We start from the raw sequence: 1,099,846 nt of genomic DNA, 5'->3' as shown, positions 1-1,099,846 counted from the left end.
TACTCCACATAGGCAGTGTGGCTTAATTGGCCAGGAAGGCTCCCGAGGCACGGATACCAGAGTTATTAATTGCTTCCTTGCACGGAAGCACTTGACAGTGTCTCTTCCTTTGAATGGCAATGTTACAAGAGCGTTCATCACCAGAGCCACTGAAGGTCAGAAAGCGTGTGTTAGTCGCGGGAGGCGGGGGGCAGCGCAGATACAGCACCCTGATGGGCTTGAAGGGTTAAATCTTAGGGCCAGGCAGCATAAATTTACCTTGAGTTCGGAAGGTTGTGGAGGTAGAGGTAATTGAATGGTGAGGGGATTCTGTAGGGTACGGAAAAGATATTTATTTTCTCTGGTGGGTAATTCTGAAGGAGTGGACATGAAGTCAGAATGAGAATTAGAGTTTGTGACCCCCTCCTTCAGCAATACAAGTGAAATGAAGAAATCGCCACTACACGGTGATGGTGGGGGTTGTGTTGTGGAAACCAGGAAGGCTGTGTTCTGGGTCAGTTGAGATTTTTTTCAAGTTTGGGGCTGGGGTAAGGGACACATATCAGTGGTACATGAGATTGTTCTCTCCAAGTTCAAATCACATTGGGTGTGTTGCTGAGCGGAGCATGGTATTATAGAAAACCAAACACTCCTGCAATCCTGGAGGGAATGATGGGGCTGTTACTTTAAAGTTAGGGTGCAAGAACACTTAAAAGGAGCGCACGGTTTCTAATCCATGTTATACATATTGGAGTAGATCTAAACTTTGTAAAATGGGGGTGTATTAGAAAGGATTAAGAGATATACTAATACAAATGGGTTGGCATTATGGTAAGCACTGTTGCCTCACAGTGCAAGAGACAACAGTTTGATTCTGGCTTTGGGTGACTGAGGAGTTTGCACATTCTCCCTGTGTGGGTTTCCTCTGGGTGCTCTGGTTTCTTCCCACAGTCCAAAGATGTGCAGGTTAGGTGGACTAGTCATGGTTAATGCATGGGGTTATGGGGATAGGCTTGGGTGAGATGTTCTTTCAGAGCATGGGTGCAGACTCGATGAGCTGAATGGCCTCATTCTGCACTGTAGAGATTCAGTGATTCTATTAAAAAAGTGATGATGTACCATTGACACCAGTCAGTCATGTACAAGCCTACTCTTTTAATATCATCTTTGTTCATTAATGATGTAGATGAGGGAATTGAGAGCACTGTGGCTAAGTTTGCAGATGAGACAAAGATAGGTGGAGAGACAAGTAGTATTGAGGAGGCGGGGAGACTGCAGAAGGACTTGGACAGGTTAAGAGAGTGGGCAAACAAGTGGCAGTTGGAATACAACAGGGGAAGTGTGGAGTTATGCACTTTCTTAGAAAGAATAAAGGCACAGATTATTTTCTAAATGGGGAGCAAATTCAGAAATCGGAAGCGCAAAGGGACTTGGGAGTCTTAGTTCATGATCCACATGCAGGTTGAGTTGGTAGCTAGGAGGGCAAATCATAGATTCCCATTGTGCAGAAGGAGGCCATTTGGCCCATCCAATCTGCACTGACAACAATCTCACCCAGGCCCTATTTCCGTCACCCCAAATATTTACCCCACTAATCCCTCTAATCTATGCATCCTGGGACACTAAGGAGCAATTTAGCAAGGACAATCAACCTAACCCGCATATCTTTGGAGTGTGGAAGGAAACCAGAGTACCCGCAGGAAACCCATGCACACACGGGGAGAATGTGCAAACTTTGCACAGACAGTGACCCAAGTTAGGAATTGAACCCAGGTCCCTGGTGCTGTGAGACACCAGTGCTAACCACTGTGCCACTATGCTGCCCCATTGCAAATGCAATGTTAGCATTCATTTCAAAAGGGTTGGAATACAAAAGCAGGATTGTACTGCTGAGGTTTTATAAGGCTCTGGTCAGATCACATTTGAAATATTGTGAGCAATTTTGAGACTGTATCTAAGGAAGGATGTGCTGGCCCCGGATCCAAAGGAGGTAAACGAGAATGATCCCAGAGTGGACATGGGGAAAATGTTTCCATTCGTAGGGGAGACTACGAGTCTCAGAGTAAAGGGATGACTCTTTAGGATCGAGATGAGAAGGAATTTCTTCAGCCAGAGAGTGATGAATTTATGGAATTTTTTTTCCACAGAAGGCTGCAGAGGCCAGGTCATTGAGTATATTTAAGACAGAGAGAGACAGATTCTTGATTGACAAAGGTTACAATGGTAAAGGCAGGAGAATAGAGTTGAGAAACATGATCAAATGGTGGACTCAACAGGCCGTTGTCAGTGAATGAAGCATTTAAATAAACAGTTTCAACAGCCAGCACTTCCAAGTGTCGGGTGGTACAATTCAGATCTACATATCCTGAGATTGGATTATGGGGAGTGTGTTGGCTAATGGGTGAGCAGGGTCCAGGTATTTTCTATTTGGGTGGGTGTTACTTTCACTGCTGTAAAATGCAGCTGATAGATAATAACGTTACTACTTTAACATCACAATGTATGCAAAGCACATTCTGCCTCTTTGTGACATCCCCAAAATTCTGCCTAGAATTTCAATATTCATCAGTGGCTAATCCCATGCCCAGGGATCTGAGGACACAGGCCAGGCTGATAGAGTCATAGCGTTTTATAGCACAATGAGAGGCCCTTTGGCCCATCATGTCTGTGCCAGCCATCAATCGTCTATCTATTCTAACCACATTTTCTAGCACTTGGTCTGTAGCCTTGTGTGTTGTGGCATTTAAAGTGATCATCTAAATCCTCCTTAAATGTTGGGAGGGTTCCTACATCTAACAACCTTTCAGCCAGTGAGTTCCAGATTTCCGTCACCCTCTGGGTGAAATAGTTTCTCCTCAAATCCCTTGCCCCTTCCCTTATCTATGCTCCCTGGTTATTGACTCCACTAATAAGGGGGAAAATTCCTTCCTATCCATTTCCCTCATAATTCTGTACATTTCAATCAGTCCTCCCTCCCCCTCCCCTGCTCTAAAGAGAACAACACAAGCCTAACCAGCCTCTCTTTATAGCTGACAGCAGTACTGAGGGAGCATTGCACTGTCTGAGATGCCCTCTATCTCATGGAGGCTTTTAAACTAAGGTCCAGTCTGTCCTACATTTAAGTTTATCTATTAATGTCACAAGTAGGCCCACATTAACACTGCAATGAAGTTATTGTGAAAATCCCCTTGTCATTACACACACCAACACCTGTACACTGAGGGATAATTTAGCATGGCCAACGCACCTAACCAGCACATCTTTTGGACTGTGGGAGGGAACACTACAGGGAAAATGTGCAAACTCTGCACAGACAGTGACCTAGCCAGGAATCGGACTTGGGATGCCTGGCGCTGTGAGACAGCAGTGCTAATCACTGTGCCACTGTGCTGCCCTATGGAAAAGATCCCACAACTCTGGGTGAAGAAAAACTGGTCAGTTCTTCCCAGTGCTGCCTTGGAACCAATACTCACTAAATCAGATGATCTGGTCATTATCTAAATGCTGTTGGTGGAAGTTTGCTGTACACAAATTGATTCAAATGTGTCCCTAGGTTACACTTCCAAAGTAGATCATTGATTGTAAAGGGCGTTGAAACATTTTAAATTCTTGAAAAGCATAAATGCAATCTCTTTTTTTCTGTTTTCAGAAGCTATAGAAACGATTTCTGTTGGAGATGGTCAAATTATGACAGAAGATCCTTACCAATAAACAGGCACAGCGAGTAAAATATATTTAACTACTGGTAAACTTCCTCAGTACATTTTGTCTACAAACATCCACAATCTCAAATGATATTAGTTGCCTTTGGTGTCTATCGAAATGTGGTTGTACAGAGGGACAATGACCAATACAGTAGCTATTCTTAGGCTGAACTGGACACCTTGCCAAGTTTGGAGCGATATCCTTTCCGGTGGGGTGTGCAGGATCTCACAGGGGTGACTGGAGTGGGCTAAGGATACATTTCCCTCGCAAAAAAAAGGGTCTGAGAAAAGAGCGCGTGTTAAAGATTAATAATTTCCTATGTGCAGGAAAGCCAGTAACTTCTTTTGGTAAATCAATGCTGTAGACATCTTCGCCTGCAAGCAATTGTCACTCACACTGGCAGGATCGTGTTCGAGACGTCAAGCGGCGACCAAATCAAGAGTTGGCGGCCTCAGTTGGCTGTTTGACAGATCGGTGTTTGCGTGCAGTGCGAATATCTGCAGTCAACGGCAGAGTTCAGTGTTCAAGAGGCCACTGGTCACAAATTTCCACAGGAAGTCAATATGTATGTAAAAAGGGAGAGAAAGAGCTGTCACTGGCCTGACATAGAGCGGTGCCTCACTGCCATCTATAGGTCAGCCAAGGTTTTGATTAATGAACAAGAACCCTAAATGCAAAATCCTTTGAGTGAAAGCAACATTGTGATTTAACTTGACAAGTTCCATAGAATTCCTACAGTGCAGAAGGAGGCCATTCCGCCCACAATCCCACCCAGGCCCTATCGCCATGATCCTATATAGTTACTCTGCTAATGCACCTAACACTAAGGGGCAATTTTAGCATAGCCAATCAACCTAACTTGTACATCTTTGGACTGTGGAAGAAAACCAGAGCACCCAGAGGAATCCCCCGCAGACACAGGGAGAATGTGTAAACTCCACACAGTTGGTCAGCCGATGGCAGAATTGAACCTGAATCCCTGGTGCTGTGAGGCAGCAGTGCTAACCACTGTGCGTGTGCCACCATTTATTGTAAGTATAGTTTGGGAGTTTATTGGTTTTTCACCTCTAAAAGTGGGCACCTTTAGTTAGATTTTTCGCACTGACGATACTGAGACAACCCAACATCTCGTTAAGGGTAGATCACACTGGTAGAGCAGAATTTGGTAGTTAGTTTAATAATATTACTATTTAATTGAAGAAGAGTCATATGGACTAGAAACTTTAACTCTGTTTCTCCACAAATGCGACCAGACGTGCTGAGACTTTCCAGCATTTTCTATTTATTTCAGATTGTCAGCATCTGCATTATTTTGCTTTTACTGTTTAATTAGTAAGTTTCTTTATTTTTATTCACATTTTATGTGATTTGTGCCTCCCTCTTAAGGGGACAATCTTGTTAGGTATTTCCTTGTTCCATTAAACATTTCATATTAAATTTATTAAATTGACTTGTGGTAACAAATTGGGTTAATCCAGCATTGTTTCACTCCTAGCAGTCAAAGGATTGTGGAGTCAAGTCCCGCTCCAGGCAGTTGGGTACAGAATCCAGCTTGGCATTCCAGTGAAGCACTGCAGGAGTGCTGGTTGTTGGAAGTGCCATCGGCCCTATCAGTGTGATCCACCCTTAAAGAGATGTTGGGTTATCTCAGTGTCATCAACATGAAAAATCTAACTAAAGATGCCCATTTTTAGAGGCGAATGAAATTGTTAAACCCATTGTCCATCCATCCAAAATTGAGCAGCAGGATTTTCCTTGTTATCCTGGATATTATTTAACTGACAGCCAATACCTAAAACAGATTATCTGGTCATAATCACAGATTATCTGGTCATTATCATATTGCTGCCTGTCGTACTTTGCTGTGTGAAAATTAGCTACTGCTTGTCCTATATTGCAACAGCAGCTACATTTTTGAAATTACTTAGTTGGCTGTAAAGTGTCTTGAAAGGCAATACAAGCAGTCCTTGATTTTACAACCTTCGAGTTATGATGAATAGCACCCCATTGCCACCCCATTTTGACTTTACAATATTGGTTTTGAGGCCATGCCAGCACGTTCATATGTGCGCGTTGATGCTGTGTGCCACCCATCTCTATGACTGGACATGTTGAACCCTATTTATTAGGTTGGAAAATAGTTGCTTTATTCTGCTACAAACATTTTAGGCACAACTGGTGTGATTTTAATGCACTTATGCAACTATGTTGTATCTAATGTGCACTCAGACTTACTGAAATTCAAGATTAAACAGGCAATTGAGGGTGATTGGTGGCTTCTTTATATCACCCACACTAAGTGAGGAATTTGTGTTTAGGAAGGCAGACATTGACAGTCACCTCAACAACTTGACAGGGCAACTGTTGAGAACATTTCACAATACTAGGTGCCCATTAAATGATTTCTGGCAATCCCCCATTTGTACCAGTGTTCCTATGGAAAAATTGGTTCTGTCGTGTGACGTTTCAACTTACAACATGGTTTTCAGGAACCAGTAGTGTCGTAAATCCAAATACTGTCTATATACATCCTTGCTTATTATCTATGGCATAAACCACTGGGTTGAAAATACTGAAACAAAGTAACAAATATTTATAACCTTCTGAAATAAATATACTGAAATACTGACAGACTAATGTCAAAACCATCTAATTTATTTATTTTTTGTCCTCTCATGGGTTCTAAGTGTCACTGGCTGGGCCTCCCCTAATTGCTCTTAAGAAGTTGATAGTGATCTGCCGTCTCAAACTGCTGCAGTCCATCTGGTGCAGGTACATGCAGTGCTGTTAGGAAGGTAGTTCCAGGAAAATAAAACAAAACATAAATACATGCTGCAACAATACTGTTGGTATGCACAGGCCGTTGTTTTAATTTCAGCATTACCAGTGCAGGAACTAACTCCATGGGCGATAGATTGCTGCTCCCACTTTTCCACCCACCTCCATAACTCAAATCCATTTTCCTGAGCTGGGGACATTTAGTATCATGGGCAGTCATTGAGCATTTTCTGCCATGAAAGAGGCCAACCGCTGATGGGGAGTAGGTCTGCTACATGACTGTGGGGGTGGGGGATTAGGAATCCTAATAAAGTTTATTCCCCAAACCTGGGAGTCTTCCTATAGATTAGAGCTTGGGAGTACTGGAGAAAGCATTCATACTCTTCTTGGTCCACAATCAGTACTGTAAAGGCACCTCCTTTCTCCCTAAAGCTGTCCTCATCTTCTTAAAATTGTTAGGTTTAATGAAGCATGTTAAGAATGGGCTAACTGGACATCTGTCTTCCAGCCTTTATTAAACATGGAAGAGTGCGATTTGGAGGCAACACCCCAACTCAAATCTATCCATTTTTGGGTGCTAAAATTTACCTCAGTGGATAAGTGCCATTTATGATGGATCAACATGAATTGTATGGGTTAGTGTCTCCAGCTGATAGATCAGTGGGAACTCTATGGACCTGATATTTCTTGGGTTGAGATTTCAAAGTTGCGTTAGGTCCAGATGTGGAGGGTATCTGGTCCATTGATGTCTATGTTCTTTGAAAAGTTTGATTCCCCACCTGTAAACTCAGCCTGTTGGATAGAGAATGCTGCAGTTGAGGCTGTCGCCCAAGAACAAGGTGGTGGTTGGGGTGTGGGGGGGGAGCATGGTGGGTGTTAGTGATTTTAGAGTTTGTCAGTGATTGTGAGGGCAAGCAGTGATCATGAGGATGGCATGAGGTAGAGACATTGTCACTGCACCACAATACCTCCTATAAGTTGTTATTTCCTAGCTATGTTAGGGATTGTGGGTTAACAAAATGAAAAAATGTGGTTGCACATGTAGATTCAAACTAACAACAGCAGATTTTTTCTAGGAGCTCTGTACAGAGGACAAACTGAAAGTAAAACAACAGCCTGTGCAACACCCTAATGATATCACAATCAAATCATGTGCTGAGCTCTTAAAGTAATCTGCAATCACTTAAACATATAACTTCGGTATACTATTAATGTGATAAATGTTAATGACTGTTACATGTTAATAATCAACCTCTCTGGCACTGAAAAATATTTATTGCAAGTATGGAATCCATTCTGTCAGATTTTGGTTTTAAAACTACCCACTTTAAATTCAAACATTTTACTATTCAAAGAACAAAGAAAATTACAGCCCATCAGCCCTCTAAGCTTACACAGACCATGCTGCCTGACTGAACTAAAACAGCCTACCCTTCCAGGGACCATATCCATCTATTCCCATCCTATTCATGTATCCACTTCCACTACCTCTTCATCCAACAATCTGCCTCATACATCTCCTTTAAAAGTTGCCTTTCGTACCTTAAACCTGTGCTTCCTAGTAATTGACTCTTCCTCCCTGGGAAAAAGCTTCTGACTATTCCTTTAAAACCATTAGACCACATAAAATAGGAACAAAAGTAAGCCATTCTGCCCTTTGAGTCTGTTCCACCATTCAATGAGATCATGGTTAATCTGATATAATTCTCAACTTTACCTTCCCACTTTATCCCCAATATCCTTGATTCCCTTACTGATTAAAAACTGTATCTCAGCCTTGAACATACTTAATGACCCAACCTCCACAGTGCTCTGCAATAAAAAAGCTCCACAGATTCACTACCCTCTGAGTGAAAAAAATCCTCCCATTCTGTATTAAATGGGCGATCCCTTATTCTGAGAATATGTCCTCTCGTCTGAGACTCTCCCACAAAAGAAAACAACTTCTCAGCATCTACTGTGTCAAGCCCCCTGAGAATCCTATATGTTTCAATAAGGTTGCCTCTAATTCTTCTAAACTGCAGTAAATACAGATCTATTTAACCTCTCCTCATAAGATAATCCCTCTACACCCAAGATCAAAATTCTGAACCTTCTCCAGATTGGCATTAGAGGCAATATATCTTCCCTTCAATAAGGAGACCAAAACTGACACAGAATTCTAGGTGTGATCTAACTAGTACCTTGTATAGTTTTAGCAATGTTTATACCCCATTCCCTATGCAATAAAGACCAACACCCCATTTGCCTTCCCAATTACTGGCTGAACTTGCATGCTAACTTTTTATTATTAATGTACAAAGACCTCCAAATCCCTATGTGCTGTAGTTTTCTGCAGTCTTTCTCTATTTAAATAATATTCAGCTCCTTTATTCTTCCTACCAAAGTGCATAACTTCACATTTTCCTACATTATATACCTTATTCTTTCTTAATCAAATATTTGTTTTCCTTTCCTTTAACCCTCTTTCTGTCCTTGGCATGATTCCAATTCAACCATGTTTATTCCCCTATATTTACATCTCCAGGGGTTTGTATGGCTCAATGGGTAGTGTCACTGACTCTGAGCCAGAAGCTCTTGGTTCAAGAATTGAACAAGGACTTGATGACCAAAAAGAGTGCATTCATAAAAGTTGAGAATCAACTTATAAATCCCTCCTACATATACATTGGCAGACAGTAAAACTGGGAGATGTGATGGAAATAAATTGAAACTTCTACGTCACAATCCATGGCCCCAGGTTACAACATGGATGTGAAGTGTATGTTGCCACAGCAACTTGGATTCCATGTGGAGATGGATGGCCAGTGTGGATCAGCTTGGTGTCAACAACCATGGTTCGATCCCTGTCCTGTTTAGGATGGACTTTTGGGCTTGCCCCCTTCCTCTACCCATGATGGGGGGCTGTGGGTCAGACCTGCCTTAGAGCAAAGAACTGAAGAGGATTTAAGTCTCATTGTTTAACAAAATACTCCGTTGATTACTCTGTTTTCCTTGTACCTTTCCCATCAATAAACTTTGAAGAGGGGCAAGTCTAACTAATGTTAAACAGCAACTGGTGCATCAGAATCAGGCCCAATAATTAATGAACAAACTCAGTAATAGAATATGAATAGAATAGAAACCCTACAGTACATAAGGAGGCCATTAGGCCCATTGAGTCTATACTGACCACAATCCCACTCAGGCTCGACTCACGTAATGCATTTATCCTGCTAATATCCCTGACACTAGGGTCAATTTAGCATGGCCAATCAACCTAAACCTGCACATCTTTGGACTGTGGGAGGAAACAGAGCACCCGATGGTTGGTGGGTGGTGATATCTGGTGGGTGATCACTGGGAAGAGCGGAGGGGTGATGCTTGGGGAGAAGTGATAGCTGGGGAGAGTGTACTGGGGGAGTAAGTGATACTTGGAGGTGCAGTGATCCTAGGGTGGTTATTAACCTGGTGGGACTGTCCTTTTGGGAGAGAGAACACAGGGCGAAAGTGCAAAATCCACACAGTGACCCAAGGCCAGAATTGAACCTGAGACCCTGGCACTGAGAGGCAGCAGTGCTAACCACTGTGCCACCCTTTTATATTATGAAGAAATTGAAATTGCACATTTGGCGTACCAGAGATCCCTTTCTGACGATAACATCACCAGTAAGAAGTCTCACAACACCAGGTTGAAGTCCAACAGGTTTATCTGATAGTAAACCCACATGCTTTTGGGGTTTGCCCCTTCGTCAGGTGAGTGGAGAGTTCTGGTCTCTCTCACAGAACTCTCCACTCACCTGACGAAGGGGCAAACCCTGAATGCTTGTGGGTTTACTATCAAATAAACCTGTTGGACTTTAACCTGGTGTAGTGATGCATCTTACTGTGTTTACCCTCGTCCAACGCCAGCATCTCCACATCACGATAACATCACCACAGAGTACACGACCCCTTTTATACTGAGTGCTCCCCCTGACCACACACAGCAGGGCGAACTTCCGGTAGGCTGCCCCACACTAGGCTGGTCTATGTAGAGACACGGCCACAGGGGAGTGAGGTTCCCAAAAGACACGCCCGTAGTAAGGCGGCGTTCCTCCAGAACACACAGCCACGTAGGGGCGGGGCTCCGCTAGGACACGCCTCCAGGCTGATTATCTCCTTCCATAGGTTCCCCCGGGCGTGTTGCCCCGCCCTCCTCCAGCCGCGCATGCGCGGTGCCGTGTATCTGAGTTGCTATGGGGACAGTGGCACGCAGTTAGTCCGTTGGAGCAGGGAGATGGCATCGGCCGTGCTCTTCCCTGTGGAGGCTGATGGATACGCACAGAGTCTGCAGGAGTTCCCGCTCAAAGACATTGGTAGCGCCCGGTGAGAGACTGGGAAGCGGAGAAAGAGGGCGAGGGGACGGAGGAGAGATCCTTGGGTTGGTTGGTGATATCTGGTGGGGTGATTGCTGGGGGGAGAACCTTGGGGAGGAGTGATAGCTGGGGGGGGGGGGGGGGGTGTCCTTTGGGGAAGGGGAGTGATTCTTGGAGGTGGAGGGATCGATCCTGGGGTGGTTGTTGACCTGGTGGGAGTGTCCTTTAGGGGGATTAGTGATACTTGGAAGGGAGTGATCCTTGAGTTGGTGGGAGGTGAGAGTGGGGTGGTCCGGTGGGGGGGCGGGTTGGTGGGGGCAGTGTTGACCTGATGGGAGTGATCCATTTTTGATGGGGGGGAGAGTGAAACTTGGTGGGGAGTGTTTTTCTTGGGAGGGAGGATGGTGAATGTTTCTTGGAGGTGGAGTGATCGGGGGGGGGGGGGGGGGGGAACCGATCCTTGGGGGAGTGATCCTTTAGGGAAAAGAGTGATGGGAGGGGGCAATGATCCTTGCAGAGGACAGTGAAGTATCCTGCGGGGGAGTGAGTCACATGGAAGCAGAAAGAGTAATGATGGCTGAGCACTGGGCGGCAGTCCCAGAATGCCCTTATTCAATTTTCCTTCAGCCTCCCATCTATCCCATTATATATTAATGTGGATTCTGATTCAGTCAACTTTCTCTGGTGGTGTGATCCACAATCTTGTAATCCTATGTTTAAACATAGTTTCTTACTATTTGTTTTCAATAAATTAAGTTATCTTTGAGAATCATTTGCAATGGCTTCTCTTCTAAATCCTGTACCGTTACCTCTTGCGTCTTTCAAGGTTCTCACCGCACCCCCTGCTCCTATTTCTCACCTATATGCTGTCCTTTGAACACATCATCTGAAACTGAAAGCAGGTTTTACATGTGTGCTCACAACATCCAGCTCCAGCTAATTGCCATTGATCTCAAACCCTCCATTTGATATAATTTGTCAGATACTTGTGCAGTATTGGATGAGCAGAAATTTCCTTCAACAAGTATTGGGGCATCACAGTGGCATAGTGGTTAGCACTGATGCATCACAGTACTAAAGATCCAGGTTCAATTCTGGCCTTGGTGACTGTGGAGTTTGCCCGTTCTCTCTGTGTTGGCCTGGGTTTCCTCCAGGGGCTCTGGTTTCCTCCCACAGTCCAAAGATGTGCAGGTTAGGTGGATTGGCCAGGCTAAATTGCCTGTTAGTGCCTCAAAATGTATAAGTTAGAGGAATTAGTGGGTTAGGGCCTGAGTAAGATGCTCTGTCGGAGAGTTTGTGCAGACCCGATGGGCAGAATGGCCTCCTGCTGCACTGTAGGTATTCTATGATTATATCCTATGATAAGCCATTGTCCACGGACTGACTCTATCCACATCCCTGATAAACGTTCTGAGTTGCACCAACCTTGGTGCCATACTTAACCTCAAGATGATCTTCTGACCACAGTGTCAGCCCTGGTTCAATTAGTAGCAAACTTGTCTCTGAATTAGAAGGTTTGGATTCAAGTCCCTCTCAAGACTTGAGCGCACAAATCAAGGCTAGCACTCCTCTGCCATCCTGAGTCGCTGCTGCACCATCAGATGTGCTGTATCTAGTGAGACATTGAATCAAAGCCCTGTCTGCTCTTCCAGGTGAACATAAAACATCCCATGACAATATTTTGAAGAAAAGAAGGGGATTTATCCTTATTTCCTGTCTGATATTTATCAATGAACATCACAAAAATTAGATTATCTGATCACATTGCTATTTGTGGGAGCTTGCTGTACGCAAATTGACTGCCATTACATTACAACAGTGATTATATTTCAAAAGTATTGTGTTTTGAGATGTCCTGGTGGTAATGTAAAGTGCTACATAAATTCAATTTTCTATATCTGCACAATCACTAAGATAACCTACTTCCACCTCTGTAACATCGTCTGACTTCGCCTCTGCCTCAGCTCATCTGCTGTTAAAACTTGACCTTTGTAACCTCAAGACATGACTTTTCCAATGCTCGCCGGGTCAGCCTCCCATTTTTCACCCTATAACTACCTCAAAAACTACCTCAGTGACTGCAGAGTACTTTGGGCTGCTCTGTGAGAATGAAAGGTGCCATGCAAATTAACATCTTTCTTTGTTTTTAGCTATTTTTATGACCTGATGCAGTTGAGATGCTTCTTTTAAAGTCTTGTGAATCTGTGTTGTTCTGAGATGATTTCATGTGAGTTTCCTATCTGAAGTTCATGCACTCAGTTTTCTATACTCATGATAACCACAGCTAGTGTCCTCAGAATGTCATATGTGACCTTCCTGTCTCCATCTTCTACTCAGTAGAAATGGTAGGAAAAATAATGGAATCCTTACTAAAGGAGAAGGCAGAGGAACATATAGAAATGAGGAATATAATATTGAATAGTCAGCATGGATTTCAAAAGGGAAAACCTTGTTTGAACAATTTCATTGATTGTTTTGAGGCAATAACAGAAAGACTAGGCAATGGTAATGCTATAAGTGAAATAATTGCATTTTCAAGAATATTTTTGCTAAGGCTCCCATTATACACTAATGGATAACGCTAGTGAAAGTGGAGTGGGAGAACAAGTGGCAGGATAGATTGCCAACTGGCTTCAAGACAGAAAGCAGAGAGTGGGAATAAAGAGTAGTTATTCAAAGCAGCAGAAGTTGGGAAGTGGTTTTCCACAAGGATTAGCACTGGAACCATTGCTGTTCATAATTTACATTAGCGAGTTGAACTTTGGAATCAAAAACACAATTTCTAAATTTGTTGATGACATCAAGTTGATGAGCTGGGGCCAGGGGGTGGGGTGAGATGGAGAATGGTCAACACTAAAGAGGATTGCAACAAATTACAAGAGGACATTAATAATTATGCAGAATAGGTAAATAGTTCACAAATGAAGTTCATCACAGATGAATATGATGTAGTACATTTTGGTAAGAATAGGAAGATCACTTATTACTTAGAAGATGCAAAATTAGGTGGAGTAGAGTAACAAAGGGATCTCAGAATACAAATGCATCAGTCACTAAAAGTCGTGCCACAGGTTAGCAAGGTCATAAAAAATTAAACCAAGCACGAGACTTTATTTCTAGAGGACTAGAATTGAAAAGTAGGAAAATTATGGTAAATCCTGTATCAAACCTTGGTTATATTGCACTGAGACTACAGTGTCATCGGTAGAGAGGAAGTCTCTCAGGACAGTCTCCTTCACTTTGGTAATAATTTGAAGTCTCCTCAGGTTGAAGAACTTCCCATCCACTCTATACTTGAGGCTGATTCCGGGAACACTCTCCTGGAAGACATCATTCAGCATGGCAGTAAACATCGTGCTGAACAATGTGGGTGCGTGCACACAGCCCTGTTTGACGCCATTGGTGACTGGGAATACCTCAGAGGATTCTTCGCCATCCAGCACTCTGGCCATCATGCCATCATGGAACTGACGTACCATCTGAATGAATTTGGGGGGGGCAGCCGAACTTTGACATGATGCTCCACAGGCCTTGTCGGCTGACAGTGTCGAAGGTTTTCTCGAGGTCAACAAAGGTAGTGTAGAGCTCGCAATTCTGCTTCTGACACTTTTCCTGGAGTTGGCACACAGCAAAAATCTTGTCAGTAGTCCCTCGACCTTTGCAGAAGCCACATTGTGACTCTGGAAGCAGGTCCAGCACAGATGAATGACCAGACAATTTAGCAGGACTCTAAAGGAGACTGTTCTGAGAGACTTTTTGCCATTGACTGCACCCTGTATATTGGCTCAGAGCCAAAGATGCAAATCAATATGGACAAATTTTCCACGGCTTGTGACAACTTTGGACTCACCATCAACATCAAAAAGACCAAAAGCACCAGCCTGCTCCTCTTGCAGCGTACACAGAACCCATATTCACAATCAAAGGGCAGAAACTACCAGCAGTGGACCAGTTCACTTATCTTAGCAGCTCCCTCTCCCGAACAGTAACTATTGATACAGAAATTAACTGCAGAATAGCAAAGGCAAGTTCTGCTTTCGGTAGATTGCGCTCCACCATATGGGAACATCGAGAAATCAGCCCAGCAACAAAACTGAAGGTCTGCAGAGCCGTGGTATTCACTACCCGCCTGTGAAACGTGGACTGTGTATTGAAGACATGCAAGACAGCTCAATCATTTCCACATGACTTGTCTTTGCAGAATATTACGCATCAGATGGCAAGACAAAGTACCAGACACTGAAGTTCTTTCTAGAGCAAGTCTACCATCAGTCTACACACTGCTGATGAGAGCGCAAACCCAGTGGGCAGGGTATGCCAGATAAGTGCATAGCCAAGCAGCTCCTTTTTGGGGAACTCTCTGCTAGAAGACGCTCGCATGAAGAGCAGAAGAAACATTACAAAGACACACTCAAGGCCTCCCTGAAGTCGCTTGACATAGACACGACCACCTGGGAAACGCTGGCACAAAACTGCCCTACCTGGTATACCTCATCCTCAAGGGCTATCAAGCTTACAAAGCAAGGTGCATTGCTGAAGCACAACTTAAGCGCAAGCTGCGCAAGTCCAGAGCCACCAGCGCAACAACTACAGCGCCTACAAGTCTGTCCAATATGTGCCAGGACATTCCATGCCCGAATTGGCCTGATCAGTCATCTTCAGACACACCGCAACCAGCCTCAAAATGTCTAATGGTGTTGAGGTCCTCATCGATGACGATGGACGAACAACAGACTACTGTGTACCACAATACTATAAAATGGATAGTATAGAGGTCCCTGGGGAGAGTGCAGAGAAGATTTATAAGGATGATACCAGAAATGTGTGGGTAATCATAACAAGAAAAAATGGACAGGCTGAGTCTCTTTTGAGAAAGAAAACTGATGGTTATCAAGTAGACATCTTTAAAATTGTGGGCAGTTTTGATAGAGAGAGGTTGGAATGTTACAGCCGTTCATGCCAGTGGGATTTTCCCATCCCGTTGCAGTGAACAGAGATTTGGCTGGGCACCACACAAATTCTCCAACTTTGCTGCAGAGGGAGCATGGCATGAATGGCCAGTAAGCTTGCGCCCAGACTGTTTCCTTCTCTGGGGCATAGCATAATTAGAGGTCATCAATATAAGATAACCACCAAAAAATCTGATCAGAAAGTCAGCAGATATGTGTTTGCGTAAACAATGCTAAGAATGTGGAAGTCGCATTCCACAAGGAGTGGTTGAAATAAACAGTATGGATGCATTTAAGGGGAAGCTAGACATGCAGATAAGAGAGAAAGAAATAGAGGGTTACGATGGTAGATTAAGATGAGGAAAGATGGGCAAAGGCTCACATGGAGTATGAACACAGGTGTGAACCTCTGCTTTATATCCTGTGTAATCCTATGTTGTTATATATCTATCTAAACCCTGCACTTGCCTCCTCATTTTCCTTTTTTTAAAATGTTTTGATTGTTCATAGGTGGTTCAGACAGCATGAGTACATCGAGAAGCTGAATATGCAGGCCATCATCAATGCCACTACCAACCAAGATGAATTTGTCAAAGAGACCATTTACTCTCATGGGAAGGTAGGGATTTCTTTTAAAGAGAAAACACAAGACAATGTTTGGGTGTGCATTGTCCATCAGATTCTGACAACAGGTTTGTGCCGATGTTTCCTTCAGAATATCATTGTTACGTGTGGTCCTGTCTTTTTTCCATGACCTCACATGCATGCAGTTTAGCAGGAAATATGTGCCTGAAAAACTAACCTCTCCATCCTTATTATAGATGTTGATGGACTTGTACTGTTTTTCCAGCATTTCCTGTTTTAAATTTCAGACATCTAGCATTATCTATTTGGTTCTTTTCTAATTTGTCCTGCTGACTAGCTTCATCGTTTGAGCTCCCTGTGCAATACCAGCCTCAGGATCATTCAGGTTTCTCATTGTGGAAGAGACATTGACCACTTGGAGAAATCAATACGATTGCAGAATTTGTTCATATTTCTATTAATTTACTTTTGAAATCACACTTTGCGCATTTTTTTTATTCATTCGTAGGACAAGGGCATCACTGGCTGGCCAGCATTAATTGCCAATCCTGGTTGTCTTTGAGAAGCTGGTGGTGAGCCGCTTTCTTGAATTACTGCAGTTCATGTGCTATGGTTTGACCCACAATGCCATTAGGGAGGGAATTCCAGGATTTTGACCCAGCTATGGTGAAGGAACGATGATATATTTCAAGATCAGGACAGAGTGGCTTGGGGAGGAACTTGCAGGTAGTGGTATTCCCATGTATCTGCTGCCCTTGTCCTTTTAGATGGAAGTGGTCGTGGGTTTGGAAGGTGCTTTCTAAGGATCTTTGCTGAATTGCTGCAGTGCATCTTGTAGATACAAGATGCTGCTACTGAGTATCAGTGATGGTGGGTCTGCATGTTTGTAGACATGATGCCAATCAAGTGAGCTGTTTTGTCCTGGATGGTGTTAAGCTTCTTAAGTGTTGTTGGAGCTGCACCCATCCAGGCAAGTGGTGAGAATTCCATCACACTCCTGACTTGTGCCTTGTAGATGGTAGATAGGCTTAAGGAAGTCAGGAGGTGAGATACTCGCCGCAATATTCCTAGCCTCTGACTTGCTTTTATAGCTACTATGTTTATGTGGCGAGTCCAGTTGAGTTTCTTCATAGAATCCTTACAGTGCCGAAGGAACCCATTTGGTCCATCGAGTCTGCACTGACAACAATCCCACCCAGGTCTGATATCTGTAACCCCATGTATTTACCCTGGTAATCTCCCTGAGACTAGAGTCAATTTAGTATGGCCAATGCACCTAACCTGGTCAATGGTAACCCTAAGGATATTGATGGTGGGAGGATTCAGTGATGGTAACACCCACTGAGTGACAAGAGGTGGTTGTTCATGTCCATCCATAAGAGTGTCTCTTATTGGTGATGGCCATTATCTGGCATTTGTGTGGTGCGAATGTTACTTGCCACTTGTCAGCCCAAGCCTGGATATTGTTGCATTTAAACATGGACTGCTTCAGTATCTGAGGAGTTGTGAATGGTGTTGAATATTGTGCAATCATTGGCGAACATCCCTACTTCTGACCTTATGAATGAGGGAAGGTCATTGATGAAGCAGCTGACGATGGTTGGGCCTGGGACACTATCCTGAGGGACTCCTGCAGAAATGTCCTGGGACTGAGATGACTGGCCCTCCACAACCAGAACCATCTTCCTATGTACCAGGTATGACACAGCCTGATACCTATTGATTCCAATTTTGATGACACACTTTGTTGAAAGCAGTTTTGATGTCAAGGGCTGTCACTCACACCTCAAATTCAGCTCTTTTATCCATATTTGAAGCAAGTCAGGAGCTGAGTGACCCTGCTGAAACTCAAACTGGGCATCACTGAGCAGGTTATTGTTGAGCAGGTTCTGTTTGATAGCACTGTTGATGACCCCTTCCATCACTTTGCTGATAATCGAGAATAGATTGGGCAGTAGTTGGCTGTGACGGATTTGTTCTGCTTTATTTGTGTATAGAACATACCTGGGCAATTTTCCAAATTGATAGGTAGATGCCAGTGTTGTAACTGTACTGGAAAAGCATGGTACTATTGCCAGAATGCTATCAGAGCCCATAGCCTTTGCAGTATCCAGTGCCTCCAACCGTTTCTTGATAGCACGTGGAGTGAATCGAATTGGTTGAAGACTGGCATCTGAAATGCTGGGAACTACTGGAGAGGCCAAAATGGATCATCTACTCAGCACTTCTGGCCTGAAGATTGCTTCAAATGCTTCAGCCTTATCTTTTGCACTGATGTGCTGGGCTCCTCCATCATTGAGGATGGGAATATTTGTGGAGACTCCGCTTCCAATGAGTTGTTTAATTGTCCAACATCGTTCAGACTGGATGTGCCAGGTCTCCAAAGCTTAGAATTGATCCATTGGTTGTGGAATCGCTTAGCTTTCTCTATCACTTGCTGAGGAGATGGGGTGGGCACAGTAAGAAGTCTCACAACACCATGTTAAAGTCCAACAGGTCTACTTGGTAGCACCAGCTTCCGGAGCACTACCCCTTCATCAGTTGAGTTGAGTGTTGGGTTCACAAACAGGGCATATATAGACACAAGCTCAGTTACAAGATAATGATTGGAATGCAAGTCTTAACAGGTGCAGACAATGCGAGTGGAGAGAGGGTTAAGCACAGTTAAAGAGGTGTGGATTGAACATAAGAACATAAGAAATAGGAGCAGGAGTAGGCCATCTAGCCCTTCGAGCCTGCCCCGCCATTCAATAAGATCATGGCTGATCTGTTGTGGCTCAGTTCCACTTTCCCGCCCTCTCCCCATAACCCTTAATCCCCTCTCTTATCAAGAACCCATCAACCCGCTTCTTAAAAATATTTAGCGAGGCAGCCTCCACCACTTCAACGGGCAGAGAATTCCAGAGATTCACCACCCTTTGAGTGAAGAAGTTCCTCCTCAACTCCGTTCTAAACCACCTCCCCTTTATCTTGAGGCTGTGCCCCCTAGTCCTACTGTCTTTTTTGAGCGGGAAGAGTCTCTCCACCTCTATCCTATCCATCCCATTCATCATCTTATACGTCTCAATGAGATCTCCCCTCATTCTTCTAAACTCTAACGAGTACAAGCCTAGTTTATTCAGCCTCTCCTCATAGCTCAATCCCCTCAACTCCGGTATCAGCCTAGTAAACCTCCTCTGCACTCCCTCCAGGGCCAAAATATCCTTGCGCAGGTGCGGCGCCCAAAACTGCACACAGTACTCCAGCTGCGGCCTCACCAATGCCCTATACAGCTGCAGCAAGACCTCCCTACTTTTATATTCAATCCCCCTCGCTATGAAGGCCAGCATCCCATTCGCCTTCCTGACCACCTGCTGCACCTGCAAGCTGGGTTTTTGCGACTCATGCACAAGGACCCCGAGGTCCCTCTGCACCGTCGCCTGCTGCAGTTTTTCGCCACGTAAGTAATAGTCCTTCCTACCATTATTCCTACCAAAGTGGACCACCTCACACTTGCCAACATTAAATTCCATTTGCCATTTCCTGGCCCATTCGCCCAGCCTATCTAGATCCTTCTGCAGACTCTCCACACCCTCCGCACAATTTGCCTTTCCCCCAATCTTGGTGTCATCAGCAAATTTCGACACCCTGCACTCGGTTCCCTCCTCCAGATCATCTATATAAATGGTAAATAGCTGAGGCCCCAGCACCGACCCCTGTCTCAAACCAGGCCAGTTAGTAAGATTTTGCAAGCCCAGGCAAGTCTTGGGGGTCACATATAGTATGACATGAATCCAAGATCCCTGCTGAGGCTGTCCTCATGTGGGTGGAACTTGACTATCAGTTTCTGCTCAGCGATTCTGCATTTTTGTGTGTCTTGAAGGTAACCTTGGAGAACACTTACCCGAAGGTCAGAGGCTGAATGCTCTTGACTGCTGGACTGTTCCCCGACAGGAAGGGAACACTCTTGCCTGGTGATTGTCAAGCAGTGTCCATTCATCTGTTGTCATAGCATCTGCATGGCCTCCCCAATGTACCGTGCCTCGGGGCATCGTTTCCTACATCATATCGGGTAGACAACATTGGCCAAGTCACAATAGTATGTACCATGTACCTGGTGGATGATGGCATCTATGTCAATGATCCAGCACATCTTGCAGGGGTTGAACTGGCAGGGTTGTGTGGTGTTGTGGTCACTGTTCTCCTGAACACTAGTTAGTTTGCTATGAACAATGGTCTGTTTGAGGTTGCGTGGTTGTTTGAAGGCCAAGTAGTTTGGGTGTGGGGCTGGCCTTGGCAAGATGTTCGTCTTCATCGATGACGTGTTGAAGGCTCTGAAGAAGATGTCATAGCCTCTCCGCTCCAGCGAAGTACTGGACGACGAAGAGTATTCTGTCCGCCACATCACATGTTTGTCTTCTGAGGAGGTCGGTGTGGTTTTTCACTATGACGCATCGAAACATGTAAGTAGTCCTTTTTGGTAGCTTCACCAGGTTGACACCTCATTTTTAGGTATGCTTGGTGTCGTTCCTGGCATGCCCTCCGGCAGTCATTATTGAACCAGGATTGATCCCCTGGCTTGATGGTAATGGTTGCGTGGGGGATATGAGGTTGCAGATTGTTTTGGAATACAGTTCCGCTGCTGTTGATGACCTCATAGCCTCATAGATGCCCAGTCTTGAGTTGCTAGATCTGTTCAAAGTCTGAGCCATTTAGCATGGTGACAGTGCCACACCACACGATGGAGGTTATCCTCAATGTGAAGGTAGGACTTTGACTCCTCAAGGACTGTGCGGTGTCACTCTTACCAATACTGTCATGAACAGATGCTTCTACAGCAGGCAGCTTAATAAGGATGAAGTCAAGTATGTTTCTCCTTTGTTGCTTCATTCACCATCTGTTGCAGACCCAGTCTAGCAGTTATATCCACTCCTCCCTCCTTACAGGGAGAAAAATATTCTCACTACTCGTACATTTTAGATTGTCACCCCTTAGTGAGTACAAATTCCCCATTTTGTGAAACTAGATTTAAAAATAGCACAAGAAACAAAACAAAGCAAATGGAACCCTACAAAGATTGAGAGAAGTAAATCTGATAACAAATAGGTAACTCCAAGATTAAAGACTTGAAAAATGCAAGAGGAAAGAATGAAAACAGATGTGGAGATGAATTCGAGATCTTGATAAAATGATCTTAAAATTAGTAGATGATCTTATTATTCTAGACTTTAGCAACGACAGTGTGGTGTCAGTAGTGACATAGTGGTGACAGTATGGTGACATAGTATGGTGACAGTGGTGACATAGTAGTGACACTGCTGCCTCACAACACAAGGGACCCAGGTTCGATTCCCAGCTTGGGTTACTGTGCGGAGTTTGCACATTCGTCCCGTGTCTGCGGGTGCTTTGGTTTCCTCCCGCAGTCCAAAGATGTGCGGGTTACGTGCTAAATTGCCCCTTAGTGTCAGAGGAACTAGCTAGAGTAAATACATGGGGCTATGGGAATAGGGCCTGAATGAGATTGTGAACAGTGCAGACTTGATGGGCTGAAAGGCCTCCTTCTGCACTGTAGGATTCTATGAATTCAAAGATTTTCACTGGCACACAGCAAAAATTAGCACATTACAATGACTAGGCAGTAATTTACCAATCGAGTGAGCTACTGGTCAAAGCAGCCTGTGTTATTTACTACTTCTTGTTCAGCTTCAAATGTTAGTGTCTTGCTAGCATGACACTCACCCATACATATTAAATGTTTTCTCTTTGTCTTATACTCTTTGTATTTGACTGTCTACAATGCCAAACTGCTGGTCATCTTACTCAAAATCCTAAGTCCAATCATCTTTGTCCAAACCAGCTGAAACTCTGGTTTTCTTGCTTACTCAACTAGTTTATACATCTTGAGTTCATTTGTGCATATGCAGATCCTGCTCATATTCAACATTTTGTTCAGGCATTCTGTTATTTTCCTGCTCTTCTTTAGATTGGACCAACAGCAAGTCCCATTGTTCCATTCAGTTCAGTGATCTTTGAGACAATTGCTAATGGGTTTACTAGTTTCAGTTATTAATCAAATTCTGTGACAGGAGATCCTTTCCAAACATGCAGTTGGCTTTTTAAAACTATTTGAACTACTGCATTTCTGAAACTACTTGAGTTACTGCACCTTTAAAATTTATTCTGGTTGCTGCATTATCAAAGACAGAGTCCTATTTTTAACAACAGTATGCCAGCTTGAAATAAATAGTATTAGATTAATCCATGACAATTTTATCTAGCATCTTGGAGACATAATTCTTCTCACATCACATGATATTCATTTTGCACAAATTCTTTCATAATAGGATACATACAGTTTTAGAATAGTTACCACACAGTGTTCTGTCCATCTTAATCTCTGCAAGAGCAACTCTGTCAGTTCCACACCTCTTCTCTTTGCTGTAGCCCTCTTTTTTTATCTTTAGGGATTTATCTATTCCATTTTGAAAACCTTGATGTGTCTACCTCACCACATGCTTAGATAGAGGCCATTACACATAAGTTGGTCACCATGATTTACACATTGATCCTGTTTCCTCGTCAAAACTAAAAGTCATTCAGTCATTCACCTCTTGCTTGTGAGAGCTTATTCAGATCAACTGCCACACTTGACTAAGGAGTCAATTAAATGCTACATAACAGTGAGCTCTTTTTTCTCTTTTCAAAACTGCTGTTATATGAAGACAGGCTGCTCACCAAGCAGGAAGGCATTAAACTATATACCTATAATAACACACAAAGTGTCAACTATTTATTAGTACTCTGCCTTTATATTCCAGTTGTTTCTTTGACCTTGAGAATTACCTTAAGTGGGTAATCAGAATTTCTGTTTTGTGAATTGTGCAGAACAAGGCAGTAAGAAAATGCATCCCTTTGCTCAGCTTTGCATTACTGCAGCATCCACAGTTTAGCTTACATTTCCTTTATACTTCACGTAACAATTTGAAAACTACAATTTATTCTTACATGCATTGTCACTTGTTATTTATGTTTGTTATTAAGCAGAGAGAAGAGAAAACTTATTTTTTTGACTTGGAGCATTGAGGTAGGGTTGGCAACCTGAGTCTCCAGGAATTAAAGATTAATCTCCAGGATATACTGCTATGAACAACCTGAGAGAAAAATCACAGCACATGCAAAACATGTTTTTTGCATCACTTTTACTTTTTTTTTAATAGTTGTAAAATATTGGAGATAGGAGAAAGATTTTTTCGTTGGATGATTTATGGATGTTAATCTTTTAATGATAAGAACATAAGAACATAAGCATAAGAACATAAGAAATAGGAGCAGGAGTAGGCCATCTGGCCCTTCGAGCCTGCCCCACCATTCAATAAGATCATGGCTGATCTGTCATGGCTCAGTTCCACATTCCCGCCCTCTCCCCATAACCCTTAATCCCCTCTCTTATCAAAAACCCATCAACCCGCGTCTTAAAAATATTTAGCGAGGTAGCTTCCACCACTTCAACGGGCAGAGAATTCCAGAGATTCACCACCCTTTGAGTGAAGAAGTTCCTCCTCAACTCCGTTCTAAACCGTCCCCCCCTTTATCTTGAGGCTGTGCCCCCTAGTCCTGCTGTCCTTTCTGAGTGGGAAGAGTCTCTCCACCTCTATCCTATCCATCCCATTCATCATCTTATACGTCTCAATGAGATCTCCCCTCATTCTTCTAAACTCTAACGAGTACAAGCCTAGTTTATTCAGCCTCTCCTCATAGCTCAACCCCCTCAACTCTGGCATCAGCCTAGTAAACCTTCTCTGCACTCTCTCCAAGGCCAAAATATCCTTGCGTAAGTACGGCGCCCAAAACTGCACACAATACTCCAGCTGCGGCCTCACCAATGCCCTATACAGCCGCAGCAAGACCTCCCTACTTTTATATTCAATCCCCCTCGCTATGAAGGCCAGCATCCCATTAGCCTTCCTGACCACCTGCTGCACCTGCAAGCTGGGTTTTTGCGACTCATGCACAAGGACCCCGAGGTCCCTCTGCACCGTCGCCTGCTGCAGTTTTTCTCCACGTAAGTAATAATCCTTCCTACCATTATTCCTACCAAAGTGGACCACCTCGCACTTGCCAACATTAAATTCCATTTGCCAGTTCCTGGCCCATTCGCCCAGCCTATCTAGATCCTTCTGTAGACTCTCCACACCCTCCGCACAATTTGCCGTTCCACCAATCTTGGTGTCATTAGCAAATTTCGACACCATACACTCGGTTCCCTCCTCCAGATCATCTATATAAATGGTAAATAGCTGAGGCCCCAGCACCGACCCCTGGGGCACTCTACTAGTCACCAACCGCCAATCCAAATAGCACCCATTGACGCCCACTCTCTGCCTCCTATTTGACAACCAATCCTCTATCCACGCTAACACCCTACCCCCAACTCCATGTCCCCTGACCTTCTGCAATAACCTCTTGTGAGGTACCTTGTCAAACGCCTTCTGAAAATCAAGAAAGACCACATCCACCGGCTCTCCTCTATCCACCGCCCTAGACACATCCTCATAGAACTCCAGTAAATTTGTCAGACATGACTTCCCCTTAACGAAACCGAACTGCGTCTGCTCTATCAAGCAATTCCCCTCATGATGCCTCGCTATTTCCTCCTTGATGACGGATTCTAACATTTTACCTACAACAGACGTTAAACTAACCGGCCTATAATTCCCTGCCTTTTGCCTGGCACCCTTCTTAAACAACGGCGTAACATTAGCCATTTTCCAATCTTCCGGCACTTCCCCGGAATCCAGCGACGTTTGGAAAATAACCACCAAGGCATCCACTATCACCTCCGCCATTTCTTTCAGAACCCTCGGATGCATTCCATCTGGTCCTGGGGACTTGTCCACAATCAGTCCCCCCAGTCTGTCGAGCACCGCCTCTCTAGTAACAATAATGTCATTGAGACCCTCCAGTCCTACCACCTTTCCATTGCTAACACCCGGCAAATTATTCACATCTTCCTCCGTGAAGACCGAAACAAAAAAGTTATTCAAGACCTCAGCCATATCCCCATCCCATACCACTAAGTCCCCCTTCTCATCCTCTAAGGGTCCAACGTTCACCCTAGCCAGCCTCTTCCTTTTTATATATTTATAAAAACTCTTGCTATCCTTTTTTATATTAAGCGCTAGCCCAGCTTCATAGTTTCTCCTACCCTTCTTTATCAAATTCTTTGTCAATCTTTGTTGACATTTAAACCTCTCCCAATCCTCTTCTCGCCCACTACTCTTAGCTACTCTAAACGCCTCTGCTTTTAATTTAACACTTTCCTTCACCTCCTTCGTTATCCACAGCTTATTACCTCTCCTCCTACGGTCCTTTTTGACCATCGGAATAAATTTCTGCTGAGCACCAAGAAAGGTCTCCTTAAAGATCCTCCACTGCTCCTCAGCAGACCTACCTTCCAACGCACTCCCCCAGTCCACATTCACCAATTCTTCTCTCATCCTACCGTACTCCCCTCTGTTCAAACAAAGGATGCGTGTCCGGGAACCCACTTTCTCCTCCTCCATCTGCACCAGAAACTCCACCATACAATGATCACTCTCCCCAAGAGGATCCGTCACCTCAAGGTCCCTAATTCTACCCGCCTCATTACATAGCACCACATCCAAGATACTCGCTCCCTTATCGGCTCCAACACACACTGTTCCAGGAAACTATCCCGGCAGCATTCCAAGAACTCCTCCTCGAGCCCACTGCGTCCAACATGGGTCAACCAATCAATATGCAGATTGAAATCCCCCATAATTATGGCCGTCCCATTCCTGCACGCCGCACTTATTTGCGCGTTAACAGCCCGCCCCACCTCCAGATCATTATACGGGGGCCTATAGACGACACCCACCAGCGTCTTCCTCCCTTTGCTGTTCCTAATCTCCACCCACAACGATTCCACTTTCTGCTCTTTGGCTCCAATATCATCCCTTGCTACCACCCTGATGCTATCCTTAATTAGCAGAGCTACGCCCCCGCCTTTTTCCTCCCGTCTATCCTTCCTAAACACTTGATACCCCTGGACATTCAGCTCCCAGTCCCTGTCACCTTGCAGCCATGTCTCTGTAATGGCCACCAGATCATATCCATTTGTGCCGATCTGCGCCACCAGCTCATCCACTTTATTCCGAATGCTTCGTGCATTCAGATAAAGTGCCTTCATCCCAGCCTTCACCTGGACCCTATTTGCTGGAACGCCACCAACCATACTCACGCCCCCTACTCCCTTTATTATTGGGACATCCTCGGCCTCTTCCCTTACCTGTACCATCTCCTTAACTTTAGGCCTCGTAATGTCACCTACCCTCGCACCCTCCCCCCCCCAATTAAAGCCCTGTCTACAGTCCTCTTTACACGATTCGCCAGGACTCTGGTCCCAGCACGGTTCAGACCAACCCCATCCCGCCCGAACAGGTCCCACTTACCCCAATACTGATGCCAGTGCCCCATAAATTCAAACCCATTCCTCCCACACCAATTCCTGAGCCACCCATTCACTTCCTTAATCCTATCAACCCTACACCCGTCTGCACTCGGTTCAGGCAGTAGCCCAGAGATAACCACCTTGTCAGTTCTACTTTTTAATTCCATTCCCAGCTTTTCATACTCCCCCCCAGATCCTCAGTTCGCATTTTGCCTACGTCGTTGGCACCCACATGTACCACAACAACCGGATTCTCACCCTCCCACTCCAGATGCGACATCCCGGACCCGAGCACCAGGCAGACAACACACCCTTCTGTGCACTTTGTCATTGTGACAAAGGACAGTGTCAATACCCTTAACCCCACTATCCCCAATTACTACTACGTTCCTTTTCACCTTCTCCTTGCCTATGCCCTGCTGCATCACTGTACTGTGTGCAGTTTGCTCACCGACCTCACCTCCCTCGTCCTCGTCCACACTGGAAGCAAGAACCTCAAACCTGTTATGCAGATTGAGAGGCTGAGGCCTCCGCTCCCCACCCCCCTTCCTCCTCTCCCCACCCCCCTTCCTCCTCTCCCCACCCCCCTTCCTCCTCTCCCCACCCCCCTTCCTCCTCTCCCCACCCCCCTTCCTCCTCTCCCCACCCCCCTTCCTCCTCTCCCCACCCCCCTTCCTCCTCTCCCCACCCCCCTTCCTCCTCTCCCCACCCCCCTTCCTCCTCTCCCCACCCCCCTTCCTCCTCTCCCCACCCCCCTTCCTCCTCTCCCCACCCCCCTTCCTCCTCTCCCCACCCCCCTTCCTCCTCTCCCCACCCCCCTTCCTCCTCTCCCCACCCCCCTTCCTCCTCTCCCCACCCCCCTTCCTCCTCTCCCCACCCCCCTTCCTCCTCTCCCCACCCCCCTTCCTCCTCTCCCCACCCCCCTTCCTCCTCTCCCCACCCCCCTTCCTCCTCTCCCCACCCCCCTTCCTCCTCTCCCCACCCCCCTTCCTCCTCTCCCCACCCCCCTTCCTCCTCTCCCCACCCCCCTTCCTCCTCTCCCCACCCCCCTTCCTCCTCTCCCCACCCCCCTTCCTCCTCTCCCCACCCCCCTTCCTCCTCTCCCCACCCCCCTTCCTCCTCTCCCCACCCCCCTTCCTCCTCTCCCCACCCCCCTTCCTCCTCTCCCCACCCCCCTTCCTCCTCTCCCCACCCCCCTTCCTCCTCTCCCCACCCCCCTTCCTCCTCCCAGCAGCCCCCTCTTGTTCCTGACCCTTAGAGTTAGCCAGTCTAGGGGGGGTGGATGTCTCTTGCACCCCATTGACAATGGCACCCTCTCTCCCCCTGATGAGCCTCAGTGTCTGTAGCTCAGAGGCCAGCTCATCTACCTTGAGCTGGAGCTCCTCCAGCAACCTGCACTTACTGCAGACATGGTCACTGGGAAGGACCCTGGGGTCCACCAGCTCCCACATCATACAGAAACAACACATCACATGCCCCTCCATTATTCACTGTAGTAATATTGAAAATTTCCACACGAGCTTACCTGGCCCTTTTTCTCCCCAGCCCTTTTGATCTTAAGCCCTAGTAGCTCACTCTGCTTCCCTCTCACTCCGCTGCCCGCTCCGACGCTGCCCGCTGTCTACACCAGGCCTCCTTTTAAACCTGGCGCTGTTTTAAAGTCCGCTCCCCCACAACTCCTTGCTAACCACTCCCTTAGAATTCTTAAAGCGGTAAATACAAAAAGCCCGCAAAAATGCTTTTAAATGATTTAAACAGTTCTACAAGGTAAGTTCTTACTACAAAGTGCTTTAAACTTATTTAAACAGGTTTTTAGCAGGTAATTTCTTATCTGTCTCTCTGCTCCTTCACTCGTCTGCTCCAGCAAACAAATCTGTTCACTTTTCAATTTGTGTGGGAAGGCTGTGTGACATCAAGTTAGAATGTCACGCAACCAATTGTGAGAGTTTGGGTGTAAGGTATTTGGAGAAAGGAGGTTGTGTGGTAAAACCTTTAGAAATACGTTCAATTAGAATTGACAACCCACTCTCCAGTTGAGGAGAAAGAGGACTTGTTTTTATTCAGTAAAATCAGGAGCACCCATTGTGTAGAGATTGAAAATTATGCATTTGATGTTTGAAATAAAATCAATAAATAAGCTTTCACCATCATAGCTTAAAAGGTTTGGTCATGATTTGTTTAGCACGACTATAATTATGATTTTCAGTTGTCTTTCCAAAACATTGTATTTCTCCTTACAGATGCCCATACATGTCTTTTCCAATGACAGCATTTATTTAGACAACTGCCTGCAAAACATTCATCCCATCCAACTATAGCACTCTCATAGACAACTGTCTATTGTGCGATGGAGACTGTGTTCTTCAGGAACGCAAAAAATATGTTGTACATCTTTGAAGATGACTGAGAAAAATGTGATACAATAATAGACTGGAGACAGGTGATCCTGGGGGAGGGGAGAGTATGTTGAAGCTGGGCAAGAGTATTTTTGTACGACCAGGCAAAGCATTCTTTCTCCTCATTACCCCACAAAAATTAAAATTCAATATTTCTTTGGTTTGTTTTTTGATGGGCTTTCTCCAGTCCCTTTAAAGGACTAGTGGTTCAAGAGCTCAATACGAGTGCAAACGGAAGGGCACTAGCCCCCTTCTCAGCACCCTATATGGCAGCAACTGAAGTGACAGAGATGGTAAGTGACCAACATAATTTTCAGGCTGTCACCATTCAATTTACATTAGGCTGCAGCAACTAAAATTAATCTCTCAGTCTCACACAGGATGACCTCCCTCTGTATCTGGCTTGGAAAATGCAGTTCTTAAGAACTTCCTGTCTGTATTTTCCCAAAATGGAATTTGATTAACATGTCTTGCAGTGATTATTATAGAACAAGCAGTCACATTTTGATCTTCCATCTCAGAAACTTTTGACATATTTCAAAATAACATAAACCAACAGAAGATGGGGTTATTTTGTCCTCCAAATGGGGTTTGAGCTTCTGTTGGGTCTATCTGGCTGGGTTAGTAGTTCCCATTGTCCTTACCGTTGATTAAAATTCAGCACTTTGCCTTTTTAATCTCTTAAAGTGTTGGGTTTTGATGTCTGTAGAAAATCTTTGAAACGTCTTTCTCTTCACACTTCCTTTCAGTTGGAGTTTTTATTTGCTTTACTCACCTTCATCTTGGAAGATTGCCTTGCATTTGAAAGTAGTTTGCTGTCTCATTTTTTTAAAGTGCAGAATTTAGTCAGTTGAAAGTTTTTTTAAAAATTCAAATATAAAGAGGCATTTTTATGACGGCCTCCACTTCCTCCTACTCATTCATCTCCTGCTGCCTCCCAGATGAGCTGTCCTCAAGGTCCACATGTCCCTGAAAGGCCATGTTATGGAGAGTGCAGTAGACCAGTACAATGACTGACAGCCTTGCAGGAGGATATTAGAGGGCACCAACCAACAGATCTAGACACTAATTGCATCTTTAGAAGCAGAATGGCCTGCTCAATTGTTGTCCTACTGAGCATGTGGCATCAGTTATACCACTTCTTTATGTGGATTGCCAGTAGAGGATGCTGGTAGCCATCTCTTCTGGGGATCTGCCTTATCTCTTGGTTCCATTCACACACTTTCGAGGTTGGAGTGAAGATCTGAGTCAGCTTGGACTGACGAAAGACGAAGTAGTCAGGGCAGCAGCCACGTGAGACAAGCTCTTGTTGTGGTCACAACCATTTGGACATTAAGGAAATGGAAGCCCTTCCTGTTGATGAATTTCACTGATTGGTTGCTTAGATGCCTTGATGGCCACATAGATGCAATTGATAATGCTGTGTGCGCACAGGAACCCAGCACTGGAGGTGAAACCCAATGCCCTCTATCCCTGTGAGGCCTTGTCGTGATTAAATTAATTATTGTCAGTACGGCTAAAGATAACATCAGTGACCAGCAAGATGAGGAAATGTTTTTGCAGCCATTTTTGAGATGCCTGTAAGGTCCACAGCTGGAAGGAGCCAGAAGTGAGGAAGCTCAAGGCCACAGTGACTCTGACAGCCATTGGCCAGGCATGGTGACCAGTGCTCCAAGGCACAAAGGCTTTAGCAATGAATGCTCAGATGCCTGTGACCATCTGCCAGAAGATTTGAAGTCCCTTGCAGCACTGATTCTCAATTATCTCCTAAGGAACTCTGCCTTGTGCAGCAGATCATGTGCTGAAGGCATGGCTTCCTTTGTTTCCTTTGCTTCCCTTTATTTTCTCCTGTGCTCTCCTGATGCCTTAGCATCTGTTCTTCCTGCACATAGTCTTGCCCTTCATTACCAATGGGTCCAAAGTCTGCCAGTTGTGCCTCAATTGCTAACTGGAGCATTTCTTCTGGACTCCTGGTTTGCCAGTGTCTTTGGCAACATTGTCCTCTGCCCCTCCAGATGGGATGGCTGCCAATCTCATTCAAACCCAGTCTCCCTGCCACCTGTGCAGCACCAAGGAGTTCATACTAAATGCCCCATAGACCCTCTGGTGAGATCTTGATGATATGTTAGAGCAGTCTTGACTGAGGCCCCTTCCCCACAATGTGAACGTGCAATCCCTCAGATGCTCAATAACTGAGGGGGCGATTCTCCCCTTCAGTTCCAATTGCTGAATTTGCAGAAAAACTGGTGTAAATCACGATTTTTTTTCAGTGGGAGTTCACACTAGAATTTCCCACACTCTGTGCGATGCAGAGGCCATAATCGTGAATATCAATAAAAGCTTGTGGGGGGAGGTGGGGGCAGACTTATTCATGCTGCAGTCTGACAGTTCCAGGCCTCTGTGCTTGCATAGCCCCGAACTGTCAGCCTGCAGTTTACTGGCCAGCTCAATCACTGGCCAGCCCAGGGCTCCCGCAGTGCTGTCCCTCCAGCCTCCCCTCCCCCCCACCCATTCTGCAGCACCCCGATCTCCAGCTACTCCCACCTGCAGTGATAATACCCCTCCATCCCCAGCAGATGCCCCTCTAGCCCCCATGAGATAATGGTTGTAATCTGTAACCCCCACAACTTGCCTAAGCTTGCAAAATCTCAATGACTCCTGGCTGGAGGCATTACACACGTCTCTCCACTCGTATTGTCTGTACCTTTAAGACTTGATTACCTATAAAGACTTGCGTTCCAACCATTATCTTGTAAGTTGAGTTTGTGTCTGCATATACCGTGTTTGTGAACACAAGCCCTCACTCACCTGATGAAAGAGCCTGAGACTCCGAAAGCTAGTGCCAAATAGACCTGTTGGACTTTAACCTGGTGTTGTGAGACTTCTTAGGATGCCCATGCAAAGGGGTTACTAGCCCCTACCATCCGACCTCCCTGGGGGGGCCCTAATTGCACACCCTTCAGTCCCGCAGGGTCTATCGCTAGTTCCCTGAAAGTGGGGAGCTATTCTAAACCCTGCCAGAATGAAATTGCACTGACAAGGTGGGAGATGCTAGCGCGCTCGGAGTCTTCAGTCCCGAGCCCACTAATGACATTAAAATAAGATTAAAAATAAATTAAAATCACTTACCTGCTGTTCCCGCCAGTTTCCAGCATGGTCCCGACCGTGCCAAAATCTGGTGCTCGGAGATGCATGTCAGCAACACATGCGCGAATCCCACGAATCGGCCCACATGCAATTCTCCCAGCCGCCACATCAGGATGGGAGAATCAACCTCTGAGTTTCTGAAAGCAGCTGTCCCTTTAAATATTCCATTCTCCCTCTTCAACAAGCTTTATACAACCTTTTTATCAGGTTTAATTGATCTCATTGAGTAAGAGGACAAGATTCTACCCTTACCCTGGCTCTGCACTGGTGCATATTGCTGGTGAAATTATGCCACCCAGTTCTGTATTTTGCGGTCCTCATGCTTCCCTTCCTGCCTTTGCGGGGGACTGAAAACTCAGCCTATGGTTCCTCGCCGTACTAAATGCAGCACAAATAATCCTGGAAACGTTAGGAACAAGTAACTTTTTCGTAGAGAAATACTTATGTAGCATCTAGATTAAAGAGATCAGGATTAATAGCCAGCCAGTTTGCAAATGCCATTTCAATTTTTTGATGTGGATCAAAAATCAGGACGAAGTTCCATCATTCTGACACAAGTGCCTTCCTCTTTCTAAAGGAATGCTGGTCTGTTGGGTCCTGGATCTCCCTAACCCATGCAGTCAGCATGTGGGTATTTCAGGTGCCAAATACCTAAATATCACCAGCTGTGATTTGATTTGTAAGCTGAAGCTTTATTGCCAGACTTGAAAACAGCAGGGTTTTAACTGACCAGTATTGTGTTTTCTGATCCCAAATTACGATTCCAGATTGCTGACCTGTTGGAATTTGAATTATAGTGCATAGCTACTTTAATGTATAACCTTCTTGCTGCCTAATCCTTGAACTGATTGTTCCTATGGGATTTTATAGCTGTCATTTCTATCTTGTTTTCATCGCAGGTCTCCACACTGATTCATGAACTCATTGCTGTGGAAGTCTGGAAGCAAAAGGTGTTTCCTGTGTTGTGTCAGCTCCAGGATTTCACTCCTAAGAGCACATTCCCCATATATATTGTGGTGAGTGAAACTGTCCACTGGATTTCTTCGCAGTCATAGTCAATGAATACAATCTTGCCCAATTAATTTGGAGCTGACTTTTCAAAGCTGTTGTAGGAAAAATTGGCAGTGCACCAAACACTAGGAGGCATGGTCCACTTCCATATTTTAGAAGAAGAAAATTACAGTTTCTGTTTGAGAGAAATATGAAGTTCCTTCTTGGATCAAGTAACCCCTACACTTCATATAAATGAACCCTCTGTTATAATTTCTAATTGCAGATTAATAGTGAAAAGGCCCTGAAAATCCTAGGCACAAAGTCTGTTAATTGGGTGGTAGTGGAGAAGTATGAATCAGTGCCCTAGTGATTCAATGACTGTCACAGAACTCCACATTTAAACAGAAGGGAAGGGATGCAAGGCGTTCCTGCAACGTGTTAATTGATTGTAGGATACTTGTAATTGAAGTTCCCCTTCTCTTCCTCTTTGTCCAAGGGTCACTCACCATGACTTATGCAATGATATCACAATAAGCCATGGTGAGAGAGTAGGCCCCAACAATTACTCAGCCATCACAGGGATTAACCTGTGCTGTTGGCATTATTTTGTGCCACACTCTTTCCAACTGAGCTATCTGATCTAAAATTAAAAACAGAAAATGTTGGAAATACTCAGCAGAACTAGCAGCTTCTGTAGAGAGAAACAGTGGGTGGATTTTCTGGTGTGTTTCTCACGGCAGAAGGTGACACACCATTCAGCAGTGGATGGATCCTCTGGTCTTGCCACTATCAATGGGATTTCAATTGATGCACCCACATTGCCGGGAAACCTGTGGCAGATTTGCACCGTTGATGGGACCAGAAGATCCACTGGCGTTAGTAGCCATAAATTAATGTTTCATGTCCAAATGACACTTCGTCAGAGCTCCTCAGTGAAATTTAACATAAAAGTATAGGTTTCTGCACCTCTTAAAATACTCAGTAGTAGACAATTTGTAGTAACCTTTGTAGAATAGCAAACAACCTATAAAAGTATCTGTCTTTGTATTTTGTAGAAATAGTAGTCTCTGTTAGTTAATAGGTTCTCTTTATTTTGTAGGAATCTTTACCTAGCTAATACATAAGTGTGCCTTTACATGTACATCCTTTTAATACAGGTAGTAAAATACCAAGTTAGTTTTGTTAGGCTGGAAGCAAAGAAAAGTTACACTTACCTTTGTGTCCAAGATCAAATATAGGTGGGAGTATTGGATAGTATAAATAGGGGAAGAGAGAAAATATTAAGAGGTTTAGCAGCTTTGAAATGTTTGCCAGGCCCAGATGAGATATATTTCAGACTGCTAAGAGAATCAAAGGAGGAAATACAGGAGTGGTAGTCTGCTAATAGTGTACTGTTTGAAAAGGGAAGAAGGGAAACACGGAGCAATTACAGGCCAGTCAGCCTAACCTTGGTGTGGGCAAATTATTGAAAAGGTTTTGAGGAACAGTATAACTCACTTAGAAAGGCACTGATTATTTAAGCACATTCAGTATGGATTTGTTAAGAGAAGGTCATGTCTGAACAACTGATTGATTTTCGACTGAGGATGTAACAAGGAGGATCAAGGACTGCTTGTTTGAAGTCGTCTACCTGGATTTTAGCAAGGCTTTAGACAAGATCCCACATGGCAGACTTGTCAGAAAACTAAGAGCCCATGGGATCCGAAGGCAATTGGAAAGTTGAAAAAGTTTGCTCCTTGGCAGGAAACAAAGGTTAATGGTCGACAGGTGTTTCATGACTGGAAGGTTGATTTCTGTAGGAATTTTGCAGGGCTCTGTATTTGTTCTTTTTTTTGTGGTAAGTAACAATCTGTTAGACTAGTTAGGTCAGGAATGCGATTAAGAACTTTGCAGATGGTAGAAAAATTGTTCATTTAATTGATAGTGAGGAAGAAAATTGTAGACTGCAGAAAGATATCAGTAAACTGGTAAGTGGACAGAAAAGTGACAAATGGAATTACAGAGAAGGGTGAGGGAAAAGAAGACAAAGGAACATGCAATAAATGATAGGATGTGAGGAGTGTAACGGAACAGAGGAACCTTAAATCTGCAGATTCCTGAAGGTAGCAGCACAGACAGATAGGATGATTAAGAAGACACTTAGTATATTTTTCTTTATTAGACTGCGCATAGAACATATGTGTAGGAAAGTTATGTTAGAATACTACAAAGGATATGATGGCACTGAAGAGGGTACAGAAGAGACTTACAAGGCTGTTGCCAATATTGGAGAATTGTGGCAATGAGGAAGGATTGAATAGGTTCAGGTTGTTTTTTGGAACACAGAGGCTGAAGTAAGACTTAATTGAGTTGCAAAAGTTATGAGAGGTCTAGATCAGACTGGATAATAAGGACCTATGATTTCCTTTAGCAGCCAGATAATAGAGCATAGATTTGGATTAATTGACAGAGGATTAACGGGAAGTTGAGGAGAATTTTCTTTCAATCAGAGGGTGATGCGGGTGGAAAGGCAGCCAAGGCAAATATGCTCATTGCATATAAAAAGAATATGTGGGCAAACACTTGAAATTCTGCAACTTACAGGGCAACAGATCTGTAAGTAGGATTAGGTTGAATAGCTTTTTCTCGGCTGGCACAGACATGTTGGACTGAATGGCTTCCTTCTGTGCCATGAATTTTCTATATTTTTATAATAAAACAAGTATCACATGTCTCTGCTATTTATTGCATTATATACAATGTTCCTACATGGTGTCTGCCTAGTGTCCCTTTATTATTATACATCGTCAATAATAATGCTGTGACATTAAGGGCACTGAGTAAAACTAAAGTCATTATGTATCAGGTATGTGCGGTAATGGCTGAAGTCATATCTAGAAAATGGAAGATAATTGTGATCATTAAAAGCTTTACTTTAGCTACAGACATGACTATCTTCATCAATGACATTTTCTCTGTCATAAATGATAACTGCAGTGTTCAGTTCCATTCTCAATTCATTAGATAATTCAACAATCATGCCTACTTACAACAAATCTAGATTATATTCCACCTGGGCTGATAAGTGACAAGTAACTTGCTACACAGATGCCAGACAATGATCGGTTTTAACAAGAGAAACCATTCCATAGGAATGTAGACAACAATAGATATTTCAACTTCTTGAACCTGTTCCATCATTCAGTGACATAATGACTGATCTATATCTTCATTCCATCAACTTGCCTAGGTTCTATATCCTTTTATATCATTGTCTAGCAGAAATCTATCAACTTTTGATTTAAGATTACTAATTGAGTTAACATGTACTGATTTTAGTGGGAGGGTATTGTCTCACTGCCTGAGATTGTGGTGGAGATAGATTCAGTTGAAGCACAACAAAAGGAATTAGATTGTTAGCTGAAAAGAAAGAATGTGCAGGGTTAAGATAGAAGATGGGAAAATGGCACAAGCTGAATTCCTTGTTTGTTTAGTTGGCATGCCATTTCCCTCTGTTACAGGATGCACAGTAGTGAATTGCAAAGGCTTCTTCAGCACTTCCTAAACCCATAACCTCCACAAGCTAGAAAGACCAGGGCAGTGGCTGCTTGGGAACAGCATTGCCTTCAAGTCCTCATCCAAATCATTTGGATATATATCATTGTCACTGTGTTAAAATCCTTAAATTTCCTACCTAACAGCATTATAGGAGCATAATCCTCACACATGTCACTTCAGAAATAAAGCTCACCACCACTTTCTCAAGGACAGCAAAGGATGGACATCAAATTTTACTTTTGCTAGGGACACCCATATCCCAAGAATGAATGAAGGAAAATTGTATGTCATTAAGGTGCAACATATCTACTCTGTATAATACTGGCTACAAGACCTGTACAATGCATGTCGTACTGCACAAAATATTCCTATAGTATGTATGGTACTGGGTTTAACCCTTTCTCTTTTAAAGAACAGGCACCAATGCTCTTGTCTCCATAGTTGTCACATGTCTATCATTTATCTCCTGTGTATAATCTATCTTGCACAGAAGATTGTTTAATTTAGGAGTAGTAGTATCACAATGGTAGTATCACAGCACAACAAGCCCCATTTCACTACAATCATGTTTTGAACCTGGCATATGAATACAATTAAATCATTGATAACCCCCATCATACTGGGAAGCCTCACACTTCTGAACTTCAGGTCCATCTCACATATTGAGCAACTTGCGTTCCACATTTATGTTTTCAATCACGCACAACCTTGTAGCATGATGACATCATCACATAATCTGACAATTAAGCTTTGTAATGAGAAACTAAAAATTGGTATGAAAGAGGTGTAATTCCTATAATCTGAGAGACTCTTTCTTTTGGTTGATGTCCATTGTGTGAGGTGCATCCTAAATCTGTTTTCATTCTGGTATCACCCTTTGACTGTAAATGGGGTTTCAATCATCACAACATGGTGATTGACGGCATTGCATCAGCAATGAGCTGACACTGATGCAGCATGAACAACTCCTCAAATATCACTTATTCCTCACTGACAGAATGTTCCTGTTGGCACTGTATTCCCGATATTGAGTGAACTTAATTTGTGACTGTGTCCTTTCTCTTCATAGATTCATCATGAAGCAACCATTATTAACCTTCTAGAAACTATCTTTTACCACAAGGTAGGTATGTTACCTATTTCAGCTAGGTGCACTAAACTAGATTCCAAAATCAAGCTTTAAAAAAACCATGGATGTTCATTAATTGCCGTATCTTTCACGAAAATTACTCGTATTTTCTCCCATACCATAAGTACAATGCAGAAGAAATGTTTTCCAAAAAATGCACATGGAACATGCACACTGCAGAATCCCCACTGCATTGTTGAGAGAGAAATTGGCCTGCTCCCACTATGTAAAATGAGCTTGTAGCAAATCGACAAAGGATTTTTAACCATACTAATTTATTTTCCATTGATTTGTAAAATATTGCCAAGATTTTTAATTTCTAAACAAATCGAAGCAACAGTGAAACTAGAAAATGGATCTGTAAAAAGAATTTGAAATAACGTTCTGTGATCTTCAGAAGACTGCATGTGGTGAGCAATTGGCTGCCATATCACTACAAAACTGTTTTGCAATGTTGGCATGAACCAATTTCGCCCCCATGTTTTGTGAGTCCCTGAAATCAATGCTATTAGTCACATTTGACTAAAAGTACAATGCACAGGGACAACTGCACAGAATTCCTATGAGACCATGCTGTCTCAGTCCCAAATGCTGCTGTGGACCAGATAAACAATTCAAAATACATCCCTACGAATTATTCTTTAGTCTGAATTATTTCCAGATCAGTCAGATCTTTCCAGGTTCCCATGGACACTGGGTGCGATCTTATCGGCTCATGCCGCCTATCGATCAGCAAGGTGAACCAGTAAAATTGGGCAAGAGGCAAAAATACAGGATTGTGCCTGGTTGCTTGCCTCTTGCAATCTTACCAGCACTGAGTTGCCGGCAAAATCAAAATTGGGAGATCATGGTCCCTGTGCAATAGCACTCCAAGAGCTTAGCAGCCAGCTTCACTGGTGACATTAGGTTCTGTCCTGCCCCCTACTGGCAAGAATCGCTTCTGGGCGCTTTTTTAACTAAATGTTGTACAATTGCGACTGGGAGGTAACCTAGAAAATTGGTGTGATTCTCTCCCATTTTCACACTCGTTTGGCACTCAATTTTTTTGTAAAATTCCACCCAACTTGTTGTTTTGTTCTCCACTTTGTAGCAAAATGAACTTTAACTTGTTCAAAACTGTACAAAATGAGAACAGAAATGTTACTACTCATTGCAACTCCTGTTCCTATGTTCCTATTCACCCCATGTTACAAATCACATCGTTGTTAAAATGCTGGCCATTATTTACCAATGATCCTTGAAGTTGAACAGTTTTTCTATATGTGGATGCCTGAGTGAAAATGTCAGCCATCCTGAACTTTGACCTCCCCTCTTTTTGTAGCCAAGCATGCCACCGAGTTACGCGTCTATCTTGGGGTCAGTTTGTTATTATTAAGGTGACTTTCATGAACTAAATGAAAATACATCTGTTTGTAAGGAAGAGTAATTACACCAAAGTGAAGTATCTGCTTCACATGGTTCCATTCAAATAAAGTAAAGCTATTCTGAAGGTGATCTGGAGGAGGGAACCGAGTGTATGGTGTCGAAATTTGCTGATGACACCAAGATTGGTGGAACGGCAAATTGCGCGGAGGGTGTGGAGAGTCTGCAGAAGGATCTAGATGGGCTGGGTGAATGGGCCAGGAACTGGCAAATGGAATTTAATGTTGGCAAGTGCAAGGTGGTCCACTTTGGTAGGAATAATGGTAGGAAGGACTGTTACTTATGTGGCGAAAAACTGCAGCAGGCGACAGTGCAGTGGGACCTCGGGGTCCTTGTGCATGTCGCAAAAACCCAGCCTGCAGGTACAGCAGGTGGTCAGGGAGGCGAATGGGATGCTGGCCTTCATAGCGAGGGAGATTGAATATAAAAGTAGGGAGGTCTTGCTGCAGCTGTATAGGGCATTGGTGAGGCCGCAGCTGGAGTACTGTGTGCAGTTTTGGTTGCCGCACTTACGCAAGGATATTTTGGCCTTGGAGGGAGTGCAGAGGAGGTTTACTAGGCTGATACCGGAGTTGAGGGGGTTGAGCTATGAGGAGAGGCTGAATAAACTAGGCTTGTACTCGTTAGAGTTGAGAAGAATGAGGGGAGATCTCATTGAGACATATAAGATGATGAATGGGATGGATAGGATAGAGATGGAGAGACACTTCCTGCTCAGAAAGGACAGCAGGACTAGGTGGCACAGCCTCAAGATAAAGGGGGGGCGGTTTAGAACAGAGTTGAGGAGGAACTTCTTCACTCAAAGGGTGGTGAATCTCTGGAATTCTCTGCCCGTTGAAGTGGTGGAGGCTGCCTCGCTAAATATTTTTAAGACGCAGGTTGATGGGTTTTTGATAAGCGAGGGGATTAAGGGTTATGGGGAGAGGAGAGGGCGGGAATGTGGAACTGAGCCACGACAGATCAGCCATGATCTTATTGAATGGCGGGGCAGGCTCGAAGGGCTAGATGGCCTACTCCTGCTCCTATTTCTTATGTTCTTATGTTCTTATATATACTTGAAGATGTAACTCCATCTCAGGAGAGAGAAATTTTATCAAATCTGCCATCTCTGCAAACCCCAATGCAAAGTGACTGGGACATTTAACAAACATTTTTCTACGATACTTTCCTACTACAATAACAAAATATTGATCAAATGTAGTTAAGACCAAACAAATCTTTGAATGGGAACATTTTGAGAAAATTTTTAGAAAAAATATTCCCATTTTTCCTTTTTCTTTTTACTCCCTCCATCCCCCTGTCCTCAGCGTGTAAATGTGAGGTTCTGTAAGGAAACTGTGCATTTTATTCACTCACTGCTGAAGGCCTGGTTTGTCAGGTGATACAATATTATCTTTCTGACAACAACGCAGTGGCGTTACTCTGAACGTAGTGGACCTGTGAGGCCTTTTCTGATTAGGAAAGCAGTTCTTTAAAAGTTTATTTGTTCTGCCATTTCTCAGGCCTGTTAATAGTATGTGTAACCATATCCTTGAATTTCCCATGCTACATTAGTGGCCAAATTCATTATATCTGTACTTTAAAGAATTAATACTTCTATCAAATTGGAAGATAGAGGAATACTGTACAAATGCATCAAACATTTGATGCATTGCTAATAGTAATTGCTAACTTTACATCATTGTTAATTCCGTTGCAAATTATTTTTATTTAAATGTGAATTTTCAAACTCAGCATAATCAAGGAATCAAACTTAGATGTTTCTTATCTGTTCGATCAGAACAAGGTAACAAATGGGGTATTCATCTGCTGAGGTCTGTTCTGCGCTTAATACAGTTGCTGGCTTATCCACACTTTTCAACCATCTCTACTAGATTATCTCATTTTTAATTTCTTGTGTGCAGGATGTGTGTGATTCTGCAGATGATACGGTGCTGGATCTCGCTGATTACTGCCATCGAAAGCTGACCCTGCTGGCTGCACGGAGTGATGGCTATGAGAAAGAGAAAATGGACAGATCATCGCCAACATCCCTAGAGGTATGATATGGAACTAAACCACTTTTGATATGGCATCCCTATGTGATTAAATCAAATTAATGTATTTCTATAGCCGGAGTGCGAATGTATTTTGTTATGGTCCCTGGAGAGACCAATAACTTTTAAAAGGATATGAATTTCCCAGTGACCAAATCAAGGGATCATATGACAAAATGTCATGCTTTAAGACCTTTACTGTAAAAACACTAAAATCAACATTGACTAAACTTTATTTAGTAGACACCTATTGCATTAATCTGCAGAAGAAGTACCTCACTTAACTTCTTAACACAATTGAAATCCTACCCGTATTATCCTACACTGCAACAGAAATGTAGATCAGGATTTTACAGCCCTGCTGCAGGGAAACCATGTAATTGGCAATGGTGCTGGGATACAGAGAAAAGCAATGTAGTCCCATGTGCAGTTAAAAACACTAAGATGGTTGGTATTCTGATTGGAAACTTTGCTAACCTCTGGTAAGTTCCTTTTTGAATTGGTTACAGGAGTTTATATTTCAAAGAAATGCCAGAGGTTGTGGAAGAAATCTTAATGAGGTAGATAAAAATTATAAACGGTGAACCCAAAATATTAACTTTAAGAAATTCATCATGATTTAAAACAAATTGGCATGCTAGGGTGTTAGAATGTTAGAAGCAAAAGCATTAGTCACATTCAGAGTACAGCCCTAAAGCTTTGATGGGCTAAATGACCCATCATAAAGCCCTGGCTTTTCTTAAGTGCTTATTATTATTCTAGTGTATCTCTAGTTTATTAACATCCCAGATGGTAGACTTGGCTTAATGTTTTCTAGCCTCTAAGTCAGAACATTGTGCATTCAAACTGCTCTTCAAAAACATGTGAAAGCTTAATCTCAAAATGGGAGAATTCCAGCCTGGTCCCATGGCATGGCAGGAAATTGGAATGTTTTCTGCTGCAGAGGCTGGGGAGAAAACATGCCAAATCTTCCAGAGCCAAGCTAATTAATTATGTATCCAGATGTTTTGCACTCAATTCCATGGCTGGGTAGGTCTGCTGAACTGTAGTTTAATGTCATGTTTGGGTGCCATATTGAAAAAGTGCCCAACATCACTGACCCACTCTTGAAGAAAGAAGGTGGACTTCCTGAAAATGAAACTGGATCTTTGGGAGCACGCTGAGGATAAATGATGGACACCTGAGAACAACGATGGATCTTCATGAATAGTGTGAAGCTAGAAGATATACCTTCTCCAAGGCACCAAATCTCGAAGGTCCACCTCTGAATGCTTTCCAAAATTACTGCTACCACAAGGTCCAGGGTCGCAGGCAGCCTCTGTCCTGAAGACAGCCCCAAGCATTGTTCAGGTGAGACCAAACATCTTCAATTCACGTTGTTACAAACATATTTCACGCCAGCATCACAGAGAATCGAGTGCTGGGGGTCAGGCCTGCGCCTGCGTCCCATGGGGAGGATGCAAATTAGCTTCACGCCAGCCTTCGGCAGAATTGCCAGTCCGCCATGACAGGCGCCAGCAGAAGATCACGCGTAAATTAACGCTGATGTGAAATTGGGCCTCTGCCATATCTTCCCCCCCTACACCCAATATCAGATACGCTATGGGGGCCTTGAGAGAATTATGTTCATGGGGCTCGATTTTATATCAGACAAAATCACCCATCCGATTTCGGGTGCAGAAGCTTGGTAAAGTCAGGTATGAGGTGAGTAGCGCGATCCGCATCTGCCTCCACGCCGGTTCCCTCTTTTGCAAGGCCCGAAAATGGCTGTCACGCACACAAAATGGGCGTGACAGCCATTTAAATGCATTTGCATGCATTTAAATTGACTTAATAGGCTGCACGCCCAATTTTACTGGCACTTCCCCCTTTACCACCACGTTCGCCCATGCCGAATTGGCACAAAACAGACTTGCTCCATATAAGTCCAATTCGGATGCTCCATCAGTGACGGTTAGTGAGGAGGTAAGTGTCTGAGTGTCCGACGGCTCTCTACTTGAGGTCAGTAGGAGACAGTAAGCCGGGTCCGCTGCCACTCTGCTTGACATCAGTGGAGGAGGGGGAGAAAGGGGGTCCATTGCTTCTCTGGCTGAGCTCAATGGGGGGGAAGGAGGGGTCCATTGCCACTCTGCCTGAGGTCAGTGGGAGGGAAAGGGGTCCACTGCCACTCTGCCTGAGATCGGTGGGGAGAGGGGAAGGGATGGAAGGGACTTGCCATCGGTTTGGGTAGTAAGGGGGTGGACAGATAAGGGAGTTGCTAATGTTGGGGACAGTGGGGGCCAGAGAAAGGCATTATCCAGCCTGGGAGGGATGTGGCAGGGGAGGAGCATTCTATAATTTTTTTTCCTGCACATGCGCAGTTGGAGGCACTGATCAGAGCTGTGGGATTTTGGGCCCATTAAGCCCTGCCCACAGGCTTGTGCATCGCGATTCAGAATTGCTGAGATTATTTTGGGCAGAGTGAGTATGGGGGTGCCTCAGAACAGGTCCAAAAGTTAGATCTGAAACACTCCCAGCTTCAAGTCCACCCAGCACTTTGAATCAAAATGGTAAAATAGGCCCCATAATCTTGGCTGATACTTCAGTGCACTATTGAGAAGTTGAAGACTCTGTCTTTGGGGTAAAATAAGAAATCCAAGCCCCATTGCCCTCTGAGATCAGGTGGAAATACAAGATTCCATGGCATGAGTGGCAGCAGGGCAGCATTCCTCTACCAACACCCTCAAAAATAGTTTGTCTGACCCTTTATCTCATTGAAGTTCACAGGATCTTACACAAGTTAGTTGTCGCAATTCTGTACATTACATTTCAACAATACTTAATTGGCTATGAAGCACTTTGAGACAATCTGAGATTGTGAAAAGTGCTAGATAATAAAAATTTATTCTTTTTTCTTTAAAAGTTTGTCCAGAAACTTTCTGCTTCAGAGCAATGATTTTATTGTCCAGTCTTAATTCAAAATTAAGACTTGACAAGTCTTAATTCAAAGTTAAGACTTTGATCATTCCAATTTTTAAGGATTAATTTCCCACTTTGCTGTGTTATTTATGCTGCTTAATTCAAACTGTTGGATAATTCAAACAGTTTAAGTACAGAAATTAGTGAATTGTTAAGAGCTTTCATTATTATGCTTTACCAAAGTTTAAACAGATACTGGGACGGGTTCTTAGTCCCTTTGGAAACCAGAACATGCTAGGTTTGAAATAAGAAGTCAAATAGTTGCACAGAAGCTGGAAGGATCTGCACTCCATTAAATGATCCCTTTCCATTTGTCATGGCTACTAATCATAAATTCCCACCTAGAGAAGGATGTATGTCAGCATGAAATGGAAAAAAATCATTCAGCTTAACAATCCTCTTTCATGCACATCTTTTTGGTTTAAAGAAATGAATTGATACATCATGAACTGCTTTTGCAGTCTAACCCAAATGTCTACCACTTTGTAAAGATGGAGAACACAAATATTTTTCAATCCCTCACTCCAATTGCACAATTTTCTAAATCTGATAAGAAAGAACACAAGAAACAAAAGACACCACCCAACCTCCTCTATCAATCTGAAACTGTTTCAAGACTCATTTTGACTGATGTTGAATCTTTTGCAAATATATCTTCCTTCACTCCTTCATGGAATCAGGAACCCTTCTAATTCTTTTTTAAAGCATCTGCCAATTCCAAACTACCTTGATACCAGATTATTCCACATATTGATGGCTCTAAAACCAGGCTTGAACCTTGCAAATGTGGAACCAAGTAGAGATTTAAAAGAGTAAAACTCTCACCTCCCAAATCATTCAGGACTGCAATCTTCATGTGTATTAAATAGTAGAATCAAAACCTTCTGTTGGCTCTCTAACTGTTCTGATCAGAACTTGTGGCACATGACAAAGTAAAGTTAGTATATACATCTGCACCATTCTCTTGACACTTAACCTGTAGAATTTTTATATTCTCCCTTAACTATAGCTATTACCCATACTAGCATGTGTATTGTTAATCATTTTAATTATCTAATGAAATCGGATCAAGAAAATACGGCTTTGTTGCAGATTTTATCTCCAACGTGTACTTTACAGTACACAAATTATAGACGCAGCAAAGTATTTGTTGAGTCCAAATAAAACCTGAACAAGGGAAAACCAAGTTTTTTTTTACTTCAGCCATTCCTTCAATTTTTGTGGGGCTTTCAGCTTCAAAGAGAAACTGTGCTATGTGTATGGGTTAAAATGTTATGTGCTTTCATTTTGTTCCATAAAGGAATTACAGAAGCAGAGTCAAGAGCTGGAATTTGATATTTCCCTGAAGGCTCTCTCCATTCTTCGCTATATAACTGATCACATTGACAGGTGTGTAACAGAAGCATGGCTATGTGTAGTAGATGCATTGTTAAAGCCGGAACACATTTTGGCACTTGGCTAATTGAGAAATTTTGTCTTTTTTAAAGTATCAGTGTTATGCTTATTGTATGAGATGTGTTGAATGATGAGGCATTTCATATTTCACCCTCAGGTCAGTGAAGCCCTCCAAGTATTGGTTAAATGTTGAATAGTTTGGCATTATTCCTGCAATATTTTTGCAATATCTTTATTAGTTCTATAACAATTAGACAGTCCTATTTATTACATCGACTACACCACAGTATATTTGAATAAAATTATTAACTTCGCCTTTTTTTGTTAAATTGTGAACGTTATTTTGCTGTGGATTTTTCACAAAAATCTGACTGAAATTGCTGAGTTTTTTTAAAACTTCATTCTGTTGAAGTGCAGTGCATTGAATAGTGGTCCACAAGGTGATTGGATTCATTTCCTGTTGTGGGCTGGGCCTCCTGCTGTTGTGAGCAGCATCTTATGAGAATGTTGCATTATACACATACTTCCGATTAACTTTGCTTCTACAACACAGTATGTAAATATAGCTTCATCACCCTCTAAGATCTTTATGCTCCTTCAATTCTTGACTATTATGTAGCCATGATTTTCAACGTTCACCTAGTGGCAGTCTGGGCTACAGCTGCCTCAGCCCTAGTCCTGGGATTCCTTTCTAAATCTTCTGATTTCTCTTTCCTTCTTTAGGGCTATCTTAAAATTTATCTATCCTAATATCTCCTTAAGTGGCTCTGTGTTGAATTTTGTTTGTTAATGTGCCTGTGAAGTGCCATGGGACATTTAATTACACATATTAAATGTGGTATATTGTATAGATTTTCTTTCAGCAATAATTTTGAGTATCTACAATTGAAGTGTAGTTTTCTTATGGGTGGATTCCATGCCATTTTGAATAATGGACAGAGAAGGCATACATTTGAACATAACTCCTAAGGTTCTTTACATAACAGAAAACCTTTAAAATGTTGAAATGTGGCTGTGAGTGCAGTCTGAATTGTTGGTTTCATTTTTTATATGCTGGTTCACTTGGTGGTAAATATAAATGAATCCATAACATTATTCGAAGAGGAACCTGAATTATTCAGGTGTCTTGGTCAATATTAAACACCTAACCAAGACAAATAAAACAGATTATCTGATCATTTATCTTACTGCTCTCTGTAAGACCTTATTGAATACAAAGTGGATGCTGAAAACCTGCATTGTAATAGTGATCAAATTTGAGAAAGTATTTAATTAGCAGCTGTAAAGCAATTTGGGACATCCTGAGATCGTGAGAGGTTCTATATAGGTACAGGCCTTCCTCTGTATTGATACAAGCATTTTTCTTTTCATTTGAATAATCAACCAAGTCCTGACAATATTTATCCAATTGGGCAAGTTTATATGTTCACCTCTGGTTTTTCAGCATCTGCTGTCAAGTTTCTCTTTATGTGCCTTAGCTGTCATGTTTCTCTTTATATGCATTACCTTTTTTACCTGCAGCCTGCCGCTGAGCGTCCAGACGCGACTCCTGAACACGCACAATGTTCCCTGTGTACTGGTACACCTGATGGAATACAGCCCCTGGAGCCGACACAATTCCAAAGGTACATGTTCCTGACATTAATTGTCACAAATGTGGTTGATATGACCAGCCAAGACATGCCAGTGGTTCACAAGACCTTTCCTTCTCACTTTACACTCATAAATACTGGAGACTTTGTTTTAGTCAAAGACTGGTCTGGTCTTTGTCAACAGTGAAGAGTGAGGAAGGGCAAGAAGTTGACTGCATTGTGTTGGGGGGAGTTCCACCTCTGGCAGTGCTAGTTCGTGACTTTCTGAGAGATATTTGAAAATCTTGAAAATGTTGTTCATATGAAGATGAACAATATCCTTCCACCTATTCACCTATTTTATAATAGGTTCCAGTTTATCAGTACGCAGGATGATGTACAGGAACAGTGAGATACAGCTAATAAATAAATTATGGTGTATGGATGCCACCTGATGGCATATTTCTTACAGATCTCAATATTCAGCAGGGCTTTTCAATCAGGCAATCTTTTACAGATCTAATATTGCATATAGTGTCAGGAGGAATTCAGGGAGACCAACCATAATTGTATTGGACGACAGAGCAGACTTGAAAGGCCAAGTGGCCTACTCCTGCTCCTGTTTCTTATGTATTTCTATGCTGGACATGGCCCTTGTGACTAGAGGGATCAAAAGGTATGGAGAGAAAGCGGGAGTGGAATACCGAAAGTGCATGATCAGCCATGATCATATTGAATGGTGGTGCAGGTTCAAAGGGCCGAATGGCCTAGTCCTACCTATCTTCTACGTTTCTATTTTACAAACAAGTTGTGGAGAAAGATAACTTAGTGTCACCCAATCACCAGATTGTTCAATTACATGAGCCTGTGGAAAACACATTCACATTCCTGATTTCACTTTGGGCTCAAGTTATTGCAGACTGTAGTCACATGGTAGACACATGCCCATATTTTCATTGCTGGTTCAAGAGCTCAGAGTTGGGTGATTCCTCAGATTGGTGAACCCAATCTTGAAAACGGCCTCCTGCATTGGGACTTCCAGCCTCCAGGTGGTGGGGGATCCTGAAACGAGACAGAGCGGGCAACTCCAGAATGAATTCGCAGTTTGCCACGTGTGAAGGTGGGCTGGACGCAAGATCTGGTCTGGCCCCAGGCACTATTTAAATAAATAAATAAGTAAGATTTTTCCATTTGTTGTGCTTGCCACACATATGTTTTAATGGTGGACAAATAACTGCGACTAGATGTCTTGTTAGTACAACCAATATTTATTTAAGACACACAATCAATAATTAACCACCCAACTAACAATACATTATTCTACAGAGAATACTAGAGTTCAAGTCCAATACAAGACCTTAACTTTACGTGACTGGCAAGTACCCAAGCAGATATTGGCCTTTATCTGTGCATCAGTCTCGATCGTCCTCTGTGTAGTCTGGTCCTTTGGCCTGGCCTGGCACCCTGGCTCTGTCCTTCCTTCCTTCTCAGGTGTGGTGGCTCTCCTCATGCTGGTCGTCGCTGGCAGTGGTCGTTGTTGTAGCCCGTTGGGGTCAGAGAGAGAGAGAGAGATTCCTGATTATGCAGGACCCTTTATACCCCTTTGGGTTTCGTGCCTCATTTGGCCATTGCCAATCAATCGATCAGGACTTGATCATCCTGTTCAATAAGAATCCAATCAGGTGCTGCCACACCGATCCCCGGGTGTGTACCCAACAGCCATGCCTGTAGGTGCTGGAGGCACGTAGAGTTCACAGCTCCCCCCAGGCAAGGGGCCACGGCTGCCTCATGTTTGGTAAACAACCCAGTGTGACCAGAAAGTCTCTTTCATCCTGGAAATGACCCATATCCTGTTTATTCACTTGTCAGGTTTGCAGCCTGTTTTTCTCTGTCTTTAGGTTGCAGCCTGCCATTTTAGTTTTGCCCAGTTGTCCCAGAGTGTTTACAAATCGCCATTTTAGATGGCCCTTTGGCCACACATTCCTCATCCCTCTAAACCAATGCCCATACGATGCTAATGCCCAATCCATACTGACTTATGCCAATCTATACCATCCACCATCCCGTGACCCTCACACCCGCATGCAAACTTAGTTACACCCTATCCATCTCTCATTACTTTCATACCCCATGACAACACAGTGCCAACCCATATACCATCACACTTTTCCTTTATCCTTTCTATGCCAACTCATTTAGTATCCTTGGCCAGTTCCTTGAAAGGTTTGATATCTCCCAGATAGCTTTGACAGATTTGAAAAATGGACAGCTTCTTAACATTTCCATGGCAGCTGCACACCTCCTGGATATCTGGACAGCTCCTGAGCAACTAGACAGTTCCTTAACAGCTGGACGTCTCTTAGACAGCTGACGTCTCCTGGAAAGCTGGACATCTGGAGAGCACCACTTAGCCATTCTAATCTCTGCATTCTAAATTCCACACTCCTGTTTTCCAAAATCCCACTTCAGTAGAGACAGCTGGTGATTTAAATGGTCATCTGCCTCTGCAAATTTACATGATTGGACCCCAGCCCAACTCCAGTCTCACCACCGCAAATATGGGAAATGCTGGCTTTGGAGGTGAGACTTAGAAATTTTGGTGGGCCTCTCGGTCATGGAGAAAATCAAGGTACTGAATTCATTTGAGTTTGATTTTTTTTAGAGACAAGCGGATAATTTCATATTTACTCTGTAAAATTACACATTTACAAAACAATAGTGACTTTGCAATGGGATGCCCAACTTTTCATCAGTACCAGTGATCAAAGATTGCTGGGCATCAGACTTCTTTACAATGACTCTGGTCATCTTTGACAAAATGTCACCATAATCAGAAAATAGATGAGGGACTGTTAATGAGCAAATTCCAGCTACCACGAACAGCTGATGTTAGAAAATACGTTAATATTTTCTGTTGCAGTATTTTTATTCTGTTACTGTCTGAATCTTGCTGAGACATTGTACAATGGAGCAGGAGGGATCATTGCTCCATTTACATAATACTTTTTTTTTAATTCTTCCTGCCAAAGTGAATAATTTCACATTTTCCCGCATTATACTCCACCTGCCGAACTTCTGCCTACTCACTCAACCTATCTGTACCTGTCTGCAATTTCCTTATATCCTTTTCACAACCTACCTTCCTGCCTGTCTTTGTATCATTTGCTAATTTAGCTACCGTGTCTTTCAATCTCCTCATTAAAGTCATTGATACCAGTTGTAAAAAATTAAGAACCCAGCACAAACCCCTGCAGGACTCCATTCGCCACATTCTACCAATCAGATAAAGACCCATTTATGCACACACTTTCTGCCAGCCAGATAATCTTCTATCCATGTTAATATGTTAGCCACTACACCATGAGCCTTTATTTTCTGCAGTAACCATTATGTGGTACCTTATCAAATGTCATCTGGAAATCCAAGTATAACATGTCTCCAGGCTCCTCTTTATCCACAGCTCATATTACTCTTTCAAATAATTCCAATAAATGGGCTAAATATGATATCCCTTTCACAAAACCATGTTGACCATTCCCGATTGCATTGCGTTTCTCCTTGTGCCCAGCCATAATCTCCTTAATGATCGATTGTAACACCTTCTTGGCAAACGTCAGACTAACTAGACGAGAGTTTCCTGATTTCTGCCTTCCTCCCTTCTTGAGTAGAGGAGTTATATTTGCTATTTTCTAGTCTACTGAAACCTTTCCACATTGTAGCAAATTTTGTGAAGTAAAGCTTCCCATTTATAAGTTTAAACCTTGTCATCTAGAAGATGTAGGTTAAGAAATAAATGGTTTGCAGACAGCACTAAGTTGAATACACACTAAATTATGTAGATTGAAACAGGATGTGACAAAAGGAGTTCAGTGCAGGGAATTGTGAAGTCATTTAGAATTAGGGAAAGACAGGTTGAAATATTTTCTTAAGGGTGAGAGACTAGCTGTAGTGAAACAAAAAAATTCAGGGTGCAAGTCACTAAAAGCCAATGCACAGGTCAAAAAAGGCCTTTATCACAGGAAGGTTGGAATTCAAAGTGTGGAAGTGATCCTTCAATTGAGCAAAGCCTTTATCAGATTAAATCACAAAGCAGATTTAATACATTTGGCTTGTATTCCCTTGAGTTTAAAAAGTTCAAGGTTAATCCTCTCCTTCTGTTGACTGCTGTTGATTATACTAATACTGTACAGATAATTGATTTCATTATCTTAATGCAACACAAATATCATCGCTAATTTTACAAATTGAATCATCTGGGTAGGTATTATTGATGTTGGTTCAACAAGTGAATCACAAACTAAACCACAAAATTATGTTCCTTAATTATCCTGGTTCTAAAGATGACTTCATAAATCGTTGTGGTTTTACAACTAAACTAGAACGAATGCTTTAAACTCATGACTAATTCAGTGAAACAATGTCAGTCATATGACTGGAGGTGAAGATTGCCTTTTATTTCTTTGACCCAAACTAGCTTGTTGTGGGCTAAACAGAAATGCCTTTATAAGGAGAACATTCTTTATTCCCTTGACCTAGTAATTAAGCTAATTTGCTCAGTCTTCTTTGGCTCTGCTTGCATCCAAATAGGTGAACTGCAGAAGTATGCTGATGGCAAGTGGCATACAGTCCCCATCGAGGATAGGCTGAAAATAACCAAGCTAGATGGGCAGGTCTGGATTGCATTGTACAACCTGGTGCTGAAACCTAACTGCCAACAGAGGTATAACTTCAACAACTTCAACAAGAACCAGTTGCTCAAGGTACAACTTTCCAGACAAGAAGACTTCTGTTTACCAGTTTTGGTTAACAAATAAACTAGATTTTCCAGAGTGAAGAATTGGATTTATCAAAAGTCACACAGAGTTCATTTTGCATTTTTTTATATATGTAAACACATCTGGTCCCACTGCCACATTTTCTTTCCCCTCATGGCTAAAATGACATTAAGTGATCTGCTCCGGGTTCCAGCAACACAATGTGTAGGGACTAGAGATGTTAGTCTGTGAGTGCCTGAGCTACAGAAGCCATTGTGGTTTCCATTTTAATCTTTGTTCTGTGCTGTTTAGAAAATCCACACAGCACATGTGTGCGGAATGGTGGCAGAGTGGTTAGCACTGCTGCCTCACAGTGCCAGGGCCCTGCCTTCAAATCCAGCCTTAGGTAACTGTCTGCATGGAATTTGCATGTTCTTCCCTATCTGCGTGGGTTTCCTCCAGTTTCCTTCCACAGTCCAAAGATGTGCAGGTTAGATGGATTGGCCATGTTAAATTGCCTCTTAGTTTTAGGGGGATTAGCAGCGTAAATAGGTAGGATTATGGGGATAGGGCCTGGCTGGAACTGTTGTCTGTGCAGGCTTGATGGACTGATTGGCCTCCTTCTGCACTGTTGGGATTCTATAATTCTAATCTCAGCCAGAAGATTGGCAGGTGTAATAGCATGACCCCTTTAAGAAGGCAATCACTGAGGGCCACATGATTGGGCCAGAACCTATAGAGTATCAAGGTGGGAAGCTGAGTTAATTGGATGCTAGGGTGTATCCCCAAGTCAGGCAGGATCTTCAGTTGGAGCCAGGGAGGAGTGGAGAATAGTCACATTGTTAGCTCAATTAGAACCTTAATTGTAAATAATTATTTATTGTTGGTAATAAAGCCTTTATACTTTAAGCCACATTGAGTCGCCCTCAATTTATTATAGTGTGGATCATTTAATTCCCTCGGTAGCTACGAGGTAAGAAGGAGAAAATGTGAAAAGATTTGTGCTGTTCATATTTATGCTGCATGCATGTTCATAAGCTCAGGACCAATTTAAACTAGAGTAAATGTCAGTGATAAGGATCATACATAAGAAACAGTCACCTTGGGCAGGTTGGCAGAACACAGACAGGACACTGAACATGTACTATTGTGTTGAGCCCAGACTCAGGAGAAGAGAGAAGGAAAATTAATCCAAGGCAATAATAAAATGTGCACAAAATCTATTTGAAAATGATAATTTATTTCAGTTTGACTCCAATGGGATCACGTCCTGTGCTTATTCTCTCATTATTTCAGCATGGCTGAGTTGACTATTCAGTCAGCTTAGTGACATATGGATTTTTTTTTTCTCACCTTGCACCCAGCCCTCAAACTGAGAGGAGAGACAAGATGAGACAGCGGGTGAGATTCTCTGGCCTACCTGCGGTGTTTCTCGGCAGAGGGAGGCCGTTGGCTGGTGGCAGAATCTTCTGGTCTCACCACTATTAATGGGATTTCCCATGGATTCCACCTGTCAGCACTGGGAAACCCATGGCAGGGTGCATAGTTAGTGGGACCGGAAGATCTCGCCATCGTGAAGAGCTGGAACATTTCACCCAGAGACTCCAGTTAGTAGTTCAGAAAGAGAGAGAAGTAGTTGATTTTCAGTGTTGTAATTTAACTTCCCATCTTAGCAAAGGCTAAATTTTTGAAAACAAACTGTGTCTTGTTAAGGAATTGGGATGGAAGTTCAGGGTGGAAGTTTATTGAGGCTGACAGGAGCCTCTAGCCTCTTGGAAGAAAGAAGTGGGGGAAGACTGCACAGGCGGTGAAGGATCGGGTGCATCATAATGTCGTTCAGAGGATATAAGGAAGCAGCAGAGGACAGTGATTGGAATGATGGAATAATAGGATGAGATGGGATAATGAAGGGGTAGGTAATGTGAGAAATGAGTGATGCACAAGTGATTGGAAAGAGTATGAGAAGAATGCAGCTGGGTGTCTGATCTTCCTCAGCACCTGTGAGATTTAGCCTTCAGCTGTCTGTCTCCTTTACCTTCATGTCACACCCCCACAAACAAACAGACTTTGACAAAGTTGAAAGGAAAAGAAAGTAAAGGGAGTGGTCTGGCAGAGATTCCTGAGGGTCTGCATGGCACAGTTTCTGTCATGAGGGAGTCAGTGCGGAGTGTGAGTACTGCGCTGACTGTGCACAGCTTCCTCACCTGAGACAGTAAAAGCACTCATGGAGAGGCAGTTCCAGGAACAGACTCAGGGGTTCCTGGGGTTGCGCTCGGACGTGCAAGCCCTCACACAGACAATGGCCTCACAAGGTCACTGCCACTGTGAGACATGGATGAGGCATCAGTCTTCCTGCTAGGAGTCACCTATCAGTGGTGAGCAGGGATGTTCAAACAAACCTCAAGCTGGTGGATGAGCTGAAGTCTCTGTGGACTCCTCTTGAGGCACTCTGAGGAAGGGAGCAGCTCTTCTGCCATCAAGACACAGCACCCACAAATTCACTTTGAGCACAACAGGAGTTTTTCACAGGTGACTTTGTTTCCATTTATATTCCAAAACTCTCTTGATGGTGTGATCATTAACAGGAATCATATCTGTTTCATTGAATATTGAACATTGATTTTGTTGTAATGGCTTTGGAAGTGTGATGGTTCTTACAGGTGTGGGGTGAGTAACAGGGCTTTGAATTTTATTGCATAGGTGTGGTTAATATTTGGGGTCTTGAGTTAGTGCATCACAAATGTCTTGCATAGAAGCAGCATCCTTGGCATGAGCTGGAATCAATGCCATTCCTGGTATCCCAGCCTGTGTGAAGGTTCCTGACGTCTGTCTGCACATCCTCACCTTGTGTCTGACCGGATTCCGCACCAGATCCATCTGTAGATTCATCCTCTGCAGCATCTGGAGCTGCCTTGCGATCCTCAGCCTTCATTGGATTCCCGTCCTTGCCAGAGCCAGATTGTGATGAGCACAACAGACAATTACTATAAGCAACATGTGCTCAGGAGGATATTGCAGTGCTCCCCCAATTGGTCCATACACTTGACCCATATTTTCAGCAGCCCAATGGTCCTCTACCACAGCAGTTATGGAGACAACACTCCTGGTGCATCTCTCCTCCGCCTTTGTTCTTTATTACCAGAATAGGTCATGAGCCATCTTTTCAGGGACCAGCTATTATCACCCAGGAGCAATCTATCCAATCATGCAGGAACAACAAACAGCCTTGGGTCCTGTGAGTGTTACAGGATGTAAGCATCATGTGAACTGCCAAGATACCTGCACAGACTTGCAAGATCTGTGCCTTGCGGTCACAGACAACCTGCATGCTCATTGAGAGGAGGCCCGTTCCAGTTCACGAAGACTCCTTGCTCACCATCAGGCACCTTGATGGCCACATGAGTGCAGTTGATGGCACCCTGAATGCAGAGGAAGCCAGCAATCGCTACAAAGCCGTTTGTTCTCTGAACCTGACTGACCTCATCTGTCCAGTAATGGATGAGTGTTCTCCCCAAGTCTGCATGAGTTTCCTCTGGGTGCTCCAGTTTCCTTCCACAGTCCAAAGATGTGCGGGTTAAGTTGATTGGTCATGCTAAATTGCCCCTTAGTGTCCCAGGATGCATCGGTTAGAGGGATTAGTGGGGTACATATGTGGGGTTATGGGGATAGGGCCTGGGTGGGGTTGTTGTCGGTGTAGACTCAATGAACCAAATGGCCTCCTTCTGCATTGTAGGGATTCTATGATCTTTGATCTATGTCATCATCTATCTGAAGAAAGCTTTAATAACAACTCTTCACAGCAAAAAACTCTGGAGGCCTAATGTGTGGGCCACTTTCCCATGTCATCCATGCGACGACATCAAAATTGCACAGGCAATGTAAAATTCCTTTCAATTGGTAAATTAATGGCCTCAGTTGGCACTGACTCCTCTAGGTGCCTGCCAACCATTAAATCACTTGAGTGCCTCCTGACATTGGGATTCTTACCTAATATGATTTCATGTGTTTGAGTCAGTGCACACTAGCTTTCTTCGTGTAAAGATCTGACCCCTTTTTCAGAAGATTGAAGGATTATCTAATTGAAGTATATTTGACAAAATGATTCAACAGGATAGAAATGGAAAATAACTGTTTCCTCTGGTCAGGCAAAGTAAACAGTCTTAAAATTAGAGTTAGGCCTATCAGGACTGAAATCATACAAAGGGTAGTGGAAATTTGAAACAATCTTTGCTCGAAAGATGATGGATTCTGAATCATTTGAAGTTTTAATAACAGGAGATTAATTGATATGATTCTTCTCCAACAGGATCGAACATGATTAAGGGGCTGAATAGATTACTCCTGTTTTGTTTTGGGAAACTCAATATCAACTTTGCATTTAAACCCCACCCAGGAGTTTGAATACTCTTTCCAAATTTTGTAGTTGCAGTGACCTCTAGCTGACAGAAGATGGTGATCTTGGCACATATTGTCACCTGTATTCTTTCACCTTGATCATCACATTGCCTTCAAAGAATCTGATTTCTAATCTGCTTCTGCTGCAGTGACTATGACAGTTTAATTATTTGCACAAAGAAAAAATGATATCAATTGTATTTTGTTTCATTGTGTATATATATGTAATTGAAATATTAATCATTTATATTCATAGTCACAGTTTTACAGCACAGAAAGAGGTCCTTTGCCCATAGCATCAGGGACAGCCATCAAACAATTATCTATTCTAATCAGCAGCAAGAAAAGGCTATTTGGTCCTTTGAAAGAGAAGTCTCCTGTCCATCTGTAGTGAGAAACACTAATGATCATGGAGTGAAGAAATCCTTCCCCATCTCCATCTTAAATGGGAGATCCCTTATTTTTAAACTGTGCTCCCCAGTTCTAGATTCTACCATGAGGTGAAGTATCCTTTCAGCACCTACCCTGTTAACCCCCACAGAATCTTATATGTTTCAATTAGATCACCTCTCATTCTTCTGAACTCTAATGAATATAGGCACAACTTGCTCAACCTATCATAAAAAAGCCCTTCCCTGAATTAAGCAAATCGCCAGCTCTCTGATGAACAGACTAAATATCAACCCTCTACAAAGGAGAATGAAAGGAAAAAAAGTAAGACCTACACGTATATAGTACCTTTACTGACCTCAGGACCTCTTTACAGCCAATGAAGTAGTTTTGAAGTTTTAGAGTCATAGAGGTTTACAGCATTGAAACAGGCCCTTTGGCTCAACTTGTCCATGCCTGCCCTGTTTTTTAACCACTAAGCTAGTCCCAGTTGCCCGTGCTTGGACCATATCCCTCTATACCCATCTATACCCATAAGACAAAATTGTACCCACCTCTACTATTACCTCTGGCAGCTTGTTCCAGCCACTCACCACTTTCTGTTGAAAAAATTGCCCCTCTGGACCCTTCTGTCTCACCCTTCTCACCTTAAACCTATGCCCTCTAGTTTTAGATTCCCCTACCTTTGGGAAAAGATATTGACTATCTAGCTAATCTATGCCCCTCATTATTTTATAGACCCCTATAAGATCACCCCTCAGCCTCCTACAGTCCACAGAAATAAGTCCCAGTCTATCCAGCCTCTCCTTATAACTCAAACCATCAAGTCCCAGTAGCATCCTAGTAAATTTTTTCTGCATTTTCTAGTTTAATGATATATTTTCTATAATAGGATGACCAGAACTGTACACAGTATTCCAAGTTTGGCCTTACCAATGTCTTGTACAACTTAAACAAGACATCTCAACTCCTATATTCAATGTTCTAACCAATTAAACCAAGCATGCTGAATGCCTTCTTCACCACTCTGTCCACCTGTGACTCCACTTTCAAGGAGCTCTAGATCTCTTTGTTCTACAACTCTCCCCAATGCCGTACCATTAACTGAGTAAGTCCTGCACTGGTTTGATCAACCAAATTGCATCACCTCACATTTATTGGACCTCGCAGTTTGGCTGTTGTAAAGTAGGACACAAAACAGCCAATTTGTACACAGAAAGCTCCCAGAAATAGCAATGTAATAATGATTAGATAATCTGTTTAACTGATAGTTATTGAGTGATAAATATTGGCTCAAACTCAGGGGCAGCCCCTGTTCTTTAAAGGATACCTATGTCCACCTGAGAGGGCAGTTGGTTTAACCTCTCAGCAAAACACAGTGGGCGCAATTTTCCCATCCTGCCCACCTCAGAAATCGTAGCGTGTGGAGGCAGACCATGCAAAGGTCTGTTGACCTCGGGTAGGAATTTCCAGTGTTGGGACGAGCGTGGTCGGAATATCCCACCCAGCGCCTCTAACAGTGCAGTATTCCTTCAGTACTGTACTGATGTGTCAGCCTAGATTTTTATGCTCAAGTGTCTGGAGTAGGGCTTGAATCCACAAACTTCTGACTTGGAGGGTGAGAGTGCTACCCGCCAAGCCACAGCTAATGTGACAATGTGGGTGACCTGTGTTTTCACATTAACTTCCTTAAGCCACAAAGACAGTAAAACTTGAGTAGAAACTATCATGGACTCTTATGACCTCCTGCTACCATATATGCTGAGGGTTTTGATGTAGACCTCAAGGGATCTCTCTCTATGCTAAGCAAGATTTTAAGAATGGAGAGAGTTCTGGTTGGACACAATTACATGTCATTTATTAGTAGCAAAACTATATGCAGCCCTGCACAGGCTTTGGTCTAGCCTGCGTCCTAACAGTTACATAGGTTGAATACTTGACAATATGCCTCACTCAAAGTACACATAAAGTCTTACAGATACAGTCACAAACTGCAGTGAACATCCGCAGTAGTGATCACAGGCAATAGTGAACATCGAACATGGAGACTGGATCTTTTATCCTTACATATAGTGATGTTACTATGCAACTTGTTAAAGGCACATTCATTGTCTGCATTGGCAGGTATATAATATCACAACAGTAACAATGCTAAAACCCACACAATTCAAACAGGACAAAGCAGCAAGTAAAAACATATGCAAATAACACTGAGTGTTTTGGGCTCATAAGGCCAAATTCCATGCAGCCCAGGATACTATTAGGGTACTGGTATCAAAATGCTCTAAGGTCTGCTAACAGCAGAACCATTAATTTTATAAGAAGTCCAATTTCAATAACTGTTGTTGCTCTGGGAACACATTCCAGTGTCTGTGTATTAACTGACCCTGTGGTAATTTTTTCTGCTCACTAGCTGCGAAGCTTCCTGACAGAAGTTGTCATTGACCAACTACCCAACTTGATGGAATTACAACGTTTTCTGGCCCACCTTGCCATGACAGATCCACCTCCACCAAAGAAGGATCTCATCTTGGAACAGGTTAGAGTCAAAAGCTGCAGTTACTAATAAATCAAAATCCTTCCTCAATATAAACTTTCTCAGTCTTTGCATTCAAGTAATCTCTCACAAACAACTTAATGTCCAGAGCATTCATTGTATATAAGTACAGTCAATAAATAATGCCTGAGTATCAGTTTAATTTTTTTTAACCAAATCTTCATCACTAGTTCATTGATTTTGTGATGGATTGGTTATAACTGATTTGCTCCTAAATTTTGGAAACAAACTCCAAAACTTTCCTTTGTTTTTTGTCAAGAATAGAATCTGAGATGCACTTGCACCACATTTTTTATTAGCACATACCTTATGATCTGTCTGTAGCATGCTGATGTTCTACATGCAGTACACATCTCTAGCACAGCATTTATTGAGGATTCGTGATCCATCCCAGGACTTGATGATCAAGAAAGATGAGTTCATAATGCAGCCAAACACACCAGTGTCTGACAATAAGAGACTCCAGGTCAGCCACACTTGATGTAGAGTGGCGCCCCTCAAGCTATAAGCCACTGACAATAGACTAGCAACCTGTCCCTGGAAACAGACAGAGATCTGCACCAGGTGCGAGAAGAGAATGGGAATGTGTACCATTAGTTAAGTAACTGTCTTCATCTCAAAATTGACTTTCCTAGATTATTAGGGTGATAGTGGTAATTTTACAGAATAAGAAACCCAAAGACCCAGGCCACTGCTCTAGAAACATGGATTCAAATCCCACCATGGCAGCTAGTGAGTATAAATTCAATGTGTTAAAACAAATCTGGAATTGCAAGTTAGTTTCATGGTCACAGTTACTGAGGCATTGACTTGGTTCCAAAAAAAATCTGGTTCTTTATGTCCTTTAGGGAGGGAAATTTATTGTCCTTACCTGGTCTGCCCTACATGTGACTCCAGATCCAGATAGCAATTTTGTTAACTGCCCTCTTAAATGCCCTAGCAAGCATTGAGTTCCAGGGCAATTTAGGAAGGGCAACAAATGTACGTGTTGCCAATGACACCCATTTAAGATTTTTTAACAGTGCTGTTATAAGTGACATGGCCAGCAATGGATATTCAGTTGTGTTCGCCTAGAAGAAAATGCATCTGACTATGCTGCTGAAAGAATACATACCAAGTTTTCTAAGTCATATTTTATTTACAGACATTTGCCATTCATTTCTTGCCAAATATTTGGAAGTTCTTCCTGTCCAAATAGAATTATAAAGCCCTCAGGCAGTCTTTAAAGAACGCATATTCTGAATTAGAAATCCTTGTCACCAAAAATGTTGGATCAGGATCACATCAAGTCTTACAATTTCAATAATAGGCATATAATGGGATGTCATTACTAAACCTTTTCATCTCCTTGCCTTGTTTTCTAAAGTTTTAGTAGTGTTACAGATGGAAATTATTTTTACATTATTTCCTGGATTGTTTGAGACCCAATATTTTTCCTCCTGATTTTTTTCTCTATTTTCAACATTGAAAATAGAACTGAAAGCCAACAAAGCTTAAGTTTTAAATTGGCAATAAAAACTGTTTTTAAACAGTCTTTATTATTGAATAAATTATTGACTGAATTATTGACTAAAGGATATTGGAGACCATTTTGAGAGTTTCAAGAGTCAAGAGTTCGGGCTTGCGGGATATGGAAGTCTCTGCATCTTTGGTTGAATTATTTTCACCCATCCAATCATTCCTAGGTAATGATAAGTATGATTTTGCACATGATAAAACCATGTGATAATTCAAGCAAATTAAAATCATAGAAACCCTACAGTGCAGAAGGAGGCCATTGAATCTGCATCGACAACAATCTCATCCTGGGTCCTATTCCCACAACCTCATACATTTACCTCGCTAATCCCCCTAACCTACACATCCTGGGACACTTAGGTTGATTGGCCATGCTAAAATGCCCTAACCCGCACGTCTTTGGACTGGGAGGAAACCAGAGCTTCTGGAGGAAACTCACAGACACAGGGAGAAGGTGCAAACTCCACACAGACTGTGACCCCAGCCAGGAATTGAACCCAGGTCCCTGGAGTTGTGAGGCAGCAGTGCTAACCACTGTGCTGCCTCGTTGTGCCCCGTGCCGCCCCAATGCTTGCCCAATGAATAGTTGTATTATATACACAATGCAAGTTTGGGTTCAATTGAAGAGTAATATACTATTTTGTATCAAACATGTATTATAATAATAAGAAAATGTCTAAAGAAGAAAAGGTTCCATCTTTCTGAACTTCTTCCCAACTCTGTTCTATAGTAGTGTAGGAGGGCCTGTCTCCATACTTGTAACATTTGAGTTAGTGAGTTTTGGATGCTGGTTTAATAAAAAGGAGAGATGAGTGTATTATACGATTGGATAATTGCCAGAGGGGATGTGTAGGTAAATCTTCCTGTTCTGATCAAAGTTTTGTTTCTGTGTCTGTCTTCTGTTAAGGTCCCTGTTATCTGGGATAGAATCATTCGAGAAAATTCTAACAAGTGGAAAGCCATTGCAAAACACCAAGTGAAAACAGCATTTAATCCATCTGAGCAGGATTTACGTGAACAGGCCCACAGGTATGAGTGGCTGCTTAGTTTCTCACCCATGAACTCAAAGTAAAGAGCTGATTTCTCAAAGTCATTGAATGGACTGATTCGATGGTATTATCATACTGCAGACTGGAATGAGACGAAAAAATGAGTGTTTATCATGAAAACAAATTAATTCTAAAGAAATATATTATATCAGTAGAATGGTAATAAAGTTGTGTTTTAGGGGCTTGTTTGCCAAATAATAATCACATGGAATATTGTGAACAATTTTGGTCCCCTTAAATAAAGAAATATATACTGGCACTGGAGGCAGTCCAAAGAAGGTTCATTAGGTTGATCCCAGATACAGAAGAATTTTCTTATGAGGAGAGGTTGAGTAGGTTCGGCCTGAAATACTGGAGTTTAGAAGAATGAGAGGTATAGGATTGAGATGTACAGGATTCACAGGGGCTTAACAGGGTGGATACTCAGAGGTTGTTTCTCCTTGTGGGAGAGTCTAGAACCAGAGTATAAAATCTCAGAGCAAGTGGTCACCTATTTAAGACAGATGAGGAGAAATTTCTTCCCAGAGGGTAGTGAATCTGTGGAATTCTTTACCTCAGAGGCTGGGTTATTAAGCACATTCAAGACTGAGTTGGTCAGATTTTTAATCAGTCAGGGGATCAAGGATTATGGGGATAAGGCAGGAAAGTGAAGTTGAAAATTATATCAGATTAGTCACGATCTCTCATTGAATGGCAGACCAGACTTAATGGACCAAATGGCCTATTTCTGCCCCTGTGTCTTTTGGTCTTAAGTCTCAGGAAGGCTGTTATCCAGCAATCATTGTTATCCTCTAGTTGACATGGCAATACACAAGGGGAACTATTTTTCCTCCTGCATTGCGTTTAACCCTTAATGTAAGTCACAAACTACCTTTTTCTTTTTGTATGTATTTTTTCTCCATTGTACCCACCCAAAGTTGGCAAGCATCCCCAATTCAAGGGCATATCCCTTATCCTAACCTAACAAAATGTATTTGATGCTGTCTCCAGAGCACTCCCTAATGCAACAGTTTCTATTTCCACACTAACCATTACTGTGTCATCTCTCAAATTGATTACTGATCAATACAGCAGCACATTGAGCTGTGAGGCATTCAGATTCTGTTTAATAGAAGGTCTGAGAATTGTTAATCTCTGGCATGAAATACACATCTAGTTACAGTGTGTGTCAGCTGCATTCTCTTTTATTACTGGTCATTCCCTTGCACAGATTATCAGAAACTTACAATCTGGACGTGATGGAGAAACTGATTCCAGATCACCCAAAGTGTGCATTTTGTGGAGCAGAGGCAGCAAAGCGGTGTTCACGGTGTCAGGTCGAACGGTATTGTCAGAGGTAAGAGGGTAAAGGCTCAATGGCTGAACGAGAAAGAGTTCCTTATCCTTGTAAGGCCTATCTTATAAGAAAATCAGCAACTGATAGGTAAATTAGAAGTCCCTTTCTATTGAAAGCTGAATGTCATTTGTAACTTTTAACCTGTAATATCATTTGCAAATTTCCTTTTTTCCTTTTTAAGTCAATTTATTCGCATTAAAGCGAAGATGAAAGTTTTAAAATGTATTGATCTCCCATTAAAACTGCCCAAAGTTGACAACAAGCATCTTCAATTCAAGTATAGTGTAGGCTAGGTACAAAGGAAAAGTCCCTCTACCTTGATCCAACAATATGTTTGATGTAAATTAAGCAGACCCCATTTTCACCGCAGCAAGTGCCTTTTCCCACCATGTGGGAGTTACCAATCTTTAGAGAAGTCATAGGTCTGTGGAACTGTCAAATTATCAGGTTATTTAAATGGTTAACCCTTTAAAAATTGAAAAATAATTGCTATCTGTATCTGAGATAAGTGAAAAAAACCTGTTCTAACAATTTCAATAGCATTTTGTTGACAAAGCCACAACCTATCGTTATCATGGCGGGGTTATAAGTTTACAGTTTCATTGACATCTCAAAGAGGTATTAAAACATAGGTCTTGAAGTCTCCCCATGATGGATATTAATTAATTTCTCACAGAGGATGCAAGGGCAAAGGATAGTGGGTGGGGAACATGATTTAGCACTAAATTGGCAAAGGGGTTATACAGTTCCCTAGGGCTGGGTGGGGGACACAGGTTGGCATGGACGATACGAAAGGTCATTGGAGATGGGCCAGAGGTTTGGGTTTGCATGTATGGGTAAGAGGAGTGGGGGGGGGCGGGGGGGGAGGTGGTGTGGAGTGTGAGGGGTGAGGGCTAGAGGACCAAGGGCAGAATTCTCCAAGCTTGCCCACAGCAGGTTTTGTGGTGAGCAGGAGTGGAGAATCTAGCAGCAGGTGAGAAGACGAAACCGTACCAGTGTACAAAGAGTTTTGCAGTTCTCTGGTGGCAGGCTTGTGTCCTGGATACAGTTTGCATTCATGAATATTTCACAAATTCTCATTAAATTGGCAGCTCACTGGAATCTCCCATCTTGCATCAGACCAGTGGGGAAATTACATCAGCTGCAATCCTGTTTGAAAATGAGTGGCATGCACATGTCAGACCTCAGTTCACTCGTGACTTTGAGGTGAGTGCAACATACATAGCCTGCCTGCCATAAAGCTGCACCACTCCTGTTGCAATGAATGGCAGACTCTCAGATCTGGCTGTCTGTGATAGTGGTGGGAGCCCAGCTTGTCGGGATTTGATGAAGTGACGGAATTGCAATCCATACTAGGTTGCTGGGAAAGGTCAATTTCAGTTCAGCTATAGGTATCTCGAACTCAGTGAGGATAATAATGATGTCAGCCATCCCTCCCCTGTCTACAGTCTTTTCTGCCTGTTGTGTGCCAGTTTGGCCTGTCTGAAGGTGAAAGAAAGGCAGGTGATAAGAAGGGATGCAGCAGAGATTGGGTGGGATGCATCCTCCCCTGGAGGGCAGGATGAGGTGGAAAGTCAGCGGGAGGGCAATGTGAGGTGGAAGGTCAGAGGGAAGGCAGAGTGAGGTGGAGGGTGAATGTTCAGAATCTTTAACCATCATCAAGTTCATATACTATGCCCTGAATCTTTAAGATTCTAGGGCTCCTCAGAGATGCAGGATTCCAGCAGGCTTGCTGCTATTTTCGCAGTCGAATGTATCACATCAGATTGGCCGACAGCTCCCCGGTCCCCCTAGGCACAATGCTGCAGTGCCCTGCTTTGAACTAAGTGCAGGGAGCCAGTGGGAAGGTAAGTAACAGGGAACCAAGGGAAGGAAGGGTATGGGCTGTCTATGGGGGTCTTGTGAGGGGGTATTTGGGGCATGAGGATAGTCCAACGTGACAGGGAAGTCTAGAGTTAACCAGGCCTTGAAGAACTGCCCCCTCTTCCTCCCCCCAGTTGGAAGAGGCTTCCAAAGGAGGCACCCTTCACCACACGCCCCCCCACTCCATCACACTGACCCCCACTCCCCACCCCCCCTTCTCACCTGTGATTGAGGATAGTGAATTTCTCTGTTTCCCACCCTGAGTTATCCAACGCCGTTTAAGGGCCTTAATTCAGGCAAGGGCTTGCTTCCCATCCGAGTCCTGCTGCCCCACCGTAAATTCACACTTAGGCCGGGGCTGATGAGATCTCAGAGGTAATCCCATCCATGCAATTTCACACACCACACACACCGCTCCCCCCCCCCACCACCACCACCGATGCAAAAATTCAGGCCCAGCATAACGGATCAAATTCTAAATCTGAGCTTACCAATCCAAAGTGAGTTGACTACTATTACCCATGCTCACTGTTCATTTTTTTCCTCTAGGGAGTGCCAGGTGAAGCACTGGTCAAAACACAAGAAAGCCTGTGACCTGATGGCTGTTGCTGCAAAAAAAAACTGAATGAGGAATTAGAAATCAGTCAGTGGAAACTAAACCAGTGAGCACCTGGCTGTAACTCTGCAACTGATGATTGAACAAAATCTTGCAATCCCAGTTGTGGCACTATTACAGATATGTACTAGGCATTCCCATTAACTTTCAAAGTGTGACACATTGGCTGACAGAGTTCCTGTATATTCAGAAAAGTAAGCTGCTGGGATTGTTCTAAAATACAGTTTGTGAATAAGCCAGCAGCTGTAAAATCACCCTTTCTTTTCTCTCTTTGGTTTGCCTTCAGTGTTGTTTGTCAGTGTGACTCTAGGAGACCATACAGTACAATGGTGCAGAAATATACTTGTGGAGATCTGCTCAATTCAGCTTCTTGCAGTTGTTAGCATTTCAAAAAACAGTGGGCTATATGTGATAGCCAGTTTCTTTTTAAAAAGTGTGCTTTGTACTGGTGCCAGTTTGACTGTCACTGAGCCAGAATTCAAAAAAGAAGGGCATGCTGGAGATATTCTCTGCTACCAGCTCACACTGCAAGATTTTTGTAAGGCTGAGAGCTGGAGAGACAGACATGTTTGTGAGAGGCATCATGAATTATTTGTTTTCTTCAATGCTCTGAAGTAAAAATTTTGCTAACCTAAAGCTCCTGTTAAAAATTTGGGCACTGGCTTCCCACCTCTTTCCATACATTTTGGTTGGCACAGCTTGTTGGGCAAGATTCTCAGAGCCTAGGCTAAATACAAAAACTTGGACCATTGCTTCATGTCCTTAAACAGGATTCAGTGCATGAATATCCAAGTTTTGAATATCCAAGTTTTAAATATCAGGATTGCTTTTTAATGGAGTAACCCATGTTACTGAAAAGTTCCTTGAAAGTAGTTTATTCAAGTTTTGAGTATGCAATGGAAAGGGATCTGCAAATCCCAAATGCTCCAGTTGTTTTTGAGACCAAACATCTTAGCTTTTCAATATGATTGTCTGTGAGTGGTGTTGCTGACAGTGGCCATTAAATCTCTGCTCCATTACCGTCTGCTGTGTAACTTAAAACAAAATTGAACTGAATGTATTGAAAATAAAATAAACAACAAATGACTCTTATGATTTGCTTCCAGCTACTAAGATGCCAAGCCAGTGAATAAGAAATGTTTGTTTCCCTATTGTAAAAGATTTTTGATGGGTGTCCAATTTGCTTTAAATACCATGACTTAAAGTGATCAGAAAAGAGAAATAATGTTGTGCCAACATCAATTGCGGTTCATTTCTGTTGACAGTGAAAGTTTACAGATTCACTTGGAGCCAGGAATTTACAAGGATACGGCAATATGCAATTATCCCTCATTAAAAGCAGTTGACATCAGGATCTAGTTAGGTGGTCTGTGCATGTGTTTGATTTAGATCATAGAAATCAGGAAGGGAAATTAATGAGGTTACTATGGGGCCTTAAACCCATATGTAGCAGTTGGGGTGCTCCTTTGCCAATCCTGTCTGTGGTTTGAGATCTAAGGCTCATTTGTTTTTCAAGTTCGCCATGCCCATGGACCCAGGCAAAAATAGGACACTGCCCTAGTCTACTGAGAGAAAACTGGCCTATATCCTGCAGTGAGTTAGTGTGGTGAAGAGAGGAGCCCACAAAGCTTTTTAATTAATTGAATGGTTTAGATTTCAATATTCTAATGAAGTAAAAGTAAAACACACCTGTCAACTCCAAAACTTGTGGGTTTCCTTACCACAAACTGAAAGTGTAGTACTCCCCAGCTGGTTGCCAAAGCAATGGTGGAGAGACCTGTATTCTCCCTTAGTTCATTAGTCTGCACATGCTCAAAGATAAAACCAATAAATTACAAGACCACCTTTCACTTAGAGTTTTGTGAGGTTTGTATCAAGTGACTGTTCCATCTATAGTGTAGAAAAGAACCATTCACTGTGTCTCTTTTTTATTGTTGCTATTGCCATTGATCATTTTGTGTTCCCTCCCACTTACAAACAGAAAGCCATAGAAACCATAAAACCCTACAGTGCAGAAAGAGGCCCTTTGGCCCATCGAGTCTGCACCGAACACAATCTGACCCAGGCCCTACCCCCATATCCCTCCATATTATACCCACTAATCCCTCTAACCTACGCATCCCGAGACACTAAGGGGCAATTTCTTAGCGTAGCCAATCAACCTAACCCGCACATCTTTGGACTGTGGGAGGAAACCGGAGTACCTGGAGGAAACCCACGCAGACACGACGAGAATGTGCAAACTCCACACAGTGACCCGAGCCAGGAATTGAACCCAGGACCCTGGAGCTGTGAAGCAGCAGTGCTAACCACTGTGCTATCCCCAAAGCCTTGGAACTGATACCAGTATAATGCCAGTTTTGGAGATCCTAGCTTTGCTTTCAGCATGTAATATTTGTGGGCCATTAACAAAAATGAGGGCCAGCATGCTGAGTGCCCATCCATAATGTGGACAGCTACAATTAGGATAGAATCCCTACTGTGCAGAAAGAAGCCATTTGGCCCATCGAGCCTGATTGATGACAATCCAACCCAGGTTTCATTCCCGTAACCCCACGTATTTACCCTGCTAATGTCCCTGACAGGGGTAATTTAGCATGGCCAATCTGCCTAACCTGCACATCTTTAGACTGTGTGAGGAAACCAGAGTACCCAGAGGAAACGCACGCAGTCAAGGGGAGAACGTGCAAACTCCACACAGACAGATACCCAAGACCAGAATTGTACCGGGGTCCCGGGTGCTATGAGGCAGTGGTGCTATGAGGCAGCAGTGCTAACAACTGCGCCATCATGCTGCCAATTGGTATCCCTTTTGTGATGCAGTTGCCCAAGCTTTTTGTGTTGAGATCTTATTGGTAGCATCAGTGAGTGTCAAAGAAGAACATCATTCTTCAAGGTTTGCTGTTTATGAGCCAGGGTACCAGCTTACCATGATGAGAACACTATAAAGGCAAAGCAAGCCTTAGCACTACATCGTCCTCCTTTGCAGTCCCAGATTTCACCGCTTTTGTGTTACTGTGATTAAACTTTCAGATCATTACACAGAAGAAGACTCTGCCTTGCTCAATTCCCTATGCTTCCTAGCCAACTTCCAAGCTAGACCCTGACTCCAAGAACTTCTGGCTGATCATGGCCCAGCACTAATGACGATTGTGGAGAAATTCCTGCTATAAAGATCGTCTTTTCCAGCCATAAAGGGAGAATGTCTGTTTTTAGGAGGCCCCACAAGGGGGAGGAAACAGCAAGGAAAATAATGTTGTCCAGACTAGAGAAAGTAAAGCACTGCATTTGGCAAATTATCTAAATCCACTGACAAGATTTATCACAAGGATAAGCAAATAACAACTGACTTGAGATTCACCTCACCCTCCCATTCTCACTGCATTGCGTAATTACAATGCTACATTCATTTGGATCTCTGTTGAATTGTTTAAACAATGCAGTAATACGTAATTTAATATGTTTTACTCTTCTTTCAAAAATCTGTTGGCAGCCTGAGTACTCCTGAGATCTTCGCAACTATTGGATGGAAAAAAGGCTTGTAGAAATTGGAGACAGATGTGGTGGGGGGGGGGGGGGGAGTAATAAAGTTAAGATTACCTTATATAAAAAAAAGGCAGTGGAGGGGAAAAAAAAGAAGAGGCAAATACAAAAATGGAGGAAAGTAATAAACATGCTGGAGAGAGAAAGCTGGAGATAATATACACCAATTTTATTAAAATATCCTTAATCTAGATATGTCCTTGATTTATGCTGGGAGCCAAATGGTGTGGTTTGTACCTGTTTTCTGATTCCATTAGCAGCAGCCACCTTTCATGGTAATCTTTGTTGAGGAAGCTCTACAAAATGTGTTTTGGTACGAAAATGTCTATTTTCAGATAACCAGAAAGACTATTTTTAACAACAGATTTGATTAAGAATTGGCACTGAGCTGCTTAACTGGGACTCTTGTGAATGTGATTGAGTACAATTTGCTCTAAAGGTCATGGGTAATTTTTATGGCTGTGCTCGCATTCAGTAATGTTAACTACAGAATGCGAGGCGCTAAAATCATTATTAAATTGCATAAATTCATCTTAAACCACTTGAAAAGAATAGTTTCTGTTTCAACATTGTTCTCTGCTTGCCTGTTGCTGAAATACAGTTCCTTAGGCCCAAGCAGCCTTCCAGTATCTCACCCAGTTTCCCATGAGCCTTGGCAGCATGTTGTACTGTGTAGGGCATCGTGCCATAGTCAGTTCTCATCTTATCCAGCATGTCCTTTTCATTACTGGATTGTGGGCAGCTGCAGAATCCTCTGAGTTTTTTTTTCCCACTCAGGCCACTGAGCCACTGATGCAATTGTAATAAAATAAAATACAGGAAATCTGAAATTAAAACAGAAAAAGGCTGAAAATACTCAGCAGGTCTGGCAGCATTTGTGAGTTAACATTTGGTTCAAAGATGACTTTTCAGGTCATTTCTGAAGAATTCTGAAGAGGAGTCATATTTGACTCAACATTAATTCTCTCCCTCCACCGATGCTTTCAGACCTGCAAGGTAGTTCTTGCACTTTCTGTTTGTATTACTGTTGCTATTCTGTCAACTAGCCCCACACAGGCTAGAGATTGAAAGTCATGCGATCAGATAAGTGTTACATTTATATGTACCATCTTGAGCCCTTGTTAATTTTATTAGTTCCATCATGGCTCAATTGTAGCACTCCCATCTCCGAGCCTGGTGGTCATAGAATCACTCCAGAGAGATGAGCACATGATCTAAGGTGACACTTAAGTGCTGCATTCTCAGAGCAGCAATCCTTTCAATGAAATGGTAAACTCAGATCATCACCTACCAATTTAGATGGACATAAGAAATAAACATAAGAACATAAGAACATAAGAAATAGGAGCAGGAGTAGGCCATCTAGCCCTTCGAGCCTGCCCCGCCATTCAATAAGATCATGGCTGATCTGTTGTGGCTCAGTTCCACTTTCCCGCCCTCTCCCCATAACCCTTAATCCCCTCTCTTATCAAGAACCCATCAACCCGCTTCTTAAAAATATTTAGCGAGGCAGCCTCCACCACTTCAACGGGCAGAGAATTCCAGAGATTCACCACCCTTTGAGTGAAGAAGTTCCTCCTCAACTCCGTTCTAAACCGCCTCCCCTTTATCTTGAGGCTGTGCCCCCTAGTCCTACTGTCTTTTTTGAGCGGGAAGAGTCTCTCCACCTCTATCCTATCCATCCCATTCATCATCTTATACGTCTCAATGAGATCTCCCCTCATTCTTCTAAACTCTAACGAGTACAAGCCTAGTTTATTCAGCCTCTCCTCATAGCTCAATCCCCTCAACTCCGGTATCAGCCTAGTAAACCCCCTCTGCACTCCCTCCAGGGCCAAAATATCCTTGCGCAGGTGCGGCGCCCAAAACTGCACACAGTACTCCAGCTGCGGCCTCACCAATGCCCTATACAGCTGCAGCAAGACCTCCCTACTTTTATATTCAATCCCCCTCGCTATGAAGGCCAGCATCCCATTTGCCTTCCTGACCACCTGCTGCACCTGCAAGCTGGGTTTTTGCGACTCATGCACAAGGACCCCGAGGTCCCTCTGCACCGTCGCCTGCTGCAGTTTTTCGCCACGTAAGTAATAGTCCTTCCTACCATTCTTCCTACCAAAGTGGACCACCTCACACTTGCCAACATTAAATTCCATTTGCCATTTCCTGGCCCATTCGCCCAGCCTATCTAGATCCTTCTGCAGACTCTCCACACCCTCCGCACAATTTGCCTTTCCCCCAATCTTGGTGTCATCAGCAAATTTCGACACCCTGCACTCGGTTCCCTCCTCCAGATCATCTATATAAATGGTAAATAGCTGAGGCCCCAGCACCGACCCCTGGGGCACCCCACTAGTCACCAACCGCCAATCCGAATAGCACCCATTGACCCCCACTCTCTGCCTCCTATTTGACAACCAATCCTCTATCCACGCTAACACCCTACCCCCAACTCCATGTCCCCTGACCTTCTGCAATAACCTCTTGTGAGGTACCTTGTCAAACGCCTTCTGAAAATCCAGAAAGACCACATCCACCGGCTCTCCTCTATCCACTGCCCTAGACACATCCTCATAGAACTCCAGTAAATTTGTCAGACACGACTTCCTTTTAATGAAACCGTGTTGCGTCCGCCCTATCAAGCAATTCCCTTCAAGATGCCTCGCAATTTCCTCCTTAATGACGGATTCTAACATTTTACCTACCACAGACGTTAAACTAACCGGCCTATAATTCCCCGCCTTTTGCCTGGCACCCTTCTTAAACAACGGCGTAACATTAGCCGTTTTCCAATCTTCCGGCACTTCCCCGGAATCCAGCGACGTCTGGAAAATAACCACCAAGGCATCCACTATCACCTCCGCCATTTCTTTCAGAACCCTCGGATGCATTCCATCCGGTCCTGGGGACTTGTCCACAATCAGCCCCTCCAGTCTGTCGAGCACCACCTCTCTAGTAACAGTAATGTCATTAAGACCCTCCATTCCTACCACCTTTCCATCGCTAACACCCGGCAAATTATTCACGTCCTCCTCCGTGAAGACAGAAACAAAAAAGTTATTCAAGACCTTAGCCATATCCCCATCCCCTACCACTAGCTCCCCTTTCTCATCCTCTAAAGGACCAACGTTCACCCTAGCCAGCCTCTTCCTTTTTATATATTTATAAAAACTCTTGCTATCCTTTTTTATATTAAGTGCTAGCCCAGCCTCATAGCTTCTCCTACCCTCCTTTATCAACTTCTTTGTCAATCTTTGTTGACATTTAAACCTTTCCCAATCCTCTTCTCGCCCACTACTCTTAGCTACTCTAAATTCCTCCGCTTTTAATTTAACACTTTCCTTCACCTCCTTCGTTATCCACGGCTTATTACCTCTCTTCCTACTGTCCTTTTTAACCATCGGAATAAATTTCTGCTGAGCACCAAGAAAGATCTCCTTAAAGATCCTCCACTGCTCCTCAGCAGACCTACCTTCCAACGCACTCCCCCAGTCCACATTCGCCAATTCTTCTCTCATCCTACCATACTCCCCTCTATTCAAACAAAGGACGCGTGTCCAGGAACCCACTTTCTCCTCCTCCATCTGCACCAGAAACTCCACCATACAATGATCACTCTCTCCAAGAGGATCCTTCACCGCAAGGTCCCTAATTCTACCCGCCTCATTACATAGCACCAGATCCAAGATAGCTCGCTCCCTCGTCGGCTCCAACACACACTGTTCAAGGAAATTATCCCGGCAGCATTCCAAGAACTCCTCCTCGAGCCCACCTCGTCCAACATGGGTCGACCAATCAATATGCAAATTGAAATCTCCCATAACTACTGCCGTCCCATTCCTGCACGCCGCACTTATTTGCGTGACATGATGAACAAGATCCCATGGCTCCCTAGTCAATTTTCTTCCTCTATTAATATCGTTGAGAACAGTCTCAATCATTCACCTTTTTGACGTTTGAGGGAATTTGTGGCACTTAATCTATTATCATGAGCACACTGTGGCTAATATTTCAAACAAATAAATTGGTGGCATACTGGATATTATATAACTATTCATTAATTTATGAATAGAAGCCTAAACAATGCTCATTGAAATAGTTGGAATATAGAATATAGAAATATAGGTGGAGACAACAGCTGAGTTGCTAGGGGCATTTCATCTGTATTCTCATATGCCAAGTTCAGCATTTGAAAAAGGCAAAATTAAATGACGTGTGAACTTTGGAAAGACAGAGCAATGATCTTTTGTTTGCAAACTAAATCCTTTAAAAGTCAATTTAGTTCTTCATGCCAAAACACAAAATATTACTGACTGAAATATTTATTTTACTTAATTCATTCTCAATACATAGGCAAAAGCAGTATTTATTCCCAATCTTTGATTGCTCAGGAGAAGGTGATGGTGAGCCACTATCTCGAATACAACTGAGTGACTTGCTAGGTCATTTCAGAGGGCAGTTAGGAATCAACCACATTGCTGTTGGTTTCGAGTCACACATACGCCAAACTGGGTAAGGGCAGCAGATTTCCTTCCTGGAGGATATTAGTGAGCCTGCTGGATTTTTACAACAATCTGGTTATTTCACGTGGTCAGCATTAGCAATACTCACTTTTTATTTCAGATTTATTTAATTGAATTTAAATTCCCCCAGCTGCTCTGATGGGATTTCCAGGGCATTAGATCCAGCCTCAGGAGACCATGAGTACTAATCCAGCAACATTACTATTCTGCTACCATAGCCCATGCCAAGACCTTGTAAAAAGATGTTTATTTCTGCATGACTCTGTGGCACTGCTACCACCAAATTCTCATTTTCCAACTCAGCAGCAACATTAGGGACAATTAATGGAGTTTGTACTTTTTCCCTGTGACTGCATGAGCTTCCTCCAAATGTTCCAATTTTCTTCCACAGTCCAAAGATATGCTGGTTAGATGGATTGGCTATGCTAAATTGCCTCTTATTTGATTTGATTAATTATTGTCACATGTATTGGGATACAGTGAAAAGTATTGTTTCTTGCGCACTATACAAACAAAACATGCCATTCATAGAGTATATAGGGAAGAAAGAGAGGGTGCAGAATACAGTGTTATAGTCACAGCTAGGGAGCAGAGAAAGATCAGCTTAATGTATGGTAGGTTCATTCAAAAGTCTGATGGCATCAGGGAAGGAGCTGTTCTTGAGACGGTGTCCAAAGATGTGTAAGTTAGGGGGATTAGCAGGGTAAATGCATGGGGTTATGGGGATAGGGTGGGTGGTGAGTCTGGATAAGATGCTCAGTTGGAGAATTGGTATAGACACAATGGGCCAAATGACTTCTTACTCACTGTGGAGATACTATGATTCTATAATGCTTCAAATGTAACTTTTAGCATTAACTGTGATAGCATGGACAAAAACTGGCACCATGAGGTATAAAATGTATGTTATCTCCTGTAAGTTACTATTACAGACCAAAACAAAAGACTATCGGGGGCAAAATTTCCTATTCCACCCACCACAGAAATTGTAGTAGGCAAGGGGTGAACCATGAGAAGGTCCATTGGCCTCAGGTGGGATTTTCTGGTTTCAGGGCGAACATAGCCGGAAAATCACATCCCAGCTCTTCCATCATCACCCATTGGCTGAAATGTGCATAACAGCATTCAACTTTCCCTAGTTTTCAAAACACGCAGGCAAGGAGAGAAGCAAAATCAACCACAAACTATTTTCAGATTTCAACCAAGACACAGTTGATGGAATCTGATAATTACGTCAGCATGAGGAAAATAGGAATCATTCAGATCTCTTAGTTCCAAGAATGTAGTTTTAAATTTCAAGCTGCAAACTCCGATATGCTAATACATATAGTGCCTGTCTATAAGAGCTAGGGGTCATTCAGTTGGCTTTCTCTTCTCTCTTATAGCATGGGAGGTTTGACTACACTTTACAGCCAGTATAGAAAACCAAGGTAGAATAATGTTTTACATGCACATAAGTTGCCACATGTATCTTTAATAGCTGCCGGGACACAGTGCAACAAATAGTGACAGCATGCAGTGTGTCACTGAAGGCAGCAAAATCTACATTTGACCTGTCGGCTAAAAATCATCTGAGTGCTGTAGAAATCCTCTCTGGCCTGTCATCATCAAAAACCTTCAATGTGGTTCCATGTTTGCCTGTAAAATGCTCTGATTGAATATTGAGTGATTATTGGAAAACTGTAGGCCAAAAAATAGTTGTATACAGGACATTAATACATGTTGACATTGTGATGTGAGAAAACTAGACTGCATTGCTCATTGTAAATTCTTCCTTATAACAGCAGCTACTCTTAAGAATGTTTCTATGGCAATGACAAATTTTGGAATTTCCACAGGGGCTATTCAAATGCAGTTCTTCCTTCCTCAAATATTTATTATCTTGCACTTTTTTCTTGTCCCAAATAGTGAATAATATTTATTGCCCGACATTTTAGCTGTGTTTTTGCTAGCAACATGGAAATCCTCCAAAGCGATAAGATCTGGTGGTAGATCACTGATTGGGGAAGAAAATTGTTCCTTACATTCAGCCAGTTATAGCTTATCCTGATTTTCAAATCTCTTTGTGGCCTCACCCTCCCCTCTCTTTGCAACCTCCTGCAGCCCCATAACTTTCCTAGAACTTTCCTCCAAAGTTGGTCTCATGGGCATCCCCAACACCTGGTCTCCTCTCCCATTGATTCCGCTGTTTCTCAGAGGAGGTGCCTTCAATGGAGTAAACAATCCGCATCTGCTAAACTGCAGATGGCACTGCCCTGTTCCCTGAAGGCTGCAATGGGCAGAAATGCTCCAACAGAGTGGACAAAAAAAAGTCCTTAACAAGGTGAACAAAGCAAATTGTTCAGAAGAAAATAAAGAAAAAGGTTTGAAATGTCAAGACTAAAGCAACAGCAAATTCCCACCTGAGCTCTAACGACTCTTGCAGTCAATGCTCTGGCCTCCTTTTATCCCCCAGTTGGATGAGAAAAGTGAAAAAAACAGGCTGGCTGCCAGACCACGTTGCCCACCCGCTGACCTTAAAAACACTTTGGCAATGTAAAATTCGATGCAGTTGTCCTTTTAATTGCTTTGGCGGGCTTATTAATAGTTGGTGGACGTACTGTCGAATCCTGCATGCACCCATCGAGTATGTGATGATAGTGGAACGTGTGCCCAACAGCTTCTCATGCGATTTTACGTCCTTTTGAGTTGGCTGCATGCCCAAAAATAATACATAAAAGTCTACCTCAAAGTATCTGACATGTACAAATTGATTATGTAGACTGACACAAAGGTAAACTGCTGTCCTTTCTCCATAATACAGCAAGGGACAGCTAGGCTATGCCATCACCAAATCACAGATTTTTTATGGCACACAAGGAAGCCAATTGGACTATTGTGTCTGTACTGGCCCTCCAAATGAGCAACTCAACTAGAGGCACTCCTCACTTCCTCCTGCACATTCCTCCCTGTGAAATAACAGTCTAAATCCCTTCTGAATGTTTCAATTAAACCTGTCTCCACCACACCTTCAAGTCGTCAATTTCAGACTCTAATGACTCGCAGTATGAAACTTATCACTTTTGCTTCTTTTACTAATTATTTTAAATCTGTGCCCTCTCATTCTTGACCCTTTTCCTTATCCTGTCAAGAAACATTAAAATTCTGAATGCACCCATCCAAATTGCTTCTCAGCCTTATTTTCTCTATAGAAAACAGTCCTACCTTTTCCAATCTATCTTCATAACCAAAGTGCTCAATCCAAGAACCATTCTTGTGAATATTTTCCACATCTTTTCTAATGCCTTCAGTTCCTTCCTAAAGTGCAACACCCAAACCTTGGTGCAATATTCTAGCTGAGGTCCAACTAGTGACTTATACAAGTTCAACTTGACCTCCTTACTCTTGTACTTGCTGCCCCTACTAAGTCCAGGATACTGCGTGGTTTATTAACTAGGTTCTCAACCTGTCCTGTCACTCCTAATGATTCATTTACGTATACGCTCAGGGCCCTTTGCTCCTGCACCCCTTTAGAGTTGCACTCTTTATTTTGTATTGTCTCTCCATGTTCTTCCAACCAAATTGAATCCGCATTGAACTTCATCGACCACCTATCTCCCCATTGCACCAACCTGTCTTTTGAAGTTTTACACTATCCTCCTCACGGTTCACAATAAGTTTTGGATCAAGTACAAACTTTGAAATTGTGCCTCGCATGCCAAGATTTAGGTCATTAATATATATCAGGAAAAGTAATATCATATGTAGAGAAAATGCTATTCCTTAAAGGGTGAATGTTGTGGTGTTGCAAAATTCCCCCAGAGTCCTCATAGGTTCCTAGGCCATCAGGCAATGCTGTGGATAAATTTTATAAATGCCTCCTATCCCCTCCAGGTCAGTGATCTAACAGTTAAAATCCTGACCAGCAATCCCAAAATGTCCCATTTTGCAGATAGTTCTGAGACAATTAAAATATATTTAACAAACTCCAGAGGGAATACTGTCTGCAAGGAGACGAAAATAAATGTTTGAATCATTGTGACCATGCAGTGAGAGAGTGTCTTGCACAGTTACATAAATGCCAAAGTCTGGGATGGCAGCAGAATTTTAAATTCTTAGTGTAATATTGTTAACCCAATGGGAAATGTATAGTGGTAGTATGAAACTAATTCAATCCAAATGTATTTGTACAAGAATATAGTTGGATTACTCAAGCAGACATTAATAAGCAGTTAATCAGACTTTAAATGCATTTAAAAAACCACGGTCTGGGACTATGGGAGAGGTTACTGAAAGCAGGCAGCATGGAGTTATAACACTAACATCAAGGTCCAGTCATTAACACGTAGTATTTTATTGATGCCAAGATCCAATCATTTAGGAATCGTGTTTTATTAATGCCAAGATTCAGTCATTAATGAATCATGTTTTATTAAGGCCAAGATTCAGTCTTCAACAAACGAGCCAGATTTTTATGCCAATTCAACAGATGTGTGCCTGACCTGGAAGTGCATGAAATTATGGGAGAAGATGTTGGGTGTGTATCCCGACATCATTGCACATTTGTGCAATATTTCAGTGTGCGAGTACACACAAGATTTGGAAATGCACATGCAAAAATCAAGTCGTCAAGTTAGCCCATTAAGGGGCCAAATGAGCACAATTTTATATGAACCATCTGCTTTTGCAGTTGAGCTGATTGGCCAGGCAGCCTTCACATTTTAGCTTCAACGTGGATCCAGGGTGGAATGAACGGTCAGGGCTGAAACAAAATTTGCAGATGTGTCTGGGGGCTGATGTCTGTGGTTGCTTATTCTGCCTAGAAGCTTCAGGAATAGTTTTGGCGTCAATATTTATTTCTTAAGGGTCAGGCTTCCTGAAACAGCTTGACAGTGGCTGTCCCCTTGAGAAAGTAGATTGGAAACGTCAGCCCTTATCCTCCCTCTCCTTGGTGCCTGCTCTCTTCCTGCCCTCCCTGACAGAGCTCAACCTTTCACAGAGCGTGTTTCACTCTGGATGGCCGTTAATTCAGAAAGAAGTCTCACAACACCAGGTTAAAGTCCAACAGGTTTATTTGTAGCAAACACCACTAGCTTTCAGAACTGACTGTTCCTTCATCAGATGGGTGGGAGTTCTGATCACAAACAGGGCATATAAAGACACAAACTCAATTTACGTGAATAATGATTGGAATGCAAGTCTTTACAGCTAATCAAGTCTTAAAGGTACAGATAACATGAGTGGAGAGAGCATTAAGCATAGGTTAAAAAGAAGTGTATTGTTCCTAGACAGGAAAGTTAGTGAGATTTTGCAAGTCCAGGCAAGTTTTGGGGTTTACAGGTAGCCAGCATCTCCACATCATGGGCGTTAATTGGCCAGTGGGTGTGAAATTGCACTCCGGGCCTAACCGCAGCCATGCACGTGTCAGATAATAAATTCAGGCAATGGTGTTTCATTAATGTTATGCAATCTTCCAGGTTTCTGACCAGTGCATCGAAGCGCTGAACTCAGGTGAGAATTTGTAACTTGTTAGGCAGGTAAAGACAAATTACAAATGCTGGAACTCCAATACAACATCTTCTGATTGTACATTTCACTTAAAGAAGGAATACAAACAGAAAAAGCTAATCCTAAAAAAGAGACAGCAAGTCAATTAGAATCTATAATGAGAAAAGCTGATATAACATTTTGGATTTTAGTTTGATGCCAGAACCTCATTGTGTATATTTAGCCCATTCTATTTGTATTTTTGCATTAAGGTGAGTTGTACAGTCAGAAACGGTGCATTAACTGTGTAAGCATGAGTGGGTATTGATTAGTGATAACTCCGTCAGACATGAAAGATAAGAAAAATTTAGCACAGTGCTACAGGAGTGTTGTCAAAAAGAGGGTTTCTATTTTATGCAGTATTGGGACTGATCAGAGAAGGTGGGAGCTGTTTCATAAGAGTAGGTCTTACCAGGAAGGTGACCTAGCAAAGTGGATTATTAGGAAAGTGAGAGGTAATTTAGAATTGGAAGAACGGAAGCTGGGAAAACAACAGCTATCAGAAAGATCAAGTAGGAAAGGTAGAAATATGTGAGGTAAATGTGCAACCAATTTAGCAAATAAAAACAGCATATAGGAGAAAGGGAGGGAAGGAGGACTGAGTGCTTACGTAATGATGTGACTACAGAAGTGTCACATGTCAGGAGTGCATGAATCCTCCCCTGGAGTGAGGGCAGAGTACCACTGTGAAGTAGCTACCCAGCTAGTGAATAAATGATCATTTGTTACAAGTCCTTGTTGTCAGTGTTTGGAAACCCAACATATTTCCATCGTATCAAGAGTTGGCAATATGGCAGAAGGGCAGCAACACAAGACTGAATGTTAAGATTGACACCGGACCAAATGTTACAGGAACTTTATCTAAATGCAGCAGTCCTCCAGGGATTGAACCATCAGCAGTAAGGTGAATGAGCTAGAGCTCAGCCAAAGCAGCAAAACCACTGAGCCTCCTAGTGCAAGAGTGTTGACAATGTCATTGAAAAGGGTAGGATCTTCACCATCCTCAAGATGATTTGCAGCAAAGCAAGGCTGAATTATAAGATTGACACTGGACCAAAGTGTAATGTATTGTTCAGCCGAATACTGCTGGAACTGGATCTATATGCAGACCCAAGTACCCAGATAGGCCTCATGGCTTATGATAGACAAACCATCTGCACTGAAGATGTAACCATTTTCCAATGCACGCAGGGCAGGTTCAACTTTCATTGAGTTGACAAGAATGTAAGGTCACTATTAGGTCTTCAGGACAGCATTATATCGAGGCTCATTCAAGTTGGTCCAGAAGTGACCTAGAAACTATAGCATAGAAACTATACTATAGTTGGCCTAGAAACTATAGCATACAAAGATCTCTTCAATGAGGTCCAAATATTCTAGGTCCCTGCTACACAAATAATAAATAAGCCTACTGCTCTATCGCCCACCCATGCTTTGGAAATCAGACCCCAAGACTGCTCCTGCTCCCAGCTTACAAGCAAAAACTGAAATGGGAGAATCCGTTAAAGAAAGTTATGCAATGTTGATCTGAGGAATTGGATGATCTCCTATGGGACTGCTTTGAGTCAGTAAACTGGTCAATAATTAAAAACTCTGCGACCATCCTGAATGAGTATGCCATTCCAGTAACTGACTTCATTAATAAGTGTGTAGAAAACCGTGTGCCAAAGAAGCAAATCTGTGTGTTTCCCAACTGGAAACCATGGATAAACAAGGATATCCACTGCTTGCTGAAGCCCAGGTCTGAGGCATTCAAGTCAGGCAACCCTGACCAATACAAGAAATCCAGTTATGATCGATGAAGATCCATCAGAGATGCCAAAAGACAGTAGAGTCCCAGGCTGGCCACACAGACTCCCATTGCCTATGGCAAGGTCTGCAAGACATAACAGGCTACTAGATAAAGGCACGTAAAATCACCGGCTCCAATGCACCTCTCCCTGATGGGCTCAATGCACACTATGCTCGTTTTGAGCAAGAGGTCAGCGAAGGCACGTTCTCCATTCTGGAAGTCTCAGATGAGCCTATATCTGAGGTCACCATTGCAGATGTCAGAGCAGCCTTCTCGAAAGTCAACCAACAGAAAGCAACTGGTCCAAATGGGGTACCTGGAAGGGCACTCAGATCTTGCACAGCTCAGCTGGTGGAGGTATTCGCAGACATCTTTAACCTCTCTTTACATCAATCTGTTGAATTTTCTCTATGCTGTAGCTATGATTGTAACACTACATTTTGCACACTCTCCTTTCCTTCTATACGAACGGTATGCTTTGTCTGTTTAGCATGCAAGAAACAATACTTTTCACTGTATACTAATACATGCGATAATAATAGATCAAATCAAATCAAACCTGTACAGCTGCAACATAACCTCAACTTAATACAAGGTAAATCAAAAGTTTGATGGCAGCAGGGAAGAGGCTGTTCTTGAGTCAGTTGGGACTGTGAAAAATTGCTTCATGCGCTGCTAGATGGCCTGGCTGCCAGTGGAAATCCCACAGGACATATACAGGAAATGATATCAGCCCACCAGAGACAAGAATGTGTTGGTTTTGCAAATTCTTCATCCCATAGAATCTGCCAGAATCTGTATTTCACATTGAGGGTGCTGAAAACCTTAGTATTTGGCATGTCTGCTGTCACCTGTTCCACTGTCTGCATAGTGCAATGAGATGTGAACAGTGCTTTTTCAAGTGCATTGGGTCAATGCATGTATTGACTGTGCCATCTCTCAGTAATCTCTCAGTATGGATTCTTAGTAATGTTGTCACTAGATACATTCACGGCAGGTGCTTCATAACTGTTAATCCTTTACTGTGGATCCTGCCTCGGTTCAACTGCTCGAGCTCACTGGCTGACAGTATCTACCAGGACACCAGCCTGTCTGCTACAATAAGCAAAGGTAGTTGAGAATGAGGCTGATGCAATGCTCATATTTCACACATATTTCGCTCTGAAAGCTTGTGGTTTGTGCTACAAATAAACCTGTTGGACTTTAACCTGGTGTTGAGAGACTTCTTACCATATTTCACAGTACAGGGTCAGATAAACCACCTCAGCACATCTCTGTTCTCAATGGAATTTTTGTCTTTCAATGTTGTGTCCACTAGTAGGTTTGGACCCACCATGACCAGTAAGTGCCTCATCAACACCAACAATAATACTGTGATTTATATTGTGAGCTTGTTTTGTTCAATTAGATTTGATTTTTAATCATATTTGTGGTATGTGCTCAGTTTGAAGGGGGCTTCTGCAGTTGCCTTTCTGTGTACCTTATTTGGGGGGAGGGTGTCACTATCGCAAGCCACAGAGTGTCTGATCTCAAAGGATCCCTCCCAAGGCCACAAGGAGGCTGCCAGATTTCACCCAGAAGTCTCCTCACACAGTGAAAGACTCACCCACCCATGATGAAGTATCAGTGGTGGCAGGAAGAGACACTGAATTGGTCAATAATTAGAACAACTGGACTCTGGCTGGGAGCACCACCCTCTACCTTCTGTGTCACCGGTAAAACACAGAAAAGCAATGAGCACTTCGCCTCCTGCCAGCCCTCTCCATTTTACATGGGATAACATCAAACTGACACTTAGTCCAAGCTGATAGTTTATAAGGCCTGTATTCTCAGCATCTTGTTGTATGGCTCGGACTTGCGTGGTCATCTTCCAGCTATCAGGAAAAGAATTTCAACGATTTCCATATTTGCTTTCTGAGGCACACTAAATCCTGTTAGGGCAAAGAAATGGAAGCAGCAGTCCTCTCAAAGGCAGAGCTTCCAAGTGCACTGACACAACAGAGACAGCTTCAGGGAATCAGGCATGTCAGCAGGATTGTAGATGACCGCATACCCAATGATCTTCTGTATGATGAGGTAGCTAAAGCCAATGGCGCAGCCAAAGCTTCGCTTCAAGAGTGACATGAAGGTCTTCAACATTGACTATCATACCTGGGAGTCACTGGCTTGCAAAAGAAGGAAATGGAGCCACCTTCTGTAGGCCAGTGTGTGTCACCATGATGACTGGTGGCTATAGCAGCCTGGCAATAGGCACCAATGGGAAAAATAACAACCCAGGTCACATGTGCGATACTTGCCTCTCAAGGATTAATCTTCACAGCCATCAGCAAAGGTGATGGCTCATCCCTGGCTCAAATGTGACATAGAGGTAGATAGGTTCTTGATTAACAAGGGAGCAAGAGTATTGGAGGTAGGTAGAAAAGTAACATTGAGGCCACAGTTAGATGAGTCATGACCTTATTGAATGACAAGGCAGGCTCGAGGGGCCAATTGGGCCTAATTTGTATATTCATAGACAGAAGGATGCCGACAACAGCCAGTCTCCAAATGTTAGATTCTTAGTAATGAAATGGGCAATCCAGCACCATCTCTTTGATTTATTTAAAAAGACAATGAATCCTGTGTGTCTGTAATATTATCTCTTATCTCTGCTGATAATGTGGGGATCACATGTTTCATCAAGTCTTTAGTCAAAGATCTTTCCTCATTACATGTAGATGTGGGTTAACATCTTCCCCATTCCAGTTAGATTATACAGTACAGCCCAGAAAAACTGGGAAATCAGCACCAATCTCAGATGTTTGCCTCTGATATTATGTATACAGCCAAAACTTTCCGTCCTCATTCGTGGCTGGGATTTTAATGGGGTTAATGGAGTTTTGGCTGGAACACAATTTTTCTATTCTTACTCGCAACATACCTGCACTCTCCCTCCATGTACAATTCCTGAGAATCCCATCCTACATAACTAAATGACACCACCTACCCAGACTTGAACTGTGCTGGCTCATGGAAACCCAGCATTATACTCGCACTTATAAGAAGTGAGATTGTGTTTATGAGATCCTGCATGCTAATTATCACACCCACTTCATAGAGCCCCTACTGTGCAGAAGGAGGCTACTCAGGCCACTGAGTCTGTACCAACTCTCCGACAGTGATCTTATCTAGATACTATCCTGGGAACCACATGTATTTGCCCCGCTAATGCCCCTAACCTGGGACACTAAGGAGCAATTTAGCATGATCAATCCACCTAACCTGCACATCTTTGGACTGTGGGAGGAAACTGGAGCACCCAAGGAAATCCAAGAAGACACAGGGAGAACATGCAAACTTCACACAAACAGCGATCCAAGGTGAGAACTGAACCAGAACCCTGGTGCTATGAGACAGCAGTGCTAACCACTGCACCACCATGCCACCCCAAACATTGTTATTTTTCCTGCTGTTCTTTCAGAGTGTCACTTCTGTCTTTATCTTGGACTGTGGCAACACCTATAACTCCAATGGTCCATCAAACCCCAGTGGAAGGAAACCCCATGTAGTGCATTTTGCAGCGAGGTTTGGCCCTTGTCTTGGGGGGGAAACAAGCTGCATTCTGAGCATTCTCACAGAAAAGACATTTTCACACCAGCTCCTCCCACATTCTTCATCCGCTGCTCGACCAATTTACTTAAGGGAGTTCCCCTCCTTCACTTTAAATAACAGACTGCAACAACTATTGGGCTATCTGTACCGATCTGAATTGAAAATTAATCTGATTACATCGTGCTCTGGCGAACTGCTTTCGTTCAGTTTGAGACAGCAGACCAGTTGGCTGGGCGGATCTTTACGTTGGGTTTAAACTGTGCTGGGAGTTAGGAGCCAGTTGAGTTTTTATTGGTAGTGGGAGAGGAGCTGATGTAGGGATGGGCACGTAACTTTAATCCGGATTCGCTCCGTCTCTCAACCGGGACTTTACAACTCGTCTCAACTTAACCAGCTGCATTTATTTTGCCTTTGAGACTTCATGTAGAAAAGCTACTTTATATTTTTTCTTATCTGTGAGTTTTTTTTGGGGGGGTGGGAGGTCAATTAATTTTCATGCTTTTGATCTCCCATAACTTCTATTTAAACTTCGGCCTGAGTCCTCCCTCCTCCTGTCCATGGCGGAGCTGATTGAGCTGCGGGATCTGCGGGATGACATGCGGCCGGACGAGGCTCTGAGCCCCGGCAGCAGCCGCTCGGTGTACCGCTCCTCGGGCTTGGAGAGGACCAACGCCATGAGGATCAGCCCCAGGACCCGGGCATCGAGCGGCCAGGGCAAGGCGGCCAGACACGAGAAGAAGAAGCGCCTCTTGCTGCTCTTAGACCAGGAGCCGAGACTGACTGAGAAACCGGGGGAAGGACATGACTTCAGCCCCTGTACCCAGACCCAGCCCAGCTGGTGTGACCTGTGTGGGGATTTCATCTGGGGACTGTACAAGCAGAGTCTGCAGTGCGCAAGTAAGTCAGAAATAAAACGCACACACCTTTCTCGGTATTTTGTAAACATGCATTTTTACCGTCAGAGCCGAATTAATCTGAAATATAAAAAAAAAGTTTGTGAAATAGCATCACTGATAAGAGGGACATGTTATCGTTAAGGGATGTGACTGTCAACCGCGAAACTAGTTATGTGATCAGTTAGGAAGATATAGAAAATACATGGGGAAGTATGTTAAAGGGATTGTTTACAACATACAAGTATTGTATATCAGTTATATTAAACAGAATGCATGTACTATATTATATGTAACTTAATGTATGTACTGTATTACCAAACTCTTGTGCCTGCATGTACCATATTATCTTTGCATCGTGTCAAACTTGATGCATTATAATCAATCTATTGTTGTATACTGTAAGCCGTGGTTAATTTAAGATTATATATGGTCATAGGTTCACGTCGCCTCCGTCTCTCAAATGTTCAGAGTAACGAAAAGAATTAGCTCTGAGATCAGGCAGGAAAAGAACGGATCCACCCACTCCCCAGTAAACCTACCAGGTTAGACTGCAAAATGTGAGTAGGTGCAACACATGGTGAAAACTGATGAAGTGTCAGTTTTGAAAACAACATTGAATCATTTGAGTTACTATCGTCACCATCAGTCGCTTTGGAACTTTGTCTTTTTAAGAAGTTGCTAAACTTTCAAGGGATGATGCAAAAACACCTCCTATAGCATTATAGAATCCCTACAGTGCAGAAGGAAGCCATTTGGCCCATTGATCCAGCACCGACAATAATCTGACCCAGGCACTATCCCTGTAAACCCACACATTACCCCAGACCCCCTGACACTAAGGGGCAACCTTGCATAGCTAATCAACCTAACCCGTACATCTTTGGACTGTGGGAGGAAACTATAACACCCAGAGAAAACCCACACAGACTAGGTGCAAACTCCACACAGAGTTGAACCTGGGGCCAGAATTGAACCTGGGTCGCCGGTGCTGTGAGGAAGCAGTGCTAACCACTGTGCCATCACCCTGCTACATAGTGTTGTCAGCTTCTCACCACACCATTCATGTGTGATTACAAAAGGCTAGTATGTAGATACAGTAAGTAATTAGGAAAGCTAATAGAATGTTATCATTTATTAGGAGGGGAATTAAATACAAAAATAGGAAAGTTATGCTTCAGTTGTACAGGGCATGAGTGAGACTACATTTGCAATACTGTGTGTACAATGTTGATCACCATATTTAAGGGAAATGTGGTGGAAGCAGTTCAGAGAAGATTTCCCAGTCGAATACCTGGAATGGGCAGTCATGAGGAACGGTCGGTTTGGCTAGGCTTGTACCCACTGGAATTTAGAAGAGTAAGAGGTAACGGGATTGGAATATATAGGATGCTGAGGAATCTTGACAGGGTGAATGTGGAGAGGATGTTTCTTGTAGGAGAATCTAGAACTTTAAAAAGAAGGGGTCACCCATTTAAAATGGAGTCGAGATGAATTTTATTCTGAGTGTTGTGTGTCTGTGGAACTCTCTTCTTGAAAAGATGGTGGAAGCCGAGTCTCTGAGTATTTTTAAGGTAGAGTTGGATAGATTCTCAGCAAGCAAGGGGTGATAAATTATTGGGAGTGGACGAGTTGCAGATTTGAGATTACTATCAGATCAACCATGATCTTATTAAATGGTGGAGCAGCCTCAAGGGGCTGAATCACCTACACATTTGTATGTTTGTATCCTGGCCTAGCATGTTCTGGGTGGTGTTTGCATTCAGTTAATTTATTGATCTGTCCCTTCAGCTCCTGTGTTGTTCAGTTGGCAAACATGGTAGCACCCGTCTTACCATTGGGTCCCATTGATCAGTCTTGCCCCTCAGATGTGCTCGTCAGGGATCAGTACACAATTCTCCATCCATTTAAAATGAATGGCTGGAAAATTGTGGGACCAGGCATCTGTGATGCCACGCATTGAGGCTGACAGGTGAGGCTATCCTCTGGGGAGCACATGTTGAAGGAAGAAATACATGTATTTGTTTAGTGTCTTTCACAGCCTCAGGATGTTTCAAAGTGCTTTGCAGCCAATGAATTATTTTGGCATATAATTACTGTTGTAATGTTTTCAGCAAAGACTTGGGATGTGACCAAGGTACTTGACTGTATTAGTTGGACTGAGGTCTGAATAATTAAAAATTTTACCAGAGTATTAATGTTCAAAACTTTATTTAACAGGATATAATGAGGCTTCATCTTCCAACGTGGCTGGGGATGTTTGCCAGCCCTCAATCAGCAGTTGAGAGGCTGCCAGAGCTCTTTCAATTGGTGCAAGCAATCACTGACATCAGTAAAATGATAAATCAGCATTCCTCTTGACAAGTAGGAGACATTTCGTTAACACCAATAAATGAATTTAAGATGCAGATTAACCATGTTATGATTAAATCTTATGGAACAGGCTCAAGGGATTGAATGGCATGATCTTATTCTTGTGTTTGAAAAAAAGGTGTGAGACTTCACCTAAAAATTACTTCAAATGGAAAGTGCATTCCAAGCAGTATTGTGGTTGATTTTAATTGGTTCTCACACACTGCTGAGCTGTGTAAATTTTCCCAGCTGCACCCAGTATTACTGATTTACATCTTTAGAGATGATGGGCTGCTGTCAGACATCGACAGGCTCAATACCATCTGCCAGCAATACCGTATCACTGGCTGTTTCTGCCAAACTCTTACATGCAACTGAGAATCATAGAAACTCTCCTTTTTAGACAGTACCTCCAAATCAAGGATGACTTGCTCCATTCTAACCTGGTGGGTTCTGAAATGGCTGATTAAATCAAATGGAAAATCTGCAGACTCTCCATGTGGGGAGAGGCGATGCATAAACGGTTGGGTAAGTGGGTTATTTGGAGGTTTGTGTGCACGCTATGCACATTCATGACAAAGTCTCTTGATGTGCTTGGTGCTTTGCCTAAAAAACCTCAACCATTTTGCTGAGTCTTAAGCCAGGGGATGCCAGGAGTCAGCAGGGAAGTGTGACCCCTTCAGGGATGCTTTCAGGAATTTTCTGAAGTGTTTCCGCTGTTCTTCTGGGATTGAATTCTGAGCTGAGCGGTTGCATCGGGCATTCTAGTGCCATGCAAACAAACAACATGACTAGGCCCAACAGGGCTGGGTTTCAGTGGTCAGTGCCTCAGTGTTGGGGCAAGTTGGCTTGAGAAAGGATGCTACTGTTGGACCCGCCATTCTTTCCACTGGATTTGGAAGATTTTGCAAAGGTTCTGCAGATGGCACTTCTCGAGTCCATTGAGGTGCTTACTGCAAGTTGATCAAGTCTCCACATCACATAGGAACATGAAGATCCCTGCTGCCCAGTAAACCATGACTTAAACTCCAGTTTGATATCCTGGTCCTCAAATAATCTTAGTTTCCCTTGGTCAAAGACTGAACTGGCACGTTGAAGATGATGATGAATTTTGTTCAGAGGGAATTACATAAAAATCACAGTACAAGTATAAGCCATTTGCTCCACTGCACTTCGGCCAATGCTAGCTCGTCAACTGCAATTAGCTACTCTCATCCCTTGCCTGTATTCTTACCCTTTTGAAACACTGATCTTATTCCATTTTAAACAATGTTATAGTTTCTGCCTCAATAGACAAATCTGGTGTTCTGTATTCTAATAAACCTCCACTATTTAGGACTATGGTCCTAATTCCTACCATTCTTCTGCTTGACATTTATTCCAATGAATGAAGCCTCGTTTTCCAACTCTGGATGTATTCCTGGAGGGTTAATCACATGGCTTCCTCCAAATTGTCCCACCTTTCACATTGCTATTACTTGTCACCTAACATGTTCAACCTTGCGATGCTAACCTTCCCGTGCCATTTGGAAAGCAAACAGACTCTTAATTGTTCAGTTGGATGATTCCTGACTGGCTATTTCCCATGGCTAGCAAGTCTAGAATTAGGGGTCATAGTCTCAGGTTAAAGATAAGGTCTTGCCCATTCAGGACTGAGACAAAGAGAAATTTCTTCACTCGAAGTATTATGAGCCTTTGGAATTCTCTGCCAGAGGCCTCTGGTTGCTCAAACAATAAATATATATCTGACTTAGATTATAAATTTTTGGGCACTAAGGAAATTGAGAGATGGGAAAGTGGAGTTGATGCAGAAGTGCACATATAATCTTAGGGAATGGCAGACCAGATTTGAAGGGCCATTTGGCCTACTCCTGAACATACTACTTATGTTTTTATGCTGTCTCCAATGCTTTTTGAACTTATTAAATGGAAGTGTTTGAAGAAATTTTTTACAAGTCATTTTTTTTAATGTCCCTTTGACTTTTCTCCCAATGTTGTTCTGGAGAATAGATCCTTATTTCCTGGATCCTCCAGGAAAGTCCCGGAAGATCCAATCCTAAATAATGACCAAAAAACAGGAGAACTGCTGAGTTTAAAATGAGCACCGTTCCTTTGTTGTTGAACAGCGCAGCATGCATAAAGAAAGTACAACAATATAAATTTCATGTGAATGATTGTGTCAGAGGCCTCGGCACACAGACTTCCTCTCGTAGCACCCAGTGTATTTCAACATAAAACTGTTCTCAGAAAAACCTCATTTACTACTAAACTCAGTGCTGCTATTTGTGACTGCCATTGACAAGAAAGGTCTTCACATTTGACCACAGTGTGTCATTGATACTGATCACCTTCCGTTTTTATAAAGGGACAACAACATAATTGGCAACCACTGAAATCATTTGCCTCAACCTTTCCTGATGAATTGCTTCCCTACCACAACGTATCAATGATTTTCCTAGCCCCTCCCCCAACTCCCAAATCCAATCTTACAGCTGCTCTCTACCAATGAAGATAAAGGTATAAAAATCCTACCCCATTCCTTCCAAAAGAGCCTCAAAATCCTTCTGGCTCATTTGTGAAACTTTATTTACATCTTTCCCTCTTGAGAAATTCAGGCTGGTGCCTTTAAGGTCAACAAAATGCCCTTTCAATTTATCATGATTGCAGCCAATACTCTAACCTCAAAACTGTCCATGTGACACTTTCTTCATTTTAATTCAGCTACAGAACAAGTTCAATTGCTGAGCCCTCAATCTGGGCATAACACATTTCTGGTATGCTCTGTGTCCATTATTCCTTTGCAGGAAAAGGAATTACCCTAAGTCAAACTGCAGAGTTTAGCATTAAAATGCTGTGTTAGAATAACTGTACCTCTATTCTACATCCTTTGCACAGTTTGAGGCTCAGTTATCCCTCTAAGTCAGGATTTTTTTCACTCACTGTAGCTCTATTGACATTCTACATTCTATTACGCAATCATTGGCATTCTTGCCTTCAACTGCTTAGGCCTAGTACTACAAAATTGCCATTCTATGCCTCTCATTTCACCTCCTTTCTGTCAAGTTCCACATCTTTTGCACGCCTGTTAATATCTCTTGCTTTTAGTTCAACTTTTGTCTCAGTAACCCTCTTTGGGACCAGTAGGATTTATTTGGAAGACAGCATTGAGATTGTTTCTTGTTGGTTTAATTTCCTTAGAAAGAAGGCAATGCTTTCCCCAGTTTATTTGTTGGAGGAGGGGAAGGGGGAACAGTATGGAAGCCAGACTCGCAAGGCAAGTGCCATAGGAGATCTTGGCCTTCCTGACACACACGTGGGGTTTATAGATCCTGGAGTTTATTTGCTCATTTTATGTACAGACCAGTTGTTAGGACATTTATGCATTCTGTGGATTGCGTGCAGGTATTGCTGAGCTGCTACCTAGGACACAGAGCCCAGTCGAGCATTTAAAAGGAAAATAGATTGTTTTTGGAGGGGAACAATGTGTAGGGCAACAGGTGAATGGCAATGAGGTGAATTGCTCCTTTGGAGAGCTGGTGCAGACACGATGGGTTGAATGGCCTTTTCTGCAATATAATAATTCTGGTGCTGAAGAGGTTGTTGTTGAACTCCACAACCACTTGTCAGGTTCACTATAGTGCCTTGGTAGGGTCTCAATGCTCTGCAAGCATTTGCTTTTCATGGCAGTACTTCTGCAATCACCATACAAACATATGAATTAGGAGTAGGCCATTTGGCCCTTCAAGCTTGCTCTGCCCTGTCAACTACATCATGGCTGATCTGACTATACCCTTGACTCCACCCTTCTGCCCATCCCTGATAACCTTTCACCCACTTGCTTATCAAAAATCTATCTACCTCCATCTATAGTATTAACATACTCTGCCTCCATCACCTTTTGAGGAAGAGAATTCCTGTAGCTCACTCTAAGAGAAAAGCTTTCTATCTGAATGTTCATCATTTGGGACCTGACATCTCATGCCTCTGCTCAGGAGCATATCGTGTTTAAAGCATCAGGGTATATATATTAAGCACTGTTCAGTCAAGTACCTCATTGGCACTGCCAGGCAAGGCATTGGCACTGCTATGTTAAGTACAGCATTTTGTACTGCTGGGTCAGTTAGGGCACATCAAATATTTTATCCTGGAAAAATACAGCAAATAAAGTGCCTATATGAGCAATCTGAGAGATAAATCATAGAGAAGCTTTTTAAAAATTTGATGTTATTTTTTCTTTTTTTTTCAAACATTGTATCTAATGGGGCAGATATAGCAATGCCTGGTCATTTTTACCATTGACTGTAGATGCATCATTGGCAGTTCAATAGTAAATTTCTCTCTCTCTCTCTCCAGGCAACAAATATAGTTTATCTGCTCTTTTAGAAAGACCATGACAAGATTTCTATCTACCAAAATTAGAGACTTCAGGTGGTGTGGAATAGATTTAAAAGTTGGAGAAAAATTAGAAAACAGAGACACCCTGCATTAACCCCTGGGAGGCAATGAGGTATCACAGCTCGGGAATCCCTGTTCTACATCAGTGAGGTAGGTGTAGGAGCCTGTTGAAATATGCAAGAAATAGGAAGCTAAAATGGGTAGCAGAGGTACAGAGAGAAGGGGATTAGATAATTTGCCTCGTTGGGAAGTTAAATGGTGATTGAAAATTGGTATGTGGAGAATAGAAATACCACAGGAGTGACAGTAGTGATATTTTCAACATTGAGCTACAGAGTAAGTGGCTGAACCTCCTGCAGTGGGACATATGTGTGGCTTTTCCCATTTACCCAGCATCCCTTTGGCAGAACAACCACAGAAACCTGGAGGAGACAATATATTCACATTGCATTTCTCGAGTTTTCATAGTTCTTCTGTTGAAGTTACAGCGAATGTGGCTCCAGGCACAGATGGAAAGAGTTGCACCCAGTGTGAAGTTGACCAGCCATAAGGAGAAATTATCAAAGTTTAAAATATGCAGGATATCACATCAAGCCAGTTAGATCAGTAGTACCATAAGTGTATATTAGTAAGAAATAAACTTGAAAACAGATGAAATTATCTACCAGATAAGATGGTAGCATCAAAGACCTTGAGGGGCAGTGTAGATTGGGTAGTTAGTGGATAGGAGAGGCCATCTTTAATGCAACTGAAATTTTCAAGATTTATTGGAGCAATAACATAGCCCAAAAAGCTAATTGCACCAATGTAACATTTCCAAACCAGTTAGCCTGGATGACTGCCCACTAGGTAGAGGGACAGTGTAGTATAGGGGCTGCTGTAGGGACTAGCTAATTGCGCACTAGGTCCTGGATTGGCATTGTGGTCTGTGGGCCTGCTGTAGGGACCAGCTAATACTCCCAAACTGCTGAATAAAATTCCACTGTCCATCTTGTTGTCCAGTACCATCCTGTCCCATGGTTTGTAAGGGTTAACATATTGCAGAACCAACCCATTATACTCGCTGCATCCGCATCTATTGTACAACAGTCAAGATTGCAGTATATGGCCTCAGTGACTGGCTGTACTCAATGCATTATGACAGATCCAGCCAGTCCTATCACGGAAGCAACACTGTGCTTGGCTGTAATAAATAAAACTATTTCTTCTGGTTTAAGTGCATCTTTCGTTCTGTTAATTGTTCCATTGAGTTGGCAAAGAGTTGTGCTTAAGAAGTTACAGCTGTTTGAATGAGTAATTTTCCCTATAGAATGTGGTCATTGTAGAGGAGAAATGAGTGCCTTTCAAAATGTGTGTTTTCAATAAGAAGGATTCCTTTAAAAACAATTCACCTTCACCCTTTTTCCAGTTCAACCTCAAATGTTAGTTTTTTTTCTGCCTCGTGTCCATCTGTCATTTATGTTTTTTAAAAAAACTAATTTTAAAAGGTATTTTTCCCTCCAGTTTTCCAGTTTCCCTCTCCTGATGGTGGTGACTATAACTATGTCTGAAAACTGAGAGGCCAAGGCACTTAAGTAAATTTCACATATGAAGACTTTAGATGAGTCTTGGGAGTGAGTCATCATTTTCAGAGTTGAGACACAGTTTACATTGGTCCCTTAGCTGATCAGTAACAGCTGTTGACAAGGGTATTGGAAGACGACTCAACAGTAATTCTGGTCCAATTCTGGAATTCCTCCACAACCTTTCTCACAGGGGTATTCAGATTGAGGTTATCCTGCCATAAGATCACTCAAAAATGCTTCCAGTTACAAAGTTTAAAGGGCACTATGTGAATGAAGGCCACTGGGCAATTCCCACTTCCAGGGACTCTACAGACACATTGTCCATTTAAAATAAACAAGTTCTCTGGACATCCAGTGAGATTAGTTTGCTTATGGATATAGCTCTCACCTCATAGTTTGCAAGGGAACAGAGCCATATTGCAGATCTGATTCTCTTATGGTTGTGTTTATTTTTTTATTGCTCCCATCAGTAGCATACTCAAACTTTTCATTTGCATGATTAGTTGAATGAAGGTAGAAAATCAATTCAGCATGTGGCTGATATTTAGTACCTGTGAATAATCTCGCATGCAAGTCCCTGCTCCTCAACATAGTAGCCAGCTGTTCACTGAAAAAGATTCTTAAAGTTTATTTATTAATGTCACAAGTAGACTTACATTAACACTGCAGTGAAATTGCTGTGAAAATCCCCTAGATGCCACACTCTGATGCCTGTGCAGGTATACTGAGGGTGAACTTAACATGGCCAATGCACCTAACCAGCTCGTCTTCCAGACTGAGGAAGGAAACCAGAGCGCCCTGGGGAAACCCATGCAGACATGGAGAACATGCAGACTCCGCACAGTGACCCAAGCCGGGAATTGAACCAGGGTCCCTGGCACTTTGAGGCAGCAGTCTAACCACAGTGCCCCTGAGCTGTCTGTACATCTATTGCTGAAGGAAAACTGCTCAGTACCGAGGTTGATGTGTACGGTTGTGATATTTCAATAGGGCTGGTTTTATATTTCTCACAGGATGGTTGAATGATTTTTTTTGCCAAACTTGATTCTAAGTACAGTTACAGTGGGAAACAAAAGGCAGAGAGCAAACTTCACGTAGTCTTACTTCTAAAGCAAGTTTTTCAAACTGAAAAGTTGTGAAGGAGGCAATCAAATCCCAGCCGCTGGTCTTCTGGTCCAAGCAGTAAAAGCCCACTGGATAAAAAGAATTCTGTCAGAGACAACGAAGCCATGATCTTATTGAATGGCGGGGCAGGCTCGAAGGGCTAGTTGGCTTACTCCTGCTCCTATTTCTTATGTTCTTATGTTCTTATGAAATAGGACCAGCAACAAGAATAACCCAGCACCTTTCCTGATCAAAATGTGAGCTACTCGTGAAAGAGCGTAATCCCCCTGCAAGAAACCTAACTTGCAGGTAACTCCAGAAATCAAACCCAATGCCTGAGTACCAAGTCATTACAAGCTGGCATAACAAGACACACAGGGCCTATGTACCTGGCATCACACCTGGAAATTTGAGCAGCAGGTGAAAGTAGTTGTTTCACGCTGCAACTATGAAGTAGCAACACACAGATATGTTCCACATCAGGATGCTCTGTCAAGCTATGAAAAACATTCTGCCTACCACATAAAGTAACGTAGCAAACTCATATGAATTTGCTGTGCTGGTACAATGCCAGCTACGTAAGCCGTATATCCCGGTGCACGGTATCAAACAGCATGCCCCTTCAACTGTTTGCAATGGACAGAGTATTGATCGTACTCAACCAGCCTGACTTTCCAAAACACAGAACACAATTTCTGACTTCAGATGTAATTCCACAGTTAGATGACACTTGCTAAACAATCCTGAGTGTGCTAAGAATTACACCACGTTGCACTAAGATTATCAGTCAGGCTCACAAGGTAACTCATTTACCCTTGCTAAAGCTCCATTGTACTCACAGACCTGTCCTTTGAAGGCAAAATGAACATTACATACATTGTGTCTTTTTAACATTTTCCTTTTATTTAGTTTTTTTGACATTCCACCCGCTATTTGCCTGGGAATACATTGTAGCTACAGATAGGAATCTTACAGTTTTCAGAGAGGGTTTGGTTTCCTCTATTGTTTGATGATCTCCTGTTTGTGCTGCTCTGTAAGTAAGCATCCTGTTCCATTTTAACTGTGAGCATGCATCTCACCTTGGTCAGCCCCAACTTATGTAGGATTTAACGACACAGTGACAGGAGGAGTCTGTATCTGGGCTTTTTGCTCTGGTAGAAAACAAGAGAATTGAAAAGCATGTGAGAAAAATCCAGCTGGGGGAAGTGTGGACAATTCCTCCTCCTGGTTTTTCTCCTGAGAATCACTGCCTTTTTTTTGTCAGTATGACCAAGTCTGGTTCATTTTTGCTAGGAACATAGGAACAGGAACAAGCCATTCAGCCCTTCAATCTGTTCTGTATTAATCTACATCATGGATAGCCTGTGCCTCAACCCAATTTGCCTGTCTTTAAACCTTCACATAACCTATCTTCTGGGGAATAAATTTTTTTGTGTGAAAAAGTGCCACTTGATTAAACTATTAAATTAGCTTGTTCTAATTTGAACTAAAAGGGATAATGAACTATAAGACTGACTTCTATACTTGCCTGTTGAACTCCAATGAGGAATGGCAACTTCCTTAGTATCCTTGACAATAATGAAAACTCAGCTAAAACTACAGGCTGCAGTAAGAGATGGTTTTCATTGCCATGGTGAACATGGAGCTGTGCATCTGGTGGCATTTGTTATGATGCCAGCTGATGTTATTATTTGGATAAGTCAAATCCCAGAATTGAAAATGACTTGATAGATCCTAAGTTTTGTTTTTAGACACTTGGATGAACAGAATCACAGGACGGCTGATGAACTTCTAACAAAATAATAAAACATTTATTAAATAAAAAATTAACTAGAATATTCCTATAATGTTCCTTCACCCCAACCATACCTTTACAGATGTATAAGGATTTGGAAGGATAATGCAAGTTACAAACAAAATCTACCTCAGTATGTATGCCACCCATGTAAACCAATGGGTAGAATGTGGTCAGATACCCCACACTCTGAAACCAAATGACATGTCACCAAACGTAACTTCTGCAGATTTCTTATCAACTCCTCCCAGATGCTTGTCACTCCGAGAGCCATATGGCCACACTGGGGCTCTGATTTTAATATGAGGGCTTTCAAACTCTGCTTCCAAAGTACATGCCTTGGAGCCTTCTCCCAAACAATGCCTTCACTAAGGATTCACCTGTAGGATTACAGCCTCTCCTTCTGGTTTTCCTTTGCCCTGGATCACCATGTTCATTCAAGCTTTGCCTTATGAAGACTCTCTCGGGCACCTGGCCATGCCTACAAAACGCTGCTGCTTCACAGGCCAGCGATAATGTGTCACCGACCTTCTGACTAGCTCCAATGTTGAGCCTCTTGCAAGCTTATTTTAAATCAGGTTCCTGAAGTTGTCTCTTTAATTAAGAGCTCTTTCTGGGACTTCCTTCTGTTCTTTTGGAAGATCTGCTTTCTGCAGTTCCTGCCGTGTAACATGCTTCTTCTGACAGTAGCTTACAACTAACTCTTGCTGTCTCAATGTGACCCCTGGTTTCCAAGCAACAGGCTAATTTTTTTTCTTTAAATCCTATTTGCTTTAACGTTGTAAAAGCTTCATCATAATGCACACATCTGTTTTAAGTGATTAAACTGAAGTTATTAATCCTTTAACATAAAATTAAACTTACTTAAATTTAAATCTTATTTCTAATACCCACAAGACAAATATAAATTACTTAAAGCTATTTCTATTTCCTGACATGTTTGTAAATGTTGGGGTAGTGAGGGAGGTCCTATACCTAACATTCCCATTGTCCTGAAATGATAGCGATATAGCGTGGAATACGAATAGAGAATTAGACTGATAACTGGGGTGGCGGGCGGCGGGGGGGGGGACTCTTAGCAGACTGAATAGAGGTGTGCATGTTTGTGCGCGTGTGAATGTGATGATAACAATACATCTGGACCTAATTACCTGTTGCTTTACTGGTTGAGACTAGTTAGATGGTAAGGTCCCCATATATTGGACTTTATTGAAGTAGAGAGTCTCAATTGCCTACCATCCTCATGGAATTGGAGGGGAGTCAGGGTGTGGGCATGTCTCCTGCTCAGATTTGTTTCGCAATCTCCCCCCATCTCTCCCTGGAAGAAATAAATATAGGCATTGGCTGGGCTCTACTGCCCCATCCTCGGTCTGATAGCTTCCTTGCAATCATGCTCACTTCCACATGAAGAGTCTGCCAGCTGTGTAGGGTGCTGGAGAGAAGCATTCCCCAGTGAGGGCAGGAAAGGCCAAGATAGATTGCAACTAACCAGCCTCCCAATGTTATCTTTCAACATATTGCCTGGAATTTTATAGCCCTTCATGCTGGTGGGATTTTCCCATCTCGTTGCAGTGAAGGGCAATTTGGCTGGAAGTCAAATTCTCTGATCTCACTGCAGTGGGAGCGTTGCCTGAGCTTCTGTATCAAGAACACTGAGCCATTTGGACATTGGTTCACTTTTCGAGCATACGGCAACTTTCAGATTGAGTTGAGATCAGATCTGGTTTCTAAATATTTATAGCACATGAGCTTGTTTTGCAGGATTGTCCATCCTATTAGAATTTGCAAGTGGGGTACCTGAAGTAGCTGTGTGCATTTTCTGTGATGTGCCTGTATTGTTTAACAATATGCTCAGACCAAGCAAATTAAAGGGAACACTGGGTCCTGTGATTTCCCCATCATGATCAGCACTCTCTGTGATGAACATCCTCTCTCTCGCGCACACATACATATGTACACACACGCACACACATACATATGTACACACACACGCCAAAATGATGAGGAAGCAACATGTCCTTTTTAACTTTTACTTTTTGATGAATGGCTTTAGATAATTTGAAAATGTCACTACTCTGAATCTAAAGCCAAGGAAAGAATTGGTGGGAGTGTGGAATGAGCTGCCGGATAAAGTGGTAAATGTGGGGTCACTTTTAACATTTAAGAAAAACTTGGACAGCTACATGGATGAGAGGGGTGTGGAGGGATATGGTCCAAGTGCAGGTCAGTGGGACTAGGCAAAAAATGGTTCGGCACAGACAAGAAGGGCCAAAAGGCCTGTTTCCGAGCTGTAAATTTTCTGTGGTTCTAATTACGTTTGCATAGCACCTTCCACAGCTCAAGACACCTTACAGCCAATGATGCATTTTTGAAGTGTAGTCACTGTTGTAAGAAAGATAACGGGCACTTTGTCCACATCAAGGACCCACAAACAACAATGAGATAATGATCAAAAGATTATTTTAGTGATGATGAATACTGGCCAAGAAACAAGGATTCCCTTATTCTTCATTCAAATAATGCCATGGGATAATTTATGTCCATCTGAATGGGCAGTTGGGGCCATAATTTAATATCTCCCATGAAAGATGGCACCAGCCCTTCCAACAGTGCAGCAGTCCCTCAGTACTGCACTGGAGTTTCAGCTAAGATTACATGCTCATGTCACTGGGTTGGTGTTGAAACCCACAATTTCCTCACAAGTGCTACCACTGAGCCATGGCAGACAGACTCTCAGTCTCCAAACTGCAGCACTTTCTATGTGAGCCAGCAGCTTGTGCTGACCAAAGCAAAACAATGTGCCCCAGATAATAGTTATTGTGTATTCCACCCTATCTCCTGTGACTCTCTTGTTAAGCAGATCCCATGGTGAAAGTCAATGATGTGGCCTGAGTCCAATGTGAAGCAGAACAACTAGTGTCTCGAGATACAGTGTCCTTGCTCAAAATAATCCCATTATTCAAACAATCTTGAATGTTTTGAACTGTGTATCACAGCCTGATGTTTCCTGTTCCTGATAGTCAGATTTGGCATCTTTCATTCAGAACAGATATTGTGAGAGTGCACATTGATGGGGAGGCGCTGTTGAAAGTGTTAACATTTCTCACCTTTTGGTTCTTTGGTCAATTATTTTAAATCTATCTCCTCTGATTACCATATTTCCTGTTGTAGAAACATTTCTTATTGACTGTTATCAAGATTCCTCTTCATACTGAACACTCCAAATAAATGTCCCCTTTTTCTTTGTGCTTTTCTCTGCATTTAACTGAAATTCCTCCATCCCTGATACCATTCTACTACATCTTGTGTCCCTTTCTAAGGCTTTGACATTCTTCAAAATGCTGTCCAGAATTGGACACAGTACTCTAGCTGAGGTTTAACAGTGGTATAAAGATCTAGCATAACTTCCTTAAAGGCAGAAACTATGCAAAAGCTTCAACAACTTGCATCTTTAGAGTGTTCTGCATATTAAAGAATGTGTCAAAATACTTCACAGAAGCTTAATCAGACAAATGTATGTTCGAGTCAAAGGAGGAGTTAGTAAAATGATGATTAAAACTTGAGTAAGAGTTGAGTTTTCAGGTGGATCTTGAAGGAGGGGAGAGAGCGAGGTGGCAGGAATTGAAGCACTTTTACCTGGACATCCGCCAATAGTAGGTCAAAGGGATTTTGTCCTCTGAGAAGACTACATACACTGAGAGTCAGACCATGAAGAGATTTGAACATGAATGTGAAAGTTTTAAATCTGAGACATTGGGGCCTCAGGAGCCACTGAGTCAGATAATTTAGGGATAGATTTTCGGCAATGTTGTTTCTGATGAGCTGGAAAAAGGAAGTTGTGGACCAAAAGATCTGGTATATTTAACAGTGCTGAATTTTTATAGTGCCACTGAAGTGTATCAGATCATGCTCTTCTAACTTCAGCTACAAAGAACAAAGAATGGTACAGCACAGGAACAGGATCTTCAGCCCACCAAGTCAATGACGACACAGATGCCTCTCTAACCTAATATTTTCTTGTCTCTACGTGGTTCTTATTTCTCTATTCCCCTCCTATTCATGTATCTATCCAGATGCCTCTTGAATGTTGTTATAGAATCTGCTTCCACCGACTCCTCCAGCAGCACCTTGCAGACATTCGTACTCAGGTTATAAGATTTATTTTTTTGTGGGTTCCACAGACAATTTTGATTTTGAACACTTGATTCCAGATGGCAGTTCAATAAATTACTTGCTTACACTCACTTCTGCTGACTCATGAATGTGGTCACCTTTATTCTGTTGAAGTGTTGGAAATGTTTCCAGCTCATTAAGTGTGGCTTAATTAGTAGCTAAGTACTGTCACTTCCTATGTTAGAAGGTTGTGTGTTCAAGTCCCATTCCAGAAGCTTGAGATTAAAAAATCTAGGGCAATGTCATTAATGCCCCAAAATCTCAAGGCGCTAATTAGAAGAGCCAATAGTTATCCTTTGATTGACATTGTTGTCATATGGGTTCTTGTCACAATGATTAGGTATTGAGACTTGTAGGTTTAAACATTATCCACTATTGTTAATCTTAAAGTATTTACAGAATCCAGATTACTGACGTGTATGGTGATGTTGCCATGCAGGTAGCTGCTGCCAGAGTGTTCTGAGTTTATTACCATATGAATCTATACACCATAATGTGGACAGTGCTATTCTTCAGTTCCATATTAACCCTTACTTTGCCAAACACCTTTAAATTACAATAGCATGGCAGGCACATAACAGACGTTACTTTTAAAAAACAACAGAGTATCAGACCAGTATCGCATTGCTGTTTGTGGAAGCTTCTTTGTGCAAAATTGCTGCAGTGGTTCCCACATTACAACAGTGACTATACTTCAAAAGTACTTCAATGGCTGGAAAGCACTTTGGGATTACCCATTCTGATGGATACAAATCAAAATCTTCTCAAAGATCCTTGAGATACTGGAAACAGTGGGGGATCTTCACGTGGGGAGACACCTCTCAGATTAAAAAGTTTGTAGGATCAATTGTATTAAAATATAGCCAAAATGGCTCAGGAGGGAAATCTCATGCAGTGGAGGAGCTTTGAATCCTGGTGATTTCTAACCAAGTAGACACAGGGTTCAAAATATTAACTGTTAGCTTCGAATGTTGATGATATATTAATGTTGGGTTATTCAACGTGGAATGTGAGCCTAGAGCCAGAGGACATCAATTCAAGTGAACAGGCAACAAGGCAGATTTCAAACCTCTGAACTAGTGATGTTTCTGTTCAGCAAACAGCAAAAAACATCAGCGTTATTCATCATACATGAAGCACTTTTCAGATGTTAACGAGAGATGTGATATGACCCTATTTAAATGCAAGTCAATATTTTTTTTGTGGAGTATACACTAGGCAAAAATAGCGTAAAGAGAGTCAGTTAGCCTACTGAAAGGAGATTGATGGGCTTAGGTATAAACTGAGATACTGTTCAATGCACAGTGGAGTGATTTTAAATGTTAATGTCAGGCAAGTGATAATGAATTGTACACCTGTTATGTTGCACATGGTTTTTATTTACTTGGTTTTTATCCTTTGCTATAAATTTAAAATTTCCCCTCCAAGTTCCTGCATTGCTGGTATCCAAAAAGAGGCCTGAATTGTGCAGATTAGGTGGATTGGCCATGCTAAATTGTCCCTTAGTGTCCAAGGATGTGCAGGTTAGATGAATTAGCCATAGTAAATGCACAGGGTTACGGAGATGGGATGGGCCTAAGTTAGATGCTCTTTCAGAGAGTTGGTACAAACTCGATGGGCCAAATGGCGGCCTCCTTCATTGTAGGATTTCTATGGTTCTAAGGCAGGTGTCGTCTGGAGACAGTAGGCTGGGGTGGATGCTGAGGTTAGGCATATATTTTGTTTGATTAATTTTGACGGACCAGGGAGTATTGATGCCAGATGTTTTACTTGGAGATAAAATATGTCAATGCAAGATTCCTTTACAGTGAGCTTATGCAGCACTCCTAGGTCAAGCACACCATTGGAGGAAGAGAGAAATAGTCTAATGTCAACAGTAAGCAAAATGCCCAATTGCTCTTATTAGAGATATGATAACTGGGCATTTAGAAAATCAAAACATAATTAAACTGAATTAACATGGATTTATGAAAGGAAAATTATTTTTGTTGAGGATGTAACTAGTGGGATGGATAAAGCAGTTGCATTGTTTTGACTTTCAACAAGCTTTCAAATAGGTGCCGCATGAGGTTATTTGGAATAATAAAGTTTTTAAAAGTTTATTTATTAGTCACAAATAAGGCTTACATTAACACTGCAATGAAGTTACTGTGAAATTCCCCCTAATCACCACACTCCACCACCTATTTGGGTCAATGCACCTAACCAGCACATCCTTAAGACAATAAGAGGAAACCAAAGCCCCTGGAAGAAAGCACACAAACACGGGGAGAATGTGCAGACTCCACGCAGTCACCCAAGCCAGGGTTCAAACCCAGGTCCCTGGCGCTGTGAGGCAGTAGTGCTAACTATTGTGTCACCACGTTAATGGTTAAAAAACAGCGAGTTAAAATGAATAAGTTAAAAGCAAAATACTATGAGTGCCGAAAACCTGAGATTAAAACAGCAACTGCTGGAAAACCTTAGTAGTCTGGCAGCATCTGTACAGAGAGAAACAGAGTTAACATCAAGTCTAATAAGACTCTCTTCAGAACTGAAGGAAGATTGAAACACAATGTATTTTATACTGCTGAAACAGGAATGAGGAGAAAGAACAAGGTCTGGGATAGGGTTGAATAAATAGACATTTCTGGGTAGGCAAGCTGAAATTTGTGGTATACCACAAGGATCAGTACAATCTATATTAATAACTTAAATGAAGTGGCTGTGTGTAATATTACCATATCTGCTAATGACACAAAGTTATGTGAGTAGGATGCAAAGGGACATGAACAGATAAGGTAAATGGGGAAAAACAAAGTAAATAGACACTCTGAAGACCCTTGATCGCTACCATCTAGAAGGACGAGGGGAGAAGATAACTGGAAACCAACTGAAAGTTCCACTCACCATCCCCTGACTTAGAAATATGTTGCCGTTCCTTCACTGTTGCTGGATCAAAATCCTGGAACTCCCTCCCTAACAGCACAGTGGGTGTACCTGTGCCATATAGACTGCAGTGGTCCAAGAAGGCAGCTCACCACCACCTTCTCAAAGGTAATTAAGTATGGGTAATGAATGCTAGCCTAGCCAGTGAAGCCCACATCTCTTCAATAAATAAAAAAAAAATGTAGTGATGTGTGAAGGTATTGTCTTGGTAGGAAAAATAAAAGAGCAGAATATTTTGTAAATGGTGAGAAATTGTGAAATATTTACATTCAAGAGAGACACAAGTATTTGTCCTTGTACATGAATCATAGAAGATTAACAAGGATATTCAGCAAGCAATTAGGAAGGCAAATAGTGTGTTGGTTTTTGTTATAAAGAAATTGGAGCATAAGAGTGAAGACCCCCTAGTCTAATTATACAGACCCTAGGGTGGCACAGCGGTTAGCACTGCTGCCTCACAGCACCAGGGACCCAAGCTCGATTCCCAGCTTGGGTCAGTGTATGTGTATCTTCTCCCTGTGTCTGCGTGGGTTTCCTCCGGGTGCTCCGGTTTCATAAGAACATAAGAAATAGGAGCAGGAGTAGGCCATCTAGCCCTTCGAGCCTGCCCCGCCATTCAATAAGATCATGGCTGATCTGTGGCTGCTCAGTTCCACTTTCCCGCCCTCTCCCCATAACCCTTAATCCCCTCTCTTATCAAAAACCCATCAACCCGCGTCTTAAAAATATTCAGCGAGGCAGCCTCCACCACTTCAACGAGCAGAGAATTCCAGAGATTCACCACCCTTTGAGTGAAGAAGTTCCTCCTCAACTCCGTTCTAAACTGCCTCCCCTTTATCTTGAGGCTGTGCCCCCTAGTCCTACTGTCTTTTTTGAGCGGGAAGAGTCTCTCCACCTCTATCCTATCCATCCCATTCATCATCTTATACGCCTCAATGAGATCTCCCCTCATTCTTCCAAACTCTAACGAGTACAAGCCCAGTTTATTCAGCCTCTCCTCATAGCTCAGCCCCCTCAACTCCGGTATCAGCCTAGTAAACCTCCTCTGCACTCCCTCCAAGGCCAAAATATCTTTGCGCAGGTGCGGCGCCCAAAACTGCACACAGTACTCCAGCTGCGGCCTCACCAATGTCCTATACAGCTGCAGCAAGACCTCCCTACTTTTATATTCAATCCCCCTCGCGATGAAGGTCAGCATCCCATTCGCCTTCCTGACCACCTGCTGCACCTGCAAGCTGGGTTTTTGCGACTCATGCACAAGGACCCCGAGGTCCCTCTGCACCGTCGCCTGCTGCAGTTTTTCGCCCCGTAAGTAATAGTCCTTCCTACCAAAGTGGACCACCTCACACTTGCCAACATTAAATTCCATTTGCCATTTCCTGGCCCATTTGCCCAGCCTATCTAGATCCTTCTGCAGACTCTCCACACCCTCCGCACAATTTGCCGTTCCCCCAATCTTGGTGTCATCAGCAAATTTCGACACCCTACACTCGGTTCCCTCCTCCAGATCATCTATATAAATGGTAAAAAGCTGAGGCCCCAGCACCGACCCCTGGGGCACTCCACTAGTCACCATGCGCCAATCCGAATAGCACCCGTTGACCCCCACTCTCTGCCTCCTATTTGACAACCAATCCTCTATCCACGCTAACACCCTACCCCCAACTCCATGTCCCTCGACCTTCTGCAATAACCTCTTGTGAGGTACTTTGTCAAACGCCTTCTGAAAATCTAGAAAGACCACATCCACCGGCTCTCCTCTATCCACCGCCCTAGACACATCCTCATAGAACTCCAGTAAATTTGTCAGACACGACTTCCCTTTAATGAAACCATGCTGCGTCTGCTCTATCAAGCAATTCCCTTCAAGATGCCTCGCAATTTCCTCCTTAATGACAGATTCTAACATTTTACCTACCACAGACGTTAAACTAACCAGCCTATAATTCCCTGCCTTTTGCCTGGCACCCTTCTTAAACAACGGCGTAACATTAGCCGTTTTCCAATCATCCGGCACTTCCCCGGAATCCAGCGACCTCTGGAAAATAACCACCAAGGCATCCACTATCACCTCCGCCATTTCTTTCAGAACCCTCGGATGCATCCTCTCTCAGTCCAAGAGATATGCAGGTTAGGTGAATTGGCCATGCTAAATTCTCCCTCAGTGTACTCGAACAGGCACCAGAATGTGGCGACTAGGGGATTTTCACAGTAACTTCATTGCAGTGTGACCGTAAGCCTGCTTGTAACAAATAAATACGCTTAGTGAGGCCACATGTAATTTGTGTAATTTTGGTCATCATTTTTAAGGAGAGAGCAACAAAGGTTCACCAGATTGTTTCCTATATTTGAAGAGCAATTAAGCAGACTATGCCTGTATTCCATGTAATTAGAAGAATAAGAAATTATCTAGTTAAACATAAAATTCTCCAGAGCCTTAGCAGGGCAGATCTTTAAAAAAAGTTTCCCCTAGCTGGGAAATCTGGAACATGGACTTACTGTTTCAAAATAAAAGGTCAGCCTTTCAGGACCGATATGTGGAGAAATTTCTTCACTCAACATGTTGTGAATCTTTGGAATTCGCTATTGCAGAGAATGTTCTGTTGTTAAGCGTATTCAATTCAGCGGTTGATAGAATTTTAGGTAATAGAATGAAAGGATAGTGGGGTGAGGTGGGATTCAGTTGGAACATCAGTTTATTGGCAGAGCCAGCAGGCTCAAAGGGTCAAATGGCACCTATTCCTCCTTGTAGCTTACTGCAGAATAGAATTCTCCCAGACTGCCAGTTGATAACAGCTCATACAAGTGCATTGGTTCCAATGACAGATGTTCTTATGCTCCTTCTGTGATCAGTAATCAGTCTGAACTTTGATCACAATATCAGCTATGGCTCAGTTAGTAATCTACACACCTCAAAAGGTTGGGGCTCAGATTCCACCCTCGATCATGACATAATCTCAGTGCGGTACTGAGGGAATGTGCACTGTGATGTATTTGAAATAAAATGTTCAACTGAAGCTCTGCCTGCTCTCAGGTGAATATAAAACGTCTCACGACACTATTCAATAAAAAGCAGTGGAGGGTGGGTGTGGAAAGAATGTTTCTTCTTGTGGGAAAATCTAAAACTAAGGGTCAACTGTTTAAAAGCAAAGGGTCAACTGTTTAAGAGAGAGGAGGAGAAAATTTTTCTCAGCGGGCCGTGAGTCTTTCTTCTCAAAAGGAGGTGGAAGCAGACTCTTTCTTATCAAGAATCTATCCACCGCTACCTTAAAAATACTCAGAGTGAAATCTTATCGGGAGATTCTTGATAAGAGAGAATGAAACCTTATTGGATTGTAGATGCTGATTCTTTCTTCCTAAAAACTCAGCAAACACTGCCCAAACTAACTTCAGGAAAGCCTATACAGGGAACAGAGTTCAGGGGTGTGAAATTCTCGTTCTTCACACCAGTGGGACCTTCTGGTCCTGCCGATGGCGCACCGCCACTGCGTGTTTCCCAGTGGATGGGGGTGGAAGCAGTGAAAAATCCTGTTGACAGTAGCAGGACTAGAAAGATTCCACTTTAATGGTGTGCCGTCTCCCACTGCTGAGAAAAATGCCATGAGGAGGCAAGAGAATCCAGGTGAAGATTTTACTCCCATTGGCATAGGTTGAAGTGCAGAAGAGGAAGGAGCAACAGGCTAATCATGGTGTGGCCCAGGAACCCTTACTGTCAAATTATAAAATGACTGCATGTTTCCAAGTGTCCTCAAGGGGTGATTTGGTTCCAGCACTCCCAACAGAAAGCGCAACAGACAGGGAATGATCCTTGAGTAATCCAGTTTGCCCAGATGTTGTTCCTTTGAAAGTGTGATTGTGAGATTAGCTTGTAGTTTTGAGTTATTGAATGTTTTGTGTCAAGTATCTGATAGCATAGTAATAATTCTGTGTAGCAATAAACAACTCCAAAGCATTTTGAAATTATTCCGGAGTCAGACCCAGAAAGCACATTACTTTGGTCTGTCTAAACAGTGAGTGGTCAACTTTCACCAGGTCACCTAGGTCCTTTGGAGAAGGAGCAGGCTGGTAGAGTTGGTTCTTCACATGCCTAACTGGTGCAAGTGTTCCTCTTCCGTTACTATGGTTCAGTGGATAGAACTCTTGCTCCTGAGTCAAAAGGTTCTGGGTTCAAGTTTCACTCTGGGTTTAAGCACACAAATCAAGGGTGTGACACTTCAGTGCAATACTGAAGGAGACTGGACTGTCAGAGGTGCCAGCTTTAGGATGAGACGGTCAACTGAGGCCCTATCTGCCTGCTTGAGTGAATGTAAATATCCCATGGGATCTGTTTCAAAGAAGACCAGGGCAGTTATCCCTGATAACCTGGCTAACATTTATCCTTCAATCGATATGACAAAAGCAGATTATTTCTAGTAGTTATCACATTGTTGTTTTTGGGACCTTGTTGTGTGCAAATGGTTGTTATCTTTCTTACAACACATCGCTGACAATGTATAAAACCTTATTTTGTTGGTTGTAAAGTGCTTTGAAGATGTCTAATGGTCATGAAAATGCTGACGAAATGTGTTTTGTTTTTGGTTGGCAGAATGGTTCTGGATTAGATTAATACTGTAGCCTACAGGGCCTGTGCTCAGTGACAGCAACCTCTTAAAATAAACTCCACATAACTATTGGATCAGTTTAATTCATGCATTGCATATTGTGGCATGGTATTATTATTGATGCTGTGTGTGTATCCAGCCTATTTCTTACATTTACCACGTCTCTTTTTAATAAATATGCGTGGGTTGGGGAGCAACTGGGGGGGGCTTCCAGTGTTCCAGATTCCCAGTGACCTTGCCAGCCACGTGACCCACCTTTGTGTCAGCCTCAACAAAGAATGATGGCTGATCGTGGGGTGTGCCACAGTGAGGTCCTCACCTGATCCGTGCGCACGTGCAGTTTGAAAGCATGAGGCAGGAGGGGTGGACTATGTGGGCTGGGGATGGGAATTGCTGGAATTTGGGTTTTCTGGTTAGTAGCCTTAAGCTTTGACAATGTGTGACTACTAAGTTTGTATCACGCACTTGTGTCAGAGTAGTAGCACCTCATTGCACTGGACTCTGACTTGACTTGAGCTAAAGAGGATGACTGCTGAAACTATAGTTTAGTGTGGTGGTGGAGACCGAGTGGTGGTTGAATGGGTTTTCGCCCTCCCCAGAATCTCTGTGCGGCAGGAGTACCATCTTTGAACCTGCAGCAAAACAATCTAATGGCACAGAGAGTGACAGAACACACAATTATCCTATTATTTTGGCCTCTGTGTTTCTTGGGTACTGTGCAAAAATGAATACATCTGTATTTTGTAAACCAGGATGCCCTGATCAGATCTCACTTGTGTTGTACTGTTGTTACGGCAATGACTGTGGTTCAGTGGCTTTAATGCTGTCTGATATTATCAGATCAACTGAAGACGTTTAGAATTATGGTGAAGATGGCAATCTTAAAGTGCGCCATGTATTCTGGGAGGGCTCAAATAACAGTTTTCAGACAATGAAATGATAGAGAAAGTAAGAATTGTTTTTGTTACATGTTTTAGAGCTGTACATGATGTGAGATGTATTATCCAGGTAATGAATGTGGCTTTGGGAGAGCTGTATGCTTTGTTTAGGCAGACATGAAGTCACAAGGAGGGGATGGGATGGTTGGACTTAGGAGGCAAGAGGACTAGGCGCAAAGGATAGGTACCCATCTTGGGGGGAAGGGGGGTTGCTTTCTTATATGCTTAGGTACTTCTCCTTTTTCACCAGATTTGTTGAAAAATCAGCCTGTCTACTCTTGCTGCCTCCCACCATCCATTGTGCTATGATGATGGTGGGGGTGGAATTGGGCCCTTAATTGACAGTTAAGGGCTTGAATCAACGTAAGAGTGGGTGGGCTAATAGCTGCCTTATCCACCCACTGTATTGTGCAGAGTGGATTTGGGTGGGCAGGAAGGTGGTGGGCTAGCCACCCCTATGTCCCAACCTTGCCAATGTTTATGGTGTAGGCCTACACTCAGCAGCAGCTCTAAGGACTAGGTTGGATGCAGCTAAAGTCCATCCTTGGAACTGAATAACCTCTCTGCAATTGCAGAGCTTGCCGAGAGACTTTGGCTAATAGTGCTCATGGCTGCTGAGTGGAAAATCACACTGGAACCTAGTGACTTCCTGACTCTGAGATAGAAGTGCTACCCTCTGAGCCACAGCTGACACTGAAAAGATTGATCCATAGAACCCTAAACCCCCAACATGTTACAGAACCACTTCTGCTTAAAGCAGCTTTGCATTATAGACATAGTGATGTAGGGATATGGTCAACATGACAGTCTCCAATCCACTTTATATATACAACTGGAATTTGCAGCACAGAAACAGACCATTTGGCCCAACTGGTCTTTGTGTTTATGCTCCTCCTGAAACATGTCCGTCTTGCTTTGTTAGCATGCCCCCCTGGATTGAAACACCATAGAATACAAGGCTATGGACCAAATATTGGAAAATGTGATCAGAATAGATAGGTACTTGATGGCCAGTGCAGACTGATGGGCCAAAGGTCCTCTTTCTGTGCTGTAAAAGATTTTTATGACCTTGCACACGTATGTATCCAGCTTTCTTATAAATATGTCACAGAAAGAAAAATGTTTCATTTACATTGCGCCTTTGAGAATTTTGGAGTTATGAAAGTGCTTCACAGCCACATACTCAATGGTGAGGTTTTGGGAAGCACAACAGACACTTGCATTTCAGCTTTGGGCTTCTTCCAGATTGACAACTTTTTTTTGGATTCTGTGTGCAGTCGCTCTGATTTCCTCTACATTGACCTTTGATCAGACATGAGGGGCGGAATTTTATGGCCCCACTCGAGCAAGACTGGAAATTCCCACCCAAGGTCAACAAACGTGTCCGTTGTCTGCCCCTTGCCCACTCCGATTCCCTGGTGGGTGAGTGATAGAATTCTGTCAGCGAAGTCCACCTCCCAGTTTTGCCGAAGGTGAATGAATTGCAGTCTGTCTAACAGCTACTACTGCCTGCGTCTGATGGCGAGACTGCCACACATTTTGGCTCACAAGCATACTATCCATTAATGAAGCTAAATCCCAGAATAGCAATCCTAGTGATTACCACACAGTTATAAACCTCTTGCTGTGGATACTTTCAGTTCCCACAGAGCTGGATACTAATTTTGACAGGAGTGATTAAAGGGAGCTTGTATTACAAGGCAGAATTTGAAGTGTATTTGTAATATAGAGCAGATTCAAGTCTCTGGCCAATACTTATCCCTCAACCAATGCCAGAAATACAATGATCTGGTGTTTCCCATTGTTGGTTGAGGGGCTTTGCTATGTTCAAATTGATTGCCATCTCCCCTTTGTTTCAATGTGAGCAGTCTTTGAAAACTGCACAATTGACTGAGAGAAACTTTGGGATATTCCGGGATTGTGATACCAGAGATGAGGGGGTTAGTTTATGAGGAGAGATTGAGTAGATTGAGTCTGTACTTGTTGGAGTTTAGAAGGCTGAGGGGTGATCTTATAGAGACATATAAGATAATGAAGGGGCTAGATAGGGTAGAGGCAGAGAGATTCTTTTCACTTAAAAAGGAACAAGAACTAGAACACAGAACATTACAGCGCAGTACAGGCCCTTCGGCCCTCGATGTTATGCCGACCAGTAGAGGACACAGCCTCAAAATAAGGGGGAGCCAGTTTAGAACAGAGTTGGGGAGGAACTTCTTCTCTCAGAGGGTAGTGAATCTCTGGAATTCTCTGCCCATTGAAGCAGTGGGGGCCACCTTGTTGAATATGTTTAAGTCACAGGTAGATAGATTTCTGATAGATAAGGGAATTATGGATTATGGGGAGCAGGCGGGTAAGTGGAACTGAACCACTTTCAGATCAGCCTTGATCTTATTGAATGGCAGGGCAGGCTCGAAGGGCTAGGTGGCCTACTCCTGCTCCTATTTCTTACATTCTTACGTATTAGGCACTTTTATAAATACACTTTTTTTCTTTCCCTCAGGATGGGAATGGGTTAATATGCACCGAGCCAACAATTATCCTGTGACTGTGGCAGTCTGCACTGTTGGTATGTAGGATACTCATTGGAGTCTCCTTTCCGCTTTTAAACACATGTAATATTAGGGCTGCATGGTGACACAATGTTAGCACTGCTGACTCACAGTGCCAGGGATCGGGTTCGATTCCCACGTGTCCACGTCTGCGTGGGTTTCCTTCCGCAGTCCAGAGAGGTGTGCTCTTGGAAACTCCATGCATACACGCTGGGGCAAATGGTTTCCTTCTGCACTGTAGGGATTATATGATATATTGTAAGTATTGGTGTTCAGGCCAAAAATAATGGTTCTACCTCTGTGTAAGAGAAACGATTATGTGTAAAACGCTCTCAATTTTAATTTTACTTCAATTGCTCCAGGAGTAATAGAATCTAAAGGCTTGGTGATGTGTACCAAAATGTTTTGCATCTTTGAATAATGTTAGATGCCAAACTTTTGTCCCCTTCTCACCACCTCAGCCTGAAAACAGACAATCAAATACGTATGTAAAGTCCCATGGGGAAGCCCCAAACCTGTTGTTTGGTTTTCTTTGAAGACTAGAATGTTCTGTCAGTAGTTAGACAATTATGAAATGAATAATTTCAATTAAATAAGATATGAACAACACCCGTCCACCATCATTTGAGTCATTTGCTCATGAAGCAACATGTGACTGGTATGAAACCTTTTGATAGTTCAGTGTTTAAAAACAACAAGTTTTCTTTTTTCCCTCAGTAACTTTACATTCATTAACAATTCCATGGCGCAGTTATTTCTGTTTTAATTAACTTAGAAATGCCAGTGGGGAACCAGCTATGGAACACATATGTCTCGGATCACACTTGTGTGCTTGAGTGAACATTAAACGATACTTGGGAAGAATTTACACGGACCATCTCCTGATCTCCCACCATGATTTTGATGGGCGATTTAGCAGTGTGAATGCCCAATTGTGCCATATTCCTGAGAGGGCATGGGAAAGTGTTCTATGCAAGAGATCAGGAGAACCCATAAAGAATGTTTGCTGCATATGTCTTATGGTACAAAAAAAGGAAGTCTTAGGTGGAGCCTCATTAAAAGCTGAGATCCTCTGTAATTGAGTGCATAATCAGTTTAATGTTCTTTGCACTGCCACCTCAGCTTGTCTAGGTGCTTGTAGAAGTTTCGCTGTTTGCAGAATTTGGTCTGCGATATCATTGGTGTGTTGCTGTTCAAGCTTGTATTTTTTAACTTATTGAAGTTTGTGCTTCTAGCTTTTTCTAACCATGTTACTCCAACTGTTATTGTGGGAAGCAAAGAGAACAAAGTGGAAACACCTTTCCGGATCCTAACTTGTTTGGAGAAGGATGAGCAATTCTTGAAAGGAGAGGGAAGAAAGATGTAGATGTGGTGGAATGACCCACACAATGTGACAATCTTCTGATCTTGACCGTAGCCAATTTATATCAGCTAATAAAGTGGCTAGGCCTATATGGTGAGAGGGTGGGTTTTAGGAGTTTGCGCAGCCCGTATAATAAAAGTTGGTGGGATAGGAGGTGGTGGGGAGAGAAGGTACCCATATTCAGTGGTTACCCCACAGATGTCAACTCAGAATTCTGTGCTGGAGTTAGAACTGCCGAGAGCAGGGTTTGAACCCTGTACCATTCAGCTAGGTATCTGACATGCACAGACATCTCTCACCATACTTCAAAACCTTCAATCCCAGCTACTGCAGAACCCATACAGGTAGAGTTTCTGTAGTCCAGTATGTCTCCCCCTGTACAAGTAGACCGCGCTCAATAAATAATAGAATTTAACTGCTCAGGAGAAGACCATTGGGCCCATTGTGTCTGTGCGGGTCTTTGAAAGAGCTGTCCAGTTAGTCCCAACTCGTTGCTCAAAGCTCTGCAAATTTTTTCTTTTCAAATATGTGTCCAATTTCTTCTTGAATGTTACATTGAATCTGATTCCATCAGCCTTTCAGGCACCGCATTCTAGATAATCATAACTCCTAGTGTTAAAGAATTGCCTCCTGATCTCACCTCTGGCTCTTTCACCAGATATTTTATTCACAGGTTGGCAAGAATTAAGTCAGTAATCTGTGGTAGACTCCTGTAATCTATGACTGAGGTTGTGGTTCACTTTGGATCCCGAACAGAGAAATCTGTTCTTGAGGCAGGCTGGAGTTCTTCTCATTTGGTTTCAAGTAATTTAGTAAATGAGTAAAAGGTTCCAGTTGAAAAAGCATCAGGAAACTTAATGATGTGTTATGGTACATTGCACAGTTTAGCTTAATTCAAGCTTGCATTTGTTGTCCTTGAGTTATGATTTTTGGAAGTCATTTAATTTGGATTCTTGAGATGTGTCTGTAGCCTTCAGTCTTCCAAAATATGACAACTTTGTCCTTTGTTTTACATATAGAATCATTAGAATAAACAGTGCAGAAGGATGCCATTTAGCCCATCAAGCCTGTACCGACAACAATCCCAACCAGGTCCTATCCCCATAACCCCACATATTTACCTTCCTAATCTCCTTACACTTAGAGGCAATTTAGCATGCCAATCAACCTAACCCACACATCTTTGGACTGTGGGAGGAAACCCACACAGACGTGGGGAGAGTGTGCAAACTCCACACAGTCATCCGAGGCCACAGTTGAACCTGGGTGCCAGGCACTGAGGCAGCAGTGCTAACCACTGTGCCACTGTGTACCTTCACAGGTGTACCTTTGGGGGATAGTAAGGAGGTGGTGGAAGGATTTCCTGGCAGATTATCAGCCCATTTAACCATACTCACTCATACTCCATATGAACCATATCATATTCATTTCATGGCTAGCAAGCCCTGCTGTGGGACTTGAACCCAGATGTTCTGGTCCAGAGCTGGGGCATTGCCACTGCACTGCAGGACTTCTCCTTTAGGCCGCACAATGGAAATCTCACAATGTCCATTGACTTCCTCCATTTTATGGAAGTGAGTGATCATTAATCATCAACCTTGTGATGAAATATATATAAGTTCGCAATTTGCTCCCAGCTGATGATTGTACGGGCAGCATTTACTCACTGCTAATTTTTGTGTCCACTGAGGAAGGGTCCCTGTGTTTTCAATTGCTTTAGGTTAAACACCGACTTTCTTGTGCTCTCTCTCTCTTTCCCTCTCCCTCTCCTCCATTAGCTCTCCTTCACAGCTTACCTCATCTTTCCAACAGCCTAGAAATGGCAGTGCTGAAACGTGGACCTGAGCCAGCCATTGTAAAGCTGCTTGTCTTTTTTTAATTATGGGTTTACATTGCATCATGAGTAACAGTGAAGTAGAATGCTAACCTTTTTTCAGTGCAATATGATATTAATATTAAGAACAATAACATCTAACAAGCCACCAAGTGCTAATAGGTAACAAGGGGCTGATTGCTGCAATCTGACTAGCAAAAAGAGCCCCTCCTCTTTCACTCCCCTTCCTGTTACTTTTGTTCTCTTTTCCATTGTCTCTCCAGCTGAATACTCGTTGGGCCATAATGATTTGAAATGTTATCTGTCTCCCATGCGTTTGCGATTTATCTCATTTACTGTTCTGTATGTAGGCCACAGCTGTATCTTAAACTGATTATTGTACACATGCCACTAGCTGTGTGGGAAGGAGACCTGCATTCTATTAGCGGAAGGGAGGTTGCAGGGTCTGCTCACACTGTTAAAGGAAGTACCTCGATATAACAGTCTGCATGGTTTGAGTTCAGAAGTCATCGTCCTACAGGAAACTTAGAGAGTATACACAGCTCTGAAGTATGATAATTGTTTCCTCTTTACTAAACTCTACTAGCTGCAGGTTTCAAGTTACTCGATGAAAAAACCTTGGGGAAATTTCTGTGCACTATTTGTTTAGCGTGTCAGGGTGGAATTTCTCCTTTTGCTGTTGGTTAATCTGTGCGGAGTTCACTGGGAGATTTCTAGCCCACGTCTTGTAATTCCCAACACAGTTTCCAGCTCCAGGAACAGTTAAGTTGTCTGTGCAAGAAAGAAAAATGTGCATTTTTACATTGCTTTTTACAGCCTTGGGGCATCCAAGATTGCTTTAAAGCCAATAAGGTATTGTTGAAGTTTAGTCACTGTTATAATGTGGGAAATGCAGCAAGATCCCACAAAAAGCAATGTGATAACAACCAGACAATCTGCATTTGTGATGTTGGCTGGGACACGGGAGAAGTCCCCTGCTCTTCAAATAGTGCCACAGACCTTTTTAGGTTCCCTTTAGAGGGCAGACATGACCTCAGTATAGCCCCTCATCTCTGCTGCTAATAGCTGTGCACTCAGGAATTCCGTCCTGAGGCCCGTCCCCCTTTCACCTTTAGGACCCTCATGAGGACTCACATCTTTGATGAAACATTTGATTATCCCTCCTGTTCTCCTTTTATTCAACTCAGGCTGTATGAAGGAATTAGCCAATACATTAAAAGCATTACATGAAGATGAATTGTATGAGTCACAAATAGAGAAAATAATGGTTAAAGTCAGTCCTTCTCAAGAACCCTAGGAAAATGTGTCATACGGTTTAGTTCTGAGCCATGCAAATTAGGCAAGTCTCAGTTTTAGTGTTTGATTTCTGCTGACTGAGTTGATCTCAGTGTTACAGTAACTGTATATTTTTTAAAAGTCCCTGGATTAGGAAGGTCAGTCAAGGCTTCTGCAACTGGCTGCTCTGAAGTATTGGAAAGTGTGGTGAGTGACCTGGAAGGAAATCTGCCATCCTTGCTTGGTCTGGCCTACGTATGACTCCAGAGCCGCAGCAATGTGCTTGACTCTTAAAATTGCTTTGCAAGCAACTTTTGTTCAAGAGAACTTGGAGTTGGGCAAGAAAAGCTGGCCTTGCCAGTACTGCCCACATCCCCTGAAAGGAAGGAGAAAAGAGACACCAGATGAGAACCGAATGAGGTTTGGCTAGAGAGCTCCATATAATCCAATACCTGGTCACCAGTCACTATCTATAACAACATAGTTAAAAGCCCCAAGATGCTTGTCCATATAAGTAGAAAGGAGAGGTGACCAAAAGCTTGCTTAACAAGATAGATTTTAAGGAGAGAGGTAGCAAAGTTTAGGGAGTAAATTCAAGAGCTTAAATCTAGACAGCTATAGGCAGGGCTGCCATTGATTGGTCAAAGAAAATCAGGGATGCAGAAGATTGCAGAGTTGGAGGAGCACAGACATCTGGAGGAAGTTAGAGAGTTAGGGAAGAACAAGGCCATAGAGGGATTTGAAAACAAGAATGAGAATTAGAAAATCGAAATATTGAATCTAGGTAGGTCTTTCACAAATATTGAATCTAGGTTCACACATAAAGAATTGATCAGTCGTTAGAGGGCTGCATTGATGCCATCCCAAAACCAATTTTATGTTGAATCTTAGCCAATGACAAGAGACTTCTTGCATTCCTTTTTAATTGGGGCTGGATACAGACCCAAATCACAGAAGTGAAGGGACAATTTGGAAACTCCACTTGCATCTTCGTCGGAAAATATGAAGCACGTTTGGAACCACACAACTGAGGGAAAATCTCAGGTGCCAAAATGCTGGCGGGCAAGGTTTGTACCCTTGACCTTGAATGTAGGAATATTTTAATAAATCGGTGACCTTGAAGGATCAGCAGCTGTAAGAGGCAAAGCAAGGAATTGCAAAGCCCTGTTCAGAAATGAAGGGCCACCTTTTGTGCCCATTATCAAATCTCAGATTTTCACCACCCACTCCATTACTGCCACTATTCCACCATCAAATCTTCCATGGTTACCTCTTCCCCACACCATTGTTTTTCCCCATCTACTGCACTGTCATTTCTCCTTGACATTGGACTGTATGAAAATAAAATCCCTCCAATTTTCTATTTAAATATAATATTTGCAACTTATTACAATACCAGAATGCAGTGACCTTCAGCTCTTCTCCTAATGAAGTGCTTGAAATTGTCCATCTTCTACTGATGAGGGCACATCATAAATTTAGCTGCCAACTCAGTGGGGCCTCATTCAACCCATAGCTCCGCAGACCAGAATGCAATATGCTCTAAATCTGGAGGGCTGACCTTTCCGTCATACTGTATCTAATTTCAAGTGCTGTTCTACCTGCCATCCCACCTGATCCAGTTCAATCAACTTTCCCTCTGGACCATGCCAATCTTTGTCGGGAAGAACATGTAAGGTAATTTCCCCTCACGCATTCTGCACCTAGCTCCTAGTCATGTCAAATTCACATGTAGCTGCTCGTGCCTCCTCTAGCCTATGTTCCTTCTCCCCCTAAAAGGGAGATTTGACCACCGATTTATTGGAAAGTTTTTCAACATCGCCTTGGAGGTCCTTGAGTTGGGTCTCCCCCTGAAAGTGTCTGACATAGTGCAACAAGTTGGAAAATTTCTCCAAGGCTTCCCCTCTTCTTTAGGATACCAAAGTTACTCTAGAATATTTTTAGCGTAACTTGTTACCGACCATCCTTTTGTTTGGTGACCTAGATTGGCATCCACTCTGGTAACACCTTGATTTTAAAATTTTCATGCTTGTGAACATATCCCTCCATGTTCTCATCATGCCTCCCGGTCTCTGTAATCTCCTCCAGCACTTAAACCCTCCAAGACCCCTGTGCTCCTCTGATGCATCCCCAATTTCTTTCCCTCCACCATGAGTAACAAAAGCTTAAGCCATTTAAGTCCTTGGGTCTGGCCAGACGTAAATTTTGCCATCTCACGACCTATCTCTCCTTAAAATCAACCTCTTTGATAAAGCTTTTGATCACTTGTCCTAATATCTTGATTTGGGGCCAATTTTGTTTGATAACACTCTTGTAAAATGGGATGTTCATTAAAGAAACTATATAGATGCAAATTATTGGCATAATTGAAATACAAGGATAAGAGGATAAAGGCTCTTCCTAACATCCAGAAAACTCTCAGCCCATACAGAGAAAAATTAGAAGTTCTGCAAGATGATGTGTATGAGTGACACTTACTGCCTGACAGGAAGCAGGGCCTTACCTGAGTCCAGTCTGGCCCTTGAACTAACTTGCATTTATATAGAGTCCTTGATGCAATAAAATGTCCCAAGGGTGTTTCTCAAATGTTGTCAAACGAAATTGACACTAAACCCAAGAAGGATCTGTTAGGACAGGGGGCAAAAAGATTGGTAATGGAGGGAGGTTTGAAAGAATATCTTAAAAAAGGAGCAAGAGATGGAAATATGTAAGGCAGGAGTTTCAGAGCTTTTGATTTAGACAGCTAAAAGCCTGGCTGCCAGTTGTAGGGCAACGGGATTGCGGAACGCACAAGAGTGCAGCGTCAGAGAGACATAGAGTTCTCCAGCTGAGAAGTCCAGGGAGGGAGTCTAGGCTTGTGACTGTCAGAGGCTGCAAGGGGATGTGGTTTATTTGCCTTGCAGCATGTGGCCGGATGCACCAGCATGCATGACCTGCTCAGATGGTGTATGAGATGAGGTTGTGAGAAGTGGCCGGAATATTTCCAGAACACTGACACAATCGTTCCTGAGGCGGTGGCTTGCTCTTGGTTTCAGTGTGAAGAGGGTGAGATATCAAGTAGTAAGCACGTTGAAGTTGAGCGTTAACTGTCACTGTCCCACACTGTACATTTGTTACTGTAGCTCTGTTGACACAATGAAACAGACTGAAATCATGTATTGCTGTAGGAGAGTGGTACTGAACAGACCCCATGTCCTCTGAGCGTAAGTTCTTTCTATATTAATACCCCTCCATCCCATTGGAAACTAAGCACTGGGACTTCCTGCTGCTCTTTACTTTAGGACTCGAGAATGCCACACCATACTGAGCGTCAAGTTAATGTGGTGAGTGGTGTTGATTACTTCTTTCCATTCAGAAAACTAACTGGGACAATAAAAAAACTTGCATTTATATCGCACCTTTTATGACATCTGAAAAATGCACTACAGCCAATCAAATTCCTTTTCAAGTATAGTCACTGTTACAATATTGGAAACTGCGGCAATGAGTTAAATGACCAGATAATCGGATTTGAATTGTTGCTGTGGGTTTAGTCATGGCCAGACCACTGGGAAAACGCCCCTGTTCCTGGAATAGTTCTGTCCACCTGAGAGTGCAGAAGGGGCCCAGTTTAATGTCTCATCTGAAAGACCACATTTCCAACAGTGTCGCTCCCCTAGAATTAGAAAGGGATATTGGCCTAGATTATATGCTCAAAGGCTTAATGTTTAGGCCCCACTGGGGAAAAGTGCAGAGGTGGGTGGGCGGGTAACTCACGCTGTCAGCTGACATGCCAGTTCCCAACACCATTTTACCCTCGATAGACAATTTCCTAAGTTAATGACCTATTAAGGCCCCTGGTCATGGGCCCAACTGGGATTTTCCACTCAGTACTCAAGTACCCACAGGAGAGTTCAACTTCCTGAAGCCATCCTCTTGGTGGACACTCTCTGTGGGCTTAGAAACCCTCCTCAGTCACATCCCACTCTTCCTCAACAATGCTAACCCGGCCACTAAAGGCTTTTTTGTTAAGTTTAACCGTAAAAGAGTTGGAGTGAGTCATAGAATCCTTGAAGTGCAGAAAGAGACCATTTGGCCCATCGACCTTGCACTCACAACAATAACACCCAGATTTTATCCCCATAATCTCATGTATTTACTTTGCTAATTCCCCAACACTAAGGAGCAATTTAGCGTGGCCAGTCAACCTAACACGCACATCTTTGGTGTTTAGGAGGAAACCAAAGCATCCAGGAGAAACCCACTCAGAAATGGGGAGAATGTGCAAACTCCACACCACACAGATAGTCACCCAGGGGCAGAATTGAACCTGAATCCCTGGTACTGTGAGGCAACAGCACTAATCACTACTCCACCATGCCTGCCCATCTGGATGTCTCCATCACACTCTCCCATCTGTGATGGCATCTGCTGTATCTTCGCTGCTGCAGGGTTTTCAGTTACAACAGCCCATCTGCCAATCTTAACCGGATGGAGAGCTCCAAATTCTGGCTATAAGTTAGCCAATTCGGGGAAGGTCACAACTGGTTGACTGTTGCCCACACTAAGCTTCTGACCCCCGTTTGACCCTGACAGCAGGGTCCCCAAGCCTATGGCAGGACAGGGGATGGATGTAAAATCCATTCCAAAGTCTCGAGTGGAGTTTGACCATCTCCAATCTTCTGACTTGGAGGTGAGAGTGCTACCAACTGAGCAGGAATTGTCAATATAAAGCCCAAAAAGCCCTGGCTTGTAACAATCACATTAACTTAAAAACTGCTCTGCACCGTGGAGTGAGCAACACACACACAATAGTTCAGCCTTCCCAGTCAGATTTAGACCTCAGCTCTGGAATCAGGGGACTCTGTACCACTGAGCCATTGAAACATGTTTAGACCCTCATGTTATTGTAGGGCCGAAGGGCCTGTTTCCTGTGCTGTGCTGTGCTGTCCTTTGTTCACATTTTGCCTCTGGTACACCTAGAAGTTCATTATAACTGGGAGCTGGGCACCAAGGTATCAGGTGCCAGTGGCTGCTCACTGCCTTAACATTGATGCCAGTTTTTTTTTATCTCCTGGGAGCTGCAGGTTATTGGAAAGAATAAAAAGTGAACACAAAACAATTGGGCTTATCTGCTCTGTTACTTACCCTCTGGCAAGTTCCAACTGGGCATTTGACCCACTAGTCTTCAGTTGCCATGTAATAGGCTATGAGTAGAGACTTGAAGTTTGAGGAAGGTAGCACTGAATGGCACTGAAGTCCCACAAATCAAGACACAAGTACGTTTATTCTGTGTTTTAATTAAATAGTCCTGAAAAGACCAGCTATTTTCTGCAAGATCTGTAATGGTCACGAATCAGCCTGTACCATCTCAATGACATAATCGCCTTCCTTTGACAGCCCTTTTCAAATTCACAACCTCTTTCCACCTAGAATGACCAGAGCAACAGATTCAAGAATATCACCTCCTGCAAGTTTCCTGCCACACACCATCCTGACTTGGAACTATATCGCAATTCTCTCAATGTCGCTTAGTCAAAATCTTGGAACATCCTCCCTAACAGCACTGTGGGTGTTCCTACACCACATGGACTGAAGGTACTCAGGAGAGCAGCTCACCACCACCAACTTAAGGGAAATTAAGGATGGGCAACAAAATTGCTGGCCCAAGCCAGCAATGCCCATGTCCCATTTAAAAAAAAAATTCCCAAATGATCTTGGACATCCAAAGGGCATTGAAGAAGTTCAATCTTACCAAACAAAAAGAGGGTCACGCACATCACCATCCCTCTTCCACCCACATCCTTGAAAATGATTTATAAGCAGTTACATCCTCCCTTTCTGAAGACTGACTCTATTCTTTGGGGCTCGGAGTCTCTCTCCTCATGTTTCAGACTGTTGCACAAGGACAAGCTGTGTGGACCAGGCTATCAGTATTGACCTGTGCCACCCGTGTGTCTTTATTCAGTCAACACTGGATTGGAGAAAATAGGATCCTGAATAATGGGCAGTTAGCTGACTCCCTCTGCTTCTGTTTGACCTACTCAGCCTCGGGTTTCCCTCCAAGTCACACACATCCTGACACAGAACCAAGATGCCATTCCTTCATTACTGGGTCAAAATCCTGGAATTACCTACCTAACAGCATTGAAGGAGTAACTTCACTAGATGGACTCCACTAATGCAAGAAAGTGGCTCACATCACTTGCTGGAGTGAAGTTTGGGGTTGAGAAATGAAAATCTGCTTTGCCAGTAACATCCACGTCCCATGAATTGATTAAAACGAGAAGTTTCCCACTGCATTAATGTTTTTAACTTTTTAGCGAATAACCAGCATCCCCACGAGAGGGCAGTGTTTACATTCACATGTTGGAGGTTTAACTCTGGCAACTGGGCCAATAGAGTTTGGGGTCAATTTCTCCTGGCTAATGGGGAAGGGCGAGGTTGGTGAGGGGAAATTTCTTTCTGTAAAACATGGGCGGGGGTTTGTAATAGGAGTTCTGCCAGTTTCCTGGCATAACTCCATTGGATTGCAAGAGAAAGGAAGCCGTTCTCTCTTCCCCTCACCCCCCCATTCTCTGGCAGTGAGGGACAAGAACAAGTGGGCGTCGGTAATTATAAGGACACCTCGGATTTCATCCCTTTGCCATCTGGGCTTTTCTGGTGCCCAGTGTTCAGCATAATGGTTGGGGGGTGTGCAGCAAGTTAACTTTTAAAGAGCACATAAAACTTGAATCAATCGTGTACAAATGATCAGCTAGATAGTCAATATCTTTCCCCAAAGGTGGGGGAGTCTAAAACTAGAGGACATAGGTTTAGGGGAAGAGATACAAAAGTATCCAGATGGGCAATTTTTTCACACACAGGGTGGTGAGTGTCTGGAACAAGCTGCCAGAGGTGGTAGTAGAGGCGGGTACAATTTTGTCTATTAAAAAGCAGATAGACTGTTACATGGGTAAGATGGGTGTAGAGGGATATGGGCCAAATACAGGCAATTGGGATTAGCTTTGGAGGTTTAAAAAAAAGGGCGGCATAGACAAGTTGGGCCAAAAGGCTGTTTCCATACAGTAGACCTCTATGACTCCCTGTCCTTTATGTTTTTGATTTTCTATAAATTTTACACACCCTTTCAGTGTTGTTGGCATGCACCAGAGCCTGGATATGGGAGATTTTAGTCCCAATCCCCTGGGCGGACTTCTTGTTGATGGGGGTAAAGGGCCAGGAACAAAGAGGAAAGGTCCAAATGACACTTGCTGTGTGAAATCAGGTGGGATTGGAGGTAAACCGTGGAAGTGGGCAGAACTTGTGCCCTGCTGAAAAGGTACTGCGATTAATCCAGCCACCCCATTGTTGTGAAAGATTCCAGTCATCCAGTGGTTATGATGCTGGACCAACAACTCTCAAGAAATCAAATCCCACTGTTTCGTGTTGTAAAATTGCTTTAAATCAATGTAGTTTTTAATTAGTCAAAAAAGTCAGTTGTGGCTGTATAACAAAAATAGGCTAAATCAGACAAGACAGATGAACTTCTGACCTCACCGTTAGGAGCCCAGTCTCAGGCACATCCTGACTTTGTGGCCTTCCTTTCTCAAATTAAGAGATGCTTTTAAAAAAAATAAGCAAGGTTTTCCAGTGCTCCTGAGGTCCTGCGGAAGATGATGCCCCGGGGAGGGGTGTTCCCTGGCGGTGGGTTGCCTGAGCCACGCAAAAAGCAGTAGACATCTGTGAGATTGGAAGATGCCAGTGCTGGCCAATGGTAAGCTGTCTCCACCCCCCAGAAATCACATTGTGCAGAGCCAGAAAATTCCACCCGATATCTTGCACTTATATAGTGTCTTTGTCGATCACATGACGTTCCAGAGCTCTCTCCAGCCTCTGAAGTTCTTTTGAAGTGAAGTCACTGTTGTAATGTAGGAAATTCTGAAGCTAATTTACCCATAGCAAACTCCCAGAGATAGCAAATCTGTTTCTTGCAGTGGAATTGAGTGATAAATATTTGCCAGGGCACCAGAGATATTTCCACTACACTTCTTCAAAGTGGTGTAATGGAATATTTTACATTCATCAATGAGGGTAAACAGGACCTTAAGATTTAAGTCAGACAGCACTTCCAACAACTCAGCACTTGCTCAGTATTGCACTAGGGCATCACATGGAGCAGGACTTGAACCTACAATCTTGTGTTTTAGATACCAACATGCTGCCCACTGAACCAAGTGGCCCCATCAATACCAAACACCCAGCATCAGTGAGCAGGCTATTACAGTGCAAGTGCTGCTTGATGGCACTTGTCAGCAACATCTTCCATCACTTAGCGGGTGAACAAGAGTAGACTGATAGGGCAGCAATTGGCAGAATTTGATTTGTCCTGCTTTTTGTGGGCAGGAGGGGGATTATTTAGAGCTTTTTAGCACTGAAAGAGATCCTTCAGCCCATCATTAAACAGCTCCAATTTCTGATGAGTTGTGAATTCAAATCCCATTCCAGGGATCTAGGCTGACACTCCTGGACAATATTGAAGGAGTGGTATACTTTCGGAAGTACCATGTTTTGAGTTAAATCTTGTCTACCCTCTCAGCTTTGTTTTATTAGTGTAACAAGCAGGCTTATATTAACACCGCAATGAAGTTACTGTGAAAATTTCCTACCCTCCTACATTTCGCCACACTCCAGCGCCTGTCCAGACACGCTGAGGGAGAATTTAGCATGGCCAATTCACCTAACTAGCACATCTTTCGGACTATGGGAGAAGACACTGAGAGAACATGTAGACTCCGCAGACAGTGACCCAAGCTGGGAATCAAACCCGGGTCCTTGACACTATGAGACAGCAGTGTGCCACCACTGTGCCACCATGCCACCCCATATAAGATCAAATGGCACTACTTTGAAGAAGAGCAGGGGGGTTCTCCTGGTATCCTGGCCAATATTTAATCACTCCACCTGAAGAAAACAGATCACCGCTTAATTATTCCACTTGTTTTTTGTGGGACCTTGCTGTGTGTAAATTGCTACAGTTCCCTACAGGAATATCTTCACTTCAGAGGTACCTCGTTGACTGTAAAGAACTTTGGGAGTTGATGTGAAAAGCAATATATAAATGCAAGTTTTTTGTGAGCTCTGTTTTGAAAGAAGACAATAGCCGGCTATCTGAACAAACCCTGTTAATGGCAAAATCACTCAAAAGCGGGAATACTTTGGGGAAGTCACTCTGACATGAGATTTCTCAAGTATGGTCCTGGATGTCTTCGTCCCACTCATAATGTTGGCAGCGCCGCTTTGTCCTGATAATGCAACAGGTCACACAGAAACCCTGATAAACAACTGCTCCTCTTTCATACTGCCAGCGCAGCTTTAAACACAGGGTTAGATCTCCTCTCCAAGGGAAGTTGCCAAATTCCCAGAATCTGATAGTAGCTCAGATTAGGAGTGGGATTTTGAGGTTCAGTGGAAGTTATCTCGCAATCAGGCAGAAATAAATGGTGATGTAGGGTAGTGTGAGCGGAACAAAGTTCTTTTTTTTTCTGTCAGAAATTTGGTGTTTTGGTTTACACTTTAGAAATTTTAAAAAAGCGTAGGAAGTGGAGGATTCCACCCCAAGTCACCCAAAAGCATCTTGTGGTGGAGCATACACATGACTTCTTCATACCTCTGCCTACAGCCCTATTGTTATTCAGGCTGTGTAAAAACTCAAGTGATTATGATGGATTAGACAAGTTTAATCAGTTTCATGCAGACTACTGGATCTGAGACTATCTGTCACTATTTATATCGACAACATGAACCCGCGATTTGCAGCCTACCTGGAGTTCCCTGTTTCCAATATAAACCATCTGAAGATTTGATGTTCTATCCCTGAGCTCATGGTGAATTTAATTCTGAATTGAAATAGCAAAAACTAAAGAAATTATGCTGTATAAAATCCTGTATTAGATGTTAGTTAACTCAGTGCCTGGCAGTGAATGACATGGCAAGAGTCCAGTGTCTCATAGTGGGTAGCTGGCAGTACTGCAGTGGCCTGGGCAGTCATTCAGTCTCTCACAATGGTGAGCTGGCATTGCCCAGTGACAGTAGATGACTAACAGTAACTCAGGCTGGGATCTTACAACCCTCCCTGCTGCTGGGATCTTCCGGTCCACTGAATGGACTTTTAGCTGGCCCACAGCATCCTCCATGGTGGGTCCTGCCATGATGAGGGCAGAAGATCCCAGCCCAGTTTCTGGCATTTGTTAACTGGCAGGATCCCAGTGACTGATAAACAAACTTCTGGCTATTGATAACACACCTGAAATCCTTTACTGGATTTGTCCCCTGTTTTCAGCATGGTAGCATAGCAGTTAGCACTGCTGCCTCACAGTTCTGGGGACCCTGATTCAATTCTGGCCTTGGGTGACTGTTTTTGTGGTCTCCCTATATCTGCATGGGTTTCCTCCCACAGTTCAAAAATGTTAGGTGAATTGGCCATGCTAAATTGCCCCTAGTGTCCCAAGATTGTATGTTAGGTGGATTAGCCATGGTAAATGTATGGAGTTATGGGGATGGGGTAGGGGATAAGGCCTGGATAAGATAGTGTCAGAGAGCTGATGTAGACTCGATGGACTGAATGGTCTCTTCTGCACTGTAGAGATTCTGTGACTTACATGATGGGCTAAATTGCCTCCTCCTTGTACTATTTTATGACCTTCCGTTCAAGTATGCTCTACCTATTTACTGCTCAGCATGCCTCCTGCTCCCTATAGTGTAACTGCATTGTGTAATGTCAAAACCTTGGGCTACCTTGGATTTGAACTCTGTCATGTAGCAGGGGGTGTCTCCAGCAACACAGCATCTGGTCAACTGATGGACGAGCTGCAGCAACCAAAGCTGAGAAGTAATGGGCAAAGCCATCCAACATAGGAGCAACAAATGGCCATTCAGTGCATTGAGCCTGTTCCACCATTCAATTAGATTATAGTTGACCACCTACCTCAACACTACTTTCTCATCACTGCTATCTTGTTATCCCAAAAATCTGATTTCTGTCTTGAAATTGCCCAATGAGAGGATCCAAAGATTTACCACCCACTGTGTGAGGAAATTTCTCCTTATCGTGATCTTAAATAGCTTGTTCCTTATTCTGAGACGGTATTCCCTGGTTCTAGACTCAGGATATATCCTTTGCCTCCTATCTACACCCACCCTATCTCTCTCACCCTGTAATAATTTTGAAAGTTTAAATGAAATCACTTCTTATTCTTCAAAACTCTAGAGAATACAGGCCCAGTTTCCTCAATCTCTCCTCATGAGATAATCCTGTGGATTAGACTGGTGAATCTTCCTTGCATTCTCTCAATGATAAATGCATTCTTCCTTAGATGAGACTAAAATTGTACACAAATACGCCAGGTGCAGTCTCATCAAGGTTCTATTAAATTGTAATGAGATATCTTTAGTCCTGTACTTAAATCCCCTTTTGCCTTTCTAATTGTTTGCTGCACCTAAATGCCTGCTTTTAGTGGCTCATGAACAAGGACAGCCATGTCCGTTTGCACATCAACACTTCCCAATCTCTCAACATTTGAGAAATAACCCTTTCAGTTTTTTTTTTGTTGAAGTGGATAACGTCAACTTATTTCTTTTAAACTTTATTCCAATCCAATCCAACCAAATTAAATCCAATTCAGAGCCCCAACAAGTTGAGACATTCCCACTCCAAACTGACAAGACAGGGCTCTCACCTCCTGTCTTGGGCTTGATCTACATGATCCAAGCTGATTGGAGTATATATAGCTCCTCCTCCAAGGCTTGATCTCATTTGCATCTTAGCCAAAAGGCCGAGATGCTGCTTTAAAAAATTGCTTCAAATGAAGCTGAAATGTAACCTAATGATTTCAACCAAACACAGCATGTCGATACTACATTTGATCTTAGCCAAAAATGTCAACTTATTCTCTTTATATTCCATCTGCCATGTTCCTGCTTGTTCATTTAGCCTGTCCAAGTTCCCTTGAAGCCTGCTTTCATCCCCCTCACAATTTGCCTAGTTTCGTGCCATCAGCAAGTTTAGAAATATTATATTTGATCCCTACATCCAAATCATTTGAATGGATTGTGAACAGCTGTGGCCCAAGCACTGATCCTTGTGGTACACCAATAGCCTGGCATCTTGAGAATGATCCATTTATTTCTACTGTTTTCTGTTTGTTAACCAATTCTCAATCCAAGACAGACACAAAATGACTGTTTAGTTTCTCTGCCATTTCTCTATTGTGCATTCTCCTTGTTTTGTCTCCCCCTGTAATGGAACCATATTTGTCCTTTTTTAATGGTTTTTTTTTCTTTACCCATACCTAAAGAAGCTTGTAGAGGCCATCTTTATGTTTCTCACTGGTTTGTATTCATATTCTCTTTTCCCTTTCTTTGTCATTTTTTTTCCTCCTTTGCTGGATTCTAAATTCTGTCAATTCTCACCCTCCTTTCTGGCATCCTTTTAAACCACTTCCTTTGACCCAATGCAATCTTTAACTTATTTTGTTAGCCATGGTTGATTCATCTTTCCTCTTGCATTTTTGTTCCTTAGATAAATATATATTTGCTGTAGACCATGTAATAGTTCTTAAATACTAACCTTGGCTTGCCCACTGTCAATTCTTTTGTGTTATTTTCCCAATCTACCAATGCCAACTTGCCCATCAGACCTTCATAGTTTCCTTTCTTCAGATTTAAGACCCTAGTTTCAGAATGAACCTGTGGGAGGATTGCTGCATGGGAGCATAGATGCTGCAGGATTGTGGTAAATGGACAGTCAAAGCTTAACAGATAGGGTGAATGGGAGATGCATAATATAAACCTGTTGGGGAGAGGAGGCGTATAACTGGATGGAATGCAGTCAGCCAGAGACACTTTGCTCAGTGATGGAGTGACGACAAATGGATGGAAACATTGTGCTGTGAGGCATTCAGCATGAATATAGCAGGTCACTGTGGTGCACGATTAGGATGAGGTTTACCATGAGCGAGTGAGCAAGTGTGTTCCACATGGCCAGTAATATAGGTGGGCAAGCCATGTCGATGTATTTAGATTGTTGGTCACGCTGCATGCTATTCTTCCATCCTGTCTTGTATGTTTTATTTTGGTATGTGCTATCTTCAGCAGATTGTTTCAACAGTCTTCAATTAAAGACAGTCAAAATCTGAACTTACTTTGGCAGTTAGTCAGAAAGGAACAGATGGAACTAGCATTTGTAATGCTCCCTTTTGTGACTTCAGGATCTTCCAAAGTGCTCTGCAGCCAATGAAGTCTTTCTGGTCACTGTTGTACTGTAAGAAATGTGCACAGAACAAGCTCCCACAGACAACAATGAGATGTGGAGCAGGTAATCTGCTTTATTGATACTAGTTGAGGGACAAATATTGATCAGGACATCAGAGACTGTTTTTGTTCAAAATAGTGCCATGGGATCTTTTAATTCCAGTGAGAGAGCCTTCTGGGGAGGAGGTGGGGGAATTGGGGGGGGTCAGGAATCAACCTCCTGCAAAGAACAGTGGTTGGTAGGTGCGGCTATGCCCTTGCTGAAATACTTTGTGGCGCGTTGACTGTGAAAAAGATGATCTACGGTGAGTCAGCAGGGCTGGCGGGAGAGGGTGAGTATACAGGAGGGGATTGTATGGCTGACATTGTATCTCAATGATGTCATTTTCCCCGCTTGCTGTGTAAATGAGAAGTTACATTCCGAGTGCTGGAACTGGCTCTGATCCCAGCCTCATGATGTGAAACATCTTCCAATGAAGCTTTTGTCTGTGAAGGGAAATATTTGTGTGTGTCAGATAACGTTACAGTCTGTGGTGAAATTATAAATGCTTCAGTGTGTAGCAGGCATTTCTCGCTGTGCGTAGTCATCCTTTTCTTAAAGGTTGTCAGCCAAATCCAGCATTCTCTTTGCAGGCATTCAGCTGTGCTAAATTATTTTTGCAGACAGCCAGCATAAGCTCTATGGGCTGAATGGCCTCTTTCTGTGCTGTAACTATGGAGGCAATCTTACCAGCTTATCCCACTGGTGTGGCAAGCTGGTAAGGTGGGATGAAGGGGAAAAATCCAGTTGCAGCCAGTTTTTCGACTCATGATGTTACCGGCCTGATTTTGCCGGTGAATCAATGCGCGAGGCCGATTTCAGTATTAATTACCTTATTTAAATATAATTAGTGAGTCTCAGACAGTATCATCTGGCCTCACTTGCCCTTATCTGCTCATGGTCAAGAGCTTCGCCGGCAGGATCATGTATTGTCCACGCCAACAGAGACCAGATTTGTTGACCTCGCTGGTGGAACTGCAGGCCATTGAAGCCCCCCGGGTGGTCAGGGCCAGGGCCGGGCAGTGTAGGCATCCTGGAAGTGCCCACCAGGCAGTGAGGGGAAACTCTGTGGGGGAAGGAATGGGGGAGCTCTGCGATCGGGGGTTTGTGGGGATTGGCTGGGGTGACAATCATTGGCGGGAGGTGGGGGGACCGGCACAGTGGGCAATTGGCTGCTGATCCCCATGTCTGAGGGAGAGGAATATGACAGGACATCTCCCAGCAGCGTGCTTCACCAGCGAGAATAGGTTCCGCTCCTTCCCCTACTGGTGAGAATTACATCCTGACTCTTTTTCTTTTCTAAGTGCCATACGATTGTGACTGGGAACTCTCCCAAAAAATCAGTGTGATTCTCTTGTTCGATGTTTGGAATTTCTTTCATTACTTTGCCCCTTATGTGTTTCAGAATTCACCTCAGGGGTCAAACCATGTAATGCGGCCTTCCTTGCTTGGATCTTGCCCTTCCTAATGAAATAAGACTGCTGCCATCTGCCTACAGAAAAGCAGGGATACACTTGCTGGGTGACCATATTTTCCAAACCAATTCTGAGGATACTCAGATGAAAAATTTAAGTAGCAAGATGTATAAACATTTAGCTGCCTAAAATAATATTTGTGCGCATACACCAGGAATGCAAAGTAAATGTGTATATAATTATCATGGATGTGACCTCATACTATTGACATGGATTGGAAAGTTTTTTTTAAGAAAACAATAACATCACCTTCTCTTACCCACTGTCTGTATGGGCTACTGACTGACATTCTGAACTTCAGGCCAGTATTTCTCCTCCAGATTGTTGCAAATATGTATAAAATCCTATTGAAGCCAGCCATTAAAGCAGCAATTACACTTCATCTTTGGCAACACCAATTTCGAATATGTCCCTTGTAATATGTCATTTGGTCACCATCTTAGTTATGGCAACTGCAATATGGTTGTGCCACCTACATTATAGCTCCCCTGATTCTTTCATGGGATGTGGGTTTTGGGCCAGCATTTGTTTTCCATTTTAATTGCCCTTGAACCAAGTGTCTTGCTGAGACATCTCAGGGACAGTTAAGAGTTAGCACATTGCTGTAGGTCTGGAGTCACATGTAGGCCAAACCAGTAAGAACAGCAGATTTCCTTCTCTAAAGGGAAACAAAATACATTTTTACAATTGGTGGTTGCCATAGTCACCATCACTGAAATTAACTTTTAATTCTATGGTGAGATTTGAACCGAGGATCCCAGAGCATCGGATTACCAATCCAATGATATTACCACTGCAGCACCATCTCTCCTTAAATAGTAGTAAGTAGCTAACAGTACTGATATCATTGATAAAGTTCTGGCTATTACTAACTTTTTTATTATCCTTGTTAATTTGACAGTTAACAGACGTCACTATACAAGGCAACTTACAGTACATACTCTGTGCTTTACCTTGCTTATCACAAAAAATGAAAAGTTAGTGTTTTGGAGGATGAGTTTCATGAACCAGATTCTCTCCTGGAAATAGTGTTTGCCTGGGGACACAAACTTCATCTGAGGACTTTCCCTGGAAAACAGGAACATATAATCACTCTAATTTCATAATTCTGCAAATGCAAGTCTGAAGCTCAAAGGCACAAGAATTATTTTAAATTCTGTAAATGAAATCTAGACTTTTTATTGTCATGATTTTCATCTTCAAAGTTATCCAATTGCCTGTCCCAGGAAATGCACTGTCTGCATCTATATCGGATAGTAGCCCTTGCCAATCTCATCACAAACCTCACTACCACCACCATACTTCACCCCTCTCCACTTCACTGTCATTCCAGCCTGGTCCGGCAATAGCCAATTTTCATTCTCATCTCCACAGAGGGGGATGACAAACTAAACACATCTGATAAGCCACATTGATCTTTGTGGAAGCAGTTCACAGGTAAACCTGGGAGTGGGTTCTGCTACTGCACTTGGTCCATGAGCCTAAATCCAACAGTCCTCAGCTCCCTTTACCTACTGGGTTTCCTGAAACCAGCGGAAAAGACTGTGAGCAGTGCAACCTTATTAACATATTAAATGAGACACCCCCCCCTCCCCCTGCCAGAGAGTTCGTTCTAACCACCATTAAAATCAGGAGTGACACCAGTTATGTTTTAACATCTCACCTGACCTGTTTATGGAGGTTCCACGGCATGAGGAGCAACAGGTGCCTTTGGACCTATGAGTCCCAAAGCTTTGTACCATTCCTTGCTTTGTGCCTGGGTTTGTTGTGACTAATTGGTAGAGATTGATTGTTATGATGAGTCAGTGGCTGTCTATGTTAAATGTCTTAGGCTGAACTCTTTTTTTTGTCATTTGAAAAATCTTTTGATATTTTGTGTGCGCTTGAGCCCCATGCTCATGATCAACTGGTGCGGAGGGGGGAGTTGGAGAAGGAGGAGGACCTCCTCATGAACCTGTTCCTGGGTTTGGCCAACCTTGTCATAAACAGGTCCAGGCAGCAGATGACTTGAGCGGGTCATCCAACCTGACTGTCTGCCCCTCTACTGTGGCTACACTCATGGCCGGGTGTCCCTGGAGAGAGAGAATGCAGCAACCATTGATGCCTTCTGCACATGTTGGCACTGCAGGAATTGGAGTGTGTTATTGACCCTTCTAATGTTGTAATGTTTTTATTTCACTGGAATGGAATATTGCTCCGTTTTAAATTTTTAAAGTATATAAATTGCTTTGTTACAATAAAACTAAATATGTAAATGAAAACAAGAAAATACTGAATGAGAAAATATGTTGATCTTAAGGGCAATTTTAAAGGCGATTAGAGAGGGGCAGAGGTTTATTGGAGGAATTCCTGAGTTTAAGGCTTAAAGAGCAGAAGGCAATATCACCAATTGTGGATAAAGGGAGTAGGAGATCCACAGAAAGCCAGAATTAGAGGAGCGCACGTAATTTTGGGAGGCTTGTAGGACTGAAGGAGATTACAAAGATAGAAAGGCCATTGGAGCAATTTATAGTTAAATTGAAAGAGAATTTTAAATTTGAGAAGCTGAGGAACAAGGAGCTAATATGGGTCGGGAAGCAGAATGGTGATGGGCAGCATTTCCATGGAGCTGTTTTTTCACATCCACATGGCCTTGTACTACAACTCCATATTGATGTCACATTGCATCAGAGTTTCGGCAGGCACCACCTCATTTTCTGTGAAAAAAGCAGAGTTAATGCTTCAGGTCAATGACCCAGTTCTGATGATAGTTCGTCGATCTGAAAAATTAACTCTGCTTTTCTCTTTCCACAGATGCTGCCAAATTGAGAGTATTTCCAGTATTTTCTGTTTCTACTTCAAATGTTGAGCGTATGCGGGTTTTCTTCTTCATTCTAATTTTCTGTTTGGTTTTGAGCCTCAACTATAAATATATTTAAGTTAAACATTTAGCAGGAAATCAGTGAGTCTTGTTTTCCACTTGTGTCTCTCCATAATATGGCAATCATTTTAACCATAGCTTCAAATTCCCTCTCAGACGTGGCTATGAGTGGGACTCCGTCCGGTTGCTGAGGGTGAAGATTTTGTCTCGGACCAGATGTTTAACCTCAGACTTGTTTACAGTAAACCACGAGGCTACCAGGAATGGAAGCAGGGAGATTTTACTTGTGGTCCGGACTAAGAGATCCAGAACAGAGTCCCACTGAGTCCAATTAAATTTGCAGTTTCTTCGAAATGTTTTTGTTGGATAAAGGACTCAGTCAACTGCTGGCGGTTGGCAAATCTTCGCACCAATATTATCTAATAAGAGACTAGATATTCAGTCTAAGCTAAAACAGAAAGTAAATGTCATGGCTCACAGAATGATCTGAATGACCCCCCTCATCTTTAGTTATCTTTGCGAAAATGAATATTGTTCTAGGTATTGGTGATATTTGGTCATTCACTGAACTGGGACTAGAAAATACTTTAGATCTGGGTTTTATAATTAAATGTTGCAATGGGAGCAAATGAGCTGGGGTTTAATCTATTGTGAAGCTATTTAATGGTAATGAAAGAAAAAGGTTTGATGCCTGGAGATTTTGTGTAATCGGAAGGATTGAGAAATACAGTGAATGTAAAGGTATTTGATTTGAAGTCTATGTAATGGTGAATGTGAAGGGAAAATGGTCTTGAGTTTAGAGTAGCAATGATCTAATGGAATGGCAGAGCAAACTCAGGGGTCTAACTGACTTCCTCCAAGGTTTTGTGACCTGGCACCAAAGAGGAGACTGAGCTTTTTGAAGGTAGTTTCAGCAATGCAAGAGTTTGACAGTACTGATGCTAAGAACGCTACTAAATGAAGAAGAACCAAGGATGCAGCAAAACGAAGTGGCAGCTGACTGCATTAGATAAGGGAGATCATTTATTTGAAGTAACAAAATGGAAAACCAGAGTCAATAAGAATTTAGGCAGAAAATACAGCAATTACAGTGCAGTGAAAATGATTTGAGAGGAAACTAGCAAAGAGCCTACGTTAGGCTCAGGACATCCCAAAATACTCTACAGTACTGTAAGTCTTTATTTTAGGTTCTGGTTGCATTACAGGAAATCGCAGCTTTAAGTGAAATAACTGTGAATCATGGTTTCCCATAGGAATTAATGTATAAAATTCTGACAGGGCTAGACAGACAGGTTGCTGAGATGATGTTCCCCCTGGCTGAAGGCTCTAGACAAGGGCTTATGATCTCAGGATGCTGAGTAAGCCATTTAGGACTGAGATGAGGAGAATTTTTTTCTCTTTGAGGGTGATGAAACTGTGTGGGTCTCTACCACATAAGGCTTTGGAGGCCAAGTCACTAAATATATTTAAGAAAGAAGTGGATAGATTTCTAGACACTAAAGGTGTCAAGGGGTATGGGGAAACAGCTGGAATGTGGCGATGAGATTGAGAATCAGGCACCATCACATTGCTCCTGTTCCTATTTTCTATATGTCTCTCTTTCTAGGACAATAGATAAAGGAGTTCTGCAACACAGAGTATTGAAGCTGCCGTTATTGAATGACTGACATATTGGCAACCAATGTCAGGGCAGTTCCAAGCAGGTGATCATGTGATGAAATGTCCAAGAATACAATCCAACAAAAGTTGTTAAGTCCAATGGCCATGAACATCTATAGGAGACAGAGGGCTGATCCTATGAAAGATATGAGATATTCAAGATCATGATAAATAATTGGGTTAAACAATCAGCCCCTCAATTGGATTTGTGCCTAGACAAGAAATTAATACTGAGTCTCTTTCTCTTTGCTCCTGTTTCAGACTGTCGATTCCGGTGTCACTACCGCTGCCGACCCCTGATTCAGTTAGACTGTAATCGGCCAAAGACCAAGACTTCAAACCTTGTGGACGTCATTGATAATACACTTGAGCAAGACACAAATGTGGTAAGGGATTGTGAATCTGCCTGGTAACTCATAGATTCTAGCATGGAAAACATTCGGAGAAGGAGAGGAGAGAGTGAGTGCAAGGAGAAAGTTGGAAGTCTAGCCTAAATCATTGCTCTAGTAAGACAGCTGGCGCTTGGCAAATTACATGAGGCACAAAGACAGTAAAGTTACGATTTAATATGTTAATTGCAGCATGGCTGTGCAGCAGCTGATTGTAGTTCATTTAATACTTTGAAACAATGACCCGTGGAATGAGAAGGGTCAGGCAGTCCATTACATTCACTCTGCTTAATAGCTAGGACAGCTCTCAGCCCCTATCCATTACCAGCTCAACAGCAACCATTTCTCAAGGGTCCCAATTTCAAACAATGAGGCCGTCAGCACAGGATAATCACTCAAGTTCCATTCAACACCCTCAGGACTGTGCACTTTACTAAGATCCCAAAATCCATTACAATTAATAGGGCACCAATTGTAAGTGAAGTTTTAACTAGCAACCCTTACCCTGTTGAATAAACATGAGCCCTGCACAGTTAAAGAATAACCCATCCCCTGCACAATAAACATATAGTCACAGGTTCAGAGTGAGGTCATCAGATCCCAATCTTTGAATTTAAATGAGACCCTTGCAGAGCAAGGACTCACACACTGCCCAAAACATGCCTGCTAGAATAGTACTGCACATGAATCCAGTGGGTGCCAGGTTGTGGTTATTTTAACTTCTCACTTATCGTCTTTGCTGGGGAATTTTAATATTTGGGTTTCTGTTTTGGCTGCATTTGCAGATGCCACAAAGGAACAGTTATGCTTGCCCATTCTGTCCTCCAGAAAATGCAAAGTTTCTTCCACTACTGATGTCATTGCATGCCTGTTGCTGCTTAGTACCCTCCCAAGCCCTTGTGTTCCTGCTTAGTCTTTGCCACCAAGCTTCCCAAGCATTCACCCGCCACCCCGCCCCCCCCCCCCCCCCCCCCCCCCTTGCCATCTCTCTTTTCTGCAACTGAGGTGGTGTGGTGGGGTTGAGGGTTCAGGAGAAAGGTGGTGAAGGCCGAGGTTATGAGGACTTGAGAGGGGGGAGAAGGCTTGAGATAGGGATCACAAGGACTGGGGATGCAGCAAGGATTAGGAGAGGGGTGGCAAGCAGAGATAGACAATGGGCAAACAATGCGTCACAGGTAGGAGAATCCACAGGTAGAAGAAGTGGATGCAGAGAACACATTATTCCTATGTTGCAACGAAGTTCTAGTGATCTGCTTTCTGTTCCACACGTTTTTCTTTTGGTTGAAGTGCTCATACTGAGGCTTCTATCAGACTGTTGAAAGCCAATAAAGAGAAAGGAAATGAAGAACTATTATTATTTTTAGATGTACATGGATTGGTTTTTGACTTCCGACCACACAATTTACAGAGCTAGAATCTAGCACATGACTGGTTTTGTTATTTTTGCAATCCTCTTCTGACTAAGCTATTGGCTGTCTTAGGAAGTGAGCACTGGTTAAACAGTGCAGTCAGACTGATATTACACAGCCTGGGTGCGCTTGTTACCTTGGGCTCAGCACGTTGTTTGAGCCACAGGTTTACTGTCCTTGACTGAACTGGTTCCAAAAGTTGATTTATTACTTGTCCCGGGAGATTACTCCAATTGGGGTAGCAAGTGTGTGCATTACAATGCATGGCACATTGTGACTGTATGGACAAGTGGAGCTTTTCCTACCCATATTGTTCCAGTGTTTGTAGTGAATGGTCGTAACCAATTGGCACTGGACCAAATACTTGACTGCAATGAAATGGAAGCTGCCATTCATTAAGTGACTATTTCTGAATGGTTGGGTCAGGGCTGCAGGATTCATCCCCATTGAGAAGCTGGTCCTTTAGCAAGCTCCTTTCACGTCAGTTGAAGGATTAATGTTTAGTCCAACCGAGTTCCCTTTCTATGCCATAATCATAAAAATGCAAATATTTGCAATATTATAAATAACTTCTGTCATTTCTATAGTTAAAACTTGACAATAACAACAACAGCAACTTATCTTTATACTAAGACAAATACATACAATGCTATCAAGGCAAATTTGATACCAAGCTATACCAGCAGATATCAAAAAAGAATGATTTGCATTTATATAGAGTTTTTCACAACTGGATGTCTTAAGGTGCTTAATGAAGATCCAATGATCTTCGTCAAAGCTAATGAAGATCTTTTGAAGTATGGTCACAATTGTAATGTGGGAAACACGAGAATCTGATATTCTCAGTTCTCACAAGTGGTCCAACTGGTGCCTTCCTGGCAAAGGAGCAACATTCCTTTGTATAAATAACCTGGACCCTCTTGGCATCTGAGGCACCAGTTGGATTTTCCACCTAGTGCTTCTGATGAGAACAGGGCTTGATGGAAAAGGATTACATGATGGGATTGACTCACTGTTCTTCCCTCTGTAACTGTGCTTGCTGCACTGCAGTCCATGTGGACATTAGTGATGGTTCACAGACAGACTGGGGGTCATGCAGGCATCTGCACAATAAGGAAGGTCACAGTTCATCTTTCTTGCTGAATTCACCTGACATAAACAAGGCAGGTATACCCCCACAATTGAAAGAGGTATCTCATGCTGAACTAAATTCAATATTCAATGCATAGAAAACTCGAGACTGCCAAATTGAGCTGTTTTATGCTATGACTCCATATGACAGAAAATACTTTAAGATTGCCCAATGTCAAATTCAAAGACAAAAATATCGTCCTATCTCCATCAGGCCTAATAGAGGACTTATAAAATTAGAAAAGAGTTTGGAAGGGATGATGTTTCCACTTGCAGGTGAAGGCGCAACATGTTAGTCACTAATAAACCAATAAGTGATTCAAGAGACATTCTTTACTGGAATGTGTAACATGTATAATAATTGAGGCAAATATCATAGAATCCCTACAGTGCAGAAGGAGGCCATTTGGCCCATCAAGCCTGCATCAACAACAATCCCATCCAGGCCCGATCCCACGTATTTACCCTGCTAATTCCCCTGGCACTAAGGGGCAATTTAGCTTGGTCAATCCACCTAACCCGCACATCTTTGGAGTATGGGAGGAAACCGGAGGAAACCCACGCAGACACGGAGAATGTGCAAACTCCATACAGACAGTAACCTAAAGTGGGAATTGAACCCGAGTCCCTGGCACTGAGAAGCAGCAGTGCTAACCACTGAGCCACCATGCGGCCGAAATGTCATAGGTCTGTTTAAATTTTAAGTTTATATATTAGTGTGACAAGTATGCTTACATTAACAATGCAATGAAGTTACTGGGAAAATCCCCCAGTCATCACACTTCGGCACCTGTTCGGGTACACAGGGAATTTAGCAAGGCCAATGCACCTATCCAGCACATCTTTCGGACTGTGGGAATAAACTGGAGCACCCAGAGAAAACCCATGCAGGCACAGGGAGAATGTGCAGACACTGCACAAGCAGTAACCCAAGCCAGGAATCAAATCTGGGTCCCTGGTGCTGTGAGGAATCAATGCTCGTCATCATGCCACCCACGTAAGGGAGAAAGGAGGATACACCGATAGCATGAGATAAAGAAAGTGAGAGGAGGCTCACTAAATAGTGGGTGGGAGGATTCAGTTGTAGAAAATCAAAGTTAAAGGAGAGGGTAGAAGTGCAGGTTAAGGAGCTGAGGGCTCAGGAGAGGTTAGTAAAGTTTCCAGACCATGTAATAGAACAGAGAGTATAAAATGTTGCAGGAACCTAACCTCAGCTAGACTGAAAAAGGTGACAAGTATGAGAAGGGAGGTGGTCAATGCAGGACTGAGGGTGTTGTACCGAAATGCGCACAGTATATGGAACAAGGTAAATGAGCTTCTTGCGCACATTGAAATTGGCCAGTATGATGTTGTGGACATCACAGAGGTGTGGCTGCAAGGGGATCAGGGCTGGGATCTAAATATCCAAGAATGTGTTCTATGGGAAAGACAGGCAGATGGGCAAAGGGGACGGGATTGTATTGCTAGTAAGGAATGAAGTTAAATCAATAGCAAGAAGTGATATAGGATCAGGAGACAAAGAATCTCTGTGGATAGAGTTCAGCAATCACAAAGGTAAAAAGACCCTGATGGGAATTACATACAGGCTTCCTAGAGGTAGTCAGGATGTGGAGCAGAAAATAAATCAGGAGATAGAAAAGGCAATATTACAATAATCATGGGGGACTTCAATACGCAGGTGGACTGGGAAAGGTATGTAGTGGATCCCAAGAAAAGGAATTTGTGGGATGTCTAAGAGATGGATTTTTGGAGCAGTTTGTGATAGAGCCTACTAGAGAACAGGCAGTTCTGGATTTGATGTGTGATGAGGCAAACTTGATCTGGGAACTTAAGGTGAAGGAACCCTTAGGGAGCAGTGACCATAATATGATGGAATTTGAGAGGGAGAAGCTGGAATCAGATGTAATGGGATTACAATTACATAAAGATAACTACAAAGATATGAGGGAGGAGCTGGCCAGAGTTAATTGAAAAAGGGAGCTAGCAGGGAAGACAGTGAAACAGCAATGGCAGGAGTTTTTGAGCGTTATTTGGGAGGCACAACAGAAATTCATCCCAAGGAGGAGGAACCATACTTAGGGGAGAATGAGACATCCATGGCTGACAAGGGAAGTCAACAACAGCATTAAAGCAAAAGAAAAAGCATACAAAGTCCCAAGGGTTAGTGGGAGGCCAGAGGGAAGCCTTTAAAGGGACAACTAAAAAAGCAATAGGGGGAGAAGATGAAATATGAGTGTTAGCTAGTTAGTAATATAAAAGACGTATGTATGGGGTGTCAGGGAGGGGTAGTACCTCTGGTGGGGGAACATGTCGCATCCTTTCAGGGAGGTTTGTCCATTTGCCCCCACCTGGCACTCAGCTCTCACCTGTGGCTCCCTGTAGCTGTTTGCATGCAACAATAGCCACACCCCAGGCAACGGCTTTAAAAAGCCAGCTAAATCAGGTGAGGGTAGCTGACAGGTCTCAACCCTCAGTGAGATAGATGTCTATCCCTGCATGTGAAGACAGACTCCGGCAGATTGAGCGGATGAACCAATGGAATGTCCAACGGTCAAGAAGGCAGTCTCTGCAAGTGTCATGGAACGTGAAGAGCAGACAAGATACAGAAGAAGTCCTGGTCATCCACTGCGCCTAGTCCCATCTCCAACAATCTTGACTCGTGTCTTGCCACTGGATCCAGATGGGAATTGGAAAGAGAGAGTGAGGTTGATGCTGCACAACTCTCCCTCACTTTAATCCAAATCAAGCGCTAGTTTTGACACCATCATCATCATCATCAGTGTCCTGTTCAACCCCTGAAGTCCTGTGGCGATGGGTGAGCGACAAAGCAGCAGGTGTGGATACACTGGGAGCTGTAGTCACGGACCTGCAAACAGGCAGCTCAGGTCCAATGTTTGTTTTCCGTTGACCGAAGCAGCAGTGAAACTCGGTGTCTACCTGGGCGACTGAGCAGTCCTTTTCAGGAACGCACTGCTCACCTCCATAGAATGAGGAAGGGGCTAGAAAAGGTGCCCTAAACATTGTCCGCTTCACTACACCCTGGCCAGTTTACCGCAGCTGGCAGGGATCCCATCTTGTGGTCAAACAAACAAAATAAAACACAAGGTGACACTGCTCACCACTGACAGTTGGAACGTGTGCACGCTTTTGGACGACCCTACAGCAGACAGACCAGAGAGAAGAACAGCCTTAGTTGCCAAAGAGCTTGCAAGATACAACATTGACATTGCAGCCCTGAGTGAAACTCTTCTTGCCAACGTAGGTCAGTTGACTGAAACTGTGGTGGATACACTTTTTTCTGGAGCAGTCGCAGCAGCGATGAGTGTTGTGATGCTGGAGTTGGATTCGCCATCAGGAGTCACCTTGTTCAGAAACTAGCTAGTTGACCCAAGGGTGTGAATGACCGGCTTATGACATTACAGCTTCTGCTACAAAACAGGAGTCAAGCCATCCTGATCAGCGCCTATGCCGCCACAATGATAAACCCAGATGAGATGAAAGACAAATTCTACAAAGAACTAGACTGGAAAGAAGCGAGTGTAACACCGCTGTTTAAGAAGGGAGGGAGGCAGTGAGGCTGACATCAGATGGGAAATTATAGGCCAGTTAGCCTGACTTCAGTCATTAGCAAGATTTTAGAGCCCATTATTAAAGATGAAATTGCAGAGTAATTGGAAGTGCATGATAAAATAGGACTGGGTCAGCATGGCTTTGTCAAGGAGAGGTCATGTCTGATCAATTTGATGAACTAACAAGGAAGTTAGATAAAGGAGAGCCAGTGGACGTGATATATTTAGATTTCCACAAGGCCTTTGACAAGGTGTTGCGTAGGAGACTGTTAAATAAGTTAAGCGCATGGTGTTAAGGGTAAGATCCTGGCATGGATTGAGGATTGGCTGACTGGCAGAAGGCAGAGAGTAGGGATAAACGGGTCTTTCTCTGGATGGCATCAGTGACTAGTAGTGTGCCTCAAGGACCACAACTTTTCACAATATACATTAATGATTTGAAGGAAGGAACTGAAGGCACTGTTGCTAAATTTGCAGGTGATACAAAGATATGTTGAGGAACAGGTAGTGAGAAAGCAGGGGGCTGCAGAAGGACTTGGACAGGTTAGGAAAGTGGGCAAAGAAGTGGGAGATGGAATACAGTGTGGAAAAGTGTGAGGTTATGCACTTTGGAAGGAGGAATAGAAGCGTAGACTATTTTCTAAATGGGAAAATGCTTAGGAAATCAGAAACACAGAGACTTGGGAGTCATTGTTCAAGATTCTCTTAAGGGTAATGTGCAGGTTCGGTCGGCAGTTAGGCAGGTAAATGCAATGTTGGCATTCATATCGAGAGGGCTAGAATACAAGAGCAGGGATGTACTTCTGAGGCTGTATTTGGCTCTGGTCAGACCCCGTTTGGAATATTGTGAGCAGTTTTGGGCCATGTACCTAAGGAAGGATGTGCTGACCATGGAAGGGGTCCAGAAGAGGTTCCCAAAAATGATCCCTGGAATGAAGAGCTTGTCATATGAGTAACGGTTGAGAACTCTGGGTCTATACTTGGAGTTTAGAAGGATGAGGGGGGATCTTATTGAAACTTACAGGATACTGCGAGGCCTGGATAGATTAATTGGATGTGGAGAGAATGTTTCCAGTAGTAGGAAAAACTAGAATTAGAGGGCACAATCTCAGGCTAAAGCGACGATCCTTTAAAACAAAGATGAGGAGGAATTTCTTCAGCTAGAGAGTGGTGAATCTATGGAACTCCTTGCCGCAGAAGGCTGCAGAGGCCAGATCATTGAGTGTCTTTAAGACAGAAACAGATGGGTTCGTAATAAGGGGATCAGGGAAAAGGCAGGAGAATGGGGATGAGAAAAAAAAATCAGCCACGATTGAATGGCAGAGCAGACTGAATGGGCGGAGTGGCCAGTTCTGCTTCTATGTCTTATGAGGACCATTAATACTGATGTGGACTTGTTGGATTAGTGTCTGTTTCCAAGCTGTAAATATTTTGAGGCTTTGTAATCTGGACTAGATCCAGGCTAAGAATCCAAACGTGTGTTAACCTGTGCATTAATCAGTCCCCTTAGTTTAAATTTGTTGTTTAATATTAAACTTAGGCTCAGTCAGGGAACAAGCATCCAGGCATTGGCCAATAAACAGTTCCTGCTTAGTTGTCAGACCCATTCTTCACAACAGTATAACAGGAATTACCGTTGTCATGTTCAGTGTCCAGTGCAGTCCCTTGTCACATAACAGTATCATTTATATATGAGTTTTTAATGTATAAAAACACCCTGAGACACTTCACAAGAGGGTTAAGATATCACAACAATGCAAAATATTGCAGTGCTGGAGATCTGACATAAAAAACAGAAATTGCTGAAAATACTCAGCAAGCTTCACAGCATCTGTGGAGAAACAGAGCTAACATCATCTCCTTTCTTTGTCCACAGATGCTGTCAAACCTGTTTAAGATTTCCTAGTGCTTTCTGTGATCATTATGATACTATGTTCACGTGAGCTGGTATGCCAAGCATCCACCATTATTGAGACAGTTACAGCTATAGCCAGAATACCTGACACTCGCTTACTAAAGTGAACCTTCTAAGGAGAGCTTGAGACAATGGTGCTACAAGGACACTCTAATAGCTTCGCTTGGGAGTTTTGATATCGACCCTGAGTCCTGGAAGAAGTATGCCCAGGAGCACTGAAACATGGCACAGCCAAATAAAAACAGTGCAGACTCCTTCGAAAGCAAGCACATATCAGAGACAGAGAGAGGAAGTTTCCAGCCAGCAATCCAGTCAACTGTGGTATCCTGTCCTATTTACAGCAGAACCATCTGTGTGCAAATCAGCTTTAGTAATCACCAAGGCACCCATCAGAACCCTAGAAAATACTCCAGGCAGTGAACGTGGTCATCTTCACCTTGAAGGATAAAGGAGATAGAAGAGTCACCTAAAGAGTATTAGAGATAAATTCTAAGGATCAATTTAAAGGAGAGAGAAGAGGGAGCAATTTTAATAAAGGGCTTCCGGAGCTGAGGAGCCTCAACAGGTGAAGACATGATTGCTGGTAATGGAACATCTGAGGATGCTTTAGATGCCAGAATTAGAGGCTGCCAGAGATCTTGGAGGGTTTATAAGGCTGGAGTAATTTACAGTAACAAAGAAAGACAAGGCCACAGAGAGATTAAAACACAGATGAGAAATTTGAAATTGTTACTGGGTAGGGTACTAATCTGTATCAGCAAGCACAGGGGTGTTGGGTGAACAACATTCGGTGCAAGTTGGAACATTGGCAGAAATGTTTTGGATGAAATCACCAAGATCTTTGAGCCCAGGTTACCTATCTTAAAATAGTGCTTTAAAATACTGATGGGAAAAGTTAGTGGATCAGTCTGTCTCGTGGTTTAGAAGGACTATCACTTTAAATAAACTGTAACAGCAAGAAGGCCAAGAGGCAGGGCCTGCTTGGGGTAGGAGTAAAGGGAAGCAACGGCTGGTGTACAGCTGGGACTTAAATTAGTTGGCATCCCTCCTGGGGACGGGGGGAGTGGCGAGCTACCTACCATCTGTACAATGGTGCTGTTACATTAGCTCCTCAGTCAGCTCGAGGCACATGCAGCCCTTAATAAATACAGTGTCTGGGACTCTCACATTGCAGAATGCTCTCAGGACGTGGCACTGCGGGGGAGGGGCAATTTAATGGTCTGTTAGGGATGCCAGCAACTCTCCACAGACAACCCAGGACTTAGTGTGGAAGGCAAGTGCCTTAACTGAATCAACATTCCCTCTTTGCTTACTTATGTGGTCTGACTCCTCAGGAATTTGGTGGGGTGGGCAGTTATAAGAGCGTCGTCTTGAAGGAGGGATATCGTTCCCTCCTCCTGTTTTTTCCATGTTTGTTAATTGATTGAAAACAGCTGCAACCAACAGGAGTCATATTCTTCATTTAAATATCCAGCTAACTCCCCTCAGGGCTGGGGCCTTGAACTGACAAGTCTGCTTCCTTGTTTTTTTACAGCTCTTGAGTTTCTGTAAAAATGGGCCTCAAAAAGAATTGCTCACCAACTGCAGCTTCCAATTTAATCTGTTAGGATTTTCAATTCATTTTCACCGTGGGTGCAAGCACTGAAACAGTTGGAGCAGAAGTTCACCTAATGTCCTGAAGCCCCACCCTGCCCCATTTTCCTGGAGACCGAATCACCCAACACTCCTGTGCTCGCTGACACAGATTGGTCCCCTGCCCAGTAATGATTTCAAATTTCTCATCTGTGTTTTAATCCCTCCATGGCCTTGCCTTTAAATTACATCAGCCTTTATAAACCCTTTGAGATCTCTGTGAGCCTCCAATTCTGGCATCTAAAGCATCATGTGGAGATACTGGCAAGCACAGTAAGAAGCCTCACAACACAGATTAAAGTCCAACAGGTTTATTTGGTAGCAAATACCACTAGCTTTTGGAGCGCTGCTCCTTTGTCAGGTAAGTGGGCAGTTCCAGATGTTCTACCACTGGCAAGCATGTCTGCACCAGTTGAGGCCCCTCAGCTCTGGAAGCCCTTTATTAAAATTGGTTCCTTTCTCTCTCTTTTAAATTGATCCTTAGAATCTACCTCTGTGACCAGACTATTAGTCACCTGCCCTAATACTGTTTTATGTGACTCAGTGTCAGTGGTGGGGGTCAAACACTGGCCGTTAACAGCCTATTGAGGCCTAAGATAAAATACCACTTAGTTTCCAGACTATTTCAAGGTGTCATTCAGGGACTTATTTTTAATTTTTACTCCATTCTTAAAGATACAAAGTTAAAGCACACAGGAAAGCCCAAATCCAACTCCTTGTTTGCTCCAAAAGCCAAATTCAAATTGAATCCAATGCATTGTCCCCAGTAGAGATAAATAAGAACTAAGCTAACAAGAAAAGCCACCTTGGGCTTGATGGGAGGAATTAATGGCCACTTAAGGGCCTCTTCCCACTGTGCAACCTGCAGGCCTGGTAAAACTGTGCAGATACAACAGGCCTTCCTCCTTCGAGTCAGTGCGGCTGTCTCGCCGCTGATTCAAATGGTGGGCAAGACACCCACTATTTGAAGATTCTGTCCAACATTATAATTGATTTACAATTACTGTGTTCATCGAGAGCTTTCCAATCCTTCAGCCAGACTGAATGTATCCATCTCTGGTACATCTTTGTGTTCAACAAAGAACAACAAATTGTCTACAGCCTGTTTGTAGACTGACAGTGGCCTGCCAAATTGTGTGAGTCACAATGAGACTTCACTCAACAGGGGGTGCAGTTTGGGGAAGTCAGGGTGTAGGAGGTCAGTAGGATAGTGGTTCCCAGCAGTGTCAACTTGCCCTGATACACCCCCACTCTTTACAGCGATTGCAGACAAAACCGTGTATAAATAATCTGAGTCGACTTTGGTTCACTTTGCAGCAGGGCTGGGCATCTTGACTTGTGGAGACTCTGATGGAGAAGGCCCAGCTTTCTGTAATAATCTTCAAGGGTGTGTTTGCCTCTGCAAGATGTGTATGAGGATAAAAGAGAGAATTGCACTTATTTAGTTTTATTCACAACCTCTTGATGCCACGAGGCACTTCACAGCCAACAAAGCATATCTAGTCATGATTTTGGTGTAGAAAATGCGGAAGCTGATTTGTACAAACTCCCACAGTCTCATCCTGACCAGATCATCTGATGTGGTGAGGCTGATGGAGTGACACCCGGACACCAAACTTTTCAAAATGCAACCATCAGCAAGAAAGCAGTAACTGCAACTCCTGATTCTGTGCACCTGCTTCCTCTCTCATTCTCCCAACTTGTATACCTACCTGAAAGAAAAAGAAAGACGGGCTGTCAGGATGAAAAATGTCCTTTTTTCCTCTCTGGTGCTTTTTAATCCTTCAGTTTGAGGATATAGGTAAGGCTGAAAAGTCACAGCAGCGTAGATGTCATTTTGTATTATGGGTGCCCTACCTTCCCTCGCACCCCCCTCCATCCCCTTCTGAGGTCCCCCGCCCATCCCCTTCAGAGTCCCCCCGCCCCACCCCGCCCCTTCTGAGGTGTCCCCACCCCCACCCATCCCCTTCTGAGGTTCCCCGCCCCCCGCCCATCCCCTTCTGAGGTTCCCCGCCCCCCGCCCATCCCCTTCTGAGGTTCCCCGCCCCCCGCCCATCCCCTTCTGAGGTTCCCCCCCATCCCCTTCTCCCTCCCCCGCTTCTCCCTCCTCCCCCTCCCCTACCCCCTCCCCTCCCCTCCCCCCCCACCCCCTCCCCTCCCCTCCCCCCCCTCCCCTCCCCCCCCTCCCCTCCCCCCCTCTCCCCCCCCTCCCCTCTTCCCTCCCCCCCCTCCCCTCTTCCCTCCCCCCCCTCCCCTCTTCCCTCCCCCTCCCCTCTTCCCTCCCCCTCCCCTCCCCTCCCCTCTTCCCTCCCTCTTCCCTCCCCTCCCCTCCCCTCTTCCCTCCCCTCCCCCCCCCCCTCCCCCCCCCCTCCCCTCCCCTCCCCTCTTCCCTCTTCCCCCTTCCCCCCCCTCCCCTCTTCCCTCCCCTCCCCCCTCCCCTCTTCCCCCCCCCTCCCCTCTTCCCCCCCCCTCCCCTCTTCCCCCCCCCTCCCCTCTTCCCCCCCCTCCCCTCTTTCCCCCCCTCCCCTCTTTCCCCCCCCTCCCCTCTTCTCCCCCCTCTCCCCTCTTCTCCCCCCTCCCCTCTTCTCTCCCCCCCCCTCCCTCCCTCTTCTCTCCCCCCCCCTCCCTCCCTCTTCTCTCCCCCCCCCTCCCTCCCTCTTCTCTCCCCCCCCCTCCCTCCCTCTTCTCTCCCCCCCCCCTCCCTCCCTCTTCTCTCCCCCTCCCTCCCTCCCTCTTCTCTCCCCCCCCCTCCCTCCCTCTTCTCTCCCCCCCCCTCCCTCCCTCTTCTCTCCCCCCCCTCCCTCCCTCCCTCTTCTCTCCCCCCCCCTCCCTCCCTCCCTCCCCCTCCCTCCCTCCCTCCCTCTCCCTCCCTCCCTCCCTCTTCTCTCCCCCCCCCTCCCTCCCTCCCTCCCTCTTCTCTCCCCCCCCCTCCCTCCCTCCCTCTTCTCTCCCCCCCCCCCTCCCTCCCTCTTCTCTCCCCCCCCCCTCCCTCCCTCTTCTCTCCCCCCCCTCCCTCCCTCTTCTCTCCCCCCCCCTCCCTCCCTCCCTCTTCTCTCCCCCCCCCTCCCCTTTGATTTATTTGCAATGTTCAAAACCCTTATCAAAAGGCCTGTTACAAGTTTGTGAAACCAGATTGCCGTTTCAAGCAATCTGGCATGATAGGGGTTAAAGCAGCTATATTTGGCAGTTGGAATAGTTGGACGATGAAATCAGTAGGATTGCACGTAAAAGGCAGGAAGGAGGCGGAACCAGATTAGATCACACATTCCCAGCTCTTTCCCCCAGCAAATCAGCTCTAGAGATCAGTAGTGTGTGTACTTTCCAATTTCAACGGCTGGCAGAGTGTGAGAGAGAAAACCCCCCAGCACTGAGCTGAAACAATACAAGAGCGACCCAGAGAAAGACAGTAACGGTGTGAGCTTCCTTATCACATAGAGACAAGCCTTTGTGTGCAAAAGCTTTAACAGGCAGCTGAGGCCAGTTTTCCACCACTTTCAGGGAGTTATCGCTATATTTTTCCAATTTTTGTCCTTCCCTTCCTCCTCTCCTCGTTGTTCCAGATGACGTGGACCAGTACTAGCAGCAGTGGTTACTGCAGTCAGGAGGAAGACTCAGAGTTTGAACAGTTCTTCACTGCCAGGACCTCCTTCATCAAGAAACCCAAGAAGCTCAAGGTGAGATACTGTCAGCTGAGGGTTGTGGGTAAGGAAGAGTGAGGGAGTGAGGAGGAATGAGGGTCAGGATGAGGTAGGGAGTTGGGGATAGTTTATGAAAAGAGGAATAAAGGGCATGGAGAGGGTAGAGTTGTGGAGCAGTGTTGAAGAGAGTTGAGCAGTAGGGCTTTGGGTTGGGTTGGAGAGTGGGGGTATTGAGGATGGGATGGGAGGTGGGGGCGTTGTGAGCAGATTAGGAAGTGGGGGTGCTGGGTTGAGTGAGTTTGGGCAGTGAGAAGTATAATGGTTGAGTTGGGAAGTGGGAGGCATTGGGGGTAGGGTTGGGGAGTGGGATGCGTCGGGGGTCAGGTCAGGTTGGGGAGTGGAGGGGTGTTGGGGAGCATTGGGGTCCTGTTTGGGGGGGGCATTGGGAGAGAGTGGAAGTGTGGGGGGATGAGTTGAAGATGTATGTGGAGGGGAATAGTGAGAATTTGGGGAGGAGAACAAAGGGGTGTGTGGAGGGGAGGGTGATGTGAGGAAATAGAGGTTAGAGGGATGAAGACAGTTGGAGAGTGAAGAGGACAGTTGGGAAAAGGCGTGAGTGTGGAGGACAATTGGAAAGTTGAAGAGGGGGAGAAAATGGAGAGATTGGGTGGAGCAGAGGATGGAAGGGGGATACGGCAGTGAGACGACTCTGGAATAGGTTTTTGGGGGGGGTGGTGGTGGCTGGGGGGAGGGGGGGGAGGAGGAGGAGCAAATGGGAGGAAGTCCTGAAAGTGTTACAATGCATAGCTTGTCATGTCACTGAGCAACTCAGACGTGTAGAAACCTTGTCTAGGGAAAGGTTATGGGGAAGGGTGGAGATGCACTGACCTTTGATTCCTGTCTTCCCTAGTGCTTTGATGATTGTCCAAAAAAAATTGCTTGTTCCTGTAACTTTAGGTGAACTTAATGACAGCAATCTTAAGATCCTTTGTCAGATTCAAGAATATATATAGAATGGATTGTCTCTGTGTTTAATGTTTCTTTAAATGTGACAAAACATCAACCCAACTAGATTTTCTGAAGCCTCAAATGATATTCTCGTGCCTGGCTCACTTGGGATTTAGATAGTAAGTTACTAAGTAACTTGTATGACTCAAAACATAATGTCCTCCAGACGGTGCTAATTAAGGTTTTTGTTTCAAGATGAATTGTGGTCAGTTCATGGAACAATACAAGAAGAGTTAAGGCTATATTACAGTGAGGTTTTGTTGCACAACACTGGCTCCAGTTCTTCCTTTAATCTTTGGTTGCTTCAATCATGTTGGATAATATTCCCCTGGGTGAATGTACTGCTCCATTCCCTTGTCGAAGCAGGGTTAGAAACATTAAGGGATGAGTGGGCTGTCAACTCTACAGTGTATCACAGCCAAGTAGAATACTATCCTCAACCCGTACCAATAACTTGCATTTGTATCGCACCTTTAACAACATAAAGTGCCCAAAGATGGTTCATATTAGGGGAAGACAGAGGATTTGGGGCAGAAGGAGAGCATTTAAGAAAGAAACACAATGAAGAACAGCGGATCTGGGAAACAAACAGAGCCAGTGGTAGAAAGCTTTAAAGAAGGAAAGGCAAAGATTTGGGTGATTTGGTGGGTAAGTTAATGTGGAGTGGCTTTGTCACACAGCAGTGCTAGGTCATGTTTATGCCTGGTGCTCATGCTCGCACTTTCCTGTGGAAATAACTAAGGGTAGAATTCTTTCACAGCCCCTTCAGTGGCAGATGGTGGGGCAAGGATGGAATAGGTGGGATTCGATAGGATTCCAAAAATTGGTTTCGTGCTGGCATGAATGTCCTGTAGGATTTTCTACTGTTGCTTGTCATGGTAGATCAGAAAATCCACTGGAGGCTAAAGTGAAAGTGATTTGCATCCCACTAATGGGAGGCTGCCAATAAACCTTTTAGTGGACCTTTTGAATATAGCCTTTTCAATATGGCACCCAGATTTGAGGGCAACATCATGCCCATCCCTCCATGGAATATGACACAAAACCCCCGGCTGCATAAATAATGAGGTCGGGGCTGGAAGATATGACATGGTGTCCTGTTGGCTTCTGCAATTGGAAACACACCACATTCCTGCCCTTGCCACGGGACTTAGCCCCCAAATAGAAGAATTCCACCTCAGAGCAGGAAGCCTTGCTGATTTCTTTTGTTTTCCCTCTTGGAAATTCAAAGCCACTAAGGTTGTGGAACCGGAACCTGTGAGATGAGCTGGTTCAGCACAGAGCTAAGGTTAAACCTGGGATATTCTCATCTTCATGGTTCAGTAACACACAGGTACTGGAGGACCTATAGAATGTTATAGTGCTGAGCTCATTAGATCAGACCACATAATGGGAAAACCAATTGGTGGTTACAATTTCTGTGGCAATGTGGTGTCACCAAGGAGAGAGGAAGAGTAGATAAAGATGTATGATACAGATTGTCTTTTATCTGGTGTGTCTGTGACACTTGGACCAAAAATGAAGGTGTCAAAAATATGGTTGGGGGGAAAAAAGCTTGTGCTAAGCCAATTCATGATGGGAAGGACAGACTGTGCAGGACTACAGCAAATGGTGGCTCCTTCCACACTCATGCACTCTGTCTGTCAGATAGTAATATCATTTTCATTTGGGGGGGGGGGTCCATTGTAAAATCCTGTTGTGTTAGATATCTTTTCTCGTGTTAGAATCATAGAAAAACTACAGCACAAACAGGCCCTTCGGCCCACACGTTGCACCGATCTTATCTCTACCTACTAGGCTTGCCTATAACCCTCAATTCTATTAAGTCCCATGTACTCATCCAGAAGTCTCTTAAAAGACCCTAACGAATTTGCCTCCACCACCACCGACGGCAGCCAATTCCACTCATCCACCACCACCCTCTGAGTGAAAAACTTACCCCTGACATTTCCTCTGTACCTACTCCCCAGCACCTTAAACCTGTGACTTCTTGTGGCAGCCATTTCAGCCCTGAGAAAAAGCCTCTTGAGAGTCCACCTGATCAATACCTCATGCTGTTGTTAGCCCTTCACTAAGTCTCAGCACTGCTCCTTTAATAATTGACCAGGGAACAATCATTGGGTAGATAGGTGGCCTGGAAAGCTTCAGGCTTAGTCAAACTGAATTATTATTTTTCCTAGTTTCTAAAGATGCTGCTATCGTGACCACAGCCCAATTCAAGTCCAATTCAATATGAGAAGCAGGGCTAACAAGATTAACAGGATTGTTGCAGAATTTGTCAAGGGTGCCAGGCAACAGGAAGGTGTTCCACGTGGACTACCCAACCCTGCTCCCCCGCCTTGGAATGTGATGATCTAATGCTTAGCTTCATGATTGAAGCCGGAAGTGTGTTCTGTGAGCTGGCCGAGCACAGGCAGTCAGCGTGGGAAGCTTCCTGGCTGATTACAGTGTGAGGGATTGATGGCACTCTCTACATAGCCAATCCTTATCAGAAAACTCTTGGCTTCCTTCCTTTCTCCTCCCAGTATGCTAGGAAAGTTTAGAGAAAATTTGACTTTGAACATTTTTCTCACTCCAGACGTTTAATGAAACTTGCTGTTTTAAAAAAAAACCCTAATTTAAAAAGAGTTGTTCCTTTCTCCTGAGCATGCAACTTTGTCCATCCCTTTCCCCTACCTATATTTCTTCTTGCCTGCCTGTTCTTCTGGGCCATTCCTCAGCTCTTCAAGGTTATAGTACAGCTCTGGATGATAGTGAATTGGATGGCCCTTTCACACCAGTGACTCTGATCTGCTCTATACTACTTTTGACCTTTTTCAATGGAGACAATTACATTTTGAAAGTTAAAGCATTGCCATTTTGGTGAATTAGGGCTGACAGTAAATGGCTTGTTTCAAATGGATTAAATCTTTGTCCATCTCTCAGGAAGATGGCACCAGATTAGCACATTGGGATCAAACCTCACCTGCACAGGCACCACTGATCAGACCCAAATCTGTAGTACTGGATCTCTCAAGCATGTAGTGTTGAAAAGGTCTAGATGTTTCATGTGTGATGTTAATTGAATCTGGAAATCTCATGCATGTAGCATTGGATCTGGCTTTCTCATATATGTAGCTCTGATGGATTTGGATTTCTCACATGCCCGTGGCATTGATGGGATTTGCATATCTTGTACGTGTAACTTTAATGGGATTTGGATCTTTTGGATAGGTGTTGTGTTGATTGTGGATCTTTATCATGTGCAGCATTTATAGGACCTAGATCTCTCGTGTAACATTAATGAATGTGAATTTTTGCAGTATTGACTGCCACTGTGAAACATTTAATGGTGTTGTAACCTCTTTAACTGTAGTGAAAATTGTGCACTTCCGCTCTTGTTGATTGCAAATCTAATATAGCTCCAGTATCAATGGCCTTCTGGTGTTGAGTCCAAGTGGCCCTTCTTCATGTCAGTTAGACCGAAGGCCAGCAAGCAATTCCAGCATAAAGGATATCACCATGTGCTTGATCATATCTTGCTGAATGCGCATACAAAGGGGAAGACAAAATTACCCACTTTGTGTGGAATTACTTTCCAATCAGTCTCAAAACAGAAAATGCTGAAAACACTCAGATCACTCGGAGTCTAAAGAGGACAGTCAGGTTGGCATTTCAGGACTAACTAAAGACATTTAAGTTACCCTTTTGCACAGACTAGACCATTCATCAAATTAGAAATAATTCATCATGTGAAAATGAGCAAACTACTGAGCAGCAAAATACTTATAGAAATGAACTGGAACAGTTACTCTTTCCAGAATGTCGCCTTCAATTTCTCCTGCAGTTTCTTAGAATGAAGCAGCTGAGGTTTTTTGTTTCCTTGGTGTGCTGTGAAGTTGCCCTCCTTTGGGAGGTGATGTGGATGTATGGCTTTTTTTTTGAAGAGTAGGGAGATCTGATGTCCTGGCTGAGTCTCATCCCCTGACAAATTCTACCAAAAAGAACATTAACCCATCATTCAAATCATTGCTGCTTATAAGAGCTTTGCTGTGGGAGATTACTTTGCTATGAAATGCTTCAGTAGATTGAACCAGGGCAGGACTTAATCAGTTAATGATGAGGCTTTGGGGAGATTACAGAACAAAAGAGATCTAGGAGCACAAGTTCATACTCCTTGAAAATGGAGTCGCTGGTGGACAGTGGTGAAGAAGGCATTCAGCATGCTTGGTTTCATTGATCAGAACATTGATTTACAGGAGTTGGAATGCCTTGTGAAGTTGTACAAGACACTCGTACAGCCACATTTGGAATACTGTGTACAGTTCTGGTCACCCTATAATAGAAAGGATATTATTAAACTAGAAAGAGTGCAGAAAAGATATACGAGGATGCTTCCAGGACTTGATGGTTTGAATTATGAGGGGAGGCTGGATAGACTGGAACTTTTTTTTTCTTTGGAGCATAGAAGGCTGAGGGGTGATCTTGGGCCTACAAAATAATGAGGGGCATAGATCAGCTAGATAGTCAGTATCTTTCCCCAAAGGTAGGTGAGCCTAAAACTAGAGGGCATAGGTTTAAGGTGAGGGGAGAGATACAAAAGGGTCCAGAGGGTCAATTTGTTCACACAGGGTGAGTCTCTGGAACAAGCTGCCAGAGGTGGTAGTAGAGGCAGGTACAATTTTGTCTTTTAAAAAGCATTTAGATAGTTATATGGGTATACAGGGATATGGACCAAATGCAGGCAATTGGGACTAGCTTGGGGGTTTAAAAAAAAAAGCTGGCATGGACAAGGTGGGCCAAAGGGCCTGTTTCCATGCTGTAAACCTGTATGACTCTCTGACAGTGTGAAGATATGAAAGATGCTTTGGAGAAATTCAGCCCTTCCAGCCTGTTCAATTCTGTTCACCACATTACAGAAAGGGTACACATGTTTGAAGTTGGCAAAACTGAGGCTGATGGATTTTTGTTAGAGTATTAGGGGGCATTGAGCATGAACGGAGAATAGTGCAGATCGGCTGTGATTAAATGAATGGCAGTACAGACTCGAAGAGCTGAATGGCCTTCATTTGTTCTAATGTTCTGCCATTCCATTAGATCATGGTTAGATCTGCACCTCAGCTACATTTATTATAATTCTACTGCTTTGACAATATCAAGCAAATAGCAACAGCCTTCGCAAGATGTTAACAAATAGAAATAGTGGACAGGATCTTCTGGCGCTTCTCAGCAGGCGAATCTTCCAGTCCTGCTGAAGACGAGCACCTCCCTAGCAGTGGGAATGGTGAGCTATGCAAAACATCATAGACATTGGCAGGACCAAAAAATCCTGCCAGCAGCCAATGACAAGCCATCTCCACTGTTGGGAAACACACTGCAGGAGGCCCAGAAAAGCCTATCCAGCGTACTTCATATCCTGAATTTTAACCAGACGGTACATAACAGCAATATAAAATTGCAAATTGATCTGACATATGCTGCATATGTGAAGATCAGGTTCTCTCCCATGCACCCCTACCTCTCACACTCCTGCTCTCCAAGTCCTGGTCCACCGTTTTGTACTTGATGAAGCAGCAGCTCTACATAAACATTGATTTTCTTAATGATATTCAGCACATTAGCAGTGTATAATGGTGCAGGTTATTTCTTTAGGCAGGAAAATTGTGTGGCAGCTGCTGTACTTCTGCCATCGACATGCTTCTCCCGAGTTCCTGAAATCTGCCTGTCGAGCTGTGACTGACCTGATTCACACTTAAGGTTGGAGCAAATCTTCAGTAGCACAAATTTAACTTGTGGAAATTCGCCCCCTAACTATATAACTCAAACTAAAACAAAGGATAAAAATTCCCATGCCTGCAGCACTGAATCATTTAAGCATGACTTGCTTCAGCTTGTACTATACTTTTATAATACAGTACAAACTGATAATAGTATTGAGGGGATTCCACGATGGAATAGTCAGAGCTGAGGAGCAGCAAGGCCTTCTCTTATTCTGGGGCTTTCCTATGTTCTGTTAACCTTTGTATTGCATAATTCATTCTGCAGAAACACTGTATGGGGTAAAGATTTTTTAAAAAGCCAAGGATGAGAAAAGATCAATTGACCTGTTGCAATTCAGGAACTAGGTTCCTGATGCATAGTGGATGTTGTGAAGAAAGTGAATATGAGGCAGAATCTATAACATGGTACTTACTAAAGTGTATTGTACAAAATTCAACATATAATAAGATGTGGTAACTCCTTACAGGAACTTCAGTTCCCTCAGTATTCTATACTTAAGAATTGACCTCTTGAACACCACCTGATTTTTATTGCTCCACTGTTAGTGGCTATGCCCTGAGCTGCCTAGGCTCCAAGCTCTGGATCACACTCCCTACTATTCTCCACCTTTTTCTTCTCCTTTCATGGGCTTCTTAAAACCTATCTCTCCTGTTCTGCTGTATGTTTGTAACAGTGTCAAGCTTGGTTTAATAACCCTCCTGTAAAGTATTGTTGGACTTTTATGTGAAAGGCACTATATAAATGCAAGTTGTTGGTGCCTAAAGAGAGCCTGGGAAAATATATTTAGCTTGGAACTAGCTCGTGCTGTGACATTATTGCTGCCAGTCACAATCAATCACTTTTAAGCTTCTGTCTGAATAGCTCTTCCAGGGAATGTCTGACAGGGAGAGGTGGAAAAATGGCTCCCTACATGGTGGTCAGACAATCCAAGCTTCATGTGCTCCCAGCATGCTCTCTGGAGTAAGATGTGCCTTCCTGCTTCCATTGCAACAGAACAAGTATACACACAGTAACCCTGATTTGTAAGGGTAATGGGAGTTGAGCTAAGAAATCTCATGATGGCTGTATTAGATGGAGGACATAGCTTTTCCTGTCAGTAATGGTCCCTTTGAGAGTTGAGAGTTTGCATCCTGAACATGTTGACAGAAACTGCCAAGCGCCCTTTTTCCTTCCTGAATCCTTCAGCAGCTGTTGAGTTAGTTTTGAGCATGAGGAATGATGGTATAAATTAGGCTTTCCTGTAGTGCAAGCAAAGCTAATGGACAGCACCTTAGCTTCTTTTTGATCAAATATTTTATGTTGTTGTTCCACCAGCTCTGAGGAGGATCCAATGACTCAGCCTCCACTTTTCTTATTCTTTCATAGGATATGGACATCCCTGGCAAGACGAGCATTCCTAATTGCCCTTGTACTGAGTGACTTGCTAGACCATTTCAGAGGGCAGTTAACAATCAGCCAAATTGCTCTGGGTCTGGAACCACATGCAGACCAGATTTCCTTCCCTAAAGAGCACTAGTGAATCAGATGGGTTTCTACAAAAATTAGCAATGGTCGCCTTTACCGAGACTAGCTTTTCAATTCCAGATTATTAATTGAGTTTAAATTCCACTCGCTGCTGTGATGGGATTTGTATCTGTTTCTCCAAATCATTAGCCTGGGACTCTGTATTAATAATCCAGTGACTTTACTGCTATGCTATTGTATCCCCACTATGAATGTGTGTTTGTTAGGTAACAGTCAGACTAGTTAATGGACTCTTCATTGGAGCTGAGCAGGGTGGGAGCCTTTCAATGAATCTACTATACAGAAAAATTGAAAATATGGAGAGGCCTCTGTGCAAATCAGTCCACAAGAGAAGCTAAGAAGCTCTAGAATTTGTAGCCCAAACCTCTGACTTTTCATCCCTCTTTTCTCCACTAAGACTTAGCTATTTGACCAAGATTCTGGTCACATATCCTAAGGTTTTTTCTTTTGACTCAGTATCAGTTTTTTGTCTGATAATAAGTGAAGCATCTTGGGATGTTTTATTGTATTAATGGTGTTATGTAACTGCAAGTTAATCAATGGAAAAGTGGAACAGGAATGCTTCTGTAAATATTGAACATAAATTGATAGAGGCCAACCAGTGTGCTGATCCTCTCCTGGATTTTTATATTTGGAATTTGCTCAGGGGAGTTATGCGTAGACTTTCAACCAACAGAACCAAGTAGCCATGGGAAAAAATTGAAATTGGGAAGTGAAATAAAGAAATAGCTATCTCCCGTTGCTCAGTGTCTGTGTTGCCAACCCCTTGCCATCCCAACACATGCTAATAGGAACCCTGTGAGTCATTGAAATGAGTAATTATAAGCTTTTGTTGCTTTGCAGGATGAGTACATTGACTGGAAGAAACAAGTTCTTTCACGAGATGAAATCGAACCCAAGATTCGAGAGTACAACTCACAGATCAATAGTGATCTGGTAATGACACTGGTGAGTAATAAACCCAAATACTGATGTAGTGGAGAGTTAGGACAATTAACTCTGATATTAACACCTTACCCCCACTTTGTTTAAAATTTCCTGTATGCCTCTTCTGACTTTGCAATCTTTTTGCTGATGTAAATTTTGTTTAAAATGACTGCCGATGCCAACTTTCACTTGACCTGTTTTCCCCCTATCTCCACAGAACAGTGACGGAACATACACCGGATTCATTAAAGTTCAGCTGAAGTTAGTGCGGCCCATCTCTGTATCTGCTAACATGAAGCCTCAATCAATTTACGACAGCAAGAAAGCAACAGGATTGTCACGCCCACAACCAATAAAGCGCCGCACGTCCTTCTACCTCCCGAAGGACACTGTGAAGCATTTGCACATCAGCAGCCACACGAAGGCCAGTGAGGTGATCAAAGCACTCCTCAACAAATTCATGGTGGTGGATAATCCCCGCAAATTCGCCCTGTTTGAACGGGTCGAGAAAGATGATCAAGGTACATGCAATTGAAAAATACAGCTGCTCTTGCATCACAAACAAACAACTTGCATTCATATAGCTTCTGTACCTTTCATGATTCGGGACATCACAAAGCACTTTACAGCCAATAAAGTACTATTTGAAGCATAGTCACAATTGCAGTGTAGGAAATGCGGCAGTCCATATGCACACAGCAAACTGCCACAAACAGCAACATGATAACAAACAAAAGATCTGTTTTAGATGTTGGTTGAAGAATAAATATTGACCAAGATTTGAAGAAAACTTCTGTGCTCCTCTTCAAATAGTGATACGGCATCTACCAGAATGCAGATGAGACTATAATTTGGCATCTCATCCAAAAGATACCTCCAACAGTGTAGCATTCCCTTGATACTGAACAAGACTGCTTGCCAAGTTCATGTGCTCAAGGTTCAGAAATGTTACTTAAATCCACAGTCTTCAAACTGAGGAAAATGTGCTATCCACTGAGGCATAGTCCACCAATTGGAACGAGGTTTGAATGGCCAGGACCTGAGATCCAAGCAAATTATATAGCATAGACAAATATAAACATTAAAGTAACACAGGCAAATTAACAGAGCTAAAGGCCCAAAATAGCCAATGGCTAGTTCATGACAAAGAATCCCATTAGCTGGGTGAGCCATTCAAAGACCTGTGTACAGAGGTTAAAATGCATGAATCTCATCCATTGGCCAGAAATTCAGATGTTCTAACCTCGATGTCAGATTCTCTGACTCATTTTCCTTTGGCCAAGGAATCTGCATATAGGAACTGAGGACTGCTGAGAATTTGGGGGCTTTAATGTAAGTGACTATGTGGCACATTTTAAGCAAGTTTTTTTTTTAACATAGAACTTGCACAATAAGTTAGCTGGGAAGGACAGCTGGAAGCAATTAGATGAAAAGGGACAGGCCTGTTTGGAGGCCCAATGGCCTTTTCCTTTTCCTAAAAATGCGCTTGTTCTATAATGTGGAGATTGATCAACCACATCCCGTTTGCCAACCCGATGAGGCCCTCAGTCACTTCCATTGTGAGGAAATCCTGAGATAAACAGATCCACTTTACCAACTCGCTGCCAATTCCCTAATGCGAGGATGTGAATTTTTGGCCCATCTGTTGCCTCTCTCGGGACTTTAGCTGGGTTGTGTTTCCTGTCCCCTCCCTTGCAAGTGGTGTATGTTAAAAGGAGCGCAGTCAGACTCAGGAAGTTTGAGCCCTCTATTTTCCCAGCGGGTTGACATCTATCTCTGTCAAATCATTCAGTTCATTCTGTTACAGGAAGAATTTGTAGAGCCTTTTTCATTAAATCACAAAAAATGTGCTCGACAAGTAGTTTTATTTATGGCTCATTTAAGCAAACAATGCTGTAGCAGTTTTTAAAAATTCTTAAGTTAACCTGGCCTTCACATATTGACATTTGCCAATGCCCCTTGTAAACAATTGTGTCCTGAGTTACAATCAAAGCCTGATTCTTCTGTTCAATTTAACTCGTTACTGCTGAGAGACATCACAACTTAAGTGTCGTGTCTCAGCATGTGTCTCACAGGACGATGACATTGAATTCAATGTCAATCAAGCCTCCCAATTCTAGGACTGTGAATCCTGAAGAATAAAACACACAAGTTGTGGTGACACCAAGATGAGTGGGGATCACACCTGTCTCCTGGTCCATTAAAACCTCAACCATGGAGATGAAATTTACATCTCCCAAGCTGTGAAGATTGAAACCACGTGTTTCAAATCTGGCTACACTGGGTAGTAGAAATTGAACTTTTGTCTCCCAACTCGCTGATATTGAGAATTAAGTAATGGTCACTGATGAGCAGTGAAATATTTGAGGGTGTCCATGGCCTCCAAATCGGAGACTGGTGTGCTGGGGGAATGTTGTGTCTAAAATATGACCATCTGTAATTTGGCAGAATGTTTATTGCTGGTAATGTTCTGAAAAATCTGTCATTCTTAATCTAATTAAAACATTAACTAGGAACTGCTTCAGAGCATTGACTCCCTAATCAGGTGGTAATGGGTTCAAATTTTAGCGCTTCTCACCATTTGAAGAGAGGGTTCTTCACCCGTTTCTGGGTGCGTTTCAGGCTTGTGCCCCAGTGCCTAATCCTGGAAATAGAAAACTGAATTAAAAATAATGAAATTAAGGCTTTTTATTTCCTTTGCAGTTTACACTCGGAAGCTTTCTGATGATGAGCACCCCTTGTACTTACGGTTGCTGGCTGGGCCAGATGAGAAGACGTTGAGCCTTGTCCTCAAAGAGAATGAGACGGGAGAAGTGAATGTAAGTGGGACTATTATTGAGTGGCTTCCTGCTGATTTGGGTGTAAAGTGCCAGATGGAGAGCAAAGCTCCCTCTTCGTAAATTGAGGGAGGCTGTAACGTAGTTGTTTGACTCAAACTGGTCCTGTTCTCATTGGGTAGTCATTCAGGGGTGCAGTGTTTATGTATGAAATTTGAATTCAATGTTAATCTATCAGTGAAAGGCTGGGTTCAGTAAAAATGACTATGAAGATACTAGATTATCTTAAAAACGGAACTGGTTCATTCATCGTTGGCAGCTAAGGGTGACTCAGTCAAAGGATTCTTCGATGGATCTTGTGACTGAACAGGCGATTCCTAAGCCACAGATATTTGGGTGCATGTAACAGTATGGTGGGATCCAGAGTGCAGAATTAGCTTCTTTATATTCCTTTCTCTGCTGCAAACCTGCTTCATCATTAAGATGTTATGTTTCAAAGTGTGATGCAGCTTGATAGTCAATTTATCACCATTTTGAATAATTGGCAAACGCCACTCAGTCGCTAATGTTAATGCTGCTGCACTTCCTGCAGAGTTTGAGTATCCCTGAAGCATTTTCTTTGTCCTTCACTGGAATAATAGCCATTTGAGAGTTGAGGAAACAGGACATGGAGGGGGAGATGGTTTTCAGCTATGTGTACAAAGTGTCTAGTCAGTGTCCAGTGTATTGCTGATGGAATCTTATGGACTGATGCATACTGCAGTAAAAGAGTGTGGTGATGACAACTAGGACTTTTGTTGACTTGCAGAAATCTCTATTGTCAAAAACCTGTTGCCGTGGTTGGTAGAATGCTGAGCTGGTGCAGCTGATCCAATGTTGGATCTCCTCGTCAATGGTAGCGCTTTTGTAAGCTGGCTACTAGGTATGGGAACTGCTCAATATATTCCAGAGTATCTCAGCATATATAGGAGGTGGAATATTTGGCTGACCAGTTGTGGCTTGATATGGGTTTTGTTTTTACAACATTCCAGGAAAGGCCATGTTTCTTGTATTCAGATTGAAGAAATTGAGTGGCTTGCAAATCTGCTGCAGAATTGTGGGATTGTGTTCGGTGCAGACTTGATGGGCTGAAGGGTCTCTTTCTGCACTGTAGGGTTCTATGATCTATGAATGTACAATGACACAGAAGTCATCTGTAACTGGTGGACCATGTATGTCTATGGCAGTCAGTTTCGTTTTGGCACAGAAGTGACTGAGGTTAGAGTTTGCCATCTTGGTGGTATTTAAAACTGTCATGAAAAGGTAGATCTTTTGAGATGAATATCCATGTCAGGTAAATTGTTAACAGTATGGGGGCTATCACACAGCCATGCTTAACATTGGTCTGGATTTTGAAGGCACCAGTTTTAGATCTCCTACTCAAGACAGTTGTGGTCATATCTTTTGCATGAAGCAAATGCAAGATTATGATATTTCTTGGACTTCCAAACCTTTGGGGCATAATCCACAGAGCCTCTCAAATTACTAAATCAAATGCTTTATTCAGGTTGCTGAATGTGATAGAGTTCTGAGTGTTGTACCCAAAATTGTTTTTGGGTTTGTTTGGCAACTAAGACCACGTAGGAGCTTCCTCTGGAAGATCTAAGACCACACTTGTCTCTGGGGTGATTTACTAAGCCACAGGAAGTAGGCAGTTTAGATTCCGGAGAGTTCATATCAGGAATTTCCCTGCTATGGGTAAGAGAGAAACACTTGCAGTGCTAAGGCTTGGCCTGGATGGTTGCACTGCCACTGGATTCACACTTGGGAAGTTGTTCAAAATGTTCTTCCTAGTATTGACGGATGGCATTACTATCCTTAATAAGAAATTAGGAAACCTGCAAACCCTACCCGGTCAGAGATAAAAAACGTGACCACAGCAACATGTTAACTTTAACTGCCCTTAAATGGCCCAGCAAGATAACGCAATGAGGAATCAGCAATGCATGTAAATAATGCCCTCATCTTCAGAACAAATCAATCTCGTGACTTCTATTTCTGAAAGTCAATTTTGATTCTGTTGGTATGGGTAAGAGTCAGGCTCTCTCTCCCTCCTGGTAGAATAATGACTTTGATATGAGTAATGCTTGCTAATAGAGCAAAGTTTGATGAGCTCATCTTAAGGATGCGGTTTGCAGTTTTTAAAGTTTTTGTATTACTGTCTCCATTGTTTCATATTGATGACTCTTCCTGTGTCATGGGGTTCAGGTAATCAAAAGACATGTCAGTCTTGATTCAGTAATAATGTTCTTGCCTCTGAGTCAGAGTCATGGATTTAAATCCCATTCCATAGATTTGAGCACTTAATCTATGCTGACTGTCTGGATAGTCAGAAGCTTTTTCCCAGGGTGGAAGAATCAATTACTAGGGGGCATAGGTTTAAGGTATGAGGGACAAGGTTTAAAGGAGATGTATGAGGCAAGTTTTTTTTTTAAGAGGGTAGTGGGTGCCTGGAATTTACTGCCAGTGGAGGTAGTGGAAGCAGATACAAAGTGAATTTTAAGGGGTGTCTGGACAAATACATAGGATGGGAATAGAGGTATGTGGTCTTCGGAAGGACAGGGAGTTTTAGTTCAGTCAGGCAGCATAGTCGGAGCAGGCTTGGAGGGCCAAAGGACCTGTACCTATGCTGTAATTTTCTTTGTTCTCTATGTTCTTTGACATTCCAGTACAGGACCAAGGGCGTGCTACACTTTTGAAGGTTGATGCAACTTTAAGGTCGTGTTTGGTTTCTCAATTGGACTAAAATATCCCATGACACTAATTCAAGAAAGAACAGGAGAATTCTCTCGTGTCCCGACTGATATTTTATCCCTCAACCAATTTAATCAGAACAGATTAACCAGTGTTTAGTTCATTACTGTTTGTGGGATTTCATAACGTATAAACCACTTAGCCAACGTTACCATTACTACATCTCAAAAAGTACTTTATTGATTATGAAGCACTTTGAGGTGTCCAAAGGTCAGGAAAGACACCAGAAAGCAGGCTTATCCAACCTTTTCACTTTGCATATTCTTCTTACTCAAGGGCTCAATGAGTAAATTTCAAAAGAAGTTAAAGAAAGGAATAATTGTCAACCAAGATAAAGCAATGTTGTAGCAATAAACTGAGTTAAAAAAGAGCAAGCAATAAAAATTACCAGAATAGGCACAGTGGTTAGCACTGCTGCCTCACAGCACTAGGGACCTGGATTTGATTTCCAGCTTGGATTACTGTCTGTGTGGAGTTTGCACATTCTCCCTGCGTCTGTGTTGTTTCCTCCGGGTGCTTCAATTTCCTCCCTCAGTCCGAAAGATGTTCTGGTTAGGTGTGTTTGGCCATGCTAAATTTTCAAGTGTACTGAGAGTGACGGCTAGGGGATTTTCACAGTAACTTCATTGCAGTATTAGTGTAAGCCTACTTGTGACACTGATAAATGAACTTTTAAATTTTAAAAACTGAAGCAGTATGGGCGCATGTGTGTATGTATCTGAGACTATTAGCAGCAAACACGGGAGCGAATCAGCCCGTGATTGGAGGGGCAGCTTCAAGCAGAATCTGTTGTTTGACAGAAACTGCCAACTGCTTTGTGGGACACATTGACCTATGAACGATAGTTTGGACAAGCCTGCTATAAAGAATCTATATCTCTCAGATAATTCCACAATGTACTACATTCTGGTAGAGGGGAACTTGTGTTCTTAATTGTGGGTGATTTCTCCTGAGAACATGGGCAGCTACACATTTACCACCAGATCCTGGGTATTAAAGTTTCAGTATTGTAAGTGCTTCTGAAATGAACTAACTTGAGCTGAGGAGAATAGGAGAATTAATGAGATTGTTGGATTGAATCTTGGGCAACTTAATCCCTGAGCTTTTCTGTTAATTTTCCACTAAACCTACCTTTCTTCCAGTGGGATGCCTTCACTGTGCCAGAGCTGCAGAACTTCCTGCGAATCCTTCAGCGTGAAGAAGAGGAGCATGTAAGACAGATGTTTGGGAAGTATGCCCGCTGTAGGCAGAAAATGCAAGAGGAGCTTGCCAACCGCTCTCCAGGCTGACCCGGATCCATCGCCACCGTGATGCGAGAGAAAGGGGGGGAAAATAAAATACACGCGCGCGCGCACATGTATGAACGGTGAAAAGGTCTAAAAACCAATATTATCTGGCCTGGCCGGGACAAAGTATGAACTGTGGCGAATACAAGTTACGAGTGATGTTACTGCGAGTGGAGTGAGATATTGGGGAGTGTACAGCCTCTTCCAAACATTGAGTGTGACTGAGAGACTTTTACTGAAGCTGAATGGAACCACTGGGGGCAACAGCTGGAGAGTTCCAACCTACAGGGGAATGTCCCTTATCACTTTGATTCGAGTTTAGACAGGAGATACCAACAGGGAGAATGCAGCCAGTTCGTTGTTTTTGTTGAAGTATCTGAACAATTCATTCACTGCTTATACACAGTGTGTTGGTGGGGTGGTTGTTGTACCAACCTTTTCAGGTGTGTACATTGCAATCTCACCTAACTATTTGGGAGCTTATGAAACTTTGATATGAGTGGGTGGAGGGGAATTCAATTTTAAAGATACTTCATTTTGGAATTTGTGGGATTCCCCAAGCAGAGAATTCCCATTTGACCTTGACTGCTGGGGCAAAAGGCAGTTACTGAACAAAGATCCAAGTGCTTACTGCATGGTGAGATGCTGATTTCCCCTGCTGTTTATACCCATTCCCTCTCCCCACCTGGATACAACACTGACTGAAAATATTGAGCAGAATTCTGTTGTTGCCAGTGCTATGAGATTAGTAATCAGGAGGCCAAAGTAAATGCTCTGGAGATGTATTCAAATCCCACCTTGGAACTGGCAAAAATTGAAATTAATTTAATAAATCTGGAATTAAAAAGTTACTCTATTAATGACCATGATACTACTACCCTTCAGGGAAGGAAATCTGTTGTCCTTACCTGTTCTGGCATATGCATGACTCTAGATCCAAGCAATATGGTTGACTCTTAACTGCCCTCTTAAGTGGCTGAGTAAACTACTGGGTTTCGAGGACAATTAAGGACAGGCAATAAATACTTGTCACTGCTCACACCTAGGAATAAAAAAAATCCTGGAATCACAGTCACTCATTCTTCTTGCCAGTCAGTATGGAATCTGAGGAGGAAGAGAAAGAATTTTTAAAATGGCAAGAATATAAAATTTAAAAATTGAATTGTACTTAGAATGTTGTGTGTGCAGGGTGGGCCCACCTTGATGTGCATGTCTACAAGGTGTGGGTGCACTATAACTAGATTGACTAACTGTTCTAAAGGTTGAGCAGATGCACGTTGTACTATTTCTACCTGATTTTCAGAGATAAGGCATGAATTTGCAGGTTTGGATCATTTCAGGAAATGTCTCATGGAATGGATGAACTTTCTCAATAGCTGTTGATTAAGACATTGAAAGCTCAGCCCTGTAAATTGTAAGTTCTGGTATTGCTATATTACCTCACTCTTTCACGTTGGCCTAGAATGTTGAGATTGTCTTCAGCATTCAGGTAGCTGAATGTTGAGCAGAAGCCCTGGTCCTGATTGCAGATTCGTGGTTTTTTTTGCTAGAAAGTGAACCTCCCTAGATATCAGAAGAAAAAGGTCAGATGCCCCTCAGAGTCGAATAGACTGCTGGCACTGGCTGTCTCTTCTCAAGGAGAAAATGGATGCCTGGCCCCTATGTCATTGTTTCCCAGAAGACATGGCATAATGCTATGAGCAGTGGCAATACAGAGCTGCTTGTCTTTATCCATCCACTTCTCTCCCTCCCCCATTCCTGTATGAATGCAATGAAATTGTGGAAAGTGGCAATATGAAGAATGTGTACTGGCAGCGGAAATGAGCCTGAGCTTATTTTACTGCCTGAGCTGAGCTTGCATTCTGACCAAATGAGTTTATAATTTATGTTTGTTTGTGTTTTTAAGTTTTATTCAATAAAATGCTTTTAGTGATTTTGTGTTATGAGTGATCTAATTTGCCATGTGACTGTAATATGTAAATTCACCAGTCTGGAAATTCTGAGGTAAGGTTTCAGTTCAGTTTTCCTTTGTAATATCTCTAAATTTATGAATGTCATACACCACCCAGGGAAACAAACTTTATTAGTAAGAAAGCAATCATAGGCAACCATTCCCCTCACTGTAAACCCCAATTCCTGTTCTGATGATCTTGGAATTACGTTTCACTGCCAACATTTACCATTGTAAATGGCCATGTTAGCTTTCTCCATTTTGTCATCTGTTAAGATGGAGTTTCAGGTGCTGACCACTAAATATGCTCTGTCAGTTGTATTTCTGAACTACCATCTTTGATATTAAGAGGGGGGAAAGCATCAAGTTACCAGGGCTAAATGTACTAAAGAACAACACGGCACAGGAAACAGGCCCTTTGGCCCAATGAGCCCATGCTGCCATTTTAACATTGAGTGCCCTCTTCTACTATGACCTTTGTCTACACCTATTGGGGAAGATTGAGGGAAGACTAATTTAGGGACAACTTGTTAACACCGATCAGCCTAAGAGCATGTTTTTGGGGTGTGGGAGGAAACCGGAGCACCTGGAGAAAACCCACGCAAGCAGGGGGAGAATGTGCAAACTCCCACACACTGGCCCAAATCCATGTATCTGCACAGCGAACAGTGATAGTCACTGAGCTGTCATGTTGCCTGTCAGCTGGTCCAGTTTAAGCATACACTAACGACTAACTGAAAGGTATTCCTTTTGTAATGTTGCTTAGGTCCAGTCCTAATAACTAATGTTCTGATGGTATTGCATGATATTCTCACTTGCTTCAGACATGGCACGGAAACTTGTCTGCTTTAGTCACAGCCAAAAGATAAACCATTATATCTGATCATGACTATTGACCTAGGAAGTACAAAATCATTGTTGGTTTGAAGATTGATCGTACTTTTGGCCAAAGGTTCTCTGTTTATAGTTACTTGTACTGCAAAGGATATCACAGTGACAAGCAAACGGGGAAGGGCAAGGAATAGGGTTTTAAGCCAGTGGTGACATTTGAGGTATTAAATAGGATAAATAAGATTATTTGCCAACTTTCTATCCTTCAGATTTATGAGTGAAGGAACATGAAACACCTTAAACAGCCAAATGGGAATTGGATCAGTGCAGAGGCTGGGCTAAAACATTTAAAAACCAAAGGTGTGGGCTGATACTTTTTCTCATCTTACACTTTAGGGCATAATTCAGATGCTCTTTAAAGTGACTTTGTTTTCAATGAATCTCAAGTATTTGATAGAGCAGCATTACGGATTTTTTTTTTAAAAAGCATGCAACAAAGGCCATTCAGCTCCACTGAGCCTGTGTCACTTGTTAGGGTGGCACGATGGCATAGTGGTCAACACTGTTGCCTCACAGCACCAGAGTCCCAGATTCAAATCTGACCTTGGGTCACTGTCTGTGTGGAGTTTGCACATTCTCCCCATGTCTGTGTGGGCTTCCTCTGGGTGCTCTGGTTTCCTCCCACAGCCCAAAGATGTGTGGGTTCGGTTGATTGGCCATGCTAAGTTGACCCTAGTGTTGGAGATTCATAGGGTAAATGTGTGCAGTTGTGGAAATAGGACCTGAGTGGGGATTGTGGTTGGTACAGACTCAATGGGCCTAATGGCCTCCTGGACTGTAAGGACTCTATGATAATCCATTCTCCATGCACAACACACCCCTATCATAAATCCCAGCCAACTTAATATCCTGAGGAATGGATATTCCCTCTAGTAAACCAAAAGTAAAACTCTAACCTTCTCGCCTCTATTCATCTCCTTGGTTACTTGTCTTTCTGCACACCAGTTTTCAATGGTCCCATTAGTCCAGAAGGCATCAACACCCTCATCAGTCTCCTCGTGTCCCAGGTCTGGTTATACTGTATACTTGGACTTGTTGCCTCTGCTAGGATGATAGCATTCCTGTTCATTTTTTTCATAACTTGTCCAATTATCTTTTCCTTGATCTCCCACTTACATCAACATGGATGTACATTTGCCACCTTCATAGTAGAATGCCCAAGTCACTGATTTCTCCTTTCCCCCCCCCCCCCCCCCCACAAAACACATTTCCAAAATGTTGGATTCTCTTTTTTTTCAATCTCCATTCTTTAGTTTCTCAAGTATCCAGCCCGTACTTTATTTCCTTATGGGTCCCTGTTCCCTTGAGAATTTATTTTCATGCACACAAAATTTGACAACATTTCACTGACTTTTTAAAATAAGTTTTTCTGGAGTCAAAATATTTTCAAATCTTGGTAAGTTTTAATTTATATTCTCACAGTAGTCAGTTTACCGTTGAGAACAGTGTGTTGAATTTTAATATAGAAGAGCAGATGGGTTTAGGCACAGGGTTAAAATCTGGGAAATTGACAATGGGTTGGGGAAGCATTTTCAACATGACTTCCACATTTCACTGCATTGCTGGGCTATATGTCACACGATCCTCTTGGGGAAAGGTGGGTTGTCTAATTCTAGAATGCAAATTTCTTAGCTAGAAAAGCTTTGACGCATTGCTTTGTGTTTCACATCCGGGACCATTGTTTTTCTGGACTTCCTGAAGGTTCTCAGTGAAACCAAGGCAAATACAAAGCAATGTTATGACAAGTTTAAACCCCTTTACCGCGTGTGGTAATCTTGCTACAATTATTTGGGCCTAGGTGGGATTATGGTCGGTGCAGACTTGATGGGCCAATTGGCATCTCTCTGCACTGTAGGATTCTATATTGCTACCTATACCTTTTATAATTCAGTTTTTTGCCTAATTAGGTAGTCTTCTAACTCTGACTAAAATGTGCACTAAATAAGTCCATAAGAAAGGAAAATGAATTGACTTCTCAGAAGACAGTGTCCCTTCATCAAATTTCTTTTATTTACAAACTCTATTCTGCCCCTGGCTTGCTTCTGTTGCATCGTGAGGATGCAAAGTGTCAGGAGACCTGATACTGCCAGTTTGTACACAGTGAGGCTCCCTGATTAGACTGGCAATTATGTCCTCAATCAGGGACTTCGTAGTCCAAGAGCCAACCTCATGTCCCTCATTGAAATCAGTGCATGAAATCGTTCTCTTTTTTTTTATATACTAATTCTCTACTCCCACACAAAGGTTGGTCATGTGAGTCTTCACATTCCAATCTGTAATCATCTTGCAATTGTATTGGTTTGCTGCTTTAGAGTATTATCCAGTGAGCCCTGATGTGAAGTGCCTTATGTGGATACCAGCTGATATAGGATCCTAACTGCACAGAAAAACAGGGTGAGAAAGACCATCAGTTCTAATGTTGTCCTTAGACAACTGTTGCTCAATACTTTAGTCATGTGGCTAATTTTTCATCCAGATGGGGCCATAATTGCATTTCTGATTAGGAATTAGCAGAATGAGTCTTCGACAAGGTTGTTGGTCATGTGATTTCCATGCCTGCTCACATGAAACGCATGTATTTTAACCCTTGCATGTTTGCAAAACAAAAAGGTGACTTTTGTTCATTGTGGATGATTTTGTGTTTACTGAATGATGGTAGATGTTAGGTAATATGTGCGAGAGCTGTGAACTGTTAAGGTCTTTTGGCTGTTCTAAACAAAATCAAGTTATTTTGAACTCAGGAGGTTCTAAGGGGATTTTAACACTTTTGAGACTTCAGATGGATTTGAAATTCCTTCAGTTCAAGTGGGTTTGTAATCTGATTCCCTCAAACTTAGAGGATCTTAAAAAAAAATTCATTTCAACCAGAGAAGGTTAAATGAAGCAAAAAAAGAAGCAAGAAAATTGATGAAAAGAGGTCTCCCTAGAAGCTCACATTAGCAAATCCAGTGAAATTATTTCTGAATTCCTTCTGACTACATGGGACCTGTATCTGGGGAACCTGATGACTTCCACCCCAATAAACAAGACAAGAGGAATGCTAGCAATTGTATCTCCTATATATCACAGTGTTGCTGCTTTTGATAGTGTTATGATGTAAAACACAGGTTATCTGAAATCAGAGTCTGATTTGTCAAATACAGTACTGCACACTCAGGATAAAAATTATATAGGGGCCTTATCCATGCTCTTTGGCATCTGTATGTTTGCATGCTGTCACTTAGTTTAAAAAAACACAGATTCATGTGCGAGTTATGTTTACTTTGTGTGGTGTTTTTAAACTTAGTGCAAGTTGATCTTTCTCTACACCCTATGACTTCAACGCTACATTCTGCACCCTCTCCTTTCCTTCTCCCCTAAATAGTCTATGAATTGTATGCTTTGTATAGCGTGCAAGAAACAATACTTTTCACTTTATACTAATACATGTCACAATAATAAATCAAATTTTAAAAGTAGCTAAAATGGTATTGTAGCCACAATGTGGGTATGCCGGCGTTGGACTGGCGTAAACACAGTAAAAAGTCTGACAACACCAGGTTTTAGTCCAACCTATTTATTTGATAATATTATCAAATAAATAGGTTGGACTAAAACCTGGTGTTGTCAGACTTTTTACATTGTAGCCACACCCATGGCTGGCATTGTTCCCTAGCAGTGCTGACGTTCCATGGCAAGCTCCATTGCGGGGATGCCCCTTATCCACGAGGGTGGGGTGATTGTCCATCTTCACATAGGGTCTTGATATCTGCTAAGGAGTAAAGGCTCCCTATGTCATGTAGGGGTCTCAATGTCTTGGGGCGGGCAGGAAAAATTAGAATGGTTAACATTGTTATTTCACAGTTCCAGACGCCTGGGTTCAATTCCAATCTTGGCTGACTGTATGGAGTTTGCACGTTCTCCTTGTGTCTGCATAGCTTTACTCTGGGTGATCCTGTTTCCTCCCACAGTCCAAAAATGTGCAGGTTTGGTTGATTGGCTGTGGTAAATTGCCCCCTAGTGTCAAGGGGATTAGAAAGGTAAATATCGGGTTATGGGGACAGGGTCTAGGTGGGATTGTTGTCAGTGCAGGCTTGTTGAGCTGAATGGCCTCTTTCTGCACTATAGGGATTCTGTGATTCTTGTTGAACAACACTGGGTAAGTCAACGGAGTCTCATTCACCAGTCTCCTGGGGGCAGCATGGTAGCACTGCTGCCTCACAGTGCCAGGAACCTGGGTTCAATTCCAGGCTTAGGTCATTATCTGTACGGAGCCTGCACGTTCTCCCGTGTCTATGTTGATTTCCTGAGGGTGATCCAGTTTCCTCCCATCGGTTTCCTCTCGCTAACCAGTCCAAAAGATATTCGAGTTTGGTGCTTTGGCCATGCTAAATTTTCCCTCTGTGTACCCGAACAAGTGGCAGACTGGTGGCTAGGGGTTTTCCACAGTAGCTTCATTGCAGTGTTAGTATAAGCCTACTTGTGACACTATAAAACTTTAAATCCTTAAATTGTTATGCTGATGATCAGAAAAAAAAATTCACTTCTTCTCAGAACACAAAAAAACTACGTAACAAGAATTCTCTGTGGCAATGGAGTGCTGTAGTGGAACTCTCTCACTGGAACAACATCAATGGCTAAAAATATCTAATTCTCCTATTTTTCTAGAGCTTCCTCTTGACATTATGACCTAAGAGCAAGAGTCCAACCCCTCCCTCCCCCAAGGAAATAACTTCCATGTGAATGGGAAAAAGATGATGTGGAGATGCCGGCGTTGGACTAAACACAGTAAGAAGTCTCACAACACCAGTTTAAAGTCCAACAGGTTTATTTGTAGCAAACGCCACTAGCTTTCGGAACTGGCTGTTTCTTCGTCAGGTGGGTGGGAGTTCTGATCACAAACAGGGCATATAAAGACACACACTCAACTTACATGAGTAATGATTGGAATGTGAGTCTTTACAGCTAATCAAGTCTTAAAGGTACAGACAATGTGAGCGGAGAGAGCATTAAGCACAGTTTAAAAAGATGTGTATTGTTTCCAGACAGGAAAGTTAGTGAGATTTTGCAAATCCAGGCAGGTTGTCGGAGTTACAGATAGTGTGACATGAACCCAAGATCCCAGTTTAGGCCATCTTCATGTGTTCGGAACTTGGCTATCAGCCTCTGCGCAGCAACTTTGTGCTGTCGTGTGGCGTGAAGGCAGCCTTTGAGAACGCTTACCCAAAGATCAGAGACCGTATGTCCATGACCACTGAAGTGTTCCCTAACAGGAAGAGAACAGTCTTGCCTGGTGATTGTCGGGCAGTGTTCATTCATCCATTGTCACAGTGTCTGCATGGTGTCCCCAATGCACCATGTCTTGGGACATCCTTTCTTGCAGCGTATCAGGTAGACACTGTTGGCCAAGTTGCAAGAGTATGTACTGTGTACCTGGTGGATGGTGTTCTCATGTGAGATGATGGCATCCGTGTCGATGATTGGGCACGTCTTGCAGAGGTTGCAGTGGCAGGGTTGTGTGGTGCCATGGTCACTGTTCTCCTGAAGGTTGGGTAGTTTGCTGTGGACGATGGTCTGTTTGAGGTTGTGCGGTTGTTTGGAGGAAAGAAGTGGGGGTGTGGGGATGGCTTTGGCGAGATGTTTGTCTTCATCAATGACATGTTGAAGGCTCCGGAGAAGATGTCGTAGCCTCTCCGCTCCGGGGCTGTACTGGACGACGAAGGGTACTCTGTCCACCATGTCCCATGTTTGTCTTCTGAGGAGGTTGGTGCAGTTTTTGGCTGTGGGGCGTCAGAACTGTCGATCGATGAGTCGAGCGTCATATCCTGTTCTTATGAGGGCAGCTTTCAGCGTCTAGAGGTGTCTTGCAATTCTCTTCATCTGAGTAGATCCAGTGTATATGGAGGGCTTATCCATAGGGGATGGCTTCTTTTATGTGTTTAGAGTGGAAGTGGAGCATCATGAGGTTATCCCTGGGCTTGTGGTACAGTGAGGTGCTGAGATGACCATCCTTAATGGAGATTTGTATGTCCAAGAATGCAACTGATTCTGGAGAGTAGTCCATGGTGAGTCTGATGGTAGGATGGAACTTGTAGTTGTTTCAGTGATTGTTCACCATGAGTCCAAAGGAAGAAAATGTCATTGATGTATCTAGTGTATAGCATCGGTTGAAGGTCCTGTGTGGTGAAGAAGTTTTGTTCGAACCTGTGCATGAGGATGTTGGCATTTTGAGGTGCGAATCTGGTCCCCATGGCTGTTCCGTGTGTCTGGATGAAGAACTGGTTGTTAAAGGTGAAGACATTGTGGTCCAGGATGAAGCAGATGAGTTGTAAAATTGCATCTGGAAACTGGCAGTTGTCGGCGTTGAGTACTGAGGCAGTTGGAGCAATGCCATCATCGTGGGGAATGCTGGTGTAGAGTGCCGAGACATCCATGGTGACGAGGAGTGCTCCTGGTTCAACTGCTCCATGTGTGCTGAGTTTTCGTAGGAAGTCCGTAGTGTCGTGACAAAGCTGGGGGTTCTTTGTACAATGGGTTTCAGGATCCCTCGACGTAGCTGGAGAGGTTCTCGCACAGGGTCCCATTGCCCGATACAATAGGACAGCCAGGTGCATTTGCCTTGTGTATCTTCGGGAGGAAGTAGAGATCTCCAACACGGGGAGTACGTTGGATGAGAGCATGGAGGATGCTCTGAAGGTCCGGATCAAAGGTCTTTATCAGACTGTTGAGTTGACAGGTGTGTTCTTTGGATGGATCTGCAGGTAACTGTCTGTAGTGTTCCTTGTTGTTCAGTTGTCGGTATACTTATTTGCAGTAATCCATTCTGTTCAATATGACGGTGGCCCCTCTTTTGTCTGCTGGTTTGATGACAATGTTGCAGTTGGTCTTGAGAGTGCGGATGGCATTGCGTTCTGCTTGGGTGATGTTTGGGGCTGTCTTGTGAGAGCGGTTGATGAATCTGGTGTTGACGCACCTCCTGATGGCTTGGGCATACATGTCAAGTCGAGGGCAGTGGCCTTCCAGGGGAGTCCAATTGGACTCTTTCCTCTTCGGTTGCTGCACTGCGGATCTCTCTGTCGGCTGATCCGGTTCATTGGCTGTCTCATTGTGTTCACTGTTGGCCTCTTGGGGTTTGTGGAAGAACTCCTGCAGCCTCACTTGCCCAATGAATTCCTCTGTGTCTGCTGCGAGACTGATGGGATCCATTTTGGTGGTGGGGCAGAAATTGAGCTCTCGGCTGAGAACTTTGACTTCATCTCATTGAAGTGTGTAGTCCGACAAGGTGACAATGGACTTCCCTGCAGTGGTACTGTAGCACCTCACTGTGGTACTGTGGTACCTCAGCACCTCACTGTACTGCAAACCCACGGATAACCTCATGATGCTCCACTTCTCCAGCTTCCGCCCTAAACACGTTAAAGAAGCTATAACCTATGGACAAACCCTCCGTAAAGACAGGATCTACTCAGATGAGGAGATCACAACTGACACCTCCAGACGCTGAAAGATGCCTTCATCGATCAACAGTTCTGACGAGCCACAGCCAAAAACCGCACCAACCTCCTCAGAAGACAAACATGGGACACAGTGGACAGAGTACCCTTCATCGTCCAGTACTTGCCTGGAGCGGAGAGACTACGACATCTTCTCCGGAGCCTTCAACATGTCATTGATGAAGACAAACATCTCGCGAAGGCCATCCCCCCACCCCCACTTCTTGCCTTTACACAACTGCACAACCTCGAACAGACCATTGTCTGCAGCAAACTACCCAACCTTCAGGAGAACAGTGACCACAGCACCTCACAACTCTGCCATTGCAGAGGAGCAGAAGTAGGCCATTTAACCCCTCGAGCCTGCCCTGCCATTCAATAAGATCATGGCTGATCTGAAAGTGGTTCAATTCCACTTACCTGCCTGCTCCCCATAATCCTTAATTCCCTTATTGATCAGAAATCTATCTACCTGTGACTTAAATATATTCAACGAGGTAGCCTCCACCGCTTCAATGGGGAGAGAATTCCAGAGATTCACTACCCTCTAAGAGAAGAAGTTCCTCCTCAATTCTGTTCTAAACTGACTCCCCCTTATTTTGAGGCTGTGTCCTCTAGTTCTTGTTTCCTTTCTATGTAGCCCCTTCATTATCTTACGTCTCTATAAGATCAGTTTCCTGTCTGGAAACAATACACATCTTTTTAAATCTGTGCTTAATGCTCTCTCCATTCACATTGTCCGTACCTTTAAAACTTGATTAACTGTAAAGACTCACATTCCAATCATTATTCATGTAAATTGAGTTTGTGTCTTTATATACCCTGTTTGTGATCAGAACTCCCACCCACCTGACGAAGGAACAGCCAGTTCCGAAAACTAGACGTGCCGGATCATCGACATGGATGCCATCATCTCACGTGAGATCATCGACACGGATGCCATCATCTCTTCTGAGGAGGTTGGTGCGGTTTTTGGCTGTGGCTCGTCAGAACTGTTGATCGATGAAAGCATCTTTCAGCGTCTGGAGGTATCTGTTGTGATCTCCTCATCTGAGTAGATCCTGTCTCCACCAGGTACACGGTACATACTCTTGCAAAGAAGGACTCACATTCCAATCATTATTCATGTAAATTGAGTTTGTGTCTTTATATACCCTGTTTGTGATCAGAACTCCCACCCACCTGACGAAGGAACAGCCAGTTCCGAAAGCTAGTGGCATTTGCTACAAATAAACCTGTTGGACTTTAATCTGGTGTTGTGAGACTTCTTTTGTAATAGGGAAAAGAGCCAAGAGTCCAGGAAGAGTCTCATTGAAGAGCAGAGAATATCAAATAGTGTGGTCAAACTGTAGCCAGAAAACAAACTTCAAAACAGATCAAGCCTTTAGAACCAAAATGTAGTGAAAAATACATTTAAAACCCAATATTGGGAAATACTTCTTTACTCAAAGAGTCAGCTGACTGAAGGCACTTTACAGGGTTTGATGTGGATAGGGCATTGATTGTTGCCAATGCTTACAAGAAAAATACTAAGCAATCAACAATGTGATTTGTTAAGCCTTTTTTATGTTTTATTATACTTTGCGGTACAAACAAGTATAGTTGCAGCATGCAGAAGTGGGAGGAAAAGTACACATTGCTTGGAATGTGTTTGTTGGTGCAGTTTCTTGGGAAAGAAAATTAATTTCTCAGCAATGTGTAATTTGACGTAGTCATTATCTGATAAGATAAGGTCAGGTAAGGCAGAGTGCTGCTGCTCTGAAGTTCAGAGAGCACAAAGTTTTCAGGAAACAGACAGTATTAACTCTTAGGTTCAGAGAAAGTATAGCACTGAATTCAGAAAGTGCACAACGCTAATACTACTGACTCCAGGTAAGGTGTATTGCTTACACCAGCCAGTACAATACAGACAATGAACACTCTGGAATTCAGAGATTTTACAACATTAACACTACCAATTTCAGAGAATTCACAGAGGTAACACTTCAGAGTTCAAACAACAGCACAGCATTAACTCTAGTGTTCAAAAAGCACTACCGCTAATACTCTGGAATTTGGAGAACGCTCGACTTCAGAGAATGCACAGTGTTAACACTCAGGCAAACCACCTCACTTACGTTGGAGACAGAATAGAGGCAACGTTTCAAGTCTGGATGACCCTTCATCAATCCTGATGAAGGGTCAACCAGATTTGAAACATTGGCTCTATTTTCTCTCCACAGATGCTGTCAGACCTGCTGAGTTTTTCTAGCATTTTCTGTTTTTGTTTTAGATTCCAACATGTGCAGCATTTTGCTTTTACCTCACTTATATTACTGAGTTCAGACAATGCACGTCCATTGCTATTGCTGTCCAGTGTTTAATGTCGACATTAATAACATGCAGTGCTAACTCACAGATGGCCATCAAAAACACGTGCATTGTTTGCTGACTGTAACAATGGAAGAATGACTTCCTATTTTTCTTTATAAGGAACATATGTTGAAATGGTTAAATGTCACCAAGTGTCTGTCACAGTTCATTATGGTCACACTCCTGGATTGACAGTATATTCAAGAAAGAATTTAGAATAAGGTGAACAGAACAGCTTGTATTGGTATCGTATCTTTAATATAGGAGACTAAGGAGTGAAATGCCCGTTGAATCAATTGAGGAGGTACTGGGATCGGTGACTAAAAGTTACTTAGAGAAATTTTAAGCAGAGTCTTCAGAGTCCTACCACTCTAGTGCTCTTTGACCTACTGATCTGGCAACAACCTATCCCAAAATTTTAAATTTCATGTTCATTGGCATCCAAGGCCTCCATTGGCCTTGACCCTTTCTCTGTCACACCCCTGCAATCATTTAGCAACGCTGCATTGAGCCAACTCTGGCTTCTTGTGTTTTGTCCCATTCCTTCACCCCATCACTGGTAGTTTAGGGAGGGAATTGCTGAGCTTAGGCCCCAGATAGCTGAAAGCACATGGTGATGGGGCGAAGGGAGTGGGGCTTCCACAGAAGCTAAAGTTGGCAGAGTGTAGCCTAGCTGAATGGTTGTTAGGGGGCAGGGATGATATCAAGAGGAAGGAATGACGCTGTGAATGGCAATGAATATGAAAATGAGAATGTTACAATCAAGGTTTCGCTTGATCAGTAACTCAGAGTGCACAAGAGTAATGGGTGAACAGCAAAAGTGAATGTGAATATGAAAGGATGAAGTCATACGAAGTTCTTTTTGCAATGAAAGGGCAAGTGGAACAGGAGTTTGATCATCTCCAAAAGCAGGTGTCATGACATCAGTCCCACAAAGTGTGTGGAGTTCAGGCATGGCCAAGGTCTCAAAATAGGATAATGCAGTGGCCAACTTACTCTCCAACCCGATTTTCAAATTTGTAGACGACATCACTGTAGTGGGTCAAATCTCAAATAATGATGAGACAGAACACAGGAAAGAAATAGAGAATTGGTGTGTTGACAATAATCATCCACAATAGTCATCGACTTCAGAAAGCATAATGCAGGACATGCCCCTTTCTACATCAATGATGATGAAGTGGAAATGGTTGAGAGCTTCAAGTTTCTGGTTGTCCAGATCACCAACAACCTGTTCTGGTCCCTCCATGCCAAAGCTATAGTTAAGAAAGCCCAACAATGCCTCTACTTTCTCAGTAGGCTAAGGAAATTCAGCACATCCACTATGACTCTCACCAACTTTTACACAATAGGAAGCAGTCTTTCAGGTTGTATCACAGCTTGTTTTGGCTCCTGCTCTGTCCAAGGCCGCAAGAAACTGCAAAGACTCATGAACTGAGCCCAGTCCATCACGTTATCCAGCCTTCCATCCATTAACTCTGTCTATACTTCACACTACTTCGGAAAAGCAGCCAGCATAATCAAGGATCCCGTGCACCCCAGACATACTCTCTTCCACCTTCTTCTGTTGGGAAAAAGATACAAAAGTCTGAGGTCACGTACCTACCGAGCAGCTTCTTCCCCGCTGCCATCAGACTTTTGAATGGGTCTTTCTCATATTAAGTTGATTGTTCTCTACCCCCTAGCTATGACTGTAACGTTACCTTCTGCATCCTCGCTTTTCCTTCTCTATGAACAATATGTTTTGTCTGTAAAGCATGCAAGAAACAGTACTTTTCACTGTACAGTACATATTATTGTATTACTATGTAACACAATACATATTATTGTATGTGACAATAATAAATCAAATCAATTGCAGGATTAACATTAACCTGATATTCAGCTCAGTGGCAGCCCCGAACATAAAGGTTGAAGACATTGGTTGGAATTTTACAAGATTTTTTTCTAAGTGACCAGCTACTCTGAAAATTGGAGAATATCAGATCCATTTTCTTGGGTAGGTTTTCACACCCATTTTATGCACTCTGTCTTTGAAATTTTGGACTGGCCTGTTTCTGGCCAGAGAGGCTGTGAGCGGGGCTTAATTTACCATGTAAGTTAAAAGGGGGGTATTGTGCATGTGCAGATCTCTGATGCTGCACATGTACATTAACAATAGTAGGGGTTTGAAAGACAGAGAGGCTCACCAGGATTAACTGTTGCCACACCAGGCTCCTGTTAGGCTCCTGCTACTGCAGGCAGCCTCAAGCAGCACCCGTCCCACAGCTGCCAACATACCACCCCCTCCCCCCCGCCACAGAGACCAATTGCAGTTCATACTGATTGAGGCCCTGCCCCTATTGGCCCCTCTGCCCACAGGCCCACTCATTAGCCCTGCCCCCACAGGCTCCACCCCCCACAGGCCCTAACCCCGTTGGTCCTTACCCTGGCACTGCCTCCCACAGACCCTGCCCCCATTGGCACTGCCCCGACAGTATCAGGTGGGCATTGCCCATGTGCCAGAGTGGCACTTCCAGTCCGGCACTGCCCAAGGGACACATCCATTTTTGCACTCAGCCTCCCTAGGGAGCCTCAATGGCCTTTGTTTCCACCAGTGAGGCCAACATGACTGTTCTTCGTTCATGGGGAGCAGATGCTTTCCTCACCGGACAGAAACTCTCCCGGCATAGCCATTAAGGCGAGAGAGGCCAGACGATTTAGCGCCAGGCTCGCTAAACACATGTAGCTTGCCATTTCCATAAATGTAAATAAATTAATCAGCCTCTTGCCCATTTCTAACAAGAGGTTGACCACGCCGGAATCCAGGTGTCATAAAATGATGAGCAAAAACCATCACCATTCACGCTAGCCATTTTATGCCCGATTTAATGGCATATTCCCACTGCAAAACTGGCATGAAGCAGCAGTAAAATTCTAGCCATACTGTCAAGTTTGAATGGAGGAGTTGTATTTTGCAAGTTGGACCTAGTGCTGGATCTAGAGGAAGAGACAAAGAACTACTTGATCCTTTCTACTCATAAATGTGTCTGTTCCAACATAATAGATCGGCATATTGCATTGTTAGTGTATCAGCTATATGGCAGAATGCAGAATGCAGGTTCTGGGATATAGGTAAACTTAGATAATATTTTCATCATAGGTTAGTGACAAGAGAAACACATAACAAACCTATTCAATGTGCCAGGACACTGAGAAATGCAGGGCCTGAAACTTAAGAAAGAGCTGTAAACTTATGCACCACTCAGTCGAGTTCATAGGGCAGAGGATAAATGCGCAAGGGGTACACAAGTCAGAAGAGAAGGTGCAACAAATTGAAAGCATGCTTAGACTACATGTGCGTCTCAGTTGAAGTCATACCAGTGGATGTTTAATTACTATTTGAAGTAGGTATTGAATCTCGCACACAAAATTGCAGTATTGACTCCACCACTCGAAAAAATTCAGAGACAGGTCACAAAAAGGAGAGCATGTATTCGTGCTTTCGAAGCAGTTACTTAAAAAGTTGGAATTTTAACACATTTTGACCCAGGACTGTTGATAACAACTACTATTGAGGAAAGGACTGATGGAGCAGGAGTGGCTTTTTTCACGTCTTTCCTGAATGGGGTGAAAGACCAATACAGTTTGCATCAAGAGTGTTATCAAAGACTAAAACAAATATCCTGAGATAGAATCTGAAACTTTATCATGATGTTTGTGTAGAAACAGTTTTACATGCTTATATAGGGAGACACATGTTCATGCTTAGTATGGATAATAAACCAATACTTCTCCTAACATATTTCTCCTGGAGTCTACTGATCACTTTAAATGTTTCTAACTGCTGTTCTAATTTATTATTTGTCAGTAAATTTTCCTGTTCATTCTCCCTAGTTGAATTCCATTTTCATTCCATAAAAATCAGCTGTTTTCCAATTTATCCCTTAGGCCTTTGTCATCCTTGTCTTGCTGAACTATTTCCACATGGAAAGTTGAATTCTGACATGGACTGGTCAAATGCCATGTTTCTGTGTCAGAACATCTATGTAGATATATGACTTTATAGATATATGACTGTATCACTGAATAAACACATATGTGCACATTTAGTAAATATAGTCCCATTTTGTGGGCAATGCTGATGTTTTCTCTGTGGGGAAGTGCACAGTTCAGGTGGAAGATGCTTCATTTGGCAATTTGGATTGAAAACTGAAGATGACAGAAATATTCATAAGCATCTAAATGGAAAAAAATACAAGTTAACTTCTCAGATCAAGCCAATTTTATCATAAGTGTCTTCATGTTAATCTTTAGATGTTTAACATGCTTGCCCTGTATTGCTGCCAATTTTTACTTTTATTTCAAATCTATAGGTTTTAATTTGACTTCATTTCCCAGAAAGGATGCTGGCTAAATTTTAATTGAGTATGGACTGTCAACCATTATAAAATCCAGGGCTGTTCACATTGCAGCCACCAATCTAGACCCAACCCAAGAACCTGGAGTTTTCTTTTTAATCATTTTGCGTGCTGGAGATATGAATTCTTAAATACAGCCTAGATGGATTTTAAAAAGCATGACTTTTTGCTTTTTGTGCATCTGCCAAATGAGAGAACAGTTTTCATTATTTTTAAATCCTTCTTAACCTGAAATCGAAAACAATGGATCTGAGGTGGAGGGGAGGGATTTGAGGCAGCAACATTATCTCCTGTATCAGTAATGATGGCAACAATATTGGCTGCAACAGCAAGATGGACTAGCAGCATCACAGCACAGCAGGGAAGGACCAAGGACGAGGAGTAGGAGCAGTGCCAGTAAAGACTTGCATTTATATAACACTGTATCATTCCAGATCTCAGAACATCCTAAAGAACCTTACATCTAATCATGCAACTTTTGAAGCATAATTACTGTTTTAATTTAAACACAGCAGCCAATTTGTACACAGAAAGATCCCACATTCATCTGCTTTTGGCAACAGTAGTATTTCTGGTCAGAATGGGGATAATTGGATAAGCTTTATGCTTCTACAAATCATTGCTTGGAATGGTTGGGATTGATTTCTCTGGGTTCATTCTGGGCTTTTTTTGCATTCATAGAGACTTCTTTAGAATGTGTTGTTTGCTTACTCTTTGCTGAAACAAGCTCTATCTAGCTGTCAGTCCCACCCTACTTCTAATGTATTGACTGATACAGTGGTGACAACCAACACCATGGGTGGAATTTTACGGTCTCTCGAGCAAGACTGGAAATTCCCGCCCAAGGTCAATGGACATTTCTGTTGTCTGCCCCTTGCCCGCTCCGGCAGGTGGGGCAGTAGAATTCCAGTGTCTGTCACAATATGCTAATGGCCAGTTAACCTGTTGTTTGTGATTTTGGCTCAGGGATGAACACTGGCTAGAACACCAGCAGGAACCGCCCCCACCCTTCCCGGCTCATCTTCAAACTGAGCTAGGGAATCTTTTACATTCATTGGAGAGAACAGACAAGGCCTCACTTAACATCTCATCTGAGAGATGTTGCTATTCCCTGGGTACAGCGCTGGAGTGTCAGCCTTGATTTTATTTTCAAGTATTAGGAGTGGGATATGAACCCATGACTTGCTAATTCAAGGGCATGCATGTTTCCACTGAATCACAACTGATACAAAGGTAAAACCACTTCAGATTTTTTTTCACATTGGACTTCAATTCCACCCCCTTCCTAGTGTATTTCATTTGTCATTTCTAACTTTATTGACAATGAGCAGAGATTGGCTGAAGCAGAGAACTAGATGTATGTTCCATATTATGTTGACTGAAACTTTGACTTTATAATAAAGTAAATGATGAAGTCCTCAGTGCTGAGCAGTATTACTTTACTTGAATTAGGTTTTGGTACTTTTCCTTGGGCTCCATGATAAAATACTAGAAGAAAAAACATTTGGACAACCAGGTCCAATCCAGCAGCCACATAGACAACTGGGTTTATAAAGATGCTGACGAAGAGTCATCCAGACTCTCTAGCGTCTCCACAACTGCTGTCAGACCTGCTGAGATTTTCCAGCATGTTCTGCTTTTTTTATGTAAAGACTATGTTTGCCATCTGCAGGTTGCAATCAGTACTGCAGGAGTACAATCCCCAATTCTGCAATTTTGTAAAACCATGACATCCAGTGGCAGAAATTCAATGAAACAGCAGGATAGACAATTGAGCTGTTGGATGCCGAGGGATGCAAAGTTCACCTTCGTTTTGCTGAGGTGCATTGTACCGCCAACAGCTCTTGGCAACCCGCATGGCACTTCATAATAAAAAGGGCCCACTTATGTGACTCCCAAACATACGTTGGGAAGTACTGAGATGGCAGTATCCTGATGTAATATCAGAATACAAGAAATAGGACTAGACCATACTGTTCCCCACTCAATAGGATCACGAGTGATTTTGGGTTTCAAATCCATGTTCCTGCCCACTCCCCATATCCCTTGATTTACTGAGAGTTGAAATATCTCAGCCTCAAATGTAGTCAACAATGGAGCATCCACCACCCTAGGATAGAGAACTCTCATGATTCACAGACCTCTGAGTGGAGAAATTTCTCCTAATCTCAGTCCTAAATGATAACCCTTATCCAGAGATTATGCCCCCATGTTCTACGTTTCCCAGACAGGAGCAACAACCCCTGTCAAGTCCCTTCAGAAGCTTTTAAGTTTCAATGAGATCACCCCTCATGCTTCTGGACGCCAAAGAGCGCAGACACAATTTACTCAGCCTCTCATCATTGGACAACCTTCTCAAGCCAGAGACCAATCTAGTGAACCTAAGATTCAAAGATGTGTGGGTTAGGTCAATTGGCCATGCTAAAATTGCCCCTTGGTGTCCTGAGATGCATAGGTTAGAGGGATTAGCGGGTAAATGTGTAGGGATATGGGGTATGGCCTGGGTGGGATTGTGGTCGGTGCAGACTCGATGGGCCTAGTAGCGTCTTTCGGCACTGTAGTGTTTCTATGATTCTATGACCTTTGCTGTTCTATCTCCAATGCAAGTAGATCCTTCCTTAAATATGGAGACAAAATCTATACACAGTATTCCAGATATGATGTCACCAAAGCCCTACATGTTGTAGCAAGACTTATTTATTTGTGTACTTCAATCCACTTGCAATTAAAGCCAATATTCAATTTGCCTTCCTAACTGCTTGCTGAACTTGCATGCTTTCCAAGATCCTTGTCCAAGCACACTCCAGTCTCTGAACTTTTGCCACTTTTAAAAAATATTCTGCTTGTCTGTTCTTATGACTAAGTTGAATACCTCACACTTCCCTACATTATATTCAATCTGCAATCTTGTTGCCCACTCAGTTAACTCGTCTATATCATGTTACACCTGTGTCCTCTTCTCAGCTTACATTTCCATTTCACTTTATATCTTTGGCAAACTTAGACACATTAACCTGTGCCTCTGTCTATTTCATTAATATAGGTTCTAAACAGCTGAGACCATAGCTGCTCACTTCTCTGCAGCTTCCTTCCTTGCAACCCTCCTCTCTGCTGTTCCCCTTTGCTGACCACCTACACTTAATTCCATTGTGGCCTTTAGCTACTGTCATCTTGCTCCTTGTGATCCAATTTGATGCAGACAGGGCACAATCCAATCTGAGTTTGAGTCTCAGTACCTTAAAATATAGAAATTAGCCTCTCAACATGTGCATTCTTAATAAACCCTTTCTCAGTGGAAAGAAAGAAAACATCTGATTGAAATCATTCCATTTACAGAGATGATGGGAATGCAGCCTCAGAACTTTGGTGAGGTCAGATGAGATAATTTGCTGCACTTCTTTTGATAGTTGAACAAGCTGATTCTGGAAACATTTTCCCGAGATGCCAACAGTGCAGTTTGCCATGTGTTTTGGAGCTTCATAAAAGTTGACACTGTGATGGCAAAATTCTGTCCACAGATGGTGTCGCAATTCGCATTAGTCATGAGCTTGAGTTTCCTGCTTGGCAGGTGTGATTTTACGTGCCCCACTTGGTGTGTTTAAAGTGGGGGGGTGGGGAACACATAAAATATGGCAACTGCCAACAACCACTACCTCCCCACCCATCAACGAGCTCACCCCCATAATACCCCAAAATCAGCAACTCACCTGCCATATTTAAGTAAATATTCAAAGGTCAATTAAGGTTTTTAACAAGTCAATTTACCCTGATAATATGTTGCCTATGCCTTAAGATGGTTGACATGGGTAACCAGGTGGAAATGGACAGCTAAACTTAAAAAAAATTAAAAAGCAGAAGGGAGGGGCTTGCTATCTTTGGTGGGTGCCCTTTGCACATTGAGGAGCCAGCACCATCTATGAAAGCACTAACCTTTCTTCCAACCTATCTGCTCTATAAAATATACCACCTCCACAACAACTCTCCCTCCTCCCCCCACCCCTCCCTCCCTAAACTGGCAAAACTCTGTCTGCCCGAGATTGTGAATTTGTTAATTCTGGATCCACGGGCTTCTTCTTGAGTCTGCTTGCAGTCCCAGCACATCCACTAATATACTCTCGGCTTTGCCAAGACTGCCGAAACTGTCAGCTGATCTGATTAACCGGCTGTTTCAAAGGGTAGGAGTTTCTCCCAGTGAGGGGTGGAAGTCCCACAGATCTCCCAATTTAGCCTATTGCAGCACGTTATGGATGCATGCAGACTGCTGTCCAGTATATCAGCTCAGGCCAACTTTGCTTCAGGGTGGGACAAGCCATCCACCCCCACCACCCCCATCCCCATAATATGCTGACTGACGTTAAGGCCTTTATGTCTCTTTTGACAGCATCCTTCTATCAGGGCTTTAACAGCCCTGTTGGTCTCTTGCCCTGGGCACCTCCACACATAACATATGTTTGCGATCTGGCCATCTTCCATCCTTAGCCCTTGCCCAAGTCAGTAAAGGAGGCAACTTTGAGCACTAATTATTTTGTGAATTATTTCCCTGACTTTTGATGAACACTATGAACTGCTGTCTTCTTCTCAGCATGTGTTTGACAATAGGTTTCAGGAAACCCATGGAATACTGGGTTTAAATGCTGGTTAAAATATAACTGCAATTCAGAGATTTAAACATTCAAATTGCCAATCTGCCTCTCAGAGAGAGTTACACACATACCACTGAGCATATCAAAGTTAAACCATCTTGGAGCTGGCTTTCAGACAAGCTGGGATTTTTGACAATGTTAACTCTCCACCATACACACCCCATTTCTGTTTCTGGAGAGAGGAGGTTTTGAGAGGTATGGTAAGAAATTGGGTTATGTTGGTTTGATTTATTGTACATTGCCCTCAAGGTGAATGTGGTGGGGAAGACACAGTTGTTCACCTCCTTCTGGAATGTACTTTTTCAAAGGAGGTCTGAAGAGAGATGAGGTTGTTTTTAATCAAGTTCACCCTGAACTTGATGCATGACTCCATGTTCTACGGGCTGTTCCCAAGGATGCACTCTGAGATAAACATCAAATGTTGCTGGATGATCATCAACTCGGTAAAAGATGCTCTTTGGCCAAAACTTGTTGGTCTTCCAATACAAAGAATTATCTCCAAATGAGTGTTGCAGACTGGCACATTCCAAAGCACAGGACTACATGATGAGGAAGCATTAAAGCTTGGGACAGCTGCTGCAGAGGGGCAAGGGGGGAGGTCTAAGACCTTTCAGCCACAGAGAACCAAGAGGAGCAGGACCTCCTTGGGCCGAGTGACTCACTGAATATATACAATGAATATTACAACCTCAGAGTGCAACTTTTGCTATGCAGACAAACTTTTGCAACATTTGTAAAACCATTGTAAAATGTCTGAAACTTTTCCATTACTGTAGTAAAGTATCTCAGAGTGTTATTCAATATATGTAAAGAACCTGAATATTATTGCTTTTTGTGTGATGGCTGTTTTGGAATGTTTGTAATGTTCTCACAGATTTATGAATAAAGTATATTTTTAGAAAGAAAAATATAGTTGAGACTGTTTTTATTGTGGAGTAAGGAACAAGGCTAAATTATTTGGGTAAAGAAGAGGGTTGAAGGGCTGAATGGACTTTCTTGGTTTGATGCTTTCTTACTGTTTAAGTAACCTTGTTCAAATCTATGTAACCATGTAATTAATTCATTGTCCCTTTTCCACTGCATTCTTTGGAATGGCTACAATGACTTTGCCTAATGATTAAGAAATGTAACGAAGATTACTTTTTGTGTAAGGTGCTCCAAATGTTGGAAAAGGATGACTATATGGTCCATTTGAGCTATTTGATTATACTTTGCTTACAAATTCCTAAAGATCATTTTGTTGCTATAAACACAAGTAAACTGATCAACATCGCCAAGACCATCAAGACATCTTTGGTGAGTGAATTTCAAACCTTCCACCAGCTCCTCATCTTTGCCTTAGGCCTACATGCATAATGCATCCTGCACTCAGCAGAAAGCTGTTTTAACTCATTGTGAGCTGATCTGAATCTAGGTGTGCAGAGTCCATCAGAAGCGTCCCGGATATAGGTGGGAGTGAATGTTCAAAAGGAGAAAAAAAAGAGCTCTGATGGGAAAAAATGACTTCCAAGGCTGAAATGTTAGATATATCAGGGCTGAAAGTGCTGGAAACACTCAACAAGTCTGGCAGTCTCTATGGAGAGAGAAGCAGAATTAACACTTAGAGTCCAATATGACTCTTCTTTGGAACAGATACTGCCAGACCTGCTGAGTTTTACCAGCACTTCTTGTTTATATTTCAGATCTCCTTCATCTGCAGTATTTTGCTTTTATTGTATATTAAAACAGTCCTATATGTAGACCTTGGGGAGAAGGTGGAAACAAGCTGTGCAAGTTTGGGAATTGTGAGGCTAAGGCATGTCAGCTCTTATGAGTTTATTGTGAGAGAAGCGATTTTGAAATAGAATTAAGCCCCACCCACTGAATTTCAATGTTAATCTCGCGAGGGCACTCTGCAGTGTCAGAGTGTGGGGGATTCATTTTGAAAATCTGCTAAAAAATCAGCAAAATTTACTCTCATTTTTACTTGAATTTGGCACTTAGAATTTTTTTAGGGGAATCCTGGCCCACATTCCATTGACTTGAGGTCACAGCCAAAGATGGCAATACAATTTGCATCACAGCACCCTCCATGTGCCAACCCCATTGAGATGGAAACCAATAGAAGATTAGAACTACGGGACAATTTGAGTAACAAGTCTCCCTTTTAAGATAGAGAGGAGGCAAACCGTTTTTCTCTCGGTGGGTCACCAGTATGTGGAATTCTTTTCCCCAGAAGGGATTGGAAGCTGGATCATTGCATTTATTCGAGGCGGAGTTAGACATACTTTTGATAGAAAAGGGAGTCAGGGGTTATGGGAGACAGACAAGAAGCAGAGTTGAGACCACAATCAAATCAGCCACAATCTTATTGAATTGTGCAGCAGTCTCAAATTGTCTACTCCTGCTTATAAATCCTATGTTCCTATGTTTGCAAAAGCTCATTAAATACAATGATCTCAGAGAAATATTAGTGAACCACATGTTCTGTTCCATCAGAAAAGCATGAAGACAATCCTGGCGTACTCAACTGGGTGGAGAGGAACCATTATACCTAATTTCTTAACTAATGGGACCCTGGCCAAAACAGGAATTCCAAGACATAATCTACTCATGTTATAAGTGAAATACACTAGCCATGGCCATGTTTGAATCCTGGGGTACAGTTGGAGAGAGAGAGATGTGACAAACCCACCCTTTGTGAGTTTAAGCATTTGCTTTCTCTGCAGTACAGGACAAGCAATTTAGGTGCTGAGGGAACATGAATGGGTCCTTCCTGATCTCTCTCCACTCAACTTGCAAACTTTGGAACTTTATTTTCTGACTGTAACTATCCAGGTGCTGCAGACCGACATTTCTTTAAATAGGTCTAGGTTGACTTATTTAAAGAAATGTTCTGCTGTCTCCAGAAGAACAGACAAATTAACCATCTTTAAATCTCCATAATGCCAGAAGCATCACGACCACTAAATTCAGCCTGAACTGAGGCAACCAAGTCATCAACCTCTACAAACTATATACCCCTTTTATTGGAATCTATCTTGCTCAGCCTATGCTTCCCTATTCTGAGGTTTATTTGTGTGCGTGAATTTTGATTGTGTATATTGTGCAAATTGTGTATATTGAGTGTATTTTATTGTTTTACTTAAATCAGGGTTGAATACAATAAAAACTATCCTCTTTCCTTTATTAAAGCTCAAGAAAGCCTCTCTGTTACTTTTATAATCCTAGTGTGTAAACAGTTGAACACTCATTGAATTGGTAAGTATATTGCAGTCAAACAAGAGTGGGAAAAGAGTAGGAGGTCATTCTACCCTTCCTCACCTAATCGTAAAAAGGATTGTGGTTGAGATTGAAAGGAATGTTTTGGAAGTTGGGGAGCAAATGCTTAGTCAGTGATGTGGGATGATTGTGGCAGTGGCAACCCCGTGCTTCATGTCTTAGGTGCAATGAGATTATCAAGTTGTGCATGCTTGCTGGATAATTTATCCCTCTGATAGATGTTAAGTATTGAATAATCTGTCTTAAGCCTGGAAGCCCCTCAGTTGAAACGTTCCCCCTCAATCTTCCTTTCAGCAGAATGCTGAGATACTCAGAGACATGGGTGTCCTTACATATGAATCAGTAAATGTAAGCAGATACAGTAGATAATTGAGAAGGTAAATGGAACGTTGGCCTTTATTGCAAGAGGGATAGAGTACAAAAATAGGAAAGCGTTGCTAAAAACGTTCATGGCATTGGTGAGACCACACCAATACTCGTGTGCACAGTTTTGGTCTCCTTGTTTAAGGAGGGGCTTACATGCATTGGAGGCAGCTCAGAGAAGATTGCCCTGGGAGGTGAGTGCTGTTTTATGATGAAAATTTGAACAGATTGGGACTGTACTAATTGAGTTAAGAAGAATGAGAGGTGATCTAATTGAAATATACATGATTCTAAAGGGGCTTGACAGAGTAGATGCAGAGAGGACGTTTCCTCTCATGGGGGAATTTAGAACTAGTGGATACAGTTTCAATACAAAGGGACTTCCATTTGAGATGGTAAGCAATGGAGACTGGATCAATGAATATATTTAAGGCTGAGTTAGGCAGATTTTTGATTGACAAGAGCATTGAGAATTAAGGGAAGCAGGCAGGAAAATGGATTTAAGGCTATATTAGATCAACCATGATCTTACTAACTGGTAGAGCAGCCTCGAAGGTCTGAATGGCTTACTCCTGCTCCTATTAGTTATGTTCAAAGTTCCTTCCCCATTTGCAGGCAGCCTTTGGCACAGTTGACTGCATCATCTTCCACCATTGTTTCTCCATTGTCATTCAGCTGGGAGGCACTTCTCTCAACTAGTTCTATTCTTTCTATCTGAACATATTCAGAGAATCACTTGCATTGGCTTCTCTTCCTAATCCAGCACTGTTACCATTGGTGTTCCCCAAGGATTAATCCTTGGCCCCCTCTTATTTTTGATCTTCATGCTACCCCTTAGTTATATCATCCAAAGGTATGGCACTACTTTACACATTAATGCTGATGACATTCAGCTCTAACTCACACCACCTCTCTCGATACCTTTACTGCTGCTGAATTATCAGACTGCTGATCTGACATCCAATATTGGATGAACAGCCCTATAAGATCCCTAGCTACTGACTTCATCCTTTTCTCTGTCAATTGCTTGAAATTAAGTCAATCCGTTCGCTACACTGGCATCACATTTGACCATGGGATGAGCTTCCAACGTCAAATCGTGCCATCACTAAGACCATAACATCACGTGACTTCTCACCTGTCTCAGGTCATGTGCTGCTGAAATCCTCATTCATGCGTTTGGTGCCTCGAGATTTGACTATAACAACTACTCCTGGCTGCTCTCCCATATTCTACTCTCTGTAAACTTAAGATCACCCAAAACTCTGCCATCCATATCATAAGTCGCAGCAAGACCGTTCTCCTAACACCCCTGCGCTCACTGATCTACATTGGCTCCTGGTCAAGCAATGTTTTGATTTTAAAATGTTTCCTTCCTTATTTTCAAATTTCTCCAAGGCCTTACCCCTCCCCAGCTCTGCAATCTCCTCCAACCCACAATCCTCCAAGTTAACTGCCCTCCCCTAAATCTGGCTTCTTGTGCATTCCCAATTATAATTACTCCACCAACAGTCATCATGCCTTCCATTGTCTGGGCCCCCAGCTCTGGAATTCTTTCCCTACACCTCTCCACTTCTCAATCTCACTTTCCTCCTTTAAGACATTTCTTAATACTAACTACTTTGCCTTCTGATTTATTATCTCCTTATGTGTTTTGGCATTTGGTTTAAAATGCTCCTATGAAGCATCTGGAGACATTTCATTACGTTAAAGGTACTATTTGTTATTATTGTTTAAGAGTAAAATAAATCCTGCAGCAATTACAAAGGGATCAAACCTGGAATCTATGTCATTTTGGTTTATTTCTTAAGGAAGCGTATACAAGCTTCGAAGGGAGTGCAGTGAAGGTTTACTAGACTGATTCCTGAAATTACAAGATTGTCCTGTGAGGAGAAGTCGACTGGACTAGTCCTATATTTCCTAGAATTTAGAGGAATGAGAGATGGTTTACGTGAAATACATAAAATTCTTAAGAGGCATGGTAGAATAGATCTGAGGAGGTGTTCCTCCTAGCTGGGGAGTCCAGAAATAGATGTCACATAGATGTCAAAATAAAGAGTCAGCCATTTAGGACTGATATTAAGAGAAATTCCTTCATTTCAGGATTGTGAGTCTTTGGAATTCTTTATGCTAGAGGGACTTGAATGCTCAATCGTTCAGCATATTCAAGAAAGGGGGTCAAAGAAATTTGTATACTAAAGAATTAAAGCTGAGGCAATAATTCCCGAAGTGGAGTTGAGGTATATATTCATTCATGATCTTCTTTAATGATGTAACATGTTCAAAGGGCCGAATTGCCAGCTCATTCTCCTAATTCTTATGTTGCTATGTTTTTATTCATCTGCTGTGTGGCCCAGGTTTGAAGTCTCACAACACCAGGTTAAAGTCCAACAAGTTTATTTGTAGCAAACACCACTAGCTTTTGGAATTGGCTGTTCCTTCGTCAGGTGGGTGGGAGCTCTAATCACAAACAGGGCATTTAAAGACACAAACTCAGTCTACATGAATAATGATTGGAATGTGAGTCTTTACAGCTAATCAAGTCTTAAAGGTACAGACAATGTGAGTGGAGAGAGCATTAAGCACAGGTTAAAAAGATGTGTATTGTTTCCAGACAGGAAAGTTAGTAAGATTTTGCAAGTCCAGGCAAGTTGTGGGGGTTACAGATAGCATGATATGAACCCAAGGCCCTGGTTGAGGCCGCCTGACGAAGGAACAGCAGTTCTGAAAGCTAGTGGCGTTTGCTACAATAAACTTGGTGAACTTCTTACTGTATTTACCCCAGTCCAATGCCGGCATCTCCACATCATGGCCCAGGTTCTGCAGCCAATGTCTTTTATGCAGGCTTGTTGCCTCAAAGAACAAATGTGTAATTGGATCCTTCCTCTCAGGATCATACTCAGGAACCAGAGGTTGTTTTGTCACATTGTCTGTGCAACATTTTTAGACGCAGTAATACAGCCTTCGTAAAGAGCTCTAAGCTATTCCACTTGTGAAATCTATAAATCAATTATCAATCAATATTAGTCCACATCTGTGAAGAGATAGAAGTTCTTTTTGGTTTGGTTTGATTTGATTTACGAGGCAGTGAAGAGAGACTGCAGGTCGTGGAATAAAGACCTCCAGAGATGAGGCTGGTGACAAGGTTTTCCCAGTGACTTTGTTGCAATATTAACTTGCGACTAATAAATAAATTTTAAGATTGGGGAACAGATAGCTTGATGTTTAGTGGTGGTGTGGGACTGAGTGTGGTGCAGGGGAGGTTCGAGGAGGTGTCAGCGATTCGGTGCTCACCTTCCCCAAGGTAAAGAGATTTGTTCAACAGTGGCCTCTTGACAGAAGGCTTAATAACAAATGTTGGGGTTTGCAAATTATTCACACATGTATTTCTAGCTATTACTTACACTACTTTATCTATAAAACGATGAGAGTTTCGTCTGTAAACCAAAGCGTTTTTTTCAACAACTGTCATACATCATCTGATCTGACAGCCTCAACATCATATCCGTTGGCTCGCCCACGCGGGCGGAAGTGGGTCCAGTCAGGCAATTGGACGGACAGACTCCGGCTGTGGGGGTCTTCGCCGAGGCTTGTAACGGTTCAGGCGGCGCGAGCGCGGGTACGAGAGCCCCAGGCTTCAGGCCTAGCCGAGTGGAGCGACAGCGGGAGCGGTCTCAGAGTTCAACCCAGTTACTCACAACCGCTCCCCCTCCCCGACAGGACAACTGTCCCCCGAGCCCTCCGCTGCTCGGAGATGGTCTCCGGCTGATAATGGGCGGCAGCAGCTCGAAAGGCCGCACCTTCTGGCCCTTCGGATCGGGCACCGTCAGCGACTCGGCGAACGGCGACAGCGAGCAGAGCCTGGCCCGCTACAGGAGCGGCCGGCTGGGGGCCACTCCTTTCGTCTTCAGCCGCAGGAGGTAAGAGACCGGGGAGCTGGAGGAAAGGGGCAGGCAGGCGGGGAGGGAGGGAAGGACGGTGGGTGGATAAGGGGGGTAAAGGTGGAGGGTGGAATTGGTCAGGGTGCAGGTGGAGAAAGGGTGGAGTGGAGGAGCAGATGGGCCAGGGGAGCTAACACTGGGGGCTGGTGTCAGGAGTGGGATTGTACTGGAGAGATTAGGGAGAGGAAGCATATTGTGTGGAGAATGAATGGGAAGGAATAAGGGGCACAATTGATTGAAGAAGTTGTATGAGGTGTAATTGACGACCAGTGGGGTAACAGGACTATTGAGATTTTGGGTGGTATGTAATTTGGACACTTCACTGTTTCATGCAGTTGTTGATCCTGTAATTTTGAAGCCCCATAATGTTCTCTTTCCATCGTTATGTGGAGTCTGTGGTAGAACAACAATCAGTTTATCTTGGGTCTTTTCACCCCTCCCAATAATTGATGTGACTCCAATATGATATAGTATTAAGTTTTATGCAAAAATTATAATACAGTTTAATTCTCTTTCCTGTGCTGTGATAGGTAAAGTTTTGGGGCTCACTTAATAGGAGTCTTGCTGGAAGCTTCTACCGCTTGGAGTCTGTCATTTTGCCCAATCTTTCCAAGGTTTTTTTTTCTCTATTGGCTCATGAGCTCTATCTGACCTAAGAACATAACATAAGAACATAAGAAATAGGAGCAGGAGTAGGCCAACTAGCCCTTCGAGCCTGCCCCGCCATTCAGTAAGATCATGGCTGATCTGTCGTGGCTCAGTTCCACATTCCTGCCCTCTCCCCATAACCCTTAATCCCCTCTCTTATCAAAAACCCATCAACCTGCGTCTTAAAAATATTTAGCGAGGTAGCCTCCACCACTTCAACGGGCAGAGAATTCCTCTTCAGATTTGGATCCATTTCTTTATGGCTGCTGCCACCTGATTCTCTTCCAAGGCTGGCTTGGCCTGTTGGTGACTTTACATCTAACTCTTGTAACTGATCTTATTTTTTGAGAATAGATATATTGACACAAGTTTGGCATTGCATGTCAAGTGTCTTCCAAAGGAAAGTGTTAACTTACTCCTTACCTCCACCTTTCAGGGGAAAGGTGGGTGATGAGTAGTCCTCAAGGTGCCACCCCTCCTTGGGCCGATCGCTGGCCCCCAACAGTGGCAAGGGACTATTTTTAATCTATCATGTTACATTTTTTTTTCCCAGGCTTGACTCTTACATTTTCCTTGTCTACGCTCTGGCTGAGCTAAAAGCAAAATACTGTGAATACTGAAAGTCTGAAATAAAAAGAGTGCTGGAAATACTCAAAGGTCTGGCAACACCATGTTTCTGTCTGCACAGATATTATCAGACCCATTGTCTTTCCAGTGCCTCGTCTTTGTTAATAATTCTAAGGCCCATATCTTGTGGCAGCTGGACGTCTTGTTCATGTGGTAATGGCCGTGTTAGTAAGTTTATATTTTGTTAACTGTATTTAAGGCAATTTTCTTGTTTTATCTAACACTTTTGAAAAAGCTAGTCAGTTTTTAAGCTTGTGGTGCCAGACGCTGTGCAGGTTAATTGCTGTGAATCTCATTTAATATGAAAGGTCATTATGTATTTCATGTGAAAGGGCAATGAAAGTATTTGTATTTGTCCTTTCAGTTGGACATTGCTACATTGTGCATCGTCCTGTCTGTCTTTAATCGCGCTGTATCCAGGGAGGCAAAGCTTCTGAGGAAAATCCCTCACCAAGTTAGTTCAAGGCAACGGAGGGCAAGATGTGTGTTCCATAGAGCAGGCTTTGAATTTTGTCCTGCTTGATCTCTCATCACGGTACAAGTGTGTTCATGCACAGAATTGATGTTTTTATTGGAGATGGTCAAATTTATTACTGCAGCTGCTATTTCACTAGTGCATGAGTCTTTTGCAGCTGCCCAGACAGACAAATGATATGGTTTGACCTGGACTAAAATATCTCTTGAGCTTCATTGGATTTAAGGTTTAGTTGTTTGAAACTGCAAACATGCCTAGCTACACAAAATACTGCACAAAAATGCCTCTTGAGGGACTTGATTCAGAGTAGTCACACCAAATGGCAGAGGAGTGGTGCTAGTCGATCATTTAGCATCTCCATGGAAATTGCAGCAAGTACTTCAAAACTTCACAAGATATTGTGAAATGGGGCATCAATACATAACTATTGTACATTTGTGAATAAAGGATGCAAATAAACTCTTCAACATCACTGATCTTTATTACATGTCAGAAAATGACACTTCTAATAATACAGCATTTCCCAAATACTGTGCTGAACTGTTGGCCAATTGTATGACCAGGTTTCTGCAGTCAGACTCCTTTCCATTGCCCTTAAAGTTCAATGGCAGTGCTTCTGCTGAAGGGCCATGTGATGGAGCTTGATCCTTGACCTGATGTGAGGTGAAAGTTACTGGCGCTGAACCATTTGACAGTTAAAGGGAAAGACATCTTGGGAGTACTTAAGCATCTGAATTTTAATGCTACCATGGAAACCCTAGAGTAGGTTCTTGATCTTTGTAGGCCACAGTGATATGAGGCCAGGCTGTCCTAGTACTGTTCCATCTCGAGTAGGGGATGGTAGGTAGAGAAGACTTTAGTCGCCCTGTTAGTGACCTGAGGCTACTTAACTTGAGAAATTAGACTGCTAACTGGTAGTTTGTAGTTGTTGTATTGTTTGTTTGTGCTTTCTGGCTGTTTTAAGTTCACGCACCCAATTATTTGCAGTGGAGCTCATCTGGATATACATTAATGTCAATTAACTTTTGCATTTAGGCACAAACATTGGGAACTTTGAAGGTTCAATCTTTAACTAATGCTTATCATCTGAGGCTTAACTGTTGGACTTCTCGTATTATCCTCAAACTTTGGTCAAAAATAGCTAGCGATTTTATATTTCTGTCCTATACAAGTTAACGCTTCGGACTATGACTCCACTGCCTTCAGCAAAGTGTGAGCCAATAAATTATCATGTAGATAATTCCCTATGGGGAATTATGTCTGCCCTTAGTCCTGCTCTTGGTATCAGCTTGTATCCATTTTGAAGGCTGAGATCAGAAACAGGAGTCCAGGTGATTTACGAACATACAAATTAAGAGTAGGAGTAGGTCATTTGGCCTTTCAGCTGCTCTGCCGTTTAATAAGATCATGGCTAATCTGACTACAACCTCCTGAACACCCCGATAACCTTTCAACCCCTTGCTTATCAAGAATTTATCTACCACTGCCTTAAACATTCAAAGACTCTGTCCGTTGCCTTTTGAGGCAGGGAGTTCTAAAGATACTCTACCCTCTAAGAGAAGAAAAATTCTTACCTGTTTTAAATGGTTTCTAAACACCAACCCCGAGTTCTAGATCCTTCCACAAGAGGAAGCATCCTCTCCAAATCTCCCTGTCAAGACCCCTCAGGATCTTGTGTTTCAGTTAAGTTGTCTCTTGCTCTTCTAAACTCCAATGGATACAAGCCTACTTGTCCAGTGTTACCTTCTATGACAATCTGCCCATTGCTTGTATTTGTTGAGTAAACCTTCTCTAAATTTCTATACATTTACATTCTTCCTTAAATAAGATGACCTATATATACTGTATATAGTACTCCAGATGTGGTTTCACCAGTGTACTGTACAAATGAAACATGACCTCCTACTTTCAATTGCACTCGCAGTAAACAACGTTCTATTTACTTTCCTGATTACTAGCTGTAACTGCATACTAACCAGGTGATTCATGCACTAGAGTCCATGCATCTGAGCTCTACAATCTCTCACTATTTAGATAATGTACTGTTTTTACCCTTCCTGCCAAAATGGACAACTTCCCACTTTCCCACATTGTCCTCTATTTGCCAGATCTTTGCCCACTCAAACTATCAGTGCACTCTTGTAGCCTTTTGTGTTATTTGGTATGGAGTAAGGATTGAACCTGTTGAAACCCAGGCACAGTTCATCCATCTGGGGTGCTGTGTTCCAAATCTGATATTTCTGATCATTTAGAAACTTTTCCCATGTGAATTTAATGAACTTTGGATTATCATTCTGTTTAAACCTTATTTTAACATGTTTTTCTTCAACATGTGTGAGCTTCCACAAATTTAAACTACTCTGTGCAGAAGAGATTTGGTAAGTGATCTGTTTCAGAGTCTATGCCAAACCGCATTCATCCCATTATTGAGCCAGTTATTAGCATTACAAATGGTTACAATTCTAATCACCTTCCAAACTCCTCCTCCAGTGCATCTGTACTTAATATCCCTTGGCCTATTGTCTGCTGACTTCAATAAGATTGAGAAATTGTCTTGGGAAATCATGAGCATCAAACAACAACATGCTTATTCATGGTGTAGCATGTTGGTTATCCTACTGCCAGCGCCTTGTTTTTGTATAATGCAGCTGGCATGTTTGAAAGGATGAGTAGTGTTTTCTTTTTCACAGCATTTGAGGAAAATACAGCTATAAGTGTGGGATATTGAATAGGGCGACAGCCAATCTTTTCAGATTTTCTTGTCTGAAAGGGCAAACCCTACTATGGTGAAGTTTCATTGACATTGGCAACTATCCAGGACTTTGTCCAGCGAACATACCAAATGTATGGATCTAGATAATGCCTCAATAGGCAGTTTGACCAGGGGCAGCAGCTGAATTTGATCCCTGTTTTAGCCAATGGGCACATTTTTCAGTAAAGGTTTCTCAGATTTGTGATTGGAGTGATGACCAATCTAACACCTTCAGGAGGGTGGGTGGGGGAGAGCAGGCGTGGTGCAGCAGTAGAAGTGGGTGTGGATGGAGTTACATTTGTGACGATTCATGTGTTGAACAGATAGTTCAACTTGATTAAACTCGGTACAGTTGATGGATTCCCAATTTTTAGTGTCCAGTACATTCAGTCACTATAAGTAGTTGGATAGCAGTTGTGTGCTGAAAGCTGGCTGAATTTTTGTCCTCTTCCCCCAAGACCAGAACTTTGAGGCCAATAATTAACTCTCAGCAGAGATCAGATCACCCGTAAATCTGGGATATTCTGCTTAATGTAGATGCAACTTTGAATCCACTGCAAGTTGACAATTGTAAAGATGAAAATAAATACCAATACTTCATTGGAATTTAGTGAAATTTAGCAAGTATAGAATTGCAGACCTGAAGCTGCAATCTATTTTAGATTTTGCCCACCGCCGTTCTAAATTTTCTATATGGCAGAAGTTGTCAGTAAACCAACCTGTACAATGTGAATGTATAAATGATATGGTTACAAAGATCTATTCTTTTTGGAAGTTGCAGCCCAGCAAACTCATCACCTTTCTTTTATATTTGAGCTGATATCTCTGAAAGGCCACTGGGAGAGTTGGTAATATCCCCTGGGGCCAGGACTTCAATTAGCTTGGGTACTCAACTCATGAACTATAGTTTATTGACAGTACTTGAAAGTAGTCTCTAAACCTTGAAGCCAGTACCTCTTAATATTTCTTTCTCATTGTATTCATTGGAATGTTTGCAATTTGGCAAGTCTGCAACCTGGAGATGAGTTTTCTGTTTTGATAATAGTATATATTTGGATGCTACATAACTAAGAATTCTTGGGTGCAAAGACACAAACGGTAGATCCAACAGTAGCATTTTTTAAATCTAAATGGAGATAATTGAGTATAAGTGGAGATTTTTGGATTTCCAGCTGTAAGTCATTAAGCAAAAGTTCATTTTAATAACATGTAGTTGCATTTCTCTACATGTTTGTTCACAGCTTGGCTTAAAGAATTTTTTTCTTTGCAGCTCGATGTACTATGATGAAGATGGCGACTTGGCTCATGAGTTCTATGAAGAAACATTTGTCACAAAGAATGGAAGGAAGAAGGCAAAACTGAAAAGAATTCACAAAAATCTAATACCTCAGGTGAGAGAGAGGGAGGGTTTTGCAATTTGCAAAACTTTTCATTTTTTTTAAGGATTGAGGATGATTAGTTTAATGTCATGATAAAAATTGGGTATATTTATATAGTCTCTGAAACGCCTCAAATTCCATCAACCCAATTGAGTGCAGTGATTAATGTGAATAGAGTTAAGTATAGCAACCAATTTGCAAGTAGAATTACATGGTAGTTGAACAGCAGGATTCTTACAGTATAATGGTGAAGTCTCTATTTAGATTTAGCACTAAACTTTTCAGCCTGTTTCCATTTTGAAGGTGAGGAAGCCAAAAGACATGCTTTCTTTCCACACTTCCTCCTTTCATGTCCCTTCCTCTTTCCAAGAGTTGGTTGCAGTTTTATGCCAGTTGCTTCTACTGTAAGCAATAGCATTTTTGCAATTAGGTTTCATTGTTAACTAGGGGTGATGTCCCAAATGTTTCCAGCATGACCAACTGCAAGCCCGCTTTGTTTGCCTTCAGATCATTGTCGCCTTAATTGTATTATCTGCCTCTTTGAATCTCCTAGCCTTCATGCTGTTAGAGGGGCAACATCCCCTAGGTATTCTAAACGAAAATGATACCCTTATTTCAGCTTATCAGCTGAGGCAAGTTGTCAAGGTATGCCTGCAATATGCATCACAAGCTGCTTAGAGATATGAGTGAGAATTGAGGGCATTGTAGCGCAGTGCTGTGTCTTATCCACATTCAAAACAGGAATGTGCGGCTACCAATGACTTGGGCCCTCAAAGTATTGCAAATTTTACAGCATCTGTATAAAGAGAACAGTTAATGTCTTGAGTCAAATGTGACTCTTGAGAACAGAAGATAGAAATATGAAATGTTTAAATGGAGGGGGCGGGTGGTGGAAGAACAAAAGGGAAGGTCTGGGATGATAGGGTCGAAGAAATAGATCCGTGGAGCACAAGGGATGGCATATGTCCCGAGTGAATGTAAATGCCAGAACATTAAACAGCTGACTAAAACAACAGTTCAAACAAGCACATGGCACAAAATAGAGGACAAAGTTGATGGTGTTACAGTTGACTTGTGCAAGAAAATATACGTTTACCAGCTGGGCTACTTTGTAAAGTCATTTTTGTTTCTCAAAATGAACAGTTGCTCAGCTGACAAGATGTCTCAAGTGGTTACATGCTGGCAGTCAGCAGTTTCAAAGTAACACAGGCTAATGTTTCAAATGCCTGGAAAATAACACTCCTTGCTTGGCATTAATACTCCCGCAGCACCCATGATGGGACTGCTCCAGCCAACTTTGAATAAAGAAAATGTTTGGGGGGTCTTAATTTCCAGTGATGGATATTAGGCTAATAGCTTAATTATTAACTATTCTAACACACTGGTTTCAAAAAAGGGCTCAATTTAGTTGACTCAAAATCAATGTCTTCAAGATCAAAGGAATTCTGACTCAAACTGAGCATCTCAGTCATCCTTTATCCAACATTGAGGTATGTCATATGATCCCCAAGCATCACTGCAATATTATCCAGTAGACATGAACTCAGGCAGTTACTGTTTGTCCTCCAACTCCAGGCAAGGAGCCTGTGCTATCTATGATTAAGTTAGTGGCAGCAGAAGGAACTCTAGCCTTCTCCTGTCATGGATGTTTCCGCTAAGACCGGTCACTCTACAATCAAGTCAACCTCCTCTTGGAAGGAACCTTCCAGTTGACTTCTGATTTTGGATTCTGGCACATAGAAAACCCAAACTTGTATTTTATTGTGGTTGTGCTTTGAACCCACTTTCATTATTCCCCATTTATTGAATGCAACGGGTTAGATGTTGCAAAATATCTTGTGTGGGTGTCTGTGCAGTCACCTGACCTCTATTAGCAGTGAATGTAGTACACTGAAGTGAAGATATATTGAGTAGAACCTTGGGCAGCAAGAGAGGAGGTTAAAAGAGCAAGTGTCATGCCACCTGCAATTAGATGAGATGGTGCCATGGAAAGAAATAGTAGAGATGTTGAGTGATTAATGAATGGGTCAGGGTGTTGCAAAGGGCGTAGTCCCTTTGACATGCTCCTGAGAATGTGTTTATAGAATCATGCAGGAGTTGGCAGAATAGTGGCGTATGATCCTTTGAATGTAGAGGCTGGAAATGTAGAAATAGACTAGGAGAGGTTATTAACGTCTCCAGAGCAAATAATAGGACAGTGTGTTTTAATGAATCAGCTTCAGGCACAGCAGTTAAGGTGACGACTATATATGGGGTGGGGGCGGTCAATGCTGGAATGAGGGTGTTGCAGTTGAATGTATGCAGTATATGAAATAAGGTAAATGAGCTTAAGTGCAGATTGAAATTAGTGGATGTAATGTTGTGGGCATCAGAGACATAGCTGCAAAGGGTTCAGGGCTGGGAGCTAAATATCCAATGAATCACATTCTACTGAAAAAAAAACAGGTGGATAGAGGGTGCTGGGTTGCCTTAGTAAAAAATGAAATTAAATTGATAGCAAGAAGTGATATGGGGTCAGAAGATGTAGAATCTGTGTAGGTAGAATTGAGGAATTACAAAGGTTAAAAAAAATGGGAGTTATGTACAGGCAGTAGTCAGGATGTGAGGTGTGAAATAGATAAGGTGTGAGATAGAAAAGGCATGTAAAAAGGTAAGTTTACAGTGATCATGGTGGACTTGAATATGGAGGTTGACTGGGAAAATCAAGTTGGTGGGTCAGAAGAAAAGAAAATTATGGAATGCTGAGGGATCTTGTGTATGCGTAGCCCTGTTTGCTTCAATCTATGCTTAGACTTCAGTTTAAGGTATTTCTACCTATACACAATTACATTTAAATGCTAGACTGTAGGGGTTAACTAACTCTACTGAGCTGATGCATTGCAGCTGGTTTGACTACATGTAGAATCAGAAGGCATGATGAATTAGCTAAAAATTGACTGCATTCCTGAAGGGTAACAATGCAGTCAAATAACAGCAGCTGCAAGGATTTTTTTCTAGACAGACCCTGTGAAAAACACTTCCGATAACGAGATAAGGGTTGAAATATTTTAGATTTTACGAGTGTGTTCGGTTGTGCTCAACTCTTAGATTAGAGGGTCTGGATAGAAGCCAGTCTCCAAGTTTACTTATTTGCTTCTGTCATGTTAATTTTTTTAGTTCTTTTCAGTAAAAGAAAACCTTTTTAAAAACTCAGGCCAGTGCTATCCTTCACTCTTCAAATGAATGAATGGACCCAACAAATGCCTACAAGATGGCTTTTTGGAGCAGCTTCTGGTAGAATCCACAACAACAGGATTGGGTGATGTGTAATGTTCCCAGACTTGATAAGGGAGCTTAAGGTGAAGGAATCCTTGGGAATCAATGACCATAATATGATAGAATTCATCCTGCAGTTTGAGGGGAAGAAGCTGGAATCAGATATAATGATATTACGGTTGAGTAAAGGAACTACAGAGGCAATGGAGAGGAGCTGGCCAGAGTTGATTGAAGGCGAAGCCTAGCTGGGAAGATGGCAGAGATGGGGAAGAAGATGGAATATGAGGGTAAGCTAGCCTGTAATGTAAAAGAAGATTGCAAGAATTTTTTATACAGCTGAAGGGTAAGAGAGGCAAGGGTGGACATCAGACTGCTGAAAAATAATAGCGAAGAATTAGCAACATGGGACAAAGTGGCAGAAGAACTGGAATAGGTACTTTGCGTCAGTCTTCACAGTGGAAGACACAATAACATACCAAAAATTCAAGAGACTCTGGGGCAGTGGTGAGGTGGATACTCAACGGGACCCTGGAGTCCTTGTGCATCAGTCACTGAATGTAATCGTGCAGGTACAGCAGCAGTAAAGAAGGCAAATGGATTTCAGGATAGCTCTGTTTTGCTGTAACTGTATAGCGTGTTGGTGAGGCTAGATCTAGAATATTGTGTGCAGTTTTGATGTCCTTATCTGAGGAAGGATGTGCTTGCTATTGTGGGAATGCAGTGAAGGTTTGCCAGGCTGATTTCTGAGATGGCAGGTCTGTCTTATGAGGAGACACTAAGTTGGTCACGATTATATTTACTAGAGTTTAGAAGAGTGAGAGGGGATCTCATAACTTATAAAAAAATCTAACATGATTAGACAGGATAGATTCAAAAAGAATGTTCCCAATGGTGGGGGACTCCAGAACTCGGGGTCATAGTTTGAGGACTGAGATGAGGAGAACTTTCTTTAAGCAGAGTGGTGGATCTGTGAAATGCACTATCACAATGTATTTAAGGTGAAAACATGGTCTGATTTCAAGAAGACATTAAATATTGCTCTTGGGGCCAAAGGGATATAGGGAGAAGGGGTGATCAGGATATTGAATTTGATTATCAAAGTGAATGGCGAAGCAGGCTCAAAGGGCCTACTCCTGCTTCTAGTTTCAATGTTTCTATGTAACAGAGATGAGGAAGAACTTCTTCCACCAGAGGGTGTTGAATTTGTAGAATTCATTGCCACAGAAGGCTGTGGAGGCCAGTTCATTGAGTATGTAGAAGATAGAGTTGGGGGCAGGATTTTATGGCCTCACTCAAGCAAGACTGGAAAATCCTGCGTGAGAGCTATGGACATTTGTTATCCACTCTTCTGATTCTGTGCCGGGCGTTGTGGTAGAATTCCGGCGAGGTTCTTGATTGAAAAGGTTATGGTGAAGAGGCAGGAGTTGAAAAACCCATCAGCCATGATTGAATGGTGTAGCAGACTACTTGGACTAAATAACCTCATTCTGCTCCTCTATCTTATGGGCTTCAGATTCTATTGTGATTCTGAGAGGGAGGGAATTGGGTAAACCCCAGGGACCCCATGCATTCAGCAGTTTTCCAGTTGCTGAAGTGGTATCCAAATACTATCTTCCATTATCAGTAGAAATAATAGTGAACTGTCTCAATTTTATATTTGCATACTAAAATTGGTCTCAAGGCTAGGATTCAGTTTAACTTAACAGTTTTGAGTTGACGACAACTTCAATATGTATAGATCAGTAAGATGTGAATTTAACTCAGCTGCCATTGGCTACTGGTCAGAAATGAGAGCATTAATCAATATCTTGGAATCACAACCACTTCCAAGCTAATTTGATAAAGACCAAATCCACCAGTTCCTGAAAGATTAATTTGGGTAGTGATCCTGTCAGGGCAATTTTTTTAATGGATATTTTGAATTATTGAAAAAAAGATAAATTTTGCCATTGCATTCTCCTAGTAAAAGTATTTCAGTTCACTTTCATTTAATGTGGAAAAAGCTGCATCTTTACTGAGATGTGAGCTGCATATCTCTACACCTGAAGCTTGTCTCTTTCTTCCTGCATTCGTGGTAGTAATTAAAGTACATAAGATCCCTGGCAGAAATAGTTTTCTTGGCTGATCTAGTTTGGTACAGACCTGCAAATGGTTTCAGTTTTCTCCTGCACCACTAACCTGAGACACTAGTATTGCCCCAAGAATATTTGCATATGAAATGCTCAAACTACAGAGTAGTGACTTTTAAAAATTCATTCACAGGACATGGGTATTGCTGGGAATGTCTGCATTTATTGACCATCCCAAATGTTCCTGAACATGGGCTGAGACACATTGTACACTAACATAGTGACCAGCGGTAGTGGTTGGAGCAATTTATAATTTTCACTCAACATCACTGCTTAGTACAAAATTAAATATAACTACGTTAATTCATAAACACAGGCTGGATACTCTATTTTACCTCCCTCATTAGCTGATCTATATTTATATTGTTTTCCAGGGGATGGTTAAACTGGACCATCCGCGAATCCATGTGGATTTCCCAGTGGTTTTATGTGAGGTGTGACCGAAATGCAAGTTTTCATCAGAATAAGACTGGTGCACTACAGATGACTGCCAGATGCTGAATCCTCCTTGGTCCTTCATTTCGGTGGTGAAGACTGACCCAGTGAGCGTGTGGCATCTGTTTCATTTGCGTGTAGTTTTTCTGCTACAAGCCAAACTCTCAAAACATTTCCTCTCTTGTGAATATCCATAGAGTAATCTGTTGAAAATTTATTCTAATTTGATTATACACCCAGTCACAGTACGGATATACACCAAGAACTCTTGTGCTGTTTCAAGTAATTGTGTTAGATTACTGTGACCTATGTTCAGAAACAATGTAAATAGTAGCTTTAATTTAATGCAGTCATCAGGGATATTTAAACATTTGAGTTCTGTACATACACATCTGCAGTGTTCAGCAGTAAATATAATGGCATATCTATGAAAGTTGATTAGTTGCAAATTTTGTTATTTATGAATGACTTTGTTCAAAAATGTTTTAATTTTCTCATTCTATGTAATAAAAATTCCCAGTGAGTCTGAATTTTGTGACTGATTCTTGAAAATCGTAAAGAAAAATGCACTTCATGTTGGTGTATATACTACTGTCTCCTGTTCCAAGAGGGAGTAATTTGGATCAAAGGCAGCAGCTCCATAAGTGAGCTGCGAGAGTGGCATTGTGGACAAAACTAGGTAGTAAAGACCTAGAAGGTATCTGGTCATTACAACCAGGCTCCATATATCCTCACACTCTCCAAACACAGAACCATTGAATGTTGATCAGGAAGTGTATTTTTCGATCACCCTCTTTGTACCATAGTAGCATCTCTATACCTGCCCTGGCTGAGCAAATGTTGGATGGTAATGATTTACTGATCCACAGGAGTTATTTGCTGTATGATTATTAACTGGGACCTGTTATGATTTCTGTGTGCTCATCCAGATAGTAATTTTGTATTTGACTTTTGACTGACTCAATATTGAGCAGGACAGGAACCTTGTCAGTGAGTTATTTACAGGAAATGGCAACTGTACTACTTTTCAGGTAATGAAAAAAAGTGACAGGGTTTTGAAAACTAGATATTGCAGTAGCAAAAATTGGCATTGGCTGCAAGATTTAACCCTGGTTCAAAACTAAGTATGATACTTTGTGACATCTAGTTCTACCTTGAATAGCATTGAACTTCAAGCCATCTATGTAATACAATAAGGTTGTTTGCTTTTTTTGGTCTATTGATGGGGAAATGAAAATAAACTGACCTAGCAGAAAGTAGTAATATCTGTCTGGTCAAGGAATTGTTTGTCAACCTTTTCATTGCAGGTAAATGTATTTAAAAATGTGTCAGTTCAAGATGTCCCTTTCAGTTGGTGCTCAAAGCTAGCTGGTCCTGAACTGTTCAGGGTAAACAATATGGCAACTGAAATATTTGTATACCTTTTGCAGCCAACATAAATTTGACCAAGGATTTATACATTAGGTTTGATGTGCTATCTTTAGTTATTGCTACTATATTTGAGAGCTACCTGCTGTACAGAAAAAACAAGGGAAAAAGCAGGATTCGTTTGATTTTTCATGAAGCTTGCTAGATTCAGGAAAGGGGAAAATCATGCATGCAAATTCAAGTGTTAATACTTCATTCGTCCCACATGGTACAGCTTTAATGGCACATTTCTCGACTAAAGATTACTATAAATTCCATTGCTTGTAGGATCAAAACTAGTCTCAAGTCTTTGTAAAAGAATAGGTTAGATTAGATAACTGTGCCAAGTAATTTTTTTTCTGTTCTCAAGGGCAGCCATTTTCACATGCAGAGCTTGTAAAATTTAAGACATTTGTACCAATTGGTACTACAGTAACTAGTTAGGGCAGACATTGACAAGGATGTTCAACACCACCTTCATTGTGCTAGAGCAGCCTTCAGTCACTTGAATGTTTGAAGACCAGAACCTTAGATTGGGTACCAAGCTCATGGTCTACAGAGCAGTAGTGATACCCACTGTCCTAAATGGCTCATATGTTGACAATTTGCAGAAGCACATCAAAACCCTGGAGTATCACCAAGCACTACCTCTGCAAGTTCCCTACACCAATGTCAGTACTCTCAGCATCAAAGCATTGACCAAACTCAATCAGCTCTGCTGGGTAAACCACATTGTCTTCAGCATACCTGACACGAACTTGGGACTTTGTCATGACAAGTGATCATCAGGAGGACAGAAGGAACACTTCAAGGACACCCTCAAAGCCTCCTTGAAAAAGTGCAATATCCTCACTGATACCAAAGAAACCCTGGTTCAACACCACCTGAAGTTGGAGAAAAAGCATATGAGAAGGAGCTGAACATCTAGGGGGGGATTTTACAATCTCACTTGGGCGAGATAGTAAAATCCCACCTAAGGTTAATGGAAATTTTCATTCTGTGGTTAAAATTCCAGCCCTAGAGTCTCATCACTGAAAACAAACTGAAGCCAAGTTTTGACAGTGAAGGAAATGCATTGCAATCTGGGTACCTGAACCAATCACTATCTGCATCACCTGTGACACAAACTGTAGGTTGCAGATTGGACTCAATCCTGAGGAACTATCAAGAATTAGGGAAAGGGCTATCCTTTAGATAAATGTACAAAAACAATATACAGGTTCATCCCAAAGCTTGGGAGTGGGATGGTGTGCAAATGTGTGGGATCAGTCAAACATAGTTCATCATACAGAAAAGGAATGAAGATGGAAACATAACATAATTGGCATATGAAAGAAAAAGCACCAATTTACAAGTGTTGCTGTAGCAAGCCTATGGCTTTTACATTGTAATCTTTTGCCATAGTCTCTGCTCTAGATGTTATGCATCAAAATTAAAATGCCATTCTTGTGACAGCATGATATTGAAATACTGTAAAATGAGGGTTCATTAAGAGTTATTGACAAACATTCATGGAATGCTTTATTATAATTGCTTCTTGTTCACCACATGCAGCAAAGGAATATCAGCTTTCCTGAATAACTAAAATAAATATAGGAAGGTCAAGTCCAGGCATATCCAATTGGGTCTTGCTGAAGATGTTTTACTGGAAGTACTGTATTTCTTCCACTGTTAATAACTAATAGATCGATGTTTATTTTTAAAAAGATGTCAACACCACTCACATCATTTTGATTATGTAGCATCCAATGATTCTGAAAGCTTCAAAGGCAAGTGGCAAAAAATTAATCAAAATGGTTGGAGAACACAAGGGACATAATTTCTGGCCTGCCATGAAAGGTGGATAGAATAAAACAATTGGCAAGGCAAGTATTCTGGGCACAACTGATGATTTAGTTCATGTGATTGTTAAAGCAGCAAGACATTTGTGGTAACATTGGCTAAGATGCTATTGAGGTCTTTGGTATCATCCAATGTTCTTGTGTATTGCTTCACATGCATTCTTTATGAATATATTAACATTGACCAGGGTCCCTTATAAAATACATTTTTAGCATTTGATACAAATGTGTGTGCTGTAATTTTTTTTAAAGGAATTTAATCCATCCTGCCATGGGCATTTCAAACATAAATTTATCCCAACTGCATCAGCATTATGGATGTGTTAGCTTCTGTGCTGGTACAAAATGTAATAAGGATTGTCCCATCAGTTGTTATAATTATTTGTTAGAACACAAGGTTAAAACAGGGTTTGGTCTACAGGTTCACAAAGACCTTTGGCAACTGTACCTCTAAAGTGACCAAACTTTTTTTATATGTCAGCTTGACTCCATTAATAACATGAGCCAAAGATTATAGGTTCAATCCCGACTTTGGGACTTAATCTAGACTGGCAGTCCAGTGGAATATAAGAACATAAGAACATAAGAAATAGGAGCAGGAGTAGGCCATCTAGCCCTTCGAGCCTGCCCCGCCATTCAATAAGATCATGGCTGATCTGTTGTGACTCAGTTCCACTTTCCCGCCCTCTCCCCATAACCCTTAATCCCCTCTCTTATCAAAAACCCATCAACCCGCTTCTTAAAAATATTTAGCGAGGCAGCCTCCACCACTTCAACGGGCAGAGAATTCCAGAGATTCACCACCCTTTGAGTGAAGAAGTTCCTCCTCAACTCCGTTCTAAACCGCCTCCCCTTTATCTTGAGGCTGTGCCCCCTAGTCCTACTGTCTTTTTTGAGCGGGAAGAGTCTCTCCACCTCTATCCTATCCATCCCATTCATCATCTTATACGTCTCAATGAGATCTCCCCTCATTCTTCTAAACTCTAGCGAGTACAAGCCTAGTTTATTCAGCCTCTCCTCATAGCTCAACCCCCTCAACTCCGGTATCAGCCTAGTAAACCTCCTCTGCACTCCCTCCAGGGCCAAAATATCTTTGCGCAGGTGCGGCGCCCAAAACTGCACACAGTACTCCAGCTGCGGCCTCACCAATGCCCTATACAGCTGCAGCAAGACCTCCCTACTTTTATATTCAATCCCCCTCGCTATGAAGGCCAGCATCCCATTCGCCTTCCTGACCACCTGCTGCACCTGCAAGCTGGGTTTTTGCGACTCATGCACAAGGACCCCGAGGTCCCTCTGCACCGTCACCTGCTGCAGTTTTTCGCCACGTAAGTAATAGTCCTTCCTACCATTCTTCCTACCAAAGTGGACCACCTCACACTTGCCAACATTAAATTCCATTTGCCATTTCCTGGCCCATTCGCCCAGCCTATCTAGATCCTTCTGCAGACTCTCCACACCCTCCGCACAATTTGCCGTTCCCCCAATCTTGGTGTCATCAGCAAATTTCGACACCCTGCACTCGGTTCCCTCCTCCAGATCATCTATATAAATGGTAAATAGCTGAGGCCCCAGCACCGACCCCTGGGGCACCCCACTAGTCACCAACCACCAATCCGAATAGCACCCATTGACCCCCACTCTTTGCCTCCTATTTGACAACCAATCCTCTATCCACGCTAACACCCTACCCCCAACTCCATGTCCCCTGACCTTCTGCAATAACCTCTTGTGAGGTACCTTGTCAAACGCCTTCTGAAAATCCAGAAAGACCACATCCACCGGCTCTCCTCTATCCACTGCCCTAGACACATCCTCATAGAACTCCAGTAAATTTGTCAGACACGACTTCCCTTTAATGAAACTGTGTTGCGTCCGCCCTATCAAGCAATTCCCTTCAAGATGCCTCGCAATTTCCTCCTTAATGACGGATTCTAACATTTTACCTACCACAGACGTTAAACTAACCGGCCTATAATTCCCCGCCTTTTGCCTGGCACCCTTCTTAAACAACGGCGTAACATTAGCCGTTTTCCAATCTTCTGGCACTTCCCCGGAATCCAGCGACGTCTGGAAAATAACCACCAAGGCATCCACTATCACCTCCGCCATTTCTTTCAGAACCCTCGGATGCATTCCATCCGGTCCTGGGGACTTGTCCACAATCAGCCCCTCCAGTCTGTCGAGCACCACCTCTCTAGTAACAGTAATGTCATTAAGACCCTCCATTCCTACCACCTTTCCATCGCTAACACCCGGCAAATTATTCACGTCCTCCTCCGTGAAGACAGAAACAAAAAAGTTATTCAAGACCTTAGCCATATCCCCATCCCCTACCACTAGCTCCCCTTTCTCATTCTCTAAAGGACCAACGTTCACCCTAGCCAGCCTCTTCCTTTTTATATATTTATAAAAACTCTTGCTATCCTTTTTTATATTAAGTGCTAGCCCAGCCTCATAGCTTCTCCTACCCTCCTTTATCAACTTCTTTGTCAATCTTTGTTGACATTTAAACCTTTCCCAATCCTCTTCTCGCCCACTGCTCTTAGCTACTCTAAATTCCTCCGCTTTTAATTTAACACTTTCCTTCACCTCCTTCGTTATCCACGGCTTATTACCTCTCTTCCTACTGTCCTTTTTAACCATCGGAATAAATTTCTGCTGAGCACCAAGAAAGATCTCCTTAAAGATCCTCCACTGCTCCTCAGCAGACCTACCTTCCAACGCACTCCCCCAGTCCACATTCGCCAATTCTTCTCTCATCCTACCATACTCCCCTCTATTCAAACAAAGGACGCGTGTCCGGGAACCCACTTTCTCCTCCTCCATCTGCACCAGAAACTCCACCATACAATGATCACTCTCTCCAAGAGGATCCTTCACCGCAAGGTCCCTAATTCTACCCGCCTCATTACATAGCACCAGATCCAAGATAGCTCGCTCCCTCGTCGGCTCCAACACACACTGTTCAAGGAAATTATCTCGGCAGCATTCCAAGAACTCCTCCTCGAGCCCACCTCGTCCAACATGGGTCGACCAATCAATATGCAGATTGAAATCTCCCATAACTACTGCCGTCCCATTCCTGCACGCCGCACTTATTTGCGTGTTAACAGCCCGCCCCACCTCCAGATCATTATTCGGGGGCCTATAGACGACACCCACCAGCGTCTTCCTCCCTTTGCTGTTCCTAATCTCCACCCACAACGATTCCACGTTCTGCTCTTTGGCTCCGATATCATCCCTTGCTACCACCTTGATACTATCCTTAATCAGCAGAGCTACGCCACCCCCTCTTTCCTCCTGCCTATCCTTCCTAAACACTTGATAGCCCTGTACATTCATCTCCCAGTCCCTGTCACCTTGCAGCCACGTCTCTGTAATGGCCACCAGATCGTATCCATTTGTGTCGATCTGCGCCACCAGCTCATCCACTTTATTCCGAATGCTTCGTGCATTCAGATAAAGCGCTTTCATCCCAGCCTTCACCTGGACCCTATTTGCCGTAACGCCACCAATTGGGACATCCTTGGCCTCTTCCCTTACCTGTACCCTATCCTTAACTTTAGACCTCGTAGCGTCACCTACCCTCGCACCCTCCCCCCCCCTAATTAGTTTAAAGCCCTGTCTACGGTCCTCTTTACTCGATTCGCCAACACTCTGGTCCCAGCACGATTCAGACCAACCCCATCCCGCCCGAACAAGTCCCACCTACCCCAATACTGGTGCCAATGCCCCATAAATTCGAACCCATTCCTCCCACACCAATCCCTGAGCCACCCATTCACTTCCTTTATCCTGTCAACCCTACGCCCGTCTGCACTCAGTTCAGGCAGTAGCCCAGAGACGACCACCTTGTCGGTTCTACTTTTTAATTCCATTCCCAGCTTCTCATACTCCCTCCCCAGATCCTCAGTCCGCACTTTGCCTACGTCGCCAGCACCCACATGTACTACAACGACCGGGTTCTCACCCTCCCACTCCAGGTTCCTCTGCAGCCCAGCTGTGACATCCTGTACCCGAGCACCAGGCAGACAACACACCCTTCTGTGCACTTTGTCATTGTGACAAAGGACAGTGTCAATACTCTTCACCCCACTATCTCCAATCACTACTACGTTCCTTTTCCCCCTCTCTTTGCCTATGTCCTGCTGCATCACTGTACCGTGTGCAGTTTGCTCACCAACCTCACCTGCCTCGTCCTCTTCCAGACTGGAAGCAAGAACCTCAAACCTGTTATGCAGATTAAGAGGCTGAGGCCTCCGCTCCTCACCCCCCTTCCTCCTCCCAGCAGCCCCCTTTTGTCCCTGACCCTTAGATTTAGCCAGTCTAGGGGCACCCTCTCTCCCCCTGATGAGCCTCAGTGTCTGTAGCTCAGAGGCCAGCTCATCCACCTTGAGCTGGAGCTCCTCCAGCAACCTGCACTTACTGCAGACATGGTCACTGGGAAGGACCCTGGGGTCCGCCAGTTCCCACATCATACAGAAACCACGCATCACATGCCCCTCCATTATTCACTGTAATTTTTTATGGGGAAAAAATTTTTTTTCCTTGTTTCTTGCTGTAGTAGTTTTGAAAAAAATTTTTTGTCCTTGTTTTTTTTCAAACAAACTCACCTGGCCTTTTTTCCTTCCAGCCCTTTTTGATATTAAGCCCTATTAACTCACTCTGCTTCCCACTCACTCTGCTGCCCGCTCAGACGCTGCCCGCTGTCTACACCAGGCCTCCTTTTAAACCTGGCGCTGATTTAAAGCAGGCTGGTCCACAACTGCCTTTTCACCACACCCTCAGAATTCTTAAAGCAGTAAATACAATAAATAAATGCTTTAAACAGTTCTACAAAGAGTAAAGTGCTTTAAACTTATTTTAAACAGGTTTTTAACAGGTAAAATCTTAGCTCTCTCTCTCTGCTCCAGCAAACAATGGAAGGCTTCACCATGTGGCCCCTTGATAATTAAAGCAGTGAATGGGCTTGCTTTACCTACAATAGGGCTTCTGCAACTAAAGAATGTTTTGCCTGCTAAATTTCTGAAAGTGCAACTTATAACAGAAAAACAAAGCATCTGGGACCACCAGAGTGAACAAGGCAACCACAGACAATCAAACATATAAGGATTGGGAAATAAACAGCAGGAGGAGAGCTAAGAAGGATGAATTGACTGAGGATGGGGGTAAATTCAACATCAAATCATGTGCAGAGGAAAAGAGATTGTACTAAGAGAGAACACTGAAAAATAAAATGGCACTTTAATCTAAATCCATACTTTAAGGAGCAAGACTTCAAACAATTAGTGATAGTTAATAGTACTTAGTGCATTGTGCTTGTAATTATTAGCCCTTTTGCCTGTGCATAGTTCATATTTAGCAAGCGAATGCAACAACCTGATGCTGTTCAATGCCATGCTGATTATGAAACAGGCAGAGACACAGCTTGTGCAAAAACTGGTGCAACGCAACTTAGACTTTTGAATGTTACATTTAATTGCTGATTTGGTCCTCACCTGAATTTGCTGTGACACTTATCCATAAGTAATGGTCTGCCATTAGTCTTACCCTAATTTTGATAGTAAAATCTGGTTAAATAGTCAAACATTAATAGGTAAGTAATATTTCAAATAAAAGATCCATTTCATTTTAAATAGTACAGCAAACATACTATTCATGCAGCCACAAGGATTTGCATCATTCATTGTACGAATGTGACACTGCATAGCTATCCAGTTCCACAATATGCTGGTTTTTATTTATGCACAGTAGGTCAGGAGTCCTATTCAACAACAGCTTTCACCTCTGAATTTTACAGTACAATTATCATCAGCATTGCATACTTCTGCACGCACACTCCCTCAGATCATGGCAGATTTGATGGAGTGGCTTTTTCAACCAACCAACATGATTCATGTTTTAGCCACTTCCAGGAAAATACCTAGCTCTTCAGCAACTCTTATCTATTTACACAGTTTTCCAGGTCTTAAACCTATTTAGCCACATGGCACAATGCCTCCAGGAGCTCCTATCATAGCAAACAAAAAAAAACTGACTTCTTCTTGTTGGTGACTTGCTGCTTCCCTTCACCAGAATTACTCTTTCTGTCTCTATTGTGTCTACACCTATTCCTTCACCCTCAAGCTCCTCTGTTTGCCTTCTCCTTTATGCCTGCCAGTCACACAGCTTTCTTTCTTTTTGTTGGTACTGTTTCCAGATTAAGCATCAACAGGTCAGAGGGATCAGTATATCTTATCCAAGAAATTTACAATTGATGCAAACCCTTCAAACATTCTTAAAGAAAATTACAGATTCCACAGATCTTTTTCAGAAATTGCAAGTTTTAAATGTCCAAAGTTCAAAGGTCATCGTGCTACTACCTCCTTAATAAATTTTCCAAATGATAGCTGTTAGACTAACTGGCCTATAGGTTCTTGCTTTCTATTGCAGTGGACCAGTACTCCACTTTTCATTTTTATATACTTGCAGAAGTTTTTACTGTGTGTTGTATTTCTTGCTAGTTTTCACTTAAACCCTCATATTTTCCTCTTTTTTTTAAGCTATTCTTTCCTGGTTTCTAAAACATTCCCCATCTACTGACCTAGCACTAATCTCTGCAGCTCTACAGATCTTTTATTTCAGTTGAAACCATCCAGAACTTGATGCAGGTGGTGCATCCTTCTCATCTGAGTCTTTCTTTCTCAATGGAATATATCGTTTGTAAAAATAATGAAATCTCTCAACTATCTGCTACTGCTTTTCTACTATCTTACCTTAACCTATTTCCACTTGACTCGATTCTGTCTTTATCCCATTGTACTTACGTTTATTTCATTTTAAGATGCTAGTTTGTAGACCTAGATATCACACCCTGAAACTGAATGTTAAATTCTATCATGTTTTGGTCACTGTTGTCTGGAGGATTGTTTAATATAAGATTATTAATCCTGTTTCATTACACATTACTAGGTCTAAAATAGCCCATTTCCTCAATGGCTCTTAACAGTAGTATACTAAGAAACTGTCTCAAATTCAGTCTATGAACTCATCCTCCAGGCTACCTTTCACAATTTGATTCATCCAATCTATATGAAGGTTAAAATCTCCCATTACTGCAGTATCTAATAAGCTCCCATTATTTGCTGACTTATACTCAATCCTACAGTGTAGCTAAAGTCCTAATAACGTAGCTACAGTTAAGGTGCCTATAAACCACTCCCACCAGTGACTTCTCTCCTTTGCCATCTCCATCAAAACTGATTCTACACTTTGATCAGCCAAACCAAGATCATTTCTCACACCCATACAGATCTCATTCTTTATTAACAGAGCTACACCATCTGTTTTTCCTTTCTTGTCCTTCTGAATTGTTAAATAGCTTTGAATATTCAGGTCTCAGCTGTGGTCACTTTGCAAATTGGTCTCTGTCATGGCTATAATACCGTGCTTATTTATTTTTATTTGTATTTTAATTAATCAATCTTGTAACATGAATTCAGATAAAGAGCCCTTAATTCTGTCTTTATGCCATTGGTGCATGTTTATGTTTGTATCCTCTGTCCCTACTTGTCTCATTGGTTATCATAACCCCTACCACCTATTCTGCACTAAGTACTTGTCCTTTAACTTTCAGAATCACTCCTCGTGACCCCCCACCTCATCCCCAACTGCTTAGTTTTAAACCCACTTAGAACGCAGATGCAGAGATAATCAATACAACAGATGGGAACTGTTCAACTTTCACTATCTTCGGTTCAAAACCAAATTCACTCCAACCTCAGTCACTGAGCTTCAGTATGCAGGTGATGTTTGTGCATGGATTCACTTATAAATTGAATTCAAAGTCACTGCTGACGCCATCTCTGGTGCATATGAGAAAATGGATCTTTCACTAAAAGGTATGGAGCGCTTAACAACCAATCTCCACAGTTAAAATGAACGGTGAGATCTTAAAAATTATGGTTCATTTTCCATATTGGGTGCCTTCTTTCAATGAAGGCAAACATAACCAATAAGATTCATCATTGCCTCAACCTTGATTGAAAAAGTATTTAAGGAACAGAATCTTACATCTAAGACTGAAGTCAGAGTTTACTGGGTAGCAGTCCTATGTTCCTATAGTTCTTGTTCCAGTCCTTAGAGAATTGGACAATCTACAGAAGGTACTTCAAAGCACTGCAGAAGTGTTACCAATGATGCTTTGCAAGATTCTCCAACTACATTTGCAAGGAAGGTGGTCCAACTGCAAAGTCCGCTCCCAAGTGAACATGCCCCACATTGAGGTGCCAATCACACAAAACCAGTTCTGCTAGGCAGGACATGTTGTTTGTATGCCTGACCCAGGTTCCAGAAGCAACTATTCTACTCAGAACTCAGTCATGGTAGAAGACCCCCAGGAGCACAGCAGAAATACTTTGGAGGTGTCCTCAAAGAGATTAAACATTGCCACTCACCAATGGGAGTACCTAGTTTGTGACTGATCAAAATGGAGAAGGCTTATTTGAGAAAGCACTGAACACAGTGAGAGTTTTCTTCGGGAATGTGCAGAGGTAAAGTTGAGATTTCAGAGAGAATGTACAAACCTTCAAAAAACTCATGTATCTGCCCCTCCACGCACTATCTGTCCTCCTGTGGCAGAGTCTGCAGATCATGCATTTACTTAACAGCCATCTCAGAGGCCATCAAATTTAAGTGGAAGCAAGAAATCATTGGTCTCAAGGGACAGCCTGAGAAAGAAATCACAGCCTGCATGAAGGTCCTTTAACACTAACCCAAGGTTGACTATCTGCATGGAGAAATTTCCCATTTTGTCTTTTAGATCCTATCTGAAACTCCCTCCCTAAATCTCAGTCTTGCTACTTTCGTGTTCTCCTTTCAATACTTACACAAGGCATCTTCTGTCTGTGTATTTGGTATAGCTAATTATTCTACTACCCTTTGGTTACTTATCCCTGAAGGACCTCTTTTTTAGTGCAATCGTGCAAGTATCTTTCAAGTAAACACAAGCTCAGTCTGATAAGGCTCATTCTTCTGACTCCAAATTTAATTCAGAGATAAACAACAGCCAGATCCTCCTCAAACTATCTTTGGAATCAGATCTGCAGTTAGATTAAAATGACCACATACAATTAACAAAGTTGGTTATCAGATAACACAAATCACACTAAGAAATACAAACCAACTGTACTCAACCAAATTACACTTCAAATATGGGGATCAAATATGGGGGGTCAAATATAGGGGGTCAGCCATGGCTTGGTGGGTACCACACTTACCTCTGAGTCACAAGGTTGTGAGTTCAACTCCAGAGACCTGATCTCAAGTGCTGAGAGAGTGTTGCACTGTCGATTGATAACTTGGGGCAGCACGGTGACACAGTGGTTAGCATTGCTGCCTCACAGGGACCCAGGTTCGATTCCAGCTTGGGTCACTGTCTGTATGGAGTTTGCACATTCTCCCCATGTCTGCATCGGGTTCCTCCAGGTACTCCGGTTTCCTCCCACAGTCCAAGGATGTGAGGATTAGGTACATTGGCCATGCTAAGTTGCCATTAGTGTCAGGGGGACTAGCTAGAGTAAATGTATGGGGTTATGGGGATAGGGCCTGGATGGGATTGCGTTTGCTGCAGATGCACTGAATTGCCTCCTTCTGCTCTGCAGGATTCTATAATTCCATGCAAAGTTTCTTAAATATAACTATTTAAATAGTTAGAGTTATTTGGAAACAGTGTAACACAAAACAAAGCACCAAATTAATCTTCGCAACTCACCTTGTACGGAAGCAAAATACTGTGGATGATTTAAATATGAAATAAAAAATGAAATAAAAATAGGCAGCATGTATGGTGAGAGAAAATGAGTTAAAGATTTGGGTGTGTGACCTTTCATTAGAACTCTGCCAAATATGCTGAATATTTCCAACCTTTTCTGTATTCGTGTTTTTACTTATTTTAATATAAAAATGCATAAACTATTAATTCATTCGGAATAGAAATTCTGCTTGTTTCAAACAGTAACAGCAAGTCTTCTGACTTTTATTTTAGAAACATGCAAACAAATTCATGCTGACAATTTCATGTAATATTTATAACTACAGCATTTTGGATTCTAGATGAGTGATTGTTGTATTGGCACGGGCCTTTCTGAAATTAGGAAATCAATATCCCAGCATTTATGCTGCTATCACCCTTCTCCCATCATTATATGGATAATACTATTGTTGTGATGTTGAGTGGATATCAGTTTCTTTGAACCTAAAACAAGGTAGGCAATCTAAATACACAAAGTGGTGAAACTTGCAGCTGCTGAAGAGAATCCTGTGGTCAAGTGCCACACAGGCTGTGCTCCTAGCTTCCAATGTCTAGATCCCATACAGCTTGCAGCAACAAAGGCAACTTACAGATTCGTCATGTCTAGCGGCCAGGAAGTCCAAAACGTGAACTGGGTATTCCTTCAAGAATCCTACTTTGGATTTAATTGAGCCGGCTTCCAGTCTGGAGTATGTTAACAACAATTCTTCATTCACAACTTATAACTATGTACATTTTTAGAGATATGGAGCTGACCTCATTCTCGGTGGCCAAGTTCAATCCAAATCCAATCCACAATTCTGTGTGGCCAAATTCTCCTCCAATTCATTCTTCAAGTTTGGTGACGACACCACCGTAATAGGTCGGATCTCAAACAATGACGAGACAGAGTACAGGAATGAGATAGAGAATCTGGTGAACTGGTGCAGCAACAATAATCTCGCCCTCATTTTCAACAAAATGAAGGAGATTGTCATTGTCTTCAGGAAGCGTAAAGGAGAACATGCCTCTGTCTACATCAATGGGGACGGAGTAGAAAGGGTCAAGACCTTCAAGTTTTTAGATGTGCAGATCACTCACAACCTGTCCTGGATCCCCCCATGCCGACACTATAGTTAAGAAAGTCCATCAACGTATCTACTTTTTCAGAAGGCTAAGGAAATTTGGCATGTAAGCTACAACTCTCACCAACTTTTACAGATGCACCACAGAAAACATTCTTTTCGACAGCTTGGTATGGCTCCTGCTCTGGCCAAGACCGCAAGGTATTACAAAAGGTCATGTATGTAGCCCAATCCATCATGCAAACCAGCCTCCCATTTATTGACTCTGTCTACACTTCCCACTGCCTTGGCAAAACAGCCAGCAAAATTAAGGACCATACACCCCCCAGACATTCTCTCTTCCACCTTCTTACTTCAGGAAAAAGATACAAAAGTTTGAGGTCATGTACCAACCAACTCAAGAACAGCTTCTTTCCTGCTGCTTTTGAATGGACTTGCCTTGCATTAAGTTGATCTTTCTCTACACCCTGGCTTTGACTGTAACACTACATTCTGCACTCTCTTGTTTCCTTCTCTGTGAACAATATATTTTGTCTGTATAACGCACAAGAAACAATACTTCTCACTGTATGTTAATAAATGTGACAATAATAAATCAACTCAAATCAAATGATGTAAAAGTGTGTTATCTCCAGATTGACCCTAACTCTGGGTCAGGTGTCTTCTTATGTCACTCTATGGATGGTACTGTACTCAGTCCCACAATAAACCTTTATGTACCAGACTTTTCCTCTACAAACCCCGCCCTTTACCCTCTCCAGCACATTTACCATGATGTTGCTTTTTACTGTGAGATCGACCCATCGAGAGTAAGTGGCAACATTCGTTATAGGGAGAGGGGATTTTCACATATCAAACTGGTCTATATCCAGGGGGCACAGATTTAAGATAATTAACAAAAGAACCAGTAGACAAATAAGGAGATTATTTAATTTCTGTTCTTCCTCCACCCTTTTTCACTTGCTCATAACCTAATGTATTTTAACAGATCAAATGTAAAGTTACAAAATGACACATTAATAGTGAAATTTTATGAAAAAAATGCCAAATGAGCGTGAACACCAGAGTTTTTTTGGGCCAGCTTCCAGTCACAATCATACGGCACCTACCTCTCCCCTTCCTGCCCCACATCTGGAACTCCCACCTGGTGGGCACTGCCATGATGCCTGATGGGCAGTGCCAGGCACCAGGTGGGCACTGCCAGGCTGGCACTGTCCCATGAGCACTGCCCGGCTCTGCCCAACCACTTGGGGATCTTCAATTGCGTCCTTTGTCCTTTTACTACCATCATTGGTAGCCAAGTACTGATAAGATACCGGTGTTGACGTCGTGCCCATTAACTTCAACTTTCACCAAAAAATCATTGGGAAGTGTCAGGTGAATACCTCTCGCCCTATGTTACCGGCTTGTCTCGCTAATCAACTGGTGGAACGAGCTGGTAAGTCACGGCCTCTTTTTCTCTCCATAAATGCTTTTATACTTGCTGTGTATTTCCATGTCTTCTGTTTTTACTTCAGATCTCAGCATGCAGACCATTTTGTGTTGGTAGCATGGCCCCTTCAAGGGTCAATCATTCGTGGGTTACATGACCCTCCCTAGGCCTATCGAAATGGAGCGCATGAGCCTCAACCTGTTGGATGTTACGGCACGGGTTCAGGTAGGTGGAACCAACAGTATGAGCCTGGAAGTCATTTTTAACAGTTGTTCAATAAATCATCATTTTGATTTAAGGCTTTCTTGTCTTATTGCCTCACGCTACAATAATAATCAACCTTTTTGGCCTCGTCTTGTGCGGTCATTAAATCCTGATTTGGGACTTGAACCCAGAGCTTCTAGTCCAGAGATAGAGAGGCTACCCACAGTTCCACAAGATCTAGCTATGATTTCATCATGTCTCTCAAACAATAGGCATATTAATAATGTGTGTGGTTGGAAATACTTGCTCCCCATTGACAGTCATGGGGTGGCGGGGGGGTGGGGAGGGGGGGGAGCAGGGAGTGTAAAAGTTCTTCATAAAAAACTTAACATCTGTGAAAAAGAGAGTCAGATAAAAACGTACTGTTCAATTGTTAGTTAAATTATTCAATTTCTCTCATGAAATTGAGTGGGCAGTTAATGAAATTTCATTTGGGGAACGCATTGCATTTTACTGATGTGGAACGTGTCTCAAAATAATCCAGTATGCAATAGTAAGTCATAATTTAACAGCTGTATTTCCTGGGATCATAAAATAGTTACAGCACAGAAAGAGGCCATTGGACCCTTAATGTTTGTGTTGGCCCTCTGAAGATGTAATTCAACTAGTGACACTCCAAGCCTTTTCTCCTTAGCCCTGCATTTTTTTCCTTTTCAGATAATGATCCAGTTCTCTTCCGAAAGCTTCAGCTGTACCTGCCATCACCACACTCTCAGGCATCACACTCCAGATCCTAACCACTTGCTGCATGAAAAAGGTATTCCTCATGTCACCATTCTTTCTTTCAGATTTCTTAAATCTGTGCTGTCTTGTTCTCAACTCTTCCTCCAATGGGAACGGCCTCTCCCTACTTACTCTGTTCACTCCAGTTGAGGCCAAAGATTTAACATTACTTTCTTGCTTTTAACTCTGTGCCCCTGTTGATAAAACCCAGGATGCTGTATACTTTATTAACTGCTCTCTTAACCTCACCTGCCGCCATCAATGATTTTTAAAAGTTAAGTGCTTTTCCCTTTATTCATGTATCTAAATGTATAAAGGCATTATTTCAAGAGCAATCCCATAATCTGTGCCAAATAAATGCTTATTCTGGAGCAAGGGTAGAAAAAGTTCTAGAACTGATGTGAATTTTCCATTCGATGTTCTGCACAGCTCTCCTGAAGCCTTCAATCAGCCAGGTTTTTCTTCATCAGGTGCCAGTTCAGGTGGTGAATTCAGTAGACAATTCAATGCTGAAGGTTGCACATATTATTTTCTAGCAGTTTATTGGACAGGAATCAAGAACAGGGCTTGGGTCTCAGTTTAAAAATAAAGGTTCAACAATTTATGGCATAGATAAGGAGAAACTCTTCTTTTAAAGGATCATGAGTCTTTGGAACTGTCTTCCTCAAAAGGCAGTGGAAACAGAGGGAAGGATTTTACGGCCTCGCTTGTCCCGAAACCATAAAATCCCGCCCGAAGTCAATGGACTTTCCATGATCTGCCTCTTGCCCATTCCGATTCCTGCGGCGGGTGGAATGCTAAAATTCCGGCCCGAATCTCTGAATATATTTAAAGTAGAGTTAGATAGATTCTTATGGGGGGGGGGGGGGGGGCGGGGGTGGGAGGTTGGTGGTAGGTGGGAATGTGGAGTTAAGGTTACACTCAGATTAGCCATGATCTTATTGAATGGCAGAGCAGGCTTGAGGCCTGGCTACTCCTGCTCCTAATTTGTATGATTTTTTCATCCTTTCTGCCTCATTCCTCACCTCAGGATGTCAACATTAGCTGTGACATTTTTACTGCTGCTCTGACTGAGAACACCAGCCAGATTTGAATTCAATTTTTTAAAAATCTGGAATTGAAAGTCTAACAATGACCATAAAACCATTGTCAATTATCATTAAAACCCATCTGGAAAGCTGCCATCCTTCCCTCTTCTGGTCTATATGTGACTCCAGATTCACAGCAATGTGGTTGACTCTGAAATGGCTGAGCAAACCACTCAGTTCAAGGGATGGGCAATAAGTGTTGTCCCAGCTAGTGATGTCCACATCCCATGAATGAATAAAAAATAAATACAATAGGGATGTGCAATGGCCTAGCCATACACAACTTATTGTTTTGGGCTATTAAACTGGTCTGACTGTGACAAGGCAGTCTTATGCCCTCTTGTGCTCAAGTGATAACATTACAGAGTTGAGCTTAAGAATTGTTCTGCTGCTCATGTAACATCATTATATTTTCTCCATTAACATTATCTTCAGAGGCTGGGGGAGAGAGGTGTGCTTGACCCTCTCTCCACTCTCATTGTCTGTACCTTTAAGACTTGACTATCTGTAAAGACTCGCACTCCAACCATTATTTTGTAAATTGAGTTTGTGTCTTTATATGCCCTGTTTGTGAACAGAACTTCCAGTTACCTGATGAAGGAGCAGCACTCCAAAAGCTAATGGCTTTTGCTACCAAATAAACCTGTTGGACTTTAACCTGGTGTTGTGAGATTTCTTACTGTCTTTATGAGAAAGCCAGATATGATCTAAGGAGATCCATCAAAGATACTAAAAGACAGTACCAGATCAAATTAGAGTCCCAGGCTAGCCACATGGACCCCTGCCAACTATAGCAAGGTCTGCAAGACATAATAGGCTACAAGATGAAGACATGTAAAATTGCTGGCACTCGTGCACCTCCCTGATGAGCTCAATGCTTTCTATGCCAATTTTGAACAAGAGGTTGGCAAGAGCATGCCCTCCACCCCAGATTTCCTCCCAATTTACCCAATATCCTTCCATCGCAATAGGTAACAAATAGGCATTCTGGTTGCCTTGCTCATTGATGCAGTGGCATTTATTATCTGTGGCCTTTATTACCTTTAATTATCTTAGTTGCCCCAACAGTTGGCTATATAGAGTAGTAGCTACGTCACCTGAAAACCTAAAATAATAATCCAGAGAACAGCAGTCTGAGAAACTGAATTCTGGTGAAATCTGGTAATAAATGTAGTACCGATAAAAAGTGCCGGAAGCATTTGGATTGTTGTAAAATTTGACTGGTTCACTAATGTTACTGTGGTCTCAGTAATGCCCTGTAGAACTGAAATATAACCTCTCTACTTTTGTATTCAATCCCTTTCGCAATAAGTATCATTATTTCACATTTTCCTATATTATATTCCATTTGCCAGGTGTTTGACTACTCACTTGACTCTTTGTAGCCTCCTTATATCCTCTGCACAACTTATTGCCTATCTTAGTGTCATCAGCAAACTTAGCAACCATACCTTAGTTCCCTTCAACCAAGTCATTTATATAAGTTGTAAAATGTTGATGTCCCAGCACTGATCCCTGTGGCACACCACTTGTCACTTTTTGCAAAGCATAAAATGGCACATTTATGCCAACTCTCTGTTTTCTGTTAGTAAGCCATTCTTCTATCCATGCCAATATGTTACTCACTACATCATGACCTTATTTTCCACTATAACCTTTGATATGGCATCTCATCAAATGCCATCTTTATCTGTCATCTTTACCCAATATGGCCAGTATGTGACTCCAGACCTATGGCAATGTGATTGACCCTTAACTGCCTGGGAAGTGGCCTAGTAAATACTTAGTTTTATCAGACTACTACAAAATGTTGAATATGGATAAAACTGGATGGACTACCAACACCAACCTTGGCACCTGACACATCAAAGACAGAATCAATCAACCCTACAAAGTCCTTCTACTTAATATCTGGGGATGTGTCAGAATTGTGAGAGCTGTCTCATAGATGAGTCAAGCAACAATTCCACATAATCACATTCACAAATCATACTTTATAGCCAGTACTCCAGACTCTTCCTTCACCATCTCTGGTATATTCTGACCCACAGAGGCACCAGCACAGGGGAGGCAGGGCTGAACTAGTAATCCAGGGGTTCAGGGTAATGCTCTGGGGTCTTGGGTTTGAATCCCACCATGGCAGATAAAATCAATAAAAATCTGGAATCAAAAGTCCAATGATGGCTAAAACAATATTGTTGTTAAAACCCATCTGGTTCACTAATGTCTTTTAGAGAAGGAAGACTGCTTACCCAGTCTATGACTCCAGACCTCCAGCAATGTAGTTGACTTTTGAAATTTGAAATGGCCTAGCAAGCCACTCAGCTGTCACTGAGTTTTAAAACTGAATAAGGAATGAAATGAGACCAGGATCACTGGCACCAACCTAGGCATCAGAAACAGCAATGGCAAAGTCCCCCTTACTAACCTCTGGGAGAGCCGTCCTACTGACCCCAGAGCATTACCCTGAGTCCCTGGAATACTACAACCAGAATGCCTATTTGTTATGATAAGGGCAAACAACACCCTTATCATATCACAAAATCATAACTTCTGGCCAATGAATCAAATACCACTGTTACCATTCCTGAACAAACCTGGTAGAGGTGGCAGCACAGTGGTATACATTCGGGAGAGAATTGGGCTGGGACTCTTCAATATCAACTCCAGACCCATGAAATCTCATCAGGTGAAACAAGGGCAAGGAAAATGCTACTGATTACTACCTGCTGCCCACCTCTCCACCCCCAGCTGATGATTCAGAATGCCTCCATGTTGACCATCACTTGGAGGAAGCACTGAGGGGGCAAGGATGCAGAATGTACACTGGATGGGGCTTCAATATCCATCACCAAGAGTAGCACCGCATAGACTGAGCTGGCTGAGGCCTAAAGGACATAACTTATAGTCAAGGTCTGCAGCAGATAAAGAAGGAACCAACAAGTGGGAAAAATATACTTGACTTCATCTTCACCAACCTGCCTGGAGCAGCTGCATCGGTCGGTGATAGTAGCAGTGGCAGTGATGGAAAATTCCTGTGGATGCTGGAATCTGAAAGAAAAACAGAAAAACGCTGGAAAATCTCAGCAGGTTGGACAGCATCTTGGAGAAAGAACAGATCCAATGTTTTAAGTCTAGGTGACCTTTTGCCAGAGCCCTTTCGGCAGATCTAGAACCTCAAACCTGGGCAACATAAGGCATTGTGGGCCTTCAGCAGCAGCAGCAGAACAGTATCCAATGACAAGCCATAACCTCATGAACTGGCATATTCTCCACTCCACCATTAGCAGCAACCAGGTTCAATGAAGAGTGCAGGAGAGCATGACAGGAGCAGCACCAGATATACCTAAAAATGAAGCTACAACACAGGATTACTGGCATGCTAAACAGCATTAACAGTAAGTGATAGAGCTAAGCAATCTCACAACCAATGGATCAAATCAAAGCTCTCTAGTCCTGCTACATCCAATCATGAATGGTGGTGGACAGGTAAACAACTCACTGGAGAAAGAAGCTCATCAAATAACCCCATCCTCAATGATGGAGGAGTCCAGCAAAAAAAAATTTGCAACAATCTTCAACCAGAACTGCAGAATGAATGATCTATCTTGGCTTCCTCTGGAGATTCCTAGCATCATAGATGCCAGTCTTCAGCCAATTTTATTCATTTCACAAGATATCAAGAAATGACTGAAGACACTGGATACTGCAAAAGCTATGAGGCCAGAAATATTCCAACAATAGTACTGAAGGCTTGTGCTCCAGAGTTTGCCGAGCCCCTAACCAAGCTATTCCAGTAGAGCTCGCCTCAGCTGCTTCATCATTCCCCCATAGTACTGTCTGAAGTAGAGTTGATTGAGAAGTGCTTACTTCCATTCAAAGTTCTTTGATATGAAGCAGTCAAAACCCTGGAACTCCCTACCCGACTGCACTAAGGGTGCACCTACCACCAAGGGGACAGTAAACTTTAAAGATGATGGCTCACCAGAACCCCCTCATGGACAATAAGTAATGGCAATTGATTCTGGTCTTACCAGCGATTCCTACATCCCAAATTCTCTTTTTTTGTATTAGTCCCAAGAAAATAAAATAACATTAATCAAATCACATCAGCAGGACTTGGATCTATTGCTATTCATTCCATTGCAGGCTTTATGAAGCTAATTGTAAATTGCAGATTTTGATCTGTCAGACGAACACAGAAATAGAAGTATTGCAGGTCATGGCCATTGACTGTATCTGATCTGTGACAAGGTGACAAATTTGAAAACCAGACTGCAGAATTAACATGGGAACATGCAATGTCAACGCAAACATGGAAGACCAATAGAATGCCGAGGTCATTAAGTTCCAACAAATATTTTAACAAGCTGTACAACAGCAATCCTGCCAAGAAAAACACAAAAAATGCTCACAGGAACATCATTAACTTATCCAATAAAGTCTAACAGAAAATCAGCTTCAGTAAATTAAAATCTGTACAATCCAGGTTATTAGTTTTGCAAGACCTTAGGTTAATTGTAATTGATTAATTGAAAACCTATTCGCTTAGACCTAATTTTCCTCTGAACTCAGTTGGATTCATGGTTGCTGTTTATATTTTATTTCAGTTCTATGTGGGATCAATTTTACAGCTCTTTAAGTGGTTTACCACGTAACTGTTCTCACTTTGACTCACTGTGATAAGTTTTAACAGTTGGGTGAACCATGCCAGCGAACTTCCTGCGCCAAACAATCATGAAGCCGGAGCCATTTTGAGGCAAAGGCCTCATTTAAACCAGTTACAACCAGTCCTCCAGGTGCAGTTCCCTAAAGTTGTTGATCCAGGCGAGACTCCTCAATTTGTCACCATCCAGCTGGGATACCCCCCAAATTGTTACAAACCTGGGGGGGTGGGGTGCGTTAATGAACTGACTATCCAACCCCCTCCAATGGTAGCAGCATCTTTTAATCTAAAATGGATTCTTTTTATGGGTATCTTTTCCCAGATCAAATATTTATGTTTCAAAGGAAACAATTTAACTAGGCTTTCTTGAGTTATGTTAGAGTGAGTTTATTATAAATGGCAAAGAAGAAAAATGGTAATAAATGGGCAGCAGGATGCACAGTGGTTAGCACTGCTGTCTCACAGCGCCAGGGATCTGAGTTCATTTCCAGCCTCGGGTCGCTGACTGTGTGGAGTTTGCACGTTCTCCCCGTATCTGTGTCGGTTTCCCCCTTCAGTCCAAAGATGTGAGGGTTAGATTGATTGTCCATGCCGAATTGACCGTTAGCGTCAAGGGATTGGTGGGGTAAATGTGTTGGGTTACGGGGATAGGGGCTAGATGGGGTTGTGGTTGGTGCAGACTTGATGGGCAGAATAAGCTTCTTCTGCACTGTAGGAATTCTATGGATTCTACATACATGTACATTCATACAGATTTGAAATGAGAATTGAATCCAAAGTAAGCCAATATATTAAGAAAGATAAATGGAAGAATATATGTTTCATGAGGAGTAGATGAAGCATTGCAACAATTGAGATTCATGATTCCAATGGAATTGACTTCAGTAGGCAAATAGTCAGTTTATGTTTCTAGTAGAGTTGACATCAGCAGGTGAATAGCTGAATTTTCAATTTCAGTGTTCTGTAGTTTAACACAAAGAAGCTTTTCAGTTCTCCATTCAGCTGCAATTCTTTTGCTGACTGGGGCTGACTTCCACAGCCAGAGAGAGAGCCATTGAAGATAAATCTGGAAAAAAGCTATTTTGCAGGGGCACTGAGTGTGCTTGCTGGCTCTTTCTTCTGTTCAATTTCCAACACTTGGTCTCACAGAACACACAAGCAGGCAGTCGGGTAGTATTTCAGCTGGTTTTTAACCCATTCTTTGTATATTCTATCTGAGAAGGCAAATCTACAATTCCATCTCGGCTTTACTCACACGATCTGTTAAGATGAGATGGCCATTATATTGCTTTGTCTCTACCAGAAACAGGACTTGGTTTCTGGATACATTTAAAAGTACCTTGTCTGGTAATAGGGACACATCTGTTTAACCTGTGCTTAACCCTCTCTCCACTCACATTGTTTATACCTTTAAGACTTGATTACCTGGAAAGACTCGCATTCCAACCATTATTTTGTAAATTGAGTTTGTGTCTTTATATGCCCTGTTTGTGAACTGAAATCCCACTCACCTGATGAAGAAGCAATGCTTCAAAAGCTAGTGGCTTTTGCTACCAAATAAACCTGTTGGACTTTAACCTGGTGTTGTGAGACTTCTAACAGGGAGGACTTCCAATGTTTCTTGGAGAATCACCCTGCAGAAATTCACCCAGTGACCGACTTTACATCCACAGCTATCTTTGGTTTGTACGTCCATTTTTAAAATTATTTAAAGTCCACCATTTTCATAAGAATTCTGTTTTTTTCCTCCATCATTGTGACAACAGAAGTGATGACTTTACTACTCAAATGGTGTCCAATTAAGCAACTTGTTGGATTCAAAGTCACAAACTACAACTTGACCTTGGGGGTGTGTGTGGGGGGGTGGGGGGAGAATAAAAGAATGGGTAGCATCACTCAATGGACAGCAAGATAAAATTTTGGAGAACGTTCCAATAAGGTCTGGATGGGTTTCATTATTGGTAGTTTTATTCTCTCGTGATTGAGTCCTTAATGGAAGATCTAGTGCCTCATTACAAGATGAGCACAAAGTGTCCTAATGTCCTGGCTAACATTTCTCTCTCAACCAACACAACATACAAAACAAACAGGCTGGTTATTCACCTTGTTTAGTCTTTGAACGCAACAATGGTGGCACTTCAGAAGAAATTCATGAGCACTTTCAGATATCCTGTGGGAATTATATATTTCTAGGTTAGCAACGTGTTCCATCATTTTGTTGTACCTCACTCATCACCTGGAGTCCTGCTTCTGTTCTTCCAGCAACATCTTGAGGACAGGGTTATTCCTCCTTCATCTCAGCCAGTGGGAATCCCAGGGCAGACATCACTCTGTACCAAAACATAAGCAGGACTCCACAGGGCTTTCTGTGTTTACTGAGGCTGAAACATCTCAACCTATTTGTAGCTATTGCCATCTGCAGGAAAACACCAACTCCAGCTGGGAATCTTTAAGGTATTGTCTAACTGGGTCCATAAACAGATCAATTCTATTCTACACTGAAAAATATACACAACATAATTCAAAATACTTTGCATTTAAAATGTGAATCTTGGTCAATTTGGACTTCTTCAGGTGATCTTTTGCAATTTGAAAAAGAGTAAATCTCCCTAAGATAATTCTACCTTGATAAACCTCAAAGGTAAAAATATAAGAAATACAAACAGGTTTAAGCCATATGTACTCTCGAGTTTGCTCCACCATTCAATGGGATCATGGTGGGATTGTCTACCTCAACTCCACTATCACACCCAATTGCTCTCTCTCTCTTTGATTGCCTTAGCATATAAAAATTGATCTTTTTCGGTTTTAAATATGTACAACGACTTGAGCATCCACAGTCCCCTGGGATTGATAGATCCAAACGTGTTTATTTTTTGCCACATGAATTAATTAGCAGTATTGCCTAGTTACTAATTTTCATATTCATTCAAATCAGAAGTTATGCTTTGATATTTGAAGAAAGTCTGCAGACACTGTCAAGTGTAACAGAGGCACACTTGGGATTTGTAGCCCAGATTCTGCTCCCCACACTGTGGCTGGAATTTTACTGGCCCACCCGCCATGGGAATCGGAGCATGCAAGGGCGGAGCATGGAAAAGTCCATTAACCTTGAGTGGGATTTTATGCTTTCGGAATGAGCCAGCCCATGAAATCCCGTCCTATGTTTGAGAATCTGATGGAGAACGAGTTTGGGAAGTTATAGCCTTGTTCCTAGCCCATGGTTCAAAGCTGAGCATAAAACTGAGATGAACAAATGTGTGATACAAAATCAAAGAGCAGCATTCCAGGAAAATCCACAGGGGTGCAGTGAGAGTGCACCGGAATGCTAGCTTGGAGTTTGGAGCTTCTGAGATGACATCAAGATTCAAAAGTGGTGTGGGGCAAGTGGAAGCAGTTGATTAGGTGAGTATGGTTGGGTAAGTATTTATTATTTTTATCACCTATAGTTTGTAAGGTCTTTATTTTGTGTTTTATAGTTTATAAGGGCGATACTCTGTGGTAATGAGGACCAGAAGGCCCTGGAGTAACTGATATAGACTGGCAAGGTGGCACAGTGGTTAGCACTGCTGCCTCACAATGCCAAGGACCTGGGTTCAATTCCTGGCTTGGGTCACTGCCTACATGGAGTCTGCATGTTCTCCCCATGTCTGTGTGGGTTTCCTCCAGGCGGTCCGGTTTCCTCCCACAGTCCAAACGTGCAGATTAGATGGATTTGTCATGCTAAATTACCCCTTAGTGTCCAATGATGTGTAAGTTAGCTGGATTAGCCATGGTAAATGCATGAAGTTACAGGGATACAGCAGGGTATGGGCCTGGGTAAGATGCTCTTTCAGAGAGTTCGTGCAGACTTGATGTTGTCTACATGGACTTTAGCAAGGCCATTGACAAGATATCACATGGTAGGTTGTTGCATAAAGTTAAATCTTACGGGATCCAGGGTAAGGTATCTAAATGGATACAAAATTGGCTTCTTGACTAAAGCCACAGAGTGGTTGTAGAAAGTTGTTTTTAAAACTAGAGGCCTGTGACCAGCAGTGTGCCTCAGGGATCAGTGCTGGGTCCACTGTTATTTGTCATTTATATTAATGAACATAAGAACATAAGAAATAGGAGCAGGAGTAGGCCATCTGGCCCTTCGAGCCTGCCCCGCCATTCAATAAGATCATGGCTGATCTGTCGTGGCTCAGTTCCACATTCCCGCCCTCTCCCCATAACCCTTAATCCCCTCTCTTATCAAAAACCCATCAACCCGCTTCTTAAAAATATTTAGCGAGGTAGCCTCCTCCACTTCAACGGGTAGAGAATTCCAGAGATTCACCACCCTTTGAGTGAAGAAGTTCTCCCTCAACTCCGTTCTAAACCGCCCCCCCCTTTATCTTGAGGCTGTGCCCCCTAGTCCTACTGTCCTTTCTGAGCGGGAAGAGTCTCTCCACCTCTATCCTATCCATCCCATTCATCATCTTATACGTCTCAATGAGATCTCCCCTCATTCTTCTAAACTCTAACGAGTACAAGCCTAGTTTATTCAGCCTCTCCTCATAGCTCAACCCCCTCAACTCCGGCATCAGCCTAGTAAACCTTCTCTGCACTCCCTCCAAGGCCAAAATATCCTTGCGTAAGTACAGCGCCCAAAACTGCACACAGTACTCCAGCTGCGGCCTCACCAATGCCCTATATAGCCGCAGCAAGGCCTCCCTACTTTTATATTCAATCCCCCTCGCTATGAAGGCCAGCATCCCATTAGCCTTCCTGACCACCTGCTGCACCTGCAGGCTGGGTTTTTGCGACTCATGCACAAGGACCCTGAGGTCCCTCTGCACCATTGCCTGCTGCAGTTTTTCTCCACGTAAGTAATAATCCTTCCTACCATTATTCCTACCAAAGTGTACCACCTCGCACTTGCCAACATTAAATTCCATTTGCCAGTTCCTGGCCCATTCGCCCAGCCTATCTAGATCCTTCTGCAGACTCTCCACACCCTCTGCACAATTTGATTTGGATGAGAATATAGGAGGCATGGTTAGTGAGTTTGTGGAAGACACCAAGGTTGGTGGCACAGTGACAGTGAAGAAAATTATCTCCAGTTGCAACGGGATCTTGATCAAATGGGCCAGTGAGCTGGCGAGTGGCAGAAGAGTTTAATTTTGATAAATGCGAGGTGATGCATTTTGATAGATTAACAAGGGCAGGACTTACTCAGTTAATGGTAGGGTGTTGGGGAGAGTTACAGAACAAAGAGACCTAGGGGTACATATTCATAGCTCCTTGAAAGTGGAGTCACAGGTAGATAGGGTGGTGAAGAAGGCATTCAGCATGCCTGATTTCAGTGGTCAGACATTGAATACAGGAGTTAGGACGTCCTGTTGAAGTTATCCAAGACATTGGTAAGGCCACACTTGGAATACTGTGTGCAGTTCTGGTCACCCTATTACAGAAAGGATATTATTAAATTAGAAAGAATACAAAAAAGAATCATTAGGATGCTATCAGGACTTGATAGTTTGAGTTATAAGGAGAGGCTAGATACACTGGGACTCTTTTCTCTGGACTGTAGAAGGCTGAGGGGTGATCTTATCGAGGTCTATAAAATAATGAGGGGCACAGATCAGCCAGATAGTCAATACCTTTTCCCAAATGTAGGGGAGTCTAAAACTAGAGGGCATAGGTTTAAGGTGAGAGGGGGGAGATTCAAAAGTGTCCAGAGGGGTAATTTTTCATACAGAGGGTGGTGAGTGGCTGGAACAAGCCGTCAGAGGTGAGCAGAATTTTGTCTTTTAAAAAGCATTTAGACAGTTACATGCATATGATGGGTATAGAACATATGGGCCAAATGTGGGCCATTGGGATTAGCTTAGGTGTTTAAAAAAAAGGGCAGCATGGACAAGTTGGGCTGAAGGGCCTGCTTCTATGCTGTAAACCTCTATGACTCTATGACTTGATGGGGAGAATGGCCTCTATCTGCACTGTAAGGATTCTATGGATATTATTTGATTTTGAGTATCTTTCAAAAAGTTTAATTTAAAAGGATACGTCATGACAGGAGAGCTCAAATCTTAAGGAGTGTGGTCTTCCTGCTCTATGTGTGGTGCTGGAAACATTTCCATGCCCAGGGCCAGCATGTCTGCAGGAAGTGTCTTCAGCTGTATCTCCTGGAAGTCCATATTTTAGAGCTGAAGTGACAGCTGGGGACAGAGTAATGTGGAGAGAAAATATAGAGAGGTGTTTACACCGCAGGGTAAGACTCCACAGACAGGAAGGGAATGGGTGACCACCAGAAAGAGGAAGAGAATTCAGCAGACAATGCAGAAATCTGCTGTGGCCATTTCATTGTACACTGTGAAAACAGATACGCTGTTTTGGATATTGTTGAGGGGAATATCCTCTCAGGAGAAAGCAGCCACAGTCAAATTTGTTGCACCATGGTTGGCTCTGCTGTACGGGGGAAGAATATAAAGTGGAGACTGCATTAATTAAAAGGGATTCAATTGTCAGGGGAATCGATGGTTGTTTTTGTGGTTATCAACAAAACTCCAGGATGGTATGTTGCCTCCCTGGTTCTAGGATAAGGATGTCTCTGAGCAGGGGGAGGATGAACAGCCAGTGCTCATGGTACACATTGGTACAAATGACATAGGTAAAAAAAGTCCTAAAAGCAGAATATGGGGAGTTTAGGAAGCAAATCGAAAAGTAGGACCTCAAAGATGGTGATCTCAGGATGGATGAAAGAGGTCTGATGTTCGGTGGGGGAAGGAGGGGAGGACACAGACACTGACTGTACAGGTAGGTGGGAAGTGCGAGTGGAGAGAAAGCTGTAAACATGGTAGTGGTGTGGGGGGTACTGGCTCCAATCGGCCAGGGGGGTGCCAATTCTGATCAGGGAGGTGCAGCGGTTCCAATTGTTGGGGGGGTGGTGGTGGGCAGCCCTTGAGACCTCCATGGTGGACTGGGGGGGGACTGTTACACCTTGGTATGATCGGGAAACCCTGTAAACATGGCACCCAATCTCAGTGCAGCTGGCTTTGCCAGCATGTTGAGGCCATGAGAGTGTGAAACATGCCCAGCTGTTTTTTACAGCAGAGTATGGTAAGATCTGGAGAGAAACAATCAGTTTGGTGGTAAGGTTTTGACAATTGTGTGCAATTTTGGTCTCCTTATCTGAGGAAGAATGTTATTGCTCCAAGGGGAGTGCAGCAAAGGTTTACCAGACAGATTCTGGGGTGGTAGGATTGATGTATGAGGAGAGATTAAGTTGGTTAGGATTATATGCGCTGGAGTTTAGAACAGAGGAAATACACTCAAGGCCTTCTCTCTCTCCCTCGCTCTTCTTTGGAATAAGCAGGTCACCCAATTTGAGAAATCAACTCTACCAGAAACCTACCAGCAAAACAAGAATTTTTCCTCATCTCAGTCCCAAATAAATAGCTGACCTCTTAATCAGAGACTGCGACCTCATGCTCTTGACTCTGCCAAGGGAAACATTTTCTCAGAATCTATCCTTTCAAACCCCTTCAGGATGAAATGTATTCCACCCTTTACCCCTGTTGGCAGGTGGATGGGTATAGACAGTACTGAGTGTGGCTGTGCTTCCTGGCTCTGCTCTGTCTGCTAATAGCCATTGATGTCCAGGCAGAGCAGGCATGCATGTGAGGGAGCTGATGGCTATGGCCATCTGCAGTGCCAGACACCAAATTAACTTACAAAAGACTTGCCTTTGACATAGTGCAGCTTGAATGGAAGAACTATTAGTCCCAATGGTAGCAAGCTCTGGACAATGATACTATCATGGACACAAAGAGTCATTTGTCCCTCACCCTTCTAAATAAAAAAAAGTAAGAATAGTGAAGTGCACCTCACCGCCCAGATAATGAGGCACTGATTGAAGACTACATTCTTCCTACTGAGAAGTGAGGAAAATGTCAGAGTTAATCACTCCAGCCTGCTTCCATGTACCACTTTTGGACTGACTGCAGCACTACATTAATGGCAGCATTGCAGACAAATTGCAGCATTCCAGCCTCAAATCAGGTATTGTATTTACCATTCTTTCAAATCTGAACAGTACAATTTTGACCAGCCTTTTCTTGATGTATTTTCACACTCCAGGGAGCAGTGGGAAGAAGCCAGTAAAAGCAATAAAGGGAAGTGAAGAGATTGCATTAAAAATTATGATTGGGTGGTCCTAATTACATTTCACTAATCTCTGTTGTGCATCAGTTAACTCTGATTCTGCATGAACCATTCTGGAGATTTTAACGCATCTCATATCCAATGTGTAATTGAGATTGAAAGAGTGTAACCTAGGTCCTTCATTGCTATCTACTGGCTGATGTAGTGCTTGCTGATTATGACCAATTTGAAGCAATCCCTCCTCCACCTTCCTCATCGAAAAGTCTAAGGAAAATTGGACACAAGGACAAGAAAATGTCATTTGACAATCAAACACAACGATATTTTTTCCACCTCCTAATGCCTTCATCTCTGCTATTTTGCTCAAGTGATTATTGCATTCATTTAATCCTATTTTCCATTGAAAAAACATTCTAATAGCTAGATTGAATTTATTTTTCACCATTTAAAATTATTTAACTGCTGGCCCATCTCGTCAACATGAGACATGTTCCCTGTTTAGGTGAACCATGGTGTTATTTGAAGACAAGATGCGCCAGATGTCCTGAGCCAACATTATTCTTTCAAACAACACCATCAAATTCCAATTATATGATCATTTAGTCCATGGCTGGGTGTGAAATATCACTAAGTGGATATTAGCTACCAATTTTTGCATACAAAATAACAGTGGCTTAATGGTGATCTTACTGAAATATATAACATGATGGCACAGTGGTTAGCGTGGCTGCCTCACAGTGCCAGGGACCCAGGCTCAATTCCAGCCTTGGGTCACTGTCTGTGAGGAGTTTGCATGTTCTCCCCGTGTCTGAGTGGGTTCCCTCTGGGTGCTCTGGTTTCCTCCCACAGTCCAAAGATGTGCGGGTTAGGTTGATTGGCCATGCTAAATTGACCCTACTGTCAGGGGATTAGCAGGGTAAATATGTGGGGTTATGGGGATAGAGCCTGGGTGGGTTTGTGGTCGGTGCAGACCCAGTGGACCAAACAGCCTCCTTCTGCACTGCAGGATTCCATGATTCTATGAAGAGTCTGAGGGGTTTTGACGGGGGAGATGCTGAGAGGATGTTTCAGTATCTAGAACTAAAGAGCACAGTTAAGAATAAGGAGTCTCCCATATAAAATGAAGATAAGGAGGGAATTTCTTCTCTCAGAGAGTCTTTGATCTTTGGAATTGTCTACTCCAGAGAACAATGGAGATAGGGTCATTGGATTTATTCAAGAATTAGTTAGATTTTTTTGATCTACAAGAGAGTCTAAAGTTATTGAGGCAGCAAGTGGAATTGAAGCTGAGATCATTCGTGATCTTACTGAACGGCAGAGCAGGTTCGAGGGACAAAATGGCCGACTCCTGCTTCTATTTCTTATGTTCTCATGACTACATTTCAAAAATAATTCATTGACTTTGTAGTGCTTGAGAGGTCTTGACATTGCCTGAAGTGCTATGCACTTGCAAGTTTCTTCCCCTCAGCTTCCTGTCCTTACTCTGAATTAGTATCCTGGATTCTCTTTATGAAAGCTTTTGTCAAGGAACTGCTTCAAACTTTTCTCTCCATACTTGGTGGGCTACAAAATGTAGTCCAGAGATCCACAATCAAAGTAATCAGCTTGGTATTACATCATGATCAACTAACCTGCACTGATAATTACAAATAAATTCAGGATCACTAAATAGATGTTAACATGTTTCCACAACCTAATTTGCAAGCTAATGGCTTAAATGTATTGAGATTGTTAAGAATTTACCAGAGTTGTTTAAATTTGCCAGGATTATTTAGACATCACTGCTCAAGACTTAAGACATGTTCCTCCCATATTTCATCCTGCAGCCTTTGGATCATTTTACTTTAAATCTTCATTCCTTTGGAAAGATTATTTTGTACTTCTCCTTATCCAGGTCCTGCCAGATCCTGACACCAACTGCAACTGAAACAACAGACGAAACAAAGGCTCTGCTTTTGCGTCACTTCCACCAGCCACCAAGGAGAATGTGAGAACAGATGTCACAGGAACAGATACTCTCCAATTGTCCCTCAAATCTTGTGGCGAGGCACTGCCCTCTGCTTTGTGTCTCTCTGTCCATTTGAAAATGCAAAGGAGAGTATGCTGGAACCAGTTGAGGACATAGTAATACCAAGCCAGTGGCCATCTTCATTTGGGTATTTTTGTTCAGCTTCTAAGCTGATCCAAAACACTGGTTTCAGTGTTAATTCTGTGAGCTATTAATGCAGTAACTCTGGGTGGCACATACATTAATGGAAGAGTAATGAGTACCTAAGGATATCCTGAGCGTAGTAGAGACATATTTTGAACATTTATAAATTAGGTTGATTTGGTGATTGATGAAAGGACCAATGGCGATTTGAGGAAAATCTGTTTTATACAGTTAGTGGTTAGGATCTGGAAGGCTGCCGTACTTGAGAGTGTTGCTGTTGCTTCTCTCCCCGCACCCCGTGGTGCACAAGATAGACCTTCATCTTTCATCTGTTCCCATAGCAAAGTTTTTCCCTGAACAGATTACTAGGCTATAGCCAGAAGTTTATAACTTGAGGGGCGCTACTGCACATCAAACATGGCTGACCAGGCACCTCTTCTGCTCTTACCACCTGCCATTAGAGTGTTTGCAGGTTGCTACCCAACCTGTTTGACTGCGTTATGAACACACCTTCTTTGGTCTTTGAGTGGGACTTGAACTGGAGCTTCTGGCTCAGAGGCAAGGGCAGTACCCACCTCACAACAAGGCCTTCCACATGAGAATGTGGTGGGGGCAAATTCAATCGTGGCTTTTTAATAGAGAATTGGATTATGAACTGGAGGATAAAGATTTTCAGGGCCAGAGGGAAAAGGATGATGGTGAACACCCAGGAGAGTTGCTCTTGCCGAGAGCAGATACAAACAAGACACCTCAAATCCCTTCCTTTTGTATTTGACCACCAACCAACATCAAATAAAAAAAGATTATTTGGCCATAGAAGAAACTACATTGTTCTCCTTAACTCAGAGAAGATTAAGAGTACCTTTAAGAAGGTTGCTAGTGAGAGAGAATAGATTTAAGCAGATTAGTAAAAGGAAGAGTGATGATGTGAGGTAACATATTTTACACAGCGTTACTGTAATCTGAACTGTACTTCCTGAAAGGACGCATATTCATTGGTAACTTTCACAAACAATTAAATGCTTAAAACAAAAAATAGTATACAGAAAGGCTTTGGGAAAGAGCAGAGTCATGGGATTAACTGGACAGCTCTGTCATGGAGTCAATACAGGCATCATAGGCTCTACAGCTTCTTCTGTGCTGTTTGATGCTATGAATCTCTTACTACCACAGTGCTCTTTGTGAGATCTTGTTGTGTCCAAATTGATTGTCATGCTTCCTACACAACAACAGTGACTACTCTTCAAAAGTGCTTCATCAACTGTATAGCACTTTGAGGTTGTAAAGTGTACTATACAAATGCAAATCATTCTTTTACCTTTTCTTTCAATTATAAATACATTGAGTTCAAACGAAATGATGAGGAAAATTATTAAGATGAATGGCCAAAAATTAAAAATGCTGATCTCTGGAACACATTTCTCTTTCTTATTTCCACTGAGCAAAGCTCCAGGCAGTGAACTTTGCAAAGTTGGCTAAAATGCAAATGAAATTGTTAGCTCATACTTAAGGGACAGAGAATTCCACCAACCTCTTTGTGAAGAACGTCAATGAAATTATGAAGGATATTCATTCAGACAAAATCCAGAACGGGCAGCATGTTGGCGTTGTGATTAGCACTGCTACCTCACAGTGTCAGGGACCTGGGCTCGATTCCCAGCTTGGGTAACAATGTGGACTATGCACGTTCTCCCTTTATCTGCCTGGGTTTCCTCTGGGTGCTCCGGTTTCCTCTCACAATCCGAAAGATGTGCTGATTAGGTGCATGGACCATGCTAAATTCTCCCTCAGTATGCCCAGACAGGCACTGGAGTGTGACAACTAGGGGATTTTTACAGTAACATCATTTATGTTAATATAAGCCTACTTGTGACACTACAAAATAAACTTTAAAAAAGAACATAATCAGAACAAGCCCCAGATCCAGAACATAATATGCATAAATAGCAAATGTGTTTGACATCAAAGTGGATTTCTGAAAGATCTTATTTTCACTTACATTTTATCATTTCCCATTTCTGAAAATTGCTAAATTTAAAAGAGAATTTTCACAGGTGCCCCCAGTAACCTGAGCTTCTACTCTATTTGAAATTAATTCTTATCACCTCAGCATAGGCCATTCCTTTTGTAAGCAGAAGACATTCCTACTATTTAATTGTAAATGAAAGTCAATGATTGGCTGAGTTATGTGGGCCAAGATTGCTTGGCCAGGTTTGAATCTTAAGCCTTTGCTGAATGATGCTGATATTGCCTCAACATCTGCAGTTACCCCATTCCCTGGTTACTAATTCAGGGGCTATAGCTGGAGGAGGGCAGGATTTGGTTAGGTTATAATGTCTCTCATTACTGAGCATCCAATTAATGCTCACTACCTAGGTGCACAAATGAATGATGGCCAATTGATGAAGGTAGTGAAGGGCTGCAGGTGCCCATGGAATTTTACCCAGCGGTCTCTGGTTAAGGGAGTGAATCAGTGAGGAAAACCAATCTAGTTTGTGTTTATTGGGAATCTTTATATTAAAATGATTTTAATGAACATATACCCCTGATAAGTACTATACAATCTTCTCCATTGTGAACAAGAGACCCTGTTTCTCTTAAAGAGAGCTGAGCAGTAATTAGAACTCTTTCAGTTTTAACAACAGTTCACTTAATATGGGGGCATGCCTAGAAAGGAAAGAATGTGAAGAAAAACATAGGAGGATATGAGGAACAGAATAGAAATGGAAGCAATAAGAAGAGACAGATGAATCATGGACTGTGGTTATTTTCCAATACTACTATGGATCGTCAGAGGTTTTGTAGTGTGCTGATGCCTGATGGACCTGAATTCCAAGGCACACTCTCTCTACTGCCCACATCCACCTACTCACCAACCCCCGCCTTGCCCCTGCCACAAATGTCCCACTGTAAAGAAAGAACACATATGTATATAGTCTCTTTCAAAACTTCAGATCTCCAAAAGCACCATGGCCAATGCAGCATTTTTGAAATATAGTGGGAAACACGGCAGCCACAGCGAGCTCCCAAAAAGCCCTGTGCGAATGAGTAGATGTCATAAAAACAAGATACAGGATACTGGAAATCTAAGAAGGATCTGGCAATGATGCAGCTGACATCATTGGTATGGGGTAGGTTTGGTGGATCAAGAAGTTTCCTTCCTCTTTGTCAATTTCACGTGTCACCACATAGGGATAAGCTTATTTCAGAATGGCACTGTGTGTGATTCAGCGCTCACAACAGGGGATGTGGAGGGAGATGCATCGCCTGTGCTGCGGAATCTTGTTGCCCTTCAGCTCCAGAACACTCGGAACCTCTGACTGTTGTAGTTTGAAATTACCTTCCATTGGGTATTGTGTTTAAAAAAGATTGAATTTCTGAGAAGATGGCGAAACATCTGCCAACCATCTCGAGAGAGAGAAAAGTAAGAGCCAAAGCCTTTTTTCCTGTTTTATTTAGTGGTGGTGACAGCTCAGCTTATTATGTAGCCTGGGCTGACTGTAAGAGCTCTGTTGTGATGTCTAAACAACCAGCTTAAATTTCCTGTGTTAAACAGTTGATGATGACTTTTTCGCCACGTCACCTTCACAATTAACACACTTGAGCTGACTTCCTACATTGCACACCAATGTCCTGTAAGGTTTTTAAAAGAATAGGGGCAGGAATAAGCTATATGGCCTATCATATTAGGTCATGGCTGACCCTTTTATATTAATTCTGTTTTCCCACCCTGTCCTCGTATCCATCCATTCCTCCAGTGCCCAAAAGCTTCCTGACCTAATACAGTCAGCAACTGAAAATCAGCAGCCCCCAGTGGGCAAGGATTAAAAGATTTACAACCCTTCCAGTGAGGAAATCTATCTTCATCGCAGTGCTAGTCCAACGGCCTCCTCAATACCTCAGCAATGTTGAATAGTTTGATCAATCAATGTAGAGATGGCTCAGAGGAGCATGGAAAACCCAATCAGGTACTTACCAATCTGGGTTATCAGGGAAGTGCTGGTGAGTCCAGAAAAGACAAAAAAAAAGCAGGGATAATGGCAAAAGAGTCACTCCACAAGGAATTTGACCCCTCCTCTTTATTCCTGCCTTGGGTCTGTAGTCGACCCCTCAGCCCCTCTGACATAAGCCCTAACACTGTGCCTACCCCTATGACTGAGGCTCTGTATGTATAGGCGGCAGTGTGCCAGTCTATGATAGGGCTTTCACAGATGCTGCAATCCAGTGGATGCATATGGGCATTGCATTTGATGGAGCAGAGAAATAAACCAGCTTCTACCAAGGTAGCTCCAGCTTCAATAGAACTTATTTGGAGGTTTCTTTCATTACACTACCACGATGAATAACTTCGTTGAAACGATTTTACTTGGCTATCAGTTTCATCTTATGTCATTCTTAGTGCCTGATTACACAATAGATGGATGTGAACATACTGAATGTGATTGGTCACATTGTTTGAGTGGGTGAGGTAGTGGCTCAGATTTACTTGAAATTTCTGTGTTGGGAGAGGTCCCAACTACTACTACAAAGGCCAGATACTAATAGTGTTTTACTGAATGCCTGGCACTTGGGGTGAATCTTGCCTGAAGGGTACTGTTGCAGACCTTCCTGGTATGCAAGTCGACAGGCAAAGGCACCAATGGGACCTCTGAACTGACATGTTCTATCTGCCAAACAGCATCTTTCTCCTCTTTCTCTTCCTCTGAGGATGGTGAGTGCTCAACATCTTTCTACCATGTCAGTTCCATTCCTCTCTTCAGTCCCTGATTGTACAGAGCATACCACCATATAATGGGAGACTCTTGTACGTCCACATTGGAGAGTGCCCCTAGACCAGTCAAGGAACCAAACCATAATATCAACAAACCAGTGGCCTGCAGAATAGTTGTTCCAGCTTTCAAATTACAATGGTTGTCTCTCTCATGTGCCTCAGTGCTTGGGTTCCTATATATCATGAGCCACGATTTCAGCGGATACCAGTTGTCACCCAGGAACCAGCCCTCCAGGAACTATTGGTGGACTGAAGAATTAAGGCACCTGAGAGTGCTTCAGCGCGAATGTGTCATGGCAGCTCCTTGGAAACTTTCCGCACATTTGCAGAATCCTGTTGCAGTGGTCGCAAACCAGTTGTGAGTTGAAGGAGTGGAATCCGTTCCTATTTATGAATGCACCTGACTGATCTGATGCCACATCGGTAGAGTTTATCACAGAGGGATATCTGCTACACGGGTGAAGCTGCCTGATCGGTAGCATCCATTTAATCTCATTGCCTCACATTTGAGGCATCCATCACCTGAGCGAACCAGATTATGAGATTCTGTAGACATTAGAAGCCTAACCAGAATGATCCGGATGCAAAGAAATTCCGTACTATCGTCGCTTATAGACAATAAGCTTCCACCCACTCCTTCTGCTCTCAGGGTCTTCTCCAAAAGGGCACAGACTTTGCAACCACCTGTAGCTGGACCTACAACTTTCACAGGCACTGCTGCTCCAAAAGGGCCAAGACTTTGATCCTCTGCATATAGTCCCAGTAGTGCCTTCTTCTGCCAAGCACTCTACTACATTCAGATGTATACGATGCTCTACATGTTGCAGCTGATGCTCCTTTTCCAGTTCCTGGCCCTCCTCCTGAGGTTGTTGAATTGAGTAATGGAGTTGCAGCACGAAACCTCATTGATATATCAAATGATGCTGCAGAAAACTTTAGCCATTTCTTTCTCTATCAATAACAGTGGCGTCAAGGAATTCCTTCTGAATTGGCATAGCTGTACCAATGGCTGACCACAACCTTGCCACTTTCCCCTTTATAGTGTCTATACTTTCTACAATTTTCTGCTGGGCACTCTCCTCCTCTAACTTGCTGATCTCCAGACATGACATGTGGAACATGCGCTGCTGGTAAAAAGCCATTGCCAAAAATAGGTTTGATTGCATCTGTTCAATTCTTTAACCTTCTCAGTAACTAATCTCGGAACTCTATTACCCAATACTAGAGGTTTCACCTTACTTACTGTCGTAGCCCCAAAGGTTTACATTTCATCACTTATTTGTAAATCCATAGTTACCATCAAAGTTAATGATTTGCCACTATCAACCATGTTAATTCCCTCATTAATCTGGAAAATTAGATCACCTTGCAGTGTCTTATTTTCTGATGAATGCTGACACGAAAGGATTCCTTGACCTTTCCTCATTCCAAGATACATTTACGCTTTGACCAGTGGCTAAGGTTTGGGCTCCAACCAGTCAGGCAATGCCACATTCCCAAACTGATGGTGCTATTCACTTTTACTCTAGTACATTGCATTAATGACAAGAGATGGTTCGCACTGTGTGAAATTGTAGCTACTGCCTTTTATTAAATGTTGATTGCTTTTTCAGATTAACATCTTGAGCAGCATTCTCTCACAGGCCCCTCCTGGCGAGTTCAGTGAAGTCGTCAATGGTGAGTTTCCATCACTCATACAAATTGTAGAATTCTGCACAAACACAGTGCGACATGAAAGAAAAATGGTGGTTCTATAGTTGAATAGCACAGGACGTTTTGGTGGGAATGTTAAAGCTGGATGTAAGCTTTTAGATAATTGATGGGGGATAAATACACAAATGAGGTTTAGTCCCTCTAGACGCACACAGCTCTTCTGTTTTCAATCCTCTAAACTAAACTGGGGAAGTCCTTTACATCCTCTTTTTGGAGAAGAAAATGACTCTTCTAAGAAATTTTCAATAAAACAACCCTTTTATTTGCAGACCAACAATGTCTATGAAAGAGCCAAAATCTGTGTCAGCTGAACTCATTGGGATTTGGAATTGGAGTTGCTGGGACTGAATGTTTTTTTAACAACTATTTTTCTTATCACTTAAGGACCAGGTTTCAGTTGCCACTCAGATACAGGATGTTTCTGCTCCAGGACCTGGGGTGCTGCTAAGCTATTTTTGCTTCCCCATATGTATTGTGAAAAGACAAATTCATGAGTCGTACAAGGGGAGCCAGCACAAAAAAAAGAGGCCAGATAAATTGCAATGTAGAGAGTGTCCCGATTAAAATAATAAGATTTATTATTGCAGTTCAGGATGGTAAGAAAAGTCTCATCCCTTTGCTGGCTAAAGAGGCACATTTACCACCCTGACAGTGATTCAGCCGAAGGGTGAAAATCGGGTGGCTTCTTCAGCAGCTGGGGATCATCTCAACTGGAACACAAGCCAGGCAGTCAAGGTAAAAATTAGACCCCGATTGTCTTTTGATTAGGTAGCCTCAACCACTTAATTATTTGTCTCACTCAGAGATGGCTGGTATGGCACTAGTTATGTCCCACTTTCTCTAATTGGGCATTTCACCTTAGATCCTCAGACACTTTTTTTTCATTTATTTGATAAATATGCAGATGCAATAACACCATGTACAACAAAAGCCCCCTGCACCTGACATTGCTGTGACACAAATTGTGCCACCTGATCTGCTGTGACATTTTAAGACCTTTTTTTTGGGTGGATAGGGGGACCTTCACAGTGTGCACAGTCTGGATTTAACATGAGTGCAGAGCGTTGAATTATAGAATCCTACAGTGCAGAAGGAGGCCATTTGGCCACCATCCACCCAGGTCCTATCCCCATAATACCATGTATTTACCCTACCCAATCTACCTGACACGAAGGGGAAATTTAGCATTTCCAATCCACCTGACCTGTACATCTTTGGACTATGGGAGGAAACTGGAGCACCCAGGGGAAACCCACGCAGACACAGGGAGAATGTGCAAACTCCACACAGACAGTGACCCAAGCCAGGAATCGAACTTAGGTCCTTGGTGCTGTGAGGCAGCAGTGCTAACCACTGTGCCACCATGCGGCCCTTTAATACTGACACCTAGGACAGAATTTTTCCAGCTCATGGGAGGTGGGTTTGTGCGGGGTGGGGGACAGTAGGTGAAAAAGTCCTGAAATTGACATTGGGTCAGGTTATGATCCTTCCCTCTTACAGCTTTTCCCGGGCAACATTGAAGGAGAATTGGGAACCCCTTTGCATCTGTCAAGTACGTAGTTACATGTTGAGGTTGTTAGGAAGGTAATTATGAGGTCCTTTAGACCTGAACTCTGCATTTTCAAGCCATGGAACAGTTCACTGATGTGTGATTGAAGTGACTGCATAGTGAAAAGAACTTCTTCAGTGAAACTGACAAGCCGGGAAAATTCTGATCAGTTACACGAAACATCTGCAGCCACGGTCATTGAGAGACTGCTCTTCAAGACACTTATCTCAAAGACTGCCTTCACTGCTTGACAGGTCATTGCCAAATTCTTGGAAGGCACTTCACCTGTCTAACGCTTTATTTACCTACAACTAAAACCAGAATGATAGGGGGTGGGCTGGCTTGATCTTGGTTTCAGACAAAGCTTGGCACAACATTGAGGGCCAAAGGGCCTGTACTGTGCTGTACTGTTCTACCTTCTAACTACACTCCCTGTTTTCCACATTTACCATGGCCTGGCAGCAGCTTCTGCAGTTCCACCTTCCAACTAAGCTAAGTTGCTAAGAAGCAAGAGCAGAGGTCACACCACTGCCAATAACTCCAGCAGCAACAACAGCTGCCTTCTCCTCAGACACATGGGGCAGAGGGAACGAACAGAGATTGAGCTGGATTTGGCAAGACAGCCAACACAGGTCTATAGATAGAGGATCAGCTCTCCCAACCTGTGGGAATACCAGGAGGCTCATGACAGGTCACTACTGACATCTGGAGCCTACTGGAATTCGGCCTCTTTCCCAGTGGACCCAATAAGAATGTACTGCCACAGAGTGACAAGGTTCCAATCACTGGAGGACCATCCCTCTATCCCCTGCGTCACATGTAAGAAAAACAATGAGATATGAGTGTTTGTAATGGTTTAAGTGCACGGGAAGGAAGGATACCATTTGTGGAAGGTATGGGAGGAATGGGTACAAGAGGGCAATAGGCTGAAGATGAGTGTGAATGTTGGTTTTTCAGATGGGGATTGAGGTGGCTTCAGAGAGAGGAACGAATGGAGCTGCAAGATATATAGTTCAGAGCGGTGACATGCAAGGGAATGCTGGGACCATCAGATTGTGGAGTTTGAACCCTGAAAGTTTATGTCATTCATCTTTTCTGCCCATTGAGGGCCTGAATCCACCTGGTGCACTCTCTCCAGGCTGGAGGGACCACATTCCTGCTGCTGATTTCCTCAACTACTTCCATCCATGCCATGGTTGGAAAGGTTGCTCTATCCCTCCTGTCCCAGGGAAAAATCATCTCATTGCCATCCCTCACAGCAGAACCTCCAAACAAAACCAAGAGACTTGGGGATTAGCCTTCGTAAGTTTCCTCTCCTTTCATGTGGTTGTTGCAGCCTCAAAAATCCAAGCGCTGGAGAGTCTCTCTCACCCATGCTGTGGTCCCTTTAAGAATTCTTCCTTTGATGGAATGGACACACTATCCTACTCTGTCCTGAGAAGCCTGAAAGTGGAATATTGCTGTGGTGAAGAGCAACTGCCAAGCATGGAGTGTTGGGTTCCAGGCCTGAGAATGGTCCTACCACAGCAGCAAGGACAAAGGTAGTAAGTTTCTGTTCTTATTACCAAAAACTGATAATTGTTTAATTCCACCAAAATGCTGCCCCACATATCAGTGAGCACAAAATTTGCTCTGATCCCCCAAAAATAATTGTTAACTTTTAAACTAAAAATGAACAGTACTGATCAGTCAAATTGAGAAATGGAATGTGAATACTGCATCAGTTGGTGAATTTGCCAGCTTTTCTACTGAGTGGTTGCTTGTGTGCATGACTAAAGCTGGTGATATAGATCAGGGAACAGAGAACTGACCTTACTCTGAATTCTACCTACAAATTCTTCTCTCACATTCTAGCACAGGCCAATCAATGTGTCCATCTACAGTACATTCTGTTTTCATGTCTCCAGTTACAGGGGTCTGATTGGCATTATAGTATAAACCCTGATGTTGAAGTCTCTCATTGGTGCCAGTGGATAAGATCTACCTCAAGGATTGAGTTCAGGCCTGGGCCACTTGCAGGAAAGTTGACATATTATTTGGTATCGTTTAGCAATTTTTCTCTTGGTTGTTGCAGATATGCGGGCTTTGCTCAATGATGATGAACTGATATGTGAGAACATAGAACGGTGAGCACGAGCTGAAACAATATCTTCTGTATTTTATGTTTTTATGTAGTTGACTATATTTTCTAAATATATAAAGATAGACAAGGACATAAATAATAGAGCACAAGATTTAATCCAAAGCTATTTATCCCCCTTTAATCTGCATATTTGATGCAACACTGTATAGATTATGATACTTTCCAACAATGTCACATCCACAACGTCATATAAATCTCCAATATTCATTCTTTTCAGAGGTCCTCACTGATCCTCAACTGGCATTCAAACAAATTTGAAATTTGAAATTTGAACCAATTACATTAATTTAGCAAATGCCAATCCATAATGAATTAAATCTCCAGACTGCTGGCTAACTTTAGTCACCAGGTAGTTCCTTTATGCAGATCTTATAGAACAGTGTTGGAGTGTAGCATGCATCAGGTAGATAACTCCCTAGAGGAAGAAATTGGTTACCATAATTGCCTATAGTCATTAGACTGGCAGGAATATCAGTTGCAAACCTTCTCTGAGAAGCAGTGTGTAAAGAGGCCATACTGTTCTTGACAGCCAGTTCCAACATCATGCCAGCACCTATCGCAATACCTCCACACACAGCTGCCAGCCAAAGCCACTGTGGTTCTCAACCTCTTTGGTTCCTTCCAGTCTGCCATAAGGGACATCAAGCTACATCAGTCAGTTTACAATCTGTGCTCCTTGCAAGCAGGCATCTGATGCATTTTTAAAAAACTGGAGCAAGAACGCTCATCTTTTCACCATGGGTACCTGGAAGGATAAAACTCTGGGATTTGCATGGGCAGAGAGCTTTTCCTCACTGACTGCACCTATGAGATCCTGCAAACATGCTTTCTGCCTTCATGAACGACACTGGCTTCCAGGATAACTGTAGTATCACCAGCGGAGCATCATGCAGGTCTGCGGCCACTTTCCTGAACTGCTGTGATGCTTTTTCCTTGCAACCACTTCTATCTACTACTTCTTGGCCTGACACAGCAGCTGTTTTGTTTCTGAACATTAGGGCTATGCTCTAAATAATTGGTTCCTCTCTGGAGCTTCTACTCAGCAGCTGAATTGCTGTACAGTCAGATCTTTGGCTCCAGAACAATCCTCATTGAGTGGAGTATTGAAGTTCTCAGGGAATGATCTGTCCCAGTCCTTCTACCCGCGAATAAATTGTATCCATCCAAAGACCAGCTTTGATATTCATGTCATCTAACATCACAGATCCATCAGCTACTAAAGCAACACCCTGTGCACACAAAGATTTCAAAATGCTTTATCATTTTCATGCGTTATATAAAGACCTAACTCTAAATTAACTCCCAGCTTTAATCCCCTGCTTCCAATCCTGAGTACCATCTTAACTAACCTAGTGCTTCTTACAAGGTGATTCTTCAGCAACTTTAACAAAAAAGATGGAAGCTGAGCTATTGCTCAGTCAAGGGCTCTTGAGATGTGTATGGTCAGTGACTTCCAGCAGATGGGACCTATGAGAGCCTCGCTGTTAACTACAGCATCTTAGTGGCTGCATCTGGCTCAGCTGACATTCTGGCATAAGTTGAGCATTGCTGAAGTGGCTGTATGGGTGCAGAGACCTCAGATATGGCAACATATTTCCTCACCATTGCAAGACCGCTCTTGCTGCAGAACTGCAATTGGCCTTAGAATCACAATTAATGCTGAAGGTTAAGATGGAAGAAAATCAGAGTTCCCAGTTCACTCATTGTACAATAATCCCGGCAGTGAGGTACTTACATATGGATATCTGATGAATGTGGGGTCTTGATTTGTGCTCAGTAGTTAATTATCCTGTAAGCACTCACCATGTGAGGTAGTAGAGGGCTGCCAGGAACTGAGACACACCATTCCAGCATGAATGAATGATTTGAAGAGGGAGAGAAAACTTTTAGAAGAAATCCACAGGTTAGCTGTAGTAGTGTTACATTTTAAAATGACTTGTAAAATGTGATACTTGACATATCCTGAGATTGAAGATTGTTTTAAATGATAAAATCCCTGGATATATTCTGAGAAACAGGTTAATGCTGGGATTTAGCTTTAACTCTGGAATAATGTTTCAGACAGCTATTGACTGATGTTGTGAGGCTGACACCTTCTTGTTCACCAAAGGTCATGATCCCTGTATCTCAATCGCAATCCAAAGCAAGGTGCCCTTTATGGTTCAGATAAGAGTCATGCACTGACGATGTGTTATTTTACAGAATCACTGCAAAATATAACCTGGAACAATTCATTCCTATTGCAGTAGTGGAAGACAAGGAGAAGGTAGGTGAACAGTGACTAAGATGAATATATATTTATCGTTCTGTTTAAATGAAGAGACTGAGAGACAAAGACTGACTAAACAACCTATAAACCTGACTGGTTTTTGTTTTGTTGTTTCTCACTTTTCATTTTGTGTAATTTCCTGGCTAAATGAACATCTAAAACTAGTCTCCCTTCCCCCGGCCTAAAGTCCATCATTCAGGCTGGAGTGGAGCAGCAAATCCAGTAACGGGAAGGGGAAAGGACAACAGTGGAAGCGAAAGAAGTGAAATCTCCCTTCCAAAAAGCCTTTCAGATCAATCGGCAATTGTAGGGTACCTTTAACATAGTAAAATGTCTCAAAGGCACGTCACAGGAGCATTTTCAAGCAAAATTTGACACCCAATTGCGTAAGGACATATTAGGGCAGGTGACTAACATCTTGGTCAAAGAAAGAGGCTTTAAGAAGCATCTTAATGGAGGAGAGAGGCCAAGAAATTTGGGAGGGAATTCAATCCAGTACATATGCTCTCTAATCTTTTCCTTGACTTTTTCACTAAACAGAGCTGGATGTTTATTGTGTTTGGGAATGGTTCAAAATGGAACCCATCTGTACTCCGTACTTGATTTCTGATCTGGTAGGGTTCCCACAGCCAACTTGTTTTTGTAAAATTAGTCTTCCTGAAATCTGGGGCACAGATTTAAAAGGGATTTGCAAAACAAGCAAATATGTTGTGCGGAAAAAAAATTCACACAACGAATGGTTTGGTCTGGAATGTACAGTTTGGAAGCATGGTAGAGGCAGGTTCAATCAAGGCATTCAAGATGATTATTTGAATAAAAGCATGTGCACAGTCATGGAAAACGGAATGGTACAAAGTCAAAATGTTTATTGGAGATTGGTACAGACATGATGGGCTGAATGGCCTCCTTCTGCATCATACATATGGTGCTTCTGTATACCTGGGATAGAAATTTTAACTAACCATTGTTATTTTGATATTCAGCCACAAGATGGCAAAATAGCATTTTGTGATCAAAAATCAGTAGGTTTCAAACCTTTACCAATGCCGGGATGCCCTGCAAATATTAACACGTTCTTAGGGAACCCTTACAAGTATTAGTTAATTCCCACGCACCCCCTTATAAATATTAACCAACACTTAGGATCTTCCTACAATTATTAATAACTCACACAGATCCCCTTGCAATAGCACATATTCAGGGACTTTTGTAACAATTAACACATTCTCAGAGATTCAATTTTAAGTATGTTCGAAAATCTCCCTTGATATGAGCACATTCTGAGAAAATTAGCACATTCTCAGAAACCCCTGCAAATATGAACTCATTTTACAGGCACCCAAGGGCCTCATTTAACTATTAACACACCACCACATCCCCTGAAAACATCAACACTTTCCTAATCATCCTTGCAAATATTAAGACATTCTGAGATTTCATTTACAAATATTAATATGAGCTAGCTCAAAGGAAATAGCTCTTTCATTGCAGAAATATATTTTAATTAAAATACAACAGCATAAATTAGATATTTATCGATCATAAATTCTATAAGATTTCTTAAAATGTCGTCTTTCAAATCTCACCGGAGATTCAGGATATAAATGTCGTGCAATCAGTAAGTACTTGGATGGTGTGGTGGCACAGTGGTTAGCACTGCTGCCTCACAGCACTCAGGGAACCGGGTTCAATTCCTGGCTTGGGTCATTGTGTGGAGTTTGCATTTTTTTCCCCCATGTCTGCATGCGTTTCCTCCCACACTCCAGAAGTGTGTGGATTAGGTGGACTGGCCATGCTAAATTGCCCCTTAGTGTCAGGGGGACTAGCTAGGGTAAACACATGGGGTTGTGGTTGGTGTGGACTTGATGGGCTGAATGGCCTTTTTCTGCACTGTAGGGATTCTATGATACTTGGATCTCCTATCAGATTGGCCATTGCTATTCTTTTGTACCTCAATGCATCTTTTCTGAAGAACACAACTGAGAAGATGTTGTGGGCTCGAATGGCTTTAACTGACAGAAGCACCAGTGTTTTTGAAGCAACTAGCTTTTATTCATGTTCCAGATTAACAAGTTTGCATCATTTTTAAATGATCCATGTGAAAGGGGAACAAGTTATTGACATTTAAAATAATTAAGGAATATGATTCTTATGATGCGGGAAAATCAGCTGTTCAATAGACTCATGATCTGTTTACTCTTTAGGTGCTAATCACAGAACACGGTGACCTTGGGAATGGCTACTTTCTGGATCCAGTGCATAAGGTTTCATTTAAGTTTGATCACTTGAACAAAGATGTTTCTGACATCCAGCCATGTGCATTTGAGACTTCCCTGGAGAGCTGGAGGAAAGCTGTAGAAAGTGCACTCGCTAGTTATGTGAAGAAGCATTACCCATGTGGAAACTGCTCTGTAAGTAGCCTCCAGAAAAAACACTACTCCCATTACCATATCCTGATGTGTGTTTCTATGTGTACACAGGCTGGAAAGCCATGCTATGTGACCCCAAGAAAATACATTACCAGCAAGGCAAGCAGCAGTACTCAGGATATAGCCTGAAGAAAAATACTTGCATTTATATAACACTTGTCATGACCACCAGATGGCTCAAAGTGCTTTACAGCCAATGAATCAATATTGGGGTGTCATCACTGTTATAACGTAGGAAACGTAGCAGCTAATTTGCACTCCCATAAACGGCAATTTAGTAATGACTCGATCATCTGTCCTGTTGATTTAAAAGAATGCCATGGAATCTTTTACATCTATCTAAGCAGGCAGGTGGGGGCTCATCCGAAAGGCAGCACCGCCAACAGTGTAGCCCTCCCTCAGTACTACAGTGGAGTATCAGAGCAACAGCTTTGTTTTTTGTGCTCAAGACCTGGAGTGGGTCCTGAACATGGAACCTTGTGACTCAAGAGGCAAGATTGCTGCCAACTGTGTCATGACTGACATACCTAGTTAAAATATGGGAAATCATGGAACAATTTCCTATAATTTTGTAGACAACTCAGCCTCAGAAAGCCTATATGTATCTCCGAACTCACGGAGAACAATCACTAGGTAGTCATAAGATGGTGTGCTCCATATTATGATGTGTGATGATAGCTGAATTGAAAGATTAATAATCATATAACAATCATTAGATCTTTCCCTCTTCTTCATCCTTTTCTGTTAATTTTTATCTCAGCACTAGGTGCTGGATCCTCGCTGAGGTATATTTCCACCCTACATTGCAGAAGTAGCTATTCCTCATATGTAAGCCTAGACAGTGAGTGTGTGCACAGGGTGCTGGTTGCTTAACTGGTTATTGCTCTACCCCGAGTTCAGAGAGTGTGGATACGCTGAGAGACTTGGGAGGGGGGGGGGGGGGGGATGGGGGAGTTGCCAAAGTTCACTTGCTCCCCCGCTTGCTGCAGGATAACTTTCCAATGAGCATTACTGGATTTCAGCCAGCCGCGGCGCGATTGATCCGCATCACAAAGTTTTTGGAGTTCAGGTCTCATTCCAGGGCTTCAGCCCTAAAGCCAAGGCTGACACTCCAGTGCAGGACTCAAAGGAATCTTTCAAATAAGTTGTTAAACTCAGGCCCCACCTGCCTGTTCGGGTAAAACATTCCGTGGTACCATTATTTGAATGAAGAGCAGGGGAAATATTCATTTAACCTCAATCGGACCTGCTAAGTTTATCCAGCATTTTCTGTTTCCGTCACAAGCAAACAGGTTATCTGGTCTTTACCAGGTTGCTTTTCCTGTGGGAGTTTATGGTATGCAAATTGGCTGTTGTGTTTCCCACATTGCAACATTTCAAATGTACTTATCAGCTGTAAAAAGTGCATTGCAACATCTGGTGGTTGTGAAAAGTGCCTTATGAATGCAAATGTCATTTTCTTATCAGGAACTTATGTGACCTTTCCTAAGCATTGGTAATTATCGAATGCTGGTTCTGTCCTAATTGAGATCAGTTTATGTTGACACTTGACAAAACACTTCGACCCTGTGACACACTTCTTAAAATGTTTCAACATCACTACAAAAGTGCTATGAACGGTCTGTACTTTCCCTGCATCTGAGACACTGCATTTTTAAGTCATTTTTTACAATTGTTTAAAAATAAATTACTGCTGATGCTGGAATCTGAAACCAAAACAGAAAATGTTGGAAAATCTCAGCAGGTCTGGTAGCATCTTCAAACAGAGAAAAGAGCTGATGTTGAGTCCAGATGACCCTTTGTCAAAGCTAAAAGGCACAGAAAGTGGGAGATATTTAAACTGCAGGGTGAGGGAATGAAAGATGACTCACAGCCAAATAAACCAGAGGAAAAGACTGCTAATAGCTGTCCACAGAAGAATAAAGGCTGTAAGCTGCGACAGATGAAAGATGTTGGGGGGAGGCGGGAGGGAAGATGGGACAGCGGTAGAAAACTGATTGATAATCAGGAGGGGGACTGCAGTCTGATTTTTCACCTTTCCAACTGGAAGCACTCAGGCCAATTATACTATCACCCGGCTGAGATTATCTAATTTAGCACTGACTGAACCAGGGGACCTCATTGGCATGGTTCAACAAGTAATTTCCCCAAGACACTGTGATTTCAAAGGGAGTCTTTCTATTTTACCTATACACAGCACAATAGCACAGCGGTTAGCACTGCTGTTTCACAGCACCAAGGACCCGAGTTTGATTCCCAGCTTGGGTCATGGTTGGGGGAGAGTTTGCATGTTCTCCCCTTGTCTGCGTGGGTTTCCTCCAGGTGCTCCATAGAATCATAGAATCCTACAGTTCAGAAAGAGGCCATTCAGCCCATTGCGTCTGCACCAACCACAATCCCACCTAGGCCCTTTCCCCATATCCTTACATATTTACCCACTAATCCCTCTAACCTATGCATCCCAGGACACTAAGGGGCAATTTAGAATGGCCAATCAACCTAGCCTGCACATCTTTGGACTGTGGGGGGAAACCGGAACATCCGGAGGAAACGCACGCAGACACAGGGAGAATGTGCAAACTCCGCACAGATAAGTTTCCTCCCACCTCCTGAGAGACATGCTGATTAGATACACTGACCTGAACAGGTGCCGGACTGTGGCGACTGGGGGAATTTCACTGTAACTTCATTGCACTGTTAATGTAAAGTAATGCACTGCCTTACTTGTGATGTGCACAACTATTATTTCCTATTGCTCTTGAAAATTCTTGCACTAATTTCTGTTGAATTTTTGGCATTTTCTTTGGCAGGTATATGCAAAAACTTACGGTAATCAGAAAGTTATCACTGCCTGCATTGAATCTCACAAATATCAGCGAAATGAGTTCTGGTAAGTTAGATATATGTAATGCACTTAATTCCACTCAATCATATGTAATCTATTAGACACATACTAAAGTAATCCAAATAACTTCATGTCATTGGTTAGACATCTCTAATTTTTGTTGTCTCTTTGCCTCTCCTGGTAGCATCAATTTCCTGTTGTGGTACATTTCCATCACAGAATTTCCAAGGTACCCTATTCCACTCACTTGTGAGTCAAAACTGAGATGGTCAAAGGGCTACTCCATCTTATGGGGTGTCACAGCTCAAATTGATCTCTTAACTGATAACTGCACAAGCACAACATCCAACAAAGATTACTTGAGTAAAGTACTTGGAGATCATCAGCATCAGGAAGCTGCACAGTTAAACAGTTCAAACTATCTGAGAATTAAAGGGAAGAGCAGCCATACCTTGTGTCTGAGCTTATGGTTCTTTTTTTCATGTTATATTAGCTTTTGTGCACAAATAACACAAGTTAGTATCTTGGAACAGTCTTTTGTTAAATATTAAAGAATGAATGAATGAAGAATGAATTCCACTGATGGGTTGAATATTCCTTTGGTACTGAGAATGCAAGTGTTTCACCTGCACATAAGGCCTCCTTAAATGGGACACGCCACTGAAAAAACTCCAAGGTTAAATTATTGCCTCCAGCCTACCAAAATATTTATTGAACCTAACATACCCACTTGAGAAGGTTAAATATTGCTTCTTTTGTTAAACGTATTCTCAGCACCAAAGGAATATTCAATCCATCGATGGTGGAATTCATTCTTCATGCATGTATCTTAATATTTAACAAACGACTGTTTCAAAAGACTGTTAAATATTAATATCTTTTTAAGATATTAACTTTTGTCATTTCTGCACAAAAGCTAATATAACATGAAAAAAACCCATAAAATCAGACATAAGGTATGGCTGCTCTTCCCCTTTAATTCTCAGATAGTATGAATTGTTAAGCTGTCCAGCTTCCTGATGCTGATGATCCCCAAGTACTTTACTCAAGTTCTGATTAATGCAGAACACAGTTCCTAAATGTCCTGGTGTGAACATATTGCAACGTACTCCTGTACCAGCACAACCTAAAACAGATTCAACATCATTGGGCAACAGACTACATGGCAATTTTCTTCACTTACTCCAGGTAATCTGCATGTTGTCAGTGCACAATCTATTGTTTATATGCATTTGGAAGAAGGGTTAAAATTCTCACCCTGACATCTCTTTACAAAGAGCTCAGAAGATATTATTTTCAGAACATTTCATGTCTTTCTAACAATAGGTTCCCACATCCGATTAATTATTTAAAAAATCTTGCATTTCTTTCACGAATTGAAGATTCAACCCACACGCCACCCACAGTCAAACATGGAAAACATGCTATACTGAACATTTGTCTTCACATTAACCAGAATCTGGTACGATCTCCAGAATCTTCATGTTATGGTGCCTGGTTGTAATCCTGCTATCTTTGATTCCCAGGCAAATGAAAACATGGGAAGATGACAAAATAGAAAATAACTAATTGACTTGTCATCCATTGATTAAGTCTAGAGAAATCTAAAGGTCAGTTAGAAGTTAATTGCAGATTGGGAGGCACTTCAGAATTTCAGCTCCAGGTTAGAAATCGCATGAAATGATGTCTTTCATCATTCTAATATTAAATATGATAGAATCAATATTATATTTTAAGGATATTATATTTTGAAGGGAAGAACTGAGTAAAAATTGAATTAGCTCAGCAAAGCACTGATGCCTCCACCCAACTTATTTTTCATCCCTGTTACTATTAATGAGTACGCGAAGTTCACTATCAAGTACACTGAGGCAACTGCAGTTACATTTCTCTGAGACAGCATACCCAAAATCTGTCTCACAGTATCTTGCAATCTCTTCCTTGTCTCCTTAGTTTTTAGTAGATTAACAGTAAAATGTTTTCTGTTAACAATTTTGCTTTCAGGAATGGCATTTGGAAATCTGAATGGAAAATTGTGCTCTGCCCACCAAATGCTGAAGTCTTAGGGACGATTAAGGCGCAGGTAAGAAAATGCTCGACATTGGGTTTTTATTTAGGGGACATTAGTCCCAAACAGCAAGTGTTTGCACAATCATCAAATGGTGCCACTTCCCATCCAAACCAACAGAAACACCTCAGATTCAAAACTGAATTACTGGTATTGTTGCCTCTCAGTACATGGTATGATAAGGGGAGGTTATGTTTGACAAATCTGTTAAGATTTCTTTGAGGAAGTAAAAAGGAAATTAGATGAAGGAGAGCCAATGGACGTGATTTATTTAGATTTTCAGAAGGCCTTTTGACAAGGTGCCGCATAGGAGACTTAAATGTAGGAGCCCATGGTGCTAAGGGTAAGATCCTGGCATGGCTAGAGGATTGGCTGATTGGCAAAAGGCAGAGAGTGGGGATAAAGGGGTCTTTTTCTGGAGGCAGCTGGTGACTAGTGGTGTGCCTCAGGGGTCAGTGCTGGGACCACAACTTTTCATAATATAATGATTTGGAGGAAGAAACTGAAGGCACTGTTGCTGAGTTTGCAGATGATACAAAGATATGTAGAGGGAAAGGTTGTATTAAGGAAGCAAGTGGCTGCAGAAGAACTTGGACTGGTTTGGAGAGTGGGCAAAGAAGTGGCAGGCGGAATACGATGTGGAAAAGTGTGAGCTTATGCACTTTGGAAGGCGGTTTGGAGGCATTGACTATTTTCTAAATGGGGAAATGCTTAGGAAATCAGAAGCACAAAAAGGATTTGGGAGTCCTTGTTCAAGATTCTTTTAAGGTTAGCATGCAGGTTCAGTTGGCAGTTGGGAAGGCAAATGCAATGTTAGCATCCATGTTGAGAGGGCCATGATTGAATGGCGGAGCAGACTCGATGGGTCAAGTGGCCCAATTCTGCTCCTATGTCTTATAGTCTTATGACAGAATGAACTTATTCTGAAGGAAGTATTGACAAACACACACATATCAGTCACCTAATTGTGACACTGGGCAGGATTTTACAGCCTCGCTCGGGCGAAACCAGGAATTCCCACCTGATGTCAACAGAGTTTTCCGTTATTGCACCCTCTCTTTGTGTCTGCATGGGTTTCCTCTCACAACCCAAAAGGTGTGCAGGTTAGGTTCACTGACCAGGTTAAATTCTTCCTCAATGTACCTGAACAGGCACCGGAGTGAGGCGACTAGGAGATTTTCACAGTAACTTCATTACAGTGTGAATGTAAACCTGCTTGTGACTAATGAATAAAGTTTAAACAACAGTATCCAGGTAGGACAGAAAGAACCCTATCTGTGCAACTTCAAAAATGATATTACCAGAATGGAAAAACTTCCCCAAAGATTGTGTTGATGAGGTGGACAAAACTTGCTGTAAAACAATTAAATCACAAGTCACTGGTATCAAGGGAACTAATTGCTTGAATAGTGTCAGCAAGGCTGTGCTCAGAATAAGGACTTTATTTCACTTTTTACTCATCCCTTTCTTTTGCCAACTTTCTCATGCCCATTCCTCATTCGAGTTGGAGACTTTCAGGGTTGGACAGGATTTCTTAACCACTGCTGGTATCTCACTAAAGTGGCTATTATTCACTCAAGCGCAATCAATGTCAGCAAGTTGGTTAAAGAGATGTAACAGCACAGTTTAAAGTTCATACAGGAGAATGTGTAGTATGATAATGACCAAGAGTGGATATCATATTTAGTTTATTGTACCCTAATCTGGAACCACAGATGTATTTTTGATCCACTTTTAATCACCTAAGGGAAATCAACTAGCTCTATACAGACCATAGATCAAACCTGCTTCTTACATTTTAATTCATATCTGGAACATGACATTACAGGCAAAGCCTGCACTTAGTGCTCATCCCTAATTAACTTTAGGAAGTTGGTGATATTAAAACATACAAGATTCTGAGGGAGATTTGACAGGGTAGTTGCTGAAAGGACTTTTCCCATCATGGGGGAAATCTATAACTAGGGGTACAGTTTCAGAATATGGGATTACTCATTTAAGACAGACATAGGAGGTACTTCTTCTATCCGAGGTTTGTTAATTTCTACTCAGGAGAACTGTGGAGGTCAATTCATTGTATATATTCAAGGCTGCATTAAATAGACTTTTAAACAACAAAGTCAAGGATTTTAGGGAACCAGCAGTAAAATGAAGTTGAGTCTAAAATCAGATCAACCACAATCTTATTGAATGGTAAAGAAGGCTCAAGCAGCCTGCTCTGATTTCTTGGAGTGAGCTGTCTTTTTGACCTACTGCAGTCTGTGTGCTGTAGGCATAGCCACAATACTGGTGGGATAAAGAGGATTTTTGATCCAGCAACAGTGAAGGAATGTGATTATATTTCTTTATCAGGATGGAGAACAGTAAGAAAGGGAACTTGCAGGTGGTGGTATTTCCATGTACTCTTGATGATAAAAATTGTGGGTTTGGAAGAAACTTTGTCAAATTGCTGTAGAGCATCTTGTAGATTGTACACACAATGCGCTGGTGGTGGAACGTTTGAGGCAATAGACAGGATGGTGATCAAGTGCACTGCTTTGTTCTGGTGTCAAGCATCTTGAATGTTACAGCAGCTGCTTTCATCCAGGCAGTGGACAATAATTCAATACACTCCGGGCTTTTGCTTTGGAGATGGTGGATTGAGGACGTAAGTTATGCTCCACAGAATTCCTAACCTTTGACATGCAATCGTGGCCATAATATTTATATGGCTGTTCCAGTTCAGTTTCAAATCAATGGTAAACCACCTCAGGATTTTTTGCTGGGCAATTTAGCAACGGTAATGCCGATGCTTGTAAGGCATGAATTTTTTTTTGCCACTTATCTGCCCAAACCCAAATGTTGCCCAGGCCAATATCTAAGAACTTGTAAATGATACTGAATACACTTCAAATCAGTACTGAGCAATTCCATTCTGACAGTAAGATCATTGAGGAACTCTTGGCCTCCAACAACCTTAACCATAGTCCTTTGTTGCAGATGATGAGGTTTTCCCCAATTCCAACTCACTTCAATTTTGCTAGGTCTCCTTGTTGCCACAATCGGTCAAAAGCTGCTTGAAATCTCATTTCACTTCACTTTTGAAATTCAACTATTCCCTTCATTTTTGGACCATTGCTATCATGGAGATTGAACTGTGCACAGTCTGTACTGAGAGGCCATATGTAGTAATTCAGCCAACTTCCAGTTTCCTATTACCAAAAACCTTTTATTCTGTACCAAAGAGAAGAGCCGCAGATGTCGCTTATAGCTAGTCTACACCTTGGGACATACAACAACGATCCAGGTTGAGCAACAGGTTGATGAGCCCCCATTGTCCACTTCTCATTGGACGAGCCTCTGGTCACTCAGTAAGAAATTCATACACCGCAAAGCCCATACGCAGATCAATAATCCCCATGTCCTTTGTGGTCATCATAACACCACATTAACTTGGACAGTGTTGCTTCCCCAAATGTATTTTCCAGAGAGACTACAGTTAGACTTTTATCTTTGTACTAAGAAACTGAACTTAAATCCTGGTCCCAATATCTGTGCTAACTCACCACCCAATTCCCCTCTGAAGTTTTTTTTTCTAAAAAATGACCTGAAATCTTTACATTTAGAGAATAATAATTATCTGGCACTTGGTTCCAGTCATTGAATGACATTTGACATTTATAAAGTTCTGCGGCCTGCTCTGATTTCTTGGGGTGAGCTGTCTTTTTGACCTACTGCAGTCTGTGTGCTGTAGGCATAGCCACAATGCTGGTGACATTTATAAAGTTCTTGAGTTAGTACATCATAATTTAATTAGCCTTCTGGTGTTCTTTTGGTCTTTCTTCCACTTACTTGTAATGGCGTCAAACAGCAGTGAACAAGAAAACATGTACAAACTGGCCAGCTGTGGATTCTATCCATCTCATTCCATCTCCTATGATATAGTTCACAAAGCTAAGGTAAATAAAGCAGATCAGCTACCTATAAACCTTACACTGTACGGCCTTCACCAAATACTTGTTAGATTTCCACCATAACAGGAGCCAATGTCCCACACAGCAGTCATTATTATCTGTGCTCAGCCTTATAGCCTTTAGTTTTATTTCTAATATGCTTTATTCTGAGTTCTTTTAATTAACAAACTGTTTGATGCGAGTGCCTGCATTTAAGCACAGGTCTCACGGATGTCTGCTAACTGACTACCCTAACAATTCTCTATTGTACCAGAATAAAAAAGCAAATTTAAATGAAGTACAGAATATGCAAGAAGAATAAAAATTTGGCTGTAAGTTTCAACTGATTATTCTCAGATGAATTTATTCACTACATAGTGGAGACAAAGTTTGTTCACTAATTTTTGGTTGCGCATCACTGCTCAAGTTAATTAACCTACTTGCACTTGCGTAGAAAAATCAATTTTGTAAAACCTGTGTTAACGCTTGAAGCATTAAGTATGTTCAGTAGACCAGTTTTCTTCTGAAGAGAGAAAACCATAAGAAAGAATAAATTCTGAGGCAGCTATTGGATTGATGAAGGGATTATTGATGTTAAAAGATATGGATATTTTCTTTTTACTTGAGTAGTACCAAAAATAGATAATGCTGAGGTGTGATGCCTCAATTTCTTCCTTCGACAATCTACATGCAGAGTAGCCATCCAGATGATGCCCAACTTTGTTTTACTAATTTACAAAGCACAATATGCTGCCTTTTTTACCCTACTCAGGGTTTTCTTTTCCATTGATTCCCTGGCTAGTCCGAAGTCCAAATTATTCTGTACATATTCTATCCCCGTATTTATTACTCCCCATTTTTTAAAATGTGAATATTGCAAACAGGAAGCTACATCCTTTAATAGCTCTTTTGCCTTTCAAATTTTTACAGAAATTTGATAGAACTGCTCACTCAGAAGGGTATGTTAACTAAAGTTAAAGCTCATGGATTTGAAGGCCAATGGTTGATCTGGTATTGAAATATCTGTGTAGGAGACAGAAAGTAGGGAATAATAGGCAGGTTCTCTCATTGACTGGATGTGATTAGTGGAGTACAGCATAGATTTACCAGAAAAATACTTGGACTTCAGGGATTAAACTAAGAGAAGAGATGGTTTTATTCTGTAGCATATGATTTAACTTTATTCTATAGCATATGATTTGGCTTGTTGCCCTTGTGTTGTCTACTAGCTAGATGAAGTCTCTCTTATGAGCGACTTGGACATAATCTGTATTAGATTTTTCTTAAAAAATATTTATTTATAATTATTTACCACAAAGACCTCAAAGTAAGTGTTACAGAGTGCTCGGTGTCTTACTCTCATGGTTATCTGATCCTGATGTCATGCTTACATAATTACATCACTGTCTAATTAAAATAACCTGACAGCGCATAGAGATTTAAAGGCTGACTTGATTGAAGTTTTCAAGGAAAATAGATCAGGTAGATGGAGAGAAACTATTACAGCTGGTCGGGGAGTCCAAGGCTAGAGCGTACTGTCTTAAAATGAGTGCAAGGTTTCTCAGGGGTGAAATTAGGGAACACTTCTAAATTTAAAGGGTGGTTCTGCAAATGACCAATGATGCAAGAATAATTGTTACTTTTAATCTGAGATTTATTGATTTTCATTAACGAAAGGCATATGGAACGAGGTGACAGAGCAGTTATGATCTTATTTAATGACAGAACACACTCAAAAGGCTAAAAGTCCTGCTCCTGTTCCTATGCTCTTATCAAAGGCCTTCTTTCAAGGCATAATTTTCAAAGTCCAATCACCATCTCTTATCCACTACGTTAGAGTTCAATTCAAAAACATACTGTCTTGCAGTAAAGTATTCTGTTTTATATGCTAAGATGGTTTTTAAAATTCCCAGCTACCATTCTGTTAAACTATATTTTAAAACTTCATAGGTGCTTCTCCGAATCTTTCATCCATGTTTCAATTGGCTCTACCTTTTATTGTTTTGTAAACTGCATCTTTTATCTACCAAAGGCTAAATGATAGTTGCAAGATATTCCAGCAATACGGAGATCCTAACTTGAATAACACTTTCTTCACTAATTCTAATAAAGCAGAAAAATAACAAACATATTAAACTGCAACCTAGCAAAGCAATGACAAGGAGCGTTGATTAATACACATAATTAATGCTACACATGATAAGTAACACTACTGTTAACTATACTTCTTGAGCAACACATAATGCTACAGAAAGCTAGTTTACTATTTCATTAATAAATCATGGATTTAAAAGATTTGCCAGATCCCCCTTTACCTATATTCACTTTGTGGATGATGCTTGCAAAATATTATTTCTCTCTATACCATAGTTTTTAACATAACTAACTTGTGGGAGAAAATTTTGAGAAAATAATTTTGACGGCAATTCAATGCGACAGTGCAGGAATACAGGGTCAGTTTCCAATTCAATATTGGGTGGGATTTTCTGGCCACACTTGCTGCAAGAGTGGAAATTCCCATCTGAATTCAATGGATCTTTGCATGGTCTCTAGACTTTTCCCATGGCAGGTGGGATGGGAAAATTCTGCCCAATGAGTTCCAGATCCTCACCTCCCTACAGAGTTGCTGAATTAATTCCCCCTAAGTGGTATGGCTGTCTCAGTGGAGGAGTCATCCTCAGCCCACTCATTTGTCTTGCACCAACAGATTGATTGTTAACATTCATCAGAATGTGGAAGTCGGTTATCTAACTGCTCTTTTGGTGAGGTAAATTTGTACGGAATATTGGCAAAGAGAAGAAATGGAAATGTTTATCCTTCTAAATAGTTTAAGCTTTTTAGTTTTCTAACTTTTCATTCCCCAGGCTCATTACTTTGAGGAGGGTAGCATCAATTTGACCAGTAATGTTGATGTGAAACAGAATCTCTCTCTAAAGGTAAGGAAAATATACATTACATGTGTAAAATGACATGTGCGCACTTTTACATCAGTAAAAGATATGCTGTGATACAACTAGATATAAACCCTATCTCATACAGCAGAACTTCTGAATAATAAGGGTTTCCCGGTTATGACAAAGGCAACTGCCTGGTCACCGAAACATGATAATGTTAGAAATAAAGAAAAGGTGACGTGACACCAGAGACCAAGTGGGTAGTTAAAATGGGAAACAGAAGCAGAAACTGCTGGACTCAGCAGGTCTGGTAGCATTTGTGAAGAGGAACAGAAAATGTTTTGAATCTATATGACTCTTCTTCAGTTTAGCAGTGTTAAGGGGACACGAAATGTTAACTCTGTTTCACTCTCCACAGATGCTGCCAGACCTGCAGAGTCTTGCCAGCATTTTCTATTTTTATTTCCGATCACCAGTACCCGCAGTTTGGGAATCGGTTTGGGATGCAAGGAATTATTTTGAGATCACAACACTGAAAGAAGCTGTTCAGTTCAAATTGTGTCTGCAAACAAGCAGCAGTCCTAGTCCCATTTTCTTTCCATATCCCTTTGTTCAACTTTCCTTGAACCAACTTTCTAACGTGTTGATTGATGTGGTCTCTGGTTCACTAACACTGGCAATGCATTTCACAGGGTCATGGCCCTCTGTGAAAGAAAACCCAACTTCAAAATTTAATCTTAGATTAACATCCCTTTAATCACTAGAAACAGTTTAAGGTGTGTGTGTGTGAGGGAGGAAGGGGAGCAGGTGTAGAATAATGGGTTAACTCTATCACTACTCCAATAATAGCTACTGAGCATGTGCATAAAGAACTACACCATAATAATATCACTCAGAGAAGAATCTAAGTGAGGAGCAGCTCTGACCTAACGTTCCGTAATTCTGTATATAGTCACATAAAAAACGCTACTTTGAAGAAAGGATCTTTGCCTCCAGCCACATCTCTTACTGACAGCAAGACACCCATCATCTTTCAAGACATCCCACAATAATGGGAGTAGAGGATGGAATTGGGCTTGCCAAGTGGAAATAAAACTGATTGTGGGAAAGTGGAAGGGAATCCAATGAAGACTCCCACTTTTCCTCCAACCACCGCTCCAAATGATGACACCTTATTCCAAAGAGAGAAGCATAAAGAGGTTAGGGGAGAGAAGCAGCAGAGAAAGATGGAAGCAGAAAAGGGAAAATTTACAAGATAAAGACACATGACAGATAAGTGTGTGATCATATTCTCTAACTCACTGTGTGATGCCATTGGTGGTTGACTAGTTGTCTTGCATTTCCATCTATCTCTAACTTTTCTTTCTCCCACCAGAATGAGTGTGAAGGAGCTGCAGAGTTTGTGAAAATAGTCGAAAATGCTGACACTGAATTCCAGGTAGCTTTTGGCTGGTGTTTATTTAATATACACATAATATTTAGGTGGTCACTGGTGAGGCAGCATTTAAAAAACAAAGCACATCCTATCTTGGCCATGACCTTCAAAGTGTTGTTTCGCAAAAACAGACTTTAGGTGCATCTGTGATCTGTTTATGTTACTTAACATTCACCTAGTAAAATAAGTTTCTTTATTACCCAGATGAGTGAAATCAAGAAATAGGAAAATTAGGAATGGGGTGACAGAATTATTGCCCATCACTGCTCACCTATTTCATTGGGATCAGTAGTGACAAAAGCACGTAGAGGCAGTCTTTATCAATACATCATTATTAGAAATTATATTTCAATGGCCCCGTCTTTTTCACTACAGATAGTTATATTCTTAAAGACAATTTCAACTGTGGTTTTACATGGCACATGTAGTTAATAGTGAACATTTTGTCTTCTGTCATACACTTCCCTACAGACCTTGCCTTCAGCCCACCCCTCTTCCAGCTTTTTGTAGTTTTAGACATTTAACATTTATAACACGGGCTAACTGCCAGCTGAGTGAAAAGACACAATGGTGGTGTTAATAAAATGCTGCAGTTGCCAGCCTGTCTATAGCTAGGATTACAATCCCTATTAGGTAATAAATCATTGGATAATTCATTACAATAAAGAACTCAATCATGCAGGATGCCTTGTGCCGTAAATCTAGTATATATCTGTGAGCAGAATTTGTGTTCAGCTGCATCTAAAAATCGGCAAGAACCAAAACCTCCTTGCTGCCTATGCAGTACTGCATTCATCTGGCAGTGAAACCAATCGGTTCAGCTGCAGACAGTAGTATTTATCCACCTCCACCCCACCCTACTTTCTCCAATTCTCCCTGAAAACAGGCCAGTTTCCACCTACATGGCCCTTCTCTTTGCGTGACCTCATCTGTAAATCATAAATCCCTGCAGTACAGATTGAACGTGCACTAATAACAGACCCATCCAGGCTCTATCTGCGTAACCCAACATAGTTATCCTCCTAGTAGATAAGATTTTTGAACAGTAAAGGAACTAAGGGTATGGTGAGCAGGTGGGTAAGTGGAGCTGAGTCTACAAAAAGATTAGCCATGATCTTATTGAATGGCAGAGCAGGCTCGGAGGGCCTAGTTCTTATGTTCAAATCCCCCTGACATTCGGGAGCAATATAGCATGGCCAATCGACCTAACCCACGCATCTTCTAACTATGGGAAGAAATTGGAGCACCCAGAGGAAACGAAGCAGACACAGGGAGAATGTGCTAGCTCCACACAGACAGTCACCTAAGGCCAAAATTGAACTGGGTCCTTGGTGTTGTGAGGCAGCAGTGCTGATCAATGTGCCACTCCCTGTCTGAGGATTCAACAAAAGGGCATCATAACTGAAGCTGCTGGGCCTCTCATAAATATATTTATTCACCTCCAAGTCTCTCATCTTCCTGAATTGGAAATATATTACCATTTCTGCATCATTACTGGGTCAAAATGCTGGAACTCCTTATTTAGCAGCACTGTACCAATACCTTCCCCACACTGACTGCAGCTGTTCAAGGAAGGTGGGCCAGCAACAGCTCAAGGACAACTCGGGATGAACAAAAAAAATGCCAGCCTTTCCAGCAACGCCCATAACCAGAGAAAGACTTAAACTAATTACATCTAATTAAGTAGTTCTGGATGGCTGCCAGTCAAATTTGAGCCAGCTGACCAATTAGTATTAAAAATGCGAATTTCTGGAAATTCCTAGCATCTGCAAAAAGAAAAGGCAAGTGATGATGTTGCAGGTGTGCACCCTTTATGAATCTGTTTTTCTTTCAATTTTAGCCAGTCAACATTATCCAGGTGCTGAACAGCTCAAGCTAACTTGTTACAGTTTAAATCATCTGACCCCATAGATTGGCTCCATCCTTCCTGGCTGGCACATATCCTCCTAAAAACAAGATTTGAAAATTAAAACTGGAAAAGAATCACAGTCTTTATGACAAAGCCTTTCTTAATTTGCCCACAGAGGTAGGACTCAGTGATATAAATGGATAGATGCAAATAATTAACTCAATTGCAAGGAGCATCATCCAAATGATGATGCACAAATCATCTCCTCCCCAAATAAGTGTTTCGCTTCATGAAGGCAGAGCTTAATAAACTATGAAAGCAATAACCTTGTCAAAAACAGCAACTGTTTATTCACATACATTTGATAACTTCAGTTTTTCTTCATAGTTCCAAAAGTCCAAATGGCATCAAGAGGGACTGGAGCATCTCAACAACTTAAAACTGCGAGGCTTCCATTATTCAGATGCATCTTTGATTTTTTTGATTAAGGCACATTATAGCTGAAAATCATTATAGTTCTTAGAATCCCTACAGTGCAAAAGGAGGCCATTCAGCCCATCTAGTCTGTACTGACCACCTAGCCCCTATTTCCATAACCCCATATTTGTACCCTACTAATCCTTTGACACTAGGGTCAATTTAGCATGTCCAATAATCTAACCCATACGTCTTTGGACTGTGGGGGGAAACTGGAAGAAACCCATGCAGGTACGGGGAGAACATGCGAACTCCACACGGACAGTGACCTGAGGCTGCAATTGAATCCAGGTCCCTGTTGCTGTGAGGCAGCAGTGCTAACCACTATGCCACTTTACCATTTTTGCATCATTACTGGGTCAAAATGCTGGACAGCTTGAAACTTTGCAATGATAAAAGTGGAATATATTCTATTCTGAGCAGCAAACGAAAATCCTCTTCCTCTTGGTTTCCCTCCAGCTTGGCCTGATGGACAATTATCAAAAGCTGGATTCATCGCTCAAGGGTCTTCGGCGCCAGTTGCCATTTACACATATGACAATTGACTGGAACAAAATCATCAATGCCAAGATTGTCAGAGAGATGGATCTAGCCCAGGCAATGCAAGACTCTAAATTGGAACGTCCAAATTTTCATTGATATCTTTGATTGTTGACTCATAACATTATAGTAACTATAATGAAAAATTAAAGGGCATGAATAAAAATAAAATCTGATCTTTTTTCCATTTCTGCATTTACACTGTCCATGTACAAGACACAACATGATACACTGAAAAAAACATCTTTGTACAAAGGTCAGGAATCAACTGCAGAAAAACAAACTCTTTTCCAATGAGTTCTAACTTTAAGTACAGTCATCAGTTGTAATGCAGGTTAAAATTTCCACTGATTCAACACCATGCACTACATCTTGAGTTTTGGAAAACTGCTGTGTATTACATGAACATAGCATGTTGACTGCAATCATCAAGGAAGAGTATTTTTATTCTGCAATCTAATCTGGGTCTTGAATATCGATGCTAATCTGATCCATTCATCCAAAATAGGGTGGTAACAGAAGGCTAAGTCAACCACAGTCAGAAACTTGACATAACATTTCTGAAACTTGCAGATGTATAAAGATGAGCGGTCCTGCATTTATATAGCACCTTTAACATTCTCAAAATGTCCCAAAGTGTTTCACAGCCATTAAGTTTCATCTGAGGTTAATTACCGTTTGTAGGAAAACATTGCAGACAACACATGCACAGCTAGGTCCCTCAAAATAGCAAATGATCAGATAATTTCTTTGCTCATTATGGCTGAGGGACAAATGTTGGCAAGGACACAAGTAAAACTTCTTGATCACATTCAAATAATGGCTTGGGATAATTTCAATGCACCTGAATGGCTGATAAACCTCTATTTAACACTGCATGCAAAAGAGGGCACATCTAACAAAACTCTACTCACACGCTATCATACACAGATGTCAGCTTAGATTATCTGCTCGAATTCTAGAGTGGCATATAAATCCATAATCATTGTTACCACTGAATTAATCTAATACTTGAAAGAATTTTATATCAAGGCACGGAGATGTGCAGCCTTACCATATAGTAAAACAAAACCATTTGTTGACACTTCCGAATTGCTGACTAAAACTAGATGCACACACATTCAAACTGAAGTGAATTGTCTTCCAAATGTCTCAAGCTGCTTTAGTAATGTCCAACACAAAGTCAAACCACAAAGCAATATTCATGAATATATCAGCTTCAGTGCCAACTTTGGCGAGCGAGTGGCAGTCATCAGGATACCACAATAACCTGAGGAAAAAAGTTCAAGTATTTTATTTCTTATGCAGAGGAACTCCTTTCAATTTCATACCTTTTTTGTTTTGATGTGCCATCATTTTACAGGAGCTTTCCAATTGGCCAATGCAGAATGCTAAAAAGCAGCCTCAGAGATGACCACCTTCTTGAAGGAAGCCCCTCATTTTGATTTTCAATCAGGGTTCTTATCCCACTATAGTCAAGATCAAAAAATCCACGAGCAAAGAAGGGATCCAAAGACACAAACCCTTGTGGTAATAGTTCCCATCAAACTGAGCTGTGACTGCAGAGTACAACACAAACATTTTGCTATACAAGGAGGATATTCTAACATATTTATCAGTTGAATATTTTCACACATGCCATGTTAAAATGAGGTCCTAGAGTTAAAAGTGTCTATGCTAACAAATACCTGGGATCTTGTACTCTGGTTAATCCTGGGCTAGGTTAAGATTGAGGATTTGGTCACATATTATTCTTTGCTTCATATAACATAGATAAGGAGAAAGTTTCATTAACAGGATCTTCCAATTATAAGACGATCAAGGTACAACTTCACTATTCGTATACCACCTTAAATTAAGATCCAAGTCCTTTACTCTGTAATGGCTAGTCAGTATCAGGAATCATTAACAGTCAATTGCAAACCAATGTGCTTCTCTATTACGGCATTGACAAAAAACAGTTTGGGGTTTTATCTTTTTCCTTAGCACCTAATTGTGATTTAATGAGGCATTTGTTCTTCAGCAGGCCATTATGGGTATAAATGACTGGAACCCCACTGCAAGCCTCAGAGATGATGAAATTTGCTGAGAGTAAATGTCCTGGGTTCATTCAATGACATTTACATACTTTCACTGTGATGACACTTTTTACTTTCATCAGAATCCAAGCAACGTTTGTCCTTTGTAGATACATGGGGTGTGTAGTAATTGCAACAGTGAGTGCAAAAATATCCGGCTGCTGTGTCGCTTCCCTTCCCCCACATAGGCTGTAAACTCAATGGCTACAAATCTACAAAATTAATGTACTATTAGCACACCTGCCAGCATAAGAACACAAAGGAAATCAAATGCGTGATTCATTCATAAGATTTGAGTGAACTTATCCATATGCATAAAGAAGAGTTTATAAACAGTCTTTTGGCTCATCTATTCATGTTCCTTTGACTTTGAGTAAGCATAGAGGAAAAGAATGTGGGCTCAGCTCCAAATGGGAAAGGTGGGAATACTAGCAATCTGGGCATTTTCTTTTAAAACAGGTCCCACTGACAATGAAAACAAAATGGTTATCACAAAAAAATGTTGCCTGGTTTTAAATCCGAGATGCTGGGCTATTAAAAATTCCAACCACAAAAGTGCATCCACTGATAAGGCCCTTCTCAACACAGTCCTCATTTGTGGTTACTCACCACTCAAACAATCATTGATCTTAAGTAATACAGAGAAAGGCCCGTTCTCGTTGCTGAGTGGACCAGTGTGCTCTACCATAAGTTGCAAGGACACAGGCTTTTTTCTAATGATTAGTCTTGTGAGTTCCCAGTCTCAGTCAAACAGAGGGAATATAATTCCCAAATCGGAAGAGAAACAAAGTGAGATAGTGAACTAGTAATACCATAATCACACAATCCCTGATGGCTGGTTTATGAACAGCTTTGACCAAGGTTTGCCAAGTGTCACTTGACCAAACTCTACAAATGAAGTCACTCAACTTTTTCCTTGGTTGTGTAATAGTGGGACACAAATGAAAATCTAAAGTGAAGGGGGTATTAATTTAGAATAAGAAGAGTATAAAATGAAATTCGCTGCAGTGCAGTCTCAGTCAGATCTTGTAGGGGTAAACTTCAATTTCACCAGAGGTACAAAATGGACTGCAGCAGATCAGTTGGGTGTTATAACTCCCACTCAATACTCTTCTTCATTACCTTCAATCGAAGTAACAATTGAGTGGGATAGATAACTGGTGATCAAGCCATTACTGCCTATTTTATGCCCCTGACCACACTGAATTTTACTATGCCTCTCCTCCTCTGATTAAACCCCTTGCTAAATCCTAAATGGAATGTGGCATGTATTAAAAATATAAACATGAAGATTAAAAGTTGAGAGTTAATACAGGAATGATTAGTTGGATCACTTGTCACAAGATGATTCATTAGGAAATAATTTTTCTATTGGACTTGTGAGATTGTGACAACCTCCTGTGCACTGTATCACTTGAAGGGCTAAACATGTGGGCAAAATGCTATTGGCTTTGGGCATTGATGGCTAGGGTTAATAACTGGGCAAAATTTTCATATACATTGCCTTAATGAGTGGGCAAAGCATTCATAGCTTTGAGTTTTCTGGCTGGTAAAAAAAAATTGAGTCCATTGCTGCAGGTTTAAATTTAGGATAAGTCCTTTACCACCAACCCTGTCAGCAGTTCTGTGAGCCCCAAGAACATCACATTCCCAATATTTAACTTACTTGTACAGAACTTACCGCACAGGAATATGTCTGGCTCTTAGCGCACGGTAGAACTCAAGACCTTGTGTTGGATGAACGCGCTTGTCTTTTTCACCCAACATTATTAAAACTGACGTTTTCACCTGAGAAAACAAATGTAATACATTGTATTAAATACCCCAAAGAGATACAAAACTTCATTTAATAAAACTGAAATGCAATTCCCAGGAAGGAATTTCCTTTGACGCTAATTTTGCTCAAACCGAAAACCTAATGATTACCCCCAAGCCACACTGCCATCTGCTCTTTGCTCAAGTAATGAGGAGCCCTCAGTAATAGATGTGCACTGAAGATGGTGACAAAAGATAAAGTAAATGAGATTTTATATATAATTTAAATTGGCTTTAGTCCACATTGCACATTTTGATTTTCAGTCAAGTGCATGTGTGATGTTGCTTCAGGAGAAGCTATGTAGAAAATCAATCAAACTTGATCCTACTTCTAAGTCTAGGATCATGGCCAGAGGTAGCTCAAATAAAAAAAATACAGGAATATTTTAATGAATGTCTGTCAGTCAGTATGAGAATAACTATGATTTCAAAAGTGATGGAAAGATAACTAATGATGGCTTGCCCCCTCTGGGATTGTGTGTGTGGAATATGCTGAATCATTCACACACATAATGGCCTCAGATTAACCTCCTGTTGCATATACCATAAAGTCTCCATTGGTCTGTCAATATGCAAAGATAAAGAGCTACCACCTTGGTTAGGTGTTTATCCACAGAATTCCATCTGTTTCATATAGATAAATGCTTACAGATATAGTTAGCTTCCCCTATAATTCAAACAGCATTCACATCAATTGACACAGATTTAAAACTACCACATCATTTCACTTTGTCACCACACTTAGCTTGTTTGCAGGGTCCTGTTATCTTGTTGTCAGTAGTGTGAAAGAACGACATGCATTCTTTTTCCCCTTCAGAACATGCCTTCTGTATATTTGTTTTCCATGGATGGCCTACACAGCAGCATCATGCCACAAACAAGGAAATTCACTGAAATAAGCTGTACTCAGTTCAGATAAGGCTTGCTCTTGTATTATTTGTAGCAAATACAACAGTTTACTTCTTACCTGAGCTACATTTACGATAGGTGATTTGCTCAGCAGTGCTGTTAGCAGAGAGGGAGTCGGCAACTGGTCAGGGACAAAATCAAAGCCAGCCTGCACCATGGTACTGTTGAGGCAAGCATAACAAGAATCACAACACTAGATTTAATCAGAATTTCCATTTTTTGGGAATTTATTGTTCCATGCATTTTCCAAAATCTTCCTGCACTGACAAATGGATTGACAGATGAAGAAAGACTGGATGAATTGGGCTTGTACTCACTGGAATTTAGAAGAATGAGAGGGGATTTGTAGAAATATATAAAATCCTGATGGGACTGGACAGGTTAGATCCAGGAAAAATGTTACCGATGTTGGGGAAAGTCCAGAACTAAGAATAAGGGGTAAGCCATTTATGACTGAGATGCGGAAGAACCTCTTCCTTTAGAGTTGTGAACATGTGGAATTCTCTACCACAGAAAGCTGTTGGGGCCAGTTCATTAGATATGTTCAAGAGGAAGCTGGATGTGGCCCTTGTGGTTATATGAATCCAGGAGTATGAAGAGAAAGTAGGAGTGGGATACTGAAAGTGCACAATCATATTGAATGGTGGTGCAGGCTTGAAGGGCTGAATGGCCTACTTCTGCACCTATTTTCTATGTTTCTATGTTTTAAGTAAAGGTGGGTCCGAACTCATCTGTTGCTGAGATTAGCAATTAGATCAAATCTCTTCAGTGCCCTCTTTGCCGCGGGGCAATGTCAGCAAGACAGGAAATTTCCTTTCATTTTGCTCTGCCTCAGTGAACGCAGCACTGCAGCCTCCTCTAAGCACTTTCCTAATGCAACCAACCCATGCATACAAAACTCAAAACACAATGTCGAATATTAGATAATGATTCCACGATTAGCCAACATTTGCTAAATAATCCTCATTCTGGTAAGAATTACGCAGGCAATTGAAGATTGACAGTGGGGCTTAAAGTGTGGCGCATATGTGTATACTGGATGCTAAAAATATTAATACACAGGATTTGTTCTTTGTGGATAGAAAAAGGTGTACACTGTGCCTGTTTCAGCTAAACAAGTGCCAGCGATTGATTGACTCATTCCTCAAAGTCAATAGTTTGACTAATCTGGGTCAAACTGTCTGATTTAAATTTTAAACAATGCTGAGCAGTTAACTGTCAGTCAACTGGTGCAGTGCCACAGCAACACCTCTACCAGTGTCTACTTACCAACCAATCAGCACTTTCTTCTTTTACAATATAAACTGAAATTGTTGTTGCCCCCTTACATCAGGATTCTTGCAAAGTGTCCTGATGAGTGCAAGTTGAAAGCTTTGACATGTCTCTTTTTCAACAGTACTTAAATTTTGTACTATGACTGTGGTCTCGATTTGGAAACAATTTGCTATTATGCCACTGTTGGGTTGGGGTGTCCATTGCTGCAGTACACTGTGCCATTGTGCCACCAGTATAGTGGCTCTGAGCATTGCCAGGATTCAATTCAATAAAGTTACTGAACTGATACAGGAGTATTTCTGGAAAAATTAATCCTATCCACTTTTTGAAAAAAATGCACAGACAGTATCAAAGAACAGCATCTTGCACTGATTGAAGTACTTAGGAAAAACAGTAGAAATACAATCAACTGACAATAATGGAGTTGACGAAAGTGCTAAAGACTGAAGACATTCACCCCAGGCAAATTAAAGTTATTGTAATAATTGATTACAGACCCCTTTTCTCCAGGGAGTCCAGTATTCAATTATTAGAAAGCAACAGACATACTCAGTTGTGCAGAGCTTGGGAATTCTTTTGTGGTGTGCTATCAGTTGGAGTGATCTACATGGAAGTCAAATATTGCCTCAAGTCTTTTGAGGCAATATTTGGTCTCATTTGAAGATTTTAAAGCTGCTTGATGAAACAAATCTAAACTCCCAATGGTTAGTCTCCAAATATGCCATAATGAAAGTCAACCACTGCAAGCCCTGCAAAGAGAAGATACTCTTTAGGAATGCCTTGGACAATATTTATTCCATTTGGGCTTGTGGATCAAATAACATGCAGGTATGAGTTTCTCCAACTGGGTGATGTTCATAACCCACCTGCACCATGGTCCCTATCCCTGAACAAGGGCTAAAGAGAAAAAAAAATTCCCCAAATGTCACATCATTAATACTACCCTATCCAAAGTTAATCAATCAAGACATTTGTGTGTAGTTTCTTCTAAATTCTTTGTTTGTTCAAAGTCTATGCACCTAGTCCAAGTCTAATGGGCTGCTTACATTTACATCAACTCATCACTGTGAAGACCTGTCCATTCTCAATGTCCTTAATGAAAAGTTCAGCTATATAAATCTTCTTTGTAACTTGGAACCACAAGTTCCCAAATCATCCCTGTCATTCTACACTGGATCTCCTCAAATGCATCAATGTCCATTTGAGGATAGAAGATGAAAGGGAGTTCCATTGAACAGTCATATTCCACACAAAATGTTACCTTTTCTCTCTCCACAGATATTGCCAGACCTGCTGAGTATTTGCAGCATTTGTTTGATTTTGTATTGAAGGCAGAACTTTTTAAAATGAATGTTCATCCAATCATGATATGTCCAAAGTTAAAATAATTTGGTTTTACACTAAAAGGGTTACAAAACATTTAAACATTCAAGCATACTTAACAAGACCTCAAACGTTACAACATATGGTAACAAATTTAAAGAAAACAATGAAAATTGAAAATATTTCAGTAAAATCATAAGTTATGGTCTCAACAATCCAACCTGTAATATACAGTGGTTATAAATATAACAAGTCAATTAGGTGAGGAAATGCTTTAGCTACTATTCATTTTCTTCGTGCATATTTGACAAAATAAAAGGACTTTTTGTACTTCTTTTAAATTAAAGGTTTTCAATTTCATTCACATGCTAGTGGTGTTAACATTGAAGAGTTATAAGTCAGGTCAAATGCAGCCAGTTAAGCTTGCACTGCTCCAATAATTTACCCTAGCTTCAAAATGAGAACAGCACCAATGTGACATCTCCCTTTCCTGTACCAACCATCCTTATGATTCCATTGTGTTAGGACAATTTAATGCTATGAACGTACAACCATCGAAACTATGTTGTAACTTCTTTAAGTTCAATTCACAAAGGAAGCTCCTTAGATTCAACAGAAAGAGGCATTGGGCTGGAATGAAATCTTGGCCACGGAAGTGAAAGGCAGTGGCTGGAATTTTACCGCCCTGCCCACCATAGGAATCGGAGCGGGTAAGGGGCGGAACATGGAAAGGTCCGTTTGTCCTCAAGCTTGATTTTACGGTTTCAGGACCAGTGAGGCTGTAAAATCCCGCTCAGAGTCCTATTCATTACCAGAACAGGAATCTATTAAGGAACACGTTCTTTACTCCTCCCAGCACCCCTGGAAACAAAATCTGAAATATGTTATTTTAAAACATGCTGAATACAGGAAGGAAAGCTTGCACTCACTGGTCAGGAATGTCTGTTGTCCCCAGCTTGGAAACCAGATTAATGACGGGATTCCTTGTCGCAAAGGCTTTGTAGAAACCAGGATATTGGCTGATCAGATGACAGCCAATCAAGCCTCCATGTGAGCCACCAATCAGCAACACCTTGTCAGAATCCACACACCCTTCCTTTAAAACACTTTCGACAGCATACTGAAATAGAAATGAAGGTTTTGGAGCAGCAGTACAAAGACAGACATTGTGCTGGAGAATTCACTCACTAATAGCTCACTGTAATACTCCAGTCAAACTGCGATTGATGTACATGGCTGATCTCTTTTGCAATTCTTCGAGAGGACAAGGTCTTTATCAACACCTCCAACCAAACACCAAAGATAATGGTCAAACATACTTGTTTACCATAACCCCTTATCTGGGAGAGAAGTATGTGACCTATGTGCCTTCAGCAACTACAGGCATTGCTATTGGATACACACCCAGCACCTGACTGGACTCTTATCGATCAGTGTGATCAAGTGCTGATCGATTGATTGACAAGAATCAGGAGGCCACCCTAAAAGGTCATAAAACCAGGGAGGGATAAAAGCTTCTGCACAACAGAAGTTCTCTCTCTTTGACCCCACAAACGAGCTACAACAACGGTGACCGTCGCCAGCAATGACTAGCTTGAGGAGAGCCACCACACCCGAGAAGGAAGGAAGACCAGAGCCAGAGTGCCAGACCAGACCAAAGGACCAGACTTTGGACTACCAAGAGGACTACCAAGTCCAAGGCATAGATAAAAGCCAATATCTGCTTGGGTACTTGCTAGTCATGCAAAGTTGTCAAGGTCTCGTATTGGACTTGAACTTTAGTACTTTCTGTAAGATAACTTATTGGTTGGGTGGGTGATTATTGATTGTGTGTTTTAAATAAATATTGGCTGTACTAACAAGAAGTCTACTCGCAATTCTTTGTCCATCATATAAGGGTTAAACTAGACTGTGCAGCAGGCGCAACACACTGCAATGAAGTTACTGTGAAAATCCCCGAGTCGCCGCACTCCGTGCCTGTTCAGGTACACGGAGGAAGAATTTAGCATCTTCAATGCACCTAACCAGCACATCTTCCAAAGGAAATCGGAGCTCCCGGAGGAAACCCACAGACACGAGAAGAATATGCGGACTCTGTACAGACAGTGACCCAAGCCAGGAATTGAACCCGAGTCCTGGCATTGTGAGACAGCAGTGCCAACCACGAGTCACCATGCAGCCCCTCTCCATTAGATGTTGTAAATGTTCATCATTACTCTCCATGCCCCTCCCCTCATGAATTCACCAAAGTGGCCATTATTCATTTGCAAAGCTTGGTATTGAGTGTTGATAGACAATTCAGTCATAAAGAGAACCACCAGCAAGCCCAGCCATGTTCCAAATTGATGTTCAAGTATAGGTCCAATAGAAATCGATAAATGGTGGTCAACCCACCACGTGTTACTGTACCAGTCTGCCAATTGCCTAACGGATACAGAGGATCAAAAATGGGATCTTTCTAGTCTGTATGGATGAGATAATCGCTGGATAAAGTGTGAACTATCAAGAAGACTTCTAATTTAGTAACCCCTGGGTTGACTGGACACACATTCACTTCACTTTCTATACCATCACTGCACACTGGTCAGGCGTGGGAACTCTTGACCAGGACACTAGGTCTCTCCTATAGCAGTCTCCCTGCAGTGCAACATGAGGTTAGCAAATATAGTTCAAACCCGAGACCTCAAGTAGAATCTATAACAGCATGGCAGGAGAATGCTATGTTCCTTTGTACATTCAAGAATCTTGTTTTAATGACCACAGAATTGGCAGAAACAAATCAACTTGTGGTACAAATAAAATTTCAAGAAATATTCTCCGGCACTTAAATCTCAGTTAATCTACACGCTCCGTTAATTTTTCAATAACCCCATACAAAGGAAAGGTTGAGGACAATTGGGTAGCTATTCTGTGAATTACTTGCAAGCCATCTGGAATAACAGCTGCTGTGTGTCAATCTCCAGACATCCGGTGGGTTGATACATTCTAGAATTCAAATTCAAATTCAAGTTAACTGAAGATAACGTAATTGTACTACAGAATAAAACACATTGCTTGTGCCACACCACTCTAATTAATTTGGAATTTATATCACTCCCCTCTTATATCCACATGGTGGCTATAGGTGGATGGCATAGTGACAGTGGTTAGCACTGCTGCCTCAGAGCTCCAGGGACCTGGGTTCAATTCCCAGCTCGGGTCACCATCTGTGTGGGGTTTGTGTATTCTCCCTGTATCGGGGTGGGTTTCCTCCGGGTGCTCCGGTTTCCTCCCACAGTCCAAAGATATGCAGGTTAGGTGCAGTGGCTATGCTAAATTGCCCTTTAGTGTTCCTGCATGCATTGGTTAGAGGGATTAGTGGGGTAAACATGTGTGGTTTGGGGATAGGGCCTAGGTGGGATTGTCGGTGCAAACCTGATGGGCTGAATGGCCTCCTTCTGCACTGTAGGGTTTCTATGATGGAAGATGGAAAGGTGGTAGGACTGGAGGGTCTTAATGACATTACTGTTACGAGAGAGGCGGTGCTCGACAGACTGGAGGGGCTGATTGTGGACAAGTCGCCAGGACCGGATGGAATGCATCTGAGGGTTCTGAAAGAAATGGCGGAGGTGATAGTGGATGCCTTGGTGGTTATTTTCCAGACGTTGCTGGATTCAGGGGAAGTGCCGGAAGATTGGAAAGCGGCTAATGTTACGCCGTTGTTTAAGAAGGGTGCCAGGCAAAAGGCAGGGAATTATAGGCCGGCTAGTTTAATGTCTGTTGTAGGTAAAATGTTAGAATCCGTCATCAAGGAGGAAATAGCGAGGCATCTTGAGAGGAATTGCTTGATAGAGCAAACGCAGCACTGCTTCATTAAAGGGAAGTCGCGTCTGACAAATTTACTGGAGTTCTATGAGGATGTGTCCAGGGCGGTGGATAGAGGAGAGCCGGTGGATGTGGTCTTTCTTGATTTTCAGAAGGCGTTTGACAAGGTACCTCACAAGAGGTTATTGCAGAAGGTCAGGGGACATGGAGTTGGGGGTAGGGTGTTAGCGTGGATAGAGGACTGGTTGTCAAATAGGAGGCAGAGTGTGGGGGTCAATGGGTGCTATTCGGATTGGCGGATGGTGACTAGACCCCAGGAGTCGGTGCTGGGGCCTCAGCTATTTACCATTTATATAGATGATCTGGAGGAGGGAACCGAGTGTAGGGTGTCAAAATTTGCTGATGACACCAAGATTGGTGGAACGGCAAATTGTGCGGAGGGTGTGGAGAGTCTACAGAAGGATCTAGATAGGCTGGGCGAATGGGCCAGGAACTGGCAAATGGAATTTAATGTTGGCAAATGTGAGGTGGTCCACTTTGGTAGGAATAATGGTAGGAAGGATTATTACTTACGTGGAGAAAAACTGCAGCAGGCGATGGTGCAGAGGGACCTCGGGGTCCTTGTGCATGAGTCGCAAAAACCCAGCTTGCAGGTGCAGCAGGTGGTCAGGAAGGCGAATGGGATGCTGGCCTTCATAGCGAGGGGGATTGAATATAAAAGTAGGGAGGTCTTGCTGCGGCTGTATTGGACATTGGTGAGGCCGCAGCTGGAGTAGTGTGTGCAGTTTTGGGCGCCGTACTTATGCAAGGATATTTTGGCCTTGGAGGGAGTGCAGAGGAGGTTTACTAGGCTGATGCCGGAGTTGAGGGGGTTGAGCTATGAGGAGAGGCTGAATAAACTAGGCTTGTACTCGTTAGAGTTTAGAAGAATGAGGGGAGATCTCATTGAGACGTATAAGATGATGAATGGGATGAATAGGATAAAGGTGGAGAGACTCTTCCCGCTCAGAAAGAATAGTAGGACTAGGGGGCACAGCCTCAAGATAAAGGGGGGGCGGTTTAGAACGGAGTTGAGGAAGAACTTCTTCACTCAAAGGGTGGTGAATCTCTGGAATTCTCTGCCCGTTGAAGTGGTGGAGGCTACCTCGCTAAATATTTTTAAGACACGGGTTGATGGGTTTTTGATAAGAGAGGGGATTAAGGGTTATGGGGAGAGGGCGGGAATGTGGAACTGAGACACAACAGATCAGCCATGATCTTATTGAATGGCGGGGCAGGCTCGAAGGGCTGGATGGCCTACTCCTGCTCCTATTTCTTATGTTCTTATGATGCAAATAAAATCTTATCTTACTGCCAATAGCTATATAGGCAACTACTAGAATTCTTGGAGCCAACTATTAATAGAAATGCTTGTGGAAGGAGAACAACAACATTATCAGATATCCAGTCATATGATTGAATGGGAAATATCATAGCTGGAAGGTGCACTCTTCAGATGCAGTGAAAAATGTTAGTCTGCTCTCCTACAATAACAGCCACTTACAGACAAGCCTTGGGCTCCATGCTTTCCATCCAATTCTTAAGAGTTGTCATGAGTGGTCTCGAAGCAGGCAATGAGCAAGCGAACGAAAATTTCTATTTTTCCTCATGGAGTGCAGGAGAGTAATACTCTTATAATGTTTCCAATTAACTTAAATCATGGGAAAGTAGCTACAATTTGACAGGCTGCATTCACACGTTGAACAACAATGCTACAAAGCAACACATGAATAAAGTAACTGGATCAGCTTCACTCACTGCAACAATGTAAAAGGTTTTGTGTTTTCCCATTTTAGTATTTATTGGCCACCACACCTAAATATTTTGCCAGAGCTGAAACTCTTCTGCCGTGTTATTCCTGTGTCATAAACTCACATGTAAGCTGTTGACTATCTCCTTACTTGTACATCCTTCACATCTTGACTTCCTATGTTACCAGGCAGTGAGCGGATACTATCTTGCCCAAAGCCACTGGACCCACGGTAGTTCACTGCAAAATAAATCCCATCAGAATTAGGTTTCATGGTAGCACGATGGAAGGTTACAAGATTAAGATTTCTCAAGGGTCCCACAATAAGTCCAAGCAAATAACTTCTGTGGGCTAGACAATCAATTAGAATTATATGTAGTAAGGATTTCTCACAATAATAGTTTAGAAACAACTTGAATAGGGTGTGAGGCAAGTGGAACGTTAGTGTTGGGCACCTGCATGAATATCAATGCAAAGCACATCTAGATTACAGATTTTTGTCCAACCTATAGTCGTAGGCTAGTTACCTATCATCTTACAGCCGAACCATAGTTTAGCTATCCTTTTCTTCCTTAGCCTTGATATAGAGCAACTCCTCATTGTTAGGGTGCTGGACCAGAACCCCAAATTATATTAGGATGTCAGACAAGACCCCAACAATTTTTCTACTTTGGCATAAACGTCAGAAATGGGTGCTTGGCTCCAGGAGTAATTCCACTGATATATTAGGGGTACTTTATAGTAAAACAAACTTTATTAACACAGTTGAAGCATAACTCTAAAAATGAAGCAGCTCAACAATCAATAGTTAAACAATATTTAAAAATAAATGGAAACAACTTTAATTTTTAACTTGTCAATGTTTCAGTTCTACAAATAAGCAACATTCCTTTTGCAGGCTTACAATGCCACTTTAAATACAGTTAGCAACTATAAATACGCTTTCTATAATGAGTGTAGACAGTCTTGAAGCTTTTAGAGAGAAAATGAGTTTCAGCGCAGCTTCTAGAACACCAGTCTTCAAAACAAAACCCTAGCCAGGCCTGAAAAGCTGTTTCATTGTTACAGATTAGCTCCTTCCATTAACCTGATCATCACATGACCCTACATATCTAAACCCACATTCTATTCCTTTAACCAAAACCCTCGGGGAACTCTCCATCTATTAACATAAATCTATTAGCTCTAAGTAAACATGATGTGGCTACATTTTTAAAAAAATCATTCATGGGCCAACATCGCTGACAGGCCAGCATTTATTGCCCGTCCCTAGTTGCCCTTGGGAGGGCAGTTGAGAGTCAACCACATTGCTGTGACTCTGGAGTCACATGTGGCCCAGACCAGGTAAGGGTGGCAGATTTTCTTCCCTAAAGAACATTAGTGAACCCAGATGGGTTTTTCCGGCAATCAACACTGGTTTCATGGTCATCAGTAGATTCTTAGGTTCCAGCTTTGTTTTATCGAATTCAAATTCCAACCTCTGCTGTTGTGGGAATCAAATCTGAGTCCCCAAACACTAGCTGAGTTTCTGGATTAATAGTCTAGTGATAATAGCACTCAATCTTCATCATCCCATGAGTAATTATTCTGTTCTCCCAGCATCTGAGCTGAATGTTTTCCACACACTGACTGCCTGAACAGTAGACCTAAATTTGTGAACATCCCCTTAAATATAAAAAAATGCATATATGTACCAATAAAACACTATGACATTGACCTTTATCTGTGTACCTCAATTTTCTTCTTCAAATTTATTGTCCTCTCCTACTCATATTTAAGGCTGCCTCCTTGAGCTTGCTATCTCTCAGGACCTCTCTACTTTCATGCTCTCAATTTTTGGTAACGTCATCTCCAATCACTTCCCTGTTTCCTTTGTCACATACACCTTCATATCACCTTCCAACACCATTCCCTCTTCATCTATTTCTGGAATAAATGTCGTTCAAAATCATCCAAATGTCAAACTTTTGGCTTTCCATTCATCATGAAACTTCTGTAGGCAATGATATGCTAAACTACTGCAACACTTCCACTGTCAATATGCTTGTTTCCAGAAAGACCTATAGCTACCTACTTCCATCCTGGTCATTGCCTTAGTATGGTCATCTTTGCTGCCTCAATTCATAGTGGGATTGATCTGGAGAGCAACTGATAAAGTCATCCTACACGAGATCTAGCTGGACCATATCAAGCCCCTATGTACTCTAAGAACAGTATGCTTGTTTAGTGTGCAAGAAACAAGACTTTTCACTGTATACCAATACATGTGACAATAATAAAATTAAATTAAATCAAGCATTATCAGGCCTCATCTTCCTCTTATAAAACTATCCACTACAGCGGTATGTCCAAAATCTGGTAGTTCAAAAAATATATTTGAAAATATTCTTTTTGATATTAGAAGTGTAATGAACTTTAGACTTATTGTTCAAACACTGGGACAATTTGGTTAGGTACTCATTCTTGATGTTGCGCTGGACTGGTTATCAGCTTCGCCATTTGTCTACAGTGGTAGCCAATCTGTTCCAAGTCCACCTGAATGACACACCCAACTCAGTTTAGGCTGAGCCGCCCGACTTCCACTCACGCAAGATTAATACTATTGCCAAACCAGTATCATTTTGTGATGTCCTGTGTCTTTTATCATTGCAATCATGTCAAAAAGGTCATAGGCCCATAAATAACACTGAAAAAATGAAGCGTAATCTATGTCTGTAAGCTAAGAAAGTGGAATTACAGCAGAAATTAGATAGTGGTGCATCAGTGCAAAGCTGAGTGAGAAGTATGGGTGGGTACCTCCACCGTTTCAGATTTCAGAGCAAGATCAGATTACAAAGTTTAATGCTGAAATTGACACTCAGAAAGAAATGAATAATTCTGTGTAAATGTGAAAATTTAATCAGAGTGAAGATGGTGTGAATGTGACACAGGAAGAGTTAGAGAGTGCCGTTGACTGGCAGATGTTGATTAAGCAAGCTAAGATTTTCCATGAAAAGCTGAAAATTTCAGCTCCAGCCAAGTACATTCAGGATGGTTAATCAAATGTAAAATGCCTATGTGGAGATAAAGCTTTAGCATATCACAAGGCAGCTGAAAATTACATAGATGAGTTTGCCTAGTTAATTGCTGATGAAAACCTTACTGATGAACAAATCGATAATGCTGATAAAACATCTCTGTTTTGGCATCACGTAACAAAAAAAATCTTAACAACAGTTAATGAGAAGGCACTAACAGGTTAAAAGACAGAAAAGATAGGCTTACTATGCTAATGTTGCTGAGACACACATGTGCAAGCTGATGTATATTGGAAAAAGCCAGTGTGAAAGATGTTTCAAGCAGGGTAATAATATTTCCAGGTCATTATTATGCTAATCTGAGATCATGAATAACAATGCAAATTTGTTTGGATTGTTTTAAGAAACACTTTCTTTCCTGAGGCTTATACTCATTCTAAGTCTGAAAAGTGATGAAAAGTGCAAAATATTATTGCTGCTTGACAATTGCTCAGCACATCCTGATGTTGAGCCTCTTGTGAAAGACACTGTGCACAGCAAATATTTGCCCCTGAACATAACACCATTGATACAGCTAAGCAACAAGAAGTTTAAGCTCCCTGAAGTCCAAGCAGGGGACAAAATTATGAGACATATGCTTAGTGCCGTGGATACAAAGGTTCCAAAAAGATTTTTCAATGAAGGGTGCCATCTGGTCTGCTGCACATGCTGAACCAAGTGACTGAAGATACCATGATAATGCGTGACAATCTTTTTCCAGCAACTATCCTTGATGCTGATGAAAATGCTGATGCTGATTTTGAGGACTTCATGTGTCCATTGAGAGGGAAATTATTTCAGAATTATGAGAAAGGGTTGTCTTGTCAAGCTGCTCAATCATTGGATGAACACGCTATTGAAGAAGTTATGAACCTACTGATGGTTAAATTGTAGAAATTGTTTACTGTCCAAATGAAAAACAGTGAGAATGATGATGATGATGACGACACTGGTGATCAAATTGTGAAAATGTCCACAGATAAAGGTATAAATGTGTGTGAAGATTTAATTAACGCCCTGGGGCAACGTAGCTTCATATCAGTGCAAGAAATAAAACATATTTACAAGGTTCAAGAAAAGCTAATCAAAGATAAGCTTAGATTTATGAAGCAAATTAAAATCAGCTAATTTCTTTAATAATGCATCCAGCAGAGTGCTATTGACTTAACTTCAAATGCAACTTTCAGGCTGGAAAATCCCACTGTTGGCCTATCATCAACACAGACATCCTGTGTGTGCCCTTTCCTTCAAGCACGCCTTCAACATGAACATCCAATCTGATGTAAATGATCAGGTGGCTATTTTTGTGCATTTTCCTTTGGAAGCCGAGCACAAGAAGAATATTTGGCAAGTATAAATTTTTTTTTAAACAAATTTTGTGTGTATTATGTGTTCTCTTTTTTCACTTAAAATATATTGTTTATTCTTTTTCAAACTGTGTGCACACGTTTATTTTTTGCTGTGGTTTATTTCATATAACACTTATTGAAATTGGCCTACGATGGGCTACCAGATTTTATTGTCCAAAATCCAGGAAAATCCAAAATCCAATACAGTCTCAGTCCTGAGGATGCCGTATTTTTAATATCCAACCTGTACTCCAGAATCATCCCAGAGAACAAAGATATACCCCTAATTTAAACGTCCTAAAGGCCCCTAATGCAAAAAAGGAAAATGGAATCAGGTTTCTCACTTGCATATGTTGCTAACTGACCCTTTCGTGCAGTTGAATAAGGATAAGACCAGATTCAGCCATATAGCCCCCAGGATCAATTATGTTTTGGATAAGGTATTGCAGAATGATTGGCTGACCTGGGATCACATCCAAAATGGATACAAAGTAGAGGAGGGGAGAACATCGTCAAAAACAGAATTACCAAATCTGGTACTAACCGAGCAACACTGTATATCCCAGCTTACAAAGGGCAACAGGCAGCAACATCCAACGGGTAACAAAGACTGAATTAGGTCCCCCTGTAGAACAAAGCATACATCAAGCTGACATCAAGATATATGTTAATATGAATGGGCCACAAATGCTGGCTTTACCTCACATCTTGTGAATTAATTAAATAAAACTTATACTTCTCAGAGAGCTAACAGACAATTCTATCAAGTCTTCTATAGTTAAAAAATACCCAAACTTAAATGTTAATAAAATCCGTACTGCTTCTCATAACCTTTAACCATGAGGCTTCATTTAAATGGAGGAAGAACTTGAAGCATGGAACATGTGCAGGTGCATTTGCCAAGTATAACTTGCCTTATTACCAGATTGAACAGTGGCACAGTGGTTAACACTGCTGCCTCACACCACCAGGGAGCCAAGTTCAATTCCCAGCTTGGGTCACTGTGCAGACTCCGCACAGATATTCTCCCCATGTCTGCATGGGTTTCCTCCAGGTGCTCTGTTTTTCTTCCACAGTCTAAGACATGCTCGTTAGGTGCATTGGCCATGCTAAATTCTCCCTCAGTGTACCCTAACAGGTGCCATAGTGTGGCAACTAGGGGATTTTCACAGTAACTTCATTGCAGTGTTAGTGTAAGCCTACTTGTGACACTTAATAAATAAACTTTAAACTTAATTGTAAGGAAGTTCAACAAAGTTTCTCCCCAATGCCCAAAAAGCAGCACCTATTTAACCTAGAAACAAATGTCAAACACAGTTCACCATTTTACTAATTTCCTCTCATGCTCATTTTCTTAAGCAAAGCGTAGAATATTCTGCTACTCACCATGTGGGATTACAACAAGTGGAGGTTTGACTTCCTTTTTCTGCTCCAGTATGAGTAAGATACTTTCAAATCGAAGACCAGCTATCAGCAAATCAAGAAAGAAAAAGCACAGTTACAATAAAACAAAATAATGTGCTTGTTATGAAATAATTCTGAGCTCATTTTTAGGTAACTCCTGGTATCCCATGTCTCCCTATTTCTCAAATTCAAAACAATTTGACTGAATACATGGGAGGTCACAACTGACTTTTGGCTCTGGTGGGAAGTACACCAGGGCCTGAGCTCTAACCGCACATTAATCAATTTCTGACAATCCAGCATCAGCAAACTATGATTGAGGCAAACCATGACAAAGCTCAATCTCAATCATAAAAACGTAGAAAAAAAAGAGTAGGCCATTTGGCCCTTTGAACCTGCTCTGCCATTCATTATGATCATCAAATTCAATATCCTTATTCCACCTTCTCCCATATCCTGTGATCCCTTTAGCCCCTAAAGTTATATCTAATTTCCTTCTGAAATCACACAATATTTTGGCCTCAACTACTTTCTGTAGTAGTGAATTCCACAGATTCACCACCCACTGGGTGAAGAAATGTTTCCTCGTCTCAGTTCTAAAAGGTTTACCCCTCATCTTCAAACTATGACCCCTAATTCTGGGCTCCCTCAATATTGGGAAAATTCTTTCGGAATCTAGCCTGTCTAATTCTGTTAGAATTTTATAAGCTTCTACAAAAATACCCTCTCACTCTTTTAAAATCCAACGAATACAGTCCTAACCAACTTAGTTTCTCCTCATATGCAGACCTGCCACCACCAGGAATCAGCCTGGTAAACCTTTACTGCACTCCCTCTATAGCAAGGGCATCTTTCCTCAATAAGGATACCAAAACTGCACACAATACTCCAGTACAATTGTACAGGTGCTGCACATGCTGAACCAAGTGACTGAAGATACCATGATAATGCTTGACAAAGCACCTGTACAGTTGCATTAAAACATCCCCATTCCTGTACTCAAATCCTTTCACTATGAAGGCTAACATACCATTTGTCTTCTTTACTGCCTACTGTACCTGTATGCTTACTTCCAGCGACTGAGGCACAAAGACTCCAAGATCTCACGGAGTAGCCACCTTTCTCAATGTATACCCATTCAAATAGTAATCTGCTTTTCTGTATTGCTACCGAAGGGGATAACCTCACATTTACCCACTTTATACTGCACCTGTCATGCTTATGCCCACTCACTCAGCCTGTCCAAATCATGCTGAAACATCTCTGCGTCCTCCTCACAGCTCACTCTCCCACCCAACTTTGTATCATCTGCAAATGTGGACATAATACATTTAGCTTCCTCTTCCAAATCCTTTTTTGGAGAAATGTAATTCTAAGCAATTTATGCATGGGTAAGAAATTGGCGTGTAAGTCAATTCAAATGCACATACTAGAAAAAAGACAACAATTTTAATGAAATAAATTTATGGACAGCTATGAACAGGTACCCAAAAAAATAAGAGAGAGGAAAAAGACTCATTAATAGAAATATAAAGAATCTTGGAATTAGGGTTTGCTAGAACGGGAATGCAAATGATTGCAAGCCACTTACGGAACATAGGATTCGCCTGTTCGAATGGAGGTGTAATAGTCAGGATCTTCCAGTCTATTCCTGGCAATGGCTTGACTTCATCTAGTGCCACCCAGTTGATCTCCTGCTCTTGGCCCGCAGCTGGCAAGATACCTACTTTCTTTAGAAAGAAAATAGCTTTTACACAACTCAGCAATTGCTGTCCATTATGACCTGTCAAATGTGTGTTGCTATGGCTTTGTTAGCAGGTTAGAGTGTGCTAAAGGAGAGGAAACTTTTCTCTGCAATGTTGTCCCTTCGATGGCAACTTGCCCAAACTCTGCAGAGCTCAAGAATTATTTCTGGCATGCAATGATATTAAACAGGCTAAACAATGCAATGTACAAACTTTGCAAAGCATTTGTGTACACGGGGATACATGATATTGTCATTGGTAATACATCTTTTTCATTGTTGTTGAGACAATGACTTCTTTTTAACTGTAATGTGGAGATACTGGCATTGGACTGGGGTGGGCACAATAAGAAGTCTCATAACACCAGGTTAAAGTCCAACAGATTTATTTGGAATCACGAGCTTTCAGAGCACTGCTCCTTAATCAGGTGAGTGGAGGTTACTGACTTTCTAACTGAAAAACCATTCAAAAGTTTACACTGCAGCAGCCTGGAATGGAGAGTTGGCTAATGATGGACTTGCTTCATTAATGCAAATGTACGTATGGAGATACAAACACAAACAAGTTTGTTGCACAAATTTGGGATACTCCACAACGTATTTCTCACCATTGTCTCAAACACCATGTGGTGCTGGTGTCTGGAACCAAGTTATTGGAGCCCAGTAGCCTCTAGAAATGTTTTTTTTTGAATTTTTGGACTCCTTAAGGTAAGGTCTGTCATAGCTGAGAACTGGAAGAAGCTCAAGTTCAGCACAAGAAAGCTGTAGCCAAGAACTTAACTCAACCTAGGGCTGACATCTGTCAGCACATGTGGAGAATTGTGCCAATACAGGTGATTTACTGAGCTTATTTACCTAGTATGAATGTGGATATTAGGGATAAAAATTTTTGAAATCAATTAAAGTACTGCAACAGCTACAGTTCTGATCTTATTTTGGATAATAAATGATCAGTTTGAATATGTAAAAATACGTACATGGTTAACATTTTCAGACTCATTATTAAGCCACACCTAGGTACTGTCTGCAGTTACACTGTGATGTGTTACATTTCAACCTTAACTCCATCTTTAAAAGATTAATAGTAATGGTCCAATTTAACCCAAAGGCCTTCTTACCAAAGTGGGGGGACAGTTAGGGGATGAACAGCTGACCACCATCAGATCCTGGTGAATGTCCAGCAACGCCCAGCTCCCAGCCTCTGAATCTGTAGCAAAACAATGGCCAGAATTTTACGTTGCTTGGGCGGGCACGTCTGACCCGGAGGCGCATGAAATCATGGCAAAAGGCATCAAGCTCATGTCCTAATGTCATTGTGCACTGTAACAATATTTCAGTTGGTAGGTGCACAGAAGAGTTAGAGGTGTGCCTGTTGATGATCAAGCATGCAGAGAGTGAACAATATTTCAAATGGTCTTCTTGGTAGTTTTGTAGGCTTGAAAACCTTCGGCTCAATCAGTTCAGTTACATGACTGGGGAAAGTGCAGATCTTTTATTAGGATGAGCCAAATCTATCTGTCTGAACTTTCAGACAACTGGTGTGATCTCAGTGCTAATAGTAAATCCCTTTTTGGAATCATAGTGCCTAGAGTGAGATGCCTACAGTTTCCATTGTACAGGTGCTGGTCACTCAAAGTTCAGAATAAACACTATAGCAGGTGACACTAAGACTATACCGCCACTCCTTGAAGGTTGCCAGTCCATCTCTTGAACAGGCTATCCTTTACAATAAGGAAATGCATTCTCCATAGGCTTATGCTGCTCAGCATACACCCACTTGCTCAAAAGAATCAATTACCAGACATATCTCTATGGAAGGGGGAGGAAATTAATGATTTAATACATTAATGATTTAGATGAATGAATTGAATGCAATATCTTCAAATTTGCAGATGACACAAAACTGGGTAGCAGTGCGTACTGTGAGAAGGGTGCTAAGAGGCTGCAGGGTGACTTGGACAGGCTGGTTGAGTGAGTAAATATTTGGCAAATGCAATATAATGGGATAAGTGTGAAGTTATCCACTTTGGGGGAAAAACAGGATGATTATTATCTGAATAGTGGCAGTTTAGGAAAAGAGAATTGTAACATGTCCTGGTTGTCGTGGTGGAACAGTTGCTAAAAGTTAGTATGCAGGTACAGCAGGTGGTGAGGAAAGCTAATGGCATTCTGGCCTTCATAACAAGAGGATTTGAGTATAGGAATAAGTATGTCTTGCTGCAGTTATACAGGACCTTCGTGAGGCTACACCTTGAGTATTGTGTGCAGCTTTGGTCTCCTATCTTAGGGAGGGCATTCTTGCTATTGAGGCAGTCCAGCAAAAGCTCACCAGACTGATTTCCAGAATGGCAGGCTGATATATGAAGAAAGACTGGATCGACTGGGCTTGTACTCAGTGGAATTTAGAAGAATGAGACGGGATCTCATAGGAACGTATAAGATCCTGAAGGGATTGGTCAGACTATATGCAGGAAGAATGTTCCTGATGTTTGGGAAATCTAAAATTAGTAGTTACAGTCTAAGAATAAGGGATAAGCTATTCAGGACTGAGTTGAGGAAGAATCTCTTCACTCAGTTATGAACCTGTGGAATTCTCTACCACAAAAAGCTGAAGGGGCATTAGACATGCTCATGAGGGAGCTGGATATGGCCCTTGCGGCTAAAGGGATCAAAGGGTATGGAGAAAAATGTGGAAGTGAGCTACTGAAAGTGTATGATCAGCCATGATCATATTGAATGGTGATGCAGCCCCAAAGGGTTGCATGGCCTACTCCTGCTCCTATTTTCTATGAAGCTGATTCTTGAGAGTGTTACTGATGAGAGTATAACATATGCAACAATTTACCATCTTACATTTTAACAGCTTGTGTTTAAACATGGTTTAAGATGGTTTTGTAGAAACTGATCAATGCTGCAGCAATCATCTTCTGTTTTAGTGTGTAAGCTGCAAAAATTATGTGCATCCAAAGGTAGATTTTAAACCATACACTGATATAGTTTGCTGTTGAATTGGAAGATGCATGCTGAAAAATCTTAAACTATGTATTTTAAAGAATTCAGTGGTGTTCAAAATTTGATAAATCACTGTGGTCATGCATGGACCTGTCAACCTGCAATATTTATGTTTAAAGCAAGCTGGCGTTCAGGTCAACATGCTGAGATGGCAGTATGCATTCCTGTTACATAAATTAATTTTGCCAGCTTGGAATGTTTACATTGTGTTGTTTATTTAAGCAGCAGACTGAAAAGGGATAGTAAGAAGTGTATTGAGGAGATAAGAACAGGCAGATACGTAAAACGAAAAGCCTATAACATGAAATTTTCCTCCAAATAATTTTGGAAGTATATGGAAGAGAAAAGAGAGGGACAGGCAATGCTTACCAGTAGTGAGTGATGTTACATCTCCTGTTGCAGTATTTACTATCATTAGTTCCTGAGAATGTAAGGCACAAACACAGATCAAGCCATGCTAATTGAGTTTGAGAATATTCTCTACATCATGCGCAAGTTCAATCAATGAAATATTTTCAATAACTTAGTCAAGACAGCATTTAAGAGCAATTCAATTGACTCCAGCAGCCCCGGGCTGGTGAGGGAAAAGGAAAAAAAGTAGTTCTTATTCCCATTTTCCATGGCAGCTTCTGGAAGATGCCATATATAGACACTGAGTGAGAAGAGTCATAAAGAGTCACTTACTGTCTGGGCTCAAACATAAAGAATGGCTTGGGCGAGGAATGAGATTGTTTGTTGCAATGTCCCTCTCCCTCCAATGTTTAGGGAGGGTGAAAGCAAAAAGATCAGGAATTGTTATGTGATTTGGCCCACAACTGCACACTTTCTCTGGATGATTCAAGCATGATGGCAAAGTTGAAAGTGACATGGCCCCTGTGTATTATCTTGCAAGGCTTATTTCTGAAAAAAAGTTCACATTGTGAAACTGGCGTATTATTCACACCAATCAAAGGACCTACAATGCTGACACAATTCAACCAAAGTGAAGTGAAATATAAAATCAAATCAATGCATATATTAATTGAATAAATATAAATTTGCTTTTAATCAATCTTTGATTATGCACTAATTTCTTTTTTAAAAGGGTAATAGTCACTCAAAAGTTAATCTCTATGCACTTGCTTAATTGGAATGATTAAATAAAGGGATTGTTTTACTCAACAAAAACAATCATAATGTAATAAAATGCTCCAAAGAGCATTATAAAACAAAATATGTTGTTGGTGTTACATAAAAGATGTCTGATGACCAAATGTTTTGTCGAAGTAGTAGGTTTTAAGGAGCTTCCTCAAGGAGAAGTACAGAGATTTAAGAGCTCAGAACTGAGGCAACTGAAGGTTTGGTCACGAAAGGTTGAACAATTAAAATCAGAGATGTTCAAGTGGCCAAAATTAGATGAATGTAGATATCTTGGAGGATCGAGAGGTTGAAACTGATCGCAAAGATAGGGTGGGGTGAGGCAAAGGGAGATCGGGAAATAAGAATTAAAATTTTAGAATTAAAGCATTCCTTGACCAGAAGCCAATGTAGGTCAGCAAGCACAGGGTAATAGGTGCATGGAACCCACTGCAAGTTCGGACACAAGAGGTAACATTTTGCAGAGCCTTCAGCCAATGGAAGGTAGAATGTGGGAGGTTAGCCAGGAGGGCATTGGAATAGTTCATTCTCAATATAACAAAGGCATGAATAAAGGTTTCTGAGGAGCTTGTATAGGGGCAAGCTTATGAAGTGGAAATAAGCACTCTCAGTGACGGTGTGAATATGTGATCGGAAGCTTATCTCAGGGTTAAATATGGTCACCAAGCTTGAAAAATGATTGGTTAAGTCTCAGACTGATGTCTTGTGCTCCAGAATTTGCTGCCTTCCTAGTCAAGCTGTTCCAGTGCAGCTGCAGCATTGGCATCTTTCTGGCAATGTGGAAAATTGCCATGCTATGTCCTGTACTCAAAAAGCAGGACAAATCCAACCTAGCAAATCACTGCCCCATCAGTCTAGTCCCAATCTTAAGTAAAGTGATGGAAGGAATCCATCAACCAATGCTTTCAAGTGGCACTTGCTTAGTAATAAATTGTGCATTGACACACAGTTTGGGTTCTGCCAGTGTCACTCAGCTCCTGACCTCACCATTACCTTGGTTCAAACATGGACAAAAGTGTTGAACTTCGGAGGTGAGGTGAGGTGATATCAAGGCAGCATTTCACCAAGTGTGTCATCAAGCAGCCCTTACAAAACTGGAGTCAATGGGAATCTAGTTGAAAATTCTCTGCTGATTAGAGTCATAATGAGCACTAAGGAAGATGGCTGTGGTTGTTAAAGATCAAACATCTCAGTTCTTGGACATCACTTCAAGAGTTCCTCAGGGCAGTGTCTTGGGCCCAACCATCTTCAACTGCTTCATCAATGACGTTTTTTCCATCATAAGGTCAGATGTGCGGATGTTTGTTGATCATTGCACAATGTTCAGCATCAGTTGCAACTCCTCAGACAATGAAGCAGTCCATATTCAAATACTGAAGACCTGGACAATATCCAGGCTTGGGCTGACAAGTGGCAAGTAACATTCACACCACACAAGTGTCAGGCAATGACTATCTCCAAGAAGAGATAATCTAACCATCGCCTCTTGACTTCAATGGTACTACCATTGCTGAAATGCCGCTATCAACACCTTGGGGATTACCATTGAACATTGAAACATGATAGGACAAGCCATTTAAATGAAATGGCCATAAGAGCAGGTCAGAGGCTAGGAATCCTGCAGTGAGTAACATCTCCTGACCACAAAGCCTGTACACCATCTACAATGCATAAATCAGGAGTGTGATGGAATATCTTCCACTTGCCTAGATGAGAGCAGCTCCAACAACAGTCAAGAAGGTTGACATCATCCATGATAAAGCAGCCTGCTTTATTGGCACCTTATCCACAAACATTCACTCCTTCCACCATGGACATACAGTGGCAACATGTGTAGCATCAACAAGATGCAGTGCAGGAACTCACCAAGACTCCTCATACAGCACCTTCCAAACCCATGACCACCTAGGTGGACAAAGGCAGCAGGCACATGGCATTACCACCTTCTCTTCCAAACCACTCACGATCCTGATGTGGAAATATATCGTCGTTTATTCAATGTCAGGAACTCCTAAAAGTATGTGGTTGTACCTACATCCCATGGACCACTGCAATCGACGAAGGCAGTTCACCACCATCTTCTCAAGGGCAATTTGGGATGGGCAATAAATGCTGGTCTAGCCAGTGATGCCCACGTCCCATGTAAAAAAAAATGGTTGCCGGAGAGGGGATGGACTGGGCTCCTAGTGAATAGGGATTGTAGCGAGCATAGGAAAAAATTACTTCAGTCTTCTCAATGTTTTGCTGGAAGAGATTTCTGTTCATCCAGTACTAAATGTTAGATTGACATGCTGCTAATTTAGCAATAGTGGAGGAGTTGACAGAGGTGTTGGTGAATTAAAGCTGGGTGTTGTCAATGATGTATGGAAACTGACCCTGTGCTTTCAGATCATATCACCAATAACAATTGCTCAAACATTTTTCACTTTAAGTGTATTTTTAGTGCAAGATTTGTTAATACACTTGGGCACATTATTTAATTCTCTCTCTGTATTATACTGCTTATTTATGTAATATTCCTCGTTTTTTTGGATCTACTTCAAAAATTGCCATATGTGGAGCAGTATCTGGAACCTTCTGGTCTGCATTACTGAGTACCACAATAAGCAGGGCCTTTATCCTCTACATTAAAGCAGGACTGCCACTGTTTATAATTACAAACATGACTCTGCGGTCCCTTTCCACTGGGTCCTAGTTACCTTTCTGCTTCTCTGTGGTGTATCAATCACGATCCTTTTGCTATCGCTTGCCCAACAGTTCAGTGCCAGCTCTGAGCAGTAAATGCCAGTAAATCCATCTGAAACATATCACTGGCTATTATTATTCAAACATTATAACTCCCGTCAATTTGATCTCATATGCTACAGTTCCCAATGTGAATATTTCCTCTATGTAACATATTTATGGATTTTTTTCTTCATAAATGGGTTTGGCACTTTGTTACATGCAGTATGCAGAGGAATTCTTCCCTCTGAGGAGGACAGTTTCCATGTACAACATTCTGGATATTGTTGTCTCTGACAATGGGCCACAATTCACTAAGTGTTTTCAATCCTTTGTAGCATCATATGGGTTTGTCCATCACGCAAGTTTGCTAAGGTACCCTCAGGCCAAGGAGAGGGTACCATCAAAGGCCACCTCTTTAAAATAAAACAAAGATTTTGAGTTAGCCCTCCTCATCTCTCAGAATAGTTTCACCCATGCAAGTTTTAGGTGGACTGCAAGCTAAAAACCCAACTTCCTTCTCTTCCTCACAAACTAACGCCAAATGATACATCAGAGAATCACAACTACACCCAACAGAAGGAAGAAGATTATAGAGTCGGTCAAGCCGTGGTTTCAGTGGTGAATTTTCCAATCAATCTGTGGTGATAGTGACATGGAATACTACCTGGAACCTTCTGCTCTGCTCTGTGCCACAACGAACAGGGTCGTTCTCTTCTACACTAAAACAGGGTCATTATCCTCTACATTAAAGCAGGACCTCCTCTTTCTGCAATTAGAAACATGACTCTTAGATCCTTTCCATTGGGTTCCAGTTACCTTTCTGCTTCTCCAAGCTTGATCTTACTCACTGGGAGAGGGGAAAATAAATTGTGTGTGCCAGATACTTCAACTGCTCTTACATTTCCCAGAGCATTTGAAATACAGGTGTGCTTAAGGAGAAATTAAATAGATGTATTATTAGAGATATATTTATGGAGAAGTTAATTAAATATATGAGGGTGAACAGAAATCGAGGGCAATGTTGATAGGGTTAAATGAGGAAGGATGGCTGGAGTGGAGCACAAATACCAACATTGACTGGCTGGACCAACTAGCCTTTTCTTTGCTGTATATTCTATATATCATTGTGGTTCATCATAAAGGAGCTCTCCATCAAGAATACTAAAAACACTAGGATATTAAAGTGGAAATGAGGGAAAAACACAGTAACTTGTATCTAGCAGGAAAAAAGGACATGTTTGTTGTCATGTGCAAGCCCAGAGAAAATAGAATTAGGGGCCATAGATACAAAGTAGCCACTAATAAGTCCAATGGGTACAGAGAGTAATTTATCCAGGCAGTGGTTCAAATGTGAAATTCACTACCTCAAAAATTTAAAGGGAATCTGCATAAAGACATGAGAGAAAGGAATAAAATTAGATGATTTGTGTTGTGTTTGTCTCAAAGCGGGCTGGTGGGTTTGTACAATCTGAATAACTCAATAGTTTCACCCATGCAAGTTTTAGATGGACTGCAAGCTAAAAACCCAACTTCCTTCTCTTCCACACAAACTAACACCAAATGATACATCAGAGAATCACAACTACACCCAATAACTAACCAGAACCAGCCTTGATCGTTCAGGCGGTCGAGGAGTCTACTGATTAGTCAAATCCTTCTTCAGTTTTACAAGAAAAAGACACGTCAGTTGCAGTTAGCATTGGAGACTGATATGCAAGGAAAGACTTGGGTTTCAATCCAGCTCAAGCTTATATGGTTAGTCATTTATTCAAGTAAACTCAAATGCTAGAAGTTACATACATGTAGATAGATTTTTTTTCTGAAAATAAAATCTTGGAATACAGTTTGCAAGTAATTTCAGCCATGATACGCTGAACCATAGCAATCGTGTGGGAAAAGGTAACTCTGGATCAATGGTTCCCAAAACTCCCACCAGTGGGATTTCTCTCGTGCCATATCTGTTGCTTAGGAATTGATTGTCGTGATTTGTCTACAACTTCATTATCATTGATGTGGAGTTGCCAGCATTGGACTGGGTAGACTCAGTAAGTAGTCTTACGACACCAAGTTAAAGTCTAACAGGTTATTTAGTAATACGAGCTTTCAGAGTGCTGCTCCTTCACCTGATGAAGGAGCAGCGCTCCGAATGCTTATGCTACCAAATAACCTGTTAGACTTTAACCTGATATTGAGAAACTACTTACTGTGCCATTATCATTATATATGGTGACTAGCCGGATGGACAACTTGGTCTTTTCTTGCATAGAAAGCCCTTCTTCTAAATAGTTTCAGCACTACCAGTTCAACAGTAAGAAGTCAGATTCAAGGCTTTTGCAAGTACTGAAGGGCATCAACTTGGTGCCTATAGAACAACATTCAAGTCAAGCTTATAACGTCTTCTTTAAGGTGAAAAGATGATTACAACTTTTCAAAATTAAAAAAAGGTTGGCTTCTCATTACTCACCCACTGTCGGATTATCCACGATCTTCACCACAGTCGATATTACATTTTTGTCCAAGTTATACTGAAAAAGAAAATACATGGTCCATTCCAGGGAAGAAAGCTTCTTCCTTAACAATTTTGAGCGTAGCTGCCACACCAGATGGACTCCAGCACCAGCTCATCACCACATTCTCTAGGGCAATTCAGAAAGGGCAACAAATACTGGCCTTGCCAGTAACACATGCATACCAGGAATGCGTAAAATAAAATATCAGTTCTTGCAGAAGCCCTTCAATGTATCTATAATATAGTTGAATTAATCCCAATCACGTAGGAATTGGGTGAATGTCATCAGGACAGTTTTAATATCAACAAATCAGGAACCCATTTCAAATATTTTCTTCTCCTATCTTGAGAAATCAAAGCAGTTAGAAAAAACCATTGTAAGTGTCTGAAATACTTCTACTGGTGGGATCAAGTTCAACCCAATTAATTGGAGATCAACAAATATGTCAAAGTGACAACAGAAGATATGACATTTTGACTGGAAATTTGACTTTGTGTTAAAAATTGACACACAATCAAAAATACACTGGCAGAGATGAAAGCCTTTAGCTCACTTGAAATTGGTCCTCTGGCCTCATATACTTAATGCTAATGAATTATGGACACCAGATTTGTGTGATCCGATGCAGTTCAGTTGGGGCCCTGCAAAATTCACTGGCAGCAATATAGTGCTAGCCTCCAAGTAAATTATTGGAGGAAGGATTATTATTAGAGGATGGAGATGGGAGTGGTCACAAGTCTCCACTGGCAGAAACTGTAATAATGTAGAATTGGGAGAAGCATTCTTTTCTACTTCTTGGATTAAGCCCTTTCTCACCCCTCTCCTTGTTAACTATTTGGGATATTTTCCACGTTGTAGGCACTAAATAGGTTGTTGATTTTCATAATTATTTTAATTATTGAAAGTTCAACCTATAATGAAGAGCCACAGGAAGCTGCATGGCTCATAATTCTTGTGGCTGAATTTAACAGTAAAAGCTCTGAGTTTGTAAAATTCTCCAATATAGTGTTTTGACTGATTATTATTTGCATCCATCTGTCTCAGGAGATGATGGAATGTACCCAGAGTGTATTTCACTTTGGTATTCCCAGAATTAGAGAGGTAACGTTAATAACATAACTGGGAGGAGGAGTAGGCAATTTAACCCCGAGAGCCTGCTCCGTCATTCAATACAATCATGGCTGACCTCATCTCAGCCTCATCTCCACCTTCCTGCCTGTTCCCTGTAACCCTTCAACCCACTACTAATTAAAACTCTACCTATCTCCTTCTTAAATTTGTTTAGTGCTCCAGTGTCCATTGCACTCCAGGGTGGAGACTTGCACAGGTTTATGATCCTTTAAGAAAAGTAATTGATCCTCATTTCTGTTTCAAACCTGCCACCCTTTAGCCTAAAACTATAGCCTCATTCGAGAATGTCCAACAAGAAAAATATCTGCTCTATGTCTAATCTTTCAATTCCATTTGTAATCTTATATACATCAATTAAATTTCCCCTCGTCCTTCTAAACTCCAGCAAGTAGAGGTCTAAACTGTTCAATCTCTCTTCATAAGGTAAGTTCTATCTTCCTACTTCTATAGTCTATTCCATTAGCAATGAATACAAAAATTCCATTTGCTTTCCTTATTACATGTTGTATCTGCATACTAACTCTCTGCAATGCATGAAGACACTCAGATACCACAGCACTGAACCATTTTGTAGTTTGTCTTCATTTAGGTAATAATTTGTCTTTTTACACCTCCGATAAAAATGGGTAATCTCACATTTATCCATGTTAAATACCATCTGTCAAATTTTGGCCCGCTCATCTAACCTATCCATATCCATTTGTAAATTTCTTATTTCCTTATTGCAACTTGCTGTCGCACCTACTTCAGTGTCATCTGTAAATTTGGATATAGTACATGCTATCCCTGTATCCAAGTCATTAACATAGATTGTAAATTGTTGGGCCTGAGAACTGAACCCTGTGGAACCCATTAGTTATATCTTGTCAAACCTCTGCTTTCTGTTGGTTAGCCAAATCTCTATCCAAGCTAACATGTTACTCCCAACACTATGGGATCTTACTTTGTGCATTAACCTTTTATGCAGCACCTTATCAAATGCGTTCTGGAAGTCCAGATACATTACACCTACAGGACTCCTGTTATCCATTTTGCTTGTTACATCTTTGAAGAATTCCAGCAAATGAGTCAAACATGATTTACTCTTCATAAAACCATGTTGATTTTGATGGATTGCATTTTTACTTTCCAAATGTCCCTTTACTACTTCCTTAATAATGGATTCCAACAATTTTCTAATGATAGATGTTAAACTAACAGGTCTATAGTTTCCTACTTGCTGTCTTTCTCTCCTTCTGAATAGGGCCATTATATTAGTCTTTTTCCAATCCATTTGAATTTCCCAGAATCCAAGGAATTTTTGGAATATTATAACTAATTCCTCCACTATCTTTATTGTCACTTCCTTCAAGACCCTAGGATGCAAGTCATTAGGCCATGGGGACTTGTCTATCTTTAATTCCAATAGATTGCTCAGCACATTTTCACTTAGTGATGGCAATTGTTTTAAGTTCCTCGTTTTCAACAACTGCTGCATTACCTCTCGCTATTGGGATGGTTCTAATGTCCTCCATTGAGGCAAAATATATATATTTTAAGCATTTATGGATATGGATGTCACTGGCTAGGCCAGCATTGATTGCCCATCCCTAGTTACCCTTCAGAACATGGTGGTGACTTGCCTTCTTGGACTGCTGCAGTCCCTGAGATTTAGAAACACCTTGGAGGTGTTTAGAACATAAGAACATAAGAAATAGGAGCAGGAGTAGGCCATCTAGCCCTTTGAGCCTGCCCCGCCATTCAATAAGATCATGGCTGATCTCGAAGTGCTGGTGTTCCCAGGTATCTGCTGCTCTTGTCCTTCTATACAGTAGTGGTGTTTGTGGGTTTGGATTTAGAGTCATTACTTTGTTCCCCATTATTAACTCCCCAGTCTTGTCCTCTAAGGGACCAGCAATGACTTTAGCCACTCTCTCCCTTTTTATGTACTTAAAGAATCTTTTCCTATCTGTCTTTATATTTTGCTAGGTTTCTTTCATAAGACAGCCAGATGCTTTCTGATATTTTAGAGAACTGTAGATTTATTCATTCACAATAATCTTGGACGCATTGAAGAAGATACTAACCAAGGACAGGCTGTGACACTGATGATGGGTGCTAACATCACCACTTTCCAGGTAGATGACATGACGGTGGTCAGGACTAAGGCGTGGGGAACGGACAGAATTTAATCCTGAAGAAATCTGCACTGTAAAAAGTAAAGCCAGCAATTTCAGAATATGTTCACAATCAGAATTACAATTCATTATGTCCCCCCAACCAACCTAATTTGCCAGGGATAAATATATTTGGGAGGCAGGGGGCATGGACTGGAATTAGCATTTGAAATTGAGCCATACAGATTACTGAAAATCAGTAAATAAATTTTGCTGAAACATACTTGGAAATGAGGTGCCTTTGGACCACTCAGTATTAGAACTGAATTACAAAGGGATTCATGGGTAACTGATATAAATTACACAGTATGTACATAGAGGTGAACAAGCTAAACTGGGCCTATTTGGAGTCCTGAAACACTTTTATATGCTGGTAATTGCAATAACACTGCCAAATTTTTCCACAGTTATCTGGACACAAATTGCACAATCTGGCTGAGAATTATCACTTACGACATTCGATCCCCATTCGGTTGACATGGTACAGTGCTGATCTGACATGGAAACAGAAGTGCATGAGATCATTAGACAAAATGTAAAATCAAGTGGACGCATCACTAATTAAAAAACTAGAAATAGCAACGTAAATCTTCAATTCTTTGCACCACTGAATTTGCACCCTCAGGTTGTGGTGCAAGACGGAAACCCCTTGTGTGTAGTCTCTTACACGAGGGGTTTCCATCTTGCACCAAGACTAGGCTGTTCTCAGTAAGAAGTCTGAGAACACCAGGTTTAAGTCCAACCGATTTATTTGATAGTAAACTCAAGCTTTCGGGGTTTGTCCCTTCGTCAGGTGAATGGAGAGTTCTGGCCTCAGACAGAGCATATAACAGCACAGACAGTCTGCGCTGTTATATGCTCTGTCAGAGGCCAGAACTCTCCATTCACCTGATGAAAGCTTGTGAGTTTACTATCAAATAAATCGGTTGGACTTAAACCTGGCGTTCTCAGACTTCTTACTGAGAACAGCCTAGTCATGATGCAAGATGGAAACCCCTCATGTGTAAGAGACTGTCTGTGCTGTTACATGCTATGTCTGAGGCCAAAACTCTCCATTCACCTGACGAAGGGACAAACCCCAAAAGCTTGTGAGTTTACTATCAAATAAATCTGTTGGACTTAAACCTGGTGTTCTCAGACTTCTTACTGTGTTTACCCCAGTCCAACGCTGGCATCTCCACATCATGACTACTACAGGCTGTTCTTGCCATGGCTTTTATAGAACAGCATTGGTAGATTCCGAGAAGGTGGCTGATTGTCTATTCTTTTGGTCAGAAAATGGTACAGGCTAAAGTAAAAAGCAGAGGATGAAATACCATTCAGCTTTATTTGTGCTCTTGTATTTCCCTTTGGGCATAAAATGGTGCACGGGATGATAAAGATGAAAGACTTGCACCTGTTCATAACTTTTAGGCAAGATCAGAGCTAATTTTGGTAATTATCAGAGATATTAAAGGACCAGTTTTCTGTCTCTAGGCAACATTGAGAAAGTGCTTCTTGGAGGATTCCGTTTCATTACCCACAGTTCTGCTGCTGTGTTTTTATTGAGTCTGTCAAGAAATCAAGAGGACAGATATCAACACTAGTGAATTAACCACTATTCCATTTCAGGTACTTGATGTCAGCATCAAGAACGCCAGATCAGATATAGCACAGCCATATGCAAGGTAAAGCTTTCTCTAATACAAAAACAAAATACTGCAGTCTTTGGAAATTTTAAATAACAGAAAATGACAAATAATCTGCAAGTCTGGCTGCATCTGTTGAGAAAGGAAGTCATCATACTGAAAGGTTAAATCTGTTCCTTTCTCTACAGTTACTATCAGGCCTGATTGATCATTTACAGCATTTTCTGTTTTTATTTTGTTATTATCCTCTTCTCTGTCTTACCAACATATTTCCACCTAGATCTTCGATAAGTTTCCCTCCAATGATCTGTTACCTTTTCAGTTTCCAAGCCTGGCACCATGGTATTTTAATTTATTCTGACTATACATTCAGCTTTGTAATTTTGTTGGGTAACAATTATTGACTGAAAGCTAACTACTCTCCATTCTCCTAAATTTGCTCAGGAGTAAATTACTAAAATAGATAACAGTATTGTCAGATAGGCCCAATATTCATGTTTTCTTTTTGTTTATTAATTGTTTGTTCAACAGGAAACATGCAAATGTATCCTGAATGTAGCTAATTTGTACTTTCCATTAACTTGCTATAATTTTGTAGGGAGTGTTTCAGAGTTGAGTGAGGAAAATACGAGGTAGACACTGGTCAAGTCAGAATTTACCGCTCTGTCTGCCATGGGAATCAGAGAGGGTGAGAGGCAGACAACGGAAAGATCCGTTGACCTTGAGTGGAATTTTAGTTTCCAGATAAGCAAGGCCGTAAAATCCCACCCAACGCATGGAAAGAATTTGAACTATATTGTATTTTCAGTACTGCCAAATTTGAACAACTATGGAATGTAAATTTATATATTTTCTTATGAATAAAGTGCAATTTTAGAAAAAAAATGTTTTTATTCCTTTCTCAGTTTGTTCCATCATCCAATAAAATTGATGATAATTAAAGGTAAACCGCTGGTTGGAATTCAGAATGATGGCACTGTCACTACCAGTTTGATTAGCTTGGGAGAATTATCACATGGAAAGAACTTAACCCATAAAAATCAGATGCCCTGGTGAATATTTATCCCTCAACCAACATACTAAAAGAATGATCATTATCTCATTGATGCTTGTGAGACCTTGATGCGTGCAAGTTGACTACTACGTTCCTACATTACAACAACAACCACATTTTAAAAGTATTACTTTGGCTTAAAGTGCATTGGGACATCCTGAGATCATGAAAGGCACTATGGAAATACAAATATTTTCTAAAGCGTTTAGTGTTCACTGAACTGCATTAAAGACACCATTCAGTGACTTACTTCCGGTTGGTGCAGTATTTGAGACCCAGTCGCCAAGGCATATGCCACCAGCCAACAAATATGATGCCAGTGTCCTTAGGGGCCCAGATTGCCTGGAAAACACATCAATATGCAGATCTGCTTATGTTGCCCATATCCTTTGACACCCAGAAAGTGTATATTTGCAGCTTTCAAATCTTTTTGTATATAAAGCAACACTTATTTATTGGAACCATATTCAGTTTTTGGCCTCAAGTATTCTGGAAGCCAGTATGGGAACTTGGTGCAGTAGAACTGGCACTAATTCAAATGCCACACTCCTATTATTAACCTCTTGCTACAAATAGCTTTATAGCAATATCTGCTCAGAAAGCTTCCTATAGTCTCTTGCCCATACATAAAAGAATTCAATAACAGATGCACAATGTAGGGTAGAGTTTTCACTTTGTACACAATTGGGAATCTGGGCACAAGTTGTGCTATTTTCCAGAAATGTTTTTGCTGAAATTGCCACACATTTGAGTACTGCCAAATGTAAATAAAAGTTTCATAAACTATCAATCAGGCTGTGTTTTAAAACTTAATTTCTTTGCACTAAAAAATATTCTTGGATCTAATATTGCACAGCTGACATGGGTTTAATCACAAAAACAGTCAGCATTTTTAATCAGCGTTTAGGGTTTTAAGGAAATTTTAAGAAAATTTCTGATTTTAAAGAAATAAAAATGACACTAAGAAATGATACAGAATCATTTATGGTTTCATTGGAAACCTACAGTCAGTTTTTCAGCTGAGTTGCTCAGTAATTCCTAACTGCCAATAAAGGGAAGTAGCCAAATCCCATGCTAGCGTCTGTCACTGCCTTTGCTATTTTGTTTTATACTTTGTAATTACAGGCAGTCAGGAAACAGTCATTTGCAACTCCCTGCCTAGAGCTTCTCTTCTGGAAAGGTGGCAGCGATCCTCTACTGATGTCAGAAACAAAACTTTATGTCACAAATGAAATTGCTACAGACAATATCAGCTGGTAGGTTGCCTGTAGCCAGCAGTTTTACAGCATGAAGCACAATAGTTTTCAGAATCACAGGATCGTAGAATCCTACAGTGCAGAAGGAGGCCAATTGGCCCATCGAGTCTGCATTGATTATAATCCCACCCAGGCCCTATCCCCACAGCTCCATGTATTTACCCTAGCTAGTCCTCCTGACACTAAGGGACAATTTAGCATGGCCAATCCACCCAACTTGCACATCGTTGGACTCGCCACTACACTTTATAAGGATGTGGAGGCATTGGAGAGAGCAGAAGAGACTTACAAAAGTGGTTCTCAATGATGAGAAACTTCTGTTGTAAAGATGAATTAGAGGAGTTGAGACTTATTTCCTTGGAGAAAAGAAAACTGAGGGAAAATTTGATAAAATATTCTAAATCATGCGGGGCCTTGACAGAGCAGACAGGAGAAAATGGTTCCCACTCATGAAAAGCTCAAGAATAGGAAGGCACAAATTGAAAATATTTGGTAAAAGAAGCACAAGCAATATGAGGAAAACTCTTCACACAGTGAGTGGTCAGCGTCTGGAATGCACTGCCTGACAGTGTGGTGGAGGCAGGTTCAATTGAGACATTCAAGATGGAATTAAATGATTATCTAAAAAATGATAAGGATTACAGGGAGGAGTCAGAAAAATGGCATGAGATAAAATGCTCATTTGGAGAACTGATGTAGGTATTATGGGCTGAATAGCCTTCTTCTGCACTGTAATAAATCTGTAATTATATTGTGATTTAAGTGCCTGCTACACTCAAAACATACATTATAGGCAATGTGTTTACATTATATGATATAATATTATGACCTAATAGTACCTGCTCCTACTTTCCAGTTACTAGAACTTATTGATTACCTGCTCACAATTTTTCAAACTTAATTTTGAAAAATGCATCATGCTGTTATTCCTCCTAATGGAGAAATTGAACTCAATAAAAGATTTTGGTTGGAAAATATCTGGAATTTGACATGATTGACTTAAAGATTGAAAAGTAGTTATAAAAAACATAATTTTGAAACAATTATAAATTTCTAACCAGGAATAAAGAAGATTCGTGAATCCTGTCCATTTCCTGTCTCATATAAGTAAGATATAATATGTTACATGCTTAGAGGAGACCTGCACTTGAATCATGGACACTCAGGTTTGTCACAGATGCAGAGTTGATGTCTGACGCAGCACTGACTGAAGTGGCGTTGTGTAATTGATGCTTTATATTTCAGCAGCTTTTCCTGATGTAATGCAGAACAGCATTGCCAGATATTCTGGAAATGTCTGTAGTTTCTCAATTGGAATCTAGGGTAAGCAGCCTCTGGTTTCTATTAAATAAGATAGGCACATCCATCAACAGCAAGAGGCAACAACACCTTTCCTAGGTTGACAGTTGACAATAGAAGTGTCTAAGACAACAAGGGGCACAGATATATCTTTATGTAAGACTTACCATTATGGAGAAATTCATTGTTTAGTTCATTATAAACATTATCACAGATAAAATATGAAGTTAAATTTGACCCTACATGTAGTGTACCAATGGTGAAGGAATACAAGCTAATACGAACATGGCATCTTCTTGTTACATTTTTCCTACTTAAATTACATCTTCAAAATGTTAATGGTGGTATCTGAACTCTGATCTGCTCCTAAGAATAAAGGGAACAGTAAACAGTCTGGTGCAAAATCACCATCTTGCATTGCCGCTGTCATATCAATTCCTGCTCAGTTTAGAGTCAAATGTTCTCACCATTGAAAATAACCAACATTCCTCCAGATACTGAGAACGGTGAAAAGTCAGAAGCCACAGAAGTTTTACTAATTAGATCAAATTGTAATTTTCTACTTCAGTTACACGGTATTTTTTATAATCAGTATAAGGATTTTGTTCCTGTTTCAATGGCTGTTTCTGGCTCTTCATGCAGTGAGATTTTCTGGTCTGGCTGAAGGCACACCCCTGCCACGGCGTTCTTAGTGGTATAGGGTGCAGTCAAATGGGAAATCCCATTGGTAGAGATGGGACCAGAAGATTCCATCACCAGTGAACTGCGCTGTCTCCCTCTGCGAGTAGGCCAGAGGATCCCTGTCTATTTTCTATTGCCGTGCCTCATGTCATTCACTCAAGAGAGAAGGATGCAAACATGCACCAATATAGTTGTAGGCTGGCTAACTCGAGGATATTCCAGTTTATTATCTTGGCTACTAATGTTGCAACTTTTCCCTCTACCCTAGTTTAGTGACAGAGGACAAAACCTCCACTTAGGGATACCAGTGAATGTACAGTAGGGATCAGAAAACACGTAAAAGAATATTATCAGGTTGTTCCACAGCCTATTCAAGCTCTTAACATATCTTACCACAAAAGGTCATAGTTCTGATTTATGACATTTACACTAGAAGCCGCATAAAAAAGAGATGTGAACAACTGAAGATTTACACCAACCTGTCCAGGGGAAATGTGTTCAGGAATCCCCTGCAGAATAAAGATGTCACCACTCTCAATATCCATTACACACAGTACTGGGGTGTTCTTGTTCACCAGCGATTCCCCCCAGTCCTCCCAATACAAAAACTGATCCTCCTGCAAGTTAAGATCATAGAATAAAGATCATTTGGCCACATAAGAATGCACCACATTTCATGTGTCTTACTCTGCACACTACCTGAACAGTTAAAGCAGCTCTCCAGCATTTGATTAGATCATCAGGCAAATTACCCTATTGTTCCCTCTCCTTCCTGATGATCAGAAGCTCACAAGCTTATGCATTATGACAGTAATTCCCTGACATTTTTCTTATGGAGAACAAGAGATTGCCACAACGGCAGAGCTAGCTCAGTATTTACAGTTGTTGTAAAAATCAATGACCAAAACAAAGTTAGAAAGCTGCAGGTGCTTCATGTTATCTTGTAATTAGTTAGCCAATATTGAATGAGAGATTGAAGATTGTTCAGGGAACATAGCTCCCATTTGTCCCTGAGCTATCAAACAGCAAGCAGTCTTGTGGAATGAGAAAATTTGGTCTAATGTTTTTCTCGAGGCATGTCTATAAATAATAACAGTACTGTACTTGCGCAGGTTTCTGACATTTTTCGGCTTTATTGCTGTTGCAATTCTTCTCTTCAGCACTGAGCTCTGGTTTAGTTTGGAAGAAGGATTCTGCCTTGGGCCTTTTCTTTTCAGCAACGTACAGAATATGGGTCTCAGAGTGAGACCATGCAAGACAACCAAACTGTTCTAGATAATGAGAGCGGAAGGAAAGATAACAAGAAAAATCAAATAGTGGTTAAATCTCGCAAAGAAGAAAGCACACGTCAATCTTAAAATTGCAGTAAAAATAAATTTTACATGACCTCAAGAAAAAAAAGATATTCCCTCATTAAAAATGTAACCAAACCTTCTATCAATTGTCATTAAAAACATGAATAAGATAATTAAAACAGCCAATGGATACTATAATATACAGACCACAGCACAATTTCTTACATAACAAGATTCTTATATTATTTGGGATGTGCAAATTAGATATTGCTGAAAAAATATCATAAGAATACCAAATTTCAAAGGGAGCAAGAATTTAGTCTGCATGAAAAGAGAATGCTGATTGTTTGTCAAGTGGACTCTGATTGTAGAGAAGTTGCCTTGGAGAATACAACAGGGAACAGTTAACTGTCAAGCTTTTGTTCAAATTCAAATCAGGCAAGTTAGAACATAAGAACATAAGAAATAGCAGGAGTAGGCCATCTGGCCCTTCGAGCCTGCCCCGCCATTCAATAAGATCATGGCTGATCTGTCGTGGCTCAGTTCCACATTCCCGCCCTCTCCCCATAACCCTTAATCCCCTCTCTTATCAAAAACCCATCAACCCGCGTCTTAAAAATATTTAGCGAGGTAGCCTCCACCACTTCAACGGGCAGAGAATTCCAGAGATTCACCACCCTTTGAGTGAAGAAGTTCCTCCTCAACTCCGTTCTAAACTGCCCCCCCTTTATCTTGAGGCTGTGCCCCCTAGTTCTACTGTCCTTTCTGAGCGGGAAGAGTCTCTCCACCTCTATCCTATCCATCCCATTCATCATCTTATACGTCTCAATGAGATCTCCCCTCATTCTTCTAAACTCTAATGAGTACAAGCCTAGTTTATTCAGCCTTTCCTCATAGCTCAACCCCCTCAACTCCGGAATCAGCCTAGTAAACCTCCTCTGCACTCCCTCCAAAGCCAAAATATCCTTGCGTAAGTACGGCGCCCAGAACTGCACACAGTACTCTAGCTGCGGCCTCACCAATGCCCTATACAGCTGCAGCAAGACCTCCCTACTTTTATATTCAATCCCCCTCGCTATGAAGGCCAGCATCCCATTTGCCTTCCTGACCACCTGCTGCACCTGCAAGCTGGGCTTTTGCGACTCATGCACAAGGACCCCGAGGTCCCTCTGCACCGTCGCCTGCTGCAGTTTTTCTCCACGTAAGTAATAATCCTTCCTACCATTATTCCTACCAAAGTGGACCACCTCGCACTTGCCAACATTAAATTCCATTTGCCAGTTCCTGGCCCATTCGCCCAGCCTATCTAGATCCTTCTGTAGACTCTCCACACCCTCCGCACAATTTGCCGTTCCACCAATCTTGGTGTCATTAGCAAATTTCGACACCATACACTCGGTTCCCTCCTCCAGATCATCTATATAAATGGTAAATAGCTGAGGCCCCAGCACCGACCCCTGAGGCACTCCACTAGTCACCAACCGCCAATCCGAATAGCACCCATTGACCCCCACTCTCTGCCTCCTTTTTGACAACCAGTCCTCTATCCACGCTAACACCCTACCCCCAACTCCATGTCCCCTGACCTTCTGCAATAACCTCTTGTGAGGTACCTTGTCAAACGCCTTCTGAAAATCAAGACCGACCACATCCACCGGCTCTCCTCTATCCACCGCCCTAGACACATCCTCATAGAACTCCAGTAAATTTGTCAGACACGACTTCCCCTTAACGAAACCGTGCTGCGTCTGCTCTATCAAGCAATTCCCCTCAAGATGCCTCGCTACTTCCTCCTTGATGACGGATTCTAACATTTTACCTACAACAGACGTTAAACTAACCGGCCTATAATTCCTTGCCTTTTGCCTGGCACCCTTCTTAAACAACGGCGTAACATTAGCCGCTTTCCAATCTTCCGGCACTTCCCCGGAATCCAGCGATGTCTGGAAAGTAAGTTGACTTTGATTGGTAAAGGCATTGCCATAGAGGTGAACCAGGGAATAACTGTCTCTCAAGGTTTTGTTTAATTAGAAAAGGTACAAAGTAGCCCATCTTCACTGGTCAATAAACATATTGGGATTCTTACAGTTCCACGAGTTATAAGATTGGCTTTATCAGCATTATTGTATGTAGGGGCTGAACTATTTGCTCTGCACAAGCTTTCTATGGGATAATGATCAGCTCATTGCTAGATATATATCATGCAACTCACGAATAGGCCTAGGCCACCACATTCATTCCTGAAAGACGCCCAGTCTGCCTCTGCTTACTCTGGAAGTGGGAGTTATCTCAGAAATTTGAGCTACAAATGTTGGTACTGGACAGAGCGTGGATAGAGGATTGACTGTCAAATAGGAGGCAGGGAGTGGGGGTCAATGGGTCCTATTCGGATTGGCGGTTGGTGACTAGTGGAGTGCCCCAGGGGTCGGTGCTGGGGCCTCAGCTATTCACCATTTATATAGATGATCTGGAGGAGGGAACCGAGTGTATGGTGTCGAAATTTGCTGATGACACCAAGATTGGTGGAACGGCAAATTGTGCGGAGGGTGTGGAGAGTCTGCAGAAGGATCTAGATAGGCTGGGCGAATGGGCCAGGAACTGGCAAATGGAATTTAACGTTGGCAAATGTGAGGTTGTCCACTTTGGTGGGAATAATGGTAGGAAGGACTATTACTTACGTGGCGGAAAACTGCAGCATGCGACGGTGCAGAGGGACCTCGGAGTCCTTGTGCATGAGTCGCAAAAACCCAGCCTGCAGGTGCAGCAGGTGGTCAGGAAGGCGAATGGGATTGAATATAAAAGTAGGGAGGTCTTGCTGCAGCTGTACAGGGCACTGGTGAGGCCGCAGCTGGAGTACCGTGCAGTTTTGGTCGCTGCACTTACGCAAGGATATTTTGGCCTTGGAGGGAGTGCAGAGGAGGTTTACTAGGCTGAGGGGGTTGAACTCTGAGGAGAGGCTGAATAAACTAGGCAGATTTGGTGTACCAAATTGACACTATTCTCCCCTGAATCTGGCTACATCAGGGGTTCCACTCACATACACACAGGGCGGGGTAGGTGTGGGAAGATGTGGCCGAAGGGCCTGTTTCCCATGCTGGGATGTTCTTTGTTCTTTGAACTCCTCTTGTAGCCACCAAGATCACAAAGAGAGTGGTTTAATCTCAGACTGTTGCCAGCAGAGGGATTGCGTTGTTAGCAAGGGAGCGGCATTTGGAGTGAGGACCAAAAAACAGCGGCTTCAGTCTCCCAACATTTAACCTGAAGAAATTTATGCTTAGCACTGTGTAACTCACATATCCTGCAAAGTCTAGAGATGATTGAGTAAACACGTACCATCTTCATATACCTTGCCATGCTTGTCAAGTGCTGTTAAGTTTATGCTCCTTTCCTTTGAGGTTTTGCTCCAGATCTGTGGGTAAGGGCAATCAATCCACAGCAAGAGTATTAACACTAGTAGTGACGATATTATGCATGGGATATTATAATTAAATAATTGTACATTCTATTTTTAACTGCTTGGAAACTGGTTCCAACGTTAAGTCACATGATTGAAAGCTCCTATGTTGTCCAGGCAACAATGAAGATATGTAAGTAACAATGAATTACCTTACATTTGTACTTCAAAAGTAATGTGGCAACCCATCTGTATGCAGCAAGGTTCCACAAAAAAGCAATGAGAAAAATTACTGATCTGTTTAATGTCATTACTGGAAAGATGAAGATTGGTAAGGGCAACAGGAACACTCTCCCTCTCTTCCTAAAGTGCCTTGAGACCTTAAATATGCACCCAAGAGGGCAGGTTTAACATCTCATCCAGAATTCTGCAGCTTCAACCACGGCTGAGATTCGCTGGTCCCAACTCATTGAGTGGAGTTTTGGCTGAGTGCCAACTTCTCCGTTCTTGCTGGCAATAGTAGTGGAGCATTCGAGAATGGAGAATTATGGCCAACATCTCCTGGAGTGCAGTTCTTTATACTGTACTCAAATATCAGCTTAGATGGAGCTCTCAAATCCCTGGAATAGAGCTGGAAGAGTGCAAACACTGTACAAGATGACTCTTTGGGGAAAAAAAATCAGTGGCTTTTAGCAGTGGGCCTGGGGCGGCTGGGAAGCCAGAAAATGGGAGGAAATTCCTGTTGAGCTGACATTCTGGGCTCCATGGGATTTTGATGGAGAACTGTGAATAAGAGGAATGCTAATCTGTCTGACAGGTAACCAATCAAGATCCTTAAGGGCCTATTTAGGGCATGCAACGGACACCAACTGGATTTTAGTCCAATGCATAGGGTGTCTACTGCGTCAGGAGGTTATCCATAACGTCCTAGTGGCCCTGCAGCAGCTGGGCAAGCAGACCAGTTGGAAGCCTCCACTTTGAGAACTGGCCATAACTGCAGCAGTGCCCCTAATTGTGGGGATCTTCCTTTTTGACTCTAAAGACCCTACCTGGTTTTGTGAATTATCTGATCCGTGGGCAGTGACTGGGAATGGAGCCACCCTTACATTATGTGTAGCATCCATCTCTGATGGCATCAAGGCTTATAGCAGACCTTAGATCATGTGCATTGTTCTGAATTTAACATTAACACTATGCAAAATGTGGTGGGATTCCTACATATGCTCTAAGTGAACAAACCTGTCTCCTTCAGGTTTGTTTGTTAAGGTGCGAGTTACACAAAGTAGAACATACAAGTTGCCTGACTTCAAGACATCTAGTCCTCTGGCTACACTGATTTTATTTTGCCTTTCAGGTTTCTAAGATTTAAGGGCACCTGACAACAGGCTTAAAGCTACAGAAAAATCCATAATTGTTGCTTTGACTTGCCTGATTAGAGCTCATCTTTTTTTTTTACTTAAACAATCAAACTTGGGTCCATATTGTTATAAATCAAGGTAACGTTGATCAAGTTTAAGGACCCAAGTATGCAGTCGCTGCTGGGATCTGAAATGCTTTTTAGCAGCTTTTAATTAGTTTTTGTTTCCTGCAACTTACACATATGCACGGTGCAAATCTACAGTTATAGTCAGTGGGAGGAGACTTTAGGGAAGTATGAATACTAGCATAGGCTTTGGGCTTAGTGGCTTGTTTTTGTACTGTCAATTCTATGAAACACACTTTTATACATTTTGTCAATATTCTCTCCTCTTCTTTGAGTGCATTCAGTTACACGAGTGCTGGATGTGCTGTGAAACTTAGCCAGATAATCAATCTTCATGTGACAGTGAAAATTGGAGGGCTATTCAGGCACTGTGGCATCACAGCTAATCCAAGACTGCTTTCCTGAAGCACCCCATATGTGCTCATTTTAGTGGAAAGTTTTGAATATATCCAGTGTGGCAACACTGGCTGCCTTTACACTTTCCTAGCTCAGGACATTCAGATCAAGTGATGCCAAACTAAAACAGATAGATAAAATAAAGATAGAGATCAGCCAGGATCTTACTGAATACCCAAACAGGCTCAAGGGGCTGAGTATCCTATGAATATTCCTACGTTTCTCTCAGTAATATCTCAGGTTACTGTGGGAGGTGAGGGAAGTGATTGCAGAGTCCCTGGCGATGATCTTTGCCTTGTCGATGGAGACGGGAGAGGTTCCGGAGGATTGCGGATGTGGTTCCTATTTTCAAGAAAGGGAACAGGGATAGCCCGGGAAATTACTGACTGGTGAGTCTGACCTCAGTGGTTGGTAAATTGATGGAGAGGATTCTGAGGGACAGGATTTATGAGCATTTAGAGAAGTTTAGTATGATCAGAAATAGTCAGCACGGCTTTATCAAGGGCAGGTCGTGCCTTATGAGCCTAGGTGAGTTCTTTGAAAATGTGACTGAACACATTGACAAAGGAAGAGCAGTGGACGTGGTTTACATGGACTTCAGCAAGGCGTTTGATAAGGTCCCCCATGCAAGACTTCTTGAGAAAGTGAGAGGGCATGGGATCCAAGGGGCTTTGGCCTCGTGGATCCAGAACTGGCTTGCCTGCAGAAGGCAGGGTGGTTGTGGATGGGTCTTTTTCTGCATGGAGGTCAGTCACCAGTGGAGTGCCCCAGGGATTTGTTCTAGGACCCTTGCTGTTTGTCATTTTCATAAATGACCTGGATGAGAAAGTGGAGGGATGGGTTAGTAAATTCGCTAACGACACGAAAGTTGGTGGTGTTGTGGATAGTCTGGAGGGATGTCAGAAATTGCAGTGTGACATAGATAGGATGCAAGACTGGGTGGAGAAGTGGCAGATGGACTTCAACGCGGATAAACGTGTATTCATCCATTTTGGCAGGTCCAGTGGGATGAAGGAGTACGATATCAAGAGTAAGAGTCTTAGCAGTGTTGAGGAGCAGAAGGACCTTGGGGACCGGGTCCATAGGACTCTTAAATCGGCCTCGCAGGTGGAGGACGCGGTCAAGAAGGCGTATGGTATACTGGCCTTCATTAATCGAGGGATTGAGTTTAGGAGTCGGGAGGTAATGCTGCAACTTTATAGGACCCTTGTCAGACCCCACTTGGAGTACTGTGTGCAGTTCTGGTCGCCTCACTACAGGAAGGATGGGGAAGCTATTGGGAGGGTGCAGAGGAGATTTACAAAGATGTTGCCTGGATTGGGAGGCATGCCTTATGAAGATAGGTTGAGGGAGCTAGGTCTCTTCTCCTTGGAGAGATGAAGGTTGAGAGGCGACCTGATAGAGGTTTATAAAATGTTGAAAGGTATAGATAGGGTGGATTCTCAGACGCTATTTCCCAGGGCCGAAATGGTCGCTACGAGAGGACACAAGTTTAAGGTGCTGCGGGACAGGTACAGAGGAGATGTCAGGGGTAAGTTTTTCACTCAGAGGGTGGTGAGTGAGTGGAATCGGCTGCCATCGGTGGTGGTAGAGGCTAACTCACTGGGGTCTTTTAAAAGACTTCTGGATGAGTACATGGGATTTAATGGGATTGGGAGTTATAGATAGATCTATGACCTGGTAGGTATGGATATGATCGGCGCAACTTGTGGGCCAAAGGGCCTGTATGTGCTGTAGTGTTCTATGTTCTACATACAGCTTGTTAAAGTGCAACCTCTTTATATATTTAATCATCTCTGATTGGCACCGGGTTACAGTTTACAACTATTTAGCAGTATCTACCATAAGAAACACATTTAATAAGCAAATACAACCTCTTTAAGATCTAATTATTTTGTGTTCTTAATCCCCTCTAAATGTTGCAGGATTACAGCTTCCATTATGATTTGCAAGTATTATTCAATAATAATAGTACTACTTAAACACATATCACAGCAAATCACATTAGCACCAATGCAGCTACTAGAAATGATGAGGGTTGTGCTTCCACTATTCCAGGAAGTCAAAAAACCATCATGTTTCAAACATCAGTCGATGGTTCCTAATGGAGCATATCCTTACGGACCACTTGTATAAATTGAGACATTCCCAGTTGCTTTCAAGGAGTTGATGTTGAATCTGGAAAAATTAGCACACATTAAATTCCAGTGCTTAATCTCGGAGCCATCTTCAGTTTTAATTAGTTTTTTTAGGAATGTTGTGGGGTGAGGGGAAGAAAATATTCCATAATTTTTCATCTTTTCTGCTTACTCCACCCAGTACCACGGTACATTCTAGTAACTAATGCACACACACACATACACACACAGTTTCTTTCCTTAACTATGGCACACTAGCCTTAGGTACCTCCAGATATTGCTGTTCCTCCCCCTTGTTGTTGATATGCTTCCTGAGGACAGATTTCAAAGTGCCAGAGGGTGAATCCCTACTCAGCAATCTGTGGGTCGAAGTTCAGAACAAAATGATGTTAGACCCAACACACAGGACATTAAAAACTCTAAGGGGAGAAAAGAGCTGATGTTTTGAGTCCAGATGACCATTTGTCAGAAGGTATCAAAAGCAGGACCTTGGTTTTCTATCTGGCTCAGTTCGATGGTCATAGAAACTTACAACAAAGAAATCTGTTTGACCCATGATCTTAGAAAGAGCCATCATAGTTAGTTGCACATTATCCCTTCGTAATCCTGTAAGTTTGTCATTCCTAAGTAACTGTTCAACTGCCTTTTAAAATTATTTATGGAATCAGCTTCCACCACCTTTTTAGGGAGATCTTTCCAGATCCTACTGAGAAAAATCAGATTCCAAACACTGGTCTATATTGCATCAGTTGATATCAACCAGCATGTAATAGATACCACAGCTTCCCAGATAAAATACAAGAGTTGAACTTGTCAAAGCTAGCGCTTAAATCAATCATAAAATTCTTACAGTGCAGAAGGTGGCCATTCAGCCAATTGAGTCTGCACCGACTCTCCAACAGAGTATTCCTCCCAGGCCTTTTCCCCGCTAATCCCCCTAACCTACACTACTCTAAGGGACAATTTACCATGACCATTCGATCTAACATGCACATCTTTGGACTGTGGTAGGAAACCAGAGCACCTGGAGGAAACCCACGAAGACAAGGGGAGAATGTGTAAACTCCACACAGGCAATCACCCAAGGCTGGATTTTAACCAGGCCCCTGTGTCGTGAGGCTAACCACTACATCGCTCCATAATTCAAATTTCACCATCTGCCATGGTGGGATTCGAGCCCCAGTTGCCACAGCTTTTGCTTGGGCCTTTGGTGTTCTAGCCCAGTGATAGTGTCAGAATCTGACATCACCACCATCCCCAGTGATCACGAGTTTTGCTGAAAGAAGTGACATACTATCAAAGCTCATCAGGACAGCTACACAAGATAAGCAAATAGTAAAGAGAACATCAATTTACACTGCATAGAGACAGTGCTGACTGGTTGGCAAGCAGCATTGCCATGGAGAAGGCAGCAGAGAACAGTTAGATGCTTAACCTTTGTTTCAAATTTCAAACAGACTGATTGGTCAGGGCACCGCTTTGGGGAATGAACTAGAGAACGGCAATCCCTCAAACTTTTGTTTACTTGGAAAAGATACAAAGTCTGGAAATGCTCCTTATGTCTATAAAGGACAGGGCCATGTGTGTGAATATATGTTGAATCTAGCATGCATAAAAGAGCCAATTTAAGATTATCAGCCCAACTGATAATCTTAAATTGGTTTTCAGCATTACAGCGCGATCAGTATTGTTGAGCAACTTGCATCAATTTAAGATGACCTGTCAGGCAAGTCGTATGGCTCATACATGCATGTTAGAAGCCACATATATTAATATACAAAGCCATCTTTTGCAGTTGGAAGGAGCACATCCATGCATGATGTCTTTTCCAACTAAGCAAAAGCTTGGGGCCATTACCTGGTTCATTCCTCAGGGCAGTGCCTTGACCAGGGTTGGCCTGCTTGGTTTAAGTTTGAAATAAAAGCTTTCATGTTAACTGTTCTCTGCTTCATTTCCCATTGCTTTGCTTCTGCCAATCAGAATTGCCAACCAATCTGCAAATTCTTCCCATGCAATATAAATTGTTGATCTTTTTACTGTTGGTTTATCTTATGTAGTTGTCCTGGTGAGTGCACGACAAAAGCTTTGATAGTATGTCTCTTTTTTTCAGCAATACTCAAGTTCTGTACCACTAAACAACTATTTGTCAATGACCTCTGAATTTGTACATAGCATTGCTCTAGTTATACTCACATGCCCTGCAATTCCGTGCATTTTCCTGAAGGGCAAGTGTGCACAACATAATTTTCATCACAGAATACAATGTACTCTCGGCTGAACTTCACCCACTCAGCTCGCTCCAGATCTCTCTGGGCCCATTCTGAAAGAGAAACTAACCATCAGTTGTGATCCATGTGTGACATGAAGCAACAGACAAATTCTCAACAAACCCCTGAGTACTTCCAGTAGTGGAAAAATACCTCTGGTTACTATTTGTCGTGATACTAGATGTGTTAAGCACCAAAGAACGAATCAATAATTTAGCCCTTAATGCTGCCCTGCCATTCAACGAGACAATGACTGATCTGTGGCCAACTCCTAACTGCCTTTCTCCTGATCTCCCTTTGCACCTTTTAATAACAAAGTTATCAATCTCAAATTTTAAATTTACAAATGATCTAGAATCAATTTGCAGTTCAAAATTTACATGTAGGAGTGTTTCTTAAATTCACTCCTGAAATGTCTAACTCTTTAGGTATAGATAAAGTAGATGTGAAGCGGATGCTTCCTGTTGTGGGGCATTCTGGACGAAAGGTCATAGACTTAGAATAAGGGATAGCAAATTTAAAACGGAGCTGAGGAGAAACTACTTCTCCCAAAGGGTTATGAATCTGTGAAATTCAGTACCCAAAAGTGCGATGGATGTTGGGACAGTGAGTAAATTTGAGGAGTTAGACAGATTTTTAATTGGTAATGGGTTGAAGGGTTGAGGAGTATATCAGCTATGATCGAATGGCAGCATAGGCTCAATGGGCCAAATGGCCTAATTCTGCTCCTATATCTTATCAACTTTAGTTTGTGTGATCTCTCTTCAGAATTTATTGATTACAGTCACAGTATCATTCTGGTCAAGCCTTTGCTGTCTTTCTTCTAAAATATCATTCCTAAGGTGTGGTGCCCAAAACTGCTCACAAATCTCTAGGTGTTGTCTAACATAAGAAATAGGAGCAGGAGTAGGCCATCTAGCCCCTCAAGCCTGCCCCGCCATTCAATAAGATCATGGCTGATCTGTCGTGGCTCAGTTCCACATTCCCGCCCTCTCCCCATAACCCTTAATCCCCTTGCCTATCAAAAACCTATCAACCCGCGTCTTAAAAATATTGAGCGAGGCAGCCTCCACCACTTCAACGGGCAGAGAATTCCAGAGATTCACCACCCTTTGAGTGAAGAAGTTCCTCCTCAACTCCGTTCTAAACCGCCCCCCCTTTATCCTGAGGCTGTGCCCTCCAGTCCTACTGTCCTTTCTGAGCAGGAAGAGCCTCTCCACCTCTATCTTATCCATCCCATTCAACATCTTGTACGTCTCAATGAGATCTCCCCTCATTCTTCTAAACTCTAGTGAGTACAAGCCTAGTTTATTGAGCCTCTCCTCATAGTTCAACCCCCTCAACTCCAGAATCAGCCTAGTAAACCTCCTCTGCACTCCCTCCAAAGCCAAAATATCCTTGCGTAAGTGCGGTGACCAAAACTGCACACAGTACTCCAGCTGTGGCCTCACCAGTGCCCTGTACAGCTGCAGCAAGACCTCCCTACTTTTATATTCAATCCCCCTCGCTATGAAGGCCAGCATCCCATTCGCCTTCCTAACCACCTGCTGCACCTGCAGGCTGGGTTTTTGCGACTCATGCACAAGGACCCCGAGGTCCCTCTGCACCGTCGCCTGCTGCAGTTTTTCACCAAGTAAGTTATAGTCCTTCCTACCATTATTCCTACCAAAGTGGACAACCTCACATTTGCCAACATTAAATTCCATTTGCCAGTTCCTGGCCCATTCGCCCAGCCTATCTAGATCCTTCTGCAGACTCTCCACACCCTCCGCACAATTTGCCGTTCCACCAATCTTGGTGTCATCAGCAAATTTCGACACCATACACTCGGTTCCCTCCTCCAGATCATCTATATAAATGGTGAATAGCTGAGGCCCCAGCACCGACCCCTGGGGCACTCCACTAGTCACCAACCGCCAATCCGAATAGGACCCATTGACCCCCACTCTCTGCCTCCTATTTGACAGCCAATCCTCTAACCACGCTAACACCCTACCCCAACTCCATGCCCCCTGACCTTCTGCAATAATCTCTTGTGAAGCACCTTGTCAAACGCCTTCTGAAAATCAAGAAAGACCACATCCACCGGCTCTCCTCTATCCACCACCCTAGACACATCCTCATAGAACTCCAGGGCTTTGTACAGCTGAAGCATGACTATTACTCCCTTGCATTCTCACCCTCTTGATATAAAGGTAGCATTCCTTTTAGATCATCTGCACCTGTTCATGACATTCTAATACTCTGTACTCCCAAATCTATTTGAACCTCCATTGTTTCAAGTTTTTGCACCATTTAGATAGAGTCCACTTTGATCTGTTTTCAGTCCAAAATAGAAAACCTTACTGCCTATACTGAAATGTATTTCCCAGTCTTGCCCATTCATTTAATCTTGCAGAATCTCTCAGTTTATGCCTTTACATACATTGTTACAACATTGGCAAATTTGGATATGAGGCTTTCTATCCCATTATTGAAATAGTTAATAAATATGGTGTATAATTGAAATCCATTTCAGATCCTTATGGACGGCATAGTCACATTGCACCAATTAAGAGCACCGGGCTGTTATCCCTACCCTGTTTCCTGCCATTCAGCCAATTTGCTTACCAGGTCCTAAATTACATGAGTTTCCACTTTAAGTAACAGTTTGTTATGAGAGATATTAAGTTCACACATTACATATTATGTAATACCCACAGACATTTCCCTTCCACTACTTTAGTCACCTCTTTCGAACACCTCTTGCTTATGCTCTGTCATTTTACCCATTAAAAATATTTCCCTCAATGTATTGAAGTCTGCTTTATCTAAGCCTAGAATCATAGCAGCTGTTTTTCATTTGAACTTTTCAAATGCCACATTGAATTTGATCATTTGACAACTACAATTCAGTAAATGTTTGCATACCATTAGACTGTTAACTGAATCTGCCTCATTGCTGAATCTAATCTGACATGTCCCCTTGTTGTTTCCAGGACATATTGTTGCAGGAAGTTGTTCCAGACACATTCAAGAAATGCACTATATTTCTGACATGTGCTGGTCTGCTTTTCCCAGTGTATAGGAAAGTTAAAATCCCTCATTAAAACCATTCTGCTTTTACTGCATGCTTGCCTAATCTATGCATCCTATCATTTCACATCTGTAGTAAGGAGGCCTAAACACAATTTACACAATAGTCTTAAATCTTTTTCTATTTCTTAATTCCTCACGAATGCCTAGTCTTGAATATAATTAGTTATATTCATTTTTAAAAGAACAAAAAAAGAACAAAAGAACAAAATCAGCCCGGGAAACAGGCCCTTCGGCCCAACGAGCCCGCACCGCCATCTCAACACCACCAGTCCACCTCTCTACCCATGACCCCTATCTAACGTTTTATGGCCATCCAGATTGAGGGAAACTGATTTAGGGACAATTTATTCCTGCCAATCAGCCTAACAGCACATCTTTCGGGTGTGGGAGGAAACCGGAGCACCCGGAGAAAACCCACGCAAGAGAACGGGGAGAACGCGCAAACTCCCACAGACACTGGCCCAAATCCATGTGTCTGCACAGCAATCAGCGATAGTCACTGAGCTGTCGTCTTGCCCAGTATCTTGTCCAGTTTAGGCACACACTAATGACATGAAGCACTAGGCCAATCTCAAACAACCAAGAGCAGCCCTAGTACAACCCATCGCCTGTACGCCCCTCGTTGGACACGAGGTGGACCAACTTAAAACCTGTGAATTTTTAATCACTAACACTACTTCTCTCCCGCTACCATTTTCCCATTCTCCCATTCTTTTGTGCAAATCTTATTACATGCTATATCCAGTTCCCAATAACAAAAATATGCTTATGGTTTAGTTTTACACAGAGGGCAGAGAAATTACTTCCCCATTATTCTGAAACATTGACTTAAGACAGCATTTGCAACTTGCTTCCACTATCTTCTAGTCAAAGGCTACCTGTTTGCTAAATTCAGTTACTACTTCATACTCTTCCACATACAGTTTTTGTCAACATTTCAATTCAAATTGACTGAAGGAATTGGTAAAAAATGGTAAATAAAAAACCATCCTGGACATGAGAACATACAGTGGAAGCTGGAATTTTGAAATATAAACAGAAAATGCCAGAAGTAATTGGGTCATGTTGCATCTGAGGAGAGAAAAAGAAATTCACCATTTTACATCAATGACCTTCTATCATAAGTGGAAAAGTACAGGTGTCGAGAAACGGGGGAATGGGGAAAGAACAAAGATGAAAGTTGGCTGTAGGATGGAAGGCAGGAAAGATTAAACAACAAAAAGATGATGGTGCAAAGCAAAATGGATGGTAATGGGACAAATATACTAAAAAAAAAGCTGGGTCTCTAGGAGATGTACGTGGGAACAGCAGACTCATTAGGAACTGTACAAAAAGTGATTCTGATCTGGAATTGTTAAACTCCATGGTGAATGCAGAATGTTGCACAGTGCCTGACTGAAAGATGAGATGCAGATCTTCAAGCTTCCTTTGAGTTACATTGGAACAGAATATGAGGTTATGGTCAGAAAGAGTGGTGTGGAGAATTAAATTAGCAGGCCACCAGAAATTCTGAGGCAAACTTGTGGACTAAACAAAGGTGCTCTGCAAAACAGTTACTCAAACTCTGCTTGGCCACCCCAGTGTAAAGAGGAATACATTGAAGAGTGATTAGAGAATATTAAATTGAAAGAAGTGCAAGTAAATCATTGTTTCACCTGGAAATAGTGTTTGAGGCCTCAGATGCACTTACACAAGGTGCTGTGGGAAGGGGATAGAGTGGGAGAAGGTGTCGTCAAGGTAATTGTGGGAATCAGCTTATATTGGACGTTGGTCAATAACTTATCCCTTGGATCAGACATGGAGAAATTGAGGAAAGAAGGAAGGAATCAGAAATGTACCACGTGATGGTGAGAGATAGTGAAAATTGAAAGCAAAACTGATGACATTTTATTGTTCACGGCGAGAGGGAAAATAACATTGATACAGTCATGAAAGAGCTGGTAAAAGAGAAGGGAGATGATCCATGTAGGCCTGTAGCAAAGAATATTCCACACATCCCACCAAAAAATATGCACAGCTGGGATCTGTAAGGGTTACCACAGTAGTACCTTTTATTTTGAAGTAATTAAGCAGAGACAAAGAAGAAGTTATTCAATGTGAAAATAAGGTAATTGAGTTGGAGGATGGGAACTTGTTTTGCATTCAAAGAAGGAGTAGAGGGCCCATCATGGGTAGTGTTAAACTCAGAGGTCGTACATCCATGGTGAAAAGGAGATGGTTAAGGCGAGGAAACTGGAAACAGGTGAAGTGTAGGAAAACATCGGAAGAGTTGTGGATGCAAGTGGAATAAAACTGGACAATGTGAGCAAAAATAGGGTTGAACTGGAAAATTCAGTTTTACGAGATTAGAACAGGCTGAAATGATCAGCCGGCATGGTAGCACAGTGGTTAGCATTGCTGCCTCACGGTGCCAGGGACTTGGGTTTGATTCCTGGCTTGGGTCACCACCTGTGTGGAACGTGCACATTCTCCCCGTACTTACGTGGATTCCCTTCGAGTGCTCCGGTTTTCTCTCTCAGTCTGAAAGACAAACTGGTTAGGTGCATTGGTCGTGCTAGATTCTCCCTCAGCATACCCAAACAGGTGCCGGTGTGTGGTGACAGTGGGATTTTCGCAGTAACTTAATTGCAGTGTTAATGTCAGCCTTTAAACTTTACCAGGGCTTATGGAAGTGCACTATGCAGGATCTATGAAATTGGAGGCTGTCCAGGGACCCTCTGCAAGAGATGAGATCTGTGATAGGCTGTGAAATTATGGATTGATGTTCAGTGATTATAGTCGACAAGGAGGCAGCAGTTGGTTTGCCAAATAACACCCCCACCCTTATCTGCAAGTTTAGTGACAATGACCTGACAGAATGAAATGCTGCAAACTCAGTGGGAATTACGTGTGTGTGAGTGAGCGGAGCAGAAAAACTTGCAAGAGCAGTGAAAAGATCTAAAAGAAAATCAGAGGAAGGAACCCAATTGGAACAAAAATTCTGGAGGAGGGAAAAGTAACTTACTGTGCAGGAAGGAGGTGTACTGGCCAAAGAAGTGAACGCAGTGGCAAAAATGTGGAAGAAGAATTAGAGTCACATAGCTCGAAGTTCATTGAGACAACAGCAAAGAGGATGAAGTTGACGTCTTTGCTATTGCACTTCACGAGTTCAACAATTTCTGATTATAACCACTAGCCTCATCATTCCAGAGAGCAACTCATGGTAATGATGCTGCTATTTCCATTAAAACCTCCTATCAGCATGTCCTTTTGTCATATAATCATTTCTGCCTTCCACCCCACCACAGGCCTTTTCTTTAACTTATCCTTGTTCCACATTGCCCTGCCTCGCTTCTTTCTTGAAACCATTGAACCTCTTAACTTTATACACTTCTGAAGACACATAAACTCTATTTCTCTTTCACAGATGATTCCTGACCTGTAGACTTTTTCTAGTATTTTCTATTCTTACACCACCTTGGAAACTGTTGGGTATCACAATGAAGTAAAACAGGGTTTTTTGGTAACAAGACTAACCATTTTGTATTAAATTCAAAACTGAGACCAAATCGTTATGAAATGCACTGGCATTGCTTTGTGGTAGTAAAACTGCACCACACTTATTTTCTTTTCATTCAATGCCCTTTAATTTTCTTTGATATTACTAACTAAGGTTTTATCTTACTACAAAAGAACCCTTTACAGGAGTCCGTCTGAGATAATAAATGTTTTTGAATGCATTATTCCCATTTCACTTAACTTCAAAATCTGAAGAAATTGATAACAATGTCTGTAAGTAACCACATACTAACACAAAACCCAGATAACTATTACTGTATTTATAAGATCTCCATACAAGCGCAAAATAAGCGTATCTCGGTGGCAAATAAAGAAACTAGATGTGATCAAGATACATTAGTTAGGGCACATAAGATAATTCAGTTGCTTTATTTTCTTTTCAAATGCAAACATTTAGTTTGAAAATTCAAAGCTTAAACAATTATTATAATGAGTTGTGGATGCTCCAATCGTACGTTTTCCATATGTTAATAATAGAGAAGACTTTTAAAAAATTCTTGTTGGGATAGAGGTGACATGGGAAAGGCCCATTCTTAGTTCCAGTACAGTAGGAGGCAATTATAAAATGTGGAAATGGAAATACATATAACTCAGAGCAAGGATGTCTGATTCCATGTCTTAAGGACAATGATGATCACACAGGTTTTTAATTCAGCATTTTTCACGGTTAGTCTTCCGAGGCTAGTCGATAAACTATTAGGTCCATTAACTCTAACTTTACAACATGGCATGTTACAATATTATCTAGTATCATAACCATTCTGCTGTATTATAGTTCAATGCTATTAGCACTCAGCTTCCCATTGTTGTTACTCAACAGAATCTGTCTAAAAACAATAGAAGCATTTTATGACTTGCAAGACTTATTTCTGAGAGTAGGGATGATACCATAATTACAGAAGGTACAATCCGGTCAACATATATACCTAGACGCTTCCTCTTTTAGGATCGGACAATCATTGTTATACCTGAGTAGATGGTGCGGTATTTCTCCCCGCGCTTCAAAGTAACCTGTGGTCCAATCCAGCTTTTCAGTGGGTTTGGGAATTTGCTGATTTCTCTGTAGATCCCAGCAATCTCTTCTGAATCAGTTACCATCTCCAATAAAAAAAGCAAAGCAGCTTATTTAGCAAGTCAGTTGACATATCTGCACTTAGTACTGACCATTACAAAGGCTACAATTTGAATCCTACTTCAGATCCTAATTCAGAAATTGTCATGTTCCTACTTAGAAACAGTTTTTTATATCTGCAAAACTCAATATTTCAGATTTAAGGATTGTTTGTACAATATCAACTTGGCACACAGTAGCCAACGTGACTTCTGAAGGGGAAGATTTTGCTTTATTTTTATTCTCTTTTTTTCAGGTGGTAATATACAAAATGAACTGTGCCCTGTTTGGATCTCAGAAAAGGCTTCGACAAAGTTACTCATGAAAGACTGCTGCATAATCTCAGAACAATGGAAATTTAAGGTAAAATCTAGAAATAGATAAACTGTTGGAAAGGAAAAAAGTAAGAGGTACTTCTTAAGGGAATGATCAGAACAAAGAAAAGACTCTGGATTATTTTAGTGTTCTGTTCTAGGACCTCTGATATTTCTAATTTACATCAGTGACCCAAAGATGTGCCGGGTAGGTTGATTGGTTATGCTAAATTGCCCTTAGTGTCAGGGAGATTATCAAGGTGAGGTATGGGGATAGGACCTGGGCGAATTGATAGTTGCCGTTGCAGGCTTGATGGGCCAAATGGCCTCTTTCTGCACTGTAGGGTTTCTATGATTCTTCCATGATTCCATGACCCAAACTCAGAATGCAGTGATTAAATCTGATGATAATAGCAAGAATTTGTTGTGCACAGGATAACAAACTGGTCATTGAGTTTGTGTCAGGGAAAAAGTGAGTTGGGCTTCTAGAATGGGCCTCCTCAACCTGTAAATGGACAGAATAGGTACAGGTGAAATGTATTACAGGTTTAAACTACTACATCTACATTCTGTAATAAAGGACAGGCGATACCACTTAGCATGGCTATGTCTGTACACTTTGTAATATATATAAATGACTTGAAGGAAAATGTAACTGGTTTGATTACTAAGTTTGCAGACGACATGATGACTGTTGGATTTACAGATAGCGATGAGGACCATCAGAGGATACAGCAGGATATAGATCGGTTGGAGGCTTGGGCGAAGAGATGGCAGCTGGAGTTTAATCCTGAGAAATGTGAGGTAATGCATTTTGGAAGGTCTAATATAAATAGGAAATATACAGTAAATGGCAGAACCCTTAAGAGTATTGATAGGCAGAAGGATCTGGGTGTATAAGTACACAGGTTACTGAAAGTGGCCATGCAGGAGGAGAAGGTAGTCAAGGTGGCATAGGACATGTTTGCTTTCATTGGCCGGAGCACTGAGTTTAAAAATTGGAAGTCATGTTGCAGCTTTATAAAACCTTAGTTAGGCCGCATTTGGAATATAGTGTTCAATGCTGGTCGCTACACTACCAGAAGGATTTGGAGGCTCTGGAGAGGGTACAGAAAAGATTTACCAGGATGTTGCCTGGCATGAAGGGCTTTAGCTATGAGGAGATATTGGAGAAACTTGGTTTATTCTCACTGGAACGACGGAGGTCGAGGGATAACCTGATAGAAGTCTACAAGATTATGAGGGGCATGGACGGAGTGGATAGTCAGAAGCTTTATCCCAGGGTGGAAGAGTCAATTAATAAGAGACATAAGTTTAAGGTGCAATGGGCAAGGTTTAAAGGAGATGTACAAGACAAGTTTGTTTTTACACAGAGGGCGGTGGGTGCCTGGAACTCGCTGCCAGGGCAGGAAGTGGAATTCACTATAGTGAATTTTAAGGGGCATCTGGACAAATACATGAATAGGATGGGAATAGAGGGATATGGTCCTAGGAAGGGTAGTTCAGTTTTAGTTCAGTCGGGCGGCATAGTCGGTACAGGGTTGGAGGGCCGAAGGGCCTATCTCTGTGCTGTAATTTTCTTTGTTCTTTATTCTAATAATGAAACCTTGAACAGAGATGACTGCAAAAGAGGCCATCTGTCACCTACAAATTTAGCCATTTTGTACTGAGCTGAGCTTATTTATGTAAATTATAGATTAGTACAGTTCCTAGCATGGAGATAATCCATAGTAATTCTTATGCTCTTACAGAAGCATACAAGTTTTAGAGACTATAAGATTAGAGCATGACTTTGAAGGGAACCAAAAGGATAAGCACAGGACAGGGAGATATTCATTCAAGCCAGGTAAGGGCAAATTTAGGACAGATGTCAAAAAGGTTTTCTTGACCCAAGAATAGCTAGCACTTAGAACAGACCTACAAAAATAATAAAGAAAATAGCTTATAACTACTTAAATGTCAGTCAGGTGTGGTTGTTTAGAGGGAGGCAGTGGCAAAGTAGGAAGGTCACTAGTAATCCGGAGACCAAGGTTAATAAGGTGGGAACAGGGATGCAAATCTCACCACAGCAGTCAGTGAAATTTAAATCAATAAATCTGGAATATAAAGCTAGTCTCAATAATGGTGACCATGAAACTTTATCATCAATTGTTGTAAAAGCCCACCTGGTTCATTAATGCCTTCAGGGAAGGAAATCTGCCTTCCTTACCTGGTCTGGCCTACATGTAAATTCAAAACCACAGCAATGTGGTTGACATTGAACTATGCTCTGTAATGGGCTAGCAAGCCATTCAGTTCAAAGGCAATTAGGGATGGGTAACAAATGCTGGCCTTGCCAGCAACATTCAGATCCCACGAAAGAATAAAGAAATAAAATAAGTAGGACTGTGTTAGTTAAATAAATTAAGCCAGGCTAAAATACATTCTCTATCTGCATTACTTTTGTGATGTTAAGGAAGGTTTTCAGACCAACCAACCCATCTGTGTTTAGCAGGAGACTCACCTGCAAGAGCTTTCCTAACCCACCAATCTCAGTTATATTTGAGATGTGTCAGTTAGTCTCAGTATTTCTGTTGCATTCTTTCCATCATTATGACATGGCAGATTGTAAATGCCAAACTGCCCAAATCCTAAAGGGAAACTCGAAACAATTGCCAAATTTTTTTTTGTAATTTGCAAATTGAGGAGAAGTTTTGAAATCAGGAAATGATGCCCCTGACTACTTGAAATGATTTTATAAAGCAGACTTTTTTTAAGAAGCAAAAGCAAAATTACACAAACAATACTTTACAACAGTTCCAAAAGATGCAGCTTGTTAGAATGAATGTCAACTACAGCCTATAATTCTTATTTAGGATTGGTCATCAAAGCTGGGAGATTTCACATGAATAACCAAGTAACAACTTTTCCACATTTTGAATGCACTCTAAAATTCTGAACAACACACTAATCCAAGTGATTTAAGACAAAATGAAACATTCACGTCTAGAATCCCTATTAGCAACCTGCAAACTATTATATTTCACCAATGCCTAATTTTACAATTCATCTCAGTTTCTCATAATACAGCAGTTCAACACTTCAAATGGATATTTTTACAGCAAAGGACAAATACCTCAGAACAAAAGATTAATTCTTCAAACAGGTCTTCCAGTTTATTTGTAAAACATTATTTACCCAGCATTATTGTCACTTGTAATGTTAACCGATAAAGCTTAAGCAACCAGAATAGCAGAACGTAAAGGAAGGAGAAGGACACCACTTAAACTGCTCAGGACCAACTATCATTAAACATAGTGGGTAAAAAAAAACTGGAAGCCTCTAAAATGAGAGGCGTTTGGACATGACAAAAATAAGGTTTTAAAAGCATGTAAACAATAAAGAGGTATCTGATTTAAATACAGCTCCTTTAAATCAGATGCAGGGAAAGTACAGATAGTTCATATCACTTTTGTAGTGATGATGAAATACTTCAAGAAGTATCACAGAGTCGAAGTGTTTGGTCAAGTGTCAACATAAACTGATTTGTTAGGGCAGAACCAGTCTTCGATAACGACCAGTGCTTAGGAAACGTCACATAAGTTTTCGATAAAGAAAATGACAGATTTGCATTTATATGGCACTTTTCACAACCACCAGATGTCTCAAATCACGTTAAGTAGTTCTGAAGTGTTGCAATACAGGGCACACAATAGCCACTTTGCATACCATAAGCTCCCACAGAAACAGACACCTGGAAAAGACCAGATGACCTGTTGTTTTGTGGTAAATATAGAAAATGCCTCATAACCTTAGCAGATCTGATGGAGGTTAAATAAATATTGATCAGGGCACAAGGGATATTTCCCTTGCCCTTCGTTGAAATAATGGTGCCACAGAATGTTTTACACCTGTCCCGAATAGGCAGGTGGGGCCTGAGTTTAGCAACTCATTTGAAAGATTCCCTCAAGTCTTGCCTTGACTTTAGTGCTGAAGCCCTGGAATGGGACCTCAACTCCAAGAACTTTTGTGATTCGGATCAACCGAGCCACGGATAGCTGAAACCCGGGAACGTTCACTGGAAAGTTATCCTGCGGCCATGGGAGGGGGAAACGAGTAAACTCTGACAACTCCTCTCCCGTCTCTCAGCGCACCCACACGCACTTACTGAACTCGGAGTAGAGCAACAACCGGCGCAACTCATTACAACCCTCCACACGCACTGCGGCTGCGCCAGCCCGTGACGGCCCAACTAGGAAACGCTTGCGTGGCGCTAAGGATTGGACTCTCCCACTAAGGGCGGGGGGTGACTGATTCTGCAAAGATGATGTTTCGACATACCACGTTTAACAACAGCATTCAAAATTAATTAGAACACAACATCATCATTATCAGTTAAATAAGTAGTCCATGTGAAATATTTGTTGAAATATGGGTTTTTTAAAAATTATAATTTATCTTCTCTCCTCCCTCTCTACAGTTTATTGGTAAATCATGACTCTTCCTGGGGGTGGGGGAAGCTCCGGGCCGATCAGTAACCATAGAAACCATGGCCCCGGAGGTAAGAGAGAGGTCGCGGCGTGTTTTGTGCTGGGAGCAGTGGTTCTTTCAGTGCGCTGTCTTTGAGATCTGCAGTAAAAAGTCTGACAACACCAGGTTTTAGTCCAACCTATTTATTTGATAATATACTCACAAGCTTTCGGGGTTAGTCCCTTCGTCAGGTGAATGGAGAGTTCTGGCCTCAGACAGAGCATATAAAGCACAGACAGTTTACAGATTCTAAACTGTGTTTACGCCAGTCCAACGCCGGCATACCCACATCATGACTACTTTGAGATCTGCAGCAGCACTCTCGTCCCCTCTAGCCCAGAGCGAGGCCGGAGGCGCCTTTTAATTCTCTGCCTTTTGGAACATGCCCGGCGGCTGTGAGGTTGCTGCCTCCGCCCCCACTTCTCCAGGGAAGGAGGTGGTATGGTGCCCGCTCCACAGCGGGTGGGGAGTGCGGTCTGGACCCCACTCTCTCACCATTGCTTGTAGTCTGGGGAAAAAAGGGGAAACTCGCTTTAGTAGTACCACTTGTTAGCTCCCGTTTCAGCCAACAACCGCCTGGACCTGGTGCTTTCGAAGCAAGATGATTTGAACATTATCTCATTGCGATATGAGGGACCTACAGTGTGCCCAGTTCAGCCTGCGTTAAAACATTGACTACTTTGATTTGATGTATTATTATTGCATTAACATACAATGAAAAGTATTCTTTCAATTTATATTATGTTTGCGACGTCCAGAAGTCGTGAAAGGCCTTGTATAAATGCAAGTTTTTTGTTCTTGGTTACTTTCTGGGAGCTTGTTCCACAGTAGAGTAAATCCAGCAGCAAAACTGTTGTGTTTTGGCTGAAGTTGTTTTACATACTTGTTAGAGTGAGTAATGGGCTGGTACAAAGTAGTTGTCAGCCGTCCTTCGGTGTGGACCAGTTTTTTTTGATCCCTGAGTGCTGTTGCTCCTTCCTTTGTTTCTTCTTTAAATACTGTTCATCTGAAATATGTTACTCTTTGAGAAAAAGCTCCATACCTGAAACAGGACTTGTGATAGCATGATGAGTCCTTGATCTGAGCATTTTGTTTGTTTTATGTTTGTTTGATTTTTCAGTATCTGATGTTGTGTTTTAGTCATGTATTTATTCTACTATGCATCTCACACTTTTTCAGTTAATTTGAGGTTTGAACATTGCTGTCTATTCCTAATTGCCCTACTATCAATTCTCACCCATGTCCAGTGCATATTGAAAACCCTTAATGATTTTTTCTGCTCAAGACTTTTGAGGGTAAACTTTGGATTCTTCAGTGCATTGTGTTAATTTGAGGCACAAAATTAAATGAATTCAATGGAATGACTAAATGGTTAATGAGCAGCCCTTTCCATTGTGCTATCTATTGGCAGCAGTTCTAAGCAAATCCTAGAATTTGCAGCATAGAAAGGGATCATTTAGCCAATCTTACTGGCAGCATAAATCTTTTTGCAGACTAACCTCACTTTTCAATCCTTAGTCTGCAGCTTGGAAGTTGTGACACTTCACTTGCACGCTTTATAAATGCCATAAGGGTTTCTGCTTCTGTCACCCTTTCATTGAGTTCCAGATCATCCTCATCTGAGTGGAAATAGTTTTCCTCCATTCTTTTCTAATCTTCATAGCCATTATTTAAAATTTGTGCTCCCTCGTTTATTGACCTTTTGGCGAAGCCAGATAGGTTCTTCCTATCCACTGTACTGGGCCCCTTTTATAATTTTTTTTTTGCACCTCAGTTAAATCATCCCATCATAGCCCTTCTGTTTAATTGAAAGCAATCCCCATGTATCCAATTCTTCATAATATTTTTCAGTTTGGGTGACATCCTCGTAAATGTCCTCCATACTGTCTCTTGTGTAATGGCATCTTCCTTGTAATGCAGCGACCAGTATTGAACATGATGTGGATTTGCCGGTGTTGGACTGGGGTAGGCACAATAAGTACTTTCTCAACAGCAAGTTAAAGTCCAACTGTTTATTTTGTAGCAAGAGCTTTTGGAGTGTTGCTCCTTAATCAGATGAGTGAAGAGTTCAATTCACAAACAGGACATATATAGACACAAACTCAGTTACAAGATAATGATTGGAATGCAAGACTTAACAGGGAATCACGTGTTTACAGATGCTGACAATGTGAATGGAGAGAGGGTTAAGCACAGATTAGAGGGGTGAATTGTCTCAAGCCAGGACAGCTAATGAGATTTTGCAAACCCAGGCAAGTCATGGGGGTTACAGAGAGTGTGACATGAACCCAAGATCCCAGTTGAGGCTGTCGTCATGTGTGCAGAACTTGGCTATCAGTTTCTGCTCAGCGATTTTGCATTGTCATGTATCGTGAAGGCTGCCTTGGAGAACGCTTACCTGAACATCAGAGGCTGAACGCCTGACAGGAAGGGAACACTCCTGCCTGGTGATTGTTGAACGGTGTCCATTCATCCGTTGTTGTAGCGTCTGCGTGGTCTCCCCAGTGTACCATGCCTCGGGATGTTCTTTCCTGTAGCATGTCAGGTAGACGATGTTGGCCGAATCACAAGAGTGTGTACCATGTATCTGGTGGATGGTGTTCTCATATGAGATGATGGTGTCCATGTCGATGATCCGGCACGCCATGCAGAGGGTGCTGTGGCAGCGTTGTGTGATGTCATGGTTCTGAAGGCTGGGTAGTTTGCTGCGTTCAATAGTCTGTTTGAGGTTGTGTGGTTGTTTGAAGGCAAGTAGTGGAAGTGTGGGGATGGCCTTGGCGAGATGTTCGTCTTCACCGATGACATGTTGAAGGCTCAGGAGAAGGTGTTGTAGCTTCTCTGCTCTGAGGAAGTACTGGACAATAAAGGGTACTCTGTCTGCCGTGTCCCATGTTTGTCTTCTGAGGAGGTTGGTGCGGTTTTTCACTGTGGCGTGTCAGAACTGTCGATTGATAAGTTGAGCGCCATATCCTGTTCTCACGAGGGCACTTTCAGTGTCTATTGCAATCCTCCTCATCTGAGGATCCATTCCTCAGGAACCTAAAGATGTTTCCATCGTACACCTCTACGAGAGGAAGGGCAATTGGCAAGTATGCGACAACCACTGAGGAATCTCCCTGCTTGCCATTACAAAAAAAACCCTCACGTCCTGCTAAATTGTCTGGTCACTCATCTGGAGCTGGGCCTGCTTCCAGAGTCACAGTGTGGCTTCCGCAAAGGTCATGGGACTACTGACATGATTTTTGCTGTCCGTCAACTTCAGGAGAAGTGTCAGGAGCAGAATCATGAGCTTTACACAACCTTTTTTGACCTCGCGAAAGCCTTCGACACTAAGCCAATGAGGCCTGTGGACGATCATGTCAAAGTTCGGCTGCCCCCCCCCAAATTCATTCAGATGGTACGACAGTTCCATGATGGCCAGAGTACTGGATGGTGGAGAATCCTCTGACGCATTCCCAGTCACCAATGGCATCAAACAGGGCTGTGTGCTTGCACCCACACTGTTCAGCATGATGCTGAATGATGCCTTCCAGGACAGTGTTGCTGGAATCAGCCTCAAGTGCAGAGTGGATGGGAAGCTTTTCAACCTGAGGAGACTTCAAGCTATTACCAAAGTGGAAGAGACTGTTCTGAGAGATTTCCTCTTTGCCAATGACTGTGCCCTGTATGCTGGCTCAGAGCCAGAGACGCAAGTCAGTGTGGACAAATTTTCCACAGCTTGTGACAACTTTGGATTCACCATCAACATTTAAAAAGACCAAAGTCATGCACCAGCCTGCTCCTCATGCACTGTACACAGAACCCATAATCACAAAGGGCAGAAACTACAGGCAGCGGACCAGTTAACTTATCTTGGCAGCACCCTCTCCCAAGCAGTGACTATTGCTGCAGAGGTTAACTGTAAAATAGCAAAGGCAAGTTCTGCTTTTGTTAAACTGTGCTCCACTGTATGGGAACATCAAGGAATCAGCCCAGCAACAAAACTGAAAGTCTACAGCGCCGTGATACTCACTACCCTCCTGTCCACCTGTGAAATGTGGACTGTGTATCAAAGGCATGCAAGACTGCTCAATCATTTCCACATGACTTGTCTTCGCAGAATATTACTCATCCAATGGCAAGACAAAGTACCTGACACTGAAATTCTCTCTAGAGTAAGTCTACCATCGGTCCACACGCTGTTGGTGAGAGCACAGACCCGGTGGGCAGCTTATGTCAGACAAGTGCATACCTGAGCAGCTCCTTTTTGGGGAACTCTCTGCTGGAAGACGCTTGCATAGAGGGCAGAAGAAACATTTCAAAGACACACTCAAAGCCTCCCTGAAGTCACTTGACATAGACTCGACCACCTCGGAAATGCTGGCACAAAACCGCCCTACCTGCCACTGCCTCATCCACAAAGGCTGTCAAGCTCACGAAGCAAGGTGTATTGCTGAAGCACAACTTAAGTGTGAGCTGCGCAAGTCCAGAGCCACTAGTGCAACAACTACAGTGATTACCAAGTCTGTCCAGTATGTGCCAGGACATTTCAGGCCAATTCGGGCACGGATCAGTCATCTTCGGACATGCTGCAACCAGCCTCAAAATGACTCATGGTATTGAGGTTCTCATCGATGACGATGGACGAACAACATCTCATCTGAGCAGATCCTGTGTATACAGAGGGCTTGTCCGTAGGGGATAGCTTCTTCAACATGTTTAAGGTGGAAGCTGGAGAAGTGGAGCATCTTGAAGTTATCCATGGGCTTTGCCCTACAGTGGAGTGCTGAGGTGACTGGCCTTGCTGGGATGCATGGGTTCAAGAATGCAACTGATTCTGGAGAGTAGCCCATGGTGAGTTTGGTGGGATGGAACTTGATGTCACGTCGTTGTTTCAGTGATCGACGTGAGGCCAAAGGAAGAAAATGTCATCAATGTATCTAGTGTATAGCATCGGTTGAAGGTCCTGTGCAGTGAAGAAGTCTTGTTCGAACCTGTGCATGAAGATATTGCATATTGAGGTGCGAATTTGGTCCTCATGGCAGTTCCGTGTGTCTGGATGAAGAACTGGTTGTTGAAGATGAAGACATTGTGGTCCAGGATGAAGTGAATGAGTTGTAAAATTGCACCTGGAGTTTGGCAGTTAACAGTGTTGAGTACTGAGGCAGTTGTAGCAATGCCGTTGTGGGGGATGCTGTTGTAGAATGCCGTGACATCCATTGTGACGAGGAGTGTACTTCACTGTACTGCAAGCCCGTGGATAACCTCATGATGCTCCTTCTCCAGCTTCCATCCTAAGCACGTTAAAGAAGCCATCCTCTAGGGACGCATTCTCTGTATACACAGGATCTGCTCAGACGAGGAGGATTGCAATAGACACCTACAGAATCTAAGAACAGGATGTGGCCCTGAACTCATTGATCGACAGTTCTGATGTGCCACAGTGGAAAAACCGCACCGATCACCTCAGAAGACAAACACAGGACATGGCGGACAAGAGTACCCTTTGTCGTCCAATACTTCCCCGGAATGGAGAAGCTACGATATCTCCGGAGCCTTCAACATGTCATTGAAGACTAATATCTCGCCAAGGCCATCCCCACACCACTACTTGCCTTCAAACAACTGTGCAACCTCAAACAGACCATTGTACACAGCAAACTACCCAGTCTTCAAGAGAATAGTGGTCACGATACCACACAACCTTGCCACAGCAGCCTCTGCAAGACATGTTGGATCATCAATGCAGATGCCATCATCTCACATGAGAACACCATCCACCAGGTATATGGTACATACCCTTGTGACTTGGCCAATATTGTCTACCTGATACGCTGCAGGAAATAATGTCCCGAGGCATGGTACATTGGCAAGACCATGCAGATGCTATGACAATGGATGAATGGCCACCGTTGAACAATCACCAAGCACGAGTGCTTCCTTCCTGTCAGGAAACACTTCAGCAGTCTAGGGCATTCAGCCTCTGATCTTCGAGTAAGCATTCTCCAAGGCGGCCTTCACCACACAATGCAGAAACTGATAGCCAAGTTCCGCACACATGAGAACGGCCTCAGCTGAGATCTTGGGTTCACGTCACACTATCTGTAATCCCCATGACTTACCTGGGTTTGCAAAATCTCATTAACTGTCCTGGCTGGAGACAATTCACACCTTTTTTTAACCTGTGCTTTACCCTCTCTCCACTCACATTGTCTTCACCTGTAAAGACATTTTTACCTGTTAAAACTTGCATTTCAACCATTATCTTGTAATTGAGTTTGTGTCTATATATGCCCTGTTTGTGAAGCAAACTCTGCATTCACCTGATAAAGGAACAATGCTCTAAAAGCTCGTGCTACCAAATAAATCTGTTGAACTTTAACTTGGTGTTGAGACTGCTTACAATACTGAACATAGTATGGGGCAGGGGAACTTTTCAAGAGTTTCTGCTTGGGAAGGGGAAAACTGATATTATTGTGGTAACTCCTGAGGCGAAAGATCAGGCTCTTGCTGAGAAACATAGAGTGGGAACAAAATTGAAAGCGAGCCCTGAGGCTTTGAATTTAAAAAAAATTATCGGAGACTGAAGAAGTTCAGGTTTCAGATTTGAGGTATTGAGAAAGATCAGGTTAGATAATACAATAAGTGAGGATGTAGACATATATTACCTCTGTACAAAAGCAAAATGCTGCAGATGTTGGATATCTAAAACAGAACATGCTGGGAATATTTGGATCTGGAGGCATTTGTGTAGAGAGAAACAGTTTTTCAGGTTGGCTCTTCATTGTTTGATGTTTGCTACTATCAATTTACAGTTTAATGAATCATTTTTATAAAGAGTTTTTAAAAGAGCATCCTGACAAATTGTACAACTAGGACTATGGAGATCTGCAATAAGGTGGACGAATTGGTCACAAATAGAGGTAAATGATTTGGATCTAATTACCATTACAAAAGCATGGTTACAAGGTGATCTAGATTGGGAAATTAATATTCCAGAATGCATTATAGTTTGGAAAGACAGACAGATGGCCAAGGAGGTGCAATTGCACTTGTAAAGAATATGGTTTCCAGAAGTCAGATCATGATGTAAAATTAAGAATTGCAAGAGTCAGAAAACTCTGGTGGGGAATGAAGTGAAGTTTATTAGTCACAAGTAGGCTTATAAATACTGCAATGAAGTTAGTGAAAATCCCTTAGTCGCCACACTCCGGTGCCTAATTGGGAACGCTGAGGGAGAATTTAGCGTGGCAATGCACCTAACCAGCATGTCTTTCGGACTGTGGGAGGAGACTGGAGGATCCAGAGAAAACCCATGCAGACACGGAGAATGTGCAAACTCCATACACAGTGATTCAAGCTGGGAATCAAACCTGGGTCCCTAGTGCTGCGAGGCAGCAGTGCTAACCATTGTGCCCATGCTGCCCTATTCCTTTAGGCCTCCTGACAATAGTCAGGAGGAGCATTAAGCAAGAATTGATTTGGAGCCTGTAACAAAGGAAATGTAATAATTGTGGGGGACTTTATTCTTCATCTAGACTGGGACAATCAAGTTGGCAAGAATGGTCTAGAAGATGAGTTAGAATGATTTTGTGACAGTTTCTTGAAGCAGTGTGTTTGTGGAACTGACCAGGAATAAAATCATCTTGGATCTAATATAATGTAATGAAGAAGAGTTGATTACTAATGTCAAAGTTTAAAAAAATCTGAAGGGAAATAGTGACCATTATAACGATAGGTTCATGTTGAGTTTAAAAGTGGCATACTCTATTTGCAAACAAAAATCTTAAACTTAAAGCTGATTATATAGATAAATTGGTAACTAGTCTAAAACACATGGAGGTAAATGAACAGTGAGAAATATTTAAAGAAACAATTCAAACTGTTCAACAAAAATACATTTCTTTGAAGAGCAAAAACTCAGAAAGAAGAACACAGCTGCTGAGAAGTTAAGGATATTATTAGTTTAGAAGGAGAAGCTTACAATGTTGCAAAAAAAAAAGTAGCCAATCTGAGGATTAGGAGTGATTTTGAAAAGGGCCACCAGTAAGTTGATATAAAGGGAATAAATAGAATGAGATTAAACCAGCCAGAAATGTAAAAATAGATTATAAGAGCTTTTATAAGTGTATTAAAAAGGAAGAGAGTAGCTAAAATAAACATAGAACAGTACAGGCCCTTCGGCCCTCAATGTTGTGCCGCGCTTTGTCCAAAACCAAGATCAAGCAATCCCACTCCGTATCATTCTAGTGTGCTCCATGTGCCTATCCAATAACCACTTGAAAGTTTCTAAAGTGTCCGACTCCACTATCACAGCAGGCAGTCCATTCCAAACAAAGAACATACCTCGGACATCCCTCCTATATCTCCCACCATGAACTTTATAGTTATGCCCCCTAGTAACAGCTACGTCCACCTGAGGAAATAGTCTCTGAACGTCCACTCTATCTATCCCCCTCATCATCTTATAAACCTCTAAGTTACCTCTCATCCTCCTCCGCTCTAAAGAGAAAAGCCCTAGCTCCCTCAACCTTTCCTCGTAAGACCTACCCTCTCTCCAATGCTTCCACATCCTTCTTATAGTGAGGTGACCAGAACTGCACACAATATTCTATACGTGGTCTCACCAAGGTCCTGTATAGTTGCAGCTGAAACCCCACGGCTCTTAAACTCAAACCCCCTGTTAATAAACACCAACACATTATAGGCCGCCTTCAGGGCTCTATCCAGTTGAGTGGCAACTTTCAGAGATCTGTGGATATGAACCCCAAGATCTCTCTGTTTCTCCACATTCCTCAGAACCCTGCCATTGACCCTGTAACGTGCATTCAAATTTGTCCTACCAAAATGAATCACCTTGCACTTATCAGGGTTAAACTCCATCTGCCACTTTTCGGCCCAGCTCTGCATCCTATCAATATCTCTTTGCAGCCTACAACAGCCCTCCACCTCATCCACTACTCCTCCAATCTTAGTGTCATCAGCAAATGTACTGACCCACCCTTTAACCCCCTCCTCCAAGTTGTCTTTCTTTATGGTAGAGGTCATGAGACTGGGCGGCTTGCCTGCAATGCAGTGTACAAACACTGCGACAGCGGGGAATGGAATAGACACAGGCTTCAGCGGCTGGCTGCCATTCCAGTCTGTATGTCCTAGTCTCTTAAAGGCAAAGACAGGAGAAATTATCACAGAAATGAGGAAATGGCAGATGCATTGAACAAATAATTTGCCTGTCTTCACAGTAGAAGATACCAATTCCTTACCAGAAATAGATGATAACCTAGGGTTTAAAAAGTGAGGAAATTATGAAAATTAATACAAGCAGTGATAAAACATTGTAGAAACTTAAGTGAATAAAATCTGACAAATCTGGACCTGATTACCTTGCACGACAGGCTTTAAAAGAGATTACTGGAGAGATAATGGATGTGCCAGCTGTGATTTTCCAACTTTCCTTGAATTCAGCAATGGTCCCATTAGATTGGAAGTTGGTAAATGTTAAACTATTTCTTAGGAAAGGAGGTAGAGCAAAAGCAGTGAACCACAGACCAGTAAGACTAACCTCAGTTATTGAGAAAATGTGGGTATCTATTATTAAAAATGTCTCAATGCACTTAGAAAAACATAATATGATTGGAACAATTCAACGTGGTTTTATTAATGGTATATTCTGTTTAATAAATTTATTGAGTTTCATCCTCAAAAATTCTTAGTATATAAAGGGGAACCAGTAGATGTGGTATAACTGGATTTCCAAAGCCATTTAAGATGCCACTCAAAAAAAAGGCAAAATAAGTTCGAGTAATGTATTTAAATGATAGAGGATTGATTAATAGTTAGAAAACAGAGTGGGCCTGAACTGAACTTTTTCAAGTTGACAGGCAATGAATAGTGGAGTGCACAAGGATAAGTGCTGGGGCTTCAGCTATTTGCAGTTTGCATTAATGACTTGGATAAAGAAACAGGAAATATAAGTTTGCTAATGATACCAAAGTAGGTAGAAAGGTAAGCTGTGGGGAGAACCTAGCAGTTACAAAAAGATGTAGACAGATTGGGTGAGTGGACAATATGATGGCAGATTGAGTGTAATTTAGGGAGTTACTCACTTTGTAAGAATACTTCTTAAAGTGTGGGAAACTTGTCAGTGTTGATGTACAAAAACACTTGGGTGTGCTTGTATGAGGAAAGCAAAAAGTTAGCATTTAGGTGCAGCAAACAATCGGGTAAATGCTATGTTAACCTTTATTACAAGGAGATTAGAGTACAAGAATAAAGCTGTCTTGTTACAGTTGTACAGTTTTGGTGAGACTGCATCTGGAGTAGTGTGTCCAGTTTTTGACTTCTCATTTAGGAAAGGATATACTTGGTTTGGAGGTAATACCGTGAATGGTTCACTGAATTAGTTCTTGGGAAGAGGGAATTGTTCTATGATGAGAGACTGAGTAAATTGGGCTTATTCTTCTAAACTCCAGAGAATATGGGAGGCGATCTCTTTGAAATCTGCAAGAATCTGAAGGGATTTGATGGAGTGTTGCAGAGAGACTGTTTGTCAGTTGGAGAGTCTAGCGGGTACAGTCTCAGGATAAGGGGCTGATCATTTGGGACTTTATTTGTTCATGGGATGTTGGCATTGCTGGCTAAGCCAGCATTAATTTGCCCATCCCTAATTGCGCTTAAGATGGTGGTGAGCTGCCTTCTTGAATCACTGCAGCCTGTATGGTGTAAGTACACCCATAGTGCTATTAAGGAGGGTATGCTCCAGGATTTTGACCTAGTGACAATGAAGGAACAGAGATGGGAAATTTCTTCACTCAAAATGTTATGAATCTTTGGAATTTTCCCGAGAGGATTGTGAATGCTCCATCATTGAATATATTTAAGGTTTAGTTTTTAGAGGTTTGATCTCTCTGGAAATTAAGGGATATGGGGAGGGCAGAGGAAAATGAAGACCAAGACCGTATTGAATGGTGGAGCAGGTTCATTGAGCCACGAGGACTTCTGCTCCTATATCTTCTGTTCTTAGTTCATGATTGATGCATGACCTTTTTTGGACATGCAGAATTTGAGCCCATTTCTTCAATTATAATTGGAAGTTCATCTTTGTGAAAGATTTAAATTATCTTCATATTATGCCAGTGCTCTATACTGTCAAGATTATTTTAAAAAAACATTTTTGTCCTCATGCTTTGCCATAATCTTCCAAACACTTTATATTCAGGAATTTTCCCTTTTAGAGTGAAACATTGCATAACTCCAATAGTTGAGGAGAGTGAAAAACCACAGTTGTGGGGAAGATATAGAAATCTATCATTGAGGACAAAGTGACAGCATTTGGGAAGATTTATGCTGATTGCAAAACCATGTTGGCTCTGTTCAATGACTAACTGAAGGCTTGTCGAACATAACTGAATTATTTTGAGGAACTGACTAAAGATATGGGAGCATCTATGGATGTAATTTATATGAGCTTCCGGATGGTATTTGATAGGTTATATAGGCAAGGACTGTTAACTAAAGGCTCATGGAGCTGAAGGCAACTATTGACCTGGTTAAGAGATCGGGAGATTTGTTAGTCAGTAAAAGACAGAGGAAAAAATGGATATGTACTTGAATTGGAAGGAAGTGATTAGGAAGGACCTGTGCTGGCACTTCAAGTATTCACTTTTAATAAGTTGGCACAATTAGTCATATATCCAAGTTTGTTGTTGGAATGAAGATTGGAATGCTAAGCAATGCAGTCGGGCATGAAATCACAGACATAGATAGTTTAATTAATATTTATCTGCCAAAGTTTTGCCCACTCAATGCAGGTGAGTGTTTTGGACCCAAACGCATAGATGATTTTTAAGTATGTTTTAAATGAAGAGCAAGAACACCGGAGGCTCAAGGATACTTGGGGATCCATATGCACAATTCACAAAAATGTGAATGTGTAGTGTCCAATAATTTGAATATGGAAGGGAGCATGGTTTGGTATAGTTGTACAAATTGCTGGTGGTTCTTAGGCACTCCCTTGGGATTCAGGGATGACTTGCTTCCACTTGGAGGGATTTGAGAAGGCCAATGTACCAGCTACAGACTGTGCCTTGTGAGGCGGGTGGTGCTTGAAGGGTTGAGTATATGAAGTGTTTAGGGGTTTGTGCGTTCTCTCCAATGTTTCCATTTCATCTCTGTTCTTGAAAAATGTGTTCTGTGCCTTCCTGAATGGAGCTTCACTTCAGTCACTCCTGAGAGTTGGCTGGGCTGCTTGCTGTTTTCAGAAATGCTTGAAGACATCCCACAGTGGTTAGCACAGCTGCCTCAGTGCCAAGGACCTGGGATCAATTCCAAGCTTGAGTACCGCTATGTGGAGTCTGCATGTTCTCCCCATGTCTCTGAGTTTCCTCCCACAATCTGAAAGACATGTTTAGATGCATTGACATGCTAAATTCTCCCTCAGTGTACCTGGACAAGGTGCTGGAGTGTGGCATCTAGGGATTTTCACAGTAACTTCACTACAGTGTTAATGTAAGCCTTGTGACATTAATAAATAAACTTTAAACAAAAGCATTTCCACCTTCTACAGGTCTCCTGCTGTAACTCAGGTCTGAATAAAACAGTTGCTTCGGGAGTCTGAGATAGAAAACATGGTGCACCGGATGTGGGGTCAATCATTTAGAACCAAGATGAGACAGAATTTCATCACTGAAGGTTGTAAACCTTTGGAATTATCCACTCCAGAGGTTCAGATAGACTATTTGCCCCTCAGGGAACCTATGGATTTGGGGAGTGGGCAGCAAAGTGGAGTTGCAGCAGAGGATCTGTTAATATTGTGTGGATTGGCAGAGTAAGCTCAATGAGATATGGCCTACTCTTGTTCCTACTTCATTTATTAATACTGACCAAAATCTCCAAGATGGTGATCCATATTAAATGCACATTTTAAGACTGTAACAAGTCAGTGAAACAAAACCTATAATCCATCTGTTTCAGCAGAATTTGAGATGTAAAGGCACGCTCCTGATGTGTTTTTCTTTGTGTGAGTTGCAAGAAATCCATTAATCATTTATAAATCTCATGCTTTTGGATTTGTTAAACCACTGCAGAGGGCAAAACATCACAACTCAATACACTATACACACTCTATGGAAATGCTATGCTTGATATTGCAAATCAAGCAGTTATAAATAAATTATAGGACAAGTTCAAAATGTAGTCCAACAGCCAGGAGTTGGGAAAGACTGAACTGCTGATCTCTCCACAAACTGATATTCAGGCATCCATCTGCACTGAAGCTAATCTGGCTAGGCCAGCTTCTCTGACATGCCTCACACACAAGCAAAATACCCGGTGGGTTTATTAAAAAAAATCGAATTCTGTGAATAGTCTATAAAGCAACTGCAAACATTAGCACATCAAAATTTTGAACACTTATGGAATAGATGCGCTATTTCTACATTTAATTCAAATGTTACATTAAAATGGACTGAGTATAAAGAGCTTGCCCTTTGCATATCTACAATTAAAATTATTAATCGAGAGAAAAGGCACAACATAAACATTTAATTACTCATTGCAATGACCCTACAGTATTCCAGGTGTGGTTGCTTTTTGTTTGCTTGACATAACTCAGTATTGTGTGGATCTAAAAATAAATAGCATCAATTTGCCACATGTCAATGGCTGATTTATCACATTAGACAACACTGGTCTAGATTCCCCAGCCTGGGGAATCAGCCTCTTGGTATCTAGTTCTGATGAAGAGTTGTATTAGACTTAAAACATGCTGTTTCTCTCTCCACACATGCTGCCACACCTGCTGAGTTTTTCCAGCATTTTCTGTTTTTTTTCCAATGTCAACCCTGTCAAGCTCCTTAAGAATTTTATATGTTTCAGTGAGATCTTCTTACTCTTCTAACAGTGTATGGGCCTAATTTATTCATCCTGTCATCATAGGACAACACTCTCATCCCAGGAACCAGTCTAATGAACCTTTGCTATCCTGCCTTTAATTCAATGTATCCTTTTTGATTTTAGAGGCCAAAACTGCACACACTATTAAAACTTTATACAATTGTTATGACTCTTGTACTCCAATCTCCTTACAATAAAGGTTAACATGCCACTGCCCTTCCTAGTTGCTTGCTGTATGTGCAGGCTAACTTTGTGTTCCTTGTTATAACACCCAATTGTCCCTCAGTATCCATGCTTCACTCTTTTGGTAGTAATGATGCGAGGTTGATTCACCTGAGGAAGGAGCAGCACTCTGAAAGTCGTGATTCCAGATAAACCTGTTGGACTTTCATCTGATGTTGAGATTTCTTACCTTTGGTAGTAAGAATAGAGAAGCAGAATTTGTTTAAGTGATTAACCTCACACAGCTGTGCATGCTGCATCTGTAATCTTGTTGCCCCTTCACTTTGTTATATCTGTTTGCATCCTCTCCATGATCTCCTTACAACTTGCATTCCCATCTAGCCTTGCATCATCAGCAAACTTGGATATATTTGGTCTCTTCCTCTAAGAAGTCTCACAAAACCAGGTTAAAGTCCCAACAGGTTTATTTGGTAACACAGGCCACAAGCTTTTGGAGTGCTGCCCCTGATGAAAGGGCAGCGCTACGAAAGCTTATGGTTTGTGCTATCAAATAAACCTGTTGGACTTTAACCTGGTGTTGTGAGACTTCTTGCTGTGCTTATCCCAGTCCAATGCTGGCATCTCCACATCATGGCCCTTCCTCTAAGCCATTACTGTAGATTGTAAACAGCTGAAATCCCAACACTGGTATTTACTCCACTAGTAACAGCCAACAAACTTAAATACCTCCTTTATCCTTTAACAGCTTCCTGTTAAAGTTTATTTATTAGTTACAAGTAGGCTTACATTCACAATGAAATGAAGCTACTATGAAAATCCCCTAGTCGCCTCACTCTGGCACCTGTTCGGGTACACCAAGGGACAATTTAATATGGCCAGTCCACCTAACTAGCACATCTGTGGGAGGAAACCAGAGCAGACACAGAGAATGTGCAAACTCCACACAGACGGTGACCCAAGCCAGGAATCAAGCCCAGGTCCTGGTGCTGAGAGGCAGCAGTACTAACCACTATCACCGGTCCTGCCCATTGGAAATACATGGATGTTCCTTCACTGTTGCTGGGTCAAAATCTGGGAACTGCATCCCTAACAGCACTGTGGGTGGAACAACAATAGTTCAAAAGGACAGCTCACCACATCTTCTCGAGGGCAATTAAGCACGGGCAATAACTGGCCTAACCAGTGATACCCACATCCCGTAAATGAATAAAAAGAAAACGCTCCTCCATTATTGCTAATCTATTATCCCCAACTCCATGAGACCTTATCTTGCATATTAATCTTTTGTGTAGCACTTTATTGAATGCATTTGAAATGTGAAGTATACTACACCTAATTTCGCTTTACCTACCAGTTACACACTCAACTCTAATAGTCAAACATATTTCTCCTTTTGTAGAATCGTGTTGACTTTATCTGATCCAACTACGATTTTGAGTGCATTGTTAATACTGCCTTAATAGTAGATTCAAGCACTTTTCTGATAACTAATGCCAGGCTAACTGATCTGTGGTTCCTTTTTTTTTCTCTCTCCCCTACTTGGGTGGTTGTGTTACATTTGCTATCTTCCAATCCATTTGAACCATTCTACAATCTAGAGACTTTTAGAAAATCATTAACTGTGCATCCACTATCTCTACAGCTTTCCTTATTAGATCCCATGAGGCAGGCCATCTGCTCCCAGGATCTCTCAGCTTTTCGTTCCTTTCCTTAATTTTCTCCAATGTTGTTTCTTAGCTGCGACTAATTACCTCCAGTTTCTAGCCCTTTGGTTAACCATTTTTTTCTGTCACTTATGTCTTTTACTGTGAAGACAGTTACAAGATATTTGTACCATGTCCCAACCATTTCCCAGTGATTTCTCCTGTCTCCACTTTTAAGGGACACATATTTACTCCAGCTACCCCCTTTTCTATAGCAATAAAAACTTTAATCTGTTTTCACATTTCTGGCCACTTTATTTTCGTCCTTTTTTTTCATTTTTTAATCAACTTTATGGTCAGTTTTTGCTGGTTTCCAAAATTCTCCCAATCCTTGGACTTACAATTATTGTAAAGTTAATCTTATAATATCTTCAACTTCACTTAACCTAATATTATCCTTAACCTATTTGAGATACTATTGGAAATCTTACACCTTGCAGTAGTGGTGGCTGCTGCCACGGAGCGTAGAAGAACCTCTGTAGGCTACAGTACCATTTTACTACTAAAACTAAAAACGAACAAGGTTTTTGGTGCATGCATTTTGATTCCAGTTCATTTTTCCATTTTCAGCTTTTGCTCCCCCAGGCCCTTCACACACAACCACAGCAAACTACAAAAGGCAAACTGTTACAAAGGTTTAATTAACAAGACATTTCAATTTTTAAACTTCAGCCTAGTCTGGTACAAGCAAAACTGGTTCATCTTGTGTAAAGCAAAATTAATTACTAATGTAAATGAGAGGAGTCACGGCAAACAAAAATTTAATTTGTGGTGATTCTGTGGGTGTGAACTAAATGCTAAAGCTAAGTTTGTTTTCAAAGAGTTCCCTCAATATTTAAACTCCACCCATGTTGTGAGTATGCTTTGAAGGAAAGTTGCACCATGCAGTTTTACTAAATGCTTTTAATACAGTATTGTAGGGGATTTTTGTAGTAACTTTATTGCAGTGTTAATGTAAGCCTACTTGTGACTAATAAATAAACTTTAAATTTTTTAAGTTCATCATCTTGGCTTGATCCCCATGCATCTCTGATGACGATGATTTGCTACTTCAGCTGTTGCTGACACTCTCATGCTTGCCTTTGTTACCTCTAAACTTTACTGATGCATTCAAAACTCTGGTGCCGATATCCTTGTTCCCACCAAACCCTGTTCACCCATCATTCCTGCGCTTTTTGAATGACATTGGCTCCCATTAAACAGCAACTCAATTCAACAATTCTCATCTTTTGTTTTCAAATCTCCATATGGCTTCTCCCCTTCCTACTTCTGTGATAATACCTAGCTCCGCAGCTCTCCAAGAGATCTGCACTCCTCCAATTCTGACCTCTTGAGTATTTCCAATTTGAATTGCTCCAGTATTGGCTGTCATTTCTTTAGGTGGTAAGGCCCTAAACGTACTAAGTCCCAAAGTGCTTAATAGAAGTGCTACGAAAGGAGATATTAGGGCAGATGACCATTAGTGATGAAAGAAATAGATTTTAAAATTTTTAAGGAAGAAATCAAGGAAGGGAGCAACAATGGAATTTCCTCTCTAAACCATTGCCGCTCCCTTCCTTGATTTCTTCCTTAAAAATTTTAAAATCTATTTCTTTCATCACTAATGGTCATCTGCCCTAATATCTCCTTTTGTAGCACTTCTATTAAGCACTTTGAGACTTAGTACGGTAAAGGCAATATGTAAATACAGATCGTTATTAACAAACCTGTAACTAGCACTGCTCCACCCTGATATTGTGTAGCTCAAAATATTCTGACTAGATAAAGTCTGGATTTAGTAGATAAAAAAATTATGGGTTACTAATGACCATCTTTTCAATTCAAATGGATGTATTATTTAACATATCTTTCTTTGTACTAAAATCCAAATGACAACACTGTCTCTGCTGATCTCAATGTGTATGGTGGTGGTAGTTTCAAAGAAAAAAGGAACTTGTATTCGTACAGCATCTTACCATTTACTGCAGACACCTGGAAGTATTTTCCAAATAAATAATTTTAGAAGTGCTGTCATTTTTGCAATATAGCTAAATATACCAATCACAACAACTGGTGGAATTTAAATTCAATTTTAAAAATCTGGAATTTGTCTTGGTCATTGTGGTAAAAACCCATCTAATTGATTAATGTCCTTTTGGGAAGGAAATCCGCCATCCTTATCCAGCCTACATGTAACTCCAGACCCACAGCAATGTGGGTGACTCTTAATTGCCCTCTGAAATGCCTGGAAAGCCACTTAGTTCCAGGGCAATTGGAGATTGGTGTGGTCAGCATTTGTTGTCAGTAAAGCCAACGTTTCATGGAAGAGGGAAAAACAGCATGCACACAGTAAAGTCCACAAGCAGCAGATAAATGAATGGACGTTTTGGTGAATAATCTTTTGATTATTTTTATTTTTGCGAAAAAATGTTGGTAGAAGCACAAAGGGAACTTCCTGTTCTTGAAATAGGGAAATTGGATCATCTATATTCACCTGAACATGCAGACAAGGTCTTGGTTTCATGCCTCCTCCAAAAGAGTACAACTGGATTAAGCACTTCTTAAGTACTGTGCTAAAGAGTGAGTCTAGATTATCTGCTCCATTCTGTAATGATGCTTGAACCTTATGACTCATGTTACCAACAGAACCAAACAGACGTAAATTCTGGAAGGGAAGTTGTTAGCTGATAAACAAAATGTGTCTAATGCCATATGTGAACCAAATCCAATTTCAGGCAACTAGTGACGAATCAACTTCAAAATTATATTTTATATCGTGAATAAATCACACATTTTTTGTTGAAGGTGGTCACCAATCCCAAGGAGATTGCTGGGATCTACAAAGACTTGAGCAAATTCCCATCTTTGTCTAAAGCCTGCATTGGACCAGAGGTCGTTTCCCAGTATGGGGGTAAACACTGCAACATCTATACAGGTAACTGCAGAAAAGAGTTTTGATGTCTACAGCTAAAGCGGTTATGTCGAGTATTTGCAGTATCTTTTTGGAGAGAAAACATTACAGTACAGTTTAGGATATTACCACTTGCTGTGTTTAAAAAAAAAATTCTTCACGACCCCCATTTATCTTCACAAAACCTTAAACCTATGTGCCTTGTCCTTGTACCATTTGCTAATGGGAACAGCTTTTCTTTGACTATCTTATTTGTATATCTCTATCAGATCTCCCCTTCAACCTTCTTTGCTCTAAGGAGAACAACTCCAGGACAACCTAACCTTATAATTAACTTCCCTCCCTCATACCTGGAATCTTTCTGATAAATTTCTTCTGCACTCCTCAAAGATCTTTACATCTTTCCTAAATTATGATGATCAGACCTGGACACAATATTCCAGTTGTGTCCTAACCAGAGCTTCATGAGGGCTCAGGATAATTTCTTTGCTTTGGTACTCAATGCGTCTATTTATGAAGCCCAGGTCCCATATGACTTGCTAACTGCTCTCTTAATTTGTCCTGCCACTTTTAAAGATCTGTGCACATGAAACCCTAAGTCTCTCTGTCTCTGCATACTCTTTAGAGTTGTACCATTAGGTCCATATTGCTTCTCCATGTCCCTTCTGCCAAAATGCGTCACTTGACTACATTAAATCCCATATGCCACAAGTCTGCCCATTCTTCCCTAACTCTTGTTGTGGTCGATTAATAAATCCTCAGATCCACATCTTCAAGTTCAGTATCATTGGAAAATTTTGAAATTTTGCTCTGTATTCCAGTATCTCAAGTCATATACACATATATGTGTGTGTGTGTGTGTGTACAATATCAAAAAAAGCAGTGGTCTTGACACTAACCCTTGGGGAATATGACTGTCAACCATCCTCCAGTTTCAAACGCAACCATTTACTGTGATTTGCTGCTTTCTGTGCTTAAGCCATTTTTTTATCCAAGCTGACATTTACCCTCTTCCTTGAGCCTCAGTTTTGATGATGAGTCTTTTGTATTTTGTTAAATGTTGTGTTAAAATCTATATTAACAATATCCACTGCATTCTCTTCATTAATCTTCTCTGTTTCAGCTGAAAAATTGTGAAACATAGTGTGACTTTTTACAAATCTCTGCAATCTCTCCTTAATTAACTTAAACCTCTGTACGTACCTTCTGTTTTTTTTCCTCCTGGTTATTGTTTCTAAAAGCTTACCAGTAGTTACTTGGTATATCCTTGCACCCTTTCTTAAATAAGTGTTACATTTGCCACTTACCAATTCTCTGGCATCTCACCAGAATCGAGGGAAGATTGGAGGATTATGTCAAATTCTTCTGCTATCTCCACTCCCATTTCCCTTAACGTGGAATACAAGCTACCAGAGCAAGTGACTTATCCAGTGTAAGCATAGCCTGACTTCCCACTACCATTATTTCTATCAACTCTGTTTCTACCAATATTTGGTCAGCATCCTCTTTTATGATTATTACTCTAAATTTAAGTTTGTGGTACAGTACACCTCCCCTTAAAAAGACTTCTTAGAAGCACACGACAAAATTAGGTTGTTTTAGTTCCAGATTAGCATCCTCTAAATATATTACAGCAATGGGCATTCCTGAAAGAGCCTCTTTCACGTAATCCCTTCCCAGGAACAGGATTAGGTCAACACTAATGGTCCAAATGTTAACTATCTTCTTTACGCAGCACTCAATATTTAGTGCGTAATGCTTCAAGAATCGTGATTTTTTTTTTCTGTCTTAGAATGGTCTCAGAGAGATCTGGAGCGAGCCGAGCGGGTGAAGTTCTGCCGTCAATATATTATGTTTTACGATGACAATTCCATTGTGTATACAGGCCCCTCTGGAAACTGCACAGAACTGCAGGGCGAGTGAGTAGAATATTGTCTATCTGTACAGAACTGCTCTTTCCTATGGAGTTCTTCTGAAGGTTCAGTGAGTTTTTGAAACATACAGCTTAAGAACATATGGTGGTGACTTAACAGCATGACATTAAGGACACACCAATTTGAAAACCTGAACACACATTTTAAACTAATACCAGTGCAGCATTGAGGGAATTTTACATTCAGAACTACTGGTTTATAGGTGAGATGTTAAATGACAACCTTATCCATTAGCCTGGACTTAAAGATTCCATGGCGCCATTCAAAGCAGTGGAGGTGGCTTCAGATTTGACAAAACACAATTGATGGCATGTTAAGTAGCATAAACAGGAATATCACATGATAAAGAGACATTGATAGATTAAGAGAGTGGACAAAAGTATTATATGGATTCCAGTTCAGTTAAGTGTGACCCCAAAAAAAGGATTGATGTGAGTATTTTTAAATGGTGAAAAATGGGATTCTAAAGGGATTTTGAGGTCCATCAACACAGCTCACTAAAATGTAGTTGTCAGATACAAAAAAAATCAAAAAAACTAATGGAATGTTGGACTTCACATTTGGAGAGCTAGAATATTAAGGGAAGGATGTTTTGCTGTGGCCATATAGATCTATGTTGACATTTGGAGAACTATGTACAGTTCTGGGCACTGGATCTTAGAAAATGGATAAAAAAGAGATATTAGACTTTCAAGTTGGGTAGCAAAGATTTGCTCAAATTTTACCAAGGCTCCTTAGTGTTAAATTATGAGGAGGGAGTACATAAATGAGATTTACCTTGCCTGGAATCTGGAATATCAAGGAGAGATTTGTTTGAAGTTTTTAGGATTTAAAAAAGAATTGATAGGCTTGATGAGGTAAACTTTTCTCTGTTGGTGGAGGAGTTTAGGACAAGGGAGGCATACCTTAAAATCAGAATGGCACTGATTCTGGAGAAAAGTTAGGAAATATTTCTTCACAAAAACATTGGTAGAAATGTGGAATTCTTCACCCAGAGAAACACAGTAGACACTACCACAGTTGAAAATCATTGAAAATCACAATAAACTTACATGAGATGGTGGTATTGGTAGAAGGACAAACATTGGCCAGGAATAGGAACTCAAGAATAGGAGCATGTTCCACCATTCAACAAGATCAAAGATGATCTCCGTTCTAATTCCATCTGCCATCTCCTTCAGCTCCATATTTTTTAATACCCTTGGCCAGCAAAAATCTATCAATCTTGTTGATCATTTGTTCATTTTCATGATTATTTTAAACTGGAGATTGATAGATTTTTGCTGGCCAAGGGTATTAAAAAATATGGAGCTGAAGGACGTGGCTGATGGAATTAGGATGTAGATCATCTTTGATCTTGTTGAATGGTGGAACACACCATTGTGATCCTATTCCTGGCCAATGTTTGTCCTTCTACCAATACCACCATCTCATTAAAGTTTATGGTGATTTTCAATGATTTTGAGGTGGCACTCTAACTGTATGATGTTTTGGAACATACTGAAGTTGTGAACTGTGCTGAATAATTACAAGTTCTTCTTTCTGAAGGCTATTGAGCAGTGAGTCTCCCTCTGGACATTTAAAGGCTGTCCTCCGGGACCACACCAACAAAAAGGGAGAGGAGAAGCAATTTCTGGAGGTAATTTTGCAACTGAAATTTACTGTTTGATTTATAGCTGATTGTATGGTAACATTTACTTCCTAAAAACTATAAAGTTGAACACTGGCCATTGTTGCCTTTTTAACAAAGAGCCTAGAGAGAGAACTTTTATCATATGTCTTTGTTACTGTAGTAAATATGTTCTTCGAATTCTCATTGTTTAGTGTGAGTTTTTCAAATATTTCCTAGCTATAATTTAGCTTGTCAAGGTCCTTGCAAGTCAGTGCTTAGTGGAAAATGATGCATGTTCTTTCTGCAAGTTTTCATCCAATGACATTAATTCCTCGACAATTTTCTGATATTCCCTGGTCAGTGATGTAGGACTTCACAATTTACCCTATAATGTTCTCTGAAACTTCAGTGAAATTATCACCTTGTGAGCATCCACAAGTACCTTTTCATGGAATCATAGAATCCCTACAGTGCAGAAGGAGGCCATTCGGCCCATCAAGCCTACACCAACAATAATCCCATCCAGGCCCTAACCCTGTTACCCCACATATTTATCCTACTCATCACCCTGACTCTAAAAGGCAATTTAGTATGGCCGATCAATTTATTTTGCACATCTTTGGAGTGTGGGAGGAAAGCGGAGCACCTGAAGGAAACTCATGCAGACATAGGGAGAACACGCAAACTCCACACAGTGACCCAAGGCTGGAATTGAACCCCGTCCCTGGTACTGTGAGGCAGCAGTGCTGACCGCTGTGCCACTCTGCTGTATTATTTGCTGTACTTTGTAAGATTTCATAAACCAGAGTTTATCTAGAAATTGTTGCTCTCACCTTTAAAATATTGATTTTTAATTTGATATTAAATTTATCACCTTGATTATCAAACTTCTGCATGCTGTTGTCTTTAATCTTATACTGATTGATCCCATTTTCAGATCTGGAATAAAAACTCCAAAGAGAAGAGTATAAACCTGACTGCACTTGACAAACATGGCAAGGTGTATGAAGACGGTATGAATTTAGCTGGAAACGAACAGTATTTATAGACAAAGACAATGTTTAGCTCTATTCATTTTTTAAATTAAAATTAGTATATCCTATTCTTTGCATGTGGAAATGTAGCGAGATGGAATATTATTCTTCTGCTATATTCAGCTAAATCAGGCAATGACATGGTAGGATTTAGCTCTGGCTATTAAAAACTACAGCTTTGGAAAAATGGAAATAGGAAGCAAGAGCAAATTTTGCAATTTTTTGGTACAGTGGATGCCTAGGCTTGATGGCCCAAACAGCCAAATCGTATCCTCTACAAAATTTCCCTTCCTGAAATTAAATCTAGGTTTTAGCATAAATCAGAATGGGGGCCTGTGCTATGTAGGAAGCAATATCAGAATGCAGTCTGTCTCATTACAGTCATAAATTATATATTTTTTCCAGGCACATTTGAATTCTGGGTTTAAGAGATAGGAAGTTTAATACTTCACTGACCGTGAGGTACTGGGATATGTATTAAATGCAGAATCTTACCAATATTGTGGCAGCTAATATTACTGTTGAAACTCATTTTTAATGATGCTTTTGTTGTGAATATTTTGCCCATGATGTGAGATGTTAGTGCTGTGGAATGGAACATTTCAGGAATCCAGCATCAAATGTTCCAAGATCAGGTACAGTATAATTAGATGTCAAAAAAGCTCCCTTCACTTCCTAAAGGTCAGAATAATGATAATAAAGTTTTAACTTTATAGGAACACTTTCACATTGCATGCATCAGAGGGCCCAGAACAGAGGTTGCAGAGGTGTATGTAACTACCTGGACCTGATATTCTGGCCTGTGAAGACTACTCAGTCCTTCTTACACGTTTCCTTTTTGTAAAGCATTAATTTGTGGGCCTTGAGGCTTTGAAACAACTCTTTTTTAACGCATCATTGGTCGATGAATTTTAAACCAAGATTGGTGGCTGACCTTTATGAAAATTTATTTAAACGTGGATATATAAAATGGTTATGTGATTTCAGACACTCTGGATAGAATTTTAATTGGCAAGGTGGGGAAGGGTTCAAGTATGATTTGGAAGTTAAATCTTAAAAAAAGGTCAGAAACCTAACATGATCCTGCTCTCTTCCAGCTTTTAAGAGGGCACATTCAGAGGTGCATGGGAAACCCCCATGGAGATTTTGGGTCTCTGATTTAAATCTGTTTAAAGATGATTCATGTTTTAACTAACCATACTGGCATTAATAGCCCGCACACAGGTTTCCCAAGATGTCTGAAACTTGCAGGGTCAGCACAATAAGAGAACAGTGGGGATTAATTGCTCTATACAATTGAAAGGCTGCAAAGCCTTTAAAAGCTGAAACTTCATAGCTGCCTCCCTGCCTACATGAAAGGCTTGTGCACACACAACCTCTCCTGAGCATATGCTTTCAGTGCTTTATACATGCTTTTTATATTTTGGACTCTCCATTGCAAATGGCTATGAACTCCTGCACCCTGTTGATCTTGAAGGCCTTCTCTTCTACAGCAGTCAGGGTGGTTCTTACTGCTAGCTCAACTCTCTGCAAAGAAAGAAAGCAGAGAGATAGGACTGTGAGAGATGGATTGTGTGTAGAGGATGGAATGACAACATTTTGTGGAGGGTGATTATAAGGAATGGTTGTGCGATGACAGTGGGGTGAGCATCATTATTGGCTGTTCAGATGGGGAAGTGAGGTGTTAGCTCAAGAAAGGAGAATGATTGAAACTGCAAGCTATGTTGATCTGAGGAATACTCTGCAGAAGGATGCTGAGAGAGTCAGAGTGTAAGTAGGATTTGCACCTAAAAGTTGAATGCCTGATGAAGCCATTGAACTTCTTGAGGCACTGACTCTTCTTGCTCACCTCCTTGGCTACTTGCAGTCATGCCACTTAATTTTTGAAGCTGGCTTTTTCCTACCATCCACAAGAATGACACTTCTCTGCTAGCCCTCACAGGGAAGAGTCAGAGAATAGAGCCTTTCCAAATTGAGCTTCTATTCCCATGATTTTTTAAGCCCCCAGAAACAATATAGAATGCAACCATTCTGAAGTCCCTTTAAAGAGGAATCCTTTCTTGGCGATGTGGGTTGTCAACATATGTGCATTCTGTTCTTGGTCAACAAACCCAAAAGTGGTAAGCTAATACTGTTGTTGAGTTAAACAGCCATGGCAAAGTCTGCTTCTCTGACAAATGGTTACTAACACACTAAAAACAAGTCAGTTTGCCACAAGAGAATCTGTGGTAATCTTGAAGAAAGGGTATTGACATTCATAGAATCCCTACAGTGCAGAAGGAGGCCATTCAGCCCATCAAGTCTGCACCAATTACTATCTCACCAGGCCCTAGCCCCGTAGCCCCTCATATTTACCCTGCTAGTCCCACTTATACTGAGGGTCAATTTAGCATGGCCATTCCACCTAACCTACGCATCTTTGGACTGTGGGAGGAAATTGGACCACGTGTAGGAAACCTATCGAGGCACGCAGACAGACACCCAAAGCTGGAATTGAACCCGGATACCTGGCACTGAGAGGCAACAGTGCTAACCACTATGCCACCCAATTAACTAATAGGTGATCAGTGCTATGCCAATCTTTGTTTAATTACATTTGCAGCAAATGAGTAATTTTTGGAAACTTAGGATACATTCTTTGGTTTCTGGATGTATTACTTTAAAGATTTATTTCTGTACTGTTATGTTCTTTAGTATAATTATTCTTCTTGTGTTCCTCTTCTCCCCTGCCTCCCATCAGATCATTTTGGCTGCCTTGTGTGGTCCCACTCTGAAACCCATATTCTATATGTCGCTGAAAAGAAAAGACCCAAAGCAGAATCTTTCTTCCAAACTAAACCAGAGCTCAGTGTGAATGAGGAGGAAGATGACAACATCAAACCAGAGAAACAAGAGAAGCCTGTGAAAGTACAGTACTGTTCTTCTATCCAGGCACCTTGTGCAACTCCCATTGTAACATGTACAATCGAGGAAGATTAGCATTTAGACAGGGGAGTGTGTTTCAGTGAAAGGTTTTGGGTATTAAAGTAATATTACACAATGAACATGTCATGAATCATAGCTGTTGGGTGTGGAGAAGCCTTTTAACAAAGAGACTCAATTTAATGTTACTGATGACTTTAGATGTTGAATATTGAAAACACTGATGTCAGGGAGAGAAGAAAGGAACAATATCCTTGTGAGGATTGTGGCTAAGTTGGGTGGAGGAGTGACAGATAGATGAGATGGGCCAAAAAAGAACTGCTGTTATAGCAGTAGCCAGTTTTCATTAGCAAACCTGAAGACTGTTCAAATGTGGTGGATGCCCAGTCTTACCCTCATCTGATCTTCAGACTTGGGCCTTGAGGTAGTGGGTGTGAGGTGACAATAGCAGCTAATAAACCAGACAGATTTTCACCCGACCTAACCTAGACTCATAATGGTACCAATACTGCTACTTCAGCTGAGGGTAGCTAACTATGCAGCAATTGAAACCAGGACCTTGCTATGTGTGGCTCAGCTATTTTCTATCTTCAGGCAGCATAAGCCACTGAGGCTAACACTTCTACTCAAAGCTAATTAGTCTTTCAACACTATGAAAGTTAACCTGTGCCACATTTATTGTTTTTAATGGGAGTCCGTTCACTCTCGTCTCCCACCACATGAACAGGAATCTAGGGCCCGATTTTCCCATCACGACCTGCAACTTTTCTGGCGGGAGCGGTTGGGAGAATCGTGTTGTCGGCCTTTTTCTGGGATTTGCGCACACGCCAGGAATGCATGCATGTCTCCCAGAGCTGGAGAAAAGTCACTGTCCAGACCATACTGGAAACCGGCAGGAAGAGAGATAAGTTATTTGAATATGTTTTTTAATGTAGTTTAAATATGTTTTGCATGTCATAATCACCCACCCCGCCCGGAGTACATCATTCTGGCGGGATTTAGAGTAGCTCCCCACATTCAGGTAACTATTGGGAGAACCCGCTGGAATGATGGGGGCAATTGGGGCCCCCCCAGGGGATTGAGTGATAGAGGGATGGTGCCTCCTGGGCATGGGCACCCTGGCAGTGCCAGCCTTTACACCCTGGTATTGCCCAAGGGGTAAAGTGCCCATGCCCAGGGGTACCTTGGCATTGCCCATTGGGCATCAAGCAGTGCCAAGGGGGCAGGACCTATTGTGGGTGGGGCCTTCTGGGTGATTGGTGGAAATGGAGGGATCCCATGGCCATTCTGCATAGGGATCGGTCTGGGAGGCCAGCGGTTGGGGTGGGGGGTGGTTCCGGGTGGGGGATCGCCACTGCTGGGGGGTAGGCTAGACGTCAGGGTTCTCCGGGGCGAAGGGTGGGGTGGGGGTGGGGGTCAGGGCTGGCCCGGAAATTGTTGTGGGGGTGTGATCAGGCTGTTGTGGAGGCTGGAAGAGCAGCGCTGCGGTGGTCCCGGACTGGTCAGCAGTCTGTCAGGGGACTGACAGATTGGAGCTACTGCTCATGCGCAGAGTTCCAGAACTGTCAGACTCTGGTGCGAATAGACCCACCCCCAGCTTTTTAGTGAGATTCCTGATTGTTATCACTGCATTGCACAGAGTGGGGAGATTCAAGTCTGAAGCTGCACTAAAAAAAGTCACGATCTAGAACAGTTTTCCCACCAATTCAGCACTTTTGGGAGAATCGCCCCCCGATCTCTATTTGAAAAGGCAGCCTTGCATTGATATCCTTTGCCGTGATATTAAATTGACCAATTAACATTTCTGTTTTAGCATTTGAAATCTGGACCTTGATCTTTCCCAGTCACTTATTTAATGGAAATAAATGATCAGTTCTGAGAATTGACCACATTTTAAAATAAAAGTGGTGAATAAAGCAGACTATTCAAAGTGTTGTTAATTGATTAGACAGAATTTAAACAACTTAGATTTGAAATGAAATGCTCTCAAGATGCATTTCACCATTTCATTGTGTACAGCATTGACTGGCAAATGATTGATAATCAAAATTTAACCCTGCATTTAAATAGATGAGTGGGCAGTGTGTCACCAGAAGATGAAGAGGAAATTATGTAAGGGTTATGAGGGGCAATGTGAAAAATAATGGGTTGTCAGACTTTGAAGCAAATACATAATAATTAACTAGATAATTAGCATTAGTAACCCCATGATGATGTGGGATACAATCTTATTGTTTAATTGCAAAGGATGACACTCCAAAAATTGCTTCACTCAGAAAAGACCTATTTATATTAGATGCAGCTCTACACTCGAAGGTTTTGACAAATCAGAATATTACCTGTTTGTTTTCACTGTTAATACAGTACAATTTCACTGTGAAGATTATGTACTGTAAATTCCACAGCATTCCCCTTTGCATATGCATCAGAATTTGCAAATCTGGTGAAAAATAAACCAACAAGTAATGTTGCAGCAAATGACTCTGGAGCTTCGTGAGTGATGGTAGGGCCTAGCTGTGATGGAGGGCTTTATTAAACCTTCTAATTTTACTTTATCTTCAGTTTAATGCATTTTGCAGCTGCTTTAATTATTAACTCGTTAGTTTAAAACTACTTCAAGCTCAATTGGTGAAATACTTGTCAATACTTGTGACTGTAAATGAATATGACACTGTCAAGGCCCTGATAGAATATTAAGTGGAAATAGAACTATTGCAAATATTTTAAGTTGATATTTTGAGGCTGGGCATTCCACTTATGTCCTGTTCAAAGCTCTACATAGTGTTTATATTAATTATTTTTATACGACAGGGGGATGAGTTTGTGTATTGGGAGGACTGGGGAGAAGCCCTGGTGAAAAAGACTACTCCTGTGCTGTGTGTGCTGGATATTGAGAGTAACAACATCTCTGTGCTGGAGGGAATTCCTGAACACATTTCTCCTGGGCAGGTTTGTGTTAAGCGCATATTGCAGCTACTGAATGCACTTCTGTATTGAATAACTACATTGAATAATTTTACTCCTGTTTATCTAAATATTCTTATCATGGTTTGTTTCAGATGATTTTATTTCAGAACCTAATCAACATTGTCTTAAAATGCAAGCCTTACCAACTAAATTAATGAAAACTCTAGTGATCTGAGATTTTAGCATGTTCTTTTGTGTACCCTTAACCTGCAGAAAACATACAAACCTTATCAGTTCCTGTTTTTGTTTTGTATTTGGTGAAAATTTGTAGTGTTATATTTCAATATTTATGAATATCTTCTGCACTGCAATTTTTGTGCTGTACCATGTCAAGATTTTAGTCACATAGTCATAGAGTTGTGTAGTGCGGAAAAGACTCTTCAGTTTATCAAGTCTGCACTGATAAACTATCACCAGTCAAGCTAATCCCATTTTCCAGCATGTGTCCCATATCCTTGAACGTTATGATGTTTCAACTCCTCGAGCAAATACTTCTTTAAGGTTTCTGGATTTCACCACCTTCCCAGGTAGTGCATTCCAGATTCCTACCACCCGCTGAGTGAAAAATATTTTTCTTAAATCCACTCTGAATTTCTTGCCCCTTACCTTAAAACTATGCACCCGCGTGATTGACCTCTCAACCAAGGGGAGCAGCTGCTTCCTATTCACTCTGCCCTTACTCCTCATAATTTTATACACCTCAGTCATGTCCTTCCCACCCCCAACCTTCCCTGCTCTAGAGAAAACAGTCCAAGCCCATCCAGTGTCTCATTAAAGCTCAAATGCTCCATGCTGGTGAAGCTGCTCTGCATCCACTCCAGTGCAATCACATCCTTCCTATAGTGAGGTAACCAGAACTGCACACGGTACTCCAGCTGTGGCCCAACCAATGTTGCGTACAGCTCCAACATTACATCCATGCTCTTGTACTCAATGTCATGACAAATAAAAGCAAGTGTCCCATTTGCCTTCTCAACCACCTTATCCACCTGCTCTGCCACCTTCAGGAATCTGTGAACAAGTACCCCAAGATCCATCTGTTTCTCTGAGCTTCCTAGGTCCTGCTATTTATTAAATATTCCGGTGTTACTTCTAAAGAGTGCCACCTTGTATTTAGCAGGATTAAATACCATCTGCCACTGCTCTGCCCATCTGACCAACCCATCTATATCTTTCTGTAACCCAGGACCACCACCTTCACTATTAACCACCCCCTTGGTGTCATCTGCAAATTTGCTTATCATTCCTCCCAATTTATTATCTATATCATTTATGTATATTACAATCAATAAGGGACCCAGCACTGAACATTGTGGTGTGCCACTGGTCACCAGTCTCCAGTCACTAAACAGCCTTCCATTACCACCTTTTGCGTCCTATTGCTGAGCCAGTTTTGGATCTATCTCACCAAGTTACTCTGAGTTGCATATGCTCCAACCTTTCCAATCAGTTTCCCGTGTGGGACTTCAACAAAGGCTTTGGTAAAGTCCATATAAATTACTTGGCGCAGCATGGTGAGGTAGCACTGCTGCCTCACAGCACCAAAGACCTGGATTTAATTCCAGTCTTGGGTGACTGTGTGTGTGGAGTTTGCACATTCTCCAAATGTCTATGTGGGTTTCCTCCAGGTACTCTGGTTTTCTCCCAGATGTCTGAAGACATGCAGGTTAGGTTGATTGACCATGCTGAATTGTCCCTTAATGTCAGGGTGATTAGCATGGCGTGGGGTTATGGGGATAGGGCCAGGGTGGCATTGCTGTCAGTGCAGGTTCGATGGGCCATGTGGTCTCTATCTGCACTGTAAGGATTCTATGATTCTACATCGACTGTACTTCCCTCATCCACACGCTTGATCACATTTTCAAAAAGTTCTATTAAACTTGTTAGGGCATGACCACCCTCTGACAAAGCCATTACAGGTACATTTTGAAGTTATTGTCAGTAATGAATGCAAGCCTCCCTCTCAGGTGATCTTGTATTATTTTATCACAGCATCATTATGATCATCTACCTTATTGCTTAAACTGCTAAAAATAAGGATTTTTTGGCATCTTCCATTTTTTAGTAAATGTCTCATCAGCAAATGGCATGCTGTTTGATATGATCTGCCAGTCTTTTTGGGATATAATGCCTATGTTTCTAGCATCACACTAGCAATATACCACATTCATCATTTATGTGACAGACAATGTCTTTTTGGCTTGATTGCAGCATCCTGTTAGTGGTGATTACGATATATATTCCTATTGCATTGTAGCAGAGTGAAACAGCCAGCTTCATTTGCTGCTCTAAACTTCCAGCACCTAAAAAGCATCAATACTTTTGGCAGTCTCGCTAACCTGAAACCCATTTACCAAAGGCACTGGCTGACCTGTTTCAATCTGTAGGATGAATCTGGGCTACAGACCTCTTTATTGCGGATATTGTTCTGTTTCTGTGCTTCCACACTGTAGAGTCAGCTACACCTGAAGGCTATGCCTGAAGAGGTGAACAAGTTGGAAGGGCAGTGAAACATGAAATGCAGCCAGTTGCATTGCTTTTTATTGTCTTTACTTTTAAGTTCAGTTTTAGTCTGTGATTTTAAACTTGGTATTCTATAACGAAGTTGGAACATGGTTTATTGTACCTTTTAATCTAATTTTCATCCAATCAGACTGCTTACACCCTTCTGGAATGCAAAAGACCTGCTTTGTCACATGCACCTTTTACCTATGATCCTCCATCTTGTATTTGTATTTCAGGCATTTTGGGCTCCCAATGACACTGGAATCATATTTGTTGGCTGGGATCATGAGACTCAACGGTTAGGTCTTACATACTGCACCAACAGAAAGTAAGAGAACCAACTGCAATTATGTGAGATCATTTGTTTATCCAGAGTAAAGACATCGTCTGGTCTCCTCATAAGCTAGACAGTACAGACAGTCTTGGTTATTTTACTGATCTTTGTTGAGCTTGTTAATCTTGGATGGGTCAGCAATTAGGTTGCTTGAACTAGCTTGTCGTTCTTTGGTTCCGGAATACAAATCAGCTTAGGATCTTGCTCTTGATTTGCTGTCTCAGGAGAATCTCCTGTGATTAAACGAGGCCGAAGTATAGTGCCCACCAGTCAAGAGCTCAGTGTCTAGGTTTCCTCAAGGATAACAGCTGGAACTTGGAGAGCTGTCAATATTCACACTACTGAGTAAATGAATACTCTGTTTAAAATGCAAGGCTAAAACAAGCATTTGCTGATCTTTGTTTTGAATTTTCTCAACGACTTTGAAATGCCTTTAATAAAATTGGAGTGAGTGTTGACAGAAATGGAGTAGCAAACAAATTGTCAAAAATATGACAATATTTTGTAAAGAAGAATTAAGTACTTCAGATTTTAATTGCTGAAAGTTAAATTGGACTGTACCCCGAGAGAGGATTTGGTTATTTGGCAATGTAGAGAAAATAGTTCCAAAAATGTGCTGCAGGTTCACAACTGACAAAGTAATTAAATAATGAAATATGTTTTTGGTCGTCCTGAACATGAGAATATCAGCAAAAATCAGACTCTATGATGGCTGAAGCTGCATTGTACAAACCCATATTTCTATGGCGATGGAACATTTACGACAATATTTAGAAATACAGATTAAGGCTTTTCATTTGTCCATTAGGATAGTGGAACTGAGTCTTGACACAATGACCAGAGAATTGAAAAGTAGAGGCCATAATGACTACTCGTTGCTATAAAACAAAATCAACAATTGTATTCATTTTTGCTCGCTTCTTTCTTCTTAACTCTCCACCACTCTGAAGGCCTAAGCATTGTGTTAACTTGTGTTTTCTAGTTTTTCCTGACTTTGTAAATTGTTCCTGACTTTGTAAATTATTCCCAGCTGCCTAATGGGCGAGGGGTTAAAACGGAAATACTACCAGCCCTCCTATGTCTCAACCTTCCAACCAGCTTGCCCCCTCCATTTTGATTCTGCTACTGCCACAGAAACCCTCAATTATAATTGAGATATCAGTGACCAAAGATTCAAACCTGTTCCTTGGGCCTCTGGAAGCGATCTTCACATGTGAAATTTTCTCCCTCTGTGTGCCAACCATCATGTTTTGGGTGCAAGTTTGATATCTGAAATGAAAATGACTACTACCATCACAATCGTTTGATCTTCACTATGACCCAGCACCCCACCTCCCCCAGGCCACACTTCCACCCTGGTTAAAATCCAGGTTTCAAATTCTATTTGTTCCTGGTATTAAAAAGTAAATTTAAAAGAAAATCAGTATGTCTCAGGCAGAACTAAAAGTTAATGATGAAAATTTGGAGAAAGGAACACCACCAACAACTAAAGCCGCACCTGCCACCCATTTGCCCCATTCTTGTTGCCACCCATTTTCTTGTGTGCACCAATGAAAATTTGATGCTGAATTTAAACTCTTCATAAATTTTCATATGATGAAGGAAAGAGAATAAAGCATGCCCTGAAAATTTTCAGATTACACCATAAATTTGCTGCCATTTTTGCTCCATGTTGTAATTCATTTGATACTAATAAGAAAAACAAAATATGAAATGCTGAAAAAAAACCTGAAAATCTGTGGAGAGGGAAACCGAGTTAACGTTTCAGATCATTTGACCTTTTATCAGAACTGCTCCTAACTGGACAATTCACGAGTGAATTTACTCCAGCATTACCCATGATTAATCAGAGTAAATTTCTGAAGGTGGGGGAGAAGGGCAGGTTTTTAAAAAAAAGTTTAATGAAATTTATGAGGACTCAGCAGTAAAATTGTGCTCAAATGTCAAACATACTCGCATCTGTAGAGCATCAATTGAATGCCACTGTGATCCCTTATCCATCGCCGCACCACCTACAGGAGTAACAGATCTTGCAGGCAATAACATGTTTCCAATGAAACGTGTGCAAATCAACTCCAGTTTAATATATAACCACTTATTTTTCTTAAACATCTTGTTACAAAAGCAAATATGTACAAAATGTTCTCCACAGCTTTTCCTTTGCCCTAACACTGCCTTTCCCAAATATTTGTAGGAATCAGCTGGAGTTGCTAGTGGACCAAAATGATTTAGTAATTCTGTACATCCCGTGTTCCTGTCTAATGTATTTATTAGAATACATTGTGTTATCATTATGCTAATTTATTTTTCCTTCTAGGTCTGGCCTGTACTATGTAGATCTGACAGGTGGTAACTGTGGTAAGTGACTCCAGTTGAGTTTTGTTGGCAGTACATAGGGTTTTGGAGTTTGTGTCAACTGACAATAAACCTGGTGGGTGAATTTTGCTTTTCAGACCAGAAGATGGAATGTAGCTTGTAAACTTGAGATATATTGTCTTGTGGAATGAGAATTGGCAGAGGTGATACCAGCTTCTTTTGCTATGCAATACCTAAAATGTGAAATTACTGTTTAGCAATATGGCCTTAGTATAAGCATAGTTTCTGAACTGAGGAGATCATAGTAGAATTATACCTATACCAGTGTTGAGGAAAAAATGCACCATACAGTGCAGAATAAAGACAGTATATATCTCATTGAACCGGGCTATTTAGAGCTTTGAGGCACAAGATGACATGCATGTTGGATCAACCTGACCATTGTAGCTATCATCGATTGATGGAGTGTCTTGCAGTTGTAGAGCCTTCCGTTTTAGAATGCAATACCTTATGTAGGCAGTGTGTCCAACCGCGTGACTTGCATTATTCCAGTCAGCTGAATTATAGAGCAAGACTGGAATAAGGGGAATACCACACTAAACAGCTCACTTCAATATTGCCATTTAATCTGAATTCTATTGTTACATCCTTAAAGGTGCATCAGCTTCATAAAAATGTGTTTGAGAAACCTTGAGCTTGGAGAGGAAGAACATTTGAAGGTTAATGTTAGTGGAATTTTCTGGGGGCTTCCCTCTGGGAGTCCTGCATTGAGCCAAATTCAACTAATACAAAACTTGTGAGAGACAAACGTTCTTTATTTGACCAGTATGCATTGGATTCCAACTTCTCTCTAAAAGTGCATCACATGAACACATCTGATATACCATTTTTAAAGATTTGTATTCCCCACCCAATCTGTCTTACAAACTGGATGGTCCAGTTGCATTAATACACACTATTTACCTTGGCCAAACAGCATTCTAACCCTTAGCATAATTAGGAACCCATTGGTTAACTGGACTTGGATGTCTTTCCCCGCAATGCTTAGCAACCTTACCTGTGCATGTCTGACAAGTTCAAGTTTGCTCTCATCATCCGCATATTATGAGAACTAAAAGGGAGTCAGAGGGTCATCCTGCCTAATTAGCTAAAGCTAACTAGCTATACACTCGGCTGATGAAGGAGCAGCGCTCCGAAAGTTTCTGATACCAAATAATCCTGTTGGGCTTTAACCTGGTGTTACAAGACTTCTTACTGTGCCCACTCCAGTCCAATGCTGGCATCCCCACATCATAACTATACCTTATCAAGCCAAGAGTGAAGAACGGAATGCTCCTATTCATTTTAATTAGCAATTGAATCCTTCGGTTCATTCCATTATCTTAGTACCTCACAACTGCAACGTCTTCCAAAGTCTGTCGCTGATTTCATTGATTTAGTTCTATTCTCATTGATCTAGAGAATTTGGCTTGCCTGATTCTGCTTTTTCCCGTTATGCTTTTAGGGCAAGCCACCCTAGGTCAAAGTTTACAAGATATTCAAAACTATATTTTAAAATTTACAGTATTTGTTAAAAATTCGCTACTATTGATTATATTGTGTTTAATAAACAATACCTTCGTATAATATATGTAGGAGGCACATCATGATCCCTTTGATATATATAAGGTACACTATGGTCTCTGTTTTAGACTAGCCTACTTTGTTTTAAAAATCTTAGAAAGCAGGGGTTATGACACCCCCTGCTACAAATAAACATCATTTTCACCCCAGTTAAATCATCAACAAACTGTTAAAATGCTGCAGGTATTGACAGTGAGAGTACAGCAGAATCTAGTTTCAGGAATATGGGCTAAATTCTTCAAGGTATAGTCCCAGAATAGGCATGCATGATCGAAGCATGGATCACAGAATTACATACAGGTGGAACAAATTCATAGAGTACACAATTTTCGGATCCATGCCCCAGACAATGAAACTGTACGCTGTTGCAAAGCCTCAACAAATTTATCCGAATGTCCTTTTGAAATATGTGTTTTCCTCATGCTAATGTAAGGCTTTTCTTTCACAGTGCAACTTTCATCTCAAATAAATGCTGTTTGGTCTCCTCGGCTCAGTCCTGACAAGTGTCGCATTATCTACTTACAAGGTGAAGTAGGTGGACCCCACCAACAGTGTAGCACAATTTGTATGGTTAGTATTTAAATACAAAATAGACTCATACAGAGAGTATATTTTCTACAAAAAAATCTGTTTTGGCAATGGACTATTAACAGTAGTATGCATATAATTAGTGTAACTTAATAAGCTGCATTGTTGCAGCTTTGGGTCAGATAAAAAAATCTCAAACTTGAATACAACCTATTAGGAAGACGCCAACTTCAATACTTTAGGTTTTAATGGGGATGTGAGTAATGAACCAATCCACTCAAGTGGCTCACTGTTCATTTAAATATCTTCATAAGGCTACATGCCTCAGATTTGATCTCTTCCATCTTTAATACTGGGCCATTGGACTTCCTTGACCAGAAGGAATCTAGAAGCTAAATGGAGGCGAGGAATCCTTTCTGAAGATATATATTCTCACACTGCTTGTTGACCAGGGCAAATAGGAGTGCTTCCTTGTAGTCATTCCCACGAGCCAAGTTGCTTCCCTCATATCCCATATGATCAAACTCCCTCTTTTAGCACAATCCGATGCCATTGGCCTGTTTCCTTTTACCTGTTCCAGTGTGTAACTTCTAATCCCAGGACTGACACTCATGATAAGGGATAGCTTGGTGCTTCCACCTTCCAGCCAAAGCTAGGTGAATTTTTCAGTCTATCATCCTCTCAAATTTGGTCTTACCTGCCTTCTGTGTGGTGAAAAATAAAAAGAGTGTTTTCCCAGCTTCATGAGAAGAGGGGTCTGGTTACCCCTCTGTATCTTCCAGCTTGATCCTGTCTGATGTTCAGTGATTTTTTTTTTAAGAAATCTTTCAACTCAATACTGGAAAGATTTTCTATGGGCTCTTCCCCTCTCAAGGCCCATCCCCATGACAATGTGAATCACATTGGCCTTGTATCCAGGTATGAATATTAATTAGCTGTCCTATAGTCTAGCCCACCAACCCAATTTTTTTCCTAAACAAATAGTTTAAAGTATACCCATTTGTATTACTATTTATAAAACCTGACATTCCTAACACTTCCCTGAGACCTAGCGACTAAGAGATATCACAGTTCTTGCCATTGCCTGCAGGTGTGAATATGTTGCACCTTCTTCCCAGTAAAACAACCTGGACCTCACCTTAACTTTTAACTTTGAACCACCTGGCTTATTGTCAGGTAGAATTCAGAATAGTTCACGTGAATCCCTTCCATTTTGCCCTAAGTCAACGACCAAGTCCCAAAGCCTAACAATCACACAAACTTTGTATTTGAAATACTTCAACCATAACAGTTCTATTTCCTGCATTTCTGTTCTCACCTATTCCCCAAATCCTTTCCTAGAATTGCAATATAGTTTCCCCGTCCCCACATTCCACCTCACCAGCCTCCATATTCAGTACATCATCTGCCACTACTTCTACTTCCAACATGATTCCACAACCAATAAAATATTCCCCTCCCCTTCCAGTATTTCAAAGAAAGTGTTCCCTCTGGCACCTTTGTCCAATTCTGTATAATCCCAGAAACCCTCTTCATCTCATACATGTTCAGGAAATGCAAAACCTGCCCTTTTCCCTCCTCCCTTCTTACCATCCAAAGTCCCAAACACACCTCCAAGTGAAATTCTGATTTACTTGTACTTCTTTCAATTTAGTACATTGTCTTTTGTGTTGTGGTCAATTGCTGTTCACAGTGCAGTCTCTTTTAGCCCACAAGCCTGAGCTTTCGCCCATAATTTGAATTCTATTCTCCATTTCCCCCTCTGACATCTCTTTCCCTGGTCTGCTACACTGCTTCTTCAGTGAAGCACAAAGTAAACTTGAGGAACAGCATCCCTTTCAGTTACATACTTTACAGTGTTCTGACCTTGGTATTGAGTTTAACAATTTAGATGATGACCTTCCCCTAATTTTGTTTTGTGTTTTCTGGTTTTCTTTTTGGATGGTAATGCATGTTGGTAATGATTCTGCATGTTCCCATGACAGTCTTAGATACTTCTTTTGTTCCTTTACTTGTCCTTTTATCATCCACTTTTGCCTTGCACCACTGCACCTATTATTCTGTCTTCCCACGCTATAATAGACCTTTCACTTTGTTCTATTGTCGCTTTTGTCTTTCCTTGCCTCTACTTGTTTTAAACCTGTCACATCTCTAACCTTTTTTTGTGCAGATGAGAAGTCATTGATCTGAAACATTAACTCTTTTTCTCTCTCTCTCTCTATGGATGCTGCCAAACTTGCTAACTATTTCCAGCATTTTCTGCTTTTATTTGAGACTTCTGGCATCCGTAGTATTTTGATTTACCCCTGTTATTCAAGTATTTTGTGTGTGTGATCTGCAATTTCTTTTAAGTGCAGTCAGCTTCATGCTACGGCATTGCTCTAGTCCAGCTCTCTGCCCTGCCCTAGTTTTGGACTGGCCCAAGAGTACCCCAGATAAAGGATAATAACAGTGAACAGCTAATGGAAGAGGAAAGGGATTTTGTCATATCTTATTTGCAACAAACAAGAAAAACCGGCAATTGTAACAGAATGTTTGCTTTTTTTCAGTATGACTGGTACACAAAGGTGACCTCTACTGTGGTGGACATTGTGACTCAATCAAATGAGGGTAAGTGAGACTTCAGCATGTAGATTTTCATAAAGCATTTGTTTTTTCAAAAATATTTTTAATTTGCTTTTTGACAATTTTTGTGCCTTTTTCTCTTTCTCCTCCAGAAAGTGCCATGCTTGTTGAGGTGTAAGCCCTGGCAATTAGAATCAGCAGGCTATTGAACAGTGCGTTTTCATACATAGGCCTGTAGAGAGCAGATAGTAGTAGAAATACTGGAAATGACCCGAAGGCAGAATGATGCTGGGTGGACCTGCACACCAGCCAGCCAGCGGTGCCATTTATAGCACCCACCCACTTCCATACTATGCTGTAATGAGATCTTAAAACCCTTTGAATCAGACGTGGCACCTTCTGGTCTGGACATTGGATGATTGCTTTTTACCATCAGTGTTACATGTATTTTATATTCTGGGTTGTTTGATAGTGATCTAGTGAAATAAATTGCATCTTTTGTCCCTCTCTCCTCAGAATACTGAGGCCACTTAGTACTCTATCCTCCTTCCAAGTGACAAAAGTTAACCCAGTATAAGCTGGAACTCAGGGGCCTCCTGGTCTTTCAGCCTGTTATATGCTGGCTCAACTATCTTGAGTTATTGGAAATAAAGCTACAGTTATCTCCTTGAAGGAAAATTCTGACGTTTGGTTAAATATTCAATTATTAGTTTTGATTTTCAGTAGAATCATAGAATGGTACTGCATAGGAGGTGACCATTTGGCCTGTCATGTCCTAGCCACTGAAGGAGCAATTCACTTAGTGCCTCCCCCGCAAACCTTGCAATTTTTTTCTTTTCATGTAATGTCCAATTGCCTTTTGAAAGCCTCAATTGAACCTGCTCCACCACACGTTCAGGCAGTGCATTCCAGATTCTAACTACTTGCTGAATGAAAAGGTTTTTGCTCATGTCATAAGAACATAAGAAATAGGAGCAGGAGTAGGCCATCTAGCCCTTTGAGCCTGCCCCGCCATTCAACAAGATCATGGCTGATCTGAAGTGGATCAGTTCCACTTTCCCACTTTCTCCCCATTACCCCATAATAGGGTAAGTAAGTTCGCTGATGACACTAAGGGTAAGTAAGTTCGCTGATGGCACTAAGGTCGGTGGTGTTGTGGATGGTCTGGAAGGATGGCAAAAGTTGCAACAGGACATAGATAGGATGCAGGACTGGGCGGAGAAGTGGCAGATGGACTTCAACGCGGATAAATGTGTAGTCGTCCATTTCGGCAGAACCAACGGGATGAACGAGTACACTATCAAGGGCAGAAGTCTGAGTAGTGTTGAAGAGCAGAAGGATCTTGGGGTCCGGGTCCACAGGACTCTTAAACCGGCCTCGCAGGTGGAGGAGGTGGTCAAGAAGGCGTATGGTGTACTGGCCTTCATTAATCGAGGGATTGAGTTTAGGAGTCGGGAGGTAATGCTGCAACTTTATAAGACCCTTGTCAGGCCTCATTTACAGTATTGTGCGCAGTTCTGGTCGCCTCACTATAGGAAAGATGTAGAAGCTATTGAGAGGGTACAGAGGAGATTTACAAGGATGTTGCCTGGACTGGGAGGCATGCCTTATGAAGTTAGGTTGAGGGAGCTGGGACTCTTTTCCCTGGAGAGACGAAGGTTGAGAGGCGACCTGATAGAAGTTTACAAAATGTTGAGAGGAATAGATAGGGTGGACTCTCAGAGGCTATTTCCCCGGGTTGAAATGGTCGCTATGAGAGGACACAGATTTAAGGTGCAGGGAGGGAAGTTCAGAAGTGATGTTAGGGGTAAGTTTTTCACTCAGAGGGTGGTGAGTGAATGGAATCGGCTGCCGTCAGTGGTGGTGGAGGCGAACTCGCTGGGGTCTTTTAAAAGACTTCTGGATGAGTATATGGGGTTTAATGAGATTGAGGGTTATAGATAGGTCTGTAGGTTGGTAGGTGTTGATGTGATCGGCGCAACTCGTGAGCCGAAGGGCCTGTTTGTGCTGTAGTGTTCTATGTTCTATGTTCTATGTTATAACCCTTAATTCCCTTGTCTATCAGAAACCTATGTCACTATTGCTTCTTTTGCCAATTCTTTAAATCTGTCTCATCTGGTTCTTGATCCTCCATCAATGGAAAATTTCTCCTTACTTAACCTGTCCAAACCCTTCATAATTTTGAATACCTCTATCAAATCTTCCGTCAGCCTTCTCTTTATCAAGGAGAACAGTCCCAACTTCTGAAATCTTTCTACATAGCTGAAATTCCTCATTCCTGGAGTCATTCCAATGAATCTATTCTGTACTCTCTCTAATGCCTTCACATTCTTCCTAGAGTGGGTAACCCGAACTGGATAACTTATTTGCTTTTGTATCCTTATTTATAACGCCCAGAATGCCAGATGTTTTAACCTGTTTCCCAACCTGTCCTGCTAGCTTCAATGCACATATATGCCCAAGTCCCTTTTGGTTTTGAATTTTTCGTTTCATTTTGTGTCTCTGCATTCTTCCTATCGAAATTAATGAGTACGTTGTTTGCACTGTAATGTTCCAATTGTTAGACAACAGAATCTGTGCAATTTTTTTTACTGTTACCTAGCCAGTGACTTTACACCTGTTTTCATTGGTATAATATCACAGCCTTTTTTAAACTTTGAGCTTTCTAAAACATAATTATCAGTTCAGTACATTGCAAAAATATATTTTAAAGTATTGCCTGATGGCATTACTTGGTGAGCTGTCTTATAAAATGATATAACCACTTCCCGTGTATAAATATTCTCCAAAGAAACCTGTTTGGATGTTCCGATTTCTGCAAAGACTGCTGTTAAATATGTTACATTCTTGGAAGATCATTGTATCATTGCTCCAAGAAGCTGGTGTTTGATTCTGTTTGGGGACCCATGCATGAAGCACATCCTGGGTTTCTAACTTGAGCTCTTTTATTTCCAGTTGATTAGGTTTCCTGCTTATTGGTTGCCTACTTCTTAGTGTCATCACTTCTGGAATGGAAATCTGATAAAACACCTTGTTCTACTGCCTAAGGTTTTCTCTACTCTGCCGACTGTAGAATTTCATAAATAATATCTATACCAGTTTCCCAAATTGGAAAAGGGAAGACGTGGAAAATATCAGTGGGATGAAATTTAATTTTTGTCTTCCATTTAAAAGATTGCAATTTTATGCAGCAGTGAGTGCTTAAAATTGAATTTTTGATATTGTTAATGGTTGGATAGAATTCAATTTTGACAATGGCATTGTATACCCAGAGGAATAATAATTTATGATTGGATTGATTTTCCTGGTGTATAATATATTACAGATAAATTTACTGGCATTTACTGTTCGGGTTTGGCACAGAAATGCTGGGCTATGGACAGCCAACGGATCCTTATTGATACAGCTCAGAGAAGCAGAAAGGTAACCCTCTAATGATATGACCAAATAATAATTGTAAAAAAAAAGTTTATTGGTTAGAAGTAAACTAAACATTTTAAGGTTGAATGGTTTTCTTTTGGGCATCAGCTAAGTAATCCTGAAATTTAATAAACAGGTAATCACTGCCTATTTTCTGAATTCTCCATTTTTTTCTTCCAATGTGCATTCCTTAGTACAGTAGACAGGAGTCCTGCTCCAAGTCAATTGCTCAGTAATAGCCAAGTACAGAACAGGCCACTGCTCTCTGATTTTCCATTGCCCTCTTTTTTTACCCAATAGGAGGAGGAGCAGGATACTATTTAGCCCATCATTGACAGTATCTGCACAATTATTGGATTTGCTGACACAACGATAAAATTCAAATCGCAGGCAGTCAGGGTCTGGACAGTTACAAATGGCATAGAATTACATACATAGCTTTTATCTGTTTAAGTTTCTTCATATTGAGTGGTTCTTGTGGAAATCAGCAAGCTGCTTTTAGAGATATTGCTGTCTGCCTATCTTGTCACATCTTTTGGGAATGCTCATGTGAATTTGGTCCATCACGCTTAAATATTATCAGCAATCTGCTAACAGCCTGTAGTTGAATTATGTCTTGGACATTGTTATGATCGCAAATTCAAAAGGTTAAATTCACAATTGGTTAATGATCTTGCTGATCACTTTTAGTTTTGCGCACAGATTTTCAGTACCAAGCTGCATTACTGAATGATTGCAGTATCAGGGTATTTAATCTGGTAATCTTTGTTGACATAGGACACTGTAATAAAGTACATATATTGGTTTGTTATGCCTACCCAGTTCTGAAGTGGACCTATCCAGTTCTAAGAAGTCCTTTGGTAATTTTACAAAAGGTCTGGTTTTCATAATCTCAAGTTTTTAGGATTCCATAAATGAGTCAATCAAAACTGCACATGCATTCAGCATGATTCTGTCCATGTATAATCTGATCTAGTTTATAGTTGTACAACCCTGTTAAAACCTCACTGTACTTGAGACCGGTGGTTCTATAAAGGTTCCTATTGCAAAATTCCTGTTGCCAATCGGCAACCTAGCGATAAGTTTTAGAGGACAAATGAAAATTGCTATGACACACTAGTCTGTGACTAGTGGTGTGCCGCAGGGCTCAGTACTGGGACCCTTGCTGTTTGTAATATACATAAATGACTTGGAAGAGGGAGTAACTGGTGTGATCAGCAAGTTTGCAGATGACACGAAGATGGCTGGACTTGCTGATAGTGATGAGCAGTGTCAGGCAATACAGCAGGATATAGATAGGCTAGTATATTGGGCAGATAAATGGCAGATGGAATTTAATCCAGATAAATGCGAGGTGATGCATTTTGGAAGCAATAATATAGGGGGGAGTTATACAATAAATGGTAGGACTATTAAGAGTATAGAAACGCAGAGGGACCTAGAGTGCAAGTACACAAGTCCTTAAAGGTGGTAGTACAGGTGGAGAAGGTGGTGAAGAAGGCTTATGGTATGCTTGCCTTGAAAGGAAGGGGTATAGAGTATAAAAGCTGGCGTCTAATGTTGCAGTTGTATAGAATGTTGGTTAGACCACATTTGGAGTACTGCACCCAGTTCTGGTTGCCTTACTACCAGAAGGACGTGGAGACCCTGGAGTGAGTGCAGAGGAGGTTTACCAGGATGCTGCCTGGTACGGAAAGACTGAGCTATGAGGAGAGATTGGGCAAATTGGGGCTGTTCTCCTTAGAAAGACAAAGAATGAGGGAACATCTAATAGAGGTGTATAAGATTATGAAGGGTATAGATAGAGTGAACAGTGGTAAGCTTTTTCCTAGTTTGGATACGAAAATTACAAGGGGCCACGGGCTTAGGGTGAGAGGGGCGAGGTATAATTCAGAAGTTAGAGGGAGGTTTTTCACACAGGGGGTTGTGGGGGCCTGGAATGCACTGCCAAGTAGGGTGGTGGAGGCAGGCACGCTAGAGTTGTTACTTAGAGTTGTTACTTGTCTAAGCTTACTTCGATAGGCACGTGAGCAGACTAGAGATGGAGGGATACAAAAGATTGTTCTAAATAAGGATCAAGAGCCTTAGGACGTTCCTGGGAATCAATTGATTCCTATGGACCGTCCAACATATTTTGTGGCTCACTTGTCTTACGTTTGAGCTTCTGGGGATTCCGCGAATGTCTGTTTAAGTTGTGCATGTTGATTGATGTCTTTTTTTTAATCCACAGGTGATTCAGTCTGCCTTGTTGCCCAACAAGGGGCATACACGCGGTGGGTCGTGCGAGGGCTGCTCTTGGATGTTGCTTCGAGAGTTGCCTAGTGCTTCACATTGTTAGTGTACGCTTAAACTGAACCAGCTGACGGGCAACATGACAGCTCAGTGACAATCACTGTTTGCTGTGCAGATACATGGATTTGGGCCAGTGTCTGTGGGACTTTGCACATTCTCCCCATGCTTGTGTGGGTTTTCTCCAGGTGCTCCAGTTTTCTCCCACACCCCAAAAACGTGCTCTTAGGCTGATTGGTGTTAATAAATTGTCCCTAAATTAGGCATCCCTCAATCTGGTTATAATTCCTTTATTGTGGAGTTCAATAGGCATAAGCAAAGGTCATAGGTAGAAGAGGGCACTCACAATGTCAAAATGGCGGCGTGGGCTTGTTGGGCCAAAGGGCCTGTTTCCTGTGCTGTGTTGTTCTTCGTTCTTTGAAAATATTTTGGTGTGATGGAATTGGTGCTGGGTACAGACAGATGATATTTCTGTACCTATCCATGGAAATTTGTTGAGGGTGTGACCTTGATAGGGAGATTAACCAACTCAAGTTTGTTTTTAGAATGGGTTTAACTGAAGGACCTGCATTTGAATTATTCAGAATAGGTCAGTATGAGACCTTATCCTGGAATGTTATAGTAACCAACAGAATGAGTTCCTGAGAATGAACGGAGAAAAATCTCTACATGTAGTAAGCATATCCTTTTTCAGGGTCAGTTCTATTATACTCCCTTTCCCATCATGTCTGACAATCCTTTTACTCTCCAGAAATATTTCAAATTATTTCTTGAATCTAATTGTAGTGTTCCACTTCAATTAGATTTCAGGGTAACTTATTCCACATCTCTGTGGCAATGATGCTAAAAATGAATTCATTTAACATTTTTATTCCTAACTTACTGAGTTTGAAAAATGATTGTAATAGTATTTTAGCTTTTTGTCACAATGAACAGTTTTTAACCATGAGCAGATGATCTAAGACATGTTTTGCAATCTAACTACAAGTTCTAATCTTTACCTTTGCTGTCTCAGGACCTCCTCGTAATAAATATTACAACAGGGAGTGTGACATCACTTACCAGTGGTAAATTTCTGACTTTAACATTTTACGTAAAGTACACTTAGTTTTCTACTTTGGCTTCGGTTCATTTAAATGTCATCTCTTCATTGGCCCTGTGACATCTTCCTCTGTTATAGGTTCAGATGTTGGGAGCTGGACATTGCTGGCGATTCACCAGGATCTGATGGTGGTTACATGCTCATCCCCTAACTGCCCACCCAGTCTGGTAAGAAGACTGTAGACTGCAGAGCATACTTTGAATCTTTGTAATCAATTATAATTGCTAAATGGCGACAGCTATTTGGCAAGCCCCTGAAAATTTTTAGTTCTGGCGCAGACATGATGGGACGAAGAGCCACATCCTGAGCCATAACTCTTCTGTGATTCTGAGGGCTCATCAAAAGGATCATGACCTATTGTAAAGCACTCTTACAACTCGCAGCTGGATATTGATACGAGCAATGGTCAAAATTTTATAAATTTTGGAAAAGCATACTACCTGTTTGGAATTTTAAAAGCATTTAAAAGTTAGAAAGTTCAATCAATTTTTAGTGCAAGATGTAGCAAAAAAATATAAATTTTGTAAGATTGAGGACAATGATTTAGGGACTAAATTTCATTAAGCTTGAGCACAATTCTTCAACAGTGTATGCAACAATTTTGTCTTGGAGTCGCTTTGGATGGAAGTAACAGGCTACTTTGTAGAAAACGAGGTGCTCCTATTCAATGCTAACATTATTGAAAAAAGAGGATATTAATTGCCAGTATGTTCTGTCACTGGTTCATAATTTTGGGGCTGGACAGAGTAGATAGGGAGAAACAGTTCCTGCTTGTACAAGGATCAAGAACAAGAGGGCACAGATTTAAAGTGATTTGCAGAAGAAGGAAATGTGATATGAGAAAAGACTTTTTCTCTCAACATATAGTTCAGGTCTGGGATGCACTGCCTGGAAGTGTGATGAAGGCAGGTTCAATCTACGCATTCAAGAGGACATTAGATTGTTTCTAATCAATTAATTATGTGCAGTAATATGGAGAAAAGGACAAGGGAATGGCACTAAGTCATAATGCTTGTTTGGAGCAAAAACAGAAACTGCTGGAAAATCTCAGCAGGTCTTGCAGCATCTGTGGAGAGAGAACAGAGCCAATGTTTTGAGTCTGAATGACCCTTCATCAGAGCTGAAGATTCCAGCATCTGCAGTATTTTGCCTTTAGGCTTGTTTGGAGAGCTGGCACAGACACAATGGGACAAATAGCCACATCCTGCACCATAACAGTTCTATGATTCTGAGGGCTCATCAAAACAATTGTTACTATTACTAAAAATTTATTCAAAAATAAAGTGATGAGGTGACCAGGAATTATGTGATCATGATCTATTGTATACCGCTCATACAGGTTGCTGTATTTAGTTAGTTGTGGGGTGCAGTTTTTTCTTCAAGTTAAATGAAATTCACTGCCCTACGTGGTCCAGCCTTGCTCCCATTATTGGAATTGTTATTAATTACTTTAGAAGTTTACGCAGAATAATTTCTTTATTATTCAGCGGACTACTTTTAAGGTGCACATTTGAGAAAATGGAGCTGTGAGATTTAATAAGTTTTGATTCATTCACCCTAGAAAGTGGGCTTCCTGCCTGCTGCAGGCGAAGAGCAAGAAATCACTTGGGTGGCGCTAGACGAAGCTGAACCATTGCCAGGCATAGAGTGGAAAATCCTGACTTTCACCCCACCATGTGAACAGCAAAATCCAAAATTCAGTAAGTAGGGAAATAAGAACCTGGAATACAAGGAGTCCTGTATTCCAACACTTGTTTTCCTTTTTATTACATGGCATAATATATCTAACTTTCAGGTATCCTTTATTCTTCATTCATCTGGCGCTGGAGTGTGGCGACTAAGGGAATTTTACAGTAACTTCATTGCAGTGTTAATATAAGCCTTACTTATGACTAATAAATAAACTTTAACTTTCTTGTTTTCCATTAATTTATGCTTTTTCCCTGTGTTTTTTGGTGCAAAGAGGTGCTTTGGTCAATGGCTATCCTGATTAAAACATGTGTTCTGTAATCCTGTGAAAACATGTATTCAGACAACAAGAATTTTGAGTTTAAATCTCTTCTGTGCCAGTCCCAGTTGAGCTATTCAATCCTCGTGCTAGATTTGCCTTTGATGTTTGCTTCAGTCAATACTCTGGTCAAACATCGTGCATAAATCATAGCTACTTTGGCAAAAGCCCAGAAGTCAAATGGCACCTGTAGACCTCCATATCAGCAGAGTTTACGGTTGGAATTTTAAAGTAAAGCTTATTTATTTGTCGTAAGTTGGCTTACATTAACACTGCAGTGAAGTTACTATGAAAATCCCTTAGTTGCCACACTCTGGCGCCTGTCTGAGTACACAGAGGGAGAATTTAGCATGGCTAATGAACCTAATCAGCACACCTTTGGACTGTGGGAGCAAATCGGAGCTTCCGTAGAAAACACAAGCAAATTCAGGGAGAACATGCAGACTCTGCACAGACAGTGACCCAAGCCGAGAATCGAATTCAGGTCCCTGGTGCTGTAAGGCAGTAGTGCTAACCACTGTGCCATCATGCTGCTCATTTTACTGTTCCACCCGCAAAAGAAATCAGAGCGGGTAAGGAGTGGGCCATGGAATCAAGCGGGATTTTATGATTTCAGGACAAGCAAGGCCGTAAAATCCTGCTCTACGTCTTCAGCAGAAATGGGAGGAAACTGATGAAGTTTTGAGAATTCATTTTTGTTATTCAGTAAAAGAAAGGAAAAGACAATTTCTGGGAAAGCTGCCTTTCTTTGGTTTCTCTCTGTACTGATATAGAATCAATTTGGTGCAGGAGCAGTGGCCTGATTGGCCTAATGTCCTATGTATATCAGTATATAAATGAATTGGGATTTAGTCAGATTTAGCCTGATGCAACATCTGACAGGTTAAGTGAATATCGGGCAAGGACATTGCAGATGGTATGTAATGTGAATAAGTGTGAAGTATCCACTTTGATTGAAAAAAAATAGAAAAACAGATTACTTCTTAAAGAGTAAAAGATTAGGAACTATTGATGTCCAAGGGATTGAGATGTCTTTATTCCTGAGTCACTAAAAGCTAGCATGCAGGTACAGGAAACAACCAGGAAAGCAAATTGTATCTTCATCGCAAGGGAATTTAAATACAAGATGTCTTGCTGCAGTTGTATAAAGTCTTGGTGAGACCACATATGGAGTATTGTATACAGTTTTAGAACCATAAAATTACAGAATCTCTGCAGTGCAAAAGGAGGCCATTCAACCCATCGAGTCTGCACCGACTCTGCAGAAGAGCATTTTAGCTAGGTTCACTCCCTACCCTATCCCCGTAACTTCATGCATTTAGCATAGCTAAGCCACCTAACCTACATATCTTTGGACTGTGGGAGGAAACCGGAGCACACAGAGGAAAATCAACAGTCAGTAACCCAAGGCCAGAATCTAACCCAGGTCCCTGGCATTGTGAGGCAGCAGTGCTAACCACTGTACCACTATGCAGCTTTATGTATGGAAGAATGTATGCACCAATAAGGCGGTATAAGGAGGATTCATCAGTCTAATCCCTGAGATGACATGATTGAGAGAGAAACTGGGCCTGTATTCTGAAAGTTTTAAAGAATAAGAGGTGATTTCATTGAAACTTACAATATTCTTCCAGGATGTGTCAGGGTGAATGCAGATAGGATGTTTCCCCTGGCTGCTGAGTCTAGAACCAGGGGATACAGTCTCAGGATAAAAGGTGGCTCATTTAAAACTGAAACAAGGAAGAATTTCTTCATCAAGAGTGTGGTGAATCTTTGGAATTGCCTATCCTGACGGTTATGGAAACTCAATCATTGAGCATGTTCAAGACAGAAGTCAATAGATTTCGGGTTGCTGATGACATTGAGGGATATGAGGATAGAGGGGAAAATGGCATAACAGGTAGACAGTTTGTTTAGTTGGCAGAGGAGATTGATGGATTGAATGGCCTGCTGCACCATTTTCCTATGTAAACTCACTAGGAAACTAGTGAGTTTAGGAAACTAGAGAATCACTGAAATTTTGACTCTTCAAGTGCCTGCACTTCTGTTTAAAATAGGTTGTTTTTTGTTACTTAATGGACATATTTGGTCTGAATTGCTTTCAGATGATAGAAATTATTTTCAGTTTGCAACATTTTTGTCCTACCCCAAGTATTTATTCCCGATTTGTTGTACAATTTCAGTTTCCCTCCAGAAATGCACTACCTGATGTTAATCTGACAATCACAGAAAGATCCCAGTTTCAACTGCAATTGGCCTTGCTTGAATTTCAAGGTTCAGGGCAGGTGTGCTCTGTACTCTGTCAGATTAACCTGTTGTATGTGTGGGAGAGGTGGCTGACTGTTGGAATGGTTTTTGATGCTACTGATTGTGTGCTGTTGCAACTTTCTTTTCAGTTGTTTCTTTCCTTTTCATTCAGGTGCGATGAATTTTGAAGGTATCTTATTGCTGCCGGGAGTAAAGTGTAAAGGTGATTTGTCTCCACTGGTTGTTTGGCCGCATGGTGAGTTAAAATGATAGCGGAATGTACTGTAATGAATTGTCTGAAATGGGACTGTACAGTCTGAGTCAGGCATATGGTTTTGCAGAATCACTAAAACTAATCACCATTAACTAGTTAATTCCTGATGAGTTGTTTGCTGGGATTAACTCACTGCTGTGCAATAAAGACAGATCTTGGGCTTTTATTGTGTAACTGAACCATACTAAATGTGATTTACTCTGCTTTTGGTGAGACCAAGCGCAGACTGGGTGACCACTTTGCAGAACACCATTGGGTCATCTGCAAGCAGGGCCCAAATCTTCCTGTCACTTGCCATTTCAGCTCTCCACATGTCCATCCTTTGCTTGTTGCCATGTTCCAACAAAGCCCAATGCAACCTGGAGGAACAGCACCCGAACTTCCAATTAGGCACTTTACAGCCTTCAGGACTAAACGTTGAGTTCAACAACTTCAGATCCTGAAGACTTTCCTCCATCTTCACCCCATTTCCTTTCATTTTATTTTATTTCATTTATTTTTAAATTTTCATTTCTTCCATCATTTCATTTTTCCACTTAATAATCTTGTTTTCCATCTTTTTTTCCCCTGGATGGTCTCCCCTCTCCAACCCACTAGGACCATCCGTTACATATCTCGGGTTGTCTTCTAACACTCTGCTTACCTTTGTTCTGCCATTTACACATTCTGATCTCTTAAAGTTGCTATCAGCACCTTTCTTAGCCATGGTAACCAACGCTATCATTCCCTTTATGACGTTTTTGTCAGTGTCTCCCCCAGCCTAACAGCATAAATGTCGTCCTATTCTTTATTGTTTTCAACTCTGATGAAGGGTCATCCAGACTCAAAAAGTTAGCTTTATTCTCTCTCCACAGATGTTATCAGACCAACTGAGATTTTCCAGCAGTTTCTCTTTTTGTTTCATTTTATGTAAGAACTATGATTGAATCATATCTGTCTCCCATCACAGACTTATCTTGAGCAGCCATTGCAAACACACAGCAAGACAAAACAGGAGCCAAAAGGAGAAGAAAAGCTAACACTTTATGTCGGAACCTGATAAAGGATTCCCCCGGGGGGGAAAAGTCTATCTTCCAGATACTAACTGTCCTGTTTTATAATACAGCATTTTCTGTTTTTGTTGTTGAACTTCCAATATTTGTGATTTTTCCATGCACTCCTTTCTTTGTTTCCCAGGTTCATTCCAAACAGTTTAAATATTTTAATAAAATCAAAATACTGCAGTTTCTGGAAATCTGAAGTGAAAACAGAAGATGGAAAAACTCAGTAGATCTGGCAGCATCTGTGGAGAGAGGACCAGAGTTAACATTTCAAATTCAATTTGATTTTTCTTCATAGAATCTCCACGATGCAGAAAGCGGCCATTTGGCCCACCAAGCCTGCACCAACAACAATCCCACCCAGGTCCTAACCCCATGTGTGTATCCTGCTAATCTCCCTGACGCTAAGGAGCAATTTAGCATGGGCAATCAATCTAATCTGCATACCTTTGGACTGTGGGAGAAAACCCACGCAGACAAGGGGAGAACATGCAAACTCCAACGTACAGTCACCAGAATCGAACCCAGGCCTCTGGTGCCGTGAGGCAACCATGTTAACCAATGTGCCACTGTGCTTCCTTGGAACTGGAGAGATGTAGAAATGTGATAGAAACATTAGCTCTGTTTCTTCTGTCCACATATCTGCCTGACCTGCTGGGGATGAATTTTAGCCCTACTACCTAGCAAGTCTCCAGCAGTACACATGCCAGTTTTATGATGTCAGTATTAAAACTAGGATGATTGAATTATTTGGAGTTGATTAGTAAATGTAATCGGGGTTGAGAAACAAAAGAAATGGAAAATTGAGTACAATGTCTCCAAGAATAAATGGGTGAGAGGCCGATGGAACAAAATGCAAGGTTAGGGGTAGGTTAGAGAGCAGGAGAGATGAAGTGACAAAGCTAATTTTTTTGTTTTCAGACAGCATTGAACCCTTTTTCTGCTATTAATCCATTATATTATTTTTCTTTTCGTTATTCTATTGTTAACACACACTCTGGCTCTAAACTGGTACAATTATTACCACTCCCTTTGTCTTGTGTTCTATGACAGCTTTCTCATTTAATCTCTTCTGCCCTCTAAACAATCCCTGACCTTCTGTTTTGTTCCACCTATCCCTCCTGCCTTTTTCAACATAATAAGACCTTTCACATTTTCAACTCTCTCCAGTTCCGAGGAAGAGTAATATTGGATTAAAACATTAGCTCTGTTTCTTCTGTCCACATATCTGCCTGACCAGCTGGGGATGAATTTTAGCCCTACTACCTAGCAAGTCTCCAGCAGTATACATGCCAGTTTTATGATGTCAGTATTAAAACTAGGATGATTGAATTATTTGGAGTTGATTAGTAAATGTAATCGGGGGTTGAGAAACAAAAGAAATGAAAAATTGAGTACAATGACTCCAAGAATAAATAAAACCAATTTTCTTAATTCTTAATGAAGTATCCCCTTTAAAGCCCATTATATTTGAAATGATAAGCTTGTAGCTTGATACTGGTAGAGTCATTCTGTGAATTAGGGCTAGGAGTGGGTTATTATACCAAATTGTTTCATTGTAATGAAACACCGGACATTAATGAACTGTCAAATGTTACTTTATTGCACTTGACATCAGAGGTTTAACACTCTTGCTCCTATTTGTTTTGAGTATACAATATCAGTATTGGGCTAAAGTTAGCCGAGTGAGACCTGTATAGTGGCATTGGTCGCAGCTCTTGTTGCTCTTATACAAGAAATTCAAGTATCCTTATAGAATCCCTACGGTGCAGAAGGCAGCCATTTGGCCTATTGAGTTTGCGCCAACTCTCCGAAAGAGCATCTTATCCAGGGCCACCCTGCTGCCCTATCCCTCTGTATTTACCATAACTAATCTGCTTAATCCACATGTGGACACTGAAGGTCAATTTAGCATGGTCAATCCACGTAACCTACACATCGTTGGACTGAGGGGTGAAACTGGAACACCCAGAGGAAACCCACGCAGACACAGGGAGAATGTGTAAACTCCATACAGTCACCCAAGGTGGGAATTGAACCAGGGTCCCTGGTACTGTGAAGCAGCAGTACTAATCACTGTGCCAACATGCTGCCATGAATGGAAGAACATGATCAGATAAATGGATGCAGAGCTAGTGGTGCTGTCTGACACTTTTTTTTTATAGGTGGACCACATTCAGTTTTCACAGCAGAATGGATGTTGTACCCTGCCACACTCTGCAGGCTGGGATTTGCCGTACTACTCGGTAAGTAATGCACATGACCAAACTGCTGCCCTCTTACAAAAGCTGAGATCCTATTCCAGTGGTAAATTGTAAATTATTTACCAGTTTTAGCTAATGTGCCCTTGGAATGGTGTTGAGTCAAGAGGCTGAGTATAGAAGAGGTGTTTTTGCACATGTAAAGAGGGAAAATTAAATAGAGAAGTTAACCACATTACTCATGCTCAGCTTTTTCTTAGTGACCACTGAAGATCAGTTGGGATCAGATAATTTGATTCAGAGGTGCATCTAAGAAAAAAAGTTTATGAAGTGATACTACAGTAGAGCAGGTAATGCATAAGCAAGGTTGTGAATGTAATGTAAAGCATTTTTTTGATTACATACTCTATATCTTTCTCTGTTTTCTGGAAGGAGTGCACTTTTCTGGTGGCAGGGGACCCCGGGAACAGATTGGTGTTGGAGAGGGCAATGATGAGGGCTATTCTAGGACCCTGTTATGTGAGAGATGGTTATGACAATGTTCTTTTAAAAGTGCCAAGCCCGTATCCAGAATAATAAACAAACAAAATAAAGACAAATCATTTACAATAAAATAAAACTTTTTCGTAACAAATGTGAATATATATGTACACACAGCCATTATTGAATGGAATGTTTTGAGGAAATCAGTAATTTTTAACTTCACATTTAGTCCTAGCCTTTGATTGATGTAGGATGTTTTAAAGTTGTCTCACACTTATAGCGGTTGATATTTTATTGATTTCAAATATCTCAGCAATTCTCCTAGCTATTGGATGACTGCATGGGGTCATGGTAGTGGCTTGGTCTTGTTGTCACAGAAGCCATCATCATTTTCAGTTTGCTGGACATGTCAAGGGTTTGGATCTGTTATGCAGCCAATGTTTCATGATCAGTTATCATCTCATTGGTAACCTCTTGGACGTCCATATTCAACCAGGCATTGGCGTCATCAATATCTAACATGTCTCCCAAGTACAGAGTTAGTCTTGTCTTGATTCTGGAATTGAATTAACTATAATCCAAACTCTCTCCTTAATCTCGGGTATTTCTTCTTCAATGAAACCTGTGAAATGTATCTTCTTGTTGATTACCATGTCAAATGCTGTGCCTCCAGGACTGTCTGATAGAGTTGATTTATTAAGAAGTTTTGCCACCAAGTAAATGAAACGTCAATGCCAGCAAAGAATAATTAGCAAGGTTCAAGGACAGATGTGGTATTTTACAAGATACTATGAGAAGAACAATTGCCCTTGGATGAACCAACATCATTGCCCGCTGAACAAAAGGAGATTTTACTGATGAGGGTACACCGAAGAACAAATCCAGAACCACGAGTCAGACCTGTACTACGAAATATTACCAGACATGACATTAGTGAAACAATGCATCAATGACAATACACCCGGATGTAAACAAACAAAAATGGTTGCAGATGTAAAATTCCCTTCTTCATGTCAAATTTCACCAGGTACATTCATACATTATCCCCACTGTCCAACATTCTCATGATCATTTCTTTTCTGTAGTTATGCCTTGAAGACTGTACGATGTTTTGGTCAAGATGTTTGATTTTGGTGGTGTATTTTTTGGTATTTAGACACCTTTGATTTTCATATTTTGTGTTACCAGATTCCCTGTCAGTGGGTATACAGGGCAGTTGTCAAGAAGATTGCCTTTTTGATCATTTGTTCTGACTGGTCTTCTGACATTTGGTATGAATTTATGGTGGAACCAGGCTTTGAAAGTTGATATTGTCATGCAGGCCTTGGCACTTTACATTTTGCATCTTAGTGATTTTAGATTTAAACGATGGAAGTATGATTTGTTGAACATTCCAATGATGACTGGAGTCAGCTTATGTGGACCTGTTTTGTTGCAGCAGGTGTGCTGCAACGAAACAGGTATTTTGTCATTTGTGCATTGTCTCGCTAGCATCTTGAATGGAAGCGTTTTGTAGTACAGGTCTGTCTTGTGGTTGTGAATTTGTTCTTTTGTGTACCCTAGGATCTTAGAATCATACAGTGCAGAAGAAGGCCATTTGGCCTATCAAGTCTGCACTGATCATACTCCCACCCAGGACCTATCCCCATTAACCCATACATTTACCAAGCTAATCACCCTGACACTAAGGGGCAATTTAGCATGCCCAATCCACCTAATCCACACATCTTTGGACTCATCAGTATAAAATCGTCTTTGTTCAGCGGGCATTGATGATGTCATAGAACCCTACAGTGCAGAAAGAGGCCCTTCGGCCCATCGAGTCTGCACTGACCACAATCCCACCCAGTTCCTACTCCCATATATATTTTACCCACTAATCCTTCTAACCTACGCATCCCAGGACACTAAGGGGCAATTTCTTAGCATGGCCAATCAACCTAACCCGCACATCTTTGGACTGTGGGAGGAAACCGGAGCACCCGGAGGAAACCCACGCAGACACGAGGAGAATGTGCAAACTCCACACAGATAGTGACCGAGCCGGGAATCGAACCCAGGACCCTGGAGCTGTGAAGCAGCAGTGCTAACCACTGTGCTACCGTGCTGCCCTGTGTCTGGCTTGTCCGGGGACAATGGAGCACCTCTTATAGTGTCTTGTGTAATGCCACTGTTCTTGAACCTTGCAAAATTATCCTTTGCTGACTCCAAACTCTGCTGGGGCATTGATGTTTTATTCACTTAGTGGCAAAACTTCCTAATCTGATCTTGGAAAACAGGATTCTAATGTAATTGCTCTCTTGGCTGATGTAAAAGATGTGCAGTCTGCTGATGAACTGCACAAAGGTGTGTTGATGGTATTTCAGGCTTTCCTATTTCGCTATTTTCATCCATCTCTAAGCAACATTCTTTTCAACTCATCTTTACTTTTGTATCATCTATGAAGCATTGATTCTGAAATCTCCACTCTTTGTGAAATGGAAGCTTGTATCTAAAGCCTTCCCTGATTTGTGTGCTGATTTTCAATTTCTTATGATTGGATTAAGATGTTCTCTTTGATTCAGGACATATTTTTCTTTGTTGTATTGGTATTAGTACAAATTTGACCTGTAGTTATACAGAGAAAAATGACACATTAATTAGTCATGAGGCTGCAGTTTCATTGGTGGGTTCTAAATAATTGGTGGAGCAATTATATTTTAACAATGCTCCGAAAGTGTGTTCTGGAGAGATAATTTTAAATGAAATTTTTGGAGTCCAAGACACATTAATAGAGTTCCATGCGATATCAGATTGCATTATAACTGGGTCCCAGTTTAAAGTTTTAAGTTTACAGTTTTTTTCCAATTCTTGAAATGGAAATTATCTCCTGTCTTCAACTGATCACTTTGCTAATAGCCATCATATCATTAATTTCTCAGCTGAGAAAGCTCAGTACCGAACAAGGGAGTTATGAAGGGCAGACGAGAAAGCGGAGTTGGGACTACAATCAGAGCAGCTGTAATCTTACCAAATGGCAGAAGAATGTTGTAAGGGCTGACTTCTGTCCCTAAGTCCTATGTTCCTATGTACCAAAAGAAGCTCAAATCCTTTTAAAGTGCAGTTCTTCAGAGTTAAGAACCGTAGTGGGATTGATGTCAAGTCTCAGATGAAATAGTGAAAAGGGGAATGAACAAACCACGTTTATTGCATCTGTGCTCACTTGATTTCAGTGACCTTAAATGACATTACTGTTTAAAGTAAATCAGTTAATATAGAAAAAATCCCTTATGACCCGTTGTGTTAGAGTGATTTGTTTACTTTGTAGAATTAGTTTTACAGGATTTGTGGGAGTATGGGGGCTTGGTTCTTATGCTGTTACGGGTGAAAAAGAAAAATGTTGGAAATACACATTTAGGCCTATCAGAGCCTGAAAAGTTAGGTTTTCATTTTGGCTACTGACCCTTTCCATGAAATGGAGGTCCCTTATCTACCGCAGAGGTGGGCGATGTATGTTTCCAACACTTTATGCTCACATTTGATTTTCAATATTTGCAGATTTCCTTTTTATTCTCTGCTTTTTAGAATAATGTAGATCTCACTGACACTATTTTACAGTAAATTACAGAGGCTCCATTGGCTTTGGACAGGACAGTATCTACTCTCTGCTTGGAAATATTGGAAATCAAGATGTAAAAGATGTGCAGGTAATGAACTGTTCAGTTCAGATAATTTATGCATAAATAAATACTGACTTATTATTTTTGGAAAATTAGCAAACCATTCTGCAACTTATAACTTTGGGCTGGCTATTGGGAATAAATTTTGTTTTACAATCAGAGTTATTTATTGTTTATGTCCCAATCAGGCAATGGTGTTAAAAATGTTTAAGCAGGTGACTCAAGTTTAAAAGGTGTTTACTGATTTGAATCACATGACCACCTGTCACTGAAATTATGTTATTAAGTTTCATTTATTTATTTGTTTAAAAGTAGCATTTTAGTCTAGCTGTGGGAAGATTGTATGAAGCTAATAGGACTTGCAAGAAGGAGAAATTTCTTTAGAATTTTTCATTGTATTAGGATGCCCAGAATTTCAGACCTATCTTTGTAGAAGCATTACACAAGGTTCTAATTGCCTATTTTGTTTCGCTATATAGTCCTTAAGGTATATCTCCAGTGCATATAATTATTAAAATTCTGGTACATAAGCTGTCCATTGACCCATTATCTGTCCCAGTCTTAGCTTTCCCACCAGTCATCATTCTAATCTCATTTCGGTCTGCCTATTCCAAGATCAAGTGGCACCTGGATGCATTGGTGAAGGATTGCTGATGTGTTGTCTTTCAGACATGACAAATCAAGCCTATCTTTGTGTTTTGAAAGATCCCATGACATTCACTATGCAATGGAGTGGGGAACTCTCATGTCCAGCTCAACAATTATATCTACAGTTCAACTGGTTATTTTGTTTCCTGCATGTGGGACTTAGTTGCTGAATTTACCTCTCAAAATATTGCATTAAATTATTATATTGAGGCAGCACGTTGGTACAGTGGCTAGCACTGTTGCCTTACAATGCCAGACACCTGAGTTCAGTTCCTGGCTTGGACTACTGTTTGTGTGGATTCTGCACGTTCTCCCCATGTCTGTATGGGTTTCCTCCCACATTCCAAAATACATGCTGATTTGGTGCATTCGCCATGCTAAATTCTCACTGCGTACCCAAACAGCTGTTGGATTGTGGCATTTAGGGGATTTTCACAGTAAATTAATTGCAGTGTTAATGTAAGCCTACTTGTGACACTAATAAGTAAACTTAAACTATATATGAAATAGGTTGGAATTCCCTGAAAATATAATGAACTATATAAATGTGCCTGTGTTGGAAACATAGTCATGATGTGGAGATTACTTGGAAATATAGAGCAGATCTTTAAGGATAGCAAATTTCATCCCCTAAAGGAAACTAGTGAACCAAATGGGTTTTTACAATTGACAATGGTTTCATGATATTTCAAATATTTATTGAATTCAAATTTCACCTTCTACTTTGATAGATTTGAACACTGGTCCCCAGAGCATTACTCTGGGTTTCTGGATCACTAGTTCAGTGATAATGCCACAATGCCATCATCTCATTTATTGATTTTTGTCATGTTTTTCGACAGTTTAAACCTTTATCTACCTTGAATTAGATTTGCCATTACCTGCCCATTCTCTTACCGAGTGTTTGCCTACGTTATTCTTCTGCTTTGCTGTGCATGCTAATTTGATGTCATGAAATTTTGACATTGCTTCCCTTATTAACATGATTGGATCACATTGTATATACACGAGAGTTCCCAACACAGACCTGTGAGCTGATCATCTTCATACCTTACTGGCCATTTTCCCCAGATGTGTTAATTTGTCATCGGCTGTATTCAATTGTAAATGTAGATTTTAGTTCAGTGAACTAATTAATCATTAATTACACAGCTTTTATGATCTTTGAAAGCTCCACATGAGGAGCATTTTCACTAGAAAATCTGCCTGTATTCTTGGATTGAAAATTTATTATATTAGATCCTGTTGGTTGGTCATTCCTTACTTACTCTGCTGTAATAATTCAGATTCATTACATACTTATAACATGCCTGTGATTTTTAATATTGTTTTCAATTTTCAAAATGGAATATTTAATTACTTGGATAAAGTAAACACAAAATGAACATTCCACAAGGTTAAATGAACCATAAACATTATTTGAAATCGTTAAAACATTCAGTCATTCTCAGCAAGAAAATAGTATAATGTGATTCATCACCAAGCAGTTTTTGTAATTGGTTTTTCAAAGGTACAAATATACAGATTTATCTTTTCTTTTAAGTCTATTTCTTGAGCAGTGAGAACAGCATTTGAGCATGTTAATGTTAAAATGATCTATTGAACAACATTTTTCTCTCTAATCAAGCATTAACACTGTCAAATGTTGTTAATGTCTTTGTACAATGCCTGATGCATTCATAATGTGCAAACTTAGCAAACATTGCAGTGCTGAATTACACCCATACTTTGGCTTCAGCAAAGCAAGCACAGATCCACTAATGTTAGAATATGCCAGTACTGCATTGACCGAAACATCCCAGGTTTAAATCATGGTTTGCTCTAATTCAACATATTTTAGCGAGCATATTTGGGATGTTACATTTTATTTCAACATCCCTTGATTAAAGAGGTGTGAGTCAATAATGTTTCTCACTCGTGATCACTATCCTGTGTCTATTAATGGACTGTGTCTTCGGCATTAGATGAGGACAGATGTAGTTTTGGTTGTTACAGACCACATGGTCAAATTGCTATTATTGCATATGAATGAAGGATAGTCACCATTCAAGATGTCAAGGGCAATGTGTTCAACCACTGCTGAGCAGCAAATTATAGAATATTAGTAGCAGAGTCCAGGTCAAAATAAATCATATTCAAAATGTATATAGCTGTGGTGAGATAGCATCTAGATAGAGTACTGTGACTAGTTCTAGTCACTAAGACACAATAGCGAACCTCAAACTGTGAAGCTGGTGCAAAGGAAAATCACAACTCTGATTGCTAAGTTAGGTGACTAATTTTGAAGAAATTAGAGAGTTGGCTTTTCAATTTTGAAAACTTCAGAGGTGAACCTTTTGGAGTATATACAGTAGTAAATAGAAAAAGTGAATTTGGAAAATGATTTCAAACTAACATCAAGGAGGCACAGATTCAGATTAGTGATTGATATCCTGATGACCATCACAAAGAGTGATTGGTATTTCTGATAACTAATGGAATTGAGAAATTTAAGAACCAATTGGATGTTCTTATATTGAGATTGTAAAGTCTTTTTGGATGAATAAGCAAGAATAGATGGAATGGCCTTTCTGATCTGTAACGATTATTTATGTCAATCATCATCATTTGTTTACTAAAACAATTGCAGTTGTGGTAAATGGAGTTGGTTAATTCACAACATTTAGGAAACCAGATGGGACGTTTTCTAAAATCCTCTAAAAATTGGAGGAGGAAACTGTTGATGTTTTGATATTTTTCAGACTATTGAGTACCAGAGAATAATAAAATGTGGGCCCAATGTTAAAAAAGAATAAAAGAGCTGGAAATTAAAGGCCAGTTTATCTGACGCCTATGTGGGATAAAATGTTTAAGGACTGTAAATGCACATTTAAAGAGTATAAGTATTCTCTTATACTCTTTATATATAGAATCGGAATAGGAGAAGGCCAATTGACCCGTCGAACCTGCTGTGCCATTCAGTTTGACCATGGTTGATCATCCATCTCAATGCCATCTTCCTGCGCTATCTCCATATCCCTTGGTATCATTAGTATCCAGAAATCTACTGGTTTCTGACTTGAAGTTGCTCAAAGGCTGAACTTGCATAATCTTCTGGGGTGGAGAATTCCAAAGATTTATCACCCTCCTGAATGAAGAAATTCCTTCTCATCTCAGTCTTAAATAGCCTGCCTCTTATTCTGAGGTCATGTCCCATGGTTTTATACTTGCCAGCTAGGAGAATCATCGACACCCACTCTATCATGTCCTGTAAGAATTTTGTAAGTTTCAATGAGATCACCCCTCGTTCACCAGGGAAATCAATGAATACAGAACCAGTTTCTTCAATCTCTCTTCATATGACAATCCCACCATCCCAGATATTAATCTGGTGAGCCTTTGTTGCACCCCCCAAATGGCAAGTATATCCTCTTTTAGGAGGAAGGACCGAAACTGTGCACAGTATTCCAGGTGAGGTCCCACCAAGGTACCATACAACTGCAGCAAAACTTCCTTCCTCCTGTACTCACATCCCTTCATAAAGAAGGCCAACATGCCATTGCCTTCCTAACTGTTTACTGCACCTATATATTACCTTCTAGTGATTCATAAACAAGGTCACCCACACTTCCCAATCTCTCATCATTTAAGAAAAATTCTGCCTTTTTGTTTTTTCTAAAGTGGATAACTTCACACTTGTATTCAATCAGCCTTGTTCTAGTCTGTCCAAGTCTTCTGGAAGTTTCTATGCGTCCTATTCATAATCCGTGTTCCCAGCAATTTGGTGTCATAAGCAAATTTGGAAATGTTACAATTAATCCCAAATTACTTATAAAGTTAGTGAATAGCTGTGGATTTAGCACTGATCTTGGCAGTATCCCACAAGTAACAGTCTGCTATCTAGAGAATGAACTGTTCATTCCTATCCTACACTTTTTCAGTCCAGATTATCATGTTCCCCAATCCCATATGCTCTAATTCTATTTAGGAAAGCTTTCAACAACCCAAATACACCATATCCACTGGTTCTCCTTTATCTAAGCCACAAGTAACATCCTCAAAAAAAACTCAACAAGATTGTCAAACATGATTTCCCTTTCATAAATCCATATTAACCCTGCCTGATTTTATCATTCATTTTTAAATTTGAGTTATTGAGCTCCAGCAGCTCTCAAGAAGCTTGACACCATCCAAGAGGTGAACTCATAGGGGATTGGGAGTACTAGATTGGATTGGGGATTGGCTGACTGACAGAAAGCAGAGGTCAAGATAAATGGGTCTTTTCTGGCTGGCAAACTGTAAGTAGCGGACTGCTGCAGAGGCCAGTAGTCGGATCTCAATTGTTTATACTCTATACAAAGAATCTGCAAACAGAGACAAAGTATAAAATAGGTGGAAAGAAGGCAGTGAAGAGGAGATCAAGGTTTTGCAGACAGATAAAGATAGGCAGGGAGAATGGGGCAAAATATGGCAGATGGTGTTTAATGTGGATAAGTGCGAGGTTATTCATTTTGGCCGGAAAAATAGGCAAATTATTACCTAAATGGAAAGCAGATTCAAAATGTGTCTGGGCAGTGGGATCAGGGTGCCTTTGTTCATGAATAGCAGAAAGTCGGTATGCAGGTACAGCATGTGACAAAAATGGCAAGTAAAATGTTCGAAAGCTTGTGAGTATATTATCAAATAAATAGGTTGGACTAAAACCTGGTGTTGTCAGACTTTTTCCTGTGTTTACGCCAGTCCAACGCCGGCATACCCACATCAAGTAAAATGTTAGCATTTATTGCAAAAGGACTGGAGTTGTTGCAATTGTATAGGGTTTTGGTGAGACCAATCTGGAGTAGTGTCCAGTTTTGGTCTCTGCATTTGAGGAAGGATGTACTGATGTTGGAGGCAGTTCAGAGGAGGTTTATTAGATGGATTCCAGGAATGAAAGGGTTGATGTATGAGGAGAGATTACACAGTTTGGCCTTGTACTCGCTGGAGTTTATAAGTATGAGAAGGAATCTAATTGAGGTAAATAAACCATTTCAGTTTAACAGAGATTTAACCGTCAGGCAAATACTCAGATAGTGAGTTTATAAATCGTACCAAAGTTTATAGAATAAAGGATAAAATAAACAACAATACAACAATACACTTATCAATTAGCTAGAGAAGCAAAAGAACAAAAAGGTATACTTATCAACAGTACACTACAGACTTGAACTTCAAATGGATGGCCAATCCAAAAGAAGTGGCAAATGATTTTGACCCTCCTCGCTGACAATTTCAGAAGGAAACGACAATATCTGGGGTCTATACCAGAAGGAATTCTGCCTTTGTGCCTGGGTGCAGTGCTACGTTACCTTTCCTCATGCCAACAAGAATTCTACCTCTCTCCCCGAGAAACACAATAGAGAGTCCCTTCTCTTGGTGTATGTGAGTAAGTTGATTCCCAAACCCCTCTTTTGTGCCTAAATTTGGCATCACCCCACCTTGACCCAAAGTTATTGCTAATAGGTCAATGTTTTAAGGGTTAATTTGCAATGGACAATGGATTTCTTCAATATATGTTTCTTATCTCAATACTGGATAGACTCCTATTGATTAGGTCTAGTACTAAACTAATCCAGTGGGGGCTCCGTCAGAATAATGCAGTTGCCTCCAGCAAATACTTTCACTACATGTTTAAAATACGGACAGGAATGTTGGTAGAAAAACAGAAATAAAGTCCAATCCTTTTTAACCACTTGATTAAAATATTTATTCTTCAATTAGAATTATCGAAGTGGTACTAATAATCATCAGTTGATGGTCAGTTGCTACTTTACAATCCTAGAGTGTAGTGCATGAGTGTTGTATAGTTTGGCAGCAGGCGTTGAAATCATAAAATGGCTCCTTTTGGATAAGATGTTAGTACAAAATGGTGACTTGACTTTGTTGGCCTACTGCAGAATACATCTCTTTACAGAAGCATCTAAAAGCGGTTAATTAAGCAACTTAATCCTTCTAAGATAAAATTTGAAATATAGGCCACCTTACATCTGATCCGGTCTGACCACCTCCCCTGATCTCCTGACTAACTTTCAACCCAAGTACTATCCCACTGAATATCCCCCGACTCCGCAACTACACCCTCAACCAAACCTGACTACCTCCCCACCATCCAACTTCTCCCTTAACCAGACCTGAGTACCCTCGGCAAACTAATCACCCACTCACCCACCTACCAGCCCAACCTACCCATTCATTCATTCGTCCGACCTGTTCAGCTATTCACTAACATTCATCCTTCCACTGACATTCATACTAGATGTATACATTTACCATATGGCATCAAGCACCAGAATAAGTGGACATCTCCTGTCTTCTGCCGCCTCCCCCCCCCCCCCCTCAATTCTGTTGCGATAGATTTCTTCAGGCGATGCTGCATTCCACATTTCTAGAGAACCTGGGCTTGGAAGACCTTGCAAGGGTGGTGCTCAGAGCTGTAAAATTTCAAGTGGAGCAGCAATCTGACAATGATTGCAGTTCAATGAAGGGTCTAAGCTGTTAATTTGACATGAGGCAGATAAGTAGATGCATATATAGCATTTTTGGTCACTGGACTTTTAAAAAAAAAGAATAAATGAGGAAAGCTTAAAGTTTATTTATTTGTGTCACAAGTAAGCTTACATTAACACAGCAATGAAGTTATTGTGAAAATCCCCTTGTTGCCACACTCCGACGCCTGTTTGGCTACACTGAGGGATAATTTAGCATGGCCAGTACACCTAACCAGCATATCTTTAAAACTGTGGGAGGAAACCGGAGCATCCTGAGGAAACCCACGCAGACACAGGGAGAACATGCAGACTCCACACAGTCACCCAAGCCGGGAATTGAATCCAGATCCCTGGCACTGTGAAGCAGCAGTGGTAACCACTGTTCAGAGAAGAGTGATCAAGGTAATTACAAGTCTAGGGGATTCATTTGGTCCATCAAGTCCATGTCGGCGCTCTTGAGCAATCCCATCAGTTCCATTCCTCTGCATGTTTATTTCTGTCAAGTCCTCATCCAATTTCCTTTTGAAATCATTCATTGTCTCTGCTTCCACTACCATTGTCATTGAGTTCCAGGTCATTACCATTTGCTGTATAAGCAAGTTCTTCTTCTCATCCTGTCTGAATCTTTTGTCTTTAACCTGAAATCTTGTCCGCCAGTCCTTATACTACCAGATAATGGAAACCATTTTGTTTACCTTAAGTAATCCTGTCATAAGGTTTAGGGGATGGGGGAATACATCGAGTTGGTGTTTGAATGTAAGTGTTGCAAAAAAAGATTGCCCGTTTCAAAAGAAAGTGTATTGAACTCAGTGTAAGGGGAATTGACCAATAAAAGGTTGTGTGTGTAGTCTCACGGTTTTGTGTTGAGTCTTCTCCTGCAATTCATTTGCTTTTCCTCAGGGGAAGCTAATGACTGATTCCATCCTATTACTGTGCAAGACCCCACTCGTTTGATACCCTTTACTATGCTGCCTTGCTGCTGCTGCTGTAGCACAAAGTAAATAAAAATCAAATAGTTTATTATGCAGTGTAATGCTATTTATTGTAATCAAAAATCACTTATTCATTTTCCTTTCAGTTTTCAGCAGAATGTGTGCTGAATACAGAACTGGTTGATGCTTCGAAGGCCTTTGTAATTGGTGGCTCACATGGAGGTTTTCTTGCTGGTCACCTGGTTGGACAGTATCCTAAATTTTACAAGGCCTGTGTGACCAGAAACCCGGTCATTAATATTGCTTCTATGCTAGGAACAACAGATATCCCAGACTGGTGAGTACTGATTTCAAGGAGGGAGTGAGAATGTCTTTTTTGATTATATAATGCTTTTTTTAAACAGTTTTGTTTCTTTCAAACCTTTTTAAAAGAGTAATTTTTCGTTATTTTAGACACAAGTTTTGTATTAATTTAAGAAAAACACCTATAAATTAAAGTTTGATAGTTTCTACATTTACATTGGGTTGACAGTTTGCTTCCACATTATTTGCAATATATCCAAGTTGGTCTCCAAAGGTGTTGCATTGGGGACTTGAGGTCAAATATAGTTTTTGGATTAAATGAGATTAGAAGGTGAGGGTTAATTGGATCCAGCGATGCATTTGGGGCCCCATTTTGAAGTCACCTGTTCTCTCATTTTCTTCATCTGTTTAATTATAAACCATAAAGTAAATCTTAAAAAAAAAGCATCTTGTGTTTTGTAAAAGGAAGTTGATAAAAAAAATTACATATTGGGAAGTAGAGTTTGTTGAAGTACACAAAACTAAGCAGCTAAGAGTCAAAGCACTACTCTGCTTATTGTCTGTAATGTACCCAAGGAATAAATTATGTGAGATCTTAAGAGCTTTGTGCTGTTTACTGAAGGCTTCAAGTGCAGAGATTCCATTTGTATCCGGTGTGTGTGAGAGTGCTTTATTCTACAGCTGATCATTTGAAGTCAGCATTGTATTGTTTTTTTAAATGGCATTACTCAACTTGGATTGAGACATAAATAATACAGCATTATGGGAATTTAATGCGGCAAAACCAGAACAAAGATAATTTAAATTCAGCATTTTATCAATAAATTAAGCTTAAATATTGGTGTCAGTGCATTACCAAAGCTCAGAAGCTATCTTGTTTTTTAGGTGTATAGTGGAGGCTGGATTTGAGTACACAGCTGGTCAGCTTCCGACTCCCGCTTTGTTGACAGCAATGTTGAGCAAATCACCAATTACATATGCTTCTCAAGTAAGTAGTTTGCAATTATTTTTCTTTTATCATGTGTTTGATGCATTTGATGACATTTTTATACATATTTATAAATTGAAATGGATAAAACCATTGATGTTTTGGGGGGAATCATAGAACCCTACAGTGCAGAAAAAGGCCCTTCGGCCCATCAAGTCTGCACCATATCAGTGTGAAGGGTGTTGGTTTTGCTGAATGAGCACCATCTTACTTTTGACCAGTCTTTAAGCACTATCGGATCAGGACAGCACCAGCCAGACTGAATATTGCTCCTATCCATTGGAGTAGTGCACTACCGTGGTCTTATTCCCCTCTATTTGGCACTCTTATAGGAACTAAATGAAATTCTTAATTATGGACGGTTTTATGTTCTGGGTCATTATCCATTTGTTGCTCAAATTTGTACCATGTGGATCATTACAGCCCACCAATCCTGGCAGGACTCAAACCCAGGTTGTCAGGTGATGGGGAAACTTTGCCCTCCTTCATATTGCATTTTTGACAAATGCATCTAGATTAATTCCATAATGATGTATGCTGTTTACTCTAGTCATTTAGTTGAATATTGGCACCAATTCTTCTGAAAAAATATTTGAATAGACAGTCTGTTTCTGAGCACTAGGTGACCAAAGCTCTGTGTACCTAATGCATTCAAAGATTGCCAGATAGTTGCAGTGGATTAAATTGTTATTTTGCCAAAATCACGAACGATGTGTATCAGAGCAGACTTGCTGATAGTTGTGATTTTTCTCTTTTTAGCATTCTTTAGCATTGTCAGCAGTTGAGAAGTGAGGGCGGACTCTACCTTTTAACTCTTGTTTTCTTATTCTATATGAGAAATAATTATTTGCTCCCTGCAGGTCAAGTCTCCAGTGTTGATCATTCTAGGCGAGAAGGACAAACGGGTTAATCCCACTCAAGGCCTTGAGTTCTATCGAGCACTGAAAACTAGAGGTGTTCCTGTAAGGTATGTTTAAAATTACTTCTTGGATCTTGTTAGGGATAGAAGAAATCGTTTATATATTTAAGTGGTTGCACGATTGCTTTAAGAATAGGCAGCAAGATGTGATGGTGACGTCATTGGGGTGTTTCATAGCTTCGTGCTTTTGTTTCAATTTCTGCTCTGTAAAAGCAACATCTCCTACAATAAAACTATTGTTATTATTTTTAATCTGGGAGCTGCGGACCATATCCCCTTTAGCCCGTTATTCAGTTGATGTTTTGCCCGCCAACCTTTGATTCAATTTTTTCTAGTCTAGATCTATTCCATAGATAATTATTTTGTCCACAATGTACTATTTCAAGCTCTCCCGCTTTGGATTTTTTCATCTACCTTTTTATATCATGAATGTACGTGAGTATTCAACTGTTTATTTTACGTTTAAATTAATAGAGAATTGTTTTCTTTTTCCAGATTGTTATGGTACCCCGATAACAACCACTCGGTATCCAAAGTTGATGCAGAGGCAGATGGATTCATGAATATCGCGTTCTGGTTTGTAAAACATCTCTAATCCTGGTTCTTTTTGAGAAGGCAGTTGTGACATCATGCAACATGAATTACTGGAGCCGCCGTTGTTGATCTGATATGTGGCAGCAATCAACAGTCAGTGAGATCCAAAACCAAAGTGATTACTTCAAGCAGTGCAGAAACACATTTTGTTCGTTCTACTGTAGCCCTTTGCAGCCGCAGTATAGAGATGTGTTTCACACTGAACGAGTAGCAAGAGCTTCAGCTATGAAAGAGCAAGGATTTGCTGGACGTCCAGAAGCTCCACTCCAGGCAACGCGTGATTTCTTAAGTTGTTGCCAATCATTTTCTTTACATAGTGGACAATAGTCATCCTATTCTGCAATGTGATTTACTATATAATATAACTTGCATTTAATTAATTTATTTCCTGGTTTTTTGTTCCAGAATTAATTTGATGCTACATTGCCATTTGCATCATGCCAGGTAGCTTAGGGTAATTATTCAATGGATTGTTTAATGATACCTGAAAGAACTTCTATTCTCCTGCTGCACAATAGTAAAAACAATCTAAACTTTTTTTTCTTTTTAAGAAGATCTATAAAATGTATATAGTGATAAATAAATAACTAACAATTCAATCTTGGAATTCTAATTCTCTAATATATGCTCTTGCAATTTGTGAATTTAGAACTTTAATTTATTGGCCATTAACTGTAATCCATTGTCCTCTTTCTCTCTGTCAAGCTACATATTACTCTCTGGTAAACCCTCACAGGTGGCATCACAAATTGCTTTAAAATGTTGCTGTTTCAATAGCCTCTGTTTGGCACCAAAAATCTCAAGTATTTGGAACACACCTCCCAAATTAACGCACATTACTTTTCATCACTGGATCTAAGCTAGAGAAAGCATTTGATCTATTCACACTTTATACATTGACTGGGTGAAAGATGTTTTTTGTCTTGCATTGCACGGCAAAAATCTACTTAAGTTTCTAGATTATTGTAAATGATAGAGTTCATTATTGCAATGGTAATTTAATATCAGGATTAATATGATACTCAGAGATCACTTAAACTCTACTCTTGGTTCTTATGTTGCCAATTCAACCCTAGATTGGAAGATAGGCACGTAATTGCTCCCAGCAATTCTTCTCTATTCTTCTCCAACTGTTCTGTGAATTAACTTTTGCCAGATGAAGTATTGGTGGATGAATAACACCTTCTATGGACAGATGCATGAATTCATGAAGCTTCTGTACACAAAACATATGCAGGTGAAAATCTCTTTACGTGGTGCAAAAGTGTACCTTGGTGATTTCTATGACTCATGACTGTTAAAATCAGGATTATGCAGAGCTCCTTTTAAGTGTTGTCAATAAATCCAGAAGTTTTTGTGTCCACTACCGACTGTTCATTCCTTTGGCTCAGGTTACCAAATGCACTGCGATGAAAGAATTCTTCTAATGCATTATTAGAATTAGTCTTCTACACTGATGTAAAGGATGTACATACATCCCAAAGTTTTAATCAATAGATGTCTGGAAAAGGAGACATTGGAAATCTTTGGGCACAGTTGTGAAGCAAAACATAGGTAGGCTCCTCCTCACCCACACTATTTACCTATCTCAACTCTTTTACTAACTGGATGATAGAACAAGGATAGCTGCACTTAAAGTCTAGCTCTTAGAAAATTGTGCTGATGTAATTGGGTGCAGTTGGGACTGGTAGAAGATTACTTAAATCTACTGGAAAATTGATTTTTAAAAATCACTAAGTGCGTGCAGCTGATTTTTTCACATTTAAACCTCTGGTTAACAAATGTAATTCACAATTACAACTGATCCAAGTGGCACAGAATAAATGCCAGAAAGCTGCTTGTGTTTTGCGTTTTAATTATAATTTAGCTTGATGATAAAGTGGCCTAGGCTTTGTGATATTTTCCTCTTTGGTTTTCTTTACACTTGTAAAAAGCTTCTAATAAGCCTCTTGTACTCTGTCAGATGTGTACCAGAGTCCAAAACAAGAAGCAGCAACCCTAGCAATAGCAGCAGCATTACACATTCTGAGCTCCTGCCTGGCCAAGCACACACTGAAAGGTTCTCTGGTCTGCTTTTGCTGCACACTGAATGACAAAGAAAAAATGATTTGGTTGAAATGCAACTGAGTGTTGAGAAGTCTTTTAAAACAATGAAACAATCTACATGTTACGGTGCAGTAGATGTTGTGGTACATAGAACCATAGAAATTACAGCTCAGAAACAGGCCTTTTGGCCCTTCTTGTCTGTGCCAAACCATTTTTTGCCTAGTCCCGCTGACCTGCACTTGGACCATATCCCTCCACACCCCTCTCATCCATGAACACGTCCAAGTTTTTCTTAAATGTTAAAAGTGACCCCGCATTTATCACTTCATCTGGCAGCTCATTCCACACTCCCACCACTCTCTGTGTGAAGAAGCACCCCCCCACCCCCCAATACTCTCTTTAAACTTTTTTCCTTTCACCCTTAACCCATGCCCTCTGGTTTTTTTCTCCCCTGGCCTCAGTGGAAAAAGCCTGCTTGCATTCACTCTATCAATACCCATCAAAATCTTGTACACCTCTATCAAATCTCCTTCATTCTTCTATGCTTCAGGGAATAAAGCCCCAACCAATTCAATCTCTCTCTCTAACTCAACTTCTCAAGTCCCGGCAACATCCTTGTGAACTTTCTCTGCTCTCTTTCAACCTTATTTACATCCTTCCTGTAACTAGGTGACCAAAACTGTACACAATACTCTAAATTCAGCCTCACCAATGCCTTATATAACCTTACCATAATACTCCAACTTTTATACTCAATACTCTGATTTATAAAGGCCAATGTACCAAAAATACTCTATGACCCCATCCACCTGTGACATCACTTTTAGGGAATTCTGTACCTGTATTCCCAGATCCCTCTGTTCATCTGTACCCTTCAGAGTCCTACCATTTAGCCTGTATGTTCTACTTTGGTTTGTCCTTCCAAAGTGCAATACCTCACTCTTATCTGTGTTAAATTCTATTTGCCATTTTTCAGCCCATTTTCTAGTTGGTCCAAGTCCCTCTGCAAGCTTTGAAAGCTTTCCCCACTGTCCACTACACCTCCAATCTCTGCATATCAGCAAATTTACTGATCCCATTTACTACATTATCATCCAGATCATTGATATAGATGACAAATAACAATGGACCCAACACCGATCCCTGTGGCACTCCACTAGTCACAGGCCTCCACTCAGAGAAGCAATCCTCCACAACCATTCTCTGGCTTCTTCCATTGAGCCAGTGTCTAATCCAGTTTACAACTTCCCCATCTATACCTAGCGACTGAACCTTCCTAACTAACCTCCCATGAGGGACCTTGTCAAAGGCCTTGCTGAAATCCAAGTAGACAACATCCACCGCCTTCCCTTCATCCACTTTCCTGGTAACCTCCTTGAAAAACTCTAATAGATTGGTCAAACATGACCTACCACGCACAAAGCCACATTGACTCTCCCTAATAAGGCCCTGTTTATCCAAATATTTGTAGATGCTATTCCTTATCACACCTTCCAATAACTTGCCAACCACTGACGTCAAACTTACTGGCCTGTAATTTCCCAGATTTCTTTCGGAACCTTTTTTAAACAACGAAACAACATGAGCCACCCTCCAATCATCCGGCACCTCCCCTGTGAATATTGACATTTTAAATATGTCTGCCAGGGCCCTGCAAGTTCAACACTAGCTTCCCTCAAGGTCTGTGGGACTACCCTGTCCAGTCCTGGGGATTTATCCACTCTGATTTGCCTCAAGGCAGCCAGCACCTCTTTAATCTGTCAAGGTTCCATGACCTCCCTGCCTGTTTGTCCAATTTCTGTAGACTCCATGCCTGTTTCCTCATTAAATACGGCTGCAAAAAGCCCATTTAGTATTTTCCCCCATCTCTTTTGGTTCCATACACAGTCTACCACTCTGGTCTTCAAGAGGACCAATTTTATCCCTCACTATCCTTTTGCTCCTAACATACCTATAGAAGCTCTTTGGATTTTCCTTCACTCTGTCTGCCAAAGTAACATCATGCTTTTAGCCCTCCTGATTTCCCTCTTAAGTAGCTTCTTGCATTTTTTATACTCCTTGAGCATCTGATCTGTTCCTTGCTGCCTGTACGTTTCATACAACTCTTTCTTCCTCTTAATCAGTGTTACAATCTCCCTCGAGAACCAAGGTTCCTTATCCCTATTTACTTTGCCTTTAATCCTGACAGGAACATATAAACTCTGCACTCTCAAAATTTCTCCTTTGAGGGCCTCCCACTTTCTATTTACATCCTTACCAGAGAACAGCCTGTGCCAATCCACAGTTCCCAGATGCCTTCTCATTTCGTCAAATTTTGCCTTTTTCCAGTTCAGAACTTCAACCCGAGGACCAGATCTATCCTTATCCATGATCAGGTTGAAATTAGTGGCATTATGATCACTGGATCAAAAGTGTTCCCTCACACTCACATCCATCACCTGCCCTAACTCATTTTCCAATAAGAGATTCAGTATCACATCCTCTCTAGTTGGCACCTCTATATACTGATGTAGAAAATTCTCCTGAACACCTTTAACAAACTCTACCCTGTCTAAACCTTTAACAGTATGTGAGTCCCATTCTATATGTGGAAAATTAAATCCCCTACTATCACAACATTCTGTTTCTTGCAGTTGTCAGCTATCTCTCTGCTGATTTGCTCCTCCAATTCTCACTGACTATTGGGTGGTCTCTCATACAACCCCCACTAATATGGTCATACCCTTCCTGTTTCTCAGCTCCACCCATATGGCCTCTGTAGACAAGCTTCCTAATCTATCCTGCCTGAGTACCACTAACATTTTCCCTGACCAACAATGCCACCCACCACCCCCCCCCCACACTTTTATCCCTCCACCTCTATCATGCCTGAAACATTGGAACCCTGGAACATTGAGCTGCCAGTCCCACCCCTCCTGTACCCAAGTTTCACTAATGGGCTATGATGTCATATTTCCACATGTCAATCCACGCCATCAGCTTATCTGTCTTCCCCACAATACTCCTGGCATTGAAATAGACACATCTCAAAAGATTATTTCCAGCACACTCAATCCTTCCATTTGTGATTTTGCTTGAACTAACCTGTCTTTTTACCCCTGCTCCACTATCTGCTCTGGTTCCCCTCCCCCTGCAAATCTAGTTTAAACGCTCCCCAATAACACTAGCAAACCTCCGTGCAAGTATATTGGTCCCCTTGTAGTTTAGGTGTAACCTGTCTCTCTTGTACAGGTCCCACCTGCCCCAATGATCCAAGCATCGGAAACCCTGCCCCTTACACCAGTTCCTCAGCCTCCTACTCTTACCCTCACTGGCACATGGCACAGGTAGCAATCCTGAGATTACTACTCTCGGGGTCCTGCTTTTTAACTTCCAAGCTCTTTAGGAAAAATGAGGAGGTCCTACGTACATCACTGGTACCGACATGTACCACGACATCTGGCTGATCACCTTCCCACTTTAGAACACGATGCACGCGATCAGAGACATCCTTGACCTTGGCACCCGGGAGGCAACAAACCATGCAGGAGTCTCTATACCGACCACAGAACCTCCTATCCGTGCCTCTGGCCATTGAGACTCCTATCATTACCACTGTCCTCCTCTTCCTCCCACCCTTTTGCACTGCAGAACCAGACTCAGTATCAGTGTTCCGGCTGTCGCAGCTTGTCCCGGGTAAAGCATCCCCTACAACAGTATCCAATTCAGTATATCTGTTGTGGAGGGGTATGGCTACAGGGGAGCCCTGCTCTGCCTGTCCTTTCACTTTTCCATTTCCTCTCGTTACAGTATCCCAATTGCCTGTGCTCTGCTGCTTAGGTGTAACTACCTCCCTAAAGCTACTGTCTATATACTTCTCATTCTCCCGAATTAGATAGAGGTCATCAAGCTCCTTCTCCAGTTCCCTAACAGGCTTTGCTAGCAGCTGCAGCTGGATGCATCTTTTGCAGGTGGTGTTGTCAGGGATGCCGGAGGTCTCCCTGATCTCCCACATCTTGCAAGAGGAGCATTCTAACATCTTGCCTGGCATTTTTTTCTGGGGGAGAAACAAGAATAAACTTTCCGAAAAGGAAAAAAAACTACTCTCACCTCTGTTTGTTCCCGCCAAAGCCCGTTTTGAGCCAAAGCCCTTCAGTCTTCACGCTGCTCCCTCTCGCCCGCTCTTTATACCTCCCGCTCACCACTGGCTGACGTTAGTTGCCTGCACAGTCATGAGAGAAAGGAAATTAAGCTACCTGCCCTCACTCAAAGCCTTTATTTTTAAGTTAGAGGAGTTGGGGGTGGGGAAGGAGGAGAGACTCTAGAAGTCTCAGGTTTCCTGTCCGTTCAAATTTACTGGGGAAAAAAAAACAGAGAGTCACTGTTTGCCTATGTACATCATAAAAATAATTGCTCCTGTCTATCATCTGGATCTCATCTAACACAATACTTACAGAATCTACTAAGCACAAGAAAGCATTAACTTCATTTAGAAATTACCTACACTGGCTTCCTGACAATGAAGTCTACGAGAGAGCAAGATCGTGAGACATTGCATCACCTTCGCTGGTGTATACTGTCTCACCAGAATCACAGAATATTACAGTGCAGAAGAGGCCCTTTGGCCCATCAAGTCTATACTGGTGTATGAAATGCCCTGACCTGCCCATCTAATCCCACATGCCAGCGCTTGGCCCATAGCCTTGAATGTTATGGCATGCCAAGTACTCATCCAGGTACTTTTTAAAGGAAGTAAGGCATCCTGTTTCCAGGCAATGCATTCCAGACCCTCACCGTCCTCTGAGTAAAAATGTTTTTCCTCAAATTCCCCCCAGAACCTCTCACTCCTCACTTTTAACTTGTATCCCCACATAACTGACTCTTCAACTAAGGGGAACAGCTTCCCTACCCACCCAGTTCATGTCCCTCACCTCTCTTCAGAACTTAAATGTTCCATCCCAGGCAGCATCCTGGTATTAACATATTTCAGTTGGAATTAAACCCTTATAATATTTCCCCCAAGTATCTAATTCTGTCCATTATACTACATAGCTCCCAGTTATCTGATTTCTATATTTGTTTTATAGGAATAACTGCTGTGGTGATTGACTAGTATATCCAAATGGGTCCTCAGCTCCTTTGGAGAAGCTTGGGGATATGAATTCTGTGAGTGCTCTCTCCATTGAGCAAAAGGTGAATTAATAGAAGAATCTGGTTCACCAGTCTGGTAGCCATCTGGGTTGGTAGATTAATTCGGCATCTTTTGATCTGTTTTAATTAGATGTCTGATTTGATATATAGAAGGTTGCTTCTGTGCAACAACAGATTTCTGGCATTGATGTAATGCTGAAGAGTAGTCTGTTGAAACAAAACAATCACATGATGACATCAACAAGTCCATACCATCAGATTCACCATGGACTATTCTCTGGAATCGGTTGCATTCTTGGACACACGCATCTCCATCAAGGATGGTCATTTCACTGTACCGCAAGCCCACAGGTAACCGTGCTCCACTTCTCCAGCTTCCACCCTAAACATGTTAAAGAAGCCATCCCCCACAGACAAACCCTCTGTATACACAGGATCTGCTCAGATGACGAGGATTGCAACAGATAACTCCAGACGCTGAAAGATGCCCTTATAAGGACAGGATATGGTGCTCATCTCTTCGATCGACAATTCCGATGTGCCAGTGAAAAACTGCACTGACCTCCTCAGAAGACAAACATGGAACACGGTGGACAGAGTACCCTTCGTCGAGAAGCTACAACATCTTCTCCAGAGCCTTCAGCACACATTGATGAAGATGAACATCTCGCCAAGGCCATCCCCACACCCCCATTTCTTGCCTTCAAATAATCACACAACCTCCAACAGACCATTGTCCGCAGCAAGCTACCCACCCCTCAGGAGAACAGTGACCATGATAGCACACACACAACCCTGCCACAGCAACCTCTGCAAGATGTGCCGGATCATCGACATGGATGCCATCATCTCACGTGAGAACATCATCCACCAGGTACACAGTACACATCCTTGCAACTCGGCCAACGTTGTCTACCTGATACGCTGCAGGAAAAGATGTCCTGAAGCGTGGTGCATTGGGGAGACCATGCAGATGCTACAACAATAGATAAATGAACATCGCTCGACAATCATCAGATAAGAGTTCTTCCTATCAGGGAACACTTCAGCAGTCACAGGCATTCGGCCTCTGATCTTTGAGTAAACGTTCTCCAAGGCAGCTTTCACAACACAAAACAGCGCAAAGTCACTGAGCAGAAATTCCGCACACATGAGGACGGCCTCAACCGGGACCTTGGGTTCATGTCACACTATTTGTAACCCCCATGACTTGCCTGGGCAAAATCTCACTAACTGTCCTGGCTGGAGACAATACACATCTCTTTAACCTGTGTTTAACGCTCTCTCTGTTCACATTGTCTGTACCTTTAGGACTTCATTACCTGTAAAGACTCACATTCCAACCATTAGTTTGTAAATTGAGTTTGTGTCTTTCTATGCCCTGTTTGTGAACAGAACTCCCACTTAGCTGATGAAGGAGCAGCGCTCCAAAAGCTAGTGGCTTTTGCTACCAAATAAACCTGTTGGATTTTAACCTGGTGCTGTGAGACTTTTTACTGTGAAAAAAACCTCCCAAAGTAATAAAGGTTGTGAGCAACTTAGACTCTTCAATAAGAGGTAATTGCCAAAAAATACTTTTTGCATTTATCTTTGTGAAAATTGAACTCTATCTCAATTTAGCTATGATACTATGCAGATGACATAGTATGAACTTTATGTTCAACTGCTTTGTCTAGCTGGGTAAGATTTACATAAATTCTGATAGATTCTTTGGGCTTTGGCACTTTGACCATTCCCAAGCAGCAGGTTTTTTTAGTTCTATCACAGGTAAAATAACCCCTTCGACATAGAAACAATTTCTTTACCTTTGGCAAGATTAAATTAACTTATCTCAATGTAAGCAGACACATTGGTTTTGTTTCAGATGAAGAGTGATGCGTATGTCATCTTATACTGTTAGTCTTATAAACAGTTGTGGAAATTGAGCCCTGAAGATTTTTTGGCTAACTTCAGCCTTTTGTTACTCTGTTCTGCAAATAAGATGCAAGTGAGTACAAACCTTCCTACTTAAGCTCTGGCTTAGTATCTCACACACAGTTTCTCTGTATCTGGTAAAGGCTGGCACTTAGTTAACCTATGACCTTGAGCTCTGTACCTCTTGGGCCATGTAGTCTTTTGGTTGATGCTGAAGAGAACTTTCCTTTCCTGCAATTCAGCATCAGAAAGAACAAAACTGTTGCATCTGTGTCCTACCTTAAAGGGTATCATCTTTCCCTCAATTAGAATATCAGCCCTCCAGTAACTTTCATTTGGTTCTTGGAACTCTTCTAGAAAAGGGAACTCAATATCATTGACATCTTCTATTTTATGGATGTTGCCACCTTTCAAGGGTTTCTCTTTCTTGTTTATTTTGGACAGGCTTCTTTCTGCGACATACCATCTAGAAGTGGTTCTTGTTTCTGCAAAAATGGCAATCAGACTCTGGTGAAATCATTTTCAGACCTGTGAATCTTTTCCCCAGCACAACAATTACAATTAGTTGGGGAAATTGATGGATGCTGTTCCTGCAACCGACGCCCCACCGCTCTGCCTCACCCCCCTTTCCATGCTTTTGTCTAGCCACTTCTCTACTTTTAAATTGAAGTTCCTCTGAGTCAGCCGTTTTTGGTATCTGTCATCCTGAATCACCAATTGATTTTGCTTCGTGACCTCAGTTTGTCTACTCAGTAGGCAAGCCCTAGGGAGAGTTTCACAGCCAGGGGAACTCATCATTTGTGGGTGTGGCAGTAGCATCCATAGAGACTGATGGGGTGCCAGCAATGATTGGCGGGGTGGCAGGGGCGGGGGTTGGGGGAGACAAAGGGAGTATGATGCTGGTGATGATCTGTGGCGAGGATTGGGGGAGAGGCCACAGATTTCTCTGTGGTGAGCCAGGATAAATTAATTTTTATTTCCATGATCGGGGTGCCCTTTAGAAATGGCACCCCAATCTCACTGGAGCTAGCTCCTGGCTCTGAGTTTCTGCCTTGCCATAGTGATAGTATAAACTGCGCCCACTATTTTTTTTGGCAGTTGAAGGGACAAAGGGAGAGAAAACCGACCTGTGGAGCTGGTGAGTTCTAGGCTGGTTTTTTTCAACAGAACTGACACTCGCCAAATTCTCTTAAGATTCCACCCCTAATATTCTTGGTTTCATTCTGCTGATATTTACGGAGTCTAGTGAGGTAAGGGAAACATTAATTTTGTCGAGAAACAACGTACTGTGGTTTCCTTGCCATGAGGAGTACAAGAGAGAATAAAATCATGATGTACACTGACTTATTAGCATATATCAGAGTTTGAATTAACCCCTTATCAACCATATAGTTGTGCCCTATTGCAATTTTGATCTTTGCTTCTGGCAAAATTCTGGATAGTGGAGAGGGCGCTTTGAGGAAATTTCCAGGCATTATCTCCAGGGACAGGCCCCAAATGTAGTGTCTTTTTTAGGAATCTTAATAGAGAAATGGAGAGGAAAAGCCTCCCCTCACAGTACAGAGATTCTACAAGATTGATAAAACATATTCTGAACTAATGCTTAGATTTTGCACTCATCAGAGCAGATGAAATAATGACAATTTCAAAGGATACAAATTTATACTGCAATGGAAAATAGTGCTGATTGGTTGGCAAGTTGGCTCTGTTTAATACTAAAAAAGCAAAATAACCGGAAATGCTCTTTTTGCCTTAAGATATCAGGTCCTTCCTTATAAATATAGGTAGTTTCTAGCAAATGTATGTGAACCATATTGCAGTATCGCTTTGAGTTTTTAAAAACTGCATTGACCATAACCTCAAAACTAAGTTTGAAATTAATGAAATAAAAGTGGAAGCACAATGACACAAGTGTGAATATCATGGAACTGAGCAGAGATGCCAGACTGAAGGGCATTTTCAAGTTCAGACAAAATATACATATGTCCCTTCCGGGGCCACTGTGTTATCAGTTTTCATAAGAACATAAGGTCACTTCATAAAATAAGTATAGGAGTGTTATAAATTTAAAATGGAATAGCTGAGACTTGGTGATACAGAAACCAGAAATATCATAAATTTTCAGAACTGATCAGCCTATTAATTTTTCAGAGCATAATTTATGAAGCTATCGAGAAAACAATGCCACTTTATGGCAAGTGTCAGCAGGACTTTGTAAAAAGTGTTCCCCAAAGGAGGAAAACGGCAAAGACTATTAATACACTCCAAGACATCAAATAGACATTGATGGCTGTGTGACAGCTTGGAAAGAGCCAATTGCTGTGCCCTTATAGCCTTTTAACGTATCATTTAAAAATTCTTTATTCAAATCTCTGTTAAAAGTTATAGCCCCTGCTGGATCCCATCCATGTGCTAATAACATTCTATGTTCAAAAATTAGTTCTACAAACCTCTTATTTTATTTGGGTATCATGAATCTATGTCCTTTACTTACTGAGACATTGACTATTTACTTGATATTGAGCACCTCTGCTGATCTGCTCACACAGGCTGAATCATGGCACTTAAAAATGCAAGGCAAAACATCAGTTAGCCCATGAAGCATGTCCCCAATCCTTTACTAAAGTTCCTGGCATATTCACTCAACTGAAATAAGGCAACCAAATATAGACAAAACCTGCCAGGACAGTTAACACCTGGAAAGTCACCAATCCACAATTCTTATTGACAGATAGGGACTAACTATCAAGCCAAGGTCGGGCAATTACTTGAGAACTTTTCAACAAATTTATCCTCTGGCTGACTGGGGATCCTTTCTACCCACTGGCTTAATCTGAGGCAGGCCTTCAGGTTCTTTCCTTGTAGCCAAGAGCCAGAAATAGAGGCACAAATATAGGTACATTATTTGTACAAAACCTTATTCAAATATTGTCACAGTCTGCAAGTAAATTCCTGGACAGAATAGATACAGCTCTGAAATTCGACTGGAAGGCAATTGGGACACATATGTGGCAATATGGGTGAGGCAGAATTTCCCCTGCCCCACATACGTGCCACAGATTCCATCCTGAATGCTGACTTCAGTCATTTGCATATTGCAGGTGGGAGCCTGCATCGGGGGAGGCAATGGTATAGTGGTATTATCGTTAGACTATTAATCCAGAAAGTCAGCTAATGTTCTGGGGACCAGGGTTCGAATCCCACAACGGCAGATGGTGGAATTTGAACTCAGTAGAAATTACCTGGAATTAAGAATCTACTGATGATCACAAAACTGTTGTCAATTGTCAGAAAAACTCATCTGGTTTACTAATGCTCTTTCGGGAAGGAAAATTGTCATCCTTACCCAGTCATGCGACTCCAGAGCCATAGTAATGTCGTTGACTCTCAACGGTCCTCGGGCAACTAGTGATGGGCAATAAATGCTGGCCAGCTAGCGACACCTAAGTCCCATGAATGAATATAAAAAAAGTGTGGTATAACTGGATCCCTGTCTCCATCAGAAGCAGGAGTTCAGGAGCAGAGCTATTGTGTATGTGGAGCTGCATCATTAGCTTAGGACAAATAAGGACATCCAAAAACATTCCTTTCAACACCAGCCAATTCTCCGAAAACAATTAGACAAATTTGCACACACCCTGACTTCTGCCAGGGTAACTATTCCATTAATCCTTAACCCTGACTGGTAGCTTCCAAGTTTCACTATAATTCAAATCATTCCTCCTCCAAATGGTCTCCAAAAACACACCAAAGTCCTTTAATTAAAGCAGTGAATGTTGGAATTTCACAACAGCTGATTCCAGAAGAGGCTGAGAGGTCAGTTTTTTTTTGCAAAACATTAACAGGCCTTTTCTTTCTCAGTTTCTGACAAGCCAGCATTCAGATTTCAAGCATCTAAGGTTTGAGTTCAGTATCCACACATCCTTCATTTAAAATCAATTAATTGGAAGTTAATTTGTCTCCATTTAATTAGTTCATGGATGTGAGCATTGCTGGCAAGGCCAGTACTTATTGCTCATCTCTAATGGCCCTTGGGTAGGTAGTGGCAAGCTGCCAATTGCATTCTATATAATGTAGGTACACTCACAATGCTGTTTGAAGGGCATTCCAGGATTTTGTCCCAGTGACAGTGAAGGAACGGTGATATATTTCCAAGTCAGGAAGGTGTATGGCTTGAAGGGGAACCTCCACATGGTGGTATTCCCATGTGTCTGCTCAGCCTGTTTCTTGATGATGGATGTTGCTATATACATTGGCATATAGAAGAATGAGGTGTAATCTTGAATCGGACCCTGAAGGGAATTAACAGGACCAAAGTTCTAAACTGGTCTGGAGCCAAGTGGCCAAGCCAGGGCCCAATCTGGAACATTAGTGACCAGGTTATTGCTGAGTAAGTGCTGCTTGATATCTTTGTCAACAACACTCTCCATTCATCACGAATCATGAGTGAATTTGGCAGGATGCCTACCAATATTGCCATGGTCAGATCATAGAATTCCTACAGTATAGAAGGAAGCCTTTCAGCCCATCAAGCCTGCACTGACCACAATCTCACCCATGCCCTATCCCTGTTACCCCACAAATTTACTCTGTTAATTCTCCTGACACTAAGGGGCAATTTAGCATGGCCTGTCAACTTAATATGCACATCTTTGGACTGTGGGAGGAAACCCACACAGATACAGGGAGAACATGCAAACTCCATACACTCACCTGAGGCAGGAATTGAACCAGGGTCCCTGGCACTGTCCCTGCCCAGTCTGGTCCCTACGTTAATGCCAGGGAGTCCATCCAGTTTTATTTTTACTTGACTTTTCTGCTTGATACAACTGAATGCCTTCCTAAGGCCATTCCAGAGGGCAGTATAGAGTCAACCACATTGCTGTGGGACGGAGTCACACGTGGGCCAGACCAGGTAAGAATGGCAGATTTCCTCCGTAAAAGGACATTAATAAAGCAGATGAGATTTTAAAACCGTCAAAACTGAGACTAGCTTTTTGTTCAAAATGTATTCATTGAGTTTAAATTCCTTGAGCATCTCCCACAATGCATTACTATCTGCTAAACATCTATGCCATCCCGATTTTAAAGGGAAAGCAGAAAGCAAGGATCTCTCCTGGGAGATTGCATCTATTATTTTGGGAAACCATGAACTTCAAAACAAGGCATATGCAACCACTAAAACTGTTACTTCCACTCTCAAACTTCTGCTCATCCAAAATTTTGCTGCCTGTGCCCTACCTCACATCAAATCCTATTAACCCATCCACCCTTTTCTCACTGGCCTACACTGACATCTCATTAAGCAATGCCTCGATTTTAAAATGCTCACCCATAGTTTCAAGTCCCTCCATAGTCTTGCTCTTCCATATCTTTATGATCTCCTCCAGGTCTGCAACCCTCCGAGATATCTGCATTCCTCCAAATTGGCCTCTTGCACATCCCCAGTTTTAATTATTCCACCACTGACAGCCTTGCCTTCAGTTGCAAAACTCCTGAGTTCCAGAATTGTCTCCCTAAGATTTTCCCCTCCATACCTTTTTTAAAGTCCCTTTAAAACTTTTAGTTTTAGGGTCTGTCACATAACATGGAAATCACCTACATGGTGAGGTAAGAGAACACATGACCCACACCTAGGTTCAGTGTAGTTTTGGACAGAGCCAGGTAGCATTGAGACAGCTCCGAGCTTTCACCTTCACTGTACCTATGTATAGAATTTCTAGTAGTTTACTTTTTGCTGAAGTACCTAAGACTATAAATACGTTAATAAGTGCTACCAAACTACACCTAATACCTTACAACAAAACTTAGCAAGATTTTGCTGTCTGAGCTAATATCCCTTCTTTGGTTCTGTGACAAATTGTGTTTTCCTAATCTCCTTTGAAATGCCCTGGGGATGTTTTACCATGCTAATGATTCTAAATTAATGTAAAAGCGATTGTTGCTCTATTTTCATATTGAAGCAGTGTCTCAGACACCTTAGACAAATCACAGGCACCACATCACTGTCTCCACCCTGAGATTTGCATTGTGTGACATACTCCATTACCTTGCTCTCCAAAGAGGTCGAACCTATGGAAGGATGACATGCAAGCCAACCTAAGAAAACTGACAGGTCATTAAAAACTCCATTCCCTTGGGAACTATGGTCTCACAGAAATTCTGCTGGTGTCATTCCACTCTGAATGGAGGGATTTCCTGTCTGGCTTGGTGCTGCACTCTCTCCATTTTCTTGCCCTCATCTTTTGTCCAGACATTTTCTGCCTTGCTGTCCAATGGAAATAATGGACATAATGGAAGAGCCTCTCTGAAGCAAGCTTGCCTGCATCATTTGGGACTTGAGTGGGTGTGAAGGACGGTGGTGTGTGGGGGGTGGGTGGGCTACAAGTGAGGGGCAGAACTGTACGCATCAGGGACATCAATTATACTTTTATAATTCATTGAATATTCAGCACAGAACCAGGATATTTAGCTTAACTAGCCTATGCCAGTTTATGCTCCACACACCTCCTCCCACCCACCTTCATCATCCTTCTCCTTTCTCCTTGAAATACTAATCTGATTTATATGTGTAAGGGCAATTTAAATACAACTACACTAGACATCTCAATTACTCCATTTGCAGCAAGTTCCAGATTTTGTTTTAATCATACTTTGGGTAAAGAATATCCTGAATTTCTTATTAGCCTTATTTGTCACTGTCATATTTGTGAACTCTAGTTTTGGTTTCCCCTGCAAATTATTTTAATTTTAAGCCACTTTACAGATAGCCACAATACTTACAACTGCTGTACCTGAATGAATCCTCATTTCACAGTCACATGGGTGGCAGCAAAATGTCGTTGTCGCAAAGCTATCGAGAGTGATGCATGTCTGACAGCAACTTTTAGATTCCTATGTTCAATTGTGTATGTGCTCCTTGTCTGAAGTTGCTGTACTACTTGCTCATGCTCATAAATGATGCGTAACTCCATTAGTCTTAGCATTATCTCGATAGCAAATTGTGTGCCAGCATGTGTATTTGAAGTCACAGTGACCTGACAATTTAGCAATATTAACAAGAACATAATTGTTATCAGTGCCCACATGCAACCTTGCTCCAAATGAGCAGTGACATATTCACACTTCAGCTTGTTCCTATACTGCCAAATTTTATATTTATAGCTACATTGCCAATGAGTCACAGAAATACCCATTTAGACAAGCACTGAGGCAATAATTGTGTTCTACTTTCAAAAGACTAAATGAGGCCAATTTGGGACTAAAGGAGCAATGAAATTAATCACTCTACTCATATGTGTATGAAATAATGAATATGCATTTATGTAGCACCTTTCACATCTTCAGGACTCCCAAAAAAGAACATTTATAATGTTGGTAACAGTTAATATTACACAACAAAGTTGCACAAACAACATTCAAACAAATAGCTGAGGGATAAATATCACTCCCCTAACTCTTCTTCGGATAGAATCACAGGATCTTTTGTATCCACTTGCTTTGATAGGTGGGAAAACGAAACATTGCAGCTGCTGGAAATCTGAAATAAAAATAGAAAATGCTGGAAATACTCAGCACCTCTGGCAGCATACATAGAGAAAGAAACAGAATGATCTTTCAATTGGCAGATAGCAGCTTGGTTTAGTATCTCATCTGACAGTTAGCAATTCTGAAGCTATTGCATTCCCTTAGTACTACACTGAAAGTCTTGGCCTAGACTGCGTGTTGAAATGTGTATAGTGAGGCTTAAACCTATAACCTTCAGATGCACAAAGGGCTACCATTGAGTGAAATGTGACAACTCAGGAGTACCCAAGATGTGTGCATTTTTGCCAATAAAACCACAAAACTAGAAGTCTGTCTCCCTTCCCCTGAATAACTGAGATTTAATTGCAGTCTCCCAAAATACTGATTATTTCAATTTTGGCTAACAATGTGAATCTTATTTGCCATTGCATCACTGGACCAAAGTGTTTAAGATGATCAAATCTATGATTTAATTTGTCCATTTGCTTTGTAGCACAATGGGGCCTCGATGTGCGTCTCAAATGTAAAATCTTAATTCTCAATTTCACATTGCAATTTAGCAGAATGCATGTTCAAGTATCAACTTTGTTTATTCAGTGTAAATCCCATTTTAAAAATTACTTTTCATCAAAAGGTGCCTGCATGAAAATAACCTCTCAAAGCTGAAGGAGAACTTGTAAAAGCCACTGGGACCAATTTCTTCCACTTCCTAACATCTTATCACATGCAGTCTAGAGTTTGTAACATTCATCTACAATTGTTCTGAGTGGCTGTAGCAAATCTGGTCTAACGGGGGGCATACACACGGTGGGTCGTGCGTGGGCTGCTCTTGAATGTTTCGAGAGTAGCCTAGTACTTTGCGTCGTTTATGTACGCTTAAACTGGACCAGCAGATGGGCACTAATACATCTCAGTAACTATCACTGTTTGCTGTGCAGATACATGGATTTGGGCCAGTATCTACAGGAGTCTGCGCATTCTCCCCATGGTTGCGTGGGTTTCCTCCGGGTGCTCCGGTTTCCTCCCACACCCCAAAGATGTGCTCTTAGGCTGATTGGTGTAACAAATTGTCCCTAAATTATTCTCCCCTCAATCTGGTTTCCAATGTGGAGTGCCATAAGCATAGACATGGGTCAAGGGTGGAAGAGGAAAAGCACATTGTTAAAATGGCAGCGTGGGCTCGTTGGGCCGAAGGGCCTGTTTCCCATGCTGTGTTGTTCTTTGTTCTAACCAGCATGAATAGCAGGTTGAGTGTATTTTTTTTCAGATTACTTCATTGAATATGTTACCATTTTAGCTTGTGTTCTTTCTTTAGCAAAAGCACCAGAATAGAATACTATGTACTTCAAGATGTGATCAACAGAAAGAGCCGATTGTGTGGATAATTTGGCAACATCTCGAGTGCAATATTGATGTGCATGTTGTTACATCTGCCATGTCACTGTTCTCTATATCTCTTTATCTACTTTTAGCTGGAGAGCAATTGCAGAAGGCAAAATGTATGAGCAAACATAGTTTGGAAACTAATGAGAAACACTCACATCAAGGGAGGATCCATACTGAGATACTAAACATGGCTAAAAGATGGTATGTGAAGTCACTTGATTTACACCAAATATAAACACTGTAGAGCAGAGATGACGGGTAACCACATAAATATACAGCCTCAGAAAACATATATCTATGCTTGTGTTATGCATAGATGGAGCCCATGGTCGATAAAGTATAAGAATGGGTCATTTTTCTCAAGTTTGGAGACATCTTGGGAGTAGTCGGAAGCTGGCTTGAAAACTTATGGAAAGAGAAACTGGTTGTATTAATTGTTTACAATTTAACATAAAACTGTAAGACGGTACGTAAAACCAAATTAAAAAGCAGAATACAGCAGAAGCTGAATAAGAGGTCATCTATCTTTAACTCTGCTTCTCTCTCCACAGATGCTGCCTGGCCTGAGTATTTCCAGCACTGTCTTTGTTTTATATTAAAATTAATACTATTACTGATTAATGCTTATATGTTTAAAAATCATTTGGGCTGGAATTTAAGTGAAGGTAATTGATGCTCTACTAACAATTTTTGCTGAGAGTTACCAGGATGAATAGCCAACAAAGGCCACAGAATGAGAACTTAAAATTGAGCCATCTTATGCCAAACTTGTAATGAATTGGTCAACATTTGGGTGAAATTCTTCTCTCTGCTTTTTAGTGGCACCAATAACTCAGTAAAAACTGTGCCATGGACACAGAAGCTTGGAGTCCCCAACAATCCATCCATCCAATTATGAACATGGAAATTAAAGGGATCTGATGCTATAATTTCCAAAGTGCCCCTCATGTGAGCTCCAGTCCTTTCTGGGAATGCCCAAACTGATATCATATGTTGCAACACCACTGAGGTAGGTAAAACTAACACCTTAAACAAGCCCTAATTATACCCTAAACTCACCCAACTGGAAAGTTTTAGGCAACAAGTTCAACCAGCACCTTTTAGCCCAGGTACTAATGAACTGGGTAACACAGTTTGTGATCAGAACTCCCCACTCACCTGATGAAGGAACAGCGTTCCAAAAACTAGTGGCGTTTATTACCAAATAAACCCGTTGGACTTTAACTGGTGTTGTGAGACTTCTTACTGTGTGACAGCCATATATCCACGTTTGCTAATGACATAAATACAGGTGACATTGGAAGTATTGTCAATAGGACCATAAAATTAGAGACATTTATAGATTAACTGAGTGAACGAAACCGGTAGATGGATTTCCGTGTAGTTAAATGTGAGGCAATCTACTTTGGACCAAAGAAAAACTTAAGACATGATACTGTTTAAATGGTGAAAGTTTGGGGTCCACATGCACAAATCACAACAATGTAATGGTCAGGAACAAAAAATAAAGCTGGAGATTTGTTAAATCTTTGTAATTTAGAGATTGAGAATATAAAGAGGAGAAAGTTTTGCTACAGCTACTGAAATCACTGGCTAGATCACAAATGGAGTTTTGTGTATAGTTCTGGGCACTGCACCTTATAATGTAGATATTGATCTTGAAAGGTGTGCAATGCAGATTCATAAGAATGTTACCAGGACTCCAAGGTTAAATTATGAGAAGAGATTACATAAACTGGCCTTTCATTCCCTGGGAACTTTGAAGGTCAAATGATTTGATTGCATTTTTTAGGATTTTGAAAAGAATCAATAGTGTAGTTAGAAAGAATCATTTTCTGCTGGTGTCTGAGTCTTGAACAAGTGGATGTAACCTTAAACTCAGAGTCAGGAAATGCAAGGGAGAAATTAAGAAACTCTTCTTAACACAAAGAGTGGTACAAGTCTTTCCCCCATAAATGTGCTAACCTAATTAATAATTTAAAATCAAAAATCAATATGTTTTTACTTGACAAAGGTGTTAGGGCATAAGGTAGGTTGGAGTTAAGTTCTCAGTGAATTGTGACTGAATAGCCTACTCCTGTTCCTATGTTTTATGATATGGAGATACCAGCGTTGGACTGGGGTAAACACAGTAAGAATTCTTCCTATGTTTTCATGCCAGGCCTGACAACAATGAATCCATGAAAGACACACTGGACTATTTTCTAAATGGCTCGAGAATAGAAATAGTGGAGGAGCAAAGGGATTTGGAGGACAAGGAACACAAACCATTAAAAGTGAGTACACAGATACAAAAAGTAATAAAATAGGTTAACAGAATATTGATCTTTATCTCAAGGAGGTTGGAATATAAAGTGGAGGAAGTTAAGGTTTCCACTGAATACTCTTGGTCAGACTTCATTCGGAGTATTGCCTTCAGGAACACAACATTCATTTTAAAATGTTTAATAGTCATTCTTTAAATTAATGACACTACTCACATAAAAGAAAACCTGGTAATTTGTCAAAAAAATCCAAAGCGAATTTAATTCCCTCCTCTCCCATAATAAATTGGGACATTAATTACCCACTCTGAGGTAGCAAGTGATAAGTGTGTCTTTTCTGATATTTCTGACATTGCTGTTACTTGGCTGCTAATTAATTATCTTGCAGTGAAAAACTCTTTTCACAGGATTGCTGTTCATGGGAAGTGCATAGGGTTAAAAAGTCAAGTGCTGTCTTGTTAGTGTCTTGATCACTTATCTTGTGGTTCCCTCATGTTTGTGGGTCTTTGAAGCTGAAGTAACTTCCATTAAAGTTTCAGCTTTTGTCTAGTTCACTAGTTGAAAATTCATATTTCATATCCCAAGCTCATTTTTGCCTTGCTTGGCTGCTAACCGTCATTGTAAAAAAACTTGCCAGGAATTCAGTGATCCTTGGTAACTGCCAGTCACTGTTTTTCTGGCTACTGGCTAATGTTCAAAACCTATCATGTGACAGGAAGGGGAGGGGGAGTAAATTTTAATACTGTCCTTAGAAAGTGATCAGTGTATCATTATTAGATCCTTGGCACTTACCAGCTACAGGAAGTGCAGATATAAAGCAAATAATGTTTAAGATATCAATGGGTGAGCAACACAATATTGATGTGCATTGTTCGTTGTTTTGTGTAATTGCCAATTTTTTGGCAGACAAATTATATGGGGTTATTCCACCAAAACAACATGCCTGGTTCTTGTCGAGTTGGCTCCTGCATTGCGAGATTGTTCCAATTTCTATTTCAAATCCTATTTCTGGCAAGACTATAGCTTAATCCAGCTGTTAAGATACAAATACTGCAGAAAGTAACAGCAAATAAAGAGCGGTCAGAGATCGTTGAACCATACAATTTGTAGAGACAATGCTTGCGCTTTAAGTTGCCTAAAGGTGTAGGTGACTGAATTCTTGAAGGCATATGATAGCTATGATTTTTCCATAGTCCCAATAAAGGAAACAAACTGGCGAACATTGTGTAATAGAAAATGTAACGCTAGGTAGAAAAACTAACATAGAAAATGTAGAACTATACAGGTCAGTCATCAACTGTAAAGAAAAATAACAGGTTATAACTTTTGGGGTGTGTTCCTTACATCAGAGTCTGTTATGACTAGAACCCCACTTTGATAATTTTGTTACTTCAAGGTCTTTATTGGTTTCCAATGGAAATGATTTGTTTGGACACCTTTTACACAATCACATTTTACAATATCATGATTATATTCAATACTACGGCCATCACAGAATACAGTGCAGCATACATACATTTACAATGTTCATACATGAATTATTCATTGCACTTATAACAGTGAGTTTTACACTCCTCCTTCCAAATACATGGAAGTCAGGTTCACTTTAGGAAGTCACCCCATTTTCATACACAACATGTAAAAACTCTACACGGATAACAACTGAATACAGTTTCTCAACAGTCTATATGAGCCAGCCACAAACACAAGGTTTTTTTTATTTGCCTTTTTTAAAATTATTTTTTAAACAAGCACAAGTTGGCAGGATTGCTGGTATGTGAGACACCCACACCCAGTGGCTGTTTAGATAATCTGACGAGATTTACACACTGTACAAATATTTACATGAGAGAAACAAATATAATCTTAAGCAGCCCAATCAACTGCATTAAAAATGATCAAACTTGAATAAAGTGAAGGCTGCACTGACTAAAGGCTTATCATCATATACGGAGAATAGGGCTGACATAGGGATTGGATAGGCAAACAAAGCTAAAAGGACAAAGATGATAGTCTACCCTTCCCATTTTTCTGGATATACTTAGAGCCACAATGGGTCAAGCAATACAGGCACTGGAACTGTGGGGAGACACTTCCTGCTCTCAGCTAGAACCGGGGGCATTTATTCGCTGCTGAGTCCAGAATTCAAAACCTACTGCAGCATCTTTACTGTCACCCTAAGATTTGGCTAATTCAGTGGTCCAGAGCTCCAGCAATCCTCTTCCTTAACTAGCTCAGTCACCAGGGGAAGCCTCTTAAATATAATTATTGAGTGTAGTGCACAATGTTGACTTGAATAGGTCCCAAATGCCATTCAACACCCATCTCTTCTAAAATCATTAAGGTGCAGCATAATGTCTCTCCTTAAGAATGTGGTTCATTAGCAAATGAAGACAACAGATATCAGGTAAGATAGTAACCATAACTGTAACACAATATTGTAGTGACTGCGAAATAATTGTCTGAGATTTGTATTAAAACTGTCCTTTTGTGTGGCCTCAGCGACAATTTAATGTGATTTGTACAGTGACTGGTGTAGTGTGGCCTGTATTGTATTCAGTTTCATCTGTTAATGGGGCATTTTGTCAACAGCTCTAAATGCATTTCAATCACATTGTGCCCAATCTACAGCCTTATCTTAAATGCATACTTTTTAACTGTATGTTACATTTGCTCAGTAATGAACCTCAGAGTTATGCTTGAAAGCACAGTGGAATGAATGCTCAAAGATTTCCCCCAGTCTATAAAGAATCTGCTTCAAATAATACTCATTGAGTAAAATCTTTTTAACTTATTCCAATTTAAATTTTGAAACCTGTGTGCTTTAAGTACCATTTAGATACACAGAGCTTTAAAAAAAATCACATTTTAATTCTGTTCTAACCATTAGATGTTCAGCACGTATGTTTTAGTTGCAGGAGCAGAGCATTCCACAGGGACTACAGAGATTAGTTTTATGAAGTCCATGGGACTGGCAGAGAAAATTTCAATGCTGTCACACCAGCTTGCACCACTTGATGGCTATTTTGCTATTCACATAGCTCACTGATGTTCTCTAGTGGCAGCAATCCTGTAGTTCAGCATTAGAGCACCACATGCACCTTTGTAAACTATCTCGAACATTTTGACGGCCAAGTCTGAGAAGAAACATGTCTACAATTTGGTCACTTGTGATAATGAAAATCAGCTCAGCCTTGACTAATAGTCTGTTAATTTGATCTCCACTGGTTATTTGTAAAGCCTTCAATGTGGCAGTGTTTCCCCTTAAGGTGTCCATGTTAAGAAACTAGAACTAATCGAGATCTTGATTTACCACTGTATTGAAAGAGAAATTAACATTTCCTTTTGCGGAAAGTTTGTTTCTTACTGTTGAAGGCATAGAGTTCACTTAATTACTTTTCACTATTTATGTTAAGAACATTTCAAATATGTAATAGTATGAGAAATTAGATTTGAGGTTTTATTTTGAATGCAATTAATGCAAATTTTGATTATTAAATCTTGGGCCTTCCAGTATCTTCAGGAAGCAGGTTGAACGTGAGTCATTCTCCCACTGTGCAAGATAATTATGCGTCTTTGTGGTGGGATGCAGGATAACACCATTTCAAGTGGATAGCATTGTTCTGTTACAGACTGAATCTGTGTTCTTCATTCACAAATACCACACAGCGAGGAAGTAAATCTTTGATTGCACAACCCTGAAAACACCTAAAACCTAAATGCTTTATACTTCTCGTGTAGTAAATCTCTTTTATAGCTTTCAAAATATACACCATCTCTTTTATAGAATTGCAAATAATTTTATGTACATTTTTAATGCTGGATACTCTGAAGTTAAATTTGAGTATTTTACAGAACCATAGCATAAGTCTTAATTTGATATATCTATATATATATATACTGCCAATTAGACTGTAAAAACATCCTTTAATGCTGATACCTTCACAAATAAATGTTAGTGCATCTCCCAAAATGTTAATGTTACCCTGAAGGTTTTTTTCTAATCCTAGGGTATTCATCAAATACATGGTTCATCAAGAACAGCAATGTAAGTTTTCACATTATTTTTCCAGAGTTGATTATCCATGCAGTTACATACATTTGCACATACAAACATACATACATACAGGTTGACATCACAACATATGGAAGGTGCAGATACCTGGCGGATTACATGATTAAAACTGCACACAATGGCGGGGGAGGGAACAGTAGCTGGCAAAGCCAGCCAGCCACCTAGAAAGAGTGATACCTCTTGTGTAACAATATGGGAATTTAAGGTTCCAATTTGGAGCCTTGGGTAGAAGTTAATTGATCAAATTCAATAAACGGCCCCACTTTATTCAAATTCCTTTCCAGGTTTCCACTAATGAAAGGGTAGAACATCAGCTTGATATTCTAAGGCATATGTCAAGTACAATGAGGTGCATTCATTAGGAAGTATCTGAGGGCAGAGGCATCTGAACCTTAGAGGATGACTGAAGATTGACTTGCATTTTGAAGTTGGAAGGACTCTAGATGTTGGAAGTTTGTATAATTTCACTTATTTCCAGATGGAATTTCACAATAACTCAGGTGATATTTCAAAGAGGAAATGAAAAGGATTACAAAAATTGAAGAAAACCTTACTGAAGCTGAATAGTCCGATACATTAATTCCAAAGTACTGCAAGGAGTTGAGAAAAAAAAAATCACAAAATTCTGGATGGTTTGACCTTCAAGGCTTTAAGTTCAAAATCTATGTCCGACCATCCAAAGCACAATGATAAACTATAAATCAATATGCTTGACCTACAATCCATGTCATATCAAACTCCACCTTATCTTTTTTTACATGTATTTAATTTGCTTTTAGTGTGAATAATGGAAAATACTTAAGCACTTCTGCATTTGAGAATTAAGGTCTGGACTGTAATAGCATTAACACAGAGCTAGAAGAGCAGAGTGGATTAAATGTTCGAAGTGTGATGGCATATCCAGTTTAAACAGAAACGTCCTCCTCCCAGACTAGGAAATCCAATAGATATAATGGATTGGGTTCCCCGAGTACAGCTGGAACTTCCTAGGTTGTGGCTTGCCAACAGTGAGTTTGTACAGTAAATTTAGTATGGGCAACATTAACAACCACAATACCAAACTAAATGGAAGGCAAGCACTGAATCAGCAAGTCATGCTCTAACCTGGAGACGAAGACACGCACACTACTAACCCACTGCTTTAACGTGGCGATGCCTTTGGCAACGGATCCCGTCAAAGGTTCAACAACACCTCACTTGACAGGTTACGACAGTTAATGAGTTACAGTTACAAACGCTGCTTCTCGATATCAATAGCATAATCTTAACTTACGCCATATATATATTCAGTATTAAATATTAACACAGTTTTCTTATCATTGCATAGAAAATCTGAATTGGTAATTATTTTCCTTCATCCTATTCTGATGAGTGGAAGCCCAAACAAATTGCACATTACCATAGATCCAGGGCAGAAGCAAGCTTACTCCTCCACAGTTGTGCTCTTGTCAGCCTCCCACTGACCTGTTGTTGCTAAAAGTACCATCCTTCCTTTTCTACCCCATACAAATCCAGTACTGCATAGCGGTGAGGAAAAATGCAGGTCGTGTACAAAAGAAAAAAATCTGTTTGAGGTATACAATAGAAAATTGGAATGATTAAGGCGGTTTCAAAATAGCATATAGAAAAATACCAGGCAAACATCAACGAGAAAACATTATGTGGAGTACACTCACAGCAAATTAAAGGAATGGAATAGCTTGTAATAGCTGCATGGCATGCTTGGCCACAAAATCAGTCCAGGTGTCACCAGTTACATGGTTACTTTTAACACTTCTGGTTCCTATGACCAGTGTTTGTGTTTCACAACCATTGTAGAGTGCTAAATTCTTGGTAAGGGGCTGAGGACTGCTGTCACTCTCTCGAATGCCTCGAGGTCCACAGCACTCTGCACACAAGAGTTGCACTTGCCCATCTCAAAGAATCAGCTGGAAACTGAACAAAAGACAGTGGAATGTTTGGGGAAAATGGAGCTTTTGCTCCCAGCCCTAAAAAAGGTAATAAGTTCACCTCAGGGAATTCTGGTCTATGAATACAGAAAAAACCTATGAAGATCAAAAGCTTGAGTGAGAGAAACTGGACTCTGTGCACGCTCCAGTCTTTCCCTTCAGGGTCCAAGGTAAGAGGGCATTGAACAAACCCAGGCATAAGGAATTCCAAATTCTGCAAACATCATTTGGAGGTAAAATAATCCAAATATTCATCATTAGGCAGAAGGCATCCCCAAACCATCACTGGATATTGTCATGTGACAGCCAATAGATGGAGGTTTCCAATGGCCTAAAAGGCTTCACTTTTAAAATTCCACCAGACTAGCAGAAGATTCAAACTTGGTCAAAATTTGGCTTCCAAAATTTCTTAGTGTGCCCATGTGTAAAAGTATCCTGAGAACCAAGACATCAGATATCCTGAAACGCTGTGTAATTCTTCAGCTAATCTGCAACATGCTTACAGCACAGCCAGCCTTTTGTGTAAACTCTTGACAAGTTACAGCGTTTTCCTTTGGATGCGTTTTCCTCTTCACATTGCATAGACAGACACCGACAAGCTTTGCCTTACATTTTCCACGATGGGACAACCAGAAAATCCTAAGGGGAAACAAAATAGACATTGCATTGAGAGACTAGTTTGAATATCATCAGTTCGATAAGGGAGATATTTAAATATATTACAGTAGTAATAAAATGTAGCTTCTGCCAGCCCAAAGTAAATAGTAAAGTACGATGACCTAATTTAGAATGGCAAATGTGACACAAGATTGCTTCTTCTCACAATGTCTCATGGACCACATTAGGGGAGATTCAGGCATTAATATGGTGCTTGCAATTAATAATACAGAAGTTAGAGAATCTCTGCTGATGAATAGCCATTGATTATCAAAAAGGGACAAGTGGTCATTAATTAAGGATTGTCTAGCAAGCGAGACCAAAGCAGAAACATGTGAATTGAAGGTAATAAACTTTGTTGGAGTGAGGGATGAATTAAAGGAAACTAAGTGAAATGTGGCGTTGGGTGAAGGAAGTTTTAAATGCCCTGATTTAGATAATGCTGTGTCACAATGTGGTCATTACTTAATTTGTACTTCTCACTATGATGTCCTGTCATGTTTTGTGTTACTTAAACACATACGAATTAAAATGGATGAGACTTCAAGGTCCATAACAATCTTTTCAACATTCATAATATCCTAGAAGTTACAACGTAAGACCACTTGGCCCATCACATTTTTCCTGATGCTAGCTTTCCAGCTGGAGCCTTCCAATCAGATGTCAATGCTTTCCTTTTTTATAATCAGTTTCATCAAACACGCAGCCTTTAAATAACATTATACTTGTTGCTTCAATAGCTGCCTGAGTAAAGTTTTCTATATTTTAATACGCCTGTAGGGAAGAACAAAATTAAATTTATTCCTTTGACTTCTGATGATGATCCTAAATTTGTTACCAGGCTTCCATCACCAATTTTCCAACCATTGAACTAATCTTCCAGTATGGCTTTTGTTATTCCTCTTGATTACTGCATTGCTCTCCTGGTTGGTGTCTCATGTTGCATCTTACATAAATTTGAGCTAATTCAAATTCTCTGCTTTCTGTATTTTAATTTTCCCAAGTCATGTTCACCTAGTACCAATTACACTTGCTGAATGACATTGGCTTCCATTCCAGCAAGCCTTCAAATTTAAAATTCTCATCCTTGTTCAAAAGTGCCTGCATTGAGATATTTGCACTCAACTAATTCTGGCTTCTTGTGCACCTCTACTTCAATTGCTCTGTTATTGGCATTGTGTCTTCAGCTGCATTGGTCGGGTAGGTTGGCACTTTAACTGTCATTGTTATTCAAATTCATGCACTTTATCATGGCCAGCTGGATTTCCTGAGACTCAGGAACCCACTACCATGGCCAGGTGAGAAAAATCCACTGTCCACCTCCCTCCTGAAGACCTGGGATCCCTCACCACCAAGGCCTCTAATTTCTGCCCCCCGTCCCAGAATTTCACCACCCTGGGATCAGTATCCACAACCTTATTCGTGCACCCAGAATTGGCATCCACTGCCCTAAGCTGGTCGCAGACTTACCTTGTCAGGCTGCCTCCTTTGGATGGCTTCTTGTCCAGCTAGAAACCAGTCTGTTAATCAGGCTGGCTTCTTGGCAGGTAACCTGTGGGTAACGTCACAGGTGCTATGAAGTTAAAACTCCATCCCACACAGGACACTCACTGATCTATCCATCCTCAATTGCACCCGATAGGTCCAGTTAATGAAAATCCAAACCTGTGCTTCTTTTTGTAAAGTCAGGAAGCTGGTGCCTTCCTGGATATGTACACCTCATATCGCTGTCGATGAAGAGTTAAAATTGTTACCACCTAGTTTACACTATCCCTCCTCATCTGTAAACATCCCCAAGTTAAGACTTCTGTTTTTTTTTCCAATCCCAAAAATAGGATTATCAGTTTGATATTTACAATTCACAATTTGCTTTAGTCTGTCTCTTGCTTATGGACGTTGTGACCATAGTTGTGCCTCACTGGGGGTTTGCAGGAAACTTGTTAGTTTGACACAGACACAGAAACTGGAGTGCCGACTTTCCTGCCTTGATGGCTCAGTAGCAAAATATTGGTGTGCTATTAATCAGGATGAAACTCCATTTGTATTAAACTTCAACTGATAAATATGGTGAATTGTGCTTGATTATACCTATTCAGGCTACACAAACCAAATGGCTTCCAATTTCACAGTACATTAGAGAGAAGATCAGAATCCAACTTTTAAAACATCTACAAACTATTTTGTGCATCACAACATACAGGCTCTCTCATTATACTGTAAGATCTATAAGAATGAGAAGCTGCTGCCTGCTTTAGGAGTCTATAGTGGCCTGAAAATGCATTATCAAATTAAGGAGTAAGCAGGACAGGGTGCTACAGTTCCCATTTATTTATGAAGGGTGAATCCAACCCTTACTGATGGGATGAAAATTTTCTCCATTTGTCAGCTGCAAAATGTAGCTCACAAATAAGTAATTTCATCACCAGTAAACTGATCTTTACACTTGCCAACAGTGCTAATGATGAGTAAATTTACCACTTTTAAAGGTTCACCTCTTATGTTTTGCTGATTGGTCTTTTGTACCTGCCAGTATTCTGCCTCACTGCGTTTTCTAGCTTATCCTAATGTGGCTCATGCAATTGCCACTGTTAAAAGCAGAATTGGTTTTTGAGTATTTTAACCAAACTCCATAGAGTAAAAATACTCCAAAACTTTATTGAAAAGGACTATAAATAAACTCTGCACCTGATAACACAACTAATTCAATCAGTAGTAGTGGGAGAGAAATAGATAAAAGAGCCAGAAATAGGAGCCAAGTTTTTACTAACTTTTTCAAAGAACTCCAATCCTTAGGAAAACAGGACCAGAAGGTGAAAAAGGTATTAAAGAGTGAATGAATGTGATTGAACCCTGACCACAATGAAGCTGACTTGTAGACCTAATTGGCCTTTCTGTTCCTAAGTGAATCCATTTGAATATTAACATTTTCATCATCAAAATTTTTTGTTAGCTTGCTTTTTTAAGCACAGAACAACTTTAATCTTTTTAATTGGGCAATATGAGCAAAAATTGATTATGAATTAACAGTCATAGATTGCATGAGTAGTTTGTTAAATGGCAAGTTTTATTACTTACACCTGTTACACTACTCCTATAATTAAGTGATAATAATGTTCTTAAACACAAGATATGAAGGTGGCAGAGCTTTTAAAACTTTTTTCAAAGGCCTTTTCCATATAGAAATAAAAAACCTAATATGTTACATGCGCTCTTCGAACTTTCTTCCTACACCTTTTCCAAAATCTCAAAGTATTTATTTTTGACCAGATTCTTGGCCATTTCTCCATTCCTTGCTTCTTACTCATTTTCTCATTTGTGTTGAGGAGCGCTTTGATGCATTATTTTGTGAAAGACTATGTATGAATGCAAGCTGTTCATAAGAAGAGATTAATTTGCCATGGGAATTTGCTGTTCATAAAACAGTTTTGGTGGCTGCCCTTGGCCTCACCTTAGCCACATAAATTTGTGGATATGTCAGGGCAGCAGGAGGGTGGAAGGAAGGCGATCCAACAAAATAACAAAAGAACAAAAACAGCCCGGGAAACAGGCCCTTCAGCCCAACGAGCCCGTGCCGCCATTTTAACAATACCAGAACCCCACCGCCCCTCCCCCCCCCCCACCCACCCATGACTCTTATCTATTGTTTTATGGCAATCCACATTGAGGGAAACTAATTTAGGGACAATTTATTACTTCCAATCAGCCTAATAGCACATCTTTGGGGTGTGGGAGGAAACCGGAGCACCCGGAGAAAACCCATGCAAGCACGCGGAGAATGTGCAAACTCCCACAGACACTGGCCCAAATCCATGTGTCTGCACAGCAAACAGTGATAGTCACTGAGCTGTCGTGTTGCCCAGCATCTGGTCCAGTTTAAGCACACACTAACGACATGAAGCACTAGGCCAATCTCGAACATTCAAGAGCAGCCCAAGTATGACCCATCGCGTGTATGCCCCTCGTTGGACAACAAGGCGGACTGACTTAAAACCTGTGAATTAAAAGAGAAAAAACATTATTATCCAGGAGATTTACAGCCCCCCACCTCCAATGTTCAGAGGAACTTGTGCAGCATGTTATCCGAATGCACTGGATTATCTCTTTTTTCATGTCCCCCCCCCCAACAGGAAATTGTGTGGCATGGGGCAGGAGGTGAATGGTGCACAAGGGCAGTAGCAAATGCAGGGGCTGATGCAGAAAATACTCTCTTCCTGTCTTCTTTCATGTTTTCCTTTAATGTGAACTTCAAAAATTGAGAAACTGAGAGTGCCCACTTAATACTGGAGCTCCAGGACCCTGCAGCAGCAGCCCCCCCCGAACCTTCATCAGAACTGTGTAATGCATAACAATGATGTGGGCATTGCTGCAGGTGCCTGTGGAGTTTGTATAATCTCCACAGAGTTCAGAGGTTTTGAAGATCTTTCCATCAATACTGTGCAAAGGCAACAAGTGAACTCCTCCATGCCTATCAGCTATCCAGGTTTGCTAGCAGACGCTCCAAGAACTGGAACAAATGTCTGTGCCTGGAAGCTGTGTTTGTTTAAAAACTGGGCTCATTAGGTCCTGTGCCCTCAGTTCAACAGTAAAGACAAACAAGAATGGGTCTTTCAGGCAGTTTGCTACCTGAACGAATGAACCCCCCACCAAATCCCTCCAACAACCCACTAAATTCTCAAGGCCGATGTATTACTACTAGCAAGGTTAGGAATAGTTAACAAGGTTAGGAAGAGTTGAGGTTCATTGGTAAAGGTGCTGACCATTGGACTCTAGTTCGGGTCCTTGATTTTTCTACAGAAAGAATGTAGGTTATAACGTTGTTATCAGCCAACCTCGAACGATAGCTTAAAGCACAAAAAGTGCATGGTGGTCAATTTTATTATTTGGTGGCACAGAGTAAGTGGGAAATCATATGAGAAGGAAGTGTTTTGGAAAGGAACTTTAAGCCTAAACTGCGAAGAGGACTCTTATTTCAACAACTGATATTTATATAGCTTTTTGATTTAGTAAAACATCTTAAGATGCTTCACAGGAGCATTAGCAAACAAAACAAGGGGAACAGAAACCATTGTAGGTGATTCTTTGAATAGATAAAAGTGGAACCAGGTGACTGTAGTCGAAAGAGAAAGTGGCTCTCATGGATTAGATGAGTTCAGGAGAATATGAGGAGAGATGGATAAGAAACAAGAGAAAGATGCAAGCTCAAGGTTGAGGTGAGGAGAATCCTTAAAGGCTTGGCCTTGTGAGTTAGGAGAAATTACAGTGATACCTGAATGATGGTAACAGAGTATACATACCAGATGACCCTGGGACAGTGAGCAGCTTTGGAGGATGACAGTAGGATTCGAAAGCCTCATGTGATCCATTCAGACTTGGCAGTGAATGGCCAACCTGCCATATCCATTCAAATCTCACCTTGGACTTAAGAGATATAGGGGAACAACCCAGATGAGCGATAGTAATACTTCTAATGGGGAGTAGGACATCAAAGTATAGATGAAGTTGTGGTGAACTAGATTAGTAGATTATAGTGAATGGATGGCCAAAGGGTAGACATTTGGGGTTTAAGGTTAAAATTTTAAATAAATTGGGAGGAAGTTCTTTCCAGGATGGACACAAATGGAAGGAGGGCTGGAAGAGGGAGTGATACAGGAAATGAAGTGATCAGAAATGGTCTTACGATTTCACTATGACTAATTCTGGTGCAGCACATAGGGGACTGTTCACATGAGCCCTGTTCTCTTCTGTTCTGTGCAGCTTCCATCTGCAAAATAAGAAGCTGAAGCAAGAAACTAAAATTGCCAGGAAAGCATACCCAATTTTAATAGCACAGTTCATCGTAGCTTCACACGTTTGAAATGGAGGTTTGTTTTGATGAATCATTTGAAGATATGTTTGTTTGAAGGAACATGTACAAATGCAAGGTGCAGTTGCAAAGTACCAATAATGAGAGCAGAAGAAAATTTATGGGCCCTATGTACTTCGGATAGCTAATTAGTATGTCACGGTGGGTGAATGTAACTCAGCTTGCTGAGGTTTGGATAAATCTTCTTAACTAGACATCTGGAGTGTCAGATTCACTGCTAAAATGCATTATCACTGTGCCCTCATTGTGCGTTGCCGGTCTGTGTAGTCAATAGTGTCAAGGTGCCACAATGATGTTCTCCTCCTGCACATTGGCTCTCTCGGTTACTGAAGCAGCACTTCTGGTTCAGCTCCTGTCGAATACATTCTTTTCTCTCCTGCAACAAATTCAAGTTCAAAGCTTTCTTCAGCTGTTCCTGTCAGAAAATGATCCTTCCATCCATAGAATCCTTACAGTGCAGAAAAAGGCCATCCGACCTATCGAGTTTGCACCGACTCTCCGAAACAGCATCTCACTCCATCCCCATAACCCTATGCATTTACCATGGCTAATCCATTTAGCCTCTACATGTCTTTGGACTAAGAGCACCTGGAGGAAACCCATACAAACACAGGAGAATATGCCAAACTCACACAGTCACCCAAGGCCAGAATTGAACCCAGATCCCTGCTGCTGTGAGGCAGCAGGGAAAGTAATAGTGCCACCATATGCCTTCCTTTAATCTGATGCTGCAGGACTTTAATCCTGTGACACCACTAGATTCCACACCCCTCAAACTGGGAGTACACGACTGGAAGTTGCATACAAAAGTTTACCAAAATTTTTACAATGAGACTAATCCTGTACTCATTCAATCAGCTAGGTGTTATTCCTGCTAATGCTGTCTCTGGTCATGCGCTAACCCATAATAAAATATGGCTCAATTGTTCTTGTAGGATATAACTGCTGGAGGCAGCATATTGGTAATCCTCATGTAGCAATATTTTGAGAAAATGTATAAAAAGGACAAAATTAGCAGCAAGTTACTCCTGTCAATCTTAGATGACAAAATTCAGGAAATCAATTGTCAACGTGCCAGTGAAAATGCCCCTAAAATCTTGGAAGTCACTATAGTCCACACAAATACTTTGGTAACATGTTTCATAAGGAACATTTACCATGTTTGATAAAGGGGAGGATGCAAAGAATCTGCTGTTTCCCAAAGATAACGCAAGTGCTGGGGTGGTTTATTTTCCTCCAGCAGATGGGAGACATTACAAATACATTAGATTTTAAAATTTAATTCTTCCATTTATTACAAGAAAGTCAATGCAAAAGGTTAGAACACCTTCAAAATTATTGATACACCCTAGGTCACACGTGTCACACTATACGCAAAATCTGCTTTGCCCCTTAGCCATTCTCTGTGCGTTTAAATAGCCATGGAAAGTAACAGGTCAACAATGCTGTGACCAATGTCTTTGCTTGGAGGTTAACAGGTGCTTTATACTCATCTAATCAGCGGAGGGCCACCAGGATGCAACATACGGGGAAGCTCTAGAAATGGTAAACAGCATTGAAATAAAGAGCAATTCAGAAATAGGAGGTGATCAGATGTTGGGGAGAGGTGGGGGATGGGTGTGGAAATATGAAGCAGACCTAGGTGGGCTTATCATGCTTGTACATAAATGCCCAGAGTGTGATAAATTGGGGAGTTGCAGACACAAGTAGTAATATGGGATTATGATGGCAATAATGGAGGCTTGGTTCAAAGAAGGGAAGAAATGGAAATTAATATTTTTGGCCACCATGCATTCAGAAAAGATACAAAATAAAAAAGGAGGGGACATTTGCACCGATCAGAGATGCTACTATACTAGCAGAAGACAATTACTTACTAGGGAGTTCAAAGAAATAATTTATTTGGTTACAACTGAGGAACAAGAGGGGAGTTATGATACTTCTGCTTGATTATAAGCCACCAAATCATGGTAAACAGATTGAGGGATCAATATGCAAGAAGATTGCAGAAAGATGCAAGTATGTTATAGCAGTGATAACGAAGACTTTAACTATCTTAATACATAATGAAGAAAATAACAGGGCAAAGAGGGAAAAAATTCGTGAAACACGTTGAAGCGATCTTTCTCTATCGATTTGTTTCCAGACCAATGAGGAAAGAAGCAGTGCTGGAATTAGTTCTGGAGAATTAAGCAGAATAATTGGAACATGTTTTAGTTCTGAAAGGGTGGCAAGGAAAGCGATAGGGAGGCATGTTTTAGTAGGACAGCATTTAGTAATCATAGAAACATAGAAAACAGAAGAAGGCCATTCAGCCCTTCGAGTCTGCTCCGCCATTCATGACCATCAAATTCAATATCCTGATCCTGCTGCTTCCTCCCCATATCCCTCAAGTCCCAAGAGGTTTATTTAATTTCCTCTTGATATCACACAATGTTTTGGCCTCAACTACTTTCTGTGGTAGTGAATTCCACAGATTTACCACTCTCTGGGTGAATAAATTTCTACTCACCTCAGTCCTACATTTACCCCCTATCCTCAAACTATGACCCCTAGTTCTGGACTCCCTTACCATCGAGAACATTCTTCCTATGAGATCCTCTCTCTCTCTTCTAAACTCCAATGAATACACTCCTAATCGATTTAGCCTCTCCTCATATGAGACCTGCCATCCCAGGAATCAGCCAGGTAAATCTTTGCTGCACTCACTCTATAGCAAAGACATCCTTCCTCACCAAAGGATAAGGTCACCAAAACTGCACACAATACTCCAGACGTGGCCTCACCAATGCCCTATACACCCATTCAAATAATCTCCCTATTACTGTTATCAAAGTGGATAATCTCACATTTATCCACATTATACTTCATCAGCCATACATATGCCCACTCAGCTTGTGCAAATCATTTTGAAGCATCTCTACAATCTGCACCCAACTTTGTATCGCTTGTAAATTTAGAGATGATACATTTAGTTCCCCCTCCCAATTCATTAACATATAACGTAAACAGTTGGGGTCCTAGAAAAGATCCCTGAGGTACCTCACTAGTCACTGTCTGCCAATCGGAAAAAGACCCACTTATACCAACTCTTTGCTTCCTATCTGCTAATCAACTTTCTATCCATGTGCTTTAACTTTACATAGTGGTCTGTTATGTGAGATCTTGTCAAAAGCCTCCTGAAAGTCTAAATAAACCACATCTATCGGTTATCCTTGGTCATCTCCACCAATTACATTCTCAAAGAATTCCTCTTCGTAAATCCATGCTGAATTTGTCTGATTATACCACTACGTTCCAAATGCTGAGCTATGAAATCATTGATAATGGACTCTAGCAACTTCTCCAGTACTAACGTTAAGTTCGCTGGTCTATAGTTCCCTGTTTTCTCTCTGCCTCCCTTTTGAATAGCCAGTTTACGTTACCCACTGTCCAATCTGTAACAACCAGTCCAGAGACTGAAGAATTTTGGAAAATGACCACCAATGGATCTACTAATTCTAGACCACTTCCTTAAGTACTCTGGGAAGAAGATTACTAGGCTCTGGAGATTTATCTGCCTTCACCCATCAATTTCCCCAAAACCATTTGTCTACTGACACTGATAATTGTTACAATATCAATCACTGGGTTTAGAGTAGTTCATGGAAAACAGAACACAATGTGAACACACTTAACTGGAGGATGGCTAATTTCAAAAGAGTGGCTTTCAACATAACAGAACTATATGTCTACTTCATGCAACAGTGCATTTTTATTTATGTTCAGTCTGGATTACTCCCATCTACCTCATTTGTGCAATTATATTAAAAAGCCAGTCAACAGGCAAGTCCAATTAAGGTAGCATACTCATAAAAAAGATATTATTAACGTAATAATCCTTTGCAGAGGCCCAGACATTGGCTTCCTGAGAGAATCTTCAGCAAAACTTCGTTTATTTGGGGAGGCGGAGCCTCTTAAAATACTGTTGTCCTGCTTTTCTCATAATCGTAATGTCTAAGTCAAGATTATACATTTCATTCAATTTATGTCATCACATTGCACTGAAATAAGAAAGAAAATTACTGAGCACTTTTTCAGGATGTCAATGCAGCTTCAAGGACAACCATTTATTGCACCCTTAAAAAACTGATCAAAGTGGTGAATTGCAAACATATAGCCCATTCCAATGCACTTTTGTAACTTTGAAATCTTACCAAATAAATAAATCACCAATACTTATTGCAAGGTCCCCATATGCAGATTGCAGGATTAGCGCTGGTAGTCAGCTCTTTCATACCTGACTTTAATTCTGAACAAAGGTTTGTCTCATAACAGGTCTTCCTTGCAGATTTCAGTCATCAATGATCATAGAATAACAGAATCATAGAACACTACAGTGCAGAAAGAGGCCCTTCGGCCCATCAAGTCTGCGCCGACCACAATCCCACCCAGGCCCTACCCCCATATCCCTACATATTTTACCCACTAATCCCTCTAACCTAAGCATCTCAGGACACTAAGGGACAATTTTTAACATGGCCAATCAACCTAACCCACACATCTTTGGACGGTGGGAGGAAACCCACACAGACACAAGGAGAATGTGCAAACTCCACACAGCCAGTGACCCAAGCCAGGAATTTCTAACTAGCAATGCTTGCCTTCACATTCTGTTCCATGCAATTTGTTGGCAATCACTTTACTGAACAGACACAGCTGTCTTAATCACCAAGTTCTAACAGTCATCCAAAAAGCAAGAGACAGTTTTGCCTCTTGTTCTGGACTCATAAAAGTAAAGTAAAGTCACCATTGGCCCAGGTGACCATAGGCTGCTCGCTCCTTTGAGAAGAAGAGCTGACTGGTGGTGATTTGAGCTGAAGATCACCACACCTCAGGTGAGGTGCAAGGTTGAGAAGGTGGGTCTTCAGGAATAAGCTCAGCCAGTATGGTTGCACTGCTGGCATCACTGCACTGTTGGCATCGCTCTGCATCACAGCCACCCAGTCAACTGAGCTAACCGACCATACTGGGGTGTGATTATACTGAAACCTGCTAGTGGGCTATTCAACAGTGAGTGAAAAAGATGGGAAGTGACAGCACATTGCAGTTGAGCGTTATCCAATTCACATATGCACTTTCCAGCAGAAGCACTTGAATCGCATTCAGGAGATAGAGTTCCAGGCAATTGAATAGAGTTCTCAATGCTTCCCTTGCTAAAATCAATAGCTTTAGCTAGGAATCGAACAAGAGAGTTTTTTGGTCTGTGTGAGGCCATTGATGAGGCAAAGTGGAGTGGGTAGGGATAAGATTATATAGTTTTCTTTATCACAGAGATTGTGTAGGTTATAGTCTTGCGAGTTCTTAACTTCACAACATTGATTTAATCTGCCTGGCCTTTGTGATAAAGAAATTCATTCTCATATCCTTTTTTAGTGATGATGATTGCTGAAAAAATGTGTTCATGGGAATGAATCACTTTAATTAATTCAGAATGCAAACTTTCAGGAAGAGAGATTCTTTCTTCCTCTGCTTCAACTCAGCACCTGTCAGTGACATCATCAGTGTTTTTCTCACCCTCTAACAGCTGAGATTTTCAATTTGGAAATGTGGAGAGTGGGTGGGATCAATGCTGCTTGGATCCAAACTGAGTCATTTTCAATTCAACACCTTCACCCACCAGCTCCTACCCTGATAAACAGTTTTTATACTGGCAGATGATGTGACGGAGAGCAAGGGCGATGCTTGCTAACAGGCTCAACAGCGTTATAAATCTTATCGTGATTCACCCTTTCTGAGGTGTTATTTCTGGTTCACCATGGAGAGAAAAGGCATCTGTGGTTTTCACCTGATGAGGTGAGCACCAAGGAACCGTTGCCAATTATTTATCCAATTTATTTTAATTTTCATTAGCGTGGTAACAGAAAGCTATTTTTCTGCCAAAGATTCTTGACAGGATACAGCAATGAAAATGAAGCAGTAGAGATTCAATCTGCAAAGTCAAAACATGCAATTTTTTGCTGAAAATGAAAGAAGTTTTCTGGGTTGGCTGCACGTCCATAGAGTTAAGATCCACATAACTTGGAACCAGATTCATATTCATCTATCCTGCAACTTTCTGCTTTCATTGGTTTGTGACTAGTGAGGGACATTTCAATGTTGGTTCCTGTGGTCTATTGTCCTTCTTCATTGTTCTCACAAACACACACATTACAATTTTAACATGGTTGATTGTACTATTCTGCTTGAACTCCATCTCTCCTTCCCTCCTTAAAATTCAGTTACTTGAGCAAGGTTCTGATCACCTCTCCATTCCTTAATACTTTTTGTTTAGCACTGATTTTCCTTTCGGTCCTGTGAACAGCCTTAGGGTATTTTAACACATTAACACTGCTATATAAATTCAATAGATATCTATTGCTGTAAAATTCTTTTCATTGTATCAGTGATAGATAATGACCCATGGAATTGAGTTATATTAATAAAAAATAAATTTTTCAGGTTAGTTAAATGAGTAAAGATAGGCGGAGGCTTGTCTTGGACAAAAACGCTGATACGGAGCATTTTGGTGCTGTATATCCTATTTTGTTTTATGTAATCCTTTCAAAAATTTTTCCTTCTACCTGCTGCATGGTGGCTGGGTTACAGATGGAGAATTCAAAGACCTGGCAGGGCAATATTATAGGTACAGAGCTTAGGTATCTTCATATGATTCTTGCATTTCTTTCATTTCCCATAAATTAACTCAGCACCCAACCTGTCAAATGCAATTTTCACCATAATCCCATGAACTCACTGTACGTACTGCAACACTTCTGATACAGAGGACGCCACCAACATATAACAGCTAAGTCATAAAATAGACTTTCTCTCAGCTGCCTGTACCATTCTTCTTTTAACCACGGTTTGCAGATATAGGACGTGACTGGTATGACCCCTAATATGTGGTGCCTTCCTTTAAAACAGCATCATTCCAATCATGTCATTATTACTGGGAATGACTTTCATAGAATCCCTACACTGCAAAAGAAGGCCATTCAGCCCATCAAATCTGCACTGACAACAATCCCACCTAGGCCCTATCACTGTAACCCCTCGTATTTACCCCGCTAATCCCTCTAATCTAGCCATCCGAGTACACCAAGGGGCAATTTAGCACCTCACCCACACATTTCTGGACTGTGAGTGGAAACCAGAGCACCTGGAGGAAACCCATGCAGATACAGGGAGAACATACAAATTCCACACAGACAGTGACCGAAGCCAGGAATTGAACCCAAGTCCCTGAAGATGTGAGGTAGCAGTGCTAACCACTGTGCCAATCCCTTGGCACTGCTCACTGGGCATGGGCAGGGCCAACCAGTTGGTTGTGGTGGTGGGGGCCTGCTACCACTGTGGATTAGTGATTAATGGGGAATGGAGGGGGCACATCGATGGGGGATGGAGAGGGCCAACTGGAGCTGGTCAATCTGAGTAGGAGGTTGGGGAGTCATGGGATCGATCTGTCCAGGTGGGTGGGAGGATAACAGGTAGGCTGCAGGCCACCGCAGATACTGGGGATGGGGCTGGCTGAGAGCAATAGAGGCTGAATGACAGGCCTTTGCTGCTGGAGCCCTGCACATGTGCAATGGCACCCTCTGCTGCTCTCAGCCAGGTTTTGGGCAATTTAAGCCCCACACCTGTTCCCCTGCAGGCAAGAAACCATTTTTGAGGGGTTTTTTTTAGTCTCAGTGCATGAGACAGCAGGTGTGGACCCACTCAAAAAACAGATCAGAAGGTCTCGGTTTTCTGCTGGACTTTGAATTTTTTTGTAAGATCACCCCCTTTGTCATTTCTGGGAAAATTCTGCCAAATGTGTCAAAAAACCTGCTGATTAATTGCTTCATGTCTGAAGACATTAGGATTATTTCCACCAGGGACACACTAGCATCAGCGTCTTATGAGAGATGCCTCATTAAGAGATACCTTATTAAGAATATAGCCTCTGAGTTGAATATCTGAAAAAGGAGCATCTTGGGATATCATATTGTCAACATAAAAGCAAATACTGTGGATGCTGGAATCCGAAACCAAAAGAGAAAATGCTGGAAAATCTCAGCAGATCTGAGACCTGTCTTTTCCCGACTCTACTTCATCCTGATAGAGGTTCACAAGGGAAGCTGTGCAGTTCTCTGACCACCGGGATCGGAAACAGCGTCTGATGAGGTGGATCAAAACTCGTAGCAGCAATGCACCCAACATTGCCACTGCTGGCAAGATTCAGACTAAAGTTCAAATGGAGTGCTTTAATTAGAAGTTAGTTACACAGTTAGTTACCATTATATATTACAGCAGTGTTATTATAGCACAGCATGTTAGGAGTAATATTTCTGAAATAGGAAAAGCCCGATAAACATGAGGGAGAAAAATAAAAGTTAAGGTGATGGGATTAAACAAAGAAGACAAGAGGAAGTTTGTGCAGAGGATAAACAGCATAGACCTGATGGGCCAAGTGGCATGTTCCTACGCTGCAAAAGGAACATCCTATTAGGCATTGATGCAGTTATCAGCCAACGTGGTTAGTTTTTGGTTCCAGGCAATTGCATGATGCAGAAGCACAAAACATCGAGTGGGTTTCTTCACAAGAAGAGAAGCAATGTGGAAAGTTTCCAGAGATCATGCTGAATCATCTCCGAATGGTGGATACACAACAGCATTGGTGGAGATCTGTTGCTGGATTGCCTGTGCATTTGTTCGGATAGGGGTGATAAAAAGATTCCTGATCTTGATTCGCTTTTGTGCTCTTGCTAGGGGAGATATGAATCTGACTCTAAGATGCAATGAACTATCCTGATGCTTCAGCACAAAAATCATACTAGCTTCTGCAGCATTGTTAATACTATCCCAGTCAGCACAGATTTGACTGGGGTGGGGGGGTAGAGAGGGAGGACAATCTTTGTAGAAACTAGAAGAAACTTTTTTTTTTGTTTGCCCACAGGATGTGGGTGAAACTGAAAAAGGCAAATTTATTGAGTAGCCAACCCTAAGAATGTGGTGTTGGGCTGCCTTCTAGTGACTGAGCCCTTAGAAGGATTTAAAGGTGAAGCATATAGTATAGGACTAGGGCCAGATCAGGTAGATACAGCAGATTCTTTTCAGTGATGGCCTTGGCTTAAATATTTGATTTTTACCATATTCAAGCAGGTTCTTTTCCTTTGTCCCAAAAGTCATTGTGTTGATGCTGAGCCTTTAAGATATGTATTTTTATCCTTTAAGGAGTATGTTTGAAAGTCAGCAGCCATTTAAATGGTGCTGATTTGTCTGGGTACCAGGCAGCTCAGATGTTGAGAATGTAGGATACTGACTGATTTTAGCTCGGGATGTGTTTGTTTAAACAGAGTTAACACATTTTTGTTTACTTTAGGTTGCTCTGGGATTTCAGAGTCAGGTTTTGATTAGGCTGGTTGACAGAGCTAAGTTTCCAGGAAAGACGGAGTTTAGTTTCTTTTTTAAAGTAAGAGCAGTTGCGGATCATACTGTTTAAAAGAGACAGCTCTCTCTCTCTCTGAAAAGATCTCTCTCTATCCAGAGGTGTATAAAAAGCTCAAGAACTCTTAACAAGTACAAGCACGTAAGTCTGAGTTGTTTGCGAATGGATTTTGAAGAGGAGTTTAAGTTTATAACAGGACTATTGCTTGAATTCGAACTCATAGGAATAGGTCAGCAGTTAAGAACTATATTTTGTCTTCTTCAAGACTGTTCAGTTGCTAAATGTTAAGCTAATTCACTTGTAGTTAAACTGTGTTGTTAAAATAAAGTTTGTTTTGTTTAAAGCTCCCTAGTTTGTCAGTAGAATCATGCCTGGAGTGAAACAATCATATCCTCACATTAAAACCTCAGCAGCAAATAGCTGGGGTCTAGTCTAACTTCATAATATACTTTGGGTTTCTGATCTTGTACCCTAACATCACTTCCACTTATCCCCATCAACTGGAATCCCTGTCATTTCTAATCCACCGTATCATAAGATTTTTGAAGTGCTTAATTGGGAAACAGCTGGTCAGAATATGTAATCTTATGGGTGATCTCAGAATTTATAGTAGAGTACAATAGTGTTATGGTTATGGTATTTGCTTAGAAGTAATGACTTCAAATTTTACCTTGGCAAGTTGTGTAATTGAACTTGGTAGATTTCTGAGAATGTGAAGAATGACTTGTGAATTGGTCCACTTCCCCTCCCATTCAGAGTAACCCAGATTTTCCGCCAGATCTTATGGACCACGGGCTTAATATTTGGAAGATTAGGGGACTCATTACATTGGGTGACACTTTATGGTGCCTCTTTGTTATATTTAGAGTAACTATGTTGACAATATGAGAAAATGCTGGGAAATCTCAAAGTCTGGCAGCATCTATAAGGCGAGAAAAGAGCTGACGTTTTGAGTCCAGATGACCCTTTGTCAAAGCTAAAAGGCATAGAAAGCGGGAGATGTTTATATTGCAGGGTGAGGGAATGAAAGATGAGTCATAGTCACAGAAACAAACGGAGAAGTTGCTAATAGGCTGCTAATACCATAGACAGTATAAAAGGTGTGAATGGCCAAATGGCCAAGAAGCTGAAATCAGATTGTAAATTGTGATGAAGATATGGGTGGGAGAGAAGTAAAATTGAGATAAAGGGGGAAGAGGGAGAAAAGGTAAGGAAAGGGCATAAAATAGGGGGAAAAGAGTAGGGTGGGAAGAAAAATAAAGAAAGGCGATACAGAAATAAAAGGTAGAGAACAGTTAAAAATTAAATAAAATGAAAACAAAGGGGTCAAGGTGGGATAGAGCTAATTGTCTGAAGTTGAAGTTGATGTTGAGACCAGATGACTGTAATGTGCCTAGCCAGAAGATGAGATGCTGTTCCTTCAGTTTGCATTGAGCTTCACTGGAACACTGCAGCAGGACAAAATCAGGCATGTAAGCAATGGGAGCAGGATCGTGTGTTAAAATGGCAAGCCAGGGTCCTGACTGCACACAGGCCGAAGGTACTCAGCAAAACCATCACCCCATTGATGCTTGGACTCCCCGATATAGAGGAGACCACACTGGGAGCAGTAAATGCAATACAGCGGCAAGGAATGTGGATCTGTCCCAAGGCTTCGAATCTGAATTAGTTGGATGCACTTGTGGAGGGTCCTGTAGAGCAGGGGAATTGTCCATAAGAAGTTTAAGCTTCCAGGGCAATTCTGCATGTAGGTCTGCATATCAGCAGTTGAAGAGAATCCCGATGCACATCTTCATCCGTATATCTGGTCTACAGAGATCCTGAGACTGGAAGATTTGGGCCTGCATTTCATTATTGTTCACGACTAAACAGGTGCAAAAAGAATTTCTGGAAAGAACAAAAGACTAATTGGCCCAACAAACCTATTGCTTTTAGATAAATTGGATAATCTCTATCTTTTCGTCACATTCCTCATTCCTATCATATTTCAAAAAATGCAAATACTGTACTTGCCTTTTGATCTCTCCTATGTTATCCACTTCCCTGCTAATTTATTCCAAAACATTATGTAGATCATAAGTATCAAGTGATGCCACCCATAATGTTGTTCCTCATTTGAATACGCAACTTTTACTGGAGCTTCTGAGATGATAAATCTCACAAGCTTCATTTTATACACAGCTTGCTGGTTACTTCAGCACAAATATATTGCCAAGATATAGAATGAAACAGTTTTCAAGCTGCATATGTACTGAAAATATAACTGTAGATAGTTGCTGTGGGTAGTTCAATTAATGAAAAACAATAGAAGCACTAAAAATGCTATTCAAGAATTCCGCATAGCCATATGTTAATCCGATGTAGATGTGTTCCTAAAGGTCTCAAAGTATTAAACTACTCTATATTAAAGCAGCATGACTTGTTGTTTGGTGGCTTGGTCTTAAAAGAGTAGTAGAGACCATTGTCCAACTGTGTTATCCTTCTTTCAGTCAGTTTCTGGTACATATTCATAATATCATTAGATATGTTCCTGGCTCCTGTTATCATGCAGGTCATTAACTGAACAATCAGGAAGGTTGGAGATTGACACAACTATATAATAGCACAAAGTGCAGAGGATCTTAGATTTTGATGGATTGCTGTTATTGTTTTTAACTCTCAGGCATTACCTTTTTTTTACCTCTTTCACCGAAGGTGGGCAGAGATAATGGGGGGATTTTCCTGCCTTTCTCGCCAGTGGGATCTTCCGGTCCCGCTGATGGCAAACCCCGCCACTGATTTCCCAGCAATAGGCAGTGGACCAGAAGATTCTGCTTCCGGCCAATGAAAGGCTGCCTCCTGCCACCAAGAGACATGGCATTGGGACATGGAAAAGTTTATAAGTTTACCCCGAATATTAATTTAAGAAATACTTGCATTTGCATAGTGGCCTTTACAACCATGGGATGTCTAAAAGCACTTTAAAACCAATTAAGTCCTTTTGAAGTGTAGCCACTGTTGTAATGTGGGAAATGTGGTTACCAATTTGTGCTCAGCAGGCTCCCATAAACAGCAATGCGATAATTACCACATAATTTGTTTTTCTGACCTTCATGGATCAATATTCACCCAGGCACTACGGGTAAGTCCCCTGATTTTCTTTGAAATAGTGCCATGGGGTCTTTTACACCCAGTTGAGAGGGCAGAAGGAATCTCAGCTTGAATCTCATTCAAAAGATGGCTGTACTCCTGACATTACAGCGCCCCCTCAGTACTGCCCTGAACTATTAGCCTTGATTTTGTGCTCAAGTCCAGAATAGGGCTTGAGTAAATCCAGTTCTTTGTGACTTTGAGTTGACAGTGCTACCAACTGGGCTGTTTTAAGGATCGTGACTTATCATTGACGAAGGAAGAGCGGTAGACGTGGTTTACATGGACTTCAGCAAGGCGTTTGATAAGGTCCCCCATGCAAGACTTCTTGAGAAGGTGAGAGGGCATGGGATCCAGGGGGCTTTGGCCTTGTGGATCCAGAACTGGCTTGCCTGCAGAAGGCAGAGAGTGGTTGTGGATGGGTCTTGTTCTGCATGGAGGTCGGTCACCAGTGGAGTGCCCCAGGGATCTGTTCTAGGACCCTTGCTGTTTGTCATTTTCATAAATGACCTGGATGAGTAAGTGAAGGGATGGGTTAGTAAGTTCGCAGATGATACGAAGGTTGATGGTGTTGTGGATGGTCTGGAGGGATGTCAGAAGTTGCAGCGGGACATAGATACGATGCAAGACTGGGCGGAGAAGTGGCAGATGGACTTCAACACAGATAAATGTGTAGTGGTCCATTTTGGCAGGACCAATGGGATGAAGGAATACAATATCAAGGGTAAGAGTCTTAGCTGTGTTGAAGAGCAGAGGGATCTTGGGGTCCGGGTCCATAGGACTCTTAAATCGGCCTCGCAGGTGGAGGATGTGGTCAAGAAGGCGTATGGTGTACTGGCCTTCATTAATCGAGGGATTGAGTTTAGGAGTCGGGAGGTAATGCTGTAACTTTATAAGACCCTTGTCAGACCCCACTTGGAGTACTGTGCGCAGTTCTGGTCGCCTCACTATAGGAAGGACGTGGAAGCTATTGAAAGGGTACAGAGGAGATTTACAAGGATGTTGCCTGGATTGGGAGGCATGCCTTATGAAGATAGGTTGAGGGAGCTGGGACTCTTCTCCCTGGAGAGACGAAGGTTGAGAGGCGACCTGATAGAGGTTTATAAAATGTTGAGAGGAATAGATAGGGTGGATTCTCAGAGGCTATTTCCCAGGGCTGAAATGGTCGCTATGAGAGGACACAGGTTTAAGGTGCAGGGAAGCAAGTACAGAGGAGATGTTAGGGGTAAGTTTTTCACTCAGAGGGTGGTGAGTGAATGGAATCGGCTGCCGTTGGTGGTGGTGGAGGCGAACTCGCTGGCGTCTTTTAAAAGGCTTCTAGATGAGTATATGGGATCTAATGGGATTGGGGGTTATAGATAGGTCTATGGCTTAGTAGGTATAGAAGTGATTGGCGCAACTAGTGGGCCGAAGGGCCTGTTTGTGCTGTAGTGTTCTATGACCAATTAATTTGAGGTTTTAAAACAACCAATGCAAGAAAATAATTGACAATGTGATAATAACAGCAGCATCAATGCTGCACTGGCCTTGAAAACAACCAACACGAAATACCTTTGGCTGATCAAAACTGAATAAACTGAGCTACTATAAAAGCTGGAAAGTTGCTAATCTGAAACAAATGTAAAGTAATTCAAAAATCAGACCAGCAGACATAACAATTGTTTCCAAAACAAAATTAACGCAGAGTGGAATTGACTGCAGCTTATCAGAAGCAAAAGAGAAGCTGACAATCTACACTCCCGGAAGCCTTGAATTAAAGACAACAACTCCTTCAATACATCAGTGCAGCTTTAACTGCAGGCAGCAGCACTTAAACAAGTCCAGTACTCCAACTTGACCTTACCTCAATTTCAACAGAATAAATGACTGCATTTAATTTGCAAAGTGGCACTTAAATTCAATTGCCTTTCCATCAGAGTCTGTTGCTTTGTGGGCAAAGCTAGGTGCTTCTGGAACTATAAATTTTGTCACACTTACTTAGCAAAGTTACTATTATAAATCCTTGGTTTAATTTTGAAGTATAATCCACATATCTTATGATAATTTGAGATACAGATAGCTTGGTAGTTGGCAGTGGAGTAGAAAAAATGGAGGTTCCAACTGTAAAATCAGTCCCTTCTCAATGAGCCATTGAAAACTTACTGACATTCTCAACTACTGATTGAAGTTGTCTTTGTCTGAGTATATTTTGCTGATGGAGTTGGTTTTTTAATGTGAGAAAGCATGGCAAAAAGCACGAAGATTGATTGTCTCAATTTTCCAATGAGACTTTTTAAATAACTTCGATCCGACTCCTGCTTTTAGGACCAAGTGTATTGTTTTACAACCACATGTAAACAGGCCTACTGAGTGTTGGTGGGAGCGCCTCAAGAGTGACAAAGCTGACAATCTTTTTAAAAGACTAAGTTCTCTTTTTTTTCTCCTTTCTTTTATTGGGGTAAAGTCTGGCCTCCAATATGCACCTCAAACTGATGTCATGGGAGAAACTTAACATCCAGTGAATGGTAAATCTTCAGTGTTCCTCCTATAATCTGTAGCAAACTCATAATAACTACAATTTCTGCTGCCTTTAATATAATAAAACTTTCCAAGCACTTCATTGTAGCATTATACAACATAATCTGACATTAGGGAACCAAGTGTAGGGTGTCAAAATTTGCTGATGACACCAAGATAGGGGGAACGGCAAATTGTGCGGAGGGTGTGGAGAGTCTGCAGAAGGATCTAGATAGGCTGGGCGAATGGGCCAGGAAATGGCAAATGGAATTTAATGTTGGCAAGTGTGAGGTGGTCCACTTTGGTAGGAAGAATGGTAGGAAGGACTATTACTTACGGGGCGAAAAACTGCAGCAGGCGACGGTGCAGAGGGACCTCGGGGTCCTTGTGCATGAGTCGCAAAAACCCAGCTTGCAGGTGCAGCAGGTGGTCAGGAAGGCGAATGGGATGCTGGCCTTCATAGTGAGGGGGATTGAATATAAAAGTAGGGAGGTCTTGCTGCAGCTGTATAGGGCATTGGTGAGGCCGCAGCTGGAGTACTGTGTGCAGTTTTGGGCGCCGCACCTGCGCAAAGATATTTTGGCCTTGGAGGGAGTGCAGAGGAGGTTTACTAGGCTGATACCGGAGTTGAGGGGGTTGAGCTATGAGGAGAGGCTGAATAAACTGGGCTTGTACTCGTTAGAGTTTAGAAGAATGAGGGGAGATCTCATTGAGACTTATAAGATGATGAATGGGATGGATAGGATAGAGGTGGAGAGACTCTTCCCGCTCAAAAAAGACAGTAGGACTAGGGGGCACAGCCTCAAGATAAAAGGGGGGCGGTTTAGAACGGAGTTGAGGAGGAACTTCTTCACTCAAAGGGTGGTGAATCTCTGGAATTCTCTGCCCGTTGAAGTGGTGGAGGCTGCCTCGCTAAATATTTTTAAGACGTGGGTTGATGGGTTTTTGATAAGAGAGGGGATTAAGGGTTATGGGGAGAAAGCGGGAAAGTGGAACTGAGCAGCGACAGATCAGCCATGATCTTATTGAATGGCGGGGCAGGCTCAAAGGGCTGGATGGCCTACTCCTGCTCCTATTTCTTATGTTCTTATAAAAAGATATTAGAGTGAATAATCAAAAGCTTGGTCAAAGAGATTGATTTTAGCACCAAAGGCCTAAACACCAAAGGATATTGATAGACTGGTGAGAAATAGATAGAGAAGTGAGAGAGGAGCTACTGAATGTGTGGAGTCAAAGCTGAGATGACAGGAAGATTGGGTGAGGGTGGAGTGTTGCTCAGGATTGGAAGGGGATGAGATGGGAATGGCTGAAAAGGAAGTTCTATGGACAGTCAATTTTTGTGATAAATGTTTGCCAAAGTTTGTCAATGGTGTTACAGATGAGGATGGAAGGAATGAGGTGGAAGAGGCTAATATGATATTCAGAAAAGTGGGGAAATTCCCTTTCCATAGTAGAGTTTCAGCAGGGTGGTTCTTGCTGCTGCTTTAGCTCTAATGTTCTTCCCTGGTCTTGGGTTTACTATACATGTACAGCAAGCTTCCATCCAAAATGAGGGTTCTCACCAGTGTAAGCAGCAAAAACCTGATTATACCACAGTAGAAATGCTGATGCAGCACCAGAAAAGGTAACAAAGGATCATAAGACGATCACTTGTTTCATTTTTGAGGGATTTTGTTGTGCACATAAAATAGACTTGTAGTTATATAATATCTTTCACGACCAATGTACTTTACAGCTAATGAAGTACTTTTTGAGTTTAGACACTGTTGAAATGTGGGAAACACAGGAACCAATTTACCCACAGGAAACTCCCACAACTAGAAATGTGACACTGACTGTTGCGACATTTACCTACATTACAACAGTCATTACATTTTAAATGTTATTCACTGGCATTAATGTTTAAGTCTGAAGTCATCTTATTTTCTGAAACCTTACTTCATTGGTAGGGGGAAAATGACTTATCAACCTTTAAACAAAGATATCATGATGATGATTTTTTTTTGTTTTTATTCCAATTCAATCAAATCAAGTCCAATTGATTAACTATTGCCCTATCCCTTCCTCCTATCGTATAGGAGTGAATGAATGCAATTATGCTGCGTGGTTGATTTCATTTGAGGAATTAAGATGAATTTACAAGATAGGTAATCCATCTCACTGCTTCAGTAATGTATTCTCTAAACCTAGCAGGAGTGTGATGAAGTAGTACATTCCAAGAAGGGAGAGGCCGCTGCAGAGGAGCCAGAATGTTAGGACTGAACTGCAAAGTCATCATTATAATTTACTGTAGTTAAAGCTATGTTCAGATTGTTTTCAATTAGTTTAGAGTTGCTCTAAACTGGTGGACTCATTTTTCACAAACACTGTATTAGAGATACAGATTTCTATTTTGCAGTGGCTTGTCTTTTGAGGAAGGGAGCTCTTAAATGCATGTTTGCTATCTATAGTAACAGTTGGTAGCACTCTTGCCTGTGGGTCAGAAGGACGAGTGTTCAAATCACACTCAAGACAGTGAAGCACAGAAATATAGCTTGATAGTGCATACACTGCTGACGGTCAACGTTCTGTTAAACTGCTTGTGTTTGTAGCCCCATAAATACGCTGGAAGGTACTGTGCAGGCCTTGTATTATGCTATGATTGATCATAAAATTTAATAGTACTGAGCATTGATAAAGCTGGCCATGCACAACAACATAATTTAAAACAAACATGACTGAGGGAGAGTGCTGCACTGTTGGAGGTACTGCCTTTTGGATGAAACTTTAAAACAAGACCCATATTTTCTCTCAGATGTATATAAAATATCTCACGGCACTATGTCAAAGAAGAGTAGGAGAGTATATATCCCCTGTGTCTTATCCAATATCTACTTCTCAATTAACATTATTAAATCATTATCATATTGTTGTTTGTGGAGGCTTGCTATATGCAGCTTGGCTGCTACATTTCATACACTATAACAATGATTACACTTCAAAAGTATTCCATTGGCTGTGAACATTTTGGGAAGTCCTGAGGACTGAAAGGCAGTTTAAAATGAAAGGCTTTCTTTCGTTCGTGGTCATCATAGCTGTTGTTTACAAATCCTGCAGCTGCTTTCTAAAACTGGCTCACATTTCCTCACTTCGGTGGATGCAAAAGATTTCATGGCACTATTTTATGCACTCATGACACACTTAAAAATCCTTCCTCACATGACAGTAGGTTTTAAGGGGCACCTGGACAAATACATGAATAGGATGGGAATAGAGGGATACGGTTCCCAGAAGGGTAGGGGGTTTTAATTCAGTCGGGCAGCATGGTCAGTGCAGGCTTGGAGGGCTGAAGGGCCTGTTCCTGTTTCTTTGTTCTTTTGTAACAAGGTAGTTGAAATTACTGTTGAGGGCTATAGAAGTTATACAAAGTATGACCATGGTAATCTGTAAAACAAAATAGCAAAATGTTGTAGACTTTGCTCTGGGCAACAAGCCAAGAACTGCTGATTCTACCTTTTGGTTCACTTAGTGCCATCTTGAGGTTGTCTGGCATTTGTGCCCATTCAGTCAACAGCTGCTGTCAAGATGAGTGTGGTGACTTCTAGCTGAGCCTCCTGTTAATAAATCTATCATTTGAACAGATCCATAGGTTTGAGGTTGATGCCCGACAAGGGGAACACGGGTGAGGGTGATGTTTGGAGCTAGCTTCCAGTAGATGAAATGTCCTTGCCTGAAGAAAACCTAAAATGGAATTACTGAAATTGCAATCAGGGTTTTATTATACAAAAGCTTCACTAAATCTCAATGGGTGCTATATAAATCATTCCAGATCGTAGCTGAGGGGTAAGTGGCCACCACTTGGTGTGCTTTATGCTGCATCAGGAGGAAGGATATTGAAGTTTTGAGCAAAGAGCACATTAAGTACTGATGGATATTTGGGATTTTTGACAAACTGTCCTCCTATGAGCAATTCAGTGTTATCTTTGTCCTCTTCTTCAACTCTCAGGTGAGTCTGTTTATCACTTATAGGTTGATTTCTAGGTCTGGCTGCCAAGATTTGCCTAGAAGGTAGGTTTTTGAAATGTTTGCTGAGATTTTAATGGTCTGGCTGAGGCAGTCAAATGAGTTAAGCAAAGTGCTTTTCGATTTCCAATATGTTGCCAGGAATAAATGCTAAATTTGGATTTTCTTCCTGAACTCTCCTCTTTAGGAGGGTGTTTATGACTGTTCAATAGTAAGAACTTGTATCATAAATTGTCAAGAAACCTGAAAAAGAAAACAACCCCATGTACTGGTCAATTTGGAGAAGAATGTGTATTGGCACTCTTAATATGTTTCTAAACAATGCAACATTTTAGAAGGAGCACTTATTCATGATTTTAGTAATAAGTCCAGAATGGGGCAGCAGATATTACGGTCTCCTGCTGGGAAAACTGATCTGCTTCAGTTCCTGGTAATCTAATCAAGATGGCTCCACCTATCTACAACATCACAAATGGTGTTTTCCTGTCTGCAAATAACATGTGGTTACCTAAAAGCAATGAATCTAGTAATTCTTTGTCATGCAGTTCATAGCACAATAAGGAAGAAACTGCAATTACTCATCTAATTTCAATGTGATTAACCCTACTCATTCTACGTAATAGTTCCCTCGATATTGATGTGAGCCACGTCCTGATTAGTTTGCAATGTTTATTGGGCTTATGATATTGTTAAATTGATTATTCAACCAAATAAGAAAAGCAACATACTTTAGGTTTGTGAACATTTTAAGACTTGAACTATATTAGTCAAGACTTCCAAATTAATGTATTTTGAAATTCATTCACTTAATTTATAGTAAGGTTGGAAAAAATCTTCCTTTACTCTGAAAATATGACCAAACATATAAAATAGGGGCAGGACTAGGCCATTTGGCCCCTTGAGCATGCTCTGTCATTTGATAAGATCACGGTTGGTCTGATTTGTGGCTGCAATTCCGCTTTCCTGCCTACCCCCTTTGACTCACTTGTTTATCAGGATTCTATGTAAACCAGTCATAAAAAATATTTAATGACGCTGCCTCCACTGCTCTTTGGGGAAGAGAATTCCACAGATTCGTGACCCTCATGGGAAGTCACCTCATCTCAGTCTGAAAAGGGAGACTATTTATTTTTAAATTATGTATCTTAGTTCTAGTCTCTCCCACAGGGGAAAAGTTCTTTCAGCGTGCCCACCTTGTCAAGTTCCCTCAGGATCTTATTTGTTTCAATAAGATCACCTCTTATTCGTCTAAGCTCCAATGAATACAGGTCCAAACCTTTCCCATAGCAAAATCCTGTCATCCCAGAAACCAGTCGAGTGAACCTTCTCCGAACTGATTCCAATGCAATTCTGTCATTTCTTAAATAAGGACATTTCCTGATGTAAACCCCTGTGGGTTAAGCATGAGAGTGGTAGAATTGTGCAATGCAGGAAGGTCTTTCAATCCCAAGTCTATTGTGAACTGGGTGATTGCAGCTGGGAGAAAGAAACAGCCTGAAAATTGGCCTGAGTATCTCTGTGGAGGGAGAGATCCACATCCAATAGCAATCTTCCAACTTTTGCGGAAAATACATGTATAAACACCGGATTAAGAGGATAAGATTGTGCTCAGCTGCATTACCTCCCCCTAACCTACAAACTCTCTGTAGGCTGGTACATGAATGATGACATGTGTGAGGTACCAGATGTCTGGTGTTAGTGTAACCATAAGAAGTCAACATCTTCAAATATAGGAGGAATGAAAGGGACTGGAAAGAATGATTTTTAAAGAAAGTTTCTCATTGAATTAGATTTGAAAGCATTTTGATAACTTGGATAATGTTTGAATAAGAAATTGTCCTATTTAAATATTCCTTAATCCATCCACTCATGTCTGCACTTTCCAAATTCCAAAAATCTATGTGGAACAATGACCTGGCCCCTTCTGTTATTTTGGCTGACAGCAGCTAATTCAACACAGTCAAGTGATTAATTCTCACCCTCCCTGTTGTGCACAGATCAGTACTGCACTTAGCCTTTCAGCACTGAATCATTGCCCACTGAATCAGCAAACAAAACATTTCCTAAATTTTAAACACAAATTTAAAAAAAACCCCAGATGTTACATAGCAACATTTGCAAGTTTCAATAAGCGAATGATTAAATTCTTAGAATCTAATTTAAAACGCTGTAGGAGAGAAGTTTGCTTCAATGGAATTTACTATTCAGAAGCTTCTGTGCACAATGGAGTCTGCTAATTATTGTGTTATCATATCCAGTCTGGCAGATAAAGTAAGGAAAGGAATTTGATTCAGGTTAAGATATAAAACTGCACTGTAAAGGCAAACCAAACAGAATCAAGAAAGCAAAGCAATTTTAGCCGATGAAAGGCAGAAAATAACAAAGTGAGGAGTGGGCTGCAATGTTGGCATAAAACAAGCATGAAGAAACAGGCATGACAAATCTAATTGATGGAGAAGATTCAAAATAAACATACAGACAAGCAATGAGATGTGCAAAACATATGGCTGGAAAACATTAAGTCGGAGATGAGGTAATCATACCTAAGCTAGAGAAGAAATTTTAATTTCTTGAGAGTAGGTTGAATTCTGTAAATAAACATCAAGAGGTTACTCTGCACCTGAACATATAAAATCAATCTCAGCTTACCAAGAGACATGTTTCATGTTTCAGTGATACTTGTATTTAAAATGGTGGAAGATATAAATAAGAAAAATCCATTCAGCCTCATATTTAATAACCTTGCACATCATATTGAACTCAAAATGGGTCAAGTCTTTGTTCACTGGGTGATCAGGTCAGTGCATCGAAAACTCCAAATATAAATGAGTTTGTCCCAAAATTTTACTTAGCTTGCTGCTTTGAATTAATCACACATCCTAAATTATCTTATTGCTCAATATAAATGTTTTTAGCCCAACACAAATTGTACCTCTCTCAAGAACTCATTTGATTTGCATGTGGAAGCAGGAGAAGTGGTGGAGGTATTGAATTTTGCATCTGTCAAAAGGATGCTACCCAGGCTGAGAGGAGATAACTGGTACACATGAGGAATTTACAATTGAGAAGGAAGAGGTTTTAGAAAGGCTATCTTTAGTTTAAATTGATAAGGCACGAGGACTGGATAAAATGCATCCAAAGATACTAAGGGAGGTGAGAATGGAAATTTCAGAGGCACCGATGATAATCTTAGTCTTCCTTAGACACGTGGTGGTGCTGGAGTACTGGAGAACTGCAAATGTCATATCCTTGTTTAAAAAGAGGTCCATGAACAATGTTGGCAATTACAAACCACTCAGTTTGACTTCAGTGGTGGGGAACCTTCTGAAAACGATATTTTGGGACAAAATCAAGAATCAATGAGACAGGTAGTAAGGAAAGCCAGAATGAATTCATTAATGAATTAATGAATTCATGTTTAAATAGTTTGCTAGAGTATTTTGAGATGGTAACAGAGAAGGTTGACAAAGGCAATGCTGTTGATCTGGTGTATAAGGATTTGATAAGAATTTGGCAGGAAGAATATGGAGAGAATGTACAAAACAAAGGGAGAAATTGTTAAGGAGGTGCAGGAACAAAGGGATCTTGGTGCACATATACATAAGTCAAGGAAAGTGGCAGGACATGTTGAGAGAGCAGTTATAAAAACATGATATCTTAAGCTTTATTAATTGGGACACTGTGTACGAGAGTAAGGAGGTCACGTTGAACTTGCATAAGCTAGGTAGACCTCATCTGGAGTACTGCTTCCAATTCTGGTGCTACACTTGAGGAAGAATGTGAAGGTATTGTGGAGAGTACAGAGGGGGTTTCACAGGAATAATTCCAGGGATAAAGAACTGTAGCTATGAAGATAGATTGGAGATGTTGGGTCTGATTTCCTTGGAGGAAAGAAGGCTGACAGGATACTTGATAGAGGTAATCCAGATCCTGAGGGGCATGGGCAAGGTAAATATTGTGAAACTATTCGCAGTCAAGATAACATCGAGAACTAGAAGGCACAGATTCAAGATAATTGGCCAAAGGAGTAAAAGTGATGTGAGGATTGTTTTGCACCCAGGAGAAAGTTGGAGTCAAGAATGAACTTCCTAAAAGTGTAGCTGAGGCAGATTTGACCAAGGTATTCAAAAAGGAGTTGGATTACTACCTGAAAAGAAGGAACGTGTAAGGTTACGGGGATAAGGCAGGGGAGTGGGATTGGGTAGAATGCTCTTTCAGAGAGCCATCGTAGACTCGATTGGCTGAATGCTCTTTCTGCACTAAGATTCTGTGCTATCATGATTCCGTGAAATTTTGGCTCATTAAGTAGCATTCCCATCTGAAGTCAAAAGGTTGGAATTTTAAATTGAGCACATAATCTAAGATCATACTTCAGTTATTGATAAAGTGAGGGGGCATGGGATCCAAGGGGACATTGCTCTGTGGATTTAGAACTGGCTTGCACACAGAAGGCAAAGAGTGGTTGTAGATGGGTTTGTTCTGCGTGGAGGGCGGTCACCAGTGGAGTGCCCCAGGGATCTGCTCTTTGTGATTTTGATAAATGACCTGGATGAAGGAGTGGAGGGATGGGTTGGCAAGTTTGCTGATGACGCAAAGGTTGGAGGAGTTGTGGATAGTGTGGAGGGATGTCGGAAGTTGCAGCTAGACATTGATAGGATGCAAGACTGGGCGGAGAACTGGCAAATGGACTTCAACCCAGATAAATGTTTGGTGATTCATTCTGGCAGGTCAAATATGATGACAGCTTATAATATTAAGGGTAAGGCTCTTGGCAGTGTGGAAGATCAGAAGGATCTTGGGTTTCCGGGTTTATAGGACGCTCAAAACAGCTTCACAGGTAGAGGCTGTGGTTAAGAAGGTGTACTGGCATTCATCAATGGAGGAACTGAGTTTAGGAGTCGGGAGATAATGCTGCAGCTGTATAACACTCTGGTCAGACCCCACTTGGAGTACTGTGCTCAGTTCTAGTCGCCTCATTACAGAAAGGATGTGGAAGTCATAGAAAGGGTGCAGAGGAGATTTACAAGGATGTTGCCTAGTTTGGGTGGCATGCCTTATGAGGATAGGTTGAGACAGCTTGGTCTTTTCTCCCTGGACAGACAAAGATTGAGGGGTGACCTGATAGAGGTTATAAGATGGTGAGAGGTATTGATCAAGTGGTTTCTTAGAGGCTTTTTCCCAGGGCTGAAATGGTTGCCACAAGAGGACACAGGTTTAGGGTGCTGGGAGTAGGTACAGAGGAGATGTCAGGGGTAAGTTTTTCACTCAGGGGGTGGTGGGTGCGTGGAATCGGCTGCCAGCGGTGGTGGTGCAGGCGGATTTGTTAGGGTCTTTTAAGACACTTTTGGATAAGTACATGGAGCTTAGTAAGACGGAGGGTTATAGGTATGCCTAGTAGGTAGGGACATGTTCAGTGCAACTTATGGGCCGAAGGGCCTGTTTGTGCTGTAGTTTTTCTATGTTTCTAAAGTACTGAGGGGATGCTGTACAGTTTAAAGTGCCCATCAGCACATTGAGGAGAGTGTTAAAGATTCCATCACTTCACTTAAAAAAAATGTCAGTTTCATACATTGTCAACATCATTCCCTCAACCAAGACAAGAAAAACATATTAATTGATTATTCACCTCATTGCTGTATGTGAAATGCCATTATCCCAATTGGTGTCCATGTGACTGCACTTCATGTGTATCTGAAGCAGTGAGAATCATGGTAAGTATTATCTAGATGTAAATCTTCTCTTTACTCTGTGTTCCTTTTTAGCCTCCATTTCCTAGATCAATCCAGGATTTTCTGCACCTAGTGAATGATACCAGGACTGAGTGCTGAGGAAAGAAAAGAGCCCTGATCCTTCCAAAGGAGAAGGTTGATAGGTGACCTTGTAGGGTAGACTGGGGAATCCAAAACTAAGGGCTACTAATATGAGCTCTGACAAAGAGTCATCCTGGCTCAAAACGTTGGTTCTATTCTCTCTCCACAGATGTTGTCAGACCTGTTGAGGTTTTCCAGCATTTTTTGGGCCCAATTTTACCATTGCATTGCGCCCGTTTTCGGGTATGAAAACATGGTAAAGTCAGGTGTGAGGCCATTAACATGATCCGCACCCACCTTCATGCAGATGGCCACTTTACCGAAACTCGGGAATGGCAGCGATTTGATTTGCACCCAGAACAGGCGCAATGGTGATTTAAATGCATTTGCATGCATTTCAATTGAATTAATGAACTGCCCACCCAACTGCATCAGCATTTCCCCCTTTACCACTGCATTCGCCAATCCAGAATCGCGCCAAAATGGACATGCTGAATAAAAGTCTGAATTGTGTGCTCCAGCTGCTGAACAGGTGAGGTCAGCACTTCCAACTGCTCTCTGGCGGTGGGAGGTGGAGGGAGGCAGGTCATATCATTCTCCAGTGGGGGAGGCCCAATCGTTGTCTGGTTTGGGGGGGGGGGGGGGGGGGGGGGGAGAGAGGGCCAATCATTGTCTGACGGGTCAGATGTACCTCTGTGGGTGGGGTGGAGTGAGACCAGATCATTCTCTTGTGGGGGAGGGAGTAAGGCCACATCATTCTCTTGGAGGTGTGGGGAGTGAGGCCAAATCATACTCTGGTGGGAGGGGTGAGGAGTGAGGCCAGATCATTCTCTTGGGGGTGGGGGTGGGGAGTGAGGTCCGATCATTCTTTCGGGTGGGGGTGGCGGAATGGAGGTGGGTAAGATGTATTTTTGGGAGCAGGGAATAGGGGCAGGGGGTCTGCTGCCAATCTGCGGGTGATCGGTGGAGGGGGGAAGGGGGCAGGGCGTAGCGATCAGTCTGGGTTGCTGAGGGTTGGGTGGATAAGGGGGACAGTGATGTCTGTGGGGGCCAGCGCTCCTGCTTTTTGCTCTGTGGATATCTTCTCTGCTTTTTGCAGCCTGCAAGTGATCTGCCATGGGCATGCTTTCTCAAATTTTTTTCTGAGCATGTGCAATTCAGAGCTCCGATTGTTTCGGGCGCGTTAAGATCCGCCCACAGTACAAATGGGACTGGCCATGTTTTTTTCAGGCTAAGTGCTAATGGGGGCACCTGAAAGCAGATTTCTAAGTCAGATCTGATATGCGCCCAGATTCAGCATGTAGAATGAAAATGGGAAAATCAAGCTCTTTGTTCTTGTTGGCTATTAATATGTAACAGGCACCATCAAATTCAATAGGGAATTCAGAAGAAACTTTTGGTTAGAATGTGCAATTCTCTACCACAAGGGGCTGTTGAGGTGGACAGTATATAGTCATGGAAGGGGGAACTAAACAGATGAAATAGGAAGGAAGGTCATGCTGATTAGATATAAGAGGCATGGGGAAGGCTCATGTGGAGCATAACCACTGGCTTGGTCAAATTACCTGATTTGTGCTGTACATCTAGAAATCCATTCTGTACATTTGTCACCCTTTGTGTGAAGAACGTCCTCATATCAACCCTGAATTTGCCTTTTCCAATATGAACTTGTATCCTCTCAATTAAGTGCTATTGTTATGCTCAAGTACTACTTCTAGATTAACTATTCCGATCTTGTTTGCTATTTTAAGTAACAATCATTTATTAATCTATTTTTTTGAGTCTGCTTAGTTCAAATCTTTCCTTTCCTCATAACTTAGTCCACTAATGCTGGAGGTCAGCTGTGATGCTCTCTGTAATGGTTCTAAGGCTACAAATCTTCCCTTTGTGATTTGGTAACCAAAGCTAGGCACAGCACTAATGATATAATCTGATTAGTGTGTTCTGTTTTAGCATTACAGTCTTCAACTTGTACCCTGATGTTTTGGTATGTAATTCAGCAATTGACTTGCTGTATTTGTTGCTGCAACTGGACCTTCATGTCCCTTGATATTTCACCATCTGTCACTCTCAAGATTCTCTGAATATGTGTGTGTGTGTATATATATATCATCCATTCTTTCATGTGCAGTACTTTACACTTATCCACTTTGTGCTTCATTTGCCATTTATATGGGAGACGATTCTCCCAAAAAAATTCTAAATGCGGAATTCACATAAAAACTAGAGTAAATCCCACTTTTTTTTTCAGCGGGAGTTTGAAAATGGATCTCCCACACTCTGTGCATTGAAGAGTGCACAAGCATGATTTACATGGGAAATCATGTGCAGGGTCGATTCCTGTGGAGAGGCCGGCAGCATTGTACTGAGTGGGCATGCGGAGATCTGTCAGATTGGTGCATGCGAAGTAGCCTTTCACTGCCAACCTCCTGATCACGCATTGTTGCCCTCCTGGATGTGTCCGGGCCAACTTCACCCCCCGCCCCAACCCCGAAGGTCAGCTCCGAATGCAGGCCTCTCTCCTTCTATCACTGATCTCAGTGCAGAGTGGCAGCAGGACACCCTGAGCATTGGCACTTGGCCTGTTAGGCAATGTCAGGGGGCCAGGCTGGCAATGCCCAGGGTCACCCCCCACCCCTGACTCTTTGGGGGGCCTGGATGGTTCCCTTTCACTCCAGCAAGGTTGAGCCACTAATTCCTACAATTGGGCAGCTATTTTAAACCTCACTGGAATGAAACACTCCTGGCAGGGAAGAGAGACTACTGGGCCAGGAGACTTCGTCCTGGGCTAGCTAATGAAATGCAAATAACATGAAAATTTGCATTAACGTAATTTATGCAAATCCGGCACCTGGAGACACATGGGCCATGGTGCCAAGCGGGAGCTCGCTAAACAGCCTGAATCCCCTGGTCCGCTGTGCTGCTAAAGCTAAAGCAGCACAGCAGGCTGGGAGAATCGTTCTCAGTCTTTGGCTGCGTTTTGAGATGGCAACATAGAACTAGGAGTTGGCCCTTTAGCTTCTAGGTTTGAACTTAAGAACATATGAAATAGGAGCAGGAGTAGACCATCTAGCCCTTCGAGCCTGCCCCGCCATTCAATAAGATCATGGCTGATCTGAAGTGGATCAGTTCCACTTTCCCGCTTTCTCCCCATAACCCTTAATTCCCCTGCCTATCAGAAACCTATCTACCCGTGACTTAAATTTATTCAGCGAGGTAGCCTCCACCACTTCAACGGGCAGAGAATTCCAGAGATTCACCACCCTTTGAGTGAAGAAGTTCCTCCTCAACTCAGATCTAAACTGCGCCCCCCTTATCTTGAGGCTGTGCCCTCTAGTCCTGCTATCCTTTCGAAGCGGGAAGAATCTCTCCACTCTACCCTATCTGTCCCCTTCATTATCTTATATGTCTCTATAAGAACATAAGAACATAAGAAATAGGAGCAGGAGTAGGCCATCCGGCCCTTCGAGCCTGCCCCGCCATTCAATAAGATCATGGCTGATCTGTCGTGGCTCAGTTCCACTTTCCGGCCCTCTCCCCTTAACCCTTAATCCCCTCTCTTACCAAAAACCCATCAACCCGCTTCTTGAAAATATTTAGCAAGGCAGCCTCCACCACTTCAACGGGCAGAGAATTCCAGAGATTCACCACCCTTTGAGTGAAGAAGTTCCTCCTCAACTCCGTTCTAAAACGCCCCCCCTTTATCTTGAGGCTGTGCCCCCTAGTCCTACTGTCTTTTTTGAGCGGGAAGAGTCTCTCCACCTCTATCCTATCCATCCCATTCATCATCTTATACGTCTCAATGAGATCTCCCCTCATTCTTCTAAACTCCAACGAGTACAAGCCTAGTTCATTCAGCCTCTCCTCATAGCTCAACCCCCTCAACTCCGGTATCAGCCTAGTAAACCTCCTCTGCACTCCCTCCAAGGCCAAAATATCTTTGCGCAGGTGCGGCGCCCAAAACTGCACACAGTACTCCAGCTGCGGCCTCACCAATGCCCTATACAGCTGCAGCAAGACCTCCCTACTTTCATATTCAATCCCCTTCGCTATGAAGGCCAGCATCCCATTCGCCTTCCTGACCACCTGCTGCACCTGCAAGCTGGGTTTTTGCGACTCATGCACAAGGACCCCGAGGTCCCTCTGCACCGTCGCCTGCTGCAGTTTTTCGCCACGTAAGTAATAATCCTTCCTACCATTCTTCCTTCCAAAGTGGACCACCTCACACTTGCCAACATTAAATTCCATTTGCCATTTCCTGGCCCATTCGCACAGCCTATCTAGATCCTTCTGCAGACTCTCCACACCCTCCGCACAATTTGCCGTTCCCCCAATCTTGGTGTCATCCGCAAATTTCGACACCCTACACTTGGTTCCCTCCTCCAGATCATCTATATAAATGGTAAAAAGCTGAGGCCCCAGCACCGACCCCTGGGGCACTCCACTAGTCACCATAAGATCCCCCCTCAGCCTTCTAAACTCCAACGAGTACAGATCCAGTCTATTCAGCCTCTCTTCATAGGCTAACCCCCTCATTTCCAGTATCAGTCAAGTGAACCTTCTCTACACTCCCTCCAAGGCCAATATATCCTTCCGCAAGTGCGGCAACCAAAACTGCACACAGTACTCCAGCTACAGCTGTACACTGTACAGTTGCAGCAAGACCTCCCTGCTTTTATATACCATCTCCCTTGCTATAAAGGCCAACATTCCATTCGCTTTCTTGATCACCTGCTGCACCTGCAGACTGGGTTTTTGCAATTCGTGCACAAGGACCCCTAGGTCCCTCTGCACCGTAGCATGCTGCAGCTTTTTGCCTTTTAAATAATAATCCCTCCTACTATTATTTCTACCGAAGTGGATAACCTCACACTTGCTAACATTATACTCCATCTGCCAGGTCCTCGTCCACTCGCTCAGCCTATCCAGATCCCTCTGCAGACTTTGCACACCATCCATGCAACTTGCTTTTCCACTCATCCTTGTGTCATCAGCAAATTTCATTACCCTACACAGCCCCCTCCTCCAGATCATCTATGTAAATGGTAAACAGTTGAGGCCCCAGCACTGATCCCTGCGGCACTCCACTAGTCACCAACTGCAAACCAGAATAGCACCCATTGATTCCAACTCTCTGCTTCCTATTAGACAGCCAATCCTCTATCCATGCTAACACCTTACCCCTAACTCCGTGCACCCTAACCTTCTGCAGCAACCTTTTATAAGGCAACTTATCAAACGCCTTTTGGAAGTTTTGGAGGTTTGTTCCATCATTTAGCAAAATCATAACAAAGCTGCAGCCTAATTCCCATATACTTTAATATTTTTTAAAAAATAAATCTCAGATTCTAGTGCCTCCCTGAGTTAGATATTTTCTGTGACCAGTATGGATTAAGCTTCCAAATCCAAGACATCAATGCAGATTAACAGCAGGATTGCCAGTACTGATTCCTGGGATATTCCACTTCCTTTCAATATCACTCCCTAGCAAGTTCTCCCAAGACAAGAGGTCTGAAGGGCCAGTTACCGCAGAGCAGAGATTAACACAACAAATAGAATATTGAATTAAATAACAGAGAACAAGCTGAGAGGACGCAATTCTGAAACAGCATGGCACCTTTTGTACTATGTTTAGCTTTGGTCATCAAAACGCAAAGAGTATATATTAAGTGTGTTTATTAACCTTTGGCAGGCTTTATATTTGATTTTACTTGACAGGCACAGTGGCACAGTGGCTAGCACTGGTGCCTCTCAGCACCAGGGATCTTGAGTTCAATTCCTGGCTTGGGTCACTGTCTGTGCTGAGTCTGCACGTTACCTGCTTGGGTTTCCTCCGGGCGCTCTGGTTTCCTATCACAGTCCGAATGACTTGCTGGCTAGGTGCATTGGCCATACTAAATTCTCCCCCAGTGTACCCGAACAGGTACCGGAGTGTGGTGACGAGGGGATTTTCATGGTAACTTCATTGCAGTATTAATTTAAGCCTACTTGCGACACTAATAAATGAACTTAAACTTAAAACTTATTTGCCTTAAGTTTAGCCTTCCATGTGAAATTTGGTATCAAGAGTTTTGCACATCTTGGTGCACTACACCATGGACTGAATTTTATAGCCACCCATCCTGGGAGCTGATTTGCAGGCAGGGGTGGGGCAAAATTAACAAGCTTGTAAAATGCCATGGGTGCAGTAATCGCTGCCTCCCTGTCCACCCCACTGCTACTTTATCAGCGACACAGGAAGTGTGGACCAATAAATGACCACCAAGGTTGCTTATTTTGAACCATTTGTATTGTACTATAGACTTGTATTTACTGCTTTTGTTGGGAATCCATTCCACTGATTCATAATTCTGTGAAAAATTAAAAGTTTCTTTATATGCTCACCTTTGCATAGTACTTGTTAACTTTGCAATTAGCTTCTCTAGCTCTACACATTAATTTAAACATCTACTTGCAATCACATCATCCATGCTTTTTAGGTCCTTTTTCATAGCACAGTAATTTTAATGCCCAAAGCATCCTCAACACTTTCCTTTCAAGTATTTTCCAGCCTGTCTTCTCAAAAGGAGCAAAATGCTTTATACTAATTCCATTTAACATTTCATTTGCTTCATTAATCAGTGCCACGTTTGAAGTTCAATCACAATCCAGAACAATCCCTGTTACACCATTTCTCTTTGGCTATGCCTTTTTTTGTAGTCTGATAGCTTTCCCTTCATCCTCTGCCCTGCGTCCACTGCTGCTTTTTATATAAATGCCTCACCGCATGTCAGGATTGGTCAAGAAATGTGAGTTGTTTCTGATTGTGTTGTCAGTGTACCTGTAAGAGGCTTTTTAAAGCATGGCCTTCAGTGATGTCATTGGTCGGAAGAGAAAAATAAATGTGCAGTCAAGTGACGAGGGCTGTTTTTGGTTTTGTTTTACTGCAGTGTTAGAGGCAATTTTAGAAGCAAGCTAGAAAAGAAGTCTCTTTCTCTCTCTGTTTTGCTTTGAAAGTTTTACCAGTTAGTTGAAAAAAAGGCTTGTTGCCTTGCTACAGTAAAAAAATCTATGTTTTTGGTGTTTTGGAGAGCTGATGACTACAAGCTGCTCTGAGTTTTCAAGATCATTTGAAATCAGCACTCAGTCCAGGGAACTGGATTTCAGCATCATGTGAGCTTTAGCCTGTATAGTGATAAATCTGTTTAAGATGTTTTGTTTATTAGATTTTGGTTTTAATTGGAACACATTACAAATATTCGTTAAGAGTTATACATTATTGTGATTGTTTTGTTTCTTGTTTGTAATGATAAAAGTTCTTGATAATTTCATTATTATACATATTTATATTCTTAAGTAAGCCTTTGATTAAAACTCCCTAGTGGGTCTTTTGAATCACACCTGAGATGAAGCATCTCATGCTTATCCTAACCAAATTCAAGATACAAAACATATGATTCAGGTGGGCTAACTAAGCAAAGACTGGGGCTAAAGTCTCGTTATTGTGGTTGTTTTTTGGAGTTTCTGACCCGAACCATAACATGACAACAGCTTTATTTCACCATTTTAGCACGAATAGCCAATGTTGTACATCTCTTGGCACTGGATGAGTCCAGTAACTACATTTGTGCATGCCTCTTGTATTCATTGTTCTCATTAGAACATTTTACTTTTTGTCAACTTTATTTGTAACAGCTTCTTTCATTTTAAGTAAATGTAATGAACAGTGGTGTCGATGGATAAATCAACATGAAATTGTGCTGCCCAACTAGAACTGTTATCCCAAGCTCATCTTTGACACAGTCCTCAGCTATGTGGATCAGGAGGCCGAGACTTTAGCCCCAGTCTTTGCTTAGTTAGCTTATCTCAATTAGGAATTGTAATAACTGGCTTGGAATAATCAGTGATGCACTCACTCATTTGTTGAAATTACATATGCATAAGCAAAATATCAGGCTCAGTTGTGACAAATGCCCCACTCGCATTTATATGAACACTTATTCACACACTCCTATTTAGCCTGTGACAAGCCACTTTATCCTCATGCACAAAAACAGGACATTATCCATTCCACTGACTCACTAGTGTTAATTGTGCTGTGTCAGGACGTAGTGAGTGGAGCGCAGCTGCTTCTCCATAGGGAGGCAGAAGAAAATCATTATTCACCTCAGAATGCCACACATGAAGACCACGTGAGAACGGATTGCTAGTCTGTTTTCTCAATTACAGCTGTTGTTCCATCCTCCACATTTTCTCCTGACCCATTCTGAGGTAGTGATCCAAGGGTGGCAGTAGTTTTGGGTGCCTTGCATGATACCCATCTGATGTAAAACCAAAATTACAAGTTCCTCTTTGACCCAAACAGTACAACTATACATCAGTATCTCCTGAGGCATTTTATCAAATAGCTTCAGAAAGCCCAAATATATACAACAGTTTCATACATATATATTTATTCAGTTGCCTTTTAAAGTTGTTCCAATGAATTTGTTGTGCTTGACCTGCCTTACTTGACAAATGCTTGTTTAGATTCATTGCTAATATTGTAATTGCACTTTTGAGATGCTTCTTTGGTAATTGAAATTATTTCTTCCGATAGAAAGAAAATTTTGAGATTCATCAAGCAACCTGTACAAAGATATGTTAAGAAACATATTTTAATTCCGAACTGGCGATGATTACACTTCAGAAGGAATTAGTTGGCTACGAAACGTTTTGGGACATTTAGAGGATGTGAAAGTTGCTACACAAATGGAAGTTGTTTCTATCTAAATGTGAACCTTTCAGCAGAAATGGAACCTGAAAGAGAAGTGAGCCTCTCTAATAGAGTTGAATGAAACAAAGAAAATGGATTGGTTAACAGAAGATCTGAAAAGAAATTAAAAATGGTAGATCACATATAAAGAAAGATCTTTGCAATGATGCAATGAGAAGCCAGTAAAATATCAAAAATCACAGACACAGCTAATTAAGTTCCAAATAAAAAGCATGCAAGGGTACACATATGTGTAAAAGGGAGAAATAAAATAACAGAAAATATCAAGCACACACAGTTGGCCAACACTTGAAAAGAGAACAGAGCGCACTATACCAGGCATGGCCAATACAACTGTATTGTTCTGAAATGTCAATGAATAGCCAACCTGCAAAGGAAGGGGAGGAAAGAAATCTCTGTGCTTCAAAGAAAAAGAAATGTCCAGCTGAAGTTTGAAAATCATTAAATTTATTGACCCAGATTTTTATTATCAATAATAGATAAACAATTCTCACTCTTATGAAAACTGGACAACAGTGTCCACACATTTAATTATGGTATGGAAACAGTCCACAGAATAACAGAATGTGATCTTTGTGTTAGCAATGACTCAGTTACTTAGCATTCTTATCTCTGAGTCACAAGATTCTGCATTGAAGTCCTTGGGCTTCCCAGGACTTGAGCACAAAAATCAAGGTGCAGTACCGAGGCAGTGCTGCACTGTAGGAGGTGCTGTCTTTCGGTTAAGACTTAAATCAAGAATCCGCATGTAATAAATCCCATGGTGCTCCTTCACAAGAGTCCAGGTGAGTTATCACCTGATAGTCTGGCCAATATATATCCCTCAATCAACATTACAAAAATAGATTCACTAACCATTTTCACTTTGCTGTCTCTGTGCATAACTGACATGCTTCTGATATTACAACATTGACTACACTTCAAAAGAGCTTCATTGACAGTAAAACATTTTGAGACATCTGGTGGTCCTGAAAAAAACTATTATTCTATTTTTCCCCTTTTTTAATGTTCCTCTATACAGTTCTAACACCTCTTTTTTGAGCCACTATCTAACTCTGGTTTGAAAGTACATATGGACTCTGCTTCAATTGTATTAAGTTAGGCTTTGCAGCATGCTGTCACTTGTACAGTTGCGTGCGTTGCTGGTGTTGGCAATATCATCAGTTTATCCCTATACTGGAAAGGCAAAGACTCCCAGAAAACAGTGTGAGTATTCAATTAACATTTCTTGTTTGTGTGGAAGATCAATTGTTTTGAGTTAATAATATAGCTTAAATATTATACAACCTAAGAAATCTATAACCACAGCCATTTCACTAGCAGCATACTGAGACTCTCAATCAGATTTTAACTTGCTCAGAGTTAAAATCAGGCCCATAAAGTTTTAAATTATTAAAATAAATGCAGAACAAATTCTGTTGTGGATTCCAGTAAATGGGAGTGAAATAAATGTGGCATCTGAACAAATGCTCCAGCTGTGTTTGGAAATCAGGCTCTCGACATTTCCAGCCAGACATAGCATAAAAACACATTTAGATTTCCACCCACTGCTAGTATTGCTCTATTAAATTCCTACTGAAACTTAATCAGTAATGCCTGTCACAACTGTCTTCAATTTTATTTCTTTATACTTTTAGATGCTATTTTGATTTGGTTGATTTCTCCCACCTCACAATCTCCTGGGCCACAAGCCATTTTCCACTGAAGGCTTGGCTTCTCCTCAGGCTACTACTGATGCCAGTCTTTAAGTAGCTGTTAGGAACTGAGGGAGAATGGCCTGTGGCGATATTTCCCCAAAGTGCTCTTCTTGGCTTACGCAAAAGATTTACTGCTTACTGGTGATAATGGTCACCGGATGAGCAATTGAGGCTACCAATCTGATAAAGTAGTAATTTAGAGCTTGTCTGATCCACAAACTTACACTCACTGAGGTAAAGACGTTACTATAGTAGAATGAAAACTTTCCACATTGGGTATTCATTGTCTATATTGTATACTTGCAGGTCAGGTGTAGGACAGTTCAACATGTAAGGTCAGAGTCCTTCTACTCTATCAGCAATGAACCTGAAATTCAGAACAGCAATAATTGCGACAGACTGACATTTTCATTTTCTCCACTACATCTATTAAATGGTTTCTGAGAGGGAGATTGCTAGTTTAGTACTAAATGAGGACCAGTTTAAAGTTATGGGTCCATACCTTCTAATAACTGGCTTGGACTGGGACCAGCAGAGAAAGGAACATTGCCTTTCTTTGCTCCACATGTGCATAAAAGGTGCTCACCACTTACCAATCTACCTCAACCTCTCAGCTGATGAATCAGTACTCCTTGAATAAAGCACCGAGGGTGGCAAAAGCACACAATATATTCCAGGTGGAGACTTTAAGTCCATCACTAAGAATGGCTTGCAATAGCACCATCACTGGCCAAGATGACTGAGTCCTAATGGACACAGCAGCCAAACTGGGTCTATGGCAGGTGGTGAGGGAGCCAATGAGGGAAATATTTGGCCTTGTCCTCACCAATCTAGCAGTTACAGATGCATTTGTCTATGACATATTTGTAGGAGTGACCACTGCACAGTCCTCGTGGAATCATAGAACCCTTACAGTACAGAAGGCCACCATTTGGCCCATTGAATCTGCACCAGCACTCCGAAAGAGCATCTTCCCCTTTACCCGATCCCATAACCCCATGCATTTAACATGCCTAATTCATTTAACCTACACAGTTTTGGGCTAAGGGAGGAAACTGGAGCACCTGGAGGAAACTCACACAGACACAGGAAGAACGTACAAACTCCACACAGACAGTCACCCAAGACCAGAAGTGGATCCGTGTCCCTGGCACTATAAAACAACAGTGCTAACCACTGTGCCGTCTTTGTGGAGATAAAGCCCTGTCTTCACACTGAGGAAAACCTCCAGCATATTGTGTGGTACCATCAACATGCAATATAGAACAGATTTTGAACAAATCCAGAAATGCAAAAGCAGACATCCATAAGGCGCTAAGTCATTAGCAACTGCAGGACTGTATAAAACCACAATCTGTGTGTGACCTTATGGCCAGGCATATCCTGATCCTACATTACGGCAGAGGTTGATAGAAGTCTACAAGATTATGAAAGGCATGTATGGACTGAATCGTCAGAAGCTTTTTCCCAGGGTGGAACAGTCAATTACTAGGGGGCACAGGTTTCAAGTGCGAGAGGCAAGGTTTAAAGGCGATGTACGATTTTTTTATACAGAGAGTAGTGGGTGCCTGGAACTCGTTGCTGGGGGAAGTAGTGGAAGTGGATACAGTAGTGACTTTTAAGGGGCGTCTTGACAAATACATGAATAGGATGGGAATAGAGAGATATGGTGCCAGTTTAGTACCAAATAAGGGCCAGTTTTAAGTTAGAGGACCATACCTTTTGACAACTGGCTTGGACTGGAAAATCACTCATTTGGGACCAGCAGAGAAAGGAACGTCATCCTTCTTTGCTCTAAATGTGCATAAAGTGTGGTTACCATTTACCGACTTACCTCAACCCCTCAACTTGTGAAGGGGATTTTATTTCAGTCAGGCAGTATGGTTGGTGCAGGCTTGGAGGGCTGAAGGACCTGTTCCTGTGCTGTAATTTTCTTTTTTCTGTTCTATTACCATCAAGCCAGAGGAACAACCCTGCTGCAATGAACATTGCAGGAAGGCATTTCAGGAGCAATAGCAGGCATAACTAAAATGATGTGCCAATCTTGAGAAGCTACAACACAGGACTACTTGCATGCCAAACAGGATGAGCAATACACAACAAACAGAGCTAAGTGATCCCACAACAGCTAAATCAAATCTAGGCTCTGTAATCCTGCCATATCCAGTCATGAATGGTGGTGGACAATTAGGCAACTAACTGAAGGAGGGGATCCACAAATATCCTTATCCTCAATGATGGGAGAGACAAGCACATCAGTGCAAAAGATAAGGCAGAAGCATTGGGAACCAGTTTCAGCCAGAAGTGTCAAATGGATGAATCATCATAGCCCCCACCTGATGTCCCCAGCATCATAGATGCCTATCTTCAGTCAATTCGATTCACTGCATGTGTCGTCAAAGAATGAGTCAAGATTCTGGATACTTCAAAAGCTACGGGCCCTGACAACACAGTATTGCAGGTCTGTGCTCCAGAACTAGCCGTGCCCCTAGCCAAATTGTTCCAGTCCTGTTTCAATACTGGCACCTCGCCGACAATTTTGAATGTTTCCCATATATGTGCTGTAGACAAAAATCAGGACAAATCCAACCTGGCCAATTGCTGCCCCATCAGTTTATTCTCGGTCATCAGCCAAGTGATGGAAGGAGTCATCAACAGTGTTATCACACAGCATTTATTCAGGGATAACCTGCTCATTGTCATTCATTTTGGATTCTGCCAATTAGCTCCTGACTTCATTACAGCCTTGATCCGAACACGTATAAATAAGCTGAATTCAAGAAGCGAGGTTATAGTCACTGCTGTTAACATAAAGGCAGTATTTGATCCAGTGTTGCATGAAGGAATCCTCATAAAACTGAAATCAGTGGGAATCAGAGGAAACTCTTCGCTGGTTGGAGTCATGCCTAATATAAAGGTTGTAGTTGTTAGAGGTCGAGCATCTTAGTTCCAGCATATCACTGCAACAGTTCCTTGGTTGTCCAGATCCAACCATTTTCAGCTGCTTCATCAATGACCTTCCCTCCATCAAGAAGGTCAGAAGTGGGAACGTTCGCTGATGATTGCACAATGTTCAGTACCGTTCTCAACTTCTCAGATACTGAAGCAGTCCATGCCCAAATACAGCAAGGCCTGGTTAACATTCAGGCTTGGGCTAATACATGGCAAGTAACATTCATGTCACACAAATGCAAGCCAATGATAACCTCCAAATAGAGAGGTTCCAACTATTTCTTTTTGACATTAAGCTGCACTGCAGTCATTGAATCCTCCAGTTAACATTATGAGGGTTACGATCAGAAACTGAACCAAGAGGGTTGGTGGTGGAGGCCATGTCATTTTGGGGACAGATCGCCCGGTAGACTGAGAAATCAGGTGCATGCGCACTGGTGCCCTCAACAGACTTCTGCCGGCCGCTCTGGCAGATTTAGATTCTGCCTACTCCCTACTACCGTGAGTCTCCTGATAGCCTCTGTATTCATGATGTGGGGATGCCGGCGTTGGACTGGGGTAAACACAGCAAGAAGTCTGACAACATCAGGTTTAAGTCCAACCAATTTGATAGTAAACTCACAAGCTTTTGGGGTTTGCTCTTCGTCAGCACAGAGTGCCATAAATTATCAAAACTCAGTTCACTGAAGAAACAGGTGAGAAAACCTCCCATTTTCTTGCCCATTTAACATTTAGAATCTTTTGGGGAAAAAATCCACCTCACATCTGTTTCCTGAATCTGTTTTACCTTTATCATTTTGTTTCTCTCTCCAATGTGAAAATGTTTGAACGTGAGAGAAAGAGCAAAAGGGGTCAAAAGCAGAGGCATGGTAGAGGGGAAACGAAAGATAAAACATGGAGGTGGGTATGGAAGGAAAGCAATTGAGAAAGAAAGAGAAGGGAAACTTTTATTCCATTTAAGAGAATAAGTTCTAACCCAATATGCCATACATCTCTGCAGACGTGATATTTTAAGCAGGAAGGTGATTGAAAGCAGCATCTGCAATTATAAGAAAAATTGCCACCTGTCAACGAAAGATGCATTCAAGGTGAACCTTCTTTTTAAAGCTACTGTCATTTTAATAAATCTTTACATTGATGAAGCCATAAGTTCTTTGAAATGTCAAACATGCAAGTTAACTGAAAATTTGGTTTGTGTATTTAGTACTGAAATCTTAAGGTCAAACAGATGGAAAGCTGTGTTAATTTGATGCAGTTGCCCAGCATGGTCTGTAGTGCTTGAATACATGGTATTAGACAGTATTTCTGGCTACTTCTTAGTTCTGTAGATTCAATAAACATGCTGAGGTTATTCTTTACTGGTATTCCAAATATTAGGGATACGAGGAAAAGGAATGCTGACCCTGTAAAGACAAATTCACCCATTCCTAGTCTCAAATCCCATTCCTCCCACCACCAGAACGACCTTTTCTGCTTTGTCCTGGTACATGTGTGCCACTCTTGAATACAGAATTGGACACGATGACAGTTCTACATGTGCACAGCTTCTGGTGTCTGTTCAGCCACCAACCTTGAGACATATTAGCTCCGTTGTACAGTATACAGATCTTTCAGGGCAACAAGTGACAATGAATCTGTCAATCCTTTTCTCATTGGTTCATAAATGTACTGTATAAAAATACATCACACGGAAGCACAACAATGCTAAATTCTTCCTCAGTGTACCCGAACACGTGCCGGAGTGTGCCAACTAGGGGATTTTCACTCTAACTTGCTTATGATGTTATAAAATGTAAAATGCCACATGTATTTTTGCCAAACAAAGGCTTCCTATGGACATGCAGCAAGGGTCCTACTACAGTTTAAAAGCGTGGAACTCAAGTCATTTGTTGCTGTTTATTTTGGGGAAGGACCAATATAATTAACTGGGATGGTATCGTGGAAATTGGGCTTTGACAAAGGATCGTCTGGACTCAAAAGGTCAGCTCTTCTCTCTCCTTACAGATGCTGCCAGACCTGAGATTTTCCAGCATTTTCTCTCTTGGTATCATTGGAAGTTTGGAGCACAGAAACCATTTAGTCCACTATGGCTGTGCTGGTTCTTTGCTACAATAATCTAAAGTTAATGGGTGACACGGTAGCTAGCATTGCTATCTCACAGTGCCAGGGACATCAGTTTGATTCCTGACTTGGGTCACTGTGTGTGGAGTCTGCACGTTCTCCCCTTGTCTGCATGGGTTTCCTCTGGGTGTTCTGTTTTTCTCCCACAGTCTGAAAGGTGTGCTGGATATGTACATTGAGGGACAATTTAGCATGGTCAGTGTACCGAACAGGTGCCAGAATGTGGCGACTAGGGCATTTTCACAGTAACTTCACTGCAATGTTAGCCTACTTGTTTCACTAATAAATAAATTTTAAAACAGCACTCTATCCCTTTGCTTCTTCCTCACACCAAAATAAAACATCTTATATTTTTTTTCTTTTACTAGCACCATCTATTTTTATTATAAATGAGAAGACCCCTCCTCACCTAATTTATACTGCTTATACTTTAAATAAAGGAATTCTTTTGCACCTGAAATTAAAACATTTGAAGCAGCTAAATTACAAGACTTTGTCACTGTAATGGTCACATAATTAACTTTGATGAAAGACTAGTAGTTACCAAGGACTAATGGCAAATGTAATTTTTCAATAAGACTCACATCAGTCAAAATCAATGAGCAAGTTACTGACATTGATGTAATGCAGAACAATTCGGCTCATTGCATGCTTATAATTAGTCATTGGGATTGCTAGATGATGGAGAAAACAGACAAGCTCACCTAATTATGATTGTCCAGTGAGATTGCAACATTATCATGTGAAAATTCACTAATGCTGCTGGCTAATATGATTGCTGAAAAATGTCACTAATACCCCTAAGACCATAGGACCACAACCAGCCAATAAAATTCCAAGACCTTTTCACAACCTAATTTTGTAATTTTATTAACAAGTGAGGTTATTCAAAAGTGTTTCTTTTGTGTGCATGGATACTCAGTTTTATGTATAATTTCAGACTGCTACCCACTGCTACAATTATAGCTATGTTGCATTCCTGACTTTAGCTTACTTGAGTCTCCTTCACTCTATCATTGTGACATGAATCAAGGAAATCAGATCACAAAGCATTTTTTGCAAAAAAATATTCTTTGGTAATTACCATCTAAACAAGGAGAAGACCTAAACATAGCCTTATTATATTTTGCATTCTGGTGAGAAAAGGATATAGAAGTATGTAACCATCTATTATTATATTACATAAAATTCAATTTTGAGACCGCAAACTCAAAAAGGACAAAAATCCAAAAGACTTGACTTCTTTTAAAATTGTATTTTATCGTGTGCAAGAATTCTTCCCACTCTCTCCAGAATTTTCAGATGGATCAGATTATCAAAGTATCAATGCCATGTGTCTTCTGAAATCTTTGATATGATATTCTGCATTTGTGAAGGGAATGGATAGTTCTGGGCTTACCTTGGCAGAGCTATCAGATGCCGGAGTAATTTTTACTGCAGTGCTGGGTAAGGACAGTGAGATTATTCATTTTCTGCCCTCACACAGACCGATGGCTTCCTGTTGCTGTCTGGCCTTCAATACTGAAGATGTTCTACAGTCCTGTTGAGAGTAATACACTTCTAATTTAGGGTGTTAATAAACCATGACATAATACCGGTAAACCAAAGATTAGAAACAGTCATTCAAAACTGACAGGTGCTGGAAAGTAGGATTTGTTATGACAATTAATTGGGAAGGAGAGGTTTTTGGAACTATCTGCGGTCAAAACAAAGAAGCAAAATGCAAGCTATGTGGTGTCAGTAGAACGAGATCTGGCACACTGTAAACACAATCATTCTTGGCTCACACTGCATTTTTTGAAGATATGCCAGATTCTTGGTTTTTGTAACAACAATTGGAGCTGCTGTGAGATCAGATAGTACTTCACCATCTGTGACCAAGCAGATCCTTCTGCTGCTACCTCAGCCTGCTGCTGAGCTTAGGTCGTCATCATGGGCCCTTTCCTGTTGTGAATAACGTCACAGGCCTGCAAAGCAAAAATTACCCTGCATTGCTGTGTTTGTGGTGAACCGAAAAGCATTTAGCAAACACTTAAGTTGTTACTTTGATTATTTAGAAAACTTAAATCTCCAGGAGTAGGATGGGAAAAAGGGGAAGTGCAGTTGGGAAGGAGGAGGCAGAAGTCAGGCAGTTGGGATGGAGGAGGAGGAGGAGGAGGAAGACAGGGAGCTGGGAAGAATGGCAAAGAATTGGGAAGAAGGGGCAGGGGACGGGAGTTGGGAAATGTAATCAGGATTGTTTTTCTTTCTGAGTTGTCTCTCCAAATGTGAAAACCTAGCTGACTCCCTTGTGCCATTGTTGAACTTCTTTTCCTGATGCTTACAATCTGAGATTGGAGAACTGATTGTCATTTCGGCAAATTTCAGTCCCAGTGCTAGCTTCTAACACTCTGGCGTACATCTAAACATTTGCTGCTCCTAACTATAAACACACTTGCACTGGTTGACTCTTAAGCTATGGAAACAAAAGATGCACACGTACACAGACAGATAGAAGAACTAAAACAAAAACAGAAAATGATGGAAAGTCTCAGTGGGTTTGACAGCATCTGAGGGTCTGGATGACTCTTTGTCAGAGCAGATAGAACTGTCAGGCCTCACCAAAAGGTAAAGAGATAAAATAATGTCCTTTTGGAGGAGGTGGGGAGGGGCAGTAGAGAGGTCAAATATAGAAGCAGTGCTTTGCTTAATGACATGAGTAAGAAGTCTCACAACGCCAGGTTAAAGTCCAACCGGTTTACTTGGTAGCATAAGCTTTCGGAGAGCTGTTTCTTCATCAGGTGAGCGAGGAGCTGTGTTCACAAACAGGGCAGATATAGACACAAACTCAATTTACAAGATAATGGTAATCAAGTCTTAAAGGTACAGACAATGTGAGTGGAAAGGGGGTTAAGCACAGGTTGAAGAAGTGTGTATTGTCTCCAGCCAGGACACTTAGTAAGATTTTGCAAGCCCAGGCAAGTCGTGGGGGTTACAGATAGTGTGACATGAACCCAAGATCCTGGTTGAGGCCCTCCTACCCTATACACTACCTGATATGCTGCAGGAAAGAATATCCCGAGGCATGGTACGCTGGGGAGACCATGCAGACACTACGACAATGGATGAATGAACACACTTCCTGTCAGAGAACACTTCAGCAGTCATTCTAATCTTCGGATAAGCATTCTCCAAGGCGGCCTTCACGGCATACAACAATGAAGAATTGCCGAGCAGAAACTGATAGCACATATGAGAATGGCCTCAACCAGGATCTTGGGTTCATGTCACATTATCTGTGACCCCCACGACTTGCCTGGGCTTGCAAAATCTCATTAACTGTCCTGGTTGGAGACAATACACAACTCTTTAGCCTGTGCTTAACCCTCTCTCCATTCACATTGTCTGTACCTTTAAGACCCGACTACTTGTAAAGACTCACATTCCAACCATTATCTTGTAAATTGAGTTTGCATCTGTATATGCTCTGTTTGTGAACATAGCTCCTCACTCACCTGATGAAACAGCAGCACTCCAAAAGCTTGTGCTACAAAATAAACCTGCTGGAATTTAACTTGGTGTTGAGAGACATCTTACTGTGCTTATCCCAGTCCAATGCTGACATTTCCACATCATAATGACATGAGGCCAGACCAAATAGAACACATACCAGTTAAAAAATGCCAGGTAATTAATTAACCTGTTTACACACCAATTAAATAGAGGCTCTGTGCCATTTTGTCTGAATAAGAACTTGAATTACTGTGGCAATAACTAGCTACTTAATTTAATTAATATTGGAATATTTTATCAAAGAAGGAAAGAAGTAAATATAATTGCTGCATATCAAGGTGCCAGATAGTATTCAGTCCATAATTTGCATGTACCATACATATTTGGGTATATTTCAGCTCAACAAAATGGAAAAGTTTCTGCTAAATATTCTATTTTTGTTGGGGAAAGAATTTTAATCATTGACAAGGGCAACAATTGGGGATCAGAGATTTTTTAAAACAGCTATCATTATCTGGTTCTGCGGTAGGGAATATGATATTTCTTTCTGGTAGATCTGACTAACGGAACCTTTGAAAAGGCTGAAAACAGCACAGGTTTGATGGCAAAACCTACAGGCTTTTGTTAGCTGGTACCCTGGTTGCTCATGTTTCAGCAAAAATTCCTTTGCGTGAGATTTTCAAAAAACTGTGTTCTTTATGAATGGGTTTACAGCGCATTTGATATTCTGACTGTCCCTCCCCTTCAGAAAAATATCAGTACAGATTGGATTAATGAACTGGCTCTCCGTCTGGAAACAAACCGAGTAGTGGCAATGCTAGATGTTATATAAACAATTTCATACTGCCTTTTGAAAAACACAATCCATATCCTATTTTCTTTATCTATCAACTTGTCTCTCCCTCTCCGTTTGGAAATTTAATTTTACGCTGCCTAAATTTTGAGTCATGTTTCTCTGTGAAGTCTTATCTTTATAGATTGCTCAATCAACATTGCTGGTCAATTTTACTATGTCAACTTCAGTATAATGTCAGCCCCTGGCCAGTAGATGGATCTGCTGTGCAGCCTCTTATTTTACAACAAACTCACTTACTCCTCTGACATTGCAATCTCAGTCACACAATCATTGAAAACTTTCATCCAACCCTAAACTTAAATGTGCTCCTTGCTGAGACCTCTTATGCTGAACAGCTCACAATCTTCAACTTATTCAAAATACATCAGCGCACATACTCTCCTGCACTACATTCTAATCAGTGGATCATCCTCATTCGCACTGACCTACACTTGGTCCTTGTCCTCCATGTTAAATTTTAAATTCTCATTCTTCACATTTTTCCATTGCCTTGCTCCATCTGCAACATCATCTTTTTGTGCATGTCACCCATTATTCATCCAAGGATTGAACAGAACTTTTGGCGTGGATTTTACTTATGGGCTGACTTGCCACTGAAGGAGATAGGGATAAGGCTCACTGTGACCTTGACTCATGTCTCACCTCCTCCTCTTCAGTATTATGAAGAGATAGGTAGCTAATTACTTATAAAATGTAGCAGAGTCTCCTGGAACTAGTAACTACCTGGGCCTATTATAGAGGGACTAGTGGCCATTAACAAACTGACTTTCTTCAATCAAAGTAATTGTGGGATAATCTAAGATCAGCACTGCTCCATTCTTGGCAGTCACAGGGGTGATAAATTATAGAAGTGGCACAGGGAAATCATCAAGATCATCCAGATTTGAAATGTTTGCTCTATTATCTCTCCATTGATGCTGTCAGACCTGCTGAGATTTTCCAGCATTTTTGTTTGCATTCCTCCAATTCTGGACCCTTATAGATTTTGCTTTCCCTTCTTCCACCATTGGTGACCATGCCCTTATGATGTCTTGGCCTTAAACTCTGAAATTCCCTCCTTAAGCACCTGAATCTTGGTCCTCCTTCAAGGCTCTCTTTAAAGCCTACCACTGACTTGTTTTTAGCCACCCTTCTTAATATATCCCTCTTTAAACTGATATCAAATATTATCTAGTTACCATGCTGTTAAGTGCATTGGATATTTTCCAATTGTAAAGAGTGGTAGCATCCGATTCTAGGCTGTGGTGGGAGTGGGACTGGTGTCAGAAGAGGCACTGCTGCTCCTTCTCGCCTACGGAGAGTGCTGTGAAAGCAGTTCCCATTCTCCACAGCTGTGCTCCCCTACTGCAACTACTTAATTGAAATTCAGCCAGCTGCCGTTATACTTGTCAATTAGATTAAATCCAATGTTTCCAACCTCATTAACATATTTAAAATCCTAGGAGGGGATTGGCACCTTGTCCCCTGATGTCAGCTTCTTGACATGTTTAGAATTTTTATCCATTTCACCTTCCCACTTATACCCAATCTCACCTACTCGCTCAAGTTGAAATTCCCTTTGTTTTGGTAACTGCCTTCTGCATCAAACAATTCCAGAATAGATGCAAAACAAAGGTGTCTCTGCTCTACTAAAACTCAGATGAATGACGTGATCGCATCATTGTGACCACTGTTTTATATCTAACATTGGCCATTCTATCATTGAAAATGCCAGCATGATACTAATTCTTTATTGAAGACAGTTTTGTAACCTGAACCTCTACTAATTGGTCCAAATTTAATTTCTTACTGCTAGCTCAATGAAAGGTCAATATGTACTCCAAACCACATCACAGCTATCCACATTGTTATTCATGTCCACTGATATATATTTTCTGCTAAAGAACAACAGATTATTACTTGATAAATGTGCTGATTCTTTTGTGATAATTGTCCATCCTTCAGTAATCACACAACCCTGGAACATTTTGTACCATGTGTCACCAGTCTCCAACAAAAACTAAATGATAGTAACAAGCATATTGCATATTGTTATATGTATCATAGAAATATTAGATGGTGATGCTTTCTCTCTCAGAATTAGGCTGAACTGTAAAGATGAATGAGGGGCTAGCAGCTGTCTTGAGAACCCAGGAGAGGCAGGTTGCTGGTACTTGTGGAACTGTACTGGTGTCATTAAAAGAGAACACTGAGCAGGCTGAACGAACCCAACAAAAAAAAGATCTTGAAAGTTATTTTAGATGTAGTGTGACAGATGTTACAAATGACTTTCTCCCACATCAGTAAGCAGGGGAAAGGTGTGGCAACTAATTTTTTAAAAGTTATACTGTTGTTTTGTGTGCGTGTATCCCTTCAATGGCAAGGGGTGTCGAAAACCTGTGAGATTTGGTAGTGTTCAGCAGTCATTTCAAGCCTAATAAATTGAATTGCACTGTGGTGCCGAGAGAAGAGTGAACTTGTGTTGGATATTCATTCAGGGCATCGAAAACAAGGGAAAAGAAAATAATTTTTCTGATGTAGGGTGAGTAAATAAAATAATTCATAGTTTCCTAAGGATTCCAGACTGGGGACATGTTGTACCATAGCAAGTTTGAAAATGGGCTCTGAAATATAACCTGGTTACGGCAGAATGAATATCCAACACAAGTTTGCTCTTCTCTCGGCACACAATGCAATTCAAATTATTAGCTTGAAATGGCTGCTGAACACTGTCATATCCCTCAGGTTTATAACTGAGTCAAGGCAACAATGCTCATAATAAAAGCAACAGCCCATAATCCTCTGGCAAATCACTAAGTATTTTCTTTTATTCACTTTTTGGATTGTGAAGGAAAATAACTTTTCAATTCTATATTTTTTCAATGAACACACAAAGAAAAACTAAACAGCCTAAAACTAAAGAGTAGTGGATTATCAGGTATATATTCAAGACACATCTACAATAGTTTGTGCATGGCGCAATGGCTGATGAGCAATGCAAATGACCATTGGTTTTGGTGAGACTGGAAAATCCCATTGGAGGTCTTTGGTGAGCTACGGGGGGGGGGGGGGCATCCTGGACATAGAAACATATTGGCTGTTGCACCAATTCATTTTCTCTTTATATAAATATCCCAGGGATTACTCCTCATGATGAACCAATCACAGAGAACTAGAGAATGTGTGCATCTGGTTTTTATTGCTGCCCATTCCATTTATAGGATGTCCATAGACTTTATAGGAACATGAGAAGGAAGATTTGGACACTCCAAAATTCATCTTTTCCTTTCTTAAATCATAAGCCGATTGGCATCCCCTCAGCAGTTTGTAGTATTAACACAACCAGTGCACTGAGCCGTATTATGTGGTTGACCTGGGGCTTAAAAGGATGGATGCTGGAGTTTCTCAGAATCCTCCAGTTAAAGAGGGAAATAGTAATGATCTAATATCATGAGCACCCTTCCTCATCCTGAGATCAACCAGTAAAACGTTATGAGACTTACATAAGGATGCTGCAATGCAGAAAACCCAGACAGAATATAACAATCTTCTCTCTTTCCAATTGCCAGTTGAGTGTGTGTTATATATAACGGACAGCTGAAACAAGGCTGAAATGTGTTTAATGGATTCAACTGGCATCAGACACACCACAAGAGTGAAGCTTGGTTAGTTTAGAACTGTCGCATATATCCTGAAATTACAGCTCCCATATGCCATTATTTTCTGCATACAGTTTTACTTTTATAGGGTGGCTTTAGTTTGGGTCAGTTTTCTGGGGAAATAGCAGTTGTGGTTACAAATGGTGATTGCTTACACATTTCCACATTACAGATGTGCGATGATATCCATTTCTTAAATTTTAATGACAGCCAATGTATAATAGTGTTGTGACAGGAAAATTTAGAGTCAGAGTATACCATAAAGCCCAACTGAGACTTCCTGATGGCATCATAGGCCCCAACTAAAAGAACCAAATGGGTTGCTACTAGACCTACCCTCCCTCCCCACACCATCCTGAGATTGAACAGATTTGAGAATTTTTTTTGCAGTAGATTTCAGCAAATCCCAATCGATGAACATGTTCAGTGAAGTGTTTCGAAGGGGAAAATACAAATCTTACTTTCAGCAGATTTAATTTTTATTTGTTGTTCATCATAGGGTATAAAATGCACAGATGGTAATGGCTGTAACTCTGCAGGTACTGAAGTTAATCCAGTGCCTGTGCAGTTAAACACCTTCACCTATCATGTATCAAGAGCTATTGCTTAGAAATTAATAGCTGAATCTCTTTGTGTTGGCATAGCTTCCACTGCCTTGATTTGAACACCATTTGAGATTAAAATAAAGAGAGTAGTATCATATGAACATGTTTAAGTTCGCGACTTTGAATGTTGATCCAGCTTCATTTTATTGAACTCAGCAGCTGCTGCACCCTACGTTAATGACCGTATCTCTACAGATGTTAATCAAAATTCATCACCCCGTTTGACTAAGTAATTATGCTAAGCCAAATTTTCCACTGATCACAGATTTATCATCTATTCTTTTGTGGCTGCACAGTCCATTTTTAGTATATTAATTCTGGTAGAGAAAGTCCATTTTAGAACCATAATAATCCTTTCTATTCTTCTGAGTGCTTGGGGCCTGATAACACTGTGGAACCATGTGGTTCAGTCATAGGAGTCTATGATTCCATGCTGTCCATTGTGACATTTTGTGCACAGGAAATGGAACATACTGAAAATTCTTTAAAGAGAAGGAAAGGCTGTGAAGAGCATTTTCTATGCAAAATAATCCTCCATCTCAAGATAATTGTTTGTAAGCACATCAAACAGTATTTTAAATCTCTATGACTCTATGACTAAATAAATTCAGTTTTGTCTTGGCACTTCAAGCCTCAGGCAGATTCCCTCTCCTCCGTACCACTCTATTGATGTGACTTACAGGGGCATCCACGTGACTGCTATAGAATTGGATTTCAATAGAAGCCAATGTTATTTGGAATGCAAAATGAGTACTGAGACTACTGTGCTAGCCAAAGAGTTGGAGGTGAGGCAGCAAACATTGTATTTGCAGCCAAGAAAATCTATTAAACAAACAGCAACAACAGCAAAGAAAATAATAATTTAATTTATATTGTGCCTTTCAAGGCCACAAAATATCTTAAGTGCTTAAATTTGTATTTTTTGAAGTGCTGCTATTATTATAGGAAATGCAATAGTCAAATTCCGCACAACAAACATCCATTAACAACAATGTCACAATATCAGATAATGTTTTTCTGAAGATAATTGAAGGATTAAAATTAGCCAAGACACCAGGGATAACTTACCTGCTCTTCTTCAAAATAGTATTATGGGATCTTTCAAGTCCCCCTGAGATGGCAGACTAAAGGCCTTGATTTAATGCCTCATCCAAAAGACAGCATCCCCAAACAGTGCAGCACACCTTCAGTACTATACTGGACTGGAGTAGGTCTTGAACTCATGACTTTTTGATTCAGAGGGAAGAGTGCTACTAACTGAACCATGGCTGCCACATAAAAACAGAATTAATGACAGAAAATTCTGGAAACACCCAAAAGAACTAGCAGAGTATGTGCAGAAAGAAATGGAGTTAACGTTTCTGATCGATGACTTGCCATCAGACGTTTTTTTGGGTGAGAATTCAGTAATTTTGACTGAAATAATCCTCTCAATGCAACAGCCTCCTGTAATTCACCTTCGAAGAACCTGCGGTGAATGTCATCTTTCAGCATTAGTTATTGTGATGTAGAAGCACTCACAGCAGCCCTCAAAAGCATTCAGGAGTCTATGTTAAACCCAGAGCCTTCTCTTTGGGAGCAGCAATATGCATGGAACAGTGTATCTTCTACCTCATATTGAGGATGCTCAGATAGCAATTTTCTGCACCAGAAAGGAAAGTCCCGACTGAAATGTGTGAAAGCTTATGATGACTTTTCTCTAGGAAAAAAAACTTGAGTCTATTAATTGCTCTCAGAGCAGTGTGGAAGAATTATATTTGTAGCTAAGTGCTTCAGTGCCTTACCAGTTGCATTGAGTCTGAATAAATTATTTATGCTCCAAAGATAATCAAACAGATTGCATTTTTCTCTATTTTTAAATGCAAGATTTTTGCTCATCAGTGCTGGGATATAGAGCCTTTACTTAACCTGGAGGCCAGTGACAATATCACATATTCAAAGCCAGGTAGAACTGCTTCCACTCTAATCCAATAATATGTTCCATACCTCATTTATAATGCAGTGAAGATTTGCATTCAGAAGCAGTGCCCTCACTTTTGTGGATGCACCCTCTGTGTGGGTAAAAACATGTTCATACCTTGTGTTGTTATGCCAGCTGTTCAGAGTGGTATGTCAGAGATATAGCTTCCTGCAGCCTGCCTGTTTCATGTATATGCTGCAACCATTGTTTTAGTGGTCACAAGCACTTTGTTTGCTCTTAAGATTGTTGAACTGGGTAATTCAAAAACATTGTTAAAATAATGAATCATGCTCCAATGTCTCTGAGTAGATAGCTATTGAACAAATTTGATAGAGTAGGTGCAGAGAAGATGTTTCCACTTGTGGGGAAATTCAAAACCATGATCCATAAATATAAGCTAGCCATCTAATATGAAATTCAAGAGAAACATCTTTAACAGAGAATGAATAAAATGTGGAACCTGAATGTGGAGTGGTTGAGGCAAAGAGTCCAGATGTACCTCAGGGGAACCGAGACAAGTATATGACTGAGAAAGGAAAAGAAGGATATCCTGATGGGTTAGATGAAATAGGTTGGGAGGTGGCTCGTATGGAGCACAAACATTGGCATTGGCCATCCGGCTTGTGTATTGTATTTTCTAAGCAATTCTATGCAGTGGAAGTCTCAACTCAATCTCTTAAGTTAGCTGAACTTGCTGGGGTTGTAATTTGGGCATTACTGCTGGGCTTAGTCCCTATAGATGAGTCAGTAGAAAACAGGCTTCAGTGCTTGTAGGTTACAGACGGGTCATTTGATCTGATTTGATTTATTATTGTCACGTTTTGGAGATATAATGAAAAAAATTACTTTGTGCTGTACAGACAAAACATGCCTTTCATCGAGTACATGGGGAGAAGGAAAGGAGAGGGTGCAGAATGTGGTGTTACAGTCATAGCTAGGGCGTAGAGAACGATCAGCTTACTATATGGTAGGACTATTCAAAAGTCTGATGACAACAGGGAAGAAGCACTCTCTCGTTCCCTTCTTTATGAATGGTATGCTTTGTCTGTATAGTGTGCAAGAAACAATACTTTTCACTGTATGTTAACACATAACAATAATAAATCAAATCAAATCAAAATCCTAAGTTGGTTGGAATGTGATCTCCGATGTTTATAACTTTTTCCTGACGGAAGAAAGCGGAAGATAGTTTGTGTGTGGGGTCCTCAATTACGCTGGCTGCTTTTCTGAGGCAGTGGAACATGTGGACGGAGTCGATGGATGGGAGGCTGGTTTGCATGATGGAGTTGGTGATGTTCACAACCCTTTTACTGCTAACCAGTTGCAATCATTAACAGTTGTAAGTGGAGTTGTTGCAAGTGCAGTTGTGAAGTTAGGATTACGGTGACGTTGTGCATTGTTATCACTCATTGTTGATTAGCCTATGAAGATTTGCATTTTGAGGCAGCTAAAGGCAAAACAGTGCCTGTGTAACCAAGTCACAGCAAGAGGTTAATGCCTTCAGGTCAGAAGAGGAGAGGTGAGAATGGTGTTGAAGCTAAAATAATGATTTTAAATGTTATTCCCACATAAGAACATAAGAAATAGGAGCAGGAGTAGGCCATCTAGCCCTTCGAGCCTGCCCCGCCATTCAATAAGATCATGGCTGATCTGTCGTGGCTCAGTTCCACATTCCTGCCCTCTCCCCATAACCCTTAATCCCCTCACTTATCAAAAACCCATCAACCCGCGTCTTAAAAATATTTAGCGAGGCAGCCTCCACCACCTCAACGGGCAGAGAATTCCAGAGATTCACCACCCTTTGAGTGAAGAAGTTCCTCCTCAACTCCGTTCTAAACCGCCCCCCCTTTATCTTGAGGCTGTGCCCCCTAGTCCTACTGTCCTTTCTGAGCGGGAAGAGTCTCTCCACCTCTATCCTATCCATCCCATTCATCATCTTATATGTCTCAATGAGATCTGCCCTCATTCTTCTAAACTCTAACGAGTACAAGCCTAGTTTATTCAGCCTCTCCTCATATCTCAACCCCCTCAACTCCGGTATCAGCCTAGTAAACCTCCTCTGCACTCCCTCCAAGGCCAAAATATCCTTGCGTAAGTACGGCGACCAAAACTGCACACAGTACTCCAGCTGCGGCCTCACCAATGCCCTATACAGCCGCAGCAAGACCTCCCTACTTTTATATTCAATCCCCCTCACTATGAAGGCCAGCATCCCATTAGCCTTCCTGACCACCTGCTGCACCTACAGGCTGGGTTTTTGCGACTCATGCACAAGGATCCCGAGGTCCCTCTGCACCGTCCCCTGCTGCAGTTTTTCGCCACGTAAGTAATAGTCCTTCCTACCATTATTCCTACCAAAGTGGACCACCTCGCACTTGCCAACATTAAATTCCATTTTCCAGTTCCTGGCCCATTCGCCCAGCCTATCTAGATCCTTCTGCAGACTCTCCACACCCTCCGCACAATTTGCTGTTCCACCAATCTTGGTGTCATCAGCAAATTTTGACACCCTACACTCGGTTCCCTCCTCCAGATCATCTATATAAATGGTAAATAGCTGAGGCCCCAGCACCGACCCCGGGGCACTCCACTAGTCACCAACCGCCAATCCGAATAGCACCCATTGACCCCCACCCTCTGCCTCCTATTTGACAACCAATCCTCTATCCATGCTAACACCCTACCCCCAACTCCATGCCCCCTTACCTTCTGCAATAACCTCTTGTGAGGTACCTTGTCAAACGCCTTCTGAAAATCAAGAAAGACCACATCCACCGGCTCTCCTCTATCCACCGCCATAGACACATCCTCATAGAACTCCAATAAATTTGTCAGACACGACTTCCCCTTAACGAAACTGTGCTGCGTCTGCTCTATCAAGCAATTCCCCTCAAGATGCCTCGCTATTTCCTCCTTGATGACGGATTCTAACATTTTACCTACAACAGACATTAAACTAACCGGCCTATAATTCCCTGCCTTTTGCCTGGCACCCTTCTTAAACAACGGCGTAACATTAGCCGTTTTCCAATCTTCCGGCACTTCCCCGGAATCCAGCGACATTTGGAAAATAACCACCAAGGCATCCACTATCACCTCCGCCATTTCTTTCAGAACCCTCGGATGTATTCCATCCGGTCCTGGGGACTTGTCCACAATCAGTCCCTCCAGTCTGTCAAGCACCGCCTCTCTAGTTACAATAACGTCATTGAGACCCTCCAGTCCTACCACCTTTCCATTGCTAACACCCGGCAAATTATTCACGTCTTCCTCCGTGAAGACCAAAACAAGTTATTCAAGACCCCAGCCATTTCCCCATCCCCTACCACTAAGTCCCCCCTCTCATCCTCTAAGGGTCCAACGTTCACCCTAGCCAGCCTCTTCCTTTTTATATATCTACTGCTGTGCATGAAAAAACACACAGATTGTGATAGAAATGACACTAGATTAGTCTCTCACAGTTTTACAGCCTATAACTGTAAGGGACCAAACTGAAAAGCATTAGCAGCATTTGTGTGGGCTATATTTTGCTTTCACCAGAACCAGAACCTATAACGTCTATAACACAAAGTTAGGATTGCACCTTATAATTTAGCTGTGTTTTGAGAATTGCGAGAATGAATCATGTATTGATTCAGCGTCTACTTTGCTAAAATAATTGAGCTATAAACTTCATTTGAGGAAGAACGCTTCTCCATTTACATTTGTGAAATCTCTGTGTCCCACATATGCTCCCTGAGCAAGAAGGACAAATAATAGGATGTGCATCATGATGAAAAGTGGTAGCTTCACATTACAAATCTGTTTTCACTCTGAACTTTGTTGAGACTGGGCAACTCATTTTCCATGGGTCCATTAAAGATAGCAAATTGGAGAAACGTTCATCTCATTAGAATGTGTTGCAGTTAAATCTTGGACTTAGAGATCAAAAGGCACTGCTATCCCGACTGTATTTCAAGAATATTTTGTTAGAGGGAGTGGTGCACAGCCTGGGAAAATATTTATATATGTATTGCAATAGAAGGTAACTTCAGTAAGTTAAGGGTTAAGTATACTCCTGTCAGTTCAGGCGATCTATAAAACAGGAAGATGAATCTTGCCATATTTTCTGTTTTGAGAGAACGACTGACAGTTCCATTACTACACTACTAGCCATAATGAAAGCTACTCTTCAATTCAGTCTGACAAGTCACTTGATTAAACTAGCATATCCCAAACTCCAGATGCAGTATGTTATTCTACTTGCATTTCGCTCACTATTCTATTCTGTTGTTCACGCTGAACGTTGTCACTCACAAATGGTATGTTTAAGATGTTGCCTTGAGAGTAAACCAACGTTAAACAGCAAACTTGTATGTATCACATGGATTGTAGAAGGCTGTGTGGCATGAATGCAACTTTTGTATTAGTATTCTCATCTTATTTTTCATACCTTACATTTCATTTTCTTTAAACATCAAGTGTCTATTGTCCTATTTCTCTTTCTGTTTTCAGGCCCTTCTTGGCTGCAGGAGCTGAAAGTCATTACACATGCTTTTTCTTTTGGGAATTCAGAGAAAGCAGGAGACAATTATAGGACCTATATTTTTAATAAAGGAGTTTTCACCCTTACCTCCCTAGCTATCTGTTGCTCCCTAACTACAGAAATGGCAGACATTACCAGCGCTATGCATACATGTGGAACAGTGCAATCCCACACCAGATTCCTACAAAAGAGAGGTATGCCTGCATGATTCCAACAGATAGAATGGCTCTTGCCATTTTATAGTTGCCAGCAGATGAAATCATTGTTTACGGTTTGCAGCACAATCAGCGCTTAAAGGAAACCAATTCTTTTGCAGGTAGGCCTGGGATTCTCATCCATATAATTTCACCTAACATGTGTAATTTTCTTCCTTACCTTAGGAATTGCTGTTTGATGGTTGGTTAGCTGAGGTTAGTCTGAATGGCATTTCAATGTAAGTGGTATGTAGCTCCTATGTCCTGCAGTTTTGGCAAGTTATATTTAAATATTTAAAAATATTCCTATTATATAAGAGGTATTGGTTCCACATGGTTTGTTCTTTGACATTTCACATTTTTTATACCTATCATTTAAATAGCTAAAGTTAGCTGCCTGATAAATCAAAACAAATAAAATTACACCATGGGCGGCACGGTAGCACAGTGGTTAGCACTGCTGCTTCACAGCTCCAGGGACCTGGGTTCGATTCTCAGCTCAGGTCACTGTCTGTGTGGAGTTTGCACATTCTCCTCGTGTCTGCATGGGTTTCCTGTGGGTGCTCCGGTTTCCTCCCACAGTCCAAAGATGTGTGGGTTAGGTTGATTGGCCATGCTAAAATTGCCCCTTAGTGTCCGGGGATGCATAGGTTAGAGGAATAAGCGGGTAAATGTGTAGGGATATGGGAGTAGGGCCTGGGTGGGATTGTGGTCGATGCAGACTCGATGGGTCGAAGGGCCTCTTTCTCCACTGTAGGGTTCTATGATTCTGTGTGTAAAAAAAAATTCCTAAGTACGCAAGACTAGCATTTAATTCACATTCCCCCAAAGGTAGTTAAGATCAAATGCTATTTTTTGTGACAATGTGACAGATTCATGAGTCACTTTTATTGATGCCAGCTTTTTATTTCCAGGCTTGTTTTAAAGCAAATTTAGATGATCAAACTGCTGTGGAATTTGAACTCACATTACATAGATACATAGAAAATAGAAGCAGGAGTAGCCCTTTGGCCCTTCAAACCTACTCTGCCATTCATTTTGATCATGGCTGATTATCAAATTCAATGTCCGGATTCTGCCATCCCCCCGAGTCCTTGATCACTTTAGCCCCAAGAGCTATATCTAATTTCTTCTTGAAATTGCATAATGTTTTGGCCTCAACTACCTTGCATGGAGTGAATTCCACACATGCATCATTCTCTGAGAGAAGAAATCTCTCTTTGCCTGAGTCCTAAAAGGTTTACTCCTTATCCTCAAACTATGACCCACAGTTCTGGACAGCCCCACCAATGGGAATATTATTTCTGAATCCATCCTGTCTAATCCTGTTAGAATGTTATAAGTTTCAATGAGATTCCCTCTCACTCTTCTAAGCTCCGATGAATATAATCCTAACTGACTTCGTCTCTCCTCATATGACAGACATAGAATATAGAACATTACAGCACAGTACAGGCCCTTCGACCCTCAATGTTGTGCCGAGCTATGTCCAATCCCAAGATCAAGCTATCCCCTCCCTATAATTCTGGAGTGCCCCATGTGCCTATCCAATAATTGATTTAAAGTTCCTAAAGTGTCCGACTCCACTATCACAGCAGGCAGTCTATTCCACACCCTAACCACTCTCTGAGTGGAGAATCAACCTCGGACATCCCTCCGATATCTCTCAACATGAATCTTATAGTTATGCCCCCTAGTAACAGCTACATCCACCCAAGGAAATAGTCTCTGCACGTCCACTCTATCAATCCCTCTCATCATCTTATAAACCTCTATTAAGTCACCTCTCATCCTCCTCCGCTCCAAAGAGAAAAGCCCCAGCTCCCTCAACCTTTCGTCAAAAGACCGACCCTCCAAACCAGGGAGCACCCTGGTAAATCTCCTCTACACTCTCTCCAATGCTTCCACATCCTTCTTAAAGTGAGGTGACCAGAATTGAACACAATATTCCAAATGTGGTCTCACCAACATCCGGTATAATTGCAGTATAACCCCATGGCTCTTAAACTCAAACCCCCTGTTAATAAACTCTAGCACACTATAAGCCTTCGCCATGGCTCTATCTACTTGAGTGGCAACCTTCAGAGATCTGCGGATATGAATCCCAAGATCTCTCTGTTCCTCCACATTTCTTAGAACCCTGCCGTTGACCCTGTAATCTGCATTCAAGTTTGTCCTACCAAAATGAATCACCTCACACTTACCAGGGTTAAACTCCATCTGCCACTTTTCAGCCCAGCTCTGCATCCTATCAATGTCTCTTTGCAGCCTGCAAGAGCTCTCCACCTCATCCACTACTCCACCAATCTTGGTGTTGTCAGGACATTTACTAACCCACCCTTCAGCCCCTTCTTCCAAGTCACTGATAAAAATTACAAAAAGCAGAGGATCCAGCACTGATCCCTGTGGTACACTGCTGGTAACTGGTCTCCAGTCTGAAAATTTTCTCTCCACCATCACCCTCTGTCTTCTATGAGACAGCCAGTTACTTATCCAATTGGCCAAATTTCCTTCTATCCCACACCTCCTTATCTTCTTCATGAGCCTACCATGGGGAACCTTATCAAACGCCCTACTAAAATCCATTTATACGACATCAACAACTCCACCTTCGTCCACACACTTAGTTACCTCCTCAAAGGATTCAACTGAATTTGTAAGGCAGGACTTACCCCTCATGAAGCCATGCTGACTATCCTGGATTAAACTGAATCTTTCCAAATGGTCATAAATCCTATCTCTCAGGACCCTTTCCATTAACTTACCGACCACCAAAAAAAGACTAACTGGCCTATAATTACCAGGGTCATTCCTATTTCCTTTCTTGAAATGAGGAACAACATTTGCCACTCTCCAGTCCTCTGGCACTATCCCCATAGACAGTGAGGACCCAAAGATTAAAGCTAAAGGCTCCGCAATCTCATCCCTTGCCTCCCAAAGTTTCCTAGGATGTATCCCATCTGGCCCAGGGAACTTATCCATCCTCAGGTTTTTCAAAATTGCTAATACATCCTACCTCAGAACATCTATCTCCTCCATCCTAACAGCATGTATCACACTTGCATCCTCAAAAACATGGCCCCTCTCCTTAGTGAACACTGAAGAAAAGTATTCATTCAACGTCTCACCTATCCCTTCTGACTCCATGTACAAGTTCCCACTACTATCCTTGACTGGCCCTAACCTCACCCTGGTCATTCTTTTATTTCTCACATAAGAGTGAAAAAGCCTTGGGTTTTTTTTTATCTGACCCGCCAAGGACTTCTCATGCCCTCTCCTAGCTCTCCTAAGCCCTTTCTTTAACTCATTCCTAACTACCTTGTAACACTCAAGCAACCCAACTGAACCTTGTTTTCTCATTCTTACATATGCTTCCTTTTCCCTCTTGACAAGACATTCAACCTCCTTTGTGAACCATGGTTCCCTGACTTGGCCATTTTCTCCCTGCCTGCCAGGGACATATCTATCAAGGACAAGCAGTATTTGTTCCTTGAACAAGCTCCACTTTTCATTTGTCCCCATACCTGACAGTTTCTGCTCCCATCTTATGCTCCCTAATTCTTGGCTAATCGCATCATTATTATCCCACCCCAATTATAAACCTTGCCCTGCCGTGTGACCCTATCCCTCTCCATTGCAATAATGAAGGACACTTTGTGGTCACTATCTCTAAAGTGCTCTCCCACAAACAAATCTAACACTTGGCCCGGTTCATTACCCAGTACCAAGTCCAATGTGGTCCCACCTCTTGTTGGCTTATTCAATATTGTGTCAGGAAACTCTCCTGCACACACTGTACAAGAAGTGTCCCATCCGAACTATTCAACCTATAAAGGTTCCAATCAATATTTGGAAAGTTAAAGTCGCCCATGATAACTACCCTGTGACCTCCACACCTATCCATAATCTGTTTTGCCATTTCCTCCTCCACATCTCTATTACTATTTGGGGGCCTACAGAAAACTCGTAACAGCGTGACTGATCCTTCCCTATTTCTAACTTCAGCCCATATTACCTCAGTAGGCAGATCGCCCTCGAAATGCCTTTCAGTAGCCGTTAAACTATCCTTGATTAACAATGCTACTCCTCCACCTCTTTTACCGCCTTCCCTACTCTTACTGAAACATCTATACCCTGGAACTGCCATCAACCATTCTTGTCCCTGTTCTAACTATGTCTCTGTAATGGCCAGAAAATCACAGTCCCAAGTACCAATCCATGCTCCAAGCCAAGTTCACCTACCTTATTCCTGATGCTCCTTGCATTGAAGTAGATACACTTCAATCCACCATCCTGTCTGCCTGTACACTCCTGTGACCTTGATACCTTCCTCAGTACCTCGCGATCCTCAACACTGGCTTTTGGACTACATCTCCCTGACAAATTAGTTTAAACGCCCCCAAGGAGCAGATGCAAATTTCCCTCCCAGGATATTAGTGCCCCTCTGGTTCGGGTGCAAACCTTCCTGTTTGTACAGGTCCCACCTTCCCCAGAACGTGCTCCAATTATCCAAGTAAATGAAACCCTCTCTCCTACACCATCCCTGCAGCCACCTGTTAATCTGCACTCTCTCCCTGTTCCTCAACTCACTAGTATGTGGCATCGGCAACAAACCAGAGATGACAAGATGCTTTGCCCTAGCTTTCAGTTTCCAGCCTAGCTCCCTAAATTCCTGTTTTAAATCCCCATCCCTCTTTCTACCTACATCATCAGTACCAATGTGCACCACGACCTGCGACTGATCCTCCTCCCCTTTAAGGATCTGGAAAACACGGTCCGAGACATTACAGACTCTTGCACCGGGGAGGCAGCGTACCATTGGTGACTCTCTTTTGCTGCCGCAGAGCCTCCTATCTGTCCCTATAACCATTGTGTCCCCAATTACTATTGCTCTCCGGTTGTCCTCCCTTCCCTGCTGAGGCACAGGGACGGACTCAGTGCTCGAAGTCTGGTCACTCTGGCTTACCACTGGTAGGTCATCCCCCTCAGAATCCAACACAGAATACTTGTTGCTGAGGGGAAGAACCACAGGGGATCCCCGCACTGACTGCTTCCTCCCAACCCCTTTCACTGTCACCCATCTATTTTCATTTTCTGGAGTCTCCAAATCCCTGAAACTCTTATCTAAAATCGCCTCTGCCTCCCAAATGATGCGAAGTTCATCCAGCTCCAGCTCTCTAACGCAGTTTTTAAGGAGCTGGAGATGGGTGCACTTCCCACAGGTGAATTCAGCAGAAACACTAATGGCATCCCTCACCTCAAACATCCTGCAGGAGGAACATTGCACTGTTTTCACTGCCGTTCCCTCTAGATAAAAAGAAAGATCTTGCCTGATTTTCCTCACCCCCTTAGATTAGAGGAATAAGTGAAAAAAAGGAAAGAAGCTTACCTGCTCTCACCCCAAGCCTTTTTTTTAGATTAGAGGAGGGGGAAGGGGGGTAGGCTCTCACCAAGAATTCCAGCTTAATTGCTGTTTTAAGATGCTGCTTAGAGTAGAGAGAGATAGAGAGAGAGTAGTGTTGCTATTTTCCCTTCTGCTGTCTCAGTGTTGTTATTTTGAAAGCTGCAGTGAGGGAGATATCCTTCGTCTCTGTTGTCTGTAAACTCGAAGCTGCTAGAGACTAGGTTAACTTCTCTGTTTTGCTGTCTTGAGGGTACAGCCTTCTCTGAAAACTGTTATTTGAATTTCTGTCCATAAGTGTTAAAAGCTGGAAATCTAGTATCACGTAAGCATACTTGTTTTCATGCTAACTAATTCTGAAGAAGAGTTTCTATCTATGGGGCATTGCTTTAAAATTGGAACAACAGAGGTAGCAAGCTGATAAGAATTATACTGTGTCATGTTTAAGTCTTGAAATTGGTAAAGGTTATGCTAATTCTTTTAGTATATTCTAACTTTCTCTAAAATAAACTTTGTTTGATAAAAGCTTCCTAGTGGTCACTTTGAGTGAAGCATTTTATTCTCAAAATGCCAAAATTAAATGTAAAACTTAGGGTCTAGGCTAACTTCACAAAACACCTTGGAGTTTCTGGCCTGGGCCTTAATAATAAGGACACCAAGACTGTACTTGTTACTCCAGACGTAGCCTCACAAGCGGCCTATACAACTACAGTGAAACATCCCTATTCTTTTACTCAAATCCTCTCGCTATGAAGGCCAACATACCATTTGCCTTTTTTACTGCCTCCTGTGCCTGCGTACTTATTTCCAGTGACTCTTGCACGAAGACACCAAGGTTTCGCTGAGTATCTCTCACTCACTTTACATCCATTCAAATATCAATCTGTCTTCCTATTATTGCTATTGAAGTGGATAACCTTACATTTATCTACATTATACTGCATTGGCCGTGCATATGCCCACTCACTCAGCCCGTCCAAATCACACTAAAGCATCTCTGCACCTTCCTCACACCTCGCCCTCCCATGAGACTTTGCATCATCTGCAAATTTGGAGATAATACATTTAGTTCCCTCTTCCAAATCATTAATATATAATGTGAACAGTTGGGGTTCTGGCACAGATCCCTGCAGTATCCCAGTAGTCACTGCCTGCTAATTGGAAAAAAGCCCATTTATGCTATTTTTAAAATTCCTGTCTGCTAACCAGCCTCTATACATCTCAAGACATTATCTGCAATCCCATACGCTTTAATTTTACACAATAGTCTGCTACGTGAGACCTTGTTGAAAGCCTTCTGAAATTTTAAGTCGACATTTGTTGGTTCTCCTTGATCAGTTCTAATACTTACATTCTCAAAGAATTCCATTAGATTTATCAAGCATGATTTTCCTTTTGTAAATCCATGCTGACATTGTCTGATTATGCCACTGCTTTCCAAATGCTGAACTATGAAGTCCTTGATAATGGACTCTAGCTACTTCCCAATACTGACATTAGGCTCACTAGTCTATAATTCCCTGTTTTCTCTGTACCTCCCTTTTTGAACTGCGGGTTTCTGTTAGTTACTCTCCAGTCTGTAGGAACCACTCCGGAGACTAAAGAATTTTGGAAAATGAACACCAAAGAATCTACTATTTCTAGGGCCATTTCCTTAAGTACTCTGGGATGAATATTATCAGAACTTGGAGATTTAATCACCTTCAATCCCATCAATTTTCTCAAAACCATTTCTTTACTAATATTGATTTCCTTCAGTTCCTGACTAAACTTGTTTCTCTCAGAACCTCTGCGAAATTATTCATGTCTTCCTCTATGAAGACAGAAGCAAAGTATGAATTTAGTTACTCAGCCATTTTTTTGTTCCCCATTATGAATTCTCCCATTTCTGTTGCTAAGGGGCCTACATCCATTTTTGTCAATCTTTTTCTCTTTACATACCTATAGAAACTTTTGCATTCAGTTTTTACGTTTCTGATAGCTCACTTTCATACTCTACTTTTCCCTTCTTAATCAATCCCTTGGTCCTCCTTTGCTGAAGTTCTCAGGTCTATTGCTTTTCCTTACCAATTTGTACGCTTCTTCTTTGAATCTAATACTATCTCCAATTTCTCTTGTAAGTCATGGTTTGGCCATACTTCCCTAACCACTCTTGCACTAAACAGGTATAAACAACTTTTGGATTTCACATCTTCATTCATCAAATGTCTGCAATTGCCTGCCCAATGTCATTCCTTTCAGTAATGTTTTCCAATCTGTTTCCTATCTCACACTATCACAGTTACCTTTATTGAGATCCCAGAACCTGGTCTCAGAATCAACTACGTCACCATCCACCTTGACAAAGAATTCTATCATATTATGGTCACTCATTCCTAAGGATTCTCTCACAATAGATTGCCAACTAATCCTTTTTCATTGCACAATAACAAGTCCAAGGTAGCCTATTCCCTTGTTGGTTCCATAATGTATTGGTCCAGAAAACCATCCCATATAATTCTTCCTCCAATGTACTGTGACTAATTTAACTCTCCTAACCTACATGCAGGTTAAAGTCACCCATAATTACACGTGTTCCTTTAATACATGCATCTTTGATTTTCTGTCTAATACCATTTCCAGCATTATCACGACAGCCTGTATACCATTTGCACAAATGTTTTTTGCTTCTTGGTGTTTCTTAACTCGGCCCATACAGATTCCATATCGTCTGTGCTAATATTTTTCTCAATATTGTATCAGTATCTTCTTTAATCAACAATGCACTCCACCACCTTTTCCTGTCTGTCCTTCCTGAACATACTGAATAGCCCTCAATGTTTAGTTCCCATCCTTAGTCAGCTTGGAGCCACGTCTCCTTAATGGCAACTATATCATACCCCTTTACATCTATCTGCAAATCTAATTTATCCCATTTTGTTTTGAATGCTCCGAGCATTCAGGTACAAAACCTTATGGTGAGCCCTCTTGTCCAGTCTCTACTTTTGTTTTTACTGCATCCTTATCTGACTCCGGCCTTTGATTTCCCTGCCTATCACCCTTCCTATTCTCCTTGCTGTGTTTTCTTCTCGTTCTTGATTCCTCCTGTTCTCAATCCTTACATAGGTTCCCATCTCCCTGTCATATTGGTTTAAACCCTCTCCAATCACCTTAGCAAGTATCCACTCACCTTGTCTTATCCAGGTATCACTGGTCCAGTTTTGTCTTACCTCCCCATGAACTAGTCCCAATGCCCCAGGAATCTGAAGCCCTTCCTCTAACACCATCATTTCAACCACATATTCATCCTTCTCTGGGTTACTTGTCCAATAACACAATCACAACGCTGCAATAGCCCATAAGGTGACTCATGAGAAAAATTTGTGCGTAACAGTTGACCAACATTGTCACTCTCACTGTTCAGCAACAATTACAAGGATAAACTGAAAGTTGAAGTTACTTTTCTATTCTATTGGACTTGTGGAGAATCACCTCCTTGAGCTGCTTTGTGCTTTAATCTTCAGTACAGGAGCAGTTCTCTATAGAGCTCATTGACTCTCATGTAGGGGTCTAGAAGACAAATATGATAAATGGGTTTCCTTTGTTTAACACTGATAAAGGTTCCTTATCCCGATGGCTGAATTTTACCCATATTGCTACGCTGTCAATTCCTGGAAGCTGCTGCTATTTGCACTGCAGGAATGCAGGGGTTGGGTGTGGGGCTGGGCAGGGAGGGAGGGGCAGTGCAGTAGGGAATTGAACATCTGCAATCCGTTGTCGTACAAAATAATTTTTAATACATCCAAGGACATCTAAACATCAGTGATGTTACAAATAGAGAATCATGTCAAGTGGTTAAAGTATATGCAGAATTCAGAGAGAAACAACAGAGACAGCATCATATTTTAGCTTATTGATAAAGCCAAAGCAATACATATTGGACAAAAAAAATTACAGGGATATTATCCAAGATTTTTAAACAGTGAAGTGAATCAATAAGATCCATGCAATGCTGGGACAGGAAGACTAGATAACATGACTATAAAGTCATAAACTAAATGAATGCTAACTCCTTGAACGAGTTCAATTCCCAATTTCATAAGCGTAGGATTGGAGAAAGATGAAAAACAAAGTTAGTCCGAAGGGCACTGTAACAGAGCTAGGAATGACAGAGCAAACTGGAGAAACTAAATGGCCATTGTTCCTGCACTCCAATTACACAGCAGCAAGCTGTAGGTTAATTTCTTCACTTCGACATGGAGGGTATTTCCAAACTCAGATGGGTAAATGCTGATTTTGACCAGACTTTCCTCCCACAGAGAGATGAAAGTTGCTTTAACTTTGACATTTGAGGTTATGGCTTTTCCACCCTCCATACAATTTGTTTTAAATAGAACCCCAATGTTTCACATTTGTAGGTACTATTGCACACAGAACCTTCTCATGTTTCATTTTATGGGGATAATGGGTTTGTGTTTGCTTGGCCAAGTGGCCAAAGACCTAAGCAACTAGGCCCAACATAAAATTGGACACTTTAAACTAACACACAGCTAAACCACTTTTGCAAGCAAAAAGATCTGATGGAATGCAGACATGGTTACCACAGGTCAATAGACAACAGGGACCAGCCCAGGCCTATTTTGCATAGTGAACAGAGGTGCTCACCTTAACAACGGGAAAGTCGTTTTGACCCGAAACCCATCAAAAGATATTCAGCCAGAAGAATAGAAAAAGATATTGTGTTTGTCTATTCCTCAATTTCAGCCAAACTCCCTGCTATTGACCATAAAAGGGAATATGTGCACCCAGGGCACCTTGGATGACCTGACCTAAGCTCATTGGGTACTGTGACCCACCCTGTGACCCCACTGGCTGAAAGCCAAGAGCATTCCAGAAAGGCCAAGAGAGAGGGATAAACACAGATTTCTGGAGACAACCACTAGCCTGCAGTGACCCGATGATGATGGAAGATAACGTGCCTTTTGGCTAAGATGAAATTTGGTATTTATCCATTGCTTTTCAGGCTCTTAGCTAAGATGGGGGGCAATGCCTTATCTTATCAGCTTGGATCTTGTTTGTCTCCCTTGTGGGGATATGAATTGGATTCAATTGGAATTTGAATTTGGAGAAAGGAAGGAATGGATCTGGGTTTGTCCAGTCAATTCTGAACATTGGCTTTGTAACTTTAAAGATACAGTAAAAAAAAGTTTTAAAAGAGGATGTGCGAGATCCACACTTGTACCACGAAAACCCTGAGTTCATCCATTGATGCAAGCTCAGTGAAATGAATCCAACAGCTCAGTCAACTTAACCAGAATGGGTAGTATACGTGTTTTTAAGCAGTCAGCCTAGTTTGGGGATAAGTTAACTTAAGTTTTGTGTAAGAGTTGTTTCTTTAACTTGCAAGTAATTTAGTAAAACTAAGTTTGAACCACAGTCCTTTATTTGTCTCAATGTAAAGTAAACGTGTTTTTGAGTAATAAACTGGTTGAAGTGTTTGTGTAGAATATTTCACAGGCAACATTGTATTACTGGACTAGTAATGCAGAGAACGGGAGTTAAAGTTTGATCATTTAAAATCAATTTAAAGCAAGTCTGGAAATTAAAAGTTAATATCAATAAAGTGGCCATGAATCTGCTAGATTGTAGTAATAAATGGCAAGTGACTCTGAACCGCCCTCAGCAATGGCTTAGCAAATTATTCAGTTGAAACTCGGAAACAGAAAGAAATCAATGAGATATTGTTCTCTAGGGTCTAAATATCAAAGCTTTTTTCTATATTACATCAATGACCATACTTCCAAAGTGCTTCATTGGCTGTTATGTACTTTGGGTTTCCTTACGGTTGTGAAAAATAAAATCAAGTCTGTTTTCTTTTGAGCACTGAATCAGGTCAAATGATTTTATGTTATTGAATTTTAAACCGTTTTACATTGAACTGATCCTTTTGTTCCCTGACAAGCAAGATGATGTGCTGTAAAGACACCATGTTAACAAAGCAATGAAAGAAGATGCAAGCACCAGATTAGACAACCTATGAAGAACAAACCACCCCGACTTAGAACTATAAATCATTCCTTCGCTGTCACTGGGTCAAAACCCAGAACTCCTTCCCTAGCAGTGATGCAGGTATACCTACACCACATAGACTTTAAAGGAGGTGGCTCACCATCATCTTAAGGGCATTTGCCGATGAGCAACAAATGCTAGCCTGGACAAAGATGCTCACATCCTATGCATGAATAGCAAAAATTAATGGAGACTGATCCATGCCAAGCTCCTTTCACATTCTTTCCTGTAGTAGTTCAAGAGTAGCGCTGACTGAGACCTGGGAATAGATCATCAATCTTTTTCCTGGGCTGATAAACTGTGCATGGACTGAGGAGCAAATAAAAATTTAATTGGAAGAAATGTGAAGGATCCACACTACACAGTAAATAAAATGACAAACCATCAAAACCTTGAATGTTTATCGATTTGAGCCAAAAGAAATGAGAAAAACTCAATGCACTTATCTTAATTTCTGCTTGTCAAACAGGCTTTGAAATAAATGCGGTTAAGATAACTGCCATCTACAGATTCTGAAAAGTGGCTGAGGAAATGGCTAATGGTACATTGCAAATAGCATTGTTTGTTCCCATTAACACCAGCCTCTGAGTGATAGGTTGTTAGCTCTGTACCTTCACTGATGTAAGCCTGCATACTCCAAATCCTTACTTTTCCTCTTTTGTCCAATTTCTTATTTTTAGATGATGTTCATAATCCCCCCTCCTGATTGACTGACAGTTCTTTCATTTGCTTTTAAATGACTGCCATGTGATTAGACTCAGCACAGTGATTGCTGAGCAGTTAAATGGGTTTTCTTTTGAAAATGTTTAAGCTTTCTCACTTCATGCAAAGCTATGCAACACAATAGCAAGTGACAGCTGCAAAATATATTATATCTGAATATTTTATACCTCAGCACTAAAATACTTTATCAAAACCTGTTGCCCTTTGATCAGCAGAATTGCCATATCGTAGGAGTGAATACAAATTAATGACATATTATAATTTCATATGACTGAGGAATGAAATGTTTTTCTCTTTTAAATGTTCCAGCTGTAAATTTCTGTAAGACAGCAGCGATAAGGCACCTAAACTAGTGATGAATCTAAACCAAGATTTTTGATTAAATATTCAAGTGAGGGAATGTCAAAACTGGAGAATTGAATATTTTCCTCTTTTAACATTGACCTCGACATTTCTATTTCAGAAACAAAGTCCTCAAGAAATGTTCCATCACCCCAAGTTCAGAAGGAAATCTCTTCTGCAGTGGTATTTGCCTTTTTGTCATAACCTTTCTAAAGAGGTTTCTAAAGTTTGTTTTGTAGTGCAGCTTCAGACAAAGGATTGACCAACATTCCCTCAATTTTTTCTAGCTGTTAGTTGCACTGTGGTATATATTGGCTGGTGCGCTGATACTCACATTCACTGATTAGAAGGAACATTGGGGACTACACTGAGATTGCCTTAAGACTTGCTTCACATGAGATATTATGAGAAGCAAGGAAAAAGACTTTGCACCTACCAACCTGCACTACATTCAAACCAACCGCCAATTGTTAAAACTCTCAATCCTTACTTTGAATCGTATAAACTGCAGTTTTTTTTTAAACAGGAATACTTCATAAATTAGCATGATTACAGTTTGGATTTTTGGACTGCAGCACAGTTTATACCCAAATATCTGGTGGTGGTAATAAGGTAATTTTAAAAGTAAGTTTGCTGTTTGCACCAAATTTTCTGAGGAGAAAGCTCAACAGCATACATTTGGATTGGTGCAGCCAAAATGCAAATGGAGAGAATAGAAAAAAAATTCAAGAAAATGTAAAGGGAAGAGAACAATTGAAAGAGAATGCCAGAAAGAACTAACAAAAATTATGAAAACTTTTGTAAAGGTTCAGAGGGCTACTCAAACCAGGTGTTAAGTGGTAACAAGACAAACTGAAGCAAAACAAAGTCAAAATCAATGTTGATGATATAAATCTAAAAGAACAACATAACTTCCAGTTCTCTGTCCAATGGCTGCTGAAGTGGAGTGCTGCTGCAAATGACATGGTTGCAGGATCAGCTTCCTCATCTGCCACTGTCTAACGCTATCCCTACAGATTAGGGCTGCATCAAAACCTGCTGCTGGACGGTGTCAATTGTCAGGTTGCAGCTGACCATTACTGGCATTGGATGTTCCAAATGCAGGTGTACTTCTTGTAGATAATACGGCTGTGCAGTTGGATGCCTACTGAGCCAAAGCTATGAGGCTAGCATCCCACCATCAGTGCCAGGTCAGGACGTGTTTGAATTCAACATTTAAAAACATTCATTCATGAGACGCAGGCGTTGCCAGCAAGATCAGAATCTATTGGTCACCCTTCATCGTGTTTGAGAAGGTGGCAGTGAACTGCTGCAATCCTCAGTGCTGTTAGGTAGGGAGTTCCCGGATTCTCCGATGATGAAGGAATGGTGATTTACTTCCGAGTCAGAATGTAACGTGATTTGGAGGGAACTTGCAGGCAGTGGTGGTGTTCCCTTTGCTGGTGGTTCTTATCCCATATAAATGCTAGGCAGACTTCTAATGGGGTAGATGTCCCAGTCATTCTCTGCTTTTGCTCCAAATTCACACTGCTACAGCAGGTAGTGGAAAATCTAGATCAATGACCATGTTTCTCCATCATAGCCTAACCAAGATGAGCATATTAAGATTATAAATTGCTGAGACTGATATCACAACATTCTTCGTCTTTTTTATACACAAACTGAAATGCTTGTCTTTTCACTGTCTCACTGGTCTGCCACGCACCTTTTCTCTACAGGCCTGATTTTATTTGTGATGAAATTGGTGTTTGGCAGGCCGAGGATACAGGGTTGCTTGTGCCAGAGATTCAAAGGCAAACATGGAATTTTTCAATGAGAGTTCATTTTCTAATTTTAATACATTATTAATACTTGGGCAGCACAGTGGTTAGCACTGCCCGCCTCACAGCACCAGACACCCGGATTCAATTCCCAGCTTGGGTCACTGTCTGTATGGAGTCTGCACACTCTCCCCGTGTTTGCGTGGCTTTTCTCCAGGTGTTCCGGTTTCCTCCCACATTCTGAAAGATGTGTTGGTTAGGTCTTGACCCGAACAGGTGCTGGAGTGTGGTGACTAGGGGAATTTGACAATCGCTTCATCGCATCGTTAATGTAAACCTTAATCGTGACTAATAAATAAACTTCAAATTCTTGAATGGAATGCTTCAACGACACACCAGTTTACAAATGGCAGTTTGCCAGGAAACGGGAAAAATAGTGGTGAGTAGTGAAAGAAGAGTTGACCAAACGTTCATGATGCTACAGTGGAGACGTGGTCGGCAGTATTATTTTCGATGCTGAAATACTGGAGGTCTTACTGCAGGAGATGCAACAAAGAAGGGCCATTCTATTTAGCGCTCAAGACCAGTGATCAGCAGAAGCACAGGTAGAAGCTGCAAGGTTGAGTTAATGGTTATCTAAATAATTTGTACCTGACTATAAGTAAAGACGTTTGCTTGTACTGGAAGGAAAGTGAATGTACTCTTCAGATTTGTTCATATTTATTGTCGGATCCATCAGCTAAGACACAAAGCTAATTTCAGAACATTTGAAGCATTCTACACAACATTATTATTCTACACACACTTTCTCAACATGTGAAAGCTGGACACAACACTTCATTTTAAGATGTAATTGACAGTTACAACATCTTCTGCTTTTAGGAGATTTCCCAGTTACATCAGCAGCTCTGGGTCAAAAGGATTGCCTGGTTCGTCTAAATTGCTTTCAATTAGAAAAGTGCAGACAACATGAATTCCTGCAGAATGAACTCATCATTGTTGTTTCCTGGATAATAGCCATTGGTATGAATAATGAATAATATTACTACCACCTGAGCATTATCATCACCTTCTCAAGGGAATTAGGGATGGCAACAAATACTGGCCTTGTCAATGCTGTATTCTATGAATAAAAAAAGTTCACACTTTTTCTTGGGCTTAACTATGAAGAACATTGATGCATTCAGGGGTACCATAAACAATGACATATGCATGAGGGAACTCTGTCACCTACTAAAAGCAGTGAAACTTGTCCAGCTGATGTTGCCTTTCCACCAGAAAAATGAAGAAGATTGTGCTCCTTTCAAGCACAGGATTTCTGATTTTGTTAACAGCTGTGAATACTACAGACATTTGATATGGCAGATGGATTTGTGGTAGGTTGAATAAATACAGTGACATTGAAGTTCCATGCTGCGCTAATCTTCCCTTCCATAAGCAGAGTTGTTCCTGTTTGGGATATTGTCTGTAGATTGTCGTGCACACAGGAATAAAAGAAATAGAAGCAGGAATGACTCCACCATTCAGTATGGTAATAACTGATCTTGGGCTTCAACTCCACTTTCACCCCTGCTCCCCATATCCTTGGATTCTCTAAAACACCAAAATTCTGTCTATCCTTACTTTAAATATAGATGATGATGGAGCATTCACAAACCCCTGCGTAAGAAATGGTATTTCTGAGAACTGTATATAACTCTCATGGAACTAGCTGGCACAGCGTTTAATTCTCTCTCTCTCTGAGATGAGTTATACCATCCCACCCACCACGGGAATTAGAGTGGGTGAGGGCTGGACTATGGAAAGGACTGTTGACCTCGGGCAGGATTTTCCAGTTTTGGGGCAAGCGAGGCTGGAAAGTCCCACCCACTGTCATTGAAAAACAACATAAACAATTCCAAAGAGTTAAAGAAAGGCCTTGCCTCACAAACTTGACTGAAACCTTTGAGGAAGTGACAAAAAGGATTGATGAAGTAGTGCAGTGGATGTTTAGCAAAGCGCTTGACAAGGTCCCACATGGCAGCTTCGTCAAAAAAAAGCCCATGGGATACAGGGTAATGTGGCGAACTGGATCAAAATTTGGCTTAATACAGGAAACAAAGAGTGATGGTCGATGGATGCCCTTGTGAATGGAAAGTTGTTTCAAGTGTATTCCACACATTTTGGTGTTGGGACCCTTGCTGTTTGTGTTCATGATTTGGATGTGAATGTAGTGGGGGGAGGGACGGGCACGATTGGAAAATTTGCAGCCAACGCAAAGATTGGCCAAGTAGTGGATAATTTAGAGGATAGTTATACTTTACAAAATGATATTGATGGGTTGGTGGAGTAGACAATAAAGTGACAGATGGATTTTAACATTGAGAAATGAGAGGTAATGCATTCAGGGAGGTCAAACATTTATAGTGAATGAGATCTTAGTGTACACAGGTCCCTAAATGCAGCAACTAGAGAAGTTGTAAAGAACGCATATGGAATGCTCTGTTTCATTGGCAGAATTATAGAATATAGAAGTAAGGATGTAATGTTGGAATTGTATAAAACACTGGTGATGTTACAACTGGAGTAGTATGTGTAACTCTGGTCGCCATATTACAGGAAGGATGTAACTACTCTGGAGACTGTACAGAGGAGGGTTACAAGATTGTTGCCAGTGCTAGAAAAATGTAGCTATGAAAAGAGATTGGATAGGTTGGGGTTAGTTTCCTTGGAGCAAAGAAGATTGAGGTGCAACTTGATAGAGGTTTACAAAATTATGATGGGAAGAGGTAGACTGAACAAGATAAAATTGCTTCCCTTGGTGGAGATTTCGAGAACCAGAGGAAATAGATTCAAGATAAGTGGCAGTAGGTGTAAAGGGGACTTGACGAAGAACATTTTTATGCAAAGGGCGGTGGGTGTCTGGAACTTGCTGCACGTGTTGGTGGTGGAGGCAGACACCCTAAACTCTACCTGGATGTCCTTGGGTTGACATGGACAAAATGGGCTGAATGGCCTTCTTCTGTGCTGTACCGTTTCTATGGTCCTAAGAGTGGTACATTTCCCATAACGTATCACAGGGGGAGATTAATGGGGTTCATGTAGTGACAGATGCAGGCAAAACATTTTCAACAAATATACCTGCATTTGTTGGTATATCACTTAAATTATGGAGCATTTACAGAATTCCCAAAGCAATACTCATCCTTAATATTTTCGTAGAGTCATTTAAAAAGATTAGCCTCAACCAAGAATAATCAATGACAGCATGAGGAAAATCCTCCAACACTGCAAAAACATCAGGCAATGCAGCAAAACAAATAATGCAGAGAAAATGTAATTAAAAATCACACAAAAATGAAAAAATCGTCTATTAGGAATTAAAATGTCTTATCTTCAAGAAACCTGCTTCAGAGTAGACTAAAGGTAATCAAGAGCCCAGTTTGTATTGGCAAGCTGCATGCTGGTGGGTGTACTTACACCAAGTCTAAAGATTCAGTGTGGGAGTGTCTTGGAAAACTGAAGCTTATGTAAAAGTTTCACCCAGCTTGGTCTAAGGAAGGCCACAAATTAAACAAACTGGAGGTGGTGGGAAGTGCAGCTTAATAGCATGGGGTTTTGGAGGTGATTATGACATAAAGTATTTTAGCAGCCTTGTGGGGGGCGTGGAGATTTACTGGATTAGTATCATGGAGGAGGGATCTCAGTTATGTGGAACTGTGAAGCTGGAACTGCTCTCCTTGGAGCAGAGAAGGTTAACAGAAAATTGAATTGAGGTGTTTAAAATTATGAAAGATTTTAATTGAATAAATAAAGAGAAACCGTTTCCATTGTAGCAACTTGCTGAGGCTTCTCTGAGAGCATCTTCAAAACCCTTGTGCTCAAGAAGAACCAGGGCAGCAGGTGAATGGAAATACCACCATCAACAAATTTCCTCCACATCACTCACCATCCTGACATGGGAATATCACCACCTACAAGTTCACTGTCACTGGAACTCCTTTCCTAACAGTACTGTGGGTGTACCTACAACACAAAGAATGCACTGATTCAAAAAGGTGGTTCACCACAACTTGAGGGCAACCGGGCACGGGTAATTAATAACAACATTGCCAGTTATGTCTATATCCTATGAACAAATGAAAACATGAATACAGCTTCAAAGTAATAGGCAAAAGAACCAGTGGGAAGAAGTGGAAATATGTTTTTTATGTAGCAAATTGCTAATTATCTGGAATTCACTCTCTAAAGAGTGGTGGAAACCGAATCAATGGTCACTTTCAAATGAAATGGGATATATACTTAGAGGATAAAAAAAACAAGAAAATGCAAGTGAATGGAACTAACTGGAAAGCTCTTTCATCACTGGAAAGATGGGCCAAAGGGTCTCCTACTGTACTGTTTATGTTAATAAATAGTCATTGACTTTAACATACATAGCCCACTTTGGTTGATCCCAACTTCTCTTCACATTGACCACTCTGCACAACTTGCGAGCAGGAGTCATGAGCTTCCTATTGGGAGATAATGCCAGTGTGAGTTTCCTGGGAAAATTTAATGTGGCAGTGGTAAAGATATGAGAACTACAGAATCATTCTGAAGTTGCATGACAGTGGCAAGACTTGGAAAATGGCAGACATTCTTCCTTTTGTGTCAGCCGTGGCTTAACTGGCCAATGTTTATCCCTCAAGCAACATCTGGTCATTATCACATTTGCTGAGTACAAATTGGCTTCTGCCTTTGCTACATTACAACATGACTACATTTCAAAAAGTATTTCATTGTGTCAATCTCTTAATAATGACATTGGTGAAGTTTAGTGGCAATTGCATTGTTGAACAGCCGATTGACCCATAAATGGGGATTTTCTCTCAGTTCATTCTACTTAGTTTAATTGGTTGTTTGTTTTATATAAAAGACTGTTAATGGAGATAGCTGGGACACTGGGTGGTTGGAATAATATTGACTGTGAAGTAAGTCAATCAACTCCATCCAGCAAAGAAAGCTGCTGGGTCTTAATTTTAGCTTTAGCAATTAGAATGGATCCAGTTAACACATTGACTGTAATGTGCTGTGAGCTGATTGGGATAATGAAAAGTTCTATGTAAATGCAAGCCATTCTTTCTTTTCTTGACCTTCAATCCACCCAGGCAGCATGGCTTCAGTTTAATGATATGTATCGCTGGTGGGGAGATCTTTGGTGACTGCAAACAACTGGCAAAATAGTTCTCAAGTCTCCAGGCACAGAGACAAATACACACGTGCACTCGCATAGAAAATTTGAGACAAACAGTGGGGGTGATTCTCCCAAAAAAATTCTAAGTGTCAAATTCATGTAAAAACTGTAAATCCCACTGGACCTTCAAAGTGAATCTCCCACACTCTGTGCACTGCGGAGGGCACTTGCATAAATCAGTCCAAAAATCAGTGAGTGAGGCCTATTACCACTGGAGAGGCCGGCAGCACAGCGCTGAGTGTGCCACTACGCATGCTGTCAGCGCTGAGATTGGCACATGCACAATAGTCCCGCACTGCTGCCCTCCTGATTGCTAGCCAACTCAATCGCTGGGCAGTCCTGCGACCCCTGAATTGCCGTCCATGTGGCACTCCCTCCCCCAGTGGCCCGACAGTTGGCCCCCCCAACATATCTGGGCCAGCTTTGAATCCTCTTCCCCAATGGTCCTCATTGATCACCCAATCCCCGCAGCCCTGATCTCCCCCTTGCCTCCCACCGAGAGCCCCAATGATCTCCCTGCAGCCCTGAGTCCCCAGCAGGCTGACCCCCCCCCATCCTGGTGGCCAGCTCCAATCACTGGCCTCTTCCCCCCTCTGTCACTCAGCCTAAATGCAGAGTTGCAGCAGGCATACCTACCCACACCAATCATTCCTCCCAGAGAACCCGCAATTAGCCCTTACCTCATTAGGCCCACCCCTTGGCACTGCCCAGTGGGCAGTATTAACATGCCCCTGGGCATTGGCACTTTGCCCCTCGGGCAGTACCAGGGGGCCCAGAGTGGCAATGCCCAGGGGGACCACTCCCAGGCCCCAACCCTCTAGATGGCCACGATGGCCCCTTCACACAAGCGGGGTCAGGCTGCCAGCTCCCTGAACACGGGGAGCTATACGAAACCCTGCTAGACTGAACCAGAGAGTATGGCTAACAGGCCCAGAGATCTAAGTCCCAGGTCCCCTAATGGTATTAAAAGTAGATTCAAAGGTCCATTTAAATAAATTATGTGGCTTCGCACAAGAAATTAGCGTGGAACTGAAGGCACAGGAAATCTGGCTGCTGGAGATGCACAGAGGCCATGGTGTGTAGCTAGTAACCAAAGAAACAGCCTCTGCTTGAGTCTCACAGCCCACTGTGCTACAAAAGCTGCACAGCAGGCTGGGAGAATCACCCCTAGTTACTTCTGAAAGGGAATCCAATTGGAACAAGTCAGTTAGATATGGTCCAACCATCACTGATCTTGTAAAATCTCATATGGACTTGTAATGCCTTCATTATTCTCTCAGTTGAAAGCATTTTGTATCATCAGTTAACATTGGAAAAATGGTTTGAAAATGTGCAAATGATAGACATCCAGATTATTTCATTTACAATCCTTAATAAATATCAGAGAGAGGCATTTGCCTTTAGATTTTGACCAATTTCCAACAATATGACACAGATCTCAAGTTGCTGAAAACTGCACTGAATAAATTGTTTTTGGAAAGAAAAAGGCCCATGTAGCATCAGTGTCACCTTCTATGTAATCTGTTGCATAGCAACACACAGAGGCTGTCGAATGCTTTTTGTATTTTAGATGGTGTAACAACAAGGTTCTGCGGAAACCAACTATAACAAGTTCAGAGTAATGGCACTAAATGAGAGAAGGCTCCACAGGGAGGAGAAAGATTCTGTAAGCATCATCAAACTGCAGGTTTCAACTGATGCAGAGTGTGATGGTTCTGCTGCAGTAGTTCAAGAGCACAGAAAGCTGCCACAGCCCTTTTCTGATGTTCATCTCATAAAGAACAAGTATCCAGCTCAAGATCATAACAGTGTATATGTCTCAGTATGGCACGGCAAGAAATGCATTTTCAAATAAACACATGAGCTATGAGCAGGAGTAGGCCACTCAGCCCATTTGAAACTTTTCCACCATTCAATAAGATGATGGCTGATCTGATTGTAACCTCTCGCTTACCCCCAGCAACCTTTCACCCCCTTTTTAAAATCAGGAATCTTTCAACTTCTGCCTTCAAAAAATATTCCAAGAAAGGGAGTTCAACCCTGAAAGAAAAGATTTCTTCACATCTCAATCTTAAATGGGTAACCCCTCATTTTTAAATAGTGATCTCTAGTTTGAGATTCTCCCACAAGAGGAAACATCCTCTCTATATTCATCCTGTCAAGACCACTCAGGATCATGTATGTTTCAATCAAGTCACATCTTATTTTTCTAAACCCTAGCAATATGAGCCTAGTCTGATTAATCTTTCCTCATAAGATAACTTACCCATTCCATATATTAGTCTGGTGAACCTCCTCTGAACTGCTTCTAATGCATTTATGTCCTTCCTTATACAAGGAGACCAATAAGGTATACAGGAGTCCAGATTTGATCACACCAGTGTCCTGTACAACTGAAACATAACCTCCCGACTTTTGTGTTCAGTTCTACTTGCAATACATGATAACATTCTATTAGCTTTCCCAATTATTTGCCATGCTTGTGCAATGACTTAGGAAACCCAAATGGCAAGGAACATAGTTCATTACAGAATGCAAAGTAAAACCATTACCATGGTACACACACATGATTACAGTTCAGCAGGTCCAGTCCTGGGTCTGCCTTATGAGCTTCAGCTGGGAAGGCCACTGCCTGTTACCAGGGGAACTCATTCTCAATTAGCTCCACAGGGAAATCAATCAGAGATTCCCCATGGGCCTTGTGAGGGTTATCACAGCCTGCATACTAGGTCTTTTGGGATTCATGCTCTAGGACACCTAAATCCCACTGAATCTCAAAGCTCTGCAATCACTCACTATTTAGATAATATGCTTCTTTTTTATTCTTCCTGCCAAAATGGGCAATTTCACATGTTCCCATATTCTACTTCATGATCTTTGCCCACTTGCTTATCCCATATCCCCTAACAGCCTCAAAGAATAAAGAACAAAGAAAATTACAGCACAGGAACAGGCCCTTCGGCCCTCCAAGCCTGCACCAAACTGTTGTTGCCTCCTACAACACAGAAATGTAGCCTGAGAGCAATAATTTCTCCCATAGGTCCATCACTGAATATTGATCTTAAGAGATCACACATTCAGTACTGATTTCTAATAATGAACTATTGACATTTATGCTGGGACATAAACCAAGCTGCTCCACGCTCATTCATTAAGTCCAGCCAGCAGAGAAGGGAAGCCTTTTAAAGTCAATGTAAATTTATGACAGTCTTTCTTTTGTAAAGTAGATTATTTTGAATAATAGTAAATGAAGCAGATCAATTTTTGCTTTTATCCTTTGCATCTGATTGCCAATTTATAAATCACTACAGCTGAATCTGTTCTTTAAAATGAGGAACACTTTATTTGCTAGTAAGTCTGCAATTAGGCTCTAAATGAAAAAAAGGGAATCAATCTGGTCCAAAGGCAGGTTCTGCTTCTATCATCTTACTGGATATCTCATTACCTTTAGATGATTGCAACTGTTCCTACAATCGGTTAAAAAAAAAATCAGCAATAATTATGCTGCATGTATCAGCTTTCTTTGGAAACTCGTTGTTCATCTGTTTTGGCAATTTGAAGAATGTAACCCAAGTATACGGGCAAGGAGTCGTCAAAATCAAACAAAAGCTTCATTGGGTGATGATAGGTTTCAAGATAGCTTCTACTGTTTAATTCTTAATTCCGACCAGTGAGCTTGTGCACGCTAGTGGGAAACAGACTATGCCTGTGGAAGAGAGAGAGACTGCAGCTGGAGTGAGATTCAGCTACAGTGAGATTCAGCTACAGTGAGGGTATCGGAAATTTGGAGCCGAATAGATTTTCTTTTCTCTTCTCTTCTCTTTCCTCTTGGCGTTGTTGTTGTTGTCATTGTAAGTTAACTTAAAGGTTCAGTCATGGCAGGAGATCCCAGGCCCATGTCATACGCCTCTTGTGCAATGAGGAGAGCTTGTAAATACACTATAAAAAAATTAGACTGCATTGGGATACCTTTGAACTTGCATAATGTTTGAAATGATACTTGAAACTTGTACATCTGATGTGCTAAGTGTAATTTTACAATATGTAAATTTTAAATTTAAACCTTCTCTGGCTCCTTCATGTGCAAGAAGTGTGTCCAACTACAGTTCCTGACGGCTCTGGAGCTGTGGATGGATTCACTTTGCAGCATCCACAATGCTGAAGAAGTCATGCATAGCATGTTCAGTGAACTAGTCACACCACAGATTAAAAATTACTAAGGGGGATAGGGAATGGGTGACCACCAGACAGAGGAAGAGTAGGGAGGCACTGCAGGGGTCCCCTGTGTCATCTCCCTCCAAAACAGATATACCATTATGGATACTGTTGGGAGAGATGACTCACCAGGGGAAGGTGCAAAAGCCAGGTTCATGATGCCGTGGCGGGCTTTGCTGCACAGGAAGGTAGGAAAAAGAGTGGCAGAGCTATAATGATAGGGGATTCAATTATAAGGGGAACAAACGGGGGTTTCTGTGGATGCAAATGAGACTCCAGGATGGTATGTTGCCTCCCTGGTACAAGGGTCAATGAAAAGGTGAACAGCCAGCTGTTGTGGTGCATATAGACACCAACGATATAGGTAAAAAAATAGGATGAGGTGAATTTAGGGAGTTAGGAGTTAAGCCAAAAAGTAGGACCTCAAAGGTAGTAACCAGTGCCATGTCAGAGTAGGAATGCCAGGATAGCTAAGATGAATACAGATAGTGCAAGAGGGAGGATTTCGAATTCCTGGGACATTAGAATCAGTTCTGGGATAAGTGGGACCAGTACAAATCAGAGGATCTGACCCTGGGCAGGACAGGAAGCTATGTCCTAGGGGAAGTGTTTGCTAGTACTACTGCGAATGGATTAAACTAATATAGCAGGGGGACAGGAACCGATGAAGGAAGTCAGAGGGAAGTAAGGTGGGGACAGAAACACAAGGCAGTAAGGGAAAAAATGCAGGCTGGGAAGCAAAAGAGAAGAATCAAAAAAGGCCACAGTACAGAGACTGTGAAGAACTCAGTGAATTGGTCCAATGAGGCTAAAAGAAATAAAGCACAGGGAGAGTGTACTAAACATGATAGGACAGATGGCCTGAGCTGTGTTTGCTTTAATGCAAGGAACATGACAGGTAAGGTGGATGAACCTAAAGCTTTGATCACTACATGGAACTGTCACATTGTGGCAGTTATAAAGTCTTGGGTGAAAGACGGGTAGGGCTAGCAGCTTATCATTCCAGGATTTAGATGGTTCAGGCAAGATAGAGTGACGAAAGAGGCTGGGGTGTTATTTTACTGATTAGCAGAATGTCAGAGGAAGGACACCTTGGTAGGATCACACAGTAAGGCATATGGGTAGAACTCAGGAACAGGAGCAATTTAATCACACTGTTGGGATCTCCCATCAGCCAGCGTGAAGTGCAGGAACTGATTTATCAGCAGATGTTGGGAAGATGTAAAAACAACAGGGTTGTTGTGTTGGGCGATTTTAACTTCCCCAAAATAGGCTGGGATTCCTTTAGTGCCAGGGGCTTGGACGGGGCAGAGTTTGTTCAGTGTGTCCAAGAATGCTTTTTGATGCGATATGTAGGTAGTCCAATTCGGAAGGGGCTATCTGAGACCTGGTTCTGGAAACGAGCCTGGACAGGTGATTGATGTCTCAGTGGGGGATTATTTTGGGAATAATTCCATAAGTTTCAAGATACTTGTAGAAAATTATAGAAATAGTCCCAGAGTGAAAGTATTAAACTGGGGTAAGGCTAGCTACAACAGTATTAAGCAGGAGCTAGGGAACATTGAATGGAACATCTGTTCGAGGGTAATTCCACACCTGATACGTGGGAGTCTTTTAAAAGTCAGTTGTTAACATTTCAGGACAAGTATGTCCCTGTAAAAATGAAGGATAAAGATGGCAAGATTTGGGAACCCTGGATGACAAGAGAGATTGTGAGCTTAGTGAAAAAGGAAGAATACATGAATTTCAGGAAATTGAAAATGGATAAGGCTCTTGAGGAATACAAAGATAGAACAAAAGAGCTTAAACAGGGACTTAGGAGGGCAAAAAGGGGCCATGAAACGTTCTTGACAGGCAGGATTAAGGAAAATCCCAAGGCTTTTTATGCATTTATAAGGAGGAAGAGGATAGCTAAAGAGAGGGTAGGTCCACTCAAGGACAGTGAAGGGGATTTGTGTGTGGAGCCAGTTGAGGTGGGTGAGGTCCTTAACAAGTACTTTGTATCAGTATTCACAAAGGTGAAGGATGTGGTGGATGGTGAGTGTAGAAAGGAGGATGTTGACATTCTAGGACATGTTGAGATAAAAAGGGAGGTGGTATTGGAAGTTTTGAAAAAACATCAAGGTGGACAAGGACCCAGGGCCAGATAGGGTCTATCCCAGAATAGAGAGGAGCCAGGGAAGAAATTGCTGAGGCCTTGGCCAAAATCTTTGCATCCTCTTTACTTATGGACGAGGTATCAGAGAATTGGAAAGCAGCTAACATTATTCCTCTGTTTAAGAAGGGCAGAAGTGACAATCTGGGAAATTAAGGCCCGTGAACTTTACATCAATGGTGGGGAAATTATTGGAGAAGATTCTTAGGGAAAGAGTGTACTCACATCTGGAACAGAATAGACTTATTAGTGTTAGGCAGCATGGTTTTGTGAAGAGGAAGTCGTGTCTCAAAAACTTGATGGAGTTCTTTGAGGAAGTGACAGGAAAAATTGACCAGGCAATGGATATTGTATACATGGACTTCAGTAAAACTTTTGATAAGGTTCCTCATGGCAGGCTGATATAAAAGGTGAAGTCATATGGGATCTGAGGTGAACTGGTAAGATGGATACAAAACTGGCTTGGGAGAAGGAAGCAGAAAGTAGCATTGGAAGGGTACTTTTCTAACCGGAAGTCTGTGACAAGCAGTGTTCCACAAGGATCAGTGTTGGAGCTTCTCTTGTTTGTAATATATATAAATGATTTGGAGGAAAATGTAGGTGGTCTGATTAGTAAATTTGCAGATGATACAAAAATTTGGGTGAGTAGTAGATGGTGAGGAGGATTGTCAGACGATACAGAGGGATATAAATTGGCTGGAGACTGGGGTCGAAAGATGGCAGATGAAATTTAACCCGGACAAATGTGAGGTGATGTGATTTGGAAGATCTCCTACAGTAAATGGTAGAGCCCTTAGAAATATTAGCATATTATTAGAGGATCTAGGTGTGCAGATCCACAGTTCCCTGAAGGTGGCAACTCAGGTGGACAAGGTGGTCAAGAAGACGTATGGCATGCTGGCCTTCATCTGTTGGGGCATTGAGTATAGGAGCTGTATAAGACTTTGGTTAGGCCACATTTAGAATAGTGTGTAAAACTGGTCACCACACTACCAGAAGGATATTGATACATTGGAAAGGGTGCAGAAGAGATTTACCAAGACATTGCCTGGTTTGGGGGATATGGATTATGAAGAAAGGTTGAACAAACTTCGATTATTTTTGAGGAGAATGAGGGGGGACTTGATAGAGGTTTACAATATTATGACAGTCTTGGATAGAGTGGATAGTCTTTTTCCCAGGGTTGAAGGGTCAATTACTCAGGGGCATAGGTTGAGAGTGAGAGGGGAAAAGTTGAAAAGAGATGTCAGGGGTAAGTTTTTCAAAGGGTGGTGAATGTCCAGAATGCGCTGCTGGAGGTGGTGGTGGAAATAGCTTCTATAACAACATTCCAGACGCATCTGGATTGATACATGAATATGCAGGGAAGGGAGACAAGAAAGTATTAGATTAGAGAGGCATCTGTGTCAGCACAGACCTGGTGGGCAGAGGGACTGATTCCTATGCTGTACTCTCCTTTGTTCTCTTTGTCTTTATGGTGGTGTAATAAGAAACTGCTGATATGTTCAGACAAGTACAGAGTTGGGCACTAATTCCCTGGCCTCTAATTGAAGTGCAATTGGATATGCATTTAACTTCAGAATCAATATCTTTGTCGTCAGGTTTTATGACCTCTATTGAACAGAGCCCTGTCCCTTTACATCCTCAACAATTGTTGGGAACCATAGGATATGTTGTCTGCACTGCCATTTTCCAAAAGCTCTCCAAGAATTTTGAGACTCAAAAATTCTTTCTCTGATGTTTTTATTCATATGATCCTCATCCATTCAGCAGTTGAGCCTGGAATCTGGCCCCAAGGATGAAAGACCATCATAATTTGGATAACAAGGATTGTATAAGGATGTTGGAGATCCAGGGTAAAAAAAAATGTCATTTTGACTCATTGAAAAAAAGACGTTGGATGAATATCTGGTAGCAATCTAGGCTAAATAGTGATAATGGATGGTCAAGTGCTCACAGAACCATCATATACGAAATGCAATTTTGTTGAGAGCCTAACCTATTACATTCTTTGCACCTATCAGGAACTAAACAATTTATTGTCTATATTGAATGATGTCAGCCATAATGCTATGTTAATGCCTTGGAGTTCTGGGGAATTATCTTGGTAAATGACAAAAGGATTTTCACTTCCTGTAATTTTAATTCTGGGTATTAACCTCTCTCTGGAGATTAAATACATTTGGTGTAACCTGTGGTAACCCAACTGCACATTAGATGGAATGGACTTGATGGGGCGGCACGGTAGCACAGTGGTTAGCACTGCTGCTTCGCAGCTCCAGGGTCCTGGGTTCAATTCTCAGCTCGGGTCACTATCTGTGTGGAGCTTGCACATTCGCCTCGTGTCTGTGTGGGTTTCCTCCCACAGTCCAAAGATGTGCGGGTTAGGTTGATTGGCCATGCTAAGAAATTGCCCCTTAGTGTCCAGGGATGTGTAGGTTAGAGGGATTAGTGGGTATAATATGTAGAGATATGGGCGTAGGGCCTGGGTGGGATTGTGTTCGGTGCAGACTCGATGGGCCGAAGGGCCTCTTTCTGCACTGTAAGGTTCTATGTCTTGATGGATTACTTCACATTTTCCTTCCAATGGTCCTTTATGTAAGTAATGTAATCTACTGTACTTATATACATGCTGCCATGTGTATAGATTAAATGTTCCAGTCACAACCTTTCAATCATACATTGTCTAAAATTCCATTTAATAATGAGAACTGGTTGACTGACACAAAGATCAAAGAAAATCTCAGTGTTGGTGCTCAACTCTTGTTCCATCCATTATGACTGGGAAATCATGGGTTCAAAGCACACAATTTCCTGATATGGAAGATATGTTCTTAAGTCTCCAGGTAATATCGATTTCAGACTACCATCTCACAGTGACTCAAGCCTTAATTGGGCCATTACATGTAATCATTCAACTGACCTATATAAACTGCAATCTGAGCTCCACCAACTGAAACACTTGCTCTCAGAATCTGTAACACCACCTAAACTCGGTCCTCTTGTGACAGTTCTTGTTCTATTTTCAATAGACTTTGCTACTGGTATTTACAGCAGAGAACCAGGCCACCCTAACCTCTCCATGCCATTCACCTCAACTACTCCTCGCAGTATCCATATTCTAAACACTCCGGGTAAAGAATTCTCTATTATTGCAATTAATTAAACAAAACTCACCTAACTAAAAAGTTGATGAAGTCACAATTCTGTTAATTATTTGGATGGCTCCTGATGTAGAGAAACTTGCCTCAAGTGAGAAGTAATATTTAAGTTTGAAGGATATTCACAGAATTGGTTCTTTCAAATACCAAAGCCTCAGATGTTTTGGGTGGACTTAGGTATTACATCGGGTATACTACACAGAAGCAGGCCATTCAGCCCAAATAGTGCATGCCAATGTTAATGCTTCATTCGAGCCTCCTCACATCTTTTCTCATCTATTTAGATGATTCACTCATGTATTTTTGCCCTTGCGCCATCCTGCCCTTTGACCTGATTAGACATTTAAATTCTAATATCCTAAGATCCTCTTCACAACCTGGTACCTTTCCTACCATTCTGTCATCAGTTGATTCATTGGGGGAGATTGTGGATTAGTGGTACTGGCAATCTTTAGTGATGGACAATAAATGCTGATTTATTCTGTGACACCCGCACCCCATGAATTAATTTTTTAAAAATCCAGAGGCCCTCAAGACATAGGTTCAAATCTCACAATGGCAGCTGGTGGAATTTCTATCCAATTAATAAAATCTGGAGTACAATACTAGTCTCCACAATGGTGATGATGCAACTATTGTCGATTGTTGTAAAAACCAATCCAGTTCATTAACATTCTCAAGGGAAGGAAATCTGCCATCCTTGCCTGATTGGGTCTACGTCCTCCTTCAGAACTATAGCAATGTGGTGGATTCTTAAATGCTTTCTGAAATTGTCATTCAGTTTAAGGGCAATTAGGGATAGGCAACAAATGCTGGCCATTCCAGCAATGCCCACATCCCATGAAAGAATATTTTAAAAATTCCTCCTTTCATCTATGTCATTGATATAAACTGTAAATAGTTGAGGGTCCAACATGGATCCTTGTGACATTCCACTAGGTTCAGCTTGTTATCCTTGCTTGTTACCTCTTCAAAGAACTCTATTAGTCAAATCTGATTTCTCTTTCACAAAACTATGTTGACTTTGCTTGATTGCATTAAAATATTCTAAGTGCTCTATACCCTCCTTAATAAGATTCTAGCATTGTTCCTATGACAGTATTAGGCCAACTGACCTGAACTGGCATTCTGTCTCCCTCTCTTGAATAAAGCAGTTACATTTATTTTCAAATCTGAAGGGACCTTTCCAGGTTCTAGTGAATTTTGGAAAATTAACGAAATTTACTAAATCAGCAGCCATTTCCTTTAAGATCTTTGAATGAAGTCCATTACCATCTGTAGCTGTACACTTGTCAGCTTTCCGTTCCAATAACTTTGTCCATATTTGGTTAAAACTAGCTGGGGTCCCAGTACTGATCCTTGGGGCACTCCAGTAGTCACAGCCTGCTGACTTGAAAATGCCCTGTTTATCCTCCTCTTGTTTCCTGTCTATTAATCAATCCTCATGCTAAAATATTACCCCCAGCTGCATGAGCACTCTTGTGTGTAACAACCTAATGTGGCACCCTATTGAATGCCCTTTGGAAATTCATGTATACTACATCAACGGGTTCTCCTTGATGGTTACATCAAAAACTCCAATAAATTTGTGAAATAAATTTTCCTTTCATAGAAGCATGTTGATTTTGCCTGATAAAAGCATGATTTTCCATGTGCATTTCTACATTCCCTTATAATAGTTTCCAGCTTTCTTGAACAGCACTATTATATTTCCTAACTTCAAGTCCAGTGGGATCATTATAGAATCTCAGGAATTTTTAAAAATTATAGTGTATTGCTCCAGGAAACTGTCACAGAAACATTCTACAAACTTATCTTCAAGATTAATTTTATCAATTTGAAAAGGCCCATCCATATAAAGATTAAAAGCCCCACAAATATTATATCTCCTTTGTTAAAAGCGCCAATTAATTTTTTGCTTAATGTTCTGCCTAATGTTATTACCACTAATAGCATGCCGATAATCTATTCCCACCCATGTTTTTTGATCCACGTTATTCCTTATCGCTAAGCATACCGATTCTATTTCCTGATCTTATGAGTCAGCTATCCTTTCCAAGCCAGGAGCTGTGTGCATTTTTCATAGAATCATAGAATCTTTGCAGTACTGGAGGCTAGTCAGCCCATCAAGCTAATGACAACAATCCCATCCAGACCCTATCCCCGTAACCCCAGGTATTTACATTACTAATCTCCTAACCTATGCATCTTGGGACACTAAGGGGCAATTTAGCATGGCCAATCAACCTCACCCCTACGTCTCTGGGCTGTGGGAGGAAACTGGAGCACCTGGAGAACGACCACGCCGACATGGGGAAATTGTGCAAACTCCACAGAGACAGTCACCCAAGGCTAGAATTGAACCCTGGTCCCTGGCACTGTGAGGCAGCAGTGCCAGCTGCTGTGCCACCTGTATGGTACCTTACTGAATGCCCTTTGGAAATTCAAGTATGTCACAAAGAGGTGATCACAATCCTATAACTTCTTGCAACCAGACCTGCAAACTCAGAGCAAGACAAGCACACCACTGTCAATAGCTGTGAAGAAACCATAGCCATGAATGTACTTGTCTGTAACATCTCTCAGTTCACTGTTCATGGTTGCATGAGGGAGTGCTGCAGTAGAAATTCAGACTGAGGACTTGATAGCTTTGCTTGTTGGCATGGAAATTCAGAATTCTGCCATCACGAATGATGATACCAGTGCTTAAAACAGCTTGCAGGATCATACAGCAATCTGTGCTCCAGCTGCTTACTAGCGTTGTTGAGATGTCACCTCGAAGCAGTGGCAGTGGGAACCCTTGAAGCGGGAACCTGTTGACTTCTAAAATAGAAATTTAATATTCCCCATCTTACCCCCTCAGTTCTTCTGTGCTACGTACCAACTACTCCCAGAAATACAATAAAGGACCCTACTCCCAAACATTGTTCTGAACAGCTGAGTCGGGCTTTGTGAAGCAATCCATTTTGTGTTTTGCCTTTTCCAAGACCAGGATATATTGAGGGGTTTAATAGTCTAGCCTTGCACTTGTACTTCACTCTGCAGTTGTATACTGATGCTTAAATTCAGTGCCTCTTGATTAATTGCAATCTCTAACGGACTGCCTAATGTGACTAAAGCACAACACCCGCCAACAAGTGCTTTTAGTTGGTGATTAACAGACAGTGAATCTTGTCTATTTGCTCAGAATAGCAAGGTTTAACTAATTCTGCTTTGTTAAAGATACTCAGGCAGAGCCTTTTTAATCAAAAAGATTACTATTTCAGATTATTATTTCAGATTCTATTACTTTTCAGATTATTTGATGACCTTTTTACCTTATGATGATTATTTTTTCTTATGTCACTTGTAGATAATGAAACTCAAAGTTAATAAATTGTAATTTTGCAGAATTTTAAATATTCCTTTCACACGATGAAAGTTTATCTTAGTTTTAGTAATGAAAAGCAATGAAAAATGCAGGGGGTGGTATTTATTTGAGGCAATGGGGGTCTCACCTGCCAGCTGGAAAGAGCCCACATTGCCTCTTCTAGGGAAGACCCACCAAATCAAATGCTGCTCCGGTACTTATCTGAATAGCAAAGACCTTCCACCAGATTCAAGAGTCAGAGACTGGGAGTTCTACTGAACAGTGAAACAAATGAGGGCGTGATGGTTGCTGATGGTACTGCACTCACTCAAGGCCACATGTCATTGCCATCAGTGGCGGTGATGGTGGTGGTGGTTGTGGGCGGCGGTGAGGGGTGGCACACGTGTGCGGGGGGTTTGGGGAGCTGTAATAGCAAGGGTGTGGAACTCAGCAGCCCCTGCTCTTCCATATGCTGGCTTCCTCAGTTGGGCACCAAGTGACTGATGGCGAATAGCTTGAAGGAGACCATAGCCATGAATTTGTGTCAGGATCCTTCCAGAATGCATCGGGTAACCTTTCACAGTTCATAGTACTTCCACATACAGCAATGGAGAAAGTTAAAATCCAGACTGCGGTCATGATAGCTCAACTTGTTGGCCTATAAATTCAGACTGTTGCCATCATATGTACATACCAGTGCTTACAGTGGCTTTCAACCCAACAGGAAGTACTTATTGTTCTTCCCACATTGGCAAGCCCCACCCACTGCTGGGTTAATATTTGTGGAGGCGGGGTGATACCCTTCAGTGGGCATTCCCATCACTGACTTAATTTGGAGGAGGCTGGGAAGTAGTAGAGTCCCCAGCCACCACGCACCTGCCCAATTAAACGCCACATTCCATCACCAAACTTGCCACAAGACAGGGTATTAAATATCACCCACGACTTTTTTTTTGCGAGGCTGAAAGTTTGATGCTGCAATCTTTGGAACTGCTTTACAAACCATTGTTGTCAAAATGACCAGATTACATTGTTACTATCTTGAATGACTCTAGTCTTGAGTCTATTTTTACAACAGGGATATAGTTACATTCTTGATGAAAAAGCACGTCCTTCAAATTATTCATAGGAATATACATCACCTCGGAGTTAATAGGTACCAAGAAGTTCTTAGTTCTTTTCTTGTGTTAAGCTAATTGATCTCAAGTACAAAGTAGTAGAGATACCATAGTTACTGCAGTCCATCTGGCGTCACAGCGCTGTTAGAATGGGAGTTTCAGGATTTTGGCTTAGCGATAGTGAAGGAATGGTACATTTATTCCAAGTCAGGGTGGTGAGTGACTTGGAAGGCAGCTTGCAGGAGGTGATGTTCCCACAAACCTGCTATCCTTCCCCTAAGTGGTAGAGGTCACGTGGTCAAAACAGCAATCTATACATTTCTGGAAACCAAAGACATCAAGGAATATGAGGATAGCACAGGAAAGAGCTATTAATGTAGATGATCTAATTAAATGGTGGAACATGCTCAACAGGCTGAAAGACCAAGACATGCTCCTGTGTTTGGATGGTGCAGTTGAAGAAGCATTGGTGAGTGCACTGTGTTGATAGTACTTGTTGCTGCCACAGTGTATCAGTGGTAGAAGGAATGAATGTTGAAGGTGATGGATGGGGTGATAGTCATGTGGGCTGCTTTGTCTTAGATGTTGTAAACCATCTCGAGTGTTATTGAAACTGCACTCATCCAGACAAATGCAGGGTATTCCATCAAACTCCTCACTTGTACCTTGTAGATGGGAATTAGGTTTTGGAGGGTCAAGACATGAATTAATTGCCATGGAATTTCCAGCCTCTCATCTGCTCTTGTAGGCATTGTATTGAAATGGCTAGTCCTCTTCAGGTCAACGGTAATCTCCAGGATACTAATAGCTGCATTTACAGCAACGGTAATGCCACTGAAATCCAAGGAGATGGTTGTATTCTCTCTTGTTGGAGATGGTCATTTCATGGCACTTGCGTGGCACAAATGCAACTGCCACTTATCAGCCCAAGCCTGAATTTTGTCGAGACCTTGCTGCATATGGATACTGATTGCTTCAGTATCTGAGAAGTCACGAGTGATACTGAATATTGTGCAATCAGTAGGGGATATTTCTACCTCTAACCTGATGTTGGAAGGAAGGTCATTGATAAAGCATCTGAGGATAATTGGGTCCAGAATATTACCCTGAGGAACTGCTGTAGCAATGTCCTGGGACTGAGATTGGTCACCAACAACTGCAGCCAATTGGTCTAGGCAGACTTCAACCAGTCTTCAGGCAGACTTCTCCCTGATTTCCATTGATTTCAGTTTTATGTGGGCTCCTTGAAACTACACTTGCTCAAATGCTGCCTTGATGGCAAAGGCAGTCATTCTGACCTCACCACTGGTATTCAGCTCTTTTGTCCATGCATGGACCAAGGTTGCAATGACCATACAGCACTCTTTACTAGAAAAGAGAACACATGTATTTGAATGTTGGATAAAGATAGGATCATGCTACCTTGAGATCCTGATAGCTTCTTGGCATTCCCTGTCAAGATTAACTAATTGGGCAAAGTATCAGTGAATTATTGAGGTCCATGGAACTGGATCACAGCAAAACAGGTTCTGCTTTCAGCAGGGATATGAAAGAAAATCATTACTTGATATCAGCTCAACAGATGGAGAACACAGCATCAGCCAAATGACAGCATGTAAATGAGGAAAATAACGACGTAAAAAAATGGAACCATTGGGAAACAGAATCAGTTATTGATGTGCAAACTAAACATCCTGAAGCACCCAAGGCAGGAAATGAACCTGGGTCCCAGAGGAAGCAGTGCTAACCACTGTGTCACAGTGCCAACCTGTACTAGCTTCATTCAGGCCACAGGAGTGGAACTTAGACGAGTTAGTAGTACAATTGAAGAGGGGATAGATGTTGGTTGAGGATGATGTGGTCAGCTGTGTTGCAGGACAGGTTACATTAGTCACAGTCACAAACAATGTCATTGCAGAGTCAATGCTCTTATCAGGGTACAGAAAAGATAGGTGAACTTGTTTTCTAGTGATTACACATTTGAGGTATTGACAAAGAGCAGCTGGAGCTAAATTACTAACTGGAGACAATTTTTACAGGAGGACTATGATGATGAGTCTTCAAAGATGCAGAAAAATCCTTTTATGTATTTTATTTTATTGCCTGCCAGGTCATTAAACAGCTATCTAATCGAATAGGACTTCATAGAGTCCACTGTCATTCATGGCTATATTTTAGACCCTTACTGACATATACCAAGTGTACCAACGGTTAGCATGTATTATTCCGTAATTCTATAAGGGGAGCATTGTACCCTGTATTTAGTAGTTTTGCAACAGAGTCTTAATTTTAAGATGTGCCTGGAAGTTGAGGGAGTGCTTTCTCTTAATGCCAGGGAAAGTGATTCTGAACATCGTTAACTTCTGTAAATCATTTCAATACAGGTCCACAAGAATTGATGATTGACTACTGGAGGAAGTGAACCCATTTGTTTCTGAGTGGTTTGAGGTCAGGCACTGATAATTGAAAAGTAGCAGACAGGAAAGTTTTTCCAAGAGTTGATTATTAATCAATTACAGATTTACCACAATAAGGGTTTTTCACTCTAGCTCCTAAATGTTTTTAAAGGCACTTAGGACATTAATGTTAAATTAACGAGTTAACAATTTCCTTTACAGTTATCTCTGAACTGTGATGATAAATGCCAAGTCCTTAGAACTTGGCCTGTATATGTATGTGCCTTATAAGCATAGAGCTCAACTGTTTTCTATTCCTGTGAAATAACAAGTTTCTCTTACAGTCTCATATAGATTTCTTACATGGTTTCTACTGCTCTATCAATTTCAAGATGTAGCAGTCTAACTCCAAATATTGCGTTGGTATCACGTAATCCCATCTTCTCATCTCTCCCAGGAAATGGCCCATTGATCTGAAAACTAACCTGTCTGCTCAAGGGCATGATGATATGCAAAAGATCAATAGTCAAGTACTAAATTAGCTACGTTCATCTGAGACCTGCAAAAGTGATTTATTTCTAGATTCTCACCATGCAACCCACTGTGACACATCACATTCAACATAACCAGCATACAGAAAAATAAATTTGCCTGCACTAAGACTTAGGGGATAGGATAGTGAGTCTTTTACCATGGAGGGTCAAATAAGCTTGAGGGATTGACTCTGTTTTCTCTCCATACAGACACTGCTGGACCTGCTGGGTTTTTTCAACATTCTCTGTTTTATTTCTTGAAATCCCTATTGGCTACCTAATTCAGTAATCACAATTCAAAAATGCAATTAATTTTGCCTCGTGCTAACCAAAAAAAAAACAAATTTACTTAAGTTTTAAGATCAGAGTAAAAGGTACTTAAAATGTATCCTGTGACATACAGAATTTTATTTTCAAACATTTGATTTTTAAATTAATATTGGTCAGATGCAACCTGCACTATTCTCGGCCACTGTTAATTAAGGAAGGTGCAAAATATTACTGTGCATTGGGGCTCCAACGAATCACATGGTACTTTGAAACAATGTAGGTTCACACAAATGGAAGGTTGGGTTCATCCGTATCACGGAGTAAGTTTGGAGCAGAGACAGCAATCAATGAGGACAGTCATTTACATTTTTTCTCTGTGCATTGTCTAACATTCATGAATTTATAGTCTGTGAAATACTAGTTCTAACTAAGGGCTTCCTCCTAAAGCATTAATTTTACTTTGTTCAGATTCCAATGGATCTGCTGACTGCAGAATTTGCTTTTTATTTATCAAAAGGATAATGCGGGTTAAGGCGATTGCCTAGCAGTGCATTAGTGCTACAGCAAAGACATGGTTGTGTGATTTATAGACTATTGACAACAATAGGATGGCATTGCAAAGAAAGAAAATGCACTGTTGTTCTGTGTGGATAGCTAGTGCAAATACACACAGAACGTAACCAGTCACAAGGCTTCCTTAGCAAAATGCTGCCAACAATCTTCTCGTAGCCAGTTCAAATCTAAGACTGGTTGAGGTATACATAATAATGCAATGGAAAGGTCAGGGTCATAATAAACTACAGCTAATACTTTATAAAAAATTCAGTATAATGTACTTATTCCCCTTCTGAAGCACTGAGAAAATAAATAATTCAGGTGATGTACATGGTCACATCAAATCAGTACCGCAAGTTGAGAATCTTGGTACATAAATCACTCTAGAAAATGTGTAGGGTCAGAGAGTATGTTAAGACTCTAGCACAAATAGTTAGACCCCAAGTTGTTATAGTCTTGTCCAGGGACACACAAGCAGACATTGGTTCTAAGGAACAAAACAATAAGCCTCATCAGATGAATGAGTTTGAAACCTGAATAGTTTATGCACGTTATTTGAACAGTAAGATTTTGCTTAAAATTTCTATCCATTAGTTTCCAGTTTTCTCTTTCTACAATGTCATGTTTTATTTATGGAGGTCAGAATTTCACAACATGCTGATTCAACTTCTTGCAGTTTGACGTCAGCAACTGCAAGTTCCAAGTCTTGTGATAAGAGCGGGACTGAAGTTTCAAAGACTAAATATAGACACTGATGATCAAATGTTCATAAGAACATCAGGGATTTTGGGAATATCATCTCTGATATGAACTATTTATGACTGAATAACAAAGATTGCAATGTTAGACTGAGGTTAGACTATGGTTTTGCTTATTTACATTAGGGAGTAGGAAGCCATTTGGAATTTTGTCTTCTTTGAGGTACTTATTTACTTTCCTCAGAAAATTGCATGGAACCCAAAAACATGTAATGTGGGCATTCAGCTTATGGCTTGAGCAGTCAAGCAATATGACCATTCACCTCCTCAGAGGATTTTTCCTATTCAAAGTATTTACTATACCCAGTGTTAAACCCAAAGCCATATGACATCATAAATTCTTGAAATACCTGATAAGAAGAATGCTAAAGTGTAGGCAGGTGATATAGTTAGCAAAGGAGAAAGAGCGCTAGCTAGGACAAGTTATGCGCTATAAAACTGACATGTCATTACTAAGATAGCTGCATCCCAACTAACTGAGATACACCGTATGCCAAATTTTAGGCTTTGCCTTCCTGTCAAATTGCATTCCCTCCACCCAACCACCCATCTACCCTCAACAGGCCATGACTTTTTTTTGGACCATCCATTTTGCACAATTGTTATGTGCACATAACATATACTGGGAACACAAAAGAGCACAATTTCACCTTTAGTGTTTAGGAATCAAATCACACTACATGTGGAATTGAAGAAATTTGCAGAATTTGTTGCAGGATGACTTGCTCTGGCAGACACTTGCCCTGGAAAAGTAGTGTTTGTGGCTGGTTATGTATTGGCATGGAGAGAAGACTGGCTAACTAAAAGGAAGCCGAGGATAGGCATAATAGAGTATTTTTTGGTTGGCAGGATGTGAGGAGTGGTGTGCCACAGAGATCAGTGCTGGGGCCTCAACATTTACAATTTATGTAAATGACTTGAGTGAAGGGACCAAAGAGTATAGCTGCTAAAGATAGATTCGAATGTAAGTTGTGAAGATGACGTATGGAGAGAACAAACGGACATAGAGTGCGTGGGCAAAGATCTGGCAAATAACAGTATAATGTGGGCAAATGTAAAATTGTCCATTTGGCAAGAATAAAAAGGAAACACAATATCTAAATGGTGAAAGATTGGAGAGCTCTTAAATGCAGATTGATTGAGGTATCCTAGTGCATAAATCTCAAAAGGCTGGTGTGTAGGCAGAGCAAGTAATTAGGAAAGCTAATAGAATGTTATTGTTTATTGTCAGGGAAATTGAATACAAAAGTAGGGAGCGTATGCTTCGTTATATAGGACACTGGTGAGACCACATCCAGTGTACTGTGTACAGTTCTTTGCCCAATCACTTTACAGTACAGTAACACTTGCACAATTGGACTACATATGTAATCAGTGGTAAAAAACAGAGACAAGACTCAAATTCTCATTTTCCATTGAGCTGTATTCTCCACATTCCCCAACCAGGATGCACATGGCAACAAGTCACTTAGATTACAACAGATTCTTGTAACCTTTTCAACACTGAATGTAGATTGAACTGGTTTGGCTAGATGGATATATTTGTGTGTTGTCAAGCAGTCCATAGGAATGTGTGGCTGTTAAAACAAAAGGAATTTTTAAAAAACATTCGATATTTCATATTTTTCACATATTTGTTACTCAACAGCAGGTGATACTCTCAGGCCTCACTAACAGAAGCCACAGAAGGCAATTCACAGATTTATTTTTAGATGCTCCCTACTGTAAACCACTCTGAACTTTCCAGTCACGGGAAATCCCTGTGCTGCTATTCGATGATGCATCAGGTTAAACCCAGTCATTCGAGTTTGTACCCAGTTGATTGGCCACAAATTAAGTATTGAAGTCAACTAAAGCAAATGAAGCGTAATGGGCCAAATTATAAGACCCTCTTGTTTCTGCGCTCCTTAAATTTCAATACAGTAGTATTATTTCATTTAATTGCAAGGAATTGCGTTATCATTGGAATGATAATTACCTTCAAAGGATAATGAAAAATTGGTACCTGTAGCTCCAACAGCTTTTAACATTTGAAAGTCTGAAGCTACTATCAGACTCAATACCACCCCTCTCCACTTCTCTATTCCATATCCTAGCTGCATGCTGCTGCAAACTGTACTCTTTTTAGTGTGCCTAGGATGAGGGTTTGAAAGTTACTAGTGGTTACTTCATATAGTGAATATCATGAGCTCTGATGATTATTCTCAGGGTGAATCAAGGTCTCTTCAAGAAAGAGTCTCAGATAGTCATTTTTTGTTCTTTTCCTCTGCTTTTCTCCTTGCCGATAAGGAAGTTGCTGACTCACACAGGGATATGGTTCAGGTCTATATTTGTGTGTGAAATTTTAATATGCCTTCGTGTGAGGGAGTGGACAGGGAGTCAGGCCATTTGATTCTGGAGGGTATTGACACCAATGCCTGACCCTCTGCTCATCTGGTCTTCATGTCTTCAAAATGTAGTCACTTTACAGAAGTACCAGTGGGGTAAATTTGGCTTCATTTTGCTCTTCTCAACAAACCAAAGCTGAGCCAATTGCAATCATTGTCTCTGGTAAGGTTATAATACTCGGCACTTACAGGTCTGTACTTGCAATGGTGAATACAGGTGAAAAGTACTTCATTGATTGTAAGGTGCTTTGGGATATCCTGAGTTCATGAAAGGTTCTACATATATGCAGGTCTTTGTTTTTTTCATATGTTTCAAGTCTTCACCATTAGAGACTTTTTGTTCAAGTGTTTCTCTTTTTTGCTTCACACACCATCTTGAGCAAACTTTCTCCTCTGAAACTCGGCACTGGAAACTTCATAAATATAGACCAAAGTAACTCTGCCTCCCTGCAGAAAATGACATCATTATTCCCTGTTTACATGCATGCTTGGGGGAATCCACAGAGTTCCTCAGAGAATGTGAAGAGAGTGCAGGCCTGGCACAATAGGTCTCTGCTCTAATACCTGTACTTTGCACTCAGATCAATATTCTGTCTGACATAAAACATGGGTAAATCAGTCCCAATATATCCTATGGATAATCTGACCTTTTTGTGACTCTTTCACCCGCATCAGGTTGATGCTCATCTCTTAACTCATGTTAGTCCAGCTCCCTCACAAAGTTGGGCAAAGTAATTCCTCTAAGCTAGCACTAGCCACTGTTCAAAAATCTTCGAAAAATAAAATTGAAAAGAAAACCTTAGTAACTTTTTTGCGACCCTGTAATTCACTTTAAAACTATGGTGCAAATGGATTGTACTGCAATTAGCATAGTATCAATGGAAAACGGAACAAAGCAATAGTCACATGTAACAGAAGCAGTCAACGTATTGTTTTGCGTAAATGCTTCCATCCTGAAATAAACCAGATTATTAAAATAAGTATTGACTGTATTCAAGATTAATCAAATATGTTGGAATTATTATCTGTTTGTACTCACCTCCTGCCAGAGTTGAATAAAACCAGTCTCTCCATCCAATGTGCATATTTAGTATCCTGCTGCCAATCAGGTCCCACTTTTGCCTCTTCCTCTTTTCTGCTCGGGAGAGGTACAGACACATTACTGAACTGGCTATACAAATAACACTCAATCACTTCAAATTCTTTCGACATGGCTAACTAAAGGTATATTATCTACCAATCCACACCATGATCAAGGACTCTCAGGACAGGTTTATATAAATTGGATGAAGAATTAATTTTCCCTTACTGGCTTGATTGGTAGAATTGACAGACTAATGTGATGCATAGTCAGACAGGCCAAAAAAGTTCTTGGAAACTCTTGGGAAAAAGTGAGATCCTCTAACAGGCCTTGCTGCCTGCAGTATGAAGAGAGAGAGGAAAGAAAGAACTTGTAATAACAGTACCTTTTGTGATCTCAAGACTCAAGGAATTTACAACCATTGAGGTACTTTTGAACAGTGATCAATTCTGTAATGTTGTAAATGTCTTATCCCATTTACACATAGCAAGATCCCATAAACCTCAGCAAATCATCAGTTTTGGGTCTTAGTTGAGGGAGTTAGAATAATAAGATGTGACCTGACAGGACAGAAACTGAGAAGTTGCTTCCCCTAGCTAGGAATTGAGAAGAAGGGGGACACTGTTTCAGGATAAGGGGTTGATAATTTGAGACTGAGATAAGGAGACACTTCTTCATTCAAAGGATTGGGAATCTTTGGAATTTTCCATCCCAGAGGGTAACAGATGCTCCATCACTGAATATACTTAAGGCTGGGATAGACAGATTTTCGATGTTTTGGGGAATCAAAAGAAATTGGGAATGGGCGGTAATATGGAATTCAAGCCCAAGATCAGTCATGATCGTACTGAACGGAGGAGCAGGCTTGATGGACTTATGGCCTACTCCTGCTCCTTTTCCTTTATGTTCTTAAAAATATTGTTCAAGACACTGAGAACTCTCTGCTATTCCTCTTACTCAGATGACAGATGGGGTTTTTGTTTAATGTGTCAACCATAAGATGTCACCTTCAATGCTGCACTGAATTATTAGGCTTAGGTTTTGTACGAGGTTTCTAATGAGGCCTTCTTCGTACCTTTTTGTCTCAGAAACTAGTATAGTAAAACTGAACCAAGTTGGAGAAACCAGAATTTTTCTCATGATTGCTATTCATTGAGCTTCATTGTAAGTACGGTGTATGAGCACTGACTGAGCGTATGACTGGTTTCGGTTATGGTATTCTTCCGGTTTTAATAGTTTGCAGACATTCACTGTTTATTTTGCTGAAAAATGGGCACTGAGTAAGGTATCTGAGGGCTGATAGTGCTTGCATAACAATGTTCCAACATGAGTTTCTTATTTGCAATACAGGAGGAGAGCACACTAGAGTAAAACAAAATTTCCTTCAGTACTATTCCAGCAAGCCTCGCCAAGTGTCCGCTCCGGTGGGTTAGATGAACAGTGAAGCTCCCTCTTGCCCAACTCAGAAACAGAATCTCTACCATGGTGTATGAATGTGATATTTTCCACTTTGCACACCATACAGCTTTGTTAACTGTCAGACCAAAGTTGACATTTAAGTGCCAGTTTTATACTGTGTTCCCATAACAACTAAAAGCTGAACTGTGAACTTTCAAAATACTTTTCACAGAGAACCACAAGAAAGAGGAGCCTCCATCAAACTGAGCTAGATTAGAATTCAGATCCCACATATAAAAGGATAGCATGCTAATCCACTGTGGTTTGATCTTGTGCCATTCCACACAAATCAGTAAAACAATCGGGCAATGCCTTCTGTGAATTGCATCAAGCTGCAACACTTCAATGGACAAATGAGAATTGGAAGGATAAGATTTGGATTGGCAACCTCTCTTAAGTTGTTGGGAGAGGAAGTAGGAACTTGCCCAGAAGGAGGGAAATTAGGTCAGACTAAGAATCACTCTTGCACAGTGGCCAGTTTTGAAGGAAAATTGTGAGCAACACTGGCAATGCAGTATTTGTTGTCCATCATTAGTTTCCATTTGGGCATTACGAGTCAACCACATTGTCTAGGGCTACAGTCACATATATGTCAGATCAGGTAAGGGTGATGAGTATCCTTCCCTGAAGGACATCAATACACAAGTTGGATTTTTACAATAACCTTGCAGATTTCATGATACTTTTCAGATACCAGCATGTAAATTACTCAGTTTAATAAATTTCACAAATTGCTCCTTCTGGATTGATGGTCCAGTATAACGTTCATCAATATCCTGGTCACATGAAACTATTAGTGGTGTCTAATATTTCATGTCACTTTTAATCTTCCATCATTGTGCTTTCCAAACCTCCCAACAGAGAGGTCCAGTGAGCTCCACTGATTATACTGAACACTTGTTTGAGTCTGTTGGCATGTAAAAGAAATGCCCGTTTACAGACCACCAGTTATCATTTTGTTGATTAAACATATGAAGTTTAGGTCATGCAGCGAATGTAACTGGATGGCACATATAAGATTTCTCCAGATTTTACAAGCAGCCTTTTATTTCATCTAACTCATATCCAATAAATTCCAGAGCCAAAGCTTCCATTATCAAAATAAAACACCTGGCCACTGCAACTAAGAATGCTGTTTTTAGCTCTAAGACTACCCCTCATTATAGCATCTTATGATGCTCAGGGAGAACTTAACTGATATAATATTACAAGGTTTGCATTTGTGAGGATGTTAATCACTGAAATTTAATAAACTTTAACCTCCTACCCCAATTCTTTTAAAAATGAATAAAAATAAATAAAGTGAGAAAATGTTTTGACTTATAGGCCTGACGAGTGTTAATTGGCAGCAGATAAGACTTGCATTCATCACGGTGAGGACGTTCTGCTTTGGGGAACTGCTGGCCAATCAGAGTGGGGTCTTGGGGGATAGATCTGGAAATCAAAGAGGTGTGGAGGTCTCCAGCTCATCAAGGGTGGGTGCCTCCCATCAGAAGAGGACTTCTGATGGAAGTGCCTTCCCAATCTTTCTTGCCCAAGATGTAGGTTTTTAATCTTTTCTATTCCCCTCAAAGGCCCTTAACAGCCATAATTGGGAAAAGGACAGGTGCCCAACCCCTCATGGCCCTGCCCCCAACCATGAAATTGCTTCCAAATTGGAGGGTGGGGAATCTCTGGAATCGTCTACCTCCGAGGGCTGTGGAGACTCAGTCAGCGGGTATGTTCAAAGCAGAGGTCAATAGATTTCTAGGTCCTGGAGCGAATTCCATTCATGCAATTTCACACTCCCCTGCCTCAAAACATGCTGCTGGGGGAAGGGGGCGCGTAATATGCAGGCCATAGAAACATACCAAATAGGAGCAGGAGTAGGCCATTCAGCCCCTTGACCCTGCTTTGCCATTCAATATGATCATGGCTGATCCTCTCTCAATGGCAGGAATAGAAAGCAGATGGCACGATTTCAAATGGTGAAAGCAGCGAAGAAAACTTTACAAATGACTGTGCGGTCAAATTCTCCTCCAATTCGATTGTCAAGTTTGCTGACGACACCACCATACTGGGTCGCATCTCAAACAATGAGTGGGAGGCTTTTAAGGGCAAAATGAAATGGTTGCAGGGGAGGTATGTTCCGGTTAAGCGGAAGGATGGGAAAGGTAGGATTAGAGAGCCGTGGATTACAGGGGGTATTGAAGACTTGGTCAGGAAGAAGAGGGAGGCGTATGTTAGGTTGAAACAACTGGGTACGGAGAGTGCGCTGGAGGAATATAGAGAGAGTAAGAGGGAGCTAAAAAGGGGAATTAGAAAGGTGAAGAGAGGGCATGAAATGGCTTCAGCTGGTAGGATTAAGGAAAATCCAAAGGCATTTTATTCCTATATTAGGAGCAAGAGAGTAGTTAGAGGGAAAATTGGTCCTCTTAGGGACAAAAGAGGGGAGTTACGTATTGAGTCGGAGGGAATGGGGGAGCTCCTGAATGAATACTTTGCGTCGGTATTCGCGAAGGAGAGGGGTTCGGAATCGTGCGGTCTCTTGGAGGGAGCTGAGGATCAGTTGCAGGAAATATCTATTACGAGGGAGGAAGTGCTAGGGCTTTTAGGTAGCGTAAGGACGGATAAAGCTCCGGGGCCTGATGGTATTTATCCCAGGCTGCTTAGGGAGGTGAAAGATGAAATTGCTGGGCCTCTGGCGCAAATCTTTGTCTCTTCTTTGGACACAGGTGAGGTCCCAGAAGACTGGAGGGTAGCAAATGTGGTGACGCTGTTCAAAAAAGGTAGTAGGGATAACCCTGGAAATTATAGACCGGTGAGTTTGACATCGGTGGTAGGGAAATTAATGGAAAAAATACTTAGGGGTAGGATGTATGAGCATTTGGAGCGTTGCGATCTGATTAGGGATACGCAACATGGCTTTGTTAGAGGGAGGTCTTGCCTTACGAAGCTTGTGGAATTCTTTGAGGAGGTGACAAAAACGGTTGATGATGGAAGAGCCGTTGATGTCATCTATATGGATTTCAGTAAGGCGTTTGACAAAGTCCCTCATGGTAGGCTGGTAGAAAAGGTTAAGGCGCATGGGATACGAGGTCAGGTAGCTAGGTGGATTGAGAACTGGCTGGGTAATAGGAGACAGAGGGTAGTTGTGGAGGGGACCTTTTCGGGCTGGAGGCCAGTGACCAGTGGTGTGCCGCAGGGCTCAGTACTGGGACCTCTCCTCTTTGTAGTATACATAAATGACTTGGAAGAGAGCGTAGGTGGTGTGATCAGCAAGTTTGCGGATGACACCAAGATGGCAGGGTTGGCGGGTACTGAATTGGAATGTCAGGTGATACAACAGGATATAGATAGGTTGGTGCATTGGGCAGATAGGTGGCAGATGGAATTTAATCCTGACAAATGTGAGGTGATGCATTTTGGAAGGAATAATGCAGAGAGGAGCTATGAGATAAAAGGTAGACAGATTAGGAGTATAGAAATACAGAGGGACCTGGGAGTGCAGGTTCACAAATCCATGAAGGTTGCGACACAAGTGGAGAAGGTTGTTAGGAAGGCTTATGGAATGCTAGCCTTTATAGGAAGGGGTATAGAGTATAAAAGCTGCCGTCTAATGCTTCAGTTGTATAGAACGTTGGTTAGACCGCATTTGCAGTACTGCGTCCAGTTCTGGTCACCTTACTACCGGAAGGACGTGGAGTCTCTGGAAAGGGTGCAGAGGAGGTTTACCAGGATGTTGCCTGGCATGGAGGGACTGGGTTACGAGGAAAGGTTGGAGAAACTGGGACTTTTCTCCTTGGAAAGACGGAGATTGAGGGGGGACATGATAGAGGTATATAAGATACTGAAGGGAATAGATAGAGTCAATAGTGAGAGACTGCTCCCTAGACTGGGTACAAATACGAGAGGTCATGATTTAAGGGTGAGGGGGGAGAGGTATAATTTGGATGTGAGAGGAAGGTTCTTTACGCAGAGAGTTGTGGGGGTATGGAACGCGCTACCGAGTAGGGTGGTGGAGGCGGGAACGTTGGACTCGTTTAAGATGCAGTTAGATAGGCACATGAGTGAAACGAGGATGGAGGGTTATGGTAGGGGCTATTAGATAAGGTCAGAACCTCGGGAGACACCGGAAATGCAGACCTGTAAATTAACATTTTTGTCTTTTTATTCCGCAGGTGGAGGTCCACCTCGTTGTCAAACGAGGGGCATGCACACGGTAGGTGGTGTGTGGGCTGCTCTTGGAGGTTCCGGGAGTGGCCTAGTACTTCGTGTCGGTGTGTGTGCTTGATCCTGGACCGGTAGACGGGCGCCGCAACAGCTCAGTGACTAGCACTGCTGGCTGTGCAGATACATGGATTTGGGCCTGTGTCTGTGGGAGTTTGTGCATTCTCCCTGTGGTTGCGTGGGTTTCCTCCGGGCGCTCCGGTTTCCTCCCACACCCCAAAGATGTGCTCTTAGGCTGATTGGTTTTTACCAAATTGACACTATTCTCCCCTGAATCTGGCTAAGTTAGGGGTTCCATTTGTAGACACGCAGGGTAGAATAGGTGTAGGGCGATGCGGCTGCGCGGGCTCGTTGGGCCTGTTTCCCGTGCTGGGTTATTCTTTGTTCTTTGTTAAATAGCAGTAATTAGAGAAGATAACAGGGATTAAAGAGGTTGTTTTAACAAGGGAGGTATGTTGGAGATAGGAATTTTGCTAGAGGGTAGAGATAAATTAATGGCACTGGTAAGCAAAGGCTGAAAATCATCAGGTACAAACAGCCACCTCATGGATAAAAAGAGTTTAGTGAAGGCAGGTTTAGAGGGACAGGAAAGATAATTACAATGTTTGAGGTGTAGGGAGCTGGAAGAAGAAAGGATTGGAATCAAGAGTAGATGGGATTTAGAAGTGCTGCCACACTCTGATTATGAAAAAAGCATTAGTTACAAAATGAAGAAAATAATTTCCAGTAGGTTACTTGGGTTAGTGCACTGACCTGAATTTTTGGAAATAGTCTTAAAACTTTACAAATAATCCAAACTTCAGTCTTAAGAGTGAAACCGGGTGAAGCCTAAACACTTAACTGAGCTGCATACCTTTTTAAAGCACGTCTTCAATCTGCAAATGGATGATGAGACCTGATGGCTTTTCTAAAAATACAGCGGTGAATATTTATGGTACTGAAGCAATTATAGTAATTTCTCCTACAGTGAATTTGTTCTCTGTAGTATTCATCAGTCTTCTTTGATATAATTACAATATCAAATTCCCTACAGTTACTCTACATATTAGGAAAGGTAATACTGTCCAACTGAAATTATATTTCATAATATTCCTAACCATGTATAATTAGACCACATTAATATTAACAAAGATTTTTAACTGCATGTCCACAGTATTATGAAGACTTCAAAAATTGGGTTTCAGCTTAGCTTCTGATCCTCTCCTGTCCCAGTGTAAAAATGTAATCCAAAAATGCAGGTGACTTCATGAATAGAAGGTTAAGAGCTCAAGTCTTGGAACTCAGCAGCTTCTCTGACATGTCGGCCTGAGCTGGGTGAATTTAATTTTCGCGTTTGAAGGACTTATGATGGCAATATAGAAAGTGACGGAAGTTGGACATTAAAGCCATAGCTTCAGTGCACCAATCATAGAGTAACCATAAAACAACGCCATACAAATAGCCAGCAACTTAGTCAAAAGCTGTCCCTGAGGACTGCACTAGCATTCATAAACAGGAACACACAAGAAGAGATGGTATTCAGATACCACTTACTCTTCTGTACTGTCACTGCTTCCCATTATCAATCCACAACTCTTGGTGCTGTTGCTACTTCTCTTTCCTAATCCATGTATTCTTTCTATAATGCCATTAATTCCTTTTCCAATCCTCACTGCCTCTCTCTACTGTCTATTCACCCTCTGCAGTAAAATGACCTTTTCCCAGTCTTCATTTGTGTCCTCTTCCTGTAGTGCAACTGTTTCTTCTCCTCCTCCCATGACACTTGTCTCAATGTCTATTTCACAACCAGGTTTTGGAATTCCACTGACATGCCTCTAATGCATGAATTTATAAGTTGAAGCTTGAATGTTAATGGTACCTTGCTCCCACCCCCCAATATTGCATATCTTTCAGAATGTAACTGCCAAGATATTACCAAATAAAAGTTGAGACTTTCATCATTGCCCTCGTCCTTGCCAGACTCCAATGGTTTCCTATGTCCCTTTCCTTTAATTGCCTCCACAACTCTCTTGAATTGTTAATCAACACTAATATGTTTATTTACTGAATGACAATGGAAAAATTGATAGGAGAATAAATGGGTTTCCCATTTTATATTTCACCAACACTTTTCCTCACCTTTGCAACTGAAGCGTATATATCCCAGGATCTCTATAGCTGTGTCTTAAGTCTGAGGCATCACATTTTTTGTCACCTCAAGGAGCTGACTACAGGCATTGTATGGGAGTCTCCTCACATTAGAAACTCTGAGGGCACCAGATATGAAGGTAAAGAGGGCCCCGAGGCTATTTTTGACCATTTTCTTCCAGATGTGCATTAAGTTCCAGCCTTATCCAACAGTAGTCAGTGGGCCCTGAAGCTGCTTGCCTAAAGCTTTTTACATGCTAGGGGATACTGTGTTTTAGCAGATGGGGAAAGGAAATCTAGCCCTCTTATGAGTCGTAGCCATAGAATTCTCCTGAATGTCTTTTCTTCCTAGTCCTGCACTGATACTTCTGGAGACCCCCAAGGATCTATTCTTTAGCTCCTTTTATTTCTCATATTCAATCTGACATCATCCAGAAATACAACATTACTTTCCACGTATTGACAACATTCAGCTCTACTTCACCATGTTCTTTTGACCTCTCCACTGGCTCGGATTTGACACACTCCTTGCTTAATATCCAGTAATGGTTGAGCTGAAATTTCTTACAAATAAACATTGGGAAAAGGGAAGTCACTGGAGAAATTTTTAACCACAAAATGGATGGGTGGCTTGGTGGGGTAAAGTGCTAAAAATCAAAATTTTCAACAGTAACCTGCGTACTTCAAGTCCAAGAGTCGAAGCAGACAATCAATCCATTCCAAGGAACATGAGTTGACATATTAAATATTATTAATTTAACAAACAGTCCCGGTCCTCCATGTCAAGATCATCCCCTTTCCCAATTAACCTGCTGCTGATTGACATACCCCACCCTTAAAATTGGTCCTTCTAACCCCTCAGAGATCAAAACCTCCTTATCCTTTACTTCCCCCAACACTACTCCCTCTTTCCCAAGATTGAAACTTCATCCACCCCAAGTACAAATCTCCTCTGATCAACCTTTCCTCCAGCTTCATCTGTTTTGCACAAGGTCCAACTTCTGCACAGATCAACCTTCCACGTTCCCTGTGCTCTATCCACACTCCTGTCCTCTTACAATTGAGCAGATGAGTTAAAATCCAACCAGCCATAAGTCCCATTTCCTATTCATTCCCATTCCCCTCCACTCTCTCAGGTTGGCCCAGACTATCTGGTCTTGGGTTGGGTTTCTCACTCCATCACAAAGGCCACCTACTTCTCGTGCCCATCTCCACGACTGACCCAGCTCACTCGTTGCTGAAAAACACATCCGCATTTTTGGTAACTCAAGACTTAACTATCCTAATGCGCTTCTGGGCAGCCTTCCATCTGCCACTCATTGCTGCCCATATCGCAATTCAGACCAAGCCCTTTTCACTCATCATCCCTGTGTTTCCTGATCTGTGTTGACTCTGGCTCCAATGCTTCAGATTTTACATTCTTATCTTGTGTTCAAATCCCTCCATCATCTCACAATCTCCATGACCTCCTCCAGCTCTAGAACACAGATTTTGTTCGCTTGCTGGCCCACCACTGGTAGCCATGCTTTCAGCTGTCTCACCCTCTAGAATTTCCTCCCTAACTTTGACCCTTACTTTCCTCAGTTAAGCACTCCCTTAAAGTCAGCATAATTCACCAAGCTTTTGGTCACTCATCTTAATGTTTCACTTTTGCTATTTTGTCCTATTACTGTCCTTGGACAGTGTTACTAAGTTAAAGTTGCTATAAACTGCAGATGTTGGCGCCCAAGTTGAACTCTGAAATCTTGAAACATTCCTCCAAAAACGGGTGATGATTGATATATGAAGCATAGCATGGGTGTGAGTGGCTGCTGATTTTGCTGCTTGCTATGTTGGGTCCACTCTGATTGGGCATATCTTAAACTCCCCTGCATCTTCACAATACTCGCCTGTTCGATCCTTTACATCCAGTCATAAAGTACCAGCATGTAACACATCCATCTGTAGGGTGAAAATCAAAGCTAACTACTAATGTGAATACAGTATGTCACATTGGAAAAAGGGGGTTGATATACACGCTGAGTTTATGCAAAAAAGAAATTTTTGGAGCTGAAAAAAATTGGGTCACCTTAAATGTTATGTTGACATAAACACTGCGATCCACAGTATAACTGAACAATAGTTGCAAGAGAAAATAAATAACTCTTTTTTTAGGAAGAAAATAAAATATTTTCCACATCTCCTGTTACGAAATTGACTGCCAGTTTTGCCATTGAGTGAACTGGAATTGACAAGACAATAAATGACAGGAAAAGCCATTTTGAGTCTCTCGGTTGAAAGATGCCCTGTAGCCAGATAGTTATCAGCTGCTCACTCACGTAAAACTGAATACAATGTCAGGCATCACTTAAGATTCAAAACCACAGCAATAAAAATACTAAGATAGCATCTTGATCGTTATGCTGTCTCAGATCAAACCTGATAGCTCAAAGGTAAAGGTGCTGATATTTACCCACAGACCCATCAGTTCTGCATGGTGTAGAACTCATTTTAATCCGACCTTAAAGAACGAGTGCAAATAATACTCAATTCTCTCATGTAAAGCTTATTTGTATAATTATTCACAGCATCAAGTGCAAAGTCAAATCTAAGGTGAAAAAATATGTGTAAAGACTAGAAACAGTTGAGAGAAGTGCTGCAATTGGGGGCAAATATGATGAAGCCTTAAATGATATTTCAACATAATGGACACCCCTGACAAGACACAAAACATAAGGATAAAGAGTTTAAGAAATGGCTAGTCTAAAAGGAAGGGACAACAAGTGGTGGTAAGCTAGAGCAGGGTGTTAGAACATAGAACACTACAGCACAAAGAGGCCCTTTGGCCCACAAGTTGCGCCGATCACATCAATACCTACCAATCCATAGACCTATCTATAACCCCCAATCCCATTAAATCCCATATACTCATCCAGAAATCTTTTAAAAGACCCCAGCGAGTTTGCCTCCACCACCACTGACGGCAGCCAATTCCATTCACTCACCACCCTCTCAGTGAAAAACTTACCCCTAACATCACTTCTGTACTTGCCTCCCCGCACCTTAAATCGGTGTCCTCTTGTAGCAACCATTTCAACCCGGGGAAATAGCCTCTGAGAATCCACCCTATCTATTCCTCTCAACATTTTATAAATCTCCATCAGGTCGCCTCTCAACCTTCGTCTCTCCAGGGAGAAGAGTCCCAGCTCCCTCAACCTATCTTCATAAGGCATGCCTCCCAATCCAGGCAACATCCTTGTAAATCTCCTCTGTACCCTTTCAATAGCTTCTACGTCCTTCCTATAGTGAGGCGACCAGAGCTGCGCACAGTACTCCAAGTGGGGCCTGACAAGGGTTTTATAAAGTTGCAGCATTACCTCCCGACTCCAAAACTCAATCCCTCGATTAATGAAGGCCAGTACACCATAAGCCTTCTTGACCACATCCTCTACCTGCAAGGCCGATTTAACAGTCCTGTGGACCCGGACCCCAAGATCCTTCTGCTCTTCAACACTGCTAAGACTCCTGCCCTTGATAGTGTACTCGTTCATCCCATTGGTCCTGCCAAAATGGACCACTACACATTTATCTGCGTTGAAGTCCATCTGCCACTTCTCCGCCCAGTCTTGCATCCTATTTATGTCCTGCTGCAACTTCTGACATCCTTCCAGACCATCCACAACACCACCGACCTTCGTGTCATCGGCGAACTTACCAACCCATCCCTCCACTTCCTCATCTAGGTCGTTTATGAAAATGACAAACAGCAAGGGTCCTAGAACAGATCCCTGGGGCACTCCACTGGTGACCGACCTCCATGCAGAAAAAGACCCATCCACAACCACTCTCTGCCTTCTGCAGGCAAGCCAGTTCTGGATCCACAAGGCCAAAGCCCCTTGGGTCCCATGCCCTCTCACCTTCTCAAGAAGTCTTGCGTGGGGGACCTTATCAAACGCCTTGCTGAAGTCCATGTAAACCACGTCCACTGCTTTTCCTTCGTCAATGTGTTCAGTCACATTTTCGAAGAACTCAACTAGGCTCGTAAGGCACGACCTGCCCTTGACAAAACCATGCTGACTATTTCTGATCATGCTAAACCTCTCCAAATGCTCATAAATCTTGTCCCTCAGAAGCCTCTCCATCAGCTTACCAACCACTGAGGTCACTCACCGGTCGGTAATTTCCCGGGCTATCTCTGTTCCCTTTCTTGAAAATAGGAACCACATCCGCAATCCTCCAATCCTCCGGAACCTCTCCCTTCTCCATTGACGACACAAAGATCATCGTCAGGGGCTCTGCAATCACCTCCCTCAGTAACCTGGGGCACATCCCATCTGGTCCCGGCGACTTATCTATCTTGATAGAATTCAAAAGTTCTAACACATCCTCTTCCTTAATATCCACATACTCAATCTTTTCCATTTGCTGCAAACCTGTAGCAAAATCTCCCAGATCAGTTTCCACCGTGAATACTGAGGCAAAGTACTCATTAAGCACCTCTGCCATTTCTTCTGGTTCCACACAGACCTTTCCCCCTTCACCTTTTATAGGTCCTATCCTTTCTCTTCTCATCCTTTTATTTTTCACATATTTATAGAAGGCCTTGGGATTCTCCTTAATCTTACCCGCCAAGGCCTTCTCATGACCCTTTCTGGCTCTCCTAATTTCCCTTTTAAGCTCCTTTCTACAATCCTTATACTCCTCTAGATCCTTAACATCTCCTAGCTCCCTGAACCTTTTGTACACCTTCCTTTTCCTCCTGACTAGGTTCACCACAGCCTTCCTGCACCACGGTTCCCGCGACCTACCAAAACCTCCTTGTCTCATCGGAACATTGTCGTGCAGAGCTCCAGACAAACATTCCTTGAGTATCCGCCACCTTCCTTCTGTACTTTTCCCCAAGAATGCCTCCTTCCAGTTTATTTGTCCAATTAACTTCCTGACGTCTTCATATTTCCCCTTACTCCAGACAAACACCTTCCTAGCCTGCCTGATCCTATCTCGTTCCAATGCAATTGTGAAGGAGATAGAATTATGATCACCATTCCCAAGATGCTCTCCTACCGAGAGATCCGTCACCTGTCCTGGTTCATTCGCCAGTACCAGGTAAAGTACAGCCTCCCCTCTCGTAGGCTTATCCACGTACTGTGTCAGGAAACCTTCCTGAACACACCTAACAAACTCCTCCCCATCCAAACCCCTTACCCTCGGGATATTCCAATCGAATATGTTGTCAGCATATCCTGTGCCTATGGACAATATTACTGAAAGCCAGTATACAGTTGAGGAAAAGGAAAAGCTATGAAAAGATCCCTGGACTAGCTCTAAGGATGATGGTGCTGGAAAGTGGAAGAATAGGCAATGCTAGAGTAATGCAGGTTGCACACAGGTAGGCAGGAATGGAATCTTTCAACTGACTCCAACAGAGTTAGGTCATGAAGGACAGATGGTGAAGGAGAATACCATGACAAATCAATCATGAGGAACAGGAAGGGATAATGCAGCAAATTCACAAAAGAAACCACTTATAATATATTCAAAGCAGAAAGCCTTCTCTTTTATGGCCTCCATGAGAAAGCTATTAAGTACATCTCTGCAACATGGTCCGGGGCTCGCCCCAAAGTTGAGTGACAATACTGGTCATTTTCTGAGAAGGTTTAAGCATGGTGACTCAATCCCATCTGCAGGTTAAGTTTGGAGAGTCCAGGGCAGTGTGTTACCTTTTAGGAGAAGCAGTCTGTGCTCCTTCACATTTTCTTGTACATTATTCAATAACTCAACTGAACTACCACTGCAATTGTACTTTCATAAGAATGCACCAATGCTGAACAATTTACTTTGTATGGATTAAGCTTTCCAGCAAACATTGTGAATCATATGGATATGAATCAATGCTCCAGTAAAATTTTCTCATTGACAGGAAAATGCCAGAATTGTAATAATATGCACACAGTGCCACATCATATTGAAGCAGCTCCATGCATCGACCATCATCCTCATTGATCTTCAAAGCAGTTAGTTTTCAGCTTCTAATATTAATTGCACAAGAGACTAAGCTTAGAGCAGCAATATTTAGTTCTAGTTTAAAGTATACCATTAACAATCATAAAGGAGCTTAGCTTGAGCTGAACATGTTAGCTTTCAAGAACAGAAGGGTTGTTGGCACATGTGCCCAAAGGATATTGCTTCATTATTGCATGAGACAAGTGCTGTAATACTCACTGAATATGGGGAAAGGCTAAAAATGTGCAGATATGAAAAAAACTAAGTCTTATACCTTTTCTTTATGAAAGAGGTGCAGTATCATCAGCAGCTGAACCCTGGTTTTTATTTTAACAAGTGGAAGTAAACCTCATAAGTAGCAGAAACCTGGCCTTTATTTTAACAAGTGGAGGAAAGCAATGGGAAACTTAACATAGAGGAATTTGGTGAAAATGGTCTTTAGCAGTAGAAGGAAATAAATTAGCAGTCCATTTTCAACACCCATCACCACCACCAACGCACCCCCCCCCCCCACCCCCAGCCCCATACGCACAATTTCCTTCATCACAATACGAACGAAAAAGCGGCAGGGTGTAAAAGTGGCTGATGTTATTGTCCATTTTGCACTGCTTTCAAAGATCAATGTCAAATCCAAAATGTTTAAGTTATAAAACAGACGTATTTTACAAGTAAACAGATCCAGGAAGAGTGGAGTTCTTTGGGCGAGTAAGGAAATTAAAATAAGAAATCAATGTACGTGATTTGAATATTATAGAAGAAAGCCAAAGTATACAGGAAATTTAGAGAGAAAAACGGGAGACTAGATGATTAAGGGGAAAAAGTGGAAAGATTGACAGAAACGTGACGATGAATTTTAGAAAACGTATTATTCAGGTAAGAATTAGAGGCAATAATGGAAATTTTCCAAAGCCCAGGTGAAATTTAACTATCATTCCCCTGGTTCCAGACAGTAAAGGCAGCCAGTCTTGGGGGAAACTTCTTTCAAGTGTTGTTAACATGAAATAACTAATTTGTGGTGACTTGTGATTTACTTTTTGAATGTGTAATTGAATAAATATATGGTTGTATAAATACTGGACACATTTGGGCTTACATTCACTGTGAAAACAACAGAGATATTTGATGCTAGACAGGGAATATTATTGAACTATAAGAAAGAAGCAGGTATAGGTTCTGTGCCCCTTTACTTCGTTGTTTAGTAAGATCATGGTTGATTGCACAATTAAACTCCACTTTCCTGCCTGATCCCCATGCCTTTGATTTCCTCAGAGACCAAAAATCTATCCAACTCATTCGTGAACATTGGAATGAGCATTTACAGGCTTCTGTGATAGAGAATTTAGAAGATACATATTCCTCTGAGTGAAAAATGTCTCCTCCTCTCAGCCCTAAATGGCTGACCTCATTCCCTAAGACTATGATTCATAGTTCGAGACACTCCAGCCATCTGAAACAGACTCTCACCATCAACCCTAACAGGAATTCTCAGGAATTTTATACATTTCAATGAGGTAACTTCTCATTCTACCAAACCCTGGAGAATACAAGTCTAGTTGACAGCATTCACTGTACTTCGATGCTGACTCCCATACAAGTAAAATGACAGAAACAATTGTGGTCAATCACATACATTGGTGTACCTCTTGCAGCGGAGAAAATTAAGTCCAACTACAGGTGACAGAGTGCAGTTCCTTCAATTCAGCCAATCTGCATAATAATTGATGAGGTGAAATGGCAACAGGAGATGCTAATATTTAATTATTTGATTTTGACAAATCAGTTGTTCTGTAATCACTCTGACCTGCCAATTATGCCAGACTACAGCATGTACGCCTACAATATTCATCAATTCGAACTCTATTTATTTTCTACTGTGCTAAAATGCTTTTCCTATGTGAGTGAGCAGGGCGACAATGCAGAAGTCAGTTTTTATGACTCCTTGTTAACAAATACAGCCTACAGTGATTCACATTTCGTTTCCCCTCTCCATGAGGCAGTTCTTTACTCTGTACTTTCCTTCAAACCTCAGTTACATTCCCTAGGAAATTAGTCACAAATCTAGCAGTCCAGGTTCAATATTTCGGCACAATGCATCCCCAGAGTATGCACTTTATTTTCTAATTTCTCCATAAAGTGCTGTCCCCATTCAGTTCGACAGACCTTTTTTTTTATTAAGGATTGCTGAAACACACAAGGACAATTTCTAGTAACTGCATTAAACACATCCATTCTCACTGATAGATATATTAATATGGTGCCTTTCTCTTATAATATGAAATGAAATATAATCCAATATCACATTTTTAGGATGCTAGTATCTGTTAATATTGATGTGATATCTGCCCTGGGGCACAAAATAAAGTGGCGCTCAGTAACTCTAACTAAACATAATAATATTACTGCGTTGTAATAGTGCTGATTATCTGTCATGATAATATCTCCAGTAGTCCGAGTGAAAAGAGAATAACTTTATATATGGCAACTGATGTGTTTTAATTCAGTTTATTTGATTGAATATCGATCAGGCTGCAAATGAAAGCCTACTTACATTTATATGGCACAGCTCATTAGGATGAAGATAGCTTTATGTATTACGCAAGGAGGAAAATCAACAGCTAGCACCGATAGAAGGGAGGAGAATGGGAAAACTAGAAGGGAGAATTGAAGAGAAGCCCAATAGAAAGATTTTGAGGAAGTTCAAGTTCTTGAAAGCAAAGTGGAAAATGCCATCGCAAAGAAATTGGTGTAATGTGCAATTTAAGCACATGGATGCACACATAATAAAACAAGGTTAGTTTATTCCAGTGGACCAAAGCATTTTCAACCTTCAAAGGAAATGTAACTCCAAGAAATTAACTCTTTACAGAAAACATTCACCACTGATGGTCCAGATAGCTGCCCTATTTGTGGCCTCAGCTCCTCAATGCTATGAATCACTACTTCTGAACTGCTGCTTAAACTTTTGGCTGCAGTCCTTCTCTCCTCTCTTTCTCTTCCTCCATGAGGCCTCTCAAGATTTGGGGGGTGCTACTGGTCAGTCTGGCGAGGTCACTAATTCCTCTTCCTAGCTCTTATGCCACTTTGAATGGCATCATGTAATCCAAGACTCATGCCATGCTGTCACTCAAATCCTGGATTTATCCAGGCTGCTTTCACCCCATTCTGCTTACCCCAAGACCCAAAATCTAGTATGTATTGGAAGTTTGAGGCACAAGGAATAAAGAAAGCCCTGGTTCTGTGAGAGTAGAACATTTAGGGAAATGAGGCAGGCAAACATCCCTCAGGTAGGAGAGGATAAGGTGAAAGAGAAGCGTGATGCAGGAACAGGAATACTGAAATCAACATTCCTGGGCACAGATTGCAAAAGAGACGACAGCAATTGTGATGGGACAGTGGAAATTACTGTGGAGTAAGACCCAGGCTGAAGCTCGTGGAGGAATGAAATGGAGAAGGATGTTGGAGAAGTTAAGCCTTGAAATGGTGAACAATCATCAAATGGGCCAGGAGTAACATAAGCTATAGAGTTGGGAAAAATGATTTTGGCAACAGAAGATGAGTTCACTTTCCTGTCTCTCTCAAGATGTCAAGATTTTACACTTCCTGAATGATCTTAGATGGCAGCCATACAGGTTAATGAATTTAAAGCCAGACGTTGGATACACTGACAGAAAACAATAAGAATGTCTATAAGTCACTGTAGTGCAATTGGATAGTGCATGTAGTTAAATGAAAGGTTGATGTGTTGGGCTGGGGCGGGGTGGGGGGGGCAGTGGTGGAGGTGTTACCAATGTTTTTGTGTTATCTGTGACTCAGTTGGTAGCATGACATTCAGACTGAGAAAACTATGGATTCAAAATCTGCTTCAGGACTTCAATGCAACAATCTAGGCTGATATTCCATTGCAGTCCTGAGGGACTGCCTCACCACTGGCAATGCTGTTTTTGGAATGAGATGTTAAACTGAAGCCCGTCTGCACACTCAGCGCTCATGTTCCCTTCACAATAATTTGAAGAGGAGCAGGGGAGTCATCCCCTGTTCCCCATCAATATTTATTCGACATCACAAATACAGACTATTCAATCATGGTCACATTGCTGTCGCGAGAGCTCGCTCTAAGCAAACTGGCTGCAGCACTTTTTTGCAGTGCAATAGTAACCGAGTAACCACACTTTAAAAATTATTTCATCAGCTGTAAAGCACTGTGGTACATCTGGTAAAGACCAATACTGGTAAAATGTCCTCCACCTGAACCATAAACTCTATTTTTTCTCCACAGATGCTGTCTGGCCTGCTGAGTATTATTTGCATTTTCAGGTTTCATTTTATAATGTCGCTGAGTTAAAAGTGGACCTCTTAGGATACGTGGAACGTAGAAAACAAAGACATCTATGTTAGACTCCTATTTATTGACTACAGCTCAGCTTCAAAACCATTATTCCTACTAAATTTATCTCCAAACTCTGTGGCTTGGGGCTCAGCTCCTCCCTCTGTGACTGGATCCTAGGCTTCCTAACCCACAGATAGCAATCAATAAAAGTAGACAACAACAGCCCCTCCACGATCATCCTCAACACCAGCGCCCCATAAGGCTGTGTTCTCAGCCTCCTACTAAACTCCTTATACACCTATGGCCATGTGGTCAAATTCTCTGCCAACTCAATTTTCAAGTTTGCTGATGACACCACCATAGTGGGTCAGATCTCAAACAATGATGGGACGGAGTACAGGAAAGAGATAGAGAATCTGGTGAACTGCTGCAACGACAATAATCTCTCCCTCAATGTCAACAAAATGAAGGAGATAGTCATCGACTTCAGGAAGGGTAGTGGAGGACATGCACCTATCTACATCAACGGGGACAAGGTGAAAATGGTCGAGCCCTTCAATTTCTAGATATCCAAATCATTAACAACCTGTCGTGGTCCCTCCATGCCAAAGCTATAGTTAAGAAAATCCATCAATGTCTCTACTTTATCAGGAGGTTAAGGAAATTTGGCATGTTTGCTACGTCTCTCACCAACTTTTACTGATGCACCATGGAAAGCATTCTTTCTGGTTGTATCACAGCTTGGTATGGCTCCTGCTCTGTGCAAGACTGCAAAAAACTATAAAGGGTCAATGAACAAAGCCCTGTCCATCATGTAGACCAGCCTCCCATCCACTGACTCTGAATACACTTCCCGCTGCCTCAGCAAAGCAGCCAGCACAATTAAGGACCCCATGCACCCCAGTCATACTCTCTTCCACCTTCTTTTGTCAGGAAAAAGATACAAAAGTCTGAGGACTCGTACCAACTGACTCAAGAACAGCTTTTTCCCTGCTGCCAACAAACTTTGAATGGACTTACCTTGTATTTAGTTGATCTTTCTCTACACCTTAGCTATGATTGTAATATTATATTCTGTGCTCTCTCCTTTCTTTCTCTATGTATGGTATGCTTTGTCTATCTAGCACGCAAGAAACAATACTCTTCATTACATACTAATACATGTGACAATAGCAAATCAAATCAAATGCGACAAAAGCTCAGTCAAAGAGTTAAGTTTTAAGAAGCATCTTAGAGGAGAGAGATAAGTAGAAAGGCAGAGACAGGTGAGATGGGGATTCTATAGACTAGGGCATAGGCAGCTGAAGGCACAAACGTCAATGATGGAGCAATAAAAGTCAGAGTTGCACAAGAGATTAAAATTGGAAGCACAGAGTCCTTGGAGGGTTGTACTCCTTCAATATCGCAGTGGAATGTCAGCCTTGATTATGATTTTAAAGAGAGCAGAACTATCGTGACATTCACTGTTTCACTGAAAGGATCTGTTTAAATCGGAACTATAAACAGATAGTTCACTGAGACTTCTTTTGTATTGCTGGAGTCTCTTGTTTGCTAATGCTGCATTTAAACTACAGTAAACTACTGCATTGAATGGTGTAAAGGCTTTATTAAAGGAATGTTCCAAATCTATACCGTACTGAGAACCCAAACTATTGGAAGAAGGTCAGTTGATTATATATGTATAGGAAAAAGCAATATTACCTGGAAGGTGCTATACAAATGCAAGCTTTTGTTGTACTTCCTTCAGTTTTGGTGACATTTAGTTACAGAAGTTGTGGCTCATTCACATTTGGATATCAAATGGGTAACCCATGAATAAGACAATCTCACTTAATTAATGGAGGCAACAGCAAAAAAGAACTTGGTGCCATTATCATAAAGATGGAAAGATAATCCTGATGCTTCTCGGTAGTGACACAGAAGGCCAAGAACAGACTTGCGGTATGCACCAAAAATGACTGCACAAGCAGAGGATGAGAAGTCATTAACAACATGGCTGTATTGAAAGCCAGAGTGGAACCAGAAGATAGCAGGGCCCTAAAGTTTATTTTCTGCCATTCAACTTTAACAGAGGATTGAGCTGTCAAAAGAAGCAGAGGTGGCAATAAAAAAAATAATTATTTTGATTTGCAGTGTCAGCCACAGCTTGTACTGTAAGATTGTCATTGTGTCCTCACATCCTTCTCTAAATAGAAGCATGTAAAGGTTTCCTGCAAGATGTTTTGCCACACACCTTTAAAACAGAGTTTGGCTTGAAAAGTAAGGGCTATTTTGACAAGTAATATTTTTGAAAATGGAAATCCTGTAGTGTTAACTCAGTCATGTTTTCATATGTAGTTAGAATTTCCAGCACTTTTCAGAGCAGATTATTGTGTTAATTTTCTTCTATTAAGGTTAAACTTCCATTCAGATGTTTAATATTCAAACAAAACACCCGTAATCCTGCTGGATTCTCGCTCAAGTGTCATGCTTCAGGATAAATTAAAGTTGCAGGAATCAAATTCCCCCAGCTACTTTGGAATAAATATTAAGTGAACCTTTACAGAAGTAAAAAGAAACTGCACTTATCTAGCAGTCCAACTGTTCACCAGGCCATGCCAAAGTGCTTTATTGTAAATCGAACACATTTGAAGTGTCAGCAAATGCAGCAATTTGGATAAACCAAAGACTGAGGAACAGCAAATGAATAAATGACCACCTATGATTTTGGCGGTGATAGTTGAGGGAGGATTGTAGATTAGGAAATGAAGATAATCCCTTGGTCTTCAAAATATGCTCGAGATCTTCTACACCCACTGTACAGGTAGTCAAGGTCTGGGTTTTGTGTCCCGTCTGAAAGGATGCATCCTGTTACAGTACAACAATTTGCATTTATATTGCACATTCCAAGGTCCTTCACACATCTATACATGATGCCTGACCTGTTGATTATTACCAGGATTTGTTTTTATTTCATATTAAATACATTTTGACACTCAACTAAATAAGGACCTCTTTGGACAAGTGACAAAAGCTTGGTCAAAGAGCGAAGTTGTAACGATTTTCTCAAAGGAAGAGAATGAGAGAGCGAGGCAGTGAGAAGTAGGGAGGGAATTCGAGAGAGTAGGACATAAGCAGCTGAATGCACCAATGTTAATAATAAAACAATGAACATTGGGCTTGCACAAGGGGTTAGAATTGGACCTATGTCGTGATCTTGGAGGGCTGTACTCCTTCAATATTGCATTGGAGTGTCAGTCTTGATTACTCTTTTCAAGACAGCACAACTGTCAGACATTCATTAAAAGCAAATTACTGCAGATGCTGGAATCTGAAACCAAAAGAAAAAATGCTGGAAAATCTCAGCAAGTCTAGTGGCATCTGTGCGGAGAGGAAAAAAAGCTGACATTGAGTCCGGATGACCCTTTGTAAAAGCGTTTTGACAAAGGCTCATCTGGACTCAAAATGTCAGCTCTTTTCTCTCTGTACAGATGCTGCCAGACCTGCTGAGATTTTCCAGCATTTTCTCTGTTGGTCTGGCATTCACTGTTTCATACATTGCAATGTTTAGATCTAAACAAGATATAGTTATTTCATCAAGACTTTCTTTAAGTAATTCTGGAATCTCTTGTTTGCTAGTGCTACATTTAAACTAATTTTAATATGACTGTATAAATGTAATCTTGCTTCATTAAATATTTGAAGGAACAGTTCAGTCTATTACATCACAAAGAGATTCCAAACATATTGCAGGAAGGCCAGCTGAGTTCACATGCATAGGAAAGGGACATGTACCTCGCTGGTGGTTGAATGAAGAAGCCAGAAGTTGCAAGATAATGTTTTGTCTCCTGTTAACTGGGAATTGCACCATACACAGGAAAACCAAAGGGGGAAGGGAAATGGCTCACAGTTCAAAGATAAAAGTTTTCAGGATGGGTTTGCCAGCCTATAAATAAACAGCCTGCATTGAAATCCCAATCTTACTCAAAAACATCCAGTGAGCAATTTTACCGGCTTTGTTCAGTCTGGTAGATAGGCGAATGGAAGAAGCACCAAAGATGGCTAAGGTGCAGAATGTACTTTGGGTAGGGGACTTCAACTTCTTTCACCAAAGTTAGCTTGGGTAGCACCACTACTGATGAGCTGGTGAAGTCCTAAAGGACATAGATGAGTCTGTGGCAAGTGGTGAGGGAACCAACAAAAGGGAAACACATAACTGGCCTCTTCCTCAACAACCTGCTTGTCACAAACGGAACTTCCACGACAGCATTTGTCGGAGTGAACACCAAACAATCTTTGTGGAGATTAAGTCCCATCTTCACATTTTTATACCTTCCATCTTGTGTGGCACTATTCAATAGGTTTCAAACAGATGTAGCAACTTAAAATTGGGCATCCAAGAGGTGAATTGTATCATCAGCAGCAGTGGAATTGTATACAACCACAATCTGTAACTGCTTGGCCCAGCATTTCCTCCACTATACCTTTATCATCAAGCCAGGGGATCAAGGCTGGTTCAATGAAGAGTGCAGAACGGCAAGTCAGGACCAGCACTAGGCATACCTAAAAATGAGTTGTCAAGATGCTGAAACTACAATACAGGACTAAGTGCATGCCAAACAGCACAAGCAGCAAGTAATGGATGAAGCGAAGCAATTCCACAACTAACAGATCAGATCTAAGCTCTGCAGTCCTGCTACATCCAATCATGAAAAGTGATGGACAGTTAAACAATTCACTGATGGAGGCGGCTCCACAAATACGTCTATTTTTAATGATGGGGCTGCCCAGCACCTCAATGGAAAAGATAAGGCTGAAGCGTTCAACCACATGCTGAATGGATGATCCATCTTGACCTCCTCTTGAGGTCTCCAGGATCACAGATGCCAGTCTTGAGACAATTTGATCCACTCCACATGAAATTAAGAAACAGATGAAGGCACTGGATACTGCAAAAAACTATGAACCCTGATGACATTTTCGCAATAGTACTGAAGACTTGTGCTTCAGGACACGTCCTGAGACAAGTTCTTCCAGTACAGCTACAACATTGGCACCTATCCATGGAAGACTGCTTGGGTATAACCTGTAAACAAAAAGCAGGACAAATCCAATTCAGTCAATTACTGCCCCATCTGTCTACTCCTGAATAACAGTAAAGTTATATCAAGTGATACTTGCTTAGCAATAACTTGCTCACTTATGCTCAGTTTGGGTTGCGCCAGGATCGCTTAACTCCTGACCTCTTTACAGTATTGGTTCAAACATGGACAAAGGAGCTCAACTCCAGAGGTAAGGTGAGCGCGACTGCCCCTGGCATCAAGATAGCCTTTGACCAAGTATGGCACCAGGGAGCCCTAGCAAATCTGGAATCAATGGGAATCAGTGGGAAAAGTCTCTGCTTGTTGGAGTTAGCAGAAAGGAAGATTGTTGTGGTTGTTGGACAACAATCTCAGTTCCAGGACATTTCTGAACAAGTTCCTCATAGTAATGGCCTAGACCCAACCGTCTTCAGCTGATTCATCAATGACCTTCCTCCAATCGTAAGTTCAGAAGTGGGGATATTTCTGATGATTGCACAATGTCAAGCACCATTTGCAACCACTCAAATACTGAACCAGTCCATGTCCAAATGCAGCAAGCCCTGGACAATATTCAGGCTTGGGTTCTCCTGGCAAGTAACCATTGCCCCAGATATTCAACAGCATTACCATTCTGAAACCCACAGTGCCAACATCCTAGGGGCTACCATTCACCAGAAACTAAACTGGACTAGCCACATAAATACTGTGGCTATAAGAGCAGGTCAGAGGCTAATAATCCTGTGGTGAGTAACTCACATCCTGACTCATTAAAGCCTGTCTACCATCTATAAGATACAAGCCAGGAATACTCTCCACTTGCCTGGATGGGTGCAGCTCCAACAACATTCAAGGAGCTTGACACCATCCAGGACAAATCCACTTGATTGGCACTTCATCCACAACGCACTGTGGAAGCAGTGTATACTATTTACAAGATGCACCGCAGGTAGTACCCAAGACATGAATTTGGGCCTGTGTCTGTGGGAGTTTGCACGTTCTCCCCGTGGTTGCGTGGGTTTCCTCCGGGTGCTCCGGTTTCCTCCCACATCCCCCAAAGATGTGCTTTTAGGCTGATTGATTGGGTACTAAATTGTCCCTAAATTGGACCTCCCTGATCCACGTTAGGTGTAGACTAAAATCATGAATAGGTCACAGACAGTGGGACGGCGGCGCGGGCTCGTTGGGCCGAAGGGCCTGTTTCCCGTGCTGTGTTGTTCTTTGTTCTTTGTTCTTTGACTCCTCAAACAGCACCTTCCAAACCCACAACTGTTACCATCTAGAAAGATAAGGGCAGCAGACTCATGGGAACACCACTAGCTGGAAGTTCCCCTCCAAGCCAGTCACTTTCCTGACTTGGTAATATATATTGCCATTTCTTCATGGTTGCTGATTCAAAGTTCTGGGACTCACTCCCTAACAACACTGTGGGTGTACCCACACCACATGGATTGCAGTGGTTCAATAAAGCAGCTCACCACCACTTTCACAAGGACAATTAGGGATGGGCAATAAATTATGGTCTAGTTAGTGATGTCCACATCCCATGAATTAATGTTTAGAAAGTATAACCACCTTAATTCCTTATACATGCTAGTTATTAGTTCCTTTGATTTACATTCCCCAGACCTACTTCAAAGGCTGGGTAAATTCAGGGGAAGTGGTATTTATTTGGTGCATTCTCATTCTATACAAAATGAATATAGAAACTTACTTGATAATTTTATAAACATAGATTTATTTGATAGTACAGGAAGCCCTCAGGCTGGGTATTTCTACTAACAGACACTGATGACATTGATGGCAGCAAGTGTACTCAGTGTGAAGTACTTCTTCATGATAAACACCAATGTTGTAACTTTAGACCAGCCTGAAACAAAAGCCAGAGTCACTGGACCATGGCACTCATTGTAGAGAGCACGTAATTAAGTTGTACTTCTGAGTCTGAGCGGGTCTTAAAAACTCTGACACGAGTTCATTTTTTAAATACTAATTATTCGAGATTGCAGTTAATACGAAAATGACAAAATATTCTGTTTACATTCCTTTTTTCCCCAAAATATTGATCAGTTATATGGTACAACAATATTAACAAACTTGGAAGAGAATAATTGTACTCTGTAGTTTACAACCTATCAAAATAAATATGTATTATTATTCATTTGTGTCTCAATGATTATCATACAAAAAATAGCAAGAAATTGTCAGTTCAGATTTCAAACTTATTTTCACATGCACATTTCATTAACTATCATGACAGATAAATATAGGATTTCAATAAAATAAGTTATCGCAGAACATTGCCAGTACTTCCTTCAAAATGTAGTTCTAAAAAACTGCATTATTAACTGATGATGGTCACAACTGTCAAACTCATGTATTCACTTCAGATCAAATCACAGCTTGTTTGAGACATATCTTATCACTGTATATCCATGATTTGAATATTTGCTTTGAAGAACCAAAGAAGTCCACAACCACATCATGATAACCACTAACCCTAAATGGCTGCAGATTTAGTCAACCTTGGTAATCCTGTTAGTAACAGGGTGACATCGTGGCACAGTAGTTAGCATTGCTGCCTCACAGTGCCAGGGATTCACGTTCAATTCCCAGTTTGGGTCACTGTCTGTGCAGAGTCTGCACGGTCTTCCTATATCTGTATGGGTTTCCTCCAGGTGCTCCAGTTTCCTCCAAAAGATACGCTGGTTAGGTGCATTAGCCATACTAAATTCTCCCTCAGTGTACCCAAACAGGTGGAGTGTGGCAACTAGGGGATTTTCACAGTAACCTCATTGCAGTGTTAGTGTAAGTCTACTTGTGGCACTAAAAACTACACTTTAAAGTTTAACATGCTGTGTTAAAGATTTTGTGCAAAATATTGTTTGTTCATAAATTAGGTAATGCTACTAGAAAAAGGGAAAACATTGCCTGCATGGCTTTAGTTACTTACCAAGTTACACAGAGTCCCATGCTCTTATATTTCTTGTTGAATATATTCTGATTCTTCATAGGTTTTTCCAGTATTTCACATCTCTCTCCACTCCCACATCAAGATTCCTGTAACCAATCAGAAGGCATTAAAAACTTGGACAACTATTATAAATTTATTAACCATCCGAGACCATTTGTACTCAAAGGCAATCATATAATGACTGTTCTGATACATCACATTTTCACAGGAACTAATGACTCCAGGATCTCTATGACAAAAATTAAACATTGCTTTCTATAATATAAAATGTTATTGCCTTCTTTTCGTTAAGTTACTTTTGACATTATAAGCCAGATTATTTCATGGAAAATGTCCCAGCTTGTTTCAATACAAGTTCCAAATGGGAACAGAATTTCTCTTTCGCCCTCCCTCTCTCAGTTGATTTTTCAACAGAACTGATGCAGCCTTAGACTTTGCAAAAGTGGGTTCAGACCTTGCAGGGGGATCTTGAGCCTGCATTTGCTGTCTGCAAGATTGCTGGCAGAGGCTCAAGATTTGGCAAAACCCTGAAGTTGTGAATCTCGCCAATGAGGTCACGATTTCCGATTTTTGCCACCCTTCATCAGCAACGTGATTAAGTTCATACCCGTAACCTCAAACCCATGACACCCATAATCTCTAGAATTCCCCCCTCACCAGGTTTTCGTACCTCGTGGCATCACGGTGAGGTTAACCCAAATGTAAACTTGTTAAAGTATCTCCCCTGGGAACACAAAAATCAGTATAGATCTCGGGGGAGAGGGAAATGGCTCTTGGCACCGTTTGGGTCTCATTTATTTGTAGTGGGCGGGGGCGGGCATTTGGACATGCGATCAATGGAGATGCCATGATGATTCAGAGGGAGGGGGCGGTTTGGTGCCGGGATGATCGGGTGAAGGGGGCCGATGATAGCAGTGATCAGGTGTTGGGATGGAGTGGAGGAGATTACTTTTTTCCCAATGATTGGGATGCTCTTGAGCCACTGTAAGAGGCTCAAGAGTGAGAGTGACAGCATCAACCACACCCACATTTTTTTAAAACTGTTAAAGTGACAAGATCAGGAGAGAAAACTGGCCAGAGTTCCACATCAGTTTTCTGATCAGAACGGGGTGGCATGGTAGCACAGTGGTTAACACTGCTGCTTCACAGCTCCAGGGACCTGAGTTCGATTCTCAGCTTGGGTCATTGTCTGTGTGGGGTTTGCACATTCTCCTTGTGTCTGCATGGGTTTCCTCAGGATGCTCTGGTTTCCTCCCACAGTCCAAAGATGCGTGGGTTAGCTTGAATGGCTGCGCTAAAATTGCTCCTTAGTGTCCTGAGATGTGTAGGTTAGAGGGATTAGTGGATAAAATATGTAGGGATATGGGGGTAGGCCTGGGTGGGATTGTGGTCAGTGCAGACTCGATGGGCCAAATGGCCTCCTTCTGTACTGTAGGGTTTCTATGATTTCTGTGGAACTGACACTTTGCCAAAAGTTAATGCAGATAATGCCATTTTTGCCATGTTATCATCTGAAGTGAAGCTGAAGCTATAAATCTACAATGCGCCAACTGCTTTTACTCATTTAATGGTTACTGATTAATAAATCTATCTGGCAGTTTATAACCTAAGCCACAGTCTTCTCAAGTGTGTATTCTTAACCTTGCAATGTTGAGGAAGATTATAAAAATGTTACAGTCAGGAAAAGGACCCTTCAAGTTAAAGGGAGAGCTTACTTATTGGGAGTGATGTGAAACACTGGCCTAAAGGAAGATATCTAAAGTAAAATCTACAATATAACAGTGAGCCTTTGGTCCAGAGATGAATTATGGGATCAATTTCTCTCCCCCAACATCATGTCCACAGGAGTTTCTGTGACTGACTCGCTAATGTGTCTGTGGATGTGGGAGATTCTCGAAATTAATTATTATTTGCAGGAGTGTCTATGAACAGCTAATATTACTTTAGGTGTTAATTGTATATTAGTTATGTTTAATTGTAGTTAGGTAGAGGGCATTAACTGGAGACTCACTTGTGCCCCCATAAATATTCAATGGATTTTTGGCTGTCTGCAGATTTTTCATCTTGCCTGCCTCAGGAACTGCTGCAGGCAAGACTGGAAGATCCCAGTTATTAGTTTTAACTATATTTTTGTTGCGTTAGGAGTTGTTTGCTTGTAATCTGCAACCATTAAAAAAACTACATACAAGTGGGTGAGGATTGACTCCAGCTATATACTTTGTCAACTGCCATTCCAATTTATAACATCAAGCACCTGCCCGTGCTTGATCAGGCAGCTTTAGTTCCAGCAGAAAACTCCACCGGCACCACTGGGTTTTGTCTTCGGGATCTAGGACAGAGCCCAGATCCAGATAACGCTTCTGGCAAGACCAGCACTTCTACATGTAACCCAGGTTGTTACTGAGGACATGAGCCAGAAAAGGCCTGGAAATTTAAGGAGATTGTGCTTAATGTGCGCTTTTGGTTATTTTCATTGTACTGACCGGAACTAAATATCATTGAGGGGGTGGGTTGACAAGAGATCAAATCTGCAACTATGTTCTGAGGAAAATAATTAACAAATCTCTCCTTTAAAAGATCCTCTATTTCTATGTTCGGACTTGAGGCTCTTTGACAGCACAGCATGATTGAAATAAAACAGCCAGGTAAGGCAGTCCGTTCAGCTCACCTAACTATTTTGCAACATCATTACTTAGAGGACCATTCCAGTTATGAATCATTCTTTTAGTGAACTCTTTATCTCCCTTGAGTCCACGTCCCCTAATGGTGATGAAATAATGAAATATATTGAAATAATTGACATTTTCTATTTCAGTTAGAATCAGACAACCTCTCTTTAAAATCAGCTCCTTTTCATTCTGAAGAGTCCATGAATTTCTACCCTTGCCTCAGTCCTCCTGACTCCACTTCTAGGGTTTTGATGTTTCTCTTTTCACTGTGCTGACCAGAACCAAATGCAGTGTGCAGAGGGTGGTGCAGATTTTGGTAATGCAACACAACACCTGATTTGCTATATTAGTTTTTTTTCCCTGAAATGATTGGTCAGGATCAATTTAGAATCCACTTTCCGTCTTTTCCCTCCCTCATTTTACTAATCAAAAGTGCATCTATTCCAATGTATAAAATCTTGGATTTGAATGTATTTGGTCTCATTTGACATAGTTCTGCCTATTTCCAAATATTGTCCAGTCTTTTGACGGTTTCTTTAGATTCTACCTGCATACTCCCCCATCTTCACCCAAATCATGAATGGCATCTGTGAATCTGACCAGCTCTGAGAGTTTCTGCTACCAGGCTATTAATACAGATCAAACACATTGAGAGAGGCACCAAATGCCTCATGAAAGTTCATCTCAGCAGGAATCACTGCATGTAGAAGAACAAGATGAAGGGATTAAAATCAAGGAGATAAACTGAGATTTGCTCTTTTTACAATGTTCACCCTGTAAAATAGCAGACTGAATGCTAAAATGAATTGCACCCTGAAGGTTACAATTAGAATTCTGAAGTAAAACAACATGAATCTTTCTCTATGCTATTCCCCTTCATCCAACACATACATTACACATACCTTAAAGCAGCGTGATCACCAAAACGATGTTAATTTACGGCCAAAAGAAGCGATACCTGTGCCAAGATTTAAAAACAAGAATTTCAGTTTTCCCTTCATTCAACCAAAAACTGCAGTAGATGATGAACAGTGGGCATTAAAACTGAAAAAGTCCAACATACTAATTAGATATTTCAGTCTATTCTGACCATGTAATACTCCTGTGCCACTTTGATCAAAAGAGAAAGTTGTGCAGGTTTTGATGTATGCTTTAAGCTGAAAAGAGTTTTATGATTAGCGATTAATTAAATAATGTGATAATGATTTGAAAAGTTGAAAAAATTAAGCGTTTTAAACCAAAAGATGTCTTTTAATCTGAGTATCACAGACATATCCATACTTTTATAATCAGGCACCTATGCACTCATGTTGAGAATATAGCATGATATTGGCCTGGAAAAGGCTTCTGCTCTTATTCAAAAGAGTGTCATAGTGGCTTTTATGCCCAATGGAGAGGAAGTAAGTTTAATATATCATCTGAAAGATGTCAGCGCTGGCTTAGCTGGTAGTTCTTCTATCTCTGACAGAAGGTTGTGGGTTCAAGTCACACTAAAGGACTTGAACACAAAATCTAATGGAAGCCCAGTTCAGCACTGAGGGAATACATATGGAGGTACAGTTTTTCAGATGAGACAAACATCCAATGATTCTAAGAGCAGAAGAATGGTCCCAGGTGTGCTGGCTATATTTTGAGAGTCAATCAATAGCACAAAAAACATTACCTAATCATCATCACATCGCTGTTTGTGGGAGCTTATTGTGTGCAAATTGGCTCGTGTTTGCTACTTTACAACAGTGTCAATATTTGAAAAAGTATATCATTCGCTATAAACTACTTTGGAACATCTGGTGGTCATGAGAGAAGATATAAGAATGCAAATCTTTCATTCTGTTTATTAAAAAAAAGGGATGCAGGTCTCAGGGAAGTTCTAGTGCTAGAATCCATGAATGAGATCTTTCAGGTTAATCAAAATTGTGTAAACTTTTCATTGTTGGTCAGTAACTCTTGTATCCAAACTGAAACGTACATTATTGAAATTGGGAAGTCAGAGAAACAGTACAGAGAAAAAATTAGTACAACTCCAGGATTTTCATCAGTTTCTGAGAAAGGTTTCTCAGGTCTGCCAGCTGAAGTAGTGGAGATTTCATTTTGTTACATTTCAGTGCTTAATAGAACTGGGATATAAATGCTGGTCTGCGGGACAATTCCCGTTTTGGGTTTTCAATGTCACTGCCAAACAAAATCTCATCCATTCTGCGAGACTAGTGTGCTTTATCTCTACCTTGTTCTTGAACCTTCAGTTCTGCTAATAATTTTTCGTGTAGCCTTGCAGGCTGAGATTGACAATTATTAATAGAAATTGTTTGTTTTGTATTGAACATCCAGACACATATTTCTCATATGCACCAATGCAATCAAGGCATTCATCTCACAAGGTTCCTGGATCTGAATTTACCCTTGCCAATACCTTAGGTGTATCTTTTGATTCTTCTGAAGGAGTTTTACAGCCTAGGCACAGAGAGGTTTTTTTTCCACACGCTTGGGAATGTGGCACACAGAGGGTGGGGGGCACATCCTCAGGATGATGATGGACGATATTTAAAACTTTCATTCTCATCGCTTTGTTTATTACACAACAAGTAGATTTTTATCTCTGCAATGAGGCATGTTATATGTGTATCAGTATTCAATTCAAAAGGTACCCAATTACTTAAGACTATGCAACAAAGGTGTACTACAAAGTTAGCTATTAAGAGCGAGTGAGTGTATTCCCTCTAATATTTCCAATGACTTTCCAATCATTTGGGACTGAGAGGGTTGTAAATCTTTGAATATATTCAAGGTTGGGATAGACAGATTTCTGATGTCTCGAGGAATCAGGGGACATGGAAAGTGGATGGGAAATTAGAGATGAGGCAGACGATCACTTATGACTAAATGGTGTAGCAGACTTGAGAGGCCATATGATCTATGCTCTTATAAGAATTTTAAGCTTGCTCAAATAGACAACTTCACATTTTTTACTAATTTCTTGGATGATTCCAAGGCCTATTTATATCTCGATGTCTTTGTGCATTTTTATCTTCAGAACAAATATTCCCAGAAGATAGCAGAAATTCAGGAAAGCTATTTCAGTAACAATTTTATTTTTATCCACGAGCCATTTCCTCTAAGCAGTAGAATGGACAGCAAGCTGTTTCCAGCAGTTCCTCCCATCACAAAGCAGCTCCCAAAATTCCTTTGGAAAGAAGTCGGGATTGAGGAGAAAATACACAATAAATGGCTGAAAACAGGTGGATATGTCACTGGTCACCAACCAATAATATAGCATTAGAAATATTAGAGGAAACAAATACAGTCACTCTTAGTAGCTAACTTTGTAGCATACCTTTGTTGTATATTCTTTAGTAATTGGGTACCTTTTAAACTGGATACTGATACACACACAACATGGCTCATTGTAGAGATAAAAATCAAATCTATTTGTTATATAGTAAACAAAGCAATGAGAATGAAAGTTTTACATATCTTCTATTATATCTGCATAAGTTGAACTGCGTCTCCAACCATGGAAAGCAGGCAGATTTGAAGAACTGACATATATTCTGATTTCTGCTTTAATTTCACAGACTTAGCCAATACATTTTCAGACCAGATTAAATTGGGTGATGTAAAGTTAGTTTGTCATTTACACCTCTTACAGGCTTATGTTTTAATTCTTCATTTGCTTCATTACCATCATCTGTTTTATCATTTGTATATTCCACCCTTTCTATGCCCCTGCCTTTGCTTAAAATTTGTTACATCTCTAACTTTATCCACTTCTGATTAAAAGTCCTTAGAGACACTGGAAAGGTCTTCAATGGGGTCATGCTCAGAAGACTCCATCTACTTGCAAACCATGTGCATCCAGCAGCACAGTGCAGTATCTATGCATGCTTCTTTGTATACCAACAACAAGAGAAGTATAGGGAACAGGGTATACTTCTTTATCTTACTTTTGTAGATCTCAATAAAGCAAACACCATCAATGTTTATATCTTTTGTTCAATACAAAAAGGGGATTGTTTGGGTTTTGAAATGGAACAAGTTTGATTCACACATCTGGCTTTCCATTGTCATGTGGCTATGCCATGAGGCTACCTCTAAAGGAAAACATCTTAAGGCCAGTTCAATAAATCTCCTCACTGAGAACATACTGAAGATGACTGCTGTCCTTATACATGAAACATGGTGCACAGAATGGAGAATAAAATGATCTTTGAACCCTGAAAATGATGCAGAGAAGACCAAGAACACAAAGGTTCAAAGTTGCAAAAAACTGCTGAAAAAAAAAGGATAAAAGAAAAACATGCATAGACTGCAAGTGAAACACTGGTTGCAGAGAGAAGACACAGCCAAGGCCCACAAAAAACTCATATCAGCAAACAGCTGTTGTGAAAAGACAAAGGAAAAGAGTAAAGGAACACAAAAATGTCTGCAATTACTGAATAAGTGAAAATGGCTTCAGTAAATTTCCCACTCCCATCTCCAGTTGGCAATTTTTCCACTTATAATGGCAAAATTATGAGATTGCAACAGACTTAGTTAACAAGCCTGAAAAGATAAACATAGCAATACTTCTAACAAAGCTGGGGAGGGATTGCTACAAAATGTATACCACCCTAAATATAACTGACAGACAGATAAACAAACATCTGAGATTTTGAAAACCTTGCATTCACATTTTGAACCCTGTTTGAATGTTACATATGAACAACATGTTTTCAACACTATAGTTCAGGGTGAGAATGAGATCCATCAGCAGTACATTATTACAGCAATGCATGTGATTTCAGGCAGCTAAAAGGTGAACTGATTAAAAATAGATTAGTCTTAGGCATGACAGACTCCTCAGGGTGAGCAAGTCCACTGAAAGATGAGAAACTGATGTTCAAGAAAGTGATAAGACATGCGTCAAAATACAGCAGCTATGAAATGTCGGCTACAGCATATATGTGGCAGAGCAGACCAGGGGGAACATTACGCTGAGAGACATTACAAGCCAAAACAGCTCAGCAATCGCAAAGACAAAGATGCAAATACTGCAGAGGCACAGGGAAAAAAAACTGTCCAGCATGGGGAAAGCAGTATTTTAACTGCAAGAAGCAGAATCATTTTGCACCCAAGTGCTGGGTCAGAAAGAAACAAAACAAGGCTATGCAGGTGGCCAGATATCAGCAGGTGAGTTTGATGAAGAATTATACATGATACAACAGGTTTGTTCAGTCGTGTAAAAGGAATGAATGGTTTGTGATTGCTATGATGCTGATTGTAGAAGAATATCAAGTGCAGAAAAAGTCAGATATACACAGGTGCATTTTGGAATATAATGACCTTCTCAGGTCTCTGTCAACTGGCTCAGCATGGCAATCCACGTTCCATAATCCATTTTCTGAACGATTAACACAGCTGTATTTTTACATGCTATACTTTTGTTGTTTTCAGTCTGGATAGATTGCTGAGCTTGTTGTCTGACCTACTATGCAGATAAACTAGTTCCATGCATGAAGCCTGTTGTCCCTGACTGTAAGCATCATAAGAACCATGGTTATCAGACATGGTGTCAATCTTTGACACCGATCACACTAAATAACTTGTAGGAAGGGTCTGGCAAATTCTGCTACCTTCGGTTGAAGAAGACAAATAATCTGTTTGTAGATGCACAACTCGATACAGGCATAGGGAAAGCAGCTACCACCTTTGGCCAACTCACAAAATGTGCAAACAATGACAGCTGATAACCACTATATGTGCGGCAATTGTGGCAGAAACATTGGCCGTCACAGATTGATCTTTTCAGCCCAAGTGCACCATATGAAGCTACCCCATCCCTAGCAGATTTGATTTGCTGTATGTCCATCACCTTATGGAGATGAAAGGAGACAAATGATGAAAGGCTATAGACCCAAAACTCTCACTTTGTTTCTCTCGCTTCCTGGTCTGATGATTGTTTCAATATTTTCTGTTTTATTTCAGGTTCCCAGCACCCATAGTGTCGTGCTTTGCGTTTCACGTACAACTATGGAACAGGGTGACTCTGTGAGTCAGACATCCTGGTCCCATTTCATGTTTCTTCACATGGCCCCTTAACACACCACTTTATACCACAACATTTTTATATTCATTTGTGGTACATGGGCATCACTGGCTGGCCAGCATTTATTGCCCATCTGTAGCCCTTGAGAAGGTGGTGCTGACAACTGAGTGGCTTGCTGGACCATTTCAGAGGACAGTTGAAAGTCAATCACATCCAGCTACGGCTCTGGAGTCACAGGTAGGCCAGATCAGGAAAAATCTCCTTCCTTAAAGGACATTAGTGAACTAGATGGGTTCTTCTGACAACTGACAATGGTTTCATGGTCATTTGCAGATTATTAATTCCAAATATATTTTTTGAATTCAAATTCCATCATTCGATATGGCAGAATTCGAAACTGGGCCCCAGAACTTTGCTGAATTTCTGGATTAATAGTCTAACTGTTGGTCATCACCTTCCCTATTAATGTAAATATTAATATAAATTGCCAGAACTGACTTTAAGGGGAACACTAGCTGTGCTAACAAATCCTTTCCATCACACTGAACTTAACGCACTGTAGCAATCCCCTCTGTATATGCTGGTGGAGATATTTGTTTCAATGTGTAACCTTTCCTCACTTTCAATCTAAATTAGTGATACTGCAACAATATTTTGTATCACATGGTGCAGAATTTATTCAGAGCTATTTATTGGCCAGTTTATCTCTCTTTCTCCAAAATGAAAAACATTGCCAGGAGTGGTCCAGAAATGGTTCCACGTGCCAAAGTGGTCAGTTTTCATAAATGTGCCTTCACAATAAGTCAAATCAATGCTATTGTCATGCAGCATCCAAATATATATATTCCCAACAGAGGGTGCTAGATAGTAATCAGGAGCAAAAATTCTAGGCGATATTCTTCTCCCACACCAGGATACTAAGTTATCCGCTAACCGCTATTTCAGTGAAATCTGTGACTCACTGGACGAGACATCGATTCTGGTTTCTTCTATTTCTAAATGGTTGTGCTAGTCATCAAATAAGGTCCAATTTAGGAATAATTTACTCCAATATTGGCAATCTTATTCAGAAGTCACAAGATTGCAGTGTTGAAAATGAAAAATGTCACAATGGCCGTGCTACAGATTGCTATAAGGAGACAGAATCAACATACCTTAATCCCGCAACAAATTACTGTATACTTTAGCTAGCTTGGGAATGCTTTATACTAAAATAGGGGTCCCCAAAATGGGAAGTGTTCCATTCCCTCATCTTGATAAATAGAAGCAAAGGTTAAAGAAATATATTAAAACAGCCAAACCACAATTGTAGAGAGATTTACTTCTAAGTTATTACTATGAAAGATAAGTCTCTTGTACGCTGGAAATGTAACTGGAAAGGAGAGAGATCAAGATAATAACAAATTGAAAATTTCTTGGGGGATAGTGGAAAATAGTTGCATTTTCTGACAGACATTAAACCTGGGATCTTCTTCAGCATTTCAATCCACTTAAGTTTCAACTTATTTAAATGTTCCATTGACCTTTTTGTACAGCTTTTTTTTTTACCTTCAGTCAATTTCCCAGCCTGTTCAGCCGCTCCTCCTGGCAACATTTTGGAAACGAAAGCTCCAATATCCCCTTCCTTTTCATCGCTTGGTTTTGAACCTACAGTCAGAGCAAAATAAAGAATATAAATACTTATAATTCTCATAGAAATACTGTTTGCAATCATTAAATTATATACTGCTGGACAATTTATCATAGCAGTACAATTCAACAATTTGTTTATCAAGAAATGCAGGTTGGAAAACATGCTGAAATATATTGAATAGGCATTAGAAAATGTAGAAGGACTTAGAGCTAAGAGGACTGATTTTTTTTTTAACTTCCTCACCCCAAGAGAAACCTTACTGAATGGGAGTTAAAAGTGGCATCTCTTTTTCTGTTCTAATGATGTACTGCTTGGGAGGAATTTGTGACCAATTTTTCAAATTGGTGACAGCCTGTCCATCAAGCTTTTGAGTCCAAATGCCTTAATGATAAAGGTAGTGTGGCAGCAAAGAGGAAAGAAAAAAAGGAAATCCCGCATTCTGGATCCCACAATCTCGTGGGATATACTGCTCCATGGCAGCATGGTGGCACAGTGGTTAGCACTACTGCCTCACAGTGCCAAGGACCCGGGTTCAATTCTGACTTCGGATCACTGTGTGTGTGGAATTTAAATGTTCTCCCCGTATCTACATCTGAGTGCTCTGGTTTCTGCCCACATTCCAAAGATGTATGGGTTAGGTTGATTGGCCATGCTGAGTTGCCCCTTAGTGTCACGGAGACTAACACAGTAAATATGAGGGTTATGGGGACTATCACGGTAATTATGTGGGGTTATGAGGATAGGGCTGGGGGGGGGGGGGGGGGGGGGGGGGGGGAGGGGGAGGGGGGGGATTGTTGCTGATGAATACACTGTAGGCCAAATGGCCTCCTTCTGCACTGTAGGAATTCTATGATTCTACCCAAAGATCTATGATTTGAGAATTGGCAGAAACTCACAACCGAATAGGTGTCATCCTCAACTCAAGGAACAGCTTACAGTGGATGGTTGAGGTGTTCTCTGAGTCACATATTAACTGGCGTCCAATCACTTAACTTTAATGACCTAACAGTGTGTGTTTCCAGCAAGAAAGGCTTTTGCAGTCCGCATCTCTCATTTCCCACAGAACCCTGCAAAAGTCCATCTGTGAATTACCCAAGTGACTGTGCGATCTTCACCCGCAAACAGTCGCATGCCTAATGGCAGGCATTAGATGCAGGCAGCAACCAGAGAGATGAGAATGAGGCTGATTTGTTTAAAACTGGCAATTCCTAGACAATAAACTCAGCAATTTCTGTTGGAGTTAAAGCCTACATTATTCTATGCAGTTCTAATGCCTTCTGAATTCCAATCTGTGCTTGCAGCAGTGTTGAAGCCCGGTAAACTCATCTTGAAATGCTGTAGGGCTACACAAATGACTATGAATGGGCAAACAGCCACAATCATTTGAGTATTTAGTGTCAATCATTATTCAGAGGGAAAATAGAATGTAGCCATGATTTGATGAGCAAATGGGACATGCTCAAATGGGAAGTAACAATTAGATATTATCAACTTTATGATTCAAAGGCCTGAAGATTGAATGAGAATGGGAAGACTGAAGTCGTCCACATCCGAAGGGCCTGTTTCTAAGCTGTAAACCACTATGACCCTCCACACATTAAAGTTGCAGAATATGGTAAGGAATTTAGGAAGAGTAATGTAGAATGGCATATTTGTACCTTATGTGAAACAAGAGAAGGAAGGTTCTTGCAATACTGATAAGATGGAAGGAAAAAAAATTACAATAAGAGGTTGGAGGTCATCAATTAAATGCCAAGCTTTTTTTCCTGCTTGCTGTGCAAAGGAGTCAAAAATGCCTAGTGATTTGACCATTCATTGCTGAGTTACTGAATTAGTGCATGCTAAGGATGTGTGACCAGAAGGAAAAAGAGTGAATTAGGCTGGTATCATTGGTAACTCAGCACCACTTGTTCTAGGCCTGTATTCAAATCATTGATACACAGTGAATGAAAGTGACAATGGAATGGAACAATGTGGAAGAACTCAACCCATTTACAGCCACACAGAAAAAACTGACATTACCACATACTATTTTTCCTTTTTCCACCAATTTTATAATCAGTTTGCCATTCTCCCTGCAAGCCTATGCCTTTTCTCTCAAGAGCACAACAAGGAAGCTATCACAAGTCCTAGGCCTGTTAAATATATATTTTTTGAGTACTTGTGCTCTTCCCCCTTTCATTTAGATTCTTCTGTACCTTCCATCCTCTAGGCATCAATCCAAACAATTTGTTGCTGCAAAATAGTGGTATCCAGATAAAGCATGCCATTATTCATGTGAAAATCCACCATTAACATGTTGTGTGGAAATAGATATCCAGTGAATTGCCACAAACTGCTGGCTGATGTATGCCGCTCCATGGGAACTCACGTTCAATCTCCCTGTGATTTTCATGAAGTTACAACATTTGCACATTAATTGCAATGTTAAACTTGTCACAGGAAATTGTCTTATGATTAGCAATGCAAGTACCCTTCTAACAGTAGGAAAATTGTTGACAGCCAATTAATCCCTCTTGCTCAGAAAAGAAACAATCTTAATTGTGGAATTTCATTCTTTTAGGCAGTGAACTGTTTTAGAACTCAAAAATTTTCAAATTTATATCAAATCTTCTTACTTTCCTGTCTCTTACTATTTCTCAAGCCAATCTTTTTTTCCCTCTATTTCTTTTTCTGTACCAAATTTGATTTTGGATTCATCCCCTCTAATTCACCTTCCCTCTCAGCCCTTCCTATGTTTATTCTCATGCTTTTTTTTAATTGGTTAAGATACATTGTCCCATTGTTCATCGAAGTCCTGCTGCCCTCATTGGACTGCTAATAGCTCACACTTCCAGTGATTTTGCGGGCAATAAAATTTTAAAAAGATATGTAATTGTATGGCTAATAGAACATATCACAAGATGCCTTGTTCCAGTACAATCTGGTCCTATTTATTCTTGACCAGGGACCACAGTTTTCCAGATCCAAATATTTTCACTCTTCCCCTCTTATGAAGGCAGTATGACTTTTGAACTATATCTGAGTACTCTCTTTTAGCCAGAACTGGTGTTTTGGCTGGAGGTCTGCTGCTGGTAGACATACCTGCTATATTAGCAGCTTGCTGTGGAGCAGTCACTTGTTTTACTGTAGGTTTTCCAGCTGTTGGCTGTTCTGGCTTTGTCTGGAAATCAAAGGTGGAATAAATGAGCATTAGAAAACATTGTATACAAAATAATGAAAAACTTGCATTTATACAGCATCCTTCATGACATCTGTGCTGGAATTTTACTGCCACACCTACCCTGGAATCGGGGAGGGCATGGCTCGCAGAACGGAATTGTCCATTGGCCTCCAGCAGGATTTTAAGAGCCTCGCCTGAGCGAGGTCATGAAATACCGGCCTTGGTATCCTAGCTCTTTTAAAACTAACTGAGAAGTTTACCACCTCGCCTGCCTGTGCCCAATGGACAACGCCATTCTGTGAGGCGGTAAAATTCTGGCCAGTAAGATCCCACAAACAGAAATGAGATGATGATCAGATAATCAGTTTAGTGATGTTGGCTGAAGGGTAAATATTGGCTCGAAAACTAAGGAAAAATATATTCTTTCTTGAATAATGGTTGTTTAGAAGAGGTTTAACTTAACTTATGAGTGACTTATGATCGTTGGTAGAGAGGTTTTCTAGAAACTATTCATTTACACTATTTAAAAGACTTTCTATGACTGGTCTATGCCTACCTCTGTTGAAGTCTCTTGGTCATCTAACTGAATGTCATAATTACATCTTCCTTAACCTTATTTGCTCATTAATGTAAATAATAAGCTTTTACATTGGCATGGTAAGATTTACATCCAACAGAGAGGACAGACTGTTAATATAAGGTCCAAATGACTGCCAACTCCAATGGTGCAGTATTGCTCTCAGTATTGTACAGGAGCGTCAGCTAGGTCTGTTCTCAAGTTTCTGGAATGGGCTTATAGAATCATATAATCATAGAACCCTACAGTGCAGAAAGAGGCCCTTCGGCCCATCAAGTCTGCACTGACCACAATCTTGTGACTCAGAGGCATGAGTACTAATATTAAGCTAAGGCTGACACTTGTCTAACATTCCAGCTGTTCAGAATTTGCATTTCTGTTTTCTTTCCTCCCCACATTTATCAAGATAAGAAATAATATTTCACCTTAACACACAAAAACAGATACGTTGCTACAAAGGACACATACAGCTTGGAACTCTGCAGTATGCCTCAGTACCAGCACTAAAGAAGTCTAAATGAGCATAAAGAAGAAAAACTTAAGTAGTCTATTCCTTTCACAGATCATGTTCATTGTATCTTTTGTAACTTGCTCAGTTCTACTTATGCCCAGTTTCAAAAGTTGAGAAAGACATTGACACTTCTATTATTCATGTTATACTCTATAGTCTCATTTGCTAAGGATTAATTGCTTCATTATGACTCCCCAGTCTCATCTGCCCAGGGATGATCATGATTCACTAAATATAATATGATTTTGGAATTTATTCCACTCTTCTAAATGACTGAAGCTACATCACATTTAACTGTCTTATTGTATGTTCCAATTACCCATCACTTTGTATGGGGAAAGAAAGTTCCCTCACCATCCAATTTCTCTGCCAGGCAATTTTTCCCACCTGTCAGAACAACAGCAATCAAACACAATTATTTGGAATCCTACATCTGAAAGAAATTTAGCAAAATTCTAATTAAATTGTGAAAGTTATGCTGGAAGTGTCTGAAATCACTGCACTTTTAATCCCTCTGCACTCTGAATTAATCAATAAAAATTGATTTGAATCAGCAAACTAACAGATTTTTCATGGTCAGCTGAAAAGATTTGTCATTTTATGAGGACAAAATCTGGTTGGTGAAAGATGTAAGCCAACTCAAACCAATTACACTAAGTGGACATAAACTGTAGCATATCTCTGTAACCTGCATAAATAGGACATGGCAGTGGTGACTACCTTTGAGATCCTGAATGATGGTTATAGAGTGGTATATGCCCAACATATGATAACTTATCATCCCTGTTATTTAAATGATCCAAAATAGGATTGGCCACTGCCAATGGAACATATGTAGCTTTGAAATTAGATGACTGATTTGAAATTGTACTGTGAGTAGTGGGGCATTGAAAGGATATTTAAAAGATAGTTGCAGGTGTATTTCAATATTTCGTTTACTTTTTCTTCCACGATTGAACGGATATGTTAAAGACAATCCCAGTTGATGCATGTCTTACGGAGAAAAATGGTCCATTAAAGATCACAGCTGAAAAGTTAATCTACCCTTTTCTGTTTCACATGCTGGCTAGCTTACTGGTCAGTTTCTCTTTAGTTCTGTATATTCTGCATGTCAAAATTATTACTCTTGGAATTTTAGGTGCTCTTTAAAATAATTCAATAACATTTTTAACATGGATGAAATCTGCCAAGAGGTTGTTCAGCCATGTGTCTTTATTGATTTTATGTTTCAGTCTATTGGGCAGTGAAATTATTGTTTAGCCTTGCAGAACAAAGGCTTCTTTGTTATAGGCTGGAGTTTATTAGAAGGCACCGATACAATAAGAGGTTCAAATAGCTCTGTGTCACTGCCTTATACTAATTTCCTAAGCTATGGGAAGACATGATAAATGCTTTGGATGTGCGGAGTGCTGCATAATCACCTACTTAATACTCTGTGGTGTAACACAAAATGCAATTTTATATCACAAAGGAGGAATGAGGAAAAAAATGACTGTTCAATGCCATGGCAACAGTTCCAATGCAAACCTTGGGCTCCATCCTTTGTTGTACTTGATTTGTAATGCTGGTATGCTACACTCACACAAAATCATTAGTTTTTCCATGCAGTTTGCACACAGAAGTGACTTATCTTTTTTAAAAAAAGTGGGATTGGCTGTCATGACTCATACTACAATAGCATTGTGCTATGTGATCATACTCAGGCTCCTTGGTATTTATCTCCACCCAAACTGATTCTACATCTTGACATTCTATGACAAGATAATTTCTCACTATGGTACTGATCTCATCCTTGATTAAGAAGATCACCCCTCCTCATTCTCCTTTCTGCCTATCCTTCCAAAATGTCAAATATCCTTGAATATTCAATTACCAGACCCAGTCACCTTGCAACTAGGTCTCTATAATGGCTATCAGATCATGCCTGTGTATTTCTACTTGTGCTAATTTATTTATCTTGTTAATGAATGTTGCACATCTTTAATGTTGTCTTTTTTAAAGATTTTCCTTCCTCTCACAAGTTACTCTGTTCTAGTTACCATTAGCATTTCAGTACCCTGCATTATTGTCCTGTCCTTTCTCTTCAATTTTCTAAATTTCCATTTGCCTGAACTCTCCCCCACATCCTTATTAATTAGCTTAAAGCTCTATCTTCAGCCCTAGTTACATTAATAACTTGGATGAAGGTACTGAGTACATTGCCAAATTCATTGACGAGGCAATGGCAGGTGGGAAAAGCAAGTTCTGAGGAGGACAGAAAGACTCTGTAAAGGCATACACATATATTAAATGACTGGGCAAAAATTCAGTGGATGGAAAATAATGTAGGAAAATGTGAGGTTGACAACTTTGTTGAAAAGGGTAGAGTATTATTTAAATAGAGAAGAATACTGCAATACAGAAGGATATGGGTGCGCTTGTATATGAAACACAAAATATTAGTTATGCAGGGACGCAAGTAATTAGGAAGGCAATTGGAATATTGACCTCAATTGCAAGCGGGGTGGAGAACTAAATTAGGGAAATCTTTTGCAATTGTACAAGGAGTTGCTGGGACCATACCTAGAGTACTGTGCACAGTTTTGGTCTCCTTATTTAAAAAGGGATATACTTGCATTGGGGGAGTTCAGGTTGTCTTAGGAGGAAAGGTTGGGCCAATATTCATGGAGTTTAAAAGAATGAGAGGTGATTTTATTGAAACATTTTGAGACAGCTTGACTGGGTAGATGCTATAAGGATGTTTTCTCATGAGGAAATCAAGGTTTAGGGGACATAGTTTTGGAATAAGGGGTCACTTTACATGGAGATGAGGAATTTCTTCTCTTAGGGAGTCATTAATCTGTGGAATCCTCTACCTTAAAGAGGTATTCAAGACTGGAATGTTTTGAAATTCAAGAGATTTAAAGACTATGGGGAACTGAAGTTTCCGTTGAGGACAGATCAAATCAGCAAAAATCTTACTGAATGCTGGAGCAGGTTTAAGAGGCGGTAGTACAGTCTACTTCTGCTATTTCTTACGTTATATGACACACATATTTACCCCTTTGTGGCACAATGTGTGATATATAAGATTGTGTAATACAAACATTCAAATAATGATTTATTTGTGAGACATACATTGAAAAGTAAAGATGCACATATTATTAGTCTAGTGGATTAATATTTAAGGTACTGTTAGAGTCCGTGCTGACACATACGTGCTTGAGTGTTGACAAAGACCAAGTTCGGTGCACTTTAGCAGGTAGAGATTCCATCATGTCTTCTGATGCTGAAAGACTCCATTTAATTAGATTATGGATGATCTGTATCTTAACACCACTTGTCTGCCTTGGTTCCATACCCATTCATACATTACCTAACAAAAATCCCAGTTTTCAAAGTTTAAGTTGACAGAGCATTCACAGCTTTTTGGGAGGGAAAGTTCAGATTTCCACCACGTGTGTGTGAAGCGGTGTATCCTGACATCAACTCTGAATGTTCTAGCTCTAATTTTAAGGTCACATTCTTTTGCTTTGGGCTCCCCAAATAGAGCACATTGTTTCTATTTAACCTTTCAAATTCTTTAGTCATCCTTCAATTAGATTATCCTTAACTTCTATACCCAAGGGACTAAAAGGCTTGTTCATGCAGCCTGTCCTCGTAACTTAACTCTTTTTGCCCTAGTTCATTTTTCAGTTGCATCCTTCTTGGAGTTAACTCCAACTAGTATTCCTTCACTCCAACCAAATTTTCCCTATCCCTAATTCCCTCAACTCAACTGACTGAGATTTCTCAACCAAGACAATTTCCAGGTGAAGGAGTCTTTCTAACCCAATTCTAGGGGACAGCAGGTCGCACTTATATATCACTTTTGACATAGTAAAAGCTCCTAAGACATTTTACAGCAGACTTATCAAACAAAATTTGACACAAAATACTTAAGGAGACGGTAAGTCAGATGACCATAAGTTTGATCAAAGGGGTAGTTATTAAGAGATGCCTTAAGAGGTAGAGAGTGGACAGATTTAAGGAATAAATTCAAGGGCTTAGCAGCTGTTGGTTCAACCACCAGTCCACTTTTCATTCTTGTACTTACTCGTTGATCTACATTGGTTTCTGGCTGAGAAATGTGTTAATTTATAAAACTCAAATTTGTTGTTAAATTATTTCATAATCATGCCCCTCCCTATCTGTGCTCCTCCATTTCCTCCTGTGTGCATTGGGCTTTCATTGCTCACTGGTCATCTGACTTACTTTCTCCTAAGGTATTTTGTGTCAAATTCTGTTTTATAAGATTCCTGTAAAATGCCATGGGAGCTTTCATTATGTCAAAAGCCAAATTACTTATAATGAAACTCATCTGCATATTGTGTTAAGACAATGCCATCTTTTCCGCTGATCTAAATTGTATGACAGATTTGTGACAGGCAGAGCGAAAGGTTCTGAACAACTTGATGTTAAATCTGGCCTTGGCATGAATGTAAAGGGAGGTCAGCTTCAGGAGGACATAAAAGCTTGGGACATAACAAATTTTCTGATTGTTAATGTTAACTTACACAATCCACTGGCACTTTTGAATCCTAAGACTGTTCCTAATTCTGTTGCACTCACATTTGTCATGAACAACGCCCCATTTGCTGGGAGTATCTTGATGTACAGTACCTCCTATGATTGATTTAACTTTTTGTTATGGCAGACATTTATTTTGGGATGGGTTTTCCTGTTTAATTATCACTTTTAACTTTGCTAAACCAAGGGAGATAAAAAATCTTTTAATTAATTAATACAGATTAATACCTTTTTTCTTGTCATCTTGGTCAAAAAACTGGAACACTCTCTCTCTTTAACAGCACAATGGGCGTACCTAAACCAATGGGCTGCAGCAGTTCAAGAAGATCACCCACTTTCACCTTATAAGGGGCAATGTGGGTTTGGCAACAATTCTGGCCTTGCCAACGTTGCTCGCATCCCGTGAAAAGATTTTTAAAAGCCCTGAACTGATTGTGAATTCTGAACTACTAATCAATACTTTTTCACATTTTGGCACTGATACCATTAAAAATCACTCTTTGGGTGGCCTTTATCTTGACTTTGTGTAAAGAACACAAAAAAAGTATTTGCATTCTGAGCATGCTGTCACATGGCAAGTACATTCTTCAGATGCAATATTCACAAAGGACCTTTTGTGATTAGGCTTCTTACACTTCATACATGCCTCTAGACTTAATTCAACACTTTATGCAGTGAGTGCTTAGGACTTGGAGTGCACTGCCTCAGAGTGTGGTAGAGAACAAATTCAACTGTGGCTTTCAAGAGAATTTAATAATTGATAAAGCGAAAAGGCAATGGGGAAAAGGCAGTGGATTGAGATTCTCTGGCTAGCTCTTACAGAGAGCCAGCAGAGACACAAGGCCTCCTTCTGTGGTGCAACTATTTTACAATTCTATATCTCTTGCTTGTTCTTGCTGCCTACGTATAGAGTGGCTGATGATGGCGCACTCAAACTGTGGTAAGTGGTAGGCTGAAAATGTAAGTTTTTGATGCGCTTGGATGAGGAAATCATTAAGGGCCCTGGATAACAGGTAGCTAAGGAGCTATATGAGAACACAAAAGGATTTTAGTACAGCGCAGCTTTATTGGAAAGCAAACACTGATAATTATTTATTTAAACAATTGCTTTTATATGTGTAGAAGAGACACATTCTTGTGTTATTTCATATGTATAACATCTTGCTTTAATAACTCATGAAAGTTAGATGTTATGAAAAGCACAAAGACAGACTGACAGTATGCGTGCAATGGAGTACTGCCTTTTTCTACAGCAAACCTCCAACACAATAATAATGATTTGTCTGCCTCACCCTAGCACAGATAAAATAGGTCAAGTTACTGCCTGAACTATAATGGAGTCTGAAATAATTATTACTTAATATCTCATCAGCTGGATTTTGCTATTAGTGGTGAAACAGCAGTAGTCGTTGCTGATCTTGAAGAAAATTGCCCACGAAGATCTGGTCATCTCTGTGGTGTGTTTTCTCCTTTTGCAATGGTGCTAAGGGGATCTCCAGGCATCCAGCAGCAGTGATACCCACAAACAGGGTAAGCAGCTGATCACATTGAAGTATTCTCACAGACAGCAAACTGGGAAGTTAAAAGTACTGGTTATCCTTTACTTTTAGTTTCGATTTTCAGGTGGTGGATAGCAGTCTAAATAATTATGATTGGATTAAGACAGAAGCTAAGTTATCATAAACTTTTTAAAATACATTTTAAATGTGGATTTTTAAATCATGATGATGGAATTGGATATTCCACAGATGCAAAAGTTGTTTTTCAAGGACAGTGAGTGTTTTGCAGTAAATATGGAATTTGTACATTTACTTTTGCAAGGTGTAAATTTTTGAAAGGATTTTATGGCATCTAAAAGTGTAAAAGTGAAGTTTTTGTCAATTCACCAATTGCTTAATGATATCATTTTGGGAGTACAGGACCACTGGCAACGAATTCTGAAATACATGTTATTCTGCACACGTGCAGAGATACCTGAAGTTGCTGTCAGCTTCAGTTTTACCAGTGAGGGTGAACACTGTCAGTTTCATTGTCATTACCACTGTAAAATTCAGGCCTATGTTTCAGATCAACTTAAAGCACAGACTCAAATCAGTTTCAATCATCAAATTTCAACCTCAATTAGGCTGCCATATTTCGCTTGCCAATTAGTTAAATTTCACTTTTTGGATACCGGAAAACAATCACAATTTGTCAGCATTTTAATCAGAAGAGAGATCTAAAAGAAAGTATTCAGGGAATAGCTCCAATACGGAAAAAAGAAAGGAATCATAAAAGTTTTATTTCAAAGATTGAATGCTCTAGAGGAAGTTGACTAAAAATTTAAAAGTTGTTTGAAATATTACATCCAGACGCCATTTGAACTGGAAGGACAGAGTTGATGCCTGATTTGAACTGACTGACATTAGTTCGGACAGCATAAAATAGTACTAAATTTAGGCTGTCTCCCTCAATCAGGGGGATGAAGGGCCAACCATTGTTCCTATTCTTGATCATAGAATCCCAATAGTGCAGAAAGATGCCATTTGGTCCACTGAGTCTGCACCAGTCACAGTCTCTTCCTGGCTCTATCTCCATAACCTCACTTATTTACCCCGTTACACTCAGGGGCAATTTAACATAGCCAATCAACCTAACCCTCACATCTTTGGACTGAACCCAGAGCAGTAATCCTTGTTATTTGTTGTTCGTCACACACAGGATTGGGCTTGATGTGATGCCTCCACATTGGGATGGCCTGGCAATATTCAGTGTCTGGAATGACAAATTAAGAATGATCACTTTGGTGAGGTACTGGAGATCTGTCAGCTTCTGTGGAATAGTATTGGAGAAACAGGGACAAAAGGAAGAAAAAGCAAAAAAAAATGAACATTCATAACCTCGAATAAAATTTACCATAGTGGTGGTAGGCCTTGTTTGTGGATGTTGTGCCTGTGGTTGTGGCTGGGGCTGGCCTGCAGGTTGCTGAAGAGTCTGCTGCCTTGGCTGTTGTTGCTGCTGTTGTGGTTGCTGTTGTTGCTGCTGTTGTGGTTGCTGCTGGGCCTGTTGCTGCTGAGCTGGTTGCTGCTGGGCCGGTTGCTGCTGCTGCTGTGTTGGCCCTGGCTGTTGCTGCTGTTGTTGTGGCCGAACTTGTTGCTGCTGCGATTGCCGTGCCTGTTGCTGCTGCGATTGCCGTGCCTGTTGCTGTGGTTGAGGTTGGCGTGATTGTTGTTGCTGCAGTGGTAGTGCTCGTTGCTGCGCTTGCGATGATGGTTGCCTCACTTGCTGTGAAGGTGACTGCCGTACTTGCTGCTGCGAATGACCTTGTCGTGATGGTTGTGGTTGATTGTGCTGTGACCGAATTTGCTGCTGTGGAGGCTGTGGTTCAGATTGTTTTCTAGCTGCCTGTTGTTGCTGTTGCTGCTGCGAATGTTTCTGTGATCGTGGTAGCTCAGTGTCTGGGTGATGCCCAGATGATGATCGAGGCTGCGTCCACTCAGCAGAACCCAAGTGAGGATCCCGTTGAGACCTCGGCTCTGTTTGACTTCTTCTTTGTGAAGGCTGCTGGGAATATTGTCGGGATTCTTGGCGATGCTGTTCTTTTGGATGTTGCCTTGACGACTTGCGGGAAGGCTCCTCAACCGCATGACGTGAAGAATGTCGGCCAGCCTCTCCATACTGGTATGCAGACTGTTTCTGATGATCCTTTGAGGAGTACCGTGACTGTGAACGCTCCGCTGGTTGCCATGAATCATCTGGTGCCTCATCATAGTTGTGGCGTGAGTGGTTTCGGTGACTGCGTCTCTGCGATGAAGACTGTCCGCTATAATGTCTGGAACGCTCCCTTGGTTTTTCGAACCAGTCTGTCTCCTCTTGGCCCAAGTGATAGGCTTCAAAAACCAAAAACATATTACAGTCACTCTGTTCTCCTGCTGCATCTGTGGTACCAAGGCTGTAGCCATGCAAAGGTTCAATGCAGGCAGCTTGCCTCATGCAGGGAGCTCCAGGATAAGTTACTTATCAAACAGAATAAACCCACAAAAACACATCACTGAACAAACAAATCACCAACAGAAACAGTGAGCTGCGCAGCATGCTAAAAATGTAAAAAAAAGTGCATACAAAAGGGTAAAGGCACATGCCAATCAATTAGGCTTTAACCTTGTAAGAATTAAGTCTGTTTATACATGCATTTATTTACATTGTTGAAAAGATGCTTTTTCTGATGAAACTTTGCATTGAACATGCTTTGTAAATGATCTGTGTGTTAAGTTGATGAGATCACCAGTGATATTCTTTACCTTCACTGTCAGACACAGCACAGTGCATATCATCCATTACGTAACCATCATCCTCTCTGTAAGTATGGCTACGCGATGTCTCTTTCACATCCTGAACATCAGGCAGGGAGTGGCTGGAGCCAAACTGAGATCTGCTGTCTACAACATTTGGTGGGAGTGGTTCTCTAGAGGCCCTTGCCCCATGCATCTGATTTCCCATAGGACTCAAAGGGATTTCCTCTTCAGAGGCCTGCGCTCTCATTGGAGCACGGCTTCGACTATGACCCATTCCCATCTTTTGAGACCTATCCATGGTATCTCTTTCATAAGATTTACTTCTTGGACTAGCTGCTTCTTTCCCTAATTTTTCCATTCCATACATTGAGGAGGATCTTGATCTGCTGCCATTGCTGTACCCTCTCTCTGAATCTTCCATTGCTTCTCTACTACCATGACCAGAATATCTCTGTTGGTCATAAATATTTTTCTTCAGGCCATATGTTATCTCATCCTGAAGCTTTTGTGCCCTAAGGATTACGTTGTTTCCTGAAGATGAAGTTGTGACAGTGTATGAAGCAAAATCAGATTCCACATCTTTGGCTTCTTCAATAGGTGAAAATTTGGAGATTTTCTGTTCTATGTTTTGCTTTCTGTGTTTGCTGCGCTTGGCAGATATTACAGCAGGAGCCAGTTGTTTCGATGAATGCTTTTGAGACCCATAAGTGTTGTGCTTGTCTGTGCGCGAGGAATGTCTATGATTGTTATCTGCATAGTAATATGAAGATCCACTTGAAGAGTTTGATATTCTGCTATGGCTATCTGAATTCCTTTGGTATCCATTCTTCCCTCGATGGTCTGATACTTGGAGGTCATACATATCTTCCTCCGATTCATCATCAGCTTTATTATAAGTGTGGATTCTATTAGAATTGGTTGTTTCTGGGAAGTCATTCTTTTCCTTTGAATGTCTTGAATTACTATGCTGAGGTGATTGTTCTACTTTCTGGCTCTCTGTTGCTGAGGTATTCTCTTTGGTCAATTCACTGATATCATCGATCATGACATAATTACGAGAAACATTGTGCTCTAGGTTTGCATACAGAGAATCAGCTGAATAGTTAGTTGAAGGACTTTCCATTGCACTTCCACTATCAGCAACTCTCACCTCTACATTCTTATACTGATCATAGTTGTTACTCATTGTTGTGGTTGTGTAAACTTTCTCAGTTGGAGTTGCAGAAATAATTGCATTTGGATTACCAATTACTTCATAATTGGTGGGTATTTTCTGTTCAAGATCTGCTAACGATGTCTGCCTTGGTTTCTGATGTTGCGCAGGAAGGTTTGTCTGCTGTTGATACTGAGCATTATGACCAGACTGGAAGGAAGCCTGATTTGGATATGTAGTAGGAGCATGGTATTGGTTAGGTGGTTGGAATCCAGCTACATTTTGTAAACTATTGTCAGTTTGGTAATTTGTGTTCTGGGGATATGCATGTGGCTGGTAAGTGTTCTGAGAATGTAAGGCGGAATGAGACTGAAAATTGTTCTGTGACTGGTAACCATTTGGAACTGGGTAATGGGGTGGCTGATAACTTGCAGGTTGGTAATTTGTCATACCTTGAGGAGTGGTTTGTGGCAAAGGGTACTGTGATGATGTGGTTGGATGCTGTGCCATTGAGAATTCAGAATACTGATTGACTGGAGCAGTATGTGGCCTAGCTAAGACATTGTTGGTGTTGTATGAAGATATTCGCATGTTATTGACCTCACTGTCCGACATATAGTCCCTATCTTCTCCCAAGCCCCGCATGTAGCCCCCATCGCGCTTTGTTGGATCTTTGACAAAGGTTTCTTTTCTACGATTGATTCCTAGTTCTATGTAACGTAGCTTTGCATCAATTTCTTTTTCTTCTTCATCAAGCTCTGCCTGTTTCTTCTGGAGTTTGTTTGATTCTTGCTCCACTTTCTCCAGCTCATGGCTGATATCCTTAAGGAGTTTATCACGAGTGATTTGGTCAGGCAGAGTTCCCCGTTTACGAGGCAGGGAGGTTCCAAACAACTGTGGATGAATTGGTGCGCTAGCATGTATTATTTCTTCAGGTGGTGGACTTGGCAGGGTTCTCTTCACTTTTTTCATCGTGCTCTGCTGCCAGTTTCCGATCTGATAAAACAAAATTGCAGATTTTCTGTTACCTGTGTGAAGTACATCATGCCATTCTGATGCTTACTATGAATTATTTTCCCACACAGAGAATGCACAAAGGTCATCCTAAACCAAGGAATTGTCTCATTGAATTAGCCTAAATCAGCATGCACTGTAAATTATTCCAGTTGGATTATCATTCCATAAATATATTAAAAAACATCTGCAGCTAGAAGAAACCACTGAAAATAAGGACTTGGAGCATACTCTTTCATCACAAACTCAGGCTATCAGGCAAAATATTTTTGGGTTTATCTAACAATGTACTCATTCAGTAACAATCAATCAATTACAATTCAGAAAATGATGTATATCTTACATGCATTAAAGGTGCATATAAGGCATGTTCAAGATGCAAAGAAATTGATAAAATTATACCCTAGTTTTACATAATCTTGGAGCACTTTAAAAGTAATCAAACAGTATCTGTTAGCTAGTGGCATATCCACTATCCATGTACTCAATTCCTTAGCCTTCAGAATGTAAATTGCAACATTTGGCTTTACTACTAGGTTTTTTGTTAAAAAAATAGGGACCAATTCTGACCAATGAAATCTCACTTATTAGACTGCCCTATTTTATTCAAAGATTTTTTATTAATATTTTGTTGCAAAAGATAAAACAGTTTTAATCACCTCATTGGTTTTGCGATTATTCTCACCATTCAATGTGTAATTATTGCAACTAGCAATATTTTCATTGTCAACTTTCCCTGTGATTATTTGAACTGATACAGTGCACATTTGTGCATCTTTTTGGTTTTTTGTAACTGATAAGGAAAACACTTGTGATTCCTCATTCACACTGCATGAATTATAGCCAAGATGTTCATTCACGATGTGAGGAACACCTATGGTGCTTTATCCACACATGACTAGCTGAGATACCTCAGTCATATCACATAGACTCCAGAATTGCAATTTACAAAAATTAACTTAAGCAACATTAGAAAAAACGTCACCATACAATAACAAATTCCCAGTACCTGATAGATTCTATTTCAGGGCTATAAGGAAGTTGGGGAAGAAATTACAAATACCATCTTCATAATCTTGAAAGTTTCCAGATTTAAGAACTGATCCTTTGAATTGGAAAACTGTAAATGTAACTGCATTATTTAAAATGAAATTATAGATATGCTAGTCTAACATCTGTTGTGGGGAAAATATTGGAATGTGTGACCAAGGGTTTAGGGTAATTTGAACTGATTGGAAAGAGCAAACATGAATTGTAGGGGGTAGGTAATATCTAATGAAACTAACTGAGTAAGTAGTTACAGTGGTAGACAGGGCAATGTAGTTAGAAGTAGCTAATGTGAATCTCTAGAAAGCTTTTGCTAAGATTCGATATAAGAGAATTGATAGATATAATTAAATATAATGAAATTAAAGACAAATTATTGACCTGTTTAATAGGTTTACTTAGCAACAAATAGAAAACAGAGAAGAGAGTTAGTAAATATATAGTCCATATGGAAGAAATTAACTCAGTGTTTAACTTGGATCTGTGGTGGGGCCTCAACGATTCATGATATTTAGTAATGATTCAAATAACTTAACAGAGAGCCATATATCCAAATTTGCCAATGACACAAAGATAGGGGCATTCTAAGCAACAAAATCGAGAGAAGAAATTACACAGTGACCGTGGTAGCTTAAGAGTGGTAGATGGATTTCAGCAAAATTAAGTTTGAAACAATCCATTTTGAACCAAGAAAGTTTTGTATATTTTAAATAGTGAAAAGCTAGGAATGGTAGAGGTCCAAAAGATTTATGTATGCATATCTAGTTAAGTTCAAAAATAATCAAAAAACTAATGCAATTCTAGCCCTTAAGGCCAGAGAACCAGATTAAAAAGGAGGGAAGTTTCTCTCAGGAATAGGAGTCCTTGGTTAGACCACTTCTGGAGTACTGTGTACAGTCCGAGTTACTGCACCTTAGAAAGGAGATATCGTTATATGGGTTAACACATCAGAATGCTACAGAGCTTTGAGGGTTAAATTGTGAGGAGAAAGTACCCAAGCTAGTCTTATTGCCCTCGGAATGTAGAATGTTAAGGGATGGTTTGACTGAGAATAGATGGAGAACAGTTTTTTCACTAGTGTGGTAGGGTGGGGGGGAGGCAGTTAATGACAAGGGAACATCAATTTAATATCAGAACTAAGACATTCAGGGAAGAAATTAGGAAACACTTCTTGTGCAAATGGTAACAAAATGTGGAACACCCTCGCTCTCTAACACATGAAGAGCAGCTAAGATGCCTCGACAAAACCGGATGGAAAACTCATGAAATAACTCATTCATGCCACATGGAGAACCCACTGATGAAGCTCTATGCAATTTTATTTTGTGTTTTTCATTCATCCTATTCTGAAGGCAGCCAAGTAGGGTTATGAGAGAGATGGTGGCTCAACCCATCAAACCACAAAACCATTCCTCAAGGATAAGTCCATCAAACAATTGTTAAAATTATGGTAGTAACTGGACTGAAAAACTGTGTCAGGGAATACTAGAATGCCACAGCACATGAAATCCTCAACTCAATTTTCCCATTCCCAGTCAAAGAGTATAGAGATTAAATGTTGTGCCTCATCTCCTGTCCTGGATATGATAGAATCATAGAATGATACAGCAAAAAAGGAAGTCATTTGGCTTGCAGAAAGTAAATCTCTTTAATACAGATGCCTCATTAGAATGTGCCAGTGCTTGTGCCATTTTCCATTCATATTGGAATATGCTGGTAATTGTGACTGTGAAAATTCAGAAAGCTAACCGTCTCAACTGCAGATGACTATCCTTTTTCTTAGGAGGTAAACGAACAAAAATGGTAGAATATTAAGGGATATTAAGTAATCTAGTAAACCACATTTTAGATATTTTGCAAGTCCAGAATTCTTTAGAACCTGTCAATGTAATCCTGCCTAGGGACCACTAAACACCATGCTCTTCTAGAATGAGGTTTGTTACATGGTTTCATCACTGATGCAGCAGCTGTAAACTGCTACCTTATCATTAAAAATCTTATAAAATGTTAAAGTGAGGATGATGCATTATAGAGAGGTGCTTTATGTAATTTCTTGGTGAGTAAGAGAATCATAAAAGAGCATATTCTAGAGTGAAGGCAGAGAGGCATTTTATATTAATATCAGAGTCATAAACAATTGCAGAGTATTCATTTTATAGTGAGGGAAGTATAAAGACACATTAATAAGTCTTCAGTGAGGGAAAGTATCTTTACAGTTTCACTAACAGAGAACAATATTTACATTCTGGTACAAAGTATTATATTGAGAAGGTAGGTGTTCTTATCTTGAGTCAGATAGAATAAATAAGAAAAATATCTACAAATATATTGTAGCATTGATCACAGAAATTATACAATGGTCCAGAAAATCTAGAAAACAAATTGTAGAGTTTTGTTTTACACGTTTGAAGGGTTTGATTTTGTTCCTGTTTGAGTTTCTTTTCATAATTTGTTGTACTCATTTGACGCTCTTGTGGATAAAGTCAGCTGTCACAGTAACACAAACTAGAAGCAGGAGTAGACCGTTCAGCTCTTTGTGTCTGCTCCGCCATTCATTTTGATCATGGCTGATCTTTGAATTCAATATCCTGAAACCTCAGTGGTTTTGTGGAGGGACAGGGCAGAAGATAGAAATAAACTTTTAAGTGTGCATTTGTGGATGTTGCAGAAGACACGACCCAAGTCAGTTGTAACATAACCTACAATTGAAAAATACTGATGACACTGTCTAGACTCAGGGAGTCTGACTATTTGACTGATGCCACGACCTAGGCTCGGATCGAATGACTATCTGACTGATGACATTGTCTAGACTCAGGAAGAGTGATGTTTTGGCTGATGACACTGTAGACAAGAACCTTTTGGCTGAAATGCTCAAGAGTTGTCAGCACCTAAGGTGCAAAGCTTATGACACAGCTTTTAATGTTTGGTGAAGTGAATGTAAATGAGTGTTGCCAAATTTGCCTTTAACCAGTGAAGCATTTTGGGAAAGTAATAATTTGTTTTTCTTCAGTGCTTTAATACAGTGAGTGCCAGCAGGCTTAATTTATTCCATTGGCAGCAGTGCAAGATTCACAATCTGATTATCCATCCTTCCTCTTCGCAAAAATCCTGATTCAAACAGAATACTTCCCGCATTTTTCAGAGTTTAATTGTATTTCATGATTTTATCCTTGTGATCTAAATCTTTTTCTAAAGCTCATTATTAGAAAATACTTTCCAAGGATATTAACACTAATTGGAATAGCCTTAAGAAACCTTATAACTTCTTATCAAGTATGCTTAATCAATATGAAGTAATTATATGTCATTGATTTGTAACGCAATGTTGAAACTTCATGGAATAGATAACACATTATTCAGATGTACTGTGAACTGGTTAGTCAGTGAAAGAGATTGTGAAAATGGTCGATCTTGAGTACAATAACCAATGTGTTTCACAGAGATCTATTCCATGGTCCCTGCAGTTCACAACATTTTTGAATGTTATGGAACAATGTATCTGTAGTAAATCAGCTGAATAAAGTCATAAGAACAGGAAGACAGTTGAGGATTTTGTGAAACTTGGACCAGTTACATGGGTGAGCTGAGATATGGAAGCTGTATGTCACTGTCGGTCAATGTTCAGTATAATGCATATTGGAATAAGTACCATAATCTGGTATACATTATGAAGGAGTTCCAGTTTGAAACAGAGAAACTCAACCTTCCAGGATTAAAGCTCCTTAAAGTTTCACTAAATAACATGAAAGAGTTAGGTTTCAGAGAGGAATGACAATGCACAACAGGGGAATGAGTGAACTTCAAGGTTTTGCAACATAATGATGCAGGAGGTGGGCAAAATACAGAGGTTCTCCATTTACAGAGAAGTAGGAAGCCTTCAGACTAACATTTCAAAGGCAGTGGGAGTAGGTAGCCATCATGCACTACATTTACAGGAACCTAATATCTAACTTTCCTTCTCACAACCCATTATGTCCTCTGATTTACAAGTTGCAGGTGGTCTGAGCATGCACTCTTGCTTTCATCCCCACTTCTCCCATCACAATTCTACCTTTGTGCTTTTCTCTCTCAAGAAATCCAAGGCCTGGTCAGGCACTGATGGAAGTGAAATAATTGGTCAAGAAGAAATACAGTGCTGACGATGAAACATCATCATTCATTTTTACAGTTTCTGGCTCCAGTTCAGATACTGACATTGTGTATTTTGGAAGCTTGCTTACAGGTGGAATCTGTGCATGGCAATTCACTGGATAATGTGGCCTACAACCACAGCAGGAAGAAAAGGTAGCTGAAGTGCCAACTCACCAAGGTTGCTTGTGAATTCTGCTTAAATGTGGCAGCATACAGAAAAAAGGTGATGCGTATGCACAAATAAATGCCTGTTCTCCCTGTGTCATTTCTAATTAATCTCTGTCATGCAATAGAACAAGAGGATTTAAAACGCACAGCAAGTGGTATGAGCAGAAACCTTGAAATTACAACCAAGGCCTTCAAGTACGTGCCATACCACTCCTTGTATACATCACCAACTTTAAGAAACCACCAAACATTTCTCCTAACTCAGCAAACTAATTCAGTAGAAATCAATCAGCAATTAATCTGAAAGCACCTAATGATGCCTTTAAAAAGTGCTGATGAAAGTGTTCTTCCTGCTGCTGTAGACATGTTCAGTTGTGCTTTTCAGAAGGTCTGTCAGTTGGAGCATTGAGATGCTAAGTCAGATCAGAGTTATACACTGATGTCACATTTTGCCGATACTGCACACTTCCAGCACTAATGACTTCACCATAATTTTGCAGCCAATGCCAGAAATGTACACAGATGTCCTTCTGAACCCAGGTGGTACCCCTGACTTTGAAAGTGCAGGTGTTTTATAATCAAATTTTGTAGCTTTAGACTTTAATTTGAGCTGCTGAGATTAAAAACTGGCAGAAAGTGGGAAGTGGTGTTCCACAGATATCAAAGCTTGGACCACTGTCATTAACCAGTTACATAAACAAGCAAGATCAGGAATCAGAAGTATAATTTCAAAACATGTATATACGATGGTGGGAGGATGGGGTGGGTGGTGGACGGAGAATATTAACAGTTGAAACTGAGGAAGACCACCCAAAAAAGAAAATAAGTGAACTTGCAGAATGGCATATAAATTGCAACTGATCAAGGTGAAAAAATAAGAGCTTGGGCATTTAAGTAGAGGCTCACATACTCATTGAAAATAAGCAACTGAATGGAGTAGAGATCTAGAGGTGTAGATACATGTATTATTAGAAATAGCAGCATAGGTTAACAAAAGCCATAAACATGTAAGCAAAGCACTGTGGCTTATTTCCAGAGGAATAAAATTGAAAAGCAGAGAAACCATTTTGAACATTTCTGGCACCTCTGACATATACACAGTACTGGTCTCCATTTAATAAAATGCCAAGAGAGTCATGAGAAAAAGTGCAATAAAGACTATAAGGTTGACACCTGAGCTGAGAAATGATTAATGTCAAGAAATACTAAAGAGGTTGGGGTTCTTTTCTCCAGAAAAAAAGGTTGAGAGATGCCCTGATAGATGTCGTGGAATTCTCAAGTATATCTTTCTGTAGACAAGGACCCATTGGAGAAAATATCCATTACGAGGGAGGAAGTGTTAGGGTTTTTAGGTAATATTAAAACTGATAAATCTCCGGGGCCTGACTGCATTTATCCTTAGCTACTTAGGGAGGCAAGAGATGAAATTGCTGGGCCTCTGACGCAAATCTTTGTCTCTTCTTTGGACACAGGTGAGGTCCCAGAGGACTGGAGGATAGAGAACATGGTACCGTTGTTTAAAAATGGTAGTAGGGATAACCCGGGTAATTATAGGCTGGTGAGCTTGACATCAGTGGCAGGGAAGTTGTTGGAGAGGATTCTTAGAGATAGGATGTATATGCATTTAGAACATGACAATCTGATTAGTGACAGGCAACATGGTTTTGTAAAGGGGAGGTCGTGCCTTACAAATCTGGTAGAATTTTTTTGAGGATGTGACAAAAACGGTTGACGAAGGACGAGCCGTGGATGTCGTCTATATGGATTTCAGTAAGGTGTTTGACAAAGTCCCTCATGGTAGGTTGGTGAAAAAGGTTAAGGCTCATGGGATACAAGGACAGGTGGCTAGATGGATTGAGAACTGGCTTGGTAACAGGAGACAGAGGGTAGCAGTGGAAGGGCCTTTTTCTAGCTGGAGGTCTGTGACTAGTGGTGTTCCGCAGGGCTCCATACTGGGACCTCTGCTATTTGTAATATATATAAATGATTTGGAAGAGGGACTAACTGGTGTGAACAGCAAGTTTGCAGATGACACGAAGATGGCTGGACTTGCTGATAATGATGAGCAGTGTCAGACAATACAGCAGGATATAGATAGGCTGGTAAATTGGGTGGAGAATTGGCAAATAGAATTTAATCCAGATAAATGCAAGGATAAATGCATTTTGGAAGAAATAATGTAGGGGGGATTTATACAATAAATGGTAGGACTATTAAGAGTATAGAAACACTGAGGGACCTAGGTGTGCAAGTTCACAAATCCTTGAAGGTGGCAGTACAGGTGGAGAAGGTGGCGAAGAAGGCTTATGGTATGCTTGCCTTTATAGGAAGGGGTATAGAGTATAAAAGCTGGCGTCTAATGTTGCAGTTGTATAGAACGTTGGTTAGACTGCATTTGGAGTACTGTGTCCAGTTCTGGTCGCCGTATGACCGGAAGGACGTGGAGACCCTGGAGAGAGTGCAGAGGAGGTTTACCAGGATGCTGCCTGGTATGGAAGGTCTTAGCTATGAGGAGAGATTGGGCAAATTGGGGCTGTTCTCCCTGGAAAGACGGAGAATGAGGGGAGATCTAATAGAGGTGTATAAGATTATGAAGGGTATAGATAGAGTGAACAGTGGGAAGCTTTTTCCCAGGTTGGATATGAAAATCACGAGGGGCTTCGGGCTTAGGGTTAGAGGGGCGAGGTATAATTCAGATGTTAGAGGGAGGTTTTTCACACAGAGGGTTGTGGGGGCCTGGAATGCACTGCCAAGTAGAGTGGTGGAGGCAGGCACGCTAGAGTTGTTTAAGGCTTACCTAGATAGGCACATGAGCGGACTAGAGATGGAGGGATACAAAAGATTGTTCTAATTAAGGATCAAGAACCTCAGGACGTTCCTGGGATTCCTATGGGCAGTCCAACATATTTTATGGCCCACCTGTCTTACATTTGAGCTTCTGGGGATCTTCTGTGAACGTCTGTATAAGCTGTGTATGTTTATTGATGTCTTCTTTTTTACATCCACAGGTGATTCGGTCTGCCTTGTTGGCCAACAAGGGGCATACATGCGGTGGGTCGTGCGAGGGCTGCTCTTGGATGTTGCTTCGAGAGTTGCCTAGTGCTTCATGTCGTTAGTGTACGCTTAAACTGGACCAACTGACGGGCAACACGACAGCTCAGTGACTATCACTGTTTGCTGTGCAGATACATGGACCTGGGTCGGATCTTTGACTTGGGTCAGTGTCTGTGGGAGTTTGCACATTCTCCCCCCTGCTTGCGTGGGTTTTCTCTGGGTGCTCCGGTTTCCTCCCACACCCCAAAAAATGTGCTTTTAGGCTGATTGGTGTTAACAAATTGTCCTTAAATTAGACCTCCCTTAATCTGGCGCACATATAATTCTCTAAATTTGCACACCTTTATTGTGGAGTCCAAGAGGTGTAGACAAAAGTCGTAGGTAGGAGGAGGATTGGAATGAGGCACTCACTGAATGTTAAAATGGGAAGTGCAGGCTTGTAGGGCTGAACGGCCTGTTTCCTGTGCTGTGTGGTTCTTTGAGAGCTACAGCAAAAACTATATACAATGGTTAAATGGTGCTAATGGTGCAATAAAAACAGAAAATGGTGGAAATACCCAGCAAGTCTGGCAGTATTTGTGATGAAAGGAACAGAGTTAACCTTACATGTCAATATTTTCAGGATTTTCTATTACCAATTTCAGACTTGACGCATCCATAGTATAAAGGAAAAATACTGTGGATGCTGGAATCTGAAACAAAAATAGAAAACGCTAAAATACTTCAGCAGGTCTGACAACACCTGTGGAGAGAGAATTGAGCCAATGTTTTGAATCAGGATGACTTTTCATCAGAGCTCAAATAAAAATTCTGTTGGAGAAAAGAGCATACTTCTTCAGGGTAGGTATCTGTGAAAGCCAATGTTTTGAGTCTGGACTCTCTTCACAGATGTTGTTAGACTTGCTAAGATTTTCCAGCATTTTATGTTTTTGTTTGTAGCATCCACAGTATATTGCTTTTGCGCTATAATGCTGTCTGCCCTTTCTTACTCAAGACTAGCATGGCAGAGGAAGAAATGAAAACAGAAAATGCTGGAAAATCTCAGCAGGTTTGACAGCATCTGTGGAAAGAGAACTGAGCCAACGTTAAGTCTGGATGACTCTTCATCAGGGTAGCTGAGATTTTCCAGCATTTTCTGTTTTTGTTTCAGAATCCATCATCCACAGTAATTTACTTTCATCTTAGGGGAAGAACTTATTTACTTCCACATGAAATGGTTGTTAAAATTTGTTTTGAAGGAAATGGTACTGAAATGATAGTAACTAAGAGCTTTGCATTCCAATCCATTGAGTATCTATTTTTAGGTTTGCGCTTCCTCTTCAAAGGTGTCTGAAAGTCCATAGCTAAATCCAGAAACCAGAAGAACAGAAGTTTGTTTTGAAGTGCTTTTTAAAGCGGGAAGGTAAGAGGCATAATTAAGGTAATCACACTTTAACGAGGTGCAAAGAGCTGATTGAACAGTTTAATCTGCCTGAAATAGCTGACTTCTATTGTGATGGAAAATGGTTATTGTTAATTGCCTGGCATATATAGTTGCAACCATAGGCGTAGGCACAGTTAGTGTTGGGGAATGTGTTCAAGCTCAAGGTTGTTTCACATTTCCTACCAAGTTCCAACAGCTCCTGTTTGAATACACTGACTGCTGACAACAGCAGTCAATGTATTCAAACAGGTCACTCGAACACAAATAGCATTTTTCAAGCAACACATACTCATATGACATAAGGTTATCTTTCACACGTTATGCAGGTTTTTTTAAAACACTGTTCAGCTGGTAACCCGAGCTTGAAATTAAAAATTCATGAACTAGAGTGGTGTAATGAAGTTATTTTTCATTTCAGGCTAAAATATCTGCGGCAACAATTTAAATGATCTCTTTCCATTATTTGAATCAAGGAAGAGAGGTTGAACAGAAATTTACTAAATGGCATTTGCAGCATATGAACAGCCTATTCGGCCCGACTGGTACATGCCTTCTCTATGCTTCATCAAGCCCCTCCCACCGTATCAGCATCACCTTTCTCCTTACTTACTTACTAGGCCTCTTCATAAATGCAGCATGCAAATTGCTTCAACAGCTTCATGTGGTGTTGAGTTCTGTAAGCCTCCTACTCTCTGATAAAGAAGCTTTACCTGAATTCATTATTGGATTTATTAATGACTACCTTGTATTTATGCACCCCTAGGTTTGGATTAACCTCAAGTGCAAATATTGACTGCAAAATGTAGCTCCATTGCGGCTGGAGTTTCAATGTTTAGAATGCTGCTTTATATCCAGAATGGTTTCTGAAGCACACACCTCTGGGGTTAACCGTGTCAGATACCATTTTGATAGGATATTAGCATGCATGGAGGGAGCATCTAGCTAAAGCATGCAGAGTACAAAAGGTTGTTACAGAAGGTTAGGGGGCATGGAGTTGGGGGTAAGGTGTTAGCGTGGATAGGGGATTGGCTGTCAAATAGGAGGCAGAGAGTGGGTGTCAATGGGTGCTATTTGGATTGGCGGTTGGTGACTAGTGGAGCACCCCAGGGATCGGTGCTGGGGCCTCACCTATTTACCATTTATATAGATGATCTGGAGGAGGGAACCGAGTGTAAGGTGTTGAAATTTGTTGATGACACAAAGATAAGTGGAACAGCAAATTGTACGGAGGGTGTAGAAAGTCTGCAGAGGGATCTAGATAGGCTGAGCGAGTGGGCGAGGACCTGGCAGATGGAATACAATGTTGGCAAGTGTGAGGTTATCCACTTTGGTAGGAATAATAGTAGGAAGGGCTACTACTTACAGGGCAAAAAGCTGCAGCATGCTACGATGCAGAGGGACCTGGGGGTCCTTGTGCATGAGTCGCAAAAACCCAGCCTACAGGTGCAGCAGGTGGTCAGGAAGGCAAATGGGATGCTGGCCTTCATAGTGAGGGGGATTGAATATAAAAGTAGGGAGGTCTTGCTGCAACTGTACAGGGCACTGGTGAGGCTGCAGCTGGAGTACTATGTGCAGTTTCGGTCGCCGCACTTGTGCAAGGATGTTTTGGCCTTGGAGGGAGTGCAGAGGAGGTTCACTAGGCTGATACCGGAGTTGAGGGGGTTGAGCTATGAAGAGAGGCTGAATAGACTGGGCTTGTACTCATTGGAGTTTAGAAGGATGAGGGGGGATCTTATTGAGATGTATAAGATGATGAAAGGGATGGATAGGGTAGAGGTTCTTCCCGCTCAGGAAGGACAGCAGGACTAGAGGGCACAGCCTCAAGATAAGGGGGGGGCAGTTTAGAACAGAGTTGAGGAGGAGCTTCTTCACTCAAAGGGTGGTGAATCTCTGGAATTCTCTGCCCGTTGAAGTGGTGGAGGCTATCTCGCTAAATATATTTAAGACACGGGTAGATAGGTTTTTGGTAGGCAAGGGGATTAAGGGTTATGGGGAGAAAGCGGGAAAGTGGAACTGAGCCACTTCAGATCATCCATGATCTTATTGAATGGCAGGGCAGGCTCGAAGGGCTAGATGGCCTACTCCTGCTCCTATTTCTTATGTTCTTATGAGTAGGCAGATTGTGACATCAATCAGCATGCTAGTGCCTCCATTTTGAAACCTGCTGCTTCAGCTATTGCCTTCTCTTAACCTTGCACTAGCAGTGCTATTAAAGGCACTTCAACTACTTATAGATTAGTTTATTCGTGCTTTTTGTTGGATTTTGCTGCAATTATAAAAATATTTGGTATGTTGTTCCATTTTTATTTAAAGTTGAAGTTTCCCGGCAGTGGTGTTGGATGTGCCATAAGACTGTTCTGATTTCAAGCATTCTGCAAAATACGTTTGTTTTTAGATATGAAGTATATATGTTTGTAATGCTTCTGGCTCCTACCAAGCTTGAATTGACAATAATTGCAACATCTCCCAGCTTGCCATCCATTATTTCATAAGAGAGGTTAATGAGGTTCTTTTGCAAAGAGAGTTGAATACATTTAACTCTCTGGGCCAATTCCCAGTATCCTGGCAACAGTCATGATGTCTTCATTCTCTGCTATCTGTATTTGGACCACCATTACAAATTAAAGAGTGGCTACTGGGCGACGAGGGCTATCCTTTACCAAACAGCAGCAGGCGGACTGAACACACAACTCCACGAGGACTATAGGATTCTGATGCGCAATGTCACTGACTGCACACACATCACTTTGCAGTCATGTTATCTCTGTGACATACTGTGATTGAAAGCGATTCCATTCCCTCAAAGTCCAGCCAGTGTGCAACATATCACACAGGCTGATGCCCAGTATCCTGATAACAGCCATAAGGCCTTCATTTTGCAACCGTTCACAGCACTATCTGTTATTTCAGTCACCATAACAAAGGTGGCTTCTGGGTGTCAGGAACGTGGAGGTGTCGGACAAGAACTTGCACATAGTTTGGTGATTGTCCTTTCCATCATGAAAATGGTAGAAACTCTGGGTGACAGCAGATATCTTTAGACAACACAGCTATGACTCTGGTGCACAACCATGCAATTTGGGAAGCATATATGTAAAAAACAAACTACATCCACACAAAATCTTTTATGGTATTCCGTTGGGTGCTTAAACAACAATTCTGTTGCTTGAATCACTGGAATAGCTCTGCAGAACTCAACAAACCATGTCAAGATTTGTTGTGGCCTACTCCACGCCGCAAAACTTTGTCATAATAAGGGCACAGTCCTGGCCATCAACAGTACAGCGACAAGCAGAGGAGGAGGAGGAAGAAGAAAGGAGGGGGGCAATTAACAAGCCCCTTTTGGCAGGCCCATTGTGATCCACTCATCCCACCGTGATACCAGCAAATACAATCTTAATTAGCCATTCACCAAAAATTCCACACCTTACCTTCCCCCTGTTACTGACCGTCATTGCTCACTTGGCCACAATGCAGAAATAAAAACAACCCTAACATAAATCATTTCAGAACAAATTTATAAATCAAACCATGCCATATTGCTACAAATGTCAAATAAATATCCATTCACATTCCCTTAATGCCAATCCAACTTTGTCTGTCCTAGTATTCCTATGTGGTGCTTCTTCAGTGGTTGTAGCATGGTTAGCAGAAGATTGTTTACTTTCAATGACTTCTTTTGACTGCAGATAGCTTTGCAGGATGACCTTGACCAGCTCTCTACTGAAAGGCCCAGCTTTGAACTGCACCATCTTGGCAGTCTGGGCTCATGGGGTGATAAGACAATAACAATGACATTGTCAGGGCCTCCCTGAGTTAGGGCAGTAGATTCAAGTTCGATGGAGCACTTGCCCAGGGTGGTACAATCCTGGTAATGTATTGGAGGACAGATTACAAGATGGTTATGATATCTTGCAAATCCTTTTAACATGCACATCTGCAGCTGTGATGGCAGCAGTCTGAGCTTGCGAGGCACAAGGATGAGCTTCCATTGCAGCACTCAGACGCTGGCTGATTTCTGCTTCTGCTGAAAAGGAAGCTGGGATATTGGCATTCATATGCTATATGATGGTTCGGTCCACAAGTGTACTAACAGAGTTGCTACCATTTAAATGCTGGAAAGGACAATCACCAAGCTATGTGCAAGTTCTTATCTGACACCCCCATGCTCTTTCACAGTGACCATAGGCCTTTTGGCAGGCCTGCCGATACACCAATCATTTATTGTGCATACCCAATGGGCTGCTTCTCTAGCCCACCCAAACAAAATCCCCTGCAGCTGATCCTGTGTGACCCCACTCTCCAGAAAGCCGGCACCTGTGTTACCCCTACCAACTCACACATGCCATGTGATTCACATGCAGAAACTGCAGCTAAGCTAGCCTCTGATTTATACACAGTGCCAGTATCTAAGCTGCTGGTTGTAAGCGTGATAGAGAGCATTTCTTCATTATCGTAGTCTTTTTGCGCTTTCAGTAATGCCTTGTCATACTGCAATTCTTAATATCTCAAAAGGGGAAAAGCAGAAGGGTAGGGCTGTAGTGAGGGAGTGGGGAAGCAGGAAGTGCATGCTTACAATATTTTCAGTTTTCTAACCAGCAGACATTACAGGGTGAGTGGGAGATGGGAGGACTTGCAATTAGTTCCAACATCCAGCTGGTGACACCTTGTCGTGCAAGTGACAGGCAAGTGTGTCAGCGCAGTGCAATGTCTTTGTTTACGTGGCTGTAGTGTTTGAATGTGCAGGTTGCTGAGGTAAGGGGTTTAAAGCAATGGCAACTGTGTGAGGAAAAGGTGAAACCATGATGAATCCTGACTTATAGAGACAGTTGGTTGGTCAATGATGGAGTTTGGTGTGTTTAGCAGTGTATGAGGCTAGAGGATGACATCTCTCCCTCTCTTGCACTATTCTTGGACCCTGGCCAGAATCAGTTCTTGAATGGCTTCCAGCACCTGCTCCAGTCAGAATTAAAAAGTGCTGGCTGGATTTAAGTAGAGCTAACCTCTTACAATTTTACACCCTATGCCAAAAGTGCTATTCAGCTCCTGCACACTGCTATCACTTACATTAGCAGGCAGTAGGAAGTTGGCACCTGTTTTAAGAGTTATCGAATTTTGCGGCTGTCTTCTTCAAGGATGCTTTTATTAGAACTCATTTATTTCTTGTGCAATTGTAAGAATATGTAATTATACTAGTCAACATGGATTGACAGGCCACAAGGGGAAACCATGTGAAAAATACTGCAAGCAGATCATTAGCATCAATTATCTCAGGGTTAAGAGCAGGATGGAGGAGAGCTGTCATGTTTCTAAAATAAACTCTCCAGCACTAGAGGAGGGAAAAATTATGTATATAAATGGGACATTGTTAATGCTTTCAGAAATATTCCAAACACACAGGGACGGATTTTAACTTGCAGGAGTGTGTGGGTTTGGGAGTGGGTGGGTGACTTCAAAGTGTGAAAGTTGTCAGCAAACCAGGAAATCAGCACCGATCTCGCTGACTGTGGGTGCGCAGGTTTCCCAAGCTTCCTCGAACTTGCCAATGAATGCAATGAGAGAACACGGCAACAACTGAGGTTGATGATGACGTGACAGGGAAATATGCTAATCAGTACTGAAGCCCTGCTGTTGTTTCCTTGCCTGATTTTGTTGAAGACATGGTTGACAGTACCAGTGTTGAGAGGTTAATTTTACAATTTTGGATGTTATTTGCACATTAGATCTCCTCTTTGGAGCTGTGATCTATTAATCAGTATGGGTGCCAGTAATACAGATTGCTTGGATTAGTGATGGTGCAGGAGCACTTGGAATGGGATGGATTGGATTAGAGGTGGTGCAGGAGCATTCAGAGTGGGGTCGGTTGGATTGGAGATGGTACAGGAGCATTTGGAGAGGGAGAGATTGGATTGGAGATGGTGCAGGAGCATTCAGAGTGGGATGGATTGGATTAGAGATGGTGCAGGAGCATTCAGAGTGGGGTCAGTTGGATTGGAGGTGGTGCAGGAGCATTTGGAGAGGGAGGGACTGGATTGGAGATGGTGCAGGAGCATTCAGAGTGGGACAGATTGGATTAGAGATGGTGCAGGAGCATTTGGAATGGCACTGGCTGGGCCAGCATTTATTGCCCATCCCTAAGTTTCCATGAGCTATGTGGCTTGTTGAGCTTTGCACTCAGTAAGCTTGTACAAACAGCAAGTTTATAATGACCACATAACCTGCTTTTGTGATGTTGACTGAGGGATAAATATGGGCCAGGACACCAGGGATAATTACCCTCCTCTGGGATCTTATATATCCAACCAAGCAGGTAGCTGGGGCCTCAGCTTAACGTCTCTTCTGAATGATGGCACTCCCTCAATAGTGCAGCAGTCCCTCAGTATACTAGAGTGTCAGTCTTGAATTTTGTGCTTAAGCTATTGATTTTAACTTTGCATCGATGCTAATTTGAGAGCAAGCTAGTGTTCACACGAGTTAATTTCAAAATGAAGCAATACGCTTGTCTGCTCTCTTTTCACTTAATGCTTCTAGCCAGAGCATATTTCTGGACTCCAGATGCATTTATACTCTAACAGTGCTACAAACTCAGTCATTCTTCGTTGAGCTCTGCAGTACAAGAGAGGGGAGCAGGAAAGTGGCAGCTTGCATGGAAACTCAATTAGAGAGAGATTAGAGAGAGAGAGTCAGGGGTGAGGGGGTTTGGGAGGTGTGTGGAGTGTGGTTGACAGCATCAATGAATGGAAGAAAGGCAGGCCCAGATGTGGATGGGTGGAGTTTTGGTTGGGACAGTGAAGGAAGTTGAAAATATCCCGGCTCATCAGTCATATGGATGAAATCCATGGACACTCTTATCTCGCTGCTTGCCTTTTTTGCGCTGTTTAATTGCTGGAATACTTATGGGTCTCATATACCCAATATTCCTTCAACTGTGGGATGTACTATAGGCCCCCAAATATTGGTGGGAAATCGAGGAGCAAATATGTAAGGAGATTACTGATAGCTCCAAGAAAAATAGGGTGGTAATAGTTGGAGATTTTAACTTTCCCAACATTGACTAGGACAGCCAGAGTATTAGAGGTTTGAATGGAGGGAAATTTGTTGAGTGTATTCAAGGGGAATTTCTCATTCAGTATGTGGATGGCCTGACTAGAGAGAGGACAAAACTTGACCTCCTCTTGGGATATAAGGAAGGGCAAATGACAGAAGTGTTAGTGAGGGATCACTTTGGGACCATTGGCCATAATTCTACTAGTTTTAAGATAGCTATGGAGAACGATAGGTCTGACCCAAAAGTTAAAATTCTAAATTGAGGCAAGGCCAATTTTGATGGTATCAGGCAGGAACTTTCAAAAGTTAATTGGGGGAGTCTGTGGGAAGGCAAAGGGACATCTGGTAAGTATGTTTATCAGGTTTCAGGGTAAACACATTTCAAGGCTGGCAGAAGTAGGGAATCCTGGATAACTCGGGATATTGAGGCCTTGGTCAAGAAGAAGAAAGAGGTATATGACATGCATAGGCAGCTGGGATTAAGTGAATCTCTTGAACAGTATGGGGGTGTAAGAGTAGAGTTAAGAGAAAAATGAGGAGGGTAAAAAGGGGACATAAGATTGTTTTGGCAGATAAGGCAAAGGAGAATCCAAAAAGCTTCTACAAATATATAAAGGCCAAAAGAGTAATAAGGGAGAGAGTAGGGCTTCTTAAGGATTAACAAGATCATCTATGTGCCGATCCACAAGAGATGGGTGAGATCCTAAATGAATATTTATCACTATTTACTATTGAAAAAAGCATGGATGTTAGGGAACTTGGGAAATAAATAGTGATGGCTTGAGGAGTGTACGTATTACAGAGAAGGAGATGCTTGAAATCTTAAAGCGCATAAAGTTAGATAAATTCCCAGGATGAAGTGTATCCAAGGACACTGTGGGAAGCTAGGGAGGAAATTGTGGGTCCCCTAGCAGAGATATTTGACTCATTGATAATCACGGGTGAGTTGCCTGAAGATCGGAGAGTGGCAAATATCGTGCCTTTGTTTAAAAAGGACTGCAGGGAAAAGCCTGGGAACTACAGGCCTGTGAGCCTCTCACCTGTGGTGGGTAAGTTGTTGGAAGGTATTTTGAGAGACAGGATCTACAGGCATTTAGAGACACAAGGACTGATTAGGGACAGTCAGCATGGCTTTGTGACTGGAAAATCATGTCTCACAAATTTAATTGAGTTTTTGAAGGGGTAACCAAGAAGGTAGATGAGGGCAGTGCAGTTGATGGACTTTAGTAAGGCCTTTAAGGTACCTAACAAGGTACCACATGGTAGGTTGTTGCGTAAGGTTAAATCTCATGGGATCCAGGGTGAAGTATCTAAATGGATACAAAATTGAACAGGGCTGTTTTCCAAACTGGAGCCTATGACCAGCAGTGTGTCTTAGGGATCAGTGCTGGGTCCACTGTTATTTGTCATTTATATTAATGATTTGGATGAGAACATAGGAGGCATGGTTAGTAAGTTTGCAGATGACACCAAGATTGGTGGCATAGTGGACAGTGACGAAAATTATCTCTCATTGCAACAGGATTTTGGGCCAGTGGGCTGACGAATGGCAGACGCAGTTTATTGTAGACAACTGTGAGGTGATGCATTTTGGTACATTGAACCAGGGCAGGACTTACTCAGTTAATGGCAGGGTGTTGGGGAAAGTTACAGAACAAAAAAATCTAGGGGTACATGTTCATAGCTCCTTGAAAGTGGAGTCACAGGTGGACAGAGTGGTGAAGAAGGCATTTGGCATGCTTGGTTTCATCAGTCAGAATACTGAACACAGGAGTTGGGACATCTTGTTGAAGTTGTACAAGACATTGGTAGGCCACACTTGGAATACTGTGCACATTTCTGGTCACCCTATATAGAAAGGATATTATAAAACTAGAAAGGGTGCAGAAAAGATTTACTAGGATGCTACCATGACTTGACAGGTTGAGTTAAGGAGAGGCTGGATAGATTGGGTCTTTTTTTCTGGAGCACAGGAGGCTAAGGGGTGATCTTATAGAGGTCTATAAAATAATGAGGGGCACAGATTAGCTAGATAGTCAATATCTTTTCCCAAAGGTAGGGGACACTAAAATGAGAGGGCATAGGTTTAAGGTGAGAGGAGAGAGATACAAAAGGGGCAACTTCTTCACATAGAGGCAGGTGAGTGTCTGGAACAAACTGCCAGGAGTAGTAGTAGAAGCAGGTACAATTTTGTCTTTTAAAAAACATTTAGATAGTGACATGAGTAAAATGGCTATAGAGGGATATGGGCCAAATGCGGGCAACTGGGATTAGCTGAGGGGTTTAAAAAAAGGGTGGCATGGACAAGTTGGGGCCAAGGGCCTGTTTCCGTGCTGTAAACCTCTATGATTCTATGAGGGAGCAAGAGAAAAGGATGCACCAAAGGCGGGCACACTGATTAATAACAAAGGCTGTAATGCCGGTACCAGTCGAGAATGAAGCTTGTTTGAATGCAGCTATCCAGGGAAGGCATTGTAGGATACGGGGACTGATGTTTGGTATGGAAGTTGTGGTCAATGATGCAAAGCCTCCCTTTTTGACTGAGGGATTCTTTTGTCACCTGCTAGAAGCTGCAGCATTGTTCGCTGATGGCGAACTTCACCAAAGAAAAGTTTTCCCAGCTGTGTAATTCCGATTCTGTGCATCCTGCTGGCACTTAGATTTTTAATTAGATTTGCTCTGGGAAAATGCAAACAGCAAAAGAGAGGAAGTGGTGCACATTTGAAAATGAAATATCACAGTTAAAATTCCACCCATAATTCCCAGTAATGGTAGATGGATAGTAGTCAAGGATGTCAACTAAGACTCCTAATGATTACTATACTATGTATAGATATACACACACACAATACTATGTATTGTATATGTAATTGATTGATTTCTTATTTATTTGACAATTTCAGTTATCTATCCATTGCTATTTTATTTGCTGCCATTGCATTAAGGGAGGCATTCTGTGACATTTTACATTTTGTATGATTTTGTCTCTGGCTTGGAACCCACATTTTTCCCACCTTATATAAAAGTAAAAATAAGAGAAGAAAGAATAAGGAAGTTGTAAAACATAAATAAAAATGAAAAAGAGCATCTGCAAAATATTAATTAAACTGCCTCTGCAGTAGTGTACACAACATCCAAACTAAAACTGGGAAATTGGGAGGCAATAACCAACAGCAAAGAATGATACCACTAAGAATAATTAAACATAGCTACATGAAGGGCTGGACTAGAAATTAAAATATTGTCACTTATGTTATAATCATAAAGGACAGGGAAGGAAGATGGTGTGCAGATTAGGTGGACTGTCCATGCTAAATTGTCCTTTTGTGTCAGGGGATTGGCAGGGTAAATACCTGGGGTTACAGGGATAGGGCATGGGTGGGATTGTTGTTGGTGCAGGCTCAGTGGACTGAATGGCCTCCTCCTGCAATTTAGGGATTCTATGATTGGATTGTTGTATTAGTTAGATATAACAATGACAACAGAAGAGTTTTTTTATTCATTCATAGGATGTGGGCATTGCTGGCTGGGCCAGCACTTGTTGCCCATCCCTAATTGTCCAGAACTGAGTAGCTTGCTAAGCCTTTTCAGAGGAGCATTTAAGAGTCAATCACATTGTTGTGGGTCTGAAGTTACGTGCAGGCCAGACCAGGTAAAGATAGCCGATTTCCTTCCCTAAAGGACATTAGTGAACTAGATGGATTACATAACCATTAGAGGATTAGAAGCAAAATCAATGATTCATTTTATCTATTCATGCTGTGTGGCCATCGTTAGCAAGGCTAAAATTTACTGCCCACCCCTAGTTGCTCTTAAGAAATGGCAGTGAGCCATCATTCTGAAATGCTGCCGTCTTTATGGTCCAAGTACACACACAATATTGTTAAGTCAAGATTTCCAAGATTTTGACCCAGCAAAGATGGTGAAATAGTGTTATATTTCTAAGTCAGGATGATGTGAAACTTGGAAGAGAACTTGCAGGTGATAGCATTCTCATATGCCTATTTCCTCTTCTTGGTGGTAGAGGTCATTGATTTAGAAACTGCCTAAAACGCCTTGGTGAGTTGCTGAGATGTAACCTTCGATGATATACACTGTTGCTATGGTATGTTGGTAATAAATGGATTGAATGTTTACTCTGCTGGAAGGCTAACAATCAATCAGACCGTTTTGTCGTAAACAGTAGTTGGGTTTCTCGAGTGCTGCTGGAACTGATGTCATCCAGTCAAGTGGAGAACACTCCTATCACATTCCGGACTTGTGCCTTGTAGATGGTGGACGAGAGCTGAGGAGTCAAGAGGTGAGTTAGTCGATGCTAAATACCCAGCTTCTGGTCTGCTCTCACATCTACATTTCTATATGGCTGGTCCAGTTATGTTCCTGGTTAATGGTAACCCTAGGATCCTGAGGAAAGCAGTGACAGTAATGGCACTGAATATCAAGAGGTGGTGATTAGAGTCTCTGTTGTTGGGGGTGGTCACTGCCTGGCACTTGTGTGCCACTTCATCAGGTAGATTTTAGAGTTGAAGCTGTACTAGAATAGCTTTGTTACAATGTGCCTAGTTTTGGAGCGTAGGTCTTAAGCACAATGTCAGAGTCCTTAGCTTTTGCTGTATTCTGTGCACTCAGAGGTTTCTTGCTTTCATGAGGGGGCAAATTGAATTGGCTGAACACTGGCAGGTGGAAGCCAAGTTAGATTATAGCCTGCATTATTCTTACCTCTTTTGGCTGATTTTTTTTAACCATTATTTCAGTTCCTTGCTTGAATTTCTTTCCCTGAAATGAATTCTGTGGAATTCCTGATTCATAGAACATAGAACATTACAGCGCAGAACAGGCCCTTCGGCCCACGATGTTGCGCCACCAGGAGGGGTTAATCACTCTGGGAGGGTAACAAAGCTTTAGCTTGAATCTTGATTACAACACCTAATAAGTGACCATAATTTCTGGGTATGGCTGTGTATCACAATGAAATATCACAAAGAACACTGAATTTAACAAGCTACACAAGATTTCAAAAGGTGGAGGCTTTCTTATTAAGCAGGGAAATCTAGCAGCATTTATATGTAAGGAAGTGTCATGCATTAGAAGAATGGAGCTCTCTTGCAGTCAAGAGAACGCAACAGTGGTTAATAATGGGAACTTCTCTGTTCATTGCAGTGAATTGGGTCAAAAGTAGCCAGTACCATTAAAAAGGGACTCAAGGCACACTTTTTACATTAAAATGAAAAATTAGATAATGCAAGAATAACTTAAACACAAAACTGTTAGTAAATAGATGGCATTCACCAACATTTCATAACACAAACTCATAACCGACTATAGATAAAAAACACTTAGAAACATGATAATTTGGTCAAAAAATAACTTATTTCTACCATATAAATTTGATGCACTTATTATCAGTTACAAATTTTAAGTCACCCCTTTGTCTAGAAAGCAGAAAGACCAATGTTGGACATGAGTAATTCATTAAAATTGTTGAGACAGACTTACCAACGATCAGATTACCAAACTGAGAAATACCTGGCCTTTACTCAGTGTCTTTCTCTGACAGCAGAGCCAGTACCAAGAACTTTGTATATGCAGCATTAGGCATAATTTCAACCACATATTCTCTGTAGCATAGAACAATCGAACACTGATCTATCATTTCATAAAACTATCACTCCAGTGGGTTTTTTGAGAGTCAATTGAGGTCCTTCTTAATTTCAGAACCACAACTGAATCTTGAGTTCTGGTCACTCGTTAACAGCAAGGATCAACCATTACTTAGAATTTCCAATCAATTATTTTGAAAGGTGCAGAATTCCATTTATAACTGTTGATATTAACATTTGACTTCATAACTATTAACAATTCCCTTGTGATATCAATGAGAAAAAAAACCAAGTGAAGTGAAAAGCATTCTGCATGGATTCTCTAATAAGAAACATGGTCTTTCTTACATTCAAGATCGTGCCTTCAATATGTGGCCTGCAAGCTGTGGCCACTTGACCCAACCTGAGACACATTTAGATTAATGGAAAAAAATTGTTAAGCTTTATAATGTTAAGTTACTGCAGGCAACATTTTCCATTATTTTACAGATTCTGTACGCTTGTATCGAATTCTTTTCTCTGCTTTTATAGCAGAGACATAATGGCCAGAATTCCCCAATGCCAAACTCTCCACAGCCAATGAGAATTTGGCGTTTACCCAAATCTCCATTCACTACAGCAGAACCAGGGAATCCCAGCCATGCGCAAAGTTGGAGAATTCAGGCCTAGATTTTTGATTACAAGTAAAAATTTATCGATTAAAATAACAAAGGAATTTGGCATATGCATGCAGAGTTTACATGAAAACATTATTTACTGTATATTCCAGGCACTTCTATGCCACCTAGGACATTCCTTCATGGTTTACAAAGCCCAAATGTTGAGGCATTTCAGGTATACTGAATATTGTGATCAAAAACACACCCAGTTAGATAGGATATTAACATCATTCTATTTGCTGAATATATACTTAGTAAGGCTGGATTTCTGTGCCCCCAAACCCCAGACTTTCTTGTACTACCTCAATTCATGCTGTTTCATACCTGACTGCCATGCAGGCCCTGTTGATGATGATGCGCAAAGAATCTGGATTTTCCGGAATCATCTGAAGTTGGACTGACAGGCTTAGGGTCAGACATGGAGCGTTGCATCACTTTGATTGGCCGAGGAAGACTTTGCTGCCGCTTGGGTGACTCAGTGGTGAAATGTTTTTGTGGAGTAACATGAGCCTTATTTAACTTCTCACATGAAGTGAAAGATGAGTCTAACAGCCGATGAGGGGAGAGTGGTGAGACAGGAGAGTATAGAACCTGAGGAGACTTAGGAGGTGGGCGAATCATTTGAGGCAAAGGTTCAGGTGGGAGGTGACACTGATATCCTATTTCCAAAGGATCTGGTTTCTTTTTCTCAACTTTTGGGACAATCATAATTCCTTGCTGTCTGGTATTGGTCTGATCCAGTGGACCAGATGTTACAATCTGTATATTAGTGGAGTAGGGGTTAATGGTGGTTGGAATTGCAAACTGAGGGACAACAATGCCTTGTGACTGTGCTTCTGGTTCGGTCTGGCAAGCAAGGCTCTCTCCTTTATAGGTTTTCTCAGGAGCAGATATGTATCTTACAATTTCCACTCGTGGGTCAGGTGTGATATGGATGGCAGGTGATACTGGCCCTAGCTCATTTGGATCTGTCTGTACAGAACAATCACTGACTGTTTGTATGGCAATACTGGAAGTTCCTTTTGATGCTTCTCGTTTGTGTTCTGTGCTCGAATCTGAATGTTTTGAGAACCTGGAACGACGTCTACGAGTAGGCTGTTCCAATTCTTCATTGTCTTCATCATCTGTTTGTACACTGCAATCCACGCTTCGTTTGGTTCGTCTCCGACGCGACATGTAATAACATTCTTCACCTTCCTCATCATCAGTCTGTACACTACAGTCTGCTATTTTCTTAACCACGTACTGATCGCGTAATGTTGCATCATCTCCCTCATAAGCATCCCTTAGCTTCGGCACTGAATTTCGTTTCTTGATGCCTCTATTTTCCCAGTGCTCATCAGTTCGAAGAGACAGTTCAGAATTTGATCGTTGTGGTGCGTCTATAAATCCTCTGTGGTGTGGAGATAAATATGTTTCTTGAGCAGTGGTGGTAACAGGGGCACTTTCTATGTATGGCTGGTTCACAGGCCAGTACTGCCCATTCTGAGCTATAGTTCTTTGCATCTCAATTGCCATCTCTGACATAGTGTGTGGATTGATCCTACCAGAAGGATCACAAACTGCAGGGAAATTAACAGTGTTTCGGACTTTCTGCTCTTCCAGTTGCTGGTGCAGTTGCTGTTGGAGCTGTTGAATCTGCTCCAGTTGCAGCCTCTGTTGTGCCAACTGCTCTCGTTGTAACACAAGCTGGGCCTGTCTCTCCTCTTGCTGTTGATGTAAAACCTGCTGCTTGATGGTCTGCAGCTCCTGAAGCTCACGTTGCACTATAATTTGCTCACTCTCCCGATGGCGCTGCAGCTCCAGGCGCTGGCGCTCCAATTCTTCCTGCAGTCGTTGGTGCCTCAGCTTCTCCAGCTCCACACGTTCCCGCTCAAGCAGAAGAATATGATCTTGCTGTTGCTTTCGGTGATGCTCTTCCTCTTTGTCTTCCTGCTTTCTTCTACTAGCACTAGTCGACGCAGCTTCGGTTTGCTGGACTTCCTGTTGCTTTTGTTGCTGCAGTTGCTGTTGCAGTAGTTGCTGCAGTTGCTTTTGTAGCTGCTGCTCTTTCTGCTGTTCAAGTTGTTGCTCTGCTTGCTGCTGTTGCTGAAGTTGCTGTTCTGCCCGCTGCTGTTGCTGAAGTTGCTGTTCTTGCAGCTGTTGTTCTTGCAGTGGTTGCGCTTGCTGCTGCTGCAGTTCCTGTTGCTGTTGCTGTACTTGCTGTTGCTGTTCCGCTTCCTGCTGTCGCTGCTGTAATTGTTGCTGCTGCTGTTGTTGTAATTGTTGTTGTTGCTGCTGTTGCATTTGTTGCTGTTGCTGTAGTTGCTGCTGAAGCTGCAATTGTTGTTGGAGTTGTTGCTGGAGTTGTTGCTGTAGCTGTTGCTGCTGCTGCATGAGTCCAATGTCTGCCTGCTGCTTAGACTGATTAGCATCAGGGATGAATTTTTGGGCCACAGGAGCTGAAGGATTTTGTTGAGGAATACCACTTTGTTCCGGCCTCTGCATAGTCTGATTTGGATGCTGATTTGTATTCAGGCCTGCAGTTCTCACGTTACTAATGGGTGCTGCTCCAGGCTTTCCTAGATATATAGGTGCTTCCCCTGCAGAAGTTGTAGGAACGGCTGTAAATCTATTTGGCGACATGTAACGGTACAGCCCAGGAGCAGCAACAGGCATCCTTGGCGCGACTAGAGGAAGTCTGGCCAGCCTGGCTAATGGTACAGCTGTGACATTGCCAGGCAAATAGGGCCTGTAAACACCTCTCAACATTGGACGCAAAATAGAAGCTGGCTGAGTTGTAATAGGGAGAGTGGAAGCAATTGGGGTGTTAATTGTAGAATAAATCATGCCATCAGGTGCTCTCACAGGAGCAGCTGGGGGATACATGTGCCTTATGGCTCTCATGCGTACAGCTTGTGGCATATTGCCAAAGCCATGCACTGCAATACGACGTCGGGAGTCAGATAAGGTTGGATGATACATCATATCTTGCTTCATTGGTGTCATTCCTTGTTGGTTGGACATTACACTGCTTCTTGCAAGTCCACTGCAGTGTGCATTTGGACCAGCTGGTCCGTATTGCAGGGAATCTGAGCTATTTGTATATCGGTTTCCATAATGATCCATGGAATTTAGAGCTGCACACATCCTACTGATTTCTCGAGCAGTAGTTGCACTATAGTGGGCCAAACTAGCCTCCTGAAAATTTGGCAGATCCTCCCGCATGGAGTACGCATAATCAGAATGAATATTAGACATTGAACTATATCTTCTCATTGGTGTGGGTTGGCTGAGGATGTCGGACTGTTGTCTCAGATCAGTGAAGGAACCATACTGCATTCCAAGTCCCCAATCCCTCCCTTGATTGAAAGATAAACTGTAAGAATGTCTCATTGTACTCAGATCTACAGCTGCATCTCCCCCAGGTGGATGATAAAGAGGTTCGTCCTTCATTAAATTGTAATTAATACTAGCTTCTAACAAATTGGAGTCTGACATAGATGAATGTAGCCGCCCAGAAAATACCTGAGGGAATGCTTTGTGCTCTTCATACAAATTAGAACTATCCTTGTAAGTAGCCATTGGCTCTTTATACTGGTACCTGTCAACGGGTTCCTGAGTTCTGTTGTCATAATACTTCTGAGCTTTATTCCTGTCACTCTGCCGTGGTTCTGTTATTGTTTGCTCTGGAGCTTGGGTGCCTGGATTAAATGAACCCGTGCAGCTTCCAGCAAAAGGAAATTTATACACAACATCACAACAAACAGCCCTTTCTGGTTTTGCTCCTGTCAAATCCAAAGCATTTGAACGAGGAGGATCTTGTTTTATCAGCTTTGTAACTGTGCCAGCTGCTGTGTTATCTAGTTGCACCATGACATTGTGTGCTTTCACTCCAAGTGTGCTTGCTGAAGGAGCAGATGGCTTTAATTCTGGCGATGTTTCTTTGTGTACCTGTGAGGTGATAAAACTATTGTCTTGAGGTACTGACCTAGGAATGGCACTCGCACTAATAGCATTACTTACATTGCTCTGATTCACTAAAATGTCCACTTTACGCACTGGAGTCATTTGGTTAGCTAAATTAAATCTAGCAAAATGTGGTTGAATTTGACCAGTAAAGTCTGGTTTTGATGTGACTGTTGCTATATCAATATTGTTTACACTATCTGTTACAATAGAAGGTTGGACCATCGATTCAAGCTGTTTTGTTTGCGTGAGACAGATTGCTGTTGCAGTGCCATGACCAAGATCCATAAGATTCTGGAAAGGATCTCCATATATCTTTGGTACTTTGGCTTGGGAAATCAGCATAGATGATGTTATTGTTATGCCCACAGTTGTAGTAGGAGTTGCATTTACATGTGGATGTTCTTGCACATTGAGATTCATGATTAATGGTTGCACAGCAGTGGATTGACGACAAGGAATCTGGTCTGACTCAAGTGAATATTTTCTACTTTCCATAGCTAAAGATGTCAAATCCATGCCGTGATCTGTTATGATTACAGGAGGTGATTTAGTAGCTGTTCGGAGATCTACTACAGAACTACACGTCCTCGAAACTTCCATTGTGTTTACATTTGGATTCTGATATATCAGTGATGCTTTGTTTAAAGAGGCATTTTCTAGAGAATGAATGCCTTGACCAAGCACAGCAGAAGTTGTGACAACTGATATCTGTCCTCTTTGCATTGGTTGAATCATTGATATTCTATCAGTCTGTGATGAAGTCTTGGTGTACACTGACTGCAGCTGCATATGCTGTTGTGATGAAACTGTCACTGGTTCAGCCCAACCATGCAGGGTTTGCTGTCGATTCAACCGAGTTGGTGAGGTGCTTGGTGATACAGATGAATTGACAACCAATGGTTGGACTGTGGATGAAATATTTGATGCCAGAGTAATGACCATGAATGTGGAGTCAGGAGAAGATATTTGCCTGGTTAGGCGAGGTGATCTCATTGAAGTCTGAGTACCTTGAGCCATCACTGTGGAAGGTGATGAGGCCATGGACACATTGGAAGGCGAAATAACCCTGGTATTAGAAGTCTGTGTTGAAAATTCTGTAGTGGATTTGCCACTGGACATTGGACTTGTTGACATGTTAGTTCTGGATACTGGTCTCTGTGAAGATGGTGAAAGAGGCTCCTCAGGGCTGGAGTTTTTGTAAAAGCTCTCAGGTGTTTGTGTGGCTGCTCCATCAAGGTTAGATGCCCCATACGATTCACTGAATTTCTTGCTCCCAGAGACATTACTTTGAGAGCTATATTGTGTTGTGATCCCAGGATCTGAGGGCCTTGCTTGAATGTATCCCATACTTCGATCAATGGGAGTAGATCCTGCAGAAATAGAGGATTGACTTGCTATTGCAGTGGCCACAGTCACAGCTGATCTTTTGTTGTACGTTGTGTAAGAGGCTGTAACAATATGTGAGGTGTCAACCTTTGTTCCAATAGGTGTTATAGTCTGGCTTTGATCTTGCACATCTCGAGTGAAATACTGGGTTACCCTGACATCAGGGATGCCTCTGATGGCATGTGATGAAATAAAAGACATTGGTGCAGATGACTGGGTGGGACTTGTTCCAGGTGTAAGAAGTGCATCAGTTTGTCTTGCTAGTTCTGTATAAGCACTTTGTGCATCAAGGAGCTTCTTTTCCTGATAAGATCTCTCAAGATTTTGTAACTGGGCATTTTGTTGCTGCAGGCGGAGCTCAAGTGATGGTGAGCGAGACAATTTAGGAGTCGGTGCAGCAGTCTTCATGGTGTTTTCATATGCTTCAGATTTCTGCAGCTCATCTTGTAAACCTGTCTGAGATAATGAAATTTCATTGTTTGAGTAACCATAGACATCTGAAGATTGGTATTTGTAATTATTTTGCACGTAATCATCTTGCTGGTAAGCACTGCCATAAGACATATTCTGCGTCGGTTGCTGTGTCTTTAACATTTCGGCTTTCTTCATCATTTCCTCGTATGCTTCTTCTGCACTCTTCAATGGTTTTTGATTCACTGAGGAATTAGTTGATTTTTCAGTTGGAGAATACAAGGACATAAATGATGGGAGGTTGTACTCACTGCCTGATTTGTACAATCTGCAGGTTGTTATTTCAAAACCTTCAGCTTCAGAATCCATTGTTGGTGAATACTCTGAGCAGGATGATCGATGGAGTTCTTCCATTTCAGCAGCTTGGCGCAACTCCTCTGTGGGAGAAGCATCCTCAATGGGAGAAAGATTGCTTGGTGGTGTTTTGGATCTTTCCCGTCTTCTCTGTGCCCTTAACTCTTCTTTATCCCTTTTTGCTTTACGTGCTGTGCTTCGAATGCGATGCTGTTCAACCTCACGCATCTTCTCCTGCTCTCGAAGAAGCTCTTCTTCTTCTCGTAGCTCTTCTTCCTCAGAAGAGTCCTCAATAGTTGGCAACAGGGGGCCGTGTGAACGATGTCTAGCTTTTCTTTGTTGCTTCACTTCTTCAAGTCTGTGTCTTCGACTTGGACTACTGTCACTATCTTCTTCCAAAGAAGAGACAGAAGTCGGTGAAGTGCCTGATGAAAAAGTAGGCGTTGAGGGTGGCAACGTAGATGAGTATTCGCCCTTTGATTTTTCATCTGGTGACCCTGTCAAACTTTCCATCTCAAGTTCAGGTTCTCTGTCAATATTGAGATCTGTTTCACTACAAACTTCAACACCTCTGTTGGTGTATGTATTTGTGGTGTTCAAGTCAATAGTCTTGAAGCGGCGTAGGCCAGCTGGTTCACCCACTGAGTCCTCTTTCCCTTGAATTATAGATTCTCTGTATGCATCATCATGCTCCTTCTGTTCTTGCCATGACTGACTTTCATTCTGCCCATAATTTTCCAATGTAGTATCTTCATAGTTGCTAACTGTACCAGGATCCAGTTGTTGTTTTGGAGGGCTTTGTTTGTTGGACTCTGAATTAGCTTTCTGACTCTTCTTTGTGCTAGCACGTTTAGCACGACTATTCAAATCCTCAGCTTCCAGAGAGATGTTATCCTCTTCTGCACTCATTTCTAAGAGTTGCCTTCGCATAAATTCTTCATCTGTTAATTTTGCATCTACTTGTGCATTCATAGCATCGGGAGGTGATATCACACTTTCACTACTGACTTCAACGTAGTCATGCTGCAATTTCCTGCCAAATTCATCTAGTGACTCAAGACTTTCTCTTCTCTCACTTTGGTCCTCAAAGTCAAACGTATCTTCATCCTCCTCTTGTATATCTTCAAGTTCTTCATCTGAACTATAAGACTCTGGTGTAATTGAAAGCGAGCGTGGTCTATGTCGCTGTCTTTGTTCTTCACTTAAATTCTGAGCAGTCCTTCCTCTTTTAGTTTTATCTTGAACACTTTGGGATTCCAGCAACGGACGTACGGTGCTCTCCAACTTTGTAATCTCTGATGGGCTCTTTGGACTTTGTTGTAGCAGACCAGATTCATTAAGTTTTTGTCCCTCCTGGTGCAGCAAAGTTGTAATCTCGCTCTGAGAGCTAGATATGCCATCAGACGAGTAGCCTGTATCACTTAAGCTTTGTGGGCTGCGTGAGAGCTCCTGAGGGTAGCCTTTACTCAATTCCTGAAAACAACAAAAAAGTTGGCAACAAATGGTCAAAATAGTCAGTAATCACACTTTTGCAATCTACATTCTACTATGTCACCAGAAAAAGCCTGCAAAGCTTTACAGTGCCAGTTAGGTCTGTGTCTTTTGTCTAAAAACTGAAACTCGAAGGAAAATTAACCAGTAAGTATTTAGAACTAAAATAGCATTTGAATAACTAACTGGTTTACATGAAAACAATTACAGATTTATAAACAATGTGAGCAACACATTAATGCTGTACAACACTGAATAATAATGAGTTAAAATTACATCTGTTTTCCAATTACAGGTTAATCAGAATTAGCACATTAAGTAGAAAAGCCTTTATTTGTCAAAAAAGGGTCTTGTTTAGAGTTCAAAGAGCACATTGCTAATGCATTATTGATAGCACAAGCAGGTTGTCACACATTAGTCACAAACAATGTTTGGACACTGAAACATTAACTGGCAGTACATGTTTTCCGACTGTAAAAATCCCAGTGCAGCTTTTGCTTCCTCCCACGACCTGAGACTTGTTCCTTTTATGCTATCTTCTGAAATGTGTCTTGCTCCCTGTTTCCTCCCTTTTTCATTCTTTGATCTCTTTCTCTGACTGCTCACAAAAATCCTTTTATCCTTTCTGATATCATGTGGTCTCTTTCTCTGTGTCTTGATTTTTCGGTTGTCATGGTCTATCACTTTCCTAATCTGTTCCTCTACCCATTTAAACTCAGCCATAGCCCTTGATATCAGACTCTGGAGAGTCAGTGGACCACAGAGGTTGATCCTTAGACAAGGTGCAGCAAGGACAGTCTGCACAGGAGTGAGGTATCAGAGTGGAATCAGGAGGAATAAGAAAGAAGCCTTAACATCAAAAAAGTGAATTGGAAATTAAAACTTACATACACAAAAATGAAAATTTGGTGAAGAACAAAATATTGAAAGGATTTGAGCAATTAGTAGCATAATGACACCAACAGTGGGAGGTTTCCAACAATAGCATCATAATCAGGTCCACTTTTACCATTATAAGTTTGATATCTTTTTCCCCACTGCAGGTTTTAAAAGATGACATAAAAACTATGACAACAAGCAGTGCACGCCAGATGTGAGATAATTCAGACTTAATTGGTACAGTGGCACAAACGTTAGCACTTCTGCCTCACAACTCCAGGGACCCGGGTTTGATTCAGGCCTTGGGTGACTGTCCATGTGGAGATTGCAAGTTCTCCCCATGTCTGCGTGTTTCCTCCCAGTACTTCGGTTTCTTCCCACAGCCCAAAGATGAGAAGTTTAGATGGACTGGCCATGCTAAATGCATGGGTTTTACGGGGATAGGGCAGGGGTGTGGGCCTGAGTAAGATGCTCTTTTTGGAAGTCAGTTCAAACTTGACTGGCTGAAAGGCCTCCTTCTGCACTGTAGGAATCCTATGGTTCTATAATTCTGTTCTCAACCTCCAGTTTGGACCAAGCTGAATGCAGGTTGCGAGATTTACTTGTAGAAGTGGATGAGAAAGATAATGCTGAGCAACTTAATGCTCTTTTCATGGACATGCTAAAAGGAGTACCGGTGATAAATTAATCAAATACTTAAAATATATCTTTGTGTGTACGTATGAAGGTTTATTTTAATTGAATTGAACTTGAAACGACAAACAGTTAGGCAGTCATGTACGAATTTCAGTGCTGGTGTGATGCTAGGTATGTTGGCTGTATATCGCAGTGATTGACTGGTCAAATCAAATAGTATGTCTCCCTTCATAGCAGGCAGAGAACATACCATACTCAACCAGGCTGCGCTTGCAAAATCAAGAACAAACATCGAATGTTAGAAGTGATTCCATGATTCAGCAGCACTTACTGAACAGTCCTGAGTGTGCTGTTAGCTATACTAACAACTAATATATAAGATAGCCAGTTGAATTTGTAATATCACTCATTTACACTTGCTGGAAGTAACATATGTTTATATGCAAGAACCCATTCTCTGCAAACAAAAGGAAGATGTTCAAGCCATGCACTATCTTTAATTACCAAGGATCTTTGTAAACCTATAATTTCCCTTTTACTTTCCCCAAGGTAATGCCTCAGCCAATCAGAATTGACTTAACCAGTTAGCAATCTTTTTTTCTATGGTATAAATTATTGTGACCATTTGAAATTTGGCATTCTTGCATTTGTCCCAAAAGTGCAAGACAAAAAGCTTCAATATTTAAATAATATTTTCCTCACTTCACTGCTCACATCAGTGCAGTGATCATGATCAAGCATGACACTTAAGCTTTCTATTGCTTGAATTTTACAGTTGTATGAAAATATTCTTTTCAAAACTTCTGGCAATTGCCAATATTTCATTGTCACATTCTTTTAAATCTATCACAGGTGTGTGCAGTTGTATAGTTTGTTTAATTACTTCACTTTAAATATTCTACCAAAAATTATTTTTAAAAGTCAAAGACAAGTAAAAGTTGTTTCTTCTTTAAATCATTCTGGTATCTCCCGATTGCCTGCCTAATATACAAATGCAACTTAAGCTCCCGTAATGGCTTTGACTTGCCAGGTAAAATTGTCATTTCAATAAAAAAAATTATTTTTAAGCTCTGTTTTAAACTTGATTTTCACTGGTGATAAATTAATCAAATATTTAAAATGTATTTTTGTGTGTATGTATAAAAGTTTATTTTAATTGAATTGAACTGGCAAAGGGAGGCTTTGAAAAGTACCTAATAATGGCAGTTTATTGCTCAATTTCAATGCCTAGCTAATTTTGTGGGGCTATAGTAATGATGAGATGTACTTCCAGAACACTATGGAAGCTACGCTGTCTAACCCTTATCAATATTCTTATACGTCAACCTTTTTTCATCCTCTGCTCTAATTTCACATTCACAACTCATCCTGTTTACACTTGAAAATCTTCTTCCCTGCATACTTTCCAATGCACTTTTGCCATTTTGCAAGAATAAATTTTTGCTCCATTCTTAAAATTACAAAGCCCATGTTCAGAATGCAATGGGAAAACCCAAATTCATTCCTTGCTTGCACCAAAAACCAAATTCAAGGTCCCCACAAGGGAGGCAACAAGATCCAAGCTGACAAGATGAGACACTGAATAGAGGGTAAGAAGTTTGGTCAGATCAGCACTATTTAAACTTTCAGCATAGCTTCTATTGACATGTATTCTAGTGTTCTGAAAGTACATCTCATCTTTATGGTAGCCTCACAAAATTAGCTAAACAGTGAAACTGAGGAATAAACTTCCATTTTTAGGTATATTTCAATGTCGTCCTTTTAGGTATATTTCAATGATTTAAAGAAGAAACAACTTTTACTTGTCTTTGACTTTTAAAAATAATTTTTGGTAGAATATTTAAAGTGAAGTAATTAAACAAACTATACAACTGCACACACCAGTGATAGATTAAAAGGATGTGACAATGAAATATTGGCAATTGCCGGAAGTTTTGTAAAGAATATTTTCATACAACTGTAAAATTCAAGCAATAGAAAGCTTTGGATATTGGATAAGCAGTCTGATAGTACAAAGACAGTGGAAGGGTGAAAGAGTAGAGTGGCGTACAAGATACTTATGTCTTTGTATAGTGTAAATGCAATGGAGCAGTTCAAAGAAGGTTTACCAGGCTAATACCTTGTATGTGCCGGAGTTTAGAAAAGTAAGACATGACTTGATTGAAACATACGAGATCCTAAGGGATCTTGACAGGGTGGACGTCTAGAGGATGTTTCCTCTTGTGGGAGAATCTATAATTAAGAATCACTATTTAAAAAAAAAGGGTTGACCATTTAAAATGGAGCTGAGTCAAAATATTTTCTCTCAGAAGGTTGTGAGTCAAGATGGTGGAAGCAGACTCTGAATACTTTTAAGGCAGAGGTGGCTAAATTCTTGGTAAGCGATAGAGGGTGAAAGGTTCCAGGGAGTAAGTGGGATGCAAATTTGAGGTTGCTATCAGATCAGCCATGATCTTATTAAATGGCGGTGCAGCTTGCAATGGTGAATTGCCTACGTCTGATCCTTGTTTATATATATCACCAAGTGGCAGCATGTGGGTGAGGAAAAGGAACAGACCAAAGATATATCTCTGCAAGTTTCCAGAGGCAATAGGGCTGGAGAAAGAAGAGACACCATTGCTAGGTATGTTTTGGTTATGATTGTCTTTATCCACTGAGCTTGACTACGAAGGAGATGTGTTGCAGAAAGGTCATGGTCACAAAGAATGTCATTTGTGACTTTAGTTGCGGTCACATTAATATTGTACCAGTGTTAAAGTGTAAAAGTACAAAGGTGCTACATGCTATAGCATGTGGATTGCTCAAATAGGCTAAATGTTTCGTTCATTTATAGGGTAACTCAGGCCTTCTTATATCAATATTATCAGAGTTCTGGTAAAGCTGAATTAACTTCTAAGTGATCATCTTTTCAGGGAATTCCAGGTTTGAATCTCTTGATTCAGTTTTCTCTCCACATCTCTCACCATAAGATCCCCTTAAAATCAAGTTAAGTATTTTATTGTCCCTGGCAGTATTTGCTTCTTTGGCTCAAAAACAATTTTTGTCCAATTACACCTCAAAATGCTTAGGCTTGATTTTCTAAATTTAAAGCACAATATAAATGAACGTTGTTGGTGTTGTCCTGGTTTGCAATGGAAGGTGATTAATTAATTATTTAACTAATTGTTTTAATAGTGTTTCAGTGCTTCATTGTGATTAAATACCCACACTGTGTTAAGGTGCAAGATGTATTTCATAAAGTTTTGAGGTTGAAATCATTGTTCATTTAAGGCTATACCTCAAGATTTTCAAAGTGGACTACCATGATGACTTCAGCCAGGCTACTGAGTTGGCTTGCTAGAGTAAGAGCTACCTGATGAGTCTTCCTTTGTGATTTGATTTTTGGTTCCAGCTGTTCCCCCTCCTTTTGGGGAGCTGCCCCTTTTAATTTGTCCCCATGTTAATTTGAGTGGTACCTTAAAAGAGCTACTTAATGAGTCTTCATTAAAAGAGCTACTTAATGAGTCTTCATAAAAAGAGATTAAAAAAACACAAGAATAGGTAAGTACCTGATGAGTCCGAATTGATGGTTAAATCAGGGAGCCTCATGCTCCCTATTTAAAGCAGGTGTGTCAGAATCCCAGTCTGCATTCAGCAAGCAGTAACAAGAGAGCTGGCTGTGTACAGATATATAGTGTAAATAAAGTAACTTGGTGATGGGACTTTCACCTCTGTGGAGTTATTACAGATACATAGGATCATCAGGTTTCTGTCAAGCTGGCATTAAGCATACTGTGCACTGTGAGCAGTTTCTAGAAAATTTTGCATTGATCTATTGGCATGTTATTTCTGTCCCTGGGGTTGATTAAATGATGTTTCTGCAGTGATACCTCTTTTGGACATACGAAGATCACCTTCCAGAAGTTAGGATATGACAGTCCACAGTTGGACAACCAATGCATGGAGAAACTTCTAGGGATTGATTCAATTTTTGGAGGGGTTGCTCCAGATTGAATCAGTATTAACAGGGTATCAGTATTATTTGCGGGATGTCAATATTTACCTAGAACTACAAAAAGTTTTAAAATTGTTTAACTGTGCTGCAATAACACAATAAAATAAAAAAAGTCTACTGCTAAAGTGGTGGTGTGGACCTCTTTTTCCTTTAGAAACCTCCTCCAACAAATTTGTGTTACATCACTCCAGAACCTCAGACTTGATTTTTGGGGGTAACAATTTTAAATGTTAGAAGTGCTTCCCCACCCATCCCCTTGACACTAAGATCCACCAACATTTTTTTAAAAATAAGTTAAAGCAAGAAAACATTGCAGCAAAAAATTCCTCACTAAAAGAATCCGGCCAGGTCTCACTGTAGCATTTGTATTGGATTTTATTCCAATTATAAGTAGCTCTGTGGCTGCCTTCTTTGCAATTTGAAGAATAACCTTTAACAGAATTGTTGATATGACCAACTGACAAGGGTAAGAATGTTGGTAGCATTTGAAAAGGACCAGACTGAACTTAATATGTAGGCTAAGGATTTTATTAAAGATAAATTAATGTAAATTTATGCTCTTGGCATTAGTAAAGTGTGTACTCAATAAAGATGTCCAATGACAATCGAAAAGGATTATTTACTAACCATTGACTTAAAACTGGTATTAATGAAGCTAATCATGCACTGAAGTCCACGTGTACATATGGACATAAGTTGAAACAGGTTGTTTAAACCTTGTTCTGATTATCTTTATATTATTCTGATTAACATTTTCAATGGTAATTGTAATGGATTGCTACCTGAGCCTGAGATGAAAATTTTAAAATGACTGAAAGTATAAACAGGAGAAACTAAAATAATCTAACTAAACTATTTGGCTATTCACTATGCTTAGTTGAGAGGCAACATGGTGGAAGGTCGGGGCTGAGATGTTGATTTATAAAGTGCCGACACAGTGTCACAGTGCCTGCAGCCTCATGCAGACCGCAAACAGTACTTTTAAACTATTCCAGCATCATTGATTTTTCATATTGATTGGAAAATGTTATTTGAAAATGATAGGTGTCACAGGAAAAAGGGTTACATATAAATGTAAGTAATATAATGTAACATGCAAAGGTAGGAGGCAGGAAGGAGATAGGAGCTGATAATGATGCAATACTAAATAATCACACCAGTCTGACAGTAGCCCAGAAACCAAGAGAGGCAAGGAGAAGTCTTAGTCCACAATTGATGATTGTCCACAAACTTACTAATCTAACCAGTAACATTTTCCTCCAAATCATTTATATATATTACAAACAGCAAAAGGTCCAAGCACTGATTCCTGAGGAACGCCACTTGTCACAGCCCTCCATTCAGAAATGCTACTCTCTGTCTTCTATGACTGAGCCAATTCTGCATCCACCTTGCCGGCTCACCTCTGATCCCATGCAACTTCACTTTCTGCTAGTCTTCCAAGGGGGGCCTTGTCAAAGGCCTTACTGAAGTTCATGTAGACAACATCCACTAGTCTACCCTCATCAATCATCTTCGTCACTTCCTTGAAAAATTCAATCAAATTAGTGAGACATGATCTCCCTTTCACAAGACCAATAGCCCTGTCAGTGAGAACAGTGTTAAACTTACTACAGTACAGGAAGTCAGGTCCTGTGGTGACAAAAGCATGACAGGGATTTCATTAGCCATGGGAATTGAAGTAAAATTTTGAAGAATTGGACATAACCAGTAATATTGATAGGCAGGATTTGGAGTTTGAATCTCAGTTATTGAATGAATACCATGTGGGGTTGAATTCCAGGCTGAGCAAGCAGCTCAGCCAAGAACAAGTTTGAGCTGCGGTTCGACAATATGTTTCAGTGGCTAGGACTTCAGTCTCAGGAAGGTGGGTGGTGGTGGTTGTGGTTTATCATGTTAGATTTATCAGAGAGAGAGCAGGGGTGATACGCAGACTTGGTCGCTGATGATTTTTCAGATTGGTTATTTTGGCAAGAATTGTTTTGGTATTACAGATAGGTGGAAACCCAACTGAGAAGATTCCTAGAGAGAATAGTGGGACGGGTAGGCATAGAGATAGGTCGTAATGATAGCTTCAGAATATATTAAGAAAGGAAAGGCAAGTTATTGAGAAATACAAGTTGCAGAAGCTAGTGAGGTTTGAGAATGGGACTGATCCCTATAGTTTTGAGGCACTAACAACAATATTGATGCCAAGGAAGTCATGAACTAGAAATAGGTCTTACAGAAAACTTTAGTTTTCTGAATGTGGTGAGAAAATGGAGAAAAAATTGAGAAGAGGATTTGGGAGGATAGCCTCCTTCTGGGTTGTATGATTCTAAAAGGGGGTGTGTTATTTCTATCTTGGAGATCAATCTCAAAAAATCTTTGAGCTCCTCAAATTTAGAAATGCTCCACAATTTGTTTTCCTCCACTGACCCTTCAACTATACATTTCTCTGAGCTTGAAATGGAGATGATTCATTCTTAACAAATGGCAATTCCACAGTCACAAAATAGTTTAACTTAATTTGAAATAAGTCTTGACCTTTTTCATGACAGGCATTTCAGTGACTTACCTCTTGAATTTTTGTTTTCTGTTGCTCAATAGCCTGGGAAGTCTCCTTTGTAGAAGGGTCAACTTTCTTTTCTGTGCTGATTGTTTTTGATGGTTCAGATACCGTAGTGCTCTGTACTGCAGGTTTGGATTTCTCTTTTGCTGACAGTGACCTGTTTTGGGTTGCGTTCTGGAGCAGCTGTTGACTCTCATTTTGTCCAGGATGCAGCTTATCACCAACCAATGGGCCTTGTTGTTTTGTTGGTGTGGGCTGGCCTGGTTTAGGAGTTGGTAGTTCTTTCTGTTGAGAGAATTGCTGACCTGGTGCTAAAGGGACCTTTTGTTGCTGGACAGGACCAGCTTGCTGTTGGCTAACTCCTTTCCTTTGTTGCACACTGGCACCTGTTTGCCCTTGATGGTGTGGTGACATCGTTGGCTGTTGCCTTGATGCTGATGGTGGTACAGGTAGTGGTGCATCTCCCAAATTTCCAGACATCAGTCGTTGGGTCTGACAGTTTAGGCAAAGCCATTCTTTTTTCTATATAAGCAAGAGAAACAAATACAAATGTTGGTGTTAACTGGTGCAATACAGTATATACTCCTGCATTAACTGTAAATTTTATGCTTTGTGACTATTTCCTGGTCTACACTATATATGTTCTGAGCTTTAGACAGTATATCCAGCCGCACTCTGGGAAATTGCCGGTGGGGGCTCTGAATTTGGAAGTTGCACTTCTCACAAGCAAGAACGCGATTTTGGATCTTGCCCACCCCTCACCAGCAACCTGATTTACATGGATTAATTTCAATATTATTAACCCACCCCCCTCACCAAATATTGACACCACACCATATCTTCATATAGTACTGAAGTCATGCCGGCACAGTTTACAACAGGTTCACATAGAACGTGTTGGGGATTTGTACGGATTTATTGTGGGTTGGGAGTGGACAGACAGATGTCTGCAGCTCGGGCAGCATGGTGGCACCGTGGTTAACATTGCTGCCTCACAGCTCCAAGGACCTGGATTCGATTCCTGGCTTGGGTCACTATCTGTGTGTGTGGCATTTGCACATTCTCCCTGTGTCTGCATGGGTTTCCTCCAGGTGCTCCAGTTTCCTCCCACAGTCCAAAGATGTGCAGGTTAGGTTGACTGGCCATACTAAATTGCCCCTTAGCATCTTGCGATGCTTATGTTAGAGGGAGTAGCAGGGTAAATCTATGGGGTTACAGGAATAGGGCTTAGGTGGGATTGTTGTTGGTGCAGACCCGATGAACTGAATGGCTTACTTCTGCACTGTAGGTTTCTATGACGTGCAGGGGATGCCACTGATGGTCATTTGGGGTAGGTGGGGGCAATGATTGTGGGGAAGGCCGATGATCTGGGGCCTGGAGGGGGAGCACTTGAGGCCTCTGGAGGTTCACTGCAATTCTGATCAGGAACCCTTTAAAGATGCTGCCCTGATTTCTGTGCAGCCGGGTTTCATCTGAGCGTTTAGGCCCCACTCTCTTATTTGATGGCGTGAATCACACTTCCTGATTTCTTTTGGCAGAGTGTAGTGGAAGCTGGAGAAAAAAACAGCACTTTCTCTGGAGAGAAACATGCTGGTTTTCCCAGTAAAAACAACACCCTGCCATTTTTTTTGAAGATTTCATCCTTTGTATCTCTGATCATTCCCATAAATGACTCATGCATCAGTGCCAAATAGTTAACACAAAGTTAAGGTGCCTTCAGATCCATAACAAGAGGACCCTCAATGTTTGTAATGGATGCTATGATCTTGCAGATGAACCATATATTTTCCCCATCCACTAGAAGACAGACTGATTTAAGAACTCAAGAGAAAAGACAAACTGCTGGTCATTGACCTCAAACACTAATTCTGTTTCTCGTTCCACAGATGCGGCCAGACCTGCTGAATATTTGCTGCATTTTCTGTTTTTACTTTAGACATACTGTAAATCATTGGTCTAGTTTACTTGGAATGCAATGACTGAATGGGTTGCTATTTTCAGAGCGTTTTATCTTTTTCCTATTGCTCCATGTAACATTGAAAATAACAAAGTAAGCAAACTTTTCCACTGACACAAGCCTAGATTTATTTTACAAGTCACTATTGCTGAACCGACCGGTGCTAACATTTTAAAAAGTGGGTGACACTATTCTGTCTCTCTCACTGCCTCTATTTTATTCAATTAGGATAAAATCAACAAAAGCTTAATCTCTGCCGTTTCCTTGGCTTTCCTGGATTTAGTTCTGGTTCATAAATTGCCAATTAAAATGAGTCAGGGATGTGCGAAAGGTTACAGCACAGTGCACCGCTGAGTCTTGGCTATTTATTTTATTTCTTATTTGTCACATTTTTTAATCTTCCCTAAACGTAGGGAGTAACACTCTCAATCCCAGGATTTCAGACAAGTATGGCTGTAGTTTTCATGCTTTGTCCATCTGAGGCAAGTTGCTATGATCAATGCTAACTTTGCCTTGAGAAAGCATTTTAAGCTATGGGACCTGTTTGTCACTAACGTTAAGGGCAGTTTAAGGTGATGGATTCCACAATGTGTATTAAATTCACTCAAGTCTATTGATTTAAAGGAGTTTTTATCCTCTAACATTTTGGACACTAAATAACCAGGGTGACAACACAACCTTGATGTGGTTTGCAACTGGGTACTTTCCGTTAATGAAACTTGCAAATATATGTGAAAAATTGACTTATTTGCTATCATGCAGTGTCACCCCACATCAATTGAGCACCCCCAATCTAGGATAAAACCAGACAAGGATGTTCCAAGTCCTACTTTTTATATACCTTTGCTTGTTTGTTACAGAAATTTTGCCAAAAGACAGTACCACACCAAGCTAGGATCCCAGACTAGCCGCACCAACCCCCACCGACTATGGCAAGGTCTGCAAGACATAACAGGCTACAAGATGGAGGCATGTAAAATCACTGGCTCCAACACACCCGTCTCTGATGAGCTCAATGCATTCTATGCCCATTTTGAGCGAGAGGTCAGCAAGAGCATATCTTCCGCCCTGGATGAACGTGTATCTGGGGTCACCACTGCAGATGTTGGAGCAACTTTCTCAAAGGTCAACCCACGGAAAGCAACTGGCCCAGATGGGGTATCCAGAGGAGCACTCAAATCCTGTGTGAATCAGTTGGCAGGGGTATTCACTGACATCTTCAACCTCTCTTTATAACATTAAAAGGTCCCTAGCTGCTTCAAGAAGACAACCATCATCCCAGTACTTAGGAAAAGCCAAGCAGCATGCCTTAATGATGATTGGCCAGTGGTTCTGACATCCATCATTATGAAGTGCTTTGTAAGGCTAGTCCTGGCACGAATCAATTCCAGCCTCCCGGGCTATCTGGGTCAGTTTGCCTACTACCACAACAGGTCCACAGCAGATGTCATTTCCCTGGCTCTGCACTCAACCCTGGAACACCTAGATAACAAAGAGACCTATGTTAGACTCCTATTTATTGGCGACAGCTCAGATTTCAACACCATTATTTCCACGAAACTCATCTCCAAACTCCATGGCCTGGGCCTCGGCACCTCCATCTGCGACTGGATCCTGAACTTCCTAACTTCAGAGACCACAATCAGTAAGGATAGGCAACAACACCTCTTCTGCAATCATCTTCAACACTGGTGCCCCACGAGGCTACGTTCTCAGCCTCCTACTATACTCCTTATACACATATGACTGTGTGGCCAAATTCCCCTCCAACTCAATTTTCAAGTTTGCTGACAACACCACTATAGTGGGTCGGATCTCAAACAATGACGAGACAGAATACAGGAATGAGGTAGAGAATCTGGTGAACTGGTGCTGCAACAATAATCTCTCCTCAATGTCAACATAATGAAGGAGAATGTCATTGACTTCAGGAAGCGTAAAGGAGAACATGCCTTTGTCTACATCAACGGGGGCAAAGTAGAAAGGGTCGAGAGCTCCAGGTTTTAGGCGTCCAGATCACCAACAACCTGTCCTGGTCCCCCTCATGCCAACACTATGGTGAAGAAAGCCCATCAATGTCTCTACTTTCTCAGAAGACTATGAAAATTTGACATGTCAGCTACGACTCTCACCAACCTTTACATTTGCATCATAGAAAGCATTTTTTCTGGTTGTATCACAGTTTGGTATGGCTCCTGCTCTGCCCAAGACCACAAGGAACTATGAGAGGTCGTGAATGTAGCTCAATCCATCATGCAAACCAGCCTCCCATCTACTGACTCTGTCTACACTTCCCGCTGCCTCGACAAAGCAGACAGTAAAACTAAGGACCCCACGCACCCCAGGTATTCTCTTTTCCACCTTCTGTTGGGAAAAAGGTACAAAAGTCTGAGGTCACGTACCAACTGACTCAAGAACTGCTTCTTTCCTGCTGCCGTCAGACTTTTGAATGGACGTACCTTGCATTAAGTGGATCTTTCTCTATACCTTAGCTACGATTATGATACTACATTCTGCACTCTCTCGGTTCCTTCTTTATGAACGATATGCTTTTTCTGTATAGTGAACAAGAACCAATACTTTTCACTGTATCTTAATGCGTGACAATAATAAATCAAACCAAAATCAATAAAATCCTCGTCTAGCTACTTCAAATGTTGTTCATTAAGTTGCCACCTCATTAACTAAGTGATCTGGACAGTTGCATCTCCAAGTTCCTCCAGGTTGGAAATGAAGATAAATACTTCATAAGTTCTGAGTGTAAGAGGCCTCTTAAATTTCTGACAGTTCTAGGCGACCTGTACGTAAATCATTATGTACTGCTCCCAGAAAAACCTATGGTTGGGAATAGAAGCAGAGCTTTCCTATTCTGCCTCACAGAGCTAAACATACATAAATTCTCAGAACAGATCAACAGAGAGTCTGCCTTTACTGCAATAAATATTTTGTCACAACACAATTTTCTCAAAAAAAAAGTTATCAGCCTACAGACAGGTCTGTAGCTCTCCAAAGATCTCACTGGATCTATTGGCTGTCTCCAAATCTTACAAAATGGGGCAGGTTCAGAGTCTTGCACCTAACAAAAGACAGGACAGAAAGCCTTCGAGAAGCTTGAGAGTGAGACCTTGCTCAAATATTAAGGGAAAAGAACTAATAAGTAGCTTGGAATCATACCCTCGATACCATCATCTTTAGCAAAATGACCAGCTCAACACTGTACATAGCATATCACACCACAAGGAATTCCACTAGTTTCATCCCTTCATATGTGCCGACTGCTACATTTTGTTCATGGCCCTATACCTAGACAACTTACAAACCAGCCCAGGTGATGCCTTCCTCCTCCATACATCTACTGTACAGAAACCATTCCAAACTAGTTATTTCAACCTCTGACGTGCAAGCGCGGTCAAAATAAGAATGTCAGACCGATCATTTCACAACCACCATATATATGTCAGTGTATTTTCTTGATTTTCTCGTAAAAATGTCAAAAACAAAAGTGCTTCACAATAAATGTATACATCCACAATTATAGTGCAGTTACAAACACAAAGATTATGTTGTTTTGGGACTGTCGCTGGTAAAATGGAGGAATTCATGGCCCACTTTTTGAAGGCACCCCAACAGCAAGCTTGAGTGGCTTGGTGGTCCTTGATTTAAGGAGCTGGGTACCCTTAGTTCAACAATAATTTAATCATTCACCACTGTAAAATCAGTGCCATAACTTTGCCTACAACTTATTGAGGATTCTAAAATTATATAATCTTGCAACCTATTCTATTCAATATTTAGTTGCGAAAGGGGGCAAGGGCAGGTTGTTTGACTGGAAGAAGGTGCAGGATGTTCATATCCATGATAACTATGGAGTAGACTGTTAGTCTCCAAGTCTCACAAGGTGGTGTTGGGAATGTCAATTTTATTCAATACAGTATCAGATTCTATTCAATACAATGTAGACAGCTGTTCATCTGACTCCTGTAGCGACAAAGAGAAATAATCCAATACAGACAGCTGTAGTGACTCAGAGGATAGTTCTTTTTGTAGGCCAAGCACAACAGCAAGAATTGGACGAATTACACCCTATAACTGCAGGCTTACCATGTGTGCATCTTTTTTTCATGTGCTCTCACAGGTTGCAAAAAACGATTTTGTGCAAATTTAATGAAGCATATTATCAAGTGCATGGTGACTCATTACGAATGAAAGAGAACAGTAGCCAACAACAGCAGTGGGCATCAGTGCTTGACAGTGTACATTTTGAGCACAAATCGATAAAAAATGTTTGGAGCTTTTTTTTTCTTGAAAAATGAGATATCTTCAGATGGTTACTTTTGAAGGGAAGCAAAAAGAAAATGATCGACTTACAGTGAATTACTAATATGCAACATAAACAATGTTTCGCATCTTATGCTTAATAAAATAAAAATGACAACAGTGGTTATCTTTTAACAATTTTGACAGAAATGAAAGAGGAAATAAAGGGAAATGTTAAAATGATCTTGAATCAAAAATCAATCATGATTTTTGAGAAGCACTCTCAGCAACCAGGCAGTGTGCATAAATCAGCAAAGGAAAAGCAACAGCAAAAGCAACAGAATAATCACAGTCACACCAAATCCCACCCTGGCAGTGTGTCAGTTCTGAGTCATGTTGCAATGAGGACAGTGATCAAGGATATCTTAAGTAGTGTATTTCATCAAGTTTTGCCATCTTCAGCCAAACTCATCTTCAGACACACTGATTCTATGTGCACCTTTGCATGGTGTCAGAATGATTTAACAACAACTGCCTTAGAGAAACAAATGTGTGTGAAGGAGTCAGCCCTGGGACTTGTGAAAATATGTGGGTTTGCAAATCTGCCACTGGGATAAGAGGGCCAAATCTAGGATAAGATTATTTCATGACTGTAGCTTTCAGTTCTCTGTATTATGTAGTGCTGGATCCAAAGACATGTTAAAAGGAAAGCTACATATGTACATAAGCGAGATAAAGTAGGGAGGAAGAAGGCTCATATCAGATATAAATATAGTTATGGTATAGATGATTTGGACTGCATGGCCTGTTTCTGCATTGTGAATTCTATGTAATTCCATGTAAAGTTTGTTTATTAGTCAAAAGTATGCTTACATTATGTAATGAATGTAGTTACTGTGAAGTTACTGTGAAAATGTAAAACTTAACAAAAGAATACAAGGAGGAAGAGTGAGAGTGGGCTATTTGGCCCCTCAAGGTCAGCATCACCACTGAATAACACCATGGCTCATCTGATACAGCCATAACTCCATTTTCCTGCCTGTCCTCTATAACCCTCATAGCTTAGAACTCTGTCACACACAGCCTTGAATCCTTGAATATATTCCATGATCTAGGCTCCATTGCTTTCTGGGATAGAGAATTTCAAAGATTGACAATCCTCTGAGATGACATGCTAAATAGAAACAGTTGAGGGGCCAAGACGGATGGTGAACAGATAAAGCTTAGCAGGAGCAAGAGGTGGATCTCATGGACAAGATGAGCTCAGAGAAGGTACAAGGGAGATAGCTCGGAAATAATAACAATAACTTGCATATATAAAGCACCTTTAAGGCAGCAAAAAATCCCAAAAGACTTGACAAGAGAATTGGCTATATAAAAAAAAAGGCACCAAGCCAAAGAAGGAACTATCAGGGCAGATGACTAAAGCGAGGGCTAAATATAGGCTCAAAGGAAAAACTGCCATGATAGAAAGAAAGGGATGTAGAAAAGGTGGCTGAAGAGATGATCTTAGTCTTATCAGCAGAAAAGTCCACGAGCTTCTTCCACTTGTTGAGGTGTAAAAGCAAGCAAGATTTGCATTTATATGTAGCACTTATTACGACCTCAGGACATTACAAAGCATTTTAAAGAAATCAAGTACTTTGGAAGTAAATGTTGTAATATAGGATACACAGCAGCAAATTTTTTCACAGCTGAATTCCGCAAACAGAAGTACGTCAATGATCGGGTAATCCGAAGGACAATCTTTGGCTAGGACACTGCAAGAACGTCCATTCTGTTCTTCTTAGAACGCCATAGGGTCTTTTACACTCATCAGGGGAGTAGACAGGTCCTTTGTTTAATGCCTCCTCTGAAAGACAGAAATTCTAACAATGCAACCCTCTCTCAGTACTCCATTAGATTATGTATTCAAATCTCTGTAGTGGAACTTGAATAAGTCTTACAACACAAGGTTAAAGTCCAACAGGTTTATTTGGTAGCCACTAGCTTTTGGAGTGCTGCTCCTTTGCCAGGTGAGTGGGGTCACCTATCTCACCTGACCAAGGAGCAGTGCTCTGAAAATTAGTGGCGTTTGCTACCAAATAAATCTGTTGGACTTTAACCTGGTGTTGTGAGACTCCTTACTGTGATTACCCCAGTCCAAAGCCGGCATCTCCACACTGTGGAACTTGAACCCAGAGGCAAGAGCTTCATCACTGAGCCATGGATCGCATCTTGCGGTGGCAGCAGGGAAGGGGTGTTTAAGGAGGCAGTTGGTTTCGATAAAAAGCAGCTGAAGATCATTAAAACCCTCTATCAGATGGCAGATTTGAATTTCCTACTGAGGTATTTTTACAATGCATGCTGCAAATGATTTGGGGCCAGTGCTAGTTTTGGCATGTTTTAATGTTGGCAGCAACCTCCTTCACAGATGTCGAGAGTTAATGTGCACCATACTGTCAATGTGCAATGACGTCCATAATGAAAAGTGAAAAATTCCAACCTCTATTTGACAATATATTGAAGAATAAAGTAGAGTTGAGTATTAAGAAATTCTATTGCTAATGTATTTCATTTTTTACAATGTTGCTGATGTAAAATCAGTTTTATTTTAAGGAATTGTTAAGGTCCCTGTCAGTAATGTAACTGCAGTAAAAAGTCTGACAACACCAGGTTTTAGTCCAACCGATTTATTTGATAGTAAACTCACTAGCTTTCGAGGGGTTTAAGAGGGAAACCCCTCGAAAGCTAGTGAGTTTACTATCAAATAAATCAGTTGGACTAAAACCTGGTGTTGTCAGACTTTTTACTGTGTTTACCCCAGTCCAACGCCGGCATATTCACATCATCAGTAATATAACTATCATAAAAGCTGCATCTGGATAGGTTTAATGCTTTATCCTGTGGGATACTGCTATCTTGTTAGAAGGTGCTGTCATCAAATCTAAATATCACATATTTACACAATAGTGCAAAGCATGAAATTTTTTATAGTTCAAGCTTAGCAACTTGTCTTCTGTGTTCAGACTGATCTTGGCACTAGACTGCCACAATGGTACTGATTTTGAATCAATGGAGTCTAGGTAGATTTAAGCCTTTAGAAGCATACAAAGAGTTATGACATAGGCTGCATGGCCTCATTCTATCACGGCTATCCTGGCTAAAAAAGAGCCATGATAATTTAATCCCACTTCCCAGTACTTGGTCCAGAGCCTTGTAAATTGAAGCCCTTCAAGTGGATATCCTAGTATTTTTATAAATCCAATGAGGATTTCTGCCTTTTTCAGACAAATTGCAATGCACTGTTCTGAATGCTTTTTGCATGCTCATATTTTCCACTAGTGTGATCTCAATTACTCAATAAATGATCACATAAAATAGGCAGCTAAATTTTGGCATCTAGATGAAATGCTTGAATCTCATAATTCAATTGGATGGAATTTTATTTTTGAAGAAAATTACAATTATCAAACACAATCTGCTGGATGGTGTCTATCATCAAGAAAAATTGTCCAAATTTTATCATACGTTCTCCACTCACTTTTGAGAGCTCTGTTACAACTGCAAGCTCAGGCAAAAAAAAAGGATAGGCAGGAAAACTTCATTGCAGGCTTCATGCAAAGCATCTCATAGTCACGTGTTATGTGGCACGTAAGATTTTCCCCCAGTGCTTTGGCTATTTCTAGTTTCTGCTCAGTCATCTTTTAATAACACAACTTAGAACTGGATCTTGTCATATATGCAAACATGATTGTTCATGATCAGTGTTCTACCTCATTTTGCTGCAATGAGTTTAAGCTCAAATATGCTATGACATGCTACTAAGCCTCCAACTGCAGATGTCTGAATTTTTCAGAGAGAAATACAGGAGGACTGATCATGGAGAATATCAGAAAATAAGTTGCTATTTGGACGAGAGAAAAGGAAAATAAAACACATAGCCATTGACATAATGGCAGTTATAATCCATCTCTCCAAAGGGAAAATGGGGCTATGGTGCCCTTGAGCACTACAGAGATCATTGATGATTTATCAAGAAGGGAAGAGTGGGGAAAGAGGACATTTTAATCAGTTGTTTCATATGCAATGGATTATCAAAATTTGCAGTCAACACATTTGCACAGAATACTGCAAGTGGTTAAGCAAGCCTGTTCAAACGAAAAAGCAGCATACATATGGATACATTTACTTCAAGAACTCATGTAAATATTAAACTTACAGTATATAAAGCCCACTATAACTTACGTTATATTTAATGGTGGTCTGAAAAAGTGATGCATTTCTGCCAGGAGAAGTCAACAAGAAGCATTTACTTGATACGAGCAATAACCAGCTGAAAACATGGAAAATATATCCATGTCTTTGCAACCTGAAAATGCACTATCTGATCACCAACTGTTCATTTCATAGGCAGGAAGAACTAGGTAGATGCCTCATTTGTTTTTGCAATTCCTCTCCGCCTTACTTAGAAATAGTGACGTAACACTAAATACCAGCAGATAGCTATAATATTACCCAAATGCCCATATTTTACTTGAGGCCTGAAATAAACATCACGGGCATGATATTCGTTTGTGCAGAATGTCACAACTGAGGCAAAATCCTAACCTTAGTGCACATTTCTCTAAGTCCTTAGCCAATCAGCAATGGGAGCTGCAGAGACAGAGATCCCGAGGCCTTTTGTAACTTCCTCAATTGTGAAATCAGTTAACTCTGTGCAAACTGGTGATCAAACCTGGAACCTTAAGATGATTTTGAGGATTTCTTTTGTAGTCCACATTACTTTTCCCATTCTGGCCAATATAGTTCAGTATGATATTGAATTGACCTACTGTACATTTGAGCTTTTTTTAAATTAAGTGACCTATAATAGAACGTGACAAGAAAAAGGTCTACTTCTTAACAACATAGCAAATAACACATTACTGACTAGCTAGGTACTCACCAGAAAGGTGGGATTATTGTTAAGAAACAGAATATTACCCCATAGTAACTCACAAAGGGAAGCTTTTTAAGCTAACATTGATCTGGGTGCATGATGTGCTCCACTGAAATGTTACACAAATCCATTAGCAACAATTACAGCCCCCCCCCACTCCCCCCAATGATACCTGCCCTTCAACAAAAAACTAAACAAGGGCATAAGCTCCTAATGTGTTGTTAAGCAGCACCAGATGAGGTGACAGCCAGGGCCAGGTTTTGGTTTTCTAGTCGTGTGAATTGGGTTACAAACACTGAGCTTACATTTTTTACTGGAAAAACAATAACAATTTTCCTCTGCCTTTGCAGCCTCACACTATATTTATGTGGCTTTTCAAAGGTTGTGGAGATCTTTGGTGGAAACTGCACAAACATGTCTTTGAGGTCCAGGACTCTTTGTGCAGGCCACAGGAAATTGCATTTCCTGCTGCACACAATTTTAGTGTGGTGTGGGGGTTCAGAGCCCTATAAAAAAACATCTCTTTGAGGAATTTGCAAACACTAGGGGAAGCCTGCTTAGTAGTTGGAAACATTCTGGAAAGTAAGTATAAAATGGTTTTACAGCATAAAATATCACTCTTGGAAGCTATATTGTAACATGGATGTGTTTTTAATGCAGTGATTCATTTGTCCTCCAAAGGCACGTTGACCCTGACGTTGACATCAACTGTTAGCACTGCCATGCATTACTGTACTTCACTGAAGTACCATAATTTCTTTAAAACATGTGTAAAATAAATTTTGTCAGCCTCTGCTATCACATTTTGTGCTGTGATTTAAATCAATAGATTGCTTTGGTTGTTAAAAAAATCTGCTTTAGAAATTTTAAAAAAACCCTGCTTTAGAAGGTTGGAAAATATCTCTGCATTTGTTCTCCTCCATCAGGCAGTGTATTCTAAATTGGAAATGGAACACTGTTCTGACTTGTCAAGGCAAAGCAGCTGGAAGCTTTTGTTATTACAATGGTTGTTATTATGCATGTTTGGCTGCGTTTCAAAGACTAAAATTGGCTACAGCTCAACAGGTGGTCTATGGATCTAAGAAACTTTTACAAGGCTGTAATAATAAAATAAGCCTTTCAGAAGAATATAGGATTATGCCGCTTAAATTATGCTTTTTTTTAATACATCTCAGCTCCCCTAAGTCTTTCTGTATCTTCCCTATCAAAGATTTTATTTTTGACTGGACCACTCCTCAGTTAAGTAAATATAATCAATTTACATCTTTTCTTGGGTTCAGTGTCTAAAGTTTTGCTTCCTGAATTTCGGACTTTGTCTGACCGAAGTTCCACATCATTGAAGCATCATTTTCCCACTTTTCCCACTCTTTTCTCTTCCTCTCTCTCGATAAAGACCAACATTTCATTGGCCTTTATGATTACTTTTTGTTCCTCTACACAAGCTTTTGGTTAATAATAGCTGGCAACTTAATTTTAGACCAATTCTATGGAACTCTCTTCCCCAGAGAGTGGTAGAGGTGAGATGATCGAGTATTTTTAAAGCAGAGCTAGATACATTCTTGAAAAACAAGGAAATCAAAGCATATAATGGGTAGGAAGTATCCCTGTGATGTTGAGACAACAATCAGATTAGCCATGATCTTATTAATGTTGGAGCAGGCTTGAAGGGCTGAATGCCCTACTCCTGCACCTAATTCATATGTTTGTACGTGGTTCCTTGTTTTTTCACAAACCCATTAGGCATAGAATTTTCTGTTGCATCAATTGCTTTTTTCCCACATCAATGATCACGTGCTTGAACTCAGCATTTTATTAGATTGCTTGTATTAGGCTTAATTTTTTTCCAATTATTTTGAAATAACTTCCATTGCTGTTGCATGGCTTCTGAGGACTGTACATTGTGCAACGGATATGAATGATACATGGAGCACACGGAAAATGGATGAAGGTGAGGAAACATTGAGCGGAATGGGCTATCGAAGGAGGACATGGGTGATCTGAGGAGGCATTGGGTTGCATGGGTGGCTTGAGGGAGTATGATAATGGGTGGGGGCTTGGTATTTTTGAGAGGTGAGATTGACGGGGCTTTTAAACTATACTGGGAGCTGGCTTGGTATGTTGGACAAGTTCTAACCAGCCTACCTCACACCCATACTCCCCACAACTTTCACTGTGGCTCAGAAAATGCACTTCAAGCCTGATCAGTGTGCAAAGACAGAAGTCCCAGGCAAAGTCACACATACCAGATGTGCATTTCATAAGATATAAAAGTACGCATGTCAGGTTTCCCCAAGTCCACAAAAAATCTGCTCCTGGTGTGCAAAGACAAAGGATGCATGAAATGCTAAATGCCGAGTTGGTAAACAAAAATTTAATTATGAGCTACAACTCAGCAGGTAAGTTAGTGGAAGCTAAAAGCATATTGAAATGTTAGTCCCAACAAAAACTGCTCCAGGGTTCCATCACTTGATCCGAAAAGAATTTGGTTTTCTGAAGTTTAATTTTAAATACTGTTTTGTTTTCTGTTGAAAGTTTGTGTAAATTCAGTGTGCCATTTCGTCTTTAATCCTTAGGTAATGCCAGTGGAATTATTTGGATAGGTTTTTCGGTTTTTACTTAGAGGTTAGGGAGAGGAGAACACAATATCTGGAATAGCAGTGGAAAATTTACTTTAACAACATCATGGCAAATATTTAATTACTCCCTTCATCTGCTGATTTTCTTTAACAGAAAGTGCAAATTCGCTGTTTTTCACACTCTGATAATTTGCCATTTGACAATTCTACTCATATGGTTGTGTACCAATAGACCATTCTATCACAAGGTGCATCAGAGTCAAATACAATCCCGTCCTTTACCAACATTCGTGCACACATGCTATTCAATAGGGTTTACTGGGTAATAATAATGAGCGGGAACTTTAACTGACTCCTCGCTCTTCTCCAAGCTCGAGAACTAAGACTAATTATAGCCTTTTACTGCCAGCTTTTTTAAAACAACACAAACCAGAGATCAAGCATGTTCCTCCTAGACTGAATGGCTGCAACTAGCTTTGCCAATAAGAGCATTCATAATAGTAAACATTGCAGAAGGAACAATAACTTGAATTTATATGATACTTTTCACATAATAAAATGTCCAAACGTGCTTCACAAGAGCATTATAAAGTAAAACTTTACACCAAATCACGTAAGTTGATAGCAGGGCATACAGCCAAAATCTTGGTCAAAGAGGACAGCTTTAAAAAGCGTCTTAAATGAGGAAAGAGAGGGAGAGGGTTGGAGAGCTTCAGGGAGCAAATTCTTAAGTTTAGGATCTTGGCAACTGAAAGGACGGCCACCAACTCTGGAGCAATTAAAATTCAAGAAACCAGAATTAGAGAAGAGCAGATTTCTAAGCAAGGACAATAAACCATCAAAACTTTACCAAGAAAAAATAGTAAATAGTTAACATCTACTGAACAAATTACTGAGCCCTTTCAAATACTGTAAAAGATGATGCTAGATCTTGCTGTTACTCAGAGAATTGTTCTGTGATCATTAGGCTCCCTTAAAGGGAGGCGATGACTCAAGAGTTATCTCCTCCCTCACAATCACCTATACGCATCTGTATTTTGTTCTTCACTGGTGACAGTATCACTTTCAAATGTAAACACAACAAGAATTCCGTACTGACTGAGGAAGAAATTTAAGTCATCAAGACCATTGATACAAATGGCAGGTGTCTAATGTTCTAGATTTTCATATTTCAATCTATGTTTATAAATTAATTTTGTACTCAAGATCAGTGATCTCAGTAGTAGATAGCACAATCAATAACTTTCGCATCACCACTAAATAACTACAGCAAGGATTCAAAGGTACAGAGTTCTGCTTTCTCTGCATTTCCCCAACATTATAAACAGGATTTTATGGCCTCGCTCATCCTGAAACTGTAAAATCCTGTCTGAGGTCAGCTGACCCGTCCATGGTCCTCTCCTCACCTGCTCCGATTCCTGTGGTGGGCATGATGGATCTGTCTCACCATCAACTTCAAAAATACACCCGCTACTTTACAAATTGCTTTTTCCATTATTCACATCTGCCAAAAGATATGTGTGGCTTTGACCAATGGACTTGCATGCACTAGAAACTGTATTAAGACTGCACAGTTTATTTTATTTGGGGTTTTAACAGAAAGGAAATCATTTCAATTCACTCAGTCTAGACTGTACATGAGCCTAAGCCCCAAAAGTAAAAGGGTAATATCAAACTGCCACATAACTGCAAAAATCTAAAAAATGCCTCAATGCTGATTCATTAAAATTTCTGTGTTTATGCTGCAACACAATGTTTATGAAAGTGCACACCTGGTATGGGTGGGGCAGGGAGGCATGGGAAGGAGGACTGCCCCACAAAAATTTATAAGTGGGAGAATGTAGTTTATCTGTGTGCTGCATTAGTCTGAAGTATACATGTCTCTTTTTAAGTCATGATATACTAGGTGATGAACTGAAGGCTCGACAGGACATCATCTAAGGTTGGATCGAGTGAAAGAGAATCCTGTAAACAGTGAAGAGTCCTTAGTGGATCTCAGCAAAAACAGATCACCTCTTCCAGCAATACATTCTTGTTTTAACATGAGGCAGTATTATAACCAAGCTAGAATTTCTGAAAATCTATTGTTCCAGCTCTCATAATATAACTTATCTCACAACTAACATATGCAATAAGGATAGTGGAAAATTGCATCTGTTTGATTTAGAAGCTAGAATGTTCCAAGATTCTTTGCAATTTCCTTTAGGCAACACTTCATCTTATTACATTCAAGACTATCATCTACTTCAGGCTTTGTTTTGTTCAGAATTACATTTTATGACAGCATATATAAACTTTATACCCTTGGGTTGAAACATGAACATGGCTGACAAAAACCAGTCAGATGATAGCAAAAAAGAACTTGTGTTTTTCTTCACTTGCTAAATAAACTCTAGTATTGCTGAAAAAATGAGACATCTTGCCCAAGCTTTTCATCTTTTACTCATCAGCACAGTTCACAATACCAAAGTGAAAGAAAACACCAAATTTATGTTGTGAGAGGAAAGAATGCTGATAGGGAAGTGAACTCTGATTATGTAGAGGTTTGGCTAGGGAGAATGCACCAGTTGATGGTGACTGACAGTTAATTGTCAAACATTGTTTTACATTTAAACTAGGCAGCTTGGCTTTGGTTGGACAAAGCCTTACCTGAGGAATGAATGCTGATACTTATTTTGTTTAGTTGAAACAGGTGCAACACGTGTTTATGTTTCTTCTGTCTGAAAAGAACTGGGCTGTATATATTAATATACAGATTGTTATTTTCCCTCGCATTAGTATTCTTGCAAATTGCCCGGATGTGTGCTAGATGAAAAGCTTTGACAACATGCATTTTTTTCAATAATACAATACAATAATTAAATTCTCATTAGAATGATATTGTGGTTAAGATCTGCTTTATGCTTTATACATGAATTATTATATCCTGGAATTTTGATTGCAAAAATGGGTGAAGATGTAGAGTTCAATTCACTACAGGCTGTGTGAGCTTAGAGCAGAGTACACACTGGTGGAAGTGATAGCCGTAAAAGTTTAGGAACATCATTTGAAAATAAAAAGGGGTTGGCAGTATCTGAAAAACAGGTAGCAAAATTCTGCTGTTGGCTTCAACAATTGTTCATGATTTCGCAACGGTAAGCGAATATGCTTCAAACAGTTCTTACGCACATTTCTTTATTTTGATGTTTGCTTTTTTTTAAGCACTTAGTTTCTTGTGCATCGTTATGTAAAAGATTGTAAAATTAATTAATATCCTATTACTGGTTGAGTGGGTTTTCCAGCAAGAATTTCATAACTGGTGCACTTGGAAGTTGTCATGAAATCTTGTCTCATCTGATTCTTGAGTGTAGTCTGAGAACCACAAGACCCAGCATGCCCCAGGAGTTTCTGTACATGTGTGAATCAAAAGCTGGCTGTGTCTGCGCAATCCAGAGTTTTAGAAGTTCTTTGGGTTGGGGGCAAGTTCCCAGCATGACTGCATATGAGAAAACAGCACGTAAACCCAATCACTGGATTGAAGAATGGGGCATCATTACAGAGAGGAGTCCTGGGACAGGGAAAATTCCCAAAGAAGAAACCAGAGAATGAACCCAGGGAGGAGGGACAGGAAGAGGTGCAGAAGAGAGCAGGAGATCCAGGGAAGGAATTAGCATGAGAGCACCAGTAGGCACCATCAGGGAGAGGAGCATAGAAAAAGGCTCGAAGCAGTAAATATGCTGCAGTTGGCAGACTTCAAGTCACGAGGGCTCAGGAGAAGCCCCGAAGAGCTGAAAAGATAGCGTAAAATTGTTGAATTGGTGCTGCATTGAGGCAAAGGTAGCCTTCTGGACCAGTGGTGTTCTGTTCAGCATTGTTGAAGAGCTGGAGTTGATATTAGAGTATAGATTCAGGAATGCAGAGGAACATAGTCTGAGACTGAAACACTGGGAGGTGGCAGTCCGAGTTGGAGCAACTTTTGGAAGGAATTCTGAGGCTAGACCTTCAAAAGGGACAAGTGATGACTTGCAATCCCTAATAAGGAAGATAGGCTTTCAACGAGATTTGTTGACTCAATACTTACTAATGGCTGGGTGGGTTGCTGAGAAATCCATGGGATCTGTCTTGATCAAATCTATCATTCATTATGTGGTGTGTTTGACTACAGTTTGCCTGTTAATTCCCACTTACCTCATGTTAAAGTAAAGTTTATTTATTAGTCAAAAAGCTTACATTAACACTGTAATGAAGTTACTGTGAAATTCCCTGAGTCGCCACAGTCTGACACCTGTGCAGGCCAATGCACTGACCAACACATCTTTCAGAATGTGGGTGGAAACTGGAGCACCTGGAAGAAACCCATGCAGACACGAGGAGAATGTGCAAACTTCACAGATAGTGATGCAAGTTGGGAATTGAATGCGGGTCCCTGGTGCTGTGAAGCAGCAGTGCTAACCACTGTGCTACGTGCCATCCCTGAACGTTAATCCTGAATGTTAGGGTATAAGATAGATGCTATGAATTATTTTATCTTTCTGATCTTGCATATTAAAGTTCGTCAAATACTGTGAAATCTTGAGGCTCTATCGTCTTAGCAAGAATCTCAAACTTTTCTTATTTTAATTAAGAAATCACTGACCTGTAACTAGATCGAAAGAAGAACTGAGTGTCTGGTCATAGATCATAAAGGATCAAATCTGGGATACCAAGCAGATTAACTGGCATGAGAGATGCTACATATCTACATATGAATACTGATACAGATAGAGCTAAAATAATCTTGCTTTTACAGACAATTGATGCATGGTGATGCAGATGCACCTTTTCCCAAAGGAAGTGGGCACAGTAGATCCTTGACAATACCACTAAGCTATACTGATGCCTGACGAACCACAATATTGAATGCTTCCCAAATCTCAGTCTAGCATTCTTGTAATGACGATGCATGAAAGGAGCTACACTTAGTTGAGCAAGAGCTTCCAATTAGTCATGCAATCCAAGATGCATGTTGCCTTTCACTATTACGTCTACTTATTTGCAAGTGGGAATAAATCCTACCTCGAAGAATCCTCTCCAATAATTTCCCCACCGCTGATGTAAGGCTCACACACCTGTAATAAGCTGGATTATTTTTGCTACCCTTCTTAAGCAAAGGAACAAAACTGGCTATTCTCCAATCCTCTGGGACGTCCCTTGTAGCCAGTGGGAAACAAAGATTTCTCTCAAGGCCCCAGTAATTTCCTCCCTAGCCTCTCAGTATTCTGGGGTATCTTGCATCAGGCCCTGGAGGCTTGCCTACCTTAATGTTTTGCAAGAACCCCAATACCTTCCCCTTTTTGGTTTCAACATGACTCAAATTATCTACGCACCCTTTCCCAGACTCATCATCCACCAAGTCCTTCTCTTGGGTGAATATTGACACAAAGTACTCATTTAATACCTTGCCCATTTAAGGATATTTTGGCCTTGGAGGGAGTGCAGAGGAGGTTTACTAGGCTGATGCTGGAGTTGAGGGGGTTGAGCTATGAGGAGAGGCTGACTAAATTAGGCTTGTACTCGTTAGAGTTTAGAAGAATGAGGGGAGATCTCATTGAGACGTATAAGATGATGAATGGGATGGATAGGACAGAGGTGGAGAGACTCTTCCCACTCAGAAAGGATAGCAGGACTAGGGGGCACAGCCTCAAGATAAAGGGGGGGCGGTTTAAAACAGAGTTGAGGAGGAACTTCTTCACTCAAAGGGTGGTGAATCTCTGGAATTCTCTGCCCGTTGAAGTGGTGGAGGCTACCTCGCTAAATATTTTTAAGACACGGGTTGATGGGTTTTTGATAAGAGAGGGGATTAAGGGTTATGGGGAGAGGGTGGGAATGTGGAACTGAGCCACGACAGATCAGCCATGATCTTATTGAATGGCGGGGCAGGCTCGAAGGGCTAGTTGGCCTACTCCTGCTCCTATTTCTTATGTTCTTCTGTTCTCTGGCTCCATGCATAGATGCTGTCCCTGGGCTACCCTCTTGCTCTTTATATATTATAAAAGGCCTTGGGACATTCCTTAATCCTGCTGGTCAATGATTTTTTTTGTCACCCCTTTCAGCCCTCCTTACTCCTTATTTAAGTTTCTTTATACTTTCCTTGTATTCCACACTTTCTTCGTGTGTTCCCAGCTTCCTAGCTTTGACAAATGCTTCCTTTTTCTCTTTGAATAGGCTCAAAATATCTCTCATTATCCAAGGTTCCCAAAACTTCCATACTTATCTTTCATCCTTATAGGAATGTGAATCCCTATCAACTTATACTTGAAAGCCTCCCACATGCCAGATGTTGATTTGGCCTCAAATACCTTCCCCCAATCTACATTCTTCAGTTCCTGCCTAACATTGTTGGAATTACTCTTCCCCCAATTTAGCACCTTAACTTGAGGACTACACTTATCTTCATCCATTAATACTGTAAAACTTATTAAAACGTAAAAATTGTGGCTACTGTTCCCAAACTGCTCCCCTACTGAAACATCGACCACCTGGCTGGGCTCATTCCCCAGTATCAGGTCCAGTATGGCTCGTTCACTAGTTGGACGATCTAAATACTGGTTTCAAGAAGCCCTCCTGAATGCTCCTTACAACTTTGCCCCATCCATGACCCTAGCACTAAGTGACTCCCAGTCAATATATGGGAAGTTAAAATCTCCCACCACAACAAACCTGTTATTTTTGTACCTGGCCAAAATCTGCCTACACATCTGTTCCTCTATCTCCTGCTGCCAGTTGGGTGGCCTATAGTAAACTCCCGACATTGTGACTACACCCTTCCTATTCCTGAGCTCTACCTATATTGCCTTGCTGTATGAGCCCTCTGTATTGTCCTCCTGTGGTACAGCTGTGATATTCTTCTTAACCAGTAGTGCAACTTGCCCATCCCTTTTTTATTTCCCTCTATCCCGTCTGAAACATCTGTATCCTGGGATATTAGGCTGCCAGTCCTGTCCTACTCTTAACCAAGTCTCTAACAGCAACATCATCATAGTTCCTAGTACTAATCCAAGCTCTAAGTTCATCTGCCTTACCTGTTACACTTCTTGCATTGACACAATGCACTTCAGTCCACCAGACCCTCTTTGATTAGCAACTTCACCCTACCTTCTGTTTCTGAGTCTTACTGGCCCTGCTCTCTGATTCCCCTTCAGCTAATTCACCTTTGCTTTGGTTCCCCGCTGCCAAACTAGTTTAAATCCTCCCGTGTGACACTAGCAAACCTTCCAGAATATTTATGCCCTTCCAGTTTAGATGCAACCCGTCCTTTTTGTACCAGTTCCACCTGCCCCAGAAGAGACCCCAATGGTCCAGATATCTGCAACTCTTCCTCCTGCACCAGCTGCTTAGCCACGTGTTGAGCTGTACTATCTTCCTATTCCTAACCTCACTAGCAAGTGGCACAGGGAGTAATCCTGAGATTACAACCCTAGAGGTCCTGCTTTTTAATTTTCTATCCAACTCCATAAACTGCTCCTGCAGGACCTCATCACTCTTCCTACCTATGTCATTGCCACCAATATGTACCACGACCTCTGTTGCTCACCCCCTCCCTCCAGAGTGCTTTCTGACTATTCAGAGACATCCAGGACCCTGGTACCAGGGAGGCAACATACGATCCTGGAGTCTCTTTCACATCTACAGAAGCGCCTTCCTGCACCCTTAACTATAGAGACCCCTATAACTATTGCTCTATCCTCTTTGTCCCTCCCTGCTTAACAACAGAGCCAGCCATGATGCCACTACTTTGGCTGCTACTGCTGCTATCCCCTGATAGGCCATCCTCCCCAACAGTATCCAAAATGGTATACCTGTTAGAGAGGGGAACGACTACAGAGGATTCCTACACTGACTGACTGCCCCTTCTAGCAGTCACCCATCTATCTGCCTGCACCTTGGGTATGACCACATTTCTAAAGCTTCTATTGATGACACTTTCTGATCACCACCCCGGTGTCGTATATATCCCAGAGATTTTTGATAGACAAGGGAATTAAGGGTTATGGGGAGAAGGCGGGAAAGTGGAACTGATCCATCTCAGATCAGCCATGATCTTGTTGAGTGGTGGGGCAGGCTCGGGGGGCTAGATGGCCAGCTCCTGCTCCTATTTCTTATGTTCTTACTGCTCTTCCTTCGTCAACGTGTTTCGACACATTCTCAAAAAAATTCAATCAGGCTCGTAAGGCATGATCTGCCTTTGACAAAGCCATGCTGACTATTCTTGATCATACTATACCTCTCCAAATGTTCATAAATCCTGTCTCTCAGGATCTTCTCCATCAAGTTACTAACCACTGAGGTTATACTCACTAGTCCTTAATTTCCTGGGCTATCTCTTCTCCCTTTCTTGAATAAAGGAACAACATCCGCAATCCTCCAATCCTCCAGAGCCACTCCTGTCTCCATTGATGACGCAAAGATCATCACCAGTAGCTCAGCAATTTCTTCCGTCACCTCCCACAGTAATCTGGGGTACTTCCCATCCGGTCCAGACGACTTGTCTAACTTGATGCTTTTCAAAAGCTCCAACACATCCTTTCTTAATGTCTACATACTCAAGCTTTTCAGTCTGCTGTAAGTCTGCACCACAACCACCAAGATCCTTTTCCACTGTGAATACTGAAGTAAAATATTCATTGAATACCTCTGCAATTTCTACTTGTTCTATACAAACCTTCCCACCGTCACACTTGAAAGGTCCTATTCCTTCATGTCTTATCCTCTTGCTCTTCACATACTTGCAGAACGCCTTGGGATTTTCCTTAACCCTACCTGCCAAGGCCTTCTCATGACCCCTTCTGGCTCTCCTAATTCCCTTCCTACTAACTGTATACTCTTCTAGATCTCTAGCATTACCTAGCTCCCTAAGCCTTTTGTAAGCTTTTCTTTAGTACTTGATTTAGTACAACTTGAGATGGGTTCAAGCTTGTCTCAAGAGACTTGGGCATAAAATCTAGGCAAACACTTCTACTTAATACCGTAATCGTGCAAGTATGTTTCAGGTGATACATGAGGCTCTATTAGGATGTAACAAATCCAACAATGTGATTTGGAGAAATGTGTCCTGGCCAACAAGCGACACCATCAAATACAGATTATCAGGTTATTTCTCACTGTTGTTTCTGAGATCTTGCTGTGCATAGACTAGCTGTCATTTTTCCCAATTTAACAAGTGAGCTCACTGCAAAAAAACAAGCTGTGAAATGCTTTTATATTTGAAGCCATGAATTACATTATAAAAATGCAAGATCTATCGTCTTGTTGAGAAGAACAAAGTTTTTTCCTCCTGCAACAGATTCAAAGGGATAATTGAGTGCCACCATACTACAAATGCTGAAATTTATGTTTTTGTATTTATTGATTAAATCATAATTTTTAATGCCATAATTTTTTATACAAACAGTTGGAGATGCATCAGAGAAGCCCCATAGTCTGACTATTTGACTGCCTGACCACTGGCAGTGCCCTGAGCTCAAAGGAAAGGACAAAAAACATAAAACTAAATCAAATTTTAACAAGTTTCCTGCAAGAAGATAGCAATGCAATCAATAAGTCTTTGTTTTTGGTTCAAAGCTCTGAATTCCCTCCTAAAACCTCTTACCTCTCTCACTCCATTGTTAAGACACCCCTTGAAACTTACTTCTTTGACCAAGTCAACCATCAGCTATCTGCTTACGTGGCCCAGCATCAAACAAGCTCCTATCAAGTTCCTCGGAGTGCTTTAAAATGTTAAAGGCGCTATATGAATAAAGTTTCTATATGGTGTTTACACAAGGAGCCCTCCACTAGATTGTCCTAGCTGGATTTATAAGTGTTTAAAAAATGAAACAGCTTTTGCATTTAAACATAGGTATTAAAATGGGAAATTTAAGAATTTATATAGTGATCCATCAAATCCTAATATCTAATTTATTAACCTCAAAGCTCAAAAGGAACATTACTGCTCCCTGCCCACCTCCACAGTGTATTCTGATGAAGGCCAACAATGAAGCAACTTTTGCTGCAAAAATGCAGAAACCTTGGATTAAAAAGAAAGTTCATATCAATGAACTCATTTTTAGCAGTTATATAAGTATGGTACTATCATGGAAGCGTCAGTGAGACATGCCCATATTTCAGTTTAAAGGGGAAACAATACCTCTGGCATCTAAGTGGAAAGGTTCCAGTATAAAGTAGAATGCTCCACAACACAATGGAACAGCAACACAGGATTTAGAGCACTGAGCAAAGAATTCAGTTTGCTGTGAATTCATTTCAAAGGTTCTGTTGAAAAAGATTTCCAATTTAATCTTGATGCAAATTTGTGTAGTGTCCTTTCAGAGAAGTATTGAAAGTGTAGCAGAGTAGTGAAAAGGGAAACTAGAAAGTCTAATAGGGAATATGAAAAAAGGTTGGATCAGCAAATAAAAGGAAACAGTGTTGTCTGTAATGTGAATATTCAAGTCAGAGGAATAAACACATTGATGGTGGGGCCCATCCAGAATGAAAGGGAATCTGGTGTCCAAGATGAAGTAATGACTAGGATATTAAACATTTTACCAATAATGATAGCTTGGTGCTGTGGGGCTGGTGGAGTGGATTAGGGAAGTGTTGGCTGTGGCTGAGTTGTAACTCTGAGTTGGTAACCTCTGAGCCACAGGCTCTGGGTTCAAGCACTTGAGTACAAAAATTCAAGGCTGATACTCCAGTGCAGTTCTGAGGGAGTGCTATGCTGTTGGAGATGCCTCTTTCAGATGAGTCATTAAACTGAGGCTTCATCTGCCTGCTCTAGTGGACGTACAACAACTCGAGACACTATTTTGAAGAAGATCAGGAGAGTTATCCCTAGTGTCCTTGCCAATGCTTATCCTTCAATCAATAGCACATTGCTGTTTGTGGGAGCTTTCTATAAGACCATAAGAAATAGGAACAGGAGTAGATTGTTTGGTCCCTCAAGCCTGCTCTGCCATTCAATTGGATGACTACATTCTGCACTCCTTTCCTTTTCTATGACCGATATGCTTTGTCTGTATAGTGTGCAAGAAACAATACTTTTCACTAATATATGTGACAATAATGAATCGAATCAAATCAAATCAAATCAATCTGGGTAACTTACAGCCACTTCCCCAGTGCCGAACTTGTTTTCAACCTTCTAGCCAGCCCTGTTAAAGAACAGCACCCTCAGCTGCGATATGGATAGGAGCCCAAGAAGGAGGATACATGCACCGCTGCCTGCATACCAGCCTTCACAGCCCCTTTAAAGTGAGGGGCAGCCTGCAATGAAGGAAAAGGCAGGCATGTAAGTGACTGCCCCTGACCCCTCCCTCAGTGGCAATTCTGGGACCTCACTCCTGGGTTGCACCTGTGTCCCCCTGCTTCCTCTCTGGTGCCCCCTGCGCAGTGAACAGCCATGATAGGTTGATGGCTTCTTGAATGCTCAACTCCGAACTCCCCCTCACTGGTGAAGACGCCAGGTTCACGCATACATAGAGCTGCTGTAAATGGCTCAATATCTGGTGAGGGGGGAGTGCTCACTAATGATAGGTTAATGTATTAAAACAAATTTCCTGGGTTTCCACAGCATGTTTCACTCTACTCTGCAAGCGAGGGGGCTGGAAGATTGGAACTCAGAAACTCACCGGCATGAATTGTGCTTTCTAAGTCTGTCTGGACTTTGAGCATGTATTGTATTTTCTGTGGACAGAGTGCGCGGATTCAAAATCGCCCCCAATGACTCTGCCCCCATAGATCTCGGTGGCAAGGAGTCCCAAAGACTCTCAATCCTCTGAGAAGAAAGTTCTCCTCATCTTAGTTTTAAATTGGTGCCACTTTATTCTGAAACTATGCCCTCTGGTCCTATGTTTCTCCCATGAGGGGGTACGTTCTCTCAGCATTTACCCTGTCAAGCTTAAGAATACTATATGTTTCAATTAGATCTTTTAAATTCCAATGAGTAGAGTCCCAATCTGTCTTACCTTTCCTCATAAGACAATCCCTCCATATCAGGATTATCCTGATGAACTTTCCCTTAGCTGCCCGAAATGCAATAATAACTTTGCTTAAATAAGGGGACCAAAACTGCTCCCAGTACTCCAGATGTCTGTGTGCATACTGTGTTGGCTGCCACATTTCCTACATTAGAACAGTGATTGAACATCAAAAGTACACCTTGTTAAATGTGCTAATATATGCAAGCCTACATGAGTCTCTTTTTCTGTCAATATATGAACACCTTAACAGGCAACGTGAGCAATTTATCATTTCTGATACAAAATCAAAATGTAACATTAGACGGAGGCACAATTGAACATCCTGACTCAATTCCTCTCCTATCCGAGCAGAAAAATCAAGAGCAAAAAGGGCGTGCAGGTGGCAGGAAATCATAGCCTAAAAGTTTACTAACACTAACAAAGAACTAAGTGGGTCACCTTAAATGATAGTATTACCTACTGATCACTGACTGCATTACTATAACATTTCTTTGTCTACTGTATCAATGCTTCCTAACTCCATTGAACTTGAGTTCACTATAATAGCAGCCAGAGCAGCGATGTGCGAAGGCTGCATGCATTATTACTACATTAGTAATTTCAAGGTGATAATTTCACAGTTTAGGAATAGGAAATTATACTAAAATTCTGAAGGGATACGTATGCTGTAACCATATGGAAGAACAATTTGCAAAAGGCCTTTATCAGATCAGTGAGTGTCATGCATTATTGTACATGCTGACTATCCTCCATTATCCCAGAGCAGAGAATACAAACAAGGAAACAAGAAGATCAATTTGCCTACATGATACCTGATCTGCACACTAAGGTCTGATCTATACCTGATTAAATCCTGCTCAAGAGCTGAGAGACAAGTCATTTATAAATATTAAGTTTTTGCTCTCTAAAACAAACTTATATGTATTCTTAACGGCACACACTGGTACTCCAGAACCCTAGACACTGGGTCTGCAGCATATTGGAAGCAGAATAATAACAATATGTGTTACTAACCTTTACCTCCATATGCTGTATTTACAAACCAGGAGTGAATTCCCTGAAGACTGGATTAATAACATGTCTGGTTAATAACCTGCTTTGGTCTTACTGCTGTGTATTTTTTATGTAGAGCTCAAACCAACTGAAAAGCACAGACCAAGCTCAAAGGATAAACATGCAACATAAAATGCCTTAACGACATCTCATTCTCCCCTTTTCCCTCAGTACCTTGATAACGTTGACGAAATATTGATGCCAGGTGCCCAACGCAATTAAAGGCATAAAATCTGAAAATTGGTCAGAGTAAAAAACAAAAGCTATTGTCCTGCATAATATTTATTTCTCATATTATAAAACATTTCATGGCAGTATACTTGATGGAGAACCTTTTGAAGACTTCAGGATGAAATCATGATTTCTCAGAATTAAGGTTGTTATGGAAGGGTCATGTTGTGTTTTCCAACTTGTCCTGTGGAGATGTTGAATCAAATCTATATTTCAGGAGCTTACTGTTATTCAATGTAATTTACATTTTAAAAATGTGCTTTGTCACACTTATCTATATTACATATGAATTAGGAGCAGAAGTAGGTCCTCAAGCCTGCTCCGCCATATTCTACAAGATCTTGGCCAATCTGATTGTAACTTCAACACCACATCCTTCTTAACCCTGATCACCTTTCACCCCCTTGTTAATCAAAGATCTCTCTCACTCTGCCTTAAAAATATTCAAAGACTCTGCTTCCACTGCCTTTTCACGAAAGAGTTCCAGAGACTCATGACCCTCACAGAAAAAAATTATCCTCATCTCTTTGAGCGATCCCTTATTTTTAAACAATGACCCCCAATTCTAAATTCTCTATTGAGACTAAATATCCTCTTCACATCCACCCTGTCAATACCTCTTAGAATCTTAAAGGTTTTGATCAAATCACCTTCTGAACTTTGGTTGATACAAAGCTAACCTCTCCAATCTTTGCTTACCAAACAGGCTGCCAATTCCTGATGGTAGTCTCGTAAATCTTTTCCGAACTGCTTTTAATACATTTATATCTTTCCTTAAGTAAGGAGACCAAAACCATACGTAATATTGGAGATGAGGTCTCACCAATGCCCTGTACAACTGTAGTATTACCTCCCTACTTTCGTAATCAATTTCCCTCAGAATAAATGATAACATTCTATTAGCTTTCCTAATTACTTGCTGTACCTACACACTAGCCTTTTGTATTCCATGCACTAGAATACCAAGATCCTTCTGCACCTCAGAGCTCTGTAATCTCTTGCCATTTAGATAATATGCTTCTTTTTTATTCTTCCTGTCAAAGTGGATAATTTCACATTTGCCTACATTATGTTCCATCTGTCAGAGTTTTGCCAATTCTCTAAACATATGTCCCTTTGCAGTCTCCTCGGGTCCTCGTCACGATTCATTTTCCTACCTCTCTTTGTGTTGTCGGCAAAGTTAGCAACTGTATCTTCATCCAAGTCACTTATATAAATTGTCAAACGTTGAGGTCCCAGTGCTGATCCCTGTGGAACACTACGTGTCACATTCTGCCATCCAAAAAAAGACCCACTTACGCCAGCTGTTTCCTGAAAGCTAGCATATCTTCAGTCCATGCCAATATGATACCCCCCATACCATGAGCTTTTATTTTCTACAATAACTTTGATGTTACACTTTATCAAACACCTTCTGGAAATCTAAGTACAATGCATCCACTGATTCCCTTTTACGCACAGTGCATGTGACTCATTCAAAGAAGTCAAATAAATTGATTAAACATGATTTTCCTTTCACAAAACTTACTGACTCTGCCTGATTGCCTTGAATTTTTTCAGGTGCCTGCTATAACATCCTCAATAATGGCTTCTAACATTTTCCCTATGACAGACATTAAGGTAACTGGCTGATTGCTATCTTCTAATTTAATGGAAACTTCCCCGACTCTAGGGAATTTTGAAAAATTAAAACCAATGCATCAACTAGCCACTTCTTTCAAAATCTTGAGTGAAGTCCATCCAGACCGGGGATCTGTCAGCCTGCAGATCCAATTATTTGCTCAATACCATTTCCCTGATGATTGTAACTTTGCTGACTTATTCCCTCCCTTCCATTTCCTGATTTACAACTATTTCTGGAATGTTATTTCTGTGCTCTACAGTGGAGGCAGATGCAAAATGCCTATTTAATTCATTCACCATAGTCTACTTTCCATAATCAATTTCCCAGACTCAGTTTCAATGGGACAAATGCTCACTTTGTTAACTATTTTCTTACTTAAAACATCTATAGAAACTCTTACTGACTACCTTTCTATTACTGGCCAGCTTTCCCTCAGACTCTAATTTCTCCCTCCTTATCTTTTTGTCATTCTTAGATGTTCTTTATATTCTTTCCCATCTTCTGATCTGCCACTCATCTTTGCACAAATGTGTGCTTTTTCTTTAAATTAAATACTGTCTTTTTTTAAAGTTAAAGACAGATGATGCACCCTCTTGGAATTTATGTTCATTTGCCAATTACATGCTTATATTCTAGACCTAATTTGGTGTCACCACAAATTTTAAAAGTGTTCCTGAGTTCAAATCATTTTAAGTAGGTGCTTACAAACAGTGGTCACAGTACCAATGCTTGTAGAACACAACTTCTCACCATTTGCAAATTTGGCTAACAACCTTTAAAACCTACTCTGTTTTCTTTTCTGAAGCAGACTTGCTATCCATTCTGCTACTTGCCCACCAACTCCACGAGATCTGACTTTGAGTGTGGGTCAACTACCCTTATCCACCCTTGCTGATTTAGCTTCAAAAAATTCCATGTAATTAAGCACAACTTCCCTTTGTAATCCATTCTACCTACACTTGAATATTTCTGCTTTGAGAAATTTTTAGCTTATTGCGTCTTTGATTAAGGATCTCATTATGTTTCCTACTACTGATATTAAGCTCACTGGATATAGTTTTCTGGTTTTGTATTATGTTTATATTTATATACTTATGGGAGTCCTATCAATTGTCTACCAGACTTTGGCCACTATTTCCTTTTCTGATGAACATTTATTCAGAGATAATAATGCCTCTACTAAACCTTCCCTAAATTCATATAATGTGTGAATGCAATCCATCTGGATCGGGAATTTACTCTCTAAATTTGATTCACTTATCAACTATCTCTCAACTTTCTCCCTTAAATGGCTTTATATCCTTTTTGATTTCTTCTTTTACTCTGGTTTGCCATTTGTTTCCCTCAGAAACACCGAGGCAAAGTAATTATTTAATATTTCTGCCACTTCTTTGTCATTACCTGTCATTGTGTCTTGCGGAAATACTGCTTTTATATTCCTTGATAACCTACTTTATGATTATTTTCGCTTTTCTTTTTTTAAAAAAACAATTTTTCTAAACTTTTCATATTCCCTCTGGTTTTACGTCATGTTCCTATTGGATGCCTTTTCTTTTGTTTCAATTATTTGGTCTAATTTCTTTATTCATTCATGGTGTGTCATTCTTGCTAGTTTGTTCTTGATTTTTCATTGGGATATGTTTCTGCTGAACCTTTCTGGCTCCTGTTTATTTTTCCTAGTTCTACTGTCACCTCTCCCTCCCATTTATCACCTTGGTCTTTATCTCCTGTTCTTCTCAACCTCTTCTTATACCTTATCAAGTTGTGAACGTCAAGTAGCCTTTGATGAATTTTGATTCATTTTTGCATTCAAGCACACTTTGGATTAAAAAAAATGCAAAGGTTAAGAATTTTTTTTCTGGAGGAAGTCTGCAAAGTATTATAGCTTTTTTTAACATCAAGACTGTACCTTCATTCATTTTTCAGTGCAATTACCAGCTTTTTATCTCCACCACAATTGTCCGAACCAAAAGCCTTTGAGAAAACTTTGATGCCAAAATCAAAATGCCAAGTTGACAGTTCTCTAATTCATTCCAAGATCCCATGATTGCACTGCAATTTTTTGCTTTGTAGATTTCCATTATCTACTTTATATCACTCATCACTGGAAATATAGAGAGCTGTTTCTCTTTGTCAGGCATTATATTCAAAAGACAATGGCTTAGAATGCAGAAAACTGAAAGGGGCCTTACACTACTCAAGTTTAAATGGAGGCCATAGATTTATAGATGTTTTCAATGTTAATTTTTCCGGTGGTATTTGTTAGAGAGGAACTGCAGCAATGTTTCTGAAATGACAATGGTTTGACAGTGCCTGAAATAAAAAGATTTTCAACATATATTTCTATATTGAAATATAAAGACATTAAGGGTTCAGATGTGTTTGTTAATTGGAACATGTAAAATTAATTAATAACACGTATATTCATTCAACAAGTGCTAATAAAATCAATTTTGTGGTTTTAATATTGCTTCAGAGATCTGAAAGACATCGAGCTTCTTTAAATTATATGCTGTCATTAGATTAATGATTTTCAAATTTACTGGTGAATTCCTGGTAACCAGTGCCCGCTCGTGGTTTAGATGGAGTGGCTCCTTGCAAGAACTGTCTCTTATCAAACACACCAGTATCTAACACCATACAGCTAACAAGCATTCAAAATTGCTATTATTCTAGAAAATGGAACTCAGGAATACTTAAGCTGGCATCCTGCTGGAGCATTCCTGGTCTGTTTATTGATTTATTTCTTCTTGGGACACAATGTAAACATATGGATGAGGCCCAATTATATTCACTCAAATGGAGAAAAACAGCACAATGATCAGAGGTTCAAGTCGTCATGCAAAATCCACAATATTAACAAGATATGGTGGGATGCTTCAATTTTAAAATCAGTGCTGGAACTTTATCCGAGTTTTGGCAATGGACTAGGTGAGAACATAAGAACATAAGAAATAGGAGCAGGAGTAGGCCATCCAGCCCTTCGAGCCTGCCCCGCCATTCAATAAGATCATGGCTGATCTGTCGCTGCTCAGTTCCACTTTCCCGCCCTCTCCCCATAACCCTTAATCCCCTCTCCTATCAAAAACCCATCAACCCGCGTCTTAAAAATATTTAGCGAGGCAGCCTCCACCACTTCAACGGGCAGAGAATTCCAGAGATTCACCACCCTTTGAGTGAAGAAGTTCCTCCTCAACTCCGTTCTAAACCGCCCCCCTTTTATCTTGAGGCTGTGCCCCCTAGTCCTTTGTCTTTTTTGAGCGGGAAGAGTCTTTCCACCTCTATCTTATCCATCCCATTCATCATCTTATACGTCTCAATGAGATCTCCCCTCATTCTTCTAAACTCTAACGAGTACAAGCCCAGTTTATTCAGCCTCTCCTCATAGCTCAACCCCCTCAACTCCGGCATCAGCCTAGTAAACCTCCTCTGCACTCCCTCCAAGGCCAAAATATCTTTGCGCAGGTGCGGCGCCCAAAAATGCACACAGTACTCCAGCTGCGGCCTCACCAATGCCCTATACAGCTGCAGCAAGACCTCCCTACTTTTATATTCAATCCCCTTCGCTATGAAGGCCAGCATCCCATTCGCCTTCCTGACCACCTGCTGCACCTGCAAGCTGGGTTTTTGCGACTCATGCACAAGGACCCCGAGGTCCCTCTGCACCGTCGCCTGCTGCAGTTTTTTGCCTCGTAAGTAATAGTCCTTCCTACCATTTTTCCTACCAAAGTGGACCACCTCACACTTGCCAACATTAAATTCCATTTGCCATTTCCTGGCCCATTCGCCCAGCCTATCTAGATCCTTCTGCAGACTCTCCACACCCTCCGCACAATTTACCATTCCCCCAATCTTGGTGTCATCAGCAAATTTTGACACTCTACACTCGGTTCCCTCCTCCAGATCATCTATATAAATGGTAAAAAGCTGAGGTCCCAGCACCGACCCCTGGGGCACTCCACTAGTCACCATCCTCCAATCCGAATAGCACCCGTTGACCCCCACTCTCTGCCTCCTATTTGACAACCAATCCTCTATCCACGCTAACACCCTACCCCCAACTCCATGTCCCTCGACCTTCTGCAATAACCTCTTGTGAGGCACTTTGTCAAACGCTTTCTGAAAATCAAGAAAGACCACATCCACCGGCTCTCCTCTATCCAACGCCCTAGACACATCCTCATAGAACTCCAGTAAATTTGTCAGACACGACTTCCCTTTAATGAAACCGTGCTGCGTCTGCTCTATCAAGCAATTCCCTTCAAGATGCCTCGCAATTTCCTCCTTAATGACAGATTCTAACATTTTACCTACCACAGATGTTAAACTAACTGGCCTATAATTCCCCGCCTTTTGCCTGGCACCCTTCTTAAACAACGGCGTAACATTAGCCGTTGTCCAATCATCCGGCACTTCCCCGGAATCCAGCGACGTTTGGAAAATAACCACCAAGGCATCCACTATCACCTCCGCCATTTCTTTCAGAACCCTCGGATGCATTCCATCCGGTCCTGGGGACTTGTCCACAATCAGCCCCTCTAGTCTGTCGAGCACCGCCTTTCTAGTAACAGTAATGTCATTAAGACCCTCCAGTCCTACCACCTTTCTATCGCTAACACCCGGCAAATTATTCACGTCCTCCTCCGTGAAGACAGAAACAAAAAGTTATTCAATACCTTAGCCATATCCCCATCCCCTACCACTAGGTCCCCTTTCTCATCCTCTAAAGGACCAACATTCACCCTAGCCAGCCTCTTCCTTTTTATATATTTATAAAAACTCTTGCTATCCTTTTTTATATTAAGCGCTAGCTCAGCTTCATAGTTTCTCCTACCCTTCCTTATCAACTTCTTTGTCAATCTTTGTTGACATTTAAACCTCTCCCAATCCTCTTCTCGCCCACTACTCTTAGCTACTCTAAATTCCTCCGCTTTTAGTTTAACACTTTCCTTCACCTCCTTTGTTATCCACGGCTTATTACCTCTCCTCTTACTATCCTTTTTGACCATCGGAATAAATTTCCGTTGAGCACCAAGAAAGATCTCCTTAAAGATCCTCCACTGCTCCTTAACAGACCCTCCCTCCAACGCGCTCTCCCAGTCCACATTCGCCAATTCTTCTCTCATCCTACCGTATTTCCCTCTATTCAAACAAAGGACGCGTGTCCGGGAACCCACTTTCTCCTCCTCCATCTGCACCAGAAACTCCACCATACAATGATCACTCTCCCCAAGAGGATCCTTTACCACAAGGTCCCTAATTCTACCCGCTTCATTACATAGCACCAGATCCAAGATAGCTCGCTCCCTCGTCGGCTCCAACACACACTGTTCGAGGAAACTATCCCGGCAGCATTCCAAGAACTCTTCCTCGAGCCCCCCACGTCCAACATGGGTCGACCAATCAATATTCAGATTGAAATCCCCCATAACTACGGCCGTCCCATTCCTGCACGCCGCACTTATTTGCGCATTAACAGCTCGCCCCATCTCCAGATCATTATTTGGGGGCCTATAGACTACACCCACCAGTGTCTTCCTCCCTTTGCTGTTCCTAATCTCCACCCACAACGATTCCACCCTCTGCTCCTTGGCTCCAATATCATCCCTTGCTACCACCGTGATGCTATCCTTAATCAGCAGAGCTACGCCCCCCCCTTTTCCCTCCTGTCTATCCTTCCTAAACACTTGATAGCCCTGTACACTCAGCTCCCAGTCCCTGTCATCCTGCAGCCACGTCTCTGTAATGGCCACCAGATCGTATCCATTTGTGTCGATCTGCGCCACCAGCTTATCCACTTTATTCCGAATGCTTTGTGCATTCAGATAAAGTGCTTTCATCCCAGCCTTCACCTGGACCCTATTTGCCGCAACGCCACCAACTATACTCACGCCCCCTACTCCCTCTATTATTGGGACATCCTCGGCCTCTTCCCTTACATGTACACTCTCCTTAACTTTAGACCTCGTAAGGTCACCTACCCTCACACCCTCCCCCCCCCTGATTAGTTTAAAGCCCTGTCTACAGTCCTCTTTACTCGATTCGCCAGCACTCTGGTCCCAGCACGGTTCAGACCAACCCCATCCCTCCCGAACAGGTCCCACCTACCCCAATACTGGTGCCAATGTCCCATAAATTCAAACCCATTCCTCCCACATCAATCCCTGAGCCACCCATTCACTTCCTTAATCCTGTCAACCCTACGCCCATCTGCACACGGTTCAGGCAGTAGCCCAGAGATAACCACCTTGTCGGTTCTACTTTTTAATTCCATTCCAAGCTTTTCATACTCCCTCCCCAGATCCTCAGTCTGCATTTTGCTTACGTCGCCGGCCCCCACATGTACCACAACGACCGGATTCTCACCCTCCCACTCCAGGTTCCTCTGCAGCCCAGCTGCGACATCCTGTACCCGAGCACCAAGCAGACAACACACCCTTCTGTGCACTTTGTCATTGTGACAAAGGACAGTGTCAATACCTTTCACCCCACTATCCCCAATCACTACTACGTTCCTTTTCCTTTTCTCTTTGCCTATGTCCTGCTGCAGCACTGTACCGTGTGCAGCTTGCTCACCAACCTCACCTGCCTCGTTCTCGTCCAACTTGGAAGCAAGAATCTCAAACCTGTTATGTAGATTAAGAGGCTGAGGCCTCCGCTCCTCACCCCCCTTCCTCTTCCCAGTAGCCCCCTCTTGTCCCTGACCCTTAGAGTTAGCCAGTCTAGGGGGGGTGGATGTCACTTGCACCCCATTGACAATTGCACCCTCTCTCCCCTTGATGAGCCTCAGTGTCTGTAGCTCAGAGGCCAGCTCATTTACCCTGAGCTGGAGCTCCTCCAGCAACCTGCACTTACTGCAGACATGGTCACTGGGATGAACCCTAGGGTCCACCAGTTCCCACATCATACAGAAACCACACATCACATGTCCTTCCATTATTTACTGTAGTAGTTTTGAAAAATTTTTTTTTTGGTTTTTTTTTTTGTTTTTTTTTGTTTTTCAAACGAACTCACCTGGCCTTTTTTCTTTCAAGCCCTTTTTGATATTAAGCCCTAGTAGCTCACTCTGCTTGATGGTGCAAGAATGAGTTGCAGTTTGTGCTGGATGTTTTCCTCCTGCTATGCTATATTGCCAGCAGCAGGAAATTTGGCTGATGTGTTACACTCCAGGAATTTAATTGAGCTACTTAAGCGGTCAATTAGGATCACTTCCATTTTACCTGTGTTGTTTTTGGGGATGGGTGGGCATTATGATGTGCTGAGACTTCCTACTGAAATGCGGTAGACTCAGTTTTTGGGCACTTTATGGCCCACAGAGGGGTCCCAATGTCAATGGGCGTCCTTATGACATCAGCATTACCTGTGTCCATCCCAATCGATAGGACCTGCCTGTCTGCTCCCGGTATCCCTCAACCCCACTTCTCTCACTTTGAGGATTCCTCAGGTACCAAGGTGCCCTCTCCATGCAATTGCAGCCTCAACGACGGCCACCACTGTCTCATTAGGCCAGCAGTTTTTGGGAGTGGACCACTATTCTTAATTGGGATGTCAATCCAGCAGCAAATATGTTCTAAGTTCTATGTTCAATCACTTGGCCACCACAAGGAACATGCTCCCCTGGGTCCCAGAGCTGGCTGAAGTACAGCCAACTCCCTCTTTCAACTCCAGTGGCAGGATTTCAGCCACTGTGTAAAAATTCAGCCCAGTGTAAGTGTTCCTCTCTCCCTAGGTGAACTTTACAAAAAAAAAGACAAAAGTGAAAATCATGGTTTCTCCAGGAAACTCAAGTGATTGTTGTCCATCATAAGATACAGGAGCCGAATTAGGCCATCCTTTCAATTCTGCTCCGCCATTCAATCATGGCTGATATGACTCTCATCCCATTCTCCTGCCTTCTCCCCATAACTGTCAATCCTCTTATTGATTAAAAGCTTATCTATCTCTGTCTTAAGACTCAATGACCTGGTCTCCACAGTCCTCTACAGCAATGAGTTCCATATCCCAAGGCTCTGCTATTCAGTTGCTGGCATTGGTTCCTGATGTTTTTTTCTTTCCTACATTTCCCTTTCTCTTTCATTTCCTCTCCTCAATTTGTCGTTTTTCCTTTCTTCCTGTACTTTTTCAGTTTTCTTCCCTTCCTTTCCAGTGACTTTTTCCACATTGGTTACTTATTCATTTTCTCCTTAGTCCATTTTCTCCCCGTGTTTCTCATTGTCTTCAACTCCCTCTCTGTGACTCTTTTTCTCTACAGCTGATCAGAACTTTCCCAGACTACCCAATTTCAAGAATGCTTTCTTGTTGTCCTATTCCAAAGTATTCTCCACTCCCTGTGTCTTGAACATCCGATTGGTATTCGTTTTGAAATACGACAAGATTGAAGAAGTAGGGAGGAGAAAATGCGAAGACAGAAACCCTTAAACTACATTTTATGCAATTTAACATTCAAATGTGCTATCAGTTGGCTTAATCAGAAATGTGTAAGTTACATTTTAGTTCACCATTCTATGTAAAATATTCCTTAGGATTAGTCACATGAAACAGAAATGAAACCTCTTTTCATACTTCATTTCCTCACGAAGGCAAGCACAAGCTGCCTATGGCTTTAAATTACCTGACATAGGGTTAAAATGAATGATATTTTGTCATTTTCATTTCGTTAAACTCCAGGTCTCCAAACAAATGCTAACCATGTATTTGCAATCACTGCATGAGTTGTAGAATGAGGGAGAAAGAGGGATGTTTCAATGTTTCATTAATGTTATCCCACTTTACATTTTACCTACATGAAAACCAACACAAAATCATACATTTTTCCTAATATGATGGACAGCAGACAGGTCCTGCTGATGAATCAAGCTTATTATAGAACACAGAACATTACAGCGCAGAACAGGCCCTTCGGCCCACGATGTTGCGCCGACCAGTTAAAAAGCAATGACCCTCTAACCTAAACCAAACCCTTTCCATCCATAAACCTATCCACGGATCTCTTAAACGCCCCCAAACTAGTCGAATTTACAACTGCAGCAGGCAGGGCATTCCAATCCCTCACCACCCTCTGGGTAAAGAACCTACCCCTGACATCCGTCCTATAACTACCACCCCTTAATTTAAAGCTATGCCCCCTTGTGCTAGCTTTCTCCATCCGAGGAAAAAGGCTATCACTGTCCACCCTATCTAAACCTCTAATCATCTTATATGTTTCAATAAGGTCCCCTCTTAGCCGCCTTCTTTCTAACGAAAACAACCTCAAATCCCTCAGTCTCTCCTCATAGGACCTCCCCTCCATACCAGGTAACATCCTGGTAAACCTCCTCTGCACCCTCTCCAAAGCCTCCACATCCTTCCTATAATGCGGAGACCAGAACTGCACACAATACTCCAAGTGCGGCCGCACCAGAGTTTTGTACAGTTGCAACATGACGCTGCGGCTCCTAAATTCAATCCCCCTACCAATAAACGCCAAGACGCCGTATGCCTTCTTAACAACCCTATCTATGATAGTCTCTCACTAGGACTTTTAAATATTAAATTTCAGAAATAAACGATGGGAACAGTGTCCATAAGTTCAGTTGGTTTCCTATATGTGAGACTATACACACTTAACTATTGTGTTTTTCAAGAAAATGAATTTTTTCTACCTGGTTGCATGTGTGTGGGAGGCAAATGGTTATCCTAATAGTCGAGGTCACAGGTGCTCAACTAAAGGTTGTAGGGGAATATTTCGAAGTTGATGCTTCGTGATTTGCTGGCATCAATTACTGGATTCCTTACACGCAGCATGGAACTCATTTTTATCATTAAGTTATGACATTTCTTAGCACTTAACGCTGTGTAGAACTGAGCAGTCAATGGAGTGTGCATGTTTAAAGGAACATTGCTCAGAAATCCCAACAGAAATCGTTGAGTCTGAGCAGAAATACTGGAGCCAAAACCTGCTATTTAGACAGGCAAATGAAGAATCTGGCAGTCACCATTAGTTGTGACATTGTTTACATTACACAAAGCAATGTGATTCTCACCCAGGCCTTTCTATATTTAATTGTTTAAAAACTTTAAGACATAAAGATCGGAATTCTCCAACCTTGCATGCAGCTGGGATTCACTGGTCCCACTGCTGTGAATGGAGATTTGGCTGAGCACACAATTCTCTATTCTCACCAGAAGTGGCTACAGAGCATACGAGTCCCGAAAATTCTAGCTAAAGAAGCATCCAAAATAAGATAGAAATGTTGGATTGTTGAGGCAGAAACAAATTGTTAACACAGATGTTATTGTTAACACAGAAATTACACAAAAGATATTTTACTGCACTGTAAGTTTGGTGATCACTTGTTTCAAACTATCTACAATGCGTTACAATAGAAATAAATACAAGTCCAAGAAGCAGAACATAATTATGTTTTTCTATTATATTGATATGGAATCTAGTAGAATTCATTGATGGACTATGAACTTGACATATGCATGACTTTTAGAACACATCCTGAATGATAAATTATAAAATCTTTGTCGTTTTGTCCAACAGTTATATTCTGAATGGTTGGATTTGTGGCCATGAACAAAAGAATTGTGATATTAGGCATTATAATATGAGAGAGGAAGAAAATAAACCTCGGGAGGAAAAAGGATGACCTGAAGTAGGGCATTAACAACATTCAAGTGGTTAAATCTGACTTCAAGAAAGATGTTTGTAATACTGGAGAGGGCAGCACTGGATAGGTAAAGGCCAACTTTAAAAGTGATTTTTGTTACATTTGTAGAGAAACAGCTGTACTTCAAAAAATAGAGAAGATGACTTCACATAGAAGGAATGGGATGGAATCACATTGACTGGAGCAGGTGCTGAAGTAATGACTTGGATATACTAATAGGTAGAAAAAAATTTAAGTGACACTAGTACACTAAATTGCTGATAAGAACCATTTTATCACAATGTATATATGCTGTCAGCTGGATGTTACTTCAGCTATTTGGAATGGTTACATAAAAAACACTACTATAGTCCTTCAACTGTTAAATAAAAGGCAGCATGAATTTGCAGCTAGTTTTCTTTTAAACATTTTTTTAGTGAGAGTGAATATGGGGGAATAGTGAGCAAACGACCTAACCCCATGACAACCAGTAACTTTGGGGCCTTATATATTCTCATCACAGTACACACCAGATATCAAAACATTTGCTGTCAAAAATGCTTCAAGAAAACACCTATTACAAAAATCTCCTTTAAATATATGGCAAAAAAGACATTGCATAAACTGCATTGATGCTGGATAAAGTAACTTGTGAGCCTGAGTGATAACACCAGATTAATTCCCGAGAGTTAATAATTAAACATCACATGATTCATTTTAGTATTCTGTGTATTCTCTACATATTGTAGGAAATGCTAAATATTGCATTCTATCTGGTGTCCATAATCTTTCATTGGAAAGCAGAGATAACCATTAAGCTGATAAGAAAAGAGAATGAGACAGGCCACAATCAAAATTCTTTAACTGAACCTGTATACACAAGAACCAGTGGTTGTTGACATGTTTTTAATGTGTTTACTGATTTGTGATTTGTGTTTTAGGCCTCAGGCTTGTGTACTTTACAAGCAGATTGCCTTAGACAAAGCATGCAGTTTCATTTTTTAAACGTAGCATTGATAAGTTACTAATCACAGCACTGGTACAGATCAGCAGATTTTATTTGTGGATTAACTGTGCTGATGAATATGAGAGATATTCTGCTGCTAGACAGAACACTTGTCCATTTCTGCATGTCAGCACTGAGCTCCTTCTGTAATCATGATGTGGGTATGCCGGCGTTGGACTGGCGTAAACACAGTAAAAAGTCTGACAACACCAGGTTTTAGTCCAACCTATTTATTTGATAATATTCTCACAAGCTTTCGAGGGGACAGCCTCTTCGTCAGGTGAATGGAGAGTTCTGGCCTCAGACAGAGCATATAAAGCACAGACAGTTTAGCCACTTCAGGTCTTGAACAGCAGGTTAGGTGTAAGGATTCGCATTTTAATCAGTAATCTCTAAACTGTCTGTGCTTTATATGCTCTGTCTGAGGCCAGAACTCTCCATTCACCTGACGAAGAGGCTGTCCCCTCGAAAGCTTGTGAGAATATTATCAAATAAATAGGTTGGACTAAAACCTGGTGTTGTCAGACTTTTTACTCCTTCTGTAACGCCAGAACCTTTCTGCACTTGTACAACACTTTGATTTTCTGTATCATTCATGCATGTGGCTTCTTGGTAGGAACATTAGTTGAGTGCCAATTACTTTAGAATTTAATGCTACACAGTTAGTGTCAGAGGAAGGAGCCTTTCATCCCATTTATCTACTTTAAATTCAAGTCCAGATCCTAGAGATGGAAAACATCTCTGCAGTTTACACTATCTATTCCTACCACAACTCATTGAGTTATTTATCAGAATGCAGTGGATTGAAGACTTAGAAATGTCACAACTGTATCATAAAATGTGCTCTTTATGAGGCTGTCAGTATGGAATAGGTGGTGCATTTGGTAGTTCAGCTCATCTGTGTAAGGGAGTTTGAGCTGCAACTGAGCTAGGAGTAGAGAGGTAGGTATAGAATTTTACATGTTGCCACACCCATCATGGGTGTATTAAAAAATGTGATAGTAATGGGACTTGGACCAAGATAGTTCAGCAAATTCTGGACTTCACACTAGAAATGGTGCATTCTGCTCAATTTTGAAAAAACTTTTTTTAAGCTTTAAAAGCTTGGATAAATTACATTTAGACCTACCCATATTTAACAAGTTAATCTGACCATCATTTTCCCAAAATGTCAACAGTCATCTATACATGATATACATGATAATCTTCCTTCCTCCCAAATCCTTTTGTTTTCTCTTCAGAGGCGATCACACAAGTTCCTCATTGCCAATCCATTTCCAATATTAACCTGATGTTGTTGGAGCAAACACTCTATCTAATGCTGCACGTAAGAGTATCTGGTTCGGAAAAGCTGTCAGGTTGAACAACAGCAAGAAAATCTTGAGGCATCTATCATCTTCCCTTAGCGAATGAATCAGTATTTGGAAGAACCACAAGGGCACAGAATATGCTCTGGGTGGGGAACTTGAATGTTCAGCAAAATTGGCTTGGTAATATCAATACTGACCAAGCTGTTTGAGTTCATAAGAACGTATCTGCCAGACTGAGTCAGTGAAATGTGGTGACAGATTGTGGTGACCACAAAAGGGAAAGGCTATTTTTATCTTGTCTTCACCTATCTATCTATCTATCTATCACAAATGCATCTGTCCATGGTAGTATTGGTAGGAATGATCACTGCACAGTTGTGAATATGAAGCGCCATCTCACAGCGAGGGCATCATTGTTTTGTGTGGCACTAACACAATTCTAAATGGGCCAGGGCTCAGATTAGATTTAGCAGCTCAAAATGACCCACCCATGAGGCACTATGTGGCATCAGGAACATCAGAATTCTCCTTAACTACAATCTGTAACATGTTGGCTAGACATACCCTTCACTCTGGCAGTATTATTAAACCAGTGAACCAGTTGTTCAATGAGGAGCATAGGAGAGGATTCATTTCCTGGTTTAATAATGATGATAGAGTGAAGGGTATGCTGGGCCATGATGTTACAGCAGTACCAAGCATATCTAAAAATGAGGTGCTAATCTGGTGAGGCTGCAACATAGGTCAAAATGCATACTAAACAACAGAAACAACATGTGATGGCTAGAGTTAAGCAATCCCATGATAAATGGGTCAGATCAAATGGTGAGGTGAAAGTCGACTGACTTTGATATCAAAGTAGCATTGGACTGAGTGTGGCTTTGGACAGCCCTAGTAAAATTAAAGTCACTAGGAGTCATTCCTAGCACAAAAGATGATTTGCAGTTGTTAGAGGCCAATCATCTTAGTCACAGGACATTACTGCAGGAATTCTTCAGAGTAGTAGCCCTAGGTCCAACTATCTTTTGCAGCTTCATCAAAATCTTTCCTGCAACCCAAGGTCAGATGTGGGGATGTTCACTAATGATTGCACAATGTTCAGCACAATTCACAATTCCTGCATGCAGGAAGACCAAGACAACATTCTATCTTAAGCTGATAAGTTATGCCATACAAGTGTCAGATAATGACCAATCCCAACAAAAGAGAATCTTACTATTTCTCCTTGATATTTATTGGCATTACCATTGCTGAATCTTCTCTCATTAACATCCTGGTGGTTACCGTTGACTAGAAATTTTGTAAGGTCAGTCATATAAATACCGTGGATACGGGGGAAGGTCAAAGGTTGTGAATTCTGTGATGAATAACTTGTACCCCAACTTCCTTAAGTCTACCCACCATAAACAAGGCATAAGCCAGGAGTGTGAGGAAATATTCTCCACTTCTTTAGAAGCAGCTCTCAAAATCGTACAACATCCTGACATTGCCATTCCCACACTATGACTTGGTCAAAATCCTCAAACTCCCTTCCTAATTGCACTTTTGATTACACATATGCCACATGGATTGCAGGCAGTGGTTGCAAAGCAAGTTGCAGAGGTAATTTGGAACCATTAATAAATGCTGGCCTTGCCGGTGACATTCATATCCCACAAACAAATTTTTTAAAATTAGGAATTTCTTTCAATCATGCACAACAAAAATATATTGGAGGCAAGCAAAATCTCCAGAGATAGGAAATCTTGGAGTCAGTTCTAACACTGTGATAACTGATCTGTAGGCCCAGGGAGAGAAGATAAATACCTAAGTATTTGTATACATTGCAAATGATTGTCTATGCTGGATATAGGACAGATGTGGATATTTGGAGTTAGATCACAGATTAGCCATAATCTCATTGTAAATTGGAACATGGTTAAGAATCTAAATTGCCCATTCCTGCTCCTATGATTAAAAAAAGTGAAATAAAGAATCAACTTTGTTGCACTGGTGCTCTACGTTGGTCAGACTATCCATCTGTAAACCAAGGATACAGTTCATGGAAGAATCATTCTAACCGTCACTGTGAATAGCAACCTGTACTGAAATAACAACTTTGCTACGGAGGATCTGATTCCAAGACTACATAGTTGGTTCAGGTGTATAAAACTTGGGATTTTTATTACTTTATGAAAACAAGTAAATTAAATGTTAATGAAATATAAATAAGAAATGCAGGAACAGAAATGTCCATAAGTATGGTAACAGATATCAATTCTGGTCAATGGAGTCTTTTTCCACATTTTGCACCCAGTGTCTGTAGCAAGCACTCAAGAATACCAGGAATTGAAATTTATCCAGTATTGAACACTAGGCTATCAATCCTACAGAGGAGCCAGATTTGATGATAAATTAGCCTCTTGCCGATGACTGGTTTGGAAATCCAGCAATTCATTATTGAATAAGGTGTTCCAAGTAGCGATCAATGACATATTCAATAATACTCTCAGACAGACAAATGAATCAGTCGTTATGACAATTGCCCATTTTTAATCTTGCATGCGGTATCTTCACAGAACAGCAACAACAGGTTGAGAATTTATTTTCAAAACGTGAACTATTTTAATCTGAAGGTCTTCCAAAAGCAATCAAGGTCAAACTGAAACAATGGAAAACTTGGTGAGTAACAAAGCTTCAATCTTTTCAGATCAACTAGCAGTTAATTTTTTACCACAAATAAATATATCTACAAATGAATTTGTGATATTCAAATTATTTTAATTTCTTATCTACTCCATACTATCCCGACTGGTATTATTATTGGAACCCTGGCTCGATAGACTGTAACTTTAATTTTTTTTATTTCAAGACGAGGCTGAACAGAGTCCCAGGACTGCCAATTAACTTTTAACAAAAGAATAAAACATTTATTAAAGATGAAAAGATTGGATGTCATACTATTTTCTGACAACGTGCTGTTAGCCCAGGTTTTGAGATAGAAATTATATCTGCCACAAAAGAGAAGTAATCTGAAAGAGTTTCATATATGCAGTTAACTGAGGAAGTTCAGACGTTGCTGACTAATCCTTTGCCACATGTCAATAAAGACCATTCCATATATTACACTATCAAATGAATAATGCTTACCGGACACAGGTTTTGTGATTCTGATGGAGGAGGAGGTTGAATGCTAACATTTTTCAGTGTCTAGAATGATTATTTGCCAGCATTGCAGAGGTTTGGGATAGGAAGAATAATGTTTTGAAATTGCAAATTGACGTGAGGGGCTAGCCAGTCACAATGATGTAAAAGACGACAGAGATAGAATGCAGGAGGAAGCAGAAAGAAAGAGTTCTAAAATGTTGAGATCTTGGATAGGAACAAATTGGCATAAGAATGTGATGAATTTGGATCCAGAAGATGAAGAGACAGAGGTCTACATAAAACTTCCAATATATCATGATTCTCAATATACATAGATCAGTGATGATCTGGTCTCCCCTGTTCATTTTGCTGTCACTCTAGCATTTACGAATACTAGAGAAGAGTTGCATTCAACATTAATCAATGACTCTCCTGTTGTTTATGACTTGATGGTGACTAGAAATCCATGGACAGCACGTGGGATGCAGTTAAAACTTTATGTTTGAATGTCTCTTCATCAGAGCTGCACAACTATTATTAGTCTAAAAGCCATAGCCTCACAGACATCAACAACAACTTTTATTTGCATAGTGCCTGTAACATAAAATGTCCCAAGGTACTGCAAATGACTGTTTATGAAGTAAAATCTGATACGGAACCACATAAGGCAATATTAGGATAAATGGCCAAATGCTCAAAGAGATAGGTTTTAAAGAGCTAATGCAGTGATGTGGAGAGATTTGGGAAAGGAGTTCCAGAGCTCAGTACTGAAGCAACTTAAGGTTTGATCACCAATGGCACAGAAATTAAAAGCAAGGATGCTCAAAAAACTAGAATTAGAGGACCGCATGTATATCAGAGGCTTGAAGAGTTGGGCAACATCATAGAGGTAGGAAGATGCAAGGCTACAGAGAGATTTTGAAACAAGGACAAATTTTAAAATTGAGGCACTGCTTAACTAGAGGTCAAAGTAGGACAACGAGCACAGAGGTCAGCAGCCTGAAGTATTAGCTCTCTACAAATGCTGTCTGACCAGCTGAGTATTTCCAGGATTTTCTGCTTATATTCAGCTTTCCAACATTTCCAACTATGATTATTCATACATGAACCTGACCAGGTCAAGTTGGATCATGTTTCCTTCTGACTAGCCCACAAATACACTTCACAGCCATGAAGTGCGGCATTTTTTCCCTCTCTTGCTAAGGGATATCAAAGCCTATCATTCCCACTGCTACCATGAGACCAGACTAACTGGTATCAGATTGAATTTCAGGTGCAGGATTGCTCCAATTGCATTCAGGCAGCATTTTCACAGTTATAACGAAAGGTCGTTGACCTGAAACATTAAGCCAGTTTCTTTCCCCATAGACACTGTCTGTGAGCTAAGTATTTCCAATATTTTTTATTTCAGCATTTCTATGTATTTTAAAAAACAAAATTTAACCCATTTAGTTTACAGTAAATGTTTCAGAAAGTAAACAAAACAATAGTCTTGCGTAAAAAAGCATAGATAGCAGTCATAAAAGTCTCCATTCACAAGTCTTGATAGAGATCTGTTGACATTGCACTGAATTTACTTGGGTCAAACAACGCAGGGCTGCTCATTCTGCAGTACTCAAGCAAATCATTATTCAAAAATGATTGAAGACACTTCAGGGCATCTTTCAGAATACATCTGTTTTCATCTTGCCACCATTTCCAAAAATAATTTTTGAAGGACCACTCCACTGGCAACATCTGGAAAAACAGCGGTATGTGAAATTCTCTGAGAGAAATAAAAATGAATAAAGCTGTGCAGTGCTGTGACAACACTATGGCTAGGCCTGCAAGTCAAGCATCTAATACTCATTATGTTCCCCCTCCATCCTATTATTTTAGCATGTTTTAGTCACAGTGTGCAGTGACCATTTCTGCATTATTGCTCATTTAATGTAATACTGCTCAGCAATATCTAACAATCAAGGGCTTCTAAAGATGAAACAAAGAAAAGTGAGCTAACATGACTGAAATAATATGTGAAAACACAATTCGAAGGGGGCAGAACATTATCTAGACTTCAAGTTATTTTCTCTTTCATTAATATTTCATAAAGAAATACTGCAAAAAAGGTGCAATTCATGAATAATGGGCACTTTTCTTCTATTTTGGGAGTGATTATATTCTAACAGATTTATCACAAGTTACTGGACAAATGCACTAAATCCAGTTTTATGTATTTTGTTTTGTAATATGTTCACAATCCATATATGAATAGATGAGATAAACACTTCCACAAGCAATCTATTCTAATTAAGCTGTTATATTTACCAAACTCTCTCGGTGCTCACTCTTATAAGCGGTCAATTATTGAGCAATTGAACTGGAACAGTTTTTGATCTAATGTAACCAGAAAGCTTTGAATTAATAGAAATCTCAGAGACTGTCACTCTATTTCTTCATTTTATTTCCTTGTAATGTTATCTTCCCCAGAATTTGGGCAGTTGAACAGATTTGACTGCACCAGTGCCTCAGGACTGGACGAGTTACATACATATCGGAATTAGAATTCATTTGTTCTGCTCATCTACCAATTATCTCATGCTAGACCAAATCAGATCGCAAATAGCTTGACCTGGGTTGGCTCACTCATTATTACATTCAATGTGCTTGCCATTGCTTCCATTTTGGAACGCCTTATTCAACCACTCCTGATTCAAAACCGATGGTTCAAAATAGATACATTCACTTGAAGTCAAGTTGAAACATCAATGCCAATTTTTTAAAATCTGCACAATACAAGAACACTGAAATAAATGTAAAAATTCTTGAATGCAGCATACTACACTGCAGGTGGAAATCTCATCATGCCAGAATTCCCTGTACCATTCATCTTTGTGTTAGAGCCAAATGCATCTTCTAATGGAATTGACACAAAGGCGAATGCAACTGCTGTAGGCACTCTGCTTGTTTCTACAGAAGTCACTGAATACAAGAACATGCTGTATGCTTACAGTGCTTCATTATCTCACGCTGCAGAGGAATAACTTAACATTTGAGCTTTTCAAAAATAACTTTAATACGTGCATAGATGTCAGAGGGGCTAAGGGTTGGCTTTTCAAGAAGACAAGGAACAGGGACAGCTTTGAAAGGTGGAAAAACGGAGCACAGGAAAGGTGGCCATGAAACATGAACTGTCAATATCCAACTGAAGGAAAGCTGGTTATTTGGTGGCAGGGGCAATAACAGCAGAGGGGGCGGAGGGGGTCAGGTATAGGCAGAAGGATGGAAAAGAAAATCCATCAGTTTCTCACACATGACACTGAATGCAAAGTTGGGGACCAGAGAAGTAGATCAGAGACGTCTTTCCTAAATCCTGGTCTTGTTGATACACTGACAATTCTGAAGAAATGGGCGGTAAGAAGGGAGGTGTTGTGTTCATTCAGATGACATGTTGGAATAAGCAGTGATGAAACAGGTGCACAAGTTCAGTGTTCACGTAAGATACAGAAGGAAAGAAAGGAAGGGAGGTGAGTACTGACGAAGGATACTATTACAATCCTGAAAAGAGAAAATGTCCAGGAGACACTAAGGACAGAATCTAGCTGATTGGAATTAAGAAAGAATAGGGGGTGTTGTTACGCTATTGAGTATATTCTAAAGGCCACCAAATTGGGAGAAAGATTTTGAGAAGAATGTTTGTAGGGAAATTACAGACAGGGAAAAACTATAGCAAAGTTATAATAGGGGACATTCTAACATTCACTGGGACAGTAATAGTGCAAAAGTCAGAAAGAGAGAAAAGGTGTGAAGTTCTATGTGCATTCAGGAGAATTTCTACATCAATAATTTTCTCGCCCAACAAGAAAGGATGTATTGCTGGGTTTGGCACAGGAGGATGAGGCGGATTACGTGAATCTTCAGACAGAACAGTAAGTGAGATGTTGCAAGGCAAGTTGTGGGGGTTACAGGTAATGTGACATGAACCCAAGATCCCCGTTGAAGCCATCCTCATATGCACGGAACTTGACTATCGGTCTCTGCTCAGCGACTCTGAGCTGTCGAAAACATCGAAACAGGATGGCTGAAGTCAAATGCTGGTAATAAAGGATTAGCATTTGAAATACGAAGTTCAGGTATAACTGTAGCCCCTTGTTGGGGAGTCTCTACAGCACTTTCGGGACAGTCTGATTGTATGTCCTGACTGTGCTTCTCCGTCGACGTAAAGAAAATAAAGCTGTGCCATTATTGAACTTCACGCTGAGTCCGTAGTGGTCGTTTCACCCACTCGCGCTAACAAGAGTAATATAAAACAGTAAAAGGGTGTCAGATTGACAATCAGACTGACTATAGAAAGTTCAGAGGGGAAGTGAAAAAGGCAATAAGAGAAGCAAAGTGAAAGTATGAGAAGGAAGTATGAACTTGGAGGTGGATAGCATTCAAGTTAAAAAAGGACATACACATGCAGTTAATATACCAGATTCCAAAAAATTTTGAAAGGCATATAAATAGCAAATGGGTAGCAAGAAGAGATTGAATTCAGTGGAGGACTGAATCGGTCCCAAAGGAACGATGGCGGCAGAGAGTATGGTTGAAGTACCAAAGGAATATTTTATATCTGTCTTTATCAAAGAAGATGCTGCTGTTATAGTCAGTGAAAGAGCTGTTAATTGAAATACTGAATGAGCTAAAAATTGATAAAGGGGAGGTAATAGAAAGGCTGGCTGTATTTTAAGTTGATGAAGAACTAGGATTGGATGGGGTGTTTTTGTTAATGCCCAGCAAAGCTAAGGTGGAGGTTTCAAGGACACTGACTGGTATCTTCAAATTCTCCTTTGATAATGGCAGCAAATAGCGAACATTAGAGCCTGGTCCAAAAAATGGCATCAGGATAAATTTAGCAACTACAAGTAGAAATATGAGGGTTGATGAACTTTTCAGAAATCCTTTGGCAAAGCACCACAGTGTAGGTAGGTTTATGAACAAAGTTGAAGATCATGGAATTGGGAGTAAATCTGAATGACAAAAAACATAGTAGCAGTAAACAGTGATTTAACACTGGAGGAAGGCATACACTAGGATTCTCTGAGATTGGTACTAAGGAAATACATTTATTATTGACTAAGATTTCAGTGTACAGGGAATACTTTTAAAATTTGCAGACGAGACAATCAGGGAAATACTGCGAACTTGGAGGCAGACATGCACGTGCAAGCAGAATGGAAGGACAAATAGCAAATGAAATTTAATGCACAGAGGCGTGAAATATTCATTTTGGTAGTAATGAGCAGAGAGAACACAAAATAAAGAATACATTACTAAAGGACTGTAGGATCCTGGAGTATATATACATAAACCAATGAAGATGACAGAACAGTTTAAGAGTAGTTAATAAAGCATATGAGATTCTGGGTTTTAGAAATAAGGGTTCAGAGAACAAGAGAAAGCAAGTTATGGTAAACCTGTATAACACACTAATTCAGCCTCAACTGGAGTACTGTGTCCAGTTCTGGGCACCAAACTTTAGGAAGAATGTAAAAGCATACAAGGGAATACAGAAAAGATCTAAAATGGTTCCAGGGATGAGGAACTTAAAAGAATGCACCAAAAATAGCGAACTATCACAATAACTAGGCTTTGCTTTTCTCTGCCTGTTCTCTTAATTCGACAAAAACATCTACACACTCTGTATTGAAACTGAAGTTGATAAATTTTCTAATTAAATCACTGATCATCACCAGATGAATAAAATACTCCAGTGGCATAGGGCTGTACAGATCAAGTTCCAGTCTTGGCATTCTTCCCAGTAATGCTCAAAGCAATGAGAAAAAACAAGGCTTCAACAACCTTGCAGTTGGTGATCTGTATATTTCTTTCAGTTACAACAATGGGTGAGATAAGGAAGAGAAAAGAGGCTCTTGTGGAGCATAAAAAGCAGCATAGGCCAGTTGGGTCAAATGACATGTTTTGTACTGTGAATATACTGTTTAATATTGCATACATTATATCACCAAACTGTCTACAAAGTTCCATTTTATTCTTTTAAATACATTCAACAGTTTAGTTAGTTTATCTCAGAGAAACAAAAAGCATTGTCTGTCATTTAATATTTGATTACTTCCTGTGACAGCAACTGCTGAATTGCAGAGGTAAATATCAAAGCATTTGTAGATTGAAAAACTCCTGAGACCAGTGGACTATGAATGCTGAAAATGCTGCAACTCCAGCCAGATGAATGGCTTATCACAGGCAGGTATGTAGATTGCACATCCCAGCGTTGTCCATGTTGTAGTTTCTATTACAAATCAGCCACCCAGAGGCAGGGCTGTGACATAAATGGCATCATAAGGACTGCCCGTTCATGAGGTGGGGCTTCTTTCCACATCATAAATGTTATTTATTGTTGAATCAACAGCAGTTGATTCAGCAATAGAAAACTTTCAAAAACATTTGATAAAAGCATTCTTTAAAAAAAATGGCTTTCAGATCTCTGAGGAGCTGGTCTTGCCAGCTTCTTTAGGCCCCATCCCTCTCAATGATGGTGGAAAACACAACTCTTGCAAAAAAACAAAGGACAAAGTGTTGGAAGATCATGATCAGAATCATGCTACCCAAACCGGTGGGAATTGTACCAGGTTCCCAGCCCATAATGACATTCTTGTCTTTTTACTGGAAACCTCCTCCACCTCCCCACCCCCCAACACAATGTTTCAGCAAACCAAAATTGTATTTATTCAAATTGCATTTCTCTGTTATATGGAGTTTATGTTGGAAAACATTGCAGCAAAAAAAATCATTCATGTCAGAACAATGGGAACTGCAACGTGATTAGAGGATTGCAGATGCACGGACAGGTTCTCTGAAATGATCAGCACACAAATACAATCCCAGCTATGTTTATAATAGCTGGTAGAAGTATCATAAACTTTGATTCCTTAGTTTTCTTTTCGTCAGATCAAAGGCTCAAATACTGTCATTGGTATAAAATTTGAAGCTTCATTTACTAATATAGTAATGGAAGTGACTTCAGCTTAAAGGATTAAACACAGCAGGTTATGATTTACAGCAGCTTCAAGACATAAGCTGGCTGCCTCTCAAAATAACAGCTACTTTACTGTTTTAGAAATGGTCCAAGTTTTTCAGATGAGAAAGTAAGGTGGCAATAAAACATATGCTCCCCTGAGTGGAAATATTTCTAGAAAACGTACAGCATTCAGCCCTTGTGTGAGCCACAAGAGCGAGGGCCATCACTGTGAATTTCAAATGAATCTGGAAGTGTTAGATATACTCAGCTGGTCCGGCAGCAACCATAGAGATAAGAAAAAAGAAATAATCAAAACCCAGCATTCTGTGTTTTTAGTTCAGGTTTCCAGCATCTACAGTATTTTATTTTGCCCTCCGGTTAATTTTAATGCTGTCCTCACCTGGAACTTCCTACCTGTGGTCAAAAAGTGATCAGGAGCAGGAACACTGGATCCCTTTCCTCCTCCTTGGCCTGAGGATGCTGGGGACAATCCATTCCAGCTGTGCATGGTTGAGACCAGCTGACTCAGGCACAAAGGAATCAAACCAGTCAGTCCATATTGCTTTCATTTCATTTGTTTTATTTTTAACCATTTTGGAATGAATCCATGCTCAAAGCAAGATATCAGTGTTTAAGAATGGGATATTCTGGCTTTTTTTTTTGCAGCTGGTGTCAGAATCAAGTATTCTTTGCTCAGATTTACTAAGAATGCAGTAGCATGAAACATATATGGTTTTGGAAAGAGGAGAATCAGATTCAAGATGACAATTCCCTTACATTTCACATCACATCCAACTTTAGGAAACTCTTGCATCTGTATGATACTTACACGTTTCATTTTCAGATTAGTTGACAATGAATTATGAGTAGGATTTTTACTGCGCAGCTATATCTACAAGGAGCTAGGAAGTGACTGCCTGAACTGGTTGACAGGTCCACAATCAGAAGAGATTGCATTCAAAAGGTGAAATTCAAGTATGTTGGGCCAACTGTTCCACTGGCTGCATGAACAATCAGATGCAGTTTCAGAACTCTTGTGTTACAGTATAAATACTTAATATAGAATTCATTCACATTCATTTGCTTAAGATCAATACTAATTGGATTCAATCATCCATGAAACAAGAGAATCGGAACATGTGAACAGAATTAACATTTCTTTATATCTGTCTTTTGTAACATAGACTTAAGTATTGAATGTAAAGCTTAATTTGAAATACTAACTTGGCCCTTCTTTCATATTGGGATAATAGCTACGCTGACTCGACTCCATTCTAACAGTTCTACAAGGCGCTGTGGAAGTGAATGAAGAGATACTTTTGTACTCATACAGAGGGATACTGTTATGTCCTTGTGAGAGATACAAATGTGATTGAATGCCTCATCATAGACCCACTAAATCCAACAGAGTGGCAGCACTAAATATTTGAAGATCAATGGAAACGTAGGGCGAAGCAATGCAACCATGTTCTAGATTGGTCTGTTGCACAGGGGATTTATTGACCTAGCAAAATAATTTTGAATAAGTGAATATCATTGTGCAATGACTGCACGACTGGGTAATTTTCTCTGAAATGCAACTGGTTGTCATGAACACATAGCTTTCTGTGTTGTACTTCAGAATAAACCAAGCTGGCTGAAAGAGTGAGGCCGTAAGTACACGGCCTCGCTCAGGCGAGACCGGAAATTCTGTCACTGGTCAACAGAGATTTCCTTTATCGGACCCACACCTGCGCTGATTCCGTGATGCACGAGATGGTAGAGATCTGGCTGTTAACATGTTCATGTCCCTGTTTATCTGATTGAAACATCCAACAAGGATACCAATCAAGTTCACATTCACGACTGAATACCTTAAGTTGTTGCTCGTTAAGTGGGCGGCATGATACTACAATGGTTAGCACTGTTTCCTCTCAGCACCAGGGACGTGGGTTCAATCCCCAGCTTGGATCACTGTCTGTGCAGAGTTTGCACATTCTCCCCATGTCTGTGTGGGTTTCCTCCAGGTGCTCCGGGATCTTCCCACAGTCCAAAGATGTGCAGGTTAGGTTGATTGGCCAGGTTAAATGGACTGTAGTGTCAAGGGATTGGCAGGATAAGTATGCAGAGTTATGGGAACAGTGCCTAGGTGGGATTGCGGTTGGCGCAGACTCGAAGGGCCGAATGGTCTCGTTCTGCACTGTAGGGATTCTAAGTCAAATCTAGTCAATGGGTTGTAATAATTTACTCTGGTCTTTTCCAATTGCAACTTTCAATAATAATTAAAATGAAATACCAAGTCACAGTTCATAAATAAACCAAACACAGGCCTTCACAATATAAAGCAGAACAGATTTTAAACTAACTTTGAACAAATGCTGATTTTGTGTAATGGTATTATGCAAAGCACTCCAGTAGACACTCTGCTACCTACAACTAATGCTCTTACTTCATCTCCCTTTGGCTTCAAAGAGGAAGAATGCTGTCTCTCTCTGGCCTTGAATTTATCAATATCTCCAGCTTCCATCATACACTAAAACCTGATGTTTCCTTCCCACCATGCATTCCACTGAAGTGATCACATTCACAAATCCTCGCAAGAGTGCAAGGTGAGTAATGTCTCACAGGATTAATGATATTAACAGCCCTGGACGCCAACTAAATTAAGCCAAAAAATCAGCACGCTATTCTACAGGTGCCAGAAAGTCAATTTCACTTCATCACCTGAACAATCTGTACTTTTGTCTTCTTAGTCTTTAAATGTTTAATTTTATCCCCAACTTTAAATGGATCATTATTTTTAAAGCAACAAATTTAAGAGTATAGCTGTCATTACTTTCTTGGTCTTCAAGAATAAAAAAAATTTAAAAATTTCAAAAAAAATTACACTTAAAAAATAGCTGAGGGCACAGAAAAGCAATGACATAAATCTGGAGGATCCCACATTAAGATTTGCTTATTCCACAGGTAACTAAAAGACTGATATCACTAATTTTATAAACAAACATGAAAATATTTTGAATATTTGGAATTTACATGCGTGGTCTTGCAGGCACAAGGGAATTTTTATTATACAAAGTAGAGCCCAACCTGCTGGTGTTTACCCAGTGATTAACTGCCTAGCATCCTATGATGTTGCATGATATTTTCTTAGGCAAAATATTTTGCCAGAGAGGCTGCACTTCTAATCTGGTTGGATTTATTTAAGTGTATGTTTTTAAAAAGGAACATTTATCTTAAAAGAAGGTGACCCATTTTATCCCCAAAATTTAATGACTTAATTATGGGTGAGCAGCCTGACCTGCAATATGATCTCTCATTGGGTACACTGGTTTAGTCTTTACGATAGGAATTGAGCTCAGGTCCCATCATTGTTCGTTGGAAAGTTAACTCAATGAATTTGTAGGCTCACTAATAGAGCAAGTCATAAAGGCCCACTGATTAATTTATGTCCATCAAAGAAAGGAACCTGCATCGCTAACTAATCAGGCTTACATGACTCCCCAACCACTCTAGCAATATATTGATGAGGTAGTGCATGTGGATTACTTGAACTTCAGTAAGGCCTTTGACAAAGTCACTCATGGAAAGCTGATTCAAAAGGTTAGAGCTCATGGGATCCAAGGCAAGTTGGCAAATTGGATCCAAAGTTAGCTGTTAATAGCAGGCAAAGGGTGATAGTGAAAGTCTGCATTTGTGATTGTAGTCCTTTGACCAACGGTGCGCCACAGGGACCCTTGCTGTTTGTTATACACATTAATGACTTGGATATGAATGCAGAATGTATAATTTGTAAGTTTGCAGAGGATACAAAAATTGGTGGTATTGCTGATAGCGAAGAGGACAGTCTTAGGCTACAGACTGATATCAATCAGCTGGTAAGCTGGGCAGAGCAACAGCAAATGGAATGTAATCCTGACAAGTGTGAAGTGATGCATTTTGGGAAGTCAAATAAGGGTAGGATATATACAATGAATATTAGGTCCCTAGCGATATTGAGGAACAGAAGGTGTACAAGTCCACAGATCCCTGAAGGTGACAATAGAGTGTGTGGGGGTGAGGCGGGGGGGGGGGGATGTGGGGCAGAGAGGAAACGGGACAGAACATTGGTTAGATCACAGATGGGGTATTATTTGCAGCATTGGACACCACACTATTGGATGTCACCTGGAATCTAGTTTGAATCTATGTGCAAACCACTGCTTTTCTTTTTGTATAAAATCCACAACCCCTAACATAGTTAAGAATTACAGTTGGAGTCGTGGAGAAAAAGAGGCGATTACAGTGCATGTTGATGGGGATGAGGGGAGAAAAGGGGATTGATTAAAGTGTGTTTTATGAGGAGGTGGAGAAAGAGGGGTTGATTACAGTGTGCATTAATGCGGAGGGGGGCCTGGGTGTATGTGTACATGTGAGGGAGAAAGGTATATGTGTGCGCACGTGTACATGTGTCAGGAAGAGGTGTGTGTGTATACATGCACGTGAGTGAGACAGACACACGCATGCTGAGAAGGAGGGTTTGTGGGTGTGCACATGCGCAAGTGAAAGGGGCCTGTGTGCACAGATGAGAGGGATGTGCGTGTGCACACATGCATGGAAGGGGCTTTTGTGTGCAGCTGCATTCACACAGAGGGAAGGGTATATGCCTGTGCGTATGTGGGGGAGAGGAGCGTGTGTTTGTGTACACATGCATGCTGTGTGACGGGCTGGGGAGGCTTCACTGAATCTTCTGTCACAGGAAAATATGGAAAGTTTGGCTGCAATCTGAATGTGAATATAAAATAATAATTATAAAGCATTTTAAAGTTCATCATATGATGTGCTGGTAGACAATACACAGCTATAAATAATTATGTGCAGAATGTTATCATGGTACTGTATTGCTGTTTTGTTTTGGTTGGGATCTGGAGTCACATTAATTTCCAAGTGTTAAAATGAAGCCATATTGGAAAGTAGTTTGGGGAGCACTGGTCTAAAATCTAGGAATAAGTTAGAAAGGCATAATTAAGGACAGCCAGAATGGATCTATAAGGGTAGGTCATGCTTGATTAAGCTAATAGAATTTTGCGAGGAAACTGGAGCATATGGGTCAAGGAAATGTATTGGATGCTAGATTGCCAGAAGACATTTGGGATGCTGCAACATAAATGACTTGTTATTACAAATGAGGCATTGGGTGTCAAAAGGTAATGTAACTGCACGGATGGAGAACTGGCTACAGAACAGAAACAAAGTTGAAATAGATATTTTTCAGAATGAAAGGATGTGAGCCCACTGTACTGTTCTTGGAGCTTTTAAAATAACTTGGACAGCCTCAAAAGGAATATCAAAATATATCATAGGTCACAAATTCGGAGCACAGCAAACTGAGGAAAATGGAGCAGACTGCAACAAGACACAGAAAGGCTAATGGATCACGACAGATAGATGGCTGACACAGTTCAATCTCGGTAGGTTTTGGGAAAAAAAGCAGTTTATAGACATTATACTGATCGGCGTCAACTTTTAGCTAACGATTGCTTAAATCTTGTTTGAATAGTATGTCCTCGATGTGTCCAGATAATGAGACACATTCTCCATTATTATCTCATCTTTACAGAGTCACAGTATGGCATTTATGTATCTGTTCCTTTCATTTTATGGAATGCAGAGGGGCAGGTATAGCCTAAAGCAGAGAAAATCTACGATTAACATGCCAGTCTGGTAAATCGCGTATGTGAGTCACTTCTCAGATAACAACTCAACAAACAAGCAACGTCACAAAGCCCTTTGATACCCAGAACCTTGACATTGCTCAATTTTGTCCAGTTACACATCAACGTTTTTTTTAAATTATGTTATAACTATTCCCTTTACATCTTTATTACTGATATTGTAAAATATTACACTTTGAACCAAAACGTTCTCCAGTCTCTTTGCACAGGGGACCTAAGCTTACTCAGATTTCTTCAATTTTGCACAAAGTTATTTAGGTTATTTTACCTGTTAACAGATAAAAAAGATACAAAATTTTGAGTTCTCAGTAATAGGCCGGGAAGTGACCAATGTGTTGTTTAACTTGCTAAGAGTTTAAATGCTCTCAGGGACTCATGATTTAGGTGGGTGATTTAATATGGTGACAGTTTATATTCTCAAAAGGACTCACTGGTGTGGTTTTTATTTAATACACTTACTCATGATTTTAAAGCAACAAAACATATAAATGAGAAATCAGCAACTTGTGCTTCAATAGTTAAAAAGGAGGCAAAAAGGTTAAGGGACCAAGTGGAAGCAATTCAGGCTGTGAATAAAATACTGAAGGAGAAAGCACTGAAGGAGGAGTGTAGCAATAATGGCAATGAAAATATACAGTTACAGGCATGCTGCACTGAGCACTGGAATACATCTAAATACAAGTAGCAAGAAAAATGCAAAACTCAAAGGCGGCATCAGACGGAGTATAAATTAAAGAAAGCAATTTTTAGTCAAATGGAATGACTGTGGCCATCAAGTCAAATGTCACTAATGGGACAAAAGGGGCCTTGACATTGTAAATGTTATTTTTCCTTGACACAGCAGTTCTCCCATATACTGAAAGAAAAGTTTGTTAAGAACTGTATGGGAGGTAACAGGCCCAGTGGATCCAGACTGTGCTCAAGACTCAGTGCCAGTACAGAATAGGGTTAAGTAACAAGCATAGAAATTGAAACTTGGTTTAATTTTAATAAAAAGTATTTGTTTATGATGCAATGAAAGAGAAGATTCAATTCTGTTTGTTTTCAATGTACTCTATGTTAAAAAGAGTACATTTTCTACTCTCTTTAAAAAGCCCATGTGAATATTTATTTATTAATTTGGGTCACAAGCAGGCTTACACTAACACTGCAATGAAGTTACTGTCTCCACTCTCTGCTTTTATGATCAAATCTACAAAGATTTTTCAGCTGTGAAGATTAACTTTATCTTCAGCCACATTCAGTACTTTTTTAGTTATTTGAATGGGCACATTAACAATAATCAAAAAGGTGATGTCATCTACTGGATTTGTACAAGAATACATTATTTTGATAACTTTCTGTTCTGTAGAACTTTAAGGTATTGCTAGATTAAATTGGAGTTGTTGCAGTTAACTAACCCAGTGAATTGCAAGAACAGGCTCTTGTTAAGACAACAATGAAATTCTGGTTATTGTGAATTACAAGAAATTCTCTAGTTCTGGGCATGAATTATATTTTTAAAGTTGAATATTGAGTGAGATGGACATGTGTGGAGGTGGTTTGAGCGATCAAAGAACGTTGTTTAATCATCCCTGTTGTACTGGAATATGATAGCTGTTAGCAAATTGACAGAATCCTTTGATCTTCTGATTTACTGTGGTCAGTTAAAAGTCGACCAACTGTTATCTCTAAGACAACAACCTAGAGGCATCTATCTAACAGTTGTTAATATTTACATAGGTGATGTCAAAAATGTAAGTGCTTTAACAACTATTGGGATTAAATCGAAAATGTTTATAGGTAAAAGGCAAGCCAGAACCACCTCATTTTAATGACTGAACCAAAATGCTGGATCCCTGAGAAGAATGTGATTAAAATTATTCCAGAATTTGTGTTAGTATCGCTGTGCATGTCCTAATGGTACAAAGACTATTTTTAAAGATGTGAATGGAAATTAGTTCTTTTTCAACTGACAAGCTCTTTTAGATTGACACGAAAGTTGCATGATGCAAGTGCACAAGTCTGACGCTATCCAACGCCACATTACTTTTACTGGAAAGCCACTAATCCCTTCCGTAGATTAATGTGCCATAGAAAAAAATGCTTGAATTTATATAGTGCTTTCACGAGCTGCCGATGTCTGATAGTACTTCACAGTAAATGAAACACCTTTGAAGTGTTGCCATTGTTGAAATGCAAATTGTAAGTTTTTTTTTAAATGAGTGGATTTTTCCCCATGGAAATAGAAGGAAACCAGGTCTTATCGTTACTTGTCGGACTCATGAGCAGTTTCTTCAGCACTTCAAGGAATTTGCCCAGTTACATACAGTGGAGAAGATGGATGTATTCAATCTTATCGTCACCAGGACTAACTGCCCTCAGTAGGGCAGTATTGTAAATTGATGCTGCTGGATGTGATAACAAGTAACATAGAGGTGCCACATGAGGGTTGGAACAGAAGCAACAGACAGGTTTATTCAAGAGATGCTCACTGTACAGCGATAAGATCAAAGATGGGATTTCCTTGCTGCGCTCACCCCAAAACCAGAAATTCCCACCCGAGGTCAAGAGACCTTTGCATAGTCCGCATCCCCGACCCCGATTCCTGTGGCTGGCTGGACAGGAAGATTCCGCTCCCCCCCCCCCGCCCCCCCCCTTCAGACTGCTGGCAAAGCCTGCAGAATATCCAATAACATCACGGTGTGACAACATAATCGTTCTCTTAAAGAAACCATGCCACAACATTGTAAATACACAAATATATAACATCCCTCCCCCTTTACTTCTAAGATCACAACAAATTACTATGGTATTTATAAGTAGCATCAAAAATATTCTTTATATATTAGACTATGCAACATCGCCATTTACAACATAATAGGAAAAGTGATCTGGAGTAATTAGATTCCTTGCTGGTTGTATACATCATTCAGGAATTTGGCTCCTTCCAACCCTAGACTTATGTCATGAATGTCTGTAGATATTTCTTCCCTTGTAAAGGTATCACTCACAATGGGGCAACAAGCAGTAGCAATAGAATCATCATTTATTTCAGATTCAACTAATTAATCTGTAGCAACAGGCACAATATCAGGAGCTAGAGATGGAGGCTCATCTCAAGGTGATCTGACAAACCACTTTGTGAAGCTAGCAACTGATCAGCATAGCATCTCCATCCTCAATTTGAGCCATGAATGAAATTGGACCAGCTCTAGCCAAGACAATTGTCGTTACCCATTTTTCACTCAGAGTATAACTATATGTCAACATTCATTCTCCTTGGTGGAGCAAGCGTCGTTTAACACTTACTTGTCTCATGGCAATTTGTATCTGTTGGTTTTGCTCTTGTAGTAACAGGTTCTAATACACTAGTGCTGACAAATCACACTAACTGAGCTTCAACCTTCAGACGAATTGCAATGGCACCGTTCTTGCCTTGAGGTTTTTAGCTTGGCTATTCAGTTGATTTTGAGTTTCACTTGAACTCCTCCCACTGAGACAAGCGTATCTTTAAATACACTCTGATGTTTGTCCAGGATGTACCAAGGGTTTGTTTTTGTGTTGATCAATCTGTTTACAGTGCACCAGTCGAGCTTGATCTTCTCCAGCCAAGATTGACCAAGGAGAGCTGGGAAATTTTCTTGGACAACACAGAGAGGCAACTCTGCTGTCTACTCAACTCTGCCTTGATGATGTACCTTTCAAATGTCACAACTTCTTCCAGAAATGTTCTCAAGATCACATTTTTTGGCTTTAAATGAAGATGTTTTAATTTCTGTTGATATGTAGTCTCAGAAATTAAAGGTACTGTGGCAACTTTCATTTTGACAGGTTGTCCACTCAGTGTAAGGATGTAAGGAATCTCTGCAATTCACCTCGAACAGACAACACATTCAACTGTAACTATTCTTCAAGCTCCTGGACTGCATCTTCATGATTATTGCTGCTCTTGTCAACCATATTATAACATTTTTTTTGCTGAATTTGTCTTCTTTTTGAATGTGTTCAAGTTATTTTTCTGAACTTTCTTTTCAAGGGAATCTGGTCTTTTCCCAACAAGCTCTTACAACATGGCCAACCTTGTCACAGTTCTTGCATTGGCTATCCTGCTCCAGCATTCAGCTGGAGAATGGCCCATTCTTGCACATCTATGACAGCCTGTTGCTGGATAGACTTCCTCTGAATGGTGCCCATCCTGTGGACTCTCATGCCTGTCTCCAACTTTGGTCTCTCTCTAGCTTTTTGGATATCTTGTTCAGACAGGCATGATGTTCCAGTGGTCACATACCAGCTGAACACTAATGAAATGGCATCCCCTTTGAATGACCAATATGCCTAGTTGATCTGAGACTACATTGTTTGCTATATGGGAACAATTTATTCGTCACTTTGCCTTCAAGAATCCATGCCATTGCCACTTATCTGAAAGCCACTCATTCTGACCATCCTCATTTGTACCAATGATAATTGGTGGCCCCAGCAAACCTGGGAGATAGATTGTCATCAGAACTAGAATACAAGGGAAGACTTATTATTATGTAATAGCAACTTACTGTCATTGAAAGTTTGGTCCCTAGCCCAGTCAACATTCACAGCAGGGCAGATTTGTGCTCATGATGCTTTGAATAATGTCCTTAAGACATGAAAACTGAATATGTCAATGGATGCACTGAACTACTGACCCACCAGTTAAAGAACAGGATAAAAATGTGAGATATTTTATGAAAATAGTTTGTAGTTTTTCTACAGAATGTTATTCACATTCAGCTTAAGATTGCTTAAATCTGGTTAAAATAATCTGTCCTCGATGTGTCCAAAAGTCATGGGAAATGCTGACTCCACTCTTATCTCACCTTTATCGGACCATGGTATAAGAAATTGAGTTGCCTGTTTCTGCCTTCTTGTGACACATGTAGATGTAAGCACAGCCTGAGACAGAAAGAATGAGTGACTAAAAGTTGAGAGGAAAATCCTATAGAATGGCCTTGGAGCAAGATTCGACAGGCTGAAATTATATCACAAGGGCCTTTGAGAATGAACTTTCTATGCCAGATTGTATCTCAATGTTTTATTTAACGTGCTATAACTGAAGCCTTGTGTTTGAACATCTACTTAAACAACTTAATAAATGCAATCTCTGTGATGCTTTAGGATAGAAGCGTGACAGTTTACTTTCTTTGCTACGAACAAATTTATCCATGATCTTTATTAAATAGAAGAAAGTTTGCAAAATTTTGGTTTAAAGGAAGAATATTAATGCTGTATCCTGCATCAATTTGCAACTCTCTTTCAACGTGCAAGGTATTGGGTTACAAAATCTGCTTAGACTTAAAACCATATCTTTAATTTTCATTCAACTTCTCCATTGGGAGACGTCAACATTTGGAAATAAGGTAAAAAATGCAGTGGCCCCAAGCCACAGCATATAAGCTGTTCTGTGGCTAATGTTACTTCCATAGTTCAATTATGTGCTAATTGATCATATTGATATTTAACTGTCACATGTTTAATGGCTGTTCTTACTTGGTAAAATGCTCAGTAAAATGCAATTAGGTTGGTGCTTCTGCTAACATAAATGAAAAAAAAAGGCACTAAGAAACAGTAGTTAATTTCCAAGAATGATGGATACAAGTAGACAAGACTGAGTGCTTTCTTCTGGCTGAGCAGTTATAGATGTGGAGATGCTGGTGTTGGACTAGGGTAAACGCAGTAAGAAGTCTCACAACACAAGATTAGTCCAACAGGTTTATTTGGTAGGATATGCCACTAGCTTTAGGGGCTCTGCCCCTTCATCAGATGAATGGGGAGTTCTGATCACAAAACAGGGCATACAAAGACACACACTCAGTTTACAGAATACTGATTAGAATGGAATCTTTACAGCTAATCAAGTGCAGACAATGTGAATGGAGATAGCATTAAGCATAGGTTTAAAGAGATGTGTAGACAGGACAGTAAGTGAGATGTTGCAAGACCTGGCAAGTCATGGGGGTTACAGATAGTGTGACATGAACCCAACATCCCGGTTGAGGCCACCCTGATGTGTGTGGAACTTGGCTATCAGTCTCTGCTCAGCGACTCTGTGCTGTGTGTCGTGAAGGCTGCCTTGGAGAATGCTCGCCTGAAGATCAGAGACTGAACGCTGCAGGAAAGGATGTCCCGAAGCATGATACACTGGGGAGACTATGCAGATGCTATGACAACAGGTGAATGAACACTGTTCGACAATCACCAGGCAAGACTGTTTTCTTCCTGTTGGCGAACACTTCAGTGGTCATGGGCATTTGGCCTCTAATCTTCGGGTGAGTGTTCTCCAAGGCGGCCTTCATGACACACGACAGCATAGAGTCACTGAGCAGAAACCGATAGCCAAGTTCCGCACACGAGAACAGCCTCAACTGGGATCTTGAGTTCACGTCACACTATTTGTAACCCCCACGACTTGCCTGAGCTTGCAACATTTCACTTACTGTTCTGTCTTGAGACAATACACATCTCTTTAACCTATGCTTAATGCTATCTCCACTCACATTGTCTGCACCTTTAAGACTTGATTAGCTGTAAAGACTCGCATTCTAATCAGTATTCTGTACACTCAGCGTGTCTTTACATGCTCTGTTTGTGATCAGAACTCCCACTCACCTGACAAAGGGGCAGAGCCCCAAAAGCTAGTGGCATTTGCTACCAAATAAACCTGTTGGACTTTAACCTGGTGTTGTGAGACTTCTTACAGCAGTTATAGAGCCAGAGGATAAATTGGATCAAACAGGATGAAGGAGTCAAGAGAGGAAGTGAGAAGAAAGAGTGAGGAGAGGCAGTGGTAAGGAAGAGAGACAAGAAAAGGAGGTGGGACTGTGGAGGACAAAGGGCAGAATGAACAGTCAGATAGAAAGATGTTGAATAGGGCAGGAAAGTAAAACAAAGGGAGCAGGAGAGAAAAGACAAGGCAACAGATTGTGAAAGGAGCAAGAAAGGAAGTAACTCCCTCAGTGGAAGCAAAATGAGGAAACTACTTTGGCAGTAAAGGAAGTAGGGGGAGCAATAGTGTGTAGTTGGAGGAACTGGGGGATAAAAACCAGGAAAATGATAACTCAGGGATGGGCTTTTTAAAGCTTTCATTACATTAGATTTTTATCCATTTGAGGTATCAATTTTTCTGAATTTCCATAGTCCAGATTTTTCATGCTGAGTTTACTACTCCCAAATTTTTAATATTTTGGTACTTGTAATTTATCCCAGTTTTAATACCACTTAGTTGTTACAATTACTCAGTTTCCAGTTTCTTTAACAAGTCGTGATTAACAGTTACTTTTACTGGTCCAGCTTTCTAGGCATTTTACTGCTTTGACATTTGATCACTTTTACCAATTCCAATAACTTCCACCATTAATCCCTCTAACCACTTTCAAAGTTCCTATTTCTCTTCATTTTTATTTGCCCTCTTTTGCTTAGATAATTCATATCTGTAAGCAGTTCTGACTGGCACATAATATTGGCACAAGCATACTTAACACAGGAAACCTTTATCAGAGCGCCATCTATGTGAATAGTAGGCACTGCAGGCCAATGTGGACATTGATAATTAGACAAACATATTGGCAGGAAGTTGCCGTGGGTTGCTCTAATCTCACACATTTTGAAACAGAATGTGATAACCCACCCACTGTGAATAAATATGCTGTTCGAAATGAAATGCGTCTTCTGCAGTGCAAACTTAATTCTCTGTATTTGGCTGGTTTTTGGCAGCAAATTTTATGAAAAGTTCTCTTTAAAAAGAATTACCACCATCTGGGAGAGCAGTCAGGTAGACAAACAATTGGAAAAGTTTAAAACAGTTAATCTGTTTCCTATATGCATCAACCCAACACGTCAAAGACCTTCCAAACAACATCATCTTTAGAATGAGTAGACTCCATTTCACATTTTGAATCACAAGAGCATAATCTAATAATTAATACATTTATCTTAAGGTTCATGGCTTCTTGGCAGGGCTAGAGTACCGCAGGTAAACTTTGGAACTACTGAGTAAGCATTTTCCACCATTAGAGTGAAAGGTCAAATTTGAAAGGGTCAAATTCAATTCAAAACATTAACTCTTTCTCTCACTACAGAAGCTGCCAGACCAGCTCAGTATTTCTAGCACTTCCCCTTTTTATTTAGTAAAGACAAGCTGAGTAGGAGAGGAAGGGACAGAGAGTTTAATGTTGATAGTGCAAAGAGTAAGGGCCATCCATGCAGGAAATGGTAGTAAAAATAAAATTGAAGTCACTTTATCTAAATGCATGAAACATCCAAAATAAGCTAGATGAACCAGTGGCATAAATAGTGATAAATGGTTTAGATTGAATCTACATTACAAGGACATAGTTACAAAATGACTAACACTGGAAAATAAATATTCCAAGGTACACAATATTTTGAAAGAATAACACAGGACGTTAACAAGAATGGAACATAATTCAGAAAATAAGGCAGTAAAACCAGTATGGGTAAAGATGAGTAATTGCAAAGGTCAGAAAACTCAGTTGGATGAAGTTTTATTAGCCCACTAACAGTAATTACACAGTTGAATTCAAAATGATCAACAACAAAATTATATTGAGAAACAAAAACTCAGAAAGAGCAAGCTTTAGCTTACCAAAGATGTTAAAAATAGTATTAGATTAAAAGAGGAGATTATAATATTGCGAAGAATAATAATAAGTCTGAGGATTGTAAGTGTTTTATAAACCAGCAAAGGGCCACAAAAAGTTGATAAGAAAGAAAAAATTAGAGCATGAGAATAGACTAGCCGGGAATAGAAGTACAGATTGTCAGAGCGTTTACAAGTATATAAAAAGGAAGAAATTAGCTAAAGTAAGCATCATTCCCTGAGGAAAAATTATCATGGGGAATGAGGAATTGGGAGAGACAATGAAAAAATATTGCGTCTGTCGTCATAGATTATATACCAGAAATAGAGGGGAACCTAGGGGTTAATAAGAGTAAGGACATTAAGGTAATTAATATTGTTACAAACCACACTGATGTTAAATGTGAGGGTATTCCAAAATCCAGAAAGGTTATTTGGCAGTTTGTAGTGGTGTATGTGTTTGGGTTTTGGTATTATGTGAGGAACCATGTACAACCCAATGAGGAAACAGTCCAATCATTGTATGAACAATTAATAAAGAATATTTAATAACGACCGAAAAACAAAAATTCACAAGAATTGACAAGGCGGCCTAAAATACTCTACAACACTTAAGGATGCTAATGCGTATGCACACACAATGTTACATGAAACTATCCCTTAGTCCCCAAATTACCTACATTTACCCGAACTTTGACACACCCCTTTTCCCCAACAACATCCAATATTAAGTAACTCTATGAGCTAAATCCAGCAAATAATTGCCACATGTGGCCACATCTGAGCAACAGTCTTCTGGTTCAACGAAGGCAGAAAGCGGCTGCTTCTCTCAGGAGACTATACCTGCGACTTGCTGCAATTCTAATGTTACTTGTCACTCTCTCTGTTCTTCTTCGTTCTGAAGTTATACCATTTATTTCCCTTTGATTTCATCCCCCTGTGGATTCAGCTTTTGTCAGGTATGTGACAATTTTGATATCTCTTTACTTTTAAGTTACCTCTTCTACAGCACCATTTTTTCTCATCACTTAAGTAAAATACTTGTTTTTTTCACTATTAGGTCAATTCAATCTCAATTTTTCCAACCATCTGCCTCCAAGAAACTCTGTTTTTACTTTGTTTATATCTTAATTTTCCCCAATTCTTAATATTAGCAGAGAAAAATCACTGAAGGAACTTGAGAAAACAGGGAACTACAGGCCAATTCGGTCATCAGGGAAGTGCTGGAATCTATTACTAAGGGGGTCTTAACAGTGTACTTAGAAAAGCATAGCATGATTGGAACAAGTCATTGAGCATGTAACTAGCAGGATAGACAAAGGGAAGCCAGCAGAGATAGTTAAAGACTAACATGCCATTTGCTTTCCTAATTGTTTGTACATTTGATGTTCAGATAAACTTGGACATACTCTTACAAGGAACGTAAAAAGCTAGCACGCAGGTACAACAAATAATTAGGAAAGCAAATGGCATGTTAATCTTTAATGCAAGGAAATTATAGTACAAGAATAAATAAATCTCATTACAATTGCATGGAGCTTTGGAGACCACCTGGAATATTGTATGCAATTTTGGTCTTTGTACTTTAAGGAAAGATATACTTGCATTGGAGGCAGTAGAGTGAAGGTTTACCAGATTGATCGATGGGGTGAGAAGGTTTTCTGATGATGAGAGGCTGAGCAAATTGGGCTCATGTTCTCTGGAGTTTAGAATAACGAAAGGTGAGCTCATCGAAACATACAAGATTAGAAGGGGCTTGACAGCAGATACTGAGGCTGGCTCAAGTTGACTCTGATTGGCATTTCTCTATGGCAATGCCTCAACCAATTTAAGATAATTAATCTAACTAATTTATGCTACGTAGAACTGACAGACATTAATACACAGAGAATCATTTTCTGCAAACAAAAAGAATATATTCAAAATGTGCACCTTTTTTGAATTACCCAGGAACATAGGAGCTCAATTTTCTGTTGCTTTCTTCATGACCATGCTTCAGCCAACCCAAGTCGACTTGCCAACCAATGAATACCCTTTTCTCTCAAGCGTAAAACTGCAATGATTGTTTGAAATTAGGCGTTCTTGAACATGACCTGATGAGTGCAAGACAAAAAGGTTCAGCAACATGTGTTGCTTTTCGGCAATACTGTACTTTTAGTAAGAACTTCCATCCAAGGCATTTTCCTTCTGGACGTTGTCAGCTTTTCTAGCTTTGTTTTTGGGATACATTACAATAAATGACTAGTCCAGTTGAGTCATATGTTAAAAGTGTCATTGCAATGCCAGTCACAGGACGCAGTAACCCCACAATAATGAATCAAATGATAAAAGGTCACAATTTACAGTATTTCAAGTGTGAATCAAACTCTATATCTGTATATACGATTACATCAGAGTGCTATTGCAGGAGTTTGCCATCTGTTTAAAACATAACATACTCCTCTTGCAGATTTGGTTTTAGTCAGTGAGAAATTTTTCAATTTCTTTGCATTTTTAAATATTACAGTGTTTGTGTATTTCAGCCATGCAGTCACAATGAGAAATGTGTTATTTTTCACATATTTTAAATACCTAAAATGCAAGTACTTCAGTAAAATATTATTTTAATGTACAATAAAATGTACAAATATTCAGGAAAATATTCAGCTGTCCATTGTAATTTTAAGAACATAAGAACATAAGAAATAGGAGCAGGAGTAGGCCATCTAGCCCTTCGAGCCTGCCCCGCCATTCAATAAGATCATGGTTGATCTGTCGTGGCTCAGTTCCACTTTCCCGCCCTCTCCCCATAACCCTTAATCCCCTCTCTTATCAAAAACCCATCAACCCGCGTCTTAAAAATATTTAGCGAGGCAGCCTCCACCACTTCAACGGGCAGAGAATTCCAGAGATTCACCACCCTTTGAGTGAAGAGGTTCCTCCTCAACTCCGTTCTAAACCGCCCCCCCTTTATCTTGAGGCTGTGCCCCCTAGTCCTACTGTCTTTTTTGAGCGGGAAGAGTCTCTCCACCTCTATCCTATCCATCCCATTCATCATCTTATACGTCTCAATGAGATCTCCCCTCATTCTTCTAAACTCTAACGAGTACAAGCCTAGTTTATTCAGCCCCTCCTCATAGCTCAACCCCCTCAACTCCGGTATCAGCCTAGTAAACCTCCTCTGCACTCCCTCCAAGGCCAAAATATCTTTGCGCAGGTGCGGCGCCCAAAACTGCACACAGTACTCCAGCTGCGGCCTCACCAATGCCCCATACAGCTGCCGCAAAACCTCCCTACTTTTATATTCAATCCCCCTCGCTATGAAGGCCAGCATCCCATTCGCCTTCCTGACCACCTGCTAGCTGGGTTTTTGCGACTCATGCACAAGGACCCCGAGGTCCCTCTGCACCGTCGCCTGCTGCAGTTTCTCGCCACGTAAGTAATAGTCCTTCCTACCATTCTTCCTACCAAAGTGGACCACCTCACACTTGCCAACATTAAATTCCATTTGCCATTTCCTGGCCCATTCGCCCAGCCTATCTAGATCCTTCTGCAGACTCTCCACACCCTCTGCACAATTTGCCGTTCCCCCAATCTTGGTGTCATCAGCAAATTTCAACACCCTACACTCGGTTCCCTCCTCCAGATCATCTATATAAATGGTAAAAAGCTGAGGCCCCAGCACCGACCCCTGGGGCACTCCACTAGTCACTATCCGCCAATCCGAATAGCACCCGTTGACCCCCACTCTCTGCCTCCTATTTGACAACCAATCCTCTATCCACGCTAACACCCTACCCCCAACTCCATGTCCCCCGACCGTCTGCAATAACCTCTTATGAGGTACTTTGTCAAACGCCTTCTGAAAATCAAGAAAGACCACATCCACCGGCTCTCCTCTATCCACTGCCCTAGACACATCCTCATAGAACTCCAGTAAATTTGTCAGACACGACTTCCCTTTAATGAAACCGTGCTGCGTCTGCTCTATCAAGCAATTCCCTTCAAGATGCCTCGCAATTTCCTCCTTAATGACGGATTCTAACATTTTACCTACAACAGACGTTAAACTAACCGGCCTATAATTCCCTGCCTTTTGCCCGGCACCCTTCTTAAACAACGGCGTAACATTAGCCGTTTTCCAATCTTCCGGCACTTCCCCGGAATCCAGCGACGTCTGGAAAATAACCAAGGCATCCACTATAACCTCCGCCATTTCTTTCAGAACCCTCGGATGCATTCCATCCAGTCCTGGGGACTTGTCCACAATCAGCTCCTCCAGTCTGTCGAGCACCGCCTCTCTAGTAACAGTAATGTCATTAAGACCCTCCAGTCCTACCACCTTTCCATCGCTAACACCCAGCAAATTATTCACGTCCTCCTCCGTGAAGACAGAAACAAAAAAGTTATTCAATACCTTAGCCATATCCCCATCCCCTACCACTAGGCCCCCTTTCTCATCCTCTAAAGGACCAACGTTCACCCTAGCCAGCCTCTTCCTTTTTATATATTTATAAAAACTCTTGCTATCCTTTTTTATATTAAGCGCTAGCCCAGCTTCATAGTTCCTCCTACCCTCCTTTATCAACTTCTTTGTCAATCTTTGTTGACATTTAAACCTCTCCCAATCCTCTTCTCGCCCACTACTCTTAGCTACTCTAAATTCCTCCGCTTTTAATTTAACACTTTCCTTCACCTCCTTCGTTATCCACGGCTTATTACCTCTCCTCCTACGGTCCTTTTTGACCATCGGAATAAATTTCTGCTGAGCACCAAGAAAGATCTCCTTAAAGATCCGCCACTGCTCCTCAGCAGACCCTCCCTCCAACGCGCTCCCCCCGTCAACATTCGCCAATTCTTCTCTCATCCTACCATACTCCCCTCTATTCAAACAAAGGACGCGTGTCCGGGACCCACTTTCTCCTCCTCCATCTGCACCAGAAACTCCACCATACAATGATCACTCTCTCCAAGAGGATCCTTCACCGCAAGGTCCCTAATTCTACCCGCCTCATTACATAACACCAGATCCAAGATAGCTCGCTCCCTCGTCGGCTCCAACACACACTGTTCAAGGCAATTATCCCGGCAGCATTCCAAGAACTCCTCCTCGAGCCCACCGCATCCAACATGGGTCGACCAATCAATATGCAGATTGAAATCCCCCACAACTACGGCCGTCCCATTCCTGCACACCGCACTTATTTGCGCGTTAACAGCCCGCCCCACCTCCAGATCATTATTCGGGGGCCTATAGACGACACCCACCAGCGTCTTCCTCCCTTTGCTGTTCCTAATCTCCACCCACAACGATTCCACTTTCTGCTCTTTGGCTCCAATATCATCCCTTGCTACCACCTTGATGCTATCCTTAATCAACAGAGCTACGCCACCCCCTCTTTCCTCCTGCCTATCCTTCCTAAACACTTGATACCCCTGGACATTCAGCTCCCAGTCCCTGTCACCTTGCAGTCACGTCTCTGTAATGGCCACCAGATCAATTTTCTGGATCAATTCATAAGAACGTAAGAAATAGGAGCAGGAGTAGGCCATCTAGCCCCTCGAGCCTGCCCCGCCATTCAAGAAGATCATGGCTGATCTGAAGTGGCTCAGTTCCACTTTCCCGCTTTCTCCCCATAACCCTTAATCCCCTTGCCTACCAAAAACCTATCTACCCGTGTCTTAAATATATTTAGTGAGTAAAGATTCACTACCCTCGGAGAAGTTGTTCCTCCTCAACTCTGTTCTAAACTGACTCCCCCTTATTTTGAGGCTGTGCCCTCTAGTTCTTGTTTCCTTTCTAAGTGGAAATAATATCTCTGCCGCCACCCTGTCTAGCCCCTTCATTATCTTATATGTTTTTATAAGATCTCCCCTCAGCCTTCTAAACGCCAATGAGCACAGGTCCAATCTACTCAGTCTCTCCTCATAAGCCAACCCCCTCATCTCCGGTATCAACCTGATGAACCTTCTCTGCACTCCCTCCAAGGCCAATATACCCTTTCACAAATAAGGGGACCAAAATTGCACACAGTATTCTAGTTGCGGCCTCACCAGTACCTTGTACAATTGCAGCAAGATCTCCCTGCTTTTATACTCCATCCCCCTCGTGATAAAGGCCAACATTCCATTTGCTTTCTTGATCACCTGCTGCACCTGTAAACTGAGTTTTTGTGATTCATGCACAAGGACCCCCAGGTCCCTCTGCACAGTAGCATGTTGTAATTTTTCACCATTTAAATAATAGTCCATTTTACTATTATTCCTTCCAAAGTGGATAACCTCACATTTGCCAACGTTATACTCCATCTGCCGCTCACTTAGCCTATCCAGATCTCTCTGCAGACTTCCCGCGTCTCCATGCAATTTGCTTTCCCACTCATCTAGCGTCATCAACAAACATTGTTACCCTACACTCGGTCCCCTCCTTCAGATCGTCGATGTATATGGTGAACAGTTGAGGCCCCAGCACCAATCCCCGTGGCACATCACTAGTCACCAAATGCCAACCGGAAAAGCACCCATTTATTCCAACTCTCTGCTTCTTGTCAGATAGCTAATCCTCAGTCCACTCTAACACTTTACCCCCAACTCCGTGTACCTTAATCTTTTGCAGCAACCTTTTGTGAGACACCTTATCGAATGCCTTCTGGACATCTAAAAACACCACATACACCGGTTCTCCTCTGTCAACTCGTTACATCTTCATAAAAATCCAGTAAATTCGTCAAACACGACTTTCCCTTCATGAATCTATGCTGCATCTGCTTGACTAAACCATTCTTTTCCAGGTGTCCTGCTATTTCTTCCTTAATGATGGATTCCAGCATTTTCCCAACTACAGACGTTAGGCTAACCGGCCTGTAGTTACCCACCTTTTGTCTACCTCCTTTTTTAAAGAGTGGTGTCACATTGGAAAACAGCTAATCAGCTGGCACCTCCCCAGAGTCCAGCAAATTTTGATAAATTACAATTAATGCAGCTATTAGTTCTGCCATTTCTTTCAGTACCCTGGGATGCATTCCATCCGGGCCCAGGGACTTGTCTACTTTTAGTCCCATTAGCCTACCAAGCACTACCTCTTTAGCAATAGTAATTGTTTTAAGGTCTTCACCCCCTACAGTCCCACGACCGTCAATTTTTGGTAAGCTTTTTGTGTCCTCTACCGTGAAGACTGACACAAAAAGCTTGTTTAAGGCCTTGGCCATTTCCCTGTTTCCCATTATTAAATCCCTCTTCTCGTCTTCTAAGGATCCAATGTTTACTTCAGTCGCTCTTTTCCTTTTTATATATTTGTAAAAACTTTTACGATCAGGTTTTACATTTTGTGCTAGTTTAATTTCATAATCTGTCTTTCCCTTCTTTATCACTTTCTTAGTAGTTCTTTATTTTTTTTTAAAACTTTCCCAATCTTCTAATTCCCCACTAGTTTTGGCCACTCTGTATGCATCGGTTTTTAATTTAATACTCTGCTTTATTTCCTTAGTTATCCACAGCTGGTTATCCCTTTTCTTACATTCCTTCTTTATCACCGGAATATATTTTTGCTGAGTACTGAGAAAAATCTCCTTAAAAATCCTCCACTGTTCCTCAGCTGTCCTGCCAACTAGTCTGCGCTCCCAGTCCACATTAGCCAATTCTGCTCTCTCTGTTCAAGCAGGTTTGGGACCCTACTTTCTCACCCTCCATCTGTATTAGAATTCAACCATATTGTGATCACTCATTCCAAGAGGATCCCTCACAAGAAGATCTGAGCTCCTTCGTATGGGTTGAGCACCTATAATGCCATTCAGCCGTCTTCTTATCATCTTTTTTCCACTATGTCCTTTTTAGTGAGTGAAAGCTGTCACTTCTTTTTGTTACTTCTTGCCATCTTTATTAAAACTGAGCTACACTGGATGCGTTAACACAGGCCACCAGGATTTCATCCAAGTTGTTATTCTGCATGTAAACCTCAACAATAAGGCCATTTTTAACTTTGGTGTTGGTGTAAGATGGACTAAATGGAATTGGCAACCTATTAAATGGTCAATCCTATTCTCTCTTCTTCTGATTTCAGTACCAGAAAAATCAGGACTGTTGTATAATGGATAACTAATTTGCCTGTGCCGCGGTATGGTGGCACAGTGGTTAGCACTGCTGCCTCACAGCGCCAGGGACCCGGGTTCAATTCCCGGCTCGGGTCACGGTCTGTGTGGAGTTTGCATGTTCTCCATGTATTTGCGTATGTTTCCTCCGAGTGCTCCGGTTTCCTCCTGTAGTCTGAAAGACGTGCTGGTTAGGTGCACTGACCCAAACAGGTGCCGAAGTGTGGCGACTAGGGAAATTAATGTGAGTCTTACTTGTGACTAATAAATAAACTTTCATTTTACATCAGTGTCCAAAGTTAAAAATTAATACAACTTCATTTCAGAAGATTACTTGACTTTAATGGCATTGCCCTGAGACCCAAATTTGAGCATCGGGCAACACACAGTTCAGACGTCGGTTGAATAGTAAAGAGGAGCAGATATACTGGTTAGTATCAGCTTAGTACAGAACAGAAAAAACAAGCAAGAATTTTTTTTCCAGTTCATGTGGCTGAGTGCTAGCAAATGCAAGGCATTTATCGTTTGAGCTATTGGAGGTGCAATATTTTATTTAAAAGATACATTGTTAGAACTGAAACTTATATAAAATGTAGTTTTCTAAACAAAAGATCTACTTTTGAATTTCCTTGTGGTAAACTTTACCTTAGAAACACAGTGCAACTATTTTTTGTCATCACTGAGCTATTATTATCATGGCATCAGCACAATTTCAGAGGTAAAATACAAGACATTAAGGTTGTAGGGCACCTGATCTCACTCACAATGGACACACTCCTGTTAACACATTATTGAATGTATAACCTGTTGAACAACCTATTCCTGAAGTGTAAAATTATCTTCTTCTCTTTCCAGGCATTTCAGGGATATGTTTTATACTCACAGCATCATCTGTGGGTTTCCAGTTCTTAATATTTGCAGCTGATGTTTTGCTTTCATTTTTACTGGTTTTAGGAGAAGATCCTGGAACTCCTTTCCTAACAGCACTGTAGATGTATTACACCTGGACTGCAGCTGTTCAAACAGGCTGCTTACCACCACCATTTTAAGGGCAATTAGGAATTGGTAATAAATGTTGGCCTAGCTAGCAACATGTGGAAGAAAAACCTACAATTCACATTATGTGAATGAATAAAATAAAGCAAAATAGGAGCATGCATGATGCTTCATCTAGCACTGGCAACCATGTGCCTCTTGTTTCATTGCTTTACTTAAGGCACATACAATCATGCAGGAAACAGATATCTTCAGATTGCGAAGGGTTGGTGTGAAGGTTTGGTATTATAGCTAGTTTTCTTTATCCTAGGTGGGACCATCTACATTTTTCAATCATTCTTTCATCAACTCTTAATGAACTCTGAGTGGAAACGAGAATTTTCCACATAATTGGGCCTGTTTGCTACAGATTTTAGTCATTAAATAAACCAATCATTTGTTTGAATTATACAACCTAAGGGAGCTGATGATTGTGCTGGGGGCTGGAAAAGGATATCTACCAGCGTTAAAGTTCCAGAATTTTGAACCTGACATTGTTTATGGTTCAGTGTGACTCATGCCTCCAGTGAGGATATCTAATTTCTTCTATGATCTGAAAGTGATTTTTTTTAATGACCGAATATTTAACTAAACAATATGATATAGGGATGGTAAATAGAGAAGCTTTATTCCATATGCCAGCTACTGAAACATGTCACGTCATCCCGAGCTCCTTTCTATCAATGGCAGGCAGACCAAGCTTACCCTTACTGAGCTCACATCCAGCAACTGGTTTATTTTACATGAAATATATTCTACAGGAAGGATAACCAATTTTTTTTGCAAGTTTTAGTATGACAAATAATTAAAATGTAAATTACTAGCTTGGTTCTCTTCCCTGGTTTGTTCAGACCTTTAAAACATTTTTTGCACAAACACAAAGACCTCTGTTGGAGAAAAGGAAAAAGTCTTTGATGTGATGGAAGCAGGCTGACCTCACTGGCTGTCAATCAACACTGTTTGACATTTATTTATGTCATAAGTAGGCTTACACAGCAATTAAATTACTGTTACTGAAAATCCCCTAGTCGCCCACTCCGGCGTTTGTTACACTGAGGGAGAATTTAGCATGGCCAGTACACCTAACCAGCAAGTCTCTCAGACTGTGGGAGAAAACCAGGACACCCGGTGGAAACCCATGCAAACACAGGGAGAACGTGCAGACTCCGCACAGTGACCCAAGCTAGGAATCGAACCTGAGTCCATGGCTCTATGAGGCAAAGGAGCTAACCACTGTGCCATCATGTTGCCTGCTTTCCCAAAGAGACCATCTAAAGTCTGATGTGCAGGCAGCATAAGAACAATTTTCCAGTGTAATGTTTTAGTAATGGCGGGGGCGGGGGAACCCATGCATCAGTAGTGAGTGTTGTGGTGGTTTCCATATTTTTCAGAAAGGGATTCCTTTGCAAATATTAACACACCCTTTTGGTTTCTATATTTATTTATGGTTTCATAGGATGTGCGTATAATGACAAGTCAGCATTTGTTGCCCATTGATAATTGGCTTGTAGAAGATGGTGGTGAGCCTCCTTCTTGAGCTGCTGCAATCCATCTGGTATAGGTAAACTCAAGGACTTTAGGAAGGGAATTCCATGATTTTGACCCAATGACAGTGAAGGAACTGCAATATAGCTCGAAGTCAGGATAGAGAGTGGCTTGAAGTAGAACTCGCAGGTGATGGTGTCCACATGCATCTATTGCCCTTGCTCTTGTAGATGGTAAAAATCATAGCTGTCAAGGAGACGTGGTGTTGTTACAGAACATCTTTTATATGATACACTCTGTTGCCACCGTGCATTGGTGATGGAGGGAATAAGTGTTCAAGGCGGTGGTGGATGGTGTGCCGATCAAATGGGTTGCTTTTTCCAGGATCGTGCTGAGCTTCAGCATTATTGATGATCATTCAGGAAATCTACACTATTTCATCATATTCCAGACTGATGCCTTGCGGCTAGTGGACAGGTTTGGGGAAGTCAGGAGGTGAGTTACTTGCCCCATAGTTCCCAGCCTCTCACCCGCTCTTGCATCCACAGCATTTATGTGGCTGGTCTAGTTCAGTTTCTGGTCAATAGTGAGGTGGCATGGTTAGCGCAGCTGCTTTACAGCTCCAGGGACCTCGGTTCGATTCCTGGCTTGGGTCACTGTCTGTGTGGAGTTTGCACATTCACCTTGTGTCTGCATGGGTTTCTTCCCACAGTTCAAAGGTGTGCAGGTTAGTTTGATTGGCCATGCTAAAATTGTACCTTAGTGTTCTGAGATGTTTAGATTAGAGGGATTAGCAGGTAAATATGTAGGGATATGGGGGTAGGGAATGGGTGGGATTGTGCCTGGTGCAGACTCGATGGGCCAAATGGCCTCTTTCTGCACTGTAGGGTTTGTTTCATTTCTAGTATTCCCCACAATGTTAATGGTGGAAAATTAATACAATGGCAGTGTCATTGAACGTCAGGGAGAGATAGATTTTCTCTCAGGAGGTGATCATTGCCGGGCACTTGTGAAGCATAAATGTTAATTCGTCTCCAGGACTAGCTACACCCCTAGCCAAGTTGTGCCAGAGCAGCATCAACACAAACATCTAGATACTGTTAAGATATTGAAGTCTCAGCTGTGGCTCAGTTGGTGGCACTTGCACCTCTGAGTCACAGGGTTCTGCATTTCATTCCCACGTCCGGGCCCGAGTACAAAAATCAAGACTGACACTCCAGTGCAATTCCGAGGATGTGCCACAATGTCAGAAGTTTGTGTTTTTGATCAGATGTTAAAACAGAAAAGATTCAATGAAGCTACCTTTCAATGAACACCACAAAAACAGGTCAACTCAACATTAGCATACTGTTACCTGTGGAAATTTAAGCCTGTTTCCTATACTACAACATGCTCACTTTAATAGATACACATCCAAAATAATCACTGGCTGCGTAGTACTTTGATGCATCTGGTCTTCATGAAAAGTGCCATATAAATGCAAGTCTATCTTTCCACCTTCTTTGAATTTTTGAAAATATTCTTTCTTTAAAACGGAACTAGTCACTAAATTATTAGTTTACTACTTGTGCCTAATAACATAATCAGTCCAGCCAACAGCTGCATTTCACCACATCTTATTAAACAAATAAAGACATTTTTGATTAGTCAAAAGATCGGTCGCAAGGCAATTCTTGTGTAAAAATACTGCACATGCTGGAAATCTGAAATAAAAACAGAAAATGTTGGAAGAGTTCAGCAGGTCTGGCAGGAACTGTGGAGGCAGAAATAGCCTGTAAGTCTTTAATACTCAATTCTGGAATCACGTGGACTTAAAACATTGACTGTTTCGCTCTGTTGGTGCGAGCACCACCAACTGACATCATCAGACCTGGTGTTTTCCAGCATTTTCTGCTTTTAATTCTTGTGCAGTTCATCTGCTCCATTTCACTAAATGTTTAATATAATTTGCGTATTTAAGTGACTTTTGTAAAACCCTTAATCTCTTGTTTTAATTGTAATATGTAATGCAATTATTGCTGCTTAATCAACAAATGGAAAAAGCACTAATTACTCAATGCACTGTGGAATGTAATGACCTGCAGATCTCAGAAGCCTGACTGTTTTTAAAAGCACATATTCCAGAGAAATGGAAATAAACAGTGGAATTTTAATTTGGCAGCATACTGGCAGCAGGTTGCACATGGGGAACCTGAGGTTTCAGCAGTGCGTGTGTCAGTGGCCTTTTAACCCAACCACTGCATCGGCATCTGATTGCTGAGTGTCATGACCAGTTAGCGCAAATGGGCTTAACGATGACCTAGTAGAGATCACAGAATCCCTACGGTACAGAAGGAGGCTATTTGACCCATTGAGTCTGCATCGATAACAGTCACACTCAGGCCCTATGCCTGTAACCGCACATATTTACCCTGCTAACCTTCCTGACCTGCATGAGTCTACGTTAGCTGAACTATTTAAAAGGAACACTGCAGAATGACCGTTCCAGTATCATTCAGGTGTTTTAACAGAGAAATTAACTGCAGCAATGTATTCACAATGTGGCAAGGATGAACCTCTCTTTACTGATGCCTCCCCAGAGATGGTGCTATGGGCTGTAGTGGTCTCCAGGGAGATTTGCTTCTCTGGTAATGGGAAGGAGGAGTTTACCTCAGTGAACAAGGTGGCATGGCTACTGATGGTAAAGGAGGTGTCCGATGGAAAAGGCTTCATGATCTAAATCAGGCCAGGAAATGAATGCAATGACATTTTCAAAAATACCCTGATGTGTGCCTAACGCAAATGTTCCTCGATCTGCCTTGGCAAATCCACTCCTGTTCGCTACTCCTCGTCAACTAATCCTGCAGTTGCACCCAGCCCTGTCTGTCTATGTATTGCCTAACATCCAAATCATTGACATCTGTCCACTTTAATGCAATGTAATGACTATCCTTTGCTGTAACTGTCAACAAATGTTGTCCGTACATCCACTCTACACCTTCCATCAGTCCTTTCATTTCCTCCTTGAAGGAAAGAGAGCACAGAAAGGCAGGGACAGACAGAGAAGTGAAGATGTCCCTTAAGCTATCACTATATTGAGAGCTGCAGAAGAGAGATGGTAATGGAAATGGATCAGGTCTTAGCATGCTTTGTCATTAAAGATGGGGAGACATTGGAAATCTCCCAACTATCTGGTGATAGAATTAAAAATGTGCAACCACATGGCATATGCCATTCATTCATGTTGACTTCATACAGTGGCTACTGAAATATCATGATGACGTGGCCCTGACAGGAAAGGAGGGAAGATAGAGAAGGGGTTCCCAGAAGTTAAGAGATTGCTCTAAGTCCTTCCATTTCTCACCCATTGTTCCTATCCCACTTCCTCATTCAATGCTCCACACAGTGCCACCCACCTGTCTCAACGATTGAGGAATTCACGGGCTCCGAAATCCAGATGATGTAATCTCAGAACATTTCAGCAATCAGAGCCTTGATTTATATTGAAGGCAGAGGAGTTCACCATGTGGGAGTAGAAGAAAAAGAAACAGATTTGTAGCTACACAAAGGGTGTTTAGATTGTTAGACTGTGGTAGCTAAGTGGATTTAGAATGCCACTTCTAGATGGGTTCCTAACTAATTCATATCAGAATTAGGTCAACTCGGGCATCCTTAGCAATAATGCACATCACTGTTGGTGCCTCTGCCACAACAATTGTTCCTCCTTCGCCTATTGCTCCTGTTCTCCCCCTGCATGCTTCTGATATGGCTCCTCCTCAGCATCTTCTGCCTCGTTCATGTGCTATGTTGTGCAGAGCGCAACACACCACTATCATTATCAAGACCTGGATTGTACATACTGAAAGGTACTCTGACTTATCCAGGCACCAGAAACATATCTTCAGCAATTTGATTGAATTTCTCATGCTCTGGCTCCAATTTTATTTCTTCTGGGCCTCGCTGTTTGGACTCCTAAAAGGTGTCATCAACTACATCCTCAGAAGACAGCACTGGTTTTCAAAGAGTCAGCACTAACTCTGCACTGAGATGTGAAGAGCGAGATTGGACTACTGCAGGACAAAAGCATCATGATAGTCCACTGGGAATCCTGCACGCAAACACGATCATCTTTTTGTGTTTCACATGAGTTGCGCTTGCCCTTGTGGTTGATAATAAATGCAGGTGATTTGGAGAACATCTTGATTACCACTTGACTACAGCCGATAACTTCTTGGATCTATGGGAAGCCAGCCGGAGCCATCAAGCCAAGTACCTGTTCGCTCTGACTAGGCTTATCCGTGACACAATTTCCAGCTCAAGTAATTGCACTGATCACCAGTGTGATGCACGAGAGGACAACAGATCAGGAAATTCTGAAAGTAACTCCTTCAGATCTCGGAAGGAGCCATAGGTAAGTAACAGGAAGGCAGTGCTCACTTTAATAGATGCTGACAAGATTGTTTTATGAGGAAAGATTGAACAGGTTGGGACTCAATTGAATTTAGAAGAATAAGAGATGATCTCATTGAAACATTCAAGACTCTTACAGTGCTTTACAGGTAAATGCTGAGTGGATGTATTCTCTCATGAGAGAGTCTCAGACCAGAGTGCATCGTCTCAGACTAAAGGGTCACCAATTTAAGACTGAGATGAGGAGGAATCTCTTCTCTCAGAGGGTTGTGTGTCTTTGGAACTCCTTGGCACAGAGAGTTGTAGGGGGAAGATTCCCCCCAGTATACTTAAAGCTGAGGTAGGTAAGATTGTTGATTGGTAAGGGAATTGAGGGTTGGGGGAAAAGGCAGGAAAGTGAAAATGAGGAATGTTGGATCAGCCATGATCCTGTCGAATGGCAGAGCAGGCTCGAGTATCCAAATGATCCACGCCTAACACTATTTCTTATGATTCATGGTCTTATATTGTCACAAGGTCTATTCAGTAGCAGGTTGCTAATATCAGCCATCTCTTGATGCAATAACCTCAGCCCCATGAAGCACCGGTGCTCATATTCAGGAAGTTAATCCTCTGCTTAATAATCCTATTTGGGTCTATCACCTCATGTGAGCTTATCGCTGTACTCATCTCACTCTCTTGTGGAATTACAGGTTGGTGAAAAGGTTGTTGCTGCAGTTTTTCATGTATTTCATGTGATCCAGATTTAGTTATGTAAATACTGCACTGATGTTTACTAGATGGAAAGCCTGGACTAAACATGCAAAACTCAAAAGTAGTGGGAATCGCCTCCAAAATATTGGTGGGATACTCACAGAAGTATGCACTTCCTTAGGCAAGGAAACAGGTCTGAGGTCATAGTACTCATTGGATTTTTGCCCATTATTTGTTCAATCCATTGAATTGCCTTTCTATTCTTGCCAGGCTTTCATTAGCAAGTTCCAGGAAGTCGGGGAAACCTGGTCAGCCAGTTAAATTTTAGTATCAGCTAGTTCAACGGAGATTGAGATATTATATTTAAATTGACAACCTGTGTCCCAAATGGAATTTCTGGCTTATAGCTAAAACATGCTGCATTTATCAGCAGATTCGCGCCTCATTTCTAGCATGCTGTCAAGTTCATCCAATCTCTTCAAGGTCCCTGCTCTACAAGGTAGCAACACTATGGGAAGCGTTTAAATCTTTTGGGCCAGATCTTCTCTTATTTGGAACGATGATGTAATTAACATGTTGTTGGTGCATGTCAGGTCAGTGAGGAAGTCCTGACCCAGCCACATGCACTGTAATTACCTGGGAGATTTAAACTTCTGATGGGTTTACTTATGTTGCCTGGGAATTTCCATGAATGTCTTACACTGATCTCAGTGTTGTAGGTTTGGGCTAGAGACACACTAAAGTACTTAGCTGGATAATTATCCTAGGGTTGTTGCACTGTTTTATCTGTGCTGTAGGTCAATGATTAACATGCAACCTAACCCAATTTACCAACACCCAACTCCCCTCCTCCCCCCATCCCCCCCTCGCCGATCCCAATTAACCTCCCCAACAGCCCTGACTTGACCTGACTATTCACCCTCACAATCCAACCACTCATTCCCTGAATCAACTATCGATTCCACTGACTCCGGACCTGGTTAGCCACTCGCCCAAACCAAATGCCCACGCTCATGACCTGACTGTCCATCACTAACCCATCAGTCCTTGACATGACCAGCCACTGCCCCAACTCTAACTATCCATCCCTCATGACCCATCTAGCCACCCTCCACCCATTATTTGTTACCCATCCCTAATTTCCCTTGAACTGAGTGGTTTGTTAAGACATTTCAGAAGCCAGTTATGAGTTAATCTGTGGGTCTGGAGTCACATTGTGGGCCAGACTGCATAATGGTGGCAGATTTCCTCACTAAAGGGCATTAGTGAACCAGGTAGGTTTTTACAACAATCATGATAGTTGTCATGGTCACCATTACTGAAACTAACTTTACGATTTCAAATTTATTAATTGAATTTCAATTCCACCAGCAGCTGTGCGCCTGTGGATTAGGAGTTCAGTGACATTGCCAAGCTACCATTTTCCATTAACACAGGTTTCTATGCGGATCTTCGAATATGCTTCTGCAGAAAATGAGGTCTTCTTTTAAAAAAGAATGGGCATTTTGGCTCATCTCAAACGCTTTCATTGTCCACTTTGGTAGGAAGAATGGTAGGAAGGACTATTACTTACGGGGCGAAAAACTGCAGCAGGCGACGGTGCAGAGGGACGTCGGGGTCCTTGTGCATGAGTCGCAAAAACCCAGCTTGCAGGTGCAGCAGGTGGTCAGGAAGGCGAATGGGATGCTGGCCTTCATAGCGAGGGGGATTGAATATAAAAGTAGGGAGGTCTTGCTGCAGCTGTATACGGCATTGGTGAGGCCGCAGCTGGAGTACTGTGTGCAGTTTTGGGCGCCGCACCTGCGCAAAGATATTTTGGCCTTGGAGGGAGTGCAGAGGAGGTTTACTAGGCTGATACCGGAGTTGAGGGGGTTGAGCTATGAGGAGAGGCTGAATAAACTGGGCTTGTACTCGTTAGAGTTTAGAAGAATGAGGGGAGATTTCATTGAGACGTATAAGATGATGAATGGGATGGATAGGATAGAGGTGGAGAGACTCTTCCCGCTCAAAAAAGACAGTAGGACTAGGGGGCACAGCCTCAAGATAAAAGGGGGGCGGTTTAGAACGGAGTTGAGGAGGAACTTCTTCACTCAAAGGGTGGTGAATCTCTGGAATTCTCTGCCCGTTGAAGAGGTGGAGGCTGCCTCGCTAAATATTTTTAAGACGCGGGTTGATGGGTTTTTGATAAGAGAGGGGATTAAGGGTTATGGGGAGAGGGCGGGAAAGTGGAACTGAGCAGCGACAGATCAGCCATGATCTTACTGAATGGCGGGGCAGGCTCGAAGGGCTAGATGGCCTACTCCTGCTCCTATTTCTTATGTTCATTATTACTTTTATTTGTAAGATCAGAAGTCTAAACAATCCAACCAGATCATTATAGATCTGAAAACTGGTTCAGCAGATCTAGGTAACAGAAGTTGTCAGAGGTCTATACATCCCTTTAATGTAATCAAATGTACCAAAGCATTTCACAGGAGTGTTAGCCATCAAAATTTGATACTGAGCCTCAAGTGGAGTTATTAGGGCAAACGATCAAAAGTTGATGGTCTTTAAAATAATGCCATTGAGGCTAGAGAGGCAAGGAAATTCAGCAAGAAATTCTGGAAATTATAGCCTGGGTAGTTGAATGGCGCAGCAATTAAATCATAGGTATTTTAAGAGGTTATAAATACAAATCAGATTTGTATTTCTCACCAGGACAACTCCAACTCCTTTGAACCTCATTACCCCAGTCAGCTTGAATTTGTGGAAATGCAAAGCTTCCCTTAGCTGCCCTCCATTATTGCCCAAACTACCACTAAAAATAATCACAAGCAGCAAAATAGAATTTTGCATAGTATGGTGTAATGTGTATTTCTACTAGATTTTAAGAGACTTCATGATACAGATGAGAAAGTAGTAAATTGTTGGATATTCATATATGTTACCTGTTAGGGTAGAGCGACAGCTGATCTCATACTGTTAATATATGAGCCAAAACGTCAACCTACGTCCACTCCCTAATCTCCTTCCTGACAGACACATGCAGACAAGCACACAGTGAGGACATGTGGAGATTGTAGTTTGGCTTCATTCGTGTGTCTGGTAGCTGAAGTCAGGCGTACAAGCCAATAAAAAATTGAGAGCCAAGAGAATTGAAGGTATAACAGTTATCATTACCCAGTCTGTGACAAGTCTTAAAGTCTGCATCATTGACATGACACAAAGAATATAACCAACTCTATTATGGGAGACAAGGTGTTAAAAATGTTATTATTCCGCTAACTGAAATTAGCTTGTTCCTTAAACAGTTGGTTTTTAAGGTAGTGAAGTTTCAAAGATGAATTTAATCCTGATCACACCCTAGGAACAGGTAGACATCTATTCATATGACAGAACTCTATCGAGTAGATGCAGTTATGTTTTGAATGTTGAAGTATTCCTCTATTTTACCCACTCTAGTAAGCAAGTCTTGAAGCAGATGATTTCCTTCAATATTCTCACAGGATTAACAAAGTATGCTTGTTTAGAAAAACTTCTGAAGCTAGTGGAAATGTTTTCGAAGCCTGATTTGAATAGAGCTGTACTTGCAGCTGTAACATAGACGTGTTCAACATTATTCAACAGATTCATAGTTGAAGATGGCAAGGGAAAAATTCACAACTTCTACTGTCCCATTCTTTTTTTCCTCAAGATGCTACTGATTCATTAATATATACATCTGTTTGGTTGTGATTTATTGCTATTTAATTAAATAGTTATTTGTGCCAATCAGGTGTACAGATGGTAATGTAAAATAATGCCATTGAGGCTAGAGAGGCAAGGAAATTCAGCAAGAAATTCTGGAAATTATAGCCTGGGTAGTTGAATGGTATGATGTGTGAGCAATACCTTGCACCTAGCCCAACATTTTGCTGCTTTTCAGAAAGGAATGGTAAACCTACAAGGTGCACAGAATAAAGCTTTCAGAATTGGAAGATTGTGTGCATTTGACTGGATACTGATCTTTCAGTTTTGAATCCTGCATTTGAATCCAGCTCGAGGAAATGAATGGAAGTTTTCTTTCTCTGCTTGTTGCAATACTCAGAAATGAATGCAGGACAGCTTCAATTAAATTCCTCCTGGGCCTACAGCATTCAACTGTTAACAACTGTCAATCTCAATCCATGATGGATGGTTAATATGAAAAATTGAAATACCACACAAACACAGTATAGGGTGCTTGGCTGAGGTGATGTTAAGACACAAGGTTGAGTCAGAACAGAAGGAACTTGACATTGCAGCTAGCTGTACTACGTCCAAGCATGTTTATACTTACTACAAGAATGGGTGGTCTCATCAGGAAAAAAAAGCATAGCACTTTCAAAGTTCAAAAATACCCTGCAATATTTTCCTAACACTACTGTACTACAAATCCATCATGGATTGAGATTGACAATTGTTAACAGTTGAATGCTGTAGGCCCAGGAGGAATTTAATTGAAGCTGTCCTGCATTAATTTGAGTATTGCAACAAGCAGGGAAAGAAAACTTCAATTCATTTCCTTGAACTGGATTCAAATGCAGGATCCAAAGTTGAAAGATCAGTATCCAGTCAAGTGCACTTTGAAGTTTATGTGAAAGCTGACAGCAGGTCAAAGCCTACTGAAAATTGTGGAGTTCAATTGCAAAGTAGTTAGTCTGTTATAAATTCATTTTTCTTTAAAGTGTTTATAAATATGCTAGTTAAAGTCACTTCTGAAACTCCCATAACATCAAATCACAGAGCAGGCCTCTTGAATTTAAATTGACTTACAGCAACTCAGGCTCCATCTCCACAATATCATAAGTGTTCTGAATTTTACCTAAGTTGGATAACATCAGCACTTCAGAGCAGTGAAGGTTGAAGGGAAAGAGAATCAGATGACTTTTCTACTATTGTTTTTGAAATATGCTTGTGAATGTTGCAAGACAATAGGACTGAACTCAGTTGTAATGATTCACATGCTAGTTTAGCCTGCCAATATCTTCTGTGAAAAATAGTTCTCTGGGGAAGTGGCATGGTAATAAGCATGACTGTCATTACTAACACTCAAAGATTAATTTCATTCTACAACAGAAAAGTCAGTTTATATTCTAATAGACAATAATAAAGACCATTGTTGATATAGTCTGTTCCTCAAACTAGGCAGCACTACTGTTGCACCTTTTCCAGGTGCAACTACCTGAAAAAACATACAGAAAATTTTGTTGCAGTGGTTTTCATTAAAGATTGAAAGGGAAAAATGTTTATCCATTTTTCATAGGTATACCATCTGATTTTTTCAATATTTAAGTATTAAAGCCAGAAATAGGATCAACAAAAATAATCATAGAACCCTACAGTGCAGAAAGAGGCCCTTCGGCCCATCGAGTCTGCACCAAGCACAATCCCACCCAGGCCCTACCCCCATATCCCTACATATTATACCCACTAATCCCTCTAACCTCAGGGATGTTACAGTCTTTGCCTGTTTAATAATGAATTTTTTGTCTTCACAGGCATTTAAGTCCACCTTGTTGACCAGCAAGGGGCATGCATGCGGCAGGTTGTAGTGGGCTGCTCTTGGATGTTGCTTCGGGAGTTGCCTATTGCTTCATGTCGTTAGTGTGCTTAAACTGGACCATCTCGAGGGCAACATGACAGCTCAGAGACTATCTCTGTTGTTGTGCGGACACATGGATTTGGGCCTGTGTCTGTGGGAGTTTGCGCGTTCTCCCCGTGGTTGCGTGGGTTTCCTCCGGGTGCTCCGGTTTCCTCCCACATCCCAAAGATGCGCTTTTAGGCTGATTGATTGGGTAACAAATTGTCCCTATATTGGACCTCCCTGATCCTCGCACATTAGGCGTAGACTAAAATCATGAATAGGTCACTGAGACAATGGGACGGCGGCGCGGGCTCGTTGGGCCGAAGGGCCTGTTTCCCATGCTGTGTTGTTCTTTGTTCTAACCTACACATCCCTGGACACTAAGGAGCAATTTCTTAGCGTGGCCAGTCAACCTAACCCGCAAATCTTTGGACTGTGGGAGGAAACCGGAGCACCCGGAGGAAACCCACGCAGACACGAGGAGAATGTGCAAACTCCACGCAGACAGTGACCCGAGCCAGGAATCGAACCGAGGACCCTGGAGCTGTGAAGCAGCAGTGCTAACCACTGTGCTACGTGCCGCCCTTATAATGGGTAGAATTCTCCAGCCATGCTGATATAAAAGCTGAAAATTCTTCCCGACTAGGATTTCACATTGTTTACAACCCATTCTCTAAAATTCCAGTGGCGGGCGGGATGGGAGAATTCCGACCACATTTCCTCACTATCTTCTTCCCCTCTACTCCTGATGACAGAGGTTCACCCCGGTTTTTGTAACACTGAAGCCAGCAGCTCTTCACGAACCGTCCAACTATTCCTTGTTTATATCTGAGTTGAGATATCTTGGGACTGGAAACTATTAGACCATGAAGACAGGATACGGAGAACTGGAAAAAGAGGGAAATTTCAACTAAACCAACAAAATATCAATATACACAATAGTTTCCAGTAGAGGTTGCTTGGTAGTGGCACAGAACAGAAACCTTGGATGGACTTCTCCTATTTTGGCTGATATTACCAAGATGAATTATAACACCCCTACCTGAAATCGCTATAAAGGGTTATGAACAGGCGGAGGATTAATTTAAACAGTCTGCTTTCCCCTTTGTCTACCTGTCTATAAACAGAAAGATGTTTCTGATTTTCCCTTTGTAAGTGGTGGCCTCCAGAGTTCAGTTTCACATGGCGATATTACAGGATCTAGCAGCTTGAAGGAGGTCATGTGATATACTTCCTATTTCTTCTCCTGGGTTTTGGACAAAGGATGCATCAGGCTTGGAATCTTGAGGGTGTTTCCTAAAGCGATCAGGGTCCTCTTTGTCCTTATAGACATACCTTCTTAATTGGCCAGAGCCCCGCCTTTGAAATGCAAAAGATGTTGGTGCATTTTTTAGGAATTTGATTTTCTGCAGTCATGGGGTCATTAGCACATCTTTAAAGATAATGAGATCTGTGCAGGTTTTCTGAAGGCTAGAAATCTCCCTGATATGATTCATGGCGAGTCAGGCATGTCTATTTGTAAACTAAAATAATTTTATAAAGTAGCCAGGTGATACAGACATTCACTTTCCATCTTGTCTCCTGGATGGCACATTATAGACCAGCCCAAGAGACAAAATTAGAGCCTTGTTTATCTGTGTTCAGCAACACTGCAGGTATTATATTTGTCAAAATGCCTTTTAAAAATACAGACTGTCTTTTATTAATGGCCCCTCAGGAGCAACTCTCAAATACTGGAAATTTAAACTTAAAAATAAATAGTAAGACAAAGAGCTATGGAGGTCTCTTTTGTAAGTTAGCAATGAGGAATTTATTTTCACTGCTTATAGCTTCTGCCAGAGGCAAAAATAAGTATTCAATCCTAACACTGGATAACAAGCCACACTTCACTTCAGATGATGCCACCCTGCTACATTTCCATTTGTTGAAACATTTATAGAATATGGTAACCAAGGAGAATAAATATTTGACTGTTGTATCTCTGCAGCACACATGCTTAGTATAATGCATCTGGTAATAGGATTACAAGAAAGTTTTGTGTACTTAAGAACTTTTTCTCATTTTAAATTCTTACAAAAAAAGGAAAAATGATCAGGAAAGCATTTTGTTTAGAAGAATGTAAATCATGCCAGTTATTTTGTCACAAAGTAAATGCTACTGAATGAATTGTAGAATAATAGCTCAACATGTTTTGTGGCTGTCAGGAGTGGAAGAGAATCAGCATTATTATTTATTCTCTTTAGGAAGTTCTTCTGGGCCACGCATCATTCCCTGTTCAAAATACGAAATAATTACTAGTTTTGGCACTTATATCACCATACAATGGTTGGGCACTACAGGTATGTAAAGCTGGCAAGGGTTAGTTTTCTTCTCTGCCCTTTTCTGCAACCATGGTACTTCCAATATGTACCTCTGAACCCTGGGAAAGCTAAGCGTGGCGCATCGATATCTTGTGCAAACAGGATCTCTCTTCAGGCCTCTCCAGGATCTGATCAAAATGTGGGGACATTAAGTGGGCTGAGTAATTGGGATTCAAAAGCTGTGGTCCAATCAGAATTCTTCGCAACACTGCACTATCATCAAATCTAGTGAACCTCCAAGAGATGTGTTGTAAATGACACAAAAATTATTTTTCAGTCATCTTCCTTCAATCCAACAAAACTATGTGTGTCCATTTTATATTAAAAAAACACAATCTGAATAGGAAAGGAACAAAAAGTGTCTAATTTTTGTCAGCATTCATATTTCCAATGCTTAAAATTACAGTTCTTTAGGACACCAATTCATATGAAAATGACTTACAGTATAATATCCCTGACATCACCCTGTGCTAAAGGAAATAGCTAAGAACAAGATACAATCAAATTCCAGGCAGAAAATAACAACCTGCCACCAGCAATTTGCACATCAAATCATAGACTTTGTGCAGCTAATTAAGTAAACTTGCAGAAGATCCACCAGATCTGAACACTCTCAATTAAACTTAGTCTGAAGAATACTGGATTTTTTGCGTTTGCAATTAACAGTTGGCAGGGTGTTATTTCACAGACTGTTTAACAGCATCTCTGATCAGAACTGCTTCAAACATAATGGCACTTGGAAATTTGAATGCACACCAAGTTTTGCTTACCACTGTGTTGGAAATTGAAGTGGTTCAGTCTTCAATATTGTCCATTTTGTGATATATATCCAGGAGCTAAGAAGTCACATTAATTGAGTTTTTAGTTGCTTTGTGAAGACATTTATGATTTTATAGCAAACATGACATTTCAGTAGTGCCTAGATTGTGTATATGTAAGTCTGAGCTTTCTGCATATCAGCTTTCAGATGCATACCCCAAATGTCATGGAAATAGCAGCATAGCTGCTGGCAAATATATCTAGGTCACTAATTAGAAGTGAAATTTCCAATCAAATAATCACATTCTAGTCACAAACATGAACCTATAATATCCAAAACTTGCTAGTCAGGCTGCTGTTTATTTTTCCTGCTCTGGCAAGTTAATCTATACAGTAAGAAGTCTCACAACACCAAGTTAATCTATAAGCAGACAAGGAATGTCTCAAATGTCATCTATCCAGTGAAACGGTCTTAGAAGCATTATCTTTGCAAAAGGTCTGCCAAACCTTTAATTGCATGATAAATGACCTAGGATGCACCAATTGCACTGACTGTCAACCTTGATAACAGTAACCTCACCTCGGAAATAAATAATAGGCAATGAAATACTTCGGAGCAGTGTGAGGACATGATAAGTTATTATACAAATTAAAATGATTTCTTCTTAACCAAAGTCATGTAAACATTGTTCTTCCCAAATAAGAAAAAGATTCAGTCTGGCCTCCTATGAAACTCCACTCTTTCCAACACACCATTAGCTGGGCATTCAGACATCGAAGATCTGAACTCTGGAATTCCCTTTCAAACCTCATCGTCTTCATTAAGCCTCTTTTAAAACACTGCTCCAAAAGCTATCTCTTTGACCAAACTTTTAATCACCAGTTCTAATACTTTATTCTTTGACTCAGTCTCAATTTTGTTGGACAATATTTTCTGAAACGCACCGGGATGTGTTACTGTGTTAAAAGCACTAAAAATATTTTTGCAACTGAACTGTCTTGCTTGAGACTGCTGTTAAGTCATTCCCCAATTATACCAATCCCTAAAATACATTAATGAAACAGGCTGAACTTGCATGAAAAGAACATTTGGCTATGATTAAGTGTATTGACGTGCTGCGCTTGGTTGAAGTTATAGGTCACATTTTAGCTTCATTTGAAGCAATTTTTTAAAAGTGGCAGCTCGGCCTTTTGGCTAAGATGCAAATGAGATCAAGCCTTGGAAAAGGAGCTATACCTACTCCAATCAGTTTGGATCCTGGAAATCAAGCCCAAGACACGAGGTGAGAGCCCTGTTTTGTCAGCTTGGATCAGGAATGTCTCAACTTGTTGAGACTCTGAACTGGACTCGATTTGATTGAATTGGAATAAAAACAAAAAAAAACATCTGTCTGAAAATCAGTCACAAAGTGATCTTTCACTGTAGCAGATGGTTATTTATACTTTTGACTCCCTGATACTTGTTCGTCATCTCCTGTACCCAGCATTCTACTTTGTCATCTCCAAGCATTCTAATTTGTATATTACTGCTTAATAGAAACACAGAAAATAGAGCAGGGGTCAACTCTTCGAACCTGCTGCACCATTCATTATGACCCTGGCTGATTATCCAACTCAATAGCCTAATCCTGCCTTCTTCCCGTATCCTTTGATGACTTTTGCCCCAAGAACTATACCTAACTCCTTCATGAAAACATACAATGTTTTGGCCTTCACTGGTTTTCGTGGTAGCAAATGCCACAGGCTTATCACTGCCTGGGTAAAGAAATAGAACACAGAACATAGGACACTACAGCACAAACAGGCCCTTCAGCCCACAAGTTGCGCTGATCATATCCCTACCTACCAGGCCTACATATAACCCTTAATCCCATTAAATCTCATGTACTCATCCAGAAGTGTCTTAAAAGACCCCAACGAGTTCACCTCCACCACCATCGACGGCAGCCAATTCCACTCACTCACCACCCTCTGAGTGAAAAATTTACCCCCAACATCTCCTCTGTACCTATTCCCCAGCACCTTAAACCTGTGTCCTCTTGTAGTGACCATTTCAGCCCTGGGAAATAGCCTCCGAGAATCCACCCCATCTATACCTCTCAACATCTTATAAACCTCTATCAGGTCGCCTCTCATCCTTTGTCTCTCCAGGGAGAAAAGACCTAGCTCCCTCAACCTATCCTCATAAGGCATGCCACCCAATCCAGGCAACATCCTTGTAAATCTCCTCTGCACCCTTTCAATAGCTTCCACATCCTTTTTGTAGTGAGGCGACCAGAACTGCGCACCAGTACTCCAAGTGGGGTCTGACAAGGGTCTTATAAAGTTGCAGCATTATCTCCCAACTCCTAAACTCAATCCCTTGATTAATGAAGGCTAGTACACCATACATTTTCTTGACCACATCCTCCACCTGTGAGGCTGATTTAAGAGTCCTATGGACCCAGAATCCAAGGTCCTACTGTTCCTCTACACTGCTAAGAGTCCTACCCTTGATATTATACTCCTTCATCCCATTGGATCTGCCAAAATGGGCCACGACACATTTATCTATGTTGAAGTCCATCTGCCACTTCTCCACCCAGTCTTGCATCCTATCTATGTCTCGCTGCAACTTCCTGGCATCCCTCCAGACTATCCACAACACCACCAACCTTTGTGTCATCGCCAAACTTACCAACCCCTCCCTCCACTTCCTCATCCAGGTCATTTATGAAAATGACAAACAGCAAGGGTCCTAGAACAGATCCCTGAGGCACTCCATCAGTGACCGACCTCCATGCAGAAAAAGACCCATCCACAACCACTCTCTGCCTTCTGCAGGCAAGCCAGTTCTGGATCCACAAGGCAACAGCCCTCGGATCCCATGCCCTCTCACTTTCTTAAGAAGTCTTGCATGGGGGACCTTATCAAACGCCTTGCTCAAGTCCATATAAGTTACATTCACTGCTCTTCCTTCGTCAATGTGTTTAGTCACATTTTCAAAGAACTCAACCAGGCTAGTAAGGCACGGCCTGCCCTTGACAAAGCTGTGCTGACTACTTTTGATCATACTAAACCTCTCTAAATGTTCATAAACCCTGTCCCTCAGTATCCTCTCCATCAACTTACCAACCACTGAGGACAGATTCACCGGTCAGTAATTTCTTGGACTATCCCTGTTCCCTTTCTTGAAAACAGGAACCACATCCGCAATCCTCCAATCCTCTGGAACCTCTCCCGTTTCCATCGACGACGCAAAAATCATTGCCAGAGGCTCTGCAATCTCTTCCCTCACCTCCCACAGTAACCTGGGGTATATCCCATCCGGTCCCGGCGACTTATCTATCTTGATGCAATTTAAAAGTTCCAACACATCCTCTTTCTTAATATCCACATACTTAATCTTTTCAGTCCACCGCAAACCTACAGTACAACCACCCAAATCATTTTCCACCGTGAATACCAAGGCAAAGTATTCATTAAGCACCTCTGCCATTTCTATCGGTTCCGGACAGACCTTTCCCCCTTCACCTTTTATAGGTCCTATTCCTTCACATCTCATCCTTTTACTCTTCACATATTTGTAGAACGCCTTGGGGTTCTCCTTAATCTTACCCACCAAGTCCTTCTCATGACCCCTTCTGGCTCTCCTAATTTCCTTTTTAAGCTCCTTCCTACAACACATGTACTCCTCTAGATCCTTAACATCTCCTAGCTCTCTGAACCTTCTTTACGCCTTTTTTTCTTTCTGACTAGGTTCATCACAACCTTTGTGCACCATGGTTCCCGTGACCTACCAAAACCTCCCTGTCTCATTAGAATGTTGTCGTGCAGAGCTCCAGACAAACATTCCTCGAAAATCCGCCACCTTCCTTCAGTAATTTTCCCCAAGAACGCCTCCTTCCAATTTACTCGCCTCAAGTACAGCCTCTCCTCTCGTAGGCTTATCCACATACTGTGTCAGGAAACCCTCCTGAACACACCTAACAAACTCCTCCCCATCCACACCCCTTACCCTAGGGATATTCCAGTCGATGTCTCATCTGAGTCCTAAAAGGTTTACCCCATATCCATAAAATATGACCCCTGGTTCTGGGCTCCCCCACCATCAGGAACATCCTTCCTACATCTAGTCCTGTTAGAATTTTATAGGTTTCAATGAGATGACCGCTCCTATGGTGAACATAATGCTAACTGATTCAATTTCTCTTATGTCAATCCCACCATCCCAGAAATCAATTTGGTAAACCTTCTCTGCACTCCCTCTGTAAGCAAGAGCATCCTTCCTCAGATTAGACCACCAAATCTGCACACAATATTCCAGGTGTGGCCTCACCAAGGCCCTATATCACTGCAATACATCCCTGCTCCTGTACTCTCACTATGAAGGCCGAAATACCATCTTTACCACCTGCTTCATCTAAATATTTGTCTTCAGGAATCTGCAGGAACTGTTCCAAAGACTACAGAATTGTGAAAGATAACCACCAATGCATCCAACATGTATTTTGGATTATCAGGCCCCAGGGATATATTGGCCTTCAATCCCATTAGTTTCCCCAACACCATTTTTCTACTAATACTGATTTCCTTCAGTTGCTTCATGTGTTCCCCAACATTTCTGGTATGTTATTTGTGTCCTCCTTTGTAAATACAGAACAAAAGTGTGTACTTACTTAGTAAGCCATTTCTTTGTCCCACCATTATAAATTACCTGTTTCTGACAATGGGACCTACATTTGTCTTCACCAGTCCTTTTCTCTTCATATACCTATAGAAACTTTTACAGTCAGTTTTTACATTTCCTGCACATTTAGTCTAATACCCTCTTTTCCCTTTATTGATCAATCCCTTGGTCCTCCTTTGCTTAATTTTAAACTGCTCCCATTCCTCAGGTTTATTGTTTTTTTTCTGGTCAATTTGTACGTCTCATCCTTGGATCTGATACGATCTCTAATTTTCCTTATAAGCCATGGTTTGGCCAACTTTCCCATTTTACATTTGCGCCAGCTGGGAATAAATAATTGTTGCAATTCATCCATGCACTCTTTGAACATCTGCCATTACCCATCCACTGTCAGCCCTTTAAGTAATGTTTCCCAATCCGCCATAGTCATTTCATGTCTCATACCATTATAGTCACCTTTATTAAGATTCAGAACCCTCACCTCAGAATCAACTGTGTCGCTCTTCATCTTTGATGAAAAGTTGTGTCATATTATGTTGCTCATCCCCAAGGAGTCTCGCACAACTAGAGTGCCAATTATCCCTTTCCCATTAGGCAATACCCAGTCTAGGATGGCCTGTTCTCTAGTTGGCTCCTCAATGTAATGGTCCAGAAAACCACCCTCTATACACTCTACGGATACCTTTTCTACAGTATTGGGATTAACTTGATTTGCACAATGTAGATTGAAGTCGCCCTAATTATAGCTGTTCCTTTATCGTATGCACCTCTAATTTCCTGTTTATTCTCAACATCAACATTACAGTTTGGGGTCTACATACAATCTGTCACTAACATTTTTTTGCCCATTAGTGTTTCTCCGTTCTACCTACACAGATCCCATACTGTCTGAGCTAATATCTTTTCCTCACAATTGTGTAATTTCCTCTTTAACCAGCATTGCAACTCCACAGCCTTTTCCTCTTTGCCTATCATTTAAAAATACTAAACATCCACAGATGTTAATTTCCCATCCCTAGTCACCTGCAGCCATGTTTCTATAATCCTGACTATATTATACCAGTTTTCATCTGTTTGCAAGATTAATTCATCTAATTTGTTGCGAATACTCCATGTGTTAAAACACAAAGTCTTAAAGGCTTGTCCTTTCAACATTACTGGTCTGATTCCCATTAATTTTCACTGTGGGCCTGTTTGATTCTGGCTGTTGATTTCTCGACCCATAATTTTTCTTATTCCTCTTACTGTCTTTTACTCTTGTACTTGATTTCCCCTCTTCTGACTCATTGCATAGGATTCCATCCCTGTGAGAACATAGTTCAAACTCTCCAGGCCACTCTAGCAAAAACTCCCCCTAGCGCATCCTAGCCAGGTATAACCTGTCTAGTTTCTATTGGTTCCACCTCCCGCAGCACCAGTCCCAATGTCACAGGAATCTGAAACCCCCCTTTTCTCACCATCTCTTCAGCTATGTATTCATTTGCTACATCCTATTTCTATTCTGATTAGCACATGACACTGGTAGTGAATCTGAGATCACTACCACTGAGGTCCTACTTTTCAACTTACCTCCTATCTCACTATATTCTGCTTTTAGGACCTCATCCCCTTTTTAAAATCTATGTTGTTTGTACTAATGTGTACCACAATCACTGGTTGTTCACTCTCCCCCTTCAGAACGTCCTGTAATTGCTCCAAGACATCCTTGATCCTAGCCCAGGGAGGCAACATACTATCCTGGAGTCTCTCACTTGTGGCCACAGAAAAATCTATCCATTCCCCAAAGAATTAATTTTAGGAAACAGTAAACATGATCATTCATCATAGGAATATCTTTACTACACAACAAAAGACAAACTAAACATTAGAAGCAATATAGAATGCACTATGATTTGTGATAATGAAATGCTAAAGAGAAATAGTTGAGAAAACTTTAACTATTTTTCTGGGACAATCTCTGTTGATATCTACAAGAGATTTGTACGAGATGAATTATGACCATCGCAACAGTTCCTTGAAAGTTGTTGCAAAATCAGAGAGTTTTGCACTAAGTGCTGTCTCAGTCAGAAAAGTCATGAAATGCAATCTTCCCACACAAAGGCCAGATTCCTACACTTCCAGGTTTAAGAGCAATAGGTATGTCCTTCCAGTCTTTGAGTATTTTGCTGTTGGAAACTGCAAGTTCAGGATTGGTCCTCAAAGTAATTTTGTTCATGTACACCAAATGGATTCAAATTATCAGTAAACTTGCACAAATCCCAAGATGTCAAACATCATTAATACAGCCATGAACATAGCCAAATAATAATTCAACAGGATTTGTACAGACCGTCAAGGGTGCTGTCATTCTATGTCCTCTGAGCAGTGCATTTCAGACTTGCAATTAATTATAGGACTAGTACAATATTAGCAACTACTTAATTACTGTTTGCTGGCACCACAGTAAACAACACTTCCATTAATGCAACATTGCTGAGTTTGTTAATCTTCAACATTCTCAGTAAGATTTCTGCAGCTCTCAGTCTGAACATATCCCAATTGGATTCTCAACTAACTCAGAATTGTTCAAAAGAATTACACCAACTAACTGGAAGAAATACAAATGTGCAGGTCATCTGAATGTATTTGCCACATTCATCATGCAATAACCCTTCAAGAGATACCATTTGTACATTGCATTGAAAATGGATACCATCATAAAATGCCACGAGATGGTATAGTTTGTTGAGAAATAGAAACACTATTTCTCAACGAACTATAAAGTGAATGTAGCACAACTGGTAAATATTGCCAGGCAAGCCTGCACTCAGAATGTGAACAGCTTGGTTTCTGGAATATGGGAGCTAGAGTAAGAAATTTGCTGTCTGAGATAATGCAGCTGCAAAACGAAAAGCTCCCACCGAAGGAGCCTAAAATTCTAACTTGGAAATGTTGAGTGGATGGTGGAAGAACTTGATAGTCAATGTCATCCTTATAGCTAAGGAACGCAGATTTGTAAGCTGGATGATACCATTGGCATGAATTGATATTGGTATCAGTACATTACAGTGCTGCATATTTCCCTTTCCCTAAACAAGTCATTGTGGTGTTTATGCTTTTCTTCAAAAAAGCAAAATAGGTTTGAAGGCATTTTAATCATTTATTAAATCCTGACACTGCAGTGCAATTTGCATTACTTTTTCATGAGCAAACAGTTTACATGGGTTGACATTTAAAATGATGAATAAGAACAATTGTTGCATGTCACATAAATTAGTGTCATTATAGAGTGATGACTAAACAGAATTGCTGGAATATAAAAACATCCTACATCTTAAAACCACACAAAAATAACACGTTAACAGCTAAACACAACAATAGCAGATCGGCATCATATGGGGAAGCAGTGGTGTAGTGGCACTGTCACTGGACTAGCAATCCAGAGCTGCAGGGTAATGCTCCAGGGACTGAGGTTTGAATCCCACTAGAGCAGATGGCGAAATTTGAATTCATTAAAAATCTGGAACTAACAGTCTAATAATGACCATGAAATCATTGTTGACTACTGTAAAATCCCATTTGGTTCACTAATGTCCTTTACAAAATAAATTGACTGTCCTTACCTGGTCTGGCCTACACGTGACTCCAGGTTCTCAGCACTGTGAATGGCGAATGAATAAAAAAAGTGAATATGGGCAGAAGTGAATGGCATACCTTCAAATCTGCTCTTTAGAACATAAGAACATAAGAACATAAGAAATAGGAGCAGGAGTAGGCCATCTAGCCCTTCGAGCCTGCCCCGCCATTCAATAAGATCATGGCTGATCTGTTGTGGCTCAGTTCCACATTCCCGCCCTCTCCCCATAACCCTTAATCCCCTCGCTCATCAAAAACCCATCAACCCGCGTCTTAAAAATATTTAGCGAGGCAGCCTCCACCACCTCAACGGGCAGAGAATTCCAGAGATTCACCACCCTTTGAGTGAAGAAGTTCCTCCTCAACTTTATCTTGAGGCTGTGCCTTCTTTAGCACCAAAGAAATGCCTTCTTTAGCATCAAAGAAACATGTTAGTATAGGACTTTTTATTCCCCCAGTGCTCTTCTAATTTTCTCCCTTCCCATAATATCAATAGTAATTCAAGGAAACATACAGAATCCATGTGAAATTAATGAGTATTATAAAATGAAAGTAAAAATATAAGCTCAGAAGACAGCACTAAGCAAAAAGACAAGCTGTCAAAATATAATGCATGACATATCCAAGTCATACTTGCCTAACTCACCCACTGGCAGACAGTTCTGTACATATATTTCTAAGTATTTAAATCACAAACTTGACCAGTGAAACCAACTGCTTACGGTCTCAAAAGTATGCAGTTACTATACATTCAGTCTTTGAATGATGACATTGTGGAAGTTGCATCAAACTTATTTCTCCCTGTCACACAGGTTATTCGTGCCATTGCAAATACTCCATTTTTTACATTTTGCTCAATTTTTATTCCAGTTCTATATTAATCTTGTAAATCAACTATAAGGAAATATTAGCTGGATCTCAGTTCATTGAAGACAAAGCACGTTAAACTACTAACCAGAAGAGATGTACAAAAGACATCTCATTGCAGGTTGAACAGTTTGCTAGACTGTAAAGGGATTAGTCGTATAAACCCCTTTACATTTTGAGTCTTTGAAAACTCCAAGTTAAAAAAGTAGAACAGTAGTAGCATTGTAGATGTACAATTCCAACATAGATATTTGACAGTAATGCAAGGGTGAGACTGTTCATTACAAGATAAAAGGTAGGCTTCTTAACTCTCCATGTCAGTTAAATATTTAACATTACTGAACTTCTACATTCCAATGTTGACTTTAAGATCTTTCAAAATCACTTCCTTCAATAACTTTTAGACAGGTGCACTAAGGAGTTGGATTGTAAGCAATAGTTTGGTAGAGTTCTTGACAATGACGGTTTTTTAGTATAGTCCTTTTTCTCATATGATACTCATTCCAATACATACTAGGCCACAACATCCACTGAATGGCATTCACAGTCGGGGAGTAGGTGTTAGGAGTGCAAGGGGTGTTGGGGTGCAGAGGAGCTGATAGGACTGGACTGGCAGATAGGGTGATGGCATTGCGGAGGGTGACCGGATTGGGAAGGGTAATGGAAGGGAGAGTTTTTTTTGTCGAGGAGTGGGATTCGGGGCAGTCCTGAGTTTGAGAGCCGGGCAGCAGGAAGTGGGGCAGGAGTAGGTGGAAGTTGGGGGGGGGATGTCAGGGATGAGGGTCGGGTTGGTTGGGTGCATTGGGCTTATTGAGGGTTGGGTAGTTCGGAGGAGGGTGGTGATGTAGTGGGAGGAGAGAGGGGCAGGAAAGCAGGTATTTAGGGAATAGTAAAAAGATAGTTGGGGTGATTAGATTAGTTGTGGGGTGGGAGAGCAGGGACAGCAGTATAATTTCCCCCAGAATGATGCCAGAAGTTCAGAAATTACAGGCTAATACATTTTGGAGGATTTGTTTTTATAATATTTGTTCTGGAAATCTGCAAGTGATCCAGTGCATTTGTGGGTGTCTAGTGAAATAAGGACTGGTATTTGCTGCAGCATCCTTCTGGACTAAAAGCCTGCAAACACCCACAGTTAGAATTTATGCATTAGTAAAGGTCATTTAAGTGGAGTGTCAAAAGGCAACCATTTTGTAACTACCTTTATCAGTGGAAAGTGGGGCGGCGGCGGTGGTGGGGGGGGTGCAGGAACAGGTAGAGAGGCAAAGGAAATTGGCAAGAGAGGACATACACAGAAGAATAAAACATTAAGGCAACTCGAAGCAAGAAGCAGCCAGCAACAGGACAGGGGAAATTTAAGAAATGTCTCACAAAAATGAATTTTAAAAAATTAATTTAGAACATAGAACACTACAGCACAAACAGGCCCTTCGGCCCACGAGTTGCGCCGATCACATCAACACCTACCAATCCATAGACCTATCTATAACCCCCAATCCCATTAAATCCCATATACTCATCCAGGAGTCTTTTAAAAGACCCCAGCGAGTTCGCCTCCGCCACCACTAACAGCAGCCGATTCCATAAACAGATTTAAAACAGAAATGTTTATGTGTTGCTACATGAATAACGTAAAGAAAAAGATGCAATGTAGATTCAGTGGCATGTTACTGGGATGAGGAATCATAATCATGAAGAGTGACAGAAATTCATATTTTTTCATTAGAGCTGGAAAGGTTATGGAATGATCTGACAAAGATCTTTAAGTTTATGCAGCACTGTGAGGAAATAAATTATGTAGAAATGGGAAGATGGCAGAGATAGAAATTTAAGTTAATCACAAAAATAACCTAAATTGTAAATTAAATTTTAAGCTGAATAATATAGCTTTATTTTTAAAACTGGTAATCAGAAAGTTGAATATTGAACCGTTTGGGGAGCAAGGTAGATTGTAGGAAAAAGCTAGATGCACATAGGGAGGAAAAGCCCTGTTTAAACTTGATGGTTAAGACAGCTTGTTACTCTGTTTTAATCTTCTGAGATTCTATGTTCTATTGATGTGGTATAAATTAACTTTTAGACGAGATCAGAGAAACTGCTGCGCACTGCATGTGATTTCCAGCAAATGACTTTCAACAATTTGGTATGTACTAATAATTCTGGACTAGCTATTCCCACATAACACTTCTAAGGACCCATGTTTCAGAGCATAGTTTCAGCAAGCAGACAGAACTATCTTTTTAATGTGATTGCAAAGGCAAAAGTGTGAAATGTAATGACACACAATGGAAAATTCAAAAATCAAATTAATCAAAGTAACATTTTTAAGAAATGGCATCTTGGTTTACTGTTCCTTGTCATCATTCACCCCAATTAATGTTACCCCAATTCAAATGATTGCTAGAGAAATAAAAATAGCCTTCAGCATAGTTCAGCAGTGCAAATCAAGATAGAGTTATAGAGTTGGAGTTTTACAATATCAAAAAGAGGCCCTTTGGCCCATCATGTCTGCAACAGCCATCAAACACCTATTTTCTGATCCCATTTTTCAGCACTTGGACCAGCTGTATGTCCCTAAAATTAAAAGTGATGTGCCACTTGTAAATTTTGAAAGATGAAAGTTTTCAGTCTTTTAACTGAAGGTGCCCCAGGATTGTTTTTTTGAAGTCTTTATTGACAGTCTTACTCAGAGTAAGAAATAGAAGAAAGAAATAGAAATACCAGCAAGGTACTTTAAGACATCTCAAGCAAAATTACAGCTAAATTCGTCAGACTTGCATGCATGTCACATTTGTAACATTTTTCACAATTGCAAGATGCCCTAAAGCACTTTACAGCCAATGAAATGTTGCTGCTGTAATGGGATACATAGCAAGGTACCACAAACAGCAATGTGATAATGACCAGACAAACCATTTTTAGTGATGTTGGTTCTCTAGCAAACTTATGCTGTACTTAATGAGAAATGCTCAATGCATTGTGTGATTGAAGTAGACATGCTCCATTTTCCAATGTTAACAAGCCTAATTGTAAGGGGAATTTCTCAGGGTAGCCCCCGGAAAGTCTTGTATTTAGCCGAACGCAGTAAACACAAAGACTTGTGAAAGACAGTAGGCAGGAAAAGACGTTTTATTTAACCAACATGTATTCGAAGAGAGATGGTCAGAGAATTCTAGCCTCTCTTTGATGTTACATCACATGAACGCAACAATAATACATTTTTGAAGATTTGATCTTCCTGTCCCACCTGTCATTCAAACTGGATGATCCAGTTACATTAATATACTTCATTTACTTTGGCCATTAGCATTGTACTCTCTAGCAGAATTAGGAATTCATTGGTCAACCAAACCCATAGGACTCTTTTTCCCTGTTGCTTAGTATCATTATCTATGCAAATCTGGTAGATCCTAGGGTCACTCCTAACTTCTGAGGACAATAAGGGAGTTTTCTTCCCTGTCTGTTTTCCTTCCCCTTGATCAGTAGAGGCTATATTGCAACTACTCATTACAACTAGAAGCTGAATCCTTCCATTCATTTCAAAAACCTTGATACTACAGCTGCCTAGCTTGCCTCTAATAATAGGGTTTATTACACTACACTTCGTTGTTTCAAAAGAATGGAGTCTGTCTGCTTAAATCCATTTCTCATTATGCTAAGGGGTAAACTGCTTTCAATCATAGAATCCTACAGTGCAGAAGGAGACCATTTGACCCATCGAGTCTGCACCGACCACAATCCCACCCAGGCCCTATCCCCACAACCCCTTTCATTTGTCCTAGCTAGTCACCCTGACACTGAGGGGCAATTCAGCATTGCCAATCCACCCAACCTATACACCTCTGCACTGTGGGAGGAAACCAGGGCAACTGGAGGAAACCCATGGAGACACGGGGAGAATGTGCAAACTCCACACAAACAGTAATCCAAGCTGGGAATGGAACCCAGATCCCTGGTGCTGTGAGACAGCAGTGTCAACCACTGTGCCGTGCCAACTGCTTGTTGGCCAAAGCTCACAAGAAAAAACAAAAATACAGTTTAAATCTATAATACTTGTTCAAAAAAATGATTATATATGTGCTTATACAGACAATACTTTCACAACATAATATTGAAGCGCATTATGATAAATTCAATATATAAGGCACAATGTGGTCCCTAATCTACTTTATAAGAACATAAGAAATAGGAGCAGGAGTAGGCCATCTAGCCCTTCGAGCCTGCCCCGCCATTCAATAAGATCATGGCTGATCTGTCGTGGCTCAGTTCCACATTCCCGCCCTCTCCCCATAACTCTTAATCCCCTCGCTTATCAAAAACCCATCAAGCCGCGTCTTAAAAAGATTTAGCGAGGCAGCCTCTACCACTTCAACGGGCAGAGAATTCCAGAGATTCACCACCCTTTGAGTGAAGAAGTTCCTCCTCAATGTCTTAATTATCTTATATAAAGGGGTTCTCATTTCCCCCCGCTACACTACCTTTGAGCATAAAAACCTTAGACAGAAGAAAATATTTGCAGTGTAGTATAACTTGTTTAGTATAACATGTTGCCCAATATTACCTGAGCAGTTCCCAATCTTCATGTGTTTGCCTTTCAACTTTATGAACTGGTTAAGTTCATTATTTGTGAAATTTTGAGCCCTTTTGCAAAAAGACAGTTTTTGGTAGGCAAGGGGATTAAGGGTTATGGGGAGAAAGCAGGAAAGTGGAACTGAGCCACTTCAGATCAGCCATGATCTTATTGAATGGTGGGGCAGGCTCGAAGGGCTAGATGGCCTACTCCTGCTCCTATTTCTTATGTTCAATTGAGATTTCAAGTTTATAAATTAGATACACAAATAACTCATGGTGTTCTCCACTAAGAATCATCAGAGATCTAAACTGCAATTTAAATACAAATATACCTCAAATTCAAACAGGAAGAATCAACCATTTGTGTAAAACTACAGCATGCAGATTAAAGAACAAAGAAAATTACAGCACAAGAACAGGCCCTTCGGCTGTCCAAGCCTGTGCCGACTGTGCCCCTGTACACCCAGATCCCTTTGCCTATCAATACTCTTAAGGGTTCTGCCATTTACTGTATATTTCCTATCTGAATTAGACCTTCCAAAATCCATAAAGCAGAGCATTTTCTTTATCGATAGACTTGTTAAGGAAAAAGGATTAGAGGGTGCTTTAGGTGAAATGAATCTGTGCCACTCATGATAAACTAGAGGGCAGTTTGGGAAGGGTGGGGTTAGTGAGAAAGGAAGTTAGGGGAGGACAGCAGTTAGGGGAGAAAGGAAGTTAGGGGAAGACTAGGCAAATAAAGGCAAACTAATATGGATGTTGGAAATCAGAAGTATTTGCTTTGGATCTCACTGGAGCATTGCAGCTGGCTGAGGACAAACATATGGGCATAAGAACAGATTGGTGAGTTGAAATAGCAAGCGACTGGAAGTTGGGGGTCCTGCTTGCAAACAGAGTGAAGGTATTCCACAAAATGGTCACCCAGTTTCCTTTTAGTCTCCCCAGTGTAGGGGATACCACATTTGGAATAGGGAATACTGTAGACCAAATTGAAGGAGATGTAAGTGAAATATTGTATCACCTAGAGAAGTGTTTACTCTTTTGAAGAGTGAGGATGGAAGAGGTAAAGGGGCAGGTATGCCATGGGAAGGGGGAATGAAGAGTTGGGGATGATGGAGGAATGGATCAGAGTCATGGAAGGAATGGTCCTTGCAGAATGCTGAAGGTAGGAGGAGGGAGGTGTGAAGGGAAGTGGTGGCATTATGCTGGAGTTGGCAAAGATGGCACAGGATGATCCTTTGAACATGGAGGCGGGTGGGGTGAAAAGTGAGGACAATAGGGACTTTGTCACGGCTCTGGGAAGTGGGCGAAGAGGTGAGGGAGATGGATCTGACATGGTGTAGTGCCATGTTAATCACAGTGAGGTGGGGAATCCTCAGTTGAAGAAAAAATGCAGACATGTCTGAACTGCTGTTTTTGATGGCAGCATCATTGAAATAGATGAAGCAAAGATGGAAAAACTGGGAGAATGCCTTATGAGAAGGCTTGTATAACTGGGGCTTATGTGGGTACCCATAGCCACACCTTTTATTTGCAGGAGGTGAGTCAAGTTAAAGAAGAAATTGCTGAGTGAGACAGGAAGTTTAGCTAGGCAGTGTAGAGTAGTGGTGGATGGGGTTTGTTTGGGCCTCTGCTTGAGGAGGAAGCAGAGAAACCAGAGCCTCTCCTGATGGGGGATGGAAGTGCGGAGGATTGGATGTCCCTAGTGAGGAGGCGGTGGTGGTTTGGGCCAGGAAACCATTGGTGTGACACTGGGCATTGGAAGAATCACAAATGTAGGTTAAGGTAGGACTGGACAAGGGGAGTGAGAAAGGAGTCAGGGAGGAAGAAATTATTTCAGTGGGGTAGAAACAAGGTATCACAACGTGCTTACTTGTGAAGTCCTGTTTGTGGATTTGTGAAAACAGTTGTAAGCAGACTGTGTGGGGTTGGAAGACTATAAGATTGCAAGCTGTGGAGGTCAATGCTCATCCTGGAAACAATGGCTTGGATGTTCAGGTGATTATGTTGTGATCCAAGGAAGGTAGGAGGAAACGTCAGAGTTGGGCACTCAGCCTCTGCTACGCTATCCCTCTTCAGTTCAATAGAAATGTCATATGAACTTGAAACGTGAAATCTTTTTCTCTCCACAGATGCTGCAAGACGTGCTGAGTTTATCCAGCATTTTCTGTTTTTATAATAGACTTGGCATTTCATCCTAATACTGTTTGAATTGCTTTGTTAGATCCCAAATTATGTATATTCAATATGTAGGTTTAGCAGCTTTTATTAAGCCATAACGAGACAGAGAAAGAGGCTAGCGGTATGACTCATACTCAGTTGGCATATTGGGTACACCTATTTTGATGCAGATTACATTTATCCATGCTGGAGTTTCAAGTTTGATGCTGAAGATATAGTTGACTCTGTTATTGCTGATATAAAATTCAAGAATAATATCTTGCACCAAAACTGGAAACCAAGAGAATACTTTCACAGTAACTCCACTACTCCTCTTGACCCATACTTATTTATTATTAGTATCACAAATAGGCTTACGTTACCACTGCAATGAAATTACTGTGAAAATCCCCTAGTCACCACACTCCATGCCTGCTCAGGTACACTGAGAAAGAACTTAGCATGGCCGATTTACCTAACCAGCACATCTTTCAGACAGTGAGGAAGAAACCAGACAGTCGGAGAAAATCCAGGCAGATATGAAGAGAATGTGCAGACTCCGCATAGACCGTGACCCAAGCAGGGAATCGAACCAGGTCCTTGGCGCTGTGAGGCAGTAGTGCTAGCCACTGGGCCACCCCATATGAAGTGCTTAAAGGCACTTCATTTATAGATACAACCCTACCCACCTCCTTTCAGCTCCTGGCTTTCCTGAGACCTGAAAAGCCCAGCAGAAATGAGTTTGAAAATAAACTAAGTGAAAGTAAAAGCAGACAGCCCTATTATACTATTTAAATAACTACCCTACTTCATGTGTATTGCCTATTCTTCAGCTTGGGATCTGTGTTAAAACTGGAAGGCAGTGAGTTGGCACTTGCTTCAATATATTTAATTTTAACCTCTGACCACTGATCCTGCCCGTCCCCCCACTTTCACCCCTACTGCTACTATTCAGCCAGCCCACTCTCATCAGCCACCACTGGCTCCCCTTCCTCCACTGCAACTGGGACAGACCAGCTTCAGGCTCCATGTTTAGAACTCTGCCTCTAGACCTACCCAACCTCTCTGGCTTTCCACCTCAAAGGCTCTAAAGAATCCCACAGAAAAATACTTGAAAAAATCCTTGCAGATAAAATGCACAACATTCAACGAACCCATTATTTCAGATATCCTGGCCTTGCAACAGCATTACTCTACGCTAAATCCATTTTCAGGCTAAAATTCAGGCCATTCTCACTACATCTACACTGTCCACCCCTTTGGTGAATTTAAAGATCTCATACAGATCTCCTTTGTATGTTCTCCTTTCTAAAGAAAGACCCTTAGCAGGTAGCTATAGTACAAATTTGTCACTCATTCTTGTATTTATTTGGAGGCAATGTCTGGTGTTTTTTTTTAGATTTAGTTATCTGTGGCTCACTCAAGGGATCAGGCCCAACCTTTTATTCTGAGCTATGCTTCCCAGGATCTTTTTGTAACTTTGTCAGTACTTCTTTTGCCTGCTTTAACTTGACAAACTCAACGTATGTCTCATTAAAGCTCCCTCTCTCCTCAACAGTATTCATGAGCTTCACTGCAAGGCCCTGGATGTTGTGCAAACATAAAAATCTCACAATACAACTAAAACATTCCATCAAGAATTGGACTAAAACCACAACAACAACCAAGAAAATTGTGTTTTTGTTAACTATTTTCTATAGCAATCTACTCAAAAAACAGAATCATGAATAAACAGATCCAAACAAATATTGCATATGGCTATTTTTCTGCTTCATGAACAGAATTAAAATTCTTTTCAAAAAGGATTCATGTCCCACATTAGCCAAAATTTATTCCTTTCACAGGAGAACACCAAGGGAAAGATTGATATAGCAAGTGACAAAACACTGAAATATGCAGATAACTGCAACGCATCTTCAGGTGATCTTAATCAACAATAAGCTCCCTGTGAATACAATACCAGGGAGTGGAACACCCTGCATGCTGTTAGCAGTTGCGAACTCCTACCAATTTTATTTAACTAGCCATAAAGATGTCACACATGATCACAAAACAACATATAGCAGACTGAGGGAGCACAAAAGTGCAGAAACCAAAAGGTTGCTTTTGAACACTGCTAGTGAGATTTCTCCACACTAAGATAAGCGGAGAAGAAAGAAAATCACTTCCAAGTCACTATTTAGCAATAACTGCCAGACTTAACAAATCCTCTCAATTTGATTCTCATTAAATGATCAATTCCACCATTATTGCACATTTTTGTTAAATGGGTGAGCGTTTTTCCTTCACACATTCCTCATTATTACTCCACTGAAAATGAGCCATTAAAAATTTCACCATAATTGATTTGCGTCTTTCAACTCCCAGAGTCTGGAAGTTGCTGTGATAACTTCCCACCAAATCAAAACACATACTTAAGAGTTGTTTTCAGGAAAACATATTGGCATGGTCACTGACAGCTCTTGAAGCTTTTAACAGCATTCTAACAAAACTGGCTACCTCTTCCCCACATCTCATTTTCTTCCACCAAGATCAACGAAACCAAAGTTTAAATGCTACTGTATTCTATATTGGAGATAAGTGGCCAGGAGGAGGGAACAGCAAATATCAGTTGACTTTCCTCTTACTTGTCAGTCACAGGAATTTGTATTATATAACAACATATACTGCTAATTTACACATTTTCTATTACTCCTATCTATGAAGTTATGAAAAAGTAGCTACATGCTTCAATATACAGACATGTTTTAATCACAAAATGACAGGATGTCACTAGTGCAGGCATTAAATCAATTTTATATGATTAATAACAATCAAAGTGTAATTTGATGAAAAAGGTATATACTATACAACGTTGTATTCATGGATATGTTCATTTTCATTGTTCTATGGTACATTCAGTTTAAGAAAAGCAACAATGATGCGAGTTTTTTTTGTGTGCATTCACATTTAGTTCTCACAGATGCAGCATGCATTGGTTTCTCATAGTATCCAGTCATCTCTGGGACTTAAAGCCAAGTCCACCTGCAAAGCATTTTCAAATTGGTTTCTCACAAATCCATTCCTCACAACCTACAAAATGAATTGTAAGCAAAGCCACCATCTCACACAAGAACATGCTCATTTCAGAGGTACATTTAGACTCTCTCTCAGCCCCAACTGGATATTGGTTGGCAATTTCAATGTTCACAACTATGACTGATGTTCCAAATAGATTCATAGAGGTGCTGCAAGGAATAACTTTGCAAGGGTGCAATACACATAAAGGAGCTTTAATTTACATGCAGTATGTGCTATACTTGATCTGAGTGACAATGATGGAAGAGGGTTTTAATCTACAGCACACTTGCTAGTACCTCATTTTCTTGAATACAAAATTTAAAACACAAGAATAATCTTCATAACATGTTTTGCACTGTCAACAACCTGCTGTCAATTGTTGTGCCTTATCACAGAATACTAATCTATATAGACATTTATGAGTGGTGTTAAAGGCAAAGGGGGCACTTTTACTGTAGAAAGTGAAAGAGGTGATGGATGAGCAAGCTCAGAGTGAGTGATTTGTTAGTTATTTTGCCCTAACCCTTTTTCAAAGAGCATACAGATATTAGCTACAGTAATAGGCAAATCATATACATTCAAATAAAACAATTATAAATTCCTATTTATGGTCCCCCATATTAATATCCAGAGCTAAAGTTCATTCAAACTGCTTTGTCCTCGAGTAACTTTGTTTTCCAGAAGATGCTAGATCATCTCAATTTGCACTCATGTTAGATACAAATGATATTTTACGACAATTATTGTCAATAGTTTTCCTCTGCAATTTTAACAAAAACAAAATGTATCTTATTTATTACTATTTGATAGCTCTAGGATATAAAGAACACAAATAACTCTTGCTTTTTATAGTACCAATATATTAAAGGAAACCATAATTAATTAATTCCACAGTATCTCCTAATAAAACGAGAAGATACAGCAATTATATTGCAACACTGCAGTTCTAATAAACTATTATCTTGACAGAGTGATAAGAAGAGGACGCGCAGAATAATTTGTTCAGCTCTGTGGACTTTGCTCATTAACCATTGCAATACTAGTCTGGAATCCCCTAATAGGACTAAGTGCTATCTTCATAATAGGAACAACTTTGACCATGCTATATGGCACTATGTGCAAAACAGGATAGTTTCAGAATAGATTTGGCAGCTCTAAACTTTGCAGATTTTAGGGCAACAGAGATGGCTTGCCACTGCCCACCAGCAGGATCATCTGGTCCCACTGAAGTCAATGGTCATGTGCATGCCTCACTAGGTGTGCCCCTGGGGAACCCACCGCCATGGTCACTTTCAATGAGGCTGGAGGATCCCACCAATGGGACGGGCTAGAAAATCTTAGTCTAGAAATCCATGAGGCGATCAAGTGATTTTTTGTGGGCAACCCTCATCCCTCCCACCCAGCCTTTGCAGATCTAACCTTCTCTATGCATCTTTCTGAGATTCAGCTTGATCGTGATGCCTACTCCCTGACCTGACCCACCATAGTGAAGTCTCAACCTCATCCACAGACCCAAACACCTTCCCCAATCCAACCTTGCTCCCAGTCAGAGATCTGATCCAATCCCCGCTCAACAGGCCTCTCCAGGCCCCACTCCCAGTCCCTTCCCAAATGGACTCAACACTGCTTGACACTGAGAAATTTATGGTCCATTATTTCCCTTTTGCATTTGCCTAGCAACATTCACATCGTCTCAGTATCTGATCTCAAACCTTTGCCAACACCATTCTTTAATCATCCAGTGGTATACATGAATAGCCTCTTTTTGAAGCAGTTGGCTTACTGGCAGCTCTCATTCTTCTCAATCAGAAAGGTGTGGTGCCAAGTCTCAGTTGTGATGCTTGTGTTATATGCCCATGAACTTATGATGGCAGTGGACATTTTTATATTTTATGAAAATATTACAACACTTGGACAATTTACTGTGACCCAACATGGGTTCTTCAACAACCCCCCACCCCAAACTTCTACTTTCAAGTGAAACATATCCACAATTTGAAGAGCTCTCCATGATGTCCAGGCCAATGTTAGTTGTTCACTTAATGTCATTTAAAAAAAAAATTCCTACATTATAACGATGATAACATCTCAAAAGATACACAGACTTACTAGTTCAGACATGCAAAACTAAGATTGATTAACACCTCATTGTCTTCAAGACTACAAAGAGCTTAATTCACACACAACTTCCTGCCGCATCCTGTGGATCTAAACATCTGCACACTGACTGGGCTGTACACAGCACTGGCATCTGCTTGGTATCTCTAAAGTGACAATGGGGATAGAGATCAAGTAATCAGTAGGGTGGAATGTTGTAGGATTTAATCCAGGGCATGCTGTTATATGTCATTTCATCTTGGCATTTTAATGTGTTTTCAATAACTAAATTTATTATTCTCATATTAGGTGTCCTTGAAGGAACCAGGTTTGAATAGCTGAAACAAAAGTGCACAAGTCATAGAATCCTACATTGCAGAAAGAGGCCATTCAGCCCATCGAGTCCGCACCATGCACAATCCTACTCAGACCCCATCTCCATAACGCCATTCGTTTTACCCTAATTAGTCCCCCAAAACACTAAAGGGCAATTTAGCATGGCCAATACACCTAACTCGCACAACTTTGGACTGTGGGAGGAAACTCACACAGACATGTGGGGGGAATGTGCAAACTCCACACAGACAGTGACCCAAGCTGGGAATCGAACCTGGGTCCCTGGCACTGAGAGGCCACAGTGCACAGGTCATAGAACCCTACAGTGCCTCCTTGCCGCCCCTAAGGTGTACTACAGAAACTTACAAATATATAATACTTATTGCTTAACTCATTGACAAGTCAACTCATTATTACTTATACCAATAAGAATCCATTAGATTACTACAGTCCTGTGTATTACCTTTCAGCATATAATAATTGATGACATTAATAAATTAGATTTTATTTAAAAAATATAAACTGTCAGCACAGCCTGACAATTCAGATAATGTAATAATATTACACATTATCAGTACCAAAATCCACTTTGGTAAATCAAATTATAATTTTAGCAGCAAGAAATAAGCACTACTGCCTCACAGTGCCAGGGACCTGGGTTTGATTCCAGCCTCAGGTAACTGACTGGAGTTTGTACTTTCTCCCTGTGTGTCTGTATGTGTGTCTCTGTGTGTGTGTGTGTGTGTGTGTGTGTATATGTTTTTCCTCCAGGTGTTCTGGTTTCCTTCCACAGATGCACAGGTTAGAAGGATTAGTCATGGTAAATGCACAGGGTTACAGCACTAGGCAGAGGGTAGGGCCTGGGTGGGATGCTCTTTCAAAGAGTCGATGCAGACTCAAAGGGCCAGATGGCCTCTCTCTGCACTGGAGGGATTCTGTGGTTCTATCGTACTTGCCTGTGATAGATTTAGCTAAGTTCTGAATTGATGAGAAATAGCTTGCAGATAATAGCAAAGCATTCTAATATTTAAATAAAGCTTAAAAATCCACATTTGTGACGGCTGTAAATTTTGACATTAAAAATGCAACTGTAGCTTAATTACCCTAGACACTGAGGGATTTGCCTCTCAACCCTGCAGCACTGTATTTTAAAAGGTACTATCTAGATTTGCACTTGGAATAGGAGTGTAATTATCTGTGAAATTAATTAATCAGCAGATTTTGTTCTGTTTGGAGTCTTATGCATTACTGCTGTTATCTCTGCAGACCTGTTTACTGTGTGAACATTCATATCAAAATAAAAATTGGAGAGGAGTGCTGAGGTAGAACTGTCACAATAGCATGGGTATTGACTAGTCACACAGTTTTTATATAGAACCACAACAGACATTTTTAAAAATATAACTGATCTGTAATTGGGAAAACACAGGTTTTGACTTGACTATGGACTGACATTCATTTATTTTAAAAGTTCTGGAAAGGAAGAAATATTCTGTATCTGCACTTGTACAAAAATGTACATGCAGTTCTGATGGGTGTGAATGTACACTTCAAATTATGGCAGACTACTAATTCCACCATTCTTTGCCTGTTCCCACATCGTCCCCGAGCAACATGTTCCACCTGGGAGGGTGGAAAAAGACTGGCATTTATAAAATGCCTTTCATGGCCTCATAATATCCCAAAGTGTTTTACAGCCAATGACATACACTTGAAGACTTGACTGTTGCAATGCAGAAAACAGCAGTCAACGTGCAAAAAGCAAGCTCTCACAAAGGATAATTACTAGACAATCTCTGTGATTTTGACTGATGGACAAACATTGATCAAGACATTGCAGTAACTTCCCTGCTCATCTTCAAAATAGTGTCATAGGATCCTTTACATCCAACTATGAAGGCAGATGGGGCTTCAGTTTAACATTTCATCTGGAGCCAGTGTTGCATTCCCTGCACTGAAGTGTCAATCTACATTTTTGTTCTCAAGTTTTTGAAGTAGACTGGTAATGAAAATTAACCACTGTTCTCCCGAATATTATGCAATGACCCTGTTGAAAGTTGTACAATAGGCTGGATGCAACTGATATGTGCTGTCAACATAATTAGTGGCTCAACAAAATTGATTGCTTATTGTTTAAATATGATGAATGTATGGGATACCAATGAGCAAATGGAATCTATCAAACTATATCTCAGCAAGAATTAAGAGTCTTCAGGGAGAAGGAAAGCTTGAAGGGTTACTTAGGTAAGGTAAAAGATGATGCCCAAAGGAACACACCAGCAAAATCATTAATTTCAGGCAATGTGGAGAACCCTACTGTTAAGGTCTCAGCACTGTTGACAGGTCACAACACTGGGTACAGATTTCTCATGTTCAGGAACTCCATCACTCCAGTCAGTTGGTTGATGCAGATCTGGTGGCTTGGCACCTGGGTCCCACATTGCACTCACCTTGCCAGAATGAAAGAGGCCATTAAATCTCTTGTGGTACTCCAAAGGCACTGTGGTTCCTGACATTTTCTGCCACCTCCAGCCAAAAATGTTAGTTTGGCAGGACAACCTTGCACTCTAGCAATAAGGCATAATGATTGTTGCATCAGAAAATCAAGGCGCAGCCCTGCTCTGAGTGTTAGTCTTAACTGTTTTTCTGATAACCTTGAATTTCTTATTTACTATGCAAAAAGGCTGCCTTCATACCTATGGAAACCTATTTTATAAAAATCATTAATTTAGGTGGTCAGTCAAATGTAATGAAGAAGTATTTTAATATGGTTTATTGGGTACTTCCAAGTATATCTGCACTTCGAAACAAGCATCTGGTATTATTCGAGGGCTTAATTATTGCACTTTCCCCTCCAATTGGACATAGGAACACAGAAAATAGGAGCAAGAGATGGCCATTCAGCCCTTCAAGCTTACTCCACCATTCAATACTGTCATGACTAATTCTCTGTGTTAATGCATACTCTTGCACTCTCCCCATTCTCACTGACACTTTTTAGAAGTACAAAGATCTATCTACTTCCTTCTTAAATGTATTCAATGACTTGGCCTCCACAGACTTCTATGGTAGGTGATTCCACAGGTTCAACATCCTCTGAGTGAAGAAGTTTCTCCTCATCTGAGTCCGAAATTGCCTACCCTGTATTCTGAGACCGTGACCCTGTTGACCTAGACACCCTCTACCCCACCAGAGGAAACAACATCCCTGCATCCAGCCTGCCTAGACCAGGCGGCATTTTATACTTTTCAATTAAAATTCCAGTGAAGATGGGGCCAGTTCACCGAGTCTCTCCTTACATGAAAATCCCACCATCTCAACAGTCAATCCAGTGAACTTTTGCTGCATTTCCTCTGTAGCAAGTATCTCCTTTCTCAGGTAATGAGACCAAAACTTGCACACAAAAACTCCAAGTGCAGTCTCACCAAGGCCCAGTACATCTGCAGTAAGACATCCTTGCTCCTGTACTCAAGTTTTCTTGCAATGAAGGCCACATAACATTTGTCTTTCTAACTGCTTGCTGTACCTGCATGCTTGCTTTCAGTGACTGGGCTATTAGGACATTCAGGCTTTTTTGTATGTCAACATTTCCCAATCTATCACCATTTAAATAATGCTCTGCATTTCTGTTTATCTATGCTTCACATTTATCACATTGCATCTGCCATATATTTGTCCACTCACTCAATTTTCTAAATAACTTTGAAGCCTCTTAGTCACTCACATTTGCACCAAGTTGTGTGTCATCAGTAAACTTGGAAATATTAATTTTGGTTCCCTCATCCAAATCAATTTGGCATGTCAGCTACGACTCTCGCCAACTTTTACAAAAGCACCATAGAAAGCATTCTTTCTGGCTGTATTACAGCTTGGTATGGCTCCTGCTCTGCCCAAGACTGCAAGAAACTACAAAAACTTGTGAATGTAGCCCAATCCATCACGCAAACCAGCCTCCCATCCATTGACTCTGTCTACACTTCCCACTGCCTTGGCAAAGCAGCCAGTATAAGTAAGAACCCCACACACACCAGACATTCTCCCACTTTCTTTGGTCAGGAAAGATAAAAAAGCCTGAGGACACATACCAACTGTCTCAAGAACAGCTTCTTTCCTGCAGCCTTCAGACTTTTGAATGGACCTACCTTGCATTAAGTTGACCTTTCTCTACACTCTAGCTATGACTGTGACACTACATTCTGCATTCTCTCCTTTCCTTCACTATGAACGATATGCTGTTTGTATAGTGTGCAAGAAACAATACTTTTCACTGTACGCTGATACATGTGACAATAATAAATCAAATCACTGTGATATTGTGGATAACTAGGGCTTCAAATACTGATCCCTGCAGGACCCCACTTGTCACCCACCACCTGCCACTTAATTGCTAGTCTGTTTCCTGTTTGCTAACCTATTCTCAATTCACGCCAATATATTGCACCTAATTTCATGTGCTTTAAATTCACCCACTAACCTTACAGGGGACGTTTGTCAAATGCTTTTTTTGAAAATCCAAATACACCACGTCCATGGGTTCACCCTTTTCTATTCTGCCAGGTATATCTTCAAAAAAAAAACTCCAAAGATTTATCAAACAATTTCCCTTTCATCAATCCACACTGACTTGTCTAATCCTGTTGATCTTTTCTAAGTGTGCTGTTATCACACCTTTTATAATAAACTCTAACATTTTCCCTTCTGCTGATGTTAGGCTAACCCGTCTGTAATTCCCTTTTATCTCAGTCCTTCCTTTTTTTAAATAGCAGGGCGGGCTACATTTGCCACTACGTAATCTGCTGGGATTGTTCCTGGATCTACAGATGACAACCAATGCATCCACTTTTACCAATGGCCAATTCCTTTAGTCACTGGAAATAGATCATTATTCCCGGCAAATTTATTGGCTTTCTGTCCCATTAATTTATCCAGCACGTTTTTTTTCAGTAAGACTAATTTCCTTCAATTCCTCCTTCTTACCAAGTCCTTGGTTCCCTAACATTTCTGAGGAGTTTGTCATTATTGTCACATGTTTTAGTATACAGTGAAAAGCATTGTTTATTGTGCACTATTTAGACGAAGCATATCATTCATAGAGAAGGAAATGAGAGAATGCAGAGTGCAGTGTTACAGTCATAGCTACGGTGTAGATAGAGATCAACTCAAGGTAGGCCCATTCAAAAGTCTGACGGCAGGAGGGAAGAATCTGTTCTTGAGTTGGCTGGTACTTGACCTCAGACTTTTGTATCTTTTTCCCGATGGAAGAGAGAATATCTGAGGTCCTCAATTATGCTGGCTGCTTTGCCGAGGCAGCGGGAAGTGTAGACAGAGCCAGAGTCAATGAATAGGAGGCTGGTTTCCGTGATTTTTTGTTTTTATTCCAATTCAATCCAATCAAGTCCAATTCAAAGTTGAGACATTCCCGATCCAAACTGACAAGATAGGGCTCTCACCTCCTGTCTTGAGCTTGATCTACATGATCCAAACTGATTGAGGAGGAGCTATGACGACTCCAAAGGCTTGATCTCATTTGCATCTTAGCCAAAAGGACGAGATGCCGCTTTTAAAAATTGCTTCAAATGAAGCTGAAATGTAACCTAATGACTTCAACCAAACACAGCATGTCCATACTACACCTGATCTTAGCCAAAAGGCCACTGGTTTCTGTGATGGATTGGGCGACATTCATGTTTTTTTGTAGTTTCTTGCGGTCTTGGGCAGAGCTGGAGTCATACCAAGCTGTGATATAACCAGAAAGGATGCTTTCTATGGTGCATCTGTAAAAGTTGAGGAGAGTCATAGCTGACATGCCAAATTTCCTTGGTCTTCTGTGAAAGTAGTGGCGTTGGTGGGCTTTCTTAACTATAGTGTCAGCATAGGAGGACCAGGACAGTTTATTGGTGATCTGGACACCTAAAAACGTGAAGCTCTTGACCTTTTTTTTTAAAACTTCATCCCCACTGATGTAGATAGAGGCATGTTCTCCACTATGCTTGCTGACGTTAATGACAATTTCTTCTGTACTGTTGACATTGAGGGAGAAATTATTGTTGCCGCACCAGCTTCCTCTATTATAAACTCTTTTGTTTTAGACTGGAAGGGACCAACATTTGCCTTCACTAATCCTTTTCTTTTTATGTAGTTACAGAAGCTTTTACAGTCTGCTTTTACGTTACTTGCAAGTTTAGTCTCATTTCTTATTTTTCCTGTGAGATTTGTCTGAGAGAGACATGTGCTCACAGAACCCTGGTCAACACATACCTTTAAAACCAAAATCACTAAAGCCAAAACAGATTAAATATTGTTCAAAAGGCAACTTGTGTGAAACACTTTTGAGACCTTTTAGATGTTATGGGTATTTTAGAAATCCAAATTTTCTTTAAACAAATAAGGACATCAGTTCAGGTTATTTGACATTGTTTAAAATATGTTCAAGGTTTGTACTGAATTCTCTTACAGTCTTCTGTTTTCTGAAGAAATTGTTAGGGGCAATTTCAACATATGCAAAACTGAGAAAGATAAATGAACATTTGCAAGACTGCATTTCAAATATATTTGACCTTGTGATGAATTTAATGCTGGCATTATTATGTTGTGGCTGGCCTCAGTAGTTGCAAGATACAGCAGAGACTATTATCTGCACTTCATCAGTTTTCTAACCTTTCAAACACCTCCTTTTGTATTCAGTGTAAACAGGTGGAAAACTTATTCTCCGTCGAATGACTACTTGGCAATTCCAGATCAAGTATCACTGGCTTCTGAGAGAAGCCTTCATCATAATGTCTTTGGATAAAACTTAGGGCAAGATATTTTGGTTGGGATTGGGTATACAACATCAGAATTATTTCCAGATCCTGACTCCAAAATGGGGGAGAGGGGTTTCAGGTGGGTGGAAGAGAGAGGATGGAGTCACAGCTCATGATTTTCTTCTTGCTAATTGGCTAGAAAATGGATTTGGCAATCAATTAGCCATAGCAGATGTGGGATAGAGGGAGAGAATTGTAAAGTGTGGGTCCAATTTGAAGGCATGACAGTCGCCCTTATGGTGCAGCTGATTTGTATTGGAACAAAATTCAAGGCCTGAATGGGGTTAGTCAGAAACTTAATATCCAAAACAGGGCTTTCTCTCGATTTTCAATCACAATATTCATGAGATCACACTGCCAAACTAAGCATTTCTAGTTGGAGGTGGCAGAAAATGTCAGAAGCCACAGTGATGTCGGAGGACCTGGGTTCAATGCCACAAGAGGTGGGATGGTCTTCTTTGCTCTGGCATGGTAAATACAATCATAGAATTATACAATAGAATCATAGAATCCCTACATTGCAGAAAGAGGCCACTTAGCCCATCAAGTCTGCACCGGCCACAATCCCACCCAGGCCCTGGCCCCATGCCCCTACACATTTACCCACTAATCCCTCTAACCTACACATCTCAGGACACTAAGGGGCAATTTTAGCATGGCCAATCAACTTAACCCACACATCTTTGGACTGTGGGAGGAAACCAGAGCACCTGGAGGAAACCCCCACAGACACAAGGAGAATGTGAAACTGCACACAGTGACCCAAGCCAGGAATCGAACCCAGGTCTCTGGAGCTGTGAAGCAGCAGTGCTAAGCTACGTGCTACCATGCCGCCCCAATGTGAGAGCCTCTATGGCTCTGTCTTAACATAAGAACATAAGAAATAGGAGCAGGAGTAGGCCATCTAGCCCTTCGAGCCTGCCCCGCCATTCAATAAGATCATAGCTGATCTGAAGTGGCTCAGTTCCACTTTCCCGCTTTCTCCCCATAACCCTTAATCCCCTTGCCTACCAAAAACCTATCTACCCGTGTCTTAAATATATTTAGCGAGGTAGCCTCCACCACTTCAATGGGCAGAGAATTCCAGAGATTCACCACCCTTTGAGTGAAGAAGTTCCTCCTCAACTCCGTTCTAAACTGCACCCCCCCCCTTATCTTGAGGCTGTGCCCTCTAGTCCTGCTGTCCTTTCTGAGCAGGAAGAACCTCTCAACCTCTACCCTATCCATCCCCTTCATCATCTTATACGTCTCAATAAGATCCCCCCTCATCCTTCTAAACTCCAACCAGTACAAGCCCAGCCTATTCAGCCTCTCTTCATAGTTCAACCCCCTCAACTCCGGTATCAGCCTACTGAACCTCCTTTGCACTCCCTCCAAGGCCAAAATATCCTTGCGCAAGTGGGGCGACCAAAACTGCACACAGTACTCCAGCTGCGACCTCACTAGCGCCCTGTACAATTGCAGCAAAACCTCCCTACTTTTGTATTCAATCCCCCTCGCTATGAAGGCCAGCATCCCATTTGCCTTCCTGATCACCCTGCTGCACCTGTAGGCTGGGTTTTTGCGATTCATGCACAAGGACCCCCAGGTCCCTCTGCACCGTAGCATGCTGCAGCTTTTCACCCTTTAAATAGTAGTTCCTCCTACTATTATTCCTGCCAAAGTGGATAACCTCACACTTACCAACATTGTATTCGATCTGCCAGGTCCTCGCCCACTCGCTCAGCCTATCTAGATCCCTCTGTAGACTTTCTACACCCTCCGCACAATTTGCTTTTCCACTTATCTTTGTGTCATCAGCAAATTTCGACACCCTACACTCAGCTCCCTCCTCCAGATCATCTATATAAATGGTAAATAGCTGAGGCCCCAGCACCGATCCCTGGGGCACTCCACTAGTCACCAACTGCCAATCCGAATAGCACTCATTGACACCTACTCTCTGCCTTCTATTAGACAGCCAATCCTCTATCCACGCTAACACCTTGCCCCCAACTCCATGCCCCCTAACCTTCTGTAACAACCTTTTGTGCGGCACCTTATCAAACGCCTTCTGAAAATCGAGAAACACCACATCCACCGGTTCCCCTCCGTCCACCGCACTAGTCACATCCTCATAGAATTCCAATAAATTTGTCAGACACGACTTCTCCTTAACGAATCCGTGCTGCATCTGCTCTATCAAACAATGCTTCTCAAGGTGCCTCACTATTTCTTCTTTGATGACGGATTCAAGCATTTTTCCTACAACAGACGTTAAACTAACCAGCCTATAACTCCCTGCCTTTTGCTTGCTACCCTTTTTAAACAGCAGCGTAACATTAGCCGTTTTCCAATCTTCCAGCGCTTCCCCGCAATCCGGCGAGGTTTGGAAAATAATCACTAAGGCATCCACTATCACCTCTGCCATTTCCTTCAGAACCCTGGGATGCATTTCATCCGGTCCTGGGGACTTGTCCACCATCAGTCCCGCTACTCGATCGAGCACTACCTCTCTAGTGACAGTGATCGCATTCAGGCCCTCAACTCCTATCATCCTTCTATCTTTAATACCCGGCAAACTATTCGCGTCCTCCTCCGTGAAGACCGAGGCAAAAAACTTATTTAAGGCCTCAGCCATTTCCTCATCCCCCACCACTAAATCCCCCCTCTCATCCTCTAAGGGTCCAACATTCACCCTAGCCAGCCTCCTCCTCTTTATATATTTATAAAAACTCTTACTATCCTTTTTTATATTTAGTGCTAGTTTAGCTTCATAGTCTATCCTTCCTTTCTTTATCAACTTCTTCGTCATTCTTTGTTGATTTTTAAACCTCTCCAATCCTCTACTCGCCCACTACTTCTAGCTACTCTAAATGCATCAGCTTTTAATTTAATACTCTCCTTTATTTCCTTCGTTAACCACGGCTGATTATCCCTTCTTCTACGGTCCTTCTTTACCATCAGAATAAATTTCTGCTGAGCACCAAGGAAGATCTCCTTAAAGATCCTCCACTGTTCCTCAGCAGTCCTACCGACCAATCTGCGCCCCATGTTATGGGGTCATGTATAGGGATAAGTCACCATCTCTCTAAGGAATAAACTCCAGAAATTCATACATGTATTTGTGAGGAACGAGTGGCAAGATGATCTACTGTACTCTGAACTGGATGAAGGAATCATGGCACTTGTCAGGATACCAAGCGCACACATAAATCATTGAAGAAGAGTCACACAAATGTGAAACATTGTGTGTTCCCTTCTTGACAGATGCTGCCAGACCAGTAGAGACTTTCCAGCATTTTCTGTACTTAATCACTTGTTGTGTCAGCTGAATCCTTTGGATTTGAACATAATAAGAACATAAGAACACAAGAAATAGGAGCAGGAGTAGACCATCTAGCCCTTTGAGCCTGCCCCGCCATTCAATAAGATCATGGCTGATCTGAAGTGGCTCAGTTCCACTTTCCCACTTTCTCCCCATAACCCTTAATTCCCTTGTCTGTCAAAAACCTATCTACCCGTGTCTTAAATATATTTAGCGAGGTAGCCTCCACCACTTCAATGGGCAGAGAATTCCAGAGATTCACCACCCTTTGAGTGAAGAAGTTCCTCCTCAATTCCGTTCTAAACTGCACCCCTCCTTATCTTGAGGCTGTGCCCTCCAGTCCTGCTGTCCTTTCTGAGTGGGAAGAATCTCTCTACCTCTACCCTATCCATCCCCTTCATCATCTTATACGTCTCTATAAGATCCCCCCTCATCCTTCTAAACTCCAACGAGTGCAGACCCAGTCTATTCAGCCTCTCATCTCCGGTATCAGCCTAGTGAACCTCCTCTGCACTCCCTCCAAGGCCAAAATATCCTTGTGCAAGTGCAGCAACCAAAACTGCACACAGTACTCCAGCTGCGGCCTCGCCAGTGCCCTGTACAGTTGCAGCAAGACCTCCCTGCTTTTATATTCTATCCCCCTCGCTATAAAGTCCAGCATCCCATTCGCCTTCTTGATCACCTGCTGCACCTGCAGACTGGGTTTTTGCGACTCATGCACAAGGACCCCCAGGTCCCTCTGCACCGTAGCATGCTGCAGCTTTTTGCCCTTTACACAGTAATCCCTCCTACTATTCTTCCTGCCAAAGTGGATAATCTCACACTTGCTAACATTGTACTCCATCTGCCATTTGGAAGCTCTTCAAGTTGATGAATCTCATTGGCTGCTTATTTGGCACCCTGATACCACATCAGTACAATCAATGATGCCCTGTACCTATGAGAATCTAGCAATGGAGTCGAATCCCACTGCCTTTTGTGTTTGTGAGGCCTGATCTATTTAAAAATTATATGCACCGTCCAGCCCTTGCAAACAGAGCATCAATGGCCTGCAAGATGAAATGGTGCGCTGCTGTTTGTTACATGCCACCAAGGTCTGTGGTAGATCCTTGGAAAGATTCAGAGGAAAATAATTTCAAGGCTGCAATAACTTTAACAGCCACTGGCATGGCATAAGGTCAAAAAGGACCGTAGGAGGAGAGGTAATAAGCCGTGGATAACGAAGGAGGTGAAGGAAAGTGTTAAATTAAAAGCGGAGGCGTTTAGAGTAGCTAAGAGTAGTGGGCAAGAAGAGGATTGGGAGAGGTTTAAATGTCAACAAAGATTGACAAAGAATTTGATAAAGGAGGGTAGGAGAAACTATGAAGCTGGGCTAGCGCTTAATATAAGAAAGGATAGCAAGAGTTTTTATAAGTATATAAAAAGGAAGAGGCTGGCTAGGGTGAACGTTGGACCCTTAGAGGATGAGAAGGGGGACTTAGTGGTAGGGGATGGGGAAATGGCTGAGGTCTTGAATAACTTTTTTGTTTCGGTCTTCACGGAGGAGGATGTGAATAATTTGCCGGGTGTTAGAGATGGAAAGGTGGTAGGACTGGAGGGTCTCAATGACATTACTGTTACTAGAGAGGCGGTGCTCAACAGACTGGAGGGGCTGATTGTGGACAAGACTCCAGGACCAGATGGAATGCATCCGAGGGTTCTGAAAGAAATGGCGGAGGTGATAGTAGATGCCTTGGTGGTTATTTTCCAGATGTCGCTGGATTCCGGGGAAGTGCCGGAAGATTGGAAAACGGCTAATGTTACGCCGTTGTTTAAGAAGGGTGCCAGGCAAAAGGCGGGGAATTATAGGCCGGATAGTTTAACGTCTGTTGTAGGTAAAATGTTAGAATCCGTCATCAAGGAGGAAATAGCGAGGCATCTTGAGGGGAATTGCTTGATAGAGCAGACACAGCACGGTTTCGTTAAGGGGAAGTCGTGTCTGACAAATTTACTGGAGTTCTATGAGGATGTGTCTAGGACGGTGGATAGAGGAGAGTCGGTGGATGTGGTCTTTCTTGATTTTCAGAAGGCGTTTGACAAGGTACCTCACAAGAGGTTATTGCAGAAGGTCAGGGGACATGGAGTTGGGGGTAGGGTGTTAGCGTGGATAGAGGACTGGTTGTCAAATAGGAGGCAGAGAGTGGGGGTCAATGGGTGCTATTCGGATTGGCGGTTGGTGACTAGTGGAGTGCCCCAGGGGTCGGTGCTGGGGCCTCAGCTATTTACCATTTATATAGATGATCTGGAGGAGGGAACCGAGTGTATGGTGTCGAAATTTGCTGATGACACCAAGATTGGTGGAACGGCAAATTGCGCGGAGGGCGTGGAGAGTCTGCAGAAGGATCCAGATAGGCTGGGTGAATGGGCCAGGAACTGGCAAATGGAATTTAATGTTGGCAAGTGCGAGGTGGTCCACTTTGGTAGGAATAATGGTAGGAAGGATTATTACTTACGTGGAGAAAAACTGCAGCAGGCGACGGTGCAGAGGGACCTCGGGGTCCTTGTGCATGAGTCGCAAAAACCCAGCTTGCAGGTGCAGCAGGTGGTCAGGAAGGCGAATGGGATGCTGGCCTTCATAGCGAGGGGGATTGAATATAAAAGTAGGGAGGTCTTGCTGCGGCTATATAGGGCATTGGTGAGGCCGCAGCTGGAGTACTGTGTGCAGTTTTGGGCGCCGTACTTACGCAAGGATATTTTGGCATTGGAGGGAGTGCAGAGGAGGTTTACTAGGCTGATGCCGGAGCTGAGGGGGTTGAGCTATGAGGAGAGGCTGAATAAACTAGGCTTGTACTCGTTAGAGTTTAGAAGAATGAGGGGAGATCTCATTGAGACGTATAAGATGATGAATGGGATGGATAGGATAGAGGTGGAGAGACTCTTCCCGCTCAGAAAGGACAGTAGGACTAGGGGGCACAGCCTCAAGATAAACGGGGGGAGGTTTAGAACGGAGTTGAGGAAGAATTTCTTCACTCAAAGGGTGGTGAATCTCTGGAATTCTCTGCCCGTTGAAGTGGTGGAGGCTACCTCGCTAAATATTTTTAAGACGCGGGTTGATGGGTTTTTGATAAGAGAGGGGATTAAGGGTTATGGGGAGAGGGCGGGAATGTGGAACTGAACCACGACAGATCAGCCATGATCTTATTGAATGGTGGGGCAGGCTCGAAGGGCCAGATGGCCAACTCCTGCTCCTATTTGTTATGTTCTTATGTTCTTATAACGAGCCACACTGAGAAGTCCGTTGCCTTATTCAGCTAGGGCACAAATCAGATACTACCTTCTAGACAGGCTCAGTCTTTTACAGCATTGATTTTCTGACACGTCCAGGTAGCTGCTTCTTCAGTGCTGATCGTATCACCATCACAGCTCTTAGTCCTCTCCTCTGCCCTCCTTAGCTAAAGGCTCTGCAACTACTCCTAAGAACATTGTTCCTCATTGCTACTCAACCATATTGCTGAGTATCTAAAATCCAGGTCCAGTTTTTGCTTTGTTTGTGGTCAGCTGCACTGATAGTGTTTAGTGGAATTTCCTCTAACGACCCCACAATATTTGGAGGTTAACAATCCCCTTCAATGCCTGAGTGTGCAGGTTATTGCTCACACTTTCATTGTTCCTCTCACCCCTGAACCCTTTAATGGACCTGATTAATTGCATAGCATGGTCATGACTGACTCCCTCTACCCTTGTCACTTCCTTTCACTTACTGTTCCTGATCCATTGTGTAATTACCACAAACCCACAAAAATTCCAAACTGGCTCTTGACAAGTTGACAACAAGCTGAACTGGGCAATGACCTGAACTGGGTGGGTTTCTGAGGCCTTTGCCATCAGCCTGAGCATAATTGGTCAGAATGGAAAACTGGCATGACAGCCGGCAGCACCAATTTTCAAATTCACCCACTCCATATTCACCCCGACAGCCCTTGAACTTTATTTCTCTCTCCATGTACATCGCCTGACAGAGTATTTTTGGCATCTTCTGTTTGTATTTCAGAAAACTTTGCATGTCTTTTAAAGAATTTCCCACATGAAAACATTTTTTTTAAGCAGTTTCTTATTCCTGTGAAAGGGAAAGAAAGTTGTGCATAACATTTTTACATTGCTGTCACATTCAATTGCCAATGCCTTTAATCATGTCATGCGGTTTTAAGCAAATTAAACATTTCATGAAGAATGCATCTTTTAATTGTATTTTTTTCAAATCCACACAGAAATTTATTCACTTACAATATTGACTAATGAGGTGGAAAATTTTCTCTTGAAAGTGTGAGAACTCAAAGGATATGGTACAAAATTGAATAGAGTAATCAGTTTTATATTGTTCAGGAATAAACAAATTTCTCTAGATACCAGAAGCTCAATTTTAATTTTCAATTTTTACCATCCACAATTCAAACATCTGTGTTGATGGTGGCAGATTATGGTAAGGATGAGTTTTTTAAATTTCTTTGGCTAATTCAATAGCTTAGGAGAGAGAAATCTGATTTGTTTCTAGATACATTTGCAATGTCTGTACAGTTATTATGCATTGTAAAATATTTCACTGCAGTAATATGTAATATTTTACAGCTTTGATGTCTCCTCACTTGCTACCCATAGACCAAAACTATGCCTACAGAACAAAGAGAGAATTATATTGATGAATGACAAAAGGGAATGGTAATCAGGAACTGGGTAAGCTTTTAGACTGAATTTCAGACTCTCCTACTAGTAATCTTAAAGTATTTTATAGGGGAACGGATGGATTTTTATCTGGAGAATCAAGTACATTAGCCCAGTAAACATGACACTGTGGCCTTTCCTATGTCCCATTCAGCGGAGGTGATGTAACCATGCTTAGCATCACAGCTGAGGTAAATCCTTAACTAATGCCCCCAAAAATCACTGAACAGCCATGAATTGGAAAAATCCAAAGAGAGTTTTCCCCTTTAAGCTCATGGCTACATGAGCATTGGCAGACTTTTGGCACACCATTTTCTGATATGTTGTGGCCTGAGAATATCTTGGGCATACCATTGTCAAGGCAACATAACTACTACTTTCAAGTTAAAGACAAAATTACAGCGGATGCTGGAATCTGAAACAAAAAGAGAAAATGCTGAATGCTGGAAAACCTCAGCAGGTCTGACAACATTAAAGAGAGAGAACAGAGTCAATGTTTTGAGTTTGGGTGTTCGCTGTCTTTAATAATTTCAAGTTTCAATCTTGGTGCATTGTTGTTAAAATAACTTTGCTACTTTTTTGGTTCTCTATTGTGGCTGAGTGGTAGCACTCTTGCCTGTTCAAAGCTTGTTGGTTCTAAGCGCGCATAATCTAGGCTGACACTCTGATCAGTATTGCTGAGTGCTGAAGAGCTGTGGATGCTTTATTTTAGATGAGATGCAAACCGAGGCAATGTCTGGCTTCTCATGCTCTGTTGTCAGTTGATAAGATATTTGGTACAAAAAGCTATCCCGGACATAAGAAATTCATTACTTTTCCAACATGTGCAAGTTTATTTATCCCAATGTATATGAGAATTAAAATCTCCATTTCTTTGCTACATACTTGTCTAATCTCTGCATTTATACCATCTATCACCTTACAGCTGCTGCTAAGGACCTGGTGTAGTCTTTTATCCCTTTCTATTTCTTAATTCTATCCATGAAGTCTCCACAGCCTACTTATCTCTTTATAACTTCTCTTACAATTGTTATGATTTAATCCTTAATTACTAAGATGACTCTTATCCCATTATCATTTTCCCTACCTTTCCTGTACGGAAACCCTTGCAAACATGTTTCATTAGCAGAGTTATTTACAGCACAAGAGGCAGCCATCTGGCCCATCAAATCTACACTGGTTCAACAGTCAGTCTCATTTGCCCAATCCCCTTGTCTTTTCAAGTTTATTCCTTCAAGCTCACATCCAACTTCCTTTTGAAATTATTGCTTGTTTCCAATTCCATCACCCTTAAGACCAATGAGTTACCACTTGCTGCGTAACAAAGTTCTTCCTCATATCCCCCCTGCACCTCTGACCAAGCCTTATATTTCAGTCCCCTACGCCTTGTAAAATCAGCTAATGGGAACAGTTTTCTCTTGCCCACCCTGCCAGAATGAGAGTATGGGCCATGCCTCCCGATTTTCTTTACATCCACGTGCTGGACAATATGGAGAGAAAAGCCGACTGCATTGCTCATCATGCCTGAGCCAGCATTTGGATGAAAAAAGGGAAAATTTCACCAATTTGTTGAAGATTCTAAACCAATATGTCTCAATATGTTCTGCCACCTTCAAACAACTGTGCACTTGCAGCCCAGGTCCCCTTATTCCTCTGCCATTCTTTAGTACTGTGTCACTGAGTCTATTATTGTCTCTCTCGATCCCTTTGCCAAAATGCATTAACTCTCACTTCTGTGTTACATTCCATTTGCCACTTGTCTGCCCGTTTAGCTGGTCTATCTAAGATTAAGGCAAGCACTTTAGCTATCTCTATCCTGGCCTCCTTTAGCAAAGTGGAATTCATTAACTCCACTATCGCCGTTCTCTACTGATACTTTGTCAGATTCCTATTTTTTAGAAAACACAGGTACAAATAACTCTTAAGTATTCTAGTCTTGCCCTGCACCTTTAAGCGTACCCGTTTGTCCCTACAGAACCCACTCTATCTCTTACTATTCACTTATTACTTCTATGCCGATAGACGATTTTTGGCTTCCAGGTTATGTTGACTGTCATTTCATTCTCACATTCTCTTTTTGCCAGTCTTATTTTGCTCTTTGCTTCCCCTCTTGCATATGACCTGGTTCTGCTTCAATAATTCATCTGACATATATCAAGCATCTTTTTTTTTGTTTCATCATATTTTCTTTCCCCCCTTGTCATCCACGGAGCCCTGGTTTTAGTTCCCCTCTCTTTTGCTCAACTGGAATATAACTAGCCTATACCAGAAACATCTCTCCCTTAAAGATCACTCACTGTTCCATGGCAATTTTTTCTTGTCAATCGTTGGTTTCATTTTATTCTTACTAGGTCCCTTCTCATTCCATTGAAATTAGACATCTTCCAATGTAGATGTCCTAGTTTAAATTGTTCCTTGATCGTGTATTACACAAGAATAAGCTTTATTATACGGTGATCACCCAAGTGATTACATACAAACATATGGTCCATCCAGCAATTCCTCCTTCCTCATTAGACCAAGAACGTTCCTATTTTAAGTTATCTTGTTTTAAGTCGTTTCACTTTAACGTCAGCTATTAGTAGGGCCTACATCCATGTTTAAGGTTGAGAGTTTTGTTGTATAGACATTTCACATTAGGTCTGACATAGGATTACATGACCCAGCTGGAGTAATTCTGAAGTGGCCTTTCCCCAATTTCCCAATCTATCCAGTCACTGATGATACTCCCTCTCACCCATCTCCCGTTCGCTTAGGATTCTCCTGGTCACTTATGATTCTCCCTTGCGCTGAGACTCCAACTCACAGCCTCTCCAACTCTCTGACCATTCCTGTCACTGCTGAAGTTGGTTTTGACGACCTCCTCTGATGCCACTGCTGCAGCTTGGGGCTTATTTCCTACTCTTACAGCCTCTCACCACTCATTTCCAGAGACTTCAATCAGAGCAAGGGAAGCGTGAGTGGCAACAGTGAAGAGAGAGCAGGAGGATTGGTGGACAACAGAAGAACTGGTGGTCACCAAAAGGGTCAGGAAGTAGGTTATATGATGACTGGGAAGTTCAGCAAGCAGGATTAGTGAGGGCCGGGAAGGCTGGGGAGAGGACTGTCAGGGTACAGGATATACATTCAGTGGAGGGTTGGTAAACAAGACCAGTAGTAAGGAAAAGGTAAGCAAAAAGGGTTAGTATATTAAATTTATATTGTTTAATTTGGTTTATTTTCAAGCTTATTTCATTCACTAATAAAGGAATTTAGCCACGTAAAGTATTAGATTGCAGAAAAGTTAGAATGTAGGTGCTGCAAATGAAATGTTGGTATTTATTATAAGGGAATAGAATATAAAAGTAGGCAAGTTTTACTGCAGCTGTACAGGGACATGGTAGGCTTGCGCACATGACATACATGCACGCGTACGCACACCTCAGGGCATTCAATGTCAGTCAGGGTTGAGCGGAAGGGTTTACAAAACCCCGCTGACTGCTTCTCATTCAGTAAGCCTCCACTCGTTCAAAAAGGAAATTCATAGTCCGTGAAGCCCATTGGGAGATCTATCGATAATTCCTTGCGGCATTTGTGACCATTATAACAGGCAGCCACTTTCATTTCACCTCTTTAGTTCAGCTCTTTTAGCCATGCCTCAAGGAGTAATTAAGAGATTATGTTCCTCGAGGGCCTGTAAAGATGTCGAGTATCTTGATAGCAGGAACATAGAACACTACAGCACCAACAGGCCCTTCGGCCCACAAGTTGCGCCGATCATATCCATACCTAACAGGCCTATCTATAACTCTTAATCCCAATAAATTCAATGTACTCATCCAGAAGTCTCTTAAAAGACCCCAGCGAGTTTGCCTCTCTCACCAGTGATGGCAGCCGATTCCACTCATTCACCACCCTCTGAGTGAAAAAGTTACCCGACATCTCTGTACCTACTCCCCAGCACCTTAAACCTGTGTCCTCTCGCACCGACCATTTCAGCCCTGGGAAATAGCCTCCGAGAATCCACCCTATCTATACCTCCCAACATCTTATAAACCTCTATCAGGTCACCTCTCAATCTTCGTCTCTCCAGGGAGAAGAGACCTAGCTCCCTCAACCTAAGGCATGCCTCCCAATCCAGGCAACATCCTTATAAATCTCCTCTGCACCCTTTCAATAGCTTCCACATCCTTCTTGTAGTGAGGCGACCAGAACTGCACACAGTACTCCAAGTGGGGTCTGACAAGGGTCTTATAAAGTTGCAGCATTACCTCCCGGCTCCTAAACTCAATCCCTCGATTAACAAAGGCTAGCACACCATATGCCTTCTTGACCACATCCTCCACCTGCGAGGCCGATTTAAGAGTCCTATGGACCCAGATCCCAAGGTCCTTCTGCTCCTCAACGCTAAGAGTCCTACCCTTGATATTGTACTCCTTCAGCCCACTGGACATTTACCCACGTTGAAGTCCATTTGCCACTTCTCCATCCAGTCTTGCATCCTATCTATGTCTCACTGCAACTTCTGACATCCCTCCAGACTATCCACAACACCACCAATGCAATATACAATGTGGGACTCTTGATCCTGCTTAAAAAATATGCCAACCACTCCTCTGAATATTGAATACCTCAAATACATGAGCCATCTCCTTCACTCTACAGACAGCCTCCTGTTACAAAGTGCAATGGGCAGCATTATTGCAGTCCGTCCAACAGTTTTTATTCTGATCCTCAAGGGTGGCAAGTATACATTTGGATAGAACAGTAACGGCGTTCAAATGGTCAGTGGATAGGCATATGGATAACATTGGAATAGTTTAGGTTAGAGGGTCACTAGATTGGTTCCACTGGTTGGCGCAACATCGAGGGCCAAAGGGCCTGTACTGCGTTGTAATGTTCTATGTTCTATAACAGTTTCTTAGGTCTTCATTCTCTATTTAGCTTTGGTTCCCCTTCCTCTTTCACACCACCCCTATTTTGAGCCTGCAACACTCTTCCAGGTGTAACTGAAGTCTGGAGCAAGTCACACAAATACTTTGGCCCCTCCATTGTGTGTCAGAGGCTTTCCAATTTGCACGCTAGCTCAATAACTTTCATGGAGACAGAGGCATCTAACTTAGATGGGTTGCTCTTGCTGACCACAAGCTCTCACACATCACTGTTCAGAAACGTATCTTGTGCTGCAATATCTTAGTCTAAAACTTTCAAATCTACTTTTTAGTTTGCATTCTGCATGCCATGATAGTAATGTCACATGACCAACAGGCAAGTGCAGTGTAAATTCATTAGACTAACATTTTCAGCCTGAACAATAAATTGGGCTTTTACTGCATGATTCCTGTGCCAAAGCATGCTGCCTCCATCAACAGCCTCAAATGGGTAACATGGCCAAGATAGGACTTCAACAAGCCTGCACCCGATAATAGGTAATTTAGTTAAACATTTAAAACATTGGACATTTTGGCTTAATTCACATGCAAACTACTCAGTTTTTAAGCATCCAATATGTTGGTGAGCAGCATGCCTATCGCATTAATTTCAGTGTCGTAACCTTAATGTTAAAATGATGGTGACAGAATACACTTGCTTTTACATGAAAATAGCACAATTACATCCATTAACACTACTACCACAATTAGCATCACCGCAGCTTTTCTAATCTGTCACTGTGTTCTGCCTTTCCACTTTCTCTAGCAAAATATTAAAGTGTTCCTGCAATATTCAATATAATTTTATATTCGAGGCAAAAATAGGTTGACTTTGAGACATTCAGCTTCTCTTGCTGCCTTGCTCCATTACTCTTGAAGCATCTTCAGCTATGTGCTGATCTTCTGTAGCATCATCCAAAGACATGCATCAGGTTCCACATGCATACCCATGACACCCAGTCCTGTTTCTTTACTCCTCCACTGCTGATGTATTGTCAAATTGCTTATCCAGTTTGGATAAGTTGCAATTTCCTCCAGTTAAACAATGGGAGGTCAACAACCATCGTCTTCAGACCCAGAAGTAAAAGCAACAATGTCACCAATTCCATCGCCTACCTGGTCACTGTCAAATTGAATCTGACCATTCAAAACCTGAGCATTCTCGTTAACCCGGGTTGAGTTTCTAAACCTCTATTCTCTCCATCACAAGATGACTTCTTGAACATCACTCATCTCCACTATGTGTCAGCCTGTTTAAACTATTCCAATGATGTCCTGGAAAGCGTCTGATCATCAATCCTCGATAAATTTCAACACATTTAAAACTTTGCTGCTTGTATCATAATCCACACCAAGTACTGCTCTCAATCACCCCTCATACTCACCATTTTACATCAGCTCCTGTTCCCCAAAGCTTCATGTAAAAATTGAATCCCCATCCCTCCCCATCTCTCTAACCTCCTCCAGTTCTACAAATTGAGAATTCTGCATTCTAACCCTCTGTACCTCTCAGTTTTGCACTACTTTAGTGGCCATGCCTTATGTTTAAGCCCTAAGCTCTTCCATAAATCTCTCTGCTTTTTCACTTGTCTTTCTTGCCCATTCAGATCCTCCTTAAATCTACTTTAAAATCATTCCCCTTAACATTCCTTCTTCAGTGTACGTCAATTGTTTTGTAATCAAACTTTTGTGAAGCTCCTTCAGGCCTTTAATGTCAAAAAGCATCCAATGCAAATGCTGATTGTTGCTAAAGGCTGCTATCTGAACAGTTCATGTGGTTAAGAATGTGCAAGGAAAATTAGAAAGTGGTAGCATGGCGCCAAAATACAACTGCAAAAACGATTTGAAACCAGTATTGTTAAAATGAAAATCTATTCATTGCACTTGTGATTTCATCTGTAGTAAAATAAATGTTTAAAAGTTAATTACAATACAGCAATAGTTGCAAACTTCTACAAATGTGCTAACCCTGACCTTCAATTTCAATCTCTTCTTTCAAAGTTTGTTCGAGGAAGAAGCTACTTTAGCAAAAACATTGCACACATCGTTTGGTTCTTTTTTTGTGCCTGATTAAGGTGAGATGTAGCAGTGCTGGGAAATAGAACTTTCTTTTTCATACTCTGTTATAGCATCCTGCTGGTGAGGTTTAGCAGGTCTACAACACGTCTTCTGATGGTCATGTTGTGACAATTTTTCTTCATATCATGACAGATATGGGCTTAAAAATCAGGCTCATTCACCCTACCTATTTTGATACACACCTGTTTCCAACAGACATTAGGCCAGATTTTGCTTAAGTAGGCATTGCACTGCATGTTCTGTTAGATGTTTTCTCTGTTTCTTAGTTTTACAAATATTGCATTGTCACTTTTTTAAATGTAAGCTGACACAGTCATGGTAAGGGCAATGGTGCATCTGGAAACAGTCAACACTGGAACAAATTAACAAATTAGATTTACAGTTTGAGAGACACACAAAGGAACAAAGGAGAAAAAGGGTGAATTAGAGTCAAATTAGTAGACATAGGGAAATACTGAGGCAAGATTGTATTAAGAGAAAAAAGTCAGTAAAAAACGTGAAGAAAATATTTTCTTTTTTTGGACACAGGAAATGTATTTGCTTTGGTATCAAAATTATGCCATGAACTCGTACAGAATTGGTTCTAGCAACTGTGGCTTGTTTGGCTTGGTTTGTACAAAGTTATCTTTCTGAGTTCAGCAGGCTGGTGTTACAGCTCAACCCAGATCTCCTTCTCCTTGGACAAAAATCAAATTATTGTGGATGCTAGAATCTGAAACAAAATCAGAAAATGCTGAAAATGCCAGCGGGTCTGACAGCATCTGTGGAGAGAGAACAGAGCTAACATTTCAAGGCTGGATGACTCTTCGTCAGAGTTGTTATTGTCCCCTTCTCCTTTAGCTGCTCTCTGTCGTTAGTTTTCACACGCTGCAGAAAGCTGTCCCTGCTTTTTGAATGCTTGATGTGCTCAATACGCACATTAATTCTTTTGAAAGAGGAACATTTTTAAAGCCTATTACTACATTGACTACATGCAGTAATGATCAAATGTTTTCAACTGTTCCTATGCTGAACCTGAAAGAATGATTGACATTGTATTACCAATTATCACATCATGAAATAATAACACTCCTAATTACTGTCCCCAGTCTTCTGTGTGAGCTGAACTGGAAATTAACGTGAAAGTTCTTAAAAATAACAAGCTGGTTACAGGTGAGCTGCCTTTCTTGTGCAAAGCAAATGATGGAGATGCAAATGGACCAGCAAATTCTGCAGATTTGCAACTCACTTTGACTCTTAATCCACTGAAGCTTGCTATCCAATTTGCACATTAATACTGGCACGTTACCACCACATTATTTTTCCATTGTGACTGCACCACTTGTGCACCAAGCCAGCCAGTTCCAATACAAGTGTCCGAGAGTTTTGTTCCTGTATGTATATTTTTGGTTAGCAACTCCATTTAAGATACATATATAATCTAAATTTCCTTTATCCGAGTCAAATCCAGAAAATTTATCTCAACCTGCCTAGTTACAGCAAGAAAATATTGTTTTTTAAACTTCAAAATGATCCAAAGTGCTTCAAGTAATGAGGATGTTTCTAAGTGTCATCACCGTTATAATGTTGGGAAATAAAGCAGACAGATGGACTGTCAGGCCCTGCAAATAGCAATGAGATAAATAGCAAAATAATCTGCTTTGGTAATGTTAGCTAAGGGATTGATGATGGGTGAGGATTAAAGCTGTCAATCACTGGGAGGACCTCTCTCCTCTTCTTCAAAAAGTGTCATAGATTCCTTTTCATCCATCTGAGTGGACAGATGGGGCCTTAGTTTAAACTATTCACTGGAAAAAGGGTATCTCTAACAGAACAGCACCTTTCTAGTTTGGCACAGAAGTATCAGCCTAGATTACACGCTCAATACACATTTGATATGACAGCTTTCTAACTCAGAAGCCAGAGTGCAAATACTGAGCCAAACTTTCTATCTGAAGCTGAAGGAAGTTAGATATATCTGAGACGCTCCATAGTAGATAAACAACAAACTAGGTTGTTAGGTAATAAAAGTGGAATGCTGCAGATGGTGGAAATTTCAAAATCTTTACAGTGCAGAAGGAGGCCATTTGGCACATCAAGTCTTCAACGGCTTTCTGAAACAATATTCATTCTACCTAGTCCCACTTCCCTGTCTTATCCTCATTACCTTGTATATTATTTCCCTTCAGATAGCACTTACAATCACTTCTGAATACCTCGATTGAACCTGCCTCCAACACCCTCTGAGGAAGTTTGTTTTAAATTCCAACCACCCTCTGGGTGAAGAAATCTTTGCTCACACCACTTTTACTAATTTTGTTAAGTATTTTGAATACGTCCCCTAGTTCTTGATGTTCTCTTGGGTGGGAACAGTTTCTTGCTATCAGCTCAAGGAAAATTTTCTCCAAGGAAAAATATCCTAACGTTTCTAATCTATTCTTATAACTACAGTTCTTAATCCCTGGAATCATTCTCCTCTGTACTGTCTTCAATACCTTCAACATCCTCCTCAAGTATGACTCTCAGAACTGGATGCAGTACTCCAGAGGAGGCCTAGCTAATATCTTATTGAAGTTCAACATGACAGGCGGGATTTTCCAGCTGTGCTTGCTCAATGTCAGAAAATCCCACCCAAGGTCAACAGACTTTTGCACAGTCCGTGTCCTGCCCATTACAATTTCCATGGCAGGCGAGACAGGAAAATTCTGCCGATGTATTTACTCTTGGATTCAATCCCCTTTTTATAAAGCCTAATATACAATATGCTTTATTAACTGCTCTCTCAGCATGTCCTACAATCTTCAATGACTTAACAAGGGAGGGGAATCTATGCATGGAGCCAGAGGAAATGGGTGTGGTAATAAATGAGTACTTTGCATCAGTATTCGCCAAAGAGAAGGACTTGGTGGATAAGGAGTCTGGGAAAAGATGTGTAGATAGTTTGAGCCATGTTGAGACCAAAGAGGATGAGATATTGGGGTTCTTGAGAAACATTAAGGTAGACAAGTCCCCAGGACCTGATGGGATATACCCCAAAATGCTGAGAGAGGCAAGGGAGGAAATTGCTGCGGCTGTGAGAGAAATCTTTGTATCCTGGCTACAAGGGAGGTCTCAGAGGATTGGAGAATAGCCAATGCTGTTTCTTTGTTTAAGAAGAGCAGCAAGAATAATCCAGCTAATTACAGGCCTGTGACCCTTAAATCAGTGGTAAGGAAATTATTGGAGAGGATACTTCAAGACAGGATTTATTTCCACTTGGAAATAAGTGGACGTATTAGTGAGAGGTAACATGGTTTTGTGAAGGATAGGTTGTTTCTCACAAATTTACTCAAGTCTTTCCAGGAGGTGACAAAGATGATTGATGAGAGTAGGGCAGTGGATGTTGTCTACATGAACTTGGGTAAGGCCTTTGACAAGGTCCCTCATGGCAGACTGGTGCAGTCGCTGGCAAGGTGAATACAAAAGTAGCTTGGTCAAAGAAGGCAGAGGGTAGCAGTGGAAGGCTGCGTATCTGAATGGAGGGCTGTGACAAGTGGCTTTCCTCAGGGATCAGTGCTGGGACCTTTGCTGTTTGTAATATAATGTAAATGATTTGGAGGATAATGTAAATGGCTTGATTAGTAAGTTTGCAGATGACTCAAAGGTTGGTGGATTTGCAGATAACGACGAGGAACATCAGGAGATACAGCAGGATATAGATCAGTTGGACACTTGGGCAGAGAGATGGCAGATGAAGTTTACTCTGGACAAATGTGAGCTAATGCATTTTGGAAGGTCTAATACAGATAGGAAATATAAAGTAAATGGCAGAACCCATAAGAGTATTGATAGGCAAAGGGATCTGGCTGGACAGATACACAGGTCACTGCAAGTGGCGATAAAGGTGGAGAAGGTAGTCAAGAAGGCATACTGCATGCTTGCCTTCATCGGCCAGGGCATTGGCAAGTCATGTTGCCACTTTATAGAACAGCTTTTAGGCCACACTTGGAATACAGTGTTCAATTCTATTCGCCACACTACCAGAAGGATGTGGAAGCTTTGGAGAGGGTACAGAAAAGATTTACCAGGATGTTGCCTGGCATGAAGGGCATTAGTTTTGAGGAGAGATTGGAGAAACTTGGTTTGTTCTCACTAGAATGACAGAGGTTGAGGAGCGACCTGATAGAAGTCTACAAGATTATGAGAGGCATGGACAGAGTGGAAGAATCAATTACGAGGGGTACAGGTTTAAGATGCGAGGGGTAAGGTTTAAAGGAGATGTACAAGGCAGATTTTTTTTTAAACACAGTAGTGGGTGCCTGGAACTCGTCACTGGGAGAGGTAGTGGAAGCGGATATGGTAGTGACTTTTAAGGAGCATCTTGATAACTACATGAATAGGATGGGAATAGAGGGATATGGTCCATGGGAGAGTAGGGGTTTTAGTTCAGTTGGGCACCATGGTCAGTGCAGGCTGGAAGGGCCAAAGGGCCTGTTCCTGTGCTGTAATTTTCTTTGTTCTTTGTTTAAATCGGAAAAGAGAAAGTACTGGAAAAACTCAGCATCTCTGGCAGAATTTGTGGCGAGAAACAGAGTTAACATTTTGAGCCAAACATGATCCTTCATTCTGTTTTTCTCTCCATAGATGCTGCCAGCTCTGCTGAGCATTTCCATTTTTTAGGTTAAGTAGGGAAATAAGACCAAGTCCAGTTCACATTCAAGTCTAATTGCTCATTACTTTCCATTTTAACTATAAAGAATAGAGCAGAATTTTGTTTAAACCTAGTAAACATCTGATGTAAATGCCACTCAAACATGGCTGGATGAATTTCAATTCAAAGGCTATAGAGGAGGAATAGGACATTTGGCCCCTTGAGCCTGCTCTGCCATATATCACGTTTGATCTGACTGTAACCTTAATTCCATATTCTTGCCTAACCCCGATACCCTTGTTAATCAAGAATCTATCTAGCACTGCCTTAAAAATAAGATTTTTTTCCCCGCTATCTTTTGAGGAACAGTTTTCCAGAGACTCACGACTCAAAAAAATTCACCTTGTCTCAGTCTTAAATGGGTGACCTCTTACTTTTAAATAGTGACTCCTAGTTCTAGATTCTCTGACAAATGGAAACATCTGCTCCACATTCACTCCTTTGGGATCTTAATGGTTTTGACCAAGTCGCTTCTTAATTTTCTAAACTCTAGTGAAATACAAACCTAACTTCTCCAACATTTGCTCAGAAGACAACTGCCCATTCTTGACATTAGTCTTGTAAACCTTCTCTGAATTGCTTCTAACGTATTTACATTTTTCCTTCGATAAGGAGGCCAGTATACAACACTGAAGCATAATTTTCCTTCTTTTGTAATCTATTTCCCTACGATAAATGATCACATTCCTTTATCCTTTCTAATTACTTGCTGTACTTGTATACTAGCCTTTTCTGATTCATGCACCAGGACACGCAGATCCCCCTGCATCTCAGAGCTCTGCAATCTCTCACCATTGAGATAACAAGCTTCCCCTTCATTCTTCCTTCCAAAATTGACTATTTCAATTTGCCCACATTGTACTCCATTCGCCAGATTTTTGTCCATTCATATAACCCATGTTCCTTACATCCTCTTCACAAATTTGGCATTTATACCTTCAGTCCCTTCATCCAAGATGGTTATATAAATTGTAATGGTTGAGAGCCTAGCACTGATTGTTGCGGCATACCACATCCTGCCAACCAGAAAAAGACCTATTTATGCCAACTCTGTTTCCTGAATTCATGCCCATGTGTTACTACACCACCAGCTAAGCTATGTTGGGCTAAAAAAGGTCAGTGCAGGTGGATTGAGTCATAAAACACCAGATGGAGAAACTTAAATAATCTATGATTTATCTGTGGTCCTTTTGTTAGAGACACGGGCCAAAATCTTCCTTCCTCGCTCAACCTGGGATTTTCCAGTGCTGCTGATAGTGAATGGAGCTTTGGCTGGAACACCAAAGTTTCCATTCTTGCTTGTAACAGGTCTCGCCATGGACGAGATTCATGTCTGAAATAATTTCAACAAGGATAGTCCAGAGAGATGCTTATGTTTTGAGAGTTACAGATAAATTAGTTAAAGCATTCATTAATCCTGAAGGGTTTCTAAATCCAAATCAAAGAAGAAATTTTAAGTCGGGGATAATTAACCTGAAGGTCTCTTTGAAGACATCAAGAGTATGCCACATCGTCATGGAGATCAATGGAACTTTGGGAGATTCTTCGATCTTAATTTACCTGAATGCTTGCTGAGAGCTTTTAGCTAAAACCTGGATTTTCACTGAGAGAAGATAGTCCAAAGTAAATGACGGATAGGCCTGCAGTTTAAGCAAACAAAATTATCATCTTTTGCCATGTGCAATGTGGGTGAGGTTTAATCTGTGTTTTGATTCTGAGGGAAAAGAAGCTAGAAGATTATCTAATTTGAAACTAGAGATGAAATCGACACTGGCTCTCATAGAGCCTTGTGGCAAAATATAGAAAACAGCAGATTGGATTGGAAGTATTGAGAAGTCACCAGAACAACAAACTGAGGTATCCTCAGTCAAGAAATAGTAAATGAATATCTTACCTCTGATTCAGCTGGAACTGATGAGAATTAAACTAGTTTCCAAAGAACTGTGGCATATTTCTGGGTGGTCCTTACAGAAGTAAATCACTTTAAGATTAATATGTCTTATAAGGAAAATACTTGGGGGAAGTAAGGAGCAAATCTGAGAGCACAACACATAATTATAACTTAGTGTTAAGGTTGCTTGTGTGTTTAATTTGTCTAAATACGAGAAAGTTTGTCTTTTTTAAATTGGAAAACATTGAATGAGCTTTATTGATTAAATCACTAGGTGTTTAGCTTTCTCTCTAAAATGTGAGCAATCCCTAACCAGATTGTAACAATAGTGTCAGTCATTTCTGTAAGCAACCTGTGCACCCTATTTTTTGTGGGAGTGGCTACTTATCTATCTGTTAAAATTAGCAGGATTCAGGAGAATATTAAGAAAAATCCCTTGCAATTTGGGTTGATTTAAATGTTATGTTGTTTACTCCTTCAGTCTTTTCAAGTCAACAGTAGATGAAGCATTTGTTTCAAATCATGAATCAATTTATTCGAGACAACAATGGATATAATTAAAGTTGCTCAATTCAATCAGCACAACTTTTATTTGTGTAATGATAGGAAATAAAGAACTCATAATGGTACCTCAACATAGTGGGACATTTAAAAAAAAACTTATAAAAGGATGATCACTTTCCAAACGTCTCCCTCTGGTCTCTTGCCTTTTCAACCTTCCTGCAGGGCTGCACTGAAGACCAGCAGAGTTCAATGAATTTACCAACTTAAATTCAAGATTCTTTGCCAAATATCCAGGCAAGGTAACAAGTTGCAGAGTACCAATTGTCATCACTGTGGCAGCCAGTATGTCAGAAACTGTGCTTGATTTATGGAGGACTTGCAACAGAGTACTTTACAGCAGACTATTAAAGTCTATTTACAAAATCTATTCAAAAACAGCCTCTCTCAACTGCAGCAGACAGACGTCAGGGCTGAAACTGCAGCAAGCCTTCCCGATAAAAGCCGAGTTATTTCTCCTCAAAATGCAGTGAGTTACATCATGCAAATTATGTACATAAAATCAATTCCAAAGACTTAAAGCAAAACAGTCTCCGGATATGACTGATTGGGGAATTACCCAATCATTGTCACTCTAGCTAGAATTAATAGTGTCCCTGTATGCAGGTGCTAAGTTGTCTGCTATTCTGTTCCTTGGATAAGCAACAAGTCATCTTTTATTTAACTTTGGATTCACATCCTTAAGGCTCTCTTGAGAAATTAATCTCTTCAAAGCAAGCTTCAATACAAAACATATTTTAAAATAACTCATGCCTCGTGATTTTCTGGGGAAAATTGGCTAATGAGTGCAGAAACGTTACAATCCTATTTATTGTGCTAGACTTACCAAATCTAAAAAATGCATAAATGGTACAGAACAGTGCATAAGTAGCATAGCTAAGAACTATGTCCACTTAGACACTGGTATTCTCATATTGATATTCGAGTATCGTGGGAACTCCCCCCACCCAAACACAGTTACTTTCTGATTTACCTCATCTTTGCTTTTACTCTATTCAACAAATCATTGGGATAGATCTTGTTTGTTGACTGAGGGGCTGTAAAAGGAGATTGGAATATAATGTGTTAACAGCCTGAGAGACCCAGTGCATGAGTCAGATACCAAAGAGACAGATTCAAGCTGGTTCGCTGGCTACTGGACAGGATAATTGTGTCAGCCACAAACTACTGCATAACAAGATGAACTGCTGATGGAATTAAACGGATAATTGTGTCAGTCGCAGATTGTTGATGGAGTCAAGAGGATAATTGAGTCATATGCTGACCGAAAGAACAGAATGCAGGTTTGAATAAAGGGGCTATAAAAGGGTCAATATGAACTACTCCCAACAGCAAAACCCAAGACTAACACTGCAAGAGACTACAAGCAAGAGGACTCGGAAGAACCTGGTCAGATTTCCTGTGAACAGAAGTATTGCGATCTAATAAGTATATTGGTAGAGTGTAATATTTTATGTGCATGTTAGTTGAATAAAACCTTTTTGTTTTAGTTGATCAAACCTTTCAAGTGAAGTCAGACCAGTCAACAGTTGTATCAGGACTCTTGACATGACATGGTACATTTAAGCTGCACTGTGAAAATTTGACAGCAATGCTGTGTCACAGGCACTCTGTACTACAGCATGTCACCTCCAATCTTAGAATCTTTGGAAATCAAAATGAGCACATTTCGCCTTGCAAATTAATAATACTGATTCAGAAGAAAATTTTCCCTCGAAGAGTTTGATCGCAGACAAATTAATCCAAGAATGAACTCTGTCTTTAAATTAATGCTGCTGCAGTCCTCAATTATTTTGTAATTTTGATACTTCTGTGGCGTCAAAAGCAGATGCAAGGTGATTAAAGCAATTATTTTTCTCACTGACGTAGATTAATCAATGATATAAATTCATGAAAAATATTTCCTAAATTTTAATCCATGGTATGTATTTTCTTTTAATTTTTTACCCCATCCTTGAAGTTACAAAGCTAACATTCAGAATGGACCTGGCAAATCCAAATCCATTCCTCACTTGCTTCAAAAACCAAATTCAAGATCCAATTGAATTCAATTCAAGGGCTCCATGAAAGAGATAAATGAGATCCAAGTTGACAGTTGAGGCATTGCATCCATCTTGGGCTTGATCTGACACTTGATTTTAGCAAAAAGGCCGTGAAGTGACTGAAGAAATCACTACATCTGAGTGTGGGTTTTCTATTTAAGTTATTATAAGATTGATGAAAATCTTGTCAAAAAAGGTCAAAGGAGGGAAGAAGGAAATTGGGAAAAGTCAAATGTTAACAAGAATAAATATTATTGCAATAATGAGCATCTGTGACATTTGACTTTAAGTAGTGTGCTGCTCATTTTGTGCAAACAACCTACTAATGCATCAAACACAATGCAGGTTCATGTGAATGCCAGTGTTTTAAGTAATGTTTACCACAGCACTGCATCCATCTGTATAATGGATTATGACAACATTCTTTGTTGCATTATATAATCTACAACTCAGTTACTGCTCTGATACCATTTGCTCCTGGATCAAACTTAATTAAACATGTCATCTAATTTTCTCCATTATAGCCCAATTCTACAAGAAATTCAGCCAAGCTTTGCAAATTCTATTGTGATCAGCCTATACCGGCTGCAGCTGGATTTTTCTTGTTCTTCTTGCTCCAAAAGTCTCCAGTTCACAGATAGGATAGTTTAGAGTTATTGTGATGGTTCTGTCCATGATCATTGCAGTACAATGTGATTTTTCAGAATGGATTCTCACCCTGCAATCTCATTTTACCTTGAAGTCTTTATCTAACCTGTTCCTATTCTGCCACCTCTAAAAAAGACTGCACATCCTTTTATTGAATTTCAATTGTTTCAGCTTTTGCAAATTGCAGATTTATCTGCTTACTGCACATTAGAGTTGTTGGATTTTAAATTATGCACAATACAAAAGTGTCTATAACAGAATAAAATTCCCCACTGTTACTTCAACAAATCTCTGGAGATAATATTTATTTTCCCACTGATTGAGATGGATTACAGGCAGGAAGATTCTCAGTGCTTATTTTTTGGTCACCTGCCCAAAACCACTGTGTCATGGTGCCAATTTTTGTCTGATAATCACAACTTAGGGACATTTTACATTAAAGGCATTATATAAATGCATGTTGTTACAAACTACAATAAAGAAAGGACCATTGTAAACAAGAGGTAAGAATTACTGTGAAAAATGAAAATGCAGAGAAGGGTTTGAGGGAGTCCTTGAAGCAAATGGTGGACAAGGCGAGTTGGGAGAGCTTGAAAACTGATGTAAATGGCCGAGCATGGAACTTTAAATCATTCTTATTGGCTGGCAACTTGTGCTGGATGAAGGAAGTAGCAATTGAGTGGGTTCAAAGCTCAAATGGGAAACAGAACAGGCAAGTAATAAAATCATAGGATGCAGAGGTCAAAATGTATTTAATGAAAATGGAACAGATATGGAGAAGGAAACTCAACATGGAGTTCAGCCCCTATTGACTACAAAGTTGCGTCTGAAGATGTAAGTAAAAACCAAAGGCACACAGATACGAAAGCCAGATATTCACGATTGTAATAGTCCAATATTTGCTGACCCAAGTACTGTTTCACTCTGATTCAATCATCCTTGTCTTCCAGGTTGAGTATCATTGAGACTGTTACATTTTATTTCATGTATTCGCTGGAGGTGGCTGCCACTGATAAGACCAACATTTATTTCCCATCTACAACTGCCCTTGAGAAGATGGAGTTGAACTGCCTTAAATACAAGGTGAGCTGCTTGCTAGATCACTTAGTTAAGAGACAACTACATTGCTGTAGGCCTGGAATCCGATCAACAGTCACTCTGCCAATTAAGAAAGTCAGAGGGAAACCAGGAAAGAGTAGATCAGTTGTCAGGAAATTATCAGAGTCAACAATTAAAGATAAGCTGATTGATCACCTTGAAAGCTTCCAGCTAATCAGAGAAGGCCTGCATGGATTAGTAAATGGTAAATCATGCCCAAAAAGCCTGATTTTATTTTTGAAAAGTTGACTAAAATGGTGGAGTAATTTCCAGAAGACAATTTGATAAACTTGTTCTTAAAAGACAAAGTTCAACTGCTTCCACTGATTGGGAAATTCGGGACCTCAGTGATCACATCAAGTAACACTTGCATGTCCATAGTAACTGGATCAACAACTAAACTGATTTACCACTTCATTTGCCACTGCTGAATTCGTGGCTAATCAGCTTCCAGCACAGCCCACACAGATGCTAGTTTTGTTTTTATGCTGCTTTTGAATCACTTCAACTTTTGAACACATTTCCTCCACTAAAATCAACACAAGGGTGGGATGGAGTTCTAGGGTCAAAGGTTTCGGTATATCACAAACAGTTCTTTACCCTTGTCCTTTAGAGGCCATTATGTCATGAAACAAGGACATATATTGTTAGCTCAAGTTTTTCAAGTATATATTTATTAAATTTCAATTCATTCCATTTTCATATAAAAACGTGATAAATGACAATATTAGGTGCAATATTTCTCCACTGTCTTTCAGTCTATTAAGACATTGATATCTCAATATCTCTGGTGTTATTTATTATAGTGAGAGGTCTCACAACACCAGGTCCAATAGGTTTATTTGGTAGCACAAGCCACTAGCTTTCGGAGCGCTACCCCTTCATCAGGTGAGTGGGAGTTTTGTTCACAAACAGCGCATATAAAGACACAAACTCAATTTATAAAATAATGGTTGGAATGTGAGTCTTTACAGGTAATCAAGTCTTAAAAGGTACAGACGTGAGTGAAGACAGGGTTAAGCGCAGATTAAAGAGTTGTATATTGTCTCCAGCCAAGAGACAATACAGCTACGACATCTACTCTGGAGCCTTCAACATGTCATTGATGAAGATGAACATCACACCAAGGCCATCCCCACACTCCCACTTCTTGCCTTCAAACAACCGCACAACATCAAACAGACCATTGTCTGCAGCAAACTATGCAGCCTTCAAGGGAACAGTGATCACGAAACCACACAACCCTGCCATAGCAACCCCTGCAAGATGTGCTGAATCATCGAAATGGATGCCATCATTTCCTGTGAGATCATCCACCAAGTACATGGTACATACACTTGCAACTTGGCCAACGCTGTCCACCTGATACGCGGCAGGAAAGGATGTCCCAACGCATGATACACTAGGGAGACCACACAGACTCCATGACAATGGATGAATGAATGCTGCTTGACAATTACCAGGCAAGAGTGTTCTCTTCCTGTTGGGGAACAATGGTCAGAGGCATTCGGCCTCTGGGTAAGCGTTCTCCAAGGCAACTTTCATGACATACGGCAACTCGGAGTCCCTGAACAGAAGCTGATAGCCAAGTTCAGCACACATGAGGACTCCCTCAACCAGGATCTTGGGTTCGTGTCATACTATCTATAACCCCCACGACTTGTCTAAGCTTGCAAAATCTCACTATCTGTCCTGACTGGAGACAATACACATCTCTTAAGCCTGTGCTAACCCTCTCTCCACTCACGTTGTCTGTACCTTTAAGACTTGACTACCCATAAAAATTCATATTCCAACCATTATTTTTAAACTGAGTGTGTCTTTACATGCCCTGTTTGTGAACAGAACTCCCACTCACCTGATAAAGGGGCAGCGCTCCGAAAGCTAGTGACTTTTGCTACCAAATAAAACTGTTGGACTTTAACCTGGTGTTGTGAGACTTTTTACTGTGTTTACCTCAATCCAACGCCGGCATCTCCACATCATGGCTATTCATTACGACAAGTAATTTGATTCTCTCTCTTTTATGGGAGTTGATTTAAATTTTATCTATCTGTATAATTCCAAAAAAACATTTGACTCAAAACATTACCTCTGTTTCTCCCTCCACAAATGCTGCCAGACACTGAATTTTACTATTTCTGATTTCCAGCATTCACAGTATTTTGCTTTATCTATTTGTACAGTGGCAGGAGCTGGATGTCTCAAAATGATAACTCCTCATGGCCAAAATGCTTTTGCATGTCTTTCATATTATTATATAAAAATAAAGAAAAATCACCAAAACTTCAGTGGACGGTTTTACTGAACTTGATGTGGAAATGCCGGTGTTGGACTGGGGTAACAAAGAAAGAAATCCCACAACACCAGCTTAAAGTCCAAACAGGTTTCTTTGTAACAAAAGTCGCAAGCTTTTGGGACAGGCTGTCCCTTCATCAGGTGGCTGGGAGTTCCGATCACAAACAGGGCACATAAAGACACAAACTCAATTTACATGCATAATGATTGGAATGTGAGTCTTTACAGCTAATCAAGTCTTAAAGGTACAGACAATGTGAGTGGAGAGAGCTTTAAGCACAGGTTAAAGAGATGTGTATTGTTTCCAGACAGGAAAGTTAGATAGAAAGATTTTGCAAGTCCAGGCAAGTTGTGGGGGTTACAGATAGTATGACATAAACCCAAGATCCCGGTTGAGGCCGTTCTCACGTGTACGGAACTTGGCTATCAGTCTCTGCTCAGTGACTCTGTGCTGTCGTGTGTTGTGAAGGCCGCCTTGGAGAGTGTTTACCCAAAGATCAGAGACCGAATGCCCATGACCGCTGAAGTGTTCCCCAACAGGAAGAGAACAGTCTTGCCTGGTGATTATCGAGCAGCGTTCATTCATCCGTTGTTGTAACATCTGCATGGTCTCCCCAATGTACCAAGCTTCAGGACATCCTTTTCCTGCAGTGTATCAGGTAGACAACGTTGGCTGAGTTGCTAGAGTATGTACCTGATGGATGGTGTTCTCACGCGAGATGATGGCATCCATATCGATGATCCGGCACGTCTTAGAGGTTGCTGTGGCAGGGTTGTGTGGTGTCGTGGTCATTGCTCATAGCAAACTACCCAGCCTTCAGGAGAACAATGGTCTGTTTGAGGTTGTGCGGTTGTTTGAAGAAGTGGGGGTGGGGGGATGGCCTTGGCAAAATGTTCGTCTTCATCAATGACATGTTGAAGACTCTGGAGAAAATGTCGTAGCTTCTCTGCTTCGGGGAAGTACTGGACGACGAAGAGTACTCTGTCCACAGTGTCCCGTGTTTGTCTTCTGAGGAGGTCAGTGCGGTTTTTGGCTGTGGCGCGTCAGAACTGTCGATCAATGAGTTGAATGCCATATCCTGTTCTTATGAGGACATCTTTCAGCGTCTGGAGGTGTCTGTTGCGATCCTCCTCATCTGAGCAGATCCGGTGTATACAGAGGGTTTGTCTGTAGGGGATGAGTTCTTTAACGTGTTGAGGGTGGAAGCTGGAGAGGTGGAGCATTGTGAGGTTATCCGTAGGCTTGCGGTAGTGATGTGCTGAGGTGACCGTCCTTATTGGAGATGCGTGTGTCCAAGAATGTAACCGATTCCGGAGAGTAGTCCGTGGTGAGTCTGATGGCAGGATGGAACTTGATGATGTCCTCATACAGTTGTTTCAGTGACTGTTCGCCATGAGTCCAAAGAAAGAAAATATCATTGATGTATCTAGTATATAGCATTGGTTGAAGGTCTTGTGTGGTCTTGTTCAAACCTTTGCATGAAGATGTTGGCATACTGAGGTGCGAATTTGGTCCCCACGGCTGTTCCATGTGTCTGGATGAAGAACTGGTTGTTGAAGGTGAAGGCATTGTGGCCCAGGATGAAGCAGATGAGTTGTAAAATTGCATCTGGAAACTGGCAGTTGTCGGCATTGAGTACTGAGGCAGTTGCAGCAAGGCCATCATTGTGGGGGATGTTCGTGTAGAGAGCCAAGACATCCATTGCGACGAGGAATGTCCCTGGTTCAACTGCTCCATGTATGCTGAGTTTCTGTAGGAAGTCTGTAGTGTTGTGACAAGAACTGGGGGTTCTTTGTACAATGGGTTTCAGGATGCCCTTGACGTAGCCGGATAGGTTCTTGCACAGGGTCCCACTGCCCGATACGATGGGACGGCCAGGTATGTCCCGAGGCTTGGTACACTGGGGAGACCATGCAGACGTTACGACAACGGATGAATGAACACTGCTCGGCAATCACCAGGCAACACTGTTCTCTTCCTGTTGGGGAACACTTCAGCAGTCATGGGCATTCGGCCTCTGATCTTCGGGTAAGCGTTCTCCAAAGTGGGCTTCACGACACACGACAACGCACAATTGCTGAGCAGAAACTGATAGCCAAGTTCCACACACGTGAGAATGGCCTCAACCGGGATCTTGGGTTCATGTCATACTATCTGTAATCCCCACAACTTGCCTGGACTTGCAAAATCTCACTAACTTTCCTGTCTGAAAACAATACACATCTCTTTAACCTGTGCTTAAAGCTCTCTCCACGCACATTGTCTGTACCTTTAAGTACTGGTTAGCTGTAAAGACTCACATTCCAATCATTATGCATGTAAATTGAGTTTGTGTCTTTGTGTCCTGTTTATGATCAGAACTCCCAGCCACCTGATGAAGGGACAGCCTGTCCTAAAAGCTTGCAGCTTTTGCTACAAATAAACCTGTTTGGACTTTAAGCTGGTGTTGCGGGATTTTTTGTTTTACTGAACTTGAACAGAATAACTCCTCAGGTCTTGTTGCACTGCTTTTGCAACTGCTTCTGTTGCAAAAGTTGACCCTAATTATTATCTGACTTTCAGCTTTGCTTTCTGACCAATTGTGAACAGAGGTCAAATGAATTCAATGATAGTGAGGTGTGCATCAGATAAGGAAACATCACTTAATTATTTACAAATGACAAAAACAACATTGAAACTAATTCAATGATTGTACCCACTTATTTTTCAGAGCTCTCTCCCATAACAAACATCGTTCTTGATACATGTTTGACAGGTAGAATATTAATACTATTTCTTACCTTTCTAGAAAAATTATTTTAGACAAGTCATCGTTATTTTTGACGCCCCGACAGCTTTTATTCTCAGTAAATTACATTATACCTGAGTTCTACCTCCTACAGTGTATAGTTTGCAATATTTGCTAATTCTTGCTTCCACCCTCTAAGAATCTCCTTTCTCCAGCTACTTATATTGTTGTCACAAAAGGTGTTTTCTCCCTCTTTCATGTCAGAGTGGGCTTGACATTCTTACCAAGGAGATAGTAATTCCAAATCCCTGTTGCTTGCTCTACAGTAACTAGCATCCAAGCAAGTAACTATGGGCCTGATTCTCCCATCTTGACCTGCAACTCTTCTAGTGGGTCCTGTCTGGAGAATCGCATGTCGGCCATTTTGCGGGATTCGCTCATGCATCGAGGGTGCACGCATGTCCCCCAGAGCCGGAGAATGGTTCGCAGTTGAGACCACCATGGAAACCGACAGGAAGAGAGGTAAGTTATTTGAATTTTTAAAAATATTTTAAATATATTTTCCATGTGGTTATCAGGCCCAGCACAGAACTTTTGGGGGGCGGGGGGGGGCAGAGAGGTGGGGAGGTGTTTAGAGTCGCTCCCACATTCGGGGAACTGGCAGGAAACACCACTGGAGTGAAGGAGGGTCAATCAGGGCTGCCCGAGGTGGTCAGGCAGCAAGGGGTGGTGTCCCCTGGGCATGGGGACCCTGGCAGTGCCAGCCTGTACCCTCAGCACTGCCCAAGGAGAAAATGCCCATGTCAATTTACAACAAAGTCAATTTACAACAGAGTTGAGGAGAAACTACTTCCCCCAAAGAGTTGTGAATCTGTGGAATTTGTTATCCCAAAGTGTGGTGAATGCTAGTACAGTGAGTAAATTAGAGGAGGGGTTAGACAGATTTTTAATTGGTAGTGGGTTGAAGGGTTATGCGGCGAAGGCAGGAAAATGGGGATGAGGAGCATATCAGCCATAACTGAATGATGGTGCAGACTTGATGGGCCAAATGGCCTAATTCTGCTCCTATATCTTATGAACATAAGCTCACGGATTGGACTTTAATGCCAGAGGTGATCGTCAAAGCCCCTCGTACATGCCCATTCCTCACATAAGCTTCAGAAACACAAAATGCAACAGGAGCTCAATTTTTATTGACTTGGCTTAACTGCAAAAATTACTGGAAAAAATCCTCCTTTTCATTCATAGTTACTGGCAAGTATTTTGTCACGTTGTTTTCTGGTGCAGAATGCCATGGTACACTTTAAGTATTGTTATAAAGAGAAGTAAAAACTAAAACTCACATGATTCAACTCCGTCTCATTATGTCCACAATAGCCAGGCATCCACCCAGCCAGAGGGTCAGGCATCCGTGGAACTTTATTCCCCAGAGAAGGTCATTGAGTAGTTTTAACACAGAGGTGGATAGATTCTTAACTAACATGGGAATCCAATGGTATTGGAGGCAGGCAGGCAGCAAAGTGGCGCTGCAGCCACAATCAGATCAGACATGAATAGGTTCAAAAAGTCAAATGGCCTACTCCTGGTGCTAATTCATATGATTGTAGGAAGAATAATGACTGTTATACACATACATTTTAGTACAAGATCTCACAAATATGCTTAAAGGGAAAGGCATTGCATTTACTTAATGTCTTTCTAAGACTTTAGGATGCCCCAGCATGCTTTTTAGCTGATGATTATAGAATTCCTATAGTACAGAAGGAAGCCATTTGGCCCATCGAGTCTGCACTGACAAAAATCCCACGCTATCCCCTAACCCAGATATCTACCCTGCTAATCCCCCGAAACTAGGATCAATTTAGCATGGCAAATCAACATAACTCAGGCACCTCTGGACTATGGGAGAAAACCAGCGCACCCGGAGGAAACCCACACAGACATGGGGAGAACATGCAAACTCCATACAGACAGTGGCCCAAGCTGGGAATCGAACCCGGGTGCTAGGCGCTGAGAGGCAGCAGCACTGACCACTGTGCCACCCTAATCTTTTGGTATAGTAACTTGAAACATAGGCAATGCTGCAGTCAACTTGCACACTATAAGCTGTGACCAAGAACAATGAGATACATAACAACGTAATGGATTTCTCTTTCGTGATGCTGGTTGAGGCATAAATAGTGGGCAGCACATTGTGATAGTTCCCTGCTTATTTTGAACATTGTCATAAGGTCTGTTACAAATTCAACGTTTTATAGGATTGTTCTGCTTTGAGACGATTTCTTCAGGGTAAAATGAAGGGGTCATCTGATCTGGTCCAAATTCTGCCTGATGACAAGCCTGGATGGTTTTGTTATTGAAGACTGGGGACTGGGGCAGGGGAATGGCAGCAATTGGAGGTTGTCTTACTGATGAGAATGACCAGAGTTGTGTGCTGTCGCTGGATAGACTGTGCCCAGGAGATACACTTACTCAGGTTTTATCAATGGATTATATTTTAAGCCATCTAATTAATTCTATGATAAAAGTGAGTTGTCGCACAGGAAGTCAAAACATAGGAGGTAACTTGTGCTCAGATTGAAGAGACGATGGTCATCTGGGTTTAAACAAAACCTGGAATATTTGCTAGCTTTGGCTGGAGGGAGGGATCTCCAGGGCAACTCCCACTATGAAAGTCAGTTCAGAGATTAGAAGTTATCAGTTGAATAAGAAAAAATGATCTAAGATCACTTTGCACTGATTCCTGATCAATGAAGTATCTACTTTAGGGACAGAATAAATTATAACCAAAAGAGGTTTTTGGCCATTTTAAATGTTAAATGCGGATGATAATTGAAATAGTGTGTAGTTAATGTTGCTTTGAGTTTGTGTGTTACAGTAAAAACCTTAAAATATGACAGCATCATATGATCCTTTCAGCCATTTACTGGAAGATCGAGTTATTGGTCTCTGAGGGGATCGTAAAACCTATGACAAAAGCACAGACAGGACCATAGCTTAACAACAGTTAATCTGCTGTAGTGGTATAAGTTGAGTGGGAAATGTTGGCAACAATACTAAGTCCTTATCTCACCACAGGATGGCAAATCTAACAATCCAGCAGTTCATCAATACTGTGACCACAACTTCAAACTCCGAGTTAAGAATATTACCAACTGAACCAAATAAATAAAATAATTTCCTTTTGTCGGTGATTTGTCCCAGTTTCACATAAAATGCATGTGGCTAATAGCAATAAGTAGTGTTAATGAAGTATCTTACTTTGACATGCAACTCAACAGTTAAGCTTCTTACAGCTTTAATAATCACTGGAAGAATTAAAAGGCAATTGTTTCCTTAAAACACAGAGGCTGAACCCATGTTCTTTTCCAATAAATTGTTTTTCATTCCTTGATATGTCTCCAGCGTTTTTATGTTTTAATTTGTACTCTCCATGGCACTGAAATACAACCTTCAATTACCAAGTGCATAGTGAATAAACTGCGGAGGCAGTCACTGACAGAGGTATTCAATTATCCAAGGACATTGCTCGTGGCTTATTTAGCTACCATACTTTACATACTGTAAACAGAAAACACAGGGTCAGAAGTAAAATAATATAAACATTTGCATTTCCAGCAGTAAGTTATTTCGAATGAATCGGATTCCTTGTCCTCAATCACCTGACAAACAGAAAAGGCCCTCAGTATTTCTTGGTTTATACAGTGTCGCAGTGCAGAACCACTGTTTGGGGAAAGAGAGATTGCTCCCACCAGGGGCTTATTTCCAATGCTATTTTTTATTTCTATCTAAACTGAGTCTACATCTTGGACTCCAATGCCTATAACAATAATAAAAATGCTGCTGGCTAAATTGGAAACTACAGAAACTAGGCCTGAGGATCACAATGTGGAATTTGATAACTAGGCCAAGGTTTCAGAACTCCAGTAAACCTGCTACTTTCAAAACTAGACAGTGGAAAGTATTAAGCTACTAATCTGCAAGTTGGACAATGCCACATTTATATGTGGTTTGGGGTAAGGTCGTGAGGGAGTTAGTTCAGCTCTGTGTCGTTAAGAGGAAGCATTAAGAGAAAGACAAAGTCAAAAATGGCCAATGAGATGTCAAATCAAGGTTGCAGGTTGACTGGCAACACAATCTGCCTACTCTCATAATTCCAACTCTTGACATGTAAAGCTTGCATTAACACTCAACAACATAGCTGTGAAAGTGGGCAGGTACAACAAGATGCTGTTTGTCTCCTAAACCAGGCGAGTTATTGGGATTCGTCTTGTTTAGTTCATCATCCTAAATAACACAACATAAAGGAATGACCTACTCTGCAACACAGTTCTAAAATCGATCACATTCTGCCTCATGATTCCAACAAGATGTCAAACTATTGTGAATGAAAATGTATTAAATAAAAATCAAAATTTAATTGACATCTAGAAAGATAAAAAGGCCACTGAATTACACATCATAATTTAACCTCAATGGGTGCTGCACAAAATGCATGCACTTCATTCTCATCGTTTCTGCAGTCAGCTGAAATCCTTGAGTGGGTTATAACCTGTAATAACTTAATAGCTTTCAAGTATCTTCCACACTAATTTTCTAAGCGAAAGTGTCAATTATTCTGAGTACTCCGGTTTGCTTTATTGTAGATTGAGGCAAAACAACTGTCAGAACACTTCCTGGTTCCAGCAATGCCAACCCCCCCGCCATCTCACATGAGGCAAAGCTCTTAAAAGTCAAAAAGATTGGAAATAAAAATCTCCATTTTTTTTCACCTAAACTGAAACCAATATACATTGACAATTGGCATATAAATCTCATAGTTGGCTTACTTAATATCTCTCAGATCAGGGCTTTTCACAAAAACCATTTATTAACATGGTAAAAATCATTCCTATTCTCTGCATATAATCATGGTCCTACCTGAAGCAGATGGGTCCAATATCACATTATCTTCACAGTGGCCAATAAGCCTGCTTCAAAAAGGCACCAGATGCAGAATTCAGGCCTCACAGTTACTGGATACCGACAGGGAGAGGAGAGGTTTCATCATTATATTAGTGCATTTATATGCATCAATCTGTTAGCTAGATCGATAGCATGCTTTTATGAGTGAATAATCTGGGCTGCAAATACTAATTTTTAATGTTTTTGTGAACTGTTGCATTAGTTATTATCTTGTATTACTGTTATCAAAAAATGCATTTGTTATATTAGTTTATAAGCATTTGATTTTACCTGTTGCTTGTGTTATTAGTCAGTGCATTTCTTTATTTATAGCATTTGTAAATTGTACAACTGTGTTAAGCTTCATTTACCAATGATCTTCTGTTTAGACATTTCCCAGAGTTTGTGTACTGTCTGATTTGCCACGTTTTATTTAAAAAAATATCTGGGCTAATTCTCTTCTTAACTTGTTTAAATTGACTCCAGTAAAATGCATTTATAATTGATTGTACCTTCTCCTTTTCAGTTTTCAAATCAAACTCAATTAGGTTCTAAAGCATCCCAGATGTACTCCTACAGAAAGCTGAGAATCTGGATTTCTCTTTGGAGAGAGTGGGTGCCATTGCTGTGTGCGCAGCACATTACCAGATGCTTTAGAGATTAGGGATTCAGTAGATCCCTATTCACACAGTTTGAATCCAGGGACACTGCATCCCAACTCATGCTTATTAACAAGGCTCATTCAGCCTGTCAACTGCAGCCTTTGATCCAACTTGGACATTCATATGTTCATTGGAGGAGATGCCACTTACAAACTGATGAGAAAAGCAACCTCCAAGGTTATATAATCCATCAGGGGCAGAGTAGGAGGCAGCAAGTTAGGAGAGATGCATTTTCAATACCTGTCAAAAATCCTACTGCCCTCAGTTTATAATTGCGACAGCTAATGGACCCAGAATAGAGTCAAAAAAAGTATTTCTCTTTTTGCTTTTATTGTAAGAGGAGGAAAACAGAATAGCTGCATGTTGCTTCAGCCAAAATGCAATTGTGCACAGGCAACGCAGTGATGTATATCACAAAATATTTATGCAATAGGCCATTCTGTGCATCCTTCCAATAAATCTACTATCCTCGCACCTCAGTATTGAACTCCTTCTTGAAAGATTCAGAGTTTTGATCTCCGTCACCCATCTTACTTGGCTGTATTGTGTTCTTTCCTATATTTTGTGTACAATTCTTATTCATATTCCCTAATTGTTATTTGATGCAAATATTCAAGAATCCATCAATGTTAACATCTGTTTAGTAATGTACAAGCACCAGACGTATCAACACAAGGAGTCATACAGGTTATCTAACATCATTGTTCCTCATTGTTGTTTTACCCTTCTCTAGTTTGCCTTTTTCAAAACATATATAGTCTATAAATTTAATTCTGGATTGACTATAAATCTTACATTTCTTTTTGACTTTGAGGTTCCAGAGTTTTCATATAATCAATGGCTCTCAAGATTAGCTAATTAATGGATCATAGAGAGTCAGATAGTTGTTTTTAAAAGTTCTTATGAAATAAACATGAATGCTGGCAGAAGAATATTACTTTCAATTAAGAAAGAAAATACATACGCACAACTCTTGAAGCTCAATAGTGTGGAAAAGTACCAACAGCAAGCTAAGGGGGAAAATTTCCACAACAGCAAATAGTAAACCAGGATGAAAGAGCAACACGAAGTTGTCCAGATACTATACAAACTACTGTACAAGGGCTACTGTTCAACATACACCAGCAATATTCCCAGGGGACCAAACCAAAGCTTTCGTTCGACAAACACCTCAAATTTAAATAAAGTAATTTGCTACGAATAGACAATTCACATGACTATTTGGTAAAGGGAATGTTTCACCCAGGAACTAATTACCTAGAGATTTAAATATGGCATGAATTCCTTATTGATTCTACATGTCTTGAGTTCATGCTATGAGAGTTGGCAAACTATATGGACATCACAGCCAAGCCTAACTCCATTCCAGCAGAGAATCACTGAGTAGTAATCTGAATCAGGGATTCAGACTCATTTTTCATCTATTAAGCCTGGGGCAAGAGGCCAAATATAATGCTTCCCCAGCTGTGACCTATTCAGCAAACAATGAGAATTGAACTGGGAGCCACTGAAATCTCTGTAGGTCAACGGTACACCCATGGACCATTGGGAAACAGCTTGCATCAAAGAGTGGCCAGCTACTCTTCAGAATGTGTGGTTTTGTTGCTGGGAAACGTGCCTTAAAACCATTTTCAGCCACCAAAACCTACTTTAAAAGTTGTACCTTCACTCTCTAAACTAGATAATGGGATTTGATTTGATTAATTGTCACGTGTACTAACATACAGTGAAAAGTATTGTTTCTTGCACACTATGCAGACAAAGCATACCATCCATCGAGAAGGAAATGAGAGAGTGCAGAATGTAACGTTACGTCATAATTAGGCTGTGGAGAAAGATCAACTTAATGTAAGGCAAGTCCATTCAAAAGTCTGATAGCAGTAGGAAGAAGCAGTCCTAGAGTTGGTTGGTACATGCCTTCAAGACTTTTGAATCTTTTTCCCCAACAGAAGAAGGTGGAAGAGAGGAGAGAGAGAGAGAAGGGAGAAGGGAAGGAAAGATAATAGAAGGTAAATCAAACATTTTAAAATTACAAAAAGAATTTAAAAAGATGGATTAGGAGATGAAATTGCTGGTATTTTCAAACTTTAAGACCAAAGGAAGTCAAAATAAAATCCGGGTTACTAGACCACTACTTATTGTCTCACAATCCCCCCCCATCCCCAACCTTTTCCTTCCATCTTTGCAATCTGCTCCAGCCCCACAACCTTCTAATTATGGCCTCTTGTGCATCCCCCTGTTTTAATTGCCCCATTATTGTTAGCTGTGCCTTCAGTTGCCTAGGTCCCAAGCTTTAGAATTCCTTCCATACAACTTACCACACCTTTGCTTCACTTTCCTCATTTAAAATAGATATTAAAACCTAAATCTTTGATAAAGCCTTTGGTCAACTGACCTACCATCTCCTCACATGGTTCTGTATCACATTTTGTCTTATAATGCTCCTGTGAACCACCTTCAGATGTTTTATTACATTAAAAGGTACTATCTAAATATAAATTGTTCTTGTTGTTCCCTTCTCCTTCCATCTCTGTGAACTATTTGTGACAACAATGGGGAATCTAACACGTTAAATTACAAAATGTCCTCATTCTGTATGTTACGTAGAACAGGAATTCTGAGCTGCAAAATGCTTTAATTTGTCCAATGGCTTTTAAGTGATACGAATCAAACTATAAATTATTTGAAGACAGAGGCTGTTATATTCTGTATATTCCAAACAAGTTTTATAAAATGCAAGCTACTGGACACAACTGTCATTAATTTTAGGCCATTAAAATATAAACTCTGAATTACAAATCAAAACACTAGCCTTTTCCTTCAGTCACATAGCATTCCCAGGCTTAAACCAATTATCGCTCATCAAGGCATTAACTTGGTATGGAAGACCTGAATTGTTATTCAATCAGGATGTGCTGTACCGCATATGCTCCACTGTGACTTTGAAGCTGGACTGATTGGCAGCTTTGTGCTTAGAGCTCGCTATAATCTATGATAAATGCAAAAAGCTGTTGGCCAGTCACCTGTTTCACTGATACAAAATGTGTGTCAGGTTATTGTGCTGTGAACCCAGAGAGCATAAAAAGTCTGTGTTTTTATACATCGCATAGGTAAAGAACGTCCAAGTAAAAGTCAAGATTCTCGAATACTTCTGGTTGATTCACAAAATTTGAGTTTAAGGTACTGGCGTAAGCCGAATAACCAGATTTATTTCACCAATTTAGTTTACTTATTTTTAGATTTCCTTTATTACAACAAACAATTAATTAACTTTTGACATTACAACTTTTGCTTGCCAATGAATCAAGAATGGTGGATGGAATTATCCAGGGAACCTGCCCTCCCCCTTTGGATGGGATATTACACCCCTATGGACACAGGGTACTATCCCCCCAACGGAGGAACCCCTCTGAATGGATACAGGGAACCACCTCCCAATTGGAGCTCACCAGCGGGGCCTCTGGCAGCACACTTAGGGAAGTGCCAGGTTCTCTCCGGCCATGGCTTTGCCCACTGGGGGCTATACTTGTCTGTGCACCCCTAGAAGGTTCCTTTCGCCTGGTTGCCATTTCTGAAAAGCAGCTGTAAACCTTACCAACATGACATCACATTGGCGAGGGGAGAAATTCCAAATGTGTGAGGATGATATGGTAGGGAAGTCCACTAATTAAGTGCATTGAAATGATCTTCTTGACCTTCCAGGGTGGAAGTCTCCTTACATCAATGGCACGTAGCAGGAAGTATCAGAAAACAGGATCTCAACCAGCAAAATTTGTTTTCATTGTCTTGTGAGATTTTACACGTCACTGCTTGTGTAAGTGCAGAGATTTTGTTATAAGGTAACAGGACATGACAAAGGAGCTTGACAGAAGATACAGCTATAGTTGGGCCCATTTGTATATTTATTTGCAGTGATGTTGAGTTTGAGCTTTCAACTCTACCTTCCAAATAAACGAAGGTGGAAATTATTACAACAACAACACTTTGCAGCTTTGAGGTCGCAAATCATCGCAAGATGTTTCACAGGAGTGTTATAAAACAACATCTGACAATTCATCTCATGGGGTATTATGGGACAAGCCCAAAAACTTGATCAAAGGAGTAAATTATAAGCAGCATCTTAAAGAATGAAAGAGGGCTAGAGAGGTGGAAATATTTAAGAAGGGAATTCCAGAGCTTAGAGCACTGACAACTGAAAGAACAGCTGGCAATGGCAAAGGCATTAATAATGCAGATACAGCAGAGCCCAGAATTCTGAGAGGGTTGTATGGCTGGGGAGGTATAGAGACAGGGATGTACTGGAGGCCAGAACACAGTCAGTTCCCCTTCAAAATAGTGCCATAGATCTTATACATTTTAACTTCAACGGCAGGGCCCTCAGTTTAATGTCTCATAAAACGGGTACCTCTAACTATGCAGCACTCTCTTAGTATTACACTGAAAGTATCAGCCTCGATTTTTTTGTGCACAGGCCCTGGAGTGGGACACAGACCCACAACCTTTTGACTCAGAAGCTACCAACTGCCAAAAGCTTTGAATTTTGTTTTTATGTTCCAGTTAGCTGCTATCGAGGTATGGGAGTAAAAGTATTTAAGCTAGGAGGTATAGATGTGATCGCATTACCTATGGGCAGATTACACTCCTTTCTCCCTTCACACTAATTGATTTGAAGTAGCCAAACATTACTGCTGAAATTGTTGAGCTGCTTCTGCAGGCAGATCAAATATATAGAGCTTAAAGATTCAAGCCATTATACCTGCAATCTCTCTTCCCGACATCTTCCAATTTGAAACTGAAATGCTTTATAACTGTCTCTCATCTGTTTTCTCCTCCCCTGTAACTTTAAAAGCTTTTAAAGCAAAACTATCAACTTTTCATGGCTTACTAACTTACCTTACCTTCTAGACTGCATTTCAACCTTAATGATGTATTGCACTATTGGTCTTAAGCATTTTCTGCAGATTGGAAATGGTCATAATTGGAGAGAGAAACAGAGTCAATTTTTCATCATAATTGGGAAATGTCAGGAACATTTTTAAGCATGCAATGCAAAAACATGTAAAGTTTCATATGACAGCACATTTCAAACTTGTGACCTCTGTCATAGAATCACAGAACCCTACAGTGCAGGGCCATCGGCCTTCGGCCCATCAAGTCTGCACTGACCACAATCCCACCGAGGCCCTACCCACACACCCCTACACATTTTGTCCACTAATTTCTCTAATCTAAGCATCTTAGGACACTAAGGAGAAATTTTAGCATGGCCAATCAACCTAACCTGCACATCTTTGGACTGTGGGAGGAAATTGGAGCACCCAGAGGAAACCCACGCAGACACGAGGAGAATCTGCAAACTCCACACAGACAGTGACCCAAGCCGGGAGTTGAACCCAGGTCCCTGGAGCTGTGAAGCAGCAGTGCTAACCACTGTGCTACCGTGCCACCCATACATCTAGAACAATTAAGGACAGCAGCCACAGGATGTTGCCAACACTTTCAAGTTCTCCTCAAAGGTACACACCATGATGACTTGGAACTATACCACCATCCCTCAACTCGACAGTGGGTCAAATCCTGAATTCCCTTCCAAACTGCATGTAGGTGTGCCTACACAAGACAGATAGCAGCAGTTCAATGAAGAGGTTAAGTACAACATTACAAGGGCAATTAGGGATGGGCAACAAACACTGGCCTCGTCAGCAACCCATGAAGGAATACCCCACACCCGTAGTGGGGTGGTGTTCACTTGGGGAGGGGGTGGAGTTGTAGGGTTGACTAGAAATCGGGGGACCCTTCCCATTTATGAAAAACCAGCCTTGCCAGCGTTTTTAGGTCCCCATTCCAAAAAAAAATTTTAAGTGTCGGAGAATTCAGTGAGAATCTCCCTAGGCTCCAAAACAATTTCCAAATGTGGCTGAATTGCATAGAACAAAGAACAACCCAGCACGGGAAACAGGCCCTTCGGCCCAACGAGCCTGCGCCGCCATTTCAACAAAGCATTTTCCTACACCTACCCTGCCCCGTGTGTATGTGAATGGTACCCCTAATGTAGCCAGATTCAGGGGAGAATAGTGTAGGGTCAATTTGGTACACCAATCAGCCTAAGTGCACATCTTTGGGGTGTGGGAGGAAACCGGAGCACCCGGAGGAAACCCACGCAACCACAGGGAGAATGCGCAAACTCCCACAGACACAGGCCCAAATCCATGTATCTACACAGCTAGCAGTGATAGTCACTGAGCTGTTGTGGTGCCCGTCTGTTGGTCCAGGATTAAGCACACACAACGACACGAAGTACTCGGCCACTCTCGAAACCTCCAAGAGCAGCCCACGCACGACCCACCGTGTGCATGCCCCTCGTTTGACAACAAGGTGGACCGACACCTGTGGATTAAAAGAGACAAAACATTAACGTGTAATATTACATTTCCAGTGACGTCCCGAGGCTCTGACCCTTTTTAATACCGTCTACTATAACCCTCCATCCCTGTTTCACTCGTGTCTATCTAAGTAAACCTTAAACAAGTCCAACGTGCCTGCCTCCACCACCTTACTTGGTAGCGCGTTCCATACCCTCACGACCCTCTGCGTGAAAAACCTTCCTCTAGTATCCAAATTATACTTCTCCCCCCTCACCCTTAGATCGTGACCTCTCGTAATAGTTGTCCCCAGTCTAGGGAAAAGCCTGCCACTGTTGACTCTATCTATTCCCTTCATTATTTTGTACACCTCTATCAGATCCCCCCTTAATCTCCACCTTTCTAAGGCAAAGAGCCCCAGTTTTTCCAATCTTTCCTCATAACTCAGTCCTTCCATACCAGGCAGCATCCTGGTAAACCTCCTCTGCACTCTCTCCAGGGTCTCCACGTCCTTCCAGTAGTAAGGTGACCAGAACTGGACGCAGTACTCCAAATGCGGTCTAACCAACGTTCTGTACAACTGAAGCATTAGATGACAGCTCTTATACTCTATACCCCTTCCTATAAAGGCTAGCATTCCGTAAGCTTTCTTCACAACCTTCTCTACCTGTGTTGACACCTTCAGAGACTTGTGCACCTGCACTCCCAGGTCCCTCTGTATTTCTATACTCTTAATCGGTCTACCTTTTATCATGTAACTCCTCCCTGCATTATTCCTTCCAAAATGCATCACCTCGCATTTGTCAGGATTAAATTCCATCTGCCATCTATCTGCCCAATATACCAACCTATCTATATCCTGCTGTGTCACCTGACAATCTTTCTCAGTATCCGCCAATCCTGCCATCTTGGTGTCATCTGCAAACTTGCTGATCACACCACATACGCCCTCTTCCAAGTCGTTTATATATACTACAAAGAGGAGAGGTCCCAGTACTGAGCCCTGTGGCACACCACTGGTGACTGACCTCCAGCCAGAAAAGGACCCTTCCACTACTACTCTCTGTCTCCTATTGCCCAGCCAGTTTTCAATCCGCCTAGCTACCTGTCCTTGTATCCCATGTGCCTTAACCTTTTCTGCCAGCCTACCATGAGGGACTTTGTCAAACACCTTACTGAAATCCATATAGATGACATCAACGGCTCGTCCATCATCAACCGTTTTTGTCACCTCCTCAAAAAATCCTACCAGTTTCGTAAGGCAAGACCTCCCTCTAACAAAGCCATGTTGCATATCCCTAATCAGATCACAATGCTCAAATGCTCATACATCCTATCCCTAAGAATTTTTTCCAATAATTTTCCTACCACCGATGTCAAACTCACTGGTCTATAATTACCAGGGTTATCCCTACTACCCTTTGTAAAAAAGTGGTACCACATTAGCTACCCTCCAGTCCTCTGGGACCTCACCTGTGTCCAAAGAAGAGACAAAGATTTGCGTCAGAGGCCCAGCAATTTCATCTTTCACCTCCTTAAGCAGCCTGGGATAAATACCATCAGGCCCCGGAGCTTTATCCGTTTTTATGCTACCTAAAAACCCTAGCACTTCCTCCCTCGTAATGGATATTTCCTTCAAATGATTTACAGCTCCCTCCAAGACATTACATGACACCAAACCCCTCTTTGTGAATACCGACGCAAAGTATTCATTCAGGATCTCCCCCATTCCCTCAGACTCGATGCACAGCTCCCCTCCTTTGTCCCTAAGAGGACCAATTTTCCCTCTAACCACTCTCTTGCTCCTAATAAGTGTAAAATGCCTTTGGATTTTCCTTAATCCAATCAGCCAAAGCCATTTTATGCTCTCTTTTTGCCCTTCTAACTCCCCTTTTAAGCTCCCTCCGACTCTTCCAGTGAAAATCTCACCAGTTTTCCCATTGGGAACAACAGTTTGAGTTTTTTGGGCATATTAAATGCATTTTTTTTATATTGTCAATTTTTTTCCAGCGTTTTCCTTCATTTATGAGATGCTGAAGTTGAGGAAGGTAATAACGGCAAAGAATTTAACACGTGTAATTTCAAACATGCCAGTTCAGTTAAATAACACTGTTGAAACTGAACCATTTAGGTGAATTGGTCAGTTTGAATTACAATTCTGTAAAATGTTTCAAACTAATATCATATAGTTAAATCAGAAAGTTTGGCAAGTTTTGAAAAGGCATGCAAATGTAATGCTGATAATGTGAAAAGCTGTTGTGCATTGTAATAGGAGCAGAGGTTTGCCTAGATTTTCATGTTTTATCACTTGTATTAAAATAATGCTGATCAGAAAATATCGATTAGCAAAAAGAATGCAACAGTAGATTCTTAGCACATGGTGAAATTACAACAGTCAAAAAAGAGAGTTCATGCAAGTTTCACTAAAGCTGTGTTTCAATCAATTTGCCTCTTACTCATTTAAAATCCAGCAAATACAAGCTTAGTCTGGCCCATCATTCCTTATAAGGCAACCCACACATTCAAGTTATTAGTCTGGTAAATCTTCTCTGAACTGCTTCCAATGCATTTACATCCTTCCTTAAATAAGCTGACCAATAATGTACACCAGGGTTTTTCAAAGTGGGGTTCTCAATCCATGTGTGGATCATGGGGATGTTGAAGATGAGTTGCCATGCATCTGTCTGAAATAACATGGGATGTTCTGAGATCCTTTAAAAAGAAAAGAAGAATGTTCTGTGATTCTGTTCAAAACATCAATGTTCTGTAATCCTGTTCAAAGCATCACAAGATATTCTGTGATCCTGTTCGAAAGAAAAGCAGGATGTTCCATTTATAGTGTGCATTTTGTAGCTGGTGTTATGACAATGAAGATCTCAACTCGGATGAGGAAAAACATGGAGGAAAGCTTGATAAAATGAAAAGAGTAGTTTAAAAGGTGTATTTAATAGTCAAAAAACTGTACGATAACTCTAAAGTAGACACTTTTAAGATTAGCCAACTATTTTTATAATTTCTTTCAAAAGGTGGTAATTCTTTGGATGAGCTCTGTGAATGTTAAATGTTTATTCCAAGATGTTATTCATCCAATATTCAGTTTTCCAACAAAAATTCACTAAAAATAATGCTAATTCAGATATTGGTAATGTCATGTGTGTGTGTAAAGAGGAAAGTACACATAACAGCCATAGAAATACCCTCAATGTATAGCCATTCAGATCAAAGACTTATTTAGAAATGATTTATAATCCTTCTGAGCGCAGACAATATATAATCATGTGATTGCGGATAAAGGATGATTTCGAAGAGAAGGTTAACATTTGAGCCTTCCAGATTATCACTCATTTCACAGCCGTGGGGATCAGGTCACCTGTTTCGTTAACATGACCAGCATTGTTGTGAAACTGGCCAGTATAAGCAAAGCACAAGTACATCGGTATTCAAGTCACACACTGTCTTTTCCTTGCGCTCTGCATGTTTACTCTTTCCTTCTCTCTACTTCTCCCCCAGCCCCCACCAACCAACAAATCACCCTATCAGAAATGAGGAACCCGACCCCAGCAATTTTGAGAATATATGAAGAAATGTAGAAATGGTGCAATCTTCAGGTGAAGTAGGGTAAGGCAGTAAGTAGGGGGAAGCCTACATTCTGTCTTTTTAAATAACATCATTAGACACAATGTAGTTAAAAAAACTGATGTCTGCGTGAATGTTGCATCACCCTTTATTTCATAAAATGTAGTGTCTACATTTATGATGGAAACCACTGAAGTAAACTTGTCTTGCAATAAACTTGCTTAGCAGTAAACTAGTCAAACAGGTAGCAGCTTTCGTTCAGTGGTAGCAATCTTGAGTCTAAAATTGGTTGGTCATGGGCACAAGCCTCACTCTAGGAACCTGAGCGTGCAATGCAATGCTGAGGGAGTGCAGCACCATTGATGTTACTGGCTTTCAGATGCAACATTAAAAGTAGGACCCATTGGCCCTTTCAGGTGGGTGTAAACATTCCCATAGATAATTTTCAAAAAACATGGGAGTTCTTTTGCATCCTAGCCAACATTATCTCGCAAATCAACGTTACTTAAGTAATCCAAAATTTTCACTTGCATAGAATCTTGTGCTCAAATGGGCTGCTGCATTTCAGTGTAAAGCAAGTGACTACATCCTGTCATTATGAGTGGCTCAACTCTGGAGAAAGGGCTTGAACCATGACCTTTTGAATATATACAAGTTATTTTGTTAAATTACACTACTCTGCCAATGGTGTCACTAGTTTAGCTTTGCACCTGCTACTTCTTCAGCCCATAAAGAAACCTCTACATCAGAAACAAATCTACTTTTCTACTTGCAAATTTTGCCGTAAATATTCCAGTAAGTGGAAAGAAAAATTGCAAGAGCCATCCTCATTTGTCTTTCATGCATTTCTTAACAGCAGAGGTTTCTAACACACTCATTCAAAGTCAGTTAGCTGTTATAAACAAGTCTTTATGATACAGAATTACATACGCATCCTTTAGTACATGATAATAATTGATAGCAACTGGCAATAGTTATGGCTGCAGTGTTTTATGCAGAGAATTGAACAACAGTGGTTACTGTTTTGATGCTTTGAGTTGTAGAGTCAGAGGTTTACAGCCTGAAAACAGGTCCTTCGGCCCAACTTGTCCATACTGCATTTTTTTCTTAAAACCCTAAACTAATCCCAGTTGCCCGCATTTGGCCCATATCCCTCTATACGCATCGGACACATGTAACTATCTAAATGCTTTTTAAAAGATAAAATTGTGCCTGCCTCTACTACGACCACCTCAGCAACTTGTTCCAGACACTCACCACTGTGTGTGAAAAAATTGCCCCTCTGGACACTTTTGTATCTCTCCCCTCTCACCTTAAACCTAAGTCCCCTAGTTTTAAACTCCCCTACCTTTGGGAAAAGATATCAACTATCGACCTTGTCTATGCCCCTCATTATTTTATAGACCACTATAAGGTCACCCTTCAGCCTCCTATGCTCCAGAGAAAAAGGTCCCAGTCTATTCAGCCTCTCCTTATAACTCAATTCATCAAGTCCCCGTAGCATCCTAGTAAATCTTTCTTGTTTTATAATATCCCTTCTATATTAGGGCGACCAGAACTGCACACAGTATTCCAAGTGTGGCTTTACCAATGTCTTGTACAACTTCAACAAGACATCCTAACTCCTGTACTCAATGTTCTGACCAATGAAACTAAGCATGCCGAATGCCTTCTTTACCACTCTGTCCATCTGCGACTCCACTTTCAAGGAGCTATAACCATGTACCCCTAGATTTCTCTGTTCTGTAACTCTCCCCAGTGCCCTACCATTAACTAAGTCCTACTCTGGTTCAATCTACCAAAATGCACCACCTTGCATTTGTCTAAGTTAAACTCCATCTGCCATTCATCAGCCCACTGGCCCAACTGATCAAGATCCCATTGCAATTGGAGATAACTTTCTTGACTGTCCACTATACCACCAATCTTGGTGTCAACTGCAAACTTACTAACCATGGCCCTATATTCTCAACCAAATCATTAATAGAAATGACAAATAACAGCGGGCCCAGCACTGATCCCTGATGTACACCATTGGTCACAGGCCTCCAGTTTGAAAAACAACTCTACAACCATCTGCTATCCTTTTCCTAATATCTGTAGCTACACTTTAACAGTTCACCAGTTATGAAAGACTTCTGATGTGGATGTGCACATGCATCTCCATTAAGGACGGTCACCTCAGCACCTCACTGTAATGCAAGCCCACAGACAATCTCACAATGCTCCACTTCTCCAGCTTCCACCCTAAACATGTTAAAGAAGCCATTCCCTATGGACAAGCCCTCCGTATACACAGGATTTGCTCAGATGAGGAGGATCGTGACAGACACCTCCAGACGCTGAAAGATGCCCTCATAAGAACAGGATATGGCGCTCGACTCATAGATCGACAGTTCCGATGCGCCACAGCGAAAAACCGCACCGATCTCCTCAGAAGACAAACACAGGACACAGTGGACAGAGTACCCTTCGTCGTCCAGTACTTCCCCGGAGCGGAGAAGCTATGACATCTTCTCCAGAGTCTCCAACATATCATTGATGAAGATGAACATCTCGCCAGGGCCATCCCCACACCCCCACTTCTTGCCTTCAGACAACCACGCAACCTCAAACAGACCATTGTTTGCAGCAAACTACCCAGTCTTCAGGAGAACAGTGACCACAACACCACACAACCCTGCCACAGCAACCTCTGCAAGACATGCCGGATCATCGACACGGATACCATCATCACACGTGAGAATATCATCCACCAGGTACACGGTAAATACTCTTGCAACTCGGCCAACATTCTCTACCTGATACGCTGCAGGAAAGGATGTCCCGAAGCATGGTACATTGGGGAGACCATGCAGACGCTACGACAACGGATGAATGAACATCACCAGGTAAGACTGTTCCCTTCCTGTTGGCAAACACTTCAGTGGTCACGGGCATTCAGCCTCTGACCTTCGGGTAAGTGTTCTCCAAGGCGGCCTTCACGACACACGACAGCGCAGAGTCGCTGAGCAGAGACTGATAGCCAAGTTCCACACACGAGGATGGTCTCAACAGGGATCTCGGGTTCATGTCGCACTATCTGTAACCCCTGTGACTTGCCTGGGTTTGCAAAACCTCACTCACTGTGCTGTCTGGAGACAATACACATCTCTTTAACCTCTGATCAGTGCTCCTTCCACACACATTGTCAGCCACTTTAGGACTTGAACAGCAGTTAGGTGTAAAGATTCACATTCTAATCAGTAATCTCTAAACTGTCTGTGCTTTATATGCTCTGTCCGAGGCCAGAACTCTCCATTCACCTGACGAAGAGGGAGTCCCCTCGAAAGCTTGTGAGTTTACTATCAAATAAATCGGTTGGACTAAAACCTGGTGTTGTCAGACTTTTTACTATGAAAGACTTCGACATGTCTTGCAGACGTAAAAGTTGCTATACAAAAGCAAGTTACTACTTTCATTCTGGGCACCATATAACAATTGTGATCAAATGGGTGGACAACTTGTTTAAAGTTGTTCAGCAATATCATTCCACTGCATAAAAATTGCGGAAATTGTTTCAGCTGCACTTTTTTTTTTAACCCCATACCCATGGTCATAACCAATTTCTTCAAGCAACGCATTTGAGAGAGAATGGGCTAAGAGGAGGAAAAAATAAAATTAATTTCTGTCTTGGTGTCATGTAACTATTGCCACAGGACCAGAAAGGTGTACACTGATAATATGATAATATTCACTATCAAAGCATTTAATCAATATTAAAAGCTGCTTCATTGAAACAGGTCTTTTAAATCACATTCTCACTGCTGTCATGAGTTTGTAAATTCTAAATTATCTTTTTGTAATTGCTTAATTGCAACATATAATTGAAAAATATTATGCAGCTGATGGCAAGTAATTAATAGTTGTAATGCTAATAACGTATTTTAGCATGGCAAGCTGGTAATTCAGTGCTGAAGCACACATCACAATTCAAAGGTTTTAGAGTAAATTACAAGTTGACTGCAAAAATATACTGATAGGGTTACAAAAGCAAAGTACTATGGATGCTGGCAATCTTAAATTAAAAACAAAATCCTGGAAATACTGTGAAATTAAGAACTTTTAAGAACTTTTTTAAAAATTATAATCTCTGGAGAGCTCACAGCTTCAGTGTTTCTCATTGCTGCTGAACGGTCTACCAGATGTCCTTTTATTGCTCCTTAAATGGGGGCTTCAGTTACTTTGAGATTAGTTTTTATGACCCTGCATTGTTAGGAGGAAAACTGGTTGACAGGTCAGGTGACAGGAGCTCTTTCACTTTTAGGGCTGAGCTGCAGGTTTTAGTTTTTATAAGGGACAGCAAGCTGACAAGAAGTGTTTTCCCTTTGGTTTCATTTTAAAATTCTGCTGGTTATCTGAAAACAAGGTAATGCTTTTCTGAAGGGGAGAATCTGCTGTTGAGTCTCCACATCATTGGTAGTTTGACCAGAGTCTACCTAGGGTTCCAGGAAATTGTTCTGATTTAAAACTGTTCTGAGTGTTTCAAGAGGACTGCAGCATTCATCCAAAGGTCTCATTTCCAGTATCTCTTGAACATCAGACTTCACTGTGTTGAACATGTCTAGAGCGTTTTATCTATGAAAGGATTTGGTTTGATTGGAACAGATATATTTGTTAAGGGTTATACATTATAGTGATTGTTTTGTTTTTGTTTGCAATTGATAAAAGTTATTGCTAATTTTCTTTCTATACATGTTAACTGTATTCTTAATTAAACTTTGTTTGAGTAAAGCTCCCTAGTGGGTCATTTGAATCAAATCTGAACTGAAATATGTCATACTTATCCTAGCCAAATTCAAGGTAGTTGGCACAATGGTTAGCACTACTGCCGCACAGCACCAGGGACCTAGGTTCAATTCCCAGCTTGGGTCACTGTCTGTGTGGAGTTTGCATGTTCTCCCTGTATCTTCAGATACTGGGAGAGCATGCAAACTCCACGGTTTCCTCCAGTGTTCCGGTTTCCTTCTGCAGTCTAAAGATGTGCAAGTTAGGTGAATTGGCTCAACTGCCCCTTAATGTTGGAGGACTAGCTAGGGTAAATGCTTGGGGTTATGGGGATAGGGCCTGAGTGGGATTGTGGTCAGTGCAGACTCAATGGACCAAATGGCCTCCTTCTGCACTGTGGGATTCTATGCAAAATTTATGATTTGGGTGGGCTCCACACAACACTTTGGAGTTTCAGACCTGAACCATAAAAATACTCAACAGTTCAAGCAGCAACCGTGGGGAAAGAACGGAGTTAACATTTCAGGTTGATGAACTTTAATCAAATCTGGAATATGGTGAAGAGACATAACCAGTTTTAAGTACACAGATTGGGAAAGGGAGAGAAGCAGGAAAGAACACTGAAGACAGTCTGTGATAGAGCGGAAGGCAACAGAGATTAAATAATAAAAGGATGTGGTAGACGGAAATGGTAATGCAACAAGAAACAAAAAGGAGTGCCTAGAGGAGGTATATATCCAAAAGCTGAATCATCACCAAAAACAAAATGAAAAATCCCACGGACTCAGGAAAAGAAAACCGAGTAGAGATTATGATCAGACGTTGTTTGACTCAGTGAGCAATCTGGAAGGCTCTGAAGTGCCCAATGGAAAGATGCAGTGCTATTTCTCAGACTTACATTGAGCTTCATTGGAATAGCAGAGGTCAGATTAGGAGTGGACCGGAGAATTAAAATAACCGGTGATCTGAAGCTCATGGTTGTGCTTTCAGACTGAACGGTGATGTTCCACAAAGTGGCCAGCCATTCTGCAAAAGGTCTACCAAAGTAAAGGCGGCTGCAGCAAATACAGTAGACTAAATTGAAAGAAGAACAAGTAAATCGCTGCTTCACTTGGAAGGTGTGCTTGGGTTGAGACAGGAGGAGATAAAAAGGCAGCTGTTGCATCTTTTCCATTTGCAAGGCAAAGCGCTGGGGGAAGGGGAAGTGGTTTGGGTGTGATTGAGAAGTGGATCAGAGTGTTGCAGGGAGAGTGATCCCTCTGAAATGCTGAAGAACCAGGATGAGAATATACATGTTTGGTGGTGCCATTACACTGGAGATGCCAGAAATGTCAGCATGATCTGATGAATGTGAAGATGGTTCAGTATTCTACCAGGACCTGAAAAAATATGCATGTTCTTGCACATTTCTATAATACAATAACATTTGGAAACAAAATTGCATATCCAAGCATATAATTTAAATGGACCAAATCTCTTCCCATTCAACTTTGCAGCTAGAATCCCAATTCAAACGTAATACAATTAGAATGAGCCTATTTATTGTTCAGCACACCAAACATTTATTAATTCACCAATACATGTGAGTGTATCTGCAGCATCTTCTGGAAGTTTAAGTGGTTCTTTGCACAATGCATTTCAAAACATGTTTTCACGGACTGTACAGTGACATGCTAAATGAATGCCTACACAGGCAGGTGTAAAATTTGGTAATTGATTTTCTTTATCTGCAGTTTACAGGTGTCTTGATGCAAACCTGAGATTTGATGGTGAGCTAGCTATATATATATATATATTCAGGATTCATCCTTACCAATAACTAGGATACAGGACAAGATCGTCCTGTAAGATGCAATGAAATGATATTGCCTCTGTTTAAATTAGGCCGTCCAATTGCAGAAGCGTCTGCCAGTGTCCGCACACCTATTCCGGTGAAAATTACTTGAACAGTAAATAAACCAATCTCTGAAACTTCACTTCATGCAGAAGAGGAATTTTAAATGCGTCAAATCTCTTGAGGAGTTGGGAGGATATTGACAACCACTAAACGTTTTCCCCCAACATTTATATAGTCTCAATTAATTATCAGGCCACTGCCTTGCAATAAATTCCATATGCTATATTCAATGGCAGCTACTTTTTCCATTCTAAATGTTTAAGGCAGTTACCGCCTATATACATTAGTGGATATATGGCAGAGTTAAGGGCATTAAAATATTTTTACCAATGTTTCATGTAGATGTTTGATGTAAATGTTTGTTATTTTCCTTTACTGTCATTGGAAGCATTAAGATATTTATAAAAGGAGTGTTAAGTATGTGTCCAGGAAAATGAACGTCAAACAGACTAAGCTTCCAATTTGGCAGACAGTATAGGTGGGATGTTCGCAGCCCACTATTTGTTTATCAAAGATTTACTTATTTAGGAATGAATTTTTATTGTGGCCAAGGACTGAATTGAGGCAAGTTTTATAACCAACCATTTGATGTAAAATCTAAATTACAAAACTGATGCAAAGGACAAAGTGGAATACTATACTGATCATCTGATTAGGGTTTTTATGTTATCACAGTTCAAATTTAAATAATCATTACAGTTAGATTATAATGTGGATGAGATATGGTACTGGACTGTTCTTCAATCGTGTTTTGTCAATTAATAATGACCCCGAAAAAAACTGCATTTTCCATAGACAATTAAGAACCCAAAACCTAGTTGATGCCCCAGCTGCAAGATTGGGTTATGCTGAGGCAACCTTAAAGGAGCCAAATGTGAGGCTGCAACCATCAGGGCAAGAAATTAAAAGATCTGAACATGAAGCTGGGATGAGCAGAAGTGTACCCTTGACTTTGCATTCACTGAGGCAGCCACTGCTGCCTCATCTCCAGCCACAACTATCTCTCGGCCCAGCCACTCCCCGCCAGTACCTTTTAATTGCTTATCTTACGTTTCATTCCATGTTGATGATCTTTTACCAATGCACTAGCAAACTGAAAATTTAACTCTGTTTCTCTCTCCACAGATGCCTAAGACGACTAAGGAAATTTGGCATGTCAGGTACAACCCTCACCAACTTTTGCAGATGCACCACCTGTAAAACCATGCTTTCTGGTTGTATCACAGCGCGGTATGGCTCCTGCTCTGCCTAAGATTGTAAAAAACTACAAAGGGTTGGGAACGAAGCTCCATCCATCACACAAACCCCAGCCTCCCACCCATTGACTCTGTTGACACTTTCCATTACCTCAGAAGCAGCCAGCATAATTAAGGATCCTATGCACCCTGGGCATACTCTCTTCCACCTTCTTCCATCGGGAAGAAGATACAAAAATCTGAGATCACATACCAACTGACTCAAGAATAGCTTCTTCCCTCCTGCTGTCAGACTTTTGACTTAATACCTTGCATTAAGTTGATCTTTCTCTACAACCTAGCTATGACTGTAACACTACATTCTGCATTTTCTAATTTCCTTCTCTATGAATGATATGCTTTATCTGTACAGCACGCAACAATACTTTTCACTATATGTTAATACGTGTGACAATAATAAATCAAATCAAAATGCTGTCTGATCTGCTGGGTATTTGCAGCGTTTTCTGCTTTTATTTCAGATTTCTAGAATTTTGCTTTCTATTGCTATTGAGCCCTCTGGGTATGCCACAGTTAGGCATTCACAGTTGGACAGCTCAATGATAATGAAGCACAGAGACCAACATCAGGTACTCTTAAGTACTTTATCACCATTCAGAAACAGGGATTGATTGCTGCACCCTGCATGCACCCAAGTGTAGGCCTCCTCAAATATCTAATTTACAATCCAACGGTTTGTGACTGAACTGAAAACAGCAATTGCTTTTAATATATCATGCATGCGATGTGCATAAATAGAATCCATCTTCTTCAAATAAAAACCCTTCTGGGTACAAGTGCAGATTAGTGAGTTCAGTTGAGTAATAATCATCAAATGAATTGTACACGTTAATGACAGGAACTGGAAGCTTCCTTTGGTAAATAAGAATATACATATTTCAGAGAAATATATGCTAAGAATTTCTTCACATCAGCAGCCTTAGCAAAATCAATATTTTTTGTGAGCACAGAGCATTTAGCTTAGACTTTCCAGCAATTCTTAGTTACATCAATCCAGGGCCACTTGGGATTAAGGCAAGCATCTATTTTTGACCTTTGTATCTATACAAGCCAAAGATCTTAACATTTAGATGAACATGTGATTGGGATGGAGAGACGTGGATTAAATTGTGGCAGTCATGCAAGTCCAATGTCATTTTCACAGGAGACATGTGGAATGATTACCAAGATACTTAGAAATATTACACAGGTACAAGATAAGCTTTTGGCCACACACACTCAAGTCCAGTTGTTTACCTCTGAAGTACTGTCAGCAGAAAAGTATTGAGTTAAGTTTGATTTTACACATTCATTCACTGGATATAGTTATTAAGCCACAAATCTCATTTTTGAGAACTTGGTCCATACCTTGTATGTCTAGGCATTGAAAATGCACATCTAAATACTATTTAAATTTTACGAGTGTCTGTGCCTCCACCTCTGGGCAGTGAGTTCCACCATTCTTCAATGAAAAAGTTTTACCTCACATCCCCTCTAAATTTCCCACCCCCTACCACAAATCTATACCCCCAGTTGCTGATCTCTCCACCAAGGGGAAAGTTTCTTCCTGCCTATCTATGTCCCTCATAATTTCAGACATCGCAATCATATTCCCCCATTCCCCATCTCCTCTGCTCCAATGAAAACAACTCCAGTCTATTTAATTTCTCTTCATTAATTAAAACAGTCCAGCCGGGCAACATTCTGGTAAATCTCCCCTGCACCCTTCCAGTGCTATCACATCTCTCCTATAATGTGGATATCAGAACTGCACACAATACTCTAGCTGTGGCTGAACCAACATTTTATACAGTTCCAGCATAACATCCCTGCTCTTAAACTCTATGCCTTGGTTAAATGTCTTCTTAACCACTTTATCCACCTGTCCTAGTACCTCAAGGGACTGGTGTACATGCATACCAAGAGCCCTCTGATCATTTGTGTTTTCCAGGGTCCTGCTGTTCATCATGCATTTCCTGGTCTTGTTTGTCCTGCCCAAGTGCATCACCTCACATTTATCTGGATTGAATTTTATTTACCACTGGTCTTAAGATGGAGGTGATGAGTTACCCCCTTCGACCCCTTTTGTATAGGGCTACCTTTATTCCGTGGACAAGTAGCAAATTCCTAAATTTAAACTTTAATTTTAGTGATATTGATGGAATGGTAATATATTTAAAAGTAGGACTGTATATGACTTTAGGGAAACTTGAAATCGATGTTGTTCCCTCATACCTACTGCCCTTGTTTATCTGGGTGATAGAGGACAGAGGTCTGAAAATAAGCATTGACATGTTGTTCAGTGCACCCTGTAGGCAGCAAATACTGCTGTCATTATTCCCTAATGGGATAATTGATATTTAAGATGGCAGTGGGTAGGGTGTTACCTAAGCAGACTGCATGTCCTGGGATGTGCTGAGCTTCTTGACTATTGGATCTGCACTCATCTAGGCAAGTGGAAAGTATACCATCGCTGTTGATTTTTAACTTGGATGTGGTGGAAAGAATTTGAGGAAGCAGAAAATGTTTCATTTCCTGCAGAGTACCTAGCCTCTGATCTTCTCTTGCAGCTAAGTGTTTTTCTGGTTGGTCCAATTAACTTTCCAGTCATGACGAAACCCGCAATACTGATGGTGGAAAATTAGATGATTGCAATGCCCTCGATTGACAAAAGGAGGTGATTAGACAGTCAGAGATTGTCATTGGTTGCTATGGTACAAATGTTGCTTGTTACTTATCAGACCAAGTCTGAATGTTACCCAAATGCCAATCGCCATTACTTATTTCATTATCTGAAGTGTTGTGAATGGAGCTGAACACTGTGCGACCAGCAATGAACACCCCATCTCTCAACTTTTGGAGATAATTAGCTCCAACAACCATAACCAAATTCCTTTCGCTAGATATAATGCCAATCAGTGCACAGTAACCCCCTGTTCATCCTGGTGTGGGTTGGAATGGTCAGATCTACAAGAAACGAGGGCATGAATCAGAGTTCTAGCAGTAGGCGAGCTGAGACAGGGGCAGAGTTGGGCAATGTTACGCAGGCCGAAACATAAGAACATAAGAAATAGGAGCAGGAGTAGGCCATCTAGCCCTTCGAGCCTGCCCCGCCATTCAATAAGATCATGGCTGATCTGTCGTGGCTCAGTTCCACATTCCCGCCCTCTCCCCATAACCCTTAATCCCCTCTCTTATCAAAAACCCATCAACCCGCGTCTTAAAAATATTTAGCGAGGTAGCCTCCACCACTTCAACGGGCAGAGAATTCCAGAGATTCACCACCCTTTGAGTGAAGAAGTTCTTCCTCAACTCCGTTCTAAACCGCCCCCCCCTTTATCTTGAGGCTGTGCCCCCTAGTCCTACTGTCCTTTCTGAGCGGGAAGAGTCTCTCCACCTCTATCCTATCCATCCCATTCATCATCTTATACGTCTCAATGAGATCTCCCCTCATTCTTCTAAACTCTAACGAGTACAAGCCTAGTTTATTCAGCCTCACCTCATAGCTCAACCCCCTCAACTCCGGCATCAGCCTAGTAAACCTCCTCTGCACTCCCTCCAAGGCCAAAATATCCTTGCGTAAGTACGGCGCCCAAAACTGCACACAGTACTCCAGCTGCGGCCTCACCAATGCCCTATACAGCCGCAGCTGTTACAGTTTACAGTTTAGAAAGGAAGATCCTTATTCTCATGGAATTCTGCACATTGTATTTTTTTAGTGTTTGGAGGCAATAGACTCCTGTTATTTTATTAAAAGATTTTATATAATACTGAAACTGATCAGACAATCCGTGCAGTTACTGCATGAAGAAATAGATCGTGACAGTTCAGGAGATCAGAGCCAAGGATTGATATTTAGGAATAGATGGCGGAAACTCAAAGAGTAGCACTACTTCTAGTTATCAGCCTTATTCTCCTAAAATGTGTAGGTTAGGGGAATTAACAGAGCAAATATGTGGGGTTATGAATAAGGGCCTTGATAGAATCCTTTGTTGGAAAATCAGTGCAGACTTGATGGACTGAATGGCCTCCTTCTGCATTGTAGGGATGCTATGATTCCATGATTTCACTTATGGAACGTCCCAAAATTTCTCAGACACATACAAACATTTGGTTGAACGATACTTCAGATTCCATCTGGATTAACAAAATACTCAAAATTAGTGCGTTATTTTAAAGTGCTATGTTACCAACTGAAAAATTTACTTCCTCCCTTTCTCTTTCTTTCCACACCCACCTCCAAAAACAAACAAGCTGATGAAAATCACTATTACTTCTTAGTATCTGAATTGTGTTCAACCCAAGAACCTAAAAAACAGCCCCTATTAAAGAAGTACATTACTGACCCGAGACTGGAACATTAACTCTAACCAACTGTAGTTCAGATATGGTATTTGACTGCAGAGCTCTTTTCTCCAATCTGTCAAATTTGACAATTCCAGATAATGACTGCCATGTAGTTTCACCATTTGGCATTAGGGATCATTGTTACATCCACAGACTAGGCTCATTGGGACCATTAAGCTCCACTTTTACAGTATCAAGACCGCTTGATGTACTGTTGCTTTCTGTGAAATACTTTCCACCATCTCCTGCATGCAAAAAGTACAAGTAAGCAGTCATTTATTCACTCTCTAAAACAGGAAACAAGAGTACATTGTAAAATAATTCACCATACAGTCAGTGAAAGCAAAAGTAAATGTGAAAGAAGCAATTTTGACAGCCAGTGTCAGCTTGGTTCACTGGCGATGCTTTTTCCTCCAAGCTGAAAAGTCACGATCTCGATCTTATTCCAGGGTTTACATTCCATCATCTAGGCTGACACTTTCACTGACACTCCATTGTAAAGAAGGACTGCATTGTTGGAAATATTGTTCATCAGAACATGGCCCACAACTTCCGATCAGCAACAGAAAGCCTTAGGCTGCCAGAAATAAAATAAACTTTTGCTCATTTACTTGCCTTGGAAAATAGTGCCCGAACTCCTGATGAGATCAGCAGCCTTTGGCATTCAGCACAGGCCCCAGAGCAACACAGGTGGACCCTAACCATGCCCTCTTATTATGCAGCCAGACAGGGAACACCTACTGAGGTCCAGCTCAGAAACATCAGTTTTGCATTGGAAGGATTTTCCTGCTATTTTAAAAGATATGTTGAAGCTTTTAATTTTTTTTGCTATTTATTTTAAGTAGTTAATCCTAAGGTTATTTGCTAATTTAAATTTAATTTGTAATTTTTATTTTGTGATTGAAGATGAGTATTATTTAATGTATAAATGCACAAAGGTTTTGTTATTTGTTCCAAATTTATGAAACTATTACTTACATTTGCATTATATTATATAACTGTACATGTGGCATGATATCAAATGTTCACGTTTTAATTTTAAAAATGCAAACTGAAAATTTAATTGGGAGGATGAAAGCTCAGAACTTCTTGGACCATGATTTTGATACCTGCATGAAGTAAAGGAAAGTTCACATTTTGGGCAGTGGAAAATCTAAATGTGTTTATCATTAGTATTCTTCTGTCTTACTAACTTCATTTATAATTTGCACATTTAATTGTTCTGTATGTGTCAATAAAACATTACAATTTTACAGTTATTAACAAAAATAATGTTATAAATACAAAACTTTGAATACCATGTTAACATCTAACTAAACATTTTACTTCAGTGGCTAATCTTTCCAAATTTCTTACAAAATATATTTTACTCTAACGTATCAAACAAACTATTTTTATACGTCAATATAACAGTCGCTAAACAAGGACGTGAGGGAGGGATACGAGGAGGAGTATGGGGAGAGGGAGAGGGGAAAGAGAAGGTCTCGGAAATAAAAACTACATTTTACATATAGCTTGACTCTTCCACACCTACATCAAAGCCTCAAAAAGTTCAATTAAGAAGCAAGCTAAAAGTGTGATGTACCAATGGTGGTGAAACATAACACCAGATTTTCAATCTGCACTGGATTCCGCAATATCAGAGAGATTAGTTTATAGGAGGCTTGTGTATGTCATCTTAAGAAATATTTTCTTGAGGCATTTCAACTAGCCAAGTTGCATAATGATGAATATTGCATCATGGAGACTCTTAAAATTGGGATAAACTCTGCTTAAAATATTGCAAAATCCAAATGGACTTCAGCTAAAACTTATTCCAGACACTGATATCTACCTTGTTATATAGAACATAGAACACTACAGCACAAACAGGCCCTTCGGCCCACGAGTTGCGCCGATCACATCAATACCTACCAATCCATAGACCTATCAAAAACCCGCAATCCCATTAAATCCCATATACTCATCCAGATGTCTTTTAAAAGACCCCAGCGAGTTCACCTCCACCACCACTGATGGCAGCCGATTCCATTCACTCACCACCCTGAGTGAAAAACTTACCCCTAACATCACCTCTGTACTTGTTTCCCTGCACCTTAAATCTGTGTCCTCTCGTAGCGACCATTTCAACCCGGGGAAATAGCCTCTGAGAATCTACCCTATCTATTCCTCTCAACATTTTATAAACCTCTATCAGGTCGCCTCTCAACCTTCATCTCTCCAGGGAGAAGAGTCCCAGCTCCCTCAACCTATCTTCATAAGGCATGCCTCCCAATCCAGGCAAAATCCTTGTAAATCTCCTTTGTACCCTTTCAATAGCTTCTACGTCCTTCCTATAGTGAGGCGACCAGAACTGCGCACAGTACTCCAAGTGGGGCCTGACAAGGGTCATATAAAGTTGCAGCATTACCTCCCGACTCCTAAACTCAATCCCTCGATTAATGAAGGCCAGTACACCATACGCCTTCTTGACCACATCCTCCACCTGCGAGGCCGATTTAAGAGTCCTGTGGACCCAGACCCCAGGATCCTTCTGCTCTTCAACACTGCTAAGACTCCTGCCCTTGATAGTGTACTCGTTCATCCCACTGGTCCTGCCAAAATGGACCACTACACATTTATTCACGTTGAAGTCCATCTGCCACTTCTCTGCCCTAAAAATGAATGCATTTTTAGTGGAATTAGTTGTCATAACAAAGTTGTAAAAATTGTTTTTTAAAACACTTCCACTTTCTGTCCATTTCACATATATTAAACACTTTTCTAAAAGAAAATTAACACACTCTAAGAATGTCTATTGTCTCTACTTGCTGCAGCTAGACCAAAAAAAAGTGCAAATAAAAAGAACATAAAACTCACCTGTCATCAGTGTAAATGATGGAGATTATGGCAAGATTGCGGCTCAGCACTTCAGTACCGGCAGCTTTCTGAACTCGAATCACAAGTTCGAACCTGACACACTTTCAGCATGAATGTGCATGCACCCAGGCTTCCGCATCGTCCCGAGATACATGCGCAGGGCACAACTGACTTAAGCCGGCATTTGAGCTGGAAGTCACGCGTCGTTATGTTAAAGCTTTCTGTTTACTCAAGTGGCTGTAAAAAAATAATTCAAGGCACGAAAGCTATTGAAGGATTTTCAATGATCCAAACAACATTCACGTATCAACCAGCACCGCCAAAGTACATTTGCTGCTTTCTTGCTATTTGAAAGATGATGTTGCGATTTCTCTTTCTGCTTTTTGAGGAAGTGACAAAGTTGATTGATGAGGACAGGGCAGTGGATGTTGTCTACATAGACTTCAGTAAGGCCTTTGACAAGGCCCCTCATGGCAGGCTGGTGCAGGAGGTGAAGGCGCATGGGATCAGAGGTGAGCTGGCAAAGTGGATACAAAAATAGCTTGGTCAAAGAAGACAGAAGGTAGCAGTGGAAGGGTGCATTTCTGGATGGAGGGCTGTGACAAGTGGTGTTCCTTAGGGATCGGTGCTGGGACCTTTGCTGTTTGTAGTTGGAGGAAAATGCAACCGGATTGATTAGTAAGTTTGTGGACAACACAAACGTTGGTGGATTTGCAGATAGCAATGAGGACCAAAGGATACAGCAGGATATAGATTAGTTGGAGATGTGGGCGGAGAGATGGCAGATGGAGTTTAATCTGGACAAATGTGAGGTAATGCATTTTGGAAGGTCTAATACAGATAGGAAATATACAGTAAATGGCAGAACCCTTAAAAGTAATGATAGCCAAAGGGATCTGGGTGTACAGGTAAACAGGTTACTGAAAGTGGCAATGCAGATAGAGAGGGTAGTCGGGAAGGCACATGGCATGCTTCATTCCATCAGGTGGAATAGTGAGTTTATAAAGTGGCAAGTAATGTTGCAGCTTTATAGAACCTTGGTTAGGCTACACTTGGAATATGATGTTCAATTCCAGTTGCCACACTACCAGGAGAATGTGGAGGCTTGAGGGGATACAGAAAAGATTTACCAGGGTGTTGCCTGGTGTGGAGGGCATTAGCTATGAGGAGAGGTTGAAGAAACTTGGCTTGTTCTCACTGGAGCAACGGAGGTTGAGGGGAGACCTAATACAAGTCTACAAGATTATGAGAGGCATGGACAAAGTGGATAGTCAGAAGCTTTTTCCCAGGGTGGAAGAGTCAATTACTAGGAGACATAGGTTTAAGGTGCAAGGGGGCAGGTTTTTTTTTAAACAGAGTAGTGGGTGCCTGGAACTCGTTGCAGGGGGAGATGCTGGAAGTGGATATGGTAGTGACTTTAAGGGAATCTTGACAAGTACATGAATAGGATGGAAATAGAGGGATATGGTCCCTGAAAGGATAGGGGGTTTTAGTTCAGTCGGGCAGTATGATCGGTGCAACCTTGGAGGGCCTAAGGGCCTGTTCCTCTGCTGTAATTTTTTTTGTTCTTGAAGAATAGCCACAGCAAGGCAAAAATAAATTTGCATTTTTATACCTTTTCACAAAGGGGTTCTTTGATCAAATGCATCATGCCAAGCCTTCTTCAACAGCATCTTCCAAACTAGCAACCTCTACCGCCTAGAAGGACAAGGGCAATAGAAGGATGGGACCATCACCACCTGGAAGTTCCCCATAAGTCACTGACCAGACTTGGAACGGTATTGCCATTCCTTCATTGTTGCTGGGTCAAATTTCTGGAACTGCCTTCTGTATGAAACTGTAGGTGTCATGCACCAGATGAACTGATGAGGCTCACCACCACTACCTTCTTAACAGCCATTAAAGATGAGCAACCAACTGTGGCCTCGTCAATGATGATGTGGAGATGGTGTTGGACTGGGGTAAACACAATAAGAAGTCTCACAACACCAGGTTGAAGTCCAACAGGTTTATTTGGTAGCAAATGCCACTAGTTTTCAGGGCTTTGCCCCTTCTTCAGGTGAGTGAGGCGTTCTGATCACAAACAGAGCATATAAAGGCACACACTCAGTTTACAGAATACTGATTAGAATACGAGTCTTTACAGCTAATCAAGTCTTAAAAGGTGCAGACAATGTCAGTGAAGATAGCATTAAACATAGGTTAAAGAGCATCCCCACGACGATGGCATTGCTGCAACTGCCAGTTTCCATATGCAATTTTACAACTCATCCGCTTCATCCTGGACCACAATGTCTCCACCTTCAACAACCAATTCTTCATCCTGACACAGGGAACAGCCATGGGGACCAAATTTGCACCTCACTGTGCCAACATCTTCATGCATAGGCTCGAACAAGACTTCTTCAACACACAGGACCTTCAACCGATGCTATACACTAGATACATCGATGACATTTTTTTCCTTTGGGCTCATGGTGAACAAACACTGAAACAACTATATGATGACAACAAGTTCCATCCCACCATCAGACTCGCCATGGACTATTCTCCGGAATCAGTTGCATTCTTGGACACATGCACCTCCATTAAGGATGGTCACCTCAGTACCTCACTGTACTGCAAGCCCACAGATAGCCTCACGATGCTCCACTTCCCCAGCTTCCACCCTAAACACGTTAAAGAAGCCATCCCCGATGGTCAAGCCCTCTGTATACACAGGATCTGCTCAGATGAGGAGGGTCGCAACAGATACCTCCGGACGCTGAAAGATGCCCTCATAACAGCAGGATATGGTGCTCAACTCATCGATCGACAGTTCTGATGCGCCACAGCTAAAAACTGCACCAACCTCGTCAGGAGACAAACACGGGACACTGTGGACAGAGTATGTTTCATCGTCCAATAATTCCCCAGAGCGGAGAAGCTACATCATCTTCTCCAGGGTCTTCAACATGTCATTGATGAAGACAAACATCTCACCAAGGCCATTCCCAAACACCCATTTCTTGCCCTCAAACAACCCCACAACCTCAAAAAGACCACTGTCCGCAGCAAACTACCCAACCTTCAGGAGAACAGTGACCACGACACCACACAACCCTGTCACAGCAACCTCTGCAAGGTATGCCACATCATCGACACAGATGCCATCATCTCACGTGAGAACACCATCCACCAGGTACACGGTACATACTTTTGCAACTCAGCCAATGTTGTCTACCTGATATGCTGCAGGAAAGGATGTCCTGAGGCATGGTATATTGGGGAGACCATGCAGAAGCTACGACAACGGATGAATGAACACTGTTCGACAACTACCAGGCAAGACTGTTCTCTTCCTATTGGTGAACACTTCAGCGGTCATGGGCATTTGGCCTCTGATCTTCGGGTAAACATTCTCCAAGAAGGCCTTCACGACACACGACAGTGCAGAGTCACTGAGCAGAAACCAAAAGTCAAGTTCAGCACACACGAGGACGGCCTCAACCGGGATCTTGGGTTCATGTTACACTATTTATAACCCCCATGACCTGCCTGGGCTTGCAACATCTCACATACTGCCCTGTCTGGAAGCAATACACATCTCTTTAACCTATGCTTAATGCTATCTCCACTCACATTGTCTGCACCTTTAAGACTTGATTAACTGTAAAGGCTTGCATTCTAATCAGTATTCTGTAAACTGAATGTGTGCCTTTATATGCTCTATTTGTGTTCAGAACTCCCCACTCACCTGAAGGGGCAAAGCCCTGAAAGCTAGTGGCGTTTGCTACCAAATAAACCTGTTGGACTTTAATCTGGTGTAGTGAGACTTATCAATGATGCCCACATTGCGCACACACATTTTATTTTTTAATACATAGGTATTACTCAAAATAAACTACATCACCAACTGCTACTTTTACATATTTATGATTCTTTGGCTAGGGAAAAATTCTTTCCTTTTCTGATTTTACTTCGATAAAATTAAGATTAAACATAATTACTGAACTGCAAATAAATGAATGTACAAACAATAACGTTCATATTCACTCAGCTCTATAATTTTATTTGTAATGACGGCAATTGCATTTTCATAACATCTTTCACAATTTCAAATAGATAATTTAAACGCATACTAAACATAATAGAATAGCCAGCTGACCTGCTCCTCTCAGAGCTGATAATTCTATTCTTGGAGGAAGTCACTAGGTTAAATATAGACCAGATACTCTTCTTAAATAACAGCAGCAGCTAATGACCTGGTTGGAAATAATTGCTGCACAGTTGGACAGCCAGAGGTTGCACTGGGCTGTCTAAGTTGAATAGTACGGTGACTGGTTAGCGAAATTGTGTGTTATGTAATCAACTCCCCTGCAAGTACACAATTTCTTACAGAGAAGTTTAAAATTACATACAGACTAGAAAACTGGAAGAAGATTGCAGCACATGTCAAAAGATAGACCACCTATTAAAATGAATTGTTGTTCAGCCTAGGTGGCAATCCTCGAGACCAGGTGAAGAACAGATGCATCACTACGTCACTTTTGGCAGACGTAGGAAGAGATGCGTGTTTCAGTTAGTGCTTATTTAGTGGGAGAAATGCTTCTGTTTCTCTATTACAGTAGCTGTGAAGATACCAAAATAGTTGTTTAAAAACAGACTATTCCAATACTTTTGCCACAGCCTCTGTTACAAAATTTGAATTATGAATACCTGAAATCTGAATTGATTCATTTTTGTCTCAACCTCTTTACATATCATTGCTAGTTTGTCAGTATACATCTTGCTGATAAACAGCACCATTATTTGAATTCTTATTTGTTTTCTGGATGTTAATGCGCTTTTTATTATAATCCCAGTTGATGTTATAACCAAACTGGAAAATCCCAGAACAAAACACTAGTTCAAAAAGCCATAAAAAGTGGAGGAACAGAATCACAGGAATGCTAATTAGTTTTAATAACAAGGAAAAATCATTTATTAAACATGAAAAGATTGGAATATAATGCTCCTTTACTCACCTCCCATTTAACACAACTGCACATAGGTGTAAGATTAACACAGATGACAAAGCATATTTTAAAGGTGCAATGATCTCAACAACACACCAAGTCTCTCTAAAGCACACATGATGATTGTGGAAAGATGCGTTCCTCTGTGAACCCAAGTGACTGTGTGTTTCTTCTCAAAATCCCCCCCAGATGATCCTTATACTGTGAGCCACCTTGTCTCATTGAACTCCAGCTTCTGCGAGTGATTTCAACTTCCGTTTTCAAAAGTCACACTTTTAAATTTGTTTTCAAATTATGCTTTCCCTCCACTGTTTCCATCAAGGTTTTATTTTCAGCTTTTAAACCTCCTCTTTCAGGTTTCCTTCATCTTAAAAGGTTTTACACGAAGGCCAAGATCTAGCCACTAATTTCCACATTATTTCAAATAATGCCTCCTAAGCTGTAGTAATTTTGCACAAACATTAGCATTATGCAAATGGCTTTATAACCTCTCTTAACTCATTGCCTTCTGAACTCTGACTTTATTGAACAATAATCTGTTCCGGATTCCAGTTTCCTCTGTACTAATAACTCCAGACCACTTGAAATCTTTCCTTCATTTTCCTAGTTTCCTTAAATAGGGTTCCAGTATCCATTTTTTTAACCAATACTCTCTTTTAACAAGGCTGAGAGAGATGTACTCTGTTTATATTTCTAAAACCAACTATTTCTAGCCAAGCAGTGAGAGTTGCCTTCTCTCCCGCTACCCATCTCCAATTGCAATCAAATTAGCTATGCCAAAACTTAAAAGCTTCTCTACCTTAGAAGGTCCCAGTTGCTAAGCAACTACTGCTGGTTTATTTACTCTTCATGTTATCTCCCTCTCTAAGCACAATAAAGTAACAGTTGGAATTGAAAACAACTCCCACACATACAATATCTTTGTCCAGCATGAACTGAACTATAGGTTTTACCCTACCAGGCAGGCACAGAAACATTAAATTATACCCACTTAAAACAAAACCTTATTTCTGATGTTTAGCAATACAAATATAAATCCATTAAAACTACTTTTGTTTTCCTAACGCTATTCCACATTTACTGCCCATCTATAGTTTTTCTGAGTTCCTTGGATTGTTACAGTCATTGTGTTGTAGGTGCTCTCACAATGGTGCTGTATAGGGAATTCCAGGAGATTGGTCGAAGATAATAAAAACAAGAGTGACCTATATCCAAATCAAGATGCTATTTGATGGAGCAGAATATTTCCACGCCACTGATGTTCTTGTTATTCTCAGTTGAAGAGGTTGCATGCTGTCAAAGTAACTTTGCTGAATTGCTACAACACATACTGTAGATCAGACTACAGCCTGTGATGAAAGGGATGAATATTGAGTCTAGTTAGAACATCGAACATAGAAAAACTACAGCACAAACAGGCCCTTCAGCCCACAAGTTGCGCCGATGATATCCATACCCACTCGGCTTACCTATAACCCCCAATTCTATTAAGTCCCATGTACTCATCCAGAAGTCTCTTGAAAGGCCCTATCGAATTTGCCTCCACCACCATCGACGGCAGCCGATTCCACTCACCCACAGTGAAAAACTTACCCTGATATCTCCTCTGAACTTACTCCCCAGCATCTTAAACCTGTGTCCTCTTGTAGCAACCATTCCTGCCCTTGGAAAAAACCTCTGAGAACCAACCCAATCTATACCTCTCAACATCTTACACACTTCTATCAGGTCACCTCTCATCCTTCGTCTCTCTAAGGAGAAAAGACCGAGCTCCCTCAACCTGTCCTCATAAGGCACGCCACCCAATCCAAGCAACATCCTTGTAAGTCTCCTCTGCACCCTTTCACTAGCTTCCACATCCCTCTTGTGATGAGGCGACCAGAAGGGAGCACAGTATTCCAAGAGGGGTCTGACTAGGGTCTTATAAAGCTGCAATATTATCTCCTGACTCCTAAACTCAATCCCTCAATTGATGAAGGCCAGTACACCATACGCCTTCTTAACCACATCCTCTACCTGTGAGGCCGATTTAAGAGTCCAATGGACCCAGACCCCAAGGTCCTTCTGATCCTCTACACTGCCAAGAGTCTTATCCTTGATATTATACTCCTTCATCCCATTTGACCTGCCAAAATGGACCACTACACATTTATCCAGGTTGAAGTCCATCTGCCATTTCTCTGCCCAGCCTTGCATCCTATCTATGTCTCGCTGCAACTTCTGACATCCCTCCAAACTATCCACAAGACCACCAACCTTCGTGTTGTCAGCAAACTTACCAACCCATCCCTCCACTTCTCATCCAGGTCATTTATGAAAATTATAAACAGCAAGGGTCCCAGAACAGATCCCTGGGCACTCCACTGGTGACCAACCTCCATGCAGAAAAAGACCCATCTAAAACCACACTCTGCCTTCTGCGGGCAAGCCAGTTCTGGATCCACAAGGCAATAGCCCCTTGGATCCCATGCCCTCTCACTTTCTCAAGTTAAAGTCTCCCATCATGACAACTCTGTTATTACTACATCTCTCCAAGATCTGTTTCCCTATCTGCTCCTCAACATCCCTGTTACTATTGGGCGGCTTATACAAAACACCCAAAATTATCGACCCTTTCTTGTTCCGAACTTCCACCCACAGAGGAATCCCTCCACGGTGGCCACCTTCTCTACAGCCATGACACTATCCCTAATCAATAGTGCCACTCCCCCCCTCTTTTACCCCTCTCCCTGTTCTTTCTGAAACCCGGCACCTGAAGTATCCAGTCCTGTCCCTGAGACATCCAAGTCTCTGTAATGGCCACCATATCACATTTCCAAGCAGTGATCCATGCTCTAAGCTCATCCACTTTAGTTATAGGAGTAGAAATCAAACTAATGTCTTCAATGAAGTCAAGGTTCCTGAAAGCCTTTGAAGCACTCATTCGAGCAAACGGTGAATTTATTATACTTCAGAATTGAACAGATGGTGGCCAACATTTTAAAGGTCTAGGGATCCACTCAACACAAATTACCCAAATTCTGCCCTATTCTTACAGCATTGCTATTGGTATGGTTGGTCCAGTTCAACTTCTGGTGAAAGGTAATTGTCTATCCAACCACATCCCTGATTACAATTTCAAAATATTGATGGCCGTCAGCTAAGCAAGGGCGACACTGTTGAAGGTCAAGGCAAGGTAACTGTACCATCTCTTGTTTTATAGTCATTTGCTGATATTTGTGGTGCAAATGTTATCTAATTGCTAATCTGTCCAGGATTGAGCGTTACCTCAGTCTTTCATTGAATGGTATGGACTGTTTCATCATTAGAGATATTGTTAATAGAACTGAATACTGTCAACGGAGATCAGTCTCACTTCTGACCTTGTGATAGAGCCAGTGTCATGATGTTTCGATGGTGCACCGATCATTAAAAGATAAACATTTCATTTCTTTTGTTCCTAATTCAGAGTTTCTGATCATGAACAAACTGGTTGAGCAAGGCTTGTATGTCTTTTACCAGAAGCTGGGGAGAAAAGTCAGAGGGAGTGTCAAAGCACATCTGACATCTTATGGATGTTCTGCCACAAAATCAGTAACTGAGAATGGGAAAGACTGAGTCAAAGGGGAAAGACAGCTTTCTTACTTTTCCACCTAAGAACAGGTGCATGGTATGGAGGGGAATCTAAAAGAAAAATCCTATCACTGCATTAACAAAGCTATTATTTTACCCTGATGTGTTGGACGATATTATTTCAAAACCAAGAATACAAAAGGGAAGGATGGGGGAAGTGGGGAAACAACATTTGAAGAAAATTCAGCTGCAAAATATTATAAATTTTATAAAATAAAATGACCTTACTGGCATGCAGCATTTTGTAATTGAAGTCTGCATTGTCACTGAAGGATTAAATCTGCAATCTCATCCCTTAATCAATCTACTTGTCTTAAATTACAACCCACTGTACTCCCACACATCCATTATTGCCTGCACCTAATTACAATTCAATATATCTAAAGGATACCATACATTCAGAAATGTTTTATATTCTACTACATATTTCAATTTTTTCCAACTATATTGAAATCTAAAGAATACTTCAAAAAAGTACCTTGGATATGTCAGAGCTCAGTTAATGCCTGACAGTGGGTGTAATGCATCCCACCAAACAATATGGGCTGAAATTAGGTTTGATGTGCAACACATTTATATTATTCTTTCAGCTGAAACATATGAATGTTATTGACACTCAACCCTTGAACAGAATGTATTCTTGTTTTGTGGGAGGTGTAAAGAAGCAATTAAGTGTTTACGATATAATTGTGCATATTTGTGGTGCGCATGTACACATCAAGCAATATCATAGAATACCACAGTGCAGAAGAGGCCATTGGCCCATTGTGCCTGCACCAACTCTTTGACAAAAGTATCTTACCCTGGCCCTATCCCCGTAATCCCAAACATTTACCATGGCTAACCCATCTAACCTACACATCTTGGGACACTAAAGGGCAATTTAACATGGCCAATCCATCTACCTGCACATCTTTGGACTGTGGGAGGAAACCAAAACACTCGGACAAAACCCATACAGATGCGGGAACAATGTAAAAACTCCACACAGTCACCCAACACTGGAATTGAATCTGGGTTCCTGGAACTGTGAGATAGCAATGTTGACCACTGTGCCACCACACCACCCAACAGCAAATAGTAGAAATAGTGGATGCATTGGTGGTCATCTTCCAGGATTCTATACACTCTGGTACAGTCCCTGCAAATTGAAGGGTAGTGAATGTCACTCCAATATTCAAAAAGAGAGGTAGAGAAAAACAGGGAATTATGGACCAGTAAGCTTAACATTGGTAGTGGAAAAAATCTCGAATTCATTATTAAGGACTTCATAGCAGAGCATTTAGAAAGCAGTGGCAGGATCAGACAGAGTCAGCACGCATTTATGAAAGGGAAATCACGCTTGACAATGTGTTAGAATTCTTTGAAGATGTAACTAGTAGAGTTGACAAGGGAAGAACCAGTCCATGTAGTATACTTAGACTTTCAGAAAGCATTTGACATAGTCCTGCTCAAAAGATGATAGTGCAAGATTAAAGCGCATGGGATTGGGGGAAAAAGTATTCAGGTGGATAGAAAACTGATTATCAGAGAGGAAATAAAGAGTAGGAATTGATGGGTGCTTTCAAATTGGCAGGCAGTAACTAGCGGGGTGCCACAGGGATCGGTGCTGGGACACAAGCTATTCACAATATATATTAATGATTTGGATGAGGGAACAGAATGCAACATCTCAAAATTTGCAGATGATACCAAGTTGAGTGGGAGGGTGAACTGTGATGATAATGCAGAGATCCTTCAGAATGATCTGGACAAGTTGGGTGAGTGGGCAAATCAGTGGCAAATGCAGTAAAATTTGGATAAGAGAGAGGTTATTCACTTTGGAAGCAAAACAATGCGGCAGATTACTATCTGAATGGCTGTAAATTGGGAGAGGAGAGGAGAGTGTGCAGCAGGACATGGACGTGTCCTTGTGCACCACTCACTGAAGATAAGCATGCAGGTGCAGCAGGCAGTAAAGGCAGCAAATGGCATGTTGGCCTTCATTGCGAGAGTACAAGAGCAGGGATGTGCTGTTTCAATTTTAGAGGGCCTTGGTAAGGCCAAGCCTAGTATATTGTGTGCAGTTTTGGTCTTCTGTTCTGAGGAAGGATGTTCTTGCTCTCGAGAGAGCAAGGTTTATCAGGCTGATTCCGGGGATGGCGGGAGTGATGTACAAGGAGAGATTGACTAGGTTAGGATTGTTTTTGTTGGAGTTCAGACGAATGAGGGGGGGGATCTCAGAGACTTATAAAATTCTAATAGGACTTGACAGAGTAGATGCAGGGAGGATACTCCTGATGGTGGAGCAGTCCAGAACCAGGGATCTCAATTTGAGGATTCAGGGTAGATCATTTTAGAACAGAAGTGAGGGGACATTTCTTCACCCAAAGAGTGATGAACTTGTGGAATTCATTACCACAGGAAGCAGCTGATGTCAAAACACAACGCGTTCAAGAGATGGCTGGATATAGCACTGGGAGCAAATAGAATCAGATTATGGGGGAAAGAGCAGGATTAGGGTATTAAATTAGATGAACAGTCATGATCATAACAAATGGCGGAGCAGGCTCAAAAGGGTGAAATGGCCCCCTTCTGTTCCTATCTTCTATGTTTCTATGTTTTATCTTGCATATAGAATAATGTATTATTTTGATCATATCCCAGAATTAACTGAAACACAGTAAATAACAAATGCTAGAATGAGCATTTAGCCAACTCTGATACCCACCTCTGAATATCTCAGAGATTTGGGTTCCAAGTTTGTATTATGGCAAAATGAGAGACCACTGCAACAGAGGACAGCAGAGAACAAGCACTTGGGATGACAGCTGGGGCAACTGTGTGTTGATATTTTAAAGCCAAGATTAACTGGTAAATCTGATACATAAGGATTTCCCTGGAACAGCCAAAAGAAGTCAGCCATGAAGCAAAGCTCAATCTGCTCCCCACAATAATATTACCTCAGCATTATGAGAAACACAGATCCTCTCAACATATAAAATTAACATACATCTTCAAAACAAAAGCTTATAAAATTCTCTTCTTCATCTCATTCACAATTACTTCCCCTCCCTCACCTACCACCACCCCTGCAAATGAATAGAGAGAGTGTGCTTTATTAAATTACAAACTTTCAAAGTTCTATAGCACTACACTGATGACAAATATTGGAGAATTGTGTTATCAGTGAATAAACCATAAATCACAACACCATTAAGTCCAAGTATCTACAGTTTAAGATATAAGCAAATTATTGAAATATGGCTATGACAGATCTTGTTATGGTTGATGATGCACACCTCTGTGGACCACAAAGGCAAAAAGTTTCAACATCCACACGAAGCCAAACAGATCAGAAAGCTTAGGTTCCAATCTCAATCTATGCTGAACTACAAGGTCTGTCATGTCTTAAACTGACACACTACAATTGGCTTCACAGTCACTGGGCTAACAAAAAGGAACATGCCTGCTAGGGTTCCTGATTCTTATCCATTGACTCTTAATGGAATTTTTATGTTTACGGATATCAGATGACACTAGAATGAAGATCTGCTGCAATACTTTCCGTGATCTCCTTTAATTCATGGATTAAGAATGGCTAACGATTTTGTATGGTACAAAGACTGCTTGTGTTCACAGGACTGTAACCAGCATGAATCAGAAAGAGCAGAGATCGCCGGGTGGGTGGTGGAAAAACAGGGCAAATGGCAATAAACTCTGCTGACATCATCGTCTCCCAGGCATTCTGTTTCTGCAACATAATTTACTCCACAACTAAACTCTCTGATGACAAAACATCTTCAAACTTAAATTAAGGTAAAATATAGTGTAACAGGGCACCAATAAATTTTTAAAACTTAGTTGGTTTATTCAACCAGACTCATGTTAACTCAAGTCATTCTCATCAAACACAACAAACCTAGAGCAAGCTAGACAAAAAGAATTGAATATTGGTACTGTGCTGGACCGCTTTCAGACTCAGAATTTTTAGCATTTGTGGCTGGTCAGGTTTTGAAGACTCCACAGCACAAACCAAATGAGCAAGTCAATCTCCACAAGTGGGTTTGAGATTGAAATCAGTGGCCCAAGAGAGTGGATGTGACCTGTGCACATACATTCAACGAACTGCACAACAAACAGTAAAAGTTATTGTCTTAACTTTGTTAAATATGTCTTAACTTTGTTAAATATATTGTTTTTTCAATAAACTTTCTAAAATTTACATAGCAAAGAGTCCTGTTTCATCTTATTTGGTTAAGTCTTGTCTGTAGAAGGATAGATTTATTAAGCCACTTACAATTTCTGGCAATTGGAGTGGCTTGAATCAAACTAATAACATAAGTACTTACAGTTGGACTAATTATATAAAATAGCAACACAAAAGTACTTTTTGAAGTGTCGTCAAAGCTGCAAAATAGGAAATGCAGCAGTCAACGTGTGTGCAGCATTTTCCTATAAAGAATAATGACAAGGACTAGATAATTTGTGTTATGTGATGTTGCCTGGGAGATAAATATTGATGTTATTAGCCAGGCTATAAAGGCTACCCCTGCTCTTCGTGAGACTGCGCAATAGCAGTACTTTCATTTGATATCAGAGCTGAATTGGCACCACCAAAAGTGCAGCACTCCCTTGGTACCGCATTGGAGTGTCAAACTTGTGAAGCTCTAGAACTGCACCCAGAACTGTGCAACTTGAGAGGTAAATGCTACCCACAGAGCGACAGCTGGCACAAAATCTGAGTTTGATCACCAGGGTGTATAAATGTCTCCATTTATTTAGTATTAAAAGCATGCAAGAGGAGGGAAGTGAATAGCTCCCATGAAGATGTAGTGAGTTAAGTGACATCCTAATGGTTAGGTATGAGGATGAGAAAATGAACTTATTTTTATCTTATATACCTGCATTAATATTAGGCATCATAAAGTGTAGCAGGGGTCAGATACAGAGTAAAACTCCATCTGTAATGTCTCGTCAACTAATGCCAGGTGAAGTACAAGGCATTTAGTACCTTGTGAAGCTCCTTCTGTCCTGTTCAAGCAGTGTGGTTTAACTGCCAAGCTTGTGAATACATTATTTTATGCACATTCTATTTCCCATGCAAACCATCCATATGGTATCAGAAAAAAATTATACAGTTCAGCACCAATTATAGATGGATAATTTTACATGATGAATTTTCAGTTACTGCATTGTTCCAATTAGAATTTTTATATCAACAGAGGGAGGAGACTTTCATTCACATGTCTGGCTAGAGTTGCACTCAGTTGTAAAGAAAAACCTACAAACACTTCTTTCTGAACAATATAAATCTCAAAGTGATAAGTTAAAATAGTAACCTTATTATCCAGAAGATAAAATATTTGTAATACTGAAATCACAGCAAGATACAGAAGCATGCAGTTCGAAGTATATGATTCCCCAGTGAATCCTTGGAATTCTCTACCCCAGAGAAATGCTGAATACATTAAAGTCTAAGATAGGTAGATTTTTGGTTTCTCAGGGAATCGAGCAGAATGAGGAATGGGCAGGAAAGCAGAGTTGAAGTCCAAGATTAACCATAATCATTTGAATGGTGGAACAGTTTTACTGGTCTTCATGTCTACTCCTGCTCCCATTTCTTCTGTGCCTGTGAAATGTCAAACCTTGCTCATGGCCTTGGCAACAAAGAGAAGTAGAAGTAAGATTTCTCCTTAAAAAGTTCTGGGGTAGGAGAGGGGATAGAACAGGGGATAGAATATAAAACAAACCATTCTGGGCAAGGTAAGGAAAAAATCTTCATCCTCCACCCATCTATTACAGGACATAGGGAAATTGAGACAGCGAAAATCTCTTTTGTGAATGAAAGTCTCCTCTCTCTGAAGGCTATAAATATTCTAATTAGACAATGCAGGTACTGAAAATTCATCATGTAAAACCATCCATCTATAATTGGTGCTGAACTGAGTTTATTTTTTTCTATATGGATGGCTTGCATGAGAAATAGAATGTGCATTAAAGAGTGCACTTATGAGCTTGGTGGTTAAGACACACTACTTGAACAGGACAGAAAGCTTTTACTACCCATTTAGCTGTCTTTTACCTGACCTGGCATTACTTGATGAGACACTGCACATGGTGTTTTACTCTGCATCTGACCCGTGCTAGACCTCATAATACGTTAATATTAATGCAGGTATGAAAAAAGAAAGCAGCTTATTTTCACATACTCAATTTTACCCTTTCACTAATTACATCATCTGCATTCAAGGAAGAGAAGTGGGTAACCCAATCTAATGCTGCTGGTGATTCAACCAGGCTATTAAAACACAAATAACAGCAACCCATTGGACAGAGCTCATCCATTTTTTCTGCCTTCCCTGTCCCTCTACAACACCACCTAGAGTCCAATGTGGGATTGAAATAACATTCTATTTGGTGTTGAATGTTGGTGTGCTAGCACTCTGCCATAGTGCTTTGCCCTAGAAACATTTTGAGTAGAAAATGTTTTTTTTGGAAAGTAAGTGGCAGGCTGTGGGAACAGAAACAGACTTTATCACTTTGTTTCAATTAAAAATATTTTACTCTTGGGAGAATTACAAGCACAGCTGGAGGTTTCCTTCTTGGTTCCCTTTTCATTATCATTTTATTACATTGAGAAAAGAGTCAGGAAAATGGCCATCAGGAGAAATCTTCATGATTCTGTCAGAGCAGAAAGTAATTAACTACAATGTCAGACAAAAATCAACAAGTATTCAGTGAGGCAACCCTGACCTTTTATTAAACAGAAAATCATTATGAAGCAAACATTTGCATCAGCAACTCTACTGAGGATTTTCAATACTTTCCATACTTCTCCTCACCCTTCAGTTTCACTTAATAAGCTGCAAATTACTGGGAGTGTGAACTGATGAAGAAATGGTGAAGCTAAAGATGAAAAACAGAACCAGTGCATTTCTTAAAACATTTCAATTTAAGGGTAAATTTTTAAAAAGTGTGAACAGCCAAGGAGGAATCAGGCTGAATTAGATTCAAATTAGATACAGGAAGAGAAATGAAGTGGGAAGAGAGATCGAACTGAGAGGGAGAAATCAAAGGAAACGAAAGAGTTTTTAAAAATGCAACTTTTAAGATTTACTCAAGAATCTGGAGAGCAACGCAAGACCAAACAGTTCTGGCCAGAACTCTCCATTCACCTGAAGAAGAGGGAAACCCCTCGAAAGCTAGTGAGTTTACTATCAAATAAATCGGTTGGACTAAAACCTGGTGTTGTCAGACTTTTTACTGTGAGGTTAATGGCAGAGTTGCCAAATTGTCCAACACCTGTGGCAATTCACAACTCCTCATATATTTCTTCCTCATCACAAATTGCTGATTCTTTTATATATACGTACCAGTGTGGACACGAGCATTAGAATCATATAATCTTACAGTGCAGAAAGATGCAATTCACCTCATCAAGTCTGCATCGACTACAATCCCACCCAGGTCCTATCGCCTTAACCCCATGCATTTATCCTATCTAGTCCTCTTGACAGTAAGGACAATTTAGCATGGCTAATCCACCTAACACATACATCTTTGGACTATGGGAGGAAACCGGAGCACCTGGAGGAAACCCACGTAGACAAGGGGAGAACGTATAAACTCCACAGAGACAGTGACCCAAGCCAGGAATCAAACCTGGGTCCCTGGTGCTGTGAGGCAACAATGCTATCCACTGTGTGCCACCATGCCACCCATTAGCTTGTTGTTACTTTGCCAGTTATTCTGTGGCTCGAGTGCTCTATGGTACAGCAGGAAGGGTCATGTTTTCATTACAGATATGCAAGATTATTAAAAAAGATGGTTTGCCCTAAACTTTCCAGGAAATGTTGGATTCCCTATTATGGAGAGGTGCCTCAACTAAAGCACATGACTAAACTAAAAAATTTAAAAGCCACAGAGATAAAACCAGAAATGTCAAAGTACTGAACGTCTGATGTGAAGTCAAACATTGCTGGATATATGCAGTGGCGTCCATTCTTTTCCGTATGCCCAGCATGATGGGACATCAGCCTGCCACAAAAATGCATACCTATCTCAAGTGATCTTTGTTATAATATGCCTTTAGGGGGAAGCAGCATTACATCATTTTAATGAAAGTGTGTCATGTCATCAAGCCTCAGTTTCTCTTCAGCCTGGAGCAGAACACATATATATAGCTTTGCTTTCTGTCTATATATCTATTTACATGTGTGATGAATTAATAAATGAATCCACAACACATTTGCACAATCCCTTATGGGTGATTTGTACCTTTATATCATTAAGACAATGACATGCGTGCAGCAGTGGCTCCTTTGAAACGACATTCAGCTCAGCCTGGCAGCAGTACAGGTACAACATGATGAACAGTGTTAGATCAAGCTATATATCATGAGATGGCCATCATAGCTCTGGTCAGACACAACGGCGTTACAGCGTTACACAATGTTGAGAATGCAAAGTGTTGACTGTGCAGAAAAGCTTTGAAGTTACAGTTCTCAAGTAAAGAGCTGGAAAACAGACCAAACCCTTGTGATTCAATCGCAGCACATGTCCTACTCACTGAATTAACAGGTCAACAAGTTCACATCCAGGGTCCCACAAAAGGTATGTGACAAGGATTTCTTTGGAACCAACATCCTATAAAGTCATTACACACAAAGGTGCAAAGATGAGGTGCATAAAAGGGCAACTCAGGTCCATCCCAGACCTTCAACCACCATGCAATCTTATTGCATTCAGGACAGGATCCAAAATGTAACCAGGAACAATACCCAAGAATAATAATCCCCACAGATCACTGTAAGCAAAGAAACCTCCAAATACGGGCACATGAAGAGATTATCTCTATGTTTTAGAGATCCATAGATACATCATTCCTATAATTTTGTAATGATTACTCAACATGACAATGTTTTGTCAATAGTAATACTTTGTTGGAGGGAGGCGGAGGGGAGGATTATCTTGAAAATGAAAGGGATCCATTGTCATATGTCTTTAAAAATAGCAGAAAGCCAACACTTTAAGGAAAGTGTGACATGTAATGCAGCCTAAGTTTCACTTTGGCTGCCGATGTCTTCAAGCTTTCTGTCCACGTGTAATGTTCACATGCGCTAAGGATTTAAAAAAAAAAGGAACCCACAAATGATTGCACAACCACTTATGAGAGATTGTTGCATTTATATCATGATTAACACACATGACAATCTTCATTTCTCAGGGTTAGCCATATTATCTAAACATTTTAGCAGGCACTCAGCCTCCAAGCTCTGATTAAAATTTATTGTTCAAATTTAATTTTATTTAACTCTTACAATAATCCATGCATTCAGTCAATCAAGCAAAAACACTTCAACTCCAAACAGCAACTCCAAAAGGTTTTTCTGACATCCAATGCTGTGATACGGATTGCACATGCATGCTGGTAATTGAGCAGGGAGTAGGCATGCTGCAGCAATTTTTTACTGTTTGTTGTACCCAGAGGAGAATAGCCCAGGGAGTCTAAAATAAAGGTAGCCTTGGCATTGCCACTTGAGTGTTTATTCAGATATGCATGTTGCCATGCTGCATTTTTGATTAGCTAAATTGAAGGTCAAGACTGGTTCTCCAAACACAAAATTGGCTAAGGATAGAAAGCAGAGAATGTTCTTTTTTTTTAAAGACAGATTGTGACTGGATTGGGCACAGAGGGCTTAATTTCAAAGTTTGTGGAAAACACAAAACTTGGAAATGTGACGAACAGTGAAGAGGATAGCAGCTGACTTCATGAGGAGTTGGTAAAACTGGTAAAATAGGCATATGCCAAATAATTCATTTTGGATGGAAGAATGAGGTGGTAACACAAGCTAGTTCTGATGAAGAGTCACAATGTTAAATCTGTTTCTCACTACAGATGCTGCCTAAACTGCTAAGAATTTCCAGCATCTGCAGAATTTTGGTTTTGTTTAAACTAAGTAGTACAATTTTAAAAAGGTTTCAAGAAAAAAGAGCTCTGAGTGTGGATGTATAATTATCTTTGAAGGTGAAAGGGCAAGTCGAGAAGGTGTTTTAAAAGACAGATAGGACCTTTGGTTTTATTTATAGAGCATAAAGTATGAAAGTAAGAAAATTATCCTCAACCCAACCAAATTTCCTTTTGAAATCACTGATTGGCGCTACATCCGCCACCCTCATGGGCAGCGAATTCCAGATCATTACTCACTTGATATATAAAAAAATTCTTCCTCACAATCTGTTGTCTAAAACCTTAAATTTGTGCTCCCGACTCTTAGAACCATCAGTTCATGGGGACAGTTTTTCCTCATCTACTTTATCCAAACCTGTTGTTAACTTGTATCAAATTCCCTCTCAATCTCCTTTATCCAAGGAGAAAAACGCAAACTTCGCCAAACCAATTTTGCAGTCAAGATTCCCCCTCCCTTGCCCCCAATCCTTGAAAACATCTGGTAAACCCCTCTGCACCATCTCAAGGACCCTCATTTCCAGCACTTTGTTCTTGTTTCAGACTTCCAGCATTCACAGTACTTCACTTTTATTTTAGTTTACAAAGGCAGTCTGGTTTGTGGATTTGAGAAGGGGCTATAAATCAATGCCTCCTATAGTGCTGAAGGAGGTCATTTGGCCCATCGAGCCTGCACCAACAACAATCTCACCTCAGCCCGATCTCCATGACCCCACATAGCTACCTTGTTAATCCGCCTGACAAGCACTGCTCTGACATTAAGGGGCAATTTAGCTTGGCCAATCAACCTAACCCACACCTCTCTGGAGTGTGGGAGGCAATCTGGAGCACCCAGAGGAAACCCATGCAGACACATGGAAAATGTGCAACTCCACACAGCCACCCAGAGAATATATTGGAGATGGGCAAAAGGGTCTACTGAGCATGGGGAAGACCCCAGGCAAATAAGTGGGCACAGAGAAAGAGGTGCCACAAGAAGAGCTCAGTATAGTATCTAGTTCAAAACTCACTGAGGTAAGGGGATAAAGCCAAGAGATTTTTATGAGGACAGACTGTTCAGGATCAGAAAATGGAAGGCTGAAGGCTATCTTGACCAAGTGCTGAGAGGTGAGGTTCAAAGGAGGGACAGGGTCAGTGGGAAAAGGACGGAGGGAGGAACCGGAGGGATATTGATACCTGTGAGTTGTTGAAGCTGAAACTGTAGCTGTTCAGCTTGGTGGTGAATTCAAACTATTCAATTTGATGTGACTTGTATTGTCATTGCAATAAAAAGGCACATTTTATCTCTGGAGAGGAAGAAAGGTACTTATCAGAATTGCATTCACACGATGCAATGTCACGTTTTATGTTCGCCTACATCAAAGCACTTGAGTCTAACATTATACAGTTCCAACTCCAAACTTCTACATAAAGTACTTCAAATCTTTTCTCTTTGCTGAGCATTTTACGCCTACCCTTGGGCGTTGGCATACTAGTTAATTGTTTGCCATGAAGAGATGTGCATAGCAAAGCTCAAATCTGTCCTCAAGCAAATATATGCATTTTCCAACAGAGCTCACTGGTCCAAGAAAGTCAGAAGAAACTACTTGAAGTTTTACCTCCATAAGTTCAGGAAAACGGAGGTCAACCATACTGAGCCACTGCCTCAGCTGAAATCAACGAACATGATGCACACCAAAGATTGATGCGGGAGTAGTCAGTACTGTGGGGCTTGATATAACTGAGCTACAAGAGAAGTGAATTACATGCCCTGATTAAAAACTTCGTTACTTTGAACAGAGTGCTAATTTGAGGAAACCAGCAGCATAGTAGGACAGTGGTTAGCACTGCTGCTTCACAGCTCCAGGGACCTGGGTTTGATTCCCAGCTTGGGTCACTGTGTGGAGTTTGCACATTCTCCTCATGTCTGCGTGGGTTTCCTCCCACAGTCCAAAGATGGGCTATGCTAAAATTGCCCTTAGCATCCTGAGATGCATAGGTTAAAGGGATTAGTGGGTAACTATGTGGGGATATGGGGGTAGGGCCTGGGTGGGATTGTAGTTGGTGCAGACTTGACGGGCTGAATGGCCTCTCTTTGTACTGTAGGGTTTCTATGATTTCTTCTTAACTGTAACTCCTGATGCTGATCTGCCAAGCACCAATCACAGTTGTGCGTGCTTACTTGGTCACAAGAGCACGTATAGATATTTCCACTAATGTCACTGTGTGCACCTATCAGCTGATGCCACTACTAGTTTGTGCTCCCAATCCACTGTTTGCCCACTCCCTCCACTGCTCCTGTCCCAAGTGCCTTCAGGTTTCCCAAACATTGACCGCATTGTGCTCCTGTCTCTATATGTTGCAAGCCACAGACTATCTGGAATCCCATTTTGGGGATATTTAAGCTCTTTCAATAACACAGTATCAATAACGTTCTGTGCAACAGTGAAGGTGGTTATCTAGGATTGCAATGGCATCTTGCTCAAAATGGCAGATGGAGTTCAATTTAGATAAATGCAAGGTGATGCATTTTGGTAGATTGAACCAGGGCAGGAATTACTCAGTTAATGGTCAGAAGTTGGGAGGCAAAGAGAGGTAGAGGTACAGAGGGTGGTGAGTGTCTGGAACAAGCTGCCAGAGGTAGAAGAAGAAACAGGTACAATTTTGACAGTTTAGACAGTTACATGGGTAAGATGGATATAGAGAAATACGGGCCAAACGCAGGCAATTGGGACTAGTTTAGGGGCTTAAAAAAAGGGAATGGCATAACAGATTGGGCTGAAGGGCCTGTTTCCATGCTGTAAACCTCTGACTCTAACTACATTCCAAAACAATTGCAACTATCAAAATTAAAGTCCTCATCCTTTAAGTAAAAATGCAAGCAAATTTTAACTTATGTTAAGACCTATAAGAATTTGTAGATGAAAGAATAAGTTTGGTGAGTGACAGTTGCAGCTTCAATCATTGGATTTGACATTGCAGGCAGTGCAAATACAATTGTAGAAAGTGCACACTCTGCAGTGCTGCATCAAATTCAGCCATTTTTCTTTTCCTTTGAAAATAGGACAGTACAGCACAGTACAGGCCCTTCGGCCCTCAATGTTGTGCCGAGTTATGTCCGAACCCAAGTTCAAGCTACCTCACTTCCCATCATTCTGGTGTGCTCCAGTGCCTATCCAATAACCACTTGAAAGTTCCTAAAGTGTCCGACTCCACTATCACTGCAGGCAGTGCATTCTACACCCCAACCAATCTCAGCGTAAAGAACCTACCTCGGACATCCCTCCTATATCTCCCACCATGAACCTTATAGTTATGCCCCCTAGTAACAGCTACATCCACCTAAGGAAACAGTCTCTGAAAGTGTTTATATAGGGGACCATTTAATAACTGTGTTCCAATATTCATGGTAGTAGACTAAGGTGCTTTATGGCATAATGGAATAGCAGTTGTAACCAGGGCCAGGCTCATGATTTCTGTTCCTAAGTGCTTCTCCTATCTCTAGGACCGTTATCCCACTCCACTTTAACTAACACCCTCATATTCTTCAGGTGGCCAGAATTTGGAATCATAGCCACACTGGGATTGAAATGTGTTATCTAGGTTAAGCAAAATTTCTTAATTTATACTCTATATCTTTATTCATAAAGTCCATTGAAAACTCTACAACAACAGCTTTGTCAGAGCAATGACACACAACTCGGTCATTCATAAAATGCAACCAGTTTCTTTGAACCTGGCCTATGCAACAAATGGACAGCAACATCCAAAATACTTGAACCTCTCAAGACTGCAGACAGCAATCCTTTGTACAAACGAGAACATCTTGAACTAACGGTGACAAATTTTATTGGTACACGACTCCTGGTTTCATCTCCAAATTTAAAAATGCCAAAATCTTTCAGTAAATTAGCACCAACCAATTCACCTATTCCTAATGTGCTATTCCTATCCACACAAGTGGGCTTTGTCAATACGAAAATTACACAGTGCATCAAGTGATAAATAATTTTTTCATTTTAAATTGAAAGTAACCATGCTTACAAGTGCCCAGCATGAAGCATATAATAGGAGAGCAAACCACTACAGAGGCTGGAAATCTAAAATACAAACTAGAAATATTGTAAATATTCGGTAGGCCATGGATCACCTGCCTAGAAGAAATAAAGTCAATATTTCAGATCCATGATTTGCACTACTTCTAACAAAGGGTCACTGAGCTCTGTTTCTCTGTGCACAGATACCGCCAGAGGTGCTGAACACTTCCCACTTCAAGTCCCCAAAAAGGAATCAGGCTTTGTGAGCCTCTCATTCTCTTTTAGCAAGAAACCTAGCAACAGTTGCCTGAGGTTTGCACTCACACAACATTAAACATGAAGGTATGAAGGAACCAAAAGACAGGTTGAGCAAAAAAAAATTTAAAAACAATGAAGTGATCATTTTTTAAAATGAACAATTAATCCAAATGACTGTTAAAATGTGCCAAGTAACAGAGCTAATAGAAACTTCTATGTCTTTTCGCTAATATAGTGGAGCAGGAGAGGGGTAAATTAGGGTAAAATCATTTTCTCTTGCCTTCATTCTCACGTGTCCCTGCTGACCCATCAGAAATAGTCATCAACTTCAGGAAGTGTAGTGGAGGACACATCCACGTTGATGCAAACAGGGATGGAGTGGAAATGGTGGAGAGCTTCAAGTTCCTAGGTGTCCAAATCACCACCAATCTGTCCTGGTCCCTCCATGCTGAAGCTATAGTTAGGAAAGCCCACCAATGCCTCTACTTCCTCGAGAACTAAGGAAATTTGGCATGTTCAACTCATCAATTTTTGCAGATGCACCAGAGAAAGTTGTGCTTCAGCAATACACCTTGCTTTGTGAGCTCGACAGCCCTTGTGAATGAGGCAGCACTAGGTAGGGCGTTTCCCAGGTGTTCGTGTCAATGTCAAGTGACTTCAGGGAGGCCTTGAGCGTGTCTTTGAAACGTTTCTTCTGCCCTTCATGCGAGCATCTTCAAGCAGAGAGTTCCCCAAAAAGGAGCTGCTTGAGTATGCGCTCATCTGACATACGGATGACATGACCTGCCCACTGGGTCTGCGCTGTGTGTGGGCTGATGGTAGATTTGCTGTAGAGAGAACTTCAGTGTCTGGTATTTTGTCTTGCCATTGGATGCGTAATATTCTGTGAAGACAAGTCACATGGAAATGATTGAGCTGTCTTGCATGCCTTCGATACACAGTTCATGTTTCACAGGCATACAGGAGAGTAGTGAGTATCGCAGCACTGTCGACCTTTAGTTTTGTTGCTGGGCCGATTCCTCGACGTTCCCATACAGTGGAGTGCAGTCTACCAAAAGCAGACCTTGAAGGCAAGAGAAAATGAGACACATGCAGCTGAAGTAGCAATCTGAGCTACTATTTCTTGACCACATTCACCTTCTCATGCCATGTGAGCAAATCCTTCAGCAATGAATAGTTAGAAATTCCTCAGACAGGCTAGCCAACAACACCCATATTCCACACAAATAAAAAAAAACAAGAAAATCTGGGACCCATGAGCATCAATTTGCTGTCATGTGTTACATGACTTGGGCAACAGAATTTTTTTTGCGATGAAGTGTATGCAACACTTGGAATGATGCCAACCTACCATTAACAACTCATATCAACCATGTCAGCATATTACATCTAAATCTGTCAGACAGCAGAAGATTGCAAAAAACTGAAAGATGGAATGGTATAACAAACACCTCAATGCAAAATCTGCTGCTTGATGTCCATTATGGCAAGCGATTACTCTGGTTTTGCTTTTATTCTTGCTTTCCTCAGCCCAAAACAACAAAAAGGTGATTCAGTCATGACATGTTTAATCATTCATAGAGGCGAAACATCAGAAGTAATCATTATACTGTTCCACAGACAATATTATCCAAAGATTAGCCTGCCATTATATGTTCATCTATGAATCTTGCACATGCAAATACATGTAAACGTCAATTAATTTTAAATCCTATCAATGCATACCAAAACAGAATTGTTATCTTCACAATGTCTCTATAATCTCAAAACTTTTTAAATCTATCTTTACTACCTTGTTGTGCAAACTCTCTCTGTGAACTTGGTACAAAGCTTAATCTGTAACACATGCTCAGACCAAACAAGACATTTGGCCACGTGTATGCACAAAGGCACTGTATCAGAATGTCATTAATAAAACATCAGAACCTTAGCACATCCGAAAATATTTTACAGCCAATTAATACTCTTGAAATATAGTCACTGTTGTAATGTAGGAAATGTGACAGTCAATTTGAACATAGTCAAGGACCAAAGTAGCAACTAAATAAATTATCAGTGTATCTAATTTTGGTGTTGGTTGAAGGACCAACTTTGCCTAAGGAATTAACTTTGGCTTGGATACCAGAAGAATTTTCCAGCTCATTTTCACATCTTTAATATACACCTAAGCAACTAGATATGTCTTTAATTGAACGATAGCGTTTCCAGCAGTGCAGCAATCCACCAATGTTGCACTGTTATAGCAGTCTAGATGTGTGTTCAACACATTGAAGTAAGGTGTGAACTAGTGACCTTTTGATGCAAGGATGCTAACAAGGCTGCAGCGGTATTTGCAAGCTGTTATCATTATCTAGATGTTGCAATCATAATGGTGAAATGTGGAAGTCTGATTTCCTCCTCTCCTCCACAATTTTTTTTTTAAAATCAGCCTTGCTTTTAGCCCCTCTATTTCATGCTCCATCTGTGATTTCACATTAAATTATTCTAATTTACATTTCTCTTCTGGTTTAGATTGTGCATGCCTCAGTGAGGCAATCTTCATTTTGATTAGTTGAAGAAATGCACTACTCTTGCTGTGTTCTCAAAAGTCCGAGATTCCCTGTAAAGGGTGCAGCACTAGATCAGATGTCCAAATGGTAAGAAATTAATTATCAAAAGTCCACGAAATGTCAGTGTAAGAGTGATGGACAACGAACACCTTCATTCACTACTGATTGCAAAATCCAGTTCATGCATCTTGATCTCAAAGCAGAGAATGTAATGTCACTGGAAGAGCACCTTGCACAGTGGACACATTCAAGCAGCAGATAGGAAGATCCAACATAAAACTGTTCTGCCAGCTTGCTGGTCTTGAATAAGCTGAGAGGACTAACTTGATTTTACCACAGGCCTTGTGAAACTAAAGGGTCAACAGCCAAGAGCATACAAATCAATATGAAAGCAACTTGAGAAATATTTCAGCATACAACCAAAAGATACCCATCTCCCAAGAAAAGTAATTGCAGGCAAACTGACCAGAGATTCAGGGGCTGCTAAATCTTTATCTTACCCAGAAAGGTGGGGGTTGTCACAACACTTCATTTTTTTTGGCACAGTCATCTTTATTCAGCATCTGGTGTCCCTAATATATGAATGTATGAGCATACTAAATAGGAGAAGTTGGCCATTTGGGTTCTTGAGCTTCCTCCACCATTTGATAAGATCATGGCACATCCTTTTGTGCTTCGAGTTCCACATTTCAATTTTCTCCCAACATTCAATTCCCATGCCCAGTAAGAATCTATCTACTCCTGCCTTTAAAAAGATCAGTACATCCTGCTTCCACTGTCTTGAGGCAAGAGAATTCCAAAGTGACCATCCCTCATGAAAAATATTTCTCATTTTTATTCTATAAGAATGACCACTCATGTTAAAACAATGTTCCCTTGATATGGGCTCATCCAGAAGACAAAACATCCTTTCCATTTTGTCAAGATCGTTCAGGATTTTATATTTGGTGCGTTTGTGCATTATTGTAATATTGCAAGCTATCAGGCTTGATTTGATTTATTATTACCATGCATTAGTAAACCGTGAAAAGTACTGCTTCTTGCACGTTATACGGACAAAGAACACCAGACAAACAGAAGGAAAGGAGAGAGTGCAGAATGCAGTGTTACAGTTCATGCAGTAGCGAATGATCAACTTAATGCAAGGTAGGTCCATTCAAAAGTCTGACGGCAGCAGGGAAGACGCTGTTCTCGAGTCGGTTGGTACGTATCCTCAGACTTTTGTACCTTTCTCCCAATGGAAGAAGGTGGAAGAGAATATGTCCGGATGCATGGGATCTGTGATTATGTCGGCTGCTTTTCCGAGGCAGCAGAGGGTGTAGGTGGTACCAATGGATGGGAGGCTGGGTTGAGTGATGGACTGGGCTTTGGTCATGACCTTTTGTAGTTTACTGCAGTCTTAGAGCAGCAGTCATACCAACTTATGAAACAACCACAAAGAATGCTTTCTGTGGTGTATCTGTAAAGGTTGGCGAGAATTGTGGATATGCCAGATTTCCTTAGCCTCCTGAGTAGAGGTGTTGATGGGCTTTCTTAACTATCATATCGTCATGGAAAGACCAGAACAAATTATTGGTAACCTGGACACCTAAAAACTTGAAGCTCTTGACCATTTCTACTTCATCCCCATCGATGTAGACAGGTGCATGTCCTCCACTAGAACAGCTTCCTTAAGTCGATGACTACCTGCTTCATTTTGTTGACACTGAGGGAGAGGTCATCGCACCAGTTCACCAGATTCTCTCTCTCTTTCCAGTACTCCTGTCTCATCATTGTTTGACTAGTACAACTTAGGAAGCAAAGGACTTATGTAAGAATTTTAGCTGATTTAACACCAATATGTGTTTTTGTTATCATTCTGTGAAGGTATTCAGTTCATAACCATGCAAAATTGTCAACTTCTGATGAAAAAAAATAAGATAAATTCCAATGGAGGAACAAGAATATGTATTACAACATTATATTCCACTGCTGCAATAGCATATGATAAAAAGATCATACAAAAATAATTTAGAGAAGTCACCTGGCATCATTGATCTAAATATGATCACTTTCAGTAACTGTTTCATATTCCAAGGTGAACATACAGCTGGACTGATGATTGTTCAATGAAGACCTGCAGGATATTCTTTACAGTATGTCTTATCAAAGTTAAACAGCGGCATCCTTTTTAACCTTCAGTAAACTAAACTACTGTCCTTCTTGAGCTTTATGCAGCTGACCACACCATCCACCTCCAAAGCCTCTTTACTATTGTCCAATGGAATAGGGCTACACTCACCTGGTTCCATTCCAATCTATCCAGTCATAGCCTGACAATCACTTGCAATGGCTTCTCTTCCTGCTCCTGCACCATTATCTCAAGAGCCTCTATGGATCTTTCTTTATTCACTATTCCTCATCTACACGTGCCCATCCCAACATCACCCAAAAATACAGTCCTGTTCCCCACATACTCAGACATCAGCCAGCTGTACCTCACTATCAACTTGTTCAATCCCTCCAATGTCCCTGATTTGGATTGCTGCTTCCTCAATATCCAGTGCTACTTGGGAAAAAAAAGTCTCCAATTAAAAATTAGTAGAACCAAATTCATTGTTTTCAGTATGCATCACTACCTCCATTCCCTAGCACTGACAGAATAGACTGTTGCAGCCTGATATCCTATTTGAAGCAGGGCTGAGCTTCTGACTACATATTCACTCCATCACCAAGACTGCCTACTTCCACCTGAAGAGTACTGCTCGTCTCCACCCATACCTCATACTTCAATCACTTCTACTTCTCCCAACATTAAGGCTTCTGTCATATCCCTTTTCCATTTATATTCCCCTATCCTCCTCTTGCAACCTCACTTCTGAAACTCTCATGCTTCTGTTCCTTTCCCTCGTCTGATGAAAGACCAGAGGCATCCAGACTCTCAATTCTTCTATTTCCTTCAAAATTGGTTTGTTTGCTTTCAAAATCTAACTTGCTTGAATTTTGATGAAAAGTCATGGACCCAGAGTGCCAACTTTGTTTTTCTCTCTCTCTCCACAGATGCTGCTCGGCCTAAGTACTTGCAGCATTTTTATTCTTTTTATTTGATATTGCCAGCATCCTGAGTACTTTGCTTTTGTTTCTTTTCTTGTGGGTTCTGGCAGTGCTTTGGAGATGCCATCATAGAATCCAACATTCATGTTTCACTAACTTGGTTGAGTTTTTTGATGAGGTAAGAGTGGGTAGATGAAGGCAGTATTGTTTTTATGAACTTTCAAATGCCATTCAATAAAGTAACTTATATTAAGTCTGCTAGCAAAATTGAAACCCAGGTTGTTTTTTTGGGAGGGGATGTGCAATAGCAGAATGGATAAGGAATAGTAAACTTTATTAATATTTCCCAGGCTTCAATTATAGAGTCACAGCTATTTTTGATATATATTGATGACTTGGATTTTGGGGTACAGGCCACGATTTGAAACATGCAAATGGCAAAAAAAACTTGGTAGTGTAGTAAACAAAGAACATGGACAAAAAAAAAAGTAGAGTCAACATGAGGGAAAACACTTTTACCCTATGAGTAGATAAGATTTGGAATGTGCTGCCTAATAGAGGATTGGTTTACATTTCAATATAAGTTTTCAGAGGAGTATTAAAATAAATGGTTGAAAGAAAAAAAGAAACTGTGAATGAGGGGGGCCTACTGGATACCTCTTCAACAGAGCTGGCATGGAATCAATGGGCCAAATGGTCTCCCTCGGTGGTATTCCATTATCACTGATTTTATGAATTACGATTTATCTTTCTAAATTAAGCAAAGAGGCAATAATTAACTCCTGTTAAAATTCCACAGTTGGCTTTTGAAAATTTAAGGAGCATTAACACGAAAATACGTTCACCTCCATCTCGTGGATGTGCTGGCGTTGGACTGGGGTAAACACAGTAAAAAGTCTGACAACGCCAGGTTTTAGTCCAACCAATTTATTTGATAGTAAACCCCGAAAGCTTGTGCGTTTACTATCAAATAACTCGGTTGGACTAAAACCTGGTGTTGTCAGACTTTTCACTGTGTTCACCTCCGTCTCACCATCAGTTGCTCTCTATCATCAGTTTCACACCTGAATGAAACACAAAACCAAAGCTACAATGGGTATATAATCAGAACTGCCATTTCTCTTGCACACAACCTTGCTTACTCTTAACTGAAAATAAATTTTTAAAATTCCCTTCTGATTACTGAAGTTATTTGTAGAAATTTGAGAAAAGATTCAATTAGCGCAGCTGACTGAATACTATTAGTGCATCCCAAGCTATTCCAGGCACGATATTGCATCTTTAGTTAAAAAGAAAATCAAATAAAAGCCCATGAACTGCACTGTGCCTAAGGCTTTTAAATGAAACATCAATGATGACCATGACAAGCATTAAAGACAATTCAGTACATAAATTTAATGTCATTAAATATATAGTTAATATTTTGTTAATGGTTTATTTGCATATTAAAAATTTCAGTTAGAGAGAAAAGACAAATGGAAAGGATTCAGGAAAAAAGCCTGAATTTTGGGACCTGAGAGGGACAGGCTCCCTTGGAGTGGCAATCAGCGCGAGTTGTCACTCCGTGCCCAACTGTGTATTGATTTTTCTTCCCAACCCATCTTACTGAACATTCTGCCTCAGGCTGGGTAGGTTCCAGGAAATGCAATATGGCTGAGGCATCGAAGTGCAGCTGAGTAGAAGGAAGAATTAAGGCCATATCACTTTTTTTTATAGCAATAGCTGCTGTAAACTAAGTAAATTTGAAGGTCCATTGAAATTATAAGGTGCTTGATAAAACAGGGAGAAGGTTAAGTGTTTAAAATATGAGAATAGGATTTGCGTAGGTGAATGTATTAAGGTCGAAGGGAGCATTGGAGGTTCAGATTAGTGGGGGTGGGTTCTTAGGTAATGATTATATGAATTCATCACCCTGTAGTATCCGTTAGAAATATGGATAGGGGAGTCTATAATGGGAAAAACATTTAAGCAAGAAATGCAACAGTAACGTGCTAAGAGGAATTAAGTTACACAGTTGCAAGACTTTCAGTATGATAAAGGTCGATGTACTGTGGCATGGGTGACAGGGCTGTTGGACAATTAGCTGCCTGCCGGCTTTCCATAAAATGACAAAACACGGATATTAATTTTTACCCCAAGGAATTTATTTTGCTTTGATTTTGACCAAGTACCAATACCCCCACTTTTTATTGGTGTGCATGTAAATAATGGACAGATTCCATTAGTTTGAACTCAGTAGAGAATTAGGTGTTGATAATCAAGGCTTGCCTAATAAATCCTATTTACAAAGTAAATGCAGGCTGTCATCATTTTATTCAAAATTAATTCTCCAACAAATTGTATTGCAGCTTGATGATAATTAGACCACAGATGTTCTCTGCAGTGAATGTGTGTGTAAATAGGCAATAAAAAATTCAGAATCCCACTTGAGTCATTTTTGTTTTCTGTTTCCATATTTATGTTCCCTTTTTTCGACCAATGAGAATTTCTATACTTCGGGCACAATCTTTTGAAACGAATGTAAGCGAATCTCCCTTAAAATGATTTTGTTTTAAATATCTTAAATAAATGTTGTGGTATCATCTGGACATGAGTCCGTTAATTCTGACACTTTTCGCATGATTCAATAGAAAATAGATATTTTCAAAAATCTGATGTGCAAAGAGCAGATATAAACTGACTATACATGTTATACAAGAAAATGCTATAAATTATATTTATAAACTCTCAGCATGGCAAGGATACATGGCCCAACATGTCTACAACACTCTTCATGTAGCAATCCATTTAGTCCTATTTCCCCATGATTACAGTTCAAAGAACAGAACACAGCTTGTAAAGTAGGAAAAAAAAGTATAAGACAACTAATATGCTTGGAGATGCTGTTCAATTACATTTCATAGTTCTGTGTGGCCAAGTCAAATGAAAGCTCTTGAAACATCTGGCATATGCTCTCTGCTGTTAATTTTGGATCAAAACCAACAGCAATTTTTAGACCTTTATTACCTTATCATTGGCATAGTAAATGAAGCTGGGACAGTGCATGAAGTAGAAGCGGAGGCCCATTTTGGAGATGGCAACTGTAACAGTCAGATTTAGCATCATTATGGAAAAGAACAGAGATAAATCAGGAGTAAAAGTTCTCAGTTGCGGGAAGACAGATTTCACAAAGTTGAATGGTGAGCTGGCAAGAGTGGACTGGATGTGGAGATGCCGGCGTTGGACTGAGGTAAGCACAGAAGGAAGTCTCACAACACCAGGTTAAAGTCCAACAAGTTTATTTGGTAGCACAAACCACAAGCTTTCGGAGTCCTGCTCCTTCATCAGGTGAGCGCCAGATGCATACAGGCCTGGTAAAATCAGAAAAATAAAGTTTCTGACATTCACAAATACATTTCTAATACTGTAGAAAGCCTAGAGGATAATAGAAAGTACAAAGTGAAGTAAAAATGGAAATTTGGAAAGCAAAGAGAGGATAAGAAAAAATATTGGTAGCTAAAATCAAGAAAATTTTAAGATGTTTTATCATTACATTAAAAGCAGGAGAACGATTAAGGAAAAGGTAGGACCTGTTAGAGATGGGGAATGGTAACTTGTGGATTGATTCAGAAGATGTGGGCTGGGTTCTTACTGATTACTTTGTCTCTGTTCTTACGAGGAAAAGGGTGATACAACAATCTAGTTAAACAGAAGGAATGTGAAATATTAGATACAATCAGCGTAATGAGAGAGGAAGTATCAGAAGGATAGGCAGGGCCAGATGGATTGTATTCTAGGCTGTTGAAGGAAGACAGGGAGGAAATAATAGAGGATTATCAAATCACATTTGATAAACCTGTTGGGAATTTTTTTTTAAAGGATATCACTAACACAGAATTTATAAATGGAAGTTGATGTGCCTGGATTTTCCAAAGGCTTTTGATAAAGTCCCCCACGGGAAGTTGATTAGCAAAATTATAGCTAATGGGACAGCGAATAATATACTGCCATGAATTAAGGATCGGTTAATAGACAGAAAATAGAATAGGAATAAACGGTCATTCCTGCGTTGGTAAGCTGTGCCTAGTGGGGTACAAGGATCAGTACTTGGGCCCCATTTGTCCATAATGTATCAATAATTTGGATGTAGGGACCAAATGTACTATTTTCAAGTTTATACATAATACTAAGTTAAGCAGAAACGTGCAAGGTTTATACATAACACAAAGTTAAGCTGAGAAAAATGCAAAGCAGATTCAAGGAGGTTTGGACAGATTTAGTGAGTGGGCAAGAACATGATAGATCACATATAATGTGGAACACTACAGAGTTATCCACTTTGGTAAAAGGAAACGTGCAGAGTGTTTCTTACGTGGCGAGAGCTTACAAAGTGTGATTGAACAAAGAAATCTGGGTGTCCCTATCAATAAAGTAATTGAAAGCTAACACGCAGGTGCAGTAAGCAACTCGGGAGGCTCACAATGTCACAAGAGGATTTGAGAACAGAATAAGCAAAGTCCTGCTTGAGCTGCATTGAATCTTTGGGACACCACACCTGGGAGGACGGTGTGCAGTTTTGGTTCCCTTATCTTAGAAAGGATATTGGTGCCTTGGAGGGAATGCAGTGAAGATTCACCAGACTTGTTATTGAGATGGCAGGACTGTCCTATGAAGAAAAACTGAAGAAACTGGGGCTATATTCTTCAGAATTTCAAAGAATGAGAAGTGATCTCATTAAATCTACAAAATATTTTAAAGAGATAGATAAGATTTATGCAGGTAAGATGTTTACCCTGGTTGGGGAGCCTAGAAGCAGGGGGTAAAATTTCAAAATAAGAGGGAAGCCACTTGGGACCAAGGTGAGGAGATACATTTTTATTTAGAGGGTTGTAAATCCTTGGAATTCTCTACCCTAGAGGGCTGTGAAAGCTCAGTCACTGAGCATGTTTAAAGCAGAGACTGACAGATTTCTAAACACCAATGACATAAATGGTTATGGAGATAGTATGGGAAAAAGACACAAGTGGATGATCCACTATGATCGTAACATATGATGCAGTGTGTTCAATGGGTATACTCCTGTTCTTATGTCTCGGTGTTGAGGACTGCCAGGACCATTCCCTCTTGATTGCATATTTTTGATGGGTCTGTCCTGCTGGTGGGATATGACATAGCTATGTATGGTGACAGAGGAGTTTAGGACATTGGCTAACATATACTATTATTCAATGATTCTGCGGGACAGCTCTCCTAATTTTGGCACAAGTTCCCAGATATTAGCAAGTGGTACTTTGCAGGGTCGACTGGGGAAAGTATGCCATTTTCCTTTCCAGTGCCTTGATCAAAGCCGGGTTGCTCATCTGGCTTCATTCTTTTTCATAAACTTTGGAGTGGTTTGATGCAACTGAGTGGCTTGTTAGGCCATTTCTGATGTCAGTTTAGAGCCAACTAACTTGCTGTGGGTCTGGAGTCACACGTTGACCAGACCTGATAACGTTAGCAAATTTCCTCCCCCAAAGGATATTAGTGAAATAGATGGATTCTTATAACAAGTCAGTAGTTTTGTGATCACCACGACTGAGATTAGCTTTTCATTTCAAAGTTATGAATTGAATTTAAATTTCAACAGTTACCATGGTAGGATTTGACATTGTGTTTCCACAGTCTGGGTCTCTGGATTTCTAATCTAGTAACATTCCTACTAGGCTTTCTGCAGCAAACTCTAGTTATTGTAGCCTGCACTCAAGATGTACCTTACAACCTACTGCTTTGACCAAGATTTTGATCACATCCCAATACCTTATATGGTTCTACATCAAATTTAGATTTAACACTCTTGTGAAGACCATTTAGACTTAGTAAATTTAAGTTAATGTATAAATGCAAATAGTTGTTCTAGCCAAATCTCCACGTTGTTCAATGTTGACTGCTGCCTATTAGAGATATAGCCGAAGGCAAGAACAGCTTCAGGAGGGTCAGCAAAATTACAGTGATGCAATGTTACATTGTGCCGGCTTGTACAAGGTGTTTTACAATCATTTGTACTGCTGGCCTATAACTAAGGAAAGGTCAAAATACTGCTCATATGATGATAATTAGCTAACCATTGTGCTTTCCTTGCTATGCTTTGTGGCCAGAGCTAACTAATAAATTCAACAATTCTCTTTTTTTCTACCTTCAAGCACCAGGTAACTGTAACTGCAGCGTGTGTTACAGTCAACTAGAAATAGTAGTTATTTGCCACACAAATCATATACATCTGGACTATCAGTGTACAGAAAAATAACGTTGTTCAGGTGCTTCAACACAGCCAGCATTCCTGGTCAAATTTTCTCAACTGCAGAAAAGCTTTAATGATCTAATTTGTAAAGAATGAAGCAATAAAGCACTTTTATTTTGGCACTTAGAAAATACATTGGGTCACTATTCTAGAGACCTAATTACTTGCATCACTGAGCAGATCCTTCACTTGTATCCTGAGTACATCACTGCTCCTGTCTCTGGCAGCGCGCAGTACAGTACATAGCCTACCAGGAGATACAAACATCACTTACCACCCTTTGATACAGGACAGAAGCGTTGGAATTAGTTCAAGTTTGTTACAGAGAGACAGGTCTGTTTTGAACTAAAGTCACATTTGACTCGAAACACTAACTCCATTTCCCTCTCCCCAGATGCTGCCAGACCTGTTAAGTATTTCCAACACATTCTGTTTCTGTTTCAGACAGCTGGATTTCTTTGGTTGATTGTTTCTATTAATGTTGCATTCAATTGTCTTCTTTTTATTGACAAGCATGTCATGAGGTAAAGGAAATTTCTTTGTTAGAGGTCACTATTTGCACAAGTTACTTACTAAAAGACAATGCAAAATAGAATAACGCCTTCATTTTCTTATTCTATGTAATTTTAAAACCGAAGTTCTCAATTCAGATTTCATGCATTGTATTTTTTCTGCAAAAACATTAGTCATATCCAGTATTACAACAAAACATATTGCAAACCATGGTCAGACTATTAACAAGTTGTAATTCAAAGCTTAATGCTAGACCTGTATCCTTGACTAATCAGGAGATAATTTGCTGTTCACTGATTTAGCAGTTACATGCTTTGATTTGGTTATTTCCAACAAAAGAAAGAAAATTAGATTCTTAGCTGAATGTTCAATGTTGTTCTAACTTTCAATGTTGCTGCTTTTACAACAGCTATCTTACTTGCACCTTCCTTTATTATAGATCATAAGCAGAATGTGTTGATTGGCACATCCCAATTCTGTCAAGGATTTGGATATTTTCAAACTAACAGGTTTGTCATAATTGTCACCTAACTAATATTCCATTTTGATTTTTGTCATTCGGACAAACAGGAATCCAAAGTATCCCATATTCCTCAATTTACTATTTTATTCCTAGGTGTATGTAAACTTGAATAGTAATTTTTAGTAAAAGTCAATCATTCTCGGACTAAAAACTTACTAAATAAACTAACAGGACCAAAATAAGCCATCTTAGAAGTAACATGTAATTCCTTGACAATAATTAACGACAATGAATTAGACAAGCCAGCAACAGATGGTGATTTTCAGATCGTGAACCTCTATTAATTAAAATTGAAGCCATTAGATGAATCAATAGTTATTACAAAAGGCTTCATTAGATTAATATCCATTGTAAATAAATCTTTCGATTAAAATACATGACATTGCAATTTTGTAAAACTTTTACTAAATTCAACATAATTACTGCATGTACCTTAGTGACACAAAGTGTAACTGTGTATTTATGTATTGAAATATATGCCAGTAATATCAAATTGCAAGCAGTGCCTTTTAATGACAAAGATTTAACCCCCAATTATCAAGAGAACTGACGTTATTAGTTCACCATTTATAAGTAACTGTGCACAGGTCTGGTCACCCTATTATAGGAAGGATATTATTAAACTAGAAAGAACGCAGAAAAGATTTACTAGGATGCTATCGGAACTTGATGGTTTGAGTTATAAGGCGGGGCAGATAGACTCAGACTTTTTTCTCTGGAGCACAGAAGGCTGGGGGGTGATCTTATAGAGGTCTATAAAATAATGAGGGACACAGATCAGCTACATTATCAATATCTTTTCTAAAACTAGAGGGCATAGGTTTAAAGTGAGAGGGGAGACATGCAAAAGTGTCCAGAGGGGCAATTTTTTCCACACACAGGGTGCTGAGTGTCTGGAACAAGCTGCCAGAGGTAGTAGTAGAGGCAGGTACAATTTTATCTTTTAAAAATCATTTAGATAGTTACATGGGTATGATGCGTATAGAGGGATATGGTCAAATGCAGACAATTGGGATCAGCTTAAGGGTTTAAAAAAGGGCAGCATGACAAGTTGGACTGAAGGGCCTGTTTCCTTACTATAAACCTTTATGAAGCTAGAAGTATATAATCTATGTTACTTTTGTGTTTACATTGAAATTAAGATTAACTTGCTAGAATTACTTCAGTCTTTTTAAGCAAACAAAATAAATCTGCACTATTAGAATGCACTTAACTACGGGAACAACAGATAAGGACTACTTACAACTGAGATCTTGATCCTTCAACTCTGAATAGTTGAACCCCAGCCCACAAACTAAGGTTGAGCCTCAGTTATATTTAATTAACAGTTTAATTACATCATCTTGGTCTTAAAACTTACACAGGTGTTTCTTAAAAATAGTTTATGTTTGAAATAAAGTCTTATAAACCTTAAGTAAAAATGTAGACATAAAATGGTTACAAAATCATGAATTTAAATCAGATTAGAAGTCTAGAAACCAAAGTTATTCAAAATGTAAAGTCATATGTCTGAAATAGGATTAAAAAGAAACACCATTGACTAAGTTCATTGTTCGATGATGAAGATTAATTACACACTAAGACGAAGGGTAATTAAACTAAAATGAAGAATATGTCAGTCAATGGGTGTCAAGACCCATTCGCATGTCAAGAGGGAGGTTTTGAACCTTTGAGGTTAAAACTCCAACTCCATCTCCAGAAACAATGTTAGTTAGCTGCATTCTGACTGAAGATACCTATTCAAAAAGGAAGAAAGAAGATGCACATGAAATTGATCTTGCACTGAAAGTCATTAACGGTCTTTTGGATATGATGAGTATGCTTACCTTCTTTGGGGGTATGTACTCCAAATTATTTTGAAGTGTCGAAAAGTGGCATAAAATGATACTTATGAGCAGGCTTAATTGTGTGGATGTATGATTTTTATACAATTGATTTAGCTAATTTTGTATTATAATTCTGTATATTCATATTATTCTTTAAATAAAGAATATTTGAATTCACTGTCTGAAGAGCGTTGCCTTATCTTGTGGTTCTAAGTCTGAGTGTTAAAATGAATTACTGACCTATACCAATTGGAATCCATCCAAAATCTGTACATATAATAGCCAACAGACCAATCAATTAGATTCATCGCAAGCCAATAATAATTTGTTTTCTTCTAAAATAGTAGTTTGGACTTGAATAATCAATTCTTTAATTCAATAACTCAAAACTCAGTCAATTCAATACATCAATAACTTCTTTGAATTAAAAGTACACATATTCAATTATTTATACATTCACTCTAATGGAAGTAAATCCGTGAAGAATGGCATTTTTTCCAGACAATGCTTCCTACTGATAAGCACCTTCCTCAACTTTTCCTCCCTAATCTCAACAACTACTGACAGTTATGATTTTAATTGGATACTTCTAATATTGATTTGTCGTCTTCACCTTAACACAAGACATTTATCAATGAGAATAGCAAATGTCATGAGTCAGTCCTATAAAACCTTGCGCTTTTTTTTATTTTACAGAATTTGGTTGATATGTTCTAAAGATTTTTTGGAACTCCTTTCCTAACTCTCTACACAAATGAATCATTTAACTTTATTATGTTTAAGCAGCACCATGGGCAGTGTACTTACATCCTTCCCTGCCTCTCCCCCCCAAGCTAACAAGAGAAAAAAAACTCTAAGATAAAAGCAAAATACTGTGGATAGTGGAGTCTGAAGCTAGAACAAAAATGCTGGAAAATCTCAGCAGATCTGACAGCATCTGTGGGGAGTGAATGGAGCCAACATTTCGAATCTAGATGACCTTTGGTCAGAGCTGAAAGCAAAGAGAATCAACAGAAGTTTATACTATGAGGGTGGCAGGGGTTCAGTGGGGTTGAATGGTGGGACAAGGAATGTAAACGACGATACAAAAGACTGAGAAGGAGCTAAAAACTGTCCAGTGAGTGGCAGAACAGAGGTGCAGATTGCTAAGGGACTGCCTGAGGACAGCTGGAATGGAAAATGGAAAAATGGAGGTGAGGAAAAAGGATGATAAAATGGAAGAATAGGACAAAACAGAAGTGGAAATGAGATGAAGGAGGAGAGGAGAGCTCATGCTCTGAAGCTGTTGAACTCAATGTAAAGCACTGTAAAGTGCCCTATCAGTACTGGTGCTCTTCCTCCAGTTTGCATTGGGTTCGCTAGAACATTGCAAAAGGCCAAGGATTGACATGGGGACAGGAGAACAGGGTAGTGTGCTGAAAGTGGCAAGGGAGAAGGAGGTCAGGATCCAGATTGCAGACAAAGTGCTCAGCAAAGCTATCACCCAGTCTACGTTTGATAGACCACATTGGGAGCAGCAAATGAAACACACCAGATTGAAGGAGGTGCATGCGAATCGCTGCTTCACCTAAAAGGGGTGTTTAGGACCTGGGGCTGTGAGTAGGGAGGAGGTAAAAGGTAAGTGCTGCACCTTCTACGATTGTATGGGAAGGTGCCATAGGAGTGGGTGAGCTGTTGGGTGTGATGGGGGAGCAGACTACAGTTCCCTGGAGAGAATGATAATCCTTTGAATGTGGCGAACGGTGGGGTGAAAAGTGAGGACAAGGGGGAACCTATTGTGGTTCTGGGAGGGAGGGGAGGGGATGAGAGCTGTGACCTGGGGGATGGGTTGGACGTGGTTGAGAGCCTTGTCAAACACAGTGGGTGAAAAACCACAACTGAAGAAGGAAGACAGACATTTTGACAACACCATTTTGTAAAGTGGCATCATCAGAACAGATGCAGCAGAGATGAAGGAACTAAGAGAATGAGATGGATGTGGGGTGTGAAAAGCTGTAATCAAGGTAGTTGTGGGAGTCAGTGGGCTTGTAATGGATACTAATGGACAGTTTATCACCAGAAATGGAGACAATGTGGACCATGTGAGGGTGACGGAGGGGTGGAAATTGGAAGCAAAATTGATAAATTTTTCCAGGTACAGAGGAGAGCATGAAGTGGTACTTAAATAGTTGTTGATGCACCGATTAAAGCAATGGTGGGAGGGGGCCAGAGCAGGACTGGAACAGGGAATGCTCCACACAACTCAAAGAGACAAGCATTAACTGGGACACATGCGTGTGCTCATAGCCACATCTTTTATTTGGAGGAAGCGAGATGAGTTAAAAGGAGAAATTGCTGAGTGACAGAACCAATTCAGTCAGATGGAAGAGTGTGGTGGTGGATGGACATTGTTCAGACCTCTGTTCGAGAAAGAAGCGAAGAGCTTTGAGGCCATCCTGGTGGGGAATGGAGGTGTAGAGAGATTGGACATCCAGTGAAAAGGAGGCAATTTGAGCCAGGGAATTGGAAGTCGTTGATAACAAAGCATATTTTACAATTAAGAACACTTGGTTAATTCAGGGTAATTTTACAACAGGCTTGTTTTTTGGTTCCATATGTGCTCCTAATTATTCAGTTCTACATTATAATGTTTAGTATTGGAAATGCACAGATCAATTGTGCAGCTGTTTTGTAAAAGATTAAGAATGGAAATCATCCTTATGGGCGAACAACTAGTATTTACATATCATCTTTAACAAAGAAATCCCCCAAGGTGCTTCAGAAACAGGGATAAGGAAGAAAACAGTATAGAAAACTAGAGTGAGAGAAACATTGTGCTGAGGAGAGATTGCAGAAACCAGCCAGGCAAGGTCTATAAAGATTTAATGACAATGTTAAATTCAAAGTGTTATGGATTGGCAAGGTAAGCAAGAATAGGATGAATGGTGAACAGGACTTAGTGCAAAGCAAGAGAAATGCTGTACTATCTTAGACAAACAAACATATAAGGAAGGAGGACTGGAGAGAAGCAAGGACAGTAATAATGTATGTATGGAGGTTTGAAAGATACAAGGAATTCAGCAGCAGAGGAGTTTAGTGGGGCAATGTTCCATATTTTCTAGTATTGTTTTAGATAGACTTGGAGTAGATTCTTCATGTAGTTTTCTGATGTTAACAGTACTGACGCTATAGTTCTTGAAAGGCCCCAAATCGAAAGGAGGGATGGGATTAACCCTGTAACTTCCAATTGACACATATAGATCCTGACAATAAATACATACAGGGAATGCCAGAAGATGAGGTTGAATTATGACATTACTATCCATGTCTCATTCACAAAATATGACCATATGCTAAGGTACAAGAGTGCTACCATTTCCCCAGATATTTATCCTCATTATCAATTCATTCTTCAGGTAAGATGTTAAATCAAGGCCAACTAAAAGGCACAGATTCGAAGTAATTAGCAAAAGTGATGTGAGGAAAACATTTTCAATCAAAGAGAGTGGATGGAGTCTGGAACAAATTTCCTGAAAGGTTGGCAGAGGCAAGTTCAAATCGAGGAAATTTGATTTCTATCAGAAGGAATGTGCAAGGTTACACAGATATGATACTAGGGAAGTGGTACTAGGTAAAATGCTCTTTCAGTGGGCTAGTGCAAACTCGATGGGCTGAATGGTTTGCTTCTGGACTGTAAAGATTCTGTGTAGTTCCAGTGAACCTCAAAGACACTATGACGCTACTCACACGAGGAACAGGGAAGTTCTCCAGTATTGTTGACAAGAATCTTCCTTCAACCGACACCATCAAAAGCAGATTTACTGGCCATATATCCCACTGCTTTGCACAACGTTGTTGGTGTGGAATGGCTAAGCTGGCTACTCAAAAGGTTACTAACATCATGGGTAATTCAGATACGAAATATGTTTGACAGATAGTATACTATATAGATACAACTTTAATGATACATTAGTCCTTTTAGGAGCAAAGAGAATAGAAAATCAGTAGAAAACAAAAATATAAAAATAAAGAATGGGACATAAATTTATATAATACACGTTGATTAATTGCATCACGGAGATAAAATCAGTCTCATCTGAAGATATACTTCATTGAAATGTGGCTTTAATAGCCAGCTGGTAATATGAAAACAGTGGTGCACATGGCTTGAATAGCTACACACAGCAGATTGTTTGTACAAATGGCCTACTGTGCTCAGGGATCTACAAGAATAGTATCTTGCCATATGGTTATAATGTGTTACAGCCTGAGAAGCACTTAGCAATATTGTTTTTGTTTTTTTAAGCAAAATTCCCCCCACCAGCCCTACATTTCCAAACAATTTCATAACTAGTAAAAAAAAATAAAATTCTTCCCACTTAGAAAGGATAGCAGAACTAGAGGGCACAGCCTCAAGATAAGGGGGGGAGGTGCAGTTTAGATTGGAGTTGAGAAGGAACTTCCTCACTCAAAGGGTGGTGAATCTCTGGAATTCTCTGCCCGTTGAAGTGGTGGAGGCTACCTCGCTGAATATATTTAAGTCATGGGTAAATAGGTTTTTGATAGACAGGGGAATTAAGGGTTATGGGGAGAGAGCAGGAAAGTAGAACTGATCCACTTCAGATCAACCATGATCTTATTGAATGGCAGGGCAGGCTCGAAGGGCTAGATGGCCTACTCCTGCTCCTATTTCTTATGTTCTTATAAATGTTGACAGAAAACTACAATACACTTATTATTAATCTTTCAATCCATGAGATCTCAGGTCAATCCTGGACAACTGACAACCCAAATTAGCAATACAACATTAATCAACAGCACAAAAGCAAAGACAGAAAAATATTGCAACAGCAACTCACACTTATTGCTTTGGTTAACCAAGCCAAAGTTGCACCCACCCCACCACCAATAACAGAACTGCTACTGAAACATAGAAGCTAGGAGGAGGAGGCCATTCATCATGATCTAGTGACCTCTTGAATATTTTCAATGTTTTGGCATCAATTACTTTTGGTAATGAATTCCACAGGCTCACCACTCTTTGGCTGAAGAAATGTCTTTTCATCTCCATCTTAAATGTTCTACCCTGTATCTTCAGACTGTGACCCTTGGTTCTGGACATTCTCACCATTGGGAACATCCTTCCTGCATCTACCCTGTCTAGTCCTGTTAGAATTTTATAAGTCTCTATGAGATCCCCCATCATTTGCCTGAACTCCAGCGAGAAAAAGCAAACATGGATCTCTTACAGGCAGAGACAAATGGCAGAGGTATTAAAGAAATACTTTTGTATCTGTCATCAAAAAGAGATACAAGAACCAGTCTGGAAATAATGGAGAACCACAGATCTCGTGAAATGATTATTAGCAAAAAAAAAAGTGCTGGAAAAATTTACAGGCCCTGAAGTTGAGAAGTCCCTAGAATTGATGACCCGCACACTAGGTTTTTAAAAAGGAAACAGAGATAGTGTATGCTTTGGTTTTGTTTTTCCAATATTTCCAGATTCTTGCGGAAGAATATTATGTAGTAGCAAACCTAACCTGATTATTCAAGAAAGGAAGAGGAGGAAACAAGGGTGTTAGAGACCAGTTAGCCTAACTTCAATAACAGGGAAATTGCTGGAAACTATTATTAGGGATGTGGTAACAGAGCACTTAAAAAATCATATGACAGTAATGCAGACTTATGAAAGGGAAATCACGCTAGACAATCTTTTTCAGGTTGTAACTAACAAAATGGATGGGGGAGTGCAGGGAGAAACACAGGAAGTAATTATTTGGATTTTCAAAAGGCATATCATAAGGCTAGCAAACAAGAGATTATTTCACAACATCAGGTCTTCTCGGATTGGTATATGAATTAGTATGGATTGAGGATTGGTAACGGACAGAAAACAGAATAGAATTAACAAGTCGTTTTAGATTGGCCAGGCTGTATCTAGCAGGATACCACAAGGATCAGTGCCCAAACCTAAATATTATTATTCAAAAAAGGAAGGAAGTCAATTACTCTCCATACCCTCATCTAAGTTTTCTGATGATGCAAAGTTAGATCAGAAAATAAACAACAAGGAGGTTGTAACAGGATAAAGACAGATTGAGCTAGTAGGCAAAAACAAGACAGACAGAATATAAAATGGGGAAGTACAAAATTGTGCACTTGAGGGAAAATTGAAATAAAAAAATATATGTTTTTAAATGTAGAGACTTAGAAATGTTAGTATTCAGATGGACAGATGTGACTTTGTACATCAATCACAGCAAGTTAACATACATATGCAGCAAGCAACTCAATAATCAAATGCTATGTTAATTTTCATTACAAAGGAGGTAGAATGCGAAGGGGGGGGTGGGGGGCAGCAGCGGCAAAACAATCTCAACCTATTCTCAAACTCTAAATGGGCAAGAAGCCTGACCCGCTGGCATGGAGTCGTGCGTGGAACGTGAGTGCCTAGTGGGCCACTTTTGGTAAGCAGAAGTGGAAACAAGCAAGCCATATACAAGAAAAGCTCTGTTTTAAATCACAAGTCTCTCTTGAAGGGACTGCACAGAGCAATAAGATTACACACAGCCAAGTGAAGTTAGTGGGAAAATCGTACAAGACTGAAAGCCTTACTGGAATTACATAGATCTTGATGAACCATATCTGGAACGTTGTGTACAGTTTTAATCTTCCTACCTAAGGAAAGGTATGTTAGTCTTGAAAGGAGTGCACAGAAAGTTTATTAGATTAATTCCTGGGGTAAGGAGATTGTCCTACCAGGAGGGACTGAATAAACTGGACTATATACCTTGGAGTTCAGAAGAATGAGAGTTGATTTTGTTGAAACTGGAAGGATTTTACTTCTGGCTGGGGAATACGGAATTTGGGGCTCAGTCTCAGAAGAAGGGGTCAGCCATTTTGGGCCAAGATGAAAGCAAATTTCTTCACTGAAAAGAGCTCTGAATCTTTGGAATTCTCTATTCCAGATGGCTGTGTATTCAACAGGAAAATCAACAGACGATTGGATAAGAGACAAAGGACAAAACAGTCCATTTGATTGGCACCCCTTCCATAAACAGTCACTCCCTCCACCACAAACACACAATGGCAGCAGTGTACGCTGTTTACAAGATACATCAGGCTCCTTAGACAGCACCTTCCAAAACCGCTACCATCTAGAAGAAGGGCAGCAGACACATGGAAACGCCACCACAAGGAAGTTCCCCTCCAAGTCACTCACCATCCTGACGTGGAAATATACTGCCAGCCCTTCACTGGAATATCCTGGAACTTCGTCCCTAATAGGCCGACACGACACGGACTGCAGTGGCTCAAGAAGGCTGCTTGCCACCACCTTCTTAAGGGCAATTATAGGGATGGACAATACATGCTGGCCTAGCCAGTGACACCTTCATCCCATAAATGAATTTTGAAAATGTAAGGAAAATGTGGATAACGTGGGAAGATGGAAGTGAAGGAGATCAAATATGATCATATTGAATACCAGACCAAGCTTGAAGGGGCAAATGGTCTATCTTTGCTTTTGCTTCTTATGGTATTTCCTATCAGACATCAGATGCATTGGTATCAGCAAACTTCCTAATGAACAGGTGACACATCAGTGTCCATTAACACTTGAGCCAGTCCATGTTGTTTCATTATGTGGAGCATCATAACTGGTCCTGATACTATCCAGATCTAATGTCTATGCCACATATTTCTAAAAGGTACTTGAAAACAAAATTTGGATGTCAGTTCTTCCTTCCAGGAACAGCAAATTCCCATTACTATTCTGCCTGAATTTTAGTACATTCACAAGATTTGTGTTACAGGCCTATCAAGTTAGCTTTTCCAAAGGTTATCAAAGATCAGGTCTTGATATGAGACACTCCAGTCCTCCTTTTGGAAACCCAAAATGTTTGAAGAAATTATGAATTTCAAAAAATGAGGGCACAATGTTTGAATTTTTGATGTTGAGGATACTACGAATTGAGCACTAACTAAATACTGTCTACTTTTGGGCATTTTTGTTTCAAAGTGATGGATGATTTAAAAGAAGTTCCTCTTTGAGTTCTCTCAGCTCAATCATGCCATTTTCAAAAGTGGGAAATAGAGGATTTTACAAAATTAAGACTTTGATTCATGATGTATGTGACTGACTGAACATTTTGGAGGATATGCTATTTTTCTCCCTGCTCACACAAGAACTGTACTGAGACACAACCAGTTGCAAGACCTTCACAAATGAGTTAAATTGTTAAAAAATCACCTTTCCAGGGACATAGTTAATGCCCTTCAAATTGAATTTTTAGCTGTAAATTGCACCAGGGCATGTTTCTATTTTCCATAGATACCCAGTCTCTGCACTGTTCAAGGTAAAAGGTGCAATTTTCTTCTTAAGATGTTATCGAGCTGGTCACTTTATCATTATTTGTCACCTACATACTTCCTATGAATATTCAGCTGCTAATTGACCACCAGCAGGTTTCATGAAAAATTTCAGGGATGGAGGAAGTTGAATCATCTCTTCACAAAGATATTTCACTAATATAGCATGATGCAACTTGTGTTACTCTATTATTTATTTATGAGCAAAGAAAGATTTGTTAAATACTTTACAGAGGATAGCACCCATTTTAAAATGCAAATAATAAATGGGCCTTTGGAATGTACCCCAATTAACATGATGATTGACCATAAAGTAAAAGTTGAACATTCAAATCCAGAAAAAGGACATAAGTGAGAAGCATCAAAAGCTAAGAGAGGGGTACTTTTAGATGTTTTGGGCCACTATGAAGCTATACACATTTTGCAATTTCATGGAATACATCTATGAACAACCAACACTTCCAGGCATTCAAAAGCTAAAGAACAACAATTTGGAATTTTATTATATTCCTCTGTTTGACTGAAAACTTAAAAAGGAAGGTGTCATGGTCATCCTGTCCTGCAATGACTACACAAAATGAAGCTGGAATAAATTACAATTTGCAAAACAATCTCAGGGTTCCAATTACTATGCATCAACATGAATTTTACTCTTGTAGTCTAGGGAGTCATCACAAACCTGAATTGCATTATATATATGGCAATATGTTGTAAAGCAAACATTACAAACTAAAGCTATTCTGAAATCTAACTTTGCAACTCATTTTGGTGGAGGAAATCCAGTCCCAACAAACACCCCAATAGAATAACTATTTTAGTGCTTGTCAAGGTGAAGTATCAAGCATTTATTCAATTTTATTTTGAGGGTGCATTTTTGGTAGCATAAGGAAATGGCCACAGATAATTATCCACACGAGCATAGACTTCTGTAATGTCATTTTGCAGTGCCAGCATCTAATGCCTGCCAGCATCAGTCTGTGCATGCATCAGTCACCATGTCCATAAATACTGACATCATTACACAAGTGTTGCACAGGCTGGAAATCACCTGACAAGCAAAACCATGATTGTGGATAACATGGACATATTACACTACAACACACAATAAGCAAGGAGATGAAAGGTTATTGCGGGTAGGCAGGAAAGTTGAGTTGAGATTATAATCAGATCAGCCATGATATCATTGAATAGTGAGGCAGGTTGAGTGGCTTACTCCTGCTCCTAATTTGTATGATTGTATATCACCAGGATTGCACATGTGCAAAATTCAAAAATCGACAGTTGAGACCCTTAATTCGATGCCATATATCTGTGTGCACACTGACAGTATCCCATCACGAGGGCATGGTCGCATCACCAAAATATGCCTCATTTTTAAAATTTGCTAATTTGGGCATCGACATCATCGTGCATGCGCAAGGCTGAAAATGGAAAAAAAATTCAACGGACTTTTTTGTGCAGGATTCAGAGGAAATGCATCTTTATTTTTCAAAGTGCAAACTTTTGGAAGTTGAGTAAGCAAGAACATTGTTTTATGCTAGCTTTTACTTCAGAAGATGTTGCTGAGTCCACCTTCAGGTTGCATTCACTGATACCAAAGTTGGATTAGCCGATCACAAACAGCCCAATCAGAAAGGGATTGCTTTGGCTGCTGATTTCCTTCTGAACCCTGGTGAGGTTGTGCAGGCTATAGCAAGCCATTGTGAATCATGTCACAGGCTCTTCTGGGTGTTGTACAGCACCTCCAAAGTCTGCCCAATAACATTTTATGTAGCAGTACAGCTCTCACAAAATGGATGCTCCCGTCTGAGGGCTGCTCACCAGGGTCAAAAGCCAGGTGGCCTGCAGATAGTCTCAACACTCAATAGTCACTTTCTGGTTTTCCATGATAGCTCAAAATGCAATGGTACAATGGACTGGTGCAGAATTATTTTTCATTCATTCATGGAATGTGGGAATTGTTGGCTGGGCCTGCATTTATTGCTTACCCCTAATTGCCTGTGAGAAGGTGGTAATGAGCTACTTTCTTGAACCTCTGCCAACCATGTGGTGTAGGTTATATCCAAAGAGTTGTTAGGTAGAGACTTCCAGGTCTTTGATCCAGTGGCAGTGAAAGAATAGCAGTCTATTTCCAAGTCAGGATGATGAGTCAGGCTTGGAGGGCAACTTCCAGATGATATTATTTCATGGATCTGTTGTCCTTGTCCTTCAATGTTGTAGACATTGAGAGTTTAGGAGGTGCTGTCTAAGCGACTTTGGTGAGTTCCTGCAATGCATCTTGTAGATGGTACACACTGCTGCCACCGTATGTTGGTGGTCGAAGGACTGAATGTTTATAGATAGGATGCCAATCAAGCTGGTTGCTTTGTTTCGGATGGTGTCAAGCTTCATGATTGCTGTTGGAGTTGCACTTATCCAGGCAAGTGGAAAGTATTCAATCACACTCCTGACTTGTTCCTTGTAGATAGTGGACATGCTTTGGAAAATCAGGTGGTGAGTTACTCAGCAGGGGATTCCTCGTCTCTGACCTGCTCTTGTAGTGACAGTTTTTATATGGTTAGTTCAGTTCAGTTTCTAGACAATGGTAACCCCTAGAATGTGGATAGTGGGTGATTCAGCAATGCTGATGCCACTGAATGTTAAGAGACGGTGGTTAGAGGCCCTCATGTTGGAGATGTTCATTTGCGCAACACAAAAGTGTCAGGCAATGTTACTTGCAACTTGTCAACCAAAGCATAAATCTTGTCCAGGTCTTGCTACATTTCAACATGGACTGCTTCAGAATAAAAGCATCATGATTGCTGCCCTGATACCAGGTGTTGATTTGAATGATGTGTTGAGTTTGTCTACACACCACGTGGGAATTGTTGTATATCTCTGAATTTATATGCTACACCCAAAAAACAATGTGTGGCAGTCAATGACATTTGTGCCATGAGAAAGCCTGATATCCTGATGAAGTCACATACACACTCCACCGACTTCTCTGTGGAAAGACAGAATGCAATGTGTTTCCTTTACTTCACTGGCAGAACATCAGTCACTTTCCTAATGCAATAGTGTACAGCCAACTGCAAGCTGTTGGCTGCTCCAGCTTGAAGCAGCCAGATGCAAAGTTAATGGCTACAGTCACCGTTACTGACACTGATGATGCCATTCTCGCCCTGTGCTGAGCATACAGGTTCATTGTACAGGTGCCAGACTTCACTAAGCATCTCTTTGGACAGAATTTTACAGCACAGAAAGAAACCTTTTGGCTCATCAAGCATTTATCTATTCTACTCCCATTTTCCATCACTTGGTCGATAGCCTTGCGCGCTATGGCATTTCAAGTGTTTATCTAAATGTGTGGGTTCCTGCCTCTACCATTCTTTCAAGCACAGAGTTTCAGATTCCCACTACCCCTGGGTGAAAAAGTTTTCTTCAGATCCCTCTAAATCTCCTACCCCTTACTTTAAATCTATGCCCTCCCTGGTTATTGACACTGCTATTAAGAAGAAAAGTGACTTCCTATCTACTCTATCTATTTTGTGCACTTTAATCAAGTCCCCCATAGCCTTCAATGCTCTAAGGAAAACAACCCCAGCCTAACCAGCCTCTCTTCAGAGCTGAAATGCTCCAGCCCAGGCAATATTGTGATGTGTCTGCTCTTCACCCTTTTTAGTGCAATTGAATCCTTTGGATACTGTGGCAACCAGAACAGTACAAGAGTGTTTTATACAACTTCATCATAATCTCCCTGCTCTTATATTCTACGTCTTGGCCAATAAGGGCAAGTATCCCATATGCCACTTTAGCCATCTTATCTACCTGACCCGCTGCCTTTAGGGATCGTTGGACATTGGACAAGCACCCCAAGATCCCTCTGGTTCTCTGTACTTCCTATCATTCATTGTGTATTCCCTTGCCTTGTTAGCACTCCCAAAAAGTATCACCTCTATTTAACTTTTCAGAGTTAAATTCCATTTACCACTGTTTAGCCCATCAATTTTGTCCTGCAATCTAAGTCTCTCCTGCTCACTATTTACAACATTACCAATTTTCATGTCATCTGCAAACTTATTGATCATATCTCCCACAGCACGGGATCCAGTACTGATCCCTGTGATACACCACTGGACACAGGCTTCCAGTCACAAATACTACCTTCAAACTTCTGCCTCCTGGCACTAAGCCAATTTAGGATCCAATTTGCCAAATTGCCATGGATCCCATTTGGGAGCCTTACTGAAGTCCACGTAGACTGCATCAATTACACTGCCCTCATCTGCACCTTTCGTCACCTAAAAAAATTCAACCAAATTTGTTATACATGGTGACTATCCTTGATTAATTCTCACCCCTCCAAGAATAGATTACTTCTGTCCCCCAGACTCTTTTCCAATCATTTCCCTACCATTGATGTTAGGCTCACTGGCCTGTAATTATCCAATTTTTCTTTACTTCCCATTTTGAATAATGGTGGCACTTTGGCTGTCCTCCAGTCCTCTGGCAACTTTTCTGTGGCCAGAGGGGATATGAAAATAAGCAGAGCTCCTGTAATCACCTCCCTTGCTTCACACAGCAGCATAGGATACATCTCATCTGGTGAGATGAAAGCATTGTACATATTGCTCCTGGATTAGTTTTGTCAGAGGATTGGGTGCTGAAGACCCTGCGTAAATATTATCTCCTGCAAATACTCCTTCTCACCCTCCTCCTCCTGCATTGAGCATTTGTCCTTCTCTATGTTGCCTCTGTTCATCCTGCTTGTCATGTTGCAGGCTAAAGAGGATAGAAACCACAAAATCAATGACTAGGAGCAAGTGGTCTGAGCCAATCCCTTGAAGTGAAAAGTATTCCCTTCACCACGTGCCACACCTCTCATTGTAGACATTTCCAATTTTCTACAGTAGTAAAAAGCTCCAAGCACTTCTACTAACTCAGGAATAGTTAGTAGAAGTCAATGAGCAACAAAGCTGAAACTAGCATGAATGGGATATTCTTTCTGCTGCAGAAGTGTGTGTGGGGTTAAGAGGGCATGAGCTGGAATTCCAAGTTTAAAAATGTTATCACCAGAGCCAATCTAGGGTTACATTCTGACCAACTTTATGGGCTACCGACATTGCACACTTCCTGCATCAGCTCCCTACATGACACAGAACTGCATCAGATGTCATCTGTGCCCGAAATGGCATTCATTGTGCCAATAATACAAATACTCTGCAACCGAATTGTACAACCATCATGTATTGTGGCAATTTGATATTTATCTTCTGAATCAACATGCTGTTCCAATTTGTGATTGATTATGGGTGAGTAAATCAAGATTTCAAGAACACTAATTTTTAGAATTCTGAACAGGGTCCACTTTGAACAAACACCCAACCTTCAGTCACAGAGCATTTCCAGGTTATAAACTAAACATAATGCACACATAGGTAGCCAAGTAACCTTTCCTCTTATTTGCCAACAACCAAATACACAAATATACATTCTGATTTAATATCACATATGTAGTGTTTTGGAAAGTATTGATAGAATTGCTCAGCAAAAAGCTTTATTGTTGTCCTGCCAACACACAGATCATCTGACCAATAAATATAGTGCATTACAAGATCACTTAGGAAAGGCGAAGTTTTCAAACTTCCCTATCATGCATCAAAAACATAACTACCGTGTAACTTTTGGTCACCCATTATTTTATTCTACTCTTCAAACACACGCATACTTTTTGTTCAACTTTCAAAAACATTTGAAATATATCATCTCAATTTGAGCAGCTGTCATTGCCAGGGCACTTGAAATCATAGCAGTTTACATTCAACAAGTCATCACTAACCCCTTCAAAGCCAAAACTAACAGTAGTGCATTTCTAGTTTTAAACATGACATTCCTTGTTAGTTGAGATCCATAAAATTAAACGTTATATTTATAATTCTGAATCAGTCCTACCTCTACCAGATGTGGCGTTGGGTTGAAGCCACACATGTTGCACACTTGGACTTTGCATTCAGTGCAGTTTTTGAAGTTGGGAGGCTGACTTGATCCCACGTTCAGTTCTGTTTTACACAGAGGGCACAATACTTTGGGTTTGATGGCTTCTTTCTGTTGAATGACTGGTTCTGGTTTTCCTTGTTTAAGTGTAGAGGCACCCTCAGTTTTAACTGGCAATCCTGCTGTCGAACCCTGCAATTTAGAACTCAGTTCTGTGCTTTGATCACTGAAAACTATTTTGGGGGCCTGTTTAGCTGCAGACCCTTTAGCAGGTGATTGTTGACTTTGTAATGTCTGTTCTGGCTGAGTGGAAATAAGGCTAGTGGCCTGGTTTAAAAGGGAAGTTCCAAACCCAAAGAGTTTACCAGTAATACCCTCTTGATCTTGCGGTATATTGGAGGGACCAGCTTGTGTTCTTGCTGGTGAACCATCTGCTGTCCGCCTTTGTTCTGCAGGGGAAGGCCTAGTTTGTTGGCTCTGACCAATTGGCCTAGTTGCTTCAGATTGGGTAACCAATTGTGGCTGTACAACAGGCTTGACTGGTTGGGATTGATTAGCTGTAGACCCCTGCTGCTCAGGTTTACTGGGTTGCATCTTCGTCTCAGCTTTACTTTGTGCATCAGATGGCACTTTAGGAAGCTCCCTTTTTATTGGTGTAGTCCTCCTCTTTTGGGGGACAGGATCTGCTTGAGGCTGTTGCTGTGGTTTTGCTTGTGGTTCTGCTTGTGGTTCTGTTTGGGCCTGGTGTGATGGGGAGTGTAGTTGCTGCTGACTTTTGGAGCGTGGTGCAGTAGTCATGTCCATTCCCAGAGCTCTCTGCATCTGACAGTTCAAACACAACCATTCTTCTACCTACAGAAAAAAAGAAAAATGTACTGTTACATCCTTAGAAAATAGAGTAGAGAAACATTTTTGTAACCTCAAATCATAAGGCATCAAATTATTCATAAACATATAAATCCACTCAGTGTTCCTCAAATTTTTGCCCTCAAGCAGGCACATAAAGACACAAACTCAATTTACAAAATAATGGTTGGAATGTGAGTCTTTACAGGTAATCAAGTCCTAAAGGTACAGACAATGTGAGAGGAGAGAAGGTTAAGCACAGGTTAAACAGATGTGTAGTATTTCTAGCCAGGACAGTTAGTGAGATTTCTGGAGAGGGAAGATTTATCCCTGAGTGATTTGCAACAATTAACCAATAATTAACCAAGCTTAGGTAAATAGCATTTGCAGAAAAAGCTCAAGTTAGAGTTAAAAAGTGCAGCTAAAAAATGTGACATATTTGAGGTAATAACACAGCATCTGGGATTGAATAAGAAAAGCCTGACCCCGGCAGGACACAGCTTAAGTTGGCTAGAAGTCAGCTGCAGATAAAACAACTTCAGCTATTAAGGAAAGAAAACGCAAGGGCCTGAAGAGAGAAGTTAGCAAGGGAACAAAGAAAAAGAAAAGAGACTGTTTCAAGAGAGAAAGAAATCAGACAGAACAAGTTGGCTAAAGAAAAGCTGAAGTTATGGGGTGAAAGAGCTAATTGTTCAGCGGATGAGTTGAGTCTCACTCCAATCTTTGATTTAGCAAAGAATCTTCACCTAATGCCTAAATACACAGAAGACAAAGAGATATTTCTGAAAAATAGTGACTACAAAGAACATAAGAAATAGGAGCAGGAGTAGGCCATCTAGCCCTTCAAGCCTGCCCCGCCATTCAATAAGATCATGGCTGATCTGTCGTGTCTCAGTTCCACCTTCCCACCCTCTCCCCATAACCCTTAATCCCCTTGCCTATCAAAAACCTATCAACCCGCGTCTTAAATATATTTAGCGAGGCAGCCTCCACCACTTCAACGGGCAGAGAATTCCAGAGATTCACCACCCTTTGAGTGAAGAAGTTCCTCCTCAACTCCGTTCTAAACCGCCCCCCCTTTATCTTGAGGTTGTGCCCTCTAGTCCTACTGTCCTTTCTGAGCGGGAAGAGCCTCTCCACCTCTATCCTATCCATCCCATTCATCATCTTATACGTCTCAATGAGATCTCCCCTCATTCTTCTAAACTCTAACAAGTACAAGCCTAGTTCATTCAGCCTCTCCTCATAGTTCAACCCCCTCAACTCCGGTATCAGCCTAGTAAACCTCCTCTGCACTCCCTCCAAGGCCAAAATATCCTTGCGTAAGTGCGGCAAGTGGCCAAAGGAGACACGGATTCTTATTTTGTACGGCATCGTGGTGGGGAAAGCAATCTTTTGGAAGAACAATTTTCAAGTTACGTGACAAGTAAAACTGATGTACCTAATGCTTATGAGCTTGGTGCCAGAGCAAATCAGTTAAAATTTTGGACTTAAGGAAAATACACGAAATAGGAGTAGAATTTGCCAGGGAAAAATAAATGTTACTAGATTTTGAAAAGATGAGAGAGATTTGAAAATTTCAAAACAACATTCCGCTAGCCAACAGGTCATACTTGAAAGACTGCAAGGTTTCTAAAATATGGGACAGCAGTTCTCTCAGATGAATATGATCGATCACATAGGCAGCTGGGGCAGTGCAATGGATCTCCATTTGTGAACTTGCAAGGAAGCTAGAGAAATAAAAAAAAAATGCTCAGGCTTTAGGGAGAGGGCAGAAACTATTCCACTCAATGAAGATGATAGTATAAGGGATAAAAGCGATGTAAATACCGTGCTTTCGCTACTATTGGATGAGGCCTAGAAGAGCAATTTGTTGGAAACTGAATGCTAAATCAGAAGCAGTAATCAGAAGGGACACTTAAGGAATCTTTGGAAAAGACAATACCAATAAAGAAAACAAGTATTAAAATAAAAGCATTTGCAGGATGTGGTTCAGTGTAGTCAAGAGGATGCTTCCCTGGTTACTGAGAAAGTGAGTCATGTAACTGGAGGTCATTGGAAGTTTTGTCTCTATCGGAAAAGCATTCTCTTACTCCAACAAAACAAGTTAACCGATTAATATTTTTAGACACATGGGGGCAGTTCAGTCATTGATAGTGGCTGCTATAATTCATCTTCCAGTGGATTCAGTGGAAAAGTATTGAAACGGGGCAATCATGGAACTTGTGAACCTGTTCCCTTTACAAAGTTTCAGTTCGAAAGTAGTCATGGGAATGTTACTGTGGGAATTGTTCAATAGTATCTATAAAGCAGTTTTTATACTGGTTGACAATTTGGTAGGCACAGATGGTAACATGGTGATGGATGTGTTTCAGCAGTTGTTTGGCTATGCTGAACTTGCCAAATTCCTAAAAATTGTGTCCAAAGTCAAGAAGCTTGTTACCGATAAAAAGGCTAAAGTGGAAAAATGCCTAACCCAAGGCCAAGAAAAGTTAATATTGAAGATGCAAGAGCTGTGTGTGAGGAACGAGGCTCTACAAAGGAAAAAACTGGTCAGTGTAGAGAACCAATTTTCATGCACAAAAGATGAATCAAATAATAAGAAACAGGAACTGGTGAAAACACGAATGTCAGGAAGTAGAACGCTTGAATGGGGGACTTGAAATGTCCAAATGCTAAAATTGTAAAAGTGAATTCAACAAAAATTGATCTTTAATTAAAACTTGAACTTCAAGTCAATTAAATATCATGAAAAATGCCTTGAAGAGTGTAGCCAAACGGGCCACCAAAGGTGGTGATTGCAAAACACGATGGGATAAGATGGCTGAGTCTGTGTCAAGACTGTGACAAACAGGCTGCAGCCCTAAATGAATACTAGACTGAGACAAGCAGGCCCCAGCCTTAGACGTTTGCAATACAAGGAAATAGGCCATCCCGAAGACAACGGACACTCCCTGGTCAAAAATACTTGTTCATCAGACAAACAGGCACCTTAACCCCTTATTTGGGAGAGAGGTATGTGGCTTATGTGCCTCCAGCACATGCAGGCATGGCTGCTTGGTACACACCCCAAAAATCGGTGTGGCAGCACCCAACTGGATTCCATCGATCATGGCGATCAAACTCTGAACGACTGATTGGTAGCGATTGAGGGCCTGCCCTAAACGACACAAAATAATCAAAGGATAAAGATGCTATGCAAAACACTACCAGCAGCAGCAACTCTAGAGACCAACCATCGTGAAGGATGGCCCTGGACCACTGAGAGGACCATCAACAGACCAGAACCAGAAAAAGATCAGACATACTGAGAGACTGCAGAGACAACCACATGGATACAAGCTAATATCTGCTTAGATACTTGTCAAAGTTAAGCATTAAGTTTGAATCCTGATTGTCCTGTAAAAGTAATGACTAATTAATATTAATTGTGTGAATATGTGTCATAGTATTATTAAGTCGATTGGCATTCTTTGTCCACCGTATAAGGGTTAAAAACATACTGTGACAAGACACAACATTGGCGACTCTGGTGAGGATTGAAAACATCACGTGTGGCCAGACACAACAATAGGAAAAGGAATTAGTGATAAATCAAAATGGTTGATGGAATGCAGATTAAAAATCATGACTGATGAACTACTAGAACTTCATTCTGACAACAACAAATTACATTCTTGAACATTGATGTAACTTGGAGTTTGAATACAATGGGATGTGTAGCATGAAAGAACCAATCCAGATTTTAAAAGCAGCTCAGGAAAATAAAAATCAGATTGAGGATCTAACAGGTAAACCAAAGAAGTCTAAGAAACACAGTCATAAACCAAAGAGAAAAGATTCCAAAATGAATGCAATGTCCATGAGAAGTTGTCAAATTTGTTTCAGGTTTCTGCAGATGACTCTGAAACAAAGGCAAATGAACCCAACCAGAGCAGTTGAGAACATAGCCTACCGAAAAAAAGCAAATGAGGCCCTAAAATTAAAAATCAATGGTTGAGGTAGATGCCTTCAAGGTTAGGCCAATTGCTGAGTTGAATGAAAAGATTTTTAAAAAATTGGAAAATAAGAGAGCAAACAAATACTTGGACAAGATTTTGAAAGAAATGAAGACAAAGGCTCCACTTTTGAAGCAACGGTGGGAAGAACATGAATGTGTGCACGAGATTGACACACATTTTAGCTAAACAAGATGACAACTTGAGTATAAGGAGCAAACCAGGCTTATTTGCTCAAAACAATTAAACAACAAAATCTGAAGGTAGTTATTGAGGAGGATTATTTTTGAAGTTTGTTGTCAATCAGAAATTAAATGCATTATGTAGCAATTTTAAAGGCATGCTTCCAACAAAGGAGAGGAACTAAAACCATGTTCTTTTGCATTCAAATGGGGAAACTTAAGCAAAAATCATTTATATCATAAAGGGTGACTTAAATGCATTCATACATAAAAGGGGGAGAGGTCACCAGAATATTGGTTTACAGTTCCACCAAACAGGCTGAGAGCGCATTGCACAAAATAGAATTTGTTCAAGATACTTCTAAACAGAATTGCCATGCATCCTCACCACATTCAGTTAACAATGAAAAGATTATGGGGAAAAATCATTGATGTTCCGTCAAAAGTTTAAAGAACCCGATGTCAGAGAAATGCAGGCTCCGAGTTGTGACAACTCTGATTTTAAATCTGCAACCCTACATGTCATCTATTTTTGCTTTGGTTAATTTGTCATAATTTAGTAAGCATAATATGTATAATTGTGAATAAATGAAGAGATCACCTTTATAGTATGTAATAAATGATTTGTTAAAAGTTTCTGATTATGAACTTATTATAAAGAGCTTTCAGAATATGAGGGAATCTGTATTGGTGGCAGTGCAGGTTGGGAAAACAGTAAATACAATATATTGGGTCCTGAGCTTTATAAATAAAGGCATACAGTACAAAAGCAGAGAAGTTGTAGTGAAGCTTTATTAAACACTGATTCCGCCTCAGCTAGAGTTGTGTGGCCTATCATAAGTACCACACTTTAGGAAGAATGCACAAGCATGAGAGTGTGCAGCAAAAATTCTGAAAATAATTCCAAAGATGAAGGACTTCAGTTTCATGAATATACTGGAGACGCTGGGGTTGTTTTACAGAAGAGAACATTGAGAGGAGATTTGGTAGAGGTGTTCAAAATCATGGTGGCTCTGGTCAGAGTACATTGGGAGAAACTGTTTGTATGGTGGAAGGGTCAAGAATGAGAGAACAATGATTTAAGGTGATTCAAGGCAAAAAGAACTAAAGGAAACAAGAAATAAATCTTTGTTACGCAATGATGGAATTTGGAATGCCCAAGTTGAGTTTATAGTGGAAGCAGATTCAATCATGGCTTTCGGGAGAATTGGTCAATTAACTAAAGAGAAAAAAAGTGTAGGGATATAGGGAAAGGGAAAGAGAATGGAGCTGACTGAGTTACTCTTGCTGAAAGCCAGCCTGAAGGTAAAAGGTTTGAATAGCCTCCTTCTCTGCTGTAGCCATTCTATGACACAATTTAAAGATAATTCATTAAAAAAGCAACCCAGCCATTTTTGAGTCAGCTGTTATGAGACACTGCACCATGCTACACCCACAATCATTTCTGTCACTTTAATGATTTTTAAATGCAATTTTTTTTTAAAACGTGAAAGAAGCAGGAGAGAACCTGTATAAACTGAAGTATGAAAAACACAACAGCAAAAGCTGAGTAGTTGTTGTAATTATTTTACAGATATTTCAGAGGTGGTACAATACTGAGAGTCCACTTAGCAACCAACAAATGGCCAACATCAATCAGCCCAAATTATCACAATTATAGTCTAAATTGCTGCAGCAAGTAATTTAGGCAACACACTTTATTTGCTTGCTAATCACAACTATTGGCTCTGCTACAGGATTAAAACCATAGCGCCATGTGCAAAGTCTCATCGGTACATGGAAAGGTCTCTGATTGAAGTGTAAACTCATCTTTGAAAGGAAAAGAATGATGAATGCTGCCTATCTGAAATAGAAACAGAAAGTACTACTAATAGACAAGAAGGGCTGGATTTTCACCTCAGGCTTGGGAACGGCAAGTTGGAGTAATTTTCGACTTCACAAACCTGAAGCCGTCACCTCCTCTCATGTCTGCCATATTCTTCTGTCCCAGAGATGTGGACTGCAAGGTTTGAGTAAGCCGCATCCCTAGGCAGGCCAGAGGGCTGCAAACAAGACTGGGTGCCAATGCGGGATGTTTAACAGGTCTGCTTTGCTTTCTAAGGACATTGGGCCAACAAGCAACATTGTTCTTTCTCCCCCTAATAATTATCCCTCTCAGTCTCCCACCCACAACTTATGCTCCTCATATCCTCATACCCCCTGCCTCTGTGCATCTTCCAATGCAACTCACTCAATTTCTATTATGGACAGACAGCAATAGTCATGTAACAGTAATGAAAAGTATTCAATATGGACTTCAAAAAAAAACAATTAAAAAAAACCTCTAATAAATTCCTAAACTTCTATCCAACTTCAAGGTGTCAAACCTGCAGTTATGCTGCAGAAAAACTCCAGTTTCATCGAAAAAAGTTAAATACTCTTAAATGGTCTTTAAGATTTGAAAACAAACATCTATTCAGAAACCAAATCAAAGAGAGATTAAAACTGTCAATTAAAAAATATTCAATCCCTTAAACAACGGTGCAAACAAATTCTACATGGAGCTAAGTCCTTCACCTCCTTTGAAACTCAGCCAAACATTCAGAATAGATTCAGCTGTCAAGACAACCATTAATGCTTCAAACAATGAAGTCTCTTGAAACTGAAAAACAGGGTTATGTTTTCTATTTCAAAGAAAATGAATGGAACAGGTGACTGATATCTAAATCGTATGCCATTCTCATTACCTTCAAGTTAAGCCACTGCAGAAATTTAAATCACTAATCAGACAGGAGCTTTCCAAGTTACTCTCTTCTTCAGTTTTGAATACACAATTGGATATACCCCCAATGAGAAATGTAAACCTATGCATCTCATCAGTTACATTAGGTCGTTCTTTTTCATATGATAAATCACTGCTGTAAAACACATATAACTTAGAAGACAGTATCTAATAATAACATTTGCAGCTAAAGTTTAAAGGTTTCAATAAAGTTTATTTATTAGTGTCACAAGTAGGCTTACATCAACAGCAATGAAGTTACTGTGAAAATCTCCTATCCGGCATCTGTTCACATAGACAGAAAGCATTTAGCATGGCTAATGTACCTAATCAGCACGTCTTACAGATTGTGGGAGGAAACCTATGCAGACCCCCCACAGACAGTGATCCAAGCTGGGAATCAAACCTGGGTCCTGGCACTGTGAGGCAGCAGTGTTAAATCACTGTGCCACCATGCCGTCCAATTTTCTGAAACTTTTCTGAGAGCAAGTACTCAACGCCTCAGCAGCCTTCTCCAAAGGTTCCCAAACATTTTTTTTTAAACCTGGCGGGTTTTCTACAGTTTCCCTACACAATGAAAATACTGTGGGACATAAGAATAAATTTCTCCTATGCCTGTCAGTGGTGACCCGAACATCACAAGTTCAAGTTCCTTCTCCATTTGGGAGTTTATACGGAGTTCATTTTGAGGGGGAAAATTCAAATTTCCAGTCACACAGCCTTAATTTTGCTGGTTCTTGTATCAATTCAACTTTCTTGGGGCATGAGAATGCGACACAAGTCACAGCATCAGAATGAAAGTTGGGTGTTTATAACACCCACATTGATATTAACTAATGCTAATTTTTAAAATCTGTAACATTTCAGTTATAAGCATCAACACTAACAGAACAATTGCTCCCCCCATCCCCAGCTGGTGCTCATAGAATTGCTGCATTTTCTGTTTTTATGCCAGACTTTATTGAGGTTGTTCTAATACTGCGGTCTTCTTCACACAGACAATTTAAGAATCACTTGAGTATCAGCTTAACGGTTTAGCTCTATCACAATCCTTTTGACCACATTAAAATCCTGCATAAAATCCAAATATTTGTTCAATTCACTAAAGCAGAGAATGTCAATGTTTGTTTGTGGAGATGCAAGATCAGTTACTTAAACCATTTGCAAACATTCCTTCATATACAAAGTATGGCGAAGTGTTCACAATATCAGTGCAAATTCTATCACCCTTTTAACTCTTTTCAGAGAATGGCAAAAAATAACTTGCATTTATTAGGGTAAGTTTCACAAACTCAGAATATCCCAAATTATTTCACAGCCAAAACTATTTTGAAATATAGGCAAATGCAGCAGCACGTTTGCACTCTTCAATATACATAAACTCAGCCATTCTTATGTGCCCTCTCCTCCTTCTACACCTTACCTAATTCGCAAGCCTGAATATATTTCTGGTCATTTCTCTTGATACTATCTTCTGTTTCTTGCTCTCCATTTACTTTTGATTATGCCACTGACTTATATAAATGCCTTGTTTCCACAACCCACACTTCCCCAACATGGAGAACACTTCAACAGCTAACACGAGTTAAAATAGTCATTACTGTTGTGATAACCAAGCCATTTTATTAAACCATTATCTGTGTTAACAGCTAGAATGACATGTTCTGAATTAACAATATAATCTAGTTAGATGAGGTCGCTGTATCCCTCATGTTTCAGCTGAACAGGTGAAATTCAACACAAGGATTTTAAAATCCAGGATAAAATTAAAAGTATTTGCATAAAATCAATAGAGAATTTCAATATTAGTGTAGATGTAAGATCGATTTCTTAAACCTTTTTATACAGATTCAAAACAATAAATGCCAAATTTACAGTAAGTGATGAGGGAAGTTACTGCTACTGAGTCAGAAATTTACAAAAGTGTAAGCTCTATATGGATAACAGGATATTGCAATGGGTTTGTAATTGCAAATCAAGAAGCTACGTTTAGTAACCTGAAGACACAATGTCAGAAGACGTAAAGTAATATCTTGTTTTATTATATCCCCAGGACAGCCAAATCTGTACAGTGTGGTTAGCAGTCTCAGCAATAATATCAGAGGGCTTGCTACTTTTGACTTATTGGTCCCAAGTCAGTGGCGTTAAATAGATAATACCTTACAATGAGTCTCATTAAGATATCCTTTCTTCAGTTAAATAGAAACCAAAAATTGCAGACCGCACAATATTACCCAAATATCTCAGCAATATGTTGAGCTATTTATTAATTGTGATAAGAAATCAACTAAGGAACACTGAAGGCATCGTAACCATGATGGTTATCTTTTAATAGACACATATCAAAAACATTCAAAAATAACTATTGCTGGCGGTTGAGGCAAAATTCTGCAACAACACTACACAAAGCCAAATACAGTGCAGGAAATAATCTCTCACTCAAGGAGAATTAGCAGTTTGTGTTCCCAGCTGGATTTCTACATGACACTGCTGTTCATGTTTGAAATGTATTGCAGGGAGCTAGAACATCTGTTGTGGATTCTGTTCATGCAGTAACACCTGATAGAAATCTTAATCTGTAGATGGATACCCGTTCTCAGCAAATTAGTAAATGTCAAGATTTGAGGAATCAAACACAAATCTCACATTCACATTAGTCCTTAATACAGATTTTTGAAATACTTTACATCTAGACTTTCACAGTAACTTCATTACAGTGTTAATGCAAACCTAGTTTTGACACTAATAAATAAACTTTTAATAAGCTTTATTTGAATCAACTCCAGTTTCATCTTTGCATAATGCAATAACCTGTAATCAGTACGTTTCATATTTCCAGTTAGCTGTCATTTGACGAGAGTGGGAGGTTGTGATAAATTTCATTTTAAAATGCTGCTTAAAATATGGGCAGCTTGATAAGCTTTATGTTGGATTAGCCAGAACAGCTTAAAATTGTATTGTTTCAAATCACAAGTTGGAGTTTGTGGTTCTTCTCTGCTGTTTTTCCATTCCCCTTCTTTGAATTTCCATCTTTTGTTGAGATGAACAAAGCAAAAATTAAGAGCCAAACCTTCCAGTCCCCCCAACAGCGGAAGGCTTGGCATCTGGGAAAACTTAATTTGACAGGAGGCCAAAAGTCAGTTTCCCATTGGATGAACTTTAGAAGTTCTGTTTTCGGGATTTTAATGGCAGATCAAGCTTCCAAGTGAACAATGTCAGAAAGCCCTTTTGATTGTTAGCACGTAATTAAACAGTCACATAACTAGAATTAAGTACCATCTCCAAACTAAATTCCCCACCAGTTAGAAGTTACAATGTTCACATCACGGCCGGTGTGCACCTGGCAAGCTTGATTTCTTCCAGGGCTTTGAGGTGAGTAGACCCTGCTTTGGCTTTCTTGTGGTGTTAGGAAACAGGAGTATTTTTTAATAATCTATATTTGCATTTGTGGATATTAGAAATAGTATATAGCTGCAAGTTAGTTTAATTTTGCGTTTCTAGTAATTTATTAGTCATGAGTAGGCTTAAATTAACATTGCAATGAAGTTACTGTGAAAATCCCCTAGTCACCACACTCCAGCGCCTGTTCAGTACACTGAGGGAGAACTTAGCATGGCCGATGCACCTATCCAACACATTTCGGACTGTGGGCGGAACCTGGAAGAAACCCATGCAGACATGGGGAGAACATGCAACTTCTGCACAGACAGTGACCCAAGCTGAAAATTGCATTTGGGTCTCTGGTGCTGAGGCAGCAGTGCTAACCACTGCGCTGCCCCAAGAATGCATTAGAAAGGGTTAAAACTTTAGTTAGCCTCATGTTAAACAAATGTGCCTCCAGTCTGTGTATTTTGGTCATTTTAATTACAATGCAGGCACAGTTTAAAGAGTTTACAGTATGAAAGTAAACATATTTTAAAGGGAACCTGGATTATTGCTTAATAACCAGGGACGTCTTAAGTTAAACAATTTTGGAATTTAGTTTACAGCTGGACCCCAGAGAAGCTGGACAGGACCAGAGAGCAGACTTCCCAAAAGAAAGGCCAGAATCCAAGGATTTGGGACAAAATGTATGGCTCAGGAAGACAATTAAAATAAAGGAACAAAGAACAAGAGTTGAAAAAGGTTCTGGTGGATTAAAGTAAAAAGCAGAGAAAATGTTCCAAGTTAAAGAGACCACTGCAAAAAACAGATTTAAAGTGAGATGCCAGACATCCACAACAAATTAAAACACTTGGTGATATCTTCACACAATCTGTGAAGCAGTATCGTTCTATTGGCACGTCTGGGTACCTGAGAGTTTACACAGAAGCTGGAATGCAGGTGGCAAAGGCAGAGGAAAACTGAAAGATGACACTAAAATTTTGGAAGTGGATTCTTTGGGAGGGCATTCGAGAGAAAGCTTTGTTTGGAAGAAGATTCCAAGGTGCAATTTCCCACCTCCCCCCCCCCGCCCCCGCCCCCCCAAGAGTGGAAGTCAGAGTTCCAGTGAACTCAAAGTGTCTTCTTTAATATAATTTGACAAATATATAAAGCCTCGATTAAAAGCTTTGTGTAGAACACAGGTTGATTGTTTAATTCAGTGATTTCTTTTTAATTTCGCTATTCTCCTTTACTCCATGACATTACTGACTAAACATGATTAAAATGCACAGATTGGAAGCAAAGATTGCACATGCAGATACATAGATCAATACGATTGTGAAAAACAGCTCCCCCAGATGATGAATGTAAATTCAATGCAAAGGGGCAGTTTGCCCAAAACAATACAATGGGTGGGATTTTCCACGTAACTTGTCACAAGTTTTGCGGTGGCAGAAACAGCCTGCCATTGGTTGGCAGCAGGATCTTCTGGTCCCATCACTGTCACCGGGTTTACCCACTGAAGGTACCTCTTGTCAGCAGAAAGCCCATAGCTGGGGTGCACCGTCAGCAGCAGTAGAAGATCCCGCCAGCATGAATGGCTAGAAAATTACAGCCAACGTCTGACATTTCTGGAGAAGGTGAGGTGAAGGGCAAAACAAAAATGCAGGAAGTCAGGAATGTTTATCATTTATGGCATTGGTGCTCTGCTTCCCACCTGGCAGCCAAACAAATTAACAAGTGGCAGGACAGGTGGACAAGGTGGTCAAGAAAGCATATGGAATGCTTTCATTCTTTGGTCAATGTATTAAATACAAAAGCAGGAATGTACTGATGAAACTATCCAAAACGCTGGTTAGGCCACTGCTGGAATTTTGTGTACACCACATTACAAGGAGGACATAATTGCTTTGGAGAGAGTACAGGGGAGATTTACAAGAATATTGTCAGGACTTGAGAATTGCAGCTATGAGGAGAGATTGGATAGTCTAGGGATGCTGCCCTTAAAGCAGGGAAGCTATATAAAGCAGGGGAGGATATATGCAAAATAATGAGTGGCCTGGACAGGGAAGATAGGAAAGACTTGTTTCCCCTGGTTGAGGGGTCAATTACCAGGCAGCATTGAATTAAAGTAATTAAAAGATGGATTAGAGGGGACATTAGGATAAACTTTTCACCCAGAGGGTGATGGATATCCAGAATTCACTGCCTAAATTGGTGGTTAAAGCCAAAATTTTCAACTCATTTTAAAAGTATCTGGATCTGCACCTTAAGTGCTATAAACTATCAGCTACGAATCAGGTATTGGAAAATGGGATTGAAGTGAGTGGCTGGTTTCTTTTTTCAGCAGGTGCAGTCATGATAAGCAGAATGTTCTTTTTCTGCACCCTGACTTTTCTATGGTTCTTTGTTAAGTTTATGATTCCTTTGGAGACAAGTTTCCACTTTTTATAAAGTTTACTTGAGCAAACCAAAATCAACATCAATTAAACAGGAATTAACAGGTAAATTGCAGTCTAAACAAATTACATATTCAATGTCAAGATCTGAAGCATCAAGATAGAGGCTGTGCCTAAGCTCAATGATAAGCACCAGTTACATCCAAGAATGAATTCCAGCTTCAAGCTTTTACATGAAGCTAAAAAAAAGTCTAACAGATCAATAGTGTGGAATGTTGTATGATACCAATGTGAGAATTGGACTCTCAAGATAAAAGAAAATTAACTGTTTCTGAAATGTGGATAATGACGGAGGAGATTCAGAATCGGTTGGATTGGCCAGTAAGACAAATGAATAGGTTAGATCAAAAGTCAGGAATCAAATGAGTTGCAAAGAATAATTAGAAAAAGAAAGATGTACAGGCAAAGATGCAAAGGCCACGTCCTGGTAATAACTGAAAGACAGATTGAGGTATTAACAGAAAAGAAAAATCAGATGAATGGATAGCACTGATGGCTAAGTTTGCTATCAACAGGTCCTGGTAGTGGGCAATCAAGGGTTTTGCTCCTCTTGTGTGGTCTGGTGCCCATGGAGAGCGCGCATGGGATGTCTGACAACTCAGTCAAGGCCTTCATGTCTGGTGGACACCGCAGGGATTGGGGCATTTTATTGACTCTTTTAATCATCTTTTATTTCATTGTCCTAAGTTACCTTTGGAATTTGTTTTTGTTCAATGCAGTGTCCCTTTAATCCAGAGAATCCCCACAGTGCCGAAAGAGGCCATCGAGTCTGTTGGACTTTCCGAAGAGCATCCCATCCAAGCCCTATCCTTGTTACCCAGTGTATTTACCATGGCCAAGCCACCTAACCTGCACACCTTTGGATTGTGGGAGGAAACCAGAACACCTGGAGGAAATCCACACAGACACAAGAAGAATGTGGAACTCCACACAAGCAGTCACCCAAGGCTGAAATTGAGACAGGGTTCCTGGCGCTGAGGTAGCATTGTTAACTGCTGTGCCACAATGCCACCCAAAGGGGCTTGCTCCTTAATTTGTCAATTTAGTTTTACTGATTTGCCACAAAATAGGATAACACTGATGTAGATTGGGTGGAGACTTGAGCAAAGCCAGAAAATAAACATGAAAATGTCCATGGTCTTCCTAAGGCTATAGTGACAAGTGAACAAGTACAATAAATAGCAAATATAACAAAGATGGATTTCACAAGTTTACTGGACAGTTCACACAGCATATATTTCACTAATTTCCACCACACAGTCCAAAGCTCAGATATCCTTAGGTAGAATTCCAGCTCTTTTTCTTGGTAGCTTTGGCCACTGATTCCCATTCACTAGCAACTTTACTCCACCTGGGTGGCATGGTGTCACAATGATTAGCACTGCTGCCACATAGCGCCAGGGAACTGGGCTTGATTCCCGGCTTGGGGAGTCTGCACATTCTCCCATGTCTTTGTGGGTTTCCTCCGGAGTGCTCCGGTTTCCTCCCACAGTCTGAAAGCCATGCTGGGTCGGTGCATCAGCCATACTAAATCCTCCCTCAGCGTACAGGCACTAGGGGATTTTCACAGTAAATTCATTGCAGTGTTAGCATAAGCTTATTTGTGACACTAACAAAATAGGGTTCACAAGAATCATTTTCACCAAAAGGCACATTGTTCCAGATCCATAGGACGAACGGATTAGACCATTTAACCCATAAGAATCTGCTCCACCAGTCAATGAAATCATGACTGGCCTGCTATGAGAAGCCACAACTCCACTTTCCATCTCAGCTTTACTGCTAAATAAAAGTCTTCATGGCTTTCATTTCCTGCTACAACTTCTCTTCTTCAGCTGACCTTAGTCATGGAGCACCTACTTTTGCACTGGCCCAGGGTCATATAATATGCCCCCAGTGAACCTCAACAAACTTTCGAGCCCTTTGAAGCAAATGTTCTGGTCTTTGGCATGACCCAAGCAGCCTGGGACGTCTCCACCACTCTCTCGGACTCGAGTAGCCTCCATCAAGCCGCAGTGCCTCTGTGCCAGCATTAAAAAAGCTGCTTGGTCCATCACACACACTGATCATGCTCTGTGCAAATCTGGCCTGAAGGCACTAAAGAGCACAAACTCCAACTGATCAAACACCATCACAGGATCTATAGTATCCTGTACTAATTAGATAGTTTTGAAGAAGTTGAACAAATCACAATACACCAGAGCTATATTACAAATTCACTGTAATGTATAAACTGTATTACCACAATTATGGATTGAATTATGTCCACATTTTGGGGAGAAAGAAACAGTAATAATTATGTATTCAGTACAAGTTCACAAGAAAATGGATTAGTGATGAAGACCATTGGAAAAGTTAATGGACTATCGAGCTTCCTGCAAAAATAAAATGTCGTGATGTCAGTACATCTACAAAAAGTTCATGTTTGGAGTATCATTTGCCGTTCTGGACTCCATATTATGGGAAAGATGTTGAATAAAAAAAAGCATCAAAAAATTGCTACAACATTGTCTAAAGAAATGCAGATACAAAGAAAGATCTGAAAACTGGGCATACTTTCACTAGAAAAGAGTAGATTAGGAGATGGTTTTATATAGGTGTCTAAAATAGAGATGGGACAGACTAAATAGAAACAGATAGCACATAGATACAGAAATAGCGAGGCACCTAGAAAAGAATGGTTTGATACAGCAGACGCAGCACGGATTCGTTAAGGGGAAGTCGTGTTTGACGAATTTATTGGATTTCTATGAGGATGTGACTAGTGCGGTGGACAGAGGGGAACCGATGGATGTGGCATTTCTTGATTTTCAAAAGGCGTTTGATAAGGTGTCGCACAAAAGGTTGCTTCAGAAGGTTAGGGGGCATGGAGTTGGGGGTAAGGTGTTAGCATGGATAGAGGATTGGTTGTCTAACAGGAGGCAGAGAGTTGGTATCAATGTGTGCTATTCTGATTGGCGGTTGGTGACTAGTGGAGTGCCGCAGGGATCGGTGCTGGGGCCTCAGCTATTTACCATTTATATAGATGATCTGGAGGAGGGGGCTGAGTGTAGGGTAACGAAATTTGCTGATGACACAAAGATGAGTGGAAAAGCAAATTGTGCGGAGGATGTGGAAAGTCTGCAGAGGGATCTGGATAGGCTGAGCGAGTGGACGAGGACCTGGCAGATGGAGTACAATGTTAGGAAGTGTGAGGTTATCCACTTTGGCAGGAAGAATAGTAGGAGGGATTACTATGTAAAGGGTGAAAAGTTGCAGCATGCTACGGTGCAGAGCGACCTGGGGGTCCTTGTGCATGAGTCGCAAAAACCCAGTCTGCAGGTGCAGCAGGTGATCAAGAAGGCGAATGGGATGCTGGACTTTATAGCAAGGGGGATAGAGGTGTGTGTGCTTGATCCTGGACCAGTAGACTGGCGCCGCAACAGCTCAGTGACTAGCACTGCTAGCTGTGCAGATACATGGATTTGGGCCTGTGTCTGTGGGAGTTTGCGCATTCTCCCTGTGGTTGTGTGGGTTTCCTCCGAGCGCTCCGGTTTCCTCCCACACCCCAAAGATGTGCTCTTAGGCTGATTGGTATACCAAATTGACACTATTCTCCCCTGAATCTGGCTAAGTTAGGGGTTCCACTCACATACACACAGGGCAGGGTAGGTGTAGGAGGATGCGGTGGCGCGGGCTCGTTGGGCCGAAGGGCCTGTTTCCCGTGCTGGATTGTTCTTTGTTCATTCCTATAAAAGTAGGGAGGTCTTGCTGCAACTGTACAGGGCACTGGTGAGGCCGCAGCTGGAGTACCGTGTGCAGTTTTGGTCGTCGCACTTGCGCAAGGATATTTTGGCCTTGGAGGGAGTGCAGAGGAGGTTCACTAGGCTGATAGCGGAGATGAGGGGGTTACACTATGAAGAGAGATTAAATAGACTGGGTCTGTACTCGGAGTTTAGAAGGATGGGGGGATCTTATAGAGACGTATAAGATAATGAAAGGGATGGGTAGGGTAGAGGTAGAGAGATTCTTCCCGCTCAAAGGACAGCAGGACTAGTGGGCACAGCCTCAAGATAAGGGGGGGGGCTGCAGTTTAGGATGGAGTTGAGGAGGAACTTCTTCACTGAAAGGGTGGTGAATCTCTGGAATTCTCTGCCCGTTGAAGTGGTGGAGGCTACCTCGCTAAATATATTTAAGTCACGGGTAGATCAGTTTTTGACAGACAAGGGAATTAAGGCTTATGGGGAGAAAATGGGAAAGTGGAACTGATCCACTTCAGATCAGCCATGATCTTATTGAATGGCGGGGCAGGCTTGAAGGGCTAGATGGCCTATTCCTGCTCCTATTTCTTATGTTCTTAGATTGTTCCCTGTGGCTGGGGGAGCCAGGCATCAGCACATAGATACAAAAGATTTTGTTAATCAGGAGATTTGAGACCAAAAAATCCCATATAATAGTTAATGATTGAAGCTTTGACCGTGAGCATAAATAAGCAGCTACAGAAAGAGGGAATAAAAGGCAAATGAGTACACAATGGGTATATAAGAATAGGATGACAGCTTGTATAGAATAAAAACACCAACAGGAACTGTTTGAGGGTTCTGATGAAAGATAATTGAAACATTAATTCTATGTATGTCCCTGATGGGAGATACTAAAACTAAGAGACAAGGCTTAAACATGAAGTCTCCTTTTAAGACTGAGATGAGGGGAATTATTTTTCTCCAAGGGTCACGGGTCTGCAGAATTCTCTTCCCCAGGGAGCAGCTGTGGTAGGGGTATAGATTCTTGACTGACAAGGGAATCAGGCTATAGAGGATGATAACCAGGAAAGTCGAGTTGAGGCCACAATCAGGTCAGCCATGATCTTTTCAAATTGCAGGACAGGCTTCAAGGGCTGATTCACCTACTCCTGCTCCTAATTAGCGTATTTTGTATGTTTCCACAGATGCTGCTAGTTCAACAGGAACTGGATGGGCTGAACAGCATTTTCATGACCTGTTTATATCTCATAGCAGTCAAGTAAGTGGACAACAAGACTACAGTCAGAGGATGATGTGAATAAATGAGAGATTAATCACTTTGGTCATGAAAATAGCAAGTAAAATATTTGTTCAAAAGGTGCAAAACTTGTAAATGTTGATGTTCAGAGTGACTGGGTATGCTTGCATAAGGAATGCAATAAGGTTAGCATGCAAGTGCAGCAAGCACCTGGGGGAGATGATGCCATGTGGTGGTCACTGGACCTGTAACCCAGAGGCCCAGGTAAATGCTCAGGGAACATGGTTCAAATCTCACCAATGATAGCTGGTGAAATTTAAAATTTGGCTGAGCAAATCACTCAGTTCAAGGGCAATTTTGGCTGGGCAAGAGAAATTAGGGGTGGACAACAAAAGCTGGCTTTGCCAGCAATGTCCGCATCCCATGAAAGACTAACGAAAACAAAAGCAATTAGGAAGGCAAATGGCATGTTTGCCCTTGTTGCAAATGAATTGGAGTGCTGGGATGAAGGAGTCTTGCTATAAATATAGAGCTTTGGTGAGACCACATTTGGAAATATTTTCCTTTTAAGTTTTCAACCACGAAAACCACAGAGGGTTCGTCCTTGGCATTTCAAGGCATACACAACACCCATGGCAGTCACAGTCTTGCGTTTGGCGTGTTCAGTGTAAGTAACTGAATCCCGAATGATGTTCTCGAAGAAAACCTTCAGGACTCCACGGGTTTCTTCACAGATGAGGCCTGAAATGTGCTTAACACGCTATGCCGAGCGAGCCAACGGATAGCAGGTTTAGTTATTCCCTGGATATTATCGCAGAGAACTTTCTGGAGCTGTTTGGCACCACCCTTCCCACCTTTACCTCTACAGACAGAAGGCTTTATTTGCATCAGAGGCAGTGCAGTGAATTCACTAAATTGTTGGCTGGGCTGAGGGGGTTGTCCTTTGATGAGCAAATTGAGTCTACGATTACTCGCTTTTGGAAGAATGAGAGGCAATCTCATTGAGATATGCAAGACTGTGAAGGACTAAATAGGGTAGATGCTGAGATACTGTTTCCCATAATCAGGAATCTAAATCAGAGGTACAGTCTGAGAAGGGGTTGATCATTAAGACCGAGGTGAGAAGAAATTACTTCACTTAAAGTGTTGTTAATCTTTGGAATTCTGAACCCCAAAGGATTGTATGTGCTGTATTGTTACATAAGAACATAAGAAATAGGAGCAGGAGTAGGCCATCTAGCCCTTTGAGCCTGCCCCGCCATTCAATAAGATCATGGTTGATCTGTCGTGGCTCAGTTCCACATTCCCGCCCTCTCCCCATAACCCTTAATCCCCTCTTTTATCAAAAACCCATCAATCCACGTCTTAAAAATATTTAGCGAGGTAGCCTCCACCACTTCAACGGGCAGAGAATTCCAGAGATTCACCACCCTTTGAGTGAAGAAGTTCCTCCTCAACTCCGTTCTAAACCGCCCCCCCTTTATCTTGAGGCTGTGCCCCCTAGTCCTACTGTCCTTTCTGAGCGGGAAGAGTCTCTCCACCTCTATCCTGTCCATCCCATTCATCATCTTATACGTCTCAATGAGGTCTCCCCTCATTCTTCTAAACTCTAACGAGTACAAGCCCAGTTTATTCAGCCTCTCCTCATAGCTCAACCCCCTCAACTCTGGTATCAGCCTAGTAAACCTCCTCTGCACTCCCTCCAAGGCCAAAATATCCTTGCGTAAGTACGGCGACCAAAACTGCACACAGTACTCCAGCTGCGGCCTCACCAATGCCCTATACAGCTGCAGCAAGACCTCCCTACTTTCATATTCAATCCCCCTCGCTATGAAGGCCAGCATCCCATTCGCCTTCCTGACCACCTGCTGCACTTGCAAGCTGGGTTTTTGTGACTCATGCACAAGAACCCCAAGGTCCCTCTGCACCGTCGCCTGCTGCAGCTTTTCGCCACGTAAGTAATAATCCTTCCTACCATTATTCCTACCAAAGTGGACCACCTCACACTTGCCAACATTAAATTCCATTTGCCATTTCCTGGCCCATTCGCCCAGCCTATCTAGATCCTTCTGTAGACTCTCCACACCCTCCGCACAATTTGCCGTTCCACCAATCTTGGTGTCATCAGCAAATTTCGACACCCTACACTCGGTTCCCTCCTCCAGATCATCTATATAAATGGTAAATAGCTGAATTGAATATATTGTTGAATATATGTTGAATATATTGAAGGTGGGCTAGATAGATTTTTAATTTTTCAAGGAATTAAGGAATATAGAATGGCACAGCAGGCTTGACAGTCTACACTATTCTTATTTGTTGTGATCTTATGAATGTAATTCCATGAAAAAAGAATGTTAATATACTGTCATATAAGGAACCAAATACTTTGAAAGCAGCAGATCAAAGAACTCAGAAAAAGAAAAGGGTTAAGTGCAACAAATGACTGAATAGAGATAGGTTGGTTTTCATTTGTTAGCGCTACGAACTTAGCAGGATCTACTTATTAGTAATTGATGTTAGTGCAATAGTGTATAAACACTTATTATATACTAATGGAAAAGACTGATCAGTAGACAAAGATTGATACCATAAGTATAGATAAAACATTTGACTCATTTTGAAAAGTTGTTTAATCAAATTAGTTTTCACAATTTTTAAAAGATTTCTATGACATAGCTGCATTTTTTGGCAATAGATATGTCAACTCCATTGTGAATTACTGTTTGGGTTCACCCTTTAGCATTCCTCAAAAAATGGCCTGCACTCTAAACATGCATTTACGCTGTCGTGGAATTCTGGTAATGAGCGTCATTATCCATAGAAAATGCTTAATATTTTGCAAACAGCAGTAACAAAACAACAGACTTTGAGTATCTTACAGATTAAGCTCTTAAAATAAGCCTATCAAAATACAATTTTAACAGTATTGGAGTGAAATCAAAGTTAAAAGGACACAAAATGGTTACCTGGCACAAAATGGACGATGGGAAAAGACATTAAGAGACATGGACTCTGGGCACAGACAGTACAGAGTTAAAACCTGTAATGTTTAAATTATTGCAGGAAACAGGTCAAACCTTGAGCACCTTAAACGTGAGATAAAAGCAAACCCAAAACAACGAGTTTGATAATGAGATCAGCCACTTATGGAGTGGGGCAGGGCGGGCGCTGGACACAATCACCCTAACAGAAATGGATGCCCAACAGGCACCCTTCGCCCAGTTTAAAACAGAAGTCCAGAGAATTTTAGGAAATGCTCCTACTAACTGGAGCATAACTACAATGACCAAGCAGCTGAAGGGGGGGGAAGGGGCTTCCGAGTATGGGGAACGGTTGTTCCAAGTATACCAGGAATGCTCAGGGCAAGGAAACCCAGACTGTGGGGACTGAGCTTTCATTCCAGGCTTTCAAGGATGAGCTCTCTAGCGCTCACCAAACTATCCTAAAAATGGGAGTGACTATGTCCCAGGATTATGAAGAACTAGTGGAATGCGTTAGTGGCATATTGGGAGGCAGAGAGGAGAAACCCCAGGCAAGAGTAAAAGAAAGAGTAGCCACTTATAGTCGCGGGAGCGGAATTAAGTCCAAACTGACCTGTCACAATTGTGGCTGACAAGGGCACTCTGCAAGGGAGTGCAGGGTTCCAAGAAAACAAATTTGGAACCATTGGGAGACATTGTAATCACTGTAATAAAAATGGACACACAGAAGCACAATGTTGGGACAAACATGGGAGACCCCCAACCCGATCCACGACCGCAGCAGAATCGGAGGAACTAAGGAACCTCCGAAGTCAGCAAGATTGATGGTCTGCAGCCCCCATTCATAAGGGTAAGGAGGAAGGAAGGAGGGATTTATGTGCCTGCACTAGTAGGGGGCAGGCAATGTGAGATGCTGGTGGACACAGGAGCATCCATATCTGTCACCGACCTTCCCTTACCCACTACAAGTAGGACGGTTTATCTAACAGGGATAGGAGGGAACAAAATACCCGCCTACCTGAGCGAGGTCACGTTAGTAGCAATAAATAATTTATATATACCTATGAAATTTTGTGTGTGTAAAAATAACAAGGATACAATCATGGAAAATGTTTAACGAAGGAGTATGAAATTCTGGTAGACTGTGGAAAGGAAGAATTAGTCTGGCCAAAACAGGACGGTCAGAAAACTAGAATAGGAAAACTCAAGTCACCTCAAAACTATCAAGGTGGCCACAGCCACCACCAGAGATTGAAGATTAGAAACAGAAGGGTTCGGAGCCATCTGTGCCTCCATCCCTGGAGTATGCACTGAGGCAAAATTAGATACTGGCTTAATTAAAATGGACCCGGCAAAAGGTACCTGGACTGGAGCATAAGCCCCACCAACAATACCCGATAAAACCAGAAGCAGAGGCAGCTGTAGTGGAAATAGTTAAAGTTTTAGTGGAAAAAGGAATTCTGACGGAAACTACAAGTACCACTAACTCCCCAACATGGCCAGTGAGCAAACCTGACGGAAGTTACAGGTTCACGATAGATTACACCGGTCTCAATAAAGTCACATCCAAGTTGCACTCCATTGTAGCAAGCCCCTTGACAATCCTGAATGGATTATCACTGGGACATAAAATATTTACTGTATTGGATATAGCCAACGGATTCTGGTCCCTGCCCTTGGATCCCAAGACAAATTTGCCTTTATAGTGGGAGACAAACAGTACGCTTGGACCTGCCTACTGCAGGGAGTCCACTATAGTCACGCTATCTTCCATCGAGTAATAAGTGACATCCTGAACAGGGTAGGACGATTCTACAATATGTGGATGATATCTTAATAGCTTCAGAATCTAAGTCAGAACATCAGGAAGCACTATACCTTGTGTTAAATGAACTAAAAACCACCAGGGTGAAAGGTGAGCCCCAAAGAGACATAAATCGGGAAAACACAAGTCCTGTACCTAGGACACCTAATATCATGAGGGCTTAAAGAAATGCCAACAGACCGAAAGAAGGCAGTACAACAAATGCCGCAGCCAGTCATCATAAGAGGAGTCAGGAAGGTGCTGGGACTGATTAACTATAGCCGAAGTTTTATCCCGGGATTCGCAAAATTGGCAGACCTATACAAAGACGAGTTAGAGGAAAGCCAGCTTTAAATTCCATAGAATGGGGACCTGAGCAGGAGGAGGCTTATAACAAATTATCAGAACTGATATTAGCCCCCGGACTAGGACTACCAGATTCCAATAAAGGCTTCCACATATACTGTAGTAACTATTCTGCAGTGGTAAGGCAAGATCATGGCGATAAATGGAAACCCATAGGTTACTATTCAACAGAAGGGCTGGTAGTCACCGGACTGCCTAGGCACATAGCTGCCTTAGATTGCGCCACCTGGGCCGTAAAGGTTAGCGAGCCAATAATGATGACAGGGAATATAATCCTCCACACCAAACACACTTTGATGGAAATGCTGAATACGGGAAAGTTAAGGTCTGTCTCAAACATGAGAAGGGCTAAATGGGAAGCCGTCCTCCTACCTCCCAGCAAATCAGTCACAATAGTAAGGGACACAAGAGATAACCCAGGAGGGATTTTAGATACAGGAAAGCCACATAATTGTGGGTACATAGATATGGATGTAGAAGGTGGTAGGAGAAAGGATGTGCCTTTAACAACAGTTGAGGAGACCCTTTTTGTAGATGGCTCACGTAAATATATGGAAGGATTATCCCTGACAGAGCGGGCAGTAGTAAATGACAAATTAGAATAAGGTCAAAAAGAATTGACGGAGGCCTTTCTGCACAAGTAGCAGAACTAGTGGCACTCACAAAGGCACTAGGATTATCCAAAGGCAAGACGGTAAACATATATACTGATAGTAGGTACACATTCGGGGTAATACATGATTATATGACAGCACGGGGTAGAAAGGGATTTGTAACCACGGGAGGAACTCCTATTAAGTACCAATAAAGGATTGAGGCATTGCTAAAAGCCAGTGAGAAATCCCGAGAAACAGCAGTAATAAAAATGAAAGCGCGCCAGAAAGAACCAGGAAGAGATAACTCGGATTGGTTGAACTTCAAACGGAACCAAGCCACAGCTAGATCAGCACAAGTAGCCTTAAAACAGGAGGCAGTTGGCGAGCTGCCAACAGCAGTAACGGGACAGACAGGAGACGAAATAGACATTTGGGACTTACATGTGGATACCTCAAAAGAGGAAAAGGGGAAGTGGGAAGCGCAGGGAGCGAGCAGAGGGACTGATAACATTTGGTGATGAAATGAGAAGCTAATGGCACCGGAATGCATTCAGAACGCCCACTTGGGAATTACACCATGGACTCTCACATGCAGGAAGAGGCGCCATGGCAACTAGTGTAGGAAAGGAATGTGGTGGAAAGGAATGGGAAGGGACATAGCCCAACACCGTCACTGATGCGTGATATGCGCACAACACAACCCTGGTCTACCCCATAAAAATTAATATGGGGCACCAGTCCCAATCAACCTATTGGCTGGTTATTATAGACCAGTTTACCAGGTGGGCAGAAGTGTTCCCTACTAAAAATTGTACTGCTACCACAGCGGCTAGAATATTGACAGAGGAGGTCATCCCTAGATGGAGAGTACCCCTACAAATCGATTCGGATCAAGGGACGCACTTCACCGAAAAAGTGGTTAAAAAGTGTGCCAACTGATGGGAGTAAAATTCCACATTCCTTATCGCCCACAGAGTTCTGGAATGGTGGAACGTATGAACAGAATCCTTAAGAATGCCCTGGCCAAAGCCATGCAAATGTCAGGAAAAACGTGGACATATGTATTGCCCACTATATTATTGAGGCTAAGAGTTACCACAAACTGGACAACCAGATTAACCCCATGTGAAGTAATGACAGGAAGGGAGATGCAATTACCAGAAAGCATCATAACAGTTGGACCGATATAGGTCCACTAAAAGATAAAATCAAAATATGTTTTGGAACTAAGCACCCAACTAAAAGGGATGCGTAAATTAGTAAAAGATAGTCAGGAAGAAAGAGACACAGAGAGAAATGCTCCCTGATGTCCCAACAGCAGGAAGTCGCATCCTAATAAAAACATTACTTGAAAAACTAGGGTCTGCACCAAAATGGAATGAGCCATATGAATTATATTTAGTGGAGACACCTGTGCCTGTCTGGACATAAGAGGGAAAGGTGTATGGAAACACAGGACCCAGCTGAAATTACACAAAGAAATGAATGAATGAATCAAACTGGCCAGAGTGCTTTCCCCAAAACAGGTGATGACTACAAGCAAGAGTAACTGACACATTCGGGTTGGCGATATAGCTTTTGGAAAATTGTTAACAAAGTAATAAGATTGATACTTGCCTGTTGCGGACATGTGTAAGATCGCATATCTAACTATATTACTCTGTGTTGTCGCGAGTGTAAACTTGACTGGACTAGAGCATAACCTATTCTACAAAGTTCATGTACATTTACACGGTAATCAAACCGTATGTTACCTGTTAGCTCAATCTGTAGAAGCCCTATTTGTGGCCGTTGCTGGGTTGATCCCCCCATTGCATATATGGCAGATACCTCAGACGCACCCTATAAAGGATAAATTGGCAGATATAAAAGGGATATACAGGGAAGACGTGTGGAACTTGTAAATCCCACATATCCTCTGTGCAGGGGCTCCAGGGAGTGGATGGAAGAGTTTGCTCAGATAATGCAAGCTACCCGCTTTGTTTCTTGGGGCAGGGATGGGGATGTCCATATGCCTTGGTCCCCAAGAACGTTTCCTGCATACAGACACTGTGTCCATCAGCACTGTCAGGTAAATAGCAATCAGTTTACTTGTACCTGTAATGAGCAGAGATGCCTGAACGTAACCACAGGGAGCCAACACATTTGTTGTCAGTGTAATGGGACTCACGTCAGCTCAGCCAAATGGTCATACCCGTTTCAGACCTACTAAGTAGTGGGATCAAACAGGGAGTCAAGTAAACCGAGCAATTGGCAGTATACATAAACGAATAACCAGGATATTAAATGCTACCGGGCTAAGATGGGATTTGTATTCCTCTTCAATGGCACCTACACAACAGCAACACCAATGCTCCCAATCCATTTTGCAGCAGGAACAATAGGGCCACTCACAGAAAAGGGGATGTCCTTGCCAGATCAATTGATTTCATGGATTGCTGGCTCACAGCTGGAAGGATTCCAAAGCAAAGTCTGTGGTGGACCAATGAATGTCAGATGACAACTTCAGGATTTCCACATTAATTTGAACTTTCAGCAAATCCTGCAGTCATGGACAAATTCAAAGTGGTAATAACAACCATACTGACAGTTTGCCCTCAAAAATCCCACAAATTCCAGGTCAATTCAAATTTTTATGTAAATTGATAAACCGTGGCACAGTGGTTAACACTGCCACCTCACACCTCCAGGGACCTGGGCTCAATTCTGGCCTCAGGTTACTGATTGTGTGGAGTTCACATGTTCTCTTCCTGCCTGCGAGGGTTTCCTCCGGGTGCTCTGGTTTCCTCCCACAGTCCAAAGATTGGCCATGCTAAATTGACCCTTAAATGTCAGGGGGATTAGCTGGGTAAGTAAGTAATGGGGTTAAGGGCCTGGGTGGCTTGTTGTTGGTGCAGGCTTGATGGGCTGAATGGCCTCTGTTTGCAGGACAGGGAATCATATGAAAGTGCGTTTTAAAGACTGTAAAGGTTTGAATATTCACTGGTCTTTATACTGGCCTCTTGACACTGGTTAAAAAAAATTTCAAACTCATTAGTAATGCCAGAATACAATTCCACTATTTCTGATGCTGGTTATCACTTAATTTAACCAAAGATTAAAATAATTTGCTCATTCAATTTTATACATCAGATAAAACTGAACAAATGAGGCTGTCACTTTAATCAAATTCTGCACCTGAAACAAGTGAATTACTGGCACCACTTAGGCTCATCTATCTGGCCCTGGATTTCAGCCACCACGTATTATGTTGATCCTAAAAGCGTCAATACAGAAAACTCACAAATGTAGCTGCAAACATTAGGAACAATGAAATAAAGGCAAGATACTATGGATGCTGGAAATTTGAAATAACAGAAAATGCTGGATAAACTCAGCAGGTCTGGCAGCATCTGTGGAGAGAGAAACAGTGTTAACATCTGAGTCCATATGACCTCCTTTCACAGAATCATAGAAAAATTGAAGCAATTTCAAATAATGATGAAGCTGTGCATTGGAATCACAACAATTTATTCTGAGATGCTACAAAAAAATTAATGCAGAAATAAAAACAGAATCGGTGGCCAAACCATGGCTTACCAAGGAAGTATCAGATCCAAGGAAGAGGCATACAAATTGGCTAGAAAAAACAATGGGCCGGAGGATCGGGAGCAGTTTAGAATTCAAAAAAGGCAGACAAATTGATTGATTAAGAAGGGGAAAATAGAATATCAGATTAAGCTTATTGGGAACATAAAAACTGACTGCAAAAGTTTCTGCAGGTATGTGAAGAGAAAAAGAGGGTGAAGACAAGTGTAGGTCCCTTAAAGTCAGAAACAGGGAAATTTATAACAGGGAACAAAGAAACGGCTGACCAACTAAATACAAACTTTTGTTCTGTCTTCACAAAGGAGGACGCAAATAACACATCAGAAATGTTGGGGAACACAGGATTTAGTGAGATGGAGAAATAGGAGGAAATCAGCATTAGTAGAGAAATGGTGTTGGGGAAATTGAAAGCTGATAAATCCCTAGGACCTGTTAGTCTACACCCTAGAGTACTGAAGGAAGTGGCCCTAGAAATAATGGATGGATTGGTGGTCATCTTCATAGAATCACAGATTCTGTGTCACTTTTGGCCCAAGTTGGTCCATGCCAACCAAAATGCCCATCTAAGCTAACCCCATTTGCCTGCATTTGGCCCAGAGATTCTACAGACTCAAAACAGTTCCTATAGATTGGAGCATAACTAATGTAACCCCACTATTTAAAAAGGGAGGTAGAGAGAAAACAGGGAATAATAGACCAGTCAATCTGACAGCAATAGTGGGGAAACTCTGGAGTCCATTATCAAGACTTTATAGAAGGGCAGTTGATAAACAGTGGTATAATCGGACAGAATCAGCATGGATTTACAAAAGGGAAGTCATGCTTCAGAAATCTACAACCATACTTCTCAGATGTAACCAGTAGTCTTAATGAAGGGGAGCCAGTGAATGTGGTTTATTTCGACTTTCAGAAAGCATTTGACAAAGTCCCACCTAAAAGGTTAGTGTGTAAAATTAAAGAATGCAGGTAGTGTAATGAAACAGATATGAAACTGGTTGCTAGATAGGGGAAAAAAAAAGCAGGAATAAACAGGACAACAATAATGATTTCGATGAGGGAACTAAATGCAATATCTCAAATTTGCAGCTGACACAAAACTGGGAGGGAGTGTGAGCTGTGACAAGGATGCAGAAATCCTTCAGCGTGATTTGGACAAGCTAAGTGAATGGGAAAATACATGGCAGATGAAGCTTAATGTGGGTAAATGTGAAGTTATTAATTTTGTTAGCAAAAACAGGAAGACCAATTATCTGAATGGCTATAAATTGAGGGGGTAACACGCAACGAAGCTTGGGTGTCCTTGTGCACCAATTGCCGAAGGCAAATGTGCAGGTGAAGCTGGATACAAAGATGGCAAATGGTATGTTGGCCTTCATAACAAGAGGATTTGACAACAGGAGCAGTTATTAAGGGCTTTGGTGAAGCCACAACTATAATAGTGTGTGCAGTTTGGTCTCCTTATCTGAGGAAGGATGTTCTTGTTATAGGGAGTGCTCAAAAAGGTTTACCACGTTGACTCCTGGGATGGCAGGGCTGGCATATTAACAGAGATTGAGTCAGTTAGGATCATATTTGCTGGGGGATTAGAAGAATGAAGGGGAACTCTTGGAAATCTATAAAATTCTTATAGGACTAGATAGGGTAAATACAGGAGGGATGTTCTCCAGTGAGAGACACCAGGATGAGAGGTCATAGCCTAAGGCCGAAATTGAACCCAGGTCCCTAGAGATGTGAAGCAGCAGTGTTAACCACTGTGCCATGGTTTATCAATTTACATAAAAATTTGAATTGACCTGGGATTTGTGGGATTTTTTTTTAGGGTAAAGTGTCAGCATGGCTGTTATTACCACTTGGCACTGAGATAATGAGTTTTTTTTTTCACCCAGAGTGGTGAGCCTGTGCAATTCACCACCAGGGAAGGCAGTTGTGGTCAAAAAATTCTATGTTTTCAAGAAGGAGTTAGATATAGCTCTGGGGACAAAAAAGATCAAAGTATATGGGGGGGGTGTTGTTAGTCATGTCATAATGAATGATCAAGTAGGTTCCAAGGGCTGAATGGCCTACATCTGTTCCTATTTTCTATGTTTCTATATTTCATGTTGCATTCAATTAGCAGCATAATAGGCAGTGATATCACACCATCTTAAAGAACCTCATCATATATTCATAGTTGCATCTGTCAGTAGTATTGGTATTGCAAAAAAGTACACTTACCTTTCTTGTGGGAAGCTTGCACACATGGCCCTTGTTCAAGATTCGAGATGAGAGTGATGTCAATGTTACCTAACTCAATCCATTCTCAAACATTTCACATTGTTATCTATGTTTTATCAAGCATTGTCACATCATCATCTACGTTTACAACTAGAAACTTATTCAGGAGCACTCTAATTTGCTAAAATTGGGACGTTGAGACTGCTGAAAAGCAACTGAACCTACCTTTTCACACACTGAAAACCTATTAAATCAGCAGATGCCACAGATTAAACCTGGAAACTTCTAGTCTGAGCAGCTCAGTCACATTACCACTGAGCCATTCCAGGAAGCTAAATTTATCAGTTTCCGCACAGAGTTTCTTTTGTCAGCTTTTTTTTGCTATGTCCAAAATTAGAAATAAAAGGTGTATTAAACAGAATATGTTCTGAAGAGGTTCTCAAGTGAAACAATTCGGGCCACCTGACACTGGATCCTAAATAATGGGAGTTAACAGCAAAAACGCTCGCTTTACTTCCCTTAACAAGAATACTAATATTCTGGTGTACTTAATAGATCCTTACCTTAATTTGGGAGTACTCAACAGATGGATGAAACAATATATCCCATTTCTCAAAACTAACTTCTTAAATGTTTTGCTTTCTTTAGGAGAACTATCATGTTAATCACTAAAATAACGAAGTGCCTACATGCAAAGAAAATGATCAAAAGAAAACGGATGGAATTCTCCCATGTCCCTGCCAGGGCTCAATGACAGGTACAAGGGAACAATTTGTTAAGAGGCCCAAAAATCGGTTTTATGTTGGAGTGAATTTCCCATGGGATGTTCTCCTGGTGCCTGCCAGAGTGAATCAGGAAACCCGCTGGAGGTCGGCCTAAAAGTGATTTGCATTCTGTTAATATGATGCAGGGGTAGGTCCAACCACTAACAGAGTAAGTAGTGTTGGACACTTTAATATGGCATCCAGACAAGACAGCATGCTACATGTCATGAGACCTGTGCTGCTACAAAATATGGTGCAAAACATAATTAAAGAAGTTGGGGACAGAAGATAAGGCGTGTTTTTCACCAGCGTCCGCAGCGGTAAATGGTCCGTGTTCCTGCTCCTGCCACAAGAGTTCTGCTGAATTATTTAAAATAGATGGCAATCCAAGAAGCAATCTTGTGTAAAAAGAACTCTTCTCCACAAGAGCTAAGCAATTGAAAATCTCTAATTTTTAAACAACTGAGTATTTCGATAGCTGTTGAAATAGCATGACAAATAAATTTGTTCTATCCTTTCTAAATTCTCTTACAGATCTACCGTGTGCTTATCTAATGGCTGCTGGAAATATGTAGACTGCGTAATGGAAAATATAAGCCTTGTGACACACAAAGAATGAATTATGCACTTTCTGGTTAGCAGATCTTGACTTCAAGGCATCTGTGACCAGGCACGTGGCACATGCATAAAAAAAACTGAAATTAATGCATTTCTGCTGCATAAAGAAAGCTAAATATAAAACTGGCCCTAGGGAGAAGTGACCACCATAACTTTATTGCCTTTATGCTTAGTCTGGCAGCGTATTCATCTGTGTATACAAATTCATCTTGTCTGGTACTCTTAACATAAATGCATTATAATTTTAAAATTGTTGTAAAAATATTAACTCAACCATATAATTTTGTCAATTCCTACAACTAGCAACATTTCAAATCATTTGACATCTGTGTAGCTCATGTTTGATTTCAAGCTCTGTTTCCTGTCCTTTTCTCTCTCAAATTTCTCGCACTGAACATTTTCAAGGCATTAGCTTCTTGATAGAGGATACTTCCATACATTTGGTTTCATTCAAATATCTTGCCTAAGTAACAGGTCACTTTCAAGCTAGACAGAAAAATGCATACAAATGATCCAACCTTAGGTGGTATCAAAGTTGAGCCACAGTTCATGCAATGTTCAGCAGAACATATGGATGGAAGACAAGAACGTTCGTCCTTCCCAGGAAGGGCATATGCCCATTTCACAAGTTCAGAAATCAGTTTTAATACTGACCAAGAATCTTACCAGTAGAACAGTAGTTAACACTGTTGCCTCACAGCTCCTGGCTTGGGTGACTGTCTGTGTGGAGCGTGCACGTTCTCCCCGTGCCTACGTGGGTTTCCTCCAGGTGCTCTGGTTTTCTCCCACGGTCCAAAGATGTGGGAGTTAGATGCATTCGACATGCTAAATTGCCCCTTAGTGTCCTGGGATGCATAGGTTAAAAGGATTAGCAGGGTAAGTGTGTGGGGTTATGGGGATAAGGCTTAGGTAGGATTGTTGTCGGTGTAGACTCAGTGGGCTGAATGGCCTCCTTCTGCATTGTAGCGTTTCTATGATTCTGTGAACCTCTGGGTTTGCATAGTTCAGCCACTCACTACTTCAATCACCCGAGCCAAAGGAACATTATTTTTGAATGACGGTTGCATTCTCCCACAACGACTGAAATTACCAGAGCTTAGATGTCTCCTAATCAGCCTCCATTTGGAACTAGATATCCATCAGCAAGTATCATTATTAAGGCAGTCATTTTCTAATCAGAACAGAGTGTGATTTGCACTGAAAATACTTTTTGTTGCAACTGTTTGTTGCCATCAATAAATGCACCAAGTAGAACAGTCCAGAACTAAGATGATAGGACCAGAGGGGATTGACCTCTTCTGGGAAAAGTATTATTGTGCTGCAACAATAGCAAGCACAGTCACTTGGAAATCAAATATAAACTACACACAGATAAATGGATGGGACAAAATGATTGAAATATTGCTAGTTGTGGGAAATTAAGAAACTTAAGGCTCTATCCAATGAATGAAAATAATAACCCTCTTTAGCTGATGGCAGCAAGCTTTCCTAGCTTGCCTGGAGACTGCACAATCCAAGGGCATTGAATATATAGCAGATGGAGTGACCGCAGACTTTGACATCTACTGCAGAGGTTAGTGGTTAGGCGGCCAGTCTTCAACGAGAGAAACTGGAAGACAACAGTTGCAAATATTTAAACTGAGTTCAATGAAAATAAGTAGGGTGGCACGGTAGCACTATGGTTAGCACTGCTGCTTCACAGCTCCAGGATCCTGGGTTTGATTCCCGGCTCAGGTCACTGTCTGTGTGGAGTTTGCACATTCTCCTCGTGTCTGCGTCGGTTTCCTCTGGGTTCTCCAGTTTCCCCCCACAGTCCAAAGATTTGCGGGTTAGGTTGACTGGCCATGCTAAGAAAGTGCCCCTTAGTGTCCAGGGATGTGTAGGTTAGAGGGATTAGTGGGTATAATATGTAGGGATATGGGGGTAGGGCCTGGGTGTGTTTGATGCAGACTCGATGGGCCAAAGGGCCTCTTTCTGCACTGTAAGATTCTATGATTCTATGAAATTCCTGATCAAGTCAATGTTAATCCAAAGTGTTTGCAGGAAAAGGACTTTTAATTGATTAACTTTCTTCCAAAGCCATCATCTGGAATTCTTCACATGTTGAACTACAGTTGCTGGAATAATGATTAGACTATAGTGTATGAAGATCTAACTTGTACTTCCCCATTTACTCGGATGTATTATAATCCTTTGAGCTCAAAGCAACCATAATTAATTTAGAAATACTTGCCCTCAGCACATTGTGAAAATAAAGTACACAAACACAAATAACTAAAGAAACCAAATAAAGGAATTTTATATTAAACTGCTACAGCTGGAACATCCCCTTGACGTTGTAAAGTCAGATTTTTGTTCCAAAAAAAAGAAAGATCCATTTTTATTAACTTTTTGGAACCAATGGTTAGTTCACCTACACCCAGTATCTGAAAGGCAAAAGCAGACAAATAGACGGGCAAGAGTGACAGCAAGAAGCTGTCATACCACCACTTACTATAAATTTCACACACCAAAAGGCACTTTCAGTTGTACAGATTAAACAAATATGTTTGCACCACAATCCATAAGGACAGGCAACAACACCTCCATGATCATCCTCAACACCAGTCTCCCACAATGCTGTGTTCTCAGCCCCCTCCTATACTCCTACACATCCAAGACTGTACTGCCAAATTCCTCTCCAATTCAATTTTCAAGTTTGCTGATGACATCACCATAGTGGGTCAGATCTCAAACAATGACGAGGCAGAATACAAGAATGAAATAGAGAACCTAGTAAACTGGTGCAGCAACAATAATCTCCCCCTCAATGTCATCAAAACGAAGGAGATTGTCATCGACTTCAGGTGGCATAAAGGAGAACATGCCCGTCTACATCAACGGGGATGAAGCAGAAAGGGTTGAAACCTTCAAGTTTTTAGGTTCCACATCACCAACAACCTGTCCTGGTCCCCCCATGCTGACACAATGATTAGGAAAGCTCACCAATGCTTCTACTTTCTCAGAAGATTAAGGAAATTTACCATGCTAGCTGTGACTCTCACCAACTTCTACAGATACACCGGAGAAAGCATTCTTTCTGGCTGTATCAGAGTTTGGTAAGGCTCCTGCTCTGCCCAAGACCGCAAGGAATTACAAAAGGTTGCGAATGTAGCCCAATCCATCACATAAACCAGCCTCCCATCCATTGACTGTCTGTACTTCCCACTGCCTCAGCAAAGCAGCCAGCATAATTAAGAACGCTATGCACCCCGGACATCCTCTCTTCCACCTTCTTCCTTTGGGAAAAAGGTACAAAAGTCTGAGGTCACGTACCAACCGACTCAAGAACAGCTTCTTCCCTGATACTGTCAGACTTTTGAATGGACTTACTTTGCATTATGATCTTTCTCTACACCCTCGCTATGACTGTATCATTATGTTCTGCACTTGCTTTCGTTTCCTTTTCTATGAATGATATGTTTTGTCTGTATAATGCAAGAAATACTTTGCACTGTATGTTAAAATGTGACAATAATAAATCAAATCAAATTTGAAGCAAAGAGCAAAAATCCTAATGAAAAGCTGCTGACAATATCCTGCGATTGTTCACAAAATGTAAGTTCTTCAGTTTTTGAATCACTGTTTCCATTTTTTCACTCCATCTCTTGAAATTAAGAGTGCACCCAAAATTTGAATGGAACAGTAGATTTGATGGACACGATCATGCTTTTGCATGGCCATCCAGGAAGCAAGACTTGAACCTTTCCAAATAATTCTTACTAATTGGTGTGGGGAGGAAAATTCTTACTGGTAAGGTTTACTAGAGTTTTGTTTCTATTTTAACAAGCATTTAGAACTGCAAGGCACAAGGCACAAGGCATTTAACATGCCTTATCAGATATCAGATAACCTGAGCTGCATGCTGTTCAATTTAATCCTCTGATTGACAACACAGTTCAGTCTCAAGAGCAGCTTGGGTCAGCATAATGTATGGTGCTGGCTACTGTGAAAACCCTCTCGCTAGCAAGTCTGAAAGATGCAACACAATCAATTTAAAAAGGGTTGAATTTGTGTATGTGTATTCGATAACCACATTTGTGTAAAATACTCAGTTTACTTCAGCTGTTAGAATACAAGTACAAAGTTAAGGCCTGATATTATACAAAATAACAGACATGCCATGCAGCCCTTTATGCCTATACCAGCTCTTTGAAAGAACTGTCGAATTAGTCCTACTCCCCTGTTCTTTCCCCATAGTTCAACAATTCTTTTAAGTTCTTATCCAATTCTATGAAAGTTATTTGAAAATCTATCACTTCAAGCAATGTATTCCAGACCATAATTCAGTGTGAAAAAAAAAATCATCTTGCTGGATTCTTTAGCCAATTACCTTAAATCTGCATCTGCTAGCTACTGATCCAAATCACATAAAAAAGTTTCTCTTTATTTACTAAATCAAAATACTTCTCTATTAAATTGCCACTTCACCTTCTCTACTCCAAGGAGAATCATCACAACTACTCTGGTCTCCATTTAACTGAAAGCCTGCATTCCATTCCCTTGGAGCATTCCAGTCAGTCAATCTCCAAGATCTTGGTATCCTTTCTGAAGTGTGATGTCCAGAATTGGCCAATACATTTCAGCTGGACTTCAACAGGTTACATATAAAAGACTTAGCTTACCATCTTTGCTATTGTACTTTGGACCTTGTTTGGAAAGCCAAAGATCCATTATTTAAAAAAAAACAGCCATTGCCTTCTCAACTTGGCCTGCCACCTTCAAAGATTTTTGAGTATATGTGTGGCAGGCCAAGTTGAGAAGGCAGTGGCTTTTTTTTTTAAAATAATGGATCTTTGGCTTTCCAAACAAGAACCAAAGTACAATGGCGAAGACGGTGAGCTAAATCTTTTATATGTAACCTGTTGAGGTCCAGCTGAAATGTATTGGTGAACAGCAGACTTTATTTTTGCTGCATATTAAAGGGGGAATGATACAATCAGGAAATAAGACCATCAGTGACCCTGGAATTCAATCTACCACTTGTGGATGAGGCGTAACAACAATGCATATTCAGCAAAATTCGAGATAAGTTACATGCCGCTTGCAAAACATGATATTTCAACAAAATTTGACAAATTTGCTGGAAATATTTCAGTTAGATAATTTATTTATCCTGACCACATTAATAAGTCTTTCTTCAGCGAGCTCATACAAAGCACCTGCTGTTTTATTCCACATTACTCACTTGACTGTCCTTTTCAACCTGAAGTAATTACTCTAACAATGATCCAGGGTTTTCAGTGGTAAGTAAATAATGTCTTTACTTCCTACTAGAAGCAATAGAAATATTTTCTGTGCATTTGCTATGGAATTATATAAGTGATAATAGAGGTCTTTTACAGCCGAGTTTGCAATTCAATTGGGATCTGCTACTTCCAGCTCATTTTCTTGTTTTCCCAGCATTCTTTTAAATTATTCCTTCCCAAATGTTTGTACATGGGCTGTTTTCTCTTCTAATTTTGTAAAAATATCAGGTGAAAATAACAGGACACGACAGATCACCATCAGTGCTTAAAAACGGTTTAATGTAGATCAGGCTTGACTGACCTATTTCATTTCTAGTTAAGAAAGGTAATTTCATCAACACTGCATGTGAGACACTAAATCTTCTTGTAAAAGTCATGAATAAAAACTCACCTCTGTGATGTGAGGATTAGGGTTAAATCCACACTGCTTGCACACTACTGATCGACACTGAGTACAGGTGTTGAAGTTTGGCTGTTTAGGAGAGGAGTGCAGCTCTGTAGTTGCACAAATAGGACAAAGAGTACTACTGGGCATTGGAGCTATCTGTGGTACTGAATAAGGAGATGTTGGAGCACTGCCTCTATCTGGGGATGCAGAATGGGACCTTTCTCCTCTTTTTGTACTTGTTTCAACTTGGAGAGTCCGCCTCTGTTCTTGCTGCAAGTTCTGTTGTGTAGAGCAATTTTGATTCTGCATTCTTCTTGCACTTTCATTGCTGGGAACAGTCTGTCGGGGGGTCCCAATTTTTGCATCAGGCTGACCGAGGTGTTCCCTCTGGTATGGTCTTGCACTATAAAACAGAAAGTATGTCTCAGTCTAAATATCACTAGTATTCCCATTATGGAACATCAGCACAGCAAGAAGAAAAAAAATGAAATTGTCCTTTATTCCAATGAAGACTTGCAGCTTAAAATAGTTGTCCTTGATTGAAGTTGGACATATATACCATTGAAAATAATTGTGTTCAAGTAGTTTCAGTGAAGAATTAAAATCTGATGATTACATTGTATTGCATTGCATTATTTGAACAGCTTCCACCTAAATGGAATAAAAATGCCTCTAACTTAATTCTACCACTGAAATTTAGAAAAGCAAGAGATGATACAAGAATCAAGCACTATGAAATAAGCATTTTTTTCAAGGCCTAAAAGCAAATTGACAACAGAAGCTATTCTACAAATGTGCCATCTCAGTGGTATAAACATTATTTCTTCTTAGTGACCTAAATGCTCAAGTTCACCAAAGGCTGAAATTTATGGATCTGTCTGGAGTAACTGCTCCTTAGCCACTATCAATTTTCTCTCCTTCTTAGATGGAACTAGGACTGGTTGGATATCTCCTCTAAAGAAATAGCACAAGTACAAGAGCCAAACAGCCTCCTGCTATGCTGTATCATTCTACAGATCACAGTGTACACACTGCTCAGCGAGTACCATTCTTGATCAGTTGAAGGAAATGTAGGTGATTTGTCACATGATTTCTCATTGTGAAAACAAAATCTTGCTTGTGGCCGCCATCCAATATCAGCATCAAGGCTGAGAGTTTGTGATAGGCAGTCAAGGGTGTAAACCGACTTCCCACCATGCCCATGACTCGGGATAGATAGTCATGGCTTTGAGCCCTGGGTGCTACGGTGAAGTCAAAGCACTGTCACTAGATGCCAAAATTAGCTCATATTGTCACATGTAATTATTAACCAGAAACTCCTGTTGGGATTTTTATGATGCTGGCATACAGAAGCTTTCACCAATGTCCAATGAATCCCCTTGATCTTGTTCATGCATCTTTATATATATTTATATCTGGTTATCTCAAGAATGGCATCAGTAAAGAGAGGAATGACCCAAGTTACGATTCTTCCATAGTTAAAGAAGAGAAAAGGTAAATGAGTTCATACATAAAGAGCAGTTCATTTGATGCAGTACTAGGGTTATCATTATTTATTGACTGATACCCAAAATGATTTGCTGCTTTCAAGAGGTAGATAGGAATAAACGCCCAAAGCAAGTGGCAAAGTTAGGTACACAATGAAAAAAGTTAATTTTGATTTCAATGCACTCAAAATTTTACTCAGGTCTCAATAACTTAATAACATTTGCTTAATATTTTCCACCTTTTCGTATTTAACTACTAACCATGTATCTCTACGTTAAAACGTTAACTAAAAGCCTTTTTTCTGGCAAATCATACTGTAAAACATGGTGTAGCTTTAAAGTGAACAACTTACTCTAACTGGACATAGTGGCAAGGTCACTGGATAAGTTATGCAGAGGCCTGGGCTAATGTTCTAGGAATACAGGTGCAATCTATTAATCTGGAATCCTAAAAAAGTGAGCACAACAACGATGAGCATGAAATCACTGGTGATTGTTATTAGAAACCTCAAGTAGGTTCAAAATGGGAGAATTCTAAGTGCTGTGGTGGGTGTAGGAACTTGGAGGTGTTACCTGCCGTGGCAGCCGGCAGGAAAACACGCAAAATCTTCTAGCTCATGGTGTGCTTCACACTATCTGTGGCAAGGCAGGCTTGAGTGGCACGTAGTCTACTGTCGTGTCCAAGGGTCATGTTGAGAAGATGGCCAACATCACTGACCTACCACCAAAGAAAGAAGATGGACCTCCTGAGAACGAAGATGGATCTCTGGAACACTGAGGTTAGAAAATAAACCCACTCCAAGACACCTGATCTGGAAGGTGCACCTGCGATGCACTCTGACCCAGTGCTGTGGTGTTCTAGTTTTGGGTGGCTTCCATTTTGAACTGTGGAGGCAGCATCCAGACACTGTTCACATGAGTTCTGACACCTGCACACCATGTTGTTCCAAACATGTTATGCACCATCAAATTGGAGAATTTAGTATGGGCGGGGAGGGGGGGGGGGGGTGAGTCCTCATTTGCATTTCATTGTTATCACCTGCATTTCCATCTTCTCAATCTCTGGTCGGTTTTCCCCTCACCAACGTGGGCACTAGTGGAAGATCCGATTATAAATTCATACTGGTGTAAAACAGATTTCTGGGCGTTCTCTCATATTCTCATGCTATGCCCACAATCAAACACGCCAGCCTCTAGGCAAAATTCTGCATTTGGTTCACTCATCTGCTTAAGGACAGGAATCTTCCATCTTCTTGGTCTGGCCTAGACCCATAGCAATATGGTTGCCTCTGAAAAGCACCTCTGAATTAGCACTGCAAGTCACCAATGTCACTGCAAGTATTCAATGCTACAAGGTCAAAAAGAAATGAAGCTGGATGGACCATAAGATGCAGGAGCAGTAGTAGGCCATTCAGCCCATCAAGTCTGCTCTGCTATGCAATAAGATCATGACAGGTCAGATATGATAATCCTCAACTTCATTTTCTCACTTTACCTCAATAATAAGAACATAAGAAATAGGAGCAGGAGTAGGCCATCTAGCCCTTCGAGCCTGCCCCGCCATTCAATAAGATCATGGCTGATCTGTCGCTGCTCAGTTCCACTTTCCCGCCCTCTCCCCATAACCCTTAATCCCCTCTCTTATCAAAAACCCATCAACCCGCTTCTTAAAAATATTTAGCGAGGCAGCCTCCACCACTTCAACGGGCAGAGAATTCCAGAGATTCACCACCCTTTGAGTGAAGAAGTTCCTCCTCAACTCCGTTCTAAACCGCCTCCCCTTTATCTTGAGGCTGTGCCCCCTAGTCCTACTGTCTTTTTTGAGCGGGAAGAGTCTCTCCACCTCTATCCTATCCATCCATTCATCATCTTATACGTCTCAATGAGATCTCCCCTCATTCTTCTAAACTCTAACGAGTACAAGCCTAGTTTGTTCAGCCTCTCCTCATAGCTCAACCCCCTCAACTCCAGTATCAGTCTAGTAAACTTCCTCTGCACTCCCTCCAAGGCCAAAATATCCTTGCGCAGATGCGGCGCCCAAAACTGCACACAGTACTCCAGCTGCGGCCTCACCAATGCCCTATACAGCTGCAGCAAGACCTCCCTACTTTTATATTCAATCCCCCTCGCTATGAAGGCCAGCATCCCATTCGCCTTCCTGACCACCTGCTGCACCTGCAAGCTGGGTTTTTGCGACTCATGCACAAGGACCCCGAGGTCCCTCTGCACCGTCGCCTGCTGCAGTTTTTCGCCACGTAAGTAATAGTCCTTCCTACCAAAGTGGACCACCTCACACTTGCCAACATTAAATTCCATTTGCCATTTCCTGGCCCATTCGTCCAGCCTATCTAGATCCTTCTGCAGACTCTCCACAGCCTCCGCACAATTTGCCCTTCCCCCAATCTTGGTGTCATCAGCAAATTTCGACACCCTACACTCGGTTCCCTCCTCCAGATCATCTATATAAATGGTAAATAGCTGAGGCCCCAGCACCGACCCCTGAGGCACCCCACTAGTCACCAACCGCCAATCCGAATAGCACCCATTGACCCCCACTCTCTGCCTCCTATTTGACAACCAATCCTCTATCCACGCTAACACCCTACCCCCAACTCCATGTCCCCTGACCTTCTGCAATAACCTCTTGTGAGGTACCTTGTCAAACGCCTTCTGAAAATCCAGAAAGACCACATCCACCGGCTCTCCTCTATCCACTGCCCTAGACACATCCTCATAGAACTCCAGTAAATTTGTCAGACACGACTTCCCTTTAATGAAACCGTGTCGCGTCTGCCCTATCAAGGAATTCCCTTCAAGATGCCTCGCAATTTCCTCAATGACGGATTCTAACATTTTACCTACCACAGACGTTAAACTAACCAGCCTATAATTCCCCGCCTTTTGCCTGGCACCCTTCTTAAACAACGGCGTAACATTAGCCGTTTTCCAATCTTCCGGCACTTCCCCGGAATCCAGCGACGTCTGGAAAATAACAATCAAGGCATCCACTATAACCTCCGCCATTTCTTTCAGAACCCTCGGATGCATTCCATCCGGTCCTGGGGACTTGTCCACAATCAGCCCCTCCAGTCTGTCGAGCACCACCTCTCTAGTAACAGTAATGTCATTAAGACCCTCCAGTCCTACCACCTTTCCATCGCTAACACCCGGCAAATTATTCACGTCCTCCTCCGTGAAGACAGAAACAAAAAAGTTATTCAAGACCTTAGCCATATCCCCATCCCCTACCACTAGATCCCCTTTCTCATCCTCTAAAGGACCAACGTTCACCCTAGCCAGCCTCTTCCTTTTTATATATTTATAAAAACTCCTCGATTCCCTTACAGAATAAAAATCTGTTTATCTCAGTCTTGAATATACTCAATGACTCAGTTTCTACAGCCCTCTGTAGTAAAGAATTCTACAGTTTCACTACCCTCAAAAGGTAATTCCTCTTCTATTTTACTTATTAGTCACACTGCTATGAAGTTACTGTGAAATCCCTCTAGTTGCCAGAGTCAGGCACCTGTTCGGGTCATCTTTCAGAACGTGGGAGGAAACAGGACCACCAGGAGGAAACCCATGCAAACATGGGGAGAACATGCAAGCATGACACAGACAGTGACACAAGCTGGGAATTGAACCCAGATCTCTGGCACTGTGAGGCAACAGTGCTAACCACAGTGCCACCCACACTGTCTTAAATGGTAATCTCTTACTCAGATTATTACTCTCTCACAAGGGGAAACAATCACCCAGCATGTACCCTGTCAAGCCCTGAAGACAGTAAGAGTTCTCACAACACCAGGTTAAAGTCCAACAGATTTATTTGGTAGTAAACACCACTAGCTTTCGGAACGCTCTTCCTTCATCAGGTGAGTGATATTTCCAATCAAATTGCACAACTTAACATTCTCCTACATTATATTCCATCTGCTTAGTTTTTGCCCACTCATTTAACCTGTCTGTATCCCTTTGTAGGCGCTGTGTCATCCTCATCACTTGCCTTTCCACTTACTACTGTGCCATCCAGAAACCTGGCAATAGTGCATTCGATCGCCTCATCCAAGTCATTATAGATATTGTAAATAATTATGGCTCCAGCACTGATCAGTGTGGCACTCTATTAGTTACAGGTTCCTTAAAATGCTTCTGTTATCCCAATTCTCTGTCTTCTATCAGTTATCCAATCCTCTATCCAAGTTAATAGACTAACCCCAATACCATGGGCTCTTATTTTATGCAGCAGCCTTTTGTACAGAAGCTTATTGAACTCTTCCTGGAAATCCAAGTATATTACATCTACTGATTTCCCCCTTTATCCACCCTACTCGTTACCACATTTAGGAAGTCATGCGGACTGCTTCATTGTATTATGCATTCTTAAATGCTCTGCTATTGCATCCTTTAGGATGGTCTAACATTTTCCCAATGTCAGATGTTAAGTTAACTGGCATATTATCACAGAATTCCTAAAGTACAGAAGAAGGCCATTCAGTCCATCGACCACAAATAGGGACCACCCGGGGCTTATTCCCATAACCCTCATTTACTCTGTTAATCCCTTTGACACTAGGGTCAATTTTAGCACGGCCAATTAACCCAACGCATATCTTTGGACTAAGAGAGGAAACCCGAACACTAGGAGGAAACCCATGCAGACATGTGGAGAAAGCGCAAACTCTATACAGACAAGGTCCCAAGGCCAAAATTGAACCCGGGTCCCTGACACTGTGAGGCAGCAGTGCTAACCACTGTGCCACCATGCCTGCCCCTTTCTCCCTCTGTTTTTGAATAAGGGTGTTACACTGACTGCTATCCACTTGGCTGGAATATTTCCAGAATTTAAAGATTCTTGTAAGATTACTACTTCCTTTAATATCCTAGAATGCATCCCATCTGGTCCAGGAGACTTGTTGGCCTTTAGCCCCATTAGTTTCCCTAGTACTTTTTCTCTAGTGAGAGTTCTGGTAATTATTTCATTCCCCCCTTTCATCCCTTGATTAATTATTTTTGGAATGCTACGTGTCTCCTCAATTGTGAAGCAAGTCTGTGATGCAAAGTATTTATTCAATTTCGCTGCCATTTCTTGGTTCCCCATTATGATTTCTGCAGTTTCATTCTTTAAGGGGCCTATAACGCCTTCCTCTTCCTTTTTAAATATATAAAGAAGCTGTTACTGTTCATGTCTATATTACAGTTAGTTTATCCTCAGTTTATCTTCTTCTTTATTTTTTAAGTCATCTTTTGCTGGCTTTTAAAACTTTCCCAATCCGTTATCTTATCGTTGATTTTTGCCACATGGTATGCTTTTTCTTTCAGTTTAATACTATCCTTAACTTTCTTGGTTAACCATGGTTGATTTAACATCCAGAATCCGTCTTATTCACTGGAGTATAGAAACATAGAAACTTGGAGCAGAAATCAGCCAACCAGCCTTTTGAGCTTGCTCCACCATTCAATATGATCATGGTCGATGCCTGATCTCAATATCACATTCCTGCATTCGTCCCATATGCCTTAATGCCATTAAAATCTAAAAAAGATCTTTGTTGAGTCATGAACTATCTTCATAAACATCTGCCGTGGCTAATCAACCATCTTTTCTGCTAAAATTCTTTCCAAGTCCACTCCAGTCAACTTTCCTCATTCCTTTGTAATTACCCTGATTTAAATTTAGCACAGTCATTTCTGACCCAAGTTTCTCATTCTCAAACTGAACACTAAATTCTACAATGTCATGGTCACCATTTCCCAGGGCATCTTTTACTCAGATTGTTTATTAAACCTGCCTCATTACAAATTTTCAGATCCAAGACAGACTGATCTCTGGTTGGATCCACAACATATTGTTCTAGGAAACTGTCTTGAATACACTATGAATTTCTCCTCACGGCTAGCTCTGCCAATTTGATTCTTCCAATCCTCATGAAGATTAAAATCAACTATAATTCATGTACTGCTTTTTTTTTAAACACGCTGTTACCTCCTGATTTAGTCTTTGTCCTACAGGGGCCACACGGTGAAGCCTTCCATTGTTTGCTGGAGCTGAGAGAGAGCTAAGATTTTACCTGTTAAAAACCTGTTTAAAATAAGTGTAAAGCACTTTACTCTTTGTAGAACTGTTTAAAGCATTTATTTATTGTATTTACTGCTTTAAGAATTCTGAGGGTGTGGTGAAAAGGCATTTGTGGACCAGCCTGCTTTAAATCAGCGCCAGGTTTAAAAGGAGGCCTGGTGTAGACAGCGGGCAGCGTCTGAGCGGGCAGCGGAGTGAGTGGGAAGCAGAGTGAGTTAATAGGGCTTAATATCAAAAAGGGCTGGAAGGAAAAAAGGCCAGGTGAGTTTGTTTGAAAAAAAACAAGGAAAAAAAAATTTTTTCAAAACTACTACAGCAAGAAACAAGGAAAAAAAATTTTTCCCCATAAAAAATTACAGTGAATAATGGAGGGGCATGTGATGTGTGGTTTCTGTATGATGTGGGAACTGGCGGACCCCAGGGTCCTTCCCAGTGACCATGTCTGCAGTAAGTGCAGGTTGCTGGAGGAGCTCCAGCTCAAGGTGGATGAGCTGGCCTCTGAGCTACAGACACTGAGGCTCATCAAGGGGAGAGAGGGTGCCCCTAGACTGGCTAAATCTAAGGGTCAGGGACAAAAGGGGACTGCTGGGAGGAGGAGGAAGGGGGGTGAGGAGCGGAGGCCTCAGCCTCTTAATCTGCATAACAGGTTTGAGGTTCTTGCTTCCACTCTGGAAGAGGACGAGGCAGGTGAGGTTGGTGAGCAAACTGCACACGGTACAGTGATGCAGCAGGACATAGGCAAAGAGAAGGGGAAGGGAACGTAGTAGTGATTGGAGATAGTGGGGTGAAGAGTATTGACACTGTCCTTTGTCACAATGACAAAGTGCACAGAAGGGTGTGTTGTCTGCCTGGTGCTCGGGTACAGGATGTCGCAGCTGGGCTGCAGAGGAACCTGGAGTGGGAGGGTGAGAACCCGGTCGTTGTAGTACATGTGGGTGCCGGCGACGTAGGCAAAGTGCGGACTGAGGATCTGGGGAGGGAGTATGAGAAGCTGGGAATGGAATTAAAAAGTAGAACCGACAAGGTGGTCGTCTCTGGGCTACTGCCTGAACTGAGTGCAGACGGGCGTAGGATTGACAGGATAAAGGAAGTGAATGGGTGGCTCAGGGATTGGTGTGGGAGGAATGGGTTCGAATTTATGGGGCATTGGCACCAGTATTGGGGTAGGTGGGACTTGTTCGGGCGGGATGGGGTTGGTCTGAATCGTGCTGGGACCAGAGTGTTGGCGAATCGAGTAAAGAGGACTGTAGACAGGGCTTTAAACTAATTAGGGGGGGGGAGGGTGCGAGGGTAGGTGACGCTACGAGGCCTAAAGTTAAGGATAGGGTACAGGTAAGGGAAGAGGCCGAGGATGTCCCAATTGGTGGCGTTACGGCAAATAGGGTCCAGGTGAAGGCTGGGATGAAAGCACTTTATCTGAATGCACGAAGCATTCGGAATAAAGTGGATGAGCTGGTGGCGCAGATCGACACAAATGGATACGATCTGGTGGCCATTACAGAGACGTGGCTGCAAGGTGACAGGGACTGGGAGATGAATGTACAGGGCTATCAAGTGTTTAGGAAGGATAGGCAGGAGGAAAGAGGGGGTGGCGTAGCTCTGCTGATTAAGGATAGTATCAAGGTGGTAGCAAGGGATGATATCGGAGCCAAAGAGCAGAAAGTGGAATCGTTGTGGGTGGAGATTAGGAACAGCAAAGGGAGGAAGACGCTGGTGGGTGTCGTCTATAGGCCCCCGAATAATGATCTGGAGGTGGGGCGGGCTGTTAACGCGCAAATAAGTGCGGCGTGCAGGAATGGGACGGCAGTAGTTATGGGAGATTTCAATCTGCATATTGATTGGTCGACCCATGTTGGACGAGGTGGGCTCGAGGAGGAGTTCCTGGAATGCTGCCGGGATAATTTCCTTGAACAGTGTGTGTTGGAGCCAACGAGGGAGCGAGCTATCTTGGATCTGGTGCTATGTAGTGAGGCGGGTAGAATTAGGGACCTTGTGGTGAAGGATCCTCTTGGAGAGAGTGATCATTGTATGGTGGAGTTTCTGGTGCAGATGGAGGAGGAGAAAGTGGGTTCCCGGACACGCGTCCTTTGTTTGAATAGAGGGGAGTATGGTAGGATGAGAGAAGAATTGGCGAATGTGGACTGGGGGAGTGCGTTGGAAGGTAGGTCTGCTGAGGAGCAGTGGAGGATCTTTAAGGAGATCTTTCTTGGTGCTCAGCAGAAATTTATTCCGATGGTTAAAAAGGACAGTAGGAAGAGAGGTAATAAGCCGTGGATAACGAAGGAGGTGAAGGAAAGTGTTAAATTAAAAGCGGAGGAATTTAGAGTAGCTAAGAGTAGTGGGCGAGAAGAGGATTGGGAAAGGTTTAAATGTCAACAAAGATTGACAAAGAAGTTGATAAAGGAGGGTAGGAGAAGCTATGAGGCTGGGCTAGCACTTAATATAAAAAAGGATAGCAAGAGTTTTTATAAATATATAAAAAGGAAGAGGCTGGCTAGGGTGAACGTTGGTCCTTTAGAGGATGAGAAAGGGGAGCTAGTGGTAGGGGATGGGGATATGGCTAAGGTCTTGAATAACTTTTTTGTTTCTGTCTTCACGGAGGAGGACGTGAATAATTTGCCGGGTGTTAGCGATGGAAAGGTGGTAGGAATGGAGGGTCTTAATGACATTACTGTTACTAGAGAGGTGGTGCTCGACAGACTGGAGGGGCTGATTGTGGACAAGTCCCCAGGACCGGATGGAATGCATCCGAGGGTTCTGAAAGAAATGGCGGAGGTGATAGTGGATGCCTTGGTGGTTATTTTCCAGACGTCGCTGGATTCCGGGGAAGTGCCGGAAGATTGGAAAACGGCTAATGTTACGCCGTTGTTTAAGAAGGGTGCCAGGCAAAAGGCGGGGAATTATAGGCCGGTTAGTTTAACGTCTGTGGTAGGTAAAATGTTAGAATCCGTCATTAAGGAGGAAATTGCGAGGCATCTTGAAGGGAATTGCTTGATAGGGCGGACGCAACACGGTTTCATTAAAGGGAAGTCGTGTCTGACAAATTTACTGGAGTTCTATGAGGATGTGTCTAGGGCAGTGGATAGAGGACAGCCGGTGGATGTGGTCTTTCTGGATTTTCAGAAGGCGTTTGACAAGGTACCTCACAAGAGGTTATTGCAGAAGGTCAGGGGACATGGAGTTGGGGGTAGGGTGTTAGCGTGGATAGAGGATTGGTTGTCAAATAGGAGGCAGAGAGTGGGGGTCAATGGGTGCTATTCGGATTGGCGGTTGGTGACTAGTGGGGTGCCCCAGGGGTCGGTGCTGGGGCCTCAGCTATTTACCATTTATATAGATGATCTGGAGGAGGGAACCGAGTGCAGGGTGTCGAAATTTGCTGATGACACCAAGATTGGGGGAAAGGCAAATTGTGCGGAGGGTGTGGAGAGTCTGCAGAAGGATCTAGATAGGCTGGGCGAATGGGCCAGGAAATGGCAAATGGAATTTAATGTTGGCAAGTGTGAGGTGGTCCACTTTGGTAGGAAGAATGGTAGGAAGGACTATTACTTACGTGGCGAAAAACTGCAGCAGGCGACGGTGCAGAGGGACCTCGGGGTCCTTGTGCATGAGTCGCAAAAACCCAGCTTGCAGGTGCAGCAGGTGGTCAGGAAGGCGAATGGGATGCTGGCCTTCATAGCGAGGGGGATTGAATATAAAAGTAGGGAGGTCTTGCTGCAGCTGTATAGGGCATTGGTGAGGCCGCAGCTGGAGTACTGTGTGCAGTTTTGGGCGCCGCACCTGCGCAAGGATATTTTGGCCCTGGAGGGAGTGCAGAGGAGGTTTACTAGGCTGATACCGGAGTTGAGGGGATTGAGCTATGAGGAGAGGCTGAATAAACTAGGCTTGTACTCGTTAGAGTTTAGAAGAATGAGGGGAGATCTCATTGAGACGTATAAGATGATGAATGGGATGGATAGGATAGAGGTGGAGAGACTCTTCCCGCTCAAAAAAGACAGTAGGACTAGGGGGCACAGCCTCAAGATAAAGGGGAGGCGGTTTAGAACGGAGTTGAGGAGGAACTTCTTCACTCAAAGGGTGGTGAATCTCTGGAATTCTCTGCCCGTTGAAGTGGTGGAGGCTGCCTCGCTAAATATTTTTAAGAAGCGGGTTGATGGGTTCTTGATAAGAGAGGGGATTAAGGGTTATGGGGAGAGGGCGGGAAAGTGGAACTGAGCCACAACAGATCAGCCATGATCTTATTGAATGGCGGGGCAGGCTCGAAGGGCTAGATGGCCTACTCCTGCTCCTATTTCTTATGTTCTTATGTTCTTAGTATAGCTAGGAGGCCAATAGACTTCTCCCATCAATCTCCTTTCCATTATTTTCTTACCACCACCCATATGGATTCTATATCTTCTAATCCAAGATCATTTCTCACTATTGTACTTATTCCATCTGAAACTATCAAAGCTATCCTACCATCCTTTCCATCCTCTTCTGTCCTTGCGAAAACTCTCACTCCTGGATATTTCAGCTCCTACCTTTTTGATTTCCTACTAAGCACAGCTCTATAATGGTTACAAGATCACCAGTAGTAATTCATATATTTTGTGCCAAATACTAAATGCATTTAAATGAAGAGCCAGTCAGTTTGAAACAAAGCATCCGAGTAACTCTCTCCCTCCCTGATATGTTGCAGCATCTGCAGCTCAGCCTCCATCTCAATGACTCTGAGCCAAAGTTCCTCAAGCCACAAGCACTTATTGCAGACGTGTTTGCCCTTGATTGCAATGTTATGTAAGAGCTCCCATATGCTGCAGCCTTGACATCACCTGTCCTGCCATCCTTAACATGTTTTAAATAATTACTTAATTAAATTTACTTATTTATGCTGCATTTTATCTATTTTCAATTTACAAATGAACAGTTCCTGTACTATTTTAAAACCTAGAAATGGAATAAACCTTAAACACTTAGTAAATACTTGCCAGATACATCCGAAACAGGTAGCTACTCCTGCAGCAAGCCAAGACCATTTTCTGAAGGATGAAAAGGTTAGAAAGCAAAAAGCAAGAGAACACCTCTTTTCCCCTCTGCACAAAATTCCCACTTTGATTCAAATCCCAAATTTTTTCACACAACACCCAGTATTGTTGGCCCTGAAAAGTCCTTCTTACTATCTTCCAGAGACTTGTGTAAAAATTAGGACAGCTGTTGCAGAGACTAGTCAAGCAACAGCCTGACATACCAGAGACCATTACCACCGTCCTGTGGTACATCCTGTTCCTCCAGCAAGACAAATACACCAAGGATGGCAGCACAGTGGGGGGTTGCCCTTGTTGTCCTTAACAGCGGTTCTGAACCTCACAAAGTCTGCTGGCATTACAACAAACATGGACAAAGAAACTTCCTGCTAATTACCATCTATGACCCTTTCTCACCTCAGCAGACAAATCAGCACTCCATGTTTAACACCAATTGGAAACCACTAAGGTTAACAAGGGCAACGTCCATCACCAAGAATGGCTTGGTTATACCACTATTGATTGAATTGGTCAAGCCTTGGCTCGGCTGGCTCTGTGCAAGAGGAAAACAATAAGAAGGTATGTCTTCATTCTCACCAATCAATTTGTTTGACTCATGGCAGTATCAATAAGAGTAACTATCACACAGTCTACTTGGGGACAAAGTCCCATGTTCACATTAAGGATACCCTTCATGTTATTTAGCATTATCACCCTTCTAAAATGAGATATTTAAAACAGATCTAGCAAATCAAAACTGGACATCCATGAGGTATTGTGAGCCATCAGCAGCAGGATTATATCCAACCACAGTCTGTAACCGCATTAAAATGAGGATTCAACCATGATTCAATGACGAGTGAAGAGGAATATGCCACGGGCAGCACCAGGCATATCTAAAAATAAAGTCAATGGTTATCTAGAGGATGTTGCAGCTACAAAAGCTGGTCAGGGGTGAACATAAGAACATAACATAAGAACATAAGAAATAGGAGCAGGAGTAGGTCATCTAGCCCTTTGAGCCTGCCCCGCCATTCAATAAGATCATGGCTGATCTGTCACTGCTCAGTTCCACTTTCCCGCTTTCTCCCCATAACCCTTAATCCCCTCTCTTATCAAAAACCCATCAACCCACGTCTTAAAAATATTTAGCGAGGCAGCCTCCACCACTTCAACGGGCAGAGAATTCCAGAGATTCACCACCCTTTGAGTGAAGAAGTTCCTCCTCAACTCCGTTCTAAACCGCCCCCCCTTTTATCTTGAGGCTGTGCCCCCTAGTCCTACTGTCTTTTTTGAGCGGGAAGAGTCTCTCCACCTCTATCCTGTCCATCCCATTCATCATCTTATAAGTCTCAATGAGATCTCCCCTCATTCTTCTAAACTCTAACGAGTACAAGCCCAGTTTATTCAGCCTCTCCTCATAGCTCAACCCCCTCAACTCCGGTATCAGCCTAGTAAACCTCCTCTGCACTCCCTCCAAGGCCAAAATATCTTTGCGCAGGTGCAGCGCCCAAAACTGCACACAGTACTCCAGCTGCGGCCTCACCAATGCCCTATACAGCTGCAGCAAGACCTCCCTACTTTTATATTCAATCCCCCTCGCTATGAAGGCCAGCATCCCATTCGCCTTCCTGACCACCTGCTGCACCTGCAAGCTGGGTTTTTGCGACTCATGCACAAGGACCCCGAGGTCCCTCTGCACCGTCGCCTGCTGCAGTTTTTCGCCCCGTAAGTAATAGTCCTTCCTACCATTCTTCCTACCAAAGTGGACCACCTCACACTTGCCAACATTAAATTCCATTTGCCATTTCCTGGCCCATTCGCCCAGCCTATCTAGATCCTTCTGCAGATGATGCAGAGAACAACTCAACTCCTGACTCCTCAATGCCTGTTCACCATCTACAGTGTGAAGTGAGGAGTGTGATGGAATATTCTCTACTTACCTGATTGAGTGGAGTTCCAAAAAAAATCCAGTGAAGTGGCAACACAGACTGGTGAAGTATGCCAGATAGCAGAAGCGTACGCAAAAGAGGAAACTAAGCAATCCCACACCAACAGATCAGGTCCAAGCACTGCAGTGCTGCCACATCCAGATGTGCTTGGTGGTGGATAAATAAACTATTTGGAGGAGGCAGTTCCACAAATATCCCCCTTCTCAATGATGGGGGGAGACCAGCATTCCAAGGCTGAAGCATTTACAACCGTCTTACCCCAGAAGTACCAGGTCAGTGATGCATCTCAACCTAGTCATGAGGTCCCCAGCATCACAGGTGACAATCTTCAAATAATTCAGTTTGCTCCACACGATATCACGGAATAGTTAAAGGCACTGGATACTGCTAAGGCTACAGGCCTATACAATATTCTAGAAGTATTACTGAAGACTCATGCTCCAGAAATAGACAAGCAGCTCCAGGACAACTACCCAATGTTGAACATTGTCCAGATATGTCCTGTCCACAAGAAATAGGATACATGCTTCAAATTACAGCCTCATTAGTCTAACCTCAAAGAGGTGCAAGGTGTCATTGACAATAGTAGGAAGCAGTACTTGCATGATAATAACCTCTTCACTGATGCTCAGTTTGGGTTCCATCTGGGCTTCTCAGTTCCTAACCTCCTTCCAGCCTTGGTCCAAACATGGACAAAACAGCTGAATTCAGAACAGGAGGTGACAGTGATTGCCTCTGACACCAGGGCAGCATTTGATTGTGAGCACTAAGCAGCCCAGGCAAAGCTGAAGTCAGTGGGAATCAGGGCAAACTCTCCACTTGTTGGAGTCATATCTAGCACAAAAGAATGATGATCATAGCTGTTGGAGGTCAGTCATTTCAGTCCCAGGACATGAATTCCTTAGGATAGTGCCCAACCATCTTCAGCTGCTTCATTATGTTCTTCTCTACATCATAAAATTTGAAGTGGGAATGTTTGTTGATGACTGTACAATGTTTGGTTTTATTTTTGATTCCTCAGATACTGAAGCAGTCCACGTCCATACGTAGCAAGTCTAAACAGCCTTCAGGCTTAAGCTGATAAGTGACAGTGACGTTCACACCACAAATGTGTCAGGCAATGATCATCTCTAACAAGAAAGAAGCTAACCATTTCCCCTTGATATTCAACAGCATTATCAGTGCAGAATTCCCCACTATCAACCTTCATGGGTGCCAGCCACAGACCAGAAACTGAACTGGATCAGCCATATAAATATTATGGTACAAGTAGGCTGGGAATTCTGTGGCAAGTGTTTAACCTACTGACTCCCACAGCCCATACATCTATGAAGGCACAAGCCAGATGTGGAATACTTCCTACTTGCCTGGATGAATAAAGCTCCAACAATACTCAGGAAGTTCAAGGCCATTCAGGACAAAATGTCACTTTCATTCTGTCCACTACCAGCACAACACTAGCACCATTGTATACTATCAACACAACATACAGCAATAAAAGCTCCTTCATAGCACCCTCCAAATTTGTGAGCTCCACTAGCATCTATAATCATTCTTTCACCATTGCTGGGTCAAATTCCTGAAATTCTCTCCAATTGCATGCTGGGTGTAGCCTACTTCACACTGAAGTGACCTTTTCAAGGACAAAGGGATGGGCAATAAATGGTGATCATTTCTTTGAACGAGGTTAGATTAATGAGACTGTAATTTGAAAGCTGTATCCTATTTCTTGTGGACAGGACCTATGTCCAAAGAAATGTCCCAAAAACAATTTTAAAAAAGAAAAAAATTAGTTAAAACTACTCCAGAAATTTCAATACTACTGTACGACTGACAGGTGGAGGCTATCACCTTCTTCACCTCCTTTTTCCTTAGGATAAATAATCGTCATAAAATTCAAAAAATTGTACTGATTGAAAACTAAATGATTGCAACACATTGGATCAAATATGTATTTGAAATAAGTATTGATATTCTGATAAACACAGACATTATAAAAATCACAATATAGGAGGAATTTGGTTACAGTGTCTACTTTTGAGTTCTTCAGCCAGCATTGAATATTTTCAATTTAGTCTGTCCTTTCTTCATAAATCTTCTTTTCACTTTTCTTTTTCAATTCCATTTTGCATTGTAGTCTTTGACTGTGGTAAACAGTCCATGTCCCAATGGAGTAATGCTGTGCCCTTTCCACGCTAACACCTTTCCCAAAACTGCATGCAATACTTCATCCATAGCCCTGAACAATGTCTTCTACAAACTTAAACATTACTTCCTTGCTTTTATATTCAATGTTCTCATGTTTGACGCATATAATTTCAATTTCTCATTTTATGTTTTAACCAATCTTCAAAAGATTTAAATAACCTCACCCCAAAAATAACTCTAAAGGTAAGATAAATAACAGTGGCAGAATAAAGTATACTTTCTTCTATTTTCCCTGTATCCCAAAATATACTTCTTTTTCCAACATTTTCCACTTGTCTTCTTTGGTTTGCCACGAAGATGAGCATCAACTGGAAAAAAATTGTTGTTCCACACATCTACATCTAAATCATCCATATTAAAATCAGAGGTCAAGACAGAAATCCCTGGGTAAGGCACAGACAATATCCCATCCGTCCAAAACAACTTACTACTCTTCTGTTTCCTGTCAGTAGCTGCCCATCTACTCATGTAGCTACATTCTATTAAACAACATGTGCATTCATGTTCTTAAAAAATGATGTATTTGGTAAACCATCAAGAGCTTCTAGATGGTAAAACACATCATATCCTGCTTACCTACACACACCAACTTTCTCAAAAAATGTAAGTTTACTCAAACATGACCAAGCTGACAGTCCCCAGGCTTTCCTAAATATTTCCTAATTCATCACATTCTATCATTCTTAGAAATTTTCCCACAATATATTCCCCTACCCTCCAATCCTTTGCTACTATTCTAACTAACTTATTTTGGAAAATGTTGATATTACCTCCATTAGCACCTCTCCAAACTCCTTTAATCTTCCAAGACATACAACATTTGGTCTAGTGTCTTTAATACTTTCATTCGCATGAAGTGCTTTTTCAAATAGTGTCTTTTTAAATATTAGCTTCAGTTTATAGTCCTCTCCACATTCTCTTCAGAGACCCGGCAACACTATTTTCATTATCTGTGAACACTCAAGCGTCTATGCTATTTCCTCATTCTGAGTACAAGGCATCTCCTTCAGTGGCTTGGTCCCACACTTCCTTCGACTATACTTTTACTTCTAATGAACTGATAAGCCCTTAATATATCGAGTTTCAATTTTTTTTCATACTCCATTAACCACCTTAATTGCTACATCTGCTTCATTTATAGACATTATAATGACCTTTTAAAAAAAGTAGCATCTCCATCTTTTTTTGAAAAAAAATACACAAATCTCTTAAGCTTGCAACTTCCCACTTATCCATGGGGCATTTGATATCCCTTTTATCACTTGCATGTATGCTTTTAAACAAGCACCAAAATCGCCAAATGAAACATCTCCTATTGCTGGTACTTGACCTCCCATTTTTAACGATCAATTAAATCAGGAGTTTTTACATGCCTCCAAAATTAGCTACTTTCCAAACGCTTTTTAAATAATCATTCAGTCCCACATATTCTATTTTCAGGTCACTTACATGTTTAGAGCACAAGAAACAGGAACAAAAGCGTATTGTTTGGCCTTCTGAGCTTACTCCACAGCTAAAATCCTGGCTGATCATGCACTTCAACTATATCTTTCTACATTATCCCAGTATCCCTTGATTTTCTCATTATTGAAGAATCTGTTAATTTCTGACTTGAATATATTTAATGACTGAGCAGTCACAATTACCTGTAGCAGAAAATTCCAACATTTCACAACCTTCTGAGTGAAAAAGATTCTCAGCTTAATCCTAACTGGCCAATCCGAGGATGTCCCAATAATAGAGGGAGTAGGGGGCGTGAGTATAGTTGGTGGCGTTGCGGCAAATAGGGTCCAGGTGAAGGCTGGGATGAAAGCGCTTTACCTGAATGCACGAAGCATTCGGAATAAAGTGGATGAGCTGATGGCGCAGATCGACACAAATGGATACGATCTGGTGGCCATTACAGAGAGGTGGCTGCAGGGTGACAGGGACTGGGAGCTGAATGTACAGGGCTATCAAGTGTTTAGGAAGGATAGGCAGGAGGGAAAAGGGGGGGGCGTAGCTCTACTGATTAAGGATAGCATCACGGTGGTAGCAAGGGATGATATTGGAGCCAAGGAGCAGAGGGTGGAATCGTTGTGGGTGGAGATTAGGAACAGCAAAGGGAGGAAGACGCTGGTGGGTGTCGTCTATAGGCCCCCGAATAATGATCTGGAGATGGGGCGGGCTGTTAACGCGCAAATAAGTGCGGCGTGCAGGAATGGGACGGCCGTAGTTATGGGGGATTTCAATCTGCATATTGATTGGTCGACCCATGTTGGACGCGGGGGGCTCGAGGAAGAGTTCTTGGAATGCTGCCGGGATAGTTTCCTCGAACAGTGTGTGTTGGAGCCGACGAGGGAGCGAGCTATCTTGGATCTGGTGCTATGTAATGAAGCGGGTAGAATTAGGGACCTTGTGGTGAAGGATCCTCTTGGGGAGAGTGATCATTGTATGGTGGAGTTTCTGGTGCAGATGGAGGAGGAGAAAGTGGGTTCCCCGACACGCGTCCTTTGTTTGAATAGAGGGAAATACGGTAGGATGAGAGAAGAATTGGCGAATGTGGACTGGGAGAGCGCGTTGGAGGGAGGGTCTGTTGAGGAGCAGTGGAAGATCTTTAAGGAGATCTTTCTTGGTGCTCAACGGAAATTTATTCCGATGGTCAAAAAGGATAGTAGGAGGAGAGGTAATAAGCCGTGGATAACAAAGGAGGTGAAGGAAAGTGTTAAACTAAAAGCGGAGGAATTTAGAGTAGCTAAGAGTAGTGGGCGAGAAGAGGATTGGGAGAGGTTTAAATGTCAACAAAGATTGACAAAGAAGTTGATAAGGAAGGGTAGGAGAAACTATGAAGCTGGGCTAGCGCTTAATATAAAAAAGGATAGCAAGAGTTTTTATAAATATATAAAAAGGAAGAGGCTGGCTAGGGTGAATGTTGGTCCTTTAGAGGATGAGAAAGGGGACCTAGTGGTAGGGGATGGGGATATGGCTAAGGTCTTGAATAACTTTTTTGTTTCTGTCTTCACGGAGGAGGACGTGAATAATTTGCCGGGTGTTAGCGATAGAAAGGTGGTAGGACTGGAGGGTCTTAATGACATTACTGTTACTAGAAAGGCGGTGCTCGACAGACTGGAGGGGCTGATTGTGGACAAGTCCCCAGGACCGGATGGAATGCATCCGAGGGTTCTGAAAGAAATGGCGGAGGTGATAGTGGATGCCTTGGTGGTTATTTTCCAAACGTCGCTGGATTCCGGGGAAGTGCCGGATGATTGGAAAACGGCTAATGTTACGCCGTTGTTTAAGAAGGGTGCCAGGCAAAAGGCAGGGAATTATAGGCCGGTTAGTTTAACGTCTGTGGTAGGTAAAATGTTAGAATCTGTCATTAAGGAGGAAATTGCAAGGCATCTTGAAGGGAATTCCTTGATAGAGCAGATGCAGCACGGTTTCATTAAAGGGAAGTCGTGTCTGACAAATTTACTGGAGTTCTATGAGGATGTGTCTAGGGCGGTGGATAGAGGAGAGCCGGTGGATGTGGTCTTTCTAGATTTTCAGAAGGCGTTTGACAAAGTGCCTCACAAGAGGTTATTGCAGAAGGTCGAGGGACATGGAGTTGGGGGTAGGGTGTTAGCGTGGATAGAGGATTGGTTGTCAAATAGGAGGCAGAGAGTGGGGGTCAATGGGTGCTATTCGGATTGGCGGATGGTGACTAGTGGAGTGCCCCAGGGGTCGGTGCTGGGGCCTCAGCTTTTTACCATTTATATAGATGATCTGGAGGAGGGAACCAAGTGTAGAGTGTCGAAATTTGCTGATGACACCAAGATTGGGGGAACGGCAAATTGTGCGGAGGCTGTGGAGAGTCTGCAGAAGGATCTAGATAGGCTGGGCGAATGGGCCAGGAAATGGCAAATGGAATTTAATGTTGGCAAGTGTGAGGTGGTCCACTTTGGTAGGAAGAATGGTAGGAAGGACTATTACTTATGGGGCGAAAAACTGCAGCAGGCGACGGTGCAGAGGGACCTCGGGGTCCTTGTGCACGAGTCGCAAAAACCCAGCTTGCAGGTGGTCAGGAAGGCGAATGGGATGCTGGCCTTCATAGCGAGGGGGATTGAATATAAAAGTAGGGAGGTCTTGCTGCAGCTGTATAGGGCATTGGTGAGGCCGAAACTGGAGTACTGTGTGCATTTTTGGGCGCCGCACCTGCGCAAAGATATTTTGGCCTTGGAGGGAGTGCAGAGGAGGTTTACTAGGCTGATACCGGAGTTGAGGGGGTTGAGCTATGAGGAGAGGCTGAATAAACTGGGCTTGTACTCGTTAGAGTTTAGAAGAATGAGAGGAGATCTCATTGAGACGTATAAGATGATGAATGGGATGGATAGGATAGAGGTGGAAAGACTCTTCCCGCTCAAAAAAGACAATAGGACTAGGGGGCACAGCCTCAAGATAAAAGGGGGGCGGTTTAGAACGGAGTTGAGGAGGAACTTCTTCACTCAAAGGGTGGTGAATCTCTGGAATTCTCTGCCCGTTGAAGTGGTGGAGGCTGCCTCGCTAAATATTTTTAAGACGCGGGTTGATGGGTTTTTGATAGGAGAGGGGATTAAGGGTTATGGGGAGAGGGCGGGAAAGTGGAACTGAGCAGCGACAGATCAGCCATGATCTTATTGAATGGCGGGGCAGGCTCGAAGGGCTGGATGGCCTACTCCTGCTCCTATTTCTTATGTTCTTATGTTCTTAATCCCTTATTTTGAGACTTTGACAACTGACTCTAGACAGTAGACAGGGAAACATCCCTCAAGCTCCTGGAGAATTTTATATGTTCCAATGACACCATCTTTTATTCTTCTAAACTTGATGGAATATAAGAAGTTTAAAAGTTAGTCTTATTAAATGTCACAAGCAGGCTTACATTAACACTGCAATAAAGTTACTGTGAAAATCCCCTTGTCACCACACTCCAATTGGTGCCTATTCCGGTACATTGATGGAGAATTTAGCATAGCCAATGCAGCTAACCAGTGCGTCTTTCGGACTGTGGGAAGAACCCATGTAGACACAGGGAGATGGTGCAGACTTCGCACAGACAATGCTCTAAGCCAGGAATCCCAGGCCCCTGGAGCTGTGAAGCAGCAGTATTAACCACTGTGCTGCCCAAATATAGGCCTATTCTTCTCAATCTTTCCTCACATGACAAACTCCTCATTCCAGGAATCAGTCCAGTGAACCATTGTTGTTCTCCCTCCCTCCGAGACAAGGATACTTTTGCTTATGTAAGGAGACAAACTGTACTTAATACTTCTGATGTGGTCTTAATGAATTCTATAGTGATACTCCAAACACTAACAGAAGTCTAACATAGCATTTGCTATCTCATTTGCCTGATGTACTTGCATGTAAACCTTCTATGATTTCCAAATGGGGACCCAGGTCTTTCTGAATACCACCATTTCCACTTTCTCACTATTTAAAATATATCTGATATGATTAATTATTGCCACGTTTGGTATACAGTGAAAAGTATTGCTTCTTGCGCGCTATACAAAGCATATCAACTATTAGAGTACGTTGGGGAAAAGGAAAGGAAAGGGAGCAAAATATAGTGCTATAGTCATTGTTAGGATGTAGAGAAAGATCAACTTAATATAAGGTAGGTCCATTCAAAAGTCTGATGACAGCAGGGAAGAAGCTGTTCTTGAGTCAGCTGGTATATGACCCTCAAACTTTTGTACTTTTTTTCCCCAACGGAAGGTGGTGGAAGACAATATGCCCGGGGTACATGGGGTCCTTGATTATGATGGTTGCTTTCCCGAGATAGCAGCAAGTGTAGATGAAGTCATTGGATGGGAGGCTGCTTTACATGGACTGGGTGACGTTCAGAACTCTTTGTAGTTACTTGCAATCTTGGTCAAAGGAGAAGCCATACCAAGCTGTGATACATCTGGAAAGAATGCTTTCTATGATGCATCTCTATCAGTCTCACCTGATACAGAAGCAATGCTCTGAAAGCTTGCGACTCCAAATAAACCTGTTGCACTTTAACCTGATCTCTGACTTATTTAATCTGCCTTAGCCTTTTTGCAGCCCCTTAAGTCTTCCTCACAGCTTACTTTCCTTTCTAACTTTGTAGGATCAGCAAAGGTGTATTATACTTGATTCCCCCAAATAAGTTGATGTTGATTGTGAACAACAGAGCAAAGCACTGGTCCTGCTAGTCACAGCCTGCCAAACTGAAATCAACCAATTTAATCAATACTCAGTTCCCTATCAATTAACCAACCCTCAATCCATACTAAATATATTACTCCCAGGAAACATAATTTAAAAACAAAATAGTAGAGATGCTGGAAATCTGAAATGAGAATAGAGAATGCCGGAAATACTCATCAGGTCAGACAGCATCTGTGGAGAAAGAAACAGGGATTTCAGCTGTGGGTTCTGATGAAAGCCCATACCTGTCCCAGATGTGTAAAGCTTTTTGTGCAACACCTGAATGCTTTTTGCAAACCAAAATAGATCACATCCACTAGCTCCCCTTTATCTACCTGACTAGCAACAACCTCAAAACAAGCAGATTTTTATAAATTCACTTACAGGATGTGGGTATCACTGACTCAACCAGCATTTATTGCCCAACCCTAGTTACCCTTGAGGTTGTGGTGGTGAGCTGCCTTCTTGAATTGTTGCAGTCCCTGACATATTGGTATATTGCAGTAAGATGTCTCACTACACTAGGTTAAAGTCCAACAGGTTTATTTGGCTGCACTAGCTTTCGGAGCCTCAACCTCCTTCTTCAGGTGAAGGAGGACTTGTGTTCACAAACAGGGCATATAAAAACACAAACTCAATTTACAAGATAATGCTTGGAACGTGAGTCTTTACAGGTAATCAAGTCTTAAGAGGTACAGACAACATGAGTGGAGAGAGGGTTAAACACAGGTTAAAGGGATGTGTATTGTCTCTAGCCAGGACAGTAAGTGAGATGTTACAAACCTAGGCAAGGTCATGGGGGTTACAAATAGTGTGACATGAACCCAAGATCCCGGTTGAGACCATTCTCACGTGTGCGGAACTTGGCTATCAGTTTTTGCTTAGCGATTCTGCGTTGTGTGTCATGCAGGCCGCCTTGGAGAACGCTTACCCAAAGATCAGAGGCTGAATGCCCGTGACTGCTGAAGTGTTCCCTGACTGGAAGGGAACACTCCTGCCTGGTGATTGTGGAGCAGTGTTTGTTCAACCGTTGTCACAGCATCTGCATGGTCTCCCCAATGTACCATGCTTCAGGCCATCCTTTCCTGCAACGTATCAGGTAGATGCTACGACAACAGACGAATGAACATCGCTCAACAATCACCAGGCAGGAGTGTTCCCTTCCAGTTGGGGAACACTTCAGCAGTCATGGGCATTCAGCCTCTGATCTTCCGGTAAGTGTTCTCCAAGGTGGCCTTCATGATGCATGACAATGCAGAATCGCTGAACAGAAACTGATAGCCAAGTTCTGCACACGAGGACGGCCTCAACCAGGATCTTGGGTTCATGGCACACTATTTGTAATCTCCACAACTTGCCTGGGCTTGCAAAACCTCACTAACTGTCCTAGCTGGAGACAATACACATCTCTTTAACCTGGGCTTAATCCTCTCTCCACTCGCATTGTCTGTACTTTTAAGATTTGATTACCTGTAAAGACTCATTCTAACCATTATTTTGTAAATTGAGTTTATGTCTTTATATGCCCTGTTTGTGAACACAAGTCCTCCTTCACCTGAAGAAGGAGCTTGAGGCTCCTAAAGCTAGTGCTGCCAAATAAACCTGTTGGACTTTAACCTGGTGTTGAGAGACTTCTTACTAGTGTCGTGAGACTTCTTACTATGCTTACCCCCAGTCCAACACTGGCATCTCCACATCATATCAGTATATCCACAGTGCTGATGAGGGAGGAATTCCAGGATTCTGACCCAGTGACAATGAGGGAACAGTGGTATAGTTCCAAATCAGGATGTGAGTGAATTGGAGGGGAACCTCCAGGTGGTGGTGTTCCCAGGTATGTGCTACTCATTTGTCAAACATGATTGCCTATCCATAAATTCACATTGCGCAGGGCAATCATTTTATAATTAATGCCATATTACCATGATTCCTGTGTTTTCCCTACAACTGATGTTAGGTTAACTTGCCTGTAGTTTCATTCTCTCCACATAGAAACATCGGAATTAGGAACAAGAGTAGGCCACTCAGCCTTATATACCTGCTCCACCATTCAAGAAAATAATGGCTGGTCCAACCATTACTTGAACCCCACATTCCTGCCACCCCCTTGTTAGTTAAAAATCTATCTAGCTCTGCCTTAAAATATATTCAAAGGCTACTTTTTGAGGAAGAGAGTTCCAAAGACCCTCAGAGAATAAATTTCTTGGTCTTAAATGAGCCACCCCTTATTTTTAAACAGTGACCCCTCGTTCTAGATTGTCCCACAAGAGGAAACATCCTCTCCACATCTACCCTGTCATGACTCCCTCAGGATCTCAAAAGGTGTCAATCAAGTCAACTCTTTCTCTTCCAACCTGTCCACCTTTCCTCAGAAAACAACCTGCCCATTCCTTGTATTAGTCTAGTAAGGATTCTTTGAACTGCTTCTTTTGCATCTTTCTTAAATAAGTTGACCAATACTGTACTCCAGATCTGGTCTCACCAATGCCCTGTACAACTGAAATATAACCTTGCTATTTCTGTAACCAATTTCCTTCACAATAAATGATAACATTCTATTAAGTTTCTAAAATACTTGCAGCACCTACATACTGGCCTTTATTGATTCATGCACGTGAACACCCAGATCCCCCTGAATCTCTGAGCACTCAAGTCTCTCACCATTTAATTTTTTTTAATTTTTCATGCCAAAACAGACCATTTCACATTTGCCCACATTATATTTTCCAGATGCTTGTCCATTCAATTAATCTATCCATGACCTTTCATAGCCTCCTTATGTACTCTTCACAGTTTACTTTCTTACCTGTGAGGTGTTGTCAGCAAATTTCCTAACCATACCTTTGATCCTTTCATCCAAGTCATTTATATAAATTTTAGAAAGTTGAAGCCCCAGCACTGATCCTTGGGACACACAATTCATTCCACCTTTCTTGAATAGCAGTGTTACATTTGCTACCTTCCAATCCACATAGATCAAAACTAATGCATCCACTATCTCTGTAGCTGCTCCTTTTAAAAACTAGTATGCAGGTTGTCAGGTCCAGGGAACATTTTGTCACTTAATCCATTGATTTCTTCAATACCATTCTATTTCCTGATATTAATTAGATATTCCCTATCTAATTTTCAAATAGACCTTTGGTTCCCCGTGACTTCTGGGCTTTTCTCCCTCCCCCCCATGTTCTCCTGTGAAGAGAACCAACGTATTCATTTAAATGTTTCTGCCATTTTCTAAATACTCTGCTTCATAACCCAGGACCAGTTCTAGCAGTTTGGAACACACAGCAAGAAATAGCCTTTAAAGCATTCTTAAGAACGCCCTCTCCAGTTTAAGCATTTGTCACATCCCAGTCTTATTTGGGATGAAGATACTACTCTGAACTCTCTCCAAATTGTCAACGAATCGACAATTGACCCGCAATTTCTTTTGCATGAATTAAGTTATATAACGTACAACCAGAGTTTATTTAAGCACCATCAATAAAAGCTCCCATACCTTTGGTTCACCAAGCCCTCTCCAATCATCCTTCTATAACTTGTCTGAAAATCCAACAGCTAAGCAATCTCACCCTAACTGAACCCAAGTTTCTGAAAGGCTGTCCTTCCATTCTAGTTCGTCTTAAGTTCCTCAATTCTGCACAATGGTACACAAAACTGAATATTTATACCCTTTAACATCATCTCCCTATTCTGTCTCATACCTGTGTCACAAGAGAACATTTATTGCATGTGGGCTCCTCTTGCATACTTCACTAATTTGATATTCTAAAGCACATATTCCACACAAATCACTGGGCCAGCTCCAGATCCTGCCATCACTATCCTAACATTTGTGGTCATGAGATTTATTATGTAGATATTTAATTCTCACTTTTTTGCCTGGTCTCAAAAAGTCTGACCCACTCGGTGTTGAATCAAATTCAATCCAAACTCACTTTCTTACTGTCTCACCATAAACATCTCAGCACCAAGGGCTTTGTTAGCATAAACCTATTTTATTCAGACCATGGCTCATTCTGTTCTCAAAAACTTCCATAATCAAAACACAAACTAGCTAATTTTATTAACTTTGCAGTTAATCCACTTAATTTAAGAAAGACAGCTCATTCAGCACAATCCTTAGATAGCCTCAATTATTTCAGAATACATAACTGCCAATTTGAGCACAGTCTTGCCATCTATCAGCATATCACTCAATCTGCCTCTTGCAGCTCACAGCAGAATTATTCTAACCATTTGTTCACAGGAATGACAAAATAGACACACCCTTTTCACCAGCAAGGGGTAATTTTGAGGTTTATGGGGGAAAAAAAAAGAGACATGACTTACATATTTTTGTTTGCACAAATAAGTAAATGTCACATTTTGACAGTAGAAATCACTTTCCCTTTTTCAAAGTAGCAATTCATAGCAGAATTCAGTTCCACAGATGTCAGCACCTTTCTACGTGGCTCAACAAGAGGACTGTTGAGCTCACACGTCAGCCAGCTTTTTGCCACAGCATATGTGGGGAGGAACGGGCATAACTTCACATGCAAGCCTACACACTGAGCTCAGACAAACAATTCAACTCAGAGGCATATCAATAGAACCCAAACTCATCCCCACCTTAACATCAGCATCACTGAACAGCAAAAGTGATCAATCTGACTTTTCTCTCGTCAGACGGGGTACATTAAGAAACAGTTTTTACTTCTATGTTACTAAGAAAAATGGCTCATTCAGCTTAAAAATAGTGGGATTATCTAAATCTGCATGCCTCAATTTGATGCTGCATTTACTCTATCAGGCATTAAGAAAATCAGAATTTTATTTCAAAACAAAATCTTGTTGTTTTCTTTATCAATGGGCAATGAGGCCATTTTCAGAACAGCCCAAGTTTAAGACCCAGTCTCTGATGAGCTGGTTGGTCTAGACCTAGGTGGCAGTAAAGGCTATGCAATTTGGATACGTTTCACTAGGGTAAAGCAGAGAAAGATTAAAAAAAAGCTAACTGAGATTGTACCAAAATGGCACCCCTGGTGGAAAGAGTACATTTGTCAATGTCAAATGAGAACATAATTTGGCTGCAAGGGGGCAAAGAAACATTAAAATTGACAGAGGGGGGGAGAAACTTCTGCTCAGAATTCAGTCTTATTCTGAATACACCTAATTGCTAGATGGACAAGGGAATGTTATTGTGATCAAATTCATGGAGGGAATTAGAATTCCTTTAAACTCAAGTACTGGAGAAAGCAGCTTCAATTTCTTGCAAATCATTAAACCTTTATTTGGACATTTTCAAGTAAATATGGTGGCTCCTCATATTACGTTAAAGTCAGTTAAGAATGTTTTTGAATGTACAACGTCCCAGATAGTATTCATAAAGCAGATAGCATGATTAATAAAGATAGTTAATTCCTGGGAACAGATCACTTTTCCTCCAATTAAATCATGTTAAGTTGCATATCTTTCAAATATAAACAATGGAGTCAAACCGTTCAGCCAGTATGCACTTCGTAAAATATATACACATACATCAATAACTTGCATTTATGCAATTCATTTAACAGCAATACCCAAAGGCATTTCACAGAGCCATAAGGGTAGATGGCCCAATGCTTGACCAAAATAGATTTTAAGAAATAACTTAAAAGGGAGGAGATGTAGAGAGGCACAGAGATTGCGAGAGGGAATCCCAGAACATAGGGCCTGGGCAGCTGAAGAAATGGCCACCAACGGTGGAGCAACAAAAATCAGCATGAAGACAGAATTAGAGAAATGATGAGATCTTGGAGTGTTGCAGAGCAAGAGAAGCTTACAGATAGGAAAGAAGCAAAATCATAGAGGGAACTGACCACAAGGCTTAGAACCTTTTAAGTAAAAGTGGTGTGGAATCAATGAACATAAATAAAATAAAATTTATATGTTAGTCACAAGTAAGGCTTACATTAATATTGCAGTGAAATTCCCCTATAGTACATCGTACTATAAGTCATGTACAACATAAGATACATCATACGAACATGGTACAATGGCTATACAGGACAGTGAGAGTTAGAACACTGAAGCAAAGTTTTAAGATGGAGCTCAAGTTTAGAGAGTGGAAGGTGGGAATCAACTATGAGAGCATTAGAATAATAAAATTATCTTAATGGCACAGACATGGTTGATGGCTAAGTAACATAATAGCTTTACTTCTGCTTTGCCCTCAGTTTAAATATTAATGAAAGATTTGGGCTTGGTTTGATTTCCACATTGATGACCGAGAGTGTAGATGAGGTTTGATGATTGATTTCAAAATATATTTACTAATGGAGTAAAAGTCAGTGTTCTGCTTTTTCCTCAAACTTTGGATTATCCAAAAATGACTTCCTAATTAAATTTCAACTCATTAAGTTTCTATTTTTAAACAAAAAGAACAGAAATCACAAGCGCATGAAAACTACAAATATGCAACAGTTAAAAAGACAAATGACTTGGAAGACCAATCCCAGGAAAAAAATGAGCAGAAAAGAACGTGTGAACCAAATTCTCCATTTCAGATGTGCATTTCCTTTCCAATTAATCTCCAATTTAGATCCCTTCTCTTTGCTAGATCTCCATGTGTCTAGTTCTGAGAGATTGAGAAGGCATTGGAGAGAGTGCAAAGATGAATGAAAATAATTCCAGGATGAGGAGCTTCACTTATAAAGATAGATTTGAATGGTTCTCCTTGAACAAGCTGTTGAGGGAAAATTTGATAAAGGTATTCAAAACTATGAGGAGTTTGGACAGAGTATATAAGGCAGTTTCCAACTGTGAAAGGATCAAAAGTGAGAGGGTATAGATTTGGATTGATTGACAAAGAAGCAAAAAAAAATTAATGCAGCAAAAGTTAAGGTCTGGAATGCACAGACTAAAAGCTGATGGAGAAAGATTCAATAGAGGATATGCAAAAAAGGATTACACTTATGTTAATAGGGAGAAAGTGCAGGATTTCTGGGAGAAGGTGGGCGAGTTGCACTAAAGTGCTGGTGCAGATACAATGGGCCAAATGGCTTCAAGTTATACCAATACTGTGATTCTACATAGTGGTAGAAGGAATCCTAGGAAAACAATAGTTGCTGTTTGACAAAGGGATCAGGAAAGCTTAGCTAAAATGTAAAGAATTAGCTGATGCATTTTAGGAACATATAATTTTAGAACATATGAAAAGATTAAAAAAGGTGTGTGGCGTCTGTGATGTCTAACAGATTATTGAATACGAAATTTTTCCCATTTTGAACAATCCTCAATCTTCCAAACTTTCATGCCAAAAAAAATGAAAAATAATTTATTCTCCTATTTTCCAACTAACCAATGAGCTCTGCTTCTTAAGTATCCAGCTGACTGCTTCCATTTTCAAACATTCAAATCACATGAAACAAGCAATCTGATGAAATTAATTCTAAACATGCAGGTTTCCTCTCGGCGTAAATGGTGATTCCAGCACAAATACTGGCTATGTTTAAATATCTGCAAAATTAATTTTGACTTTTTTTGTAGTTTAGTAAATATTTTGTTTTTAAATGTATACATCCCCCCTTTCTCAACAATGGCAAAGCCCATCAAGTGAATGCCAAAACAAAGCTGAAGTGTTTGCAGCTATCTTCACTGTTGCAATCAAATGGCGCTCACTCATCAACAACATGCTCAACTGCATGGGAGCGTAAAGTGATTCACCTTGGTAGGAAGAGCAAGGAGTGGCAATTTATAACACTTAGTAAGGAATCAAGAGTGTGATTCTAAAGAAGGTGCAGGAACTCAAGGGCCTGGGGATTCACGTACACAAATCACTGAAGGCAGCCAGGTAGGTTGAGGATTTGAATATACTAGTGAAGAAAGATGTCTTGCTGCAATTATATAGAGCATTGGTGAGGCCACACCTGAGTAGTGTGTGTAGTTTTGGTCTCTTACGGAAGAAGGACATTCTTGCTATACAGTCCAGCTAATGTTCACCAGACTGATTTCTGGAATGGCAAGACCGACATATGAAGAGTCATATAGGTTTCTAAGCTTCATAAATAGGGTTACATAGAGTTCAAAAACAAGGAAGTTATGTTAAACTCTATATTAGTTTGACCGCAACTAAAGTTTTCCATCCAGTTCTGGGCACCACACCAAGTGGGGTTGAAAGCATTAGGAGGGTGCTGAAAAGATCCGTGAGAATGATTCCAGACGTGAGGAACTTAACTTGTGTAGATAGATGGATACACTAGGGCTATTCTCCTCAAAGAGAAAGTTGAGGGGAGATTTGATAAAGGTATTCAAAATCAAAAGATGTGGGACAGAGCAGATGGGAAAAAGCTGTTCCCAACAGCTGAAATATCAAGAACCTGAGATACCAATTTAAGCCAATTAGCTAAAGAAGCAAAGTTTTTTTAAACAGCAGTGCATCTGCATCAGGTCGTTGCAGTTCAAGGCAGTGGCTCACCGTCACACACTCAAGGACAATTAGGGGTGGGCAATAAATTCTGACCTTGACAGTAATGGCCAAATTTCATGAAAGGAAAAAACATGGCCAACTGTGGTTCGGATCTGAAACGCACAGCCTCAGATGCAGATTCAATTATAGCTTTCCAAAGAGAATTGGATGAATATCTGAAAAATAAGAATTTGCAGGGCTACAGGATTGGCACTAGAATTGCTCCTGAAGACAGCCTGTTCAGCCACAAAGGACTGACTGGCTTCCTGTGTTGTAACCATACTCTGCTGCTATGATTCTCAGAGCCTGAGTGACATTGAAAGTCAAGGAGAACTGTGGGGAAACTTCTCTATTGCAAAGTCACATCTCTCACAAAAGAAAGCTGGTCGTGGATTTTAGCCACAAACAACAATCTGTCTTGGTTTCCCCCCATGCTGATATTATAGTTACGAAAGCTCACCAATGCCTCTAATTTCTCAGAAGACTAAGGAAATTTGGCACGTCATCTACTACTCTCACCACCTTTTACAGATGCATCATAGAAAGCATTCTTTCTCCTTCTATCACAGCTTGGTTTGGGTCCTGCTTTGTCAAAGACCGCAAGGAAGGGTCGTGAATGTAGCCCAATCCATCAGTCAAACCAGCCTCCCACCCATTGTCACTGTCTACATTTCCCACTACCTCAGAAAAACAGCCAGCATAATTAAGGGCCCCATGCATCCCTGATGTACTCTCTTTCACCTTCATCCGTCAGGAAAAAAAAGACACAAAAGTCTGAGGTCATGTATCAACTGACTCAAGAACAGCTTCTTCCCTGCTTCTGTCAAACTTCGGAATGGACCTACCTCACATTAAGTTGATTTTTCTCTAAACTCTAGCTATGACTACATTCTGCACTCTCTCCTTTCCTTCTCTATGTACTGTATGCTTCGTCTGTTTGTTCCATGCTATACAATACTTTTCCATGTATGCTAATACATGCGACAACAATAAATCAAATCAATTATCTCAGTCCCAGAACATTACTGCAGGAGTTCCCGGGAATGATGTCCTAGGCCCAAGTACATTCACCTGCTTCATCAATGAATCTTCTTCCATTACAAAGCAAGTGATGAATCTTGAATTGTGATTAATGCAATATGCGCTCAAAATCTTTTGTGGATTATGTTGATGTAAATTTACGAGATATAGGAGCAGAATTAGGCCACATGGGGAGGAAATTTACCCATGATAAAATCTTAATCTAGTGAAAACTCCAAGCTGTAGTTTTCGTATACATCTTCTCAAGTAAGCATATAACATCTAAGGAAATGCAAAATTATTAAAATTCTTCATTTTTGTAGTCTCAAACTATTTTTAAAATTCATTTTCCAGGTGTGGGCATTACTGGCAAGGTCAATATTTATTGGTCAACTTGAATTGCTACAATTTATGGAGTAACAGCACATTCACAACGTTTTGACCAAGTCCAAGACACTAATGTCCTCTGCTTAGAATATACTTAGTTCCTTTACTTGCCACCCTTAGTGCTTCAACAATGTGGTAATCAACATCAGATGTATGAGGATGGGAATCAGCAGGAAATTTGCTTGCCCACACCAGACTTGAAGCCTCGAGACTTCATGGGATCAGAAATCAATGCTTACAACTCTTAGGGCCATTCTCATCCAATTGTACAGCTCCCCTCCAGCATCCATGTCTGTTCTGCTTGTCGGGTGTTAGCTGATGGGAATGATTCTGTGAACATGACTCTGTCTAGCTGTTTAGTCTTTAAGGTAGCTCTCCCAAACTTGGCATCAGTCCCCAAATGATAATGATGAGGACAGTACAGAGTCTATTGGATTGTGTCTACCTTTGTCATTGTCAATAGTACCATAGACCATCTATGAATCCACTACTGGCCAAGCTGGTTGAGTCCTGGAAGACATAGCTGCAAGGCTGGATCTGCAGTAAGTACCAAGTGAGAAGCATTCTTGACCTCATCCTCAGCAAACTGCAGATGCATTGGTGTTTCACAGTATTGGTAACAGTGGCCATCACACAGTCCTTATGGAAGCTCAGACTCTTCTTTACATGGAGGAGAACATTGTCTGAATTGAAATAGATTTTGAACAGACCTAGCAACTCATACCTAAAAGCAAGTTGCCAACCTGGTGCAGCTACAACTATCTGCATGCCAAACAGCATAAGCAAGTGACAGACAGAGCTAAGGCTATTCCACAATGGACAGAGCACTCAGATCTAAGCTCTGCAGTCCTACCACACCCAATGATGAATGATATTGGACCACTGAGACAGCTCCACAAATATCCCCTTCTTAATAAATGAGAAGTCCAGCATTTCAGTGTGAAAGATGAGGCTGAAGCATTTGCAACAATCTTCTGCCCGAATTATCAAATGGATGATCTAAAGTGCCAAGTAGGTGCGTCCAGAAGTTCCAACATCACAGATGCCAGTCTTCAGCCAATTCAATTCACTCACATGATACTAAAAACGACTAAGACACTGAATACTGCAAAAGCTATGGGCCAGGATGATATTCCAACAATACTACCAAAGACTTGTGCTCTAGAATGTACACCCCTGGCCAAGCTGTTCCAGTACAGCTATAATTCTGACATTTACCCAATTATGTGGAAAATTGCCCTATGTCCTGTACAGAAAAAGCAGAACAAATCTAATCTGGCCAATTAGTCTACTACTGACCAACAGTAAAGTGATTAAAGGAGTCATTAACAATACTATCAAGCAGCACTTGCATAGCAGTTGCCTGCTCACTGATGTTCAGTTTGGATTCAGCCAGAGCCACTCAGCTCTTGAATTTGATACAACCTTGGTATCAACGTGATTCAGAGTTGAACTCAAGAGATTAGGCAAGAGAGGCTACGTTCACATCAAGAAAACGTTAACTGAATATAGCATTAAGCAGCCTGAGCAAAACTGCAGTCAATGAGAATTGGAGGAAAATCTTCATTGGTTAGAGTTATACCTGGTACAAAAGCAAATGGATGTGATTGTTGGAAGTCAGTATCTCAGTTCCAGGATATCACCATTCAAGTCTCTCAGAGTAGTGTCCTAGGCCCAACCATCTTTCATTACTTCAATGGCCTTCCTTCCATCAAAGTCAGAAGCAGGGATGTTCGATGATGACTGCACAATATTAGGCACCATTCATAACACCTCACATGCTGAAGCATTCCATGTCCAAATACAGTAAGACCTGGACAGACAAGTAACAAGGAACATTCATGCCACAAAAGTACCAGGCAATGACTATCTCCAGCAAGCGAGCATCTAACCATTGCTCCCATGATATTCAGAATTACGGTCTCCAAATCACCCACTAACAACAGCTTGGGGGTTACAATTAACTAGAAACTAAACTGGACCTGCCACCCAAATACTATTGCCACATGAGTAGGTCAGAATCTCAGAATCCTGCAGCAAGTAACTCACCTCCTCGTTCTCCAAAGTCTGTCCACAATCTTTACGGCACAAATCATAAGCATAATGGAACACTGTCCCCTGGATGAGTGCAGCTCCAACAACACTGAAGAAGCTTGACACAAAGAACAAAGACAAACGTAGCATAGGAACAGGCCCTTAGACCCACCAAACCTGTGCCAATCATGATGCCCTAACTAGCCAAAATAAAATCTTCTGCCTTTAATAGGTCCATATCCCTCTATTCCCTCCCTATTCATGTACCATCCAGCTGCCTCCTTAACACCAGGCAACATCCTTGTTAACCTTCTTTGCACTCTCTTCAAAGCTTCCAAGTCCTTCTGGTAATGTGGCGACCAGAACTGCATGCAAGGCTCCAAATGTTGCAACATGATTTCCCAACTTCTGTACTCAATGCCCCAGCAGAAGGCAAGCATGCCATACGTCTTCTTAATCACCTTGGCCATCCGTGTTGCCACATTTAGGGGACTGTGGACCTGCACATCCAAATCCCTCTGTATGTTAATGTTCGTAAGGATTCTGACATTTACAGTATAATTCACACCTAAATTTGTCTGGATTAAACGCCATTTGCCATTTCTCTGCCCAAGTCTCCAAACTATCTATATCTTATTGTATCTTCTGACAATCCCCTGCACTATCAACAACTTCATCAATCTTCATGTCATCCACAAACTTACTGATTAGATCATCCATTTTTTCCTCCCAATCACTTACAAACAACAGAGGTTGCAGCACTGATCCCTGTGGAACACACTAGCTACACATCTCCATTCTGAAGAACACCATTTCACTGCTACTCTGTCTTCTATAATCTAGCCAGCCACCCTGAATCCCATTTAGGACAATGCAATCCACAATGGCACTCAATCCATGAACATTCACTCCTTCCACCACCAACACAAACTAGCAGTGTGTACCATCTACAAGATGCATTTACCCAGAATCCTTAGATTGCATCTTTCAAACCCATGACCATCTAGAAAGACAAAAGGCAGTAGATGCATGAGAACACCAACACCTGGCAATCCCTCTCCAAGCTACTCACCATCCCGACTTGGAAATATGTCAATGTTCCTTCACTGTCATTGGGCCAAAATCCTGCAACTTGCTCACTTACAGCACTGTGTGTGTACTACACCTCACAGACTGCAGCAGTTCAAAAGGTAGTGCACCACCATCTTCTCAAGGGTAATTAGGGACAGGCAATAAATGCAGATCTACCCAGCAAAGCCCATATCCCTTGAATGAATAATGAAAATGCAACTGCATTGGCATGGAACCACAGTTACATATCAGTCAGATCAGATAGGTATGGGCAATGTTGTTCCCCAATGAACACTGGTGAACCAAAATTAGTTTTTAAGCACATCAGCCAGCTTTATTGACAAGGTTACATCTGCCAGCGTTTTGCTGCAGATCTATTTTAATTTTTTTAATGAATTAAATTTGCAATGTCAGGATTAGAATTTATGTTGTGTAGATGTTTAGTCCAAGGCACTGGATTTCTACTAGCACTATAACCCAACGGTGTAGATCACTAACAACATTTCATTACTAACAACTCAACTAGTAGAGCATCATACTCATGTATGAAAAGAAGGAATCCAGAAAAGACTCAGCACAGCAAAAATCCCAATGTACCATGCTCATTCTGTTATTCTTCCAAACCTTACATTGGCAGGATAAAGCTAAACTGAGCCTATTTGGAAGAGTTATAACAGCTAAATGCATTTAGTGTCCGAAAGATTTCTTCAAATTCTTTCATGGTGTGCAGGTAAAGTCACTGGCAAAGCCAGCTTTATTGCACTTGAAAAGGTGGTGGTGAGCCACCTTGTTGAGAAACGCTGTTGAAAATGTTGCAAGAATTCTGAATGTTCAGTACATATTTAACTGTGTGATATATGTCATTTAAATTCCAAATACACAGTTATTGCAAAAGCATTTAATTTTAGACCAAAAAGGTTAATAGGGTTTAACAAGATAGTGGGTATTGTATTTTTTTGATATAAATTAGAAAACTTGCAAGTTCACTGCCTGCTTTTTGGTGCATGTAGTCACTTTATGGGGAGAAGCAACATAACTGTTTCAGTGTGCCTGAGCAGGAAAACAAAGGATAATACTTTGCTGTGATATGTACTCAATCAAATAACCTGCTGATACTAATGAAGAATGGTCACTTGGTTGAATTACCAGATGGATATTAGTGTTTGTAGAGCTGGCACCCAAGCACTGTATGTTAATACTTGAAGAGGCCCGAAAATTAAGAAAAATATAGAGCAATGCTTACAATTTTCCAACTTTTTTTTCAATAAAACTATCCTTCAAGTCTTTTCTTAAATCTAAGTTGTATATTTTAATTTCTCAATTACATTCTTAAAATGCACAGTCCATATTTTGACATTGTGCAGTGAAGTATAAATGCTGCCAAGTGGTAATGTGGTGGATAGCGTTTCAACATCTGCTGCAATCTATCTTCCCTTACACAGCACAAAGCAGAGAAATACTGCAAATCAAGAATTCTCTTTAAATTTGAATTCCATTCTTTAAAGAATGCAATTATAGAACAGACAGAATCCTCAATTTCTTCAGCACGTATTTCTGCTACACTTGCTCCTTCCTGAACACTGAATATACACATTTGCACAGCAAACTGAAGCAAATATTCCACAGTGATGCACGTCTTAAAAAGCAAAATAAATACACCAAAATCGAAAACCAAATTTTACCAAGAAATTGTACCAAATTCTGCATAAAGTATTTGAAAACTAAACTCATCATTTACTTAAGCTTTGTTTTCTTTATAAATGTTACTAAGACATCTTTACCAACAGATTCAGTTGTGCACCATTTGCAGTGTGTAAAGTTATTGAATCAGAATTGAATCAAGGGACCCAGTCAAGTATGGCTAGACTGTTATACAACATTAACCCTGTGATTACTGAGTTGACTCGATATTTCACATTCATTGGAAGGAACAACCCTGATGAGGATGGCACAGTAGCACAATGGTTAGTACTGCAAATTCTGACTGTGTGTGTGTGTGTGTGTGTGTGTGTGTGTGTGTGTGTGTGCGCGCGCGCGCGTGCGCACACTTTCCTCTGTTCGGTTTTCCTCCCACAGTCCAAATATGTGCAGGTTAGGTGGATTAACCATGATAAATTGTCCTTTAATGTCCCAAAATGTGTAGGTTACATGGATTAACCATGGAGAATGTGCGGGGTTATGGGGATAGGGCAGAGAAAAGGGCCTGGGTAATTATCTCAGCACATGTCAGGGAGAGTCAATACAGAACTGATGGCCCAAATGGCCTCCTTCTGCACTGTATGGATTCAATGATAATACATTACTCAAATGTCAGACACATCCTAGTTGTGGTCCTTGAGCAATACTGGTGTAGTAATAAGTCAAACGTTAAGTTATCGTTCATCAAAATTGTATATTAGCTGTTAAAAATTTAAAATTACACCAAAGATCACGAATTCTGAAAACTGGAGAAGCTACGTGATTGTAAGAAAATAGTGCTGAAATGGACAGCGCTCCCCCGAGTGCGAGGAGATTTAGCATGGTTTGGATCGATCACAGACGCGCATGTAGAAACTGAAAGCTCCCACCCAGCATCAACACACCTTAAACTCTCAAACCTACTGCCTCTGTACACCTATTCTCATGCAGGAGAGATGTTGTTGAAACAGATAGCACCGCTGATATACACACGTAGGTGCTTGACTGATTAAAACACACACACACACACGTGGTTCTGAAATAGACAGCTCCCAACAGCGAAGTGTTCCGCGTTTCAGCACCACACAGAGAAACAAAGTACCATTATAGAATAGTGTTGAAAGAGACAGCTCCTAATGCCGGCATGCGTTACTTGGGGATATAGCGCTAACAACCGTACCAAGCGATCAGCGTGTGGACGCATAAGGACTTCTGTAACATAATGATGCGGGTGTATTAAAGAAATAAAGCTTCAATTAATAATCATAGAACCCAATATGAATTGGTAATATATATACGGAAGGAATAATCCTAATTATCGAACGCTGCTGGCAAAGAACACCAACTTTTCTTCATATTTTAACCCTCAAGCGTTCTGCCTGGCTGCACTCAACCAAGCAATTATTTCCGATCACCCTCGTTTCAACTAAGCAACCCGACATGTTCAACACAGAAAGGGCTATCAGCGAAAATAAGCTTTGCCCAATTATTCATTCATCCACCCTCCGAATACAGTTGTTCCTTTCTCCTATAGGAACAGCAGTGGCCACAAACTGGTCTATTTGCAGTTGTTCCGAATTTCAGGACAAAACCCCATTATTCAGCAGAATATATAAAAAGGTTCAACGGTTGGTATCTGAATAAAAATGTGAATCCGAAGAAATTGCTGGAAGATCTACCGATATTGAGGAGTAGTAGCAAAAAATTAACTCAGCGTTCCCTCCGCTGTGCCGTGGTTCTGAAAGGACAGCTACTTCTAACGCCGATACTCCATGTTCAAGAACTATTCCATCGGTTTCATTGATGCATTGGTACTATGGAGTTCATCAAATCTACACTCTTGTGCTCGGAGGCTTTTATTACTCTATCATAAGTACGCAAAAGGTACGGAATAATCTTCAAACGATCGGATTTTCAGCCACGCTTAGTAGGTTAAGCATTAGCATCACATTTTGAAACATTTGAGTTTTGCCCCATCACTTTGAATTTTTTTTAAAGTTTATAATTTATGATAGATCATGATCCACCAGACTCAGATGAGAACACACACACACGTCTCGAGCACTTAATGTGACGACCAAGAACAAATCTCTCTTTCTTCCAAGGAACTGCAGAGTCGGTCTGCCCACCGTCTCACTACTGACTTGACCTCCTTCTCGGTCCCGTTTTCTAGTTGATTATTTGGGCACCTCTCCTTCCCCGTGCCCCTTTTGCTTGCTTCCTTGCTTGGCTGACAGCTTCCTGTTGCATTTCATTCAACTTACATGCGGTGCTACAATGTCCTCCCTCTCCGAAATCCGCTGGCATTATTTGTTTTTTTTTTAAATACATATTATAGGAGCCACCGATGCGATTTCTGCAGCTCGCTTTGCGAATTTACCTCCTGCCCGCTCAATCCCGCTGCCCTCCGTGGTTTATGGACAGTCGGGGTGTGTATATGCATCAACCTGGGTGCAAATCTCGCCTGCTATCCAGGCACAACCTTCATACATTGCATTTCAATTGGGAGACACAGTTTAAAGAGCAAACATCAGAATGTGCCACAAACCATTGCTTTACTCTAGTTTTTTTTAATCGGGTTGCATTTGGTGAGTGCAATTGCAAACCTGCCCTCTTGGATTCGGCTTCCTGCTGCTGCCAAGCTCAGCCGCCCTCCCCTCCCCTCCTCTCCTCGCTGCTGGCCCCCCGGGGGCCTGCTAGGGCAGTTTAGGTCACCATGGTGACCCCGGGGGCTGGACCGGGTGTGCTGGTCGCTCCAAGTGTTCCCCCATTCCGCCGGGCGCTCCGCTAACTAACCTGCCGGCTGCCGCCGCTGCTGCCCGTCCCCCAGCCGCTCCGTTCGGGGCCGGGGTCGCTTTAAGCGGCGGTGCCGCTGCTGCAGCCGGCGCCGAGATGGGCTCCAGCTCTCCGGTCTCTAAACTGTTCTCGTTGCCCATGTCGAGCCGAAGCTGCCGCTCAGCGAAGCTCCCCCTCCGCCATCAACACCATCTTCTCCTCCTCCCCTCCGAGGCCTCACTGCGCCTGCGCTGCTCGACCCCCGCCCTCCCCTCCAACAAATACGTCGATGAACGACACTGCGGCTGCGCGGCTTCTCACCCTCTCTCCTCCCCCAGCTCCCACGCGCGAGTAATAAGCATGCGCACAAACCAGCCGCCAGCAGCAGCCATTCGCCCACATTGTTCTTGTGAATGAATGGATTAGCATGGGTTGCGCACAATCCCTTTAATCTCCTGTGATAGCTACATACCTCCCACCAACCATAAATGAAATAAAATTCCAGAACACCTTGAATTCACCACCCCTTATACATCCGTTTATATTAACATAACATCTCTATGGCTTCAGCATCTCAAACATCACTGTGCCATGCAACATATTTACATGCAGCATTTCTGTATGTACTTATAAACCTCCACTCTCTTTCCAACCGAACGGCCCATGCAAGCGATGGCCCTGATTTTTTAAAAAACAAAGTACCATTCCTACTTTATTAATTTGCAACATCAGTAGCTATTCATTTCCAACTTTTTTTTCAATTTCTCTTCGAAAATAATTCTTGGTTAATGCTCTTGGAAGAAAAGTCTACACGGATCTGCACATCGGTTGAGAAAATATTAAATAGGACCTTTTAACGTTTTTAGTATATCTCAAAAAACTTTCACATCAAATCGTGTGGGAATTATTAGGCAAGCAGGGCAATCAATTTGTGCATAGTACGCAGAAAACGCAAATGAAATGAATTGTCAGTTAATCTGGTTTTGGATATGACAGAAATCAAATAACGCACTACTCTTGTGATGGTATTTGGATGCTCAGATATCGCACTGCTTTTGAATTGAGTGGCAGGCAGTGCTTCAGTTAGCACTCATTAGACCAGACTTCACTCTGACAACAATCATTAATTCAACATGCTTTCTGTAGCCTCTAACGAAAAAGCACAGCGCCCTCTAAAGCACCTGAATATCTCCTTTGCCCATCAGATTATGGAAAATTTAATGAGCCCAAATCAGGAAATTAGAATTTTTATGGCACAGCAATCAAATTTACATTAAAAGTTGTAAAGAAAACGTTTTAAATCTAAAAATATCCTCAACAATTAAAATCTGACAGAATGAGATTCCCCAATTACACAAGTTAATTTTCAATGCTGGTAATAATTGAGACTTATCACACCATTGAAGACATACAGGACAAACCTTAACATTTCATGACAAGTTCAGTCCATATCTATGCAAGTACAAGAACTCTACATTTGAATGATGAGTCAGAGAAAGAGAGAAATGCTGTTTCAAAAAATTATTTGTAGGAGCAGGGAATCTGTGACAGCAACTTCCAGATTTCTGCATGTAACTGCACGTGTGGTCACTAGGAGTTGATGAATAGCTTGTATATAAGTAAATAGAAATAAGAACATAAGAACATAAGAAATAGGAGCAGGAGTAGGCCATCTAGCCCTTCGAGCCTGCCCCGCCATTCAATAAGATCATGGCTGATCTGTTGTGGCTCAGTTCCACTTTCCCGCCCTCTCCCCATAACCCTTAATCCCCTCTCTTATCAAGAACCCATCAACCCGCTTCTTAAAAATATTTAGCGAGGCAGCCTCCACCACTTCAACGGGCAGAGAATTCCAGAGATTCACCACCCTTTGAGTGAAGAAGTTCCTCCTCAACTCCGTTCTAAACCACCTCCCCTTTATCTTGAGGCTGTGCCCCCTAGTCCTACTGTCTTTTTTGAGCGGGAAGAGTCTCTCCACCTCTATCCTATCCATCCCATTCATCATCTTATACGTCTCAATGAGATCTCCCCTCATTCTTCTAAACTCTAACGAGTACAAGCCTAGTTTATTCAGCCTCTCCTCATAGCTCAATCCCCTCAACTCCGGTATCAGCCTAGTAAACCTCCTCTGCACTCCCTCCAGGGCCAAAATATCCTTGCGCAGGTGCTGCTGTTAGCTTCACAGTTACTTTTACAGCAAAGTCTAGCCCATTGTCTCTGACAAGGCAGCATTTAAATGGAGCTTGAACTCAAAACTTGCAATTTCAAACCCAGTCTGTTGGGATACATCTAATGCACTGCATAACTTAGTATTCCAGAGGATTACAAGGATTTCGAAATCGTGCAGAGTCAGTTGTTCACATCTTTTAGTACTCTCCAAACTAAAAAGTTTGGCAAACTCCTAAATTGTAAAGTTTCCATGGCATTAGATAAAGTTCAGATACAAAAATTTTCCCAGCATTTTCTGTTGAAATATTTTGTCCCAAAATTGAAATTTTAAAAACTACATCAAGGCGCTACAAGCAAATGGAAAAATCTTAAATGAATCACAAAGCTCAAAATATTGATTCACCTTCATTTCTTCAACCATTTCCATACTCATAAGTTAACAAAGACATGGAGTATGCAGTTAAATTTGAGAACCCATGACATTTTAATTTGTAAATGATGGGTCTTAATAGTGCCAGGAACTGTTATGACTCTATTGGGGATCATGCAGGAGAGTTGGACTCATTAACTGGATTGTCCTGCAGAGAGCTGGCATGGACTCAGTGGGGTGAATAGCCGTTTGAATAGATTTCAAACATAGATAATCATGACAAAGATAGAAGACTAACAAAATTCACGCCAGATGTGGAAACAGAAATAGAACCACAGAATTCCAACAGTACAGAAAGAGGCCATTCAGCTCATCAAGTCTGCACCAACTCTCAAAGAACATTCTACCCAAGCTGTCCTTTTTTCCCCCCTGTCCCCAAAACACTGTGCCTCATCTGCACATCTTTGGACATGGGGGGGGGGGGGGGGGGGGAGAGAGAGAGAGAGAGAGAGAGAGAGAGAGAGAGAGAGAGAGAGAGAGAGAGAGGGGGGGGGGGCGGGAGAGAGAGAGAGAGGGGGGGGGGAGAGAGAGGGGGAGAGGGAGGGAGAGAGAAAGAGAAAAAAGAGAGGAAGGAGGAGGAGAGAAAGCGCGGTGGTGGTGGTGATGATGGTGATGATGATGGGGGGCCTACACAGACACAGCAAGTATGCAAACTGCACACTGACAGTCACCCAAGACTGGAATCAAACCCAGACCCTTGATGCTGAGAGACAGCAATGCTAACCACTGTGCCATCTTAAATGGCTGAATGACCATTTCGTGCAAATCAATGAACATCCAGAAGTTTTCCACAGCCTCTTCATCCAAAAAGAATTTTTAATGAACAGTGATGATTTCTGCATTTGGATTTCCCTTTCAGTGGACAGAATTCAATGTTCTATAAGAGAACATTCTGTCGTTGGAAGTAGTTTGCAATGTTTCATTACATGTATTCTATGCAACCTCATTCAATTGATACCAACAGCCTATATTACTAGCCTAACTTTGCAAGTATATTTTAAATGCTAGCAATTCCATTGATCATAATATTTTGAAGATTAATAATTCAACCATATCTTATTAATGGCAAAGAAGGTGAGCATAGGTATTATGCATAATATTAACTGCCTTTATCTACTTCTCTGATTTTAATAGTTTTACATTGTTTGAAGCCAAACGGTAATTAGGTCACAGTAACCCACAAAAGCAAGATAAACAAATATAAAGTGCTCAAATCAGTAAATGAAAATTACACTGAATTTAAAGTTAAATCTTACATTACATATTCAGAAAGACCCTATAACCCAAAGATCAAGAGTTGGTCTGACAATACAGCATATGGAACACCAATAATTCAGAGTGAAGAGACTAAGTTGATCCCCAATTCCAACTAATGTCTGTCCTCACTGGTGTGAGGTAGTAGCAAGCAAGTTCAGGACCTTGCTTTTGGGAACAGGAAAAGCTCTCCGCAGCCACTCGTGTATTTATAAGCAGAATTTGGTATTTGCATTGAATAGTAAATGTACATGCAAGGACAATGCTCCCTCTCCACTATAGATAAGAATCTGGTCATCAGGTACCAGATGCTATTGGTGTTGTTGCACATGACGTGTCTGGCTCAGACCCTGCTCCTGCAGTGCGACAATTACTTGAGTCATCTTCCTCTTTTTCTGGGGATTGTATCCTTGCAGACATGGTTCACTTTCTATGTTAACTCCTCTAGATAAATTGGGAAAAATGCTCACAGAATCACTCTCATCCAGAAGCCACCTTTGTGTGTGGCTGCATCTAGCTATGTATGGACCATTGATATGTAAGCAAGGTTCCATTTAAGATTCTAACCAGCCCCAACGCTGTGAATAATAGATCTGACCACAATACCAAGGACACTCCATTCAGTTGGATTGTGCCATGTCATTTGTCCTCCTTGGAAAAATTTGCACATAAAAACATCTTTGACCACAAGCAAAGCAGGCATTTGTTCATACAATAATCTTGAGGCCCTACAGGAAAAAGAGATTCTGATGGGCGTTTCTCTGGAGCAGACTGCTGAAGTCATTTTGCAGAATACCTCATCATCAGAACTGTCAAACAGTTCTTGAGATAACTTGACTGGTGCTGAGAATGGACCTCCATATCAGATATTTCATATGCACCAGAATTGCAGTGTCATTGCATGCTGTCCTTGAGATGGTTGGGGCGAAGAAGAAACACCATTCACCTTCTTCTGTATTGTGCCTTTGCGAACGACATTTTGGAAAGCAATGCAATAGTTTTTACCCAGGTTCTCCTGAGCAGTTCTGTAATGCACCGCACTTATTCTACACTGTTTACAGGACACACACTGAAAAAAATATCAGTTGCTGCTAGAGGCCATCAACTTGATGAAAGCTGTTCTTTGCTGTACCCAAAACTCACTAGTCTCCCAGCGCAAGGAACTGTCCATGATTGAGTGTTGAAGATGAACACAATACAAGATCCAGATTGAAGGATACATCAAAACTTGGGCAGCCACCACAAAGGTTCAATGGGCTCCTCCTGCCATAATACAGTAGGGAGTTGGCACTTGTGTCCGGTGCTATACATTGGAGACTGTTTTAAATTAAATGCACATGTAAATTGTAAATATGTGTAATTATAAATGTAATAAGGAACTTCAGAGTACAACGTATTGTATAGAAAGAAATTAATTTGTATTGTGCTTTCGTAAAGTCAGATTTGAAGTGTTACACTCTTGCAAGTATAATGAATGCAGTCTTTTTTAAAAAAACAATTTTGAGAGTGGCATTAATTGCCTGTCAGAAGGTGCCTGAGATCACTACGAGGGTCAAAGTCATAAAGGTTACACGGCAGATTTCAAATCACTGCTAAATTCATGTTCCAATACTGACTAATAGTAGGATCATTTTAAAGAAGTGTTTGAAATCTGTGAGATTCAGAGAATGTTTTCATATCCTGTAAATCTAAAATATCCACAAACTGCCCATTTCTGCTCTCATTGGCTAAGTTCACAGAACATTTATGACTGGGAGACAAATTAAAAAAACAAAGTACATTAACTTACAAATGTTATTATTTACATTAGCGTTTAAAACAGAACAAATACTATTCATTTAAAATTAAAATGTTAAAAATGGCTGATAAAACTGAAACAGTATACATGATAAAATAATGAAAAATACTTTTCCTGTGCATTGGCATTACAGACCTATGTTATTCAGCAATTTGCTTTACATAGCACCTTTAAAATAGAAAAGCATCACAAAACATTTCATAGGAGGGTAACCATGCAAAATTTATACTTCATCTCGTGAATTTCAGCCCTGTTGACCCTGTAAAGTCCTCCCTACTAACATGAGGGCTTATGCCTAAAAGAGGTCATAGAAGAGCTGTGTCCCAGATGAGTCAACGGTCTGACATAGTCATATACGTGGAATTATACTTTATAAACAATGTCTTGGGTACCACCATCACCACTCCTGCATATTTCTGTCCCACCAGCAGGAAAAATCTAGGTGGCCAGAGATGCTGACATAAGGGTACAACAGTTGGGAGAGAGCCCTCAGCAGTGACTTGGGATCTTAAGGCATCACATAACATCAGGTCAAACATGGGCAAGGAAATCTCCTGCTGATTTCCACCTACCATGCCTCTTCAGGCATTGAATTATTACTTTTCTATACTGAACGCCAATTAGAAGAAACACAGAGTGGCAAGAGCATGGAGAAAACTTTAAGTAGGGGCTTCAATGTCTACCAAATACGATCAAAAGTGGCTCAGTAGCAGCATATCTGAGCTTGTTGAGTACTAAAGGTCTCGCTGCTGGACTGGGTCTGCAACAGGTGGCGAGGGAACCAATGAGAAAAACTGATCGGACCTCGTCCTCACTCACATACATGTTGCAGATTCACCTGTATTGGTAGGAGGGACCACTACACCGATCATAAAGTTTGTTTCAGCACATTCACCCCATTCAAGGCACAACCTGCTTCCAACAAGCGACCAATGATGCTATTGATCAAATCACCAATCAAGTTAATCTGGCTGTATTATCATGATGCGGAGATGCTGACATTGGACTGGGGTAAACACAGTAAGAGGTCTCACAACACCAGGTTAAAGTCCAACAGGTTTATTTGGTAGCTACCAAATAAACATGTTGGAAGTTAACCTGATGTTGTGAGACTTCTTACTGTGCGTCATCATGCTCATGCTTAAAAATCTGCAAGTCAAGCCAGAGAAATCTGCAAAGTAGACTTCTGTTTGTCAAGTACACAATGTACAATTTTTCCCATTGGTGAAAATTCCTACTCACCAAATCACTGCAACCTACATTGTTGCAGGTTGGCAAAATCCAGCATTAAGAACCTTTTCCTGCATACTGGGGAAGGTATTGAAATTTCACCATTTAAGACATGTGGTTTATCTAATCAGAGTAGATGGCATAAGTTATCACTGCTTGTCCAGCTAAATACACAGGAGTAAAAGAAAATTACCACAGATGCTGGAATCTGAAACCAAAAGAGAAAATGTTGGAAAATCTCAGAGGTCTGGCAGCATCTGTAAGGAGAGAAAAGAGTTGATGTTGAGTCCAGATGACCCTTTGTCAAAGCCCAATGCAAACTGGAGGAACAGCATCTCATCATTGGTGAGGCCGCAGCTGGAGTAGTGTGTGCAGTTTTGGGCGCCGTACTTACGCAAGGATATTTTGGCCTTGGAGGGAGTGCAGAGGAGGTTTACTAGGCTAATGCCGGAGTTGAGGGGGTTGAGCTATGAGGAGAGGCTGAATAAACTAGGCTTGTACTCGTTAGAGTTTAGAAGAATGAGGGGAGATCTCATTGAGACGTATAAGATGATGAATGGGATGGATAGGATAGAGGTGGAGAGACTCTTCCCGCTCAGAAAGGACAGTAGGACTAGGGGGAACAGCCTCAAGATAAAGGGGGGGCGGTTTAGAACGGAGTTGAGGAGGAACTTCTTCACTCAAAGGGTGGTGAATCTCTGGAATTCTCTGCCCGTTGAAGTGGTGGAGGCTACCTCGCTAAATATTTTTAAGACGCGGGTTGATGGGTTTTTGATGAGAGGGGATTTAAGGTTATGGAGAGAGGGCGGGAATGTGGAACTGAGCCACGACAGATCAGCCATGATCTTATTGAATGGCGGGGCTAGATGGCCTACTCCTGCTCCTATTTCTTATGTTCTTATCATCCAGCTAGGCACTTCACAGCCTTCTGGTCTCAAAAGTCAAACTCAGCAACTTCAGATGATTTGCTCTACCCTACCTCAACCGGCCATTAGCAGTCTTTTCTCCTGGTTTCTGCGGCTATGACTCATCTTTCATTCCCTCCCCCTGCAGTATATCTCCCACTTTCTATGCCTTTTAGCTTTGACAAAGGGTCATCTGGACTCAAAATGCCAGTTGTATTTTCTCCTTACAAAAGCTGGAAGACCCACTAAGATTTTCCAGCATTTTCTCTTTAAATATACTGGTAATTCTATTCCAATTCCCCTCTTGACTCCCCAGAGCTTTCCCATTATCTACAAGATACAAATCAGGAGAATGATGGAATACTTTCCACTTGCTTAGAAGAGTACAACCCCAAAACACCCAAGAGCTCAACATTATCCGGGACAAAGCAGCCCACTTGATTGGCAGCAGCTTAGGCATTTACTTCACCAGTGGTGCAATGTGGCTGCAGTATGTAGTAACTACATGATGCACAGCAGCAACTTGTCATGCTTTGACAGCACCACCCGAACCCACAACATAGCGCTGAGAAAGGCAGTGGACTAAGGGAGACAAGCCATCTGCAAGGCCTCACACACTAAGTCACATAGTATCCTGACTTAGCAAGATATCACCCATTCCTTCATCATTAGGGTCAAAATCCTAACTCTTGTTTCAACAGCACAGTGGATGAATAACCACAGAATACTGAGTGTATATCAACACAGAATATTAACAGTGGTTAGCACTGCTGCCTCAAGGCACCAGTGACCTGGAGTCAATTTCCAGCTTGGGTCACCATCTGTGTGGAGTTTGCATGGGTTTCCTCTGGGTGCTCCAGTTTCCTCCCACAATCCAAAGATGTATGGGTTAGGTTGATTGGCCATGTTAAATTGCCCCTTAGTGTCAGGCAGACTAGCAGGGTAAATGGGGTTACGGGGATTGGACCTGGTTGGGATTGTGGTTGGTGCAGACTCGATGAGCCAAATGGCCTCCTTCTCTGCACTGTTGGGATTCTATGATTGACTGCAGCAGTTCAAGTAGGTGGCTGACTATTACCTGCTCAAAGGTAATCAGAGATGGCTAATAAATGCTGCAACTGTTGATTTCATCCACATCCCCTAATGAATAAAGAAAATGCCTTGCAAGATTGTGTTGTTTAGATCAGAAGAATGACAACTGTCACTTAAAGCTGGACCTTGTCAGGTGTTAACAATGAATCAGGCTGCCAATCATCAATACCTTGGACTGCTGTTGACTCTTGGCTATCAATAACCAACTGTACTACACAGCAGACATTTCATTTTGGAGTCAACTAAACACTGAACTGGTCTTGCTTATCCCCTGCATAAAACATACGAATGTGGACGCATGCTGTGCTATAGGAATGGCACCAAGCAATAACTGACCTCTTTATAAGCTAAAGTAAACACTGAACCTAGTTCACTTTATGTTCTGATGTCCAATCTCCATTAGCAAGGAACTGCTCTTCAACACCTTAAAATTTCCTTATGAGATATTTGACTCCAAGTTCAATGCTGCATACCAGATTGATTGCCACCATTACTTAGTCTGGGGGTACAATCAGTGGTGGGCTATGGCAAAAACACATATCATTAAGAGAGGTACATGACACCACTTTGAAGCAGGAATAAAAAGGATAGGAAAATAACATTTATGGGGCCCAAATGCATTATTCTGTTCTAACTCGCAAAATAACTTTGCATCCACGATGAAGCCAATAGAAAATAAATACTGTGGTTTGGTAATAGCAGTAGACTATGATGATTTATTGGATTTAAAAACAATTTGTTTGCTTTTTAAAATCTTTTCAACCAACTGCACTTAAAATTAAATTGAATGTGCTATCCCTCATTAATATATAAGGAGTCTATTTCCCTGTAACACAGTGAATGAAAACATGATATGATTGCAATTTAAGTCACATGATCAGTACAAATCACCTGATCCAATCTATGAGTCAGTTATTTGTTGATAGCCATTTGATACTGGCCAAACAAACAATTTAAAACAAATTACTGTATATATGTATGAGAAAAATGGCACACAGAGGCATGCTCAAGATAATATTATGAAGATGACAATGAACTATTTTAAGTTTTAGGTGTCATTTCAAGCCTTTAATGTCTGCTGAACTTTAATATATTCTAGATGGCGCTCACAACATATACAGCACAGTGAAACAAAACTTCATATTACTGCAATTTATCTCACGTGGTAATAAATTGCTTCAATCATAAGTGTGTATGCTGTACCAGACAGTGTGATTCATCAGTCGCACTTACAAGTGTAGTCCGAAAGATCTGGATGTCTAACTTATCCATCAGTACCATTGTTTCCAAATTTCTTTGGACGTCAGTGTCCTTATTTTATACTACTTAAAAAGGAATATCAAATATTTAGAAGTCTACATGAAAATTATAATGTATTTTGGCATTCAGGTGACATTGAAAAACTGCTTGAGCTTTGCTCTCCTGCTTTATGATGTCACATCCCCTATCAGAGCACAACGAGAAAATGTCATCTTGCCACAAGAATAGAAAAGAAAGGATCTATTTCCAATCTTGGTGGAGCTATACTTACTGCTGTCAGGGTCAGTGGCACCAGTCCAGTACATTGCAAGCTGTAAAAGGTCATGCTGCAGTTCCATGCTAGCTCTTGTTTATGTCTGAACTAGATTTCAGAAAGTGATCCATATTTTAATCATGTGGCTATGGCTAAAATATAATTTTCATAGACTGGGAGTATTAGTTAGATGGAAATTTTAAATGAAACCTGACTTAAGGTTAAATGTGATCATGAATGGAGATAGTGTTCTCAGAGTGGTACCTGCAATACATAATGTGAATTGCAAAAGAATTATGTTGCCAATCAAGTGAGAACACTATATAAAATATTGCTCTTAAGCTGCCTCTGGCAAGCAGATGGTAAGTATCAACTACAGGAACCATGAGGAACAGAAAGACACTATGCTGATTTAATGTGCTTCATAGCAATTCAGAATTTGGACAAGCCAGTTGAAAACACGTAACCCAGTAGACTGAAGATCTATAGATCTTGCCATGCTTACTGTAGCCCAGTTTAAAGGAGATACATTCTACAAAAAAAGTCATTTTGAAAACAGAACTATAAGATCTACTGGCAAAATGAAGGTGTTTTTAGATAAAAAATGTTTCTTTTTTAAAATGTTCACGTGTAGGGACCCGGGCTGTGATTTTCTGTGTGTTAATGGAGAGGAAGGCAGAGGGTTTAAGGAACTACAGATATTATTTTCCTACCCATCTCCAGTCTGATACTATTTCCCCAGCAAAATCTCATGCAACCAACGGCAGACTCAGTAATGTATCTGTCACAGCTTGAACCTAAGGTAGGTGAGAGTGAAGGAACTAAGCTGAAATCACTGCAGTACGACTTCTGAAATTACAAAATATATACATATTTCTAATATCTCAAATGCAACCTGCAGAGAAGACATTACTACTTACGATCATTTTCATTGCGATTATACGCTCTGATAGAACTTTCAATTTCATATTTATCAGTTACATGAGGCTGAGAGAATGTGAATGCATAGATCTGCCCTGCACAACGTGTATCCTATGCTACAGTGCCATCTACTGGATGATGCAGGATACACTATAGTGTTTTCAATTCATTTAAAGCAGCGATTTCTTAAGCTTTTACATGTTGGTCATGTAGGTGAAACCCCACAGAGCTAACTTGGATATTGTTATTAGGATTCAGCGGTGATAACATATACAGGGCCTACAATCAATTATGACCTTTGTGGATTATGTAATTCCTAATCTGAATGAGAGATCAGAATGCTATGGACTACAGTACCTGACTTCCAGTTCAAAGCATTGTGAAAGGTGGGGATGTGTGCATACTTTTGTCTGAGATGGCAACAATAATTAAAGGAACAAGATAATTTTACTTCAAGTGGATACTTAAGGGGACAAAATATTGGTAGTCTTTCATAAATATTTTAGTCTTCAAAAAACTGTTCAGATAAGCAAGTGGTTGACAAAGTAAACATGGAGGTGGAAAACCAAGGCTAAGAAATGGAGTGCTATAACACAAAGCCTATTTCATGACTGATGACTATGGCTCTATTTGCCATTCGGGAGCACAGAACCCAGATGATATTGGTCTTTGTCCAGAATATGTCAATTACCTGGAATTCTAATGCAAGGCTGGCTCAAAACAATAAGTGTAAAAGCATTAACCTAATTTGAGGTCCACCCCTTTAAAGGCGAATCAACCCAAAGTCAGTAATTTATTTGGGTCAAGTTAGCAGCGAGGATAAAAATTCAACTTCAGCATGGGTGCAAAACTGATAGCAGATCGGTCATCTGGACGCGCCTGTCAATCACCAATATATTTCCAAAGTTAAAGGTGAGAACTAACAAACTAAGTTACATCACTTCTATCTATTACAATATTGTAAATAAATTCCCACTTCTTTCTGGTGCTTCAGTCACCAGAAATGCACGTTATGTGCATTGTGGGCAGAGATCAAACATAACTGATCATCATTCATATCCCATTCCTCAGAGTTCAACTTTGTTGAGGGTGCAAAACTCATTATAGATCACACCCAATTTGATCTGCATTCAATAGAAAGGCAAACTGGGTATGTTGTATAATAAACAGCTGATCCCACTTGAGACTTGTGGAACTAAGAATCTCCAGTATCAACTTTGTATTTTGTAGACAAATCCAAACATTAGTACTCAATCTGCTTACTTTTATTTTTTGGACAAAAGCTCATCACTTTCAAACAAAGAACTTACCCATTTCTATAGACACACTATTTGAAAGGCACATAGAAAATAGGAGCAGGAGTAGGCCATTTGGCCCTTCAACACTGCTCCTACATTAATTATGATCATGGCTGATCATCCAACTCAGTAATGTATTCCCTGTTTCCCCATCATGTGCATAAATCCCTTTAGCCCCAACAGCTATATCTAACTCCTTCTTGAAAACATACAATGTTTTGGCCTCAGCAGTTTTTTTATGTAGAGAATTCCACAGGCTCAACAATCTCTGGGTGAAGAAGTGTCTCCTCATCTCAGTCAATCAAACTGCAACCCGGATTCTGGAGTCCCCTGCTATCAAGAACGTTCTTCCTACATCTATTCTGTCTAGTCCTGTAAGAATTTTGCACCCTCAACAAAGTTGAACTCTAAGGAATGCGATATGAATGATGATCAATTATATTTGACCTCTGCCCACAATGCACATAACGTGAATTTCTGGTGACTGAAACATCAGAAAGAGGTGGGAATTTATTTACAATATTATAATGGGTAGAAATGATATAACTTAGTTTGTTAGTTCTCACCTTTAACTTTGGAAATATATTGGTGATTGACAGGGTGCATACAGATAACTGATCTGCTATCAGTTTTGCACCCATGTTGAAGTTGAATTTTTATCCTCACTGCTAACTTGACCCAAATAAATTACTCACTTAGGGTTGCTTTGTCTTTAAAAGGGCGGACTGCAAATTAGGTTAATGCTTTTACACTTATTCTTTTGAGCCAGTCTTGCATTAGAATTCCAACTAATTGACATATTTTGGACATTGTGAGATTCCCTCCTTGTTCTTTTAAACTCCAGTGAATATAATCTTAACCAACTCAGTTTCACCTCTTACGTCAGTCCCACCATCCTGCGAATCAGTGCATTCCCTCCATCACAAGAATATTCTTCCTCAGATAAGGAGATCAAAATTGCATACAATGTTCCAGGTGTGTTTTCACCAAGACCCCATATAACTGCAGTATGACACCCTTACTTCTGTACTCAAATCATCTATGAAAGCCAACTTACCATTTGCCTTCTTCACCACCTAGCGCACCTGCATTCTTAATTTCAGCAACTGGTGTGCAAGAGCACCCGTGTTTCATTGTACATTCCCTGCTCCCAATCTTATGGCCATTCAGTTTTCATGCCTTGGTGACATTTTTAATTTGATAATTAAAAAGGACTGGGACTAATTCCCACATGTGGTTTTGCTGTAACATACAAATCTACTATTTTAAATCAAAGTCTCAAACAGAAATGAAGTGGAAAAGAAAACAAAATGTTGTAGTCTTTCAAGAGTCACAGGATCCCTACAGTGCAGAAAGAGGCTATTTGGCCCATTGAGTCTGCACCAACAACAATCCCATCCAGGCCCCATCTCTGTAACCCCATATATTTATCCCTCTCACCTATGCAATCCAGGATACTAAGGGGAAATTTAATTTGGCCAATGCATCTAACCCACATGTCTGTGAACTGTGGGAAGAAACCTGAGCACCCGGAGGAAACCCACGCAGACAGGGGTAGAACGTGCAAACTCCACACAGAGAGTGACCCAAGCCTGGAAGCGATCCCAAGTCCCTGGAGCTGTGAGGCAGCAGCCCTATCCGCTGTGCTTCTATGCCACCCACTGTGACAAAATGTTTATTCAGCTACTGAATCTTTAAATGTTTGCAGCAAAGTTTGTTTTAAGTTGTGAAAAAACACAAGAACAAATTAATCTGTGAATTCAGTAGAGCTGAATTTATTTCAACACTCAGCTAAACAGCAAAGGAATATTGTTCTCATTTTAAAAGTAGGTTTTCATTCTCCCATAAGTACTGGGTTGTGACTTATTTAATCAGGAATAAAACTTACCACCATGGAAGCACGTGTCAATTTGACAGACGCACCACATTTCAGCACTGTCACTGGGTGCAATGAGTTTAGTACTCATTGTCATCACACCGTACTGTCCTCATAGAATTTCTCAAAGCTGATTTCATTACACATGCACATTAACCTCCTAGTTCAGATTGATGAGAATATTTTATAGTTATTATTTAAACAGTTATTTCATTATTGCTGAGCAGAAAACTGCTAAATTATGCAGTGTAGCTCTATTTTTGATATTGCTTTGAAAATGAAAAACTGTAGCAAAAGCGTTTCAGAATTCAGGGCACCACTCTGGAGAAGAACTATACTTCCTGGTTGGCAGGAGGACGTACATGTGGTAAATGTTCTTCTAAACAGCCAGAGAATGGGTATAGATAAAGAAAAGTGAATAATCTCAGGAATGCTTCCAAGATGAGGCCAGTGTTTCAATATTCCAGGCAAATGGATAATTATACACGCCACAAAGAGTTTTGTGCACACCTTGTTAAATCTTGACTGTGGCAGTAAGCTGAGATGACATGCTAAACCTTCATAACACAGCATTAAGTTTTACTTCAATACCTTTAAATAGATGAACCAAAACAAGCTTACAATGCAACCTACCTGTATGATGTACATTCATGGATTCATGTTCAGATAGGAAACAATGGTGAACACTTGTGTCACTTTGTTCTTCCAACGTATGGCAAAATTGTATCTAGCAAATGCATGCCCTGGTAGCATCTGATCCTGTTGTGTTATGGTTCCCCCACGGTTGTTCAGAAGGAAATGGTGGCAAACTGTAGAATAAAAAAAGAGAGTACAGCGATTTTGACATCTGCAAGCAGAGCTCCTTATACTGATGATCTACAAAGCAGGCATTCACCCCTGCATTCTCATTTTGTTACTTACTGACTGCCAGCACATGCTGAGTAAAACTCCATGAAGTTCATGGATAGCTAGGATCCTACGAGCAAGTTGATTAGTTATATGACTAAACAGCAATAATGCATTGGACGAAGGCAATTTTACAGAATGAATTAGTTGCAGGACCTGTTATGCCACAGCATTTTCAAGCAGAAAGTATTTAGTTCGAACCAACCAGTGACTCACTGGATACGTGCATGCATCATGCTAGTCCCACACTCTTAATTTGGAGCACGTCTGTGGTATTGAAGTTTATGAAATCACTGCATATTTGGTTGCATGGAAGAAAGGCAATGGTCACATTAGTTACTTTCAATGGCAGCAATGTAGGTTGGTGGGGTCTGAGGCTGCTTTTTTGGCTGTTGGCTCTGAGATTCCATTATAATCAGTGGTGAGGGATCCTGTATTATGGCAGTGGGGATTGGATGGATTGTTTCACTGAGAAGGGAATAAATGCTGAATGCGGCTCTAGGAGTGAGCTCAGTCTGCCTGGTAGTTCTCAAATTCTAGATGCAGGTAGTATTACTTGTTTTAATCAGCTGATAATTCAGCCATGTGCTTGTTGTAGGACAGAATGTAAATAATGTTAAACTGGCCACAATTCCTCAAAGTATGGTATGATCCTGATCCGTCCAAGACGGCAATAAACTACAAAGGGTCATGAATGAAGCACAATACATCACTCAAACCAGCGTCCCATCCATTGGCACTGGCTACACTTCCCACTGCCTCGGAAAAGCAGCCAGCATAATCAAGGACCCTTCGCATTCCAGACATACGCTCTTCTATCTTCTTCCTTTGGGAGAAAGATACAAAAATCTGAGGACACATACCAACTGACTCAAAAACAGCTCCTTTCATGACTTTTGAATAGGCCTAACTTGCATTAATCTTTCTCTACACTACATTCTGCACTCTCTCCTTTCGTTCCTATGTATAGTATGCCTTGTCTGTATAGCAATACTTCACACTGTATACTAATACATGTGACAATAATAAATGAAATCAAAGCAATGACAGAAACCATCCATATGCTCATATAGTGTCTTTCAGTTGATATGCTCGTAATGGACAATCTAAGAGTATCCATTTGTTTTTGGAAGTTGACATGGTGAAGGGCAACAAGTGATTTGGGGAGGTCTGGGTAAATAGACCATCAAAATTTCATCAACTGGTACAAAAAAATTATCAAAAAGACTAATAGAATGCTGGCCTTTATATCTGGAGGACGAGAATACAAGGCAATAGACCAGATTTGGAATGCTGTGTTCAATTCTAGACACCAAGTGTTTGGAAGGATCTTGAAGGTAGTGCAGCATAAATTTACCTGGACTCCAATGACCAAGGTACAGGGAGATATTAAACAAAAACCACATAAACAACATATTTGGCTCACTACTGAGCAAAAACAGAACCAGGTTTGCCTTATAAATATGTGGCTGCAAGAGCGAATGAGGGGCTGGAAATTCTGTAGCAAGTAACTCAACTCCGGACTCCCCGTAGCCTGTCCACCATCTACAAGACACGATTCACTCTGGAGCATCTGAGAGACTGAGATTTTTGTGGATCGGAATGGGTGACTGCCAGGAAAAGCAGAAGTAGGCAGAGAGTGCCAGAGTCCCTTGGGACCAGAGACCCTCAAATAGATATGCTGCTTTGGATAATGTTGGAGCTAATTGACCTCTTAGGGGAATGCAATGAAAGCCAAGTCTGTGAAACCACGGTGGTTCAACTGTGCAGATGGGGAAGAAAGAGAGGAGTAGGGCTATAATTATAGGTGATTCAATTCTGTGGGAGCAGATAGATCTTTCTGTGGCCACAAGTGATTCCAGGATCGCTGAATGCCTCCCTGCTGCTAGGGTCCAGGATGTCACACAACAGCTGCAGAATATTTGAGGGGAGGGAGAAGAGCTAGCAGTTGTGGTACATATTAGTGCAAATGATAGGTAAAAGGGGTGAGATGCTAAAAGCTGAATGCAGGGTGTTAGGTGCTAAATTAAGGACTTCCAAGGTTGTAAACTCAGGATTACTCCCAGTGCCACATGCTACCGAGAGCAGAAATAGAAATATAGGCAAGGACGAATGCACGGCTAGGGAGGTGGTGTAGGAAGATTGGTTGCAGATTCCTCAGTCAATGGGACACATTCTAGGGAAGATGGGATCAGAACAAACTGGATGGATTATATCCCAATAGGACTAGGACCAATATCCTTGTAGGCATATTTGCTAGTGTTCTCGGGGAGGTTTTAAACTAGTTCAGCAAGGGAATGGGTACCTGAACACGAAGTTAGAAACAAAAAGCAGGAAAGGTGAAAGCAAAAAAGACATGGAAACAAAAGACAATAAACAAACAACTCTACTGTCCCTCGCAAGAGGTTTAGTGTAAGGAAAAGTGGTAGAAAAACAAAATGGAGAGTTCTATATCTTAACGTGCGGAGCATAAAACGAGATAAATGAAATGATGGCACAAATAGAGTTAATTGTGTATGGTCTGATAGCTATTACTGAGGCATGATTATAGGAAATTGAAGTTGGGAAATCAATATCAGGGTTATTTGACTTTTAGGAAAGACAGGCAGGAAGAAAAAGGCAGTGGGGTAGTTCTACTAAGAGACGAAATAGGTACAGTTCTGAGAGACGATCTAGGCTCAGAGGATGTGGTGTCGATTTGGGCAGAATTTACACATACTAAATAGGCTCATGAAAAGTAGCCACACTGTAGAAAAAGAATTTAAAATCAAGAAATATCAAATGTAAAAGAAAACTGTATTAATCATGGGCAACTTCAATTTTCATAGCTTTGGTTAATTAAATTGGAAATGACATCAAGTGCATTTGAAATTGCTTTTTTAAGCAATATGTTATAGAGTCAATTAGAGATCAGGCTATTTTGAATTCAGTAACGTGTAATGAAATAAGTTTAATAAATGATCTCATGGTCAAGGATTCCCTAGGAAGTAGTGATCACAGTGTGATAGAATTTAGCATTCAGCTTGATTGTGAGAAAATTGGGACTGAAATATCAGTGTTAACAGAGAGAATTACAAAGATATGAGAATGGAACTGGCACAGTGGACTGGTTAGACGGATTAGTAGGTAAGACAATAAATGAGCAGTGGCAGCCATTTAGGAGAAAATTCATGACTCCCAGTAAAAATACATCCCAATCAGTAGGAAAGACTCTAAGGGGAGGAAGAACCTACCATGAATAACCAAGGACATTAAGGAGAGCATTAAGTTAAAATTGGAAACATATAAACAGGCAAAGATTAGTGATAGGCCAGAGGAGTGGGGTAGATTCAGAATGCAGCAAAGATAGACTAAATAAAATCAGGAAGGAGAAAGTAAACTATGATGGCCAGCTAGGGAGTAATATAAAAACAGGCAATACTTTTTTTTAAAATGTAAATTAGAAGGAAGAGAGAAGTAAAAGAATGCATTGGTCCCTTCAAGAATGGAACTGGGGAAGTAATTATGGGGAACAAAGAAATGACAGGCGTTAAACAGATATTTTGCATCAATCTTTACTGTAGCAGATACTACAAACATCCCAGAAATAGTAATAAATATAGGGGACAAATTAAACATAGTCACCATCACCAGAGAATTAGTTTTAGATAAACTAATGGGGTAAAGGCTGACAAGTCCCCTGAACCTGATGGTTTGCACCCCAGTATCTTAAACAAGTTAGCTACAGGCACTTTGGGTGCATTGGTGGTCATTTTTCAAAAATCCTTGAATTCAAGAACTGTGTCAAATGATTGGGAAATTGCTAATGTGGTACCTTTGTAAAATGCATGAAACTACAGGCTAGTTAGTCTAGCTTCAGCTATTGAAAAAAAACATAAGAATCGATCATTAAGGAGAGAATAGCAGTAGATGTGGAAAGTGGATCTGATTAAACAGAGTCAGCATGGTTTCGTGATGGGAAATCATATCTGATAAATTTACTGGAGTTCTTTGAGAAGGTATCAGTCAAAGTAGAGAAGAACTAGTTGATGTATATTTGGAGTGGCAAAAGGCATTTGATAAGGTGCAACACAAAAGGCAAAATGGAAGCTCATGGTGTTGTAAGTAATATTCTGGAATGGATAAAGCATTGGCTAACTGACAGAAAGCAGCAAGTAGTGAGAGAGGGTCCTTCTTGGGTTGAAGGGAAGTAACCAGTGGAGTGCAACAGCAATCAAGGCTGGGACCACAGCTCTTCACAACATATTAATGATTTGAAGTTAGGAACAGAACGTACTGCAGCCAAATTCGCAGTTGATACAAAAGGAGAGAGGGAAACCAGGATACAAATATCTTACAAGTTAAGTGAGTGGGCAGAAAATTGGCAAGTGGAATTCAATATGGGAAATGTGAGATTGCTCATATGGAAGAAAAGATGAGAATGAAGGTTATTATTTAAATGGAGAGAACTCGAGCACAGAGGGATGTGGAGGTCCTTGGTCACAAAACTCAGAAATCTAGTATACCGATGTAGAAGGTAACAGGGAAGGCAAATGAATTATGGTTTATATTTCAAGGAGGCTGGAATATAAAAATAGAGTTGTTGCTACAAGTGTACAAGGTACTAGTGAGGTCACATTTAGAATACTGTGTACAGTTTTGGTTTCCTTATCTACACTCTAGCTATGATTGCAATACTACATCCTGCATCCTCTCCTCTCCTTCTCTATGTACAGTATGGTTTGTCTATATAGTGCACAAGAAACAATACTTTTCACTGCACATTAATACGTGACAATAATAAATCAACTATTAAAGATATGTCATTGCAAGCAGTAGAGGAAATTCACTAAGATGATCCTGGGTATGGAGGGACCGACACATAGAACATTACAGCACAGTACAGGCCCTTCGGCCCTCGATGTTGCGCCGACCAGTGGGACCAATCAAATGGCCCTCTAACCTAAACTGTTCCAATATTATCCATATGTCTATCCACTGACCATTTGAACGCCCTTAAAGTTGGCAAGTCCACAACTGCTGCAGGCAGGGCATTCCACGCCCTTACTACCCTCTGAGTAAAAAACCTACCTCTGACATCCATCCTATAATTACCACCCCTTAATTTAAAGCTACGTCCCCTCGTGTTAGCCATCACCATCCGAGGAAAAAGGCTCTCACTATCCACTCTATCTAACCCTCTGATCATCTGGTATGCCTCAATTAGGTCACCTCTCAACCTCCTTCTAACGAAAATAACCTCAAGTCCCTCAGCCTTTCCTCATAAGGCCTTCCCACCATACCAGGCAACATCCTGGTAAACCTCCTCTGCGCCCTTTCCATTGCCTCCACATCCTTCTTATAATGCGGCGACCAGAACTGTACGCAATAGTCCAACTGCGGCTGCACCAGAGTTTTGTGCAGTTGCAACATGACCTCACGGCTCCGAAATTCAATCCCTCTACCAATAAAAGCTAACACATCGTACGCCTTCTTAACAACCTTATCAACCTGGGTGCCAACTTTCAGGGATCTATGCACATGTACACTGAGATCTCTCTGCTTGTCGACACTACCAAGCGTCCTTCCATTAGCCCTATATTTTGTACTCCTGTTACTCTTACCAAAGTGAATCACCTCACACTTTTCCGCATTAAACTCCATTTGCCACCTCTCAACCAGCTCTGCAGCTTATCTACGTCCCTCTGCAAACTGTAACATCCATCCTCACTGTCTACAACTCCTCCGACTTTGGTGTCATCAGCAAATTTACTAACCCATCCTTCTACACCATCATCTAGGTCATTTATAAAAATGACAAACAGCAGTGGCCCCAAAACAGATCCCTGAGGTACACCACTAGTAACTGAACTCCAGGTTGAATATTTCCCATCACCACCACCCTCTGTCTTCTATCAGCTAGCCAATGCCTGATCCAAACTGCTAAATCACCCTCAATCCCATGCATCTGCATTTTCTGCAGTAGCCTACCATGGGGAACCTTATCAAACGCTTTGCTAAAATCCATTTACACCACGTCAACTGCCTTATCCGCCTCTTTGGTCACCTTTTCAAAAAACTCGATAAGGTTTGTGAGGCACGACCTACCCTGTACAAAACCATGTTGACTATCCTTAATCAATTTATTTCTCTCTAGATGATTATAGGTTGTGTCTATACTCTTGGAGTTCAGAAGAATTAATGACATGATTGAAATATACAAATGGTCTGCAGTTTTAACTTTTAATGTGAAAGATCTTCAATCAAGCAAACCTGATTTTTTTGGTTAATGTTGTGTTTTCATTATGCTGGGATTTCTTGAGGCCAATGGCCTGGAATTTGTCGAAGGACAGATGTCAGATGTGACAGCTTGTCCTTGGCATGGATGAGCTCTTTTTTGACTTTTGGGAATCGGTGTTCTTCATCTGGGCATTGGAGTGTAAACAAGAAGGGGCCTAGAGATAGGGAGTCATGGAGCAACCGATGACATTATCCCAGCTGTATTTGATTGGCCTAATCGAATGATGCAATTGGGGTTCTGGTCAATTCATTAGCTGGATGACAGAGAATCTTCCAGGAGCAAGTGGAGAATTGTGGATAAAAAGACATGCAAGCCTTTATTTGGCAGTGATAACTTGAAGAGACCAACCATCGCAAGAAGACTCCTTCTCTGAAGCATCCTTTGGGGCACTAGAAGATAGATTTTCCATCAAGGATATTTCTCAGCCAAGGTTTTCCTAAACTCGATAGCATCTATTTTCAGTTAAAAAGTTGATGTTTAGTTAAATTTGATGTTCAGTTAAGGTTAACGTGCAGTTTAAGAGTTAAAGTTCAGTTGAAAGTTGATGTCCAGTTAGAGTTAAAGTTCAATAAAGAGTTAATGAGTTGCAACTGCTTATGGTGCTAGAGGTGATAAAGAAAAAAATTGAATTACTGTCCTTGTTTGTCTCATTAAACTGGAATGCTTGGAAGGTGCTTAAAGCTGTATAACACAAGGCTCAGAGGATTAGAGAGGGTAAATTTTGGGAGTGTAGGACCCGATGGCATTGTCACAGAATAAGCAGGTGCTCATTTATGATAGATTTGAGGAAGAATTACTTCTGAGTGGTGAATCTTTGCAAGTATTTACCCCAGGAAGCTGTGAAGACAGAGTTATTGAACATTTTCAAGGCTGAGATTGATTGAAAACCTATCAGTAAAGGAATTAAGGGTTGGAGAGAAGATAGGAAAGTGGATTTAGTGAGTGTTATATCAGCCATATCTTAATAAATTGCAGAATAGGCTTGAAAGGCTGAAAAGCCTACTCCTGTTATTATGAGTCAGGAGTACTATGGAATACTCTTCACTTGCCTGGATGAGTGCAACTCCAACATTCCAGAGCTGGACATCAGTCAGTACAGAGCAGCTTGCTTGAATGGCACCCCATTCACCACCTTCCATATTCACTCCATCCACTGGTACAGTGGCAGTATTGTGTACCATCCAGGCAATGCACTACTGCAACTCACCAAGGATTCTTCCAAATAGAGATCCAAGAGGACAGCTCAGCATTACCTTCTCAAGGTCAATTAGGGATGGGCACTAAATGTTGGTACAACCAGTAATGCCCACATCCCACAGAGAAACAAATTTTAAAACTTGTGAGTCATCAGTCCATATCTTCTGGTCTCCGAATTGTCAGAGGCTGGTCATGCAACTGAAGATGCAGTTCAAGATCTTATGGGTGTCCTGAAGTATAAACTACTTGGGAATTGGGGCGTTTAAACTTTCAATGGGTATAGTGCAGGATCAATCCTGGTCTCACTTTTTAGAACCATCTACTTTTTCAATAAATCTATTGCAGGAGTCATTTGGCCTGCAAATGTTGCTGACCACAGTATAATCTAATACAGACACCTCTTGTTGCTATAGTCAAATCAATAAATAGCAACATAGGAATTAGGAGTAGAAGTAGGCAATTCAGTCCTTTGAGCCTACTCCATCATTCAGTCAGATTATAGTCGATCTTTTCCTGGTCTCAATGTTCCCCACCAGTTCCATATGTCTCTAACCCATTTTTTTAAAAAAATCAGAAATATATCTATCTCCTTCTTGAAACCATTTAATAATTCAGACTCCAGCATGCTATGAGACACCGAGTTCCACAATTTCACCACCCTCTGTAAGTACTGGTTCCTCCTCATCGGTTTTAAATCTACCACCTCTTGACCCTTACCTGTGACCTCTTGTTCTAGATTGCCCACAAGGGGAAAGTCAGTCCACGTTTATCAATCCCTTTTATTATTTTATATACTTCGATCAGATCCCCTCTCATATTTTGAAACTCCAGTGAGTATTAGCCCAAACTGTTTAATCTCTACTCATACATCAACTCTTTCATCCCTGGAGCCAATCTGAAGAACCTCTTCTGAACTACCTCCAATATCACCACATCCTTCTTCAAAGAAGGAGACCAAATCTGGACACAATGCTCCAGATGTGATCTCATCAACACCATATACAATTGCAACAACACTTCTCTACTTTTATACTCCAGTCCTTTTGCAATAAATGCGAAGATTCCATTTGCCTTTTTAAAAAAATTACATGCTGCGCCTGCATACCAACTTTCCCCGATTAATGAACAAAGACACCCAGGTCCCTCTGCCCAGATGCATTTTGAATCTGCTTTCCATTTAGATAATAATGTCTATTTTTTCAGTCAAAACAGATAACCTCAACTTACCCACATTAAACTCTATCTGCCAAATATTGGCCCATTCTCCATCTATATCCATCTGCAAAATCTTCCTTTTCATTGCCTGCTTTCCTATCTATTTTAGTATCATCTGCAAAGTTTACTATGTTACACTCTGTATCTGCTCGCAGATCATTTATATAGATAATAAACAGTTGAGATCTGAGGATTGTCCCCGTGGCACCCCCTAGTTACAGAGGAGGACCCATTTATCCTGATTCTCTGCTTTCTGTCAATCAGCCAATTCTCAATCCAATCTAGTACTCTACCCCCAATCCTATGTGATCTCATCTTCTGGATCAGTCTTTTATGCAGCACCTTGTCAAATGCCTTCTGGAAGTTTAGATATACCACAGCCACAGCTTCCCCATTATTCACTGTGTTGGTTATGTCCTCAAAGCACTCAAGTTTGTCAAGCATGACTTACCCTTCATAAAACCATGCTGATAATGGTGGAGTAAGCTTTTATCTTTTCAAATGTTGTTATTTCCTCCTTAATGACTGATTCCAGTACATTCCACAACAGAGGTCAAGCTAACTACCCTATAGTTTCCTACTTTTTGCCTCTCTCCCTTTTTGAATATGGGTACCACATTAGCGTGTTTCCAATCCAGCAGAACCTTTCCAGAATCCAAGGAATTTTGAAATATCACAACCAATACATCCACTATCTTTGCTGCCACCTCCTTTAATACCCATCTAAAAACTATAAACACCTGTTGTAGGTGGCATCAGAACATATGCAACCAAGTCAGCGGAACTAGCAGAAAGGAACCAAATTCTGATAGACAACAGAGTGGAACGAATTATAATCAAGGCAATCGTGGGAGTCATCGGCTTATAGTTGTTGGTTAATAGCTTATCCCAAGAACTGCAATAGAGAATTTGAAGGAGGCAAGAATTCAAACCACTGTTCCCATTTTTTCCAGAGTGTAAATATTGCTGCAGGTTTTGCTACTGCCATTTACAGCTCTAGACCTATCTTCATTTTTTTTTGCCTACTCTATTCCGTCCATCTCATTTAAAACTCTGCTGGTGTTCTAAGCCACATCAAGTCCTGTTCACTTGCTACCTGGGCTTGTTGACCTATACAGACTCCCATTAAGCAAAAGCTTGATGTAAACATTCCCATCTAAGTTTTCAAATTCCTCCATGGTTTGTCCCTTCCTTATCTATATAACTTGCTCCATCCCAAAAATGTTTCAGTTTAGGCCCCTTGAGCATCCCTTATTTTAATTGCTCCATCATTGGTAACTATCCCTTCAGCTGCACAGATCTAAAGCTGCAAAATTTTCTCCCTAAACTTCTCCACTTTTTCCACCTTTAAGACAACATTGAGTTTCTGGCTCTCTACTCTAATATCACCTGTGTCTCAGTGTTAAATAGTGTTTAATGTTACTGTGAAGCACCATAAAGTGTTTTACTATGCTAAAGTTGTTTTATAAATATAAATTGTTGCTTGGCCTTGCATCATTATTCCTTTCCTCATTTATACACTTGTATTCCAACTCATCACAGACCTTCTCATTTGATCTTTCCTCCACTAATTTCCTTTCCCTACCTCTGCATTTGCTGAAAGAACTGTTACATTCTACAGTTCTAACAAAAAGACATCAATCTGTAATATGAACTGTTTCTCTTTCTGCAGATGTTGTGTCACTAGCACAGAAACATCATTTCAAACGTTTGTGGTATTTTGCTTTTTATCAGTTATTTTAAATAGTCTGCCAAGCACAGATGAAGATTCCATGCATTTCAATATCATACTCTAATTCCTATTATTGCTTTCACAAGCAATGTTCTGTGTACGCTGTGATGAAAAACCAAACTTCCAAAAGCTTATATTAAGCAGCATTGAGAAGGGTTTTTGAATACATGATAGACAGGTTTTTTGAGGTCACCATTTAAATGAAGGTTTTCCACATTAGTTTTGATAGAAACAAAACTAATCTAATAACATTCGATATTCCTACACATATAATCTTGGCTAATATTTCAGTGTCAATGCTACATTGTCAGAAATACAACCTTTACAATTAAAATGGGGCCTCAGCTGTTTTCCCAAGGGGACCAAAAGATCCAACAGTAGTACTTGAAGAGCAGGTGGCACTGATTGTCTATAACTTACCCACTTCTCTCCTTACCCATATCACAATGACGCAAAAATAGCAGGAGGTGGTTCAATCATACATGACATATGCACCGATTGTGCTACATTAATTTTCTTCCTTATTCAAAAGCCTGGACATCCTTTCAGTCATTTGGCACGTCTACTGGATAAGAACCCAAGGTAAGATTTCACCATGTCAACATACCAAAATTATGCCAGAGTCCTGGAATTTTACAGCACCTGAAGAGACCAGACAGCTTATCATGTTTGTACTGGGACTCTGAAAGACTTACCTACTCTGCCACATTCCTTTGTTGTTTTAAGTTTTCATTTTCAAATATGTGTCCACTGCTTTATTAACCTATCTGAATTTTGTGCACCTTTAAGTATCCCCTCAACTTTATTTGTTTTAATAGATAAGGCTGCAATTTCAAATTTTCTTCATAACGAAAGTCTCTCATCTCAGGAGAATTATAACTGCATTCCTTCCATGTTAGGGTATGCAGTAATTTTGTGATAATGCAACCAATAATTTCTATTGATTTGGCAAACCATTTACAACTTATGTCTCTATTTGTAAAAAACTGGTGCCAAAGGGCTAGGATGTTGCAGTCAGTGGTGAGTGGAAGACCTTTGTAACAGTTGTCCACTAACTTTCTTTACATACCCTTTTGACTGAGTGCCCAGGTTCACAATCGTTTATGTTACCAGTTTGAACAAACACTTTTTTCATTCCAATCAAGTGGAACTGAAGCATCTTCTGAATCCAGCAAAAGCCTGAGGACAGGTGCCAAGCGACTCAAGAGCAGCTTCTTCCCTGCTACTATCAGACTTCTGATGGACCTACTCGCATTACGCTGATCTTTCTCTACAACCTAGCTATGACTAACACTAAATTCTACACTCTCTCCTTTCCTTCTCCATGTACAGTATGCTTTAGCACATAAGAAACAATAATTTTCACTGTACACTAATACACGTGACAATAAATCAAATCTTCCTGATCAATTATTCTGAATATCATTTGTTTTTAGATGTTCACTATCCCTTGCAACGTTAAAGTGGCAGCTCCATCCCGAGCTCATACATTAACAAGTTCCCAGCTTGAAATTATGCCTAATTCTTTCTCCGCTGGCTTTGCCCCACCATTTCTTTTTATGCTTCCCCCTTTTGCCTTGCTGAGCGTTTGAATCCTCCTAGCCTATTTTGATTTCAAACTGGAGTCACCTGAGTTTTCTCATCACCCAACTCACTTAGTATGTCTCCCACAGAACTATTAGGTCTCAATTCACTTTTCTTTCAATCTTTTAAGTGTTGTGATCAAATCAGCCAATGATCATGTCATCATTGCATGCTTTAAACAGTATCTATTTAAATCCTATCTCCCTGTAGCCAAAAGAGGGTGCTGTCAGACAATTACCAAACTGTGAATAAACATCATACAATAAACCATGCACAATTCTATCAATAAACAAAAATCAATAAAAGAGGATTTAGCAAATTTTATTCAATAAAGAAAAAATGTTGAGCAGTATGATCTGGAAAATGTTGCATAATTCCCCTTAAGAGACTATTCCTGTATAAGTTTACCAGTTTACTAATACAAATAAATGGTATATATGCTGAAAATTACTGCTTTATTCACCCGATGGCTGTGTTGATTTAGAGTATTTGAGGGGTACAGACCAGAACTGTCCCAGGTTTAATCCTCAGGTTGTACTGAGTTTTATTTCAAACTGGGCAGCAACAGATATTATATTTCACATCAGTAACCTGAAATAATTGGAGGAAAATCGTCCAGGATTCCCATTCCTGGTTGTTTGGTAACAGCTCTTGCTTAAAAGAACATTCCTGTTGACATTGGACAAGGACAAGACCAGACTCAGCTGCCGATACACTAAGGCTTGCACAAAAATAATAGCCACTTATGAAACTGGTGACCCTGAAATAGTTGACCAGCAATCTATGCCTTTTGGAAAAGGAACAAAGGAAGAAGGTTGAGAATGAAAACAAAATCCATGTCTCTGATGAGTAAAAAGAGCACAGAAGGGGTATGGAGGGATGTAGTCCAGGTGCAGGGCAGTGGGACCAGGCAGAAAAATGGTTCGACACAGCCAAGGGCCAAAAGGCCTGTTTTTGTGCTGTAATGTTCTACGGTTCTAAGCATGCGCCCTTATTCGACTAATTTCACCAATGTTTCCTTAGTTCAACACGTCAAGTTCATATGCGATAGTTAAAAATTTTAAAGCCAGAAGACTGGACTTCATATGCTGACATGCTTTTGAATCATTCGTGTGTCCGATGACTATTTTTGGCAAGAAAAGGTAGTCCTCACTATAAGTTTAGAGAAATCTCACTTAATAAGTGAATTAAGTAAGGGAAATCACATTGGATTTTTCAATGTGGACAAATCTTCACCCCCAATGAATTGCTTATCCATGAAAAGTAGGTGCATCTTCTTCAAAATTACAAACAAATCACAGGCACCTTGCTTACCAGTGGAATCACCATAGATTTTTGAGAAAGGACTCCTCAAAAGGTAAATATTTGGGGGGTAGTAGGGAGAGAGATGCCATAACTTGAGTGTTATTGATAGAGCCCCAGGTGGCCATTAGAGCTCAATGATGAAATGTTTTCATGACTAGAGTTTCCACTCTATCAACCATGCAGGTGATTAATGATCTGAGAAATATACTCCTGCATGTCAACTATACTTTCCAGAAAGCAGGAGCGACATGTTTGTTCTGTAATAGTCCATTATGTTCTAACTGTTTAGACGCCCTGAAAATTTAAAGTTTGCCTTTTAAAAGAGCAGGAGCAGTTCCTCCCTATCTATTCTGTCAAGCCATGTTTATCTGTCCTAATAATTTAGTGCTTTAGACTTTCATATCATTCTGGTAAATCTACACCATAATTCCCTCAAAGGCCAAAAGATATTCGAGGTCCAGTGCCCATTGCAAAGCACAGTATTCTAACTGAGGTTTGACCAAGGTTTTATATAACTGGAGCATAATTTCCTCCCCTTTTGTATTCCAACCCCTTTAAAGATCAGCATTCCAATGTCCTTACTTTCACTATGCTAGTAATTTGCCTAAATCCTTTTCCTCCTCCAATTCCCAATTTTCCACCATCAAAAGATATTCAAATTTGTCTTTCTTGGACCCTTACTACTCCACTTAGATTTCCATGATCACTTTTGCCCACTCACTTAGTTTGTCTATGTCCCTTTGTAATGTCATAAGAACATAAGAAATAGGAGCAGGAGTAGGCCATCTAGCCCTTTGAGCCTGCCCCGCCATTCAATAAGATCATGGCATATATACAACTTACTGTGCCTCTTAACTGACTGAACTGATGTCTGGGCAGGCTGAGTGCAGTTAAACTTCTTGATGGCCAATTATTTTGGGTTTGTGCAACAATGAAAGCACAAACATTCCAACTCACATAGCAACAACGTAAATTCCATCTGCTCAGACTAAATGTCCATGTCCTGGCCACACTTCAAGTACCTTTCCATCAGTAACATCTCCCCCCTCCCCCAAAATATCATACAACTAGGTATTATATCTCTCACCTTCTCATAATCTCAAATATTTACTAAGACCTATGCATTTAGAATCCATATAAATTGTAGTTGTTTTCCGTAAGACAGAGATGCTGCCTGCATGAGATTAATAATGATAGAGGCAATTTAGTTTGGGAAGCTGTGTGATCGTTCCAATGGTTGCAGGGTCCCTGCACCACATATCAGCATCTTATTATTTCAGTCCTCAATTTTCCCAGGGGCCCAGTTGAAGTGAAAAATCACAGAATATATGATGTAGGAGCAGGAATAGGTTATAAGGCTCAAAAACAGAAAACAAATATTTTTGTTTTAGATTCCAGCATCTGCAGTATTTTACTTTTAGTTCAGGTTATAAGACTCATTCAGTCCGCTCTGTCATTCAATGACAGCTTGGTTGAACTTCTATACCAACTGCGCATTCCTGCCCTATCAATTGTCCCGATTCCCTCAGAGCTCAAAAATGAATCAATGCTAATATTAAATATGGTCTGAGTATCCAAAGACAACAGAGGCTGAGAAATAGGCGTATAATTCATCCTTTGTTGCAGAGGAGTGAGGAGATATTACACACTCTATGGCACTCTACATTTGATCAAGCGCTTCCAACAGAATTTTGGTGATGTCAAATGGACACTTCTATAAATTTGGTTACATCCAGTGCAAGCTGATGAGATGACCTCAAAGGATATTCTGATGTGGACTGATCAATATTTAAAAATTCTGCGACCGGCCTAACAAGTACACCACTACAGTAACTGACTTTAATGGTAAGTGTGTAGAAGACTGTGCGCCAAAAAAAGGAAATCCATGTGTTTCCCAACTGGAAACCATGGATGAATAGGGATATTCACTGCCTGCTTAAATCCAGCTCCAACACATTCAAGTCATGCGACCCTTACTTTTACAAAGAAGCCAGGTATGATCTAAGGAGATCCAAAGATGTCAAAAGACAGTACCAGGCCAAGCTAGAATCCTAGGCTAGCCACACAGACTCCCATCAACTATGGCAAGGTCTGCAAAATGTAACAGCTAAAAGACAGTTAAAATTGCCAGCTCCAATGCACCATTCCCTGATGAGCTCTATGTATTCTAAGCTCGTTTTGGGCAAGAGGTCAGCGAGACCATGCCCTCCACCTCAGAAGTCTCGGATGAACCAGTATCCAAGGTCATTATTGCAGATGTCAGAGCAACCTTTTTGAGGGTCAACCGACGGAAAGCAACTGAAGGGGTTCCGGACGAGCACTCAGATCCTGTGCGGACCAGCTGGCAGGGGTATTTGCAGACATCTTCAACACCTCTTTACAACAACTGAGGTCCCTATCTGCTTCAAGACGACGACCATCATCCCGGTACCAAAGAAAAGCCAGACAACGTGCCTTAATGATGATCTTCGGTGGTTCTAACATTCATCATTATGAAGTGCTCTGAAAGGTTGATTGTGGTACACATCAATTCCTCCTCCCAGACTGCCTGGATCCACTACTGTTCACCTATCGCTGCAACAGGTCCACAGCAGACATCATCTCCCTGGCCCTACACTTAACGCTGGAACACCTAAATAACAAAATCACCCATGTCAGACTACAGCTCAGCCTTTAACAACATTACTCCTATGAGACTCATCTCCAAACTACTTGGCCTGGGGCTCAGCTCCTCCCACTGCAATAAGGCAATAGTTGTAGCAAAACCCCACGATCATCCTCAACACCCGTGTTCCACAAGGCTGTGTTCTATTTCCTGGTATTCCTTTGACTGTGTGGTCAAATTCCCTTCCAACTCAATATTCAAGTATGTTGATAACATCATTGTTGTAGGTCAGATCTCAAATAATGACAAGACATGGTATAGGGAAGAGATAGAGAATCTGCTGAATTGTTGTGATGACAATAATCCCTCCCTCAATGTAAACAAAATGGAGGTGATAGTCATCAACTTCAGGAAGCACAGTGGAGGGCATGCCCCTGTCCACATCATGTGGAAATGCTGGTGTTGGACTGGGATAAACACAGTATGAAGTCTCACAATACCAGGTTAAAGTCCAACAGGTTTATTTGGTAGCAAAAGCCACTAGCTTTTGGAGCACTGCTCCTTCATCAGGCAAGTGGAGTTCTGTTCACAAACAGGGCATATAAAGACGCAAACTCTATTTTGTAAATTAACCATTATCCAACCGTTATTTTGTAAATTATGGTACCACTGCGACAACAGATGAATGAACACCGGTCGACAATCACCAGGCAAGAGTGTTCTTTTCCTGTTCAGTTGTCACGAGCATTCGGCCTCTGACCTTCGGGTAAGCGCTCTCCAAGGCAGCCTTCACGACACACGACAATGCAGAGTCACTGAGCAAAGACCGACAGCCAAGTTCCGAACACATGAGGACGGCCTCAACTGGGATTTTGGGTTCACGTCACACTATCTGTAACTCTGACAACTTGCTTGGGCTTGCAAAATCTCTAACTGTCCTAGCTGGAGACAATACACATCTCTTTAACCTGTGCTTAACACTCTCTCCGCTCACATTGTCTGTGCCTTTAAGACTTGATTACCTGTAAAGACTCACATTCCAACCATTATTTTGTAAATTGAGTTTGTGTCTTTATATGCCTTGTTTGTGAACAGAACTCCCACTTACCTGATGAAGGAGCAGCACTCCGAAAGCTAATGACTTTTGCTACCAAATAAACCTGTTGGACCTTTAACCTGGTGGTGTGAGACTTCTTACCCTGTCTACATCAACAGGGGCAAATGGTCGAGAGCTTCAAGTTTTTTGGTGTCCAGATCATCAACAACCTGTCCTTTCCCTCCATGCAGATGCTGTAGTTCAGAAAGCCCACCACATCTCCACTTTCTCAGGAGGCTAAGGAAATTTGGCATGTCTGCAACAGGTCTCACCAACTTCTACAAATGCACTATAGAAAGCATGGTTTCTGGTTGCATCCCAACTTGACATGGCTCTGCTCTGTCCAAAACCGCAAGAAACTAAAAAGGTCATGAATGAAGCCTCTTCTTCCCTGCTGCCAGTAGACTTCTGAATGGGCCTACCTTGCATTAAGTTGATCTATCTGTACACCCTAGTTATGACTAACACTACATTCTGCACTCTCCCCTTTCCTTCCCTAAGAATGATATGCTTTGTCTGTACAGTGTGCAAGAAACAATACTTTACACTGTATAATAATACGTGAAAATAATAAATCAAATAAAACTTTCTCTTCAATCATTCATACTCTTCAAAGCAGGACCAATAAAATACAAATTTTCCTGCCATTTTGGTGTTTGGGACATGGGCTTGCATATCACCTTTCTCTTGCTACTTTTACTTGCTCCTCCTAACTTGTGAGCTATAGTTCATTTGGTCCTAGTTTGCAGTATACACTGGTCCTAAAGGCAGGGTAGGACTGTTTGTCAAAACATTCTTTGGGGTGCTAGTAACACAGGGAGAAGGGTAATTCTCTCTGGGCTTATTTTCCAGAAGGAATAGTAGTATTATTTAGAATAGTACTCGCAATAGCCAGACAATGCTTTGCAAGACAGCAAAGATGATACTTCAAGTGTTTCATATGCATGTGAATGGTGATTCAATATAAGTGCTGTTGCAAGGATTGGGTGAGGCAGTGACACCGAAAGATTCAACAAATGGATACTTGTTTGGTGGTGCCATTTCCATTTCAGACTGGCTACTTTCAATGCACACAACTGTTTCCTGCTCACATAATTAAGTACTGACTTATAGGTGGTCAGCTAAGCAATTACAATTTAGTCATGTATCTTTTCTTCCTTTCCTATGGTTGTGGGCAGCTTTGGTCTTTAAACAGAGGATACTGATGTGCTTTAGTTTGTGAATGATCATTGGAAAAAGCATCTTTGTGCATTAAGTATTTACTGTAATTTACATCCTGTTATATTCAAGTTGTCTACTGCAAATGAACAGTGAAGAGGTCTGCGCCATCATATCATTGTGCAACACTGCTTCTATAGAATGAAGGTGGATAGCATTGAGGGGGAGAGGAAATTGTGTGGAGTCTTGTATACCTGCACCCCAAGAGGAGTTAGCAAATGGATGCCAAGCAGTGTGTGATGGACAAATTTGAATGTACGTCTCAGTAAATAGATTTCACTCAGCACCTTAACGGCACTGCAATCTTTCCTCACTTGGAGCTCTATTTATTTGGCTATCTCATCCCAGACAGTTCAAACACCTAGAATCTACAGCAGGGGTTTGTCTTTTCGTTATCATTCACACTACATCTAAAGTGTGTGGAATAAAAACCGACATGGCCTTTTGTAAACAACTCCAGCCAGTTTACAGTAATTCCAAGCAACTGATAACGTTGTTTCCTCTTCAAGGTCTTTTCCTTTCTGGTTTCTGAACGTAAATTTTCAACAAAAATTGTACAAGCAAAAGGCTTTAAAAATTCAGATCCTTGTGATATTTATGAAATTTGCAAGCAGGTTGAGACACGCAAATTTTCCCACAGGAATGAGGGCAAGTCAAGTAAAATGAGGCTAAGCAAATCTGATAGCTTGGAGACCAAGGGTCATTGCACACCGTAAAAGGGATAGGACATTGCTCAGTTTTGATTTTAAAATATTCATTTGTGTTGTGTCATAATTTTGATTTCCTGGGAGAAAATTAAAAAGCTAGTCAAAAAAGCTTTTCCTTCCCTAGAACTCTCCATTTCCTCAAAACAAAATCTACACACGTACTGCCTAGAAATTAACTCAAGTTCCGTTGTTTTTAAATTGGAGTGGAAAACATATTGCTCCCTGGATAATTCTGCTGTGAAGAATTTATAACACACCCTGGAGGAGCAATTATCAATGACAAACCATTTCAGCTGTTCTCAAGGTGATTACCAGCTTAGAATTAGAATCATACAGCACAACAGGCCATTCCCCTCATCACACCTGTGCATTTTGAAAGAGTGATTTCAGTTGACTCTGCCACCATTTTCCCCTCATCCTCACAAATTTCTCCTCGCTGTCAAATTGTCTTAGCTTCACAGCATCTGTGCTGAGGCTACAGACTTTGTAGATAAGCATCTTGGTCCTGTGGGTCAGTTGTTGTTTCTCCATGCCCTTATTTGTTAGTTGGCCAAAATTTGTGGTTGCCTAGGTCACGTAGTTTGTCAAGTTTGTCAAGAGACAGTTTCTCTGTCAACGTAGATCTAAGGTAACAGAATTTGTTGACTGATTCTAGCCATGTGTTGTTGAGTCTGATCACAGGAGAAGATACAATATCCTTTCCCATAACTACAGTCTTGACACTGATATAGGGGACAAGATAACATTGGTAATGAGACACATAATCCACGAACCTTTGGAGTTGATTTTTTATCCAGGTAATAATGCATCATCATCGGCACCTTGGCATCAAATGGAAAGAGAAAGTCATGAATGATGCTGTATGTTCTAGGGAAAAGTATGTTAGCATTAGTCAAACAAAGAAGCTTCCCTGGCTTAGTCATGTATAAAGAACAGATAAGGCCTCATCCCCAAGGACATAGAAGATACAAGAAGAAACTTCATGCCAGAGACCAGCAGGCTACCCAAAAGTCTGATTCAAGGTTATTGTTAAGAAATGAGAGCCTGCAACATCAATCATGCAAATGAGAAACATTGCCTGGCAATGAATCTAAACCGTGACACCAGCTGTGGTCAAAAGATTGCCACCCATGACAACATGTGGTTCAGAAGCTTCAAACAAGGCATCAATTGAGGTTATTCCCCACCATTTGCAAGGCACTTCTGTTTGGCACTTTGGCAGACTTTGCTTTTCCGGAATCCTTAAACTCCTTCCAGTGCGGTTTCTCCCCATCTATTCGAACAGAATTCCACACAATATTGAGCACCTTTATCAAATCATTATTTAACCATTTGTTTTTATTCTCTAATCACTCCACATGACTGGTCACTCATCCAAGGTACCATGCTAGTAAATATACTCTGAATATTTTCCAAGGCCTCAACATTAATCCTAAAAGGTAACTGGCAGAAATCTTTTGAATTGTAGTTTTTCTTTTTTGTAGGTTAGGTATTACAGTGCACTACATGACACTATTCTAACTAGGAAGGTTTGGAGATTTGATTCTAGCCATTGCTGGGAGCATAAATGCTTTAAGAAATTCAACTGGCGTGTCATGCTTCATTTTTGCAAAAGCTGTAGAACATAGACTTCATTTGTTCACAACATACATGTAGAACAGCGTTCCAACAGAAATGGTTGGTTCATTAATTTACAACTCCTTTGAATGAAGCCAGATGAATAGCTTGTGACAAAACAGATCAAAAGGATAAGAACAGAAGAAATAGGAACAAGAGTAGATTACGTAAACCCTCAAACCTGCTCTGCCATTGCATACAATCATGTCTAATATTCTTAAGTTATTCCATCATAGGATATGGGCATCACTGACTATGCCAGTTTGCCAGAACATGCTGGGATCGTTCAAGACTTATCTGGATAGCCAGATGAACAGACTGGGAATGGAAGGATACAAACGAATAGTCTAGTTGGAAGAATGAGCTGCGCAGGCTTGGAGGGCCGAAGGGCTTGTTTCCTGTACTGTACTGTTCTTTGTTCTATTTTTTGCCCATCTCTAATTGCCCAAGGTGCTGACGGTGAGTTGCCTTCTTGAATCACTGAGATCCACGTGGTGTACATACATTCACAGTGCTGTTAAAAGTTCCAGAATTTTGACCCAGCAACAGTAAAAGAATAATGACATAGTTCCAAGTCAGGATGATGTATGGCTTGGAGAACATGCCAGTGGTAGTGCTCTCATACATCCCTTGTCCTTCTAGGTGATAGAGTTTGCAGGTTTAGAAGGTGGTCTTAAGGGAGCTTTGAGTTACTCTATACATCTCATGGGTGGTGCACACTATTACCAAAGTGCATCAATAGTGGAGGGAATGAATGTTTGGGATGGATGGGATGCCAACAAGTGACTGCTTTGTTCTGGAGGGTGTTAACCTTCTCAAGTGTTGATGGAGCAGCACTCATCAAGGCAAATGAAGTGGTGCCTTTTACATACTGGACAGGCTTTGGAGCGTTAGGAGGAGAGTAACTTGATGCAGAATTCTCAACGTCTGACCTGCTTTTCATAGAATCATAGCATTCTACAATACAGGAGACCATTCGGCCCATCAAGTCTACAGTGACCACAATTCCATCCAAATCCCATCCTCACAACCCCATGCATTTACCCTAACTAGTCCCCCTGACACTAATGGGCAATTCAGCCTGACCAATCCACCATACCTGCACATCTTTGGACGGCGAGAAGAAACCGACGCACAGGGAGAAAATGTGCAAACTCCGTATAAACAGTGAATGAAGCCAGGAGACAAACGCAGATCCCTGGCGCTGTGAAGCAGCAGTGCTAACCACTGTACCGCCCATTACAGAACGTCAAGGGGAGATGGTTAGATTCTGTTCTCACATCTGCCTTGATTCCACTTTTCTGCCCACTCCCATATTGTTTGATTCGGAGAGAACAAAAATTTGTCTCCATCAGTCTTGAATATACGCAATGATGGAGACCCATAACCCTGGGGGGTAGACAATTCCAAAGATTCACAAGCCTGAATGAAGAAGTTTTGCCTCATCTCAATTGTAAATGATCACCCTGCTCTGCTGTGACTGTGCCTAGCACATAATTCAGAATAAGGCCAGCAGTATGCGTTTGATTCCTGTTCCAGTAGGTGCTGCCTCCTTGCCCTTTGAAAGAGTGGAAGACAATGACTAACCATCACTGACAAAAAACACTGAAGAATGGCTCAGGATGTACATCAGCAGACAATGAGCCAAGGACCTGTTGGGCAGAGCATACATGACAAAATGTGAATAACCAGAATAAAAGCTTAGATCACAAGATTAAATTGGAGAAAGTCCATGATGTAATAGGATAAACAACATCATTAGCAAAGTATAACAAATGTTTATAATTACAGTTAATCAATCTTTCCCATTTGTCTGCTCTTTCCTCTCCTCCAATTGTCATATATTTGTCTCACCGCTGTGTCTGTCCAAATCTTTTTCTAACTGTATTTGTTCACTCATTGTGGTTGTTGCTTCCAGTTTTTCTTTTGTACATTGTTTATTATTTGTATTCCTTTCATAGAGTCTCCTTTCACTGACATTTGTCGTCTGTACTTTTTAAAAATACTGTGGGAAAAGACTGTTTGATGCCCGATTGGTGAGGAAAGTGTGCCTGGGAGAGAGAATTGGAGTTACACTGGTTTGCAGGGCTGCAACTTGGTAGGGTGGGGGTTAAGCACAGATGCAATCATGTGTGATGGGATTTGGTTACAGTCAGTGTAATTGTACTCGACAGTCAATGCATTCAGTGAGGGTGGGAAAGAACAGTAATACACCTGTGACAGATTTAGCTCTCTTCCCACACACCTACATAATAAATACTTAAAGGATGTCCTGTTTATTACTCAGATATACTGATCTCCATGCATATAGTTTTGATAATCCATCTTTTCCACATATAAAAAAACCTTTATATCCTGAAACCATTCTAGACACCTAAAAATTTGCAATACCCTTCTTGAGTAGACACATGCCTTTTTGTGCCTGCACGTATTATCCTTTCATAGTCATACAGAGTACCTACAGTGCAGAAGGCCATTCAAGTCTGCACTAATCCTTCAAAAGACCCACTCCCCTGCATCGTATTGATCATGACCAACCCCCCCCAACCTACACATCCTTGGACACAAAGAGGCAATCTTAGCATGACCAATCTACCTAATTTGCACATCTTTGGACTGTGGAAGGATATCCAAAAAATAGTGGAGAAAATGTGCAAACTCCACACAGACTGTCACCCAAGGCCATAATCAAACCCAGGTCCCTTCTACTGTGAGGCAGCTGTGCTAACCACTATGCCATCATGATGCCCATATCCCCTACATTGTCTATGATGACAATGTTCTCGTTTGAATTCACACCAATCTTTCACACTTCCAAATTCCCTGCAAGGCCTAAATTGTAATCTCCATTGTTCACTAACTAATCTGTCAACAGTACCAGTTCCACAATCCAAACACATTCTTTTAAAAACTCATTAATCTCTCTGTGCCCACAACACAAACATTCCAACTCTTCTCAAATAAAAGATGGCCCTATCCCCTTTGGAAATAAATCTTCCTCTTCAAAAAAATGGAGCAGACTTTACAATTGAGCTCTATGACACTGAATTTCATACAACAACAGTGCCACACAGACAAATAAGTACCATTGTTAGGGGCTCAATTCCTGGTCCATTTTAATTTCCAACCAGCTAAACTGCAAAATGTTCTTATTCATATTATCCATGCTAGAAGCATTCTTTGTGAAATTTGTCCCACACAAGCTTCATAACATGGCCCCTTGTTAAAACTCACCAATACAATTTTAACCACCAAACACAAACTGATACACAAAAGCAAAATTCCATAAATCTTTTTATTTTATCCAAAATTGATACAAAATACCTCATTCTAAATATATTGGATACACACAAATAATGATTGCTCATCCTTACTCAGTGTTGGTTCCATCGGAATCACCCTATTCTAGACCTTATTACAGTTGCGTTTCTAATATAGTCATAAGAGTTGAACTCCAGAGGTGGAAGTTGTTTTTGTGGCAGTACATCCAAATCCCATGACTACTACCAATATTATGGAAACACCGCTACCTTCAAGTTCCCCTCCCAGTCAGAATGCACCGCAAACTGGAGAGAAACTATTCCTTCATCGTCACAGGGTCAAAATCCCAGAACATACTATTTCAGCTGCACACCATCTGTGGCTGTGGTAGCATTATCACCACTGAATCAGGTTGAGAGTCAAGTCCCACTCTAAAACTAGGCTGATACCAGGGATGTGTTGCACTCTTGGGAGTGTTTGTTGCCTTTCAGACGAGACATGAAACTGAGGCCCCAGCTGCTTCTCAGAAGGATGTAAAAGAATCTGTGGTACTTTTTCAAAGAAGAGCAGTCATCCCTATGCCCTGGTTAATACTTTTCCCTCAAACCATCATCACAAACACAGATTATTTGATCATCACGTTACTGTTTGTGGGAGTTGCTGTCTGAAAAATGCCTGCCATGTTTCCTACATTACAGCAGTGACCACATTTAGTAATTGATTGATTGTAAAGTGCTTTTGGACATCCAGTGGTTGTGCAAGTCTTTCTTTCAATACCGTGGAAGCTTCTTCACCACATGGGCCTCAAGAAATTCAAGAAGCCAGCCCAGCACCACCTACTTATGCCAAATAGACATAGAAATCCAGCTTTGCTGGAGAAGGAATTAAAAAATTGAATACTTGTTGTATAAAATATTTATAATATAACATACGTTCAAATGTTTGACTTTGACGACTTCAAGGTTGCATAGCCTAAAAAAATTGAGTCTTCTTTTTCTATTAATTTGCATTTCCATTTCTGATAAGTTTGTGTTTAAAAATAGCATTTTCAATACTCCAGACTTCCAAATTCAAACAGGATAAGGCAATAACCAAGTGCAAGCACAAATTAACTAGGATATCCGTAACCCAAATGCTCAACTGTCAATGTTCAGTGTTGCTAAGGATCTGAAGTGAGGAATTTGTTAAACGTGTCCAGGAAGGTCTTTTGGAACAATATGTTGATAGTCCGATGAGAGAAGGGGCTATACTGAACCTTGTACCAGGGAATGAGCCCAGCTAGGTCAAAGCTGCAGTGGGGGAACATGTGGCGAACAGTGACCACATTTCTGTGAAGTTTTCGGATACTGAAAGAAAAGAACAAGTGTTGTCCTAGGGTTAAGGTGCTAAATTGGGGTAAAGTCCAACTACAACCAGATTAGGCAGGGTTTGGAGGGTATGGAAAGTCTGCAGAGAGATCTGGATAGGCTGAGCGAGTGGGCGAGGACCTGGCAGATGGAGTATAATGTTAGCAAGTGTAAGGTTATCCACTTTGGCAGAAATAGTAGTAGGAGGGATTACTATTTAAAAGGCGAAAAGCTGCAGCATGCTATGGTGCAGAGGGACCTGGGGGTCCTTGTGCACGAGTTGCAAAAACCCAGTCTGCAGGTGCAGCAGGTGATCAAGAAGTCGAATGGAACGTTGGCCTTTATAGTAAGGGGGATAGAATATAAAAGTAGGAGGTCTTGCTGCAACTGTACAGGGTACTGGTGAGGCCGCAGCTGGAGTACTGTGTGCAGTTTTGGCCGCTGCACTTGCAGAAGGATATATTGGCCTTGGAGGGAGTGCAGAGAAGGCTCACTAGGCTGATACCGGAGATGAGGGGTTAGCCTATGAAGAGAGACTGAATAAACTGGGTCTGTACTTATTGGAGTTTAGAAGGCTGAGGGGAGATCTTATAGAGACGTATAGGATAATGAAGGGAATAGATAGGGTAGAGGTAGAGAGATTCTTCCCGCTTAGAAAGGATAGCAGGAGTAGAGGGCACAGCCTCAAGATGGGGGGGGGGGGGGGTCTAGGCAATTAAAAAATATGAAGCATTTGAAGAAAATAGGGAAAATAGGAAAGAGCTCAAACAGGGAGTTAGGAAGGCAAAAAGGGGTCAGGAAATGTCCTTGACAGACAAGATTAAGGAGAGTCCCAAGGCACTTTATATGTATATTAGGAACAAGCGGGTAGCTAAAGAGCTGGTCCACTTAAAGGCAACGGAGGGCAATTCTGTGTAGAATCAAAGGAAGTGGGTGAGATCCTTAATGAGTACTTTGCAGAGGTATTCACAAAAGAAAGGGGCATGTCGATGGGTGGTGTTGGGGCGGCTGGGGGGGGGGGGGGGGTGTAAACCCTTTAGAACAAGCCATCGTTACAAGGGAGGAAGTGTTAGGTGAATTAAAAAACATTAAGGTAGACAAATCCCCAGGGCCAGATGGCACCTACCCCAGATTACGGAGAGAGACAAGAGATGAAATTGCTGGGCCTCCAACAGAAATCTTTGTTTCTTGTTGTTTTGTTATTTAAGAAGGGTAGCAAGGATAATCCAGGTAATTATAGGCCAGTGAGTTTGACATCAGTGACAGTGAAATTGCTGGAGAAGATTCTTAGGAATAAGATGTATACGCATTGGAACTGAATGGTCTTGTTAATGATAGACAGCATGGTTGTGTACAAGGGAGATTGTGGCACACTAATTTAGTTGAGATTTTTGAGGAGGTGACAAAAATGGTTGACAAGGGAAGCGCTGTGAATGTTGTCTACATGGACTTCAGTAAAGCATTCAACAAGGTCCCTCATGGCAGGCTGGTACAAAAGATTAAATCTCATAATCAGGAGTCAGCTAGCTAATTGGATTCAGAACTGGCTTGGTCATAGAAAACAGAGGGTGGCAGTGAAAGGGTGTTTTCCTGAATGGAGGTCTGTAACTAGTGGTGTTCCACAGGGATCAGTGCTGGGACCTCTGATGTTTGTAATGTATATAAATGACTTGGAAGAAAACGTAGCAGGTCTGATTAGCAAGTTTGCAGACGATACTAAGATTGGCGGATAGTGACGAAGATTGCCAAAGAATACAGCAGTATATATACAGGCTGGAAATTTGGGCAAACAAATGGCAGATGGCATTTAATCCAGACAAATGCAAGGTGATGCATTTTGGTAGATCCAATTCAGGTGAGAGCGCTGTAAAATAAATGGCAGAACCATCAGGAACATAGACGCAGAGAGATCTGAGTGTACAGGTTCACATATCCTTAAAAGCGGCAGCATAGGTGGAAAAAGTGGTGAAGAAAGCATATTAAGAAGTCTCACAACACCAGGTTAAAGTCCAACAGGTTTATTAGGTAACATGAGCTTTCAGAGTGCTGCTCCTTCATTAGGTGAGTGGAGAGTTGAATTCACAAACAGGTCATATATGGACACAGGCTCAATTGCAAGGTAACGGTTGGAATGCAAGTCTTAACAAATAATCAAGTCCTTCCAGGTACAGACAATGTGAGTGGAAAACCACATGTAACCCCACATTCGGCCTGGCCTTGCAAAATCCTACTGTCCTGGCTGGAGACAATTCACACCTCTTTAACCTGACATTATTCCTCTTTCCACCCGCAATGTCTGTACCCGTAAAGACTTGATTACCTGTTACGATTTGCATTCCAGCCGTTATCCCGCAATTGAGTCTGCGTCTATATACGCCAACTCTCCACTCAACTGATGAAGGAGTAGCACTCTGAAAACTTGTGCTACCAAATAAACCTGTTGGATTTTAACCTGGTGTTGAGACATCTTACTGTGCCCACTCCATTCCAGCATCAGCATGTCCACATCAAGAAAGCATAAGGCATGCTTGCCTTCATCGGACAAGCATTGAGTATAAAAGGTGGCAAATTATGTTACAGCTGTTTAAAACATTGGTTACGCCGCATTTGGAATACTGTGTCCAATTCTGGTCACATTACCAGAAGGACATGGAGGCTTTGGAGAAAAGGTTTACCAGAATGTTGCCTGGTACGGCGGGTATTAGCAATGAGGAGAGATTGAATAAACTGGATTGTTCTCCCTGGAAAGATGGAGGATGATAGTAATTTATAAAATTATGAAAGGTATAGATAGGGTAAACAGTTGGGAAGTTTTTCCCCAGGGCAAAAATGATAACTACACGAGGGCACACTTCAAAATAAGAGGAGAAAAGTTCAGTGGAGATGTGTGAGGAAGTTTCTTTTTAAGCACAGAGGGTGGTGGGGGCCTGAGATGCATTGCCAAGGGAGGTGGTTGAGGCAGTTACATTAGCCACATTTAAGACTTATTTTGATGGGCGTATGAACAAACGGGAAATAGACAGATATAAGCGGTTGGTTAGTGAAGGCTTGGAAGGCTGAAGGGCTTGTTCCTGTGCTGTACTGTTCTTGTTCTTTGGATGATTTGGGCCCCATGTTGGGCATCATTGCATAAAGTCTCTCACACTGTGGAAATGCCTTGCCCCTTGCTTGAATCTTCAATGGTCTTACTTCTAAACTGCAGAACTCCTTTAAAAAAACTCACTAGTGTTGATAAAGGCCAGCACTTTCAATCCGGTTCCACTCAATGCAAATCTTAAAATCTCGGATTTCCTATTCACAATTCAGTTTGCCAGATTATAACATCCTCTTTTCAGTATTCCCTCATCATACAGTACTATCTTAGTATCTGCCAGTCACCAATAACACAGCACCAAATATGCAAAGGGTAGAGTGGACAATACAAACAGTAAGGAGGTAGAGTGGCAGGTAGGTGAGGTTGGCCAGGGGAGGGGCAACAGATAGGCAAGTGGGTCAGAGGAAATCAGGTGGTGGGGGCCAGTCAGGTTAGAGTTATACTTTTACAGCAAAGAAATTGGGCCCTTTGGCCAATCATATCTGTGCCGGCCATCCAGCACCTAACTGTTCTAATCCTAATTATCCTATCACTGTTCATTCTCTTGCCTTATTAGGCAAGAGTAGGCAGGTTGGGTCAAAGGGAGTTTGGGAGGTGGAAAAAGTCAAGTATGATTGATTTGGATGGGTAGGGGGTTACTCAAGTGTTAGATCAGGACATTTTCCTGTCTTACGTTTCTTAATAACTATCCAGGTAAATATATCAGTCTCCAACTTTAGTTGGGGACTTTTTCAGCAAATCCCAGCAAGCCAAAACCTCCCAGGAAATTCTAGTGGAGTCTTGGTATTGGAACTTACATGATCCCCTAGGACATCTTATGGGATATGTCCAGTTTCCAACTATCCAGAGATTAGAAGATCTGGGCCACTATTTCATGTTTACTGTCCCAAAATTCAGCAACTTGTAAAGGCCCACATCCTTCAGTCTCCTCCATCAAAACAATACTTTTGCAGATAAAACTTTATTCCAAACCTAAAACACCCACTCCCAAGTGGACACTAAGATTCTTGGTTGTGTTTTCTGCTTTCAAAATGATAAAATAGTATTTATAACAAAAATAAATGAAATCTACTGATGTGCAATATCAGGGTTAATAATGAAGAGTGGCCCTATATTTGAAAGGCAAATATTGAATCCCATGAGTATCTAGTCTCAGCAATATCCAGTTGTTCACAAAATTCAAGCCACAGAACAGACGTAACTGTCCCTCATCACTATCCAATATGGAAAAAAATACAACGGAGTCGCCAGGTAATCAATGGCCCTTACAGTCTCAATAGGTCGCTTGAGAGCAAAAACGAGTGTCTTTTGCTGCGGAGAAACTGCTTATCCTGCAATGCTGGGGTAGTAAACACCATAAAGGGCTGTACATATGAGGCTCATCTGTGGATAAAAACAGAAACTGAAAATACACATCAGTGTGTGGTTAAGACTCTACAGGAAAGAACCCCCTTTGCTTCCTCCCACCCTATGAAGAGAGAAGCGGGTGGAACTAGACTAAAGGCAGCGATTTGATTCGCTGCCCTACGAGTTTGTGCTCACATCCAAGTTGGCGGCTCTTGCCATGGCAGAGGGTAGGTAGCGCTCGCGTTTATCTCCTTCCACGCCACGCTTTTCCGACTAAACTATCTCGCCCATGTGTAGTCGTCGGGCTCCGGTTTCTTTCCGAGTGTCTCCTTCGCTGCGGATGAGCCGGGGGAGCAACCCCTCCCCCCCCTCCTCCTTTGAAGTATTGGGACAGGAGGACGGAAAAAGAACAGGAGACTGCGCGCTTCTTTTTGCCCGCACTCAAAATGGCTGCCGGGGCTCTCCTGTTGGGGAGGGGTGGCGGTCACGTGAGCCGCACCAAGATGGCGGCCCGGCTGCTCGTTTGCGCATGTGCTGGGTCACTGAGCTTGCGCCTGCGCTGGCTGCAGCTCGGTTGCTAGGGGCGGCGGTGAGGGAGCCAGGAGCAGGCGTCTTCCGTCGGCCTCCTCCCCCCCCTCCCCCCCTTGGTGATGGCGGAGGCCGAGGTGGAAGCGACTCTGGGCAATCCGCCGTCCGAAACCTCGGAGAGCGGTGGTGACGAGACACCGGAGAGCGAATCGCCCGAATGGGCCGAAAGACCGCCGCCCGGTCTGCGCCACCAGCAGCAGCTCCAAGCAACCGTCAACCCTGCGGCCCGGGAACGGGTGTGCGGCCGCCTGCAGGACAGCAAAAGCCTGGACGGCCTCAGCGAGGTGCTAGGCGGCATTCGAGGCCGAGATGGCAAGCTGGAAGGACGGAGGGCGACCATCTCCAGTGCGCTGGAGCTGGAGGGCACCGTCAGTCACGATGGGGATCTCACCCACTATGTGGCCAACAACCTGCAACATAAGATCAAGATGAGTTCAAGGCAGAGCCTGGACCTGGAGTGTGAGTACACGGGAGGGGAAGAGAGGGACCGTGAGCTGTGCCTCCTTACCCGTACTCAATCTGTGACTTTGCGTGTCTCCAGCTTTGGTTTGTGACTGCGCAGTGTATCCGGTGCAGCAAGTTAGCGCCCCATCCACTTAGACGGGATAGCCAGCCACACGAGTTTGCAAATTGCATATTACTGTTATTAGCTTAACAATATTGGGAGGTTCCCGAGGACGACTCGGTGCTTAGGGCATTAAGGGCAAGGTGACCTATCCTCCAGCAGAATATTATGGGACACTGGGGAATGGGGGTGTTGTCAGAGTTGTGACATCGGTAGGTTGAGGTGGTTGACGTGAGAGGTATTGTGATGGGGGTGGTGGCATTGACTGATATGAGGCAGTTGCTGTCAGAGAGGAGAGTGGGGTGGGGGGGGAAGTTGCTGTCAAGGAAGAGCAGAGGGGGATGGCTGTCAGAAGGGGATGCTTTCTGTTGATGTTGGTTGTCAAGAGGATGAGCGGGGTCAGAAACGGTTGAGGGCTCTATCAGCCATAGTAAGGAGAATCCTGATTGGGGAAATAGGAGGACCTGTCAGACCTCCTGATATGGAACACTGCACAGCGCCAGGGACCTGGGTTCAATTCTGGCCTAGGTCACTGTGAGGGTGGTGGAGGTGGACACGCTGGGATCGTTTATGACTTACCTGGATAGTCACATGAGTAGATTGGGAATGGAGGGATACAAACGAATGGTCTAGCTGGACCAATGAGCGGCACAGGATTGAAGGACTGAAGGGCCTGTTTCCTGTGCTGTACTGTTCTTTGTTCTTTGCACATTCTCCTATCTCTGTAGGTTTTTTCCAGGTGTTCTGGTTTCCTGCCACAGTCCAAAGATGTGCAGGATAGGTTGATTGGCCATACTTAATTGCCACTTAATGTTAGGGGGACTAGCAGGGTAAATACATGGGGTTACAGGATAAGGCCTAGGTAAGATTGTTGTCAATGCAGGCTCGATGGGCCGAATGACTTCCTTCTGCATTAGCACTGCAGGGATTCTATGATTATATGGTGAGATGGAGAAACTGGGGTAATAGAATCCTTCCAGTGTGTAGGGTTTGAGGAAGTGTATTCAATGTAACTGAGAGAGTCAATGGGCTGAGAGTGAATATTAGTTGACAACCTATGCAGAAATGGTAACAGGGAAGTCAAGAAAGGTAAGTAAGAGTTTTCTTGAACCATGTGAATGTCAGAGAAGCATGGAAATCAGAAGCAATGTTAAAATATTTCAATTTGGGGCAGGAGAAGGAAATTACGTTAATATAGTCAGCAATGTACCAGAAAAAGTATTGAGAGATAATACCAAATTAGGGGGTACATATTTCATAGACAGGCATGGCAAGGACCCATGCCTCGATGACGCTATCTTAAAATAAAAATAATTGTTGGATCTACGTGGCAGACAGTAGATTGATACAAGAAGGACCAACCTGGTAGGAACTGTTGATTATAAGAATAGGTGGGGATGCGGGAGAGAATCAAAACACAGGCAACAACTTGACTTCTGATTTGACATAGGAATTATTTCCTAGTTATGGTCAGGGTGTGTGAAGTTAATATAATTTTCTTTAATTCTCTCTTTGCCAATGAATAAAATTGATATAAAACTTCTGTACAGATATGTAGATGATAGGGATCATTTTAATGCAAAGGTAATCTTTATGTCATAGAGATGCATTGGAAAAAGCCATTAGCCAGATACGTAGAATCATAGAATCCTACAGTGCAGAAAGAGGCCCTTCGGCCCATTAAGTCTGCACCGACCACAATTCCACCCAGGTCCTATCCCCATATCCCTACATATTTTACCCATTAATCCCCCTAACCTAAGCATCTTAGTACACTAAGGGGCAATTTTAGCATGGCCAGTCAACCTAACCCGCACATCTTTGGACTCTGGGAAGAAACCAGAGGACCTGGAGGAAACCCACGCAGACACGAGGAGAATGTGCAAACTCCATACAGACAGTGACCCGAGCCGGGAATTGAACCCAGTCATATGTTATATTTGTTGTTATATGTTATATTTATTGTTACCAATGTAAGGAAAGCAGTATGTCATATTTAAGAATGTATGGGGCACATTTAGGCCAGTCCATAGTTATGGTCCCCATTTCATAAAGTAACCTAACAGGGGAGGATACCTGATATTTGGGGTTTATAGGGAATGAAATAAAGGGAAATATTTCACTTTCTTTTTAAGTTAGTATAATAGTAAGCAGAATGCTCGGGTACAGGTTTCATTCACATTTCGTTAAACAAATGAACTCGTTTAATGTTGCTTTAATGAACTGGGCACTTAAATGAAATACATCAGGCAGCAAATACTTAGCGCTCTTTCTTTTCTTTCCCAGCTGGAAATAGCGTGAACACCAGAAGTATGCAACGGTTAAAATCAGACAATCCTCCAATAGATCCTGGGGTACTGCTAGATCTGGAGAAAGACGCAAAGGAGGTGGCACAGAAAGTCGATCAAATGATGAAAAGCCTAAATGCCACCATCCAGAATGTATGTATGAATTGGTGCCTGATCAAGATTCACCATGACAAGTTGGAAATATTGGAGAATATTTGTGGCTTAGTCTGCTCTGTCGTTTCCCCATTTCCTTAATTTTTTTGTTTTGACATAATTATCTACTTGCATTTTTTAAAAGCTGTTTTGGATTCTGCTGCTTAGGTATTCTATGTCCTGATGAGATTCCATCTAATGGTAAATAGTACTTTTTCTCTTGTTTTTTGAGATGATGAATCTGTGCACCTCTGTGACCTATATAAATAGTCTTTCCAAAACATAATCAAAACTCCTTATAATTAGGTGCTTTTGTATAACCGTAAAGTGAAAAGAATCCTGGTTTCTCTTTTTTTTAATTTCCTATTTAAAGCACCTAATTGCTGGCTTTACCAATGCCTCTTCAGTGTCATCAATCCGGGTTGGGACTGTAATTGCTTGGCTCCATTCTTATTTATCTAATCTTAGCCAGTGTCATTTGCAATGGCTTTCAGCCCTGCTTTACACCATTACAGCTGGTATCTCTCCAAAATCAATCCTTGGCCCCGTCTATTTTTTTAATCTACAGCTCACTCTTGGCGACATCATTTGAAAGCATTAGTTTTCACCTGTACACAGCATTACTCACCACTGCCTTTTTCAAATTCTCTGTTCCTAAATTAGCAGACTGCTTATCCAATGAACAGAAATTTCCTCCAGTTTTATACTGGAAAAACTGAAGCCACTGCCTTCCATTCCACTCCAAATTCCATTCCCTAACTACTGTCACCATCCTACTCCCTGGCAGCTGTCTGTGTTTACACCAGACTGTTTGCAACCTTGATGTTGTCTTTGAGCTAAGCTTACAGGCATCTATTTGTTCCATCACGAACACTGCCCAGTTGCGTGAGATCACTGACTTCGTCTCTGTCCCAGTTCATTGGCCATTACACTGCTTGGGTTCACTTGAAATTGAACAATATTATGTAGCAAGATTTTGTTGCTTACAATTGAATGTTGCTTTTCATTTTCAGCGTGTGGAGTCAAAAATTCCACTCCATTTGATAATTTACTTCTCAATCTGGTATCCTTCTACCCATAAAAGTAAATTGGCACACAGTAAACCAATCCATTTCAGGTGGGATGTCTTCATATGTTGATGGTTCAACCGGCCACTCCTTGAGTAGCAGGCTCTGCCAAAAATGTCACATGTGAAGCTACAAAGGATCACTATGGGTCATCATTGACGTTTGCCACTGGGGCCATCCTGGTGGTGCACACCAGCCTGTAGAAGTTGTCGCCATTTGCCCTCTTGTCAGCTGGTGGTCCCAGTTACAATAATTGATGTCTAGGGCCTTCGTCTCAAGTGTGCAAATATCCTTGAAGCAGAACTTTGGGCATTGCACTGCTTGTCTGGCTGCAGCTATTTCACAGTAAGAAGACTCACAACACCAGGTTAAAGTCCAACCAGTTTATTTGATAGTAATCGCACAAGCTTTCAGAAACGGTGTTCCATTGTCAGGTGCATGGAAGGTTCTGATCAGAGAAAGGCATATAAAGTCACACACAGTTTACAGAATACTGATTAGAATGCAAGTCTTTACAGCTAACCTGCTATTCAAGTCTTAAAGATGCAGACAATGTGAGTGGAGATAGCATTAGCATCGGTTAAAGACATGTGTGTTGTCTCCAGACAGGACAGTAAGTGAGATTTTACAAGCCCAGGCAAGTCATGGGGGTTACAGATAGTGCGACACGAACCCAAGATCCCGGTTGAGGTCGTGCTCATGTGTGTGGAACTTGGCTATCAGTCTCTGCTCAGCGACTCTGTGCTGCTGTGTGTCGTGAAGGCCGCCTTGGAGAACGCTTACCCAAAGATCAGAGACCAAATGCCCGTGACCGCTGAAGTGTTTGCCAACAGGAAGGGAACAGACTTGCCTGGTGATTGTCAAGTGATGTTCGTTCATCCATTGTCATAGCGTTTGCACGGTCTCCCCAATGTACCATGCTTCAAGACATCCTTTCCTGCGGTGTATTCGGTAGACAACGTTGGCCGAGTTGTAAGAGTGTGTGCCGTGTACCTGGTGGATGGTGTTCCCACATGAGATGATGTTATCCATGTCGATGATCCGGCATGTCTTGCAGAGGTTGCTGTGGCAGGGTTATGTGGTGTTGTGTTCACTGTTCTCCTGAAGGCTGGGTAGTTTGCTGCGAACAACAGTCTGTTTGAGGTTGTGCGGTTGTCTGAAGGCAAGAAGTGGGGGTTTGGGGATGGCCCTGGCAAGATGTTCGTCTTCATCAATGATGTGTTGAAGACTCTGGAGAAGGTGTCATAGCTTCTCTGCTCCGGGGAAGTACTGGACGACGAAGGGTACTCTGTCCACCGTGTCCTGTGTTTGTCTTCTGAGGAGGCTTGGTGCAGTTTTTCGCCGTGGCGTGTTGGAACTGTCAATCGATGAGTTGAGCGCCATATCTTGATCTTATGAGAGCATCTGGAGGTGTCTGTCGTGATCCTTCTCCATCTGAGCAGACCCTGTGTATACAGAGGGCTTGTCCGTAGGTGATGGCTTCTTTAACGTATTTAGGGTGGAAGCTGGAGAAGTGGAGCATCATGAGTTTATCTGTGGGCTTGTGGTACAGTGAAGTGCTGAGATGACCATCCTTGATGGAGATGCGTATGTCCAAGAATGCCACCGATTCCAGAGAATAATCCATGGTGAGTTTGGTGGTGGGATGAAACTTGTTGATGTCGTCATGTAGTTGTTTCAGTGATTGTTCCCCATGAGTCCAAAGGAAGAAAATGTCATCGATGTATCTAGTGTATAGCATTGGTTGAAGGTCTGTGTGGCGAAGAAGTCTTGTTCGAGCCTGTGCATGAAGATGTTGGCATATTGAAGTGCGAATTTGGTCCCTGTGGTTGTTCCGTGTGTCAGGATGAAAAACTGGTTGTTGAAGGTGAAGACATTTCAGTTCAGGATGAAGCGGATGAGTTGTAAAATTACATCTGGAAACTGGCAGTTGTCAGCGTTGAGTACTGAGGCAGTTGCAGCAATGCCATCATCGTGGGGGATATTGGTGTAGAGCGCCGAGACATCCATTGTGATTAGGAGCGTCCTTGGTTCAACTGTTCCATGTGTGCTGAGTTTCTGTAGGAAATTCATAATGTCATGACAAAAGCTGGGGGCTCTTTGTACAATGGGTTTCAGGATGCCCTTGACGTAGCCGGAGAGGTTCTCGCACAGGGTCCCATTGCCTGATACGATGGGACGGCCAGCTGTGTTTGCCTTGTGTATCATTGGGAGACAGTAGAGATCTCCAACACGGGGAGTACGTGGGATGAGAGCACAGAGGGTGCTCTGAAGGTCCGGATCAAAGGTCTTGATCAAAGTGTTGAGTTGACGGGTGTGTTCTTTAGTCGGATCTGTGGGTAACTGTCTGTAGTGTTCCTCATTGTTTAGTTGTGGGTACACTTCTTTGCAGTAATCTGTTCTAGTCAGGATGACGATGGCCCCTCCTTTGCTGGTTTGATGACAATATTGCAGTTGGTCTTGAGAGCATGGATGGCATTGCGTTATGCTTGGCTGATGTTCGGGGCTGTCTTGTGAGTGCGGTTGATGAATCTGGTGTTGACGCACCTCCTGATGGCTTGGGCATACATGTCCAGTCAAGGGCAGCGGCCTTCCAGAGAGTCCAGTTGGACTCTTTCCTCTTCGGTTGCTGTACTGCGGATCTCCCTGTCGGTTCGTTGGCTGTCTTATTGTATTTTGCTGCTGGCCTCTTGGGAATTGTGGAAGAACTCCCACAGCCTCATGCGCCTGATAAATTCCTGTGTCCGCTGTGAGACTGATGGGGTCCATTTTGGTGGTGGGGCAGAAATTGAGCCCTCGGCTGAGAACTTTGATTTCATATGGTTGAAGTGTCTTGCATTCTAATCAATGTTCTGTAAACTGTGTGTGACTTTATATGCCCTTCTCTGATCAGAACCTTCCACACACCTAATGAAGGAACACTGTTTCCAAAAGCTTGTGAGATTACTATCAAATAAACTGGTTGGACTCTAACCTGGTGTTGTGAGACTTCTTACTGTGTTTACCCCAGTCCAATGTCAGCATCTCTACATCATTGCAGCTACTTCACCATACAGAAAATCCATGAGCATGCAACCATCTTCTATTTTGTGTATGTGCCTCAGCCAACAAAGCAGATTTTGCTTGGTGAGCGCCGACAAGCTGGGAGCTCTGCCTTTGCGAGGATTGCCGTATTTGTGACTTTTTGTCCGCTGGGTAAGCCCATAATGTATCCCAGACAGCGAAAATGGGAATTGTTAAGCTTTTCATGATAGTGGTAAGCCGTTCGTGTTTCACTGCCTTCCAGCAAGATGCTGAGAACAAAGACTGTATAAGGCATCAGCTTGGTCCTGTTGGTCAACTTGATGTTCTGTGCCCATTTGCTAAGTTGGTAATGGTGATACTGTTTCTCCACAGGTTTATCAAGTTCTGAATCAAAGAATAGATTGTCTGTCATCCTGGACCTGACATAGCAGAATTTGCTAACCATTTTTGGCAGGGTGTTATTAAGTGTAATTGGGGGTTCAGATGCAAAACCTTTTTCCGTGACCATTGTTTTCTTAACGCTTGTTCTCCCTGACAATAAGTTACAAGTATGGGAGAGACAATCCTTGAGCCTTTGTGGTTGAGTTTCTGTGTGGGCAACGAGTGCATCATTGTCACTGTAGAGGAGTTCCAGCATTTTCTCTCTTGGGGTTAGAGAAGTTCCTTGATTAAGATGTGATGTGTTTTTGACTTCACTTCCAGTCATGATGGATTGTAGAGCTTGTATCAGCTAGTATAGGAATAGAATCCTTCCATATTTGCAGGGAAGGCAAAGGCCAGGAATATGGAGAAGGTATGACAAACAGTGTGGGGGTGAGTTTGCAGCCCTATTTGTACTGAAATGGTTGAAAGTAGAGCCCTCTAAGAGTATATGAGATTGAAGTGCTTTGGTGGGCAGCCAGCTTTCCCCAAATTCTTGTAGAGCTTTGCTGTGTCAGAGGTGGTATTGATGCTTTAGTGAGCTCTAAGAAAGTAAGATCAAGAGTTATACTCAACTCTACCCTTCCCTTTTAGCTGGCATATGGAAAAGATCATGTCTACAATAGATCTACTGGCAAGAAAACTGCACTGTGTTTTTGGGTGCACTCGTTCTACAAGTAGATGAAGTCTTTTAAGTATAACCCTAACAAAGGCCTTCCTCATGATGAGTGAGTTGTCCCTGGCATTCTTGCAGTCTCCTCTGTCACCTTTGTTTTTGTATGTGATGATGTTTGCATCATGCATCCGCTGTGGAATGGAGCTTATTCTACAGTGGTGAAGCTGATAAAGATCCGGCAATGGATGAGACTTTCCATGCTTGAGGAGTTTGGCTGGAATTCTATCCTTGTCAGGTGTCCTCCTGTTTGCTAAGTAGTCTCTGGTCTTCTCACGCTCATGATGAAGGTTCTTCATCTAACCTGTCCATATCAGGAAGCTGTGCAAGAACATCAAGTGTGGACTGGGAGATGTTTATTTCTCTCAGTGACTTCTTCACTATCTTCTAATTTTGGGTGATCTTTGGTGATGGTAGGAACATGAGTCGTCTTAATCCCTTCCTACATAGCTTGTAAATTTCAATTGTTATCATTTATTTAGAATCATTGGATTATAAGCAACAACTTATTTATATAGCGTTTTTAACATAATAAATGTCCCAAGGTATTTCACAGTGCGATTTTAAAACAAATTATGGCACTGAGCCATAAGGAGATATTAGCTCAGGTGACAAAAATTTAATTGAAGATGAAGGTTATAAATAGTGTTAAAAAGGGTAAGTAATATAGTGAGGCGGAGGGGGTGTAAGGAGGGTATTTTCAGAGCTAAACAGCATGAAGCAGGCTGTTTGGCCCAGATCTGTGCCTATCTTGAAGGACAAATTTGTTTGTCCCCACCCTTTCTCCTTATCCCTGAACATTTTTTCTCCTTCACATATTTATTCAATTCCCTATTGAAGCCTTCAATACCTGATCAGGTAGTGCATTCCAAATCCAAATGATTTGTTGAATAAAGATTTGTTGCCTTTGGTTCTTCAGACGGTGATTTTAAATCTGTGCACACTGATCATCAACCCTTCCCCCATTACAAACAATTTCTTTTTAATGCTATCTAAATCATTATGATTTTATACTTACAAAAATGAAAGATTTTAAAATTTCATCTTGACGTACTCTGCTCTAAGAAGTTGCTACTTTTTAATCTCATGTTTTGCTATTTCCCAAATAAGTCTGTTATGTGGTACATCGTCAAAATACCTTTTTAAAGTCCATATGTACTACATTTTCTGCACAATTACATTCATTAACCCTCTTTGTTAAATTAACAAAGAACTCAATCAGGTTAGTCAGGCATACTTTGCCTGTAACAGATTGGTGCCGGCTTTTTGTTATTAACCAAGGCTTCTCCAAGTGAGACTTAATTTTGTCCTGGACAATGGGTTTTTAGAAGTTATCGTAACACCGACGTCAGATTAACTGATCTATAGTTTTCATTACCCTGTGCCTTTCTTTAAACGTGGGTGTTAGATTTTCAATCCTCCAGCTTTCTGGCACCACTTCCTTATCCATGAAAGATTGAAAAATTGTGGTCAGGGTGCCTGCAGAGGCTTCAAATCTGGACCTGACTTACTAACTTTAAATGGTATTAATCGATTAAGCTTTTCTTTTTGTTTTTAATCCTATCCAATGTCTCTTGCTCCCTTCTCTACTGTGGTATAATTTTATGATCTTCAGTGAAAATAGATGCAAAGTACTAATTTAATACATCAGCAACTCCCTCTCCCTTCATTGGAAGATATCCTTTTTTTGTCCCACCAGTTAGTAATCAGTCCCACCATTCCTTTTAACTATCCTTTTATTTTAAATATGTGTAAGAATGATTTTTGAGTTCCCTTTTATATGATGCAGTATACTTTATTTATACGTTCTCTTTGCCCTTCTTGTGTCCATTTCCAATTTCCCCCTATACTCTCTATATTCAGCCTGTTTTTCTTTGCATTCTGTGTCGAATGTTTGTCATAATCTTCCTTTTCCTGTTTTATTTTATCTTTTCAGAGAACTCTGAGGATGTCCTTTCATTGCTCTTTATGGAGATATTCTGGCATTGAATCTGAACTATCTCTGCCTTGAAGGCTTGTCATTGCTCGTTTATTGTTTTCTTGCCAATCTTTGTTTTGTATCTAGATCCCTTCACAAAACACTGAAATTGGCTCTTCTTCAGTTGGGTATTTTTACTTTTGATCTTTATTCTTTCCTGTAACTAATTTAAACATGATTATATTATCATTATTTCACAGATGTTTTCCTGCTGAGCCACGTTACACTTGCCCTGCTTCATTCTCCAGAGCTGGATCTAGCATTGGTTCCTTCATCATTAGACTAGAAACATACTGACTAAAACTTCTCCAGTATACATTTTAAAAATTCATCACCCGCCTTACATTTTGGACTATTTTTGTCTCAGTTAATATTAGGATATTTGGAAGTTTCCTATCTTTTCTATTTTTATATATCTCTCATATACCCCTTTCTCTTGCTTGTCAAATATTTAAATTCAGGAAGTTGCAGCTTTATGTTCAGTATTGACTTGAAGTTATCTTTTTTAAATGCAGATGACAGCGTTAAGTGTGGGCTACATCCAAACTTACCGAGATTCAGTGGACAGCCTTGGAGAGTCAGTGGATATGAGTATAAAGGTGAGAGCATAGAAATAAAAAAATTAAACCTTATTTAATTCTATTTTGATTATTTTAATTTGGTTTTGTTTTTTAAAGAGCCAAAATTTGTGATAGTTAGAAATGGTTCAACTGCAGTCACGATAGAACTTTACAATATTGTACAGGTATATTTATAATAGTCATTTTCAGTGTCTTTATTAAGTGTAGTTTTGTGATTGTTGTAGGATTGTCTTTTTAAAAATGTTTCACCCTTGTACTACTTGCCATTGGTTAGGTTATTCTGTCATATAAGTGACTGCATGATATGCCAGCATGATGATGTTTATAGTACAAGATGTTTCAACTTTTGGATATTCCTGTAGTTCTTGTGCTAAATTACTGAGTACTAAATTAACATCTAAATTTGAACTTCAGATCGTGCCTTGTCTGTTGTTTGCACAACTTCCTTCAAAATGAATGCCAGTCTGAACAGGGGCAAAATGTTCCCATCAGCATCTATTCAGGCAACTTCTGGCTGGCTAGTCAAAGACAGTCAAAGAACAAAGAAAATTATAACGCAGGAACTGGCCCTTCACCCTCCAAGTCTGCACCGACTGAACTAAAACTCCCTACCCTTCCAGGGACCATATCCCTCTATTCCCATCCTATTCATGTATTTATCCAGATGCCCCTTAAAACTGACTATTGTATCTGCTTCCATTACCTCCCCCAGTAGCGAGTTCCAGGCACCCATCACCCTCTGTGTAAAAAAAAACTTGCTGCCTCGTATGTTTCCGTTAAACCTATGCTCCCTGGCAATTGACTCTTCCACCCTGGGAAAAAGCTTCTGGCTATCTACTGTGTCCATGCCCCTCATAATCTTGTAGATTTCTATCAGGTCACCCCTCATTTCAGTGAGGCCAAACCAAGTTTCTCCAACCTCTTCTCATAACTAATGCCCTCCATGCCAGGCATCCTGGTAAATCTTTTCTGTACCCTTTCCAAAGCCTCTACATCCATCTGGTAGTGTGGTGACCAGAATTGAACACTATATTCCAAGTGCGGCCTAACTAAAGTTCTATAAAGCTGTAACGTGACTTGCCAATTTTTAAACGCAATGCCCCAACCGATGAAGGCAAGCTTGCCGTATACCTTCTTGACTACCTTCTTCATCTGCGTTGCCACTTTCAGTGACCTGTGTACCTGTACATCCTGATCCCTCTATCAATCCTCTTGAGGGTTCTGCCACTTACTGTAGATTTTCTATTTTTATTAGACTTTCCCAAATACATTACCTTACATTTGTCCGGATTAAACTCCATCCGCCATCTCTCCGCTCAAGCCTCCAACCCATCTATATCCTGCTGTATCCTCTGATTGTCCTTATCGCTATCCCCAAATCCACCAATCTTCGTGTCATCTGCAAACTTACTAATCAAACCAGTTACGTTTTCTTCCAGATCATTTATATATATATATTACGAACAGCAAAGGTCCCAGCACTGATCAGTGAGGAACGCCACTTGTCACAGCCCTCCATTTAGAAACATATCCTTCCACTCCTTCCTTCTGTCTTCTACGACTAAGCCAGTGGTGTATCCACCTTGCCAGCTCACCTCTGATCCCATGTGATTTCACCTTCTGCACCAATCTGCCATGAGGGACCTTGTCAAAGGCCTTACTGAAGTCCATGTAGACGACGTCCACTGCCCTACTCTCATCAGTCACCTTCGTCACTTCCTCAAAAAACTCGATCAAATTAGTGAGTCCATGAATATATTTGCAGGCAGCCTTACCTTAATAAGAACAAGTGTTATAATCTAGGCCATAAGTCATGGAGGTTTGCAGCATGGGAACAGGCCCTTTAGCCCAACTTGTCCATGCCGCCCAGTCTTTACCATTAAGCTAGTCCCAATTGGCTGCTTTGGCCCATATCCCTCTATACCAATCTTACCCATGTAATTGTCTAAATGCTTTTTAAAAGACAAAATTGTACCCGCTTCTCCTACTACCACTGGCTCGTTCCAGATACTCTCAACCCTCTGTGTGGAAAAATTGCCCCTCTGGACTCTTCCATACCTCTCCCATCTCACCTTAAACCTATGCCCAATAGTTTTAGACTCCCCTACCATTGGAAAATATGTTGACTATCTACCTTATTTATGCCCCTCTTTATTCTAAGATCAACCCTAAGTCTCCTTCTGTGCTCCAGGGGAAAAAGTCCCAGTCTATCCAACCTCTCCTTATAACTCAAACCATCAAGTCCTGGTAACATCCTAGTAAATCTTTTCTGTACTCTTTTTAATTTAATAATATCCTCTCTATAATAGGGTGACCAGAACTGTACACAGTATTCCAACTGTGGCTTTACCAGTGTCTTGTACAACTTCAGCAGGACGTCCCAACTCTTGTATTAAATGTTGTGACCAATGAAGCCAAATGCTGCCTTCACCACCTTGTCCATCTGTGACTCTACTTTCAAAGAAGTATGAACCTGCACCCCTACATCTTTGTTCTCTAACTCTCTCCAACGCCCTACCATTAACTGAGTAAGTCCTGCCCTGGTTCAATCTACCAAATTGCATCACCTCACATTTATCTAAATAAAACTCCATCTGCCATTCGTCAACCCACTGGCCCAATTGATCAAGATCTGTTACAATCCTAGGTAACCTTCTTCATTGCCTACTATACCACCAATCTTGGTGTCATCTGCAAACTTGCAAACCATGCTTCCTAAATTGTCATCCAAACCATTAATATAAATGACAAAAAACATTGGACCCGCACTGGTACCTGAGGCACCACTAGTCACAGGCCTCCAGTTTGAAAAACAACTTTCTGCAGCCACCCTCGGTCTTCTGTCATCAAAGCAATTTTGTATCCAATTGGCTACCTCACCCTGGATCTTGTGAGATTTAACCTTGCGCAACAACCCTCAACGCAGTACCTTGTCAAAGGCCTTGCTAAAGTCCATGTAGATAACGTTGACTGCACAGCTGCCATGTACCTTCTTGGTTACCTCTTCAAAAAACTCAAATTCATGAGACATGATCTTCTACTCACAAAGCCATGCTGACTGTCCCTATCAGTCTGTGCCTCTCTAAATGCCTGTAAATCCTGTCTCTCAAAATACCTTTGAACAACTTATCCACTGCACACATTAGGCTCACCAGCTTGTAGTTCCCAGGCTTTTCCATTCAGCCCTTCTTAAACAAAGACACAACATTTGCCAGTCTCCAACCCTCAGCCACCTCAGCTGTGGCTGCCAATGATTCAAATATCTCCGCATGGGGACTTGCAATTTTCGCCCTAGTCTCCCACAATATCCTGGAATATGCTTCATCAGGTGCTGGGGATTTATCTACCTTGATGTGTTTCAAGACTTCCAGCACCACCACTTCTGTAATATGTACACTCAAGATATCACTGTTTATTTCCCCAGGTTCCCTAATATCTGCCTCTCCTCTCAACAGTAAATACTGACAATAAATATTCATTTCGGATCTCACACATCTCTTGTGTGCATAGATGACCTTCTTGATCCTTAAGAAGTCCTATTCTTTCCCTAGTTACTCTTTTGCCCTTTATAGTTTTGCAGATGCTCATTGGATTCTCATTTGCCTTCTCTGCCAAAACAATCTTTGCCCTCCTGATTTCTCGCTTAACTCTGCTGACACCTTCTACATTCTTCAAGGGATCCACTTGATCCTAGCTGCCAATGCATGTCATAAGCTTCCTCTTTCTTTTTGACCAAGGCCTCACTATCCTGAGTCATTTAGGGTTCTCTACTTCTACCAGCCTTTCCCTTTACACTAAAAGGGATGTGCTTACTATGAACCCTGGTTAACACAATTTTGAAAGCCTCCTACTTACCAGATGTCCCTTTGCCTGACAATACTCCCTCAATCAGCTTTTGGAAGTTCCTGTCTAATACCATCAAAATTGGCTTTGCCCCAAGGTCGAATTTTAACTTTTGGGCCAGACCTATCATTCTCCATAGCTATCATAAAACTAATGGAATTATGATCACCGGTCCTAAAGTGATCCCTCACTAACATTTCTGTCACCTTCCCTTCTTTATTTCTCAAGAGGAGGTCAAGTTTTTCCCCCTCTCTAGTTGGATCATCCACACATTGAATGAGAAATTCCTCCTGATAGCACTCAACAAATTTGACTCCATCTAAGCCCTGAATGCTATGGCTATCCCAGTCAATGTTGGGAAAGTTAAAGTCCCCTACTATTACCATCCTATTTTTCTTGGCATTATCAGTAATCTCCACACATATTTGTTCCTCATTTTACAGCTGACTATTTGGGGGCCTGTAGTACAATCCTATCAAAGTGATCGCCCCTTTCTTATTTCTCAGTTCTACCCATATAGACTCAGTCAAAAACTCAAATGTTTTATGAAGTCAGCCTAGACCATCAATTTTGCACTTTGAATTTGGCATGGGTAAGCATGAGGGGTTTTACTCCAGTTATGATTCAAATGACCTGGGGAGTTTTTATCAAATAAAGTTTATTTAAAATACAGTTAACATATACAATTAGCAATAACTTTTACAAATTAAAAATAAGGAAACAAAATAGCTATGATATTTTATATACCTTAACAGTTAAATGTTCCAACCATCAAACCCCTGTTCTAGACTTCGCACAGAAAACAAGTATGTTCATGTGATGCTAGATTTTGCAGCTTGGCAACCCCTGCTGTCAATTACTCATTTGGATGTTGAAGTGAAAACACAGAGGCCTGCTCAATCCAGGAATTTTTTTGTCTGCTTTGAGACGCACTGAGATAGGCAAACAGTATAGCTTCTAACTGCACCTAACAGACAGCAGGATTCCCAGTATTAGGGAGAGAGGCAAAAACGTTGCTTTCAGCCTGGCGTCCGGACAGCTTTTAACAATCTGAATCTTGTAAAACAAAACTGTCCCAAGGTACCACCTCACCTGCTCAACAGTCGCAAACCAATAATTCCCAAAAAGGATCCTAAGACTCCAGGGCACTCTTAGGTAGGCCCAGATTATAAACAAACAAAAGGCCCAGTTATATGGCATTAACAACAATGAAAGGACATTGGCTCAGACAGCTCAGTGCCAAAATCAAAAAAAGGGCCAGGCCTGTTTAAAACAACTGCAGATAAACATTATTAAAATACATTTCATAAAGGCAAGTAGCATCACACAAGCAGTATGAGAAATTCAGAAAATAAAATGTGACTTAGGTTACACAGCTTTAAGTGTGCAAACCATTTTAAAATTGCATTCATCAACGCAGGATCTTGCTCTTTCACTATTGGTCTAGCCTGCTTCATCTTGTTGGTTGAGTTGGATGATAACCTGGGTAGTTGCAAGGGTGTTATCAGAAAGGCTCCTGTTCTTCATTGCCTAATAAGTCTTGCTAAAAGTATATAATGTTGAGTGATGACAGAAATATGCTTACCTCTGAAGTCTTGCTTCTCTCACCTTGTTCATGCAGTCGTCCTAATAAATGGTGGTCATTTAGATGAGGTAATAAAGCGCGATTGGCACACTTGAAACTGTGCCTCAGAACAGAATCAGTGTCTTCTGGAAAGGAAAATTGTATAGATTGGAAGGAATAAATACTTCCTTCATTTGCAATAATTGTGTAATAAAAATGTTATTATGTCTGTAATGTTGCAGATATGCAGTACTCCGTGTAGCAATTCTCAAAAATTATGTTTTTTTAACTATATTTTGTACACTCCCATGGATGCCTTTCCTGGCAATTGATAGACAATCATGCAAACATCAAACATCACAGTTTTGTTGAAAGAGTAGTTTGCTATGAACGTGAGATTTGTGTTACCCCCCCAGCTTAACACTGAGTGTCTGAATGGGTTCAATGACCCTCCCACTTCAGGGATAAGGGGAAAGAAGAAAGGGAGTCTTATAGGGACCATCTAGACACCAAATGTCAAGAATCAGATATTAGACTTGCCCACTGAAATCCTGATAGCATTGATTTTTTTTTTCTAAAAGCTTGTTTGGGCCCTTTCATTTTAGACCAATACAAAGAAGGAAAGTTTGCTGTTAGGCAAATTGGGGATGGGAGAGTTGGAGTCTTTTTAGTTTTAGAGTAGTTGCTCAATGGTACACAGAATACCAGAACACTGCACTAATGCAAGTATTGTGACATGTTTATAGTTCTGGAGCTATTTCCTGCTTTGATCTTGGAGACTGATCGTATTTGATTGTCTGAATCCCCTTCCTTGATAAACACCAATACAAAGTACTAATAAAGTATTCTTGTCTTGGCTTGCACTTTTGGGCATGTATCACCTTCTCTGCCCTCATTAGGCTTCAATTTGCCTCTTAATATTTCCATACTTGTGAAAGACCTTGGTGTTCTCTTTGATAATAGATTGGCAGTTATCATAAATCAAGTTAAATGGCAACAGTGAAAATTAAAAAGAAAATTTGACCATCAAGTGGAAATATTCAGAAGAAATGTTGAGAAACGAGGGCATCAGTAAAATTGAGGAACTGAAAAAGGGAAGGATATTAAAGGGTAGCAGTGTAAATAACTGTAAAGTCTCCTCACTGGAGCACAACGAGGGTTCCAATTTGCAATTCTTTGCAGAAAATAGAAATTTTTCAAGTTCTCGAATGATGGATTGGGTTTAGCTGCATTAGCATTTATAAAGAGGCTATATAACCAACCTTAATTTGTTTTTGAGATTTATTCTGAGAGATTATGCTGCATAGTTTCACAGTAATTGGGAAGTGAAAGTGGGAACAACACAATATAATCAAAATGATCACATTTCCATCCACCTCTCGCAGATTATTTACAAAGTATTGCCATTAACTTACCTTTGTATGGGAATATCTAAAGATACCAAAACTGCGCTTTAGCTCTGGATTTACATATTTAATGCATCAAATTTTTGCAAGAAATGAAATCAAAGTCCAAGTCATCATTTATTTTGAGTATCAAACTACTGAGAATGAAAGACATTCTAAAGGACATGCGTGACCTCCAAGTGAAGCCCTTTGACTTTTACTTTACCAACACCTTGCCATTGCCTATTGACATTAATAGAGTGTGATGAGGAAGGTGCCTAATATTTTCTGTACCTCAAGCAGTATTTTTATTCATTCATGGGACATGCGCTTCACCGGTGGCCAGCATTTATTACCCATCCCTAGTTGCCCTTGAGAAGGTGGTGGTGAGCTGCCGTCTTGAAATGCTGCAGTCCACGTGCTGTGGCTTGACTCATAATGCCATTACAGAGGGAATTCCAGGACTTTGACCCAGAGACTGCAAAGGAACGACAGGCAGCATGGTGGCATAGCACCAGAGACCTGGGTTCAATTCTGACCTCAGGTGACTGTGTGGAATTTGCACGTTTTCCCTGTGTCTGCTTGGGTTTCCTCTGGGTGCTCCGGCTTCCTCCCAGAGTGCGAAGATGTGCAGGTTAGGTTGCTTGGCCATGTTAAACTGACCCTTAGCGTCAGGGGATTAGCAGGGTAAGTACATGGAGTTAAGGGGATAGAGCCTGGGTGGGATTGTTGTCAGTGCAGGCCCAATGGGCCGAATGGCTCCCTTTTGTACTTGTAGGGATTCTATAGTATATTTCCAAGTCAGGATGGCGAGTGGTGTTCCCATCTATCTGGTGCCGCGTCCTTCTAGATGGAAATGGCTGTGGGTTTGGAAGCTGCTGTCTAAGAATATGTCACGTTGTTGCTTGATTATATCTGTGAGACAACTCTCCCAATTTTTGCACTAGCCCCCAGATGTTGGCAAAGAGGACTTTGCAGGGTTGACAGGGCTGTTTGTTTTGCTGTTTTTTCCGGTGCCTTGGTCAATGCCAGTTGGTCTGTCTGGTTTCATTCCTTTTTACTGACTTAGTAGCGATTGATATAACCTAGTAATTCTCTAGGCATTTCAGAGAGCAGTTGAGAGTCAACCATGTGGCTGTGGCTCTGGAATCACTTGGGCAGACCAGGTAAGGATGGCAGATTTCCTTCATTACATTAGTTACACCAGATGGGTTTTTCCAAAAATTGACAATGGTTCCATGGTCAGCAGTAAATTCTTAATTCCAGATTTTTTTTTGTTAAATTCAAATTCCATCATCTGTGGTGGGATTGGAGCCCAGATCCCTAAAACATTAGCTGAGTTTCTGGATTAATAGTCTTGCAATAATACCAGTAGGCCATCGCCTCCCTTATGTTACTGTTATGATCTTTTAAATACTAATTTCTGTGCACAATTATAAATAGTTTTTGGCTAAGATCAAGCATAGGATAAAGTGTGAGAGCAGGTGTAATGCCTGGTCTTGTCAGCTTGCATCTAGTAGTTCTCTTTTGTGGAGGCTGTCAATTGGATTCAATTTGAATTTTAATTGCTTTTTGAAGTAAGCAAGAGATGTATGGATCAGGGCTTGCCCTGTCCACTTTGAGCTGAGAAAGGAATAATTTTAAAAAATTATAAATAGGGCATTGCTTGATTTTTTTTTTTCACATTCCATTAATTTTTTTGTGAAAGGTCATTCATGCATGTTGTGGGCTATGCAAAGAAGTTGGAGTAAATGACTCACGATCAACTGCTTCTTCGGAAAGCCAGCACATACACACTGGTCTGAACAGTTACAAAACAAAAGGTGGCTATTCAGTGATTCTGCTGCATTAAATTAGTGAGCACTCTTTATGGTGACACAAGGTTGAGGGTGTTTGGAAGATGATGCAGCAAGCTTCATGTGAATTGATGCCGTCCTTTTAAAGAAATTCCAATATATTTTGAGATGTGAAATAATGTGCAAATGACTATCTTGCAAGTTGTCTAAGTAACACCTTTCATAATCGTGGAAGCCATCTGTGTTATTGAAGGCTCTTGCATTGTATTTCATCACCACTCTTTGTTTGTGTTTCAGGGTATGTATACACTAATGGCCCGATGCGAAGAGCTGGACAGATCAATGCAGCCTATACTTGTGCTGTCTAAACAGATCCGCGAAGTGAAAAGAACTCTGGAAATGTTTGAAACACTCTGCAAATAACTGGCTGTGTTAATATGGTCTAATAATTGATTTTTGTTTTTGTTCAAATATTTTTACTGATTTGCAGAATGTCAATAACTGCTGCAACAGAAGAACATTGCACAATTAGCAGCATTTGAGACACTGCGGTGATGGCATCTGCAAATCCTTCAACGCCTAATTGTTGTGTTGCTAGTCAAAACTTCATGCAGTTGGCTGAGCAAATTTGTTTACAAGCACCTTGAGGTTTACATTGTGTCCAACGAGAAGAAGAACACATGTAAGCAGTCGATAATTCACTACCCTTATTCCTCCTTCAAGAAGAAGGTCTGCTGCTTTTGCATTGATTGAATTAGCAAGTTGGATTAACCTACCCCATATTTTGAGTCGTTGTTGAAAGGAGCAGCTTGATTTGATCTTGAATAGATCTTGAATAACAATGCAAACGGCGAGCACCATAAACCTCCGTATCCATTGACCGGGAAGCACAAATTTGGGAAAATTTAATGTTTCTGAGAAAATGCACTTAAGATGATGAATTTGTAGAGAAAATAACAAAACAGTAACTCGATGAGAACTTGCACTGAAAACATTTTAACCTGGGCATGTAACTGCTTTGAAACAGTCGTATTTGTTGAAATTACAAGAATATTTACAAAAAATATTTGGATGTAGAGAAGACTGCTAATTGATACTAGACTAAGATAAATCATGCTTGACTCAAATTGAAATTCTAAGAAATTTGTTTTGAACAGCTTTTTTATTAAAAGAGGTTAGTGTCTAGAAATATCCTGCATCAGTAACTCTGCTCTGAATCTAGATTTGATCACAAAGCTGATGTGGTGAAATCTAAACCTTTTAGCTTTGTTGTCAAACAATTTGTGTGCCCATAGGTCCTATTAGCTATATGGCTTCATTTGGGATCTGATAATTTAAAAGCCATGATGTTCATTTCTAAAAATATCTAAAATGAATTCAGAAGCCACAATAGGAAGTGTCAAACCAGAATGATCCTGTGTATCATGTCAGCTTGGTCTTACCTTTATTTGAAGATTGTGTTCATGCCCTGCTTCAGATTGAGAATGCATCATATAGAACATCGCTTCAGTGCAATACTTCCTCAGTATGGCACTGTTGGACACATCAGAAATGTTAAGCTATCGCCTGTTTTAGTAGATGTAAATGGTCCAGTAACAATTTATTTGAAGAGTGCTTTGTTTGTCTGGTAGCTTGACCAAATGAACTGATTATTGATCTTGCTAGTTATCCTGTTTCCTTCTATAACAATGACTGGTATAATCTATTGACAGTTCAGTGCGTTGGAACATCCTGAAGATATGAAAGATATTAATGTAAATGCAGTCTGTCTTTCCATATTCTTCAAAATTGTGCAAAGAGAAGGAAACTATAGGAGATGCAGCCACTACTGAAAATGTTTGTATGTAATGATTGCTCTATCTACACAACAGGCTAATGCCGGTTTTTGTTCAGATGCAAATGATGGTTATTTCCTACAGGAAAGACAATATCAGTGAAGGATCTGCATGGAGTAAATGCATGATTCTATAGTGACTTATATATTTGCTCTGCTTTCAGATTGATTAGAACCAATTTCAAAATGTTTGAGCAAATCCTTACAAATTTGCTGGGTTTAAATCATTCCTGGAAAATAGTTTGAAAGATAGTTTTAACCAAAGCACATCCTTCATTCCTTGCACTCCAAATCTCGTAATGTTTAGGTTTAAAAATAATGTCCATGGTGTTTTTCAAAGGCAACATTTCACTCATTGCAGATTTATACTGTGATTGCTGCATAGTGGGTGTAACCATGTTTCCTTCTGCTCCGCTCTGTAGAGTTATGCTAAATTGGTACTTGAAATGGATTAGAAGATCGATGACATGGTAGCACAGCAGTTAGCACTGCTACTTCACAGTCCCAGGGACCTGTGTTCGAGTCCTGGCTTGGGTCACTGTCTGTGTGTGGAGTTTGCACATTCTCTTCATGTCTGCATGGATTTCCTCCCACAGTCCAAACGTGTGCAGGTTAGGTTGATTGGCCATGCTAAAATTGCCCTTAGTGTCCTGAAATGCGGAGGTTAGAGGGATTAGTGGGTAAATATGTAGGGATATAGGGTAGTGCCTGGGTGGGATTGTGGCCGGTGCAGACTCGATGGGCCAAATGGCCTCTCTCTGTACTGTAGGGTTTCTACGATTTCTATGATTTGGTCCTTTTTTACAGGCCATTTTAGTGATGCCATGTTTTGATCTCCTCTGTTTGAGTAACAGCTTAAACTAGAAATAGATTGTGTTTGAGACAGGAAAATCATGGAGTTCAATCCTAATAATGTGTAACAATTCAGACAGCTACCTCAGTTGAATGAGCTTTGTCTATTGTCCTTTTAGTGCCATTTCTTTCAAGGGAATACATTAATTTCCTCCTCAAAGGACAATAAAACTACTTGATCTACCTGATTTGCAGCTTAACTTTTGTACAGTAGAAGACATTCACTGACACTGACCTTACACTTTGATCAGCTGTAACACTTATTGCAGATAGATTTAAGGTATTTTAGAAAGGAATCAATCATCAAACTGGAAATGTATTTGCTATGAGCATATCAGTTGCTTATTCTTATGTCTCAGAATATATCACACATACAGTAATTGTTTCCTATATCTACACCTTAAATTTATGTAGCACATTTAATATAGTAACATGTACCAGACATCTAACTGGAGTGATATCAATAACAGAACATGCCACCTGCAAGAGCTGGAAAGATTATGAAAAACTTGATCAAAGAGGTAAGGAGCATTCTTGAGGAGAGGGGGTGGAGAAATTCAGGGAGAGAATTCTAGACCTTAAGACTGAGAAGGTGAAAGCTTTGCTGTCACTTGTAAAGCTATTTAAATTTAGTTATGTTTGGAAGAACACAAAAATCTGAGGCTGCAGGGCTGTGAGAGAATTATATATGGATAGATGGACAAACTCAGGGATCTGAAAACAAATAAGGATTTTAAAATTGATTAATTGTTGAATCAGGAGCAAGTGATGGTTAGCAAATACTGAGGTGATGGGTGAACAAGGTTTGGAGTAAGATGGATACTTAACCAAATTACTAAAAGCATTTAAATCTATTTATTGGACTTGAAACAGAAGTGAGGGGCTTTGCCAAGAGGAATGACCAGTGTGAAACAGTAACAGTTGAACGTGGCCAAGCGTATTGCAAGTGATGGAGATGGTGTGATTTTTAATCAATCAGTAGCTCCACAAATTTGATAAATTTTGGCTGAAGACTAGATAGATAGAAATCTGAATGTGTAATGATAAGTGACTTGAGAAAGGGTTTTTTCAGGAGTGGATACAAAGGAAGGGTTGGGAAGGGGAAGGATAATTTTGGCAGAGAACAAAGCAAGGAAGTGACCTGTAATTGTCTCATCGATGATGGTTATAGAATAGCAAGACAGTGTGAGATGACAAGATTGGAAATGTAGTGGCCTTGTATGTTGAGGGAGAAATTTAGAGAGGAAAGGAGAATAATGAAGTCAAGAGGGAGTGATCTAAAAATGTGAGATTGTGATGGAAATCAGGATAAGTTGCTCGATGTAGAAGCTGAGGGGAGGTAGTAACAGAGTGGTATTGTTGCTGGACTACAATCCAGAGACCCAGGGTAATGTTCTGAGGACCTGGGTTTGAATACCACCATAACAGATGGTGAAAATTGAATTCAATAAAAATCTGGAATTTATGACCATGAAACCATTGCCAATTGTCCTAAAACCTATCTGGTTTGCTAGTGTTCTTTACGGAAGGAAATCTGCTATCCTTACTTGCTCTAGCCTACGTGTGACTCCAGACCCATAGCAATATGATTGATTCCTAAAATCCCTCTGAAATGCACTCAGTTCAGCAGGATTTATGGTTGATCAACTTTTTGGTCACGTAACCACACCACCTGTGGCCATTGAATCCTGGAGTTGGAGTCCGACCCGGAGCTTCAGGCTTAGACATTGGAATGCTACCAAGAGCACAATAGAACCTCCTATCGGGGTATGTAATTTCCAGAAAAACAAATATTTATTGTGACTCTTGAAACAGCTGTCGCTAGCATCTAACCTCCAAATGAAGGCAGAACAACCATCGGTGCCTGTAAGTGAATCACCTGAGAATCATTGTTGATAAATACAAAGGTGGAATAACAAAGTGCCATTTCTCTATCCATCAAAACTGAGAATGTTTTAGTGGAATAAGATGAACACACTCCTAATAATTTTATAGAGCAGTAAGCTATATGGTTCAAACTAAATCCAAGCAGATCACTATTAGCAAGTCTGAAGCCAACATGGGAAGTCATTGTTGCTCCAATTGTCAGTTGTTTTGACAGTTAAGCAGCTGGAGACGGTGAGGATAAAACTTCATCTTCTTTACTGTCTTAGCTTTTAACTGTCTGGATTTGGAAAGAAATGAACAACCTGGTGACATAAAGTTTCTTTCAGAGTGAACATTCAAGGCTGCAGCTCTTGAAATTTAACCCAGCTAAATGTTTAAATACAAGCAATAAAACATTAAACATTTTCATTTTATCTGACACTTTTTCTTTTATTTCTTGTTGATGTCTGTGTCATGAGCATGCAGGAGCTTTGGATGTTGGCCTGTCAATAACACCACCAAGCATTGTTAGATTTGAAATACCTGATGTTTGCTGTACATAGTATTCCAGATGTGGTTTCACTAAGGCCCTGTCCTGGGCTCAGGTGGAATGGAATGTTGGTACAATATTTTGAAATCTCTAGCACTTGAGTTGTATCTTAAAATTGGTCCTTCATATCAATTGTCAAATGGTTAGATTCAATATGCTAGCATCCAAAGAATTTAAAAGATCTATTTCTGCCTACTGTTTGGCTTGGTATGTTCTGCAGCAACCATCAGGTATTTCAAGTCTAATAATGCCTGGTGATTTATTGATAGGCCAAGATAAGCCCTTCACCCTGGGAGTGAGTTGAGTGAACCTTCTCTGAACTTCTAAAGCAATTATAACTTTTTTTCAAATGAGACCAAACTGTACATAGTATTCCAGATGCGGTTTTACCAAAGCCCTGTACAGCTGCAGTAGAACTTCACCACTTTTATATTCTATTCATCTTGCAATCAATATCCACAAAATTAATTACATGTCAGATATATACCCAAGGTTCTTTTTCAGTTAACATGTACAGTTTGTGTACTATGGCTAACAGTGTTCAGATGGCGGCCTTATCCCATCCAGCCTTTGCAGCCGCTGACCCAAGCTTTAGTGTGTCCTTCAGAATGTAGTCCTAGATCTTGGAATGTGCCAATCTGCAAAACCTGGTCATGGACAACTCTTTGCACTGGAAGCCCAAAGATCGTCTTTTATCAAGCTGATAGGCTTCCAGCATAGGTTATGTTTATCGTTTCTCTGGGGACAACAATTCAAGTGTGCAGCGCAGAGTCTGCCGTCATGGAGCGACTTGGGATGAACCTCAGCAGCAACCACTACATCTTTCTCCAGAAGGAAGTAGACAATAATCACTTCCTAATATGCAGAAGAGGTGAGACTTTGGGCATGCAGGAAGGATCTGATGAAGAGATCCATCTCACCACTAACCAAGCTGTGTTTTGGTTTTTGTTTCAAAGTTCTGGTGATCAGGCGTTCTACAAAATGACTTTGAAAGTCTGCTCAGGGAATCTTCTGAAAGGATCTATCATATCCTTTTCTCACACAGGCACAAAGAAGATACATGTGGACCTCGGCCTGATGAACTTGTTAAAGATGTTTTTCTGCAGAAGCTTATCCAGAAGGGAAAGGTGGTCTGATATGGCCCAATGGAATGGAGCATTCCACAGCAACATGGTCAGAATAATCCTTTATAACTCTGGGGACAGATAGGACCTCAGCAAGGTGCGCACAAAGGTGCTCATTAAGATGAGAATAATGTTAGGTAGAATTTTTGCATTTGTACGCCATGTCCATGTGTACATGGTCCATTTTTGATCTCCAAACAAATAGAAGATGGCTTGGATGATTACAAAGTCCAGGAGTAAGATCTGGGCTAGACCTGTGTCACATACAGCAACACTGAGAGTGCCTCACACTTTATGACCAGAGTCTTACCCACAATGGGGAGATTAGCACAGCAAGACTGACTGTCATTGACATCAAGGCAACAGGAATGTTCACTGTGCAATGTTCACCATCATTTATGATTCCACAGATACTGGAGCAGTTCATATCCATATGCAGCAAGACCAGTACAATGTTCAGGCTTGGGCTGATAGTTGGCACAAATGTGACTTGTCTCTAAAGTGCCAGGCAATAACCATCTCCAACAAGAGTCCAACCACCTCTCCTTGACATTCAATGGTATTGCCATCACTGAATTCTCCCACAATCAACATCCTGGGGTCACCACTGACTAAAAAGTGAACTGTGATTGCAAGAGCAGGTCAGAGGCTGGGAATTCTGCAGCAAGTAACTCACCTCCTGACTCCCAAAAGTCTGCTCACCTTTTAAAGGCACAAGTCAGGAGTGTGCTGGAATACTCAGTATTTGCCTGGATGAGGGCAACTCCAACAGCACTCAAAGGTTGATGCCATTCAGGAGAAATCAGCTCATTTGGCATCCTATCCATCACCTTCATTCACTTCCTCCACCATCGATGCACAGTGACAGCAATGTGCACCATCTACAAGGAGCCTGACAGCACCTGCCAAATGCACAACTCCTACCACCTAGAGGGACAAGAGCAACAGATGCATGGGCTATCACCATCTGCTAGTTTCCCTCCAAGCTACACACAGTTCTGATTTAGAAATATATTGCCATTACTTCACTGTCACTGCATGAAATTCTTGGAACTTCCTCCTTAATGGCACTGCTGGATGTATCCATACCATATGGACTATAGAGGTTCAAAAAGGCAATTCACTGCCACCTTCTAATTAGGGACAATAAATGTTCGCATAGCCAGCAATACCTTTGGCAGGGGCATAAGGATACAAGAGAAAAGGCTCATGTTAGATTGGTGTGATGGATGATGATGTGGGTCCTCAGTTTTATTGTGCCCACTTTGCCCTGGGTACAGGAGTGGTCCTCTTGCTCCCTGGCCAGCTGGAAGGCTCTTTCTTCAAACTGCAAGAGGATTTTTATTTCAGACATCCCTGTGCCCATCTGAGAGATCTCCTGATGTTTGTGAGCCAGCTTATCCTGCAATAAAATAGTGTATAAGAAGGCCATGTGCCAGAGCAGATGGTAAGGAGGTCTGGCATGTGTGGTTAGTGTGTGAGGGCAGGGAAGTGATGAGGAGATGAGCAGCAGGGAGATAAACAAATGTGTGCAAGGGTGAGTGGTGGTGACTCTTGAGATGGCAGAGAATTTGTGATAAGTCGGTGAGTGGCAACAGATGAAAAGAGTGACTTAACCTGGCTGGTTGCAGACCATTCAAACTCTTGTGGCACTAGATGCCTGTGTGCTGCAGCAAGCTAGTGCTTACCAGCATTGCCAACATCTCCCATGTGGAGCTGGTGACTTTGCTTGGGGGTCTCCTGCCCATCTGTGGGTAAGTTCAGTATTCTGGTGACAGAGCCCCCCCCCACCCCCCACCGAGAACCTTGGAGCAGATTTCTTATCAGCAATTCTTTAGATTGGACTTGCAGGAATTGGCTGGTGAGTGTTGGGATGATCATTGAATAGAGCACCCCACAGATTAAGGAATTCAGCTGATGGTGGGTGGGCGAATCAAGAGTCCACCCACCACAAAGGTAGTGTGAAACCAGTGATTTTTTTTTAAATGCCTTAAAGTTTGGTGAGAAAATCTGTCAATGTTGCCAGTGAGCTACACTTTGCTTTTCCTGCCCAAGATGACGCTTTGCCACAAATGGGAAAATTCTATTCACAGTATAATTGGTGGACCTGAACGATAGTTTAATTTGCTTCCCCTTATTAACCAGGTTCAAACATATAAGATGTCAACTGAACAAGGATTATCTTTGGAACAGCTCTTTACTCGTGATGTCTGGGGTGAGGAATGCTGAGGGACTGTATCAAAGTGGGTAAATTTAGAAAACTGAAACGACGCTCAGTGTGAAATCTTTTTAGCTGCAGTTCCTAACAGAGCCATTAGGTTGCAGCACCAGCCTGAGTCCAAGCACTGATATTAAGCATTAACTTTTAATTTGTGTATTCTTTTTTGGCAGACCCCTTGTAACTTTAACTGACTGCTGGGAATTCAGTTCTAGTACATATCATACTCAATATCATGAGGTGCCCAAGTACATGATTCACAAAAAGTTAGTATGCAGGCGCAGCAAGTAATTAGGGAGGCTAACGGAATGTTATTTATGGAGAGGAGAATTGAATACAAGAGTAGGAATGTTCTGCTTCAGTTATACAGGGCATTAGTGATACCACATCTGAAATACTGTGTACAGCATTGGTGGTCACCTTATGTAAGAAAATATGTAGATACATTGGAAACAGTTTAGTGAAGGTTTACTGGACGAATGCCTGGAATGAGCAGGCTGTCTTATGAGGAAAGATTGGACAGGCTAGGGTTTGTATCTGCTGGAGTTTAGAAAAATTAGAGGTGACTTGATAGAAAAATACAAGATCCTGAGGTGATTTGACAGGGTGGATATAGAGATTGTTTCCTCTTGTGGAAGAATCTAGCACTAGGGGCAACCATTGAAAAATAGGGGGTCACCCATTTAAGACAGACCAGGAAACATTTTTTCTCTGAGGGTTGTGAGACTTTGGAATTCTCTTTGGAAAGGCAGTTGAGGGAGACTTTTTGACTATCTTTGAGGCAGAGGAAGATAAATTTTTCATAAGCAGAAGGGTGAAGGGTTATCAGCAGTAGGCAGGAATGCAAAATGTGAGGTTAAAATTAGATCAACTATGATTTTATTGAATGGCAGGGTGTTCTACTCCTGTTCATAATTCGTATGTTTGAGTGAAATATTCACCTGGGTTTTGTGATAGAAATAATAGTGAGACTATCAATACTCACCATTGTGAAGTAAATTGGCCCACAATTTCCGATTTCCTTGTATGTCCCAGTAAATGCAAAAATATGGACATTATTGTCCAATTTACCTGTTCCTCCACAAGTTTTGCTATTGTTATGAAAACCATGGGGAATTGTCGATAGATCTCCAGTAGGATGAGCTCCCTAATGGAGGTTTGCCCAATAAGAAGCATTCAATGGAGGATTTTAAATCTGTGATGGTTATAGGTGTCAAGGTGCTGAATTATCTTGCTGTGAGCCAGGGGAACGGTTTCTCTCGAGGTACACAATAAAGGGTGATTGGTGACAGGAAACTGGAATTCGGCTGAATTACTACATTGGTGACAGGCAAAAAAATGTTTCCCCATTTCCTTCCTCTAGACAACCTCCATAAGTCAAAAATCTTCTCCGGTATGAAAATGTTATTATGCCTCTTCACAGGAAATTTGAACTTGATGATGCCAGTGTGAAGACTGAGCCCAATATACAGAGTGCATGAGTTACTTCTTCCATGCTAATAACATTGAAGGAGTCAAAAAAAAGGTGATATTGTTGATGGTGTGCAGGACCCCAACTTTCAACATGATAAAATGTCCGACTTATCCTGCTACCCCTGACTTTAAAAGTTTTAATGTGCCTGTAGATCTGGTGAAACCACTATGACACAAAGCCCTCTGTAATTCTCCAGTGGCTTGGCTTGGAGAGCTCCTGGGGAACCTGTCACTGAGTACTTGGCTAGGATGTGGAAATTAACCAATCATTGTGAAGTTGGACCACTTCTTAATTAAATTTTGCGAGACAGATTGATATGTGGCATAAATGACTTAACTACCCAAAGGAATCTATTGTCAGAAACTGATTTATATTTAAAGAAAGCCATTGAAATAGCCTAATCATTTGAGAATACAAAAAAATGGACTCATGAATCACAGGGGGCATCAGAGCAACATATTCCAACTAGGGGAGGGATCCCATGTAATCAGTCCTTCATGGAGTGTGCTTGTGTAAACCAGGTATTAAAGGGGCTCTGTTCAAACAGGAATCCTACTGTCACCTACAGACAGATAAGGAAAGGCAGTGATGACCTCAAGGGTATTAGAGAACATTCTCTAGAAAGGTACAATTGCCAGATGATGGATTATTGCAAGCATTGTCAAAGGACATGGCCAAGGCAAAGCTTCAGGAACAGGCAAAACATGTGCTACCTCATGAAAAAGCCAAGGCCAGGACCTGATTGTACCATGCAGATATTCCCCTCTTCCAGGCACAAGAACATTACATCTGTATCATATCACAACAATAATTATCCCAATAATATAATTACTAGTGAATGGCCATTCCTTGAAGATAGTAGTGGACACAGTAACAGCAGTCTCCATTATTGGAGAACAGACATAAAAGTGTATCCAATCTGGTTTCCAACTCCTGAGATTGGAAGATACGATAGGCAGACTAGCCACCTACATGAGGAAACCTTTACAGATAATGCACCACAATGGCCCCAGTTACTTGCAGGCAGCAACCTCCTTGTTTCCTACCCATTGTTGTACAAGTCATGCATAAAGCTTTATGGGGAGACACACCAGCAGATTTGGCTGAACTGGTTGGAGATCTTAAATCAAGGCATAGGGGAACTGTACAAAGTTATTAGTCGACACCCTGGTATTTTCCAAGAACACTTGAGAAAAATAAAAGGAGCCAAGGCCAAGATCTACATTGACACTGACACTGCACCTAGGTACTTCAGAGCAAGACCAAGCCCATACTCCATGCTGGAGAAGATGAAAACTGAACTAGGGAGGTTTGAAAGTTTAGATATAATAAGGCTTGTGCAATTTGCGGAATCGTTGCCTTTTTAGCCCCTGCCTTTAAGCCTGACAAATCAGTTCATCTCACTGGGGTCTATAAACTGACAGTCAATTGAGTCTCCAAACTCAATAGGTACCTCGTGCCCCAGGTCAATGACTTGTACACTAAGCTAGCAGTTGGCAAGATATTCTCCAAGTTGGACATGAATTACACCTATATTCAGCTTAAGTTGAATGAGTCCTCCCAGAAATACATGACAATCAATACACTTAAGTGACACTGTGAGTATTCCCACTAGCCTTTTGAGGTCTTATCGGTGTGTGCCATTTTCCAAAGAGTTATGGAGAGCATCCTTCAAGGGCTATCCGAGATGATGATGTCGTGGTCCTGGGGGCTTCAGAAGAGGAACACCTGGACCATTGTTGTTGTTCCTGAGGTGTTGAACTATGTAGCTGTGAGCATGTGTGAGCGGTCTCTTTCTTGGTATACAGTAAAGGGTACTTGGTGGTGGGAAATTAGACTTTCGCTGAAATACTACAGCTACATTGGTACATTACCAATAAACCCAATATTCAAACACTTGAAAAACATGGAATTGCAGGGTTTACAGCAAATTTCCATTAAGCCTGCTAGAAAATGCTGAAGTCACTACACTGAAACGCAAGTGAACTTTGGTAATAATTAAAACTTATTACACCATTAAATAACTCTTGGTTAATCTAATTGATTTCATAAATACAGTCTTATTTCTTCATGATATTGTTAGTGGATATTTAAGAAGAAAATACAGAAATCTTTCTTTACTTTATCTTTCTGCTTCGTATCTCTTTTAATCCCATTTTATTCTTTTCCTATCTTTAGTTTTCTTTCTGGTATTCACGATTTTACATTGAGCTAAATATTATAAATTATAATTTTTGGCTTAGATTCTTGTGCACTAATCTTGTGAAGGCAAAGGGTGTCTTGTTTGTTGGTTCTCTCACTGGTGAGAATCTTTTCAGGAAAGCCCATCATATCTTGACAGCATCTCTGGAGAGATAAGAGTCATTTCTATTCTCTCTCCACAGATGCTGTCAGACCTGCTGAGATTTTCCAACATTTTCTGTTTTTTGTTTCAGATTCCAGCATCTATACTAATTTGCTTTTACTCATTATATCTTGTGTCACTTAGGCACTTGACATGCCAGTGGTGGGCCTTTGCCCTGGATCAAGGACTCCAGGGGCAGAAGTCCTGCCTGCCAACCAATTAAAAGTGGCACCTATTTTCAGTACTCAGCTGCACTACTGGGGAGGCAGTGGCTGCTGCCAGTATGCTCCCACTCTTGGCAAATGATTGCAGGAACAGGATTGTTGGAAGATGGTCACAGGGGAGAGAGGGGTCAGCAGTATGCGCAAGGGATCTAAGTGGATTCTTTCCTGGTGTTGAGACCCTCAAGCAGGCACTAAGTGCCTTTGAATAAGGGACCGCCCCCACCCCCCCAGGAGCCCACAAGTGAACTTGCCCATGTCTGCTTATTGTGCTCTCCGCAATGGTAAGATCTAGTCTGTCACTGGGTAATGGTGGGATGAGACTCTTAATTAGGCATTAATTACCCATTTAAGGACTTCAATTGATGGAGGAGTAGGAATGCTGTCCTCAGGCCTAATTAGGGTGGAGGCATGAATAGGTCTGGACCTGATTAAGTTCCCCCTCATACCTCCAGCAAACGTGCCACAGTGACAGGCACAAGATCCTGCCCTGTGTGTCTCACTGAGGGTTCATCAGTTTGGTTGAAGAGATCGATTGTTACTTTCCCTGCTTGCAGATGCCACAGATCGCCTGCAGAGGGCTCCATGATGAAAAGATACCCAACATGCTGTAAATTGCAGCTCAAGAACCCTATAAGAGTCTATGAATGGCTGTAATGTGATAACTGGTGAACTCTGTTCCTTTGTCGCTGACCACAAAATCTGCATCATAATTTTCAGGCTTTTAGCAATGTTCATCCTATTTCCCCCAGGACCTTAGGATGTATCTTATCAAGTTTTTGTGTTTTATCTTCCTTTAGCGTGACTAGTTTAATCTTATTTTTCATAACTTTGCTCATCTTGCTTTCAACTACTTCAGGATTTACTTGGTCTCCAATATCCTCTTTGATCAAACAGATATCATGTACTTATTGAATATTTTTACCATTTTTTGTTCATTGTCTTAAATTCGGGACTACTTCACATTTACAAATCTCATTCCATTGAGACGGTTGTGACATACATACCATTCCTTTTGAAGTTTTTTACTGCTTTTTTTCTTCATACTCCCTCTTAACTTTTCTCAACCAGTTCTTATCTCTCTCTTTATTCACTCATATTCTCCTTTAGTGTTTTTAATCATTATTATTTTTAAAGTCCTCATTGGTCGAAAAACTGCAGCAGGCGACGGTGCAGAGGGACCTCGGGGTCCTTGTGCATGTGTCGCAAAAACCCAGCCTGCAGGTGCAGCAGGTGGTCAGGAAGGCTAATGGGATGCTGGACTTCATAGCGAGGGGGATTGAATATAAAAGTAGGGAGGTCTTGCTGCGGCTGTATAGGGCATTGGTGAGGCCGCAGCTGGAGTACTGTGTGCAGTTTTGGTTGCCGTACTTACGCAAGGATATTTTGGCCTTGGAGGGAGTGCAGAGGAGGTTTACTAGGCTGATACCAGAGTTGAGGGGGTTGAGCTATGAGGAGAGACTGAATAAACTAGGCTTGTACTCGTTAGAGTTTAGAAGAATGAGGGGAGATCTCATTGAGACGTATAAGATGATGAATGGGATGGGTAGGATAGAGGTGGAGAGGGTCTTCCCGCTCAGAAAGGACAGTAGGACTAGGGGGCACAGCCTCAAGATAAAGGGGGGGGCGGTTTAGAACGGAGTTGAGGAGGAACTTCTTCACTCAAAGGGTGGTGAATCTCTGGAATTCTCTGCCCGTTGAAGTGGTGGAGGCTACCTCGCTAAATATTTTTAAGACGCGGGTTGATGGGTTTTTGATAAGCGAGGGGATTAAGGGTTATGGGGAGAGGGCGGGAATGTGGAACTGAGACACGACAGATCAGCCATGATCTTATTGAATGGCGGGGCAGGCTCGAAGGGCTAGATGGCCTACTCCTGCTCCTATTTCTTATGTTCTTATGTTTTCTTCTCCAGTTTTATTTTGTCTCCCCATGCGGAAAAGAGCAGCATGTGAGAAATCAGTTTCTGGACTCTAGAATTTGGATAAAGGCCATCAAGATGAAATGGTAACTCCATTTCTCTCCACAGATGCTGCCTGACCTGCTGAGTATTTCTTTTTTTAATAGAATTTCAGCATTTGCAATATTTCACTTTTACCTACCTGTCAATCTGCATCTCTGATAAATACTGGCAATGGTAATTAAATCCGTTGACGTGATGAATTCAAAGTGAAGATGAGGTAAATTGACAATGACATTATGGAAGTTTTACAAAATGAATTCAAGCTTAAATATGATTTTCCAACTGAAGCAAAGTTGATTGAAGTAGCAAAATGTGTTGGAAACAATTCAGATCATACTTGGATGTAAGGATGAACACTAACCTTTAACCACACATGTACAGGTCTTATGTGTTTCCCATAGGTTAGCAGAGCAGAAACTGACCCATAGTTTATTAGGAAAACTTCATACCTTAAATGAACTATTAATCAGCTAAATACTTTTAATTCATATTGAATGAGGCATCATCTTCATGCAAAGAAAATCTGGTGTTTCCTTATGTTTGAGAAGAGGCACACACTATACTTTTATTTTTATTATAGTGTAATCAAGCACTAAAAAAAAACATGTTTTGCCTCAAGAATAGGCCGTTCGACCCTTGGTCTGCTCCACCATCAATAAGTTCATAGCTGGTTTGGTTGTGGTCTTTGTTCCATCTTCATGTCTGCCCCCATAACCCTTTGACTCACTTGTCTATCAAAAAATTGTCTAACTCTATCTGGAATAAATTCAATAACCCAGATTCCACCACTCTCTGGGGGAAAAGAATTCCACAGACTCATGACCCACTGAGAGAAAAACATTGTCCTCATCTCTGTCTTATTCTTAAATTATGCCTCTTAGTTCTTATCTTCCCCCATAAATGGAAACATCCTCCCAATAGCTACCCCATCAAGTACTCTTAGGATCTTCAGTAACAGCAAAATACTGCAGAAGCTAGAAATTTGAAAGAAAAAACAAATGCTGGAGAAACCCAAAGGGTCTGACAGCATCTGTGGAGAGAGGTAATGATTTGAGTCTGTATCTTAGAGCTGAGAAGGTTTTTTTGTAATTTATTCATGGGATATAGATGCCATTCAGAGGGCATGCCAAGTGTCAATGCCTTGGGTTTAGAGTCATAAGTAGCCCAGATCAGGTAAGGATTCCCTAAAGAGCATTAGTGAACCAGCTGGGTTTCTAATGACAATCAAGACATAAGACTTTTAATTTCAAATTTTTATTTGATTTAAATTTCACTACATGTCATGGTGGGATTTGAACCTGGGACTGCAGATCTTGCCCTGAGTCACTGAATTACTAGTCCAGTGACAATGCCACTATACCAATGCCTCCCCAGTGTGACGAGTTTTATTCTGTTGACAAGGGCTGGTGGGACCATGTGGAGCAACTGCTCTACCTCCCCGCCGAACTTGTCAACTGTATAAAACCAATCACATTTTTACTATTTTTCAGCTCTGAAGCAGTTGTACGGATTCAAAATGTTAACTCTCTTTCTCTCTCTTCCGATGCTGCTAAACCTGCTAATCTTTTCCAGCATTTTCTGTTTTCATTCCCTCAGGGTCTTATATGTTTCAATAAGATCACTTTTCATTATTCTAAACTCTAGTAGATATAGGCCTAACCCATTCAACCTTTCTTCATAAGAAAAGCTCTTCATCCTAGGAATGAGTGGAGTGAATCTACTCTGTACCACTTCTAACACAATGATGCCCTTTTCCAAATAAGGAAAGCAAAACTACCCAGTATTCCAGATGTGTCCTCACCAATATCCTGTATAGCTGCAGTAAAACTTCCTAAATTTTATATTCCATTTCCCTTGAAATAAACAACATTCAGTTAATTTCAGATTTCCAGAATATGCAGTATTCTGCATTTATTCCATTTGCATTACTAGATTTATGTGACTCTTGTACCAAGGCACCAAAATCCTCTGTTGCCCTCACACAGGTTAACTGATGTCATGGACAATGACACCCAAACTTTTGAGTTATTATACAACAAATCTATTTTGTTGCACTCTACTATGTTTTCACAAAAGAACTAAATTCTACTACAAAATGTTAGCATCAACTTTGTTACATACCGAGTACTTAACCTCTGACTTTGTTACACACAAAGTAATCTCTGACCTACTTTTATCCAAACTCATGACTTCAACTTAGAGATACCAACTTATGGTAAGGCAAACTGAACAGATTCCCCCCTGATGAATTCTGTCCTAATGTCACCAAGTCCCAAGGTCTTGCTCCTTCTATACAGTAGTTGATCCTGGGTTACTGCTGCCAGTGTCTCTTTGTCTCTTCTGATAGAGAGCCTGCTGGCACTGATAATGTTTCTAGTCACAGGCAGGCACTAATTAATCGCTGTCTTTTTGGTCACGAATACTGAAGAGGTCTTAATTCTCTCAGGAACATGACACAAAGGAATCTGTGTTCAATCACTGTCTGTTCAAGGCATAGCATTAGCCAGTGTCAAATCAATTCCCAAATTTGTTCCATTGTCACACATCCCATTCTTTGCTGTTCCCACAGTCCTTAGCCTGATGTAGAGTTAACCCTTTTAACGATCAGGTTTTGCCTACTCACTTAACCTGTTTATATAAAACAAATTATTCCAGATGCTGGAATCTGAAATCAAGAGACAAAAGGCTAGAAAATCTCAGCAGGTTTGGCAGCATCTGTAAAGAGAGAAAATAGCTGATGTTTTGAGTCCAGATGATCCTTTGTCAAAGCTGCTTCAGCTTCAGGGTCATCTGGACTCAAAACATCAGCTCTTTTTTCTCCAACAGATGCTGCCAGACCTGCTAAGATTTTCCAGCATTTTCTCTTTTAGTAACTTGATTATACCTCTTTGCAGATTCTCTACCTTCTCTTGACAACTTGCTTTCCCACCTTTTTTGGTGTCATTGGAAATTTAGCTACATTATATTCAGTCCCTTCATCCAAATCAGACTCTGCCTGATCACACAACAATTTTTGAAGTATTTTGCTTTAATCTCCCTTATAATGGATTTTAGCATTTTCTCAATGATAAATGTGAGGCTGACTGGCCTAAAATCTCCTGTTTTCTGTCCCCTTCCTTTCTTAAATAATGAGTTACATTCCAATCCACTGGCACCCTTCCAAATTGTAAGGAATTTTGCAAGATTATGGGAGGGGGTTCTCCCATCCCTACCACCACAGGAATCGTAGCAGGTGAGGGGGGCCATGCAAAGGTAAATTGACCTTGGACAGGATTTTCCAGTTTTGGGGTGAACGTGGCTGAAAAATCTCACCCTGTATCTCTGCAGCAAAGCTTTTAAGACTTCAGGATGCAGGCCATAAAATCCAACGAACTTGTTAGACTGCAGATTTCATAGTTTTCCAAGCACCTTTTCTCAAGTGTTGGAGATTGTTTTAAGTTTTTCCCTCCTGCTTCCCTCTTGATTTTCACATTTCTTTGGGAAGTTTTTTAAAATTTCTGCAATGAAGACAGAAACAAAATATGTGTTCAATGCTTCTGCCACTTCCTTTTTTTCCCATTATCAATCTTCCACATTCACTCTTATAAGGACCAACACTAACTTTGGTTATTTCCTATTTAAATACTTGTAGTAACTCTTACTATCTGTTTTTAAATTTTTAGCCAGCTTTCTCTCATATTCAACTTTCTCCCCTTTTTTTGTTATTATTTGCTGGTTCTTAAAATCTGACCAATCTTCTGACCTAACGTGAATCTTTGCAGATTTGTACAATGTTTCTTTCAATTTGGTACTATTCTTCACTCACTTATTGAGCCATGGAAGGTGAAATCCTCTCATTTTACTGAGAGAAACATTTGCTGAAAGTTATTAAATACTTCTTCAAAATCTGCCCCTAAACCCCTTTATTGTCTTGCCTTTTAACATATTTTCCCAGGTCACTTTACCTAGCTCTGCTTTCATACCCTTATAATTACCATTATTCAGTTAAAAAGGACAGTCTTGGTTTCACACTTCTCATCTTCAAAGTGAGCATGAAATTCTATCACGTTATGATTGCTATCACCTAAATGCTCCTTTATCATGAGGTTATTGACTAATCCTGTCTCATTGCTCCATCTCAGGTCTAGAATAACACTACATACATGCACTCTCTCCTTACCTTCCCTATGTACAGTATGCTTTGTCTGTATATCATGCAAGAAACAATACTTTTCATTGTATACTAATACATGTGACAATAAATCAAATTTTAAAAAATTGAATAGCTGGCTCCCTTGTCTGCTCTAAAACATACTGCTGTTAGAAATTGTCCCACATATACTTTTTGAACTCCTCTATCTTTGTCAATTTCCAATCCACATGTAGATTAAAATTGCCTATAACGATTGCAGTACAATTCTTAAACTCTTATTTACTTTTTCTTAACTACTTTGTCCTATAGTGTAACTACTGTTAGGCAGCATACAAACTACTCCCATAAGCAACCTATTACAATAAATAAAAAACAATAAATGCCACAAACCTTAGCCACCAACTGTGGAGAGAGAAACTGAGCTAAAATGATAGTGTATGGGGGAAAGATGGGATCAGGCTTTTGAGTTGGATGATCAGCTATGATAATAATGAATGGTGGAGCAGGCTCATAAGGGCCAAATGACTTTCTCCTGCTCCTATTTTCTATGTTTCTTTAGAATTTGAAATTCTGAATTTCAAGTATTCTTAAATTTGTATTCTCTGATTCTTCCTGTCACGCTCTCATAATCATTACCAAAATCACTACCCTGCTCTAGTACTTTGTTGTTTATCTTTCATTTACTACATCTCCTCACACTCAGTCCCATCTCAACGCTGTTTAGTTTAGTCTTCTCTGCTGCTCTAGTGATACAACTTAGCAGAACACTGATCCCAGCATGATTTGGGTGAAACATGTCCCTAAGGTACAGTTCCTATTTTTCACAATGCTGATGCCAGTGCCCCATGAATCAAAACCCATTTGGACATGCATTCATCTCTAATCTTATTTACCTTAAACCAATTTCTTGTGGCTAAGATAATAATCCAGATATTATTAGCTTTATGGTTCTACTTTTTAATTTTGCCTGTAGCTGCTCTAACTCCTGAAGTAGAACCTCCTTCTGGGTCCATTCTATGTCATTGGTACCAACGTGGGCCATGAGATCTGAATCCTCTCCTGGATCCTTCAAGTTCTGAGCAGATGTACTGAACCCTGGCACTGGGCAGGCAACACAGCCATCTGGACTCATGCCCTCGGTTGCAGAGAACTGTGTCTATCCCCTTGACTACACTGTCACCATACTATGGCTACATTCCTATTACTGATCGCTCACTTGAATGGTTTCCTCTACCATGGTGGCTTAATCATTTCAACCAGCCAGCCTGCAGCCCATACTTTTGTCCCCAGAAGCTACAAGAGCCTTGAACGTATTGGATAATTGCAAGGGCTGAGGCTCCTTTATATCTGCCTTTTTAATCTCCTTACCTGCCTCAATCACAGTCAGATCCTCCAGTCCTGACATTGACCAAACCAGAAGGCCTTAATGTAAGGATTGTGACCATTTCCTGGGGCTAAATGACTTGGTAACTTTACCCTTCAGTGATGCATTGCAATGCTGCAACTTGGCCCTCAGTTTCATGAATCTGAGCCAAAGTTCCTCAAATTGCTGACACACTGGAACACCCACATTCTGCAGTTGCAACACATTACCTGCCCTGCCATCTTTATTCCATGTTAATTATTATTTTCTTAATTTAGAAATAGCAGTGGTTAGCACTGTTGCCCCTATTCTAAGGACCCATGTTTGATTCCCAGCTTGGGTCACTGTCTGTGCCGAGTCTGCATGTTCTCCCTGTGTCTGTGTGGATTTCCTCCAGGTGCTCTGATTTCCTCCCACAGTCTGAAAGACATACTGATTTGGTGCATTGACCATGCTAAAATTCTCCTGTGTATCCGAACAGGCATTGGAGTGTGGCAAGTAGGGGATTTTCACAGTAACTTCATTGCAGTGTTAATGTTAAGCCTATCATGACAATAATAAATAAAGCTAAACTTAATAATAAACCCTTCTCCCCCCAATGGAGGTCTTGTCTGAGTTCAAGTTCCACCCCAAGTTTTGATGGTCATGGAAGGTGTCTTCATTACACAGCCAACCAGGTTGAGTACCAAGCTGAAAAATCCTTCCAATACTCAATGGCAGGTGATAAGAACAGGAGAGACTGTAACCTGTAACAGAGGGCAAAAAAACAACTACGGCAACAGACATATCTCTGCCTTGTGCATGACTAGGCGCAGGAAGAGAAACAAATGAATGAACTCCTAATAACCTTTACCATTGCTAGTAAACATTACTAATACTAATAAAACCCAAGAATTACTACCAAATTATCTAAGTTTGGAAAGATAAACGAGCAAGATACTCATTGATCACCTACATGTTTCCCTGTGCCCTCAATATTCCTTTATTCATCAAGTTTTCAAGTTCACACTCTGACGAGTTGCAGTTAGGATGAGCTACTTTATTTGTGCTTGCTTATCTATTCTCGATAGACAGTGGCCCTTTGGCACCCAAAAGTTTGTGAGCGCTTTCTTTCTCCAGCCTTGATTTCTTCATATGCAAAGACACCAATTCAGTGCAATAACAAATATGTTGGGTGCTTAGGTAGTGATTTCTTGCAGAAGACAGGACTTTGCAGGACTGGACAGGAGAAGATCAAGATCATGCTGGGCCTTGTTTTGCCCAACATTTATACACAACCTTTCTAATGAGAGTCACTGGTTAACAATAGGGAGAAAATCTTGGATGTTTTCTAACATTTCCCTCCGTAGCCTGAAACTAATTAGAACTCAGAATTCCACTGAGATCAGTTGAATCAGCCAGGTTAAGTGGAATGATAGCAATCAGTTTCTCAGTGAACTTTTTGCCTCTCTTATTTCTGATTGATCTTTGTTTCAAATAACCTAGGCAACATAGGCTAGGATGTTAGGGCTCCAGCAAGGCATGTCCACCCTCCTCCCCACCTTCCCTTTGGCGGGACCGTAATATTCCTCTGGGTGGGAGCAGCCGTAAAATCCTGGCCATACAGTACTTTATTTACTGGCTGCTGTTGGAGTGCCATGCCTCTACTAATGCTACTTTTGAATATATAGGCCTACAGACTCCAAATTGCACAAATTACAGGTGGGAGTAAAACTGAGACAAAATGAACACAGCCCGGTCCTGCAGAAAAACACGTGCAGATTAAAACCACTGGATTCAAAATTCACTTGGTGTTGCAAACCAATGCCATATCTCACAAAATTTGAAGCTTCTCAGTTTGGCTGTAAATGTGGATAAGCAGGACACCAATGACAAGGTCTGCCATGAATTGAAATGTGCTTGCCCTGCAAATGAGCCAGAGACCCCGCATACTTTTCATCTCTAACGGAGAGGTTGGTGTTGCCTTAAGACCCATGATTAAATTCAGCATTCCCTGTATCCTTGAGAGATGCCACATATCCCCACTGGGAAGTGTGAGTCCATTGATTCAACTGGAGGATGACAGTGAGAGGAAAAGCTGGAGGAGTAGAGATCATGACAGTAATTAAACACAATAATGAGAATTTTTAATTCAAGGTTTTGGGGTCTGGGAGCCAAGGAAGTGAACACAGGTGTGACAGATGGGCATAACTGAGTGTGGGGTGGGGCGCGAGCAAGTAAAGCATACAATACTTATAACTAAACCTACAGCAGTGGTTCTGAGCATGATGCATTAATATTCATGCTGTAGAATAGAGCAGGCTACTTACTGGTTTAAGTTTTCACAGCTCCTGAGCTGAATCATGCTGAGTGTGAGGTGGCAAGCGGGGATGAAACAGGAGTTTTGCAGCAAGGAAGAATGGAGAAGGGATCTGCTTATCACCACCTGTTGGTGAGCTGTGGATGAAGTCATGTGTCAGGTCAAGCTCAAGATGGGGTGCAGTGCCTTATCCTGTCAGCTTGGATCTTGTATATCTGTCTTGTGAGGGCCATGAATTGGATTCAATTTGAATTTGGATTTTAGAGCAAACAAGGGGATGGATTCGAGTCTTCCCGGTCCACTCTGCATCTTGGCATTGTAACTTCAAGAATGGAGTACTTTTTCTAAAGAAAGTGGGTGACATTGTGCAGCAGCATGTCTGCCTGCTCTCATGGTTGTAGGGGTCAGACCAGGCAACAAAGAACAAAATCAAAACAGGAACATTATGCAATTCATCCACAAAAGAAAAGTTAATAATAAACTGCTGTCCAACAACAACAATTTGCACTTAGATAAGACCTTCAGTGTCATACAACATCCCAAAGCATTTCACTGGACATCATCAGAAAAAAGACAGGTTATCAAAATCTTGGCCAATGAGATAGGCTTTAATGAGCATTTTAAAGAAGTAGAAAGGTTTAGTCAAGGAATTACAGAACTTCAGTGATAGTCAGCTGAACACTTGGTTGCCAGTGGTGAAGTGATAAATATCAATGCAAGTGGCCAGAATTGAAGGAGCATAGAGATCTCAGAGGGCTGGAGCGGGTTGTAAACATGGAGGGCATACATGTTCCTTGGTGTATTATTTCTCTCCAATGGCATGGCAGGAATGATGTATCACAATGTGATCTCATGAACATCGATTGTAACATTGCGGGAGATGCCACATCAAAGCCAGCCATTTCACTACAGACAGGGGAGGAGAAACTGAAGAGGACATTGCACGAGTTCTCTTCACCACTGGCAACCAAGCGTTCAGCTGCCTATCACTGAAGTTCTGTAATTCCTTGACTAAACCTTTCTACTTCTTTAAAATACTTCCCAGTAGTCAGATATAGAGTGATGCGGGCAAACAAATAGAGCAAGACGCATGTTTAGCCCTGCAACCGATGATGGTTTGTGTTCAGGACGAACAAGAGAGGTCATGTGGAGGGGAAAAAATGTCAAGCAAATATATAAACTCTGGAGTATAGGAATGGAAAACTGTGAAACAATACACTGTTCAGATCAACATCAATAATTAGCTTATAGTGTCTGGTAACTAGAGCCTTTACAGTTATTTCTGTAAAAAGTGATGTTAAACTGCTTATGTCATTATAGAAGTATAATTGAAAGCCCCCAAATAGCTCAATTGGCACAGAGAGTATGGAGTTGAGTCACGGAGACCAGAGATGTTCCCATTCTAAATGCCAATTGACCTGCCAAGGGAACAGGGCCTGAGGGAGTGGGGCATAAGGGAACGGGGACGTAGCACACTCTGCAACTGGATTGGGTGGGGGACACACTGCAAAATCTGCAACCAGCAATTAATAGTGGGGGGTGGGGGGGGGGGGGGGGGGGGGACGGTGAGGTGCAGGTATTGGCAATGATCGGCTGGCCCATGTGGGGGAGATTGCTAGTCCATGTGAGGGGGGTGGGGGCAGCCCTGGAGACCATATCTGGAGGGGGTGGGGGGGCAGTCCGATCTCTCCATTCTGTGCAATCCCTAAGCTGCCAGCTTTCGGGTGAACTTTGGCCCTGTCTCCTCCCCCTGCTGGCAGGAATCAGATCTTGATTCATTTTTGTTCAGAGTATGGTAAGATTGGATTTATAACTCGCCCAAAAAATCAATGCGATTCTCTCTCATTTTCACACCTGTTTGGCACTTAGAACTTAAAGATCGCCCCCATGATCTATATAGTTGAGTATTCTGGTGACATGGGGCACGGTGGTTAGCTCTGCAGCCTCACAGCTCCTGAGACCCAGATTCAATTCCCTGCTTGGGTCACTGTCTATGCAGAGTTTGCACATTCTCCCCGTGTCTGCATGGGTTTCCTTTGGTTTCCTCCCACAGTCCAAAGATGTACGAGTTAGGTGCATTGGAGATGCTAAATTGGCCCTTAGTGTCCTGGGATGCACAGGTTAGGAGGATTAATTGGGTAAATATGTGGTGTTACATGGATGGGGCTTGGGTGGGATTGTGGTCGGTGCTGACTCAGTGGGCCAAAAAGCGGCCTCCTGCACCATAGGGATTCTCAAACTTTGGCATTATGTTAATAAATTGTTAATAATTTATCTTAAATAAGTTAGAGACAATGGTAAATGAATGACAATTGGAAATGTAGGACACTGCATCTGGGCTCACAAATTGCCACATGGGTCTGTAACCAACTGGTGAATGGAGTCTGGAATTGTACCCCAGGAGGATTGGCATAAAGAGAAAAGAGACAAAAGGTTAAATAATGAAATAATGAAATACTAGCTAATTAGCCCAAAGTTTTTGTGATAACTTTTTGACTTATGTTACTGACACATGCAGAAACTTTGACACACAATGTTATCATAAATAGGTTGATTAGCAAAGAATTCTCCATTCATACAGGAACACATCACACACCCTCTCCACAATCCTGACTAACTTACTACTACCTCCTTGAGCATGGAAGCATATTGTGTTGTTAAAAATAAAGCTTTGTATTTATTAATTTGATTAGCAGCAGGAGGGGGATTACAAAGACCTATCTTGTGCAGTTATAAACCAAGCGGGCAGCTGAAATACTGGATTACAATTCAGCATTCTGGGTAACACACTAAATAAAGAGATGTGAAATAAGCAGCTGAGAGCAGTGCTGGCTGTGAGGCTGTGAGAACAGGACTGCATAATTGGGAGGCATGCTGTTGGCTGGTCAGCTGAATTGGGCAACTGGTGAAGGGATAAACAGACGAAATGGAGATGGCTATGAGAGATAAAAGGAAAGATTTAACATTTGGAGTCGTAGCTTTAACTCTGTTTCTCTCTCTCTCCATAGGTGCTGCCAGATCTGCTGAATTCATCCAACATATTCTATTTTATTAACTTAAATCTGTGCTTCCTGTTATGAATAATTTTGCCAAAAGGTATCACATATATGTGCACGGTCATGAAATAGTTGTGATGAGGGATGGGCATGTGTGTAATGTTTGAAAGAAAGGCAGCTGTAATAAAGCCTGCAAGGAGTCTAGGGAAAGGGAGAGACAGGCAGTTGATTGAAGCAGAGAAATGACAGTTTTAAATCTTCTCTTGAAGATGAGAAAAAGTCCTGCGGCTGAGACAGATGCACCCAGGGATCAAATTTTATATTAATCTCTCCAGATTGCCAGAGTATTCATTCAACCATCTTCCAAATTTCACCCTGTAAGTGCATTAATTTGTTTTGTTTTGTTTTGACTCACCAACCCCTCCACTTCCCCACCACAATGCATTCACTTTTGCTTGACACTGCCTGATCAAATTCTCTGTTCCCTTCAGTCACTCTAACCTATCTCCCAGTGAACTAGCAACACTCACGTTATTATGAAACCTGTTGACAAATTGCTGCTGCTACTGTCCTGTCCTCATCATACAAACCTCTCTCTAGCTGAGAAAGTATACCAACTATCTGATATTTCCTGCTACCTCCCCGGACCATAAATCATCACCATTTCCAAGGCTGACTTCATCTCCTCTGAAGATCCTCCCTTCGTGGTCTACAAACTCATAGTCCGCAACCTCAAACAGCCCACTTCCATCTCCTCCTCACTATCCATCCACAACATGATTGCTCTGGTAAATCCATTATTTCCACCTGTTGTGCCCTTATTAAACTGACCTCTTCTTCTCTTGACTCTATTCTTTCTCCCATGGTCCAGTTTCTCCCTGCTTACAATGGACATTACTCTGATGTCCTCTACCACTTTAAACATTTCCAATTTTCCAGCCCTAATTATAGTAAAGGATCAGGTATATTTAGGGGTAACCTGGGACTGTGTACAGTCTGGTACACTGGCACCTGAACTAGTGTGTAGGTCAGTGTAGAGCTAGATAGCTACATGTAATGATATGCCATGGTGTCCTCTTCATACCTGTACTCTCTACTATAAATATGTACATAGTTCAGCAACAATAATGAATTCTTCTTGGTGATTTCTACAAGACTGCTCAATAATGTCTCAACACAGTAGTGCCAACCCAATGAAACATGGTGACAGCTGGAGATTAAAATCCAGATCCTCCATAAAAAGACCAAACAAATCAAGAGAAGGTCGCCAGAAACAAATTTGTTGTTTGAAAAATAAACTTCATTCAAGAAGCAGAGAAAACACACCGGAAAAGCTCCAGAGACAGAAGACCATGGCAACAGAAAAGAAAGGTTGAAGTTAATCATAGAAATCATAGAATCCCTACAGTACAGAAAGCGGCCATTCAGCCCATCTAGTCTGCACCGACCACAATCCCACCCAGGCCCTACCCCCATATCCCTACATATTTACCCACTAATCCCTCTAACCTACACATCTCCAGATTTTTTTTTAACATGGCCAATCAACCTAACCCACACATCTTTGGACTGTGGGAGGAAACTGGAGCACCCAGAGGAAACCCACACAGACACAAGGAGAATGTGCAAACTCCACACAGACTTAAGTTAAAGTCTCCACTGGATTCCTATGGAAGCAAGTACAACAATGCAGGGCCAGTAGCCTTTTTAATGTTCAACAGAAGTCATTTCTGTGAACTATTTATTTAAAAAAATCAGGCAGAAAATTCAGTTGCACATTTGCCGCTGGCCCAATCTTCGACTTGATGCCCTATCCATGTAGTCTCTGAGTCTGGAATGCAACAAAACAAAAACATCAAAAATGCAGACATCTCTGTTTAGACAAATATTGTGGGAGGGGGGCAAAATAATTGGCCTTCAAACCAGTGAGCCCTCCACCCTCCTGTCGCGGACTCAATCCACAGCAAGCCAATGCTATTCCAGTGGCCAACAGTTTCAACTTGAACTGCGGCCATTTTTCAACTTCTTCCTCTTCCTGGCCTGCCTCTGCTATTTTAAAAGTCATCCTAAAGATCAAAAGCACACAAAAATTTCAGCAACATTGGCAGCAAGATTTCGAATTATTCTCATCTTTTAAAGGGATGTCTACACTTTATGAAATATTTTTAACCATGCATCACAACTCCATTTCACCAAATCCCACAGGATGTTTGATACCCCTGAGCAGCAATTTTTCACATTACTTGATTGTGTCTGGCATCAGCAAAAAATCAGAGTAACGCCAGATAATGCTTTTCTTTTACTGGCCTGGTGACATTGTGAATCGAGTAGCCCTGATGCAGGGCATTGGTGAATCTAACACCAGTCTCCGGGAACTGTTAACAGTCTTTTTTTTGGATAATTTAATCTTCAAGCTGAGGAAAGCAGAGCTTGAAAACTCCCATAAAAACTCCCAGCAAAATGAAAGAAAGCAAAAGATGAAAACTGAACAAACCATGCAAGAGTACCAAAGAGATACACCACTGGTTCAAAACCCCAGTCGAGTTATCTGTATGGAGACCTTGGGCCTGAAGATATAGATTATTTCTCTACGACCTAAACACGTTTCCTGAAGGGTCATGACAATGAAAAAGCCCTGTGCCAGGCAGACCAAGAGAAAGCATAAACATAAGCCACAAACATTTGTCTCAAAGCCGAGCTGGAAGATCTCAACATGAAGTACAGCCCAGCATGAAGCAAACAAGAAAGGTGCTCACTGAGCTCGGAGCCTTGAAAGTTTCTTTGACCGACTTATGCTTATCCCTTGAAAAGCATGAGTTGGCAAAGACCTTGAAGGCTACTTCAGGGAAATCTGCATTGGGGCTGTCAGCAATGACAAATGATACACACAGATGCACAGCTCAAGAAGGTAAGAGGAAAAACAAGGAAATAAACAGAGCAGGTACATGTCCTTCAAGGACAGATTCAAACACAGACCATTACCTTTTGGCAAAATGACTGAGCGCCAAATTCTGTGTTCTCTCTGGCAGTGGTGGCAGGGCATACAGGACCCAAGAGTTCAGGATGCTGTCATTTGGAGCAGATATTAAACTGAGTCTGCCCCTTTAGATGGATGTAAAAAAATCCCATGGAATTATCTGAAGAAAAGTAGGGGAGCCCTTCCTGAAGCTCTAATCAACATGCATTCAATTCTATTAAAACTGTTTAACTGCTTGTTTACCATAAGATAGTTTGTGGGATCTGGCTGCTCATGAGTTAGCAGGTGTGTTTTACTACAACACTGATTATTCTTCAAAAATACTTCATTGGCTGTGAAGTACATATGGATGTCCTGAGGCCATGACGTGCAAGTTCTTTCTTACTTGTAGTGTTTCATTGCAGACTTGTCCAACCTTTCCATGTGGGGGAGTCACATTTCAAAATGTTTCTCATGCAAAGGGCCAATGATCAATTTTCAGAAAGATATAGTTTGGCACAATATTGAACATGATTTTTTTTAGAGGTATGAGAAAAAGCATCTTACTGAGCAAATTAAACAGTAATAAATAAAAATGAGTAATAGAGTATAATAGGGTGAGAGTGAGAGTTTCTGGCTTATTTCCAGTCTCAAGGTTCTCACTTACTTACCCTCACCCACGGTCATGATGGTATGTGTAGGTGAGGTTGCAAGAGAACTCATACTGAGAGTGAGCCTGACCTGTGGGCATATTTTGCTCCCACACTCTCATCCCCACCCACACTCTCTCATCCCACCGACACTCTCTTGTCCCCTCTCTCATTCACTCCCATTTCCCCCACCAGCATCCCCCCCCCTTAGTATTCGGATGAATATTAAGTCATTTCCCCTGAAGGGACACATATCACCTTTAACAGAATTGTGATACCTCTTTTGTGCACCTTGTTTCACTGCCACCTGCCCCATTAAATTGGAAAACACGAGGTCAAGTCTGGTCCAGAGGTGGATCCCCAACAGCAGCTCCACAAGGAATACCTCGTGGTAACATGTGGTGTCATTCTGTGCACAGAAGGAATCTAGCAAGTTTCAATTGTAAGGCCTTGGTCGGCTGATTTTCTTTGCTACCTTGAATGTCTGGACAGCTCTGTCTGCTGTTCAATGCTGGGTGATAGGGCGCCATGCCCAAGGTGCTGCCCTATTGAGTGATGGGTAGGTAGGTGGAGGTGAGATAGATTAGCCACAATCATATTCACTTACAGAATAGGCGGGGGGGAGGGAGGCCTAAATAGACTACCTCTGCTGTTGGTGCTTCATTTGCTTTCATTTAACACACCATACCTTAGTGCGTTTTTGTCCTTGGTTTGAGACCTTAGTAAGCATTCAATAATACAGTGACAACAAAACAGAAGGCACTGCTTGGTAATTATTTTTAGCTGCTGGACTTGCATCTTCAGAGGATCTCTCGTTCTTTGATGCTCTTTATTATCTCACTAAAGCTGAATACGCAAAGATTTCTATTCCTGTGTCAGTAGAAATCTGTTGAATAGAGAAAGTGGTGTTTATTCACTTAGGCTAACTTAATTCCTGTCTTATGTCCTTGTAGGGATATAGGGATAGTGTAGGAACATGGAAATAGAAGATCAGCCATGATCTCAATGAAGGACAGAGCAAACTTGAAAGGCTGAATGGCCTACTCCTGCTCCTATTTCTTATGTTCTTATGTTCTTTGTTAATTTAACCATGATGCTTTCTGCTCATGCTGCCTTTTACTAAAATAACCATTTTCTCTGCATTGATTTCAACATTGTTCTTTCTCACAGAGATTTTTCAAATTCATTTGCAGAGGTTCTGAAGAGATTTTAAAATTGACTCAAATTCAAATAGTGAACAGCTCTTTTTGTATTCCAGCTAGAAATTACTGAGACTTCTAGGATTTTGAATAATAGATCAATCAAATTTATAAAGGACTGTCAACTGTTCCAAACCAAACCAATTGTATAACCTTATAACCAAGAAGGTTTGAAATATAGCAAGTTACGCTGAGCACATAAATCAGTACTTCAAAATGTTTTTAAAATGATCATATTACAATGATTTAAGGTGACAGCCACTAAAACAAACTTGATAGACCAAAATATATTTCTGTCACAAGCAAGGAGCTGCGTTGCCAAGATGTGATCATGCATTTTGGAGAGAAAGACTGGTAACCAGTCGGACCTAAGGGCTCAAAGATGAGCTTTTTAAAGAGAAGAAAAAGATGTTTTTAAAATGTTTAGGAAAACTATCTTAACAAGCAGCAGAGTTGACCATATCATTGTGCACAGAGCCAAATTACAGAAAGTGGATGATTAGGATCTTGGTTAGAAGGACAAAGTGGACAAATCACTGTGTGGCAGAGGCTGGAATGGAAGAGGAGCTTAGAAGATGTGGAATTTGTAGAAGAAAAGACAAGTGGCAGAGAAGATGCCCCTATTTTGAGCCAGCTTGTAAGAGAAGAAGCCCGGGCAGCATATCTTATTTTTAATTTTGTGAGATGTTGCTGTCACTGAGAAGATCAGTATTTGTTGTCCAACTCCCAACTCCCCTTGAACTGGTAGTGGTTTGTTAGGCACTACAGAGGGCAGTCAAGTGTCAACTATACTGCTGTGGGTCTGAAGTTAAATGTAGGCCAGGCCAGTTAAAGATGGCAGATTTCATTCCCTAAGGAACACTAGTGAACCAGCTGCATTCTTATGACAATTGATAGTTTCATGGTCACCATTACTGAGGCTCGCTTTCAATTTCAGATTTTATTAATTGAATTCAGACTTTAACAGCTGCCTGATGAGATTTGAATCCATTTCCCCAGAACATTAGCCTGTGCCTCTGGATTACCGGTCCAGCAATATTACCACTATGCTACTGTCTCCCCCAAATGTCAAATCTTATTAGTGACCAACACATGAGATCTCAGAGTTAGTTTTTATACCGGGGAATGGCATCTGCTAAGGAATATGACGTTGTAGAGGGAAAATAATTATTGAAAAGAAAGAGGCAAAAGTCAAAATTAGTGTTTATAAGGAACAAGAGGACAAAGAAATGTGAGTTTGAGATGGCATTGTGAAGGAACTAGGCAGTTTTTCCAAGGCTTAAGGGTTATAACAGTGAGGGGCAGAAAACCAAAATAAACATACTGACAATATTTTGCTAATTAGGACAGCAATGTAATGGTTACACCTCATGAGAGATGAATATATGACATTAACTTCCTTGGACATTGAAAAGCACTAATTTTGAAATTCTTCTTTCACACCTGTAATATTCTGTGCCTTTTTCTATCAATGTACTTGCTTGTGTTCAGGGAGGTGACATGTTTCATTCATCCTTGAGGCATAGAATGCTTTTCATTTTAATAATGTCAATATTAAGCTCAAGCTACGCTATTGCATTAGTGTATCATTTTCCATCTTCCACAGTAGAGAGCCCGTGGCCTTTGAATGAAATTGCTAATTATTGCCAAATTACAAGCAGCTCTGTGCTGCGGGTCATGCCCACTTGGAAATGCATTGCTTTAACTCATTTCACATAAGACCTTTGCAGCCAGCAGAGCACATTTCTGTCCTATTAGTCTGGGCTGGATTTGTACCCTAGGGGTTGAGAGTAGCCTTATCTCTGAACCACCCAGGTTTTTTTCCTCTTGTAATGCCCCAGTTTTCAAATGACTGCAAAATGTTCTTGGAACATAACTGTGGATACTTATCAATTAATGGGATTGCGTGACAAAATTGTCCCTGTAAATTACAATGTTTGCTCACCATGCTGTGTAATATACATACACTGTATACATAATGTGCTTTAAATCACTCACTATCGATTTGCCTCACATTAACAGATTGTATCTTCTGATTTAAATGTTTTCAATGCCAGCAGGATCCTTCGTTTAATTGTACACATACACTGAGCTTTCCACAAGCTAGAGACAAAATTTACTCCATCAAAACGCATCGACTAATGGGAATTTTTTTAAAATAACTTCTCTCTATTTATAAATGATTTTGCAAAAAAAAAGGGTTGGTGCGAGAAAGACACTTAATTTGCAGAAAATGTGAACTCTCATTGTATGAGAGAGGATTTGCTTCGCATGTAAATAAGAAATGGGTTGCTAGGTAACCAAGCTGCTGGATTTTAAGGTGCAAGGTAGAGACATTGCTGACAGCAGATAAATGGGCTTCAGGACACTTTTTTCTCATTATTTCAAATTTCATAAATGTTTCAGAGAAACAAAAAACAGAAAAAAATTCAATACTTTTTAATTTGTTTCTAACATTTCTATTCTATAGCAAATGCATAACCTGTGAAATACTTCATTATAAGCTCTAAATGTTATTCCTATAGTATACATGATTCAATATATATTTAGTAACCGATGTCTGAGTGAATGGCATTTCTGGGATAATTGTTTAGTTGGAGTTGGTTACACAAAGGTTAGCATACAGTCTGGGGTTTGAGAATAGTACAAAGGTACAGATAGTTCAGAGTACAAAAATATTGCATACAGAATAAAGCACATTTTGAAATGCAATATATATAATGGGCAGATTCTCAACCTCTTCAATGTTGATGAAGCTAATTCCAAAGGTTGCCATCGCATGAAGTGAAGTCTGTTGCTTTCACTCGACCTCTCATGGTCAGTTCATTTACATATAACTTAAAATGTTCGGCCGTAGAGCCATAGAACTAATAGAATCCCTATAGTTTAGAAAGAGCTTATTTGGCCCATCGAGTCTGCACTGACTCTCCAAAACAGCATTCCACCTAGGCCCTCCTCTCCGCCTGATCCCAATAACCCTGCAATCCACTTATCCTATACATATTTGAACACTAAGAGACAATTTAACATTGCCAATCCACCTACCCTGCACATCTTTGGACATTTGCAATGGGTACACAAATAGTGGGTGTGACAAATTAAAGTGCAATTGAAATTTAAGGTGATGCTGACAACTAAAGAAGATTTTCAATATGAGGAAGAATGACAGAGTGAAAGCTCTGAAGATATTTCAACTTATTGGCAGGGTTTGTTAAGGCTGCAATAGGAGGGGGCTAGGCTGAAACATAAATGAAGTGAAAAGAAACTCAGGTGTAGGGAAAAACCAAGGTGCAATCAAGCACTCAGTCCACAATCCCATGGTTGCTAAAGTGGATGACATATTTCTCATGGCCCTTTCTAAAGAAATAAGACAGGAACCTGCATTTACGTAACACCTTTCACACTCAGGATATCAAAAGGTGCTTTGCAACCGATAAAATATTTTTGAAATGTAATCACCATTACAATGTAAAAAACACAGCAGCCCATTTGCATATGGCAATGTCCCACAAAAAGCAATGATTTAGTGATTTTGATTGAGGAATAAATATTGACCAGGTCATCAGAACTATCCTGTTTTTCTTCAAATGGTGTCATGTATTTTTTACATCCTATTTAAAGATGGTACCTTCAACGATGCAACATTGACTCAGTAGTAAGTATTACTTTGAAGTGTCCAGCATGGCTATGCATTCCATTCTCTGGAGTGGAGTTTGGGATTACAATCTTCTGAGTCATGCCTATGATATCATTCTAAGCTCTTATGCCCATTAAGTAGTCTCACAACACCAGGTTAAAGACCAACAGGTTTATTTGGTAGCATGAGCTTTCAGAGTGCTGCTTCTTCATCAGGTGAGTAAGTCCACCCCATGCCCATAGATCATATTTGCAGTTCAGTGGATAGGTGGTTGAACTGATGCCACAACCATAGTCCTATCTCATCCAAATAGAGCACAGTCCAATAAGCCAGAACAGATGTGCATTGGTTGCCATACAGAGCAAGTAGCCTCCTACCTGATTGACAACTGATAGATTGGCAGGAACTTTCTGATTTGGTTTGCCATACCCATGAATATTTGGAGCTCAGTCATGTTATGGGAAGCTGGAAACTCCTTAATTAATCTTGCCTTCTCTGGATCAAATCTGACACCAGTTGCATCCACAATATTGACACAGACAATAACACAATCAATTTGGTCATAGATGCTGCATTGATTCACCAAGCCAGATGACAAATTGACTGAGAAGCCTGAGTCATCCATCAGTTCAGAATTAGTCTGATTGGCATAGATATAGGAGTTCTGATGTTCCTGAAGTACACGGTATAGATGAAGACCAGGCAATTTATCTGGATAGTGCTCTTTGTGCCACACCTGTTAGGTGGTAAAATGGTAGACTGCCTGAGTTCATTTCCATTATCTGCGACTCTTGTCCTTCTGGTTGGGTAATGATTTTGGGTTTGGAAGGTGCCACCTAAGGAATCTTGGTGAGTTCCTTGCAATTCATTTTGTAGACAGTACACACTGCTGCCACTGTTCATCGGTGTTGGAGGGAGTGAATATTGATGGAAAGGGAATAACTCAAGTATGCTACTTTGTCCTGGAAGAATGGCTTCTTGAATGTTGTTGGAGCTCCACATATCCAGGCAAATAGAAAATATTCCATCACACTCCTGACTTGTGCCTTGTAGATGGTAGACAGGCTTTGGGGAGTCAGGAGGTGAGTTACTGGCCACAGGATTCCTAGCCTTTGACCTGCTGTGGTAGCCACAGTATTAATATAGCTCATCCAGTTCAGTTTCTGGTCAATGATAACTCCAACGATATTGATAGTGGGAGATTCAGCGATGGTAATGCCATTGAATGTCAAGGGCAATGGCCAGATACTCTTGTTGGATATGATCATTAACTGGCACTTGTGTGGCACAAATGTTACTTGCCATTTGTCAGGATATTGTCCAGATCTTTTTGGACATGGATTGTGTCAGTGTCTGAGGGGGTGTGAATGGTACTGAACATTGTGCAATCATCAATGAACATCCCCACATCTGACCTTATAATGGAAGGAAAGTCATTGATAAAGCAGCTGAAGATATTTAGGCCTAGGACACTAGCTTAAAGAACTCCTGCAGGAATGTCCTTGAGCTGAGATGTTTTCCCTCGAATCACCACAACCTTCTTCCTTTGGGCTAGTTTTGACTCTAACCAGCCAAGGGATTTCTCTTTGATTCTTATTGACTCCAATCTTTAAAGGTAACAAGGTCCTTGCTGATTTCTAAAGGTTAGAAATTCCTTTGGTCTAAGTCATTGCTAGTCATCTGTGCTAGGGTAAGCCTTCGTCAATTAAAAATCTAATCATTTTATAAAGTAGCTAGGTAGACATATTTTCCTTTCTGTCTCCTAGATGAAACACTTAAAAAGAGCTCTCATAACTATATTTGTCTATTCTAAAGCTATTAATGCATGTTTTAATATCAAGAAGTATGAAATAATTTTGGTTATCCCACTTCAGTAGAGATTGATCTCTTCCTCAGTTTTGCTAAGCTCCTGTCTACAGTTAACATGGGATGATAGAAATATAGAAAATAGGTCCAGAGTAGGCCATTTGGCCCTTCAAGCCTGCACCACCATTCAATATGATGGCTGATCATGCACTTCCAATATCCCACTGCTTTCTCTCCATACCCCTTGATCCCTTTAGCCACAAGGGCCACATCCAGCTCCCTCTTGAACATATCTAATGAACTGGCCCCAAACAGCTTTCTGTGCTAGAGAATTCCACAGGTTCACAACTCTGATTGAAAAAGTTCTTCCTCACCTCAGACCGGAATGGCTTACCCCTTATTCTTAGACTGTGACCCTTGGTTCTGGACTTCCCAAACATCATAGAGTCATAAAGGTTTACAGCATGGAAGCAGGCCCTTTGGCCCAACTTGTTCATGCTGCTTTTTTTTTAAACCCGTAAGCTAATCCCACCTGCCCGCATTTGGCCCATATCTCTCTATACCTATCTTACCCATGTAACTATCTAAATGCTTTCTAAAAGACAAAACAGTACCTGAGTCTACTACTACCTCTGGCAGCTTGTTCCAGATGCACCACCCTTTGTGTGAAAAAATTGCTCCCCTGGGCACTTTTGTATCTCTCCCTTCTCACCTTAAACCTATGCCCCCTAATTTTAGAATCCCCTACCTTTGGGAAAAGATATTGACTATCAAGCTGATCTCTGTCCCTCATTATTCTATAGACCTCTATGCTCCAGAGAAAAAAGTCCCAGTCTATCCAGCCTCTCCTTATAACTTAATCCATCAAGTCCCGGTAGCATTCTAGTAAATCTTTCCTGCACTCTTCCTAGTTTAATAATATCCTTTCTATATTAGAGTGACCAGAATTGCACACAGTATTCCAAGTGTGGCCTTACCAATGTCTTGTACAATTTTAACAAGACATTTCAACTTCTGTATTCAATGTTCTGGCCTATGAAACCGACAAGGTGGTCTTCTCTGGGCTACTGCCTGAACTGAGTGCAGACGGGCGTAGGGTTGACAGGATAAAGGAAGTGAATGGGTGGCTCAGAGATTGGTGTGGGAGGAATGGGTTCGAATTTATGGGGCATTGGCACCAGTATTGGGGTAGGTGGGACTTGTTCGGGCGGGATGGGGTTGGTCTGAATCGTGCTGGGACCAGAGTGCTGGCGAATCGAGTAAAGAGGACTGTAGACAGGGCTTTAAACTAATTAGGGGGGGGGAGGGTGCGAGGGTAGGTGATGTTAGGAGGTCTACAGTTAAGGATAGGGTACAGGTAAGGGAAGAGGCTGAGGATGTCCCAAGTGGTGGCGTTACGGCAAATAGGGTCCAGAAGAAGGCTGGGATGAAAGCGCTTTATCTGAATGCACGAAGCATTCGGAATAAAGTGGATGAGCTGGTGGCGCAGATCGACACAAATGGATACGATCTGGTGGCCATTACAGAGACGTGGCTGCAAGGTGACAGGGACTGGGAGATGAATGTACAGGGCTATCAAGTGTTTAGGAAGGATAGGCAGGAGGAAAGAGGGGGTGGCGTAGCTCTGCTGATTAAGGACAGCATCAAGGTGGTAGCAAGGGATGATATCGGAGCCAAAGAGCAGAAAGTGGAATCGTTGTGGGTGGAGATTAGGAACAGCAAAGGGAGGAAGACGCTGGTGGGTGTCGTCTATAGGCCCCCGAATAATGATCTGGAGGTGGGGCGGGCTGTTAACGCGCAAATAAGTGCGGCGTGCAGGAATGGGACGGCAGTAGTTATGGGGGATTTCAATCTGCATATTGATTGGTCGACCCATGTTGGACGAGGTGGGCTCGAGGAGGAGTTCTTGGAATGCTGCCGGGATAGTTTCCTGGAACAGTGTGTGTTGGAGCCAACGAGGGAGCGAGCTATCTTGGATCTGGTGCTATGTAATGAGGCGGGTAGAATTAGGGACCTTGAGGTGAAGGATCCTCTTGGAGAGAGTGATCATTGTATGGTGGAGTTTCTGTTGCAGATGGAGGAGGAGAAAGTGGGTTCCCGGACACGTGTCCTTTGTTTGAATAGAGGGGAGTATGGTAGGATGAGAGAAGAATTGGCGAATGTGGACTGGGGGAGCGCGTTGGAAGGTAGGTCTGCTGAGGAGCAGTGGAGGATCTTTAAGGAGATCTTTCTTGGTGCTCAGCAGAAATTTATTCCGATGGTTAAAAAGGACAGTAGGAAGAGAGGTAATAAGCCGTGGATAACGAAGGAGGTGAAGGAAAGTGTTAAATTAAAAGCGGAGGAATTTAGAGTAGCTAAGAGCAGTGGGCGAGAAGAGGATTGGGAGAGGTTTAAATGTCAACAAAGATTGACAAAAAAGTTGATAAAGGAGGGTAGAAGAAGCTATGAAGCTGGGCTAGCGCTTAATATAAAAAAGGATAGCAAGAGTTTTTATAAATATATAAAAAGGAAGAGGCTGGCTAGGGTGAACGTTGGTCCCTTAGCGGATGAGAAAGGGGACCTAGTGGTAGGGGATGGGGATATGGCTAAGGTCTTGAATAACTTTTTTGTTTCTGTCTTCACGGAAGAGGACGTGAATAATTTGCCGGGTGTTAGCGATGGAAAGGTGGTAGGACTGGAGGGTCTTAATGACATTACTGTTACTAGAGAGGTGGTGCGCAACAGACTGGAGGGGCTGATTGTGGACAAGTCCCCAGGACCGGATGGAATGCATCCGAGGGTTCTGAAAGAAATGGCGGAGGTGATAGTGGATGCCTTGGTGGTTATTTTCCAGACGTCGCTGGATTCTGGGGAAGTGCCGGAGGATTGGAAAACGGCTAATGTTACGCCGTTGTTTAAGAAGGGTGCCAGGCAAAAGGCGGGGAATTACAGGCCGGTTAGTTTAACGTCTGTGGTAGGTAAAATGTTAGAATCCGTCATTAAGGAGGAAATTGCGAGGCATCTTGAAGGGAATTGCTTGATAGGGCAGACGCAACACGGTTTCATTAAAGGGAAGTCGTGTCTGACAAATTTACTGGAGTTCTATGAGGATGTGTCTAGGGCGGTGGATAGAGGAGAGCCGGTGGATGTGGTCTTTCTGGATTTTCAGAAGGCGTTTGATAAGGTACCTCACAAGAGGTTACTGCAGAAGGTCAGAGGACATGGAGTTGGGGGTAGGGTGTTAGCGTGGATAGAGGATTGGTTGTCAAATAGGAGGCAGAGAGTGGGGGTCAATGGGTGCTATTCGGATTGGCGGTTGGTGACTAGTGGGGTGCCCCAGGGGTCAGTGCTGGGGCCTCAGCTATTTACCATTTATATAGATGATCTGGAGGAGGGAACCGAGTGTAGGGTGTCGAAATTTGCTGATGACACCAAGATTGGGGGAAAGGCAAATTGTGCGGAGGGTGTGGAGAGTCTGCAGAAGGATCTAGATAGGCTGGGCGAATGGGCCAGGAAATGGCAAATGGAATTTAATGTTGGCAAGTGTGAGGTGGTCCACTTTGGTAGGAAGAATGGTAGGAAGGACTATTACTTACGTGGCGAAAAACTGCAGCAGGCGACGGTGCAGAGGGACCTCGGGGTCCTTGTGCATGAGTCGCAAAAACCCAGCCTGCAGGTGCAGCAGGTGGTCAGGAAGGCGAATGGGATGCTGGCCTTCATAGCGAGGGGGATTGAATATAAAAGTAGGGAGGTCTTGCTGCAGCTGTATAGGGCATTGGTGAGGCCGCAGCTGGAGTACTGTGTGCAGTTTTGGGCGCCGCACCTGCGCAAGGATATTTTGGCCTTGGAGGGAGTGCAGAGGAGGTTTACTAGGCTGATACCGGAGTTGAGGGGGTTGAGCTATGAGGAGAGGCTGAATAAACTAGGCTTGTACTCGTTAGAGTTTAGAAGAATGAGGGGAGATCTCATTGAGACGTATAAGATGATGAATGGGATGGATAGGATAGAGGTGGAAAGACTCTTCCCGCTCAAAAAAGACAGTAGGACTAGGGGGCACAGCCTCAAGATAAAGGGGGGGCGGTTCAGAACGGAGTTGAGGAGGAACTTCTTCACTCAAAGGGTGGTGAATCTCTGGAATTCTCTGCCCGTTGAAGTGGTGGAGGCTGCCTCGCTAAATATTTTTAAGAAGCGGGTTGATGGGTTTTTGATAAGAGAAGGGATTAAGGGTTATGGGGAGAGGGCGGGAAAGTGGAACTGAGCCACGACAGATCAGCCATGATCTTATTGAATGGCGGGGCAGGCTCGAAGGGCCAGATGGCCTACTCCTGCTCCTATTTCTTATGTTCTTATGTTCTTATGAATGCCTTCTTCACCATTCTGTCCTCATTTGTGACTCCACTTTCAAGGAGCTATGAACGTGTACCCCTAGATCTCTTTGTTCTGTAACTCTCCCCAGTACCCTACCATTAACTGAGTAAGTCCTGCCCTGACTGACATTTTTCCCACATCTAATCTGTCCAGTCCCATCAAGGTTTTATATGTTTTTATAAGATCCACCCTCATTCTTCTAAATTCCAGTGAGTACAAGTCCAGTTGATCAGTCTTTCCTCATACATCAGTCCTGCTATTCCAATAGCTGGACTCCCTCAATAGCAAGAATGTCTTTCCTCAGACTAGAAGGCCAAAACTGCATACAATACTCAAGGTGTGGCCTCATCACATCTTGCTGTATAACAACAGCAAGACATCCCTACTCCTATACTCAAACCCTCTTGCTATGAAGGCCAGCATGCCATTAGCTTTCCTCACCACCTGCATGCCAACCTTCAGCAGTCGTTCCACCATGACACCCAGCTCACATCGCACTTCCCCTTTTCCTAAACGGCCACCATTCAGATAATAATCTTCCTTCCTGCTTTTGTCACAAAGTGGGCCAAGTATTTGCCCACTTAGCCAACCTGTCCAAATCACTGTGTGGCCTCTTAGCATCCTCCTTTCAGCACACATTGCCATCCAGCCTAGTGTCATCTGCAAATTTGAAGATATTGCATTCAATTCCTTCGTCCAAATCATTAATGTGTATTGTGAACAGCTGGGGTTCCTGCACTGAACCCTGCAGTACCCCACTAGTCACTACCTGTCACTTTGAAAAGGACCTATTTATTTCCACTCTCTGCTTCCTGTCTGCCAACCAGTTCGCTATCCATTTCAATACATTACCTCCAACATCCCCCACACTGTCGTGTGTTGTGAAGGCCGCCTTGGAGAATGCTTACCTGAAGGTCAGAGGCTGAATGCCCGTGACCACTGAAGTGTTCGCCAACAGGAAGGGAACAGTCTTGCCTGGTGATTGTAGAGCGATGTTCATTCATCCGTTGTCGTAGCGTCTGCATGGTTTCCCCAATGTACCATGCCTCGGGACATCCTTTCCTGCAACGTATCAGGTAGACAACGTTGGCCGAGTTGCAAGAGTATTTACCGTGTACCTGGTGGATGGTATTCTCACGTGTGATGATGGTATCCATGTCGATGATCCGGCATGTCTTGCAGAGGTTGCTGTGGCAGGGTTGTGTGGTATTGTGGTCACTGTTCTCCTGAAGACTGGGTAGTTTGCTGTGAACAATGGTCTGTTTGAGGTTGCGTGGTTGTCTGAAGGCAAGAAGTGGGGGTGTGGGGATGGCCCTGGTGAGATGTTCGAGTTCATCAATGATATGTTGAAGACTCCGGAGAAGATGTCATAGCTTCTCCGCTCTGGGGAAGTACTGGACGACGAAGGGTACTCTGTCCATTGTGTCCCGTGTTTGTCTTCTGAGGAGATCGGTGCGGTTTTTCGCTGTGGCGTATCGGAACTGTCGATCTATGAGTCGAGCACCATATCCTGTTCTTATGAGGGCATCTTTCAGCGTCTGGAGGTGTCTGCCATGATCCTCCTCATCTGAGCAAATCCTGTGTATAAGGAGGGCTTGTCTATAGGGAATGGCTTCTTTAACATATTTAGGGTGGAAGCTGGAGAAGTGGAGCATTGTGAGATTGTCTGTGGGCTTGTGGTACAGTGAGATGCTGAGGTGACCGTCCTTGATGGAGATGCATGTGTCCAAGAATGCAACTGATTCTGGGGAATAGTCCATGGTGAGTCTGATGGTGGGGTGGAATCGGTTGATATCATCATATAGTTGTTTCAGTGATTGTTCACCATGAGGCCAAAGGGAAAAAATGTCATTGACGTATCTGGTGTATAGCATCGGTTGAAGATTCTGTACAGTGAAGAAGTCTTGTTCGAACCTGTGCATGAAGATGTTGGCATATTGAGGTGCAAATTTGGTCCCCATGGCTGTTCTGTGTGTCTGGACGAAAAACTGGTTGTTGAAGGTGAAGACATTGTGGTCCAGGATAAAGTGGATGAGTTGTAAAATTGCATCTGGAAACTGGCAATTGTCGGCATTGAGTACTGAGGCAGTCGCAGCAATGCCATCGTTGTGGGGGATGTTGGTGTAGAGTGCCGAGACATCCATTGTGATGAGGAGTGTCCCTGGTTCAACTGCTCCACGTGTGCTGAGTTTCAGTAGGAAGTCCGTAGTGTCACGACAAAAGCTGGGGGTTCTTTGTACAATGGGTTTCAGGGTGCCCTCGACGTAGCCGGAGAGGTTCTCACACAGAGTCCAATTGCCCAATACGATGGGACGGCCAGGTGTGTTTGCCTTGTGTATCTTTGGGAGGCAGTAGAGATCTCCAATGCGGGGAGTATGTGGAATGAGAGCACGGAGGGTAATGAGACCATTCTCCAAGGTGGCCTTCACAACACACAACAGCGCAGAGTCGCTGAGCAGAGACTGATAGCCAAGTTCCACACACATGAGGACGGTCTCAACAGGGGTTCATGTTGCACTATCTGTAACCCCCGTGACTTGCCTGGGTTTGCAAAACCTCACTTACTGTACTGTCTGGAGACAATACACATCTCTTTAACCTGTGATCAGTGCTCCTTCCACTCACATTGTTGGCCACTTTAGGACTTGAACAGCAGGTTAGGTGTAAAGATTTGCATTCTAATCAGTAATCTGTAAACTGTCTGTGCTTTATACGCTCTGAGGCCAGAACTCTCCATTCACCTGACAAAGAGGGAAACCTCGAAAGCTAGTGAGTTTACTATCAAATAAATCGGTTGGACTTAAACCTGGTGTTGTCAGACTTTTTAGGATGGTTTCCCCCCATGGGAGAGTCGAGGACCTGAGGGCATAATCTCCGAATAAAGAGGCACCAATTTAAGACTGAAAAGAAGAGGAATTCTCTCAGAGAGTTGAGTCTTTAGAATTCCTTGCCACAGAGAGAGCTGCAGAGGTAGAGTCCTTGTGCCTATTTAAGGTTGAGATGGATAGATTTTTGATCAGTAAGAGAATCAAGGGTTATGGAGAAAGGCAGAAAAGTGGATGTGAGGAACATTGGATCAGCTATGATCCTATTGAATGATAGATCAGGCTCTAGGGGCTGAATGGCCTACTCCTGTACCTATATTTTGTGATCTTATGACCTTAATAGGGACAGCAGTCCCAGCAGCAGCCAGATTTTGTCCATCACCAGGGAGAAACCATTCTGGATCCCATCACCAATCTAAGTGAGGTTGTCTCCAGCCCCCAACAATGGGACCTCAGCCATCCTGATAAATTTTTTCCTCCTCTTTACTTTCACCCTATCAAACCCTTTCATAATTTTAAAGAAATTTTCTTTTCTTGAGTGACATGGTAGCACAGTGGTTAGCAGTGCTGCTTCACAGCATCAGAGACCTGGGTCCGATTCCCAGCTTGGATCACTATCTGTGTGAGTTTGCATGTTCTCCCCGTGTCTGTGTGGGTTTCCTCCAGGTGCTCCAGTTTCCTCCCACATTCTGAAAGATGCGTTGGTTGGGTGAATTGACCTGAACAGGCACCGGACTGTGGTGACTAGGGGAATTTCACAGTAAGAGTTTCATTGCATGTTAATGTAAGCCTTACTTGTGATTAATAAATAAGCTTTAACTTAGCCTGCATTTGTTCTGGGGAAAAGAGTCCCACTCTGTTTAATCTTTTCTAAAATGTATACATTCTGAGCTCTAATGTCAGCCTGTAAATCTTTTCTTGCACCTTCTCCAAAGCCACTATAACTTTATTTATAAAATTGGAGACCAGACCTTTTTACAGTCTTCCAGGATCATCTAACCAAGGTTCTACATATGTTTAACATAACTTATCTACTTTTTAAGTATCTCTCTCTAAAAATGAACCACTATGTTTTGGTTGTTTTCTTAATGGCCTTATTAACCTGGGTGTTTACCTTTAGTCACTATTACTTACCTGGACCCCTAGGTTCCTTCGGTTTTCTGCGTTATTTTTTCAAGGTGTATATGGCTTCACTACTCTTCCCAGTAAAACGTGCCCACTCCACAGTATCTATATTGAAAGCCATTTACGAACTACATGCCTAATGTCTAAATTATTCATTTAAGATCCACACTCAGCAGCAACTAACGCCTACTAATTTGCTCAGTTTTCTCTTTTACCCATGTGTGTCTTGATGCACTAAAGGCCTTAAGTCTTCACCTTGTTTTCTTAGTATCAGAAAAATGATAGCGAACTATATTACATGTTTTTAAGATGTTTACAATTTGTAATGCAATATTGAGTTAATTTTTAAAAATAAAGCAGACAGCATTAATTCTAGCTAGAAAAACATAATGTTTAGTAATTTGAAAAGAAGTGAATCAATATTCATTCACAGTATACCTCAGGAAGTGTGTGTATAATTAAATAGAGAATAATGGAAAAGTTGGAATGCTCAGAAGACAGCAATCTCATTGAGAGATTTAAACAATATCGAAGCGTAGCTCAAATGATTCAGCACTGCCATTTCAACCCTGAGATTAGATTAATGCTTTGAAATTACTCTGGAGGTATCAGTCTTTTTATAGTGTTTGCTTCTCAGTGTAACTGTGTGTTGCAATAGGCTAGACACTGGAATCTGTTCTGAATTCAGCCCAGGCTATCTGCTGGCTGTAAAGGTGCTGCATGAAACATGTTTGGTCAATTTTAAATTGCTAGTGACCTTAAATCAGGATTAAGATAACTTAATCCAGTACATTTGTTTGTGTGTTTGTTTTAATCAATGTGTAAATATCAGAATCTGTGCTTTAGAGCTGATTTGTGTTCAACTCTTAAAATTATTTGCAGAACTCAGCTGGATTACTGAAAATCAATGCAGTTTGGCATTAAGTTTTTCTAATTTATTCAGATATTGTTAAACACTAATTAAAAACACAAATGCAAATTTGCTCATGTTTGTCTTCCAGGTAACATTGCATTTTGGGCACAAACTCTAATGGTAGCATAAAGGCAGTTGTTAGGTTCTTATGACGTGAAAGCACTGTGAACGGGATTTTACAGCCTCGCTCGTCTAAAAACCGTAAAATCCCGCCTGAGGTCAATGGATCTTTCCATGAGCCCTCATCTGCTCCGATTCCTGTGGGGTGGTAAAATTCCAGTCTCTTTGTTTAAAAACATTATTTTTATTGCTACTTTTTAAAAATTGACTTTTCTGCTGAACAAAGAAAAGACGGCTGCTACAAATCACCTGATTATTGAGTTGGTCCATCGCCTGAAAACCACCACTCGGTGTTTCAAGAACAAAATAAGGATAGTGTCAAATTCTGGAATCTCACACTTCATTGTGCAGACCCTTTGTAAGCACAAATGACTAGAGGCTCACATACCCATATTTGTTATGACTCACAATCAATTCCAGATGCTAGATAAATCTCCCCTTTAAAATCATTGTGACAAAGGGAGGTCACGTGACTCAAGTGACTATTTTTAAATTTCTATATGCCTTTGAGAAATGGGAAATAGTTAATCAGCTCTTTTAACATTCAACTGCTGACCCAATGCAGGCTCTTTTAGGAGGAACAATCACCTGCTGATTAAGTCTGTCTCTGCTGGAAAATGTTGTACCATTGCCTAAAGAACTCTAGGATTCAGCCAGCTTAACTTGATTACCTTTGTGAAAGGATTCCTCCTTGGACTCTGACTTTGGATGCTGGGAATCCACAAACTAATATTTATTTGTGGTTTCTTGTACTTTAAAACGATTTATCTCTATCCTCCCATCTACTGATTATATGTTTGGAATGGGTCTTTGCTAACATTTCTTCCCCGGGTTTTGAATGTAAAGATAAACCAACCCTCTGAGTTAATCCTACCTCAGATTTGCTGCAGATTATTACTAAATTGGATCACAAAATCCTCAGGATTTGGAACACACAACACAGCCTATTATTCAAAACTAATTAAAAACACCTTCTGCTAATGGACAGGTGGTAAGAGGAAATCGGTGCAGTTTGTTCATCTCTTTCCGGTCCGTAACATAGTGGTGGGATTGGCAAAGGCTCAGCATAGGAAATGTTGAATTTAAGTCCCACTCCAGGGACTTGGCACATAATCTACGTTGGCACTTCAGAGCAATGCTGAGTGAGTACTGCACAGTTGCAGGCACTACCTTTCAGATGAAATATTAAACTGAATTTTTCTTTTACTGACGGACATTTGGATCAATGTACTAAAATATGAAGTTGCTCAGAGAGTCTGTTGCATATAACACTACAAATCAACAGAATTTACAGTGATACCACAATGCACTGTACTTGCCATAATTAGCAATTAATGTTTTTATTATGTGTGGTACCTACATGTACAAACGATGACATACAGGAGAATACCTTTTGGTCTCACACAACTTTGATACTTTGTGAATCACAAAATATACACTCCCCACAGACAAGAAACCATGCAATCTCTCGAGAGAGTCAAAACCCAAGCCAATTTTGGGGGGGTAAATATCTTTGAATCCAGCCAAGCAGTCAAAATTAATCTAGAAGATCAGCCTGGCCCTGAATTTCTTGAACACCTGTCTATTGCATAGGTGATGCTCACTTTAACCAGAGACAAGATCACATGTTTCTTGAAGGATTCAGTGAATCAGCGTCCACTTCATGAGAGGATGACCTGTTCTGGAGGTCCACTGTTTTTTAAGAAACTAACCACCCACTACTATCTAAAATCAGAGGTCTCATGGAACAATGCATAGCGTCCCCACCTCTGAGTCAAAAGATCTGGCTTTGAGTCCCATCCCAGGGCTTGACGGCCAAGACTGGTGTGTTCATAATGCAGTCAAACAGTTGAGTATGTCAACCTGAAAATCTTCCAAACATGCCAAAGGCTGGCAGTAATAGTGGAAGAGACACCTGGTCAGCCATGTTTGATGTGCATGGCTATATAAGCCCCTGGCAACAGACAAGTAACATGTTGTGGGAATTACTATCAATGGAAACAGACAAAAGTCTGCCTTAGTGAATGACTGAGTGTGAAAAGAGAATTGGAATGGGAACTGAACTATCAAACCTAAATCAAACCCTATACAACATAAAATTGTGACTCCTTGTCCTCAATAATCCATGAACTGTCAATTCTAAAACAATTTATTTCTGTCATTATCTTATAAACCTCAATCAGATCCCTACTTAAATCTACAGAATCCCAAATCTGCAACTTTACAAAGCCTCAATATCACCCACAAAGTGAGAAGCATGAAACCAGGCCTTGCCAAGTTTTTATACAACGATAAAATAACATAACTTGTTGAATACTCAAGTGTCTTATAAATAACACATTAGTTGCTTGAGCCAGCATTTCACACTATTACACATGAACCTTTAGCGATATGGCACTGGAATGACCAAATCCCTTTCTTATTCCCCAATAAATTATATAAGACCATAAGACATGGGGGCAGAAGTAGGCCATTCGGCCCATCGAATCTGCATCGCCATTCAATGAGATCATGATTAATCTGGTATGATGATCTTCAACTCTATTTCCCGCCTTATCCTCATAACCTTTGACTCACTTACTTATTAAAAATGTCAACCATCTGCTTTGAACGTACTTAATGATCCGGCCTCTGCAGTAAAGAATTGCACAGATTCACTACATTCTGAAAGAACTCGTCTCTCCTCATCTCTGTCTTAAATCAGTGACCTGTTACTGTGGGATTACGCCCTCTGGCCTTGGACTGTCCCACAAAGGGAAACAATCTCTCAGCATCTACCCTGTCAAGCCACCTGAGCATCCTGTATCTCTCAATAAGGACGCCTCTCATTCTTCTCAATATATCAATGTTTAGCATTTACCCCATGCGTAACAACACCTTTATTCAAGATGTATGTCATTTGCCAGTTGCAAGCTCCATCTCCTAACATGTTAAGATGACTCCAAAGCAGACAAGTGTCGTCTATGGTTGTAAGACACGCACAGATCTAAGTTTTGATATATTTGAATGCAGTATAAATACAAGAATTATTTGTTGTTTGAACCACAGTAAGCATACGTTCCAAAAATGAAATAATAGGTGTTAGAGGGGTTTTCTGACGAGGTGGCAAATATATTCAGGAAACCAATGTCACAGTATCTAAAAGAGGCCAACAACTGTGACCTAAAAGAGGCCAATATCACAGTATAAAGGTAACATTTTATTAAAAAACCAGTGATCAATGGGAGAAGATGTATTGATGGTCTCAGATACAGAAAACCTGGACTACTCAAATAAGTTTGAATGTTATCAGTAAAAAACAGGACAGTTATATATTTTCTTAATCTGATTCTCCATCTTTCATTAGTTTAAAAGTAATTTCATTTAATGTCCATACATCAATATAAATCTTTGTCAGATATTTCAGCCAATTGCTTAGTACTTCCCAGCATAATGGTTCCTCATTTGTCCATTACTGACCGGATGTTACACCCTTTTTGGCTAAAGTTACTTTCCCATTGCTTGGATATGGTAAACACCACCATAAATGTTAAAGTTGAGGTTCCCACCGGCTCACCGGCAAGTTGAGTAGACCTGTGTTCCTGCGTCCAGGGTCACGCCTAATATAAGTCTGGGCTGCAAACCAACTATTTAAATAATTGCAAAATGTGTTGCCTTATAATTATCTCCCAGGTATGAATCTGCTAACCAAAGCTTCCCATATCTTTGTCTCTAAACCATTGAACTTTCCATTATACCTTTCAGTACCTGGCATTGACCGAAATGTTAATCACAATAAAATACTTTGAAATGCACTTAAAATATCAACTTATATGTCTTAAAATTATAGTTGCTTGTTTTAGTTTTCTTACTGTATTAACATGTGGGCAATTTATCATTCCTCATCCTATTGTTAGATCTGTCAGTGTCTGCATTCTGTCCAAAATAAAAGAAATCTAAAATAATCACCTTTATTAGGAAAACAGCAGCACAGGACTAAGAACTTGCTTCATCATTCAATAAGGTTAAAGTCCAAGCAAGGGTGTCCCTTAGTGCCATGCCAGTGCTCAGAAAGGCAGTTACAGGCCTGCATACAACCTACAGTATCACCAGGAAACCTACAGTATCACTCTTTGGAAAGGTCAGCAGCCAAAGCTGCATGTTGTTCTTCTGGAAAGTGGGAGGTAGCTCTCCGGCACAAACCCTGGGTCTACGAGACATGATGCACTCATGGCCACTTGAATGAGTCACTCCTTTTGGTGATAGAAATGTGCACATAATTGGAGATACCATCATAGCTGCAGGTCTTATGCTTTGGCACAAACAATTATCACAGCTCATCATTGAAGTGATACCATCACTGGTAACCCTCCAAGGCACATACACATGCATAACTTCATGATGTATTGTGAGGCATAGAGGTTCCTCACTCAAAGTGCAAACATTTTCAGGAAAGAGCAGGACATATCTCTCTGATATTAGACAAGGGGTGAGTGATGAACATGAGCTTAATAAACATCACGTAAATCTAGGGCTCACAAAGGCAACTATTCATGATAGGAGTTTGAGTCACCCTATAAATAAGAGGGCACATATGGGCATATGCAAGCCACATTCAAATGATGAAAACATTGTCTTGAGCAGTAAATGTACTTACAAAGATGCATTAAATATACAATGAGTGAATACCTATGCCACTATAGTGAGATCAATGTTCCGTAATTTTTTTAACCCTAGTGTCATGTCTAAGTGCATTTCCAATATCCGAAGCAGAAATGGATGCATCTTGCTTACTGAAATGCCTTATTGCCTGTGATGTCTTTCATGGGCATCCTCCAGAGGCCTGGAGGGATCTGACTTGCTTTGGATCTCCTGCTCTGAGGCAGGCCACACACTTTGGTTTGTGGAGCTGAAGGTCCCTGGCAGACGGGATTGGAATTAACTTGACACTCTTGGACACCGTAGTGCCCAGCTGATGGTGTTCCTCTCAGTAGGTGCCTGAGGGCCACTGCCTGACCCCTTGAGGAGCGGGGGCATTGGGAGTGAGGTTGACATACTCAGCCCATCTCTTGCCTAACCAGTGATAGTTGCCATGAATGCTTAGATTGATGGAGTGCAGGGAAGAGAGCAAATTTGGCAGAACCTGCCAACCTGCTGGATAAGGCTCCAAGGCCACCCTTCCCTTGGGGACGCTGAGTGCTCGCATGTCAGAGACATGACATTAGACAAAACACAGGGATACTCTTCCTTCATTAATTCTACTCTTTTGACAGCCTCTTGCAACTCTTCCTGATGTCCCGCCATCTGTCTTTGCATCTCCAGCATGTTTGCGATAGCTGTTCCCAGAGGCTCAGCAGGCGGCTGTGCTCCAGGTGTCCTCCGATGCCAGGGATCTGGGTTGTCACTACCTCTAACTGGTTGAAAGCAGCATCACAGGTAGAGTGAAAAAGGCGTTTAGCACACTGGCGTTTATCAGTCAGGGCACTGTGAGTATAGGAGTTGGGACACTATGTTACAGTTGTATAAGTCGTTGGTGAAGCCGCACTTGGAGTATTGTGTAACAATTTGGCCACCCTGTTATAGGAAAGACATTGATAAACTGGAAAGAGTGCAAAGAAGATTCACAAGGATGTTGTCAGGATTAGTGGGCCTGAGTTATAGGGAAAGGTTGGCCAAGCTAGGACTTCATTTCTTTGAACATAGGAGAACAAATGGTGATCTTATTGAGGTGTATAACATTGTGAAGGATACTGATAGGATGAACACACATCATCTTTTTCCCAGGAAAGGGGAATTGAAAACGAGAGGGCATAGGTTTAAGGTGAGAGGGGAAAGATTTAAAAGGCACCTGAAGGACAACTTCCTCATGCAGTGGATGGTGCATCTATGGAATGAGCTGCCAGAAAAAGTGGTTGAGGCAAGAACAATAGCAACATTTAAAAAGGATTTGGATAAATACATGGATAGGAAAGGATTAAAGGGATATGGGCCAAATGTGGGAATGGCTGGGAGGGTACTATGGTTGGCATGGACCAGGTGAACCGGAGGGCCTAGTTCCGTGCTATACTGCTCTATGACACTACAATTTTATGACTGCTTTGGAGATGTGACAGTGAGGTGTTCACTAGAATGTGAACCCATGCCTAATCTAGATCTATGATCTACTAGGGCGAGTGGCTCTCCACTGTTGGAGGGTACAGGTGAATGTTGCAATGTGCCTTCTTCAAATGAATCCTTATCATCCTTCTCTGAGGTGGTCTGGGAGATGGGGTTTAAGTTGGATGTGCTGGTTTGACTGGACTTGCTGATCCCTGAAAGAAAGAGAAATTAGATTTAGTTCATGAACAAACAAAATACAACTTTGCATGTCACTCACTATCCACGTCAGGATATGATCAACTCAAGGAGGTCTCCAGTATTGGCTTGCTGGGAGAGGTTGTTTTCATCCTCACAACATGATCAACCTCTGTTACCTGCTACAACTCAGTGGCATTCTCTTCAAATTATGGAGAGCTCCTGATGATGGCCATTCCTCCTCCGGTCTGGAAACACTCCCTCTCATTATGGCCAAGCTTGGCATGCATGAAGATAAACTGATGGTATTTGATGTGAAGGGATGGAACAGAGATTGAGAAACATGTATGCGTACCCAGGAAGTTTTGAAGATGCCATTTGTGCAGGATGATGAATAAGATACTAGTGCATAGACATTCAATGCAGATATCTCGATCCTGTGAGTTTCCATGCTATATTGTCTACCTAGTGCCTGCCAGGGTGAGGGACAACTTCAACTGGCTTGGAAATGTTTTGGAGGAACTGGGGAGTGTAATATCAGGGTTTGATACATACAGGGTTATTGTGGGACTGAGTAGAGCGCTGTGATGTAGGAAGTTACGCAACCTGGGACTAGGGTGAATATGTGTTGGCCAGGGACCTGTTAATACCTAGAGATGGAGCTAGCTCCGTGTCTGCACCCTTTATTTTATATCTGTGTGTAATTACAAGCAGCTAATAAAGACTTGCTGTGAACATACTGAATATCACAAAGACTACTCTAATAGATACGTTCTGTGACCAACACCTCACCAAGAGAGAGATTTCAGTCTTTATGATCTGTGTTGAGACTAACAAGATAGGGAAGAGTAGATTATAAGACCTGTTTGATGAGTACCAGAAGTTAGGAACCACATGAAAGAGCAGGTCCTCAAAGATTATAATCTCTGAGTCTACATCATTATTGAAGCCACGTGCAATTGGGGTGGGGGTTACCAGACAAGGGAAGTCAAGGAGTGGTGTGGGAAAGAGAGGCTTCCTTTAGTGGGACTCTAGCACCAATACTGAGGCAGGAAAAACTGTACCATTGGGAGGTGTTACATCATCACTGGTCTGGCACCATACTACCGGCAGAAAGGGCTGCTACAAGAAATTTACACTAGTACATTGGGTAGGAGGGTGGTTGGGGAGGGTGGAGTAGTGGTAATTGGCTGAGGTGGGGTGGCAGTAGTAGACAGATAGGAGTGCTCAGGTGGAAAAGATACAAATAATAATTTGAAAATAAATGAAAGGAAAAAGTGTAGAGTAACACTCATAAATTGTGCTTTAAGCACTGTAGGTAAAGGGAGAACTAAAAGATGTAAAGTAATTTACTAAAACTAAAAGTAGTTTTAGTTTTAGCAGAGGGCAAAGTAGGAAACCTGTGAGTAAAACATTAGCGCAGGACAGTTTAAGGTAAAGAATAGTAGAAGGGTCTGGTACACAAAGAGTTAATGTGGGACTGAGTACAGTGCCATCTATACAGTGACATGAGACACCTGGTTCCCCCACTGCCCCCCAAGAGCCAGGGTCAGTCTGGACATGTGCACTGTTGGTCGAGACCTAGAATGGAGTCAGCTCCATATCTGTATCTTCCACCATAAATATGTACCTGGTTAACGAAGAGTTATTGTTAACATACACCAGACTAGAAGCCTATTTAGAATCCCTGAAATACAGAAGGAAGCCATTCAGCCCATTAAGTCTTCAACGAACGCAATCCCACCCAGGCTCTATTTCTGTAACTCCACAAATTTACTCTGCTAATCCCCCTGACACTAGGGTCAATTTAACATGGTCAATTAACCTAACCGGCACATCTTTGGACTGTGGGAAGAAACTGGAAAACCCAGAGGAAAATCCCGCAGACACATGGAGAATGTGCAAACACCACACAGTGACCGAGCCCAGAATTGAATCTGGGTCCCTAGTATTATGAGACAGCAGTGCTGTGCCACTGCGCCACCACTTCATGGTGTCCAAAGCAAAATTCTTCTTACAGCCTAAATGAACATTCATTTCGCAAGCGTATATGGCATAGGACAAAAGTCAATAAATTGCAGGCGCAAATTCAATTTGAAGGATATACTCTGGTAGCTCCTACTGAGAAATGCCTGCTACATGGTCAAGACTGGGAACTAAGTAACCTGGGAACAGGTTATAAGGTCTACAGGAAAGGCAGGGAAGGTGGTTTAGCAGAGGGGTAGCCTTAGTGTTTAAGGTTTACATCCTATCATATCATTGAAGAATGTAATGAGAGGTAAACAGGCAGTGAAACTTTATTTGTAGAATTAACAAATAGAAAAAGATTTATGATTGTAATGGAAGCTGTGTTTAGGCACCTTGGTAACAGCTGTGAAGTAATAGAGTGTATAAATACAGAGATTAGACAAACATATAGGAAAGACAGAGTGATCTTAATTGGAGATTTTAACTTCCATAAGCAAATAAGCACGTGTTGGGAGATAGTGGACTGCATTTTCCTGGGAGGGGATGATGTGGGTGGATGTCATCTTTGTCTTGATTGTTTGATGTAGACATTGTCTCTATGGTAGGCATTTGATATTGGGACCTTTTTATCCCAGATATTTAATATTGGGATCTGTTTGTCTAGTGTGTTTGATATTGGGGTCTATTTCCCAAATTTTAGATATTGGGATCTGTTTGTTCAAAGTATTAGATATTGGGATCCTACCATTTGATATTGGAATATGTTTGTCCACATTGTTTGATATTAAGGTCTGTTTGTCTCAGATATTGGGATCTATTTGTCCAGTGTGTTTGATGTTGGGATCTATTTGTATAGTGTGCTTGCTTTCAGGAATTATTTGTCCAGTGTGTTGAATGTTGGGATGTATTTGTCCAATGTATTTGATACTGAGATCTGTTTAGCCAGTGTATTTGATGTTGGGATCCATTTGTCCTATGTGTTTGATATCAGAATCTCTTTGTCCAGCATGTTTGATATTGGGATCTGCTTGCCAAGTATGTGTGATATTGGGATCTCTTCGTGTGTTGTGCTTGATATTGGAATCAATTTGTCCAGTGTGTTTATTATTGGGATCCGTTTGTCCAGTGTGTTTGATATTGGGATCTAGTTGTCCAGTGTTTTTGATATTGGGATCTATTTGTCCAGTGTGTTTACTGTTGGAATCTGTTTGTTCAGTGTGTTTGATACTGGGATTGATTTGTCCAGTGTGTTTGATCCTTGGATCTATTTTGTTTACTAGTCCAGTGTGTTTACTATTGGGATCTGTTTGTCCATGCGTGATATTTGGATCCGTTTAGCCAGCGTATTTAATATTAGGATCTATTTGTCCAGTGTGTTTGATATTGGGATCTATTTATCCATTGTATTTTATATTGTAATCTCTTTGTCCAGTGTGTTTGATATTGGGATCAAATTGTCCAGTGTATTTGATATTGGGATCTAATTGTACAGTGTATTTAATATTATGATCTGTTTGTCTACTGTGTTTGATATCGTAATCTTTGTTCATTGTGTTTGACACTGGAATCTATTTGTCCAGTGTGTTTACTATTGTGATCTGTTTGTCCAGTGTATTTAATGGTGGGATCTGTTTGTCCAGTGTGCTTGATATTGAGATTTATTTGTCCAGTACGTTTGATATCATAATCTTCTTGTCCAGTGTGTTTGATAGCATAATCTGTTTGTCCAGTGTGTTTGATATTGATTTCTATTTGTCCGGTTATGTTTGATATTGGGATCTGTTTGTCCAGTGTGTTTGATGTTGGGATCTGTTTGTCCAGTGTGTTTGATGTTGGGATCTGTTTGTCCAGTGTGTTTGATGTTGGGATCTGTTTGTCCAGTGTGTTTGATGTTGGGATCTGTTTGTCCAGTGTGTTTGATGTTGGGATCTGTTTGTCCAGTGTGTTTGATGTTGGGATCTGTTTGTCCAGTGTGTTTGATGTTGGGATCTGTTTGTCCAGTGTGTTTGATGTTGGGATCTGATTGTCTAGTGTGTTTCTTAGCATAATCTGTTTGTCCAGTGTGTTTGATGTTGGGGTCTGTTTGTCCAGTGTGTTTGATATTGGGATCTGTTTGTCCAGCGTGTTTGATGTTGGGATCTGATTGTCTAGTGTGTTTGATAGCATAATCTGTTTGTCCAGTGTGTTTGATAGCATAATCTGTTTGTCCAGTGTGCTTGATGTTGGTTTCTATTTGTCCAGTTGTGTTTGATATTGATTTCTATTTGTCCGGTTGTGTTTGATATTGGGATCTGTTTGTCCAATGTATTTGATATTGGGACCTGTTTGTCCAGTGTGTTTGATATTGGGATCTGTTTGTCCAGAGTGTTTGATGTTGGGATCTGTTTGTTCAGTGTGTTTGATAGCATAATCTGTTTGTCCAGTGTGTTCGATAGCATAATCTGTTTGTCCGGTTGTGTTTGATATTGGGATCTGTTTGTCCAGTGTGCTTGATGTTGATTTCTATTTGTCCGGTTGTGTTTGATGTTGGGATCTGTTTGTCCAGTGTGTTTGATATTGGGATCTGTTTGTCCAGTGTGTTTGATATTGGGATCTGTTTGTCCAGTGTGTTTGATATTGGGATCTGATTGTCCAGTGTGTTTGATATTGGGATCTGTTTGTCCAGTGTTATTGATATTGGGATCTGATTGTTCAGTGTGTTTGATGTTAGAACCATAAAACCATAGAACACCACAGTACAGAAACAGGCCCTTTGGCCCTTCTTGGCTGTACCAAATCATTTTTCTGCCTAGTCCCACTGACCTGTGCCTGAACCATATCCCTCCACATCCCTCTCATCCATATACCTGTCAAAGTTTTTCTTAAATATTAAAAGTGAGCCTGCATTCACCACTTCATCTGGCAGCTCATTCCACACTCCCACCACTCTCTGTGTGAAGAATCTCCTCCTAATATTCCCTTTAAACTTTTCCCCCTTCACCATTAACCCAGGTCCTCTAGTTTTTTCTTTCCCCTAGCCTCAGTGGAAAAAGCCTGCTTGCATTCACTCTATCTATACCCATCATAATTTTATACACCTCTATTAAATCTCCCCTCAGTCTTCTACGCTCCAGGGAATAAAATCCTAACCTATTCAACCTTTCTCTGTAACTCAGTTTCTCAAGTCCCGGCAACATCCTTGTAAACCTTCTTTGTACTTTTTCAACCTTATTAATATCCTTCTTGTGATTAGGTGACCAAAACTGCGCACAATACTCTAAATTTGGCCTCACCAATGCCTTATACAACCTCACCATAACATTCCAACTCTTATACTCAGTACTTTGATTTATAAAGGCCAGTGTACCAAAAGCACTTTTTACGACCCTATCTACCTGTGATGCCACTTTTAGGGAATTATGTATCTGTATTCCCAGATCCCTCTTTTCTACTACATTCTTCCTACCATTTACCATGTATGTTCTACCTTGGTTTGTCCTTCCAAAGTGCAATACCTTACACTTGTCTGCATTAAACTCCATCTGCCATTTTTCAGCCCATTTTTCTAGCTGGTCCAAATCCCTTTGTAAGCTTTGAAAACCTTCCTCACTGTCCACTACACCTCCAATCTTTGCATCATCAGCAAATTTGCTGATCCAGTTTACCACATTATCATCCAGATCACTGATATAGATGACAAACAACAATGGACCCAGCACTGATCCCTGTGGCACACCACTAGTCACAGGCCTCCACTCAGAGAAGCAATCCTCCACTACCACTCTCTGTCTTCTTCCATTGAGCCAGTGTCTAATCCAATTTACTACCTCTCCATGTATACCTAGCGACTGAACCTTCCTAACTAACCTCCCATGCGGGACCTTGTCAAAGACCTTACTGAAGTCCATGTAGACAACATCCACTGCCTTCCCTTCATCCACTTTCCTGGTAACCTCCTCGAAAAACTCTAATAGATTGGTTAAACATGACCTACCATGCACAAAGCCATGTTGACTCTCTCTAATAAGTCCCTGTCTATTCAAATATTTGTAGAGCCTAGCTTTTAGTACTCCTTCCAATAATTTACCTACCACTGATGTCAGGCTTACCGGCCTATAATTTCCCGATTTACTTGTTGAGACTTTTTTAAACAACGGAACAACATGAGCTATCCTCCAATCAACCGGCACTTCAACCATGGATACCGATGTTTTAAGTATATCTGCCAGGGCTCATAAAATTTCAACACTAGTCTCCTTCAAGGTCCGAGGAAATACCCTGTCCAGTCCTGGGGATTTATCTACTCTGATTTGCCTCAACACAGCAAGCACCTCCTCCCCTTTAATCTGTATAGGTTCCATGACCTCCCTACTTGTTTGCCTTATTTCTGTAGACTCCATGCCAGTTTCCTTAGTAAATACAGATGCAAAAAACCCATTTAATATCTCCCCCATTTCTTTTTGTTCCATACAAAGCTGACCACTCTGATCTTCAAGAGGACCAATTTTATCCCTTACTATCCTTTTGCTCTTAATATACCTGTAGAAGCTCTTAGGATTATCCTTCATCTTGACTGCCAAAGCAACCTCATGCCTTCTTTCAGCCCCCCTGATTTCCTTCTTAAGAAGTTTCTTGCGCTTCTTATACTCCTCAAGCATCTTATTTGTTCCCTGTTGCCTATACATGTCATATATCTCTCTCTTCTTCTTTGCAAGATGTGCAATATCTCTCGAGAACCAAGGTTCCTTATTCTTAATTACTTTGCCTTTAATCCTGACAGTAACATACAAACTCTGCACTCCCAAAATTTCTCCTTTGAAGGCCTCCCACTTACCAACCACATCCTTGCCAGAGAACAGCCTGTCCTAATCCACGCTTTTTAGATTGTTCCTCATTTCTTCAAATTTGGCCTTTTTCCAGTTCAGAACCTCAGCCTGAGGATCAGATCTATCTTTATCCATGATCAAGTTGAAACTAATGGTGTTATGATCACTGGAACCAAAGTGTTCCCCTACACACACTTCTGTCACTTGCCCTAACTCATTTCCTAATAGGAGATCTAATATTGCATCCTTTAGTTAGTACTTCTATATATTGATTCAGAAAATTTTCTGAACACATTTTACAAACTCCACCCTGTCTAGATCTTTAACGGAATGGGAGTCCCAATCTATGTGTGGAAAATTAAAATCCCCTACTATCACAACTTTATGTTTACGGCAGTTGTCTGCTATCTCTCTGTAGATTTGCTCCTCCAATTCTTGTTGATTATTGGGTGGTTTATAATACAACCCCATTAATGTGTTGAGATCCATTTGTCCAGTGTGTTTGATACGGGGATCTACTTGTCCAGTGTGTTTGATGTTGAGATCTATTTGTCCAGTGTGTTTGATGTTGAGATCTATTTGTCCAGTATGTTTGATATTTTGATCTATTTGTCCAGTATGTTTGACATTTGGATCTGTTTGCCAGTGTGTTCGATTTTGGGATCTATTTGTCCAGCATGTTTAATATTGGGATTTTTTTGTCCAGTGTGTTTGATATTGGGATTTTTTTGTCCAGTGTGTTTGATTTAGGGATCTACTTGTCCAGTGTGTTTGATGTTGAGATCTATTTGTCCAGTGTGTTCGATATTGGAATCTGTTTGTCCAGCATGTTTGATTTTGGGATCTATTTGTCCAGTGTGTTTGATGTTGAGATCTATTTGTCCAGTATGTTTGATATTGGGATCTGTTTGCCAGTGTGTTTGATACTAATGGGCAGCATGGTAGCACAGTGGTTAGCACTGCTTCTTCCCAGCTCCAGGAATCTGGCTTTGATTCCCAGCTTCGGTCACTGTCTGTGTGGAATTTGCACATTCTCTTCGTGTCTGCGTGGGTTTCCTCCTGCAGTACAAAGATGTGCGGGTTAGGTTGATTGGCCATGCTAAAATTGCCCCTTAGTGTCCTGAGATGTGTAGATTAGAGGGATGAGCAGGTGAATATGTAGGGACATAGGGGTAGGGCCTGGGCGGGGTTGTGGTCAATGTAGACGTGATGGGCCAAATGGCCTCTTTCTGCACAGTAGGGTTTCTATGATTCTATGATATTGGGATTTATTTGTCCACTGTGTTAGATATTCATATCTATTTGTCCAGTGTGTTTAATATTGGGATCTATTTGTTCATGGTGTCAGATATTCATATCTATTTGTCCAGTATGTTTGATATTGAGAACTGTTTAGCCAATGTGTTTGATATTGGGATCAGATTAGCCAGTGTGTTTGATATGGGGATCTGTTTGTCCAGTGTGTTTGATATAGCACTGTCTTTGTCTAGTGTGTTTAACATTGGGATCTGTTTGTCCAGTATGTGTGAAGTTGGGATCTGGTCACCTGGTATGTTTGGTATTGTGATCTGTTTGTCCAGTGTGTTTGATATTGGGATCATTCTTGTCCAGTGTGTTTGATATTGGAATTTGTTTGTCCCCTGTATTTAACATTGGGATCTATTTGTCCAGTGTGTTTGACATTTTGATCTATCTGCCCAGTGTATTTGATATTGGGATCTATTTGTCCAGAGTGTTTGATATTGGGATCTGTTTTGTCAGTGTGTTTGATATTGGGACCTGTTTGTCCAGTATGTTTGACATTGGGATCTGTTTGACAGTATACTTGATATGGTGATCTGTTTGTCTAGCGTGTTTGACATTGAGATCTGTTTGTTGAGTATGTTTGATATTGGGATCTATTTGTCCAGTGTGTTTGAAATTGGGATTTATTTGTCCAGTGTGTTTGATATTGGGATCTGTTTGAACAGTATGTTTGATATTGGGATCTATTTGTCCAGTGTGTTTGATATTGGGATCTGTTTGAACAGTATGTTTGATATTGGGATCTATTTGTCCAGTGTGTTTGAAATTGGGATCTATTTGTCCAGTGTGTTTGATATTGGGATTTGTTTGTCCAGTGTATTTGATATTGGGATCTGCTTGTCCAGTGTGTTTGATGTTGAATTCCTGGTCAATGATATTGGGATCGTCTTTGTGTGTGATGCTTGTATTAGGGAGCCTATTTGTAAGGGGTGCTTGTCATTGGGGCTGCTGTTTGTGTGGAGCACTGCTTATTGTGGAGCGCTGTGAGCGGGATGTTTGATTAGCGATTCCCATTGCTCTTTTCCACACGCTCCAGACAGTCGATTTCCTGTTGTCTCTTGCACTTTCTACCTGATCTCCACGCTGAAATGTAGCAGTTTCGCCAGCGGCTTACCTGCATGGCCGCCCCTCTGCCCGCCTGCACCCCGGGCTCTTTTGTTTTGTGCCGTGTTCCCTTCACTGGCCACCCGCGTTTTGCCCCGCACTCGGTGAAATGCCTGCTGCCCGGTAGCCAGCGATCACCGTGAATCCTGACGCCGGGCTCCAGCGCTCTTCCTGCGGCCGACACTTCATCTGAACCCCGGGACTGGCACATCGGCAGGTGAGGTGAGAATGATAGCGGACACAAGACAGAAAATGAAACGAGTAGATTGTCCTTGTAATGAATTGACAAACGTCGCTAGGGTAAACTCTACCCGGGAAATAACATTTTCTGTGCAAATTGCAACAGAATTTCCAGCGGGTTCGTGGGGAGGGATACCGTTTCATATGCAGAAGGGATGATTGTTCTGTTTTTTTTTACTATAAATAATAAGGATTACACTGTGACTTCGATATTGGGCAGTTGAGTAGTAGGTGCGATGAGATTGGTCTTTTATGCAATTAATAGTAGAGTTGGTTCAATGTAGGGCGTGTTTTGGGGGGGGGGGGGGTGGGGCGGGGGTCTTGCATTGCAATCTGTTCATATTTTGGGAAGGAATGGGGAATGGGGGAATAAAGCTGATGTCCAGCTGTCCGAAATCGAGTCAGGAAGACAAAGGGCTACGTTTATTGCTATGGAAACGAGGGGCAGAGGTTGGTAATGACAAGTTTCAGTATGAACCCAACCCCTCCCCTGTGAGAAATCTACATAACTCATTGCTGCTCCACATTCAGAAAACCGACAGCAACTGAGGATGAGCCTGAGACAATTTGCTTCATTTCACACCATGCCTTTTCTCTTTCTCCCTCCCCAGTTGCAACCCTCAGATTTTCAACCTAATTGTCCTCCTGGTTCACAATGATAATATTGGGAAGTTAATTTCATTCTTTACACAGAGCACACTCCACATCACATCGTGAAAGTGTCTCCAAGAACCCTACCCACTACTGTCCTTCTTCTTAACCCCGAAAAAAAATTCTTCCCTCCTCTCCTCTCATGTTTGGGATATGTGTATGTTCTGGGGCTGGGTACCCTAGGCAAACTTGTCCTACTGCCTGACCCTCCTCTGCGCGTAAGGTAAGACAGCGAGTATCATCAGGCATTACAGCTTCGCCCAATTCTTCCTCAACTGACATCCATACTCATGCACTTCCAGCGAGCCTCACCGAATAACAAGCAGGAAACGCCGCTCCCCCCCCCCGCCCCCTCTCTCTTACTCCGCCCCACCTCTCTGGTCTGTAGCCGGGAACACTGGGGTCAACAACAGTGCCCCTAACTGCTGGTCTGGTCTGAGACTAGCCAATTCAAAGCACATTGGAGATTAAGTCTACCAATCGTTCAAGTCTACAGTGTTCAGCGACACACAATGCGATGCCTTTCCTTATTAAGACGCGAGGGGAGAGATTTCCATTACTAATAATCAGTTACATGTTATTTTAAAAAATTGAAAGCAATGAAATGATGTTGTTGAAGAATGGGGGTGACTCTATCGCTACAGAATAATACCGTCCAATGAATGGAGGAAACAATGTGTATTATTTTGCAGGTATCGATTGAATCCCAGGGTTATTTATATTAGTAATAATTCATTCAGGCTCTGTGCTGTGACAGTTATGCCTCAATGTGGCCATACATTCAAATCTGTAGGTTATTCCTTCTGTAAATCTTGCAACTGCCAGAGTGACATTCCTTGTTCTTTTGCACCTTTGACATCAAATGTTTATTATTCCTCATTACTGGCCAGCTTGTCTGGGAAGTCATTCTTCCTTGATGCATTCATTGCTCATTTTTTGACAGTGATGGGATTGACAGTGGATGGGGGAAGCTGGGATATTGCCTTGTGTACATATATCAGTGAATAGTGCATCAAGGATTGTCAGTGAATGAATTGCAAAAGGTGCCTCCCCTGCCTTTGGGTGTTCACTGATGAAGCATACCCCTGATGGTGCACTTAAGGTTGACGGGTGGCCTGATAGAGGCTCTCAAGACAATTCTAGGGTTAATTAAAAGAGATTGGTAACCGATGGAGACAGAGGGCACAATTTAAGATGGTGGTTAAAAAGAAATACTGGGGAGATTAAAGGGAAGAATTAGAATTTCTTGCGATATTGTGATTGAAGTAGAGTCTGTAAGTTAGAGTTGTTTGCAAGAAGGAATACTAACACTCAGGAAACCTAAACAAGAGTGAAATTGGACCAGGTGGTTCATGCGAAGAAACACGCTGGTATAGTCTTGATAAATAGGGGATTTTAATTTTCCACATATAGATTGGGACTCACATACTGTTAAAGGTTTAGACAGGGTAGAGTTTGTTAAAGGTGTTCAGGAGAATTTTCTACATCAGTATATAGAGGTTCCAACTAGAGAGGATGTGATACTGGATCTCCTATTGGGAAGTGAGTTAGGGCAGGTGATGGATGTGAGTGTGAGGGAACACTTTGGATCCAGTGATCATAATGCCATTAGTTTCAACCTGATCATGGATAAGGATAGATCAGGTCCTCAGGTTGAAGCTCTGAACTGGAAAAAGGCCAAATTTGATGAAATGAGAAGGGATCTGGGAAGTGTGGATTGGCACAGGCTGTTCTCTGGTAAGAATGTAAATGGAAAGTGGGAGGTCTTTGAAGGAGAAATTTTGAGAGTGCAGAGTTTGTATGTTCCTGTCAGGATTAAAGGCAAAGTAAATAGGGATAAGGAACCTTGGTTCTCGAGGGAGATTGTAACACTGATTAAGAGGAAGAGAGAGTTGTATGAAACGTACAGGCAGCAAGGAACAGATCAGATGCTCGAAGAGTATAAAAACTGCAAGAAGCTACTTAAGAGGGAAATCAGGAGGGCTAAAAGAAAGAATGAGGTTGCCTTGGCAGACAGAGTGAAGGAAAATCCAAAGAGCTTCTATAGGTATGTTAGGAGCAAAAGGATAGTGAGGGATAAAATTGGTCCTCTTGAAGACCAGAGTGGTAGACTGTGCATGGAACCAAAAGAGATGGGGGAAGATACTAAATGGGCTTTTTGCAGCCGTATTTACTGAGGGAACAGGCATGGAGTCTACAGAAGTTGGACAAACAGGTAGGGAGGTCATGGAACCTTTACAGATTAAAAAGGTGCCGACTGTCTTGAGGCAAATCAGAGTGGATAAATCCCCAGGATCGGACAGGGTAGTCCCACAGACCTTGAGGGAGGCTAGTGTTGAACTTGCAGGGGCCCTGGCAGACATATTTAAAATATCAATATTCACGGGGGAGGTGCAGTAGGACTAGGGGGCACAGCCTCAAGATAAAGGGGAGGCGGTTTAGAACGGAGTTGAGGAGGAACTTCTTCACTCAAAGGGTGGTGAATCTCTGGAATTCTCTGCCCGTTGAAGTGGTGGAGGCTGCCTCGCTAAATATTTTTAAGAAGCAGGTTGATGGGTTCTTGATAAGAGAGGGGATTAAGGGTTATGGGGAGAGGGCGGGAAAGTGGAACTGAGCCACGACAGATCAGCCATGATCTTATTGAATGGCGGGGCAGGCTCGAAGGGCCAGATGGCCTACTCCTGCTCCTATTTCTTATGTTCTTATGTTCTTATGTTGTTCCGTTGTGTAAAAAAGGTTCCAAAAGAAATCTGGGAAATTACAGGCCAGTAAGTTTGACGTCGGTGGTTGGCAAGTTATTGGAAGGTGTGATAATGGATAGGATCTACAAATATTTGGATAAACAGGGCCTTATTAGGGAGAGACAACATGGCTTTGTGCGTGGTAGGTCATGTTGACCAATCTATTGGAGTTTTTCGAGGAGGTCATTAGGAAAGTGGATGAAGGGAAGGCGGTGGATGTTGTCTACCTGGATTTCAGCAAGGCCTTTGACAAGGTCCCTCATGGGGGGTTAGTTAGGAAGGTTCAGTCGCTATGTATAGATGGAGAGGTTGTAAATTGGATTAGACACTGGCTCAATGGAAGAAGCCAGAGAATGGTTGCTTCTCTGAGTGGAGGCCTGTGACTAGTGGAGTGCCGCAAGGATCGGTGTTGGATCCATTGTTGTTTGTCATCTATATCAATGATCTGGATGATAATGTGGTAAATTGGATTAGCAAATTTGCTGATGATACAAAGGTTGGAGGTGTAGTGCACAGTGGGGAAAGTTTTCAAAGCTTACTGAGGGACTTGGACCAACTGGAAAAATGGCAAATGGAATTTAATGCAGACAAGTGTGAGGTATTGCACTTTGGAAGGAATACCAAAGTAGAATGTGCAGGCTAAATGGTAGGACTCTGAAGAGTGCAGTTGAACAGAGGGATCTGGAAATACAGGTACAGAATTCCCTAAAAGTGACGTCACAGGTGGATAGAGTCGTAAAAAGTGCTTTTGGTGAATTGGCCTTTATAAATCAGAGTATTGAGTATAAAAGTTGGAGTGTTATGGTAAGGTTATATAAGGCATTGGTGAGGCCGAATTTAGAGTATTGTGTGCAGTTTTGGCACCTAGTTACAGGAAGGATGTAAATAAGGTTGAAAGAGAGCAGAGAAGGTTCATGAGGATGTTGCCAGGACTTGAGAAGCTGAGTTACAGAGAGAGATTGAATAGGTTAGGACTTTATTCCCTGGACCCTAGAAGAATGAGGGGAGATTTGTTTGAGGTGTATAAGATTTTGATGGGTACAGATAGAGTGAATGCAAGCAGGCTTTTTCCACTGAGGCTAGGGGAGAAAAAAAAAACAGAGGGCATGGGTTAAGGGTGAAAGGAGAAAAGTTTAAAGGGAATATTAGGGGGGGCTTCTTCACACAGAGAGTGGTGGGAGTGTGGAATGAGCTGCCGGATAAAGTGGTAAATGCGGGGTCACTTTTAACATTTCAGAAAAACTTGGACGGGTTCATGGATGAGAGGGGTGTGGAGGGATATGGCTCAAGTGCAGGTCAGTGGGACTAGGCAAAAAATGGTTTGGCACAGACAAGAAGGGCCAAAAGGCCTGTTTCTGAGCTGTAATTTTCTATGGTTCTATAAGCCAAATGGCCTCCTTGTGGTATATTATCTTATTCTGTAACTAATTGAGTGGAGTGCCTTGATATCTATATTATAAATTGTGACATATCTATCCTTGAGTGGACCAATTTCAAATTACCTGAACATGTCTGATGTCTTCTTTTCTGGACATCGAGACTTGAAACATTATCTCTATTGTATCCCCACAGATGCTGTCAGACCTGTTGAGGTTTTCTGGCATTTTCTGTTTTTGTTTCAGATTCCAGCATCCACAGTAATTTACTTTTGTCTGAAGATTCACTTCCCTCTGGGTGAAGAAATTCCTCTTCATCTCAGTCTCAAGTGGCTTGAGTCTGTTCCTGAGATTATTCTCCTGATTTTAGACTTACCTGCCACAGGAACTATCTTACCTGCATCTTAGTCAGTAAGACTTTTGTTAGTTTCAATGAGGTCACTCCTCATTCTTTGAAACTCGAGGGAATATAGACCTAGTCTCCTCACTCTCCCCTCGTAAGACAATCTCGTCATCCCAGGGCATGTTATATGTTATCAGGATATGTCTGGTAGTGTGTGGCAAACTTCAGAAAGTGTTTTCTCTGCCAATCAACACAATACATGAAACTAATACATATAGTTATCATGATGTAATTGTCTCATCACCAATATTGGGTCTAGGGTCATATCCCAACTGCCCCATCCTTAAATCCAGCCATAAAAGCTAAACCAGTAATCCTGGGGTCCATTTGACATTCATATGCTATCTTAGCTTGATTTATGGTGTCATCTGCAACCCTAATTAGATTGCTGCCTCAATATTTGTCTATGGTCATTATGCAGTGTTTACGCAGATTTCTAATTAGAAGCTGCCATGCTGTGTAGTTCCAGTAGTGTGGGCACCTGATGTGCCCCCATGCACCATGTCCAGCCATTAAACAGTTTTTTCCTCACTGTTCTGTATGTATTATTTCATCTCTAGGAGCAAGTATCACAGGTTGCTAAAGAGCCACAAATAGTGACTTAAAGGCGGACCTGAATCAGTAATATACAAATGGCAGTGTCTATAGGACTGGAACTGCAGCCAACATTGGATGTGCAATATAAATGCCATCTGCTTAGTGGTTGACACCATTTTTGTATTTTCTCTTACTGCATCAAATTCTTCATCTGTTCTTTTAACATCAGTGTTTCCTTCATATCCTTGCGTTTTTTTTCAGTTCACTGGCTTATGCAATCATTGATAAACTGGTTTGGAGTGTTAATGAAATAAAAACAAAAAATGCTGGAAATACTCCACTCATCTGGCAGCATCAGGGAGACTGAGAAATAGAGTTAATGTTTCAGGACGATGACCTTGCATCAGAACAGAATTAATGAGCTTGGCACTGAACTAACGTCAGGAAAGATATGGCATTTGATTTATCTAACCCTTGGGTGGCAGGCAGCCGGGTTGGGAAAATAACAGGGCCCCTTAATAGGATGGTTCCACCATGCAGTCTCGTTGTTGGGGAACTTTCCGAGCAGTGATTGGTTGCCTGGCGAATGGCGCTGAGCAGCCTATTTAACTAACTGAGGGCATCCTTCCACCAGTGGGTCAGTCCCCTGGCTTTGGAGAGTTGTCACCTTACTGAAGTGATCTCCCTGCCGCAGTCTGGGGACCAGCAAAACATGCGGCTCCATTCCTTACAGCAGGGGTGTCGGATGCAGGAAAGGCATTCCCCCATGGCCCCATTTTTTAGCCCCTTGGCCACTTTCCCTTCTAATTGACATGACCTTCAGCTGATTGTCCGCCATCCTGAAGTTAAAATCATATGTTATCCCTAAGGTTTTCCAACTAATCTCAACAGCACTCATCTCACCCAGTGGCATTGCTGAGGCTCCAGAGCTGCCCAAACCCAGATTGGATCAGCTGTATCAGCAGATTATTCAGCATCATTAATTGCACAGTGGGAGGTGGGCAATTAGGAGTCCATCTCTGGGAACTGAGCTGGTCCCACTACTAGCAAGTGTGAGCTAATCAGGACCTTAATTTGGTCTTGATGATAGAGTCCCAAAAATTACAGTTAAATTCAGCCCAGAATTATTAGCAGAAAATCTTTCAAGAGTGAAATCATTTTAACAGTCTATTATAATTAGACCTTTTTTCTCTCTGGATCATTAATTCCTCAGTGGTATGATGGAATCTATGATTCCAAACCTTGTATTGTTTCAGATAGATTGTAATTGAAAAGCGAGACTGAACCTTTCTAGAGAAACTAAGACTGAAATAGAGATCAGAAACCACAACATCTGAGAAACTGAAACTGGCTAAAATCAATTAAGAAGACACAGATCCATCAGAGCTGAGAGGATGATCCCAGTGGTGCAGTATAGGTAGGCTGAAGAAGCAGGATGCTGGATCCAGGAGTTGAAGATAAGCAAATGCAAATAGGCTGCAACTGTTCATTTAACAGTAGTGGATCTTCGGTATCAAGACTGTAGGAAGCAGATTTGAGGAGGTTCTTCAGTTGTGTGTTATTTTGATGAAGAATATACCTGTGGAACTTGAAGATGGAAGTTTTTGTCAGCAAGACAGAGGCCTGGATTTTTGCCTCTGGGGTGCAGAGTCAGCATGTTTCCTGGCACTGGAACCCAACCTGGAAGAAAGTGGCCTGAAAGTTGCAGTTCTTGTTCTGAGGCAGCAGCATTTTCTGGTAAAAAGACAGATTTGGAGGTTTTCTACAGTTTGGGCTGGAGTAGGTGTAGAGAATATTGGTTGCAGAGGCAGGTGCCCAATTGCCCCTCCTCCCCAACTGCACTGTATTGAAGTTTTGAAAAAAAAGAACATAAAACTACTCTCACTCCTCCTACCCGCGTACACTCTTCATGCCAATCCATGTCACCTTTTCCCTCCTCACCCATGTCCATGGCCCTTTATGGCCATTAAGTGCCAACCCTGCCATCGCATGATCCACCACCGTTTTCCCTTACACCCGCTATACCAGCTCAACCAGTATCCACCATGGGCAGACCACAGGCCTCATGCTGAGATTAAATACAATTGAGTTATTTAAAAAAAACCTCATTCATTAAAACCCATTTATTATGCAGACATTTTTCAACTATATTACCCTTATAACAATTTCATTCAATTGCCTAATCCCTTGTAAAAGCAAGCATTGAATCCACTTCAAGAGTCCATTAACCACTTGGAGCTGTCATTCAAACTGTAAATTGGCAGGCAACCTGCAGTGATAATAGATGGTTGTGAAATCATTCATGCAGCATTGATCCAATAATGGTAACCCTAAGATTCATGTGAATAGGAAGTACATTTACTCCCAATACTCCCAAAAGTTTTTTCATAGAGTTAAAGGGCAGGAATATTGTCCAGAAATAGCTCCATATGGGCAAGAAACTGTTTCAGTATATGATGAATCACAACTGGCATTGACAACTGTGTAATGAACAAACATTCTCATTTTTGACTCTATGATTGCGGACAGGTTGCTTATGAAGCAGCTGAATGCTTCATGTCCCAGGACTGTGGTGATAGGTCTGAAGAAATGACAGCCATCTTTCTTCAAGTATGATTCCAAACATGGAGAGTTTTCCCTTGACTCACATTGATTCCAATTTTGCTGGGGGTCCGTGATGTCTCATGCAGTTATATAGGATCCCTATAGTACAGGAGGAGGCCATTTGGCTCATCATACAACAATAATCCAGCTCAGGCCCTATTCCTGTAACCTCACATATTTACCCTAATAACCTCCTTGACACAAAGGGGCAATTTAGCCTGAACAATCCACTTAACCCGCATATCTTTTGACAGTGGGGAGGAAACCAGAGCACCAGGAGGAAATCCATGCAGACATGAATAGAGCATGCAAACTCTACATAGACAGTGATCCATGATGCCATGATATCAAATGCAATGACTTTCATCTCAGCATTTTGAAATCAGCTCTTTTGTTTAACTGGCTGAAGTGTGGGACATTTCACCTGGGGGAGATTTTTAAAGTTAAAGGTCAAAGCAACAGTGAGGGTTATGACACGGGTAATGAAAACCAGAGTGACATGAAAAGACAGAGTGTACAACTTAGGAGAGCACCAGCAAATAAGGTCAGAGTATGGAAAAATGGTAAAAAGGCAGATTCGGAGGTTCTTTACCTGAATGCATGCAGCAGTCAGAACAAGGTGTGTGAATTGATATACAATATAACCATTACAGAGACATGGTTGTAAAGTGACAAAGCTGGGAAAGGTATTCAACATTTTGGAAGGATAGGAAGAAAGGGCAGGAGATGGTGTTGCTCCATTAATAAAGGATGAGGTAAGTGCAATAGTGAGGAATGATCTTGGCTTGAAGTATTGAATGCAGAATCTCTTTGGGTGGAGATAAGAAACAGCAAAGGAATAAGCCACTGGGGGGAGTGAATTATGCTCAGTTGACAGTAGCTATACTGTGGGACATTGTATAAATCAAGAAATAATGGGGACTTGTAAAAAATTGTGGACAATTTTAATCTCCATATAGTTTGAATGAATCAAATTGGCAAAGGTTTCCTGGAGGTTAGATTCTTGGAGTGTATTTTTGAGACAGTTTCTTAGAATAGTATATTTTGGAACTTACCAGGGACAGGCTATTTTCGACCTGATAATGTACAATGAAATAGAATTAATTTATGATCTCATAGTAAGAATGCTCTAATTAGGAGTGATCATAACATGATAGAATTTCATATTCAGTTTGAGGGTGAGAAATTTAGGTCGGAAACTAGTGTCTTAAGCTTAACTAAAAACAATTACAGGGATGCAAAGAAAGTTTTGGCTCAAGTGTGATGATGTTGGCCAAGTCGCTTTAACAGCAAAGATAAAAGAATGAAAAGGTTGGCGCGTGGTGGGTTAGTTAACCAGTTACTGGAGCTTCATTCGGTGTTGCTTGCTTGCAGTTGAAGAAAGAAGAATCTCCCAAATGCCTCTAATGATGTCACCACATAATGATGTGACAAGTTAAATGGAGGATGGTGAAGAAGCAGACATTTAAGCAGATATTTTATAACTCTCAATAAAGATATATTCCATTGAGAAATGAAGACTGCATGATAAGGTTGTGCCATCAGTGGCTGATTGAGGAAGTTAAGGATTGTGTCAAATTGAAAAATATGTACAATGCTGAAAATATTAGTGGTAGGCCGGAGGTTTGGGAAAAAATTGGAAACCAGTAAAGGATGAGTAAAAAAAAATGGAGAAATTGGAATATGAGAAAAACTAGCAAGAAATATAAAAATAGACAATAAATGGTAGGAAGGAAAAGAGTAGCAACAGTGAATGTGGGTGAGACTGGGAATTAAGAATGTGAAACAAGGAAGCAGCAAAGCCTTTGCACAAGTATGTTGTATCTGTCTTCACTGTAAAAGATAAAAAAACCCAAGTGTAATAGAAAAGCAGGAGGTAAAACCATGAGAGAAACTTAAAACAACAAGGATCACTAGACAAGAATTTAAAGGAAAACTAATAGTACTAAGGCTGAAATAAATGCAAAATAGTGCAGATGCTGGAGACCTGAAATAAAGACAGTGCTGGAAAACTTAGCAGATCTGGCAACATCTGTGGTGAGAAAAACAGAGTTAACTTTTTGAGTTAAAGTTTAAGTTAATTTATTAGTGTCACAAGTAGGTTTACGTTAACACTGCATTGAAGTTGCTGTGAAAATCCCCTAGTTATCACACTCCTGTGCCTATTCAGGTATACTAATGGAGAATTTAGCATGGCTAAACATAATCTTGTCTACACACGTGCATTGTGCAATAAGAGTCAATGAACGGGATCAGAATCTGACAGATTTCTCTCTTCAATTCGGTTCACCAATGTTGCTCTAGAGGAAATTCATTAGTCACTGTAGAGTAGAAACCGTGCATGAAATCTTGCTGATCTGAATGACTCAGTATCAAACCCAGCTAAGCACAATCCTGTTCACATATGTTCATTTTGCAGAGATCATGAAACTGAGGAATCTCCTTACAAGTTATTCATGCTTGAGTGGGAGGGCAGGCAGATGGTTTAATGTAAACTGACTTCTAGATGCTGGTTTACTCAATGACACAGCTGAGATTAGTAACTCACCATTTGAGGAATTACAAACATGAATTCTTATCCTGTTGCTCTGTGGCAAGTATATAGCCAGCTAGCTGGGCCGAGGTTAAAGAAAGAGCAAACTGCAGACAATATTTTCATAAAATGGTATTCAGCACATGCAATTTATTGCGTTTTTCTTTTAAATCATTATAGACGCTCATTTTCAAAAGATCACAGCATCACATTAATTACTTTATTGCTGTGTCAATACACAAGTTGTTTTAATGGATTCAAAAGTAAGCAAAACTTTAAATGAAATATGAAATGACATTCATTGCAGTTAATTTGAACAAACATAGCTAGACCAATAGATGTTTTTTTCCAGTTACAGATTTAAATGTTGTCTGTATCTTTGGTCTATATCTTTCTGGCAATATGGGGCTGAAATATCTGTAAATGGTTTACAACAGTAACTGGCTTAGAAGTAGGTTTTCTAATTGTACTGGCAATTATACAAAAGGCATTCATTTGAATCAATTATCTCTTTTTGCATATTTTGTCATTTAATATGCAATCCTTGAACAGTAAAGTTGTTAAAAATTGAACCATTACTATTGGCTGCTTAACAAATATAACTCAAATGTAGGCAGTGCAATGGAGATTTCTTTTGTGAAAGACTAGTCCTAAGCATTGATTAGTCAAAGGACTGTTTCCTCTACCATTTAGTTTATGCACATTATTTTAAGGAGTACAGCTTTGCTTCATTGACTATAACTCTAGCAAAAATACCATTCTCCTATAAATAACATCTTGTAAACCTATCATTGGAACCTAAATTAGCTCATCAACAACATCAGCCACAAATGACGCAAAAACAGAACAAGGCTGTTTCTTTGCTTGGGTAGGTGTCTAAAACCTGCCAACAGATGAAAAGCAACTCTGTTTATTGGACCAGAGGTTGATACCAGCCATATATCTGTCAGCTTGCTGTTGGCAGCATCACTGATAGCAAACTCAATGGTTTGTCATTGTACATTAGCGTTGAAGTATAACACAACCAAAGGCCTTTCTTATAATTATTTCCTAATTAGGTAAGAGAGCAGAAATGTCTTGGCATGCTTTCTGCTGTTTTCCTTAGACTGACCAATCGAATAAAGCAGGGACTCGTAAGGAGAGATTTGTTAAGGGCTATTGCTTAATGAAAGAGCAGGTGTTTTGATTTGTGTGATGATCAGTGCAATTATTTTTAGGCATCATCTGATAGTGGTCGGTGGCACAGCTGTGAATTAGTTTCTGTGCTAAAATTCAGTGCTTGAGACTACATGGTAAGACTTTTCAACATATTGGGACAGAGATTCCACATTGGGTGTGATTGGTAAATTGTTCCCAAAATGTTCTTAAAATCGTGCTGGCTAAATAGGAGTTAAATTTCCACTAAAATTCATTTGCATAATCACAAATATTTGTTACAATCCTCAAGGAGACCAATAGCAGAAGAACAAAATTTCCCAAACAACCCCAATGGACAAAACCATTTTCACATTTTTAAAACTTTTACTGTAGCAATCAAACCAAGATCAACATAAATTAAATATGAGTTAACGGGCAAATTGTAGTCAGTAGAAACTGTAAATTGCACTTTAAATGTCAAATGCAATAAAGATAGGTCTTATTAATTTCCTGGCAACTTCTTTGGTGTATAGAGCATTAATCTTCATAGGTAGATTTTCAGTCCCCCAATTCAGACAGGAATTAAATATGAAGGCCCATCTGACATCAGCTTTACCACTCCCAAATTCCCCGTGTACAATGTCCACCAAAGAAACATCTTTTCAGATTTTGCAGCTCTGCTCAAGGAACTAGCTTTCTGGTTTTCTTTTCCAGCTGCACCTCCACTTCCTTGCTGAGCTCTTTCACACAACGTCTGCACAAGGAAAACTTGCATGCAGCATAAAAATAAACAGTAATAATTTCTGTTGACATGTGGGTGGCAAGATGACACAGTGGTTAACACTGCTGCCTCACAGCTCCAGGGACCTGGGTTCGATTCCCAGCTTGGATCACTGTCTGTGTGGAGTTTGCACATTCTCCCCATGTCTGCGTGGATTTCCTCCGGGTGCCCTGGTTTCCACCCACAGTCCAAAGATGTACAGATTAGGTTGATTGGCCAGGCTAAATTGCTCCTTAGTATTCCAGGAAGTGTAGTTTAAATGGATTAGCAGGGTAAGTATGTGGAGTTTTGGGGGTAGGGCCTGGGTAGATTGTTGTTGGTGAAGATGTGATGGGCCAAATGGCCTCCTTCTGCACCGTAGGGTTTTAAATAGGAAGCAAGCAGCAAAGATAAATGTGGGACCTTGACAGAACAAGGTTAGTGAATTGATAACTGCAAACAATGAAATGGTGGATATGACTAAATAAATTTTGTGCATCAGTCTGTGGAAGGCATTGCAAATATCCCTAAGATATCAGGTGATCTTATTTCAAATTACATGGCAGAAATGACAAAAATCCCAATCACAAGGGTATTAGTGAAAATAGACAAGTCGCCAGGTCCCGATGAACTGCATGCAAGGATTTTAATGGAAATGGCTGCAGAGATAGTGGAGCTATTGGTTGAAAATTTTCATCAGTCGCTAAATTTCAGGATGGTACCAAATTATAGAAAACAGTTGATGTGACCCTTGTTTATAAAGGAGAAAGACATTAGGCAGGGAATTATAGGCCAATTAGTTTAATATCTATTATGAATAAGATGCTGGAGTTGATAATCATAGAGGAAATAGCTAATCATTTAGGAAAGCTGAATATCATCAAATCTATTCAGCATGGTTTTCTGAAAGGTAAATCATGTTTGACAAATTTTCTCAAATTCTTTGACGATGTAACAGGGAAAGTAGATAGAGGGGAACCTGTAGATGTAGTATATTTAGATTTCTGAAAGACATTTGGCAAGGTACCACATAAGAGGCTGGTGCATGAAGAAAAAGCCCATGGAATTGGAAGAAGTATAGATTGAAAAGTGTTCACCACATAGAAAACAGAGTTGAATGAATGGATCCTTTTTAGATGGCAAGATGTAACTAGGGATCGGTTCTTGACCTGCAATTGTTCAATATTTACATCAGTGACCTGGAGAGTGAACAGAATGTAAGGTTTCTAAATTTGCTGATGATATGAAGATAGATGAAGGTCAGATTGTGATGAGGATATAGATAGATTGGGTAACTGGGCAAAAACCTAGCAAACGGAGTTTAATGTGAGGAACTGTGAAGTAATGCACTTTGATAGGCAGAATCAAAAGACCAATTATTATCTAAATAGAAAGAGATTGCAGGTGAGTGAAGCAGAAAGGGATCTAGGTCTTCTAGCGCATGAATCACAAAAAGCTAGCTGGCAGATCCAACAAGTAGCTAAGAAGGCAGACAGCATTTTGGCCTTTATTTTAAAGGAGTTGGTGTTTAAAAATTAGGGAGGTTTTGTAGCAATTGTACAGGGTATCTGTGAGGCCTCACCAGGAGTACTGCATACAATTTTGATCCCCTTACCTGAAAAAGGTTACAGTAATATTGGAGTCCAAAGGAGATTCACCAGGCTAATACTGGGACGAGAGGGCCATCCTATCAAGATAGATTAATTAGTCTGGGTCCTTGGAGTTTAGAAGAGTGAAGGGTGACCTTATTCAAAAATATAAGGTTCTGAGGGGGCTTGACAGGGTTGATGGTGAGATGTTTTCACTAGCGTGAAAATTTCAAACAAAGGGACAGAGCTACAAGATAAAGGGCCGTTCATTTAGAACTGAGGTGCATAGAAATTTCTTCCTATAAAGAGCGGTGAATCTCTGAAATTCTCTGCTCCAAAGGGTAATGGAAGCTGGATCTTTAGAAGTATTTAAAAGTGGAGATGGATAAATATTTGATAGATTGAGGAATAGAGGGCTATGGGACAATGGCACAGAAAAGTATCTGAGGCTGGCATAGATCAGCTATGATCATATTGATAGGCTTGGTGATTCACTACTCCTGCTTCCATTTTGTGTGCTGAAAAACTGGACTCCAAGAGTCCTGTCTGTTCTAACCACTGGCTGAAATTTGACCTCTCAGCCTTGTGTTTTTTTCTCCCATTTTCCTAGCAACTTCAGCCATGGCTGATTTCTCTAAAGTAAAAAGTAAATCTCAAAGCTTTTGCATTGGTTCACCAATTGTCAAGGAATCTGGGTGCAAAATTAATAGAGGCAAGTCCAATAACTTTGAGAACCAATATAGAACTTGATGTCTATATGTTGGTAGATTTTAGCTTAATAGTGGTTTGCACCTTTTTTGCATTGTTTTGGTTGATGTTCATGATTTGAGATATGCAAATCGTCATTTGCACTTACTTTTATTGCCTATTTTAGGCACAAGATAATAAAAAAAATTATTGGGTCTATGTTTATTGTGCAACCATCCTCTAGTTCACTGTTTCTCTATTTTAAAGGTATTCTTGTTCTCCAACAAGGATGTTTGTCATCAATTCAATATCAGAAAAAAATCCTGATTAGGAGGTATAATCATAATGGAATTCTGAGTTGCACAGTATATTGTTGACGATTACATAAGTAATGGAGAGAAGGCATATTTGTGCACAATGCCTATAATTGGTTTGATATTTTTTCAAATACACTGAGACTAAAGGTAACATTTTCTTGAAGCTAAATGTCTATGTTTCTAAGCCACATTTGCCTTTTCTCGTCCACTCTCCAGAAGGCTGAGCAGTACAATTGCACAGTTTTGGTTGCCATCCCCTCCTTATATTTTACCTACCTGCATGTCTCAGCTATGTATATTTGCAGGATGGGCGACCACATCAGGTTTTACAGTAAAGCGTGATCTGACACATACACAGACACACTCTGACACAGCCACACACTCTCTGACACACACACACACACACACATACACACACATAGAATGGAGTATGGGGCATTGAGTCTGGCCGATTTCTCTTTCCTCATCCAGCAGTCAATTGTAGGACTCATGCTATCAGGATAGGTAAAATCAGCACAGACGCATGCTAGAAAATCAACAGAGCAAGTATAAACTTTACTCAATGTGAGTGAACAAAGAACAAAAAAAATTACAGCACAGGAACAGGCCCTTCAGCCTTCCAAGCCTGCACCGACCATGCTGCCTGACTGAACTGAAGTCCCCTACCCTTCCGGGTACTACATCCCTCTATTCCCATCCTATTCATGTATTTGTCAAGATGCCCCTTAAAAGTCACTATCGTATCTGCTTCCACTACCTTCCCCGGCAGCAAGTTCCAGGGACCCACTACCCCCTTTGTAAAAAACTTGCATCGTACATCTCCTTTAAACCTTGCCCATCCCACTTAAACCTATGCCCCCGAGTAATTGACTCTTCCACCCTGGGAAAAAGCTTCTAACTATCCACTCTGTCCATGCCCCTCATAATCTTGTAGACTTCAATCTCCATCATTCCAGTGAGAACAAACCAATTTCTCCAACCTCTCCTCATAGCTAGTGCCCTCCATACCAAACAACATCCTGGTAAATCTTTTCTGTACCCTTTGCAAAGCCTCCACATTCTTCTGGTAGTGTGGGGACCAGAATTGAACACAGAATTAAACTTTACTCAATGTGAATGAACAAAGAACAAGAAGTGCGCTCTAACTAAGGTTCCAAGTGCACCCTAACTAAGATTCTATAAATCTGCAACATGACTTGCCAATTTTTAAACTCAATGCCCTGGCCGATGAAGGCAAGCATGCTGTATGCCTTCTTGACTACCTTCTCCTGCGTTGCCACTTTCAGTGATCTGTTTACCTGTTCACCCAGATCTCTCTGCCTAGCAATACTCTTAATGGTTCTGCTATTTACAGTGTATTTCCTATCTGTATTAGATGTTCCAAAATGCATTACCTCACATTTGTCACATTTGCATGTAGCAAGCTGAAATAAAAATACACATCATTACATGAAAATGCTAACATCTTTCCATGTCAGTGGGACCCAAATCTATCAGGCTTGAAACCACGCAATATTGCACTTTCAACATATATAACATACCTGGCCAGAAGGAAAGGAAACTGTATCACAATTGAGTTATTACACAGCATCAGAACTCTAATGAATCAAAATCATTAACTTGGCTCCAACAGTAAAACAGATGTCACATATTTCAACAGCAAATGTGTTGAAAATCTGTTCAGCACTTATATTCCATGCAGAGCAACACTTCCGGGCAACAATCTACAATAAAAATAGCTGTCAGAATTGCCTTAAGGACCATCTTATGAAGTAAGTGAGGTAGGTCTTGATTTAAAATGGGACCTGTTTTACATCTCACAATTTTAATTGAAATCATTGGAAATAAAAATTGGAAAAGATATGAAATGAACTGCCAATTTTCTATCACCCATTTTATACAAGTACATAAAGTCAAAATTTACTCTTGTGTATAATCATGTAAACCTTGCAGTTTCAGCAAAGACCCACCATTTGGAATTGATGGATTAATGCTGTGTAAGATTAGTAATGAATGTATTAACACAGTTGATGCAAATAGTTTGTGGTAAATTTCATATAAACATCTGTTACTAATCTTCACGTTGTGAAATTGTGAATTCTGTGCTATCAACACAACTCAAAGTTGGATAAACCATTTACTTGATTCAATGTGCCATATGCAATTTTGCAACAACTTTTCTACTCTACCTCAATGCAGTTATGGGGAAAATAATTCTTTAAATATTTGGCAATTCATGGACCAATGCTTCACCAGAAGAAAGGTGACAGCAGTTTAGAAACTGAGTTAAGATCCTTGCAGCTACTAATTCAATGCATCAAATGGATAAGAGGAAATGAAAATCTCTGCAGGCCACAAACCATAGTCAGGCTATTCAAAGTAACATGCTATTGGTTTATCAAAGATGGAAGAACATGCAAAAGATTCAATCTGAAATTATATGCAGCAGTTAAAGCCAAGGGGCTTTGGTCTCTGCTCAACAAAACAGGCAAATGTGCTTCTTTCAATGGCCTATTCATCTGCCATTGTTATAAATATTTTTACCTGCCCCCTATACTTGTGTCTCAAGTATAACCTCAAGGTCTTAGCACTGGCTGTTGCTAACCAGACAGATATTTATTGTCTGACCCTAATTACTCTGAGACGGTGGTGTTGGCCCTTGTTGAACTTCTGCAGGCTATGTGGTGAAAGTACTGCCACAATGTTGTTCCAGAATTTTGACATAGTGATGATGAAGCAACAGTGATATATGAGTAACTTGATGTGCATTTGTTTTCCTTGTTCATTACCATCTTGTACAGGATTGTCCTTTCACTTGTTCTCTCTCTCATCTGAAATGGCAGGCCAAGGGTGCACTCAGCATCCAATTAAGGGTGGAGGTGGGCTTTCAAAATCTAGACAGCCAATAGGTTGTGCTCCAGCACAGAGGGAACTGCACCTTGCATTCGAGATCCTGAGGTGGGCTTTCACAAACATAGCATATATATCCAATTATGGAAAATCACTGCTGAGTGGCTATTTCATACACAATACAGGTTCAAACCCCATTTGATCCTGTTGTCGATGTGTTATATGCCTCAGAGATCCATACACACCGGCTTCCATCCCTGAATAGGAGCTTTGTTTACAAGTGCTTTTAAAATGTCTGCTGTCATGCCTTATTGCTTATTGCTTCATTTTAGTTTCTGTTTCTCTAACCACACCCACAGGCTTGACTAACTGCACATGAATCAGTGAATAGGCACTGAGCAGCTGAATACTACATTCGAGGTCCTGATGCAGAACCCAATATTCTGCCCCAAATCTGTTTTAATGTTGAGTAGAATTAGATTGTGACATACATATTGTAAGTTGAATGGTATGAATTTTTGTTTTTGGCTAATCCCAGAATTCAGATTCAGAATGAACCACTAAACTTGTAAAATTCCCTGCTGTGGTGTCAGATTCATTTGTTCTGAAAGATCTCAAGTGTTTCCCTTTCCATGCACAAACAATGACTCATGCAAAGCAATTGTGGTAAAGCTCTTAGTTTTCATCTCCAAATGTTCACATTCACAATTTTTAATGAACCAGATATTTGTGAGTCAGTGCTACGGGTTAAGTTACTATCAAATGGTGGGAAGCAAATTTAGGTCAGGTAGTTTATGTATATTTCATTCCAACTTCTGTGTCTCTTCAGCTGCAACTTTAAATCATTGTGTATGTGGGGTAGGTTAAGTCACAACTTGGAACTCTACCTAACTAATGTTTTTTTAAATAAGGCAATCTGTCATCTTTAACTTGTGCAGCCTACATATGACTCCAGAATCACAGCAATGGTAGGACACAAGTAAACTACAGTTAGGAGCAAGACTGGACCATGTGGCCTGTTGAGCCTGCTGGTCCATTCAATGTGATCATGGCTGACCTTGGGCTTCAATTCCATTTTCTTCCACTCCCTATATCACTTGATTCCCTGAATGGTCTGAAAGACCAAAACTTTGTCTATTCCCAGCCTTAAATGTACTCAATTAAAACTCTTAACTGCACTCTGAAAGGGTGTGGAGATGCCGGTGTTGGGATGGGCACAGTAAGAAGTTTTGCAACACCAGGTTAAAGTCCAACAGGTTTATTTGGAATCACAAGCCTTTGGAGCGCTGTTCCTTCATCAGGTGAGTGGAGAGGTAGATTCACAAACACGGTACATATAGCCAAAGACACAACTGCAAGATAATTATAGATTGGAATGTGAAGAATATTCTTCAGTACCATGCTTACTGAAAATAAAGTACAAATAAAATGGAGAAATAATTTCGAATAAGGGGTAAAATCTAAAAAGGGAGCAGGAGCAGAGGGATCTGGGTACATATATGGATAATTCATTGAAGATAGCAGGACAGATGGTGAGAACAATACTAAGGATATACTATTATGGGATGTATTAATAGGGGCATAGATTACAGGAGCAAGGAGGTTTTGCTGAACTTATACAAGACACCAGTTAGACCTCAATTTCAATATTGCATACAGTTCTGGGACCACATTATAGAAGAGAGCACAGATTTAAGATGATTTGCAAAGGAGCAACTGATATGAAGAAAAACTTCTCCATGAAATTGAATACTTTGGATCTGGAATGCATTCCTTGGAAGTATGATGGAGATAGGTTCAATTGTGGCATTAATTAGGGCAATAGATGATTACTTGAATAGAAACAATATGCGTTGGTATGGCGAAAAGGAAGGGGAATGGCACTAAGTTTTAATGCTTATTTGGAGAGCCAGTGCATATCCTATGGATTATATGGCCTCCCTCTGCACCTTAGCAATTTTATGATTGTATGTCTACGAGTCTAGCAAACAAATGAAGCAAATATGCAATGGACAGAGCTAAGCAATTTCACAATTATTGGGTCTAATCTAAGTTCTACAGTACTGTCACATCCAATTGTGAATAATGGTAGACAACTAAATAATTAAACAGAGGAGAAAAAATGACAAATATTCCCATCTGAGTGGCAAGCCCCACATGTCAGTGCAAGAGACGAGATTGAAACGTTTGCATCTATCTTCAGCCAGATGTGCTGAATGGATGATCCATCTCAAACTCCTCCTGAGGTTTCCAGCATCGCAGATGATAGTCTTCAGCCAATTTGATTCACTCAACCTGTTATCAAAAATCTGCTGAAGACATTGGGTACTGCAAAGGCTATGGGCTCTGACAACATCCTGGTATTAATACTGAAGATTTGTGCCCCAGAAATAGCTGCATCATTCATCAAACTGTTCCAAAATTGCTACAACATTATCTAAAATGTGAAAAATTACCCAGGTTTCCCTGCAAAATGCAGCATACCTTGCATAGCCTCCACTGAAATCTCAGTTTTCACATGGATAATTTGAAGCAAAGTTCTCTTTCCCTATATATGGGATTGTGAACATAAGAAGGTGGTTGTGTTCCTCTGAATAATTAGAAATATCTGGCTTCCCTCCATTCATTCTCACCTTCTTCCAAATAGCATAAAGAGAAATTCCTATCAGAATATCCACTGATATAATCACACATTAATATCAAACTATTGGTGGGCTAAGACTCATTCTACTCCTTCAACCAGCATTAGCCACAGAAAATAAAATAACATGAAAGCCCATCAAAATCTCCAGAAAAGGAGAGCTGATGACTGTCCCTCCAAAAAACATTCAAAGGCACAACTCAGCAACTCTGGTGCCCAATTTACATGGTTATAATTGCGAAACAGTTAAGTCTGGGGAATAACATTGGTATTTCCATTCACTAAATTACATAAAACTCATTGTCAAACTTCATTGCAAATAGGACAGTTCATAAGCCAAGACCATACAATATAAGACATACTTTCCTATATCACAAGGAACATGGCTTTTTCACAACTGTAAAATTGGAAAACTGCAAATAATGTCAGCAAGCAAGTAGAAAACAAGATGCTCTCTTCCACACAATTAGATCACTGACACTGATATACAAACATTAATTCAGTTGCCGCTGTCAGGGCTACGGCTTCCATCAACAGCAGCTGCTCCCTCTCTGCGCTCTGTATAATTATGCCTAGAATTAAAATTTGACTTTTTAATCTGATTATTTTAGAATCAATGAAGTTTTATTTCTGGTGATTTATTCATGCTAAGCCAGCTCATTAGTTCATGTGCAAGCTCCCTGAGACTTTTATAGGCACTGTGATACACTGAACACTGATGGCTTAGTAGTGTGACCTTTCATCCCTCTCTATGTGCAGTTATTGCAAAACAATTTACTCTGTTCAATAGAGAAGACCACGGGCTTGGACAGGTCAATAATTTATGAACTTTTGTTAGGTCAAATCAAACAGTGGCAAATCATTTAGTATTAGCTACAAGTGGAGAGCAGTGAAAGGTTTTGCCATTGAGGCATCAACGTTCATGTGTTTTTATATCTTGCTGCCTAAAAAGTCTTAATTCAAGGGTAACTTTGTGAACTGTTTTAACAACATATCTCATGGCCTATTATTACACAGCATCGACTGTGACATTGTTAAAACTCAGCAGAGCAAAGCAAACAAGGTAACTGCAGTGAAAAGATTGCTTAACAGCTAACAAGAAAATCATGAGTCCCAGCCTGGAGAGACTTACCCCACAGACATACTTGCCTGCTTTAAATGATTTTTGTCCCTTATTTGAAGCAGTTGGAACAAACACAATGCAAAGAAGGACAATCTGACACTATTTAACTTAATCCTTTTGCAGTACAATCAATAAATAATGCTGGCAACAGTCATGAGGGTCTATAACTCAGACTGCCATTTGTTCAGTTTGGAAAAAAATGGAAAGAATAAATGTGGATTAAAAACAATGCAACTAAACAAAATAAACAATTGTACTTTTGGTTTAAGGTGAATGGTTCATCGAATCGCTTTATTTCCATCAAATGCAATGAAGCATGATGTGACGTCTTGATGGCATTTGCAGAACTATAAGAATTCCTGTGAATATATAGCATGGACAATACCATTTTTTTGTGCCCAATTTTACAAAGCCTGATTAGGAAATCTTCTAGATTGAAAAAGGAGGTTGAAGCAAGACAAATAAAGAAAAGAACATCAATAACGAATGGGAGGCAGCACTGAGATAAAAAAGTAGGTACTAATAAAGATTGGGAAATACAGCACTGACGTAAAGAATTACAGGGCATTTACAACACAGAAACAAGATATTCAGCTTAATAGGTATATGGCAATGTTAGTGCTTCTCTCGCCCTAAATCATTTCACCCTATTAGCTTTGTCTTCTATTCTTTTTTCATGCCTTATGTAACTTTCCCTTTAATGCATTTATGTTGTTTGTTTCAACTACTCCCTGTGATAGCAAATTCCCCATTCTAACCACTCCCAGAATGAAGAGGTGTCTCCTCGATTCCTTTTGGATTTAGTGCTGACTAATTTACATTTATGATCCCTTGGAGCACGTTTACCTGAAGATCAGAGGCCGAATGCCCGTGACCGCTGAAGTGTCCCCAAAAGGAAGAGAATAATCTTGCCTGGTGACTGTTGAGCGGTGTTCATTTATCCATTGTTGTAGCATCTGCATGGTCTCCCCAATGTACTATGCCTCGGGACATCCTTTTCTGCAGGTGGACAACATTGGCTGAGTTGCAAGAGTATGCACCGTGTACCTGGTGGATGGTGTTCTCACCTGAGATGATGGCATCCGTGTCGATGATCTGGCATGTCTTGCAGAGGTTGCTGTGGCAGGGTTGTGTGGTGTTGTGGTCATTGTTCTCCTGAAGGCTGGGTAGTTTGCTGCGAACAATGGTCTGTTTGAGGTTGTGCGGTTGAAGGCAAGAAGTGGGGGTGTGGGGATGGCCTTGACAAGATGTTCGTCTTCATCAATGACCTATTGAAGGCTCCAGAGAAGATGTCATAGCCTTTCTGCTCTGGGGAAGTACTGGACGACGAAGTCTTGATCAGAGTATTGAGTTGACGGGTGTGTTCTTTGGTCAGATCTGTGGGTAACTGTGATGTGCGGGTAACCGTGAGATTGCAAAATCTCACTAACTTTCCTGTCTGGAAACAATACACATCTTTTTAACCTATGCTTAATGCTCTCTCCACTCACAATGTCTGTACCTTTAAGGCTTGATTAGCTGGAAAGACTCACATTCCAATCATTATTCATGTAAATTGAGTTTGTGTCTTTATACGTCCTGTTTGAGATCACAGCTCCCACCCATCTGATGAAGGAACAGCCGGTTCCGAAAGCTAGTAGCGTTTGCTACAAATTAACCCGTTGGACTTTAACCTGGTGTTGTGAGACTTCTTACTGTGTTTACCCCAGTCCAACGCCGGCATCTCCACCTTGTGAGGTGACGACAGGTGAATACGGAGCACCAGTCTGCTCTCCATGAGCAAAGTGGTTGTCAACTCCATTTTCTCAGACTCCATTTTCAAGTCTGTTGATGGCATCACTGTGGACAAGCACTGATGAGACAGAGTATAGGAAAGAGATGGGGTTGTGGAGGGGGCGGTATTCTCCCATCCCGCTGCACTGATATTTTAACACGGCTGGCTGGGAGAATCATGTCACGGTCAATTCGCAGGATTCCTGTGAGTGTTCTCACCGCGATTGTGCCTCCCAGGCCTGAATTTCGGCACAGTCCGTGCAGTGCTGGAAATGGGCTTAAAGGCAGATCTAATATTTATATAGCTTTAAAATACAATTTAAATGTAGTTTGCAGGGTTGAGACTGAGTTCTCCAGGCCCGCTAGTATCTCTCACCCTGCCAGGAGTATTTCACTTCAGCGAGATTTACTATAGCTCTCCACTTTCGGGGAACTAATGGGACAAACCTACTGGAGTGAAAGGGGGGCAATCAGGACCCCTCAGGGGGTCGGGTGATGGGATAGTGGTGCCCTCTGGGCATGGGCACCCTGGCAGTGCCAGCCTGTGCCCCCGGCACTGCCCAAGGGGCAAAGTGCCCATGTCCAGGGGCACCTTGGCACTGCTTACTGAGCATGGGGCAGTGCCAAGGGGTGGGGCCTAGGGGCAGGCCCAGCTAAGGGCAGGCCTAGCTAAGGACAGTGCCTAGGGGAAATCAGTACGGGTGAGAGGTCCTGATGCCACTCTGCATGGGGATTAGTAGAGGCTGGAGGGAGGCCAACACTTGGGGTGACCTGGAGGGTCTGCTGGGGGTATGTTGAGGGACAGGTAGTATTGAGAAGCAGGGGAGCTGCAGAAGGACTTGAATAGGTTAGAAGAGTGGGCAAAGAAATGGCAGATGAAATACAATGTGGAAAAGTTTGGAAGGAGAAATGGAGGTTTAGACTATTTTCTAAATGGGAAAATGCTTAGGAACTCAGGAACAGATTGGGATTTGGGAGTCATTGCTCAAGATTACTTTAGGGTTAACGAGCAGGTTCAGTTGGCAGTTCGGAAAGCAAATGCAATATTAGCATTCATGTTGAAAGGGCTAGAATTCAAAAGCAGTGAAGTACTTCTGAGGCTGGTCAGACTCCATCTGGAGTATCGTGAGCAGTTTTGGACCCCATATCTAAGTAAGAATGTGCTGGCCGTGGAAAGGGTCCAGAGGAGATTCACAAGAATGAAGAGCTTGTCGTATGAGGAATGGTTGAGGACCCTGGGTCTGCCTGTAGTCGTTGGAGTTTAGAAGGATGAGAGGGGGATCTTATTGAAACTTACAGGATACTGCGAGGCCTGGATAGAGTGGACTTGGAGAGGATGGTTCCACTAGTAGGAAAAACTAGAACCAGAGGGCACAACCTCAGGCTAAAGGGATAATCCTTTAGAGGAATTTCTTCAGCCAGGGAGTGGTGAATCTGTGGAACTGTTTGCCGCAGAAGGCTGTGGAGGCCCGGTCACTGAGTGTCTTTAAGATAGAGATAGATGGGATCTTGATTAATAAGGGGGTCAGGGTTATGGGGAAAAGACAGGAGAATGGAGATGAGAGAAGTATCAGCCATGATTGAATGACGGTGCAGACTTGATGTGTCGAGTGGCCTAATTCTGCTCCTATGTCTTATGGTCTTATGGATCTGCCAAGGGGAGGTCTGCCCCTGGGCGGGGAAGGGGGTTCTGCTTGACGGGGGGAGGTAGGGGGATCATCACTGCTGGAGGTGAGGGGAGGGGAATTGGGATGCTTCAGGATGGGAGGGGTGTCAGGGCTGGCCATGAGAGCCGCGATCAGGGCATGGGGGTGGGGGAGGGGGTGGGGGGGTGGAGGGGCAGCACTCCCGAGCTGACACTATATTTAACAAAGCCTACCAAAGTCTCTACTTTCTCAGAAGGCTAAGGAAATTTGGCATCCCACTATGACTGCCACCAATTTTTACAGATTCATCATAGAAAGTATCCTTTCTGGATGTACTACAGCTTGATATGGCTCCTGCTCTGACCACGACTGCAAGAAACTACGAGGGTTATGAATGTAGTCCTGTCCATCGCACAAACCAGCCTCCCATCCATTGACTCTATCTATACTTCCTGCTGCCCCAGAAAAAGCAGATAACATAATCAAGGACCCCACGCGCCCCAGACATACTCTCTTCCACCTTATTCAATTGGGAAGATACAAACACCCAAGAACGAGTGCCAACCGACTCAAAACCAGCCTCTTCCCTACTGCCGTCAGACATTTGAATGGATCTATCACATATTAAGCTGATCTTTCTCTTCACCCTTTCTGTAACTGCAATACTATATTCTGCAGCCTCTCCATTCCTTCTCCCCTATGTACTCTATGAACAGTATGTTCCGTCTGTTTGCACGTGAGAAACAATACTTTTCACTGTATCCCAATACATGTAAGAATAATAATCAAATCAAATGAAAAGTTCTAGCTAACTTGATTGACTTTTAGAACCACCCTCTCTGTCTCTGTTTTTGTATTTCATCATCACAAAGATCCTTTCCATTTCTTTATCTTTTCTGGTTTCTTTTGCAGAACCTTGTAGGGATGGAAATGATGCATCGTTGTAAATTCTTGTGGTCCTTGTGATTGTGTTCCTCTCACACTCCCTGACTTGGCTGCAGGAGGTCGGTAAACACCAGAAGGCATTGATTCTGGGGTTTCTGCAACCACAATGACAGGTGCTGGTGCTGTCCTTGTTCCAGGACCTGACTGTCTTGTCTCCTCTGTACAAGATATTATTCACCAGCCTCACCTTGATCTTCTTTAATTCTTCTCATTGCCTACAGATTTTACTTATATACTCAACAGGAGTTAGTTATGGGTTATTAGAGACCATGGAGAATTTACTTAGTTTACTCACTATCTCCCATTTGATGGGCAGTCAGTGAAATTAGGAAATCGCTAATCCTGTTAACAGCAATGAATTACGATTTGTTTGCAATAATCACTTGAAATAGCGTGGAAGATTTTGCTCAGCAAAATTGCTTTGAATTGGTTTATAGAATGGAGCTACACAGTTTATGTGGTGAATCCCCAGTCTTCTCAAGAAAAGCTATGAAGATACTGGAGAAGAACAGATGTAATTATGCAAGGAAACATTGGGCACAAGATGACAAACTTAAGGCTTCACTTTGTGGTGCATGAAGCCATCAAACATTAGTCAGTAATTTTGGTCAAGTAGAGCAAAGGAGATTATTATACATTTGGCAAAAAAAACTTCCCAAATTGTTGGCCACTTATGCATTCTCCTTGCAGACAGAGGCTCCAGGAATCCATCCAAGTTGTAAAAAAACAATGAAATGGAAAACAGCCGACATCCCCCTCATCCTACACAACTTCCCTTGCCACTGTCATGCCAACATCTGCCCTCCCATGGCCCTTTATACTTTCCATACTAAATTTATGGCAATTCATGGCAACTTATTGCCCTTCAATCACCCTCTTATACTCTAAATGCCAACTCACCAAATATCCACCATTGGCAGACCTTAGAAGCCATATTGAGTTGAAGTAAAATACAGCTCTAAGTGAATTATGCAGACTTTATTTTTATTTTAAAAAATCAGTCATAAAAATCCAATCAACACATTTAAATTCCTTCAACTACTTAATCCCTCATTGAAACAAACATTTCCTTCAAATGCCCTAATCCTAATAAAAAATCCTTCAAGTATCTAATCCCTCATCAAAACATTTGTATTCATTGTTTCAAACCAAAAACAGCTAATCTCTTTATAAGCAATTTGAGCTGTCAAACTGTGAATTTATAGGCCCCCCATTGTGACAAAGATAGGTTGTGGGAGCGATCAAGCAGCATTCATCCTACAGTGGTAGTCCCATTACTTATGTCAACCAACGACAAGTGAAATTGTATGAAAGTCACTGCAGGGTGACTTTGTTCAAAAATTTAAAAGGCTTGGCAGCTTGACAGTTCCAATGAACTTATCCACTTTTTACACACATTCATGCCTACTCTTAACAATTCCAAAGGACACCTCACCTCTCCCAAAAGGATTCCTTGCTTCCCAAAAACTGTGTGTGGACATCTCTGAAAGGATATGACACCTCTCCATCAGCATTAACCCTTTATCTCAAACACCTGAAGCCCACAATTTGTTTTTTGGGCATTCCAGTAAGTAAAACTGCATCAGTTTCAAGACAGCTGCAATTTTACATGTGTAGCTGCCTCCAAGAACCATGTATGTATAAATTACAATCCTCCCCGACGCCCCACCTTCTGCACCTGGCAAAAATGGTGAGTGCCAAGTTCAGGAGCAGGACTTTTCAAATTGGGGTTCTGCTGCCACTTCGTCTAAAATGCAAAACTTCTGCAGCTTCCTGAAAATTCAGGCCAAAGTTTATACTAACTTCTTTGTAGAAATATGTAGCCTGATGATTCATGCTTCCCACTAAATTGTAGGCAATATTTTTCACTTACAAGTGAGTTCACTGCCTTTAGGCTATGAAGTGAACATCTCCGCATCAAACTAAGTCAATTAATTATTCATTTTTTTACTGCCTCCAGTAAAGTAATTTCTTACAGTTGTCATGTTAACCCAACTTCAATATTGGTTCCTTTGAAATGAAATAAATGGGTTGCAAGAAAATGTCAAATGTTAAAGGTTGTCTGCGACCAAATATCTTGATGTGCTGTTTATTCTATCTGTGTGGGATCACGGTAGCACTGGTGTAAGCTGTTGTTATGAAATTAGGCCTGATCTGCATGTTCTACAAACTGCTGACGAGAGAGTACTACCACCAGTGTTTATGACATCATCAGAACCCCCACGCATCACCCCAACTGTGACAAAATATTGTCAAGTTCCAGAAAATCTTTGTTTGCTGCATAATGATTCAAGCATCGTACCCATCTGCCTCCTTGGAGAAGCTGTGTGTCTGCTTGAGAATTAATGAAATCAAAAGATGTGTAATATGCCCAGAACATCACTGGAGGGAGTCAAACTGGATCTGTTCTTCTTTTCTGCTGTTAAATCATAAATCCTGTCTCCATTGATTTGTTCAACAATTTCAGGTCAGTTTTCATGCAATTTAAATGCTGTTGGTTTTTTTTGTGCTTTGGCTGACTTAGGAGTTGATTTGTCAATAAGAATTTACCTTATTTTGTTCTATCTGATTTCCAAGCTGTTCTTCAATTTATGTTTGCTTGTTGTTCCAAATATAAGAAAAGAACTTTTAACTGTACTTAAAAATCCACAATAGTTCCATTTCACATTAACAATTTGGGGCATGATGGCACAGTGGTTGGCACTGTTGCCTCACAGTATTGTGGACCCGGGCTTGATTCTGGCCTTGGGTTACTGTCTGTATGGAGTTTGCAAGTTCTCCTCCAGGTTTCCTCTGGGTGCTGAAGTTTCCTCCCAATTCCAATGATGTGTAAGTTAGGTCCATTAGCATTGGTAAATAGACTGGGTTGTGGGGATAGAGCAGAGGGGGAAATAGGTCAGAGGGGAGGGCCTGGGAGGAATGCTGTTTGGGATAGTCTGTGCAGACTCAATGATACTGTAGGGATGTAGACTCTTTCTGCAACCTTGCTGGTGGCTGGGATTCTCTGGTCCTGCTGCTGTGAACAGAGATTTGGTTAAGTGCCAAATACTCTGTCCTCACTGGCAGCGATAATGGGGCGTGTGGGACCAGAGAATCCCAACCTTTATTTCTATATAAAGTTTCAACTTTAACAACTTACTTTCTTTTCTCCTTACTCAGCTTCACTATTTTCTCTCCACAATATTTATTTTAAGTTTACTGTCACTTACCATAAAACATATTTGAGCCATTTAACAATAACATTAAATGTTTTTATTTACTGATTTCTTTTTATTTAAATTGTAGCTAATTGATGTTAGCATCAATATTGAAAAAGGAAAGGACTATTGTGTCTGTCAGGAGGTCAAGATATCATAGAATTTATATTCTCATCCCATAGATATTATGAGATTGCCTCCTGATTTGTTCATAAGCATCAAATTAGCAAGTGCCATGAATTGATGAATTGCAGTATTAGCCATGGCAGCCAAATCATGCCTTACTATACTGATCAGAGTCACTGCCAAGAGGATAGAAAAAAGATCATACTATCACCAAATGCCATGTTTTTCTGACATTTACTAACATGTACGTTGTTGTGTTAAATTCTTGACAGACAAACCACAGCAGTTGGTTGAGTGGCTTTGGTTTTACAAGACTAGCATCTCCCCCAACCCCCACTTCCCCTCCCGAACCCCGCCAGGAGTGGTTCACTCCAGCAGAATTTACTTCTGCTCTCCCCTCTCGAGGAACAGATGGCCTGATCCCGCTGGAGGGAAGAGAGGGCGATGAGGTCCCACCAGGAGCTCAGGGTATAGGGAGGGTACACCTTGGGCAGTGTCAGCCTGACAGCCCGGCACTGCCTAAGGGACAAACTGGCACTGCCCACCAGGCATTGGGCAGTACCAAGGGCATGGTGTCAAAGTGTGACAGGTCCTATTGGGGGCATGATCGGTGGGGGTGGGAGGAACTGCTGCCACTCTGCAAGAGGATTGATGAGGGAGAGATGGAAGAGATGATCGGGGGCTAGCCATTGGGGTGGGGATGAGGGGGTGGGGGTTGGGGCTCTTGGGAGGGTGAGGGCTGTCGGAGGATTTGGGTTGGGACTGTTGGGGGGCGATTGGGAGATCAAGACTGATCAGAGGGGGCGGGGGGATCGAGAGATTGGGACTGCCTAGAGGGGAGAAGGAATTGGGAGATTGGGGTTGGCTGGGGGGAATGGGGGTGGGTGTGGGAGAACATTGGGCCTTGTCTGGGGAGGTTTGGGAGGCCTGAAGTCAGGGATTGATGGGGTCAGAAGGCCAGCGATGGGGGGGGTTGTGGAGCTGGCCAACGATCTGGCCAGCAGGCATAGGCCACTGTGCACACACTGATTTGCATGCTGACAGATCAGAGCATGTGCAGTGACTCGCTCAGTGCTATACTCCCGGTCTCTCCAGCAGGAATGGGCCCTGCTCCCAGCTTTCCAGAGTGAATCACACTGAGGCACACCGCATTGCACAAAGTGTGGGAGATTCATTCTGGAAATTGCACTAAAAAACCCAGCAGGAGTTACTTCCATTTTTCTGCACATTGGGAACATAGAATTTTTCTGGGAGAATCCTAGCCATGATGTAAATTTTATATTTGAAATGGGATAGCCACAGATTCCTTTGTTACCAAAGCCTGTTAAGGACTAACTGGTAGCAGATATATATATGATGGATTCCCATCTCATCTAAAAGCTATTTATTTTACATAATTTTAAGCAAATGGCCCTGCTGGAGTTTACATTGCATGCATTTGCTGAAAATCAGTCAAAAAAGACATACAAAATACCACACTAATGTTGGGGGGAAATTGGCCAATTTAAAATTCACAAGGCAAATATCTCTGTGCAAAAGACATAACAAATCTATTTAACATGAAACACATGACAAAATAATACAATTGTACAGCCGAACAGAGTCTCATGAAGGGTTAAATAGCTCCTAGGACAGAGCTATAGAACCCCTCTGAAAGAATGAATTACAGAGTCAAATACAAATCAGTTATACTTTTTCATAATCAATAACTCCCCCTTTCATTAGCTTAAAATCAATTCCATTTAACAGTTATACATCAATACAAATCTCTCTCAAATACCTCAGCCAACCATAAGTTACTTAATAGCATGGTGATACCTTATTCATTCAACTGATTCTGGACAAGTCTCTTCTTTTGGCACTAACTTCATCCCTATCGCCTGGTAATGGCAGATGCTATTGCAAGATCAAAATGGACGTTCCCACAGTGCCAGGGTGTCAGACTGACACTGCGCAAGGTGTACCCTCCCTATACCCTGAGCTCCTGGTGGGACCATTGCCCTCTCTTCTCTCCAACGGGATCTGTTCCTTGAGAGGGGAAAGCAGAAGTAAATTCTGCTGGAGTGAACCACTCCCGGCGGGGTTCGACAGGGGAGGTGGGGGTTGGGGGAGATGCTCTCTGACAAGTTGAATAGACGTGTGTTCCTGTGTCCAGGTTCACATCTATCCAGAGTCTGGGCAATGAATACATCTATTCATAATGTTGCATAATGTGTACCCTCTCGGGAATTCCACCCAATAAGACTTGCTAACAAACTTGTTCCCAGATTTTTGGCTTTAAACTATTGACTTCTACCATCATGCCTTTTGGTAACTTAGCTTGACCAAAGTGGAAAATGCATTTGGAATACTTTTAAAATATCAGCATATATATTTTAAAATCATAACTATTTGTCTGGACTCATTTATTGCATTCACATATGTGTAAGCTGTCTGTGTTAGCTTGCCCGAAAATCATTTAACTCTTTACTGATTCTTTGTCATTTGAAAGTCTGAATTCTGCCTATAAATCTTAGTAGCTGGTTAGAAATCCCCTTCCACACTAATTAATTTTTGTTTTGATGTAAGAACTGATAGCAACTTGACTGTTAAATTAAACTTATCGATCTTGTTGGAGGATGTGCATTTTCATATTTGAGGATGCTACTTTCAATAAATATTGATTTAAGTCAAGCATTGTAGAATGATGCAACACAGGTGGAAGTACTCAGTCCAATAATGCATGTGCTGGCTTAAAATAAGCATTGTTCCAATTAATTTTGCCCTGAATTATTGCCTCTATGAGTTTCCTCGCTGCTGACATTAAGCTGACTTCCTCTCTTACTTCCTTCAGTAAATTAGAATGCATTTCCATCTGGATTAAGTGACTTTTTTTACTTTGAGTTGGCTTTTTGTACCTCAGCTTTAACTTTTTTATCCAATCCAATTTCTCCACTACCTCCTCCCTCTCTATGGCGTTGATTTTTTTTTAGTGATGACAGATGCAAAGTGCTCATTTAGTAGATCAACCATGTCGTCTGCCTTCTCAAGAAAACCTCAAGAAAAACTATCAATTAACCCCATTCCCCCTTTAACTAATTATTCTTTAATGATTCAAATGTTCATAAAAAATTTTGGGGCCCAATTTTACCATTATGGGCTTGAAAACTTGGCAAAGTCAGGCATGAGGCCATTAACGTGATCTGTGCCTGCACAGATGCCCACTTTATCAAGGCCCGAAAATGGTTGCGATCCAAATCGCGCCCGAAACAGGCACATTTTCATGCATTTAAATTGAATTAATGGGCTGCCTGCCCAACTTTACCAGCATTTCCCCCTTTACCAACATGTTTGCACATCCAAATTTGGCTTGGCAAATGCTTGGCAAAGGTCTGTTACGGGCACTCCAGCTTCTGAAGTGGTAAGTTCAGAGCTTCCAATGGCTCTCTGACTCAGACTGGTGGTGGGGGTGAGAGGGGAGGGGGAGGCGGGTCAGATGTATCTGGGAGGATTCGCTGCCACTCTGCAGGCGATCGGTCGGAAGGAAGAAGGGCAGAGGGTCGTGATCGGTCTGGGTAGCGGGGGAGTGTTGGCGGGATGGGTGGATGAATAGAGGGTGGGTGGATAAGAGGAACAGTTATGTTGTGGTGGTGGTGGTGTGATATCTGTGGAGGCCATCGCTCCTGGGCTGCTTTATCAGCTTTTTGCGGCCCGGGAGCGATGTGAGAGAGGCGCGTTTTTCAAATTCTTTTCTCATTGCGCATGCGCAGTTCAAAGTTCCAATCCAAAGTGTGTACGGAGGTGCCTGAGAACAGGTTTCCAAGTTGGATCTGAATTGTGCCTAGATTCAGCACTTAGAATCAAAATGGCAAAATCAGATCCTTGGTGTCTCTTTTTTTTAATAACTAATTTATTCTCTTACAGTCTCTTCACCCTTCTTAACTCATTCTTTTCATTTCTTTTCTACTTTTTGCATTTAGCATGCCTCTATACAGAATTACGTATCTAACATTTAGCACAAGTCACCTCTTTCAGTTCAATATTTATCTCTGTATTTTTAGTCATCCAAGGATCTCTAATTTTGGATGCCTTCCTTTCCCCCTTATGAACATGCATTCAGTCTGTGCCTAAACGTTTTTTACGTGAGCATTTCTGGCAAGGTCAGCAATCACTTTGCCCAGCACTTGCTGCTCTTGAAAAGATAGTGGTGAGCTGCCTCCTGAGTGCAGGTACAATGACAGTGATATTAGGGAGGAAGTCCAGGATTTTCATACATCAATAGTTAAGGAAAGCCAATAAAGCTCTGGGTTAGAATGGTTTGTAATTTGGATGGAACTTGCACATGAAGGTATTCCTAAGTGTCTGATGCCTCTAATCTTCTAGGTAGAGGTTGTGGGTTTGGAAGGTGCTGTTAAACGTGGTTTGTTCACAGTCCAGTCTATACCTGCTGTGTACCCAAAGTGGAGGCAGTGAATTTTAAGGTGCTGAAAAATGTTGCTTGCCACTTATCTGCCCAAATCCGAATGCTATCCAAGTCTTGCGGCATGCAGGCACACACTCCTTCAGTATTTGAGAAGGTGTGAATGGTACTAAACACTGTATGATCGTTAGCACGCATCCTTACTTCCAGCCTTATGATGGAGGGAAAGTCATTGATGAAGCAGCTAAAGATGGCTGTGCTAAGAACACTATCCTGAGGAACTCCTGCAGGGATATCCTGGAGCTGAACATTTGGCCTCCAACAAGCATAAACATAATCATCTTCCTTTGTGCTGGGTATGACTTAAGTCAGTGGATGATTTCCACCAATCCTCAATTACTTTAATTTAGCAAGACGTCCTTGACGCAACACTTTGTTAAATTCTTTATGATGTCAAAGCCAGTTACACTTCCTCAAGTCTGAAATTCAATTGTTTTGTCCATGTTTGGGTTCAGATTATAATGACGTTTGAAATTGGTGTTGCTCTGATGGAAGCCAAATTAAACATTGGTTAAGCTAGTTATTACTTAGTAAGAGCCATTAATTGATAGTGCAATCAATGACACATTTCATCACTTTCCTGTTGACTGAAAGTAGACTGATGGGGCAATAATTGGCCAAATTAGACTTGCTTTGCTTTTGTAGACCAGGACATACCTGGCAGTTTTCTGCATTGTTGGTTATGCTGTATTGGGGCAGAGAAATAGAATAAAATAGCGCTTGGATGGATACACAATAAAATGCATAATTCAATTCCAATTCCAATTCACTGCTCTGGGAATGAACACCGCACCTTATGCTTACTCTTTTATGAAACCTCTGTTTTTTCAGGGAAAAAATTGAGTAATATCATTGAATGAAAAGCTAGTTTTCCATTTAAATATACAAGGGTTTTAATATTGAGTGACTCATTGTGAATTAAAAAATAGATTATTCTTTGAGCAATAGGACATTGTGTCAAGTAATATAAAAGGTATTATCAAAGAGACTGGCTTACCTTGAGGGAATTAACCAAGCATGATGGAGCAAACCTTCACACATAAGCTTGACAACCATTAAATGAATTCTAACCATCACAGACTTTATGTTGTAGTATAATCCTCAACTTAATTCATTCACCATGTTACTGGAAGCTTTTTGCTTCAATTTAAAGCCAGTTTTCATGTTGTTAGACAAGAGAGAGGTTCCTTTATAAAGCTGTTTTCATTGTTGGATACAAGAGAGTGTAACATCTTGAGGAAGTGCAGCCTAGCACACTGTGGTGCAAATGGCACACAGGATGTTGCAAAGTTTATAAATGCTGTGGCCATAAGGGATTAGAGAGTAAGGGGGCAAAAAGGATTTTTCTGCAACCAGTGAGCTGAGTCCTGCATAGGGTGTTGCTTTTCTGGTGTCATGCTAAAGGATGTCACTGAGAACGTATGATGGGAAGACAATTGGCCAGAAATACAGCAAGTTTTCAGGTGACACCAAGATTGGTGGCATAGTGGACAATGGAGAAGGTTATCTTGGATTGCAATAGGATCTTGATTAATTCGGCCAGTGGGCCAATGAATGGTAGATGGAGTTCAATTTAGATAAATGTGAGGTGATGCATTTTGGTAGATTGAATTGGGCAGGACCACTCAGTTAATGGTAGGACTTTGGGAAGAATTATAGAACAAAGCGATCTAGGGGTACAGGTTCATAGCTCCTTGAAAGTAGAGTTACCGATGGACAGGGTGGTGAAGAAGGCATTCGGCATGCTTGTTTTCAATGGTCAGAACATTGAATACAAGAGTTGGACATCTTGTTGAAGTTGTACAAAACATTAATAAGGCCACATTTGGAATACTGTGTACAGGTCTGGGAAAGAGTGCAGAAAAGATTTACTAGGATGCTAACAGAACTTGATGGTCTGAATTATAAGGACAGGCTGAATAGACTGGGAGTTTTTTTCCCTGGAGGCTTAGTGGTGATCTTATAGAGGTCTATAAAATAATGAAGGGCATAGATAAGGTAGACAGTCAACAACTTTTCCCAAAGGCAGTGGAGTCTAAAACAAGAGGACATAGGTTTAAGGTGAGAGGGGAGAGATACAAAAGGGTCCAGAGGGGCAAATGTTCCACTCAGAGGGTGGTGAGTGTCTGGAATGAGCTGCCAGAGGCAGTAGTAGAGAGAGGTACAATTTTGTCTTTGAAAAAGCATTTAGACAGTTACATGGATAAGATGGGTATAGAGGGCTATGGGCCAAATGTGGGCAACTGGGACTAGCTTAGCGGTAATAACTGGATAGCATGGACAAGTAGGGCCAAAGGACCTGTTTCCATGCTGTAAACCTCTACCACTCTTTTGACTGTAAATCAACTTTGAAGTCAGAATCAAATACATAGGAAGGAAAAGGATTAGGATCATATAGTCGGAGTTTCCAGAACGAGTGATGAAGTTAAAAATGAAAGGAATCAAAGCCGGATATATGTATTGTTTCCATGTCATGTACTGGTGTAATGCTTCCCGAACTGGGTTCTGTGGAACGCTGGGGTTCCACGGTAGGTCCGGACGTTTTAAATTTTAAAAAACTGCCCTTCCAGGTTGATCAATCAAAGGTGGCTTTTTCACATTGTTGGCTAAGATAGGTGCACTAGCCTATCATGGCCAATGCATTAAGAAGCGGCCTTTGATTGGACGATCTGGAAATAGATGTAAATTCATCTGTGGCAAAGTCAAAAAGAGAAGGATGACAACCATAAGGCAGTGCGAGGTAGCCCAAGTCACGGGGAAGGGAGTCTGAGGCTGGGTGAGTCAGAATCTGAGGTGGGAAGCAGGCCTTGAGACCAGGAAGCAATGTGAGTAGAAGTCCTAGGCAAGGGAGCCATGAGAGTGGGAGTCTAAGGCTGGGGGCAATTGAAACCTGGAGTACAAGGATGGGTGATGTGGGAGTGGAAGTTTGTGACTGACAGTCGTGGGAGTGGGAAACTGAGGCTGGGGTCTGTGGGAATGGGGTCTGGGGCTGGGGGCCATGGGAACTGCCTCCACGCAGCACGGTTTCATTAAAGGGAAGTCGTGTCTGACAAATTTACTGGAGTTCTATGAGGATGTGTCTAGGGTGGTGGATAGAGGAGAGCCGGTGGAAGTGGTCTTTCTTGATTTTCAGAAGGCGTTTGACAAGGTACCTCACAAGAGGTTATTGCAGAAGGTAAGGGGGCATGGAGTTGGGGGTAGGGTGTTAGCGTGGATAGAGGATTGGTTGTCAAATAGGAGGCAGAGAGTGGGGGTTAATGGGTGCTATTCGGATTGGCAGTTGGTGACTAGTGGAGTGCCCCAGGGGTCAGTGCTGGGGCCTCAGCTATTTACGGCAAGTGTGAGGTGGTCCACTTTGGTAGGAAAAATGGTAGGAAGGACTATTACTTACGTGGCGAAAAACTGCGGCAGGCGGCGGTGCAGAGGGACCTCGGGGTCCTTGTGCATGAGTCGCAAAAACCCAGTCTGCAGGTGCAGCTGGTGGTCAGGAAGGCTAATGGGATGCTGGCCTTCATAGCGAGGGGGATTGAATATAAAAGTAGGGAGGTCTTGCTGCCGCTGTATAGGGCATTGGTGAGGCCGCAGCTGGAGTACTGTGTGCAGTTTTGGTCGCCGTACTTACGCAAGGATATTTTGGCCTTGGAGGGAGTGCAGAGGAGGTTTACTAGGCTGATGCCGGAGTTGAGGGGGTTGAGCTATGAGGAGAGGCTGAATAAACTAGGCTTGTACTCGTTAGAGTTTAGAAGAATGAGGGGAGATCTCATTGAGACATATAAGATGATGAATGGGATGGATAGGATAAAGGTGGAGAGACTCTTCCTGCTCAGAAAGGACAGTAGGACTAGGGGGCACAGCCTCAAGATAAAGGGGAGGCGGTTTAGAACGGAGTTGAGGAGGAACTTCTTCACTCAAAGGGTGGTGAATCTCTGGAATTCTCTGCCCGTTGAGGTGGTGGAGGCTGCCTCGCTAAATATTTTTAAGACGCGGGTTGATGGGTTTTTGATAAGAGAGGGGATTAAGGGTTATGGGGAGAGGGCGGGAATGTGGAACTGAGCCACGACAGATCAGCCATGATCTTATTGAATGGCGGGGCAGGCTCGAAGGGCTAGATGGCCTACTCCTGCTCCTATTTCTTATGTTCTTATGACAGAAGTTAACACTTAAGTATTTGTTGGATAAGATTTTTTTAAATTATAATAAATGTATCAATAAAAGAAATGGAAAAACCTTTTAACTGTTCTTGTATGTGCCAGGGCAGAATTGGTGATGTTACAGACACGTCAGTAGGTGGACTTGTTAATGGACTTGATATGAGGTTAAAAGATCATCTTAGTGTCAAAAAGGATGTCAGGTTTGCAAATGGGCTGGTTCAGTCACAGACAGTGACCAGGGAGAAGGATCGGTAGTCAGGGTACTGGGTTTGTGGTGGGGATTGAAGACCATGCTTCAGTCTTCCCAGTATTTAATTGGAAAACATTTTTTTACTTCTACGCCATTGGAGGTTAGGCAAGTGGTCTAACAAATCAGTGGTCATAAGAGATAGTGGTGAAGCGACACTGTGGAGGTGATTCTTCCACCTTGCTGTGCTGCTCTAGGAGCGCAGCAGGCCAGGAGACATTAGAGGAGGCAGTCTAGCGGGGTCCTCGCTGAGCACCGTGACCTCTGCACAAATTTTTGGAGTCATCAGCCAAAAATTCAATATTTGAATTTCAACTTAGTGGACCCGGGACTGAAGTCTCTGAGCCTGCAAGTGTCACCATCCCCACCCCCCCACTCTGCTAGGAATGGTTCACTCCAGTAGGGTTTACTCATGTTTCCCATTAATAAGGGACAGGCAGCCTGCTGGAGTTAAGGGAGGCCATGGAGGTCCCCCTGTGGAGTCAGAGGTAAGGGGGGATGGTGATGCCCAAGGGGCATCTTGGCACTGCCAAACAGGCATCAGGCAGTGCAAAGGGAGCAAGGCCTATTGGGGGGAGGTGAAAGGTTGGGGTGGGTTGTCCCGCTGCCACTCTGCATTGGGATCAGTGGCAGAAAGACAGAGGAGGTCAGGGTGGGGTCAGCCGCAAGGGGGATCAGGACTGTTGGAGGAATCAGGACTGCTGGGGTGGTGGTGAGGGGGTGCCCAGCATGGGATGGGGGAGGATCAGGAAGTCCAGGACTGACAATGGTGGGGGAGAGATCAGGGTTTGCCCAGAGAGGTCTGGGAGGCATGCGATCAGCGGGTGTGGAGTTGGTGGGGCAGCGATGCGGGATTGCAGGGCTGGCCAGCGATTGGGAGGCTTGCAGTGTGGGGCTACTGCGCATATGCCAATTTCTGTTCTGACAGATCGGCACATGCGCAGTGGCTCGCTCAGCACTACGCTGCCGGCCACTCCAGATGGAATAGATCCCACCCCCTGATTTTCGGTTTGAATCTGAGTGTGGGAGATTCATTTTGAAAATTCCACTAAAACAATCAACAGGAATTACTCCAGTTTCCATGCGAATTTGGCACTTAGAATTTTTTTTTGGGAGAATAGCCCCCTGTGAGTCATAAGCATACATGTCTAATATATCTTCTGTTTCCAGATGAGGGGTCGAATTTTTTATTCCCTCTTGCCACAGGAATCATAGCGGTCGAGGGGTGGACCAAGGAAAGGTCACTTGACCTCGGGAGGGACTTTCTGGTTTCAGGGTGAGCAGGGCTGGACAATCTCACCCACTGTCCTCATTTACATTAATGATCTGGAATCAGAAGCGCACCTCAAATTGGTCAAATTTCCAAACAGGGCGGTCAGAGGGATGAGGACAAAGCAGCTCATGAACTGGATCAAATATGTAAATGCACTGAAGAGGAAATGTAACAAGTATAAAGAAATGTAAGGTACTCTAAATTGGAAGGAAAATTAGTAACACGTGCATAATCTGTGTTGAAATGACAATGGGTGGAATTTTAAAAGATCTCAAAGTCTTTGGTTGAACATTGAATGTATGATGAGCAAAGCTAACAGAGTGTTAAGCTACACAATCACGATGAAACATGAGTCAAAGGAAGTCGAAATCGAAGCATGCAGTAGTGTGCTGAGACCAGGCTGAGTTGGAGCAGGGTATGGTGTGAGGTGGGCCATGGTTGGAGGAGTGTGTGGAGGAGGAAAGAGTCTGGTGTCTCATCACTTGCCTTAAAGGGAGAAAGTGGAAAGGGGGTGGATAAAGGATTAGGAGTGAGGTGAGAAAAGGAATCAGGATAGGGGTTTATAGAGATGCCTTGCAGGTAATTCATGGGGAAAGAGGTTAGATCATGACTGGAGTGACAGGATAAACCTTAGGAGAAATGGTACTTGGAAAGTGCAGGAATAGGGGACGTGGTGGCACATGGTGAAAGCAAAAGGGTGACCACAGCACAGGTATTTAGGTGAGGATGGGAAGAGAAACATAGGGCAAAAGTTTGCACCCACACCTGCCGTGAGTGCAAACAATGTTGTGGGCACAAAATCTCACAAGAATTGGAAAACGAGATTCTTCTAGGCGAGATCTCATTTACTGAATTTTCTCAACCCTTGTCAGTGATGCAGTGAGGGTGGGAACCTCTTTAAAATACATCTCCATAAATGTGAAAGCAATTAAAGAGCTTCTCCCACATATTTTCCCTTTAGGGTAGTGCCACAGACAGATGCACTGGGAAGTTCTATTGGGGTTGGTTCCCTTATGTGTATGAGATGGTTGCCCCAGTACTTGTTGGAGGGTGGGAGTTCCCATAAGCATGGGGGTGAGGGACTACTTTTTTTAAGATTAAGGGCACCCTGATCTTTGTGGAGCCGGTGTAGCCGGTTCCATCAGGCTGCATTCCGCCAACTTAATTATGAAAACCATGCCCTCAGATTTTCAGAGTGCCAGAGAATCTGGAGAGAAAACTTGGCTGTGCAGCTAGAGAGCGACACACTAATTTTCCCACCTCAGACAGCATCACAATGCATCATCATTTGGAAAGGAAGAAAGGGAAAAAAGAAGAGGCCAAAGCAAAACATTAAAGATTAGAAACTCAGAAGAAGGTTAAAAAGAGAAACAGAAGCAGTAATACAAATACAGTGACGGTCAGACAGGCCTTCATTAACTTGTGGTAATGCAAAAGAGCAGAACATATGGTTACTGGAACTCAGCCTTCCTTCCTGAATCATAGAAGCCCTACAGTGCATGAGGGCCGTTTGGCCCATCGAGTCTACACCAACCACAATCCCTATTCCCATAACCCCACATATTTACCCTGCTAATCTTACCCTGACACTAGGGTCAATTTATCATGGCCAATCAACCTAACCCAGACATTTTTGGATTATGGGAGAAAACCAGAGCAGCCAGAGGAAACCCATGCAGACACGGGGAGAATGTGGAAACTCCACACAGTAACCTGAGGCTAGAATTGAACCTGGGTCCCTGGTGCTGTGAGGCAGCTGTGCTAACCACTGTGCCACAGTGCCACCCCTAATACCCCAGACACCTATCTCCTTATGCTGATTTGGCTCAGTCCATCCTCCAAATCTTACCATGTTCCAGATTACACTGCATTCTGGAATTTTTAACCCATGATCCATTAACTCCCTTTCCATCATTCATGCACACTCCAGTTGGTCGATGTTATATAGTCCAATGCATTTGAAAATAGAATATCCTTTGACACACGATTGACACCGCTGAGGATTTGCCAGTGTATTATAAAATCCTAATAATCCACAAAATCTTCTATCATGTAGATTTTATTTTGGGTTTATTGGGTTTCTGACACATTGTAGTCATAGGCTCCATTACATAATAAAGTGGCATGGAGATGTGAATGGGAAATTAGCAGTGGTTTTTAAACTTATTATGGAAATTGGAATTGCTAAAGATTGAATGAATATATTTGTAGGGCTGATATTGGGGGAGCGTTGACATTGCAAGTGGCGAAGGGATTTGGCTGAGCAGCTCCATTGTGTAATAAACAGGAAAAAAATTCTGGAAGACTCAAGTGCCAAAAAATTAAACTTCACTGTATGCATTTTATTTTTTATGTAATTTTAAACTCTTTAATGGTTATTGCAGTATGTGCCAGATTTAATTTGGAGACAGTATGAGAAAGAATGCATTTACAGTAAATACTTTGTCAGATTGTGGTGTTGGCTGGGCTCCAGAAAGTACATGTTCACAGCAGGACAGCTACCAATAAAACACCTGGAGTAACTACGTTCAGCAGGTCTCTAACAATTTCTCCTTTGTACATAGGAAATTCAAGGTATTTGTTTTACATTATTCTATTGCATTCCATTATAACTTGACTAGAACTGCATTTGGGAATAGATTTTGGTTTACCTTATTTCATCACATCATGAAATATTGAAAAGCTGGTGACCAGAGGAACGTAGGAAAATCTGGTTGGCACCAGGACACACATTTGTCCGATTCAATTTTTAGGCAGGCTTTTAAATGGGTAGATAGCTGAGAAGCTCTTCAAATACAGATATTGGGTCTTACATTGCTTGAAGGGTATTGATTACAGTTGTAATGTGTAAATGAGAGGAGCATGCATTATACATGCTAGTTACAGTTGTACAAGTATTGACCAGCCTAGTCAATGACCCTTAACGTGGCTGCATGGAAAAAGAGATAAGATGGGAGAGCCTGCGAGGCTGAGATATGGCTCAGAAGCCACCTGTGATCCCATAGCCAACACTAACATGGTACTTTCATGCAACTATCAGTAAGAAAGAATAATTCTCAACATGAGTGATTGCTGATAGATAGAACCATTCATAATCACAATCATCTCTTGTAATGGCCTCTCCTCTGACATCACACAGTCATTTGCAGTTTGGCTCAAGGTACTCTCAGATACATTATCCATCATATTTATATCAACAATGCCCAGCTTGCTTTTCTACCAACAGCTTTGAAGCCACAGTGGTTTCTGTGAAGTTGAAACAGCAAAGTTTCCCACAGCTAAACATTTGCACTCCAGATCTGTCCTGTTCTGTCTTTCCTGTTCTGTCCTTGCCAGAAACTCTTCAGCTCCAAGGAAGGTATATCCAAAA

The 1,099,846-nt window shown here is 41.3% G+C and overlaps 8 protein-coding genes across 16 annotated transcripts; 6 read left to right on the top strand and 2 right to left on the bottom strand.

The window, feature by feature from the left end:
* The first annotated feature begins 10,711 nt into the window (after positions 1 to 10,711).
* zmynd10 (zinc finger, MYND-type containing 10) lies at positions 10,712 to 66,643 on the top strand. The gene is given in 13 exon segments (XM_080186322.1): positions 10,712 to 10,809; positions 16,259 to 16,367; positions 33,226 to 33,342; positions 37,926 to 37,979; positions 41,312 to 41,446; positions 45,702 to 45,790; positions 47,318 to 47,421; positions 51,955 to 52,127; positions 59,320 to 59,445; positions 61,889 to 62,010; positions 63,241 to 63,366; positions 65,779 to 65,842; positions 65,845 to 66,643. Coding segments are annotated over 13 exon segments (1,359 nt in total). The 5' UTR covers positions 10,712 to 10,720; the 3' UTR covers positions 65,896 to 66,643.
* Positions 66,644 to 85,067: 18,424 nt separating this feature from the next.
* Positions 85,068 to 167,565, top strand: rassf1 (Ras association domain family member 1). Its single transcript, XM_080183983.1, has 7 exons — positions 85,068 to 85,714; positions 136,147 to 136,271; positions 149,491 to 149,604; positions 158,704 to 158,808; positions 159,005 to 159,308; positions 161,491 to 161,606; positions 165,500 to 167,565. Exons 1-7 carry the CDS (start codon positions 85,375 to 85,377, stop codon positions 165,644 to 165,646), a joined length of 1,251 nt encoding a protein of 416 aa, XP_080040109.1. The 5' UTR covers positions 85,068 to 85,374; the 3' UTR covers positions 165,647 to 167,565.
* Positions 167,566 to 194,491: 26,926 nt separating this feature from the next.
* Positions 194,492 to 207,876, top strand: LOC145339495 (tumor suppressor candidate 2-like). Its single transcript, XM_080183972.1, has 3 exons — positions 194,492 to 194,896; positions 200,690 to 200,810; positions 206,557 to 207,876. Exons 1-3 carry the CDS (start codon positions 194,748 to 194,750, stop codon positions 206,620 to 206,622), a joined length of 336 nt encoding a protein of 111 aa, XP_080040098.1. The 5' UTR covers positions 194,492 to 194,747; the 3' UTR covers positions 206,623 to 207,876.
* A 34,686-nt stretch (positions 207,877 to 242,562) lies between these two features.
* On the top strand, positions 242,563 to 270,191 carry LOC145339487 (F-actin-capping protein subunit alpha-2-like). Its single transcript, XM_080183959.1, has 10 exons — positions 242,563 to 242,601; positions 245,562 to 245,625; positions 249,285 to 249,336; positions 251,556 to 251,619; positions 253,827 to 254,033; positions 256,862 to 256,941; positions 258,901 to 258,979; positions 265,761 to 265,832; positions 267,166 to 267,228; positions 270,011 to 270,191. The coding sequence occupies exons 1-10, from the start codon at positions 242,563 to 242,565 to the stop codon at positions 270,188 to 270,190; spliced, it is 900 nt and encodes a 299-aa protein (XP_080040085.1). The 3' UTR covers position 270,191.
* Positions 270,192 to 270,194: 3 nt separating this feature from the next.
* LOC145339469 (acylamino-acid-releasing enzyme-like) lies at positions 270,195 to 332,466 on the bottom strand. Of its 2 annotated transcripts, XM_080183941.1 has the most exons (22): positions 332,410 to 332,466; positions 327,806 to 327,935; positions 320,128 to 320,254; positions 318,203 to 318,293; positions 313,857 to 313,932; positions 310,333 to 310,499; positions 309,708 to 309,845; positions 306,243 to 306,334; positions 303,764 to 303,804; positions 303,221 to 303,342; positions 299,978 to 300,038; positions 297,486 to 297,583; positions 294,019 to 294,070; positions 291,756 to 291,844; positions 290,485 to 290,623; positions 288,876 to 288,956; positions 288,034 to 288,114; positions 283,236 to 283,324; positions 278,421 to 278,611; positions 274,952 to 275,054; positions 273,851 to 273,957; positions 270,195 to 271,361 (listed from the first exon to the last, which is right to left on the bottom strand). In XM_080183941.1, exons 1-22 carry the CDS (start codon positions 332,443 to 332,445, stop codon positions 271,244 to 271,246), a joined length of 2,229 nt encoding a protein of 742 aa, XP_080040067.1. In that variant the 5' UTR covers positions 332,446 to 332,466; the 3' UTR covers positions 270,195 to 271,243. The 2 variants fall into 2 exon arrangements, with proteins under 2 accessions (XP_080040067.1, XP_080040074.1); XM_080183948.1 differs by lacking the exons at positions 320,128 to 320,254; positions 327,806 to 327,935 and having other exon boundaries at positions 310,333 to 310,494; positions 332,410 to 332,455.
* Positions 332,467 to 332,731: 265 nt separating this feature from the next.
* On the top strand, positions 332,732 to 402,735 carry LOC145339452 (acylamino-acid-releasing enzyme-like). 2 transcript variants are annotated; one of them, XM_080183932.1, is made up of 22 exons: positions 332,732 to 332,802; positions 351,314 to 351,443; positions 353,212 to 353,338; positions 354,902 to 354,992; positions 355,903 to 355,978; positions 358,740 to 358,906; positions 361,733 to 361,870; positions 364,630 to 364,721; positions 367,045 to 367,085; positions 369,115 to 369,236; positions 371,744 to 371,804; positions 375,085 to 375,182; positions 378,484 to 378,535; positions 378,649 to 378,737; positions 380,132 to 380,270; positions 382,998 to 383,081; positions 386,305 to 386,385; positions 390,421 to 390,509; positions 398,715 to 398,905; positions 399,757 to 399,859; positions 400,720 to 400,826; positions 401,274 to 402,735. In XM_080183932.1, the coding sequence occupies exons 1-22, from the start codon at positions 332,791 to 332,793 to the stop codon at positions 401,371 to 401,373; spliced, it is 2,190 nt and encodes a 729-aa protein (XP_080040058.1). In that variant the 5' UTR covers positions 332,732 to 332,790; the 3' UTR covers positions 401,374 to 402,735. The 2 variants fall into 2 exon arrangements, with proteins under 2 accessions (XP_080040058.1, XP_080040051.1); XM_080183925.1 differs by lacking the exon at positions 332,732 to 332,802 and adding an exon at positions 334,698 to 334,736.
* Positions 402,736 to 423,034: 20,299 nt separating this feature from the next.
* LOC145339411 (protein bassoon-like) lies at positions 423,035 to 976,708 on the bottom strand. 7 transcript variants are annotated; one of them, XM_080183908.1, is made up of 15 exons: positions 976,474 to 976,708; positions 946,402 to 946,577; positions 890,988 to 891,387; positions 853,744 to 854,637; positions 621,823 to 622,338; positions 606,488 to 613,738; positions 580,871 to 583,013; positions 579,486 to 580,459; positions 570,876 to 570,954; positions 567,707 to 567,805; positions 561,039 to 561,094; positions 557,447 to 557,553; positions 531,289 to 531,384; positions 475,993 to 476,133; positions 423,035 to 428,302 (listed from the first exon to the last, which is right to left on the bottom strand). In XM_080183908.1, the coding sequence occupies exons 3-11, from the start codon at positions 891,291 to 891,293 to the stop codon at positions 561,054 to 561,056; spliced, it is 12,303 nt and encodes a 4,100-aa protein (XP_080040034.1). In that variant the 5' UTR covers positions 891,294 to 891,387; positions 946,402 to 946,577; positions 976,474 to 976,708; the 3' UTR covers positions 423,035 to 428,302; positions 475,993 to 476,133; positions 531,289 to 531,384; positions 557,447 to 557,553; positions 561,039 to 561,053. The 7 variants fall into 7 exon arrangements, with proteins under 7 accessions (XP_080040034.1, XP_080040041.1, XP_080040017.1 ...); XM_080183915.1 differs by lacking the exon at positions 976,474 to 976,708 and adding an exon at positions 976,201 to 976,302; XM_080183891.1 differs by lacking the exons at positions 946,402 to 946,577; positions 976,474 to 976,708 and adding an exon at positions 931,304 to 931,465 and having other exon boundaries at positions 423,035 to 427,279; positions 427,391 to 428,302.
* A 204-nt stretch (positions 976,709 to 976,912) lies between these two features.
* Positions 976,913 to 1,001,189, top strand: borcs6 (BLOC-1 related complex subunit 6). The gene is made up of 4 exons (XM_080183854.1): positions 976,913 to 977,325; positions 979,718 to 979,872; positions 987,550 to 987,633; positions 996,501 to 1,001,189. The coding sequence occupies exons 1-4, from the start codon at positions 976,929 to 976,931 to the stop codon at positions 996,624 to 996,626; spliced, it is 762 nt and encodes a 253-aa protein (XP_080039980.1). The 5' UTR covers positions 976,913 to 976,928; the 3' UTR covers positions 996,627 to 1,001,189.
* The last annotated feature ends 98,657 nt before the right edge of the window (positions 1,001,190 to 1,099,846 follow it).

The sequence above is a fragment of the Carcharhinus amblyrhynchos genome, chromosome 3 (assembly GCF_965287045.1).
Source record: "Carcharhinus amblyrhynchos chromosome 3, sCarAmb.v2.hapA, whole genome shotgun sequence".
In the NCBI taxonomy this organism is placed as follows: domain Eukaryota; kingdom Metazoa; phylum Chordata; class Chondrichthyes; order Carcharhiniformes; family Carcharhinidae; genus Carcharhinus; species Carcharhinus amblyrhynchos.
Note: the sequence above shows the minus strand (reverse complement) of the source record. Positions and strands in the feature narration are given on the sequence as shown.

Bases quoted from the DNA above. Each gene is read 5' to 3' on its own strand.
- LOC145339452 (XM_080183925.1), top strand. From the start codon at position 334,707: ATGATGTGGATTTGCCGGTGTTGGACTGGG. The intron at 351,444-353,211 runs GTAACTGCAGAA...TTTCTGTCTTAG, and splicing joins ACACTGCAACATCTATACAG to AATGGTCTCAGAGAGATCTG. The intron at 398,906-399,756 runs GTGAGTACTGAT...CTTGTTTTTTAG, and splicing joins ACAACAGATATCCCAGACTG to GTGTATAGTGGAGGCTGGAT.
- rassf1 (XM_080183983.1), top strand. From the start codon at position 85,375: ATGGCGGAGCTGATTGAGCTGCGGGATCTGCGGGATGACATGCGGCCG. The intron at 158,809-159,004 runs GTGAGTAATAAA...CTATCTCCACAG, and splicing joins GTGATCTGGTAATGACACTG to AACAGTGACGGAACATACAC. The intron at 161,607-165,499 runs GTAAGTGGGACT...CCTTTCTTCCAG, and splicing joins ATGAGACGGGAGAAGTGAAT to TGGGATGCCTTCACTGTGCC.
- LOC145339469 (XM_080183941.1), bottom strand. From the start codon at position 332,445: ATGAGTTGCGCCGGTTGTTGCTCTACTCCGAGTTCA. The intron at 313,933-318,202 runs GTACCTAAGGCT...CCTTACCCACAG, and splicing joins AGGAACAGCAATATCTGGAG to ATCTGGAGCAAAACCTCAAA. The intron at 297,584-299,977 runs GTGAGTAATGAG...GATATGTTTCAG, and splicing joins CGTGGATAATCCGACAGTGG to ATGGATTTACTGGCATTTAC.
- LOC145339487 (XM_080183959.1), top strand. From the start codon at position 242,563: ATGGCGAAACATCTGCCAACCATCTCGAGAGAGAGAAAA. The intron at 242,602-245,561 runs GTAAGAGCCAAA...TTGCTTTTTCAG, and splicing joins CCATCTCGAGAGAGAGAAAA to ATTAACATCTTGAGCAGCAT. The intron at 267,229-270,010 runs GTAGCTTTTGGC...GTTTCCCTCCAG, and splicing joins ATGCTGACACTGAATTCCAG to CTTGGCCTGATGGACAATTA.
- LOC145339495 (XM_080183972.1), top strand. From the start codon at position 194,748: ATGGGCGGCAGCAGCTCGAAAGGCCGCACCTTCTGGCCCTTCGGATCG. The intron at 194,897-200,689 runs GTAAGAGACCGG...TTTTCTTTGCAG, and splicing joins TTCGTCTTCAGCCGCAGGAG to CTCGATGTACTATGATGAAG. The intron at 200,811-206,556 runs GTGAGAGAGAGG...ATTGTTTTCCAG, and splicing joins ACAAAAATCTAATACCTCAG to GGGATGGTTAAACTGGACCA.
- borcs6 (XM_080183854.1), top strand. From the start codon at position 976,929: ATGGCGGAGGCCGAGGTGGAAGCGACTCTGGGCAATCCGCCGTCCGAA. The intron at 979,873-987,549 runs GTATGTATGAAT...TTTTAAATGCAG, and splicing joins TAAATGCCACCATCCAGAAT to ATGACAGCGTTAAGTGTGGG. The intron at 987,634-996,500 runs GTGAGAGCATAG...TTTGTGTTTCAG, and splicing joins CAGTGGATATGAGTATAAAG to GGTATGTATACACTAATGGC.
- LOC145339411 (XM_080183882.1), bottom strand. From the start codon at position 931,443: ATGGGCAACGAGAACAGTTTAGAGACCGGAGAGCTGGAGCCCATCTCG. The intron at 891,388-931,303 runs GTTAGTTAGCGG...TCTGTTTTATAG, and splicing joins GCAGCGGCGGCAGCCGGCAG to TGCAAGACCATACCAGAGGG. The intron at 622,339-853,743 runs GTAGGACTGATT...TTGCTTATATAG, and splicing joins CAACGCCACATCTGGTAGAG to AAAAAAGAATGGCTTTGCCT.